This window comes from Somniosus microcephalus, chromosome 6 (genome assembly GCF_052327205.1).
Source record: "Somniosus microcephalus isolate GS21.2 chromosome 6, FLI_Smic_1.0, whole genome shotgun sequence".
NCBI classification, from domain to species: Eukaryota; Metazoa; Chordata; class Chondrichthyes; order Squaliformes; family Somniosidae; genus Somniosus; species Somniosus microcephalus.
Genome location: NC_140992.1, coordinates 192,458,243 through 193,385,946, shown reverse-complemented (window position 1 = coordinate 193,385,946; position 927,704 = coordinate 192,458,243). Strand labels below are relative to the sequence as shown.

General features: G+C 46.3%; 6 protein-coding genes across 18 annotated transcripts; 2 read left to right on the top strand and 4 right to left on the bottom strand.

Annotated features, from left to right (window-relative positions):
* Window positions 1–126,793: 126,793 nt before the first annotated feature.
* On the top strand, window positions 126,794–440,746 carry LOC147116298 (uncharacterized). 2 transcript variants are annotated; one of them, XM_085991139.1, is made up of 18 exons: window positions 126,794–127,105; window positions 214,059–214,194; window positions 229,741–229,912; window positions 236,039–236,212; window positions 291,150–291,237; window positions 386,667–386,791; window positions 387,794–387,855; window positions 392,665–392,731; window positions 395,217–395,301; window positions 395,960–396,035; window positions 397,769–397,837; window positions 410,636–410,763; window positions 412,656–412,806; window positions 413,114–413,187; window positions 420,115–420,185; window positions 423,862–423,895; window positions 439,222–439,302; window positions 440,663–440,746. In XM_085991139.1, the coding sequence occupies exons 1-18, from the start codon at window positions 126,941–126,943 to the stop codon at window positions 440,744–440,746; spliced, it is 1,842 nt and encodes a 613-aa protein (XP_085847265.1). In that variant the 5' UTR covers window positions 126,794–126,940. The 2 variants fall into 2 exon arrangements, with proteins under 2 accessions (XP_085847265.1, XP_085847264.1); XM_085991138.1 differs by having other exon boundaries at window positions 126,796–127,105; window positions 410,633–410,763.
* A 9,668-nt stretch (window positions 440,747–450,414) lies between these two features.
* On the top strand, window positions 450,415–480,331 carry LOC147116297 (uncharacterized). Of its 3 annotated transcripts, XM_085991140.1 has the most exons (10): window positions 450,415–450,804; window positions 458,193–458,247; window positions 463,250–463,355; window positions 467,786–467,836; window positions 468,848–468,925; window positions 469,029–469,085; window positions 471,859–471,918; window positions 476,351–476,409; window positions 479,380–479,500; window positions 479,748–480,331. In XM_085991140.1, exons 3-10 carry the CDS (start codon window positions 463,290–463,292, stop codon window positions 479,820–479,822), a joined length of 567 nt encoding a protein of 188 aa, XP_085847266.1. In that variant the 5' UTR covers window positions 450,415–450,804; window positions 458,193–458,247; window positions 463,250–463,289; the 3' UTR covers window positions 479,823–480,331. The 3 variants fall into 3 exon arrangements, with proteins under 3 accessions (XP_085847266.1, XP_085847267.1, XP_085847268.1); XM_085991141.1 differs by having other exon boundaries at window positions 450,415–458,247; window positions 480,237–480,331; XM_085991142.1 differs by lacking the exon at window positions 471,859–471,918 and having other exon boundaries at window positions 450,415–458,247.
* Window positions 480,332–488,149: 7,818 nt separating this feature from the next.
* On the bottom strand, window positions 488,150–555,168 carry pdpr (pyruvate dehydrogenase phosphatase regulatory subunit). 3 transcript variants are annotated; one of them, XR_015078775.1, is made up of 19 exons: window positions 554,967–555,132; window positions 553,493–553,790; window positions 549,555–549,688; window positions 548,843–548,924; window positions 547,361–547,524; window positions 544,819–544,940; window positions 543,093–543,210; window positions 540,650–540,799; window positions 537,982–538,174; window positions 536,200–536,324; window positions 525,272–525,427; window positions 522,637–522,770; window positions 517,527–517,675; window positions 514,173–514,285; window positions 503,627–503,721; window positions 502,156–502,245; window positions 498,304–498,486; window positions 492,157–497,806; window positions 488,150–492,061 (listed from the first exon to the last, which is right to left on the bottom strand). XR_015078775.1 is itself a non-coding variant. In XM_085991137.1 (18 exons), exons 2-18 carry the CDS (start codon window positions 553,753–553,755, stop codon window positions 497,402–497,404), a joined length of 2,676 nt encoding a protein of 891 aa, XP_085847263.1. In that variant the 5' UTR covers window positions 553,756–553,790; window positions 555,103–555,168; the 3' UTR covers window positions 488,150–497,401. The 3 variants fall into 3 exon arrangements, 2 of the variants coding, with proteins under 2 accessions (XP_085847263.1, XP_085847262.1); XM_085991137.1 differs by having other exon boundaries at window positions 488,150–497,806; window positions 555,103–555,168; XM_085991136.1 differs by having other exon boundaries at window positions 488,150–497,806.
* Window positions 555,169–571,679: 16,511 nt separating this feature from the next.
* glg1a (golgi glycoprotein 1a) lies at window positions 571,680–722,620 on the bottom strand. Of its 5 annotated transcripts, none has more exons than XM_085991133.1 (27): window positions 722,144–722,620; window positions 651,442–651,474; window positions 650,309–650,395; window positions 648,591–648,806; window positions 639,067–639,252; window positions 633,205–633,276; window positions 623,602–623,785; window positions 622,365–622,579; window positions 621,461–621,582; window positions 620,322–620,423; window positions 612,001–612,154; window positions 606,789–606,926; window positions 606,042–606,128; window positions 602,877–602,939; window positions 602,531–602,644; window positions 601,480–601,568; window positions 600,371–600,488; window positions 599,409–599,501; window positions 596,654–596,791; window positions 592,969–593,092; window positions 591,289–591,431; window positions 586,485–586,586; window positions 586,248–586,355; window positions 575,761–575,881; window positions 574,561–574,667; window positions 573,820–573,983; window positions 571,680–573,709 (listed from the first exon to the last, which is right to left on the bottom strand). In XM_085991133.1, exons 1-27 carry the CDS (start codon window positions 722,600–722,602, stop codon window positions 573,640–573,642), a joined length of 3,609 nt encoding a protein of 1,202 aa, XP_085847259.1. In that variant the 5' UTR covers window positions 722,603–722,620; the 3' UTR covers window positions 571,680–573,639. The 5 variants fall into 5 exon arrangements, with proteins under 5 accessions (XP_085847259.1, XP_085847260.1, XP_085847256.1 ...); XM_085991134.1 differs by having other exon boundaries at window positions 591,238–591,431; window positions 722,144–722,619; XM_085991130.1 differs by having other exon boundaries at window positions 573,688–573,983; window positions 591,274–591,431.
* Window positions 722,621–760,308: 37,688 nt separating this feature from the next.
* Window positions 760,309–817,458, bottom strand: rfwd3 (ring finger and WD repeat domain 3). 4 transcript variants are annotated; one of them, XM_085991127.1, is made up of 13 exons: window positions 817,367–817,458; window positions 816,383–816,737; window positions 812,477–812,685; window positions 809,942–810,027; window positions 807,312–807,539; window positions 806,568–806,659; window positions 804,427–804,541; window positions 769,733–769,961; window positions 768,974–769,124; window positions 767,492–767,668; window positions 766,346–766,560; window positions 765,486–765,703; window positions 760,309–761,660 (listed from the first exon to the last, which is right to left on the bottom strand). In XM_085991127.1, exons 2-13 carry the CDS (start codon window positions 816,733–816,735, stop codon window positions 761,517–761,519), a joined length of 2,217 nt encoding a protein of 738 aa, XP_085847253.1. In that variant the 5' UTR covers window positions 816,736–816,737; window positions 817,367–817,458; the 3' UTR covers window positions 760,309–761,516. The 4 variants fall into 4 exon arrangements, with proteins under 4 accessions (XP_085847253.1, XP_085847252.1, XP_085847251.1 ...); XM_085991126.1 differs by lacking the exon at window positions 817,367–817,458 and adding an exon at window positions 817,103–817,360; XM_085991125.1 differs by lacking the exon at window positions 817,367–817,458 and adding an exon at window positions 817,134–817,360.
* A 29,572-nt stretch (window positions 817,459–847,030) lies between these two features.
* On the bottom strand, window positions 847,031–912,328 carry LOC147116293 (mixed lineage kinase domain-like protein). The gene is made up of 10 exons (XM_085991124.1): window positions 910,567–912,328; window positions 886,441–886,894; window positions 879,016–879,202; window positions 863,773–863,870; window positions 855,857–855,992; window positions 854,303–854,387; window positions 851,672–851,820; window positions 851,083–851,132; window positions 849,105–849,245; window positions 847,031–847,188 (listed from the first exon to the last, which is right to left on the bottom strand). Exons 2-10 carry the CDS (start codon window positions 886,892–886,894, stop codon window positions 847,139–847,141), a joined length of 1,350 nt encoding a protein of 449 aa, XP_085847250.1. The 5' UTR covers window positions 910,567–912,328; the 3' UTR covers window positions 847,031–847,138.
* Between the last annotated feature and the right edge of the window lie 15,376 nt (window positions 912,329–927,704).

Sequence of the window (927,704 nt, the reverse complement as noted above, 5' to 3'; positions counted from 1 at the left end):
AGAGAGAGAGATTGGGAGTGTTGAGAGAGAGAGAGATTGGAGTGTAGTGTCAGAGAGAGAGGATTGGGAGTGTAGAGAGAGAGAGATTGGGAGTGAGAGAGAGAGAGAGATTGGAGGAGTGTGAGAGAGAGAGACTGGGGGGAGAGGAGAGGGAGAGAGACTGGGGGAGAGAGAGAGAGAATGGGGAGAGAGAGAGAGAATGGGGAGATAGAGAGAGAGACTCAGGGGGAGAGAGAGAGAGCGACTGAGGGGTGAGAGAGAGAGAGATGTGGAGAGAGAGAGAGGGAGAGACTGGGGAGATAGAGAGAGAGAGACTGAGGGGGGAGAGAGAGAGCGACTGAGGGGGAGAGAGGGAGAGTGGGGGAGGAGAGAGAGAGATGGTGAGAGAGAAGAGAGAGAGTAGAGACGGGGAGAGAGAGGGGAGAGACTGGGAAAGAGAGAGAGAGAATGGGGAAAGAGAGAGAGAGAATGGGAGAGAGAGAGAGAGAGAGACTGAGGGGGAGAGAGAGAGAGACTGGGGGAGAGACGGGGAGAGAGAGAGAGAGACTGGGGGAGAGAGAGAGAGATGGGCGAAGGGAGAGAGAGACTGGGGAGAGAGAGAGAGACTGGGGGAGATAGAGAGAGGAGAGCGAGAGAGTGACAGGGGGAGAGAGAGAGACCGGGGGGTGGGGGGGAGAGAGAGAGAGAGACTGAGGGGAGAGAGAGAGAGATAGAGAGACTTGGGGGCGGGAGAGAGAGCGACTGTGGGGGGGGGAGATGAGAGCGACTGGGGGGGGGGAGTGAGAGCGACTGGGGGGGGAGGTGAGAGCGATGAGGGGGGAGAGAGAGCGACTGTGGGGGGGAGAGAGAGCGACCTGGGGGGGGAAGTGAGAGCGACTGGGGGGGAGAGAGAGCGACTCGGGGGGGATCGGGGGGAGAGAGCGACTTGGGGGGGAAAGAGAGCGACTGTGGGGGGGGGAGAGAGAGAGCGACTGTGGGGGGGGAGAGAGAGCGACTCGGGGGGGAGAGAGAGTGACGGGGGGGAGAGAGAGAGCGACTGTGGGGGGGGAGATGAGAGCGACTGTGGGGGGGGAGAGGAGAGCGACTGTGGGGGGTGGATGAGAGCGACTGTGGGGGGAGAAGAGAGAGAGCGACTGTGGGGGGGAGATGAGAGCGACTGTGGGGGGGAGAGAGAGCGACTGTGGGGGTGAGAGAGAGAGCGACTGGGTGGGAGTGAGAGCGACTGTGGGGGGAGGAGAGAGAGGAGAGCGGTTGGGGGGGAGAGAGAGCGACTGTAGGGGGGGATGAGAGAGCGACTGAGTGGGGGGAGAGGACGAGCGATGCGGGGGGGAGAGAGAGCGTATGTGGGGGGAGAGAGAGCGACTGTGGGGGGAGAGAGAGAGCGACTGTGGGGGGGAGAGAGCGACTGTGGGGGGGAGAGGAGAGCGACTGTGGGGGAGAGAGAGCGACTGTGGAGGGAGAGAGAGCGACTGTGGGTGGGAGAGAGAGCGACTGTGGGGGGAGATGAGCGACTGGTGGGGCGAGAGTAGAGAGGCACTGTGGGGGGAGAGAGAGCGACTGTGGGGGGGAGAGAGAGCGACTGTGGGGGGGGAGAGAGAGCGACCTGTGGGGGAGAGAGAGCGACTGTTGGGGGGGAGAGAGAGCGACTGTGGGGGGGAGGAGAGAGGCGGATCGTGGGGGGTGAGAGAGGATGTGAGGAGAGCGACTGTGGGGGGGGAGAGAGAGCGGCTGTGGGGGGGAGAGAGAGCGACTGTGGGGGGGAGAGAGAGAGTGAGAGCGGCTGTGGGGGGGGGAGAGGAGAGAGCGACTGTGGGGGGGGGAAGAGAGCGACTGGGGGGGAGTAGAGAGCGACTGGTGAGGTGGAGAGATGAGCGACTTGGGGGGAGAGAGATGCAGACTCCCCCCCCCTCCCTCACACTCCTCCCCCCCTCACAATCCCCCCCCGCCTCTCCCTCACAATCCCCCCCTCTCCCTCACACTCTCCCCCCCTCCCTCACACTACCCCCTCTCCTCACACTCTCCTCCCTCACCTCTCCCCCCTCTCCCTCACACTCTCCCACCCCTCCCTCACACTCTCCCACCCTCTCCCTCACACCTCTCCCCCCCTCCCTCACACTCTCCCCTCTCCCTCACTCTCCCCTCTCCCTCACACTCTCCACCCCTCTCCCTCACACTCTCCCCCCTCCCTCTCCTCACACACTCCCCCCTCCCTCCCCTCTCCTCACACACTCACCCCTCTCCTCACACACTCTCCCCCCCTCTCCCTCACACACTCTCCCCCCCTCTCCTCCCACCACTCTCCCCCCTCCTACCTCACACACTCTCCCCCCTCCTCCCTCACACACTCTCCCCTCCTCCTCCCTCACACACTCTCCCCCCTCTCCCTCACACACTCTCCGCCCCTCCTCCCTCACACACTCTCCCCCCTCCTCACACACACTCTCCCCCCCTCTCCCTCACCTCTCCCTCACACACTCTCCCCCCCTCTCCCTCACACATTCTCCCCCCTCTCCCTCACACACTCTCCCCCCCTCTCCTCACACACTGCCCCCCCTCCTCCCTCACACACTCTCCCCCCCCTCCCTCACACACTCTCCCCCCCCTTCCCTCACACACTCTCCCCCCCCTCTCCCTCACACTCTCCCCCCCCTCTCCTCACCCCCCCGCCACAGGCCCGACCGGACTCACCTCGGTAGCACCTGCTGGTGAACAAGGCAGGCCTTTGGACCCGGTTGGCAGACTCCCGTGTTCGATTGAGATCGGGGACAGCCGTTTAAAAAAAAGCCAGAGCGGGCTCTCGCGGGCGGGCGGCGCATGCGCGGTCAGTGCCAGCGGCGCGAGGCGGCCCGCGGGGAGTAGGCAGGGAAACCCCGCGGGCTTGGCGGCCGTTAGCAAGCGGATCACTTCGGGCGGCCATCCCGCGCTCTGGCCCCGACACCGTCAAACCTGAGAGGGGGAAGTAGAGAGAGACAGAGAGGGAAGAGGAGAAGGAGAGACAGGGAAGAGGAGAAGGAGAGAGAGGGAAGAGGAGAAGGAGAGAGAGAGAGGGAAGAGAGAGAGAGAGAGAGAGAGAAATTATTTGAGCTTCAGGCCTGCAGCGGGCCTGGACAGCAGCTCCGAGTCCCCCCTGCGCGAGGGTGAGGGGGGGGGGGGGGTTGCTAAACACAATATAAAACTGAAATAAATTGTTAATTAATTCCCTAACACATCATTAAAATATTTACCTTAGTTCCCTAACACACAGAAAGTGTGGGGGGAAAAAAATCGTGAAAAATCAAGATGGCGGCCACTTACCTGGGTTCAGAAGGATAAGGCCCGCCCACACACGCACCGATTGGTCGACCGGTCAGGTCGCCGAAGCGTAGGATTGGTCAATCGTCGAGTCACTCGACACTCAACTGTAGGACGGCACGCGCCAGGAACCCGCCGTCCGATTGGTCGACCTCGACGTCACACGGTCGCTAATGAGATGCTAATGAGCGGAACGCTGAACGTTTTTCGGATACCGCGGGCGCGATTTTTGTCCCGCCGAAACGTAAATACACCTATGACCGGTCCGGAATCGCAAGCTTTCTTTTGAGGTGACGCGCGCGTCGGTACGCTCTGTAACTTTCAAACGTATAGAACACGGACAGACAGACATCGGGACAGACAGAAGAGCCGCTTTATATATATAGATGAATTGGCCTGTACTGCCTTCTGTGGTAGAGAATTCCACAGGTTCACCACTCTCTGGGTGAGGAAATTCCTCGTCATTTCTGTCCTAAATGGCTTACCCCTTATCTTTAGACTGTGACCCCTGGTTCTGGACTCCCTGACCATCGGGAACATCCTTCCTGCATCTAGTCTGTCCAGTCCTGTCAGAACTTTGTAAGTTTCAATGAGATCCCCTCTCATTCTTCTAAACTCCAGCGAGTATAAGCCCAATCGACCCACTATCTCCTCATATGTCATCCCAGGTATCAACCTGGTGAATCTTCACTGAACTCCTTCCATGGCAAGAACATCCTTCCTCAGATAAGGCGACCAAAACTGCACACAATACTCAAGATGTGGTCTCACCAAGGCCCTGTACAACTGCAGCGAGACATCCTTGTTCCTGTACTCAAATCCTCTCACTACGAAGGCCAACATACCATTTGCTTTCTTAACCGCCTGCTGCACCTGCATGCTTACCTTCAGCGACTGGTGCACAAGGACACCCAGGTCTCGTTGCACTTCCCCTTCTCCCAATCTATTGCCATTCAGATAATAATCTGCCTTCCTGTTTTTGCCACCAAAGTGGATAACTTCGCATTTATCCACGTTATATTGCATCTGCCATGCTTCTGCCCAATCACCCAAAGTGTCCAAATCATCCTGGAGTTTCTCTGCATCCTCCTCACAGCACACACGCCCACCCAGCTTTGTGTCGTCTGCAAACTTGGAGATATTACATCTAGTTCCCTTGTCTAGATCATTAATATATATTGTGAATAGTTGGGGTCCAAGGACCGATCCCTGCAGTACCCCACTAGTCACTGCCTGCCACTCAGAAAAAGACCCGTTTATTCCAACTCTTTGCTTTCTGTCTGCCAACCAGTTCTCTATCCAAGTCAATACCTTGCCCCCAATCCCATGTGCCTTAACTTTACACGCTAATCTCTTATGCGGGACCTTATCGAAAGCCTTCTGAAAGTCCAAATACACCACATCCACTGGTTCTCTCTTATCTATTTTACCACTACCGATGTCAGGCTTACCGGTCTGTAATTCCCCGTTTTCTCTCTACCATCTTTTTTGAATAGTGGGGTAACATTAGCTACTCTCCAATGGGTACTGTTCCAGATTCCATCGAATATTGGAAGATGATCGGCAATGCATCTACTATTTCTAGGGCCACTTCCTTAAGTACCCTAGGATGTAGATTATCAGGCCCTGGGGATTTATCAGCCTCAATCCCATCAATTTCCCTAACACCATTTCCCTACAAATACTGATTTCTTTCAGTTCCTCCCTTTCATCAGACCCTATGTTCCCCGACATCTCTGGGAGGTTATTTGTGTCCTCCTTTGTGAAGACAGAACCAAAATATGTATTTAATTGGTCTGCCATTGCTTTGTTCCCCATTATAAATTCCCCTGATTCTGACTGCAAGGGACCTACGCTTGACTTCACCAATCTTTTTCGCTTCACATATCTATAAAAGCTTTTACAGTCAGTTTTTATGTTCCCTGAAAGCTTACTCTCATATTCTATTTTCCCCTTCTTAATTAATCCCTTTGTCCTCCTTTGTTGAATCCTAAACTGCTCCCAATCCTCAGGTTTACTGCTTTTTCTGGCCAATTTATATGTCCTCTCCTTGGATCTTATGCTATCCCTAATTTCCCTTGTTAGCCACGGTTGAGTCACCTTTTTTGTTTTATTTTTATGCCAAACTGGGATGAACAAAGTCTGTGAAGAGGAATTGGCTAAAAGTGAAGGCTTCTTGCTCAACCTCCCCGCCCCCACCCCCCCCCACCCCTCCCATTCCTGCCAATCCCACCCCCAGTGCTGGAGCTGCCCATATAGGAAGTACAGGAAAGGGAGGCTGTCTTGTATATGGGGCTCGGCACAAAAACAGCTGGTGCAGCAAGCTCGGCAGGAGATAGCAGAAAGAGTCAATGGTGTCTGCATGGTCCAGAGGAACCACAATCCAAATCAGGATGAAGATGGCAGATGTGAAGAAAGTTGCCAAAGTAAAGCTTCAGAAGAGCTTTGTGTGCCAAGTAGCTGCCATGTCACCAAGTGCCCTAATAATCTGTAACTCGTTTACTGCTTATGCCAAAGCTCATCCTGTGCAGTTCACCGAATGCTTACCACGCATTGCCATATTGCATCATGGCACAATTATAAGCAGCAACTTGAAAACGGTAACTGCAGTCACTGTGAAATTTTAAAGGGGCTTCACATGGCAAACTGTTGTCAGATGACCTGTTTATTTCCTGTCACCCAGGACGGGCCAGATGCCTGTTACCGTGCGCTCCATAAACATGCAACTTCTCAACACACTTGCAAGATGGCACACTATCAAAGGACAGAGCCCCGAGGTGGAGCAGGGTGCATAACCTATAAGCCCTTGACTCCCTTTTAGGACACTACATTGGACATAATTGATCATGACAGCATAGAAGGAATAGGGAAGGCCAAGACCAGAGTTGTCATGTGCTCAGAGATAATAGAATCTTGTGGTTATTATGTCTTGTTCCCCCTACTCACTCATAGACCCTCAATCATAAAAACATGACTCACAATATACTGCAACACAAGCACAGTTTAAAGGTGCCTCTTGGAGACAGCATAATGGTATATGTTGCTCTTCTGCTTTTGTAGGCCTGGAAGAACAAATTGCCCAAACTGCACCTCACATAGGGGGAGAAATTGGGTATAGCCCCACTCGGGGCGCTAGAATTGGCGAAGCGCAAATTTTATCGCCAGGCGCAACTTATCGCCACCTCCAGCGATATTGGGTTGCTGCGCCCCTGAAGGTGATTGCGGCGTTAAATCAGGTGCTGCACGGGACTCCTAAGGCGCTAACCTGGCGGCGCTACTCAATATCTGGGCAGACGGGCGCAACGCAGGTGCTGTCAATAATCGATGACCACGAGACATGCTGGCGCCGGCCAGCTCTTAAAGGGGCGGGTCCTCTAGGTTCAGCAGCCACACTCATCGCCCTGTAGGCCTCAAATTCGGCGCTGTGCAATCTGAGGCGTTGCAAACTTTGACCAGATGGAGAGGGTGAGGCAGAGAGAGGAGCGCTTTTCCCAAAGGGCATTGGATGCTTTGGTTGACGCAGTGGAGTGCCGGCGAGCAGTGCTGTACCCTGACAATGGCAAGAGGCCTCCTCAGAACGAGTGCCGCAGAGCTTGGAGGGAAGTTTGTCAAAGAGTCAACTCCAGCAGCGTGGCGCCCAGGACTCCTGTGCAATGCAGAAAGAAGTTCAACGATCTCACTCGGGTCGTTAGGGTGAGTGGCTTGTTGGCAATCTTCTTCATCCCTCCATCTGCACCTGACTTTATGGCCAGAGGGTGCGCGATGCCCCAATGGCCATCTGTCAGCCAGCACCCATGGCCCTTTCTGGGAACGCACACGCACATTCAACTCAGGGCATCATGTAAGGGCTGATCCACCATGGGGGGGCATGAGATGACAACTCAGGGCATCATGTAAGGACTGATCCACCATGGGGGGCATGAGATGACAACTCAGGGCATCATGTAAGGGCTGATCCACCATGGGGGGGCATGAGATGACAACTCAGGGCAGCATGTTTCAGAACTTCCCGTCCTTTCTCCTGCAGGGCAAGCTGGCCAGGAACCGGAGGGAACAGATTCGTACTGGGACCCTCCTCAGCTGCAGAAACTGACGGACCTGGAGGAAAGAGTCCACCAGATTGTTGGAGGCCGGATGATTGGTCCTGTCACCACTGGAGCTGCCGACCCCATTGTGCACAGCGATGGTAAGGTCATCACCTTTTTGAACTCTCTCCTTCCACTTGTTCCCCCCACCAGCATGCTTTTTCAGTCTGGACCCATGTCAGAGCATTGCAGCACTCTTGCATCCCTTGTTGCCACCCTGGCCTTTCGCTAAATCCACTCTTCAACCTCCCTGCTTTCAGATGCTGCATCACCAGCTCGGGAGCCGGGCCATCTAGCTGCCAGGGACACTGACTCCGGAGGCGACGAGCAGGAGGAAGCTGGACCATCTGTCCCACCCTCAGGCGAGCCAGCCCATCTGCAGACTGGGGATAGTGCTTCCCTGGAAGGGAGCGGGGGGGATGGATCTGAGGAGGAACCAGTTGCAGGAACCAGCGGCCTCCAGCAGCGCAAGGGGGGTAGGGAAGTTCGGGACATCTCCCCGGAGGGCGCGTCAGGCCACGATGACTGCTGCACAGAGCGCAGAATAGGTGCGTTCCCTCGCAGAAATGAGCGCCCAGGCTCGACTCAGGCACACTGAGCTGCTGGCTGCAGTTGCAAGGATGCCTGAAGCCATCGAGACACTGGCAAGGAGTGTACAAGACTTCGGGGCAGCCCTGGAAAAGACTGCCCAGGACGTGGGGACATCACTGGAAAAGACTGTGCAGGGCGTCGCAACATCACTGGAAAGGACTGTCCAGGGCTTCACCGATGCACTGGCACCTGCCACGCAAGTGCTGAGTGCTGCCACGCAGTCTCTCGCTGGCCTCATGCAGAGGCAGATTGAGGCCACAGAAGCACTGACTGCTGCCACCCTGCATGGATCAGGCAGGATTACCCGGGGCCCTTGCAGCACCACAACAGGCCAGCAATCTGTGGACCAGCCGATGGGTCCGCATGCTGCGGTGCTGCCCCGTCAGAGTGCCAGTGTGTCGGCCAACCACGGAGCAGGTGTCCGCTCTCAGGATGTCAGCATTCCTGATGCCAACGTTGGCACGTCTCCACTGCAGCTGCCATCACCTGCAGGACAGACTGCTTCCACCCATGCCCAATTGGAGCAGTCAGCATCCGGCCCTCCAAGCCCAGAGTCCGTCCAGGCCATCCCTCAGGGGCATCAGTGCTTTCAGACAGTCAGCAGGCGTCCCCCAGCCTTCATACAGCCACTGGGGTCCCATTACGGAGGAGCTGCAGGGGAGGAAGGGGCCGTTCTCGCAAGAGAAGTAGATCACCATCAAAGGGGAAAGAGTAGAAGGGGCTGCAGAAACGTCCTATTTCTAGAAATCAAGGCCGTGGATGCTGGTCTGAATGTTAGTCATGTTTTGGATAGTCTCCCGGGTGTGCGAGTCACGTGTTCTGAATGTTACTCATGTTTTGGATAGTCTCCCGGGTGTGTGAGGCACGGATGTGTTCGTTAGTTAAACTTTCAGTTGCCATTGCTTTGTCATGCTGGAAGGAAGCACAGTTTTCAAAATAAACAAAGAATTTTAATGTCATTGGCCATGTCTGCTATTTACAATCATTGTGGCCTTCATAGGCTTTGGGTTATCCGAATGGTTCCATTCGTGGTCTTCGAATGGCACCAAGCAGTCCGTGAGAGGGGCCTAGAACCGATTCCTTATCAGCCTCAGACAGACGGCCCTTCCACTTTCTCGGACCCTCCCGTCTTGGTCCTCCTCCTCCCCCTGCTCCTCCTCTGCTGGTCCTTCAATGTCTGCTGGCATTGGCTGGGTGCGCAGGGTGGCGAGGTTATGGAGCATGCAGCAGACAACGACGAAGTGGGAGACTCTCTCTGGTGAGTACTGCAAGGCTCCTCCCGAATGGTCCAAACAGTGGAACCGCTGCTTCAGCACGCCGATTGTGTGCTCCACAATGTTCCTCGTCGCCTGATGGCTGACGTTGTAGTGCTCTTCTGCAGGGGTGCTGGGCGTACGGAGCGGGGTCATCAGCCATGGGCACAGTGGATAGCCCTTGTCGTCGAGAAGCCAGCCTTCTGGGTGAGCCTGGGCCTCGAAAAGGTCAGCGACTGAAGTCTGGCGCAGGATGAAAGCGTCGTGGCTGCTGCCTGGGAACTGTGCATTGACCGCCAGGATCAGCTGCCGGTGGTCACAGACCAGCTGCACATTCAAGGAGTGGAACCCCTTGCGGTTGCGGAACTCCTCAGGATTCTGTACAGGCGCCCGCAAAGCCACGTGCGTGCAGTCAATGGCGCCCTGCACCATGGGGAAGTCCGCTATTGCCGCGAAGCCCTCTGCGCGCTCCCGCTGCTTCTCCGGTGTCACACTGAAGGATATGTACTGACGCCGCCTTTTAAACAAGGCATCTGTAACCTGCTGGATGCAGCTATGCAGCGCAAACTGGGATATGTTGGCAATGTCCCCAGTTGCTGACTGGAAGGAGCCGGTCGCATAGAAATTCAATGCCACTGTTATCTTCACAGCCACCGACAGAGAGGTCCTGCACCTTATCTGCGGCTGCAGATCTTCCTGAAGCAGGTGGCACAGCTCAGTCACCACCTCCTTTTGGAATCACAGCCTCCTAACACACTGCTCCTCTGACATGTTGAGGTAAGAGAACTGCTGCCTGAATACCCTGGCAGCGTAAGGTCTGGTGTGGCGACGTCTGTTGGCCCTCCTCCGTCTGGCCATTCCTGGCCCTCTCTCCCTCCGTCCCTGTGCCCTTTCCAGATGGTCGAGCAGCAGGACGTTCCCCTCCAAAGCAGCCCCCATAATAATAGGTCAGCAGAAATTAAATAGGGTGTAAACGCTCACCAGCAGCAGGGTGATGGTATGAAGGCTGAAGGTCCTCTGGCAGCGCTGGGTCACTAGTGAAATGGCTCAGAGTTCAACTTTGCAACTCTGTGTAAATCTCAAATAAGTTGTGCTCCCAAAATGGCTGCCGCTTTTATACCAGTGCAGTCCCCTTTAAATAGCATCCCCCTAAGCCCGAGAGCCACTGGGGAACGTTCCAGGAATCTGTCCTTATTAGCGCCGGGCGGAACAGAGGGGGGCACCACTGAATTTCTGGTCCAGGGTGCCAAAAAAGGCGTTGCACACTGAAATGACGTCATGATCTGCCTGCGCCCGTGAGCGGGCGCTAAGATTTAGCGCCGGCGCTAAAAGCCCACTCAATATGGCAAGAGGCGCTGGGTTCACTGTGCCCGCCCGAAAATTGGGTAACGCCCCAATTCTCGGCCTCTTTAGGCGCTAATCGCTGGCGCTAACAACCGAATTTCTCCCCCATAATCTTATATCATTCTTACCAACTTTCGCGAGCACTCGCACATCTACGTACACATTGGAGCTGCATTTAGTGAGCTTGAGGATGTGGCACTGGGTGAGCCATGATGCATGGGTGAAGAAAGCAAGTGGTGGTGGCAGATCAAAGCAGGTGCCAACTGCCCAGAGGACTAGCTCAGTGTGGATGAGTCCAATAGCCTCAGATGTGCAGTCATGAATGAATGGTTCTCTGCACTGCAGTCTGCTATAGAGCATGCAGCAACTCTCGGGGCACCTGCTGTGAAAACTTCAGGGTGACATGCTAAAACCAGATGGAGTATCTCTTCTAAATGCTCAGAACATTGCTATAGTGGCTTTGGGCTCCAATATGGAGGAGCCAATATGGATTAGCTCTTTACAGTATCCACAAACTGGGATTAGATCCCTACAGTAGCCACAAACTGGGATTACATTCCTGCAGTCTCTACAAACAAGGGATTACCTCCCTGAAGTTATAAGGAGGACTAGTCTGATAGTGGAAGTTAACTGACCTTTGATGAGTGGTCACGGCCACAGGAGGGAATGTGTCTTTATTGCGAGCTGCCAGTTAAGTGGTCGTCTTGCCTGCTCCAGTCTCACTCTGTGGAAACAAACATGGAATTAATGTGACATTAACCTCGAGTATTCAAGGGCCAGTTTTTGAGATATTTGAACAAACCTTTCTTTCTTTTATTTTACATTCAACATCTGCAAAGTAATTGTGTATTTCTTATCAACCCCCAAACAAGAGAGTCAGACAGAAGCAGAAAAGTCCCAGGTATAAACTGTTAAGGATTATCCTTGAGCATTTATCATAAAGTATAGCCCATATCATAAAAAGAAGAAATTCAAAGAGAGAAAATGGTCCCCAATGGCTCAGTTTGATGAAGACAACATTGGCTAAAGGTCTCATATTCTATCCCTGGTCAGCCAGGGTAGGCAATCTCAGCCACGGTGGTAGTAGGCACGCTACAATTGGCCTCCGCTAAGGCTAGGAGAAAGCAAATTAATCAGAGGGACTGCTGGTTACCATTCTCCAGTGACCCTGTTGGAATGTGCACGTGTGTATCCCAGGTGAGGACAAGATTGAGCTCGGCTATGATGCCCCCTGCAGTTGAATAGCCTACGAACACTCACTGTCAACTATGAATAATGGATGAAGTATTGGCGGAATACTAACAAGTAATCAATATCTTCAGCAGAGGAGGAGAGAAAATTGACAAGAAAAAAATTATTGAACTAAACTCTGTTATATATCCGTTCACGCATTGCCACTGACTAACAGCACTAAAGAGAGGGCTTATCATACACTTCAAATTTTGTTTCAATTGCTGGTGTTAATTATTTCATAGAATCATAAGAATTTACGGCACAGAAGGAGGCCATTCGGCCCATCGTGTCTGTGCCAGCTGAAAAAGAACTATCTAGCCTAATCCCACTTTCCAGCTCTTGGTCCATAGCCCTGTAGGTTGCAGTACTTCAAGTGCATATCCAAGTACTTTTTAAATGTGATGTGGGTCTCTGCCTCTACCACCCTTTCAGGCAGTGAATTCCAGACCCCCACCACCCTCTGGGTGAAAATCCTTCTCCTCAACTCCCCTCTAATCCTCCGACCAATTACTTTAAATCTATGCCCCCTGGTTATTGACCTCTCTGCTAAGGGAAAGAGGACCTTCCTATCCACTCTATCTAGGCCCCTCATAATTTTATACACCTCAATCAAGTCTCCCCTCAGCCTCATCTGTTCCAAAGAAAACAACCCCAGCCTATCCAATCATTCCTCATAGCAAAAATTCTCCAGTCCTGGCAACATCCTCGTAAATCTCCTCTGTACCCTCTCTAGTGCAATCACATCTTTCCTGTAATGTGGTGGCCAAAACTGTACACAGTACTCTAGCTGTGGGCTAACTAGTGTTTTACACACTTCAAGCTTAACCTCCTGGCTCTTATATTCTATGCCTCGGATAATAAAAGAAAGTATCCCATATACATTCTTATCCAGCTTATCTACCTGTCCTGATTCCTTCAGGGATCTGTGGACATGCACGCCAAGGACTCTCTGTTCCTCTGCACTTTCAGTGTCCTACCATTTATTGTGTATTCCCTTGCCTTGTTAGTCCTCCCCAAATGCATTACCTCACACGCCTTCGGATTGATTTCCATTTGTCACTTTTCTGCCCACCTGATCTGTCCATTGATATCTTCCTGCAGTCTACAACAACTTTCGGCCTCACTATCAACCACACGGCCAATTTTTGTATCATCTGCAAACTTCTTAATCATGCCCCTACATCGAAGTCTAAATCGTTGATATATACAACGAAAAGCAAGGGAGCTAGTACTGAGCCCTGCGGAACCCCACCAGAAACAGCCTTCTAGTCACAAAAACACCCGTCAACCAATACCCTTTGCTTCCTGCCACTGAGCCAATTTTGGATCCAACTTCCCACTTTCACTTAGATCCCATGAGCTTTTACTTTACTGGCAAGTCTGTCATGTTGGACCTTGTCTACCGCCTAGAAGGACAAGGGTAGCAGGCGCATGGGAACACCATCACCTGCAACTTCCCCTTGAAGTCACACACCATCCTGACTGGGAAATATATCACCGTTCCTTCATTGTCGCTGGGTCAAAATCCTGGAACTCCCTCCCTAACAGCACTGTGGGAGTACCTTCAACACACGGACTGCATCGGTTCAAGAAGGCGGCTCACCACCACCTTCTCAAGGGCAATTAGGGATGGGCAATAAATGCTGGCCTTGCCAGTGTAGTGTATGTGCTTTAAGTCAGAACTACTTTTTACAGCTCCTGTATACTGTAGTACCGGCAGTGACCACACCGGTATATAAGCTGTGCGCATGCCTCTGTACCCCAGTCTAGAGATTACCCTCCTCCAGTAAAGACCTGTTATTTGTTTATGTACAGCATCCATGTAATTATTTATCCACTGAACCACAGATCTAACAGTGGCGACGAGTGTTGATGCGAATCTACCTGCAATATAAAACATTTTTTAAAATAGTCAAGTCCAGGAACACGGGCGTCGACTGCGAGCAACCGCCCAGCAGTCAGGCAGAGATCCAACTTCGCTGGGGAGGCTGTGGAGAGCCGGGCTTGGTTCCCCAGCCACAACGAGCAGCAAGAGACCGACGACAGGTCCAGAGCAGACCCTTCCCGAGCAGCGGCGGCTGGAGCCGACCGACGGCAGAGAGAGAGAGCCGGGCAGCGTCGACGGGGTAAGAAAGAGGGTGAAGAGAGCAGGGCACAGCCGGGGGTTGATCACCGAGCGGCGTCGAGGAAAAATACTGCAAACTGGAGAGAGGGTAAGAAACAGCTGGGTTCTAGACTGAGCGGCGTCGACAAATATCAAGGGAAGAACGCGCAGAGCACAGCCAGGGATCACGGGCTGATCAGGATCCACGGGGCGAAGCAAGGGGAGACGCCATTGAGCCACGGAGAAGCAGGGAGAGCGCGGGAGACGCCATTGAGCCGCGGAGAAGCAGGGAGAGAGCGGGAGGCACCATTGAGCCGCGGAGAAGAAGGAAGAGTGCGGGAGACGCCATTTTGCGAAGCCGCAGCGGAGAAGACGGGCGAGTGCGGGAAGGAAGGAAAGCGCGGGAGACGCCATTTTATGCCAGCGGAGAAGAAGGGGAAGCACGGGAGGCGCCATTGGTGATACTTAACGCACAACCAAGGATGCCGAAGAGTGGCAGTATCTCTACGTTCGACAATGAAGTCGAAGATTGGGCGACATATGTGGAACGTATTGAGGTGTACTGCAGGGCGAATGAAGTGACAGATGCTAATAAAGCACTGGTTCTGTTAAATTCCATGGGTGCAAAAACTTATGGGTTACTGCGAAATCTAATAACCCCAGAGAAGCCGGTAAACAAGAATTTTGAAAGCATAGTAGAAATCCTACAGGACCACTTAAACCCCACACCGCTGCTGATAGCAGAACGATTTAAGTTCCATAAAAGGAACCAACACAAAGACGAAAGCAATGCTGAGTACCTAACGGAACTGCGCAAGCTATCGAAATACTGCCAGTTTGGAGCGGGACTAGCAGACACGTTAAGGGACAAGTTTGTGTGTGGGCTACAAAGTGAAGGAACCCAGAAACGGCTTCTATCAGAAAAGGACCTTACGCTGGACAAAGCTTTCAGTATGGCAGTATCACACGAAGCAGCTACAAGGGGCGCTGCAGAGATACAACGGAGACCGCAAGAATATGGCACCAATGAAATGACCTATGGAACAGGGAAGTGCTATCGCTGCGGCAGAACAACACATGACCAGAAAGATTGTTGGTTCAAGGACCAAGTGTGCAGACAGTGTGGGAAAGCAGGACACATAGCAAGAGTCTGCAGGTCTGGGAAGAAAACCAACAGTAAGAAATCTCCACAGGAGAAGTACAAAAAGGTACACCAGGTGATGGACAGTGGTTCAGACGAACAGAAAAGTGACACAGACTCCGGAAGCAAGGAGCTGGGTTGTCTGAAACTACATAATGTAACCGAAATGGAGGATCACCAGACTATCTGGGTTACACTCAAGATAGACGGAGTCCAAGTGGAAATGGAATTGGACACAGGGTCAGCTCTAACAGTCACAAATCAAAGAGACTACAAGCGGCTATTTTCACACATACCCTTGAAAGCTACAGAGATTGTCTTGAAGACGTATACGGGGCAAAAAGTCTACCCCAAAGGAAAAATAAGGGTGAAAGTGACATATAAAGGTCAGGAAATACCTAAAATGGATATATATGTATTGCCAAATGGAGGACCACCACTGCTAGGACGTGAATGGATCTGGAAGATACATTTAGATTGGCATTCCATACAGACACTGAAGGTTGAGGCCAAAAAGGATGACGACGTCACACCTGGACGACTGTCAAAAATGCTAACTGACGCAAAAGAAGTGTTCCAGGAGGGACTAGGAACACTAAAAGGAATAACAGCAACAATTGAAATAGAGGATAATGCAAGCCCAAAGTTTCTGAAGGCCAGGCCAGTGCCTTATGCAATCAGACCAGCGGTTGAAACAGAGCTGGAAGGGTTGGAATGTTCAGGAGTACTGTCCAAAGTGGACTGGAGCGAGTGGGCTACACCCATCGTTCCTGTAATGAAGAGGTCGTTGAGTAATACGCCTGGGGAACCAAAGAAGGTCTGCATCTGTGGGGATTTTAAGGTGACAGTGAACCCAGTCCTTCACACGGTGCAATATCCGCTTCCACGAATTGAGGATATTTTCGCCTCGCTATCTGGTGGTAAACGCTTCACCAAAATTGATCTAGTCCAGGCGTACTTGCAAATGGAGGTAGAAGAAGCTTCGAAACATTACCTTACGATCAACACCCATAAAGGTCTCTATCAATACAACCAGCTGGTGTTTGGAGTAGTCTCGGCTCCGGCTATCTGGCAAAGGGCGATGGATCAGGTCCTGCAAGGGATTCCAGGGACCCAGTGTTATTTGGACGACATCTTGGTCACGGGCGAAAATGACGGTGATCACCTCGCTAACTTGGAGAAGGTGCTCGCCAGATTAAAGAAATATGGGCTACGAGCTAATCGCCACAAGTGCGAGTTTTTCCAGAAACAGATCTCGTATTGCGGCCACGTCATCGATGAAGAGGGATTACATAAGTCCCCTGACAAGATAGAGGCAGTAGTCAAGGCTCCAGCACCGGAAAATGTGTCACAACTGAGGTCGTTCCTCGGGCTGGTAAACTATTACCACAAGTTCTTACCAAATTTGTCTACGGTATTACACCCGCTGAACACCCTACTGCAAACAGGGGTACCATGGAAGTGGGATGACGAATGTAGACGAGCTTTCCAGAGGTGTAAGGAATTGATCACATCGGAGGAGGTGTTGGCCCGTTTCGACCCAGCACTATCGGTTCGTTTGGCGTCTGATGCGTCACCCTATGGCATTGGAGCGGTGCTGTCGCACAAATTCCCAGACGGGTTGGAGAGGCCAGTAGCCTTTGCGTCTCTGTCACTAACCTCAGCCGAGCGCAACTACGCCCAGATTGACAGGGAAGCCCTCAGCCTAGTGTGGGGAGTGAAAAAATTCAACCACTATCTGCATGGACAGAAGTTCACCTTGCTGACTGACCACCAACCACTTGTCTCCATCTTTAATCCTAAGAAGGGCGTGCCAGTAATGACTGCACAGCGGTTACAAAGATGGTCCCTGTTTCTAGGGGCGAATCAATATGAAATAGAATATAAAGGCACGAGACAGCATGGGAACGCTGATGGGCTATCGCGCCTGCCACTGCCTACTGTGGAGGAAGCACCAGCAGTGGACTCTATCGAGATAGTTTATTTGTCAATAATTGAACGATTGCCAGTAACAAACGCGGATATAGAGAAGGAGACCTGCAATGATCCGACGCTGTCACGGGTATATGAATTGACGGTGAGGGGATGGCCAACACATGGCGACTCACTGTTGCCAGCATTCTCATCCAGAAGAGAACAGCTGTCAGTATGCCAGGGGACAGTGATGTGTGGATCCAGAGTGGTGATTCCACCCAAGTTAAGGGAGAGAGTGCTAAATGAGCTACATGAAGGTCATCTGGGGGGAGTGAAAATGAAAAGCCTAGCTAGGGCTTATGTGTGGTGGCCGGGAATCGATCAACAAATCGAAGACCTAACTAAGAGCTGCTTAGGATGCCAGAAGGTCCAAAATGCACTACCACATGCCCCTCTACACCCATGGGAGTGGCCCTCCTCTCCATGGCAACGGGTGCACATTGATTTCGCTGGTCCATTCATGGACTCAATGTTCTTAATAGCAGTGGATGCTCATTCAAAGTGGCCTGAGGTGATAAAGATGTCTTCAACCACTACAGAGAAAACGATTGCAGTCCTACGGACCATGTTTGCCAGAAACGGGTTGCCAGAGCAGATCTGCTCTGATAATAGACCACAGTTTGTGTCCGACGAGTTCCAAAAATTCATGAAAAGGAATGGGGTAAGGCATTACACATCCGCACTGTATCATCCAGCCACCAATGGATTGGCTGAGAGGTTCGTACAAACCTTTAAGAAGGCGATAAAGGCCATGTGCGACGAGGAAATTCCACTACAGCATAAGATGGACAATTTCTTATTAGCCTACCGAAACGCGACACATGCAGTTACCAACCAGACCCCGGCCATGATGTTCTTTAACCGAAGGTTGAGATCTCGTCTGGACTTGCTCAGACCAAATGTGCGAAGAAATGTTGAGGACAAACAATTCCAGCACATCAACGAGAAGCCGACAAGGAGCTTCAATGTAGGGCAACCAGTCTTGGCCCGGGACTATCGAACAGAGAAGTGGCAACCCGGAACGATATGTACAAGGCAGGGGCCATTAATGTACACAGTGGATGTCGGGGAGAACATTGTGAGACACCACGTCGATCAGATCTTAGCATCACAGGAATGTGTCAACCCCATGTCTCGAGTACCTGGGGATGAACCCGACATACCGGTAGTATCTACTTCAGACCCAGTAGCAGTGGAACCCGATGAACTACCCAATGAAAAGGGGGTCAGAATCGCCTCTGCACCAAGAACAAGAACCTCCGGAAAGGCGCTATCCCGAAAGGGTCAGGAAGCCGCCCCAAAGACTGAATCTATATATGGACTTTTGTTATTGAATGTACATGTAAAAATGTAATTGTTATTTGAATATTAACGGGGTATTATTAATCTAAAAAGGGAGGCATTGTAGTGTATGTGCTTTAAGTCAGAACTACTTTTTACAGCTCCTGTATACTGTAGTACCGGCAGTGACCACACCAGTATATAAGCTGTGCACATGACTCTGTACCCCAGTCTAGAGATTACCCTCCTCCAGTAAAGACCTGTTATTTGTTTATGTACAGCATCCATGTAATTATTTATCCACTGAACCACGGATCTAACAGCCAGCGAAACCCACATCCCAGGAACTAATAAAAAAAAACTCTCATGTACTGTACTCTGTACATATTGTATTGTAATACACACTACAGCACACTGACACATGTTGCACTGGGACACACTCGACTGTATGCTCACACATGCTGTTGCTCTCTATGTTCCACTCTATGTGGTTTGCTGTGGCACTCCATCTCATTCCCCATCATGGCACACGTGCTGCAGGGCTGCGTCACGTATTGTTGCACATGGCGGATCCCTTTAGCAGTTTTGAGGAAGGGTTTATACCGGAAACATCACTGACTTGTGTTTTCTCCATGGATGCTGTCTGACCTGCTGAGTGTCTCCAGGGCTGTCTGTTTTTGTTTCAGATTTCCAGCATCTGCAGTATTTTGCTTTTTGAACTCCAACATTCAGGACACGGATGTGAAACCGGACCTTTGAGCACCTCTGGTCCCGAGCACCCACTGGTCCCGAGCACTCCCTCGTCCCGAGCAGTCCTCCGGTCCCGAGCACCCTCTGGTCCCGAGCACGCCCTGGTCCCGAGCACTCCCTCGTCCCGAGCAGTCCTCCGGTCCCGAGCACCCTCTGGTCCCGAGCACGCCCTGGTCCCGAGCACCATTGGTCCCGAGCACCCTCTGGTCCCGAGCACCTCCTGGTCCCGAGCACCCCTGGTCCCGAGCACCCTCTGGTCCCGAGCACGCCCTGGTCCCGAGCACCACTGGTCCCGAGCACCCTCTGGTCCTGAGCACCCCTTGGTCCTGAGCACCCCTGGTCCCGAACACCCTCTGGTCCTGAGCACCCCCCTGGTCCCGAGCACGCCCTGGTCCCGAGCACCACTGGTCCCGAGCACCCTCTGGTCCCGAGCACCCCCCAGTCCTGAGCACCCCCCTGGTCCCGAACACTCCCCGGTCCCGAGCACCTCTGGTCCTGAGCACTCTCTGGTCCCGAGCACCCTCTGGTCCCGAGCACCCACTGGTCCTGAGCACCCCTGGTCCCGAGCACCCTCTGGTCCCGAGCACCCCTGGTCGCGAGCACTCTCTGGTCCCGAGCACTCTCTGGTCCCGAGCACGCCCTGGTCCCGAGCACCCCCCAGTCCTGAGCACCCCCCTGGTCCCGAACACTCCCCGGTCCCGAGCACCCTCTGGTCCCGAGCACCCTCTGGTCCCGAGCACCCCCTGGTCCCGAGCACTCTCTGGTCCCGAGCACTCCCTGGTCCCGAGCACCCTCTGGTCCAGAGCACCCTCTGGTCCCGAGCACCTGGTCAGCACCTCTGGTCCGAGCACCCTCTGGTCCCGAGCACCGTCTGGTCCCGAGCACGCCGGTCCCGAACACTCCCGGTCCCGAGCACCCTCTGGTCCCGAGCACCCTCTGGTCCCGAGCAACCTCTGGTCCAGAGCACCCCTGGTCCCGAGCACTCTCTGGTCCCGAGCAGCCTCTGGTCCCGAGCACTCTCTGGTCCCGAGCACCCCTGGTCCCGAGCACCCTCTGGTCCCGAGCACCCTCTGGTCCCGAGCATTCTCTGGTCCCGAGCACCCCCCGGTCCCGAGCACCCCCTAGTCCCGAGCACCCCCAGGTCCCGAGCACCCTCCGGTCCCGCGCACTCCCCTGGTCCCGAGCACTCTCTGGTCCCGAGCACCCCTGGTCCCGAGCACCCCCTGGTCCCGAGCACCCCCTGGTCCCGAGCATCCCCGGTCCCGAGCACTCTCTGGTCCCGAGCACCCCCCGGTCCCGAGCACTCCACTGGTCCCGAGCACTCCCCTGGTCCCGAGCACTCTCTGGTCCCAAGCACCCCTGGTCCCGAGCACCCCCCGGTCCCGAGCACCCCCTGGTCCCGAGCACCCTCCAGTCCCGAGCATCCCCGGTCCCGAGCACTCTCTGGTCCCGAGCACCCTCTGGTCCCGAGCACCCTCTGGTCCCGAGCACCCCCGGTCCCGAGCACCCTCCAGTCCCGAGCATCCCCCGGTCCCGAGCACCCTCTGGTCCAGAGCACCCTCTGGTCCCGGGCACTCTCTGGTCCCGAGCACTCTCTGGTCCCGAGCACCTCTGGTCCAGAGCACCCTCTGGTCCCGAGCACTCTCTGGTCCCGAGCACTCTCTGGTCCCGAGCACACTCTGGTCCCGAGCACCCGCTGGTCCCGAGCACCCTCTGGTCCCGAGCACCCTCTGGTCCCGAGCACCCTCTGGTCCCGAGCACCCCTGGTCCCGAGCACCCTCTGGTCCCGAGCACCCTCTGGTCCCGAGCACCCTCTGGTCCCGAGCACCCCCCGGTCCCGAGCACCCCCCGGTCCCGAGCACCTCTGGTCCCGAGCACCCCCCGGTCCCGAGCACCCTCTGGTCCCGAGCACCCTCTGGTCCCGAGCACCCCCTGGTCCCGAGCACCCCCCGGTCCCGAGCACCCCCTGGTCCCGAGCACCCTCTGGTCCCGAGCACCCCCCGGTCCCGAGCACTCTCTGGTCCCGAGCACCCCCTGGTCCCGAGCACCCTCTGGTCCCGAGCACCCTCTGGTCCCGAGCACGCCCTGGTCCCGAGCACGCCCTGGTCCCGAGCACCTCTGGTCCCGAGCACCCCCTGGTCCCGAGCACCCCTGGTCCCGAGCACCCTCTGGTCCCGAGCACCCTCTGGTCCCGAGCACCCTCTGGTCCCGAGCACCCTCTGGTCCCGAGCACCCCTCGGTCCCGAGCAGCCCCCGGTCCCGAGCACCCTCTGGTCCCGAGCACCCTCTGGTCCCCAGCACCCTCCGGTCCCGAGCATGCCCTGGTCCCGAGCACCCTCTGGTCCCGAGCACCCTCTGGTCCCGAGCACTCTCTGGTCCCGAGCACCCCCTGGTCCCGAGCACCCTCTGGTCCCGAGCATCCCCCGGTCCCGAGCACCCTCTGGTCCCGAGCACGCCCTGGTCCCGAGCACCCCCGGTCCCGAGCACCCTCTGGTCCCGAGCACGCCCCGGTCCCGAGCACCCTCTGGTCCTGAGCACCCCCGGTCCCGTGCACCCTCTGGTCCCGAGCACCCTCTGGTCCCGAGCACCCTCCGGTCCCGAGCATGCCCTGGTCCCGAGCACCCTCTGGTCCCGAGCACCCCCCGGTCCCGAGCACTCTCTGGTCCCGAGCACCCCCTGGTCCCGAGCACCCCCGGTCCCGAGCACGCTCTGGTCCCGAGCACCCCCGGTCCCGAGCATTCTCTGGTCCCTAGCACCCTCTGGTCACGAGCACCCTCTGGTCCCGAGCACCCCCCGGTCCCGAGCACCCCCCGGTCCCGAGCACTCCCGGTCCCGAGCACCCTCTGGTCCCGAGCACCCCCGGTCCCGAGCACCCCCGGTCACGAGCACTCCCTGGTCCCGAGCACCCTCTGGTCCTGAGCACCACTGGTCCCGAGCACCACTGCTCCCGAGCACCCTCTGGTCCCGAGCACCCTCTGGTCCAGAGCACCCCCGGTCCCGAGCACCCCCGGTCCCGAGCACCACTGGTCCCGAGCACCCTCTGGTCCCGAGCACCCTCTGGTCCCGAGCACCCTCTGGTCCAGAGCACCCCCGGTCCCGAGCACCCCCGGTCCCGAGCACCACTGGTCCCGAGCACCCTCTGGTCCCGAGCACCCTCTGGTCCCGAGCACCCCCCTGGTCCCGAGCACCCTCTGGTCCCGAGCACCCCCCCGGTCCCGAGCACTCTCTGGTCCCGAGCACTCCCCTGGTCCCGAGCACTCTCTGGTCCCGAGCACCACTGGTCCCGAGCACCCTCTGGTCCCGAGCACCCTCTGGTCCCGAGCACCCCTGGTCCCGAGCACCCCCTGGTCCCGAGCACCCTCTGGTCCCGAGCACTCTCTGGTCCCGAGCACCCCCGGTCCCGAGCACCCTCTGGTCCCGAGCACCCTCTGGTCCCGAGCACCCTCTGGTCCCGAGCACCCCTGGTCCCGAGCACCCCCTGGTCCCGAGCACCCTCTGGTCCCGAGCACTCTCTGGTCCCGAGCACCCCCGGTCCCGAGCACCCCCGGTCCCGAGCACCCTCTGGTCCCGAGCACCTCTGGTCCCGAGCACCCTCTGGTCCCGAGCACTCTCCGGTCCCGAGCACCCTCTGGTCCCGAGCACCCCTGGTCCCGAGCACCCCCTGGTCCCGAGCACCCTCTGGTCCCGAGCACTCTCTGGTCCCGAGCACCCCCGGTCCCGAGCACCCCCGGGTCCAGAGCACTCTCTGGTCCCGAGCACCCTCTGGTCCCGAGCACCTCTGGTCCCGAGCACCCTCTGGTCCCGAGCACCCCCTGGTCCCAAGCACTCTCTGGTCCCGAGCACCCTCTGGTCCCGAGCACCCTCTGGTCCCGAGAACCCACAGTCCCGAGCACCCTCTGGTCCCAAGCACCCTCTGGTCCCGAGCACCCCCCGGTCCCGAGCACTCTCTGGTCCCGAGCACCCTCTGGTCCCGAGCACCCCCGGTCCCGAGCACCCTCTGGTCCCGAGCACCCTCTGGTCCCGAGCACCCCCAGTCCTGAGCACCCTCCAGTCCCGAGCACACTCCAGTCCCGAGCACCCTTTGGTCCCGAGCACCCTCTGGTCCCGAGCACCCCCAGTCCCGAGCATCCTCTGGTCCCGAGCACCCCCCGGTCCCGAGCACCCCCCGGTCCCGAGCACCCCCGGTCCCGAGCACCCCCGGTCCCGAGCACTCTCTGGTCCCGAGCCCTCTCTGGTCCCGAGCACTCTCTGGTCCCAAGCACTCTCTGGTCCCGAGCACCCTCTGGTCCCGAGCACCCTCTGGTCCCGAGCACCCCCGGTCCCGAGCACCCTCTGGTCCCGAGCACCCTCTGGTCCCGAGCACCCCCCGGACCCGAGCACCCCCTGGTCCCGAGCACTCCCCGGTCCCGAGCACTCTCTGGTCCCGAGCACTCTCTGGTCCCGAGCACTCTCTGGTCCCGAGCACCCTCTGGTCCCGAGCACTCTCTGGTCCCGAGCACTCTCTGGTCCCGAGCACCCTCTGGTCCCGAGCACTCTCTGGTCCCGAGCACCCTCTGGTCCCGAGCACCCTCTGGTCCCGAGCACCCTCTGGTCCCGAGCACCCCCGGTCCCGAGCACCCTCTGGTCCCGAGCACCCCCGGTCCCGAGCACCCCCTGGTCCCGAGCACCCTCTGGTCCCGAGCACCCCCTGGTCCCGAGCACCCTCTGGTCCCGAGCACTCTCTGGTCCCGAGCACCCCCCGGTCCCGAGCACCCTCTGGTCCCGAGCACCCCCGGTCCCGAGCACCCTCTGGTCCCGAGCACCCTCTGGTCCCGAGCACTCTCTGGCCCCGAGCACCACTGGCCCCGAGCACTCTCTGGTCCCGAGCACCCTCTGGTCCCGAGCACCCTCTGGTCCCGAGCACCCCCCGGTCCCGAGCACCCTCTGGTCCCGAGCACCCTCTGGTCCCGAGCACCCCCTGGTCCCGAGCACGCCCGGTCCCGAGCACCCCCGGTCCCGAGCACCCTCTGGTCCCGAGCACTCTCTGGTCCCGAGCACCCTCTGGTCCCGAGCACCCCCGGTCCCGAGCACCCTCTGGTCCCGAGCACCCCCCGGTCCCGAGCACCCCCTGGTCCCGAGCACCCTCTGGTCCCGAGCACCCCCGGTCCCGAGCACCCCCCCGGTCCCGAGCACCCCCGGTCCCGAGCACCCTCTGGTCCCGAGCACCCCCCGGTCCCGAGCACCCTCTGGTCCCGAGCACTCTCTGGTCCCGAGCACTCTCTGGTCCCGAGCACTCTCTGGTCCCGAGCACACTCTGGTCCCGAGCACCCTCTGGTCCCGAGCACCCTCTGGTCCCGAGCACCCCTGGTCCCGAGCACCCTCTGGTCCCGAGCACCCTCTGGTCCCGAGCACCCCCCGGTCCCGAGCACCCCCTGGTCCCGAGCACCCCCCGGTCCCGAGCACTCTCTGGTCCCGAGCACTCTCTGGTCCCGAGCACTCTCTGGTCCCGAGCACCCTCTGGTCCCGAGCACTCTCTGGTCCCGAGCACCCTCTGGTCCCGAGCCCCCTCTGTTCCCGAGCACTCTCTGGTCCCGAGCACCCCTGGTCCCGAGCACCCTCTGGTCCCGAGCACCCCCGGTCCCGAGCACCCTCTGGTCCCGAGCACCCGCTGCTCCCGAGCACCCTCTGGTCCCGAGCACCCTCTGGTCCCGAGCACCCCCCGGTCCCGAGCACCCTCTGGTCCCGAGCACCCCCGGTCCCGAGCACCCTCTGGTCCCGAGCACCCTCTGGTCCCGAGCACCTCTGGTCCCGAGCACCCTCTGGTCCCGAGCACCCCCCGGTCCCGAGCACCCCCGGTCCTGAGCACCCTCTGGTCCCGAGCACTCTCTGGTCCCGAGCACCCTCTGGTCCCGAGCACCCTCTGGTCCCGAGCACTCTCTGGTCCCGAGCACCCCCCGGTCCCACGCACCCCCTGGTCCCGAGCACCCCCTGGTCCCGAGCACCCTCTGGTCCCGAGCACCCCCGGTCCCGAGCACCCTCTGGTCCCGAGCACCCCCGGTCCCGAGCACTCTCTGGTCCCAAGCACTCTCTGGTCCCGAGCACCTCTGGTCCCGAGCACCCCTGGTCCCGAGCACCCTCTGGTCCCGAGCACCCCTGGTCCCGAGCACCCTCCCGGTCCTCTTGGGCAAATGGCAGTAAAGGACTTAGCACTGAAAGTGCCAGGGGCCTGCGGTTTGAAGAAGTTCCAGGAAAACACAAGGAATTTTTACCCAGAGCCTTTTTCTGGATCGGGAGCTGCATGTTGAACATTTCCAATTGTAATAGAAAGTGACAGCGGCTGCTTGTGTCAGGCTGCTTGCAATGAAATGTGTAAATTATTTACGTAAACTCTACTCAATATCAGACCTTGATTTGTTTTTTTCCTGCGGGGATTATGCCACCGTCTGGGTTCATTCTGTCTGATGTGCCCAATTACAAAATCATGAACAAATTTCTACTGAGAACGGTTTAGCCATAAATAACGAGCACTACCCTGAGAGAAAAGAAGGACTCTGGTGTCCTGAATGGGCCTTGATGACCTCTTGAACCTTTCAATCTCTGACTTTTCCCAGGGGCTAAGCAATGTTATTTAACATTTCCATCTTCGGATTTGGCCCAAGCACATTCAGATAGCCTTGTAGCAATGTCTCAGTTTACAAACGGTGTAGGGCTGGAGAGTACAGTGAGCGATGCTATCATATAAACATTTAAAGTGTTTGTATCAAATTCCTCTCTGCCCTATAATAACATGCTTGAAATAAACAGTATTGCGTGGAGAGGGGAATTTGGTAACATGGTTCACATTAATTTCCAGGCCATGATGTCCAGTACATTTGACTGGTGGTAAAGCACACAGTAAACTCACAAGGTGTCAGGCAGTCAATTGGGCATGACAGTAACAGAGCCCTGACCTTTGACTGAAGGATCTGACATGCTGAGAGCTGTACTCCAAACATTGCAAACATTGCTGTTGCTGAGGCTGTGGTACAGGAGCGCGGTGAGCTTCGCGCTCGCCAATATAGCACCCGTAGAGCTCCCCGCGGTTGGCCTCATTCAACATTCATGGTGTGCTCTCACTTCGCATGGGGTCCGACGGCGGCAGCTCGCCACAATGGGAGGGGTGGGAATTAGTGCGTGTTAGCAGCCCTTACAGAACTGCAGCCCACGACTACAGGGATGCAACAACAACTTGCATTTATATAGTGCCTTTAACATGGTAAAGTGTCCCAAGGCGCTTCACAGCTGAAATCACAAAAAAAATGGACAGTGAGCCAAAGAAGGAAATCTTGGAATAGGTGACCAAATGCTTTGTAAAGGAGGTTGGTTTTAAGCAGAGTCTTAAAGCCACTTAATGGGCATGTATGTGGGTGCTTATGGGTCCAAAGTAAATTTCATTCTTTCCAAAGGCTGTAGGGGGGAAAATACGACTGGCAAAACCAAGGAAAAGCAAAACACATTTGGAGGCAGGAAATGGAAACAGTGGGCAAAAGATATGAGCAGTGCAGCACCTCATTCCCCCATTTGATGTAGGGTAAGTGGAAGTGCCAGTACACGAGGAGGGACCCTTCCTAGAGAACAGCAATGCTGCTTGTCATGGTGAGAGGTAACAACCGGGTCAATGCTTGGGAACAGCTGCTGAAGAAGTTGGTACACTTTAAGGAAATTGCCATGGTAAAAGTATTCAATGGCAACATTTAACTGCTTAAAAGCAGAAACACTCAGCAGGTCAGGCAGTACCTGTGGAGAGAGAAACAGAGGCCCTGATATTGAGAGGGGCGGGTTTGGTGAGCGGGGCAGACGGGGGTGGGGGGGTGGTGGGGAGAGGGAGAAGTTTCAGTCCGGGTTTCCCCGCATGCTGTGGAGTTTTCTGCACAGCATGCGACTTTTTTTTAAACAAGATCCCCGCCTGGAAGTCAACCTGATTGACAGGCTTGGCTTCCAGTCGGGTGGGGAGCACTCCAGAGCAGGCCCCAGCCGCAGGTATGTTGCTGCTAGGTGTTGTGTATGTAACCGTTTACCTTTAAGGGAACTATAGAATGTAACCGTTCGCCTTTAAGAGCACTACTTTAGGGTGGCACTATTTATTGGCTCATGTATACTGTAATACCGATAGTGACCACACCAGTATATAAGGGTTGGAATACGTTAACTAGGGCAGGAATCGCCCGAGCCTCTGAATAGTAAAGACGTGTTTTATTTTGTTAACCGTGGGGTCTGTGATTATTTATAATACAACCCACAGACTTAACACTGGCGACGAGTCGGTTCGAACCCTGCGGCAGTTATTCCACGGCGGCTTCGTCCAAAGACAGGACGTTGAAGAGAGGTTTCAATCCTCAACACCCCACTGAAAACTGAAGGGCAGCAGAAATCCTGACAGCTTCCAGCGACTGGAAGCGACAGGCATTAGGACCCTGAAGCCTCCATAACCTCGTGGGTAAGCCAGAGCCCGGGAGGGCGCGAGCGGGTAAGCCAGAGCCCGGGAGGCAGCGAGCAAGAGCCGCGCGAGCGGGTGAGCCAGAGCCCGGGAGGGAGCAAGCAAGAGCCGCGCGAGCGGGTGAGCCAGAGGCCGGGAGCCGCTTCAAGCGGGAGGCGCTTAGTGGGCCAGCGATCGCACCGGTGATAAGGGCTGAGAACCGCTTCGGGCGGGCGGCGCACCAGCGATCGCACAGGAGATAAGGGCCGCAGTCGGGCTGAAAGTCAGCGACGAGAAGCGCGGGAAAACCGCCATTGAAGTGGGCGGGGAGAGCGAGAAGCGCGGGAAAGCCGCCATTTTTCGCGGGAAAACCGCTGGGGAAGAAGGCAGAAGCGGGAAACCGCCATCTTAGAAAATTAATAAGAATTTTCAGAAACAAGAAAATTAATAATAAGTAAAGAAATACTTGTGTTGTTCTCGAGAAGAGAAGAAGATGCCTAAACGAGGTAATATCACCAAATGCTATCGTTGTGGGAAGTCAACACACGACCAAAAGCAATGGGGTTAAACATTACACATCAGCCCCATACCATCCCGCCTCCAATGGACTGGCTGAAAGATTTGTCCAGACCTTCAAGAAGGCCATAAAGGCCATGAGTAATGAAGACATAAGTTTACAGCATAAGGTGGATAGCTTTTTGTTGGCCTATCGAAATGCAACACATGCGGTCACGAATCAAACTCCCGCAATGATGTTTTGCAATAGACGCCTAAGATGCCGGCTGGATTTGCTCAAACCAAACGTAAGAAGGGACGTAGAGAACCGGCAATTCCAGGGCATGAATGAAAGGGCCACCAGATCTTTCCAGATGGGGCAACAAGTTTTGGCCCGGGACTACCGTACGGAGAAATGGCAGCCTGGAACTATTAAAAAAAGGCTAGGACCGTTGATGTACACAGTGGACATTGGGGACAAGGTAATAAGGCGCCATGTTGACCAGATCATAGGGTCCGCCACAAATGAGCAGCCGACTTCACCACCTTACCCGAGTAATGTTGAAACTGAAGTACCCAGAACACCTACTTCTGATCGAGTAATACTAGAATCAGATAAACCTGACACTGTTGTTCCAGCTGAATCGACTTTACCAGAGACACCTACTGGACCGCTGGGAATGACGACACCACTGCAGCGTTATCCGGACAGAATCCGGAAACCTCCACAGAGACTGAACCTGTAAACTGTTTCCACTAAGAGTATGTTGCAACTGTTCCTACGGAGACTGAATCTGTGATCTGTTTTGACATGAAGTTATATATGTTATTATGTTATGTTAAACATGAAGTTATATGACGTTGACTCCATCGAGAGTATATCTGCAAACTGTCTATATAAGTTGAAGATTGTATGTTTAACGGGATTCTGTAAGTAATAAGCTAGAAAGGGAGGAGTGTTGTGTATGTAACCGTTTACCTTTAAGGGAACTATAGAATGTAACCGTTCGCCTTTAAGAGCACTACTTTAGGGTGGCACTATTTATTGGCTCATGTATACTGTAATACCGATAGTGACCACACCAGTATATAAGGGTTGGAATACGTTAACTAGGGCAGGAATCGCCCGAGCCTCTGAATAGTAAAGACGTGTTTTATTTTGTTAACCGTGGGGTCTGTGATTATTTATAATACAACCCACAGACTTAACACTAGGATCAGGTGGTGGTGACAGAGGAACAGGAATCTGCCATCAATGACACCAAGAATTCTGGGCCGTTAAGTGCGAGAGCACTTTAAGACTGGTCTAAAACGCTTGTTGGAAGATTACGTGCTGTGTGAAACTGACAGGGATCCAGTAATATGGATTTTCACCCCATTTCCCATCCCCCCGACTCACTGTTCCTCACCAGCACCAACATCAGCCATGCAGAATGTAAAATATGCTCCAGCATTTACTCCTGAATTTCAAACAAGCAGAATACCTCAGCCATCTAGTCTAACCTCATTTCCGTTTTCCCCCCTACTCTTTAATATTTTTCCTCTTAAATGCATGAGTACGGACTCAGCGATGTACCCCTGAATATCACACACATTTTACACTAAGAGAAGTACCCCTGAATATCACACACAGTTTACACTAAGAGAATTACCCTTGAATATCACACACAGTTTACACTAAGAGAAGTACCCCTAAATATCACACACAGCTTACACTAAGAGATGTACCCCTGAATATCACACACAGCTTACACTAAGAGATGTACCCCTGAATATCACACACAGTTTACACTAAGAGATGTACCCCTGAATATCACACACAGTTTACACTAAGAGATGTACCCCTGAATATCACACACAGTTTACACTAAGAGAATTACTCTTGAATATCACACACAGTTTACACTAAGAGAAGTACCCCTAAATATCACACACAGCTTACACTAAGAGAAGTACCCCTGAATATCACACACAGTTTACACTAAGAGATGTACCCCTGAATATCACACACAGTTTACACTAAGAGAATTACTCTTGAATATCACACACAGTTTACACTAAGAGAAGTACCCCTGAATATCACACACAGTTTACACTAAGAGAATTACTCTTGAATATCACACACAGCTTACACTAAGAGAAGTACCCCTGAATATCACACACAGTTTACACTAAGAGATGTACCCCTGAATATCACACACAGCTTACACTAAGAGAAGTACCCCTGAATATCACACACAGCTTACACTAAGAGAATTACCCTTGAATATCACACACAGTTTACACTAAGAGAATTACTCTTGAATATCACACACAGTTTACACTAAGAGATGTACCCCTGAATATCACACACAGTTTACACTAAGAGAAGTACCCCTGAATATCACACACAGTTTACACTAAGAGAAGTACCCCTGAATATCACACACAGCTTACACTAAGAGATGTACCCCTGAATATCACACACAGCTTACACTAAGAGAAGTACCCCTGAATATCACACACAGTTTACACTAAGAGAAGTACCCCTGAATATCACACACAGTTTACACTAAGAGAAGTACCCCTGAATATCACACACAGCTTACACTAAGAGATGTACCCCTGAATATCACACACAGTTTACACTAAGAGAATTACTCTTGAATATCACACACAGTTTACACTAAGAGAAGTACCCCTGAATATCACACACAGCTTACACTAAGAGAAGTACCCCTGAATATCACACACAGTTTACACTAAGAGAAGTACCCCTGAATATCACACACAGTTTACACTAAGAGAATTACCCTTGAATATCACACACAGTTTACACTAAGAGAATTACCCTTGAATATCACACACAGTTTACACTAAGAGAAGTACCCCTGAATATCACACACAGTTTACACTAAGAGAAGTACCCCTGAATATCACACACAGTTTACACTAAGAGAATTACCCTTGAATATCACACACAGTTTACACTAAGAGAAGTACCCCTGAATATCACACACAGTTTACACTAAGAGATGTACCCCTGAATATCACACACAGTTTACACTAAGAGATGTACCCCTGAATATCACACACAGTTTACACTAAGAGATGTACCCCTGAATATCACACACAGTTTACACTAAGAGAAGTACCCCTGAATATCACACACAGTTTACACTAAGAGAAGTACCCCTGAATATCACACACAGTTTACACTAAGAGAATTACCCTTGAATATCACACACAGTTTACACTAAGAGAATTACCCTTGAATATCACACACAGTTTACACTAAGAGAATTACTCTTGAATATCACACACAGTTTACACTAAGAGAAGTACCCCTGAATATCACACACAGTTTACACTAAGAGATGTACCCCTGAATATCACACACAGTTTACACTAAGAGAAGTACCCTTGAATATCACACACAGTTTACACTAAGAGAATTACCCTTGAATATCACACACAGTTTACACTAAGAGAATTACCCTTGAATATCACACACAGTTTACACTAAGAGAAGTACCCCTGAATATCACACACAGCTTACACTAAGAGATCTACCCCTGAATATCACACACAGTTTACACTAAGAGATGTACCCCTGAATATCACACACAGTTTACACTAAGAGATGTACCCCTGAATATCACACACAGCTTACACTAAGAGAAGTACCCCTGAATATCACACACAGTTTACACTAAGAGATGTACCCCTGAATATCACACACAGTTTACACTAAGAGATGTACCCCTGAATATCACACACAGCTTACACTAAGAGAATTACCCCTGAATATCACACACAGTTTACACTAAGAGAATTACTCTTGAATATCACACACAGCTTACACTAAGAGAAGTACCCCTGAATATCACACACAGTTTACACTAAGAGATGTACCCCTGAATATCACACACAGTTTACACTAAGAGAATTACCCTTGAATATCACACACAGCTTATACTAAGAGAAGTACCCCTGAATATCACACACAGCTTACACTAAGAGATGTACCCCTGAATATCACACACAGCTTACACTAAGAGAAGTACCCCTGAATATCACAAACAGTTTACACTAAGAGAATTACCCTTGAATATCACACACAGCTTACACTAAGAGATGTACCCCTGAATATCACACACAGTTTACACTAAGAGAATTACTCTTGAATATCACACACAGCTTATACTAAGAGAAGTACCCCTAAATATCACACACAGCTTACACTAAGAGATGTACCCCTAAATATCACACACAGCTTACACTAAGAGATGTACCCCTGAATATCTCACAGTTTACACTAAGAGATGTACCCCTGAATATCTCACATTTTACACTAAGAGAAGTACCCCTGAATATCACACACAGTTTACACTAAGGGAATTACCCTTGAATATCACACACAGCTTATACTAAGAGAAGTACCCCTAAATATCACACACAGTTTACACTAAGAGAAGTACCCCTGAATATCTCACAGTTTACACTAAGTACCCCTGAATATCTCACAGTTTACACTAAGAGATGTACCCCTGAACATCTCACAGTTTACACTAAGTACCCTTGAATATCTCACAGTTTACACTAAGAGATGTACCCCTGAATATCACACACATTTTACACTAAGAGAAGTACCCTTGAATATCACACACAGCTTACGCTAAGAGATGTACCCCTGAATATCTCACAGTTTACACTAAGAGAAGTACCCCTGAATATCACACACATTTTACACTTAGAAAATTACCCGAGTATCACACACATTTTACACTAAGAGATGTACCCCTGAATATCTCACAGTTTACACTAAGAGAAGTACCCCTGAATATCTCACAGTTTACACTAAGAGAAGTACCCCTGAATATCACACACAGCTTATACTAAGAGACACTAAGAGCTGAGACTGGAAGGAGCGGACCTGGAGGGAGCACAGCGAGAGCGGAGCAGTTGAAAAGAGCGACAGCAACTCAACAGAGGCAGTTTTTGAAAAAGTGGCGTCCGAATAAAAAAAGTGAAATCGGCACAAGGGAAGGAGCTGATTGGTGAGTAGCTGGTGAATGTATTTATTTTAAGTTAATAAGTTTATTTCTGCTAAGTTAGTTAATAGCCTATAAATTAGAGGGAAAGAGCTGATTGGTGAGTAGCTGGGGAGTGTTTTTTGTTAAGTTTTAAGTTTGTTTCTGCTGGGTTAGTTCTTAGTCTATTATATAGAGGCATGGCAGGGCAGCTCAGTCCTGCGGAGTGCACATCCTGCACCATATGGGAAGTCCTGGATGACCACATGTGCGGGAAGTGTTGCCAGCTACAACAACTCAAGCTCCGAGTTTCAGAGCTTGAGCAGCAGCTGGAGTCACTGCGGTGCATCCACGAGGCTGAGTGTTACGTGGATAGCATGTTTCTAGAGGTGGTCACCCTGCAGCCTAAGAATATGCAGGCAGAGAGGGAATGGGTGACCGCCAGACAGAAGAGGAGGACCAGGCAGGTAGTGCAGGAGAGCATCGTGCTCTCCACCCAGTATTCTGTTCTGAGTACTGGTGACGCCGATGGTTCCTCTGGGGAGTGCAGCCAGAGTCAAGTCCATGGCACCACGGGTGGCTCAGCTGCACGGAGGAGGGGAGGAAGAAGAATGGAAGAGCAATAGTGGTAGGGGATTCGATAGTTAGGGGAGCAGACAGGCTTTTCTGCGGCTGTAGACGTGACTCCAGGATGGTATATTGCCTCCCTAGTGCCAGGGTCAAGGAGGTCACTGAGCGGCTGCAGGACACTCTGAGGGGGGAGGGTGAACAGCTGGAGGTCATTGTCCATATCGGTACCAACAACATAGGCAGAAAGAGGGATAAGGTCCTGCAGGCAGAGTTTAGGGAGCTAGGAGAGAGATTAAAAAGCAGGACCTCAAAGGTAGTAATCACTGGATTACTCCCAGTGCCACGTGCTAATAAGTACAGGAATAAGAGGATAGAACAGATGAATGCGTGGCTGGAGAGATGGTGCAGGAGGGAGGGATTTAGATTCCTGAGGCATTGGGACTGTTTCTGGGGAAGGTGGGACCTGTACAAGTCGGACGGGTTACACCTCAACAGAGCCAGGACCAATATTCTCGTGGGGAGGTTTGTTAGTGCTGTTGGGGAGGGTTTAAACTAGCTTGGCAGGGGGATGGGCACCATCATATAGGAGTAGAAAAGAGAAATAAGGTGCATAAAAGAGTGAGTGTGTTGGATAGTACTAGAGAAGATAATACTAGAGGTGGTAGTAGTGCCATATTAGATAGGAGCAGACTAAGAGACTACGAAAAATTCAAAAATGGGTTTAGAATGCATGTACGTAAATGCACAAAGTTTGGTGAATAAGGTTGGTGAGCTACAAGCACATTTAGCTGTGTGGCAATATGATGTTGTGGCAATAACGGAAACGTGGCTTAAAAACGGTGAGGACTGGGCACTTAATATTCATGGGTATAAGATGTTCAGAAAAGATAGGGAAGGAAAAAAGGGAGGTGGGGTGGCGGTGCTGATTAAGGAAGACATTGTAATGTTGGAAAGGGAGGATGTTTTTGAGGGGACAAGGACAGAATCCATTTGGTTAGAGTTGAGGAGTAAAGGGGGTATGATCGCGCTATTGGGGGTATTCTATAGGCCTCCAAATAGTGAGAGGGAGGTAGAGGAGCAAATCTGCAGGGAAATCACAGAGATATGCAAGAGCTATAGAGTGGTGATACTGGAGGACTTTAATTACCCAAATATCGATTGGGATAATGCTAGGGTAAAGGGAAAGGAGGGGGAGGAATTTCTGAAATGTGTTCAGGAGAATTTTCTTGACCAGTATGTTCTTGGCCCAACGAGGAAGGAGGCATTGCTGGATCTGGTGCTGGGGAATGAGGTGGGCCAGGTCGACCAAGTGTCTGTGGGAGAACACTTGGGTATGAGTGATCATCGTATCATAAGATTTAGATTAGCAATGGAGAGGAGCAAGGAACAATCTAGAGTGGAACTTCGAAACTGGAATACGGCTAACTTCAATGGGATGCAAAAGGATCTAGCCAGGGTAAAATGGAACCAAAGACTGACAGGAAAAACTGTGACAGAACAATGGGTGATCTTTAAGGAGGAGATGTTCCAAGTACAGGCTAGGTACATTCCAACAAGAGGGAAGGGAAAGGGAACCAAAGCAAGGGCTCCTTGGATTACGAGGGAGATAGAGAAGATGATGAAACAAAAAAAGAGGGTGCATGATGCATGTCAGGTGAATTCTTCAAGGGAGAACCAGACCAAATGCAATAAGTTGAGAGGGGATGTGAAGATGAAAATAAGATTGGCAAAGAGAGAATATGAGAGTAGAATGGCGGTTAAAATAAAAGGGAACCCAAAAATCTTCCACTGGCATGTAAACAGTAAGCGGGTAGTGAGTGGTGGGGTGGGGTCTATTAGAGACAAAGAAGGTGATATATGCTTAGAGGTGCAGGGCAAGGCTAGAATACTCAATGAATACTTTTTATCGGTGTTTACTAAGGAGGTGGATGCTGACAAAATATTGGTAGAAGTGGAAAAGGTAGAAGCAATGGAAGGGGTGAAAATTGATAGACAGGATGTACTAGAAAGACTGGGTATGCTTAGAGTGGACAAGTCGCCTGGTCCAGATGGCTTGCATCCCAGGTTGCTAAGGGAATTGGGGGAGGAGATAGCGGAAGGGCTTGCCATAATTTTCCAATTTTCCAATCTTCCCTCGATGCGGGGGAGGTGCCTGAGGATTGGAAAGTGGCAAATGTGACACCGTTGTTCAAGAAAGGGTGTAAGGGCAATCCTAGTGTGGTAAACCACTGTTGTTCACTGTTGTTCACTCCACTGTTGTTCACTTCACTGTTGTTCACTCTTGCCCATTGTTGTACCTGTCTGTGCATGCCTCAGCTGGCTCCGCCCCTGGCTCCACACATATGCCCTGGTATAAAGGCGGCTGCTCTGCAGTTCCCCAGGCATTCAGGACCGGTCGACCACTAGAGGCATGCCTTCATTCTTTAGCTAATAAAAACCTGTTTGTTACTCTCTTAACTTCCAGTCTTTCTCAGTAATTGATAGCGCATCAATTTTATTAGCTAAACTTTATTTCGATGGAGCAAATCCTCAAACCAGCACGCCTGGAACTAGACCCTCAAGAGGCGGATTCATCGACCAAGTTCGCACACTGGCTGCGATGCTTCGAATTTTACATAGAAGGCTCCGTCGAAACTGTTCAAAACGATGGCGACAAACTAAAAATTCTGACCTCCAAGGTGAACCACCAAGCTTATTCGCTCATCCAAGATGCGACTACCTACAAGGGTGCCCTCGACCTCCTTAAAGAACAGTACGCACGCCCGGTAAATGAGGTTTACGCCAGACACCTCCTGGGGTCCCGCAAACAGCAACCCGGGGAATCGATGGAGGTATACCTACGGGCGCTGAAGGTGCTCGGCCGGGCCTGCAAATGTAAAGAGGTGTTGGCCGCGGTGTACACGGAGGAACTTGTCCGGGACGCTTTCGTCGCGGGCCTCAGGTCCAACTACACCCGGCAGAGACTGTTGGAGCAGGGCGAACTCGACCTGAAGAAGGCCACGGCCCTCGCACTCTCGCTAGACGTGGCCCACCGGAATATGGACGCCTACTCCCCTGACCGCGCGGCCGCATTGTGGATGGCGCGGGCGCCGCCATCCTGGGACACGGTAGGACCGCCAACCTGCGCCGCGCCACCCCCGAACGGCCCAACTTCTGCAGCGATGTCCCGGGGCCCGAAGTGTTACTTCTGTGGCCAAGCCAAACACCCCAGAGCGCGCTGCCCGCCGAAAAACGCTACTTGCTCTGGTTGTGGGAAGAAAGGGCACTACGCCAGCGTCTGCAAGGCTAAACCTACCCCAAACTCCAGCAGTGCCGCATGTGGGCCGAGCGGGCCGCCATCTTGGACGCCGCCATCTTGGACGCCATCTTGTATGCCTCCAGCCGCGTGTGGATCATGGGCGGCGCCATCTTGGACGCCATCTTGGACGCCTTCGACCATGGGTGATCCGTTCCGGCCGCCATTTTTGCAACGGGCCCCCGACTCACCCACCGCCTCACCTGATGACTGCAGCGACACGCCTGACCCTACGCTGGCCTCCGTTACACTGGACCAATCTAGACCTCACCAACTAGCCAGGTCCATGATGGACATTAAGGTAAACGGCCGCGCCACGACCTGCCTTTTCGACTGCGGGAGCACGGAGAGCTTTATCCACCCCGACACGGTGCGGCGTTACTCTCTCCCGGTCCTGCCAGCGCGCCACCGGGTCTCTATGGCCTCCAAGTCCCATTCAGCGGATGTCGGCGGCTATTGCGTGGTGACCCTTTCGGTGAGGGGCACAGAGTACAGAAACTTTAAACTGCTTGTCCTGCCCCATCTCTGCGCTGCCGTTCTACTGGGGTTGGATTTTCAGTGCCACCTTAAGAGTGTCACGATGGCGTACGGTGGACCCCTTCCCCCACTCACAGTCTGCAACCAGCAGTTTTCAAATTGCCCGCCGCGCACCTTTTGCAGCCTCTCCACGCTTAAAGTCACCCCCCCCCCGTTGTTCGCTAACCTCGCCCACGACTGTAAGCCCATCGCCACCAAAAGCAGGCGATACAGCGCTGGTGACAGAGTTTTTATTAAATCTGAGGTGGAGCGGCTCCTGAAGGAGGGGATTATTGAAGCTAGCACCAGCCCCTGGCGAGCCCAGGTTGTGGTCGTCAAGACCGGCGAGAAGCAGCGCCTGGTCATTGACTACAGCCAAACAATAAACCGATATACCCAACTGGGCGCATACCCCCTCCCCCGGATATCTGATATGGTCAATCAGATCGCACAATACCGCATATTCTCCTCCATTGACCTTAAGTCAGCATATCACCAACTCCCTATCCGCTATGAGGACCGCCAGTATACTGCCTTCGAGGCAAACGGCCACCTCTACCACTTCCTTCGGGTTCCCTTCGGCGTCACCAACAGGGTCTCCGTTTTCCAAAGGGAGATGGACCGGATGGTCGACCAGAATGCGTTGCAGGCCACTTTTCCCTACCTGGGCAATGTGACCATCTGCGGCCATGACCTGCAGGACCATGACGCCAACCTCGGCAAATTCCTCCGCACTGCCCAACTCCTAAACCTTACGTATAACAAGGAGAAGTGCATATTCCACACAACCCGCCTCGCTATCCTTGGCTGTGTTGTGGAACACGGAGTCATCGGCCCCGACCCCGACCGGATGCGTCCCCTTATGGACCTTCCCCTGCCCCACTGCCTCAAGGCCCTGAAGAGATGCCTGGGGTTTTTCTCCTACTACGCCCAGTGGGTCCCTAATTATGCGGACAAAGCCCGTCCACTTATCAAGTCCACCTCTTTTCCCCTGGTGGCAGAGGCCGGCTTAGCCTTCCACCGTATCAAAGAGGACATTGCTAAAGCCACCATGCACGCGGTGGACGAGTCCATCCCCTTCCAGGTGGAGAGCGATGCGTCCGACTTTGCCCTGGCCGCTACCCTTAACCAGGCGGGAAGGCCCATGGCCTTCTTTTCACGAACCCTCCAAGGCTCCGAAATCAGACACTCCTCTGTCGAAAAGGAGGCCCAGGCCATTGTGGAAGCTGTGCGACATTGGAGGCATTACCTGGCCGGAAAACGATTCACCCTACTCACTGACCAGCGTTCAGTTGCTTTTATGTTTAATAACAAGCAGAGGGGCAAAATCAAAAACGACAAGATTTTGAGGTGGAGAATTGAACTTTCCACCTACAATTACGATATCTTGTATCGGCCCGGGAAACTCAATGAGCCCCCGGATGCTCTATCGCGAGGTACCTGTGCCAACGCACAGGTTGATAGACTGCGGGCCCTCCACAATGGCCTCTGCCACCCGGGGGTCACCAGGTTCTTCCATTTCATCAAGGCCCGCAACCTGCCTTACTCCATCAAGGAGGTCAGGACCATAACCAGGAACTGCCAAGTCTGTGCCGAGTGCAAACCGCACTTTTATAGGCCAGACAGAGCACACCTGATAAAAGCCACTCGCCCCTTTGAGCGCCTGAGCGTCGATTTTAAAGGGCCCCTCCCCTCCTCTGACCGCAACGCGTACTTCCTCACTATCATCGGCAAGTACTCCCGTTTTCCGTTCGCCATCCCCTGCCCAGACATGACCAGTGCAGCGGTCATTAAATGCCTGAACGACCTCTTCGCCTTGTTCGGTTTCCCCAGCTATATCCATAGCGACCGGGGCTCATCGTTTATGAGCGACGAACTCCGCCAGTACCTGTTCGTGAGAGGTATTGCCACGAGCAGGACCACCAGCTACAACCCCCGGGGGAACGGACAGGTAGAAAGAGAGAACGCGACAGTTTGGAAGGTCGCCCTGCTAGCCTTAAAATCTAAGGGCCTTCCAACCTCCCGCTGGCAGGATGTCCTCCCTGATGCGCTCCACTCCATTCGGTCACTGCTCTGTACTGCCACTAACGCCACCCCTCACGAAAAAATGTTTGTCTTCCCTAGGAAGTCCACATCGGGGACCTCGCTACCACCATGGCTGATGTCTCCAGGGCCCGTCCTACTTCGGAAGCACGTGAGGACCCATAAAACGGCCCCCCTGGTTGAGAGGGTCAACCTCCTCCACGCCAACCCTCAGTATGCCTACGTTGCGTACCCGGACGGGCGGGAGGACACAGTCTCCATACGAGACCTCGCACCCTCGGGGGCCCCTGAAACCAACATCACCCACTACCCACTACCATTGCCCTTCACCGCTACCCACAATGCACCGGCGGCAACGGACCCATACCTAACCCCTGTAGACGGCACGCCGTGGCCCCGTGACCCGTCATTGATCACCAACCAACTCAACACCCATGAGGACGACACGCCAGTGCTTCGGCCCACGCGGGACTCGGCGTCGGGAGCTGCACCACCTCAGCCGTCGCCACGACGATCACGACGGCATACAAGACCCCCAGAAAGACTTAATTATACGAACTTTTAATACACTTCACCCCGTCGGACTCATTTTTTAAGCAAGGGGTGAATGTGGTAAACCACTGTTGTTCACTGTTGTTCACTCCACTGTTGTTCACTGTTGTTCACTTCACTGTTGTTCACTCTTGCCCATTGTTGTACCTGTCTGTGCATGCCTCAGCTGGCTCCGCCCCTGGCTCCACCCATATGCCCTGGTATAAAGGCGGCTGCTCTGCAGTTCCCCAGGCATTCAGGACCGGTCGACCACTAGAGGCATGCCTTCATTCTTTAGCTAATAAAAGCCTGTTTGTTACTCTCTTAACTTCCAGTCTTTCTCAGTAATTGATAGCGCATCACCTAGTAACTACAGGCCAGTCAGTTTAACATCAGTGGTAGGTAAAGTTTTAGAAACAATAATCAAGGCAAAAATTAACGGGCATTTGGAGAGGTTTAAGCTAATTAAGGAGAGCCAACACGGGTTTGTAAAAGACAGGTCGTGTTTGACGAATCTAATTTAATTTTTTGATGAAGTAACAGAGAGGATTGATGAAGAGAATGCAATGGATGTTGTCCACATGGATTTTCAGAAGGCATTTGACAAAGTACCACATAGAACGTTGGGTCACAAAATTGAGGCTCATGGAATAGGTGCGTCAGTGGCAGCTTGGATAAGGAATTGGCTTAAGGACAGAAAACAGCGAATTGTGGTAAATGGCTGTTTTTCAGACTGGATGGTAGTCAGTGGTGTTCCCAAGGGTCAGTGCTGGGGCTACTGCTTTTTTGTGATATATATAAATGACCTGGATATTGGAATACAGAGTAGAATTTCTAAATTTGCCAATTACACCAAACTTGGGGGTGTAGCAAACAGTGATGATGATATCAATCGACTGCAACAGGACATAGAAAGGCTAGCAGAATGGGTAGACAAGTGGCAAATGGAATTTAATACAGAGAAGTGTGAGGTGATGCATTTTGGCAGAAGGAACAGGGAGAAGCAATATACACTTAATGGCATAGTTTTATAGAGTGTGCAGGGACAGAGGGACCTGGGAGTTAATGCGCATAGGTCCCTGAAGGTGGAAGGACATATTGAGAGAGTGGTTAACAAAGCATATGGGATCTTGGGCTTCATAATAGAGGTATTGAGTACAAAAGTAGGGAAGTTATGCTGAACCTTTATAAAGTGCTGGTTAGGCCACAACTGGAGTATTGCGTCCAGTTCTGGTCACCACACTTTAGAAAGGATGTGAAGGCCCTCGAGAGGGTGCAGAGGAGATTTACCAGAATGGTTCCAGGGATGGGGGATCTTAGCTACAAGAACAGGTTGGAGAAGCTGGATTGGTTTTCATTAGAGCAAAGGAGATTGAGGGGTGATTTGATAGAGGTGTGTAAGATTATGACGGATTTGGATAGGCTAGACGGGAAAAGGCTGTTCCCAATAGTTGATGGTACAAGGACTAGGGGACACAGATTTAAGGTTTTAGGCAAGAGATACAGGGGGGACGTGAGGAAAACCTTTTTTACACAGCGAGTGGTGATGACCTGGAACTTGCTGCCGATGGAAGTGGTGGAAACGGAAACACTCAATGTTTTCCAGGGGAGACTAGATAGGCACTTGAGGGAAATAAACTTGCAGGGCTACGGGGATAAAGTGGGGGAATGGGACTGACTGGATTACTCTACAGAGAGACGACATGGACTCGATGGGCTGAAAGGCCTCCTTCTGTGCCGTTATGACTCTATGATTATGTACCCCTGCATATCACACATAGTTTACACTAAGAGATGTACCCTTGAATATCACACACAGTTTACACTAAGAGAAGTACCCCTGAATATCACACACAGCTTACACTAAGAGATGTACCCCTGAATATCACGCAGTACACATGATCAGGTATGCTTCTGAATGTCACATAACCTTAATATATACTTGGTTTAATAAAGCTCTCCTCAGACACAGCACTGTCCTCCCACTGGATGGCTCTACAGCTCAGACTAGCTTTAGGTACTGTGGGGCAATAACAATGATCCATGAGGGAGTTCATATGTCTACAGCAAATACCTGCTTTTGTATCTAATCTTAATGGTTCATATTAACACCAGCCCTAGGTACTGAAGGGCTGAGCAGAGGGAAGGTGTTAATACTGACTGAATCTGGATTTCTACAGCAGCTATGTACTGGTGTGTTGCCGATTCATGTCAGTTAGTGATACTTCAACTCATTAAATAAAAAATTACAACAAGCCCTTGTTTGCTCTGCTGTAACCATTACGGTTTCATGAGCTCCTTTTAAACAGCGTAGCTCCTCAGTGCAAAGCCGCAGTTGTTAAGATTCATTGTAAGCACCGTTGTTTCAGACCAAAGAACAAGTATCAATCCGATAGCAAAATACTGCAGATGCTGGAAATCCAAAATAACAACAGAAAATGCTGGAAAAACTCAGCAGGTCATGCAACATCCGTGGAGAGAAATTTGAGTTGACGTTTTGGGTCGAAACCCTTTTTCAAAACTGGAAAGGAAATAAAATAGATCGAAGGCAGGGCTGCGATCGAACAAACGAAGTAAAAGAGACATTAAAAGGTATTCAAAACCAGACGAGATGGTAATAGGCCAGTGGAGACAAAAGACAGCTGAGATTAGGTGAGAAGTGTTCTGGCAGGATAAGAGACAGCTGCCAGGTTTGGGGGGGGGGGGGGGGAAAGGAGGACCCAAAACAAAGGGGTGGAAAAAAATATAAATAAAAAAGTAATAGGGGCTGAGGTTAGGATCTGAAATTGTTGAACTCGATATTGAGTCCGGAAGGCTGCAAAGTGCCTAATCGGAAGATGAGGTGCTGTTCCTCGAGTTTACGTTGAGCTTCCATGGAACAATGCAAGAGGCCAAGGACGGTGAGGTCCGAGTGGGAATGGAGCGGTGAATTAAAATGACAGGCGACCGGAAGCTCGGGGTCACCCTTACGGACTGAACGGAGGTGTTCCGCAAAGATGTCACCCAATCTGCGTTTGGTCTCCCCAATGTAGAGGAGACCGCATCGTGAGCAGCGAATACAGTATGCTAGATTGCAAGAAGTACAAGTAATCGCTGTTTCACCTGGAAGGGGTGTTTGGGGCCCTGGACAGTGGGAAGGGGGGAGGTATAGGGGCAGGTGTTACATCTCCTGCACTTGCACGGGAAGGTGCCAGGCGAAGGGGAAGGGCTGTTGGGGGTGATAGAGGAGTGGACTAGGGTGTCTCGGAGGGAGCGGTCCCTACGGAATGCTGAAAGGGGAGGGGAGGGGAAGATGCGTTTGGTGGTGGGATCACTTTGGAGGTAGCGGAAATGGCGGAGGATGATCCGTTGAATGTGGAGGCTGGTGGGGTGAAAGGTGAGGACAAGGGGAACCCTATCGTGGTTCCGGGAGGGAGGGGCAGGGGTGAGGGCAGACGTGCGGGAGATAGAACGGACACAGTCAAGGGCCGTGTCAACCACGGTAGAGGGGAATCCTCGGTTGCGGAAAAAGGAAAACATGTCGGAAGCGCTGGTGTGGAAGGTGGCATCGTCGGAGCAGATACGGCGGAGACGGAGAAACTGGGAGAATGGAATAGAGTCCTTACAGGAGGCTAGGTGGGAGGAAGTGTAGTCCAGGTAGCTGTGGGAGTCAGTGGGCTTGTAGTGAATATTGGTCGATAACCTATCCCCAGAGATGGAGACGGAGAAGTCGAGGAAGGGAAGGGAAGAGTCAGAGATGGACCATGTGAAGGTGAGGGAAGGGTGGAAATTGGAGGCAAAGTGAATGAAATTGTCTAGTTCGGGGCGAGAGCAGGAAATGGCACCAACACAGTCATCAATGTATCGGAAAAAGAGGTGAGGGAGGGGACCTGAGTAGGACTGGAACAAAGAGTGTTCCACATATCCCACGAAAAGGCAGGCATAGCTAGGACCCATGCGGGTACCCATAGCAACACCTTTGATTTGGAGGAAATGAGTGGAGTTAAAGGAGAAGTTGTTCAATGTGAGAACAAGTTCAGCCAGGCGGAGGAGGGTATCAGTCACCGTTGGGCAATTGGCCTCTCTGGGTGGCTGTGAACTTACTGTTTAAAGGCGCACAGTACAGGACACCACCGAGGGTGAAGAGTAGGGGACTCTGGAGAATTTGGACATAGCGGCAATAGAGGGAGTGAGGACAGTAAGGTCTAAGTAGTATTCCAAACTAACGTCTAGTGTCATGCTTTGCTTTTCATGTTTTCACAAGATCACAAGATAATTACAGATGAGGAAGGCCATTTGGCCCATCTTAACTCATTCATCCAAAGAGGTTTTAACATCACTGCCCCCCATCACCACCACCACAATTGTAGCATCTAATTATTTCTTAAACTATTCCAGGGTTTTTGCCTCCACTACTCTACCTGGAAATTTATTTCACATGTTAATTACTCTTTGTGTGAAAAGGAATTTCCTACTATCAGTCCTAAAACTAAGTGTTACTAGTTTGAACTAGTTCTGGTTGCCAAGAAACAAGAGAGATATTAAAGTGCTGGAGGCCATGCAAAGAGCCATGAGGCTGATCCCCAGGGTCAGAGATCTGAGTTATGGGGAGTGATCGGATGGACTGCAGCCTTTCAGCTTTAAGGGAGGTGTGGGAGAGGTAATCTTGTAAAGGTATATAAGATTGTTAAGAGTATAGAGAAAGTTAACCGGGAATATTACTTTAGAATTAGCGGCTGTTTTTTCCCTCCCTTTTTGAATATGGGCACATTAGCCTGTTTCCAATTTACTGGTACCTCCCCAGTGTCCATTGACTTCTTCATAATGTTGGTCAGTGCCTCAAAAATCTTCTCACTTGTCTCTCTCAGGACTCTGGGATAAATACCATCTATCCCATGGGAATTACTTGTTTTTAGCCCATTTAGCCTATCCAGAACTTCCACATCGTGAGCTCATTGACGTTACTTGGGATTTCTTTGTCAGGGGAGGGCACGTTGCTCGTGTCTTCCCTCGTGAATTCTTGGAGGAAGTTTTCATTCAGAATATTTACTATTTTGTGCTCATTTTCAGTTTGAAGGCCATTTGCATCTTTTCTGGTTTTCACCTTTTCTCTGACTGCCTCCTTATTGTTGTGGTACTGAAAGAGTGTTTTACTGTTATGCTTAGCCTCAGCTGCTATGTCTTTTTAGAGGTCTCTCTTTGTCCCTCCGATCACCCTTTTAACACGTTTCTTCATTTTGTTATACAGGTTGAGCGTCTGGAATCCGGACTCCGGGACGATTGGTGGCAGGGGTCCAGAATCCGTAAAATGTTCCGGAATCCGGACACCCTGAGGGAGGCTTACCAAAAGCGTAACCTGGGCCCAGGCATTTCCGGACTCGGCACGTGTTTCTGATTTCCGAAACCCGGAAATATCGCAACCTGGGCTCGGGCGTTTCCGGACTTCGGACATTAGAAACACATTCTAAAGTCCGGAAAACCCGAAAACCGGCTCGGCCTCGGTCCCGAGGTTGCCGAATTCGGGACGTTCTATCTGTAGTTACCCCAGTAAGCCCCTTCCCCTTTTTCCCTACGTGATTTGTAGAGGCCATTGTTTCCCTTTATCTCACTTCTAATTTGTTTGTTAATCCATTTAGAATCATATTTACTCAGTTAGGGCTTGTTAGTTTTGGGAATATATTTACTACTACTACCACAACCACCACCACTACTACTACTACTACAACAACAATATGTATTTATATAGCGCCTTTAATGTAGTAAAATGTCCCAAGGTGCTTCACAGGTGTGTTATAAGACAAAAAAATTGACACCAAGCCACATAAGGAGAAATTAGGGCAGGTAACCAAAAGCTTGGTCAAAGAGGTAGGTTTTACGGAGTATCTTAAAGGAGGAAAGAGAGGTGGAAAGGTTTAAGCAGGGAATTCAAGAGCTTAGGGCCTAGGCAACAGAAGACACGGCCACCAATGGTTGAGCGATTATAATCAGGGATGCTCAAGAGGGCAGAATTAGAGGAGCGTAGATATCTCGGGGGGGTTGTGGGGCTGAAGGAGATTACAGAGATAGGGATGGGCGGGGCCATGGAGGGATTTGAAAACAAAGATGAGAATTTTGAAATTGAGGTGTTGCTTAACCGGGAACAATGTAGGTCAGCGAGGACAGGAAAGATGGGTGAACGGCACTTGGTGAGAGTTAGGAGACGGGCAGCCGAGTTTTGGACAACCTCAAGTTTACGTAGGGTAGAATGTAGGAGGTCAGCCAGGAGTGCATTGGAATAGTCAAGTCTAGAAGTAACAAAGGTATGGATGAGGGTTTTAGCAGCGGATGAGCTGAGGCAAGGGCGCAGACAGGTGATGTTACAGAGGTAGAAATAGGCGGTCTTAGTTATGCTGCGGATATGTGGTCGGAAGCTCATTTCAGGGTCAAGGTTGCTAACAGTGTGTTTTTTTATCCTGCATGATCAACATTATACCTTTAAAGGTATTACATAGAATTACATAGAATATACGGCAAAGAAACAGGCCATATGGTCCAACCAGTCCATACCAGCATTTATGCTCTACTCAAGCCTCCTCCCGTCTGAGTATTTCCAGCATTTTCTGTTTTCATTTCAGATTTCCAGCATCCGCAGTATCTTGCTTTTGCATAATTTTAAAGACCTCTATTAGGTCACCCCTCAGCCTTCTCTTTTCAAGAGAAAAGAGACCCAGCCTGTTCATCCTTTCCTGATAACCTTGCAGTTCTGGTATCATCCTTAAAAAATGTTGCACCTTCTCCAGTGCCTCTATATCCTTTTTATAATATGGCAACCAGAACTGTGCATAGTTCTCCAAGTGTGGTCTAACCAAGGTTTGATACAAGTTTAGCATAACTTCTCTACTTTTCAATTCTATCCCTCTAGAAATAAACCAAGTGCTTGGTTTGCTTTTTTATAGCCTTATTAACTTGCGTCACTGCTTTTAATTATTTGTTTATTTGTACTCCCAGATCCCTTTGCTCCTCTAACCCATTTAGATCTTATTTTCCAAGTAATATGTGACCTCCTTATTTTTCTTACCAAAATATAATGCCTCACACTTACCTATGTTGAAATTCATTATAAATGCCAATTATATGCCCATTCTGCAAGTGTTGTCTCTTCATTTACTCGCACTCCCTCACACACAAGTCTAACACACTGCAAGGCCAAGCATGGCAAAGCTCCATTTCAAGGGGTGCATTACTGTTCACATTGTGAGATATTGAGGGAGAATTTCCACATGTTGAGTTGCTCTGCTGTTGTGCCAGTGCAAGAAGATTCGCGCCCACTGGTGGTCAGTAGAAGCATTTACACAAGGGTTTCCTGGGTTAGTTCATTTGCATAACCATTGGAGTAGTGATTGGTGCAAATCCAGCATAAAGGATGTAAACTGCTGGAGACATGGGAAACTGGAGTGCAGGCTTTAAAACGACAGTTCAGTCTTCATACATCAGCATCAGACTGGAGGCAACCAGGTAATGAAGGAGCAGTACTTGGCTCACTCACTTGACTCTCAGATAACTTCACTGCTCGTCTCATCAATCTTACAACTTTTTTAAGATTGTCTACAGCAAGACCCTTTGGAGCAAGCTGTCAAACAAGGCAGCAGAGCTCAGCACTCGGGCACAGAAGGAAACTGAATTTTTCTGACTCTACTGCACTTCCTGGCTCCACATTAAAACTGCCGGCCACTGCTCTCTCCCTTCCCGATTTCATTCCCCACCCTGGACGCACAGTAGTCCTGGTGCCGATGTCCCCGCTGACCGATCTTCGTTATCTTTGTGACCGACACGCTGGCTCTTGGGGCATGGCTGGCGTCCCCCCAATTTTGCATGGTCCTCTTGCTCATTTGTTTTGGCATGACAGTTCTCAGTGAACCAATTTCTAGGACCTAATCTCTCATTCTGGACAGGACCCAGCCTGGATGTCTTTTGAGTCGGATCTCTGTAAATGATAAGTGTGAGTCCTCTGTGGACCAGCAGCAACCCTGGTGTCCACAACTCCTGAGAGAAATTGCTTGGCTGTTCTTGCACCACACTGACTGATCAATGGGGGGTCTAGCTGATCTTCACACAAAAATCCTATGCACTTTGGGGTGGGTAAAAGGAGCACTCAGCAATCTCATGCAGCACTGCACTGACTGATTACCGGTTATCAAAGCACAGGACAATGCAATTCAGATTTGTCACCATACATGTTATTAAAAACCTTCAAATAATAACAGCAGGCTTATTACTTGGAAGCAAAACACATCATTTAAATGACTTGAATTCAATCTGAGACGGCCCTTGTAATATTCCACCCGATACTGAGTAAATTACATGCTTGATTCACAGTCTCAACAGAGTGAATGTAGAACACAATCCACATCATCCTGTGGAGTTTATTACAGTAAATCAGCTCATGTGATCAGACACAAATTGTCAATTATAAAAGAAAGGAAGGTCGAAGCGACTGACAGTTGACAATGTTTAGTGCTTGTTGCAACAGCCTCCAGCGATCCAACTGGTGCCCCAAAGAAGCCAAGTGGAGATGCCACCTTGTGCCCAGTCCAAAACTGGACAGTGGTGGGGCATTAAAAAAATGCACACACCTACACAACACGATTCCAACTGTGCACATACAAAAAAGGTCAGATTATTCATGCACGGCACGGGTCAGAAAAATGCAGCGGTCAAAAACTGGACTTGTTTGGTTCAGGTTTTGATTATCAGAATTACCGAAACTAGGTCTGGGTCGAAACTGGTCACCTAAAAATGTTTAACTTTAACATCAATCAGAAACCACAGTCATTCAAATATTATAAAGCAGCAGGGGCTGAAGGGGATGTCTGTAATTCTCTCTGCCCTGCCCCACCCCCTCCAAGGAATTACATAGAATTTACAGCACAGAAACAGGCCATTCAGCCCAACTGATCTGTGCCGATGTTTATGCTCCACAAAAGCTTCCTCCCACCCTACTTCATCTAACCCTATCAGCATAACATTCTATTTGTTAAATGCATCTATGCTATACGCCTCAACTACTCCATGTGGTAGCAAGTTCCACATTCCAACCACTCTCTGGATAAAGAAGTTAAGGAGAACTTCCAATGTCAGGTAGGTTGTCACAGAGAGGCATTGAGCAAAGGCTTCACAAGGAGAAGGAAAAAATTAAAGTTTGAGGTACTGGATCATTCTCGTGTGCTTCAGTGAGCAACAGCAGAATGGCAACAGCAGAGGTTTTTGACCACTCAATCGTCCTTTCTCCCGGAGACTGGCGAGCTGTGAAGATATGCGGGGGGGAGAAACACAAGGATAGGGAAAAGATTAAATTAAAAAGTGACCTTTGTCTGTGGGGCAGCAAAAACTTGTCATTAAGGTGAAATAGGAAATCCCTCCATGTGACATTAAGAAGCAGCTGAGTACACTGGACACAATGAAGGCTATGGACCCTGACAACATCCTGGCTGTATTGCCAAAGGCCTGCACACCAGAACTAGCCAAGCTTTTCCAGTACAGCTGTGACACTGGCATCTAGCCACTAAAATAGAAAATTGTTCAGGTACGTCCCATCCACAAAATGTAGGGCAAAATCTAATTAATGCTCTATCAGCAGCCACCCAATCATCGGCAAAGTAATGGAAGGAATCATCAATAGAACATTCAAGCAGTATTTACTCACTGATGCTGAGTTCAGGTTCCAAAAGAATCACTTAGCTCCAGACCTCATCACTGCTTTGGTCCAGGTGTGGACATAAGTGATGAATGCCAGAGGAGAGGTGAGAATAACGGTCCTCGATAACAAGGAAGTATACAATTGAGTATGGCACCAAAGAGCCCCAGCAAAACCTAGGTCATTGGGTTTAAGGGGAAAAGCCACCAGTGGTTGGAGGCATACGTGTCACACAGAAAGATGGTCACAACAGTTGAAAGCTAATCATCGCAGCAGAAGTTTCACAGAGCAGTATCCTTGGCTTCATCAATGACTTGCCTTCATTATAAGGACAGGAGTGGTACTACTCACTGACAATTCTAGTGTTCATCTCCATTCACAACTCCTCCAATAATGACGCAGCCCATGCCAGCCTATTCAGCAGGATCTGGATAACATCCTGGCTTGGGTTGACAAATGGCAGGCAGCATTCAGGCTACACAAATGTCCAGCTGCAACAATAAACAGCCCAACCACCTCCCCTTGACCCTCACTGGTATCACCATTGCTGAGTGCCCTACCATCACCTGGATTGGTGCAACCACAACACTCAAGAAGCTCGACACCACCAGGACAGAGCAGTTCACTTGATCTGCGGCCTTGCTACTGGATTCAATATCCACCAGTGCACTGTGGCTGTAGTATGTAGTATCTACAGGATGTACTGCAGCAATTCACTAAACTTACTTCAATAACATACTTTATTAGGTTTTTATTTAAGTAAAAGCTTTCCATCAGCATCTTACTAAAGTGACATGAGCATGACGCATCCAAGGGGATGAGCTGATTGGCATTTTCAAGTTCCTACCTTCTTATGTCCTATCACATTATATTCCTTTTCAAGTTGTACACCACTGGAGATGCTATTTGGCATCATTCCCATTGTTGCCTGGAAGATGACAGATCCATTACTGAAGTTTTGAAGAGTCAGAGCGCATACAGGATGTAGTAAGTGTTATAAATCTCATCATCATAAAGAAACTACTCATGAAATAATGCTGGACGGCCAGCTGGTGGCGCCGTCCAAGGAGTATAAATACTTGGGCGTGGGCCCAGCTTGCCCAGGGACATGTTGTAAGACAGGAACTAGTGAAGTACAACTAGACCTCCATGTTCTGAAACACGTTGATTAAAGCCTTGCTTTATACAGTGATGATGCCAACACTCTGCGCTCCCCCGAAGATGACGCCATACCTGGGACATCGAGAGACCTGCCGGCTGCCCCACCGGATCCACTCGGGGAGCCGAGCGCTTCCCGTGGGATCGCCACCCGAGGCCAGGACGCCGGTCAATCCCCGGCTATCAAACAGGATGAAGCCAGCTCTGCGCCTGTGGGGACCCGCACCCGGAGTCACGATCTCCCCAGCCTCCCTCGGGTTGGTCAGGGCAACACGGGCCCTGTCAATCCACTGGTACGGATCAAGCGGCCCATGGACCAAGACACGGTCCAGGGAGACGTGCCTTCTAGCCATAAACAAAGATCTAAAAGACTGCGGCTATTCGTGGTCCGCCTAATCCATTAAGAGGAAGTTGTCAGACTTCCAAATCTTTTAGGCAGGAAGAATGTTATAAATCTCATCATCATAAAGAAACTACTCATGAAATAACGCTGGATGGCCAGTTGGTGGCGCTGTCCAAGGAGTATAAATACTCGGGCATGGGCCCAGCTTGCCCAGGGACATTTTGTAAGACAGGAACTAGTGAAGTACAACTAGACCTCCATGTTTTGAAACAAGTTGATTAAAGCTTTGCTTTATACTCAAACCAAGTGCGTAGTGAGTTTTATTATGTCAGTAAGTGACTGAAGAACTGAAGAAAAGTCAAAGGCCAGAACAGGTATTCAGAGCATCAAAGTTCATCCCTCTAGTATCCTAACTCTCCCATTATAGCAACCAGCTGCATTTTGAACATTCTTAATGTCTTCCCTACTACCATTCCTATCAAATTATAAACTTTCAAATAATGAAATTCATCTTAACACCTATTTTAAACTTGCTTTTCATTAATTTAAGTTGATATAGAGTCAATTTTACGACTGCACGAACCCGGTGGAGCCTCACCTACCAGGAGCACATTTCAGGAAATCACATGTGCTGCCCTCAATTTTATGTTCATTGTACCACACAATTGGACCATTTTTAAATTATTACTTCTTCACAGGATGTGGACGAAGCTGGCAAGGCCATGTTTATTGCCTATCCCTAGTTTCCTTGAGATGTGTGCCTTCTCCTTGAGCCAATTTGTAGATACACCTGCACTTCAGCTCAAGGGGGGCTGGGTGGTGGTTCAGCTTAATTTCACAATATAAGCCACACACCCTATTTTGAATAGACGACAGGCTTGGGAATAGCTCGCCCAGAGAGCTTGATCTGTAGCACATTTGGCTGGGGCTCAGAAAATCTGGCGAGGGACCAGCTCACTGAAAAAGGGAAGTTGTGGTGGTGATGACATAAAAGTTGCCTAATTGTTTATTGAGGGAACACAGCCAAGTTCAGTCCAGCAATTTACTCACCTAAACAGCGCATTGTTATCAGATACATTGCTGGATGAAGAAGTGCTTTATCAGCTGAGGCAAGGATTGCTTTTGGCTGCTTGGGGAAACACATATGGATGAACATGAACTAAAAATCAAAACCAAACTTAAAGTATATACAGCAGTGTTCCTGTCATCTTGAGATGTTATAACTGGAGGCTTTGAGAGTTTACAAACACCACATCAAAGACCCTTCAGTCTCTTCAGCCTCCGCACCCATCATGAACCAAAGATTCCAACACTGAAGTCCTGGCTCGTGATGGCTTGTCAGGGATCAAAGCCAGGGGTTGAAAATTGAGAAAGGAAAGAGACCTACAACTGGTCTGGGATAACAAACTATGAAATTGCATCTACTACATGTGGTCTCATCCGTTTCTCCCATATCGAACTAGTGAGCCATAGCAGGTGCTTGTGGGATGAGACCCGCACACCAGAGCCTCAGGCTACAAGCTGATCAAGATGTCATAGTAATTCTGATGAACAACCAAGATAGTGCCACTGTTCCGAAAGTGTACTTGAACTTGGCTGCTCCTGCCCAAAATTAGACTTGTGATTTTTCAGAATCTTCAGTTTCACGGGGCCTTTCCAATTGCACGTGATCTTACAACCCGTGCAGATCGTGAAAACAATACAAGCCTATCTATTGCTCAACTAACCATTCCTCATCGCTCATCTAAAATTTCCTGATAGCTCATAACATTCATAGCAGCAATTTGGACATTTCAAGAGTTAATAAGTATTTTTTATTTGATATCTCAGGCACCAACCATTTACAAAACAAAATTGATGCAGGTTGGAAGCTCTCCAACTACATCTTGGAAATTCCAGCTGGGGAAAGTGCTTTCGCCCACTCTGTGCAACTTTCCTGACCTGCCTTCCTGCCGGGGAGGGAGGGGCGTGCTCTCATACAGAATGTGCAAGAGCTTTATTTCAAATGTTAATCAAATGTAAATATGATAATGAAGGAACCTGTGAAATTTCTCTTTTATCACATCGCACATTCACTGTCCTAAATTCACCCACTTAAATTGCCTTCAAAGCGCTTTACAGCCAATGAAGTACTTTTTGGAATGTAGTCACTGTTGTAATGTAGGAAACACAGCAGCCAATATGCTCACAGCAAGCTCCCAGAAACAGCAATGTGATAATGACCAGATAATCTGTTTTTGTTATGTTGATTGAGGTTAGATGTCAGGAGGTGATTCCTTTCCCAGAGAACAGTCGACCTCTGGAACAGACTGCCAGCTCATGTGGTGGACGCCAATTCACTGAATTTCTTCATGCGAGAGCTGGAACTGTTTATGGCTGGGCTAGAGATCACCTCGTACAAAAGGTAGTTACTGCAAGGAATTATCAGGGCCAGAATGATCTGCTGGACGAGTTTCCATCGCCTAAGGGGGTGGGGCGGGGAGGGTGCTGGTCAGAGAGGAATTTTCCAGATTTTTGCTCCCCAAATTGGCCTGGGTTTTTTAAATGTTTCTTGTCTCTCCCAGGAGATCACATGGTTTTGGGTGGGGTTGAGAGTGTCTATATTGTGATACACGAGGTATCACAATTGTGTGAGACAGGCTGGATAGACCAGAGGGTCTTTTCCTGTCTGTCATTGTTCGTATGCAGCCAACCACATTAGGGATGGCACGTCAAGTAGCAGTTCAGGTGACCATGGCCCTCCACCTTTATGCCTCCAGATCAACAGTATCCATCAATTTGATGTGTACAGATGTATCAAACAATGCATTGTTCAGCAAGGCCAACACTTACATATCTATCCACTGAACAGCATTAGCAACATAATGGGACTGTTCAATTTCACTGCACTGCTGGATTTCTCAAAATAAATTTCTCAAAATAAGGTGCCCATCTGGCCATCCAGGCACTTAGGCACAGAGCCATGATCTACATGAATAAAACAGGCTTCTACTCCAACAATGTGCAGCTGGTCAGTGACCACTAACACCATATCATGGAAATCAATGCCCACTTCCCAGGTAGCAGTCACAATGCTTTAAGGCAATCATCTGAACCAGCCTTACTTAAAAGGCAAAGTCAGACTGGAAGGATGACTTTTCAGGGACCAACGCTACTCTCTTCAACCCTGGGTAATGACATCCTTGAGGCAGCTATGAACAGAAACAGAGCATAAAGGCAACGAGGCCAACACAGCTACCAGGGACATTATAAAACATATTGAAGCAATCTTTCAAGGCTCATTATAGAGCATCTTGAAGCAATGCTTCAGATATCTTGACAGAGCATGTTTTACAGTATAGCCCCCCAGGGTCTCAAAGATTATTGTCATCTGTTGTGTGGTCAACAATTCTGTGACAAAAAGAGGCCTAAGCATGGAGGAGGAGCTGACTAACTTGCAAACAAGCTCAGAGTAGAATGTGGACTCTGACCAAGAGGATATCGCTGCAGAAATACCAGTGCAGCCAGAAGGACTGGTGTGTGGGCACTCATACAAGAGACGTTCAGCTAACTGCCTGAGCTGCACCTTTAAGGAACCCTCATGTGTACATGGTGCCAAGAAAGTAGCTCCAGGCAACTTCTGCAACACTGTCCTCTGTATTTCCTCAATTAACATCAATGCCCACCCTTTACTGTGCTGCAACCTATTCTACACAATCAGAAAGAAACTCTCCGGACATAATTCAAATATAGTGCAAGCAATTTATCAACTGACATATGTGAGTGATACTGCAGTCTTTTCCCACAATGATGGTGAACTACATGCAACTTCTAGCCCCTGGTTTCTGATTTTTTCTAAGTGATTCCCCAATGGAATGAGTGAGTGCGCTGGCCGGCTGCTGGGTTTCATTGGGCATTGGTGGCTCAGTACTTCTTTGTGTTGGTTCTTGAGGTGGCTCCACAACTGATTCAGCCTCTGCTGTGGCTGCTCCCTTTTCTGGCAGCTCTACCATTGCTTGAACAGCTGCGCTGGACAGAGATAGCAGCTTCATCCAAACCTTCTCTAGCCATTCGGCTGCTGTTGGGCATTCCCTCAGCATGATCACTGATCCAAGTGAGAGTATTCATGAGGGCAGGAATGTGGTTTGTAAACCCTAGTTAATGGCTTTCTCCATGCAATCCCCCAGCACATTGAAACAAGGGAAAACAGGGTCTTGTATATTCTGCTGGGCTCTTATTGAAGCCCAACACCCTTACAAGCAGCAGTCTGAGCATTCAAGAGAGATACCCTGACTCGGCTTAGAATCTGTAGCTCCAAAGACTCTGTTGAAGATGCCCTTGTAGTTACCACATGATCCACTGTAATCCAGAGAAGCCTTCCTGCATAGTGGAGTCCTCCACACACCTAGCTAGAACTTGCAGGGTAAATTGGACAGACTCAAGTGCTTCCTGTAGATGATGCTGTTTAGATATTATTCTTTTAAGCAGGCCTGAAGAAGTCTAAATTCTAGGGCACTGAGGAAGAAGCTGACCTGATTCCCCTGGCCAGCAGTTTCCTGCTCCTCCATTTCCCCCATCACTTTCACTGCCTCACGTGATTCACCCAATGTGACCTCTTCAAGTTCACTGTCTACATCTGTTGGGATTTGTATAGTGCTGCTGGAGTAGTCAAGCACTTCAAATTTCTGGGCCCTCCTCCAGTTCGGGTCTGTTCCCTTCTGTTATGCACCAAATAGTCCTGCAAGAAGCAGAGAAGTAATCTTAAAACGTTGCAAGCTTAAAGAGCACATACAGTGGCTCTCAAGTGCCCATCATGCAGCTCATCGTGTGTGACAGTAAATTAACATGCAGTGTTTGTGCCCAGTGTGGCCACGTGTTGGAAGCATTCAAGGGGCTGTAAGATTGTGTAAATGCGTTGGGTGGGACAGCAGTAAAACAGCAACTGTTATGGGGAAACACTCTGTGGCATGCATACTTGGGGCAGCTAACTTGGTATACAAAGCTGTTGGATAATCTTACCTGGGCAGTTTTCCTCAGGCCTGCTATCATCTTCTGCATTTGTGACAAGGTCCTCTAGCTATCTTTTTGTCAGGGGTGTTAGGTCACGTTTTGCTGAGACAGGTGCCCTTCAGTGGCCGAGAGCAGCCCTCCTTTCCCTTACTTTGTTCAGCAGATGAACTTGGGGGACAACTCTCCCTTTTCCAGCAATTTGGAAGTTCTAAACCCCTTCACTTGTCTGACAGGCAACAATGCAGCCTTTTGTGTGGCTGCAGCAGCCCTTCAAGTTTCTATCAGCTGTTCTCAATATGCAAATGCTCCCTCCAGCAGCCTGCTGAATATAGGGCAGGAATGGTTTGGCGAATTCACTCACCATCAGCAGTTACATCATGTTGTTTCCACATGAGCAGAAATTTCTACCCTTGTTTTTGGAGGCTCGACCCTCAGTTTTATCCTGACTCTGATTAACTGGAGCCAATGCTCTTCCTCTGCAGACTCTGTCTCTCTCCTTCACCACCCACTTCCCCCCCCCCCAAATGTGATAATACACATGTGAGTATGTGTGAGCACATATGTAAGTATGTACATAGGGAAGTGCGTAAGTATGTTTCTTTGTCTACCTTAACAGAACTTGTGCAAATAAGAAGCTCCCAAACCCTATAAAAAGACTGGTAAACATTTGGTTCTAGTCTCTTTAAAAGAAATTCTTCTCCCCTGAAGATAATATATTAGCTGTGCCAGCAGCAAGCTGGGCTAGAATTTGTGACAAGCTGTTTGCTGACACTGTCCTCACGGCAATCTATGTGCAAACCATTGTATTACCTACACATCAGTGAAGCACTGTCCCATCTGTCTGTGTAGCACTATCCATTCAGACCCTCACTGATACAGCTTATTGGAAGCTTGTATAACATTACCTTTTCTGTATGGGTACATAACAGACAGAGTGCTGCTTAGTCAGTCAGCATAACCATCCAGCTATTAGATACTTTACTATAAGCACGTGTACAGGCAGAGTGTGTTGCTTATTCCATCGTGGAATTACAGCACAAAAGGAGGCCATTTGACCCATCATTCCCATGTCAGGACTAACTCTTGAACAAAAGCCAAATACTCTAATCCTATTTCCCTGCCTTTTCCTAGTCGCCTTTTATATTCTTCCTTTTCAAATATGTATCCAATTCCTTTTGAAATTATTTTATAATCTCTCTTCTCCATAGCAACTCACGATGAAGCACTCCATGATATAATAATCCATTGTGTGAAAAAGTTTCTTCCAAAATTTCCCTTCATCCTTCAAGTGATAATCCTGAATCTATGCCCCTTGTTACCAATTCACCAACTGTGGAAACAATCTTTCACTTTATATCTTTTCAATACCTTTATTTATTTTAAAAAGCCTTTATGAGATCCCCTCTTAACCTTCCCAGTTCTAATGGAAAAAAAGCCTCAAATATTCAATGCTTTTTTCATAGCTATGACCTCTCATTCCTGGCGTTATTCTAGTGAATCTTTGCTGTAACCTTCCCGTTGCTCTAAGGCCCTTCCTGTAATGGGGTGTCCAGAGCTACATACTATACTAAATTAATCATTTCCTTGCTTTTATACTCAATGCCCCATGTATACAGCTAAGATTCCATTTGCCTTTTTTATGTCCTTTTCTAGCCACAAGACCGCCTTTAAAGATCTATACATCTGTAGCCTGGATCTGATCTTTTGCTCTTTTAAGAATTTTACTATTTAGAAAATACTTTATTTTTTTCTTTTACGTATTTCCCCCCCCCTCAAAATGTACCATTCACATATCTCTGCATTTGCCACCCATGTGCCCACCCCACTAACCCATCTACAATCTCTTGCATTCTTTCTCACTGCTCACCATACCCCTATTTGCTCAGCTAACTATAATTCCTCTTGCACCCATGTCAAAATCATTTATATTAAGAGAAAATGAAAGAGATCTCTAGGGAACACCAGACTGACATCCCACCAATCAGAAACATATTAATTTGTCACTGTGCTTTGCTTTCTGATCCCTAACCACACAACTACATGCAATGTCCCTTCATTTCTGTAACAAGATTCGTAAGGGACACCTCATGAAGCATCTTCTGGAAATCCATATCTACAACATTGGCACTATTCTTTTTATCTATACACTGTGATTTACAATGGAAATTGAATTAATCAGTCAAGCATAACCTAGACTTTACAAATCCATACCAACTATCCCTAGTTTCCCTCTGTCTTTTTAAGTGTTGATGAATTTCATCCCGTATTATGCACTTTAGGAGTTAACCAAAGCTGAGGTAAGATAACAGGCCCCTCATTATCCCTTTGTCCTTCACTATCCTTTTACTTCTTATGTACATAAAATCCCTTGCTATTTCCCTTTATGTTGGTTAGGCCTCGGTTAGAATACCGTGTCCAGTTTTGGTCTCCTCACATGGTGGGAGATATTGAGACTTTGGAAAGGGTACAGAGGAGGGCCACAAGATGAATTCCCAGTTTAAAGCACCTTACTTACTCAGATATGCTCAAATTTCTAGGTCTGTATACTTTAGAAAACCGTAGACTTATGGCCGATTTGATCAAAGTTTATAAAATAATGAAGGGACAAGATTGTGTTTATGTGGACCAATTATTTAAACTGGATAGGTTAGGGTGGAGCCATGCTTACAAGTTATGTAAGGGCAGAACTAGGTTGGACGTTAGGTGGTTCTTCTTTTCCCAGATAATAGTGGACCTGTGGAACAGGTTGCTGGCTCATGCAGTGAACAATGCTTCGTTGAATTCGCTGAATTTCTTCAAATCTCTGGCTGGGGGCTGAGAGTACCTCGTAAAAGAGGTAGGTGCCCTGTAATATAAATCTGGGTCAATGTGATCTCCTCGACTAGTTTCGATCACCCAAAGGGGTCGGAGAGGAATTTTGCAGGTTTTATTCCCCCTCCAATTGGCCTGGGTTTTATCTGTTTTTTCGCCTCTCCCAAGAGATTACACGGGTCCAGGTGGGTGGGAAATTCACAACTATATGGGACAGACTAGATACATCAGTGGGTCTTTTCTGTCTGTCATTTTTGTATGTTGATTCTCAATCTTCTTTCATACTCCCTCTTCATCTTCCTAATATCTTTTTGCTTCTCTTTATACTTTATATTTCATATAGCTTTCCTCTGTATTATCCCTTTATATTTCTGTCAGCCATTTAAAAAATTACAGCTTTTAGCTTTACATGCAGTGTGGTTCCATAGTAACAACTGAACCTGCACAAGAAAGTTGGTCAGATGCTAAAAGTTCTTTATTGCACAGTGAAAGAACTGGTGGAGGTGGTATTGAGGAGTGTGAATGTAGCAGTGGGAGATGGGGTGGGGGAAGGAGTAGATCAGCTGAAGCATTGGTCAATCAGCTGCTAGCAAAGAGCTCTGACTGCAGGCTAGTGTTGTCGTCCTCCTGCTTCTGTTCTGTCCTTGTTGGGATCTTCCTCATCAGATTGTGGAAGGTTTTCTTGTGTAGACTCTTATGTGCTGTTCCCGTTGCACAGTAAAGTTGTGCAGAATGTAGCAGATGACCACAATCCAGGAGACACTCTGTGAGCTGTACTGTAGAAAGCCCCCAGACTTGTCCAGGCAATGAAAGCATTGTTTGAGCAGTGCAATGGTTGCTCTATTCTGTGATGGCTCTCGTGGTCCCATGGCTCTGATTCTATTTCCATTCAGCTGGCAAGTGCAGATTATCTGCCCTCTCAGGTGCACGTAAACAATCCCATGCAGTTTTTGAAGAGCAGAGGAGTTCTCCAGATGTCCTGGCTAACATTTATCCCTAACACCATCAAAAACAGATTATCTGGTCAGTTATTTCATTACTGTTTGAGAGCTTGCTGTGTGTAAATTGGCTACCATATTTCCTGCATTACAATAGTAACTACACTTCAAAAGTACTTCATTGGCTATAAAGCACTTTGGGACATCATGAGGTCATGAAAGATGCTATATAAATGCAAATCTTTGTTTTCTTTTATGTTGAGATGTAATGAGCTAATTGTAAAGGGGACAACCCTTGTTCCCAAACAGCCAGCCTCTGACTTTATGAGCTGGGTCAAAGAGTGAGTGGATTGGTGTAGTGTGTAGGCATCATGACAGCTGCCAGCAAACTGGATCCAAACCTGCACGAGGCACTAGTGGTGATCATTCGCCAGCTGAATACTGATGGAGTGGTAGCCTTTCCTGTTCATGAAGGCTGCTGGCTCATTGTGAGATGCTTTGATGGCTACATAGGTGCAGTCAATCACAACCTTAACTTGCGGGAAGTCTGTTATAGCAGCAAAGCCTACAGCCCTCTCCTGCTGACTGCTGGCGTCCATGGGGAACATTATACAATCAATGGCCTTGGCAAAGATGGCATCAGTGACCTGCTTGATACAGGCATGGACTGCAGACTGACAAATGTGATTGATGTCACCTACTGCAGCCAGGAAAGAGCCCGAGGTGAAAAATTTAAGGGCAGTGGTGCCTTTGACAATGCTTGGCCAGCAGGGAGAGAGAGTTGCAGTTCTTGTTGCAACAGGCCTGTGACAGCCGTTCTGAAGAAGTGTAACCTGCTTCAGGTCTTCACTAGGCCACCCTAGTGAAGACCTCGATCAAATGGCGAAGGGCAGGATCGGAGTGGGAGCTGGGTCAGTAAGTGCAGCATTGCAATTTTAGGGTTGCTACCACCTCATTCCCTCTGGGCAGAGAGAGGAAAAACTGGCCCTGTGGCCTCCACTTTCAGGCCTATTGGCTGAAAAGTAAATGAGATGCAAAACAATGCTCTGTCAAAATATCTTCAAGGGGAAGGCATGGGAAAAAAAGGCCAACTTTCTTGTTCCTTTCATGGGATCTGCTTAAAGGTGACATCCTGGGCAAAACCTGGGTTCCAGCACATACGCTGGAATCATCTGGTTTATCAAATAACATTTATGATACATTCTTACATTAAACCCACTAAGAACTAATAGAAACAGGAGTAGGCCATTCAGCCCCTCAAGCTAGTTCCGCCATTCAATTAGATCATGGCTGATCTGTATCATAACGCCATCTATCCTACTTGATTCCATACCTCTTAATACCCTTGGATAACAAAAATCTATCAATCTCAGCGTTGACATTTTCAATTGACCCTAGCCTCAATAGCTTTTGTGGGGAGAGGGTTCCAGATTTCCACTAACCTTTGTGTGAAGCAGTGCTTCCTGACATCACCCCTGAACGGCCTAGCTCTAAATTTAAGGTTATGTGCCCTTGTTCTGGACTAACCCACCAGAGGAAATAGTGTCTCTATATCTACCCTATCAAATCCTTTAATCATTTTAAATATCTCAAAAAGATCACCCCTTAGTCTTCTATATTTAAGGAAATACAAGCCTAGTCTATGCAACCTGTCCTCATAATTTAACCCTTTTAGCCCATCTTCAAATAACGCATTATTCTTTGGTTCCATGGAAAAGCATATCTGAATATATATAGAAAAGCTGCATAGGTTGACTCACTATTGCATCAATGCACATATGTTAAGCAGACTGGAGGGCTAAAGGACAGATAACTGGATGGGGATGAAACAAAAAAGACAGACATTACTGCTCAAAAATGCAGGCCTAATTGGACTGATATTACAGTTGGATATCATGGATACACAATTAGAAGCAGAAGGTAATCACTTTTCATTCCAAGTGCTCTCCCACAGGCGTTACACTAGAGTGTCGCTAAATTGTGAAGGCGGCAACTGGAAGGTTCCAGAAACAGCTGCTCTTCAACTAATGGTCTCAACACTGTTGGAATACAGTGCTGTCATCTCCTGAGTGCTCTTAATCAACATAGATTTATTCTGAAGCATAATAACCCACTTATGGGATAGATTTCTAACCACAGAACCCTTAACCTATAGGAGGCTTAGACCTTCAACAAGGTTATTTTTGTATGGAGTCTATGGGAGAATGACTACCCCTGAATGACTAGCACCTAATCAATCAATGAGAGCATGGATGTTTAACTGGAATGTACCACATGGTGGCTATCACAAAGAGGAACACATAACCTACAGACTAGTTACCACATGGAGTTACATGGCCATTATCCCGCAATACTACTAAGTTATATGAGCATCATCCTGCTGCACTTACATGGTCTAGGTGTCCAGTGGCATGGTTCAATCTGGCCAAATGGCCCAATCATGCATTAGATTTTTGACTTTCCAGCTAGGGACCATGGAAATGATTCTGAGGGCTAGATTTTGCCATTGTGGGCGGGCTGGGGCGTGTCAGGTGGCATTCGTGTCAGGACCCCGACTCCGATGTGAAGTGGGGAAAAAGTGCGATTTTCCCCTAATTGGGCACTTGATTTCCAGCGTGTGGAAACCCCTGGCCCAATGAGTATTTTCATGCAGAAAGTCGCCTCCGATGACGTCATCAATGCTACTGGATTTAAGGCCTGCAAGCAGCCTTACTTCTTTTGGAGACTGGAAACTTTATGACCATTGTTGTAAGCCCTTCATTCATCCACTATGTCCACCAGTAAGCCAAAGTGTGCTCCACGCTTTGATGAGGCCTCCCTCCAAACTCTGATGGAGGGAGCAAGATCCAATAAGGAGGTGCTCTTCCTCAGGAAGAAAAAAGCCACCCCAGCAGACTAAAGCTTTGTGGCTGCAAGTGGCCCAGGAGGTCAACTCCATCTCTATGGGCCACAGAACCTGGCTGTAGTGCAGGAAGAGGTTTCATGACCTTCTCCACACAGGAAAAGTGAGTATCACTTTCCCATCACCCTCAATCTGATCCCCATCACCTCTCCTCACCAGCACTCTGCTTTGACAACCTCTTCCTCCACATCCCACTTAACACTTACATTCCTGCACCCTTACCCATTCCCTCGCTCTCTATGGTCACATTCACTTAACTATTCGACCATGCAGCCCTCACACTCCCTACCACTGTGATGCAATGACAACAACTTACAACAGACAGGGAGGGCCCTTTGTCTCCTTCTAAGCATCTATGCTATGGATTCTCTACACTCACTCCTTCATTCTCACTCAAACTCCACTTGTGTCTCTCATTGCAGGAAAAGAGAGCCCACAATAAGAGAGAAAGGGCCATGACAGGAGGAGGGCCACCCTCAGTGGCCCAGCTCACCACCTGGGAGGAGGCAGCCCTGGAAATCGCCGGTGTCGAGGATGATTTCCAAGTGGGGGACAGACAGACGGACGCATCACAGCAAGCTGGTGACAGAATAGTTTGGCATCTCTCTCATTGACATTGCATAAGTCACTGATAATGATTCTGATGCTCTAACAGATTGACTTATGATCATCTGTACTATTCAATGTGCATGTAACCTTGGCCTCCCATCTCTAACTCTTTCCTTTACTCCCCCACAGGACCATCGAGAGCCCCCATTCCCACTGTCCAGGAGGAACAGCCTGAGCCTCAAGACTCCTCAGAGGAAGCTGCAACCTCTGAGGGCGCAGCGTCGGCAGAAGTCAGCATACCCAGCACCAGCGCAGACACCCACACCTCGGTGGGACTTTCGCGAGATAGAGTAGTGTTGTCACCTGGTGTATCACAGCTCACAAGTGAGCATCAGCAGATGGTGGAGAGAGGGACAGCAGTGGAGAATCCTCGTCGGAGGGCGCAGGACTCTGCCAGCTCGGCTCAGCTGCATGTCAACCCTGTGCCTCCGGGTCCATCCAGAAGGAGGGCAGTGCTGGAACTCCAGGAACAGGTGCAGGAGTCTCTGGCAGGTTTTGTCTCCAGGGTCGCTGCAAGTGTGGAGCGAATAGAGGAGTCCATCGCAAACATGAGCAGAGCCTTTGTGGAGGCATTGGCGCATGAACGCATCACCACAGAAAGGATGGCAACCTCTGTGGAAAGGATGTCTACCTCCATGGTAAGGCTGGCTACCGTAGAGGAGAGGATGGCTACGGTAGAGAAGAGGATGGCTATGGCCATGGAGGAGCTTAGTCGCCAGGGTCTTGAAAACATGGTCATTGTTCAGAATAGAATGACATCGCTTGAGGAGCGATGGTCAGCTATTGAGCATACAAACAGACCTTCATGGTTGTCCTCTGGAGTAGGACTTCCAGTACAGAAACGGGTCCTCATGGCCCCCCTGAAGTACAGCAAGATGCTGTCAAGCCACTTGCTAGCTCTGAAGGGGGCTGACCCATGAGAGGGATGTTGGTGGCAGACAACAAGGAAGTGGGGGCTCCTCTCCAAGTGCTCACATGACCATGTCACTGCAAAGCTCTCGGTCAGAGCCCCACCAGAGTCCTCAACCAACTGAGATGGGCGTCTCAGCCCCTGCACAGCCGCAGGAGCAGCAGACTGTTGACGAGCCTTCACAGGTTCGCAACCCCAGAGGACGCCCGCCAAAGGTGTCGAGACAGGAGCAGCAAGAAAGTGAGCAAGGGGCCTCCACATCTGCTGAAGCCACAGAGGAAGCATCACGTAGGAGCACGCGTAAGAGGAAGATAAAGCACAAGTAGTCACAAGGGTAGTTACTTGGGTGTTCTGTTGTATTGTTTTTTGACCAGCTATCCTTGTCATGGTATGATAAACAGATTTGATGGCCTGTGTCATTTCGCAAATGGGACTCCCACATTGAGGGCTTAGGGCGACTTGCAATTGTCAGTATGATGGTCAGAGTAATAGGAATCCACAAGTTCTTGTCCAGTGTCAATGGTCTGGTAAGAAGGTGTGAGGCAAAACTGTTTGATTGTGCAGGCTAAGCAAATCTGGCCAACATGAGTGCGTCCCTTGCATCCCGGCCAGCAATGTGGTCGCATGCTGGCGCCTTCTGGCCTGTGCAGCTTCAGGTGGGTGAGCAGTAGCTTGGCGCTCCTGTTGTTGCTGCTGCTGTTGGTGCTGCTGTTGCTCATGGTTCTGCTGCTGCCGCGGCTGGTCTTCGTCCGAATCTGTTGTCCAGGAGGAAAGGAAATAAATGGTCCTCATGCTTCTGGTGTATGCCTCAGTTGAGGAAGCGCTCAGTCAAGGTGGGGAGAGGGGTTTCCCAGCAGATCAAACTGGAGATGGGTGTCAGGCTCCAAACTTCCACAACAATGAGTATGCCTGCTAAAAGCTCCCCCAGACCTCAGACAACAAAGTTCTGCCACCTGCAAGTGATCATTGGTGAAAACTCCTTTTTAATGGTGGAGCTGCAGCTGTTAGTAAGCAATCCACTTGTGAGGCCACCAGGATTAACTGGCGTGTCCCAGAGGAGGCATGTAGGATGGGGGAAATGTGTTAAAATCAGAAAGGCCTCTCAAAATGGGATTATAGAGACAATTAAGTGGTTGTTAAGGGCCTTAAGGGCCTATCCCGCCTCTTGGAGGCGGGATGGAAACGGAGTCTGAAACCATGAATGTGGGAAAATTGCTCGGAGATGGGATGGAGGCGAGATTGGGCCCGCCCTCCATCTTTTGCGATTTTGACAACTCACACGCCTCCAAACCCGCCTCCTCGGGCTTGGGAAAATCGAGCCCCGAGTGTCTGCACTGGGCGATCTTTCAATATAACAAGAAAAAAGCTGGGTGCAGGAGTGATGTTCTCCCATGAGATGCTACTAGTACATTTACATTAAAGACATCTAGGGGCAGAATATCAATTGTGCTCCAACATTTTCTCCACTTTGACTTCTTCACTGTTAGAAGTCTGAATGGCTCCTTATTTCAGAAACTTAGCTCGAACCATGCATCTCTAATGCCATCACACAGAATGTTCTGATTTTTAAAAAAAACTGTATTCACTACCAGAAGATCGCCTGTGATGTTGCTCAACAGTAAATTGAGAATATGTTGTTATATAATAACAAAGAAGAAAGAACTTGCTTTTATATAGCGCCTTTCACGACATCAGGATGTCCCAAAGCACTTTACAGCCAATGAAGTACTTTTGCAATGTAGTCACTATTGTAATGTAGGAAACATGGCATCCAATTTGCGCACAGCAAGCTCCCACAAACAGCAATTGACCATATAATCTGTTTCAGTGATGTTGATTGAGGGATAAATATTTACCACGACACCGTGGAGATTTCCCCTGCTCTTCTTCGAAATACTGCCATGGGATCTTTTACGTCTACCTGAGAGGGCAGACAGAGCCTCAGTTTAACATCTCATCAAAAAGATGACCCTTCCGATAGTGCAGCACTCCCTTAGTACTGCGCTGGAGTGTCAGCCTAGATTTTTGTGCTCAAGCCTCTGGAGTGGGACTTGAACCCACAACATAAAGAGGTGAGAGTGCTACCAACTAAGCCACGGCTGACAGGAGTATTAATTTATACCACGTAACGCAAAAGTGTTATTCTGCTGCTAAGGTGGGTCTGATGGCTTGATTGCTTTAAATAGGTCAAATGGAGAGTAATTCCTCTTAAAGGTGATTATAAATTGACTCCTCCCCAAGCTCAGAAAAAACAGCAAAAAATTACTTTCTTTCTTTCTATACTTCTATGATATCTGAAGTACTACAACTCAGATAAGAACAGATAGATAAACAGAGAGCTGGCGAAATAAAGAGAGAAATGGGTCGAGAAATAGAGAAAAAGAGAGAGAGAAATAGAGAGAGATTTAGCGAGATAGAGAGATGTCACTGCTCTAAATGAGTAAATCCAGGTAATTGTAGCTACTTATAAATTGTTGAGGTCAATCAGATAGCATTTGCAACTGTATATAAATCTCATGCTCTAAATCAATAACTGCCTCTCTTTCTGTATAGTTTTACATGTGTAACAAAATGTGGCACTTTCAAGTGTGTATAGACGTTGAACTAATTTATAGTATTGCAGTACAATACATTATCTGTAATTAGGTACAGTATGCTTTCTAATAGTATCTATTTGGGGGTATGCTATCTATAGGAAGGGATAGTATTATCTGTAATGAGGTACACTACTGTATTTAATCTGCATTAGGTACACTACAGCATTTCATAATCTGTATTGGGCTACAGTATACAAAAACTGAATTGGGTTAAACTACAATATTTACAATCTGTATTAAGACACACCAAGTAGTTTATAATAGCAAAATACTGCGGATGCTGGAAATCTGAAATAACAACAGAAAATGCTGGAAACACTCAGCAGGCCAGGCAGCATCCGTGGAGAGAGAAACAGAGTTAACATTTCAGGTCTGTGACCCTTCGTCAGTAGTTTATAATCTGGATTTGGATACAGTATGGTATTTATATTTATAGTTCAATATTAATATTCAACACTTGGGTACAATATAGTGTTTCATAATCTATATTGGGGTATTGTGCTGTATTATTTACATTGGATACAGTAATAATCTGTATAGGAGTACAATATAGTATTTTATGATCTGTATCAGGGTACACTACAGTATTTTATCTGTATTAGGTAAGCTACAGCATTTCAGCCTTGGCTCAGTGGTAGCACTTTTGCCTCAGAATCAAAAGGTTGTGGGTTCCAGCCCCACTCCAGGACTTGAGCACATAATCTAAGCATATATTTCAGTGCAGTATTGAGAGTGTGCTGCAGTGTCAGAGGTGCTGTCTTTCAGATGAGGCCTTAAACTGAGGTCCTGTCTGCCCTCTCAGGTGGAGGTAAAAAATCCCGCGGCACTATTCGTAGAGGTGCTGGGGAGTTTCTCGTGGTGTCCTGCCCAATATTTATCCCTCACCTAATAGCACAAAAACAGATTATCTGGTCATTATTTCATTGCTGTTAGTGAAACCTTGCTGTGTGCAAATTGGCTGCTGTGTTTCCCTACATTACAATAATGACACTTCAGAAGTTCTTCATTGGCTGTAGAGTGTTTAAGGGACATCCTGAAGTTGTGAAATGTACTATATAAAGGCAAGTTCTTTCTTTTATAATCTGTATTAAGGTACAGTCTTTATCTGTACTGGAGTACAGTGCAGTATTTTCTCATCTGAGTTCATTAAGTACAGTGTACGGAGGTACAATATAGTATTATTAGTATTGAGATACTGTACCATACCTTATGCCTGGTATTGGGACACATTAATATATTATAAGATCTGTACTGGGGTACAATATATTATTTATACTTGTGTATAGTACTGTGATCTGTATTGGGGGTACAGTAGTGGGATACTTTACAATATCAGTTCTATATTGTACTACATGCTCCATATTGGGATACAATCTGCTCAATATTAGCATACAATATATACCAGCATGGTATAAGGGATGAGAAACTATAATTATGAGGAGAGACTTGAGATAGCAGGATTATTTTCATTGGAGCAGAGATTAAATTGTGAAAGTTTTGATAGGGTGAATAAGTTAATACTATTTCCTCTGGTTGGGGAGCCAATGACAAGGTATCAATTTTAAATTGCCACTGAGAGAATGATGTGTGAGGCTGCAAGAAATTTCTTTACACTGAGTGTTGTTAGAGTATGGTATGCTCTGCCACAGGGAGTAGTTAAGGCAGAAACGATTGCAAGTTTTAAAGGAAATGTAGATAAACATTTGAAGTAGAGGAAGATATGGAGAGAGAGCAGGGTAGTAGGATTAGTTTGGATTATTCTGGCAAAAATCACGGACAAAATGAACTGAATGGACTCCTTCTGTGCTGTCAACTTCTGTAGTTCTTTATTACCTGTACTAGGACATAGTGAAGTACTGTACGCTCTCTATCCGTGTGTAGTATAGTACTGTGGTTAATATTGGCGATATATTGGGATCTGATCAATACTAGGGTATAATGCAGTCTCACTAATACTGAGGACACAATAATGTAGTGCACTCTATTGAGGTACAGTACAGTGATTGGTACAGGGGCACAATTTTAATCTGCACTGGGGTATAGTACTGTACTGCACACAATATATAGGGCTACAGTAAAAAGACTTACATTCATATAGCACCTTTCACATCCCAAAATGGTTTACAGCCAATGAAGTACTTTTGAATTGTAGTCACTGTTGTAATGTAGGAAAAGCGGCAGCCAATTTGTACACAGTAAGGTTCCAAAAACAGCAATGAAATAATGACCAGATAATCTGTTCTAGTGATGTTGGTTGAAGGATAAATATTGGCCAGGACACCGGGGAGAACTCCCCTGCTCTTCTTCGAATAGTGCCATGGGATCTTTTACATCCACCTGAGAGGGCAGACGGGGCATTGGTTTAACGTCTCATCTGAAAGACAGTAGAGCTGTCTGATCAATGTTGGGGCTGGAGAAGAACTTGGAATGGGAGGGGGAGGATCCAGTTGTCGTGGTCTACGTAGGAACCAATGACATAGGTAGAACAAGGAATGAGGTTCTGCTGAGGGAGTTTAAGGAGCTAGGATCCAAAGGTAATAATCTCTGGATTGTTACCTGAGCCACACGCAAATTGGCATAGGGACAGACAGATTAGAGGTTTAAATGCGTGGCTCAAAGAGTGGGGTGTGGGAGGAAGGGGTTTCGGTTCATGGGGCACTGGGGAAAGAGGGAGCTGTTCCGTTGGGACGGGCTCCACTTAAACCAGGCTGGGACCAATGTCCTGGTGAACCAAATAACTAGGCCAGTAGACCGGGCTTTCAACTAATGAAAGGGGGGGGGGGGCGGGAGGATTCAGGAAAGAATAAATTTAAAAGCAGCGAGAGAAATGTCAAGGCTCTAGGGCAGAGTAGAGTTTTGGGTAAAAATAAGCAGAGTGGGTCAGGAAGGGACAGAGAGAGTAACAAAGGTAATAAGGCATCAGTGACTAAGGTGACATTAGGGAAAAAGAGAAATAATTCAAAGCTAAAGGCACTATATCCGAATGCGCAAAACACTTGCAACAAAATAGATGAATTAATAGCGCAGATAGAAAGTAACAGGTTTAATCCAATAGCCATAACGGAGATGTGGTTGCAAAGTGGCCAAGGTTTGGAACTAAATATTCCAGGATACATAACTTTTAGAAGGGATATGCAAAATGGAAAAGGAGGAGGGGTAGCCCTGATAATAAAGGATGGGATAAAGACAGTAGAGAGAAAGGATCTTAGCTCCGAAAATCAAGAAGTAGAATCAGTTTGGGTGGAGCTAAGAAACAGCAAGTGGCAAAAAACATTGGTGGGAGTTGTTTATAGGCCCCCAAACAGTAGTTGTAATGTAGGGCAGAGTATAAATCAGGAAATTAGAGGCGCATGTAACAAGGGTAATACAGTAATCATGGGGGACGTTAATCTACATATAGACTGGGCAAACCAAATTTGCAATAATAGTGTGGAGGACGAATTCATGGAATGCATGCAAGATAGTTTTCTAGATCAGTATGTTGAGGAATCAACGAGGGAACAGGCTATTTTATATTGAGTTTGAACGTGACTTAGTTAAATCCGAAACTAGGGTCTTAAATCTAAACAAAGCAAACTACGTAGGTATGAGGGACGAGTTGGCAAGGTAGGTTGCGAAACTACATTAAAAGGTATGACAGTGGACGAGCAATGGCTAGCATTTAAAGAATTAATACATCATTTACAACAAATATACATTCCTTTAAGGCACAAAAATCCACAGGAAAAGTGGTCCAACTGTGGCTAGCAAGAGAAGTTAAAGATAGTATTAGATCAAAGGAAGAGGCTTATAATGCTGCCAAAAAGAGTAGTAAGCCTGAGGATTGGGAGGATTTTCGAATTCAGCAAAGGAGGACCAAGAAATTGATAAAGAAAGGGAAAATAGAATATGAGAGTAAACTAGCAAGAGACATAAAAACAGACTGTAAAAGCTTCTATAGGAAAAGATTAGCGAAAGTAAATGTGGGTCCCTTACAGGCTGAGACAGGAGAAATTATAATGGGGAATAAGGAAATGGCAGAGAAATTAAACAAATACTTTGGCCTCGATTTTCATTGAGCCGTGGAGTCGGGCTTGGAGGCGGGAGGGGGGTTAAAATCACAAAAACTTGCGGGCGGAACCCCCCCGCCTGGTTCCCGACACCGAGCAATTTTAACTCAGGCGTGTCTGATGGTCCCGACTCCGTCCTGCATCCAACAGGCGGGACTGGTCTTTAAGGCCCTTAATTACCACTAAATGGCCTCTATAATCCTATTTTAACAGGCCCTTGCAACTTTAACCCTTTTCCCATGTAAAACACGCCTGGTGGGAAGCACAAATGTGAAACTTGGCGGGAGCACTATTGGATTGCTGACTATCAACTGCAGGTCAACCATTAAAGAAGAGATTTGATCAGCCATGATTTGCAGGTGGCAGGACTTAGTGGTCTCAGGTCTGGGGCAACTTTTAGAAGGCTTAACCATACCTGTGGAAGGTTGGAGCCTCAAACCCATCTCCAGTGTGACCTCCTGGGAAGCCCCTCTTGCCACCTTCACTCAGTGCTTCCTCAACGGAGGCATATACCAGAAGCATGGGAGCCATTTATTTCCTTCCCTTCTGGGCATGAGATGAGCTTGAACACCAGCCGCAGCACCAGCAGAACCAGGAACAACAGCAGCAGCAACAGGAGCGCCAGGCTGCTGCTCACCCACCTGAAGCTGCACAGGCCAGAAGGGGCCAGCGCTTGGAAATGGCTTGAGCACCTTGATGCACATCAGGGGACCAGGGGGACCCGTATCTGCACTGGCAGTCCTACTCAGAAGGATTTCCATGAAGGTCTGGTTTCTCTGTTCAATAGATGACCATCGCTCCTCCAGAGATGTCATTCTATTATGAACACTCACCATGTTTTCTGCACTCTGGCGACTTATCTCCTCCATGGAGGTTGCCATCCTTTCCATGGTGATGCATTGATACGCCAATGACTCCACAAAGGCTCTGCTCATGTTCGCTATGGACTCCTCCATTCGCTCCACACTCGCATCGACCCTGGAGACAAAACCTGCCAGAGACTCCTGCATCTGTTCCTGGAGTTCCAGCACCGCTGATCTTATGGATGGACCCAGAGGCAGAGGGTCGACATGTAGCTGAGCCGAGCTGGCTGAGTCCTGCGCCCTCCGACTAGCACTCTCCACTGCTGTCCCTGTCTCCACAATCTGCTGATGCTCACTTGTGAGCTGTGATACACCAGGTGACAACACTACTCTATGTCCCAAAGGTCCCACTGAGGAGTGAGTGTCTGCGCTGGTGCTGGGTGTGCTGAATTCTGCTGATGCTGCGCCCTCAGAGGTTGCAGCTTCCTCTGAGGAGTTTGGATGCTCAGGCTGTTCCTCCTGGCTAGTGGGGACGGCTGCTTGCAATGGTCCTGTGGGGGAGTAAAGGAAAGAGTCAGAGATGTGATGCCAAGATTACATGCACATTGCATATTGCAGATGGTCATAAGTCCATCTGTTAGAACTTCAGAATCATTATCAGCGACTCATGCAATGTCAATGAGAGAGATGGAAAACTATTCTGTCACCAGCTTGCTGTGATGCGCCCGTCTGTACGTCCCCTCACTTGCGCATTTTCCTCCACTCCTACGATCTCAGGACCGTCTCCTCTCAGGGGGTGAGGTGGGCTACCGAGGGTGGCCCTCCTCCTGTCCTCGCTCTTTCTCGCTTATTGCGAGCTCTCTTTTCCTGCAATGAGGGAGACAAGTGGAGGTTGAGTGAGAACGAAGGAGTGAGTGTAGAGATTCCATAGCATAGATACTTAGAAGGAGACAAAGATGGAGTGAGTTGGCAAGACCAAGGGCCCTCCCTGTGTGTTGTCAGTTGTTTTCATAGCATCAGAGTGATAGGGAGTGTGAGGGCTGCATAGCCGAATAGTTATGTGAATGTGACCATAGAGAGAAAGGGAATGGATAAGGGTGCATGGATGTCAGTGTCAAGTGGGATGTGGAGAAAGAGATTGCTAAAGCTGAGTGCTGGTGAGGAAAGGCAATGGGGATCAGATTGAGGGTGATGGGAAATCCATACTCACTTTTTCAGTGCGCAGAAGGTCATGAAATCTCTTCCTGCACTGAATCCAGGTTCTGCGGGGTACTGGTAATGAGTTGACCTCCTCTGCCACCTGGATCCACACAGCCTTGGTCTGCTGGGGAGGCTTCTTCCTCCCTGAAGAAGGGAAGAGCACCTCTTTATGAGCTCTTGCTCCCTCAACTAAAGCTTGCAGGGCCACATCATCAAACCTGGGAGCAGACCTAGGTCTCTTGATGGTCATTCTGCCTCCAGGTCCCTCTAGGCTGAAAGGGCAAAAGGTTGGCAGTCTGCAGAAGAAGCAAGGCTTGTTGCAGACCTTAAATGCAACAGCAATGATGATGTCATCGGAGGGGACTTTCAGTCATGAAAAATCCCTTTGCAAAGGCTTCCCACACGTTGGAAATCAATTGGCCAATTGAGTTAAAATTGCATCAATCTCCCACATCCATTTAGATTCGTATGGGAAACACGAAATTCGGATAACATAACAACAGCCCGCACCTGAGCTAAAATCCCCCCCATTGTGTCTGTCTTCACGGAAGAAGATGCAAAAAACTTCCTGGAAATAGTGAAGTTCCAAGGGTCTAGCGAGAATGAGGAACTGAAAGAAATTAGTATTAGTACAAAAGTAGTACTGGAGAAATTAATGGGACTGAAAGCCAATAAATCCCCTGGACCTGATGGCCTACATCCTAGGGTTTTGAAAGAGCTGGCTATAGAGATAGTAGATGCATTGGTTGCCATCTTCCAAAATTCCATAGATTCTAGAACGATTCCTGCAGATTGGAAGGTAGCAAATGTAACCCCACTATTTAAGAAAGGAGGGAGAGAGAAAACAGGGAACTATAGGCCGGTTAGCCTGACATCAGTAGTAGGGAAAATGCTAGAATCTATTATTAGGGGCGTGGTAACAGGGCACTTAGAAAATAATAATAGGATTGGGCAGAGTCAACACAGATTTATGAAAGGGAAATCGTGTTTGACAAATCTGTTAGAGTTTTTTGAGGTTGTAACTAGCAGAATAGATAAGGGGGAACCAGTGGATGTGGTGTATTTGGATTTTCAGAAGACATTCAATAAGGTGCCACATAAGAGGTTATTAAACAAAATTAGTGCTCATGGGATTGGTGGTAATATACTAGCATGGATTGAGGATTGGTTAACAGACAGAAAACAGAGCGTAGGACTAAACGGGTCATTTTCGGGTTGTCAGGCTGTAACTAGTGGGGTACCGCAAGGATCAGTGCTTGGGCCTCAGCTATTCACAATGTACACCAATGATTTAGATGAGGGGACCAAATGTAATATATCCAAGTTTTCTGACGATACAAGGCTGGATGGGAATGTAAGTTGTGAGGAGGGTGCAAGGAGACTTCAAGGGGATATAGACTGGCTAAGTGAGTGGGCAAGAACATGGCAAATGAAATATAATGTGGAGAAATGTGAAGTTACCACTTTGGTAAGAAAAATAGAAAAGCAGAGTATTTTTTAAATGGTGAGAGATTGGGAAATGTTGGGGCTGGATTCTCTGAATGGAGACGTGTTGGAGGCGGGACTGCTGCTTGCCTGGTTTCAGTCCCGCCTCCATCAGCCTCTGGCCAACCAGCGGGATCTTCCCCTGATTGACCTTGTTAAGCCCGCCCGGCAGGCTCAGCAGGCCAATTAGGGGGAAGTCAGTGACAGAGCACATCAACGTATGACGTGTCATCTGTCAAGACTTTTTGAAAGAAGAAATGTCATTGTTTGACAGCTCTGTGAAGCTGTCAAACACTGACATTCTGTATAGTTTGATGAGTCCTTGTGTTCAGGACTCATCAAACCTTTCTACTTTGTAGAAACCAGATGACTGTTGAATCGGAGGATCCAACAGCCAGTCTGTGATCTCTACAATAGAGATGTCGGGACTCCGGCTCCACAGCAGCTGAAGGCTGTAGGCAGAAACAAAGGTAAGTGAACATTTTCTAACACGTAATTACCACTCCACACTTGCACCCATCACTCACCTCTACATTGCACTTTCAGACCCCGCAGACCCCCGCAGACCTCCTAATTGGCTCCTACACCCTGGCGGGGTTCCCTCAGGTCGGGAAGCCCGCGCTTCGGAAGGAAAAATGGGAATAATCCTATTTTCTGCCTATTAACTACCTGTTTCAGTCAGGGTTTGCCACCCGCCCCCAAATTCTGCAACTTTACCAGCAGTCCCACCTCCATACCCGCCTCCTTGGGGCTGAGAAAATCCAGCCCTGAGTGTTCAGAGGGACCTGGGTGTCCTTGTACACATATCACTGAAAGTTAACATGCATGTACAGCAAGCAATTAGGAAAGCAAATGGTATGTTGGCCTTTATTACAAGAGGAATTACTGCAATTATATAGGGCCCTGGTGAGACCACACCTGGAGTATCGTGTACAGTTTTGATCTCCTTACCTAAGGAAGGATATACTTGCCATGGAGGGAAGGTTCACCAGACTGGTTCCTGGGATGGGGGGATTGTCCTATGAGGAGAGATTGAGTAGACTAGGCCTATATTCTCTAGAGTTTAGAAGAATGAGAAGTGATCTCATTGAAACATACAAAATTCTTACAGGCTTGACAGGGTAGATGCAGGGAGGATGTTTCCCCTGGCTGGGGAGTCTAGAACCAAGGGTCACAGTCTCAGAATAAGAGGTCGGCCATTTAGGACTGAGATTAGGAGAAATTTCTTCACTCAGAGGGTGGTGAATCTTTGGAATTCTCTACCCCAGAGGGTTGTGGAGGCTCAGTCGTTGAGTATATTCAAGATAGAGATCGATAGGTTTTTGGATATTAAGGGAATCAAGGGATATGGGGATAGTGCAGGAAAGTGGAGATGAGGTAGCAGATCGGCCATGATCTTATTGAACGGCCTGCTCCTATTTCTTATGCTCTTATAATATATGATTTATCCTGGGGTGTAGACATGCACTATACACTCTCTACTGGGGTACATTTGCAGTAATTTGTTAGGTACTATGCATCTATGATACTATGTGTGATATTGCAAATACAGTGACAGTGTCAATGTACTCAATACACTGCTGTCAGGTACATCTACACAGACACTGCACCAGATAGAAAAACCCATTAGGAACACAATAATGATCTGTAATTGTAGCTATTCCTATAAATGGTTAACTGTCAACGTGTAATGTTCTAAACATTCTGCTAGTCATGCATCTGTACACATTGTCTGAAGTATGCTGAAACCTTGCTCGAGCTTTCAGCTGCTGCTTAATGTAATCCAGTTCCTTTGCTTCTCAGAATTCAATCCATTAGGATCAGAAACTATTTCCTCTGTTGTACATTTCACATTGTATAATTTGAAAGGCTGTTGCCTAGTAACAACTTTTAACACATTGCTGTACAATTACTGCATTCAATTTCCTGGGCCTCTTCAGCCAGTGACGCCTTCAATGCTGTGTGGCCTTGGATTCTAGATTTCTTCAGATGGCATTCACACTGCAACCATAGTGTTGGGATGAAGGTGTGTAGCTTTGCATCCGTGCTGCAGTGTAAATGGTAGCTCAAATCAGGCACCAGGGCACAACCTCACACTGGAACCAAGCTGAGTTAAATTCCCTGAAGGTGACAATTTCACTCTATTTTGCTGCAGAGTTGGGCCTTGACACCTGATTTAAACTCCAAGGGGGAGAAATACGATATCGCCCCATTTGGGGTGCAATTATTGGCCGGGCGCGAAGTTTAGCGCCTGCCGCTAATTATCGCCTCTGACTGTAAACCTGGCTTCTATCGCCCCTGGAGGTGATTGGAGCGTTAAATCAGGCGCTACACACCTCTCTTAAGGCGCTAACGCCGAGGAGTGAGACGCTACCTCAGAGCGCTGTCGAAGCTCATGTGATGTCAGTCAGCAATGGAACACAGACACACTGGCACCAGCCAGTTTCTGCTCTACGATTTTGCATTGTCATGTGTCTCGAAGGCCGCCTTGGAGAATGCTTACCCGAAGATCGGAGGCTGAATGTCCTTGACTGCTGAAGTGTTCCCCGACTGGGAGGGAACACTCCTGCCTGGCGATTGTTGCGCGGTGTCCGTTCATCAAACTGATAGCCAAGTTCCGCACTCATGAGGACTGCCTCAACCGGGATCTTGGGTTCATGTCACGCTACATGTAACCCCACCTGACGTAGGGTCATCCAGACTCGAGTTGTCGTTGGCTTGTTCTCTCTACATAGATGCGGCCGGACCTGTTGTGATTTCCAGCAAAAAAAATGTTTTATCGTCGGTTTTTTGTTTTTCATACAGACCCCAGCATCTGCAACATTTGACCCCTTGTGACCCCACCTCATTGTTCTTTGATGTAATGTTTTCCTGACTAACCTGTTTGGACACCATTCACACCTTTGATTGCTGTGACTATCTCTCTGCTGAGGTGTGATAAATGGTAGTTAGAAAGATTACCTGTAATCATCTGGCATTATTCTCTGACTATATAAGTTGTGTCTTTATGCATCTCTCCACTTCGCCTGATGAAGGAGCAGCACTCCGAAAGCTTGTGATTTCAAATAAAACTGTTGGACTATAACCTGGTGTTGTGTGACTTCTTACAATTGTCCACCCCAGTCCAACACCGGCATCTCCACAACAAAAAAAGGCAGGAAGCGGTCGCCTTTAAATAGCATTCCCCCAGTCCCTTCCCGACTGCAAAACGTTCCCCTCAACCTGTCGTTGCTAGCAGCAGGAGGAAAGGCAGGGGGCGCCACTCAATATTCAGTCCGGGGTGCTACTGGGGCGTTGCACGCTCGACTGATGTCAGAACTGTGGGCGCAGGAGATCGTGGTGGTAGTGTTTAGTGCTGCCCCAAAATGTCTGGTCAATTTTGCGAGCAGCGCAAACATTGTCGCGCCCAGGCGCTAGTTGCTTTCTGCCCCATTAGCGCCCTCTTAGGGCGTTAACGGGAAATCAGGGAGATTTCCTGCTTGAGTGATCAAAAATTAAGGTGTACAGTTACAGGCCTAGAAATTCAGTCGCGTTTGCGCCCACTTATTGGCTATAAAGTGGTTTGCGCCTGAAGTTTTTTATCGCCCGAAATTCAGATGGACCCTAACATCGGCGTTAGCCGGTAGCGCCGCGCCGGCACCGATGACGTCATCGGTGTGCGCAGCGCCCCGGTTGCAATGCTATTCCGGCCCGATGGCCAAATTCAGTTGCGGCCGCCTCGCCCGTGGCAGCCGCAAACAGCGTTTGTGAAACGGGGTCTTGCAGCTCCGAAAGGCCAGCGCATAAAGGTGGAGCGGCGGCCGGCCGCTTTCCCGGCGGCCACCTGCCCGCACCTCCCTCCCCGGACTCCTGCACCACCCCGCCGCGGCATTGATGTCTGAGTCCCGCGAGCCCGGCACTTCTCCGTGGTGCCGGGCTCATTTGCCGGGGGAATCCACCGGTGATCTGACGGCTGCAGGCAGCTCCTCCTTAAGAGAAGGAGGAGGCCTGCAGTACCCCAGCCTGCCGCACCGCATCGGGTGCCGCAGCAGGAGCTGGACGCCTGAAAGTGACATTCATCGCCCCTAGCGAGGCGGCCAAACCCTGCAATAGCGCCCGCCGCCGTCTTGGCCCGTCGCAACTGAATTTTAGGCGGGCGCTACGGGAATCCTGGCGGGCGCAAAATTTCAGGCGCAAAAGACCTGGCGGGGCCATACTGAATTTCTAGGCCACAATTCTTAATTTTTTGTCTTGCTTCTTTCACTCGTTAGTTTGTTTGATCTGGCCACTATGGGTGTCTCCATGGCTGCTGCCTCTTCCTCCAGAGGTCTGGGCTGTGGGCACTACAGTATATATACACTATATATACTAAACTAGCTGGGGGGAGCCTGGCTTTGCCAGGGCTGTTTTGGGCCGGGCGGTTTAAATCGATTCCCAGGCTTTGGGGCCTCTCTGTGTCCCTCTGTGAATCTGCTGCCGGGCAACATTTTAAATCGAATCCCAGGCTTTTGGGCCCTGTCTGTGTCCCTCTCTCAATCTGCTGCCGGGCAACATTTCTACCTTTTAATACCTTGAAAGATGAAAGTGAAAGTACTTATAAAACGTTTTTGGTAAATCTTATGTTATTTTTAAAAGAGATACAGGTAGACTATCCTTTATCCGAAAACCTCGGGACCAGCCGTGTTTCGGTTTTCGGAAAATTTCGGATTTCAGAAGGTATTTTATAAGACTGGGAAATTTGTCAGGGGTCGGGGTCAGCGGTGGGGTCGGCGGGGGTCCGCGGGGGGTCGTCGGCGGGGGGTCGGGGGTCGGCGTCGGCGGTGGGGGTCGGGGGGGGTCGGGGTCGGCGGGGGTCCGCGGGGGGTCGGGGTCATGCACACGACTTACGCTGACCCTCTGCTCAGCGTAAGTCGTGCGCCACTCTGGTCATGTTGTGCGGGGGTCGGCGGTGGGGGTCGGCGGGGGGTCGGCGGGGGTCGGGGTCGGCGGGGGTTGGGGTCGGCAGGGGGGTCCGCGGGGGTCCACGGGGGGTCGCCGGCGGGGGTCGGGGTCGTGCGCACGACTTACGCTGATCCTCTGCTCAGCGTAAGTCGTGCGCCACTCTGGTCATGTTGTGCGCACGACTTATGCTGAACGAAAAAACCTTCGGTTTTTAGAGGGTTTCGGTTTTCGGAAGTTCGGATAAAGGGTAGTGTACCTGTACTAACTTTTTCAAAGCTGGATAAGGAGAGTAGTTTGAGCTGGAAGCTGAAGTAAAGGTTTTTTGCATAAGGCGCGAACAATTTTCGTCCGACCGAAAAGTAAATACGCTTACGAGCGTCCCGGAAGCGTAAGCTTTCTTCGGAGGTAACTCGCGCGTAGGTACGCTCTATAACTTTCAAGCGCATAGCCGGACAGACGCACACGTGAGGACAGACAGACAGACAGAATGATCCGTTTATATATATACTAGCTGAAGTGCCCGGCGGTGCCGAGGCTTTTTCGAGGGAATGTTGTTGTTGGAAGAGAGAGAGAGAGCGACTGGGGGGAAGAGAGAGCGACTGGGGGGAAGAGAGAGAGCGACTGGGGGGAAGAGAGAGAGCGACTGGGGGGAAGAGAGGGAGGGGAGGGGAGGGGGGGAGGGGGAGGGGAGGGGGGGAGGGAGGGGGGAGGGGGAGGGAACTTATCATGCCAATAAAGCGATTTGAATTGTGAATTGTGGGAGGGGAAGGGAGGGCGGGGGGGAGGGGGGAGGGGGGAGGGGGGAAGGGGGGAGGGGAGGGGGAGGGCGGGGAAGGGAGGGGGGAGGGGAGGGGGGAGGAAGGGAGGGCAGGGGGAGGGGAAGGGAGGGCGGGGGGGAGGGGAGGGAGGGGAAGGGAGGGCGGGGGGGAGGGCGGGGAAGGGAGGGCGGGGGGGAGGAAGGGAGGGGGGAAGGAAGGGAGGGGGGAGGGCGGGGGGGGGAAAAGGGGGGGAGAGGGAGGGGAGGGAGGGCGGGGGTCGCCCCCCCCCGAGGTGAAGACCGCCGATTGCGCGCGCAGCAGGAGCTGAGACGCGGCGTCTCTCTCGGCCGGCGGGCCCGGTTGCCAGGGTAACCGTGACGCTGACCAAGCCAGAGAGAGAGACGCCGCGTCTCAGCTGCTCCTGCTGCGCGCGCGGCCTCCCACCCCCCCGCCCGAGGGTCGTGGCCCCCCCGCCCCCCCCCGAGGGTCGCGGCCCCCCCCGCCCCCCCCAAGGGTCGCGGCCCCCCCCCCCCGAGGTGAAGACCGCCGACTGCGGCTGTGCGAGACGTCCGGCGGACCCGGTTGCCAGGGTAACGCTGGACGCTCAGCAAGCCCCGCCCCCCGGCCAGCCAGAGAGAGACAGCGCGTCTCAGCTCCTGCTGCGCGCGCACCCTAGCGGCGCTGGGCTGAGGCTCGGCCCTCCAGCCTTCGAGTGGGGCCGGGAGGTGCCTAGCTCGGGCGTGGGTGCGGAGGAGACGCCGAGGCTTCTAGGCCTACCTGGAAAAACGGGGAAAGGTAGGAAAATTAATGAGATTAGATAAGTTAATTACTTTCTAAATCATTTTTTTTTAAAACAATATGTGTTTTAAAAGCAACGTTTTTTTTTAAGACGCAGAAAGCGGGAAAAAGAAAGGAAAAGTTTGGAATCAAGATGGCGGCGACTCACCTCGGTTCAGAACGATAAAGCCCGGCCACACACGCACCGAGTGGCCCGGCAGCACACGCCAGCAACCCGGCATACGATTGGTCGAGCTCGAGGTCACTCTGTCGCTAATGAGCGGATAATGAGATGCTAATGAGCGGAACGTTGAAGGTTTTTGGGATACCGCGGGCGCAATTTTAGCCCGGCCGAAACGTAAATACGCTTAAAACCGTCTCGGAAGCGTAAGCTTTCTTTGGAGGTAACGCGCGCGTAGGTACGCCCTGTAACTTTCGAGCGCATACCCGCAAGACGCACACGCGATGACAGACAGAATGACAGAATGACAGACAGAATGACAGACAGAATGACAGACAGAATGACAGAATGACAGACAGAAGTACCGATTTATATATATAGATAGATAGATATACTGCACAGTAGCACTAGAAAAGTACAGTTCTTAAGGTAATGTGTGCAAAATCAATTCATATAAAGTTCAAACAGTAAAGGCACAGAATATTTTTCATTTTACATCATTTGGAAAAACACAAACTGCTTGGGGTGAAATCGGTTTTGTGCGGTAGTGCAAAATGGGTGATAGTGAATCAGCAGCCTGTTCAACACTCCACTCGAGTTTCTTTTCCATGACTTCAAATCAGGTAGAGTGTAAAAGGGGCTGCCAATTCGCTATTGACCATTTTTGTGCTACTGACCATGATCAACTTCACCCCCTTTTTTTGTTAAATTAGATGGGATTGCAGTATTTAAACAATTAATGCTGCTTATAAAATACATTGGGCTCGATTTTACCAGCCCTGAGGAGGCAGGTTTGGAGGCATGCGAGTTGTTAAAATCGCCAAAAATGACGGGCGGGCCCAATCCCGCCTGCATCCCGCCTCTGAGCAATTTTCCCAAATGCGTGTTTTCTGACGCCCTTTCCATCCCGCCTCCAAGAGGCAGGATCGGCCCTTAAGGCCCTTAACAACCACTTAATTGCCTCTATAATCCCATTTTGAGAGGCCTTTCTCATTTTTAGACAATCCCCCCATCCTACATGCCTCCTCTGGAACACGCCAGGTAATGCTGGTGGCCTCACAAGTGGATTGCTTACTAACAGCTGCAGCTGTTTTCACCAATGATTATTTGCAGGTGGCAGAACGTTGTTGTTTCAGGTCTGGAGGAACTTTTAGCAGGCATATTCAGAGTTGTGGAAGTTTGGAGCCTGACACCCAGCTCCAGTGAGACCTCTTGGGAAAACCCTCTCCCCACCTTGACTAAGCGCTTCCTCAACTGAGGCATATACCAGAAGCATGGCGAACATTTAATTCCTTTCCTCCTGGACATCAGATTCGGACGAAGACCAGCCGCGGCAGCAGCAGAACCATGAGCAACAGCAGCACCAACAGCAGGAGCATCAACAGGAGCGCCAAGCTGCTACTCAATGCTGCCCAGGATGCAAGGGATGCACTCATCCTGGCCAGATTTGCTTAGCCTGTACAATCAAACACTTTAGTCTCGCTCCTTCTTACCAGAGCATCGACAGTGGACAAGAACCTGCGGAATGCTATCACTCTGACCACCATTCTGACAATCGCAAGGTGCCCTAAGCCCTCAATGTGAAAGTCCCATTTGTGAAATGACACATGCCACAACTTCAACAGTTTGCCATCAAAACACTTTATAGTACAATCACAATGATGGCTGGTCCAAAAACAAAACTGCACAGCACCCAAGTGACTAACCTTGTGACTACTTGTGCTTTATCTTCCTCTTATGCATACCCCTATGTGGTGCTTCCCCTGTGGCTTCAGCAGATGTGGAGGCCCCTTGCTCACTTTCTTGCTGCTCCTGTCTCAACACCTTTGGCAGGTGTCCTCTGGGGTGGCGAACCTTTGCGGGCTCGTCAACAGTCTGCTGCTCCTGCGGCTGTGCAGGGACTGAGATGCCCATCTCAGTTGGGTGAGGACTCTGGTGGGACTCTGACCGAGGGCTTTGCTGTGGCATGGTCATGTGAGTGCTTGGAGAGGAGCCCCCACTTTCTTGACAGCACCTTGCTGCACTGCAGGGGGGCCATGAGGTTCCGTTTCTGTACTGGAAGTCCTACTCCAGAGGACTTGCATAAAGGTCTGGTTTGTTTGCTCAATAGCTGACCATCGCTCCTCAAGAGATGTCATTCTATTCGGAACAACTATCATGTTTTCAATACCCTGACGACTAAGCTCTTCCATGGACGTAGCCATCCTCTCCTCTACCGTAGCTATCCTCTCCTCTATGGTAGCCAACCTCACCATAGAGGTAGCCATCCTTTCCACGGAGGTTGCCATCCTTTCCGCGGTGATGCGTTCATGCGCCAATGCCTCCACAAAGGCTCTGCTCATGTTCGCAATGGACTCCTCCATTCGCTCCACACTCGTAGTGACCCTGGAGACAAAACCTGCCAGAGACTCCTGCACCTGTTCCACGAGCTCCAGCACCACTCTCCTTCTGGATGGACCCAGAGGCACAGGGTCGACATGCAGCGGAGCCGATCTGGCAGAGTCCTGCATCCTCTGACGTGGACTCTCCACTGCTGTCCCTGTCTCCACCATCTGCTGATGCTCACTTGTGAGCTGTGATACACCAGGTGACAACACTACTCTATCTCGCGAAGGTCCCACTGAGGTGTGGGTGTCCGCACTGGTGCTGGGTGTGCTGAATTCTGCTGACGCTGTGCCCTCAGAGGTTGCAGCTTCCTCTGAGGAGTCTTGAGGCTCAGGCTGTTCCTCCTGGACAGTGGGAATGGGGGCTTTCGATGGTCCTGTGGGGGAGTAAAGGAAAGAGTTAGAGATGGGAGGCCAAGGTTACATGCACATGATCATAAGTCAATCTGTTAGAGCATCAGAACCATTATCAGTGACTCATGCTATGTCAATGAGAGAGATTCCAAACTATACTGTCACCAGCTTGCTGTGATGCGCCCATCTGTCCGTCCCCCACTTGGGTATCCTCCTCAATCCCAGCAATTTCCAGGGCTGCCTCCTCCGAGGTGGTGAGCTGGGCTACCGAGGGTGGCCCTCCTCCTGTCTAGGCTCTTTCCCTCTTATTGTGGGCTCTCTTTTCCTGCAATGAGAGACACAAGTGGAATTTGAGTGAGAATGAAGGAGTGAGCGTAGTGAATGCATAGCATAGATGCTTAGAATGATACAAAGGACCCTCCCTGTGTGTTGTAAGTTGTTGTTGTCATGGCATCACAGTGATAGGGAGTGTGAGGGCTGTATGGTCGAATAGTTAAGTGAATGTGAAAATAGAGAGCGAGGGAATGGGTAAGGGTGCAGGGATGTAAGTGTCAAGTGGCATGTGGAGGAAGAGGTTGGCAAAGCAGAGTGCTGGTAAGGAGAGGCGATGGGGATCAGATTGAGGGTGATGGGAAAGTCATGCTCACTTTTCCTGTGCGGAGAAGGTCATGAAACCTCCTCCTGCATTGCAGCCAGGTTCTGCGGCTCATCGAGATGGAGTTGACCTCCTGGGCCACTTGTAGCCACACAGCTTTTGTCTGCTGGGGTGGCTTTTTTCTCCCTGAGGAAGGGGACAGCACCTCCTTATTACAGCTGGCTCCATACACCAGAGCTTGGAGGGAGGGCTCATCAAACCGAGGAGCACACGTTTGCTTGATCGTTGACATTTTCCACAATTCAACTCCTTCATATAAATTGCAGAGCCTTTGCAGTCTTCAGAAGAATCAAGGCTGCTTGCAGGCCTTAAATCCAACAGCATTGATGACGTCATCAGAGGCGACTTTCTGTATGAAAAGACTCATTGGGCCAGTGGTTCCCAAACACAGGAAATCAATTGCCCAATGAGGGGAAAATCCCACTTTTGCAACACATTACTTAGGAGTCGGGGTCCTGACACGATTTCCACCTGACACGCCCCAGCCCGCCCACACTAACAAAATCCAGCCCATTAACTCAGCTTCCCTGTTAATTTCATGGAGGAAGAAACTGCCAGGAGGTCCCAGCTTTGATTCCCAATCTCTGCCGAGTTAGCTGATCTCAGCTGGATGCAGACGGCATGGTACAATTGGCTTCAGTATCCCTTGGTCTAGGGATAGGAAATATTAACCATAGTTCATGCTCTTAATTACTTTCAGTGCTTGTATGTCGATGAAAACAGGATCAGAATCAGCTGTGATGTCACCACCTTGTATTCGTCTGCTGATACTGTCTACATTCACACATGAGGAATGGCAACAAAGTCGAGGATTCAGTCAAGGTAAACTATTTCATTATCTATAAATAAAATATTTTCTCTCAGATCAAGTCAACTGTGCCAAAGTCATCTGACTGCTCCCCACACTGGAGATCTTTCAACCCTTCCATAAACGCAAGTTTAATGCAAATATGTAGGATCAAGGCCACTAAGGAATGCATTTTCATTGTGCACCATTCTTACTCCCAGGGGCACAAATGGAACCTCAAATTTGCAGGAAAGACAGAAGGCAACTTGATTGAGTTCAAGAGCTGAGGCCTGCTCAAGCCAGACATCTTACTTCTTTTCTACAAGTTTCTTTTACAAAATAATTATAACTTCTTATCCAATCCCATTCACCCAGCAGTACAGGCACCACCTATCCATCCCATTCACCAGCAGTACAGGCAGAGCCTATCCATCCCATTCACCCAGCAGTACAGGTAGCCTATCCATCCCATTCACCCAGCAGTACAGGCAGCCTATCCATCCCATTCACCAGCAGTACAGGTAGAGCCTATCCATCCCATTCACCCAGCAGTACAGGCAGAGCCTATCCATCCCATTCACCAGCAGTACAGGTAGAGCCTATCCATCCCATTCACCCAGCAGTACAGGCAGAGCCTATCCATCCCATTCACCAGCAGCACAGGCAGAGTCTATCCATCCCATTCACCCAGCAGTACAGGCAGAGCCTACCCATCCCATTCACCCAGCAGTACAGGCACCACCTATCCATCCCATTCACCAGCAGTACAGGCAGAGCCTATCCATCCCATTCACCAGCAGTACAGGTAGAGCCTATCCATCCCATTCACCAGCAGTACAGGTAGAGCCTATCCATCCCATTCACCAGCAGTACAGGTAGAGCCTATCCATCCCATTCACCCAGCAGTACAGGCAGCCTATCCATCCCATTCACCCAGCAGTACAGGCAGAGCCTATCCATCCCATTCACCCAGCAGTACAGGCAGCCTATCCATCCCATTCACCCAGCAGTACAGGCAGAGCCTATCCATCCCATTCACCCAGCAGTACAGGCAGCCTATCCATCCCATTCACCAGCAGTACAGGCAGCCTATCCATCCCATTCACCCAGCAGTACAGGCAGAGCCTACCCATCCCATTCACCCAGCAGTACAGGCAGAGCCTATCCACCCCATTCACCAGCAGTACAGGCAGCCTATCCATCCCATTCAGCAGTACAGGCTGAGCCTATCCACCCCATTCACCAGCAGTACAGGCACAGTCTATCCAACTCCGACCCCAACTGAACAGGCAGAATGTATCCAATCCCATCAGCCAAGTTCTAGTTATCCAATTGCATCAACTTAATGACACAAGCAAAGCTGCGAAGCGTCTGCTAACTCTTTTCTCGCACTCCTAGATGTGACGTGAGAAAGCTTGTCATCCGATAGGCAATCACTCTTCCTGTCTTAACCTTTCTTCTCGCTCTTATTGATACTGCTACAATTGCTGTTCCTCTGAACCTTCCTCTCTTGCTTCTTGTAAGCTGCAAATACGTTGTTGCATATGTCATCCATCCTCTCCTAGATCACAACTGTTTTGAAATAATAACTCATGACATAGGCCCCCACTCTTACTCATTCTTTCCCAGCACATAAAAAGTATAGAACTCTTTACCCTCCCCAATCTCCCCTGCTCCTACAATCCTACAATCCTCGGGATTTTAAAACTCATGTTTGGCACCACAACATCACCACATTCTCATTTAATTCCTTTACTTCCTGAATTTAAAAAAATCCAATACCATCAATTCATTGCACAGACTCCATATCCCTTCAATCTTAGCAATCACCCCTAACTGTGCCATGTTTCCATTTCCCAGACCAGCCATCTGTATGGTGCCTCTTGTTGAGACTGCCAAAATTACAAGCTATTTTATGGTATGGGCTCAGTAGCTGAAGTAGGCTGAGACTGCTCCAAATCATTTCATCATTTATACCCAGGAGAAAGAGAGAGAGAAAGAGGGCGAGAAAGAGAGAGAGCGAGTGACAAAGAAAGAGCAAAAGAAAGAGCGAAAGAAAGAATATATTTAGCTTCCATCAGTCTAGGTGAAATTGGAAGCCAAATCCCAAAGGTGAGAGGACAGTGTGCTGACCGACTGCAATAGGTATGATGTGTGATGATCATAGAATCAGGATTTTGGGTAGTTTATTTGGCAATGCCAACAGGGATCGGTGCTGCATCCAAACATACAAAATGTATACAAAGGAGACTAACTCTCGCTGAACTTCTTTCTTTCTTTCTCTCTTCCTCTTTCAGATATACTATTTATTGTGCCAGACTGTCGGGCAACTGTCAAGTTTCTGGTGGATGTGCATACTATAAAACAAATAGTCCCTTCCCCCTCCCCCTTTGTGTCCCTGGTCTTTGACATCCTCCAAATTATCGTTATCATGTATTAGAGCTAATGATTAGATAAGGGAGGCCACAGAGTGGCAAACCTTGTGGCAGGGATCATCTCAAACCATTGTGTATCTCAGCCACACCAACTGGTTTATTTGCTGTCACTCCATGTAACAATATGTCAGTGATTAACTGACCAGAACAAGCATTTTTTAAATATTTATCTGATTTAATTTCAATGAACCAATTAGGATGAATAGAAGCTGTTAACCTGACTGGTTGTGTTAATTGAGAAGCTTTTGTTACACCTTTCAGTTCTAGCTGATGTGACATCTTGCTTGAAGAGGATCATCTTACAGCAACTTTGTATTATACAGATCACTTCAAATAAGCTGTTCTATTCATATGGAACCTACATAATAAGTCACTGCACTTGAAAAAGTAGTTCATTGTCTAAAGTGTTTTGAGACTGTTCAGCGTGAAAGGCATTATATAAATGCAACCATTATTTTAAATAATAATCTGCCCCATTTACCTTCTCGGCAGATTCCATAGCACCAGTAACAACAGAAAAACAACAGTAAATGTTTCTTTGGAAGTGCAATCCCCGATGGCTAGGAAGGACCATACAAGTCAGTAATGGTCACTGCAATTAACATTGCTGCACCGAGTTTGCTGCCTCTGGTGATGTAGGGAAAAAATGTATCTCTTGAGGTGGACAAAAAAAGCAAAATACTGCAGATGCTGGAAATCTGAAACAAAAAACAGAAAATACTGGAAACAGTCAGCAGGTCAGGCAGCAACCCAGAAGAGAACACAAGACAATGTCTCAGGTATTGAACCCTTCCTCTTGGGGTGGGTTCTTTCTGCCATCATGGTCAAGTAAATGATGTGATGCATCACTTCATTTACGTGACCATGATGACACGTGGCTGCATCATATAGGCCTCCCAGTAATGATCATGAACTACACTTTTCACCAAAGTGTTTACTTTCCTTATGACTTGAAATTGATGGTGCAGTCATCTTGAAAGTTTGCGTTCGAATCCAGTTCAGATTGATGCAATGAAAATCTTTTTCTGCCAACTGTTAAAAGTACTGTGTGAAATGAGTTTGGATTGCCTCAACTCAGCTCCCAGTGGCCACATAACCATAGCACAAAATTGCCCACAATTCAACACTAATTGTCAACAAATTGCTGGTCTGACTCAGAGAGGCTACAAGGATGGTTGGTATGGGGAATGTAAGCATCACACTACTGCAGCAAAGCATGCTGTTCTAGGTTGAAGTTAAGGCACGTTGTTGGGTCTGAATAAAGGGGCCTTTGCTTAACACTGCACTTGGCCTGCAGGCACTCCTGATGGACCAGTGAATAAATGCACCAGCTGCTGTAATACCAAAGTAAATTATCCAGGTTCGATCTTTAGTCTGTACTTAGTTAACTGATCGCTGACTAAGCTCACACATTAAGAAAAGTCACTCAGGCGACTGTTATATTTTTGAGTCTTTCCTACCCTTCTTATTCTAGATTATTTTGGCTCTCTTGTTTTAGGTTGGACTCACGGGCAAGTCCAACATACCTATACCTCCATACTAGTGCTTCTGACATGTCTTCCTTTTTCCTCAACCGAGGATTCCCCTCTACCGTGGTTGACATGGCCCTTGACCGTGTCCGTTCTATCTCCCGCACTTCTGCTCTCACCCCTTCCCCTCCCTCCCGGAACCACAATAGGGTTCCCCTTGTCCTCACCTTACACCCCACCAGCCTCCATATTCAACGGATCATCCTCCGCCATTTCTGCCAACTTCAGCATCATCCCACCACCACACACATCTTCCCCTCGCCTCCCCTTTCAGCATTCCGAAGGGACCGCTCCTTCCGCGATACCCTGGTCCACTCCTCTATCACCCCCAACACCCCTTCCCCTTTGCCCGGCACCTTCTCGTTCAAGCGCAGGAGATGCAACACCTGCCCTTTTACCTACTCCCTTCCCACTGTCCAGGGCCCCAAACACCCCTTCCAGGTGAAACAGCGATTTACTTGTACTTCTTGCAATTTAGTATACTGCATTCGCTGCTCACGATGTGGTCTCCTCTACATTGGGGAGACCAAACGCAAATTGGGTGACTGCTTTGTGGAACACCTCCGTTCAGTCCGTAAGGGTGACCCCGAGCTTCCAGTCGCCTGTCACTTTAATTCTCCGCTCCACTCCCACTCTGACCTCTCCGTCCTTGGCTTCTTACACTGTTCCAATGAAGCTCAACGTAAGCTTGAGGAATAGCACCTCCTCTTTCAATTAGGCACTTTACAGCCTTTTGGACTCAACATCGAGTTCAACAATTTCAGACCATAACCTCTGCCCCTATTATTTTTTTTCTGTCTCTCACATGGCAGCTGTTGATCATCCTGCCATTGCCATTTACACTTCATCTAGAGTCATCTTTTGTTTCTTAACTTGTCCCATTACCATCTCCTTTCACCTTGCACCATCGTCCCTATTGTCTCTTAATCTTTCCTGCCTTCCATCCTATCGCAGACCTTTCCTTTTGTTCTTTCCTCCCCCTCCCCCCTCTCCCTGCCCCTACACTTGCTTTAAAACCTGTTACATCGCCAACTTTTTCCAGTTCTGATGAAGGGTCATCGACCTGAAACGTTAACTCTGTTCCTCTCTCTACAGATGCTGCCTGACCTGCTGAGTATTTCCAGCATTTTCTGTTTTTATACCTATACCTTCAGTAGTTTCTATCTTAGTCTTGAGATCTCGGTAAACTCTCGGTAATGTGCCTGGGATAATGAAGCATAAAACCCTGTCTAGCAACTATGCCCTCATAGAATCTCTCTCGTCTTCAATGAGCAAACAAAGGGTCACATCTTTGTGCTCAAGATTACAAGGGGTTTTGATAGAGTAAATAGAGAGAAACTGTTTCCACTGGTAGGAGGGCTCATAACCAGAGGACCTAGATTTAAGGTAATTGGCAAATGCACAGCGAGTTGTGATAATCTGGAGTGCACTGCCTGAAAAGGTGGTGGAAGCAGAATTAATAAAAAAATTTAATTGGGAATTGGACAAATACTTGAAGGGGAAAAAATTGCAGGACTATGGGGAAAGAGCAGGGGAGTGGGACTAATTGGATAGCTTTTTCAGAGAGCCGGCACACACGATAAGCCGAGTGGCCTCCTGTGCTGTATGATTCTATGATCATTAGACCTTATTTAACAACTGAGTGAATGCTATTAAACAAAAGACATAGCCTCAGGCTAAGGGGTCAGCCATTCAGGACTGAGATGAGAAGAAATTTCTTCACACAGAGGGTGGTGAATCTTTGGAATTCTCTACCCCAGAGGGCTGTGGAGGCTCAGTCATTGGGTTTATTCAAAACAGAAGTCGATAGATTTCTGACTACTAAGGGCATCAAGGGATATGGCGATAAGGCCGGTGAATGGAGTTGAGGCAGAAGATCAGCCACGATCTCACTGAATGGCGGAGCAGGCTTGAAGGGCCGAATGGCCTACTTCTGCTCCTATTTCTTATGTTCTTATGTTCTAAGACGAACAAGTGACTAAGTAACAGTCATATAATACAGCTATGTACTTACAGTAGAAGTCCTTCCACCTAACTCAAGTGGAAATACAATAAGAGGATCGTAACTCTAAGTACAAAGCTAATCTTTTGTTAAAAACTTTTATATTATGCAGGGTTTCTTTTATTAAATTTATTAACACTGTGGGAGCCAGATTTAATCAGTTATCTCCTGGAAGTTTTAAACCAATCTGTCTCTCTCAGGAGTTTTAAACTGACTGGCTTTTTATCTCCGAGATTTTCAAAGTGACCCTCGATTCAAACAGAACAGTTCTTTTTCTTCTTATAACAAAAGAGCTTTTGGGACTTCTTGGATTTTGAATAAATGGCCATTCACATTTAAAAGTAAGTTAGTCCTGCACTAACTGAACCAATCACACAGCATTGTTTAACTTTCCACTATTCCCCTCTCAAGCTTGCAACTGATGAAAGTTTGCACTTCAGCCAGCTTTTAAACTGCTTATGTACTATGGATGAATTTAAAGAAACAGCCACCAAACCAAAACTACTTCATTATTGTCACCGTGACCAAAGAAGTCAGGAATTTGAGGAAAAACCAAGACAAAAAGCATGACCTGACATGGAAGTATTTGACGAGACAGAGTAGAGGGCACTTTACTCATAGCTACCACATCCCATACCTGTCTGAAAGTGCTTATTGGAACTGTAGCGGGTATTTTATCCTGCAGCTAACTCTTAATGTATTTGACCTGAGAATGCATGCTGTTACTAGTTAGTGCCAAAGTGGAAGATGGTTCCAATCCTCAGTTAAAATGCAGAGTCAATAATTTATTAAGCAGTGTTGCTGGAGAATGCACAGAATATGTGAAACCCATGATCCGATTGTTGGCACTGCAGTTTTTCTTTGTTTCCGGCAAACACCAGGGCTAAATTTGAGAGACATTTGTAGATGTTATGATTTTCTTTACCTGCACCCTATTACTATGCTAACATGCCAAGACAAAAAGAGAATTGTGGAGGATAGTAATGCAAGATTGGAAATTGTAAAAGGGTTATGGATGTCAGTATTACTGAGGTAGTAGTTGTTTGGCAATGGAGACATTACTGTTGGGTTTGGGGGAGGTAGTAGTACAAAACTTGGGAGTGATTTGTTGGATTGTGGAAGTTAGTAAAGTGAGATCAGCAGGTTTTAGGAACAGAACTGTTAGGTTTGGGAAATCTAGTGGTATGGGACTTGTAGACTGCGAGAATGAATTGGAATGCTCCATGCAAAGACTAACCATCAGGTGACTGATGGACATCTCCTGTTGTACAAGGCATACTATGCAAGACAAAGGTTCCTCCCTAGCCTGGCATTTTGAAATCCACAAACGATAAGGGTTAAAGTTGTGGGCCAAAGAATCCCAGTGTACACTTCAATACTGAGGACAAGGAAAAGTATTGAAATCACAAAATATATGTCACACAGGCATTAAACATATTGGGCTAGAAATTCATTATAGCCCAGGAATGGGCGGTGTCTTTAGAAAAGTTTGAGAATTAGCGCCAGGACTGCATGCAAAATTCATTCTCACTGCTCAAAGAAATGATTGGGGCGCTAAATCAAGTCTTAAAGGCCTAGCTCAGTGGCGTTACACTCAAAGGGTGGGCCAATTGGGTGCAGTCTAATCTCAACTCATCATTGCCACAGGCTTTTCCCAGTACTTAAATGGGAGGTTCATTGATACTGCAGCATCTCATTCGCAGCATTGCTGGCTGTGCAGCTGCCTCAGCAAGGAGAAGCACAACAAGGAGAAGGAGCCGGAGAACTGAAGCAGGTGTGCTCATGGCAGATCCACCTCAATCGGGTGGTCAGGGTGATTGAATGCTTCAACAAATGCTACATACCACTGTCTGTACCACAAGCTTCACACACTGCACAAAGCACCAGACCCCCAGCACTCACCCACCAACAATCTCTACCTACCAACACTCACACCCACATCTCACGCCTTGCACAAAATGACAGCTATTCAACTATGGCAGGCACAAGGGTCATTAGTTATTAGAATGATTGTGATATGTGTGATATGTTTATGCATAAATTTATTCATGGAGTTTGCAATATTTTGTGGTCTCTATCATTTCATATTTGCACCCAGGAGGACACTGTGATATGGTATGACACAGGGATGATATGATGGGCATATGGTGAGCAAAAGGGATCAGGGGTTTAAGTCATCCTGCTGTGAGGCTGGAGGTCTGTTTGGAGGAGGTGGCAGAACTCTGTGACCACCACCTTGGTGATGCAGAGCTGTCTAATACACTGCTCCTTGCTTAATTGAAGGTAGGAGAAGTGCTGTCGGAATACCCTCGGAGGGTAGGGCCTCGTGGTGAGAGCTCTGATGTCCCTCCTCAACCCTCTGCGCACATGTTCCTGTATTTCGCGCTGCCTACGCTCCCTCCACCGTAGATCCTGGAGGGCGAGGTGGCATGCCAGTACAGCCCCCATTAATGTTGCCAAGTGTAGCAGTTTGAATCATTGAACAATAAATGTAGCCACTTTGCACGTGCCAGAAGACTGCTGATAAAAAAGAAGCTTGAAATTACTCATACAAACTACTCCACTGGCTGAAACTGACAAGAAGCCACTGAAACTAACCTGCCCTGATAGCTGTGAGTGATTAATGCTGATGCCTTTAAATAACGTCGCTGGAGCCAGCTTCTGTCAGCTGTGCGCCTGCTCTCCCTGTCGCTGTCTGGTCGAGGTGCAAAGGTAAGTGGCGACAATGAATTTTGAAGATCGGGCGCTCGGTGAGCATTGCACACTTACTGACGTCATGATCTGCCTGCGTTGAAGTCCCCGGCAGTCCCCGTGCGGTGCTGGATTCGCCTCGTCCCGGCGCTACTGCATCAGCGCCCCATTACCGCCCTCTGCAGGCGCTAACGGGAGGCACTAACCTACTGAATTTTTCCCTCCATTAAATATACATACACAAACAAACATGCATGCCATGTGTCCATAAGCACACAGCTGTAATTCTGTGCACATTTAAATCATACCGTATAATACTGACAGTGTAGACATGTATTTGCAGTGTAGCTATTTAAACATAAATTAGAAATGTATATATACCATATGAACATATATGCATCGGTGCTCACAGAAGTATTTTATGCATTATTACAAACACATACACAGACATGGACACTATTTTCACACAATCAGTAACCTATTTCTAACACCCTGCCTGTTGCACTCTCCAGTGTCACTGTGAGAGAAGAAATGTATTTTGAATCAGATGGATTCCTTCTTTGCAGTGGCTTTGCACCGTGTGCAAGGAGCATCCCACTCAGGCATCATCTGGTCCATCAACTAAGTTTTCAGTTCTGTTGTGCTGACTTACTGTAGTCTTTCACTAAACTGGTAAAATGGAGACCTCTGCAGATACAATTAAAGTGCAGCCCTTAGAGGCATATGTTATTGACGTACTGTTAGCAGGCACATTCTGCTTAATGGGCCACATCTGAAACTGCACGTTATATCATTTATAGCTTCCATGAATCGAACCATCAGCCCAGCAATTAGAAACAGGGGCTGGGAAGTGAAAACAAATTAGCAAATACTGTTTATTTCTGAAAATAAAAGCTTTGACATTTGAGCTGTTGGTTCTCTAATCAATGCATAGTTTGATTCTTAATGGACAGAAAATCATGCGGCGACTGGCCGGTTGGACTGATGCTCATGAAGCATACATGGATGGTACATTGCATCAAATCATACTGCACTTCATCCTGGGCAAATTCAAAGCGGAAACATGGGGCGGGATAGGACAGAGAGAAACAAGATGACAGAAAGAGAATGGGAAATCAACAAAGAGGCAGACAAAGAGAGAGAAAGAGATCAGGAGCATGAAAGAAGGAGACCATGAGAAAGAGAGAAAGAAAGACTTGCATTTATATAGCGCCTTTCGCGGCGACCGGACATCTCAAAGTGCTTTACAGCCAATGGAGTACTATTTGAAGTGGAGTCACTGTTGCAATGTGGGAAATGCGGCAGTCAATTTGCACACAGCAAGGTCCCACAAACAGCAATGTGATAACGACCAGATGATCTGCTTTTGTTATATTGGCTGAAGGATAAATATTGACCAGGACACCGGGAATAATTCCCCTGCTCTTCTTCAAAATAGTGCCATGGGATATTTTACGTCCACCTGAGAGAGCAGACGGGGCCTCGGTTTAACGTCTCATCCGAAATATGGCACCTCCGATAGTGCAGCACTCCCTCAGCACTGCACTGGAGAGTCAGCCCAGCTTTATGTGCTCAAGTCCCTGGAGTAAACCCAGAACCTTCTGACTCAGAGGCAAGTGTGCTACCAACTGAGCCACAGCTGACACAGGGAGAAAGACCATGAGAAAGAACAAGACCAAAGGAGGCAGACCAAGTGAGATCAACAGAAGGTTAGAGAAAGGGAAAAACCATGAGAGAGAAAAATTAACTGAGCAAAGAGGAACAAAAGGTTTACATCCTGGGATAATTTCTGCTTTCCTAGATGTTAATTCCTGTTAATTAACAAAGGATAGCCTGACACTAAGTGACCCAGTTTCTCCGTCTCCGCCACATCTGCTCCGACGATGCCACCTTCCACACCAGTGCTTCCGACATGTCTTCCTTTTTCCTCAACCGAGGATTCCCCACTACCGTGGTTGACACGGCCCTCGACCGTGTCTGTTCTATCTCCCGCACTTCTGCCCTCACCCCTGCCCCTCCCTCCCGGAACCACAATAGGGTTCCCCTTGTCCTCAACTTTCACCCCACCAGTCTCCACATTCAACGGATCATCCTCCGCCATTTCTGCCACCTGCAAAGTGATCCCACCACCAAACACATCTTCCCCTCCCCTCCCCTCCCCTTTCAGCATTCTGTAGGGACCGCTCCCTCCGAGACACCCTAGTCCACTCCTCTATCACCCCCAGCACCCCTTCCCCTTCGCCTGGCACCTTCCCATGCAAGCGCAGGAGATGCAACACCTGCCCTTATACCTCCCCCCTTCCCACTGTCCAGGGCCCCTAACACTCCTTCCAGGTGAAACAGCGATTTACTTGTACTTCTTGCAATCTAGTATACTGTATTCGCTGCTCACGATGTGGTCTCCTCTACATTGGGGAGATCAAACGCAGATTGGGTGACCACTTTGCAGAACACCTCCGTTCAGTCCGTAAGGGTGGCCCCGAACTTCCGGTCGCCTGCCATTTCAATTCACCGCTCCATTCCCACTCAGACCTCACCGCCCTTGGCCTCTTGCATTGTTCCACGGAAGCTCAGCATAAGCTCGAGGAACAGCACCTCATTACAGGCACTTTACAGCCTTCCGGACTCAATGTCGAGTTCAACAATTTCAGATCATAACCTCGGCCCCTATCATATTTTTATATATTTTTTATCCACTTTTGGTTTGTGCCTTTTCCTTTTTTTCTCTCTCCCACATGGCAACTGTCTTTCATTCTGTCAGCGCATTTCACACTTCATCTAGAGCCATCCTTTGTCTCTTTACCTGTCCTATTACCATCTCGTCTCGCCTTGAATATCTCTTAATGTCTCTTCACCTCCCACAGACCTTTTGTTCTTTCATCCCCTCCCCCATTTCCCAGCCTCCAAACTTGCTTTTTAATCTGTTTCATTTCCTGCTTTTTTCTCAGTTCTGACGGATGTTGCCTGGCCGCTGAGTTTTTCCAGTGTTTTCTGTTGTTATTTTGGATTTCCAGCATCCGCAGTATTTTGCTATCACTAAGTGAATGAATGCTAGACCACTGTTGTTTGCTTTGATACTGCTGAGAATACCATTCAGCCTTCTAAAGGAACAGCTAGACAGAAGGAGAAAGTGAAAATAAATCCAGTTTTGCCACAGAATCAACTTGCTTACTCTGAGGCTGTGCGGAAAACCAAGAAAAGCAGATCAGCAACTTGCAAAGTCCTACTGGCCAATGAGCATAGTGTGCCTTGTTGTGGAACAGTCAGGTGCTTGAATAAAAAGTTTCAGTGGGCTAACTTCTTCTTGTGCTTTTTTGCATGTAAAAGATTAATTTAATCCATCTAAAGTCTCAGGTGGTCTGCCGATTGTGTATGTGAGGCATCCATTTACCTGCCAGAGATGGGATCTGTCAGTCTGTTTCCCTGTTTGATGTGGCAGTGGAGGGGAAATTTCTCAGCTAAGCCATGCTATTTTTGACCTTTGAGTACTTGATGCCGACACAGGGTGTCCAAAGTAAAAATATTTTAAATTCCCCAGCACTGACATCTCTCGCCTTGATGAACATAATAAAATTAGGCAAAAATCAAACATTAAAAAAAATGAAAAATTGCTGAAAATGTCTGACAAGAACTCCAGTAATCACAGCAATTTTGTATGTTATAATTAAATATTGATTCAACTTTTACCCCCTCCTGAAGCCACTGCCTGTGCACGTTCTACATACACTACAGGTCCTTTAGTGCCTCAACTAAGTGGCCATTCTTTATGTGTGGGCTTGGACAGTGAATGTCAGCAGACTATTTGACCAAAGCCAAGCTCAATTCTGTCCTCACTTGGTGTCCACACATTTGTACTTTCCAGCAATGGGAGCCATTGGACCCAGGGTTATTTTCTCTCCTAAACCAGAAGCACTGAATTCAACTGAAGCCCCTTTAACTGCTGCCCAGGCTTCGGTCCGCTAACTGAGCAATGACTTGGGATCAAACCTGGGACACTGTGGCTCAGTACCACTTCGGACGGTGCTTTGACCAACTGAGCCGATAGGGCAATGGTCGCTCCCTTTGATCTTTAAAAGCGTTTAATTTGTGTGTTTTATTCATGCATTGCCCATCCCTCCAATCTGGGTCTCAATCTCAACTAAAAAGCATTGAGGATGTGGTGTCTGCACTAACCTCTCGCTGTATTCTGGGACCAAAGAATGTCACACAGGGGAAATCAACAGAAAGCGACATTACCCGGACAGTCCTGAAAAATAAATGAATTTAAAAAAATGAATTTCTCACTACAGTAATCGATTTCCCAGCTCAGCGGGACAACACATCTTCCAATAATAAACACGCTGTGATAACCGCTGCCACGCACCCGCGGCGCCGGCATTCCCACAAAAGGCTGCCCTGCTCCCTGTCTCAGCAGCCGGGAGAGCTCGGCATCACCATTTGGGAAGGGAAAGTTTGGAGAAAGACGAAACCTTTCGAAAAGTGGCGCGCAGCAAGGGCTGGGGAGGCTCTCCTGCAGCTCCCACTCTGATCCGCACTGAAAAATTCATGAGCAGCAGAAAGTAGGCCACGGCAGCAGCTCTCACTCAAGAGCTGGCTGGAGAAGCAGGTCGGCGGCTGTTACAGAAACGACGACGTTTGGATTTGTATCCGGGTTGTGCTTCGATCCCTGTTGTGATGAAGCAGCATCTCATTGACTTTGTATCAGTCTTCACAGCAGAGGAAGAGGAGAATATACCAGACATTCCAGGGAAACTAACAATGAATCAAGGACTAGAACTCACTAAAGTTACTGTAAGCAAGAAAACAGTATGAGAAAAAATAATGGCACTAAAGACTGACAAATCCCCAGGATCTGATGGTTTCTGCCCCAGGGTTTTAAAGGAAGTAGGTGAGGAAATGCAGATGCTTTAGCCAGGATCTTCCAAAGCGCTCTCGATTCAGGAATTGTCCCTTTAGAAAATTGCAAATACAACTCCATTATTTAAGAAAGATGAGAGAGAGAAACCAGAAATTATAGACCTGTTAGTCTAACATCTGTTGTGGGGAAGTTATTGGAATCTATAATTAAGGACAGAGTGACTGAGCACTTAGAGAAATTTGAGCTGATTAGAGAGAGCCAACATGGATTTGTAAAGGGTAGGCCATGTCTAACAAACCTAATTGATTTTTTTGAGGAAGTAACTAAAGTAGTAGACAGGGGAATGTCTGTGGATGTAGTTTATATGGACTTCCAAAAGGCATTCATTAAGGTTCCACATAAGAGACTGTTAGCTAAAATTAAAGCAAATAGAATTGAAGGCAAATTATTGACCTGGTTAGGCGGTAGAAGACAGAGAGTAGGGATAATGGGTATATACTCGAATTGGAAGGAAGTGACTCGTGGTGTCCCACAAGGAACTGTGCTGGGGCCTCAACTGTTCGCTATATTTATTAATGAGTTAGATAATGCAATAGAGAGTCAGAAATCCAAGTTTGTTGATGACACAAAGATTGGTGGCATAGTAAGTAGTATAGATGGGAGCATAAAATTATAAAGAAACATTGATGGATTAAGTGATTGGACAAAATTGTGGCAGATGGATTTCAATGCAGGTACGTGTGAGGTCGTCGATTTTAGACCAAAAAAGGATAGATCCGAGTATTTTTTAAATGGTGAAAAGCTAGGAACAGCGGAGGTCCAAAGAGATACAGGGGCCCATGTTCACAGATCACTAAACTGTATTAGTCAGGGACAAAAAAATAATCAAAAAGGCTAATGGAATGTTAGCCTTTATAACTTGAGGGCTAGAATATAAAGGGGAGGAAGTTTTGTTACAGCTGTACAAAGCTTTGGTTAGTTCACATCTGGAATATTGTGTACAGTTCTGGGCACCGCACCTTAGAAAGGATGTATTGACCTTGGAAGGAGTGCAGCACAGATTCAGCAGAATGTTACTAGGGCTCCAAGGGTTAGGTAAATTAGGCTTGTATTCCCTGGAATAAAGAAGGTTAAGGGGTGATTTGATTGAGGATTTTAGGATTTTGAAAGGAGTCGATAGGGTAGATAGAGAGAAACTTTTTCCGCTGTTGGGGGAATCTAGCACAAGAGGACATAATCTTAAAATTAGAGCCAGGCCACTCGGGGAGAAGTCAGGAAATATTTCTTCACGCAAAGGGTGGTAGAAGTGTGGAACTCTCCCCCAGAAAAAGCAGTAGGTGCTAGCTCAATTAATAATTCTAAATCTGAGATTGATAATTTTTTGCTAGCCAAGGGTATTATGGGATTATGGAGCTAAACTGGGTAGATGGAGTTAGGATACAGATCAGCCATGATCTAATTGAATGGAGGAATAGGCTTGAGGAGCTGAAAGGCCTACACCGGTTCCTATGTTCCTACATCTTGTGCATCAGTGTGGTTGCTGGTTTATTTAATATACAGGTACCAAGACACCTTTGGGAGATTATGGCTAAAGCATCTGCAATTTCCTAACCTCCCAGCTTCAAAATTCCATAAAAAATTGTGCCAATACACCTTGTGTGATATTCTTAACCATCACCTCTGACGGTTCCCATCACTGCGGCCACCAGTCCTTCACTTCACCCTAGGGTTGCCAACACTGGTTGGACGTATTCCTGGAGGTTTGATCATATGACCTCCTGACTCCAACCTTTCAAACCCAGTCAAACCTCCTCTTTTTCCAACTCCAATATATTTATAACTAATAAACAAATGTGTTCAAAGAAAATGAAAAAAAACCCCACTTTTTTTCTAATGCCTTGTGGTTTTTCTCCCTGGTTGCTCGCAGCAGTGTCTGGACGATTAATTTTTAATTCCTGGAGACTCTAGGACAATCCTGGAGGGTTGGTAACCTTACAACTCCCCAAGGCTTAGCATTCTCTGTCCAGCCACAACCCAACTTTGTGAGGGTGGAATCTGTAACTGTACTGCTGGGTATTTTTCACAACTCAGGTGGACACAGCAAGAAAGTTTCACACTCCCACCACTGGTCTCCACTGAAACACTGGTAGCTGGTCAACAGCTCACAGTTTCTACCAGGCTGCAGCTCCAGCTATCAGAAGCATCAGAGCTGTGGAGTTTAGAAAGTAGCCAACTCACGGGGTTACGTGGCTGCTGGCCCAGTTTGAAACAGTTTTGCTGTTCTCCCAAACATGTTCGTGAATGTTTCCATTTGCTCAGTATTTTCGCATCTGTCTTAATTTATGTGGTTCACCACTGGAGCCCTTAATTCTCTTAATGTTTAACCTGCTGTTCTGACAAGTCCAGGGAAATGACTGGGCCCACCAAATGGTTCCCTTTTCAACTCAAGTACTGAGAGTGTAATGTACTTGGGATTATTGAAAGAACACAATTTCTATGTAAGGGGCATCGGGGTTCTCTGCTCTCAATTCCACTGTAGTATTCAGAATGACAGATTTACCAACCCATATCTGGGTGAATGTATTGGGGTGAAAAACAGGTTCACAACATGTAAAAATTCTAACCACTTAACATAGCGAAATGGTGGATTTGTCCATGTCAAGCCAGTATTAACTGAAAATAACAAGTGGACAAATACTGAGAGGGTTGTGATGAATTCCACATTAAACAAGAATTCAAGCAGCAACAACACATTGAGAATCTAACCAACCAAAGGGAATCCGACACTTGGGAACTTATACCTCTTTCAGTCTATTCCAGTCATTCTGAAACTCTGTAAACAAGTACCTCTCTCACTCTGTCCCAGTCACTTCTAGATTCTGTGCCAGTACATCTCTTATCTTTTCATTACTTCTGGACTCTGTGAACCAGTATCAGTCACAGTATATCCAGGTGCCTGCAGGACTCTGTGAACCAGTACATCTCGCAGTCTATCCCAGTCTCTCCCAGAATCTGTGAACCAGTACATCTCGCAGTCTATTCCAGTCTCTCCCAGACTCTGTGAACCAGTACATCTCTCAGTCTATCCCAGTCTCTTCCAGACTCTGTGAACCAGTACATCTCGCAGTCATTCTGGTTCCTCCCGGACTCTGAACCAGTACTTCTCTCGTACTATCCTGATTTCCTATTCCCAGACCTTCCTGCCATATATATTTCCTGATGCCTTTACATGTGTGATATGTCTATGTACAGTTCGCCTGTTAATAACATTTAATATTTACCACTAACATAAAACATGTCAGTAAGATAATTCAGCAACACAGTCTAGTGCCCTTTGAAATTAATTAAATATAAGGATAAGGGGTAAGCCATTTAGGACTGAGATGAGGAGGAATTTCTTCACCTAGAGAGTGGTGAACCTGTGGAATTCCCTGCCACATAGGGCAGTTGAGGCCAATTCATTAAATATATTCAAGAAGGAGTTGGATATATTTCTTGAGGCTAAAGGGATCAAGGGATATGGGGAGAAAGCAGGGACAGGGTACTGAATTTGGATGATCAGCCATGATCTCATTAAATGGTGGAGCGGGCTCGAGGGGCCGAATGGCCTACTCCTGCTCCTATCTTCTATGTTTCTATAAAGGGAACACAAAAGCACCAGGTATAGCTGTACAAATCGTGCCTGAGAATGGAAGATAGTCAATGAAACGAACGCCTTTGTTCAAGAAGGGAGAGAAGGCTAAACCAGGTAATTATAGACCAATTTGTTTAACATCAGTTGTGGGCAAACTATTAGAATCTATAATTTGAGCTAAAATTAGTAAGCATTTAAAAATGCTGGACCAGCATGGATTTGTTAAAGACAAATTGCATTTGACAGATTTAATAGAGTTTCTTTTGAAGAAGTGACCAATTGGATAAAGGGAATGCCATAGATATAGTATATATGGATTTTCAGATAAGCTGTCTCGCAGGAGGCTTTTTACAAAAATTCGAGTGTATAGTACAAGAGGAAATTTAACAGCATAAATAGAGTTCAGTTATGGACAGGAAGGAAAAGGTTAGGATTAATGGATATTGCTCAGATTGAAGAATGGTTGGCAGTGGTGCACATCAGGTGTCGGTGCTGGGTCTACTTTTGATCTCAATATATAAAGATTTGGACTTGGGCATAGAGAGAATAAGTTTGATATTTGCTGATGACACAAAACTATGGAGCTTGGCAAAGAGCAAGAAGGACTGTTACAGAGTTAAAGAGGACAAAAATACGTTGGTAGGATGATCAAATGATTAAGAAAGGGAAGATAGATTATGAAAGTAAATTAGCAAAAAATATAAAAACAGATAGCAAAAGTTTCTATAGTTATATAAAAAGAAAAAGGGTGGCTAAAGTAAATGTTGGTCCCTTAGAGGATGAGACCGGGAAATTAATGGTGGGAAACATGGAGATGGCAAAAACGCTGAACAAATATTTTGTATCAGTCTTTACGGTAGAGGATACTAAGAATATCCCAACACTGGACAAACAGGGGGCTCTAGGGGGGGAGGAGCTAAATACGATTAAAATCACTAAGGAAGTGGTACTTGGTAAAATAATGGGACTCAAGGCGGATCAATCCCCTGGACCTGATGGCTTACATCCTAGGGTCTTGAGGGAAGTGGCGGTAGGGATTGTGGATGCATTGGTAATAATTTTCCAAAACTCCCTGGACTCAGCAAAGGTCCCGGCAGATTGGAAAACTGCTAATGTAACACCCTTATTTAAAAAGGGTAGTAGGCAGAAGGCTGGAAACTATAGACCTGTTAGCCTAACATCTGTGGTTGGTAAAATTTTAGAGTCCATTATTAAGGAGACAATAACAGGACATTTGGACAAACATAATTTAATAGGACAAACTCAGCATGGTTTCATGAAGGGGAAGTCATGTTTGACAAATTTACTTGAGTTCTTTGAGGAAGTAACATACAGGGTGGATAAAGGGGAACCAGTGGACGTAGTGTATTTAGACTTCCAAAAAGCATTTGACAAGGTGCCACACAAAAGATTATTGCTCAAGATAAAAAATCACAGGATTGGGGGTAATATTCTGGCGTGGGTGGAGGATTGGCTCTCTAACAGAAAGCAGAGAGTTGGGGTAAATGGTTCATTCTCAGACTGGCAATCAGTAACTAGTGGTGTTCCGCAGGGGTCAGTGCTGGGTCCCCAACTCTTTACAATCTATATTAACGATTTGGAGGAGGGGACCGAGTTTAACATATCAAAGTTTGCAGATGATACAAAGATGGGAGGGAAAGTAGTGAGTGAGGAGGACATAAAAAACCTGCAAAGGGACATAGACAGGCTAAGTAAGTGGGCAGAGATTTGGCAGATGGAATACAATACTGGAAAGTGTGAGGTTATGCACTTTGGCAGGAAAAATCATAGAGCAAGTTATTATCTTAATGGCAAGAAACTGGAAAGTACTGTAGTACAAAGGGATCTGGGGGTCCTGGTGCACGAAACTCAAAAAGTTAGTATGCAGGTGCAGCAAGTGATCAAGAAGGCCAATGGAATGTTGGCTTTCATTGCTAGGGGGATAGAATATAAAAATAGGGAGGTATTGCTGCAGTTGTACAAGGTATTGGTGAGACCGCACCTGGAATACTGCATACAGTTTTGGTGTCCATACTTAAGAAAAGACATACTTGCGCTCAAGTCAGTACAAAGAAGGTTCACTCGGTTAATTCCGGGGATGAGTGGGTGGACATATGATGAGAGGTTGAGTAGATTGGGACTCTACTCATTGGAGTTCAGAAGAATGAGAGGCGATCTTATTGAAACATATAAGATTGTGAAGGGGCTTGATCGGGTGGATGCGGTGAGGATGTTCCCAATGATGGGTGAAACTAGAACTAGGGGGCAGAATCTTAGAATAAGGAGCTGCTCTTTCAAAACTGAGATGAGGAGAAACGTCTTCACTCAGAGGGTGGTAGGTTTGTGGAATTTGCTCCCCCAGAAAGCTGTGGAAGCTACATCATTAAATTAAATACATTTAAAACAGAAATAGATAGTTTCCTAGAAGTAAAGGGAATTAAGGGTTACAGGAAGCGGGCAGGAAATTGGACATGAGTCTAGGTTCGGAATGGTCGTGGCCCTGTGGGTAGTGGAGCGGGCCCAGGGACCGTGTAGCCTGGTTCTGCTCCTACTTCTTGTGTTCTAATTCTGTGTTAGATTTCAGGAGATGGTTTTATTCCTGTTCCTAGCTGGGGTGGAGATTGCCTTTACAGAAGGTAAGTACTGTAGAAAATATAGGGACAGAGTGATCTCCTGGACGAGTTTCGATTGCCTAGATGGGTCGGAGAGGAATTTCCCAGATTTTTTCTCCCAAATTGCCAATTGGCTTTTTTAATCTGGTTTTTGCCTCTCCCGGGAGATCACATGGGTTCGGGTGGGATGGAGAGTGATCGAAGATTTGAGGTTAGGATCAGATCAGCCATAATCTTATTGAATGGTGGAGCAGGCTCGAGGGGCCGATGGCCTACTCCTGCTCCTATTTCTTATGTTCTTATGTTCTTATGCTTTTCAATGTGGAGAAGTGTGAAGTGATGCATTTTGGCAGGAAAAACAAGTAACAGGAATATGCACTCATTGGAAAGGTGCTGAAGATGTGAATGAACACAGATGTCCACACTAAAGACCTAGGGATCTAAATACATAATTCCCTGAAAGCATGATAAAATCATCAAACTGCCCAATGGCATTTTAGCAAAGCAAAATACTGCGGATGCTGGAAATCCAAAATAAAAACAGAAAATGTTGGAAATACTCAGCAGGTCAGGCAGCATCTGTGGAGAGAGAAACAGAGTTAACGTTTCAGGTCAATGACCTTTCGTCAGAATGGTATTTTGGGTTTTATAAACTGGGCATAGAGTACAAGAGTAAAGAAGCAATGATAAAATTGTACAAGGCAATGGTTATGCCTACAATGAGAGTACTGTGTGTAGTTCTATAGAAAAGACATTAAAGCCATAGGGAGCATACAGTGTAGATTCTGGCATCATGCCAGAGATGGGAAATTAGCATTATGATAGTAATGACTGGACTATTTCCACTGGAGTAGCCAAGGTTAAGAGGAAATGTAATAGATTTCTTTTTTAATTATGAAGAGTTCTGATAGGATAATAGGGAAAGATTATTTCCTCAGGTTGGGGAGTCAGTGATGATGAGGGGTCAACAATTTAAAATTATCACTAAAAGGACGAGGAGAGAAGTTAGGAGAAATGTCTTGAGTGTTGTTGGAACATGGAATGCTTTGCCACAGGGAGTGGTTGGGGCAGAAACCATTTCATCGATTAAGGGAAAATTGGATCAATATTTGAAGCAGAGGCAGATAGAGGGCTATGGGATGAGAGCAGTAGGATTGCACTCGCAAAGAGCTGGCACAGACCATGTGGGCTGAATGGCTTCCTTCAATAGTTCTATGATGAAAAAGCCCAAACTGTTCACAATGGACTTGCCCCATTAATGGACAATTAGAATCTTGAAATGGTTACAGCACGGACAGTAATTCGGCCTGTCGGGCCCATGCCAGCTCTCTGCAAGAGCCCTTTCCCTGTAGCCTTGCAAAAAAATTTCCTTCAGGTACTTTTCAAAGACGTGATTGAGTCTGCCTCCACCACCCTTTCAGGCGTGGCATTCCAGATCCTAACCACTCACTGAGTAAAAAGGTTTTTCCTCATGTCGCCTTTGGTTCTTCTGCCAATCACCTTAAATCTGTGTCTTCTGGTTCTTGACCCTTCTGCCAATGGGAATAGTTTCCCTCTATCTACTCTGTCTAGACCCCTCATGATTTTGAACACCTCTATCATATCTCCTCTCAATCTTCTCTGCTCTAAGGAGAACAACCCCAGCTTTTCCAGTCTATCCACGTAACTGAAGTCCCTCATCCCTGGAATCATTCTAGTGAATCTTTTCTGCACCCTCTCTAAGGCCTTAACATCCTTCCTAAAGTGTGCTGTCCAGAGTTGGACACAATACTCCAGTTGGGGCCGAACCAATGTTTTATAAAGGCTCATCATAATTTCCACACTTTTGTACTCTATACCTCTATTCATGAGCTTTTTTAACTGCTTTCTCAAACTGCTCTGCCACCTTCAACGATTTGTACACATATACCCCTGGGTCTCTCTGTCCATGCACCCCCTTTAGGATTGTACCCTTTAGTTTATATTTTCTCTCTTCATTCTTTCTACCAAAATATATCACTTTGCACTTTTCTCCATTAAATTTCATCTGCCATGTGTCCGCCCATTCCACCAAATTGTCTATGTCCTCTTGAAGTCTATCACTATCCTCCTCACTGTTCATTATACTTCCAAGTTTTATGTCATCTGCAAATTTTGAAATTGTGCCCTGTACACCCACATCCAAGTCATTAATATATATCAAGAACAGCAGTGGTCCTAGAATCGACCCCTGGGGAACACCATTGTATACCTTCCTCCAGTCCGAAAATCAACTGTTCACCACTACTTTCTGTTTCCTGTCACTTAGCCAATTTCGTATCCATGCTGCCACTGTCCCTTTTATTCCATGGGCTTCAACTTTGCTGGCAAGCCTATTATGTGGCACTTTGTCGAACGCCTTTTGGAAATCCATGTACACCACATCAACTGCATCGCCCTCATCAAGCCTCTCTGTTATCTTGTCAAAAAACTCTATCAAGTTGGTTAAACACGATTTGCCTTTAACAAATCCGTGCTGGCTTTCCTTAATTAATCCACACTTGTCCAAGTGACTGTTAATTTTGTCCCTGATTATTGTTTCTAAAAGTTTCCCCACTACTGAGGTTAAACTGACTGGCCTGTAGTTGCTGGGTTTATCTTTACACCCTTTTTTGAACAAGGGTGTAACATTTGCAATTCCCCAGTCCTCTGGCATCACCCCTGTTTCTAAGGAGGACTGGAAGATTATGGCCAGTACCGCCACGATTTCTTCCTTCACTTCCCTCAGCGTCCTAGGATGCATCCCATCTGGTCCTGGTAACTTATTTACTTTAAGTACAGCCAGCCTTTCTAGTACCTCCTCTTTATCAATTTTTATCCCATCCAGTATCTCCTCTACCTCCTCCTTCACTATGTCTATGGCAGCATCTTCTTCCTTGGTGAAGACAGATGCAAAGTACTCATTTAGCACCTCAGCCATACCCTCTGTCTCCATGTGTAGGTCTCCTTTTTAGTCCCTAATCGGCCCCACCCCTCTTCTTACTACCCATTTACTATTTATATGCCTATAGAAGCAGAGAGTAAATTGTTTGAATATGCTAGCCCTATCTTTGAGCCCTCAGTTTGAGAACACTTTGTGTTGGTCAGACGACTTTGGCAGTAGCCTTTTCTCAGCCTTTCCTTCCTGTAAAAGGATGCATTGTGGCGGATCGCCACCTAAACGGGCGCAATCCACTTTTCCGTCCGTGGACAATAAATCGGGCACCTTGCCTTTAAGAAGCATGCTGCCTTTAAGGCATGACAAAGGAGCGGGCGTCGCCCTCAGTGTGTACTCAAAAGCGTAGGCGTCGCCCTCATTCTGTTTTCGGGTTTAGCAGAGAGAGGAGCTGAGGCAGCCATCTCTCAAGAGAATGTAATAAAAGCCATGTGTTCTTCAGATCGGTTCGGCCTCCATTCGTGTTCCGCGGCAGCCTCAACATTGGTGACCCCGACGCTCAGAATGTATTCCGAGCACTGCAATGGCGGACACGAACGCAGTTTCCGTGAAACTGCCGGAGTTTTGGGAAAACCAGCCCGAAGCCTGGTTCCTCCAAGCTGAGTCCCGATTCCGGCTGCGACACATCACCACAGATGGGACGAAGTATGACTACTTTGTCACATCACTCGGTAGCTCCACAGTCACGAAGGTCTGGATAGCGCTGCAGAACTCACCAGAGGAGGGCAAGTATGCACATCTTAAGGCCGCGCTCCTTAAAAAATTTACGACCTCGACATACCAGCGAAACTGCCGCCTCCTCGACCTTCCAGGCCTCGGTGGCGCCTCACCGTCAGACCTCCTCTCCCACATGCTCTCACTCACCGACGAGAGCCCACCCGGGTCCCTCTTCCGCACGCTGTTCATCCGCCAGCTACCTCCCAGCATCCGCCCAGCGATCGTGGCATCCGGCCTCACGGACCTAGAAGCCCTGGCCGACGAGGCCGACAAGCTGCTGTCCGCTCACTCCAGCCACGACGTTGCTCCGGACCTGGCAGCCACAGCCTGGGCGCGCCCCTCACCGGCCACCACGCGGCCACAAGGCCCAGCCACGGGGCCTTCGCGCCCCACAAACCTGGGCTACTGTTACTACCACGCACGGTTCGGCGCCAGGGCACAACGGTGCACACCTCCCTGTTCCTTCAAGTCCGCCCCCGTACCAGCCCCCGCGATGGCCGTGGGCCACGCGGGCTCCCTGCTGTACGTCACGGATGACAAAACCGGCCGCCGGTTCCTGTGCGACACTGGAGCTCAGCACAGCATCATCCCGGCCTCCGCCCTCGACATCCAAAAGGGTGAACGAGGACAGGCGCTGGCTGCCGCTAATGGCTCGGACATCCGGACGTACGGCACCCGCACAGTCACCCTCGACCTCGCTGGTCGCCGCTACCGATGGGAGTTCATCACTGCCAAGGTACTCTCCCCTCCCATCGGCGCAGACTTCCTGTGCGCCCACAGCCTACTGGTAGACATCCCTCGACACCGCCTCGTGGACATGAACACCATGTCCCCCATCCTGGGCGCCATGGCCCCCCGTCAACCCGCCGACATGGCGTCACAGTGCCATGCCCAGGCCACGGATGACTACTCGGCACTCCTGGCCGAATTCCCGGCCCTCACCAATCCGACCTTCTCCGCGGAGGTCACCAAACACGGGGTGGAACACTTCATCCCCACCAGGCCCCCCAGTGTACGCCCACGCCCGCAGGCTGGACCCGGCCAAACTGGAGATCGCGCGGACCGAGTTTGCCACTATGGAACAGCTCGGCATCATCCGCCGCTCCAACAGTCCCTGGGCCTCCCCACTCCACATCGCCCCCAAACCAGGCGGGGGTTGGCGCCCCTGCGGGGATTACCGCCACCTCAACGATGCCACCACCCCTGATCGGTACCCCGTGCCGCACATTCAGGACTTCTCGGCTAGACTGGCCGGCCGCTCAGTCTTTTCCAAAGTCGACCTGGTGCGCGGCTACCACCAAGTCCCCGTCCACCCCGCAGACGTCCCCAAGACGGCCGTAATCACCCCCTTTGGGCTTTTCGAGTTCCTGCGGATGCCCTTCGGCCTCAAAAATGCGGCCCAGGCATTCCAACGGCTCATGGACTCGGTCCTTCGGGACCTGAAGTTCCTGTTCGTCTACCTGGACGACATCCTGGTAGCCAGTTCCTCCAAGCAGGAACACCTCGAACACCTTCGCATCCTGTTCGGGCGCCTCAGCGACCACGGGCTCATCCTCAGCCCAGCCAAGTGCCAGTTCGGCCTGGACAAGATCGACTTCCTCGGCCACCACATCACCCATGCTGGGGCCATTCCCCTGCCCACCAAGGTGCAGGCCGTTCAGCAATTTCCCCGCCCCACCACCATCAAAGGACTCCAGGAGTTCCTCGGGATGGTGAATTTCTACAACCGCTTCATCCCCAAAGCGGCGTCCCTCATGAGGCCCCTGTATGAAGCCCTCCGGGGCAGGAGCGGCAAGATGGCGGTCGAATGGACGGCAGACGTATCAGCCGCCTTCAACTCCACCAAGACCGCGCTCGCCGACACCACCCTGCTCGCGCACCCACGGCCCAATGCCAGAGTAACGCTCACCACGGACGCCTCCGACCATGCGGTCGGCGCCATGTACGAGCAGTGGGTCGACGGCGCCTGGCAACCACTTGCCTTCTTCAGCCGCCAACTACGCCCCCCGGAGGTCAAGTACAGCACCTTCGACCGCGAGCTCCTCGCGCTGTACCTGGCAGTCCGCCATTTTCGTTTTTTGCTGGAGGGCCACCCCTTCACTGCGTTTGTCGACCACAAACCCCTGACATTCGCAATGGCAAAGACAACCGACCCCTGGTCCACCAGGCAGCAGCGCCAGCTCACAGCAGTGTCCGAGTTCACCACGGACATCCAACACGTCTCCGGCCGAGACAACGTGGTAGCCGACTGCCTCTCCCGCCCCGCCATCCACGCCGCACACCTGGCAGTCGACTATGCTCAACTCGCAGCAGACCAGCTCACGGACCCTGATCTGCTCTCCGCACCTACCAACCTACCAGGGCTACGCCTGACCGACGTCGCCTGCGGCCCGACCGCAGTCACGGTCAAGTGCGAAATATCCCTATCTCAACCTCGGCCCGTCGTCCCAGCGTCCTGGCGCCGCCGGGTATTCGAGATTCTCCACAACCTCTCCCACCCCGGCGCCCGCGCATCCATCAAATTGGTAGCCAACCGCTTTGTCTGGCGCGGCCTTTGCAAGGATGTGCGTACTTGGGCCAACTCCTGCCTAGCCTGCCAACGGGCCATGGTGCAGGAACACACGAAAGCACCCCTCGAGGAGTTCACCGTCCCTTCACGTAGATTCGACCACATCCATGTGGACATCATCGGGCCCCTGCCGCTGTCGCAAGGCCACACGCACTTGCTGACGATCGTCGACCGCACCACGCGCTGGCCCGAGGCAATTCCACTGACCTCTACCACCACCGCCGACATCGCCAGAGCCTTCGTCAGCACCTGGGTCGCACGGTTCGGCGTCCCCTCCGACATGACGTTGGACAGAGGTCCGCAATTTACCTCTGAACTCTGGACCGCCATCGCACGCAATCTCGGGGTGACCATTCACCACACCACAGCGTACCACCCCCAAGCCAACGGACTGTGTGAGCGGTTCCACAGATCCTTGAAGGCATCTCTTCGAGCCAGCCTCCAGGACGGCGCCTGGACCGATCGACTCCCGTGGGTCCTCCTCGGCCTGCACTCCGCGGTTAAAGAAGACCTCCACACATCGGCAGCAGAGCTCGTGTACGGCCAGCCGCTGCGCGTACCCGGCGAGTTCCTGCCCACCGCCACGACACCCTGGTCAGCCGACCAGCAACGCCACGACTTCGCCTCACCGGCGCTACAGTTCGCCCCGGTGCCCATTGCCCGGCACGGCGAATCCCCCTCACACGTCCCGCTAAGCCTGCACCAGGCACGGTTCGTTTTCGTCCAGCACGATGCCCACCGTGGACCCCTTCAACCCCCGTACGACGGGCCCTACAAAGTGCTACAGGCTGGGGACAAATTTTTCGACCTACAAGTGGGCGACAGGACTGAAAAAGTGTCGGTTGACCGACTCAAGCCAGCACACTCGGAGCCCGGTGAGAAGGTCCCAGTAGCTCGTCCACCGCCATGCGGCCGACCTGCCCTCAAGCCAGTACACCCGGCTGCTCCACGCCCGGCCATTCCACGTCCACCAGCGTCCTACAAGAGCCGCTCCGGCCGGCCCATCAGACCGCCGCACCGTCTCGTCCACACCTCCTAAGCGGATTCTGGGGGGAGCTGTGTGGCGGATCGCCACCTAAACGGGCGCAATCCACTTTTCCGTCCGTGGACAATAAATCGGGCACCTTGCCTTTAAGAAGCATGCTGCCTTTAAGGCATGACAAAGGAGCGGGCGTCGCCCTCAGTGTGTACTCAAAAGCGTGGGCGTCGCCCTCATTCTGTTTTCGGGTTTAGCAGAGGAGCTGAGGCAGCCATCTCTCAAGAGAATGTAATAAAAGCCATGTGTTCCTCAGATCGGTCCGGCCTCCATTCGTGTTCCACGGCAGCCTCAACAGCATCCTAATTGAAGGAGTCAAGATGGAATCTGGGCAAAACACTCCACCATAGTAGTGCAATGACATACTTTCAAGCTGCAGCACAGACTGCACCAAAACACAACTGGAACTTCCAGGGACAGTAATTCTCTATCTTCCTTTGCCTCCCAGGCTCTCTTCCCCTTTTCCCCAGTCTCACTTGTTCTTAGTCCCTCCCCTAATGTTAGCCACTGAGAGTGATGCTATGGGCAGTACAGTTTATCCTGTCCCCTTAGATATCACATAAACAGTCCTATCGGCATAAACTGCTGTCTGTTGTCCAGGGCAGTGAGAATACATTATCTAGGGTGCAAAGTAGAAAATATTAAAACTATCCAAAATACATCAGATAGAAAATACAGCAAAATCAAAACTTTAAAAACAGCTTAAAGTATGGTCTCTAAGCCTTTTTGTATTCCTGGTGGCAGTCCTGGTGCATGTCTTACCATAACCTGCCACTAAAATCCAGATCACAAGTATTTCTAAAGGCAAGATTGGCCCCTCATGTTTACCAGTCCAGTGCTTATATATTTATGATAGATTTTGTAGATTCTTTGAACAATCCGTGTGACCTATTGATTTCTCACAGTTTTAATGCTCTGCTTAGTATGTGGCTGTGAAATAAGTAAGTTTCAAATAATTTGAAGATCGTATTTCACAAATCAGAAAAATGTGACCACAATCATTTCCCTGTCACTTTGAGCATTGCAGAAAGTCTGTAATGTTGCACAGAGCAGAGATGAGAAGAGAGATTCTTTTAGAAGTGGAGTCAGATGATGATGCCGTTTTATTTCTGGACCCTTTTAATCACAATGGCAGGTCTCTGCATCACTGGAAATCAATCTAGTGGAACAAACCCTTTACACTGTACATTCCATATCCGTTGTCATAAAAGTGTCCACAATGAACCACATTTAAAGATTAGTATCTCAGAAAATTTTAGGATTCTACAGACTGATTTTATTTAGAAAAATAACAGCTTTATGTAATGCCTGATCAATTAGAAACATCTAAAAGCTTCACATACAATGAATTACTTTTGAAGTGCAAATCTTGCCTGTCTAATAAATGCAGCAGCCATGTTGCACAGCAAGATCCCACAAATAGCCATGAGAACAATAATCACTTAATTTGTTTTTGATGCTGTTGCAAAGGGAGGAATGTTGGCCAAATCGCCAAGAGAATTAAGTGTTCAACTTCGGTGCTTTGATGCCTGTGTATTGCACTAGTCTCCATAGGTTCCTCAAGTATTCTGGCTACAAGCTAAATGTATAACCTCCAGGGCTCACTAAGCTCAGTAGTTGAGAAGACCCACTAAAAATCAGTGGGTCTTTCAGATAGACCGTCTTGTTAAGTCTTGGCAATTTAACATTTAGTTTGCAGTCAGCTGTGCAAGACATATGCTCTGGGGACTAACTGGCACATAATATAAAAGCACCTTTTGAATAGCACCACATGATCTTTAATGTTCACCTGAACTAGCAGATGGGGCTTTGGTTTAACATCTCATTCGAAGGATGGCATCTCTGACAATACAGTACTCAATTAGTACTGCACTGGAGTATCAGTCTTTTTTTTTCCATTCCTGGGATGTGGGCGTCTCTGGCAAGGCCAGCATTTATTGTCCATCCCTAATTGCCCTTGAGAAGGTGGTGGTGAGCCGTCTTCTTGAACCGCTGCAATCCGTGTGGTGAAGGTACTCCCACAGTGCTGTTAGGGAGAGAGTTCCAGGATTTTGACCAAGCGACGATGAAGGAACGGCGATATATTTCCAAGTCAGGATAGTGTGTGACTTGGAGGGGAACTTGGAGGTGATGGTGTTCCCATACTCCTGCTGCCCTTGTCCTTCTAGGTGGTAGAGATCGTGGGTTTGGGAGGTGCTATCGAAGAAGTCTAGATTATGTGCACATGTCCTGGAGTGGGGCTTGTACTCACAACACAGAGTACTACCAATTGAGCCACTATTGATGAGGACGATCATCTCAGCTCATCCTTCCGGAATGACCCTACAACCCCACCAACACAGTATTCAATTGTTTTTTAAATGATCCCAGGATTTTCATTTCCACTACCCTACTCTGGAAGTTCATTTCATGGATTCAGTCTCTGTATGAAGAACTTCTAACATCAATCCTAAACTTTCTTTTACTAGTCGGAACCAGTATTCTCTTTTCCTACCATCATAGTTTAGTTTGAAGTAAATTCCTGAATCTACCTTGTCTATACTGATGCTATCTTATATACCTCAATAAGGTTACCTCATTTCAAGGCTGAAACCCCCAAGATTCTCCAGTCTCTCCTTATAACTCAGTCATCTGAAGCCAGCAATCAGCTTTATGGCTTTTCTCTGAACTGCCTTCAAGCCCCAAATATCTCCCCTGTGTATCACGGTACTCAAGGTGTGGACTGACCGGAGAACTGTACTCTTTAAGTATGATTTCTTCCATCTTGTATTCTATTCTGGTTCTATTGTTCAACATTCTATTGGCTTTGATGATTGCTGCTCCACAGTTGTTGGACATGTTGAATGTCAAATTTACCAAAACTCCCAGATCACTTTCAACTTCACCCTTAATTCAGAATACTTATGTTGCCCATTTTTTTCTACCTAAGTGCAGTAATTTATCCTTGTCCATATTAAACTGTATCTGTCAGAGTTCCACTCACGTTCATATTTTGCAGTTCCCAAGCTGTCTTTTCAGATTCAACTGTCCTCCTAATTTAGTATCATCTGCAAATTTGACCAATTTGTATTGACTTTATGAATCCAAGTAATTAGTGTAAATTTTAAATCACAGGATCCCAATACCAATCCCTGGGGCAATCAGTAATTCCCAACACCCCACCACCACCCTGACGTGACTTCTTTAACAAGTATCTACTGCTTTCTACCCTTTGTTTATTATCCACTCCTACGTTTTACCACGAATCCCCATTTTGTTGAGTCTAACTAGTAGGTTTTTATGCACATCCTTGTCAAATATTTTTTGGAAGTTACTCTCTGCACTCACCAAATGTACACTGAACTCTGTTGTATCTCCTCGTATCATTATGAAGACACGGTGACAGCTCTGGTGTGAGATGCCAGCCACCCAATGGTCACTGCAGGATTTAGTTTTCAAACATTGCTCTAAGTGTCTCAAGCTCCTTGGACAATGGATAAATCTAGGAACCCAATGCTCATTCTTTTTTTTGCAGCACGACACCTTCAGAGAATTGATGTGACTCATTGGAATTCCTATTTCTAGGCCACTTCTCATGCATTGTCCTCTCCTTGCACACTCCATCACCCCATTCATTGGACTTTCTTGGAGTATGAGAGGGGGCACTGGCCGCAGGGTGTGGCGGAAACAAGAGACAGATGAAAAGACACAAAGAGGCATAGCTATCCAAACACAGGCAAGAAATGCAGACCGTCGGAGAATCCATTCTTCACCCTCTTAAAGTGACCAGAAAGCCAATTGCCCCCTGCCTCCTATTGATCGGCATCAAAGCCCCAAGGGGTGGCACTGGGAAGCGGCAAACCAGCACCGAGCGAGCGGACAAAGGGCGAGAAAGCAAACGGAGGCCAGAAGCATTTCACGCAGCTGTCCACAGGAGTCCCGCTGCAACTGACACGGGGAGGGGTCCAGGTCCAGGGAGGCCCGTCTCCGCAAGCAGCTCAACTCGGCACAAAGGGCAGCAGAAACATTTCAAAGGAACCGGTGCATCTCTGGACAAAAGAGTCTGTCTAGGACCGTGTCGGCGCTGCCAGCACCAACACCATTAGTTATTTTATCACTGCCACTATTAGTACTGCTACTAGCATCCTTTAAAACAAACTGAACACATGGCCGCGCCTTTAAAATAGGAAACAATGGCAGTTTGAGGGGTCAAGTCCAGGTCTTTGGGGCTTAGTAAAAACAGCCGCCTCGGGGCAGGAAAGATCCCAAGTACTTCACTGGACAGCAGGCGACTCGAACGACCGGCTGCTTCCAAAAAAAAACAACGCAGTTGCTGTAAGATTTCAGAGTGAGAGCGATGGGATGACCAGTGGATTTCACCTGACAATAAAGGACTGGCATCACATCCATTCAAAAGTTGAGCATTGATATTACAAAAACCTCCTAGGGGCTGCCAGATACAGGAGAAAAGAACAAAACCTGGTTTGGGGGTGGGAGGTGGGGAAAATGAAATAGACAGACACGTAGGAATAAAGACATCAGCCGGCAATTAAGACATGGAGACAGAATTGATACTGAGAGGAGTGAAACAGAAAAGCACAGTTAGACGGCAAAGCAAAGAGTGAGTGAGGAACAGAGAGGGAGAAACAAAGAGAGAGTGAGAGAGGAATAGAGAGAGAGAGGGAGGGGGAACAGAGAGAGAGAGGGAGGTGAAACAGAGAGAGAGGGAGGAACAGAGAGGGAGGAACAAAGAGAGAGTGGGAGAGGGGGAACAAAGAGAGAGAGGGAGGAACGGAGAGAGGGGAAACAGAGAGTAAGGGAGGCAGAGAGAGTAGTTGATACAGAAATGCCAAGCAAGAACACTAGGAATATCAGTTCTATGACTGAGTTTGCCAACTCGTCTGGAGACTGCCACACGGTAGGAAAGAAACGCTTTAACAACGCCCTGAATCCCAGCTGTAAGTGTTCCTAAAGGTTGCGCCTGGAGGAGAGATAATACAAATCCCCCAGCGATTATCTGTCCCTCTGTCTGACAAACAGAATCTTCCTGGGATACCGACGGGTAACAGAGAAATAGAGAGCGATAAGTAGCCATTCGTACAGTACAGCACATGTACAAAGGCAGTTAAACAGAACACCGAGGGATCAGCAGACCCACCCTAATGGCCACGTACCTCGATCATTGTACCGGGTATTGCGTGCAAGGTACTACACAGCACATGGCAGCCTTCCGCTCAAAGAAATAGAGAGCAGTCCTAGACTCCCACTGTCTATACCCAAACAGTCCATTCACCGCGTCCCAACAGAACAGGTAACTGGAAAACCCATTATACCGATTATTTCTTTATTATGATAATATACGCGCTGGCATGAGGGAAATGCTAATGGAAGTAGTATTTACATCCTGGATGCAGATCTGCCAATTCTCCGGGAATAATTCTACATTTGCACCAGGAAGTATTATAGATCAAAATCATACATTAAAAGATAGGCTTTTTCAGTTTTCCAGGTCTCCGTGAACATGATTTCGGAGACATGTTATTTACTTTCACCCCGATACCAATATCGTAGTTAAGTAGTTTTCAACCTGCACGTGCCCAGCTTTTTCAAAAAAAGCAGTCTAGTAAATGCAGAGAGCGTTTTAAGAAGTGCAAGACTACTTATCCCGACGAATATAAGCTGTGTATCATATACAGTCTGGCTCGTATTATCCTGAGTACATGAGTCTATTTGTCTAAAGCGATTACAGTTAAAGATAATCAGCAGGTTAGAAGAGAGTATACTGTTAGTTTAAAAAATGGTACAATACCTATTGAAGGATCCGTGTCTCGGGTCTAGCTGCCGTGTTATAAACCGCCTGACTATAGAAGGAACCCAGTTGCTAATATAATTGTACGTTTGACAGGAGGTAGACAGACTGCGGTTGTACTTACTTCTTCGAAATCCAGCCTGTTACGGATTTATTTTCTCCGGCTGAGAGTCAAACCCTGGTCGTACTTATTGTGGCTGAAGCAGCCAGCTCTGGTTGTATTTCCTCGACTGAGGCTGCCAGTCCCTGGTATATTTGGCGGGATTGATAGTGCCAGTCCCTGATGGTACTTTCTGTGGTTGAACCAATGCTGGTATATTATCTGTGGCTGAATTCAGTCAGTCCCTGGTTGTATTTGCTGTGGTTGAATGCAGCTAGTGATTGGTACATTTGCTGTGGTTGACCCAGTCTCTGGTTTAATTCTCTGGCTGTGTGCAACCAGTCCCTGGTATATTTTCTGTGATTGCATACAGTGAGTCTCTGCTTTAGTTTCCCTGGCGGAATACAGCCAGCCTCTGTTGTGGCTGATTGCAGCCAGTGCCTCATGCAGTTTGTCCCTGTAGGAGTGCTGCCGCTCCGACTCCCAGCCTGTGCATTGCTCGGTCTCTCTCCAGTTGCAGCACCACCCAGCTGCTGAACAGCTCCACGCCATGACCTCATCACGTCCAATCAGGACGCGGGATCCCACATCATCAGTGCGCCTGCGCTCCGGCCTGGGGCGTTGTGGGAATGGGAGGCATTCCTGATTATTGTCCCATCACAAACTGTATCTTCCCTGCGCTCGCACTGTGCAACGTGTCATGCAGTGGGGACCGTTTTACTTTTAAAATTGTACCTTAGGTAACTGACATAAATGTTGATGATAATTTGTAAGTGAGCATTCATGAATAAAATGCGGTACCTAACAAATCTAGAGCTCCTTGGATGTAAAGGGGCATACAGGGTAGGACAAAGAAAAAAGGGCAGCTTATGACAGATACCAAGGGCTCAATACTGCAGAAATCCTAGAGGGGTATAGAAAGTGCAGGGGTGAAATTAAAAAGGAAATTAGGAAAGCAAAAAGCGGGTGTGAAAAAATAATGGCAAGTAAAATCAAGGAAAACCCAGAGATGTTTTATAAATACATTAAGAGCAAGAGGATAACTAAAGTAAGAGTAGGGCCTATTAGGAACCATAAAGGTAACCTATGTATGGTTCTTAATGTATACTTTGTGTCTGTTTTCACAAAAGAGAGGGACGATTCAGACATTGCAATCAGGGAGAAAGAGTGTGAAATATTAGATATAATAAACAGTGAAAGAGGTTTAGCATCTTTGAAAGTGGATAAATCCCCAGGCCCAGATGAAATGTATTTCAGACTGTTAAGAGAAGTAAGAGAGGAAATAGCAGAGGCTCTCACCATCATTGTCCAATCCTCTCTGGCTACAGGTGTGGTGCTGGAGGACTGGAGGACTGCTAACATGGTACCATTGTTTAAAAAGGGAGAAAGGGATAGATCAAGTAATTACAGGCCAGTCAGCCTTACCTCAGTGGTGGGAAAATTATTGGAAAAATTCTGAGGGACAGGATAAATCTTCATTTAGAAAGACACGGAATAATCAGGGACAGTCAGCATGGATTTGTTAAGGGAAGGTTGTGTCTGACTAACTTGATTGTTTTGAAGAGGTAACAAGAAGGGTTGATGAGGGTAGTGCGTTTGATGTAGTCAATATGGATTTTAGCAAGGCTTTTGATAAGGTTCCGCATGGCAGACTGGTCATGAAAGTATAAGCCCATGGGCTCCAAGGCAAAGTGGAAAGTTGGATCCAAAATTGGCTCAGATGCAGGAAACAAAAGGTAATGGTTGAATGGTGTTTTTGTGACTGGGAGGCTGTTTCCAGTGGGGTTCCACAGGGCTCAGTACTGGGTCATTTGCTTCTTGTGGTATATATCAATGATTTTGACTTGAACATAGGAAGTATGATTAAGAAGTTTGCAGATGATACAAAAATTGGCCATGTGGTTGATAATGAAGAAAAAAGCTGTAGACTGCAGGGAGGCATCAACGGATTGGCCTGGTGGGCAGAACAGTGGCAAATGGAATTCAATCCAGAGAAGTGTGAGGTAATGCATTTGAGGAGGGCTAACAAGGCAAGAGAATACACAATAAATGGTAGGACACTGAGAAGTGCAGAGAAACAGAGGGACCTTGGAGTGCATGTCCACAGATCCCTGAAGGTAGCAGGACAGGTAGATAAGGTGGTTAAGAAGGCATATGGGATACTTGCCTTTATTAGCCGAGGCATCTATATATATAAATCGGTACTTCTGTCTGTCTGTCTGTCTGTCATCGCGTGTGCGTCTGTCGGGTATGCGCTCGAAAGTTACAGGGCGTACCTACGCGCGCGTTACCTCCAAAGAAAGCTTATGCTTCCGAGACAGTTTTAAGCATATTTACGTTTCAGCCGGGCTAAAATCGCGCCCGCGGTATCCCAAAAACCTTAACGTTCCACTCATTAGCATCTCATTATCCGCTCATTAGCGACAGAGTGACCTCGAGCTCGACCAATCGTACGCCGGGTTGCTGGCGTGTGCCGCTGGGCCAATCGGTGCGTGTGTGGCCGGGCCTTATCCTTCTGAACCGAGGTGAGTCGCCGCCATCTTGATTCCAAACTTTTCCTTTCTTTTTCCCGCTTTCTGCGTCTTAAAAAAAAACGTTGCTTTTAAAACACATATTGTTTTAAAAAAAAATGATTTAGAAAGTAATTAACTTATCTAATCTCATTAATTTTCCTACCTTTCCCCATTTTTCCAGGTAGGCCTAGAAGCCTCGGCGTCTCCTCCGCACCCACGCCCGAGCTAGGCACCTCCCGGCCCCACTCGAAGGCTGGAGGGCCGAGCCTCAGCCCAGCACCGCTAGTGTGATAAAAATGATAACTTCCGGGAAGTTATGTCATCACTTCCTGTGAACTATGAACTATGAACTGTGTACATACCTCACTTCCTGTCATATGTCACTTCCTGTTGGACTGGTATAAATACTGGTCTGTTCAGTATTGTAAGAGGCTTCTACCAGAGGCATGGTAAAGACCTCTCTTGTGTATATAGTGTGTTTATAAGTTACTTAAATCTTACTTTAAAGTTACTTGATGGTAAGTCTCCTTTTTCTTACATCAATTTAAGTAACTTAAATATTTACACTGACAAATACTAGACCTTCAGACAAACTCGGAAGTTAAGGATCCAGGGAACCACCCATCATGGAGAAAATCCTTAGACCTATTCGTCTGGACTTGGACCCGAATACACCAGCAGCTGGCAGGGTATGGAAGCATTGGTATCGTACTTTTGAGAATTTTCTGGATGAATGTAAAGCGAATGCTCCTGCTAAATTGAAGATACTTGTCAATTATGTGACCCCAAAAGTGTTCGAATATGTTGATGACTGGGATAATTACGAAGAGGTGATTCGGGCACTTAAGAAACTGTATGCGAAGACCCCAAATGAGCTCTATGCTAGACATCTACTGGCCACAGCCCGACAAGGGCCAGGGGAATCAATTGACGAATTCCTGCAAGAACTTCGCAGGCTCAGCGTAGATTGTAACTTTCAGGCAGCCTCAGCTGAGCTGTACCGCCAAGAAATGATTCGTGATGCTTTCATCTGCGGGATTGCCTCGCCATTTATACGCCAGCGTCTACTAGAAAGTAAAACACTTGAGCTACAAAAAGCTTTTGACCTAGCTTGTTCACTGGATTTGGCAAAGAGAAATGCAGACCTCTATCAGCTGCCCAGATCTCGATCTGCTGCTGTAGCTGCAACCAGACAATTCAAGCGGTCTCAGGTGAACCCTATCATGGGGGAATCTAATTCTGATAATTCTGATGAAGAAGAGGAGGACGACCCCACTTTAGCAGCCTCTTGGCAATCTAGGAAGGAATGCTTCTTTTGTGGAGATGCTTTTCACCCTAGGAAAACCTGCCCTGCTCGCAATGCAATCTGCAGTTATTGCGGGAAAAAAGGACACTTTGCTAAAGTTTGCCTATCAAGGGCCTCTACGAGGGCCAATCCAGCTAAGGCCTACCGAACTGCCCCAATTAGGGCCTATCAAGATGCTCCAGCTAGGACCTATCAAGCTTCCTCTCGAGCTCTCTCCCGAAGAAGCACACCGAGAGTTTTAGCCACTCTCTGTGCAACGACACCAATTACAGCTGCTTGCCCACAGAACCTGTCTCATGCAGCCACAAAAATTTCAATTAAAGGGCATACCTTAGATGCCTTAATTGACTCAGGAAGTACTGATAGTTTCATTAAGGAACAGATTGTTGCGAAATTGAAACTACATGTCTTCCCATCGGACCAGGCAATTGCGATGGCCCAGTCATCACTTAATACCAGAATCTCCGGCTTTTGTGTTGTTGATATGACACTTCATGGTCGTATGTATCCCTCCACCCGACTTTCGGTGCTCAAGGACTTATGTAGTGATCTCCTCTTAGGGCTGGACTTCCAAAAACAGCATAAGAAACTCACCATTGAGTTTGGTGGATCCAAACCCGGACTTACTATTTCTAATATACCGTCTAAATTACCATTTTGTGCATTATCAGCAGCTTCACTTGATGAACCCTCATTATTTGCCAGTATTCCGCCTCAACGCCAACCGATAATAACGAAATCGCGGCGCTTTAATCAGGAAGACCAATCTTTTATTGCGGCTGAAATCTCTCGACTTCTAGCAGAGGATATCATTGAACCATGTTCGTCGCTCTGGCGGGCTCAAGTCGTCATTGTCAAGAACCCTCTAAAACCTCACAAACAGCGACTATGCATCGATTATTCGCAAACCATCAATCAATATACCGACTTGGACGCCTACCCATTGCCACGCATTGATGATATGGTTAATAAACTGGCCGAATACAAAGTGTTCTCAACTTACGATTTAAAAAGTGCCTATCATCAGTTACCCTTGAAGGTCTCAGATAAGCAGTACACAGTTTTTGAGGCTAATGGACGGCTGCACCAATTTCGTCGCCTCCCATTCGGGGTTACTAATGGAGTGGCTGTCTTTCAACGGGCAATGGATGGCCTGGTTAAGCAGGAAAACCTAAGGGACACTTTTCCCTATCTTGATAACATTACCATTGCAGGTCACGATCAACAGGAACACGACTCCAACCTCCAAAAATTTCGGGATGCCCTCCATCGCCGTAATTTGACCCTGAATGAATCCAAATCTGTTGAGTCGCAACTGACCATCAACATCCTTGGCTACTGCGTAGGCAATGGTATCATTAAGCCAGACCCAGAAAGACTTCGCCCGCTCCAAGAGCTCCCGTCACCTAAGAATCCGGCTTCTTTACGTCGGGCTCTCGGTCTGTTTGCATACTACACTAAATGGATTCCTCATTTTTCAGACAAAATCCAACCCTTGCTGCATGCTAGATCATTTCCACTGGGAACAGCGGCTGTTGCAGCCTTTAACCTTCTCAAAAAACAGTTGGAGAAAGCGGCTCTTCACTCCATTGATGAGAATCTCCCTTTCGTGGTTGAATGTGATGCCTCGGAGGTGGCGATCTCGGCTACTCTGAATCAGGAAGGTCGTCCTGTAGCATTTATGTCCAGGACCTTACAAGGTGCCGAGCTACATTATCCTCCGGTTGAGAAAGAAGCCACAGCCATCATAGAGGCAGTACGGAAGTGGAACCATTTTCTAGCTCGCCAGCACTTTACATTGATCACGGACCAACGATCAGTCGCCTTCATGCCCGATAATCGAAAACGAACCAAAATTAAGAATAATAAAATACAACTTTGGAGGATGGAACTGGCCTCTTTTGGTTATACCATTCTCTATCGGCCTGGCAAGGAGAATGTGGCCCCGGACACCCTCACACGGGCATTCTGCTCCACTATGTCATCCTCCACTCTCATGGATGTCCACAATGGTTTGTGTCATCCTGGCGTTACGCGCATGCTACATTTCGTACGATCACGGAATCTCCCTTTTTCCACTGGAGATGTAAAGAAAATATGCTCAGAATGCCTGCTTTGTGCGGAATTAAAACCTCAGTTCTTCCGCCCCTCAGATGGTATACTCATACATGCAACCCAACCGATGCAACGACTTAGCATCGATTTTAAGGGCCCAGTGCCCTCTTCAACTCGGAACACATATTTGCTCACCATGATCGACGAATATTCACGTTTTCCGTTTGCCTTCCCCTGCTCCAATATGCTGGCGTCCACAGTAATCTGCTGCCTTGAGCAGGTATTTTCTCTCTGTGGCATGCCGGCTTATATTCACTCAGATCGGGGTCCATCCTTTATGTCAAGGGAACTCAAGGACTACCTCTCAGAGCGGGGAATTGCTACAAGCAAAACAACACCATACCATCCCATCGGAAATGGGCAGGTAGAGAGGTATAACGGTATCATCTGGAATTCCGTACGTCTCGCTTTAAGATCTCGGGGCCTACCAGACCAGCAATGGGAAACAGTGCTTCCAGATGCATTGCACTCTATACGGTCCCTGCTTTCTACAGCCACAAATACTACACCTCATGAGCGGTTTTTTGGATTCCAGCGTCGCTCATCTCATGGGACATCACTCCCGTCATGGCTAACTACTCCTGGACCTGTATTACTCCGAAGATACGTTCGGACGTCTAAAAATGACCCTCTCGTAGACGAGGTCGAACTAACCGATGCCAACCCCACCTATGCAAACATACGATATTCCGACGGCCGAGAATCTACCGTATCATTACGGGATCTGGCTCCCTGCCCACCAGGACCTAGTGGGACATCGGGTGATGGCATTTCACCAGGAAACTCTTGGGACCTATCGGGTACCCCTCTCCAGGATCCTGATCGGACACCAACTAGCTTGGTGCCGGTAGAACCCCGTGCTCAAGGTTGCGACCCTCCCAGTACCGCGCATGAAAGTACTGATCCGCCACAGACCAGCTCTGCACCTCCCTCTGAACAGAGGCAGTCCGACTTTGAACCTATTGGGGCTCGTACTCGAAGCCATGATCTCCCCGACCCTTCACAGGGCAATCCAGGCCACACAGACTCTGACCAATGGCCAACCGCATGTAAGCGGACCAGTGACCCTCTACGACAGGAATCCAAATGGGTGCGACTCTTCCTTGTTCGGCAGCTGCGGACCAAAAGGTAGACCACAGCCTCCTAATCCTGCAGGAGGGAAGAATGTGATAAAAATGATAACTTCCGGGAAGTTATGTCATCACTTCCTGTGAACTATGAACTATGAACGGTGTACATACCTCACTTCCTGTCATATGTCACTTCTTGTTGGACTGGTATAAATACTGGTCTGTTCAGTATTGTAAGAGGCTTCTACCAGAGGCATGGTAAAGACCTCTCTTGTGTATATAGTGTGTTTATAAGTTACTTAAAGCTTACTTTAAAGTTACTTGATGGTAAGTCTCCTTTTTCTTACATCAGCTAGGGTGCGCGCGCAGCAGGAGCTGAGACGCGGCGTCTCTCTCTGGCTCGGCCGGGGGGCGAGGCTTGCTGAGCGTCCAGCGTTACCCTGGCAACCGGGGCCGCCGGCCGTCTCGCACAGCCGCAATCGGCGGTCTTCACCTCGGGGGGGGGGGGCGCCGCGCGTGCAGCAGGAGCAGCTGAGACGCGGCGTCTCTCTCTCTGGCTCGGCCGGGGGGCGGGGCTTGGTCAGCGTCACGGTTACCCTGGCAACCGGGCCCGCCGGCCGAGCCAGAGAGAGACGCCGTGTCTCAGCTCCTGCTGCGCGCGCAATTGGCGGTCTTCACCTCGGGGGGGGGGCCGCGACCCTCGGGGGGGGGCCGCGACCCTCGGGGGGCTCCCGCCCTCCCTTCCCCACCCCCGCCCTCCCTTCCCCCCCCCCGCCCTCCTCCCTTCCCCCCACCCTCCCTTCCCCCGCCCTCCCCTCTCCCCCCTCCCCTCCCCCCCTCCCTCCCTCTCTTCCCCCCAGTCGCTCTCTCTCTTCCCCCCAGTCGCGCTCTCTCTTCCCCCCAGTCGCTCTCTCTCTCTCTTCCAACAACAACATTCCCTCGAAAAAGCCTCAGCACCGCCGGGCACTTCAGCTAGTATAATATAAGAGCAGGGAGGTTATGCTTGAAGTGTGTAAAACACTAGTTAGGCCGCAGCTAGAGTACTGTGTACAGTTCTGGCCACTACATTACAGGAAGGATGTGATTGCATTTGTGAGGGCACAGAGGAGATTTGCGAGGATGTTGCCTGGGCTGGGAAATTTTAGCTATGCGGAAGGATTGGATAGGCTGGGGTTGTTTTCTTTGGAACAGAAGAGGCTGAGGGGAGACCTAATTGAGGTGTATAAAATTATGAGGGGCCTAGATAGTGTGGATAGGAAGGACCTATTTCCCTTAGCAGAAGGGTCAATAACCAGGGGGCATAGATTTAAAGTAATTGGTCGGAGGTTTAAAGGGAATTTGAGGAGAAATGTTTTCACCCAGAGGGTGGTGCGGGGTCTGGAACTCACTGCCTGAATGGGTGGCAGAAGCAGAGACCCTCATCACATTTAAAAAGTACTTGGATATGCACTTGAAGTGCCTTAACCTTCAGGGCTAAAGACCAAGTGCTCGAAGGTGGGATTAGGCTGGCTAGCTCCTCGTCGGCCGGACGGACACGATGGGCCGAATGAACTCCTCCTGTGCCGTAAATTTCTATGATTTTCGTCTATAAAGAAGTCATTGGTTTCCGTGACAACAAATGGCGTCGCAACAGCCTCATTGATGCCCACGCGCTACGGGCCGCCAGGCGCATGCGCTCCTGTTGCTGCGTCTTCTGGGTGTTGTCGTCACGAAGTTGCTGAGACTGCAAACACGAGCGAACTGGGCAATCCTGGCTGCCGCCGGAAGCTGCGGTTGTCATGGCATTGCGCGCGCCTGTGAATGGGAAATGGTTATGGACGACCCGAGCGTGTGGTTGGAACCGGAGAGATTTAGTCGAGCGGGCCGGTCCAGGCAGCCCGCAGAACTGCGAGCGTTCACTGCCACTCCCCTCGTCGTCGACTTCCACAGACTACTACGTCTAAAAAATGCAACCGGCGGCCTGATAGCAGGGGTAAGAGAGGCAGCTAACAGCAAGTTGTCTGTGGTAAGGAGGACAGTCGTCAGGGACAATAGCGCCAACTAACAGTAAACTACCACTGCCAGGCGTAAGAGAGGCAACTAACTGCTCATACTAAGGCTAAGAAAGGCAAACTTTCACTGGCAGGGGACAAGCCCGTCACTTTCAGATACAATGCAACCATTTACGTACCCCTCTTGAACAGAACCCCCACCCCAAAAAACGGTGGCTAATTTAGAAAAATCTCTGGAAAGTTCCCTGTTGACTTGCTAAGGCTGGAGCATTGCTGTATGAGACAATGATATCTTATTACTCGTTTTCCTTCCATCTAATTAACAACTTGCCTTTTATAACTGGAAATGCCCACTTTTCTCAGGAACTTTGTGTGAGTCTCTTTTAAATCAACAAGCTCAGACTAAGCAAAGGTAAGCCAACATAAATGAACAAATTATGTGATTTAGAAAGGAAAAGTAACCTCTACAAATCCTAGTGGGGAAGGGGTTCACCGGGATGAATATAAGAAAATGCAGAAATGTGTTAAGAGTGATCACGGGTGAAGAAAAAAGCATGGTAGCTGTCTTGTTTTGCACACTTTGTACAAAAATAATAACTTGCAGGACAACGGAGTATTACAGTTTAAACTTTTTTATGAAGCATTAGGTCTGATCTTAACCATACAGCACAGTGGGGAAAAAGATGGTGTTAGGACCCCTAGCCTGGGTCTTCCAAACAATAGAAGTCCTTACAGATGCCTGCAGGCCAATGACAACTCGGCGTGTGATCACGTGAATATAATAGGTATTCCTTACAGATGCCTGCGGGCCAATGATAATTCAATATGCAAATGTTACAGTAGCAGAGGCTAAACATAACAGTCCCACTCCAGGGACTTGCGCACATAAAGCTAGGCTGACACGCCAGTGCAGTGCTGAGGGAGTGCTACACTGTTGGACGTGCTGTCTTTCGGATGAGACGTTAAACCGAGGCCCCGTCTTTGCGCTCAGGTGGACGTAAAAGATCCCATGGCACTATTTTGAAGAGGAGCAGGGGAGTTATCCTCGGTGTCCTGGCCAATATTTCTCCCTCAACCAACATAACAAAAACAGATTATATGGTCATTTTCACATTGTTGTTTGTGGGAGCTTGCTGTGTGCAAAATGGCTGCAGTGTTTCCCACATTACGACAGTGACTCCACTTCAAAAGTACTTTATTGGCTGTAAAGCGCTTTGAGACGTCCGGTGGTCGTGAAAGGCACTATAGAAATGCAAGTTTTCCTTTTTCTTTCTTTTAAAAGTGTAGTCAGAATTGGTGAAAACCATAGAAAATGAAAATTGACTTGTAACTGAGGATGAGCACAAGATTGTAAATATTCTGAATGATTACTTCCTTTTAAGTATTCATTAAGGAAGATGAGAGAAACATGCACTCCCCAAACAGATATACCAAAGTAAAATCAATAACTTTGATATGAGAGAATGGATGTCTCAGACAGGCTAAAGGGGCTCAAAACAAGAAATTACCAAAGATGGATGGTATTTATGCTAGAGTCCTGAAAGAGACAAAGGAGGAAACTTATGTGGCACTGACTATCATTATGAGGGAGTCAGTGGACATTGGGGAGGTACCTTTTGATTTGGAACCAGGCCAGTATGGTGTGCATATTCAAAAATGATGAGAAAACAAACTCAAGACAACTACTGATTCATTAGACTCGCTTCCATTCCGTGTGAAATAATAGAATCAATTGCCAGGAGTTATTTTAAGGATTATCTTTATAATAACCTAGGAAACTGTAGCAAACATGGATTTAACGAAAGAACCTGTTGTGGCGGAGCCACCAAGAGACTCAGGGCAATTAGTAATAATCCCTTTATCTACAGTGTAGTGCAGCTGTGGACTGCACCTTTAAACTGTCTGTTAACTATACTGTATGTACTCCTGCACTCTGCATGATGACGTCATGACGCCGATCACGTGACCGCCAGTGGCGCGAAGAACGCGATGACGTCAGCTTCCAGAACCTTCCAGCAGTCGTCGAGTGCCTTGCAACCTGAACAGACTTGTGGACATCTTCTCCTGTAGTTTACTAGCTAACTTCGTTGTTTATTAAACTTTGTTATTTTGATTCACTGAGTCGAACTCCATTATTCGGATAGGAACCTTCGTTCCTACATTGGTGACCCCGATCTCGTCGGACAACTTTCGTTGAGATTCCATAATGAACACGAATGCCGTCGCCCTCAAACTGCCGCAGTTCTGGGAACAGCAACCAGCAGCATGGTTTTTCCAGGCAGAAGCCCAGTTTGCACTCCGGGAGGTTACAGCGGATTCGACCCGTTATTACTACGTGGTCTCCGCTCTCGACAGCGCCACGACCTCGCGGGTCGTCAGCCTCCTTGGCAATCCACCGGCTGAGGGCAAGTATGAAGCTCTAAAAACCCGTTTGCTACAGGTGTTTGATCTCAATAAGTCGGAGCGCGCACGCAGGCTTATTTCTATGCCCGGCCTCGGCGACTCAAAACCATCGGAACTGATGAGCCAGATGCTCACGCTTTTGGGTTTGGAGCCCCAATGCTTTTTGTTCCGCGAACTCTTCCTCTGCCAGGTACCTGAACCAGTTCAAGCGGCCTTGGCCAATTCTGCCATCACGGACTGTGCTGAGCTCTCTGCAGAGGCAGACAAGATATTTACGGTTACACAGCAGTGTTGTGCAGCCACAAGGCGCCCTTCCCCCGCGCGAGCGAAGCCCAGCCCTCCTCCAGCAGGCTGGTGCGCGTACCACGCACGTTTTGGCGCCAAATTTCGATGCTGCCGTCCTCCCTGCAGTTTCTCCCCGAAAAAAAAAAAAAAAAGACTTCAGCAAGCCTGCACTTTTCGAGACAGACAGCAGGGTCTGAAAAACACGTTCAGGTCGCCATGGCGGTCGGTTCAGCGGGAAAACTCCTTTACATTACGGATTCCATGACGGGACGACGATTCCTGTGCGACACTGGTTCCCAGTGCAGTATTCTGCCAACTTCAAAGCTGGATCTACAATCCGGCGGGCACAGTCCTTCCCTCGTGGCAGCTCATGGCGCGGCTATTCGCACGTTCGGAAAACGGACAGTCAATTTAACCTTCGCCGGACAGCGTTTTGTGTAGGAGTTTATTACAGCTAAGGTCTCACAGACCATCCTGGGGGTCGATTTCTTCTGTGCCAACGGCTTTCTGGTCGACATCCAACACTGCCGACTCATTAATGCGTCCACTTTGCATGCGGTGCCCTGCCACCGCAGCGCCGCCGTGTCCTGGTCGGTCGCCTGTGCAGTTCCATCGCAGGACAGGTTTACGCGTCTGCTCGGCGAGTTCCCGGAGCTCACCAGGCCGGCTTTTTCGGCTGCAGTCACGAGGCACGGTGTGGCGCATCACATCACCACAACAGGATCGCCTGTTTACGCTCGGGCGCGAAGATTAGAACCCGGCAAGCTTGCAGCTGCAAAGGCTGAGTTTCAGACCATGGAGCGCCTCGGGATCATCCGACGCTCCGACAGTCCTTGGTCCTCCCCACTGCACATTGTACCTAAACCAGGCGGCGGATGGCGGCCTTGCGGTGATTACAGACACCTAAACGAGGCCACTACACCGGACAGGTATCCAATACCCCATATACAAGATTTTTCAGCACATCTGGCGGGCAACTCCGTATTTTCCAAAGTGGATCTCGTCCGCAGATATCACCAAGTCCCTGTGCACCCTCAAGACGTCCCCAAAACAGCGGTCATCACTCTGTTTGGGCTGTTTGAGTTCCTCTGAATGCCGTTCGGTTTGGAAAAACGCGGCTCAGGCCTTCCAACGGCTAATGGACTCTGTTACGGGATCTGCCTTTTATTTTCGTTTACTTAGATGACATTCTCATAGCCAGCAAGGATTTGAAGGAACACATGGTGCATTTACGCACACTCTTTGCCCGTCTCAGCCAACATGGCCTTATCAACCCAGCCAAATGCAAGTTTGGGGTATCCAGTATTGACTTTCTGGGGCACAAGATTACCTCAGAAGGCGCCGTTCCACTGGCCACCAAGGTAGCGGCATTTACGGCATTCCCGCGACCTCACACAGTCAAATCCCTTCAGGAGTTTCTGGGGATGGTGAATTTTTATCATCGTTTCGTCCCCAAGGCAGCCCAGTTAATGCAGCCCGTGTACGAAGCACTCAAAGGGAAGTCGGGCAAGGACGTTATCACTTGGACACCGCAGATGGACCAGGCGTTCCTCGACACCAAGGCGGCGTTGGCAGACGCAACGATGCTTGCACACCCACTCCTGGGCGTGACAGTCGCCCTCACTACGGATGCCTCCGACTACGTCATCGGGGCGGTCCAGGAACAATGGGTCGACGGGACTTGGCAGCCGTTAGCCTTTTTCAGCCGCCAACTGCGCAAGAACGAGCGAAAGTATAGCACTTTTGACAGGGAGTTGCTGGCCCTGTTTTTGGCCATCCGACATTTCCGTTTTCTCCTAGAAGGGCGCCCGTTCACTGCATTCGTGGACCACAAGCCTCTCACTTTCACGATGGCCAAAACGGCAGAACCGTGGTCAGCTCGGCAGCAGCGCCACCTCACATTTATATCTGAATTTACGACGGATTTACGGCACGTGTCCGGCAAGGATAATCTCGTGGCTGATTGCCTCTCCCGCGCTCCAGTCCAGGCAGTTCACCTGGGCATCGATTTCGTCAGATTGGCGGAAGATCAACTGGCAGATCCCGAAGTGCAGGCATTTTGGTCCACGCCTTCCAGTTGGCAGGTAGCCAATGTTAAGTTTCAAGCAGCAGGCACCACGCTCTTGTGCGACACATCCATGGGAGTGCCCCGGCCCATTGTACCGGTCGAATGGCGTAAGAAAATATTCCAGGCTATACATGGTTTATCGCACCCGGGGATGCGAGCTTCACAACGTCTCATGTCCCGCAAATTTGTTTGGAAAGGAATGCATTTGGACGTCCGGGACTGGACAAACAATTGCGTCGAGTGTCAAAAATCGAAGGTCCATCGTCATGTCAAGGCTCCAGTGGCCACCTTCCCGGTGCCAGAACGACGTTTCGATCATGTACACGTGGACTTAGTGGGTCCTCTTCCCGTGTCGCGGGGTTTCACGCATCTCCTGACGGTGGTGGACTGTACCACCAGGTGGCCGGAAGCGATTCCCTTGGTCGCTACCACTGCAGCAGACGTCTCCAGAGCGTTCATTTCATCGTGGGTGGCTCGGTTCGGGGTGCCAGCCGACATCTCCTCTGACCGAGGTCCGCAATTCATGTCGGAGTTGTGGAACGCAGTTGCACAGGGCTTGGGTACCAAGCTGCACCATACCACCGCTTACCATCCGCAGGCGAATGGCCTGTTAGAGGTTTCATCGATCTCTCAAGGCGTCCCTCCGTGCCAGCTTGCGTGGACCCAACTGGGTGGACAGACTCCCCTGGGTGATGCTAGGCCTCCGCACAGCCCCCAAGGTTGATCTCCAGTCTTCATTGGCTGAGCTAGTCTATGGTCAGACACTTCGAGTACCAGGTGACTTTCTCCCTCCACACACTGAACCGTGGTCTGCAGCTCAGCAGCTCCTCCAGCATCACGAGGCGGCCAGGAATTTCCTGCCTATTCCAACCTTGCATCACAACCTACAGAGGCCTCATGTCCTGGCAGAGCTCATGAGCTCTGATTACGTCTTTATTCGGCAGGACGGCCACAGAGACCCGCTCAGACCGCCTTATGCTGGACCGTTTCGTGTCATCTCGGGAGAAAAACATTTCACGGTCTAAGTGGGCGGCAAGTCCGATACCATCTCTATCGACCGACTTAAACCAGCCCATCTAGATCGGAGTGAACCAGTCGTGGCTGCCCAGCCACCTCGCCGTGGACGACCACCGTTGACCGCCAGACCAGTTATTCAACGGCCCGCCATTTAACCGCCTGCATCGGCCTCATCCTTGCCCACACCACCTGCTATTGTTTCCTCCACGCCTGATGCGCCGCTGCAGACACAGCCAAGCACCAGCTCGTTTCCCAACGTTCCACCTCCGCTGCCTGAGTTTCGTCGTCGTTCGGGCAGGCTCATCAAACCTCCTGCTCGTTTGCCACTGGCTGTTAAAGAGAATTCTGGGGGGGCGCCTGTGGCAGAGCCACCAAGAGACTCAGGGCAATTAGTAATAATCCCTTTAACTACAGTGTAGTGCAGCTGTGGACTGCACCTTTAAACTGTCTGTTAACTATACTGTATGTACTCCTGCACTTTGCGTGATGACGTCATGACGCCGATCACGTGACCGCCAGTGGCGCGAAGAACGCGATGACGTCATGATGTCGGCTTCCAGAACCTTCCAGCAGTCGTTGAGTGCCTTGCAACCTGCACAGACCTGTGCACATCTTCTCCTGTAGTTTACTAGCTAACTTCGTTGTTTATTAAACTTTATTATTTTGATTCACTGAGTCGAACTCCATTATTCGGATAGGAACCTCCGTTCCTACACTGTTTATATAGTACTTCTCATGTCCTCAGGATGTCCCAATTTAAAAGGGGGTAGATCCTGTCTGACCATCCTCCTGGACTTATTTGAGGAAGTGACATCTCAAGTGGTCTGTGGAAAGCCATATGACATTGGGGACCTAGATTTCCAATGGGCGTTTGACAAAGTTGCACACAAACCGGCTATCAGTCAAACTCATAGCTGTGGGGATTCAGGGTAAATCCTGGGAATAAATTAGAAACTGGCTGAAGGGTAGAAAACAATGAGTACATGGTAGAGGAGTTATGTCTGATGGGGTTTGCGGGGGGGTGGGTGTGTAGGAGCGAGGTGGTACTGATTGGGGTGCCCCAGGGTTTGATATTGAGACCAGTACTGTAACCTTGATTCAGAAATAATGCAAAGTGGTCAGATGTACTGATGCCTAAATGGGAGGAGCATTGGAATTGGGGAAGCAATTCACAAAGGTTAACAAATTGGATAAAGTATGTAAGTGGGCAGAAAAATGGCTGATGGAATTTAAGAGACAAGTGTAAAGTACTGCACATGCGAAGCATGTCCAACTAATGCAAAGCATCAATCAAAAAAGCCAATAGAATGTTGAACTACATAACCAAAACAGTGGAATATAAGTCAGAGAACATCATGATCAAACTGTAGAGTGTTCTGGACAGACCACTCCTTGAGTTCTGGGTCCAGTTCTGGTTGTCGAGATATGGGAGATATTCAAGCATTGGAGACATTGCAAAGAAGAGCCACGAGGCTGATTCCTAGTTCAGAGGTTTGTGTTATAAGGAAAGACTGGAGAAACTTGGGCTTTTCAGCCTGTAATGAAGATGTCAGAGGGTATACAAGACAGTTAAGGATGTGGAAGAGGTAAATCTAGAATATGACTTTAAATTAAATTGAGAGTAGACAAGGGGTTACAAGTTCAAACAAACAGGTTCTAAATTTGCCTTTTATCAGGAAATTCTTCATGCAAAGAGTGATCAATACATGGAATGGACTTCTGAGTAAAGTAATGGAGCCAAAACCCCTGGAATCACTTTTTTAAAAATGTGTTTATGGGATGTGGGCGTCGCTGGCAAGACCAGCACTTATTGCCCATCCCTAATTGCCCTTGAGAAGCTGGTGGTGAGCTGACTTCTTGAACTGCTGCAGCCCATGTGGTGAAGGTACTCCCACAATGCTGTTAGATAGGGAGTTCCAGGATTTTGACCCAGTGACGATGAAGGATCGGTGATATACTTCTAAGTCAGGATAGTGTGTGACTTGGAGGTGGTGGTGTTCCCATGTGCCTGCTGCCCTTGTCCTTCTAGGTGGAAGAGGTTGCAGGTTTGGGAGGTGCTGCTGAAGAAGCCTTGGCGAGTTGCTGCAGTGCATCTTGTAGTTGGTACATACTGCAGCCATGGTATGCCAGAGGTGGAGGGAGTGAATGTTTAAGATGGTGGATGGGGTGCCAATCAAGCGGGCTGCTTTGTCCTGGATCAGTTATTCAATTGGATATTGAAATGGCGGCATGTAGGGTCCTTCTGGATGGATAGATAAATTCTGGGGCCAGTATAAGGGTGCTGTTTAATCCAAGAGCTGTTGGAGAAGTGGGGAATGATCCAGTAGCCATTGGAGGAGTGGAGAAGGAACCATTTGAAGCTGCTCCAAGGGATCAGTAGAGGATCAGAGTTTGATCAGGACACACTGCGGGAGCAGCGTTAAACCCAGGAACAAGGTGCAGCCCAAAAGCGAGCAGGAGAGGGAAGAACAGGGGCACAGTGGAGGAGAGCAGGGTCCAGGATCCAACGCAACAGATTAAAGCCCAAAAACTGCTGGGCGAGTGGATTTCAGTCCAGGACTGAACCCAAGAAGTAACATCAGATTTTTAAAAAGTTACCATTTGGTAGCAGGCAGGAAATTCCAGGTGGTCTAGTAGAAGAGCAAAGTTCCTGCAGCAGAGGAGTCCAGAACATTGGGGATATCAGAATACAGGTGATGAAAGCAGAATCCAGTTCAGATACAGTGAACGTCTTGGGACATTTTATTACAGTAAAGATACTATAAAATGCAATTTGAAGTAGTAGCTGGAAGAAACATAGGTTGCCAGGCTGCCAATGAAAATACAAGGGTAGAAATTCATCTGGAGTGGCAACGCAAAACAGACGATAGCGAATCAGCAGCCCGTTTTACACTCTGCCCAGTTCTCATTTCTGTTGAAGTAACTTGTTACCCAGCTGACCCACCAGTTTGCTGACTCACCACACCTTTGTAAAACAAGCAAAATAGAACTGCCTGTGGCTTTTCCTTCATAGTTAATCTGGATTTATACTGTAATATTCAAATTTTCTGCGTATCGATATGTCAGTAGTCTCTGCTAAGCCTTGTTATGGCACTGAAATGAATTTATATAGATAATACCAAGCAATGTTCTGCTTTGTTATCTTGAAATACATTATCGTGCTGCAGTACACAATCTTGTGTATTAGCTGCAGATGGAGAAGGTTTTATTTTTCCATCTTGGCCCTGCAATGCTGCAGACATCACTCTGCTGAAAGTGGCTGATTTGATTCTGAGCTGGTATATTTCGTCGAAGGGCTCAGTTCTATTCCATCTTTATGCTGTGATCTGACCCGAGGGCTGTTACCCCCTACCCCATAATTGTATGACTGTAGCTTTGGAGCTTGCAGCAGCTGCAACTTGTTTGGACACCAACGCTTATGACAAGACAACTTGATAAACCAAAGGTTGTACTTTTGTTGTTTGTGAGATAATTGGGATGATTGGCGTGCCTTTACTGTGGGGTTTGATATGTGGATATCCCTGCTTGTTGATGAAAAGCATTTCATATTTCATTTACGGCAGTTTGTACTTCATATTTCATTTACACCTCTTTTATTTGTCATGGGTACAGCGGGCTTATTTTTGGTGCAGCAATATCTGTACTCCTGTACCGCTGAAAGGTTTAATGAATGGCATTGAACAGCTGTCTGCATTGTTGATATTTCTTCTCCCAACCTGAGGATTTTCCTTCTTTCGTTGAAATGTGTGAAGATGGAATGCCTTGGATTAATTGTCCTTTTGTGTAGTGCTAGGCATGTATGATGGGAGAGGACATGATGCAACTGACATGGAGGGGGAAGAGTGAGAAAAGTATGTGAGGGCAGAAGATATGAAAATGCACAGAGACCAGAATAGCAGTTTACTGAGAGAACTCCCAACCACTTGGTTATACATTTAATATTTTGTAGCTGACGCTTCCCCTCCCCCACCACCATGATTTGCGGCTCTAGCAAAGAACCACAAAACGAGGCTTCTGTTGTAAATACCTTTTAACTATTGTTGCCTTTTAAGAAAATTGCACTGTGCAGTATTCTTAAATGTTAATATAACGTATACGTGTAGTCACTTCTGTGAGTAAACATGTAGCGAAGTTTGAATTGCTCATTTCATTTACTTAAAAAAAAAATCAGATTGTGACTTTGATCAAAAGATGAAATTTGTTTCCTTAATTAATAGCAGTTTGTTTAATAGAGAGAACTGGTTTGCATCATTGTGATGATTTGTACGACAGCAGAGAAATGCAAAATGTCAATGTCGTCCTGCAGATTCAATTTTGTATTTGATCAGTTTTCGATAAACAAATATAATATAAAGATATGTGGGAATATAAATACCTAAGGTGTTTAAAAACAAGTCATTGAAAAATATAGGAGACTTTTTTGATATTTGCTTTGTGATCAGAGGTTCAGTATTACAGGGTATTCCTTTTTTGAGGGACAAACTTGTGTGAGGATGAGAAAAGCTGAATTTGGCATGTAAAAACAGAACTATGCTAAATTGAATTTACAAAGTCTCTTGAACTCAATCTGAAGCTGTTCTTGTGAGTGGTAATAGACCATTACAATTGTTATTACTGTACGTTTAGTTAGTATCTGCCAAGTATTGCACTCATAGTATGATTTATTTATGAATCATGATATTGACCAGAATCTTTACTTGAGAGTTGGGGCGGGTGCGTGTGGCCGTGTAGCGGGTCGCCATCCCGAAGTTTTTAACAGCGCTTTCTGCACTGCGTCTTTAATGCAATGACATCAATTGAAACAGTCATGCGGGTTTCCCGGCCCAATTAAATGGAGTGGGTCTGCTGATGTCAGCGGTGAGTTTTCAGCTCAGATATTTGAAGGCGCCATGCACACGTCCCAGTTGAATGTTGTTGGAGGAGGCATAAAGGTGGCACAAAGGAGAGGTAGCAATTGCTCGATATCACAGAGATTTGTGTGGGTCCAAGCAGACATGGAGTCACAGCGGCAGAAGGCTGCGCCAAGATTCTCTGATGCCTCCCTGGAAGTCCTGATCCAGGGAGTCAGAGCGCATAAGAAGGTCCTGTTCCCTGGAGATGGGTGCAAAAAGAGCAGCCAGAACCACCATGGCTGGAGATCGTGGAGGAGGTCAGCAGCAGAGATGTAGTAAGGCAGCCCTGGATCCAGTGCCAGAAAATATTCAATCTCATGAGGTCAGGAAAGGTGAGTGCAATGCCACATTCAACTACATCCTGATGTGCGTGTCACCCCAACCCCATCACTCTGCTTTCCCAAGCCTACTCCTGCATGTCGATCCTCATATCGACCTACCCTACAAGGTGCACCCATCCCTCACTCTCTGTGTACCTACTCACATCCCCATCTGACTAACCACCACTGACACTTCCTATGATTGCATGAGGGCGAGTAACGCTACAGGAGGAGGCCATTTGGCAATGTCATGCCACTCCCTCAGTCACCCTCTACAGATGTAGCCCATCCATTCCCTACACTCATTCCAATACTCACTCAAAGTTCTCTTCTTTCCTTCCTTGCAGGAGAAGAGAGCCCAGAACAACAGGGAGAGGCAACGAACCGGAGGTGGCCCTCCAATTTACACCAACTTGACTCCAGCAGAGGAGGTGCTACAAATCACTGGAGTTGTAGAGCTGCTGATGGTGGGAGATGGAGAGAGGGGGAACCTCCCAGCAACCTGGTGACAGAATTAAATATCATACAGCCACATGGCATACAACAGTCACTCATAGTGACTTTGTCAGCAGCCAGTGAAATGTCATCACGTGCATTATGGTAACATTGCGGATTCTTATAATTACATTTCTAATTCATGTCTTTACTCTCCTGCAGGTCCATCAAGTGCCCTCTTAACTCTTCCCCCCCCCCCCCCCCCCCACTGTCCAGCCGGAGGAGGAAGACGACTCCTCAGAGGAAGCTCCACTCTGAGGGTGCATCGTCATCAGACCCATGCTCTCCCAACACCAGTGCAGAAACGCGCACCTCGGTGAGTCCAGCAAAATATAGAGTAGTGTTGTCACCTGATGTCTCTCAGATCACAAGTGAGCAAGAGCAGATGGTGAAGACAGGGATGGCAGTGGAGTGTCCTCGCCGGAGAGCGCATACACTCCCAGCTCTGCTCAGCCATGTGCAGATGCTGAACCTCGGGGGGGCTGTCGAGAAAGAGGGTGATCTTTGGAGGAGCAACAACAAATATGCGATGCTCTGGCAGCATTTGCAGCCACGATGTGTGCGACTATACAGAGAATGGAGGAGTCCATCTCCAACATGAACACCACCATCTCGCAGGCGATGATGCCAATGTGCTGTTCCATGGAAAGGATGGCCACCTGCTTGGAGCAGCAAATGGGCCACTCGAACAAGAGCATGCTTGCTGTGAACAACAGATTGCAGACACTTCTACCTCCTCGAGATGAGGTCAATACCAACATAGACTTGGGCAGTCATCGCCCCATTGATGTGTAGCAAGGTGCTGTCCAGCTTCTTGCTAGCAGGGCAGTGCAGGTGGCCCATGAGAGGGATGATGGTGAGAGGGGACATGGAAGTGTGGCTCTTCTCATAGTGCTCCCACTTCTCATAGAGTCACAGTGTTTTACAGCACAGAAAGAGGCCCTTTGGCCCATCGTGTTCTCTCCTGTTGCCTCCCCCTCAGTCACATGCTTCCTTGGATCGCGATGGCCTAGTCTGCCCCTGCACAGTTGCAAGAGGAGCAGTCTTTGGTGGGGTCCTCATGGGCCCTAAAACCCAGAGGACATCTGCCAAATGTGTCAAAACAGTCGCAGCAGGGAAGTGAGCAGCCTGCCTCTACCTCTGCTGAAGCCGCAGGGGTTGCACCTCATAGAAGCATGCGGAAAACAAAATAGACACAATCATAGATGCACAAGGGCATGCACAGGGTGTTTGCCAAAATGTTAGTGTTAAGTTTCAGTTCTATTTATGATGCATACAAATTTATTTCTTTGCACTACTTTCCTGCCTTGTCCATTTTTGCCTGCTATCTGGGAAGTGGCTTTGCCACTTGGAGTGACTGGTGAGACATTACTTAATCTTGAGCAATGGGGGTTTGGTCATTGTAGGACTGCTTTGTGGTGGTGTTGGCGGGGGTGGGGGGGTGGTGGTGGAAGTTGGTACAGCATCTAGGAGCCATATGGGTGCACTGGTGCAAGTTAAGTAAATCGGACCATTATGATGCCATTCCGGGCCTCCCGGGCACCAATGTGCGCCGCTGCTAATGCCATCTTCACCTCAGGTTGCACCTTTTCCTCCTCCGACATCCAGTTCTGGATTAGCAGAAATTTTCTCCAATTGAATATTGGGAAGACAGAAGCCATTGTTTTCGGTCCCCGCTATACACTCCGTTCCCTAGCCACTGATTCCATCCTTCTCCATAACCTCTGTTTGAGGCTGAACCACACTGTTCGCAACCTTGGTGTCATATTGGACCCTGAAATGAGCTTCTAACCTCCTATCCATGGCATAACTAAGACCGCCTATTTCCACCTCTGTAATATCGCTCGTCCCCGCCTTTGCCGCTGCTGAAACCCTCATCCATGCCTTTGTTATCTATAGATTTGTTCTACCCTACATAAACTTGAGGTCATCCAAAGCTCAGCTGCCCGTGTCCTAACTCGCACCAAGTCCTGTTCACCCATCACCCCTGTGCTCGCTGACCGACATTGGCTCCCGGTTAAGCAGCGACTCGATTTCAAAATTCTCATCCTTGTTTTCAAATCCCTCCATGGCCTCGACCCCTCCTTGGAGGGGTCAAGAGAAATGGTGGTGAGGTAGAGTCATAGAGTTATACAGCACAGAAAGAGGCCCTTCGGCCCATTGTGTCCGTGCCGGCCATCAAGCCCTGTCTATTCCCATTTTCCAACACTTGGTCCGTAGCCTTGTATGCTACGGCGTTTCAAGTGCTCATCTAAATGCTTCTTGAATGTTGTGAGGGTTCCTGCCTCTACCACCCTTTCAGGCAGTGAGTTCCAGATTCCAACCACCCTCTGGGTGAAAAGGTTTTTCCTCAAATCCCCTCTAAACCTCCTGCCCCTTATCTTGAAACTATGCCCCCTGGTTATTGACCCCTCTACTAAGGGGAAAAGTTATTTTCTATCTACCCTATCTATGCTCCTCATAATTTTATACACCTCAATCAGGTCCCCCCTCAGCCTTCTCTGCTCTAAGGAAAACAACCCCAGCCTGCCCAGTCTCTCTTCATAGCTGAAGCACTCCAGCCCAGGTAACATCCTGGTGAATCTCCTCTGCACCCTCTCCAGTGCAATTACATCCTTCCTATAGTGTGGCAACCAGAACTGCACACAGTATTCCAGCTGTGGTCTAACTAGCGTTTTGTACAGCTCCATCATAACCTCCCTGCTCTTATATTCTATGCCTCGGCTAATGAAGGCAAGTATCCCATATGCCTTTTTAACCACCTTATCTACCTGTCCTGCTGCTTTCAGGGATCTATGTACATGCACACCAAGGTCCCTCTGATCCTCTGTCCTTCCTAGGGTCCTACCATTCATTGTGTATTCCCTTGTCTTGTTAGTCCTCCCAAAATGCATCACCTCACACTTTTCAGGGTTAAATTCCATTTGCCACTGTTCTGCCCATCTAACCAACCCATCTATCGCCCTGTAGCCTGAGGCTTCCCTCCTCGCTATTTACCACTCCACCAATTTTCGTGTCATCTGTGAACTTACTGATCATACCTCCTACATTCATATCTAAATCATTAATGTACACTACAAACAGCAAAGGACCCAGCACCGATCCCTGCGGTACACCACTGGACACAGGCTTTCAGTCACAAAAGCAGCCTTCGACCATCACCCTCTGCCTCCTGCCACTCAGCCAATTTTGGGTCCAATGTACCAAATTGCCCTGGATCCCATGGGCTCTTACCTTCTTGACCAGTCTCCCATGTGGGAGTTTGTCAAAAGCCTTACTGAAGTCCATGTAGACTACATCAACTGCACTACCCTCATCCACACACCTAGTCACCCCTCTCAAAATTCAATCAAATTGGCTAGACATGATCTCCCCTGGACAAAGCTATGCTGGCTACCCTTGATTAAGCCTTGCTTCTCCAAGTGGAGACTAATTCTGTCCCTCAGAATTTTTTCCAATAATTTCCCTACCACTGATGTTAGGCTCACTGGCCTGTAATTCCCTGGTTTAACCCTACTACCCTTCTTGAATAATGGTACTGACATGAATCTTGCCATTCATGTAGAAATGACTTATGGCATAATACTGAGTGGCCTGCTGGTGGCGCTGTCCAGGGAGAGCATAAATACTCTGGCATGGGCCCAGCTTGCTCAGGACATTTTGTAAACAGGAACTAGTGAAGGACAACTAGACTGCCATGTTGTGAAACAGTTGATTAAAGTCTTGTTTAATACTCAGACCAAGTGCCTAGCAGTTTTCTTGCATCAATTTAATCAACTGAACCTGCTCCACGCTCTTGAGTGGTTTTGGGAACAGACGGCTATGACTCAAACGGTAGAAGGAACCAGAGGAAGTAATCAATCCATCATGGAGAAACTACTCCAACCCGCCCGTCTTGACCTGGACCCGAATTCACCTACAACTGCTAAGGTATGGAAACACTGGTATCGTACCTTCAGCAACTTCCACAGGGTGTGTGGTGAGAATGTTCCTGATAAGTTGGAGATACTTGCCAATTATGTATCCCCTCGTGTTTGACTATATCGAAGACTGTGTAGACTATGACTCCACTATCCAAATACTGCAGCAACTATATGTTAAGGCCCCAATGAAATTTTCGCTCGGCGTCTACTAGCCACAACTCGACAACAACCCAGGATATCACTTGACGAATTCCTTCAAAAGCTTCACAGGCTCAGTAAGGATTGTAATCTCGAAGCTGTTTCGGCTGAGCAGTACCAGAAGGAGTTAATTCGTGATTCCTTTATTAACGGAATTGCATCTCCCTTCATACACCAGCGTCTGTTGGAGAATAAAACCCTCAAGTTACAAGCTACCTATGACCAGGCATGTTCTCTGGACTTAGCCACCTGCATTTTTTATTTGCTATCATTTACCACGTGCACAGAATGCTGCTATCACTTTTGGTGACTCCTCCGATGGGCCTCAAGAGGAAGCCCTCACTGATGACGACTCTATCCTAGCTGATGACAACCCTACCCTAGAAGCCCTCGCTGATGACGACCCTGCCCTAGCGGTATCTTGGCAATCTAGAAGGAAGTGTTCCGTCTGTGGAGGTGCATTCTGTAATATATGTACCTTTTAAGGGAGAGAACTACTTTTTACAGCTCCTGTATACTGTAGTACCGGCAGTGACCACACCTGTATATAAACCCTGAGTAGTGATCTGTATAGTTAGTTCTAGAGTAACCCTCATTCAGTAAACACCTGTTGTACCGTTTCTCCTGCAGTCTGTGTCTTATTATACACAGACACAACATTGGCGACGAGCAGATTCGAACCTACCTGCAACTCTGCATCACCTCCCAGGGATTCGCTCCTGGAGAACAGTGGAAGGAGGTTGAGTCCAGAAGCACGGGCGTCGACCACGGGCAACCGCCCAGTCATCCAGCGGAGATTTGAGCATCGCAGGGGAGGCTGTCGAGAGCCAGGCTTGGCTTTCCAGTCACGGTGGTCCAGCGAAACGGGCTGGCAACAGGTACTGCGCAGACCCTTCCCGGACAGCTGCGGGCTAGAGCCCGACCGAGCGGCACAGAAAAAGGCCGAGCAGCGTCGACGGGGGAGAGAGAGAGGGCAGAGCGCACAGGGCGCAGCCAGTGTTCAGGACCGAGCGGCGTCAACGGGGGAGAGAGACGAGAGAGAGCAGAGCGCAGCCGGTGTTCAAGGGCCGAGCAGCATCAACGGGGGAGAGAGACGCGCAGGAAAACGCGAGGCGCTGCCATTGCCACGAGGAGCGCAGAGAGCGGCATTGGCAGCAGCGCAGGAGCAGAGCACAAAACCCACAGGGTGTCGCCATTTGCCACGACGACCTCCGAGAGCGGCGTTGGCAGCAGCGCGGGAGACGCCATTTTAAGTCGCAGCGGGGAAGAAAGGAAAGCGCGGGAGACGCCATTTTAAGCCGCAGCGGGGAAGAAAGGACAGCGCGGGAGACGCCATTTTTAGCCAGTCTAACCACACCCAAAAATGCCGAAGAGTGGCAGCATCACAGCGTTCGACAATGAAGTCGAAGATTGGACGACATATGTCGAACGCATAGAAGTATACTGCAAGGCGAATGAAATGCCAGATGACAAGAAAGCGCTGATATTGTTGAATTCAATGGGTGCAAAAACGTATGGCTTACTACGAAACCTAGTAACCCCAGAGAAGCCAGCAGAAAAGGATTTTGAAAACCGTGTCAATCCTACAGGACCACTTAAACCCCACACCGCTGCTGATAGCAGAAAGATTTAAGTTTCACAAAAGGAACCAGCATAAAGATGAAAGTAATGCTGAGTATTTAACGGAACTGCGCAAGCTATGGAAACACTGCCAGTTTGGAACGGGACTAGCAGATACTTTAAGGGACAAGTTTGTGTGTGGGCTTCAAAGTGAAGGAACCCAGAAACGGCTTCTATCAGAAAAGGATCTTACGCTGGACAAGGCTTTCAACATTGCAGTATCACACGAAGCAGCAGCACGGGGCGCTGCAGAGATACAACGGAGACCGCAAGAATATGGCACAAATGAAATGTCATACGGAACAGTGAAGTGCTATCGTTGCGGCAGAACAACACACGACCATAATGATTGCTGGTTCAAGGACAAAGCGTGCAGACAGTGTGGAAAAGTAGGACACATAGCAAGAGTCTGCAGGTCGGGAAAGAAAACCAGCAGCAAGAAATCTCCACAGGAGAAGTACAAGAAGGTACATAAGGTGACGGAGAGTAGTTCAGACGAACAGAAGAGTGATACAGACTCCAGAAGCAAGGAGCTGGGTTGTCTGAAACTACATAATGGGATCAAAACGGAGGATCACCAAACTATCTGGGTCACACTCAAGATAGCCGGAGTCCAAGTGAAAATGGAATTGGACACAGGATCAGCCCTAACGGCCATAAACCGAAGGGACTACAAGCGGCTATTCTCACATATACCCTTGAGAGATAGAGAGATTGTCTTGAAGACGTACACGGGGCAAAAAGTCTACCCCAAAGGAAAAATAAGGGTGAACGTTATATATAACGGCACGGAAACACCAAAATTGGAACTATATGTATTGCCAGATGGAGGACCACCACTACTAGGACGTGAATGGATCCGGAAGATACAGCTAGATTGGCATTCCATACAAGCACTGACTGTAGATGCTAAAAAGGATGACGACGTCACACCTGGACGACTGTCAAAAATGCTAGCTGACGCACAAGAAGTGTTTCAGCAGGGACTCGGAACACTAAAAGGCATAACAGCGACGATCAAAATTGAGGAAAATGCAAGCCCAAAGTTTTTTAAGGCCAGACCGGTACCTTATGCGATCCGCCCAGCCGTCGAAGTAGAGCTGGAAGGTTTGGAACGTTCAGGAGTACTGTCCAAAGTGGACTGGAGCAAGTGGGCTACACCCATCATTCCTGTAATGAAGAGGTCATTGAGTAATACGCCTGGGGAACCAAAGAAGGTTCGCATCTGTGGGGACTTTAAGGTGACAGTGAACCCAGTCCTTCACACTGTACGATATCCGCTTCCGCGGATTGAAGATATTTTCGCCTCGCTATCTGGAGGGAAACCCTTCACTACGATTGATCTGGCCCAGGCATACCTGCAAATGGAGGTAGAAGAAGCCTCGAAACAGTACCTCACGATCAACACTCATAAAGGTCTCTACCAATACAACCGGCTGGTGTTCGGGGTAGCATCAGCTCCGGCTATTTGGCAAAGGGCAATGGATCAAGTCCTGCAAGGGATTCCAGGGACCCAGTGTTATTTGGACGACATCCTGGTCACGGGCGAAAATGACAGTGGTCACCTCGCCAACCTGGAGCAGGTGCTCACTAGATTGAAGGAATATGGGCTCCGAGCTAATCGCCACAAATGCGAGTTTTTCCAGAAGCAGATCTCGTATTGTGGCCACGTTATTGATGAGGGGTTACATAAGTCCCCTGAAAAGATTGAGGCAGTAGTCAAGGCTCCAGCACCGGAAAATGTGTCGCAACTGAGGTCGTTCCTCGGGCTGGTGAACTACTACCATAAGTTCTTGCTGAATTTGTCCACCGTACTACACCCACTGAACACCCTACTGCAAACGGGGGTACCATGGAAGTGGAGTGACGAATGTAAACGAGCTTTCCAGAAGAGCAAAACATTGATCACATCTAAAGAGGTGTTGGCTCATTTCAACCCAGCACTGCCAATTCGGTTGGTGTGTCATGCATCACCCTATGGCATTGGGGCGGTGCTGTCGCACAAATTCCTGGACGGCTCGGAGAGGCCAGTAGCCTTTGCGTCTTGGTCACTAACCTCAGCCGAGCGTAACTACGCCCAGATTGACGGGGAGGCCCTCAGCTTAGTGTGGGGAGTGAAAAAGTTCAATCAGTATCTGCACGGGCAGAAGTTCACCTTGCTGACTGACCACCAACCACTTGTCTCCATCTTTAATCCAAAGAAGGGCGTTCCGGTGATGATTGCGCAACGCCTACAAAGATGGTCCCTTTTTCTAGGGGCGCACCAATATGAAATCGAGTATAAGGGCACGAAACAGCATGGAAAAGCTGATGGGCTATCACGCCTGCCACTGCCTACTGCGGAGGAAGCACCAGCAGTGGATCCTGTCGAAATATTTCATTCGACTATAATTGAATGCTTGCCAGTAACTAACGCTGGTATAGAGAAGGAGACCCGAAATGACCCGACACTGTCTCGGGTATATGATTTGACGGTGAAGGGATGGCCAGCACATGGCGACTCACTGTTGCCAGCATTCTCATCCAGAAGAGAACAGCTGTCAGTATGCCAGGGGACCTTGATGCGTGGATCCCGAGTGGTAATTCCACCCAAGTTAAGGGAGAGAGTGCTCAATGAGCTTCACGAAGGTCATCTGGGAGGGGTGAAAATGAAAAGCCTTGCTAGGGCTTATGTGTGGTGGCCGGGGATCGACCAGCAAATCGAGGACCTGACAAAGAGCTGCTCGGGATGCCAGAAGGTCCAAAGTGTACCACCACATGCCCCTCTACACCCATGGGAGTGGCCCTCATCTCCATGGCAACGGGTGCATATTGATTTTGCTGGTCCATTCATGGACTCAATGTTTTTAATAGACGTGGATGCGCACTCGAAATGGCCTCAGGTGATCAAAATGTCCTCCACCACCATGGCGAAAACTATTGCAGTCCTACGGACCATTTTTGCCAGGAACGGCTTGCCAGAGCAGATTTGCTCTGATAACGGACCACAGTTTGTGTCCGAAGATTTATGAAAAGGAATGGGGTAAGGCATTACACATCCGCCCCGTATCATCCAGCCACAAATGGATTGGCTGAGAGGTTCGTACAAACCTTTAAAAAAGCAGTAAAGGCCATGTGCGATGACGACATTCCACTGCAGCATAAGGTGGACAATTTCCTGTTAGCCGACAGAAATGCGACACATGCAGTCACCAACCAGGCCCCGGCCATGATCTTTAACCGAAGGTTGAGATCTCGTCTGGATTTGCTCAGACCAAATGTACGAAGAGATGTTGAGAGTAAGCAATTCCAGCACATCCATGAGAAGCCGACAAGGAGCTTCAATGTAGGGCAACCAGTATTGGCCCATGACTACCGAACAGAGAAATGGCAACCAGGAACGATATGCACACGGCAGGGGCCACTAATGTACACAGTGGATGTTGGGGAGAACATTGTGAGACGCCATGCTGACCAGATCCTAGAGTCACAGGAATGAGTCAACCCCATGCCTTGGCCATACGTACCTGGTGAGGAACCCGACGTACAGGTCGCATCTACCTCAGAAACAATAGCATTGGAAGCTGATGAATCAACTGACGACAGGGTGCTAGAATCGCCTCCGCACCAAGAGCGAGACAGTCGGGGAAGGCGTTATCCAGAAAGAATCAGGAGGCCTCCCCAAAGACTGAATATATAAATAGACTATTTTCAGCTAATGTTGCATGTTAAAAGTGTTAATTGTAATTAGTTTGATATTTAATTGTTAAATGAGTGTTATGGTACTGTTAATCTAAAAGGGGAGGAATTGTAATGTATGTACCTTTTAAGGGAGAGAACTACTTTTTACAGCTCCTGTATACTGTAGTACCGGCAGTGACCACACCTGTATATAAACCCTGAGTAGTGATCTGTACAATTAGTTCTAGAGTAACCCTCATTCAGTAAACACCTGTTGTACCGTTTCTCCTGCAGTCTGTGTCTTATTATACACAGACACAACACATTCCACTATAGGAAATTTTGTCCTGCCCGTAATACCATCTGCAATCATTGCAGTAAGAAAGGTCACTTTTCTAAGGTATACCAGTCAAGAGCCCCTGTTTGTTTTGCAGCTGCTATCTATAAAACTGCTCCTCCCCCAAGAGCCACTACTAAGGTTACAGCTGTCAAGGGTAAAACTGCTCCTCCTCCCATCACAGCTGTTTATCCCAAAGCCCAACCCATGCAGCCACGAAGGTTTTGGTAAATGGACACATTTTGAGTGCGCTAATCGACTCGTGCAGCTCTGACAGCTTCATCAGTGAGCAGGCTGTCAGTAAGTTAAAACTGCGTATTTACCCCTTGGACAGGGAAATTGAAATGGCTCTGACGACACTGACCACCAACTCTTCCAGCTTTTGTCTTGTCGACCTTATTCTCAATGGCCGCACTTATTTCTCCACCCGGCTCGGGGTGCTCAAGAACCTGTGCAGTTATGTGCTCCTGGGACAGGATTTCCAGAAACAACAGAAAAGACTCACTTTCGAGTTTGGAGGGTCAAAGGTGGAGCTTACTATTTCCAAAGTACCGTTTTGTTCACTTTCGGCGGCTTCGCTCGACGAGCCCTCCTTGTTTGCCAATCTTTCCCCCCGATGTAAGCCCATAGTCACTAAATCAGGACGTTTCAGCCAAGGTGATCTATCCTTTATCGAGGCAGAGAGATCTCGCCTTCTAGCTGACAGTATCATTGAGCCATGTTCATCTTCCTGGCGGGCTCAAGTCGTCGTCGTTAAAAATCCTCCTGAAGCAACACCAGAAACGTCTTTGCATCGATTACTCGCAAACTATTAACCAGTATACAGGCCTGGATGCCTACCCATTACCATGCATCGATGACATGCTCAATAACCTTGCCAACTACAAGGTATTTTCAACTTTTGATTTAAAGAGTGCATATCATCAAGTACCATTAAAGGACTCTGACAAAAAGTATACGGCCTTTGAGGCCAATGGTCGGCTTTACCAGTTTTGTCGCCTTCCATTTGGGGTCACCAATGGGGTGGCTGTCTTTCAACGAGCAATGGATAGCCTAGTCAAAGAGGAGAACTTAACGGAAACGTTTCCATATGTGAATAATATCGCCATTGCTGGTCATGACCAGAAGGAGCATGATGCCACCTCCAGAAATTTCTTGACGTTCTCCGTCATCGCAACTTAACCTTAAATGAGTCCAAATCTGTGAAATCAGTACCATCAGTCAACATCCTTGGCTACTGGGTGGGCAATGGTGTCATCAAACCGGATTCATAGCGACTTCGTCCGCTTCAGGAGCTCCCTCCTACGAATCTCTGCTCTCTTCGTCGGGCCCTCGGCATGTTCGCCTATTATGCGAAGTGGATACCCCATTTTTCCGACAAGATCCAACCCCTGCTTCACGCGAAGTTATTTCCGTTGGAGGCAACGGCTATTTCAGCTTTCGACCTCCTCGAGCAACAACTGGAAAAAGCCACGCTTCGTTCCATCGATGAAAATCTCCCTTTCGTGGTCGAGTGCGATGCATCGGAGGTGGCGATCTTGGCTACCTTGAATCAAGGTAGTCGACCCGTTGCATTTCTGTCCGGAACTTTGCAGGGTAGCGAGCTCCATTACCTTCCTGTCGAGAAGGAGGCTATGGCTATCATCGAAGCAGTACATAAATGGAGTCATTTTCTCGCTCGTCGCCATTTCACACTTATAACCGATCAGCGCTTCGTGGCTTTTATGCTGGATAACCGGAAACGCACTAAGATCAAGAATAACAAAATACAGCTCTGGAGGATGGAATTGGCCACCTTTTGGCTACACCATACATTATCAACCCAGCAAAGAGAATGTAGCCCCGGATACCCTCACGCGTGCATTCTGCTCTTCCATGTCAACTTTGACTTTTGCGGATCTTCATACTGACTTATGCCATCCTGGTGTTCCCCGTATGTTGCACTTTGTGCGATCTGAAAATCTCCCATTTTTTACGGAAGACGTGAAAAGAACATGCTCCACTTGTAGTATTTGCGCGGAATTAAAACCGCAATCCTTCTGTCCGTCGGATGGCTCGCTCATGCACGCTACACAGCCTATGCAGCGACTCGGCATTGACTTTAAAGGGCCATTGCCTTACTCAACGCGAAACACCTACTTGTTTACTATGGTGGACGAATATTCACGCTCTCCCTTTGCTTTCCCCTGTCCCAATATGCTTACTTCCACAGTGATCAAATGCCTCGATCGGGTCTTTTCCCTTTGCGGTATGGCCAATTTCATCCACTCTGATCGGGGTCCCTCCTTCATGTCAAGCAAACTCAAAAGTCATCTTTCCCAACGGGGAATTGCCACAAGTAAAACGACACCGTATCATCCTATTGGAAACGGACAGGTTGAGAGATACAACACTATCATTTGGAACGCTGTTCATCTTGCACTGAAGTCACACAATCTACCAGACCAGCAGTGGGAAATTATGCTCCCTGACGCGTTGCATTCCATCAGGCCTCTTCTTTCTACATCCACCAATGTTACTCCTCACAAATGATTCTTCGGGTTCCAGCGTCGCTCTGCTCATGGGACGTCCCTACCATCATGGTTGGCAGCTCCCGGGCCCGTGCTGCTCCGAAGATTTGTCCGATCTTCCAAAAGTGATCCTCTCATCGATGAGGTGGAACTAATGGACGTCAATCCTACATACGCGTACGTGCGGTACCCTGATGGCTGGGAGCCCACAGTTTCACTTCGGGATCTGGCTCCCTGTCCAACTGGTCCCACGGACCCAATCGATAGAGGGATCCGTATCAATGACACCGATACTCTGCACTCCTCCGAGGATGACACCCTACCCGAGACATCAAGGGATCTGCCAGCTACTCCGCCGGATCAACCTGGGGAACAGAGCGCTCCCCGCAGGATGGCCACCCGAAGCCAGGACGCCGGTCAATCACCGGCTACTGAGTAGGATGAAGTCTGCTCTGCACCTGTGGGGACCCGCACCCGGAGTCACGATCTTCCCCAGTCCCCCTCAGGTCGATCAAGGCGACACTGGCCCTGCCAGCCTGCCGGAACGAACCAAGCGACCCAGGGACCAAGACACGGTCCGAAGAGACGTGCCTTCCTGCCACAAGCGGAGATCCAAACGACTGCGGCTATTCGTAGCCCGACTAATTTGCTAGAAGGAAGTCGCCGGACTTCCAATCCCTCAAGCGGGAAGAATGACATGAATCTTGCCATACTTGTAGAAATGACTTGTGGAATAATACTGAGCAGCCTGCTGGTGGCGCTGTCCAAGGAGAGTATAAATAAAGTATTTTGTAAACCGGAACTAGTGAAGGACAACTAGACCTCCATGTTGTGAAACAGTTGATTAAAGCCTTGTTTAACACTCAGACCACGTGCCTAGCAGTTTTCTTACGCCAGGTACTACGTTGGCTGTCCTCCAGTCCCCTGGCACCTCCCCTGTGGCCAGAGGTTCTGAAAATTTGTGTTGGAGCCCCTGCAATCTCCTATCTTGCCTCACACAGCAGCCTGGCATACATCTCGTCTGGCCCTGGGGATTTATCCACTTTTAAGCCCACTGAAACCGCTAGTACCTCTTCCCTTTCAATACTAATTTGTTCAAGTATATCACAGTCCCCCTGCCTGATTTCTATGCTTACATTATCCTTCTCCATAATGAACACAGATACAAAATAGTCATTTAAAACCTTACCTACATCTTCTGGCTCTACACAAAAATTGCCACTTTGGTCCCTAATGTGGCCTACTCTTTCACTGGTTATCCTCTTGCCCTTAATATACTTATTAAACACCTTGGGATTTTCCTTTATTTTGCCCCCCAGTGTTTTTTCATGCCCCCTCTTCGCTCTCCTAATTTCTTTAAGTACCCCCTGCACTTTCTATACTCCTCTGGGGCTTCCACTGTTTAATCCTTTGTATCTGCCAAAAGCTTCCCTTTTTTTCCTAATCCATTCTTGTATATCTCTTGACATCCAGGGTTCCCTGGGCTTGTTGGTCCCACCCTTGACCTTTACGGGAACATGTTGGCGTTGTACTCTCTCTAATTCCTTTCTGAAAGACTCCCACTGCTTTGCTGTGGATTTTCCTACAAGTATCTGATCCCAGTCCACTTTGGCCAGATCCTGCCTTATCATATTAAAATCGGCCTTCCCCCCAATTTAGAACCTTTATTTCCGGTCCATCTTTGTCCTTTTCCATGACTACCTTTAAATCTCACCGAATTATGGTCACTGTCATCAAAATGCTCTCCGACTGACACTTCTACCACTTGCCCGGGTACATTCCCTAGAATTAGGTCCAGTACCGCCCCCTCTCTTGTAGGACTTTCTACATGCTGGCTCAAAAAGCTCTCCTGGATGCACTTTAAAAATTCTGCACCCTCTAAGCCTTTCACACTCTACTATCCCAGTTAATATTGGGGAAGTTGAAATCCCCTACTATTATTACCCTATTATTTCTACACTTCTCTGAGATTTGCCTACATATCTGTTCCTCTATCTCCCCCTGACTGGGGGCCTATAGTACACTCCCAGCAAAGTGCTTGCCCCCTTTATGTTTTTAAGTTCTACCCATATGACCTCATTAGAGGAACCTGCTAAGATATCATCCCTCCTTACAGCAGTAATTGACTCCTTGATTAATATTGCGACCCCCCCTCTGTCTCGCCTGAAGATTTTATACCCCGGAATATTGAGCTGCCAGTCCTGCCCCTCCCTCAACCATGTCTCTCTGATAGCAACAATATCATACTCCCATGTGTTCATCAACACCTTCAATTCATCTGCCTTACTCGCAAGACTCCTTGCATTAAAATAAATGCCATCCAGCCTTGCTATATTCCCTTGTGCCGTTACATATTTGCTCTGCCTTCCAGACTGACTTGTGTTTTCCTCTATATTTGGCTGTGAATCACCCCCTACTATAGGTAGAGCCAGGTGTCGTCAGCATACATATGGAAACTGACGCTGTTTTTTCAGATGATGGCACATGTAGATGAGAAATAGGGGGCCAAGGATAGATCCTTCTCTGTAATCTCCTCCAGCCCCACAACCCCCCTGAGATATCTCTGTTCCTCTAATTCTGCCCTCTTGAGCAGTCCTGATTATAATCGCTCAACCATTGGTGGCCATGCCTTCTGTTGCATAGGCCCTAAGCTCTGGAATTCCTTGCCTAAACCTCTCCGCCTCTCTACCTCTCTCTCCTCCTTTAAGACGCTCCTTAAAACCTACCTCTTTGACGAAGCTTTTGGTCACCTGCCCTAATTTTCTCCTTATGCGGCTCGGTGACAAATTTTTTGTCTTAATACTCCTGTGACGCGCCTTGGGACGTTTTACTACATTAAAGGCGCTATATAAATACAAGTTGTTTTTGTTGATTTTTATTTGGCTGCTTCTTCAGCTCTCCAGAGTCAGTCTTGTAACAGAAAACACTGGATGTTTCAGGTATAAAACCTTTCCTCAGAATTATTTTGCTTTTTGTTTAGGGTCAGTCTTGTGTTGCAGGTTAGTGCAGCAGATGTGTATTAATTTTTAACGTTTCAAGGAGTTTAGTATAAGTTTGTCATTACTGTAAATGTAATGTTTGCACTGTGCTGTTCTTTTGCCTGTTGTATGTTTAATTTAATAGTTTTATAGTCTGCACCATGGTCTAATAGTGTTATTCTTCTGCCTACTGAAAGTGGATGCGATCACCTGACATCATACGCTATATTCCAGTAAACTGGAGTACAGTGACAATGGCTCTCTGTCTGACCCTTGCTACATTTGCCTAGATATTGGGCTGGTAAAGGTGTGCTCTTGTAGGGTACACAAGGGGTGCTTACAGAAGTGACCAGTGACATTGAACATAAGGATCTATCTTGTGTAAAAATGCAAAAAAAGTAACATATAATTATTTTATCGAGAGCTGTGGGGACAGAGCAGGCAGAGGGATTATTTTTAAATTGCTGTAGCAAAGAACCAGAACAGACACAATGGGCCAAGTCACTGCCTCTTGTGCAACTTCTATGGTTTTATTCACAAGATGTAGGTTCATGTTTTCAGTATTTCATCCTATATTTTACTATTGGAAACATTGAAATGTGAGTTGTAATAATCAGCAGCTTTTCCTTACTATGGATGTACAAAGATTGCCTGGGGACATCAGACCTATAGAGGAACAGCAAGATAAAACTCCTATGGCTTTTCCAACAGGAGGGAGTGTGACCTTTGATCCTTTCCACTGAGATATGAGAAACTTTGGCATTTTATTTCTGAATGTGGAAATGTCACCGCTTGTTATTCTGGTGGCTCTTCAGTACCTTTGGAGATGCAATGTTTATGAAGTAGTTTAGATTTGTGCCTTGACTTTGCTTTTGTTGCCTGATTTGGTCTCAACACTGTGTTATCACATTGTTATTGTGCTCTTTGTCAGCAAGATGCTGATGCAAAGCTACAATGTGTACATTGTAGTGTATGTACCTTTTTAAGGGGAGAACTACTTTTTACAGCTCCTGTATACTGTAGTATCGGCAGTGACCACACCTGTATATAAACCCTGAGTAGGGATTTGTACTGTTAGTTTTAGAGTAACCCTCATCCAGTAAACACCGTTGATTGTTCCTCTGCAGCCTCTGTCTATTTATTGAAGGACACCATACATCAAAATTCACGGATTTAACATTGGCGACGAGTCGATTCGAACCTACCTGCAACTCTGCAGAAGAAGGCCGATTCCAGCGGCACGGGCGTCGACCATCCGGTGGAGACTCCAGCGAGACGGGCTGGCAGCAGGTACGGCGCAGACCCTTCCTGGACGGCGGCGGCTGGAGCCGACCGACAGCACGGGAAGGCCGAGCAGCGTCGACGGTGTAAGAGAGAAGGTAGAGCGCACGGGGCACAGCCGGGGTTCAGGACCGAGCGGCGTCAACGAGAGAGGCGTGCAGGAAAACGCGCAGAGCGCGGCCGGTGTTCAAGGGCTGAGTAGCGTCCGCGGGGTAAGAAAGGAAAGTGCGGGAGACGCCATTTGAGCCGCAGCGGAGAAGAAGTGAGAGCGCGGGAGACGCCATTTTTGAGCTGCAGCGGAGAAGAAGGGAGAACGCGGGAGACGCCATTTTTGAGCCGCAGCGGAGAAGAAAGGAAAGCGCGGGAGACGCCATTTTGAGCCAGCGGAGAAGAAGGGAGAGCGCGGGAGATGCATTTTGAGCCGGTCTAACCACACCAAAAAAAAAAAAAAAAATGCAGAAGAGTGGCAGTATCACAGCGTTCGACAATGAAGTTGAAGATTGGACGACATATGTCGAACGCATTGAAGTATACTGCAAGGCGAATGAAGTGCCAGATGACAAGAAAGCGCTGGTATTGTTGAATTCAATGGGTGCAAAAACGTATGGCTTACTGCGAAACCTAGTAACCCCAGAGAAACCAGCGGAAAAGAATTTTGAAAACATAGTGTCAATCCTACGGGACCACTTAAACCCCACACTGCTGCTGATAGCAGAAAGATTTAAGTTTCACAAAAGGAACCAGCATAAAGATGAAAGTAATGCTGAGTATTTAACGGAACTGCGCAAGCTATGGAAACACTGCCAGTTTGGAACGGGACTAGCAGATACTTTAAGGGACAAGTTTGTGTGTGGGCTTCAAAGTGAAGGAACACAGAAACGGCTTCTATCAGAAAAGGATCTTACGCTGGACAAGGCTTTCAGCATTGCAGTATCACACGAAGCAGCAGCACGGGGTGCGGCTGAGATACAACGGAGACCGCAAGAATATGGCACAAATGAAATGGCATATGGAACAGTGAAGTGCTATCGCTGCGGCAGAACAACACGTGACCATAAGGATTGCTGGTTCAAGGACAAAGTGTGCAGACAGTGTGGAAAAGTAGGACACATAGCAAGAGTCTGCAGGTCGGAAAAGAAAACCAGCAGCAAGAAATCTCCACAGGAGAAGTACAAGAAGGTACATAAGGTGACGGAGAGTAGTTCAGACGAACAGAAAAGGGATACAGACTCCGGAAGCAAGGAGCTGGGTTGTCTGAAACTACATAATGGGATCAAAACTGAGGATCACCAAACTATCTGGGTCATGCTCAAGATAGCCGGAGTCCAAGTGAAAATGGAATTGGACACAGGATCAGCCCTAACAGTCATAAACCGAAGGGACTACAAGTGGCTATTCTCACATATACCCTTGAGAGATACAGAGATCATCTTGAAGACGTACACGGGGCAAAAAGTCTACCCCAAAGGAAAAATAAGGGTGAGCGTTATATATAACGGCAAGGAAACACCAAAAATGGACCTATATGTATTGCCAGATGGAGGACCACCACTACTAGGACGTGAATGGATCCGGAAGATACAGCTAGATTGGCATTCCATACAAGCACTGACTGCAGATGCCAAAAAGGATGACGACGTCACACCTGGACGACTGTCAAAAATGCTAACTGACGCACAAGAAGTGTTCCAGGAGGAACTCGGAACACTAAAAGGCATAACAGCGACGATCAAAATAGAGGAAAATGCAAGCCCAAAGTTTTTTAAGGCCAGATCGGTGCCTTATGCGATCCGCCTAGCCGTCGAAGCAGAGCTGGAAGGTTTGGAACGTTCAGGAGTACTGTCCAGAGTGGGCTGCACCCATCGTTCCTGTAATGAAGAGGTCATTGAGTAATACGCCTGGGGAACCAAAGAAGGTTCGCATCTGTGGGGACTTTAAGGTGACAGTGAACCCAGTCCTTCACACTGTACGATATCCGCTTCCGCGGATTGAAGATATTTTCGCCTCGCTATCTGGAGGGAAACGCTTCACTAAGATTCATCTGGCCCAGGCGTACCTGCAAATGGAGGTAGAAGAAGCCTCGAAACAGTACTTCACGATCAACACTCATAAAGGTCTCTACCATTACAACCGGCTGGTGTTCGGGGTAGCATCAGCTCCGGCTATTTGGCAAAGGGCAATGGATCAAGTCCTGCAAGGGATTCCAGGGACCCAGTGTTATTTGGATGACATCCTGGTCATGGGCGAAAATGACAGTGATCACCTCGCCAACCTGGAGCAGGTGCTCACTAGATTGAAGGAATATGGGCTCCGAGCTAATTGCCACAAATGCGAGTTTTTCCAGAAGCAGATCTCGTATTGTGGCCACGTTATTGATGAGGGGTTACATAAGTCCCCTGAAAAGATTGAGGCAGTAGTCAAGGCTCCAGCACCGGAAAATGTGTCACAACTGAGGTCGTTCCTCGGGCTGGTGAACTACTACCATAAGTTCTTCCCAAATTTGTCTACCGTACTACACCCACTGAACACCCTACTGCAAACGGGGGTGCCATGGCAGTGGAATGACGAATGTAAACGAGCTTTCCAGAAGAGCAAAGAATTGATCACATCAAAAGAGGTGTTGCTCATTTCAACCCAGCACTACCAATTAGGTTGGCGTGTGATGTATCACCCTATGGCATTGGAGCGGTGCTGTCGCACAAATTCTCGGACGGCTCAGAGAGGCCAATAGCCTTTGCGTCACGATCACTAATCTCAGCCGAGCGTAACTACGCCCAGATTGACAGGGAGGCCCTCAGCCTAGTGTGGGGAGTGAAAAAGTTCAATCACTATCTGCACGGGCAGAAGTTCACCTTGCTGACTGACCACCAACCACTTGTCTCCATCTTTAATCCAAAGAAGGGCGTTCCGGTGATGACTGCGCAACGCCTTCAAAGATGGTCCCTTTTTCTGGGGGCGAACCAATATGAAATCGAGTATAAGGGCACGAAACAGCATGGAAACGCTGATGGGCTATCACGCCTGCCACTGCCTACTGCGGAGGAAGCACCAGCAGTGGACCCTGTTGAAATATTTCATTCGACTATAATTGAACGCTTGCCTGTAACTAACGCTGATATAGAGAAGGAGACCCGAAATGACCCGACACTGTCTCGGGTATATGACTTGGCGGTGAAGGGATGGCCAACACATGGCGACTCACTGTTGCCAGCATTCTCATCCAGAAGAGAACAGCTGTCAGTATGCCATGGGACCTTGATGTGTGGATCCCGAGTGGTAATTCCACCCAAGTTAAGGGAGAGAGTGCTCAATGACCTTCACGAAGGCCATCTGGGAGGGGTGAAAATGAAAAGCCTTGCTAGGGCTTATGTGTGGTGGCCGGGGATCGATCAGCAAATCGAGGACCTGACAAAGAGCTGCTCAGGATGCCAGAAGGTCCAAAATGCACCACCACATGCCCCTCTACACCCATGGGAGTGGCCCTCATCTCCATGGCAACGGGTGCATATTGATTTTTCTGGTCCATTCATGGACTCAATGTTTTTAATAGCCGTGGATGCGCACTCGAAATGGCCTGAGGTGATCAAAATGTCCTCCACCACCACGGAGAAAACTATTGCAGTCCTACGGACCATATTTGCCAGGAACGGCTTGCCAGAGCAGATTTGCTCTGATAACGGACCACAGTTTGTGTCCGAGGAGTTTCGAAGATTTATGAAGAGGAATGGGGTAAAGCATTACACATCTGCCCCGTATCATCCAGCCACAAATGGATTGGCTGAGAGGTTCGTACAAACCTTTAAGAAAGCAGTAAGGGCCATGTGTGATGACGACATTCCACTGCAGCACAAGGTGGACATTTTCCTGTTAGCCTTCAGAAATGCGACACATGCAGTCACCAACCAGACCCCGGCCATGATGTTCTTTAACCGAAGGCTGAGATCTCGTATGGATTTGCTCAGACCAAATGTACGAAGAGATGTTGAGAATAAGCAATTCCAGCACATCAATGAGAAGCCGCCAAGGAGCTTCAATGTAGGGCAACCAGTCTTGGCCCGTGACTACCGAACAGAGAAATGGCAACCAGGAACGATATGCACACGGCAGGGGCCACTAATGTACACAGTGGATGTTGGGGAGAACATTGTGAGACGCCATGTTGACCAGATCCTAGAGTCACAGGAACGAGTCAACCCCATGTCTCGCCCATACGTACCTGGTGATGAACCCGACATGTACCCCAGAAACAGTAGCATCGGAAGCTGATGAACCAACCGACGACGGGGCCAGAATCGCCTCAGCACCAAGAGCAAGACACTCAGGAAAGGCGCTATCCAGAAAGGATCAGGAAGCCTCCCCAAAGACTGAATTTATAAATAGACTATTTTCAGTTAATGTTGCATGTTAAAAGTGTTAATTGTAATTAGTTGATATTTAATTGTTAAATGAGTGTTATGGTACTGTTAATCTAAAAGGGGAGGAATTGTAGTGTATGTACCTTTTAAGGGGAGAAGTACTTTTTACAGCTCCTGTATACTGTAGTACCGGCAGTGACCGCACCTGTATATAAACCCTGAGTAGGGATTTGTACTATTAGTTTTAGAGTAACCCTCATCCAGTAAACACCGTTGATTGTTCCTCTGCAGTCTCTGTCTATTTATTGAAGGACACCATACATCAAGATTCACGGATTTAACATACATGGCTCCTGTCTAAAGTGTAGGTACACTGATATTTTTATTAAGTGATTCTGGGCCTATTGCCACGCAATCGAAGGAGAGGTGAGAAGCAACTGTTATTACCATGAATTAATATTTATTTTTGAAAACCACGATCACTGTATAGATCTTGAAGTGATGCAAGTTCCAGCCTGTTAATAGCAGGTTATGATTTGATCTGAATTATTAATGTTAAATGGATCAGTGCAATAGTTATTGCATGGAGCAGTCTGTAATACCTTGTCAACCCAACAAATGGATTTTATTACTGTTAGTTTGCCAATACAATAAGGCAAGTTGTACTGTAACCAGATATGGGAACACATTACTGGAAATAGTGCATACATTTCTATAGCCCATTTTAACAATGCACAGCTATTGGATAACATTAGCCATCCAAAGAGAGAGTGCTCAACTCCGTGTTGGCGAGCCCACTGTCTAGTGACCCAGTTAAGAACCGACGCTGACCTGAATCCTGCACAGGCCAGCCTGACTCCAGAGTGGAGCAAAGTGAGGGAGTCCAGTTCTGTTTCACTCTGGACTCCATTCAAGCCCAGACTTGTACTGCATTTTCTTGCAGACCAATGCGACAGTTGTAATTAAATGAGTTCTAGGAAGGGTTCTGCTGTCTTTCTGCTATTGGTATGAATCGTGCAAAATAGAGACTAGCCAGAGTATTCTGAACTCTTAATATAACTCTTATGTTGAACATTTAAAAATTGTTTTAAATTTGATTCCAGGTCAGTGTATTGTAGTTTGGTCTGGAGAAGAGGATGAGTATGATTCTAAGTGAGTAGCAACTGGAATTGTTCCTGGAAGTTCAAGATGAAACATGTAATGAAGTCCAGATTGTATAACAGTAATCTAGGCTACAGTTTGATCTGCCCAGGGGTGTTCCCTTTGCAAGACACTGGTGGTGCAGAGACGAGGATCAGCATGAGCATTTGAGAAGCTGTCGAGGCAGTCACAATCCAAAAATCTAGAAGAAATATTTGTTTGTGTTAAAATGTGTTTGTAGGAGTGTGGAAAGTGTTTTTGGATCTTGTCAAAGCTGAAGCACAGTATATGGCAGCATTACCTAGTCAGTAAGAATTGCATCTTGCATAGAGAGAAGGATGTACAGATAAACATTATCTGTCTATGGCAGTTTTCTTTTCTTTACATAATACAACTTCTGGCTCTCCCTTGGGTTTTTGTATGTTCTATGTCTGAATTATTTTTCATTTTGTTAAGCCCTATTTACATTTCTTCATTACTGCTGGGAGGGACTTGAAATGGACCTTTAATCTAATTAAACAGGAACAGAAGTAATACATATGATGGACTTACAAGCCTCTGAAAGTGGATCATTAGCTCAATTCTTATTGCCTATTACAGTAGCAGAATTCATGATGCAACTAGATGCAGCTAATTCAAATGGCATCTCAGTTGACTTATTCTTATGAGAACTGCTGCCCATTCTATCGCTTAACTCTGAGTGGTGCTTAGTTTAGTAGCCTTTCATCCCTTTCATCACTTCAGGTGGCTTTAGTAACTTACCAGCCCTGTGCTGCTGCTTCGCCAGTACCTGCAGTGGAGCAACTCCAGTATTTTTCAACATAGCCTGTCTTCATGCTGTAAAACCTAACTAACTCTGCATTGAGAGCTCTTGCAGCACAGTAAAGATAATAAATAACCAAGCAGGTCCTGTGAGAATTTCTACTTCTAGGGTGAAATTGATTCTTCTGTCCTACAGGACAATCCTTGGCTGGGCTGTTGCAGTGCATGAACATTCATTAAATTGTTACAGCTTGCTGTGCATCTTTCATTGTTTTTGTGACCGTATAGAAGATGTGCACTTGAGTGTCCTCTAGGGATTTGGAACTATGGGCGTTCTCACACACTGCTTCTTTCCATTAATGACTCAGAGTCTATCCAGCATCATCTATAATAAAATTGGCATAGTTTAGAAAGCTCAGTCATCTGCCATTCAATCAAGCATCTCGCATTTTGTTGTCTGGTCTGTTACTTTATACAGATTACTTTTCTATCACTTTTCACTGTTCTTTCCAGGACATTTAACAGGCTTCGTATTCAACTTAATTCTGGTTATTCAAGTACATTGGAACAGACTGTTGCAATACAGGTTTTGTTATAATACTTTTAACTTGTGTTCACAGCAAAATGGCAATTTCTATAAGCAGATACAAGTTTCTTATGAACTGAAACTGACATGAATGGGATACTAACGATTACTCTCTTGCCACAAGAGTTTATACCAGAGACTATGTAGGCTGCCCACTTTCTGCTGTCCACTAAAAGCATGATATTTATCGGTTATCAGACAATAATGTCCAGGCTAAACTGATGGTTAAATTTATTTCCAAGTAGATAATTATAAAGATGCAGAAACACACAAACTATCAGTTCAATATATGACTTGCTCAGTGTATGAGTTGTTTCAGTGGTTCTTTTTACTTTGACTGAGTCTTTAAATTGTTATTCGGCACAGGCCCCATAGAGTCTCTTATTGATATATGTTTTGCGTTGAAACAGCTAGTCAAAGCATGAATCTAAAGTCCCTAGAAAAACTGCATAACTCTTGTACAATTTTCTGGGATTCCAAAGGCAGGTTTCCTCTGAATATCAAACTGATTCCTCACAATAGTTAGCAGTCAAGACTGGTCTTTAAATTTTTGACAAAAGTGAAAATTTTTGACAACAGTTTTCTTTTTGAAATGTCCCTCAATGCAAACATGCATATATTGGAAATAAAATAATCTGACGCAATTAAAATATTAATACCAGCAACAGCGCTTGGGGAACCAACTTGAGCAGATGGCCCACAAAAAATTTTGATATCTCCTTAGACAGTTTTGTGTATTTCTTGTCATGCCACAGCTAACTGAAGTTGGCTTAAGAGCCTATTACAGTACTTTGGTCTATCTGATTTCATATCAAAATAAAAAGGCATGGCAAAGCTCTGCTTCTGTCACACACTGTCTTTTTTTTTTAATGCAACTAGAAAAGCATACCAAACACCTGTTAACAGACCTGTTTTAAAAGAAAGATTTGCATTTATATTCAGGGCATCCCAAAGTGCTTTTCAGCCAATTAAGTACTTAAGTGTAGTCACTTTTGTAATGTAGGAAATGTGGCAGCCAATTTACACACAGCAAGCTCCCACAAACAGCAATGTGATAATGACTAGATAATCTGTTTTAGTGATGTTATTTGAGGGATAAACATTGGCCAGGACACCAGGGAGAATCCCCTGCTCTTCAAAATAGTGCCATGGGATCTTTTACGTCCACTCAAACTAGGTCCAGTCTGCCCTCTTAACGTCTCATCCGAAAGACTGCATTTACGTCAGTACAGCACTCCCTCAATATTGCACTGGAGAGTCGGCCTGGATTATGTGCTCATGTCTCTGGAGTGGGACTTGAACCCACAACCTTCTGACTCAGAGGTGAGCGTGCTACCAACTGAGCCACAGCTGACATCTTTTATGTATTTTTTCATGCCTGGGTTTTTGCTTTTACTTTTTGGTTTGGTGTTATTCTCCTATACAAGGAGGGGGAGAGCCTCATACATGTATGTATGCATGTGCACCTGTACGGATATAGATGAACGAGTTCTTGCAACAAATGAATCAAGGAATATTCTCACAACAAAGTGTAATGCACCAGCCACCTTGAAATTAACTTTCCAAATCAGCCACCTAAAGGTAAAGAAGTTTCAAATTGTAGAGAATGACAAAGCCCCACTATGATAATCCCAGTAAAGTAAACATTTGAGTTATTGAAAGAAGCTGTAAAGATGTGTGGAATGTATGTCCATGACTCTTGCATTTACAAACTAGCTGTCTATGATTGTAGAATCTTTGTTCATCAATGTACGATGCCCATTCCTGGAAACTTATTTTTTGCCCTTGCTATGATCCAAAGTCAAAATCTTTTTATTTTGGTAGTCATAGCCAGCGAATTACCTGCAATGGCTTCTCTTCCCGCTCCCGCATGGTTACCTCTGGTGTCCCCCAAGGATCTATCCTTGGCCCCCTGCTAGTTCTCATCTACATGCTGCCCCTTGGCGACATCATCCAAAAACACAGCGTCAGTTTCCACATGTACACTGACAACACCCAGCTCTACCTCACCACCACCTCTCTCGACCCCTCCACTGTCTCTAAAGTGTTAGGCTGCTTGTCCAACGTCCATTACTGGATGAGCAGAAATTTTCTCCAACTAAATATTGGGAAGACCGAAGCCATTGTCTTCGGACCCCGCCACAAACTCCATTCCCTAGCTACCGACTCCATCCCTCTCCCTGGCCATTATCTGAGGTTGAACCAGACCGCTCGCAACCTTGGTGTCATATTTGACCCCGAGATGAGCTTCCGACCAAATATCCGCACCATCACTAAGACCGCCTATTTCCACCTCCAACATCGCCAGACTCCACACCTGCCTCTGCTCATCTGCTGCTGAATCCCTCATCCATGCTTTTGTTACTTCAAGATTTGACTATTCCAATGCACTCTTGGCCGGCCTCCCATATTCTACCCTCCGTAAACTTGAGGTCATCCAAAACTCTGCTACCCGTATCCTAACTCGCACCGAGTCCTATTCACCCATCACCCCTGCGCTCGCTGACCTACATTGGCTCCCGGTTAAGCAACGCCTCAATTTTAAAGTTCTCATCCTTGTTTTCAAATCCGTCCATGGGCTTGCGCACCCCCCCACCCCCCTCCCCAATCTCTGTAATCTCCTCCAGCCCTACGGCCCTCCGAGATATCTGCACTCATCCAATTCTGGCCTCTTGAGCATCCCTGATTTTAATCGCTACGCTATTGACGGCTGTGCCTTCTGCCTAAGCCCTAAGCTCTGGAATTTCCTCCTTAAACCTCTCCGCCTTTCTCTTCTTTTAAGACGCTCCTTGAAACCTACCTCTTTGACCAAGCTTTTGGTCATCTGTCCTAAATTCTCCTTATGTGACTAGGTGTCAAATTTTGTTTGATAACACTTTTATGTAAAGCGCTTTGGGACGTTTTACTATGTTAAAGGCGCTATATAAGTAGTACTGTAGTATGATCGAATTCACTGTTAGGCTTGAAGAGGAGAAACTTCACACAGTTATTAAGATTCTAGATTTTGTTGAGGCTAACTTTCACGGCATGAGACTGACGACAGCAAACAGGTCAGAACTATTATCGGGTAATACTACAGATGAACAATGGGAGGTGTTCAAAAAAGAATTTAGCTTAGTATAGGACCAATATATACCCCTAAGGGGCAAGAGCTCTACTTTACCAAATAAAACAGCCTTGGTCGAAAAAAGAGGTGAGAGATAACATAGCACTAAAGAAAAAGCATATAAAAGTGCAAAGAATAGTGTAAATCCTGGGGACTAAGATATAAAGAACAGTAAAGGAAGACAAAGTTTTATAAGAGCTGCAAAAAGGGAATGCGAAAAGAAACTTGCAAGGGATATCAAGATTAACGCAAAAAGTTTTTACAATTTTATATTAGAAGATAAAGGGTAGTCAAGGGTAATGTGGGCCCTTTAAAAACAGGTGTGGGTAATATTGCAAATGAAAATAAGGAAATGGCAAACTTGTTGAATAATTACTTTGTCAGTCTGCACAGCAGAGGAAGAGGATAATCTACCTGTCATTTCCAGGGAAATTAATAATGAATCAAGGACTAGAACTCACCTAAAGTTGGATTAATTTAATGCCCTATCACATTGTTGAAACAGGTCAAAGTGCTTTACACAATGAATTACTTTATCAATGGCAAAAGGCATTCTTTGACAACCATTCTCTGAAAGCAAAAGTGCACAAACAGCAAGGCAATGAGATCAATTATATGGCACTCTGAAGTATGAAATATTGTTAAACTGAATGATTCTAATGTCCTTGCATCAAAGGAATTTGGGAGAACCATAGATTTAATGTAAGCAAGAAAACAGTATTAGAAAAAAATAATGGCACTAAAGACTGACAAATCCCCAGGACCTGATGGTTTCCACCTCAGGGTTCTAAAGGAAGTAGGTGAGGAAATTGCAGATGCTTGAGCCATAATCTTCCAAAGCGCTCTCGAGTCAGCAATTGTCCCATTAGATTGGAAAAATTGCAAATGTAACTCCATTATTTAAGAAAGGTGAGTGAGAGGAACCAGGAAATTTATAGACCTGTTAATCTAACACCTGTTGTGGGAAAGTTATTGGAATCTATAATTTAAGGACAGAGTGACTGAGCACTTAGAGAAATTTGAACTGATTAGAGAGAGCCAGCACGGATTTGTAAAGGGTAGGTCATGTCTAATGAACCTAATTGAATTTTTTGAGGAAGTAACTAAAGTAGTAGATAGAGTATGTAGTTTATATGGACTTCCAGAAGGCATGCAATAAGGTTCTATGTAAGAAGCTGTTAGCTAAAATTAAAGCAAATGGAATTGAAGACAAATTATTGACCTGGTTAGGAGATTGGTGTTTGAGTTTTGGAGATTTCATGCAAAGAGGATTGTAGCTAACCGCTACCTGTTTTTGGAGCTTTCCTACACTTGGCTGAAGTTTGATAGTCTACAGGGTGTAGTCTGGCTGATGCTGAAGTATTTTTCTGTTCATTTAAAAGCTTGTGCTGAAACAAGTTACTTCCAGACATGGCTGGCTTGGTAGGGCTTCCTCTAGAAATTGAACATGACTGGGTGAATGAAGAGAGGGCACACTGAGCAGGACAAGCTGCTAGAAGAGGGGGGAGAAGGGCCCTTAGCAGGAGGCCATATCTACCGAGGGTCTTTTGGGAGCAATTCATTTACCTCCACTTCAGTGAGGACCAATGCATGAGATGTCTTCGCCTCACAGAAGAGGTTGTGACTCAAATCTGATAACTGCTGCAGCCACAACTGCTGCAGCCACAAGGGAATTGAAGGAGGACATAGTGGAAGGGCTTGCCAAAATTCCAAATTTCAAAATTCGATAGACTCTGGAACAGTACCCATGGATTGGAGGGTAGCTAATGTTACCCCACTATTCAAAAAAGGTGGTAGAGAAAAAACGGGGAATTACGGTAAGCCTGACATCGGTAGTGGGGAAAATGCTAGAGTCCATTATAAAAGATGTGATAGCAGAGCACTTGGAAAACAGTGACCGGATCGGACAAAGTCAATATGGATTTACAAAGGGTAAATCATGCTTGACTAATCTACTGGAATTTTTTGAGGATGTAACTGGTAAAATAGATAAGGGAGAACCAGTGGACGTGGTGTATTTGGACTTTCAAAAGGCGTTGGATAAGGTCCCGCATAAGAGATTAGCGTGTAAAGTTAAAGCACATGGGATTGGGGGCAAGGTATTGACTTGGATAGAGAACTGGTTGGCAGACAGAAAGCAAAGAGTTGGAATAAACGGGTCTTTTTCCGAGTGGCAGGCAGTGACTAGCGGGGTACCGCAGGGATCGGTCCTTGGACCCCAGCTATTCACAATATATATTAATGATCTAGACAAGGGAACTAGATGTAATATCTCCAAGTTTGCAGACGACACAAAGCTGGGTGGGCATGTGTGCTGTGCGGAGGATGCTGAGAAACTCCAGTATGATTTGGACAGGTTGGGTGATTGGGCAGAAGCATGGTAGATGCAATATAACGTGGATAAATGCGAGGTTTATCCACTTTGGTGTCAAAAACAGGAAGGCAGATTATTATCTGAATGGCAATAGATTGGGAGAAGGGGAAGTGCAACGAGACCTGGGTGTCCTTGTGCACCAGTCGCTGAAGGTAAGCATGCAGGTGCAGCAGGCGGTTAAGAAGGCAAATGGTATGTTGGCCTTCGTAGCGAGAGGGTTTGAGTACAGGAGCAAGGATGTCTTGCTGCGGTTGTACAGGGCCTTGGTGAGACCACGCCTTATCTGAGGAAGGATGTTCTTGCCATGGAGGGAGTTCAGTGAAGATTCACCAGACTGATACCTGGGATGGCAGGAATGATGTATGAGGAGAGATTGGGTCGATTGGACTTATACTCGCTGGAGTTTAGAAGAATGAGAGGGGATCTCATTGAAACTTATAAAATTCTAAAAGGACTAGACAGACTAGATGCGGGAAGGATGTTCCTGATGGTCGGGGAGTCCAGAACCAGGGGTCACAGTCTAAGGATAAGGGGTAAGCCATTTAGGACAGAGATGAGGAGGAATTTCTTCACCCAGAAGGCCGTAGAGGACAATTCATTAAATATATTCAAGAAGGAGTTAGATATATTTCTTAAGGCTAAAGGGATCAAGGGATATGGAGAGAAGGCAGGAACAGGGTACTAAATATGGACGATCAGCCATGATTTCATTGAATGGCGGAGCAGGCTCGAGGGGCCGAATGGCCTACTCCTGCTCCTATCTTCTATGTTTCTATGTTGCCATAATTTTCCAATCTTTCCGCGATGCGGGGGAGGTGCCTGAGGATTGGAAAGTGACAAATGTGACACTATTGTTCAAGAAAGGGTGTAAAGACATCCTAGGAACTGCAGGCCGCTCAGTTTAACATCAGTGGTGGGTAAAGTTTTAGAAACAGTAATCAAGGAAAAAATTAAAGGGCACTTGGGGAGGTTTAAGCTAATTAAGGAGAGCCAACACAGATTTGTAAAAGGCAGGTCGTGTTTGACTAATTAGATTTTTTGATGAAGGGAATGCAATGGATGTTGTCTACATGAATTTTCGGAAGGCTTTTGACAAAGTACCACGTAGAAGGCTGGTTAACAAAATTGAGACTCATGGAATAGGTGGGTCAGTGGCAGTGGCAGCTTGGATAAGGAATTGGCTTAAGGACAGAAAACAGTGAGTTGTAAATGGCTGTTTTTTAGACTGGAGGATGGTAGACAATGGTGTTCCCTAAGGGTCAGTGCTGGGGCCACTGCTTTTTTTTGATATATAAATGACCTAGATATTGGAATACAGAGTAGAATATCTAAATTTGCCAATGACACCAAACTTGGGGGTGTGGCAAACAGTGATGATCGACTGCAACAGGTCATAGAGAGGCTAGCAGAATAGGCAGACAAGTGGCAGATGGAATTTAATACAGAGAAGTGTAAAGTGATGCATTTTGGCAGAAGGAACAGGGAGAGGCAATATACACTTAATGGGCCAGAAATTCCAGGCCAGAAGCGTGAGTACGGTCGGCTTACTCACGCTTCTGGCCGTTGGAAATGCCGGCGTTCAGCATGAACAGCGCATGCGGGGAACGCCAGCATTTCCAGACCTCGAGCGCGTGCGACTGCACAGGCAGCGCTTGCGCAGTGAACTTCGTGGATTTCATTCATGAAATCCGTGAGGTTAAGCCCTTAGAAGTTACACTGAAAAAAAGCAAGTGTAAAGTGGTTCATTGGCTGCGGAGGAAGATATATTTTATCGTGGAGCTTTTGAAATGCAATATTTTTGTTTGGGAAAGGGAGGGAAGTTATTTTAAGAAATTTTAAGTAAGTTTTAAAGTTAAAATTTTTTTTTTTTTTTTAAAGGGTTTTCAGAACGGTAGGTAGAAGGAGCAATTGTGGCTGTGTGAATGGAATGTGAGAATGAGTTATGTATGTATGTCCACATATATTCCTTTACGTATATGTATGTATGTTTTATATTCCTTTACTATGAATGTATGTTTTTAATTATGATTTTCCAATAAGTTACTTTCTCTGAAAGTCATAATTAAATAATACATTCATACACATAAGTAAAGGAATATATACATAACACGCAAAGGAATATATACAGACATACATACTTTCAGAAGCTCCACGATAAGAAATATCTTCCTCCGCAGCCTCTGTAGCAACTGTACCCATGCTTTTTTCATGTGTAAGTTGTAATGACTGGACCTCACTGAAAGCATTAATGAAAGCGGCGAATTATACTGCGCACGCGCTGCATGTGCAGTCGCATGCGTTCTGCCTCTGAACCCCTTCGTTCAGAGGACAGGAAATGCTGGTTTTCCCCACATGCACTGTGCATGCTGAAAACCGGCATTTCATCCGGCCAGATGCGTAAGTACCCCGACCGTACTAGCGCATTTGGAAGGGAATTATTGGGCCAACATTTTACATGTCAATAAAATAAAAAATTTAACACTTGCACGGCTTGCCCCCTCGCATCTGCGACTGAGGGTCCAAGGAGGTGCATTGCGCAAGAGGTCATCATCGGACGTATCCTCACACTGTTCCCTTTGGGGAACTGTATGAAGTGGTGGAAGGATTTATGGCCGTGATTAACGCTCATTCCGTGACCGTAACCATCTTTGAACCGGCCATTAGGGTGGTTAGTCCTATGGCGGGAGGGTTTTACGGGCTCCCACAACCCATCTGAGGGGGGGGGGGCCACCAACACCCACGGACGCAAGTATCCCGCTGGATGTCCACCCAGAATTTAAAGTTGGAGCTCCGACTCCACTTGCCGGGACTGTCTGGAGTGGGGTTCAAAACCCTACTCCTTCTGGCCCAGCGGAGGGGATGCTTACTGCTATGCAAAAGGCCCACTCCGCACAAAAGGTGACACCCATACGTTTCCTGCGCCTTTTCCCTCCCCGTGACTGGAGCCCTATGCTGCCATTTCACGTTGCTAATCGGATTGGGCGTTTGTCATAGCGGTAGGATCCCTGCCGCTGGGCCAGATCAGGGTAGGGTTTCGAACCCCGCTCCAGACAGTCCCGGCAAGTGGAGTCGGAGCTCCGGCTCTAAATTCTGGGTTGACATCCAGTGGGATATTTGCGTCCGTGGGTGTGGGTGGCCCCCCCTCCTTGTATAGCTTGTGGGAGCCCGTAAAACCCTCCCGCCATAGGACTAACCGCCCTAATGGCTGGTTCAAAGATGGTTACGGTCACGGAATGAGCGTTAATCACGGCCATAAATCCTTCCACCACTTCATACAGTTCCCCAAAGGGAACAGTGTGAAGACACGTATGACGACGACGTTGCTAAATAAATAAATGGAATTAAAAAAATTCTTTTAGGGCTTTTAAAAGTCTTTAAATTGCTTTAATTCTCTTTAAAACTACTTCAGATTACTCAAACTAATGTAAACATTTAAAAATGTTTATAAAAGTTACCAAAATCTTGAAAAAACTTCCAAAAACCTATTTAAACTGCTGCTTTGCATGTAAAAAAGCAAAGCAGCTTGACAGAAACATTGGGGGCGTGTCCAGTGAAACTGAGACCTCAAGGGGCGTGTCTCACTTACACTGCACGCTCCTGGGTCCGCGCTGGCTGCACTCCTGGGCGGCGTGACGTCATACGCTGCCCGGGATTCTTGTTTCAGTTTCTGGAAGTGCAGGCGTCCCTGGAGCTGATCGGCAGGAGCGCGGGGTAAGTGCAAATACGGGGCTTGCACGCGCTGCAAGCCCCGTTCTGGAATTTCTGGCCCATTGGCACAGTTTTAAAGAGTGTGCAGGGACAGAGGGACCTGGGAGTTAATGTGCATAGGTCCCTGAAGGTGGCAGGACACATTGAGAGTGTGGTTAACAAAGCATATGGGATCTTGGGCTTCATAAATAGAGGTATTGAGTACAAAAGTAGAGAAGTTATGCTGAACCTTTATAAAGTGCTGGTTAAGCCACAACTGGAGTATTACGTCCAGTTCTGGTCACCACACTTTTTAGGAAGGATGTGAAGGCCCTCGAGAGGGTGCAGAGGAGATTTACCAGAATGGTTCCGGGCACAGGTTGGAGAAGCTGGATTTGTTTTCATTAGAGCAAAGGAGGTTGAGGGGTGATTTGATAGAGGTGTACAAGATAATGCGTCTGGCTCCTTCTAGTCTACTGCTGGAGATAGAAGCAACATCTTGCAGTTTGCAGTGCACTGCTGCATAAGGCATGTCACTGAGGCTCTCTTTACACAGAGAAACAATTTTAATCTCTTTAATTTAATCATCTTGCCAGAGACAAACAGGCAGAGAGAACACAAAGGTTTGCATGGATTTCAGGCTTCCCCAAGGTGCAGGGTCCCATTGACTGCATGCCCATGCCTTGTGTGCGCCTCATGTGAATTTGGCCATTTTCATGAACCGAAAGGGATTTCACTCCCTCAGTGTGCAACTGGTGTACGACCAGAGGCAGCGTATCATGTAGGTGACTGCCTGTTATCTTGGCAGCAGTCACGATTCCTTCATTCTGCGGCAGTCCTCCTGTATTTGACCACCACGGCAAGTCAAAGGCTGCTGGGCAACAAAGGTTATCCACGTGTGGCATGGCTCATGACTCTGGTCCGGAACCCACGCACGTAGGTCTACAATAAGAGCCATGCTGCCACAAGGAACATTATAGAGCACACCATCGGCATCTTCAAGCAACGCTTCCGCTGCCTAGACCACTCGGGAGGAGCCCAGCAATCCTCAGCTGAGCGGGTATTAAGATTTGTAGTAGTATGCTGCACAACTTCGCCATTATGAGGGAACAGCCTTTGCCACCACCCATCAGATGAGAAACTGAGCAGAAGCATGAGGAATAGGAGGAGGAAGTGCAGCAGGAAGCGGAAGGGAGGCTACAACGTAGACGGCCCTTTTCTGCTCGGGCTCTACATGATCAAATAATTCATGAGCGATACTAGGAACCTCAATCACACCTCCCCATTCACCAACAGTCCCACATTCCCTATCTTTCCTCTTTCACTGACCATCACATTGTCCTCTTTCTGACAACACACAAATAAAAACCACCAGAAAATACACATTCCAATCCAATTCCCTTAGTGCCTGTCTTCATTGTGCCTTTGCCTATCTTAGTGCTCCTACGAGTTGCTTCCCTAGTGGCTGCAGCATGGTTTGTGGAAGGCTGCTGACCTTCAATTGGGGAGACTGCAGATGGCCTTGGAAATAAATCTTGAGCAGCTCTGGGGCTAGAGGGCCCGGCTTCAGACTGCACCATCTGGGCCAGGGTTGCAGCAGTCTGGGCTGGCGGGCTGGCTAGCTGACTGGCAACAGCAGGTTCGTGTTCCATGGGGCCACTGCCACTCTCCCAGGGTGGCGTCTCAGCAATCCTACTGATCTGTTGGAGAATAGATTGATGGACTGCTGTGACTCTCTGGAAGCCCCTTTGAACAGTGGTATCCAGAACCACGATGGCAGCAGTCTGAGCTTTCAAGACAGACCTTTTGATGGAAGCTGTTTGTGCTGCAATGCAAGCTGTGACATTGGCCATCAGACACTGCATCATGGCGGGTTCCACAGACGTGCTGATGGAGGTGACCACACGTTCCATCTTGGAAAGGATTGGCTCCAAGCTCTGCGCAAAGCCTTGTGCTAAGTTGATGCTGGACTCCTCCATGCTCCTTGACATTGACCGCAGGCTTTCCAGTGGGCCAAGCACTTGGTTATGTACACCCATCAGCCCTCTTCTGTAGCTTGGTCCATCAAAGTCCTCATCTGATGCCTCTGCAGCTACTAGTGTGTGACCTTGCCCTCCGGTGAGCTGGCGCCTTCACTATCTTTTCCCACTGTCCTTGCTCCTGCGCACTTGTGCCCGTTGTCTCTACTACGTGCAGATCTCTCCTCTATCCTACGTGCAGATCTCCCCTCTATCCTAGCCTCTAAAATACACGGTGTCAGTCTCTGAGCTGGTGGCTGGGAGTGTAAGATTGAGTGACTGTGTTTCTTCTTCTTCGTCCTCCTCTGAACGGGGAGATAGTAAAGGTTACAGTTCTTGGGTATCTGAAATGAAAATGGGAAAAGGGTTGGGTTGTGATGAGGGGAGAGGAGAAAGTAAGAAGTGCATGCTTATACCATCTGTAGCTTGAATCAGAAAAGACTGGGATGAGAGAAGGAAGATTAGGTATGCAAATACCCTCATCATCAATCCTTCCAGCTCCGCCAGGGGCCAAGGCCTCAATGATGGCCAGCACTGTCTCCTCCATGTGGGTTCAACAGGCAGGCGCACTTGTCCTCCAGTTCTTTCCTGCTGCCTTCTGTTATGCTCCACCTTCTGCAAGTAAGAGGGAAGTGTGTTGGTGAGTGTCCTGCCATATGTTTGGGTGATGTGGCTGTCATGGTTGAGTAGGTGCCAGTGTGTGCGAGCTGTGAATTGTGTGTACGAGTGTTGCTACAATGCTAAGTGTGTGAGAGTGAGGTAAAGCATATGAATTGAAGGGTTGAGTACTGATTGATAGAAATTGTTGATAGGTGGGTGATCAGGGTGTAGTGAATTGAACGGTGGATGAGGCTAGTAGTGTAGTTGGCAGGATATCCCATTTGAAATTTGAACTCGCTCACCTTGACAACTCGTGTCAGATCGTTAAACTTTTTCTGCACTGCATCCATGTTCTTGGAGCAACACTCCTGGCATTGACCTCCAACGCTATTTTTTCCCACTACCTCCTGAGCATGTGTCTGGTGGGTTTCCTGCACCCAAGGATATCTCTCCTCCTCGCCACGTCTTGCATCGAGATTTCCAGTACTTTGTCAGAAAACCTTGGTGCTCGCTCTCTTGCACGTTCAGCCATCCCTCAAAGCATCACAGCCCAGATTCACTTTGCAAAGGATTCCCACCGCTTCTTGCAGCCACCATGCATCTACCCTTTAAGAGGTGCAGGCTGCCTTTATGTAGTGCCAGCCACTCACGATATCAGGCCCCCTGCTGATGCGTGCAGCCAGTTAACCGTGAGGGTAGCGCTGGCTGCATGCAGCACTCAACAGCATGTAGCACGAATTTAAGGTGCTGCCTGCAATGCAATGAACAGGCATGGGATAATCGCATACTGCAATCCCCACGCCTGTTTTCGGGGGTTAGTGAATTTAACACCCCAGCACCTCCAGGAAAGAATGGGGGAAAATTGGGATCAAGCCATCGTCAAGAATTTCTAAACTGAAAAAGGTGTGTAAGAAAAAGACTATTCTGTTTGTACAGAGAAACTTTCCAAATGAGACTGATAATTTTTTTTAATCAATTGATATGTCTGATTACCGAACAGTGCTCTCTGGTGCCTGAATCAGCCTGATTTGAAACTAAGATCTATGTGAACAGCAACAAAGAAGTAGTAAAGTAGAATAATGTTTTGCAATCTGTTCTTTTGTCCTATGATTCAAGTTACAATGCCCATGATGTGATTTGGTTGTATAGCTGGCCCCAAGTTTCTGTCTGTTATGATGAGTTAGATGTTTTACAGCCTTGGAAAATTATTTGATGGAAAAATCTATCAATGACATTGGGCAATAGGAAGTGTACTTTGTGAGATTTGGTTCCTTGCCCTGCTGAAGTTTAATTTTGAAATAAAGCTGTTGAGAGCAATAACACTTTTAATAGAATACTTTGGGTTATCAAATCTCCCAATCCCGAAGCTGACAAGTTGTTGCAGTATAATTATTGGCAGATGGATTGGTGTAACTTGTCAAAACACTTGTCTTTCACATCTGAGACTTGGGCTGGAATTAGCCTAGACTGATGAGCTGAAAATTCCTTCAGTGATGGCTATAATAGTACTAGGTGATGTGAACCTGCGGCAATCTTAAACCAAATTCCAAAGTGTGTGTGCCCAAAATCTCATGAATTGTCACTGAATTCACAGTCCCATTCAGAGAGACCACAAGCATGGCTGTTGTGGGAAATGAAAATGTGTCACTGGTGTATCAGGGAGTATGCCCCAAGTCGCTTACAACTGCACTTTTAAACTCACAACTGCAAAGCCTTTGGCCCTCCATTCAACACAATTTGCTGAATCACCCCTTCACCTCCAATTTTTATGCCCTTGTCCCCAGAAAAACTTGTACTCTCTCCCATCCTGGTCGTCCCTCTTAGTATGGCCCCTATTTTTGCTCCCTCAAATCCAAGCGGTGCAGACTTGTGCATAACTGGTCCAGCCTGCCATTTCTAGATCTGGTTGCACCACATCAGGCCTCATTCTCCTCTGCCAAAACCACTCATTACTCCAGAATCAGCTTGGAGTACAAAAGTTACATAGAATTACATTGAAACGGGTCATTCGGGCCAACTGGTCTATGCTCCATAGAATGGAGCTCCCTTAAATGCATCTATGCTATTGGCCTCAACTACTCCTTGTGGTAGCAAGTTCCACATTTTAACCACTCTCTGGGTAAAGAAGTTTCTCCTGAATTCCTTATGTGATTTATTAGTGACTATCTGATATTTATGACCCTTAGTATTGGACTCCTCCACAGGTGCAAACATCTTCTCTATGTCTACCCTATCAAACCCCTTCATAATTTTAAAGACCTCCATCAGGTCACCCCTCAGCCTTTTCTTTATTAGAGAAATGAGCTCCAGCCCGTCGGTCTTTCCTCTCAGTGAACAAGGGAGGATTCGATATTGGATCTAGTAATGGGGAATGAACCAGAGCAGATAAGAGAAGTAAAGGTAGGGGAACATATAGGCAATAGTGACCATAATATAATATGCTTTAAGATGATAATTGAGAAGGACATAAGTATGACAAAAACCAGGTTAATAGATTGGAGAAAAGCTGATTTTGAGGGACTGAGCATAGAACTTGGGAAACAAAAATGGGCAACAATATTGGCAAACAATGATTTGGAACAGCAATGGGAAAGACTGAACGGGCTGGAGCTCATTTCTCTAATAAAGAAAAGGCTGAGGGGTGACCTGATGGAGGTCTTTAAAATTATGAAGGGGTTTGATAGGGTAGACATAGAGAAGATGTTTGCACCTGTGGAGGAGTCCAATACTAAGGGTCATAAATATCAGATAGTCACTAATAAATCACATAAGGAATTCAGGAGAAACTTCTTTACCCAGAGAGTGGTTAAAATGTGGAACCTGCTACCACAAGGAGTAGTTGAGGCGAATAGCATAGATGCATTTAAGGGAGCTCCATTCTATGGAGCATAGACCAGTTGGCCCGAATGACCCGTTTCAATGTAATTCTATGTAACTTTTGTACTCCAAGCTGATTCTGGAGTAATGAGTGGTTTTGGCAGAGGAGAATGAGGCCTGATGTGGTGCAACCAGACCTAGAAATGGCAGGCTGGACCAGTTATGCACAAGACGGTGTTCAACAGAGTGCAGGAAAAATATATTCCGCTAAAAGAAAAGAACAAACTAAACACCAATGGGACTCCATGGATGAATAAAGCCATAAGGGAACAATTGAGGGTAAGGAAAGAGGCATACATTAAGTACACAGACAGCAGGGGAGTGCATGATAAGAGAATACGAAAAGATTAGGAGAGAAGTAAAAAAAAAAATTAGGGAGGCAAAGAGGAACTATGAAATTAAATTATCAAGGAACATAAACAAAATAGTAAAATATTTTACAGGCACGTCAATAAAAAAAAAGAGTTTGGATGGGAACAGGGCCATTAAGGGGTAGTCAGGACAATACCACAAGTAACGATCGAGAGATGGCAGAAATATTAAATAATTATTTTGCTTCAGTAATTACCAGGGAGATAGAACAGGTGGACATGACATTGGATGATGAGATAAGTGCATTTAAAATTTTTAAAAGGGATATATTAAATAAATTAATCAAACTCGGAGGATAAAACCCCTGGTCCGGATAGCTTGCATCCACACATTTTTAAAGAACCTAGGGAAGAGATAGCAGAGGCATTACTGTGCATATTTAACAATTCGCTAGAAAAAGATATAGTGCCAGAGGACTGGCGAATAGCTAACGTAATACCGATATTTAAGAAGGGGGATAGAATATGTCTAGGGAATTATAGACCAGTCAGCTTAATATCAGTGGTAGGAAAAATAATGGAATCCCTACTAAAGGAGAAAATAGAAGAACATCTAGAAACCAAAAATATAATAATGAATAGTCAACATGGATTTCAAAAGGGAAAGTCTTGCTTGACCAACCTTATTGAATTTTTTGAAGAGGTAACAGAGAGAGTAGACAAGGATAATGCAGTAGATGTAATTTATCCGAATTTTCAGAAGACCTTCGATAAGGTACCCCATAATAGACTGATGAATAAGGTCAGGGAATGCAGAGTCAGGGGACAAGTAGCAGAATGGATTGCTGGCTGGCTTCAGGACAGAAAGCAGAGAGTAGGAGTAAAGGGTAGCTATTCAGAGTGGCAGATGGTGGGTAGTGGTGTTCCACAAGGATCAGTGCTGGGACCACTGCTGTTCACAATTTACATTAACGATTTAGACTTCGGAATCAAAAACACAATTTCCAAATTTGTAGATGACGTCAAATTGGGGGGATAGTCAATACTGAGGAGGACTGCAACAAATTACAGGAGGACATTAATAAACTTGCAGAATGGGCATATAATTGGCAAATGAGGTTCAACCCATAAATGTGAGGTATTGCATTTTGGTAGGGGGAACAGGGAGCTCACATCACTTGGGGGGTGCGAGTCTAGGTGGGGTAGAGGAACAACGCAATCTAGGAGTACAAATACACAAATCACAAAAATTTGTGACGCATGTTAGCAAGGCCAAAATAAAAGCAAACCAAATACTAGGGTTTATTTCTAGAGGGATAGAATTGAAAAGAAGGGAAGTTATGCTAAACCTGTATCGAACCTTGGTTAGACCACACTTGGAGTACCCAATACAGTCTGGTCGCAATATTATAAAAAGGATATAGAGGCACTGGAGAAGGTGCAGAGAAGAATTACAAGGATGATACCAGAAATGCGAGGGTATACATATCAGGAAAGGATGAACAGGCTGGGTTTCTTTTCTCTTGAAAAAAGAAGGCTGAGGGGTGACCTAATAGAGGTCTTTAAAATTCTGTAAGGTTTTGATAGAGTGGATACAGAGAGAATGTTTCCACTTATGGGGCAGAGCATAACTAGAGGCCATCAATATAAGATGGTCACCAAGAAATCCAATAGGGAATTCAGAAGAAACTTCTTTACCCAAGGAGTGGTGAGAATGTGGAGCTGGCTACCATAGGGAATGGTTGAAGCAAATAGTATAGATGCATTTAAGGGGAGGCTAGATAAGCATATGAGAGAGAAGGGTATAGAGGGTTATGCTGATAGATTTCTTCCCTTCTTAGGCAGTCCCTCGGAACCGAAGATGACTTGCTTCCACATTAAAAATGAGTTCACAGGTGACTGATGAGTCCAATGCGGGACCTACAGTCTCGGTCACAGGTGGGGCAGATGGTGGTTGAACGGGTGGGTGGGGTGCTTGGGTTGACGTGCGCTCCTTCCGCTGTTTGCGCTTGGCTTCCGCTTGCTTCCGGCGAAGAGACTCGAGGTATTCGGCGCCTTCCCGGATGCTTCCCCACTTTGTACGGTCTTGGGCCAGGGATTCCCAGATGTTGCACGTTTTCAAGGAGGCTTTGAGGGTGTACTTGAAGCGTTTCCTCTGCCCACCTGGAGTTCTCTTGCCGTGTCGGAGCTCCGAGTAGAGCACTTGTTTTGGGAGTCTCGTATCGGGCATAGATTTAGATGAGTAAAGACTGGAGAAGGCTCAAGTAGAGCATAAATGCTGGCATGGACTGGTTGGGCTGAATGGCCTGTTTCTGTGGAGTATATCCTATGTAAACCTATGTAGTTCTGGTATCACCCATATAAATCTTTTTTGCACCTTCTCCAGTGTGCCTATATCCTTTTTGTAATATGGAGTGAGAACTTTGCACGCTACTCTGTGTGGTCTAACCAAGGTTCTATATAAGTTTAACATTGGGCCAGAAATTCGGGTCCCCACGGGTGAGTACGCGCTGTGTACTCATGCGTAGGGCCAACGAAAGTGCCAGTTTCGTGCATGTGCTGGAAACCGGAACTTCTGTTCCCTTGAAGGAAGGGATTCACAGGTCAAACGCGTGCGCCAGAGAGGCAGCGCGTACGCCTGGAACTTCCGATTTTGTTTTACAGGTTTCTCTGGGAGCGTAAGTCTCTAGCAGCTGCGCGTTTAAAAAGCAGTCGCAAGGCCTGCTTTTAACAAGGTAAGTGGTGAATTCAGTAAAATTAAAACATTTTTTACACAGGTTTATTATTTTTGAATACTTTAAAGAAAGGTAAGTTTATTTTTAGCCCCATTAAAAACTAATTAATTTTTTCAAAAATTTAAATTATTGTTTAAAATAGTTATTTTATGTAATTTATAGTTATTTTAAAAATGTGATTTTAAAAAAAAAAAAAAAAAAAAATTATTTGAAGTTTTAGTTAGGTTTTGGGGCCGATCTCTATTCATAGATTTGACAGGTCTTCCTGTCAAATTTATGAATGGAGATTCCCTGCTACGATTGGCTCTCCATGGCCCACGTGATCCATGGGGACGCTTTGAACTAACTGCTCCCCTGGGATGCACTTTCACTGCGCGCCGGCAACTGGAGGAGGCCCAGGATCGGAATCCCACCCGGGCCCACAACACAACGGCAGGCGCGCTAGGTAAATGCAGGTCGGGGGTTTGCACCTGCGGGAAGCCTCCAACCCGAATTTCTGGGCCATTAACTTCTCTGATTTTCAATTCTATTCCGCTCGAAATGAACTCCAGTACTTTGTTAGCATTTTTATGGTCTTTTAACTTGCGTTGCTACTTCAATGATTTGCGAATCTGTACCCTTAGATCCCTATGCTCCTTTACTGTAGACTCTTATTTGCCAAGCAGTATATTATTCCTACTACCAAAATGCACCACTTCACACTCTTCTATATTGACCTCATCCACCAAACTAACCACTGTTTCTTTTCTCCATTACCAAACATCTCTTTAAACCCCTCATCCCTGCTCCCTCCACTTCTCTTTCAACAAGTGCAAGGAGCTTGTGCAGATCACCAAGATTGAGACCATTTGTTCCGCTGCCTCTGCTGCTATCTTCTGCCCCACCCCCCCACCTTGCCCATAAAGTACCTCTCTGGACCCCACTGCTGTCTCTGTTGCCAGACTGCTTGTCCAGCATCCAGTCTCGGATGAGCTGCAATTTCTACAGCTCATCATTGGGAAGACGAAAGCCATCGTCTTTGCCTTAGCCTCAATCTCTGTACGCTTGCCATGGATTCCATCACCTTCTCCAGGCATTGTACTCTGGCTGAGCCAGACTATTTGTAACATTGTTATTGCTATGTGATCCCAAGCTAAGCTTCCAACCCCATATTCTCTCCACAAAGATTGCCTACTTCCACCTCCATAACATTGCCCGTGTCTCAGCCTATCTACTGCTATGAAACCCTCATCCATGCCTATGTCCCCTCCAGACTCGACTATTCCAATGCTCTCCTGGCCAGCCTCCCATTCTACATAGTCTGTAAACTTCAGCTCACCCAAATCCCTACATCCCATATCCTATTCTACACCAAGTCCTGCTCACTGATCACCCTGTTTTCACTGACCTATATTGGCTCTCGGTCCCACAATGTCTCAAATTTAAAATTCTCAACTTCAAGCTTAAATCACTGTGTCCTTGCCCCTATCTCTCTAACCACCTGCGGCCCTATAACCCCCACTCTGGTCCTGTGCGCATCCTCTGCTCCCTTTGCCCCACCGTTGCTAGCAATGTCCTCAGCTAGCAGGCCTCACGCTCTGAAATTCCATCCCTAAACCCCTCTGCCTTTCCACCTCTATCTTCGCCTTAAAACCTTCCTCCTTTGACCAAGCTTTTGGCCACTGTCATAAATCGCAACTTCTACAAGAAGTACTACTGAACGGCCAGCTGAGGGCGCCGCCCGAGGAGTATAAATACTCGGGCGTGGGCCCACCTTGGCCAGAGACAGTCTGGAAACAGGAAGCTAGTGACTACTAACTAGACCTCCATGTTTTGTTACAAAACGATTAAAGCCTTGCTTTATGTACAACCATGTGCGTAGTGAGTCTTTATTACGTCAGCCACCTTGACTAATATCTCCTCCCTTTGGCTCAGCGTCCATTTTCTTTTTTGAGTATGCCTCTGTGGAGTGCTACGGGATGTTTTTCTATGTTAAATATATGCTACATAAATGCTATATAAAAGTTGTTCTTCTGAGGATGAAGTTGAGATGCGTTCTACTGGCAGTACAGTGGGGGCTTTATTCTTACATTTAACTCTGTCTGTAAATGCTTGATGCTGACTCAGGATGCCAGCAGTAAGTTGAATATACTTTGTTCTCTTATCTTGAGTGAGAACTTACTAAAAAAAAATTGATACAAGTAGATTAAGATGTTAACTGATAATCATGGCTGCCACTGCACCTGGCTTCAGATGCTCTGGGTGCAGTGAGGAAATGTGAACAGATGGAAATGGGTGATTTAAATTATGCGGTGCTTAAACATTTAAACAAACTACTATGAATGTGTGGTGAATGAGCGTATTAATTGATTTCTCTTTGCAGGTATTAATCTCAAAATGACTTTCCATTAAACTGCTTTTTAAAGGTTGTGGTGATAACAGGATGTGAGTGAGTGAACAGAATCCCACAGAGTCCTAACATATGACTCACTGCATTGTCTATAGCAAAGGTAGTTCAGTATAAAACCAAGGTTTTTTCTGGAAAGGAGTAGTTAGAATAATAATGTACGAAGCCATTTTTGTAGTATACCAAGTAACTTGGAGGTTTTTGAAATTAGCAAGGCAGAGATATTTGGTAGGTTAAGGTGACTGAAGACTAACCAATTCCCTGGTCATGTGGCATATGATCTAGGGTGCTAAAGTGGACTAGGGAGAAGATTTGTGGGGTGTTGACTATAGTTATCGTGGGCACTGATGAGGTTCCAAAGAACTGGAAGTAAGCAAATGTAGTACATATTTAAAAAGCAGAACATATCTGACACAGGCAAATATAGAACAATTAGCCTAAGAGATAAAACAATGGAACCCATTCTAAGCCAGCTGGAAGAGTACCTGTACAGCAAAGGGGAGGAATGTGCCTGACAACTCCTCAACTAGCTTGAGGATGATTGCAAATAATGTACATAGAGGAACTCTCTATAACCAGGTTTATTTGGACTTTCAAGAGGTTTTTTAATAGTTCCACATAAAAGACTTTAAAATCCATAGATCCATAGACTGGATAAAAAATTGAGTAAAAGATAAACTTGGTGGGTGAGTGAAGTAGTATCAGACTGGGGGAAGGTGTTGAGTGGAGTCTTGCAGGGATCAATATTTGGACCTCTGTTTCTAATCTAAATAACTGATCTGGTCAAATTTTCAGACAACATTAGAATAGGAAGAGTAATAGAGACAGAGAATGCAGTAAACAATTTGCAGAGAAATTTAGATAACTTGTGCAATTGGGCAGACAAGATGGAATTTAATACTGACAAATGTAGGGTGAAAAATGAGCAACATTAGTATGCTGTGAATGGAACAGAAAATAGCAGATGGAGATGTAGAAAGAGATCGTAGGATAACAGTACATTCATCACTTTTTGTCTGGATAATGTGGCAAAGCAATTAAAAAACTAATAGAATATTAGCTGGAGAAGAATTCTACAAAGATTACTCTAAGGTTTTACATCAGATGTGTCATATCACACCAGGTGGCAAAGTCCATGAGCTGCTTGCACTTATTGGAGGTGATGGTGACCATGGCAGGAAAGAGGGGTTTAAGGAGATGATTGGTTGCAGAAAAAAGAAGCTGGGGGTAATCGTTGCTCTCCAGGACGACCCTGGAATAGTGGGAGGTTTTGGCAGAGTAGAGTGAGGCCTGACAGTGCTGTGATGTGGTCCCTCCAGATCTGATGATGGATGACTAAGCCAGTTATGCACCAGACAGGCTCAAATCCTCACTCCTTAATCTTGGAACATAGATGGGGCCATACCAGGGTAATGGCTTGGATGGGAGAGAGGCAAGGTTTTGTTGGGGACAAGGGCATCAAAAGTGGAGGTGAAGGAGTGGTGCACTTCAAAATTTGGAAGTGCAGTTAGAAGTGAATTTGGGGTGAGTTTTTTTTCCCATGGGTGGATGCAGAAGGAAATAGAGTTGGAAGCGGAGTAAAAGGATGTGGGTGGTAAGGGATATAAGGAAGTAGTCAGAAATGGTTTGTCAGTGACTGAGACCAAGGCAGTAGAGAGGCTACGTGAGATGGCATGGTCAAGTGCATGGGGATGGGTAGGAGAGCTTATATGGAGGGAGAGATTTAGGGAGGACAGAAGGGCAATGAATTCAGAGGATAGAAGATGAGAGGTGCTGAGATGGCAATTGAAATTACCGAAGACGAGGAATCCCTCAGCGCAGAGTCTTAGCGTGGAAAAGAAAGAGGATGTATCGAGAAGAAATTTGGGTTGGGGCTTGGGAATGGGGACAGTAGACAATGAAGATTTTAAAGGGGAGGTGAGAGAGATGAAACAAAGTGAGGTGCTCAAATGAAGATGCCAGAGGAGTCGGGGAGAGACTAAGGTGTGACTTAGTGATAAGGGACACACTGTAACTGTAGCATTTTGGGCAAGGCAGGTGGTGAAAAGTATAGCCAGGTGAGGAGGCTTCAGTAAGCAGCAAGATGTTGCCACCCCTGAGCCATGTTTCAGTTAAAGCCAGGATGTCCGTGCCATTGTGTACAATAAGAGCGGGGATGGCAGGGGCCTAGTTCACGAGTGAATGGATGTTCTGGGGGGGAATAGGGCAAGGGTTGGTGATTGTTAATATGCTGGTAGTGGTGGGTGGGGTGAATGGGACAGGGAGGAGATTGATGAGTTTAGCCACCTGTGGGCATGCTGGGTGAGGAAGGGAGGTTAAGGTTGTTCCTGGTAAGGAGGCAACAGCAGGTGCCTCAATAGGCCCTTTTGAGAATGCCGAGAGAGGCACAGAGAGAAGCCATAGACTTATTCAAGGGAGATTAGAGCCTGGGAAGGCAGTAGGGGAGTAGAAAGGTAGAGGAACAGTGATGGGTTCAGGTAAGAATGAAGGAGGGCAAAGTGGCTGGGTGACAGGAAGGAGAGGAGATAGGAGAGAAAGGCCTGAGAGGGGCCGAGGGGGGGGAATAAAAGGGAAACTGAAGTAATGGGCTTGGGTCTCGAGGGGCTATGCAAAATGCACACACATTCAGGTTACATTATCATGGCAGACGTTAGGAGAGACATATCCTGGTAGTAGAGGACAGGGAAGAGACTGTATGAAGGAATATGAAGTTAAAGTCTTCAGTTTTGCCCAATTTATACTTTTTTCGGGGTAAAATTGATTGGAAACTCTAGATCATTGGGAGATCTGCTAATAAAATATTAAATGGTATGGATAGTTATCAGAGTATACTTTTGAAATAAGTCCGACTATTAAGATGAGAGGATTTGAATCAGCAAAAAGTACATTTAAATAGAATATGAATAGTCTTTTACTGGCTGATAAATATTTGAATGATATGCTAGGCAAGATTTTCGAGTAAAAGACCATCAGAATGCAGTTGGAGTTAGGATGTTGGAGAGACAAGCTTGACTCATGCTTGACTATTGTTTAAGTTGCATGTATTAAATGTAGTGAATCAGGTTTAGCTTTGTACAATGGCCTTGAGGGCCCAGAGATTAGTGAGATGTATGTACAATCCAAAAAATGTACAGGTTAGGTTGGACCATCGTGGGTGCCACAGAGCAGAGATACAAGTTGATTTATACTTTTTGCCACATTACACTCTGCTACTAATAGCAGGAGCATTGCTTTGAGGAAGTGCTGGCAGGCCGACCATTTCTTTACAGTGAACAAGTGGAGCTTGGAGGGAAAGGCCTCTCTGGACCATTGTTTCAAGCTTCTTGGTTGCCAGTTTAGAGTGGCATTGTCAGTCTGGGTGCATGTTATTTTCTTGGCCATGCGTATTGTGTACCTGGAGAGAGGAATGGACAGGAGTGGGGGTGGAATAGAATGTAATTAATCTAAGAACTAAACTGGATACACGTGCTATTCACTAAACCCAGATAAATGAGCTCCTTGGCATTAGATTGAAGTTATCCTTTAATGTTCAATAAGAAATGTTTCCTTTCTGTCTGAGGCCACAGCTTTAATTCAAATCAGTAATGTCTCTGAAGCTGCGATAAGCTGTGATTGTGGTTTTTCCAGCAGCCTTCCGTATGTGACTAACTCTTAATGGGCAGTTTCCAGACTTGGCTCAGAAATGGCACCGTGACCTGTTCTGTCCATCTTCAGTTAGTGAGATTGATTTAACATATTAGTTGACGGTGTGCAGATAAATGTGGTGGGCAACAGGCTACCTAATACTATTGGAAAATTACTGGGAGTGGTGTTTCTTTATCAAGCATCTAAATGAGCAGGAGCTGGTAGCAGTCTGCTGGGCCAGGTTGTGGCATCACAGGATATTAAAGTCTTTGAAGCCTATACAGTCTTCTCTTCATAGTTAACATCTTTAATATCTGTATAGCAATAACTACAGTTATATAACTAAACACTGCAGTGAGAATTCGGAATCATGCAATGTGCGTAAAAATGCAAATATACCAGTGCATATATTTTTGGAGGTAACGCCATTGATTTGAGGTGGTTGGGGTTCCTAGATCTGTAGTGGAGCCTTAATACACTTAATATGTTCATGTATTTAAATAAAACCTTTAATGTTCAATAGGATTTTTTTCATAGAGCATCTCATTCAAATTTATAAACTATCTGTGGAAATTAAATCCTAAATTAAACAGTAAATACACAATCAATTTCACATTGTATTCTAAAGAACAAAATGCTGATAGGTTCACCATGTACAGTGCACTATATATTCAGACGCACTCCCTCGCCCCATTTCCCACCACTTTCAGGCTGTCTGCTCCACTTCCAGCCTTGAAGGCAGTCATTATTGCAGTAGGTTTAGCTGGCCAGTGTGGTTTACTTGGCTTGCCATAGAAATTGTAATTTTCTCCTCTTTCTGTCATGGGATCCTTTGCTTCAACATGTGGTCCATCCCGCAGCTTTGCTGATACTGACTGACTAAGTATGTTCAACTAAAGCAGATGAGTTGAAGGGGCAGATAGTCCTTATGACCTGCTGATTGGGAATCGATAGCTCGACCAAGCTGCATCTTTAAACTCTGATTTCGTGCAGTTGAACATATGGTCACAAAACGCTGCTTCAGCCTTTTGACTATCATGACTATTTTGTACCACTTTACAAGAATGTCTAACACAAGGCAACTTGGTAGAGGCACTTTACAAGAATGTCTAACACAAGACAACTTGGTAGAGGCAGCCACAAAAGGGACACTGGCATGACAGAGGCGCAGAAGATGTCGCAATTTCACGGGGTCTGACCTGCAAACCCTCGATGAAATAGAGCAGAGGAGAGACAGAGGCCGCAATTTTGCCAGTGCTCAGAGTGCGGGTTTGGAGGCGGGTCAGCTGTTAAATTCGAAATGATTGACGGCGAGTTGGGAACCCGCCTCCATGTAAGTTTCCAAAGTGTCAGGTCTGCGATTTCAGAACAGACCTGACGCCAAGCGGCGGGTGAGGCATTTAAGATAGTTAACTGCTATTTTGCCAGCCTTTTTCTATTTTGTCACATTTTTAACGGGGTTCCCGTCATTCAGAGATCATGTCAGGTAAGCAGGTCGGGTTCTCTATATCGCCCCATTGCTGTGAATAGGTGACTGCTGCAAAAATGGTATGTAAGCTACCATTTCACAGCTGTATGCAGTTTGGATGTGTTTGGAGTAAACTCTTTATCCACTGTCACCTCCTTGGAGCAAGTGCTCTCACCATTGACAGATTGCTTCTGTCATCTCAATTTCTGCTGCCATGTATTCCAGCAACATCGATGCCCTTGAAAAAATCTCACCTTGGTCTTCCGAATCCCTCCATAATCAGCCCCAACACAAACATCACCAGACACACCAGCAACACCAACAACAACACCAACCTTCTCCGCAATCACCTGATGCTGCACAGGGCATCAGCACTCGACCACATTGCTGCCCAGGAGGCCAGCGATGGCATCACCATGGCCAGATTTACTTTACTTGAAGCTGTAAACCCTGGCTGCCACATGATGCACCTGGTTAACACCACCCCACACCAGCACCATAAAGCATTCCTACAATGACCAAGCTGTTCCTTTCACACCCATCACCATTGCAGGGGATACCGTTATGTCTCACCATTCACTGCAACTCACTAAGACACTTCCAACGGTGAGCACAGATCTGCAAAATAAGGCAAAGTGTTGAAAATAAAGATTTCAATGTTTGACAACACATTAACAGAAAATTTACATGAACATTGCATAAGATACTCAAGTGCCTACCCTTGTGTGTTGTTAGTTGGAATGATTGGACTAGGATGAGTGTGGGGTGGCTAGTGAGATGGGGAAGTGATAATGTAAATAGAGAGGGATGGGTGGAGGTGCAAGGTAAGTTGGTGTGAGTAAGGATGTGCAGGAGTAGGGTAGGGAAGGCAGAGTTATGGGGATGTGATGAGTGGCACAGCAGGATGAGGTTGAGTATGGCTTTGCAGTAACAGTTCGTGATCCACTGCAGTCTGGTACTCCTGTCGACATCCCTGCTTTTGCCCTCGTGCAACCAGGCTGCGTTGGTGTCCTGGGGAGGTCTCTTCTCCCCATGGGAAGGGAAGAGATTCTCCCTGCGTGCTGTGACTCCCTCCATAAGAATATGGAGGAGTCATGGGAGAGCCTGGGTGCAGCTGTGCACCTTTCTGCAGTGTTCGCAGCACCGCAATGCTGCAGAACACTGACAGCACAACTGTCCAAATGAATGTGGTCGTAGTCCCTTTTAAGGAAACCGGCTGATGATGCGTCATCAAATGACGTCATCAGACCTGCTTCCTTTTAATTGGCTGGGAACCCTGCAGGGTGGACTTAACAAGCCCTATTAACAGAAAATCCATTTGACAGAGAGGCTGCAGCCGGGAGCGGGACCGGAACCTGCCAACCAGCACTCCCACTGCGAACCCGCTTCCGCTGGGAAAATCCAGCCGAGTGTGCTGGGTGTCCAAGGCAGGAAGCCTCTTTTTTTTAATTAAAAAATATCACGTACCATGTGGAGGTGAGTGGCACTGAGTGACAACTCTCACAGTAACGCAGACCAGTGCTGCTGAAAGTTCAATGACCTGATCAGGTCAGGCAAGGTGAAACAAGGTGTCCCTTTTTTTCCCTTGGACATCCCGGACACCAGGACACTCTTCAGTTTCTAAAAGTAACAGCTTTACAACTAACTCTTGACAATGCACGTTGGTTAAGGGGGCATTAACTTGGCATTTTACAGTATGGGTACCAATCTTCCCTCATGGTAATTATTGCATGCACAATCCTTTCTTGTATTAAAATAGAATGTGCACTTGTGTTGTACTTTGTTAATGTAGGTTAGAGTCATACAATAAGGGCGCACTTCTTTGGTGCTGACTTATTCAGTCAGGTGGTGATTAATGGTATGCTTGTGTAGGGGCAGTGAGCGCTAATGTGTTGTCATGTTCTAGGATTGGTACTGGATTGAAGGCTTGTTCCTTGATTTGAAGGAGGTATGGCAGGGGTGTCAAAGGTAGACTGTTAAATAAAATAGAAGACTTGAGTGATAATTTGCTGATGGATCATTGGACTGTGTGCTAAGTGCACTCAGATTTGCAGCCCTTGGACTTGAGGGAGCAGACGTGGGGGCTGTACCAGAGGAACAGTGAGGGTGGGAGATGGTGATTGATTTGCTGGGAATAAGCATGTCAAACGTAGAGGCAAGGGAACAATTTAATAGGTCAACAGCAGTGGCATCATGTTGGGATAGCATTAGAAAGAATGAGAGGTAATACGGAAAGAATAATTAACACCATTGATTAAACTGAATTACATAATAAATTGCATATAATCTACATTGCAAACATATCCAATGTAAAGGAGCCTGAAATGATAAATAAGTGGGTAAATTGTTGGTTGCAACAATTGTCAGTTAGAATTGATATTGTACTGAAGATTGAGACCAAAAATAACACTAAATCTGCAGGAGAACAAATTTTGGAGCTGTGAAAGTGGTATTGGGAAATAAAAAGGAAGGAAAGGGCACGTTTAAGGGATGTGGAAAGGAAATGTTTCTCAGATGCACAGGGATTACTATAGCAACAGGTGGGTGGTGAATGAGGAGTGCAACAGTTGTTAAACGACTGTTGCACTTAAAGGGCTGCTGGCCATTTTAATTGGTAATTGACTGTCCTGACACACAGATGATGTCTGCAGCAAGTGGGAGAACTGCCCCTTTCACCAAAAATCTGAATGTGCTGGTGAGGGAGTTGCAGCAAAGGAAGGTGGAAGTTTTTGGGGGCTCAGGAACACTCCCACCCAAGCCAAGATACAGATGGCATGACTAGAGGTGGTCACCTGAGTAAATGCAGTCCACCATGACCATTTGTCGTGGGAGCGAATGAGAAATAAGTTCTCTGAATGGAGGAAGTATTCTGTAGCTTGAAGGGCAAGACATAAAATGTGGTTACAGTTGTGGTGATCAAGTCTGGATTGCTTGACCTTCATTCCCCAAAGATCAGGAGCACCAGCTTCTTACCCAGGCTTCACCTAGTAGTCCAAGTGTTTTTAGGGAATGTGGCGGAGAAAGGTGGGTAGACCTCTGGTACGGACCACCCCGCTGGCTGTATACCGATAGGAGATCCCCATCCCAAGCAAAAATTATGTTAGTGCTGTTTTTATAATAATAGGGATGACTCTGCAATCCAGCATTCAAAGCAAAGACTGTTGGAAATTTGCAGGCACACCGTGATTTCCTGAAATGTGCTCCCCACTGAGAGCACCAAACTTTGGAATCAGCGCGACTTGTAGTGACTGTTTATTCTCTGGCAGTCAGCTGCACATTACTGCATGGTGAACTGCAGCGATAATGACACAATTTTCATCCTTCCATGAGGAAATCATCATGCGTGGCTGTATTACCACAGAGTGGTTGCGGTGAATAACATAGATGCATTTAAGGGGAAGCTAGATAAGTACATGAGGGAGAAAGGAATATAAGGATATGCTGATAGGTTGAGATGAAGTAGAGGTGTGAGGAAGCTCGTGTGAAGCATAAACACCGACACAGACCAGTTGGGCTGAATGGCCTGTTTCTATGCTGTAAATTCTATGTAATTCAATATAATAGTTATAACACCTGTCATAGGCTGAAAAAATGAACAACAATCAAATAAAACTACACAACCAACTGCACACTTGGTGAGAAATGGATACACAAGGGTGATTGTCAGGCTGCTACTCCAACTTTGAGTGAGTGTAAATTACACAACAAACCACTCAAATCAGGCTCTTCCGTTTTTCATGTTGTCCACATACTGCTTGGATAATAAGTAGAGGGGGGTACGCATTCGTAAATCATTATAAGTAGCGACACAGGTTACTAAGGCCATAAAAAAGCAAACCAAGCACTGGGGTTCATTTCTAGAGGGATAGAATTGAAAAGCAGAGAAGTTATATTAAAGTTGTATAGAACCTTGGTTAGACCACATTTGGAGTACTGTGCACAGTCTGGTCTCAATTATAAAAAGGATATAGAGGTATTGGAGAAGGTGAAAAAAAAGTTCACCAGGATGATACCAGAACTGAGGGGATGTACTTATCAGGAAAGGCTGAACAGGCTGGGGCTCTTTTCTCCAGAAAAGATTAGACTGAGGGGTGAAATAACAACTGAGTATTTCCAGCATTTTCTGCAGCCAGGCAGCATCCGTGGAAAGTGAAACAGAGTTAACGTTTCAGATCTGGGACCCTTCATCAGAATTGGAAAAAGCTGGCGATGTAATAGATATTAAGCAGGTGCAGAGGTGGGGAGGAATTGAAGGAATATACTGTGCTTATGTAAGAGGCAGGAAAGATAAAATGTTGCAAATGGGAATGGCAAAATCATACAGCATGAAAAATGGGGGCAGGGGTTATAGTTTGAAATTGTTGAACTCAGTGTTGAGTCCAGAAGGCTGTAAAGTGCCTAATCGAAAGATGAGGTGCTGTTCCTCGAGCTTACGTTGAGCTTCATTGGAACAATGTAATAGGCCGAGGACAGAGAGATCAGAGTGGGAGTGAAGCAGAGAATTAAAGTGACAGGCGACCGGAAGTTCCGCAAAGCGGTCGCCCAATCTGCATTTGGCCTCCCCAATGTAGAGGAGACTGCATCGTGAGCAGCGAATACAGTATATTAAATTGCAAGAAGTATAAGTAAATCGCTGTTTCACCTGGAAGGGGTGTTTGGGGCCCTGGACAGTGGGAAGGGATGAAGTAAAAGGCATGTGTTGCATCTCCTGCGCTTGCACGGGAAGGTGCCAGGCAAAGGGGAAGGGCTGCTAGGGGTGATTGAGGAGTGGACCAAGGTGTCGCAGAGGGAGCGGTCCCTTCGGAATGCTAAAAGGGGAAGTGAGGGGAAGATGCGTTTGGTGGTGGGATCACGTTGGAGGTGGCGGAAATGGCAGAGGATGATCCGTTGAATGTGGAGGCTGGTGGGGTGAAAGGTGAGGACAAGGGAAACCCTATCGTGGTTCTGGGAGGGGGGGTGAGAGCAGAAGTGCGGGAAATGGAACGGACACGGTCAAGGGCTGTCAACTACAGTAGAGGGGAATCTTCGGTTGAGGAAAAAGGAAGGCATGTCGGAAGCACTGGTATGGAAGGTGGCATCTTCAGAACAGACGCTGCGGAGACGGAGAAACTGGAAGAATGGAATAGAGCCCTTACAGAAGCGGGGTGGGAGGAAGTGTAGTCCAGGTAGCTGTGGGAGTCAGTGGGCTTGTAGTGGATGTTTGTCGAAAGCCGATCGCCAGAAATGGAGACGGAGAAGTCAAGGAAGAGAAGAGTCGGAGATGGACCATGTGAAGGTGAGGGAAGGGTGGAAATTGGAAGTAAAGTGAATGAACTTATCTAGTTCAGGGCAAGAGCAGGAAACGGCACTGAAACAGTCATCGATGTACCGGAAAAAGAGGTGAGGGAGGGGACCTGAGTAGGACTGGAACAAAGAATGTTCCACATATCCCATGAAATGCAGGCATAGTTAGGGCCCATGCGGGTTCCCATCGCAACACCTTTAATTTGGAGGAAGTGAGTGGCGTCAGAGAAGTTAATAAATGTGAGAACAAGTTCAGCCAGGTGGAGGAGAGTGGTGGTGGATGGGGACTGGTTGGGCCTCTGTTCAAGGAAGAAGTGGAGCGCCCTCAGGCCGTCCTGGTGGGGGATGGAGGTGTAGAGGGATTGGATGTCCATAGTGAAAAGGAGACGGTTGGGGCCAGGAAACTGGAAACTGTTAAAGTGACGGAGGACGTTGGAAGAGTCGCGAATGTAGGTGCGAAGAGACTGGACAAGGGGAGGAAAAAATAGTGTCAAGATAGGAAGAGATAAGTTCCGTGGGGCAAGAACAGGCTGAAACGATGGGTCTACCAGGGTAGTCCTGTTTGTGGATCTTGGGAAGGAGGTAGAAGCGGGGTTGGGGGACTATGAGGTTGGCGGCCATGGAGGGAAGATCTCCAGTGGAGATGAGGTTAGTGACAGTCTTGGAAACAATGGCTTGATGTTCGCTAGTGGGGTCATGGTCCAGGCGGAGGTAGGAGGCGGTGTCGGAGAGTTGGCATTCAGCTTCTGCATGGTAGAGGTCGGTTCGCCAAACAACAGCAGCACCACCCTTATCAGCAGGTTTAATGATGATGTTAGGGTTGGATTGGAGAGAACGGAGTGCTGCAAGTTCAGAGGGAGGTAGGTTGGAGTGAGAGAGGGGAGCAGAGAAATTGAGTCGGCCGATGTCACGCCGGCAGTTAGCAATGAAAAGATCTAGAGAGGCCAGAGGGACGGGTCCAGGTAGAACGAGAATTTTGAAAGCGAGAGAAAGGGTCAGCTGTGCGGGGGCAAGTCTCCTGGCCAAAGAAGTGGGCACGGAGACGAAGGCGACGGAAAAAGAGCTCAGCATCGTGCCGAGCTCGAAATTCATTGAGTTGGAGGCGTAAGGGAATGAAGCTGGGGCCTTTGCTGAGAACTGATTGTTCGGGGTCAGAGTGGGTGACCTGATAGAGATCTTTAAGATTATGAAAGGGTTTGATAGGATAGATATAGAGAAAATATTTCCGCTTGTGGGAGAGCCCAAAATTAGAGGTCATAAATATAAGATGGTCACTAATAAATCCAATAGGGAATTCAGGAGAAACTTTTTTACCCCAAGAGTGGTTAGAATGTGGAATGCGCTACCACAAGGAGTAGTTAAGGCAAATAGCATAGAGGCATTTAAGAGGAAGCTAGATAAGCACACGAGGGAGAAAGGAACAGAAGGATATGCTAATAGGGTTAGATGAAGAGGGGTGGGAGGAGGCTCGTGTGGCGCATAAACGCTATAGATCAGTTGGGCCGAATGGCCTGTTTTTGCGCTGTAGACTCTATGTAGTTGAATCGCGGTTAAGTCAAGCTGGAATGACCAGCATTCACGGGTCAGTAAGATTGAGAGAAGGACTTAACTTCTCTTGAGCTATCATGGTATTGTTCTATTTTGGTGAATTGTCTGCCCATGTAAGTTTACATTTCATTTAAGTTTTAAAGAGTGTCACTTTTTATTGTGTGCATCTGTAAAATAGTCAACATTAACACATGACCCTAACTTAACTGAATGAAATGAAGAGAGGATAGAGTTTTCTCAAACCTATCCCAAGATCTTGACATTTATTTGTTAACATGTTTCTCATTCCTCTTTTGTGACAGTAGTTTATTACATCCTGCCAAATGGACCATGTACAGCCAAATCAGGCAATCACAAATACTCTCTCTCCTATATTTACTTACATTTATAGCTGAAGTCCTAGGGGAAACCAGTTAATGCAAGAATGAAATTCATCTAAAATAATCAGAATTAACACATTCCTCATTGACCATTACTCAGTGCCCTTGAAGAACCTCTGCCCACCATTTCAGTTTTATAATGTTACATCCAGACTAGAACCTGTGGAACGCTATCCTGCAAGGAGTCGATGCCTTCAGGAGAGGAGGAGGAAAGGGGGGGAAAATTGATAGAAAAACAAAAATGATTCAGTCGTCTTGTCACCTGACTGTTGCTTCGAGGGAGCTGTAGTTTGATTGCAAGTTTAAGCCTGAGGCAGATTGTAAAATGCAGCCTTGAACAGACCAATCTGCTGTGGTAGTAACGGGCAGTTCCAATAAATTGCTGAGTTGTAGAATTTTATATTTTCACCCATTGTGAATTGAGAGGAACGTTTTTGACACGGGAACAAAGCAACGTCTTTTATATTGTCTATAGTTTAGTAACGGAGTCTGAACTGTTAATGGTTGTCTGCACATCCTGAAGAGCAGGGTAAATGGATAATCTATGCATTGTGACTGACACTCAGACAAAATTTATAGTCCCAATCAACTGTTCATGCAACTGCTAAGATTGGCAAAAAAAATTGTCACTTTTATCTGGATAAAATCCTTTTTTTTAAAAAAAAAGGCTACTAAGCTTTCTATTTAATTTAGTTTGGAGAGCCGGGAAACAAATGCTGAAAATGTATGATTGGCAAGAGACCAAGAATAATTTTTTTTATTCATTTTGTTTGTGGGATGTGGGCATCGCTGGCAAGGCCAGCATTTATTGCCCATCCCTAATTGCCCTTGAAAAGGTGGTGGTGAGCCGCTGCCGTCCATGTGTTGAAGGTACTCCCACAGTGCTGTTAAGTAGGGAGTTCCATGATTTTGACCCAGCGACGATGAAGGATCGGCGATATATTTCTAAGTCAGGATGGTGTGTGACTTGGAGGGGAACTTGGAGGTGGTGGTGTTCCCATGCGTCTGCTGCCCTTGTCCTTCTGGATGGAAGAGGTCGCGGGTTTGGGAGATACTGCCGAAGAAGCCATGGCGAGTTGCTGCAGTGCATCTTGTAGATGGTACACACTGTGGCCACTGTGACCATCTTTTATAATGGACTCTAGCATTTTCCCCACTACCGATGTCAGGCTTACCGGTCTATAATTCCCCGTTTTCTCTCTACCACCTTTTTTAAATAGTGGGGTTACATTAGCTACCCTCCAATCCATGGGAACTGTTCCAGAGTCTATAGAATTTTGGAAGATGACCAGCAATGCATCTACTATTTCTAGGGCCACTTCCTTAAGTACCCTAGGATGTAGATTATCAGGCCCTGGTGATTTATCAGCCTTCAATCCCGTCAATTTCCCTAACACCATTTCCCTACAAATACTGATTTCATTCAGTTCCTCCCTCATTAGACCCTATGTTCCCTGACATCTCTGGGAGGTTATTTGTGTCCTCCTTTGTGAAGACAGAACCAAAGTATGTATTTAATTGGTCTGCCAGTTCTTTGTTCCCCATTATAAATTCCCCTGATTCTGACTGCAAGGAACCTACGCTTGACTTCACCAATCTTTTTCTCTTCACATATCTATAAAAGCTTTTACAGTCAGATTTTATGTTCCCTGCAAGCTTACTCTCATACTCTATTTCCCCCCTCTTAATTAATCCCTTTGTCCTCCTTTGCTGAATCCTAAACTGCTCCCAATCCTCAGGTTTGCTGCCTTTTCTGACCAATTTATATGTCCTCTCCTTGGATCTTATGCTATCCCTAATTTCCCTTGTTAGCCACAGTTGAGCCACCTTTTTTGTTTTATTTTTATGCCAGACAGGGATGAACAAATTCATCCATGCGATCTTTAAATGTTTGCCATTGCCTATCCACTGTCAACCCTTTAAGTAACGTTCCCCAATCCATCCTAGCCAACTCGCACCTCATACCATCATAGTTTCCTTTATTTAAATTCAGGACCCTAGTCTCTGAGTCAACTACTTCACTCTCCATCTGAATGAAGAATTCGATCATATTATGATCGCTCCGCCCCAAGGGGCCTCGCACAACAAGATTGCTAATTAATCCCTTCTCATTACATAATACCCAGTCTAAGATGGCTTGATCTCTAGTTGGCTCCTTGACATATTGGTCCAGGAAACCATCCCGTATACACTCTAGGAATTCCTCCTCCACAGTATTGTTACTAATTTGGTTAGCCCAATCTATATGTAGATTAAAGTCACCCTTGATGACTGCTGTGCCCTTATTGCGCGCGTCTCTAATTTCCCGTTTAATGCCATCCCCAACCTCAGCATTACTGATTGGGGGTCTGTATACAACTCCCACTAGCATTTTCTGCCCCTAGGTATTTCTCAACTCTATCCATACAGATTCCACATCATCAGAGCTAATATCCTTCTTTACTATTGTTAATTTCCTTTTTAACCAGCAATGCTACCTCACTTCATTTTCCTTTTTGCCTGTCCTTCCTGAATATTGAATACCCCTGGATATTGAATTCCCAGCCTTGGTCACCCTGGAGCCATGTCTCCGCAATCCAATTATATCATATCCGTTTACATCTATTTGCGCAGTTAATTCAGCCACCTTATTATGAATGCTCCTCGCATTAAGACACAAAGCCTTCAGGCTTGTTTTTTTTAACACTCTTAGTCCTTTCAGAATTATTATTTACTGTGGCCCTGTTTGATTTACACCTTTGATTTCTCTGCCTTCCACGCTTGCTTTTCTCCTTCCTGTCTTTTGCTTCTATCCTTGCTTCCCTTTCCTCTGTCTCCCTGCACAGGTTCCCAACCCCCTGCCATTTTAGTTTAAATCCTCCCCAACAGCACTAGCAACCACTCCCCCTAGGACATCGGTCCCGGTCCAGCCCAGGTGCAAACTATCCAGTTTGTACTAGTCTCACCTTCCCCAGAACCGGCACTGAACACTGTGCTATCATCAGTGAACATCCCCATTTCTGACCTTATGTTGGAGGAAGGTCATTGATGAAGCAGCTGAAGATGTTTGGGCCTAGGACACTGCCCTCAGAAACCCCTGCAACGATGTCCTGGGGCTGTGATGATTGACCTTCAATCACCACAACCATCTTCCTTTGTGCTAGGTATGACTCCAGCCAGTGGAGAGTTTTCCCCCTGATTCCTATTGACTTCAGTTTTACTAAGGCTCCTTCATGCCACACTCGGTCAAATGCTGTCTTGATGTCAAGGGCAGTCACTCTCTCACCTCACCTGGCATTCAGCTCCTTTGTTCATGTTTGGACCAAGGCTGTAATGAGGTCGGGAGCAGAGTGGTCTTGGTGGAATCCAAAGTAGACACCAGTGAGCAGGTTATTGGTGAGTAAGTGCCACTTGATAGCACTGTCGATGACACCTTCCATCACTTTGCTGATGATTGAGAGTAGACTGATGGGGCGGGAATTGGCCAGATTGGATTTGTCCTGCTTTTTGTGGACAGGACATACCTGGGCAGTTTGTCATATTGTCGGATAGATGCCAGTGTTGTAGCTATACTGGAACAGCTTGGCTAGAGTCGTGGCTAGTTCAAGAGTACAAGTCTTCAGCACGATAGCTGGGATGTTGTCGGGGCCCATAGCCTTTGCTGTATCCAGTGCGCTGAGCCATTTCTTGATATCACGTGATGGGAATCAAATTGGCTGAAGACTGGCTTCTGATTTGGTGGGGACCTCAGGAGGAGGCCGATATGGATCATCCACTCGGCACTTCTGGCTGAAGATGGTTGCAAACGCTCCAACCTTGTCTTTTGCACTTGTGCTGGGCTCCACCATCATTGAGGATGGGGATATTCATGGAGCCTCCTCCTCCAGTTAGTTGTTTAATGGTCCACCACCATTCACGACTGGATGTGGCAGGACTGCAGAGCTTTGATTTGATCCGTTGATTGTGGGATCACTTAGCTCTGTCTATAGAATGCTTCTGCTTTTTAGCATGCATGTAGTCCTGTGTTGCAGCTTCCCCAGGTTGGCACCTCATTTTTAGGTATGCCTGGTGCTGTTCCTGGCATGCTCTTCTATGCTCCTTATTGAAGCAGGGCTGGTCTCCTGGCTTGATGGTAATGGTAGAGTGAGGAATATGCCAGGCCATGAGGTTATAGATTGTGGTGGGATACAATTCTGCTGCTGCTGATGGCCCACAGCACCTCATGGATGCCCAGTTTTGAACTGCTAGATCTGTTCTGAATCTAGCCCATTTAGCACGGTGGTAGTGCCACACAACACGATGGAGGGTGTCCTCAGTGTGAAGACGGGACTTTTTCTCCACAATGACTGTGCGGTGGTCACTGCTACCAATACTGTCATGGACAGATGCATCTGCGACAGGTAGATTGGTGAGGACGAGGTCAAGTAGATTTTTCCCCCGTGTTGGTTCTATCACCACCTGTCAGAGGCCCAGACTTGCAGCTATGTCATTCAGGACTCGGTCAGTAGTGGTGCTACTGAGCCACTGTTGGTGATGGACATTGAAGTCCTCCACCCAGAGTACATTTTGTGCCCTTGCTACTCTCAGTGCTTCTTCCAAGTGGTGTTCAACATGGAGGAGTACTGATTCATCAGCTGAGGGAGGGCGGTAGGTGGTAATCAGCAGGAGGTTTCTTTGCCCATGCTTGACCTGAAGCCATGAGACTTCATGGGGTCCGGAGTCAATGTTGAAGACTCCCAGGGCTACTCCTTCCTGACTGTATACCACTGTGCCACCACCCCTGGTGGGTCTGTCCTGCTGGTGGGACAGGACATACCCAGGGATGGTGATGGAGGAGTTTGGGACATTGGCTGAAAGGTATGATTCTGTGTGTATGACTATGTCAGGCTGTTGCTTGACTCGTCTGTGGGACAGCTCTCCCAATTTTGGCACAAGTCCCCAGATGTTGGTGAGGAGGACTTTGCAGGGTCGACTGGGCTGGATTTGCCGTGTCTGTAGCCGGTGCCAAGGTCGATGCCGGGTGGTCCATCCGGTTTCATTCTTCTTTTGTTTCGTAGCGGTTTGTTACAACTGAGTGGCTTGCTAGGTCATTTCAGAGGGCAGTTAAGAGTCACCCATATTGCTGTGGGTCTGGAGTCACATATAGGCCAGACCAGGTAAGGACAGCAGATTTCCTTCCCTAAAGGACATTAGCGAACCAGATGGGATTTTACGACAATCTGATAGTTTTGTGATTACCATTACTAATGCTAGCTTTTTATTCCAGATTTATCTAATTAACTGAATTTTTAAATTCCCCAGCTGCCGTGGTGGGATTTGAACTCATGCCTCTGGATCATTAGTCCAGGCCCAGTGACATTACCACTATAATACCGTTCCCATATTATCAGTCTTGCCTTTTCTTTCCCCCTCTCTAGATGGTTATACACTGGTTTTTTGAGTTGTTCAATCTAACTGCCAATTTCTCAGCTATTCCTTGGCTGTAACATTTTCTTTTAGCAAATCTAAAGTCAAACTTGACTAGACTAATTGTAATAAGCACACAGTATGTCAGTATAGATCTACAGTTTATTGCATTCAGCAAGGGTTACTCATTGGTATTATTACTTTGGAATTCTCTACCCCAGAGGGCTGTGGAGGTTCAGTCGTTGAGTATATTCAAGACAGAGATCGATTGATTCCCTTAATTTTCAAAAATCTATGGATATGGGGATAGTGCAGGAAAGTGGAGATGAGGTAAAAGTCAGCCATGATCTTATTGAATGGCAGAGCAGGCTCGAAGGGCCAAATGGCCTACTCCTGCTCCTAATTCTTATATTCTTATTGTGTAATTGTTTAGAATATCTGTTTATTTGTCATATTGATGATTATTCGCTGTGTATGTTTGGCGGACCAGGGGTTAAAAGATGCTTTTAAAGGTCTACAAGAGTTTCTTCAGACAATTCCCAAAATTCAAATGAAGTGAATATTTTTAATAAAAGATGGTACTTAACAAGTAGGATTGTCCTCCACACGTGTAAGGAATAAAAGCCATTGAATAGATTTAGAAGAATTGAAAATATTTTGCAGGAAGCTACCTCTTAATTTTCATGCTACATGACTTCCACCCTTTGCTACATTTCTACACAGGAAACTTTGGGATCAGATAGAATTTGTCATTTGTCTTGAGGCTGAACAGCTTTAAATATATTTTTGCCCCATTCAGCATCATTCTCATTCATTCCTCTGCAAAAGTATTGTATTTCCTAGGATAAAAGTGTGAATCTGGACGTTTCCGCAGCCTCGTGATGTTTTGCAGCCTGTGTACTGGAAGGGACTGTTTCTTTGGCAGCCTGGATTTGTCAGATTGATGCTGATGCATATCAGAATGACACTTGTATACATCCTGGCCTGGAGGTTAGCTGAAAGTTTCAAACTGTCATTGTTTGCCTCGTGTCCTGTTGCGCCTCATAGTGCTAGCTGAACTGTCATTCATAAACAAGCAGAAAAGCATCAACCACATTTAACCGTAGCATTAGTTAAAGTCTGGGAATAAACTGCTGCTTAAACATATTGGCCCAGATTTTGCAGTAAGAATAACGGTGAGGCTATCAGCGCTCACCATTACTAAGGAATAAATCAGACAGCAACCTCTGGCGACCGCACATGCGGTTAAAAGCGGAAATCAGGAATTTGCTGTCCGAGTTTCCCTGCTCCTCCAGAAGCTTTGCTATACCGGTATCTCGCTGAGAAACCCGACTTTCAAACACATGAATGGCGTGAAGTTGTGGTACTCGCCCACTAGATAACCACTAAACATGGCAGAAAAAGTTAGAACTTGTCCATTCTAGTGTAAGTGATGGCGTAATCAGTCTTAATTGCTGCCAAACAACCTCTCTGGCAGTGAAAATTAACTTTCAAAAGTGTGGAGTCTGATTCCTTCAGATTTTAATTATTGGAGATTTGAAAAAAAATTATAACTTTTTTAACTTTTTCTTTCTGTCTCTCATCTCTCTCTCTCTTAATCCCATCTTTCTTTCCCCCTCGTTATTTCACCTGTACATGATTAGGCATTGAATTAATTATTCTAACTTACACTTCCTGGTTTAGACTCTGCGTTGAAGGGGCAATTACAAGTTCTAGCCCTTCCCAGGCTATCCCAGATCAGGCGTATTCCCCAGACGTTCACCTTCAACTTGTGTTAGAGATAGCCGAATTTCATAAGACGCTTAAATGGGTCTAAAGGTTCAGGCTATCTCTCCCTAAAGGAAAGGAACAACTGAAGATGTTACCGTCCTCCAGATAGTACTTTTATAAGTTGAACTAGACTGTAACCTTCTGGATATTATGAGGGTCCGGAATACCCACCAGAATTCTGCAACTCCTTACAAAAGAGTGTACAGAAATTGGGTTCGCGAGTTTATACAGAAATACTCTGAGACAATTCTAAAAATATATAGTTTTATTTAAGAGCCGACATTCAGTTAACAGCTGTTGAATCAGTCGCAACATTAACAATTCAAAATACAAATAGCTTGCATTTCTTATTTCTCAGAGATCCTTATTCTCAAATCTTTACTTCGTTACATTTCTACATTTCTTACTTATCTCTAAATCCAGAATATCCACCAAAATCAATTACTTTGATTACCCGAGACTCAAAGTTTAAAAACTTAGAGCGTGCCTGTGAAGTTGAGAAATGCTTGGCCCGTTCAGCGAGTTCTGACTTTGTTTGAAAAGCTCTTATTTTTATACCCTTTTTGCAGTGGTTTATTCTTTGAAGTTCTCTGCTGATGTCAGCTAATTGTCTTTATTCATTCTCTCTTTTGAATGCTTTCTATCTTACTGTCAATTCAACTATTGCATGCATAATTATGTCTCTACCTTTTTAGGTGTTTCAAAAACCATCATAAAAACAATATGACAGCTATGGTTTCTGTTTGATGCCATTCTTACAAAATTCTTTCATTCAATTCTTAATATTGGCTTTACTGGTTTTTAGCAGACATTGAGTCTCCTTACTGCTCCAAGTTCAATACAAGCACAATTAAATTGCTTGGTGTCTCTATTGAAGTCATATCTTCAAAGTGTTCTTGTTGGTATCATATTTACTATGTATATATTAAAGACACTTTGACCAGAGTGTTTCATGCATTTCTAGCTATCTCAATTGGTTGCATATTTGATCGTATGTTTCCTGTCTTCCAAGTTTAACATAAAAACTATTTGACCAGCAGGTGTTTCTTTTACTTGATGTCATCTTTTCAAAGGCACATGCCTCTTTTAATGTTTGTGTTTCTGTTCAACGTGTTAGCTTATAACACCTTAAACTGGGTCTTCTCTTTGTGTTATTCCCAAACTCCAGACCTTTCGGAAGCACCAATGGTTTGCTTCAATAGGGGCATTGTTTTAGTATAATTAACTAATTCCCATTTCAAAGCTTGTTTGGTTTTTACAACTTTGTTAAACAACTGATCTTTATTTCAGAAGCCTATATTTCTGTTTACAGCCTGTGTCTCCGAGGCTTTAGATTTTTAAACCCAGTATATCATGTATTAATATCAGTATTCTGCTCATATTATGGTGTATCTTTCTGAAACATGGCTTATTCCCTCACAGCGTGTCTGTGAGAATTCTTCAATCTGATTGGTTAAGGAGATACACAGTTGCTTGCTCTATTCACACAGGTTCCAGATCCCCTGTAGAGGGCGCTGCTTTGTCTCTCTAATTACCGCAAGTCGCAGTGCAAAAGCTCAAATTCTGTGGGCAAGTGTAAGAATAATGAACAGTGAGCGCCGTTTGTTCCCTGCTGAACACAAAATCCAGACCAGTGTACCTTGGACTAAGAGTGACTTTGCAATTCTCTGGAAAATTCATCACAATAACAACTTGCATTTATATAGCGCCTTTAACACAGTAAAACATCACAAGGTTCTTCACAGGAGCATAATCAGACAAATAAATTGACACTGAGCCAAAGAAGGAGACATTAGGACAGGTGACCAAAAGCTTGGTCTAAGAAGTAGGGTTTAAGGCCTGTCTTAAAGGGAGAGAGAGAGGTGGAGTTAAGGGAGGGAATTCCAGAGCTTGGGGCCTAGACCGCTGAAGGCATGGCCACCAGTGATGGGGCGAAAGAATGCACAAGAGGCCAGAATTGGGGGAACACAGAGTTCTCTGACTGTTTATAGGGTGCGAGATAGAGAGGAAACGAGGCCGTGGAGGGATTGAACACGGGGATGAAAAGTTTTAAATTGCGGTGTTACGGGACCAGGAGCCAATGTAGGTCAGCGAGCACAGGGGTGATGGAACAATGGACCTGGTGCGAGTTAGAATACGGGCAGCAGAGTTTTGGATGAGCTCAAGTTTATGGAGGGTTGAAGATGGGAGGCCAGCCAGAAGAGGATTGGAATAGTCGAGTCTAGAGGTAACAAAAGCATGGATTGGCTGAGGCAGGAACCAAGAGGGGTGATATTAGAGGTTGAGGTAGGTGGTCTTAGTGATGGAGGGGTTATGCGGTTGGTAGCTCAGCTTGGTCAAATAGGGTGCCGAGAAAGTGGAACAAGACGCTGAAATGAGAAACTACATAAACTTCTATAGTGGAGAAATATTTTCATACAAAAATCACCCTCTGCCCTCAATAATGTCTCATGTTTTGAAACTGTCAACCAGCTGATTGTAATTCTGAAGCAGCCCTCTAGACGACTCTTAAAGAGCACGGTTTCAATAGCTTGATGTTTTTAAAACATTTTTGGGGGCTGTCATGTAATTTTGTTCCTTGATTTGTGATTAAAGCTTTTGCAGCAACGCAGTGTCTTGTTTTGGTTACCTCTGGATACGTTTCGTGACAACCCTGTCACATCTACTCTCTGCTGCTTTTTCAGAACTAGGCATTGTCATAAATTGCAGGTGCAACACAGTAGCTTTAGATTGTTCGGAGTTCTAAATAGTTGCAAGGGAATAGACAAACTGAGAGATGTTCAAGCGAGTCGTTAGAGATTTGCAAATGTGAAGGTCTATAGACAAATGCATTGCCAGGTGAACTTGCTCACACTGTGCGATGTATTTGTCGCACTTATAGGCAGGAGGTTTACAAATCAGTGTTAGACCTTGGTGTCACATGTTGCTGTATGTTGTTGAAGGACCTGTGAAGTATGCTAGCGCATTATATGAAGTTTAAAAGTCAAAGCTGGGGTGATTTGATTTGTTAATTCAGCAACATACACTACTAATACTTTTAACAAAGACATTGATATAAGGAATATTTCATAGGGCTTCTAATTAAATGTTTTAAACAGAACTTTGAGTTTTTATTCTGGAAGAATGAATTCAAATGAGCTTCAGGGGCTTCTTAATCTAAACATTTCTTGTGCTTCAAAAAAAATGATTTTCTTTTCAATGTCATCGGCCCTATTCTCAGCCTTGAGAGGGTGGACAAATGAACTGCTTCCTGACCTTTGCTGCAAAGCCAACTCAAGAATGTGGTTGTACCTTACATTAATGATTTAGACTAAGGAACAAGTAACTCAATATCAAAATTTGCAGATGATACCAAACTGAGGGGTATAGCTAACACTGAGGAAGAATGCCACATAATACAAGAGATTAGCAGACTGGGCACTTAAGTGACAAATTAACTTTACATAGATAAATGTGAGGTGCTGCACTTTGGTAGGAAAAATAGAAACATCACCTACATCTTTTAGAAAATAAGAAACTGAATGGGGTAGAAGAGCAAAGGGATCTAGGGATACAGGTGAACAAATCATTAACAGCAGCATCACAGGTCAGCAAAGCAATTAAAAATACTAACAAGAGCACTTGGATTTATTTCTAGGGTTACAGAATTCAAAAGTAGTGAAGTTATGTTAAACTTGTATAGGACCCTGGTCAGGCTGCACTTAGAGCACTGTGCACAGTTTTGGTTGCCACACTATAAAAAGGACATAGAAGCACTGAAGAACATGCAAAAAAGATTTACAAGGGTGGTGGGTACCGGAACTGAGAAATTACAGCTATTGGGAAAAGATTGATCAGGTTGGGGTTTTTTTCTTTAGAAAAGAGAAGACTTAGAAAGACCTGATGGAGGTCTTTAAAATTTATGAATGGGTTGGACAGGGTAGATGTAGATGGATTCTCCTACAAATAGAAAGATTCTAAAACTAGGGACCATAAATACAACGATAGCAAAATACTGTAGATGCTGGAAATCCGAAATAACAACAGAAAATGCTGGAAAAACTCAGCAGGCCAGGCAACATCCGTGGAGAGAAAATAGAGTCAATGTTTCGGGTCAAACCCTTCCATAAATACAAGATAGTTACTAATAAATCCAATAAGGAAAAATGTCTTTACTCAAGAGTGGTTAGAATGTGGAACTCGCTACCACAGGAAGTGATTGAGGCAAATAGTTTGGATGCTTTCAAAAGGAAGCTAGACGAGTACATGAGAGAAAGGGGAACAGAAAGATATGCTGAAAGGCTGAGATGAAGTAATTGAAATGGAGGAGACTCGTGTGGAATATAAAACCAGCACAGACTAGTTGGGCCGAATGGCCTGTTTCTGTGCTGTATATTCTATGTAATACTTTGGGGTAACACTCTCCCTCACTGGCAGAAACTTACAGCCTCTGATCATCCAGTCTCATTGCACATGTCAGGGCATAGCCTTGATGGCCTTTTCATTGCCATGTTTGATGGAGCACAGCTCGTAGTAGAGTAATACTAAAAGTTTATTAAAACCGAGAAACTGATTTAGTAGGCCATGTGTCATGCCTGAATCATACTCAACAAAAAATAACTAGACCTATTTAGCATGTTCAAATGCTGTACACAACTGAACAAGGCTTACATCAAATAGATTGACAAAAATCAAACCAATTCTGTATTTCACATTAAAGAAAAGAGAAACTTGCATTTATTTTTCATGTTCCCAGGACGTTCCACCATTCATGAAGTATTTTGAAGTGTTGTCGCTTCAGTATGTAGACAAACATGGTGGTCAAATTGCGCACAGCAAGGTCCCACAAAATCAGTGAGATAAATGAGCAAATGATCTGATTATTTTTTTTAATGGTGTTGGCTGAGGGGAAAGTGTTGGTCAGGACACCGGGAGAACCCCTCCGCCCAACTCTTCTTTGAATAGTGCCATGGATCCTTTTATGGCTACCTGAGCAAGCAGCTGGGTCTTCATTTTAACAGCTCATCCAAAACGTGGCTCCTCTTGACAATGCTCAGTGCTGTACTGAAATGTCAACCTGGATTATGTGCTCAAGGTTCTAGAGCGGGGCTAGATCCCACAACATTTTGACTGATGAAATTACTACCACTGAGCCACCTAACCTTTTAAGCTACTTGAAGGCAGCTTTCTTGCTGCAGAGTTGCACATCATTGCATCTAGGGACAGTACAGATGCTTCAGCAAGTGAGATGCACTCATCAATTAGCAAAAGGCTGAATTAGAGATGGCATTTGTAGTTATCCAATAGATTGCTGGAAACTGGCAATTAAGCTCTACCATAACAGCCCATAATAGTTTCCTTCTCTGAAAGCTCTAAGTTTTCAGATATTCTGTGCTCATATATACATTAGTTCTTCAGTTGATTTCTTAGCCCCATTGTGGACTGTCAATCTTCAGGATTGTTTGGGTACCTTACTTAATATGCTACTTCATGCCTCATAGTATTTCAGTCCCATGGACTAATCAATACTTTATTCCACAGATTCTGTTTAAACATTTTCTTGGCTATTTGAAATGCCCTTATTTCTTACAAACGTAATATTTAATTATTTTTTTTTTTTAACATTTTGTTGTTTCTTAACAATTCGGATCTATCTAGATTGCTTCAGCTTCACTGTACTTCTGTGTTGCTTTTTGAATTAAAATCAAACTACAATCAAATGCACACTTTAGGTTTTACATTTAAGACCTGTTCTGTTTTGGGCTTTAAGGAGGTAAAATTCCTCAACACCTGTTTCGCTGCTGCCTGTTGTGTATGTACCTTTAAGAGAATAACTGGTCTCAGACTGCAATACCGGCAGTGACCACCCCTGTATAAAAGGCGCTAGAGAGCCTCTGTTGGTTAGTTTCGTTTATGCCTTTCACCAGTAAAGACTTGTTTGTTTCTCTCCTGCTAGTCCATGTTTCAATCATTCACGGACTTAACACTGGCGACGAGTTAGAAAGAACTTACCTGCAACTCAGCAGCAGCTCCGACGACGTTGAAGGTCGGAAGAAGAAAAAAAAAATAGAGTCCATTGAAACTCGAGGAACGGGCGTCGACCGTCAATCACCGGGTTCAAGGCTTTGCAGGAGCGACTTTCCAGAGCCAGGCTGGGTTCCTCGGTCCGTGGTTTCCCAGCTAATCGGGCTGGTGGCAGGTAGTGCTCTGATCCTTCCTGGGCTGCAACGGGGCCGGGCAGCGAGTCGGGAAGCAAGGAGAGAGAGAGAGGGTGGAGCATGCAGGGCGCGGCCGGTGTTTCGAAGCTGGGCAGCGTTCGGACCTCAGAAGAGGGAGGGAAGTGTTCCAGAGGGTCCGCTCCACGACGGGAAAATAATAAAAGAAAAAGAATACGCGCAAGAAACCGTGGAAAGCAGCGCTAACAACAGCGGGGAAGAAGGAAAAGCGCGGGAGGCACCATTTTGTTAAATCAGAGAAGAAGGCAAAGCGCGGGAGGCGCCATTTTAGATTTGCAAGATGCCGAAGACTGGCTGTATCACTGCTTTTGATAATACATTAGAGGACTGGACCACGTATGTGGAAAGAGTCGAGGTATATTTCGAGGCAAATGAAATAGCGGAGGGGAAAAAGGCATCAATATTGCTAAACGTAATGGGCGCTAGAACGTACGGCCTATTGCGGGATCTGATTACTCCAGCCAAACCGAAGGCGAAGAGTTTTAACGAAATTGTTGCTGTTCTACAGGAGCACTTAAACCCTGCACCGCTGTTGATAGCAGAAAGATTTAAATTCCACAGGAGAACTCAGCACAAAGATGAGAGCAATGCTGAGTATCTTACGGAACTACGCAAGCTATCAAAGCACTGCCAGTTCGGAGCAGGACTGGCAGATACCCTACGGGACAAATTTGTCTGTGGACTCCTGCGTGAAGGAACACAGAAGAAGTTACTCGCAGAAAAAGGGCTGACGCTAGATAAGGCTTTCAGCATGGCAGTATCGTATGAAGCAGCAGCCAGGGGAGCTGCAGAAATTCAACAAAAACCACAGGAATACAGCACCCACAAAATGACACGGGGATTTGCAAAATGTTATCGCTGCGGCAGAACTAACCATGACCAGAAGGACTGCTGGTCCAAAGACAAAATATGCAGACAATGCGGGAAGATTGGACACATTGCACGAGTTTGTAGGTCTGGGAAGAAGACCAGCGACAACAAAAAGGCTACTAAGGAACCGTACAAGAAAGTACAAAAGATGACGGACAGTAGTTCCGAAGACCAGATGAGCGATAGTGAATCAGAGAACAGGAGATTAAGCTGTCTCAAACTTCACAATGTAATCGCAAAAGAGGATCACCGAACCATTTGGGTCACCCTCACGATAGCAGGGTCCCAAGTTAAAATGGAATTGGATACAGGATCAGCGCTAACCGTCATGAATCGACGAGACTATGAGCGGCTATTTTCACACATACCCTTGAGAGAGACATCCATCGTCTTGATGACGTATACAGGGCAAAAAGTATACCCCAGAGGAAAAATAAGGGTGCCTGTCGAATACAACGGCAAGAAAATACGGAAATTGTATCTCTACATACTACCAAATGGTGGACCACCGTTATTGGGACGGGAATGGATCAGGAAGATAAACTTAGATTGGCATTCCATTCATGCAATGACGGTGGACGGTAAAAAAGATGAAGACGTCACTCCTGGACGATTGTCAACAATCTTAGCTAACGCCAAAGAGGTATTTCAACAAGAACTGGGCACGCTTAAAGGCGTAACCGCCTCGTTAAAAATAGAAGAGAATGCAGTTCCCAAGTTTTTCAAAGCGAGACCGGTACCATATGCAATTCGTCCAGCCGTCGAGGCAGAGCTGGAGAATCTGGAGAAGGCGGGCGTGTTGTCTAAGGTCGACTGGAGCGAGTGGGCGACACCCATCGTTCCTGTCATGAAAAAAACGTTAAGCAATAAGTCCAGAGAGCCAAGGAAGATTCGCATCTGTGGGGATTTCAAGGTGACGGTGAACCCTGTCCTTCACACAGTACAATATCCTCTTCCAAGGATAGAAGACATCTTCGCCTCACTGTCTGGAGGGAAGCGTTTTACAAAAATTGACCTAGCACAAGCATATTTGCAGATGGAGGTTGAAGAGTCCTCTAGGAAGTATCTCACGATAAACACTCACAAAGGTCTTTACCAGTATCATCGATTGGTATTCGGAGTAGCATCGGCTCCGGCGATATGGCAAAGAGCGATGGAACAAGTCCTGCAAGGGATTCCGGGGACTCAGTGTTACTTGGACGACATCCTTGTGACAGGTGAAGATGACAGTGAACACCTTAACAACCTAGAACAGGTGCTCACTAGACTACGGGAACATGGGCTGCGAGCCAACCGCCCCAAGTGCGAATTTTTTAAGAAACAGATATCGTATTGTGGCCAAGTGATTGATGAAGAGGGGTTACATAAGTCCCCTGACAAAATTGAAGCGGTTGTTAAGGCCCCAGCGCCTGAAAATGTGTCGCAACTGAGGTCATTCCTCAGGTTGGTGAATTGCTATCATAAGTTTTTGCCGAATTTGTCGACAATTCTGCATCCACTGAATGCCCTGCTACGAACGGGGGTAGCATGGAAATGGAGTGATGATTGTAAACGTGCTTTTCAGAAGAGTAAGGACTTAATCACTTCGAAGGAAGTATTGGCTCATTACAACCCAGCACTGCCAATCAGGCTGGCATGTGATGCGTCTCCCTACGGCATTGGGGCGATACTGTCACATAAATTCCTTGATGGTTTGGAGAGGCCGATAGCTTTTGCGTCACGCTCGTTAACTTCTGCCGAGCGTAACTACGCCCAGATTGACAGAGAGGCCCTCAGCCTAGTGTGGGGGGTGAAGAAGTTCAATCACTATCTGCATGGTCAAAAATTTACTCTACTAACCGACCATCAACCTCTTGTCTCCATTTTCAACCCTCAGAAGGGCGTACCGATAATGACAGCACAACGGCTGCAGAGATGGTCCCTTTTCCTAGGGGCACACCAATATGACATCGAGTACAGGGGAACTAAACAGCATGGAAATGCTGATGGATTGTCACGTCTACCGTTGCCGACGGTGGAAGAAGAAGACCTTGCAGTGGATCCAATGGAGTTATTCCACTCGACCATAGTCGAATGTCTCCCTGTGACGCATGCAAACATAGAAAAGGAAACACGGAATGACCCGACACTATCACGGGTCTATGATTTAACGGTGAAGGGATGGCCAGCACATGGCGAACCACTGCTGCCAGCATTTTCGTCAAGAAGAGAACAGCTGTCAGTGTGCAGAGGAACCTTGATGTGTGGATCCAGAGTAGTAATTCCACCTAAGTTGACGGATAGAGTGCTCAATGAGCTTCATGAGGGTCATCTGGGTGGGGTAAAAATGAAGAGCTTAGCCAGAGCGTTTGTGTGGTGGCCGGGAATCGATAGAGAAATCGAAGAGATGACCAAGAGCTGTGCAGGATGCCAGAAGGTCCAAAACGCCCCACCACAAGCTCCTCTGCATCCATGGGAGTGGCCCTCATCTCCATGGCAAAGGGTGCACATTGATTTTGCTGGTCCCTTCATGGACTCGATGTTTTTAATTGCGGTGGATGCACATTCAAAGTGGCCAGAGGTAATAAAAACGTCCTCAACCACCACGGAAAAAACTATCGCAGTTTTACGAACCATATTCGCCAGGAATGGGCTGCCTGAACAGATTTGCTCTGACAATGGACCACAGTTTGTGTCTGAAGAGTTCCGGAGGTTCTTAAAGAACAATGGTGTTAAGCATTACACATCTGCCCCATATCATCCAGCCACTAATGGATTGGCCGAGAGGTTTGTCCAAACATTCAAGAAGGCTATCAAGGCAATGTGTAATGAAGATATACCCCTACAACACAAGGTGGACAACTTCTTGTTTGCCTACCGGAATGCGGCACATGCGGTTACCAACCAAACTCCAGCCATGATGTTCTTCAATCGAAGACTACGATGCCGCTTGGATTTGGTTAAGCCAAACGTCAGAAGAGATGTGGAGAACAGGCAGTTTCAGAATATGAATGAAAGGCCGACCAGGAGTTTTAAGATAGGTCAACCAGTTTTGGCCCGGGACTACCGCACTGAGAAATGGCAGCCAGGAACGATTTGTACACGACAAGGACCTCTCATGTATACCGTGGATGTTGGGGAGAGAATTGTAAGACGCCATGCTGACCAGATTCTAGAGTCACTGGAAAACGTCAACTCCACACCACGATCTGATACACCTGGTAATGAAATCGCTGTTCCAATTGCAGCTACCGCAGAACCGGTAATATTGGCAGCAGATGAACCAAACAACGACATTGATTTCGACTCAACATTGCCAGAAGAACCTGATACTCCAAAGAGGCGTTATCCAGACAGAATCAGGAAGCCTCCTCAAAGACTGAACTTATAATTGCTTAAGCTTAACCAATGTATCTAGCAACAGTAATTGTGATTGTAATTAGTTATCATTTAGTTGTTAAATAAATGTTATGTACTGTTTATCTAAAAGGGGAGGAATTGTTGTGTATGTACCTTTAAGAGAATAACTGGTCTCAGACTGCAATTCCGGCAGTGACCACCCCTGTATAAAAGGCGCTAGAGAGCCTCTGTTGGTTAGTTTCGTTTATGCCTTTCACCAGTAAAGACTTGTTTGTTTCTCTCCTGCTAGTCCGTGTTTCAATCATTCACGGACTTAACACTGCCCATATCCCAACTTGCACCAAGTCCCATCATCCATCACCCCAGTACTCTCTGACCTATATTGGCTCCCGGTCGGGAAATGCCTCGATTTAAAAAAAATTCTCATCCTAGTTTTCAAATCCCTCCTTGGTCTTGCCCCTCCCTATCTCTGTAACCTCCTCCAGCCCTACAACCCTCCGAGATCTCTGTTCTCCTCCAATTCTGGACTCTTGCATATCCCCCATAAGTGGCTGCGCCTTCAGCTGCCTAAGCCCTGGAATTCCCTACCTAAACTTCTCTGCCTCTTCACCTCTCTCTCCTCCTTTAAGACTTATCTCTTTGACCAAGGTCACCTGTCTTAATATCTCCTTAAATAAAAACAGAAACTGCTGGAAATACTCAGCCGGTCAGGCAGCATCTATGAAGAGAGAAACAGTGTTAATGTTTCAGGTTGATGACCTTTCATCAGAACTGGAAAAAGTTAGAGATTAACAGGTTTAAGCAAGTACAGAGACAGAGAAAGGTGGGAGGGGAAGAAATAACACAAGGCAAGGTCTGTGATAGGGTGGAAGGTGAAAAGAGATGGTAATGGGACAAGTAAAGAAACAAAAGATGGGTCTAGAAGAGGTGTAAATGGGAATATCAGAATCATCAACAGTTGCTGTCGGGGGGTGAGGAAATGGGACAGAGGTTATGATCTGAAGTTATTGAACTTAATGTTTAGTTTGGAAGGCTGTAAAGTGTCTAATAGAAAGTTGAGCTTCATTGGAACAGTGTAGGAGGCCGAGGTCAGAGTGGGACTGGGGCAGAGAATTAAAATAACAGGTGACCAGAAGCTTGGGATCATGCTTGCGGACTGAACGGAGGTGTTCCACAAAGCGGTCACTCAATCTGCACTTGGTCTCCCCAATGTAGAGGAAACCGCAATGACTACAGTATACTAAATTGAAAGAAGTACAAGTAAATTGCTGTTTCACCTGGAAGGTGTGTTTGGGGCCCAGGATGGTGGGAAGGGAGGATGTAAAAGGGCAGGTGTTGCATCTCCTGCGTGCTTGCACGGGAAGGTGCCGCGGGAAGGAGAGTGTGTGTAGGTGGTGATAGAAGAGTGGACCAGGATGTCGCGGAGGGAACAGTCCCTTTGGAATGCTGAAAGGGGAGGGGAAGATGTGTTTGGTGGTGGGATCACATTCAGTGGATCATCCTAGCCACTTTGCCTGCCTCTGTACTTGCTTGAAACCTGTTGCATCTCTAACTTTTTCAGTTCTGATGAAAGGTCATTGTCCTGAAACGTTAACTCTGTTTTTCTCTTCACAGATGCTGCCTGACCTGCTGAGTATTTCCAGCACTTTGTTTTTATTTCAGATTTCCAGCATCTGCAGTATTTTGCTTTTGCTAATATCCCCTTATGCGGCTCAGTGTCAAATTTTGTTTGATAATGCTCCTGTGAAGCGCCTTGGGATGTTATTAAAGGCACTATATAAATGTAAGTTGTTGTAGTTAACAGGTTCCTAACAAAATTCCATTATCAGAGCATTTCAAACCATGTGAGCCGGCAATTTCATTAGAGAGGCACAATAAAACTGATCTCGTGTAAAGGGGATGACGTATGAGGGAAAATGAGAGAATTTTAAGGTATCAGGCTGGAAAGAAAAGCCCCAAATTTCCAAGTGGGTTGTTAATTGTGGAGAGCAGTGGGCATTTTCTCAAGAGTTTTACTCGCTTTCAGAGTTTTAATTATAAAATTAAAGTTTTGTTTTGAGTGGAGACTCTTAGTTCAGTTAAAACAAATATTATGAATGACTCATTTATTGTTTTTTTCCCTCTGTAGGTCCCCATTCAGGAATTGGCACACACAGTTACTGCACTTTATGACATTTGCCTTCCCAATATTGGACCAGAGGATCTTCGATCAACCATCTGTGCCATAGGAACACAAACCATTGTCCTGGTGCGCGATGAGCAAGGTATCATTAATGTATAACCAATCATAAATGCACTATCTCTCACTAATATCTGCTAACTACCATGATATGTCACAAACTGATGGAAAACTTGTTTGAGGGCCAGTTCCTTTAGCTCATGAACTACTAATGTTGATTTTGTGCAGTTCAAATCAGAGCAGACTGCTACATTAAAAGTCACCATAATTATAACCCTTAGATTGGGGACTGAGGAGGAGGGGGTTGAGGGATAAATATTGGTCAGCTCCTGCTCCTCTTCCAATAGTGCTGTGGGATCTTTTGCGTCCACCTGAGAGGGTAGATGGGGCCTCAGTTTAACACCTCATCCAAAAGACGACACCTCCGACAGTGCAGCACTCCCTCAGTACTGCCTTGAAATGTCAGCCTAGATTAAGTGCTCAAGTCTCTGGAATGGGACTGGAACCCAAAACCTTCTGACTCCGAGGCGAGAGTGCTACCAACTGGACCACAGGTGACACAGTTTGAGTGGGTTCCTCTGGTCCAGACATATGTTAGGAACCTGGTGGAATCCCAAGGAAATTCTGGGCCATTCTTTCTAGACTAATACCTTAAGTTTTTCTCGTTTTTCCTCATACCTCAACCCCTTTTACGTATGAGATCAGTTTTGTTGCCCCCTCTTCTGTTTCTTGTGACAAAAATGTTTACCTATGATGAATTATTTATTGGATCCTTTCATGGTAACAGCAGCCACAGAGTTAAAATTGGTTACTACTGTCAATTTCTGTAAGCTGCAGAAAATACAGTTTGATAGACTGCAGAGCATTGCATAGACTTCGATGTGCATCTGTAGATTATTCATTTGGCAAAAGGTGTTCTAATATTGATATCTGCTAAATGAGTAATATTCTGTCCAACAGTATTCTTGATATTTGTATGGCTAAATATTAATTGCAGAGTAATCGCAGGTTATTCAAAGGGGGTTGGACCAGATCAGTGGGTTTCTAAGGAACTGGTCATGCCATTCATTTCAAATAGAAGCATACTGTGAATGGCTGACTATTTAAATGTAGTTAGGAGAAATATCATTTTTAATTTGCTTTGTTCTGGGATATCTTTAAAGGGGGTGGCGGGAGTGGTAGAGAGGATCGTGGCCGGCATCATCATCGTTGGGAGGTTTGGGGCGGGGGGGTGATCGGAGGCCTCGTTTGGAGGGGGTCGGGGGGGGTCTCTGATCATGGGGGGTGGGTATGGTCAGGACCCTGGATCCAGAAGGTAGGTATAAAGCCACTTTCCTCCTGGATGCAGCAGTCCCCACCTCTGTTAAACTGCAGGGTTTCATGAATTGTGTGAAACCCGTCCCCATGCCTTTAAACACAAAATGGAGGGGGAGAAAGAGGCATCCAGCCTCATTACAATATTTAAATTGAGGTAACGCCCCCTGGGAGTGGGTTGGTCCCCCCCCCTCCAGTCCTGCCTCCAGCAGAACCAGAAGTGGACGGGTTGGAGGCGGGATCAGGTCGGGAATCCCATTTTTAACTCTAACTGCCCCCACGCTCCAAATCCCCCCCGTTTTTTTTTTAGGGGAAAATTCCGTCCATAGTCTTCGGCCCCCGCCACAAACTCCGACTTCTCACCATTGATTCCATCCCCCCACCCCTTCCCCGGCCACTGTCTCGATGAGTTGTACTGTTCTCAGCCTTTGTATACTATTTGACCTGGAGATGAGCTTCTGACCTATCCTATTTTCACTCCTTAACATCGGCCACCTCTGCCAGTACCTCGGCCCACTTGCCACTGAAACTCACATCCACGCCTTTATCACCTCCAGACTTGACTATTCTAATGCTCTCCTGGTGTCATCCTATCCTCCACCCTCTCTAAACTTCAGCTCATGCAAAACTCTGCTACCTTTATCCTTTCTTGCAATAAATCCCACTCACCAATCACCCTGCCCTTGCTGATCTGCATTGGTTCCTGGTACTCCAATGCCTCAAATTTAAAATTTTCATCTTCATGTTTAATCTTTCCATGGTCTCGTCCCTCCCTAGCTCAGTAACTTCCTTCAGGGAACCCCCTCCTGAATCTGTCTTCCTCTGACTCTGGCCTCCGGCCTCTCCCCTCCTTTCACCCCGCCATTGGTAGCCGTGCCTTCAACTACCCAGCACCCACACACTGGAATCTCCTCTTTTAACACTTCTGCCCCCCCACCTCCACCTCCCTCTCCTTTTTATGAGCCTCCTTAAAACCCGCCTCCGTCGCCCCATCTAAAATCTCCTCCTTTGGTTTAGCGTACTTTTTTTTCCCTTGTGCCTCTGTGAAGTGCTTTAGGACTATTTTTTTTCTACGTTAGAGGTGCTTCATCAATGCAGGTTGTTATTTATTTGCTTGCTGCTGGTTATTGTTGTGATGGTCATAGTCATAATGGCACAGAAGGAGGCCATTCTGCCCATCGAGTCCGTGCCGGCTCTCTCTGGAGCAATCCAGTCAGTCCCGTTCCCCGCTCTATCCCTGTAGCCCTGCAAGTTTATTTCCTTCAAGTGCCTATCCAGTCTCTCCTTGAAAACATTGAGGGTCTCCACTTCCACCACTTCTGTCGGCAGCGAATTCCAGGTCATCACCACTCGCTGCGTAAAAAAGTTTTTCCTCACATTTCCCCCCCCCCCCGTATCTCTTGCCCAAAACTTTAAATCTGTGTCCCCTAGTCCTTGTACCATCAACTAGTGGGAACAGCCTTTCCTCGTCTAGCTTATCCAAACCCGTCATAATCTTGTACACCTCTATCAAATCACCCCTCAACCTCCTTTGCTCTAATGAAAACAAATCCAGCTTCTCCAACCTGTCCCCAGAACCATTCTGGTAAATCTCCTTTGCACCCTCTCAAGGGCCTTCACATCCTTCCTAAAGTGTGGTGACCAGAACTGGACGCAATACTCCAGTTGTGGCCTAACCAGCGCTTTATAAAGGTTCAGCATAACTTCTCTACTTTTGCACTCAATACCTCTATTTATGAAGCCCAAGGCCCCATATGCTTTGTTAACCACTCTCTCAATATGTCCTGCCACCTTCAGGGACCTATGCACATTAACTCCCATGTCCTTCTGCCTCTGCACATCCTTTAAAACTGTGCCATTAAGTGTATATTGCCTCTCCCTGTTCCTTCTGCCAAAATGCATCACCTCACACTTCTCTATATTAAATTCCATCTGCCCATTCTGCTAGCCTTTCTATGTCCTGTTGCAGTCGATTGGTATCATCATCACTGTTTGCCACACCCCCAAGTTTGCTGTCATCGGCAAATTTAGATATTCTACTCTGTATTGCAATATCTAGGTCATTTTTTATATCAAAAAAAGCAGTGGCCCCAGCACTGACCCTTAGGGAACACCACTGTCTACCATCCTCCAGTCTGAAAAGCAGTCATTTACTACAACTCACTGTTTTCGGTCCTTAAGCCAATTCCTTATCCAAGCTGCCACTGACGCACCTATTCCCTGAGCCTCAATTTTGTTAACCAGCCTTCTATGTGGTACTTTGTCAAACGCCTTCCGAAAATCCATGTAGACAACATCCATTGCATTCCCTTCATCAATCCTCTCTGTTACTTCATCAAAAAGTTCAATTAGATTCGTCAAACACGATCTGCCTTTTACAAATTCGTGTTGGCTCTCCTTAATTAGCTTAAACCTCTCCAAGTGTCTGTTAATTTTTTCCTTCATTATTGTTTCTAAAACTTTACCCACCAGTGATGTTCAACTGACTAGTCTGTAGTTACTAGGATTGTCCTTACACCCTTGAACAATGGTGTCTCATTTGCCACTTTTCAATCCTCCGGCACCTCCCCCGCATCTAGGGAAGATTGGAAAATAATGGCAAGCCCTTCCACAACTCCTCTCCCAATTCCCTTTGCAACCTGGAATGCAAGCCATCTGGACCAGGCGACTTGTCCACTCTAAGCATACCCAACCTTTCTAGTACATCCTGTCTATCAATTTTCACCCCTTCCATTGGTCCTACCTTTTCCACTTCTACCGATATTTTGTCAGCATCCACCTCCTTAGTAAACACTGATTCAAAGTACTCATTGAGTATTCTAGCCTTGCCCTGCTCTCTTCCTCCCCCCCCCCCCGCCCCCCTGCAAGCATATATCACCACCTTTGTCTCTAATAGGCCCCACCACACCTCTTCCTACCCGCTTACTGTTTACATGCCATTAGAAGATTTTTGGGTTCCCTTTTATGTTAACCCACCTCCTATATATGCTACCTGTGGGGGAACATGGCCTTGTGCCATTGCCTCCGTGGTACAATTTATAGGTTTTGCGCCAACAGCTTTAAACCCGCACTCTGGTTTTGAATAGGCGTTCAAGTGCTGGGGACACAGGATTATGTGTGCTCCCCGGCTCCGGCACCCCGAGAGGTCAGTACCTGTCATAGCGTGCTCCCACTTTATGACGTAAGGTGGGACCGCTGTGAAACGAATGTGTGCACCCCCTTGAATGACTCCAATGTTCTCAACCCTGTATACCGGTGTGGGTCGGGCTGTCCTACCCATGACCGGCATCCTAACTACTATTCCCATGATGGTGTGGTTAGACCGCCCACAATCCACTGGGACTGGGTAGGCCTCGGAAGCTAGCCGGAGTTGGCACGGGCTTAATGCATTCTCAAACGGATGGAGGGCTGCGAGGTGTTTGTTACTGATCCAGGAGGGGACTAAACCCTGTTTTAAATCCTCCAGAGTACTGAGGCCCTCGCCCAGCAACCATGCCCCGTATAGCACGCACACCTCATTCTGCGCAGCCTGGTCAGAAGCATTTCTGTCCTCCCTTATGAGGGCATTTACAGTCTTTGCGTGCTTCTCCAGCTCCGCTACAATCTCCTTTTAAATGGACCGTCATGGTCTGGTCCTCATGTAAATCCGAGCCCACTACTTTGTTCTCATCCATTCATATCTTCCTTAACTGTGTTTTTAAACCGTTTATCTGGGTCTGCAGCTCTGTCATCCAGACTGTTAATGACAGAGGACCCAGTGTTAAACGCAGTAAAAGCATCATTCCATACTCCCCTTCTTTGTCTCCCTGCATTACCCAAAACTCGCAGTGTGTGGTGTACAGTTCGGTTTTGTCGACATTGGCGAAATCGAACTCATAAAACTTCTTGAACATCTCCTTTAACAGGGCCTGGTGTAGCTGCTCTGTTTCTTTGGGACACCACTCCGGTAAGTGTACCTCGGTGAGATTTAAAATCACGGAGGCTACCGCGTAGTGTACCCCCTGGTATAGTACCTGATCCGTCGGTACTAGTACCAGCCCATTCCCTGGTCCCTTGGTGGTGGCGGGGCACCCCTCCCTGGGTGTCCTTGCTGCCTGTGTCGTGGGCAGGGGTTTTCGGGGGCGGGTCACAAGTTCAGTGGCATTCACTGGGATCGGGGAGTATGGGACTGCGCACACCTTCCGGCTGGTATCCCACTTCATCCCCTTCCTGGCGTCTTGCCACTGCCGGTGGAAAATGATGGATACGCCTGTGGGGCAGACCTTCTCTGACCCCCACATACAGACACAAATCCCTTGATCTGGTTCCCACCATTTGTCCCAGCACACACTTAATCCCCTGTGAGTCCCTGTAATCGTCCAGTGGGTATTGTTCCCCAACCATTCCCACTCGACTGCGGGGTTTCCAATGTCTTTGCTCAGCTTTCTGAGCCACCACCACCTATCCAGAGGAATGTGTCCCTTGCACGTTAAACATACACGCTTCCCTACGGTGACCCTAACCCTTGTAACGACCTGTACCCTGGGGCACAGGAGGGAGGCCTCCCCGTACATGAACCTGGTCTGGCTGGACTACTGAGACGAATTGGACCCCAGCCACCCTGGCCACCTTCCCTCGTGGAAGTAAACGGCGGTCTCCTCCACATCCCGTTCGCCGCTTCCGTCGGTTGCTATCGGCGCTCTATCTCCTGAGCACCCGTAGATGTGAGAGTTCTCCACGTCGCCTCTCTTTCCAACGCTCAGTCTTATCAGGGCGAGTAGGATCATGCTCCCCTTCATCCTGAAAGTCTTTCTGCAACAGATACAAAAACATGCAGCCAGGTCCCCAAGAGCTTCTCTGGCTTGGGTGAAGCATAGTCGGGTCCTGCGACCTTGACTCAAATACACACCCTCTTAGCAGATTAACACTTAATTAAAACTACCCATCACCTTACTTAACTTAAGCTAAAACACCCAAACTTAAGCTAAATACCTAAACTTAAATGATAAACTTACGTTACCTAAACTATATACATCCGCCACCAGGCTAATTCCTGGTTAGACTGCGGCACACTGCTCCCTCCCGTGGCTGCTGGCTGGGGACCTCTGTCCTTGGACTTCCCCCTGACTCGGGAGGCTGTCCCTTTTAAACTGGGGAGCTGGTGACCACGGTTTCCTTGGCTGGGGCATCCGTGGGGACCTTCTAGGGACCTTGGCGGGTGGGGCTTTCTTGGCTGGTGGGCCTTTAACCCGAACCGCTGCTCCCTCAGGCTTGACCTCTCCCGAACCTGGGCAAGGGACAGGTAACTCTTCGCAGCCTGCTGCTGCAGGCTGAGAGTCTCCGCCCCCAGGTCCCAAAACTGGGTTCGGGGCGGGGTTTTCGACCTCGGGTCCCTCCTCCTCTACACCTGGGTTAGGGGCGGGGTTTTCGCCCTCGGGTCCCTCCTCCTCTAAAGCCCAGAAGAGTGGGGGAGTGTCCCAATCGGCGGGCGGGATGGCCCCGCCCCTTAAGTAAGCCACAGCGCCTGCCTGTGCAGTCTGTGAACTCGCTCCTGCTGCAGGCTGAGGATTTCTATCCTCGGACCGTACCCCAACTGGCTGTTTTCTCCTTTCGGGTTTAAACAGTTTGCACTGATTAATGTGAAACCATTTTGTGCGCCGAGGCATCTTAACAGCGTATACCATGGGGCTGGCTTTGTCTACAATGCTGTAGGGCCCCATGTATAATGGTTCCAGACTCCATACTCGGGCATAGTTCCTCACCATGACCTGATCTCCTACCTCCCACTCGTAGTGCTTTCGGGGTTCGAGCAGCAATCGGTTACTCCGATGCTGCTTTCCCATGTTCCCAGCCGCCTGCTCGTGGACCTGTTTAAGGTGCTCAGAGGTTTCGGACGAACCTGTCCCGGTTTACCTCTCTGAGCTGACCTTCCATGAGCACCGGGGCTAATACATGGCTGGGGGTCCGCATAACCCTGCCAGTCATTAGCTCGTACGGTGAGTACCCTGTGCTTTTCGACTGGCTGGCCCGGATCCCCATCAGAACCAACGGTAGGACCTCGGCCCATTTACGGGGCGAGTCCACCGTCTCCTTCCTCAACCTTTCTTTTAGGGTCCTATTCATTCTTTCCACAATCCCTGATGACTGCGGGTTGTGGGCCATGTGCCACTTCCCCTCGATGCCTAGCAGCATAAGGGTATTCTGCATCACCTGTCCGGTGAAGTGGCTCCCTTGGTCGGACTCCACATACTGTGGTAGTCCCCACTGCGAGAACTGGCAGTACCCAGAGCTGTGGCTGTTCTGCAGGGGAAGGCCTCTACCCATTTCGTGAACACATCTATCCGGACTAGGCAGTACATATAGCCTCCCTGGGCGGTGGGCAGGGGCCCGATGTAGTTGACCTGTATCAACTGCCATGGTCCCTCTACCCTCCTGATGTGTCTCATTGGTACCTTCCTTTTGTGGGGGTCAGGGTTATTAGCAGCGCACACAAGACAGCCGGCGCAGAACTCGCGGACATCGTCCCTGAGTCCCGGCCACCATCCCACCTGTTCCACCCGCTGCCAGGTGGTCTCAGGCCCGGGGTGTCCCGCTCCTGGGTCCTCGTGGGCCAGTTGAAGGAATTCCCTCCGGTGCTGCTGCGGCACAACCCACTGTTCCCCCCGGAACAGCATGCCCTCTTTCACGGAGAGGGTTGCTGTGCTGTACGGACCCTCTACCCCTTTTCCCTCAGTTACTGCGCTGAGGACTGCCTTGAGGACGGGGTCTTGGGCTTGGACCGTCTTAAGGTCCGGGGCTAAAGCTACCCCTGCACTCCCTTGTGCCCCGTCCCTACCTCTGACTGCCGCCATGGGTCTGGACCCATACGGGTCCCAGAAAATGCCTGTGCAGGCACCCTCCTTAGCAAGCATGTCAGCCTGCTGGTTGCCCTGGCCGCGGGGTTCTGTGGAGGAATGGGCTTTCACCTTGTGGATGAAAATCTCCCCTTCCTCCCCCACTGCCACTAGGATCTTTTCCAGTAGGGGTTTTACTGTGAGGGGTCTCCCGTCGGCGGAGGTGTATCCGCGGCGGGACCAAATGGCCAGGTACTCCGTACACGAATTGCACGTAAACATGCTGTCCGAGCAAATCGTGTATGGGGTGGGGATGATTTCGGGGTGTGTAACGACGTACACTACCATGGACAGTTCAGCTTGCTGGGCGCTCATGGTGCTGGGGAGCTTAATCGCCAGGGCAATGTTTGCCACTGGGTCGTAAACTCCGCACCCCGTGAGACGCTCGCCAGCAGATACCGTGCTGGAACTGTCTACATAGATCTCGCGGCCTGTGGGATGTATCCAGGCCCATAAACCTATGTTCACTTCCCAAACCCCTTCTATGGAACACCGGTGGCCTGTTCCAGGATATACCAGGTTGGCTGCGAGCTTTGGCTCACAGAGACCCTTCACTTTAAGATCCATCTGTGAGAAGAGCAGGGTCCAGCAGGCACTGCTCACTGTTGCATCCTTGATCCTCCCGTCCAGAAGCATCTGGGTGGGTGTGTGATGGGTGAGGAGGGTGATGGGAGAGGTGCCTGTGACGATCAGTGATCTTTTCACAGCCCAATGTGTGGCCAAGAGGTGCTGCTCACAGTTGGAATAGCTCCTCTCCACATCGTGAGCATCCTGGAGGAGTAGACCACCGGCCTCGGCCTGCCATGCCGCTCTTGGAGCAACACAGCACTCGGGCTGTTCCCGCTGGCCGCTACCTCCAGGAAAAGCTCTTTCCCCCCCCATCTATAGCCCCTAGAGCTGGTGCGGTCTGCAAGTCCTTCTTGAGCCTGACAAATGCTGACTGGCAGCCCTCATCCCGAACCCACTCCACTCCCTTGTGTAGGAGTCGGAGCAGAGGGGCTGCTGTGGCTGCATAGTCCTCAATAAAGTCTCTACAGTACCCGGTTAGCCCTAGAAACGACCTCACACCCGTGACTGTGTTGGGGACTGGTAATTCTTGTACCGCTTCTCTCCTAGCCTTATCTATGGCCCTTTCTCCAGCGCGTACGGTCAGGCCTAGGAATTTCACCTCCTGCTGGCCGATCTGCGCTTTCTTGGGGTTTACCTTAAAACCCTTTTGCCCAAGCAGCTCCAGCAGTTCGGCCAATAGTGGGCCATGCTCTTCTCTCGAATCCGTGAACAGGAGCAGGTCATCCACGTATTGTACCAACTGTCTGGGCTGACTAAAATCCTTTAAACTGTTTGCCATGCACTGATGGAAAATGCTGGGGCTGTTATGGAAGTCCTGAGGCAAGCAGTTCCACGTGTACTGTTGCCCTTTAAACGTAAAGGCAAACTTGTACTGATCCTCCCTCCTTAAAGGGATGGACCAAAACTCGTTGGAAATATCCAGCACCGTGAAAGTGGTCGCAGATGCTGGGATACTTCCTATCAGGTCGGCAACTGCTGCTACCGTGGGTGCACAGGCCGGGATGTTACTATTGAGCACCCGATAGTGCACCATGGCCCTCCCAGGAATTGTCCGGCTTTCTAACCGGCCACAATGGAGAGTTCACGTGGGTGGCTATCGGTCTCAGAACTCCCTGCTGTACTAAAGAGGACATGGTTGCTTCCTTGTCTGGCTCTGCTTCCCTGGGGAAGTTATACTGTTTCTGTGGTCGGGCCATGGGGTCCCCGTCTACGCTGACCTCAAACCCGCAGTCGTGTTTGTGTGTGGCAAATGTGGCTAGGTGGGCCTGCACAAATGCCTGGAACTCCTGTGGGGTGTTACTGACCATAAGCTCGAGGTTATAACCCTCTTTGGGCTTCATGGTGCATAGGGTCCCCTTCCCTTCCTTTCCTGGGATTACCACTACCTCGCCGTCCTTTCCTTTACTTGCGCCCCATAGGCAATGATTTCTCAAATCTACTAGGATCCCATGGCCTACAATAAAGTCGGCTCCCAGGACCCCTCTTCCACCCTCCACTTCCCACTTCATCAGGACACAGGTCCACTTAGAGCGGAGCGGTCCTAAATGAATGGCGAGCGGGATGGAAAACGAGCCGGCCTGTTCTTTGCCTGTGAACCCCGACAGACTGTATGGGACCCCGTTAGATAGAGGCGAGGTGGTGGAGTTAGCTGAGTGGACCACGGTGCATGATGCCCCCGTGTCCAACAGATAGGTCCCCGTCACCTTCTCCACCTACATCTCCACGAGGGGTCTTTTCCATTCATCGTACCGGAGAGAACACAGGTAAACAGGCTGCACTGGCTCTAGTCGGGGCTGACGGGGTCAGAGCACCGGTAGCGGCGGCTACTCTCCCCTGGCCAGTCAATAAGGACCTCATGGTGTCCAAAAATGACTCGACCGCGGCGGGAGGGATTCCTGCCTCTGCCTTTTGGGCTGGGGCTGTGGAATTCTTTGCCTTGTTGTCTTTCCAAGGGTTTTTACACTCCTTCCGCCAATGACCATCCTTCCCACACAGGTAACAATTTGTCTTTGTGTTGGGGGGGTTATTCCCTTCCTGGTGCCACTCTTTCCTACCCGGTCCGGATTTTACCTCATGCACCTTCCCCTTGGGTGGGTGTGCATCGGTTCCCCTACCGTTCTTATAGGCTAGAGTCAACTGTCTGATCACCTTAAGCTCGATGGTCTGGGGATTCTTGGGGTCGAACCGGACCTGTGGCAAGCTGTTTGCCACCAGGCAACGGAGCCAATGGGCCAGTGGATCCCCATTCAGGAATGCCCAGTTAGGTGTCCCCGGACAGGCACTCCGGTACACCGGCCATAACCTGTCCGCGAAAGCCTGCGGGGTTTCCCCTGTGAGCTGGACCATCATCTCCACATGGGAGAAAGGACTTCCCTCATTCATCCCATGGCCTCCAGAACTTCATCCCTGAGCTCCTCGTACCCGCTCTGCCCCTTCTTACACTCATCAGAGAGGGATTGGAGGAGCCTACTCTCCAGGGAGAATAGCAGCATTTTGGCTTGCTCAGCGCCATCGCAGTCGTTGACGCTGGCTGCCTGCTCTACTTCCCTGAAGTGGATCGAGGAGTCCCCTTTTTCGGAGAGCTTTGGGATATGGTTCACCATAGCCCTAAGCTGTTGGGTGCTATAGAGTAATATGAACTGGTTTTGGAGGGGTCCCTCATCGTTGCCATTGACGGGTGGGCCGAACCTCCGATGCAGTGCTGGGCACATTGGTCCCGGCTCCGACCTCTCTGGCGGGGGTTGCTCCACCTCCGCTCCCACCTCTGGCTCCACCCCCCCTTGCTGCCAGACCTCGCTGAACCCTGGCGCTACGGGTGGTGGTCGTGAGACCTCCTGTTTCTCAACCGGGTCGTCCCTGGGCACTACCATGATGTTTGAACTGTCCTCCCCTCGTTCCCCATAAAATCCGCCTGACCCGCCTTTGGGCTTATGAGGCACACCATGCCTTTTGCCTTCCTCAGGGCCAGGCTCAGATTTTTTATCCGCTCCTTGCAGAGGCCATGATCTGCATCTTCAAACCGCTCGCTAACTTGTAAGCTGCCTTTACCTCCTGTACTTTCTCCTCCTGTTCCCTAACTTGCCTTGCCAAGCAGGTGTTCTTTTCCCGCAACCTTAACTCATTTCCCTTGGCTTCGGTGACTTGGCACTGTAGGTATTCCAACTGGGCCTTGTGTTCTCTTATTAAATACAACCTCTCCTGATTCAGGGCCTGCAATGCTACCATTAACTTCTCCCCTGCTAGAGCCTTATCCTGGATCTCCAGGGCTGACTCCTTTAACTCGGCTGCCTGTGCTGCAACGAGCCTGTCCAAAAGCTAGACCTGCTTTTTGAAACACATCAGCCAGACTGCCTTCTCTAAGGACTTCTTGTGTTCCTTCCTCTCTGTCCACTTAGCTGCTGCATCTACCGGACGCCCAGCCCTTAACAGAGTGGTGATCCACTTCTTTGTGATATTCACCTTGCTAAACACATAATCAGAAATCCTTTCCTCCATCATGGTTTGCTCATCCGAACCATTGTCTACTGCATCGCACCCCTGTTGCCGGAGTCCTGCCGCGGTCGCCATTTTCTGTAGGGGGTGGCGTGTGCGGTGCCCAGTCAGCTTTGCCTCTGACTGTCCCTTGAGCGGTTCGAATCGCTCCCACACCCCTGGGTTCTAGACACCGGACTTAGGTACATGTGGCGATGCAGAAAATCGAGTAGACAAGTGGTTTGGTATAAGAAAACCAAGATTTTATTAAAAGCAGAATACAACAATCTTATGAAAAATTACTGGTATGAAAAGTACAGGCATGGACAATTATTATACTTATATGGGAATGGGGAACACACGGCACATCAAGGGAAAAACAACTACATTAACAATCCCCTTATCCTTATCCCACCCCCTATACCTAACTAGATTAAGCTATGAGGGGCCAGGAATTCATGCTCACCAATCCAAAACCTGTTACTTTAACGGTTGAGAGTTCTGAGGTTTGGTCCTGCTGTCCTTTGGGGTACCCCGTTGCCACGTGGTCTCGGCGCAGCGCTGAAGTTGTTGCTGCGAAGCACCCTCCTTTCCTCAGCTACCGTCGTCGTCTCGTTGCGATGGGTTTTCTTCTTCTTCTCCCTCGGGCGGTCGTCGGCGGTAATATTGCGGTTGGGGGTCAGTTGGCGGTTTTCACTGCTTACTTGATTTTACTACCCAAGCTTTGAACGCCAGTATATTCGTCGCGGGCGTGGACACCCACGTCTAACGCCAGCTTATTCACAGTGTTCAAACGCCAACTTATTCTCACTGTCCATACATGCGTTACCACTTTTCTTCACCAAACGCCAGCTAGGCGTTTGGTTTTTACCAATGCGTCTTTTGCTGCCCTTCTCTGCTTTTATCGGTTACCTTCTTCGTCTCGCCCCTTTGTGGCCTGTGTGTCCTGTGTGGTATTGAACTCGGGTCTCGTTTTCCTCCTGCGTTTGGCCCCGGTGTAATGGGCGTCCTTGGTTGTTGAGCAGTGTGGGGAGAAAGAAGAGAGCCCGCCACGAGGCCAGGGTGCGAGTATGAGCGGCAGCAGGCCAAAAGCCAAACGATGAGAGCAGGAGCAAAAGTCAAGAGGAAGAGCTAAAGAGCGATTGGCACTCGTGGGCCTACTATTATACCTGTTTCTTCAACTCCTTATCTGCGCGCCAAATCAGGTCAGTCCATTGTTTGACTTTTGGCGGGCTTGTTTAAATGATTACAACCATTTATTTTAACTACTTTTGGAGTGGTTGTCTCCGGGTCTAATGGCCCCGATGTCCTGGTTGTTTTGTCATGGATAAGACCTAATTGTCCCCATCCTGACTTGATGGCAACTGTGAGCTGTTATCATTAAACATGCAGAAACTTAATGGCCACGATTATAGGCCCGTTCTAGCTTGATTTGATTCGAGTTGAATAAATGCGTATTCCGTGTTTACTTTGTCTGGCTGGCTCCAAAGAGTCTCTGTTCACAGATTCCTGCAATTTAATGTTTCGTCTCCGAGCCTGCTTGTTGGCAGAGCCCTGGTTTTAAAAATCCTGTCAATATTGGTCACGAGGTTTACAGAAGCCATTTTGGGTACCCTGTTTTCAATAACTTGTCCAAAACAGGGTCCCTTGATCCGTAACTTGGGGAGTGCGGGAATATTGAGAACCCTGCACCTTACATTCATCATCTTCTCTATCTCCCTCGTCATCCAAGGAGCCCTTGTTTTGGTTTCCTTCCCCTCCCCTCTGGTGTCTGGTACGAGAGGCAAAAACATCAGTGTTGATTAAGACACAGTTGGATACTGTGATGGGAGAGTTGGGGTACCAGAGGAATAGGCTTTATTAAGTCACATGGCCTTTATATTGTTTGGCTTTTCTTATGTTTAGACGTTTTCATAATTAATTAAATTAATCCTTTGAAGTCAGAAGCCCTGTTTCCTGATGTCAGACAATCATTGGTCATCAAGCTCTGTTACATTAGATTCCACTTTACTGAGTGACTTTACTGAGGATAGAAATTGCTCCAGATATGTCCTTGTTCTAACGCAGGATATAAGGTAACAAAAGGGTGATATAAGGAGAATATTTTTCCTGCATGTTCTAGTGTAGTCACTATTTAAAAAAAAAAAAAGTGCAATGATGGGTGTGAGATATTTTCCTACTATACAAATTGAACTGTGAAAATCATCCAGCGGTACAATTATGGAATTTGTTTAGAAAGCATTTTGAGCTTTATAACACACACATGGTTACAAGTCTATCAGTGGTGTATCTTGCAACATTAAAGCACATTGGTTTAAGTTTCTGATTTTAAATAAGATTTATTTTGGGTGCCATGTATAACAAAACAATAAACCCATTTTTAAAAAATGGCTTTACATTTTGTTACAAATAAAGCACAGAGGAAATCTCCCCACTCTCTCCTGCCCACCCATATCAGAAACAAAATGCTAAATGAGCCTTGTGGCTTCAATATTCATTTTATTGAAGTACCTTTTTAAGTCCTCGCTATACACATTATTTCCCTGGATCTCTGTGAAATATAGGAGAGAATCTTCCTTCCAATTTTCCTTCCCAGCCTTGAGAACTGTACCTAACCTTTGATCCTTTAGCTAAGATTGAGAGCTCACTGTGTGGAGAATCAGTAGTGCGAACCCATGTTCTCCCACTCTATACACCAACATGAGACATGATGTGACCACCTGACCTGAGCATGGGGCTCTAACCATTCCATTTTCCACTTGTATATCTGTTGATGGAACTAGCACCAGATGTGAACTAAAAACTTAGGGCAACCTGATGGTCCATGATGCCACTAATCATTTCACCCAAATGAAGAGGAGGAGGTGGGCACACAAATGGGGAAGAGAAAGGAATCCATTTTGATTTGACCTTTAAATTTACCGTTTTTGGGATGAGAGATTAAACCGTGACCCTTAGCGGATGTAAAAAAATCCCACAGCACTATTTGAACAAAAACAGAGTTCTCATGGTATCCTGGCCAGCATTCACTGAATCATTACCGGCAATAAAAAAAAATCAATCTGGTCACTCATTCATTTGTTGTTTCTGGGACCTTGCTATGTACTGTACAAAATTTACAGTCACGTTTGCCTACGTAACAACAATGACTGCGCTTCAAATAATCCATTAGCTGTAAAGCACTTTGGGCCAACCCAAGGACCTGAACGATATATAAATGCATGTTTGTTTGTTATTTACTGATGGCTTTAGCTGTTGTGATCTGTGATACATGTCCTGTTGAGTTTCACTCTGATTCAGGACTGGTAGCAAGCTGTGGGAATGTCCAGATAGTCTAGCAGTGATGCTGATCCTTCCAGTACTGGTTTGTGGATTTGACCCTGTCCCTTTCTGTCCTGCTGCAGAGGTGTTCGAGGAGTACAGCCAGAAGACTCTGACCAAGCCTATGGTAGACATCCCTAACACTAAATCATCTGCTACCACAGAGGATGTAAAAGAAGAGAAATTGGGAGTTTTTTCTGCTGTCTTCAGTGACACTGAGAGCAGTGAAGGAGAGTCCAAGTCTGATTCGGATCCGTAAGTAGATTTATTGGGTAGATAAATAGACAAGGAGCACAAGAACGAAAATTATGAAAGATGCTGAAACTGAGTCCTGCATTTACATTTTCGCCATAGTGAGACATTTGCTTATTCAGTTCATTTATATTAGTTGATCAAAATGACCTGTTGAAAATCTGGGACAGTTTTGTGGCAACTAAGCCCATCAACTGACTCATCATTGCGTTTCCTTGGTTTATTATGTGGTGTGATGGGGACTGGCTAGCTGACTCGGGAATAATTGTGACCTGTGACACTGTACATTGTGAAAAGGTTGATGAATTAGTCGGTTATTTTGAGATGGGAAGAATAATGTTAACACATCAGCCTGCCTTGCTAAGCTACATTGTATACTGGGACAGATTTAAATAGCTGTTGTTGGAGTCCATTCAGTGCAGTGAAACCGAAGTTTGTTGCCTTCTTGGTAATGTCTCTGACAAAATCACAAATTAAAAAAAATCTGTTTCTTGAACATAAATATTATTTAGCATATCAGTCACAGAGGAACAATCAAAGACCAAATGGATGAGCTACAGAATTTGTTCATCCCAGTTTGGCGTAAAAATAAAACAAAAAAGGTGACTCAACCGTGGCTAACAAGGGAAATTAGGGATAGCATAAGATCCAAGGAGAGGACATATAAATTGGTTAGAAAAAGCAATAATCCTGAGGATTGGGAGCAGTTTAGGAGTCAACAAAGGAGGACAAAGGGATTAATTAAGAAAGGGAAAATAGAATATGAGAGTAAGCTAGTAGGGAACATAAAAACTGACTGTAAAAGCTTTTATAAATATGTGAAGAGAAAAAGATTAGTGAAGTCAAGCGTAGGTCCCTTACAGTCAGAATCAGGGGAATTTATAATGGGAAACAAGGAAATGGCAGACCAACTAAATGCATACTTTGGTTCTGTCTTCACAAAGGAGGACACAAATAACCTCCCAGAGATGCCGGGGAACATAGGGTCGGATGAAAGCGAGGAACTGAAAGAAATCAGTATTTGTAGGAAAATGGTGTTAGGAAAATTGATGGGACTGAAGGCCGATAAATCCCCAGGGCCTGATGGCCTACATCTCAGGGTACTTAAGGAAGTGGCCCTAGAGATAGTAGATGCATTACTGATCATCTTCCAGAACTCGATAGACTCTGGAACGGTACCCATGGATTGGAGGATAGCTAATGTTACCCCACTATTCAAAAAAGGTGGTAGAGAAAAAGCAGGGAATTATAGACCGGTAAGCCTGACATCGGTAGTGGGGAAAATGCTAGAGTCTATTATAAAAGATGTAATAGCAGAGCACTTGGAAAGCAGTGACAGGATTGGACAAAGTCAACATAGATTTACAAAAGGTAAATCATGCTTGACTAATCTACTGGAATTTTTTGAGGATGTAACTGGTAAAATAGATAAGGGAGAACCAGTGGATGTGGTGTATTTGGACTTTCAGAAGGCTTTCGATAAGGTCCCACACAAGAGATTAGCGTGCAAAATTAAGGCACATGGGATTGGGGGCAAGGTATTGACTTGGATAGAGAACTGGTTGGCGGACAGAAAGCAAAGAGTTGGAATAAACGGGTCGTTTTCCGAGTGGCAGGCAGTGACTAGTGGGGTACGGCAAGGATCGGTCCTAGGACCCCAGCTGTTCACAATATATATTAATGATCTGGACGAGGGAATTGGATGTAATATCTCCAAATTTGCAGACGACACAAAGCTGGGTGGGAGGGTAAGCTGCGAGGAGGATGTCGGGAAACTCCAAGACGATTTGGACAGGTTGGGTGATTGGGCAGAAACATGGCAAATGCACTATAATGTGGATAAATGTGAGGTTATCCACTTTGGTGGCAAAAACAGGAAGGCAGATTATTATTTGAATGGCAATAGATTGGGAGAAGGTGAAGTGCAGAGAGACCTGGGGGTCCTTGTGCACCAGTCGCTGAAGGTAAGCATGCAGGTGCAGCAGGCGGTTAAGAAGGCAAATGGTATGTTGGCCTTCGTAGCAAGAAGGTTCGAGTACAGGAACAAGGATGTCTTGCTACAGTTGTACAGGGCCTTGGTGAGACCGCACCTTGAGTATTGTGTGCAGTTTTGGTCACCTTACCTGAAGAAGGACGTTCTTGCCATGGAGGGAGTGCAGCGAAGATTCACCAGGCTGATACCTGGGATGGCAGGAATGACGTATGAGGAGAGATTGTGTCGATTGGGCTTATACTCACTGGAGTTTAGAAGATTGAGAGGGGATCTCATCGAAAGCTATAAAATTCTGTCAGGTCTGGACAGACTAGATGCAGGAAGGATGTTTCTGATGGCCGGGGAGTCCAGAACCAGGGGTCATAGTCTAAGGATAAGGGGTAAGCCATTTAGGACTGAAATTAGGAGGAATTTCTTCACCCAGAGAGTGGTGAACCTGTGGAATTCTCTGCCACAGAGGGTGGTGGAGGCCAGTTCATTAAATATATTCAAGATAGAGTTGGATATATTTCTTGAGGCTAAAGGGATCAAGGGATCTGGGGAAAAGGCAGGGACAGGGTACTGAATTTGGATGATCAGCCATGGTCACATTGAATGGCGGAGCAGGCTCGAAGGGCCGAATGGCCTACTACTCCTCCTATCTTCTATGTTTCTATCCCCAGCCTTTATATTCTGTGCTGTTTCTGTTGCTGATTTTCAGAAAAGTCCCTCTGGCTCTATGCCTGTCTTCTCTCTCATCCAATCCCAAGCTGATATCTGAATACAGAAACTTAAGTAAAATGTTAACACATTGAAAAGTAATACTGTAGTATGTTTTCTTATAACTGTACTGAATTTGAAGGCATTCCATCAGAAACTCAAGCCTGCTGAATTTTATTAGGAAACAGCTGATGCACATTGCGCCTGGGTGCCAATGGCCTACCTGCAGCATACAATTCCACAGCAGTGCCATGCAGGCCTCACTATTGACTGATATTAGTTTAACATTTCTGAAGTAGTTTTGTTGCAATTGTTTTTTAATTTTTTTCCCCTGAAGTTTTTGGTGCTGTATTACACTGCTGTCTCCCACCACAACCAAGTACCATAATCACAGATACAAAGAACGGGGTAATCCTTGTAATGTCCCTACTGGGTTGAAGTAGCAAAAGAAACTCTTTTACAATTCAGATAAGTGTGTGTGTATATCTGTTGAGTTTGTCAGTAATCTGAATCAGGTGACTTTTTAGCATGATGAGGACTGAGCATTTATTCTCATTCATGTAGCTGTACATTACAGAATAATGTTGCGTAAGCACTGAACTTCTATTCAGGTTTCCTCAATGATTCATCAAATTTCCTTGAATAGCTGAGCCACACAGACCAGAAATATCCCAGGTTTGATCCACAGTGTGTGGTGAGTAAGCTGCTCTCAGCCAGAGTGGCAGGCAACGGTGCTGCCTTGGGTTACAGAGGGGAATATTAGCTAGGGTCCTCGTTCCTGACTGCTATCCAGTGACTCGTGCTGTAAATGTGTATGTGTACAGGGGTAAGTTTTCAACTTGTTGCCTAGGTGTAAGACTGTCATTGCTTTGAGTAAGGCTACCAGTTATAAAAACCATCCAATTTTAATTTCTGTTGATTTTATTGGAAATGAAAGTCGGGCGGCTGAGCTACAATGACACTTTTACACCCGGGAATTTTACTCTTGCATTCATAATGACTTATTCCACAATTTCCGTAGTTAAATTGGATTTACACCACCACTGGATGCTGGCCCGACTTCCAAAATTTTGCTGGGTACAGAAGCTGAAAGTAAGAGATAAATTGTACCTATGGAAGGTTTTGAGTTCCATCAAGTGTTTCCATTTGAATTTTTTGTAATTTGAATGGGAGATGAAGCTCTCTGATGCTATAGTGCTGATATGACACAATGGGCCAGAAATTAGGATCGGGTGCTTGCCGCGCGTGCAAGCCCCCGATGTGCACTCACCCAGCGCGCCGACATCTGAAGCCTGGGCCTGCTTGGAATTCCTGTCACTGGCCCGGTTCAGATGTCGGCGCGATGTGCTTGCCTGATCCAGCGGCGTAGTTAGTGCGATGTGCCAGCTGGGATCAGGTGAGCACTCTGCAGCCAATCAGGGGAGGGGAAACTTCATTCATGAGTTTGATAGTAAAGACTGTCAAACTCATGAAAAGTACGGGCGCCCAAAAGACTAGTTTAACTTTAAATAAAATTTTAAAAAACATCCCAATAATTAAATAAACTATAAATAACTTTAAAAAACTATTTTAAACAATTAATAACATTTTTGAAAAAAATAATTTTTTAAGAAATCGGGTCTAAAAATAAACTTACCTTACTGTAAAGTCCTTAAAAACAATGAAACTGTGGAAAAAATGTAATAATTTTAAATATAGACCACTTACCTTCAAGAATCCACTCCTTACGCCTCCTTTTTATATGTGTAAAAAGTTCAGGCCCTTGCACACGGGCAAACCTGTCAAAAAGAAGGAAGTTCAATGCGTGCGCGCAGAGTCCTGCGCGCACGCGTTGGACCTCTGAACCCCTTGGAGGAAATGCCGGTTTCCCGCGCATGCTGATATCCGGCACTTCCAACGGGCCCACGCGTGAGTACCCCGTCCGTACTCACGCGTTGGGATCGGAATTACTGGCCCAATAAGTGTAGAAGTTCTATTTCTCTTTTGAAGCTCTCTACTGAGCTTTCTGTATGTAAACACATTGGCCTAGAAATTCAGTTGTTTGCGCCAGCCGCTAGCGCCTGAGGAGGAGGAGATGTGGGGCGCTAGGCGGCTAGCGGCCGGGAGCAGCGCGATCTGCGCCTCTCCCCAACTTCAGTAAAGATTTAGCGGCGGCGCAAAGCCTTTGCGCGCGCTCAGCTGCGCGCGCAGATCCTGACGTCATTTCATCGTGCAACGCCCTTTGTCCGCCCCGAACCGGAAATTCAGTGGCGCCACCCGCCCTTTGCGCCTGGTGCCCCCAGCGACTGGTAGAGGGGAACGGTTCCCAGTCGCCGGGGGGCGCTATTTAAAGGGGACTCCTCCTGCAGTATAAGTGGCAGCCATTTTGTGCCAATCCCTCTGTGTGAGAGACGGATATTTGGAGAGAGACAAAGGCAGAGAGCTTTCTGCTTTGACTCCGCGCTTGCACAGGTACTTGTGGCTTCAGGCCAGAGCTTTGCACTTGGATTTCACTTTCAGTGCCATAGCCTTGAGTCGCCACATATAATGGGGGCTGCAATGGGTGGAAACGTTGGCTTTCTGCATTGCATTCAAAGGGATCAGAGACGGCGTGAGAGAGTGCCAGTCATGGCCAGACGGAGATTGGCCAACAGGCGTCGGCAAAGGAGGCCTTACCCACCCAGGGTATACCGCCAGCAGTTCTCATATCTGAACATGTCTGAGGAGCAGTGTGTTCGGAGGATGCGATTCAGAAGGGAGGTGGTCACTGAGATCTGCCACCTGCTTCGCAGAGATCTGCAGCCACAGTTGAGGAGCAAGACGTCTCTGTCAGTGGCAGTGAAGGTGACGGTGGCTCTCAACTTCGATGCCACTGGCTCCTTCCAATCCGTTACTGGGGACATTGCCAACATCTCCCAGTTCGCGGTACATTGCTGCATCCGCCAGGTGAACAATGCCCTTTTCAGAAGGAGACGTCAGTACATCTCCTTCCCCATGACCCTGGACAAGCAGCAAGAGCGTGCAATCGGCTTTGGAAGAATAGCGGGCTTCCCCATGGTTGAGGGCGTAGAACTGATGAACCAGCAATGGTCAGGCCTTGCTTCAGGGCTGCAGTGTGCAGGGCATGGCAGCCAAACAAGTCGACCCTTCCCCTTTAAGAGCTGACCGGCGCCAGCGTGTCTGCCTTCATTGAGCAACTTGCCGCACCTGCGCTGCGCCCGTCCTCGGTGTTAGCGCCCCGGATCACCGGCTTAGCGCCTAATGATAGTCGTGTATCGCCTGCTTTAGCGCAGCAGCAACCTCTTGGGGAGATGCCACTGAATATCGGCGAAGGTGGCGCGAAGTTGCGCCGGGCGCAAACTTTAGTGGCCGCCCGGCTGTAGCGCCCCAAACGTGGCTATACTGAATTTCTAGGCCATTGCCTTTTAAATCTGTGCTTTGTTAATCCCTTCCTCCAGGGAAGACAATGAGCATGAGGAACAGCTTAAGGCGGGACTGAAACACTTCTTGAGCAATGTGCAGGAGCGTCGTCAACAGAGGCAAAGCGTACAGGAAAATGGTGACCTCCCTTATACAGCAATAGGAATGGAGGCCAGGATTGTTGCTGCCCTAAGTTATGTACGCTCTGTCACGTAAGTATGGCATGAACATGGGATTCAAATATTTTGTACACATTTCATTGGGGACTGGACAATCACTGCAGAATTGAGGTTTGATGAAACCAGGTTTAAAATCTGTATAGTTCTGCAGACACAGGTATTCTTGAAAAGTTACTCATATCCTTAATCTAACAATCTTTTTCCATTATGATCACATCAGTAAAGCGATGTCCATTTCAGAACACGAATCTTGTCAGTACAATTATATTGCTGTGTTATTCTGAATGATGCTCTTTGCAAAAATATTTCTGAATATTAAAGGGTATAATTATTTACATTTGCGGAACAATACAATTTCAGCCATCTGCTGCACATATTAGTTAAAGCAAGACTTGGACTGGAACACGGCCATGTGTGTAAGATGATTCCAGAAACTTTACACGAAGCATGTGTTGGGTTGGATTGGCAAATTGCAGTTGATTTATTAGCTGTATATGAAGTGTAACAGGAGAACCTTTTGTGTTGAAAAAGAAAGACCCAAAACAAAGACGTGAGGGCTACAAACCTTTTAATCTAAAAACACCATGCAGTTGTGGTCGGTTGTTACCACAGTATGTTAAAAGTTTTAGTCATGGGGGCGATTTTGCTAATGGGGGCGGGTTGGAGGTGGGACTGCTGCTTGTCGGGTCGTTGTCCCGCCTCCATCGACTTGTGGCCAACCCACGCTATTTTCCCTTGATTGACCTTGTTAAGCCCGCCCAGCGGGCTTAGCAGGCCAATTAAGGGGAAGCTGGTTACAGAGAACGTCAGCGTATGATGTTTCATCTGTCAATTTTTTGACAGATGACTCGTCATTGGTTGACAGCTCTGTGAAGCTGTCAAACACTGACATTCTATGTTGTTTGATGAGTCCTTTTATTCAAGACTCATCGAACCTCTTTCTTTAGCAGAAATTAGATGGTTGTTGCATTGGAGAATGCAGCAGCCATCTGTCATCTCTGCCGGTGAGATGCGAGACTCTCCGCATCCCCAACTGTTGAAACCTACAGGAAGAAACAAAGGTAAGTAAACATTTTCTATCACTTTCCACTCAGCTCACACACTTACCTTTCCACACTTGGACCCATCACTTGCCTTCATAGCACACTTTTGCACCCCTCTGATCCCCGCAGATCCACTGCTCGCCTCAGTGACCCTGGCAGGGTTCCCTGACGTTGGGAAGCCTGTGCCTCTCCTGGAAAAATGGGGATAATCCTCTTAAATGCCTGTTAACTACCTGTTAGCAGGCAGTTAAGTGGCTGTAATCCCCTTCCCGCCTCCAGGAGACAGGACCTGGTGCGGGTCGGCTACCCGCCTCCTGGGAAGATGGCACTGAGGTGGGCTGGGGGCAGGATGGGCACCCACCCCCAGATTCTGCCATTTTTACGACAATCCCGCCTCCATACCCGCCTCCCCAGGGCTGGCAAGATCGCGCCCATAGAGTCATTACGGCACAGAAGGAGGCAATTCAGCCCATCGAGTCCATGCCGGTTCTCTGTAGAGCAATCCAGTCAGCCCCATTCCCCCGCTCTATCTCGTAGCCCTGCAAGTTTATTTCCCTCAAGTGCCTATCCAATTTCCTTTTGAATTCATTGATTGTCTCCGCTTCCATCACCCTCGTCGGCAGCGAGTTCCAGGTCATTACCACTCGCTGTGTAAAAAAGTTCTTCCTCACATTCCCCTGTATCTCTTGCCCAAAACCTTAAATCTGTGTCCCCTAGTCCTTGTATTATCATCTAATAATGGGAACAGCCTTTCTCTGTCTACCTTATCCAAACCCGTCATAATCTTGTACACCTCTATCAAATCTCCCCTCAACCTCCTTGACTCCAAGGAGAACAATCCCAGCTTCTCCAACCCAACCTTGTAGCTAAAATCCCTCATCCCTAGAACCATTCTGGTTAATCTCCTCTGCACCCTCTCAAGGACCTTCACATCCTTCATAAAGTGTGGTGACCAGAACTGCACGCAATACTCTAGTTGTGGCCTAATCAGAGCTTTATAAAGGTTCAGCATAACTTCCCTGCTTTTGTACTCAATACCTCTATTTATGAAGCCCAAGATCCCATATGCTTTGCTAACTACTCTCTCAATATGTCCTGCCACCTTCAACAGTCTATGCACATGAACCCCCAGGTCCCTCTGTCCCTGCACACTCTTTAGAATTGTACCATTAAGTCTGTATTGCCTCTCCCTATCCCTTCTGCCAAAATGCATCACCTCGCACTTCTCTATTAAATTCCATCTGCCCATTCTGCTAGCCTATCTATGTCCTGTTGCAGTCAATTGGTATTATCCTCACTGTTTGCCACCCCTCCAAGTTTGGTATCATCGGCAAATTTTGAAATTTTACTCTGTATTCCAATATCCAAGTCATTTCAAAAAAGCAGTGGTCCTAGCACTGACCCTTGGGGAACACCACTGACTACCATCCTCCAGTCTGAAAAACATCCATTTACCACGACTCGCTGTTTTCTGTCCTTAAGCCAATTTCTTATCCAAGCTGACCCTGACCCTCCTATTCCATGAGCCTCAATTTTGTTAACCAACCTTTTCTGTGGTACTTTGTCAAATGCTTTCTTAAAATCCATATAGACAACATCTACTGCATTCCCTTCATCAACCTTCACTGTTATTTCATCAAAAAATTCAATTAGATTAGTCAAACACGATCTGCCTTTTACAAATCCATGCTGGTGCTCCTTAATGAACTTAAACCTCTCCAAGTGCCTTTTTTCCCTGAATATTGTTTCTAAAACCTTACCCACCACTAATGTTAAACTGACCGGCCTATAGTTACTAGGATTGTCCTTGCACCCTTTCTTGAACAAGGGTGTCAAATTTGACACTTCCCAATCCCCTGGCACCTCCCCCGTATCTAGGGAAGATTATGGCAAGCCCTTTCGCTATCTACACTCCCACTTCCCTTAGCAATCTGGAATGCAAGCCATCCGGCCCACTCTAAGCATATCCAGCCTTTCCAGTACATCCTGCCTATCAATTTTCACCCCATCCATTACCTCTACCATCTCTGCTTCTACTGAAATTTTGTCAGCATCCTCTTCCTTAGTAAACACTGATACAAAGTACTCATTAATTATTCTAGCTTTGCCTGCACCTCTATGCATATATCACCTTATTTGTCCCTAATAGGCCTCCCCCCGCCTCTTACTACCCACTTACTATTTACATGTCGGTAGAAGATTTTTGGATTCCCTTTTATGTTTTATACTGCTACTTCGTATGGCTGATGTAGATGTAGAGCAACAACTATAATTTTACATTTAGGTGGTTAAGCCAGATAATTGCATCAAGAGTAGCAGAGTGTATTGCTGTGATGCCTCCTTCGCATTTGTGAATCGAGCATTGAGTCATTACATGTTCCATGGTCTGTTCTGGGTGACCACAGTCACACACTGAAAAATTGTTTTTAATTCTCCATTTGTGCATCAAGTATCTCCATCTGCCATGGTTTGTGCGGATGCGATTTAGGGTTGCCCATAAGCTTTGCAGAAGATCGAAGCCAGGGATCTTCCACATCGGATCTTTCACGAGGTGTTTGTTTGTGGCTTCTTGTGAACTCCATTCGGCTTTCCGAGCATCATCAGGGTTGAAGTCGCGTTGTCGAAGGTTAAGTGCGTGGGTCCAAAAGGGCTTGCGTGACTTCAAGCGCTGGTGAGGGACATTGTTGAGATCCTGGCGGATTGGGAGACTTTGGTTTTCCACGATTCAATGGACTTCCTGGAGGGTTGCGGCAAATGGATGGGGGGACCAACGTGCGACAGCACAGGGTGTTGGGGTCAACTTGAGGGGTCCAGTGATGCACCGCATTGCAGTGCTAAGTTGGATATCAACAAGTCAAGTGTGGCTACTTTTGGTCCAGTACTCAGCTACAGAGTACACAAGGGCCACCGCTGATATCCGGAGTAGTAGTAAGCCAAAAATTGGAATATCAGATTGGATTAGGACAGATTTTAGAAAGATGAGGAGCGAGCTAGCTGAGGTGAAATGGAAGGAGATATTGGAACACAGGACTGTAGAGTAACAGTGGGATGTTTTTAAAAAAGGTAATTGCAGAGGTACAGAATAAATATAGTCCATTTAAAAAAGGAAGGAAACTACTAATAATTTTAGTATGCCCTGGGATAAATGAAGAGATTAGAAATCATTTTAAAATTGAAGAGGGCCTAAAAGGAATATAATAATGAAAAAATCTAAAGGAAATTAAAAGAAGAGGTTAAGAGTGGAATAACGAAAGCTAAGAGGGAGTCCTGGGGGAAAAATTCAAAAGGAACAGTGAAGTATTTTTACAAGTATATCAGTAAAAAGAATTGTTAAATGCAAGGTTGGACCCCTGAGAGGAGAGGATTGTCAATTTGTAGATAATGATCAAAAAATGGCAGAGATATTTAATAAGTACATTGCATGGTCTTTGCTAAAGAGAGCATATCAGAGAGGAGGTGAATCCTGAAGTGGTTAAGAGTGAGATGAGCGATATTAGCCTTGGTAATTATATTTCAGGGTTCTATTGAGCATGGATGTGTGCTAGAGGACTGGAAAGAGAGATTGGGAGCAACCAGGAACAGCAGCAATTAACTGTGCAGAAACTGTGTTAAACAGAGACAGAACATAAAGCATGGACTGAAAGGTGACAATTTGAACCATCAAGCCTGCTCCCTCCACAGACTCTACACAACCTATCCCAGCCAGCCCATCCACACGCCTAAAGAAAGGCTCTGCAAGTTTGTCTCTTCTCTTCCCCCTATTTAATATCTAACACTGTGCAAGCTATTGTAATACAAACTGAGAAATCACTGAACAAGACATGTGCAGCAAGCAAGGACAAAATGAAAACTGACACAACAAAAAGTATTGTGAGAATGCATAAAGGACAGAATATAAAAGAGTAGATTAGAAACCAATGGAGATGAATAAAGAACAAACAAATAAACAGAGTACAAGATTAAAATGAGAAAAGGAAAAGAAAATTGAAAACGATTAAGTGACTGAGGGTTTCAATGTAGCTAAATTTTTAAATCAATAGTTTTGGCTATCATTATTTTTTCTGTCAGCATCCCTGGTTGTCTGGTTGATTTCCAGCATCCGCAGTATTTTGCTATTTGTGTTCCCTGGTTGTCTGGTTGTGCGGTTTAGATTAACCCATTACTTTCAGTCCATAAGCAGACTTTTCACTTTCATTGGTCACAGAGATGGCAAGTTTGGAAAATGGAAATTACACATTGGAGTAGGGACTACCCTTCTGAGGTTGGATTCTCGCTGTGGAGAATGTAGAGGGTGCTTTATCTTGACCTAACCTGTGATACACCAGGCCCAGGCATGCTTGGTGGGGTAGTACTGTAGGGAGCTTTGCCCTGCATCTAATCTATGCTGTATGTGACTTGGGAGCACTTACAACAGAATGAGTGTAGAAAGTGGAAAAGTCTTAATTCTCCAGAACAGGCACATTACACATTGTACTAGTTACAAGCACTTGCCTCACATGCATACTATAATCTTTTGACCACCCTCCCCAAAACTATAGAATTGAAAAGTTGAGGGAGCTGGAGAATATACTGCATGTACAAAAGCCGAATGCCTCCAAATAGTGTACGAAAACTATTCAGGGAGTTGATGCTACTTGTTTGGAGAATTGATACTGCTTGTTAAGAGATTATTAATCTCTTGACAGTAATGTGATCCATAACCAGAGGCTGGTGCAGCCCTAAGGAAAATATGAATCAGTTTCCGCTGCCTTTATTCAAATCTATATATTCTCTCAGTACAGCAGCTTTGAAATGTTGTAATGATAACACTCTGTGCTCTCCAGCTTGCAAGAGTGGCCAGATGGCATGTACACCGTACTAATCCAGTGCTACTGTAAATATGTGTCTGCCTTCAATTAACTAAAATGGGCTTTAATTGTAAATCAACAGTACAGTGGAGGAAGCAGTACCCTGCACTACATTTGTGAGCCTTGCAGCAGTCTGCTCAAGGTTTGAATTGTTAGAAGAAATGCACCTTGGTCAGGGATCGGTGAGCAAGTCGTCTCGCTGCTTTTGTTGTATCCGTGTGTTAATGGAGACACGGAATGCAGGAGTTGGTTTAACAGGTGTTTACTGAACAAAGTCTGGAGGTGAACTGAAAGATACAAGACACTATACAGGCTTATATAGCCCGAGTGGCCACTACCGGCATTACAGTACACAGGGGCTCTTAAAGGCACATACACCACAATTCCTCCCCTTTTAGACAACCAGCACATAACATTTTAAGTAATCATTAATTAACATGTTTACAAGAACAATAATCTACACATTTGCTGCAGTTAATCAATTATAAGTCAGTCTCTCTGGAGGCTTCCTGACTCGGTCCGGATAACGCCTCGGTGGTGTAGTAGTTTTTGGTGTAGTAGGTTCTTTTGGCAAGGTCGATTCGGCTTGAATGCTAGTGTCGGGTTCATCTGGTTCCAGTATCACCGGATCGGAGGTAGATACTATGGGTATCTCTGCTTCATCATTAGGCGTATAGAGTTGTGGTGTAGGTTGCCCCTTTTCGGATGACTCTATGATCTGGTCAGCATGGCGCCTTATTATGCTTTCTCCAATGTCCACGGTATACATCAGCGGTCCTAGTCGTGTGCAAATAGTTCCAGGCTGCCATTTCTCGGTACGGTAGTCCCGGGCCAAAACTTGTTGACCTATCTGGAAGGTTCTAGTTGGCCTTTCATTCATGCCTTGAAATTACCGGTTCTCCACGTCCCTTCGGATGTTTGGCTTGATCAAATCCAGCCGGCATCTTAGGCTTCTATTGAAAAACATCATGGCGGGAGTTTGGTTTATAACCACATGTGTTGCATTCCTGTATGCAAACAAGAAGTTATCTACCTTATGCTGTAGATTTATGCCTTCATTACTCATGGCCTTTATGGCCTTCTTGACGGTCTGGACAAACCTTTCAGCCAATCCATTGGTGGCGGGATGGTATGGGGCGGACGTGTAGTGCTTAACCCCATTGTTTTTTAAGAACTTCCTGAATTCTTCGGACACAAATTGCGGTCCATTATCAGAACAGATCTGTTCAGGCAGCCCATTCCTGGCAAATATGGTCCTTAATACTGTGATGGTTTTTTCCGTGGTGGTGGAGGACATCTTTATTACCTCCGGCCACTTGGAGTGTGCATCAACCGCGATTAAGAACATTGAGTCCATAAATGGACCAGCAAAGTCGATGTGTACCCTTTGCCATGGAGATGAGGGCCACTCCCATGGATGTAGAGGGGCTTGTGGCGGGGCGTTTTGGACCTTCTGGCATCCTAGACAGCTCTTGGTCATTTCTTCGATGTCTCCATCGATACCTGGCCACCACACAAACGCTCTGGCTAGGTTCTTCATTTTCACTCCACCCAGATGCCCCTCGTGAAGCTCCTTTAGCACTTTATCCTGGAGTTTGGGTGGAATCACCACTCTGGATCCACACATCAAGGTTCCTCAGCACACTGACAGCTGTTCTCTTCTTTGCGAGAATGCTGGCAACAGTGGTTCGCCATGTGCTGGCCATCCCTTCACCGTTAAATCGTAGACTCGTGAGAGAGTCAGGTCATTTCTCGTTTCCTTTTCAATGGTAGAATTTGTTACTGGTAGACATTCCACTATGGTTGAGTGGAACATCTCCACTGGGTCCACTGTAGGTGCCTCTTCTACCGTTGGCAACGGTAGGCGCGATAAACCGTCAGCATTCCCATGATGTTTTGATCCTTTGTATTCTATGTCATATTGGTGTGCCCCTAGGAAAAGGGACCACCTCTGTAGCCTTTGCGCTGTCATAATGGGAACGCCCTTTTTAGGGTTGAATGTGGAGACGAGGGGTTGATGGTCAGTCAACAAGGTAAATTTTTGTCCGTGTAGGTAATGGTTGAATTTCTTCACTCCCCATACCAGGCTGAGTGCTTCCCTGTCGATCTGGGCATAGTTATGCTCAGCTGAGTTCAATGAGCGTGACGCAAAAGCTATCGGCCGCTCCGAGCCATCAGGGAATCTATGCGATAATACCGCTCCTACGCCGTAAGGGGATGCATCACACACCAGTCTGATTGGCAGTGATGGGTTGTAATGAGCCAAAACTTCCTTGGACGTGATCAAGCCTTTGCATTTATGGAAGGCACGTTTACAGTCTTCGCTCCATTTCCAAATTACTCCCGTTTGTAGCAGTTCATTAAGAGGGTGCAGAACAGTTGACAAGTTTGGTAAAAATTTATGATAGTAATTTATCAATCCCAGGAATTACCTTAATTGTGAGACATTTTCAGGTGCTGGGGCTTTTATGACCGCTTCAATTTTTTCAGGTGACTTATGCAACCCTTCCTCGTTAATTATGTGGCCACAATATGATATTTGTTTCTGGAAAAATTCGCACTTGGGGCGATTTACTCGTAGGCCCCGTTCTCTCAGCCTAGTGAGCACCTGCTCCAAATTGGCAAGGTGCTCGTTGTCGTTTTCTCCTGTTACAAGGATGCCGTCTAGGTAGCATTGAGTCCCCGGAATCCCTTGGAGGACTTGCTCCATAGCTCTTTGCCAGATAGCTGGAGCTGATGCTACTCTGAAAACTAGTCGATTGTACTGGTACAGGCCTTTGTTTGTGTTTATCGTGAGATACTTTTTAGAGGCCTCTTCAACCTCCATCTGTAGATATGCCTGTGCCAAGTCAATTTTGGTGAAACGTTTCCCTCCGGATAGTGAGGCGAAAATATCTTCTATCCTCGGAAGAGGATACTGTACCGTGTGAAGGACCGGGTTTACAGTCACCTTGAAGTCCCCACAAATGCGAATTTTTCTCTGTTCTTCAGATTTATCATTATTCAACGTTTTCTTCATGACCGGGACGATGGGTGTTGCCCACTCGCTCCAATCTATCTTGGATAACACGCCTGCCTTTTCCAAATTCTCCAGCTCTGCCGCGACTGCTGGACGAATTGCGTATGGCACCGGCCTTGCTTTAAAAAACTTGTGAATTGCCGCATCTTCCACTTTTATTGAGGCGGTGACGCCTTTCAAGGTTCCTAGTTCCTGTTGAAACACTTCTTTGGCGTTGGCCAAGATGTCTTTTAATCGTTCAGGTATGATGTCATCATCAGTTTTTTTCCTTACTGGTCACCGTCAGTGCCTGAATGGAGTGCCAGTCTAAACGTATCTTCCTGATCCATTCACGTCCCAACAGCGGTGGACCACCATCTTGCAGAACGTATAAATACAACTTCTGTATTTCCTTGCCGTTGTATACGACAGGCACCCTTATTTTCCCTCTGGGGTATACTTTCTGCCCCGTATATGTTTTCAAGATAATGGATGTGTCTTTCAAAGGTATATGCGGAAATAGCCGCTCGTAATCCCGTCGACTTATGACGGTCAGAGCTGATCCTGTATCTAGCTCCATTTTAACTGGGGACCCCGCTATCGTGAGGGTAACCCAAATGGTCTGGTAATCTTCTTTGGCAATTACATTATGTAATTTGAGACAGCTTAGTCTCTTGTTTCCGGAGTCGCTATCGCTCTTGTCTTCGGAGCTACTGTCCGTCATCATTTGTATCTTTCTGTACTTTTCCTTATTGATTTTTTTTCTGTCAGTGGATTTTTTTGTTTCCAGATCGGCATACACGTGCAATGTGTCCCATCTTTCCGCATTGCCTGCATGCTTTGTCCTTGAACCAGCCGTCCCTCTGGTCATGGGTGGATCTGCCGCAGCGATAACATCTCTCTCAACCCTGTGTCATTTCATGGGTGCCGAAGTCCTGTGGCTTTTGCTGTATCTCTGCAGCTCCTCTTGCTGCTGCTTCGTATGATACAGCCACACTGAAAGCCTTGTCCAGTGTCAAATCTTTCTCAGAAAGTAGCCTTTTCTGTGTTCCTTCACTTAGGAGACCGCAGACAAATTTGTCTCGAAGAGAATCTGCCAGTCCTGCCCCGAATTGGCAGTGCTTTGACAGCTTCCTTAATTCGGTGAGGTAATCAGCGTTACTTTCATTCTTGTGCTGATTCCTCCTGAAGAATTTGAATCGTTCCGCTATCAGCAGCAGTGTTGGGTTTAAGTGCTCCTGTAGGGTATCAACAATCTCCTTAAAATTCTTGTCCATCGGTTTGGCTGGAGTGATTACGTTTCGTAACAGCCCGTATGTCCTTGCGCCCATTAGATTTAGAAGTACCGATGCCTTTTTATCATCCTCTATTTCATTCGCTGTGCAATATACCTCCACTCTTTCCACATATGTGGTCCAATCCTCTATATCATTATCGAAAGCAGTAATATTGCCAGTCTTAGGCATCCTGAAAAAAAATGGCGCCTCCCGCGCTTTCCTTTCTTCCCTGCCGAGAAAAAATGGCACCTCCCGCGCTTTCCCGCCGCTGCCGCTGCTGACAACGCTGTTCTCCGCGGTTTTTATTTACACAGGTATTTTTAATAGTTGGAGACTCATTCCCGCCGGACTCTCTGGGACTTTTCCCTCCCTCTGCTTGGTCCGAACGCCGACCTGCTTTGCAGCGCCGGCTGTCTCTCGAGTGCTCCACCCTCCGTCTCTGTTTGCCTCCGCCTTCGCTGCTCGGCCCCGCTGCAGAGCCAGCCGATCGAGCCCCAGCCCGCCGCCCAGGAAGGATTATTGCAGTACCTGCCACCAGCCCGAATAGCTGGTGAAACCACAGTTTTTTTTTTTCTTTGACCTTCGTCTGAGGAATCGATCTCCTTGAGGTGCTGCCGAATTGCAGGTAAGTCCGTTTCCAATTCGTCGCCACTGTTGTATCCGTGTGTTAATGGAGACACGGAATGCAGGAGTTGGTTTAATAGGTGTTTACTGAACAAAGTCTGGAGGTGAACTAAAAGATACAAGACACTATACAGGCTTATATAGCCCGAGTGGCCACTACCGGCATTACAGTACACAGGGGCTCTTAAAGGCACATACACCACAGCTTTCTCAGCCAGTGATTGGTGTGAGGCATGGGGAGGCGGAGGTAGGTCACTCAGTGGCCTTTTTGCAGGGGATTACTGCAGGGCACAGGGCAGATGATCATCTGATGGGGATTGGTGTGCTCCAATGTGAGACCTAAACATGGAATGGGGAGAAAAAGAGTGCCAACCATGTGAAGACATTTTTGCAAATTCTAATGCATAAGATCTTCACGTAGTTGCCCTGGACCCGTCTTTATAAACCAGTATCTTGCAATTTTGTTTAAAGTCACTACAAAGCAGAAGGAATTACTCTGTGGTTTGTTGGTGTTTTATTTACTACAGTACAATCACACACACTCCTTTTAAAAGGAATTTCAAGCAGCGTTTCTAACCTGTTTGTTGATGAGTGCAATATTCTATTCAGTGCCTGCACCATGCGGAGAAAATATGTTGATAACACTGCACCTGGTTCCTGTACCTTCTCCTTTCTGTACTGGGCAACAACCTCGCAGGGGCTAACGGCAATTAGCCTGCAGTTTACTGTTTATACACTATTATTTGAAGAGTCTGAATTCAAGGCACAGGTGCACAAAATCTTACTGTGGTTAGAAATTTAAATTTGCTATGTATCCAGTCCCTTTTTATGCATTGATATTTGTTCCTGTTTTGCAGGACACATAAATAAACCTGTCAGAAATGCACTATTTCTAATGTCTGAAAGTAGATAACGTTACAGAGCAAATGTTAAAAATGGAAAAGAACATGGGATGAAAAGTAAAGTATCTCCTGAGAAAGTGATCTGGCAGTTTTAGAACAGAGGAGACAGCAACAGAAAATATGGTTATTGCTTAGGGTTAATGGATTTCATTTTTATTCTTTCGTTTCCCCTTTTCCCTTCACCTTATTGCATTGACTCCTTACTGGGCTATGATTCTTTGAGCACTGGCAGCCCTCCAGTACTTTGCTAGAGTACAGTCTTCATATGTGAGCCTAGGCAGTGAACGTTGACTGGCTATTTGACTGTGGAGGGCATTGTATCTAAACAAAATCCTGTCCTTGGCTGCAGGCACAGCATTTTCCAGTAGGAGTTACTAGACAGAAGTGTGGAGAATGAACCCTGACTGATCCCTTTTCCCCTCCTCCTGAGCCTAGGGTCATTTGTAACCAATCGTAGCACTCTGGCTAAGATCATATAACAGCACAGACCGTGGATCAAACCTGGGGCCTTCTGACCTCTATAGCTTGGCAACACACTATGTGGTGCATCTACTCACTAACCAACATAGGGAATGGAAATTAATTTCTTTATATTCAGACAACTAGCGTTCGAATGTTTGAGATGGGGTCCGTGCCCATGATAGGTTCCCCTGGTTGACTTGTCCTCTGATTTTTTTTTTAAATTCTCCCTGGAAGGAAGCATTCACGACACTCATGCCACCTTTCCCACATAGTGTGCCAAGATAACGGTATTGCTGTCAAGAATTGTGAAGGTACACAGTGGCCACACTTCATTCACATTTGTCATGTTCCTTTTTCCAACAAATCCTCTTTCACCCCCTTCCATTGATACTTCTTTGGAATGTGTGTGTGTTGTCTCTCTCTTTCTTTCCAGTAGTCGGATTTATATTGCAGGAAAGCTGGTCTGTTGTACCTCCTGTATATGAGTAAATAAGAGCCATCTGGGAGCTAAGCAGCCAAAGCACTTTTGACAAATCCTTAAAAACTATACATAGATAATTAAATGACATTCCAAACTTGAAAACCTGATTAGTTAAATAAAATACAATAGCGATGGCAGGGCAGATGATGTGTTGCAGCTGTAACATGTGGTAGCTGGTGGACCTCAGTGTGATCCACAGCGACCACATTTGCAGTAAGTGTCTGCAGCTCGAGGAACTTCGGCTCAAAGTTGATGAGCTGGAGTCCGAGCTTCGGACACTGCAATGCATCAGGGAGGGGGGGGAGTTACCTGGACACTTTGATCCAGGAGGCAGTCACACTTCTTAGGATAAATACTTCACATTTGGTCTGTGGTCAGGGACAGGAGGGTGTGACTACGAGTGAGGCAGGTATGGGAATCCAGAAGGTAGCATTGGAGGAGACTCAGCCCTTGCACTTGTCCAACAAGTACGAAGTTCTTGCAGCCTGTGTGGACGAGAGCAGGGACTGCAGGGAGGATGAGCAAATTGACCACAGCACCATGGTTCAGGGGGCCATTCAAGTTTGGGGAGTAAAATGAAATGATGTAGTGGTAGGGAACAGTATAGTTAGGGGGATAGATACTGTTCTCTGCAGCCGAGAGCATGAGTCCTGAAGGCTGTGTTGTCTGCCCGGCACCAGGGTTAAGGACATCTCCTCAGGGCTGGAGAGGAACTTGGACTGGGAGGGGAAACATCCAGTTGTCGTGGTCCACGTAGTTACCAACGACATAGGTAGGACTAAGAAAGAGGTTCTGCTGAAGGAGTATGAGCAGCTAGGGGCCAAATTAAAAAGCAGAACGACAAAGGTAATAATCTCTGGATTACTATCTGAGCCACGAGCAAATTGGCATAGGGTCAATAAGATCAGAGAGTTGAATGCGTGGCTCAAAGATTGGTGTGGGAGAAATGGGTTTCAATTCCTGGGGCACTGGCACCAGTACTGGGCAACGAGGGAGCTGTTCCGTTGGGATGGGCTTCACTTGAACCATGCTGGGACCAGTGTCCTGGCGAATTGAATAGCTAGGGCGGTAGATAAGGCTTTAAACTAAATAGTGGGGGGGAGGGTTCAGGCGAAGGGGAATTTAGAAAGTCAAAGAGAAAGGAAAAGGCAATAGTGCAGGGTAGCAATAGTGTAGGGGGTTTCTCTTGCTTGCTCTGGTCTCCTGCCAGGCTTCTTGCAATAATTACCCTTGAGTGGTTCGACCCACTCTTCCCTACGGTTCTAGACCTTGGACTTAGGTGCAGGGAACTATAGTGCAGAGAAAACTCAATAGACCAGGTTGAATAGCACGAAATGGATGCTTTTATTAAACAGTTTGCAGCATTATAAAATACATGTCATAAGCACAGATTAAAGCTACTACAAGCATGCACACATCTATGAACTTAACTCTATGGAAATGGGGAACACACGGCACATCGTAAAAGGGGTGACACATTACAACTACCCTTAACCCCCTCCCCTAGACCTAACTAAGTTTCGACTTGAGGAACTCGGGATCATGCTCACCACTTTCAGAATTGCGAAAAGGGGTTCGCAGCCTTTTTGGCACAGCTTTCCGTCGTCACGTGGATTTGGAAACTTCTGGCGCAGCTTGTTTTCCTCTTGGTTCTCCCGCGATGAGGCTGCCATTACAGCCTTGGTGAGCGCTCGCCACGGATGAATCCGTTACCGACGTGATGTTGAAGCACTGAATGCACCTGTGAGAATCCGTTACCGATGGGATGTTGAGGCACTGGAGTGCTGGGCCCGGAGTGTCCTTTTTCTCCGGCCTGGATCGTCGTTTTTCCCGAGGGTGTCTTCTCCTTCGGCCTGGGTCGTCGATGATCTCCCGACAAAAGTACCCGGGCCACCCTCGTCGTCTTCCCGTCGTGGCCGAGCCTTGCCTGGCCGAACACCGACCACGTTCCGAAACCGAAGTGCTGCCTTAACCGAAGAGTCTGTCCCGAAGCGTTGAAGAAATGAAAACCGAAGTGAAGCTACTGATGGACCTTTCAATCCACAGTTATACCTTTTTGGGACATTCTTATCTCCCGCCAAATCATAGTCCTGTCTTTGTAATATTTTTGGCGGGCAGAATTCTCTGCGGGGGCGTTTTGTCTTCGTAACGGGAGCTGGTGATAGCTTAACTGGCCTTCCTGGGCCGATAATGTCTTTGCTTTGTCACCGTAACTTGGTTTGTATATTGATCGGTCTGGAGATTGCCCTTGATGGCTGTTAAACGGCTTTTCTTTGTACAGTAAATGGGTTTAAGTGTTCGTTCAATTGTCCGCCCATTTCTTGATGGGCCTCATCCTGCTACCCAAAACTGTCCTGTACTTATAATCTAATTAATATGTATGCTCAGTTCCCTGAGTTTCGGTTTCCCGAAACTGGTTTTCGCGGGCTTAATGTCCTCAATCCACAAGCCTGTCTGACTTGCAGTAACAGAAATTCAAATGGTCCCAGAAGCTGGTCACGAGGTCTGGCGGCCATTTTGTGTGCCCTTTTATCAAAGGCTTCTTTGTACAAGCTTCTTTTGGTCAATAAAACTGTCTTATTAACCCTATTTTACTGCGTGATTATTAATGAAAATTTCGAATCTTACAATAGGGGTAATGTTAACCAGAGTGTGACAGGAAGAGACAGAGCGTACAAACATAAGAGTGCACCAGCAAATAGTCACTACGGAAAAATGGTAAAAGGAAAAAATTAAAGGCTCTTTATCTGAATGCACGCAGCGTTCGTAACAAGATGGATGAGTTGACGGCACAAATAGAAATAAATGGGTATAATCTGATAGCCATTATAGAGACATGGTTGCAAGGTGACCAAGGCTGGGAACTGAATATTCAGGGATATTTGACATTTTGGAAGGATAGGCAGAAAGGAAAAGGAGGTGGGATAGCTCTGTTAATAAAGGATGAGATCAGTGCAGTGATGAGAAATGATATTGGCTCAGAAGATCAAGATATAGAATCAGTTTGGGTAGAGATAAGAAATAGTAAGGGAAAGAAGTCACTGGTGGGAGTAGTCTATTGGCCCCCTAACAGTAGCTACACTGTAGGACAGAGTATAAATCAAGAAATAATGAGGGCTTGTAAGAAAGGTACTGCAATAATCATGGGTGATTTTAATCATCTTATAGATTGGACAAATTAAATTGGCAAGGGTAGCCTTGAAGACGAGCTCATAGTGTATTCAGGATGGTTTCTTAGAACAATACATTGTGGAACCAACCAGGAAGAAGGTTATTTTAGATCTGGTAATGTGTAATGAGACAGGATTAATTAATGATCTCGTAGTAAAGGATCCTCTAGGGAAGAGTGATCATAGCATGATAGAATTTCAAATTCAGTTTGAGGGTGAGAAACTTGGGTCTGAAACTAGTGTCCTAAACTTAAATAAAGGCAATTACAAAGGTATGAAGACAGAGTTGGCTAAAGTGGACTGGGAAAATAGATTAAAGGGTAAGATGGTAGATAAGCAGTGGCAGACATTTAAGGAGATATTTCATAACTCTCAGCAAAGGTTTATTCCAGTGAGAAAGAAAGACTCTACGAGAAGGATGAACCATCCGTGGCTAACTAAGGAAGTTAAGGAGGGTATCAAATTGAAAGAAAAGGCATACAATGTTGCGAAGATTAGTGGTAGGCCAGAGGATTTGGAAATTTTTAGAAATCAGCAAAGGATGACTAAAAAAAATAATAGAGGGAGAAGATAGATTCTGAGAGTAAACTAGCAAAAAGTATAAAAACAGACAGTAAGCTTCTACAGGTATATTAAAAGGAAGAGAGTAGCTAAAGCAAATGTTGGTCCCTTAGAGGATGAGACTGGGGAATTAATAATGGGAAATGGGGAAATGGCACAGATTTTGAACAAATATTTTGTATCAATCTTCACGGTAGAAGGCACAAAACATCCCAATAATAATTGATAATCAAGGGGCTATAGGGAGGGAGGAACTTAAAACAATCACCATCACTAGAGAAAATGTACGAGGCAAACTAATGGGACTAAAGGCTGACAAGTCCCTGGACCTGATGGCCTGCATCCTAGGGTCTTAAAAGAAGTGACTGCAGAGATAATGGATGCGTTGGTTGTAATCTACCAAAATTCCCTGGATTCTGGAGAGGTCCCAGTGGATTGGAAAACCGCAAATATAACGCCCCTATTCAAGAAAGGAGGGAGACAGAAAGCAGGAAACTATAGGCCAGTTAGCCTAACATCTGCCATTGGGAAAATGCTGGAATCCATTATTAAGGAGGTAATAGCAGGACATTTAGAAAATCATAATACAATCAAGCAGAATAAACATGGTTTTATGAAAGGGAAATCATGTTTGACAAATTTACTAGAGTTCTTTGAGGTTGTAACGAGCAGGGTAGATAAAGGGGAACCAGTAGATGTAGTGTATTTGGATTCCCAGAAGGCATTCGATAAGGTGCCACAAAAAGGTGAGATAAAAGCTCACGGGGTCGGGGGTAATATATTAACATGGATAGAAGATTGGCTAACTAACAGAAAACAGGGAGTCGGGATAAATGGGTCATTTTCAGGTTGACAAACTGTAACTAGTGGGATGCCACAGTGATCAGTGCTGGGGCCTCAACTATTTGCAATCTATATTAATGACTTCGATGAAGGGACCGAGTGTACTGTAGCCAAATTTGCTGCTGATAGGTGGGAAAGCAAGTTGTGAGGAGGACACAGAGTCTGCAAAAGGATATAGATAGGTTAATGAGTGGGCAAAAATTTGGCAGATGGACTATAATGTGGGAAAATGTGAGGCTATCCACTTTGGTAGGAAGAATACAAAAGCAAATTATTATTTAAATGGAGAGAGACTACAAAATGCTGCGGTACAGAGGGATCTGGGGGTCCCCGTACATGAAACACAAAACGTTAGCATGCAGGTACTTCTTAGGCAGTCCCTCGGAACCGAGGATGACTTGCTTCCACATTAAAAATGAGTTCACAGGTGACTGATGAGTCCAATGCGGGACCTACAGTCTCTCACAGGTGGGACAGACGGTGGTTGAAGGGGCGGGTGGATGGGGTGCTTGGGTTGACGTGCGCTGCCTGCGCTTGGCTTCCACTTGCTCCCGGTGAAGAGACTCGAGGTGTTCAGCGCCTTCCCGGATGCTTCTCCTCCACTTTGTGCAGTCTTGGGCCAGGGATTCCCAGGTGTCGGTGGGGATGTTACACTTTTTCAAGGAGGCTTTGAGGGTGTCCTTGAAGCGTTTCCTCTGCCCACCTGGGGCTCTCTTGCCGTGCCGGAGCTCCGAGTGGAGCGCTTGTTTTGGGAGTCTTGTATCGGGCATGCGGACAATGTGACCCGTCCATCGGAGCTGATTGAGCGTGGTCAGAGCTTCGATGCTGGGGATGTTGGCCTGAGCAAGAACACTGACGTTGGTGCGCCTATCCTGCCAATGGATTTGCAGGATCTTGCGGAGGCAGCATTGGTGGTACCTCTCCAGTGCTTTGAGGTGCCTGCTGTACATGGTCCATGTCTCTGAGGCATTCAGCAGGGCAGGTATCACTGCTGCCCTGTAGACCATGAGCTTAGTGCCCGGTTTGAGGTCCTGGTCTTCAAACACTCTTCCTCAGGCGACCGAAGGCTGCACTGGCACACTGAAGGCGGTGTTGGACTTCGTCGTCGACGTCTGCCCTTGTTGACCGTAAGCTCCCGAGGTATGGAAAGTGGTCCACGTTGTCCAAGGCCTTGTCGTGGATTTTGATAATCGGGGGGCAGCACTGTGTGGCGGGGGCAGGTTGGTAGAGGACCTTTGTCTTACGGATGTTTAGTGTAAGGCCCATGCTCTCGTATGCTTCGGTGAAGGTGTTTACGATGGTTTGGAGTTCGACCTCTGAGTGAGCGCAGACGCAAGCATCGTCTGCATACTGTAATTCGATGACCGAGGATGGGACGACCTTGGATCTGGACTGGAGGCGACGGAGGTTGAACAGTTTCCCTTTTTTTCTGTAAATTAGCTCCACTCCAGTGGGGAGCTTACTGAGGGTGAGATGGAGCATTGCAGCAAGGAAGATTGAGAAGAGCACTGGTGCGATGACACAGCCTTGCTTGACCCCGGCTCGTACGTGAATTGGGTCTGTGGTGGAACCGTTGGTCAGGATCACGGCTTGCATGTCGTCGTGAAGCAGGCGGAGGATAGTGACAAACTTTTGAGGGCAGCCGAATTTGAGGAGGACACTCCATAATCCCTCACGGTTGACAGTGTCGAAGGCCTTTGTGAGATCAAAGAAGGCCATGTACAGTGGTTGGTGCTGTTCCCTGCATTTCTCTTGTAATTGACGTGCGGTGAAGATCATGTCCATTGTGCCCCTTAGTGGGCGGAATCTGCATTGCGACCCTGGGAGGAGCTCATCGGCCACTGGGAGAAGGCGATTGAGGAGGATTCTTGCGATGACTTTCCCTGTGGCAGATAGCAGGGAAACTCCTCTAATTACCGCAATCGGACTTGTCACCTTTCTTGAAGATGGTCACAATTACGGCGTCTGAGATCCCCTGGCATGCTTTCCTCCTTCCAGATAAGAGAAATGAGTTCAGCAAGTAATTAGGAAGGCAAATGGAATGTTGGCCTTTATTGCAAGGGGGATGGAGTATAAAAGTAGGGAAGTCTTGCTACAACTGTACAGGGCGCTGGTGAGACCACATCTGGAGTACTGCGTGCAGTTTTGGTCTCCTTATTTAAGGAGGGATATACTTGCATTGGAGGCAGTTCAGGGAAGGTTCACTAGGTTGATTCCTGAGATGAAGGGGTTGTCTTATGAAGAAAGGCTGAGCAGGTTGGGCCTATACTCATTGGAGTTTAGAAGAATGAGAGGCAATCTTATTGAAACATATAAGATTCTTAGGGGACTTAACAGGGTAGATGCTGAGAGGATGTTTTCCCCTCGTGGGGGACTCTAGAACTAGGGGTCATAGTTTAGATGAGGAGGAATTTCTTCTCTGAGGATCGTGAATCTTTGGAATTCTCTACCCCAGAGAGCTGTGGAGGCTGAGTCATTGAATATATTCAAGGTGGAGATAGACAGATATTTGAGCTACAGGGGAGCCAAGGGTTATGCAGAGCGGGCGGGAAAGTGGAGTTCAGATCAGATCAGATCTGCCATGATCTTATTGAATGGCGGAGCAAGCTCATGGGCCAAATAGCCTACTCCTGCTCCTATTTCCTATGTTCTATTTCTGCTAATGGGTTGGAATTTGGATTCACACTAGATAATTTGATTGAAATCTCTCACCCTGGAGACTAAAACACCTTTAGCTGTTGGAGGGAGAGAGTGATTCCATCAGAATGATACGGGGAGACCTGGAAATAAACCAGAAGAATGGAGCATTTATAAATTTACAAAGGAGTGAATGAAACCAGGATCGGTGCAATGTTTTGTGTAAATCGCCTAAATTATAACTTTTTGGACATTTTATCTCAGCAAATTGCAGCACAGATACACTGAGCCCACAGTGATGGCATGCTGTCCAGTAGTGAAAGAATGCAGCAAGTGAAAGAAACGGAATACAATCAAGCAGAGTCAACATGGTTTTATGAAAGGGAAATCGTGTTTGACAGATTTACTAGAGTTTGTTGAGGATATAATGAGCAGGATGGATAAAGGGGAACCAGTAGATGTAGTGTATTTGGATTTCAAGAAGGTATTCGATAAAGTGCCACATAAAAGGTTACTGCAGTGTTACCAGCAGCAAAAATTCCAGCTTCTAAGCAGAACATTTTTTTTTAGTAAATTGTCAAAATGCTGAGTATTGATTTTTATCTTTTTTTTAAATAAAAACCAGATTGAGTTTACCTTCGTTTCTCCTCTTCTGCTCAAAGCCTAGGTTTCTCAATTAAAAAAAAAATACATTAATAAGAACTTGAAGGTCAAACTGTTAAGGTGTGAAATTGGTCTTCACCAGTAGATGTCAGTGGAAAAGAAATCGGCCTTGGTGCAAAACCGGCTGCCGATTCGCTATAAGCCTGTTTCACACTGCTGGCGCAGACCAATCTTACCCCCTTGGTTTCCCAGCATTGTCTTGTTCATGCAGTAGCCTGGATTCAGGTTAGGTTTACAAACTGCAGCTAAACCTTTTAAGTCTATATTTTGACTTGTCCCAGTGCTTTGATTCTTAACCAGATTTTTAATGTGAAACATTGCTACCCACTTATATGGTAAGGAGATTGAGATGTTGACCATAAGTATGACATGAGCCGTCCTGAAGATAGTTACACACCAAATATACTTATAATTAACTTAACCATTCTTTTAACAAAAATTACAGTAATTACTAGTCCCTTTAATCAGCTTAAGTATGTTCGGTTAAGGGTGTTTTCAAAGGCACGTTTCAGATTTGCCTCCACAATTATTGGAGACAAACCTCTTCAGCAGACACACTAATTCAACTCTGGCAAAATGTTTTTCCTGCTGTGTAGTTCGATCGGTCTGCAGGCTTAAAAATAAAATATGGCAGGATTTCTCAGACACACACCCACACGGCAATGATTCAGCTGGAAGGAAGAGACATAAGCAAGGCCATCAGGAAAGTGTTTAATTGTGCTCCTGCGCATCGATTTTTGTTTGAAAGCTAGGGGGTGGGTGGCTGAGCAACAGCAGGCAGGAGGGGGGCTGAGGAGCAGCGGGCAGGATGGGGGGGCGGAAGCTGAGGAGCAGCGGGCAAGATGGGTGGGGCAGGGACTGAGGAACAGGGGGAGCAGGGGCTGAGGAGCAGCGGACAGGATGGCGGGGGGGAGAGGTCTGAGGAGCAGTGGGCAAGATGGGTGGGGCAGGGACTGAGGAGTGGGGGGGGAGGGCTGAGGAGCAGCGGGCAGGATGAGGTGGGGACTGAGGAGCAGCGGGCAGGATGAGGTGGGGACTGGGGAACAGCAGGCCAGGCCACAGCAGTGATCTCGCCATCGAAAAAGGCAGTCACAGACAGACCTGTCTGCCAAGAGAGGACAGGATATGCTCTCACTGCAGTCAGGGAGTGGTGGAGACAGAGATGCACTTCCTCACAGCTTGTGGAAACTGTCAGGACATAAGGGGGAATTTCTACCCAAAATTCATAAAAATATGCCCTGAATTCAAAAATTTGAATGAAGACCAAAAACTCCCATACCTATTAGGGGAACAGAGAAATTGCGTAACCTTAGCAGCAAACTATGTTACAGCTTGCCATAAGCAGAGGGACAACCACTAAACCTAAGAAAAGATTCTATGCAAATTATATGAGTGTATATTTATACACACAGGGATATATCTGTTTATACACTGTATGGATAGATCTGTGTTTATGTGTTCAACCATAAATGTTTTTTCGGTGCTTTAACATAAGAACATAAGAAGTAGGAGCAGGAGTAGGCCAATCGGCCCCTCGAGCCTGCTCCACCATTCAATAAGATCATGGCTGATCTGATCCTAACCTCAAATCTTCTATCACTCTCCATCCCACCCGAACCCATGTGATCTCCCGGGAGAGGCGAAAAACCAGATAAAAAACCCAATGGCCAATTTGGGAGAAAAAATCTGGGAAATTCCTCTCCGACCCATCTAGGCGATCGAAACTCTTCCAGGAGATCACTCTGTCCCTATATTTTCTACAGTACTTACCTTCTGTAAAGGCGATCTCCACCCCAGCCAGGAACAGGAATAAAACCATCTCCTGAAATCTAACACAGAATTAGAACACAAGAAGTAGGAGCAGAACCAGGCTACACAGCCCCTGGGCCCGCTCCACTACCCACAGGGCCATGACCATTCCGAACCTAGACTCATGTCCAATTTCCTACCCGCTCCCCATAACCCTTAATTCCCTTTACTTCTAGGAAACTATCTATTTCTGTTTTAAATTTATTTAATGATGCAGCTTCCACAGCTTTCTGGGGCAGCAAATTCCACAAACCTACCACCCTCTGAGTGAAGAAGTTTCTCCTCATCTCAGTTTTGAAAGAGCAGCCCCTTATTTTAAGATTATGCCCCCTAGTTCTAGTTTCACCCATCATTGGGAACATCCTCACCGCATCCACCCGATCAAGCCCCTTCACAATCTTATATGTTTCAATAAGATCGCCTCTCATTCTTCTGAACTCCAATGAGTAGAGTCCCAATCTACTCAACCTCTCCTCATATGACCACCCCCTCATCCCCGGGATTAACCGAGTGAACCTTCTTTGTACTGACTCGAGAGCAAGTATGTCTTTTCTTAAGTATGGACACCAAAACTGTATGCAGTATTCCAGGTGCGGTCTCACCAATACCTTGTATAACTGCAGCAATACCTCCCTGTTTTTATATTCTATCCCCCTAGCAATAAAAGCCAACATTCCATTGGCCTTCTTGATCACTTGCTGCACCTGCATACCAACTTTTTGAGTTTCGTGCACCAGGACACCCAGATCCCTTTGTACTACAGTACTTTCCAGTTTCTTGCCATTAAGATAATAACTTGCTCTATGATTTTTCCTGCCAAAGTGCATAACCTCACACTTTCCAGTATTGTATTCCATCTGCCAAATCTCTGCCCACTTACTTAGCCTGTCTATGTCACTTTACAGGTTTTTTATGTCCTCCTCACTCACTACTTTCCCTCCCATCTTTGTATCATCTGCAAACTTTGATATGTTACACTCGGTCCCCTCCTCCAAATCGTTAATATAGATTGTAAAGAGGTGGGGACCCAGCACTGACCCCTGCGGAACACCACTAGTTACTGATTGCCAGTCTGAGAATGAACCAATTATCCCAACTCTCTGCTTTCTGTTAGATAGCCAATCCTCCACCCACGCCAGAATATTTCCCCCAATCCCGTGATTTTTTTTATCTTGAGCAATAATCTTTTGTGTGGCACCTTGTCAAATGCCTTTTGGAAGTCTAAATACACTACGTCCACTGGTTCTCCTTTATCCACCCTGTATGTTACTTCCTCAAAGAACTCAAGCAAATTTGTCAAACATGACTTCCCCTTCATGAAACCATGCTGAGTTTGTCCTATTAAATTATGTTTATCCAAATGTCCCGTTACTGTCTCCTTAATAATGGACTCTAAAATTTTACCAACCACAGATGTTAGGCTAACAGGTCTATAGTTTCCAGCCTTCTGCCTACTACCCTTTTTAAATAAGGGTGTTACATTAGCAGTTTTCCAATCTGCCGGGCCCTTTGCTGAGTCCAGGGAGTTTTGGAAAATTATTACCAATGCATCCACAATCCCTACCGCCGCATCCACAATCCCTACCGCCACTTCCCTCAAGACCCTAGGATGTAAGCCATCAGGTCCAGGGGATTTATCCGGCTTAAGTCCCATTATTTTACCAAGTACCACTTCCTTAGTGATTTTAATTGTATTTAGCTCCTCTCCCCCTAGAGCCCCCTGTTTGTCCAGTGTTGGGATATTCTTAGTGTCCTCTACCGTAAAGACTGATACAAAATATTTGTTCAGCGTTTTTGCCATCTCCGTGTTTCCCACCATTAATTTCCCGGTCTCATCCTCTAAGGGACCAACATTTACTTTAGCCACCCTTTTTCTTTTTATATAACTATAGAAACTTTTGCTATCTGTTTTTATATTTTTTGCTAATTTACTTTCATAATCTATCTTCCCTTTCTTAATCAATCTTTTAGTTATTTTTTGCTGTCTTTTAAAGACTTCCCAATCTTCTATCCTCCCACTAGATTTGGCTACCTTATATGCCCTTGTTTTTAGTCGGATACTATCCTTAATTACTTTACTTAGCCATGGATGGCTATCTTTTCTTTTACACCCTTTTTTCCTCAGTGGAATATATATTTTTTGGAAGTTGTAAAATAACTCCTTAAATGTACACCACTGATCATGTACTGTCTTACCCTTTAATCTATTTTCCCAGTCCACTCTACTCAATTCCGCTCTCATACCTTCATAGTCTCCTTTATTCAAGCTCGGCATGCTTGTTTGAGATCCAACCTTCTCACCCTCTACTTGAATATGGAATTCAACCATGTTATGGTCACTCATTCCAAGGGGATCCTTTACTAGGACATTTTTAATTAATCCTGTCTCATTACACAGGACCAAATCTAAGGTTGCTTGCCCCCTGGTCGGTTCAGTTACATACTGCTCAAGAAGCCCATCCCTAATACACTCAATGAACTCATCCTCAAGGCTGCTCTGCCCAATTTGATTTGTCCAGTTAATATGATAGTTAAAATCCCCCATAATTATAGCTGTTCCCTTATTACAAGCCTCAACTATTTCCTGATTAATACTCCGTCCAACAGAGTTGCAACTGTTCGGAGGCCTATAGACTACGCCCACTAGTGTGTTTTTCCCCTTATTATTCCTTTTCTCTACCCAAACTGTTTCACTATCCTGCTCCTTTGACCCAATATCATTTCTCTGTATTATAGTGATTCCTTCCTTTATTAACATAGCCACCCCACCTCCCCTCCCTTCCTGCCTGTCCTTCCTGATTGTTAAATAACCTGGTATGTTTAATTCCCAGTCATGGTCACCCTGCAGCCATGTTTCTGTAATGGCCACAAGATCATACCCATATGTAGTTATTTGTGCCGTTAACTCATTCATTTTGTTATGAATGCTACGTGCATTCAGATAAAGAACTTTCAAATATGTTTTGTGACACTTAGTTCCTGTTTTTTCCCCTTTTACTACTTTACCTTTTACTCTATACCTTCTGTCCCTTCCTGACACGTTCAGTTTTTTAATTTCCCCACTGCTACCTAAGTCTATGACCTTCTCCGTTGTCATTTCTGTTATTTGCTCTCTAGAAACCTCCCCCCCACTACTTAGTTTAAAGCCCTCTCTACAGCCCTAGTTATATGATTCGCCAGGACTCTAGTCCCAGCACTGGCCAAGTGGAGTCCGTCCCAACGGAACAGCTCCCTCCTGTCCCAGTACTGGTGCCAGTGTCCCAAGAAGCAAAACCCATTTCTCCCACACCAGTCTTTGAGCCACGCATTTAACTCTTTAATTTTATTTATCCTAGCCAAATTCGCTCGTGGCTCAGGTAATAATCCAGAGATTATTACCCTTGAGGTTCTGTTTTTTAATTTGACCCCTAGCTGCTCATACTCCTTTAACAGAACCTTCTTCCTTGTCCTATCTACGTTGTTTGTACCAACATGGACCACGACAACTGGATCCTCCCCCTCCCACTCCAAGTTTCTTTCCAGCCCAGAAGAGATGTCCTTAACCCTGGCAGGCAACACAGCCTTCGGGACTCCCGCTCTTGACTGCAGAGAACCCTATCTATCCCCCTAATGATACTATCCCCTACCACTACAACATTTCTTTTTACTCCCTCCACTTGAATGGCCCCCTGTACCACGGTGCTGTGGCCAGGTTGCTCATCCTCCCTACAGTCCCCGCTCCCGCCCTCACAGGGAGTAAGAACCTCGATCCTGCTTGACAAGAGCAAGGGCTGCGGCTCCTTCAACACTACATCCTGCTTTGGCAACATAAGATGTACCTTGTCATGCCAATAAAGCAAATTGAATTGAATTGAATTGATCAATTTGCTTTGTTATGTGAAGGTCAATTGTCCCTAAGCTGCTATTACACGTGTCCTTATGCTGAGCTCAGCGTAGCATTGGCAGAAACCTGGGATCAAAGCAGCTGTAGCACCCTGCTTAGCCCCAGGGTTTGTGGTTGCCGGGAGGGGAAGGAAGAGAAAAGCAAACATAGCTTCAGGACTATTCACAGCCCCTGCATTGATGAGTTTCAAACTCCGCTGACCTGTGCTTGTTCCAGAACTGGCGCTTAGAGACCGATGCAACCTGTGAAATGTACCATAGCCACAGGTGGTCTCTGAGCACCACCTTGAGTTTACAGGAATCTGCAAACCTTGCACTTCACCAAGCTGCCAGTTCATCATCTGTCAAATCCTTTTTTCTATAAATCACTTGGTGTGGAATTATGACAACAGCATTACTTCATGGGGAATTCCTGTTTTTAAAAACATTTATTTATCTGCCCATCCTCCACTGTCTCCTGTGTTTTCTATCCTTGTAATCTGCCTCTTCTTGAGTTACAATGAGTAAGTTTTCCAGTTCTCCTCTGATTTTTGCGGGAATGCAACACTTTCCACTTCAGTTGCCCAATGTTAACATGTTCAAGGACAGGTATCGAACAATTAAATGCAGTGTAAAACTCGCTCATGTTGTGAGGTTTCAGTTTTGAGCTGAGACAGGAGACGTCCTTCAATTCTGACAACTTCCTCGCCAACGCTGAAAACTCACGGTAAGAGGAATTGTAGGTCTGGGCGGTGGTCTCATTGCTTTGGGGTTGCAGATGCAGCCATGGCCACCCAATCCTGACACTAAAGGAACTTTACAACACATTTGTAATCATGCTCACCCCTGCCATTGTTCTCAAACTGGAACTCTAGTGTTGTACCAATAGTACCTGCTGTAGAGTCAATGATAATGTGGATAGAAGTGAACCCTGGGTGCTTTTTTTGTCCAGGGCTGGTGATATACATGAACAACTATATCTTTAAAAGTAGTGCAAGTGTTTTTAGCTGGTTTTATAAGTTCAGGTTTGAAATGAAAGCTGCTATGATTATAATCAAAAATAGAAGAGAAGGCAAGACTTGTGCAGTCCAAATTTAATAAATCATTAAAATGTTGTCTGTTTAATCATTGAACAGATTGCTGAGTGAACTTTAATAAATAATTAAAATACCCAATGATGTATTAAATAATGTGCTGATTGAATGTACTCAATTTATTGAATGAAATTTTACAATTTATTGAATGAATTTTACAAATATATAACTTTTTATCTACAATTCATAAATATTCAAATTAATGGATGAGATTTTCTAATTCAGTTTTACTGTATGAGCCCACAAATCTGGATTATTTCCACCAGCTGCTACATTCTTGGCAGATTAGTTCTGGTCACTTATCATTTTATTCTGATTCTGGACGGTCCTCTCTTGTACTTCAATCTGCCAACACTCTTCTATATCAACTGGGTCCTCCCTTCTCTCCTGGGGTACTTCTCAGCAGGTCCTCCAGCTCCACTTTCTTGATACTGTCAATCTCCTAGACTCATTTTTGCCTCCAGCTGCCCCTTGTTTGTTCCTTAACCACCAGTCACCGTGCTTGGGCTCTGCCTTTGTGTCTCCCAAGTTCCCAACCATTCTTCTTCTTTGCAGCTCTCCTGTTTGCACAGCCATCCTGCTGCCTATACAGTATATCAGAATCAAATTTAAGAGGATGACACATTAGTAGAATGTTGCTGGGAACAGGAGGCCGCTCTGCTCTGTCCTTTTGTCAGAAGGGTAGTATAAATGTGGTGCGAGATGGATAGGGTTTCACTGCAAAAAAGAATTGATTGCTTCAAAGCACCTGCCCTTGGGACATGAATGTTTCCCGAATCATTTTTCCCTGATTCATTGGATATGTGGGCCACTTCCATAAGCCCATTAAACACAATTACACTCAACTTCTGCCTTTTTTTTTCATTTTTCATTCTCCTTACCTAGTTCACACTTACGTATAGCTGCCTGTCTTCTTGTGAAATTTGAAGTGATATTCCTGTTGATATTTTTAATGCCAGATTTACAACAATTTATTTTTCAGGCTTACTACATCTAAAATTCTCAGCACATTGTCTCCTAATAGCACCAAGTCCTGCACCCTTCCATTTGATGGGAGATTTCTATTAAATGTTTGAACCCATGTACATAGTTAGCTATTGATGTTCAGGTTTGGTCATCCACTTTCTCACTCCATCATTCTACTAATGTGTCATCCTCTTAAATTTGCTTCTGATGTACAGTACTCACATTAAAAGTGATTCAGCTTCCTTATACTTGCTCCTTTCATCCCACATCCCTTACTCATTAAAAAAAAATCATATTCCTGTTGTGTCTCTGACTGTTGTATGATCTGAGGCTTCATTTAAATCTCCTGTCTCCCTTCCTTACACCTTTTCTCAGCATGGATGTCTAAACTAGTAGTCTGGGAGCTGCCCTACTTACCGAGAGCTTTGGGGTTTTACATCCATAAAAATAACATGTTGGCAAGATACACAGTGTGAAACTACATAATGCAAGTACAGTCGAGGCTATGAAGGCTGACATGAAACTATCAGGATATACTGCAAAATGGGAGCTGAACAAAATTATTTAGCTTTAAAACAGATTCTTTAAAACTGCCGTAGAACTTGTCCAGATACATTACACACTCTCCCTTCTCTTTCCTTTTGGTTGATCTCTTCCAGCCTTTCAAAACATGACACTGGAGTAAAGTATGTACTGGACACAGGACGACAGATTATTTCTCAATAAACCTGCAGTAATGGCAGACTCGGTTCACAATGACCAAGCCACATTCTTGCACACTTGTGATACTTTGCAGACTACCACTAACAGATGGGTGCTAGACCATTTACCAGGCACCAGGTTGGATGTTTATTGCTCTTCATCACAGTAGACAATGCCTTTTTATTTAAAATTGGGTGTGAATATCCACAACTCTTTCTTGACTTTCTTTTAACATTAGAATAAACCTTAACTCCTTAGCTGTGACCTGCTAGTCATAGAAACATAGAAGATAGGAGCAGGAGTAGGCCATTCGGCCCCTCTAGCCTGTTCCGCTATTTAATGAGATCATGGCTGATCATCCAAATTCAGTACCCTGTCCCTGCTTTCTCCCCATATCCCTTGATCCCTTTAGCCTTAAGAAATATATCTAACTCCTTCTTGAATATATTTAATAAGTTGGCCTCAACTGCCTTGTGTGGTAGAGAATTCCACAGGTTCACCACTCTCTGGGTGAAGAAATTCCTCCTCATCTCAGTCCTAAATGGCTTACCCCTTATCCTTAGACTGTGACCCCTGGTTCTGGACTCCCCTCCCATCAGGAACATCTTTCCTGCATCTAGTCTGTCTAGTCCTGCTAGAATTTTATAAGTTTCAATGAGATTGTGGAAAAGTGACACTGAAGAAGGCATTCTTGGTATAGTATCTGCATGGTAGGATATTCTTTGGCCATAATTGGCAATACTGCAGTGTACGATCATAGAACACTGATGGTCAGTAATAGCAGCAGCATGATGCCAGAATCCAGAGGAATGTTGGAAGATTGAAATAAGAATGTTTGTTTAGCATTGGTTTATTTTTATTTATTTATTCAGTGTCATACTCCTACACATTGCAATGGACTGTTCTTGTGGGATTGCAAAATTTCTATTTAATAAAAGACTGTTTTACACGCAGCTAAGTCGCCTATCCTGACCTTTTATACGCAGCAGATTTCTACTGTGCTCAGTGTATTTAATATTTGTGCATTGGGCTTTGGTGTAAAATATGCACTTGAGCAGCTGAATGGGACTTGATGCGGAATACGACTCTTGGATGGTTCAATGCAAATTGGCAGCAAAGTATACATTTAGGAATCCCTGGCTAAAATAATTAACAGACATTTACAGATTGATAGAAACCACTCTAGTGTTTTATTTGACATCTTCACATCCTGAGTGTTAAGTTAGAGCCATAACGGCAGAGAAGGAGCCCATTTGGCCCATCAAGTCCATGCCGGCTCTCTCTCTCTCTCTCTCGAGCAATCCAGTCAGTCCCATTCCCCCGCTCTATCCCCTTAGCCCTGCAAGTTTATTTCCCTCAAGTGCCTATCCAGTCTCCCCTTGAAAGCATTGAGTCTCTCCGCTTCCACCACTTCCGTCGGCAGCGAGTTCCAGGTCTTCGCCACTTGCTGCGTAAAAAACCTTTTCCTCACATCTCCCCTGTATCTTTTGCCCAAAACCTTCAATCTGTGTCCCCTAGTCCTTGTACCATCAGCTAGTGGGAACAGCCTTTCCCCGTCTAGCCTAGCCAAACCTGTTGTAATCTCATACACCTCTATCAAATCACCCCTCAACCTCCTTTGCTCTAATGAAAACCAATCCAGCTTCTCCAGCCTGTCCTTGTAGCTAAGATCCCCCATCCCCAGGACCATTCTGGTAAATCTCCTCTGCACCCTCCCAAGGGCCGTCACATCCTTCCTAAAGTGTGGTGACCAGAACTGGACGCAATACTCCATTGTGGTCTAACCAGCGCTTTATAAAGGTTCAGCATAACTTCGCTACTTTTGTACTTAATACTTCTATTTATGAAGCCCAAGATCCCATATGCTTTGCTAACCACTCTCTCAATATGTCCTGCCACCTTCAGGGACCTATGCACATTATCTCCCAGGTCCCGCTGTATCTCTTTAAAACTGTGCCATTAAGTGTATATTGCCTCTCCCTGTTCCTTCTGCCAAAATGCATCACCTCACACTTCTCTGTATTAAATTCCATCTGCCACTTGTCTGCCCATTCTGCTAGCCTTTCTATGTCCTGCTGCAGTCGATTGGTATCATCCTCACTGTTTGCCACACCCCCAAGTTTGGTGTCATCGACAAATTTAGAAATTCTACTCTGTATTCCAATGTACAGGTCATTTATATATATCAAAAAAAGCAGTGGCCCCAGCACTGACCCTTGGGGAACACCACTGTCTACCATCCTCCAGTCTGAAAAACAGCCATTACCACAACTCGCTGTTTTCTGTCCTTAAGCCAATTCCTTATCCAAGCTGCCACTGACCCACCTATTCCATGAGCATCAATTTTGTTAACCAGCCTTCTATGTGGTACTTTGTCACATGCCTTCTGAAAATCCATGTAGACAACATCCATTTCATTCCCTTCATCAATCTTCCCTGTTACTTCATCAAAAAATTCAATTAGATTAGTCAAACATGATTTGCCTTTTACAAATCCATGTTGGCTCTCCTTAATTAGCTTAAAACTCTCCAAGTGCCCTTTAATTTTTTCCTTCATTATTGTTTCTAAAACTTTATCCACCACTGCTGTTAAACTGTAGTCACTAGGATTGTCCTTACACCCTTTCTTGAACAATGGTGTCACATTTGCCACTTTCCAATCCTCAGGCATCTCCCCCGCATCTAGGGAAGATTGGAAAATTATGGCAAGCCCTTCCACTATCTCCTTCCCCAATTCCCTTTGCAACCTGGAATGCAAGCCATCTGGACCGGGCGACTTATCCACTCTAAGCATACCCAGCCCTCCTAGTACATCCTGTCTATCAATTATCACCCCTTCCATTGCTTCTACCTTTTCCACTTCTACCGATTATTTTGTCAGCATCCATCTCCTTAGTAAACACCGATACAAAGTACTCATTGAGTATTCAAACCTTGCCCTGCGCCTCTAAGCATATATCACCTTCTTTGTCCCTAATAGGTCCCGCTCTGCCTCTTACTACCCATTTACAGTTTACATGCCGGTAGAAGATTTTTGGGTTCCCTTTTATGTTAACCACCATTCTACTCTCATATTCTCTCTTTGCCAATCTTATTTTCATCTTCACTTCCCCTCTCAACTTATTGTATTTGGTCTGGTTCTCCCTTGAAGAATTCACCTGACATGCATCATACACCCTCTTTTTTTGTTTCATCATCTTCTCTATCTCCCTCGTCATCCAAGGAGCCCTTGCTTTGGTTCCCTTACCCTTCCCTCTTGTTGGAATGTACCTAGCCTGTACTTGGAACATCTCCTCCTTAAAGATCACCCATTGTTCTGTCACAGTTTTTCCTGTCAGTCTTTGGTTCCATTTTACCCTGGCTAGATCCTTTCGCATCCCATTGAAGTTAGCCCTATTCCAGTACTAGCAAACCTCCCTGTGAGAATATTGGTCTCGGCTCTGTTGAGGTGTAACCCGTCTGGCTTGTACAGGTCTCACCTTCCCCAGAAATGGTCTGAATGCCACAGGAATATAAGCCCTCCCTCCTGCACCATCTCTCCAGCCACGCATTCAACTTTTCTATCCTCCTATTCCTGTACTCGCTAGCATGTGGCACTCGGAGTAATCCGGAGATTACTACATTTGAGATCCTGCTTTTTAATCTTTCTCCTAGCTCCCTAAACCCTGCCTGCAGGACCTCACCCGTGTTTCAGCCTATGTCGTTGGTACCGATATGGACAACAACCTCTGGCTGTTCACCCTCCCCCCTCAGAGTGTCTTGCAACCACTTGGTGACATCCTTGACCCTTGCACCAGGGAGGCAACATACCATCCTGGAGTCAAGTCTGCGGTCGCAGAAACGCCTGTCTGCTCCCCTATCTGTCGCATCTACTACCACTATTGCTCTTCCTCTCTTTTTCCTCCTTCCCTGGGCAGCTGAGCCACCCATGGTGCCATGGACTTGACTCTGGCTGCACTCCCCAGAGGAACCATCACCCCCACCAGTACTCAGAACAGAATACTGGTTGGAGAGTGAGATGCACTCCGGGGACTCCTGCACTACCTGCCTGGTGGTCCTCTTCTGTCTGGCGGTCACCCATTCCCTCTCTGCCTATACAATCTTAAGCTGCGGGGTGACCACCTCCTGGAACGTGCTATCCACATAACACTCAGCCTTGCGGATGCACTGCAGTGACTCCAGCTGCAGCTCGAGCTCCAAAACACTGATCTCGAGCTGCTGTAGCTGGTGACACTTCCTGCACATGTGGTCATCCAGGCTACGCAAAGCATCCAGGACTTCCCACATGGCACAGGATGTGCACTCCATGGGACTGAGCTGCCCTGCCATGCCTCTATATAATATACCATGAACTAACTTAACAGAAATAAACTTAAAACTTAAAAAAAAAAACTCACCAGCTACTCACCAATCAGCTCCTTCCCTTGTGCTGACGTCTCTTTTTCTACTCTGACGTCACTCTTTTGAATTCTGCCTCTCTCGCTCTGCTCCCGCTCTGGTCTCGCCCAGGTCTGCTGCCTCCTCCGGTTACATGTAATGATTAGCCTACTTCCCGTTGCAATGTTTAAAGCAGTTTTCATAGCTCTCCCAAAATCCTAGTAGCTAAAGACACTGCCCTATGCAGCATTGTCCAACCTTTTGGAGCTGGGGCTGAATAGTGTGTCAACAGCACATGATTTTGCAAAGATTTAAGCCGCCCCAATACACAAATTCAAGCACTCCCATATACAAAAATTTAAACCCTATATACCCTTGTGTTCTCTTCCTGTCCTCCCTAACCTCTCCCTCCATATAAATTCTCCTATCCATATTCACAGCCACCCCTTCAACTTTGCCATCTCGCGTGGCCTTTCTACTGCCATCGTCTGTTGTCAGACTGCTTGACCGCCATCCAGTCCTGGATAAGCCACAATAAACACTGGGAAAACTGAAGCCCTCATCTTCGGCCCCACCACAAGCTCCATACCCTTGCCACCGATTCCATCCCCCTCCCTGGCTATTGTCTCAGATTGGAGTAGACTGTTCCCACCCTTGGCATTCTATTTGATTCCGAGGTGAGTTTCCAATCTCGTATCCTCTCCATCACAATGACTGCCAACTTCCACATCCGTAACATCGCTTGTCTCCGCCCCTGCCTAGGCACATCTGTTGTCAAAATCCTCATCCATGTGCCTTCATCACTTGCAGACTCAACTGCTCCAATGCTCTCCTGGCCGGCCTCCCATCTTCCATAAACTTCACCTCATTCAAAAATCTGCTGCCGGTATCCTATCCTGCACCAAGTCCCATATAAAAGAGCTATGAAAACTGCTTTAAACATTGTAAAGTGAAGTAGGTTAATCATTACATGTAACTGAACACTCAGGATGTGAAGTTGTAAAATAAATTATTAGTGCTTGTGGTGGGCTCACTCATCACTCCTGTGTTCAATGACCTACATTGGCTCCCAGTCCCCCAATGCCTACAATTTAACATGCTTATCCTTGTGTTCAAATCCCCACTTCTGACCTTGTGTTGGAGGGAAGGTCATTGGTGAAGCCACTGAAGATGGTTGGGCCTAGGACACTGCCATAAGGAATTCCTGCAGTGATTTCCTGGGGCTGAGATGATTGGCCTGCAACAACCACAACCATCTTCCTTTGTGCTAGGTATGATTCCAGCCAGTGGAGAGTTTACCCCCAATTCCCATTTACTTCAATTTTACTAGGGCTCCTTGATGCCACACTTGGTGAAATGCTGTTTTGATGTCAAGGGCAGTCACTCTCGCTTCACCTGGAATTCAGCTCTTTTGTCCATGTTTGGACCAAGGCTGTAATGATGTCTGGAGCCGAGTGGTCTTAGAGGAACCCAGACTGAGCATTGGTGAGCAGATTATTGGTGAATAGGTGCTGCTTGATAGCACTGTCGATGACACCTTCCATCACTTTGCTAATGATTGAGAGTCGATTGAGTGGGCAGTAATTGGTCAGATTGGATTTGTCCTGTTTTTTGTGGACAGGACATACCTGGGCAATTTTCCATTTCGTCTGGTAGATGTCAGTGTTGTAGCTGAACTGAAACAGCTTGGCTAGAGGTGCGGGGCAGGTCTTCAGCACTACAGCCAGAATGATGGGACCCATAGTCTTTGCTGTATCCAGTGCGCTCAGCTGTTTCTCGATATCGCATGGAGTGTATCGAATTGGTTGAAGACTGACTTCTGTGATGGTGGGGACCTCAGGAGGAGGCCGAGATGGATCATCCATTCTGCACTTTTGGCTGAAGATCGTTGTGAACGCTTCAGCCTTGTCTTTTGCACTCGCGTGTTGGGCTCCACCATCATTGAGGATGGGGATGTTCATGGAGCCTCCTGCTCCCATTAGTTGTTTAATTGTCCATCACCATTCACGACTGGATGTGGCAGGACTGCAGAGCTTTGATCTGATCCGTTGGTTGTGGGATTGTTTAGCTCTGTCTATAGCATGCATGCAGCCCTGTGTTGTAGCTTCACCAGGTTGGCACCTCATTTGTAGGTATGCTTGGTACTGCCCCTGGCATGCTCTTTTACACTCCTCTTTGAACCAGGGTCGGTCTCCTGCTTGATGGTAATGGTAGAGGGATATGCCGGGGCATGAGGTTAGATTGTGGTGGAATACAATTTTGCTGCTGCTGCTGATGGCCCACAGCTCCTCATGGATGCCCAGTTTTGAGCTGCTAGATCTGTTCTGAATCTGTCCCATTTAGCACAGTGGTAGTGCCACATAACATGATGGAGGGTGTCCTCGGAGTGAAGATGGGAGTTCGTCTCCACAAGGACTGTGCGGTGGTCACTCCTACCAATACTGTCATGGGCGACACGTAGATTGGTGAGGAAGAGGTCAAGTAGGTTTTTCCCCTCATGTTGGTTCTCTCACCACCTGCCGTAGGCCCAGTCTGGCAGCTATGTCCTTTAGGACACGGCCAGTAGTGGTGCTACCGAGCCACTCTTGACGATGGACATTGAAGTCCCCCACCCAGAGTACATTGTGCGCCCTACCCTCAGTCCTTCTACCAAGTGGTATTCAATATGGAGGCGTACTGGCTCATTAGCCTGAGGGAGGATGGTAGGTGGTAATCGGCAGGAGGTTTCCTTACCCATGTTTGACCTGATGCCATGAGTCTTCATGAGGTCTGGAGTCAATGTTGAGGACTTCCAGGGCCACTCCCTCCTGACTGTATATACCACTGTGCCACCACCTCTGGTGAGTCTATCCTGCCAGTGGGACAGAACATGGGATGGTGATGGAAGAATCTGGGACCTTGGCTGTAAGGTATGATTCTGTGAGTATGTTGCTTGACTAGTCTGGGACAACTCTCCCAATTTTGACAAGTCCCAGATGTTAGTGAGGAGGACTTTGCAAGGTTGACTGGGCTGAGTGTGCCTTTGTCTCATCCGAATCCTGTGCCTACGTCGTTGCTGGGTGGTCCATCTGATTTTATTATTATTGTTTCTCATAGTGGTTTTTGTACAACTGAGTGGCTTGCTAGGCCATTATACTTCTTTGAAATGCCTTGGGATGTTTGTTCCACGTTAAAAGCGCTTTATAAATAAGTTGTTAGTGTTGTGTTATCTCATTATATGCTGCACTTGATATGTATTTATGATATGGGGTTTGTCAAACATTTCCTCTTTGTGGGCCATTTAGTTGTATACCTTGGAATCATGTGAGCACATAAACAAATACCATACAAAGCACTGAATTCAAAGAATACTTATTGAAAACAGCACTATTTTTGTCACTCACTACAGGTGCTAAAATTAAACTTGCATCAGTTTTATGGCATTATGGCTATTGCAAAGCCATTGCTGGACCCACTAACCAGCTAAAATGATCAATTAATTTTGCATGATTAAACACACACAAAATCAGTCCTACCTAGTTCAGTTGCAGGCTTAAATTAAGAATTAAATTTATGTAATTAAAAACGACATCTGGTACCTTAATACCCAAGTCGTGTGAATGTGAGGCTATCACCAAAATTTAGGTAGCGTACTTGCTGGCTGCCTATTTCTGCTTCCCCTCTCTTGGATGCTAGTTGGCTGTTTCTATTCCCTCTGTGGCTGGTTGTTCCCACTCCCGCCCCCCCCCCCCCCCAAACTATGGCACAGGTTTGGCTTTTTTGAATTTATAAACCTGAGTCACAACAGGCATCTGTCTACAAATGGGAATTAAGCCATTGGGATTTCTTGGGCTGGTTTACCAGCCAGGTGTGCCCTTTGAGCTGTAGTTTGGATATCTTGGCTATAATTGATACTGCATAGTGTACTGTATCTGATCTGAAATAATATTTATATGCATATTTTATGTTTCTGATTAACTTTATTTATTGATTTCATTAAGACAAACAAACTATATTCAAAATAACAACAGAAAATGCTGGAAAAACTCAGCAGGTCAGGCAACATCCGTGGAGAGAAATTTGAGTTGACGTTTCGGGTCGAACCCTCCCGGAACCACGATCGGGTTCCCCTTGTCCTCACCTTTCACCCCACCAGCCTCCACATTCAACGGATCATCCTCCGCCATTTCCGCTACCTCCAAAGTGATCCCACCACCAAACGTATCTTCCCCTCCCCTCCCCTTTCAGCATTCCGTAGGGACCGCTCCCTCCGAGACACCCTAGTCCACTCCTCTATCACCCCAAACAGCCCTTCCCTTTCGCCTGGCACCTTCCCGTGCAAGCGGAGGAGATGTAACACCTGCCCCTATACCTCCCCCCTTCCCACTGTCCAAGGCCTCAAACACCCCTTCCAGGTGAAACAGCGATTTACTTGTACTTCTTGCAATCTAGTATACTGTATTCGCTGCTCACGATGCGGTCTCCTCTACATTGGGGAGACCAAACGCAGATTGGGTGACCGCTTTGCGGACACCTCCGTTCAGTCCGTAAGGGTGACCCCGAGCTTCCGGTCGCCTGTCATTTTAATTCACCGCTCCATTCCCACTCGGACCTCACCGTCCTTGGCCTCTTGTATTGTTCCACGGAAGCTCAACGTAAACTCGAGGAACAGCATCTCATCTTCCGATTAGGCACTCTGTAGCCTTCCGGACTCAATATCGAGTTCAACAATTTCAGACCATAACCTCGGCCCCTATTACATTTTTTCTTGTAATTTTTCCACTCCTTTCCCCCCCCACCTTTTCTTTTGTTTCACTCTCACACCTGGCAGCTATCTCTTGCCCTGCCAATACACTTTACACCTAATCTCAGCCTATTACCATCTCGTCTAGCTTCGAATACCTTTTATTGTCTCTTTTGTTTCTTTCACTTCTTTTGTCCAATCGCAGCCCTGCCTTCGATCTATTTTCTTTTCTTTCCAGTTTTGAAGAAGGGTTCGACCCGAAACGTCAACTCAAATTTCTCTCCACGGATGTTGCCTGACCTGCTGAGTTTTTCCAGCATTTTCTGTTATTTTGGATTTCCAACATCTGCAGTATTTTGCTATCAAACTATATTGTTCAGTAGGTCCCGGGTTAGATTGATTGTCTGTCCTGACTTAGCTGGTGTCCGCTAATTGAGCTGTTACAATTAGCTTCAGGACAGGAAGGGGGAAAATTTGTTTGAGTTCCTGCTGGTGGTCACATCCGGTGACTCTTATTGGAAAATGTGTCCGTGTCAATCAAGTGAAGATGGGACTGGGCCTGGCTATGTGTCAGTAAACGCTCTTCCTTCCCAGTTAAATAGCCAGCCAACACATACTATCTCTAGGCTTGGACATGAAGAAATATTAAACGTTGGCTAGCATCTATATCTCGGTAAGATTCAGTAGCCTCAGGAGAGGAATGGAGAAGACTTGTCAGAAAAAAAGTTGCTGTCACAATGTGTGCAAGTTATTGAGGCTGACATCTGGGTTCTGCTTTGAACAAATATTCCCTGTCATGATTCCATATTCTCCAGGATTTCAAACTTTTTGCCAACTATGAAAATGAATAACAAGAACAATGTCTAACCACCGCCCCTTGACATTCAACGGCATTCTCATCGCCGAAACCCCTATCATCAATATCCTGGGGGTCACTATTGACCAGAAACCTAACTGGACCAGCCACAAGGACAGGTCAGAGGCTAGGTATTCTGTGGCGAGTCATCTCCTGACTTCCCAAAACCCTTTCCACTATCTACAAGGCACAAGTCAGGAGTTTAATGGAATACACTCCACTTGCCTGGATGAGTGCAGCTCCAACAACACTCAAGAAGCTCGACACCATCCAGGATAAAGCAGCCCGCTTGATTGGCACCCAATCCACCACCTTAAACATTCGCTCCCTCCACCACCGGCATACCGTGGCTGCAGTGTGTACCATCTACAAGATGCACTGCAGCAACTCGCCAAGGCTTCTTCAGCAGCACCTCCCAAACCCACGACCTCTACCACCTAGAAGGAGCATGGGAACACCATCACTGTTTAAGTTCCCCTCCAAGTCTCACACCATCCTGACTTGGAAGTATATCACCGTTCACAACGTGGATCTGAGCGCGAGCAAAGGCGGCGGGAGCAGCAGCTTAAAGGGACCTGAGTGGCGACGACAGCGGTGGAGGCAGCAGCACTTAAACTGAGCGGGAGGCCGAGACCAGCGCGGAGCTGAGCGGGAGGCCGAGACCAGCGCGGAGCTGAGCGGGAGGCCGAGACCAGCGCGGAGCTGAGCGGGAGGCCGAGACCAGCGCGGAGCTGAGCGGGAGGCCGAGACCAGCGCGGAGCTGAGCGGGAGGCCGAGACCAGCGCGGAGCTGAGCGGGAGGCCGAGACCAGCGCGGAGCTGAGCGGGAGGCCGAGACCAGCGCGGAGCTGAGCGGGAGGCCGAGACCAGCGCGGAGCTGAGCGGGAGGCCGAGACCAGCGCGGAGCTGAGCGGGAGGCCGAGACCAGCGCGGAGCTGAGCGGGAGGCCGAGACCAGCGCGGAGCTGAGCGGGAGGCCGAGACCAGCGCGGAGCTGAGCGGGAGGCCGCACCAAGAAGGCAGCAATTAAACTGAGCAGCCCGAGAGCAGACCTGCATTAAAGCAGTGGCAGCGGCTCCAATTCAAAAACAACAAAAAAATCAGAGACGTCATAGGAGAGCAGGTAGGTGAGTATTACAGATTTTTTTTTGCTCTCTAAGTTAGGGAAGATGGTTAAATTAAGAACTGAGAAACTGTAATTTGTCAGTACTTAATTAATGAATAACTTAAACTAGATAAAATAATCAAAACTAAAATATCGATTGAATAAAAGCTTTAACGAATTAATTAATAAATAAAACCAAGTTAGAGATGGCAGGGCAGGTGGTGTGTCGTAACTGCAGCATGTGGGAGTTTGTGGAGAACATCGCGATCCTGAGCAACCACATCTGTCGTAAATGTCTGCAACTTGAGGAACTTCGGCTCAGAATTGTTGAGCTGGAGTACGAGCTGCAGACATTGCGATGCATCAGGGAGGGGGAGAGTTACCTGGACACTTTGTTCCAGGAGGCAGTCACACCCTTTAGGTTAAGTAGTACTTTAGAGTTCGTCAGTGGTCAGGGACAGGAAGGTGTGACCGCGAGTCAGGAAGGTATGGGGACCCAGGATGTAGTGATGGAGGAGCCTCAGCCCTGGACCTTGTCCAACAGGTACGGGGTACTTGCTACCTGTATGGATGAGGAAAAAGACTGCAGGGAGGATGGGCAAACTGACCACGGCACTGTGGTACAGCGGGCTATCCGAGTGGGAGAAGAAGGAAAGAATGCGGTAGTAGTAGGGGACAGTATAGTCAGGGGGATAGATACTGTTCTCTGCAGCCGCGAAAGAGCGTCCCAAATACAGTGTTGCCTGCCCAGTGCCAGGGTTAAGGATATCTCCTCACGGCTGGAGAAGAACTTGGAGTGGGAAGGGGAGGATCCAGTTGTCGTGATCCATATAGGAACCAACAACATAGGTAGAACTAAGAATGAGGTTTTGCTGAGGGAGTTTGAGGAGCTAGGGTCTAAATTAATAAGCAGAAGCTCGAGGATAATAATCCCTGGATTACTACTTGAGCCACCTGCAAATTGGCATTGGGTCAAGCAGATCAGAGTTAAATGCATGGCTCAAAGAGTGGTGTGGGAAGAAGGGGTTTCAATTCATGGGGCACTGGCAACAGTGAGAGGGAAAGAGGGAGCTGTTCCTTTGGGACGGGCTCCACTTAAACCGGGCTGGGACCAGCGTCCTGGCGAATCGAATAACTAGGGCTGTAGATAGGGCTTTAAACTAAAAAAGGGGGGGAAGGGGTCGGGTGAGGGGAAATTTAGAAATCTAGAGAAAAAGGTCAAGACAATAGAGCAGTGTAGCGATTTGGGTAAAAATAAGCAAAGTGACAGGAAGGGACAGAGAGTTTAACGGTAGCAGTACAGCAGAGAATAAGGTCAAAGCAGGGAATAATGGTAAAAAAAAACATTTAAATTAAAGGCCCTTTATCTGAATGCACGAAGATAGACGAACTAGTGGCACAAATAGAGATAAATGGGTTTGATCCAATAGCCATTACAGAGACGTGGTTGCAAGGTGGCCAAGGTTGGGAACTAAATGTTCCAGGGTACTTGACATTTCGAAAAGACAGGCAGAATGAAAAAGGAGGGGGAGTAGCAATAAAGGATGACATAAGGACAGTAGAGAGAAAGGATCTCGGCTCGGAAGATCAGGAAGTAGAATCAGTATGGGTGGAGATAAGGAATAACAAGGGGCAGAAAACACTGGTGGGAGTAGTATATAGGCCTCCTAACGGTAGCTATACCATTGGACAGAATATTAATCAAGAAATAGGAGCTTGCAACAAAGGTAATGCAATAATCGTGGGGGACTTTAATCTTCATATAGACTGGACAAATCAAATTGGCAAAGGTAGTTTGGAGGATGAGTTCATGGAATGCATTCGAGACAGTTTCCTAGAACAATACATCATGGAACCAGCCAGGGAACAGGCTATTTTAGATCTTGTATTGTGTAATGAGACAGGGTTAATTAGCAATCTCATAGTAAAGGATTCTCTGTGGCAGAGTGATCATAATATGATAGAATTTCACATTAAGTTTGAGAGTGACTTGCCTAAGTCTGAAACTAGAGTCTTAAACTTAAATAAAGCCAATTACATAGGTATGAGTGGCGAGTTGGCTAAGGTAGATTGGAAAAATAGATTAAAAGGTATAGCGGTAGATAAGCAGTGGCTAGCATTTAAAGAAATATTTCATAATTCTCAACAAAAATACATTCCATTGAGAGACAAAAACTCCACGGGAAAAGTTATCCAACCCTGACTAACTAAAGAAGTTAGGGATAGCATTAGATTGAAAGAAGAAGCTTATAATGTTGCAAAGAATAGTAGTAAGCCTGAGCATTGGGAGAGCTTCAGAAACCAGCAAAGGATGACCAAAAAATTGAAAAAATAGAATGAGAAAACTAGCAAGAAATATAAAAACAGATTGTAAGAGATTCTACAAGTATGTGAAAAGGAAGAGAGTAGCAAAAGTAAATGTTGGTCCCTTAGAGGCTGAGACAGGAGAAATTATTATGGGGAATAAGGAAATGGCAGAAATGTTATTTGTATCTGACTTGCATACCAAAAATGGTGGGGAACCAAGGGTCTAATGAGGGTGAGGAACTTAACGTAATTAATATAAGTAGAGAAAAAGTACTAGAGAAACTAATGGGACTAAAAGCCGACAAATCCCCCAGACCTGATGGCCTGCATCCTTGGATTCTAAAAGAGGTGGCTGAAGAGATCGTGGATGCATTGGTTTTGATCTTCCAAAATTCTCCAGATTCTAGAACGTCCCAGCAGATTGGAAGGTCGCAAATGTAACACCGTTATTCAAGAAAGGAGGGAGATAGAAGACAGGGAACTACAGGCCAGTTAGCCTGATATCAGTCATCGGGAAAATGCTGGAATCCTTTGTTAAGGAAGCGGTATCAGGGCATTTAAAAAATCATAACATAATTAGGCAGAGTCAACATGGTTTTATGAAAGGGAAATCATGTTTGACAAATTTACTAGAGATTTTTGAGGATGTACCTAGCAGGGTAGATAAAGGGGAACCAGTGGATGTAGTATATTTGGATTTCCAGAAGGCATTCGATAAGGTGCCACATAAAAGGTTATTACACAAGGTTAGGGCTCATGGGGTTGGGGGTAATCTAGTAGCATGGATAGAGGATTAGTTAATGGACAGAAAACAGAGAGTAAGGATAAACAGATCTTTTTCAAGTTGGCAGGCTGTAACTAGTGAGGTGCCGCAAGGATCAGTGTTGGGGCCACAGCTATTTACAATCTATATTAATGACCTAGATGAAGGGGCCAAGTGTAAAGTATCCAAGTTTGCTGATGATACAAAACTAGGTGGAACAGTAAGCTATGAGGAGAACACAAAGAGTCTGCAAAGGGATATAGATAGACTAAGTGAGTGGGCAGTAAGGCGGCAGATGGAGTATAATGTAGGGAAATGTGCGGTTATTCACTTTGGTAGGAAGAATAGAAAAACAGTATTTTTTAAATGGTGAGAAACTTTCAAATGTTGGTGTTCAGAGAGACTTGGGTGTCCTCGTGCAAGAAACACAGAAAGCTAGCATGCAGGTACAGTAAGCAGGCTCGAGGGGCCGTATGGCCTACTCCTGCTCCTATTTATGTTCTTATATTCTTATGTTCCTTCATTGTCGCTGGGTCAAAATCCTGGAACTTCCTCCCTAACAGCACTGTGGGAGTACCTTCACCACACTGACTGCAGCGGTTCAAGAAGACAACTCACCACCACCTTCTCGAGGGCAACTAATGCTGGCCTTGCCAGCAACGCCCACATCACATGAACGAATAATGAAAAAAACAGGAATAGGCCATTTAGCCCCTCGAGCCTCTTCTGCCATTCAATTAGATCGTGTACTGATCTGTACCTCAGCTCCATTTATCCACCTTTGCTCCGTATCTCTTGATATTCATACCTAAGAAAAATCTATCGACCGTGGTCATGAAAATTTCAGTTGTTCCCCAGCATCCACAGCCTTTTGGAGGGAGTTCCAGATTTCCACAAGTCTGAGTGGAAAAAGTGCTTCCAGATTTCACTCCTAAATGGCCTAGCTTTAAGATTTTATTTATTCATGGGATGTTGGCGTCGCAAGCAAGGCTGGCATTTATTGCCCATCCCTAATTTCCCTTGAGAAGGTGGTGGTGAGCCGCCTTCTTGAACCGCTGCAGTCTGTGTGGTGAAGGTACTCCCATAGTGCTGTTGGGGAGGAGGGAGTTCCAGAATTTTGACCAAGCAACGATGAAGGAATGGCGATATATTTCAAGTCAAGATGGTGTGTGACTTGGAAGGAAATTTGGAGGTGATGGTGTTCCTATGCACCTGCTGCCCTTGTCCTAGGCGGTAGAGGTCGCTGGTTTGGGAGGTGCTGTTGAAGAAGCCTTGGGGAATTGCTGCAGTGCACCTTGTAGATGGTACAAACTGCAGCCACGGTGCGCCAGTGGTGAAGGGAGTGAATGTTTAACGTGGTGGATGGGGTGCCAATCAAGTGGGCTGCTTTGTCCTGGATGGTGTTGAGGTTCTTGTGTTGTTGGAGTTGCACTCATCCAGACAAGTGGAGAGTATTCCATCACACTCCTCATTTGTGCCTAGTAGGTGGTGGAAAGGCTTTGGGGAGTAGGAGATGAAACACTCACAGCAAAATACCCAGCCTCTGACCTGCTCTTGAAGCCACAGAATTTATGTGGCTGGACCAAGTTAAGTTTCTGGGCAATGGTGACCACCAGGATGTTGATGGTGAGGGATTCGACAATGGTAATGTCAAGGGGAGGTAGTTAGACTCTGTCCTATTGGAGATGGTCATTGCCAGACACTTGTGTAGCGCAAATGTTACTTGCCACTTATGAGCCCAAGCCTGGATGTTGTCCAGGTCTTGCCACACGTGGGCACGGACAGCTTCATTATCTGAGGAATAGCAAATGGAACTGAGCACTGTGCAATCATCAGTGAACATCCCCACTTCTGACACCATGATGGAGGGAAGGTCATTGATGAAGCAGCTGAAGATGGTTGGGTGTCGGACACTGCCCTGAAGAACCCCTTGCAGCGATGTCCTGGGACTGAAATGATTGGCCTCCAACAACCATAACCATCTTCCTTTGTGCTAGGTATGACTCCAGCCAGTAGAAGGTTTTCCCCCTGATTCCCATTGACTTCAATCTTATTAGAGCTCCTTGGTGCCAAATGCTGTTTTGATGTCGAGGGCAGTCATTCGCACCTCGCCTCTGGAATTCAGTTCGGCTTATGCTTCCTTGCACTGGATTTCCCCACCTCAGGAAATGGTTTCTGTGTATCTACCCTATCAAATCCGTATTAAATCACCCTCAACCTTCTAAGCTCCAGGGAATCCAAACCAAATTTATGCAACCTCTCCTCAATTTAACCCTTTAAGTCCTGGTATCATTCTGGTGAATCTGTGCTCCAAGGCCAATATATCTGCCCTGAGGTATGGTGCCCAAAACTGAATGCCGTGCTCTAGATGGGGTCTGACCCAGGCTCTCTACAACTGAAGCATCACTTCCTCCCCTTTGTAATCCAGCCCCCTTGAGATAAAGGCCAACATTCTATTAGCCTTTTTGATTGATTTTTGTATCTGTGCACTAGCTTTTAGAAGCTTGGAAGGGCTGCGCATTCATAAATGTTTCTAAATGATCAATGGCCACTTAAATGCAGCATTCTACCGTCATTTGCTAAGCACCATTGATGTCCAGGAGTAAGTAGAACTCCAGGGCATGAGGTTTCCATGTGGTGGAATGGCCACAACAGGGGTGGGGTTGAAGTGGTAATGGGAAGATACTCAACTCTTGAACTAGTTGTCAGTAACTTGTACCCACATGTGGTTTCCATTATATTCTTCCTCGTGGCAGCTGCTTGTGGCCAGTGGTAATTGGAGAGGCTTAGTGGCACAGCTCCCGATGTATTTCAAATAATTGCAGTTTTTTAAAAGCCAAAATAAAGATAGTAACATTATCCATCTAGTGACTAAATTTAACCTGCACTTCTACTAAAGGATGAAAATGTGCTTCGACCTCAATCCATTTGTAACACAAAGCAAAAATATCAGCAAGCTATTTATGGAAACTGCCCTATTTCTGAAAAGCACCATTTACATTTTAACTTCATTAATCAACATGCCTTGTACACTATAAAAAGGTGCACCAGTGTTCAAGTATAAAGGGGGAAAAATTCAATTGCTTAGTGCGCTCGGAACTTGGCGCCCAAGTGCGACGATTTTAGCGCCGCTCGCGAAATTGACCAGTCGTTTTGCGACGGCGCTCAACACTACCGCCACGATCTCCTGCGCCCGCAGATCGTGACGTCAGTCAAGCGTGCAACGCCCCAGTAGCGCCCCGGACTGGATATTGAGTCGCGCCCCCTGCCTTAGCGCCTGCTGCTAGGAACAACAGGTAATGGGGAACGTTATCAAGTCGGGAAGGGGCTGGGGGAGCGCTATTTAAAGGCGGGCGCTTCCTGCCTTTTCTTGTCGGCAAAATCTTTGGCTTTAACGCTGTCCTAAGGTGTTTTGGCCCTCAGCACCACTGTTGTGGTTCCTAAACACCAAGCTCTTTCTCTGGGCCTATCCATTAGTACTTCCAACACAATTGCTTTTGAGGTCTCTCCAGGCCGAGATTCAAGACTGCAATGACCAGGGTGTGGCTGGTCAGCAAGATGGCCCCTCCCCTTTAAGAACTGGACGGCATCAGACTGTCTGGCTTCCATGATAATTGGCATCACCTGAGCTTCAGTTGCGTTCTGAGGTAGCGCCTCACTCCCTGACGTTTGCGCCTTAAGAGAGGTGTGTAGCGCCTGATTTAGCGCTCAAATCACCTCCAGGGGCGATAGAGGCGAATTTTGCAGTTGGAGACGATAATTAGCGCCGGGCGCTAAACTTTGCACCCGGCCGATATTAGCGCCCAAAATGGGCGATACCGAGTTTTTCCCCCAAATTGTTTTAAATCCAAATTTTCCTTATTAATTTGAATTTTTTTTTGGCAAGGGAAGAATTGACGTAAAGGTGAGTAACAAGGCAGGTGTATGAGCACCTTATTTATGGCTTAGTTACAAAGTGCACTAGGTAGTGTGGAATTGAGCTTTACGCACCAAGAAGGTGCTAGGTTGGCTGGAGAGTTTAGAAGTAGGGGCCATAGTCTCAGGATAAGGGGTCAGCCATTTAAGACTGAGATAAGGAGGAATTTCTTCACTTAGAAGGTTGTAAATCTTTGGAATTCTCTACCCCAAAGGGCTGTGGATGCTTAATCATTGAGTATATTCAAGGCTGAGATAGATAGATAGATTTTTCGACTCTAGGGGAATCAAGGGATATGGGGATTGGACGAGAAAGTGGAGCTGAGGTCGAAGATCAGCCATGAGTTTATTGAATGGCAGAGCAGACTCCAGGGGCCATATGGTCTACTCCTGCTCCTAATTATTTTTATGTTTGATCCTCAATCTGCTGATCTTGATTAGAGCCTATGCTTCTGGGGGAGACGGGGCTAAAATCGGCCAAGATTTTCACATCTGAACATCGTCCAGTGATCTCTGGGGCTTTAGCATGTGGGGTTGTCAAGTGACGATAGATTTTCTCCACAATGAAAAAGTCTGCCGATTCTCTAGACTGATACGTGAAGAATGTTCCCTTGGCTGAGGTACCAGAGAGCAACTGGTAGCCATGGCACGATACACCAGCCTGAGTCAATACCTTCAGAAGAGGAAGGGAGAAACCTGGAACATAAAAACATAAGAAATAGGAGCAGGAATGGGCCACTCGGCCCTTTGAGCCTGCTCCACCATTCAATAAACTGATCTTCAACCTCAACTCCACCTTCCCGCACAATCCCCATATCCCTTGGTTCCCTTCATTATCCAAAAATCTAAATGGCCAACCTGTTATTCTAAGACTGTGACCCCTAGTTCTAGACTCCCCAGCCAGGGGAAACATTCTCCCAGGATCTACCCTGTCAATGAGGTCACCTCTCATTCTTCTAACCTCTGGGTATTATAGGCCTAGTCTACTCAATCTTTCCTCAAAAGACAATCCACCCATCCCAGGAATCAGTCTAGTGAACCTTCGTTGCACTCCCTCTAAGGCAAGTATATCCTTGGGTAAGGTGATCAAAACTGTACACAGTACTCCAGGTGTGGTCTCACCAAAGCCCTATATAATTGCAGTAAGACTTATTTACTCTTATACTCCAATACTTTTGTAATAAACGCTAACATACCATTTGCTTTCCTAATTGCTTGCTATACCTGCATGTTAACTTTGTGATTTGTGTACAAGGACACCCAGGTCCCTCTGAACACCAACATTTCCCAATCTCTCACCATTTAAAAAAATACTCTGCTTTTCTATTTTTCCTACCAAAGTGGATAACTTCACATTTCGCCACATTATATTCTAACTGCCATGTTCTTGCCCACTCACTTAACCTGCCTATATCCCTTTGCAGCCTCTTTACGTCCTTCTCACAACTTACTTTCCCACCTAGCTTTGTACCGTCAGCAAACTTGGATACAGTACACTTGATCCCCTCATCTAAGTCATTGATATAGATTGTAAACACTAGTTACAGCCTGCCAACCCGAAAATGACCCATTTATTCCGACTTTTTTTTTCTGTCCGTTAACCAATCCTCAGTCCATACTAATATATTACCCCCAATCCCAAGAGCACTAATTTTGTGTAATAACCTCTTGTGTGGCTCCTTATCGAATGCTTTTTGAAAATCTAAATACACTACATCCACTGGTTTCCCCTTATCCACCCTGCTAGTTACAATCTCAAAAATCTCTTAACAGATTTGTCAAACACGATTTCCCTTTCATAAATCCGTGTTGACTCTACCCAATCATATTATGATTTTCTAAGTGCCCTATTACCACGTCCCTAATAATAGTTTCTAGCATTTTCCCTACTACTGACTACTATCTGGCCTATAGTTCCCTATTTTCTGTGTCCCTCCTTTCTTGAATAGCAGGGTTACATTTGCTACCTTCCAATCCCTGGTGTCCGTTCTAGAATCTAGGGAATTCTGGAAGATCAAAACCAATACATCCACTATATCTGTAGCCACTTCTTTTAAAAATCCTAGCATGTAAGCCATCAGGGCCAGGGGCTTTATCAGCTTTTAGTCCCATTAATTTCTCCAATAGTATTTCTTTATTAATACTAATTTCTTTAAGTTCTTCATTCTCGCTTTTGGTTCCCCACAATTTCCGAAATGTTTTTTGTGTCTCCCGTGAAGACAGATACAAAGTATTTGTTTAATGTCGCTGCCATTTCCTTATTCCCCATATTTTCTCCTGCCTCTGCCTATAAGGGACCCATGTTTACTTTTGCTGATCTCTTTCTCATTTACTCATATTCTATTTTATGTCTCTCTCTCTCTCTCTCTCAATTTCTGGGTCACCCTTTGTTAAATTCTAAAATCCTCCCAATCTTCAGGCTTACTACTCCTTTTGGCAACATTATAACCCACTTCCTTTAATCTAATACTATCTTTAACTTCTCTTGTTAGCCACATTGGACCACTTTTCCTGTGGGGTTTTTATTCCTGTTGGGAATTATGAGTTATTTCTTTAAATGTTTGCCATTGTCTATCTACCATCATGTGTCAGCTGTGACTCAGTTGGTAGCACTGAGTCAGAGGGTTGTGGGTTGAAGTCCCACTCCAGAGACTTGAGCACAAAAATCTAGGCTGACACTCAAGTGCAGTACTGAGGGAATGCTGCATTGTCTGAGGTATCGTCTTTCGGATGAGACGTTAAACCGAGGCCCTGTCTGCACACTCAGGTGAGTAAAAAGATCCCATGGCACTGTTTTGAAGAAGAGCAGGGGAGTTATCCCTGGTGTCCTGGCCAATATTTATCCCTTAGTCAACATCACTAAAAAAAATCAGATTATCTGGTCATTATCACATTGCTGTTTGTGGGAGCTTGGTGTGTGTAAATTGTCTGCAGCATTTGCATTACAACAGTGACTACACTTGAAAAAGTACTTAATTGGCTGTAAAGTGCTTTGGGACGTCCAGTGGTCATGAAAGGCACTATAAAATTGCAAGTCTTTTCTTTTATCATATCTTTTAATCTAGTTTCCCAATCTACCTTAGCCAACCCCATCCCTCATACCTACGTAGTATGCTTTGTTCAGATTTCAGACCCTAGTTTCGGACTTAATTAAATCACTCTGAAACTCAATATAAAATTAATCATACTATGATCACTCTTCCCCAGACGCTCCTTTACTACAAGGTTATTAATTAACCCTGTCTCATTGCACAATATTAGATCTAAAATAGCCTGTTCCCTAGTTGGTTCCTCGACATACTGATTTAGAAAACTATCTTGAATGTAGTCCATGAACTCGCCCTCCACACTATTACTGCAAATTTGGTTTGCCCTGTCCATATGATGATTAATGTCCCCATGATTACTGTATTACCCTTGTTATATGCTCCTCTAATTTCCTGATTTTTACTGTGCCCTGTTAGCGGGCCTATAAACTACTCCCACCAGTGTTTTCTGCCCCTTGTTTCTTTGCTCCACCCAAAGTGATTCTGCATCTTGATTTTCGGAGCTAAGATCCTTTCTCTCTACTGTATTTATCCCATCGTTTATTATCAGGGCTACCCCACCCCTTTTCCATTTTCCCCATAAAATTTAAAATTAATCTTTATAAAAAAGGCAAGCATGTTGTATGTAGAAAGCCATCACCGAATGTTATGATACAGAGCTCAGGAGGGGGCAGATAAATACATGTTGCAGATATTAAGTCAATGGTCACAGATCTGCAATTCTTTTCAGCTAGCTCCACTGAAAATACTTTTACAAATTGGGGTAATGCTGCCTATTTTCCCTTCAAGCACCAAACGGCGATTTCTTTCTTTTGCAAGTCCTGTACTACTGCCAGCGACTTAAGCCACTTAATCAAATGTTAGTTGAAACCAGAATTTGGCTAAACAGGAAAATGGCCACCGTACTGATGAAGGAATCGGGCATTAACGTCATTAAGGAAACCATGTTTGAGGAAAGATTAACATTAAATTCTAATCAACAAATTTATTCAAACAAAAAACTAATTATGGACTCCACATCAATAAGGCATCATGAAACAGGGAAATTTCCCACATATCATATAGGGTTTCAGCAATGCCAAGGACTGCAGGAGGCACCTCAACTACTTTAATCAGGTGGCAATAAAGAAGATAGTAACAATGATCTGATGTGAATGGACAAATGGGCAGCTGCGGGGTGAAAAAAACTGGTAGCAGAAAAGAGTAGGTGTTCATCTTAAGGACATAAAATAACTTGGAATGGTAAAAGGCCATGCTGCCCATTTGGGACACCTTCAGTCATTAACCCAGGATATCTATACTCGCTTCCTAACTCCTACATGAAGCAAGCAGATCTCTCAATATCCATATAACATAGAATCATACAGCACAAAACACACAAAATTGACAGGCAGGAAAAGACCGGTTGGTCCATCAAGCCTGCCCCACACTCATGATGGCTGGAGCATCATGACTAGACCCATCCTACCCACCTGCAGCCATGTAATCTTCTGGGAGAGGCAAAAAAAGAGAAAAATGCATTCGGCCCATCGTACCTGTGCTGGCTCTTTGAAAGAGCGATCCAATTGGTCCAATTGGTCCCATTCCCCTGCTGATTCTCCATGTCCTTGCATTTTTTTCATTTCTAAGTATATACTGTATCCAATTCCCTTTTGAAAGTTATTACTGAATCTGCTTCTACCACCCTATCAGGTAATGAAGCAAGCAAATGTATTAATATCCCTAAACCCCTCAATCCCCTTTCTCTTACAAATGCAGATTCAGGAGCAGATGGTGTCCAGCCAGTCCTCTCAATCTGGAAAATTAATTAATGAAAAATGCATGTTTAAAAAAAAATGGTAAAATTATGTAATGAGATAATAGAAAATTGTAATCAATATCCTTTGTATCCATAATGTCAGTAAATGCCCAGTAATGTCAGTAAATGCCCTGTAATTTCCGGTAATTAATATATAAATGATCCCATTACAGCAAAGTAAATGAATATGAATAACTGTAAATTATAATCTGTTCTGAAAATAATTTGCTTAACTTTCCTCTTTAATATAGAACCTTGGCTAGACCACACTTGGAATACTGTGACCAGTTCTGGTCTCTATACTATAAAAGGGACATAGAGGTGCCGGAGAAGGTGCAAAAAAAAAAGATTAACTAAAATGATACCAGAGTTATACCTATCAGGAAAGATTGAACAGGCTGGGGCTCTTTTCTCTAGAAAAGAGAAGACTGAGGGGTGACCTTTAATATTAAGAAAGTGTTTGATAAGTTAGACAATGTTTTCACTTGTGGGTAAGACCAGAACTAGGGGCCATAAATATAAGATAGCCACTAATAAATCCAACGGGGAATTCAGGAGAAACTTCTTTACCCAGAGAGTGGTTAGAATGTGGAACTTGTTACCACAAGGAGCAGTTGAGGCAACTAGCATAGATGCATTTAGGGGGAAGCTAGATAAACACATGAGGGAGAAAGGAATAGAAGGATATATTGATGGGGTTAGATGAAGGGTGGGAACAGGCGCGTATGGAGCATAAATACCAGCATGGATCTATTGGACCGAATAGCCTGTTTCTGCGCTGTAAATACTTTTGTAAAACTTTGTAATATCCATGGAGCTGCACAATCTACATGCAAGAGTACTTCAGATAACACAAACCAGCCCACTATCATTGCACTGGGGGAGGAGGGGCCCGGCCTGAGTGCGGGCGGAGGAATGGCAAGGTTATCCCGGCTTCCACACAGCAAGTCAAAGACCCTATTGAAATAGATCTATTGGTGCTGTAGGTTTTATTTTTATGTTCCAGTGGGAATTGCCTGGCTTGTATTCGGCAACTGCTCACTGTGGCATGAAGAGGTTGCTGTGTGGGGAATCACATACGCAGACTCGCATCTCATCACTTTGCGCTGCAGCTTTCTGTAACAATCCTGAGTGTTGTCACTGAGCAAGACATCGGGTAGGATTGTAGTCCTTGACAAAAAGTTGGTTAGTAGCATCATGCTGCAGTAACACTTGTTGCACTGAAGGCAGTGTACATCTTAGCATATCCTAGCAGTTGTTTGGAAAGAGTCCCTGAGTCGCATAAATCGCAGCTCTATTATCCTTTCTAAAGGTAAGAGAGATTTTTTTGTGAGCAGTTTTATAACAGAATGACTGTATTATACCCCAGTTCAAATATATTTTAACATCTCTCATATCTAGCACTCAAAAATGTGATGGGTGCATATCAGGCTGAGCATGAGCTTTATCACCATTTTGGCATCTAGGACTACTCTTCACACAACATCACAAGGACCAACCAAAGTTCAACCCACCACATCGCTCAACCAAGAGACGGTCTTTTGCAGCTGGAAATCCCAATGTGACGACTCTCCAGCAGGCAGCTTCCTCATAAGAAATTAAAAATTATTTAAATCTTGAAACATCATAAATGAATAATTAGCCTTCTCGTGTCCATCAAGAATCAGAGTTCAGTATTCCCCACAACCACATTTTGAAATTGTGCATAATATTTTGAAAGGAGAATGGATATTCTCACGAAGTTCAAACTGGCTGTTCATACTATAGCGAGACCTATAAAATGGCAGCAGTGCATCATATTCTATTCACATACCTTCTGTGAACTGGAATTGGCAAGAGGAGTGCATAGTAACAGTAAATTGCACCCTTGGATTCCTAATCACTGCTTGAAGAGGTACAGGGAGGAAATGTTCGCAAGCCACCCCCAAATTGCTGTTTGTGGTTTAAAGGCAATGAATTTAAAGGACAACACCAACGTACTTGTGAACGTTCCTCTATGCACACATATTAAATGCAGCAAATGGATTTTCAGCCATTGCCAAGCGCACTTTTTAGCCATACCAGCTGTCATGTTAATAGAGGTAAAGACTGTTTCCCATAACAGCACTTCTATGCTTCAATAGCAATTACTCTCTGTTACAGGAACAAATAGAAAAGTATCACTGGCACTCTTTTCTAGTTCTGTGGAGTCACACACAAGAATCATGCAATAAACCAACGTTACAAGAAGGAAAACTGTTTTCTTTCTATTAAAGCTCTGATAAAGCATTCACTATAACTATAAATTGCCTATTTATTCAGCATGCTAGGGATTGCTTGCTGTGTAGCTATTAAGTTACTATTTATTTAGCAGAGTGGGGGTTACTGTAACAGAGTTTAATTTTTTTGGATAGGCTAGAAGTTACTCATTGTGTAACTGTATGGCGTTGCTGTCTATTCTGTATGGTCAGGGTTATTCACTCTGAAGTCATTCAGAAAGGCAAGGATTAGAGTTTTTGCCTGTAGTTTTCCTGTTTGTGAGGAAGAGCCGCTGCAAGTGGAGCTGTAAAACAGACGGGAACTGCAACTACGATGGGGAGCTGTAATTGAGACAGGTGGTGAAGCTGAAGGTAGTGCAGCTACAAGGAGGCTGTAATCGGGACGGTCATGCAATTACCAGGGGGCTGTAACTGGGACAGTAGTGCAGCTGCACGGTTAAATTTTAGCAGGGGCAGTATTGCAGTTATGAGGCTGTAACTGACTGGAACAGTGGCACAGTTGTAAGAAGAACTGTAACATTGGCACGCAGGATACTTGCAGGCAGGCTGTAAGTTGCAGTTGGGGCTGTAACATGGACAGGAAATTCAGCTGGGACAGTCAGAGCAATTTTTACACAATATATAAAGTTTTCTAGACCAGCAAAGCTGAAAAGTAAATTTTGCACGATTCCACATCATAAAGGAGATGGGGACAACTACAGGAAGTGCTTGATCCTGGCAGTAATATGCAGTTGCTCAGTATAACACCATAAATGTCAATTAGCTGTGTTATGACTTGTAGGATAACATTAATATTGTATGCGCTACCAGAGATAAGTGATAAAGTGAGAATAGTTACCATAGTAACGACTCCCAAACTGATGTTCTGTCTTTTACCACAAAGGAAGTCAAGGGATCGAGTGGTACAGCTGACGCTCCTTTCCACCAGGAAACATTACAGAGGCTGTGGTGTGGGTCGATATTTACTGCAGGTGCGTAAGGCTGGTAACCAATTGGGTATCATAGAAAGGATTGGAGTCTCCAGAGGGGCTGTTGACAGCTGCACCACTGGGAACATCAAACTCACCAAGAGAATTTCATTTCTTTGGAAACTGCACATGAACTTAAACCCATATAAATACTATGTTTTTGTATGCACACATAGAAGTGCTCTCCATCCACATGTTGGGAACTGGACTGGCGTCTAAACCTGCATGGACAAAATAACCAACCATGTATTAACATATTCATTCTTTGAGAATTTTTTTCCAAGTCTAAATTTACAGGATACAATTTCTATTAGTAACACTTCCAGAACATTATTCCCATCAAAGCAGTTCAGGAGGTCTTGCTGGCGTCTGGCTGTGCGTGTCTGGACCCATCCTACTGGTGTCTGGGTGCATGTGTCTGGGCCCACCCTGCTGGCATCTGGGTGCATGTGCCTGGGACCACCCTTCTGGGGTCTGGGTGCGTATGCCTGGGCCCACCCTACTGATGTCTGGGTGGACAGGTATGGGACTACCTTGCTGGTGTGTGGGTGCATGTGTCTGGGACCACCCTTCTGGGGTTTGGATGCGCATGCCTGGGACCACCCTGCTGGTGTCTGGGTACGAGCAAGTTGGAACTTTCTGTGAAATCTAGGCACTTGTGTTTGTGGGTGCTGTGCTAGTATTGAAGCGTACATGCCTGGGACCATTGCGCTAGTGTCGCTACTATTATGTCCGTGTGTAATTGAGACACGGACTGCAGGAGTTGGTTACAACAGGTCTTTACTGAGTGGAGACAAAACTGGAACTACTATGCAAAGTTACTACACAGGCTTATATACAGGGGTGGTCACTACTGGTACTGCAGTATACAGGGGCTGCAGAATATAGTTCCTTCTGCAAAGTACATACACTACAATTCCTCCCCTTTTAGCTAAACAGTACATAACATTCGATTAATAATTAAATAACATATTTACAATTACAGTTGTTATATACATTAGCTGAAGTTAAGCAATTATAAGTTCAGTCTTTGAGGAGGCTTCCTGATTCTGTCTGGATAACGCCTCTTTGGGGTATCAGGTTCTTCTGGCAAAGTTGATTCGGAATCAAGGTCAAACCCGAAGCGTCAACTCAAATTTCTCTCCACGGATGTTGCCTGACTTGCTGAGTTTTTCCAGCATTTTCTGTTGTTATTTCGGATTTCCAACATCTGCAGTATTTTGCTATCGTCATTGTTGGGTTCGTCTGCTTCCAATATTCCCGATTCTGAGGTAGATGCAATTGGTACTTCGGTTTCATCACCAGGTGTATCGGATCGTGGTGTGGAATTGACGTTTTCCAGTGACTCTAGAATCTGGTCAGCTTGGCGTCTTACAATGCTCTCTCCAACGTCCACGGTATACATTAGAGGTCCTTGCCGTGTGCAGATCGTTCCTGGCTGCCATTTCTCTGTGCGGTAGTCCCGGGCCAAAACTGGTTGACCTATCTTAAAACTCCTGGTTGGCCTTTCATTCATATTCTGAAACTGCCTGTTCTCCACATCTCTTCTGATGTTTGGCTTAACCAAATCCAAGCGGCATCGTAGTCTTCGATTGAAGAACATCATGGCTGGAGTTTGGTTGGTAACCGCATGTGTCGCATTCCGGTAGGCAAACAAGAAGTTATCCACCTTATGTTGTAGGGGTATGTCTTCATTACACATTGCCTTGATAGCCTTCTTGAATGTTTGAACGAACCTCTCAGCCAATCCATTGGTGGCTGGATGATATGGGGCGGATGTGTAATGCTTAACACCATTGTTCTTTAAGAACCTCCGGAACTCTTCAGACACAAACTGTGGTCCATTGTCGGAGCAAATCTGTTCAGGCAGCCCATTTCTGGCGAATATGGTTCGTAAGACTGTGATAGTTTTTTCTGTGGTGGTTGAGGACATTTTTATTACCTCTGGCCACTTTGAATGTGCATCCACCGCAATTAAAAACATCGAGTCCATAAATGGACCAGCAAAATCAATGTGCACCCTTTGCCATGGATGTAGAGGGGCTTGTGGTGGGGCGTTTTGGACCTTCTGGCATCCTGTACAGCTCTTGGTCATCTCTTCGATTTCTCTATCGATTCCCGGCCACCACACAAACGCTCTGGCTAAGTTCTTCATTTTTACCCCTCCCAGATGACCCTCATGAAGCTCTTTGAGCACTCTATCCTTCAATTTGGGCGGAATTACTACTCTGGATCCACACATCAAGGTTCCTCTGCACACTGACAGCTGTTCTCTTCTCGGCGAGAATGCTGGCAACAGTGGTTCGCCATGTGCTGGCCATCCCTTCACCGTTAAATCATAGACCCAGGAGAGTGTCGGGTCATTTCGTGTTTCCTTTTCTATGTTTGCATTCGTCACAGGTAGACATTCGACTATGGTCGAGTGGAATATCTCCACAGGATCCACTGCAGGTGCTTCTTCCACCGTCGGCAACGGTAGGCGCGACAATCCATCAGCATTCCCATGCTGTTTAGTTCCTTTGTACTCAATGTCATATTGGTGTGCCCCTAGGAAAAGGGACCACCTCTGTAGCCGTTGTGCTGTCATTATCGGGACGCCCTTCTGAGGGTTGAAAATGGAGACAAGAGGTTGATGATCAGTTAGTAGAGTAAATTTCTGACCGTGCAGGTAGTGATTGAACTTCTTCACCCCCCACACCAGGCTGAGGGCCTCTCTGTCAATCTGGGCGCAGTTACGCTCGGCTGTAGTTAACGAGCGTGACGCAAAAGCTATTGGCCTCTCTGAACCATCAAGGAATTTATGTGACAGTACCGCTCCAATGCCGTAGGGAGACGCATCACACGCCAGTCTTATCGGTAGTGATGGGTTGTAGTGAGCCAATACTTCTCTTGAAGTGATTAGGTCTTTACTCTTCTGAAAGGCCCGCTTACATTCATCGCTCCATTTCCATGCTACTCCAGTTTGTAGTAGGGCATTCAGTGGGTGCAGAATTGTGGACAAATTCGGCAAAAACTTATGGTAGTAATTCACCAATCCAAGGAATGACCTCAGTTGCGACACATTTTCAGGCGCTGGAGCCTTAACTACCGCTTCAATTTTGTCAGGGGACTTATGTAACCCCTCTTCATCAATCACGTGGCCACAATACGATATCTGTTTCTTAAAAAACTCGCACTTGGGGCGATTGGCTCGTAGCCCATGTTCTCTTAGTCTAGTGAGCACCTGCTCTAGGTTGGCAAGGTGTTCACTGTCATCTTCACCTGTCACTAGGATGTCGTCCAAGTAACACTGAGTCCCCGGAATCCCTTGCAGGACTTGTTCCATCGCTCTTTGCCATATCGCCGGAGCTGATGCTACTCCGAATACCAGTCGATTATACTGGTAAAGACCTTTGTGAGTGTTTATCGTGAGATACTTCCTAGAGGATTCTTCAACCTCCATCTGCAAATATGCTTGTGCTAGGTCAATTTTTGTAAAACGCTTCCCTCCAGATAGTGAGGCGAAAATATCTTCTATCCTCGGGAGAGGATGTTGTACTGTGTGAAGGACTGGGTTCACCGTCACCTTGAAGTCCCCACAGATGCGAACCTTCCTTGGCTCCTCAGACTTATTGTTTAACGTTTTCTTCATGACAGGAATGATGGGTGTCGCCCACTCGCTCCAGTCTACCTTAGATAACACGCCTGCATTCTCCAGATTCTCCAGCTCTGCCTCGACGGCTGGGCGAATTGCATACGGTACCGGTCTTGCTTTGAAAAACTTGGGAATTGCATTCTCTTCTATTTTTAGCGAGGCGGTTACGCCTTTAAGAGTGCCCAGTTCTTGTTGAAATACCTCTTTGGCGTTAGCTAAGATTTTTGACAATCGTCCAGGTGTGACGTCGTCATCCTTTTTACCAGCCACCGTCAGTGCCTGAATGGAGTGCCAGTCTAAACTTATCTTTCTGATCCATTCACGTCCTAATAACGGTGGTCCACCATCTTGCAGTATGTACAGATACAATTTCTGTATTTCCTTGCCGTTGTATTCGACAGGCACCCTTATTTTCCCTCTGGAGTATACTTTCTGCCCCGTATACGTCTTCAAGACAATGGATGTGTCTTTCAAGGGTATGTGTGAGAATAGCCGCTCGTAGTCTCGTTGATTCATGACGGTCAGGGCTGATCCTGTATCCAATTCCATTTTGACTTGGGACCCTGCTATCGTGAGGGTGACCCAAATGGTTCGGTGATCCTCTTTTGCGATTACGTTGTGAAGTTTGAGACAGCTTAGTCTCTTGTTCCCGGATTCACTATCGCTCTTCTGGTCTTCGGAACTACTGTCCGTCATCTTTTGTACTTTCCTGTACTGTTCCTTAGTAGCCTTTTTGTTGTCGTTAGTCTTCTTCCCAGACCTGCAAACTCGTGCAATGTGTCCCATCTTTCCGCATTGCCTGCATATTTTGTCCTTGGACCAGCAGTCCTTCTGGTCATGGGTTGTTCTGCCGCAGCGATAACATTTTTCAAATCCCCGTGTCATTTCGTGGGTGCCGTATTCCTGTGGCTTTTGCTGTATTTCCGCAGCTCCCCTTGCTGCTGCTTCGTACGATACTGCCACGCTGAAAGCCTTATCTAGCGTCAGCTCTTTCTCTCAGAGTAACCTCTTCTGGGTTCCTTCACTCAGGAGTACACAGACAAATTTGTCCCGTAGAGTATCTGTCAGTCCTGCTCCGAACTGGCAGTGCTTTGATAGCTTGCGTAGTTCCGTAAGGTAATCAGCATTGCTCTCATCTTTATGCTGATTTCTCCTGTGGAATTTAAATCTTTCTGCTATCAGCAGCGGTGTAGGATTTAGGTGTTCCTGTAGGATATCAACAATTTCGTTAAAACTCTTCGCCATTGGTTTGGCTGGAGTGATCAGGTTCCGCAATAGGCCGTACGTTCTTGCGCCCATTAAGTTTAGTAGTACCGATGCCTTTTTCCCCTCGGCTACTTTTTTTGCCTTGCAATATACTTAGACTCTTTCCACATACGTGGTCCAGTCTTCTATTGCATTATCGAAGGCAGTGCTATTGCCAGTCTTCGGCATCTTGGAAATCTAAGATGGCGCCTCCCGCGCTTTGCCTTCTTCCCCGATTTAACAAAATGGCGCCTCCCGCGCTTTGCCTTCTTCCCCGCTGGATTAAGATGGCGCCTCCCGCGCTTTCCGTCTTCTCCGCTGCTGCTAGCGCTGTTGCTGGCGTTTTATGCCTTGATGGCGACGCCCTATGGTCTTCGCGCACTTCCCCCCCCCCCCGCGCTGCTGCTAACGCCGCTCTCCGCGGTTCCCGTGGCAAACTGCAGCTCCTCGCGGCTTTCTGCGCTTCTAATTTCTTTTATTTTCCCGTCGTCAGAGCAACCCTACAGGACACTTTCCTCCCTCTTCTCGGGTCTGTACGCTGCCCGGCTTCGTAGCACCGGCCGCGCCCTGTGTGCTCCACCCTCTCGCGCTCTCTCTCCTCTTCCCGACAACGCTGCTCGGCCCCGTTGTAAAGCCACCCGATCGAGCTCTAGCCCGCCGCAGCCCAGGAAGGATCAGTGTACTACCTGCCACCAGCCCGATTAGCTGGAACACCATCGACAGGATAACCAAGCCCCGCTCTCGACAGCCTCTCCTGCAAATCTTCAACTCCGATGAATCAGAGGCGGTTGCCCGCGGTCGACGGCCGTTTCTTCTGTTTGTTTTTTTTCTTCCTTCTGGCCTCGACCTCTAACAACTTCGCTTCAGGGATGGATCCCCATGAGGTGGTGCAGAACTGTAGGTACTCAAAGACTGAACTTATAATTGCTCCTCAAAGGACTCCTCAAAGACTGAACTTATAATTGCTTAACTTCAGCTAATGTATATAACAACTGTAATTGTAAATATGTTATTTAATTATTAATCGAATGTTATGTACTGTTTAGCTAAAAGGGGAGGAATTGTAGTGTATGTACTTTGCAGAAGGAACTATATTCTGCAGCCCCTGTATACTGCAGTACCAGTAGTGACCACCCCTGTATATAAGCCTGTGTAGTAGCTTTGCATAGTACATACACTACAGCTACAAAGTACAATTTGTGTCATTTAAAATTATGTTGAGAACCTGTTGTTTGACTTGGCTTTTATCTGTTATTGTGCAGTATATTAAATGTTAGGCCATTTATCAGATACTAGCTGGGGGGGCTCGGCGCGCGGTTTACGGCTGGGTGCTGCCGCTCCCACGCTCTGTGTCACTCTTTCCCTTCCTGGCCCACTCTCTCTCCCTGCCCCCTCTCTCTCCCTGCCCCTGTATGTCCCCTCTCTCTCTCTCTCTCTCCTCTCCCCCTCTCATCTCCCTCCCTCCCCCTCTTTTGGCACCCGGGGAAGGGCTTTGAAAATTGAACCCGGCCGCGGTGGCCGTGCGGGGCCTAGCGGTTCAGGCCCGGCCGGGCTCTCGGGCCGAGACGGACCGCAGCTGAGCTCCCGGTGGGGCCGGGCGCCGCGCCGCGGTTTACGGCCGGCCGCTGACGCTCCCCCGCCCGCTCTGTGTCTCGGGCCGAGCGGTTGTGAGGCCCAGGCCGAGTGACTCCAACTCGCCTCCCGCTCCCGGAGCCACAATGTGGGGGTTTGTTTGGCTGGTGCTGTCGCTGTGGGGATGAAAAAAATGGTGGCGAAGTTTCGGGAGGCTGCAGGATTAGGTCCCGCCCGTGACGCACCGATTGGTCAACAATCAGGTCACTGAACTGTAGGATTGGTCCACCATCACGTCACTCAACGCTAATGAGCGGTAGGATTGGTCAACCGCTAATGAGCGGATTTTTGAACGTTTTTTGTCTACTGTCCGAACAATTCTTGTCTGACCAAAAAGTAAATACACGTATTAGACTCCCCTGATCATAGCCTTTCTTTTGATATAACATACGTGTAGGTACGCTCTATAACTTTTGAGTGTATAGCTTGCTTATGCAAATAGTGACCATAGTTACATGGACCAATCTGTAAATGAAGATCAAATAGTTAGAGTGCTGGATTTATTTATTTCTCTCATTGAAACTGAAAAACCGCAAGTGATACTAGAAGTTAGAGGATATTTTATCCCCGCATGGCAATGTATTATGTGGAATAGACTCCCAGCAAAGGCAATTGGGGTATTGTGTCAATGAGCTCCTTGAAAAAGAAGCTGAAAAAATATCTGGTTGGGAATGTGATCAATGGCTATAGGTGTAGGTATAGACTGAGATGATTGAATACACCATAAGTGTAAAATGAATTATTGCAATACTCGGGCCTGGGAGATGGTGGTTGTCTGTGGAAGCCTGAATATGATGTGTTTGAGATTTAGGGATAGACAGATATTCTGCCCTTTGACTAGATTACCTTGATAGATATTTATACAACTTTCCTTCAGGAGATTAAATAGGTGAGGCAGGGGCCATGATAGGATCGTATAATGTGTGTGGAAGCAGTCGGTTTGATGGGGCAAATGACCTTATCCACAAGACGAGGGACAGCAGCAAATTTATATGGAGTGGTGCAATAACATTACAGTATTCTTGCTTGCTACTGCATGGGTTGTAATGCGGGAAAATAGGAGCAGTTCGAGTAAGCTTCACATGCCAGTTCAGTGCCTGTTGTCAGACCTCCTCCTGGTGACTGGCAGGAAACTGCGCACAATGAGGAGACAAGTAGCATTGGTAAGATATTGCATAATAGAATGGACCCCGGAGGTGGATAAGCACACCTACCAGCATATGGAACACACTTTAGCATTCAACCAAAAATGCCACAGTTATGGGTAGATAGCACCAGGACATTTAAAGTCTTACAAATGACTGAAGCAGACTTTGATCAGGTCATAAAATCACAGGCTGACAGGTCAAGATTGTGCATGGCTTTCCGCACTGAGTGCTCTAGACCACACTCATTACTCACAGCTGTTTGATTTGCACTTATTAGTTCTTGTTGTTTCATCCAAACCCAGTGGTAGAGTGGTGATGGTGCTGGGAGTTGTAGTCTCAATTCTGCACATGGGCAACTCATGTCATTGGTCAACAACAGGATTTGTTAGTAATCAAGAGTGTCTGTGCAACTCCTTGTAGAGCAGTACTGCACACTCTATACAAGTGCTCTAAACAAACATCTCCTATTGACAGTGTATCAGCAACCTGTGGTTGGGAAGTCATTTGGTCTCCCAGGAAAAACAGCAGGAAAGCTTAGAAACCAATCCCAACATAAAACATTTTCATGGACAGAGAGAGTACAGATTGTCCTGAGAGACAGAACAGCATGTGAGCCCAGCCTTACAACATCAACATCGCTGGCCTTTCAGAAAGGAAGAAAGGCAGCTGACCGAAATCAGTGGGTGGTGCACGTTCTATTGGATTGGATGGGCTGAAAATGAGCAACATGAATAAAGGGTCGGTTTTTCAGTTCACTCAGGTAGTGAAAGCAAGCTTGTCACTGTTCCTTTTGGAACCTACAACAGAATCCTGATGTTACAGATTCACCAACGTGCATCTGCAGTCAAGTGTGTCTGCATCAACCATAAGCAGCTATGATAAAGATTTGTACAATCAGCTGAGTTTTGTCATTTCAACAGGTTGTTCTCTTTAGTGCTGAAGTGGACAATAATCACCAAATCTGAAAGGCTGATGTGATAGTCAAGTTGAACAGTAACAATCTACTGCTGTCTCTGTGTGCCAAGCATCAGCTCATCATAACAAGTACGATCACCAGACAGACAAATACAATACAAGGCAACCTAGCTGATCTACATTCTAAACATTGGCATTTCAGGCAAAAGGGTTATTCAAAACATGGCACACAACAGGTCAGTCATGCAAGGTGCTGAATTCTCTTTGGATCACTGACATTGTCATAATGCCGCAGACTGGTACTCGCACAACAACCCCAAAAGGCAAAACCAGAAAATGAAGATTCCCCAAACATTTTCATATCTGATTGCTTCAAAAGCAAGAAATACATAACTCCCTGAAGGAAGCATTAAAGAATAGACTAAGAGATGTGGATCCAAATGCTGTCTTTATGGATCAAGAGTGGAACATGTTCAAGGAGGTGTATATGATGCGGTGCATAGGAAACGGCTGACTTCATGCAGAGAAAGTGGCTGGACACGTTTTCTGATTATGAATCTGAGATCTCCATTGATAAATAGAAAGTGTGTTGCCCACAACAGCTTACTGAAAAACCCAACAGATGTGACCAGAACAAATGGATGAGAATCAGGCTGCAGTCCAGATATACGTGAGATCAAGGATCAGTGGTGACTGCAAAAGACTGAAATAGTGCAAGCGTGCGCTGACACATGCCACATAAAGTCGTTCAATAACACAGAACTGTTATTAGGCCAATTCACTACGACTGAGCTTGTGAATTCAGAAGATTGTTGTCAAAACTGAAATTATGTGATGGTGAGTCGAATACTTCAACTATCTATTGAATCGTCCTTCAGAAGTCGAAGAGCAATCAGTCGATGACATTTCACAGCAACCAGTTTATGAAGGACCTGGGATTCTACCCTCCTCCCTCCCATGTGAAGAAGTCAGAAAGGCTGTGCAGCTTATGAAGATTGGCAAGGCACCTGTCTGATAGCATCCCCATAGAGGTGTGCAGGTCCCCTTGGTGGAAGGTGATGTTCAATAAAACATGGGCAGAGGAACATGTGCCACAAAATCTGAAGAATGCCCAGCTTCTCACCATCCATAAATACAAGGGAGATTTATTAGAAAGAAAGACTTATAGTTTTATAGCGCCGTTCACGACCTCAGGACATCCCAAGTCGGTTTAAAGCCAATTAAATACCTTTTGAAGTATAAGTCACTGTTGTAATGTAGGAAACGCGGCAGCCAAATTGCACACAACAAGGTCCCACAAACAGCAATGTGATGATGACCAGATAATGTTTTATAGTGATGTTGGTTGAAGGATAAATATTGGCCAGAACACCAGGGAGAATTCCCCTGCTCTTCTTCGAATAGTGCCATGGGATCTTTTAGGTCCACCTGAGAGGGCAGATGGGGCCTTGGTTTAACGTCTCATCTGAAAGTGCAGCACTCCCTCAGTACTGCACTAGAATTTGTGCTGAAGTCACTGGAGTGGGACTTGAACCCACAACCTACTGACTCAGGAGGTGAGAGTGCTACCAACTGAGCCACATCTGACACAGCTAATTAAATAGTGATAACTATTTAATATCTCTGTGAAATCACTGGAAATCTCCTCATTCGAGGGAGGCTTGTTGCTACATTCCGAATGGATGCTCTTCCTGAGAATTAGTGTGGGTTCCATGCCAAACACAGCAGAGCTGGCATGATCTGAGAGACACACTGCCGTACAGCAGAACCGTGATCTGTTCATGGTGTTTGTTGATATACCAAATGCAAAGTTTGCAGGTCCTGCCAAGTATCTCAGTATTGTCAAAGGGTTCCATGATGGCATGCCCATCGGAGTGACAGCATAGGGAGATTATTTAGAAGCTTTTCCAGTGATCTACTGGAGTCGTCGTCGTACGTGTCTTCACACTGTTCCCTTTGGGGAACTGTATGAAGTGGTGGAAGGATTTCTGGCCACGATTAACGCTCCTTCCGTGACCGTAACCATCTTCGTACCAGCCATTAGGGTGGTTAGTCCTATGGCAGAAGGGTTTTACGGGCTCCCACAACCCATACGAGGGGGGGGGCCACCCACACCCACGGACGCAAGTATCCCGCTGGATGTCAACCCAGAATTTAGAGCCGGAGCTACGACTCCACTTGCCGGGACTGTCTGGAGCGGGGTTCGAAACCCTACGCCTTCTGGCCCAGCGGCGGGGATGCTACCACTACGCCAAAGGCCCACTCCATCTACTGGAGTGAAATGAGATTTAATTTGCCTGATTTTTTTTTTTTTTCCAGTATTCTTATTGTCATGTTGCTGGTGCACGATGACACCTTGATGAGAATGTTGGCATCTAACTGAGTTTCGGAATGCATATGGGGCTGTTAAAACTGAATCGAGTACAGGCAAGAATGAAGTTTTGCAAAGAGACCATTTAAGAACCTCTCAAGTGAATCAGTTAGAATACAACCTCCAACTATATTCATGTTATACTGTGTTATAACAATGCCACAGTGGAGCAGGCTCGAGGGGCCGAATGGCCTTCTCCTGCTCCTATCTTCTATGTTTCTTCTATGACATTGACAGAGGCACTTTAGGTTTACCATCATCTTTGACAAAAGGAGGTGATGTTTCAGCCTGCTCTGGCAATCACTGCAGGTGGCTTGGCATGAGGGCAGAAGGCCAGCAACCTGAATCATTGGGGTCGATGTTAAGCCTCCCATGACGGGCAGGGGAGGGTCGGGGTTAAAAATTTTAAACTGCGAAACGTGACCCCAACCCGCCACATACGCGCCTACTGCCATTTTTATGGCAGTGGGTTGCGTGGAATGTCTGTCCCACTCTCGAGAGGTGGGACACTTATAATCCACTGCAGTTGGGAGTCTGATTTAGCAGCATTGGCTGGCATTGTTTTCCAGGGCTTGGGAATCCCGGCAGCGAAATGGAGATGGGAGCAGCCAGATCAAGCGGGAAAGTGCTTTTTATTGCACTCCTCATGAGCCAGCAGGAGTGCTTCCGCCAGTCCCTCAAGCAAATCTTCTGATTGTGGTGTCTCTCCTCACTGTGGTGGTCAGCTGACAAACCCACCCCTCTCTCCACCACCAAGCCCCGATCGTTGCCTCCCTCCCTCCCGATTGCTGTGCTCTGAACCCCCACCCACCACCAAGCCCCGATCTTTGCCTCCCTCCCGATTGCCAGGCTCCGACACCCTCCACCACCAACCCCCAAACTTTCCTGATTGCCGGGGATTGTCCCCAATGGTCCCCTCTGCAGCCTTCTATTGCTGGCTTTCCTGCCCGACAGCCGGTCATTCTGTCTGGTTGGCTGCTAGGCAGGGAACAGAATTTTAAAAATGATAATGGGGTCCTGCTGTTAAATTTGGCAGGACTTCCACATTCCCGTGATTTCTGGGTTTCTCTTTCTCCGGCCACCCCCACCCACGCTCCCCAGCTCTCTCCCTGCCTCCCCATAAACATTGGGGCCATTGTATCTGATGGCATTGTCAATAAAGAGGTTGCAAACTGTGAGAAAGGCATATGAAGGCTGAAGCTTAGTGTGTTTAAAGAGCACTGCTTGAAGTTGAAGACAAAGATCAAGATGCATACCTCTCTTCTGTGAGACGCAAACTGTATGTCACACAAGAGATTCTGAATGGCTAAGACAAGTCAACAATAGCAGCATATGGCTGTACTAATAAAAGTGCAGCTGTGCTGTACAAGTGGATCATCCAAGGTTGCCAAAACAAGTTTGCTACAGCAAACTATGTGCCAAACTGTGACTGTCGGAGAAAGCACTACAAAGAAGGCAGAGCTGAAGCTCTGAAAGATATCAACAGACAATTAAGAAGAAGCAGTATAGATTTGCCTGAGATTGCAGAACACAATCACAGCTGACTTCAAGACCAATGAGAATATAATGTTTAACACCAACTAAAAGCAGACACTTTGGCTCAAGCAATGTTATTCAAGAATCTGCTGCCGTTGCAACATGGACAGCAGAGATTGGCCACACTGGTGGATGTCCTTCTGATGAACAACCAATAATGTGTCTGGCAGATAGCAGTCTCTGTGCTGCCTGCAAAAACGTTTCTTGAAAATTTTAATGCTTCCTCTTTGGTTGGTGCAAAATCACACTATGAGCACTTCTACAGGCCCAGGCTGCCAAGCAAAACTTTGGTCCCCCTTTCGATCAACTTTTGAATACTGGACACCTGAGCCTATCGGCCATCATCTTCAGTCACTGCTTCAAACTCCGTACCCTAGCTTCCAATTGCATCCCCCTTCCTGGCCACTGACTCAGGTTGGAGCCGACTGTTTGCAACCTCAGCCTCCTATTTAACTGAGCTTCCAACCCCATATCCTTTCCAACACAAAGACTGCCTATTTGCACCTCTAACATTGCCCATCTCTGCCCCTGCCTCAGTCCATCTACTACCAAAACCCTCATCCATGCCTTTGTCTGGTTAGACTATTCCAATGCTCTTCTGGCCAGCTTCCTTTCCTCCGCCTTCCATAAAGTTCAGTTCATCCCGAACTCTAATGCTCATATCCTAACCTGCACCAAGTCCGGCTCACCCTGGCCTGTACTCCTATGCTCGCTGATTTACAGCTGCTCATGGTTCCACAGCGCGTCAAATTTAAAATTCTCATCCTGGTGTTCAAATGCCTTCATGGCTTCGCCCTTTCCGAGCTCTCTAATCTCATCCAGCACTACAACCCTCTGGGAAATCTGCATTCCTCCAACTCTGGCCTTTTGTGCATCACCCATTCCCTTCGCCCCATTATTGGTAGCCATGCCTTCAACCATCTAGGCCTTAAGCTCTATAATTCCCTCTCTAAACCTCTACCTCTCTCTCTTCTCTGTTCTTTTAAGACCTTCCTTAAAACCCACCTCTATGACCAAGCCTTTAACCTTCCTTCTTAATATCTCCTCTGGCTTGATGTCAATTTTAGTCTGATTACGCTTCTGTGAGGTGTCTTAGGATGTTTTCCTACATTAAAGGCACTATATAAATGCAAGTTGTTGTTTATGTCCAGCATTCAAATGATGCAAATGCTGGAAAATAATTCGGAGGGCATATTTCCTTCATTTGCATCTTCTTTATATGCATCTGTCCAAATACAAGAGGGTACATTCTGCACTGGCGTGCTGAGGACCAGGAAATTGGGGTGGGGATGAAGGCATACAGAGGCAGGGATGCAGCAGTATTTTTCTGTCTCAGCCTGCCCTAGATCCAGCAAAATATTGGCAGGGGGCAGGCAGAACATCTAGATCAGTGTTTGCAAACGTGGAACAGGTTGAGGAGAATTTGCCCTAACCTGTCTCGGGCCAGTCGGAACATAAGCCCAGGGGCCACTGAACCGCTCCACTGCTCCGTTCTGTCAAACCACACAGCAACAAAATCCAAATACTTAGTCTCCTTTTTAAAGAGAAATAGCCAAACATTGCAAAGCTCTTGAGATCAATCTTTTCACCAAGTGCAACATCACCATCTGCTGACCAAAAAAAAAATCCTACATGAGCAAGGTGCCATTTTGTTCTGTACACAGACAGGTGTACGTAGGAATTGCTGAATGAAGACAAAGGTCCATCTACTTCCCCTTCTACCATGCTGGTTGTCGCATGACACAATGATAATGGAGTTGTTGACTAATCATAGCAATCAATCTCTATCAATTAGTCTACAACAGACCCAGACACGACTTGAGGAAAACCCCCAGTGGTGGAGAGCTTTGGGAACCAAAGGTCCAATGTCACCTGTTCCTCCCAAGCTTGCTACACTTACCACATCATGGCCTAGAAATTCAGTTGCGTTTGCCAGCCGTTAACGCCATAAGAGGGGTAGATTTCCAGCGCTAGGCACTTAGCGCCCGGGCGCAGGCCGATCTGCGCCTACGCCCAACTTCAGTTGACATTTAGCGCCGGCGCAAAGTGTTTGCGCCCGCTCAGCTGCGCGCGCAGCTTATGACGTCATTTCGTCGTGCAACGCTGTTTGTGCGCCCCAAACCGGAAATTCAGTGGCGCCCGCCCAATGTGGGCGTGGCGCTGTTAAGAACTGTGGACTGGAACGCAGCAGAGGCCCTGCGGGCCTCGGGGAGCGCTAATTAAAGGGCACTTAGACTGAACTATAAAGGCCAGCCATTTTGCTGCAATGACTTTAGTGCTTTGGATTTCTGGACAGAGACCAAGGAACAGACCTTACTGATTTGGGACAACATAGGAGAGGTATTTTTGGCTTCTGGCCAGAGCTTTGAAATTAGACTCTGATTTCACTGTTTGCAAGTTTATTATGGGGGCTGCATGGGGTTCCAACCCTCAGTTCCAGCATTATGTGCGAAGGGCTCGCAGACACTGTGTGAGAGGGCCAGCCATGCCTAGACGCAGAGGGGCCATCAGGCGTCGGCAACGTAGGCCTTACCCACTCAGGGAATACCGGCAGCAGGTGTCCTATCTCACCATGACTGCCGCGCATTGTGTTAAGAGGCTGCGCTTCAGAAGGGAGGTGGTTGCAGAGATCTGCCAGCTGCTTCACAGAGATCTGCGTCCACAGCTGATGTGCAGGACGTCTCTGTCGGTGGAAGTGAAGGTCACGGTGGCTCTGAACTTTTATGCAAGCGGCTCCTTCCAAGCCGCTGCTGGGGACATAGCGAACATCTCCCAGTTCGCCGTGCATCGCTGCATCCGGCAGGTCACCGATGCCCTTTTCGCAAGGAGACACCAATTCATCTCCTTCCCCATGACCCTAGAGAGGCAGGAGCAGCGTGCAGTCGGATTTGCCAGGATCGCCGACTTCCCCATGGTGCAGGGCGCCATTGACTGCACGCATGTGGCTATGCGAGCACCTATCGACAATGCCGAGGATTACCGCAACCGGAAGGGCTACCATTCCCTCAATGTACAGCTGGTGTGTGACCACAGGCAGCGCATCCTAGCTGTCAATGCCCGCTTTCCAGGAAGCAGCCACGATGCATTTATCCTGCGCCAGACTACTGTGGCTGACATGTTCGAGGCACAGCCTCCACCAAGGGGATGGCTTATTGGGGACAAGGGCTACCCTTTGTGTACATGGCTCATGACCCCGCTCCGCGCGCCCAGGACCCCTGCGGAGGAGGCATACAACGAAAGCCATCAAGCCACAAGGAACATCATAGAGCAAACGATTGGCGTCCTCAAGCAACGGTTCCGCTGCCTGGATCGTTCCGGCGGATCTCTACAGTATTCGCCGGATAGAGTCTCCCAGTTCGTCGTCGTTTGCTGCATGCTGCACAACCTGGCTATCCGCAGGACTCAGGCACTGCCACCTCGCGTTGGACCACCACCTCAGGAGGATGAGCAGGAGGACCATGAGGAGGAGGAGGAGTACCAGCCCAGGAGGGAGCCACAAGGTCCAAGGGCCGTCCGCTGGCGGCTTATTGAACGACACTTCTAGGCCCCCTGTCAGGGAATGGCTTGTGGCAATGAACGCACCTGAATGCAGCCGCTCCGCAAGCCCTCAGCCGGTTAACGCAACAACCACTTGAAACATGACACCTGGACAAGCTGAATAAATAAAAAGCTTTATTTAACAAACTCAGGGCCTTTCCCACATGAAACAGAAAAACAGACAAGACCCCCAAAAAACAGTCAAAAACATATCTCACTCCCACAACCTGGGGAGGAATAACAAAAATTGTCCTTCCAATTGGCCTTCATCCTCGGCCGTACCAAAATAAGCCCCCCCCCCTCCAGAGCACAAACACCCCCATATAAAAAAACATTTGCCTTCATCTTCGGCCTTACCAAAATAAGCCCCCCCCCCTCCAGAACACAAACACCCCCATATGAAAAAACATTTGCCTTCATCTTCGGCTTTACCAAAATAAGCCCCCCCCCTCCAGAACACAAACACCCCCATATAAAAAAAACAGTTGGCAACACACTCTACTTGGTGTGCCGAGAGGGCGAGTCCTTGTGCAGGCTTCTCCGGCCCCTGCCCGACCTGTTGCTCCGCCTCAACCTGGGCCCTGTGGGTGTTGCAAGGCTGGGGGAAGGCTCCTGAGGGGCACAATGCGTGACGGCAGATGCCCTTGGGGGTCGGCCTAGACGAGGTCCGGCCCTGGAGGGGCCGGCTGCTGACTGCTGCAGCTGTGGCTGGCCAGCATCAGTCTCTCCAGCAGCTCGTCGCACCTTGGCTGGGGGAGTGGCAGTGGCGGCTGCAGCAATGGGGGCAAGCTGGCTGATGCCAGGCGCTCGCTGGTCGCCAGAGACACTGGCACTCGGCCGGCCTGGCACTGCAGCAAGCGCAGCAGTCTGGTGAAGGCCAGACCGCTGTGCTGCAGCAGGGCGGCGGGTGCCCTGGCGATGCTTCCGTGACACAGCGAGTGTGGCAGAAGTGAGTGCGCGAACTGCCCTGGTCTGTGCCCGCATCAGATCAGCCAGTGTCTGGACGGCACCACTCATGAACTCGCGACTCGCTTCCTGTGCTGCCGCGAGTTGGTCGACACCCCTGGCCTGTGCTGCCGCGAGTTGCTCGACACCCCTGGCCTGTGAGTCCCCGAAATTGGCCACACTATGAGCCAGGGACTCAATGGCCTGAGGCAACTGTCCCACAACCCCCATGAACTCGTTGTGGCGCCGCTCCGAGGCCGCGGACATTTCATCAAGGAGGCGCACCTCCTGGGCGAGGACCGTCTCCGGACTGGAGGGCGGACTCTCCCTCTGGGGAGAAGGCCGCCGAGCTGCCCGACCCTTCCCGCGTGCCTGGACGCCACTGGGCCCAGCAACTGCCCTCCCCGCAACACTTCCCCCCCTCTGGGGAGAAGGCAGCCGTGCTGCCCGACCCTTCCCGCGTGCCTGGACGCCACTGGGCCCAGGAACTGCCCTCCCCTGCAACACTTCCCCCCTCTGGGGAGAAGGCAGCCATGCTGCCCGACCCTTCCCGTGTGCCTGGACGCCACTGGGCCCAGGAGCTACACCCCCCTGCAACACTTCCCCCTGGCTCTCCTCCAGGCAAGACGTGTCCCCTGCATTGCCGTCCCCTGCATTGCCATCCCCTGGCGCGGATGAGGGTTCCCCCGATGTGCCGCCTTCCTCTTGGTCCTCGTCGTCCTCCTCTTCCGAGGGACTGGCACTCTCAGCTTCAGGGACCTCCTCCTCACCAGCTGAAAGCAGGAAGGCACAAGAGTAGCTTTAGAGTGAGGACAGGGCGTCAGCGAGGGAGGCATGAGTGGTGCCATTATGCGCATTGGTGGGACAGTGGCAAAGGATGTAGACCTGAAGCGCAAGGGGAACCAGAGAGGTCCAAACGGTCATGTCCTTAACATTGGGTCCCAGCACAGGGTCGGCATCTCCAATAGCAACGGGGCCAGTCACCCGGCCACGCATGAGTCGAGCCACGCTCTCCTCCAGCTGACTGAGCTCCTGGAACTGGGCACGGCCTCCCCCAGTGACAGTCTGGCTCTTCAAATTCCACGCCAGCTTGGCCTGCAAGAGAAAGGACGGCCTCTAAGTACAGTGTGGTGCCCTGTTGTTGTGTGCACTGCCTCCCATGGTGGAATAGCTTGGCCAGTGTGGTGCCCTGTTGTTGTGTGCACTGCCTCCCATGGTGGAATAGCTTGGCCAGTGTGGTGCCCTGTTGTTGTGTGCACTGCCTCCCATGGTGGAATAGCTTGGCCAGTGTGGTGCCCTTTTGTTGTGTGCACTGCCTCCCATGGTGGAATAGCTTGGCCAGTGTGGTGCCCTGTTGTTGTGTGCACTGCCTCCCATGGTCGAATAGCTTGGCCAGTGTGGTGCCCTGTTGTTGTGTGCACTGCCTCCCATGGTGGAATAGCTTGGCCAGTGTGGTGCCCTGTTGTTGTGTGCACTGCCTCCCATGGTCGAATAGCTTGGCCAGTGTGGTGCCCTGTTGTTGTGTGCACTGCCTCCCATGGTCGAATAGCTTGGCCAGTGTGTTAAGTGCAGAGAGTGCTATTGATGATCATGCCAGTGCCATAGCTGCGGGAGGAGGGCTGGCCATTAGGCCTTTGAGGTCCCTTTGCCCATAATGTGAGGTGCACATGCAAGGATGAGGAGGACACTGGAAAGGGTACTCACCCTGACCAACCGACTGAGGTCGTTGTACTTCTTGCGGCATTGGTCTCCAGTCATGGGGACATCGCTGTTGGCTGACACCCTCTGGGCGATTTCCCTCCAGGCTCTCCTGTACTGCCTCCTGGGAGCCTTCTTGCCACTGTCCGGGCACAAGATCTCTCTGTTCTTTTCCAACCCCCTAAGCAGCACCCTCAAAGCATGCTCTGAGAAGCGCTGCGCTTGTTCACAGGCCTTCTGCATGGCTTCAGGCGGTATTTGGGTCCACCAGCAGTGTTCAGGCCTAGCTGCAGGGCTCCACTATCCAGGGCGTGGCTGCAGACAAAGTCGACCCTTCCCCCTTTAAGAGCTGGCCGGCGTCAGGGTGTCTGCTGTCAATCAAAACATGACCGCACCTGCGCTGCGCCCAGCCTCGGCGTTATCAGTCCGCACCGCTGGCTTAGCGCCTAAAGATAGGAGTGCAACGCCAGTTTCAGCGCTCGCCCAAACTCCTTGGCCAAAGCTACTGAATTTCGGCGAAGTGGCCTCCACTTTCCGGCGGGCGCTAACTTTAGCGCCCGCCCGACTTTACCGCCCCAAAAGTGGCTATACTGAATTTCTAGGCCCATGTCTCAAATTACTCATACTGTATCCCAAAATGGTAATTTCTGAAAGAAATCTATCTAATTTGCATTTGAATTAATCTATACCATCTGTTTCCACCACCTCGCTAGCAAGTCTGTTCCATAGATTGGCCATGCACTCATTGAAGTATTGCTTTCGCAGATTAGTTTTGAATTTACCCCACTTCAAGCACAAGCCATTTCATCTATTTGTACTATTCTGGATAAGGTGAAATAGCTTGTGATAGTCTGCACTATCTAGTTAAAACCCCACCGCTGCCCTTTTAAATAGGAGTAGAGATTTGCTACGAAACATAGAAACATAGAAGATAGGAGCAGGAGTAGGCCATTCGGCCCTTCGAGCCTGCTCCGCCATTCAATGAGATCATGGCTGATCATCCAAATTCAGTACCCTGTCCCTGCCTTCTCCCCATATCCCTTGATCCCTTTAGCCTCAAGAAATATATCCAACTCTTTCTTGAATATATTTAATGAACTGGCCTCCACCGCCCTCTGTGGCAGAGAATTCCACAGGTTCACCACTCTCTGGGTGAAGAAATTCCTCCTCATTTCAGTCCTAAATGGTTTACCCCTTATCCTTAGACTATGACCCCTGGTTCTGGACTCCCTGGCCATCAGAAACATCCTTTCTGCATCTAGTCTGTCCAGACCTGACAGAATTTTATAGGTTTCGATGAGATCCCCTCTCAATCTTCTAAACTCCAGTGAGTATAAGCCCAATTGACACAATCTCTCCTCGTACGTCATTCCTGCCATCCCAGGTATCAGCCTGGTGAATCTTCGCTGCACTCCCTCCATGGCAAGAACGTCCTTCCTTAGGTAAGGTGACCAAAACTGCACACAATACTCAAGGTGCGGTCTCACGAAGGCCCTGTACAACTGCAGCAAGACATCCTTGTTCTTGTACTCGAACCCTCTTGCTACGAAGGCCAACATACCATTTGCCTTCTTAACCGCCTGCTGCACCTGCATGCTTACCTTCAGCGACTGGTGCACAAGAACACCCAGGTCTCTCTGGACTTCCCCTTCTCCCAATCTATTGTCATTCAAATAATAATCTGCCTTCCTGTTTTTGCCACCAAAGTGGATAACCTCACATTTATCCACATTATAGTGCATTTGCCATGTTTCTGCCCAATCACCCAACCTGTCCAAATCGTACTGGAGTTTCATGACATCCTCCTCACAGCATACCCTCCCACCCAGCTTTGTGTCGTCTGCAAATTTGGAGATATTACATCCAATTCCCTCGTCCAGATCATTAATATATATTGTGAACAGCAGGGGCCCTAGGACCGATCCTTGCGGTACCCCACTAGTCACTGCCTGCCACTCGGAAAACGACCCGTTTATTCCAACTCTTTGCTTTCTGTCCGCCAACCAGTTCTCTATCCAAGTCAATACCTTGCCCCCAATCCCATGTGCCTTAATTTTGCACGCTAACCTCTTATGCGGGACCTTATCGAAAGCCTTCTGAAAGTCCAAATACACCACATCCACTGGTTCTCCCTTATCTATTTTACCAGTTACATCCTCAAAAAATTCCAGTGGATTAGTCAAGCATGATTTACCTTTTCTAAATCCATGTTGACTTTGTCCGATCCTGTCACTGCTTTCCAAGTGCTCTGCTATTACATCTTTTATAATGGACTCTAGCATTTTCCCCACTACCGATGTCAGGCTTACCGGTCTATAATTCCCCGCTTTTTCTCTGCCACCTTTTTTGAATAGTGGGGTAACATTAGCTACCCTCCAATCCATGGGTACTGTTCCAGAGTCTATTGAGTTCTGGAAGATGACCAGCAATGCATCTACTATTTCTAGGGCCACTTCCTTAAGTACCTTGGGTTGTAGATTATCAGGCCCTGGGGATTTATCGGTCTTCAGTCTCATCAATTTTCCTAACACCATTTCCCTACAAATACTGATTTATTTCAGTTCCACCCTTTCATCAGACGCTATGTTCTGCGGTATTTCTGGGAGGTTATTTGTGTCCTCCTTTGTGAAGACCGAACCAAAATATGTATTTAGTTGGTCTGCCATTTCTTTGCTCCCCATTATAAATTCCCCTGATTCTGACTGCAAGGGACCTACGCTTGACTTCACCAATCTTTTTCTCTTTACATATCTATAAAAGCTTTTACAGTCAGCTTTTATGTTCCCTGAAAGCTTACTCTCATATTCTATTTTCCCTTTCTTAATTAATCTCTTTGTCCTCCTTTGTTGAATCCTAAACTGCTCCCAATCCTCAGGATTATTGCTTTTTCTAGCCAATTTGTATGTCCTCTCCTTGGATCTTATGCTGTCCCTAATTTCCCTTGTTAGCCACGGTTGAGTCACCTTTTTTGTTTTATTTTTATGCCAAACTGGGATTAACAACTTCTGTAGTTCATCCATTCGGTCTTTGAATGTTTGCCATTGCCTATCCACCGTCAACCCTTTGAGTGCCATTCCCCAATCAATCCTACCCAACTCGCTCCTCAGACCATCGTAGTTTCCTTTATTTAAATTGAGGACCCTAGTTTCTGAGTCAACTACTTCATTCTCCATCTTAATGGAGAATTCGATCATATTATGATCGCTCCGACCCAAGGGGCCTCATACAACAAGATTGCTAATTAATCCTTTCTCGTTACATAATACCCAGTCTAAGATGGCCTGATCTCTGGTTGGTTCCTCAACATATTGGTCCAGGAAACCATCCTGTAAACACTCCAGGAATTCCTCCTCCACAGTATTGTTACTAATTTGGTTAGCCCAATCTATATGTAGATTAAAGTCACCCATGATGACTGCTGTGCCCTTATTGCATGCTTCTTTAATTTCCCTTTTAATGCCATCCCCAACCTCCGCCTTACTGTTTGGAGGTCTATATACCACTCCCACTAATGTTTTTTTCCCCTTATTATTTCTCAATTCTACCCATACAGATTCCACATCATCAGAGCTAATATCCTTCATTACAATTGTGTTAATCCCTTCTTTAACCAGTAATGCTACCCCTCCTCCCTTTCCTTTTTGCCTATCTTTCCTGAATATCGAATACCCCTGGATGTTGAGTTCCCAGTCTTGGCCATCCTTGAGCCACGTTTCCGTAATCCCAACCAAATCATATTCATTTACCTCTATTTGCGCAGCCAATTCATCCACCTTATTACAAATGCTCCTCGCATTAAGACACAAAGCCTTTAGGCTTGTTTTTTTAACGCTCTTAGACCTATTAGAATTATTATTTACTGTGGCCACGTTTGATTTAAACCGTTGATTTCTCTGACTGCCACTTTTGTTTTTCTCCTTCCTATCTTTTGCTTTTATCCTTGTTTCCCTTTCCTCTGTCTCCCTGCTCAGGTTCCCAACCCCCTTCCATTTTAGTTTAAACCCTCCCCCACAGCACTAGCAAACACTCCCCCTAGGACATCGGTTCCAGCCCTGCCCAGGTGCAGACCGTCTGGTTTGAACTGGTCCCACTTCCCCCAGAACCGGATCCAATGTCCCAGGAACTTGAATCCCTCCCCCTGGCACCATTCCTCTAGCCACGTATTCATCTGAAATATCCTTCTATTTCTACTCTGACTAGCACGTGGCACTGGTAGCAATCCTGAGATTACTACCTTTTCAGGTCCTGTTTTTTAATTTACCTCCTAACTCCCTATATTCTGCTTTTAGGACCTCATCCCGCTTTTTACCTATATCGTTGGTGCCTATATGCACTACGACAACTGGCTGTTCACCCTCCCCTTCCAAGATGTTCTGCAGCCGCTCGGAGACATCCTTGACCCTTGCACCAGGGAGGCAACTCACCATCCTGGAGTCTCGTTTGCGGCCGCAGAAATGCCTATCTATTCCCCTTACAATTTACTATAGCTCTACCACTCTTTTTCCTCCCATTCTGTGCAGCAGAGCCACCCCTGGTGCCAGGAAGTTGGCTGCTGCTGCCTTCCTCTGATAAGCCATCCCCCCCAACAGTACTCAAAGTGGTATATCTGTTGGAGAGGGGGATGGCCACAGGGGACCCCTGCACTACCTGCCTGCGCCGAGTACTCTGCCTGTTGGTCACCCGTTCCCTTTCTTCCTGTCCAACCTCTACCTGTGGTGTGTCCAACTCCCTAAACGAGCATCGTGAACGCTCCAGTTTGCATCCAATCGCAGCTCCAGTGCCGCAATGCGGTCTGTCAGTAACTGCAGCTGGGTGCACTTCCTGCACACGTAGTTGTCAGGGACACAGGAAGTGTCCCTGAGTTCCCACATTTCGCAGGAGGAGCAGATCACAGGGCCGGGCTGTCCTGCCATGACTTACCCTTTAATTAATTGAGTTTAAATTAAATCAATCAATCCCACTAATTACACTACAGTTAAATAGTTTACCAACAGTCCCCGCTACACCAGAGAGACCTTAGAAACTATAAAACAGAGTTAAAGTTTAAAAAAGAGAGAAATACTCACCAACCAATCACTTACCTGCTTCCTGCTGACGTCACACTTGGATTACTTTTTACCTCTCTCCCGGAACCTGGATTGGTACGCCTCTGGTGCTCCCTCGCAGGTCCGCTGCCTCTCCGGTCTCGGGGCTCTGGGCCTCGCTGCCTCGGGCTGCTCTTTAAGTAGCTCCGCTGCCTCTGGTGCTCCCTCGCAGGTCCGCTGCCTCTCGGGGCTCTGGGCCTCGCTGCCTCGGGCTGCTCTTTAAGTATGTATAGGTTTGCTCAACTCCTAACAAATCTCAGCATTACTTAAACGACTAAGTTTTCTGATGCGTCATATGGGCTCTCTGATGCACTGAGGGTGTTGAATACTTTCCCTCTTTCTCAAAGGCCTTTTTCCCCATCAGAATTTTTTGGTCATATTATAATTCTACGTTATTGTATTCACCATTGAAAATTTACAGGAAATCGTTTTTTGAGATGTTGCTTCAGAGGAGATGTGCTGTTTAAAAGCTAAAAGCCTTTCAGTACTTAATTTAAGTTTGCTGTATTGGAGATTGGACTGATGCATTTTATTGTACATGTAGCCATAAGTTTTGGACGTATGCTTAGAACCCACATCATCTTTAAAGCAGTTAGTCTTAGTTACTGACTCTGGGAACATCTAGTGGCAAGAAATGGAAGTAAATTATGAACACTGACAACTTGTTGACTCTTGGAAAACCTGCCTGTTTTTGCAGGCGGTAATAAATACCTTGGCTTTTAATTCAGTAACATATATAGACAGAAATCTTTTGAATTGATGTCCTTACTGTTTGGAACAGTTCTTTTTATTGTACAGGTTCACTGTTCAGTTAGCAAAGTTGAACATCAATGGGCATTCTACCAAAGAATGAGACGTTAAACCGAAGCCTCATCTGCCCTCTCAGGTGGAGATAAAAGACCCCATGGTACTATTTTGAAGAAGAGCAGGGAAGTTAGCCCTGGTGTGCTGGCCAATATTTATCCCTCAATCAACATCACTAAAACAGATGATCTGGTCATTATCACATTGCTGTTTGTGGGAGCTTGCTGTGTGCAAATTGGCTGCTGCGTTTCCTACATTACAACAGCGACTACACCTCAAAAAGTACTTCATTGGCTGTAAAGCGCTTTGGAACATCCGGTGGTTGTGAAAGGCGCTATATAAACGCAAGTCTTTCATTATATATCCAAAAGCAAAGTACTGCGCATGCTGGAAATCTGAAATAAAAACAGAAAATGCTGGAAATACTCAGCAGGTCAGGCATCATTTGTGGTCATCGACCCGAAACGTTAACTTTGTTTCTCTTGCCACAGATATATATTGTTGCGTCTGTCACATTTTCCAGTGCAAAATCATATGTAAACGCCTTCTTGTGTCCACACTACCTGTTAGCTTACTTGTAACCGTATTACTTGTGATGCCTGTAACTGGCACTCTATTTCCAGTGTTAATCTCAAGACACTTGGACCTGTTACCAAAAAAACATTGATTCCATATGCAGTTGCAGGCTCTGGCCACTGGGTGGTGCTGTGGAGTATTTTTTTTTCCTAACTCCTTCGTCAGCCATGTTACTTTTTCTGTCCAGAGTTGGAAGCCAGGTTAATATTTTAGTTTGTGAAATTTTTATAATGATTTCAAGTACATGTTTCTCTTTTTCAATCTACCTGCTCACAGACCCAAAATAGAATTTCTAGTGGCATATGGCTTCCCTGTTGATCCATCTACTAAATGCTGCAAAGTTGGTCCCCTCTTGACTTTCCACACCCAATCGCGGACCTCAAGTTCTCTCTCCTCTCACCCCACCTTCCTAGGCTTTCTTCACTGTACCTGGTCTGAACACATCCTTTCTGCTCCAAGAATCTACACTCCAACTGCCCACGTGTTTTATGCACCATTTATTTTTAAAAGAAAGTCCTCTGCCCACACCCCACCTGGAGATTACAGCATAGCAGGTATCTGATGCACTGCTGTGTTTTTCAGTGCCTTTTGGCCCCCAGGTATTTTCAAACCGCTGACTTTAATTTTTTTTTTAAATAACACAATTTTTGGTACTTTTTTTTAAATGCTCATTTTTAAAATGACCCATGTTTTGCTGATTTTCTTTTAATAGTTTCTGTTCTGTTCCTTTTATTCATAGGTCCAGTCGTACTGTCTTTTTATTTTAAATAGCCCCGGTTCTGTTTGGTTTTTTAATGGCCTTGGTTCTGCTCCATTTTATTTCTTTAAATAGTCGCAGTTGTACTGCCTTCCTCCCCCCCCAGGGTCCTGATTATTTTGCCTTTTTTTAAATAGCCCTGATTCTGCATCCCTTCTTCTATAGCCTCAGTACTGCTGACTTTTTGTAAATAGCCCTGGTTCTCTTCCCTTTTTAAAATAAGCAGCCCCATGAACAATGCCATGGGAGATCAGATATAGCAATGAATTGAATGTGCACATCCTTGTATTGATCCCTGCTGTGTATATTCAGTGATTGTGTGCGTCTCCAAGAGCCTGCAGTCCAGTTGTTAGATATATTTCTAAAGGATTGCCAAGGTTGGTCTGATTATAGTGACTTCCAGGTATTTTCAAACCGCTGACTTTTATTCAACAGCAGTGAACAGGTGCACTTCTCGAATGCTAACATGAAAATTTATTTAATTATGTTTACACAAAAGGACAAAACATCCATACGTCATACAAGTAGAATATTGGCTAGAAAACTGTTGAGAGCCCAGTATTTATTATGCTCGTGAAGGAGACCATATAACTCGCCAGTTATAAAGTAGGAGCAGGTGCTGATGCTGTGTGAAATTTGACGTCTTCTTTACCTGTATGATATGTTGTTTATGGCGAGCTTCTGTTCGCAAAGCTTTCTAGTGAGTGTTGGGTTATTGCTATTGCTGTCAGTAATAGTTTTTTCTTACGAAGGTAGTTCTCACCTAGTTTATGTTTGTATACATTTATTCATGGAAAATGTAGCTATCAGAATGCATAAAGCTGTAGACCTTGTGCTGACGCACGGTTTACAAGGCAAATTGGACAAGTTGATAAAGCTGTAAAATATAAATAGCGGTATAGAGTACCAATACAAAGAATGCCATACCTATACAAATCACTAGTTAGGCCACAGCTAGAATATTGAGACAAATTTTGGGTGTCTTTAGAAGAATGTCAAGGCTGTAAAGAGGGTGCAGAAGAGATTCACTAAAATGATACCAGGGATTGAGGGGCTTTAGTTATGAGGAGAGACTGGAAAACCAAGGGTGTTTTCATTAAAGCAAAGACGGTTAGGAGGAGAAGTGATAGAGGTGTACATCGGAAAAAAGCTATTTGCACTGATTGGTGAGTCGGTAGCTGGAGGGTGTAAATTTAAGATCATCAGCAAAAGAATGAAGGGAGAGGTTAGGAGATTTATTTTTAATGTAGAAAGTTGCTAAGACATGGACCGCCCTACCAGATCCAGTGGTGGAAGCAGAATCCATAATAGCTTTGAAAAAGGAAATGAATAAATATTTGAATAAAAATATTTTAAAAGCATATGCAGAAAGGGCAGGAAAATAGGAGCAAGTGGAACAGCAAAAAGGCGAATCACACATCTTTATTTCCTTCAGTGTCTTATTTTAGATCTGTCTTTTTTTATCGTGAAATTGGAATTTTGGTCCCTATTACACATGCAAAAATGGATATCACCAGTGTCAATTTCAGGATTCTTTGATCATTTTCCACAGAAAGGACTGGGGTAGATGAAGAGCAACTTTTAAGTATTGAACTTTAAACTAAAGTGGATTTGTATAGGTTTAAGAAGGAAAGCCACGGACAGCAGGTATTTGCAGAATATGTATAAAGCCAGATGCCGATACTGTTACCAAGGGCAGTCAGGAACAGTAGGGGAGTCGTCGTCTAATCCCAGGAGCGCCCAACAAACACGAGAGGGATGCCTCTTGTTAAACTATGCATGAACATAATTTCAAAGAGTGCAGGTTTAGTAGCTGATTTGATGAACGTACCCCCAGACAGGAGGAGTGGTCAAAAACCAAACCCCAATTTGCTGTGGGAACAATTAAGGAGGTGAAAAAATATCAAGATGTTGGCAGTCAGGTTTGAAAAAGGAAAAGTTGTGAGGACCTTTGCTGAGTTCAAATGGTTAAAAATGCTGGAGGATAGGTAGAAGACTTCTTGTTTAAGGCAAGTAAGATGACTCACTGATGTGAGGAAAAGTGGTGTGGTTTTTATTTTATATCGTTATGCCAAGATAAGTTATATTGCTTGAACTAGGTGGTTCTTCTCTTCTTAGGCAGTCCCTCGGAACCGAGGATGACTTGCTTCCACGTTAAAAATGAGCTCGCAGGTGACTGATTAGTCCAATGCGGGACCTACAGTCTCTGTCACAGGTGGGGCAGACGGTGGTTGAAGGGGCGGGTGGGTGGGGTGCTTGGGTTGACTTGCGCTGCCTGTGCTTGTCTTCCGCTTGCTTATGGCGAAGAGACTCGAGGTGTTCGGCGCATTCCCGGATGCTTCTCCTCCACTTTGTGCAGTCTTGGGCCAGGGATTCCCAGGTGTCGGTGAGGATGTTACACTTTTTCAAGGAGGCTTTGAGGGTGTCCTTGAAACGCTTCCTCTGCCCACCTGGGGCTCTCTTGCCGTGCGGAGCTCCAAGTAGAGCGCTTGTTTTGGGAGCCTCATATCGGGCATGCGGACAATGTGACCTGTCCATCGGAGCTGATTGAGCGTCGTCAGAGCTTCGATGCTGGGGATGTTGGCCAGAGCAAGAACACTGACGTTGGTGCGCCTATCCTGCCAATGGATTTGCAGGATCTTGCGGAGGCAGCGTTGGTGGTACCTCTCCAGTGCTTTGAAGTGCCTGCTGTACATGGTCCATGTCTCTGAGGCATACAGCAGGGCAGGTATCACTGCTGCCCTTTGGACCATGAGCTTAGTGCCGGGTTTGAGGTCCTGGTCTTCATGCACACTCTTCCTCAGGCGACCGAAGGCTGCACTGGCACACTGAAGGCGGTGTTGGACTTCGTCGTCGCCGTCTGCCCTTGTTGACCATAGGCTCCAGAGGTATGGAAAGTGGTCCACGCTGTCTAAGGCCTTGTCGTGGATTTTGATAATCGGGGGGCAGCACTGTGTGGCGGGGGCAGGTTGGCAGAGGACCTTTGTCTTATGGATGTTTAGTGTAAGGCCCATGTTCTCGTATGCTTCGGTGAAGGTGTTTACGATGGTTTGGAGTTCGACCTCTGAGCGCAGACGCAAGCATCGTCTGCATACTGTAATTCGTCGACAGAGGATGGGACGACCTTGGATCTGGACTGGAGGTGACGGAGGTTGAACAGTTTCCCGTTTGTTCTGTAAATTAGCTCCACTCCAGTGGGGAGCTTACTGAGGGTGAGATGGAGCATTGCAGCAAGGAAGATTGAGAAGAGCGTTGGTGCGATGACACAGCCTTGCTTGACCCCAGTTCGTATGTGAATTGGGTCTGTGGTGGAACCGTTGGTCAGAATCACGGCTTGCATGTCGTCGTGAAGCAGGCGGAGGATGGTGACAAACTTTTGAGGGCAGCCGAATTTGAGGAGGACACTCCATAATCCTTCACGGTTGACAGTGTCGAAGGCCTTTGTGAGATCAAAGAAGGCCATGTACAGTGGTTGGTGCTGTTCCCTGCATTCCTCTTGTAATTGACATGCGGTGAAGATCATGTCCATTGTGCCCCTTAGTGGGCGGAATCCACATTGCGACTCTGGGAGGAGCTCTTCGGCCACTGGGAGAAGGCGATTGAGGAGGATTCTTGCGATGACTTTCCCTGTGGCAGATAGCAGGGAAACTCCTCTGTAATTACCGCAATCGGACTTGTCACCTTTCTTGAAGATGGCCACAATTACGGCATCTCTGAGATCCCCTGGCATGCTCTCCTCCTTCCAGATAAGAGAAATGAGTTCATGAATTCGCGCCAGTAGTGTTTCTCCGCCATGCTTTAGTGCCTCGGCGGGGATTCCATCTGCTCCTGAGGCCTTGTTGGTATATAAGCAAGATAAGTTATATTGCTTGAACTAGGTTAACCTGATTATAACTGTTCATTGTTCCCCTTACTGCTCCTAAATAAAGCTGCTTTACAATTTGTATCTAGCTTTGCCTCACTTAATACATGTGCAAAAGATATAAATATCTGGCGAAAATCAGAAGGAAATGCAATATGTCATGCCTGGGTTATGTTACCACGCAAGTAGATATAGGGCAATGTTCGTCAACACTCATAAAAGTAAGATGGTCCGATCAGTCATGGGAGCATCTGAACCTGAGAATTCTCACATTTGTACCAACCAATTAGTCACATGATATTTGTCATCACTTGTGGAATATGTGCTCCAAGTAGTTTCTACTTGTACAATTTTTCTATTACATCTGTAATCTCATCAGCTGGTGCCTCTTTAGAGCCCAGTCTGCTGCTTTTTCGAAGTCAACTTGGCTCAATTGGAAACTGCCTTATGGGTCAGAAAGTTGTGGGTTAAGATCTCATGCCAGTACTTGACTCATAATTTAGGCTGATGCTCCAGTGCAGTCCTGAGCTAATTCTGCGCTGTCTTACTTGATGTATTTTAGATGTGACATTAAACTGACATCCAATCTGCCTGTTCAGATAGATATTAAAGACCCTATGGAACTAGTCAAAGATGACCAACCAATAACCTAGGCCTAGATATTGGCCGGAGGGGGGGGGGGGGGGGCAGGCAGAGTTTCGGATGGGAAACCCAGAAGTCCAGGTTTCCTCGCATGCTGCTCCACAGCCAATGTTCCCTTTAAGCTGCCCAGCCATGTGGCCGTGCACCGCTCTGCAGCTCCCGCACAGCCGGCTCACCAGACTTTAAATAGGGAAAAACTGCGCATACCGCGCACCCCAAAAAAATTTGAGAAGATTGTCCACAGCATGTGCCTTTTTTCCTTGACCGGTTCCCTGCTCATAAGTCAGCCTGATTGACAGGCCTGGCTTCCAGTCGGGTGAGGAGGACTTCGGAGCAGGCCGCAGGAGCAGGTAGGTCCGATCCACGACCCCGGCGGGAGACCCAATCCCTGGTTGGGGGAGGGGGGTGTCCGGTCCTCAATCCCGGGGGAGGGGGGGTGTCTGATGGGGGGGGAGGAGCTTGAGGGGCCGGGGGAAGCACTCCTGCTCCTCCTGGCTCATAAGCAGTGCTGTAAAGGCACTTACCTTCTCCCCAAAGCTGTCGTCGCCTCCCTAAAGCTGCTGGAGTTCTTGAACTTGGTGAGACATGAAAGATAGAGGAGACTAACTTCACTCACTCCAACAGGACAGCATGGGCCCTGCTCAGTCAACTTGGCAGGGCAAACCCCGCCTATAAACACAGGATGACCGTCAGAGCAAACGCCATTGCATCCCACTTGATACAAACATCAAAGGTTTCAGTGGACAAAGAATTTTGACACCAGGTGAAGCGGCAGCTTTCGACAAACTTGATGGTGCACCAAGATCGTCAACTATGTCTGATCCAATCACCTTAGCCGAACTAATCGCAGCCCTGTCGACAACCAAATCTTGAAAAGCTGCTGGTCGAGATGGTGTTTACCCAGAATTCTTAAAAGCACTAGGACCCAAAACGAAGAGATGGTTAACCACCTCCTCTGAGGTACTGGCAACCGGTAAAATTCCACCTATTTGGAGGGAGACTAAAATAATTGCCCTCCTGAAGCAGGGGAAGAATGGTTGTGAAGCCTCCAGCTACCACCCGATCTCCTTATTTTGCATTTGTTATAAAGTGCTGGAGAGGCTACTACTCCACAGACTAGCTCCCATCATTAAGCCAACCATCCCTAAGGAGCAGCCATAACTGCTGCGATCAAGTGGTAGCTTTAACGTGCACATCGAATCAGGCTTCCAGCGCCAGCTCAAGACCGCCGTAGCACTCGTGGACCTGTCAGCAGTGTATGACACAGTATGGAAGCATGGACTGCTTTTCAAGCTCTCCTCCAGTTTACCCTGCAGCACAACGATCCATTTTCTCCACTCCATGCTTAGCAAGCGATGCTTCCGTGTGTACTCTGGCACCCAGAAGAGCAGATATAGGATATTGAACAACAGACTCCCACAGGATTCTGTCCTGGCATCCATATTATTCAACGTTTACACCAGTGACCTGCCCGAAACGGAGTCCCACAAATTCATATACACTGATGACATTGCCTTGGCCACGCAAAACATGAATCTGTCCATCACCGAGGAGACCCTGACCAGTGATTTACAGAGGATGGAGGCCTACTTCCGCCGATGGCGACTTCGGCTAAAGCCGCAAAAGACCGTTGCCTCGACATCCACCTCCACACCCATCAAGCAAACCAAGCTTTGAAAGTCTCCTTTTGCTGCGCAGAGGTAAACCATGCCAAAAAACCCTCTTATTTAGGAGTCACGCTTGATCACACCCTGTCATATAGACAGCATCTCCAGAACCTTGGGAAGAAACTAAAGAGTAGGGTCAACTTGATCCAGAAACTCGCCGGATCCACATGGGGAGCAGACGCTCAAACCCTTCGTACGGCAGCACTCACCCTGGGGTACTCTACAGCGGAGTACTGCTCTCTGGCATCGCTATCGAGTCCGCATGTCACATCCATTGATGGCCAGCTGAATTCTATTATGAGAATTATCACCGGTATGCTTTTGTCGACACCAATACCTTGGCTGCCCATGCTTGCAAACATCGCACCACCACACCTAAGCCGTGAATATGCAGACTCCAGAGAATACAACCGCTACACCAGCAAAGACATGCCGATCCAGGCCGACTTGAACAACCTATCACCAACAGGTCTCAAACCTAGAAGGCCATTTTGGACCGTCGCCGAAGCCCTTCAGCGATTTCCCCTCAGCCTTGATGACCGATGGCGAAATGCTTGAAAGAACTATGACATACGGAATGGATTCCTTATAGAGGACCTCACAGTACAACCTGAAGGATCAAACCTTCCTCGCAAACAGTGGACAACCATCAACCGCCTCAGAACCGGTCATGGCAGATGCTGCCACCTTCTCCATAGATGGAAGATTAAAGCACCCCATCGTGCGACTGTGGAGCTCCTAATCAGACCCTGGAGCACATCATTGAGCACTGCCCTCGGAGGAAATTTGCAGGCAGCCTACAAGATATCCACGTTGTTACACCAGAAGCTTTGGCCTGGATATCTGACTTAGATATTGACGTTTGATTTGCATTGCTACTATCATATGAAAGAAGCTGCTGCTGCTGGATTTCCCAATGCCTGGGAAACCCGACCCAGCCACTGTTAAACCTGCAAAGCAGGTTAAATCGGAGGCTGCCAGCCTCATTAAAATATTTAAATTGCCACTGGACAATGAAACAACTAACGCAAAGAGGAGGCTCCATGAACATCCCCATCCTCAATGATGTCAGATCCTAGCACGTGCATGCAAAAGACAAGGCCAAAGTGTTTGTAACTATCTTTAGCCATAAGTGCAGAGTGGCTGATCCATCTCGGCCTCCTCCTGAGGTCCCCACCATCTCCGAAACCAGTCTTCATCCAATTTGATTCACTCCACGTGATATCAAGAAATGGCAACGTCCCGGGTGTAGTGCTGAAGACTTTTGCTCCAGAACTAGCTGCGCCTCTAGCCAAGCTGTTCCAGTACAGCTGCAACACTGGCATCTATCTGACAAAGTGGAAAATTGCCCAGGTATGTCCTGTGCACAAAAAGCAGGACAAATCCAATCCAGCCAATTACCGTCCCATCAGTCTACTCTCAATCATCAGCAAAGTGATGGAAGGTGTCATCGACAGTGCTATCAAGCGGCACTTACTCACCAATAACCTGCTCACTAATGCTCAGTTTGTGTTCTGCCAAGACCACTCGGCTGCCGACCTCATTACAGCCTTGGTCCAAACATGGACAAAGGAGCTGAATTCCAGAGGTGAGGTGAGAGTGACTGCCCTTGACATCAAGGCAGCATTTGACCGAGTGTGGCATGAAGGAGCCCTAGTAAAACTGAAGTCAATGGGAATTGGGAGGAAAACTCCCCCCCCCCCCCCACCCCCCCACCAATCAGTCTACTCTCAATCATCAGAAAAGTGATGGAAGGGGTCCTCAACAGTGCTATCAAGTGTCACTTGCGCACCGATGCTCAGTTTGGGTTCCACCATGACCACCCTGCTCCAGACCTCATTACAGTTTTGGTCCAAACAGGGACAAGAGCTGAATTCCAGAGGTGAGGTGAGAGTGACTGCATTTGACTAAGTGTAGCACCAAGGAGCTCTAGTAATATTGAAGCCAATGGGGCTCAAGGGAGAAACTCCATTCACTGGAGTCATACCTAGCACAAAGGAAGATGGTTGTGGTTGTTGGAGGCCAATCATCTCAGCCCCAGGATATTGCTGCAGGGCAGTGTCCTAGGCCCAACCATCTTCAGCTGCTTCATCAATGACCTTCCCTCCATCATAAGGTCAGATGTGGGGATGTTTGTTGATGATTGCACAGTGTTCAGTTCCATTCTCAACTCCTCAGATAATGAAGTAGTCCATGTCCTCGTGCAGTAAGACTTGGACAACATCCAGGCTTGGGCTGATAAGCAAGTAACATTTGCACCACACAAGTGCCAGGCAATGGCAAGAGAGAGTCTAACCATCTCCCCTTGACATTCAATGGCATTACCATCGTTGAACCCCCTACCATCCACATTCTGAGGGTCACCATTGACCAGAAACATAAATACTGTGGCTACAAGAGCAAGTCAGAGGCTGGGTATTCTGTGGTGAGTGACTTGCCTCTTGACTCCCCCCAAAGCCTTTCCACCATCTACAAGGCACAAGTCAGGAGTGAAATGGAATACTCTCCACTTGCCTGGATGAGTGCAGCTCCAACATTCGAAGCTCAACACCATCTAGGACAAAGCAGCCAACTTGATTGGCAATCCATCCACCACATTAAACATTCACTCCCTCCACCAACAGCGCACCGTAGCTGCTGTGTGTATCATCTACAAGATGCACTGCAGCAACTTGCCAAGGCTACTTCGACAGCACCTCCCAAACCTATGGCCTCTACCACCTAGAAGGGCAAGGGCAGCAGGCATATAGGAACACTACCATCTCCAAGTTCCCCTCCAAGTCACACACCATCCTGACTTGGAAATATATCGCCGTTCCTTCAATGTCACTGGGTCAAAATCCTGGAACTCCCTCCCTAACAGCACTGTGGAAGTACCTTCAACACATGCAGCGGTTCATGAAGGCAGCTCACCACCACCTTCTCGAGGGCAATTCGGGATGGGCAATAAATGCTGGCCTTGCCAACGACGCCCACATCCCGTGAATGAAATTTTTTTTAAACGTCTCCTGGGAGCAGGCTAGCTGCCCAACCTTTGTCCCGTCTCCATTAAATCCGGAAGTGGGCGGGTTGGGGTCAGGTTTAAGATTTAAAATTTTAACATCAGACTTGATCACAACCCATTGTGTTTGGGTGTTAAAATTCAGCCCCTAGTTTTTGAGGGGATGCCATAGCTGGTTTGATTGACAGCTCTTCTGGCCACTCATGGACAGAGGGAGCAGTCAAGAACCAAGCTCCAACTTCCTGTGGGGACAGGAAGGAGGTGAAGAACGATTCACATGTTGGCAGTCAGGTGGCCAGGGTACTGTACCACAACATGAACACGTTGCAGAGCCATTTCCAGTCAAAGCACAATATATAAAGGTCACAAAGAAAAGTGCAGATGAGGAAGGGCATTCGACCCATTTGGCTCATCCTTTTTTGAATGCTACAATCCTCATCATAGCATGCAACTGTCTCTTGGATAACTTGACAGTCTTTGCCTCAACTACCCTACCAATGGTATTGATTTCTGCATGAAGAAATGCTGCCTGGCACATGACCAGAACTTGCCTTTCGCCAGTTTATACCTATGTCCATTTGTCTTGCAGTTGAGGATTTTTTTTTTATTCGTTCATGGGATATGGGCATCACTGGCAAGGCCAGCATTTATTGCCCATCCCTAGTTGCCCTTGAGAAGGTGGTGGTGAGCTGCCTTCTTGAACCGTTGCAGTTCGTGTGGTGAAGGTACTCCCACAGTGCTGTTAGGGAGGGAGTTCCAGGATTTTGACCCAGCAACAATGAAGGAATGGCGATATACTTCTACGTCAGAATGGTGTGTGATTTGGAGGGGTGGTGTTCCCATGCGCCTGCTGCCCTTGTCCTTCTAGGTGGTAGAGGTCGTGGGTTTGGGAGGTGCTGCCGAAGAAGCCTTGGCAAGTTGCTGCAGTGCATCTTGTAGATGGTACACATTGCAGCCACGGTACGCTGGTGGTGGAGGGAGTGAATGTTTAAGATTAACTTAAAACATGCTCCAGATGTACCTGTTCTACTCGACTTAATATCTCTATGTTGTCCCCTTTCATTTGTCTCCTTTCAAGGCTTAAGAGGCTAAGTTCTACCCTGTCTTGATCACTCAATCCTGTGACATTAGGGATCAGACTCGCAACCCTTTATTAACTCATGGCTTGAATGGTTCCCTTGTATCTCCGTGACCAGACCTGAAAACAGAATTGAAGGAATGGCCTGGCCAGATACCTGGTACAGTTTCACCAAAACAGCCTCAGACTTGTATTCTACTGATTTGGTAAAATAGTTTTATTGATTTCTTACCCGCAAAGACGAGACTAATACTCCCAGAACTCCCTCGGCTCGTTCAATACCATTCATTGAGTTTGTCTCATATTGTTTCTTCCAATGTGTGATTCCTTGCACCTGTCTGTATTTCATCTGCTATTGTTATGCCCACTTGCAGATTTTGTTTGACTCCTCTCCAGACCGCATTGAGAAAATAAATTTACTCAAGAATTGTGTTGACCCTCCCACAGTAGCATTAAATTAATTTCCGTTGTGACTTTAAATATGTTGTTACATAGCAACGGCTGCTGCACTTCAAAAGTAATTCATTGTGTGTGGAGTACTTTGAGATGTTTTGACGTAATAAGGCAGTACCAGACTGATTCCTCAATCAAGAAATCTCAGCAAGGAGTGGCACTCGCGGGGAATGCTGTTTAGGAAATTGCAGGTCCAGGTTCCTGATTTGCGTTTAAGTTAATTGATGGGAAAATCAAACATTGCCTGATGTTTCGCAATCAGTGCTCACTAAGCATCGTTCTTCACTGTGAGCATCCAAACTGAGGAACAGCCTTTACATGAATGCAAGTATAGTATTATAAGGAATGTACATTTATGTAGCCCCATATCACATCCTTAAAGTATGCCAATGTGCTTTACTACCAATGCATTGCTTTTAGAAATGCAATCACATAGGGAAATGCAGCAACCAAAATTGGGCACAAGGTCCCACAAAAAGAATATTGAGAGAACTCCCTGCAATCGATAGTGTCATGGGATCTTTCATATACACCTGGACAGGCAGACAGGGAATGGAATTGATGTCCCATCTGAAAGGACATCTTCAACATGTAGCGCGCTCAGCACTACACTGAAGTTTCAGCCAAGTTTTGGATTGGGGCTTGAACCCACAGTTTCTGACTCAGAAGGGCCAAACTGATGCTTAAAGGGATGTGCTACCTCTGGCTGTGTAATTTTGTCTTTGTTCTTCAAAATGGTCCCCTTTGTTAATCAGTAATTATTCAGTGTCTGAGATCTGGTTGAGGTTAAATGTTGTCCTTTGCAGATATTGGTTGCTTGCGCTCTGAGGTAAGTGCATTTCGTGGTGAAGTTGGGCAGGTGCTCGAGGACATACAGCTGTTCATATCGGGTTCTGTCCTTTCAATGTTAAATATTCAAGTAGTACTAAGTCAAAAATCAACATACATATCGGATTGTGTGTAGAAGTTGGTGTGATCAAACAGATGGGTTTGGATAAGAGATTACATGAGCAAGGTAAACCACTCCATTTTTAAGACATATTTTTGTTGCTATTTTGATTTTTATGTGTAGCTTAATTAATGTGTTTACATTTGTCTTGCAATTTGTTTTCAATGTATGCCTATGATTGTGTAGTGATGATTGAGACAAATTTGGTTGCCATGGTGAGCAGCAGTATGGACACTGAGAGCCGCCGTGAGAGTGTTTGATTTTCGTTTTGTTTCAGTTTCTTACTGTGAGAGGGATTTACTTGTGGAATCATCACAGATAGTTCAACAGTAATTATTAAACCAGAGTTGTTTCGGCAGAGAGAAAAAAAGACAAAGGGGCGAATTTTAACCCCCAAAAACGGGTGGTTTGGGGTCGGGTGAGATGTTAACATTTTTTAAATGTCAAACCCACCTCCAACCCACCCACTTCCAGGTTTAACTGAGGCAGGACAAGGGGCGGACAGCCAATCTCCTCCCAAGAGGCAGGTTGGCAATTTAAATATTTTAGTAAGGCTGGCAGCCTCTGATTTAACCGGCTTTGCCTCGATTTTAGCTCGCACTCCCCGCCTGGCAACTAGGCTGGGGTTGGGGAAGGCAGTTAAAATGGAGTGGAGGGGGGGGGACTCCTTTCCCACCCCAAGCTGGCAGACTCCAATTTTAAATTGCAGACGGCAAGAACACCTGTCCCAAGCTGGTGGGGTCCTCTTTAATGATGTCATCGGGGCCCAATCTGCCATTTTAACCTGAGGCCTGAGTGGGGGAGCATTTGTGGCTTCCTTGCAAGCCCAAACCTGCCGTGAGCAGCAGCCAGGGCCAGAAGATGCCCAGCGAGATTAGGTTTATTTTACTTTCCTCCTGGGCCAGGAGGAGCAGGAGTGCTGCTCTGGACCCCACGAGGAGACTGTGGGCCACCCCACTCTTGACAGGGATTCCCATCCAGGGAACCTTCAATGGACTTACCTTGTGCAGGAGACTGTCCCTACCTTCTGCCACCTGATTTTCTGCTCCCACCCACTGGCCAGGCAGTAAAACCAGCCAGCTTTGGGCAGGAGTCTGATCTTGGATATGTAAATGAGGCCCAGGAGCTAAAATCTCTCCAGCCTCAGCATGCAAGCTTGTTGCTTGCTCTGGCCACACCCCCCACACACTGATTGATTCTACCTCGAGTTAAAATCAAGGCCCATGATTCTACAAGCAACACCGAGATAAATATCCAATTAACTTGTTTTAAGTGGTTTTGATTGAGGGAGCAATATGTTGAGCAGGACACTTATTTTAATAGCGTCATGAGAACTTTAGGGTCTACTTGAATCAACAGACCAGATGTCTGTTTCGCCTCCTACAATGAAGCACTTCTTCAGTACTGCATTGGCATATCATACTCTATCATGTACTCGAGTCCTGGACTAGCCCTTAAACCCGAAATTCTTCTGCCCCAGAGGCAAGAGTGATTGATTGCAACTGAGCGAAGTTGACATTAAAGGGTAAATCTTGTGAGGCTCCATCAGCTAAGTCTTGCTGATGGAAAGCACGTGGCTTAAATTCAGGCGCATAATTTTGCAAACCCTTTCTGTACATGTAAGCCATGGGGTTGATATAAGGAGGTCTGATGCCCAGATTGTTGGCAGCTTCAATGCTTTGCACTTGGGGTAATCCTGCCACCTAGTGAGGTGCCAATGCCCTGTCCACCTGATGCCTCCTTTCCACAGGGGAAGTGATGGTGTTGCCCCTTATAGATACAGCGTTTGCCACTTGCTCAATACATGTGTGCACTGCAGACTGTCTGATGTGGCAGGTCTCCTGTGGTAGCTTGGGAATCATAGAATGGTTACAGCACGGAAGGAGGCCATTTGGCCCGTCGAGCCCATACCAGCTCTCTGCAAGAGCACTTCAGCTAGTCCCACTCCCCTGACCTTTCCCCGTAGCCCAGCAAATTTGTTTCCCTTCAGGTACTTATCCAATTCCCTTTTGAAAGCCACAATTGAATCTGCCTCCACCACCCTTTCAGGCAGTGCATTCCAGATCATTATCACTCGCTGCGTAAAAAAGTTTTCCCTCATGTCGCCTTTGGTTCTTCTGTCAATCACCTTAAACCTGTGTCCTCTAGTTCCCATTTGTAGAAAGGTTGCGAACAGTTTCCCTCTATCTACTCTCTCTAGACCCCTCATGATTTTGAACACCTCTATCAAATCTCCTCTCAACCTTCTCTGCTCTAAGGAGAACAATCCCAGCTTCTCCAGTCTGTCCATGTAACTGAAGTCCCTCATCCCTGAAAACATTCTTGTAAATCTTTTCTGCACCCTCTCTAAGGCCTTCACTTCCTTCCTAAAGTGCGGTGTCCAGAATTGGATACAATACTTCAGTTGAGGCCGAACCAGTGTTTTATACAGGTTCATTATAACTGCCTTGCTTTTGTACTCTATGGGCTCGATTTTAACTCGAGTGCGGGGTTCCCTGAATTTGGTGTTTCCCACACAAATCTAAATGGGTCTGAGATTGATGCAATTTTAACTCAATTGGCCAATTGATTTCCAACATGTGGGAAGCCTTGGCAATTGAGTATTTCCAGTCAGAAAGTCGCAGAATATGACGTCATCATTGCTGCTGCTTTTAGGGCCCACAGCAAGCCTTGCTTCTTCTGCAGGCTTCCAAACTTCACCATTGAGATGGCACAGGAGCCTGCAGGAGCAACGGCCAGCGGGAGGGCAAGAGCTGCCCCCAAATTTGATGAGGCTTCACTCCAGGCATTGCTGGATGGCGCAAGGGCCCACAGGGAGGTCCTGTTCCCTTCTTCAGGGAGGAAGAGGCCTCCTAGTCAGACCAAGGCTGTGTGGCTACAGGTGGCTGGTGAAGTCAACTCCTTAGGGCTCACACGGCGCACCTGGATGCAGTGCAGGAAACAATTCCATGACCTTCATCGCACTGGAAAAGTAAGCACTGTATGAAGTATCCATCACCCTCAATCTGATCCCCATTGCCTTTCCTCACCAGCACTCAGCTTTAGCAATCTCTTCCTCCACATCCCACTTGACACTCACATCCATGCACCCTTACCCATTCCCTCTCTCTCTATGCTCACATTCACATAACTATTCCACCATGCAGCCCTCACACTCCCTCTCACTCTGATGCTTTGAACACAACTGACAACACACGGGGAGGGCCCTTGGACTTGCAACCTCACTCCATCTTTGTCTCCTTCTAAGTATCTATGCTATGCAATCTCTGCACTCACTCCTTCATTCTCCCTCAACCTCCACTTGTCTCCCTCATTGCAGGAAAAGAGAGCTCATAACAGGAGAGAGCGAGCCAGGACAGGAGGAGGGCCGCCCTCATTAGCCCAGCTCACCCCCTGGGAGGAAGGCATCCTGGAGATTGTCGGGGCTGACATAGATGCGGAAGTTGGGGAAGGAGAGACAGGTGCATCCCCGCAAGCTGGTGACAGAATAGTTTTCCATCTCTCTCATTGGCATTGCATGAGTCGCTGATGATGATTCTGAAGCTACATCATATGGACTTATGATCATCTGCAAAATGCAATGTGCATGTAACCTTGGCATCACATCTCTAAATTTTTCCTTGACTCCCCCACAGGACCATCGAGAGCCCCCGTCCCCAGTGTGCAGGAGGAAGAGCCTGAGATGCCAAACTCCTCAGAGGAATCTGCAACCTCTGAGGGTGCAGCGTCAGCAGAAATAAGCGCGCCCAGCACTAGCGCAGACACTCACACCTCGGTGGGACCTTCGGGACATAGAGTAGAGTTGTCACCTGGTGTATCACAGCTCACAAGTGAGCATCAGCAAATTGTGGAGACAGGGACAGCAGTGGAGAGTCCTCGTCGGAGGGTGCAGGACTCTGCCAGCTCGGCTCAGCTGCATGTCGACCCTCTGCCTCTGGGTCCATCCGTAAGATCAGAGGTGATGGAACTCCATGCACAGATGCAGGAGTCTCTGGCAGGTTTTGTCTCTAGGGTCGCTGCGAGTGTGGAGCGAATAGAGGAGTCCATAGCGAACACGAGCAGAGCCTTTGTGGAGTCATTGGCGCATGAACACATCAACACGGAAAGGATGGCTACCTACGTGGAAATGATTGCTGCCTCCGTGGTAAGGTTGGCTACGGTAGAGGAGAGGAGGGCTACGGCGATGGAGGAGGTTAGTCGCCAGGGTATGGAAAACATGGTGAGTGTTCAGAATAGAATGACATCTCTTGAGGAGCGATGGACATCTATTGAACAGAGAAACCAGACCTTCATGGAAGTCCTTTTGAGTAGGACTGCCATTGCAGACACAGGTCCCCATGGCCCCCCTGATGTGCAGCAAGGTGCTCTCAAGCCACTTGCAGGCACTGAGGGGGACCTGACCCATGAGGGGGAGGTTGGTGGCAGACCTCAAGGAAGTGGGGGTTCCTCTCCAAGCGCTCACACTTCCATGCCATTTCAGAGCCCCGCCGGAGTCCACACCCAACTGAGATAGACGTCTCAACTCCTGCACAGCCGCAGGAGCAGCAGACTGCTGACGAGCCCTCACAGTCTTGCCAACCCAGAGGACGCCCGCCAAAGCTGTCGAGACAGGAGCAGCAGGAAAGTGAGCAAGGGGCCTCCACATCTGCTGAAGCCACAGGGGAACCACTACGTAGGAGCACGTGTAAAAGGAAAATAAAGCACAAATAGTCACAAGGGTAGTCACTTGGGTGAAATGTTGTGTATTCTGTAAAAATGCCATCAGTTTGTTTTGCATAGAAATTCTGATGGCAACTTCTGCAGTTGTGGCGTGTGTCATTTCGCGAATGGGGCTGGAGGTCCTCTAATGCCAAGAAGGGAAGGAAAAAAAGGCCTCCCATGCTTCTGGTAGATGCCTCAGTTGAGGAAGCGCTGAGTGAGGCTGGCGAGAGGGGTTTCGCAGGAGGTCACACTGGAGAAGTGTGTGTGGCTCCAACCTTCCACAGGTGTGGTTAAGCCTGGTAAAAGTTGCCCCAGGCCTGAAACAACAAAGTCCTGCCACCTGCAAATGATGGCTGATCAAATCTCCTCTTTAATGGTTGATCTGCAGCTGATAGTCAGCAAGCCAATAGTGTACACGCCAGGTTTCACAGGCGTGATCAAATCAAAAATCAAATCAACTTTTATTGTCATTGTTAGTGCACAAGTGCAGTACAACAAAATGTAGGCTTGCGGCTCCCAAGAGTGTACAATTTGGATTAGGACACTTAAACATTTCAACATACATTTGTACATATATATTAGCATAAATATGACCATAATAAAGTGCATCGGCAGATGTGCAGGCTTTAGTGTTTATTTGTGGAGTTCAGTAGGATGACAGCCCTGGGAAAGAAGCTGTTCCTAAATCTGGTCGTACGGGTGCGAATGCATCTGTAGCGTCTTCCAGATGGTAGGAGGGCGAACAGACTGTGGCTGGGGTGGGTAGGGTCTTTGATGATGGACCGTGCCAGGCGTGTTTTACGTGGGAAAAGGGTTAAACAGGCAAGGGCCTGTTAAAATGGGATTATAAAGGCCAATGAGTGCTGTTTAAGGGCCCTAAAGACCAGTACCACCTGTTGCAGGCGGGACTGATTCGGGACCATCAGACACACCTGGGTTAAAATGGCTAGGTGTCGGGAACCAGGCGGGGGGGGGGTCTCGACCCCCAGGTTTTGCGAATTGTTTATTTAATTATTTATTTTTAAACCCCCCCCCCCCGCACACGCCTCAAAGCCCGCCTGACGGCTGAGTTAAAATCAAGCCCTGTGCCTCTATTTATAAAAGCCCAGGATCCCGTATGCTTTTTTAACCACTCTCTCAACCTGCCTTGCCACCTTCAACGATTTGTGCACATATACCCCCAGGTCTCTCTGTTCCTGCATCCCCTTTAGAATTGTACCCTTTAGTTTATATTGCCTCTCCTCATTATTCCTACCAAAATGTATCACTTCGTACATTTCAGTATTAATTTCATCTACCACCTGTCAGCCCATTCCACCAGCCTGTCTATGTCCTCTTGAAGTCTATCACTATCCACCTCACTGTTCACTATACTTCCAAGTTTTATGTCACCTGTACGTCCAAGTCATTAATATATATCAAGAAAAGCAGTGGTCCTAGTACCGACCCCTAGGGAACACCACTGTATATCTTCCTCCAGTCCGAAATACAACCGTTCACCACTGCTCTCTGTTTCCTGTCACTTAGCCAATTTCATATGCATGCTGCCACTGTCCCTTTTATTCCAGGGGTTTCAACTTTGCTAGTTAGCCTATTATGTGGCACTTTATCAAACGTCCATGTACACCACATCAACCACATTGCCCTCATCAACGTCCTTGGTTACCTCATCAAAAAACTCAATCAAGTTAGTTAAACACAATTTGCCTTTAACAAATCCATGCTGTCTTTCCTTAATTAATCCATACTTGTCCAAGTGACTGTTAATTTTGTCCCTGATTGTCGTTTCTAAAAGCTTCCCAACCACAGAGGTTAAACTGACTGGCCTGTAGTTGCTGGGTTTATCCTTAGACCCTTTTTTGAACAAGGGTGTAACATTTGCAATTCTCCAGTTCTCTGGCACCATCCCCATATCTAAGGAGGATTGGAATATTATGGCCAGTACCTCTGCAATTTCCACCTTTACTTCACTCAGCATCCTAGATTACATCCCATCCAGTCCTGGTGACTTATCTACTTTAAGTACAGCCAGTCTTTCTAGTACCTCTATCAATTTTTAGCCCATTCAGTATCTCAATTACCTCCTCTTTCACTATAACTTTGTCAGCATCTTCTTTCTTGGTAAAGACAGATGCAAAGTACTCATTTAGTACCTCAACCATGCCCTCTGCCTCCATTGCGCAGGTCTCTTTTTTTTGGTCCCTGATCAGCCCTATCCCTCTTCTTACTACTAGTTTACTATTTATATGCCTTTGGATTCCCGTTTATGTTAGCTGCCAGTCTATTCTCATACTCTCTCCTGTGGTAGCTTGGGAACCTTTTATACTACCAGATCTTTCCAAGCCTTTACTGTGTAGAATTTGCATCTTAGGCAATGCACATTGTTTGGTTTTTTTTCTTTGCAGAAGATGACTTTCAAAAGGTGCCACTATATCTGATCTGATCAGTGACACGCAGTAAATAAAATCCTTTATCTTACACCTCCAAGAAAAGTGTGCCATGCAGCTTTGGCACAATGGAAAACTGTGCAAAAGGGCAGTGGTTGTATACAGTACTTTAACGGGTACCTCCTAGAGAGTGGGAACTCCCAACTTAGGTTTGTGACATGCTTGATGGCTTGCATAAGAAAACTGCAACAATGAGAAGCTTACTTACCTTTACCTTGCTCCTGCAGCAGGATGCCCAACTCTTCAATGTCAAAGGGTGCAGTGATGTCCACTTTCCAGCCACCACCACAGCTTGGCTTTTAGGAGAGCTGTTGTCTCACCAGAATGGGTTTGGAGTGCATGTGTGTAAATGCACGGAAGATGGTAAATAAGGTTGGTGAGCTGCAGGCACAATTCGCCACATGGGATTATGATACAGCGGCAATAACGGAAATCTGGCTCAAACGAGGGGAGGAATGGCCACTTCATATTTCTGGCTACAATGTATTCACGAAAGATAGGGAAGGAAAAAATGGAAGGGGGTGGCAATATTGATCAAAGATGCTGTTTACAGCACTAGAAAGGCATTGATGTACTTGAGGGTTCAAAGACAGAATCTATTTGGTTAAAATTAAGGAACAATGGAAGAGCTATTACACTGCTGGGTGTATACTATAGGCCACCAAATAGTGGGAAGGAGATAGAGGAGCAAGTTTTCAGGCAAATTACAGAAAGATCCAAGAACTTTAAATAGTGATAATGGGGGACTTCAATTATAATAATGTAGACTGGGAAAATACCAGTGCAAAGAGGGGGGGAGGAATTCCTGAAATATCTTGATCAGTTTGTTTCCAGCCCAATGAGGAAAGAAGCTGTGCTGGATCTAGTTTTGGGGAATGATGTGGGCAAGTGGAGCATGTTTCAGTGGGGGAGCATTTTGGAAACTGATCACTATCATTAGGTTTAGAGTAGTTATGGCAAAGGACAAGGAAAAATCAAATGTGAAAACACTCAACTGGAGGAGAGCTAATTTCATTGAGTTGGAAAGGGATGTGGCCCAAGTGGAATGGAATCAAAGATTGTCAGGTAAAACAGTAAATAAGCAATGGGATGCCTTCAAAGATGAGAGTTTGTGTACAGATTAGACACATTACCACGAGGGGGAAAGGAAGGGCATCCAAAGCTAGAGCTCTGGATGACTCAAGTTCTGGGGTTAGAAATTTCTCCCCTCAGCGCCACTCCATAATGCCATTAAATGGCATTAAAACGCTGGCCGCTGCTCTTTCACCAGCTGGTGGCGGTTCCCGTGGCGACTGCCGTTTTGGTTCTTACCTTTGCGTTGCTGGAAGAAATGGCGACATGATGACGTCAGTCGGCGTGCAACGCCAACTTAAAGTCACCAATGCGAACTTCGACCCTAGCGCTGAATTCAGCGCTGGGTCAAAAGCATGCCAGGTTAACCTGTCGTGCAAGCAGGCTGACAGTGGTGATGTCAGCACCTCTTAAAAGGGACACACAAATCTTTCAGGTAAGTTTGGATTTAAGCTTTTGGACTGTTTTATTTTATTGAAGTACAGGTAAAATGTCCCAAATCCGGAACCAAGGCTGAGCCGATTTTCAGGTTTTTCCGGACTTCGGAACGTGTTTCTGATGTCCGAAGTCCAAAAACGCCCGAGCCCAGGTTGCGATATTTCCGGACTTTGGACATCAGAAACATGTGCCGAATCCGGAAATGCCTGGGCCCAGGTTGCGCTTTTGGTAAGCCTCCCTCAGGGTGTCCGGATTCTGGAACATTTTACAGATTCCGGACCCCTGCCACCAATCGTCCCAGATTCCGGAACATTCCAGATTCCAGAACTCCGGATTTGGGACGCTCAACCTGTAGTGGCTTGCTGCAATAGATGTGAAAAGATTTTTTAAATTGTGTAGGGAGTGCTGCTGGATGCTTGCAAGGGCTCAGATGGTCAATGAAGGCCTTTAAGACAGAAAATGCTGCAAATACTCAGCAGGTCAGGCAACATCTGTGGAGAGAGAAGCAGAGTTCACATCACAGGTTGAGATGCTGCCTGACCAGCTGAGTATTTCCAGCATTTTATGCTGTCATTTCAGATTTACAGCATCTGCTCGCAGAGGGAAAAGAAAGGCACAGAAGAGGAGGAAGCCAAAGAGGAGGAAGCAGATGGAAGGATGCATCCCAGATAGCCCCTTTCTGGGCGGGATATCCGGGATGGAATCATCCGCCTGCCGTCCCAGTGACCACAACCCCAATTCCCCTTTCAACATTAGTCCCACACCTTACCTTCTCTCTGTTACTGACCATCACAACGTCCTCTTGGCCACAATGCTGAAATAAAAGCCACCGCAAAGCAAACTTTCCAATCCAACTTTATACATCTATCCATCCAATATGACATTGAGAAATCAACTCATCACCTGTATGCATTCTCTTAGTGAGTGTCTTGTGTGTGCCTTTGTCTATCCTACTGATGTCATGCAGTGCTACCCCAGTGGCTGCAACATAGCTGGTGGAAGGCTGCTGTCTTTCAGTGGGGGACACTGCAAATGGCCTTGCTGGTTGACCTTGAAGAGCTTGTGGCTGGGAGTGTCAAATCAATCTTCTTCACTCTCCTCTCCCTCCTCTTGGTCAACCACTGGCCGGGCAGGCTGCATTTCTTGGGTGTGTGAAATGAGGAAGGCACAAGGGTGAAGTTGTGATGGGAGGGCGGGAAAGCATGAGTTGCATGCCAGAAGGAAGATAACGTATGAGGATACCAGCGTCTTTTAGCCCTGCCTCTGGCCAAAGACTCAGCTATGCTCCTGCCAAGAATAGTCTGCACCGTCTCCTCCAAGGAGGTAAGGTGAGGCGAGGAATGGGAGATGTACCTCGTGATTGTTGCAGATTGTTGGTAGGTGAGTGATTGGGGTCGGGGGGGGGTAGGGCTGGGGGTCGTGCATTGAGCAATGTGTGAGGCTAGTGGTGCAGTTAGGTAGGAGACGGCTTTTGAAGATGCAGTCACTGACCTTGACCAGTGGTCTGAGGTCATGAAGCTTCTTTGGGCACTGGAGCCAGGCGGTGGGGGGCGACACTGCTGGCAGTGATGACTTCAGTGATGATAATAATCAACTTTATTGTCATTGTTAGTGCACAAGTGCAGTACAATGAAATGTAGGCTTGTGGCTCCCGAGAGTGTACATTTAGATTAAGACATTTAAACATTCAACATTCATTTGGCTTGTAATACATTAACATAAACATAATAAAGTGCATTGGCAGATGTGCAGGCTTTAGAGTTTATTTGTGGAGTTCAGTAGGATGACAGCCCTGGGAAAGAAGCTGTTCCTAAATCTGGTCGTTCGGGTGCGAATGCATCTGTAGCATCTCCCAGATGGCAGGGGGGCGAACAGACTGTGGCTGGGGTGGGTAGGGTCTTTGATGATGGTCAGTGACCTCCGTAAACAGCGTTTCTGGTAGATGTTCTCTATGGTCAGTAGCCGGGTGCCGGTAATGCGGTAATGATGTCCCACATCGTTCTTTCTGGAGGGCCTCCTGGACCCTGTGGGTAGAGGACCTTTCTTGCAGTGTTGAGCCCCTGCACAAAGCTGGAGTGCTGCGTGCGAGACCCTGGGTGCCCCTTCCCTGGCTTGCTGCGCCATTTGTGTTGGTGCTGAAGCACTTTTCCCATTTTTTGAGGTTAGGAAGGGAATTCAGCTTTAAGAGCTGAATATCCACATTTGGCACATCTTTTTAACGTTACATTTTTTCTTGAAAGGCAGAAAGGGCTGAAAACTGCATTGTTTCACTGCATTTTATTTTGTATTCTGAGTGCATGGCTCCTTTAATTCACAGCCCTTTTCATTGCCCGCAATGCCTTGCGAGCTCCACAGCCTCACTTCCACAGGCTCTGCGAAGCTCAAAAGCTGCACCTGGACAGGAACTTCTGGTTGGATGCCTCCACTAATGCCACCAGGACGGCATTGCACAGAAGGTAAACGCTGCGCCACCAATCTCCAGCCCCCCCCCCAGATTAATTTAGCCCCGTTAGCATTGCGGCCATTTTCAGCGGCCGTTAACTCCCCTGGTGAACACTAATTTCACCCCCGTAGAGATTCAAATGAAACAGAAAAAGAAGGTTTATGATAAATGTCAGGTTAATAATTCAGCAGAGTACCAAGCTGAATACAAAAAGTACAAGGGGGGAAATGAGGGACAAAGAGTGTATGAGAGTAGATTAGCGGGGAACTTAACAGGGAACCCAAAAGTCTTTCATAAACATGTAAATTGTAAAAGGGTAGTCAAAGGAAGGGTTCGGCCGATATAGGGACCAAAAAAGAGATGATCTTGTGGAGGCAGAGGGCATGGGTGAGGTTCGAAATGAGTACTTTGCATCTGTATTTTCCAAAGAGGAGGATGTGGCAATGCTCCAAAGTAGAAAAGTCACCCAGTCACAGGTGGGATGCATACTAGGTTTCTGAGGGAAGTAAGGGTGAAAATTCCAGAGGCTCTGGCCATAATCTTCCAATACTCCTTCAAATCAAAATAAAAAATCAAATCAACTTTTATTGTCATTGTTTGTGCACAACTGCAGTACAACGAAATGTAGGCTTTCGGGAGTGGTGCCAGAGGATTGCAAAGGGGAGAGGGATAAACCCAGCACTAGAGAAGAAAAACCTGGGGGTGTACGTACACGAATCTTTGAAGGTGGCAGGACAAGTTGCGAAGGCTCTTAAAAATTTATATGGGACCCTTGGCTTTACAAATGGAGGCATAGAGTACAAAAGCAACGAAGCTATGCTGAACCTTTATAAAACACTGGTTAGGCCCCAGCTGGAGTCTTGTGTTCAATTCTGAGCCGCACACTTTAGGAAGGATGTCAAGGCCTTAGAGATGGTGCAGAATAGATTTACTAGAATGGTACCAGGGATGAGGGACTTCAGTTATATGGAGAGATTGGAGAAGTTGGGGTTGTTCTCCTTAGAGCAGAGACGGTTAAGAGGAGATTTGATAGAAGTGATCAAAATCATGAAACGTTTTGATAGAATAAAGAAGGATAAACGGTTTCCAATGGCAGGAGGGTCAATAACCTGAGGACACAGATTTAAGGTGATTGGCAAAAGAACCAGAGGCGACGTGATGAAAAAATGTTTTATGCAACGAGTTGTGATGATCTGCATTGCACTGCCGGAAAGGGTGGTGGAAGCAGATTCAATAATGACTTTCAAAAGGAAATTTTTGGAGAAATACATGGAGAAAACATTTACAGGGCTACAGGGAAAGAGCAGGGGTGTGGGACTAATTGGATAACTCAGTCAAAAAGCTGGCACACAGGCACAATGGGCCGAATGGCTTCCTGTGTTGTATCATTCTATGTGACAAGTGTCTCCTGAATTTTTTATTGAATTTCTTAGTGCAGCATATCATCTGTTGTCCCTACTCATCTGCACCTTGGAAAAGATTTCTAGAATCAAGGCAGTTCTGTTACTGACTCTTAGATAAAGCACCTTGAAGGCATGCTGCTTGACGTTGGTAATGAAGGAGTTAACACGTTTGTATGAAATTCCTTCATCTATTTTAACAAGGGTATTGATCCATTTATTAAAAATGGGTTAACGCCTTTATTAAAGTAGGGAACAGAGGAATTTTATATGAAAACGCTAACATATTCACAAATACAAAGGAACTCAAAGCCTCCTAGCCCCCAGGTATTATGTACCATTTATCTAAAGCTGAAAACTCCCCTCCGTTCTCAAAAGCTTCTGGTACCTCTCAGTAATTTTGCTGCTTTTTAGGAGTGAGATAGAAATACCAAATGCTGGTTTGATTCATTGATGTCAGTCAAGAGCTGCTGCTCGCATGATAAGCCTGCACTGACGGTGGTTTGTCATGCTCAGTGGTTCACAAAGTGAATTTCAGATTCTGCTTGCCATGGAGAAATGAAAGATGCCAAACTCTATTACTCCCTGTGGAGGCCAGTGGGGGTTTTGGTTGATTGGTTGTGGCAATAACATCAGCTGAGCACATCCATTCTTGCAAGACATCAATTTGCTGACTGCTGGGAGCAGCATTTAGTGCAATATTGCTCCGAGGCTAGAGCTTGGGAAACATTAGGAGAGGAAGTGATTTTAAACTAAAAATGCTTTCTCCTTTAACCATTTCCTTCAAACATTTCCATTACACACTATATCAATAAATATCCCATTAAAGGACGGCTCCAGGAAACTAATCCACAAATTAAGCAGATGCATGCAATCCTCAGGGAGCCTGAACGTAAAAGAAATCTCCACCGATGTTTTACATATTTACCTATCTCTTTTGACTCCATAAGAAGTACACTCCATGCTGGAAGCAGTCAAGCGTACAGCTTTAATTTATTAATAATTCACTGTGTTGAAATCATGACTTATCAAACCATCTCTGGCTCTAAATCATTCTTTCCCCATGCCATCAAAACTCCCTTAAAACCGTTTTCCCGTGAAAGGATGGATATCAGGGGAAATGACACTGAAACAGAGACCCACAACCAATGTTCCTTCTAATTTTTATTTTAGGTGCGCGGTCCCTTTAACCGGCTGTGCGGCCCATTCAAATTTTCGCACATGCGCAGTTTCTACCATGTAAAAGTCGGTGAGCGGCCTGCGCGGGACCTTCAGACCACTGTGCAGCTTAGCGGGAATGTTGCCTACAACCTCTGTTTACTGCACTGCGGATTCATCTTTATTTCCTACCACTGCTCCAAATTAAGCCCCATTGATTAATTGATAAAAGGGAAGGAATCCAGTTCCACTATTTAGCTTTAAGTGAAGTTTCCCCATTTTATATTGGAGTTTGGTCGCGAGCAGGAGAATCGTGCATCTCCTGTCAATGGCAGTATCCTAAGGTAAAATCGTCTTTACAACAACAGCATTTATCTAGCGCCTTTAATGTAGAAAACGTCCCAAGATGCTTCAGAGGTGTAATTTTTTTTTTAAATGGATGCCAAGCCAAAGGAGATATTAGGAGGAGTAACTAAAAGCTTATTCAAAGAGGTGGGTTTTAAGAAGGAGAGGGAGGTAGGGAGGGAATTCCAGAGTGTAGGGCCTAGACCAATGATGAAGGGGGATGTGTAAGAAGCCAGAGTAAGAGGAACACAAATGTTCTGGAGGGGGCGGGGGGGGGATGGTGGAGAGTCATGGGGCTGGAACATAGGAACAGAAATAGACCATTCAGCCCCTCGAGCCTCTTTCGCCATTCAGTCACATCATAGCCGATCTTTCCTCAACTCAATTTACCCATCCGTATCCCTTGATGCCCTTACCTAACAAAAATCTATCTATTTCAGTCTTGAAAATTTCAATTGACTTAGCATATACAGCCTTTGGGGGAAGAGAGTTCCAGATTTCCATTATCCTTTGTGTGGAAAAAGTACTTTCTGATTTTACTGCTAAATGGCCTAGCTCTAATTGTGCCCCTTGTTCTGGATTCCCCCACCAGAGGAAATAGTTTCTCTGTATCTACCCTGTCATCCCCTTTTATCATTTTAAATACATTAATTAGATCACCCCTCAATCTAATCTACTCAAGAGAATACAAGCCAACTTTATACAACCTGTCCTCATAATTTAACCATTTAAGCCTCTGTCATTCTGGTGAATCTGCGCTGCACCCCTTGCAAGGTCAATATATCTTTCCTGAGGTGCGATGCCCAGAAATCTTTGAAGATGGCAGAACAAGTTGAGACGGCTTTTTTTTTTAAAAAGCATATGGGATCCTTGCCTTTATTCATAAAAGTACAAAAGCAAAGAAGTTATGCTAAACCTTTACAAAACACTGGTTAGGCCTCAGCTGGAGTATTGTGTTCAATTCTGGGCACCATACTTTAGGAAGGATGTCAAAGCCTTAGAGAGGATGCAGAAGAGCTTTATTAGAATGGTTCCAGGGATGAGGAACTTCAGTTATGTGGCGAGATTGGAGAAGCTGGGCTGTTCTCCTTAGAGTGTCAGCTGAGTCGGAAGGTTGTGGGTTCAAGTCCCACTGAGGGAGTGCTGCACTGTCGGAGTTGAAGTCTTTCGGATGAGATGTTAAACTGAGGAGTCGCCCCCTGTCATAAATCTCATCATCAAGAAACTATGAAATAACACTGGACGGCCAGCTGCTGGCGCCGTCCAAGGAGTATAAATACTCGGGCGTTGGCCCCAGCTTGCCAGGGACATTTTGTAAAGACAAGGAGCTAGTGGATACAACTAGACTTCCATGTTCTGCAATAACTGATTAAAGCCTTGCTTTATGCTCAAACGAAGTGCATAGTGAGTTTTATTGCGTCAATTTAATCAACTTAATATCGACTCCACGCTTTGGGTGATTTTGGGAACAGCCAGCTACGACTTGAACCGTAGAAGGGAACTCAGACAAGTAATCAATCCATCATGGAGAAACTACTCAGCCCCGCCCGTCTTGACCGAATTCACTTGTAGCTGCTAAGGTATGGAAACACTGGTACCGTACTTTTAGCAACTTCCTCGGTGTGTGGTGAAAATGTTCCTGATAAATTAGAAATACTTGCTAATTACGTATCCCCTCGTGTTTGATTATATCGAAGACTGTGTAGACTATGACGCTGCTATCCAAATACTACAGCAGCTATATGTCAAGTCCCCAAATGAAATTTTTTCTCGGCATCTACTGGCCACAACTCGACAACAACCCGGGGAATCACTTGACAAATTCCTTCAGAAACTTCGCAGGCTCAGCAAGGATTGTAATCTTAAAGCTGTTACAGCTGAGCAGTACCAGGAGGAGTTAATTCGTGATTCCTTTATTAATGGGATTGCGTCTCCCTTCATACGTCGGCGTCTGTTGGAGAATAAAACCCTCAAGTTACAGGCTGCCTATGACCAGGCATGTTCTCTGGACTTAGCAAAGAGGAATGCAGACACCTATCTTTTACCACGTGCACGGGCTGCTGCTATCTCCTTTAGTGACTTTCAATAGGCCTCGGGCGGAAGCCTTCACAGATGACGACTCCAACCCGGCTGATGACAACCCTACCCTAGAAACGTACACTGATGACGACCCCGCCCTAGCGGCATCTTGGCAATCTGGAAGGAAGTGTTTCTTCTGTGGAGGAGCATTCCATTATAGGAAATTTTGTCCTGCTCGTAATGTGACCTGCAATCATTTCAGCAAGAAAGGTCAGTTTTCTAAGGTATGCCAGTCAAGAGCCACTACTAAGGTTACAGCTGTCAAGGGTAAAACTGCCCCTCCTCCCATCACAGCTGTTTTTCCCCAAAGTTTGTCCCATGCAGCCACGAAGGTTTTGATAAATGGACACATTTTGAGTGCACTAATCGACTCATGCAGCTCTGACAGCTTCATTAGTGAGTGGGTTGTCAGTAAGTTAAAACTGCGTATTTACCCCTCGGACAGGGAAATTGCAATGGCTCTGACGACACTGACCACCAATTCTTCCGGCTTTTGTCTTGTCGACCTTATTCTCAATGGCCGCACTTATTTCTCCACCCGGCTCGGGGTGCTCAAGAACCTATGCAGTGATGTGCTCCTGGGACAGGATTTCCAGAAACAACACAAAAGACTCACTTTCGAGTTTGGAGGGTCAAAGCCAGAGCTTACTATTTCCAAAGTACCGTTTTGTGCGCTTTCGACGGCTTCGCTCGACGACCCCTCCTTGTTTGCCAATCTTTCCCCCCGATGCAAGCCCATAGTCACTAAATCAGGACGTTTCAGCCAAGATGATCTATCCTTTATTGAGGCAGAGACATCTCGCCTTCTAGCTGACGGTATCATTGAGCCATGTTCATCTTCCTGGCGGACTCAAGTCGTCATTGTTAAAAATCCTCTGAAGCAATACAAGAAACGTCTTTGCATCGATTACTCGCAAACTATTAACCAGTATACCGACCTGGATGCCTACCCACTACCACGCATCGATGACATGGTCAGCAACCTTGCCAACTACAAGGTATTTTCAACTTTTGATTTAAAGAGCGCATATCATCAAGTACCGTTAAAGGACTCTGACAAAAAGTATACGGCCTTTGAGGCCAATGGTCGGCTTTACCAGTTTTGTCGCCAATGGGGTGGCCGTCTTTCAATGGGCAATGGATAGCCTAGTCAAACAGGAGAACTTAACGGACACTTTTCCATATCTGGATAATATCACCATTGCTGGTCATAACCAGAAGGAGCATGATGCCAATCTCCAGAAATTTTTTGACGTTCTCCGTCATCGCAACTTAACCTTAAATGAGTCCAAATCTGTGAAATCAGTACCATCAGTCAACATCCTTGGCTACTGGGTGGGCAACAGTGTCATCAAGCCGGATCAGGAGCGACTTCGTCCGCTTCAGGAGCTCCCTCCCCCTACGAACCTCGGCTCTCTTCGTCAGGCACTCGGCATGTTCGCCTATTATGCGAAATGGATACCTCACTTCTCCGACAAGATCCAGCCCCTGCTTCACACAAAGTCATTTCCATTGGAGGGAACGGCTATTTCAGCTTTCAACCTCCTCAAGCGACAACTGGAAAAAGCCACGCTTCGTTCCATTGATGAAAATCTTCCTTTCGTGGTCGAGTGCGATGCATCGGATGTGGTGACCTCTGCTACCTTGAATCAAGGTGGTCGACCCATTGCATTTCTTTCCAGAACTTTGCAGGGTAGCAAGCTCCATTATCCTCCTGTCGAGAAGGAGGCAACAGCCATCATCGAAGCGGTACGTAAATGGAGTCATTTTCTCGCTCGTCGCCATTTCACACTTATAACCGATCAGCGCTCTGTGGCCTTTATGCTGGATAACCGGAAACGCACTAAGATCAATAATAACAAAATACAACTCTGGAGGATGGAATTGACTGCCTTTGGATACACCATACATTATCGACCCGGCAAAGAGAATGTGGCCCCAGATACCCTCACGCGGGCATTCTGCTCTTCTGTGTCAATTTCGACTCTGGCGGATCTTCATACTGACTTATGCCATCCTGACGTTACCCGTATGTTGTACTTTGTGCGATCTAAAAATCTCCCATTTTCTACGGAAGATGTGAAAAGAACGTGCTCCTCCTGTAAAATCTGTGCGGAGTTAAAACCGCAATTCTTCCGTCCATCGGATGGCTCACTCATACACGCTATGCAGCGACTCAGCATTGACTTTAAAGGGCCATCGCCTTCCTCAACGCGGAACACCTACTTACTGACTATGGTGGACGAATATTCACGCTTTCCCTTTGCTTTCCCCTGTCCCAATATGCTTACTTCCACAGTGATCAAATGCCTTGATCAAGTCTTTTCCCTTTGCGATATGGCCAATTTCATCCACTCTGATCGGGGTCCCTCCTTCATGTCAAGCGAACTCAAAAGTTATCTCTCCCAACGGGGAATTGCCACAAGTAAAATGACGCCGTACCATCCCATCGGTAACGGACAGGTTGAGAGATACAATGCTATCATTTGGAAAGCTGTTCGTCTTGCGCTGAGGTCACGCAATCTACCAGACCAGCAGTGGGAAACTATGCTCCCTGACGCGTTGCATTCCATCAGCTCTCTCCTTTCTACTTCTACCAATGTCACACCTCATGAGCGATTCTTCAGCTTCCAGCGTCGCTCCACCCATGGGACGTCTCTACCATCATGGTTGGCAGCTCCTGGCCCTGTGCTGCTCTGAAGATTCATCCGATCGTGAAAAACCGATCCTCTAGTCGACGAGGTAGAACTTACAGATGTCAACCTTGTAATGATCAGTAACCTGTCATTCTGGAATGGTACACTAGGTGGTGCTGTATGTATATAAGAGTGGGCTACGCACGATGCACCAGGCTACCCACAAGGCAGCAGTCAAGATGGATGCCTCTACAGATACTGTACCTAGTCCACATGTGCTCAATAAAGTGTCTAGCAAAAGCTAGCTGTTCTTAATAAAAACGACTAGTTATTAATGAACATAACATGGTACCAGGATTGGTAAGATCTGCTGAATATTGTGCAACGCGACATGGAGAATTTGAAGCCACCAGAGCGTTTGAAACTCACAGGAAATATCGACTACAATTGACAGACTTTTAAACAACGATTCGAACTCTACATTGCTGCCATCGGGTACGGTACGAAGCCAGACGCAAGGAAAATAGCGTTGCTGCTCACGGTTGCAGGCCCACAGGCGATAGAGGTATTTAATACATTTGTATTTAATCCAGAGGAGAACAGAGGAAAATTAGACGATGTGCTAAAGAAGTTTGATACACATTGTTCTCCCAAAAAGAATGAAACCTATGAGAGGTACATCTTCTGTTCTCGGACACCGCAGCAAAATGAGACTTTTGATAGCTTTATAACTGATCTGAAACTGAAAGCACAGACATGTAATTTCTCTGAGCTGAAAGCATCCATGATTCGTGACCAGATTGTGTTTGGTATTCATGATAAAAAGAGTCAGGGAACATCTGTTGAGAGAAACCGAACTAACATTGGAAATTGCTGTGAAAATATGCCAAGCCAGCGAGCTAGCTCGAAAGCACGCGAAGACTTTCAGTGAAATCAATAATGATGCGATTGTAATGAGTGATAATGCTGCTGTCGGTGCTGTGTCCTACAAGGGGAAGAAACGTGGGCAGAACAGAAATGAAAAGCAATCGGAGGATGAAATTTTTAATTGTAAACGCTGTGGTTACAAACACCAGTTAAGACAATGCCCAGCGTTTGGAAAAATGTGCACAAAGTGTAATGGAAAGAATCACTTTGCCAAACAATGCTTTTCAAAAGTACAAACTAAGAAAGGGCAACGAGTTAATGTAATTGAGGACACTGATTTAAGTGAGACATTTTTTGTAGGAATGGTGTCATGTGACAATATCAAAAAGGATACAGAAAATGTGCAGCCCTCAGAAATGGACAATGCTGAACATAAAATTAATGCAGTAAAAGAGGACAAATGGATGATCCCACTGCAGATAAATGGAGCATTAGTTACATTGAAACTGGACACTGGGGCAAAAGCAAACTTAATCAGTATGAGTGACATTAAAAACATGAAAGAAAAGCCCAAAATACAGAAAAAGTCAGTACTACTGAAGGACTATAATGGACAGAAAATAGATAGCTTAGGTGTATGCAGACTTAAAGTGACAGTCAAAGACAAAGTGCATCATCTCATGTTTTCTGTTGTGGCTGAAGGACTTGATTCACTACTGGGTGACAAAGCTTGTGAGGACTTAGAACTGGTCAAGAGAGTATACCGTATAAACTGTGCCATAAGCAGACTAGATGACTCAGTGGATTCTGTAGTAAATAATTTCCAGGATGTGTTCAAAGGATTTGGAGTTCTACTATTCACTTACAAGATCCAGCTAAAGGAGGATGCTCAGCCAGTGGTGCATGCTCCACGAAGAGTTCCAGCACCCCTGCGTGACTGGCTCAAGAATGAACTGGACAGAATGAGCACACTAGGAGTCATCAGGAAAGTCGAAGAGCCAACAGACTGGGTTAACTCCATGGTTTGTGTAAAGAAAAAGAACAATGATCTAAGAATATGCATGGATCCAAAGGACTTAAATGCAAACATAAAACGTGAACACTACCAGATTCCCAAGCGAGAAGAAATCACCAGTGAAATGTCAGGTGCCAGATACTTTACAAAGCTCGATGCCTCACAAGGATTTTGGCAACTAAAACTGGATGAAGAGAGCACCAAATACTGTACCTTCAACACACCATTTGGCAGGTATTGTTTCCTCAGAATGCCTTTCGGGATAATATCTGCATCTGAAATCTTTCATAGAGCGATGGAACACATAATTGAAGGTCTGGAAGGAGTTTGGGTCTATGTTGATGACATCATCATCTGGGGCTCCACACTGAAAGAACACAATGAGAGACTGACTAAAGTGCTTCAGAGCATACGCCGGAATGGACTGAAGCTCAACAAAGCCAAGTGTCAGTTTGGCGTCCAGGAAGTCACTTTCCTAGGAGATAATCTATCTGGTAAAGGAATAGAGCCAGATATGGAAAAAGTAAACGCCATACTCAACATGCCCCGACCCACTGACAAAAAAGGAGTGCTACGCATCATGGGGATGATAAACTTCATTGGAAAGTTCATTCCTAACTTGTCAGCCAAGACAGTCTGTCTGCGAGACCTGCTACGTAAAACAAATGAGTTCGCATGGACAGAAAGACATGAACAAGAGTGGATGAACCTTAAAACAGTGCTGACAACCACACCTGTACTCACCTTCTTTGACCCAACAAAAAGAATCAAAGTGTCAACAGATGCATGAAAAGATGGCCTAGGTGCGGTCTTGCTACAAGCAGAGGGTGAAGATTGGAAGCCTGTTGCCTATGCCTCCAGGTCTATGACTGATACTGAGTGTCGATACGCCCAGATTGAAAAGGAATGTCTAGGCTTGGTAGTTGGACTAGAAAAGTTTCATGGCTACATATATGGACTTCCCACCTTCACAGTTGAGACAGACCACAGCCCACTGGTTGCCATCATAAAAAAGAACCTGAATGAGATGTCTCCAAGGATTCAACGACTCATGATGAAGCTGCAAAGATATGACTTTGAACTGATCTACACACCAGGCAAATACACAGTGTTAGCAGATGCACTATCCCGAGCACCCACAATGAGTCATGTGAGCTCTACTGAAGAAGACGTGGATGTTCATGTGCGTATGGTCACTGCTGCGCTGCCCGTGTCAGACACAAAATCAAAGCAAATAGCAGAAGAAACAGTAAAAGATACAGTATTACAAACAGTAATAGAGAACATTCATCATGGTTGGCCAAAAGGTTCCTGTCCAAAATATTTTCACATAAGGTCAGAATTGAGTGTCGCAAGTGGACTATTACTAAAACAGAACAGAATAGTCATTCCACAGGCTCTACGTCAAGACATGCTCAAAAGGATTCATGAGGGACACCTCAGAATTGAAAAATGCAAGAGAGCAAGAGACACTGTTTATTGGCCTGGCATAAATAAGGACATTGAGAACATGATAGGCAAATGTGAGATATGTCAGAAACACCAAAACAAAAAAGCAAAGGAACCAATGATAGTAGCTGACATACCAACAGCACCATGGCAAAAGTTGGTATGGACCTTTTTCATTTAAATGGTAAAGACTATCTAATAGTGATTGACTACTATTCTAACTATCCTGAGATGGCGCTGCTCTCAAGCACCACAGCAAGCAGTGTCATAATGCATGTGAAATCCATCTTCGCCAAACATGGAATTCCCAGGATTGCCGTTAGCGACAATGGTCCGTGCTTCAACTGTAAGGAGTGGCAACAGTTTGCAGCACATTATGACTTTCAACACATCACATCCAGTCCTTTGTATGCTCAGTCGAATGGTAAGGCAGAGAAAGGTGTTAAAGTTCTCAAGCAGCTACTGAAGAAAGCAACAGAAAGCAAGGCTGATCCTTATCTCGCCCTGCTGAGCTACCGAGCCTCACCTTTAGACTCTGGTTCTTCACCTGCTGAACTCCTAATGGGTCGCAAGTTGCGTACTACGCTACCCTGCTGTGCAAAAGAAAAGCAGAGTAAGGAACTGAGACAGAGACTTCAACTGGTAAAGCTGAAACAGAATCATACTATGACAAGTCATCCAAAACTCTGAAACCATTGACAAGGGATGATGTTGTCAGGATTGAGGACCCAGATGCATGGAACAGGAAAGCTACAGTTCTTGAGGAAGTAGGACCAAGGTCATACACTGTTAGAACTGAGGAAGGACAGATTCTCAGGAGGAACCGCCGTTCCCTCCTAAAAACACAAGAGACTATCGAAGAGCAAATCGATGACAATGCCGCAACTGAATCTTGTCACTCACCACCAGAACAATCTAACACAAATACACATACAGGCTCTCATGAAAACACATCAGACTTACCTGTGCTGAGAAGATCCACATGTGAAGTAAAAAAGCCTGATAGACTTAATCTTTGAGTACAAAGAAAACTACATTGAAAATGTATTGACTGTTGAAGATGTTTATGTTGTTATTGATTGATACTGATTTTGTTTAACCTCAAAGAAAGGGGGATGTAATGATCAGTAACCTGTCATTCTGGAATGGTACACTAGGTGGTGCTGTATGTATATGAGTGGGCTACCCACAAGGCAGCAGTCAAGATGGATGCCTCTACAGATACTGTACCTAGTCCACATGTGCTCAATAAAGTGTCTAGCAAAAGCTAGCTGTTCTTAATAAAAACGACTAGTTATTAATGAACATAACAAACCCCACGTGCGGTACCCGGATGGCCGTCCACCGTCTCGCTCCGGGACCTGGCTCCCTGTCCGGCCGGTTCCACGGACCCGACTAATGGAGGGACCCGCAGGGATGAGGCCGACTCTCTGCGCTCCCCCGAGGATGACGCCCTACCTGGGACATGGAGGGATCTGCCGGCTGCCCCGCCGGATCCGCTCGGGGAGCCGCGCGCTCCCCGTGGGTTGGCCACCCCGGGCCAGGACGCCGGTCAATCTCCGGCTAACCAACGGGACGAAGCCAGTTCTGCACCTGTGGGGACCCGCACCCGGAGTCACGATCTCCCCAGCCTCCCTCAGGTTGATCAGAGCAACACGGGCCCTGTCGATCCACCGGCACGGATCAAGCGGCCCAGGGACCAAGACATGGTCCGGGGAGATGTGCCTTCTGGCCATAAACAAAAAACTGAAAGACTGCGGCTATTCGCGGTCCGCCTAATCCGTTAAGAGGAAGTCGTCGGATTTCCAAATCTTTTAGGCAGGAAGAATGTCATAAATCTCATCAAGAAACAACCTATGAAATAACACTGGATGGCCAGCTGGTGGCGCCATCCAAGGAGTATAAATACTCGGGCGTTGGCCCCAGCTTGCCAGGGACATTTTGTAAAGACAAGGAGCTAGTGGATACAACTAGACTTCCATGTTCTGCAATAAGTTGATTAAAGCTTTGCTTTATGCTCAAACCAAGTGCATAGTGAGTTTTATTACGTCACCCCCCCTCAGGTGAACATAAAAGATCCCAAGCACTATTTTGAAGAACAGCAGGGGATTTATCCCCGGTGTCCTGGCCAATATTTATCCCTCAATCAATGTCACTAAAACAGATTATCTGGTCATTATCACATTGCTGTTTGTGGGAGCTTGCTGTGTGCAATTTGGCTGCCGCGTTTCCTACATTACAACAGTGACTACACTTCAAATAGTACTTAATTGGCTGTAAAGCGCTTTGGAATGTCCAGTGGTCGTGAAAGGTGCTATAGAAATGCAAGTCTTTTTTTTTTAGAGCAGAGAGGGTTAAGAGGGGATTTGATAGAGGTGTTCAAAATCAAGAAAGGTTTTAATAGAGTAAATAAGGATAAAAAGTTTCCAGTGGCAGATTGAAGGTGATTGGCAAAGGAACCAGAGGTGACATGAGGAAACATTTCTTTACGCAACAAGTTGTTGTGATCTGGAATGCACGGCCTGAAAGAGTGGTGGAAGCAGATTCAATAATAACTTTCAAAATACTTGAAAGGAAAAGATTTACAGGGCTATTGGGGAAAGAGCAGGGGAGTGCTATTAATTAGATAGCTTTACCAAAGAGCCGGCACAGGCATAATGGGCCAAATGGCCTCCGTCTGTATTGTACATTCTATAATTTCCCTTTACCACCCCGTTTCTCTTAATATATTCATTTTAAAAATTACTGATAGCTTTGTTATCGCTTTCAGGTGTTTTTGTTGCACCTCATTACTTTCTTTGTATCCTTTGTTGCTTTTATAGCTCTCCCAGTTGACTGATTTTCCACTTTTCCTTGCATTTGTGTAAGCCTATTCTCTTAGTTTGACACTATCTCTTACCTCATTTGTTGACCATTGTTCCTCAACTACACAAGTGGTGCTTTTTGCCTTTTAGGGGCATGTACTGGTTTTGTATTGTACCAAATACTTATTAGAATGTGACCGCTTTGCGGAACACCTCCGTTCAGTCCGAAAGGGTGACCCGGAGCTTCCAGTCGCCTGTCACTTTAATTCTCCGCTCCACTCCCACTCTGACCTCTCCGTCCCCGGCCTCTTACACTGTTCCAATGAAGCTCAACGTAAACTCGAGGAACAGCACCTCATCTTTCGATTAGGCACTTTACAGCCTTCTGGACTCAACATTGAGTTCAACAATTTCAGACCATAACCTCTGCTCCTATCTTTTTTTCACTCTTTTTTTCTCTCTCCCACATGGCAGCTGTCTTTCATTCTGCCAGTGCCATTTACGCTTCATCTAGAGTCATCTTTTGTTTCTTAACTTGTCCCATTACCGTCTCCATTTGCCTTGCACCATCATCCCTTTTGTCTCTTAATCTCTCCTGCCTTCCACCCTATCACAGACCTTCCCTTTTGTTCTTTCCTCCCCTCCCCCCTTTCCCTGCCCCTACAATTGCTTAAAAACCTGTTCCATCTCCAGCTTTTTCCAGTTCTGATGAAGGGTCATCGACCTGAAGCGTTAACTCTGTTTCTCTCTCCACAGATGATGCTTGACCTGCTGAATATTTCCAGTGTTTTCTGTTTTTATTTCAGATTTCCAGCATCTGCAGTATTTTGCTTTTGACTTCCTGGAATACTTTGCACTGTCTGTAAGTTTACCTATTAACTGTTCAGTCCAGTTTACTGTGGTCAGTTCATTTCTCATCCCTTCTAAGTTTGCCTTAAATTTAAAACCTAGGTTTGTGACTCTCCCTTCTCCCTCTCAATCCTTGGTTTGTGACTCTCCCTTCTCCCTCTCAATCCTTGGTTTGTGACTCTCCCTTCTCCCTCTCAAACCTAATATCAAATTCAATCATATTATGGTCAGTATTCACAAGATGTTCCCTTAATGTCAGATTGATAATAAAGAGTAGTCAGCGCAATTTTCAAAAGGAAGGTCATGCTTGACCAACCTTATTAAATTCTTTGAAGAAGTAACAAAGAATAGACGAAGGTAATGTAGTAGATGTAATATATTCGGATTTTCAAAAGGCCTTTGATAAGGTATCGCATACTAGTCTTGTGACTAAGGTCAAAATGTGGAGTTGGGGACAGGTAGCAGAATAGATAGCAAGCTGGAAACAAAACAAAAAACAGAGCTGAAGGTAGCTACACAGACTGGCAAAAGGTGGGAAGTGCTGCACCACAGGGATTGGTGCTGGGACCACTGTTGTTCACAATTTACATTAACGATTTGGTCTCAGGAATTGGAAGGACAACTTCAAAATTTACGGCTGACACCAAATTGGGGGATGTAGTTAACACAAAGGAAGAATGCGACAAAATACAAGAGGACATTAATAAACTTGCAGAATGGTTGTGGTTTTTTATTCATTCATGGGATGTGGGCATCGCTGACAAGGCCAGCATTTATTGCCCATCCCTAATTGCCCTTGAGAAGGTGATGGTGAGCCACCTTCTTGAACAGCTGCAGTCCGGGTGTTGAAGCTACTCCCACAGTGCTGTTAGGGCGGGAGTTCAAGGATTTTGACCCAGCGATGATGAAGGAAAGGCGATATATTTCCAAGTAAAGATGGTGTGTGACTTGATGGGGAACTTGGAGGTGATGGTGTTCCCATGTGCCTGCTGCCCTTGTCCTTCTAGGTGGTAGAGGTCACGGGTTTGGGAGGTACTATCGAAGAAGCCCATTGCAAGTTGTTGCAGTGCATCTTGTCAATTTTACACACTGCAACCACGGTGCGCCGCTGCTGAAGGGAGTGAATGTTTAAGGTGGTGGATGGGGTACCAATCAAGCGGACTGCTTTGTCTTGGATGGTGTCGAGCTTCTTGAGTGTTGTTGGAGCTGCACTCATCCAGGCAAGTGGAGAGTATTCCATCACACTCCTGACTTGTGCATTGTAGATGGTGGAAAGGCTTTGGGGAGTTGGGAGGTGAGACACTCGCAGAGTACCCAGCCTTTGACCTGCTTTTGTAGCCACAGTATTTATGTGGCTGGTCCAGTTAAGTTCCTGTCAATGGTGACCCCCAGGATGCTAATGGTGTGGGATTTTTCATTGGTAATGCCATTGAATGTCAAGGGGCAGTGGTTAGACTTGTTGGAGATAGTCATTGCCTGGCACTTGTGTGGCGCGAATGTTACCTGCCACTTATCAGCCCAAGCCTGAATGTCATCCAGGTCTTGCTGCATGCAGGCACGGACTGCTTCATTATCTGAGGAGTTGCGAATGGCGCTGAACACTGTGCAATCATCAGCGAACATCCCCACTTCTGACCTTATGATGGAGGGAAGGTCACTGATGAAGCAGCTGAAGATCTTTGGGCCTAGAATACAGCCCTGAGGAACTCCTACAGTGATGTCCTGGGGCTGAGTTGATTGGTCTCCAACAACCACAACAATCTTCCTTTGTGCTAGGTATGACTCAAGCCAGTGGAGAGTTTTTCCCCTGATTCCTGTCGATTTGTAGGATCACATAGTTCTGTCTATAGCATGCTGCTTCTGCTTTTTAGCATACATGTAGTCCTGTGTTGCAGCTTCTCCAGGTTGGCACTTCATTTTTAGGCACACCTGGTGCTGCTCCTGGCATGCTCTTCTACACTCCTCAATGAACCAGGGTTTGTCCCCTGGCTTGATGGTAATGGCAGAGTGAGGGATATGCCAGACCATGAGGTTACAGATTGTGGTGGAATACAATTCTGCAGTTGCTGATGGCCCACAGCACCTCATCGATGCCCAGGTTTGAGCTGCTAGATCTGTTCTGAATCTATCCCATTTTGCGCGGTGGTAGTGCCACACCACACGATGGAGAGTGTCCTCAGTATGAAGACAGGACTTCGGCTCCACAATGTGCAGTGGTCACTGCTACCAATACTGTCATGGATAGATGCATCTGTGACCAGCAGATTGGTGAGAACGAGGTCAAGTAGGTTTTTCCCTCTTGTTGGTTCTCTCACCACCTGCCGCAAGCCCCGTCTGGCAGCTATGTCCTTCAGGACTCAGCCAGCTCGATCAGTAGTGATGCTACCGAGCCACTCTTGGTGATGGACATTGAAGTCCCCCACCCAGAGTACATTCTGTGCCCTTGTTACCCTCAGTGCTTCTTCCAAGTAGTGTTCAGCATGGACAAGCTCTGATTCATCAGCTGAGGGAGGGCGGTAGGGTGTAATTGGCAAATAAATTTCAATATAGATAAGTATGAGGTGGTTCATTTTGGTGAGAAGAATAAACAGGCCACGTACTGCTTGGATAATAAGTCTAAATGGGGTAGAGGAGCAAAGGGATCTCTGGGTACACATTCACAAATTACTAAAAGTAGCGTCACATTTTATTTAAAAAAAAGCAAACTAAGCACTGGGGGTCGTATGTAGAGGGATAGAATTGAAAAGCAGAGAAATTATGTTAAACTTGTATCAAACCTTGATTAGATCACACTTGGAGTACTGTGCACAGTTCTGGTCTCCATATTATATGAAGGGTATAGAGGCACTGGAGAAGGTGCAAAAAAGATTCACAAGGGTGATACTAGAACCGAGAGGATATACTTATCAAGAAAGACTGAACCGGTTGCGGCTCTTTTCTGTAGAAAAAAGCAGGCTGAGCGGTGACCTGATGGAGGTCTTTAAGATAATGAAAGGGTTTGATAGATGTGGTGAAAATGTTTCCACTTGTGGGTGAGCCCAAAACTAGGGGCCATAAATATGACAATCACTAATAAATCCAATAGGGTATTCAGAAGTAACTTTTTTACCCAAAGAGTGATTAGAATGCGGAACGCGCTACCACAAGGGGTAATTGAGGCAAATAGTATAAATGCATTTAAGGGGAAGCTAGAAAAGCACATGGGGAAGAAAAGAAGAGGAAATGCTATTAGGGTTAAATGAAGGGTGGGAGGAGGCTCGTGTAGAGCATAAACGCTGGCATAGACCATAGTTTGGCCTGTTTCTGTGTTGTATACTCGATGTAACTCGATAACTAATTCGCGGGCAGATGCCTCCGACCAGAACAAATCTACGAATTTACCTGGTGGCCTGGGAGGTACGGAGACTTGCGCTCCTGGGCCTCTCTGGGTATGCGCGGTTCGCAAGCGCCCCGGGATCACGTGGGCCAGCCCAACCAATAAAAGAAGGGAATCACCATTCATACTTATGGGGCTTCTCCATAAGTATGAATGGGGATCACTTAAAAAAATACACGGACAAGTGAAATAATTTATTTTTAAATTACATATTTAAAATGAATTAAAATGCCATTTAATTAAATATTTTAACAAATTAAATTTTTTGGAGAAAAAAATGTTTTAGCAGGGCTAAAAATAAGCTTACCTTATTGGACTGGGTTTTTAATATATAAATGAGTGATAAAATTTTATTATTCTTGTAAAGTCCGCGCCTCAATAATACACGGACTTCGGGAGAACGGTTTAACAGGTACTTTACTGAACAAGAGGCAGCTTGAAACTGAAACTACAGAAGCCTGCTAGGGCCTTTTATACAGGGGTGGTCACTGCTGGTACTGCAGTCTAAGACCAGTTATTCCCTTAAAGGTACATACACAACAATTCCTCCCCTTTTAGATAAACAGTACATAACATTCATGTAACAACTAAATAATAACTAATTACAATTACAATTTTCTCAGTAATATATACATCAACTGAAATAGTCATTTATAAGTTCAGTCTTTGAGGAGGCTTCCTGATCCGGACTGGATAGCGCCTTTCTCGAGTATCCTGTTCTGGCGGTGGAGTCAATTCTGGCTCATTGTCATTGGTTGGTTCGTCAGCTTCCAATACCCCTGCTTCTGAGGTAGACGCAATCTGTACTTCAGGCTCATTACCAGGTGCACATGCTTGTAGTACAGGTTTGGCTTGTTCCTGGCACTCTAGAATCTGGTCAGCATGGCGTCTCACGATGCTCTCTCCAACGTCCACTGTGTACATTAGTGGTCCCTGCTGTGTGCATATCGTGCCTGGCTGCCATTTTTCTGTTCGGTAGTCGCGGGCCAAGACTGGTTGCCCTATCTTGAAGCTCCTGGTTGGCTTCTCATTTATATGCTGGAACTGCTTATCCTCAACATCTCGTCTTATGTTTGGTTTGAGCAAATCCAAGCGACATCTTAGTCTCCGGTTGAAAAACAGTACAGCTGGAGTTTGGTTGGTTACTGCATGTGTCGCAGTCCGGTAAGCAAACAGGAAGTTATCCACCTTGTGTTGCAGTGGTATGTCGTCATTATACATTGCCTTTATGGCCTTTTTAAAGGTCTGAACAAACCTCTCAGCCAATCCATTTGTGGCTGGATGATATGGGGCAGATGTGTAATGTTTCACCCCATTATTCTTCAGGAACCTCCGGAAATCCTCAGACACAAACTGTGTGCCATTGTCAGAACAGATCTGTTCTGGCAACCCATTCCTGGCGAAGATGGTCCTTAGGACTGCAATAGTTTTCTCTGTGGTGGTGGAGGACATTTTAATGACCTCTGGCCATTTCGAATGGGCGTCCACAGCGATTAGAAACATTGAGTCCATAAATGGGCCAGCGAAATCAATGTGTACGCATTGCCATGGAGATGAGGGCCACTCCCATGGATGTAGCGGGGCCTGTGGTGGAGCATTTTGGACCTTCTGGCATCCTGTGCATCTTTTGGTCATATCCTCGATTTCTTTATCGATTCCCGGCCACCACACAAACGCCCTGGCTAGGCTCTTCATTTTTACCCCTCCCAGATGACCCTCGTGAAGCTCATTGAGTACTCTATCTCTCAACTTGGGTGGAATTACCACTCGGGATCCACACATCAAGGTTCCCCGGCACACTGACAGCTGTTCCCTCCTTGGCGAGAATGCTGGTAACAGTGAGTCGCCATATGCTGGCCATCCCTTCACCGTCAAATCATAGACCCGAGAGAGTGTCGGGTCATTTTGGGTTTCCTTCTCAATACTTGCATTTGTAACAGGCAAACATTCGACTACGGTCGCATGGAATATCTCCACCGGGTCCACTGCAGGTGCTTCTTCCGCCGTAGGCAACGGTAGGCACAACAGCCCATCAGCGTTTCCATGTTGTTTCGTACCTTTGCACTCTATGTCATACTGATGTGCCCCTAGAAAACGTGACCATCTTTGCAGCCGTTGCGCCGTCATCACCGGAACGCCCTTCTTTGGGTTAAAAATTGAGACCAGGGGTTGATGATCAGTCAGTAGGGTGAATTTCTGCCCGTGCAGATAGTGATTGAACTTCTTCACCCCCCACACCAGGCTGAGGGCCTCCCTGTCAATCTGGGCGTAGTTACGCTCGGCTGAGGTTAGCGAGCGCGATGCAAAGGCTATTGGCCTCTCTGAACCGTCACGGAATTTGTGTGACAGCACCGCTCCAATGCCGTAAGGTGACGCATCACATGCCAACCGAATCGGCAGTGTTGGGTTGTAGTGGGCCAATACTTCTTTTGAAGTGATTAGGCATTTACATTCCTGAAAGGCACGCTTACACTCATCACTCCATTTCCATGTTACACCAGTTTGAAGGAGGGCGTTCAGTGGGTGCAGAATTGTAGATAAATTCGGCAAGAACTTATGGTAGTAGTTCACCAACCCGAGGAACGACCTCAGTTGCGACACATTTTCTGGTGCTGGAGCCTTGACTACAGCCTCAATCTTGTCCGGCGACTTATGCAACCCTTCCTCATCAATCATGTGGCCACAATACGAGATTTGTCTCCTGAAGACCTCGCATTTGGGACGGTTGGCTTGTAGCCCATATTCCTGCAATCTCGTGAGCACCTGTTCCAGGTTGGCAAGGTGTTCATTGTCATTTTCGCCCGTAACCAGGATGTCGTCCAAATAACACTGGGTCCCCGGGATCCCTTGCAGGACTTGTTCCATTGCCCTCTGCCACATAGCCGGGGCCGATGCTACCCCAAATACCAGTAGATTGTACTGGTAAAGGCCTTTGTGAGTGTTTATCGTGAGGTATTTCCTAGATGCTTCTTCCACCTCCATTTGTAGATACGCTCGAGCCAGGTCAATCTTTGTAAAACATTTCCCTCCAGATAGTGAGGCGAAAATATTTTCTATCCGCAGAAGCGGATACTGTACTGTGTGCAGGACTGGGTTCACAGTCACCTTGAAGTCCCCGCAGATGCGAACCTTCCTTGGCTCCCCAGGCGTGCTGCTCAATGCTTTCTTCATTACAGGAACGATGGGTGTGGCCCACTCGTTCCAGTCCACCTTAGACAGCACCCCCGAATGCTCCAGACTCTCCAGTTCAGCTTCCACAGCTGGGCATATCGCGTATGGCACCGGTCTGGCCTTGAAAAATGTTGGGGTTGCGTTATCCTCAATCTTTATGGTTGCCTTTACTCCTTTTAGAGTCCCAAGTCCTTGTTGGAACACCTCTTCCGCGTCAGATAGAATTTGTGACAGACGTCCAGGTGCGACGTCATCATCTTTTTTGTCAGTCACAGTTAGTGCCAGAATGGAATGCCAATCCAATTGTAGTCTTCGGATCCATTCACATCCCAATAATGGTGGTCCTCCATCTCGTAGTATATACATGTATAGTTTCTGTGTTTCCTTTCCATTATATTCAACTGGCACCCTTATTTTTCCTCTGGGGTAGACTTTTTGCCCCGTGTATGTCTTCAATACAATGGACGTGTCCTTTAAGGGTATGTGTGAGAATAGCCGCTCATAGTCTCGTCGATTCATGACAGTTAGGGCTGATCCTGTGTCCAATTCCATCTTCACTGGGGACCCTGCTATCATGAGGGTGACCCAAATGGTTCGGTGATCTTCTTTTGCGATCACGTTGTGTAACTTTAAACAACTTAGTCGCCTGCTCCTGGAGTCCTTATCACTCTCCTGATCTTCTGAACTACTATCTGTCAGTTTCTTTACTTTCCTGTACTCTTCCTTAGTAGTTCTTGTCGTGTTGGTCTTCTTTCCCGACCTGCAGATTCTTGCTATATGTCCCATTTTCCTGCATTGCCTGCATATTTTGTCTTTAAACCAGCAGTCTTTCTGCTCATGGGTTGTTCTGCCGCAGCGATAGCACTTTTCGGCTCCATACGCCATTTCGTTAGCGCTGTATTCTTGTGGTTTCTGTTGTATTTCCGCAGCTCCCCGTGCTGCTGCTTCGTAGGATACTGCCACGCTGAAAGCCTGTTCTAGCGTCAGGTCCTTTTTTGAAAGTAGTCGTTTCTGGGTTCCTTCACTCTGGAGCCCGCAGACAAACTAATCCCGTAAGGTGTCTGCCAGTCCTGCTCCGAACTGGCAGTGCTTCGATAACTTGCGTAGTTCCGTAAGATAGTCAGTATTGCTCTCATCTTTGTGCTGGTTTCTTTTATGGAACTTGAATCTTTCTGCTATCAGCAGTGGTGTAGGGCTTAGATGTTCCTGTAAGATATGAACAATCTCCTCAAAACTTTTCTCCATTGGTTTAGCTGGGGTAATTAAATTCCACAATAGGCCGTACGTACTCGCACCCATCAGATTTAATAATACCGATGCCCTCTTTCCATCAGCCACCTCATTTGCCTTGCAGTACACTTCAATTCTTTCCACATACGTGGTCCAGTCTTCTACCTCGTTGTCGAAAGCAGTGATACTGCCACTTTTCGGCATCTTGGGCGATTTAAAATGGCGCCTCCCGCGCTTTTGCTTCTTCCCCAATGGAATAAAATGGCGCCTCCCACGCTTTTGCTTCTTCCCCAACGGGATAAAATGGCGCCTCCCGCGCTTTTGCTTCTTCCCCTTACTGCCACGCTGCTCCTAGCGTTGTACGGGGTAATAGCGGCGACCCGCAGCTTCGGCGCGTCTCGCTTTCCTTCCCCCCCGTTTAGTTTCTCTCCGCTGTCCTGTTCTCAAGCACCAACCGCGCCCTGTGCGCTCCACCCTCTCTCTCGTTTTCTTTTCCCGGCGACACTGCGCAGCTCGATCGAGCTTGAGCCCGCCGCAGTCCAGAAGGGTCAGCGCGCTACCTGCTACCAGCACGATTCGCTGGAACCACAGTCTCTCCCGCAATTCTCCAAACACCGATGGATTCTTTGGCCGGTTGCCCTCGGTCGACGCCCGTTGATCAGACTACGACCTTCCAGGACCTTTCAGGCGAGATCCCCGTGAGATGATGCCACACTGCAGGTGAGTTCGAACTTACTCATCGCCACTGTAAAGTCCGCGCCTCAATAATACACAGACTTTGGGAGAACGGTTTAACAGGTACTTTACTGAACAAGAGGCAGCTTGAAACTGAAACTACAGAAGCCTGCTAGGGCCTTTTATACAGGGGTGGTCACTGCCGGTACTGCAGTCTAAGACCAGTTATTCCCTTAAAGGTACATACACAACAATTCTATTTTTTAATAGCAGGCCTTACGCCTGCGCCCCTCGTATGTACCCGTAGGGGTTGCAAAATATGGCCCATTGTTTCCAGCAAACTGTTCTGAATACATTCTAGAAATTTGTTGCGTTTACTACTTGGGTTGTTCTGGCTCCCAGTCTTTGTGAAAATTAAAATCTCCCCTTATAACCACATTGATTGCACTACATGCTTTCCTGATCTCTATATTGATACATCCTGCACTACATTGTTAGGAGGTCTGTGGTCAGCTCCCACCATAATCTTGCATCCTTTGCTGTTCCTTACTTCTACTCATAATGTTTCCACTGCCTGATCACCCTTGTTGTGAAATCCTTTCTTACTACGCTGTAATACTGTAATTGTGTCTTTGTTGAATCTTGTTACTCCTTCTCTTTTCCCAATTTCCCTGTCCTTTCTAAATATTCTGTAGCCTGGAGGAGGTTACAGAGCTAGGGAGGGGTGAGGCCATGATTTAAATATAAGAATGAGAATTTTATATTTAAAACACTAGTTAGGCCACAGCTAGAGTACTACATACAGTTCTGGTCACCACATTACAGGAAAGATGTGATTGCACTAGAGAGGGTACAGAGGAGATTTACGAGGATGCTGCCAGGACAGGAGAATTTTAGCTACGAGGAAAGATTAGATAGACTGGGGTTGTTTTCTTTGGAACAGAGGAGACTGAGGGGAGACTTAATTGAGGTGTATAAAATTATGAGGGGCCTAGTAGAGTGGATACGAAGCACCTATTTTCCTTAGCAGAAAGGTCTAACCAGGGGGCATAGATTTAAAGAAGGATTAGAGGGGAGTTGAGAATTTTTTTCACCCAGGGGGCGGTGGGGGTCTGGAATGCACTGCCTGAAAGGGTGGTAGAGGCAGAAACCCTCATCACATTTAAAAAGTACTTGGATATGCACTTGAAGTGCTGTAACCTGCAAGGCTGCGGACCAAGAGCTGGAAAGTGGGATTAGGCTGGCTAGCTGTTTTTCGACTGGGACAGTCACGATGGACTGAATGGCCTCCTTCTGTGCTGTAAATTTCAATGATTCTCTTGGGGGTTGGGAGCCAACCTAGGTCAGCGATGGGTGAGCGGGTCAGAATATGGGCTGAAGTTTCTGGAGGATGGGACTGGCGAGGACTGTATCAAATGTGGGACCTTCTGGTCTGCTTCTCAGTACCACACTGCCTGCTGTCTTTATCCATTCAGTCATTGGGGGGAAAGTGGGGTGCTCTGTGATTCCACTCATCTTCTCACCAACTCTTCAACCTTTATTGTGACCTGTGCTATAGGCCTAAAATAGTATTGACATTGTTAAGATAAGTCAAACGGGAGTTTCTCTTTTAATAAGAAAAAAGCAAAGTACTGTGGATGCTGGAAATCTGAACTAAAACAGAAAATGCTGGAAAAAAACTCAGCAAGTCAGGCAGCCTCTGTGCAGAGAGAAACTGAGTTAATGGTTCAATTGAATGACCTTTCATCAGATGTTAATGATGAACAGCTTTTAAGCAAATACAGTCAGGGAAAAGTGGGGCAGGAAAAGAACAGTGATTGAGAGAATCAACAAGTGTGTAGGAAATGGATAATCTGTTTAATGTTGGTCAGTGTGATCAAAGAGAAGATACTTTGAAAGATATACTTCAACTTTCCTTTTACCTTATTGACAACATGATGTAAAGAATTGGTTATAGAGGCTTGGTAATTAAAGCAATGCTAATCTGAATTAAACTAGGGGGGGAAAATTCAGTTGGTTGCGCCTCCCGTTAGCGCCTTAAGAGGATGCTAATGGGGCGCAAAGCAACTAGCGCCTGGGCATGGCGATTTTTGCGCCGCTCGCGAAATTAACCAGACATTTTGCAGCGGCGCTAAACAATACCGGCCGATCTCCTGCGCATGCAGAGCTTGACATCATTCGAGAGTGCAACGCCCTTGTGATGCCCCAGAACGGAAGTTGAGTGGCGCCCCCCTCCTTTCCGCCTGGCGCAACCAAGGACAGGTAGACTGGAATGCTTCCCAGTCGCTGTGGGGCTGGGAGGGTGCTATTTAAAGGGGGCCTCTTCCTGGCTTTTGTGTGGTAGCCATTTTTGCATCACTCATTCTGAGAGAGAGAGAGAGATTTTGAGAGAGAGAAAGAGAGACTTCTGCATTGAGTCAACGCTGTCTGAGGTAGTTTTGGCTTCTGACCATAACTTTGCAGGTACTTTGGTTTTTGACCTTCATAACTTTGATTGCCTAGATACTATGGGGGCCGCAATGGATGGGGACGTTGTCCTTCTCCATCACATTCGGAGGGCACAGAGACGCAGAGAGAGAGTGGCAATCATGGCTAGATGGAGGAGGGCCAACAGGCCTCTGTACAGGAGACCTTACCCTCCCAGGGTTTTTCGCCAACAGTTCTCCTACATGAATATGTCTGAGGAGCAGTGTTTGAGAAGGCTGCGCTTCAGCAAGGAGGTGGTCACTGAGCTCTGCCACCTGCTTCAGCCAGATCTGCAGCCTCAACTGAGGAGCAGGACGTCTCTGTCGGTGGCAGTGAAGAGAACAGTGGCTCTGAACTTTTATGCCACCGACTCATTTCAATCAGCTACTGGGGACATCGCCAATATCTCCCAGTTCGCGATGCATTGCTGCATCTGTCAGGTCACAAATGCCCTCTTTAAAAGGAGACGAGAGTAAATCTCTTTCCCCATGACCCCGGACAAGCAGCAAGAACGCGCAGTGGGCTTTGCGATGATAGCGCGCCATTGACTGCACGCATGTAGCTTTGCGTGCGCCGCATGAGAATGCCGAGGATTTCCGCAACCGAAAGGGCTTGCATTCCTTAAACGTTCAGTTGTTCTGTGACCACAGACAGCTGATACTCGCTGTCAATGCCCACTTTCCTGGCAGCAGCCACGATGTCTTCATCCTGTGCCAGACTTCTGTGGCAGACCTTTTCTAGGCACCGCATCACCCAGGTGGTTGGCTTCTCGGGGACGAGGGATATCCTCTGTGCACCTGGCTGATGACACCGCTCCATACGGCCAACACCCCTGCTGAGCTGCGATACAACGAGAGCCATCAAGCTACCAGAAACATCGTTGAGCACACAATCGGCGTGCTCAAGCAACGGTTCTGCTGTCTGGACCATTCTGGAGGAGTCCTTCAGTACTCGCCTGAGCGAGTCTCCCACTTCGTCGTTGTGTGCTGCATGCTGCATAACCTTGCAATCCTCAGGACCCAGCCAATGCCATCAGGCATTGGAGCACCACCAGAGGAGGAGGAGGAGGATGATGAGGAGGATGATCATCAGCAGCACCAAGGCGGGAGGGAGGCACACAATGTACAAAGTGGAAGGTCCGTCCGTCAAAGGCTTATAGCAAGTCGCTTCTAGGCCCCTTCTGAGGAAATGGCTTCTGCCATTCAAACAACCTGAATTAAACCATTCCGCAACCCCTAAGCCAGTCAAGGCAACAATGATTGCAAAGACCAAACATGTACATTTTGAATACAGAAACTTATTTATTTTACAAACTCTGTGTGTCTCATTTCCGCATGACAAACTAATAGAAAGAAACACCAAAAAAAAGTCATTAACATAACTGGCTCTCACAACCTGGAGACAATGTCCAAAACAGTTTTAAAAAAAAAAAAAAAAAAAAAAAAATTTGACCACGTACCTCGGCCTTTAATAAAACAACGAACAACATTTTGTCACACCTCCTACTTTTTGCCCTTCGAGGGTGATCTTCCCTTGCGAAATTCCCCCCTTCCCACCCTGCAGCTCCTCCATAATGGGACCCCAGTGGCTGGTGGAAGGCTGCTGATTGTCACAACCTGAGACTGCAGATGCCCTTGAAGGACGGCCTCGACCAGTTCTGGACCTGGAGGGCCCGGCTGCAGACTGCACCAACTCTGCATGGGTGGCAGCAGTCTGTCCTATAGGCGGTGGCAAGTGCAGTGGAGAAGTGACAGTGGTGGCAGCAGGAATGCTGTCATTTTGAGAGAGGACAGCAACTCCCTGCTCGACCGACACTGGCACTCCCACGGGGCAGCACTTCAGCATCCGGAGCAATCTGCTGGAGCACAGATTGCTGGCCTGCTGCGGCGCGGTGAGAGCCCCGGGGAAATGTGTCCGAACCAGCGAGGATGGCAGCAGGCAGTGCTCGCGTGGCCTCACTGAGTCTGCATGAGAGCAGCCAGTGACTGCATTGCAGCACTAAGCATTTGCGTGTCAGCCGCCTGTGCTACAGCGAAGTGCTCCACACTCCTTGCCAGTGATTCAAGGGATTCGGGCACCCTTGCCACTGCAGCCATGAGCTCATTGTGTCTGTGCTCTGCCTGGGCGCTCATTTCAGCGAGGACCCGCTCCTCCTCTGCGTCCAGTGCAGCAGGACTCTATGGCATACCCTCCCTCCGGGGAGAAGGCCCCCCGAGCTTCCTTACCCCCATCGCGTTGCTGCAGCCCGCTGGGTCCTGGAGCTTCACCCTATCCAACCATTCACCCCTGCTCCCCTCCAGGGAAGGCGTGTTCCCAGTGCGGGCATGGGCTTCTTCGGGAGAGGGTGGGGCTGATGCTCTGGCTTCCTCTTCCTCCTCGCCTTCAGCTTCACTCCCACTGGCAGCTTGAGGGCCCGTCTCCTCACCTGCTGAAAGCAGGGAGGTACAAGAGTGGCTTTAGCGTGAGGACAGGGTGGCAGCAAGGGAGGCATGAGTGCAGCGATTTAGTAATTTGGATTGAAAGTGTCAAAGGCTGGTGTTGTGAGGAACAAGTGGAAGGAGAGAGGACAAAAAGGTGATGACCTTACCATTGCTGTCCAGAACGGGGTCGGCATCTCCAGTGGCGATGGGACCAATCACCTGGCTTGCCACAATCCTCTGGACGCCCACCTCAAGATCACTGAGGGGTTGCAGCTGAGGCCGCCCTCCACCCGTCCGTTGCAGCTGTCTCCTATTATGAGTTGCTTGGCCTGCAAGAAAAAGGACGGCGTCTGAGTAAATATATGGCCATGGTCTTGCCTGAAATGCCTCCCATAGTTGAATAGCCCTTACTGTATGCAGCCATGGTCTTGCCTGATGTGCCTCCCATAGTTGAATAGCCCTTACTGTATGCAAAGTGTGGAATGTGCGTGTGTGTTTGATGAAAGGGCCATAGGTGTTGGATGAGTGTTGGGCATTGGGGCTTTTAAGACCCTCTGGCCATAAAGTGAGGTTGAGATGGGGGGATGGAGAGGTTTTGAAAAAAGGGCACTCACCCTGACGACCCGAGTGAGGTCGTTGAACTTTTTCCTACATTGGATATGGGTCCTAGGCACCATGCTGCTTGAGGAGACTCTCTGAGCCACCTCCCTCCACACTTCTGTACTCGTGTGGCAAAGGCCTCCTGCCACATTCTGGGTACAGTATAGATCTTCTGCGCTCCACCGTGCCAACCAGAGTCTCCAAGGCCCGCTCGCTGAAGCGCTGTGCTCGCTCCCTGGCCCCTCCATAGTCCTTGGCTGCAAGATTTAGCCACAGGTCTGCCCAGGCCAAGATTCAAGGCTCCAATGAGCAGGGTGTGGCTGCAGAGCAAGATCGACCCTCCCCTTTAAGAACTGACCGGTGCCAGTGTGTCTGTGTTCAATCGCTAACTGACAGCACCTGCGCTGCACCCGCCCTCTGAGGTAGCACCTCATTCCTTGGCCTTAGCGCCTTGAGAGGTGTGTAGCACCTGATTTAGCACTCCAATCACCTCCAGGGGCGATAAAAGCCAAGTTTGCAGTCAAAGGCTATAATTAGCGCCAGGCGCTAAATTTTGCGCATGGCCGATAGCGGCGCCCCAAACAGGGCTATACCGAATTTCTTCCCCTAGGACTTTAGAATATATGTTGTGCAGTGCTTTACAGTAAAGTATGGTAATAAGTAAAGGGATAAAATTGTCACAATAATAAAAATATCTAATGATCCTTGGCCTGCTGAATAACTTCACACATTTGGCACAGATGATTGATCTAATGGACACTTGAACCAAATTGAGTAAAATTGTTTCATTAAGAGCCCATTATATGATTGCCATTCAGATGTGCAAATACAACTAGTGTGATGACTTGCCTACTGAATGCTGAGTTCTGTACATGTCCAGGAGGCTGTTTTCGGTCCCTAAGATTTCTGGAAAATGTGAACAGTGAGAGTTGGAATCTACCCAAGTTTGATTGTAATCGACCAAAATTCCCTGGATTCTGGAGAGGTCCCAGCGGATTGGAAAACCGCAAATGTAACTCCCCTATTCAAGAAAGGAGGGAGACAGAAAGCAGGAAACGATAGGCCAGTTAGCCTAACATCTGTCATTGGGAAAATGCTGGAATCCATTATTAAGGAAGTAATAGCAGGACATTTAGAAAATCGTAATACAATCAAGCAGAGTCAACATGGTTTTATGAAAGGGAAATCGTGTATGACAAATTTACTAGAGTTCTTTGAGGATGTAACAAGCAGGTGGATAAAGGGGAACCAGTAGATGTAGTGTATTTGGATTTCCAGAACGCATTGGATAAGGTGCCACATAAAAGGTTACTGCACAAGATAACAGCTCACGGGGTTGGGGGTAATATATTAGCATGGATAGAGGATTGGCTAACTAACAGAAAACAGAGAGTCAGGATAAATGGGGCATTTTCAGGTTGGCAAACTGTAACTACTGGGGTGCCACAGGGATCAGTGCTGGGGCCTCAACTATTTACAATCTATATTAATGACTTGGATGAAGAGACCGAGTGTACTGTAGCCAAATTTGCTGATGATACAAAGGTAGGTGGGAAAGCAAATTGTGAGGAATACACAGAGTCTGCAAAGGGAGATAGATAGGTTAAGTGGGTGGGCAAAAATTTGGCAGATGGAGTATAATGTGGGCAAATGAGAGGTTATCCACTTTGGTCGGAAGAATAAAAAAGCAAATTATCATTTAAATGGAGAGAGACTACAAAATGCTGCGGTACAGAGGGATCTGGGAGTCCTCGTACATGAAACACAAAAAGTTAGCATGCAGGTACAGCAAGTAATTAGGAAGGCAAATGGAATGTTGGCCTTTATTGCAAGGGTGATGGAGTATAAAAGTAAGGAAGTCTTGTTACAAACGTACAGGGCGCTGGTGAGACCACATCTGGAGTACTGCATGCAGTTTTGGTCTCCTTATTTAAGGAAGGATATACTTGCATTGGAGACAGTTCAGCGAAGGTTCACTAGGTTGATTCCTGAGATGAAGGTGTTGTCTTATGATGAAAGATTGAGCGGGTTGTGCCTATACTCATTGAAGTTTAGAAGAATGAGAGGTTATCTTATTGAAACATATAAGATTCTGCGGGGGCTTGACAGGGTAGATGCTGAGAGGATGTTTCCCCTTGTGGGGGAATCTAGAATGAGGGGGCATAGTTTCAGAATAAGGGGTCGCCCATTTAAAACTGAGATAAGGAGGAATTTCTTTTCTCAGAGGGTCGTGAATCTTTGAAATTCTCTACCCCGGAGAGCTGTGGAGGCTGAGTCATTGAATATATTCAAGGCGGAGATTGACAGACATTTGATCTTATTGAATAGCGGAGCAGGCTCGAGGGGTCAAATGGCCTATTCCTGCTCCTATTTCTTATGTTCTTATGAGTTGCTCCAAATGGTTAGATGCTTTGCAATAACCATGACAGCTAAGAAGATGAAAGAGGAGCGGGTAACTGAACTTCTGTGGCAAACATTTAAATATCCTGTCCTAAAAATCAACTGGAAAGTCTTTGTAACTAATGATGTGACTGTGTAACAGAGACATATATTGTTAACATGTAAAACATTAAGTCATTCTAGTTGTTTCTATTCAATTTGTTTTAACACTTTATAATCTTATTGCGTGATTGGTGTTTGAAATCTTGTGCACATTGAGTTGGGGAAGGGAGGGACTTAACCATCCGTTCTTCTACACATCCTTTGCCATGGGAGTGTTACACAGCTGGGTTTATGTCGGTTGTATATACAGCTATGCCAACAGACTCCTCGGCCGGAATTTTGTCGTTTAGACCAGTCGGGGGCCAATGGAGCGCAGGAAACCCAGAAGTCCAGGTTTCCCCACACACTGTGGAGTTTTAACGTGTGACGACACGGACAGGTTCCCCACCCAGAAGTCAGCCTAATTCCCTGACTTCCCTTTGGCCAGGAAATGCTGGAGTAGAGGCCACAACCCCAGGTAGGTGCGAACCCTGACACTGGGGTGCGGGGCGGGGCGGGGTGGGGATCCGACCCCGAGGCGGTGAAGGTCTGATCTGCGACCTGCTTTTTGGGGGGGGGGGCGGTGGGTGGGGGATTGGCGGGTGGTGCACTGATGGTGGGGGAGCTTGGCGGACCGGGAGGAAGAACTTCAGCTGCTCCAAACTCTCAAGGATTGCTCCCCGAGGTTGTCCTCGCCTCGCTGCAGCTGCCGGGAATCCCGAGGCGCGGGAACTCCAGCCAGTCTCAGTTAAACCTGCCTAGCAGGTTAAAGCAGAGGCCTCCAGCCTCATTATAATATTTAAAGTGCCAACTCACCTCTTGGGAGCGAGTTGGCTGTCCACCCCAGTCCCGCTTCTGTTAAAACCGGAAGTGGGCGGGTTGGGGTAGGGGTTCAGGTTTTTAACACTTTAATCTCCCACCTGACCCCAACCCACCTGTTTTTTGAGGTTAAAGTTCCCCCCATCATCATATCAATGTATGCATCTTTTTTTAATTCGTTTATGGGATGTGGGCGTCGCTGGCAAGGCCAGCATTTATTGCCCTTGAGAAGGTGGTGGTGAGCCGCCGCCTTGACTCGCTGCAGTGGTGAAGGTACTCCCACAGGGCTGTTAGGGAGGGAGTTCCAGGATTTTGACCCAGCGACGATGAAGGAACGGCGATATACTTCTAGTCAGGATGGTGTGTGACTTGGAGGGGAACTTGAAGGTGGTGGTGTTCCCATGCGCCTGCTGCCTTTGTCCTTCCAGGTGGAAGAGGTCGCGGGTTTGGGAGGTGCTGCCGAAGAAGCCTTGGCGAGTTGCTGTAGTGCATCTTGTAGATGGTATGCACTGCAGCCACGGTACGCCAGTGGTGGAGGGAGTGAATGTTTAATGTGGTGAATGGGCTGCCAATCAAGCGGGCTGCTTTGTCCTGGATGGTGTTGAGCTTCTTGAGTGTTGTTGGAGCTGCACTCATCCAGGCAAGTGGAGAGTATTCCATCACACTCCTTACTTGTGCCTTGTAGATGGTGGAAAGGCTTTGGGGAGTCAGAAGGTGAGACACTCGCCGCAGAATACCTAGCCTCTTGTTGCCACAGTATTTATGTGGCTGGTCCAGTTAAGTTTCTGGTCAATGGTGACCCCCAGGATGTTGATGGTGGGGGATTCGGTGATGGCATTATCATTGAATGTCAAGGGGAGGTGGTTAGACTCTTGCTTGTTGGAGATAGTCATTGCCTAGCACTTCTGTGGCGCGATTGTTACCTGCCACTTATCAGCTCAAGCCTGAACGTCGTCCAGGTCTTGTTGCATGCGGGCATGGACTGCTTCATTATCTGAGGAGTTGTGAATGGTGCTGAACACTGTGCAGTCATCAGTGAACATCCCCATTTCTGACCTTATGTTGGAGAGAAGGTCATTGATGAAGCAGCTGAAGATGGTTGGGCCTAGGACACTGCCCTGAGGAACTTCTGCAGCGATATCCTGGGACTTTGATGATTGACCTTCAACCACCACAACCATCTTCCTTTGTGCTAGGTATGACTCCAGCCAGTGGAGCGTTTCTCCCTGATTCCCATTGATTTCAGTTTTATTAGGGCTCCTTGATGCTACACTCGGTCAAATGCTGCCTTGATGTCAAGGGCAGTCACTCTCACATCACCTCTGGAATTCAGCTCCTTTGTCCATGTTTGAACCAAGGCAGTAATGAGGTTGGGAGCCGAGTGATCTTGGCGGAACCCAAACTCGGCATCCTTGAGCAGGCTATTGGTGAGTAAGTGCCACTTGATAGCACTTTCAATTACACCTTCCATCACTTTGCTGATGATTGAGAGTAGACTGATGGGGCAGTAATTGGCCAGGTTGGATTTGTCCTGCTTTTTGTGGACAGGACATACCTGGGCAGTTTTCCACATTGTCGGCTAGATGCCAGTGTTGTAGCTGTACTGGAATAGCTTGGCTAGAGGCACGGCTAGTTCTGGAGTGCAAGTCTTCAGCACGATAGCCGGGATGTTGTCAAGGCCCACTGCTGTATCCAGTCCGCTCAAAGTGTAGGGCAACTACACCAGTATGTAAAATTCTGAAACAAAAACTAGAAGCACAAACTCAAAACATCACTTTCAGTCACACACTTTTTTCTCCCTTGACTGCATATTTATCAATTTTTTAAAGCTAAAGAGATACATGTATACTTCTGTTTGTTTGGAGTGTAAAAAGAAGCAGCAGTTATTGTGCCGATCCCATGGAGGGTAATTTCTCAGTGTTATGAGTGGCAAAATTGAAAATATATTTGTAAGGAACAGGTTTGCATTATTGTATCTTACAGCACACAGAAATAAAAATCCCACCATTCACCCCACATTTGTAAATGAATTAAGTGTTATGCACTAATGAAATTGTCAGAAAGAGCACCCCAGGTAACGTCCTAACACTACTTGGCTGTATTAATGAATGTCGCAATTCTAGCTGGCTACACAAGTGCATTTTGTTCCATTTCATGTGACTGTAAAATTTCCTGCTGCAGTGTTGAGCTAAATGTTCACTGTGACCAAGTTGGATCAATCATTAGGGAAAACTTTGATAGTAAAGCTGGGCAATCATCAAATGGGAAACACTTAATAGCTAATTGAAACAAACATTAGACTCTTCCAATCATTTAAAGTGGTTTGAAGTGAAGGATGTTTTTAGCAAAATCTGATTGTGATGGCCATTTTGTTCTGGGTAGTTTCTGTTTATTAAAGTACAGTGTGGTAATGTGACTGTTTTCATCTTGTGTTTGGGTAACAGTCAGGCAAGGCTATATTTGCTGAGTCCATATTATGATTTGCCCCTGATAGTAAATGGTATATTGAACAACAAGCTGCTTTTAAAGAAAGAACATGCATTTATATAGCACTTTTCATACCTCAGGAAATTTAACAAGGGTAATGTAATAATCATGGGGGACTTTAATCTTCATATAGACTGGGCAAATCAAATTGGCAAATGTAGCTTGGAGGACGAGTTCATGGAATGTATTTGCGACAGTTTTATAGAACAATATGGCAAGGAACCAACTAGGAGCAGGCTATTTTAGATCTAGTATTGTGTAATAAGACAGGGTTAATTAGTATCTTATAGTAAAGGATTATCTGGGGAAGAGTGATCATAATATAATAGAATTTCATATTAAGTTTGAGAGTGATGTGGTTTGGTCCGAAACTAGGGTCTTAAATTTAAACAAAGCCAATTACGGAGGTATGAGGGGCGAGTTGGCTGAAGTAGATTGAGAAATTAGATTAAAAGATATGCCGATTGATAAACAATAGCAAATATTTAAAGAAATCATTCTCAATGAATATACATTTCCAGTGGACTTTTTATTCCTCAAGGAAAAGTGGTACAGCCACGGCTAACTAGAGAAGTTAAGGATAGTATTAGATTAAAAGAAGAAGCTTACAGTGTTGCCAAAAAGAGCAGTAAACCTGAGGATTGGGACAGGTTTTAAAAATCTGCAAAGGATGACCAAGAAATTGATAAAGAGACAGAAAATAGAATATAACAGTAAACTAGCAAGAAATATAAAAATAGATTGTAAAGGGAAGAGATTAGTGAAAGTAAACATTGGTCCCTTAGAGGCAGAGACAAGAGAAATTATAATGAAGAATAAGGAAATGGCAGAGACGTTAAACAAATTTTTTTCTGTCTTCACAGTAGTGGACACAAAGAACATATTGAAAGTGTGGGGGAACCAAGGGTCTAATGAGAGTGAGGAACTTAAAGTAATTAATATTAGTAAAGTAAAAATAATGGGACTAAAAGCTGACAAATCCCTGGACCTATAGGGTTTTAAGAGGTGGCTGTAGGGATAGTGGATGCATTGGTTTTGATCTTCCAGAATTCCCTAGATTCTAGAACGATCCCTATGGATTGGAAGGTAGCAACTGTAACCCCACTGTTCAAGAAAGGAGGGAGAGAGAAAACCAGAAACTACAGGACAGTTAGCCTGACATGAGTAGTAGGGAAAATATTAGAATCTATTATTAAGGATGTGGTAATGGGGCACTTGGAAAATCACTATGATCAGGCAGAGTTAGCACGGTTTTATGAAAAATAAATTGGTTTTTTGAGGGTGTAACTAGCAAGGTAGATGAGGGGGATCCAGTGCACGTAGTATATTTGGATTTTCAAAAAGCATTCAATAAGATGCCACACTGGAGGTTGTTGCACAAGATTAGGGCTCATGGGATTGAGGGTAATATATTAGCTTGGATTGAGGATTGGTTAACGGGCAGAAAACAGAATAGGAATAAACAGGTCATTTTCAGGATGGGAAGGTGTAACTAGTGGAGTGCCGCAAGGATCAGTGCTTGGGCCTCAGCTGTTTACAATCTATATTAATGACTTAGATGAAGGGACCAAGTGTAATATATCCAAGTTTGCTGATGATACAAAGCTAGGTGGGAAAGTAAGCTGTGAGGAGGAGCCAAGAGGCTGCAAGGGGCTATAGATCGGTTAAGTGATTGGGCAAGAAGGTGGCAGATGAAGTGTAATGTGGGAAAGATGTGAAAACTTCCACTTTGGTAGGAAGAATGGAAAAGCAGAGTATATTTTTAGAAGGTGAGAGACTAATATTCAGAGGGATTTGGGGGTACTTGTACACAAATCACAGAAAGTTAGCATGCATGCCATATTAGATTTAGTAATGAGTAAGGAGCCAGATTTAGGTGTGTGAACATTTATCCAATAGCGATCATAAAATGATCAAGTTCTGACGAAAGGTCTTCAACCTGTTTCTCTCTCCACGGATGCTGCTGGCCTGCTGAGTCTTTCCAGCTTTTTCTGTTATATCGAGTTCAACGTAGGGTTTGAAAGGGAGAAATGCGAAACAGCTACTAAGATTCTAGATTTAGGTAAGGCCGACTTCAACGGGATGAGACGGAGACTGCCCACAGTAAACTGGACAAATTTGTTAATGGGTAAAACGACAGGAGATCAGTAGGAGATATTCAAAAAATAATTTAATGATACAGAACCAGTTTATATCCCTGAGAGACAAGAACTCTACTTGCCAAAAAAAAGCCATGGACCACTAAAGAGCATAAAACTAAAAGAAAAAGCATACAAAAATGCAAAGAAAAGCACAGATCCTGGCAAATGGGAAAGCTACAAAGAACAGCAAAGGGTCACAAAACAGATAGTAAGATCTATAAAAAGTCAGTATGAAAAGAAACTTGCAAGAGATATAAAAATCAACTCACAGAAATTTTACATTTATATTAGGAAAAAAGAGGGTAGTCAGGAGCAATGTTGGCCCCCTAAAAACTGAAAGTGGTGATATTGTCAATGATAAGGAAATGGTGGACATGTTTAATAATTACAAGGTGCTCTCCATCTACTTGTTAGCAGAGAAGTGCGGGTGGCCCATGAGAGGGATGATGGTGGGACGGGACATGGAAGTGGGGGCTCCTCTCCAAGCGATCAAACTTCCACCCCCTTACCAATCCCTCGGTCAGAGCCCCAGATGCCTCCCTGGACAGTGATGGCTGAGTCTGCCTCTGCACAGCCGCAGGAGGAACAGACTTTGGTGGGGCCCTCACAGACTCCAAAACCCAGAGGATGACCACCAAAGGCGTCTAAGCAGGCGCAGCAGGGAAGTGAGCAGGCTGCCTCTACATCTGCTGAAGCCACAGGGGTAGCACCACATAGAAGCACGTGGTAAAGAAAGATCCCACATAAATAGTCACAAGGGTAGTCACTTGGATGATTTGCTATAAGTGAATGTTAAGTTTCTGTTCTTTTATTACTTTGTTGTAACAAATTATTTTTTCTGATTGTTTGCATTCGTTGCCATATGTGTGCTCACAATTGCAAGTGGCAGAGTGAAGGGCAAGGGCGCCTTTTATGTCCAGCAATGATGGTGACAATGCAAGGAATGCACAGTTCATTGTAGAGATGCTCTATGGTTTTGAAGTGGGGTGATGCCAGCCTTCATGCGCATGTGGCAGTCACAGTCTACATATAGACTGGCCAAACCAAATTAGCAATAATACTGTGGAGGATGAATTCCTGGAGTGTGTACGAGATGGTTTTTTAGACCAGTACGTTGAGGAGCCAACTAGGGAACAGGCTATCCTAGATTGGGTATTGTGCAAGGAGAAGGGGTTAATTAATAATCTTATTGTGCGGGGTCCTTTAGGGAAGAGTGACCATAACATGATAGAATTCTTCATTAAGATGGAAAATGAAGAAGTCCAATCCGAAACTAGGGTACTAAATCTAAACAAAGGAAACTACGAAGATATGAGAAGTGAGTTGGCTATCACTGGCAGTGATAAAAACCAGCGGCAAGACTCAGGTAGGCCTCAGAGCGGCGGCGGACCTGTGGGAGACAAGGCGGCGGTGATAAAAACCAGCGGCTGAGACCAGGTAGGCCTCAGAGCGGCAACGGACCTGCGGGAGACGAGGCGGCGGCGGTGATAAAAGAGGCGGCAGAGACCAGGTAGGCTTACCAATCTCCAATCTCAGAACTCGGAGAGGGAGAGAAGTAAAAAGTAATCGAAGTGTGACGTCATCAGAAAGCAGGTAAGTGATTGATTGGTGAGTATTTCTCTCTTTTTTAAACTTTAACTCTGTGGTTTATAGTTTCTAAGCTCTCTGTGGTGTAGCGGGGACTGTTTGTAAACCCAGGCCCTTAAATATATCATTTAACTGTAGTGTAATTGGTGGGATTGATTTGATTTGATTTAATTTAATTTAATTTGAATTAATTAAAGGGTAAGTCATGACAGGAGAGCCCGGCCCCGTGGTGTGCTCCTCCTGCGCTATGTGGGAACTCAGGGACACTTCCTGTGTCCCTGACAACCATGTGTGCAGGAAGTGTATCCAGCTGCAGCTACTGGCAGACCGCATTGCGGCGCTGGAGCTGCGATTGGATACATACTGGAGCATTCGCGAGGCTGAGGACGGCGTAGATATCACGTTTAAGCAGTTGGTCACACCGCAGGCAAAGGTTGCACAGGCAGAAAGGGAATGGGTGACCAACAGGATGAGTAGTAGGCGCAGGCAGGTAGTGCAGGAGTCCCCTGTGGCCATCCCCCTCTCAAACAAATATATCACTTTGGATACTGATGTGGGGCATGGCTTACCAGGGGAAGGCAGCAGCAGCCAACTTCCTGGCACCAGGGGTGGTTCTGCTGCACAGGACGGGAGGAAAAAGAGTGGTAGAGCTATAGTGATAGGGGATTCTATTGTAAGGGGAATAGATAGGCGTTTCTGCGGCCGCAAACGAGACTCCAGGATGGTGTGTTGCCTCCCTGGTGCAAGGGTTGAGGATGTCTCAGAGTGGCTGCAAAACATTTTGGAAGGGGAGGGTGAACAGCCAATTGTCATGGTGCATATAGGTACCAACGATATAGGTAAAAACCAGGATGAGGTCCTAAAAGCTGAATACAGAGAGTTAGGAGGTAAATTTAAAAATAGGACCTCAAAGGTAGTAATCTCAGGATTGCTACCAGTGCCACGTGCTAGTCAGAGTAGAAATAGAAGGATATTTCAGCTGAATACGTGGCTGGAGGAATGGTGCAAGGGGGAGGGATTCAAATTCCTGGGACATTGGAACCGGTTCTGGGGGAGGTGGGACCAGTACAAAATGGACGGTTTGCACCTGGATAGGGCCGGGACCGATGTCCTAGGGGGAGTGTTTGCTAGTGCTCTGGGGGAGGGTTTAAACTAAAATGGCAGGGGGTTGGGAACCTGGGCAGGGAGACAGAGGAAAGGGAAACGAGGATAAAGGCAAAAGACAGGAAGGAGAAAAACAAAAGTGGCAGACAGAGACATCAAGAGTTTAAATCAAACATGGCCACAGTAAATAATCATTCTAAAAGATCCAGGAGCGTTAAAAAAAACAAGCCTGAAGGCTTTGTGTCTTAATGCGAGGAGCATTCGTAATAAGGTGGATGCTTTAGCTGCGCAAATAGAGGTAAACGAATATGATATGATTGGGATTACGGAAACATGGCTCCAGGGTGGCCAAGGCTGGGAACTCAACATCCAGGGGTATTCAATATTCAGGAAAGATAGGCAAAAAGGAAAAGGAGGTGGGGTAGCATTGCTGGTTAAAGAGGGGATTAACACAATTGTTAGGAAGGATATTAGCTCTGATGATGTGGAATCTGTATGGGTAGAACTGAGAAATACCAAGGGGCAGAAAACGTTAGTGGGAGTGGTATATAGACCTCCAAACAGTAATGCAGAGGTCGGGGATGGCATTAAAAGGGAAATTAGAGAAGCGTGCAATAAGGGCACAGCAGTTATCATGGGTGACTTTATAGATTGGGCTAACCAAATTAGTAACAATACTGTGGAGGAGGAATTCCTGGAGTGTATACGGGATGGTTTCCTGGACCAATATGTCGAAGAACCAACTAGAGATCAGGCCATCTTAGACTGGGTATTATGTAATGAGAAAGGATTAATTAGCAATCTTGTGTGAGGCCCCTTGGGTCGGAGCGATCATAATATAATAGAATTCTTCATTAAGATGGAGAGTGAAGTAGTTGACTCAGACTAGGGTCCTGAATTTAAATGAAGGAAACTACGATGGTATGAGGCGCAAGTTGGGTAGGATTAATTGGGGAATGTCACTCAAAGGGTTGACGGTGGATAGGCAATGGCAAACATTCAAAGATCTCATGGATGAACTACAGAATTTGTTCATCCCAGTTTGGCATAAAAATAAAACAAAAAAGGTGACTCAACTGTGGCTAACAAGGGAAATTAGAGATAGCATAAGATCCAAGGAGAGGACATATATATTGGCCAGAAAAAGCAGTAAACCTGAGGATTGGGAGCAGTTTAGGATTCAACAAAGGAGGACAAAGGGATTAATTAAGAGGGGGAAAATAGAGTATGAGAGTAAGCTTTCAGGGAACATAAAAACTGACTGTAAAAGCTTTTATAGATGTGTGAAGAGAAAAAGATTGGTGAAGTCAAGCGTAGGTCCCTTGCAGTCAGAATCAGGGGAATTTATAATGGGGAACAAAGTAATGGCAGACCAATTGACGTAATAAAACTCACTATGCACTTGGTTTGAGCATAAAGCAAGGCTTTAATCAACTTATTTCAGAACATGGAAGTCTAGTTGTATCCACTAGCTCCCTTGTCTTTACAAAATGTCCCTGGCAAGCTGGGGCCAACGCCCGAGTATTTATACTCCTTGGACTGCGCCACCAGCTGGCCGTCCAGTGTTATTTCATAGGTAGTTTCTCGATGATGAGACTTATGACACCAATTAAATACATACTTTGGTTCTGTCTTCACAAAGGAGGACACAAATAACCTCCCAGAGATGTCGGGGAACATAGGGTCTAATGAAAGGGAGGAACTGATAGAAATCAGTATTTGTAGGGAAATGGTGTTAGAGAAATTGACGGGATTGAAGGCCGATAAATCCGCAGAGCCTGATAATCTACATCCTAGGGTACTTAAGGAAGTGGCCCTAGAAATAGTAGTTGCATTGCTGGTCATCTTCCAAAATTCGATAGACTCTGGAACAGTATCCATGGATTGGCGGGTAGCTAATGTTACCCCACTGTTCAAAAAAGGTGGTAGAGAGAAAACAGGGAATTACAGGGAAAATGCTAGAGTCCATTATAAAAGATGTAATAGCAGACCACTTGGAAAACAGTGACCGGATCGGACAAAGTCAACATGGATTTACAAAATCGTGCTTGACTAATCTACTGGAATTTTTTGAGGATGTAACTGGTAAAATAGAGAACGGAGAACCAGTGGATGTGGTGTATTTGGACTTTCAAAAGGCTTTCGATAAGGTCCCGCATAAGCGATTAACATGTAAAGTTAAGGCACATGGGATTGGGGGCAAGATATTGACTTGGATAGATAACTGGTTGGCAGACAGAAAGCAAAGAGTTGGAATAAACGGCTCTTTTTCCGAATGGCAGGCAGTGACTAGTGGGGTACCGCAGGGATCGGTCCTTGGACCCCAGCTATTCACAATATATATTAATGAGCTGGACGAGGGAACTAGATGTAATATCTCCAAGTTTGCAGACGACTCAAAGCTGGGTGGGCGTCTGTGCTGTGAGGAGGATGCCGAGAAACTCCAGTATGATTTGGACAGGTTGGGTGATTGGGCAGAAGCATGGCAGATGCAATATAATGTGGATAAATGCGAGGTTATCCACTTTGGTGTCAAAAACAAGAAGGCAGATTATTATCTGAATGGCAATAGGTTGGGAGATGGGGAAGTGCAACGAGACCTGGGCCTCTTTGTGCACCAGTCGCTGAAGGTAAGCATGCAGGTGCAGCAGGTGGTTAAGAAGGCAAATGGTATGTTGGCCTTCGTAGCGAGAGGGTTTGAGTACAGGAACAAGGATGTCTTGCTGCAGTTGCACAGGGCCTTGGTGAGACCACATCTTGAGTATTGTGTGCAGTTTTGGTCGCCTTATCTGAGGAAGGATGTTCTTGCCATGGAAGGAGTGCAGCGAAGATTCACCAGGCTGATACCTGGGATGGCAGGAATGACGTATGAGGAGAGATTGGGTCGATTGGGCTTGTACTCGCTGGAGTTTAGAAGAATGAGAGGGGACCTCATTGAAACTTATAAAATTCTAACAGGACTAGACAGACTAGATGCAGGAGGGATGTTCCCGATGGTCGGGGAGTCCAGAACCAGGGGTCACAGTCTAAGGATAAGGGGTAAGCCATTTAGGACAGAGACGAGGAGGAATTTCTTCACCCAGAGAGTGGTGAACCTGTGGAATTCTCTACCACAGAAGGCAGTAGAGGCCAATTCATTAAATATATTCAAGAAGGAGTTGGATATATTTCTTAAGGCTAAAGGGATCAAGGGATATGAGGAAAAAGCAGGGCCAGGATACTGAATTTGGATGATCAGCCATGATCGCATTGAATGGCGGAGCAGGCTCGAGGGGCCGAATGGCCTACTCCTGCTCCTATCTGCTATGTTTCTATGATAGATTGGGGAGCTTCATTAAAAGGCATGATGGTGGATAGGCAATGGCTAACATTTAAGGAATGAATGCATGAATTGCAGCAGTTATACAAAAAGGAAAAGTGGCCCAACCATGGCGATCAAAAGAAATTAAGGATAGTATTAGATCCAAAGAGGAGTCATATAAAGTTGCCAGAAAAAGTAGCAAGCCTGAGGATTGGGAGCAGTTTAGAGTTCAGCAAAAAAGGACCAAGAGATTGATTAAGAGGGGAAAAATAGAATATAAGAGTAAACTTGCAAGGAACATAAAAGTGGATTGTAAACGCTTCTACAAGTATGTAAAAAGAAAAAGATTAGTGAAGACAAATGTAGGTCCCTTACAGTCAGAAACAGGAGAATTTATAATGGGGAACAAGGAAATGGAGGAGCAATTAAACAAATACTTATAGGGCTTTGGCGAGACCACATCTGGAGTACTCTGTACAGTTTTGGTTTCCTTACCTAAGAGAGGATATACTTGCCTTAGAGGGGGTGCAACAAAGGTTTACTAGATTGATTCCTGGGATTAGAATGTTGTCCTATGAGAAGAGATTGAGTAGAATGGGCCTATATTCTCTGGCGTTTAGAAAAATGAAAGGTGATCTCATTGAAAAGTATAAAATTCTTAGAGAGCTTGACAGGGTAGATGCTGAGAGGTTGTTTCCCTTGGCTGGAGAGTCTAGAACTAGGGACTCATAGTCTCAGGATAAGGGGTTGGTCATTTAGGACTGAGATGAGGAGAAACTTCTTCACTGAGGGATAGAAACATAGAAAAATAGGAGCAGGAGTAGGCCATTCAGCCTGTTCCGCCATTCAATATGATCATGGCTGATCATATTGAATCTTTTGGAATTCTCTACCCCAAAGGGCGGGTGGATGCTCAATCGTTGAGATCGTTAGATTTTTGGGCACTAAGGGAATCGAGGGATATGGGGATAGGGCGGGAAAGTGGAGTTGATGTAGAAGTTCAACCATGATCTTATTGAATGGCGGAGCAGGCTCGATAGGCTGTATAGCCTACCTCTGCTCCTATTTCTTATGTTCTTATCCCAAAGCGCTGCACAGCCAAACAAGTACTTTTGAACTGCAGTCACTGTAGGAAACATGACGGGTCCCACAAACAGCAATGAAATAATGACCAGATAATCTATTTGTGATGTTCATTGAGGGATAAGTATTGGTATGAATACTACTCAGTAATGTAGGGAAAGACCGCACCCAATTTGTGCACAGCACAGTCCCACAAACAGCAATGAAATAATTGATCAATTAAACTGTACTGGTGATATTGGTTGAGGAATAAATGTTGGCCAGGACAGCAGGAGAATTCCAATGGTCTTCTTCGAATAGTGCCGCCGGATCTTTTACATGAGCATGTAGATGAAGCTTTGGTTCAACATCTCATCCGAAGATGGCGTCACTCACAGAGCAGCATTCCCTCAGTACTGCACTGAAATGTCAACCTAGATTATGTGCTCAGGTCTCTGGAGTAGTGCTTGAATCTAGAATCTCTGGCTCAGGCAAGAATGCTGCCACTGGCTGATTCCTTTTGTGACTCCTTCTAGAAATACCAGTTTTCTGACTTTACTTTTTATATTTTCTGTGAACATTTCACCCATTGCTGCTCTTAGGAGTAACAAGTAAGTGTAATGATCAATAACATGTCATTCTATAGTGGACACTAGGTGGAGCCGTAGAGCTGTATATAGCTGTATGTATAAGACTACACTACCCAGCTGTATGTATATTAAGACTACATTATCCATGAGGCACTAGGCTACCCACAAGGCAGCAGTCAAGATGGAAGCCTCTACAGATACTGTACCTAGTCCACATGTGCTCAATAAAAGTAGCTAGCAAAAGCTAGCTGTGTTCATAATAAGAATGTCTATTTATTAATGAACATAAGATGGTACCAGGATGGTGAAGATCTGCTGAAAATTGTGAAAAGCGACATGGAGAATTTGAAGCCACCAGAGTGTTTGAAACTCACAGGAAACATCGACTACAATTGGCAGACTCTTAAACAACAATTCGAACTCTATATTGCAGCCATCGGATTCGGTACGAAGCCAGACGCAAGGAAGATAGCGTTGCTGCTTACGGTTGCAGGCGATAGAGGTATTTAATACATTTGTATTTAATCCAGAGGAGAACAGAGAAAAATTAGAAGATGTGCTAAAAAAATTTGATGCACATTGCTCTCCCAAAAAGAATGAGACCTATGAAAGATACATGTTCTGTTCTCGGACACAGCAGCAAAATGAGACTTTGATAGCTTTATAACAGATCTGAAACTGAAAGCACAGACATGTAATTTCTCTGAGCTCAAAGCATCCATGATTCGTGACCAGATTGTGTTTGGTATTCATGATAAAAAAGTCAGGGAACGTCTGTTGAGAGAAACCGAACTAAATTTGGAAAATGCGGTGAAAATATGCCAAGCCAGCGAGCTAGCTCGAAAGCACGCGAAGACTTTCAGTGAAATCAATAATGATGCGATTGTAATGAGTGATAATGCTGCTATCGGTGCTGTGTCCTACAAGGGGAAGAAACGTGGGCAGAACAGAAATGAAAAGCAATCGGAGGATGACATTTTTAGTTGTAAACGCTGTGGTTACAAACACCAGTTAAGACAATGCCCAGCATTTGGAAAAATGTGCACAAAGTGTAATGGAAAGAATCACTTTGCCAAACAATGCTTTTCAAAAGTAAAAACTAAGAAAGGGCAACAAGTTAATGTAATTGAGGACACTGATTTAAGTGAGACATTTTTTGTAGGAATGGTGTCATGTGACAATATCAAAAAGGATACAGAAAATGTGCAGCCCTCCGAAATGGACAATGCTGAACATAAAGTTAATGCAGTAAAAGAGGACAAATGGATGATCCCACTGCAGGTAAATGGAGCATTAGTTACCTTGAAACTAGACACTGGGGCAAAAGCAAACTTAATCAGTATGAGTGACATTAACAATATGAAAGAAAAGCCCAAAATACAGAAAAAGTCAGTACTACTGAAGGACTATAATGGACAGAAAATAGATAGCTTAGGTGTATGCAGACTTAAAGTGACAGTCAAAGACAAAGTGCATCATCTCATGTTTTCTGTTGTGGCTGAAAGACTTGATTCGATACTAGGTGACAAAGCTTGTGAAGACTTAGAACTGGTCAAGAGAGTCTACCGTATAAACTGTGCCATAAGCAGACCAGATGACTCAGGTGATGAAGCAGAGAGCCCATCAAGGATGAAAAGGCCAAAGGGTATCCATGTCTTCAAAAAGCCTAGTTTCTTCAAGAAGAAAGAAAAAGACTTTAAGGTCAAAGAGAAGCCAAAGGAAGAAAAGCACAAAGAGGAAAAACACAAGGAGAAAAAGTCCAAAGATATGACAGCAGCAGATGTTGTTAAGCAGTGGAAAGAGAAAAAGAAAAAGAAGAAGCCTGCACCAGAGCAGGAAGCAGTTCCAGTGGATACTCCTTCTTCCCTCAGGCCAATCTTTGGTGTTCCATTAGCCGAGGCTGCTGAGAGGACTATGCTGTATGATGGGATCCAGCTGCCAGCAGTTTTTCGAGAGTGCATTGACTACATTGAGAGTTATGGCATGATGAGTGAAGGAAACACTGAAACCCTCTCCAAGCAAAGATCGCAAGGAGACCTCGATTTATACAAGAGCAGATTGATGACCATGCCGCAACTGCATCTGGTCATTCACCGCCAGAACAATCTCATGAAGACACATCAGACTTACCCGTGTTGAGAAGATCCACACGTGAAGTAAAAGAGCCTGATAGACTTAATCTTTGAGTACAATGTAAAGCTTTGAAAATGTGTTGACTGTTTTGAAAATATTTATGTTTATAGAGCACTAACAAAAGTGTTACTGATATTATCTTTATTGTTTTCTTGAAAGTTGATTGATATTGATTTTGTTAAACCTCAAAGGGGGATGTAATGATCAATAACATGTCATTCTATAGTGGACACTAGGTGGAGCCGTAGAGCTGTGTAGAGCTGTATATAGCTGTATGTATAAGACTACACTACCCAGCTGTATGTATATTAAGACTACATTACCCATGAGGCACTAGGCTACCCACAAGGCAGCAGTCAAGATGGAAGCCTCTACAGATACTGTACCTAGTCCACATGTGCTCAATAAAAGTGTCTAGCAAAAGCTAGCTGTGTTCATAATAAGAATGTCTATTTATTAATGAACATAAGAGTAAGTTGTCCTAGTACAGCTATGACTAAACTAGTATGGTGTGCAGATTATGTAACCAGAATGATGGTGTTTGCCTCTGTAGATACTATGCGATCCTGCAGTTGTTGGGAAGTATGATGCCATTGTGACTCACGCAGACAGCAATGCAGTCAAATTCTTCACTCACTGTGGCTTTAGCAATGATGTCATGTTGAACAGGAAATTCAAGTAAGCATCTCCCCCTCCTTACTGTTTAATGATCAAGTGTTCTGAAACAAGTGTCAGATCTCACACTCCACATTTTCTTCTCCATTTCTCAGAGATAACTGCAAATTGTGATTTTACAACCTCATCTATGTTGCCTAGAAAAGCCGCTCAAAGACTCCTGTTAACCTCCTGTTAATCACTGTGCGAATGCATGTGAATTGTTTCTCTTTGCTTCATATCCTCTTTGATGTTGTCCCTTCATCATGTCTGTGAAGCAATTACCTCAGATTTATCAGGCAAGACCAACTAACGTTTGTATACAATGATATCTGTAATCCTCTCAACACTTTGATTAAACTGCAATCATCTTGAAGTTCATTCTTTGTTTCCTCCTTTTGAATTCTGCTCCTTTTAACATGCAACTCATCCCAATAATCAGCCAGCTCTCTCTCTGCCTGGGTAACAACTGAGGGAAGAAATTGTAGTGGGAGAAACAAGAAGAAGAAATGTAAAGAACTGAAAATATCAGAATAAGAACTCCAACCTGTTCTCAAAACACTGAAAAATGAATGGTTTGTACTAGTTTATTCAGTTGGGATTTAATTATCCATATACTCCACTGGCAAAGGCTAGTCAGGTGGATTCAAAATCTCTGGCTACTAAAGGTTCAAAGAATACGAGGTTGTAAACTCACAATTTGCTGGGGAAGGGAGTTAAGAACCAACAGCACAGTATCGTATCACTCACCAGTTGCAGTATGGAATATGGCTGTGGTGCTGGATGGTTGTTTCAATTGAACCACGTGGTAGAAGGTCTATATTGCCTGGAAAAGCCTAATGTACCAAGCATCAACATTCCTCTCCTTAATAAGCGCAGATACACAAAGTTGCAATTAGAAAGGTTGTATGCCTGTCAGATTTGTACTGCTCTAGAAGCCCAACATAGTATCCATGAATATCAGTTAGTGATTCAGGCCAGTGCTGCAATGGACTGTCAGTTTTAAAAGGATTGTTTTAATCACAGGGAATTTGAAAGCGATTGGTCTTACACTACCTTGATGAGCTATTTCCCACCTTTTTCTTTGGGTAAGTACAAGTTTGTCATATTCCATGCTCACTGCTAACAAAAAATAATTTATATTTATTATTTATATTTTAGTCGTTGCTTCTCCTCAACTCGAACAATTTCCTGAATCAGCTTGGCACAAAAACCTACTTGTAGGACTCCAACAAAAATGCTATGTTTTTGGCTGCTAGATGATGCATAAATGGGGCTAGATTTTCTTCCTCTTTCTATAAAGAAGCATATTAACTTGGAGGTGCAGGGAGGGGGGCGGGTGTGGTGTTGGATTGAGAACGGGTTTCCCTCGGGCCCTATCTAAATGGCAGGACCTGATTAACATTTTTTGTCTCCATTTCCCGGCCGCAGCCAGCCAGAATGAGAGGCTGACTGGCTGTCGGGTGGGTAGGCCTTCGGCATCAGGTCACAGCCAAGGAGCGGAGTGGAGAGAAGGGAGGGAGGGATCAATTGCTGGAGGTGGAGATAGTCATGAGCTGGGCAACATCATGGAGGCTGTGGGGTGGGGGGGGCAGAGAAGATTGGGAGTAGTGAGCCAGGGGAGATCAGGGAGGTAGGGAGTCGTGAGCCAGGGGAGACCAGAGCAGGGAGAGGAAGATCAGGAGTCGTGAGCCGGGAGACGTCGTGGAGGCCGGAGCAGGGGGAGGAAGATTGGGAGTTGTGAGCTGGGCAACCTCATGCAGGTCGGGGTGGGGGGGTTGCGGGTAGGGGCTAGAAGATCAGGAGTTATGAGCCGGACAAAATTGGTGAGATCGTAGGCTGGGATGATCAAAGTCCAGAGGCCACATCAGGGGGGAGATCAGAATGTTCGGGGGTGGGGGGCGTTGTCCGATCATGGGGTGAGGTGGGGGGTGGTGGTGAAGCAGGTAAGCTGGATCTAGCAGGTAAGTGGAAAAGCACTTGCCTCCTGAAGGGATGTAACCTGTCACCCCTGATCCTCTCTAACTTTTACCGCTGCACAATAGAGAGCATCCTGACGAACTGTATCACAGTATGGTATGGCAGCTGTAGCTACTATGACCGGAAAGCCCTGCAGCAGGTAGTCAAAACTGCCCAACGCATTACCGGCACCCGGCTACCGACCATAGAGCACATATACCAGAAACGCTGTTTACGGAGGGTCACGGTCCATCATCAAAGACCCTACCCACCCCAGCCACAGTCTGTTCGCCCTCCTGCCATCTGGGAGACGCTACAGATGCATTCGCACCCGTATGACCAGATTTAGGAACAGCTTCTTTCCCAGGGCTGTCATCCTACTGAACTCCACAAATAAACTCTAAAGCCTGCACATCTGCCAATGCACTTTATTATGGTTATGTTTATGTTAATGTATTACAAGCCAAATGTATGTTGAATGTTTAAATGTCTTAATCTAAATGTACACTCTCGGGAGCCGCAAGCCTACATTTCGTTGTACTGCACTTGTGCACTAACAATGACAATAAAGTTGATTATTATTATTATTTAGCCGCCGGGTTTCCCGAGGCTCGGCCAGGCAGGGTTAAATTTAAAATGGAGGTTAAATGTGAGGCTCCCAGCCTCATTATAATATTTAAATTGCCAACCCGCCTCATGCCTCCGGAAGTGGGCAGGTTGGGGTCGGGATTCAAATTTTTAACATTTTAACATCCCAACTTACCCCAATCCACCTGTTTTTGGGGGTGACAATTCCCGCCCGCCCCCCCCCCCCCCCCCCCATTGTGTCTTGTCCAGATGAGCTAGCCGAGGTGGGGAATTAATTGGGGAATTACGAGTAAGGAACCAATTTTAGGATAGGTAGGCCAAATAGAAAAACCCAATAGTTCTAATAATTTTAATAAGCATTTCTTAATACTAAAGCACTCATACATATTAAACTAAAATCTGTAGAGTAAGTAGTTTTGAGAGGTTACATACAGGACCGGGTTACAACCTGGTGACATTAAATCATTAACAGTCTGCAAGAACAGACACAAGATGTACTAGGCATAGGACCTTATGATCAGGAGACTATATGGAATATGGAAACACAAAAGGGGAAAAATTCGTGTGGTTTGCGCCAGATGTTAGCACCACAAGATGGCGCTAAAATGCCGTTGACAGCCATAACGGCAGCTGATGCTGGTTCCAGCGAAACATGCCATATCGGTGTTGCCGGAAACATTGCCGGTAAACTCGATTGCCAGGGACCTCGCCATCACGAAGATCATGACGTCAGTGTGTGTGCGCAATGCTCACTGGACGTCCGATCTCCGAACTTCGTTATAGCCACTTACCTTAACAGCAGCGCAGAACAAAGACAGGGAGAGCTGGCGTCTACCAGCAGGAAGCAGGCTGCAGCAGCGATATTTAAAGGTACCATCCCCAATCAGCTCCAACTAACATGGTTCTGCAGTTTCAGTGCCTGTTTGCTACTTCCTGCAACTGAAACAGCTTTCTTTAGTTATCTCAAGTTTTTTTGGTGACAGGGAGTGTTGATTCAAGTGCAGAAGTCACTCATTACTTGTTAAAGGTGTCCGCTCACAACACTTCCTCACAGTCATGGGGGCTGCGGGATTGCAGGATTACCTCAGGAGGACGAGGAGAAGGAGGAGGAACAGGAGGGAGGGCGGACGCAGCGAGACAATCGGCTTTCTGGGCGGGCTGTCCGTGACCGGCTCATCAGACTTCGATTCGCATGAATTAAACCCCAGATCCCCGTAGCTCACCACCTCCCCTTCATACAATCCCCGTCTCATGCCATATCACAGCGTCCTCATGGGCACAAAGGTGAAATGAGAGAGACCACAAAATATTCCAATCACCATTAATAAATGTATTTATAAACATATCACACATTTGACATGAATTCTTGTGGCAAGGAACTCCTGCCAGTTCGGGGGTACAGGACCGCCTGCCCCCTCTCCACCGCTAAAACCAATGCCTCCAAAGCTTTCTTGGAAAACCTCTGTACCTGATCCCTGGGGTGGAGACCTGCCATAAGGATTTGTAAATAAGTACTCATTCTCCTTGTCCTCCTTCTTATGGTTGTTGAGGCAGCTGCGCACCCAACAATGCTGAGAATGAGGTGCCGCAGCATCAATGAACCTCCCCTTTAAGTAGTGAAACAAGCCTGTGGCAATCGTTACTTGCATTTAGACTGCCCCCAATATTGGTCCATCTTTTCAGTGCAACACCAATGAGCTTGAGCTTTTCGACTAGAATCATGACTGCAATCATTTTAATGAGGAGTGAGGACGAATTTTGCGTGCAGCCTAGATGATTTTCAACTGGCACTACTTACTTTTTAGTCTAAACACTGACCATTTCTTGGCTATAACAAATTTCTAGCCCAAAGAATGGAGAAATCTCAAGAATAGATGAGACAGTGAAGGATGGGCCACAGAGGGAACAATGGACAAGAGATAGGTAACGTTGCACAGACATGCTAAAAGGAATTATATAATGACCATCACTCAATGCGGTGACATAATAGACTAACGTACTCACATATTAGGTAGACGGTGTTGACGTAATAGCATCACATTAGAAGGACGTGATTAACCCTATAAAAGATACAACACACCAGGGCTCCGTAAGGACTTCAATCTCGTCTTGCTGAGGCTAGCATGAGCAGTTAGGACAGCGTGCTTGCAATTTTCCTGATGAGTCTGTTGCACGTGAGTTCTATCGATACCAATCTCATGGGCACTGCATGTAATGGGTTGTGTTGTGTAAATAAAGTGTGTTAATCAGGCGTCTGTTTCCTGGTCCTTAAGCTTGATTTTAGGGGTCTGTATAAGTGACTATCCTGTAAAAACCCAATGCACAGTGTGTTGAGACAACAATGTGAATCACCACTGGACAACTAAATTACATGCCTTGTAATCTTCATGTCAGAAATTGGCTCTATTTTGTGAAGACTTTGTGGGTGCAAAGTATAATTCAATACCTAATTCAAATAGCTGATGACGTTCCGAAGTAATTTCAAGGAGAGTCTGTGGCTCTTATATTTGTTTCAAATCCTCCTTCAAAGAAATTGATTGTCAATGTTCGAGAAGAATAATTAGCACCATGCAATGCAGCTGAAATGCTTATTTCTCTGCAAAGATTTAGCGCATGTGGTATTGACTAATTTTAAGCAGGAGTACTATGACTCCTCTGGTCCAACACCTCACTCCCATTTCTGTCTTAACACTTTGTCACCTTCAGAATGGGCTCATCCAAGAGAGATATCTGCCACCATTTTTACACCCCCTTAGGTTTCTGCAGCAACTTTTCTACATTACATAATCTAATCTTCTACTGTAGGGAGAGGATTTGGTCTGTGATATGAAGTCGTAAGTGTCTTCCAGAAATGCTACAGGTGGACACAGTATCACCCCTCCAATTACTACAATGTGACTTTCACCTTAAAGGAAATCAGGAAACATGACCGCTTTTAATAGTTGTGTTTCTTCCCTTGCACTTCAAGGATGGAGTATCGGAGAAATTACATCTCCGTCTGTCAAGCTGCATACCTTAACTCATGTAAATCATCTAAGCCATCAAAGCTGTTTCCTGCAGACTGAGTGTCTCTGTCTTTCATTTTATATCTAGAGAGACCAGCATCCATTTTACCCCTAGCTATTCCAAAGCCATATAAAACCAAAGACAAAAAAACCCACTCTTTATATCAGAATGTGCAGCACAGAAAGAAACATTTAAAAATGGAGTGGTAAATAAAATAGAAGACAATAACTGTGAGAATGCAGAGATTGATTTTTTTTTTAAAAAAGCTTATCAGTGCTATTTGCACTAGGACATTATTTTACAACTTGTCAGTCAGTTCCCGTTTTTCCATTCTTCACTTTCAGGAAAGGATGTTTTTGACCCAGGCTTTAATGTAGACCAGAAGCAGATGGAACTGCAGCTGGAACTCTGGTTAGTAAATGTTTGTATATGTGGAAATGTATGTGTGGGTAAGCCTTGGCCGCCTCTTGCCTTCTCTCACCCTTACACCAGTTATTTAGGATTGCTTTGTTACTGCCACCTGATGCTGCTCCCCTAATGACTGCAAGCAAGAGGGGTGTTCGATTTTGCCATCACTTAGAGGGGGATGGGGGGCGATGACAACGTACCTGGTGTGTCACTGGTGGGAGATGTTGCGTTGGTACCTTTTTGCCTAGACACAATTAGAACTCAGAACTCAGAAATTCAAACATGAAGTGCTTTATTCGAAGGGAAAGGGAAGTTCATGTTTGAATCTCTGAGTTTTGAGTTCTAATTGTGTCTAGGCAAAAAGGAACCGACACAACAAAGTGGCGACGAGGATCGGATGAATCTGTGTTGTGGGAACTTTCTTGTTTTCGACTACAAAACACTCGGAACAGAGATTGCAGCATCACATTAATGTTACAGGTGCAGTGAGTAAACAGGAATTTTAATTTGAAACGTGAGATGGCTACTATATTAGGAAACATCGGTGATTTTGATGAAAATGTGGAGCAATGGAGCGCTTATACGGAACGTTTTGACTATTTTGTATTGGCGAATGCGGTGGCAAACGAAAAGGTCGTGCCTACCTTTTTGAGTGTAATGGGGCCGAAGACATTCAATTTACTTCGCAGCCTTGTGCAGCCAGATAAGCCAGGAACTAAAACATATAAGCAACTAGTGGAAATTCTTGGAGCACATTTTTCACCAAAACCTCTGGTTATTGCTGAGAGATTTAGATTTCACAAACGGAATCAAGAGGAGGGGGAATCAGTGACGATGTTTATTGCTGCTTTAAAAAGGTTGTCAGAACACTGCGAGTTCAAGAAGGTGCTGAATGACACCATTAGAGACAGACTTGTGTGTGGTCTGCAAAGTGCAGCCACACAGAATCGCCTTCTTACTAAGGACAACCTTACTCTTGAAAAGGCCATTGAAGTTAGTGTCTCCATGGAGATGGCGGAAAAGGAGGCTCACCAGTTGAGTTCAACAGGGAGAGTTCACAAGGTGTCGTCTTAGCCTAAAGGTGCGCGGAACGGCACATGTTACCGTTGTGGGAAAACGGGCCATCACGCTAATGACTGCTGGTGTACGGAGCTGGAATGCCGAAATTGTGGCAAAAAGGGTCACATTGAATGTGCCTGTAGAGGTAAAAAAAGAACAGACAGAGCTGGGAAGCATGGAAGCAAAATGTCTGTATTTGGACAAGAGAGGAAAAAGAGTGTTCATTCAGTGCAGTATGATGAAACAAGCAAAACAGAGGGGAGCGACACCTCTGAGGAGGAAGAGGTGCACATACTGACAGTTGCAGGTGGTTCAAATGGCTACTGGGTGTCACCACTGGTGAAGGGACAATCAGTGCGGATGGAGGTGGACACAGGCGCAGCTGTATCCCTTGTTTCAGACACTGTCTACAACAAAATGCTAAAGCATCTTACCCTTCAGCCAACAAACATTGTGCTAAAGACGTATACCGGCGAACCTGTGGCCCTGAGAGGCGCCATTGAGGTGGGAGGAGAACACACAATACATAACAGGAGAGTTAATAAAGCTCATGATAAGAACTTGGGTATAGTCTGGAGAGTTACTAGTGGTATGACTAAGCCTACACCCACAGACTCCCCATGCAATCTCTTGTGTGCAGTCCCATGCAGCACTCTTGCATGTGCTGTTTTCTGGAACTGTTCAGAAGTGGTGAGCCTGCATGGACTGTATACGAGTCACTTCTGTACAAAGTTCCAGTCTTAAACTGGAAGTTAGTTGAGATGAATAGCATAGATGCATTTCAGGGGAAGCTAGATAAGTACATGAGGAACAAAGGAATGGAAGGATATGCTGATAGGGTTAGATGAAGTAGGGTGGCGGAGGCTAGTGGGGGAGCATAAACGGCGGCATAGACTGGTTGGGCTGAATGGCCTGGTTCTATGCTGTAAATTCCATGTAATTCTGCGTAAACTTGTTCACCATTGAATTCTGTACTTGCTTGAACTCCTAACACTGGATAGTGGGAAAGCCCAAGCTGCTTTGAGATTTATAAACTGATCTGGTCTGCCTAATCATTTGTTATAATTGTACATTGGAGAAGGTGAAATCATAAGTGGGGTGTAAATTTCAACTTCTTTTAACCTTTTTCCTCTAGCCTGTAGGAGCGTGGTACCAGGGTGCAGCACTGACCTCAAATGTTACCCCAGCTTTTAAAATACATTCATTAGATGGAGTTTTCTAAGCAGATGGCTATTTTCTACAGAGTTCTTATGCCTATAGTCAGAAAAAGAAACTGGTGCTCCACTGCTGCCTGTCTCTATAGCTGAAGTGGTACATTGAGAGTGGAAGTATTGACTGTTTTAAGACTGGTTGTATTTGCTCTGTTATGACTGTGACAGTATCTTCTGGCACCTCTACCTTTTACACCACATTGTGTGTTTTTCCATAGGAGAGACAAGTCACTGGCTGCTTATCAGGCCCAAGCTGTTTGCATGACCAGACTGTTGCACGAGATCACAGCTTTAAGAACTCAGGTATGATTCATATGCTGGCAGCCCAGGTTGTCCACAGGAAGAAACCTGTAAAATGGTGCAACAATGGAGGGTTTTATTCCAGATTTATCCCCTTTCCTTCCTTGCTCTCCTGATAATAGTGACTCCTGCTGAGGTACAGTTCCATCAGAATGAACTGCACAAGTGGCCATGTGTGATTCTAGACGATTAGTGGGAACCATCAAAGCAGAGCCCAGTTCTGTCCTCCTTGATGTCCACACACCCACACCTTCCAGCTAGGGGATCACTGGATAACCAGGAGGGGAACCCCAGTTGATGCTTTTGTATTTGGGTAAAAAAAATAATTTAACTTTTGTCTGCTTTAATCCGTCTTTCAGATGAGACATTAAACCAAGGCTCCACTTGCTTGCTCAGGTGGAAATGAAAGATCCCATGGCACTATTTAAAATAGATGGGGAGTTCTCCTGGCCAATATTTATCCCTCAACCAACATCACCAAAACAGATTATCTGGTCATTATCTCTGCGCTGTTTGTGGGACCTTGCTGTGCGCAAATTGGCTGCGTGTTTCCTACATTACAACAGTGACTACATTTCAGAAGTGTTAGTTACAGAAAAGACTGGTGGAACTGGGCTAGTGGCTGATGAAGCTATTTATATGTTTTGATTCTCTTGTACAGGTGATCTCACAGAAGGAACAGATTAAGGCACTGACCAGTGATCTGGAGAATGCACGTGAGACCAATTTGCAAATGGGTGTGTTTTTCTCATTTGGAGTGAGTTGGCACTTTGGAAAGCTAGTGATTGGAAGTCCTTTTGTTTCATGACTATATTACCGCCTTGTATCGAGAAATGGAATACTTCCTTCGGACCAGTTACACTGGTGGCACTAAAAGTGTTTAAATCTGTTGGGATATGTGCGTATCATTCTATAATACATAGCACAATAACATTGTGTGGATCATTGTGTAATGCATTTATGGTAGTGAATGCAGGACCCAAACGTACAGGTGGTTTGAATTCAAACCAGAACTAAATCAGCAATATGCCGTAGCTTCCTTCACTCTAGTTTGAGATGGCTTAACTGCACATCAGAGCTGAGATTCAGTTGGATTCAGAGGTACTCTAATCCACAATATATATTGCAGCCAGGATAATGATTTTCTTATTTAAAGTGGACACAAAATCTATTTCTTGTACATCAGCCTTCAAACTGAATGTAATTGTAACTTATTACAAACTCTGAGATGAAAAGCAATAGTTCCGCTATCATTTATCCATCACATAACAGATTGCCCCATTGTTTACTGGGAAAGGTCAGTTTTAAAACTGTGCAAGCCTTGCATGCATTGTGTGATTGTTTTTATTTCCCTCCTGGGATCAGATTCATCTGGTTCTTGCCTCCTTGTGGATGCCAAGATTGTGCCATTCTCTGCAACAAATGGATTGCAGATTTCCTATCCTGCTCCTGGTTTTAAGTCCCACTCCCCACTGTTGTCAATGTAGTAGCTCCAGGACGCACAGAGGCATTAACTGTATTTCATGTCACTATACCAGCCCAGCATGTGGGAGACCCTACTTTGGAACCTTCATGCCAGTAATAAAGTTTAACTTTTGGAAAAAAAGTCAAAGAAATTGTATGGCATGAATATGTGAAATTCCATTTTAAAAAAGGGTGAGCACTGTAAAACAAAAACTCTCCCTAAACTTTCCTTCCTCTTTAATGAGGAGCTCGCCTCCTCTATCTGTAATGGAACTTAGGTTAAGGCCAGGGAAAATGTCTGTTATAAGATTCAACATAGAGAATTGAAACTGTAAAGCAGTTCTCAGAGACTCCAAACCCATGCATGTTTACCCCTTTAAACTGTTTATGGGGACCCCATATTACTTGTGCATAATGCGCCCCAGTGCCTCTTGGTAGTTTATTTTCTGGAAACCACCATTCCCCCAATATGTGCCCTCTTATGAAAATGTCATGTGTCTTGGACTCCCTGATGACTTGGAGAGCTTGTCCATTGAGTTGCTGAGCTATACAGACCAGGATGGTTGCAGGTTCGATTCCCCAGTCCATACTGATCTCAGTCAGCATGCTACAATTGGCCTTATCACTGCTGGTTTAGAAAGGGAAGTTGAGCAGGATTCCTGCTCCTGATCACTAAGAAGTGTACATGTGCAGAAATTGGACAAGGATATGATTGAGCTTGACTGTGATAACCATCATGGAAGGATAGTCTGCAGATCCTAACTAAGCTCACACATAAAAATGACCACGTGAAGCTATGCCCAAACTTATTCTGTTCTCACCCATGGGTGAGGTAGTGGAAGGTGCTTGCACCCAAGGAACCGTAGCTCAGCAGGAGTCAGGAGGGGTAAATGGGTGAGAAAATGAGCAAAAAAAAGAGAAATGTTATATTACTAGATCTGGTACTAATAACTCATAACTTTTAAGACTGCTGCAAATTGAAGCAATTGTTTTTCTACTGTTCTAGAGAAGAGGTTCCTGGATTATAAACTGAAGGAAAACAATGAACTCCTGGACATGAGCTGCATAAACACAGGTATACAGGAGCTGGGATCGAGAAGCAGGTGGACAGGAGGTGCGGTCAAGATACCAGTACATAGAAAGCAGATTTGAGACATCGGTACATCGGAGACAGGTACACAGGAGGTAGGGTAGAGACATGGACACATATGAGGCTTGTACACGTAACCTAGAGTGGGGACACAGATACACAGGAGGCAAAGTTTAGACACAGGTGCACACGAGGTAGGTAAACAAGAGGCCGATACACAGAAGGTGAAGTCAAGACACGGTAACGAAGAAGGCAGGTAAACAATAAGCAGAAATAACAACAGAAAACGCTGGAAAAACTCAACAGGCCAGGCAACATCCGTGGAGAGAGAAACAGAGTCAACGTTTCAGGTTGAAGACCCTTCATCAGGACTGAGAAAAAAAAGCAGGAAATTAAACAGATTAAGAAGCAAGTAGGGGGCTGGGAAATGGGGGAGGGGGATGAAAGAACAAAAGGGAAGGTTTGGGAGGGGTGAGGAGGCATTAAGAGATATTCAAGGCGAGACGAGATGGTAATAGGACAAGTAAAGAGACAAAGGATGGCTCTAGATGAAGTGTGAAATGCGCTGGCAGAATGAAAGACAGCTGCCATGTGGGAGAGAGAAAAAAAAAGGAAAAGGCACAAACCAAAAGTGTGGATAAAAAATATATAAAAATATGATGGGGGCCGAGGTTATGATCTGAAATTGTTGAACTCGATATTGAGTCCGGAAGGCTGTAAAGTGCCTAATCGGAAAATGAGGTGCTGTTCCTCGAGCTTACGCGGAGCTTCCGTGGAACAATGCAAGAGGCCAAGGACGGTGAGGTCTTCGAGTGGGAATGGAGCGGTGAATTGAAATAACAGGCGACCGGAAGCTCGGGGTCACCCTTACGGACTGAACGGAGGTGTTCCGCAAAGCGGTCACCCAATCTGCGTTTGGTCTCCCTAATGTAGAGGAGACCACATTGTGAGCAGCGAATACAGTATACTAGTTTGCAAGAAGTACAAGTAAATCGCTGTTTCACCTGGAAGGGGTGTTTGGGGCCCTGGACAGTGGGAAGGGGGGAGGTATAAGGGCAGGTGTTGCATCTCCTGCGCTTTCACGGGAAGGTGCCGGGCAAAGGGGAAGGGGTGCTGGGACTGATAGAGGAGTGGACTAGGGTGTCTCGGAGGGAGCGGTCCCTGCGGAATGCTAAAAGGGGAGGGGAGGGGAAGATGCGTTTGGTGGTGGGATCACGTTGGAGGTGGCGGAAATGGCGGAGGATGATTCGTTGAATGTGGAGGCTGGTGGGGTGTAAGGTGAGGACAAGGGGAACCCTATCGTGGTTCCAGGAGGGAGGGGCAGGGATGAGGGCAGAAGTGCGGGAGATAGAACGGACACGGTCGAGGGCCGTGTCAACCACGGTAGAAGAGAATCCTCGGTTGAGGAAAAAGGAAGACATGTCGGAAGCACTGGTGTGGAAGGTGGCATCGTCGGAGCAGATGCGGCGGAGACGGAGAAACTGGGAGAATGGAATAGAGTCCTTACAGGAGGCGGGGTGGGTGGAGGTGTAGTCCAGGTAGCTGTGGGAGTCAGTGGGCTTGTAGTGAATGTTGGTTAATAACCTATCCCCAGAGATGGAAACGGAGAAGTCAGGGAAGGGAAGGGAAGAGTCAAGATGGACCAAGTGAAGGTGAGGGAAGGGTGGAAATTGGAGGCAAAGTGAATTAAATTGTCTAGTTCAGGGCGAGAGCAGGAAACGGCACCAATACAGTCATCAGTGTACCGGAAAAAGATGTGAGGGAGGGGACCCGAGTAGGACTGGAACAAAGAGTGTTCCACATATCCCACGAAAAGGCAGGCATAGCTAGGACCCATGCGGGTACCCATAGCAACACCTTTAATTTGGAGGAAATGAGTGGAGTCAAAGGAGAAGTTGTTCAATGTGAGAACAAGTTCAGCCAGGCGGAGGAGGGTGGTGGTGGATGGGGACTGGTTGGGCCTCTGTTCAAGGAAGAAACGGAGCGCCCTCAGGCCATCCTGGTGGGGGATGGAGGTTGACGTAATAAATCTCACTACGCACTTGGTTTGAGCATAACGCAAGGCTTTAATCGACTTGTTTCAGAACATGGAGGTCTAGTTGTACTTCACTAGTTCCTTGTCTTACAAAATGTCCCTGTCAAGCTGGGCCCACACCCGAGTATTTATACTCCTTGGCTGGTGCCACCAGCTGGCCGTCCAGCGTTATTTCATGAGTAGTTTCTTGAAGATGAGATTTATAACATTCTTCCTGCCTAAAAGATTTGGAAGTCCGACGACTTCCTCTTAACGGATTAGGCGGACCACGAATAGCCGCAGTCTTGTAGATTTTTTTTATGGCTAGAAGGCACGTCTCCCTGGAACGTGTCTTGGTCCCTGGGCCGCTTGATCCGTACCGGTGGATCGACAGGGCCTGTGTTGCTCTGATCGACCCAAGGGAGGCTGGGGAGATCGTGACTCCGGGTGCGGGTCCCCACAGGCGCAGAACTGGTTTCATCCTGTTTGATAGCCAGGGATTGACCGGCGTCCTGGCCTCGGGTGGCCATCCCACGGGGAGCGCTCGGCAGCTGGCAGATCTCTCGATGTCCCAGGTAGGGCGTCATCTTCGGGGGAGCGCAGAGTGTCGGCATCATCCCCGTGGGTCCCTCTATCAGTTGGGTCCGTGGAACCGGCTGGACAGGGAGCCAGGTCCCAAAGCGAAACAGCGGACTTCCGGCGTGTACGTGGGGTTGACGTCCGTGAGTTCTACCTCGTCGACGAGAGGATCGTTTTTAGACTCTTTTAGAATCTTCGGAGCAGCACGGGGCCAGGAGCTGCCAACCATGACGGTAGAGACGTCCCATGGGTGGAGCAACGCTGGATGCTGAAGAATCGCTCGTGAGGTGCAACATTGGTAGAAGTAGAAAGGAGAGACCTGATGGAATGCAACACGTCAGGGAGCATAGTTTCCCACTGCTGGTCTGGTTGGTTGCGTGACCTCAGCGCAAGACGAACAGCATTCCAAATGATAGCGTTGTATCTCTCAACCTGTCCGTTACCGATGGGATGGTACGGTGTCGTTTTACTTGTGGCGATTCCCCGTTGGGAGAGAGAACTTTTGAGTTTGCTTGAAATGAAGGAGGGACCCCGATCAGAGTGGATGAAATTGGCCATACCGCAAAGGGAAAAGACTTGATCAAGGCATTTGATCACTGTGGAAGTAAGCGTATTGGGACAGGGGAAAGCAAAGGGAAAGTGTAAATATTCGTTCACCATAGTCAGTAAGTAGGTGTTTCGCGTTGAGTAAGGCAATGGCCCTTTAAAGTCAATGCTGAGTCGCTGCATAGGCTGCATAGCGTGTATGAGCGAGCCATCCGATGGACGGAAGAGTTGCAGTTTTAATTCCGCACAAATTCTACAGGAGGAGCATGTTCTTTTCACATCTTCCGTAGAAAACGGGAGATTTTTTAGATCGCACAAAGTGCAACATACGGGTAACGCCAGGATGGCATAAGTCAGTATGAAGATCCGCAAGAGTCGAAGTTGACATAGAAGAGCAGAATGCCCGCGTGAGGGTATCCGGGGCCACATTCTCTTTGCCGGGTCGATAATGTATGGTGTATCCAAAGGCGGCCAATTCCATCCTCCAGAGTTGTATTTTGTTATTCTTGATCTTAGTGCTTATCCAGTTATCCAGCATAAAGGCCACGGAGCGCTGATCGGTTATAAGTGTGAAATGGCGACGAGCGAGAAAATGACTCCATTTACATACAGCTTCGATGATGGCCGTAGCCTCCTTCTCGCCAGGAGGATAATGGAGCTCGCTACCCTGCAAAGTTCTGGACAGAAATGCAACGGGTCAACCACCTTGATTCAAGGTAACAGAGATCACCACATCCGATGCATCGCACTCGACCACGAAAGGAAGATTTTCATCAATGGAACGAAGCGTGGCTTTTTCCAGTTGTCGCTTGAGGAGGTTGAAAGCTGAAATAGCCGTTGCCTCCAATGGAAATGACTTTGCGTGAAGCAGGGGCTGGACCTTGTCGGAGAAGTGGGGTATTCATTTCGCATAATAGGTGAACATGCCGAGTGCCCGACAAAGAGAGCCGAGATTCTTAAGGGGAGGGAGCTCCTGAAGCGGACGAAGTCGCTCCGGATCTGGTTTGATGACACCGTTGCCCACCCAGTAGTCAAGGATGTTGACTGATGGTACTGATTTCACAGATTTGGACTCATTTAAGGTTAAGTTGCGACGACGGAGAACATCAAAAAATTTCTGGAGGTTGGCATCATGCTCCTTCTGGTTATGACCAGCAATGGTGATATTATCCAGATATGGAAAAGTGTCCGTTAAGTTCCCCTGTTTGACTAGGCTATCCATTGCCTGTTGAAAGACGGCCACCCCATTGGTGACCCCAAATGGAAGGCGACAAAACTGGTAAAGCCGACCATTGGCCTCAAAGGCCGTATACTTTTTGTCAGAGTCCTTTAACGGTACTTGATGATATGCGCTCTTTAAATCAAAGGTTGAAAATACCTTGTAGTTAGCAAGGTTATTGACCATGTCATCGATGCGTGGTAGTGGGTAGGCATCCAGGTCGGTGTACTGGTTAATAGTTTGCGAGTAATCGATGCAAAGACGTTTCTTGTGTTGCTTCAGAGGACTTTTGACGACGACGACTTGAGCCCGCCAGGAAGATGAACATGGCTCAATGATACCGTCAGCTAGAAGGCGAGAGATTTCTGCCTCGATAAAGGATCAATCATCTTGGCTGAAAGGTCCTGATTTAGTGACTATGGGCTTACATCAGGGGGAAAGATTGGCAAACAAGGAGGGCTCGTTGAGGGAAGCCGCCGAAAGCGCACAAAATGGTACTTTGGAAATACAGGAAACTTTGGTTTATCCGGAGGTTGTATGTCCGGAATACTCGATCTAACGGCAAAAATCAGGAGCCGCTTTCTATAAGTTTTTTTAGTTCTCGTTTTTTTTTTTCCCCAGTCAGGCACTGCAAGGTCTGTAGCTGTAGCAACAGCTTCAGCTAGAGACGCTTGCAGCTGCAGCCGACTCTTTAGAAGCTGTTGCACAGTGTTTGTTGTCAGATACGGAGATGAAAACCTCCGTATGCTTCAACATTAACTTTGTATGTCCGGCAGTTTTGATAGATCGGCAACACGCCGGTCCCGTCGGTGCCGGATATCACAAAGTTTCCTGTAGTAAGCTCCGGCTTTGACCCTCCAAACTCGAAAGTGAGTCTTTTGTGTTGTGTTGTTTCTGGAAATCCTGTCCCAGGAGCACATCACTGCATAGGTTCTTGAGCACCCCGAGCCGGGTGGAGAAATAACTGCGGCCATTGAGAATAAGGTCGACAAGACAAAAGCCGGAAGAATTGGTGGTCAGTGTCGTCAGAGCCATTGCAATTTCCCTGTCAGAGGGGTAAATACGCAGTTTTAACTTACTGACCGCCCGCTCACTAATGAAGCTGTCAGAGCTGCATGAGGCAATTAGTGCACTCAAAATGTGTCCATTTACTGAAACCTTCATAGCTGCATGGGACAGACTTTGGGGAAAAACAGCTGTGATGGGAGGAGGGGCAGTTTTACCCTTGACAGCTGTAACCTTAGTAGTGGTTCTTGGGGGAGGAGCAGTTTTATAGATAGTAGCTGCAAAACTAACAGGAGCTCTCGACCGGTATACCTTAGAAAAGTGGCCTTTCTTACTGAAATAAAGAATAGATTTGCCTTCCAAAACTAGGCTTTATTAACTTTAAAATCTGCAGCACATCTTTCCACATCCAGTCCCAACCAAAGCTGGAAAAGAAGTGAATTTAAGGTGGCCACCACACATCATGTGACATCAACTACCAATGAGATTACAACATATATCCCAAGGCAGTTAACAAACAACCAATCACAATACTTTTACTAAACAAGGAATAATCACCACATTCACCCCTCCTTTTAAAATATACTCCAACCTAAATAACCTTTACAATTTATAATTAATTATTTACAACTAAAACTATGCACAACAAGAGTAAAACTGTTTACATGACACAATACTAAGTGAACAACAACAAATAATAACATTGCACATAAGTATTAAGTATCTCTCAACTAAAACAATATAATATAATATTTCAACAATTTTAAAACATTACTATCAATTTAAAAGTCCATTTTCAATCGGTCGACCGGATATCTTGTTCGTGTCGACCTTCTTAACCTTGGTGAAATTCCTTGCCCTCCCACACCAGCAGGCACAGAAGTATCTTCAGCAGGAAGGCTATCCATATCCCGATTTTCAACGGTTTCCGGATTAGAAATCCCATTAGAAGGTAAACTGGGACGGTCATAAACATCCATCAAGGGCTGACTAATAGAAGTATAATTATCTGCAATCGGATTGCAGACATTCGTAGTATCTGTAACAGCATCCACATTATCTAAATCATGACTATTGTTAATATCCTCAGAAGAGGGCTGGCCACCACAAGGAGCCAAGTCTTTAATTGAAACGGTACTTTCTTTCCCATCTTGGAATCGAATATGAGCATATTGGGAATTTGCCTCCAACAGCTCCACCTCCTCCACTAAAGGATCATATTTTGACAATCTAACATGGCGTCGAAGCAGCACAGGTCCCTGCATAGTAAGCCATGAAGGTACCGAATATCCCGTAGTAGATCTCCGCGGATAGTTAAAGAGCCTTTCATGGGGGGTCACATTAGTAGCCGTTGAAAGCAATGATCTAATGGAATGCAGGGCATCAGGCAGTACCATTTCCCACTGTGTATTCTTAAGGTTCCGGGATGTCAAAGCCAACATAACTGCCTTCCAGATCACCCCATTGTATCATTCGCACTGTCCATTACCCTGGGGATTATACGGGGTAGTTCTACTAGTAGAAATTCCCCGACTCTGAAGGTATTCCTTCAACTGGGAAGACATAAAAGAACTTCCCTGATCCGAATGGATATATGCAGGCATCCCAAAGATGACAAAAAGTTGAGTCAGACATTTGATAACTGTAACAGCTGATACATCTGCACAAGGAAAAGCAAAAGGGAACCTTGAAAACTCATCCACAACAGTAAAAATATATCGGTTTTGAGTAGTTGAAGGAAGAGGCCCCTTAAAATCGACGCTCAAATGTTCAAAAGGAGAAATAGCCTTTATAAGATGAGCTCGTTGAGGCTTAAAGAAATTCGGTTTACACCGAGCGCAGATAGAACATGATGAAGTCATCCGCTTGACGTCTTCAACTGAAAAGGGCAAATTCTTACTGCGTACGAAGTGTATCATCCTCGTAACCCCAGGATGACATAAGGCATTGTGAAGATTAATAAGCGTATCTCCGTGAATCACAGAACAATAAGCCCTCGACAGTGCATCAGCAGCAACATTATCCTTCCCCGGACGATAAACTATGTCAAAATGGTAACATGCCAACTCAATCCTCCATCTCATTATTTTATCATTTTTGATCTTTCCAAAATGTTTAACATCAAACATAAAGGACACAGATTTTTGATCAGTTACCAACGTGAAATGTCGCCCCGATAAATAATGTCTCCATTTACGCAATGCTTCTACTATTGCGTATGCCTCTTTCTCTATTGAAGAATGTCTTTTTTCACTATTGTTCAAAGTACGTGAGAAAAAGGCCACAGGTCTTCCATTTTGGTTCAGAGTTGCCCCAATTGCAAAATCAGAAGCATCCGTCTCGATCACAAAAGGAACCTGCTCATCAATAGAATGCACAACTGCTCCTAAAATATCCTTTTTAAAATTCTCAAAACATGTCCTGGCCTCCCATGATAGAGGATATGTCGTAACCCGAATAAGAGGCCGGATCTTCCGTGAAAAATTTGCAATCCAATTAGAATAATAAGAAAACAGTCCAACAACTCGTTGCAAAGCCTTAGAATTAGTAGGACAAGGTAAATCAATCAATGGTCGCAGACGTTCTGGATCTGGTTTAATCTTGTTTCCCGAGATAATATACCCCAATAGATTTACCTCAGTAGTCGAAAAGATACATTTCTCTTTATTAAAAGTTAAACAAACTTTTTCCGCAGCTTGAAGGAATCTTTTTAAATTAGAATCATGCTCCACCCTTGATTTGCCACACACTGTGATGTCATCTAAGTATGAAAAGGTGTGAGAAAGGGAGTTATCACTTATAAAAAGCATCCATTGCCCGCATCCATTGCCCGTTGAAAACAAGCAACACCATTAGTAACACCAAATGGTATTCGGCAAAACTGATACAGCTTTCCACCAGCCTCAAAGGCCGTATATGGTTGATCCTTCTTAAAGAGTGCTTATCATCAGATTCCTATTGTTAAGTCAATAGTGCTAAAAACCTTATACTGAGATACTTTATTGATAAGCTCATCAATCTTAGGCAAAGGGTACGCATCTAATTGAGTATACCTATTAATAGTTTGGGAATAGTCTATCACCATTCGTTTCTTGTGTCTCTCGTTAGTCGTGACAACTACCTGTGCTCGCCAAGGCGAACAACTAGGTTCAATGATTCCTTCCAATAAGAGACGTTGAACTTCAGAATTAATAAATTCTCTATCCTGACTACTATATCTTCTTGACTTGGTAGCAATTGGCTTACAATCCGGCATCAAATTGGAAAAAAGTGATAATGGAGAAATGGATAAAGAGGTTAATCCACAAATAGATAAAGGTGGCTTAGTCCCTCCAAATGAAAGACTAAGAGACTCGTGTAACTGAAGCACATCATGTCCCATCAAAATATCCGCACAGAGATTAGGCAAAACAGATAGGCATATATCAGTATACGTATTACCTAGAAGAATCATTTTCACAAAGCAACAACCAGCTATTTGTGAAGTAAGGGTCGTCTGAGCCATACACACCTGATACGTAACAGGCGAAATTTTCAAATGCTTCTCCTTCGCAAACTGAAGACTTATAAAACTCTCAGTACTGCCCGTATCTATAAGGGCCTTCACTTCCAACCCATTAACTTGAGCCGTAACTATAGCTTTGTTTAGGCCATGAGCAAATGCAGCAGAAATTGATGCAATAAACGCCCTATCTAAAGGCTGAATAGTCACAGAGGAGGAGGTGGTAGAGGAGGGCCCTCCCACACCAGGAGAGGAGGAGGTAATTGAACCTGATGATTTGCACACGCGTGCATAATGACCTCTCTTGCCGCATTTACTACACACAGCCTCCCGAGCAGGACACTTCAGACGAGGGTGCCGGATATTCCCACAAAAATAACACTTCTGAATCCTAGAGGCAACAGCCGCCGAAGTAGAAACTGTTTCAGAATCTAGTAAACCACTCCCATTAAGTCCACATAATTCCTTTTCATCCGAAACTGCCGAAACCATAGTCGCAGGCCGATTAAAAAGAGCATAAGAATCCGAACTTCTCTGAGCCACATCCAATGTAGAAGCTTGCTCAAAAGCACTTTTAAGATCCAAAGTCTTATTTTCTAACAACCGCTGACGAATTGATCTAGACAGTAATCCATTAATAAAAGCATCCTGTACCGATTCTTCCTTATATTCTTCAGCCATCACGGCCTTATAATTACAGTTAACACTAAGGCACCGAAGTGCTTGTAAATAAGTATCCAAAGATTCTCCCACCTGCTGCCTATGGGCAGATAGAAGGTGACGTGCAAATACCTCATTCTTTGGTTTAACAAAAATCTTTTCCAATGTAGAAATAGCCACTTCATAAGTTTTACAGTCCAAAATATATTTATATACATCCGGAGCAATGTAGTTGATCAGCATATTCAGCTTATTTAGAGACTCTTGATCCAACACGCCCAAAAAGTTTTTAAATGTACAATACCAATGTTTCCATTTATCATCCACTCCAGCAGAATTGGGGTCAGCCTTGAATCGTTCTGGTTGAAGATATCGCTCCATTCTAACATAAAGTTAATAAATTGAAATAAAGAATAGATTTGCCTTCCAAAACTAGGCTTTATTAACTTTAAAATCTGCAGCACATCTTTCCACATCCAGTCCCAACCAAAGCTGGAAAAGAAGTGAATTTAAGGTGGCCACCACACATCATGTGACATCAACTACCAATGAGATTACAACATATATCCCAAGGCAGTTAACAAACAACCAATCACAATACTTTTACTAAACAAGGAATAATCACCACACTTACTAACAGCGGCTCTTGACTGGCATACCTTAGAAAAGTGACCTTTCTTGCTGCAATGACTGCAGGTCGCGTTACGAGCAGGACAAAATTTCCTATAATGGAATGCACCTCCACAGAAGAAACACTTCCTTCCAGATTGCCAAGATGCCGCTAGGGCGGGGTCGTCATCAGTGTAGGTTTCTAGGGTAGAGTTGTCATCAGCCAGGTTGGAGTCGTCATCCGTGAGGGCTTCCGCCCGAGGCCTATCGAAGGAGTCACTAAAAGTGATAGCAGCCCGTGCACGTGGTGAAAGATAGGTGTCTGCATTCCTCTTGCTAAGTCCAGAGAACATGCCTGGTCATAGGCAGCCTGTAACTTGAGGGTTTTATTCTCCAACAGCTGCTGACGTATGAAGGGAGATGCAATCCCATTAATAAAGGAATCACAAATTAACTCCTCCTGGTACTGCTCAGCTGTAACAGCTTTAAGATTACAATCCTTGCTGAGCCTGCGAAGTTTCTGAAGGAATTCAAGTGATTCCCCGGGTTGTTGTCGAGTTGTGGCCAGTAGATGCCGAGCAAAAATTTCATTTGGGGACTTGACATATAGCTGCTGTAGTTCTTGGATAGTGGCGTCATAGTCTACACAGTCTTCAATATAATCAAACACATGAGGGGATACATAATTAGCAAGTATCTCTAATTTATCAGGAACATTTTCACCACACGCCCTGAGGAAGTTGCTGAAAGTACGATACCAGTGTTTCCATACCTTAGCAGCTGTAAGTGAATTTGGGTCCAGGTCGAGACGGGTGGGTCTGAGTTTCTCCATGATGGATCGATTACTTGTCTGAGTTCCCTTCTGCGGTTCGAGTCGTAGCTGGCTGTTCCCAAAATCACCCAAAGCGTGGAGTCGATATCAAGTTGATTAAATTGACGTAATAAAACTCACTACGCACTTGGTTTGAGCGTAAATCAACTTGTTTCAGAACATGGCGGTCTAGTTGTACTTCACTAGTTCCTTGTCTTACAAAATGTCCCTGGAAAGCTGGGCCCACGCCCGAGTATTTATACTCCGTGGATGGCACCACCAGCTGGCCGTCCAGTGTTATTTCATGAGTAGTTTCTTGATGGTGAGATTTATAACAGAGGTGTAGAGGGATTGTACGTCCATGGTGAAAAGGAGACAGTTGGGGCCAGGAAACTGGAAATTATTAGTGGCATAGGGCATCAGAATAGTCGCGGATGTAGGTGGGAAGAGACTGGACAAGGGGAGAAAAGAGAGTCGAGATAGGGAGAGATAAGTTCCGTGGGGCAAGAACAGGCTAAAACGATGGGTCTACCAGGGCAGTCCTGTTTGTGGATCTTGGGAAGGAGGTAGAAGCGGGCTGTGCGGGGTTGGGGAACTATGAGGTTGGCAATAAGCAGATATCTCTCCCTGTTTGCTTCTCTCTCTGTCTCCACTGTGCTTCTCTCTGTCTCCACTGTGCTTCTCTCTGTCTCCACCGTGCTTTTCTCTGCCTCCACCATCTGTGCTCTTCTCTGCCTCCACCGTCTGTGCTCTTCTCTGCCTCCACCGTCTGTGCTCTTCTCTGCCTCCATCGTCTGTGCTCTGCCTCCACCGTCTGTGCTCTTCTCTGCCTCCACCGTCTGTGCTCTTCTCTGCCTCCACCGTCTGTGCTCTTCTCTGCCTCCATCGTCTGTGCTCTTCTCTGCCTCCATCGTCTGTGCTCTGCCTCCACCGTCTGTGCTCTTCTCTGCCTCCATCGTCTGTGCTCTTCTCTGCCTCCATCGTCTGTGCTCTGCCTCCACCGTCTGTGCTCTTCTCTGCCTCCATCGTCTGTGCTCTTCTCTGCCTCCACCATCTGTGCTCTTCTCTGCCTTCACCGTCTGTGCTCTTCTCTGCCTTCACCGTCTGTGCTCTTCTCTGCCTTCACCGTCTGTGCTCTTCTCTGCCTTCACCGTCTGTGCTTTTCTCTGTCTCCACCGTCTGTGCTTCTCTCTCTGTCTCCACCGTCTGCGCTGCTCTCTCTCTCTCTCTCTTCCCCCCCCACCCCCATCTGTGCTTTGCTTTTGCTCCCCTGACCCTCATCTGTGCTTCTTTGTCTCCACTGTTTGTACTGCTCTCTCTTTCTCCATTGTTTGTGCTGCTCTCTCTGTCTCCACTGTCTGTGCTGCTCTCTCTCTCTCTCTCTCTTCCCCCTCCACCCCCATCTGTGCTTCGCTCTTGCTCCCCTGACCCTCATCTGTGCTTCTTTGTCTCCACTGTTTGTACTGCTCTCTTTCTCCATTGTTTGTGCTGCTCTCTCTGTCTCCACTGTCTGTGCTGCTCTCTCTCTCTCTCGCTCTTCCCCCCCCACCCCCATCTGTGCTTCGCTCTTGCTCCCCTGACCCTCATCTGTGCTTCTTTGTCTCCACTGTTTGTACTGCTCTCTCTTTCTCCATTGTTTGTGCTGCTCTCTCTGTCTCCACTGTCTGTGCTGCTCTCTCTCTCTCTCTTCCCCCCCACCCCCATCTGTGCTTCGCTCTTGCTCCCCTGACCCTCATCTGTGCTTCTGTCTCCCTTCAGTCTGGTATTGGTTTAACAACTGATATTTAGACAGTATACATCTATGATAATTGTATTTACCGCATGTCTCTGTGCAGCAGGTGAAAGCCCAGTGCAGTGGAACTCAGCTGCTGAAGAGTACAAGCAGATTGAGCAACAGTTTATCAAAACTATGGAGAAAGAATCAAGATTGAAAAACATCCAGTTTGAGGTGACATCTGTCCTTAAGGTACAACGTAGGGTCTCCCCCCTCACTTTCTTTCATCCCCCCCTGAAGATGCTGGCATTTTGTTCCTCCTGTCTTGCAGTGTTTCACCCAAAAAGGTTCACGTGTGTGCCTAGACAATGAGTGTCAGCAGGCTGTTACACATGCATAGGCCGGAATTTTCTTTACCTTGGCGGGTCCAGTGCGGCCAGTGTCAATGGTGGGTCGCGAACCCACTGCTGGCTCCATCCCACTGTAGAAAATTAACTTACCTTAATGGGGGCCTATTAAGCCCGCCCAGCGCGTTACCCGGCCCAATGAGATGGAGCGGGTCTGGTGACGTCATTCATGATGCGTTTTCAATTGGGATCCTCAAAGGGTCCATGGCCACATTAAATTTGAAGTTTAATCTAACATTGTGGGTGTTGAATTTTACTCTACAATAATATAATAAAAGTTATATATGAGTGACAAAAAATGATTTAAATAATATTCTCCAAGTAATATGATGCCATCTACAAATACAATCAAGAACATAATGAAAAAAGTACATTCATTGGGAAGTTATTGGTGCTTTAGTCACAAATCTGTAGACTTTTGTATCAGTAAGTGGTACAACTAAAAGATGTGTGTGTATAGGTAATACATAAAATTAAGCAGATTTTAAATGTAATTGTAAAGGGGTGGATTTACAATCTTGTGCAAGTTCAGCGGAAGAGCTGCGGAAGCCCTGACAAACAGTGTAAGTGATGCTTACAATGTGTTTCTGGGATTTCTGCAGCTCTTCCGTTGAAGATAACAATGGACAAGTGAGAGAACCTCTGCAGAAATTCACCCTAAAGTCTCAGACTGAAAAATTAAATTAGTTATATTCAGGGACTGAAAGCAAATTGAACCATGGAATGAGTGATGAGAATGAAATTGTTACAGTTGATGACTTGATTTAATATGTAACTGGACAATCGCTGTATACTGTGAGAAAAACCTGACCAGAAACAACACAAAAATTTATTTAAATGGTATGTGTCATTTTTTATAGTACAGATTAATTCACTGCAATTACAGTTCAGTTGGAAGGCAACAGCCGAAAATGGTCAGTGGAAGAAAATGTATTTCCCTCACCATCCAGGGTAACACTTGAATCCCTTCAGGAATTTCTGAATTAAAATTTACCAATAGCTTTTCAAGTAGAACAGAATCTCCATCAATCTGTTAGCTGATGTAATCAACATATTTTTATTTTGGTTTGTTTTGCATGCTGCCACGGAACCACGCCTCAGGTTGACAGACGTGGTTCCCGAGCTGTGTGAATCCCATGGCCATGCAGGGAAATTTAAAAAGTAAGTGAAAAAAGGCTCAACTACCTGATAATGATCTCAATTGGGTCCCCCGCCGCTGCCGGTTGAGTTGGCTCCACGATGACAGACGTGCCTGGGGGAAAGGCAGTTGGGAGCAAGATGGCAGCAGGTTCCCGATCCGCTGTCAAAAATAACTTTCCCACCCGACCGGCCACCAATCACACCCGCTACCACCCTGGAAAATTCAGCCCATATACTTTCCAGTAAGAGCAGGATCCCTGGGTGATTTTTCTCCTTCCTAACCCAAGGGCATTCTTGTTCTTACCCACTATCTACACATGCATATGTATTTTCCAGCAGAGAATCCCTGAATAGCAATTAGGAGTACATTCCTTGACCAAGTGAATGATGCTGAGGCCAGTGTCCCAATGTCACTGTGATTGAGCTCAACTAATGCAGGACTGAGCATGGATTGAAGGTGGGACATTCCTGTTTTGTATGGCTCAGTATCACACCATATGATGTATTTAGCCCCTGACCTATTAGAGGAAGCAAACTTTTGTAATCTTGAAAAATTAATTGATGTGGACATAATTACTGTCTTGTTCCTCCTTGCAGGCAAATCTGCCTAAGGATACTCAGTGGATGGTTGAAGGCTGCATGAACAGCATGCTGGAGCCTATGTATAGAACCACCATGTATTACTGTGGGGGTCTGGACTGTGTAGAGCGACTCCAGCACATAATAGAGAAAGGTTTCTCGAAGGAAGGTTAGTATGTGAATTTGAAACTGCACAATGAGGGCAATATGCTGCAGAAAGTAGAGGAAATTGCTGTCCAGTGGGTAAGCTAGCATCCCCTCATGGTTGATGAGCCTTGTGATCTGGACATCATAGAACCTGTTTTTAAAATAAGGAATGTTGTCGGAGCGTCAAGTGTCATTAGTCATTGGTACTGAGGCAAGCCATGATCTAATTGAATTTGTGGGGCTGAATTACCTACTCCTGTTCCTATATTCTTGCTCTGTGGGTACCTTTTAATGCAGTAGATCTCATAGATAATCTTTTACTGTTATAGATTTTAACGATGGGATCTATGGCCAGGGACTCTACTTTTCTCCCAATGCCTGCACTGCCTATATGTTCTCAGTGGTAAGTTATAGCTTGATTTTATTACTGAAATGCCCTCTATTTCTGTTTGTGTGTTACTGGGTCTGTGATTGAATCTGATAAGATGAATTGGTAGTTAAGTACAAATAAAAACTAATGGAGCTTTATGTTTCTGAGAGCTAGTAATTGTCCAGATCAGATTTTACCATTAATTATGACTTCTGTATGTGAATTTTAGTGAGAAATATTAGTGCTGGGAATGGAACACTCAATGACTGCATCAATCACTCCTAGATACACAGTAAAATTACCACTACTCTATCCAATAAGTTGCCGCAGTCTCAACCTAAGAAAAACATCACTAACATTTATATATTTCCCTCTCTGAGCGTTTGCCTCTAGTGCCAAATTAAAGGCAGTTTTGTGTCATGGGCCTATGTCCACTAGGAGTTAGGCTTGAGACTGCTGTAACATGTTGGGACTTTTACCTATATGGCCTGGAAGGTTATGATGTTGCTATGAGGTTTAGATTTGGTTTACAAATGTTTAACTCCCAGAGATGCAATTTTTTTTTTTGTTGTCCTAAGGTGAAGGCCTGTTTGATTGGAAGTATTAATAAGCTATCCCGAAGAGAAATGTTACAGACATCAGATTGTTTACCTTTGCATGTTACAATGAGGTTCATTAAGGTTTAGTTCTGGGTATATTAGTCATGATGATAAAATAGTTTTCATTCAATATGCCCAGCAGAGGGCTTGGCTGAACAAGACATACTTGTGCTGCAAGCTCCTACATCAGGGGTGACATTTCATTCAAGGTTGTAACTTTGACTGACAGCTTGGTGGGCTAATTTTCCAGACGCAGAGTTGAGGGAGGTGTCAGAATATCTCTTCCTTCCCTCCTCCATTCTCCCCCCTCTTCACCCCTCCACCCAGAAACACACACAGACTCCATACTGCTTGTTACCTAATTAATTTTTTTTTTTATTCGTTTATGGGATGTGGGCATCGCTGGCAAGGGGCCAGCACTTATTGCCCTCCCTAATTGTCCTCAAGAAGGTGGTGGTGAGCCACCGCCTTGAACCGCTGCAGTCCATGTGGTGAAGGTACTCCCACAGTGCTGTTAGGGAGGGAGTTCCAGGATTTTGACCCAGCGATGATGAAGAAATGGCGATATACTTCTAAGTCAGGATGGTGTGTGACTTGGAGGGGAACTTGGAGGTGGTGGTGTTCCCATGCGCCTGCTGTCCTTGTCCTTCTAGATGGAAGAGGTCGTGGGTTTGGGAGGTGCTGCCAAAGAAGCCTTGGCGAGTTGCTGCAGTGCATCTTGTAGATGGTACACACTGCAGCCATGGTACACCGGTGGTGGAGGGAGTGAATGTTAAGGGTGGTGGATGGGGTGCCAATCAAGCGGGCAGCTTTGTCCTGGATGGTGTCGAGCTTCTTGAGTGTTGTTGGAGCTGCACTCATCCAGGCAAGTGGGGCGTATTCCATCACACTCCTGAATTGTGCCTTGTAGATGGTGGAAAGGCTTTGGGGAGTCAGGAGGTGAGACACTCGCCTTGGAATACCTAGTCGCTGACCTGCTCTTGTTGCCACAGTATTTATGTGGCTGGTCCAGTTAACTTTCTGGTCAATGGTGACCCCCAGGATGTTGTTGATGGGGGATTTGGTGATGGTAATGCTGTTGAACGTCAAGGAGCGGTGGTTAGACTCTTGCTTGTTGGAGATAGTCATTGCCTGGCACTTGCGTGGCGCGAATGTTACCAGCCTCTTATCAGTCCAAGCCTGAACGTCGTCTAGGTCTTGTTGCATGCGGGCATGGACGGCTTCATTATCTGAGGAGTTGTGAATGGCACTGAACACTGCAGTCATCAGTGAACATCCCCATTTCTGATCTTATGTTGGAGGGAAGGTCATTTATGTAACAGCTGAAGATGGTTGGGCCTAGGACACTGCTCTGAGGAACTCCTGCAGCAATGTCCTGGGGCTGTGATGATTGACCTTCAACCACCACAACCGTCTTCCTTTGTGCTAGGTATTACTACAGCCAGTGGAGAGTTTTCCCCCTGATTCCCATTGACTTCAGTTTTACTAGGGCTCCTTGATGCCACACTCGGTCAAATGCTGCCTTGATGTCAAGGGCAGTCACTCTCGCCTCACCTCTGGAATTCAGCTCCTTTGTCCATGTTTGGACCAAGGCTGTAATGAGGTCGGGAGCCGAATGGTCTTGGCTGAACCCAAACTGGGCGTCAGTGAGCAGGTTATTGTGAGTAAGTGCCGCTTGATAGCACTGTCGATGACACCTTCCATCACTTCACAGATGATTGAGAGTAGACTGATGGGGCGGTAATTGGCCGAATTGGATTTGTTCTGCTTTTTGTGGACAGGACATACCTGGGCAATTTTCCACATGGTCGGACAGATGCCAGTGTTGGAGCTGTACTGGAACAGCTAAATTAGCTTAAGGACAGTTAGCTTGAAAGTGAGTTTTGCCTAGAGTCGTGACAGTGTCATGTATATATTTTTATGGTACAAGGGGTGATAGAAAATTGGTGAATCCTGCTGTGAAACCTGTATTTAGTGCATTCATAATTTTTTTGTTAAATAAACCAATTTGTTGGGTTATAATCATGTCGGCCTTCTGTAAAAACAGGAGAATGCATGTGGCAGCAGTGCAAGGCCATCTTTTCTGACACTGACTTGCTACGTGTTGGATGATCGTATTGGCACTCACTGCCCTGGCCATCTCCTGCTGTTGTGGTACTCTTCTTGGATGAGCTGTCCCCTTTAAACTGCGCGAGTCCTTTAAATCATATAGCATCATAGTAATTCCTGCCCTCCAAATGATGTCCCAATCAATGACATTCAGAACAGTGGGAGCTTGTTGCTGTTACTAAATTTAGGCTGCCCCCTGAAAGTGTGATGGGGTCAACCCAGATCTCATGAGGCAGGCACAAATCGCACTCAGGATTTCACCCAATCAGAAAATCCAGGCTGGAGTTTAAGACATGTTTCACCCAGGGACAGAGAATGGGCTATTGTAATACCATTTTTTTAGCCCTATTTGATTTGTCCTAGTTGTGCAGCAGGATGTTCTGATCCAGACCATTTTTGGGTGATCAGATTCCTCCTCATGCCAAATCTGATTGTTTTAGCAATCACTCAACAGATAGGCTGTCCTATTTTTAGGCACCAAAGCCACTCAGCACTCCTATTTTTAGGCACCAAAGCCACTCAGCACGCCTATTTTTAGGCACCAAAGCCATTCCCATTTTAAAGCCTCATACCATCTGTGTTAGTGTTTTCAAACTAGGTTATCATGGATTCCGCACACCTGTAACTGCATGCAGATATCGATGTGTTCTGGGCTGGAAGGGGGTCCTGCAAAATGCACGTAGTTTTAACTGCTTGCAGGCATGGGTGTGGTCTCAAATGAAAGTGAGGGTCCTATAGAAAGCACACACTTATAATTGCATGCAGAATGTGATGCAGTTTGGGAGGAATTCTACGGCTATTGCTCTGTATCTATCCAGTACTAAATTTTCCTAGCTAGCAGAGCTCCGTGTCACTGTCCAAGAATCAAAAGAAGCCAATCTACAAGATGTCCACCCAATGATGACCCTGTAGCTGATGTCCGCTCTCTCCTGAGAAACAAAAAGATGGCCCTGCATTGCATTGGAGAAAATGGCAGAAACTACAAGTACCTCCTAGACCATGTTGTGATTCGGGCTTCTCCATATATTTTTTCTTGCGTCCCACATAAAGCCAGCTCCCATAGGCAAGCCCTCTTAGTAACTGAAATGACACCTTGGGGGAATTTTAACCCCCAAAAATGGGCGGGTTGGGGTTGGTTGCAGGGTTAAAGAGTTAGAAATCTGAACCCTGACTCTAACCCACTCTCTTCCGTTTTTAATGGGGGTGGGCAGCCATCCCGCTCGCAGGCGACGTGTTGGCATTAAAAAAATTATAATGAGGCTCGTTTCCTCATGGTGATCCACCATTTTAAATTTAACTGTGGGCAGGCAGGCAGGTTTCCCCGGCCCATCTGATAGCCCCCCCCGACCTCCGCCCACTCCCGCCACCCATGAGGTCTCTGATCCCCGATCTCTGATTTCCACCCCCACCACCACCCCCCCCCCCGCCCCCCCCAGCCTTCGATCAGTGATTTTAAATGCTAATTAGGCCCTGCTGTTGAATTTGGCAGGGCCTGCAGGAAACCAGTTCTCCCAGGTTTTCCAACTGCATTGCAGCACTGCCCCACACCCTGCTCCCTACCCACCTCCAAATTAAAATTCCAGCCCTTTTGTCCAAAGTAATCTAGGATAGTATGCCCTTGGTGAAGAATTGATCTATTTATTGTCTAGATTATGACTTATGTGCTGCATCACTTCAGAAAATGATTAATATCAGTCACACCAGACATGTTCAGAACAAACTAAACAGGGTTGTTAAGGGATAGTCATTTACAGAAGCAAATAGTAACGGCGAGTTGTTGAAGTCAGTCCAAATAGCACAGCAGATTTGACCCATTTCATGAAAGGGTTAAGCAAACAAACTCGTCATCAAGTTCCTTTGAATGGCAAACAAAGGTTAGACAAACACCTATCAAAAGGACTCGCCATCCAATCCCTATCAATTACAGTCTTCCTCAAAAATACAGAGGTATTCCTATCTTGCCTCCACATATGTTACAGCTAAGTTAAAAGCAAAACTAACTCGTGTTAGAAGTGCCCGATCCTTTCCCCATAAAACATCTTTGAATTACAATCTTGACCTTGAGAAGTAAGTTTGCGTGACAGACACTTTAAGAACAGCAAATTCCATAATACATGCACAAAGGTATGCTGATGGTCACCTGTGGTGTTTGATGAGTGCGATCTTTACTAGGGTTGTCCCAATTAGATAGACTTTCATCTTTTCCAGCACTTAGGTGTGTTCGATGATTATTTTCCTAGTGTATGCTAGTAATCAGTAATATTGGCATGACTGGCCTGATATACTTAAAACAGAGCCACAAGAAGCCATTTTCTACTGTGGAGTTTTGAAACTTAAAGGAGCCTGTTTTTAAAATGATAAATGCAGTACAGAGAGGAAATCCATAAGCTAAGAATTAAAATACACTATTTTTGTCACATCATGTTCAACACATACCCGCTCTAAAGTGAGAAAGTTGGATTTCAGGGTAATCCACATCTCTGCCAAAATGATATAGGTTTTTGTTCAGGCCAGAGTGGGATAAATCAGTGGGCATAATATGGTGTAACCAATTGGAAAAATGAGCAGAGGTCCATTATGCCATATTTCCACCTATTTAGTGACCCATCCAACTTTCCAGTCGGATTTATACTGGAGCCAGAAGTGTGTGTTTATTTGCAGATACAGGTAATTATACTGTATTAAGGTTAGCTCTTGATGACATTTAGACACCTGAGCAATTTCCTAGTGTTCACACTGGTATCGTGCTCAGTCACCTAAAATGGACATTCAGGGCTGGTAGGATGTGTTATTTACAGGTGCATTTAAAGAGTCCTATATTTTGGTTTGTCAGTGATAATTGGGATAGTGTTTTTTGGAGGAAAGAGGAACAATGGGGGGATACCACGTTAGTCAGCCTGCAGTAGATGCAGATTGTGCCCATCTGTCTGTACCCACTCACCCACCTAACTGGCAATGACTTTGCAGACCTGGCTGCACAGGCCACAGGTCAAAAGGCAGCCAGGTTGCAGAGCTGTACCATCTGCTTCAAGGACACCTCATCTAACATGCACTATAGGGGTGCAGTGCTCATGGTTATAGCAATTAACTGCACATCATGGCCTCTTTTTCTCTACCTCCTTCTAGGCATGTTGCAGTGCTGTCCTGTGGGGGAAGTGACCTGAGTAGCAAACAACCACCTTCCTCGCGACCACCCCTCATTCTGAACCATCTCCACTTCACCAGCTATTAAACATGAGTTGGTGTGTTGCCTGGCTCCATCACTTGGTTGCAAACATGGTTTTCTTCTTCCATATTTATTGTGCAAATCACTGGGTTTTTGCCAAGAATTTTTGTTACCCAACAAACTTTGCAAAGGTTGCAATATGCATTAAGCATTCTTAGTGCCTTTGTAATTGCTAATATATTTTGCAGCTTCTTGTCGTAAAGTTAAGCATCCAAGTAGTTCCTTAAGGGCTACCTCCCCATGTGGGCACCTAATTTGAGCTGAGAGCTCATCCACACTATGTAAATGAAGCTGACTCTGCAAAATCAGATGGGGTCAGCACATGAATGATTCAGTGCGTGCTATTAACGCACTGCCCGATAATGCCTGTTCAGAGGCCTAACTGGAAAATCTACCACATTGTGGATCTGATTTATAACCTGTGCTGTGATACAGGAATTGTCTTGTTTTACCTACCATGCATTGCAGTTTTATATTCCATAAAAATGATCTCAATGAAACAAAGTAATATTCTCTGCTGTTGGAAAATCTCAAATTAAAAAAATTTATCTCTCAGGATTGTGCACAATCCCCATTTAACGAGTGTTTGGAAACTAGAACCATTCTACACGGGAAAGGGAAGTAGGCTAGCTACTGAGGTAGTGTGATAGGATATAGAACAAACTCTGAATTGAACTCCACTGATGTTGGTCACCATATGGACAGCCATACTCGGTAATCCTGTAATATCATTACATATTTATCTGCTCAGCATGAATGTATTTATACACTGGTGTCATTCAGTTCTGGGATTGACGTAAAGCCACCTTCTTAACTGGTCAATGATGTGACTGAGGCAGTAAAGCAGCTTTGTCGCTGAAAGTGCCTTGTGCGCAAGGGTCCTTGCCATTAGATTGAAAAACATACTGCCCCAGGATATCATAGCTGTCAGACTGAAGACTTGATTTGCATAGAAATACTTTACTTAGTCATATCATTGGATTAATTGTAAGTGATTTCACAGCACCAGTTTGTTTCTGTCCACAGCCCAGCTTGATACTAGTGGCAAATGTGTGCATCGGAAAGGCAGAAACTGTGATGACTAAAAACAGAGAAAGGTACCAACTACATGATAGCATCTGTAAGACATTCAGCTGTACTGAGATACTAAAGGGTACAGGGACAGACCATATAATAATAATAATTCAACTTTATTGTCATTGTACAATGCACAAGTACATGAACAACGAAATGTGATCTTGCAAGCTCCCATGAGTCCAGTACAAATAACATTAACATTAAACGTAAATAGCACCGTCCTGGGAGAAGCAAAGCCCGCTGCGTCTGTGCGTGCCGCCATTCCATTTCCACCATTCCTCCTGTCCGACAATCTTCAGCCCAACGCCCGGGCCTGCTCACCAGCCGCCCCTCCCGGGGCTCCTTCCGTGACCTTCTCACCAACCGCCCCTCCTCGGGGCTCCTTCCGTGACCTTCTGCACCTGGTCTTCCCTAATGGTCACCCCTCCAGGTACTAACCAGGCCTGGCTCTGCTTAGCTTCCAAGCCTTGCCAGTGACCCTGTCCCTAGTCCCAGGAACAGGGAACATTGTACTAAGATACTCAAAAGTATAAAAATAGACCATGTGCAGAACTTTATTATACTGAGATACTCGAGGTACTGAGAGCATGTACACAGTGTTTTACATTAATATTATTGTACTAAAATCCACAGGGTACAGAGGCAGATCATGTGCACAGTGTACTGAGACACTGAAGAATAGAGACAGTGGGCCCAATATGCAGGGGAAGGGAGCAGGGGAAGAGTGTTTGGTGGGGGAGGGAATGGACTCCCGGGAAGGCGGAGGTCCTGCCATTTTTAATTTTTCCTATTTCCTCCCTTTATACTGGCCGCAGGTCAGGTACTAATGGCGCCCATATAAACTGGGTGGTCACACCTGCTGGACTGTGTCTGAAATCCACAAATCCTTAGAGAGAGTTTAGGTTATTACTGCCAATTTGACTTTTGGGCAATTAAGAGACTGCTATTTAAATGTTTGTGGTCTCCTCTACATTGGGGAGACCAAACGCAGATTGGGTGACCGCTTTGCGGAACACCTCCGTTCAGTCCGTAAGGGTGACCCCAAGCTTCCGGTCGCCTGTCATTTCAATTCACCGTTCCATTCCCACTCAGACCTCACCATCTGTGGCCTCTTGCATTGTTCCACGGAAGCTCAGCGTAAGCTCGAGGAACAGCACCTCATCTTCCGATTAGGCACTTTACAGCCTTCCGGACTCAATATTGAGTTCAACAATTTCAGATCATAACCTCAGCCCCTATATATTTTTATTTTTTATCCACACTTTTGGTTTGTGCCTTTTCCTTTTTGTTCTCTCTCTCCCACATGACAGCTGTTTTTCACTCTGCCAGCACATTTCACACTTCATCTAGAGCCATTGTCTGTTTCTTTACCTGTCCTATTACCATCTCGTCTCACCTTGAATATCTCTTAATGTCTCTTCTTTCATCCCCTCCCCCATTTCCCAGCCCCCAAACTGCCTTTTAATCTGTTTAATTTCCTGCCTTTTTTTTCTCAGTTCTGAAGAAAGGTTTTGATCTGAAACGTTGACTCTGTTTCTCTCCACGGATGTTGCCTGGCCGCTGAGTTTTACCAGCGTTTTCTGTTGTTATTTCGGATTTCCAGCATCCGCAGTATTTTGTTATAGTATTCCATCAGTGTTCAGCTAGCTTGCGGCGAACATCTGCAATTGTACCATCCACACTTATCACGGGTACTCACTTATATCAGGCAAATGGCGCTAATCATTTGCCATTACCATTGAGGTCAATTACAAAGGCGTTGCCATTGAGCGTGCCAGCTATTTCGGGCATATGGAAGGTGGAAGCTTTATCATGTTAATGTTCGCAAGTTGCCACCAGCCCTTTTAATGCTTTTGAATTTATTAGCTCTATAACAAAGACATGCAACATTTATTTGAATTACTCTGATATGTTGTTGTGGCAAATCAAGTCCGCATGGAACTCCAGAGCAATAGGGTAGAGAGAAACTATTTCCTCTGGTGAGGGAGTCCAGAACAAGGGGACATAACCTTAAAATTAGAGCTAGGCCATTCCAGAGTGATGTCAGGAAGCACTTCTTCAGATAAAGGATTGTGGAAATCTGGAACTCTCTTCCCCAAAAAGCAATTGAGGATGGGGGGTCAGCTGAAAATGTCAAAACTCACATTGATAGATTTTTTTTCAGCAAGGGTATTAATAAATACGGAACCAAGGCGGGTAATGGAGTTGAGATACAGACCAGCCCTGGAACAGACTCGAGGCTGAATGGCTTACTCCTGTTCTTATATTCCTAACAATGGGGAGAATCACAATGATCCAGAGGTGGAAACGGGAGAAAATCCCAGATTTTGTTTTTTTTAAACATTATGCAGCAGTTTCACCGTCCACTTCATATAGCGGGCAAATCGCGTTAATATCAACGTGCCCGTTATCAGCGGTAGGGACTACTATAGGTGAATGCCAGATTTCTGCAAGACCTCTGATGTATTCATTCTACGACCGTACCACCATCATTTACAGACACCCAGCAAGTCAAGAGTTGGATCCTGGGACCAAGGATATCCACTGCTGCCTAGGCTTATGACTCCTCTGCAGCATCCAGTGAAGCACAGATAGAGTGAGACACATGCATTCACCAGATCCATTATCAGGCATATCATAGGCATGCTGAATCAGCGCTTTCGATGCATTGACAGGTCAGGAGGTGTCCTTTAATATAGCTCAACCAAAGTTTCCCACTTCACCATGGTCTGCTGCATTCTCCACAATCTGGCAATTAAAAGAGGCATCCACATGAAACAGCTAGAGAAAGTGACTTAGGAGCCCAAAGGCGACACCAAGTCTAGCATTTTGGCAGCTGCAATAGCCATTTGGCAGACCGTTAAACTGTACATTGTCTCGTAATGTCCCCAGGGCATTCCCACCATCATTACTCCCTGGTACGATAGCAAAATACTGCAGATGCTGGAAATCCGAAATAACAACAGAAATTGCTGGAAAAACTCAGCAGGTCAGGCAACATCCGTGGAGAGAAATTTGAGTTGACGTTTCGGGTCGAAACCCTTCTTCAAAACTGGAAAGAAAAGAAAATAGATCGAAGGCAGGGCTGCGATCGAACGAAAGAAGTAAAAGAGACAATAAAAGATATTCAAACACGAGAAGGGAAACTGAAAGTAATGAAGATGAACAAGGTTGAAGAGCTAAACGGAGATCCCGTCGAAGAGAAGAGCAGAACTTCTTCAAGGTAGGCATTCCTAGAAGAGGTGTGGCAGTGAACCAAACACTAGTACGATAGCAAAATACTGCAGATGCTGGAAATCCGAAATAACAACAGAAATTCCAGTTTTGAAGAAGGGTTTCGACCCAAAACGTCAACTCAAATTTCTCTCCACGGATGTTGTTGCCTGACCTGCTGAGTTTTTCCAGCAATTTCTATCATTACTCCCTGCTTCTCTCTTTCTTCCCCCCCCCCCACCTTGTAATATGGTTGAGGGAAAGGGGAATAAAAGGATTTGGGAGTCGGGTGGGCACATGGGTTTAGGACTCCTGCTTCTGTCAAGGATAAACACCATCACAAACTGGATGTGTTCATGGCTTGTTTCTGTTTTGTAATTTCTATGTAAAGCAGAACTATGATTAGTTCCTCAACCTGCAACTAAAATGAAGACCTCCATTAGAAAGTCAATTTTGTGAAATGCTCTGTTTCCTGTGTTGCAGGAACTCCCCATCCAAAGGGTTTGACTCCATTTTGGTAAGTGTTCCACACAATGATTCAGTTGTGTAGTACAACAGCGTCTGAACCTTGAAATGTAATTAAGTCTGAAAGGAGAGTAATTAAATCTATCACAGAAAGGTAATGATGTTACAGTCAGTTCTACTGTGAAGGGTTATCTGTAACCCCTTTCTGTTGGTACAGCCCCACCGCTAAAAGCTGGTGCAGACATGCGAATGCGATTTGCCCGCTATACACGATGGCTGGTATAACACAGTAACGTTAATAAAATTAAAAATCATTTCAGTTACAGTGCCATACATTTTTTGGAAACTTCCCAGTGGCACCGTAGGTTTTGCATATTAATACGTTGAGCCATGGAGTGGATACTGTAGGAATACTAAGGACTTGATGTTATTTAACAGCAGCGGTGGATCTTTATTAAGATTATATAATGAGTACACACACTTAGAGACACACAGCCCTGAATAGATCCTACATTAACCAGGCGCCGGTCAGCGTAATGGATGGTGTCTTCACGCTTCTTCCTTCTTCCTTGGTTGGATACGCACTCTGGGTTCCTTCCTACGACTGCCCCAAAGGCTACAATGCCCCTGGGGAATTCCAAGGTCAAGTAAAAGGGGCCCTGACATAAGAAAACTACTAGGCACTTGGTCTAAGCGTTAAACAAAGCTTTAATCAACTGTTTTACAACATGGAGGTCTAGTTGTGTCCTTCACTAGTTCCTGTTAAGAATGTCCTGCGCAAGCTGGGCCCGTGCCCGAGTATTTATACTCTCCCTGGACAGCGCCACCCATAGGCCGCTCAGTATTATTCCATAAGTCTTCCATGAATGACTGATTCATGTCAGGCCCTTTAATGCACTGAGTTAGGGCATGATTTGCTAAATACCTGTACAGTATAAGGACTGGAGCATGACCTGCGCCTGCAATACGCACGTTACTCAGAGGCATTTAAATGTGGCAAGGCGGTGTGCTTGGCCTCCCGCCTCATTTTCTCAGACCAACTCTTGCTGGGAACCTCCGTGCACGGACCCCTAGAAACCATGGCACTGTGGCCTCCCCCCTCCACCCTCCTCCTGAGAGGCCTACAACTGCGCTTCGCATTCCTGTCCCATCTGCTGGCACTAGAAGGCAGGCCTGTGCCAGGAGTGCAAGGCCTGTCCAGGAACAATGCACATCCTGTCCAGTGCCAGGGTGGAGGAGGGTGGTGGAAAATCTGCCCTTTCGATGTTTATTTGAAATTTATTAGTGCAGTAGCCAACATACAAAATTGAGCAGCAGATGTGCAAACAGGAGTTTGTAATCAATGTACTTCACAAAATGGGACATCCCATCAACAGACAGTCCTGATGCTGCATTCAGTTTACTCCAGTGTACAGGTATTATTCATGTTCGTGTTGTCTGGCAGGATTATTATTAACCAACTCAACTGGATTTTCAGTATTTATCAAATAATCCTGCTACATGTATAACACCCTGAATTAGCACATGACCTGCTAGACTGTACAGGTACATGTATAATACCCTGAATTAGGGCACAATTTGCTATGTAATTTAGATACCCCAAGTTAGGGCATGATTTATATTACACCACTACAATGTAATTGCCCAATTTAGAACATGTTCTCTTGTCGCACCTGATAATCTACATCCTAGGGTACTTAAGGAAGTGGCCCTAGAAATAGTAGATGCATTGCTGGTCATCTTCCAAAATTATATAGACCCTGGAATAGTTCCCATGGATTGGAGGGTAGCTAATGTAACCCCACTATTTAAAAAAGGTGGTAGAGAGAAAACGGGGAATTATAGACAAGTAAACCTGACATCAGTAGTGGGGAAAATGCTAGAGTCCATTATAAAAGATGTAATAGCAGAGCACTTGGAAAACAGTGACAGAATCAGACTTTCAGAAGGCTTTCGATAAGGTCCCGCATAAGAGATTAGCGTGTAAAGTTAAAGCACATGGATTGGGGGTAAGGTACTGACTTGGATAGAGAACTGGTTGGCAGACAGGAAGCAAAGAGTTGGAATAAACGGGTCTTTTACTGAATGGCAGGCAGTGACTAGTGGGGTACTGCAGGGATTGGTGCTAGGACTGATGATGTGGAATCTGTATGGGTAGAATGAGAAATACCAAGGGGCAGAAAACGTTAGTGGGAGTGGTATATAGACCTCCAAACAGTAATGCGGAGGTCGGGGATGGCATTAAACGGGTAGAGAAGCGTGCAATAAGGGCACAGCAGTTATCATGGGTGACTTTACATATAGATTGGGCTAACCAAATTAGTAACAATACTGTGGAGGAGGAATTCCTGGAGTGTATACGGGATGGTTTCCTGGACCAATATGTCGAGGAACCAACTAGAGATCAGGCCATCTTAGACTGGGTATTATGTAATGAGAAAGGATTAATTAGCAATCTTGTTGTGCGAGGCCCCTTGGGTCGGAGCAATCATAATATGGTAGAATTCTTCATTAAGATGGAGAGTGAAATAGTTGACTCGGAGACTAGGGTCCTGAATTTAAATAAAGGAGACTACGATGGTATGAGGTGCGAGTTGGGTAGGATTGATTGGGGAATGTCACTCAAAGGGTTGACGGTGGATAGGCAATGGCAAACATTCAAAGATCGCATGGATGAACTACAGAATTTGTTCATCCCAGTTTGGCATAAAAATAAAACAAAAAAGGTGACTCAACCGTGGTTAACAAGGGAAATTAGGGATAGCATAAGATCCAAGGAGAGGACATATAAATTGGCCAGAAAAAGCAGTAAACCTGAGGATTGGGAGCAGTTTATGAGCCAACAAAGGAGGACAAAGGGATTAATTAAGAGGGGGAAAATAGAGTATGAGAGTAAGCTTTCAGGGAACATAAAAACTGACTGTTAAAGCTTTTATAGATATGTGAAGACAAAAAGATTGGTGAAGTCAAACGTAGGTCCCTTGCAGTCAGAATCAGGGGAATTTATAATGGGGAACAAAGAAATGGCAGACCAATTAAATACATACTTTGGTTCTGTCTTCACAAAGGAAGACACAAATAACCTCCCAAAGATGTCAGGGAACATAGGGTCTAATGAAAGGGAGGAACTGATAGAAATCAGTATTTGTAGGAAAATGGTGTTAGGGAAATTGATGGGATTGAGGGCCGATAAATCCCCAGGACCTGATAATCTACATCCTAGGGTACTTAAGGAAGTGGCCCTAGAAATAGTAGATGCATTGCTGGTCATCTTCCAAAATTCGATAGCCTCTGGAATAGTACCCATGCATTGGCGGGTAGCTAATGTTACCCCTCTGTTCAAGAAGGGTGGTGGAGAGAAAACAGGGAATTACAGACCGGTAAGCCTGACATCGGTAGAGGGGAAAATGCTAGAGTCCATTATAAAGGATGTAATAGCAGAGCACTTGGGAAAAAGTGACCGGATCTGACAAACTCAACATGGATTTACAAAAGGTAAATCGTGGTTGACTAATCTACTGGAATTTTTTGAGGATGTAACTGGTAAAATAGATAAGGGAGAACCAGTGGATGTGGTGTATTTGGATTTTCAAAAGGCTTTCGATAAGGTCCCACATAAGAGATTAGCGAGTAAAATTAAGGCACATGGGATTGGGGGCAAGGTATTGACTTGGATAGAGAACTGGTTGGCAGACAGAAAGCAAAGAGTTGGAATAAACGGCTCTTTTTCCGAGTGGCAGGCAGTGACTAGTGGGGTACCGCAGGGATCGGTCCTTGGACCCCAGCCATTCACAATATATATTAATGATCTGGACGAGGGAACTAGATGTAATATCTGCAAGTTTGCAGACGAGACAAAGCTGGGTGGGCATGTGTGCTGTGAGGAGGATGCCGAGAAACTCCAGTATGATTTGGACAGGTTGGGTGATTGGACAGAAGCATGGCAGGTGCAATATAACGTGGATAAATGCGAGGTTATCCACTTTGGTGTCAAAAACAGGAAGGCAGATTATTATCTGAATGGCAATAGATTGGGAGAAGGGGAAGTGCAACGAGACCTGGGCGTCCTTGTGCACCAGTCGCTGAAAGTAAGCATGTAGGTGCAGCAGGCGGTTAAGAAGGCAAATGGTATGTTGGCCTTCGTAGCGAGAGGGTTTGAGTACAGGAACAAGGATGTCTTGCTGCAGTTGTACAGGGCCTTGGTGAGACCACATCTTGAGTATTGTGTGCAGTTTTGGTCGCCTTATCTGAGGAAGGATGTTCTTGCCATGGAAGGAGTGCAGCGAAGATTCACCAGGCTGAAAACTGGGATGGCAGGAATGACGTATGAGGAGGGATTGAGTCGATTGGGCTTGTACTTGCTGGAGTTTAGAAGAATGAGAGGGGATCTCATCGAAACTTATAAAATTCTAACAGGACTAGACAGACTAGATGCTGGAAGGATGTTCCCGATGGTCGGGGAGTCCAGAACCAGGAGTCACAGTCTAAGGATAAGGGGTAAGCAATTTAGGACAGAGATGAGGAGGAATTTCTTCACCCAGAAAGTGGTGAACCTGTGGAATTCTCTGCCAAAGAAGGCAGTAGAGGCCAATTCATTAAATATATTCAAGAAGGAATTGGATATATTTCTTAAGGCTGAAGGGATCAAGGGATATGGAGAGAAGGCAGGAACAGGGTACTGAATTTGGATGATCAGCCATGATCTTATTGAATGGCAGAGCAGGCTCGAGGGGCTGAATGGCCTACTCCTGCTCCTATCTTCTGTGTTTTCTATGACCCCAGCTATTCACAATATATATTAATGATCTAGATGAGGGAACTAGATGTAATATCTCCAAGTTTGCAGACGACACAAAGCTGGGTGGGCGTGTGTGCTGTGAGGAGGATGCAGAGAAACTCCAGTATGATTTGGACAGGTTGGGTGATTGGGCAGATGCAGTATAATGTGGATAAATGCGAGGTTATCCACTTTGGTGGCAAAAACAGGAAGACAGATTATTATCTGAACGGCAATAGATTGGGAAAAGGGGAAGTGCAACGAGACCTGGGTGTGCTTGTGCACCAGTCGCTGAAGGTAAGCATGCAGGTACAGCAAGCGGTTAAGAAGGCAAATGGTATGTTGGCCTTCATAGCAAGAGGATTTGAGTACAGGAGCAAGGATGTCTTGCTGCAGTTGTACAGGGCCTTGGTGAGACCACACCTTGAGTATTGTGTGCAGTTTTGGTCGCCTTATCTGAGGAAGGATGTTCTTGCCATGGAGGGAGTGCAGCGAAGATTCACCAGACTGATACCTGGGATGGCAGGAATGACTTATGAAGAGAGATTGGGTAGATTAGGCTTATATTTGCTAGAGTTTAGAAGAATGATCTCATTGAAACTTATAAAATTCTAACAGGACTAGACAGACTAGATGCAGGAAGGATGTTCCCGATGGCAGGGAAGTCCAGAACCAGGGGCCACAGTCTAAGGATAAGGGGTAAGCCATTTAGGACTGAGATGAGGGGGAATTTCTTCACCCAGAGAGTGGTGAACCTGTGGAATTCTCTACCACAGAAGGCAGTTGAGGCCAACTTATTTAAATATATTCAAGAAGGAGTTAGATATATTTCTTAAGGCTAAAGGGATATGGGGAGAAAGCAGGGACAGGGTACTGAATTTGGATGATCAGCCATGATCTCATTAAATGGCGGAACAGGCTCAAGGGGCCGAATGGCCTACTCTTGCTCCTATCTTCTATGTTTCTACCAGTTCAGTGTAATACTCCAAATCAGGGCATAGTCTGTTACATAACATCAATGCAATAACATACCCCAATTTAGGGCATGAACTGCTATAAAGCACCAGTGCAGTAATATACTCCATATTAGCCTGCTGGTGAACTCTGTCACTATCTGTTATCTATAGGCAATGACCTTCTCCTACACCCCAGTAAACCTAAATTAAAGTTTTCAAACATTAATGTACCATCTCTTTTTTGTCAGCTCAGTTAGTAATATATGTAAAGTCCGCGCCTCAATAATACACGGACTTCGGGAGAACAGTTTAACAGGTACTTTACTGAACAGGAGGCAGCGTCAGACTGAAAATACAGAAGGCTGCTAGGGCCTTTTATACAGGGGTGGTCACTGCCGGTACTGCAGTCTAAGACCAGTTATTCCCTTAAAGGTACATACACAACAATTCCTCCCCTTTTAGATAAACAGTACATAACATTCATGTAACAACTAAATAATAACTAATTACAATTACAATTTCCTCAGTAATATATACATCAACTGAAATAGTCATTTATAAGTTCAGTCTTTGAGGAGGCTTCCTGATCCTGACTGGATAGCGCCTTTCTCGAGTATCCTGTTCTGGCGGTGGAGTCAATTCTGGCTCATTGTCATTGGTTGGTTCGTCAGCTTCCAATACCCCTGCTTCTGAGGTAGACGCAATCTGTACTTCAGGCTCATTACTAGGTGCACATGCTTGTGGTATAGGTTTGGCTTGTTCCTGTGACTCTAGAATCTGGTCAGCATGGCGTCTCACGATGCTCTCTCCAACGTCCACTGTGTACATTAGTCGTCCCTGCTGTGTGCATATCGTTCCTGGCTGCCATTTTTCTGTTCGGTAGTCGCGGGCCAAGACTGGTTGCCCTATCTTGAAGCTCCTGGTTGGCTTCTCATTTATGTGCTGGAACTGCTTATCCTCAACATCTCGTCTTATGTTTGGTTTGAGCAAATCCAAGCGACATCTTAGTCTCCGGTTGAAAAACAGTACGGCTGGAGTTTGGTCGGTTACTGCATGTGTCGCATTCCGGTAAGCAAACAGGAAGTTATCCACCTTGTGTTGCAGTGGTATGTCGTCATTATACATTGCCTTTATGGCCTTTTTAAAGATCTGAACAAACCTCTCAGCCAATCCATTTGTGGCTGGATGATATGGGGCAGATGTGTAATGTTTCACCCCATTATTCTTCAGGAACCTCCGGAAATCCTCAGACACAAACTGTGGGCCATTGTCGGAACAGATCTGTTCTGGCAACCCATTCCTGGCGAAGATGGTCCTTAGGACTGCAATAGTTTTCTGCGTGGTGGTGGAGGACATTTTAATGACCTCTGGCCATTTCGAATGGGCGTCCACAGTGATTAGAAACATTGAGTCCATAAATGGACCAGCGAAATCAATGTGTACCCGTTGCCATGGAGATGAGGGCCACTCCCATGGATGTAGCGGGGCCTGTGGTGGAGCATTTTGGACCTTCTGGCATCCTGTGCATCTCTTGGTCATATCCTCGAATTCTTTATCGATTCCCGGCCACCACACAAACGCCCTGGCTAGGCTCTTCATTTTTACCCCTCCCAGATGACCCTCATGAAGCTCATTGAGTACTCTATCTCTCAACTTGGGTGGAATTACCACTCGGGATCCACACATCGAGGTTCCCCGGCACACTGACAGCTGTTCCCTCCTTGGCGAGAATGCTGGCAACAGTGAGTCGCCATATGCTGGCCATCCCTTCACCGTCAAATCATAGACCCGAGAGAGTGTCGGGTCATTTCAGGTTTCCTTCTCAATACTTGCATTTGTAACAGGCAAACATTCGACTATGGTCACATGGAATATCTCCACCGGGTCCACTGCAGGTGCTTCTTCCGCCGTAGGCAACGGTAGGCGCGACAGCCCTTCAGCATTTCCATGTTGTTTCGTACCTTTGTACTCTATGTCATACTGATGTGCCCCTAGAAAAAGTGACCATCTTTGCAGCCGTTGCGCCGTCATCACCGGAACGCCCTTCTTTGGGTTAAAAATTGAGACCAGGGGTTGATGATCAGTCAGTAGGGTGAATTTCTGCCCGTGCAGATAGTGATTGAACTTCTTCACCCCCCACACCAGGCTGAGGGCCTCCCTGTCAATCTGGGCGTAGTTACACTCGGGCTGAGGTTAGCGAGCGCGATGCAAAGGCTATTGGCCTCTCTGAACCGTCACGGAATTTGTGTGACAGCACCGCTCCAATGCCGTAAGTCTTAGAGTCATAGAGTTTTACAGCACAGAAAGAGGCCCTTCGGCCCATCGTGTCTGCGCCGCCCATCCATCCCTGTCCAGTCTAATCCCATTTTCCAGCATTTGGTCCATAGCCTTGTATGCAATCGCATTTCAAGTGCTCATCCAAATGCTTCTTGAATGTTGTGAGGGTTCCTGCCTCTACCACCCTTTCAGACATTGAGTTCCACATTCCAACCACCCTCTGGGTGAAGAAGTTCCTCCTCAAATCCCCTCTAAATCTCCTGCCCCTTACTCTGAATCTATGCCCCCTTGTTATTGACCCCCCTACTAAGGGGAAAAGTTCCTCTTTATCTACCCTATCTATGCCCCTCATCATTTTGTACACCTCAATCAGGTCCCCCCTCAGCCTTCTTTGCTCCAAGGAAAACAACCCCAGCCTGTCCAGCCTCTCTTCATAGCTGAGGCGCTCCATCCCAGGTAACATCCTGGTGAATCTTCTCTGCACCCTCTCCAAAGCAATCACATCCTTCCTATAGTGAGGCGACCAGAACTGCACACAGTACTCCAGCTGTGGCCTCACCAGCGTTTTGTACAGCTCCATCATAACCTCCCTGCTCTTATATTCTATGCCTCGGCTAATGAAGGCAAGTATCCCATATGCCTTTTTAACCACCTTATCTACCTGTTCCGCTGCCTTCAGGGATCTATGTACATGTACACCAAGGTCCCTCTGACCCTCTGTACTTCCTAGGGTCCTACCACTCATTGTGTATTCCCTTGCCTTATTTGTCCGTCCAAAATGCATCACCTCGCACTTTTCAGGGTTAAATTCCATTTGCCACTTTTCCGCCCATCTGACCAACCCGTTTATATCGTCCTGTAGCCTGAGGCTTTCCTCCTCGCAATTTACCACCCCACCAATTTTCGTGTCATCTGCGAACTTACTGATCATACCTTTTACATTCTCATCCAAATCATTTATGTAGATCACAAACAACAAGGGACCCAGCACCGATCCCTGAGGTACCCCACTGGACACAGGCTTCCAGTCACAAAAGCAACCTTCGACCATCACCCTCTGCCTCCTGCCACTCAGCCAGTTTAGGATCCAACGCGCCAAGGCACCCTGGATCCCATGGGCTCTTACCTTCTTGACCAGTCTCCTATGCGGGACTTTGTCAAAAGCTTTACTGAAGTCCATGTAAACCACATCCACAGCATTTCCCTCATCCACCCCCCTAGTCACCCCCTCGAAAAATTCAATCAGATTTGTCAGACATGATTTACCCTTGACAAAGCCATGCTGACTATCCCCGATTAATCCTTGCCTCTCCAAGTGGAGACTAATTTTGTCCCTCAGAATTTTTTCCAATAATTTCCCTACCACAGATGTTAGGCTCACTGGCCTGTAATTCCCTGGTTTATCCCTGCTACCCTTCTTGAATAATGGTACTACGTTAGCTGTTCTCCAGTCCTCTGGTACATCCCCTGTGGCCAGAGAGGTTCTGAAAATTTGTGTCAGAGCCCCTGCAATCTCCTCCTTTGCCTCCCACAGCAGCCTGGGATACATCTCGTCCGGGCCTGGGGATTTATCCACTTTTTGGCCTGCTAAAACCGCTAGCACCTCCTCCCTCTCGATGCTAATATGTTCAAGTATGTCACAGTCCCCTTGCCCGATTTCTATGTCCGCATCGTCTTTCTCCATAGTGAACACAGATGCAAAAAATTCATTTAAAACCCCGCCTACATTATCTGGCTCTACACACAGATTGCCACTTTGGTCCCTAATGGGCCCTACCCTTTCCCTGGTTATCCTCTTGCCCTTAATATACTTATAAAACATCTTAGGATTTTCCTTTATTTTGCTCGCCAGTGTTATTTCATGGCCCCTCCTCGCCCTCCTAATTTCTTTTTTAAGTACGCCCCTGCACTTTTTATACTCCTCTAGGGCTTCTTCCGTCTTTAGTCTTTTGTAACTGCCAAAAGCCCCCCTTTTATTCCTAATGCATTTTTGTATATCCCTTGTCATCCAAGGTTCCCTTTGCTTGTTGGTCCCACCCTTGACCTTTACAGGAACATGTTGGCGTTGTACTCTCTCTATTTCCCTTCTGAAAGTCTCCCACTGTTTTGATGTGGATTTTCCTATAAGTAGCTGCTCCCAGTCCACTTTGGCCAGATCCTGCCTTATCATATTAAAATCGGCCTTCCCCCAATTTAGAACCCTTATTTCCGGGCCGTCTTTGTCCTTTTCCATGACCACCTTAAATCTCACCGAATTATGGTCACTGTCGCCAAAATGCTCTCCTACTGACACTTCCACCACTTGCCCGGCTACATTCCCTAGAATTAGGTCCAGTACCGCCCCCTCTCTTGTAGGACTTTCTACATGTTGGCTCAAAAAGCTCTCCTGGATGCACTTTAAGAATTCTGCACCCTCTAAGCCTTTCACACTCTGACTATCCCAATTTATATTGGGGAAGTTGAAATCCCCCACTATTATTACCCTATTATTTTCGCACTTTTCTGAGATTTGCCTACATATCTGTTCCTCTATCTCCCCCTGACTGTTTGGGGGCCTATAGTACACTCCCAGCAAAGTGCTTGCCCCCTTTTTGTTTTTAAGTTCTACCCATATGGCCTCATTAGAGGAACCCGCTAATATATCATCCCTCCTTACAGCAGTAATTGACTCCTTAATTAATATTGCAACACCCCCTCCCCTTTTACACCCCCCTCTGTCTCGCCTGAAGATTCTATACCCCGGAATATTGAGCTGCCAGTCCTGACCCTCCCTCAACCATGTCTTCGTGATAGCAACAATATCGTACTCCCATGTGTTCAACAACAACTTCAGTTCATCCACCTTATTTGCAAGACTCCTTGCATTAAAATAAATGCCTTCCAGCCCTGCCATATTCTCTTTTGCCTTCACATATTTGCTCTGCCTTCCCAGCTGACTTGATTTTCCCTCTGTATTTGGCTGTAAATCACCCCCTACTATAGCTCCACTCTGTACCCCATCCCCCTGCCAAGTTAGTTTAAACCCCCCCCAGCAGTGCTAGCAAACCTCCCCGCAAGGATATTGGTTCCCCTCTGGTTCAGGTGTAAACCATCCGACTTGTACAAGTCCCACCTTTTCCAGAAGCAGACCCAGTGATCCAGGAAACTAAAGCCCTCCCTCCTGCACCATCCCTTTAGCCACGCATTCATCTGTTCTATCTTCCTATTCCTATACTCACTAGCACGTGGCACCGGGAGTAATCCAGAGATTACAACCCTTGAGGTCCTGCTCCTTAATTCTTCACCTAGCTCCCTAAATTCTTGCTGCAGGACCTCATCCCTCTTTTTACCTATGTCGTTGGTACCAATGTGGACCACGACCACTGGCTGTTCACCCTCCCCCTCCAGAATGCCCTGCAGCCGCTCAGTGACATCCTTGACCCTGGCACCAGGGAGGCAACAAACCATCCTGGATTCACGTCTACGGCCACAGAAACGCCTATCTGTTCCCCTTACTATAGAATCCCCTACCACTATTGCTCTCCCACTCTTTTTCCCCCCTTCCTGGGCAGCAGGAGCACCCCCAGTGCCAGGAAGTTGGCTGCTGCTGCCTTCCCCTGGTGAGTCATCCCCCTCAACAGTATCCAAAGCGGTATACTTGTTTGAAAGGGGGATGTCCGCAGGGGTTCCCTGCACTACCTGCCTGCCTTTGTTGCTCCGCCTGATGGTCACCCCCTGTGCTGCCCTACCCTGAGGCGTGAACAACTCGCTAAACGTGCTATCCACGAGCCTCTCCGCATCGCGCATGCTCCAAAATTCATCCACCCGCAGCTCGAGCGCCACAATGCGGTCTACAAGTAGCTGCAGCTGGATGCATTTCCTGCACACATGGTCGTCAGGGACACTGGCAGCATCCCTGACTTCCCACATGGAGCAAGAGGAGCAGAACACGGTAAGGTGACGCATCACATGCCAACCGAATCGGCAGTGTTGGGTTCTAGTGGGCCAATACTTCTTTTGAAGTGATTAGGCATTTACATTCCTGAAAGGCACGCTTACACTCATCACTCCATTTCCATGTTACACCAGTTTGAAGCAGGGCGTTCAGTGGGTGCAGAATTATGGATAAATTCGGCAAGAACTTATGGTAGTAGTTCACCAACCCGAGGAACGACCTCAGTTGCGACACATTTTCTGGTGCTGGAGCCTTGACTACAGCCTCAATCTTGTCCGGCGACTTATGCAACCCTTCCTCATCAATCATGTGGCCACAATACGAGATTTGTCTCCTGAAGAACTTGCATTTGGGACGGTTGGCTCGTAGCCCATATTCCTGCAATCTCGTGAGCACCTGTTCCAGGTTGGCAAGGTGTTCATTGTCATTTTCGCCCGTAACCAGGATGTCGTCCAAATAACACTGGGTCCCCGGGATCCCTTGCAGGACTTGTTCCATTGCCCTCTGCCAAATAGCCGGGGCCGATGCTACCCTGAATACCAGTCGATTGTACTGGTAAAGGCCTTTGTGAGTGTTTATCGTGAGGTATTTCCTGGATGCTTCTTCCACCTCCATTTGTAGATACGCTTGAGCCAGGTCAATCTTCATAAAACGTTTCCCTCCAGATAGTGAGGCGAAAATATCTTCTATCCGCAGAAGCGGATACTGTACTGTGTGCAGGACTGGGTTCACCGTCACCTTGAAGTCCCCGCAGATGCGAACCTTCCTTGGCTCCCCAGGCGTGCTGCTCAATGCTTTCTTCATTACAGGAACGATGGGTGTGGCCCACTCACTCCAGTCCACCTTAGACAGCACCCCCGAACGCTCCAGACTCTCCAGTTCAGCTTCCACAGCTGGGCGTATCGCGTATGGCACCGGTCTGGCCTTGAAAAATTTTGGGGTTGCGCTATCCTCAATCTTTATGGTTGCCTTTACTCCTTTTAGAGTCCCAAGTCCTTGTTGGAACACCTCTTCCGCGTCAGATAGAATTTGTGACAGACGTCCAGGTGCGACGTCATCATCTTTTTTGTCAGTCACAGTTAGTGCCAGAATGGAATGCCAATCCAATTGTGGTTTTCGGATCCATTCACGTCCCAATAATGGTGGTCCTCCATCTCGTAGTATATACATGTATAGTTTCTGTGTTTCCTTTCCGTTATATTCAACTGGCACCCTTATTTTTCCTCTGGGGTAGACCTTTTGCCCCGTGTATGTCTTCAATACAATGGACGTGTCCTTTAAGGGTATGTGTGAGAATAGCCGCTCATAGTCTCGTCGATTCATGACAGTTAGGGCTGATCCTGTGTCCAATTCCATCTTTACTGGGGACCCTGCTATCATGAGGGTGACCCAAATGGTTCGGTGATCTTCCTTGGCGATCACGTTGTGTAACTTTAAACAACTTAGTCGCCTGCTCCCGGAGTCCTTATCACTCTCCTGATCTTCTGAACTACTATCTGTCAGTTTCTTTACTTTCCTGTACTCTTCCTTAGTAGTTCTTGTCGTGTTGGTCTTCTTTCTCGACCTGCAGACTCTTGCTATATGTCCCATTTTTCCGCATTGCCTGCATATTTTGTCTTTAAACCAGCAGTCCTTCTGCTCATGGGTTGTTCTGCCGCAGCGATAGCACTTTTCGGCTCCATACGCCATTTCGTTAGCGCTGTATTCTTGTGGTTTCTGTTGTATTTCCGCAGCTTCCCGTGCTGCTGCTTCGTAGGATACTGCCACGCTGAAAGCCTGTTCTAGCGTCGGGTCCTTTTTTGAAAGTAGTCGTTTCTGGGTTCCTTCACTCTGGAGCCCGCAGACAAACTAATCCCATAAGGTGTCTGCCAGTCCTGCTCCGAACTGGCAGTGCTTCGATAACTTGCGTAGTTCCGTAAGATAGTCAGTATTGCTCTCATCTTTGTGCTGGTTTCTTTTATGGAACTTGAATCTTTCTGCTATCAGCAGTGGTGTAGGGCTTAGGTGTTCCTGTAAGATATGAACAATCTCCTCAAAACTTTTCTCCATTGGTTTAGCTGGGGTAATTAAATTCCACAATAGGCCGTACGTATTCGCACCCATCAGATTTAATAATACCGACGCCCTCTTTCCATCGACCACCTCATTTGCGTTGCAGTACACTTCGATTCTTTCTACATACGTGGTCCAGTCTTCTACCTCGTTGTCGAAAGCAGTGATACTGCCACTTTTCGGCATCTTGGGCGATTTAAAATGGCGCCTCCCACACTTTTGCTTCTTCCCCAATGGAATAAAATGGCGCCTCCCACGCTTTTGCTTCTTCCCCAACAGGATAAAATGGCGCCTCCCGCGCTTTTGCTTCTTCGTCTTACTGCCATGCTGCTCCTAGCGTTCTACGGGGTAATGGCAGCGACCCGCAGCTTCGGCGCGTCTCGCTTTCCTTCCCCCCCCGTTTAGTTTCTCTCCGCTGTCCTGTTCTTGAGCACCGACCACGCCCTGTGCACTCCACCCTCTCTCTCGTTTTCTTTTCCCGGCGACGCTGCGCGGCCCGTTTTGTAGAGCCGCTCGATCGAGCTTGAGCCTGCCGCAGTCCGGAAGGGTCAGCGCGCTACCTGCTACCAGCACGATTCGCTGGAACCACAGTCTCTCCCGCAATTCTCCGAACACCGATGGATTCTTTGGGCGGTTGCCGCCCGTTGCTCAGACTACGACCTTCCAGGACCTTCCTTTCAGGCGAGATCCCCATGAGATGACGCCACACTGCAGGTGAGTTCGAACTTACTCGTCGCCACTGTAAAGTCCGCGCCTCAATAATACACGGACTTCGGGAGAACAGTTTAACAGGTACTTTACTGAACAGGAGGCAGCGTCAGACTGAAAATACAGAAGCCTGCTAGGGCCTTTTATACAGGGGTGGTCACTGCCGGTACTGCAGTCTAAGACCAGTTATTCCCTTAAAGGTACATACACAACAATATACCCATCTGAATCAGGAAGGTTTGCATTCCCCTGTAGTCCAGGACTCGCGCTATAATCTAGGATGACACACCAGCGCAGTACTGTGGAAGTGCCCACTGTCCTACTTCAGCAGTCTTTTCAGGTGGACGTAGAAGATTCCACACTATTTGAAGAAGAGTGGCAAGTTTCCCTGGTGTCCTGGCCAGCATTCATTCTTCAACCAACACCATCAAGAACAGATTAGTTGATCATTGCTACTTATCGGATCTGCTGTGTATAAAATGGCTGCCACATTTGCCTACAAACCAGTCACTGCGCTCCAAAAGATGATTTGTTCTGTGCAAAGTACTTTGAGATGTTTGAGAGATGTGATGAGATGCTTTAGAAATATAAATTTTTCTTTTTTTTCCACTTGTGTCCAACGATATTGCTGTTGCTCCTGTATTAATTGTAATGCTTCCTTGTTTGGTTATCAGGTACCTGGGCGTCTCTGTGATAAAGCATCATCTCCTAGCTTTGGTATAGCACAAGAATATGTTATCTTCAACCCTCTGCAGGTGAGCTTTCAGGCTGTATTCCAATGTTTTACAGGTACCTAGATTCAGTGCCTTATTGAGGTGCAATTCCTTTAAACCACTATTTCTATGTTTTATATTGAGTTGTACATAATATAAAGTGTAGCTATATCAAAAGAGAGGGTTTAAGTACATTCTTAACGCTATGCTACAGATCATAATAACATGAGCTGTATCGTACTCAAGCTAAAAAGGAGTAACTTCATCTTGGTAAGAGAGGGAAAGATTTGCTATATAATTCTACTGTGCATGTGGGCTAAGTAACCAAGATAGATAATCGCCAATAACACAAGAACAAAATACTGTGGATGCTGGAAATCTGAAATAAAAACAGAAAATGCTGGCGAGGCAGCATCTGTGGAAGGAGAAACAGAGTTAATATTTCAGGTTGATGACTTTTCATCAGAACTGAAAGATGAACAGCTTTTAAGCAAGTACAGAGCCAGGGAAATGGGAATGGAGGGGGTGATGATCGGGAAAGAACAAAAGGTCTGTGATAGGGCGGAGGGCAAGAGTGATTAAATGACAAATGGGATGATAGTGCAAGGCAAAAGGAGATATAATGAGACAAGTATAGAAACAAAAGATGGGTCCAGAAGAGGTGTAGGTTATAGCCAGACTGTCACCTTCATTTGCTACAACATTAAACTAGCATAAAGGCAAGTGTGTGACACTTCCGCTATCCTCTGCTCCTGGGATCATTAAAGAAAGAGGAAGAGGCCTCCAATTCTGGCCTCTTGTGCATCCCTAATTTCCATCACTCCACCATTGGTGGCCGTGCCTTCAGCTGTCTAGGACCTAAGCTCTAGAATTCGCTCCCTAAACCTCTTCACTTCTCTCTCCTCCTTTAAGACGCTCTTTAAAACCTACTTCTTTGACCAAGCTTTTGGTCCGCTGTCATATCTCCTTGTGTGGCTTGGTGTAAATTTTTGTCTTGATTACGCTCCTGTGAAGCACCTTGGGATGTTTCACTATATTAAAGGCACAATATAAATACTTGTTGTTGAATGGCATTAGTCATAAACACAAGGAGGGATTAGGGAAAAGAAGAGCCTGTGGCTTCATCCAGACAAAGCAAGCGAGTCCTATATAGAAGCATTAATGTAGATGTTCTGCAAATGTTAGCTTAACATAGACTGTAAGGGATCCAAAGGGGAACCAGGAAAGCTGGGGGGGGGGGGGATTGGAATTCCGCAGAGCAGTGGGTATGAACAGCACACTCTCTGTGGCAGTGACTCTGGGATTATTAATACCATAAAGCGGTGTGGGTGAGGACTATGCATGTATGCAACTCTGAACAACCATGGAGCTCTGTGCTCATGTCCCTGTGTTTTATTTGTAGGTCCTTCCTGTGTGTTTGCTGATATACAGGAGCACCACATCCTCTGACCACAGTCCTGTAGGACCTCGTCATGTTTCTCACTGATAGAACTTTGCAACTATTCTTGGCAATTTCAAATGTGTATTGATACAAATATATTTACAAATCAATGCAAAGTTTTGAGATTTTATATTTTTAGTAGTCTTTTAATGGGATGAGGTTGGTGTGCAACACAAAATAACTCTCAGTAAAGGCATTAGCAGCAATGATTCCTAGATGTTCCTGTGAGGCCAGTGATGATGGAGAATGTTAGATGTGCGTTCCTGCAGCTGATATGTTATTGTTAGGGTGCTGAGTTACACTGCACATCCAATTGATAAGGTACCCTGAGTAACCAGAAAAATCTAAGCAATGTTGGTTGTTTTAAGAGACTTCTTTCATCCATAAATCTCTTGGCCTCTGCACTGTACTGATGGCCGTCTTCACCTGTTGGATGTAATCTGTTCCATATACATGATGAGCCATTTCTCCAACATTATACCACATTAGATTTTCAGCTTGTTTGCCCCTATTTACTTTTTATCACCATATCAGAAAGTTTTCTATGATCTTGGTATGTGCAAGTTCTGAGAGAACCTGATAACCCAGTGGGTGATCCCACCATAGATCAAGCTCTTTGCTTTTCCAAAATGTGTCCAGTGAAGAGTGAGCTGTGACAGAGGCAACTCACTCTTTCAGGTTGTGCAATCTCCAGGGGTCAACATTCCTCTGAAGAAAAAAATAGATGAGAGTTAAAAAGTGTTGTAAAGGCAGTAGAAATCACAAGTGGTCTACTTATCCATGTTAGCCATGGCACACTTGGTAGCATTCTCGCCTCTGAAGCATAAAATTGTGGGTTCAAGTCCCACTCCAGAGACTTAAGCAAAAAATCTAGGCTGACACGCCAGTGCACTACTGAGGGAATGCTGCACTGTTGGAGGTGCCGTCTTTCAGATGAGACGTTAAACCGAGGCACCGTCTGCCTTCTCAGGTGGATGTAAAAGATCCTTGAGCAGGGGAGTTCTACCCTGTGTCCTGGCCAATATTTATCCCTCAACTAACATCACTAAAAAAAAAAATAATTATCCAGTCATTATCACATTGCTGTTTCTGGGAGCTTGCTGCTGCAGTGACTATACTTAAAAAATACTTAATTGACTGTAAAGCGCTTTGGGACGTCCTTAGGTCATGAAAGGCACTATATAAATGTAAGTCTTAATACTGCTCTGGGGCATTGTTAAGGTCATTATTGAGGTACTTGTCCAGCATTCCACAGCTACACAGTCAAATCGAAGTGAGTAGTTGTGGTAAACCACTGTTATTGTTGTTCACCGTTGTTGTTGTTGCACACTGTTGTATCTAAGCATGCCTCTGCTGGCTCCACCCACAGGCCCAGGTATAAAGGTGACTGCTCTGCAGCCCCCTGCCTTCTTGGAAACCAGTCAACCACAAGAGGCATGCTCTGTTCTTTGTTAATAAAAGCCTTTTAGTTACTCTCCTAACTCTCCGTCTTTTATGAGTAATTGATAGCGCATCAATTTTATTAACAAAAACAAAATGTCGGCACCAAACGCTGAGCAGCAGGAAACGACGGCACGAAACGCTGAGCAGCAGGCGCTGCAGCAAACGACGGCACCAAACGCTGAGCAGCAGGCGCTGCTGCATGCCCTCAGACCAACACGCCTGGACCTAGACCCTCAAGAGGCGGGTTCGTCTACCAAGTTCGCACAATGGCTGCGTTGCTTCGAAGCTTACTTGGAAGCCTCAGCCGTGACACTAGATGGAAACAAACTAAAAATCCTGGCCTCCAAGGTGGGCCACCAAGTCTACACGCTCATCCAGGACGCGACTACCTACACGGCGGCTATCGATCTGCTAAAAGGACAATACTCGGCCGAGCCTGCGATTGTAAAGAGGTATCGGCCGCGACACACGCGGAGGGACTTATCCGAGACGCTTTCGTTGCGGGCCTCAAATCCGACTACTCCCGGCAGAGACTACTGGAGAAGGGCGAAATCGACCTGAAGAAGGCAGTGTCCCTCGCGCTCTCGCTAGACGCAGCCCACCGGAATATGGACGCATTCTCCCCTAACCGCTCCGCACTGTGGATGCCGCAACCTTGGGTCATGGGACCCCCGGCACCAACTGCTGCAGCGATGTCCAAGGGCCCGAAATGTTACTTTTGTGGCCAGGCAAAACACCCCAGAGCACGCTGCCCGGCGAAAAACACTACCTGCTCTGGCTGCGGGAAGAAAGGACACTACGTCAGCGCCTGCAAAGGTAAAACCGCTAACGCCAGCAGCGCCGCGTGTGAACCGTGGGGGCAGCCATCTTGTCCGCCATCTTGGACACCTCCAGCCGTGTGGGGATCGGGATCATGGGCGCAGCCATTTTGTCCGCCATCTTGGACGCCTCCAACTCCAATCGCGGGTGACCCGGACTCAACCACCGCCTCGTCTGACGACCACAGCGACTCGCTCGACCATATGCTGGCCTCCGTGACGCTGGACCAATCTCTCCCTCACCAACTGTCCAGGTCCATGATGGACATTACGGTAAACGGCCGCGCCACTACCTGCCTTTTCGACAGCGGGAGCACGGAGAGCTTTATCCACCCCGACACGGTGCGCGGTTACTCTCTCCCGGTCCTGCCAACGCGCCATCGGATCTCTATGGCTTCCAAATCCTATTCAGCAGACGTCGGTGGCTACTGTGTAGTGACCCTTTCAGTAAGGGGCACAGAATACAAAAATTTTAAACTTCTTGTCCTGCCCCATCTCTGCGCTGCCGTTCTACTGGGGTTGGATTTTCAGTGCCACCTTAAAAGTGTCACATTAGCGTACGGCGGACCCCTCCCCCCACTCACAGTCTGCAGCCAGCAGCTTTTAAATCGCCCGCCGTGCACCATTTGCAGCCTCTCCACGCTTAAAGTCTCCCCCCCCCCCCTTGTTCGCTAACCTCACCCGCGACTGTAAGCCCATCGCTACCAAAAGCAGGCGGTACAGTGCCGGGGATAGGAGCTTCATTAAATCCGAAGTAGCAAGACTCCTGAAGGAAGGGATTATTGAGGGTAGCACTAGCCCATGGCGAGCACAAGTGGTGGTAGTGAAGACTGGCGAAAAACAGCGCCTAGTTATTGACTACAGCCAGACGATCAATCGCTACACCCAGTTAGATGCATACCCACTCCCCCGCATATCTGACATGGTCAATCAGATAGCACAATACCGGGTGTTCTCGACGATTGATCTGAAGTCGGCATACCACCAGCTCATCAGGGCTGAGGACCGCCAGTACACAGCTTTTGAAGCTGACGGTCGTCTCTACCACTTCCTCCGAGTCCCCTTCGGCGTCACCAACGGGGTTTCGGTCTTCCAAAGGGAGATGGACCGAATGGTTGACCAGAACGCGCTGCAGGCCACCTTCCCCTATCTAGACAACGTCACCATCTGCGGCCACGACCAGCAGGACCATGACGTTAACCTAGAGAAATTCCTCCGTACGGCCCAGCGGCTGAATCTAACATACAACAAGGACAAATGTATGTTTCGCACCACGCGCCTCGCCATTCTTGGCTGCGTAGTGGAGAACGGAGTCATCGGCCCCAACCCCGACAGAATGCGCCCCCTTATGGAGCTCCCCCTCCCCCACTGCCAAAAAGCACTGAAGAGATGCCTAGGGTTTTTCTCTTACTATGCTCAGTGGGTGCCCAACTATGCGGACAAAGCCAGACCCCTCATCAAGTCCACCTCCTTCCCCCTGACAACAGAAGCATGTGCAGCCTTCACTCTCATAAAAAAAAAGATATTGCGAAGGCCACAATACACGCAGTGGATGAGTCCATCCCTTTCCAAGTGGAGAGCGACGCATCCGACTTCGCCCTAGCTGCAACCCTTAACCAGGCGGGGAGACCTGTGGCCTTTTTCTCAAGGACCCTCCAGGGCCCCGAGATTCGACACCCCTCTGTCGAAAAGGAGGCCCAGGCCATTGTGGAAGCGGTGCGACATTGGAGGCATTACCTGGCCGGAAAACGATTTACCCTGCTCACTGACCAGCGTTCAGTAGCTTTTATGTTTAATAATAATCAGAGGGGCAAAATCAAGAACGACAAGATCTTGAGGTGGAGAATTGAACTCTCCACCTACAATTACGATATCTTGTACCAGCCCGGGAAACTCAATGAGCCCCCAGATGCCCTATCACGTGGTACATGCGCCAACGTGCAGGTTGATAGACTGCAGACCCTCCACAATGACCTCTGCCACCCGGGGGTCACCAGGTTCTTCCACTTCATCACAATTCACAATTCAAATCGCTTTATTGGCATGATAAGTTACATCTTATGTTGCCAAAGCATCAAAATACATTTATGGTTGAGCACATAAACGCAGTTCTATTCATACAGTGTATAAACAGGTATATCCCTGAGTGTATAAATATACATTCGCATTGTTTATATATATTCTTTTCTTAGTTTACTGGTTGTCCCTCTGTTCATGGCAAGCTGTAACATAGTGTGCCGCCAGTGTTACACAGCTTCTCTCCTCTCCCAGTAGGAATGGGAGTTTTTGGTTGTCATTCAGATTTCTGAATTCAGGGCATATTTGTGAGAATTTTTGGTAGAAATTCTCCCTGATGCCCTGATATTTTCCACAGGCTGTGAGGAAGTGCATCTCTGTCTCCACTACTCCCTGACTGCAGTGAGAGCATATCCTGTCTTCTCTTGGCAGCCTGGTCTGCCTGTGTCTGCCTTTTTCGATCGCTAGGCTATGTCAAATCCCGTAACCTGCCCTACTCCATCGAGGAGGTCAGGACCATGACCAGGAACTGCCAAATCTGTGCCGAGTGCAAACCGCATTTTTATAGGCCAGACAGAGCAAGCCTGATCAAGGCCACTCGCCCCTTCGAGCGCCTGAGCGTCGATTTTAAAGGGCCCCTCCCCTCCTCTGACCGCAACGTGTACTTCCTCAACATAATTGATGAGTACTCCCGTTTCCCGTTTGCCATCCCGTGCCCAGACATGACCAGTACCACGGTCATTAAATGTCTGAATGACCTTTTCGCCTTGTTCGGCTTCCCTAGCTATATCCATAGCGACCGGGGCTCATCCTTTATGAGCGACGAACTCCATCAGTACCTGCTCACGAGAGGTATTGCTACAAGCAGAACCACCAGCTACAACCCCCGGGGGAACGGCCAGGTGGAAAGAGAGAACGCGACGGTTTGGAAGGCCGTCCTCTTAAACTTAAAATCTAAGGGCCTTCCGACCTCTCGCTGGCAGGAGGCTCTCGCTGGCAGGAGGTCCTCCCTGCGGCGCTCCACTCCATTTGGTCACTGCTTTGTACGGCCACCAATGCCACCCCCCATGAAAAAATGTTCACTTTCCCCAGGAAGTCCACATCGGGGACCTCGCTACCGACATGGCTGACGTCTCCAGGACCCGTCCTACTGCGGAAGCACGTGAGGTCCCATAAAACGGACCCCCTGGTCGAGAGGGTGAGCCTCCTCCACGCCAACCCCCAGTATGCTTACGTGGCGTACCCGGACGGGCGGGAGGACACAGTCTCCATACGAGACCTCGCACCTTCGGGTGCCCCTGAAACACTACCATTGCGGGAGGACACAGTCTCCATACAAGACCTCGCACCTTCGGGTGCCCCTGAAACACTACCATTGCCATCCACCACTACCCACAACCCAACCCCGGTAGACGGCATGCTGCAGCCCCAGGACCCGTCATTGACCACCCAACCACTCAATGAGACGCCAGATTCAACGTTGGATGCTGCACCATCACCGCCGCCACCACGACGATCAGGACGGCATACAAGGCCACCTGATAGACTTACTTACACGAACCTTTAGTACACTTCACCCCGCCGGACTCAATTTTAAACAAGGGGTGAATGTGGTAAACCACTGTTATTGTTGTTCACCGTTGTTGTTGTTGCACACTGTTGTATCTAGGCATGCCTCTGCTGGCTCCGCCCCTGGCTCCACCCACAGGCCCAGGTATAAAGGTGACTGCTCTGCAGCCCCTGCCTTCTTGGAAACCAGTCAACCACAAGAGGCATGCTCTGTTCTTTGTTAATAAAAGCCTTTTAGTTACTCTCCATCTTTTATGAGTAATTGATAGCGCATCAGTAGTTTACATCAGATCTGATAGTCAGCTAAACAAAGAGGAAACTTTTGAAGGATAAGCACAACCGTGACTGATGTGAAAAGTATAGAGGAGTATTTTGTCAGTGCTCACAAGTATAGCAACTTTTGGCAGGTATATCGGAGCGGAGGTTTAGAGGTCAGCCTGATGCACAGAAGACCTAGGAAGCATGAATCTCTCAAAAGCTACTACTTTACCTAGCCATCTGGGCATGGCAGAAGAAAGTGCATTGAGCAGGCTCAAATTCACCCTATCCTTAATGCTAACCTCTCCATGAGCAGCAACGGATTCCATACCATTAATGTGTAGATGATCTGTGACCATATACACAACATGCTACACTTGCTAATTGCTTGTTACCATTGAAGAGGCCTTCATTTTATAGCATGCCACCATTAGTTGAAAGACTTCTTGGCGACCTCTTCAGCCCTGGCTCACTACCTACGTGACAGCCAGGAGCCTCATTAATAACAGTTAGTCATGAGCCCCTCCCCTGGTCTGCCTTTGCTCGCATCTGTTTTGTGTTGCCTTACCCTAGAAGGTGCAAAATGTACAAATATTGAAATTGTGTAGATCAAAGACTTCCAAATGACGAACCTACATTCAACTTGGGCACCAGGATGAAACATTAGAGAGGAGAAACAAGGTGCACAGAGGACTGGGAGAAACAAATAGCACTAAAGTAAAGAATAGTTCAGAAATAGGAGGGATCAGACGGGGGGCAAAGGCGAGGCAGTCTTAGATGGGTTTGAAGTGCATGTTCTAAATGCATGTAGCGTGATAAATAAGGTTGGTGAGCTGCAGGCACAACTCTGCACATGGGACTATGATATAGTGGCAATAACAGAGACTTGGCTCAAACAAGGGGAGGATTGGGAAGTTCTCTTTCCTGAATACCTTGTAGCCAGGAATATTAAGGAAGGAAACAAAGGAGGGGGTGGTAGTATTGATCAAAGAAACTTATTGCACTGGAAAGGAATGAGGTAGTAAGACGGAATCTATTTGTTTAGAATTAAAGAATACTAGAGCTATTACACTGCTGGGTGGGGAGGAGATAGAGGAGCACATTTGCAGGCAAATTACAGAAAGAGGCAAGACCTATAGAGAAATGATAATAGGGGACTTCAATTATCCCAATATAGACTGGGATAGCAACAGTGTAAAGGGCAAAGAGGGGGAGGTTGATGTAGGGAGATCTATATGTCTGCTGTACATTGTACTCCTCCAGTATAGATGCACCTTATCTTCTTCAGCAAATGAGGCTAAATGGATACAAACACTGCCTTAAAGCTGAGCAATCTGATAATCATTGTGCATGTTCTTTCATTGTTTGCCAGTCACAGCTTTTTGGTGCTCAGTGGATTCACTTACCATCAGTGATTGTTTGCAAAGTTCATTGTGACCAAGACCGTACCTGAAAGTAACTAAATAGAAGGTAAGCGACTCTAGGCCATTTTTTTTGGTTCAGTTTGTAGATTACAATGGGCCAGGACTGGACAGAGGAGTGTCAGAAGAAAGTGTTATGGGTCCATCCACTAATTTTTAGCCTTCCATCTCTTTCCCACTTTACCCTCCAGCAGACCATTTTAATGGACACTCCATTCACAATAATCAGTTGTGATTTTTCCCTCTAAATCAGGACATACCATAAAATTCAGGTCTCCATCTTTGCAGCTAACAACATCCCCAGGCAACTCCTGTTCCTATGTAACAGCAATCAGCAATAGTGGAGCTGATCTCGTGCAAAAAACTCTTAAAGGCCAGGCAGCCACTTGATTTTTCTTTGTTGCTGAGGCCACCTTAGCAGTAATGAAAGAGCATCATATGAGTGAACATAATTCACAAATGGGAATGCAAGTGTTCGCCAGTCACAGCCTTTTGGTGCGCAGTGGATCATTTCACTTACCATCAGTGGTTGTTTGTAAAGTTAGTTATCCTCGCCACCTGCTGGCACTGTAAGGCACTGTAAGCATGGCCATTTAGAAGAAGACGACTTGCAATTATACAGCGCCTTTCACAACTACCAGATGTCGCAAAGCGCTTTACAGCCAATGAAGTACTTTTGAAGTGGAGTCACTGTTGTAATGTGGGAAACGCGGCAGCCAATTTGCACACAGCAAGGTCCCACAAACAGCAATGTGATCATGACCAGATAATCTGGGTTTTCTTGTCATGTTGTTTGAGCGATAAATATTGGCCAGGACACCGGGCTAACTCCCCAGCTCTTCTTCGAAATAGTGCCATGGGATCTTTTACGTCCACCTGAGAGAGCAGACGGGACCTCGGTTTAACGTCTCATCCGAAAGACGGCATCTCCGACAGTGCAGCACTCCCTCAGCACTGCACTAGAGTGTAAGCCTAGCTTTATGTGCTCAAGTCCCTGGAGTGGGACTTGAACCCACAACATTCTGACTCAGAGGGGAGTGTGCTACCATCTGAGCCACAGCTGACACCAATTAAGATAAACAGAATAACAAACAGGTGAGAAACCCACATTATTTACTTGCGCCTGTGCTACTTGTGTTTTTAGAAGTAAAACCACAACCCCAACCATATGCAACAGTCTTAAACAAGCAAATTTGAGTCACTGGATATTCACCACATCAGTGAATGAATAAAGTGTCTCCCTGAACTGCAGCCTGACCAACATCATCCATAACCTGAGAGCAAATAAAAAAAGCATAATGAATGTCACATCGCTGATACATGAGTGTATTGCACACTGCCTGATGTGACTGCTGTTTCCTGGGGTGGCTTGGAAAATGCAAAACATGAAAGCTTCATAACTTGGTAACCTTCACTTCTACAGGAAAAGCTGTTCCTGATCTAGGTATTGTGTTCAGGTCATATGCAGCAAGCCTATCTTGTGAAGTGCAGACAACAGATAAGTCTCCTGACATGTCTAGGTATAGTTCCTGGGGTAGTGATGGATGTGACCAAAATGCCTCAGAATCTTTTGGATTGTTCCATGCACATGTAATAAAGAACTCTCAATAGTTCACACAAACTGTTCTTAATCTCTCATGTCTCTTCTGCCAGACTTTCACAAGTCATTACCAAAAGCAACAGTGATGATATGTTGTACACTGCAGTCTATAACAGGCCCTGAAACTTGGATCAACTTGTGAACAGCTGCCAGGGCCTTGTTGGACTATTTCCATATTTTATTTTCTTCTAACTGGTGAAAATTATTTTCAAACACAGCTGAAGAGTGAAAAGGAAAATGCCCCAGCAAATAGTAAAAATTGTTTAAACAAAGTAAATGGAGTAATTATACAATTTATATAAATCTACATTGGAACTGGGCTGCTTTATGTACAAGACTACAACAACTTGCATTTATATAATGCCTTCAACGTAGAAAAAATATCCCACGGCACTTTACAGATGCATAAGGAAAAAATAGACACTGGGTCAAAGATGATGTTTTGTGGGGTAACCAAAAGCTTGCACACACAGGTTTTAAGGAGGATCTTAAAAGGGAAGAGGGAGGTGGAGGGAATTTCAGAGCTTGTGAACTAGACAGCTTTAGACATGGTCGCTAATAGTGGGGCAAAGGGAAGGGGGGGGGGGATACACGAGGCCAGAGTTAGAGGAACGGGGAGCCCAGGGGGAAGGAGATAGTGCTGGAGGAAGTTGCAGAGATAAGGAGAGGCAAGGCCATGGAGTGACTTAAACATGAGGATGAGAATTTTACAAGAGTATGAATACCAGGTTTGTCACTGAGCAATTGGTTGTACTCCAACATGTCCACTAACCACTTACATGGCAGTGCTTGGTATTAAAAAATATCTCGATGTAGTACTAGAACAGGAAGTTTCTTACAGCCTTGTGACATCAGAATCTCCTATATTGTGACTTCACAATTAACTGTGCAATCCAGAAGCAGAAAAGAGTAACCAAGGAGAACAGTTATTAGAGGACTGACTGCAGGACATATGCAATACTGGACACCTCTACCATGGTACAGTAATTCTGATTTTTTTTTCCCCAAATAATTTTTTTCAGTTTGTAGATTATAATAGATACTTTCCTGTACGTTGTCCAGACATAGAGGTGCTGATAACTTTCTTGTGTGAATTTATCAATGTTTACAACAGGATCTTTCAAGATGTTTGGGCCTGGGTCACAATTGTCAGGTTTATCTGGCAGTTGGACCGTACCTTTAAGACCACTGGATTGTCTGATAAACTTGTTCCATATAAAGTGGCAGAGAAAAGGGACTTTCATCCACCAGCCTGTGCTGGTTTGCATCGCAGAAGTGAAGAAGCAGTGACCAAACACTGAATCTCCAAGCCACGTTTCTCCTAAATCAGCAGATCCTAATCAGTGTATAATGAGATTTTATTTTTTTTGAGTGTCTGTATATTTATATTATTGGGTAAGCTTGGCTCAGATGGTAGACCCTTTCCTTCAACTCTGAGGTTTAAGCACCACATCAGGACTGGAGCGGGCAATCTGATCTGACACTCCGGTGCGGTAATAAGACAGCGACATCCTTCAGGTGAGGTGCTAAACCAAGCATCAGAAAGAAAGACTTGCATTTATGTAGCACCTTTCACGACCTCGGAACGTCCCAAAGTGCTTTACAGCCAATGAAGTACTTTTAAAGTGTAGTCACTGATGTAATGTAGGAAACGTGGCAGCCAATTTGTGTACAGCAAGCTCCCACAAACAGCAATGTGATAATGACCAGATAATCTGTATTTTGTTATGTTGACTGAGGAATAAATATTGGCCAGGACACCAGGGATAATGCCCCTGCTCCTCTTAGAAATAGTGCATGGGATCTTTTATGTCTCTCTCTCTCCGGGGCCTTGGCTTAATGTCTCATCCAAAAGACGGCACCTCCAACAGTGCAGCACTCCCTCAGCACTGCACTTGAGTGTCAGCCTAGATTTTTGTGCTCAAGTCTCTGGAGTGGGACTTGAACCCACAACCTTCTGACTCAGAGGCGAGGGTGCTACCAACTGAGCCACAGCTGACACGCCAGGTGCATCATCAGCTGAACGCTTTTCTGGTGACCTGGCCCCAATACTGCCAAAAAAAAAAAGTATCAACTAATCATTTGTCTCACTGTTTGTGGGATATCGCTGCCATGTTTGCCTACATAACAATAGTCACTGCACTTCAGCAGTAATTGGAGTTGTGTGAAGTGCTTTGAGACACTTTGATGTAATGAGGCACTTTAGAAATTCAAGTGTTTTTCTTTCATTGTTGCATCTCTGTTGATGTGAAGAGTTTTCCTCTCAAAATATTTAGCTATATTGAGATCACAACTGGTTCTGATGCTGGGATTGTAGAGAATCTTTTACACTGTGCTTCTGGAAAGATGCCTATTGTGTCTCCATTCTGTGGTGCACTGCATTGATTGTTTCAAACTGCAGCCAATAACGTGTAACAATTTCAATCTTACAATGCTGAATTTATTTAGAAGATGTAAATTCACATGTATTGAGGAGCCTGGTGTAGGACGTATGATATAGAAAGCATACTTATATTTTATATTATCTAGTGATGATGGTTGCTGCAATACTAAATCACACCTCTGCATCTCAATAAGGTGTCTACATATATGCTTAATACCCACATAAAAAACCTCTGATATGCTTCCTAAATCCCCCAGTACATGTGGGTGAGTTTACTCTTTTGCAGTGCACCCATGATTTTAATGAGACCCTTGCCTGCTTACCAAAACATGCCTGATAAAATGGCACGGAGAGTGCAGCGTGGCTAAGGTGAGTGCCATGCTGCTGATATATCAACCCCCAACATGTCCACGTTTTCATCAGTTTCTCTCTGGCTTCATGAAGTTTTGTTGCTCATGCCAATTAATGAAGGTGTTTACTTTGAGAAAAGCCAATTACTGAGGCCACACCCAAAGCGTCCTGTGGTGGCATAGTTCTCATTGCCAAGTCTTGGCTCTGCTTCTCCTCCCCCCCCTTACTCCTCTGATCTCTCTTCATCCCTCTCAGCTCTCCTTCAAAATCCTTGTTGGCTACCTAAGCCCCACACCAAGAACCTCACTGAGATCTTCTTCCTCCTCTCCTCAATCTCAGTACCTTGTGATCTTTAACCTAGACTTAAACTCCCCCAACCCCCATCTCTGACTTCATTGTCCTCAATGAATCTCACCCTTCATATGAGCTCCCCACAGTCACCCCCTCAGCTTTGCCATCTCTTGGTGACTTCTCTGCATCTGAACACCATCTTTGATCACTTCCTCCTCTCCCTTATCACCCACATTCCCCAATTTGGCTGAAATCCCACTACCCTCGCCATTCATCTTTGGAAAAAACTCTCCCCTAATTGCCTCAAAAACTCTCTCTAGCTCCCAACACCCTCTACTCTGGCCTTCCATCTGTCACACCTCTGCTGCTGTTGACCTAATAAACTACTTCTCACCTCCATCCTTGATGACCTTGTTCCCAGCAAACTGATTTCCTGTCACTTTCCCCACTACAGTGCCATTTATGCAACCTCAGGTGAGGATTGCAAACCCAAGCTGCCTTCACTTTGAAGCTTCTCTCCCATTTCTTTCCTTTTTTACATCACTTAAAAAAAACATGATCATGTGGCAAAGCCACCAACGGACTCCTGTACAAATGTATAACTGTCTTTAACAGAGTGCTACAGCACCTATGTTTGTTTACTGCATGTAAATAGCCTTTCTGGATAAGTCCCAGAATCAACGCGATGACGTCATCACGTTGGTCACGTGATGCCCCGAACGGCGGGAAACGTCATGACGTCAGAGAGTGGGAGGTTCCCAAACCAGACCTCGTGAAACCAGCACCTGAAAAGACCTGTTTACTGTTGCTCCTGCATGCCTTTGTTTTGTTCTCTAGTTTTAATTAAACTTCGTTTATTTATCGAACTGACTCGACCTCAGTACTTTAGTTGGGGATCGGTCGATTCCTACAATATGGTCATTATCTCATTGCTGTTTGTGGGATCTTACTGTGAGCAAATTGGCTGTCATGTTTCCTACATTACAACAATGACTGCATTTCAAAAAGTACTTAATTGGCTGTAAACCACCTTGCGACATCCTGAGGTCATGAAAGACACTATATAAATGCAAGTCTTTCCTTCTTTGTACTTTCCAAATGCATTTCTTCCATGAGACCTATTTCATGCTCCCTAGATCCTCTCCCCACCCCACTCCCGATCACTCAACTATCCCTCCTGACCCCTAAGACAGTTGACTCTGCTTCCCTTGCATCTACCTCAGCAACATTGCCCATCTCCATTCCTACAGACCTTCTCCCCTTCAATTACTGTCATCAGCCAACTAGTTAAAAAGGTACACTCGATCCATTCTTCCTCTCTATCACCCCATTCTTGGCCTCCCTAAGGTCTTCAAACATGCCATCACCTCTCTGCTCCTTGTCCATCTCTGCTGTTCAAAATCTATTTCGTCTGGTTTGCACCCATCTCAGCACTGAAATAGCCTTAGCCAAAGTCATGAGCAACATCCTTTGTGAGTGTGACTATGGTGTAATAATCCTCCTTGCCAACCTGCTCAACCACCTTCTCCTCAGTATCCAGCTCCATGGGATGACAGCCCTTGCATGGTTCCAGTCCTACCCATCTGTCTGAAATCAGCACATCTTCAGCAATGGCTTTTCTACTGGAGTGCCCCAAGGATCTATTCTTAACCCTCCCCTGCTGCCATCCCAGCCTTGTCCTAATCTATATTCTGCTCCTCAGTGGCATTGTGCATAAGCATGAAATCAATATCCATATGTACACTGATAACACCCAGCTCTACCTTTTCATCACTTCTCTCAACCCTAAGACCACTTCTGTGCTGTTGGCCGCAACTTGGATAGATCACAACTTCCTTCAGCTAAACATCAGGAAGATCAAAGCAATAATTTTCTGTGTCCACAGTAAACTCTGCTCCCTTGCTACCGATTCCATCACCATCCCCAGCCATTCATTCAGGCTGCATAAACTCATGCACAACCTTGGTGTCATCTTCGATCTAGAGTTGAGCTTCATACCCCACATTCTTTCCATCCACCAAATCCCTTCTACCTCAGCAATATTGCCTATACCTAGCCGTCTCCTCCATTGCCAAAACCCTTATCCACAATTTGTCACTCCAGACTTTATTATTCTAGTACTCTGTTGTCCTACCATTGTCCACCCTCCATAAACGTAAACTTTTCCAAATTGCAGTTGCTCATACCCTATTCAGCATTAAGTGCTGCTTACTTATCAACCCTGACCTCACTGACCTACACTGGCTCCCTGTCAACCTGGTGAGGCTACAACACAGGACTACTTGCATGCCAAACAACGGAAGCAACATGCGATAGACAGAGCTAAGCGATCTCACAACCATCGGATCAAATCAAAGCTCTGCAGTCCTGCCACATCCAGTCATGAGTGGTGGTGGTCAATTAAACAGTTAACAGGAGGAGGAGGCTCCAAAAATATCCCCATCCTCAATGATGGTGGAGCCCAGCACGTGAGTGCAAAAGACAAGGCTGAAGCATTTGCAACTATCTTCAGCCAGAAGTGCCGAGTGGATGATCCATCTCTGCCTCCTCCTGAGGTCCCCAGCATCACAGATGCCAGTCTTCAGCCCATTCAATTCACTCCACGTGATGTCAAGAAACGGCTGAAGACACTGGATACTGCAAAGGCTATGGGCCCTGACAACATTCCGGCAATAGTACTGAAGACTTGTGCTCCAGAACTAGCTGCACCCCTAGCCAAGCTGTTCCAGTACAGCTACAACACTGGCATCTACCCGGCAATGTGGAAAATTGCCCAAGTATGTCCTGTCTACAAAAAGCAGGACAAATCCGACCCGGCCAATTACCGTCCCATCAGTCTACTCTCAATCATCAGCAAAGTGATGGAAGGTGTCGTCGACAGTGCTATCAAGCGGCACTTACTCAGCAATAACCTACTAACTGACGCCCAGTTTGGGTTCCGCCAGGGCCACTCAGCTCCTGACCTCATCACAGCCTTGGTCCAAACATGGACAAAAGAGCTGAACTCAAGAGGTGAGGTGAGAGTGACTGCCCTTGACATCAAGGCAGCATTTGATCGAGTGTGGCATCAAGGAGCCCTAGCAAAACTGAAGTCAATGGGAATCAAGGGGAAAACTCTCCATTGGTTGGAATCATAACAAGCACAAAGGAAGTTGGCTGTGGTTGTTGGAGGGCATTCATCTCAATCACATGACATCACTGCAGGAGTTCCTCAGGGCAGTGTCCTAGGCCCAACCATCTTCAGCTGTTTCATCAATGACCTTCCCTCCATCATAAGGTCAGAAGTGGGGATGTTCGCTGATGATTGCACACTGTTCAGCACCATTCAAGACTCGTCAGATACTGATGCAGTCCGTGTCCATATGCAGCAAGACCTGGACAGCATTCAGACTTGGGCTGACAAGTGGCAAGTAACATTCGCACCACACAAGTGCCAGGCAATGACGATCTCCAACAAGCGAGACTAACCATCTCCCCTTGACATTCAATGGCATTACCATCGCTGAATCCCCCACTATCAACATCCTGGGGGTTACCATTGATCAGAAACTGAACTGGACCAGCCATATAAATACTGTGGCTACAAGAGCAGGCCAGAGGCTGGGAATTCTGCGGCGAGTGTCTCACCCCCTGACTCCCCAAAGCCTTTCCACCATCTACAAGGCACAAGTCAGGAGTGTGATGGAATACTCTCCACTTGCCTGGATGAGTGCAATTCCAACAACACTCAAGAAGCTCGACACCATTCAGGATAAAGCAGCCCGCTTGATTACTTTTTTTGTTCCCCACCCCTTTGTTTTGGGTTTTCCCTCCCCCCCACTTTCCTCTTTTTTTTACATGGCAGCTGTCTCTCATTCTGCCAGTACATTTCACACCTAATCTGAGCCGTCTTTTGTCTCTTTACTAGTCCTATCACCATCTCGTCTCATTTTGAATACCTCTTAATGTCTATTCGCTTCTTTTGTTCCCTCCCCAGCCCTCCTTTCGATCTATTTCATTTCCTTTCCAGTTTTGAAGAAGGGTTTCGACCCGAAACGTCGACTCTATTTTCTCTCCACGGATGTTGCCTGGCCTGTTGAGTTTTTCCAGCATTTTCTGTTGTTATTTCGGATTTCCAGCATCTGCAGTATTTTGCTATCGTTCTAACTGCTAACGCTGACTGCCTGCATGTTTGTTTCCAGCTATGGGCCTCGGGCCTACATCTCGTAGTTGCTTATCTAAAAAAACTTTCACTATATGTTTTCCTTTCTTTCCTGCTAATTCTGATCCCAGGAAGCGGAGGGCTGGTGTCTCTTCCAGCTGCTCATGCAAGGATTCACCACCAGCACTGTAAACAAAACCGACAAAATGCTATAACTCCCAACCTCAGAAGCACATCTTTACTATCACATTTCCAACACCTGATATCTTCAGGGCCTCACTGAGGAAAAACTGCCAGGTTAGTGCCAAATTATTGATAGGAATAAGCCCACAGCACAAGATTATCAGCGACTGGGCTGAAATCGCCTGAAGGCTTCACTTGTGTTCCACTTAGATTTCACTCGAGACTATTACAGCCAGCAGAGAAAGGAACCTTTCATCACATTAGTCTGGGCTGCTTAGGAACTCGGAGCCCAGAGCTGAAAGATCTGTGTGCTAACCGACTGAGTCATTCAATCATCTTGTATTTACTCTCGAGTCAAAGATAATAAATTGGCTAAAAATTGCCTCTGAACGTTCAAATACAGAGGTGAAGCACTGCGCTGAGGCATCTATAAATAACTCTGTGTGGGATGAAACCAGTCACAAACCTGTGAGAATGGCCTGGAGGGTTTCAATGCAAAATCCTTAAACAGCCAAGGAGATGTTTTCAGGTAGGAACCTGAAATGCATTTGCTCAAGTGTGACGGGCTCACGGTGTAGTTTATTCAGTAGGTCGCCCTTTCATTGTTAATTGTTGGTTATAACTTGCATCAAGACACTCTTCTAAGCTTTTGTATTAATTCACAGTAAACTTGAGAAATTAGTGGGCTTTTCAATAACACATGTCCAATTAACTGCAGAAACCAACTACTAGAAACAAAAAAAAAACATAGGTCAGTTTAATGTCATACACAAACTGGTTGGTGCTGTTTTGACTTTAAAACAAAGTTTATTGAGAAAGAAACGCTTGGGAAAAAGTTGAGCGGTACACTGATAACTGAGGGGTGTGAACCTGAAAGGAGTCACCATCCGAGTATGAACAGATCCTGGCCCCGAGTCAAGTTTATAACTTAAAATAGAACTGTATCTCTTGACCGCTATGTAACATCTGCCTTGAATTTGACTAGAAGATAATCCTGTTACTTTTCATTTTTAATAGATTATGTCCTTGGGAAGTTTAAAGCATCTGGAGGCAACCCTTCAATAGACTTTGTGTAAGTAGAAAAAAGCTGGTGATATAAAACCTTTCCACTGAAGAAACGACCAATTTATAAAATAAAACTTGAAACCGGAAAGGAGGGAAAGTTCCCCTCTAACTGCTCACTTACTGGTTGAAAGCAACACAAATCATGCTAAAGGGAATAAGGGGAGAAAAGTAGAAAAAGAAACAGCAAAAGAAAGATAAAAGAGAGCGTCTTTGGGTATTAGCAAAATATTACTCTGTGGCGGAGCCACCAGGGGATTCAGGACAATTGTTTATAATTCCTTTAACAGCAATGTAGTGCAACCGGGGGCTGCACCTTTAATGTATCCGTTAACTGTACTATGGCTTCTTTCCTTTACTCCGCGTGATGACGTCATGCCGCCTGTCACGTGATCCCCCAACGGCGGGAAGAACGTGATGACGTCAGTGCTTGGAACCTTCTAGCAGTTCTAGAGAGGCTTTCGACCAGACCTATTTGCATTGTATCCAGCAGTTTACTGTTTAACTTTGTTTGTTCATTAAATTTTATTGTTTTTGATTCTCTGCGTCGATCTCAATTCTTCAGCGAGGAACCTCCGTTCCTACAACTCTTCAAATAGGACTGGGTTCCGAGTGGTACACTCTGTTAGACACTGTCCTTTCAGCTTTGCGACATGGGTTTGAATCTAGCCCAGAAAGAGGATGGAGGTTCTGTTCTTGCTAGCTTTCTCAAACTTCCTCTTAGTTTTACAACGTGCATTTTTGTTCTCTATCAATAATTCAGCAAATGTTGGATTCAATTGGCTGTCTCACTCAGAGGTCGGGAGTATGGCTGGAGTAGACAAAAGAAATGTCACATTGGCTCAATAGGGAGTGCTCTACCAGATAAGACAGATTTTTGAAACACTTATTTGTCCTGCACAAAGCAGAACAAAAATAGGCAGAAACCCATTATGCTAGGTCTCTGGCTCCAGTGCAGTACAGAGGAAGTGCTGCACTGTCAGAGGTATATTTTTTCAGAAGAAACGTTAAACAGAGGCCCCTCAGGTGAACACAAAAGATCCCGCCGCACTATTTTGATGAAGAGCGGGGGAGTACTCCCCGGTGTCCAGGCCAATATTTATCTCTCAACCAACATCACTAAAACAGATAATTTATTTCATCACTGTTTGTAGGATCTTGCTTTGTGGGATTTTGCTGTGTGTAACTTTGGCTGGTGCATTTCCCACCTAACAGTGACTACACTTCAAAAGTACTTCATTGGCTGTAAAACGTTTTGGGACATCCTGAGGTCGTGAAAGGCGCTATATAAATGCAAGTTCACTTTCCTTTTTTTCCTCAATATAAAAAATAAAATATGATCACATTCCTGTCCTCAAATTTAATGTTAAAAGGGACCAGAAACAAGGCCCCTTATCAGAACCTTATGGGGGAATTCACTGCAAACACTCCACAGAGCCTCCTTCCCTTCTACTAATGATGGTTTCAGATGGACTGCTGAATTGGAGCACTCCTGTCAAGATGTACTTTGAAGTTGAACTATATTGGACAAAGGAGGTCAGATGTGTATCTATCCTGATTGTATCAGGGTGTCACAGATGATGGCTGAGCTTCCCAGAAACAGTTTCCAAAGAGATAACTCGGGAAACCTGCATGTGCACAGATCACTAGAAACGTACCGAAACCAAAGGCCAGGGTTAACCACCACCCACCTATTACCTGCTGGAAGAATCCACTGCCGCCTGTTTCATAGAATCATAGAGGTTTACGGCAGAGAAGTAGACCATTTGGCCCATTGTGTCCGCACTGGCCGAAAAAGAGCCATCCAGTCTAATCCCACTTTTCAGCGCTTGGTCCGTATCCTTGCAGGTTACGGCACTTCAAGTGTATATCCAAGTACATTTTAAATGTGATGAAGGTTTCTGCCTCCATCACCCTTTCAGGCAGTGCATTCCAGACTCTCCTCCACTCCCCTCTAGTCATTCTACCAATTACTTTAAATCTATGCCCACTAGTTATTGACCTCTCTGCTAAGGGAAATACGTCCTTCTTATCCACACTATCTAGGCCCCACATGATTTTAGACACCTCAATTTAAATCTCCCCTCAGCCTCCTCTGTTCCAAAGAAAACAACCCCAGCCTATCCAATCTTTCCTCATGTTTGTAGCAGCTGCCTTCCTTTCTTTGAACTCGTATCTGAGTTGCAGGACACTAACCCTATATGGACAGATATCAGTGATGCTGCTAGACACAATAACACTAATGGACTTGCACTTAACAGGCATTAGTGTATTAAAACCATCTTGTGTTACACTGTAAGGTCTCTGTTCTACTGATGTACATCAGCCAGACTGAGTTATTTAGAATAGAATCATAGAATGATACAACACAGAATGAGGCCATTCGGCCCATCTTACCTGTGCCGGCTCTTTGAAAGAGCTATCCAATTAGTCCCACTGTCTGCCTATTTCTCCAGTCTATCTATGTCCTTTTGAAGTCTGGTACTGTCCGCTAAAGACTAGAGTAATAAATTGGAAAGAGCAAATTATGTGGAAATAAGCATGGAACTAAAGAAGGTAAACTGGGAGAAAAGTTTGAAAAACAAAGACAGAAAAACAGGGGGAAATCTTTAAAAGGATAATCAATAGAGCTCAAGAGAAATGTATTCCACTAAAAGCCAAAAAACAAGCGTGGATGAATAAAGAACTAAAGGAAAAATTGAATCTAAAGAAAAAGACATATAAGAAGTATTTAGATACTAAAGGAGAGGAGGACAAAAGGGAATAAGAACTTGGGAAAGAAGTTTGAGAAACCATCAGGTAGGCAAAGAGAAATTCCGAAATCAAATTATCAACGAATATGAAAAGAAATAATAAGTGTTCTATAGACACTTAAATAATAGGAAAATTAAAGTAGGGTCAGGGCCATTAAAGGATGAGCAAGATAAACTCACAGGTAATGACAGAGAAATGGCAGAAGCATTGAATAACTACTTCGCCTTAGTTTTTACTAAAGATCATCACAAAATAGACACTTCATTAGAGGATGATCTTAAAAAGAATATTAAACAATTGGGATAGAAAGGGAGTGTGGTAAACCACTGTTTGTATTCCACTGTGTACATGCCTGGACATGCCTCGGCTGACTCCTCCCACAAGTCCTAGTATAAAGGTGACTGCTCCCCAGCCCTTTGTATTCTGGACCGGTCGACCACTCGAGGCAGACCTTCATTCTTTTGTTAATAAAAGCCTTTAGTTACTCTCTTAACTCTCAGTCTTTTATGAGTAATTGATAGCGCATCAGGGAGAAAATAACTGACAAACTGAGAGAACAAAATCTGAACGATAAACCAGTCAGCTTAACGTCAGTGATAGAAAAGATACTGGAATCGATACTAAAAGATGTGATAGAAGAGCATCTAGAGACAGAAAATACAGTCGTCAGCATGGATCCGAATAGCTAAGTCATGTGTAACTAACCTGACAGAATTCTTTGAAGAGGTAACGGAAAGAGTAGACAAGAGTAATGTACAACGTTCCCTTCTCTTTTCAGTGTAAAGTTTTCCGCACGTGCAAAACTGTGAATGGGCCGCGCAGCCCCTTAATGGGGACACACACCTAAAAAAAATAAGAGGGAACATTGGTAATGTAGTAGATGTCATATACTTGGATTTTCAAAAGGCCATAAGGTACCACAGGGTAGGCTCATGACAAAGGTGGAGTCAGGAGATAAATAGCTGAATGGATAGCAAATTTGGCTAAAAAAAAATAGAAAGCAGAGAGTAGAGGTAAAGGTAGAAAGTGGAGTTCCACAAGGATCAGTGCTGGGACCACTGTTATTCATAATTTACATTAATGATTTGGACTATGGAACAAGTAACGCAATATCAAAATTTGCAGATGATACAAAACGGGGGGGGGGGGGTATAACTAACACTGAGGAAGAATGCAGCATAATACAGGAAGACATTCGAAAACTTGTAGTCTGGGCCATTAAGTGGCAAATGAACCTTAACATAGATAAATGTGAGATGATGCACTTTGGTAGGAAAAACAGAAACATCGCCTACACCTTTAGAAAATAAGAAACTGAACGGGGTAGAAGAGCAAAGGGATCTAGAGATACAGGTGAACAAATCATTAAAGGCAGCATCACAGGTCAGCAAAGCAATTAAAAATGCCAACAAAGAACTGGGATTTATTTCGAGGGGTATAGAATTCAAAAGTAGTGAAGTTACATTAAACCTGTTTGGCACCTTGGTTAGAGCATCCTTAGAGTACTGTGCACAGTTCTGATCTCCATAATATAAAAAGGACATAGCACTGGAGAAAGTGCAAAAAAGATTTACAAGGGTGGTACCAGAACTGAGAGATTACAGCTATCGGGAAGATTGAATAGGTTGGGGCTTTTTTCTATAAAAAAGGGAAGACTTAGAGGAAACCTGATGGAGGTCTCTAAAATTAAGAATGGGTTGGACAGGGTAGATGTGGAGAGAATGTTTCCATTTGTAGGAGAATCTAAAACTCGGGGCCATAAATACAAGATAGTTACTAATAAATCCAATAGGGAAATAAAGAGACATTTCTTTACTCGGAGTGGTTAGAATGTGGAACTCGCTACCACAGGAAGTGGTTGAGGCAAATCGATTAGATGCTTTCAAAAGAAAACTAGATGAGTACATGAGAGAAAAGGGAATAGAAAGATATTCTGAAAGGCTGAGAGGAGGTAGATGGAATGGGGGAGGGGGGAGACTCGTGTTGAGTATAAACACCAGCACAGACTAGTTGGGCCAAATGGCCTGTTTCTGTGCTGCATGTTCTATGTTACTTTAACAAACTCAAAAATCAAGGTGGTGTAGCAATGAGAAACAGAGCAAATTTGTGTGCAAAAACAGCACTGATGATGATCAAATGCTGGGGCACTATTCAACGTTTAACAGCTTATAATTGGTTCTCATCTCCCTCAGTTCATGCACTTGAACTTTGCAAAGATACTGGTGATGTTTGCACTACTGGCTGACCTATTCTTACAGGTATCGTGAACCATGCAGTGATGGCTGCATCCTCCAAGAGATGAAGAAAGACATGGGCAACATGGAGGAAGTTTATAGGCAATTGGAAAAGCAAAACAGCCAACTGGTTAGTACTGGAATAGCATGATATGGAGGAAGCAGCTTGGGGCAATCAGATCAGATAGCAGGCCAACCTGGGCACTGGGACAGTGTGCAGACATTGAGGTCTGGGGCAGTGGGGCCATACAGTGAGGGGACTTGTAGTGGGACCTTGTAAACATAGAGAGGATGCCTGGGCAGTGGGCTCATACAAATAGCTAACAGATCTGGGGCAGTGGGATCAGGTTCAGACAGCAAGGAGGCCTAAGGGTATATTAAGACTGTGGACATACAGAAGGCAGTAGGACTGAACAGTGAATTGCATGGGGGGAGCTGACTGAAAGCTTCGAATCTCGATAATTATAGAATCTTAGAGCACAGAAGGAGGCTCTTCGGCCCATCATGCCTGAGCCAGCACTTTGAAAGAGCTATCCAATTAGCCCCACTCCCCTGCTCTTTCCCCATAGCCCTGCAAATGTTTTCCTTTCCAAGTATTTATCCAATTCCCTTTTGAAAGTTACTATTGAATCTGCTTCCACCACCCTTTCCGGCAGTGTATTCCAGATCATAACAATTTGCTCCATTAAAAAAAAATCTCATCTCCCCACCTCCCCCCCTACCCCGGTTCTTTTGCCAAAGCACAAAAATCCACCAGCAAATGTAGATTTTTTAAAAGTTTTATTTACTGGCCTAACAGATTTTGGCCCTCACTCTAATCACTTTGCAGCAGTTGCAGCATTTTATTGGTGCCAAACTATGAGTTGGTGCAGCTGCATGAAAAGCACAGAGAACTCTAATACCTACTCAAGACTAAGGATACAGCTCTGAGCACCTTCGGATTTACCTAACGTAAAGTTAAATCCTGGCTCGTAGCTGAACTTTAGGAAAGTTGAATCATTAAGACTCCTAGCCTTGAGTGCACCCACATACACTCACCACAGAGAGGATCCCACCGGCCACAACCAAGCAAAAGAAAACTTTGAACCCAACAGTCCATGCAGCCTGCATTCTAGCTGGCCATACATCGCTGGGTATTAACATTTGTTGAGTGTGATTCGATGTGACAGTTCAAAAAGGAACTGGACAAGTTCCTTGCTGTAGCTAATATCACTATGTACAGATGGTAGGTGGGATTTGGACTTGCGTTTCACATGATAAACTGCATTAAGTCAAGAGTTATAATTGAGTGACTTCAGGAGTTTTCTTTAGCTTTTGCAGTGGGGGGGGGGGGGGTCTCCCCACGACTTGCTGTCTATGAACCACAGACCAGACCCCCAGAACAATGGCACTAAGACCAGCAAACATCCAGGGAATACGGTTCAGGTCGATGACCCTTCATCAGAACTGACAAAGGGTCATCGACCTGAAACGTTAACTCTGTTTCTCTCTCTACAGATGTTGCCTGACCTGCTGAGTATTTCCAGCATTTTCTGTTTTTAATCCAGGGAATACTGCTTGACTACAAGCTGTGCCTTTGCTCCTTTGCATATAGTTATCACTGCCACATGTGGATAGTGCAAACGCAGCCAGGACACATGCAGAACGTTTTCAGCAGAGTGCAGAGCAGCACATTTAGGAGATGAAGTATTGGCCGTCATTACAACTGTGAAACTGACAGCAACTTGACTTCCGCACATGTGCAGTTAAACGCAGAAATCCAGAAGTTGCTGTCAGTCATTCTCTGCTCCTCCACAGGCTGCGCTGTTGAATTCCCTACAGACGGCAATCAATTGAAATCATTGAACTGACAAGAACTTTCCCTTTTACTCTGTAATATTGCTGTTAAAACCCCCCCAAAAAAGTTAAGCCTTGTTCAATGAAGTATAACTGGGTTTTTAAAGGTGTACTAAGTCATAATTACTGAACAACCTCTCTGGCCCTAAAGAAACTAATTTTATATTTGTGGAATGTCAAATGTTTCCATTATGATAAAAATGCCATGGCTTTTAACGGCCCAGAAATTCGGGTCGGAGGTTTCCCGCGGGTGCAAGCCCCCGACCTGCACTTACCTAGCGCGCCGGCCATTGAGCTGTGGGCCCGTGTGGGATTCTGATCCAGAGCCGCCTCCAACTGCCGGCGCGCAGTGCTTGCGTATCCCAGGGGCGCAGTTAGTTCGATGCGTCCCCTGGGATCACGTGGGCCATGGAGAGCCAATGGTAGCAGGGAATGCTTCATTCATAAGTTTGACAGGAAGAGCTGTCAAACCTATAAATACTATAAGCCCCAAAACATCACTGAAACTTCAAATAAAAATTTTTTTTTAATCACATTTTTAAAATAACTATAAATAACATGAAATAACTATTGTAAACAATAATTTAAATTTGAAAAAATTAATTAAATTTTCTAACGGGGCTAAAAATAAACGTAGCTTTCTTTAAAGTATTTAAAAATAATAAACCTGTGGGGAAAAATGTTTTAATTTTAATTAATTCACCACTTACCTTGTTAAAAGCAGGCCTTGTGCCTGCTTTTTTAAAGTGTAACTGCTGGAGACTTACACTCCCGGAAAAAAATACGTAAGTTCGATGCGCACGCGCTTCCTCTCCGGTGCACGCGTTCCACCTCTCAACCCCTTCTTTCAGGGGAACGGAAGTGCCGGTTTCCTGCACATGCGCAGTGCATGCACGAAACCGGCACTTACATTGGGCTTACGGGTGAGTACCCCATGCGTACTCACCCGTGGAGACCCGAATTTCTGGGCCAATATCTTTTAAAAGTTTGTCTATGATATTTCAGCTTCTACCTTAATCCCATGTGTATGTTCCAATCTTTATTTCAATCTCTGTAAAATTTATAAAAAGTGAAGGATAATCAGTTCTTTTTACTTCCTGGTTTGCTATCTGAGAATTCTTCAATGTGATTGGCTGCTTAGCCAACTTGATGACATCACGGTTGCTGGGCGCTGGAGATCCCCTAGAATTGGCGGCAGAATCAAATTAACCTTGGGAAAGGTGAAATCCACATCACAGAGATCGTTGTAGGCATCTTAAAGGTCAGCGGCGAACGCCATCACTTCACCACTGACTGCAAAATCCAGGCCATTGTGTTTAAAAGGATTGTAAATTTCTCTGATCGGGCACAAGCTCGGCTGGAATTACAGTGGTGCAGGAATCACACATGTTTCTGCAATAGCCTCATTTTAATATGATGGTTGAGCTCTAGGTGTGGAAAACCCCAGTGATTGGGAGATTGCCCATTGGGTGAGCAGGAAATTGTGTACGGCTGCAGGATTTTCAGATTGGGAAGGCAGCATCCTTGTAACCAAAACACACACCTGGCAGGAGTGAAGAGGGTGACCCGTTTCTCTGATGAGGGCATGGGAATTCTGCTGGGGGAAATGAGGCAAAGGGCCCTCTTAGGCAGTGAGAACCCACCACGACCCAACTAATCTTCAGCGGTAATGCATATAGACCACAGTAAATATGGAGCCATTAGCGACACAAAGGAAGTCAGTTGTAACATATAGACATGTAAGCTTAATGTTGAGAGTTTGCGCAGGAAAACCATTGTTCTTTTTGACCTTTTGAGAAAAGTAAAGTTTATAATCATTGTAAATATGCTGTTTCTACTGAGCACTGTTCATTTACCTGTTATGTTCACTAAATTTATCTTATTTATTATAGACCGAGCTGCAGGCTAATAAAAGTTTACCTTTTTCAGTCGGCATCTAAAGAGCTGAGAACTGTTCAGTCTGTGTATGTGTATAATACACCGGGAACTGTTCGGTCCGTGTATAATACACTGGGAACTGTTCGGTCCATGTATAATACACCAAGGACTGTTCGGTCTTTGTGTATAATACACCAGGAACTGTTCGGTCTGTGTATAATACATCAGGAACTGTTTGGTCTGTGTGTATAATACACCAGGAACTGTTCGGTCTGTGTATAATACACCGGGAACTGTTCGGTCCGTGTATAATACACCAAGGACTGTTCGGTCTGTGTATAATACACCTGGAACTGTTCGGTCCGTGTATAATACACCAGGAACTGTTTGGTCTGTGTATAATACATCAGGAACTGTTCGGTCTGTGTATAATACACCAGGAACTGTTCGGTCCGTGTATAATACACCAGGAACTGTTTGGTCTGTGTATAATACATCAGGAACTGTTCGGTCTGTGTATAATACATCAGGAACTGTTCGGTCTGTGTATAATACACCAGGAACTGTTCGGTCCGTGTATAATACACCAGGAACTGTTCGGTCTGTGTATAATACATCAGGAACTGTTTGGTCTGTGTGCATAATACACCGGGACCTGTTCGGTCTGTGTGTATAATAAACCAAGGACTGTTCGGTCCGTGTATAATACACCGGGAACTGTTCGGTTTTGTATAATACATCGGGACCTGTTCGGTCCGTGTATAATACACCGGGAACTGTTCGGTCCGTGTATAATACACTAGAAACTATTCAGTCTGTACATAATGTGTTTCAATTTCACTACAGGAGCAGCAAAAGGAGAGCCTCCTTGGCCAGTTCAGTTTCTACGAGCAGGAGGTAAGTCAGTGTCTGCTATTATCCATCCTCTACACTCTATTGCCCTCAGATTGCCTTTGTTATCGCACTATTCCACACTGTCCTGTACTCCCACTCTCTCCCCGCACTGTGTCCTGTACTCCCGCTCTCTCCCCGCGCTATGTCCTGTATTCCCGATCTCTCTCTGCACTGTGTCCTGTACTCCTGCTCTCTCCCCGCACTGTGCCCTGCGCTACATGGTGGCATTTATAGCGAAATTGTGATGTGTTATGTGAGAGGATATTGTTTAGTGTCTGACAACTGGACAGGTGAAGTTTCATTGGCATTTTTTGGAGGCAAATTGGATACACGTAGAATACTCTCAGCATTTTGTTGCACTGTCTACAAGACCACCTCCTCTTCATTGCCAGTGACCACATATAACACACCCTTGATGATGTTATCTGTACAACAGCCTTTTTAGTTCACTGTATTGTAATGATGGGTTGCTCAAGCTGGTGAGGAGGTCACTGGGCAGATACAATGGCCCTGATATTTACTGGGGTGGGATTTCCAAGCCGAAGCGAGGAGTTCTGGTCAGGAACCAGGAAGTTTTTAACAGGTTGCCCACGCGGAAGCCAGCCTGATTGACCAGCTTGGCTCCCTGTCTGGCGGGGAGCACTCCAAAAGGGGCGACAGCTAACGAGCAGTACTGGCAAGCAGTACCGTTCCATGCAGCAGGCTTTGCCTCCCTTTAGCTGCAGGGTTTCCCGAGGCCCGGGAAACCTGGCCAGTCAGTGTTAAAGCTGGAAGACAGATAAAATCTGAGGCACGCAGTCTCACTAAAATATTTAAATGAACAAACCATCTCCTGAGAGCGGGCTGGTCACCTGACCCTATCCTGCCTGCGTTAAAACCAGACGTGGGCGGGTTCGAGGCGAGCTGGGTTTGGGGTTGAGATTTTTTACATTTTAACATCCCACCTGACACAAACCCACTTGTTTTTGGAGGTTAAAATTACCCCCAATGTTTCTCATTCTTGTTTTAATCCAGATTGAGAAACTGGAGAATCAGAGATGTCAGCAGGAGCACATTGTCGAGGACATGATCAGTAAGGCAAAGTTCCTTCATGTAAGTTGCATTTCACTATGTGACAAATGGAGAGAGACAATAGCCGTGTTATTACAGAAATGTTTATAAAAAATACTCCTGGTGTCTGACATGTGTTTTACAGGAGGTGTTGGATGAAGCTAGAATACTATCTGAAGACAGAGATCACATCATAACTGTGGTAAAGTGCCTTGAATCTTTCCTCGGGATACACATTTCTGTGATAGACCCAGTCCAGGCAAAGCTGAGACTACTCACTCAGGCTCACTGCTCTGGTCACTGGGTTGTGGAGGTGGTGAAGAAACATAGATTGAGTCTGCTTACGGGCTGAGGTGATCCAACTGAGCAAGCTAAGTCAGGGGGCGGGGGGGTGTGGGGGAGGGGTATCTTCAGGCAGTTCTGTCTGGCTGTGCAAATTTCAGGTTAACTGTTGTTCCATCTGCCGGGGACGCACGTTTCCAGCTGGCCAATCCGTCGTCACACACCACACAGAACTGAAGCTGGCAAATCGAGTGGCACCGCATCAGGCCAGGCAGGTTAGATTTCTTATGTAGCCGACGGCTAGAGAGCTGTGTATTCACTGTCTGCTGCAGTTTTATCTTTTAAAAAGCACTTAAAGAGCTGATGAGCTCGGTGAGGAAGCATGTAGATCAGACAGAGTGCATAACTTCCTGACACTACCTAGTACTCCCAGCTCAGATTTAGCAGGATTTAAATGCTGGTTAGAACTCCATCAGGTCAAAATATATGTTGGATGCAGGGCAACGTTCCAGCTATTGTGCCCCTACAACGTGCATTAGCCTTAATCAGAAGAATTCCCCTCTTGCAGCAGTATAACTTTCTCATTTCCTACAGTTATTAACTAAGTATCAGGTTAGTCTGAATTGTACTGTTATTTCGGATTTCCAGCATCTGCAGTATTTTGCTATAGTACTGTAGCTAGGTTTGTTCTGTCAACTTACAATCACTTAAGAATTGGGGTTGAGACTGTCCCAAACTCAGCCCATTACCTCACACATACTTTTAGAAAAATCTTTAGCTATTATCCGTTGCTTGTTCAACTTACCTGAATCAGGGTTGGGCTACAGGTTCATACCATGGAGTCTCCATGTAAAGTTTAAATCCACATTTCTGTTATTTGCATTGATCTCTAATTGTTTGTTAACTTTTTTTATTCGTTCGTGGGACGTGGGCGTTGCTGGCTTGACCAGCATTTATTACCCATCCCTAATTGCCCTCAAGAAGGTGGAGGTGAGCTGTCTTCTTGAACCGCTGCAATCCATGTAGTGAAGCTACACCCACAGTGCTGTTAGGTAGGGAGTTCCAGGATTTCGACCCAGCGGCGATGAAGGAATGACGATATACAGGTAGACTATCCTTTATCCGAAAACCTCGGGACCAGCCGAGTTTCGGATAAAGGAGAATTTCGGATTTCGGAAGGTGGGTCGGCGGGGGTCCGCGCGGGGGGTCATGCGCACGACTTACGCTGAGCGTAATCAGTCGGGGTCGGCGGGGGTCGGGGCCGGCGGTGGTTGGGGCCGGCGGGGGGGGGGGGGGGGGCGGCGGTTGTCGGGGTCCGCGGGGGGGGTCGGCGGTTGTCGGGGTCCGCGGCTGGCGGGGTCCGCGGTTGTCGGGGCCCGCGGGGGGGGGGGGTCGGCGGTTGTCGGGGTCGGCGGCTGGCGGGGTCCGCGGGGGGGGTCGGCAGTTGTCGGGGCTGGCGGGGGGGTCGGTGGTTGGCGGGGTCCACGGGGGGGTCGGCGGTTGTCGGGGCTGGCGGGGTCCGCGGGGGGGTCGGCGGTTGGCGGGGTCGGCGGTTGGCCGTGCGCACGACTTACCCTTTATCCGAACTTCCGCAACCGGAGCCCTCTAAAAACCGAAGGTTTTTTCGTTCAGCGTAAGTCGTACGCACGACTTACGCTGAACGAAAAAACCTTCGGTTTTTAGAGGGTTTCGGTTTTCGGAAGTCCGGATAAAGGGTAGTCTACCTGTATTGCCAAGTCAGGATGGTGTCTGACTTGGAGGTGATGGTGTTCCCATGCGCCTGCTGCCCTTGTCCTTCTAGGCGGTAGAGGTCGCGGATTTGGGAGTTGTTGCTGAAGAAGCCTTGGCAAGTTGCTGCAGTGCATCTTGTAGATGATATGCACTGCAGCCACGGTGCGCTGGTGGTGGAGGGAGTGAATGTTTAAGGTGGTGGATGGGGTGTCACTAAAGCGGGCTGCTTTGTCCTGGATGGTATCGAGTTTCGAGTGTTATTGGAGCTGCACTCATCCAGGCAGATGGAGAGTATTCCATCACACTCCTGACTTATGCCTTGTAGATGGTGGAAAGGCTTTGGGGAATCAGGAGGTGAGTCACTCGCTGCAGAATACCCAGTTTCTGATCTGCTCTTGTAGCCACAGTATTTATGTGGCTGGTCAATGGTGACCCCCCTAGGATGTTGATGGTGGGATTCAATCATGGTAATGATGTTGAATGTCAACAGGCAGTGTAGTTAGACTCTTGTTGGATATAGTCATTGCCTGGTACTTGTGTGGAGCAAATGTTACTTGCCACTTATCAGCCCAAGCCTAAATGTCGTCCAGGTCTTGCTGCATGCGGGCACAGACTGCTTCATTATCTGAGGAGTTGCAAATGGAACTGAACACACTGCAATCATCAAAGAACATCCCCACTTCTGACCTTATGACGGAAGGATGGTCATTGTGTATTCTGACAGGATTTATCCACCTTTGAGATAACAGCATTAAGAACAGCCTTTTCCAAACCTCTCGGCCAAGAAAGAGGTTAAACCAGAATATTAGTGGAAATAGGATTAAGCTAAGTGGGATTTGAGGGCCAGGGTGCTAGAGCTCAGGAACATATGTGGTCCATGGGTCTGTGTGGCCAACCTTGTCCTGAACCCGGCTTCTCTTGATCAAGCCTTTCTCTCCATTGACATTTCTTGTTCCTTTCAGAAAAACCTGTACATTGATCAGCTGATGAACACACTTGAGGTGATGTTGGAATCAAACATGGTAGGTCAGAGCTCACTGTTGAATCCTAACCCTAATGTCTGTCTGAATAACAATCAGGTAAGCATGTAGAATTGCAGCTGTAGGTACTAGCACATTGAAAGGGCACTGCTTTAACAAGTTTCAGAGACAGCCATCCTGCTTTAGTGATATACAATGTCTATAGAACTAGAGGAGTTGTATATCTGACCAAGAATGTAGAAGACAGTCAAACCTACTGTAGGGTTTGAAAATCCACAACCACGTTTTATTGGAGCCCTCTAAGGGCAAGGTGACCAAAATTGGATTGCCCTATACAGTTTAAAACCAACATTTTCGGCCAATGCAGTGGTCCCGAAAAGCAGGCTGGGATATCTGATTACAGGGGACTGTGGCTCAGAAGCGAGCCATAGATGTCGGCCAATCGAAACAAAGTGCATTCTCAAAGGCCAATCAGGGGACTGAAGCAAGGATATGTGACTCACCCCTAATCGAGCTATGAGTACAGGCCATCATCACCTTAATCAACTCGGACTAGGGACAATAGTTTTGGGATCACTACAGTTAAGGGGTGGCCCAAAATAATCAAGTCCCAGGACTGAAACAATGGGACAGCAGACTTGGAGGAGCCGCTGTGCACTCAAAACAATACCCCTGCCCTCACACTTGTAAACACCAATTTAATTGGGCGCGAAGAGGCCGAAATGGAATTGGGTATAAAATACAGAACCAAGAGATTATTAAGAGCCAGAAGAAAGAGCAGGAGAGCGAGTTAAGAAGCTGAGGGAGACGAGCTGGGGCGAACTACCATCTAAAGAACTCCAACCACGCTGATGAGAAGATCCACCATCAGGCCCCAGACTCAATCGGCATACTGAAAGTTTACTCCGCTACCAGACGGCGCAACATCACCGCAAGAAACCGCACCGTATACCGACTCCCGTCCCGGGGACATCAACAAGAAGACACCAACGACCGAAGTGGCTGTGGAAGACGGCATTCACTCCCGCTATTTCGGGAGCCTTTTCCATCAAGCACAAACCAAGCAACAACCGCACTCAAAGTAGGCTGTGAGTATAATCCAAGGGCCTGCAACTGTCAGTCTAGTCTAGGTAGGAAAGTGGGTTGGTGGGATTGGACTTGGTAAAACAGTGTAAAACATTTTCGTTATGTCCGTTCTCTCCCATATTTTATTTATAGTTATAGAGTGTGTGTGTTTATTACGTTTGTGGTAGAACCAAATAAAATTGGTTGTCACCTGTTTTTTCCAAGGACTACTTGTCTCCGAGTGTCTATTTAAAGTGCATCGTTCTCCATCCAAATTCTGGAGTTAGAACCAGATAGGGGCATTAGGGCGCTGCGAACCCGCCAAACAAGGGAACAGCAGGCTAGGGAAAAAGAGAGGACTATAGGAGCCCTTGGGCTCAGGAGTACCCCGCAGATTAGGTATAAACTGTGCGGGTCGTCACCGTATTCTAGTCCTCCTCTATAAGCTGTTGTTCTCTATCTCCTTAGAGGGTGTTTAGTGACACCCGACCTGCAGGCTAACATAAGCTGCAAGGGTATAAAGGAGACAGAGGCCCAATATATTAACAGGCACTAAAGACCCCTGTAATTGGGCAGAGCAAAACCCCCTACACCACTGTTTCTAAATTAGTGGGATTACCAGAACAGGGTTAGTGAGGGAGTCAATCCAAAGGCTGGTGAATTTCTGATACAGCACACAAAGTGAGATTGTAGCTTTAGTGCTGAATTAGGGATAACTGGGTTCAGAATGTAATTGCAGCTATTCCAAAGAATTACTCAGGCAAGTTATGTAAATTGACAATCATTGTCCGAGCACTGTGGTTGGTCCATGAATACCAAGAGACCAATGATCTGACCTCTGACTGATAAATGGTACCCTCTTCTAATTGGTCTATTCCTAACATAGACCCATCAGCAACCAGTCAGATTAGAGATGCAGCATCTATTGGCTAACACCTTGCCTGCAGTCTGGTGCTCACATTGCTGCTGGATAGCTCTCTTCTAGCCTGCTAACAACTCCAGGCCTGGGCCTCCCTCTTACTCCGGGGCTGCAGTGACATATGTCCTGTTTTCCCAAAAGCTCTGCTCACACCCTAAGTCCTCCAGCTCCATTCTTAGCTGGATGCTTAGTTGGAGCAGAAAACTCAGGGAAGGTTGAAAAAGTGAGAGGTCTGACACAGAGGCCCAAGCAGGACTACCTGAGGTCCTGAAACTTTGCTGTTCCCAACCCTGATGAGCCTTCACGCTCCTGTTTTTCCACTGTGACTCCCACTTCCCAACACTTAATTGCTCCACTTTCCTGACTGGGCATCCCTCGCCATGGCCTGGGTTCCTGCGGTGACAAGAGAGGTGCAGTATCTCTCCACAGCATTTGACACAGTCAACAACTTCATCCTCCTCTGTCCCAACAAATCCAGCATATCTCTGGTAATGGCTTATCCCACCACCTTTGCACAAAAGCTGCGGTACACCTCAAGGCTCCATCCCGACTCCTTTTCCTCATCTACCCGATGTCCCTTGGTGACAACACTAGTAGGTATGGGGTCAGGTTTCACCAATAAGCTGACAAGACCCACAGCTTTACTTCTCCATCACCACCCTGCCACCAAGCTGCTGACAAAGTCCTGGACAATGCAAGAACTTACTTCAATTCAACATCGGTAAGTCCAAAGCCATTCTGACCCGGTCTCACCAAAAACTCCACACCTTGGTACTTAACTCCAAGGTTGAACCCAACTGTGTGAAACTCAATGTTCTATATGACCCAAGCTGAGCTTCAAACCCCACATTCTAACCACCACCTACACTGCCTTTTTCTACCTCTGCAACATTGGTGCCTCAGGTCTACCTCAACTCTGCTAAAACATTTATTTATGACTCAAGTACGCCGATGTTCTCCTTGCCAGACTCCTATGTTTAACACTTTACAAGTTCTAACATCTAAAACAACACCACCAAAAACCTATCACCCCTATCCTTGCCAATCTTCATAGGCTCCCAATCTCTCTACACATTAATTTCAAAACCTTTCAGTAGCCTTGCCCGCCATTCTGCACCTCTACAATTTCCTTCAGCACAATGTTCTACCCTTGCAGCTGTGGATTTTTTTGGCATCTCATTCGGTCAGAGTATTCAGCCATCCCAGCTTCACACTCTGGAATGTTTCTAAATCTCTTCACCTTGCTATCTCTCCTTCAAAACACACCTTAAAATCCACCTCTTCAGTACAGTACTGAGGGAATGCTGCACTGTCAGAAGGTGCCGTCTTTCGGATGAGACGTTAAAACTGATGCCGTCTACCCTCTCAGGTGGACGTTAAAGATCCCGTGTGTGGTAAACCACTTTTATCGTTCACTATCGTTACACTATGTTTATATCGTTACACTATGGTTATCACTGTTTACACTGTTGTATCACTACACAAGGTCACCTCTTGTCACGCTGTTATACCTGGGCTGACCACAGCTGACTCCGCCCATGGCTCCGCCTGCTTGCCCAGGTATAAAGGTGGTCGACTGGCTGGTATTCCTCCTTGTTGGACCCGATCACCCACGAGGGTGGGCTCTGTTATTTAGCCAATAAAAACCTATAGTTACTATCTTAACTCGTCGCTTTTCATTGGATGAATTGATAGGTATATCACCGTGTCACTATTCAAAGAAGAGAAGGAGAGTTCTAGCTAACACTTAGTCTACCAACAACATCCAAAAAATGAAATTACCTGGTAATTTATCTCATTGCTGTGTGTGAGGCCTTACAGTGCTCAAATTTGGCTGCCACATTTGACCACACTTCAAAAAGTACTTAATTGGCTGTGAAAGGTGCTATATAAATGCAAGTTTGTTTTCTTTCTTAAATCTTGTCCTGTCACCACTCCTAATCCATCTCCTATTATTGGCTGGTTGTTTTTGCCACTGTGAGGCATGTATTACATTAAAGATGCTATATTAGTGCAAATTGTAGTAGAGTGAGAGAAAATAGTAGGATTGGGTACAAGAGGCCACAGAGAGGGGGCCTGGAGGACCAAGGCCAGGAGTTAGTGGTGGGGAGTGAGGGTTGGGAAGGAAAGCAAGAAAGAAATTAGGAGTGATCCTGGGCACGGCTTCCAACTGGTAGAAATTCAGGGAGATCATGCTCCATAACCAGAAACAAGCAGGGCAGGCGATGAAAGACCTCTCTCCATCTACCAACACACACTCCCTCACCCTTGAGGTCTTAGTCATGCCTTTCTGGTCAAGAGAACCTCGCCCCATCAATCACCTAACCAGTTCCCACCCCAGAAGGAGTCAATGCTGTGGGAAATGAAGTAATGAACTACACTTAGGGTTAAGCAGGTCATCACTATTCTGCAGTGGCTCATTTTTCAAATAGATGCTCTATTGCACTGATCTACAGCAGCATTGATTTATCTCTACAACTTTTCCCATAGCACCTAAAAGATGAATACACTCATCTGCAGAAAGAACTCAAAAGCTTGAAAATAACACAGTGAGTATCTAACCCACAGCCAGTGCACGATTTTGTGTAGGCTGCAACATACACTGCATGTCATTTTTTTGTTGAACAGAAGTGATTAATGTAATTGCACTGCGCTGGTTCCCACCGTTTCTAGTCCAACTGCAACATTAAGAATATCATAATGACATAAAAGGCATCAGGAAAATCACTCTCACCAAACACACTGTAAATAAACCAGAGTCTGCATAACAATGCACGAGCTCAGAGTTACATGAACTGCAGGGAGACAATCTGCTTCAGGAAACAAGAATGCTGCTAAAGCAAGGGTGCTGACCTAGTGTGCAATAATCGAGACTAGACATCATCCCTCAATTGCAACTTTCTCCAGTACACGCCTCACTCTCAGCTACTCCGCATCTCTCACCATAATACATTCTCTCATGTACTATTCATAAATCTGATCTACCCAGTGTTAAAATAAGGGGTTGGGTACATCTGTGTAACAGTTACAGAGAGCATAGGGTTTACTAGAATGTTACACTGCGGGGGGCTGGAACACTCTGTAGTATATATTACTTCTCTCCCTCCCCTTCCCAATTATAACACTAATATAAGTCTCCCTTTAACGCTGTTTGATTGCTTGCTGATTACAGCACCTTTAATAATAATAGAAACTATAATTCCCACAGAAGGATATTGTCCCTTTAAGAGTTTCTGTTGCATGGTGAGTTCCTATTTTGTATTTGGAGGTTGTACTTCATTCAGAATCTATGTTTGGCAATATAATGTTTTGCATAGTTCACAGACCGTGTTGGGGAGGAAAGGGCTTGACCACTTTAGTACAGAAATAATTACACAGTGCTGCGAATTTGTCTAACAAATGGGACAACTTTTCATTGTCACTGCCTGGGCAATAATCTGGTGGAGCCGATCGCCCAGCCTTTATAGAACCCATCTGTTGATTTCAATGAAATGAAAACTCGGCAGATTTTATAAAGTGCGGGCGATCCTCTCCATCAGATTACCACGCAGCAGTGAAGACAAAAATCTACCCGTGTTTTTAAATCAATTTAAACATTATGTATAAAAATATACATTAAAAAACCTTGCATCTGCATGCAATTCCTGTCAACATTTTTCCCATTATAAATTCCTATCTCCACATTTAGAATGGAAACTGCCCGTGTAAACTTGTCACGCTGTAATTACACCCTCCCAGCAGTAGAGGCACTTCAGCACTACTACTAATGGGACAATGTAATTACATCACAAGTTTACATTATAAATGCAGACTTAGGAAGTTATAATGGAAATATAAAACTAAGGACAGAATGTATGACTTTAAAATGGTGCTTGAATTATGTCCGCACTCTGGTCCAATCATTCCCCACCCACTAACCCCACTTCACCTGAAGACTACAGGGCTTTCATTTCCCACGTGCAGCTCCATCTCAAATGGTAAGCAAAGCCTGTAACAATTGGGCCCCTCACTCTCCCTGCCTCTACTACCCCCCCCCCCACCCTCCTGCCAGGAGTGCACAAGTCAACACCACCTTCCCCCCCCCTCCCCGGCTGCTGATCCATACCCTGAGAAAAGCACTAGAGCCGCGTTGCCAGATGGGAGCTGGTTTTACACAGAGGGCACTTTAAAACAACTTAGTTTGTTCCTAAGGTTTCCCACAAACTGTTTTCCCAGCACTAAACTGTGGTGCTATATCTGAAGCATATTGTGTGCTTACACAGTAATTACCAACATAGAGCCACACTTACAGTAAAAGCACTTTAAATAACTAAAGTAATCTTCCAGTTCAGTGCTGTGGTAGCACTATGATAAAACATTTGTGTTGGGTGGGTGGGGGGAAGCAGGAGAACAAGTTCACAAAGGCTTACACAATTCTTCACCATCTCTCCACTTAAAATACTACAGTACCAGACCCCAACACTATCACATCCTAGGTCCTCCCCCCACCCAGTTTCACATCCTACCACTCAATCCTCTCATCTCTTCAACTGTCACAGATCCCTGCAGCCCTCTCTGCTGTATTTGCCACCCTATTTGTTCCCACAACAGCCCTGCCAGTAGTCCCACACAGCCACTTTCCCCAGAGTCCAGCAGCCCATCCACTGCTCCCAAATCCCACCATCCATTTCGGATTGCTCCCAGATCCGTTGCATCACTCCAGGTTCTGCAACCCCTCTGCCAATCTTATCATTCTCTGAAATTTCCATTCAAGACCACCCCACCCCCTGAACTGCTGCACCCAGCAGCCCCTTTCCCCCTCCTCCCTCTAGTCTTGCACTCAAGGACCCCTTTCCTAATACTCCAATACCCCCCTGCTCCTGCCCCTCTCGTCCCCTTGAAGTGCCCACCATCACTACCAAACATAACCTGCTATCCCCTATTTCAAACATCTTCCCTGCCACCTTACTCTGTATTGTCCTTTAAAAAAGACAAAACATAAAATTGAATACGTAAGGAAACAAAGATACAATTGCCACAGAAATATGGACATCATCACATAATACAACTGAAAATATTAGAAGCACTCCCATAACACTTTATAATAGAAATTAATTATTCAATTATAAGTCAGTGTTTTTTTTAACTGATAAAACATATCCATGAGCGATGCCACTGGAGATCAGCTTGTGCGTGTAAACAGAAGTCTCGCAGCTAACACACATTCAGACATTATACTTCAAGTGACAAAATAAAAGCCACGTGTTTCCTGATAGTTTTACTGATCTTGGGGAAGAGCCAGATGTACAAGTCACTGGCAATCTACAAACAAACAATTACTCTCCAGTGGACACCGAGGCTTTAAGGGGGACATGCTGCTTTATGCACAGCTCCACCTCAGCAGCAGAATAACCTATTGTGTGTTCCATGGCAATAATATTCCTGCCTTTATAAGCCAGTGTATCCTCCAACAGACAACTGTGATCAACATCACGAGATCCACTTTTTTCTTAACCTATTCTATTCCATTTCTATTTTAGTCTAAAAGGACTGGAACAATCCGCAGAGAATGAAGTGCAGCGAGAAACACCAAGAGTTTCCTCCTTCACCTTTTGTTTCCCGTTCCTTCACCGAAACAAAGCCAAGGCACCAAAGGACACGGTGAGCGAGTGGCCTCAAACTCAACGCTGTTCTAGGGGATGGGTTTTATGAGAAATCAGAATCAGCTTCATTAAGATCCTTTGCCAAAGTAATCTGGGTTAGTTATCAGGAAATGTGTGCAGTAACACACCTCCCTTCAAGAATACTATTTAACTGACTGTATTGAGAGTCACCACCTGCAGGTCCTGTAAGAAACAGCTGCAATTGTTTGACTTTTGTTCTACAATTTTCCCTTTCTCTCCTGAAGGCACTGACTCGTACTGGCCGAGCTCCACAGCCATCCTCCAGTACTTCACGCAAAGTGACAATTATTTATAGGTGAACCTCAACAGTAAGCATTGGCAGGCTATTTGACCTTTGAAGGATTCGCAGCAGAGGTTGATGCGGTCCTCACTTGACATCCACATTATGCACACTGCCAGCAGAGATTCCAGACCATGATTAGGAACACAGGAACAGCAGTCGGCCATTCAGCCCCTCAAGTCTGTTCCATCATTCAGTTAGATCATGAATAGAAACCTTGTTTAATTCTGCAAACTCTGAATCAGGTGCTGTGACTGATATGTGCTAACTGAACACAGCTGGGGGAATCAAACCTGGAACCTTCCTGGTCTGTGTGACTCATTCGATAAACACTGCCATCTGGAGAGCCAAAGTGGAGGCTTTTACACCAGATAAATAGGACAATAAAGCATGTCCTTTTATATTGTGACACTATGCTCTTTTTCACTTGCAGAGAGCTCACAGTTTGTGGTGCAAATGAAGATCGGACAGTTTTATTCTGTATTCCTTTCTATCCTTTGTTCTGTATTTTAAAACTTTTAAACCATGTTTCCTTTTCCCATGAAGACTTGTGTGTGTTTTTCTTTAAAAGGGAGCGTTGTCATTTTAAAAAAAACGTCAATCCTTTCAACCTTTTGAGTTTATTCACATGTCCTCCCACCAGAGGCTGAGGCTGTGCCACAAGTGCCCAGTGACTCTGCACATACTGTTCTATTTATTCATTCCCACATACTCTCTTTTGCTACCAGTTTTTAAGCAGCTCCCAGCAGCGGCAATAGGAACTTACAGTTGTAGAGAACAAAATTTAAGTCCTCAGGCTGCATTTCAGTACCACAAAACTGGGCCGTGCCACTGCAGCATGTGGGCTGTCAGTCCCAGGGCCTTTGCTCCACTCTGATGTAATGGGTGAAGCTGGCTAGAGGTCAGTGAATTTGCTCTCGGTGGTTGCTGCAAGCATATATTCATGTGCAGGTCCCCACTAATCTACAATAGACACCCCTCAGCACACAGCTTTGTATTGTTAAGCATAGTGAGCCGACTGGAACAGAAGTCCATTTCCTCTCCTCTTCCCTTCTCTGACCATGTTCAAGAAATACAGCATAAGACAATCTCCATTCAGTCATACATATTCTCCCTACACAGGACATTGCCTAGTATTTCAAAATAGAGATATTTCTACCTCTGGCTAATGTTTGTCCCTTGACCAACATTGCTGGGACGAACTGCCTGGTCATTGTCTTGTTACTGTTTGTGGGGGCTTTCTGTGCGTAGGTTGGTTGCCGCATTTCCTACATTGCAGCGGTGGCTGTGCTTGAAAAAGAGCTTTGTGACGTCCTGAGATCCTGAGGTGCCATCTTTTGGATGAGACACTAAAACTGAGGCCCTGGCTGCTTGGGATGTGTTAATATTTGCAGGAGATCCCGTTACTGAGGGGGGAGGGGGGCTGATTGCCGGCAGTTGACCCGGTTACCAGGGCGAGCTTTATGTGAGGCCTATGTTATTTCCTGAGTCCCTCAGTCAGTGCGTGTTGACTGGACTCTGCTCAGATTTTGCATTTTTCATTTATTTCCATGCAACAGATTTTTCCACTTGTGTCTGTTCCTAAGCGACAGACACAAACCGGAGGCTGTAATTTGCCTGAAGGAGCCTCACGCCACCTGAATTGAGACATACACTGATGTGATTGTGTGATGGGGGGAGGGGCTCAATATCTGCTCTCTAGAAGAGTGAGTGTGTTCACAAAGTAAGTACATGAGGGAGAAAGGAACAGAAGGATATGTTACAAAACCAAAATACTGCAGATGATGGAAATCTGAAATAAAAACAGAAAATGCTAGAAATACTCAGGTCAGGCAGCATCTGTAGAGAGAGAAACAGAGTTAACGTTTCAGGTCGACCTGCGTGAGGTACAAGCAGCGCGGCAACTTTAAAAGGAGGAGCGAGGCGAGGCTTACCAATTCAACAGCAGGGGAGAGAGGTAAAAAGTAATCAAAGTGTGACGTCACCAGGAAGCAGGTAAGTGATTGGTTGGTGAGTATTTCTCTCTTTTTTTAAACTTTAACTCTGGTTTATAGTTTCTAAGGTCTCTCTAGTGTAGCAGGGACTGTTGGTAAACCAGTTAACTGTAGTGGAATTAGTGGGATTGATTAATTAATTGAATTTAAATTAAATCAAAGGGCAAGTCATGGCAGGACAGCCGGGCCCCGTGATCTGCTCCTCCTGCGATATGTGGGAACTCAGGGACACTTCCTGTGTCCCTGACAACTACATGTGCAGGAAGTGCATCCAGCTGCAGCTACTGACAGGGCGCTGGAGCTGCGATTGGATACATACTGGAGCGTTCACGATGCTCAGGACATCGTGAATAGCACATTTACGGAGTTGGACACACCGCAGGTAGAGGTTGGACAGGAAGAAAGGGAACGGGTGACCAACAGGCAGAGTACTAGGTGCAGGCAGGTAGTGCAGGGGTCCCCTGTGGCCATCCCCCTCCAACAGATACACCACTTTGAGTACTGTTGGGGGGGGGATGGCTTATCAGAGGAAGGCAGCAGCAGCCAACTTCCTGGCACCAGGGGTGGCTCTGCTGCACAGAATGGGAGGAAAGAGGGGTAGAGCTATAGTAATAGGGGATTCAATTGTAAGGGGAATAGATAGGCGTTTCTGCAGCCGCAAACGAGACTCCAGGATGGTGTGTTGCCTCCCTGGTGCAAGGGTCAAGGATGTCTCCAAGCGGCTGCAGAACATCTTGGAAGGGGAGGGTGAACAGCCAGTTGTCGTGGTGCATATAGGCACCAACGATATAGGTAAAAAGTGGGATGAGGGCCTAAAAGCGGAATATAGGGAGTTAGGAGATAAATTAAAAAACAGGACCTCAAAAGGTAGTAATCTCAGGATTGCTACCAGTGCCACGTGCTAGTCAGAGTAGAAATAGAAGGATACTTCAGATGAATACGTGGCTAGAGGAATGGTGCCAGGGGGAGGGATTCAAGTTCCTGGGACATTGGAACCGGTTCTGGGGGAGGTGGGACCAGTTCAAACCGGACGGTTTGCACCTGGGCAGGGCTGGAACCGATGTCCTAGGGGGAGTGTTTGCTAGTGCTGTGGGGGAGGGTTTAAACTAAAATGGCAGGGGGTTGGGAACCTGAGCAGGGAGACAGAGGAAAGGGAAACAAGGATAAAAGCAAAAGACAGAAAGGAGAAAAACAAAAGTGGCAGTCAGAGAAATCAACGGTTTAAATCCAACACACAAATAATAATTCTAATAGGTCTAAGAGCGTTAAAAAAACAAGCCTGAAGGCTGTGTGTCTTAATGCAAGGAGTATTTGTAATAAGGTGCATGAATTGGCTGCACAAATATAAGTAAACAGATACGATTTGGTTGGGATTACGGAAACGTGGCTTAAGGAAGGCCAGGACTGGGAACTCAACATCCAGGGGTATTCGATATTCAGGAAAGATAGGCAAAAAGGAAAGGGAGGTGGGGTAGCATTACTGGTTAAAGAAGGGATTAACACAATTGTAATGAAGGATATTAGCTCTGATGAGGTGGAATCTGTATGGGTAGAATTGAGAAATACTAAGGGGAAAAAAATGTTAGTGGGAGTGGTTTATAGACCTCCAAACAGTAAGGCGGAGGTTGGGGATGGCATTAAAAGGGAAATTAAAGAAGCGTGCAATAAGGGCACAGCAGTCATCATGGGTGACTTTAATCTACATATAGATTGGGCCAGCCAAATTAGTAACAATACTGTGGAGGAGGAATTCCTGGAGTGTTTACGGGATGGTTTCCTGGACCAATATGTCGAGGAACCAACCAGAGATCAGGCCATCTTAGACTGGGTATTATGTAACGAGAAAGGATTAATTAGCAATCTTGTTGTACGAGGCCCCTTGGGTCGGAGCGATCATAATATGACCGAATTCTTCATTAAGATGGAGAATGAAGTAGTTGACTCGGAGACTAGGGTCCTTAATTTAAATAAAGGAAACTACGATGGTCTGAGGAGCGAGTTGGGTAGGATTAATTGGGGAATGGCACTCAAAGGGTTGACAGTGGATAGGCAATGGCAAACATTCAAAGACCGAATGGATGAACTACAGAATTTGTTCATCCCAGTTTGGCATAAAAATTTAAAAAAAGTGACCCAACCGTGGCTAACAAGGGAAATTAGGGATAGCATAAGGTCCAAGGAGAGAGCATATAAATTGGCCAGAAAAAGCAATAATCCTGAGGATTGGGAGCAGTTTAGGATTCAACAAAGGAGGACAAAGGGATTAATTAAGAAAGGGAAAATAGAATATGAGAGTAAGCTTGCAGGGAACATAAAAACTGACTGTAAAAGCTTTTATAGATATGTGAAGAGAAAAAGATTGGTGAAGTCAAGCGTAGGTCCCTTGCAGTCAGAATCGGGGGAATTTATAATGGGGAACAAAGAAATGGCAGACCAACTAAATACATATTTTGGTTCTGTCTTCACAAAGGAGGACACAAATAACCTCCCAGAGATGCTGAGGAACATAGGGTCTGATAAAAGGGTGGAACTGAAAGAAATCAGTATTTGTAGGGAAATGGTGTTAGGAAAATTGATGGGACTGAAGGCTGATAAATCCCCAGGGCCTGATAATCTGCATCCCAGGGTACTTAAGGAAGTGGCCCTAGAAATAGATGATGCATTGCTGGTCATCTTCCAGAACTCGATAGACTCTGGAACGGTACCCATGGATTGGCGGGTAGCTAATGTTACCCCACTATTCAAAAAAGGTGGTACAGAAAAGGCGGGGAATTATAGACCGGTAAGCTTGACATCGGTAGTGGGGAAAATGCTAGAGTCCATTATAAAAGATGTAATAGCAGAGCACTTGGAAAGCAGTGACTGGATTGGACAAAGTCAACATGGATTTACAAAAGGTAAATCATGCTTGACTAATCTACTGGAATTTTTTGAGGATGTAACTGGTAAAATAGATAAGGGAGAACCAGTGGATGTGGTGTATTTGGACTTTCAGAAGGCTTTCGATAAGGTCCCGCATAAGAGATTAGTGTGCAAAATTAAGGCACATGGGATTGGGGGCAAGGTATTGACTTGGATAGAGAATTGGTTGGCAGACAGAAGGCAAAGAGTTGGAATAAACGGGTCATTTTCCAAGTGGCAGGCAGTGACTAGTGGGGTACCGCAAGGATCGGTCCTAGGACCCCAGCTGTTCACAATATATATTAATGATCTGGACGAGGGAATTGGATGTAATATCTCCAAATTTGCAGACGACACACAACTGGGTGGGAGGGTATGCTGTGAGGAGGATGTCGTGAAACTCCATTATGATTTGGACAGGTTGGGTGATTGGGCAGAAGCATGGCAAATGCACTATAATGTGGATAAATGTGAGGTTATCCACTTTGGTGGCAAAAACAGGAAGGCAGATTATTATTTGAATGGCAATAGATTGGGAGAAGGGGAAGTGCAACGAGACCTGGGTGTCCTTGTGCACCAGTCGCTGAAGGTAAGCATGCAGGTGCAGCAGGCGGTTAAGGCGGCAAATGGTGTGTTGGCCTTCGTAGCAAGAGGGTTCGAGTACAAGAACAAGGATGTCTTGCTGCAGTTGTACAGGGCCTTGGTGAGACCACACCTTGAGTATTGTGTGCAGTTTTGGTCGCCTTACCTGAGGAAGGACGTTCTTGCCATGGAAGGAGTGCAGCGAAGATTCACCAGGCGGATACCTGGGATGATGTATGAGGAGAGATTGTGTCGATTGGGCTTATATTCACTGGAGTTTAGAAGATTGAGAGGGGATCTCATCGGAACCTATAAAATTCTGTCAGGCCTGGACAGACTAGATGCAGGAAGGATGTTTCTGATGGCCGGGGAGTCCAGAACCAGGGGACATAGTCTAAGGATAAGGGGTAAGCCATTTAGGACTGAAATGAGGAGGAATTTCTTCACCCAGAGAGTGGTGAACCTGTGGAATTCTCTGCCACAGAGGGCGGTGGAGGCCAGTTCATTAAATATATTCAAGAAAGAGTTGGATATATTTCTTGAGGCTAAAGGGATCAAGGGATATGGGGAGAAGGCAGGGACAGGGTACTGAATTTGGATGATCAGCCATGATCTCATTGAATGGCGGAGCAGGCTCGAAGGGCCGAATGGCCTACTCCTGCTCCTATGTTTCTATGACCCTTCGTCAGAACTGAAAAAAGTTGGAGATGTAACAGATTTTTAAGTGTAGGGCAGGGAAAGGGGAAGGGGAGGAAAGAACAAAAGGGAAGGTCTGCGATAGGATGGAAGGCAGGAGAGATTAAAAGACAAAAGGGATGATGGTGCAGGGCAAAAGGAGATGGTAATGGGACAAGTTAAGAAACAAAAGATGACTAGATGAAGTGTAAATGGCAATGGCTGAATGATCGACAGCTTCCATGTGAGAGAGAAAAAAATAATTAATTGGGGCCGAGGTTATGGTCTGAAATTGTTTAACTCTATGTTGAGTGCAGAAGGCTGTAAAGTGCCTAATCGAAAGATGAGGTGCTGTTCCTCGAGCTTACGTTCAGCTTCATTGGAACAGTGTAAGAGGCCGAGGACGGAGAGGTCAGAGTGGGAGTGGAGCGAAGAATTAAAGTGACAGGCGACCGGAAGCTCGGGGTCACCCTTACGGACTGAACGGAGGTGTTCCGCAAAGCGCTCACCCAATCTGCGTTTGGTCTCCCCAATGTAGAGGAGACCACATCGTGAGCAGCAAATACAGTATACTAAATTGCAAGATGTACAAGTAAATCGCGGTTTCACCTGGAAGGAGTGATTGGGGCCCTGAACAGTGGAAATTGGGGAGGTAAAGGGGCAGGTGTTGCATCTCCTGCGCTTGCATGGGAAGGTGCAGGGCGAAGGGGAAGGGGTGTTGGGGGTGATAGAGGAGTGGACCAGGGTGTCGTGGAGGGAGCGGTCCCTTCAGAATGTTGAAAGGGGAGTGAAAGATGTGTTTGGTGGGGGGGATCATGCTGGAGGTGGCAAAGATGGCAAGAGAATGATCCGTTGAATGTGGAGGCTGGTGGGGTGAAAGGTGAGGACAAGGGGAGCCCTATCGTGGTTCCGGGAGAAAAGGGAAGGGGTGAGAGCATAAGTGCGGAAAATAGAACGGACACGGTCAAGGGCCGTGTCAACCACAGTAGAGGGGAATCCTCGGTTATGGAAAAAGGAATACATATCGGAAGCACTGGTATGGAAGGTGGCATCGTCAGAGCAGATGCAGCGGAGACGGAGAAACTGGGAGAATGGAAGAGTCCTTACAGAAAGCGGGGTAGGAGGAAGTGTAGTCCAGGTAGCTGTGGGAGTCAGTGGGCTTAGTGAATGTTTGTCTCCATCTCTGGGGATAGGCTATTGACAGAGAAGTCGAGGAAGGGAAGGGAAGAGTCGGAGATGGACCGTGTGAAGGTGAAAATTGAAAGCAAGTGAATGACATTTTCTAGTTCAGGGCGAGAGCAGGAAACGGCACCGATAGTCATCAATGTGCCGGAAAGAGAGGTGAGGGAGGGGACCTGAGTAGGACTGGAACAAAGAATATTCCACATAACCCATGAAAAGGCAAGCATAGCTTGGACCCATGCAGGTTTCCATCACACCACCATTAATTTGGAGGAAGTCGAAGGAGAAGTTGTTCAATGTGAGAACAAGTTCAGCCAGGCGGAGGAGGGTGGTGGTGGAAGGGGACTGGTTGGGCCTCTGTTCAAGAAAAGGAGCGCCCTCAGGTGGGGGATGGAGGTGCAGAGGGATTGGACGTCCATAGTGCAAAGGAGACGGGTGGGGCCTGGAAACTGTTAAAGTGGCAGAGGGCGTCATGGATGTAGGTAGGAAGAGACTGGACAAGGAGAAAAGTCGAGATAGGAAGAGATAAGTTCAGTGAGACAAGAACAAGCTGAAACAATGGGTCTACCAGGGCAGTCCTGTTTGTGGATCTTGGGAAGGAGGTAGAAGCGGACTGTGTGGGGCTGGGGAACTATAAGGTTGGTGGCTGAGAAGTGAAGATCCCCAGAGGAGATATTACTAGGGTTAGCTAAAGTAGAGTGGAGCATAAATACCACCACAGACCCCTTGGGCCAAATGGCCTGTTTCTGTGCTGTAATTTCTATGTAATTGTCAGTAAACTCACTGCAGTGGGAATGCACCATCAATACAGGGATCCACTGGGATCATCCAAATGGGCATCCAATAAGCAGTGCGGTCGGTGTGTTATGTGGCGATCTCCAAGCTTATAATCCCTGAAATCTGTAACTTCCAATTGTTACACATGAATGTGTTTCCACCACCATTTTAGAAGGTGGCAGGACAAGTTGAGAAGGATGTTAAATAAGTAATAACAGAAAATGCTGTAAACAAATGATGGTAGCGGTGGCACGTGGCTTTATTAAGAGGTACAGAGTACAAAAGTACAAAAACAAGGAAGTTATGCTAAACCTTTATAAAACACCAATTAGATCCTAGCTGGAGTATTGTGTCCAATTCTGGGCACCACACTTTAGGACAGATGTCAAGGCGTGAGAGGGTGCAGAGGAGATTTACTAGAATTGTACCAGGGATCAAAGACTTCAGTTACATAGATAGACTAGAGAAACTGGGGTTGTTTCCCCTTAGAGCGTTAAGGGGAGATTTAATAGAGGTGTTCAAAGTCTTGAAGGGTTTTGTTGGAGAAAATAAGGAGAAACCGTTTCCAGTGGCAGAAGGGTCGGTAGGCAAAGGACACAGATTTAAAGGTAATTGGCAAAAGAACCAGAGGGGAGATGGGAATTTTTTTTACCCAGCATGTTATGATATGGAATGCAATGCCTGAAAGGGTGGTGGAAGCAGATTCAATAGTAACTTTCAAAACTGAATTGGATACATACTTGCAGGGAAAAATTTGCATGGCTGTGGGGCAAGGCAGGGGAGTGGGACTAATTGGATAGCTCTTTCAAAAAGCCAGCAAAGGCACGATGGGCCAAATTGCCACCTCCTGTGCTGTATCATTGTAATTCTGAATACAAACAAAAATCTATCAATCTCAGTTTTGAAATTTTCAATTGGCCTCCATCCTCAACAGCTTTTTTATTTGGGGGGGTGGGGGGGGGGGGGGAAGGAAGAGTTCCACTACCCTTTGTACAATGAAGTGCTTCATGACATCACTCCTGAACGGCCTAGCTCTAATTTTAAGGTTATGCCCCCTTGTTCTGGACTCATCCACCAGAGGAAATAGTTTCTCTCTATCGACCCTATCTGATCACCTATACACAAGGGAATACAAGCCTAGTCTATGCAACTGTCCTCATAATTTAACCCTTTGAACCCAGTACCATTCTAGTGACTACAATGCCTGCCCCTCCAAGGTCAATATATCCTTCCTGAGGTGTGATTATAATTTCTACCCCTTTGAATTCCAGCCCTCTAGCGATAAAGGCCAATATTCCATTAGCCTTTTAAATTATTTTTTGCATTTGGACCACTAAATCTCTTTGCTCCTCCACAGTTCCTAGCTTATTGCCATTTGGAAAATACTCTGATCTATCTTGCTTGGATCCAAAGTAGATGGCCTCATATTTCCCCACATTATATTCCATTCCATCTGTCAGTTTTGCCCACTTAGTCTACCAATGTCCTTTTGCAACTTTCTGTTCCCATCTACACTATTTAGTATGCCACCTAACTTGGTGTTATCAGCAATTCTTTATTCCTTCATCTAAGTTACTGAGGGTGAGATGGAGCATTGCAGCAAGGAAGGTCGAGAAGAGCATTGGTGCGATGACACAGCCTTGCTTGACCCTGGGTCTGTGGTGGAACCGTTGGTCAGGATCATGGCTTGCATGTTGTCGTGAAGCAGGCGGAGGATGGTGACAAACTTGAGGGCAGCTGAATTTGAGGAGGACACTCCATAATCCCTCACGGTTGACAGTGTCGGAGGCCTTGTACAGCGGTTGGTGCTGTTCCCTGCATTTCTCTTGATCTTCACCGCACGTCAATTACATGTCCATTATGCCCCTTAGTGGGCAGAATCTGCATTGCGACACTGGGAGAAGGCGATTGAGGAGGATTCCTGCGATGACTTTCCCTGTGGCAGACAGCAGGGAAACTCCTCTAATTACTGCAATCGGACTGGTCACCTTTCTTGAAGATGGTCACAATTACGGCATCTGAGATCCCCTGGCATGCTCTCCTCCTTCCAGATAAGAGAAATGAGTTCATGAATTTGCATCAGTAGTGCTTCTCCGCCATGCTTTAGTGCCTCGGCAACGATTCCATCTGCTCCGGAGGCCTTGTTCTTCAGTTGTCGGATGGCTTTTTTAACCTCATGCCGGGCTGGGGTTGTGCCGAGATGGTGGCGGGTAGCATGCTGCGGGATGGAGTTGAGGACACTCGCGTCGAAGACAGAGTCTTGGTTAAGGAGATCTTCGAAGTGCTCCTTCCAGCGGGTACTGACTGCCTCTCCGTTCTTGGCCCGCAGTGGGGTAGGACCTTGGGCCGTAGATGGTCTTGGCTGCACTAAAGAATCCACGCACGTTGTGGTTGTCAGCTAGCTACTGGATCTCCTGCACTTTCTCCACCCACCATCTGTTCTTTAGGTCGCAAGTTTGTTGTTGGACCTCGGCATTCAGGCGGCTGTAGAGCTGCTTTCTTGCTCTCACATGTGGAGTGGAGCTAATTTACAGAACAAACGGGAAACTGTTCAACCTCCGTCGCCTCCAGTGCAGATCCAAGATCGTCCCATCCTGTCGTCGAATTACAGTATGCAGACGACGCTTGCGTTCACTCGGAGGTTGAACTCCAAACCATCGTCAACACCTTCACCAAAGCGTACGAAAGCATGGGCCTTACACTAAACATCTGTAAGACAAAGGTCCTCTACCAACCTGCCCCCTGATTATCAAAATCCACGACAAGGCAGTGGACCACTTTCCATACCTTGGGAGCCTACTGTCAACAAGGGCAGACGTCGATGACGAAGTCCAACACCGCCTTCAGTGTGCCAGTGCAGCCTTCAGTCGCCTGAGGAAGAGTGTTTGAAGACCTCAAACCTGGCACCAAGCTCACTCTACAGAGCAGCAGTGATACCCGCCCTGCTGTATGCCTCAGCGACATGGCCCATGTCCAGCAGGCACCTCAAAGCACTGGAGGTACCACCAATGCTGCCTCCGCAAGATCCTGCAAATCCATTGGCAGGATAGGCGCACCAACGGCAGTGTTCTCGCTCAGGCCAACATCCCCAGCATCGAAGCTTTGACCATGCTCGATCAGCTCCGATGGACGGGTCACATACGAGACTCCCAAAACAAGTGCTACTCGGAGCTCCGGCACGGCAAGAGAACCCCAGCTGGGCAGAAGAAACGCTTCAAGGATACCCTCAAAGCCTCCTTGAAAAAGTGCAACATCCCTACTGACACCTGGGAATCCCTGGCCCAAGACCGCACAAAGTGGAGACGAAGCATCTGAGAAGGCGCCGAACACCTTGAGTCTCTTCGCCGGAAGCAAGCGCATGTCAACCCAAGCACCCCACCCACTGTCTGCCTCACCTGTGACAGAGACTGTAGGTCCCGCATTGGACTCCTCAGTCACCTGAGAACTCATTTTTAATGTGGAAGCAAGTCATCCTCGGTTCCGCCTAAGAAGATGATCTAAGTTAAATATAATGAAAAGCAGAGGCCCCCAATACATATCCCTAGGGGACACCACCAGTCACATTCTGTCAATTGGAGTACATAACCATTTATTCCTACCCTCTCTATCGTACCTGCTAACCAATTCCCTACCCATGTCAGTAGCTTGCATCCAATTCTAGATGCTCTCATTTTTGTTAGCAGTCTCTTATGTGGAACCTTAGGGACTTCCAGAAGGCATTCTATAACATCCATAGACACTCGCTTATCTACCACATTAGTTACCTCCTCAAAATATTCAACTAGCTTAGACAGATATGACTTACCCATTACAAATCCATGTTGGCTCTCTCTGATCAGCTCATGTTTGTCCAAATGCTCAGTCTCTCTGTCCCTAATAACAGATTCTAGTAACTTGCCCACAACAGATATTAGACTAATAGGCCTATAATGTCCTAGTTTCTCTCTCTTACCTTTCTTAAAAATAGTGGAATTAAATGTTTTCAATCTAAGGGGACAATTCCTGAATCGAGCGTGCTTTGAAAGATCGTTACTGGAGCATCAATAATTTCCTCACCTACTTCTTTTAATACCCTGGGGTGAATACCATTATTCCTGGAGATTTGTCTAACTGTAGTCTCATTACCATTTTTTAAAACTTAATAAATCTAGTAAGTTCCTCCCTTTGATTTATTTTTACTTTTCCTCGTATCTCTGGTACTTTGCATCAGTCTTCACAGTAGAGGATGAGGATAAAGTAAGCAAGTTTGCCATTTCCTGATTTTCAATATCACTTGCAGCTGTCTTTAAGGGGCCCACTTTACTCAGCCACCCGGTTTCTCTTAATATTTGTAAAATCCTTTAGTGTTGTCCCCAATATCCCTCCTTTTCTTCTATTCTCTTTTTGCAGCTCTTACTACTTTCTTATATCTCTCCCAGTCAGTGGAATTTCTACTGTTCTTTACATTCACAGAAGTCCTTTCTTTTAATTTTATACTATCTTGTTGACCAATTTTGCAGATCATGGGCACAGAAATCATACTAAAAAATAAAGATTCTTGGTTTGCTGGATTCACATACCAGAACAAAGTGCCCAGACTTGGTTAGCAAATAAATCTGTCTATGTTTACACAGTTCTAAAAATAACCTTCAGAGAATTTAACATCTTCAAGTTCTCAGTCCAATCGTAACAATATAGGACCTGGTTTGGGTTTTTAAAATGGGACTAGTTAGCCCCCCCCCCCCCCCCCCAAGGATCCTTGTTTCCCGCCAGCAGTGCTCAAAGGAGAAAACAGAATGCAATTAAAACACGATGCATCCTGTAATGGCCTCCAACTTACTCAGAAATTGCACACAGGACATGACGCCTTCTTATTCCACCTTTAACCTGCTTGTCAGTAGTTTCCTTGTTTATCCTGGTCAAGATGAGACCTGTGTCAGAATGGCACACTGCCGATGGAGCCACTCCTTCAAACAGATCACACACTGTCTGCATTAACGGAGCTTCCTTCAACATGGTGAACACCAACAGGTACAACCTTCGAGGAGACACTGGGCACGCTCAACTCACTACACACAAGGAAAGAGAATCCACACGAAAGGCCAATGATATTTTGGAAATGTTCTCTATTTTAAAGTCAAACAAAAGGTTACAGAGGTGCATTTGATTTTTTACATTCACTTTGTAGAAATATGACAAAATAAATCACGGGCGGAGTGACCAACACTAAACACTGCAGATTAATTTATGTAAATGTTCTGCAGGTTTTTTTAAATATAAATTTTAATCACTTGTATCATTATTCATGATAAACTGCTTCATTGTTCTCATTTAAAATCACTTGTGCGAGATATGCATTATGTCTTTGCCCTGGGGTCTCCAATTGCTTCACTGCAGCCACACACACTATTTTTCATCCAGGGTTAAACTGTACAGTACCATTGCACTGCGCCGAAGAGCGCAAGACTGTACACAGGACGAGTTATCAATGTTAGCTGGACCCACTGGCTGAAGGGACGAGGGGAAGGAATCGCTTAGTTACAGAGGGTCACTGGGAGACACCTAGAAACAGAGACCCCCCACCCCACTCTGTCTGGGATGGGAAGAAAAACATTAAGCAATCTTTGAAACTACTTTTTTTTCCCCCTTGAGATCTGGAGTGCAATTAATGGAGGAGGCGGCTCCACTGCATACAGTAAAAGGAATTGTCTAGTTCTCCTACTGTACAGGAAGCTGGGCTGCCTCATTACCAGCACATGGGTGCAGCAGAGGGATCCTCTGCAAGATTAAAATAAGCCCATAACAAAATATCTTTTTTTTAAACTCTCTACTGGAAGTAGTTAAGTTGAAATGCATGCTGGCAGGTTATTCAATAATAAAGGGGGTCAAAGCTCAGGGTCGTATTGTCCTCAGCCACCATCCACAAATTCCCTTTCCAGCACGAGTCACGGGACAGTGAGCAGGGCCAGTATCCCTCAAGTTTTAGGGACTCGGAGGTCAACTGTAGAGAGACCCAAGGTCAGCTAATTTAACACAGCACAAGGCTTGAACCAGAGATATTTCTGGTCAGTATGGCCTGGTTCCTCGCTCAGCCGTACATTTACCCACTGAGCCATTGGAGCGTAGCAAGTCCCCTTTAACAAGTCTGACAGAGCCAATGCCATAGAAAGAATCCAAACCCTGTGTGCACAGTATTCCAATAATGAAGTGCACTGTGTAAGTTGGACCATGTGTGTATTTGGAGGCCCAGAGGTGCTAGAGTGATGCCCTCAAGTACTGTCTCAGAGATTCCACATAGTGAATTGCCCATCTCAGCGGTGCCAAAGGGTGAGGACCCAAGCAGATATCGGGCATTTCGCTAAACCTCAGAAAGGAGAGAGAGAAATCAACATTGACCAGGACTAGATTACCCACCTCTGGCTGGGCAACAGCTGTATTCCGGTGGCTCCAAAATTAAATTAAAATTAGACTGGAACGTTCCATGGTATAGGAGCTCTTGTAACAACCACCTCCAAAATCAAAACATGAAAAGCTATGGTTTTGTAACAGATAGAGCTGGAAACCATATAGTTCAACAGATACAGTCACTGCGTCAGTCAGAAATAGTAAACAGCAAGTAGCGAAGATTGAAACCTGTCCACAAGCAAAATGTCCCCTTTGATCAAACCTGTCCAATTTATCAAACTGCATTAGGAGGGGCAAAATATGAGACCTGCTGAGAGCTTTCCACAAACCGCGCAGCATAGGGCAAAATTAGTAACCGGAAAGTTGAAATGGCTGCAAATCGGACACGGAAACCTGTGCCCAATTCTGAGATCTGCCTTCCCAACGAATGTAGCTCCCCGCCACAAGTTCAAGCCCATCAAATGCACCATACAAACACCTGCGCATCGCAGTGAACGAACGCCCTCATACATTTAGTTCAAGAGATCCAAGCTGCCTCTTTCAGTTTTATACTTGGACATAATCTGATCAGTGGGTGAGATTCCTCTTCATTCTTCATTAACCGAAAAGCTTTTTGTATGACACCAAGCTGCTTCTGTAATTTACTTGCAAAGAATAGCCATCATACCAACAGGGAACTTCTGGCGATACCGTCCTCGAAGACTGTGCGCCCTTGCAAGAGCCACACAAGCCCTGCGATCTCCCCCAAACTGCATTTCTGCTCTATTTGCACCTCACTCTTGACAGGGGGAGCAGCACGAATGTAGTTAAAATTAGCACGATGAAACAAAACAAGGCAAATATCCGCACTAGAAGTGAACCAGTTGGAGATGGTGGTACTCCCTGCGTCGTCCTCTTTATCAGATGTCCAAGTGGCAATTGTAATATCGACTTGCCTTGACCAAGATAGGTCTGACAGTGAAGTACCAGTCAGTGTTGGTCAAGATCAATGGCTGTTGCCACTGGGATACACAACACAACAGCTCTACAACCAAGAATTGAAATGCAAGGTGAACTCATGTGGGATGCCAGATCCCCGATGACCAAAGATAAGACCTTTATTTCAGGGAAGTTTTAAGAGCAGATTCTTCACCTGATGGTTGTCCAAAGGTTTGTGACCTTGAGTTGTCGGGATACAGATGGTCAGTACTGAAACAGGTAACGGGGCTGGGCTGTGCAGCGATTGCAGGCATCTAACAACTGCAGGAGGAGCTTCAAACAACATCTAATTTTTTTTTACTCAGCAAGTTATGATCTGCAATGCACTTCCCGAAAGCGTGGTGGAAGCAGATTCAATAGTAACTTTTAAAAGGGAATTGGATAAATACTTGAAGGCGAAAACTTTACAGGGCTATGGGGAAGAGCGATTCCTTCCGTGCTGTATCATTCTACTGTATGATCTGGTGGTAAGTACAGGAACTGTACAGGGCAAAGCCAACACGGGCAGTGCCTCAGCCAACAGCTCTAACATGGTACCAAGTGGGGCACCTTTACCAGAGGAGTCAATACTGAAGTCTGCCCTTCACTGGACATTGGGCTGACACCAGACACCAAAAGCTGCTGGATTGTTATAAAACCCAACTGCTTCACCAATATCCTTCACTTTAGGACAACTGGAGAGATGGGCAATAAATGCGGCCTTGCCAGCGCTGCCCACATCCAGAGAACAAAAAGGGAGGATCCTGGCTTTCTCCACTCACACCCTACATAGCCCATGGGCACCCTAATCGACCGTACCACCCCCAGCCACAGCCACAGCCACAATTGGGATTGGCTAAAAGTTCAGATGTGAGATGCTCTTGGTCTGTAGTGTAGCACACTGTGCAGTGACCCACTGGGAGTGCGAGTGTGGATCTTGCTCTGTACTGCAGCACACTGCACAGTGACCCACTGGGAGTGCGAGTGCAGATCTTGCTCTGTAATGCAGCACACTGCACAGTGACCCACTGGGAGTGCGAATGTGGATCTTGCTCTGTACTGCAGCACACTGTGCAGTGACCCACTGGGAGTGCGAGTGCAGATCTTGCTCTGTAATGCAGCACACTGCACAGTGACCCACTGGGAGTGCGAGTGTGGATCTTGCTCTGTACTGCGGCATCTACTTCCTCCTCCTACAAATTCACCATAAAACAGTCGTCTAGCTCATCTTCAACTGGTTAAGCAACTAATAATTTTTAAAAATTACTGTTATATTTATGCCTTTTTCACATCATGATCAATAGAATAAGAGACATCCTACTCTGAATGGACATGCACGGGTGGATTATATTGACCGTGTTGCTGGCAATCAGCTGGATATTACTGCAAAGCTCCTAGGGTTTCCCTTTAACAAGGGGAAGAGACCCTCTTAATCAAGCTCTCTGACACAGGCTCACTGCAGACTTGGCAGGATCTTGGCCTAGAGTTTCAGGCTGTTTGTACATATTTGGCTCCTGGAAGCCTGGTAAAAACTACTCTGCTGGCACAGATCCACAGGGAGGAACGAGGGAAGAGGAGAAAGGAGAACATTTTGTCACAATACTTAACTTTCTGCGATTTGCCCGCGAATTGGAAGGGTGGTTAAGGGCAGCTCAATCCGTGCCCACTATACCATAGAGGCCAGAACCATCAGTAAAAGGGTAGGGCTGTCCTCGTGTGCCACCTGCAGCGCTAGGAGTGCAGTGCCAGGCCTGTACCTACTTCCCAAACTCATCTGAGCGCATCTGAAAGAGCGAGGAGACAATAAAATACAGACGGCTCTGAATTCCGTTCACAGAATGACACACACACTTATCCTCAGGCAGAAAGCGGTGCTCCGGCCCACACGAGAGCAGCATTTTCCACTGTACATTAAACCAAGAAAACCCAGGAGCAGTGCCTTCAAGTGCTGCTGGATGTGCGAGATGCAGAACAATGCTTCAATCTGTGTATATACACACACACACACAGTATTTGAGAGAGGTGGGAGAATTAGCTATGCACACTAACACCGGTATAATGGTCTTCAGCCACCCCCACCCTCCCTCCTGGGGAGCACGTGACTGACCCGTCGCCACCTTGAACCTGGAAGGCGCTGCCGTAGTTCTTATTTCCCCTGAAAGCTGCTCAGTTCCATCTCGTCCTTCCTCCTCTTCTGTGCAAACAGGGAGCTGAACGGGTAGAGTTTGGCCTTCGCCTGGAAGCGCTGTCCGGCAATCTCAATCTCATAGTCCCCGCGATTGATAAACTCTGGGGTCACCACCAGTTTGGCTCCGGAGTCTTCGTCATACTGGTGAACAAAGCCCAAGCAGACGTGACGGGCCAGTGTGTAACTGTAGGCGCTGCTGGTCGTCATGCCAACATAGTGGCCATTCCTGTATATAGGCTCTCCCCACCAGGGCCAAAGGTCGAGGTCAGTGTCATGATCGTTCAGGATAAACATGGTGAACCGACGACAAACTCCCTCCTGTCTTTGCTGCAACAGCGCCTCACGGCCAATAAAATCAGTCCCCTATGATTAAACAAAGAGGAGGTTAACCCCAAAAATACAGAAAACACATAGTGGCATATTATAAGCAGCACCACTCTGTCCCGAGGCAGCACGGGTGTAATTTTATAAATAGATTTCAGAACCATCCGTGCTTTATTGCCCCCTGCCCCTTTTAAATCAATTCAGATGGGTCTGGCAAGTAGGTAACATCCACAGTCAAACACCAAGATACAGGGCTCTTCTCCAAAATGTTAGGCCCCTCCATTGTCCTTTCCCCTCTCCCTTCGCCAGTAAGGAGGAGAGAAGGTGAATGGATCAGCAGCATTTCGTGACACAAGCCGAGCTGAAATAGTACCAATGTAGAGCACCCCTGGTGGGTAGGCAGGATATAGATATACACACACACCTATTACAAGCAACTCCACACCCTCTCCAAAATTTTACCCAGTCGCTATACATATTCTGAAATTAATTTAATGTGATGTCTCCCTGGTTAAACTCCAGACACAGATAAGTACCTTGTCAAACTTGACTCGGAATTCACGACCACATTCCAGTGGTGATGAAAACGTGTCCAGGTCCTGACCCCAAAACGCAAAGAACTTTTCGATCCGCAGGCTGCGCAGCGCGTAGTAACCAGCATTCCGGATTCCATACTTCTGCCCCACGTTCATGATTTCATTGTAGACATGAAGTGCATACTGAAAAATGGAACAGCAGAGTCAGAGGCATGATTGCTCACCCACCAGACTGGCTGTTGCAGAGTCTCCTGAAGGCGCTCAATCTTGCTGGAGTACAGTTCTGCAGCAGGCAGCCACCCTCCAGTACCTCACCCAAGTAGCCATTCTACGTGTGAACTTAGACAACGTGTGCTGGCAGCTTATTCAACAGTGGCGAGCACCAGAGCCGAGTCCAATCCTGGGTGTACCTAATGTCAATACACATTCATTTACCAGCAACATTCAATTCAATTCAATTCAAATCGCTTTATTGGCATGACAAGTTACATCTTATGTTGCCAAAGCATCGGAAAACATTCATGTTTGTTCACAAAAATACAGATCCATCCATACAGTGTATAAACAGATATATCCCTGAGTGTATAAATATACTTTCACATAATTTATATATACTCTTTTCTTATATTTAGTGGTTATCCCTCTGTTTATGGCAAGCTGTAACATAGTGTGCCGCTAGTGTTATGCAATTTCTCTCTTCCCCTAGTAGGTATGGGAGTTTTTGGTCGTCATTCAAATTTCTGAATTCCGGGCATATTTTTGTGAATTTTGGGTAGAAATTCTCCCTTATGCCCGGATATTTTCTACAAGCTGTGAGGAAGTGCATCTCTGTCTCCACCACTCCCTGACTGCAGTGAGAGCATATCCTGTCCTCTCTTGGTAGCCGGGTCTGCCTGTGTCTACCTTTTTCGATCGCCAGGCTATGTTCACTAAGTCTGTACATTGTCAAGGTTTTTCTCAGTTTGCTATCCTTTACCATGGTCAGGTAATCAGCTATGTTGTATTGTCTGTTTAGGGCCAAGTAGCAATTGAGTTTGCTTTGGGTTTTTGTTGTTTCTGCCCAATATGACAGATATTTTTCCTTTTGCTTAGCGACGATTGTGTTGGGTCGAATTCTTTGTGTTACGCTGTCACTGTCCTGGGGCTGGTTAGTATTAGTAGTGTTAGTAGTTACTTCACTGAGTCCCAGGACTAGTTGACTGAGGGTATTCTTCTTTATGTCCTCTCTTGGCATTTCAGGGCTTCGTAATGATAGCATTGGGGGTTGCACATTTCTAGGTGTTTCCAAAATTTGGTGGCTCTTTTTTGGATAGTGATTATTAATGGATATTGGCCTAGTTCTGCCCTGCATGCATTGTTTACGGTTTTCCTTTGAGTCCGGAGGATACTTTTACAGAATTCTGCATGTAGGATCTCAATTGGGTGTTTGTCCCATTTTGCAAATTCTTGTTGTGTTAGCGGTCCCCACACCTCACTGCCATAGAGTGCAATTGGTTCAATTACTGATTTGAAAATTGAGAGCCAAATGCTAATTGGGATTTCTATTTGGATTGATTTTTTAAATGGCATAGAAAGCCCTTCTTGCTTTCTCTTTCAGTTCATTCACAGCCAGTTTGAAATTTCCCGTAGAACTGATTTTTAAGCCCAAGTATGTGTAGTTAGTGGTTTGTTCAATTTTGGTTGTTCCTAGTGTGAAATTTATTTTGGGTCCCTGATGTCTGGATCTTTGCTGGAACACAAGGACTTTGGTTTTTTGGGGATTTATTGTCAGGGCCCAAGTCTGGCAGTATGACTCCAGCAGATCCAGGTTCTGCTGTAGACCCTCCTTAGTTGGTGACAGCAGAACCAGGTCGTCTGCATAGAGGAGGAATTTAACCTTGGATTCATATAGGGTGAGGCCGGGTGCTGTAGATTGTTCAAGTAGTTTTGCTAATTCATTTATGTAAATATTAAAGAGTGTCGGTGAGATTGGCGAGCCCTGCGTCACCCCCCGCCCCTGTGGGAAGTATTTTGTTTGTTTGTCTCCAATTTTAACTGCACATTTGTTGTTTGTATACATTGATTTAATTACATCATATGTTTTTCCCCCTACCCCGCTTTCGATAAGTTTCAGGAATAAACCGTCGTGCCAGATGGAGTCGAAAGCCTTCTGGAAATCTATAAAGCATGCGTAGATTTTGCTTTTGTTTTGATGAACGTGTTTGTCAATTAGGGTCTGTAGGGTGAAGATATGATCTGATGTTCTATAGTTTGGCAGGAATCCAATTTGGCTTTTACTCAAGACATTGTGCTCCTCAAGGAAGTTTATAAGTCTTTTGTTTATGATGCTACAGAATACCTTCCCCCCAGGTTACTGTTTACACAGATGCCTCGATAGTTATTTGGGTCGACTTTGTCCCCACTTTTGTATATGGGCGTTATGAGTCCTTTGTTCCAGATATCAGGGAAGTAACCGACACTCAGAACCAAGTTGAAGAGTTTTAGGATAGCCAGTTTCATTTTATCGTCTGTGTGTTTAATCATCTCGCTTAGTATGCCGTCTGCCCCGCAAGCTTTTCCTGGTCGCAGGTCCTTGAGTTTTTCAAAAAGTTCTTTTTCTGTTATTATGGAGTCTAGCGGGTTTTGGTTATCTTTTATGGCCATTTCGAGCTTTTCCAGTTTTTTGCATATTTGGTGTTGCTCTGGCCTTAGTGTGTTTTTCTGGTATAATTTTTCAAAGTGGTTTTCCCATGTGTCTCCATTTTGAATGGCCAATTCGTCGTGTTGTTTTTTGTGTAATGTATTCCAGTTGTCCCAGAAACAATTGGAATCAATGGAGCCGAGTGTATTCTTAATATATTGCTCTTTTTTGGTTCTGAGTGTGTTTCTGTATTGTGTTAGTGTCTGACAATAAGTAAGGCGCAATTCCTCGTTTTCTGGATGTCTGTGTTTTTGGTTTGATATTTTTCTAAGTTTTTTTCCTCATGTTATGGCAATCTGGGTCAAACCATTTTTCATAGTTTTTTGTTTTGGGTTTGTTCTTGCGAGCTTTCAACTTTGACCTTGTTGCCAAATTATCAAAAATATTGTTTAGGTTATTCACTGCCCGGTTTACGCCTTCTTTATTGTGAGTGTATATGTTATCCAGAAAGGTGTCCAAGAGAGCTTGAGTTGATTCATTGCTAATTGCTTTCTGGTATTTTTCCATGTCGTTTTTGGCCCATCTGTACGATTTTTTGGTGTTGTACAGTTTACTGGGTTGTGTTTCTGTGTTGTTTGTTTCTGTCTTTTTAAGATACATAGTAATTTGACTGTGATCTGACAGTGTTGTTTGTGGTTTGACTGTGAATGCTCTGAAAGAGGATGGGTCCAAATCCGTAATCATATAGTCTACGGTGCTGCAGCCAAGAGGTGAGCAATAGGTCGATCTTCCTAGGAGGTCTATGAACCTACCATTGACAATGTACAGACCCAGGCTTCGACAGAGCTGCAGGAGCTGTTTTCCGTTGGTGATCAGACAGGAGCAGGAGCCCTGGCTGATTTTTACCCTCTCTCTAGCCCAGGGCACTAAATCCAACTGCTGTGCTTCAACTGCAGGCTCAGTGGAGATTAACAGCACAGGTTGGGATCGATGCTTTGCCCACTAAACCATCATACGTATCGCTTGAAATTTGCTAAATATAAATTTGCATTCTCAATGTTCACACTGACAGATAGCTCCAGGCATCTCGCGGTCTGCATGAACAAACCCAACAAAAAGACTGCACAGCTGTCAGACATCTATTATAACAGGGTATTTTATATAACCAATACAAGAACCAACATTAGTAATAGATTGGGTGATAAAACACTTAACTTCACTGCGGCACTCACCTCGATGGGGATGTACAGCATGAAGCCAGGTTCTCCCGTATGTGTCATACTCATCACCCGGATACCATTAGCGTAACCGACACTCATCTCCTGTTAATTTGAGACACACAGTAAATACCAGCTCATCCAACTTGCAGCATCACCCCTCTCACTGAACACTCACACACAGACAATTAGTAAATATGCAACATATTTCCTCCCCTTCCCCCCAGTAAACACTCACATACACCCTCTCCCCAGTAAACAAAGTCATCCCCAAGTAATGTCACATTTCAGGTCAGTACTGCAGAATCTAATGCTGCAGGATCTGTGCAGTTACTTGATGTGTATGGAACTTCCACCCACTACTAAAGTTAATGAAGCTCTTTCGATGCATTATGGAGACTGGGACAGATTGATTTCTAACATCACCACTTCCTTTCTCTCACCGGAGAGCAGGAGGTGGCGGTTTTTCCATCACCATTGAAGAGCCACAGAATGGGGCGTGACATGAGTGGAGAATAGAAGGCAGAGAGAATGGTGGAGAAGCCGTAACTCATATCACTGCTGCCTTCTGGTTGCGGCAACAGGTTCTGCAGCCAGAGAGTTGAGCCTTGCTGGTACTGGAGCGAGTGGCTCTCAGAGACCCAGCACCAACGTTCTCTCTAATTTTTTTACCGTGTGCAGTCCCTTTAACTGGCTGTGCAGCCCATTCAAATTTTCACACATACGTGGATTCTTCCATTGAAAAGCCGGTGAGCGGCCTGTGCGGGACCTCTAGACCACCGCGCAGCTGAACAGGAACATTGCCCAGCACTGCACGGGTTACGTGATCAGGCGGCCGCTGTCAAGTTGCCTACCCAGCCTTAGCTTCTGATCCCAAGATGTGGAAATCCCAGTCCTGCTGCACTTAGCTGAATATTTGGTGCAGTCAGCAATAACACAGGGAAGAGATTCTTCCCTCTTTCCCACCCTCCAAGTGCAACAAGAGCAACAAGCAAGCAGCATTCCTTACTCAGGGACAGGGGGTTGGAGCCACACACCAGATGGTCAGATCAAGCTGGACAGAAATCTGACAACTGCAGCTGTCTCTGGGAACCACTAGAAATTAGAAATACTCTATAGTAACAGCATGGAGGCAAACTGTGCTACTTCCACTAAAATAATAGAACTTAAAACAAGGGTGCAGGCTCCTTCTCAAATTGTCACTGTACATCTAGGATAAAGCTGATTGGCATTTACGTGATCAGTTGGAATTTCTCGCTGTCTATGTATAGACAGGGTATCTAGCAGGTAGTTGTGAAACACTGACCGTCTCATAGTGTCACTGGACAGTAGGATATCTGACAGGCACTGGGGCAATTAACCAATTTCTCAGAGGACCATTTGAGGTTGGCACCAATTTAATTCCAAATGGGTAAGGTATACAGCTATTAGAGGCTGTTCCTTGATCACACTCAGTACGTGCCTACGACACACTTCTGCAACTCACCTTACAGAATAATGAGGGGAAGTGATCTGGAGTCATTGGTACATAGGACAACTCGGAAAGGACATCAATTGCACGGGGCCCGATCAAATTCAATGCTAGAGGGAGAAAAACAAACAAGTGTTTTATACCATTACACTGATCGATTCTCCCCACACTAACACCTCAAAACCCACAATGCTGATCAATATCCCTAACTCACTTCACACAATCTGTGCAAGCAAGTCTATCCCGTCTGTAGCATTACATAAGCCTGACAAATATCGAGCCACGATCCTCGGGACACCAACCCCGGGGAACGGAGTGAACCGGGACACCAACCCCGGGGAACGGAGTGAACCGGGACACCAACCCCGGGGAACGGACTGAACCGGGACACCAACCCCGGGGAACGGACTGAACCGGGACACCAACCCCGGGCAACGGACTGAACCGGGACACCAACCCCGGGCAACGGACTGAACCGGGACACCAACCCCCAGGAACGGACTGAACCGGGACACAAACTCCGGGGAACGGACTGAACCGGGACACAAACCGGTTTATAGGGAGTAAGATGAAGCAGAAAAAGCAGATGTATGACAAATGTCAGGTTGAGAATACAAGTGAGATCCAGGCTGATTATAGGAAGTTCAGAGGGGAAGTGAAAAAGAAAATAAAAGGGGCAAAGAGAGAGTATGAAAACAGAATGGCAGCGAGCATAAAAGGGAATCCAAAAGTCTTCTATAGGCATATAAATAGTAAATGGGTAGTAAGAGAAGGGCTGGGGCCGATTGGGGACTAAAAAGGAGACCTACGCATGGAGGCAGCGGGCATGGCTGAGTACTTTGCATCTGTCTTTATCAAGGAAGAAGATGTTGCTAAAGTCACAGTGAAAGAGGTGGTAGTGGAGTTACTGGATGAGATAAAAATTGATAGAGGAGGTAGTAGAAAGGCTGGCTGTACTTAAAGTAGCTAAGTCACCAGGACCGGATGGGATGCATCCTCTGATGCTGAGGGAAGTAAAAGGTGGAAATTGCGGAGATACTGGCCATAATCTTCCAATCCTCCTTTAGATACGGGTGTGGTGCCAGAGGACTGGAGAATTGCAAATGTTACACCCTTGTTCAAAACAGGGTGTAATGATAAACCCAGCAACTACAGGCCAGTCAGTTTAACCTCTAGTGGGGAAGCTTTTAGAAACGATAATTCAGGACAAAAAACAGTCACTTGGACAAGTGTGGATTAATTAAGGAAAGCCATACAGGGCACAGTTTCAAAATTTGCAGATGAGACAAAACTTGGGAGGATAGTGATAGACTTCAAGAGGACAGACAGGCTGGTGGAATGGGCGGACATGTGGCAGATGAAATTTAACACAGAAAAGTGCAAAGTTGCAGGAATGTCTAGTTCCTATCCAAAAGACCGAGGTCCACTCAGGCGATCAAATAAACGAGGTTTAATGAAAACTAAGAGTTTAACAGATAACTACAGGAGAACATCGAATATAGGTCTAGTCAGTTCGGAGGCTCCACGAGGACTGCTTGGCGGTCCCGTGGCTGACGTCATGACGTTTTTCCCGCCGGTGGGGGGTCACGTGATGAACGGTGTGATGTCATCGCGTTTACCCGCGCTATTAAAGTGATCACGCTCTGTACATGTAAACAGTGAAAACAAAGATACAGACTCAGGCTGTAGCTAACATATTATTAAAGGGAATTATATACAATTGATCGGGAGTCCCTTAGTGGCTCCGCCACATGCGCCCCCCCAGAATTGTCTTTAATAGCAAAAGTAAAACGGCGAGGAGGCCAGATAAGCCTGTCAGATCGACTTCTGTAGCCTTGAAGTGGAAGCTGATGGACGGTGGACGAGCTGGCGGGCGGTTGCGTTTGATCTGGCACGGTGACTGTGGGCGGTCGGCCACGTTTGGGCGGTTGTGTGATCTCGACTGGGCGTCAAGATCCAAGTGAACCGGCTTCAACCGGTCAACCGAAATGTGGTCCGGTTTACCTCCGACATCGACCGAAAAAGATTTGTCTCCCAGCTCTATCACGCGGAAAGGACCAGTGTAAGGGGGTTTGAGCGGGTCCCGATGAGCGTCGTGGCAGATAAACACAGTCGACGTTCTTCAGCTCAGCTGGTACATGGGAGCTCTGCAAGCCGTGATGTGACGTAGGCACTGGAGCGAAACTTCTGGCCGCCTCCTGGTGTCTGATGAGCTGCTGGGATGCGGACCATGGCTCTGTTGGAGTCGGAAGGAAATCCCCATATACGCGTAGCGGCTGGCCATATACGAGCTCCGCCGTGGACGATTGAAGATCTTCTTTAGGCGCCGTACGAAGACCCAAAAGGACCCACGGAAGCCTGTCCACCCAGCCCGCGCCTTGAAGGCTGGCTCGCAGTGTGGCCTTGAGCGACCTGTGGAATCGTTCGCACAGGCCGTTCGCCTGCGGATGGTAGGCAGTGGTGCGATGTAGCTTGACGCCGAGCCCGAGCCACAGCGTTCCAGAGTTCTGAAGAAAACTGCGGCCCACGATCAGACGAGATATCCGCCGGTACCTCGAAACGGGCGACCCAAGAGGAGATGAATGCCCTGGCGACGCCTGCGGAAGTGGTGGATGACAAAGGAACTGCCTCCGGCTATCAAGTGGTGCGGTCCACCATTGTAAGATGAGTAAACCTGTGCGAAGGCGGAAGTGGCCCCACCAGGTCCACATGCACATGATCAAACCTACGTTCCGGAACGGCGAAAGTGGCCAATGGAGCTTTGACGTGACGCTGCACCTTGGCCTTTTGGCAGACCACGCAGGTGTTGGCCCAGCCGCGAACATCCATGTGCATGCCCCGCCACACTAATTTGGACGACATCAGCCATTACGAGGCCTTCAGGGTGCGACAACCAGTGTATGGCGTCAAAAAATTTTCGGCGCCAGGCAACCGGGACGATAGGGCGAGGATCTCCTACGGAGACGTCGCAGAGTAGCATAGTGCCCGCGGCATGGAATTTGATGTCGGCCGCTTGGAGGCTAGAGGGGTTGTGATGCACTATCAACAACACCAAAGACTACGAGTTGAACTTATACGAAGTAGGCTTTTATTGACTAAGAACTGGAGCATGCCTCTGCTAGTGGATCCATCCTAAGAGCTCCCGGGAGAAGGGTGGTGAGTCACCTTTATACCCGGGCTTAGGGGTGGAGCCAGGGGCGGAGATATGCCCGGACCTGTACAGAGTTAACAGTGGTTTACCACAGGTTGGTTCTGTAAGATTGGACTTCCAGATCCAAGGCTTGATCCGCAGCCATGAGGGCATAGTCGATGCCGAGCTGGACTGCATGAACAGTCGCGCGGGAGAGGCAATCCGCCACCAGGTTGTCTTTACCGGACACGTGCTGAATGTCAGTGGTGAATTCTGAGAGAAACGTCAACTGACGTTGTTGCCGAGCTGACCACGGTTCAGCGGTCTTGGCCATAGCGAACATTAGTGGCTTATGGTCCACAAAAGCCGTGAACGGACGTCCCTCTAGCAAGAACCGGAAATGGCGGATGGCCAGAAAAAGGGCCAGCAACTCCCGGTCGAACATGCTGAACTTCCGTTCATTTCGCCGTAGTCGACGGCTGAAAAACGCCAGCGGTTGCCACGTCCCATGCACCCACTGTTCCTACACTGCGCCGATGGTGTAGTCTGACGCGTCAGTGGTAAGGGCGATGGTGGCACCTGGTGTGCCAGCATGGTTGCGTTGGCTAAAGCGCCTTTTGTGTCGACGAACGCCCGGTCCATGTCGACCGTCCAGCTAATCGGATCCTTGCCGGACTTGCCCTTGAGGGCCTCGTACAGGGGCTGCATGAGCAGAGCTGCATTAGGGACAAACCGGTGATAAAAATTTACCATCCCGAGGAACTCCTGCAGGGCCTTGATGGTCTGCGGGCGCGGGAACTAAGTAACTGCCTCCACCTTCGTTTGCAGGGGAATTGCACCGTCCAATGTGATGCGATGGCCTAAGAAATCAATCTGCTGCAGGCCGAACTGGCACTTGGCTGGGTTGATGATCAAGCCGTGTTGACTGAGGCGTCTAAAGAGGATGCGCAAATGGCAGATGTGCTCCTCTTTATTAGGGCTGACGATGAGGATGTCGTCGAGGTAGACGAACAGAAACTTGAGGTCCCGAAGCACGGAGTCCATCAAGCGCTGGAAAGCCTGTGCAGCGTTCTTCAATCCAAACGGCATCTGCAGAAATTCAAACAGGCCGAATGGGGTGGTGACTGCAGTTTTCGGGACGTCTTGCGGGTGTACGGGGACCTGGTGGTAGCCACGGACAAGGTCGACTTTTGAAAAAATGGTATTTCCCGCCAAATGAGCAGAGAAATCCTGAATATGAGGGATCGGGTACCGATCCGGAGTAGTGGCATCGTTCAGGCGTCGGTAGTCGCCGCAAGGCCACCATCCGCCGCCAGGTTTCGGAACAATGTGGAGGGGTGAAGACCAGGGACTATTCGACCGGCGAATAATCCCTAGCCGCTCCATCGTGTCGAACTCCACTTTCGCAGCCGCGAGCTTGCCAGGTTCGAGGCGCCGGGCCCGTGCGTAGACCAGGGAGCCAGTAGTGGTGATGTGATGTTCAACACCATGTTTCGTGGAAGAGAAAGTGGGTCTGGTCAGGTCTGGGAAATCTCCGAGGAGGCGAGTGAAGTCATCCGGAGGTGGGAACGCGCAGGAGACAGTGCGCGCCACGGTGTTACCACGGTGGCACGGGATGGAGTGAAAAGTGGCCGCATTGATCAACCGGCGGTGCCGTACATCCACCAGGAGGCCGCTGGCGCACAAAAAATCCGCACCGAGGATGGCTTGAGACACTTTGGCCGTGATGAAATCCCAGTAAAACCGCTGGCCGCCGAAGCACACCTGGACCCGCCGGCTTGCGAAGGGCTCCGCCATTAGCCCCCCGGCTTGTAGCTCAAGATTCGACGCGGGTAGGATGCTACACTGCACCCCGGTGTCGCAGAGGAAACGTCGACCAGATAGGGAGTCGTTGATGAAGAGGAGTTTTCCCGAATTACCGATTGCCATCGCAGCCGCGGGGCGCTTGTTATAACCGGTCCTCTTTCGACAGGGTGGCTGCTGTTTTTTTTTTTTTTTTTTGAGCGGAAAGCTGCAGGGAGGGTGGATTACCAAGCAGGCCGACGATCCGCGAGGCTGTGGCGCTGTCGAGGGCGGAGACCACGTGATAGTAACGGGTCTGATCCGCAACGATGTTCCTGATTGCGAACTGGGCTTCAGCCTGGATGAACCACACGGCTGGCTGTTGCTCCCGGAACTGTGGTAGCTTCAAAGCAACGGCGTTCGATTCCATGTTCAGTAACTTCTGCGAAAATCGTTTGCAAAAGTCGGGGTCACCAATGTAGGAATGTCTAGTCCCTATCCAAAAGACTGAAGTCCACTCAGGCGATCAAATAAACAAGGTTTAATGAAAACTAACAGAGGTTAACAGATAACTACAGGAGAACATCGAATATAGGTCTAGTCAGTTCGGAGGCTCCACGAGGACTGCTTGGGCGGTCCCGTGGCTGACGTCATGACGTTTTTCCCGCCGGTGGGGGATCACGTGATGAACGGCGTGACGTCATCGCGTTTACCCACGCTATTAAAGTGATCGCGCTCTGTACATGTAAACAGTGAAAACAAAGATACAGACTCAGGCTGTAGCTAACATTATTAAAAGGGAATTATATACAATTGATCGGAGTCCCTTAGTGGCTCTGCCACAAAGTGATACATTTTGGTAGGAAGAATGAGGTGAGGCAATATAAACTAAAGGGTACAATTCTAAAGGGGGTGCATGAACAGAGAGACCTGGGGGTATATGTGCACAAATCGTTGAAGGTGGCAGGGCAGGTTGAGAAAGTGGTTAAAAAAACATATGGGACCCTGGGCTTCATAAATAGAGGCATAGCGTACAAGAGCAAAGTGGTGAGGATGAACTTTTATAAAACATTGGTTCGGCCTCAACTGGAGTATTGTATCCAATTCTGGGCACCGTACTTTAGGAAGGATGTGAAGACCTTGGAGAGGGTGCAGAAAAGATTTACAAGAATGGTTCCAGGGATGAGGGACTTCAGTTGTGTGGATAGACTGGAGAAGGTTGCTCTCCTTACAGCAGAGAAGGTTGAGAGATTTGATAGAGGTGTTCAAAATCATGAGGGGTCTGGACAGAGTAGTTAGAGAGAAACTGTTCCCATTGGCAGAACGGTCGAGAACCAGAGGACACAGATTTAAGGTGATTGGAAAAAGAACCAAAGGCGACATGAGGAAAAACCTTTTTACTCAGCGAGTGGTTAGGATCTGGAATGCACTGCCTGAGGGTGGTGGAGGCGGGTTCAATCACAGCTTTCAAAGGGAAATTGGATAAGTACCTGAAGGAAAAAAAATTGCAGGGCTACAGGGAAAGGGTGGGTGAGTGGGGCTAGCTGAAGTGCTCTTGCAGAGAGCTGACATGGGCTCAATGGGTCGAATGGCCTCCTATGCTGTAACCATTCTATGATTCTAACCCTAGGGAAATGTACTGAACTGGGTTATCAACCCCAGGGGAATGTACTGAACCAGGACGTAATACAGGGGATGGTCCAGGATATCAGAACATAAGAAATAGGAGCTGGGGTAGGCCATTTGACCCCTCGAGCCTGCTCTGCCATTCAATAAGATCATGGCTGATCATCTACCTCAACTCAACTATTCTCATATCCCTTGATTTCCTTAATATCCAAAAATCTATCGATCTCTGTCTTGAATATACTCAACGACTGAGCCTCCACAGCCCTCTGGGATAGAAAATTCCAAAGATTCACCACCCTGAGTGAAGAAATTTCTCTTTGTCTCAGTCCTAAATGGCCAGCCCCTTATTCTGAGACTGTGACCCCCTGGTTCTAGACTCCCCAGCCAGGGGAAACATCCTCCCTGCATCTACCCTGTCAAGTCCTGTAAGAATTTTGTATGTTTCAATGAGATCACCTCTCATTCTTCTAAACTCTAGAGAATATAGGCCTAGTCTACTCAATCGACAATCCCCCCATCCCAGAAACCAGTCTAGTGAACCTTCGTTGCAATCCCTCTAATGGCAAGTATATCCTTCCTTAGGTAAGGAGACCAAAACTGTTCACAATACTCCAGGTGTGGTTTCACCAGGGCCCTATATAATTGCAGTAAGACATCTTTACTCTTATGCTCAATAATATATAAACCCCAGAGGAATGTACTGAACTGGGTCATGGTCCAGGATACAAGTAAAACAAAAATACAGGAAACTCTTTGGTATCCGGCACCGATGGGACCGGCGTGTTGCCGGTTGATCAAAAATTCCAGATGACGGAGGGGGTTATCTACCGAGGCTATTTTTAACAAAGAAAAATAAAAAAATCAAGAAATGAGCAGTATACAGTAATTGGGTACTCAACTACAGAATGTTGTGTTAAATGAATGACGGAAGATGCTTGATTAAGTACAGTACTGCCAGTTGAGGGTAATGCAATGCAATGACTACCAGCAGCGTGGGAGGCACACAGTACCCCTGTAAAATGGCGGGTCAGAAGAGACTACCGGCAGCGTGGGAGAGTCAGACTCCTGTTACAGGGGTATTGAGGTGTTCCGACTTCCGACAGCGCCAAGAAGCCGAGTAGTGGCAGTTTGGAGAACTACCCCCACTGACTAACTCGGCCACCGCGGGAGACTCGGACTCTGCAACATTGCCGGTTATTGAGGCGTTGTTTTCGGAGTGAGAATTTTGCCGGTTAATAGAGAATTCCGGATATTTAGGTGCCGTTTAAACGAGAGTTTCCTGTAATAATAAATATATGTTTAATTATATAACTCATTTTTATTCAGGAAAAAAATACTTGTGTTGTGTTATAGGGGGTCTGTAAAAATTTTATAACACGGGAGGGGGGCCTTGAAGCAAAAAGAGAGAACTCCTGCTGTTGGCCCCATCCATGTGATCATAATAGGGGATTGGAAGTTGGCAATATATAAGATTGGAAAAGACTTGCGTGTATACTAGCCAGTCTGTAACTTCAAAAATACCACACTATATTCATACCCTTCAATCACTTTTCCTCTCTTGAAGTTGCCAACACCGTCGGCCTCTACTATGTCCCTGGATAGTCTGTTCTACACTCTCATCGCTGTTTGTGTGAAGTAATTATGTTAACTTTACTGTTTGAGCGTGAGTTCATGGTCCTTAGTTACAGTTTGACAATACAGCAATTATGTCAACTTATTAGTTTATTTGTACTCCTTAGAATCTTGAAAACTTCAGTAAGGTCTCCCTGAGATACAGGTTCTCCAGTCTGAATATTCCCAGATTCCTTTGTCTTTTCTCAGGTCAGGTGCCTATTTCCAGTTTCTGTTTAATTGCCTTCCTCTGTACCTTTTCAAAGTTGGAATGTCCCAACTGTACACAGCTGGAACTGAGCCAGTACTTTACATGAGCTCACTATCACCCAGCAAGCAGATCCCTCGAGCCTGTTGCTCCCTGCCATTAATCCGGGATTCCCAGTAGTGGGTCAGTTTGCCTCTTCATGTTGCATGAAATTCTGATGACAAAGGTCCATCAAGGCATAGCCTACATGTGTTGTGTTATAGGGGGTCGGTAAAATTTTTATAACACGGGAGGGGGGCCTTGAATACTGCTCTGCCTGCTATCATCTAACACTTAATTTCTGCAAACCCCTTGAAACCTTCTCCCGGTTGAGAACTCATGTCCTACAGGACAGGTAGATAATATCCAGGTAGCTGAGAATTCTTAAAGACTTGGTCTTTGTGCAACAGTAAATTCAACTAACCTGCGGTTATACAAACCTAGAGTCCCCATTGAGATAACCAAATTGTTTCTTAAATAATTCCAGAGATTTAGTCTTCACAATTCTATTCAGAAGTTCTGCATATCGTGTGAAAGAGAGCTTCCTGATACCTGCCTTAAATTTGCCTTTTACTAGTTAGAACCTGTATCTCCTTGTCCTACTGTTATGAGTTTAGGGTCTTGTCGCAGATATTCTCTTGGATACACAGTACCAATCACTCCTGTAACCGATTTAAGCACATTATTGTTTAGGGGTGTTCTCGCACTGCTGAATATGTAATACAATAGCATAACCCAAGGTTGTAACCTTGTGATCTGAACTAGATAGTCATGTATTACGCATGTGTCCTTCATAAGTCTTTTCGAAGGTGGACTCAGATAAAACATGGTAAAATAAGGCCAGACACTAATCGTTAAGCTGTTTATTTCACAGTAAGTGAAATAGCAACAGTTATGGTCAAGCTCATTTCGTTCAAACAACTGGTCAGCACGTATTATTACAAAATAATGAACACACTACATTTTCCCATGGAAAAAACCTCCTAACTAATCTTCTGCATTCTTCTTCTGAGCCTGGCCAAAGCCTGCCCTCACAGGTTTCGGATTGAAGACCCTGACTGACTTTGCAACCTGCCAAAATGCCCGTGTCTCTCTCTACAGGAAACTTTTTTTTAAATCCAGCACCGACATGGTGCCGGTTCATCAAAATTCCGGATAACCGAGAGCTATAGTAAAAGATACGGAGAGCCGAGAACTCCGTATAAAGCAACAAACCCTGTTTGCTTAGCAACAGGTGCAGAACAATGGCCACAAGTTCCAAGCGTCTCTGTAGCTTAGCAACAACTGCAGCCACCCCCTTGCACAGCAACAGATCGAGGAAGGCAAGTATAATATGAAGTAAAACTTACCTGAACCTACTCCTGAATTTTGCCGGTTAACCAAGATTTCCGGTTATTTAGGCGCTGGTAAATCGAAAGTTTCCTGTATTTTTTTTAAATCTCCCTCTATTCACAGCCAGACAGGATCAGAGACTTTCCAAAGGGTGCGAGGTGTTTATTGACTGCCAAGAAAGGCTAAGGAATTGCTTCTTATTTATAGTCATGAGGAAACACCACCGAAGTTTGGCTCATCAGCATTTAACCACCTGCCATCTGAGTGCTTTAAAAACCCAACACACTCTTCCCCTTCCCACCCCAAATCCTTCCTGTGGCAATACGGTTAAAAACATCCCGAGATGTGGCACCGACTCGCCATTCAGTGTGAAGTTATTTTCCAGAATTACCTTCTCCGTACCATTTAATGTTTTATATACCTTCATAAAATCACTTTCAGGCACCTCCTCCCAGGTTTCTGACCCGTGACACTAAGGATCAACCACATGGCTTTTCACTGAGCTGTAATCTTCTCCAAACCACATTTATTGCTTGAAGATCTGTGTCTCTGTGCCCAGAGCTGGACAGTCTGATGAGAGCACTATATAGTTTGAGCATGGCTTCACCACCAACACCACCCCCCCAACCCACCCACCCCTCTGTATTTCTTCACCATGTAGTAAAACTCTGAACCATTTTTAAACCTGGAGCCCTCCCATCAAGAAGACCAAGAGTACAAGTCGGTCGGGAAATGCCTCTCCTGAAAGTAGCGGAGTGACAAAATGTGACTTATGCCTCTAGGAACAGCTACATTAGGTGTGGTGTGCGACACCACACAAGCGGCAGTACCTGTGTACTTCCAGGTCACGTCCTCCAGCTGTAGCTGACTATCTTCGGGCATATGCTGTTTGAGCCAAGACCAACAGTGCACCTGCTGGTCCGTGGGGGAGATGATAAAGAAACTGGAAAAAAAAAACAAACACACGTGTTAAATTCCAAAACAATTTACTCTGCCACACAGCACACAAAAGACTCAACATTACTGTGGAGACGAGTGTCACACAACATCTTCACTGTCCAGCTCACTCCACTCAATGGTGTGGAGAACAGCTCCAGAACAATGAGGATTACATTTTAATTCCCTCAATTACTTTAGTCTCTAAGGGGCCTTTTGTCTGGGGCCTCTGTTGGTGTTTGAATGTTCAGTCCCTGTGAATATCACTTTAAGCAGCCCTCCTTACTATGCGTTTCATTCTGGTACAGTGCTCCCTCCGTTTGTGCAGGTCAGTGACAAACAGCAAAGCAAAGTAATTTTTACTGCAACAAAGTGCATAGAAACTCTTTGCAAAAACAAAAGACTTTACAAAAGCCAGCTGGTAGAATCCCAACAAGGCTGGCAATAAATTAGCAAAAAATTTAAGTTTAATATGCGACAACAAAGCCAAATATAATGAAACATTTAAAAAATACACTGATATATTTTACTCCTTTTTGGAGAGGTCTCAACTCTCCTCAAACCAGTTCAGCATCTCCATTACAGCGAGCCTGGTTCTATAATGGAAACATCACCATGTAGCGATTCGTGTGCATCGCCACTAAATAATTGAGTTCGACTTCGACGAACTATAAATAAGTTGTTTATTTACAGGAACTGGTTAAATACAACAGGTAAGGTAGCAGGTAAGATGGCTGACTGTAGGAGCACCGTGGGTGTAGGTCTTTCCCCAGCGGGGACGCCACGAGGACTGACTAGAAGTTTCCGAACTCAACTGCTAGCAGGTTCCGAGCTCTACTGCCAGAAGGTTCCAAGCTTTGACGTCATCATGCACAGTACAGGAATGAAGCCTGAGTGCAGTAACAGATACATTTAAAGGTAAGTTAAAAGGGAATTATGTATCTCAATGTAATGGACAACCGGTGGTACCGCCACATAGGCCCCCCCAGAATTCGCTTTATCGAAAGTCCAAGGACGAGATGGTCTGACGAGCTGGTGGTCACGGCGGTCGTGCTGTCTCGACTTGGTAGGCGAGGTCTGAAGATGCTGCTCGTGAGCGGATCCTTACTCGCGTCGTGGCGAATAAAGTGTATCCGTCAGGCGAAGGAACATGGAAACGTGCGAAACAGCAGGCCTTGTCAGAGTGACGGTCAGGTTGGGCTGACGCGGACGATCACTGTTGATGTTGGAACAAGTCCTTGTTCTGACGAACCCAGCCGGAAAGCCAAACGAGCGATCCAGAAGGACTTGACAGGCGAGGTCGATGAACTCGCCGACAGGTGAGCGAAACCATCAGGAGGCCGGAACACGCGGAACGGTGCGTGCCATAGTGCTACGACGTTAACACAACAGAGGGTGAAGAGTTGCTGCATTGATCAGTGATCGGTGAGGCCAGCAACTTTCACATGGCTGATCGTGGCCGCAGGATGCCCGTTGGACCCGTCCTCGATGAGTGCAGCGTCAGTAGAGGTTTGCGTTTGTTAAAGGAAAAACTGGAGAAAGGGCGGCAACGGTCTGGGTTGTTGTTGCTTTCAGGATGGGTCAACTCTGCCTGGAGGGCGGCAACACTTGTAACTGTTGTAGATTTAGGAGAAAACAGCAGTGAGGGCAGCAACGCTTTTCGGTCGCGCCGAAACGTGTAGTAGGTAACACAACCAGCAGGATGACGGGCTGGTGCGTCGGCGGCGGGGAAGGAGTCTTCGTTTTTCACAAGGGATAGGTCCTCATGGTTCGCGAGGGATGGGTCCTCGTGCGCGAGGAGTGCGTCCTCGTGTTTCGTGGGGGTGAGTCCTCGTGGTATCCCCGCAGGGCGCGCTCCGATTTTGTGGGCCCGAACATGCTGTACCCTGCGCTTGAAGAGATGTATACTTGCTGTTGCTTTGGATGTAGAGGCGGACGATCCGTGTGGCGGTAGGAAAGACGAGTACGGGGACCGTAAGCAAGTGCATGGTCGGCGCCGCATCGATGTTCTCGTCGAACGGGGCTTCTACCTTTATAAAGCACGAGGGAGACGGTGGCTCCCTGGATTGCGGCAGCGACAGCAAAACGGCTGGTGCTTCCATGGCGTGCTTCTTTTGTGAAAATTGCTCACAAAAAAACGGGGTCCGGTTGAGTTTTGTCCGTGTCAAGCGGGATCTGCTCCAGGCTGCGCTTACCTTGCGAATACATTCGCAAAGACGGGGTCGCCTTTGGAGGAATCGGTGTTAGGCGGTTGCTGTTCCCTGGTTGTTCGTCGGTCGTCTTGTGGGAAGACGAGGTTCAGGCGTGCGTTGCTACCGTGAAAATCGTTCACGGATACGGGTTCACCAATTGTAGTGTTGGAATTGATGAGCTCCCGTACTCACGTCGTTAGGTCACCAATGTAGCGATTCGTGTGCATCACAACTAAATAATCGAGTTCGACTTCAACGAACTATAAATAAGTTGTTTATTTACAGGAACTGGTTAAATACAACAGGTAAGGTAGCTGACTGTAGGAGCACCGTGGTGTAGGTCTTTCCCCAGCGGGGACGCCACGAGGACTGACTAAAAGTTTCCGAACTCAACTGCTAGCAGGTTCCGAGCTCAACTGCCAGCAGGTTCCGAGCTCAACTGCCAGAAGGTTCCGAGCTCTGACGTCATGATGCAGAGTACAGGAAAGAAGCCTGAGTGCAGTAACAGATACATTTAAAGGTAAGTTAAAGGGAATTATGTATCTCAATGTAAGGGACAACCGGTGGTACCGCCACAACCACGTAATGTACTGGAGTGCAATGAAGTGGCAAAACCAAAGCAAAGGTGCCAGCAATAGATCAACTTTGCCTCCGCAGACTTTGCCATTGAGCAGGCGGAGTCAAGCCAGATACCGTCGGACAAGTTCTGCTGAAAGTGCACAGTGAACCTTGGGGACGAGAGAAAACACCAACAGCCTTTGGACACGTGTTTGACAAGTATGCCCACCATTCTAACATGTGGCGGCTCTCTCAAAATCAACTGGACCTAATCGAGCAAACCCGGGTGAATTTCCCACCCTTGTGCATTTTATTTTATTTCCCAAATCAAACAGCGAAATAGGCGCACTTTCTGCTGAGCATTCCTTCAATAAAAACTGTTGCAGCCGCTATGTGAAAAGGAAGCTGTAATGATGATATTCCAATGGCGGGTTTTAATTTACAATGTGCGTATCCCCGCGAGGAGCTTTATTGGCCTCCAGACGTGCGAACAAGTACCTGCGTTTGTTGAGTCGCGCTACACTGCAGTCGTTCTGGTAGCCACCCCGTTCATTCAGCATTCCCGTGTGCACGATGTGTCCCACAGGAACGTCCAAGTCATTAGAGCAGAGGTGCTGCAGTATCTCGAGTGCCTGGCCACCTGAGGACTGGAGCAGACAGTCTGATCATCACACGCATGCACACACTGGAGAACAAACTGATTTTCAGTTTTTAAGCAGATTTTCAAAGATAAATTCCCAGCGTTTTAAATTAAAACTGCCAGACTTGTCAACTCATGCTAACTTCTCAAAATTTTCAAACCTGTGCAACTGTCCTGTCCACCCTCAACCACCAGCTGCAGAAACAGATTAACCGCGGCCTCCTCTACAACACAGCAATGTGGTTGACTCTTAACTGCCCTCTGAAATGGTGGCTCACCACCACCTTCTCAAGGGTATTTAGGGATGGGCAATAAATGCTGGCCTTGCCAGCGACACCCACATCCCAGGAATGAATTAAAAAAACCAGGGAAGATTAACTGGGAACTTATACGTGGGATCTTGCTATTCACAAAATGGCCTCTGCTTTTACCCACATAACATTCACTTCTGCTGAGACATGGTAAGGCGCTAAAGAAATGCAAGACATTCTTTCTCGGTCATGAGACTTGGATCCATGTATCGTCTGCTGCACATGGAGATGGTGTCTGGTGTCGTCTGAAGAGGTTGCTCCAGTACACCAAAAAAATATATATTGGTATAACCTAAATAAAGCCATCATATACCAGTAAACTGGATTACATGAAAAGCTACATAAAGACTTTAATTTAGATTTTTTATTAAAGTGAATTTTCATCCCTTGGATTCTTGTCTGGATTTCATCTTTTAAAACAAGATTGACGATGCAGAACTTCAATTCTTCTCCGCGTCACTTGGGCAAATCCACCTACCAAACGGGACATAATCAAAGGAAGGGGAAGTGGATAAATCAATAAATGACAGGTCCGTTAGTCTTACCTCTGTTGTCGGCAAATTTCTAAAAATCTTTTTTGTGAGATGACATGAGTGAACACTGAGAAAGGCTAATCAGGGAGGACCAGCATGGATTTGTGAAGGGCAGGTTGTGTTCAAGTAAGTTAATTGAATTTTTCAAGAAAATCCCAGAGTGTATATATAAAGGGAATGTGATGGATGGTGTATAGGTGGATTTTCATAAGGCATTTGATAAGGTCCCACCTTAGGAGAAATTAAGGCTCATGGGTATTAAAGGGAATGTAGCTGCACAGATTAAAACAGTCTTATCCAAAAGAAATCATTGACGAGCCACAGATGTGGTTACAATGGCATTGTTTTAGGCACATGCACAAATTTTAGAAAACACCCTAAGGTACACTCACATACAGATAAACATACTTCACATATGCATATTTAACAAATATCCACCACCACCATTCAATAACCAAAGAAGGCACTCAACGATCAAAAAAAACTCACTCTGCTTTTCATCTTACCAAACACACAAAAAGTTGATGATAAACATGCACACACTGTGCGAATAAGAGTATTGAGATCATATGACTGATGGTGTCTATTACGCATTTTTTATTTACTAATCTTAAATGCAATTAGCCACATGTGGCTAATGGCTAATGTATTGAACAACACTGGAGTAAGAGATGGATGAAGGCACAGATAGCAGAGTGTGGGTGTAAAGGGATGTTTTTCAGATTGGTGTGATATGGGTAGTGCTGTGCAGCAGGGCCCCCCCCCCCCCCCAGAATCTCGTTTCCATTTATCTAAATGATTTTGACATAGACACAAGAAGAATTATATTTGCTAACGGTATCAGATTAGGAGGCATGTCAAACTAAGGAGACTGCAGTCTGACAAATAGTTCAGTGGAGTGGCTGGACGGTTTGCAGATGCAGCTCAACTTTACAAAAAAAGTGAAAAGAAAGATACCATAAACAGCAAGGTCCTTAACAGAATGAAGATGCAGAGAGATCTGGGATGCAGATGTATAGATCTCTAAAAGATAGGAGTGCACGCAGAGGGTTATAAAACAGCAAATGAGATTCTGGGTTTTATACATAGGAATAATAATTGTAACAAGGGATGCTTAATTTGTACAAGACATTGTTTAGGCCCACTGGAATACTGTGTGCAGTTCCAAGTATCTCATTATAGGGAGGATATCAGAACCATGAAAAGGGTACAGCAAAGATTTAATAGGACAATACTATGATTGAGAGGTTGTAGCTGTTGTAGTATAGGTTAAGATGGGATCTAATGGAGATTTTCAGAATTCTGAAAGGTTTTGAGAGGGTAAATAGGGAAAGATTGTTTCCTCATTAGTGAATCTGTAAAAGGGGCATAAATAGTGTTTTCACACAGGGTTATTAGAACATGAAATGATTAAGCACATGTGGCTATTGAGGCAGACACTAGCATTTGAAAGGAACTGGATAAGGATTTGAAAATAAAGAATATTAAAAGGATACGGGAAAGGGCAAGGAAATAGGATTAGATTAAATTGCTCCAGTTAAGGAGCTCGAACAAGCACAGGCTTGATGTGCCAAATGGCCACCTTCTGTGCTGTAATTTCTCCAATTCTAGGTCCTGGAGCCCCAGTCACTTCCCACTTTGTGCATCGCACAAGGACGCCATGCCGGTGTGAACTTCAGCTCCTCTCTACAGTCTTCATCACTGAGTATGCTGCATCTTCATCACACAAGTGGTTCTCTTGGGCTGGGGTGGTGCAGCCAGGGAATAAGACATGAAGTTGCTAGGAACATTTACTTCCCACTTTACAATTAAACATGAATGAACTGTTGAGTTATGACACTTACTGATTGGGAATTCCCATCAATTTTGAATCCCAATAATTTATGATCCTCAGTTTCCAAATGAACACCTTGGACTTAAACAGCCCATGGCTCCAGAATGTGTCACTGCAGTTTGTTCCTACTGTAGACCCCTTTCACAAAGTTTACATCTCAATAGCACCAGTGTCAGGCGCATTGAATCAGAGAATGATACAGCACAGGAGGCCATTCGGCCCCATCATGCCTGCGCCAGCTCTTTGGTAGAGCTAACCAATTAATCCCACTCCCCTGCTCTTTCCCCATAGTCTTGTATTTTTTTCCCCATCAATTCTCTTTTGAATATTACTATTGAATCTGCTTCCACCGCCCTTTCAGGCAGTGCATTCCAGATCACAACAACTCGCTGTGTAAAAAAAAATAAAAGTTTCCTCATGTTGCCTCTGGTTCTTTTGCCAATCACCTTAAATCTGTGTCCTCTGGTTAATGACCATTCTGCCACTGGAAAAAGTTTTTCCTTATTTACTCTATCAAACCGTTCACAATTTTGAACACCTCTATCAAATTTTCTCTTGCCCTTCTCTGCTCCAAGGAGAACAACCCCAGCTTCTCCAATCTCTCCACATAACTAAAGTCTCTCATCCCTAGTATCATTCTAATAAATCTCTTCTGAACCCGCTCCAAGGCCTTGACATCCGTCCTAAAGTATGGTGCCCAGAATTGGACACAATACTCCAGCTGAGGCCTAACCAGTGTTTTATAAAGGTTTAGTGTAACTTCCTTGCTTTTGTACTCTAGTCCTCTATTAATAAAGCCAAGGATCCCATATGCTTTTTTAACAGCCTTCTCAACTTGTCCTGCCACCTTCAAGGATTACATACATACACCCCAGGTGTCTCCGTTCCTGCACCCCCTTTAAAATGGTACCATTCTTCCTATCAAAATGTATCAGTTCATACTTTTCTGCGTTAAATTTCACTTTCCATGTGTCCGCCCATTTTACCAGTTTGTCTATGCTCACCTGAAGTCTGTTACTAGCCTCCTCATTGTTCACTACATTTCTGAGTTTCGTATAATCTGCAAATTTTGAAATTATGCCCTGTATATCCAGTGAAGTATACAGTGGTGCCCCCCTAGATGTCAGTATGATAGTGGTATACAACCACCCACCACTACTCTCTGCTTTCTGTCCCTTAGCCAATTTTGTATCCATGCTGTCACTGTCCCTTTAATCCCATGGGCTTTAATTTTGCTAACAAGTCAATGATGTGGTGCTTTGTCAAAACGCTGTTTGAAAGTCCATATATACATCAACTGCACTACCCTCATCAACCCTCTCCTTTACTTCATCAAAAGAACTCAGTTAAACACAATTTTCTTTTAACAAATCCGTGCAGACATTCATTTATTAGCCCATACTTTTCCAAATGCCAATTCATTTTGTCCCAGATTATTAACTCTAAAAGTTTCCCCACCACCAACGTTAGGCTGACTGGCCTGTAGTTGCTGGGTTTATCTGTCTCCCCCTTTTTTGAACAGCGGTATAACATTTGCAATCCTCCATTCCTCTGGCACTACCCCGATATCCAAGGAGAATTGGAAGATTGTGGCCAGAGCCTCCACAATTTCCACCCTTACTTCCCTCACTTGCTGGCATTGCATTTGTTTATAAACCATTTCATATTTTCACCCATTTTCTTCAATAAGCAAATTTTAAAGTGAGTCCTAAATCAACTACTAAACTGCTTTTCACCAAAAATTTGTGGATTTGTGTGATTTCCTGAAATCTCTCAATTTATGTCGGCTTTATAACATTCGGTTCCGTGCACATTTTCAGCTGCACGGTGTGGGTCTGGCCTATTCCTCTCCAGCACAAAGGCAAAGTCGTTCATGTGATTGCAATTCTTACACCTTTCCATTGCCTCGCTGATTGCCAGGCACCAAGTTCCTGATTCCCCACTGGAATACCCAGGCTCTCCACAACCTTCTCCTCTTTTCCTACCCTCAATCTCAGTGACCACTTTGATGGATTTAAACCACGTGTAGTAAACTCTGAGCGAATCGCTTGAGGTCTCCATGGCGTTGGAAACAATGGTGAGGGATCTGCAGTTCTGGATTGAAACTTCCAGTTGCTTGGGATTTCACGTTCGAATTCCCAGTCCCAGGCCTGCTGAAAAGTATTCCTATACTTCATTTTCCTTAGTTACACTGTCCTGTAGTAATTTTTCAGCCTATAAGATATTTTTGAGGACTCCCATCAGTTTCGATCCAGCTGCAACACATACTCCTGCTTCAGCAGAAACTTACACTGAGTTCAAACTTGGTGAAAGACGACATGTCAATGACACAAACAGCCTCCTTGCAGCATGTGACCTCTGCTCCTACGATGTCAAACCAATCAGGTTTGTAGAAGGTCTTACTCTGGTCTAATTCCAGCAAATCTGGAAATACAATAGGAAGAAGTTCAGAGACTGAGATTTCAGACTGATGTGGGACAAACAAGAGGAGAAAGCTAAGAGACTACAGACCGATGTGGGAGACACAACAGGAAAAAGCACAGAGACTGAGACTACAGACTGGTGTAGGACATCAGAGCCATGTTGCTCAGACTGGCGAAGGGTTGGAAGTGGTGTACCCTAGGGGTCGATGCTGTGACCATTTTTGTTCTCTGTATATAGATGATACACTTGGGTATAAGGCAGCATCACCTTGATATTTTCTGACAAGATAAAAATAGGAGGTTTGGCAACCAACAAGGAGGACTGTAAAAGACTTCCGGAAGAGAGACAGGATAGCCGAATGGGCAGTCAGGTGGCAGATGCAATTTAACGTAAATTAACGAGAGGCAATGCATTTTGGGAGAAAACAAGGAAAAATACTGAGGTGTGGATTAACAGAGGCTGGGGTTTCAAATACATAATCCGCAGAAAGCGTGAGTGTAGGTGCAAAAAAGCATAATAGAAAGGCCAGCCGTATAGTGGGTTTTATAAATAAGGGAATAGAGTACAAAAGAATTAATGACAAATGTGGAAATCATTGGTTCGGCCACAGTTAGAGTATGCAGTTTTGGGTGCCACATTACAGAAAAGACATGAAACCCATAGCGAACATACAGCGTAGATTCAATAGGATGATGCCAGGAATGGGAAACTATAGTTATGAGGAGAATCTTGAGATACTGGGACTATTTCCACTGCAACAGGAAAGGATGTGAGGATTTAACAGACTTAAGAGTGAATAGGGAAACATTATCTGGGGAATCAGTGACAAGGAGTCATACATTTAAGGGACTGAGGAGAAAGATGGAGAAATTCCTTTACACAGAGGATTGTTGCACATGGAATATTTGTTGCAGAGAGCGGTTGGGCAGAGTCCTTGACATCTTTTAACGGAAAATTGGATAAATATTTGAAGCACAGGAAAATATTGGGCTATGTGTAGCGAGAGCAGGGCAGTTGGATTAGTTTTGGATTGCTCTAGCAAAGAGACAGCATAAGACATGATGGGCCAAATGGCCCTCACTCCTGTGCTGTAAACTTCTATGATTCTACGACAGGCACAAGAGAAAGTTCAGGTTAAGACTAGGACAGATCGGCGGGAGCAGCATCAGAGACTGGATTACAGTGCTCAGCATTCAATGCAGTCAAACAATTTGTTAATGGTCACTGCTGTGTTACACTTGAGTGTCTGTGGCCTGTATGATTTCTCCAGTTGCTGGAAAGGATGAGCGCAAGTATGAAATGGTTCATCTCGTGCAGTGGAAACGGGAACACTTAACAAACACATGTCAATTACAACACAGTGACAGGCTAGCATATGGCAAAAACAAAAAGACAGACAGGATAGCTCAACGACAAATCCTTAGAACTTAGAGACAGTGACACAAAATAGACAGATGGGACAGCTTTTCAGGCCTTGGACACACTTAAAAAAAATTTTTTTTTAAACACCTGAAAAAAAGGTCTCAGCCATGGCTCAATGACAGCACTCTCACCTCCGAGTCAGAGGGTTGTGGGTTCAAGTCCCACTCCAGGGACTTGAGCACAAAATCTAAGCTGACACTCCAGTGCAGTACTGAGGGAGTGCTGCACTGTCGGAGGTGCCGTCTTTCGGATGAGACGTTAAATTGAAGCCCCATCTGCCCTCTCAGGCGAATGTAAAAGATCCCTTGTCACAGTTTCAAACAGGAACAGGGGAGTTCTCCCCAGTGGCCTGGCCAGTATTTATCCCTCAACCAACATCACAAACAGATTATCTTGTCATGATCACATTGCTGTTTGTGGGAGCTTGCTGTGCACAAATTACCTGCTGCATTTCCTACATTACAACAGTGACTACACTTCCAAAGTCATAAATTTAAGGGAGTGAGGAGAAAGATGGAGAAATTTCTTTACACAGAGGGTTGTTGCACATGGAATATTTGCTGCAGAGAGCAGTTGGGGCAGAGACCTTGACATCTTTTATCGGAAAATTGGATAAATATTTGAAGCACAGGAAAATATTGGGCTATGTGCAGAGAACAGGGCAGTGGGATTAGTTTTGGATTGCTCTAGCAAAGAAACAGTATAAGACACAATGGGCCAAATCGCCCCCTCCTGTGCTGTAAACTTCTTTGATTCTACGACAGGCGCAACAGGAGAAAATTCGGCGTAAGACTGGCTATAAAGTGCTTTGAGACGTCCTGAGATCATGAAATGCGCTATATAAATGCATGTTCCTTCTTTCTTTGAGATTACTTAGTTCCCCTCTGTGGGGTCAGTTACCAGTTATCAGTGTACACCTGAAGTCATTTTGTCCGCCCAGTAACTAGCACCACTCAAAGGTGCAGATTTAGGTCCAAGAAATGCATACAACCACCCAAAGCTACGTATGACAGCAACAATACCAACACCAGGAAGGTGTGTTGCTTTGCACACTGGCGAAGTGCACGATGTGTACTCACCCTTCCCGGGTGGGACGAAGTGCTTGGCTCTCTCGAAGCCATGCTTTTCCATCCAGCGCGCGCCCTGCGCATCCAGGCGATCGTACAGGGGAGAGGTCCTGAGCTGTCGGCCAGTCTGGAAATCCCAACGAGGAACCTTCAGCTCGTACATCAGAGCTGAGATCAGAAAGGGAAACAAAGGTTGAGCAGTTTTTAAACATTTGCCCACCCACAGCTTCTACTTATACAGCTGCTCTCTCTGTCTGTAACCTGGGGCCAGTCACTTAATACATAGACCAGCAAAGGGGTCTGCAACAGGAACAGACATCTGGGCCGGAGTTTTCCCACTGCCGAGTGTGATGAAATATTCCATTCACCACTGCCTGTGACTGAGATCGGTTTCAGTGTCATTTCCCTTCCCCCAGACCTCATTGTATTGTGTACTGGAATGTGCTGTATTGTATACTGGAATGTGCTGTGTGTAGGGCTCCGCCCACACCTGGCCCCATTTGTAAGCTAGCTTCAGTCTAGCCTCAGTCTCCAGAAGGAAGACATCTCTCTCTCTTACGTGTTACTTTCTAAGTTAATAAAAGCCTTGTTTTTGTTCTGCTAACTTCGAGTCTCGGAATTATTGAGGCACATCAATTTTATTAACTTATTTTTCAACACTATGGATCAACTCCTGAAACCCGAACGTTTGGATTTGGATCAACATGCTCCAGACGCATCAGCACGCTTCGGACACTGGTTTGAGTGTATGGAATTCTTCCTGGACAATTCCGCAGCCGTCAAAGACGCTACGGACGCTGCGAGGATGAGACTCGGAATTCTGCGGAATTGGGTAAGCCATCGGGTTTACCCCCTCATCCAAGACGCCGAGACGTACCTGGCCGCCTGCGACATCTTAAAGGCGCATTACCAGCAGCCTACGAATGAGGTGTATGCTAGGCACCTGCTCGCTACCCGCACACAGCGACCTGGGGAATCGGTGGAGGAGTTCCTAAGCACCCTGAAAATGCTTGGCAAAGACTGCAAGTGCCGAGATGTAAAAGCCGCGTGTACACTGACGAGTTTGTTCGCGATGCCTTCATCACAGGCCTCAGCTCCACTTACATCTGGCAAAGACTGCTGGAAAAAACAGGGTTGGACCTGAAACAGGCTGCGGACACCGCGCGATCCCTGGATGTGGCCCAGAGAAACTCGGACGCCTACTCTTCAGCCCGCGCCGTCCACGCCGCCACGTGTGCACCGAGGGCGCCGCCATCTTGGAAGGCATCTTCCCCGCCCGACAGCCCGACACCAGCTGGGCCCCGCTCTCCCCCCAGAAGCCCTACGACAGCCGCGGCGCGTCAGGGACCCAACTGCTACTTCTGCGGGCAGCCAAAGCACACCAGAAACCTGTGCCCGGCGAAAGGCACCACCTGCTTTAAGTGCGGTAAGAAGGGGCACTTCGGGAAGGTGTGCAGAGGGAACCCCGCCGGAAAACCAACCGCCGGAAAACCCGCCACCGCCGCGTGTGCGCCGTGGGAGCGGCCATCTTGGACGCCATCTTGCCCGACCTCGTGGGGTCCGCCATCTTGTGAGCAGACAGCGTGGACGCCATCTTGTATCGATCAGGGCCCTACAGTGGCATCGGTCAGTGGACCAGACCAGGCCGCACCCGCTATCCAGATCAATGGTGGACATCGAGGTAAACGGGTGCCAGGTTAAATGCTTAATTGACAGTGGAAGCACGGAGAGCTTTATCCACCCAGAGCTGGCACAACAACTCTCCCTAAAGGTGGTCCCTACTCAGGGTACCATCTCTATGGCTGATAAAACCCAGACATCGACCATTCTGGGTTACTGCACGGTACAATTGTGCGTTAACGGAACTGTATATGATAATTTTAAAGTATTAATCATGAAGAACCCATGTGCGAGCGTGATCTTGGGCCTGGATTTCCAGTGCAACCACCAAAGCATCACGCTCAAGTACGGTGGGTCCCAGCCGCCCCTCACAGTGTGCGGTCTGGCTACCCTGAAGGTAAAGCCGCCTTCGCTATTCGCGAACCTTACCCCTAACTGCCGGCCAATAGCGACCAAAAGCAGGAGGTACAGCTGGGAGGACAGGCGGTTTATCGCGACCGAGGTAGACAGGCTCCTGAAAGAGCGCATTATTGAACGCAGCAACAGCCCGTGGCGCGCCCAAGTGGTAGTGGTAAGGGGTAGCGAGAAGAAACGGATGGTGATCGACTATAGTCAAACGATCAACAGGTACACCCAACTAGACGCCTACCCGCTACCCCGCATATCAGAAATGGTGAACCAAATCGCCCAATGCCGGGTGTTCTCCACCATCGACCTCAAGTCAGCGTACCACCAGCTCCCTATCAGACCAGAGGACCGCCCGTACACCGCCTTCGAGGCGAACGGACGCCTCTACCAATTCCTCAGAGTCCCCTTTGGGGTGACGAATGGGGTCTCGGTCTTCCAGAGGGAGATGGACCGCATGGTCGATGACCACCACTTGCAGGCAACCTTCCCCTACCTCGACAACGTCACCATCTGCGGTCAGAACCAGCAGGATCACGACTCGAACCTCGAGAGGTTCCTGAAAACCGCACAAAAACTCAACCTCACCTACAACGAGGACAAGTGCGTTTACAACACCACGCGCCTCTGCATACTAGGCAGCGTGGTGGAGAAAGGGGAAATCGGGCCAGACCCCGACCGATTGCGCCCCCTACGGGAGCTGCCCCTGCCCAACACTCCCAAAGCCCTGAAAAGGTGCCTGGGGTTATTTTCTTATTATTCCCAATGGGTCCCCAACTACTCCGACAAAGCCCGCCCCCTCTTGAAAGCATCCTCTTTCCCGCTCTCTGCTGAGGCCTATGCCGCCTTCAAAAGCATTAAGCAGGATATTGAGCGGGCCACGCTACAGGCAGTGGACGAGAACACTCCCTTTCAAGTGGAAAGTGATGCGTCTGACTTCGCCTTGGCGGCCACCCTCAACCAGGCGGGGCAGCCCGTAGCTTTCTTCGAGGACCCTCCAAGGGCCCGAGATCAGACACTCCTCTGTGGAAAAGGAGGCCCAAGCCATCGTGGAGGCAGTGCGCCACTGGCGCCACTACCTAGCCGGCAAACGCTTCACCCTACTTACCGACCAGCGGTCGGTAGCGTTTATGTTCAATAATAAACAGAGGGGGAAGATTAAAAATGATAAGATTCTTAGGTGGCGGATCGAGCTCTCCACCTTCGAGTACGACATCATTTACCGGCCAGGGGCCCTTAACGAATCCCCTGACGCCCTCTCACGAGGGATGTGTGCCAGCGCCACCGGGGATCGGCTACAGACCCTCCACAACGATCTCTGCCACCCAGGGGTCACGCGGCTGTTCCACTTCATAAAGTCCCGTAACTTACCCTACTCGATTGAGGAAGTTCGGTCCCTGACCAGGAACTGCCGCACTTGCGCTAAGTGCAAGCCTCGGTTCTACCGCCCAGATAGAGCCCACTTAATCAAAGCTACACGGCCCTTTGAGCGGCTCAGCTTAGATTTCAAGGGCCCCCTCCCGTCCGTCGACCGCAATGTTTACTTCCTGAACATTGTGGACGTATACTCCCGGTTCCCATTCGCCTTCCCCTGCCCAGACATGACCAGCGCCATGGTCATTAAATGCCTCAACAGCCTGTTCGGTATGCCGAGCTACATCCATACGGATAGGGGGGCGTCCTTCATGAGTGAAGAGCTACGCCAGTACATGCTGTCCAAGGGAATCGCCACGAGCCGTACCACCAGCTACAACCCCCGGGGTAACGGCCAAGTGGAGCGAGAGAACGGGACAGTATGGAAAGCAGTCACTCTAGCTCTAAGGACCAAGGGCCTCCCTATCTCCCGCTGGCAGGAAGTCCTCTCGGATGTGCTCCATTCGATACGGTCGCTATTGTGTACGGCCACTAATACCACGCCTCATGAACGAATGTTTGTCTTTCCCCGGAAATCCACCTCAGGCGTATCCATGCCGTCATGGCTCTCCACCCCAGGTCCGGTACTCGTGCGAAGGCATGCGAGGGGCCACAAGACGGACCCTCTCGTGGAGCCAGTACACCTACTCCACGCCAACCCCCAATACGCATATGTCCGGCATGCCGACGGAAGGGAGGACACCGTGTCCATAAAAGACGTCGCCCCAGCCGGCATCGACAACAACCACGGCAATAGCGGCAACGACGATCACAGCAATTCTTACCCACCCACTACTCTTTCATCACCCCCGGAAGAACACCGACCAACGGCACCCCCACCAACTACCCCTCCAACAACCCTGGCGGCACCCCCGGCAGAGACCCAGGAGGCTACCGGGGACACCCAGCCGACACCCGCGGCTCCGCAACAGCCACGTCGGTCGCAGAGGACTATCAAACCCCCGAACAGACTAAATCTATAGAAGGGGTGAATGTGATGCAATATTCCATTCACCAATGCCTGTGACTGAGATCGGTTTCAGTGTCATTTCCCTTCCCCCAGACCTCATTGTATTGTGTACTGGAATGTGCTATATTGTATACTGGAATGTGCTGTGTGTAGGGCTCCGCCCATACCTGGCCCCATTTGTAAGCTAGCTTCAGTCTAGCCTCAGTCTCCAGAAGGAAGACATCTCTCTCTCTTACGTGTTACTTTCTAAGTTAATAAAAGCCTTGTTTTTGTTCTGCTAACTTCGAGTCTCGGAATTATTGAGGCACATCACCGAGCATGCGGGCTTGGAGGCGGGTGGACAGTAAAAGTTTCAAAAATTGCGAGCGCATAGAGAACCCACCGTCATCCCACCTCCAAATCAGGCGCATCTGCCAGAGTGCCACGGGCCTGAATGGCAGAGGCGGGCGACCTAATTAAGCTCATTAAATCCTTGTTGCGAGACCCTTAACAGGGATTTTAACCAGACCGTTTGATTTTCACTGGGTGACCACGGTAATCACATAGCTCGGGAACCACGTCGGTCAAGCTGAGGCAGAAGCTCAGTGGCCATTGAGCGAGGCCATTAATGCAGAGCATGGAAATCCAAATAAATACTCCCACATGACACCTCATCACTTACCTAAGGGAAAGGCTCTTGCTGACTCCATTTTGAGCACAGATTTAGGTGTCTACAGTTTGCAAGTCTTTCCTGCAACCTCGGAAGCCACACTCACCACATTGCTAGTAACTATCACAACATTGACAGATTGGTCCTCTGATCTCTACTTGTCCTGCACCTATTACATCAGCATGGGTGCCGTATATACGGTCTCACCTTGGTCCTCACAATCGGACTAGGATGAGCCCCACCACCAGCAGCAGTAACATCAACAACCTTATGCTCCACAGGAGAGTATCGGCGCAGGGCTGCAGCACGCCGGAGGCGATAACCTCAACACAGGGTCTACAGGCAAAGGATGAGCTTCCTCAACATGACTGAGCAGCATTGCCAAAGGAGGCTCAGACTATCTCGCCAGATCATCGCAGACACTTGCAGCTCGCTGGAACAAGACCTGCAGTCCAGAGGACCTGGTAGACACTCCTTGCCAGTGGCTGTCAGTCACCAGCGCCCTCAACTCCTTCCAGGGATCTGCAGCAGACATCTGCAGCATCTTGCAGACGGGCACCCACAGATGCATCACACAGGTTACCGATGCCATGTTTAACAGCTCAGACAATAATGTGGACTTTGCCACTGATGAAGCCAGTGTTAGTGAGCATGTGGTCAGCTTCGCTGCTCTGGCTGGCTTCCCACGTGTGCAGGGCATCATCGACTGCGCATATGTGGCCATCAGGGCACCCCCACATCACCTAGGAGCATTTGTGAAACATAGAAAAATAGGAGCAGGAGTAGGCCATTCTGCCCTTCGAGCCTGCTCCGCCATTCAATATGATCACGGCTGATCTTCTACCTCAATACTATATTCCCGCTCTCTCACCATATCCCTTGATGCCTTTTGTGTCTAGAAATCTATATTTCTCCTTCTTAAATATATTCAGTAACTTGGCCTCCACAGGTTCACCACTCTCTGAGTGAAGAAATTTCTCCTCATCTCCGTCCTAAATGTCCTACCCCGTATCGAGACTGTAACCCCCTCGTTCTAGACCCCCCAGTCAAGGGAAACATCCTCCTTGCATCCAGTCTGTCTAGCCTGTCAGAATTTTATACGTTTCAATGAGATCCCCTCTCATTCTTCTAAACTCTAGTGAATACAGGCCTAGTCTACCCAATCGCTCATCATACGACAGTCCTGCCATCCCAGGAATCAGTCTGGTGAACCTTCGCTGCACTCCCTCTATGGCAAGTATATCCTTTCTTAGGTAAGGAGACCAAAACTGCACACAGTACTCCAGGCGTGGTCTCACCAAGGCCCTGTATAACTGTAGTAAGACATCCTTGCTCCTGTACTCAAATCCTCTTGCAATGAAGGCCAACATACCATTTGCCTTCCTAACTGCTTGCTGCACCTGCATGTTTGCTTTCAGTGACTGGTGTACAAGGACACCCAGGTCCCTTTGTACATCAACATTTCCCAATCTATCACTATTTAAATAATACTCTGCCTTTCTGATTTTCCTACCAAAGTGGATAACTTCACATTTATCCGTTATACTGCATCTGCCATGTATTTGCCGCAAGGGCTTCCACTCACTCAATGTGCAGCTGGTCTGCAACCATAGGAAGATCATCATGAATGTGTGTGCCAAATTCCCTGGCAGCTGTCATGACTCTTTCTTGCTGTGCCAGTCCACCCTCCCTCAGCTCTTCACACCGCCAAACACACTTACTGGCTGGCTGCTTGGAGACAAGGGCTATCCACTGAAGACATGTCTCATGACACCCTTGAGAAGGACAAGCAATGAGGCCGAAGACCTATATAATGAAAGCCACACGTCCACCAGATGGGTCATTGAGCAAACAATAGGCATGCTCAAGATGCACTTCAGATGCCTTGACAGATCTGGAGGAGTCCTTCAGTATGCACCAGCCAGGGTCTCCAGAATCGTCGTCGTCTGCTGCGCGCTGCACAACATAGCACAGCAACGAGGATTAGAGCTGCATGAGGAGCAAGACGCAGAGCGCACATCCTCTTCAGAGGAGGAGGAGGAGCATCAGCTGGAAAAACCTGTGGTCCAGATGGCAACAGCACCAGAGCACATTGCTGCCTGGCAGGGATGGCCTAATCATCCCCAGATTTACTGAACTTCCTGCATTACACCCATATGGCTGCCACATGCCTTGCCAAGTTTCCCCCTGCCCCCAACAACATCATAAAGCATCCCTACAAGGAACAAGCCATTCCTTTCACGCTGACCACCATTGCTGGAGGTTGCGTTATGTCTCGCCATTCAGTCCAACTCACAAAGCCACTTCAAAGTAGCAGACAAAAATGGGCATGACCGGAAAGTGATGAAAATAAATACTTGTGTGATAACAGTAACAGAACCTTAACAAGAACACTTCTTTATACACCCGTGTGCTTACCTTTTGTGTAATTTTTCTTTTACGCGTGCTTCTACGAGGTGCACCCACTTTGGCTTCAGCGGAGGTAAGAAAAGCAGGCTGCTCACTTTCCTGCTGTGACTGCTTTGACACTTTTGGCGGATATCCTCTGGGTTTTGGAGCCTGTGAGGGCCCCGCCAAAATCTGCTGCTCCTGCAACTGTGCAGGGGCAAACTCGGCCATCGTGATCCGAGGAAGAATCTGGGGCTCTGACTGGGGGGGGGGGCAACAGGGGAGAAGTATGAGCGCTTTAAGAGGAGCCCCCACCTCCAGCTCCCCTCTCACCATCATCCCTCTCATGGGCCACCCGCACTTTCCTGCTAGCAAGGAGCTGGCGAGCACCTCGCTGCACAGCAGTGGGGCCATGAGAACCCAAGTGTAAGTTTAGATCCCCCCTGGAGAGGAGGTCTATGAGCCTCTACGTCCTGTTCTCCATAGCAAGCATGTGCTCATGCTTGCTATGGTGACTGTGTGTGGAGATTGCACATTCTCCCTGTGTTTGCGTGGGTTTTCTCCGGGTGCTCCGGTTTCCTCCCACAGTCCAAAGATGTGCGGGTTAGGTTGATTGGCCATGATAAAAAAAAATTGGCCCTTAGTGTTAGGGGGGATTAAATACGTCGGGTTACGGGGATAGGGCTTGGGTGGGATGGTTGTCGGTGTAGGGACCGGGTGCTAGGGTTTGGATGATCAGCCATGATCTCGTTGAATGGCGGAGCAGGCTCGAAGGGCCGAATGGCCTACTCCTGCTCCTATCTTCTATGTTTCTATGTGAGTGGCACATTGTGGTAAACCACTGTTATAACCTGTCTGTGTATTCCACTAGGTACAGGTCTGGACACGCCTCGGCTGACTCCTCCCACTATTCCAGGTATATAAGTGACTACCTCCCAGTCCCTTAGTATTCTGGACGGGTCGACCACTCGAGACAAGACCTTCATTCTTTAGTTAATAAAAGCCTGATTGTTACTCGCTCAACCTCAGTCTTTTGAGTAATTGATGGCGCATCACACATTAGCTGCAGGTGGCCATCCTTTCCATGGAACAGCACATCGTCGCCATCGCCTGCGACACGGCGGTGCTCATGTTGGAGATGGACGCCTCCCTTCTCTGCACACTTGCAGACATCGTGGCTGCAAAACCTGCCAGAGCCTCCTGCATTTCTTCCTGCCCCTCCAAGATCACCCTCTTTCTCGATGGCCCCCCGAGACTCAGCGTCTGCATGCAGCCGAGCAGAGCTTGGAGCGTCCTGTGCCCTCCGGCGAGGAGTCGCCACTGCTGCTCCCATCAACACCATCTGTTCTTGCTCACTTGTGAAGTGTGAGATGCCAGGTGACAACACCACTCTCTCTCACTCAGGACCCACCGAGGTGTGCGTATCTGCGCTGGTGCTGGGTGTGCTTGGGTCTGATGACCCACAGAGGCTGGAGATTCCTCTGAGGAGTCGTCTTCCTCCTCCGGCTGGACAGTTGGAGGGAGGGGGGGGGGGGGGGGGGGGGAGTTCTTGGTGAACCTATGGGGAGCAAAGAGATGATTTAGAAATGTTAGATTAAGAATGGGTATCGATGCCATTATGCACATGATGAACATTCACTAGCTGCTGACATTAGTCACCATGAGAGCGACTGATATATGCCATGTGGCTGTAGGAGATGTAATTCTGTCACCAGGTTGTTGAGAGGTCCCCCTCTCTCCGTCTCCCACTGCCAGCTGCTCTGCAACTCTTGAGACCTCCAGGGCCATCTCCTCTGCTGGAGTTAAAGTGCTGAAAGATGGAGGGCCACCTCCGGTTCTCTCCCTCTCTTGTTGTGGGCTCTCTTCTCCTGCAAGGAGGGAAAGAAGAGAAGTTTGGGTGAGAGTGATGGAATGAGTGTAAGGAATGTGTGGGGTACATCTGTAGAGGGTGTCTATGAGGAAGTGTGGTGCCAATGGTCTCTTTCTGTGGCGTTACTTGCAATGATTTCATTAGGATGAGTGTGAGGGGTGGTTAGTCAGATGGGGATGTGAGTATGTACATAGAGAGAGAGGGATGGGTGGATGTGCAAGGTATGTTGGTGTGAGGAATGATGTGCAGGAGTAAGCTTGGGAAGGCAGAGTGATGGGGATGTGGTGACAGGCACAGCAGGATGAAGGTGAATGTGACTTTGTACTCACCTTTCCTGATCTCATCAGATCATTGAGGCACTTCCGGCACTGCGCCCAGGTCCGCCTTACCACATTCCCTGCTGTTGACCTCCTCAGCAATTTGGAGCCAGGCTCTTTTTGTCTCTTGGGGAGGTCTCTTCCGCCCATCAGCAGGGACGAGGACCTCCCTGCGTGTTCTGACTCCCTCCACAAGAATATGCAGGGAGTCATCGGAAAATCGGGGTGCAGCCGTCTGTCTTTGTGAACTCATTTTTCTATTTCTCAGTAACAAGACACCCCTCTCCAATCCTCCCTCCACGCTCCTACATGAACCTTCAAATGCGACGTGGCCAAGGCTGCTTTAAATATCCCGCTGGAAATGAGTTATCGATGATGTCATCAGACCCGCACCATTTAATAGGGTCGGGAAACGTGCATGTCTGCCTTAATAGGGCCGTTACGCTAAGGTCGCTATGAAGAGCGAGCTGATAAACACATCGCAGTACCCACCCTCTGCGTGGCCCGCACGCACCCGACTTGGCAGGGAAAATTCCAGCCCAGGAATCACAGCTGTTCATTTAAATAGTTTAAGCAAGGAACTGAATGAAAACTACAAATTATTGGCAATCTTCAAAACAGCCATGAGCTAAGCACACAGTTTTGGCAAAACACTTCCCTGCTTGGGATATCAATGGACCCCAAACTTAAAAATAACACATCCAATTAACACAGGTCAAATCAAACTGCACTGCATTATTATGGAAAACACACTGTGCTTTTCATTGTGTTTATTTTCTTTAATTTCTCCCTTTCCAATCTCCCTATCACACACCATCTCCAACCAGGGGGGCAGGCTGGAAGCCTCTTACACCGTACACAGCTGGACACTGGGAGCCATGTGGGAATCACAAGGGGCAACTGGCCACTTCATAGAGAAGTGTGGGGGCAGTAAAAGGTGACTGGCCCGATAGGCTCTTGCCCCTCCTCCTTGTGGGCAATGGGAGCCTGGTTGAATTTAGGAATTCACTTTGCAAGGAGCAACAGGCAAGAACCTGCATCCCGCCATTCCATTTCCCTTATATCTGGCAATTCCGTAACCACACCACCAGCCCCCAAATCAACAGAACCTCCCCTCCCGTCAAGGACCTTCAGCACAGACAGGAGTTGCAGTGAACAGCATTGCCAGACTCCTCGCCCAGCCTGCCTGTACCCTTTCTTCTATACCCAATATATTCATCAGAGATAAAGGGCTCCGCAGCACAGCATCAGTCCCAGCTCCTGTTCCCAGTCACCGTCCCTTTATATATAATTTCCCTGGAGACTTACGCATCACCTCCATGACACGGTGGCGGAGGAACGTGCGGCTGCTCTGGAGCGCGCCAAAGCGCTTGATGTCCAACGGCCAGATATTTGCTGAGGGGTATCCATGAACCATCCATTCAGCCAAGTACCTACAGAGGGAAAGAAAAAATAGGGTTAAAGACAGAGTTATTTACTTTAAATAACTAAAAGCTTCTAGGAAATGGTCATAAAAAAAAACAATCATACTGCAGGAGTTGGAGAATTGCAAGGAACAGGGATCAAACACGGAAATTAATAATGAAGCCAAGAAAGGGCAGCTCACACCTCAGTGAATATCCACATTAACACCAACCAATCAACTGTAAAAACTCGTCCATGATGGTCTGGGCTTGTATTACGACCATTTCCCGTAAAGACCGATGAAAACAAGATCCTTATTGCACCAGAGCAACCTGCATGTAGAGTGATGCCTCTGTCCAGCCAATGCACACAGCAGTACGAGTCAGGGGCCTGTGGGACTCTGTAACCCCACCTGTACACTCAGGGAGGAACAGCAGTACAGGTGTCGGGGACTGCGAGACTCTGTAACCCCACCTGTACACTCAGGGAGGAACAGCAGTACAGGTGTCGGGGACTGCGGGACTCTGTAACCCCACCTGTACACTCGGGGAGGAACAGCAGTACAGGTGTCGGGGACTGCGAGACTCTGTAACCCCACCTGTACACTCAGGGAGGAACAGCAGTACAGGTGTCGGGGACTGCGGGACTCTGTAACCCCACCTGTACACTCGGGGAGGAACAGCAGTACAGGTGTCGGGGACTGCGGGACTCTGTAACCCCACCTGTACACTCAGGGAGGAACAGCAGTACAGGTGTCGGGGACTGCGGGACTCTGTAACCCCGCCTGTACACTCGGGGAGGAACAGCAGTACAGGTGTCGGGGACTGCAGGACACTGTAACCCCACCTGTACACTCAAGGAGGAATAACAGTATGTGTCACAGCCCAGCAGGACTCTGCAATCCCAACTCATATACTCGAATCAAAAAAAAGAGCGATCTCAGACAAGTTAGTCTGCTGACATAGAGTTATGTCTCAACATTTTACCTTCTGTCCTAGGGAAGCCACCTCGGACCACAAGCTGAATGGTGACCAACAGGCAAGCCTGAGTGGATCGAACACCGTGGAGCTCAGACTTTCTCCCTCTGCATCAGCTTAGTGCTGAACTCGAGAATTCAATAAGTCAGTATGCTTTAGGCGCTTTTACTTTAGTAAACCTTGGAGTGGATGCTCTGGAGGCACCGATAGTCAAAGGGTACCTGCTTGATAAGAAGGTCTGTGGAACTAGAAACTGATCACAGGCCATGTGTTCTCCTCCTCCGTCCAGTCCCCGTCTAATCTCTGCAGGGTGCCTATTATACGCTTTAACAAAATATTCTGCAGAGTCTCGAACAGGGTAAAATATACAATTCACCGAGCTCTGGAGACTTGACACTGTGCATAACAGAAAATGTAAACTCTCTAATATTTAAGAAAATATGAAATTAATTGGGGGGGGGGGGGGGGGTCGATGGGCAAGTTACTTTCACCAATACCCCCACCACATGCTACACACAATTCCCTGGCATAGACACAGGTACCGGTTCTCACACGTGCCAATGGGTCACATGATCAGCATACCAGGTGGTGTTTGGGGAATAGAGAGAAGGAAGAATCGTCTGATTTTTCCCTTGCCTCTGCTCTAATTCACTCACTCCCGTTCAAAGGTTGTAACTGCGTCCCGCCCAGGGGTCGGCGAGCCACTCACTTCCCAGCTCCGCCTGCGAAGGACGAGCCACTGGAGTTCATTCCCGCCAAAACAAAGTAGTTCCGCACGGCTGCTGACTCTCCCATGATGCACCTCATGTCAGCAGTGAAGGACTCTGGGCAGTTCACCAGCTGCAGGATCTCGGCCGACTCCAGGGATGGCATCCGTCGCAGCAACGCACTCAGCAGTGGCTCTGGCAACACAGGACAGTCACAGCAATAAATCTGAGAAGCTCAACCACATTTATCCTTCAACATTGTGCCTCGGGCTCTGACAGTCGAGAGCTCCACAGAATTCGTATTCAGTAATAATCCCGTTCACCCTTCTCAGTCCCATTCTCATCGCCCCTTCCACACTGCCTGAAGGCACGGGCTCTTTCTGGGGTAGAATTCCAACGGCACAGCCACCTCCCCCCAAGAAGCCATTTTTCAAGTGTGAGCCCAGACACTGAGCACCGTCAAGCTATCCGCCACTGGCGAACTTCACAAATAAGCCCAGTCCCATCCTCATCCAATATCCGTGCCCTTGTGCTTGTGCTTTCCAGCAGTCACTAGATAGTGATGAGGAGCAGGACCCTACTGACTGAGCTTTACCCTTCCTCGCCCAAGACCCTGGCTGAAGTCAGCTAACTCCAGCACAGATTGGAAATCAAACCTGGGATGATTCTCAGTATCTCACTTAGTGCTGCTTTAACCCCTGAAGCCATCGGGGGAGCGAAACCCTTGTTTATTTTACAGAGGATGGATTCGGTGACTGAAGTTGACCCACCTGCAGATACACTTTGGGCCAGTGCTGACATGGACCATCACAAGCATAAACTCCAGGTGGATCCATGAGGGCCGTAAGAATGGTTCCCAGTTTAAACTCAGGAAAGCTGAAAAGACTGGGTGTATTCACTTTAGAGATACGGCGACTTCCGGCAGACTTGATTGAGGTGTATAAAATAGTTATAAAGGGCTCGGTTGTCTTCCCATTGATCGATTTGGAAGACTGGGGTCATGCGTCGCAGCTGTGCAAGGGTAGGGCTTGGTTTAGATGTTAGGCGGTTCTTCTTTCACCAGAGGATAGTGGACCCATGGAAGAAGTTTCTGGCTCATGCAGTGAGTGCTGACTCTCTGCAAACCTTCAAAGGAGCACTGGGCCAGTTCCAGGCTAAGGCGGAGATGACGTCTAATAAAAGGTAGGTGAACTATCAGGCAATATAAGCATTGTCAATGTGGTGTCCTGGACTAGTTTTGATCAGGGGGTCAGAGAGGAATTGGTATTGAGTTTTTGCCCCTCCCAGGTTACATGGCTGCTGGTGGTTAGGGGGTGTCAAATCACTGTGTGGGACAGGCTTAATGGACCAGATGGTCTATTCATGCCTGTCATAGAGTCATAGAGTTTTACAGCACAGAAAGAGGCCCTTCGGCCCATCGTGTCTGCGCCGCCCATCCATCCCTGTCCAGTCTAATCCCATTTTCCAGCATTTGGTCCATAGCCTTGTATGCAATGGCATTTCAAGTGCTCATCCAAATGCTTCTTGAATGTTGTGAGGGTTCCTGCCTCCACCACCCTTTCAGGCATTGAGTTCCACATTCCAACCACCCTCTGGGTGAAAAAGTTCCTCCTCAAATCCCCTCTAAATCTCCTGCCCCTTACCCTGAATCTATGCCCCCTTGTTATTGACCCCCCCACTAAGGGGAAAAGTTCCTCTTTATCTACCCTATCTATGCCCCTCATTATTTTGTACACCTCAATCAGGTCCCCCCTCAGCCTTCTCTGCTCCAAGGAAAACAACTCCAGCCTGTCCAGCCTCTCTTCATAGCTGAGGCGCTCCATCCCAGGTAACATCCTGGTGAATCTTCTCTGCACCCTCTCCAAAGCAATCACATCCTTCCTATAGTGAGGCGACCAGAACTGCACACAGTACTCCAGCTGTGGCCTCACCAGCGTTTTGTACAGCTCCATCATAACCTCCCTGCTCTTATATTCTATGCCTCGGCTAATGAAGGCAAGTATCCCATATGCCTTTTTAACCACCTTATCTACCTGCTCCGCTGCCTTCAGGGATCTATGTACATGTACACCAAGGTCCCTCTGACCCTCTGTACTTCCTAGGGTCATATGTTCGTAGCACTTGCAATGCCAACACTGTTCGATAACTGGCCCAAACGTGGACACGGCACTGTGCCAAGCCCATAGCACCATCTCCACGGGTAGTTCATTATATTGCAACTCAACACAACCCCTGAACAATGGCTTTCTGAGACAATGCAGGCTCTGCAGACCGGAGAAGGAAGGTTTTGGGTGGGGGGGGGGGGGGGGGTGTGCGTCAGTCAAAGGCTTGTCTATTTTTAGAAAAGGGTGGACGGGTGTCTGCAGCAGTGAATCCAGAGTTAGTCTCCTCTCTTACAGATTGAAAATAAAACCTTTAGCTACATTGCTAATGTCTATTACACCTGCCCCTGTCTGTCTAATGACTTTACAACACCAGCTATAACGTTTTTCATCTCCCATCCAGTAGGGGTAGACATGCATACACATACAAAGATCTATCATCTGGTTGAGACACACACGCACTGACGTGTCGAGCCCCGGCACTGAGCCAGGCACGCCTAAGCTGCGCTTTTCCACTCTCCAGTCCCAGCACTTGCTTGTCTGACTTCTAGCCCCCACAACCACATACCATAGTGATCCCAGTCCTCAAGCATGCTTTGGAACTCCAGCTGATTCCTGCCCTCTGTGAAGATAGGTTTCGGGTTCTTTTCAAAGCCCCCGGAGAGAACGCCACCCTGCCAGTTGCGGACGTAGATCCGACCATCCAGATCAATGATTACTGGGAAAGGAAGAAAAACAGCTGATCAGAAAAAAGCGCCCTGTGAAAGATGTTCAAAGGAGGAGATGAAAGCTAGAGCAGATGAGATGTCGGGCAAAAGATACTTCAGTGTAAACTACTGCCCCATAAAGACTGTATTTCTGTTCCGTGCGCAAGGACAAATTCCTACTCTTGGGGTTTGTGGGGCAGCCTGCTCGTGAGCAGGCAAGTCAGCAGGGCAACATAATTAACCAACATGTAGACATAAAACAGTTTCGTAAGACATTTCAGCCAACGGAGCAGCACTCAGGGCTCGGAAAAATGCCAGTCTACACAAAGCACCGTTTCATGGACCCACTACATAAATCAGGAAAAGATAGCGCTCTCTCGGGGCAGATCAGCTGAGCTGGGTCTATTCCAGGCTGCCAACAGCTCAGAATATTGGGAATTACTGCACACAGCCCCTCACGCGAGAGACGCTCCCCCCTCCTCACGCGAGAGACGCTCCCCCCTCCTCACGCGAGAGACGCTCCCCCCTCCTCACGCGAGAGACGCTCCCCCCTCCTCACGCGAGAGACGCTCCCCCCTCCTCACGCGAGAGACGCTCCCCCCTCCTCACGCGAGAGACGCTCCCCCCTCCTCACGCGAGAGACGCTCCCCCCTCCTCACGCGAGAGACGCTCCCCCCTCCTCACGCGAGAGACGCTCCCCCCTCCTCACGCGAGAGACGCTCCCCCCTCCTCACGCGAGAGACGCTCCCCCCTCCTCACGCGAGAGACGCTCCCCCCTCCTCACGCGAGAGACGCTCCCCCCTCCTCACGCGAGAGACGCTCCCCCCTCCTCACGCGAGAGACGCTCCCCCCTCCTCACGCGAGAGACGCTCCCCCCTCCTCACGCGAGAGACGCTCCCCCCTCCTCACGCGAGAGACGCTCCCCCCTCCTCACGCGAGAGACGCTCCCCCCTCCTCACGCGAGAGACGCTCCCCCCTCCTCACGCGAGAGACGCTCCCCCCTCCTCACGCGAGAGACGCTCCCCCCTCCTCACGCGAGAGACGCTCCCCCCTCCTCACGCGAGAGACGCTCCCCGCCTCACGCGAGAGACGCTCCCCCCCTCACGCGAGAGACGCTCCCCCCCCTCACGCGAGAGACGCTCCCCCCCCTCACGCGAGAGACGCTCCCCCCCCTCACGCGAGAGACGCTCCCCCCCCCCTCACGCGAGAGACGCTCCCCCCCTCACGCGAGAGACGCTCCCCCCCCTCACGCGAGAGACGCTCCCCCCCCTCACGCGAGAGACGCTCCCCCCCCTCACGCGAGAGACGCTCCCCCCCCTCACGCGAGAGACGCTCCCCCCCCTCACGCGAGAGACGCTCCCCCCCCTCACGCGAGAGACACTCCCCCCCCCCTCACGCGAGAGACACTCCCCCCTCCCTCAGTTTAACAGTCCCTCACTGGCAGTTATCTCCTAATATTTATTAGTTTTGCTACAGCAGAAAGTTGAAGGTCCACAGAATTTGCTTTTCACCAAATTCCTGACTCCTTTCAGTTTGCTCGCCCGAAGCGTTTTAAACCGACCTCCTTTAAACGCATGAACAGCGGAACCACAATCAAACTCCTTCCCATTCGGTGAAATAAAATAACAATGAAGTTCTGAAGTTGGCCATTAGTCAGTTCGGGCTGAGTTGCCGGCCTCCATCTCATCAGCACCTCACATGCTTCATGCTGACTCTGTTGGCTTAATAAACTCAAGGGCTTGGTTTGAGCCTCAACTCTGCCCATCACTCCAGTCAATTGGCCACAAATATGAGGAGCGTTCTGCCCTGGGTGGTCAGATAACAGTCCCGAGGTATGAGTGGCTACCTCACCTCATAACACGTACATCTCTTATGGGCTGACCACTGGAAGCACGATAGCAGCTGCCTCATCCGGCCAAGCAGCAGAGGTTGTGCAGATGCAAGAGACTTCACTAGAGGACGCAAAGAGGGGTGTGTGTTTTTCTTTTGGGGGGGGGGGGGGGGGGGTTTGAGTGGGGGAGGGAATCAATTAGAATAGGACCCCATGGCCTTCAGTCCTATTCTTTGTGATATTTGTCCAGCTCATCTTTAAAGCCTTTAATTGATGGTGCATTAACCAGTTTGAGTCTCATTATTTGAACTAATTTATCTGCTCCAACAGACTGAAAGCAACAATCACACTTTCTTCCCAAGTGTCATCAACAAGCTTCAGGGAGTACACAGGATTGATTCATATTTAATAACCGTGTTGGTGTAAACAAACTGCTAATTACAGCTAGGTGTGCGTAAAGTCAATCTCCCTACCTGGCGTGTCAGGGCGCAGCTCCTGCTTGAGCGGTCGTGTCACCAGGTAGAAGTGCTCACACGGATGCAGCGGGACACTTACGGGCTCCTCGCTGACTAAACCGAGCTCATAGGCCCACTGGCCAGACAGAGACAGAGAGAGAGAGAGAGAGACACACACACAACAGTGTTAGCTTCAGATACCAAACCGAAGCACAAAACGTGCACTGTAGCGCTTTGATTCCACACACGGGTTCGACTACAAAAACCTTGGCCAACTTATTCTGCAGGTGTTAATTCCTTCACTCCTAGAGCATCTGATGCTGAATAGTATAAAGCCGAAGGGGGAAATGGAAAGAAGCAAACTGCTCCAATATCAGACCATTTTTGGAACAATCCATGAATGTTGTATGCTAGTCACTAAATTCAAAGTCCAGAACAGTGGATCGTGAGGTTTAGGCATGGGACGAAGGAATCCGGTTTACGACTATGAATTAGAATGAATTAACATGAAGCAGTCAGTCGTGTTCTACACATGCACCTCTGCAGTCAGGATAATCATTTTTTTTCTTCTTTTTTTTTAATATTCGTTCATGGGATCTGGGCGTCACTGGCAAGGCCAGCATTTATTGCCCATCCCCAATTGCCCTCGAGAAGGTGGACTGCTGCAGTCCGTGTGGTGAAGGTACTCCCACACTGCTGTTAGGGAGGGAGTTCCAGGATTGTGACCCAGCGACGATGAAGGATCGGCAATATATTTCCAAGTTAGGATGGTGTGTGACTTGGAGGGGAACTTGGGGTGGTGGTGTTCCCATGCGCCAGCTGCCCTTGTACCATCCACCTAAGTTATACCAGCCTTCAGCATCCCCCCAAAGCACCTGCCCCATCCATACAGCGCAAGAAGGAGGTTGGGGGGGGGGGGGGGGGGGGCACCAGCTCAGGGAGGCCTCTCAGAACTGCCACAGGGGCTACAGACCACTGACATCTCAAGTCTTCAGGCTACACCACATCAAAGGAACAGCATTACTCTTGAGTTCAAGACTAAAGTGTGGAGGTAGCCAAAAGTCATGGATCATCACTGTCCAGTACTCGAGATACCATTGAATATCCTCCAGCACGGTGGCATAGTGGTTAGCACCGTTACCTCACAGCGCCAGGGACCCGGGTTCGAATCCGGCCTCGGGTGACTGACTGACTGTGCAAACTTCACACATTCTCCCCGTGTTTGCGTGGGTTTCCTCCGGGTGCTCCGGTTTCCTCCCACAGTCCAAAGATGTGCGGGTTAGGTTGATTGGCTATGATAAATTGACCCTTAGTGTTAGGGGGATTAAATACGTGGGGTTACGGGGATAGGGTGGGATATGTGTTGGTGTAGGGGTTACGGGGATCGGGTGGGATATGTGTCGGTGCAGGCTCGATGGGCCGAAATGGCCTCTATCTGCACTGTGGGGTTTCTGTGATTTCTGTGATTCTGTGAATTCAGTCTACTTGAAATTAAAGGGGAACATTCGCCACCCCCTCACAAATCAAATAGCCTGTTGAGATACTTATGTTGCTACGACAGAGAACTCACAACATTTCATTATGTTTGCAACTTGGGTTGAGCTCTGCTCTACACCACTATTTCCCGCTTTTCCCGCGATTGGCGGGGAGGGAGTGGACTAAATGGAGGTCAGCAGCTTCACTATTAGTACGAATGACAAGAAGCAGAGACAGTGCAACACTGATTCGTGTCTGGGTTGCTTACCTGTCCTGCACAGTTCACAAAGTATTCACACTCTAAATGCCCTTTGTCAGTTTCAATTCCGGTCACATGACCCTTCTCGACCATCACATGATTGACACTGGTCCCTTCATATATCTGGACACCTGCAGTAAACAATGTGTTTAACCAGTAACCAGGTCTCAGAATTCAACGATTTACATTCAGATAATAAAACGTGCTTCAACAACTTATATAGCACGTTTAACATAGTAAAAACATTCCTAGGTGCTTCACAGAAGTGTTAACAAACAAAATTTGACATCGAGCCACAGAGATATTAGAACAGGTGACCAAAAGCTTGGTTAAAGAGGTAGGTTTTCAGGAGCGACAGGTAGAGGGGCGGAGAGATTTAGGGAGGAAATCCCAGAGCTTCCTCGACAGCCTGCATTTATACAGCGCCTTTAACATAGAAAACAATCAAAGTACTTCAGAGGCAAGAGGAAAACAGACTCCCAGCCCAAGAGGGAGAGATTAGGAGAGGTGACCAAAAGGCTTGGTAGAGGTTGAGTCGTGGTGGAGGTGGAGTCGTGCTATCTGCCACAGGGAAAGTCATCGCAAGAATCCTCCTCAATCGCCTTCTCCCAGTGGCTGAAGAGCTCCTCCCAGAGTTGCAATGCGGATTCCGCCCACTAAGGGGCACAATGGACATGATCTTCACCGCATGTCAATTACAAGAGAAATGCAGGGAACAGCACCAACCACTGTACAAGGCCTTCTTTGATCTCACAAAGGCCTTCGACAAGGTCAACCGTGAGGGATTATGGAGTGTCCTCCTCAAATTCGGCTGCCCTCAAAAGTTTGTCACTATCCTCCGCCTGCTTCACGATGATATGCAAGCCGTGATCCTGACCAACGGCTCCACCACAGACCCAATTCACGTACGAACCGGGGTCAAGCAAGGCTGTGTCATCGCACCAACGCTCTTCTCAATCTTCCTTGCTGCAATGCTCCATCTCACCCTCAGTAAGCTCCCCACTGGAGTGGAGCTAATTTACAGAACAAATGGGAAACTGTTCAACCTCTGTCGCCTCCAGTCCAGATCCAAGGTCGTCCCATCCTCTGTCGTCGAATTACAGTATGCAGACGATGCTTGCGTCTGCGCTCACTCAGGGGTCGAACTCCAAACCATCGTAAACACCTTCACTGAAGCATACGAGAGCATGGGCCTTATACTAAACATCCGTAAGACAAAGGTCCTCTACCAACCTGCCCCCGCCACACAGTGCTGCCCCCCCCGATTATCAAAATCCACGACAAGGCCTTGGACAACATGGACCACTTTCCATACTTCAGGAGCCTACTGTCAACAAGGGCAGACGTCAACGATGAAGTCCAACACCACCTTCAGTGTGCCAGTGCAGCCTTCGGTCGCCTGAGGAAGAGAGTGTTTGAAGACCAGGACCTCAAACCTGGCACTAAGCTCATGGTCTACAGGGCAGCAGTGATACCTGCCCTACTGTATGCCTCAGAGACATGGACCATGTACAGCAGGCACCTCAAAGCACTGGAGAGGTACCACCAACGCTGCCTCCGGAAGATCCTGCAAATTCATTGGCAGGATAGGCGCACCAACGTCAGCATTCTTGCTCAGGCCAACATCCCCAGCATCGAAGCTCTGACCACGCCCAATCAGCTCCGATGGACGGGTCACATTGTCCACATGCCCGATACGAGACTCCCAAAACAAGCGCTCTACTCGGAGCTCCGGCACAGCAAGAGAGCCCCAGGTGGGCAGAGGAAACGCTTCAAGGGCACCCTCAAAGCCTCCTTGAAAAAGTGTAACATCCCCATCGACACCTGGGAATCCCTGGCCCAAGACCGCACAAAGTGGAGAAGCATCCGGGAAGGCGCTGAACACCTCGACTCTCTTTGCCGGGAGCAAGCGGAAGCCAAGCGCAGGCAGCGCAAGGAGCGCATGTCAACCCAAGCACCCCACCCACCCGCCCCTTCAACCACCGTCTGCCCCACCTGTGACAGAGACTGTAGGTCCCGCATTGGACTCATCAGTCACATGCGAGCTCATTTTTAATGTGGAAGCATGTCATCCTCGGTTCCGAGGGACTGCCGAAGAAGAAAGAGGAGGTGGGTCTTAAGGAGTTGTAAAAGGTTTAGGAAGGGAATTCCACAGAATGTGACCGTAGCAACAAAAGGAACGGCCACCAAAGGTGGAATGAGGCACCATGTCCCCAGGCTTAATAGACCCTCCATAACTTCAGCATTACATTATGTGGCTAGCCTGCTGCTGACCTCACCACCAACAGCATGGTGTGAACTGCATGTTGACCCCGCTTGGAGAGACCATGTGCAAGTCCTTTCACAGGCATACAAAGTACACTGAAGGTGGAATAGGGAAAGAGGTTGTTAATACTCTAGGTTCTATTGTAAGCAAAAAGTAAGCCAAAAAGCAGAGTTAGCGTGTACAACCTGTTGTATAGAGAACAAAACTCTTTTATAGAAGTATCATTTAACTGCTCACTATTAGAAAATAATCAGACAGATGCAATCCAATGGTGTGAAAACTCACCGTCGCGCACAGCAGCTGTCAAGAGTGCCTGAGCAACATCTGGGGGCGAGATGACTGCATCCCCTGGGACGTGCATCGCTCCAACCAGGTCATGGATGTTTACCAGAGGTTGCAGCTGTGCTACCTGTTTTGGGCTGATGATGTCACAGGCGATCCCCATTACCCTGAGCACATAAATGGAATGACACATTTAATACTTTGTGTAACGCAAGTCTTATAGAACACACACACTCCTAGCAGGAAAGCGAGCAAGTTGGTGTGCACTGCGGTGTACGGGGTCACTATCGATACAATTAGACAGCAGTGATGATCACAGGACCTGCTATGATGAACCATCACATCTCATTGTGAAGACTTCTGAATAACTTTCACAAGGACATACAATTAATACAAGAGTGGTCTCTAGCAAAGCAGCCCTTTCACATTTTCACAACAAACTCCTGCATTTCCAGGGTCTGCTGGAGTGGGGCCAGTGATCTCAAAGTGGCTCTATTAAAATCCAGAGTGTCAGTGAGTACTAGCAGAACATTTTAAACACTGCAGAGATTACATGATTATAAACTAAATAGCTTAATGTGGCTTCACAGTTGCTTCCTTTAACCATTGCACAGGGTTTGTTTTTGTACGTCGCTGTCCAGTGGAAATTATGCATTTGTTTCTGCTCTCTCAGCTCCTCCCACTACCCACATATTTCTGTAGCCAAGGAGGGCGAGTGGCTTGCTCCATTGCCACTCCTGTCCGCTTGTCTGCAGATGCGTGACAGTGGGGAAGGCACGTTCCCATTATCCTCTCCTCCCCTCCCCTCTCCAGGGGAAAATGCCCAGCCTCAGCACAGCCAAGATCAAGAACTCAGCAGAGTGCGGGGCTTGAACCTGCGTACTTGGCACTGTGCACTGGAAGTGCTTTAATATACAGTGTCATTGTAACACACTAAGATTTTCAGAAATTGGTACCTATATTCACCACAGATTTTGGTGCACAAGTCGCACATTCATGATCAATTAATGTCCTATGAATATAGGAGAGCATTTACAGTGACAGTAATATGTACAATTTAGAACCCACATTCAATGGTAAGTTATACTTAGTTTCCTACAATATTTCTGACCTGTATTGTACATGCCAGGACTGGGTCAAGGGTTGAATGAATTAACCGGCGAACACATCTACACACATTGAGACCCGGCAGGTTTTAAAACTCGTACCCATGCAGGAATATCTGATCATCACCAGATTTGTACCCGAGAGTCACGTTTACCTGTTCCAATGTAAGCCACCTACACGCCATTTTGATTAGTTGGATGCAATCCGGATTCTTGTGCCCCAGCTCTGGAATTTTGACTACATTAGCACCTCTACACCACAATGTTTCCACTGTTTAATCAGCAGCCATAGGCAGCCCCACACTTTACCCACGTTTACCCCATCAAGCACTATCCAAAGTCGCTTAGAACAGAGGGGCCTGCCACTGGTTTTACTTACTGTAATCGTGAGACGAGACGGCGCAGGGAGATGAGCCTGTCCTGGGTATGAGCCAGTGAGATTGAACCAGTCTGGATATAACCTGGTAAAGGCAAGAAGAGACCAGGTTCAAGCTACAGTTTTGTGCTCATTCACTTTGATAATGCACAACATGCCAATGTTACAACCACCCCATGTAGAAACATAGACAAATAGGAGCAGGAGTAGGCCATTCGGCCCTTCGAGCCTGCTCCGCCATTCAATATCATGGCTGATCCTCTATCTCAATACCATATTCCCGCTCTCTCCCCATACCCCTTGATACCTTTTGTGTCTAGAAATCTATCTCCTTCTTAAATATATTCCGTGAACAAGTATACAAGTAAACAGAAACACTGTAAACCCCTCCCCAAGTACACAGGTAAACAGAAACGCTGTAAACCTGTCCTTTACATGCAGCAATCACCCATTCAACTACCGCCTGTTAAACTTACCACCACCCCCCCCCCCCCACCCCCCCCAACAAAACTGGCAGTTTGTTACACTCCAGCTCTAACTACGTACTTACATGAAAATCCAAATATAGAACTCATGTATCCCAGTTACAAAGATAACTGAAGTGCCTCGATAAGAGAACATGCTGAAGCACTCCTCCCCTGACGGCGGAAGGCAATGGTATCCGCGTAACCTACCCCACGGAAAACACCAAGCAATGTTGAAAGAAAGCCTTTACCTGTCTGGACGCCAGTTTCTTGTGCCAACTGTTGATAAAGTTTGTTTGAATAGTCTGCCATCTTTGTTTCTATGCCGATATGCTTGACTGTGCTTACAATGCCGCCACAGAGACGCGTGGTTCCCGCAGCCAACCTGCCAACACCAACAGAACCGAGGGGAGGGGGGGTCAGTGAGATAGCAGAAGCACACTGGCTGGGATTGGGCCTCCGCACACACCCGTCTCTGCACACAGTACATGCCAAGCACATACAAAGGGCCACTCATCCAATGCTTTTATTTAACATATACACTGTCTCATGTCATTTTCTTAAATCCGTATCAGTTAGAGCACCAACAGAATGAAGTTGATAAGGAAAATAGGCACGCAGGTGGATAAACTTGGTTGACTGAATAGATCCCACTCGCTCAGCTCACAAAATTTTTAAAAATGAGCAACTATTAATTTTATTTTTTTTACACACAAAAGCAGCAAGCAGCAGAGTACATAAGGTACAAGAGCACCGATGGCCAAGTCCCAATGCCCGAACTACACTTTCAGCTGTCCGCGAGTCCGAGTCCACAGCTCGAATCTCACGTTGTGTGTGAAATGAATCTGGTCTGTGAGTGCACTGTTTACTTCACACAGTGCTGAACACTGACCTAGTGCGAGTTGATGCGAACAGTCCATACCTATTCCAGGACTGAACTCTGAATTAAATTTAAAAAGGCTCATTAATCAGTACTGCTGCTGCAACATGAACTGTAGGGGCAGACTCTCACACCCAATGAACCCCATCATTGTGCACCCACTGCATCATTATACTGCATCCCATCAAGCTAAGGGTGCGAGTCTAGGTGGGGTGGAGGGGCAAAGGGATCTCGGAGTACAAATACACAAATCACTAAAAATTGCGACACAGGTTAGCAAGGCCATAAAAATAGCAAACCAAATACTAGGGTTTATTTCTAGAGGGATAGAATTGAAAAGTAGGGAAGTTATGCTAAACCTGTATCGAACCGTGGTTAGACCACACTTGGAGTATTGCGTGCAGTTCGGGTCGCCATATTATAAAAAGATATAGAGGCACTGGAGAGGGTGCAGAGAAGATTTACAAGGATGATACCAGAAATGTGAGGGTATACATATCAGGAAAGGATGAACAGGCTGGGTCTCCTTTCTCTTGAAAAAAGGCTGAGGGGTGACCTAAGAGGTCTTTAAAATTATGAAAAATGTTGATAGAGTGGATAGAGAGAGAATGTTTCCACTTGTGGAGAAGAGCATAACCGGAGGCCATCAATATAAGATAGTCACCAAGAAATCCAATAGGGAATTCAGAAGAAACTTCTTTACCCAAAGAGTGGTGAGAATGTGGAACTCGCTACCACAGGAAGCGGTTGAAGCGAATAGTACAGATGCATTTAAGGGGAGACTAGACAAGCATATGAGGGAGAAGGGAATAGAGGGTTATACTGATAGATTTAGATGAGCAAAGATGGGAGGAGGCTCGTGTGGAGCATAAACGGCGGCATGGACTGGTTGGGCCGAATGGCCTGTTTCTGTGCCGTATATCCGATGTAATGTACAACAATGTATTGTAATTTATTTTGTTCAAAAAAGGCTTCCTTGTTCGGTCAGTTGGTGTGACTGAACCATACAAATCATTAAGGTCTCAGATTTAGAGTCATAGAGTCATAGAGTTATACAGCACAGAAAGAGGCCCTTCGGCCCATCGTGTCCGTGCCAGCCATCAAGCCCTGTCTATTCTAATCCCATTTTCCAGCACTTGGTCCATAGCCTTGTATGCTATGGCGTTTCAAGTGCTCATCTAAATGCTTCTTGAATGTTGTGAGGGTTCCTGCCTCTACCACCCTTTCAGGCAGTGAGTTCCAGATTCCAACCACCCTCTGGGTGAAAAAGTTTTTCCTCAAATCCCCTCTAAACCTCCTGCCCCTTACCTTGAAACTATGCCCCCTGGTTATTGACCCCTTTACTAAGAGGAAAAGTTCCTTTCTATCTACCCTATCTATGCCCCTCATAATTTTGTACACCTCAAATCAGGTCCCCCCTCAGCCTTCTCTGCTCTAAGGAAACCAACCCCAGCCTGTCCAGTCTCTCTTCATAGCTGAAGCGCTCCAGCCCAGGTAACATCTTGGTGAATCTCCTCTGCACCCTCTCCAATGCAATCACATCCTTCCTATAGTGTGGTGACCAGAACTGCACACAGTATTCCAGCTGTGGCCTAACTAGCGTTTTGTACTGCTCCATCATAACCTCCCTGCTCTTATATTCTATACCTCGGCTAATAAAGGCAAGTATCCCATATGCCTTTTTAACCACCTTATCTACCTGTCCTGCTGCCTTCAGGGATCTATGTACATGCACACCAAGGTCCCTCTGATCCTCTGTCCTTCCTAGGGTCCTACCATTCATTGTATATTCCCTTGCCTTGTTAGTCCTCCCAAAATGCATCACCTCACACTTTTCAGGGTTAAATTCCATTTGCCACTGTTCTGCCCATCTAACCAACCCATCTACATCGTCCTATAGCCTGAGGCTTCCCTCCTCGCTATTTACCACTCCACCAATTTTCGTGTCATCTGCGAACTTACTGATCATACCTCCTACATTCATATCTAAATCATTAATGTACACTACAAACAGCAAAGGACCCAGCACCAACCCCTGCGGTACACCTCTGGACACAGGCTTCCAGTCACAAAAACAACCTTCGACCATCACCCGATTTGTGCTCAGCTCGATAATCTCAGACAGGACAGTGCTGCAAGCAATAGAAATGGCCTCAGTACCACTGGACTAAGGGAAGACAGTGAAAAAGCTGGAGGGCGGGGAGTTAGCCAGTGCTCCCAATCCTCACTGTGATGCAACAGCACCTGTTGGATAAGAACAGGGTGAGGCTCTGCTGTGATGAACTTCAAAACCTATCCTTGCACATAGAAGAACCGTCACTGAGGCAAAGTGTTAGCAGCTGTGGAACCAGACTACAACATAAAATCAGGGAGGAGATTAGAAATAAAAATCCACTTAGAAAGGAGCAGTGAGAACTTCCCCAGGCTGCGGTTCCAGAGACAGAAAGGATCCCAAGCTTTCATTTGCAATCACACCCTCATTTTTATTCCATTCGCACTGTGGCAATTGAATTGGAACCACTACAAAAGGATATAAAATTCTACCACTATTAATTGAGTGTATTACAGGGCTTCCTTTTCATGTCGGCTTTACTTCCAGTTTTGTTCCCTGCTCTCTGAGACATTTCCCACAAGCACTGATAAGACTGCTTGCTCATCATACCAGCAGTTATTGCTCGTGCACGAGTCTAGACAGGGAGTAAATGGGTCATTTGACCACAGGAGGCATCACAGCCCAGCCTCATCCAGAACTCACCTAATGTTCACACACACACTTTCTACTGAGGGTCACTGGATATTAGGAGTGCGTAACCATGCTAATATTTCCCCTCCCTGGCAGAGGTGTGCTGAGTCTGATTGTAGAGTCCCCACAACACCTCCCCAGCTAAGAGTAGCTACCCCAGTCCAAATCAGGGATCGCATATGAAATCTTCCTGGTCAGCACTCCTCAATAGGCAGTTTATTTATATATACTAGTGAGGCAAGTTTTGACTAAGGTCCATTGTGCTGTGCTGGGTGTGCTTTAAGCATAAAGGACTCATTTTCCTTCTACGTAACATGGCATAACTACTGGGAGCAGCCTGAGGTGATGACAAAACTGACCCTGCTCATTATAGAAAGTGGTGCAATTACACTGAAATATCAGTCACGTAGCCTTATTTACCCTTTTCCACCCTTTAAATGTGTCAGAATTTAGCACAGTGGTATGCTTCATCTGGTATGAAGTATCAATGGCTGTGCAGGATCTGCGTTTGACTAGACAACAAAATTATCTCCGAACACTTAGCCGCACTCTCTCTTATTGCTTACCGTCCTTGTTCCAGTAACACAACATCATTCCAACCCAGTTTGGAGAGGTGATACGCCACAGACGACCCTATAATCCCTCCTCCACAGATCACAACTTGGGCCTGACTAGGCAGCGGCCTCACGTTTGACTCGGGTACTGTCGAGCTTCCCCTCTGACAGCTGCTGGACAAATGGCGCTGCAAGGGGCGGACAACATCAGACAGCAGCCAGGAAAACATCTCAGCCCGAAGACAGCTCCGCCCAGACGCAGAACAGCTCCTCATTGTTCACCGAGAGATAGTCAGCTGGACAATACCACCTGAAACAGAAAAAGACAAAGTCCACATATGGAAATCAAAAACAACTTGCATTTCTATAATGCCTTTAACGTAATAAAATGTCCCAAGGCGCTTCACAGGAGCATTATCAGACAATAATTGACACCAAGCCAAAGAAGGAGATATTATGACAGGGCATTAAAAGCTTGATCAAAGAGGTAGGTTTTAAGGAGAGTCTTAAAAGGAGGAGAGGCGCAGAGAGGTTAAAGGAGGGAATTCCAAAGCTTAGGGCCTAGACAGCTGAGGCACAGCTGCCAATGGTGTGGCAGAGGAAGTGAGGGATGCACAAGAGGCCAGAATTGGAGGAGCACAGATAGCTCCTTTCCAAACTGGGTTGGAATGATGTTGTGTCACTGGAACAAGGACGGTAAGCAATAAGAGAGAGTGCGGCTAAGTGTTCGGAGATAATATTTTTGTTGTCTAGTCAAACGCTGATCCTGTACAGATCGGAGGCTGTAGAGTTGGAGAGATAGAGAGGGCTGATCACGTAGAGTTTGGACAACTAAGCCAAGTCTGCACAGTGCTCCATATGGGGCTATTCATCTAAAGAAACTCTCTGTGCCTTTCAATATACTGTAAATTCAGGCCTATTCCACTTCCGTAAAAACCTTGTAAAGTGATACATGTGTCAGCAACAAATGTTTATTTTACTCAGTATTAAGAATACACAAACTTGCAATTTATACATCAGAGTTTACAGCTATACAACTTCACAGCTACTTAAATCCATTTCTCCCAGCTCATCAATCCACAAACCCCTGTCTGAACTCCCAGACCCTGCACACAGTAAACTGGTCTCCCTGGCACCAGGGCCCGAAACCTCAGGGATCCCATGGTGACCTAGGGCAATGACCCCGGTCTGGTGACCCCCCCCCCCCCAACCACGGGGCAATGACCCCAGTCTGGTAACCCCCCCAGGGCAATGACCCCAGTCTGGTGACTTCCCCCCCCCCAAACACGGGGCAATGACCCCGGTCTGGTGACCCCCCCGGGGCAATGACCCCGGTCTGGTGACCCCCCCCAAGGCAATGACCCCGGTCTGGCCCTCCCAGCCCCTACCCTTCACAGTGACCGTTCTCTTCCTCTCCGGGGCCCCCCTGACCCCTCGCAGTCCCTACTCCCTTGGACAGGCTGCTCCTGCCCGATCCCTCACTCACCTGCGGGCGGGCGGGCCCGCGCTCGGTCCCCCTCCTGCTCCGTGTGTGCCTGGCGCCCCGACTATTGCTGGGAAATGTAGGCCAGAGCCTGCAGCAGGCCGCAACTCAACCCCCGGCCTCGGCAGTGCCGCCTTACCCACTCCACACCGCCCTCGACCCCAGCACCTTCCGCCAGCCGCTCCCCTCATCACGCACAAACGTCATCACGCAGCCTCCCAGGTACCTCCACCGCCCCGCGGTGTCCAATGAGAGCGGAGGGGCGGGGACAGAGACTCCGCCTCTTTCCGGCAGACCCCGGATGAGGGTGATTGACAGGCTGAGCACGTGGAGGGATTGTTTGTTGTGAAGGGCAAATGGGAGGTGACAGGGGCGAGCTGGGGCCTGTGGTCTGGCTTCTTCACCAACCACCACAACCTGCATTTATACAGCTCCCTTAACGTAGTAAACCGGCCCGAGGCGCGTCATCAGACAAAATTTGACAGCAACCCATATTATAAAACGGATATAGAGGCACTGGAGATGGTGCAGAGATTTACTAAGATGATACCAGAACTGCGAGGTTGTACCTATCAGGAAAGGATGAACAGGCTGGGTCTCTTTTCTCTTGAAGAGAGACCTTAATAGAGGTCTTTAAAATTATGAAAGGTTTTGATAGAGTAGATACAGGGAGAATGTTTCCACTTGTGGGGAAGAGCATAACTAGAGGCCATCAATATAAGATTGTCACCAAGAAATCAAATAGGGAATTCAGAAGAAACCTCTTTACCCATAGAGTGGTCAGAATGTGGAACTCACTACCACAGGGAGTGGTTGAAGTGAATAGTATGGATGCATTTAAGGGGAAGCTAGATAAACATTTTGAGGGAGAAGGGAATAGAGGGTTATGCTGATAGTTACATGAGGAAAGATGGGAGGAGGCTTGAGTGAAGCATAAACGTCAACATAGACTGGCTGCGGCGAATGGCCTGTTTCTGTGGCTGAAGGCACAACCGCCAATGGTGGAACAATGAAAATCAGGGATGCACAAGAGGCCAGAATTGGAGGACCACAGAGATCTCGGAGGGTTATGGGGCTGAAGGTGATTAAAGAGAGAAGGAGGGGTGAGGCCATAGAGGGATTTGAAAACAAGAATGATCATTTTAAAAGTGAGGCGTTGCCGGACTGGGAACCAATGTAAGTCAGCAAGCTCAGGGGTGATGGGTGAACGGGACTTGGTGCGAGTTAGGACACAGGCAGCAGAGTTTTAGATGAGCTCAAGTTTATGAAGGGTGGAAGACGGGAGGCCGGCCAAGAGAGCATTGGAATAGTCAAGTCTAGAAGTAAAAAAGGCATGGATGAGATTTTCAGACTGGAGGGAAGTGTGCAGTGGTGTTCCCCAGGGGTCGGTGTTGGGACCACTGCTCTTTTTGATATATATTAATGACCTGGACATGGGTATACAGGGCATATTTTCTAAGTTTGCAGATGACATGAAACTGTTAACAATGAGGAGGACATAGACAGACTGGTGAAATAGGCAGACACATGCCAGATTAAATTTAACGCAGAGAAATCTGAAGTGATACATTTTGGTAGGAAGAATGAAGAGAGTCAATCTAAACTAAATGATACAATTTTAAAGAGGGTGCAGGAACATAGGTGTTTGTACACAAATCTTTGAAGGTGACAAGACAAGTTGAGAAGGCTGTTAAAAAAGCATATGGGATCCTTGGCTTTATTAATATAGAGGAATAGAGTACAAAAGCAAGGAAGTTATGCTAAACCTTTATAAAACATTGGTAAGGCCCCAGCTAGTGTATTGTGACCAATTCTGGAGACCACACTTTAGAAAGAATGTCAAGGCCTTAGAGAGAGGTGCAGAAGAGATTTACTAGAATGGTACCAGGGATGAAAGATTTCAGTTATGTGGAGACTAGAGAAACTGGGGTTGTTCTCCTTACAGTGGTCATGGTTAAGGGAAGACTTAATAGAAGTGTTCAAAATCATGAAGGGTTTTGATAGAGTAAATGAAGAGGAACTGTTTCCAGTGCCAGAAGGGTCGGTAACCAGAGGACACAGATTGAAGATAATTGGCAAAAGAACCAGAGACGACATAAGGAAATTATGCTTTTATGCATTGAGTTATGATAATCTGGAATGCACTGCCTGAAAAGTTGGTGGAAGCAGATTCAATAGTAACTTTCAAAAGGGAATTGGATGAATACTTGAAGGGGAAATTTGCAGGGCTACATGGAAAGAGCAGAGGAACAGGACTAATTGGATAGCTCTTTCAAGGACCGACACAGGCACAATGGGTCAAATGACCTCCTTCTGTGCTGTATCATTCTATGTGGCATTGCACAGATAGCCAAGACCAATTTGAATTTTTCAGGTCAAGTAAGGATAGAGGGTTGGTATAATGAAACCAATGTGGGGTGAGGGAAAGGATTGGGGAGAGGATGGAAACAGTGAGGTGAGGGAGCAGACAATGGGAGAGGAGGATGAGGGGAAGGGGAAGGGTAGAGAAAGGAAGTGCTAAAGATCAGTGAAGGTAGTGCATCTGAAGCATGGAACAGCTAGCCATCGGGGGAGGAGAAGTACTGCGAGTGGTGGTAGGGGCTGCTGTGAATGGGAAATGTCATCAGAGGGGTTACTGTAAAAGGGGAAGTGAATTGGGTGAAGGGATTGGTAGCTGGTCAATGGAGGGGGGGGATCCACGATTCCTGGTCGTCAGGGGGTGGGAAGCTTTTGGTTTTGTTTTCCATTTTACTTTGTCAATCGTTTCACTGAGATGCTGGGACAGCCGCCGCCAATTCAGGAGTTCTTGATACTTGCCACCAGCGTCCTCCAAGGATTTTTAAAGATGCACTATTTCTATTCATTATTTCATGGGGAGGAAGGCTTTCCATTATATTCTCAACTGGACATGGAAGAGAAAGGAGCCATAAATCTGATCTGGTGGGGAAATTGTGTCAAAATCTTGTTCAGGGTGAGGAGGGAGTGGTAAAATCATGATTGGAGGGGAAGGGCCGAATTCTTGCTCTTTAGAGGTGGGGAAGAGGGAAGTGGCAGTACTGCTCTGTAAGCGCATACTTGTTGGCCTGAGCGCCTTTGAAGAATGTTGTCGGCTTTTTTCAAAACCTCTCTTCCTCTTCTGGCCTCTCAGCCATTTTCAGCCCACTGATATTTGGTATTTATTTTCTTTCCTCAGTCTGTGTTTTTGGGTTTTCCCTTTGGGTAAACTTTTCCATTTTGTCTTCACTTGTCTACCTCACCTTTGGGCATTACTTTACATTCCTTACTTTTTTCTCAAACAACAAGTATGAGTGAATAGAGATCGCGGCAGCTTACTTATAGCAGCACCAACCTTTACAGAATTTTTGCTGTGCTGGCGATATCGCTGTTTACTTTGAGGCACGAATAGCTGGGCTTTAATCAGGGTACCATTTGAGCTGTCACATGGTGGTACCCCACTGTTTTCAATCTGTCTCATAACGTTACATTGACAGTGCCACCTACTGGTACAGTGCCTTTGGAATCCTGAGATCACCATTTTAAATATACAATAGGTACAAACTTTGATTTAATGTTACAATTCCTTGTTAAATAACAAAATGTATAACAATTTGGTAAGCAGAATTGTTTGACCATAAGAGTTTTTATGCAGTACAGGCCAAGGATGCAAAACTGAGGCACGACAGCACCATCACTGGCAAGAAGATATGATTCTTATGAATAGTTTACAAAAGTCAATTCCATTATGTGAACACAGAAAGAAAGTACACTTATATAGCACCTTTCACAACCTCAGGATGTCACACAGCATTTTACAGCCAATCACTCTTGTAATCTCTCTTGTAATGTAGGGAAATGCAGCAGCTAATTTGCGCAAAGCAAGGTTCGGAACATAGGAACAGGAGGCCATTCAGCCCCTCGAGCCTGTTCCGCCATTTAATGAGATCATGGCTGATCTGTGACCTAACTCCATATACCTGCCTTTGCCCCATAACAAAAATCTATCAATCTCCGATTTAAAATTAACAATTGATCTAGCAACAATTGCCGTTTGCAGAAGAGAGTTCCAAACTTCTACCACCCTTTGCGTGTAGAAGTGTTTCCTAAATTAACTCCTGAAAGGCTGGCTCCAATTTTTAGACTATGCCCCCTGGTCCTAGAATCCCCAACCAGCGGAAATTATTTCTCTCCATCTACCCTATCTGTTCCCCTTAGTATCTTTGAACAAATCTCTCCTTAACCTTCTAAATTCCAGAGAATAAAACCCTAGTTTGTGTAATCTCTCCTTGTAATTTCACCCTTGGACTCCAGGTACCTGGACCCCCAAGTCTCTTTGGACCTCCACTGTTTTTAGCTTTTCACCATTTAGAAAGTACCCTGTTCTATCCTTTTTAGGTCCAAAGTGGATGACCTCACATTTGCCTACTTTGAAATCCATTTGCCACAGTTTTGCCCATTCACTTAATCTATTAATATCTTTGTAATTTTATGCTTCCAGCTACACTGCTTACAATGCCGCCTATCTTTGCGTCATCGGCAAACCTGGATATGTGGCTTTCTATCCCATCATCTAAATTGTTAATAATACGGTGAATAATTAGGGCCAGATCCTTGTGGGACACCACTAGTCACATCCTAACAAGTAGGGTACCTGCCCATGATCCCTATTCTGTCTCCTGCTGCTCAGCCAATTTCCAAACCAGAGAAAAGGGATAGCAACTGTGTAACCTTAACCAATCAGCGTGAAGAATCGCTAATGAGCAACAGAGTCTGAACCAGGAAGTGACAGAATAGTGAATTCAATGTCAAATCAGGTGTGGAAAGTGAAATAAAGAGGGAAAGAATTGGATTAAGAGAGACAAAGTGAAAAGTACAAAAAAAACATTTTTATTTTAATTTAAAAAAAATCTCCAACAATAATTAATATCTGAAAAAGAGACTCCACACTTGTTATTTCAGTGCCAGAGCAGCTATTTGGCAGTAATTAAATCTCACCACACCGTTAAAAGGGTAAACAGGAATGACTTGACTTAACTCTTTGTGGCGAGTTTAGTCCTTATCGACACCAGTACAGGAACTTCGCACCATTCAATACATTTGAATGGAGAATCAGACGGAGGAGTGACACATCTTGGACAACAACTTACGGATTTTTGCATTTAACTGCACACGATCGCAGTTGCTGTCCGATTTGCGCACTGTTAGCCTCACCACAGTTTTCACAGCAAAATCTGTCCCAATTTATAAATTGTACTTCAGGGAATCATATGCCTATAGATAATTTACCAAATATCCAATCAGGATAGTTTAATAGAAAATTAGTGCGGTCGATTAATCCCAGTTAACTTCTGCAATTAACATGTTAATTTTGAGAGATTATTTTAACAGATTATTTTAACAACAACTTGTGTTTATATAGCACCTTTAACGTAGTAAAATATCCCAAGGCGCTTCACAGGAGTATTATAAGACAAAAAATTTGACACCGAGCCACATAAGGAGAAATTAGGGCAAATGACCAAAAGCTTGGTCAAAGAGGTAGGTTTTAAGGAGTGTCTTAAAGGAGGAAAGAGAGGCAGGGAAGCGGAGAGGTTTAGGCAGGGAATTCCAGAGCTTAGGGCCTAGGCAACAGAAGGCACAGCCACCAATGGTTGAACGATTATAATCAGGGATGCTCAAGAAGGCAGAATTAGAGGAGCGCAGATATCTCAGGGGGTTGTGGGGCTGGAGATTACACAGATAGGGAGGAACGAGGCCATGGAGGGATTTGAAAACAAGGATGTGAATTTTGAGATCGAGGCGTTGCTTAACCGGGAGCCAGTGTAGGTCAACGAGCACAGGGGTGATGGGTGAACGGGACTTGGCGCGAGTTAGGACACGGGCAGCCGAGTTTTGGATGACCTCAAGTTTACGTAAGCCAGACAGGAATGCGTTGGAATAGTCAAGTCTAGAGGTAACAAGTGCATGGATGAGGGTTTCAGCAGCGTATGCGCTGAAGCAGGGGCAGAGACGGGCGATGTTACAGAGGTGGAAATAGGCGGTCTTAGTTATGCCACGGATATATGGTTGGAAGCTTATTTCAGGGTCAAATATGACACCAAGATTGCCAACAGTGTGGTTCAGCCTCAGACAGATGTTAGGGAGAGGGATGGAGTCAGTGGCTAGGAAACAAAGTTTGTGGTGGGGACCGAAAACAATGGCTTCGGTCTTCCCAATATTTAATTGGTGAAAATTTTCTGTTCATCCAGTACTGGATGTCGGACAAGCAGTCTGACAATTTAGAGACCATGGAGGGGTCGAGAGAAATGGTGGATGAGGTAGAGCTGGGTGTCATCAGCGTACATGTACAAACTGACACTGTTTTCAGATAATGTTGCCAAGGGGCAGCATGTAGATGAGAAATAGTAGGGGGCCAAGGATAGATGCTTGGGGGACACCAGAGGTAACGATGCAGGAGCGGGAAGAGAAGCCATTGCAGGTGATTCTCTGGTTACGATTAGATAGATAAGAATGGAACCAGGCGAGTGCAGTCCCACTCAACTGAACAATGGTGGCGAGGTGTTGGAGGAGGATGAAGTGGCCAACTGTGTCAAAGGCTGCAGACAAGTTGAGAAGAACGAGAAGGGATAGTTTACCTTTGTCACAGTCACAAAGGATGCCATTTGTGACTTTAATGAGAGCCATTTCGGTACTGTGGGTGGGGCGGAAACCTGATTGGAGGGATTCAAACATGGCGTTCCGGGAAAGATGGGCACAGATTTGAGGTGACTACACGTTCAAGGACTTTGGACAGGAAAGGAAGGTTGGAGATGGGGTGATAATTTGCAAGGACGGATGGGTTAAGGGTTGTTTTTTGGAGGAGAGGGGTGATGATGGCAGATTTGAGGGACAGGGGGACAGTACCCGAGGAGAGAGAACCGTTAACAATGGCAGCTAACATGGGAGCCAGAAAAGGAAGCTGGGCGATCAGCGGTTTGGTGGGAATAGGGTCGAGGAAGCAGGTCTCAGGGACAAGATGAACGCAGAGAGGCCACGAGGGGAAATCGGAGAGAAACTGGAGAAAGATGCGAGTTCAGGGCTAGGGTAGGGGGGAACCTTAGAGGAAGTTTGGCCCAGTGGGCTAGGGGAAGGGAAGTGGCAGAGGCAGCTGAATGGATGGTCTCAATCTTAGAGACAAAGAAGTCCATGAGCTCCTCACACTTGTCGGGAGGGGAGGGCAGAGGAGACAGATGAGAGGGGTTTAAGAAGTTGGCTAGCAGTAGGGAATAGAAGCCGAGGTTTACCTTTGCATTCCAGAATGATTCTGGAATAGTAAGCAATTTTGGCAGATGAGAGCAAGACCTGATAGTGCTTTATGTGGTCCAGCCAGATCTGGCGGTGAATGGCTAAAACAGTTGTCCGCCATATTCGTTCAAGTCTGCGTCCCTTGGACTTAAGGGAGCGAAGATGAGGGCCGTACCAGGGGGGAACAGCCAGGGTGAGAGAGAGTAATTGTTTTAATGGGGACTAGGGCATCAACGGTGGTGGTGGTGGTGAAGGTATGGTTGAGCAAATCGGTAGCTGTAGAAATGTTGTGGTGAATGGAGGGCCAAAGGTTGGACAGTTGGAATTTCGCAAGTGCAGTTGTAAGAGTTGGGAAGAGTGTTTTTTCCAGGGCCGGACACAGAAGGAAGTTGGGTGGGGGGGGGCGGAAAGGGGGAAGTCAGTGAAGAGCGATACAAGGAAATGGTCGGAAAGGGGGATGTCAGTGGAGGTGGATACAAGGAAATGGTCGGAAATGGCCTTATCTGCAATTGGCATGATGGGAGTAGCGAGGCCACAGTCAAGGGGGTGGCTGTGAATATGGGAGCTTACATGGAGGGAGCGATTAAGAGAGGATAGGAGGGTAGTGTACTCAGAGGAGAGAGAGCATGATGAATTGAGATGGAGGTTGAAATCACCAACGATGAGAAGTCACTAGGTGCAGCGGCTGAGGGAGGAACGATATCTCAGTAATAAAAATTTTATGGTGGGCGGTAGAGAACGAGAATTTTAAATGAGAGCTGAGAGCGATGGAATAAGGCGAGATGCTCAAAGGACGAGAAAGTGCCGGAGGAGTAGGGGAACAGACCACGGTGTGAGTTGGTGATGAGAGCCACACTGCAACCACGGCGGACTGGACGGGGCAAGTAGTGGAAGGTATAGCCAGGCGGGGAGGCTTCATAAGAGTAAAGTGTCATCACCCCTCAGCCAAGTTTCCGTCAGGGCCATGATGTTGATGCAATTATTTACGATAAGCTCATGGATGACAAGGGCCTTATTAGCAAGTGAATGGACATTCTGGAGGGAGATGCGGGAAGGTCGGTGATGGCTGACCTATTGTCAGCGTCCACAGAGTCAGCGCTGGGGCGGGGGGAGGGCAGGTGAACAGGGAGGAGATGGGCAAGATTAGGGCCCAACGGGCATGTTGGGCTGGAAGGTCGGCAAGAGAGCAGGATGGGACAGTTGGGGTTGCTACTCATGAGGAAGCAGCGATGAGTGCCACGGTGAGCCCTTCGGAGGATGCCAAGAGAGGGAAGCTGTAGGCTTATCCAAGAGGGAGTCCAGTCTGGAATGGTGGCAGGAGAGTAGGAAGGTCAAAGAGTAATGAAGGATTGGGGTAGGGATTTGGGAGGGCAGAGTATCCGAGAGAGGAGAGACGAAAGGAGGCATGACGACAGGAGAGAGGGATAGAGAGAAAGGGAAAGAAAAAAAGTAGAAATAGAAGGGAACGGCTCGGTTCCGGAGCGGCAGCCAAAGTGTGCACGCGAATGGACAATGGGAAAAACTCAAGTTACATAGGCCTGGTTATGTAGCAATTAATGGGATACATATTTCTGGAAGTAGTGAGGAATAGGTTGGATACAATAGTAAGGAGACCAGAATTAAAGTCAGAGGTCCCATGGAGAGATAAAGTTGACGTAGGTAGGATGGAGTCTGCCTGGAGCATCGACAAACTATTGTCCAAGTTTGGAGACAAGTGTAGCAGGCAAGTGAAATCCAGAAGCTATTTGAAGGGTATAGAATTGGAGGATGGAGGTTATTGCTGTAGGAATGAGAATCGGCTGCAGTGCAGAAAGATGGTGGTGAAATTGACTCAAGTTGGAGGTGATCGTAGGTCAAAAGCGGCAGAGAAAATGTAAAACCACAAGCCAGTGACCAGCAAAACTGAAAAAACCAGTACGAGTGACCGGACAGCAGTGAAACAGCAGCTGCTAGTCAGAAGTCAACAGAGCTGAAAAACCAGTAGAATCAGCTCATCAGACAGACACAGTTTAATATTAATTTTAAAAATCTTTTAGCAGAATCAGAGACACAAGATAATTACAGATGTTGTGTGGAGTGTACCTATGTAGGAGTTTTAAGTTTATTACAATTTATCTTTGCCTTGACCGTCAGTTGTTGACCTCCTGGACCCATCACACCTGCAGTACACCTCGCAATTCTTCACCATAAGCTTCTGCGCACATGTGCAATTTAGCATCTTTAGCACATATGCGGCCATTATGGCCTTCTGCGCATATGTGTTGTTGTCAGGGTGACAAAGAATGAGAGTGCAGCAGTATCCGTCAGTGATGCTCATCACAGAAAAAGCAAAAAATAGTGCAGATGTTGGAATTCGGAAATAAAAACAAATGCTAGAAGCACTCGGGTCAGGCAAAATCTATGTTAACAGAGAAACAGAGTTAACCTTTCAGGTCAATGAGCTTTTATCAGAACTCTGATGGATGAAAATCAAGAGACTTTATTTAAGCCATTAAACTAAAACTGAACTAAAAGGTTTGGAATGTTTGTTTTATGTCACTGAGGTGGATTTTAAAAAAATGTTCAAGATGCATGTTAAGAAATTCGACTCTTCCACTGGAGTGCAGAGCACTCCCAGATTAGGTATGGCACAACCAGATGCTCTCCTGTACCCCAGTCTCAACTGCAGAATAGCACCGCCAATTACATCCTATTTCCTGCACTTGCCATACTGTTGCCCGTGTCAGTTTGCCAATTAGTGTCAAATTAGGGACAGATCTGTGCTGTGTGCCCACGTCCACTTGGAACAGCATCGAGACTGTCCAAAGGACATGACTTCACAACCAGCAGTCAATCTGAACCAGATTTAAACCCACTATGGCACCCAGTTCCTCCAAGAGACCTATTTAAAAGCCAGGCCCAGACCAGAGAATGACCACCAATTCAATGCTGGTCATTGCAGACTCAATAGTGGCAGAAAAACAACCTCTTTTCTCTCATTGATGGCTTCTGAAATAACTGCAGATCTACCATAGGAAGTAGGCAATAGAAAAATAAATCTGCTATAATCATGTAAATCAGGGGTTCCCAAACTGTGGTACGCATATCCCTGGGAGCAGAGCAGAGCGCGCTGAGGGGTATGCGGGATAAATTGTCTAATGGTGGATTTTATTTATTAATTGTTATATAAAGTATTTAATTTACTTCAAGATGTACCAATGAGAACACAGATACGATGACATACAGAGCCCTCATCTCCAATCACTATACGCTACAGCGTGGTTTCAGTTGCCCACCAACTGTCCAGTCTAACTGAGCTCAGAACAATGTTGTGCTTTTTTTCAGTTGTATACATCGCACTGTAACTGTATCTGCTGGGTCGCAAGTGAAAAATGGACAGATGACTAAAGACGAGTAGTGTTAAGAACACACAAAGTATCAGTAATGAGAGGCGAAGTAAGTAAATTTGTCTTGCCAGTACCAGTACACTTGCTGAAACCACGAGACAATGGCTACTGACTCAACATGAGAATCTCGGCCTGTGAAGCAAAACGTTGACACTAGGCACAAAACAGTGTCTGTATCAAAGTATATAAAGAAAAGTACAGCAAAATGGGATATTAGTTGGACTGGAGCTAGTGAATATCCTCAGCCTCAGTGTGTGTTAATGTGAAGTCCTGTCGAATAACAGCCTAAAACCATCTCTCCTACGCAGGCACTCGGAAACAAAACATGAATACAAGGACAAACTGCCAAAATGTTTCAAGCGGATGCGAGCAAGATAGCTTTGTGCTCTGCTGCTAACAATATTAAGGCCCTTGAAGCCTCATACTTAGTAAGTTAGAGTTGCGGAGTCAGGAAAACCTCACCATAGCAGAAGAACTAATACTGCCTGCGGCTGCAGATATGGTAAGCACTGTGCTTGGAGAGAAGGTCCAAAAATTAATTCAGTTAGTGCTATTATCAAACAAGTGTCATGTCGAATTAATGACATGGCCAATGATGTCCTAACTCAATTAGTCAACTGTGTCATTAGCAGCCAGTACTTTGCTCTGCAGCTGAATGAATCTAGCGCCATGGCAGCCTTAGCTTACCTTCTGGTCTACGTGCGGTACATTTACGAAGGTGCAAAACAGGACATTTTGTTTTGCCAGTCGCTGCCTACCAGAACAACAGCAGTGTAGATTTTCTGGTTGCTTGACAGCTTCATAAAATCAACATATCATCTGGTCACAACGTATTGGCATCTGCACCGATGGAGCAAAGTCAATGACTGGCAGGCACAGTGGAGTAGTGACGCACATTAGAGCAGACGTTCCCAATATGATGTGGGTGCATTGCCAGCAGTATACATAGGGAAGCACCTGCTGCCAAAAGCATGCCTACCAACTTGGAGGTGGTGCTGGACAATGCTGTAAAGATGGCAAACTTTATAAAAGCTCGACCCTTAAATTCCAGAATATTTTCCGCTCTATGTAATGAAATGGGAGGCGAGCACATCAATCTGTTGCTCCACACGGAGGTTCGATGGGTGTCATGTGGCAAGGTCTTGGCACATCTCTTTGAACTTCACTCCAACGTCATTATTTGTTACAGGCCACCCATACCCATCCCACTCTCTGCATGACACAGCCTGGCTCTCACAGCTGGGCTACTTGTCAGATATATTCTCGCCTGAATGAGCTTCAGGGGCCAAGTGCAACCATCTTCAATGTCCAGGACAAAATTGAGTCAATGATAAAAAAGCTGAAATTCTGGGCTCGCTTGGAGGAGGAAAACAACATTGGCATTTGGCAACAAATAAACTATAGTTGCAGGAGTGTTAAAGGGGACGTCAAGCAACGTCCCACTGAACTGGCAAGGCAATCACAGGAGTGCTTTCCCTCACTGGGAAACGCAAACAGCTGGGTTCAATACCCTTTCACAAATTTTTCTGCACTACCCATGCCACAGGATTCATCGATAAAGAACAAGAGAACCTCCTGGACATATCAACTGACGGTGGACTCAGGATTGAGTTGCAACAAAAGCATTTGGCTGAGTTTTGGGTCCAAATGCGAGCAGAGTTCCCCGAACTGTCAGACAGGGCCATCAAGGTTTTGATCCCGTTTACTACAACTTACCTCATAGAATCACAGAAATTTACAGCACGGAAGGAGGCCATTCGACCCATCATCATGTCCACACCGGTCAACAAAGAATTATCCAGCCTAATCTCACTTAGAAAACAGAAAAATAAGAGTAGGCCATTCGAGCCTGCTCCACCATTCAATATGATCATGGCTGATCCTCCATCTCAATACCATATCCCCGCTCTCTCCCCATATCCCTTGATGCCTTTTGTGTCTAGAAATCGATCGATCTCCTTCTTAAATATATTCAGTGACTTGGCCTCCACAGCCTTCTGTGGTAGAGAATTCCACAGGTTCACCACCCTGAGTGAAGAAATTTATCCTCATCTCAGTCTGAAATGTCCTACCCTGTATCCAGAGACTGTGACCCCCTCGTTCTGGACCCCCAGCCAGGGGAAACATTCTCCCTGCATCCAGTCTGGGTAGCCCTGTCAGAATTTTACACATTTCAATGAGATCCCCTCTCATTCTTTTAAACTCTAGTGAATACAGGCCTAGTCGACCCAATCTCTCCTCGTACAAGTCCCGCCATCCCAGGAATCAATCTGGTAAACTTTTGCTGCACTCCCTCTATGGCAAGTATATCCTCTTAGGTAAGGAGACCAAAACTGCACAGTACTCCAGATGTGGTCTCACCAAGGCCCTGTATAACTGTAGTAAGACATCCTTGCTCCTGTACTCAAATCCTCTTGCAATGAAGGCCAACATACCATTTGCCTTCCTAACTGCTTGCTGCAGCTGCATGTTTGCTTTCAGTGACTGGTGTACAAGGAGACCCAGGTCCCTTTGTACATCAACATTGCCCAATCTATCACCATTTAAATAATACTCTGCCTTTGTTTTTCCTACCGAAGTGGATAACTTCACATTTATCCACATTACACTGCATCTGCCATGTATTTGCCCACTCACTCAACTTGTCTAATTCGCCTTGAAGCCTCTTTGCATCCTCCTCACAACCCCACCTAGTTTCATGTCGTCTGCAAACTTGGAAATATTACATATGGTTCCCTCATCCAAATCATTGATATATATTGTGAATAGCTGGGGCCAAAGCACTGATCCCTGCAGTACCCCACTAGTCACCACCTGCCACCCCAAAAAAGACCTATTTATACCTACTCTGTTGCCTGTCTGTTAACCAATTTTCAATCCATGCCAGTATATTACCCCCAATCCCATGTGCTTTCATTTTGCACACCAACCTCTTGTGGGACTTTATTAAAAGCCTGCTGAAAATCCAAATACACCACATCCACTGGTTCTCCCTTATCTAGTCTACCAATTACATCCTCAAAACTCAGGTTTGTCGAACACGATTTCCCTTTCATAAATCCACGTTGACTTTGTCTAATCCCGTTGATATTTTCTAAGTGTCCTGATATCACATCCTTTATAATACTCTAGCATTTTCCCTACTACTGATGTTAGGCTAACCGGTCAGTAGTTCTCGGTTTTCTCTCCCTCTTTAAAAATAAAATTTAAAAAAAGTGAGGTTACATTTGCCACCCTCCAATCCACAGGAACTGTTCCATAATCTATAGAATTTTGGAAGGCAACAACCAATGCATCCACTATTTCTATGGCTACCTCTTTGTACTCTGGGCTGCAGATTATCCTGGGGATTTATCGGCTTTCCGTCCTGTTAATTTCTCCAGCACTATTTTTTTTTTTTTTTTTAAACAATAATTTCCTTTCGTTCCGCCTTCTCACTAGACCCTTGGTTCCCTAGCATTTCTGGGAAGTTATTTGTGTCCTCTTCCGTGAAGACAGAACCAAAGTATTTGTTTAATTGTTCTGCCATTTCCTTGTTCCCCATTATAAATTCTCCCGTTTGACTGTAAGGGATCTACATTTGCCAGCTCTTGGTCCGTAGCCATGTGGGTAACTGCACTTCCCTTGGTTGTTGACCCCTCTGCCAAGGGAAATAGGTCCTTCCTATCCACTCTATCTAGGCACTTCAATTTTATACACCTCAATGTGTCTCCCCTCAGCCTCCTCTGTTCTGAATAAAACAACCCCAGCCTATCCACTCTTTCCTCATAGCTAAAATTCTCAGGTCCAGGCAACATCCTTGTAAATTTCCTCTGTACTCGCTCTAGCGCAATCACATCTTTCCTGTAATGTGGTGACCAGAACTGCACGCAGTACTCTAGCTGAGGCCTAACTAGTGTTTTATACAATTCAAGCATAATCCCCCTGCTCTTATATTCCATGCCTCAGCTAATAAAGGCCAGAATCACGTATGCCTTCTTAACCACCTTATCTACCCGTCCTGCTATCTTTAGGGATGTGGACATGCACGCCAAGGTCCCTCTGCACTTATCAGTGTCCTACCATTTAATGTGTATTCCCTTGTCTTGTTAGCTCTCCCCAAATGCATTACCTCGTACTTGTCCGGATTAAATTCCATTTGCCACTGTTCTGCCCACCTGACCAGTCCATTGATATCTTCCTGCAGTCTGCAGCTTTCTTCATTATCCACTGCATGGCAATTTTTGTATCATCTGCAAACTTCTTAATCATACCTTCTACATTAAAGTCTAAATCATTGATATATCACAAAGCAAGTGACCTAGTACCAAGCCCTGCAGAACCCCACTGGAAACAGCCTTCCAGTCACAAAGACACCCATTGACCATAACCCTTTGCTTCCTACTTCTGAGTCAATTTTGGATCCAACTTGCCACTTTGCCGTGGATCCCATGGGCTTTTACTTTCGTGACCAGTCTGCCATGTGGGACTTTATCAAAAGCCTTGCTAAAATCCACATACACCATCAAATGCACTACCATCATCGACCCTCCTTGTTACCTCCTCAAAAAATTCAATCACGTTTGTCAGACACAACCTCCCCTTAACAAATCCATGCTGATTGTCCCTGATTAATCCCGTGTCTTTCTAAATGAAGATTTATCCTGTCCCTCAGAATTTTTTCCCAATAATTTTCCCACCACCGAGGTTAGGCTGACTGGCCTGTAATTACACAGTCTATCCCTTTCTCCCTTTTTAAAGGGTGATACGACATTAGCAGTCCTCCAGCACCACACCTGTAGCCAGAGGAATGGAAAATGATAGTCAGAGCCTCTGCTATTTCCTCTCTTGCTTCTCTTAACAGTCTGGGATACATTTCATCCGGGCTTGTATGAACGTGGATTTGCATCACTCACTGGAATGAAATCAAAGTATTGTCAGCACCTTTGTGTAGGAAACAACTTGCAACTCTCCAAACATTATGCACCTATACTCAAACAACCTCATCAGTCACATTAATGGTGAGCAGTACTATTAAGTCATAGTTTAAGTTATATGTGTATTATAATTTGTACAATGCTTGGGCATTAAAGGGGTTAAAATATTAAACTTGTGTGCTGGTAGGGGTACATGGGCAGCTGGTAGATCTGGAAGTGGGTACGCAATAAGTAGTTTGGGAACCTCTGATGTAAATAACTTAGAAAAAGGAGGAAAGGTCTGGAGGGAGAAGGAAAGAACAAAGTACTTGAATCTTAAGCAAGTAACAATTGGGAATTGGGTTTTGGGGAGGGAAGAACAGTTATTTTGTCTTGAGAGTTTTGTAAAGTGACAGGCAAGTAGTATCTATGTTTCAGCATCAGTGGGGTGTGTATATTTTAACTTAGCGTGATGTATTGCTTCAATAAATTTGCTGTTTAGAGCGACAGAGGAACTGCTGTCGCATCAAGGCTGCAGCGGGACCTCAGTAAACATTGGTCGCTCCAGGTCCTCAATTGCTATTTAAGGAGACATCGTAGCCTCAAACCGGTTTTTAAAAATTATTTTCAGGTGCAAGTTGGTTTCAAAGACTATTTTGTATTTATCCTCTCATCTCTATGTAATATCCAGTACACAGGAAATCCAGGAGTGACTGTCAAAAGCATGAACAGATGAAGTTACTGGAGAGAACCACCATGAACTAGAAGCACTCCTCATGCTTTCCTGTGGTCCTAAAACCCCGCTATAGCAAGACATCACACTGCTGTACCCTTAATACCCTGCCCCTCGTGATGGAGCACAATTACTGTACTCCTATAACTCCCTTATTTTAAGGTATCACACTGCTATAACCCCTAGGCACCACCTTACTTATTTATTTGTTAAGTATTATATTGTAGGACTGCTAAAATTCCTGCTTATCCTTTACATTAAGATGGGACGAATGGGCTTCCTCATCCGTAATTATCTTATCTTGTCATTAGTACTTGCAGCCCTTTAGTACAAGGAAGCATACCTAGATAACTGGTTAAAACCCAATGATTCAACTTGGGCAAGGAAAATGCAGCAATGAACAGGACTCAAAAGGAAAGGACAAAGTTTAAAAACCTGCAGACCTTTTTATTAATAAATTCTGCCATTTCATCTGTACAGAACAAAGAGCCTGTATGTTAGGATTTCATTAACATCTCAAATTACACAGCATGATCAGGAACAAGTATCTTGTACGTTCATGAAGCGGATTTTATACACAGAAAAAAATTCACAAAACCCTACAGTTTGTAAATTTTACTTCAAAGTGACATCGACACCTATAGCAGTACAACGCACGACTTTTCGCGTCTTGTCTGTACAACACGCAGGGCGACGCCAAGGAGTCTCACTGTACACAATTGCACTACAGATATTTTGTATTAAAAAATTTTAAACACCCCTAATACAAAGGAAATTAAAAAAACATAATCCCTGGTCTGCAACATGCAGGCCACCCCCTCACCATGATGGCAGTCACCAAAGTGACCAGGCAAATCCACACAAGAACTTAAAATAGAAGGCAACAGAAAAGAGTCGACAATTACAGGCGGTGACCCTGCTAAAATTTATTAGTAAACAATAAATAAGGCTGAAGATTCAACACAAAAGGAGAAAATAAATGTGCGTGATACTTCTGTTAGCAGTCAGAGATCAGTATTTAAAATGCACATTTCCTGATTAGATTGTTGTTCAGAAGCAATTTGTGTAGAGGACTATGGCTGATGGGATTTACAACACAGTCTAGTGGAATGGTGATCACTGGTAGCACTCTCAGGTGCATCCAACAGAGATCCTGTCAATGAGTGACTGAAAACGGTTAAAGCAGACAGTTCACTTTGTGCAAATTAACCTTGCATTAATGATCACACTGTACACTCGGCTTAAAAAAGGGACTTCAAACAACTAGTAGAGTTTGGCAATTCTTCAAACAATTTTTAAAACTGGCAAAAATACTGCCACAGAATTTTACTTCTCTATATATATTTTTATTCCAAATCAGCATTATTTCTTATAACATACTGATATGCAAAAGTTTAATGCTGTACACCTTATGCCATCTTAGTATGCATCAATGTGACTGCACAATTCAGCACCATATCAGTGTGCGTGTGAAAACGCACCTCATGAAATTACCTCGTTCGCCTAGAATTAAACTAAACAATTTCAGGCTGCCTTGTTTCCTACGAGTCAGCCTTCGCCCCAGAGTACCAGTCAGAATGCAGCTGTGAAATAATAGTGCACCAATATAGAGAATTACAGAGATATGCGTTAATGAACCTTGGCTTAACTCAGAAAAAGGTCATTTCCTAGCCTCACCGGGGAGCATAAAAAGTGATGCAACTTTAACATGATTGCAGGGTAAACTGTTCTTGAGAGTCAGTGTTGAGCTTGGTGGATGGTCTCCTTTAGGACCTTTTGTACTTCAATTGAAAATATCTGTAACTGAGACCTCTAAGTGTTATCAGCCCACGAATTGGAGCCGACAATCCGAGTAACCCAATAATCAAAGCACAGCATACAGATGAAAACAGCTACCACAATTTTACGTAACGCCAAACATTTCAAATATACAGTGAGTTAAGTTTGGCCTCAATACCTCTAGGCACCTTAGAGTGTGTCTCAATCCTTGTTCTGCACAAACAGGTCCCTTTAAGCCACTAACACTCAATATTTCATTTACAATGTGGGCTACAGTGGGCAAAACCATAGCCAACTTTTCTTCTCCTCCCCACCATCACCAAAAAAAAGCATGAAAAGAATATAATCTCCAAAAAGAGAGCAAGACCAATGTGTTTTGTACAGTCGCCAAAAAAAGACAAAACAAGAGGCTGAAGCAGACATGTGTCGAAAGCATCCTACAATCTACTTGAACTGATACAATTCTTTGGAATCGTTCCATTTGTGGCAGTTACCTTTCCTACAAGTGAGAATCTCTGTTGGATGAGACTGCTACCAGTAAGACTCGTTTGATCTGGGTGAACATGATTCAGATACATAATGGAAACCAAGTCTACAGGATACTAAAGAGAGGAGTCCTGCTGGAGCAGAAGCAGCAGCTTTTGGCTCGCACATTTGTTCTGCATATAAAATCTTTGCAGAACAAACAGAGAGAAAGTGTAAAGGATCGGATTGCGTCTGCTGCTCTTATTTAAGGAGACTATACAGAGGCTGTACAAAGGCAGGCTTGGGCCATGCTCTACCTATCCTTCAGCTCCCGTGTCAGTCGTTTGGTGATCCTGCCACAGGTCATGCCCAGTAGAAATAGAACGCAAACTCCAAGTGCCAACAAGCCCATAAGGTAATTTTTGGACGGAGATGTCATAACTTGATAGGCCAAGTCTGCAAATCCCTCAGCTGGGGCAACCTACAAGAAAAACAGTAATGCTTTGTTAACTGAGGGATTATACTCCATGAAAACCAGGCAATAGATGCTTGATGAGCACTTGAAAGTGAAATTCATGTCCATAAAACCCAATATATTTATACAGGTCTCACCCCATCTCCCACACCCCATCCCCTGCAACACCATCCCCACAAAGAGGCAAGTATCACACCCCGAATTCCCGATGGTTTGAACTGACTTGTCACAACTCTTACTCTCCTCCCAACACTCCCCAGCCAGCCCTGCCAAAAAACACTGTTTGCTCCCTGACAACAACGCTCACATCAGAAAATTACTGCAAGGAATCATCAAGCTTGTGCCAATCAGTTTTGAAAGTCGAGGCTTGCTGAAGCACAAGGTTGTTAACAAGCTCCATTCCTGCTTACATCACACACTTAGTGCTGGCAACACACGGTAGTGTGGAAAGAGGGAAATTTCAATTGCGGGGCTTTACGGCCCCATGTTTCACTGTTCATTCATACCCCAAGCTCCCCAGAAGTGGATTGGATGCAGTGGCACACTGCCTAGGACCCTTTCCCCAAACACTGACTCGCATTACCTTGGCTGCATAACTCCACATTTCCAGGCGATCTTGCAATCTCTTCTTACAGTCTGGCTGCAACCTCACCGTTTTATCTTCCAGTGCCTCCAGTAAACACGACATTTCTGGGGAAAGAAGAAAAACATAATTCAATAAACGTCAAACCTTCCCATGAGCCCACCACAGGAAGCTGGTGCCAAGCAGCAGACTCCACACAGGAGGCCCAACAACAGATTGCTGCTAAAATAATAATGGGCTTGGATTATCCAGAAATATTCAAAGGAATCGTTATTGAATGAACAATTAACTTATTAAAAAAGCAGAATTAAAAAAGAATTGCAGTTAAAAAAAAAAGGTAATTATAATGATTTAGGAGACCGAAGCAGTGTTCTACACTCAGTCAGAGCAGGGGCAGCGGGAGCCTGTTACATCTGCCCTGCTGCGTTGGAGCTACCATCAAAAGCTAAGTGGAAACCTGGAACCCCACTGATGCTGGAAATATCAGAGCTGACTGTAGCCTTTAAACAAAACCTTTTGTGAGCCTACATATATTAATATAGAGGGGATTGCTAATGCACATAGATTGAAGCCCACTTAACTTTTTATTTGATTTTTTTTTAATATAGAAGACAAGACAGACTTGCATTTATATAGCACCTTTCAAGACTTCAGGACATCCCAAAGCTTTTTACAGCCAATCAAGTGCTTTTGAAGTGTAGTCACTGTTGTAATGTAGGAAACGCGGCCGCCAATTTGCACACAGCAAGCTCCCACAAACAGCAATGCGATAACCAGATAATCAGGTTTTTTTTTTTTTTTTTATAAAAGTGGTGTTGGTTGAGGGATAAATATTGGCTAGGAGAACTCCCCTGCTTTTCTTCAAAATAGTGCTATGGGATGTTTTATGTCCCCCAGAGAGCAGACAGGGCCTCGGTTTAATGTCTCATCCAAAAAATGGCACCTTCGACACTCCCTCATTCGCCCTGGAGTGTCAGCCTAGATTTTTGTGCTCAAGTCTCTGGAGTGTGACTTGAACCCACAACCTTCTGACTTAGAAGCAAGGGTGCAACCAACTGAGTCACAGCTGACACTTACAGGCGGGGGATGTTAGTGCTGAGCAATGGGACACTTTCCCACTGACTGGCCAGGTTTTTAGTTTGAATAGCAGATGGAACAAACTCCTCCCACCCACCCACCACTCTAGTGCAATCCACTTACGGCGCCCCTTGCCAGGTAGGATTGAAGCACACTGGTGTTTGATATCTAGGCCGCAGGCTGCATGAAGCACTGGATCCACAAAGATGTCAGCTTTACTCTCTTGCAACATGTTCAGCACCTCCTACGGGACAAGGAATCATTCAATTAAACAAAACCAAAGCAATCTCTGCTCTCCAGACACATCCAGGAACACATTCACAACCTAGAGCTTTCCTGTTGGCTCCGAGTAAATGATGGTGTGATAATGTGGCTGTACAGGCCAGGAAAGAACAAAACACACCACCTGTCGCTTCCAAAAGTGAGAAGGACACTGGTATCGCCTACATGGCAGGTGCAGTGCCATAATTTGTCAGCAGGGACAGGTGAAATCAGCAGCTACATCCTTTCATAGACATATGAACAATGACGGCCAGGAAAAGACCCTCTGGTCCATCCAGTCTGTCCCACACAATGTGATACCTTGTGCATCAATATAGACAACGCCCTACCCCACCCGATATACATAGCGTTACATAGTATTTACAGCACAGAAACAGGCCATCTGGCCCAACAGGTCTATGCTCCACATTAAGCTCTACCTATCTTACTTTATTTAACCCCATCAACATATCCTTCTATTCCTTTCTCCCTCATGTACTTATCTAGCTTCCTCTTAAATGCATCTATGTTATTCACCTCAACTACTCCATGTGGTAGCAAGTTCCACATGCTAACCACACTCTGGGTAGAGGTTTCTCCTGAATTCCTTATTAGATTTATTAGTGACTATCATTTATGGCCCCTAGTTTTAGACTCGCCCACAATTGGAAACATCTTTCCTGCATCTACCCTATCAGACCCTCAAAACTTTAAAGACCTCGATTAAGTCACCCCTCAGCCTTCTCTTTTCTAGAGAAAAGAGTCCCAGCCTGTTCAGTCTTTCCTGATCGTTATAACCTCTCAGTTCTAGTATCACCCTTTTAAACCTTTTTTGCACCTTTTCCAGTACTTCTATATCCTTTTTTTTTTTAAATATGGAGACCAGAACTGTGCATGGTACTCCAACTGTGGTCTAGCCAAGGTTCTATACAAGTTTAACATAACTTCTGCTTCGGAATTCTGACTATCATTTTCCAATCCTCTCTAGCTACAGGTGTGGTGCCGGAGGACTGCTAACATTGTACCGTTGTTTAAAAAGGGAAAAAACGGGATAGACCGAGTAATCACAAGCCAGGTCAGCCTAACTTTGGTGGTGGGCAAATTATTGGAAAAAATTCTGAGGGACAGTATTAATCATCATTTAGAAAGGCACGGATTAATCAAGAGCAGAAGTGAACCATGCCAAAAAACCCTATTTAGAAGTCGTGCTCGATCACACCCTATCGTACAGGCAGCATCTCCAGAACCTTGGGGAAAAAACTGAAGAGTAGGGTCAACTTGAACCAGAAACTCGCCGGATCCACATGGGGAGCAGATGCTCAAACCCTTCGTACATCAGCCCTCGCCCTGGTGGACTCTACAGCAGAGTACTGCTCTCCGGCATGGCTACCAAGTCCGTATGTCAAATCCGTTGATGTCCAGCTGAATTCTATTATGAGAATTATCACTAGTACACTTATCGACACCAACACCTTGGCTGCCCATGCTTGCAAACATCGCACCACCACACCCACGCCGCAAATATGCAGTCTCCAGAGAATACAACCACTGCACCAACAAAGACATGCCAATCCAGCCCAACTTTAACAACCTACCACCAACCCGTCTCAAATCTAGAAGGCCATTTTGGACTGTCACCGAAGCCCTTCAGTAATCTCCCCTCAGCCTTGATGACCAATGGTGAAATACTTGGATAAACTGACACACAATAGATTCCTTAGAGGACCCCACAGTACAACCAGAAGGATCAAACCTTCCTCGCAAAATGTGGACAACCATCAACCGCCTCAGAACCGGTCATGGTAGATGCTGCCACCTTCTCCATAGATGGAAGATTAAAGTACTCCCATCATGCGACTGTGGAGCTCCGAATCAGATGCTGGAGCATATTCCCTTTAGGGAAAGAAATCTGCCTTCTTTACCTGGTCTGGCCTATGTGACCCCAGACCCACAGCAATGTGGTTGTCTCTTAATTGCCCGCTGAACTGGCCTAACAAGCCACTCAGTTATAACAAACCACTACAAAACAAAATAATAAAAATGAAACCGGACGGACCACCCGGCATCAACCTCGGCACCAGCTACGGACACGGCAACAGCACACCCAGCCCAGTCAACCCGGCAAAGCCCTCCTCACCAACATCTGGGGACTTGTGCCAAAATTGGGAGAGCTGTCACACAGACTAGTCAAGCAAAAGCCTGACAGTCATACTCACAGAATCATACCTTTCAGCCAATGTCCCAAACTCTTCCATCACCATCCCTGGGTATGTCCTGTCACACCGGCAGGACAGATCCACCAGGTGTGGCGGCACAGTGGTGTATACAGTCGGGAAGGAGCGGCGCCGAGAGTCCTCAACATCGACTCCGGACCCCATGAAGTTTCATGGCTTCAGGTCAAGCAAACCTCCTGCTGATTACCACCTACCGCCCTCCCTCAGCTGATGAATCATGTTGAACATGGCGGAGTACTGATTTGGAAGAAGCACTGAGATGAGCAAGGGCACAGAATGTACGATAGCAAAATACTGCAGATGTTGGAAATCCGAAATAACAACAGAAAATGCTGGAAAAACTCAGCAAGTCAGGCAACATCCGTGGAGAGAAATTTGAGTTGACGTTTCGGGTTTGACCCTTCTTCAAAACTGGAGAGAAAAGGAACTAGATCGAAGGCAGGGCTGCGATCGGACAAAAGAATAAAAGAACCAAAAGAAGTAAAAGAGATTAGAAGCTAGACGAGATGGTAATAGGCTGTGATTAGGTGTAAAGTGTACTGGCAGGGCAAAAGATAGCTGCCAGGTGTGAGAGAGAAACAAAAGTAAAGGGGGGGGGGGGGGAAAGGAAAGGAGTGGAAAAATATAAGTGAAAATGAAATAGGGGCCGAGGTTATGATCTGAAATTGTTGAACTCGATATTGAGACCGGAAGGCTGCAGAGTGCCTAATCGGAAGATGAGGTGCTGTTCCTCGAGTTTACGTTGAGCTTCCGTGGAACAGTACAAGAGGCCAAGGACGGTGAGGTCCGAGTGGGAATGGAGCGGTGAATTGAAATGACAGGCGACCGGAAGCTCGGGGTCACCCTTACGGACTGAACGGAGGTGTTCCGCAAAGCGGTCACCCAATCTGCGTTTGGTCTCCCCAATGTAGAGGAGACCGCATCGTGAGCAGCGAATACAGTATACTAGATTGCGAGAAGTACAAGTAAATTGCTGTTTCACCTGGAAGGGGTGTTTGGGGCCCTGGACAGTGGGAAGGGGGGAGGTATAGGGGCAGGTGTTACATCTCCTCCGCTTGCACAGGAAGGTGCCAGGCGAAGGGGAAGGGCTGTTTGGGGTGATAGAGGAGTGGACTAGGGTGTCTCGGAGAGAGCGGTCCCTGCAGAATGCTGAAAGGGGAGGGGAGGGGAGGGGAAGATACGTTTGGTGGTGGGATCACTTTGGAGGTAGCGGAAATGCCGGAGGATGATCCATTGAATGTGGAGGCTGGTGGGGTGAAAGGTGAGGACAAGGGGAACCCTATCGTGGTTCCGGGAGGGAGGGGCAGGGGTGAGGGCAGAGGTGCGGGAGATAGAACTGACACGGTCGAGGGCAGTGTCAACCACGGTAGAGGGGAATCCTCGGTTGCGGAAAAAGGAAGACATGTCTGAAGCACTGGTGTGGAAGGTGGCATCGTCGGAGCAGATACGGCGGAGGCGGAGAAACTGGGAGAATGGAATAGAGTCCTTACAGGAAGCGGGGTGGGAGGAAGTGTAGTCCAGGTAGCTGTGGGAGTCAGTGGGCTTGTAGTAAATATTGGTCGATAACCTATCCCCAGAGATGGAGACGGAGAAGTCGAGGAAGGGAAGGGAAGAGTCAGAGATGGACCATGTGAAGGTGAGGGAAGGGTGGAAATTGGAGGCAAAGTGAATGAAATTGTCAAGTTCGGGGCGAGAGCAGGAAACGGCACCGATACAGTCATCAATGTATCGGAAAAAGGAGGTGAGGGAGGGGACCCGAGTAGGACTGGAACAAAGATTGTTCCACATAGCCCACGAAAAGGCAGGCATAGCTAGGACCCATGCGGGTACCCATGGCAACACCTTTGATTTGGAGGAAATGAGTGGAGTTAAAGGAGAAGTTGTTCAATGTGAGAACAAGTTCAGCCAGGCGGAGGAGGGTCGTGGTGGATGGGGACTGGTCGGGCCTCTGTTCGAGGAAGAAGCGGAGTGCCCTCAGGCCATCCAGGTGGGGGATGGAGGTGTAGAGGGATTGTACGTCCATGGTGAAAAGGAAGCGGTTGGGGCCAGGAAACTGGAAACTGTTAAAGTGGCGGAGGGCGTCCGAAGAGTCGCGGATGTAGGTGGGAAGAGACTGGACAAGGGGAGAAAAGATAGAGTCAAGATAGGAAGAGATAAGTTCCGTAGGGCAAGAACAGGCTGAAACGATGGGTCTACCAGGGCAGTCCTGTTTGTGGATCTTGGGAAGGAGGTAGAAGCGGGCTGTGCGGGGTTGGGGAACTATGAGGTTGGTGGCAGCGGGGGGAAGATCTCCAGAGGAGATGAGGTCAGTGACAGTCTTGGAAACGGTGGTTTGATGTTCGGTAGTGGGGTCATGGTCCAGGTGGAGGTAGGAGCAGGTGTCGGAGAGTTGGCGTTCAGCTTCCGCTAGGTAGAGGTCAGTACGCCAAACAACAACAGCACCACCCTTGTCAGCGGGTTTAATGACAATGTCAGGGTTGGATCTAAGAGAATGGAGTGCTGCAAGTTCAGAGGGAGGTAGGTTGGAGTGAGTGAGGGGAGCAGAGAAATGGAGACGGCCGATGTCATGGCGGCAGTTAGCGATGAAAAGATCTAGAGATGGTGGGGGACTTCAATGTCCATCACCAAGAGTGGCTCGGTAGCACCACTACTGACCGAGCTGGTCGAGTCCTGAAGGGACGGTGGCATAGTGGCATAGTGGTTAGCACTGTTGCCTCACAGCGCCAGGGACCCGGGTTCGAATCCGGCCTCGGGTGACTGTCTGTGTGGAGTTTGCACATTCTCCCCGTGTTTGCGTGGGTTTTCTCCGGGTGCTCCGGTTTCCTCCCACAGTCCAAAGATGTGCGGGTTAGGTTGATTGTCTATGATAAATTGACCCTTAGTGTTAGGGGGATTAAATACATGGGGTTACGGGGATAGGGTGGGATATGTGTAGGGGTTACGGGGATCGGGTGGGATATGTGTCGGTGCAGGCTCGATGGGCCGAAATGGCCTCTATCTGCACTGTTGTGATTCTGTGACATAGCTGCCAGTCTGGGCCTGCGACAGGTGGTGAGAGAATCAACATGAGGGAAAAACCTACTTGACCTCGTCCTCCCCAATCTACCTGTCGCAAATGCATCTGTCCATGCCAGTATTGGTAGCAGTGACCACCGCACAGTCATTGTGGAGACGAAGTCCCGTCTTCACACTGAGGACACCCTCCATTGTGCTGTGTGGCACTACCACCGTGCTAAATGGGATAGATTCAGAACATAGAAACATAGAAGATAGGAGCAGGAGTAGGCCATTCAGCCCCTCGAGCCTGCTCCGCCATTCAATGAGATCATGGCTGATCATCCAACTTCAGTACCCTGTCCCTGCTTTCTCCCCATATCCCTTGATCCCTTTAGCCTTAAGAAATATATCCAACTCCTTCTTGAATATATTTGTGAATTGGCCTCTACTGCCTTCTGTGGTAGAGAATTCCACAGGTTCACCACTCTCTGGGTGAAGAAATTCCTCATCATCTCAACATCAAGAAAACCAAAGAAATCATTGTGGACTTCAGGAAGTCTAAAGGCGGAAGTCACACCCCCATCCACATCCATGGGGCTATGGTGGAAAGGGTGGACAGCTTTAAGTTCCTCGGAGTCCACATCACGGAAGACCTCTCCTGGTCCCTCAATACCTCCTCTCTGGTGAAGAAGGCCCAGCAGCGCCTATATTTCCTAAGGAGGCTGAAGGGATGTAACCTGTCACCCCTGATCCTCTCTAACTTTTACCGCTGCACAATAGAGAGCATCCTGACGAACTGTATCACAGTATGGTATGGCAGCTGTAGCTACTATGACCGGAAAGCCCTGCAGCGGGTAGTCAAAACTGCCCAACGCATTACCGGCACCCAGCTACCAACCATAGAGCACATATACCAGAAACGCTGTTTACGGAGGTCACGGACCATCATCAAAGACCCTACCCACCCCAGCCACAGTCTGTTCGCCCTCCTGCCATCTGGGAGACGCTACAGATGCATTCGCACCCGAACGACCAGATTTAGGAACAGCTTCTTTCCCAGGGCTGTCATCCTACTGAACTCCACAAATAAACTCTAAAGCCTGCACATCTGCCAATGCACTTTATTATGTTTATGTTAATGTATTACAAGCCAAATGAATGTTGAATGTTTAAATGTCTTAATCTAAATGTACACTCTCGGGAGCCGCAAGCCTACATTTCGTTGTACTGCACTTGTGCACTAACAATGACAATAAAGTTGATTGATTAAATGGCTTACCCCTTATCTTTAGACTGTGACCCCTGGTTCTGGACTCTCCGACCATCGGGAACATCCTTCCTGCATCTAGTCTGTCTAGTCCTGTTAGAATTTTGTAAGTTTCAATGAGATCCCCTCTCACTCTTCTAAACTCCAGCGAGTATAATAAGCCCAATCGACCCAATCTCTCCTCATACTTCATTCCTGCCATCCCAGGTATCAGTCTGGTGAATCTTCGCTGCACTCCCTCCATGGCAAGAACATCCTTCCTCAGATAAGGCAACCAAAACGCACACAATACTCAAGGTGTGGTCTCACCAAGGCCCTGTACAACTGCAGCAAGACATCCTTGTTCCTGTACTCAAACCCTCTCGCTACGAACAGATCTAGCAGCTCAAAACTGGCCATCCATGAGGCGCTGTGGGCCATCAGCAGCAGATTTGTATTCCACCACAATCTGTAACTTCATGGCCCAGCATATCCCTCACTACCATTCCCATCAAGCCAGGGGACCAACCCTGGTGTAGAAGAGCATGCCAGGAGCAGCACCAGGCATACCTAAAAATGAGGTGCCAACCTGGGGAAGCTGCAACACAGAACTAAATGCATGCTAAAAAGCAGAAGCAGCGTGCTATAGACAGGGCTAAGTGATCCCACAATCAACGGATCAGATCAAAGCTCTGCAGTCCTGCCACATCCAGTCGTAAATGGTGGTGGACCAATTAACAACTAACGGGAGGAGGAGGCTCCATGAATATCCCCATCCTCAATGATGGTGGAGCCCAGCACTGCAGAAGACAAGGCTGAAGCGTTTGCAACCATCTTCAGCCAGAAGTGCAGAGTGGATGATCCATATCAATCTCCTCCTGAGGTCCCCACCATCACAGAAGCCAATCTTCAGCCAATTCGATTCACTCCACAATAGCAAGAAACGGCTGAGCGCACTGGATACAGCAAAGGCTTTGGGCCCCGACAACATCCCGGCTATCGTGAAGACTTGTGCTCCAGAACTAGCCACGCCTCTAGCCAAGCTGTCCAATACAGCTACAACACTGGCATCTATCCGACAATGTGGAAAACTGCCCAGGTATGTCCTGTCCACAAAAAGCAGGACAAATCCAATCCGGACAATTACCGTCCCATTAGTCTACTTTCAATCAGCAAAGTGATGGAAGGCGTCATCGACAGTGCTATCAAGCAGCACTTGCACACCAATAACCTGCTCACTGATGCTCAGTTTGGGTTCCGCCAAGACCACTCAGCTGTCGACCTCATTACAGCCTTGGTCCAAACATGGACAAAGGAGCTGAATTCCAGAGGCGAGGGGAGTGTGACTGCCCTCAACATCAAGGCAGTATTTGACCGAGTGTGGCATGAAGGAGCCCTAGTAAAACTGAAGTCAATGGGAATCGGGGGGTGGGGGGGGAAACGCTCCACTGGCTGGAGTCATACCTAGCACAAAGGAAGATGGCTGTGGTGATTGAAGGTCAATCATCACAGCCCCAGGGCATCACAAGAGTTCCTCAGGGCAGTGTCCTAGTTCCAACCATCTTCAGCTGCTTCATCAATGAACTTCCCTCCATCATAAAGGTCAGAAATGGGGATGTTCGCTGATGACTGCAGTGTTCAGTGCCATTCATAACTTCTCAGATAATGAAGCAGTCCATGCCTGCATGCAACAAGACCTGGACGATGCTCAGGCTTGGGCTGATAAGTGGCAGGTAACATTCACGCCACAGAAGTGCCAGTCAATGACTATCTCCAACAAGCGAGAGTCTAAACACCGCCCCTTGACATTCAATGGCATTACCATCACCGAACCCCCACCATCAACATCCTGGGGGTCACCATTGACCAGGAGCTTAACTGGACCAGCCACAAATATTGTGGCAACAAGGGCAGGTCAGATTAGCACCCCCTCTACCACCTTAAACATCTACTCCCTCCACCACCGGCGTACCGTAGCTGCAGTGTGTACCATCTACAAGATGCAATGCAGCAACTTGACAAGGCTTCTTCGGCAGCACCTCCCAAACCAACCCGCAACCTCTTCCACCTAGGACAAGGGCAGCAGACGCATGGAAACACCACCACCACCACGTGCCCTGCCAAGTCACACATCATCCTAACTTAGAAGTATATCGCCGATCCTTCAATGTCGTTGGATCAAAATCCTGGAACTCCCTACCTAACAGCACCGTGGGCGTACCTTCATCACACGGACTGCAGCGGTTCAAGAAGGCGGCTCACCACCACCTTAAGGGCAATTAGGGATGGGCAATAAATGCTGGCCTTGCCAGTGATGCCCACATCCCATAAAAACAAATCTAAAAAAATCATTGAGCTCTCCCCTCAGGAAATTTGCAGGCAGCCTACAAGTTATCCATGCTGTTACACCGGAAGCTTTGACCCAGATATCTGACTTAAACATTTAATTTGCTTTGCTACTACCGTACGAAAGATGATGATGATCAAGGACAATCAGCATGAATTTGTTAAGGGAAGGTTGTGTCTGATTAACTTGATCGAATTTTGAGGAGGATCAATGAGGGTAGTGTGTTTGATGTAGTCTACATGGATTTTAGCACAGCTTTTGACAAGGTCCCACATGGCAGACTGGCCAGAAATGTAAATGTCCATGGGAATCCAAGGAAAAGTGGCAAGTTGGATCTAAAATTGGCTCAGCAGCAGGAAGCAAAAAGGGTAATGGTCGACAGGTGTTTGTGACTGGAAGGCTGTTTCCTGTGGGGTTCCGCAGGGCTCAGTATTAGGTCCCTTGCTTTTTGTGGTATATATCAATGATTTAGACTTCAATGTAGGGGACATGATTGAGAAGTTTGCAGATGTTACATAAACTGGCTGTGATTGATAGTGAGCTAGATAGCTGCAGACTGCAGGAAGATATCAATGGACTGGTCAGGTGGACAGAAAAGTGGCAAATGGAATTCAATCCAGGAGTGTGAGGTAATGCATTTGGGGAGGGCTAAGACGACAGGGGAACACACAATAAATGGTAGGGTACTGAGAGGTGTAGAGGAACAGAGGGACCTTGGATTGCATGTCCACAGATCCCTGAAGGTAGCAGGGCAGGTAGATAAGGAAGGCATATGGGATACTTTCCTTTATTAGCCGAGGCATAAAACAGAAGAGCAGGGAGGTTACGCTTGAACAGCATAAAACGCTAGTTAGGCCTCAGCTAGAGTACTGCGTGCAGTTCTGGTCACCACATTACAGGAAAGATGTGATTGCACTGGAGAGGGTACAGAGGAGATTTATGAGGATGTTGCCAGCACTGCAGAATTTTGGCTATGAGGAAAGATTGGCTAGGCTGGGGTTGCTTTATTTGGGACAGAGAAGGCTGAGGAGAGACTTAATTGAGGTGTATAAAATTATATGGGGCCTAGATAGAAAGGACCCATTTCCCTTACCAGAGAGGTCAATAACCAGGGGCATAGATTTAAAGTAATTGGTAAAAGGATTAGAGGGGGGATTTGGGAGAAATTTTTTCACCCATCGGGTGGTGGGGGGTCTGGGACTCACTGCCTGAAAGGGTGGTAGAGGCAGAGACCCTCATCACATTAAAAAAGTACTTGGATATGCCCTTGAAGTGCTGTAACCTACAAGGCTACGGACCAAGAGCTGGGATTAGGCTGGATAGCTCTTTCGGTTGGCACAGACAAGATAGGCCGAATGGCATCCTTCTATGATTCTATTCCTTTAGAATTGAAGCGCGTTGTTTGCATTTCTTATGGCGGTGTTAAATTTGTGATTCGACCCCTAGATCCCTTTGTTCCTCCTTCCTTGATGTAGCTTAATGATTAACTTTTAAAATCAATCAACTATAAAAAAAAAGACCATACCTTTTTGCAGGATTCTCCTGTAATCTTCAGGAGGTTGATTTTCAGACACTCCTCTACCTGTCCAGTCTGTTCCTGTGCTGCCGCTTCCTCTGCACACAGAGTGTTAATCTGCAAAAACAGCAAATGAAGCTTCACAGGATGATCCCAGTTATATTCCCCCACCCCCAACACTCCTTTATCTCAGTCAATATTCCCACCCTCCTGTCCTTTCCTCTTGTCATCATGAGTCCAACCCACCTCTTTATTGCAGTGTATCTGCAGTTGAGGGTCCAGCCTGTAGTCCAGGGCTGACTCCTGGATAATCACACGAATCTGATCTTCACAGTCTGAAGATAAACGCTGCCAAGAAATGAGAATGTCATCAGATGGAGCTCAGTCACTTTAACACAAGCTACTCTTAAATCTATTCTCAGAACGTTCTACAGGAAAACTGAAGATTCATAATAGCTCAGATCAGGCCACTGCGAGGGCTGACTCTAAATATAGCTTAGAAATAGAGCAAGAAATGTCGATCAGTGGAATCAGTCCAGTCCCTTTCGGCCTGGATTTAATTCTGCTCACTGCAGGTAAAGATGTGGAAAGGTTGTATACACAATAAACACAGGCAGGGTCATTGGAAAGAAAATCTGTCGAGCTGCACAACTCCAAAAGGCGTGTCAGTACACCAAGGTGCAGTGGAGCTGGCCACTTTCCAAAAAAAATCCAGGCCCTAATTTAATACACAGATCTTATTCATCCAAACCAACAGGCCTTCCACTTACTAACAGCAGCCACCAATCACTGTAAAGACATTAGCTGCCTTCAGTCACCAGATCTTGAGTTAATAAGTGGTTGTGTCAAACAATTTGGAAATCCAGTTCTGTGCATTCAGCTTGTTTTTAATCACGAGAGGATGACATGGCCATTAACACACAGAAAGCTCCTCTCCTGTCTAATCGCGGCTCAGAACATCTCTTCATAAAACATCAGACTATGAGAGGCTTTCCTTACTCACTAAATATAGCCTCTACAAATGAACGAACATCTGCCAAACAGTGGGAAACTTGCCTCTAATTAACAGTTAGCTTTTGTTCTTGGTGAGCTGAACTCCCAACATGTGCCTGCATGGAGTATTAAGTAAAATAAAAAGCAAAATACTGCAGATGCTGGAAATGTAAAATAAAAACAAAATGCTGGAAACTCAGCAGGTCAGGCAGCATCTGTGGATGACCTTCCATTAGAAACTCTTTCTCCACAGATGCTGCCCGAGTGCTTTCAAGCATTTTCTGCTTTTTATTGGAGTATGTCATCTTAGCTTGCAACATTTTATAATAGAAACATAGAAGATAGGAGCAGGAGTAGGCCATTCGGCCCCTCGAGCCCACTCCACCATTTACAGAAATCACAGAATCACAGAAACCTCACAGTGCAGATAGAGGCCATTTCGGCCCATCGAGCCTGCACCGACACATATCCCACCCCTGATCCCCGTAACCCCTACACCAACACATATCCCACCCTATCCCCACGTATTTAATCCCCCTAACACTAAGGGTCAATTTTATCATAGCCAATCAACCTAACCTGCACATCTTTGGACTGTGGGAGGAAACCGGAGCACCCGGAGGAATCCCATTTAATGAGATCATGGCTGATCATCCAAATTCAGTACCCTGTCCCCGCTTTCTCCCCATATCCTCAAGAAATATATCCAACTCCTTCTTGAATATATTTAATGAATTGGCCTCAACTGCCTTGTGTGCCAGAGAATTCCACAGGTTCACCACTCTCTGGATGAAGAAATTCCTCATCAGTCCTAAATGGCTTACCCCTTATCCTTAGACTGTAACTTGTGGTTCTGGACTCCCCCGCCATTGGGAACATCCTTCCTGTATCTGTTAGAATTTTATAAGTTTCAATGAGATCCCCTCTCATTCTTCTAAACTCTAGCGAATAAGCCTAATCGACCCAATCTCTCCTCATACGTCATTCCTGCCATCCCAGGTATCAGTCTGGTGAATCTTCGCTGCACTCCCTCCATGGCAAGAACATCCTTCCTCAGATAAGGCGACCAAAACTGCACACAATACTCAAGGTGTGGTCTCACCAAGGCCCTGTACAACTGCAGCAAGACATCCTTGCTCCTGTACTTGAATCCTCTCGCTGTGAAGGCCAACATACCATTTGCCTTCTTAACCGCCTGCTGCACCTGCATGCTTACCTTCAGCGACTGGTGCACAAGGACATCCAGGTCTCGTTGCACTTCCCCTTCTCCCAATCTATTGCCGTTCAAATAATCTGTCTTCCTATTTTTGCCACCGAAGTGGATAACCTCGCATTTATCCACATTATACTGCATCTGCCATGCATCTGCCCAATCACCCAACCTGTCCAAATTGTACTGGAGATTCTCTGCATCCTCCTCACAGCACACGCCCACCCAGCTTTGTGTCGTCTGCAAACTTGGAGATATTACATCTAGTTCCCTCGTCTAGATCATTTATATATATTGTGAATAGCTGGGGTCCTAGCACCGATCCCTGCGGTATCCCACTAGTCACTGCCTGCCACTCGGAAAAAGACCCGTTTATTCCAACTCTTTGTTTCCTGTCTGCCAACCAGTTCTCTATCCAAGACAGTACCTTACCCCCAATCCCATGTGCTTTAACTTTGCACGCTCATCTCTTATGCGGGACCTTATCGAAAGCCTTCTGAAAGTCCAAATACACCACATCCACTGGTTCTCCCGCATCTATTCTACCAGTTACATCCTCAAAAAATTCCAGATTAGTCAAGCATGATTTACCTTTTGTAAATCCATGTTGACTTTATCCGATCCAGTCACTGTTTTCCAAGTGTTCTGCTATTACATCTTTTATAAATGGACTCTAGCATTTTCCCCACTACCGATGTCAGGCTTACCGGTCCATAATTCCCCGTTTTCTCTCTACCACCCTTCTTAAATAGTGGGGTTACATTAGCTATCCTCCAATCCATGGGAACTGTTCCGGAGTCTATAGAATTTTGGAAGATGACCAGCAATGCATCTACTATTTCTAGGGCCACTTCCTTAAGTACCCTAGGATGTAAATTCAGGCCCTGGGGAATTAAAACCGTCTAAATTTTATAAGCTATTAATCTTAACTGTCAAATGCTGATTGCAAACTGCATAAGCTAGTTTGAGTGTACTATGTCTAACATTGCATGATTTCCAAAGTGCAATGGGAGCAGCGTTCCCTTGTATCGATCACTGTAAAGGACCTGTGGTGAGATCTACAATTCTTGAATTCGAGTGCTCCTATAAATTAAGGACAGCAGGACTGCAGTAAATATACACAAAGACCTTAATGGGGAAGATATTGCTCTGAAAAGTCTTAAGCAGAATATGAAAGAACATAAGAAATAGGAGCAGGAGTAGGCCAATCGGCCCCTCGAGCCTGCTCCGCCATTCAATAAGATCATGGCTGATCTGATCCTAACCGCCAATCCACTATCACAGAACCATCTCCTGAATCTAACAGAATTAGACATACGAAATAGGAGCAGGATCAGGCTACACGGCCCCTGGGCCCGCTCTGCTACCCACAGGGCCATGTCCGATCCGAACCTAGACTCATGTCCAAATTCCTGCCCGCTCCCCATAACCCTTAATTCCCTTTACTTCTAGGAAACTGTCTATTTCTGTTTTAAATTTATGTAATGATGTAGCTTCTACAGCTTTTTGGGGCAGCATATTCCATGGACCTACCACCCTCTGAGTGAAGTAGTTCCTCCTCATCTCAGTTTTGAAAGAGCAGCCACTTATTCTAAGACTATGCCCCCTAGTTCTAGTTTCACCCATCATCGGGAACATCCTCCCCGCATCCACCCGATCCAACCCCTTCACAATCTTATATGTTTCAATAAGATCGCCTCTCATTCTTCTGAACTCCAATGAGTAGAGTCCCAATCTACTCAACCTCTCCTCATATGTCCACCCCCTCATCCCCGGGATTAACCGAGTGAACCTTCTTTGTACTGACTCGAGAGCAAGTATGTCCTTTCTTAAGTATGGACACCAAAACTGTACGCAGTATTCCAGGTGCGGTCTCACCAATACCTTGTACAACTGAAGCAATACCTCCCTATTTTTATATTCTATCCCCCTAGCAATGAAAGCCAACATTTCATTGGCCTTCTTAATCACTTGCTGCACCTGCATACTAACCTTTTGAGTTTCGTGCACCAGGACCCCCAGATCCCTTTGTACTTCAGTACTTTCCAGTTTCTTGCCATTAAGATAATAACTTGCTCTACGATTTTTCCTGCCAAAGTGCATAACCTCACACAAAGCTCAGTGGAAACTTAAACTTTTATAAAATTTTCAGAATTTTCCAAAAACAAAAAAGTGGAAAGGCCACGCTAAAATATGACTGTTTTCTGGTACATTAGCTAAACTGGCAATGACAAAGAACTGAGGTGGACTTCCAGAACAAAGCCAGCTGATACTCTGACAGGAAGCCCGCATACCGCATTGAATCATAGAATTTTACAGCAAAGGAGGTGGCCGTTCAGCCCATCATGCCTCTGCTGATTCTCTGAAAGTACTATCCACTTCACCCGATTCCCTTTTAAGTGTTTCTTTTTCAGGCGTTCTATGTCCTAATCCCTCCCTTTTAATAATCCTAAAAGGTATGACCTCTAGTTACTGACCAGTGTTTTGCTTCCGATTTACTTTATCAAATCTTCATTTCTTTTGAGCACCTCGATCAGATCACCTCTTAACCTTTTTTGTTCCAATGAAAAAAGCCCCAGTTTCTCATTACTAAACCCCCTCAACCCTGATACTACACACTGCTTAGCAACAAACTTGCAAACAGTGTAAAATCCAGTAACAAGAGGCTGACAATCCCACCACAGTAATCAACACAACCATTACATGCCTGAATGAAGGCACATACATTTGCTTAGTTATGGTATGTAACAATGAGCACATGAGCAAGGGAGGGAGAGAGAAAGAGAAATGACCAACATGTATTTCAGGAAAACCGTCTCCTTCGTGGCCCACCTGTCCTGTCAGTACCTGGTCAGCATATTTCAGTTTCAGACAGGAGACGACCTGACCCTCCAGCTCTTTGCCATCTTTTACATTATTCAAAACAGACTGGCAGAACTTGGGGATGTCAGCCTTGCAGGCTTTCCTCAGGACTGGATTTAAACGGTAATCTGAAACAGACACACACAATACTTAAAATGAACAAAGCACTATAATACATGGAGGAAAAACTGGTCACAGTGTGGACATCAGTCATATGGCTATGCTCACAGTTGGCTTTCTGGAGACTGTGGGGCAGCACAGCACTGGGCTGTAGTAAAACAATGTGGGTTCGTGTGTAAGTCACCATTTCAGCTACGTTGTCATGGTTAAGTGTCTGAAACCAGGTGCTTTCCCATAGGGAAGAACCAAGGTGAAGTTACCCCAGGACTCTACTTATAACTCTGCCCCAACTAAGCCTATTTGAGACCAGCATCGACAGGTCTGGGGACAGGTCACCAGTTTGGCTGGAGATGGTCTGCACAGGAAACCCCAAGAAAGAATGGAAGAGAATACCTTAAAAGCCAAAAAAGGGAAATCGTGGCTTTAATGGCTACCACAGCTGCATTTACTAACAAGACATCTGCCAAGTTTCTTGGGTATTTAAATCTAAAGGTTTCATTGACATAACTTACCAAGCCTTTTCTTTTACGACCAGCATTACATTTAATTCCACAACGCCTTAAAAGTTAAGGGTCAAAGGGTAGTGGAAATCTGGAACACTCCTACACAAAGCTGTTGAGGCTGGGTCAATTGAAAATTTCAAAACTGAGATGGATAGCAATCTAGGGAAGGGTATTAAGGGATATGGAACCAAGGCGTGTAAATGGAGTTAAGATACAGATCAGCCATAATCTAATTGAATGGCAGAACAGGCTCGAGCAGCTGATAGTTTGTTCCCAGAGAGATAGGAACAGAAGTAGGCCCATCAGTAAATGCATTTGTAATATTCCTCCGATGCCCTACTGTGGCTATTTGGAGTAATTTTCGGGCAACTCCAACATGTTCCACTAACTCACATTCTGTTGAGCATTATCAACCTATTTTTATAAAACAAGAGTGAACCCCACAGCAGATAAATAACTCCATTTCAAAAAAAACCTGTGACAGCATTCTCAATCCCAAGAGTTCCAATCTAGAATCAGATCACTTCTAAAGCACTGAGAACACAGCACCCAGACACCAACACTGCAGAACTATTAACAGCCTTGTTAAATAGGCATGCACTAAATTAGCTTGTTACACATGGGGGGATTGGACACTAAGCGATTGTACAAAACCCATCTGTCCATGGAAGGAGCAATACAAAGGCAATGCTCAATTCACGGTTACTTTTTCTTTCCTAGGAAGTATCCCCTGCAGATTAGAAGCTGTGTGTAGTGAGGACTAGGTTCTGCACGCCTGGGAACCCACGTGCAGAGATAAAAGTTCCCTCTCTCTGCTGACTGTAAATGCCCTACAGAAATGAATTTGGGCTACGTCAATTCCTGTTCCCGACAGGTGGGGCCCACAGCACAGAACAGCCCATAATTCCACAAAAAACTGCAATGACTTGGCAGTGTGGGTCCCATCTCCTCTTCCTCTTCCCCTCAAGGCTTCAGGGCCCTACGCTGGGAGGTTTCCAACCCCATGAATTTTGCTGGATTTTCTGGGCTCGGCAGCACATACCAGTGTTCTGCGTGATTTGCCGCTTGGTGATCATCTGCTTGCACTTGGGGTCCATCAGTTCGGCATTCTTATTCAGCTTTAGGCACTGCAGCACGTTCTTTGAGTCAGCATCAGTGCAGTAACGCTGCAAACACATGGAACACAACTAGTCAAGAGTCCACACGAGCAGCCAAACATTCAAATCTTGTTCTAACGAAGCCCTGCTTGAATAAAATTGTTTAACCCATACACAGATGCTTTTGAGGCTGCAGCTTGAACATTCCCCAAATAATAAATAACAACCCTCCAATAAGCCAATGGTAGATTGGCTTCACCCTTCTTAATCACCACCAAAACGGGATTTAACGGCCACATAGAAAACACTGTTTAGCAGCCGGGAAATTCAGCCTTTAACAATTTGAGAATGCATTCAATCGATGAACACTTCCTGTTGTGTCTTGTACCCTAGACATCTCACAATTTGTTATCACCATTGTGATGTAACTTTACGGTATGCTAATCACACCGTTCCCTCTTGCTGCAGTCTACCCGCATTTCCCATAAAGCAGACATCATGTCCCTATGACCCAGAGCCTCAGCCCCGAGTTTCCTACCCCCTCATACCATTTAGAACTCCCACAATACTAGATCGCTAGTACCCACATATAAGTCACTCAAAGACGGTATTATCAAGATACGACAGTTGAACCAGACTTAGTTCCCAAATTGACCAACTAGATTTATTTAGATATTGAACAAGTACAGTACCTACAGAACACCACAAGCTTATGTACAACAGCAGCAAATGGCCCGATCTTTTGAAATTACAATCTGCTCCCAATAGCAACGCATGTAGTCAGCCTCTATCAATGCTTCAACACACCAAAACTCACTTTAGGTTCAATTGCACCCTAGCATCCCCACTTTCATGCTTCAGTTTTTCCTCTCGCAGTCTCTGTTGTGTCTCAAGGTGTTTTATGTTGTGTCTCAAGGGGTTTTATACCCTTATCTATATAACAATTAAGGAGGACTCTGGGGTGGAGAGTTAGTTAACGGCCATTTTATTTACAATGTGCTTCTTCAGTCAATGCACTACATTTCCCATAGTGCATTGCAAATCACAACAATGGTATCCCCTGTGGACAATTCTAATACACATTCAAAATACACAACAGTCTCAAACCACAGGCTTAAATGATCCATTAGCCTTTGAATGTAGCACATTCCCAGTTTGTGTCACTGCATATGGGTGGGTGTGTAAGTAGGTACGCAGAGACAGAACTGGCTTTGAGTATGAATATAAAATACATTGTGCTCTATATAAAAGGTCAATCTAAGACAGGGAAAGCTGCTCGGCCCCAGCAGGTTTGGTTTCCAGAAGGTGGCTTTTGTCTTCGGCTTCCAAACAGCATTAATGCGTTCATGAAGCCAGGAAGACTTCATTTGGGGGATCCAAACACCTTCCTCCTGTGGATCATTCAACCTGGAAAGAGTTGTAACTTCTTTCTGCGTTAGTTTATGTCTGCCTGGATATTCACAGTGGAGCCCTTGCAATTAAGCTTCTGGCCTGATAAACTGGAGACATGAGGGAACCGGGGTGGCCCTGGGTGAAACTGAACTGAAAGCGAGTGCTGGAGCATGTTACATAGAGCATTGGTAAAGAGACCGACGATCTACACTGCTGTCAGCAGCACAGTGCAATTAAAGATCATGCCATCGCCCATGAGCTTGAGCTGTTCTTTATGTGGCTTACTTGTTCAATGTAGCACGGTGGCATAGTGGTTAGCACTGCTGCCTCACAGCGCCAGGGACCCGGGTTCGAATCCGGCCTCGGGTGACTCTGTGTGGAGTTTGCACATTCTCCCCGTGTTTGCGTGGGTTTCCTCCGGGTGCTCCGGTTTCCTCCCACAGTCCAAAAGATGTGCAGGTTAGGTTGATTGGCTATGATAAATTGACCCTTAGTGTTAGGGGGATTAAATACGTGGGGTTACAGGGATAGGGTGGGATATGTGTTGGTGTAGGGGTTACGGGGATCGGGTGGGATATGTGTCGGTGCAGGCTCGATGGGCCGAAATGGCCTCTATCTGCACTGTGGGGTTTCTGTGATTCTGTGAATGTCTGTAAATAAATCCAGTTGGTTAATTTGGAATCTGAACCAAACCAGAGTGTGGTGTGTTGATACCGAGTGACTCAGGAATAAAGGTCAGCAGGCAATAATCTAAAGCTCAGAGTCTAAAGGATAGAAGGGCTCTGCAGAGGTCGAAAACTGCAGGGCTGCAGCTTCTCATTCATAAGGGGTGCAGGGTCAGCTACACGAGTGCAGCGAGACCACTGGGTGTCCTTGTGCACCAGTTGCTGAAGGTAAGCATGCAGGTGCAGCAGGCGGTTAAGAAGGCAAATGGTATGTTGGCCTTCATAGCGAGAGGATTTGCGTACAGGAGCAAGGATGTCTTGCTGCAGTTGTACAGGGCCTTGATGATACCACACCTTGAGTATTGTGTGCAGTTTTTGGTCGCCTTATCTGAGGAAGGATGTTCTTGCCATGGAGAGAGTGCAGCGAAGATTCACCAGACTGATACCTGGGATGGCAGGAATGACACATGAGGAGAGATTGGGTCGATTAGGCTTATATTCGCTAGAGTTTAGAAGAATGAGAGGGGATCTCATTGAAACTTATGAAATTCTAACAGGACTAGACAGACTAGATGCAGGAAGGGTGTTCCCGATGGCGGGGGAGTCCAGAACCAGGGGTCATAGTCTAAGGATAAGAGGTAAGCCATTTAGGACTGAGATGAGGAGGAATTTCTTCACCAAGAGTGGTGAACCTGTGGAATTCTCTACCACAGAAGGTAGTGGAGGCCAATTCATTAAATATATTCAAAAAGGAGTTAGATATATTTCTTAAAGCTAAAGGGATCAAGGGAGAAAGCAGGGACAGGGTACTGAATTTGGATGATCAGCCATGATCTCATTAAATGGCAGAACAGGCTTGAGGGGCCGAATGGCCTACTCCTGCACCTATCTTCTATTTAAATACCCCAAAAGTACATTATTCTGGCGGCTGTGAGTTGAGGGCCATCAGTCCAGTCACACTTTCTACAACATTGTAATGTCTTGTTGCATAAAATGAATCATTGCACATTTGTCTCAATCCCCTCCCATTTAAAGGAGGGTTGTCCCACCATAATGACAACATAGCCTCAGGATAAAGATCAGGGAAGGTACCCATTAAGAAATGTAGACATTGGATCACAGAGTACCAGGATGCAGATTTCAGCAGCAGACACGCTTTGCTCCCATAGAAGGGAATTTTTTTTCTAAGTGATAACACAGGTCCAACATAGCAACAATGAGCACAGCAGTGAGGGGGAAAGAGTGCAAGTATTAGGTTCTAGCCTGGACACCAAACTTAAACTACTACAACTGCAGCAACCTTTCAGGGATACGAAGTGGCTTCAAAAGCAAGAAGCCCGATTACTGGCAGATATTTCCAGACACAAACTCTGGATTTCTCCAGGCACAAAATAAAATGAAGAACTGCCTTCAAGAACATAGCAGTGCCTCATGTCCAAACCACGATTCGCTTTGTGGTGACAGAAACATCAGGGTCACATTATATACGAGCTGGACCTTCTGGTAAAAGCTGGCTTTATTTAGAGTATAATTAGTGAAGTCTCCAGACTGAAAGCTTCTCAGAACCTCCTACCTTAATCATCTGCTTACAGACCCTCATGAGGGTGTAGTCCAGCTCGGGGTCACTCATCTCCGTCTCCTGCAGTTTGAAGATTTTGTCATGACAGTGGTTGGACAGAAACTTCTTAACATCTTTTAGACACTCGACCACCTGTTAAGAGGAAGAGCACACCAGGGCTGCCCAGTCAGATGAAGTCAAAAGAATCTGTACTCATTAACTCAACTATATGGGTTTCTGAAACAACTTGTTGATTAGTACTGCAAACTTCGCACAAAAAATATACACCAGAGTCCAGGACACAGTCTGCAGCTGGGAGTCAGGGGGTGGGGTGGGGGATAGAAAATATCAAATGAATACTTGATGCAAATCACATTTAACAATTAAGAGGTAAAGAAAAGTCATGACTAGGCATCCTAATACAAAAGATAGCAAGGTGACCAGATTTTTACATTAAACAGGTCATCGAGCAGGTCGTTTATTTAGAGCTAGTAAATCTAGAAATAACTGGAGAAATCGAGTTAGTTTTGGGTGATGGGGTGGTAAGAGGAGAGAAGGCAGCTCTTAGATGTGCACATGAGTGAAATACAGGGCCCAAACTCAGCTGTATGTGTTATACACTACTGCTTTCTCTCATTTGTAAAAGACCAAATGATGTAGGGCAATCAGAGCACAGGAGGCGGCCATTCGGCCCATCGTGCCTGCTCTTTGGTAGCACTATCCAATTAGTCCCACTCCCCTGCCCTTTCCCCTTCAAGTATTTATTCAATTCCCTTTAGAGTCACTATTGAATCAGCTTCTACCACCCCTTCAACCTTAAATCAGTGTCCTCTGGTTACCGAACATTCTGCCACTGGAAACAGTTTCTCCTTATTTACTGCATCAAAACCCTTCATGATTTTGAACACCTCTATCCCTTCTCTGCTCCAAGGAGAATAACCTCAGCTTCTCCAGTCTCTCTTCATCCCTGGTACCATTCCAGTAAATCTCCTCTGCACCCTCTCCAAGGCCTCGACATTCTTCCTAAAGCATGGTGCCCAGAATTGAACACAATACTCCAGCTGGGGCCTAACCAGTGTTTTAAAGGTTTAGCATAACTTCCTTGCTTTTGTCCTCTATTCATAAAGCCAAGGATCTCTCTGCTTTTTTAAACAGCCTTCTCAACTTGTCCTGCCACCTTCAAAGATTTGTGTACATGATCCTCCAGGTCTCTCTCTTCCTGCACCCCCTTTAAAATTGTATCATTTAGTTTAGAATGACTCTCCATTTCTTCCTACCAAAATGCATCATTTCATATCTCTTTGCGTTAAATTTCATCTGCCATGTGTCTGCCCATTTTACCAGTCTATCTAGGTCCCCCTGAAGTTTGCTGCTATCAGTTTACTACATTTCCCAGTTTCATGTCATCTGTGAACTTTGAAATGATGTCTTGTATACCAAAGTCCAGGTCATTAATATATCAAACAGCAGTGGTCTGAATACTGACCCCTGGGAAACACCACTGATGTGCAGAAATGCCCTCACAAAGGACACCTTGGCCAGTTAGTATCAATTCGCCTTGAAGTGCTGCTTGGGTTTCGATTTGACTTCTATGAGGGAAGCCCACAATGAGAATGTCGACAAGTACGAGGAGATCTTTTGGGCAGGTGCTCAAATACTTCCCAGACCATCATTGAGTGGATCTCCAGGTCAATCCTCAGTATATGGATTCTTTAATCATCATCCCTTTCAGAAACTGATGTTTTTTTATTTTAAAAGGCAAGTCTAATTTGTTTTCAGCAGCTTCGACACTTAGAAACCCATCAGTCCCAAGGTTTTCCCTTGCTAACTTTTAGATGTCTACAAATTAGCTGGGGCCTTGTATTTTCATGCAAACTGCTTTGCATTTTCATTCTTCTCCAAGCTCATTGGCTTGCACAGATGCACCAAATCTACATTTCATAACCTCAAACGTGTGAGGGAGCTGAAATCTGTCCAAAAACTGCAGCTGCTGCTGGAGGAGTGGAGGCCCCAGACTGATATCACCTACAAGATCTCAAACACTGCACTAACAGACCTAGTGTCAAAACAAACACGATCACGATCGAAAACAGCAGAAAGACCTCAAGTTGGGCACTTCTGCTTACACTGCTTTTGAGAGAAAGGCCCAATTGGATTTTGTGCTAAGTGTTTAACACACGCTGCAGGTCTCCAAACCTTTTCATAGTGCCCATTTCTGGCTGCACCAAGGAAAATTATATGAGCTCTCATCTGATAACAGGCTGCAAGGAGTATCAGCTCACAAATTCACAGTTTCAGGTTTATCCAAAATTAAAATTCACAGGATATACTTAAACTGCAACCCTTTGGGGGGGAAAAAAAATCGATGGGAGCCGAATTTGAAATAAGTGGATGATCTGAAATGATTAACAAACGCATCCCTGTCAGAAATAATCAGTCTGAGAAACATTCCCCCCCCCCACCCCAGATGGAAGGGCCTACTTGACACCGCCAGCTTCAGGCTGGCTAAATAACTAATTTTAGAAACAATCAAGAGAAATCCATCTCACTATACCCTGCTTATTGTAAGTTAATGTTTTACAAGAGGTACTACTTTTAGAAACAATCAATTCCACTGAACATGTCGAATGCAGCTCTGCAAAGCCATCTGCCAAGGTTAAGCAGGGTAATTTTGTGCTCCTGACATCTGAAGATAGCTCCCAATTCTCAGTGACTTCAAAACTCTGAAAACCGTTTCCCAGGTTAAGATCCTGGTCCCTCCGTCGCTCACCTGTGCATTCCCAAATGGTACACTCTTACAGTACTTATCAATGTCTGCTTTGCAAGATACGTAGAGCTCAGGCTCCAAACGAATGTCCTCAGTCTGTAGAGAGATGAGAAAAGTGTGAATAAAAATACATGGCTTCCCTTTATATAGGCAAGTTCTTTGTAAGCTTAGCAAGGGTCCTCTCTCCTTTTAATCACCCCAGTGCATCTCCCCAAAGGAAAATTCTGAAATTATAGTCAACGCCCTGGAGCTTCTCAGACATACTCATTTGGACAGATTGTAGGATGATAGCAATGTGAGCAGATTTCAAGTAATTTCACAGCCATCTCAACACCCGCATTTAACAGCCAGGAACCTGCGGAGAGTTCTCAATTCGGAGCAGTCGCACCCCAATAGAGCCTCTAAATCTCTTACAATGGTTCACCAAAGGCCTATCTGGTGGTCCACAGCTGACCAACAGAAGCGGCAAGTGTTCAAGGAGGTACTACTTTTAGAAACAATACCTTCCATAGTAGGACCAGGACATTCTTCCCACCACCCTTCCCCCCCTTCAGTAGGATGCACTTCAAACCTAAGCTGGTAGGGAGGCTTTGGATTGGCTCCCACAGGTTAAGCTGACCCTGGTGAGCCAACTTGCCTCAACTTGTGACTATTGTGTACAGGGTAAGTAACCAGGACTAAGAGATTAACCTATACAATTTGCTGCCATACTGCTCTACTCCAGCTACAGGGAGAGGGAGTTACTTCCTCTTCCTTTCTTGTTCATTTGTCTCATATCAACCTGGTCCTCTCTGTTGCCACCTGTCAAAGACCAGAGAAGCAATTCGAGGATACATCTTTGTGCAAAGTGTGGATTCACGTAGCTAGCATGCAAAGCAGTTCCCTGTTTAACAGACTATTCATTAGCAGTGGAAGACGAGTAAGGAGCAATGCATTGCCATAGCTATACACTGAGCGGCACTCACCATTTCCAGTTCTTCCACACGCAGCTGTTTCCGACATTTCATGGACACACGTTGCTCCTTGTTGTCCTGAAGCGTGTCATTCCGAACTGTGGTACTCAGACAGATCACAACATCCACCCTGCGCAGAAACGTGAGGGTTAAGGGCCAGAATTCTTTTACAGAAGGTTCCTGCCACCCCTTTTGTTTGCCAATTTTCTCAGTCAGACCTTTGCTAGTGCATGGTCCTAGAGGCACCCTCTGATAGCTTGCCCAAGTGGCCATTATTTATGTGTGCACTTTAATTGTGACTGCCAGAAAGCTATTTGACAGTGGGCGCATCACACTTGAAATGTATTCTTGCCAGATTTCTCCACACATGGGGGTTGTTGCATATTGGAGTGGAGATTCTGACCAAGCTTTCCCTTCCTAACTAAGGTGTACAGGGTAGTGTAGCAGTTATGTTACTGGATTAGTAATGCAGAGGCCTGAACAAGAGTTCAACTTCCACCATAGCAGTTAGAGAATTTGAATTCAGATTTTTTAAATCTGAAAATAAATAGCTGGTACCAGTAAAAGTGACCATGAAGTCGTCAGATTGTTGTTAAAACTAACGTCTTTAGGGAAGGAAACCTGTCATCCTTACCTGGTCTGATCTGGTCGATATGTGACTCCAGTCCCACACTAACATGGTTGACTCTTAACTGCCCTCTGAACCGGCCTAGCAAGTCATTCAGTTGTATCAAACTGCTACAAAGAACAACCAGAACATTCGCCCTAACAGGGCTGTGGGAGCACCTTCACCACATGGACTGCAGCAATTCAAGGCCGCTCACAACCACCTTCTCAGGGCAACTAGGGATGGGCAACCTTGCCAGCGGTGTTCACATTCAGAGAATGAATCTTAAAAAATTGTAGAGGCCAACTGCATTGCCCCATCTGTCGCATCAGTTGATATCAGTAAACTCAGCACAGACCAGGTCTCAGGGCTGGGACATTCCTGGTCTGTTGGCTCTGCTAATTACCAATTGGGGAACCAGAAAAAAAGGATATTAATTACTCCTTTAAATGGTCATGTTAAATCCAAAATCAATGTACAGCAGAGAGAGTCCTCTTGAAGTACATGAACTTACTTCTTCTTGATGTTCGGGCACAGTTTCAACACATCTTCTTTGCACGCCACCTTAAATTTGTAGGAGAAGCGGAAATCTTTCATTTGAACCTGTAAGAGTTAGCAGAAGGAAACACGTTTAGGTGCGCACCAAAAAAGGAGTCCAATTTTCTCACCTTTTAGCATTACTAGCTGGGTTACAATGTATATTCAACAATGGGAAAGATTCAGCTCAAGTGACCAAGGACGACCTCCTGGAAGCATATGCATGACTGGCCAGTGCTGACCTCCTAGGATCCTTTGCGTGACTGAGCAAACAAGGCCAGTTTCCTCTGATCTCGGGGGAGCACAGGGCAAGTGAGAGATCACAGCACTGTTTGAAATCATAAATCTCACTTTCATTAGTGTTTGCCCAGCAGTTTCATTTTTGAATGAAAACCCATCTGTAGAGATCTGTTAACATTGTGCTGGAAAATTTGCCCTCAATACGAGAGCTACCATTCAGGTAGCACTTTCAAACTGTGATTGTTTAATTACGTTACCTGTGTACAACTATGGAAGGTACACATCGCACTGCCATACGGAACTTATTTTCCTGCATGTCAAACTTCACAGAAACCAACTACACAATAACCAGCTGCACTTGTATTATGGAAAATTGGTGACTTCATGGAAGGGGGCAGAAGAGAATTTAAGGTTAAAAAATATTTGGTGAAAGCACTAGGAATTTACAACACTGGTACATAACAAATACAATTAAATAAAAGATTTCGCACAGCACCAGCCCTTCCAAGGGTTCGTGTCATGGTGAACTGACAGCACTTTGGAGCAGTAAGTGTAAGACAGCCAACAAGCTTAAAAGAGCCCTTGCCAAGGGAGTGGAAAATTCACACCAGCCGTTATTTTGTGACAACCAGGCAAGAGGAAAGTTTTTGAAATGTATATAATCTGCAGGGACGAATAGCCTGCCAAGCTACAAGTTTTAGCAGCAACGAACGTGACCTTTTAGAAACGGAAAACTTCACGCACCCCATTCCCTCTCCAACCAGCCCAATGAGATTGGTTTCTCTTACCAATTGGAAGTGCGTGACTCCAACAACACACTTCTCGTTCATCTCCTTCTGGTGTTTATTTTGAACCAGGCACTCCATCAGGTCCCCGCTATCAATTTGATTGTCTGCTAACTCCTGCAAGAGGAGAAACACAATGAGACCACCGTTTAAAATGAGCAGCAAGGGAACTGGGCACTAATACCATTGCTGCTACGTAGGAGACACTGGATCACCACAATTTAACAACATTGTTCCTTCCGCCGTAACATGTACAGGGTCCAGTAAAGGCTCTTTAAATGTCAGCTGCAGACCGTTTTCAGACTTTTGGTTTCAGGTAGCAAACAGGAAATGCTCCTCAGTTACTCACGTGACAGTATGTCTGAACGACAGGATCACAGGCTCTCATCAGCAGGGCTTCAATCTGAATATCCTAGAAAGGGGTAGGAAAACAACAAGGTCAGTTCAGGTCATTTCTCCCTCGCATTAATAGACTGCAGAAAGAACGTAGAGTGGATGTGATTCAGGTTTCTAAAATGCTGAAAGACAGACCCATGTGCAAGTCTGTTATTTAACTTGCAAGCGATGAGAACTACAGGACGCCCAGTACAAAATATACAGAGATCAAGTGAAAGAAATGCCGTCTCCCCTTACAGTATATGTGCAACAGACTAAGAAGGGGACTGAAGATCAAGTATAAAGATGATCAACATTTTTATAGCTCCCATGGTGTGAGGACCATGAAGCCATTATGAAATGTACCTGGCCAGGGTCTATCATGCACATTCCAATGCTATGCTAGCATCCTGGGATTTTTGTTCAATTGCCTTCAGGGGTCAGGGAGAAGGTTTCCTCTGCTCATGTAGTTATTGAGCTTCTTAAAGGGGAAGGAAAATCCTACATAATAATCATTTTTACTTGGAATTAAAAGTGAGAAAAACTTTAATTTTCTCACCCTCAAGTGAGGCCTCAGTTAATCTGCTCCAGGGACATCAACAGGGAACACAAAATTCATCAGAATGTGTTATTTTGCTCTATGCATATAAAATGGGGGAATAGTTTGAACCAAGAGTGCTTTCCCACCATGAGGTTGAGTTGAAGCACATGATTCACTTGAAGGAGCAGGCACAATGGACCTCTCATTTCATCTTATAAACTTTGGAACAGCTGCACAGCATGGTGAAACGCCAAAAGTCACAACTGATAGGCCAGTGTCACAAATCTTAGCTCATATATCTTACAATATTCCTCCACCCTACTGGAGTGTGGCAACAAGCAATGAAACAGGGACTGATGTCTCTGTAGTATGTCTTCCTGCACAGAGCAATGAACGTGAATGGAATCATGGATAAGGTAGCGGAGGGAAAAACCTTGATTGTTAAATATTGTGCCAGGTGGCTGTGCATTCGTTCAGGAGGGATGCGCTCAGCGAGGCCGAATGGCTTTCTCTATTCATATGTATCTTGTGATCTGGCAAGGGGTGAAAAATCAAAGCAATGCTTTGGGGAGTCATGATCCACGGGTTTCCCATAGGAACAGGAGGAAGCCATTGAGCCCCTCGAGCCTGTTCCGCCATTCAATGAGATCATGGCTGATCTGCGACCTAACTCCATATACCCACCTTCGCCCCATATCCCTCAATACCTTTGGTTAACAAAAATTTATCAATCTCCGATTTAAAATTAATTGATCTAGCATCAATTGCCGTTTGTGGAAGAGTTCCAAACTTCTACCACCATGTATGTAGAACTGTTTCCTAATTTCACTTCTGAAAAGGTCTGGTTCTAATTTTCAGACTATGCCACCTAATTGTAGAATCCCCAACCAGCAGAAATAGTTTCTCTCTATCTACCCTATCTGTTCCCCTTAATATCTTGAAAACGTTGATCAAATTCTTAACCTTCTAAATTCCAGGGAATACAATGCGTGTAATCTCTCCTCGTAATTTAATCCCTGGAGTCCAGGTATCATTCTGGTAAACTTACACTGCACTCCCTCCAATGCCAATTTATCCTTCCTAAGGTGCCCAGAACAGCGCTCAGTACTCCCAAGTGTGTTCTAACCAGGGCTTTGTATAGCTGTAGCATAACTTCTACCCACTTGTATTCTAGTCCTCTAGATATAAAGGCCAGCATTCCATTAGCCTTAATATATCAGAAATACCCTGCCTGGGTTAACGGGTTGGGAAATTCCACTCAACTGTGACAAACAAGGTGAAGCACCGAGTGAAGAGGCCAAGTAAAATAAGTACTACCATTGTTACACATACTGAATGAGTTTGGGACTTGAGCAGTAATTATAGACCAATAGCTATTAAACAGACAGTGATGCATTACAAACAGGACACATGAAACAGGTTAATACTAAATACACAATGGAATAAACTGCACCTTATCTATAGATGTTATAAGAGTGCTGGTAAGAGTGCACAGCAGATTCCAGGAGTCCAAACACTTAGAGTGGGGGTGGGCAGGGGGAGATCACTTATTAAATTTAAAGTGCTCTCTTCCTTCATATAATATCATTTAATGATTCCTAGTGGGACGCCACAAAGCCAGGTTGCAGGCTGGGAGCAGAATCTGTGTTCTCCAGCGTATGGCACCTGCAGCACTCCAGCTGCTCCAAGTCACATTCCCTATGGTTTACTACAGAACCAGTCCAGGATGCAGAGACCCACTCAGTCAGTGACATCAGCTGAGCAACCTAGCCGGGTTAGAAACCCAACTGAACATTAGAGAAATTTCTAGTACTGTATACGGATCATTTCCTTTGATAAATCAGGAACAAAAATTACTAAGAATTTCCTCCCCTTTTAAAATGTACTGAGTGTGCTAGGTCCCAATATAGAAAAGACAAAGTCAGATCAGATTGAGTCTTTAAAACAGTACTGGATCAGAAAAAATGTCGCTCAAACCATAGGACTCCTTCATTACAAGGTTAGTGCATGTGGCATTGGTGGTTAAGTGCTGTACTCCCTTGTGAAGGAATCGAAGCAGAGGGACACAATTGCAATTTAGGACTGACAGCTGGCCTCACGTCATTGAATGGGTAGCTAAGCACCACAGTACAAAGCCATTCAAATGGATGAGCCGAATAAGCCGAAAATCCAATTCTCAGATTATGAATTCAGTACTTAAGGAAGGCTTCTTGGGGTAGGTACAGCCAGTCCAACAGAGTCAATGGACATTTCAGAAAGAAGCAACTATCACAGGAAACAGAGAAACAGTCCAACACAGTCAATGGTACATCCCAGAAATGAGCAACTGTCACAGGAGAACAAGAGCACGAGGACCAGTCCAATTAGAGTCAAAGGGAGATCCCAGAAATTAGCAACCATCACGCGCAGTACTGATAGTGGGTGAATAACTAATATGCAAAGAAAGCTACAACAGTATCAATTTAACACACTGATCCCAGCAGTAAATGTGACAATGACTATGGCAAGTCACAAAGTCTCTGAGGATGGTGCAGTCATTAAAATTAGATCAATCTGCTGGCTCACTTTACAAATTTACTTGCTGCTGGTCTCACTTACCTCCGACTCCAACTCAGTTAGATTACCCACAATTTCCCTGCATTCCACTGCCAAGTCATCAAGATGATCCTGGAGACACTCCAGCTCCTACAGACACAGCAATGCAAACCAGCAGTGAACATCAGGGATGCATCACAATGATCAATTTGAGACAAACACTGGCCTTGTGCCCATTCCAGATTCAGCAACACTGGGGAACAGGTTTGCAACAGTCCCACAAGGAGCCTGCACGTGGATCACCTTCTAATGGAGTCACATACAAGGGTTTACCAAGAGTGTTTTATATAAACTCTATAAATGAGTGTCTGCCTGTTCTTAAACCCTTATTTCTTTATGTATGTTATTCAAAATATATACACCAAATAGCAGTTCTCATTTTGGACAAAATATAGAAGAAACCCAAGCCCAAACTGTTTCAGCAAGATGCTGATTGCACCATCACCATGTCCCTGGGCTGTCCGAGGCATACTACCCTTCACATCTCCATGTGTAAGGCAAATATGAAGCAACCATGAAGTGAACAAAGGGTCAGCAACGTTAAGTTTGCTACAGTGCGGCTACTTTTGTCAAGTGGATACAGCACCTCCTGAGCACCCAGACTGAGGCCAGTTCAATTATCAGGTTACTCCCGCAGCTGCATACACCTCCCAGCAGCATGCATGCACGTCTCTTCTGACCTTCCCACTCTTAACCCTCTGGGGCACATCCTGGTAATACTGCAGAGGAGTACACACAGGCTGGTGTTACCTGTCCAGGATCTGTTTTTTCACTGCACCATTTCCCAAGATCTATTATGCAGCGTTCTTGTAATGCAGGCTCCAACTTCACATCCAAGGCTCGTTGATGAAGAATTCGCTGAATCTCTGCGCGGCAGTCTCTGGATAACTGGATGGAAAAAGTCGTTCTGGTCAGTTTGTCATTTTCAAACAATATTTTGCACTAATGCATAGAATTTTACAGCACAGAAATAGGCCATTCGGCCCAACAGATGCCTGTTTATGCTCCACACGAGCCTCCTCCCACCTTACTTCAACTCTATCAACATAGCCTATTCCTTTCTGCCTCATGTACTTATTTAGCTTCCCCTTATGTGCATCAATGCTGTTCTCTTCAACCACGCATGACGTTGCTAACCTTTGTGTGACCAGTAACATTTTTAATAGACATGTTAAAATTCCAGTAACAGTTCACAGTACATTAAGAACAAATGGATTCCTTGAAAGGAATAGTCTCAGAAGTAACAACCGCACTAAAACTAAGATTGCTCAGACCGGTTTCCACTGCAGGTAAATGTCCAGTCAGCCTCTGCTGGAAAGTGCACGTGAACACCAGCAAAGGACAGAATTGGGTTCGGCTGTGACATCTCCCAACCATCCTCAAATAGCACAGCCCCTCTTGCACATGAAGAATGGCCGCGTCAGGAAGGTGCAAAAGGGCTGCTGCTGCCCATACAACTGCACCCTGGCAAGAGTCCTGACCTGCGGGTAGGGGAGAAAATGTGGAGAAAAAAATAATTATTTTGCGAGCCACTTAAATATTCTGTTTGAATGGTGAACGGTGGAGGTTAATTTAACTCCATACACCATCAGGCACAGTCACACCACCAAGTTAGCACCCAGTGATAACAGCACTCACTTTAAATACACAGTCAATAATACTGAACTGAGAATGTAATCTTTAAAATGAGAAGCTCAAGATGCAAGGCTCACTTAAGGCAAGAGTCCAGGGATTTTACTGTTATGAGTTAAACACAGTGGACTTATTTTTGTTATAAAATGCAAAGGTTACCAAATTAATTTGGTAACCACCAAGTACATTTACTCCAATACAGCAGGCACATTTCAGCTTTAATAAGCAGTAAGGTGAGGTCTGTCCCTACATGCAGAAAGTTCCTATGAAGATGCACACAAATACGGAAAGAATACACAAGGGGGCAGTACAGATTACAACGCTGCAGCACATCAGTTACAGTAATTTACTTTATGCACATTCTCTGTCCACTAGGAGAACTGTACTATATCCTCATGAGCTTATTGCAAGGTTTCAGGTGCCATCAGTACTAGGAGGACTGAAAATCAGCCATTTCCCAATTCCAATAACCTCACTGGTGCAAAAACAAACGTCAATGTGCAAACACTCTCATATTGGTTTCTGGAAGAGATAACGACCATGTGGCGTTATCTTACTGAAGGCCTCACTGAAAAGCATCTGCGCATTATAACTTTGCTTTAACACATTGAAAGGTTTAAGTTTGCAATGCTGGAGGGCCTGCCATTGGCAAGCAGCCATTTTGCAACTTTTACTGCTGGAGACCGTTTCAACCTGTCCAGCTCTGGAAGGGTAACGTCACACTGGAAAGCATCACTTCCAGTCACCAATAACCTCTCCACATCAATAGTGGATGCATACCGTGCTATCAACCTGTAGGCACAAATCTATCAAGAATGCCAGACGTGGGAAAAAAGATAAACGTCACAGTAATTAAAATGACAGCTCCTAGTAAGAGGCAGCTTCATGTTTTTTCTTTCAATCTTCATTTACCCTACAAGATGGTATCTGATCTAAAACAGTGGCAACCACCAGCATGTCCTATTTTGCAATCACATTGCAGGTAAGCACTGCGTTAACTGGATAGGACTCCAAACCGCACCCCGGAACTTGGACTCGGCACCTGTCCAAAAGACTAAATGCAGAAACACCACTGTGCCCCCCGCCCTGAAAAAAATATTAATCTACAAAAGGAACGCTCACTCAAAAAAAAAACTCAGCTACAGAAATCAGTATGGATTTCAGTGTAAGATGTAACTAACAAGTGTAAATGAGTGAATCACGAGGTGGCAAATATCAGTGAGGATAGCTATTCATCCACAGCAGCGCAGTGCCGAACAATTTAATTAAAAAGACAAATTGCCAAGATTTAAACTTTATTATACCATAATGGGGGGGGGGGGGGGGGGGTCAGTGCAACCTTAGCTGGATGATTAAATACTACTTGGCTACTCAGTCAGAGCCTGGCAGAATCACTTGCTTCACACAGGTGGCTGCTTTAAACACTATTCACCTATGCCCATGATTTACACCAATTATCCTATGCTGAGTAAAACCTTTCACCACTCAGTTTCTTTGCACATCACCCTGCATGTGCAGTGCGGTGAAGTGAAACAAGTACAGACCTCGCAGAAAATTGTCTAGAAGGCCCAGGACCAAGCAGATAGGAGCAGGAGTAGGCCATTTGGCCCCTCAAGCCCACTCAACCATTTAATGAGATCATGGCTGATCATCCAAATTCAGTACCCTGTCCCTGCTTTCTCCCCATATCCCCTGATCCCTTTAGCCTCAAGAAATATATCCAACTCCTTCTCGAATATATTTAATGAACTGGACTCAACTGCCTTGTGTGCCAGAGAATTCCACAGGTTCACCACTCTCTGGGTGAAGAAATTCCTCCTCATCAGTGCTAAATGGCTTACCCCTTATCCTTAGACTGTGACCCCTGGTTCTGGATTCCCCCAGCATCAGGAACATCCTTCCTGCATCTAGTCTGTCTAGTCCTATTAGAATTTTATAAGTTTCAATGAGATCCCCTCTCATTCTTCTAAACGCTAGCGAATATAAGCTTAATCAACCCAATCGCTCCTCATACCTGGGATGGCAGGAATGACGTATCAGTCTGGTGAATCTTTGCTGCACTCTCTCCATGGCAAGAACATCCTTCCTCAAATAAGGCGACCAAAACTGCACACAATACTCAAGGTGTGGTCTCACCAAGGCCCTGTACAACTGCAGCAAGACATCCTTGCTCCTGTGCTTGAATCCTCTCGCTATGAAGGCCAACATACCTTTTGCCTTCTTAACCGCCTGCTGCACCTGCATGCTTACCTTCAGCGACTGGTGCACAAGGACACCCAGGTCTCGTTGCACTTCACCTTTTCCCAATCCATTGCCGTTCAGATAATAATGTCTTCCTGTTTTTGCCACCAAAGTGGATAACCTCACATTTATCCACATTATACAGCATCTGCCCAATCACCCAACCTGTCCAAATCATACTGGAGTTTCTCGGCATCCTGCTCACAGCACACACACACACCCAGTTCTGTGTCGTCTGCAAACTTGGAGATATTACATCTAGTTCCCTCGTCTAGATCATTTATATATATTGTGAATAGCTGGGGTCCTAGCACCGATCCCTGCGGTACCCACTAGTCACTGCCTGCCACTCGGAAAAAGACCCGTTTATTCCAACTCTTGGCTTCCTGTCTGCCAACCAGTTCTCTATCCAAGACGGTACCTTACCCCCAATCCCATGTGCTTTAACTTTGCACGCTAATCTCTTATGCGGGACCTTATCGAAAGCCTTCTGAAAGTCCAAATACACCACATCCACTGGTTCTCCCTTATCTATTCTATCAGTTACATCCTCAAAAAATTCCAGATTAGTCAAGCATGATTTACCTTTTGTAAATCCATGTTAACTTGGTCCGATCCTGTCACTGTTTTCCAAGTGCTCTGCTATTACATCTTTTATAATGGACTCCAGCGTTTTCCCCACTACCGATGTCAGGCTTACCGGTCTATAATTCCCCGTTTTCTCCCTACCACCTTTTTTAAATAGTGGAGTCTATAGAATTTTGGATGACGACCAGCAATGCATCTACTATTTCTAGGGCCACTTCCTTAAGTACCCTAGGATGTAGATTATCAGGCCCTGGGGATTTATCAGCCTTCAATCCCGTCAATTTCCCGAACACCATTTCCCTACAAATACTGATTTCATTCAATTCCTCCCTCTCATTAGACTCTATGTTCCCAGACATCTCGGGAGGTTATTTGCGATGTCGTTTGTGAAGACAGAACCAAAAGTATTATTTAATTGGTTTGCCATTTCTTTGTTCCCCGTTATAAATTCCCCTGATTCTGACTGCAAGGGACCTGCACTTGACTTCACCAATCTTTTTCTCTTCACATATCTATAGAAGCTTTCAGTCAGTTTTTATGTTCCCTGCAAGCTTACTCTCAATCTATTTTCCCCCTCTTAATTAATCCCTTTGTCCTCCTTTGCTGAATCCTAAACTGCTCCCAATCCTCAGGTTTGCTGCTTTTTCTGGCCAAATTATATGTCCTCTCCTTGGATCTTATGCTATCCCTAATTTCCCTTGTTAACCACAGTTGAGTCACATTTTTTTGTTTTATTTTTATGCCAAACAGGGATGAACAAATTCTGTAGTTTATCCATGCGATCTTTAAATGTTTGCCATTGCCTAGCCACAGTCAACCCTTTAAGTAACGCTCCCCAATCCATCCTAGCCAACTCGTGCCTCATACCATCGTAGTTTACTTTATTTAAATTCAGGACCCCAGTGTCCGAGTCAACTACTTCACTCTCCATTTTAACGAAGAATTCGATCATATTATGATCGCTCCTCCCCAAGGGGCCTCGCACAACAAGATTGCCAATTAATCCTCTCATTACATAATACCCAGTCTAAGATGGCCTGATCTCTAGTTGGTTCCTCGACATATTGGTCCAGGAAACCATCCCGTATACACTCTAGGAATTCCTCCTCCACAGTATTGTTACTAATTTGGTTAGCCCAATCTATAGATAGATTAAAGTCACCCATGATAACTGCTGTGCCCTTATTGCACGCGTCTCTAATTTCCCATTTAATGCCATCCCCAACCTTAGCATTACTGTTTGGGGGTCTGTATGCAACTCCCACTAATGTTTTCTGCCCCTTGGTATTGCTCAGATTCCACATCATCAGAGCTAAGGTTGTAATGCCTTCCATGATCAGGCTCTCAAAAGGAATGACCCCCCTGGGCTGCAGGCACCTTCAGCATAAGTCGGCACCTTGAAGAGTATATAGAAAATATGTGGAACCCCCCCCCCCCCCAAAATGGTAAAACTATGGTACTGCTTAATGTCACACTGAAATGGACAAGCCGTCAGTCTCACCCTGCGTCCTTGTTCCTCTGTACGATAAGCATGACGATACAGGCAAGAAAACACTGCTCCAGGGGGTAGCATCTCACTGGTTTGATTCCAACCCGGGGTATGGCACAGCCTGGAAGCATCACCCTGGCACTTACGATAAAGAACAGGATCCAGTCTGAGGAAGGACACCATAAGATATTGTTAGAAGACTCAATAATCCCATTTTATGTTGAGATTCCCAATAAAGTCACCACTCGCTCCCCAACGGCACTTGTATCATTTCTGATTTACAAACAGAACAGCTTGCATTATATAGCGCCTTTAACTTAGAAGGCATCCCAAGGCACTTTGCAGATGGGGGGGGGGGGGGGGGGGGAATACAGATAAATGGAACAGATTTGGCAACAGAACTTCATTCACAAAGGTTACAGCCAAAAACAAACTGGCTGCATGAAAAATCTGATGCAGTTTGTGATGAGTTAAAGCACTAATTTGAGAACTTTTTTTTTTAAATAAAGGGAGAGGGATACTTTCACTAACTTATTTACTATATATTGATGGCAAAAATCATGGGGGGGTGGGGGGAGGAAGGAAAAGAAAATTACACTACAAAACAATTAAGTATTGTTTCATTGATTTAGCCTCAAGCTGCTCCCATGACCACTGACCAGACTTGCACTCACCAGTTAGCCAGTTCGTAGCACATTCACCTCTGGTCAAGAGTTCAAATCACTGAACAGTGTTTGTTTGATAGATAATCTAGGGTGGCATTCCCCCAAAAAAATTGCCAAAAAGAAATTTTAATTTGTTACACTTCAATGAACATACTAAGGGCGGGCCGCACTTTAACTGCGACCTTTAACTTGAAGACTGCCTGCCTGTTCCAAGTGGTTCACTATCTGGAGGGGGAGCAGAGAGCTGTCCTCATGTCTTGGTCAACATTCCTCCCTCAACCACCACCAAAATGCAGATTTACTGTTTGTGACCCTGCAGATTGGCTGCCAAATCTGCCCACAACAGTAACTGCACTTGTGAAATGCTTTGAGACACATTACCCAACTCAAGTGCCATCCAGCTCAAAACGTCATCCTAACCCAAGTTTAGAAGGACCAAGGTCTAAATGGATCGCTGGACATGGCATCCGTATTCAAGTACAAACATTTCACACATCGGTCATTACATTTCACTGAAATCTGACATCAGTATCCTGAGGAGTGACCCTTAAACACTCATTTTACAGGGGTGAGCTTAACATGTGGTGTGTGTAATTTACTGGAATTAATTATTCCATTCTTCACACAAAATCACTTCGATGTCATTCCATCTTTACCAGTTCCTGGCATCTCCAACACAAGTCAGCATGGGAAATTAGTAGAAGCACGCTCTTCTCTTATGGTCTTGCTTAGCATTGCACTGCAATGGACATTATAGAAACATAAAAGATAGCAGCAGGAGTACGCCATTCAATGCGATCATGGCTAATCATCCAAATTCAGTACCCGGTCCCTGCTTTCTACCCATATCCCTTGATCCCTTTAGCCTTAAGAAATATATCCAACTCCTTCTTGAATATATTTAATGTACTGGCCTCTACTGCCTTCTGTGGTAGAGAATTCCACAGGTTCACCACTCTCTGGGTGAAGAAATTCCTCCTCATTTCTGTCCTAAATGGCCTACCCCTTATCCTTAGACTGTGACCCCTGATTCTGGACTCCCCAACCATCAGGAACATCCTTCCTGCATCTAGTCTGTCCAGTCCTGTCAGAATTTTATAAGATTCAATGAGATCCACTCTCATTCTTCTAAACTCCAGCGAGTACAAGTCCAATCGACCCAATCTCTCCTCATACGTCATTCCTGCCATCCCAGGTATCAGCCTGGTGAATCTTCGCTGAACTCCTTCCATGGCAAGAACATCCTTCCTCAGATAAGGCGACCAAAACTGCACACAATACTCAAGCTGTGGTCTCACCAAGGCCCTGTACAACTGCAGCAAGACATCCTTGTTCCTGTACTCAAACCCTCTCGCTACGAAGGCCAACATGCCATTTGCCTTCTTAACCGCCTGCTGCACCTGCATGCTTATCTTCAGCGACTGGTGCACAAGGACACCCAGGTCTCGTTGCACTTCCCCTTCTCCCAATCTATTGCCATTCAGATAATAATCTGCCTTCTTGTTTTTGCCACCAAAGTGGATAACCTCGCATTTATCCACGTTATATTGCATCTGCCATGCTTTTACCCAATCACCCAACCTGTCCAAATCATACTGGAGTTTCTCAGCATCCTCCTCACAGCACACACGCCCACCCAGCTTTGTGTCGTCTGCAAATTTGGAAATATTACATCTAGTTCCCTTGTCTAGATCATATATATATGGGGCCCAAGGACCGATCCCTGAGGTACCCCACTAGTCACTGCTTGCCACTCGGAAAAAGACCTGTTTATTCCAACTCTTTGCTTTCTGTCTGCCAACCAGTTCTCTATCCAAGTCAATACCTTGCCCCCAATTCCATGTGCCTTAACTTTACACGCTAATCTCTTATGCGGGACCTTATCAAAAGCCTTCTGAAAGTCCAAATACAAGACATCCACTGGTTCTCCCTTATCTATTTTACCAGTTACATCCTCAAAAAATTCTAGTGGATTAGTCAAGCATGATTTACCTTTTGTAAATCCATGTTGACTTTGTCCGATCCTGTCACTGTTTTCCAAGTGCTCTGCAATTACATCTTTTATAATGGGCTCTAGCAGTTTCCCCACTACCGATGTCAGGCTTACCGGTCTATAATTCCCCGTTTTCTCTCTACCACCTTTTTTGAATAGTGGGGTAACATTAGCTACCCTCCAATCCATGGGTACTGTTCCAGATTCCATCGAATGCTAGAAGATGATCAGCAAAGCATCAACTGCTTCTAGGGCCACTTCCTGAAGTACCCTCGGATGTAGATCATCAGGCCCTGGGGATTTATCGGCCTTCAATTTCCCTAACACCATTTCCCTACAAATACTGATTTCTTTCAGTTCCTCCCTTTCATCAAACCCTATGTTCCCAGACATCTCTGGGGAGGTTATTTGTGTCCTCCTTTGTGAAGACAGAACCAAAATATGTATTTAGTTGGTCTGCCATTTCTTTGTTCCCCATTATAAATTCCCCTGATTCTGACTGCAAGGGACCTACGCTTGACTTCACCAATCTTTTTCTCTTCACATATCTATAAAAGCTTTTACTGTCAGTTTTTATGTTCCCTGCAAGCTTACTCTCATTCTATTTTCCCTTTCTTAATTAATCCCTTTGTCCTCCTTTGTTGAATCCTAAACTGCTCCCAATCCTCAGGTTTACTTCTTTTTCTGGCCAATTTATATGTCCTCTCCTTGGATCTTATGCTATCCTTAATTTCCCTAGTTAGCCACGGTTGAGTCACCTTTTTGTTTTATTTTTATGCCAAACTGGGATGAACAAATTCTGCAGTTCATCCATGCGGTCTTTGAATGTTTGCCATTGCCTAGCCACCGTCAACCCTTTGAGTGCCATTCCCCAATCAATCCTACCCAACTCTCGCCTCAGACCATTGTAGTTTCCTTTATTTAAATTTAGGACCCTAGTCTGAGTCGACTACTTCATTCTCCATCTTAATGAAGAATTCGATCATATGTTCGCTCCGACCCAAGGGGCCTCGTACAACAAGATTGCTAATTAATCCTTTCTCGTTACATAATACCCAGTCTAAGATGGCCTGATCTCTGGTTGGTTCCTCAACATATTGGCCCAGGAAACCATCCCGTAAACACTCCAGGAATTCCTCCTCCACAGTATTGTTACTAATTTGGTTAGCCCAATCTATATGTAGATTAAAGTCACCCATGATGACTGCTGTGCCCTTATTGCACGCTTCTCTAATTTTCCTTTTAATGCCGCCCCCAGCCTCCGCATTACTGTTTGGAGGTCTATATACCACTCCCACTAACGTTTTCTGCCCCTTGGTATTTCTCAGTTCTACCCATACAGATTCCACATCATCAGAGCCAATATCCTCTCTTACAATTGTGTTAATCCCTTCTTTAACCAGCAATGCTACCCCACCTCCCTTTCCTTTTTGCCTATCTTCCTGAATATTGAATTCCCAGCCTTGGCCATCCTGGAGCCATGTTTCCGTAATCCCAATCAAATCATATCTGTTTACCTCCATTTGCGCAGCTAATTCATCCACCTTATTACGAATGCTCCTCGCATTAAGACACAAAGCCTTCAGGCTTGTTTTTTTAACGCTCTTACACCTATTAGAATTATTATTTACTGTGGCCATGTTTGATTTAAACCGTTGATTTCTCTGACTGCCACTTTTGTTTTTCTCCTTCCTATCTTTTGCTTTTATCCTTGTTTCCCTTTCCTCTGCACCCTTGCTCAGGTTCCCAATCCCCTGCCATTTTAGTTTAAACCCTCCCCCAGAGCACTAGCAAACACTCCCCCTAGGACATCGGTCCCGGCCCTGCCCAGGTGCAAACCATCCGGTTTGAACTGGTCCCACCTCCCCCAGAACCGGTTCCAATGTCCCAGGAATTTGAATCCCTCCCCCTTGCACCATTCCTCTAGCCATGTATTCATCTGAAATATCCTTCTATTTCTACTCTGACTAGCACGTGGCACTGGTAGCAATCCTGAGATTACTACCTTTGAAGTCCTATTTTTTAAATTTACCTAACTCCCTATATTCCGCTTTTAGGACCTCATCCCGCTTTTTACCTATATCATTGGTACCTATATGCACCACGACAACTGGCTGTTCACCCTTCCCTTCCAAGATGTTCTGCAGCCGCTCGGAGACATCCTTGACCCTTGCAACATCCAGCTGTCAGTCTAATCCTGCCTCCCTGTTCATCAGTACAACAGGCATGACCACCTCAATATAAAATTACACACAACAGGGGAACAAACAATTCAGCAAATTTCCAATCCAATTCGCAACTGGATGAAGCATTTGAAACATTCCAAGCTGTTATTATTTTTATTTATTTATTTATTTATTTTTTAAACTGAAAAACAAGGAGTCAATGCAAAAAACAGCAAATTTGGAATACTAACTGTACAGTACTGTTGATTCAGCAGGGCATTGGTTTATCAACTGTATGGAGCTTCTGCTTATTCATCAGGGTAAGGATTAATCACTATGAGGTCGCCCTTTATTGCATTTATACAAGCTGTTTTCAAACATGTTCAAGTTGCTAAATTATATAGAATGGGTTCACTCACAATCTACCCTGAAAGTCATGAGCATTATCTGTATGCTTCATCTGTACCTGTTCCCCCGCCCTCTTGTGTTATCAGCCTTTCCCTCCCGATGTTTGTGTCAAACAGAGGTAGATGGGTCATGAGGGAATTGTCTCAATCACCACTGTCCCCGGACCTTTGGAGGTCGGAGAGCAATTTCCCCAGAGTTTCCAACCTCACCCCTAAATTTGCCTCACACAAGGAGATTGTGGGCTGCATGGAGGTGATGGTGTACAGAGGTCACACCATGCCAGGAGGGGACAGGCTCGATGGACTAGCTGGTCTTTGTCCTTTTACATCCATTTGTACATTCTTAAGGGCCTCGCATAGAAACATAGAAGATAGGAGCAGGAGTAGGCCATTCGAGCCTGCTCCGCCATTCAATGAGATCATGGCTGATCATCCAAATTCAGTACCCTGTCCCTGCCTTCTCCCCATATCTCTTGATCCCTTTAGCCTTAAGAAATATATCCAACTCTTTCTTGAATATATTTAATGAACTGGCCTCCAGCGCCCTGGGTGGCAGAGAATTCCACAGGTTCACCACTCTCGGTGAAGAAATTCCTCCTCATCTCAGTCCTAAATGGCTTACCCCTTATCCTTAGACTATGACCCCTGGTTCTGGACTCCCCGGCCATCAGAAACATCCTTCCTGCATCTAGTCTGTCCAGGCCTGACAGAATTTTATAGGTTTCAATGAGATCCCCTCTCAATCTTCTAAACTCCAGTGAGTATAAGCCCAATCGACACAATCTCTCCTCATACGTCATTCCTGCCATCCCAGGTATCAGCCTGGTGAATCTTCGCTGCACTCCTTCCATGGCAAGAACATCCCTCCTCAGGTAAGGCGACCAAAACTGCACACAATACTCAAGGTGTGGTCTCACCAAGGCCCTGTACAACTGTAGCAAGACATCCTTGTTCTTGTACTCGAACCCTCTTGCTACGAAGGCCAACATGCCATTCGCCTTCTTAACCGCCTGCTGCACCTGCATGCTTACCTTCAGCGACTGGTGCACAAGAACACCCAGGTCTCTTTGCACTTCCCCTTCTCCCAATCTATTGCCATTCAAATAATAATCTGCCTTCCTGTTTTTGCCACCAAAGTGGATAACCTCACATTTATCCACATTATAGTGCATTTGCCATGTTTCTGCCCAATCACCCAACCTGTCCAAATCGTACTGGAGTTTCACGACATCCTCCTCACAGCATACTCTCCCACCCAGCTTTGTGTCGTCTGCAAATTTGGAGATATTACATCCAATTCCCTCGTCCAGGTCATTAATATATATTGTGAACAGCTGGGGTCCTAGGACCGATCCTTGCGGTACCCCACTAGTCACTGCCTGCCACTCGGGAAAACGACCCGTTTATTCCAACTCTTTGCTTTCTGTCCGCCAACCAGTTCTCTATCCAAGTCAATACCTTGCCCCCAATCCCATGTGCCTTAATTTTGCACGCTAATCTCTTATGCGGGACCTTATCGAAAGCCTTCTGAAAGTCCAAATACACCACATCCACTGGTTCTCCCTTATCTATTTTACCAGTTACATCCTCAAAAAATTCCAGATTAGTCAAGCATGATTTACCTTTTGTAAATCCATGTTGCCTTTGTCTGATCCCGTCACTGCTTTCCAAGTGCTCTGCTATTACATCTTTTATAATGGACTCTAGCATTTTCCCCACTACCAATGTCAGGCTTACCGGTCTATAATTCCCCACTTTTTCTCTACCACCTTTTTTGAATAGTGGGGTAACATTAGCTACCCTCCAATCCATGGGTACTGTTCCAGAGTCTATCGAGTTCTGGAAGATGACCAGCAATGCATCTACTATTTCTAGGGCCACTTCCTTAAGTACCCTAGGATGTAGATTATCAGGCCCTGGGGATTTATCGGCCTTCAGTCCCATCAATTTTCCTAACACCATTTCCCTACAAATACTGATTTCTTTCAGTTCCACCCTTTCATCAAACCCTATGTTCCCCGGCATCTCTGGGAGGTTATTTGTGTCCTCCTTTGTGAAGACAGAACCAAAATATGTATTTAGTTGGTCTGCCATTTCTTTGTTCCCCATTATAAATTCCCCTGATTCTGACTGCAAGGGACCTACGCTTGACTTCACCAATCTTTTTCTCTTCACATATCTATAAAAGCTTTTAGAGTCAGTTTTTATGTTCCCTGCAAGCTTACGCTCATATTCTATTTTCCCTTTCTTAATTAATCCCTTTGTCCTCCTTTGTTGAATCCTAAACTGTTCCCAATCCTCAGGATTATTGCTTTTTCTGGCCAATTTTTTACGTCCTCTCCTTGGGTCTTACGCTATCCCTAATTTCCCTTGTTAGCCACGGTTGAGTCACCTTTTTGTTTTATTTTTTATGCCAAACTGGGATGAACAAATTCTGTAGCTCATCCATTCGGTCTTTGAATGTTTGCCATTGCCTAGCCACCGTCAACCCTTTGAGTAACATTCCCCAATCAATCCGACCCAACTCGCTCCTCAGACCATCGTAGTGTCCTTTATTTAAATTGAGGACCCTAGTTTGAGTCAACTACTTCATTCTCCATCTTAATGAAGAATTCGATCATATTATGATCGCTCCGACCCAAGGGGCCTCGCACAACAAGATTGCTAATTAATCCTTTCTCGTTACATAATACCCAGTCTAAGATGGCCTGATCTCTGGTTGGTTCCTCGACATATTGGTCCAGGAAACCATCCCGTAAACACTCCAGGAATTCCTCCTCCACAGTATTGTTACTAATTTGGTTGGCCCAATCTATATGTAGATTAAAGTCACCCATGATGACTGCTGTGCCCTTATTGCACGCTTCTTTAATTTCTCTTTTAATGCCATCCCCAACCTCCGCCTTACTGTTAATTGTTTAACACTTTAAATGTTTACCTTTCTCTTTCAGATGCCAATTGATGGCACTTGTATTTACAGCATTTTTCGTTTTGACCTCAGATTTCTAGCAGTTGATGTTTGAGTTTTAACGGCTCATGGCTTGATTACAATGTACTTAAACACATAACTTTACAAACTGGTAGGACAGGCGGCAATGCTTACTTCCAGTCACGGGAGATGAAGTACTGCAGCTCAAGTAGGCGGTGCTCACACTCCTCCACCATCTTTTCTGTGTACAGGTGTTCCATCAGACACGATAGGATCCTGCCAATAGAAAATATGGCAAGCATTAGCACAACAGCTTGGTGTTTGATCCATTCCCCAAATACAGGGCTGTCGCAGGCAAAGTGCACAACCACGTCACGTGAGCAGCTTTCCTCAGCATGCACAAGAAAGAGTAAAGTTTTACTGACAATCACACCCTGTTACTGGTGTCAATCTGTACAAGTACCCAGCAGCTTTTCAGTTTAACAAAGTGCATTTTGTTTCTGTTAATATATTGCTCCATGTCTTCTGAAGGCATTGACTCCTGCTGGGGTACTGCTCCATGGTCAGTGGCAGCTCTTTGGTACATAGTTCCAAGACCGTGTTGGTAGGCTATCTTTCCATAGGAAACTTAACAGTTGAATCCAATACCGTCTTCTGCCAACATGCACACTTTCCATTGGGAGCCATTGGATAGTGAACAGGAAAAGTAACCCTGGCTAGTCCATGGTACTGAGGCACCCCAAATAGTGTCCTGGTTGAGGTCAGCTGACTCAACATAGGTCAGAAATTGAACCTTGGGCCAGAGTGGTTTAGTGCTGCACTGGATAATGCCTTGACCCACATAGCTGTTGGGAACATGGGCACAGGAGTAGGCCATTCAGCCATTTAAGCCTGTTCCGCCATTCAATTACATCATGGCTAATTTGTACCTCAACACCATTTACCCAACTTTGTTCCATATCCTTTGATACTCTTCCCCAACAAAAATCTATTGATCTCAGTCTTGAAAATTTCAATTGACCCAGCATCTACAGCCTTTTGGGGAGCGAGTTCCATATTTCCACTGCCCTGTGCGCGGAAGAAATTATTCCAGAATTCACTCCTAAATAGCCTAGCTCTAATTTTAAGATTATGCCTTGTATTCTTTTATCTGGATTAGAGATTCCAAAAATTTGCTGCAGTTAAAAGCATAGACATAACATACAGGAGCCTGAGTCTAGTATCTCATGCAAACGCTATACACCCCAGGTTAGAGCAGCAATCCCTCTGTCTGTTTCACACAGATTGGACAAACATCATACTTTCTGACTTACATCGGGTCTCCATTGCGTATGTGTTTGCAGGCTGTTTGAATGACCGACTCACAGGCTTCATTCAGTGCTCGATCAATACGGTAATCTGCACCAGGGTCTGTTTCTTGAATTAGGGACTGCAGCTGGAATGGGAGCAGAAAGGGCATTAACATGCATAGACTAACTAGAAACCAGGTCACTGAGACAATACAGGGTTGTTTACAGGTGATAATCAATTCCTTCGAGCCAACCACATCCTCCCAAGCTCCTTGACCCTCAAGTCCCTCCATCCCCTAACAGTCTGAGTTTGGCACTACATGCTATTGATGGTGAAATTACATCAGTTTACCTCTGGCTGCATCCTCTGTACAAATAAGGTGAAACTTTTAACTGCATTGTTTTGTAGAGCTTGACAATGATATCCAGATCGTCACTGCACTCAAACATCCACTTCACCATTCAGCACCAGATGACATGCTACTTGCTGACATTATGCAGAGATCTGCTTGGATTTTTTTTTTGGGGGGGGGGGGGGGGGGAAGGAGACAAAGTTTATAAAAAGAATGAATCCAGAATAGCCACACACAGAATGAGGTTAGCCACTACTGAAAAATCAAACGTCTCATTAAAAGCACACCCTCCTGTGCTGACATTTAGTTTTTCCGTGTAATTTTATTGGGAACAATGTGACGTCTTCCACCGACAAAGGCCAACAACACCTGCACAGCTGTCAACAGCTGCTCTCGGTGTGCAGGAAACACTACCTTTGAAACTGGCTTTCCTGTGCTGTGCAGTCGCTCCCTTCAGCAGAAAGTGAACAACTTCACTTTCAATCTTGCATTAACAGTCAAATGATATACTGTGAATTAAACACCCAATCTACAGGTTAAAAGACCATGATTTTTCTACCCATCAAAATACTCACTGCCTGCTGGCAGCTCTGCCCCAGACTGCCCTTGTCTCCTCGACCCAGTCTCATCAAGCAGTGCAATGTCCGGCCCTTCCGGTGTAGGCCTGAACAGTGGAGTTCGATCTCACTGCGACAGTTAAGGACAATCTCGGGGTTTAGTGAGAAATCCTCCATCAGCATTCTGCGATAATCCAACATCTCTCCCTGGCACTCGCCGCTCACCTGTCGACCTGTCCGGTAGGAGAGATAAAACAGTGGATCGGCATTTTTGCATACAACACAGTACGTGAGCAGGAATCGTTAGAGGCACACCCCACTCCCGAGCACCTCCTTATGATTGCATGGCGAGCATCTCCTGCTGCTGCTCCCCTACCGTGGGGTATGAAGAGAGTAAAACTCAAGGCAGTTCATGTACTGTGACCAAGCCCCACTTTTGCTGAGCTCTATTGCTGTGGCCAAAGGGCAGGCACACACCAAGCTCCCAGAATTCAACAGCACTGAAATTTGGTTGCAAGGTGCAGAATTCTGATCAAGTGACAGTACCCTCCAGGTGCCAACAACACAGTCAAGATTAGGAACTAGGGAAGTCACACATTAAGATGCAAATGGTTTTTTGACAACTCTGAAGGACAAACTCAGGGTTGCCCACCTGTCTGGTTATGAACTGGTCAGTCTGGTATTTCCACTGGGTTGTCTTGGTAATATTTTAAAATACAGGGTATCAACTCTGATTTTCTAAATCCAGTCCTTTTTTTTGGGCCCGGTGTGCAGGCATCGACAAGCAAAGGAAACATCAGAACTCAAGCCATGACCCTGCGCCACTCCTTTTCTCCCCACTCTTCTGTTTCGATCTTTAAAAAGATGGCAGACCCTTCCACAAACATGCAATATCCAAATTGAGTTTGCTGCCCAGGGCTGCATCACAGAACAGCAGAGATCTCCAGAAAGCTATATTCGGCCCATATTAGCTCCCTGATCCAGTCTTGTACATGTCTGAATGTCCCTCCCCCTTCAGTCAGCTGCTACTTAATGACTCTGGAGGCTGAAGTTCCTGCTCGAGAAGCCTGATCAATGCAATACCCCAACTTCACAGGGCAAAGTACAGAATCACACTTCTTTTAAAGCGGAGCTCAATTAATTTAACTACATTGTAACCTACAGATATTGTCAGTGTTTAGCTGAAATGTTCAATGCTCTTGGTTCAGGCTACACACCTAACTGCAAAACAGTGCCAGCAATTGTTAGCACTTACCTCGGTGCACAGAAGATTCCAGACAGAGCAGCAAGTAGGAAAGTCGAGCCTCGCGGGCACGTGGCAAGTTGTCTGCATTGCACCGATATTTCCTGAGGTCAACTTTGCACGCCTTGGCCAGGGAGTAACTCACTTTGTAATCCTGAGCAATCAGCTTCTGTCGTGTTGTGAGTGCCTCGCGACACTGGAAAAGAATAGAAAATGTCAGCAACCCTCAAATCCAGCACCACACTGAAAACAGAAATTTGACCTTTAACAAGCAGGTCCAGCAACAGCATGGAGGATGGCACCCCGGGTTCACGCAGCAGGAAAGGCGTAAGAGAAACTCCAGGCTTCAAACTCCTATTTAATACACACAACACTCCTCTAGCATCAGATTTCCCAACACTTAGCTTACATTTTATTCAGAGAACTCTCACATTTCTGTTACTGAATTTTGTTGTGTATGTACCTTTAAGAGAATAACTGGTCTCAGACTGCAGTACCGGCAGTGACCACCCCTGTATAAAAGGCGCTAGTGAGCCTCTGGTTTTCAGTTTCACTATTGACTTCCATCATTAAAGACCTGTTTTGTTCAACTCCTGCTGTCCGTGTCTCAATCATTCACGGACGTAATACTGGCGACGAGCAGATACGAACCTACCTACAGTCTGCACCACCTCCTGGGATCCATTCTTACAGCGAAGTGAGCAGAGGTCGAGGCCAGAAAGAAAACAAAGTAAGAGGCAGTAGAAACGGGCGTCGACCGTGGGCATCCGCCCCTGTGTTTGCGGAGTTGAAGATTGCTGGAGAAGCTGTCGGAAGCGGGGCCTGGTTCCTGTCGACGGTGCTTCAGCTAATCAGGCTGTTGGCAGGTAGTGCACTGATCCTTCCTGGGCTGCGGCGGTCGCGAACTCGAGCGGGTGGTTTGCAGCGGGGCCGAGCAGCGTTGTCAGGAAGGAGAGCGAGAGAGCGAGAGCGGAGCACACAGGGCGCGGCTAGTGCTACAAAGCCGGGCTGCGTATAGACCCGCGAAGAGGGAGGCAAGAGTCCCACAGGGTTGTTCCACGACGGGAAAATAATTTTAAAAAGAAATATTAAACGCGCAAGAAACCGCGAGGAGCTGCAGGTTGCAACGGGAACCGCGGAAAGCAGCGCTAACAACAGCGGGGAAGGCGGCAAAGCGCGGGAGGCGCCATTTTAGATTTGCAAGATGCCGAAGACTGGCTGTATCACTGCTTTTGATAATACAATAGAGACTGGACCACGTATGTGGAAAGAGTCGAGGTATATTTCGAGGCAAACGAAATAGCGGAGGAGAAAAAGGCATCGATATTGCTAAACTTAATGGGCGCTAGAACGTACGGCCTATTGCGGGACCTGATTACTCCAGCCAAACCGAAGGCGAAGAGTTTTAACGAAATTGTTGCTGTCCTACAGGAACACCTAAACCCTGCACCGCTGTTGATAGCAGAAAGATTTAAATTCCACAGGAGAACTCAGCATAAAGATGAGAGCAATGCTGAGTACCTTACGGAACTACACAAGCTATCAAAGCACTGCCAGTTCGGAGCAAGACTGGCAGATACCCTACGGGACAAATTTGTCTGTGGACTCCTGAGTGAAGGAACACAGAAGAAGTTACTCTCAGAGAAAGAGCTGACGCTAGATAAGGCTTTCAGCGTGGCAGTATCGTATGAAGCAGCAGCCAGGGGAGCTGCAGAAATTCAACAAAAACCACAGGAATACGGCACCCACGAAATGACACGGGGATTTGCAAAATGTTATCGCTGCGGCAGAACTAACCATGACCAGAAGGACTGCTGGTCCAAAGACAAAATATGCAGGCAATGCGGGAAGCTGGGACACATTGCACGAGTTTGCAGGTCTGGGAAGAAGACCAGCGACAACAAAAAGGCTACTAAGGAACCGTACAAGAAAGTACAAAAGATGACGGACAGTAGTTCCGAAGACCAGATGAGCGATAGTGAATCCGGGAACAGGAGACTAAGCTGTCTCAAACTTCACAATGTAATCGCAAAAGAGGATCACCGAACCATTTGGGTCGCCCTCACGATAGCAGGGTCCCAAGTTAAAATGGAATTGGATACAGGATCAGCGCTAACCGTCATGAATCGACGAGACTACGAGCGGCTATTTTCACACATACCCTTGAGAGAGACATCCATCGTCTTGGCGACGTATACGGGGCAAAAAGTATACCCCAGAGGAAAAATAAGGGTGCCTGTCGAATACAACGGCAAGAAAATACGGAAATTGTATCTCTACATACTGCCAAATGGTGGACCACCGTTATTGGGACAGGAATGGATCAGGAAGATAAACATAAATTGGCACTCCATTCATGCAATGACGGTGGACGGTAAAAAAGATGAAGACGTCACTCCTGGACGATTGTCAACAATCTTAGCTAACGCCAAGGAGGTATTTCAACAAGAACTGGGCATGCTTAAAGGCGTAACCGCCTCGATAAAAATTGAAGAGAATGCAGTTCCCAAGTTTTTCAAAGCAAGACCGGTACCATATGCAATTCGCCCAGCCGTCGAGGCAGAGCTGGAGAATCTGGAGAAGGCAGGCGTGTTGTCTAAGGTCGACTGGAGCGAGTGGGCGACACCCATCGTTCCTGTCATGAAGAAAACGTTAAGCAATAAGTCCGGGGAGCCAAGGAAGATTCGCATCTGTGGGGATTTCAAGGTGACGGTGAACCCAGTCCTTCACACAGTACAATATCCTCTTCCAAGGATAGAAGACATCTTCGCCTCACTGTCTGGAGGGAAGCGTTTTACAAAAATTGACCTAGCACAAGCATATTTGCAGATGGAGGTTGAAGAGTCCTTTAGGAAGTATCTCACGATAAACACTCACAAAGGTCTTTACCAGTATCATCGATTGGTATTCGGAGTAGCATCGGCTCCGGCGATATGGCAAAGAGCGATGGAACAAGTCCTGCAAGGGATTCCGGGGACTCAGTGTTACTTGGACGACATCCTTGTGACAGGTGAAGATGACAGTGAACACCTTAACAACCTAGAACAGGTGCTCACTAGACTACGGGAACATGGGCTGCGAGCCAACCGCCCCAAGTGCGAATTTTTTAAGAAACAGATATCGTATTGTGGCCACGTGATTGATGAAGAGGGGTTACATAAGTCCCCTGATAAAATTGAAGCGGTTGTTAAGGCCCCAGCGCCTGAAAATGTGTCGCAACTGAGGTCATTCCTCGGATTGGTGAATTACTACCATAAGTTTTTGCCGAATTTGTCGACAATCCTGCACCCACTGAACGCCCTGCTACGAACGGGGGTAGCATGGAAATGGAGCGATGATTGTAAGCGGGCCTTTCAGAAGAGTAAGGACTTAATCACGTCAAGGGAAGTATTGGCTCACTACAACCCAGCACTGCCGATCAGACTGGCGTGTGATGCATCTCCCTACGGCATTGGGGCGGTACTGTCACATAAATTCCTTGATGGGTTAGAGAGGCTGATAGCTTTTGCGTCACGGTTGTTAACTTCTGCCGAGAGTAACTACGCCCAGATTGACAGAGGCCCTCAGCCTAGTGTGGGGGGGGGGGGGGGGGGGGCGGGGGGGAAGAAGTTCAATCACTACCTGCACGGTCAAAAATTTACTCTACTAACCGATCATCAACCTCGTCTCCATTTTCAACCCTCAGAAGGGCATACCGATAATGACAGCACAACGGCTGCAGAGGTGGTCCCTTTTCCTAGGGGCACACCAATATGACATCGAGTACATAGGAACTAAACAGCATGGAAATGCTGATGGATTGTCACGCCTACCGTTGCCGACGGTGGAAGAAGACGACCTTGCAGTGGATCCAATGGAGTTATTCCACTCGACCATAGTCGAATGTCTCCCTGTGACGAATGCAAACATAGAAAAGGAAACACGGAATGACCCGACACTATCACGGATCTATGATTTAACGGTGAAGGGATGGCCAGCACATGGCGAAACACTGCTGCCAGCATTCTCGCCGAGAAGAGAACAGCTGTCAGTGTGCAGCGGAACCTTGATGTGTGGATCCAGAGTAGTAATGCCACCTAAGTTGACGGATAGAGTGCTCAATGAGCTTCATGAGGGTCATCTGGGTGGGGTAAAAATGAAGAACTTAGCCAGAGCGTTTGTGGGGTGGCCGGGAATCGATAGAGAAATCGAAGAGATGACCAAGAGCTGTGCAGGATGCCACAAGGTCCAAAACGCCCCACCACAAGCTCCTCTGCATCCATGGGAGTGGCCCTCATCTCCATGGCAAAGGGTGCACATTGATTTTGCTGGTCCCTTCATGGACTCGATGTTTTTAATTGCGGTGGATGCACAAAGTGGCCAGAGGTAATAAAAATGTCCTCAACCACCACGGAAAAAACTATCACAGTTTTACGAACCATATTCGCCAGGAATGGGCTGCCTGAACAGATTTGCTCTGACAATGGACCACAGTTTGTGTCTGAAGAGTTCCGGAGGTTCTTAAAGAACAATGGTGTTAAGCATTACACATCTGCCCCATATCATCCAGCCACTAATGGATTGGCCGAGAGGTTTGTCCAAACATTCAAGGCGGCTATCAAGGAAATGTGTAATGAAGATATACCCCTACAACACAAGGTGGACAACTTCTTGTTTGCCTACCGGAATGCGACACATGCGGTTACCAACCAAACTCCAGCCATGATGTTCTTCAATCGAAGACTACGATGCCGCTTGGATTTGGTTAAGCCAAACGTCCGACGAGACGTGGAGAACAGGCAGTTTCAGAATATGAATGAAAGGCCGACCAGGAGTTTTAAGATTGGTCAACCAGTTTTGGCCCAGGACTACCGCACTGAGAAATGGCAGCCAGGAACGATTTGTACACGGCAAGGACCTCTCATGTATACCGTGGACGTTGAGGAGAGCATTGTAAGACGCCATGCTGACCAGATTCTAGAGTCACTGGAAAACGTCAACTCCACACCACGATCTGATACACCTGGTAATGAAATCGACGTTCCAATTGCAGCTACCGTAGAACCGGTAATATTGGAAGATGAACCAAACGGCGACATTGATCCCGACTCAACATTGCCAGAAGAACCTGATACCCCAAAGAGGCGTTATCCAGACAGAATCAGGAAGCCGCCTCAAAGACTGAACTTATAATTGCTTAAACTTAACCAATGTATCTAGCAACCGTAATTGTGATTGTAATTAGTTATCATTTAGTTGTTAAATGAATGTTATGTACTGTTCATCTAAAAGGGGAGGAATTGTTGTGTATGTACCTTTAAGAGAATAACTGGTCTCAGACTGCAGTACCGGCAGTGACCGCCCCTGTATAAAAGGCGCTAGTGAGCCTCTTTCAGTTTCACTATTGACTTCCATCATTAAAGACTTGTTTTGTTCAACTCCTGCTGTCCGTGTTTCAATCATTCACGGACGTAATAGATTTCACAGTGAAAATAGAAATATTAAACTAGTAAAAAAGTGAATTCAAAATACTCAACCTTGATATTAAAATCTTCTCTCTCATTTATAAATCCCCCCCCATGTGCTTGCCTCACCCTATTTTTGCAGCCTTCTCGAGCCCTACACCCCAGCTCTCTCTGCTCTTCCAACTGGCCTATAAGCCACCATTCCACCTCAGTGACACAGCTTTCAACACAACCCTGCCCTCCAACTCTCTTCCTAAATCCACTCCCACCTAGCTATATCTCTCAGTCACACCCCCTTGGTCACCTCCCCTAACTCCTGTCCTCCTCCTGATCAGTGTCTGTTCCCCTCTCCTTTTTGTGAAGCCCTCTGGGATGTTTTGCTATGTTAAAGGTATATACTCAAGTTCAAGCTATTGAGGCTGAAACTGCAATTGGGACTTAGTGCAGTAAATTTACCAGTTACTGTCATGCTGTGCAATCAATGTCCAGGACTGGGAAAGATACTAACCCATACTCACACTGACTGAACCAATGCATGCATCAGCAAACTGGCTCTCTTCTGGTTAAGAACCGAATAAGATGGGTCTCCAGCAGCTGCCAGCATTGAAAAGATTACTGGAATTACTGCATTTTTCTAACTACATGGTATATCCTCCAACCTTAATAAAAAAGGTTCTTGCTGCTAAGCAGTACAATTCAATCAAAATCTACAATTCCTTACATTTTAAAAGACAAAGATTTCATAACCTCAATTCCCATTAACACAGCAGCGAGGCAATCTCCACTCCAAGTACCCAACTGCTGCATTGAAACCGTCGGGCCCTAGGGAAGCCCCATCACAATTGTTTACCATTGATGGATACTTTCTGAAGACTTGACCCTCTGCATAGCTTTTCTTGTGTGTGTTTGATGGCATAACCGGGTTTAGTTGGAGACATTTGCAACAAGGACAGACATCTCAATTTGATGGAGCGGACGTGGAGAATCTGTACCGGGCTTCCAAATGAAAATCCTAGATTTCTCATAGCCTAATGCAAGTTAGTTATTGGTTTGAACCTGCATACAAGGACCAGAGTACCAGATGACATTGTCTAGAGGAGAGCTCCACATGTATGAGTGGTGTAAGCACCCTTGTCGCAGGTGTGGATGCGCAATTTTAAAATTAAAACCAGGGGAGTGCAGATGCATTCCGTGCCCCTGACTAACATGGAGGTCTGGGTCAACGTTGGGCAACTCGTGATGTGGCTCAAGTCAAACACTTGCAAAAGAGCCAACAGCCCAGCAGAGGGTAGAGTACACAAGACTGCAACGGAATTTGCTGTTGAGACCTTCTCTTGTTCCAGTGCAGATCAGATGCAATTATCAAGTAACTGAATGTCTGTAACCCTGTGACCCTCAGAGCAGGGGTGTCTGGGCAATATCATGGTCAGTCTTTCCTGACACAGGTATTGACTTGGTCTTCTGAGCACTGAAGAGGAATGTGCCATCTTCTGCCTGCTTCTTCCACCCTGTAGTGCACATGAATTATCCAAGAGACAGAGAGCAGCAGGTCATTAAAGGACACAATAACAGGGCAATTAAAAAAAGAACCAAAACACAGTCAGTTCTCTGGTGAAAATTGCTTCCAATGTAAAAAGAAAAATCAAAATCCACATTACTGATATGAAGCTGGATACAAACAGGTTTTAAACAAAAATGCTGCCACTTTACAGTTTCACATTGCAAAAATCAGAACACTGCGCAAATATACCGACCACCAAGTCCCCACCTCCAGAGTGAGATCAGTTTCAGAAGAGACAATAACTGTTGGATGTAATTTTCTAATTAACCGCAATTTACAAATGAACACGGTAAATTCAGCAGCAGGTCACAAAGTTCCATCTTTGTAGGGCTATTAATATAAAGAGATCATTAATGCACTGACCCAAATTTTAAGAATTCAAACACCTGCAGATATATCACTGTTCACCGTTCAGTAATTTCATTCATGTTAAGGAAATGCGTCTCAAAAACAAACACAAGTACCCTCATACACACTTTACAGTAAAACAGCAAATTCACTGTAAATAACACATCCTGCAACAGAATGGCCTCCTGTGATATTAGTTACTTGCACGGAGCAAACTCCAGTGAATGTAAGTTTGAATGCAGACAAATGGCAGCTGGGCCATGGCAGAGTGTGAACATTTCTACCAGCAGCTGATACACAAATGTTCGAGTGATTAGAGGGTCTGAATTTGTTCTGTAACTGGTGAATATGAAGTGTGAAAGGGAATGCTAAGTAACTGCCTCTTCTCTTCTGCTCAAGACCGAAGTCTTTATTTTACTGCTCACCGTTTGAGGGATCACAAGGAACTGTAGGAGAATAACAGTAACTAGAAATTGGTTTAAATCTGGATTGTATTGGGCATCAGAACAGGAAAAGTAGATGGGATTATCTAGCTTCAAATCAAGTCTTATTTTAAATGATAATGCAGACATGCATGCTAGGTCTGAAAAATTCCAGGCTGCATTTTGTCTGCCATTTTGTAGATGAAATCTTGGTGCTCCTTAACCATGCATTCAATTAAATTCTACAATTCTGGAGGGGTTGTGCTTACACAATGCACACTGTGGAGGAACACTGCTAATGACTTCCAGCATCTAAAACGTGGCACATGTAAAGCTGCAAGCAGCAGCTATGCCATTTAACAGACACATTACAAACAAAACCCATCTGCTTTTCATTTCCTTAATAGCTTGGCCACATTTAGAACGGCATGAATTTAATCTTTCTGCAACTCAGTGGTCGCTACATTACCAACCACTAACCTAGATTTTGGGACCGTAGCTTTTATTTCTAGAGAACTCTCCCCATCTTTAAGCACACAGTAAAGAGAAGCACATATTCACTTTATGAATGAATTACATAAACAAGCAGCAAAAAATAAATACATTCAGTTATCCAGAGTGGGTTTTGTCAACTTATAAGCATGTGGGCTAACATTCTGGACAAGTCCAGGATTAGAGGGGACAGCTAGTGCTTTAAGGGTGTAAAGTTACATCTGACATTCCCATAAACGACATCAAAAACTTGTGACATGGGGAAATTAATGCACAAAATTTTCAACTAGCAGTATCTGCAACAATGGGAGAGTATAAAGGTGCAGTTGTGCTTTCAAGCTCCAGAACCAGGAGCTTGCAGGGGTCATCCTTGCATAAGGATAATTTGGAGCTGCTCAACACTCAAATGAAGAGCTGCAGATTTAATAGGTCAGCCATCCCTTTAGACCTTACTGGGTTATATAGGAGGGGTGGGGGATGGCCATCCTAGGCCCAATTTATGAATCACTATTATGGACATTGATTATTGCACAGGAGCTGTGGGTAATACCTCAATGCCTTGAAGACTGGCTAAGGCAGGATTCAGGTAATAAATCCCAGACTTCTCACTCATTGTTCTCAAGTCTTTGTTCAAGGAAGCACACAGGTGACCCAAAGATCCAAAAGCATTTCTTGAGATCCTGTGAAAATTAACAAGGAATGTACTGTCTGCTAAACTCGGCAAACTAAATCTTGGAGTTTTGCAAGGAGCACCTTCCTTGCTCAATTTTGTCCCAAGCAACACTGAAAATTATTCTTGGAAATAGTACATTCTCATCCAGGTAGGCTGATTTATAAACACATGGGCGTGTACAACACAAGGTCACAGATATTGTTCAGTCAGGTGCACAGGTGTACATTTAACCTGCAGGTGAGTGCAGAAGAGCTCTGTATTTAGTACAAGAGGCACTCAATGAAAATACAAAACAAACATTAACCTTCAAAGTACAGTATTCTATTGAAACAGGAAAGGTCTCCATTGTGGCAGGATTGAAAAGATCAACTAGGCACACATGCAGTTGCTGAACATTACAATTGAAGTCCAAATATTATAAGCACAGTAATACTAAACAAATGGGCATGTCTAACGGACTAATTTGAGTACAGAAAGAGTGGTTGCGGTCACTGCAAAGGATGAAACACGCCAGTGAGAACTGGCTAATGAAACACATTGAACCAGCAACTGGAAACTTGTACCAAAAAAGGAAAGATATTTGTTAAATTTAACATTTCAAACAAGACCAAGATACAACAGGACATAAAGGGATGAGAGGGCAGTAAGGACCCTCAAACCTAATTGACAGCTTACCTTATCACTCATGGCATCTTCAAACTTGTGGTTGAAAAGGCACTTATACACTCGGCCCTCGCCACCCTGAATCTATGGAGCAAACAAAAAGGCAGAACATCAATGGCCGCCAGTAAGTAGTGTTGGAAAATAGCACCAAACAGGTGCAACTTAAAGCTGAATACCATGTACAAGATGAAGCCAAGAAGAAACTGAAATTGCCAAACATGCAGGACTCCTAGTGTTAGAATCCATTTTGTTCAGAGTGCGAAATAAATGCAAGTTGTTGTTGCATTGGTCTAGTTGCTCAAGAATCAAGTCAAAGGACACAGATTCTGCTTCAGTTTCAACATCGTCGTAAGTGTTACCAGAAATCCTGAGACTCCCTGCCCATCCACTCCCAGGGTTGATCCTAACTATGGGCTCAACCCACCAGCTAGAAGGGACTTAAATCTCTGACGCCAGGCACCCAGGTCGAATGACCAACACAGCGTCACTCAATGTTATGCTAGGAGCCCACACATTATTCTACACAGTGATCCTGTGCAGGTCATCAAAGGAGATGGTGTGGAGATCCTCCACACCACAAAAAGAAAAATTAAGTCACTGTTCTTCTCCCTCCCACGTAACATCTAGCGGTCTCAGTAGACTGCCAGGTCAGTTTCCCCTCAAGGCAAAGATACCAAGGAATGGCACAAAAAATACCACAGCTTATACAATGCTTTGGAAAACTGCTTTCTAAATTTGTTGATCGAATAGTTGGACTACTTCATGTACAATGGGAGTTTCCCTCCATAATCAAGAATACATTATTAATACAGTAACCCAGGATTAGATTGCAAGGTTGTCACTAGGAACTGAAGAAATTTGCCACCTACCAGCTAAGTGCATATCAGTCCCAAATTGGTGGTGATATAACGGAGCGTGCTGTAGGCAGTGAAAGCACCTCTTCCAATGATCGATATTTCCCTCTTCTCTCCCCCCTCCAAATGCAGACTTGTCTCAACATCTTGACGTTCTAAAAGATATTTTATTTGAAATTCACTTCCCTCCCCTAAAAATGAAGTTACTGAACACTGAAGCTATATTCTGGTATGTTTGGAAACATGAATCCCTTCACAGAGACTAGAGCCTGTGACAGTGCACAATTATGCAGGGTCCCGAGATCTCCTCTACATCTGTCGACGATAAAGAATTGAAACAAACTGCAGCTCAGTTAAGTTGCAAAATCAGAAAGGAAAGTAAGTGCGTGGAAACAAAAGCAAGGCCAGGAAAGGCACTTGAGATACCCAGTTATCTCTCAGATTTAATACTGCTGAGAACAATGACAGTTAACACACAAAAGCAGTTGTGAACAATTCACAGAGGTAACTCTTGGGATTCAACGTCTTGAATCATCAACCTTGGAGCACTCTGACCATAATAGGTATCTTGTGATTTAATTGGAAACACTGTCTAATTTTGGTTCTTTGAGGAAACCAAGACCCAGATTAAATCTGTTACATTAAAAATCAATTCCATCAGTTACAGCTTGTACTCAAATCTTTTATTTCGAAGGGGTAGGCCATTTAAGACTGAGATGAGGAGGAATTTCTTCACTTAGGTTTGTGAATCTTTGGAATTCTCTACCCCAAAGGGTGCTGAGGCGTTGAGTATAGTCAAGGCTGAGATAGATAGATTTTTGGACTCTCGGGGAATCAAGGGATATAGGGATAGGACAGGAAAGTAGAGTTGAGGTCGAAGATCAGCCATGATCTATTTGAATGACGGAGCAAGCTCGAAGGGCCGTATGACCTACGCCTGCTCCTAATTCTTATGTCTGCTCTTATAAAGGAACTATATAAATGCAGGCTGTTATTTGAATTTTAATAGCGCCTGTTGGGTGTACGTTAGAGCGCAACACAAAGATTTTAAGCAAAATGACAATCAAATCTCAAGCTTCTGTTGCAAGTTATGAACCAAACTCCTAAACTATTTACATAAATGATTTGGACTCTGGAATCAGAAGTACAATTTCAAAATTTGCAGATGACACTAAATTGGGGTTATAGTTAGTTAGTACTGAGGAAGACTGCGACAAAATACAAGACATTAATAAACTTGCAGAATGGACGTATAATTGGCAAATTAATTTCAATATAGATAAGTGTGATGTGGTGCATTTTGATAGGCTGAATAAGGAGGCCACACACTCCTTAGAAAATAAGAGTCTAAATGGGACAGAAGAGCAAAGGGATCTGGGGGTACAGATACGCCAATCACTAAAAGTAGCGACGCAGTTTAAAGCCATTAAAAAAACACAGCACTGGGGTTAATTTATAGGGGGATACAATTAATAAGCAGAGTAGTTACATTAAACATGTATAGAACCTTGATTAGACCACACTTGAGTACTGTACATAGTTCTGGTCTCCATATTATAAAACAAATAGAAAAGGCGGCTGATGGGTGACCAGACAGAGGTGTTTAAAATTATGAAAGGTTTTTGATAGGGTAGACTTAGACGATGTTACCACTTGTGGGGGAGGGTGGGGGGAATGGACCAAAACTAGTGGCCATAAGTATAAGATAGTCACTAATAAATCCAATAGGAAATTCAGGAGAAACTTCTTTATCCAAAGAATGGTTTGAATGTGAAACTCACTACCACAAGGAGTAGTTGAGGCGAATAGCATTGATGCATTTAAGCTAGATACACACGAGGGAGAAAGGAATAGAAGGTTCTGGATGAGCAGAAATTTCTCCAATTAAATATTGGGAAGACTGAAGCCATTGTTTTCAGTCCCCGCCACAAACTCCATCCATCTCCCCAACATCTGTGAGGCTGAACTACACTGTTCGCAACCTTGGTGTCATAGTTGACCCTGAAATGAGCTTCCAACCACATTCACAGCATAACCAAGACCGGCTATTTTCACATCCGTAACATTGCCCGTCTCCGCCCCACCTGAGCGCATCCGCTGCTTAAACCCTCATCTATGTCTTGGTTACCTCTAGATTTGACTATTCCAACACACTGCTGGCTGACCTCCCACATTCTACCCGACGTAAACTTGAGGTCATCCAAAACTCAGCTGCCCATGTCCTAACTCGCACCAAGTCCCGCTGACCTACATTGGATCCCGGTTAAGCAACACTTCTATTTCAAAATCATCCTCGTTTTCAAATCCCTCCATGGCCTCGCCCCTCCCCATCTCGAATCTCCTTCAGCCCCGCAAACACCTCCCCCACCCAGAGATATCTGCACTCCTCTAATTCTGCCCTTGAGCACCCTGTTGCCTAGGCCCCAAGTTCTGGAATTCCCTGCCTAAGCCTCTCCTTCCTCTAAGACGCTGCTTAAAACCTACCTCTTTGACCAAGCTTTTGGTCATCTGCCCTAATTTCTCCGTATGTGGCTCAGTGTCAAATTTTTTCGTCTTATAATACTCCTGAGAAGCACCTTGGAAGGTTTTACTACATTAAAGGCGTTATATAAATACAAGTTGTTGTTATGCTGGTATGGTCAACTGAAGAGGGGTGCGAGGAGGTTCGTGTGGAGCATAAATACCAGCATGGACCAGTTGGGCTGAATGGCCTGTGTGTGCCGTACAGTTTATGTATTTGCTACATAGGAGGCCACTTTCCAGTTTTGAAGCCAGTCATAATGCCAATTTATAAGCTCCCCTTCAGAATGCCTCTGAAGATTAAGGTGCTGTCAACAGCCATGCAATTCAAGGACGAACATCAAACCACTGAAAAGTCTACAAACTCCAGATATGATTACATTCCCATGCCCCTCCCCAACCTAACAAGTCCTAATTATTACAGGTGCTTGCTCCCAAAGCATGATCCTTGAGCAGGTAGGTCACATTGTCCCCTGCCTGAAAAGACATGGGGCTAAAAATTGAATAGCGCCCCAATTGAGGCGCTAACTTCGCCAGGGCACTAAAAGTAGCGCCCCGGAAAAATCTGCACCCCCACGCCGGAAATTGAGTGGTTGCGCCCCAAGAGGGAAGCAGGGCGCTACTGAAGCGCCCCGCATCCCTCTTGGGGCGCTGCGAGTGAATATCGTGGCGCTACATGCCGCACTGCGGTATTGCAGGTCTTCCTCCCCTTCTTAAAGGGGAGGGGCCTTGTGCAGCGCGACCTGGGGCCCAGCTGGGCCCCCGGGGATCAGGAGTGCCGGCAAAAGAGCCCGGCACCCAAGAGAAGTGCTGGGCTCTTGGAGCGCAGCCAGCACTCCGCCCGGGGGGGGGGGGGCGCTCCGGGACGGGAGCACAGGCAGGTGGCCAGCAACAAAAATGGCCTCCCCGCACCTCCGGTACGCCACCCTGACCCTGTCGGACATAGCGTCCGGCAGTAAATCAGGGGGCGCTCCCGAAGATCGCGGCCGGGGCGCTGCGCACACCAATTACTTCATCGCCAGCGGCACAGAGCTACTGGTTAGCAGCACCACTAACCTCCCGCTAGATTTTGCGGGAGGTGTGGGCAGTGCCGCGCCCGGGCGCTAGTTGGTTTGCGCCCCCCTTAGCACCCTCTTAAGGCGCTACCAACTGAATTTTTCCCCCATGCAGTCTCCAGAAAGTTAACTGCCTATCTGGTAGGGCAGTCTTTATTCTGTGACAATACATTCTCCTTATACCACAGGCGTATAGCCACACTTACACAAAAGTATCTGGACGCTGCAGATAGAAGATCTACTATTTTTGCACATATAAAGCCCCAGAAATCGTACCAAAGTCCCAATTTGTTTTCACTTGCAAACCTGTTAAACAAGAAGAATTTAAAGAGCACGGGAAAAGGGAAGGGAAATAAGTGGATAAGCTCCGAGACCCTGCACAAGCACAATGGAAAAAACAGTTGTAAAATGTTATGATTGTTCAAAGGGCAAATCTGTGCCTTAGCCTTTGTATGCTGATGCTCTTCATTATTTTTGCCTGCCTTATTTGCACTCTCTCTCTCTGGGAAACACAGGATTGGTTGCAGTGTTACCATATGACCTAAAGAGCTATTCTTTCATGTACTTGTCTGGAAGAGGACAACCACGCGTTATTTTCAGGAGGCTCCCGTTAAGGAACAGGCAACTCAGTCAGAGAAATTTTTGTTTAAAAACATAAAAACCCAGGATAGGCCAGATAAACAAACAATGTTTGATACTTTGTCCCATTTATTTAAGCTACTCCTGTCGGCAAAGCGTACTTAGATGGGGAAAAAATAAACTGCTGCTTTATATGGCATGGAAATTGGACACAATGTGCAATGCCATGACACCATTTTTACATCTGTGCTCAGCACCTGGATTCCAGAGTTTACCAAGGTAGACTACACTCCTACAGGGTATGGATGATGTGAAATGAAGAATCATGGTTTTAACATGCTACTTCACGTTCATGATCCCCTCAAACGTCCTTGAACGCTGGGCAACATCCAAAACATTCCCCAAGTTGGGCTTTCATCACTGGGCTAAGCTTCACATTCCATTTGAACAATAAATGCACGCGCAAACTGAAAGAAAATGGTTACGGCGCACAAGCACTTCAGATTCTTCCTCTCCTCTATTCAGTTCTTCCCTCCCTCCCTCCCTCCCCCTACTTCAAACCCTCCATTACAGTAAACTCTACAACAGGTAGAAAATATATGATTGACTTTTATTTACCCTCAGGTGCGGGTTAGGTTGATTGGCTATGATAAATTGACCCTTAGTGTTAGGGGGATTAAATATGTGGGGTTATGGGGATCGGGTTGGATATGTGTCGGTGCAGGCTCGATGGGCCAAAATGGCCTCTATCTGCACTGTGGGGTTTCTGTGATTCTGTGATTCAATGACAGTACCCGACTCAGATTTTGATTTCAGTCAGCGAGCAATGGCACCAATACATGAAAAACATGAAAACACCGGCTTACATCTTCACAGAAGCGCTCCCGATCATCTCTGCAGGAAAAGTACAGGTGCCTGTCCAGGTGGAAGTCATCGGAGGATAGTTCAGCTACACGCAGGATGGCCTTCTTACAGTTTTCAGAAATCATCTTGTCTTCATTCACCAAAGCCTTTTCCAAACAGGATACCACCTCTCCCTGTGAATGTACATCCTGTTTGAGAGAACAGACAGTTTAGAAACCTGTCAACAGCTAAATTTCCCACGCCGCTTCAGGACGGTCAATCTGTCCTAGCTAACTGAATAGCTAAATGCCACAAGCACCTTGATGCTGCTCCCAACTAAACACCCGCCTCCCCCGTGCACTAGCAAACGCATTAATCACCCCTGTACAATGTTACACAACAGTAGGTATAGTCCTTTGGATTGACGGGAAGTGAACTATAAATCCAGGCAGGAATAAAATCTAACTAAATTGTCAAAAACAATAAATGGCTTAAAAAGCCTACGGCACAACTTCCAGTGGAAGAAGAAACAAAGATGTGGCCAAAATAGGCCCCAATAAGGCTAGCGGGCTTAAGTCACATGGGGAATTTGGGACGAAGACCTGAAAATGGCAGTATTCCCTGGTGGATTTCTCCATGAAGATAATGAAATGCCTTATTTGTAGAGACTGATAAATTAAGAATCTCACTTCAGGCACAATTTTGTGAACTCCTTCACTCAACCATAGGCTCAATTTTAGATTCACTCTTAGCATCTGCACTGTGATATTAATAGATTTGTGCGCCATGATAAGTTGGCATATTTTGGTGCTGCCCATGTTTTAAAATTGACACATCCAATAGCTCAGTAAGAATACGGTCAAGCATGGAATGGAGCTGTATAAACCAGGAAGTCTCCAGTTCAATCTTCGGTCTGTATTGAGGGCACTAAATTGGCCCCCTCAGTGTCCTGAAAATGGAAAGTAAGGATAGAGAACAAACATCAGCTGGAGTTCTCACTCCTGAGAAAAATGGGGGAGGAAGATAAATTATACTGGAGGATAAATGAGATCTACTTAGTTCTGATGCCCGGTTACAACAGTTAAGTGGAGTACAGTTTATTTGTTTTCTGACAGAAAACTAAACATTGCAAAAATAAATTGATATATATTTGACTGTTTCCATGCTATTTTTTGATAAAACTGGAGACGCAGTGCTTACTCTGCAGCTGTGTCCAGGAACAGTTGCCAGTATGGAAAATAATTTAATTTGGAGGAAGCACAGATATCACAAATGCCTTTCGTGGTGTTGCACTCTCAAGGACAGCAATGCTTTCCCGACCTTTGCAAAGATTTGTGGCTTTGAAGCATCACATTACCACTACTGGGCACAGCACAAGCACCTAAATAATTTAAAGAAAGATCACACGTACATGCTGCAACCACCAAAAAAAATGCAAGGAGGGAAACCAAAGGCACACCCAACTGCCTTCAAACAAGGCTTGCTCAAGCCAATTGTCACTGCCAACAATAAATTTGAGTAGTATTTGAACCAGTGCTCCCTCCAACTTTTCTTGGGCTGGGACTATCAAAAACAAAAACTCAGTCTCTCACACCTCTTTAGCTAAAGATACCAGTAGTGGCAAGTCTGCAAGCAATTTTTATTTTTCTTAATTTGTTTACCATATGCTCTCTTCCTTCACTGTCATCCTCTTTTTCCTCACTTACTTTCATCTTTCTCTCCCTTCCCTCTCCTTCATTTTCCTTCTCTATCATTTTCCCTTTTTCTCCTCTGCCTCTTGAGCAAAGCAGGGGAAGCAGAACGTTGAGAAACACACAACAGAACTTTAAAAAAAATAAATACACTGAGCAGAAAATGGACAACATGGCTCCTCCTGAATACTGGTTGGGCCTGTCCCAAGCGTTCTGGAAGTGGCTACCAACACTCAGTTGATGCTATTTTGGTGTACTTGCCCTCAATGGGACAATGCTAAAACAGTAGTTCGGAGAAGCAGCCCAACCGCCTTATAAAAGGTGACTTTAATTGAGATTCAGACCAACTTGCTCAGGTGAAGGCAACATCATCACAACTCAGGTCAATGGATGGGTATTCACTGCAGTCCATCAAGGAATGGTCATTGAGTCAACTATATCAGAATTCAGCCAAATCATTTTATGAAAGGGAAATCATGTTTGACAAATGTATTCGTTTTTTTGAGGATATAACTAGCAGGGTAGATAAAGAGGAACCAGTCGATGTAGTAAATTTTGGATTTCCAAAAGGCATTCGATAAGGTGCCACATAAAAGGTTAGGGCTCATGGGGTTGGGGGCAATATCGTAGCATGGCTAGAGGATTGGTTAACAGACAGAAAACAGTAGGGATAAACAGATCTTTTGCAGGTTGGCAGGCTGTAACTAGTGGGGTGCTGCAAGGATCAGTGTTGAGGCCTCAGCTATTTACAATCTATATTAATGACCTAGATAAAGGGACCAAGTGCAATGTATCCAAGTTTGCTGATGATACAAAGCTAGGTGGGACAGCAAGCTGCAAGGAGAACACAAAAGTCTGCAAAGGGATATAGATCAACTAAGTGAGTGGGCAGTAAGATGGCAGATGGAATATAATGTAGGGAAATGTGAGGTTACACACTTTGGTAGGAAGAATAGAAAAACAGAATATTTTTTTAAATGGTGAGAAACTTTCAAATGTTGGTGTTCAGAGAGATTTAGGTGTCCTTGTGCAAGAAACACAGAAAGCTAGCATGCAGGTACAGCAAGCAATAAGGAAGGCAAATGGCATGCTGGCATTTATTGCAAGGGGGTTGGAGTATAAGAGTAAGGAAGTCTTGCTACAATTGTACAGGGCCTTGGTGAGACCACACCTGGAGTACTGAGTCATAGAGTCATAGAGTTTTACAGCACAGAAAGAGGCCCTTCGGCCCATCGTGTCTGCGCCACCCATCCATCCCTGTCCAGTCTAATCCCATTTTCCAGCATTTGGTCCATAGCCTTGTATGCAATGGCATTTCAAGTGCTCATCCAAATGCTTCTTGAATGTTGTGAGGGTTCCTGCCTCTACCACCCTTTTAGGCATTGAGTTCCACATTCCAACCACCCTCTGGGTGAAAAAGTTCCTCCTCAAATCCCCTCTAAATCTCCTGCCCCTTACCCTGAATCTATGCCCCCTTGTTATTGACCCCCCTACTAAGGGGAAAAGTTCCTCTTTGTCTACCCTATCTATGCCCATCATTTTGAACACCTCAATCAGGTCCCCCTTCAGCCTTCTTTGCTCCAAGGAAAACAACCCCAGCCTGTTTAGTCTTTCTTCATAGCGGAGGCGCTCCATCCCAGGTAACATCCTGGTGAATCTTCTCTGCACCCTCTCCAAAGCAATCACATCCTTCCTATAGTGAGGTGACCAGAACTGCACACAGTACTCCAGCTGTGGCCTCGCCAGCGTTTTGTACAGCTCCATCATAACCTCCCTGCTCTTATATTCTATGCCTCGGCTAATGAAGGCAAGTATCCCATATGCCTTTTTAACCACCTTATCTACCTGCTCCGCTGCCTTCAGGGATCTATGTACACCAAGGTCCCTCTGACCCTCTGTACTTCCTAGGGTCCTACCACTCATTGTGTATTCCCTTGCCTTATTTGTCCATCCAAAATGCATCACCTTCGCACTTTTCAGGGTTAAATTCCATTTGCCACTTTTCCGCCCATCTGACCAACCCGTTTATATCGTCCTGTAGCCTGAGGCTTTCCTCCTCGCAATTTACCACCCCACCAATTTTCGTGTCATCTGCGAACTTACTGATCATACCTTTTACATTCTCATCCAAATCATTTATGTAGATCACAAACAACAAGGGACCCAGCACCGATCCCTGAGGTACCCCACTGGACACAGGCTTCCAGTCACAAAAGCAACCTTCGACCATCACCCTCTGCCTCCTGCCACTCAGCCAGTTTAGGATCCAACGCGCCAAGGCACCCTGGATCCCATGGGCTCTTACCTTCTTGACCAGTCTCCTATGCGGGACTTTGTCAAAAGCTTTACTGAAGTCCATGTAAACCACATCCACAGCATTTCCCTCATCCACCCCCCTAGTCACCCCCTCGAAAAATTCAATCAGATTTGTCAGACATGATTTACCCTTGACAAAGCCATGCTGACTATCCCCGATTAATCCTTGCCTCTCCAAGTGGAGACTAATTTTGTCCCTCAGAATTTTTTCCAATAATTTCCCTACCACAGATGTTAGGCTCACTGGCCTGTAATTCCCTGGTTTATCCCTGCTACCCTTCTTGTATAATGGTACTACATCCCCTGTGGCCAGAGAGGTTCTGAAAATTTGTGTCAGAGCCCCTGCAATCTCCTCCTTTGCCTCCCACAGCAGCCTGGGATACATCTCGTCCGGGCCTGGGGATTTATCCACTTTTTGGCCTGCTAAAACCGCTAGCACCTCCTCCCTCTCGATGCTAATATGTTCAAGTATGTCACAGTCCCCTTGCCCGATTTCTATGTCCGCATCGTCTTTCTCCATAGTGAACACAGATGCAAAAAATTCATTTAAAACCCCGCCTACATCATCTGGCTCTACACACAGATTGCCACTTTGGTCCCTAATGGGCCCTACCCTTTCCCTGGTTATCCTCTTGCCCTTAATATACTTATAAAACATCTTAGGATTTTCCTTTATTTTGCTCGCCAGTGTTATTTCATGGCCCCTCCTCGCCCTCCTAATTTCTTTTTTAAGTATGCCCCTGCACTTTTTATACTCCTCTAGGGCTTCTTCCGTCTTTAGTCTTTTGTAACTGCCAAAAGCCCCCCTTTTATTCCTAATGCATTTTTGTATATCCCTTGTCATCCAAGGTTCCCTTTGCTTGTTGGTCCCACCCTTGACCTTTACAGGAACATGTTGGCGTTGTAATCTCTCTATTTCCCTTCTGAAAGTCTCCCACTGTTTTGATGCGGATTTTCCTATAAGTAGCTGCTCCCAGTCCACTTTGGCCAGATCCTGCCTTATCATATTAAAATCGGCCTTCCCCCAATTTAGAACCCTTATTTCCGGGCCGTCTTTGTCTTTTTCCATGACCACCTTAAATCTCACCGAATTATGGTCACTGTCGCCAAAATGCTCTCCTACTGATACTTCCACCGCTTGCCCGGCTACATTCCCCAGAATTAGGTCCAGTACCGCCCCCTCTCTTGTAGGACTTTCTACATGTTGGCTCAAAAAGCTCTCCTGGATGCACTTTAAGAATTCTGCACCCTCTAAGCCTTTCACACTCTGACTATCCCAATTTATATTGGGGAAGTTGAAACCCCCACTATTATTACCCTATTATTTTCACACTTCTCTGAGATTTGCCTACATATCTGTTCCTCTATCTCCCCCTGACTGTTTGGGGGCCTATAGTACACTCCCAGAAAAGTGCTTGCCCCCTTTTTGTTTTTAAGTTCTACCCATATGGCCTCATTAGAGGAACCCGCTAATATATCATCCCTCCTTACAGCAGTAATTGACTCCTTAATTAATATTGCAACACCCCCTCCCCTTTTACACCCCCCTCTGTCTCGCCTGAAGATTCTATACCCCGGAATATTGAGCTGCCAGTCCGGACCCTCCCTCAACCATGTCTCCGTGATAGCAACAATATCGTACTCCCATGTGCTCAACAACAACTTCAGTTCATCCACCTTATTGGCAAGACTCCTTGCATTAAAATAAATGCCTTCCAGCCCTGCCATATTCCCTTTTGCCTTCACATATTTGCTCTGCCTTCCCAGCTGACTTGTTTTTTCCCTCTGTATTTGGCTGTAAATCACCCCCTACTATAGCTCCACTCTGTACCCCATCCCCCTGCCAAGTTAGTTTAAACCCCCCCCAGTGCTAGCAAACCTCCCCGCAAGGATATTGGTTCCCCTCTGGTTCAGGTGTAAACCGTCCGACTTGTACAAGTCCCACCTTTCCCAGAAGCAGACCCAGTGATCCAGGAAACTAAAGCCCTCCCCCCTGCACCATCCCTTTAGCCACGCATTCATCTGTTCTATCTTCCTATTCCTATACCCACTAGCACGTGGCACCGGGAGTAATCCAGAGATTACAACCTTTGAGGTCCTGCTCTTTAATCCTTCACCTAGCTCCCTAAATTCTTGCTGCAGGACCTCGTCCCTCTTTTTACCTATGTCGTTGGTACCAATGTGGACCACGACCTCTGGCTGTTCACCCTCCCCCTCCAGAATGTCCTGCAGTTTTGGTCTCCTTATCTAAGGAAGGATATACTTGCCTTGGAGGTGGTGCAACAAAGGTTCACTAGATTAATTCCTGGAATGAGGGGGCTGTCCTATGATGAGAGATTGTGTAGAATGGGCCTATACTCTCAAGTTTAGAAGAACGAGAGGTGATCTCATTGAAAAATACAAGATTCTGAAGGGGATTGAAAGGTTAAACGCTGAGAGGTTGTTTGCCCTGGCTGGAGTGTCTAGAACTAGGGGGCATAGTCTTAGGATAAGAGGTAGGCCATTTAAGACTGAGATTAGGAAGAATTTCTTCACTCAGAGGGTTGTGAATCTTTGGAATTCTCTGCCCCAGAGGGCTGTGTATGCCGAGTCTTTGAGCATATGCAAGGCCGAGAGATAGATTTTTGACTCTAGGGGAATCAAGGGATATAGAGATAGTGCGGGAAAGTGGAGTTGAGGTTGATGATCAGCCATGATCTTATTGAATGGTGGAGCAGGTTCGAGGGTCGTATGGCCTACTCCTGCTTATGTTCTTATTTCACTGACAGTGGACATCTAAATCCTGGAAAAACAGTCATGTCATAAGTAAACAAAATGAAGTTAGAACCTTACTCTCAAGGTGTCTTACTCTATCCTTAATTCATAGACCAGAGTACATACAATCCTGAAGATACCAAATGAGCAACGGCATACAGCATAGAATTTTGGGTAAAAATCCCAACGATGCAGGACTTCAAGAATCAGCTCAAACAACCACAGGCAGAGACCTGGAGTTGATCAACTCTTCACCCAGGTCATGGGAGTTTTATTCTGGGGAATGCGAATGAGGAGCTGGCATTATAAACTCAAAGGCCTCTAATCCATCTGCTTTCAGACAAATTGGCACCACTGAAGTCGTATTTAATCTCTCCCATGCTGACAAGGTACTATTTGCTCAGTACCAAACTGCTGATTACAAGTTAAAGTATTAATGGGATAGCCTCGCACTCCAGCCTTGAGGTTGTACAGTAGGAATTAAATTAGACATTAGAGCAAGCAATTAAAACCATTTGCAGATCATCAGCCGCTCTAATGGGCTATAATTAGGTTTGTGCCAATTGCCGAGTAGCTGTGGTTTCAAAGGGTACCTCACCAATTAATGCAGAGTTTCATAACGCAGCTGGCATTTCCCAATGGAAAGCTGAAAACAATCCTAACTGCTTTTTTAACTGGGTATAATCAGGACACTTGGGTAGGAAGGTGCAAAGAGAAGACATTGAAAAGCAAATTAAAAAATAAGCGATAAAGACACAATTAGAGAGGAGAAATGGGTCCCCAGCAACTCTGAGCACAGGCCACATGGCTCCATGGGCTACTGTTGGCAATACTGGCCTGTGTAATGGCGAGAAGGAATTGCATTGTGGCGCAAAGTTCCAAGGAGTATTCAACACCCAGAACAGATTCCAGGATCTTTCGAAGATGCTGGTAGAATATGTATGCAGTTGATTTTTATTATTTACACAGCAAAAATAAACCACCAAGTGGATGCATTGCACTTATTGGCCAGGAGACATTCACTACTTTGAACAGGTAGCAAATCACATGGCTTGTTGTATCAGTCCAATATATTTTGAATAGCAGGAATGTCAGCAAAGGATGAAGTTTTAAATTAGATTTAATGTTTTTTTCCTTTTGCCCCCCCCCCCAGCCACCACCACCAAACCCCCGTTGGTCACCACCACTCTCCTACATTTTAAAAAAATCAATCTGAAAAATAAGAGCTTTACTTTGCACCTTCCTACCCAAGTGTCCATTTTGTAAAATACAGCAACATCTGTACTCGACTATACCCAACAACTTCATGTGTCACTGGAGAGCCTCCTTTTTAAAATCAATTATCAGGCAGATGGGTGCCAGGTTCTATTTACAGATTTGTAAATGCAAACGATTTAGGAGACCTAAGCAGAAGGGGCAGTATGCCCCACAGAGCATAAGGATTCCCCAATCACAAGTACTTCATTGTGAGGAAGAACCTAGCCGAGGTCAGACATTTAACTACAGGAGTCACCTCTCGGATATTCTTGCATGCCTCCGACCAGCCAATTGCACAGCAGCACTAGCAGAGTCCTGGAAGCAGGTCCACCACCTGCTCAACTACAGCACTCAGGCAGACAGCTGGGGATCTGGAGTGAGAAAATATGGTAACCATGCCACCCTCAAAAATACTCCAATGAAGGAAATGCTCTATGGCCAAACAAGTCACGACCATTAAAGGAGCATCATTTTCCAGGACAAGTGCTTAGAAATAAACTGAAAAATGTCTGCCAAAGGCACACTAATATCACAGGATTTACAGCACAGAAACAGTCCATTTGGCCCAACTGGTCTGTGCTGGTGTTTATGCTCCACGAGCCTCCTCCCACCCCTCTTCATCTAACCCGATCAGCATATCTTTCTAGTCCTTTCTCCCATGTGCTTATCTAGCTTCCCCTTATATGCATCTATGTATTTAAAAAAAGTCAGAAGTCTGAGCTTTATCACCTTAAATCAAAATACATCAAGTGCTTATACTGAAGCAAATAGCTTCTCTCCCTCCCAAAGGGGATGTGTCAAATTGCTTCATTAAGACACCACCCCTTTAAGTCAAATACAAAGTCGGAGAGAGAATTACACTTGAATGGCTAACACTGGCATCAAACGAAACCTAAATCTAATCAATATTCCTGCATATTCCAACAGCGTTACTGACTGACTGACTTATCTGCCCAATGTCATGTCCCAGCTAAGACAGGGGTATAGGTTGCTGTGTGTTTATTGATCCAAGGTAAATGTCCTCCTGTCCTCTCAATAACTCACTCGAGATGGGAAAAAAGATTGGCGTAGATTCAAAGGAAGAACTGGCAATCCAATCTGAAGGGTAGCATCAGATGCATATTTTACTGTCATTCATATTCCCTGCACCATGGCTCATAATGACAGGCTGATGATGCCTTATATTAAACAGCTGCAGGCCCAGAGACAACAGAAGAGACTGAGCTAAAGATCAAACTACGCTCAACCTTTTAGTGCCTGGATACCAATGAAAGAACATTTCATACTCCAGCTCAAAATAGCCTCAAACACACACACAAACAAACATACTTGAGATCAGGAATAAGCTCATTCTGAATAAATTGGTCCAACAGTTCATGGTTTAACCTGAGCATATTCTTGTTTTAACTGTTTACAATCCATAGTTTCATGAAGCTTACACAACCCCAATCTGCAAAGAGTCAGCACCACAATCCACAATTGCAGCCTACTTCTTGACAAACACTCCTAGCCACGAGGTAGGGCAGTACCTTTTCACCAGGCCGAATGCTGCCGCATTTGAGCTGGTTGATGTCGCTCTTGCAACTGTCCACGAAGCCACAGATGAGTTGGTAATCACTGAAAATGATGGCTGTCATTTTGGTTATGAACTGACGGCACTGGTATTCAGTAATGTTTGTACGATGCTCAATCAAGCAGGAAATGATGTAGCCTTTCCCTGGCTCCTGATCGGCACACTCCTTCACCTGCATAAGAGAAAAGGAGGGATTATGAGGAGAACACAACTATATTGTTGCATTATCAAGCAAATCTCTTGTATTTCGGTTTCTTGATATCACTGTAAAGGTTCCACGGTGCAACTGCAGATTTCCCCAGATCAGTCTAGTCTAGTGCAATTGTATCAATATTGAAAGCCTATTGATGATCCCTAAATATGCAGCCATACTTCTCAAAATGCCTGCGATATGTGCAGTCCCTAAAGCAAGATGGAGACACAAGGGTTTCCTTCCTCCAGACAACTCACTGTTACCAGGATTGCCAAAATTGTTCCGTCAGTCTCAAAGTGGTGCCAGACACAGGGTGACTTGGCAAGCCGATTCCCTCTCCCATTCAGGACCCTAGACTCTGACAGTGCTGCTGTCACTTTCGAGATTGTTGACTAGTTGGTTTATAAAGGATTTCAGAGTAATACGTATGAAAATGCTATTGGTTAAATTCAGCTCAAGGAATTAAATCCACAAAATACACCCTGCTTCAGGGATCAATGATTAGATCCAGACGAAGCGCCTGACAAGGATGTAGTTTTGCGCATACCATATCAGTTTCACAATAGGGTTCATTAAAATATTCTAGTATATTGGAACAACTTGAGGCAAGCTAGGGGGTAGCTGCTCTGTGCCTACAATCAGGGTGGTTGGGGGGGGGGGGGGCATGATCAGGTTTGATTGGTGGTAGCTTTTATTTTATATTTGTTCCTGGGATGTGGGCGTTGCAGGCAAGGCCAGCATTTATTGCCCATCCCGAATTGCCCTCGAGAAGGTGGTGGTGAGCCGCCTTCTTGAACCGCTGCAGTCCGTGTGGTGAAGGTACTCCCACAGTGCTGTTAGGGAGGGAGTTCCAGGATTTTGACCCAGCGACGATGAAGGAATGGCGATATATTTCCAAGTCAGGATGGTGTGCGACTTGGAGGGGAACTTCGAGGTGATGGTGTTCCCATGCACCTGCTGCCCTTATCCTTCTAGGTGGAAGAGGTCACGGGTTTGGGAGGTGCTGCCGAAGAAGTCTTGGCAAGTTGCTGCAGTGCATCTTGTAGATGGTACACAACTGGCCAATACCTAGACTCAGAGGGAGGTTAGAAGTCAAGCCTTCGGCTTCCTGTCCAGCTGAAACAATTTACAGAAAAATCTGGAGTGAAACTCCAACAGAGCCTGCTTCCTAAGGTCAGAACGAACTAGCTTCAGGGATTTTGATTATCTATAAAACTGAATTAAGCCCATTAACAGGGATGCTGCAGACCCAAATTTAAGACAGCTGCTTTAAACTTTAGCCTAGCGAAATCCTGAAAATTCTTGTGAAACCCATGAGCAGCAGACTAAGGGTTAATGTTAAAAGCCAGGTTTTAAAAAAGTGTTTTATTCACAGTATGAAAATGTTGCCCCACTCAATTTACCAAAATCGGTTTTTGTTCCATCAATCATGCTCTGTGGTGCAGAGGAGATTGGCCACTCTAGATTGACACTTTACTTACTTCACCTAGGGTAGTTTTGCAAACTTCGCCTGCTGCAGCTTCGAATTTAGGGTCTGTAGTCAGGTTAAATTTGTAGTTCCACAATAGCTGAAAGAGAGAGATTGAAATAAATGAGGATCTGTGATAAATCACTTCATCAGAAGTACTGGTATTAGGTAACAAAATATACATCCTACATCATCTTCTGGCACCTGTATAATTATTAAAACAAATCCAGCGCAATACCAGATATCCAACATCAACAGAAAACATCAGCAGGAAGATTATCTCAACCAGGAAGCAAATAATTTACACAAGGACACGTCAACACTCACTGCAGATTCCAACAACCAAGTAGCTACATCACTCAGCCACCTCCATTTCAGATCCCAGCACCCATTACAGGGCAGCTCAGTGGCTCCAGGGCCAGAATGGTCTGAAACTCTCGAGTCTCGGTCAGAGCAGGTATGGGAATGTCTGGATTGGCATCAGCTTCATCTGGGGGGGGGGGGGGGGGGGGGGCGACTTCGAGTAAAGAACTTTCCAGTTCACTAAACTGTACAATCAGTACCTCACCCAGATACGTACGGTTGTATAATTCCACAGACCCATAATCAACTTCGAGTGCCTCACCTGGTTGCCCTCTATCTCATACACAAGGTTGTTCTTCAGCTATGAGCCTATACGGTGAGTGGTGGTTGGCTATCCTACAGTGGGGCATCACAACTGAGCCCAATCCTATCCATGCAAGCATCCCCTATAACAGATGTCCCTGGATAATGGTGTGGGAATGCCAACTGCTTTTCCCTTGCCAGCCCAGGGTACCAAGGTACATTGCACCGCCCCACTGGCTGGGATCATCTTATATGGGAAATAAACCTGGGATCTGCTGGTCTGCATGACTCCGTTGTATGCTGCCTTTACCAACTGAGCAATTGGATGGGCATTAATTTTATTCCTCTGGCTAGGAGTTAAGTTTATGTGTGCCAGCGTGGCTCCTGACATCACCCTCCAATGTAATAGGAAGGATTAAACAGTTGATGACAAAGACAAAAACGTAGCAATCTTAAATCAACAGAACCTTGCCTAAGTTTAGACATGGATATCAGTGAGGGTCTGCAGCACAGAATATACTAAAGACTTTGTTTACTCACATGATTGCAGTCAGAGGAAATTTCATCATCTACCTGTAAAAGGAAGAAAACGAAACATTACCAACTATTGCTAAATACATCAGCCAATTAGAAGTTATTAAACATGCACACCTTACATTAAGAGTTCCACAGTCTACTTGGGTGTTTGGCAAAGTTGCTGCGTCAGTAATCAGATTCTCGGAGAAGCTGCTCTCCAAATCAGATGTTAACTCTTCATTCCCTCTTTGCTGCATAAGTTTACAAGTTAGAACAGCTTTCACAGTTATGCAGTTGTCTACAGAACCATGCAAGTTACAAAACCCAAAGCTACAAATTGGAACACTTACCACAAAGTGCATTACTAATGAGATTATTTTTGAAGATTGAGAATAAAGAACTTGGCCAGGAGTTGGGTTCAAGCGTAATTGGTCAAGCCAGCACAAAAGAGAGGAATTTCAAGTGTAAGTTACGTCCAGCACAAATGGAATATCCACGATAGTTTGCGGTAGTTTAAAAAAATATTGCGCTCGAAGCCGGCCCCGACCACAAAACTGGCCACGCCCCCAGTGAATTAATCGCCATGGCGCATTTCCGCTAATTGTGTCAGTATGCAGGCCTTCGAGATGGCTTTTAAAATTAAAACTTTTCTGGCGCAAGGACACCAATAAGTACTTTTAAAAGTTTTTTTTTTTTTTAAATTTAAGAAGCTGACTACTGTACACCAATGAAACTAGCAAATGATTCTGTATAGTTTAAGTCATTTTCAGTTATTCAAAATTGGGTTACTCAGGTGGTGGAAAATCCTTATTTTTTATTTTTTATAAATGGTAAACCCATTTTCAGCTGCATTAATAAAACTGCACTAGGTTACCACTCAAATATATCAAGCTGTAGAAGTCGCTGGAAATAAAGAGACTGCGAGACTTTCACAGCAGCAAAGAAAAACGCGTTAACTTTATTAACTCTCCGCGTGGACTGATGGACTCGACCTCGTCGCAGGGCTATGACGTAATCACACAATCGACGACTCTTAAAAGGGACCCTGCCCCGATAACCCAACCAAGTTCCGTACATAACGTGGAGCGATAACAATATTGGCTATACATAGTGAATTGTGTTACTGTCCCTATGTGGTCTCCGTCACAAAGCAATGTTTTAAAGCAAAATTATATTCTAAAACACTGCCCAATTGCACTGGTTCATGCCAGATTTTACATTCAGCGATATGCAAATAGTTCAAGCAGAAACGAGAAAAAGTAACACTTCTCAAAACTAGTGCAATTTTTACACATTATATCACCATTAATCGCAAGTCTTGCCCATCCCTCCATGAGAGCAGAGAGCTGGCAACAGGAATGAGATCACTAATTGGGAAACTCGACATCTGGAATACTGGAAATCTCAGTTTATATGAAAGGAGGATGCTTTTTAGGCTGTAGCCCTTTTAAAAAGGACGCTGATTAATAGGGTGCTGCGGTGTTAAATACACAACACAAAAATGGACCTAGAAAGCATTGGCCCGTAATTTCCGATCGGAGGCTTCCTGCGTGCGGAGGCCTCCGATCTGGAAAAAAACAACGCCCTTACCAGAGGGCTCCGGAGGTACAGACATTTCCACTCCTGGGACTCTGCTCTACGAAATGCGCAGGGCCCAGTTATCCCAGGGGCGCATGCGGTTCGCAAGCGTCCCTGGGATCACGTGGGCCATGGGGAACCAAAGAAGGGAATCCCCCTTCATACTCGACAGGTCTCAGCTTAGACCTGTCAAAAGTATGAATGGAGATCACTCAAAAAACAAACATTAAATACATTTTTTAATCACATTTTTAAAATTAGTTAAAATTACATTAAATATTTTAAACAAATTTAATTTTGAAAAAGTTAGTTTTTTACAGGGCTAAAATACTTACCTTTTTAAGAAGTTTTTTAAAATTATAAATGAGTGAAAAAAAATTCACTTTTTTACTCTTATGCTGGTAAAAGCAGGCCTTACGCCTGCTTTTACCAGGCATAAGATTTTTTAAGTGTTTTCAGCGGGCGGAGGTTGTGCAGAAAGTGGAACTCCGCCCGTGGAGGCCCTTCGCCCGGGCAGGCGGATGATCCGTCAGAAGAATTCTTGACAGATTGGAAGTGCCGGTTTTCAGCGCATGCGCTTCACATGCCTGAAACCGGCACTTGCGAGGTCCCTACAGTTGTGTACACAGCTCGAACACACGTAGGGATTTGAAAATACAGGCCATTAATTTTTAGTGGGTGTCTTTCAGCCTTTAAAGGGTATGCTAAATGTCAACTGTATGCAGGAGCTCCTGGCCTGCAGGTTTAATAAAAGAACAAATCAGCAGAGAGAGCCCGGTTTGATGGAACTTCATCCCATCTGTCGTCACAATTCAGACATCTAGCAGTAGGTTTGTAAAGATGTGGAAATAAATTCCTGCTGCGACTGCTCCAGCCAGCCACAGCTCCTTGCAGATGCAAACTGCAACAGTCTTATGGAGTTACCCTTGTTAAACATATTAAGCAAAGAGCAACAGCAACACCAACAGGCTTTAGGGAACAACTTTTACTGCATTACAGCAATAATGGTCAAAATAACTGGATCACCATCTTCTCTGATGTATACCTTTTGGATCAGATCTGGGATATTTGGCACTGGCTGTGTCCCAGATGCTCAGTTTTGATAAACTATGCTCAGTGGTTGTCCAGACACATGCAGGCTGAACTGGAATTGCTCGGTAAGAAGAGAAACACGTCTCGAGTGAGTAGGGTAGAGTCATCAGCACAACTTTAATAGTGCATCTGCTTCCACTGATAAACAAGTCAAACTGCTTTAAGCTAAGGATTTGTCACCAGCTGTTGTAGTCTTACAGTTAAAGCTGTGATGCTGGTCATACGTCAATTTGTTTTAACAATGTTGATATTCAAACATTTCAAATAAAAGCAGTTTACATCAAATGTTATCCCAATAATGAAATGGAATTCCACAAAGGGCAACGATATTTACTGATAACTGAAGTGTTTAATACTAGCAACTGAAAACCAGAAAATCAGAGGAATGCTTTTACTATATAAGTACTGCATGCCTCCCCACAGCCTTTCCGCCATCTACAAGGCACAAGTAAGGAGCGTGATGGAATACTCTCCACTTGCCTGGATGAGTGCAGCTCTAACAACACTCAAGAAGCTCGACACCATCCAGGACAAAGCAGCCCACTTGATTGGCTCCCAATCCACCACCTTAAACATTCACTCCCTCTACCACCGGCGTACTGTGGCTGCAGTGTGTACCATCTACAAGATGCACTGCAGCAACTCACCAAGGCTTCTTCGGCAGCACCTCCCAAACCCACGACCTCTTCCATCTAGAAGGATAAGGGCAGCAGGCGCATCGGAACACCATCACCTCCAAGTTCCCCTCCAAGCCACACACCATCCTGACTTAGAAGTATATAGCCGATCCTTCATCGTCACTGGGTCAAAAATCGCAGAATCACAGAAACCCCACAGTGCAAATAGAGGCCATTTCGGCCCATCGAGCCTGCACCGACATATATCCCACCCGATCCCCGTAACCCCTACACCAACACATGTCCCACCCTATCCCTGTAACCCCACGTATTTAATCCCCCTAACACTAAGGGTCAATTTATCATAGCCAATCAACCTAACCCGCACATCTTTGGACTGTGGGAGGAAACCGGAGCACCCGGAGAAAACCCACGCAAACACGGGGAGAATGTGCAAACTCCACACAGTCACCCGAGGCCGGATTCGAACCCGGGTCTCTGGCGCTGTGAGGCAACAGTGCTAACCACTATGCCACCGTGCTGCCTAGCACTCCCTCCCTAACAGCACTGTGGGAGTACCTTCACCACACAGACTGCAGCGGTCTCAAGGGCAATTAGGGATGGGCAATAAATGCCGGCCTTGCCAGTGATGCCCACATCCCACAAACTATTTTTTTTTTTTTTTAATTTGATTCTTACTAAACAGTCTGCCTACCTATCTTTCACCTGTCAAAAGGGAACAATTTGGACCAAAAGTATAGAACAAGGGGGGGCCATTTGGCCCATCAAGCAAGTTCCTCCAGAACAGGAGTAATCCACTTAAATGGGCTGGGATTAACATCCCAGAATCATCCTCATCATTCAATCATACTTTAATTCCTAGCCAAGAGGACAGATATGCATCTGAAGGTCATGAGGACTGTACAAAAGTAGGGGTAACAGTTTTGTATTTTTCCAGGGCTGTGAAGGAGCTGGTTGGTCTACTTCATCTGTATGATGCTGGATAGGGTTGGGAGGGGTGTCAATTTAACTCAATTGATGGGGCTGGAAGGATTCCAAGCAGCTTTGGTCTAATTACTTTTCAAATTAGTGAGGGAAGGAGAATGTGGTGGCAAAATTGCCAAAACTATGCTCCGTTGCACTCGGGGGGGGGGGGGGGGGGGGGATGGGAGGAGGGTGCTGCAGTGGGTTCCACTCAACATACAGCTGTTTTGCTATAGGAGGGATTTTTCAGTTTTCCAAATCATGCTGTCAACCTACAGTCCATTACTCCAAAAGAATTAGTGTTATGCCAGACTATTCGCTCAACAGCTATGTTCACCTCGTTGATTTCTCCGGTCAGCTGTTAACTACCTTTCCACACAACTGGCGCATCGATGTCCCTGCAGCTCTGATCTGCCCATTGTCGGACCACCAGAGTTTTCCACACTCCCATTCACAAGGGTTGGGTGGTTATCGTTCCTGGAGGCAGTCAGGTTGAGCTCCTGCTGAAGCAGCAGTGATGGATACAGTGAAGTAGTCAGGTAGCATTTAAGGCAGAACGGTGTCAAAACTACTTGCTGTTTTACCATCAGTAATGTGGGCTGCATAGATTTTTTTCTGCTAGGAATGGATATCTGGCCTTGGATAGTTCAAATTATGTATTCTTTATTTAGCTTTACAAAGATGTCCACCATGCGCCAGAAAATATATTAGTGCAGTACCACGCAGTAATAAATGCAAGGTATTACATTGAGTGTACAGATAAGCAGCTTATCAGTTGATTGACTGTCACATAGCGTTAGTTGCAGCCCCGCTATACACAGCATCACAATGTTATGATTACAGCGAAACCTAAAGACACAGTACTTTTGGAATGCCAAGACCACTCACCATTTTTAACACGAGGTATATATAGAAACAATTCACCAATCTAGCACAAAATTGATCAGACATATGCTAATGAGCATTTTAAACCCAAACAATGAACAGAACAAGTTGCCGATTCATCTGGATTGATATCATATGCTCAGTACAATCAATAGCATATGGGACTCACGCAGACATGCAGCCACTGAAGTACGAACACAGTACTGGTCAATCTTTAACAACTTACTAGAAATGCAGCCTACAGGAAATTCAACTGATAATGCAACAGACTCATTGAATTTGAAGAACAGCGTGGCCTTGAGCAGCATAGGTCATACAATTCATCAAAATAAAAACAGCGCATTGAAGTTTACATCAAATACATGAACTCGCATGCACAATACACAAAAGCTTTAAAACAAAACCCACCCCACAGATCTTTCCAAAAAGAGGACACTTGAATGGTCATCTTTCATCTTGAGACAAGCATATCAATCCCAAAGACTTGTCTTCCTCCTTTTCCAGCCATTTATTCCCCTTCCCCTCTAAGTGAAGATGTCAACTACTTCTTGGGATCTGGTTCCACAGGCATCCGTTGCGCAACAGTACCTTATCAAAATGGGTATTGTGTATGTTGACAAGCTATTCAACCTCAGCTGGCATCACAGCCAAGCCAGCCCCAATCCTCACCTACATCTACACACATTTACAGGTCTCTACAGCTCAGCTACTGTCTGAAGCAGCTGAATTCATCCCAGACTAAAATGCCAGCTTCTTAATCTCCAGTGATCCGCATGCACTCCAGTGCTACCCAGTTCTTCATATTCCTTTAATAATTAACAATTTTCAAGATGGAAATTCCCAAAATATCAGTTCTGGTTTTGAGGTAGAAGATGTCGCTGATGAGCTGAACCATCAGCTGAACTTGAAACTTTAACACAGGAAGCCAGAGTGCATGATGCTTCACAAGTATGAGGAGGGCTAATGTTAGCCAAGGATGTAGAGAAACTGTTTCTACTTATAGGCGAGTCCAGAACTAGGACATAAGTATAAGGTAACTAACAGATCAAATAAAGAATTTAGGAAATTCTTTACACAGAGTGATGAGAATGTGGAACTCACTCTCGCATGGAATGTTAGGAGAGAGCATTAACACATTTAAGGGGAGTCTTGTTCGAGAGGAGGGAGGAGGCTTGTGTGAAGTGTAAACACCAGCATAGACCAGTTAGAACAAATGACTTTCTGGACTGTAAATTCTTTATGCTTCTATGTAATTTTTACTGATCAACACAGATTTGTTCTGCTGGGCTGTGATGTAGCAGGAATGTGGTCACCAGATACTCCTTTATCTTTACGTATTCCAGGCTCATTGTGGACTCATCTGCCGATCTGGACTGTGTTGCCACATGGCGTTAGCAAGACTTGTGCCACTTTTCCATATCCCGCTTTATCAGTCCTCTAACTAAACATGCCTAGTTAAGGATTTCTGAATTGAGTTGGAAAGACAAAGGTCAACATGTGGTAAAAATAACAGACTATCAGCACTCACCATTGAGTAATTTGAACAGCAACCACACATGCGCAGTTGAAATCAAGAAGTTGCAGTCCAAGCTGCCTTGCTCCTCCAGAAGCTGCACTACTCGCCGACACCCAGCATTCAAACACATGAAACATGTGAAGTTACGGTATTTACCCATTAGATACCCACTAAATTCACCAGAACAAGTTCCGGTTTGTCCATTCTAGAGGAAGTAAACTTTTAATGCTATAATAAAGCTTAATTACTGCCGAACAACCTCTGGCATGAAAACTCTATCTCTCTGCGCTGCTCATTAAAAATTCTTCAATCTGATTGGTTAAGGAGAGACAGTTGCTTGCCCTGTTCACAGGTCCCAGGTCCCCTGTAAAGGACACCATGCTAAAATGGATTTCCATTGCAAAACAGGCCAATACCATAACCAGAATCAAATTACCTAATCCGCCTTCAGGCACCCACTGGAAATCCTCACAGATCCCAAGACCTATCTTGCAGCTTAGTCACATCATCAAACTGAGCTCCCATTGTGATCTAGACATTCCGATTGGCAGACATGACACACTCTTTCTAAATTATATGGGTGTCTGATTCTTCCCCATCCCAAGGCCACTCTCTGGAAAGCTCGGATGGGGAAAGCACCAAACAGATTGAACAGATCCAAATTAATGAATCAATTCTGCATCAACTACTAAAATTAAAATAGAAAATGTTGGAAACACTCAGGTTAGGCAGCATCTGTGGAGAGAGACAGTGAGTTAACTTTTCAGGTCGATGACCTTTTGTCAGAACCCTTCCATCATAACCTCAGTTCGGATGAAAGGTCATCGACCTGAAACAACAACTCACCGTCTCTCTCCACAGATGCTGCCTAGCCTGCTGAGTGTTTCCAGCATTTTCCATTTTATTTCAGATTTCCAGCATTTTCAGTATTTTGCTTTTATCAACTATTAATTGGATTCTTAGATTCACAAACAGTTAATAAGCATTTTGTGATATGAGGTGCAGTCAAACCTCCTTGTATAATACCCTGCTCTCGTTACAAAGTATTTCACTTCTCCACTGATTGAGTTTAGTTTTAAAGCCTGAATTTTTTTTTGGAACATTATACATATGCCACTGTGGTTTTAATAGTGACTGCAAGGGGCAGAAACCAAACTGAAATCTTGGACTGAATGAAATCTATGGCCCTGTTGCACAAAAAATTTGTAAAAGTCTCAAACAATCTAAAAACTTTAAAATACAATCTTTACAATAAATAACTGCATAATTACAAAAGAGGACAAACTACTTCCTTGAATGACAAAGTAAATATTATAATGTTCAAATCCTGCCAATGACAGTAAGCTATGCAACAGTAACTGCCAATTTATGGATACTAAACGACTGTTGCGCTTGGTCATTTTGATGAGTGTGTCAGAAATTACACACTATTTCCATTGTGACTTACTGCACTAGTACAGGGCTGTTTAAAGCAGTGCTGAGAGATGACAGCATACAGTAAGGCAGTCAATTACAAGTTTATTACATAACCATGCAGTGGGCTGATAGTACATTCATTCTCTACATCTTTTGATTTACAATAGGGCACTTTGATGATCCAAAGATTGCACAACTTGAATATGAAAACAATGTATAGTAATACAACAGTTCAAACAAAGTCACTTATTCAATTGACTCAAACTAGCCTTAAACCCACTGTCAGAATGAAACATGAATGGAGTCAGTGCTACACGCTTGGTCTCAAGATCCAGAGATATAAAACTACAAACCAATTTAGACAATCGCAAGATTTTTGGATTGAGGTGTGATACCATCTTATTCACAAGACACAAGGTAATTAGCACATCTACAAAGACATTATTCCCTCCAAGAATTAATGCAAGGTATATGTAAACCCATTAATAATTTTTTTTTTTTTTTTTTTTTTAAAAACAGAAAACACTGGAAACATAGGTCAGGAAGCATCTGTAGAGAGGAAGGTAGGGTTAACATTTCAGGTCATGATCCATTTTCAGAACCCAAGGTAACCCACATGCAATCATCCCTTGGGCTCCACACTTTGCTAGCTACCCTTGCAGCTTGTTGACCATAGTGACATGAGGTGTGCAAATTCTGATCAAAAGTTTATGAAGCTTATGAAGACAACAGCTACATAGGATTCAAGTGATGAACCTACGCACCGAGAAAAAAAACACTCCTTTCTGCTATGTAGCTATTCTTTTGCTACCGCATCGGTTGCATTGTACAGGCCAAGGGACTGCTAAACAAACTACTTCCGGCAGTTCCAGCACAGTGACCAAGGTAATCAGAGTAATATCACTACATGGCAACACAAGCTATCTGCTTGAGGGTCAAAGCAGTTCTGAATCAGGGCTTGTACTGAATTCTTTGAGATCCAACCTCTTTGGGAAGGTGGGAGAACAGCTACAACCATTAGTTAGATTGGTACTGCATGACTTAGTCCTACAAGCAAGTCATTTGAGACTGGCGCACTAATTTGTAGAACCCTAGAGTGCAAACTGGAGGCATGGTGTCACAAGAATACACAGTCATATGCTAACCAGTAGCCAACTGAGCAGCAATGACAAGAGGTCTGGGAACATGTCTACTGAAGGCATATGGAGGGGAAGGGAGAGCGCTTTCCACATGCTAAAAACCCAGCTTCCTGTAAAAAAAAAAAATCCAACTGGGTCCTTCAGTGTCTCTGTTGGTGAGGAGGTGAGACATACAGACCAGATAGGATCACAGATACTACAAGCAGGGCTTTGCTGTCCCAGGTAAGGGAGCAAGGGACAGAAAAAGCAGCCAGGGTTACTGTGTCTGACTGGCAGCCAACAATCCTTGCTGGGAGTGCACATCAGGACAGGATTGGCTCAACTGATGATCAGTCCAGAAACCTAGCAACATTCACTGCCAAGGTTCACACATGAATAATGCCAATTTAGGCAGGGGGCTGAAGTGTGCCCATGGAACCTCATCTCAGCAATGAGTCAATACCTACAGGAAGGGTGGGAAAAACAGGCTGGACTAAGTAGGAGGAAAAAAAAACCTGCATGTGAATGTACAACCACTGCATCACAGATATTGAACTTTAACTAGGTGTGCTCATTACTTCTATATTAAAACTGGATAAAAACTAAAAAATAGGTACTGTATAATGATGATGATGTTAAAACATTTTAAAATCTGAATTCAGCTATGGAAAAGTGAATATGAAGGTCTGTTTTAATAGTACACTCCTCACCCTTCTTTAAAAAAAAAGTCCAGAAGCAGCAGCCCTGAATATAAACATTGCATTGTTTAGATTCACTTTGAGGGAGCTTGATGACAACTGGAAGCCAGTTGTTTGTCCAAACAAAACCAGCCTGAACAACCTTCTCCATTCGCTGTAGCTCCTTTAGCAACATTTAAGTTTAGCAAACCAGCAATATGGGCACTGCTTTCAAGCTTGTGTACACCAAGTTTGGGCTCTTGGATCACACTTCAGGTGATCCGTTAAAGGATAAGACCTGGAACAAAGCTGCCAGCTCAACAAGCCAAATTTCCAAACACATCTCAACAAATGAACAGCAAACACCCACCCACAACAGGATTGGCAACCTTCGATTTTGTCGCAACTTGCTACGATGGCCAAGTGCTTCATGTACTAGGTCCTGTAATAACTCTCAATGTATGAACTTCGTGTGGTCAGTGTTATGAATAGTCCACTTACTCTGCTTACTGCCTCATTATCGAGCCGAACATTTCCAACTGCCGCAGTTTTGCTTCATCGAATACACATGGCTTAAAATGGTCTGTAAGCACCAACAGCCAGCTGTAAACTACAAAGATGGAATTCAGAAACTCAAGTGTTTCGACATACTCCAGTGAACTGATTACGTACATTTACAAACTCCACAATTCAACATTGTATTAAAGTCAACAGTGCAGAAGTCCGTGGGAATAAGGGCAGTTGTGGAATGGTCTTAAAATCTCTATTTTACCATTGTAAACTCCTACTGCTGCATTGAAGTTGGCATGTACATAGAAGAACCGCTTTATTTCCGTTTGACCAATCTCCCAGGTCATACAGGAGGCCATTCAGCCCATCGCGCCTGTATTGATCACTCTGCGTGAAGAACTTCCTAATGGCAATCCTAAATTTGCCTTTTACTATTTTCAACCTGTAGCCCCTTGTTCTACTCATGAAATTTAATTTTCCAGTTTTACCTTTTCCATACAGATTATTATTTTGCATACATCAATAAGATCACCTCTCAGATGTGTTCTTTTAAGACTGAAAAGCTCAAAAACCTCCAGTTTTCCTCCCAACTCAAACCTTTAACACTAGGGATGAGCCATGTGGCTCGTCTCTACACTGCCTCCTGTACGTCAATGTTTGCTTACCTTGTGTCTGTGACCAGAACTGGACACAGTACTCAAGATGCAGTATAACCAGAGCATTGTACAGTTTGAGCAGAACTTCCTTTGATTTGTACTTTGTTTTACTATACTTTTCAGCATTCAATTGGCTTTGTTGGTTGTTCTGCAGTGGTTGGACATATTACGCACCAAGTTTAAGACACCTAGGTCTCTTTCAACATTCGCTAATTCAACACCCTTCATGGTTGGGGTGTGTCGGCCATTTTTCCTTCCTACGTACGGTACCTTATGCTTAACCGCAGTAAATGTGTCATTTTTCTGACCACATATTTTGTCCAATCCAGTCATTGCTGAGCTGCCTCCTTGGAATCTGCTGCCCTTCCTAGTTTTCGATCATCTGCAGAAAATTTGACAAATATAATTTGAATTTCTGAATCCAATACTTTATATCAATTAGAAACAGTTGCAGCCCTGACAGATTCCTGGGGCATCCAACTCATTTAACATGTACCCATTATTTTCCACCATCACCCAGTTTCTTATCCATTCCCAAGCTTTACCCTGCTTCTCAGTCACTTGGAGCTTATCTAATGGCACTTTGAGAAACTTTGAACAATGCTTTTAGGAAGTCTAGGTAAAATGTCAGAGCTTTTCACAGTCCACTTGGAATGAAACTTCCTCAGTTGTCGGAGGGAGGTTGGTCAGCGAGCATCTTCCCCTTCTGAATCCACATTGACTGTTTACTTGATTATTGTACATAAAATCCAAAAGTTTATACCTGCTAATCGATTCCATTATCTCGCACAGGATTGATTCCAGACTAACAGTTCGGTGGTTGCCAATGTCTATATTGCTGCCCTTTTTGAAAATGGGCATCATGTTGGCAAAGCAGAGTGGGTCAGGAAGGGACAGAGCGTAACAAAGGTAATAAGGCATTAGTGACTAAGGTGACATCAGGGAAAAATAGAAAAAAAAAATCAAAGCTAAAGGCACTATATTTGAATGCACGAAGCCTTCACGCAGATAGAAATTAATAGTTGATCCATTAGCCATTGCGGAGACATGGTTGCAAAGTGACCAAGGTTGGGAACTAAATATTCCAGGGTACTTAACTTTTAGAATAGGCAAAATGGAAAAGGAGGGGTAGCCCTGATAATAAAGGATGGGATAAAGACAGTAGAGAGAAAGGATCTTAGCTCCAAAAATCAAGTAGAATCATTTTGGGTAGAGCCAAGAAACAGCAAGGGGCAGAAAACATTGGTGGGGGTTGCTTATAGGCCCCCAAACAGTAGTTGTAATGCAGGGCAGAGTATAAATCAGGAAATTAGAGGCACATGTAACAAGGGTAATATAGTAATCATGGGGGACTTTAATCTACATCGACTAGGCAAACCAAATTTGCAGTAATAGCGTGGAGGACAAGTTCATGGAATGTATACAAGATAGTTTTCTAGATCAGTATGTTGAGGAACCAATTAGGGAACAGGCTATTTTAGATCTAGTATTGTGCAATGGAGACAGGGTTAATTAATAACCTTGTAGAAAAGGGGCCTTTACAGAAGAGTGACCATAATATGATAGAATTTTATATTGAGTTTGAAAGTGATTTAGTTAAATCTGAAACTAGGGTCTTAAATCTAAACAAAGCAAACTACGTTGGTATGAGGGGCGAGTTGGCTACGGTAGATTGGGAAACTACATTAAAAGGTATGACGGTAGACAAGCAATGGCTAGCATTTATTTACAATTTATACATTCCTTTAAGGCACAAAAAAAAACCGCACAGGAAAAGTGGTTCAACAGTGACTAACAAGTGAAGTTAAAGATAGTATTAGATCAAAGGAAGAGGCATATAATATTGCCAAAGAGTAAGCCTGAGGATCGCAAGGATTAAAATTCTGCAAAGGAGAACCAAGAAATTGATAAGGAAACAGAAAAAAGAATGAGTAAATTAGTAAGAGACATAAAAACAGATTGTAAACTTTTCTATAGATATGTAAATAGGAAGAGATTAGTGAAAGTAAACATGGGCCCATTAGAGGCAGAGACAGGAGAAATTATAATGGGCAATAAGGAAATGGCAGAGACATTAAACAAATACTTTGCATCTGTCTTCACGGCAGAAGCCAAAACATTCCAGAAATAATGGGGAACCAAGGATCTAGAGAGAATGAGGAACTTAAAGAAATCAGTATAAGTAAAGACATAGTACTGGAGAAATTAATGCGACTAAGTGGCGACAAATCCCCATAACCCAACGACCTGCCTCCTTGGGTTTTAAAAGAGGTCGCTGCAGAGATAGTGGGTGCACTGGTATTAATCTCCCAGAATTTCCTAGATTCTAGAACAGTCCACAAGGGTTGGAAGGCAGCAAACATAACCCCGCTATTTAAGAAAGGAGGAAGAGAAAAAACAGGAAACTATAGGCCAGTTAGTCTGACATCCGTAGTAGGCAAAATGCTAGTATCTATTATTAGGGACTTGGTAACAGGGCACTTAGAAAATCGTAATATGATTAGGCAGAGTCAACATGGTTTTATGAAAAGGAAATCGTGTTTGACAAAAGATGTAACTAGTAGGATGGATAAGAGGGAACCAGTGGATGTCATGTATTTGGATTTTCAAAAAGCATTCAATAAGGTGCCACACAAGAGGTCATTACACAAAATTAGGACTCATGGGATTGGGGTAATATTAGCATGGATTGAGGGTTGGTTAATGGACAGAAAACAAAGTAGGAATAAACGGGACTTTCAGGTTGGCAGGCTGTAACTGGCGGGGTACCGCAAGGATCAGTGCTTGAGCCTCAGCTATTTACAATCTATATTAATGACTTAGATAAAGGGACTGAGTGCAATGTAGCCAAGTTTGCTGACGATACAAAGTTAGGTGGGAAAGTAAGCTGTGAGGAGGGTGCAAAGAGGCTGCAGAGAGATATAGACAGGTTGACTGAGTGGGCAAGAACATGGCAAATGGAATACAATGTGGGGAAGTGTGAAGTTATCCACTTTGGTAGGAAAAACAAGAGCATTTTTTTTTTTTTTTTTTTGAAGAGAGACTGGGAAATGTTGGCACTCAGAGGGACCTGGGTGTCCTTGTACATGAATCAGAAAGTTAACCTGCAGGTACAGCAAGCAATTAGGAAAACAAATGGTATGTTAGCCTTTGTTACAAAGGGATTAGAATATAAGAGTAAAGTCTTACTACAATTATACAGGGCATTGGTGAGGCCACACCTGGAGTAGTGTGTACAGTTCTGGTCTCCTTACCCAAGACATACTTGCCTTAGAGTGTGAGTGCAACAAAGGCTCACTAGACTGGTTCCTGGGATGAGGGCATTGCCCTATGAGGAGAGATTGAGTAGACTAAGCCTATATTCCCTAGAGTTTAGAAGAATAAGAGGTGATCTAATTGAAACATAAATTTTTTTAAGGGGCTTGACAGGGTTCATGCTGAGGAAATATATGTTTCTCCTGGCTGGGGGATCTAAAACACAGGGCCACAGTCTCAGAATAAGGGGTCAGCCATTTAGGACTGAGGAGGATAAATTTCTACACTCAAAGGGTTGTGAATCTTTGGGATTATCTACCCCAGACAGCTGTGGATGCTTAGTCGTTGAGTATATTCAAGACAGAGCGCGATAAATTTTTGGGAATTAAGGGATATGGGGTTAGTGCGGAAAGGTGGAGTTGATGTAGATGATCAGCCATGATCTTGTTGAATGGCGGAGCAGGCTCAAAAAGGGCCAAATGGCCTATTCCTGCTCCTATTTATTTTCTTATGTCTTCCCAAATCTCAAGTTTTATAGTTCAAATCCCACCACAGCAGCTGGGGAATTTAAATTAAGTTAATTAAATAAATCTGGAATTTTAAAAAAGCAAGTATCAGTAATGGTGACCATGAAACTATAGGTTAGTCATAAAAACCCATCTGGTTCATTAATGTCCTTAAGGGAAGAAAATCTGCTGTCCTTACCTGGTCTGGCCTATGTGCAACCCACAGCAATGTGGTTGACTCTTAACTGCCTTCTGAAATGGCCTAGCAAGCCACTCGGTTGTAACAAACCACTACAGAAAGCAGCAAGAATAAAGCCAGACGGACCACCTGGCATCGACTTCGGACACAACGGTACACCCAGCCCGGTCGACCCTGCAAAGTCCTCCTCACTAACATCTGGGGACTTGTGGCATGCAGACGAGTCAAGCAACAGCCCAACAGTCACTCTCACAGTATCATACCTTTCAGCCAATGTCCCAGACTCCTCCAGCACCATCCCTGGGTATGTCCTGTTCCATTGGCAGGACAGGCCCACCAGAGGTGGTGGTACACTGTTATACAGTCTAGGAGGAGGTTGGGGGTGGGGGTGCCTGGGAGTCCTCAGCATTGACTCCAGACCCCATGAAGTCTCACGGCTTCAGGTCAAGCATGAGCAAAGAAACCTCCTGCTGATTACCACCTACCGCCCTCCCTCAGCTAATGAATCAGTACTTCTCCATGTTGAACACCACTTGGAAGAAGCACCGAGGGTAACAAGGGCACAGAATGCACTCTGGATGGGGAACTTCAATGTCCATCACCAGGAATGGCTCGGTAGCACCACTGCTGACTGAGCTGGCCGAGTCCCGAAGGACATAGCTGCCAGATTGGGCCTGTGGCAGGTGATGAGAGAATGAACACAAGGGAAAAATCTACTTGACCTCGTTCCTCACCAATCTAAATGGTCACAGATGCATCTGTCCATGACAGTATTGGTAGCAGTGACCACGCTGTCCTTGTGGAGATGAAGACCCATCTTCACACTGAGAACACACTCCATGTTGTGTGGCACTACCACGGTGCTAATCGGATAGAGTCAGAACAGATATGGATGCCCAGTTGAGCTGCTATGAGGCGCGGTGGGCCATCAGCAGCAGCATTGTATTCCACCACAATCTGTAACCTCATGGCCCAGTATATCCCCCTCTCTACCATTACCATCAAGCCAGGGGACCAACCCTGGTTCAGTAAAGAGTGCAGAAGAGCATGCCAGGAGCAGCACTAGGCATACCTAAAAATGAAGTGCCAACCTGGGGAAGCTGCAACACAAGACTACGTGTATGCTAAACAGCAAAAGCAGCATGCTATAGACAGGGCTAAGTGACCCCACAATCAACAGATCAGATCAAAGCTCTGCAGTCCTACCGCATCTAGTCATGAATGGTGGACAATTAGACAGCTAACGGGAGGGGGAGGCTCCATGAATGTCCCCGTCCTCAATGATGGTGGAGCCCAGCACCTGAGTGCAAAAGACAAGGCTGAAGCATTTGCAACCATCTTCAGCCAGAAGTGCCGAGTAGATGATCCATATCAGCCTCCTCCTGACGTCCCCACCATCACAGAAGCCAGTCTTCAGCCAATGCAATTCACTCCACGTGACATCAAGAAACAGCCGAGTGTGCTGAATACAGCAAAGGCTATGGGCCCCAACAACATCCTGGCTGTCGTGCTGAAGACTTGCGCTCCAGAACTAGCCATGCCTCTAGCCAAGCTGTTCCAGTACAGCTACTACACTGGCATCTACCCGACAATGTGGAAAACTGCCCAGGTATGTCCTGTCCACATCCACAAAAAGCAGGACAAATCCAATCCGGCCAATTGCCCTCTTTAAAAGTGATCCACTCAGTCTACTTTCAATTATCAGCAAAGTGATGGAAGGTGTTGTCAACAGTGCTATCAAGCGGCACTTACCCACTAGTAACCTGCTCAACGATGCTCAGTTTGGGTTCCACCAGTACCCTTAGCTTCAGGCCTCATTACAGCCTTGGTCCAAACATGAACAAAGGAGCTGAATTCCAGAGGCAAGGTAGGAGTGATTGCCCTAGACATCAAGGCAGCATTTGACCAAGTGTGGCATCAAGGAGCCCTAATAAAACTGAAGTTAATAGGAATCAGGAGGGAAATTCTCAACTGGCTGGAGTCATACCTAACACAAAGGAAGATGGTTGTGGTTATTGGAGGTCAATCATCTCAGCCCTAGGGCATCACTGCAAGAGTTCCTCAGGGCAGTGTTCTAGGCCCAACCATCTTCAGCTGCTTCATCGGTGACCTTCCCTCCATCACAAGGTCAGAAGTGGGGATGTTCGCTGATGATTGCAGTGTTCAGTTCCATTCGCAACTCCCCAGATAATGAAGCCGTCCATGCCCACGTGCAGCAAGACCTGGACCTCATTCAGGCTTGGGCTGATAAATGGCATGTAACATTTGCGCCTCAAGTGCCAGGCAATGACTATCTCTAACAAGCGACATTCAACAGCATTACCATCGCCGAATTCCCCATCAACAACATCCTGGGGGTCACCATTGACCAGAAACTTAACTGAACCAGCCACAAATACAGGGGCAACAAGAGCAGGTCAGAGGAGTGTGATGGAATACGCTCCACTTGCCTGGGTGAGTGCAGCTCCAACACTCAAGACACTAAACACCATCCAGGACAAAGCAACCCACTTGATCGGCACCCCATCCACCACCTTAAACATTCACTTCCTCCACCACCAATGCACCGTGGCTGCAGTGTGTACCATCTACAAGATGCACTGCAGCAACTCGCCAAGGCTTCTTCGACAGCACCTAACAAACCCACAACCTCTACCACCTAGAAGGACAAGGGCAGCAGGCGCCTGGGAACACCATCGCCTGCAAGTTCCCCTCCAAGTTACACACCATCCTGACTTGGAAACATATCACCGTTCCTTCATAGTCACTGGGTCAAAATCCTGGAACTCCCTGCCTAACAGCACTGTGGGAGTACTTTCACCACACGGACTGCAGCGGTCTCGAGGGCAATTAGGGATGGGCAATAAATGCTGGCCTTGCCAGCGATGCCGCACCCTAGGAACAAAATTTTTTTTAAATAGCTCCAGTCTCATGTCTTCCCTTACAAATTTGATTTTGCCCAGTTTGTATTCAGCCTCAGCTTCTATTTCATGGATAATCCCATCTCTGTTGAGGAGCAAACGCAAACTCCCAAGAGGGCTCTCACAGGGTACAGGATACACTCAGTGTAACTGTAGAACTGCTGTTCATTCAGTAGAGTCACCCACATCCACTGAATACAGTACAATTGCTTCTTCACAGCCAAATGTAGACTGAGGCAGTGAATTAGCAGGCTGTTTCATACAGTAAACAAACATTTTCAAACCCCAGCAGTCGCTGCTGTTCGATTGGATCCTACAGAAAGTTGCTGTACTTTGCTATGAATCAGCTCATGCTCCACAGCCACTACTATTCAGAACCATCTTAAAACTGGATCTTTTAAACAATTACAAGTTGCATTATCTATTAATACCTCTGCAAATGTGCAAAGCCAAAAATTCCTAGAAGACACTGCTCTGAAGGCTGGACATTCAAATTAACACAATCTGCGCAACTGAACAAAGTTCAGTGCCGAGATCTCCAGGGAACACATTCCTGCATCAAAATTATTCATGTGAAGCCTCAGCATCACATGCAATTCAACCAGTATTGGCATCAACTTTGAGGTATGTGCACTTAGAAAATAAAACAGAGTTAAATCTCAATTTCACACAGCTGGGAACTCCCTACTTAACAGCGCTGTGGGAGTACCTTCAGCACAGACTGCAGCGGCTCACCACCACCTTCGAGAGCATTAGGGATGGGCAATAAATACTGGCCTTGCCACGTCCTGTGCATGAATAAATTTAAAAAAGTTGATCTGTTGCTGTGGAATCAACCCTGCAACAAAAAGGGGCAGATTCCAACCTACGTGTTATAGAAACATTTCTTCTTCAAACACTTCTGTAGCATATAGGGTGCATTTACATTACTCAATCCAGCCAATAATTTCATACCCCAGCCTGGATAACTACAGCATGCTGCAAGGACATTACATCAACACCAGGGACAGGCAAACTCAGAGCGATTGTGCCCCACAGTATAGGATCAGAATGTCCAACACTAAACACCCGAGATTCAGAAACGAGCCTGTCCCTACCAATCTGAACAAATCACTTACCAGCAAACAGTCAAGAGTAGCAGTCTAATTTGTTTTTCTTAGCTGTATGGAGTTGCTGTTTGTTCAGCCTTCTTTGGGTTACTCATTACAAAACTGCAGAGTTGCTGTTTACTTTCAAGGTGAACAGCACAGATTTAACATAATTGAGGTACTGTCTTGAAGGACATACAGTGAGGGAGCTAAATTATTGGTAGTCATAGCACACTCAAGTTGCTGCACCAATTGTCAAGTCATTGCTTTTTCTCTGCTTTGCTGGTGGAGTGTTTACTTATACTGGTGTAGGGATCTATTAAAACCAGGTGTGCACCCATACCTCACCCAAAAGCCTGCTTTACATCTGCAAACAGAGACTTATTGTGGCTGGCTATTCCTATCCAAGACCAATCAGTGTGCATTCAAACAAACTCATTTTCCAGCAGGTCACTGACTAGGAGCCATGGCTGATTTTTTTCTCTCCCTCTGAATAGTTATGGGAAATTAAGGCTAACTGTACCACTGCCACCTGGCTGAGATCAGCTGATTCACCATAGCACAAGAATCAAAGCTGGGACCTTCTGGGCCTGTATGGCCAAGGAGGAGACATCTAATTTGGCCAGAAAAAGCAGTAAACCTGAGGATTGGGAGCAGTTTAGGATTCAACAAAGGAGGACAAAGGGATTAATTAAGAGGGGGGAAATAGAGTAAGCTTGCAGGGAACATAAAAACTGACTGTAAAAGCTTTTATAGATATGTGAAGAGAAAAAGATTGGTGAAGTCAAGCGTAGGTCCCTTGCAGTCAGAATCAGGAGAATTTATAATGGGGAACAAAGAAATGGCTGACCAATTAAATACATGCTTTGGTTCTGTCTTCACAAAGAAGGACACAAATAACATCCCAGAGATGTCAGGGAACATAGGGTCTAATGAAAGGGAGGAACTGATAGAAATCAGTATTTGTAGGGAAATGGTGTTAGGGAAATTGACGGGATTGAAGGCCGATAAATCCGCAGGGCCTGATAATCTACATCCTAGGGTACTTAAGGAAGTGGCCCTAGAAATAGAGGCTCTGGAACAGTACCCATGGATTGGCGGGTAGCTAATGTTACCCCACTGTTCAAAAAGGGTGGTAGAGAGAAAACGGGGAATTACAGACCGGTAAGCCGGACATCGGTAGTGGGGAAAATGCTAGAGTCCATTATAAAAGATGCAATAGCAGAGCACTTGGAAAGCAGTGACAGGATCGGACAAAGTCAACATGGATTTACAAAAGGTAAATTGTGCTTGACTAATCTACTGGAATTTTTTGAGGATGTAACTGGTAGAATAGATAAGGGAGAACCAGTGGATGTGGTGTATTTGGACTTTCAGAAGGCTTTCGATAAGGTCCCGCAGAAGAGATTAGCGTGTAAAGTTAAGGCACATGGGATTGGGGGCAAGGTATTGACTTGGATAGAGAACTGGTTGGCAACAGAAAGCAAAAGAGTTGGAATAAACAGGTCTTTTTCCGAGTGGCAGGCAGTGACTAGTGGGGTACCTCAGGGATCGGTCCTTGGACCCCAGCTATTCACAATATATATTAATGATCTGGACGAGGGAACTAGATGTAATATCTCCAAGTTTGCAGACGACACAAAGCTGGGTGAGCGTGTGTGCTGTGAGGAGGATGCCAAGAAACTCCAGTATGATTTGGACAGGTTGGGTGATTGGGCAGAAGCATGGCAGATGCAATATGACGTGGATAAATGCGAGGTTATCCACTTTCGTGTCAAAAACAAGGCGGCAGATTATCTGAATGGCACTAGATTGGGAGAAGGGGAAGTGCAACGGGACCTGGGCGTCCTTGTGCACCAGTCGCTGAAGGTAAGCATGCAGGTGCAGCAGGCGGTCAAGAAGGCAAATGGTATGTTGGCCTCCGTAACGAGAGGGTTTGAGTACAGGAACAAGGATGTCTTGCTGCAGTTGTACAGGGCCTTGGTGGGACCACACTGAGTATTGTGTGCAGTTTTGGTCACCTTATCTGAGGAAGGATGCTCTTGCCATGGAAGGAGTGCAGCGAAGATTCACCAGGCTGATACCTGGGATGGCAGGAATGACATGAGGAGAGACTGGGTCGATTGGGCTTATACTCGCTGGAGTTTAGAAGAATGAGAGGGGATCTCATTGAAACTTATAAAATTCTAACAGGACTAGACAGACTAGATGCAGGATGTTCCCGATGGTCAGGGAGTCCAGAACCAGGGGTCACAGTCTAAGGATAAGTGGTAAGCCATTTAAGACAGATGAGGAGGAATTTCTTCACCCAGAGAGTGGTGAACCTGTGGAATTCTCTACCACAGAAGGCAGTAGAGGCCAATTCATTAAATATATTCAAGAAGGAGTTAGATATATTTCTTAAGGCTAAAGAGATCAAGGGATATGGGGAGAAAGCAGGGACAGGGTACTGAATTTGGATGATCAGCCATGATCGCATTGAATGGTGGAGCAGGCTCGAGGGGCCGAATGGCCTACTCCTACTCCTATCTTCTAGGTTTCTATGTTAGTACACCAATAGGTGTCAACTGTGGCTCAGTGGTAGCACTCTTCTCCGAGTCAGAAGGTTGAGGGTTCAAGTCCCACTCCAGAGACTTGACACAATCCAGGCTGACACTCCAGTGCACTACTGAGGGAGCGCTGTACTAGCAGAGGTGCCGTCTTACGGATGTGACGTTAAACCAAGGCCTCCTTTCACACAAGAACATTACTAAGAGCAGGAGTAGGCCATACGGCCCCTCAAGCCTGCTCCGCCATTCACTAAGATCATGGCTGATCATCAAACTCAACTCCACTTTCCCGTCCAATCTCCATATCCCTCAATTCCCCTAGAGGCCAAAAATCTATCTATCTCAGCCCTGAATATACTCAAAGAGTCAGCATGTACAGCCTTCTGGGGCAGAGAATTCCAAAGATTCACAACCCTCTGAGTGAAGAAATTCCTCCTCATCTCAGTCTTAAAAGATCCATTGGAACTATTCGAAGAGCAAGGGAGGTTTTTTTCAATCTGTCCTAGCCAAGATTTATCCCTCATCCAACATCACTGAAAACAGATTATCTGGTCATTATCTCACTGCTGTTTGAGACCTTGCTGTGTGCAAATTGACTGCTGCATTTCCTTACATTCCCAAGAGTGATTACAGCCAATTAAGTTTTTTTTGGTGCAAAGCGCTTTGGGATGTCCAGAGGTTGCGAAAAGCACTATATAAATGCAAGTATTGCATTCTATTATTCAAGTTACACACCGGAGTTGGAATATCACAAAAACTCTTCTTTTAACTAAAAACCAGAGAAAATGTTGATCACAATTCTTAGTAATGCCCTCTTTAAAAGGGGTCTATTGAACAAAAGAACTATCACTAAAATGCATAGATGTACCTGCCCTGAATGCCCAACATCAAAGGCAATCTTTTCAAATCTATCAGAACCCTCAATGGCAGTGCAACTTTTTACCACAGCACAAACTGGCTGATACCAGGATGTGCTGGGCCCACATTACATCCATTTCAGTACTAGCACTTCTGCTGCTCTAAGTGGCTTGGAGTAAATACAACCAGGATTACATATATGTGGGCCAGTCAAATGGCCTTTAGACCAACAGGATACTAGCCGTCGTGGTCCAATAAAGTTTAGGCAGTCTCAACGCAGTTTGTGGGCACAGGCTCTGTTGTGTATTTTGAATGTGTATTAGAATTGTCCCACATGGGATACCGTAGTGGTGATTTGCAATGCACTATGGGAAATGTAGTGCATTGAGTGAAGAAGCACATTGTAAATAAAATGGCCGTTAACTAAACTCTCCACCCCGGAATCCTTCTTAATTGTTATATAGGTAAGGGTATAAAACCCCTTGAGACACAACAAAACTGGCGACGAGGGACTTGCGCATCACTTTGCACTGGAATCGGCGATGTTCAAAGTAAGAAGTTCCTGTCTTTTCTTAATGGCGCGCCCGCAGTTTAGTGCTGATGCAATCGCCTCGTAAAGTTGGCGGTTCGTGTGTTACAGAAATAAGGGAGAGAGTAACGATAGTGAAACGAAGTGGAGGAAAAGGACTTGTGTCTAGAAAGCTATCGATCTCCTTTTTAAATATATTCAGTGACTTGACCTCCACAGCTTTCTGTGGTAGAGAATTCCACAGGTTCACCACCCTAAGTCAAGAAATTTCTCCTCATCTCAGTCCTAAATGTCCTACCCTGTATCCTGAGACTGTGACCCCTTGTTCTAGACCCCCCAGCCAGGGCAAACATGCTCCCTGCATCCAGTCTGTCTAGCCCGGTCAGAATTTTATATGTTTCAATGAGATCCCCTCTCATTCTTTTAAGCTCTAATGAATACAGGCCTAGTTGACCCAATCTCTCCTCATACAAGTCCTGCCATCCCAGGAATCAGTCTGGTGAACCTTCGCTGTACTCCCTCTATGGCAAGTATCCTCTCTTAGGTAAGGAGAGCAAAACGGCACACAGTACTCCAGGTGTGGTCTCACCAAGGCCCTGTATAACTGTAGTAAGACATCCTTGCTCCTGTACTCAAATCCTCTTGCAATGAAGGCCAGGGTCGAATGGCCTACTCCTGCTCCTATTTTTCTATTTCTATGAAATGAGTTACTGAAGATCGGCCCTTCCAACCGGCAGAATCACTGTTTAATTTGCCCTGGTGCATGTGAAAATAACAAAATGGCTATGCTAACCGGAGCGTTTGGACCATTTGATGAAACGGCGGAGCAATGGAGTGCTTATACAGAGCGTTTCGGATTTTTCGTGACTGCAAATGGCATTAAAGAGGACGTGAAAGTGGCGACGTTCCTCAGTGTGATCGGAGCAAAAACATTTGGCTTGTTACGGAGTTTGATGCACCCGGATAAGCCTGGCGCTAAGACATATGATCAGATTGTGGAAGTTTTGGAAACACATTTCGCACCCAAGCCACTACTGATTGCCAAGAAGTTCAGGTTTCACAAACGAAACCAAGGGGAGGGTGAGTCCATAGCCGAATATGTTGCAGTGCTAAAGAAGCTAACTGAGCATTGAGAGTTTGGTGAAACTCACAATGACACTGTCCGGATAGGTTTGTGTGTGGATTAAGATGTGAAGCAACACAGGAGCGCTTGCTCACGACTGACAAACTGACGCTTAAATCAGCAGTGGAGCTCGCTGTGTCTATGGAGTTAGCAGCTAAAGATGCACAGCTGTTGGGGGCTGCAACAAGAGTGCACAGGGTAGCAACTACACCGGATAAGCATGCAAGGGGCGCCAGAGAGTGTTACAGATGTGGAAGGTCAGGTCATCAGCCATCTGACTGCTGGTGTAAAGACCTGACCTGACGGAAATGTGGAAAGAAAGGACACATTGAACGTGTGTGTAAAGGGCAAAGCAAACAATCCTACACAGAGACACACAAAAACAAACAAGGAAATACATCCAACTGGCGTTCTAAAAAGAAAAACCTACACATGGTGAAACAAGAACAGGAAGACAGTGACAGACTCTGATGGGGAGCTGAATCTCCATGTGTTAACAGTGAATGGAGGCTCATCAGGCTATGGAGTCACTCCACTACCAGAGGGAATACCGGTCAAAATGGAGCTGGATACGGGGGCTGCTGTCTCCTTGATTTCAGAGAAACTATTCAAAGAAAAACTGAACCACCTATCACTGACGCCGGCCAAGCTCATCTTAAAGACATTGACTGGGGAAACAGTCCCAATGCTGGGTAAGACGGAGGTCAAGGTGGAGCTTAATGGACAAACCGTGATGCTGCCAGTTTACATGGTCAAGGGGGACTATCCATCCCTGATGGGCAGGCCATGGTTGGAGAAAATTCATCTGGATTGGAAAAAAGTGAATGCGGTGTCAGTCGAAGAGGCGGGGCAAGCGGCAGTGTTGACAAAGCATGCGGCTGTCTTTGACGGAGAATTGGGGAGTATGAAGGGGATTACGGTCCAACTCAAGGTGAAGCCTGACAGCCAGCCATGATTCCTGAAGGCCAGGAACGTTCCCTACACCCTCAGACCAAAGGTGGAGGCTGACCTGGAGCGACTGGTCAAGATAGGGGTCCTGGTGCCGGTTTCGCAGTGAGTAAGCCACGCCCGTGGTGCGAGTGACGACGCGGTTTGCTTATGTGGAGATTTCAAAGTAACAATGAATCCTATGCTCTCAGCTGAACAGTACCCCCTCCCCATCATTGAAGATCTTTTCGCGGGTCTAGCAGGCGGTCAGAAGTTTAGCAAGATTGATCTATGCCAAGCCTACTTGCAGATGCATGTAGAAGAGGACTCACAGAAGTACCTCACCATCACCACCCACAAGGGCCTCTACAGGTACTGCCGCCTACCCTTTGGTATAACGTCAGCACCAGCATTGTTTCAGCGGGCTATGGACCAGATCTTAAGCGGCATTCCAGGGGTACAATGTTATCTCGACGATATCCTTGTCACAGGAAAGGACGACAACGAGCATCTGCAGAACCTGACGAAGACACTGGGAAGACTTGAAGAATATAGCTTACGCGTTCACAAGGACAAATGCGAATTTTTCAAACCATCAGTGGAGTACCTAGGCCATGTCATCGACACGGACGGCCTACACACAGCACCATCGAAAGTGAAAGCCATTGCAGACGCTCCTGCACCTACAAATGTCGGCCAGCTGCGGTCATTCTTAGGTCTCCTGAACTATTACGGAAAGTTTATTCCACAGCTGGCATCACTGTTGAAGCCATTACATGAGTTGCTGTGTCAGGGCAAGGCCTGGGCGTGGACGAAGGAGTGCGAAGCTGCATTCAAGAAAGCCAAAGCAGCTTTGACTGACCCCAGAGCGTTGACGCACTTTGACCCGTCGTTGCAGATTCAGCTGGTCTGTGACGCGTCGCCTTATGGCGTCGGCGCGGTCGTGTCCCACATCTTTCCCTCAGGCGAAGAGAAGCCGATTGCATTCGCGTCAAGGTCCCTGAGCAAGGCGGAGGTGAAATACCCGCAGATCGAAAGAGGGGCTTTGGGCATCATCTTTGGAATCAAAAAGTTCCATCACTACTTGTTCGGAAGGAAATTCACCTTGCTGACGGATCATCGTCCTCTGACATCGATCTTTGGTCCACACACAGGAATACCCTCCCTGGCAGCGTGCAGGATGCAGCGCTGGGCGCTGATGTTAAGCGCTCACAATTACAACATCAAATACCAGCGGTCAGCAGCACATGGCAATGCGGATGGATTGTCAAGACTTCCGCTGCCTGTGCCCTCTGAAGGCTGTGAGCAGAAGATTTTTTACTTTGACATGGTGAGCAATGCCCCTGTCACGGCCCGGCGGGTCAAGAAAGAGACCAGAGTGGACCCTATGCTGTCCATGGTGCTGGGTCGGGTGATGCGAGGAGACGGATCACGGGTGTCAGACGCACCACCTGAGCTCCTACCTTACCTGTCAAGAGGGAAGGAGTTGTCTGTCACGTCAGGATGCCTCCTTTGGGGCATGCGAGTGATCATACCACCAAAGCTGCGGAAACATGTCCTCAACGAGCTGCACTCAGGACATTGTGGGATTGTCCGGATGAAGGAGCTGGCACGAAGCTACTTCTGGTGGCCCGGTCTGGATCATGAAATTGAAGTTGAAGCGAAATCATGCCCATCATGCGAGACAACCAGGGATACGCCAAGAGCAGCGCCACGGCATCCATGGGAATGGCCGGCGGCACCGTGGCAACGGATCCATCTGGACTTCGCAGGACCAGTGGAAGGAGCGATGTTCCTGGTCGCGGTGGACTCCCATTCCAAATGGCCGGAGGTTGCAGTAATGTCCACTACCACTACGGAGAAACCCATCATCGAGACTCAGATGTTCGGGCGATTTGGTCTGCCGGAGCAGATCGTAACCGACAATGGAACACAGTTCACATCCCAGGAGATGGAGGAGTTCCTAAAGAGCAATGGAATCCAGCACACGTTCTCCGTGCCTTATCATCCATCCACGAACAGATTGGCGGAGAGATTTGTCAGAACGCTGAAACGCGCGTTGAAAGCGGCAAGAAGAAGTGATGCTCCTCTAAAGCAGCGCCTGAATGCTTTCTTGCTGAAATACCGAAACACGCCTCATGCTACGACTGGAGCATCTCCTGCTTACCTACTCATGGGAAGGCAGCTACGGACGCACCTTGACCTGCTGAGGCCAACATCCACAGAAGCAGTGCTGCACGCCAATCAGCAGGATCAAGTCAGCAGACGAGCTCAGAGGTCCAAAGAATGACACTTTGTGGTGGGGGGCAAAGTCCTCGCACATAACTACACCACCCCGGAGCGGTGGGTCCCGGCTACGGTCATTCAAAAGACGGGCCCCATTTCATACCGAGTCCGCACCGGAGACGACCGAACATGGAGACGGCATGTAGACCAGTTACTGCCAAGACAGTCGCCACAGGTAACCCAAGAAACAGAGGATCAAGGACCTGCTGGGGGCTCCAGCAGGGACTGGTCGTCCGACCCCGAGACGGTGGCACCATCCACTCTTGTGCCATCCAGGGAGGAAGCCACGCCTGCAGGGTCACGGGAGAGCCAGCCAGAGCCTGCTCCCAAGACTAGGCGTTACCCCCAAAGAGAAAGGCAGCCTCCAGAGCGCCTTAGTTAGTTAGCGCTAATCTGTGTGCATGCGGCAGCATAATCCCCAGGGTTAGCGGAATGTAGAGGCAGTCTACCCTCTCTTACAAAGTTATAGTCATTTTCAGTTATTCTGTTTTGTGGACATTCTATTTTAAGGGGGAGGAAATATGTTGTGTATTTTGAATGTGTATTAGAATTGTCCCACATGGGATACCGTAGTGGTGGTTTGCAATGTACTATGGGAAATGTAGTGCATTGAGTGAAGAAGCACATTGTAAATAAAATGGCCGTTAACTAAACTCTCCCCGCCGGAGTCCTTCTTAATTGTTATATAGGTAAGGGTATAAAACCCCTTGAGACACAACAGGCTCGTAGCAAATTTGACAACTGAATCACACTCAAGCCATTAGGATGACTGGGTCAGATATAGAAGAATTCACACTGATATCTATGGGGGGTTTCTAGATTGGAGCTGCGGCACACTTCCTGTGGCAGTGCACAAGAAGCTAATCACGCTCTCTGATCTCAAAAGTACTGCTGACTACAAAAAAAGAGTTCCATTCTCCAGCAAGAAAGACTTGCATTTATATAGTGCATCGGGACTTCTTTTCAGCCAATGAAGTACGTTTGAAGTGTAGTCACTGAACATCTCTCGCCTTGAGCACAAAAATTTCAAGGGACGGGCCATCAGCATACACGAGTTGAATAAAAATACTTTATTTACTAAACTTCTTCTGAGGATAAGCTTGGTCTAGAAAAGACAGCTGTGGAACAATGGATGATGCCAGCCTTCCTTCTTATAAAGACCAAGCTTTCTTGGACGCTGGAACAAACCCCCTCCAATAGTCCTTCCTTCTGTGTGTTTTCACTAGGATCACAATTCCTCTTGGTGTCCTGAAACATATCTCCGCTTAAGTTCAGCACCCTCCTGTAATGATTCAGTAGAGTGTTCATGACTGTGTTCCCCTTACCCTCCTTTCCAATTTAGGGTCCATCGGCAAGGGGCCACAAGGTATAATGGAACAGGTACTAGTGTACCACTTGGATACCATTTGTACTGGACTGACTACAGAATACAAGCAAAACGAAAGCTTAAATGAAGCTGAAGTACATATATTCCTGTTTGATTCACATTAGTCTGCTTTCCAAACCCTTAAATAAAAACCTTGCTGCAAGCTGGCCTTTAAGAGTCCACATGTATTTCTTCTTTAATTCACAAAAGTAGCAGAGATCTATCTATATTAGATCTTGTGACAGACACTAGTTAAGGGAGATTATACATTCAAGACAGTTGTGACTTCATTGCAAGGCTTGTTGAAAATGTGTTTTTAATGAGCCCAATCTCAAAGACCATCTCAACTTCATTCTCTCAGCAAAACTGTCCAGCCTTGAAATGAGGACAAAAACTCCCAAATGGCCACCCTCAATGAGCTGGCAAAATAAAATTAAAAGCCAAGCACACAACAAGAGAAGTAAATAAAGATTGTGTCATTCAGCCAAAATGGTAGATTAACAAAAAAGTTGTTTTCTTTTTATAAATGTGGCAGGTTAGTCACCTCTGCTGAAGGTTATTACCTACTCCCACGACTATCATAAGACTGTCTTCCCCGCTCATAAAAAATGGAGATATTTGGCAGACTGCTTAATCAACCAGTTCTTTAGGAGTTGCTACCTCTCACGATTACAACCATAACTATGCACGTCATAGACCTGCCACCTTCTTTCCACGGGGGTAGGGGCGAGAACCAGAGTGATCTGTGGCACTAACTGGACTCTTAACACCCGACTGGGACGACTTTCAATTGCTTTTCCTTCTCTTTTGGGAGGTGCTGACTTGTGTTTGGGTTTTGTTGCACAGGCACCAGCATCTCTCTCAAGTAACCATTCTGCACCAGCGAGCCTGGAGAGAAAATATTGGTCGGCTACTCAATAATGGCTCACAATTGTGCCCAATTCTTTCCTCGCTCAATACCCAGGCTTCTGGCAGGTGTCACTGGATAGTGATCCACAGCAGGAAGCTGGTCTATTTATTAGGCTGGTATTCTGGAGGTTTGAGAACTAGGTAGGCTCAACTGGTATTTTTCAATCCCTCCCTAGCACAGGGGCACTGAAGCCACACTTTCCATCTGAATGAGCAACAGCCACGGATTCAATTAGCCAACTGAGTGCGAGCAGCTACAGCTCAAAGCCCGAGTGATCACAAACTAAACGGTTAAGAGCAGTGCACAAAGAGTACTATTGGGCGGCTACAGCATGTAAATGCAAACCCTGGTGACAGAAATGTGTGGTCGTGCACACACTGATTTGAGACTCAACAGCCTGAAACCACTTTGCACTGAATACTTGCCATTATACTATCATTGAAATCTTCCATCTGTGCACCAATAAAAAGTTTGTGAAATTGGCAGAGCTCCAAGCAGTGGCATTTATACTTTTCTCCTTAACAAGACATTAAGCTGCTTTTGCAGAAATAGCTTTCTGAAAGCTTGAAGTTCACAGTTGACGTTACTTTTGATGCCTTTTTTTTAAATCCTTTGCTGACATTAACATGACTAATACTTATGTACTCAGCCTTGAGAATACAAGTTGCTTCTCAGAAAATTCTCCCAGTGCAAGTTAAGATCATATGTTAAACCACACTGGATAATTGGAGCCAGGACTTCGAACCAATGGAGCCCAAAGCCAAAGTGCTCAGGGCTCCACCTCCAGTGTCTAGTCTCTGCATAAGATCATAGAAACATAGGAGGAGTAGGCCATTCGGCCCTTCGAGCCTGCTCCGCCATTCAACGAGATCATGGCTGATCATCCAAACCCTAGCACCCGGTCCCTACACCGACAGCCATCCCACCCAAGCCCTATCCCCGTAACCCTGTAACCACACGTATTTAATCCCCCCTAACACTAAGGGCCAATTTTTATCATGGCCAATCAACTTAACCCGCACATTTTTGGATTGTGGGAGGAAACCGGAGCACCCGGAGAAAACCCACGCAAACACGGGGAGAATGTGCAAACTCCACACAGACAGTCACCCAAGGCCGGATTTGAACCTGGGTCCCTGGCGCTGTGAGGCAACAGTGCTAACCACTATGCCACCGTGCTGCCAATAGGACAGAAACTGAGCAGAGCCTTGCTAGGTAAAGAAAATTGATCAGTGTCCCTGGGCTAGGGAAGAAAAAATTGGCCTGGGGTCCTGCTCCTGCTGGCTATCTGGTTATTCCTGCTAGAAATGCAACTGTAGAAGTCAGTGAGGACAAGATCAAGCTCAGCTGTGATGCTACCCACTCCTGTACGGTTGAAAAGAACACCAACACGCACTGATATGGTTCAATGGCACGGCGCAAGGTTTTCAAAAATTTCTACTTAAGAGTCCCAGAGAAAGAGTAGAAACTGGTTTCTATTATCACCATGTACAGGAAACTCTGATATCCAGCACTGACGGGACCCAGCTGGTGCCGTACCATCAAAACTGCCGTAGAAACCAGCGCTAATGTTAAAACATACGGAGCTTTTGAGCTCCGTATGAATCAACAAACCCTGTTGCTTAGCAACAGCTTCAAAACAGTCGGCCACAGCTTAAAAGCATCTCTGTAGCTAAGCAACAGCTTCAGCTAGACCTTGCAGAGCCTGACTGGAAAAAAAAAAGCAACGAGAAGTTAAAAAAAACTTATAGGAAACGGCTCCTGAATTTTGCCAGTAGATAGAGCTTTCCGGACATTTAACCTCTGGTTAAACGAAAGTTTCCTGTAGTGTCAAACTGCTGCCACAGCAGAGGCCAGGGGTTGCAATCTGTGGCCTTACAGTGCAGTACCACACCACACAATGCATTTACTCCACTAAGCCACAGGGAGCGTACGAAATATTACATCTAGTGTTAACTACAATTTTTAAAAACAGCCCAGACAGATCAATAAACATCTGCATTTCAATATTATCCAACTCCAAAATGCAATCAGTTCTTCTGCTCTCTCTCTTGCTCAACAAATCACACAAGGAAATTCTCTAAGGGAATAATTTCAGCTGACCCCCTTACTGCAAAAACTGAAAGCAACTTAAAGAAGAAACAGCCAATAATTTTGGACTTACAAGTATTTCATTTCTCAAGTAATCCAATTTGTATTGTGTTAAAATTCAACCAAGGCATATTAATTAATATAGTAACAAGAACCTGCTTACACCTCGTGAATGTACTGACTGACTTTAAAACAATTCAAACACCAGGGGATGGCAAGGAAAGCATTCACACCCAGGGATCAACAAGTTCTGAATGCACACAAAGCAGTGTAAACACTAGAATTCAGCCCTGGGCGGCTATAAAATCAACACCTCACAGTTAGCAGTTGCTCAGAGACAGAAAGAAAATCATTAACGATTTCCTGTTAGTCTAATCACTGCCCCAAACATGTAACGTGAATAGAGGACAGTCAACTTGTCAGCAAGCAGTGGCCTCTGTGTTGATGAGTGACAGTTTTATTTCACCTTGTACTATAGCACCTTTCTAGAAATGAAGATCAGTGTCTTTATATCACACCTTTAACATAGTAAAACGTCCCAGGGCACTTCACAGGAGCATTAGCAAATAAAATTTTATCAAATAAGCCCCATAAGGAGATTAGGGCAGATGAAAGAGGTAGGTTTTAAGGAGCGAGTTAACGGAGGAAAGAGAGGTAGAGAGGCAGAGGGGTGGAATTCCAGACCTTGAGGCTTACACAGCTGAAGGCACAACCGCCAATGGTGGAGCGATTAAAATCAGAAATGCTCAAAAGGACAGAACTAGTAGAGCGCAGAGATCTCGGAGGGTTGTAATTGTAGGGCTGGAGGAGATTACACCACTGCTCACATGGACATGAAACAGGTGTTGACTACCTGCCACACAAGGCAGCATCAAAACTGAACCATTTAAATGCAATTCAAATGAAGTATTTACATAATATGTGAAACATTCAAAATTAAACAAAACCATAGGTAGCATCCAGTGTCAGCCATCAGACTCCTTACACAAGGTTACAAACACCAATTACTGCTCACCTATCTAAATGCGTATGGTTAAAGAGTGTGACAATTGATAATGCCAGGACCATTAAACATCCAGCACTCTTCACATCCTACAAATGAGGTCCATTCTTCAGATTAGACTTTAAATTAAGGCCCTGTTTGCCCGTTTTAGGTAGACAGTGGAATATAAACAGAAAATGCTGGAAATACTCATGTCAGGGAGCATCTGTGGAGAGAGAAACAGTTAACATTTCCGGTCAATAACCTTTCGTCAGAACTGCAAACTGTTCCCTCCGCAACACCCTGGTCCACTCTTCCATCACCCCAACACCTGCTTCCTTCCTACGGCACCTTCTCATGCAAGCCCAGGGGATACAACACCTGCCCTTTAACCTCCTCCCTTCCCACCGTCCAAGGCCCCAAACACACTTTCCAGTTGAAATTGTGATTTATTTGTACGTCTTACAATTTAGTATACTGTATTCGCTGCTCACTATGCCATTTCCTCTACATTGGGGAGACCAAATGCAGATTGGGTGATCGCTTCGCTGAACACTTCTGTTCAGTCCGCAAGTGTGACCCCAAGCTTCCGGTCGCTTGCAATTTTAATTCCCTGCCCTACTCCCACCTGTCCTCAGCCTCCTACACTGTTCCAATGAAGCTCAACAGAACCTCCCAGAACAGTACCTCATCTTTCGATTAGACACTTTACAACCTTCCAGATTTAACATCAAGTTCAAGAATTTCAGATCATAACCACTGCTCCCATTTTTTTGGACAGCTGTTGCTGGTAATGGTTCTGCCGCTGTCATTTACAGCTCCTCTAGACACATCTTTTCTTTCTTTACTTGTCCCATTACCACCCCCTTTTGTCATTTGATCTCTCCTGCCTTCCACCCCATCATAGACCTTCCCAGTTTGTTCTTTCCGACCATCCCCCATTCCCTGCCTCTGCGCTTGTTACATTTGTAACATTTTCCAGTTCTGACACAAAATAAATCGACCTGAAACATCAACACTTTCTCTCCACAGATGCTGCCTGACCTACTGAGTATTTCCAGCACTTTGTTTCCATTTCAGATTTCCAGCATCCACAGTATTTTGCCTTCAGTAGACAGTGGGGTTGGTATTCTAGAAAGGATCCAATCAAAAGGGGCTCAACTGCTATTAAATCTGAAATGTTATACAGGAAAAGATGACCCCAACACAAGACTATCCCACCTTTATTTGCAATGTTTAATCCATTATTTATTATCCATTCTACTTATGCTTATCAGACCCCAGCAAAATTTATAGCAGGTTTTTGTCATGACTAAATTTAGGCACTCTTTGAAAAGTGTTAACCGCCACACTATTTTGGCTGGATTTTTCCCAGTTTTCTCCACATTCTTTTGAAGGCGACAACGTGAGCAAAAAATGGGTGGCAGTAGCTCACTCATCTCAGCCAGCAATGTAGACGACAACAGTGACAACCTGACTGCTGCCCAGGATGAGATCAGCTAATGCACGGATCAGAGATCAAACCTGGAATCTTCTTGCCATCAGGAGTGCTAAGCTCGAACTCATTTAGGAGATAGCTCCTTAATCCTGGTTTCTGGAAGCTACCACTGGTCATCGCTCATGTAAATTAACCACTGGGGCTACTTCAGAAGTTTACACCGACAGGATTACCCTCCCCAATCCAGACACCTGATTACTATAAATTTCCCGTAACTCATAATCCAGGTTACTATTGAGTTTGTGCGCAAGTTGTTCATGGAGTGAAACGGCAGCTGAATTAAAAGACTGCTTAGTTTAACCTCCAGCATGAGTGAACTTTGCAACCCCCAGATTAATCCTGGCAGTAGAATGTTTGAGAAAAGCCTCTTTAGAAAAGAGAGTGTGCACATTTTATATTGTCAAGACGTGGTCATTCAGTCATGACAAACACTTACTATAAATCTTGCTGGGGTCAGAGAGCATAGTAGGTAAATGCATATGGTACTGACCATACAGATGCCTGGTCTGTACTGAGCTAATCCACCCCACTTCAGCAGCAGTTGGAGCACTACAATTTACCTCAAGCTGGACAAAAAAAAAAGATTCCTGCGCCTGATCTCCGAATTCTGCTCCGGATCTCTGAATCCCATCAATCAGTCATCTCTACTGGAAAATGCACATAAGTACAGGACTGGATTCAGCTGTGGTGCTGCCACAGTTGAGCAGCCTACTGACGCCCATTATTTGGCATCTCACCCGAGTGGCCATTCACCACTAAACTTAGAAGAGTGCCAGTGGTTGTGGAATCGTATCCCAGCGCGAGTCAATTTAAATGGGGAAGGGTGGGGGGAATGAAAACATAATCAACTGCAAATATTTGAAGTTCACAGATGAGTGCAGCCCACACCCAGATTACTTCCAATCTCAACCACAAATCTAATCCAGCATGGGAGTCATGCCATGTGGATCCATACTCTGAAATTGCACCAACTACCTGAATTTTGATCAATGCAGCAAAGACTGACAGGCACTAAAAAAGGGCCATGATGTAACCTACTGAGTATAAAGAATTTCACATCACATTGATGTTATTTTGTGCTGTTTGAGTTCACAACAGAAAACGCTGGAAAAACTCAGGTCAGGCAACATCCGTGGAGAGAGAAATAGTGTTAACATTTCAGGTCGATGACCCTTCATTGACCTGAAACGTTAACTCTTTCTCTTCTCCACAGATGTTGCCTGGCCTGCTGAGTTTATCCAGCGTTTTCTGTTGGTATTTCAGATTTCCAGCATCTGCAGTATTTTGCTATCAAGAACAGCACAGCCTGGTGGAAATTTTAATGGAAAATATTAAGAGTCATTCCTAATTTACCACTTTCACAGGGGTTATTCCACTCATTCAGATTTTAACAGATGTAACTTACAGTATGCTATTGAGGGAAGGGAGAAACAAACAATCTACAACTCATACCATCATCTCCTTCACCTCTAGGATTTGGATCCCCAACCAAAGGACTGAGCCAGTGAGGAACAAGGCAGTGCATGAAATCTGTCCTCGTTTCTTCCACTGAGCAAACACACTCCCTGTGCAAACAACTACAAAACCGTAAAATACAATGGACAGAGTGGCAACTAGACAGAATAATGAGTCTTTAGTGCACTCTCGGGTGAAACAAAGTTATGGGCCAAATGATGGACCAAGTTCACAGGATACTAATACTGCAACAATCTTTATCCAGCCTTTATCTGAACAGTCAATAGATGTGGCACACTGCACTTGGCTGGTGTGCCTGTGTTTGGTATTCTGAACACGTGTCTCACTGGCATATCACATTCTGCCTCAGTGTAGTCTTGAAACTGCAGCTCCCAAAACTACCCACAAATAATCAAATTACAGCAATGCATCCTCGAGACAGAACCATTTCAAAGCACCAGAGGTGACGAAGGAAAAAAATTTGTGCAGCAAGTTGTGATCTGGAATGCACTGCCCGAAAGAGTGGTGGAAGCAGATTCAATAGTAACTGTGAAAAGGGAATTGGACAAATACTTGAAGGGGGAAAATTTGCATGGCTACGGGGAAAGAGCAGCGGAATAATTGGATAGCTCTTTTAAACAGCCAGCACAGGTACAATGGGCCAAATTGCCTCCTTCTGTGCTGCATCATTCTATGATTTTGTAAAAACACAAGGAATTTCCATCCTATGTCCTTTTCTTTGCACTAAACTAGACCAACCAGACCTTCAAAAAGAATTAAACAGACTGTGTATGACAGTCAAACTGAAGGGATAGGTGTGGGTTAGGAAACAGCACACAATCCTACACCATCTCTAGTGCCCTCCCCAGATTTTCACTGAACATACATTGTTTGTAACGTTACAAACTCAAGGGCTCTGTACTAGTGGGGAAAACTGATCAACTCAGTATCCTGAATGAATCTCAAGCATAAGAAATCATGTAAAATAACAGAAAATGCTGGAGAAACTCAGCAGGCCAGGCAACATCCGTGGAGAGAAAATAGAGTCAACGTTTTGGGTGAAAACCCTTTGTCAAGACTAAAGAAGCACAGGAAATGAAATAGATCAAGAGGCCAGGCTGGGAGAGAACAAAAGAGAAGAGACATTAGGTATTCAAAACACGAGACGAGATGGTGATAGGACTAGTGAACAAATCATGTGTCATGCTCATACATGCATATTTTCTAATGGTGGGGAACCAAGGGTCTAATGAGGGTGAGGAACTTAACGTAATTAATACAAGTAGAGAAAGAGAAACAAATGGGACTAAAAGCAGACAAATCCCCTGGACCTGACGGCCTACATCCTAGGGTTCAAAGAGGTGGCTGAAGAGATAGTGGATGCATTGGTTTTGATCTTCCAAGATTCCCTACATTCTGGAATGGTCCCAGTAGATTGAAAGGTCACAAATGTAACTCAAGAAAGGAGGGAAGAGAAAGAACAGGCAACTACAGGCCAGCTAGCCGGACATCAGTCATCAGGAAAATGCTGGAATCCATTGTTAAGGAAGTGGTATCAAGTCACTTAGAAAATCATAACATGATTAGGCAGAGTCAACATGATTTTATGAAAGGGAAATCATGTTTGACAAATTTATTAGAGTTTTTTGAGGATGTAACTAGCAGGGTAGATAAAGGGGAACCAGTGAATGTAGTATATTTGGATTTCCAAAAGGCATTTGTTAAGGTGCCACATAAAAGGTTATTGCACAAGATTAGGGCTCATGGGGTTGGGGGTAATATAGTAGCATGGATAGAGGATTGGTTAACAGACAGAAAACAGGGTAGGGATAAACAGATTTTTTCAGGTTGGCAGGCTGTAACTAGTGGGGTGCAGCAAGGATCAGTGTTGAGGCCTCAACTATTTACAATCTATATTAATGACCTAGATGAAGGGACCAAGTGTAATGTATCCAAGTTTGCTGATGATACAAAGCTAGGTGGGACAGTAAGCTGTGATGAGAACACAAAAAAAAAAATCTGCAAAGGGATATAGATAGACTAAGTGAGTGGGCAGTAAGGTGGCAGATGGAGTATAATGTAGGGAAATGTGAGGTTATTCACTTTGGTAAGTAGAAAAACAGAATATTTTTTATATGATAAACTTTCAAATGTTGGTGTTCAGAGAGATTTGGATACCCTCGTGCAAGAAACAGAAAGCTAGCATGCAGGTACAGCAAGCAATAAGGAAGGCAAATGGCATGTTGGCCTTTATTGCAAGGGGGTTGGCATATAAGAGCAAGGAAGTCTTGCTACAATTGTACAGGGCTTTGGTGAGACCACACCTAGAGTACTGTGCAGAGTTTTGGTCTCCTTATCTAAGGAAGGATATACTTGCCTTGAAGGCAGTGCAACAAAGGTTCACTAGATTGATTCCTGGGATGAGAGATTGTGTCAAATGGGCCTATACTCTCTGGAGTTTAGAACAATGAGGTGATCTCATTGAAATATACAAGAATCTGAAGGGGATTGACAGGTTAGATGCTGAGGTTCTTTCTCCTGGCTGGAGTGTCTAGAACTAGGGGGCATAGTCTCAGGATAAGGGGTAGGCCATTTAAGACTAAGAGGAGGAATTTCTTCACTCAAATGGTTGTGAATCTTAGGAATTCTCTGCCCCAGAGGGCTGTGGATGCTGAGTCTTTTGAGTATATTCAAGGCTGAGATAGATTGATTTTTGAACTCTAGGGGAATCAAGGGATATGGAGGAGATCAGGCAGGAAAGTGGAGTGGAGGTCGATGATCAGCCATGATCTTATTGAATGGCGAGCAGGCTCGAGGAGCCGTATGGCCTACTCCTGCTCTTATTTCTTATGTTCTTACTTTCTAATCATCTCATTTCTTCATTGGTCCCCTGTAGGTTGGTACAGGCATAACCACAGCAGAGGCTAACAGGAAGGATAATACAGTACAATAAATCCATTGAATAAGCCAGCAGGAATGTGATCGGATTGGTCAATGAATCCAATGGAACACTATAGGTGGCATCAGCACGGCAAGAGAATTTTTTTTTAATTCAAGCATGAGCAATGAGATAAACAGAACAACCTAACACAAAGTAATACAATCTCTGGACAAAACAATATTCGTAGAAACTAAATAAACTATCTAAACCTGATATACAGCATACTTCAACTTCAGTCACTAACCACAGCTGATAAGTAAAAGGCGTGAATACTGTAAACAGAAATAAAAAACAAAATAGTTGGATCTGGTAGCCAGCACCTCGTACCAACTGGAACCTGTGCTTTTTATTTTCTGCCACACTGGTTCAGCATAGCCTAGATCAAACAATGGGGTTGCAAGCACAGAACACCTACTACATTCCTAGTCATTTCAGCATATGGAATATATCACACCTTTAGGCTACTCTGCACAGGCTAAACTACTGCCCAAATAGGTTATAACAATAAATGATTCAAAGAAGCAAAAGCAGACAGGATACAACACAGCAAAATCGCCAATACATATTACTGACCGTTTTAAAATGTCCAAACCTTTTGGCAAATTCTTCAAGACATGGGATGTACACACAAACACTGCTTGCAGAGCTTCACCCATCTTACAATGACAATGAACAGAAACTGAAGAGCAGTCAAAGGTTCTTGTGTTAGATATTTTTCCCCTTTAAGGCTCAAGTAATCTTCGAAATGTCTGAGCAGCCACTAGTGTCTAATGAAGCGCTTGGAGTCCATTTTAGAATGGAGTTACCACCACCTTTAAAAGATGGAGGTGTATGATTAACAGGATGAAAATTCTATTTTTGTTACAGCCAGTTCTGTCGAAAACACAGCAAGAATCACAGCTCGAGCTGACAGTAGCTAGTCACCTCAATGCCCGCAGTAACAAAATGCAGCATTTAACTAATTCATCTTTGTCACATTTTGCTTCAGTTCTTAGGCTTGTTGATAACCCTCTCTCTCGTGGCACGGTTTTCCTTTATTATTCAATTAAATCATTCAGCCACCTAAACAGCAAATCCACACACTTACTAGAAAGGAATGCAGGAAATAATTTCTAATCAACTGGTCCAAGACCAGCCACAGTTTTCAATCTACCTAGCATTTCTTGGGTCAATCAATTCTCCTTCCTCAGACCAGTTGAAGTAGAGCTGATGGAAACCAGACCACATCAATAAACTTAAAATAACTGGAAAAACTACACAACAGCTACAAGGCACAAAGGCAAGTGATTCAAACCACATCAGTACAGTTCAAGTAGTTTATAGAGTCAGTGAAACCACAAGATTCTCACAATGACGTCCACAGAGAATCACAGAATGATACAGCACAGGAGGCCGCCATTGGGTCCATCGTGCCTGTGCCTGGTAGATCTATCGAATTAGTCTTTCCCCAGAGCCTTGTAATTTTTTTCCTTCAAGTATTTATCCAATTCTCTTTTGAATGTTACTGTTGAATCTGCTTCCTCCACCCTGTCAGGCAGTGCATTCCAGATCACAACACGCCATGTAAAAAAATATTTCCTCATGTTGCCTCTGGTTCTTTTTGCCAATCACTTTCAATCTGTGTCCTCTGGTTAATGACCCTTCTGCCACTGGAAACAGTTTCTCCTTATTTACTCTATCAAGACCCTTCATGATTTTGAACACCTCCATCAAATCTCCTCTGCTCTAAAGAGAACAACGCCAGCTTCTGTGTACCCTGTACCACTTTCTCCTGCTAAAACCACCTATTCTAAAATCATCCTGGAGGACAAGGGCAACCCAAGACTCCTCTTCTCCACCTCTAATCACCTCCTCAAGCCCACTTCTCCTGGCACTGTCACCTCAGGAATGCCCCAAGGATCTATCCTTGACTCTCCGCACCTTGGTGACATAATCCGCTGGCATTAACCACCACGTTTCCTTACATTACAACAGTGGCTACTTGAAAAGTATTGGCTGAGTTTCACTTTGGGATGTCCCTTTCTTATCCGAGCAGTTTGATTCAAGAACAGGCTGTATCTTACTTCCAGAAATGATTGTTCTCTTTCTGTAATATATCCTGAATGGCTCATTTACCAGAGAGCTGCTGTCCAGAACCACCCCAGTCCTTCAGTACTTGCTGTGTGGAGCCTGTCAGCTGTGTGTCTCGACGTATTTTACAATTTATCACCTGCACCATTGTCAACTGCGTTCAGCTGATGGTAAAAGTAGAGATTCCATTTCCAAAACATGAAATTGTTCAGGATGTGCTCAAACAGCAACGATTGACTCAGTTTGAGGCTGGAATTCACTTTTAGCCTCTGATGAAATATTAGTTTTAGTCTTCCTGCTTGCTTTGTTCCCTCTGCTGCAGAACAGGACTCCTTGCTGGGGTACAGTTCCATGGGAACCCTTCAGTATCTCAACCCAAGAAGCTAAGTTCAATCCTGTCCTCACCCAACACCCACCTGCACATTTCTCAGCAGGGATCAGGAAGCTGGCTGATTTTCCCCACCCGATCCTGGGAATGCGGAGGGGAACTGCAGCCCCAACTGCTGCCCTGCCCGAGACCAGCCAACTCAGTACAGACCAGGGATGAAGATGGCCCTTCCTGTTCTGTATAGCCCACCTTCACACTAGGCAGTGATGCTTGTAAGTGATTCTGCCCACTTAAATGGTGCCGTAGCTTTTTCACATGCACCAAGGCAAATTAAACAATGATTCTGCCGGTTGGAAGGGCCGATCTGCAGTAACTCATTTCATAGAAATAGAAAAATAGGAGGAGTAGGCCATTCGACCATTCAATATCATGGCTGATCCTCTATCTCAATACCATATTCCCACTCTCTCCCCATACCCCTTGATGCCTTGTGTCTAGAAATCTATCGATCTCCTTTTTAAATATGTTCAGTGACTTGACCGCCACAGCCTTCTGTGGTAGAGAATTCCACAGGTTCACCACCCTAAGTCAAGAAATTTCTCCTCATCTCAGTCCTAAATGTCCTACCCTGTATCCTGAGACTGTGACCCCTTGTTCTAGACCCCCCAGCCAGGGGAAACATGCTCCCTGCATCCAGTCTGTCTAGCCCGGTCAGAATGTTATATGTTTCAATGAGATCCCCTCTCATTCTTTTAAGCTCTAATGAATACAGGCCTAGTTGACCCAATCTCTCCTCATACAAGTCCTGCCATCCCAGGAATCAGTCTGGTGAACCTTCGCTGTACTCCCTCTATGGCAAGTCTATCCTCTCTTAGGTAAGGAGAGCAAAACGGCACACAGTACTCCAGGTGCGGTCTCACCAAGGCCCTGTATAACTGTAGTAAGACATCCTTGCTCCTGTACCAAAATCCTCTTGCACTGAAGGCCAACTACCATTTGCCTTCCTAACTGCTTGCTGCAGTTCCATGTTTACTTTGTGACTGGTGTACAAGGAGACCCAGGTCCCTTTGTACATCAACATTTCCCAATCTATCACTTTTTAAATAATACTCTGCCTATCTGTTTTTCCTACCGAAGTGGATAACTTCACATTTATCTGTATTATACTGCATCTGCCATGTATTTGCCCACTCACTTGTCTAAATCACCTTGAAGCCTCTTTGCATCCTCACAACCCCACCTAGTTTCATGTCGTCAGCAAACTTGGAAATAATACATTTGGTTCCCTCATCCAAATCATCATTGACATAGTGAATAGCTGGGGCCCAAGCACTGATCCCTGCAGTACCCCGCTATTCACCATCTGCCACCCCAAGAGACCCATTTATTCCTACTGTTTCCTGTCTGTACCAATTTTCAATCCATGCCTGTATATTACCCCCAATCCCATGTGCTTTAATTTTGCACACTAACCTCTTGTGGGACTTCATCAAAGGCCTTCTGAAAATCCAAATACACCACATCCACTGGTTCTCCTTTATCTAGTCTACCAGTTACATCCTCAAAAATCGCCAGTAGGTTTGTCAAACACTATTTCCCTTTCATAAATCCATGTTGACTTTGTCTTATCCCGTTGATATTTTCTAAGTGTCCTGTTATCACATCCTTTATAATAGACTCGAGCATTTTCCCTACTACTGATGTTAGGCTAACCAGTCTGTAGTTCCCTGTTTTCTCTCCCCTCCTTTTTTAAATAGTGGGGTTACATTTGCCACCCTCCAATCACGGTTCCATAATCTATAGAATTTTGGAAGATGACAACCAATGCATCCACTATTTCCATGGCTACCTCTTTGTACTCTGGGGTGCAGATCATCAGGCCCTGGGGATTTATCAGCTTTCAGTCCCATTAATTTCTCCAGCACTTTTTTTCCCCCAATCCTAATTTCCGTTAATTCCTCCTTTTCACTGGACCCTTCGTTCCCTAACATTTCTGGGAAGTTATTGGTGTCCTCTTCCGTGAAGACAGAACCAAAGTATTTGTTTAATTGCTCTGCCATTTCCTTGTTCCCCATTATAAATTCTACCATTTCTGACTGTAAGGGACCCATTTGTCTTCACTAATCTTTTTACATACTTGTAGAAGCTTTTACAGTCCGCTTTTATGTTCCTTCCAAGTTTACTCTCATACTCTTTTTCCCCTCTTAAATCAATCTCTTGGTCAATTTCTGCAGCCCAATGATGGTAGGCAGTAATCCCCGAATATAGGAGTATGTGGTTTCATACCCAGTCTGCAGGTAACACCATCAAGTAGCTGTAGTGGGAAGAGTTGGAATCTCTTCATTTCTACAGCCTTTAGCATGGTGGGAGGATCTATACAAGACAAGCAGACGGATGCCCCCGCCCGCCCCAGCGTCAGCCAGTGGCTCAGTTGGTAGCCCTCGCCTCCAAGTCAGAAGGTTGTGGGTTCAAGCCCCACTCGAGACTTGAGCATAGAAATCTAGGCTGACACTCCAGTGCAGTACTGTACTGAGAGACTGCTGCACTGTCAGAGGTAACATCTTTCAGATGAGCTGTTAAGCCAAGGCCCTGTCTGCTCTCAGGTGAAGTAGGGAGAGGAGATAGTGTGGAGCATAAACACCGGCATGGACCAGTTGGGTTGAATGGCCTGTTTCTGTGCTGTACATTCTGTGTCACAGTTCATATTGCCTCTCCTCATTCTTCCTACCAAAATGTGTCACTTCACACTTGTGTTAAATTTCATCTGCCATGTGACTGCCCATTTCAACAGTCTATGTCCTCCTGAAGTCTGTTACTATCCTCCTCATTATTTACAACATTTCTGAGTTTCATATCATCTGCAAACTTTGAAATCGCACCCTGTATACCAAAGTCCCGATCATTAATATATATCAGAAAGAACAGTGGTGCTAATATGGAAATCTAGGGGTGTGCACCACTATTTCCCTTCAGTCTGGAAAAACTACTCACCACTACTCTTTGCTTTCTGTTGCTTAGCCAATTTTAGTCAGAGTTATACAGCACAGAAAGAGGCCCTTCAGCCCATCAGGTCTTGATGGCTGGCGCAGACACATCTATTCTAATCCCATTTTCCAGCACTTGGTCCGTAGCTTTGTATGCTATGGCGTTTCAAGTGCTCATCTAAATGCTTCTTGAATGTTGAGGGTTCCTGCCTCTACCACCCTTTCAGGCAATGAGTTCCAGATTCCAACCACCCTCTGGGTGAGAAAGTTTTTCCTCAAATCCCCTCACCTTGAAACTATGTCCCCTGGCTATTGACCCCTCTACTAAGGGGAAAAGTTCCTTTCTATCTACCCTATCTATGCCCCTCAATTTTGTACACCTCAATCAGGTTCCCCTTCAGCCTTCTCTGCTCTAAGGAAAACAATCCCAGCCTGTCCAGTCTCTCTTCATAGCTGAAGCGCTCCAGCCCAGGTAACATCTTGGTGAATCTCCTCTGCACCCTCTCCAATGCAATCACATCCTTCCTATAGTGTGGCGACCAGAACTGCACACAGTATTCCAGCTGTGGCCTAACTAGCATTTTGTACAGCTGCATCATAACCTCCCTGCTCTTATATTCTATGCCTTGACTAATGAAGGCAAGTATCCCATATGCCTTTTTAACCACCTTATCTACCTGTCCTGCTGCCTTCAGGGATCGATGTACATGCACACCAAGGTCCCTCTGATCCTCCCTAGAGTCCTACCATTCATTGTGTTTTCCCCTTGCCTTGTTAGTCCTCCCAAAATGCATCACACTTTTCAGGGTTAAGTTCCATTTGCCACTGCTCTGCCCATCTAACCAACCCATCTATATCGTCCTATAGCCCGAGGCTTCCCTCAATATTTACCACTCACCAATTTTCATGTCATCTGCAAACTTACTGATCATATCTCCTACATTCATATCTAAATAATTAATGTACACTACAAACAGCAAGGGACCCAGCACCGATCACTGCAGTACACCACTGGACACAGGCTTCCAGTCACAAAAACAACCTTCGACCAACACCCTCTGCCTCCTGTCACTAAGCCAATTTTGGATCCAATGTGCCAAATTGCCCTGGATCCCATGGGCTCTTACCTTCTTGACCAGTCTCCCATGCAGGACTTTGTCAAAAGCCTTACTGAAGTCCATGTAGACTACATCAACTGCACTACCCTCATCCACACACCTAGTCACCCCCTCGAAAAATTCAATCAAATTGGTTAGACATGATCTCCCCTGACAAAGCCATGTTGACTATCCTTGCCTCTCCAAGTGGAGACTAATTTTGTCCCTCAGAATTTTTTCAAATAATTTCCCTACCACTGATGTTAGGCTCACTGGCTTGTAATTCCCTGGTTTATCCCTACTACCCTTCTTGAATAATGGTACTACGTTAGCTGTCCTCCAGTCCTCTGGCACCTCCCCTGTGGCCAGAGATGTTTTGAAAATTTGTGTCAGAGCCCCTGCAATCTCCTCCCTTGCCTCACACAGCCTGGGATACATCTCATCAGGGCCTGGGGATTTATCCACTTTTAAGCCCGCTAAAACTGCTAGTACCTCCTCCCTCTCAATGCTAATTTGTTCAAGTAGATCACAATCCCCCTGCCTGATTTCTATGCCTACATCATCCCTCTCCATTCTTTTGTATTCATGCCACCACTGTCCCTTTAATCCCATGGGCTTTAATTTTGCTAACATGTCTATTATGTGGTACTTTACCAAACGCCTTCTGAAAGTCCATATATACATCAACCACCACTACCCTCATCAACCCTTTCAATTACTTCAAAGAACTCAATCAAGTCAGTCAAACACTATTTGCCTTTAACAAATCCACGCTGACTTATTTATTAGCCCATACTTTTCCAAATACCAATTAATTTTGTCCCAGATTATTGTCTTGTAATGAAATCTGTTTGTCTTGATCCTGTATTCATTTTGCACTCATGTATATTACCCTCCCCCACTGTGTATAGTTTCACTTCCTCTTTCCCGACTAACCTGGGAGGTTCCAGGTCTTGGCTCTTGGCTCCGCCCCTGACTTCTCTTACATAAAGATCCCAGGATCTGTATGACTCATTCCTGTGAACCAGTCGGCGTGTTGAGATGTTAGCTCTGATCTTAGTGATTAAAAGCCAACTTGTTTAAGTCTATAACTTCTAGTTTTGTGGTTATTGAAGGCCCATCAATTTTAATCACTAAAGAATACTAGGATGGATCGACTCCTAAAACCAGAGCGTCTGGACTTGGATCCACATTCTGCTGAAGCATCAAATCAATTTGGACACTGGCTCAAATGCTTCGAACTCTTCGCGGGGGCCTCATCCGCTAGCGAGGTAGATAAACTGAGTGTACTGACTACTCGCGTAAGTCATCGGATTTATTCGTTCATCCGGGACGCCACCTCTTACACGGAGGCCATCACTATCCTGAAGGCCCAATACCAGAGGCCGGTAAACGAAGTGTACGCCAGACATCTGCTGGCTACACGCAGGCAGCGACCAGAGGAATCAATGGACGATTTCTTACAGGGCCTAAAGGACCTGGTCCGGGACTGTAACTGCAAGGCCGTGACGGCCAACGTGTACTCTGACGAATTGGTCTGCGATTTCTTCATCACGGGCCTCAAATCGAATTATATCTGGCGAGACTGCTGGAGAAGGAGGTCCTGGACTTAAAAAAGGCAGTGGCCACTGCGCAATCGCTGGACGTGGCCCAGAGAAACTCTGACTCTTATTCTTCCGGCCATGCGGCCCTCACCGCCTCGTGCGCGCCGAGGGGGCCGCCATCTTGGAATCAGCCATCTTCCCCATCCAGGTCTCAGACCAGCTCTACGCCGCCGGAGTCCCCACACAGAAGTTCACCCAGGAGTCCTACTACAGCGGCAATGTCTCGAGGCCCGAAATGCTACTTCTGCGGCCAGGCCAAGCACCCCAGACAACGATGCCCAGCGAAGGACGCTACATGCTTCAAATGTAAGAAAAAGGGGCATTTTAGCAAAGTCTGCAGGGGGAATCCGATTTCCAACTCAGTCACCGCCTCGTGCGTGCCGCCATCTTGGGATCCGCCATCTTTTCCCGACTCAACGGCCGCCCAGGGCCCAACAGTGGCTTCGATCACGGTGGATCAATCCAGGCCACACCCGTTGACAAAATCCATGATGGACATACAGGTAAACAGGAATTTAACGAAATGTTTAATTGACTGTGGGAGTACCGAGAGTTTTATCCACCCTAGCCTGGTACGGCGGCACTCATTAACGGTAACCCCTACACGGAACAGAATTGCTATGGCTGCTAAGCCCCACACTTCGGACATTTTGGGCTACTGTGTGGTAACACTGACTGTAAAAGGCACAGACTACAAGGATTTTAAACTCCTCGTGATGCCAGAACTCTGTTAATGTAATCTTGGGCCTGGACTTCCAGTGCCACCACAAAAGTGTCACGCTAGCATATGGCGGGTCCCAGCCGCCACTCACAGTCTGTGGCCTATCAACCTTAAAAATCAGCCCGCCCTCTTTATTCGCTAATCTCGCTCCGAACTGTAGGCCCATAGCAACCAAAAGTAGACGGTACAGTCTGGAAGACAGACACTTTATCAAGGCGGAAGTGGACAGACTCTTGCGGGAAGGCATTATTGAATGCAGTACCAGCCCATGGCGTGCCCAAGTAGTCATAGTTAAAAATAGCGAAAAGAAACGGATGGTAATTGACTACAGCCAGACTGTTAATATTTATACCCAGCTGGACGCCTACCCTTTACCCCGCATATCAGAAATGGTCAACCAGATTGCGCAATACCGAGTCTTCTCGACTATCGACCTCAAATCCGCGTATCACCAGCTCCCCATTAGAACGGAGGACCGCCCATACACCGCCTTCAAGGCGAACGGGCGCCTCTACCATTTTCTCAGAGTGCCCTTCGGGGTAACAAATGGGGTCTCGGTCTTCCAACGTGAGAGGGACCGCATGGTTGACAAGGATAAACTACAAGCTACCTACCCCTATCTGGACAATGTCACTATCTGCGGGCACAACCAGCAAGACCACGATCTAAATCTCGAGATTTAAAAACTGCCCTAAAGCTGAATCTAACCTATAACGAAGACAAATGTGTCTTCAACACAACCCGTCTCTGTATCCTCGGCTGTGTGGTGGAAGATGGGGTAATTGGACCGGACCCTGACCGATTACGCCCCCTAAAGGAACTGCCCCTGCCACACAATCCCAAAGCTTTAAAAAGGTGCCTGGGATTTTTTTCGTATTATGCCCAATGGGTGCCCAATTACTCCGATAAGGCCCGACCCCTCATTAAATAGACGTCCTTCCCACTATCAGCTGAAGCTCGGGAGGCTTTCACCAGTATTAAACAGGACATTGAAAGGGCTGCAGTGTGTGCAGTGGACAAATGCATTCCCTTTCAAGTCGAAAGCGATGCATCAGACTTTGCCTTAGCTGCGACCCTCAATCAGGCTGGGAGACCTGTGGCCGCCTTCTTCCGAACCCTTCAGGGACCTGAAATCAGGCACTCTTCTGTCGAGAAGGAGGCACAGGCTATAGTGGAGGCAGTGCGGCACTGGAGACACTACCTAGCCGGCAAACGTTTCACCCTGCTCACCGACCAGCAGTCGGTGGCTTTCATGTTTAATAACAAAGGGGGAAAATCAAGAATGAGAAAATACTCAGGTGGAGGATCGAACTATCCACGTTCGACTATGATATTATGTACAGGCCGGGAGCCCTTAATGAACCCAGAGACGCCCTATCGCGGGGAATGTGTGCCAGCATTCATACGGACAAATTACAGGGTCTCCACAACGACCTGTGTCACCAGGGTCACCCGACTATACCATTTTATAAAGTCCCGCAATCTGCCCCACTCCATCGAGGAGGTCAGGGCAATGACCAGAGCCTGCCGCATCTGTGCGGAATGCAAGCCTCGTTTCTACAGGCCTGACCGTGCACACCTTATCAAAGCCACACGGCCATTCAAGCGCCTAAGTCTGGACTTCAAGGGACCCCTTCCCTCTGCCGACCATAACGTATACTTCCTCAATATCATCGATGAATATTCCCGCTTCCCCTTCGCCATCCCCTGCCCAGACATGACCAGTGCCACGGTCATTAAGTGTCTCTGTAATCTATTCTGCATGTTTGGCATGCCGAACTACATACACAGCGATAGGGGGACGTCATTCATGAGTGACGAGCTGCGCCAGTTCTTGCTCTCGAAGGGGATAGCCACTAGCAGAACCACTAGCTACAACCCCCGGGGTAATGGGCAAGTGGAAAGGGAGAATGCTACTGTTTGGAAGGCTGTCACGTTAGCCTTAAAGTCAAAAGGCCTTCCGACCTCCCGCTGGCAGGAAGTCCTCCCAGACGTGCTCCACTCCATAAGGTCTCTTATGTACTGCCACTAACGCTACCCCTCACGAAAAGATGTTCGTTTTCCCCCGGAAATCCACCTTGGGCATATCTCTACCCGCGTGGCTGACGTCTCCGGGGACAGTACTATTGCGGAAGCACGTGAGAGGCCATAAAACGGACCCCCTTGTGGAAAAGGTACAGCTCCTCCATGCAAACCCTCAGTACGCCTATATCGAATACTCTGATGGGTGAGAGGACACTGTTTCCATAAAAGACCTCGCTCCCTCGGGGAGCGGAGATAACGATGGGAGACTACCCGATGAAGACCTACACTACAAAGAGGCAGGACGCCCAGAGGTATCAATACCCAACTTTAACCTGGAGGACACTGCAGATAACCTGGAAGACACTGCGGAGGCCCGGACAGCGGAGGAACCAGAATCCACTCCCCTAGAGGCACCCCAACCGGCTTTGCGTCGATCACGGAGAACTGCAAAACCTCCTGACAGACTCACTTATACCAACTTTTAAGAAACATCACCCCGATGGACTAAATCTACAGAAGGGGTGAATATAATGAAATCTGTTTGTCTTGATCCTGTATTCGTTTTGCACTCATGTATATTACCCTCCCCCACTGTGTATAGTTTCACTTCCTCTTTCCCGACTAACCTGGGAGGTTCCAGGTCTTGGCTCTTGGCTCCGCCCCTGACTTCTCCGACATAAAGATCCCAGGATCTGTATGACTCATTCCTGTGAACCAGTCGGCGTGTTGAGATGTTAGCTCTGATCTTAGTGATTAAAAGCCAACTTGTTTAAGTCTATAACTTCTAGTTTTGTGGTTATTGAAGGCCCATCATGTCTCAAAGCTTCCCCACCACCGACATTACACGGACTGGCCTGTAGTTGCCAGGTTTATCCCTCTCATTTTGAAAAAAAGCATTGAAACATGTGCAATCCTCCAGCACCACCCCCATATCCAAGGAGGATTGGAAGATTGTGGCCAGAGCCTCCACAATTTCCACCTTTACTTCCCTCAGTAACCTAGGATGCATCCCATCTGGACCGGATGACTTTTCTACTTTGAAGACCTCTTCTATCAAATATTTTGTAAATATTGCTACTGCCTCCTCCTTTACTGGTACATTGGCAGCATCCTCTTCTCTAGTGAAGACAGATGCATAGTACTCATTTAGTAACTCAGCCATGCCCTCTGCCTCCACAAGAAACTCTCCTTTTTGGTCCCTATTCAGTCCCACTCTTCCTTTGCCTACCCTTTTACTATTTATGTGTTTATAAAAGCCTTTTGGGTTCCCTTTTGTTAGCCACTAATAATTTCTCATTTCTCACTTTGCCTCTCATTCCCTTTTTTTAAGATCTCTGTACCTTCTAAATTCAGCTTGGTTCGCTACTGTATTAACAAGAACTCGCATTTATATAACACCTTTAATGCAGTAAAATGTCCACAGTGCTTCACAGGAGTGTAAGCAAACAAAATTTGACACTGAGCCACACAAGGCGATATTAGGACAGAAAGAGCGAAGTTTTAACAAGTGTTTTAAAGGAGGAGAGGTAGAGGCGAAGAGGTTTAGGGAGGGAATTCCAGAGTTTAGGGCCTAGCAGCTGAAAGCACGGCCACCAAGAGGCCAAAATTGGAGCAGTGCAGAAATCAGAGGGTTGTAGAGCTGGAGAAGGCAAAGCCATCTCTGGAGGAATTTGAAAACAAAATGGTCATAAGCCTCCTTTTTCTGTCTCATTTTAACCTCTATATTTAGTCATCCAGGGGAAGCTCCAGCTTTGGGTGCCCTTCCTTTCCCCCTCATGGGAATGTGTCTACTCTATGTAAATCATCTCCTCTTTGAAGGCCTCCCATTGTTCAATTACTGTTTTGCCTGCCAATTTTTGATTCAATTCCACCTGAATCAGATTCCTTTTCAACTCCGAGGTTAGCCCCAAGCTTGATATGATCACTGTTCACTAAATGCTCAGACTGAAAACTGCTCTACCTGTTTTTTGTCTGCTTTTGTTTTTCATAGACCCCAGCATCTGCAACATTTGACCCCTTGTGACCCCACCTCATTGCTCTTTGATGTAATGTTTTCCTGACTGACCTGTTTGGACACCATTTACACCTTTGATTGCTGTGATTATCTCTCTGCCGAGGTGTGATAAATGGCAGTTAGAAAGATTACCTGTAAACGTCTGACATTATTCTGACTATATAAGCTGTGTTTTTATGCATCTCTCCACTTCACCCGACGAAGGAGCAGCACTCCGAAAGCTTGTGATTTCAAGTAAAGCTGTTGGACTATAACCTGGTGTGTGATTTCTTACATTTGTCCACCCCAGTCCAACACCAGCATCTCCACACCATGACTTACTACATTCCTCAGAACTAGATCCAGCACTGCTTCATTCCTCATTGGGCTAGAAACACACTGATCAAGAAAGTTCTCTTGCACACATTTCAGGAATTCCTCCCCTTCTTTGCCCTTTACACTGTTACTATCCCAGTCTATACAGGAAACTTTGGTTTATCTGGAGGTTGTATGTCTGGAATACTCAATCTAACGGCAAAAATCAGGAGCCGTTTTCTATAAGTTTTTTTAGTTCTCGTTCTTTTCTTTTCCCAGTCAGGCACTGCAAGGTCTGTAGCTATAGCAACAGCTTCAGCTAGAGACGCTTGCAGCTGCAGCCGACTCTTTAGAAGCTGTTGCTAAGCAACAGTGTTTGTTGTCAGATACAGAGATGAAAACCTCCGTATGCTTCAACATTAACTTTGTATGTCCGGCAGTTTTGATAGATCGGCAACACGCCGGTCCCGTCAGTGCCGGATATCACAAAGTTTCCTGTATTAGGATCATTGAAGTCTCCTATTATCACAACTCTGTAGTTCTTGCATTTTTCTGTAAATTGCTTGCAAATTTGCTCCGATATTTCCTTCCCACAATTTGGTGGCCTGTAGTCTACACCCAGTAGCATAACAGCTCCTCTATTATTCCTTAAATTAAACCAATCTTTGGCCCCTCAATTACATCATCCCTCTCCAGTGCTATATCTATCTACTGTAATAATATATTTAAAAGCTTGGAACAGCATGCATGTTACACGGTCATGTTTTTGTCAGGCCTGGAACTCATGCTTCCAAGTCTTAAAAGGTTTATTTTTAATTATCAAAAGCCTTTAATATATATGGTTATTTCTCGTTGGTATATTCCCCTCACGTGACCAACCCCCTCCTTGGTCTTCCCACATGCACCTCCTAACTACTTCTGAGCTAGCTTTCCTGCACCACTTACTGAAATAGTAGAGGCCATTTAAGCTGTTTTGCTGGATTTAATCCTTTTCTGTTGCTTCTTAGAGCAGCGTTACAGCAGAACTAGTATAGATAATGTGAAAAGAATTATACATACAGTAATCTCTAAACCACCTGGATACCCATTACAAAGTTACACTTCCAAAACCACCCAAACTCATTAAAGACACTATTTGCAAATACAAAATAAAGCCTGTAAATTTGACCAGAAATATCCCTCTTGCATACAGGGGTATTTGACAATTAGGAAGGACAGACAGGAAGGAAAGGGAGGTGGGGTTGCTATGTTAATCAAGGATGGAATCACTGCAATAGTCAGAAATGATATTGGGTCAAAGGATCAGGATAGTGAAACAGTTTGGGTGGAGATAAGGAATAATAAGGGGAAAAAGTCACTAGTGGGTGTAGTCTATAGGCCTCCTAACAGTTGCAACTCTGTTGGTCGGAGTATAAATCAGGAAATAGTTGGGGCTTGTAATAAGGGGACAGCTATAATCATGGGGGATTTTAACTTTCATATTGACTGGACTAATCAAATTGGGCATGGCAGCCTTGAGGAAGAGTTCATAGAGTGCATTAGGGACGGGTCCCTTGAGCAGTATGTAACTGAACCAACCAGGGGGCAGGCAATCTTAGATCTGGTCCTGTGTAATGAGACAGGATTAATAAAAAATGTCCCAGTAAAGGATCCCCTTGGAATGAGTGACCATAACATGGTTGAATTCCAAATTCAGTTGGAGGGTGAGAGAGTTGGATCTCAAACCAGCGTACTGAGCTTAAATAAAGGAGACTATGAAGGTATGAGAGTAGAATTGACTAAAGTGGACTGGGAAAATAGATTAAAGTGTAGGACGGTACAAGAGCAGTGGTCTACATTCAAGGAGATATTTCACAACTTTCAAGAAAAATATATTCCACTGAGGAAAAAGGGGAGTAAAAGAAAAGATAGCCGTCCGTGGTTTAGTAAAGTAATAAAGGATAGTATCCAACTGAAAACAAGGGCATATAAAGTAGCCAAATCTAGTGGGAGGATAGAAGATTGGGAAGTATTTAAAAGCCAGCAAAGAATAACTAAAAGATTAATTAAGAAAGGGAAGATAGATTATGAAAGTAAACTAGCAAAAAATATAAAAACGGATAGCAATAGTTTCTACAGTTATATAAAAAGAAAAAGGGTGGCAAAAGTGAACATTGGTCCCTTAGAGGATGAGACCGGGAAACTAGTGGTGGGGAACATGGAGATGGCAAAAACGCTGAACCAATATTTTGTATCAGTCTTTACAGTAGAGGACACTAAAAATATCCCAACACTGGACAAACAGGGGGCTATACAGGGTATTGGTGAGGCCACACCTGGAATACTGCGTGCAGTTTTGGTTTCCATATTTAAGAAAAGATATACTTGCTCTCGAGGCGGTTCAGAGAAGGTTCACTCGGTTGATTCCGGAGATGAGGGGGTTGACGTATGAGGAAAGGTTAAGTAGGTTGGGCCTCTACTCATTGGAGTTCAGAAGAATGAGAGGCGATCTTATCGAAACATATAAGATTGTGAGGGGGCTTGATCGGGTGGATTCGGTGAGGATGTTTCCACTGATGGGTGAGACTAGAACTAGGGGGCATAATCTTAGAATAAGGGGCTGCCATTTCAAAACTGAGATGAGGAGAAACTTCTTCACTCAGAGGGTAGTAAATCTATGGAATTTGCTACCCCAGAGAGCTGTGGAAGCTGCAACATTAAATAAATTTAAAACAGAGATTGACAGTCACCTAGCAGATAAGGGAATTAGGGGTTACGGGGAGAGGGCAGGGAAGTGGACGTGAGTCTAGGTTCGGATCAGCCATGATCCTATTGAATGGCGGAGCAGGCCCGAGGGGCCGTATGGCCTACTCCTGCTCCTACTTCTTATGTTCTAGATCCTTTACTGGGAAATCTGAATGGGGAATTTCACTGAGGCTGAACAACAGTCCTGGATAGAGCCTTTTCTCCCCTCCCCCCAGTCATCTGTAGGATTACCACTTTTCTGCCCAAATCAGAACCCAACGGCGGAGGAGTGGGAGGGGCATGGGGTGGATTATGACTAAAGTTCTGATGTGAATGAAATATAGTTGAAAACCATATTAACTAATGGCTCCACTTCACCAGATCCAGAAGAAAGGAAGAAATAACATGTATATAATAGGAGTTGAATGTTTTAGGAGTTATATATAAAATATTTTAGGAATTTACAATGGCCAATTTCTACTCTCATACCCTTCACCGTGTCCTGTAACTCAGTTGACTCACATGGGTTATAGGCCCAAGCAAAAGCTGGAGTCTTCAGTTCAAAACTGGACACGTGGCAACCTCATTTCATATAGAAAGCTGTGGGCCTGAGTGGAAGGTACCTGCAATACTGCTACCCCGCTTGTAGTCCCACTGCTTAGGCAATTGCATTTGAAAACCAGGCAGAAGCCTCTTGCACAGTGAGTTAACAACCTGTATCTGTGTTCTTAGCTCACAGGTCGGAGTTTTTGATCGTGATGGAGCACTGTGAACACGGGACCCTGAAGAAAGTACTTGGCAGCAAGCAGCCACTCCCTTGGTCAATGCGGGTTCGGATGTCACTGGACACCGCCAGAGGCGTTTACTGGTGAGCCAAGCAGCTATTTTGGAAAACTGACTGCATCTTCTGCAATCCCACACCGTGTAATATCCGACTCTGTAGAAAGCGTCACGGTGGCCCTTGGTGAACGCAGCAGCTTTGGGGACAATTTAAACCCCTGCAGCCAACGACACTCCAATATAAAGTGGGGGAACTTTAGAATTACATAGAAGAATTTACAGCGCATAACAGGCTATTCGGCCCAACAGGTCTGTGCCGGTGTTTATGCTCTACACAAGCCTCCTCCCACCCTACTTCATCTCACCCTATCAGCATATCCTTCTATTCCTTTCTCCCTCATGTGTTTATCTAGCTTCCCCTTAAATGCATCTATGCTGTTCACCTCAACTACTCCTTGTGGTAGCAAGTTCCGCATTCTAACCATTCTCGGGGTAAAGAAGTTTCTCCTGAATTCACTCGTGGATTTATTAGAGCCTATCTTATATTTATGGCCCCTAGTTTTGGACTCCCCTACATCTCGTGAACTGCCACCGGATCTCCATGTAAATGTAAAGCTGTAGAGACAGATTCCCCTCCCCTTTATCAGTAGGAATTGTGTGCCTCTGGCTACCAGAAGAGCTTGACTGAAGTGCCGGCACTAGATAGAGTGAACAGTGTAAAGGTCTGGGCATCGCTTTGCCAGGACCCACCTCTCCCTCTAGGTTTGCACTGGGTATTTCCTTAACCTAACTAGATCTTATGCCCCTTCGGACTCCGGCAACAACAGTCAGTATCATTACACCAACCTGTTTCACTCGGCCCAACTGTCTGCCTCTCTTCCGCGGCCACGTTCACACCCGGGTGGCCCTGGAGATGGAGCACGCGGTGTCTGCCGGCACACTCGAGGCCTTCCGCGACCAGTGGGCGCCGCGGGGACTGGAGTGCATCATCACCCCAGCCAATCAAATTTTAATTTAAGTTGTTAAGTTTCCTTTAATGTTTTATTAGTTACAGTTTAATTGTTTTAGTGCACCCAACCAAAAGAGTACACCAACCTGTTAAGTGTCTCAGCAAACTGGCTTACTCAGTTCCTCCAATTCTGACCTCCCTGTCCTAATATCTCGTTATGTGGCTCGGTGTCAAATTTTGTTTGATAACGCTCCTGTGAAGCCCCTTGGGACATTTCACTACGTTAAAGATGCTATATAAATGCAGGTAGTTTTCAATGTCATCTGAGCTTGGTAATGAAAAATGGGTCAGTCTGTGCCCTGAGACAGAGTAGGAATGTGGGCACCCCACTACATTCAGTGAAGTACTTCTCAGTGGCCAAACCTCTTGCAAATCCGCGATTACAGAAGGAAATGCCTTTGTGTCTGCCCAGTCTCCCTGGGGAAGATGCTTCTTCTTTGCTAATGACCGTTAACTTGTGTCATTGCTTTGCATCTTAGAATGTGGGGTAAGTATCGGCAGAGAACCTCTGTGGCTCACGTGGAAAGGTGACTTGTGTTTAATTTCAGGCTGCATCAGTCTCAAGAGAAAGCCAGACTTCATTGCTGTATTAGTAGCACCAGCTTCCTCGTCAATGAAGATTATCGAGTAAAGGTATGTTTGAATTGGGAAATAACAGCGGGCTCTATCCGGCCCGGGCAATGGCTATGGGTCAGTCTGAGTGTGGCCAATGGTAATGCAGTAATGAGGTCTGTCTGAGTACCAGCGATAATAATGGGGTCGGTCCATGTCTGGGGAACGGTCATGGTGTCTGTCTGAGGCTGGACGTTTGGTTATGGGGTGGTCTGGGCAATAATAGTAGGACATGTCTGCGTTCAATGGAAAAGAAAATCTTTCTGGGTGTAAAACAGGCAGATGATTTGCTATTGGCCGTTTTTTTTTGCCCGGCAATAAAAGTTAAATTTACCCGCAGGCATTTTTTCAAATACTCAAGCATTAAGTACCCACCACTTATGAGTGGGTCCTGTGGACTCACATCCATCTGTGCTAACAAATAAAGGAGAGACACAACCTGAGTAAAGGAACATTAGCAGTCTGAAGAAAGGTTTGCTGAGCAGCTCTCGTCACTAATCCCTTTGTAGGTTTCTCCGCTTGATGAGTCACACTGGGGCGATGAAAATCAGGGATGCGCAAGAGGCCAGAATTGGAGGAGCGCAGCGATCGTGGACGGTTGTAGGACTGGAGGAGGTTAGAGAGAGAGGGAGGCGAGAGGCCACGGAGAGATGTGAACACAAAAATGAGAATTTTAAATTCGAGGCGTTGCCAGACCGGGTGCCAGTGTAGATCAATGAACACAGGAGTGATGGGTGAACAGGACTTGGTGCGAGTTAGGCTATGGGCAGCAGAGTTTTGGATGAGCCAAGGTTTACGGAAGGTGGGAGGCCGGAGCTTCACTGATGCCATTCCTGAGCTCGTGAAGGACACCCCAATGGTGATGTACTTTTAAAAGGCCTCTCCCCCACAGTCTTATTTCAAAGGTCTGCTCTCTGTTTTTCTCTTTCAATTCCTGTCACTATCTTTTTTCCCTCCAAATTCCAAGTACACAAGTTCCAATTTCTCACTACTCCAACCCCCCTATACTCACTACTCCATTACTTTCTGCATCCCTCAACTACTCCCTGATGCTTCCTTCCCATTTGCTACACTAAATACTTCAAAAATCCTCAATAGTTTCCTTACCAATTCTCACCACCTCTGCAACTCAATACCCCAACCACTTCATTACTCCCACATACCGCAATCCTTACAAACAAAACAGCCAGCTGCCACAAACCATATTGTCCCATCTACCATAACCAATGCATAAGATCCACTTCCTTATAACAGCCCATATCCTCGATTTCCCAATAAGTAGCATTGCAGGAGAACTACTACAGATTATATATGTGCAAACAATTATACATAGTGAGCCCTGAACGACCTAAATACCAGTTACAAAGTTGCACTTCCAAAACCACCCAAACTCATTAAAGACATCATGGGCAAAACAAAATAAAGCTCATGAACTTGACTAAAAATATTGCCAAACTGGTTCAAAGTTGTAATAAACACTGTCATATCCATTATAAGCTGCTTCTGCCATCAACCTTTGACACAATCATCTAAACCTCTTGACAAAAGCCGGTGACTCACTATCTGTTGTCCCATATACGACTTCCCAGGTCCTGTCATTGCAGAGCCTCGCACATTACAGTACTACACCAAGGCTCATTCCTTTAACTTGGGGTTCATTCATCTGAGGCTCACAGCCCAGATAGTGTAGATCCTGACGAGAATAGTACTGGGTGGGGGCTGTACCACAGCAATTTCCTACATTAGTGCCATATTTGCTTTCAATAAACAAGAGTTCAACAGACTGCCCCTTTTCCCATGCTAGACATCAGAGGGTTAGAATCCAATTAGTTTCTACACAGGCATGCAATAGTTAGCACAATGAGGTGAGCATACATAATCAGATTGCCTGAACACTTTCATCTCAAATAGCTTCTATTAGTAAATGCATCACGAAGCCCTATATAGCCATTAGCTGCTGCAACAGTCCGCACATGGAATTAAAGCCCAAGAATCAACCGGAAAGCTGCATAACCATGCTTGGAATTTGCACTTCAGGAGTATTTGGACCCATTACAGCTCTCAAAATGCTAAACAATGTTTTTAATTACATTTGAAAGGATAAAACAAGGATGCCTATCCTGTCAGACAGCAACAAACCCAATCTTTACCCCAAGACTGACCTTTTCCAGATGATTTTATACTGCCACTTTCAAAACATTTGTGGTGCAGCTGGGTTCATCCCACTTTAAGTCCAGGTTGCATGCTGCAAGAGAAGATTCCTCCAGCCTGATTAATGCGCCCTGACCCCCTGGACTTCCAGAAGCACCATCTAGCAAGATTAGTTGGTTGTTCCTCCCTCACACATCAATGTGTGTGCATACACAGACTGCCCCCAGCTTCAACATACACAGGTCACAGGCAACTTGAGCATACATTACACCTAGTGTCCTTTTAACATCAGTTACATTTTTGCCCAGTTTTATCCTTTACTGCTCCTCTGCCTAAGACAGTGACTCGTGCTTTGATATAATTCAATGGGCACTACATGAGGGTATAATAAACAAGTCCATCTTATTCTCAACATCAAAACACATATACTATCCAGCAAGGGTTATCTGATAGAAAATCAGTAGTGGAACCCCTCCACCACGAGGGGTTTTCCCTTCCCTAGCGCAGGCAGGCAAAGGGCAATTGCCATAGCTTCACCACTGGCCCAGTTCAGACTGGATAACAACACCCACCAGAGACTGAACCTGCGATCTCCCTGGTCTATATGGCTCAATACCACTAACCCACCCCCTAGATATGAGCAGATGGCTCTATAATCCCAGAATTTCCTCCACAAAACAAGAGAATCCAAGTGCATGAAGGAGCTTTCATAATGGAAGACTCATCACGGACAAGGGCTCAGCTCCTTCAATCATGGGCTCTAACCAATTGAAACAACTTGCCCAAAGCCATGCAAGATTAATCTGAGACAGCAACAGTTCCCTCACCCTCAGACGGATTAATAAAATAGATCATCCTAAAAGCATACAGGCAAAATCAAGGTCCGCAAACATTCCCAATAGTACAAACAGAATTACCAACAATGCTGACGTGCTCCAGCCTGCACAATACTGCAGTGACATTGATTGAAAGCAAACCAAGCCAAGTGCAAAGGACAAATGTGTGGAGGAGTAAACAGGAAGCCATTTCAGTAAGAGGCACCAGAATAACCAGATGTTGTCAGAAAAAAATCCAAAATAGCAAATGTTCTAACAAAAGGAGGGAGTCAGAGGTGAGGACAGATCAGGCCAATAAAAGTTTGGGAGTAAACTTCTGGCCAGCAATTTGGAATTTTGTAAACTTGTGCAATACATAAGTCCAACTGAAGAACAAATGCAAGTAAATGACTTGCTCGGATTGCACTGCAACTTTCAAAAAAGATAAGTTGCGAAATTTCCATGAAGACTGTCAGACTAGTTAAAAAAAAAAATCAGCAATATACATAATTAAGAATGAGGCACCCATTCCCGAGCCCTCCTGTTAGAAGGTACCAGCTGCTCACCAGAATTACCAGGTCTATTTAAATCCAAATTCCTCACATTTAATTGGAAGCTTTACTAAGAAGGTTAATATAACTTCAGCATACAGAACCAGCAGTTAACTGGGAGGTTCCAGTGAATGGATTCAATTTCCCCATGGTATTCCTCTTACCTTAGCCATCTTCAGAGCAGTCCATTGCCAGAAGTTAGTCACGGCTCTCAATTGGCTGCTTTATGTTATGAAACAGCCCATCATTTCATAGGGTAGAGTCTCTAAAATAGAAATGCTCACAGGCAACTTCATGTTCATAACTGGCAGGATCTTCCCTGTATGAAGGGCACCCATACAGGGCAGCAATGGTCAAGGTGACATACCAACAATACATGCAGCTGATGGGAGCCATTAGCTTCAGCACTGCTAGCACTTAGTCGATAGGCGTACCTCACCATTCGTTCTCATGAGGTTTTGGTGCCTTTGATGACATTACAGGCATGGTCATCTGCACTGGGGAACACCTCAAAGTATACTTGCTCAGTGATGTTAGTTGTAGAACGCTGAAAGCAAACATGCCCAGGGCAAAATTGCAGCATGAAGGAGGAGATGCGCAAGAGCCTGGTAACCTGCACATCTCGTTTTCTAAAATCAGGCCCAGGCCCTCAGCACCTTCACTTTTACAGGTCATCTGTAACAAACCAATCTAAAATATCAAACTACCTGAAGTGGGTACATCAATCTGTAGGTTTGAAGTTTAAAAAAAAAAAAAAATCCTTCAATAGCTCTCTTGAATAGCTGCACCAACTGGTGTACTAATCAGTTATTCCAGAAAGTGAATCAGCCTCTATCTGTGCAAATTAAAGCAGGCAAAATGGAGATAAAATGAAAATCCAAGGTCTGCCCAAAGCAAATCATGTCCTAAAAGCAAGATAGATCCAATGCAAAGAAACTAGATCATGGCACAGGCAAATAAGCTACCCAAGTGTTAGCACTTGCAGGGGCTGTGACAAGAGAAAACAGAATGCAATTTCTTTTGTGGGGGGGGGGGGGGGGGGGGGGAGAAAGAAAGAGAAGCAGTGGCGAAGAAAATTTGACCCAAACAACATAGCAGATTTAATACTTATACAGCAGCTAATTATAGTGAAACATCTCAAAACACATCATGCAATGAATTACCATTGAAATGCTGTTATCTACACTCAGTACCAGCAACATTCCACAAACAGCAATGATCAACCAGTTTTTGGTGCTGAGAAAGTACACCAGCAGAACTCGCTGCTCTTCTTCGGATTATGCTGCCTGAACAGCCAGGACCTCTGTTGAGCACCCAATTCAAAAGGCGACACCTGTCAGTATTCTCGGATCAGTCTAATGAGCTGAAATCCTTTAACGGTTGCTCAAATGGTCTACTTTAAGACCCAGAGGTGACTGCACTACCAACTGGGCCAATTCAATTTCATTCTAGGGGAAGGAGCGACAGTTGCCAGGTTCTTTTGTTGCATATGCTATACTGAAGGAAACCACAAAATGTTGGGTCGAATTGTTGGGACATTCATGCACGCAACATACTGAGCTGCTCAAGGATGCCTTCCCCTCAGAGACCACAAACATTATACTATTTGACTTAGTGAATGGAGGCATCGCCCAACACTTCAGAATTGTTAAACTGCTACCACGGTGACAGCAGTGCTGCTAAATTTATGCTTCTTGCTTGCTGCCGACTTGCTTGTTGCAGTCAGCCACAAACAGGCAAAACAAACAGTGCAAGGTTTATGAGCAAGGCAGCAATGTTTGGGACTCTCAGATTGTGCCACTCGTCCAGCTTTGATGCCGAAATCAGGCCTTTCCTTTGGCTACAACAGAATCTTACGCATCTACCCTCAGGACAAAAATCTTGCGTGAAAAGATTTTATGAACTTCATTTGTTGAAGGAAAAACGTAATTATCAATTACATTTGTGTGTCATTTGGCCCGTCCCCAGAATACTGAAAAATTGACTTATTTTAATTTAAGAACATTTCAATAGATAACTTAACTAAAAAAGGAATGTGGCACTGACCAGCATTCCTTAAACCCAGATCATCTGTTGAATTTAGGAAGCAGGTATGTCTTCCAGCATCCATTTGGATTCTGCTGAGCACTCCAAAGTTGATACTACTCAGGTAAGCACCAATGCTGACCCAGCCTCATTTCCATCAACCTCAGTGGTTGTCACTGAGCTCATAATAGTACAAATTCTAAAAGCCTACACAACCGCTAGATCGATTGCAGGGCGGTAATCCTTTCCTGCATTAATCGCAATTAGTGCCAAGGTAAATGATCTAGATGTTGTTTAAAACAGTGAGCACTGGATTTATACACAGCCTGGTGGGGCCAAGCCTTCACTGAACATAATGCAGGAAAAAAAAACATGCAAATGCTGGAAATCTAGAAAAATAAAACTGGAAACACAGATCAGTGCACATCTGTGGAAAGGACAGTCGAACAGTTCTGGAAAGGACATGAGCTCAAAGCATTGGCTGTTTCCACAGATGCTGCCTGTAAATCAGAAAAACCCTGGAAAGAATACAAATTCAGAAATTTTTCTGGTGCTTTTTCTGTTACTCTGAGGAAATGCCTAGCAGTTACAGTCACGGTGGCATAGTGGTTAGCACTGCTGCCTCACAGCGCCAGGGACCCGGGTTCGAATCCGGCCTCGGGTGACTGTGTGGAGTTTGCACATTCTCCCCGTGTTTGCGTGGGTTTCCTCCGGGTGCTCCGGTTTCCTCCCACAGTCCAAAGATGTGCGGGTTAGGTTGATTGGCTATGATAAATTGACCCTTAGTGTTAGGGGGATTAAATACGTGGGGTTACGGGGATAGGGTGGGATATGTGTCGGTGCAGGCTTGATGGGCTGAAATGGCCTCTATCTGCATTGTGGGGTTTCTGTGATTCTGTGAAGTTAGCATATACTGTACAACAGGTCAATGCAGCTAGTGTTATAGAAGTGTTAGGAGAATCCAGGAAAGGAATTATTAGTAACAGAGTGGATGAGACATCAATCAACCCAAAATCACAATCTGAAACATCAGTTTCCACTAAAACAAAAAAACTGGGAAAATCCCAGCTCCTGACAAACAGGCAAATTCAGGAATATTTCAGATTCCTGAAGAAAATTCATTCATTATAATTACAAATTCAGCTAATGCACTGGATAAAACAGGGTTACTGCAGCATCTTTAGGAGAATGTGGTGACAGACTTCAGATTTACATTCAACAAACTGGTCAAATACCCGTTTTAACCTATAAACCAGCAGCCCTATTCTGCTGCATGTTAATGGGCTATACAGAATAAATCACAGCCCCTGGCTTACATCCCTGATCGCCACCAAGAAACCTGGGGCTCTGGGTGGGGCGGGTGCAGCCATTCCAGATTGGCAAGGAGGAAACCCCACACCTGATCATTACCCTGCTGGATAACGTGCCTGTCTACACATCTGGTGTTAACGTTGAGCTAAGCTGTGGTGCTCCCTGCCCCCATCTAGTTGAATAGTCTACCACTGCTCATTATTTAGACTCACACACACAGAATGACCAGTATGTACCAACGGCAACAATGAAAGCAGTCAGGGAATAGCAAGGGGAGGCCAACACTTCAAATCTCATTAAAGGAATCAGATAGTAAAAGGGAAGAACCTTCAAAAGTGACATTGAGTGTGTAATTCAAAACAGCAAAGAAGTCAACTGACCACAAGAGGATTCACTTTAAATTTCCAACATTAAGCAAAGAAATTGGAATAAAACAGGTCACAGGATGCAGGGAAATGATAGGAACAGGCAATAGGCACCATAAAAAGTGGTTCAACACACATGGGTGCAGAGGGCAAAACAAGGAGGCACAATACAGAAAACCAGTTGGAGTTATAGGTTATATTTGCGATGTTGCAACCATTAACAGAGTAGCAATTTAGGAGCAGTCACATCCGCTCAAGAAATGACAGACTCAAACCATCTTTCGCATCCCCTCCCCCTCTGTGGTATCACTATTAGCTTGTTTTTGTCTGGTTTATTTTTGGAACGTCTGCTCCACTTTTATGGTAGTTTGTCACTCACTCCTCCTCATTCTGATACTGTGCTATTCCACTAGTTCTGTACAATGAAAACAGTGCATCAAGTCTATGTTTACACAAAGGTCAGAATATGCACATCAGTAAATGGAAATCAAAATTAACTGAAATTCCATGTAGCATCCCTGGGTTAAAGGATGCAAAAATCAGCCCAGGTGCCTGCTCCTGGTCGATATGCAGCAACCCTTGTGTGAAGACGCCCGGCAAAGGTCCTGCAGGAGAGGACAGCACTGGGCTGACCTGTGATGCTCATCACCATCAAATAGTCTACCAACAGTCAGGCATATAATGTGAACAGCCATTTGGGGCAGATAACACATGCCTGCCAGGGCAACTGTGCCCAAGCATGGAGTTAATGCCTCCAGGAGACAGCAGCCCAGGGGTGAACAAACAAGAGAAAATGGACAATTTTTAAAAAAACACAATTTTTTTTTATTTTTTTTTACTGTGACTAAACAAGCAATTTTTACACTGCAAATGTCAGAACTCTGATATTCTTTCTCTCGTGCACCCTGCCCTTGTAGAATAAAAACTGCTCAACTGCAGATCCAGTTATTCAAGACCAAATGAATAGTCAAGTGCATATGCTGGCCTTCATTTACAGCACAAGATTACTGCTTAGTGCACAGAAATAGAAAGTCTATCTGGAGCAATTGTGTTCATTCCACTTAACAGAAGTAGCCAACACTCCATGTGGGAACCAATTAAACAACTACATAGACAGCCCAAATCAGCAAAGCTCTACAATTAATATGCAGTAAAAGGAAGAGAATTGATATCTGCAGCTCAGAAATTTCATTAAAAAACTGTTCAACTCAAAACTCTTACAACGCATCACTGATCTTGTGACTAAATTGCTGCAGTAAGCAATTCTAATAGAGCTGGGATGACAAATCACAGTTCTGCTTACATAGGAAACCAGCTTTCAGCTAGGCCGCTGGTCTGATTTAAGAGGTACCATCCAGTCTTCTCTTAAGTCCAGCGTGTAGGAGAGGGAGATCTCTAGATTCTACTTGCTCCAATAGTCTGTTACTGCACCAGTTCCTCCATTCAACTATTGCAGACTCACTCATTGTCTATTGGCATGAGAGTCATGAGTCTCCAGCACCTAACCTAAGAATATTCAAACTTGAGCAACCAAGTCAAAAACCCTACAATGCAATCTCTGGAATTTACCAACTGTAGATTCAATATTAAAACTCAACATGTCAGAGTAATCACTCGGAGTCTGATTCTCAGGATGCAGCACAGGACAGAGGGAATCCGTATCACAGAATATATTCTGCAGCTATTAGATAACAGTGCAAATATGAAGCTGAACTCCAGATACTGGAATCCCTAGATAGTTATGTCTGAGATTTGATTTGCACAGCATGCTCCAACTTCCAAGCACTTCTGGAGGGGCATGGACAGAGTAGATAGAGAGAAACTGTTCCCATTGGCGGCAGGGTCAAGAACCAGTGGACACAGATTTAAGGTGATTGGCAGAAGAACGAAAGGCGACATGAGGAAAAACTTTTTACGCAGCGAAAGGGTGGTGGAGGCAGATTCAATGGTGGCTTTCAAAAGGGAATTGGATAAGTACCTGAAGAGAAAAATATTTGCAGGGCTACGGGGAAAGGGCGGGGGAGCGAGACGAGCCGAGGTGCTCTTGGAGAGCCGGCATGGGCGCAATGGGCCAAATGGCCTCCTTCTGTGCTGTAACCATTCTGATTCTATCCCATGATTCTCTCCTTGTTTATTAAATGTGTGTACTTCCAAGGGTGGATAGAAAGACCTTTGCTTGTGGTGGTTCCAACCTCCATACTGAAGAACTACAAAATAAAATGGGCTCCAGGCACTGCAGAGGTGGAATTCATCTGCATTCAGTGCACCGCCAACAGCGGGAGCATCACTCTCCTCCCAATGTAACACTGCCTAAAGATACACCTAGTGTGGCCGTTCTGACCGACTCATTATACTTTCATTTGCATTTCAGTAGAACAGCTAAGCCCTGCTGCTGGAAGACCAATTTTAAAATGTACACAGTACTCAGCATTCGGGTGGTTGGTGCACACTAAAATGCAATTAACAGTCACTGAATCACACACGTGTGTAAAATTTGTCAGCATACAGCAAGATATAGGCATGTTCTGCACCAGCAGCTCATTAGAAGAGCCCAGCTAATGGTAGCTTACAAGCAATGCAGGTTTTGCCCAAGTCCCACTACCAAACAGACCTTCATTAGACATTTCCCCCACAAACAACATTTGATCCCAGTGCTGGGGACAATAAATGACTAAAACCTCCTGCAAGAAACCAATTCCAGATAGCTTCATTTATACTGGTCCTAAACCAGTGCCAACACTTCTCCAGCTCTTCAATCACAAGTCAAATGTCACTTACAAGGCATTGTCATTATTCTCATTGTATTAACAAGGGTTCTATTCAGCTAGTGTTTAACATTCTCTCAAACAAGGCATCCCAGCTCATTAGGTATTCATCATCGGTGTTTTGACAAATACAGATCAAGCATTTCAAATCTCAACATAGCAAGAGGAAGAGTAATGTGCTCCTTCCTAATGCCACCATATCTAGATCATTTTGAAAAACTAAAGGGAAATGTAGTGGCGTTAAGAGGAACTAGTTCTAGGACAAGTTATCAGAATTAAACCAGTAGTTTTGAAATAAACTGTTCTTGCATTATCTAGGCATGCAACACAGTCAAAGAAAAAATGCATTTAACACATGCAGGCCTGAATCTATACAAGGTGTCCCTCTGGATATACAGTGACCATTACTATATAGCGTATTGGGTCGTGCTGGACACATACCTCAATTAACCTGAGAGTTTCAACCTCAAAATTTCTGCGTGTGGAGTTACTTAATTTTTTTTTTTTTTTAAATAATCGCCATTCTCTAGACAACCAAGGGTTACGCCATAATAACAGAAAATGCTGGAAAAACTCAGGTCAGGCAACATCCATGGAGAGAAATTTGAGTTGACATTTCGGGTCGAACCCTTCTTCAAAACTGGAAAGAAAATAGATCGAAGGCAGGGCTGCGATCGGACAAAAGAAGTGAAAGAAACAAAAGAAGTAAAAGACAATAAAAAGGTATTAGAAGCTAGACGAGATGGTAATAGGCTGAGATTAGGTGTAAAGTGTACTGGCAGGGCAAGAGATAGCTGCCAGGTGCGAGAGAAACAAAAGGAAAGGGGGGGGGGGGGAAAAAAGAGAGAAAAAGGAGTGGAAAAATTACAAGAAAAAATGTAATAGGGGCCGAGGTTATGATCTGAAATTGTTGAACTCGATATTGAGTCCGGAAGGCTGCAGAGTGCCTAATCGGAAGAGGAGGTGCTGTTCCTCGAGTTTACGTTGAGCTTCCGTGGAACAATACAAGAGGCCAAGGACGGTGAGGTCAGAGTGGGAATGGAACGGCGAATTAAAATGACAGGCGACCGGAAGCTCAGGGTCACCCTTACGGACTGAACGGAGGTGTTCCGCAAAGTGGTCACCCAATCTGCGTTTGGTCTCCCCAATGTAGAGGAGACCGCATCGTGAGCAGCGAATACAATATACTAGATTGCAAGAAATACAAGTAAATCGCTGTTTCACCTGGAAGGGGTGTTTGGGGCCCTGGACAGTGGGAAGGGGGGAGGTATAGGGGCAGGTGTTACATCTCCTCCGCTTGCATGGGAAGGTGCCAGGCGAAGGGGAAGGGCTGTTTGGGGTGATAGAGGAGTGGACTAGGGTGTCTCGGAGGGAGCAGTCCCTACGGAATGCTGAAAGGGGAGGGGAGGGGAAGATACGTTTGGTGGTGGGATCACTTGAGGTAGCAGAAATGCCAGAGGATGATCCGTTGAATGTGGAGGCTGGTGGGGTGAAAGGTGAGGACAAGGGGAACCCTATCGTGGTTCCGAGAGGGAGGGGCAAGGGTGAGGGCAGACGTGCGGGAGATAGAACTGACACGGTCGAGGGCAGTGTCAACCACGGTAGAGGGGAATCCTCGGTTGCGGAAAAAGGAAGACATGCCTGAAGCACTGGTGTGAAAGGTGGCATCGTCGGAACAGATACGGCGGAGACGGAGAAACTGGGAGAATGGAATAGAGTCCTTACAGGAAGCGGGGTGGGAGGAAGTGTAGTCCAGGTAGCTGTGGGAGTCAGTGGGCTTGTAGTGGATATTGGTCGATAACCTATCCCCAGAAATGGAGACGGAGAAGTCGAGGAAGGGAAGGGAAGAGTCAGAGATGGACCATGTGAAGGTGAGGGAAGGGTGGAAATTGGAGGCAAAGTGAATGAAATTGTCAAGTTCGGAGCGAGAGCAGGAAACGGCCGGTTTCATTTCATTCACTTTGCCTCCAATTTCCACCCTTCCCTCACCTTTACATGGTCCTACTCTGACTCTTCCCTTCCTCGACTTCTCTGCCTCCATCTCTGGGGATAGGTTATCGACCAATATTCACTACAAGCCCACTGACTCCCACAGCTACCTGGACTACACTTCCTCCCACCCCGCTTCCTGTAAGGACTCTATTCCATTCTCCCAGTTTCTCCATCTCCGCTCCGACGATGCCACCTTCCACACCAGTGCTTCAGACATGTCTTCCTTTTTCCGCAACCGAGGATTCCCCTCTACCGTGGTTGACACTGCCCTCGACCGAGTCAGTTCTATCTCCCGCACTTCTGCCCTCACCCCTGCCCCTCCCTCCCGGAACCACGATAGGGTTCCCCTTGTCCTCACCTTTCACCCTATCAGCCTCCACATTCAACGGATCATCCTCCGGCATTTCCGCTACCTCCAAAGTGATCCCACCACCTAACGTATCTTCCCCTCCCCTTTCAGCATTCCGTAGGGACCACTCCCTCTGAGACACCCTAGTCCACTCCTCTATCACCCCAAACAGCCCTTCCCCTGGCACCTTCCCGTGCAAGCGGAGATGTAACACCTGCCTCTATACCTTCCCACTGTCCAGGGCCCCAAACACCCCTTCCAGGTGAAACAGCGATTTACTTGTACTTCTTGCAATCTAGTATACTGTGTTCGCTGCTCACGATGCGGTCTCCTCTACATTGGGGAGACCAAACGCAGATTGGGTGACCGCTTTGCGGAACACCTCCGTTCAGTCCGTAAGGGTGACCCCGAGCTTCCGGTCGCCTGTCATTTTAATTCACCACTCCATTCCCACTCTGACCTCACCGTCCTTAGCCTCTTGTATTGTTCCACGAAAGCTCAACGTAAACTCGAGGAACAGCACCTCATCTTCCGATTAGGCACTCTGCAGCCTTCCAGACTCAATATCAAGTTCAACAATTTCAGATCATAACCTCGGCCCCTATTACATTTTTTCTTGTAATTTTTCCACGCCTTTCTCCCCCCCCCCCCTTTCCTTTTGTTTCACTCACACCTGGCAGCTATCTCTTGCCCTGCCAGTACACTTTACACCTAATCTCAGCCTATTACCCATCTCGTCTAGCCTCAAATACTTTTTATTGTCTCTTACTTCTTTTGTTTCTTTCACTTCTTTTGTCCGATCGCAGCCCTGCCTTCGATCTATTTTCTTTTCTTTCCAGTTTTGAAGAAGGATTCGACCAGAAATGTCAACTCAAATTTCTCTCCACGGATGTTGCCTGACCTGCTGAGTTTTTCCAGCATTTTCTGTTGTTATTTCGTATTTCCAACATCTGCAGTATTTTGCTATCGTACAAGGGTTACACCATATTGGTAACCATTGCCATGGATATTAACAAGGCGGCTTGGGCTGAGTAGCTGAATTTTATTTGGCTGGTTGCCCCAACCAAGAGTCCCAGTTACACGTGGCTATACTTTAAACTGCAAAACCTCAGGAGGACAAAGACAGACTCTAAAAAGTCCTCAAGTGCTGGGCAGACCTTCTGACCTGCAGTAGTGACCAGCAGCTGTCACGCCCCACGTATTCTTCACAGCAACACGACTCCTGTTCACTCGGGAGTCAGGCCAACTGCCGACTCTGGAGGCAATCAGCAGGCAGACAATTCCCCCGCCCCGCTCAGGGCAGCCTAAAGGACCCCCACCCACCACAACAAGGAGCAGTGATCAACAGCAAAGCCTGATGCTTCACTACCCACTCAGGAGCAGTGCCTGTCAGCCAGTCTGATCCCCATTCTGCCCCAGGAACAGTGTCCAGCAACCAGTCCAAACCGCCCAGAAGCTGAGACCGATCGCCAGGCCACTCCCCCCATTCTGCCCACTCAGGAGCAAGGATCAACAGCCAGTGAACGCCTCTACCAACAAACGCCAGGTGCGGGGCTTATTGAACTGCTCTGTCCAGGCCAGCCCGCCCTCCCGAGGCCGCCGCTTACCTCCCGCACGTCCTGTAGACACTCGAGCACCGCGAAGTTGTTCTGCCAGGTGTGTTTGGGGCAGAGCCGGGCCACGTCTTCGTGACACATCGGATCCTCCGAAATCCGCCAGATGTTCTTCCGCGGGGCCTGGAACTGGCCCGGAGGACGGGGCTGGCCCGGGAACTGAGCCTGGGGCTGAGCCTGGAACGGAGGACGGGGCTGAACCTGAACCGGGCCCTGCGGCTGAGCTTGAACCGGGCCCTGGAACTGGGCCTGGGCGCCCGCCTCCATCTCCTGCTGCTGGTTTCGGTGACCCAAGACGACCGATTCCCGAGGGCGACTGCGGTCTGTCAGAGCCACAGCGCGGAGGCTCGGGAGGAGTAAAGTGAGGACAGCCGCCAGCAGACAATGCGAGGCCCGCGGCCACCGCCGGCCCCCCGCCGCCAGCACTGAGTTCCCACGTCCACACACCGCCATCTTGTAGTGGCAACCGCAGCCTCTCCGCCCTTTTATAACGTGCGGCTTCGTGATGTAAACACGTTCTCAACGTCTCCCACATCGATCCCAGATGTCATACGTTCCGGACCCTGCCCCCTGCTGGTCATGATGCAACCAATAGCTACCAGTCCAATATTGGGGGAGATGGGGATGGTTGCTTGAGAGGTTTGGGTTGCAGGAATTACATAGAACTTACAGCATAGAAACAGGCCATTCATTCAGCCCAACAGGTCTGTGCCGGTGCTTATGCTCCACACGAGCCTCCTCCCAGAAATCACAGAGATCACAGAAACCCCACAGTGCAGATAGAGGCCATTTCGGCCCATCGAGCCTGCACCGACACATATCCCACCCAATCCCCGTAACCCCTACACCAACACATATCCCACCCTATCCCTGTAACCCCACGTATTTAATCCCCCTAACACTAAGGGTCAATTTATCATAGCCAATCAACCTAACCCGCACATCTTTGGACTGTGGGAGGAAACCGGAGCACCCGGAGGAAACCCACGCAAACACGGGGAGAATGTGCAAACTCCACACAGACAGTCACCCGAGGCCGGATTCGAACCCGGGTCCCTGGCGCTGTGAGGCAACAGTGCTAACCACTATGCCACCGTGCTGCCACCCTACTTCATCTCACCCTATCAGCATATCTTTCTATTCCTTTCTCCCTCATGTACTTACACCAAGTCTGCCCCCTCTTCCACTATTTGAAGGGGCTGCTCCTCGATTTTTGGCTGCACTTCAGCCCCACGCTCCTGATCTTTGGTCACCCGGTGCGGAGGGGAGCGGGCAGGTCGGAGGACCTCTTCGTAGGACTGCTCCTGGGCCTGGCTAAAAAAGCCATCAATTGGTCCAGGCAGCGGGTGGTCGAGGGGGTCATCCGGCCGGATTGCCTCCCTCTCTTCTGCGGCTATGTTCGCGCCCAAGTGGCCCTGGAGATGGAGCACGCGGTGTCCGCCGGCGCGCTCGATCACTTCCGTGACCGGTGGGCGCCGCGGGGACTGGAGTGCATAATTGGGCTGGAAAACCAAATTTTAATTTGATTCGTAAGGTTTATTTGAAGTTTTAATGGTTTATTTACAGTATTTATTTGTCTAATTTATTTGTTTTCCCAAAAAAGAGGATGTACTTACACCAAGTCTGCCCCCTCTTCCACTATTTGAAGGGGCTGCTCCTCGAATTTTGGCTGCACTTCAGCCCCACGCTCCTGATCTTTGGTCACCCGGTGCGGAGGGGAGCGGGCAGGTCGGAGGACCTCTTCGTAGGACTGCTCCTGGGCCTGGCTAAAAAAGCCATCAATTGGTCCAGGCAGCGGGTGGTCGAGGGGGTCATCTGGCCGGATTGCCTCCCTCTCATCTGCGGCTATGTTCGCGCCCAAGTGGCCCTGGAGATGGAGCACGCGGTGTCCGCCGGCGCGCTCGATCACTTCCGTGACCGGTGGGCGCCGCGGGGACTGGAGTGCATAATTGGGCTGGAAAACCAAATTTTAATTTGATTCGTAAGGTTTATTTGAAGTTTTAATGGTTTATTTACAGTATTTATTTGTCTAATTTATTTGTTTTCCCAAAAAAGAGGATGTACTTACACCAAGTCTGCCCCCTCTTCCACTATTTGAAGGGGCTGCTCCTCGATTTTTGGCTGCACTTCAGCCCCACGCTCCTGATCTTTGGTCACCCGGTGCGGAGGGGAGCGGGCAGGTCGGAGGACCTCTTCGTAGGACTGCTCCTGGGCCTGGCTAAAAAAGCCATCAATTGGTCCAGGCAGCGGGCGTTTGAGGGGGTCGTCCAGCCCGATTGCCTGCCTCTCTTCCGCGGCCATGTTCGCGCCCGGGTGGCCCTGGAGATGGAGCACGTGGTGTCCGCCTGCATGCTTGAGGCATTCCGCGACCGGTGGGCGCCGCGGGGACTGGAGTGCATTATCAACCCGGACAATCAAATTTTATTTTAATTTGTTAAGTTTTCTTTAAAGTTTTATTAATTTATAGTCAATTTGTTTAAACACCCCATCAAAAAGAGTACACCAAGTCTGCTCCCTCTTCCACTATTTGAAGGGGCTGCTCCTCGATTTTTGGCTGCACTTCAGTCCCACGCTCCTGATCTTTGGTCACCCGGTGCGGGGGGGGGGGGTGAGTGGGCAGATTGGGGGACCTCCTAATAGGTCAGCCCCTGGGCCTGGCCAAAGTGGCCATCAACTGGTCCAGGCAGTGGGCGGTCGAGAGGGTCATTCGGACCGACTGCCTGCCTCTCTTCCGCAGCCACGTTCGTGCCTGGGCGGCCCTAGAGATGGGGCACGCAGTGTCTGCCGGCACGCTCAAGGCCTTCCGCGACCAGTGGGCACCAGAATGCATCACCCACCCCGCCCAGCAACCCCCCCCCCACCCCCACCCCCCGGAACAAATTTTTAATTTGACTTGTTAAGGTTCCTTTTTATTTGTTTTAAGTTACAGTCCTTATTATTTGTGCCCCTTTAAAAAGGGTTGTCTTTTAATAGGCAATTGCCTATGATCAAGAAAGAATTAGCCACATATGGCTAGTGACTATTATTGGACACTAGCCAACAGCACACCATTTTGCCAATTTTCTCACCCTTTCCCTCTGATCGATTCTGTAAGTGATACACTGTGATTTATGCTTCTGCTGTCATTTGACTTTTGCCCCAGCTAATTTTATTTTTTAATAAAACCTGACGTGTGATTTGTAGCCAAAGATATACGGGGCACTCTATTTCAGATAACTTCACGCATAATATCACATTTCAGTTCACAGCGAACACGGGCTCATCCATGGAAGCTGACTTTTACAATGGGCACAGTAAAAGTATCGAGAGTTTGCCCAAATCGTAGCAGTGACCAGAATGGAGCACTTCATGGTAAAAGTTAGCATAACTTCTGGAGATTTGTGCTCCACTTTTCTGTCGATCCCCTTTGCTCCACCATTGGTGGTCATGCCTTCAGCCATGTAAGCTCTAAGCTCAAGAATTTCTTCCCCAAACCGCTTTGTTTCTCCACCTCTCTTTCCTCCTTTAAGACACCTTAAAACCAAGCTTTTGCTCACCTGCCCTCATGTCTCCTTCTTTGGCTTGGTGTCAAATTTTGCCCAATAACGCTCCTGTGAAGCACCTTGGGACATTTCACTTGGATACAGATGCGGTGTAAATGCAAGTTTTTGGTGTTGTTGTTTATGTATTGCAGCATTCAGTTTACTTTTATTAAATTGCTAAGCCACATTGCCCAGACATTGAAAATGATTCATCTCATCTCATTCCCAGGTCTCTTTCTAAGTCTCTCATGCCCATTCATTGATGCTCAATATTTTTCGACGGGTGCATAGCACTTTATATTTATCAATGTCAGATTGCATTTTAGCGTTTGTTTGCCAAATGACGTTGCCCATCTAAATCCTTCTGCTTTTCTTTAACTGCACTCTCTGTCTCTGCTGCTTTCCCTAGTTTAGTGTCATCGGCAAAGTGACACTTGGTTTCAATACCAAAGTCATTAAATGTAGATTAGAAACAACAGGAGCCCAAGTGATACTCCATTCGTCCTCCAATCTGACATTATACCTTTCACAAATACTCAAAAAGTCCCTCATTTATCCAGCCAAAATCCTTGCCAGAAAGAAATGTGTCATATTATCAAGGCCAACCTAGTACAAAACTCTCTGTTATTGAATGGTACAGTACACAACAGTCAGTGAAATCAAAAAAACAAATTGTTGAACAACTGAACGTGGACAATTGTATTTCTGTGCCAAGATAAGAGGTAGTTGCATAGTGTGGCACTCATCGTACCTGAGTGTAAATCAGAATTTCTCATTCATTCAGGTTGTTGAATATTATTGAGTTTTATGATAGATGCTGAGCCCACGGGATGTACTGCTACATACAAGTAGCTTTGTTACAACACAGACTTGACTGGAACAACCTAAGAGGACCGGTGGAGACAGTCTCTTCTCATGGCTGCAAACTGTGTGAACGTGTTTTTTCCGGGAGCCCAGTAGAGTTTTGTAGCCAGAGGAAGCAGTCAGGAGTTCACCATCAAGGTCAAGGCTCTGCTGGGGAGGCAGGAGAAACAGGTGCATGCTGGTCTGGATGCTCCCCCAAATGGCTTGGGGGCAGAGTACTGGTCCACTCAGAACAGTCGGTCTCAGGTTACAACAACAATCTCTTCTCAGCTGGTCTCATCCCAGGCAGCAGTGGGGTACAGGGTAGTGTTAAGTATGTGTATTGTATTGAACAATTAACACAAAGACTTAAATGTATAACTCAAACAGGTCTTTACTGGTTGGAGGTAGGGACTATACATAGGTCTTTACTTCATGCCCACAGGCGGGAACTGAGGGGAATCAGTACCCACAGTACTATTTATACCCCTATGGCCAGGAGTGGTACTGCGTATCACTACGCCCAACAAGTAGTGCAGTCCTGTCCATAGGTTCAAAGTAGCACACATATTACATACACAACATTCCTCCCTTCCTAGCTTTACAGTCATCTCCCCATTTAACATAACGTAATAACATATATACATATATAACTTCAGGTTTACATAACAGAATAACATAGATACATAGATAACTTCATGTCAAAAACAGATCACAGATTCAGTCTCTGCGGAAAACAGTTCACAGATTCAATCTCTGTGGTGTAGTCGGTTCACGTTGCTAGAGTGACTCATTCAATAGTCCTTCCATGGATTTAACAGTTTGAACTTCCGAACTGAATTGGCTCCGTTCGGAGGGACCACGTGTGTGATCTGGTAGAGGTGATAATGGTTCAGATGGGTCATCTTCTGTTTTTACTTTTCCTTTTCTGCTTCTTGGAGACTCTCTGGGCTCCATTGTCAGCTGCCACAGCTGCCAGCTGCATGCGCAGTTCCTCCTTCTCTTCCTCCTGTTTCCGTCGTAGAGCCAGCTTCTCCCGATGTTCCGTAGACTTTTGGTGCTCCTCCATGATTTCTGCACTTTGGGAGTCGAAGTTACAAGCTGGGCAGGACAGGACATCGTAATATTCGGTGTCGTCCTGAGCTAGACCAGTGAGAGGGTCGTCTATTTCCTCCATACCTAGCTGGACGTTAGCCAGCTCTTGTTCCAAATCCAGACATCTTTCCTGAAGAGACTTCTTCATGTGTACCTCTGCATCCAGCTTTTTCTGGGCTTTCAGCAAGTCGTTTACTAGTGACCTCATTTGTGATTTTAATACTTCAACTTCCTTTGGAGATTGATTGATCGGACTATGCAATCCCTCTACCGGAGCAGCTGTTTCAGCGGTCTGTTGTTCTACGTTGACGTGAGTCAGCGTACTTTTGGCATCCAAGGGCTGCTCTGTTGCAGTCATCTCAGTCTGTGTTGCCACCTCAGCTCTTCCAATAACCTTTGAGAGCTCCGAACCCCTTTCGTTTGAATATTGAAGTTCATGTTCAAGTTTTTCCCATTTCAGAGTCCTGTCCTTCAGCATATGCAGGAGTTGGCTGACCGTTAACTCCTCTGACATCAGACGTTTTGTGTGCTCCTGCTCCATTTTCTCCATCAGCTGCTTCTGTTGTCTTTCCAGATTCTCCAACTCTATATCAAAGAACTCTTTCGTTGCATTCAACTCTTGCTCAAAACGGCGAAGCATTTGTTCTAATTGCTGTTGTAGTTTGAAATGGAGTTGAGTTCGAGCCCGGTGTCCCTCAGAAATGGGCACATCAGTAGACTTGCCAGACTCAGAATCCACAGTTAAACTATGTTGTTGTTGCTCAGTGGAATTCTGTGCTGAAACTTTGTCTTTTGCACCTGAGTTGGGCTTACCATCATCCGTTCCAGAGTCTGGGCCGACTATCTTCACCGAGTTCTCACTCGTTATTGTTTGTAGGAAATGCCAGTCCATATTCATTTTCCTAATCCACTCCCGTCCTAGTAGTGGAGGACCTCCTTCAGATATCACATATAAGTCCATTATTTGACTGTCTTCGCCCTTGTGGGCCACTGCAACCTCTATTTTCCCGATGGGGTACACTCTTTGCCCCGTGTATGTTTTCAATATAATCCCCGTATCCTGTAGGGGAATATGTTGGAATAACTTTCCGTAATCTTTCTTATTTATGACCGTCAATGCCGATCCAGTGTCCAATTCCAGTTTTACTTGGACTCCTTCTATCTGAAGAGTGACCCAAATTGTCTGGAGGTCTGCACCCTTACCAGCGTTGAGTACTCTTAAGCTAGCCAGTTCATTACAGCTTAAGCTAGCAAGTTCATTACTGCTAGCGTCTGAATCGGACTCCTGTTCGGTCACCTTGTGTACCTTTGCGTATTTTCCTTGCGGTGACTTCTTGCTGCTGGTCTTCTTCCCTGACCTGCATACTCTAGCTATATGTCCAAGCCTACCACAAGTTCTACATTCTTGGTTTTTAAACCAACACTGGTTCTGATCATGCGTTGTCTTTCCACAACGATAACATTTGCCAGAACTCACACCCAATTTGTGTGCACTGAGCTCCGGTGACCGTAGCTGCATTACTGCCGTGCCTCTCGCTGCGGCTTCGTGTGCTGCTGCCATAGTGACCGCCTTCTCAAGCGTCAGCTCATTCTCCTCGAGCAGTCGCTTTTGTGTATCCTGTTTAAATAAACCACACACAAATTTGTCTCGTAGTGCATCTGTCAATCCCGTTCCAAACTGGCAATATTTCGCTAATTTACGCAATTCCAGCAAATATTCAGCATTGCTTTCATGCTGTAGCTGCCTTCTGTCGTAAAATTTAAATCGTTCCGCTAGCATCAGCGGCGTGGGGTTTAGATGATCTTTCAGGACAGTAACAATCTCATCGAACGTCTTATCCGCCGGTTCATCTGGTGATAACAGGTGTTTCAATTGCCCGTACGTCTTCGCACCCATTAAATTTAATAATGTTAGAGCTTTATCTTGGTCACGAATTTTATTGGCCTTACAATAATTTTTTACTCTTTCAACATATATGGCCCAATCTTCGAGGTCACTATCAAAGGTGCTAATATTCCCGTGTTTAGGCATTGTAGATTTGCAATTTCTCAGATTTTATTTTCTTTACTTGTTATCAAAGATGGCGGCTTCCCGCTCTTGCCGTCGTCCTCCGCCCACAAAATGGCGGTTTTCCCGCGCTTGGCGGTCTTCACCCGTCCCCCGACGCCGTCTCCCTTCAGCCCTCGAGTGCGGCCCTTATCTTCGCCGCGATCGATAGCCCGCGCTGTGCACCGCGACTCTCGCACCTTGAGCTTCTGCAGCCGCCGCGCCTTTCAGTCCGAGTGCGGCTTTTATCTTTGGTCCCGATCGCTGGCCCGGCTGCGCCCCTCACTTCAAAGCGGCCCGGCCCTTATCTGCCGATCGCTATCGCCCTACCTCTCTCTCTTCCCCAGTCCTGTCTTTACTCCGGTTCACAAGCTGATGGAGGCTTCAGGGTCCTAATGCCTGTCACTTCCAGTCGCTGGAAGCTGTCAGGATTTCTGCTGCCCTTCAGTTTTGAGTGGGGTGTTGAGGATTGAAACCTCTCTTCAACGTCCTGTCTTTGGACGAAGCCGCCTGGAATAACTGCCGCAGGGTAAGAGCCTGACTCGTCGCCAGTGTTAAGTATGTGTATTGTATTGAACAATTAACACAAAGACTTAAATGTATAACTCAAACAGGTCTTTACTGGTTGGAGGTAGGGACTATACATAGGTCTTTACTTCATGCCCACAGGCGGGAACTGAGGGGAATCAGTACCCACAGTACTATTTATACCCCTATGGCCAGGAGTGGTACTGCGTATCACTACGCCCAACAAGTAGTGCAGTCCTGTCCATAGGTTCAAAGTAGCACACATATTACATACACAACAGGTAGTATAATTGGGCTCAGTACCCTGTCAGCTAGGGAGGAGAAGGTCAGCCAGCATTTCCTCTCCTGAACACAACCCGCTGGAAAATACATGTGTAGACAGCAGGTGAGCATAGAATCAGGCATGGATGTGATGCTCCAATGGGAAAGGATTTGCTCATCTGTCCTAAGCTCACGCATGGCCACAATAGAACCACATCCAGCAAGGGTCAGCACCTTGAGGAGAGAAAAGATACAAGAGTCTGAGGCACATTTGGCTCAACATATTCAAACCTCTCCTCTGCTGTAAGCACTGGATGACATGTTAGCCTGGAACTTAATTGCAGTACGTCAAAGACAGTGACCATACACAATAGTGAACTTCATTTGGGAGGAAGAATGAGGAGAGGTAATATAAACTAAATGGTATAATTTTAAAGGATGTTCAGGAATAGAGATGCCTGGGGGTTCACATACACAGATTTTGGTACTGAGGGAGTGCTGCACTGTGGGACGTGCTGTCTTTCAGATGAGATGTTAAACTGAGGTAAATTGGCTACTGTGTTTTCTACATTACAACTTCTTCTTTCGTATGGTAGTAGAAAAGCAAATCAAATGCCAATATCTAAGTCAGATACCCAGGCCAAAGCTTCTGGTGTAACCGTGGATATCTTGTAGACTGCCTGCGAATTTCCTCTGAGGGCAGTGCTCACTGATGTGCTCCAGGGTCTGATTAGGAGCTCCACAGTCGCATGATGGAGATGCTTTAATCTTCCATCTATGGAGAAGGTGACAGCATCTACCATGACCAGTTCTGAGGCGGTTGATGGTTGTCCACATTTTGCGAGGAAGGTTTGATCCTTCAGATTGTACTGTGGGGTCCTCTATAAGGAATCCATTCCGTATGTTACAGTTCTTCCAAGCATTTTGCCATCGGTCATCAAGGCTGAGGGGAGATCACTGAAGGGCTTCGTCGACAGTCCAAAATGGCCTTCTAGCTTTGAGACGGGTTGGTGGTAGGTTGTTCAAGTCGGCCTGGATCGGCATGTCTTTGCTGGTGTAGCGGTTGTATTCTCTGGAAAGTGCATATTTGCGGCTTAGGTGTTTCTTTTTATATTCGTTCCTGGGATGTGGGTGTCCCTAATTGCCCTTGAGAAGGCGGTGGTGAGCCTCCATTCTTGAACTGCTGCAGTCTGTGTGGTGAAGGTACTCCTATACTGCTTTTAGGAAGGGAGTTCCAGGATTTTGACCCAGCAACTATGAAGGAACAGCGATATATTTCCAAGCCAGGATGGTGTGTGAGTTGGAGGGGAACTTGGAGAAGATGGTGTTCACATGCACCTGCTGCTCTTGTCCTTCTAGGTGGTAGAGGTCTTGGGTTTGGGGGGTGCTGCTGAAGAAACCTTGGTGAGTTGCTGCAGTGCATCTTGTAGATGGTACACACTGCAGCCATAGTGTGCTGATGGTGGAGGGAGTGAATGTTTAAGGTGGTGGATGGGGTGTCAATAAAGCGGGCTGCTTTGTCCTGGATGGTGTCGAGCTTCTTGAGTGTTGTTGGAGCTGCACTCATCCAGGCAAGTGGAGAGTATTCCATCACACTCCTGACTTGTGCCTTATAGATGGTGGAAAGGCTTTGGGGAGTCAGGAGGTGAGACACTCACTGCAGATACCCAGCCTCTGACCTGCTCTTTTTACCACAGTATTAATGTGGCTGATGCAGTTAAGTTTCTGGTCAATTGTGATCCCCAGGATGTTGATGGTGGGGGATTCACAATGGTAATGCCATTGAATGTCAAGAGGTGGTGGTTAGACGATCTCTTGTTGGAAATAGTCATTGCCTGGCACTTGCATGGCGTGAAAGTTACTTGCCATTTATCAGCCCAAGCATGAATGACGTCCAGGTCTTGCTGCATGCAGGCATGGACTGCTTCATTATCTGAGGAGTTGCGAATGGAACTGAACACTATGCAATCATCAGCGAACAACCCCACTTCTGACCTTATGTTGAAGGGAAGGTCATTAATCAAGCAGCTGAAGATGGTTAGGCCTAGGACACTGCCCTGAGGAACTGCTGCAGCAATGTCCTGGGGCTGAGATGATTGACCTCCAACAACCACAACTGTTGTGTATGTAACCTGTTCCACCTTAAGAGAGCTTAAGCCTGTTCCACCTTAAGAGATGTACTACTTTCTCGGGCTGCTGTAGACGTAATACCGGGGGTGAACACACCGGTATATAAGCACTGTGCAGTAATCTTGTATTCAGTATAGTCCCTACCTCCAACCAGTAAAGACCTGTTTGAGTTATACGTTTAAGTCTTTGTGTTAATTGTTCAATACAATACACATACTTAACACTGGCGACGAGTCAGGTTCTTACCCTGCGGCAGTTATTCCACGGCGGTTGAAGAGAGGTTTCAAACCTCACCACTCACCACCCCACTGGAAGCGACAGGCATTAGGACCCTGAAGCCTCCATCAGCTTGTGAACCGGAGTAGAAGACAGGACTGGGGAAGAGAGAGGTACAGGGCGATAGCGATCGGCAGATAAGGGCCGGGCCGCTTTGAAGTGAGGGGCGCAGCCGGGCCATCGATCGCAAGCACTGATAAGGGCCGGGCCGCTTTCAAGTGCGAGGCGCAGCCGGGCCATCGATCGAAATCCCTGATAAGGGCCGCACTCGGGCTGAAAGGCGCAGCGTCGGCAGACAATGAAGGCGCGAGAGCCGCGGTGAAAAGCGCGGGCCATCGATCGCGGCGGAGATAAGGGCCGCACTCGGGGCTGAAGGGAGACGGCGTCGGGGGACGGGTGAAGACCGCCAAGCGCGGGAAAACCGCCATTTTGTGGGCGGAGGACGACGGCAAGAGCGGGAAGCCGCCATCTTGGATAGCAGTAAAAAAAAAAAATCTGAGAAATTGCAAATCTGATAAAGTACTACAATGCCTAAACACGGGAATATTAGCAACTTTGATAGTGACATCGAAGATTGGGCCATATATGTTGAACGAGTTAAAAATTATTGTAAGGCCAATAAAATTCGTGAGGCTGATAAAGCACTAACATTATTAAATTTAATGGGTGCGAAGACATACGGGCAATTGAAACACCTGTTATCACCAGATGAACCGGCGGATAAGACGTTCGATGAGATTGTCACTGTCCTGAAAGATCATCTAAACCCCACGCCGCTGATGCTAGCGGAACGATTTAAATTTTACGACAGAAGGCAGCTACAGCATGAAAGCAATGCTGAATATTTGCTGGAATTGCGTAAATTAGCGAAATATTGCCAGTTTGGAACGGGACTGACAGATGCACTATGAGACAAATTTGTGTGTGGTTTATTTAAACAGGATACACAAAAGCGACTGCTCGAGGAGAATGAGCTGACGCTTGAGAAGGCGGTCACTATGGCAGCAGCACACGAAGCCGCAGCGAGAGGCACGGCAGTAATGCAGCTACGGTCACCGGAGCTCAGTGCACACAAATTGGGTGTGAGTTCTGTTAAATGTTATCGTTGTGGAAAGACAACGCATGATCAGAACCAGTGTTGGTTTAAAAACCAAGCATGCAGAACATGTGGTAAGCTTGGACATATAGCTAGAGTATGCAGGTCAGGGAAGAAGACCAGCAACAAGAAGTCACCGCAAGGGAAATACGCAAAGGTACACAAGGTGGCCGAACAGGAGTCCGATTCAGACGCTAGCAGTAATGAACAGGCTGGCTTAAGCAGTATTGAACTGGCTAGCTTAAGGGTACTCAACGTTGGTAAGGGTGCAGACCTCCAGACAATTTGGGTTACTCTTCAGATAGAAGGAGTCCAAGTAAAAATGGAATTGGACACTGGATCGGCATTGTCGGTCATGAATAAGAAAGATTACAGAAGGTTATTCCAACATATTCCCCTACAGGATACGGAGATTATATTGACAACCTACACGGGGCAGAGAGTGTACCCCATCGGGACAATAAAGGTTGCAGTGGCCAACAAGGGCGAAGGAAGTCAAATAATGGACTTATATGTGCTACCAGAGGGAGGTCCACCACTACTAGGCCGGGAGTGGTTTAGAAACATAAATATGGACTGGCACTCGCTAAAAGCCATAAAGAGTGAGAACTCGGTGCAGATAATCAGCCCAGACTCTAGAACTGATGATGGTAAGACCAACCCATGTGCAAAAGACAAAGTTTCAGCACAGAATTCCACTGAGCAACAACAACATAGTTTAACAGAGAATTCTGAGTCTGTCAAGTCTACTGATATGCACATTTTTGAGGGCCACTGGGCTCGAACTCAACTCCATTTCAAACTACAACAGCAATTAGAACAAATGATTCGCCGTTTTGAGCAAGAGATGAATGAAATAAAAAAGTTCTTTGTTACAGAGTGGGAGAATCTGGAAAGGCAACAGAAACAACTGATGGAGAAAATGGAGCAGGAGCACACCAACCATCTGCGCGAGGAGGCCGAACGAATCAAAGCTGATTCAGGTTCTGAAGGTGCGTGCCATAATCTGGTGTCAGAAGAGTTAACGGTCAGCCAACTCCTTCATATGCTGAGGGACAAGACTCTGAAATGGGAAAAACTTGAACACGAGCTGCGATCTTCAAAGGGAAAGGGTTCGGAGCTCTCAAAAGTCATTGAGATGGCTGATGTGACGACACAGACTGAAACGACTGCAACAGAGCAGCCATTGGATGCCAAAAGTACGCTGACTCACGTCAATGTAGAACAACAGACCGCTGAAACAGCTGCTCCGGTAGAGGGATTGCATAGTCCGACCAATCAATCTCCAAAGGAAGTTGAAGTATTAAAATCACAAATGAGGTCACTAGTAAACGACTTGCTGAAAGCCCAGAAAAAGCTGGATGCAGAGGTACACATGAAGAAGTCTCTTCAGGAAAGATGTCTGGATTTGGAACAAGAGCTGGCTAACGTCCAGCTGGGTATGGAGGAAATAGACGACCCTCTCACTGGTCTAGCTCAGGACGACACCGAATATTACTATGACCTGGTGGACGACACCGAATATTACGATGTCCTGTCCTGCCCAGCTTGTAACTTCGACTCCCAAAGTGCAGAAATCATGGAGGAGCACCAAAAGTCTACGGAACATCGGGAGAAGCTGGCTCTACGACGGAAACAGGAGGAAGAGAAGGAGGAACTGCGCATGCAGCTGGCAGCTGTGGCAGCTGACAATGGAGCCCAGAGAGTCTCCAAGAAGCAGAAAAGGAAAAGTAAAAACAGAAGGTGACCCATCTGAACCATTATCACCTCTACCAGATCACACACGTGGTCCCTCCGAACGGAGCCAAATCAGTTCGGAAGTTCAAGCTGTTAAATCCATGAAAGGACTATTGAATGAGTAACGTGAACCGACTACACCACAGAGATTGAATCTGTGAACTGTTTTCCGCAGAGACTGAATCTGTGATATGTTACGTTAAACATGAAGTTATATATGTATATATGTTATTACGTTATGTTAAATGGGGGGATGACTATAAAGCTAAGAAGGGAGGAGTGTTGTGTATGTAACCTGTTCCACCTTAAGAGAGCTTAAGCCTGTTCCACCTTAAGAGATGTACTACTTTCTCGGGCTGCTGTAGACGTAATACCGGGGGTGAACACACCGGTATATAAGCACTGTGCAGTAATCTTGTATTCAGTATAGTCCCTACCTCCAACCAGTAAAGACCTGTTTGAGTTATACGTTTAAGTCTTTGTGTTAATTGTTCAATACAATACACATACTTAACAACAACCATCTTCCTTTGTGCTAGGTATGACTTTTCCCTGATTCCCATTGATTTCAATTTTACTAGGGCTCCTTGATACTACACTCGGTCAAATGTCAAGGGCAGTCATTCTCATCTCACCTCTGGAATTCAGCTCTTTTGTCCATGTTTGGACCAAGGCTGTAATGAATTCTGGAGCTGAGTGGTTCTGGCGGAACCCAAACTGAGCATTGGTGAGCAAGTTATTGGTGAGTAAGTGCCACTTGATAGCACTGTCGAGAACACCTTCCACCACTTTGCTGATGATTGAGAGTAGACTGATGGGGTGGTAATTGGTCAGATTGGATTTGCCCTGTTTTTGTGGACAGGACATACCTGGGTAGTTTTCCACATTGTCAGGTGTATGCCAGAGTTGTAGCTTTACTGGAACAGCTTGGCTAGAGGCGCGGCTAGTTCTGGAGCACAAGTCTTCAGCATGACAGTTGGGATGTTGTCGGGGCCCATAGCCTTTGCTGTATCCAGTGCGCTCAGCCATTTCTTGATATCATGTGAAGTGAATTGAATTGGCTGAAGACTGGCTTCTGTGATGGTGGGGACCTCAGGAGGAGGTCAAGATGGATCATCCACTTGCACTTCTGGCTGAAGATGGTTGCAAACGCTCCAGCCTTGTCTTTTGCACTCGCGTGCTGGGTTCCACCTTCTTTAAGGATGGGGATGTTCATGGAGCCTCCTCCTCCAGTCAGTTGTTTAATGGTCCACCACTTTTCACGACTGAATGCGACAGGACTGCAAAGCTATGATCTGATCTGTTGGTTGTGGGATTGCTTAGCTCTGTCTATAGCATGCTGCTTCTTCTTTTTAACATGCATGTAATCCTGTGTTGCAGCTTCCCCAGGTTGGCACCTCAGTTTTAGGTACTCCTGGTGCTGCTCCTGGCATGCTCTTCTACACTCCTTATTGAACCAGGGTTGGTCCCCTGGCTTGATGTTAATGGTAGAGTGAGGGATATACTGGGTCATGAAGTTACAGATTGTGGTGGAATACAATTCTGCTGCTGCTGATGGCCCACAGCGCCTCATGGATGGCCAGTTTTGAGCTGCTATATCTGTTCTGAATCTATCCCATTTAGCACGGTGGTAGTGCCACACAACACGATGGAGGGTGTCATCAGTGTGAAGACGGAACTGTGCAATGGTCACTGCTACCAATACTGTCATGGACAGATGCATCTGCAACAGGTAGATTGGTGAGGAGGAGGTCAAGTAGGTTCTCTCATCACCTGCTGCAGGCCCAGTATGGCAGCTATGTCCTTCAGGACTCGGCCAGCTCAGTCAGTAGTGGTGCTACCGAGCCACTTTTGCTGATGGACATTGAAGTCCCCCACCCAGAGTACATTCTGTGCCCTTGCTACCCTCAGTGTTTCTTCTAAGTGGTGTTCAACATGGAGAAGTACTGATTCATCAGCTGAGTGAGGGCAGTCATGGTAATCAGCAGGAGGTTTCCTTGCCCGTGTTTAACCTGATGCCATGAGACTTCATGGGGTCTGTGGTGTGATGTTTGCAAGCACGGGCAGCCAAGGTGTTGGTGTTGATAAAAGCGTACCACTGATCATTCTCATAGTAGAATGCAGCTGGACATTAATGGATTTGACATGCGGACTTGATAGCCATGCCAGAGAGCAGTACTCCACTGTAGAGTTCCCCAGGGTGAGTGCTACCATACGGAGGGTTTGAGCGTCTGCTCCCCATGTGGATCCAGCGAGTTTCTGGATCAAGTTGACCCTACTCTTTAGTTTCTTCCCAAGGTTCTGGAGATGTTGTCTATATGACAGGATGCGATTGAGCGTGACTCCTAAATAGGAGGGTTTTTTGTCATGGTTTACCTCTGTACCGCAAAAGGAGACTTTCAAGGCTTGGTTTGCTTGATGGGTGTTGAGGTGGACTGTCGACGTGACGGTTTTTTGCGGGTTTGGCCGAAGTCGCCATCGGCGGAAGTAGACCTCCATCCTCTGTAAATCACTGGTCAGGGTCTCCTCGGTGATGGGCAGATTCATGTTTTGCGTGGCCAAGGCAATGTCATCAGTGTATATGAATTTGTGGGACTCCGTTTCGGGCAGGTCACTGATGTAAACGTTGAATAATATGGGTGCCAGGACAGAATCCTGTGGGAGTCTGTTGTTCAATATCCTATATCTGCTCTTCTGGGTGCCAGAGTACACACGGAAGCATCACTTGCTAAGCATGGAGTGGAGAAGATGGATCGTTATTCTGCAGGGTAAAATGGTGGAGAGCTTGAAAAGCAGTCCCTGCTTCCATGCTGTGTCATACGCTGCTGACAGGTCCACGAGTGCTACGGCGGTCTTGAGCTGGCGCTGGAAGCCTGATTCGATGTGCGTTGTTAAAGCTACCACTTTAGGTTGCTCCTTAGGGATGGTTGGCTCGATGATGGGGGCTAGTCTTTGGAGTAGTAGCCTCTCCAGCACTTTATAACAAGTGCAAAGTAAGGAGATTGGGCGGTAGCTGGAGGCTTCACAACCATTCTTCCCCTGCTTCATGAGGGCAATTATTTTAGCCTCCCTCCAAATAGATGGAATTTTACTGGTTGCCAGTACCTCAGAGAAGAAGGAGGTCCCAGTACTTTAAGGAATTCTGGTTAAACACCATCTGGACCAGCAGCTTTTCCAGATTTGGTTGTCGACAGGGATGCGTTTAGTTCATCCAAGGTGAATGGATCAGACATAGTTGACAACCTTGGTGCCACCATCCTGAGGTCGTGAAAGGCGCTATATAAAGCAGATCTTTTTTCTTTGAAAGTGGCAGGACAAGTTGATAACAACAACAACTTGCATTTATATAGCGCCTTTAACGTAGTAAAATGTCTCAGGGCGCTTCACAGGAGCGTACTCAAACACAATTTGACATCAGGTCACACAGGTGATATTACGTCCGTGAATGATTGAGACACGGACAGCAGGAGTTGAACAAAACACGTCTTTACTGATGGAAGTCAATAGTGAAACTGAAAACAACAGTGGCTCACTAGCGCCTTTTATACAGGGGTGGTCACTGCCGGTACTGCAGTCTGAGACCAGTTATTCTCTTAAAGGTACATACACAACAATTCCTCCCCTTTTAGATGAACAGTACATAACATTCATTTAACAACTAAATGATAACTAATTACAATCACAATTACGGTTGCTAGATACATTGGTTAAGTTTAAGCAATTATAAGTTCAGTCTTTGAGGAGGCTTCCTGATTCTGTCTGGATAACGCCTCTTTGGGGTATCAGGTTCTTCTGGCAATGTTGAGTCGGGATCAATGTCGTTGTTTGGTTCATCTGCTTCCAATATTACCGGTTCTGCGGTAGCTGCAATTGGAACGTCGATTTCATTACCAGGTGTATCAGATCGTGGTGTGGAGTTGACGTTTTCCAGTGACTCTAGAATCTGGTCAGCATGGCGTCTTACAATGCTCTCCCCAACGTCCACGGTATACATGAGAGGTCCTTGTCGTGTACAAATCGTTCCTGGCTGCCATTTCTCAGTGCGGTAGTCCCGGGCCAAAACTGGTTGACCTATCTTAAAACTCCTGGTCGGCCTTTCATCATATTCTGAAACTGCCTGTTCTCCACATCTCTTCGGACGTTTGGCTTAACCAAATCCAAGCGGCATCGTAGTCTTCGATTGAAGAACATCATGGCTGGAGTTTGGTTGGTAACCGCATGTGTTGCATTCCGGTAGGCAAACAAGAAGTTGTCCACCTTGTGTTGTAGGGGTATATCTTCATTACACATTTCCTTGATAGCCGCCTTGAATGTTTGGACAAACCTCTCGGCCAATCCATTAGTGGCTGGATGATATGGGGCAGATGTGTAATGCTTAACACCATTGTTCTTTAAGAACCTCCGGAACTCTTCAGACACAAACTGTGGTCCATTGTCAGAGCAAATCTGTTCAGGCAGCCCATTCCTGGTGAATATGGTTCGTAAAACTGTGATAGTTTTTTCCGTGGTGGTTGAGGACATTTTTATTACCTCTGGCCACTTTGTGCATCCACCGCAATTAAAAACATCGAGTCCATGAAGGGACCAGCAAAATCAATGTGCACCCTTTGCCATGGAGATGAGGGCCACTCCCATGGATGCAGAGGAGCTTGTGGTGGGGCGTTTTGGACCTTGTGGCATCCTGCACAGCTCTTGGTCATCTCTTCGATTTCTCTATCGATTCCCGGCCACCCCACAAACGCTCTGGCTAAGTTCTTCATTTTTACCCCACCCAGATGACCCTCATGAAGCTCATTGAGCACTCTATCCGTCAACTTAGGTGGCATTACTACTCTGGATCCACACATCAAGGTTCCGCTGCACACTGACAGCTGTTCTCTTCTCGGCGAGAATGCTGGCAGCAGTGTTTCGCCATGTGCTGGCCATCCCTTCACCGTTAAATCATAGATCCGTGATAGTGTCGGGTCATTCCGTGTTTCCTTTTCTATGTTTGCATTCGTCACAGGGAGACATTCGACTATGGTCGAGTGGAATAACTCCATTGGATCCACTGCAAGGTCGTCTTCTTCCACCGTCGGCAACGGTAGGCGTGACAATCCATCAGCATTTCCATGCTGTTTAGTTCCTATGTACTCGATGTCATATTGGTGTGCCCCTAGGAAAAGGGACCACCTCTGCAGCCGTTGTGCTGTCATTATCGGTATGCCCTTCTGAGGGTTGAAAATGGAGACGAGGTTGATGATCGGTTAGTAGAGTAAATTTTTGACCGTGCAGGTAGTGATTGAACTTCTTCCCCCCCGCCCCCCCCCCCACACTAGGCTGAGGGCCTCTGTCAATCTGGGCGTAGTTACTCTCGGCAGAAGTTAACGACCGTGACGCAAAAGCTATCAGCCTCTCTAACCCATCAAGGAATTTATGTGACAGTACCGCCCCAATGCCGTAGGGAGATGCATCACACGCCAGTCTGATCGGCAGTGCTGGGTTGTAGTGAGCCAATACTTCCCTTGACGTGATTAAGTCCTTACTCTTCTGAAAGGCCCGCTTACAATCATCGCTCCATTTCCATGCTACCCCCGTTCGTAGCAGGGCGTTCAGTGGGTGCAGGATTGTTGACAAATTCGGCCAAAACTTATGGTAGTAATTCACCAATCCGAGGAATGACCTCAGTTGCGACACATTTTCAGGCGCTGGGGCCTTAACAACCGCTTCAATTTTGTCAGGGGACTTATGTAACCCCTCTTCATCAATCACGTGGCCACAATACGATATCTGTTTCTTAAAAAATTCGCACTTGGGGCGGTTGGCTCGCAGCCCATGTTCCCGTAGTCTAGTGAGCACCTGTTCTAGGTTGTTAAGGTGTTCACTGTCATCTTCACCTGTCACAAGGATGTCGTCCAAGTAACACTGAGTCCCCGGAATCCCTTGCAGGACTTGTTCCATCGCTCTTTGCCATATCGCCGGAGCCGATGCTACTCCGAATACCAATCGATGATACTGGTAAAGACCTTTGTGAGTGTTTATCGTGAGATACTTCCTAAAGGACTCTTCAACCTCCATCTGCAAATATGCTTGTGCTAGGTCAATTTTTGTAAAACGCTTCCCTCCAGACAGTGAGGCGAAGATGTCTTCTATCCTTGGAAGAGGATATTGTACTGTGTGAAGGACTGGGTTCACCGTCACCTTGAAATCCCCACAGATGCGAATCTTCCTTGGCTCCCCGGACTTATTGCTTAACGTTTTCTTCATGACAGGAACGATGGGTGTCGCCCACTCGCTCCAGTCGACCTTAGACAACACGCCTGCCTTCTCCAGATTCTCCAGCTCTGCCTCGACGGCTGGGCGAATTGCATATGGTACCGGTCTTGCTTTGAAAAACTTGGGAACTGCATTCTCTTCAATTTTTATTGAGGCGGTTACGCCTTTAAGCATGCCCAGTTCTTGTTGAAATACCTCCTTGGCGTTAGCTAAGATTGTTGACAATCGTCCAGGAGTGACGTCTTCATCTTTTTTACCGTCCACCGTCATTGCATGAATGGAGTGCCAATTTAAGTTTATCTTCCTGATCCATTCCCGTCCCAATAACGGTGGTCCACCATTTGGCAGTATGTAGAGATACAATTTCCGTATTTTCTTGCCGTTGTATTCGACAGGCACCCTTATTTTTCCTCTGGGGTATACTTTTTGCCCCGTATACGTCGCCAAGACGATGGATGTCTCTCTCAAGGGTATGTGTGAAAATAGCCGCTCGTAGTCTCGTCGATTCATGACGGTTAGCGCTGATCCTGTATCCAATTCCATTTTAACTTGGGACCCTGCTATCGTGAGGGTGACCCAAATGGTTCGGTGATCCTCTTTTGCGATTACATTGTGAAGTTTGAGACAGCTTAGTCTCCTGTTCCCGGATTCACTATCGCTCATCTGGTCTTCGGAAGTACTGTCCGTCATCTTTTGTACTTTCTTGTACGGTTCCTTAGTAGCCTTTTTGTTGTCGCTGGTCTTCTTCCCAGACCTGCAAACTCGTGCAATGTGTCCCAGCTTCCCGCATTGCCTGCATATTTTGTCTTTGGACCAGCAGTCCTTCTGGTCATGGTTAGTTCTGCCGCAGCGATAACATTTTGCAAATCCCCGTGTCATTTCGTGGGTGCCGTATTCCTGTGGTTTTTGTTGAATTTCTGCAGCTCCCCTGGCTGCTGCTTCATACGATACTGCCACGCTGAAAGCCTTATCTAGCGTCAGCTCTTTCTCTGAGAGTAACTTCTTCTGTGTTCCTTCACTCAGGAGTCCACAGACAAATTTGTCCCGTAGGGTATCTGCCAGTCTTGCTCCGAACTGGCAGTGCTTTGATAGCTTGTGTAGTTCCGTAAGGTACTCAGCATTGCTCTCATCTTTATGCTGAGTTCTCCTGTGGAATTTAAATCTTTCTGCTATCAACAGCGGTGCAGGGTTTAGGTGTTCCTGTAGGACAGCAACAATTTCGTTAAAACTCTTCGCCTTCGGTTTGGCTGGAGTAATCAGGTCCCGCAATAGGCCGTACGTTCTAGCGCCCATTAAGTTTAGCAATATCGATGCCTTTTTCTCCTCCGCTATTTCGTTTGCCTCGAAATATACCTCGACTCTTTCCACATACATGGTCCAGTCTCTATTGTATTATCAAAAGCAGTGATACAGCCAGTCTTCGGCATCTTGCAAATCTAAAATGGCGCCTCCCGCGCTTTGCCTTCTTCCCCGATTTAACAAAATGGCGCCTCCCGTGCTTTGCCTTCTTCCCCGCTGTTGTTAGCGCTGCTTTCCGTGGTTCCCGTTGCAACCTGCAGCTCCTCGCGGTTTCTTGCGCGTTTAATATTTCTTTTTTTTATTATTTTCCCGTTGTGGAACAACCCTGTGGGACTCTTGCCTCCCTCTTCGCGGGTCTATACGCAGCCCGGCTTCGTAGCACCGGCCGCGCCCTGTGTGCTCCACCCTCTCTCTCTCTTCCCGACAACGCTGCTCGGCCCCGTTGCAAACCACCCGCTCGAGTTCGCGACCGCCGCAGCCCAGGAAGGATCAGTGCACTACCTGCCACCAGCCCGATTAGCTGAAGCACCGTCGACAGGAACCAGGCCCCGCTTCCGACAGCTTCTCCAGCAATCTTCAACTCCACAACACAGGGCGGATGCCCACGGTCGACGCCCGTTTCTACTGCCTCTTACTTTCTTTTCTTTCTGGCCTCGACCTCTGCTCACTTCGCTGTAGGAATGGATCCCAGGAGGTGGTGCAGACTGTAGGTAGGTTCGTATCTGCTCGTCGCCAGTATTACGTCCGTGAATGATTGAGACACGGACAGCAGGAGTTGAACAAAACACGTCTTTACTGATGGAAGTCAATAGTGAAACTGAAAACAACAGAGGCTCACTAGCGCCTTTTATACTGCAGTCTGAGACCAGTTATTCTCTTAAAGGTACATACGCAACAGGTGATCAAAAGCTTGTTCGAAGAGGTAGGTTTTAAGGAGCATCTTAAAGGAGGTTGAGAGATGTAGAGAGATGGAGAGGGTTAGGGAGAGAATACCAGAGCTTCGGGCTGAGGCAGCTGAAGACTCAGCCACCAATGGTGGATTGATTAAAATTGGGGCTGGGCAAGAGGCCAGAATTAGAGGAGCGCAGATATCTCGGAGGGTTGTAGGGCTGAAGGAGATTACAGAGATAGGGAGGGCCGAGGCCATGGATGGATTTGAAAACAAGGATGAGATTTTTAAAATTGAGGCGTTGTTGGACCGGTAGCCAATGTAGGTCAGCGAGCACAGGGGTGATGGGTGAATAGGATTTGGTGTGAGTAAGGATACGGGCAGCAGAGTTTTGGATGAGTTTCAGTTTATGGAGGGTGGAAGATGGGAGGCCGGCCAGGAGTGCATTGGAATAGTCAAGTCTGGAGGTAACAAAGGCACAGATGAGGGTTTCAGCAGCAAATGAGCTGAGGCGGGGCGGAGAGGGGCGATGTTACGGAGGTGGAAGTGATGGAGCAGATGTGTAGTCGGAAGCTCAGCTCAGAGTCAAATTTGAACAATCCGGTTGTGAACAGTCTAGTTCAGCCTCAGACAATGACCAGGGAGAGGGATGGAGTCGGTGGCTAGGGAACGGAGTTTGTGACGGGAACTTAAGACCATGGTTCGTCTTCCCAATATTTAGTTGGAAGAAATTTCTGCTCATCCAATACTGGATGTTGGACAATGTGACAAATCAGAGACAGTGGCGGGGTCGAGAGAGGTGGTGATGAAGTAGAGCTGGGTATCGTCAGTGTACATGTGGAACCTTATGTTGTGTTTTCAGATGATGTCGCCAAGGGGCAGCATGTAGATGAGAAATAGGAGGGGGCCATGGATAGATCCTTGGGGGACTACAGAATTAACGGTGCGGGAGCAGGAAGAGAAGCCACTGCAGGTGATTCTCTGACTACAACTGGATAGATAAGAATGGAACCAGGAGAGTGCAGTCCCACCCAGCTGGACAATGGAGCAGAGGTGTTGGAGAATAGAGTGGTCAACCGTGTCAAAGGCTACAGGCAAGTGGAGAAGGGTGAGCAGGGAAAGTTTTCCACAGTCACAGAGGATGTCATTTGTGACAATATCAGCTAACATGTGGGCCAGGGAGGGAAGTTGGGTGGTCAGCAGTTAGGTGGGAATAGGGTTGAGGAAGCAGGAAGTGGGCCTCATGGACAAGATGAGCTCAGAGAAGGCATGAGGGTAGATAGGAGAGAAACTCGAGAAAGGTGCGAGTTCAGGGCTAGGGCAGCAGGGGGTGGGGCGGGGGAAGTTTGGCCTGGCGGGCTAGGGGAAGGGAGGGAAGCGGCAGAGGCAGCTGAACGGATGGTCTCAATCTTAGTGACAGAGGAGTCCATGAGCTCCTCGCATTTGTTGTTGGAGATGAGGGAGGCAATTGGGAGAGATCGGGGATTAAAGTGGGTTGGAGCCCAGCAAAGGCGAGGGAAAGATTAGGGGTTGGTGTGTGTGGGGGGGGGGGGGGGGGGTTGCAGGCCAGGGCAGAGATCGGGGGTTGGGGGGATCGGCTAATTGCGGCAGCGATGCAAGGCTGCAATCAGCAGAAGGTTAATATCGACCCCATAGAGTACAAAGCAAGGAAGTTACACTGAACCTTTATAAATCACTGCTTAGGCCTCAGCTGGAGTATTGTGTCCAATTCTAGGTACCACAATTTATGAAGGATGTCAAGGCCTTCGAGAGGGTGCAGAATAGATTTACTTGAATGGTACCAGGGATGAACAACTTCAGTTACACGGAGAGACTGGAGAAGCCGGGGTTATTCTCCTTAGAGCAGAGAAGGTTATGAAGAGTTTTGATCGAGGTGTTCAAAGTCATGAATGGTTTTGATAGTAAGTAAGGAGCAACGGTTTCCAGTGGCAGAAGGATCAGTAACCAGAGGACACAGATTTAAGATAATTGGTAAAAGAACCAGAGGGGAGAATTTTTTTATGCGGTGAGTTATGATCTGGAATGCACTTGCCTGAAAGGGTGGTGGAAGCAGATTCAACAATAACTTTCCAACGGGAACTGGATAAATACATGAAAAGGAAAAATTTGCAAGGCTATGGGGAGGAAAGAGCAGGGGAGTGGGACTAATTGGATAGCTTTTTCAAAGAGCTGGCACAGGCACGATGGGCCGAATGGCCTCATTCTGTGCGGTATCATTCTATGATTTAGCACAACATATTCAAGCCTCTCCTCTGCTGTGAGCACTGGATGGTGTGTCAGCCTGGGACTCGGCTGCAGTGCTTCAAAGAAAAAAAAAAGACATTGGACACAAGAGCGAATGGTAATCCAGGCAATTTGTACAGTGCCTTTTATTGGCAGGATTGCAATACAGGGTGTGAAGGGGAGGGATATTATTACTCCTGTTGGGATCAGATGTGGGAAAGCTCATATATACCAAAAACTGACAGCAATATAACAGGGTCAAACATCAGCAGCTGCTGGGAACTGGGTCAGATGCCTGGTTTCATTTAATGGTCAAGCATGACATTTAATCAGTAAATCTTTGACCCATGTACTTTTGTGGCTTTCCTTAGTCTGGCACCTGAGGCTCTGAAGTGAATGTCTGCACTGGCTGTGATTTCCGAGTGCACTTGGTGACAAGAGGTAGCCTCGAGGTCACGAGGCGGTGACCACAAAAAGAAAATAAAAGTAACATGAGCAATAGACCGTGGGAATGACATTGTCGACTGTCAAATTGGAGAATTCAGTCAGTGAAAGTAGCAGAGGCGGTGAGATGAGTCGTGCAATTTGAAAGGGAAACTGAACTCAGGCAATGAAAACAATCCTTTTATTATATTTGTCATAATTTTTCCTGTGGTGTTCTCTCCGTTGTGATCTTCTCTGTGGTCAGAGTATGTATATTTAGGCCTTCTGAGTTGCCATGGCGTCTCTTCCCAGTTAAGAATTCTGGGTAACTTAATAAGAACGATGGTATGTGTAAAAAAAAAATCCATCTCCTGTGATACTATGCTCACTTGATTGGAAAAAAAATCATGGGTGTTCTGCAGGATGACAGCAGCAGTTAGAGTGTGTGTAGTGCACTCATATGGCAGATGGAGTACAAATGTGTGTCACCCTGGTAAAGCAGGTGCAGGATAAGTAGATTCTACTGCTCTTTATTTTTGTCTAAACCTCTTACTGAGCATTCTCTTCTCACTTGAAGTCTTCCCTTTTGTCCTTACTCTCCATCTCTGCTTTATCTTCCAGATCTGGAGTGGGGCTCAGTTGTTAGTCCCACTCCCAATCTTGAACGCATAATCTAGGCTGTTGTTGGAGTCGCTAGAAATCAACAGGCTCTGAGACTTTTGTTGCAGCAAAGGCAAAACGCGTGTTACTTTATTCACTCTCCATGAGGACTGAGGTTCTCAGCCTCGTTGCAGGGCTATGATGTCATCACGCTACCGACGCATGACGTCATCACGCTACCGACGCTCTTAAAGGGACCCTGCCCCGATAATCCAACCAAGTACGTACATATAACAACATTGGCTATACATAGTGAATTGTGTTTAGGTACATATAACCACATTGGCTATACATTGTGAATTGTGTTATTGTCCCTATGTGGTCTCCGCCACATACATCCCCCCAGAATTCACTAGCACTGGCAATGTCAGTCGTTGGGGGGACCGGATCACGCGGTCGGAACGGCTCCTCAATTCCGGGGCAGGGACCGGGGGGTTCGTCGGTGGGACTTCGGGCGCTCGGTGGTGGACTGAGGGTGCAGAAACCGGAGGTCGGCCCCGCCTCAGGGGCTGTGCCAACTCAACAGGTCGGTCCAGATCCAGGTGGGCCAGCTTAAGACGGTCCACGGAAATGTAGTCCGGCTTACCGCCGACATCCACTACGAAGGTCTAGTCCCCGGTTTCCAGGACGCGGAATGGTCCATTGTAGGGTGGCTGAAGAGGTCCCCGGTGGGCGTCGTGATGGACGAAAACGTACTCTGCCGCACGAAGGTCGAGCGGAACGTGGGACTGCGGGAGGCCGTACTGCGACGTGGGCACCGGCGCGAAAACCTTGGTGTTATCCAGAAGGGCGGACCGCTGATGGGCTGCAGACCAAGGTTCCGTTGCGTTGGGGACGAAATCCCCGCGAACCCGCAACGGCTGTCCGTAGACGAGCTCGGTGGAGGATGACTGGAGGTCCTCCTTGGGGGCGGTCCTGAGTCCCAGCATGACCCACGGGAGTCTGTCGATCCAACTGTCGTCCTGGAGGCTGGCCCGGAGCACGGCCTTCATGGAGCGATGAAACCGTTCGCACAGTCCGTTAGCCTGAGCGTGGTATGCTGTGGTGCGGTGGACTCTCAACCCGCGGCCACGGGCGACAGCGTTCCAGAGCTCCGACGTGAACTGGGGCCCCCGGTCGGAGGAAATGTCAGATGGGGCGCCGAACCAGGCGACCCAAGTGCTGATGAACGCCCGAGCCACATCGGCAGACGTTGTTGACGACAGCGGGACGGCTTCCGGCCATCGGGTGGTTCTGTCGACCATTGTGAGGAGGTGGGTGAACCCGCGGGAGGGCGGCAGGGACCCCACCAGGTCCACGTTAACATGGTCGAACCGCCTCTTGGGCACCGCGAAAGGCGCCAACGGGGCCTTAGTATGGCGATGCACTTTCGAGCGTTGGCATACCACGCAGGTGCTGGCCCAGTCGCGAACGTCCTTCCTGAGCCCATGCCAGACGAACTTAGCTGCCACCAGCTTCTGTGACGGCTTCCTGCCCGGGTGGGAAAGATTATGGACGGCGTCGAAAACTTGCCGTCTCCACCCATCAGGCACGACGGGACGTGGCTGCCCAACAGAGACGTCGCACAGGAGTGTGGTGCCAGCATCGTCGAACGCGACGTCCGCTAGTTGAAGGCCCATGACCGCCGTCCTGTAGGCCTGGACGTCCGGGTCGGAGGCCTGGTCGGCCGCCAGCCATAGCAGCCGACGAGTGGTCTTTCGTTTGTTTCGACGCGGGAAAACTGCACGGGGGCCGGCATTTCCTGGCTTTGGGGCTGAATTGCGCGTGGTAGAAGCAGAGGCTTGGGGGCTGCCGCCATTGGGCTGTATCAGTGGGGGCAGGGCTCCGCATGGCCGCGCAGTACTGTTGCCCGGCGGAGAAAAATTTGTCGGCCTCCTTGGCCAGGTCGTGGAAATCAGTAATGGAAGAGTTGGCTAAAGCCAACCGTACCTGACCTGGCAGCTGTTGAAGGAACAGTTCCTTGAAGAGGAAGCACGGCCTGTGTGTGCCCAGGAGGGCCAGCATGTGGTCCATCAGCTCCGAGGGCTTGGAGTCGCCAAGCCCGGGTAGAGAGAGAAGCCGGCGTGCGCGCTCGGCTTCGGTGAGTCCAAAAGTTTCTAAGAGGTGTGTTTTCAGCGTTTCGAATTTGTTGAGCTCTGGGGGGTTCTCGAGCAGGCTCACGACTCTGGCCGCGGTGGAGCTGCCGAGAGCAGAGACGACGTAGTAGTACCTCGTGTCGTCCGCGGTGATGTCCTGGAGTGCAAATTGAGCCTCGGCCTGGGCGAACCAAGCGACAGCCTGTCGTTCCCAAAACTCGGGTAATTTGATGGAAACGGCGTTCGTCGCCATTTCGGATGCGGTCTTTGGAATCGTCCAAAAGAGCAGCAGGGTCACCAATGTTGGAGTCGCTAGAAATCAACAGGCTCTGAGACTTTTGTTGCAACAAAGGCAAAACGCGTGTTACTTTATTCATTCTCCATGAGGACTGAGGGTCTCAGCCTCGTTGCAGGGCTATGACGTCATCACACTACCGACGCTCTTAAAGGGACCCTGCCCCGATAACCCAACCAAGTACGTACATATAACAACATTGGCTATACATAGTGAATTGTGTTTAGGTACATATAACCACATTGGCTATACGTTGTGAATTGTGTTATTGTCCCTATGTGGTCTCCGCCACACTGTACTGTTAGATGAAATGTTAAACCGAGGCCCGATCTGTCTGTTCAGGTGGATGCTCCAGATCTTGTAGCACTATTCAGAGAAGGCCAAGGAGTTGTCTTGGCCAACATTCCTCCCTCAACCATCATCACCAAAAGGAAAACAGATTTATCTCTTTTTGTGGGATCTTGTTATGCACAAAATGGTTGCTGTGTTTGCCTACATAATAACAACTGCACTTCAAAATGGTTCCTTCTCTATAAAATATTTTTGAGACATTTCTGAGTGAAGTAATAAGGCACTACTTAAATGCAAGTCCTTTCTTTTTTCTTTATGTTGTCTCCTTGCCACCTCTCACTATCTCTGACCTTGCTATCTAACTGTCCATCTTTTTGTCTTTTTTTCCAATCCTTTAATTTGTCTTAATGTTCATCGCACTCCTCTCTCTGATTTCTCCTGTTTCTTGCTTTCCATTTCTCCACCTCTTTACTTCTCTCACTCTTCAGACGCTATACTATATCTAAGCTCCTTACCGTGTATCTGGATTTCTCTCTCTGTTTTATCTTGGATCTTCATTGTATGTACCTCTATCAGTAATTTATTCAGTCTTACTGCCCATTCTTCTGTTAGTGCTTTGCCTTACCCTCTAACTGTCCATTCCATCTTTCTCTCTCCTCAATGCTTTAGTGTCTGTCTCACTTTTGATTTACACTATTTACCTCTCTCTTTCCTTGCCTCACTCAGTGCTTTATCGTCTTATTTCTGCCCATTTATCAAAAGTTCTCAATGGCGAAATTTACCACCTCCTTCATTAAGAAAAGGCTTGCGTTCATATAGCACCTTTCACGACTTCAGGACATTCCAAAGCGCTTTACAGTCAATGAAGTACTTTTGAAGTGTAGTCATAAGAACTTAAGAAATAGGAGCAGGAGTAGGCCATTCGGCCCCTCGAGCCTGCTCTGCCATTCAATAAGATCATGGCTGATCTGATCTTGGCCTCAACTCTACTCTTCTGCCTGTTCCCCATAACCTTAAACTCCCCTGTAGTTCAAAAATCTGTCTATCTCAGCCTTGAATATATTCAATGACCCAGCTCTCTGGGGTAGAGAATTCCAAAGATTCACGACCCTCTGAAAGAAGAAATTCCTTCTTATCTATGTTTTAAATGGGCGACCCCTTATTCTGAAACTATGCCCCCTAGTTCTAGAATCCCCCACAAGGGGAAACATCCTCTCTGCATCCACCCTGTCAATCCCCCTCGGAATCTTATATGTTTCAATAAGATCACCTCTCATTCTTCTAAACTCCAATGAGTATAGGCCCAACCTGCTTAACCTTTCCTCATAAGACAACCCCTTCATCCCAGGAATCAACCTAGTGAACCTTCTCTGAACTGCCTCCAATGCAAGTATATCCCACCTTAAATAAGGAGACCAAAACTGTATGCAGTACTCCAGGTGTGGTCTCACCAATACCCTGTACAGTTGTAGCAAGACTTCCCCACTTTTATATTCCATCCCCCTTGCAATAAAGGCCAATATTCCAGTTGCCTTCTGCATTACTTGCTGCACCTGCGTGCTAACTTTTTGTGTTTCATGTACAAGGACCCCCAGATCCCTCTGTACCACAGCATTCTGTAGTCTCTCTCATTTAAATAATATTTTGCTTTTCTATTCTTCCTACCAAAGTGGATAACCTCACTTTTTCCCACATTATACTCCATCTGCCAAATTTTTGCCCACTCACTGAACCTATCTATATCCCTTTGCAGACTCTTTGTGTCCTCCTCACAACTTGCTTTCCCACCTATCTTTGTATCAACAATAAATTTGGCTACAGTACACTCGGTCCCTTCATCCAAATCATCAATATAGATTGTAAATAGTTGAGGTCCCAGCACTGATCCTTGTGGCACCCCATTAATTACAGTATGCCAACCTGAAAATGACCCATTTATCCCGACTCTCTGTTTTCTGTTAGTTAGCCAATCCTCTATCCAATTTAATATATTACCCCCAACACCATGAGCTCTTATCTTGTGCTGTATCTTTTTATGTGGCACCTTATCGAATGCCTTTTGGAAATCCAAATACACTACATCTACTGGTTCCTCTTTATCCACCCTGCTCGTTGCATCCTCAAAGAACTCTAATAAATTTGTCAAACATGATTTCCCTTTCATAAAACCATGTTGACTCTGCTTGATTTGTATTATAAAAAAAACTTGCATTTGTATAGCGCCTTTCATGACCACCGGACGTCTCAAAGCACTTTACAGCCAATTAAGTACTTTTGGAGTGTTCACTGTTGTAATGTGGGAAATGTGGCAGCCAATTTACGCACAGCAAACTCCCACCAACAGCAATGTGATAATGACCAGATAATCTGTTTTTGTTATGTTGGTTGAGGGATAAATATTGGCCAGGACACTAGGGATAACACCTCTGCTCTTCTTCGAAATAGTGCCATGGGATCTTTTACAGCCACCTGAGAGAGCAGACGGGGCCTCGGTTTAACGTCTCATCCGAAAGACGGCACCTCCAACAGTACAGCACTCCCTCAGCACTGTACTGGAGTGTCAGCCTAGCTTTATGTGCTCAAGTCCCTGGGATGGGACTATGAACCCACAACCATCTGACTCAGAGGCAAGTGGGCCACCCACTGAGCCACAGCTGATTATAATTTTCTAAATGTCCTGCTACTACTTCCTTAATAATGGATTCCAGCATTTTCCCAATGACAGATGTTAGGCTAATTGGCCTATAGTTTCCTGCTTTCTGTCTCCCTCCTTTCATGAATAGGGGCGTTACATTTGCGGTTTTCCAATCCGCTGGGACCTCTCCAGAATCTAGGGAATTTTGGAAGATTACAACCAACGCATCCACTATCTCTGCAGCCACTTCTTTTAAGATCCTAGGATGTAGGCCATCAGGGCTAGGGGACTTGTCAGCCTTTAGTCCCATTAGTTTGCCAATACTTTTTCTCTAGTGATAGTGATTGTTTTAATTTCCTCCCTCCCTTTTGCCCCTTGATTTTCCAATATTATTGGGATGCTTTTAGTGTCTTCTGACACATACAAAATATTTGTTCAAAGTCTCTGCCATTTCCTTGTTTCCCATTATTAATTCCCCAGTCTCATCTTCTAAGGGACCAACGTTTACTTTAGCTACTCTCTTCCTTTTTATATACTTGTAGAAGCTCTTACTGTCTGTTTTTATATTTCTTGCTAGTTTACTCTCAATCTATTTTCTCCCTCTTTATTATTTTTTGTCATCCTTTGCAAGTTTCTAAAAATTTCCCAATCTTCTGGCCTACCACTAATCTTTGCAACATTGTATGCCTTTTCTTTCAATGTGATACCCTCCTTAACTTCCTTAGTTAGCCATGGATGGTTCATCCTTCTCATAGCGTCTTTCTTTTTCACTGGAATATATCTTTGTTGAAAGTTATGAAATATCTCCTTAAAAGTCTGGCACTACTTATCTACTGTCTTACCTTTTAATCTATTTTCCCAGTCCACTTTAGCCAACTCTGTCTTCATACCCTTGTAATTGCCTTTATTTAAGTTTAAGACACTAGTTTCAGACCCACGTTTCTCACCCTCAAACTGAATGTGAAATTCTATCATGTTGTGATCTCTCTTCCCGAGAGGGTCCTCTACTATGAGGTCATTAATTAATCCTGTCTAATTACACATTACCAGATCTAAAATAGCCTGTTTCCTGGTTGGTTCCACAATGTATTGTTCTAAGAAACTGTCCTGAATACACTCTATGAACTTGTCCTCAAGGCTACCTTTGCCAATTTGATTTGTCCAATCTATATGAAGATTAAAATCACCCACGATTATTGCAATACCTTTCTTACAAATACCCATTATTTCTTGATTTATCCTCTGTCCTACAGTGTAGATACTGTTACGGGGCCTATAGACTACTCCCACCAGTGACTTCTTTCCTTTATTATTTCTTATCTCCACCCAAACTGATTCTACATCTTGATCTTCTGAGCCAAGATCATTTCTCACGACTGTACTGATCTCATCCTTTATTAAAAGAGCTACCCCACCTCCTTTTCCTTTCTGCCTATCCTTCCGAAATGTCAAATACCCCTGAATATTCAGTTCCCAGCCTTGGTCACCTTGCAACCACGTCTCTGTAATGGCTATCAGATCATACCCATTAATTTCTATTTGTGCCATCAATTCATAGTCACTACTGTAACGTGGGAAACGCGGTAGACAATTGTGCACAGCAAGGTCCCACAAACAGCAATGTGATAATGACCAAATAATCTGTTTTTTTTTTAGTGATGTTGATTGAGGGATAAATATTGGCCAGAACATCAGGGAGAACTCCCCTGCTCTTCTTCAAAATAGTGCCATGGGATGTTATACGTCCACCCAAGAGAGCAGACAGGGCCCTGGTTTAACATCTCATCCGAAAGTCAGCACCTCCGACAGTGCAGCACTCCCTCAGTACTGCACTGGGAGTGTTACCTTGGATTATGTACTTGTGGTAAACCACTTTTGTCGTTCACTATCGTTACACTATAGTTATCACTGTTATATCGTTATCACTGTTCACACTGTTGTATCACTATACGAGGTCGCCTCTTGTCACGCTGTTATACCTGGGCTGAACACTGCTGACTCCGCCCATGGCTCCGCCTACCTGCCCAGGTATAAAGGTGGTCGACTGGCTGGTATTCCTCCTTGTTGGATCCGATCACCCACGAGGGTGGGCTCTGTTATTTAGCCAATAAAAACCTATAGTTACTTTCTTAACTCGTCGCTTTTCATTGGATGAATTGATAGGTATATCAGTACTCAAGTCTCTGGAGTGGACCTTGAACCCACAAACCTGACTCTAGGGGCGAGAGCGCTACCCACTGAGCCACGGCTGACACCTTTCACTTTCATATCTCAAAACTGGGATCCAAAGACCCGTTTTCTTTTTCAGACACTAGCTGACCGGCTCTGCAATCGTAGCATTTTCTGTTTTTATTTCAGACTCTCAGCATTCCTAGTTTTTCACACTAATGAATGCTGTGGCAGTACATTGGTGTCCTGGCACGCTGTGTGAGGCACTCAGAGTTCTCACAAAGGCTCCCACCTGGAACATTGACCCCTCTTTCTTACAGGTCCTGACTGACCTGCTGTTCGTTTTCAGTTTTATCTCGTTAAAAAATCATTCTTTTGACATTGTTTCTGCTTTGATTTAATCTCCAGGCCCGGGTTAAAATTTAATTAGCTCGCAGTTGGGGTTATTTTTTAAGTACAGATCAGTTTTTCAAAAAAAAACATTATTTTCCTTGCCAATTATTTTCCCCTTCCTCCCCCAAGTGAGTTGACTCGTTGCCGAGGTACCATTCCTCAAGCACAGATCACCCTTTAATACCTCACCCAAGTGCCTATAAGTGAGATTGAACAGTAAGGCTAATTGACTGGGGAAGGTGGAAGAAGCCTCATAGCTGGGTTTAATCCTGTCCTCATTTGACTTTCGCACGTGCACTTGCAGTAGAGGTCACTGGATAGCAATCGGTGGGGATGGGGGGAGTGGGAAACACTGGCCAATTTCCCCCCCACCCCCGCCTCTAGCCTGGATACACTATGGCCAATTGAAGCACCCCTACTACCATCCGAGCCAAGATCAGTGAACGCAGCACGGATTGAATGTAGAATCCTTCCTGATCTTTATGATTTAGATAATTACTGGATCAGAACAGAAAATTCTGTCAATTCAGTCAGCACCCATACAGAGAAAAGACAAGTTAGCCTTGCAGAATTGTACCCTTCATCTGACATTAATTTGTCTTTGTTCTTTAGATGCTCACTGAGTTATTATGCATTGACAGAAATTGTGATTTTAATTTCAGCTTTCTGGCATCTTTTGCTTTTCTTTTTAAAAGTTTTCTGGATAAACTGGTTGGAATCCGACAACAGATTTTATGAAGTCAGATCATAGGAACAGGAGTAGGCTATTCAGCCCCTCGAGCCTGCTCTACCATTCAATTAGATCATGGCTGATCTGTACCTCAAACCCATTTAGTGCCTTAACTCCATACCCCTTGATACCCTACCCAACAAAAATCTATCTCAGTCTTGAAAGCTCCAATTGACCCAGCATCCACAGCCTTTTGGGGGATAGAGTTCCAGATTTCTACTACCCTTTGTGTGGAAAAGTGCTTCCTGATTTCCCTCCTGAATGGCCTGGCTTTAATTTTAAGATTATGTCCCCTTGTTCTTGATTTCCCATCAGAGGAAATCATTCTCTGTATCTACCCTATCTATCGAATCCTTTTAACATTTTAAACACCTTGATCAGATCACCCCTCAATCTACAAGACAAGTTTATACAACCTACCCTTATAATTTAACCCTCTAAGCCCCGGTATCATTCCAGTGAATCTGTGCAACACCCACTCCAAGGCCAATATATCCTTCCTGAGATGCAGTGCCCAAAACTCAACACAGTACTCCAGATAGGGTCTGACCAAGGTTCTGTACAACTAACTTCCTCCCTTTGGTATTCCAGCTCCCTTGAGATAAAGGCCAACATTCCATTGAGCCTTTGATTGTTTTTTGTACCTGTCTACTAGCTTTAAATGATGTGCACTTGGACTCCCAAATCTCTTTGCTCTTCCACAGTTCCTAATTTCTCACCATTTAGAAAATACTCAGATTTATTTTTCTTGGGTCCAAAGTGGATGACCCCATACTTGTTGCCCACATTGAACTCCGTCTGCCATAGTAGACTTGGAGAGTTCCTTCCAAACAATCTCTCTCCCAGTGGGTCATTCAGATAAATTCCATGACAAATTCTTCCCACCCTTTAATTTTCTCTGAATATCCTTACCTTGATGGGCCAAATGGCCTCCCTCTGTGCTGTGTGATTCTATAACTCTTGAAGGTTGAGACTCTTTACTGCGATACTGTTCTACAAGCACAGGGTGCCCTCCACTGCCTTGCCCAAGGGACCATTTCTCACAGGCGATCTCAGATGGAGCATCACAGCCTTCATCTAACATCCATACAGCAATGAGTGAGATATGCATAGAGGGGATGGGGCGGACGCGAGTATGACAGTCACAAGGGAGGAATTAGTGCAGTGCAGCCAAAAGTGAGGCACAAGTAGAGAACTCCCATAATAGAGCAGAAATGAACCATAGGTGAGGAGTCATAGGAGAGGCACAAATGGGATACAGCTGCTGAGGCAAGGGTGGTGGATGAACCACAGGGGAGAAACACACAAAATAGAAGCTACAAGGGATAAGGCACAAGGAGGATTGCTGCTGTAGGATTGTAGGTACAAGGAGGGACCAATGGGACACAGTTACAGGGCAGGAAGAAATGGGATTGGAATTACAGGGAACTATGAATGAGATAGAGTTACAGGGGATTAGTCACAAAGGGGATTGAAGCTGTACGAAAAATCAAATGGGACAATTGCTCTGGGGAAAATATATAATCTGTTGGATTGAACCTCTCCAACAATTCTGTAGTGCCTTCTAGTTGTGTTGATGGTTCAAGTTATACAACTTGCTCAGCCAAGTGGTACTCGTGGATTTTAGCATTTCAAGGACACGATTCATAACCCCTCTCCATTGGCTTCTCCCCAGTGAGAACAAGTTGAACCATTCAACCTCTTCTCACTCAAGGTTTTGGCTTTCACAAACATCCATGATGCTCCTGTGAACCCAACTGGTCAATGTGACATGTGCTTAACTTGATCTGATGCCATGCAACCAGTTGATGTAAATGGGACACAGGACTAGTTATTGACACTTCCTTTTGACACAACTGGTTGCTACATATAACTGTTGACCTGCCTTGAGTGGATGGGGAAAAATTGCATGCAGATCAGCGTAGCTATTCTTCTATGGCATGAGGAGGTTCTTGAAGCCTGGCTGTGTTTGGTTCTTGCATAAAATAGAATTTGCTTCCGACTCTAATCTGATCACCTGAAAACACAGCGGCAGCTTGGGTATTGTGCTCTGGCTCAATATAATTGTAGGTGAAAGCTCCCAGCCACTGGCTCAGGAGTACTGCTGACCAGCTTCAAATGAGCCAATAGACAGCTGCAGTGCCCTCCCTCCTTCAGGTCTCATTATTGTGTGACTGGTCTGTGTTACAGCACTCCAATTCTGCTGCGCACAGCTTGCAAGAAATTCTAACACTTGGAACAGACTAACCTTGGATTTGGGAGGTATTCAAAGTCTCAGTCAGTGCTCAGCTTACGATCTCTTCCAAGTTTTTCATTAATAACCCACCGTTCCACAGTGAACTTAAAAAGTTGCTGCTGTCTTTTCCAGCTGCCAAAATTCTGCACTAGTTGGAATTTCCTTTGGCTCAAAATTAGCAAAACTGAAGTCATCCCTTTTAGTCTCCCACCAGCCTCTAGCTCGGGCTCTCCATTTGCCCCCCGCTCAGGTAGCCTGTTTAACCCCAAATTGGGCTGGTGACCTCACATCTGGTCCACTGCCAAAATAAATTCCTTCCACCTCCAGAATATTGTCAGATTCCCAATCTCTTCCCATCCCTCCCCCCACTGCTACTGGACTCTTGATCCTTGATGAGGAAGGTATGGATCAACTTCGCCAGCACACTCACCACCAGGCTCCTAACCGTCCGCTAATTCAGAACTCTGCAGCCCACACCCTCCCTCAAAGTTCCAACCAACCACCACTCCCATTCTTGCCCAGCTGCACTGGCTCCTGTGCAGTGCTGAGGGAGTACTGCACTGTCGGAGGTGCCGTCTTTCGGACGAGACGTTAAACCGAAGCCCCATATGCTCTCAGGTAGACGCAAAAGATCCTGTGGCACTATTTCAACAAGCAGGGGAGTTATCCCTGGTGTCCTGGACAATATTTCATCACTCAATCAACATCACAGATTATCTGGTCATTATCATGTTGCTGTTTGTGGGACCTTGCTGTGCACAAATTGGCAGCCACATTTCCTACATTACAACAGTGTTTACACTTCAAAAGTACTTCATTGGTTGTGAAGCCCTTTGAGACGTCTCGAGGTCGTGAAAGGCGCTATAGAAATGCAAGTCTTTCTTTTCATCAACAAATCAACTCCAAAATTCTCATTTAAAAATCCCTACTCGTCTAAAACTCTACCCTATCCAAACAAGTTTCTCCAGATGCCCCTGCACTTACTGCGGTGCCCCGTTGACTCTGCTCCATCATCAGCAGTAATTGCTTAGAGACAGTACTGTGCAGTGTTCTGGTCTCCATAATATAAAATGGATATAGAGGCACTGGAGAAGGTGCAAAAAAGATTTACAAGGATGGTACCAGAACTGAGGTTATACCCATCAGGAAAGACTCGACAGGGCTTGGGCTCTTTTCTCTAGAAAAAAGCCGAGGGGTGTCCCAATAGAAGTCTTTAAATTAAGAAGGGGTTTGAAAAGATAGACAGAGAGGGCCATAAATATAAGATAGTCACTAATAAATCCAATAGAAAATTCAGGAGAAGCTTCTTTACCCAGAGAGGGGCGAGAATATAGAACTAGCCACCTCAAGTTGTTGAGGCAAATTGTATTGATGCATTCAAGGAGAAGCTGGATAAGCACACGAGGAAGGATATGCTGATAGGGTTAGATGAAGTAAATAAGAGTGGGAAGAGACTCGTGTGTTGCATAAACACAGACATAGACCAGTTGGGCCGAATGGCCTTTTTCTGTGCTGTAAATTCTATGCAATCCTACTACCAGTGAGTTAGCAGGAATGAGGCCACTTGACTAATCTCAGAATATTCCTGGTGCTACCTCCTTTGTAATCCTCCTTGGAACCTCCCCCAATATTCCCTTCATTTATTGCCAATTTTCCAACCTTTGGTACCTTGTCCAAGTGGCCATTAATTCACTTGTGAGCCTCAATAGTAACAGGTTAGTCAATCATGAAACACATCTCAGACGAGCTCTTCCCTTAATGAACAAAATTCATAGAAAGTCAAGAGTTTCCAATATTGAAAATATGACCAGTATTTGGTTGCCACGGGCAATTGCAAAACTCCAACCCTAGTACGCCAAGGCTCAGTTGACACTAAGTGGAAAGTGATGATAGCCAGCAGAATGCCCAGCTGACAAACTGAGGTACAACATGGACCTTGCTCACATTACAGGCTGATAGAGGTGTTGCTAATGTTTAGTTATCACTTAATAAGCCACTAGTGGGTGGAAGAAAAAACACTAAGATTTCACATTCAATTAATTTTTTTTATTTCAATGTATAATAGTAATAAAATGACACTTATGTACACTATGAAAGTTTGAATTGTACATGAGCAGCAGATACATACTTCCCATTCAGGTACATAATCAGGCATCGGCTCCAGGCATTGGCTTTCACAGCCCTCATCAGCAATCCCAAGGGCAACGCTTTCTGCATTGAATTAAACCAGCAGGTTTTGGCCTTCGAGTTTCGTAACCTTCCTGGGTATATACACTCAGTCATGGACCCACTACTCAACCATAGAATTACTGAATATGTCATTCTGGCCCTGTACAGCAAGACAAAACCTGCATTTGTCCATGCAAATCTCTTATTACGCAATCAAAATAGACAGAACCAAAAATCAAGTCATCCAATTTCCCCCCCACATAAGTTAAAAGAGGTTAAGGCATTACACAGTATACCGTGCGACCTCGATATTCCTCTGCAGATTTGCTACAGTTCCCTGGCTGGAACCCCCTCTACTCCATCACCATAGACCACAGATCTGTATGGGTGGGATTTAAAAAAAGGGTGGCTTCAAGTGACAATACTCCTGTGGGCTGGCCCACTGCACTAACACAACGTCCCACCGAGTCATCGCTTGTACTCTGAGCTCTCTTTTTGTTGGCCTATTGCAAGAGTCAGTAAAGGGACGATTAGAAGCTCTGGTCCCCCTACACCACCAGAGGAAGGGGAAAAATATACACTAGGGCGGAGGAGTCACTGCAGGCCACTCAGGGGTCTCCTGGCAATAGATAACAGATGGGCATTAATAGAAGCAAAGAACATTGGGGAATGCCACACGAGTATCTACAAGAGAGGAAAAAAGAAAAAAAAACAGAAATCGGCTTTTATTCAAACACAATCTTGCTGGAAATATCACAAATATGAAACAGCTGTAGCATTAGTCAGAAACCAGCAAACCTTTGGAAATGCGAGACAACTAATCATTACATTTAAATAAAGGCAGTGGTTTACAACAATAGGGTAAGTTGGTAAATTACCAGGAGACAGCTCGGGTAGGTCAGTCACATAAATCAAGCCGTACATGTGGGGACAAGCAGGTCTGTTTAAAAGGTGCTTCGTTTCCTACCCAGGTGCAGTGCAGCAATTCATCTACAACATTAGCACCAGATTTAGGCCACAGATTTCCAGTTCTAGCAAGTCTGACGGCAAGCACTTAAACGCAGGTCCCATCAGGCCCACTTGTAGATCTTGACCATTTTTTCTGTCAGAGTTCCCAGGAAACTGGTGTGATTCACCTCGAAGGGGCAGATATCTAGTACTGGCTGGTCAGCTTGAAGCTTCTGGATGAGGGAGCCGTTCCCTGCATTCCACACCTGCCACAAGACAACAAAAAGGGTTACAAGGCTGGGCACCTTCAGATGGAAACGGAACAAAGGCAGACCGTAGAACGAGATCAAACAATCAGCGTGTCTGGCTTTAACTGCTTCATCCACCAATAACCCGCACCCCCTACCACCAAAGTTTCCACATTTGTGGTACATTGCAGAGTGAAAAGACAGAAAGATGACAACAAACAGTTATACAGCACAGAAAGAGGCCCTTCGGCCCATCCATGTCCGTGCCGGCCATCAAGCCCCGTCTATTCTAATCCCATTTTCCAGCACTTGGTCCGTAGCCTTGTATGCTATGGCGTTTCAAGTGCTCATCTAAATGCTTCTTGAATGTTGAGGGTTCCTGCCTCTACCACCCTTTCAGGCAGTGAGTTACAGATTCCAACCACCCTCGGTGAAAAAGTTTTTCCTCAAATCCCCTCTAAACCTCCTGCCCCTTACCTTGAAACTATGCCCCCTGGTTATTGACCCCTCTACTAGGGGGAAAAGTTCCTTTCTATCTACCCTATCTATGCCCCTCAATTTTGTACACCTCACTCAGGTCCCCCTTCAGCCTTCTCTGCTCTAAGGAAAACAACCCCAGCCTGTCCAGTCTCTCTTCATAGCTGAAGTGCTCTAGCCCAGGTAACATCCTGGTGAATCTCCTCTGCACCCTCTCCAATGCAATTACATCCTTCCTAGTGTGGCGACCAGAACTGCACACAGTATTCCAGCTGTGGCCTAACGAGCATTTTGTACAGCTCCATCATAACCTCCCTGCTCTTATATTCTATGCCTCGACTAATGAAGGCAAGTATCCCATATGCCTTTTTAACCACCTTATCTACCTGTCCTGCTGCCTTCAGGGATCTATATACATGCACACCAAGGTCCCTCTGATCCTCTGTCCTTCCTAGGGTCCTACCATTCATTGTGTATTCCCTTGCCTTGTTAGTCCTCCCAAAATACATCACATCACACTTTTCAGGGTTAAATTCCATTTGCCACTTTCTGCCCATTTAACCAACACATCTATATCATCCTGTAGCCTGAGGCTTCCCTCCTTGCTATTTACCACTCCACCAATTTTCGTGTCATCTGCGAACTTACTGATCATACCTCCTACATTCATATCTAAATCATTAATGTACACTACAAACAGCAGAGGACCCAGCACCGATCCCTGCGGTACACCACTGGACACAGGCTTCCAGTCAGAAAAACAACCTTCAACTATCACCCTCTGCCTCCTGCCACTAAGCCAATTTTGGATCCAATGCACCAAATTGCCCTGAATCCCATGGGCTCTTACCTTCTTGACCAGTCTCCCATGCGGGACTTTGTCAAAAGCCTTACTGAAGTCCATGTAGACTACATCAACTGCACTACCCTCATCCACACACCTAGTCACCCCCTCGAAAAATTCAATCAAATTGGTTAGACATGATCTCCCCCTGACAAAGCCATGCTGACTATCCTTGCCTCTCCAAGTGGAGACTAATTCTGTCCCTCAGAATAATTTCCCTACCACTAATGTTAGGCTCACTGGCCTGTAATGAATAATGGTACTACGTTAGCTGTCCTCCAGTCCTCTGGCACCTCCCCTGTGGCCAGAGAGGTTCTGAAAATTTGTCAGAGCCCCTGCAATCTCCTCCCTTGCCTCACACAGCAGCCTGGGATACATCTCGTCTGGGCCTGGCGATTTATCCACTTTTAAGCCCGCTAAAACCTCCTCCCTCTCAATACTAATTTGTTCAAGTACAGGAAACTCTTTGGTATCCGGCACCGACGGGACCGGGATGGTGCCGGTTGATTAAAAATTCCAGATGACTGAGAGGGTTATCTACCGAGGCTTAACAAAAATTTAAAAAATCAAGCAATGTGCAGTTTACAGTAATTGGGTACTCACCTATCCCATAATGCAAGATGGGGGAGATAATTCACGATAAAGATGGAGACACACAGAAAAATGGTGGATCGGAAGAGACTACCGGCAGCGCGGGAGAGTCAGACTCCTGTTATTGAGGTGTTCGGACTTCCGATGGCGCCAAGAAGCCGAGTAGCGGCAGTTTGGAGAATTACCCCCACTGACTAACTCGGCCACCGCGGGAGACTGACTCGGCAACAGTTCCGGTTACTGAGGTGTTGTTTTCGGAGTATGAATTTTGCCAGTTAAGAGAGAATTCCGGATATTTAGGTGCCGTTTAAACAAGAGTCTCTTGTATATCACTATCCCCCTTTCCGATTTCTATGCCTACATCGTCCTTCTCCATAGTGAACACAGATGCAAAATATACCAGGAACTAAAATAAAAATGTTGGAAATGCACAGCATGTTTGTCATTGGCTGTATATAGGAAAGGTGATGGAAAGGTGAGTTAACATATCAGATGTTCCAACAAGGGTGTGTAGTCCACAGAAAGGTGAGTTAACATATCAGATGTTCCAACAAGGGTGTGTAGTCCACAGAAAGGTGAGTTAACATATCAGATGTTCCAACAAGGGTGTGTAGTCCACAGACGAACCCATCTTTTCCTTTTACAGATGCTGAGACACCTGCTGTGCAGCTCCAGCATTTTTTTAAATTTGAAACACAAAGGCTGCTTACCTTCATATGGGACACCACGAGACTGTGCCTGGTCATGCAGCCTTTACACAACCCCTTATTCCCCCTCCCACCCACATGTTCACAAAGCAGCCTTCTGTCCACCCACTGTTGCTCGTTTCTCCAACCCCGCCCCCCACTTTTCACACACTCGATGCAACATGACCCCTCACTTATGCCCAAATCCTCTCAGTCATAGGTTAAAGGCCACCTTCAGCTGAAAAAAAACCCAAACTAGCCAGACTCCCTCGCCAAATTCCATGATGTGGCAAATGGAGTGGAAACACTTCTCTGTGAGACAAAGTCTCAGAGTTCAAAGTCAAGTTGATTGAAGCAAAACAACTTTAACTAATGTTTTAAATTGGGTTCAACTCTGGAGTCTGAAACTCCAGTTATAATTAGAGGATGAGGGTACCGCGCACCCTGGACATGCTCGTCAGTGCTGCCCATGACCACAGTGCTCATTTCATAGCCACATCATTCATTGGCCACAACAGAAACTTCAATCACAAATGAGGATACCTGCAGCCACCATGTGGCTAAACTCAGCATCACACCCAAAAGCATAAAACCAGAAACCACTCAAATGGGTGGCACGCAGTCAGAATCAAGAAACACAGGCGATGCACAGCGAGCCACCCCAGCACCAAGAGTGGCATGCACTGCACTCGCAGGTGTAGTGCAGAACCTGTGAACCCTGAACACCTGTATTCATAAAGGCACCATGTGTCATTATCTGTAGCACAGCCTGAAGACACGCCACTAAGTCTTTGCTGCAGCTGACGAGCAAGCACCGTGAAGCAGACAGGCAGCCTGCAGTGTATCTCAGTAGGGCACAGGCTCATTGGCAATCGCTGCCCATACAAATTTCAGGAAAATGAGCTGGAGATCCACTCTAGTGCATCCCACCGGCTTGGTTACAGAATCCAATAGGTTACCTGCCCTTTCCTCTGGGATATTACATTCACTGTCGAGAAAACCAAGTGTCAACAACACTGCATTGTGGTGTACTCTCCTCTCCCTTTGGGACAATTTGACTTCAATCATCATTTTTGTGCTGAATACAATAGAACATAATGCAACATTTGTCCCCATTAACCTAACCGGCAGTCATGCTGCAATCCTGGAGCAAGACTGAGCATAGAACGTCAAGGATGATGGGATAAAAGTCAATATCCAAATTGCAGGCGATGTTGCAGGTTTTAAAGAATCTCCATCACTTACCATAGCGCTGTTGGTCGCCTCGTCCCCGGCACACACCAGGACACTGCCGTCCTTCTCTGGACTGGTGAAAATGGCATTTTTGGTTAGCAGTTTACAGGTGGGGCCCGCATTGAACGTCTGCACCGGGTAACATGTGCAGACGAGGTTCTCGAGCGACTCCGGGGAGGGACTGCTCGACAGCTCCATCATCACACACCGTAAAGAACTGTGGGTTTTACCTTTTTAAAAAAAAAAAAAGCACCATTAATACCACATTCAAGACTGGCAACGGTTTTCAATTTTGAGCAGACAAAATTTTCCCCTCCTACAGGCGAGGACGTTTGTCGAGATCCAGTTCACCAAACGCCAGCAGCCCTGCAAGACCAGGAAAGTGGCCAATGTTCCTGCATGAGCATAGGCAGTGAGTGTTGGTAAGCCATGTGACCATGGGTCCTTCACTGCTGGAGCCTGATCCTGTCTTCAACCCACAAGGGTGACTAGACAGCTATCAGGAGTAAGCAACTCTGGTTGGTTCTACCCTTCCTCACCCAAGGGCACTGAAGCCAATCATGCCAGCCTAGTGGACCCGGGATTGAATCCAGTAACGCAATACAGATCAGGAATTGAGCCCAGGGCATCAGGTCTGTATTGGTAAAGGTTATATGTAACCGAACCAGAGAGGGTCTTCAGAGGAGGCGGTGAAATTTTGCCCTTAATTCTTTCTAACTGGAGACACAGTTTTGTAGCTACTCCAATTGTCACTCGAATGCCAGCGAAGTCAGATTGCCCAACAGGTTCAGTGCCCACACTGCTCTATTAGACACACAATAGTAAACCCCACCCCCCCTCCACCGTACCCTCCCAAATGCTGCTCTATGTACCTGGCCTGTACGTAACGAGGCAGTGTCGCATCGTGGGTTCGATCTGTATATCTGTGCAGCTCCCAACCTCTAGAGGCAGCAGGTGTGCCTTGTACGTGTTTGTGGATTCCTGCTCCCAGAAGCAGCCCCCTTCCAGAGTGCCAGCCACCAGACCGCCGCACGGAAACGCTGCAGACGCCATACGTGGGAGGTAGGACAGTGATGTCACTGGACACCTAAACATCGAAATGTATAAGTGGGGGGAAAAAGGGGTTATAATCTGCAGCAGCAATCACGAGAGGGGGAAAATTAAAATCTGTTTACATCTGACACTGCATTAGGAGAGGAAGAGGGCAAAAGAGAATCACAACTATTAATGCAGCCAGTAGTTGTTATACATAGATCAGAAAACTCTAAGGAGTAATAACTGAGGCAGTTCCTGAGAAAAATAGAACAGAACAGATTCGAGGGACAATTTTTCTAGGATATAATGTGGGTCAGTCATGTGACATCTGCGTGAAAAGTTATTCAAAGGAACAGGTGCCCTAGTCTCTCTTCCACTTCCCAATGCCTGATCCCATCAATCACTACCTCTGGAATGCACCATATATCCTTTAATCCAGGCTTCAGACATTTTAAAAAGCAGAACTCCAGGAAACTGTGTGTTATCCGGAGGCTAACTGTCCGGAATGCTCGAGCCACCGGCAAAAATCAGGAGCCATTTTCGTTAGGTTTTTTTCTTCGCGTTGCTTTTTTCCTCAACAGTCAAGCTCTGCAAGGTCTGCTGAAGCCGTTGCTAAGCTAGAGACGCTTGGACTGTTTAGAAGCTGTTGGGGTTTGTTGACAGATACGGAGCTCAAAAGCTTCCGTATCTTTCAACATTAGCGCTGGAGTGTCCAGCAGTTTTGAGGGAACGGCAACAGCTCGGTCCTGTCGGTGCCGGATAGCACAAAGTTTCCTGTATACAACTGGACATTCGAGCACAGGTGACACTTCCCACCTGGCCCATTACAAGCCCCACGCCATCATCTCCTGGGAGATTCAGACCGCTGTGCGCCTGCTGCTGCCTGGGGAGCTGGCCAAGCATGCCATGTCCAAAGGGACAAAAGGCAGTAAACAAGTACACCAACAAAAAGTAAAACTCCACAATGTACTGAAAAGACACACCTGGAACCCTGTGGTGGCAGCTCCTGGACATATGTGGTGGTGTCCCTCATGTCGTAGATCAGGACGGACCCATTTATCAACCCAGCATAGATGTAGTTTGTGTCATCTGAGCACCAGCAGCAGCTCCAGACAGGACGACCGGTGTTGTACGTCTGCACGACGGTGTTGGCAATCAGGCTACAGAGATAGCAATTAACAGGGTCATTGCAGGCAGGTTAGGCCAAGCACAGGGTGATGGAATGGAATCTTGGGCACGCTGCTTGGGGTCTGGCACTTCGCCACACTAAAGAAAACAATTCAATTCAGTGGGTGAGACACGGCCGCAATTCTGGACAGCTTCCCTCAGTGAGTATAGCCAGGAGTAGCAGGATTGTACAGACCAGGAAGGACTTGGCTTTGAGCCCTGGCCAATCTCAAACTGGGGTACCATTAGGGCACTACAATTGGCCTGAGCTGCTATTTCTTCTTGGGATGAGATGCCAACGACACCGTCCCCAGCTGATTGTGGTGGGCCGCCTTCTAGCGATTTTGTTTTTACAACTTCTTGCTAGGCCACTTCAGAGGACATTAATAATCATGTAGAATGGGCCAGGAGTCACGTGTAGGCCAGAGCAGGTGCCCCTTACTGATGGGACAGCAATGAACCAGTTGGGTTTTTACAACAATCTAGCAGCTTTTGGGTTCATTTTTGTGGTGCCCACACATTACCAGATTTATTGAATCCAATGTCTCATCTTGCCATGGTGTGATTTGAACTCATAACTTCTGGAATGCAAGTCCAGCACCATAACCACTTACCTGCTGGTGAGCTGGGGGGTGAAAGCATCAACCAGGGATCCTGCTCCTAATTACCAGCGGCTCCTTACAGAAGTGCATGAGTGGGTGAGGACCAGGCTTAGCTGTGATGCGTTGGCAGTCAAATCGCCTGCTAACCATGACTGTCTAGGTCCACATATACATAGTAGCCACGTAGGTGAGGTGCTGGGGTGTGATTGCTGCTCATAGAACCAGACTCCAGCAAGGAGTCACCACCTTCAAAAGAGGAGAAAAATTGGTGAGGGGGAAAAACCCATCAGGGAGCAGGCCATCTGCAACCCCATCTACGCTAACAACTGGTGGCGTGTGTAGGTGGAATAGTGAGGGGTCCCGGAAGCTGAAAGTGGCAATTTTTGTTGTTGGTGAAAACAGCAAGTCCAAACCAATTAATTTAGCCTACTCACAAGTGTGTAGAGGGTCCCATTTCTCCCCCAACCACCTCCCACCCCAGGCAGCCAGGAGACATGCAGAAAAAGGAGAACCTCAGTTCAGCATACCTGAATACATTTGACGTGCATGTCAACCTCTAAAAAGGAGTTAACAGGCACCGCCCAAGAAAGAATCTTATTCACTTGTCTGGATGACAGAGTAAAAACTGCCCTGTCAATGCTTCGATCCCTTCTCCTCACGTGTCTCAATGGCCACTGCAGCTCGAGACCCATTTACCTGGTTAATTTGATGGTGTTGTCCAGCGATGCAGAAAGGAGGACACTGTCAGGGCGGTCACTGAACGCCAGGCCTCGGATCTGTTTGGAATGGATCGGGATGTACTGGGTGCTGCGGAAGTTCACTCCACTTATCTTCTTTACGCCACATCCTGTGCACCAGACAAACAGTGAGCCAGAGTGCAAAAATTGAACTGTCGGGAGTTACCTTAATTTGCAATGTGAATTACAGGACCACATGGCTCCTTCCCACCACTAAGCACAAAGCTGGTGTCTCAACTAGGCTAATTTCTGGAGTAAAACTGTTTGTAGAAAGGGCTCAAATTGTTAAGAGATGAGAAATACTTCGAATAAATGTTATGGTTGTGTATGGAAAGTATAATAAGGACACAGATCTTCTGTGCACAGGACCATTATGAGCTGGTGGAAAGATCAATTTACAATCTTTAGTTATAAAGTTTTCCAATGTACCAATACCTCATCCCCATGCACACCAACACATCCCATCATACGGCAAGGTCTACAAAGTAGTTCAGAATCTCAATGCTGAGGGCAGGAAGGACCGAGAGCAGCGATAGCAGCAGGGAAGAGATCAAGGCAAGGAGGAGGGAACTGGTGCAGGAAACAGAAGCCTCAAATTAGGGGAAATTAATGAGTAAAAATTTAAAAGGGAGACATTTTTAAAGACAATGATAAAGAGTTGAGCACGCGAGATTTTTTGGGAACTGTAATGTCTTGTAGAAACCCCTCTGAAGCTTACCAGGCAGAAGAGCTGTTTGGGGAGAAGGTTGGGACACAACGAGACAGCTCATCGAAGCGCAGTATGCCATGACTCGACAGTTCCCACTCTGCGAAACCATGATGCCTTTCTCAAACTGGTACTTGCATTGACTCTGACTGGAACTAGGGTGGCCAATAAGGGAATTATGGGAACTGGAGGGGCCTTGCGAAGCACTTGGACCGTGCTTGGCGATAAGACATCTCAGCTCCTGTAGTGACAACACAGAAAATTCAATACCACGCTTGCAAAAGGAATCCAATATACAGCTACATACACAACCCAATATAGTCACAGTCAGAGGGAACCCAACATATAGCTATATTCAAAGAGTATTCACTATATGGCTACACATATGTACACATGATTTAATATATAGCTTTAATATACATACATACTTACACAGAATTCAATACACATAGGGAATTCAATATATAGTTTCACAAACAGGGAATTCCGTATACAGCAACATACAAAAAATTCAATATACAACTACATGTGGCGGAAACTCAGTACACACCCAGCTGCTATCTTCTAGTCTATGCTCAGTTTAGTTTGAAATCCTGTTGTGTCTTTGCCCTCCTACCCACTTGTGGTTTAAATGATTCTTAATTGTTGCCTTAATGTTACTTGCAAGTTCTTTGTCTCTATCTGGATTAGCTGCAGTCCTTCAAACACACCGAATTCAAAATACAGCTACACACATGGGGCATTTAATACAGAGTGCTAAACACATACAGGGAATTTAATGCAGAGCCACATATACACACAGGGATTTTAAATTTCTCTATCCCAACTTTGAACTCTTCCTTCCTGCGCTCACTTGTATGGCCAGGGGTTGAGCTCCAGAAAGCTCAGTGTTTGGGACCACTGCTGTTAAGATTTTCAATAATGATTTGGTTGGGGGCAACAGAACCATTTATAAACTCGCCAATTACAGAAAATGTACACTGGGTTAATAATTTGGACCAAATCAATAGATTTCAAGTCAGTTTAGATAAGTGGACTGAAATGCAACTGTCCTTCAGTGCAGCATTGGGACTGAGAGACTGCAGACATGTTTACACCGTGCAGCAATACCATTTAAAGTAACAGATCAAACAAGAGGGATGGGATCAGTGCTGGCTTTTATTAAGGCAGTGTGATGTGGCTACAGAGAAAAGGTTTTAGGATGAATTGATAGGAATGAGTATACAAAGAGCATTTACTAAGGCTACATAAGGCTTTGCTACATCTGCAACTATGAGTATTGTGTCCAATTTTGGTTCCCAGACACGGCAAAGGATACAGAGGATCTAGAGAATGTGCCGAGCAGGGCAACCTGAAAGATACCCAGCCTTAGGCGTTTTACTTATTTGGAGAGGTTCCTAGAGTTAGGGCTATTTACTTTGAATGAGGGGATGATGGAAGTTTGTTTTAAATGAAGGGATTGGATTGGTTTGGATACACAGTCTGGTTGAATAGGTCAAGATGGACAGGGATGGTAAAACTAGAGAGTACACATGTAAAATAGTTAGATTAAAGTGTTCTGTCTGCAGATAGACATCACCCCGTGGTACAGACCAGCAAAACCGGTGGGTATGGATTGAGTACATGCAACTGAACAAAGTCTCAACAAGCTCCCAAGATGATGACATTTCCAGTTAGAGAGTATAAACTGCTAGTTAGCTGGGATTATGGCCCGTAATTTGAGGTAGTAATAACAAGGCTGTTAGCACTCGCCGTTGCTGTAAAACTGACAACAACTACGGTGTACTAAGTCACAATTACTGAACAACTGCTCCGGCCCTTAAAAAAAACTAATTTTACAAGAGTGGAGTCTCATTCCCTCAGAAGATGATTAAAAAATGGCAGACTTTTAATAAAATTAAAATATTTTATAAAAGTTTTTGTTCTGATATTTGCTTTTCTCCCGTAATGTCACGTGTATGTCCCAATCTTTATTTCGCTTCCTGCAAAATGATTTAAATTCCCCACTTTTTAGTTCCTGCTTTGTGGTCTGTGAGAATTGTTCAATCTGATTGGCTGACCAGCCTACTGCTGCTTGCACTGTTGAAGCCACAGGTCCCCTGTAGAAGGCACCAAATTCAAACTGACATCAGAAAAGTGGAAATCTGCGCTCTAGAGCCTACTAAAACTGTGTGCAGCTTTTTCCGAATTCAGCAGCAAGCATCGTCCCTTCGCCACTGACTGCAAAATCTAGGCCGAGTAGTAATGTGCTACCGCAGTCTCCTACAGCCTGCTCCAGTGTCTTAGGGGGAAAAGTGGAATTTACCCCCGAGTATTTTCTGAATTGGCCACAGGTTCTCTATTTATTGCCTCCACCTGAATATTGCGCAGTCAGGGGAAAAGTAAAGGCTGCAGGTGCCAGCACTGACTCTGGATGGTATTGAATCAGCATGGGGTGGGTATGATGGCCGTTTTCATTGGTAAACACACGCACAGCCAATTAAAGAAAGTTCCACCCAGAGACAATTCAATAGAGAGAGCTCCACCCAGAGACAATTCAATATAGAGAGAGCTCCACCCAGAGACAATTCAATAGAGGGAGAGAGCTCCACCCAGAGACAATTCAATATAGAGAGCTCCACCCAGAGACAATTCAATAGAGAGAGCTCCACCCAGAGACAATTCAATATAGAGAGAGAGCTCCACCCAGTGACAATTCAATAGAGGGAGAGAGCTCCACCCAGAGACAATTCAATATAGAGAGCTCCACCCAGAGACAATTCAATAGAGAGAGAGCTCCACCCAGAGACAATTCAATATAGAGAGAGCTCCACCCAGAGACAATTCAATATAGAGAGCTCCACCCAGAGACAATTCAATATTGAGCTCCACCCAGAGACAATTCAATAGAGAGAGAGCTCCACCCAGAGACAATTCAATAGAGAGCTCCACCCAGAGACAATTCAATATTGAGCTCCACCCAGAGACAATTCAATATAGAGAGAGCTCCACCCAGAGACAATTCAATATAGAGAGAGCTCCACCCAGAGACAATTCAATATCGAGAGCTCCACCCAGAGACAATTCAATATAGAGAGAGCTCCACCCAGAGACAATTCAATATAGAGAGAGAGCTCCACCCAGAGACAATTCAATAGAGAGAGAGAGCTCCACCCAGAGACAATTCAATATAGAGAGCTCCACCCAGAGACAATTCAATAGAGAGCTCCACCCAGAGACAATTCAATAGAGAGCTCCACCCAGAGACAATTCAATATAGAGAGAGAGCTCCACCCAGAGACAATTCAATATAGAGAGCTCCACCCAGAGACAATTCAATATAGAGAGCTCCACCCAGAGACAATTCAATAGAGAGAGCTCCACCCAGAGACAATTCAATAGAGAGAGCTCCACCCAGAGACAATTCAATATAGAGAGAGCTCCACCCAGAGACAATTCAATATAGAGAGAGCTCCACCCAGAGACAATTCAATAGAGAGCTCCACCCAGAGACAATTCAATATAGAGAGAGCTCCACCCAGAGACAATTCAATATAGAGAGAGAGCTCCACCCAGAGACAATTCAATAGAGAGAGAGAGAGAAGGAGAGAGAGAGAGAAGGAGAGAGAGAGGAGAGAGAGCGCTGAGAGCTGAGAGCGCGAAATTTGAACGAAGGGAAACGGCTGAAAGGAGAAAAGGAGCAAAGAGAGACCGAGAGACCGAGCGACCCGTCACCAGGACACCGAGAGCCCGGAGACACCCGGGACACAGCCCGGCTCACCGAGACCGAGAGACCGGCCCAGAGACACAGTGAGGCCCGGGGACAGAGAGAGAGAGAGCGACCGCGAGAACCAGAGAGAACGGTGTGTGACTCTGTCAACCGGAGCACGGGGCCTGAAGCCGGAGAAAGGCCCGAGGAACCGGGCCGAGCGAGGCACCGGAGAGAGGGAGAGCGAGCGGCAGCAGGGGTCGACCCAGACCGGGAGGAGCGGCCCGAGCCAGTCAGGGAGGCGAGTGGAGAGGTAGGGGTGCCGGATCGGGTCGGGCCTGGACAGCGAGCAAGCCCGGGGCCTGAAATCCGAGAAACTCCGGGGTCGGAGAGACTCGGCCGGGCCGGGACTGCACAGCCGAGCCGAGGGGCTGGGACCAGGGCAGAGGCCCGGAGAGCGAGCAAGCCCGGGGCCTGAAAACCGAGAAACTCCGGGATCGGAGAAACTCGGACAAACACCGGGCCGGGCGGGGACTGCACAGCCGAGCCGAGGGGCTGGGACCAGGGCAGAAGCCCGGAGAGAGAGCAAGCCCGGGGCCCGAAACCCGAGAAACTCCGGGGTCGGAGAAACTCGGACAAACACCGGGCCGGGACGGGACTGCACAGCCGAGCCGAGGGGCTGGGACCAGAGCAGAAACAGCCTGAGACCGACGCGAGGAGAGAGAGGAAAACTCCGGGTCCGGAGGAAAAAAGCTATACCTAGATCTACCTAAATTTAGTTAACCTAGAAAAAGAACAACAAACCCGAAGAAAAAAAAAAAGGAATAGAAACCAGAGAGAAACGATAAACAACCCGAACCAGGAACCTGTGAGAGAGAGAGAGAGAGAGAGAAACTTTTAAGAGCAGCTATATCAAAGAAATACCCTGAAAAACTCTCAATTTTGGACCTAAAAGTGGGATAAGGTGGAACACGACACAAAAAAGAGAAAAAAAGTTATCTACCTGAGACAAAACAAACGACTACAATGAGCAGGGAAATGAAATATCCTGAGCAATGCACAAAAAATAAAGCAAAGGAAAAACACAAGGACATAACACTAAAAAGTAACCCAGAGGTCCTCTACGTTGACTATACCACACACAAAGGGATTAAGACGAAGAACAACCTCATATTCTACACCGACTCCATTCCCTCATGGAAGGAGACTTTACAAAAATACTACGCATACGTCTCCAGCGAAGGTATTGGCAGTGGAGGCAGACTGAAAATATGTAAAGATGGAAATCTAGATAAAGATGACCCCCTGCTAACCATAAGCTACTACAACAAAAAAGGAAAGATCATGATACAGGGGAATGTAGAAAGTCTGGACTCCTTCGAAAAGGAATTCCCCCAGCTGAAAACTAAGGCAGACACAAATAGGACCAATGGACAGGAGGCAAAAGAGAATCGAACAGAGGATGATGAGAGCCAAGCGGAGGAAGAAGAGAGTCCAGCAGAGACACACACCTCCCTGACCATCTCCACCCCCCCCACACCTCTCAACGCAAACAAACTGCTGAAAGAGAGTCTGTCCAAACTAGAACTCGAATTCAACGAATACAGAGAAACACAGACCAAGAACTGGACGGAGGAACTCAAACAGCTGAAAATGGAAAACGAGTCCACCATCCACAATCTGAGAAAGACCGTAGAGGAACAAATAAATAAGATCAAAGAACTCCATACCCAACTAAACAAAATGACGGAGGCCGTAGAAAGGCTCAGCAGGCAACACAAACCTCTTAAGGTCCAAAAAACACACACAAGGACACAGAACCCGTCGGATGCCACCCCACACGAGGACACACCGAAAGCCACAAACCCCGCTCCTGCCACACAGCTCACCACAGAAACCCAGCCAACAACCAGCCCTCAGTCGAGTCCTGCCCAGACTACCGCTACCCAGTCCTCACACACAGGGACGCAGAACCCGTCAGATGCCCCCCCACACGAGGACACACCGAAAGCCTCAAACCCCGCTCCTGCCACACAACATATCCCAGAAACCCAGCCAACAACCAGCCATCAGTCGAGTCCTGCCCAGACTACTGCTACCCAGTCTGAAAAACCAGCCCCTCAGGCGGTCCTGCTGACCGACTCCAACGGAAAGTTTCTGGACCCCCAGAGGCTGTTCCCAGGTCATCAAGTCCTGAAAAAATGGTGCAGCAACACAGAACATGCAATGAAGATCCTGAACAAAGAATCCCTTGGAAGCCCCAAATGGCTTGTGATCCACACAGGCACAAACGACCTACGCACCCTACGGGAAGGCACTGCTAGGGCGGTGAGCAGGATGGCGGAAAAGGCCAGCAAGGAATTCCCCGAGGCGCGGATCGTGATCTCCACACTACTGCCCAGAAAGGACACCCCAGCCTATATAATCCACAACACCAACAGGGAGATCGACACGAGATGTTCTGTCTTCCCCAACGTCTACCTGGCCCATCATCCAAACATCAACACAAGGGACCTCTATGACGAAATACATCTACTCAAACAGCGGATGTGGGTCTTTGCAAAAAACCTCAAACACTGCCAAAAGACGCAGCCCTCCCACCCCCTCTACCATTGGGAGCCGTAACCCAAACAGGACCACCAATGTCCCCCACCCCCCTTTACAAAACCAACAACAGAACCCAAGACCCCCCTCTAGACCACAGACTGTAGACCAAGAACTGAGAAAGATCATGACGATGCTGAACAGCCTGATAGAAAGCCGGAGAAATTATTAATATTGTTATTTATCATTATCATTATTGTTATCTTATCAGTATTATTACTACTATTAGATAGATATATGTGCATGCCTCATGAAATTTATACTAAATCATCATTTAGCATTATAGAAAATAGTGTTTCCACACTCATCCCACAAAATAGGTCCATTTTATTTCGTTTTATTGAACTATATAAATGCGTTCTTTCCACATAAGCTGCTGGAATATCCAGGGCCTCCGCTCCTCAACTTTTGGGATGAAGAGTACAGACCCTGAATTCCTAAAAGCTATAAAAGACATTGATATAATTGTGTTAACAGAAACATGGTGCCAAAAGGACATGCCGACCCACTGTCCCCCAATGTACCATGAAATTATTGTGCCTTCAGTAAAGAACATTAAGACACGCAAGGGCAGAACCTCCGGGGGAATCCTGGTGTGGTATAAAGGAGAACTGAACAAACACATCTCACCGATAAAACAGGGAAAATCACACGTATGGCTAAAATTAGATAAAAATATAGGAATAGTAAAAAACGATGTTTACTTATGTGCGATCTACATACCTCCAATAGAATCGCCATATTTTGAAGAGGAGATATTTGACACTCACCACATGGAAATCAGCCATTTCCAGGCCCAAGGAAAGGTGCTACTATGTGGGGACCTAAATGCAAGGACAGGATGTGAACCTGACTTCATAGACCCACAGGGCAACAACCATGTGTTTGGCCAGACCCCTCTATATGTCACACCAGCCATCGCAAACCGAAACAACCTCGATTGTGAAATAAATAAAAGCGGTAGGGAGGTAGTGCAACTCTGCCGAGCCTTAGGCCTGTACATAGTTAACGGTAGGTTCAGAGGGGACTCCTTAGGGAGACTCACATATTCCTCAACTCTTGGGTCTAGTGTGGTGGATTATACAATCACTGACCTGGACCCCTGCGGTATCAACGCATTCACTGTCAGGCAGCAATCCCCCCTCTCAGACCATAACCAAATAAATGTGTACCTTAAACTTTCTGCCCAAACTACAGACACAAAAAAGGAACCCAGTAAGCTACATAAAATAAACCAGACATACAGATGGGCCCCAGACAGTGGAGATAAATTCATCACAGCACTAAATTCACCTGATCTCACAAGTAAAATTTCAAAATTTAAAGAAAATCTATATGAGATCACCAGAGATGGGGTAAACATGGCCATAGAGGATATAAATATGATCTTTCATGAGGCAGCTGTAAAAGCCGACCTCGTGAAACAGAAGAGGAAGAGTCACAAAAGACAAAATAAAAATAAGAAATGGTTTGACCACGAATGCAAAAATGCCAGAAAAGACCTGAGAAAAATATCAAACCAAAAGCATCGCCAACCAAACAATCCGGACCTACGTACTAGATACAATGAAACCCTCAAAAGATATAAACACACCATTAGGAACAAAACACAAAACTATACCCACAAAATACTAGAAGAAATTGAAAACTCCACCAACCCAAAACAATTCTGGGAAATGTGGAATAACCTGAGTACAACACAATTGCAAGCATTACCAATCCAAGATGGCGACATCTGGAGAACACATTTTGAAAACCTCTACAAAGACATCCCAATAAACGAAACAAACCCAAGTCAACATCAGGTCACAGAAAAACTCCACACATTAGAAGCAACAATCAAAGACAACCAAAACCCTCTAGACTCCCCAATCACATGGAAAGAAATGGCCACAAAAACAAAATCTCTCCACCTAAAGAAAGCCTGTGGCCCAGACAACATCAAAAATGAAATGCTCAAGTTCAGCAATATGGAGATGCAGGGTGCGGTACTCAAATTATTCAACATCATATTACGTTCAGGCTGTTTTCCCGATATCTGGTGCCAAGGACTAATCTCCCCCATATATAAAAGCGGAAACAAATCAGACCCAAATAACTACCGCGGCATCTGTGTCAACAGTTGTCTAGGGAAGTTATTCTGCAGTATTCTAAATAGTAGATTACTTGATTTTCTTAACAAACATAATATCCTCAGAAAAAACCAAATAGGCTTTCTTCCAAAACACCGCACCGACGACCATATCTATACCCTTCACACCCTCATTGAAAAACATATACACCAAACAAAAAATGGGAAAATATTCGCCTGTTTCATCGACTTCAAGAAAGCCTTTGACTCTATATGGCACGAAGGGCTCTATTATAAACTTCTTCAATGTGGAATAGGGGGCAAAGTCTATGACCTTATTAAATCAATGTATCTGAAAAACAAATGCGGGGTCAAAATTGGAGACAAACGCACCGATTTCTTCACCCAGAGAAGAGGCGTCCGGCAGGGCTGCAATTTGAGCCCGACCCTGTTCAACATATACATAAATGAATTAGCAGACATGCTGGAGCAAAGCGAGTCACCAGGTCTCCGTCTCCTAGATGGAGAAGTGAAATCCCTGTTCTATGCGGACGACCTGGTTCTGCTGTCTCCCACAGAACAGGGATTACAGCAACAACTAGACCTACTCGACAAATACTGCCAAAATTGGGCTCTAACAGTAAATCTAAAGAAAACCAACATCATGATTTTTCAAAAAAGGCCCAGATGTCAGGAAAACAAATACCAATTTACCCTCAGTGATATCACTATAGGACACACTATGAGCTACACCTACCTTGGTCTAACTATTACAGCATCAGGGAGCTTCAGCATAGCAGTGAATGCACTAAAAGAAAAAGCTCGAAGAGCCCTATATGCAATAAAAAGAAAATTCTACAACATCCAAATCCCAATCAAAATCTGGCTCAAAATATTTGACAGCATAATCCTGCCCATTGCACTGTACGGTAGTGAAGTATGGGGCCCGCTAAATCACCAAAGCTACACTAAATGGGAAAAACATACAATAGAAGCCCTACATGCAGAATTCTGCCGAAGCATCCTTCGCACCCAAAGGAAAACGCCAACAAATGCATGCAGAGCCGAACTAGGCAGATACCCACTGATAATAAACATCCAAAAACGAGCACTAAACTTCCTAAATCACCTCAAATCTAGCTCCCCAGACACCCTTCATTTCAAAGCCTTTCAGACCCAAGAGCTAAACCCAGAAAAGAGTCCCCTGAGTCAGCTGCTACGGAAACTAAGTACTCAGCCGGACCCTGACCAGCCCCAGACCAACACAGCCGCCCAAACACCAATCCGAGTGAACCAAATCATTAAAAAATGCAAAGAAACCTACCTGGAACATTGGAACAAAATAACCGAAAGCCAAAGCAGATTAGAATGTTACCGGGCCCTAAAAAGAGAATATAAACTGGCAGACTACCTCACGACCATCAGAGACACAAAACAGAGACAGACCCTCACCAGGTACAGACTAAGCGACCACCAACTGGAAATTGAAAAAGGCAGATACAAGAAATCCTGGCAGCCTAGAGAGAATAGAATATGCGATCAATGTCTGGCTGGCGAGGTTGAAACAGAAATGCATAAAATTCAACACATCAAGAAACATATTATTCAACAAGCTAAGCCAAACAACCCCAGATTTCAAGGAATTGGATGATCTGTCAAAATTGAGATTAGTCCTAGGAGAAGGAGACAGACCATACCTTGGGGCCAAATATGTAACAACATGTCACAACCTGAGGACTGTTTAAAATTAAGACTGTTTAAAATTAATATTGAACGTACCAAATGAAGTACAAAGACTGTTTAAAATTAATATTGTTTAAAAGTAATATTGTATGTACCCAACAAATGTCAAATCGATTGACACCTACAGAATGTTGGAAAACTGTACCTTTTTGCTATGTAAGCTTTGGCAATATGGTTCTCTGTAAACTTTCATGCCAATAAAGCATTTTAATTGGAATTGGAATTGGAATTGGAGTAAAATATCAAAATTTAAAGAAAACCCATACGAGATCACCAGAGATGGTGTAAACATGGCCATAGAGGATATAAATATGATCTTCCATGAGGCAGCTGTAAAAGCCGACCTTGTGAAACAGAAGAGGAAGCGTCACAAAAGACAAAATAAAAATAAGAAATGGTTTGACCACGAATGCAAAAATGCCAGAAAAGACCTGAGAAAAATATCAAACCAAAAGCATCGACAACCAAACAATCCGGACCTACGTACTAGATACAATGAAACCCTCAAAAGATATAAACACACCATTAGGAACAAAACACAAAACTATACCCACAAAATACTCGAAGAAATTGAAAACTCCACCAATCCAAAACAATTCTGGGAAATGTGGAATAACCTGAGTACAACACAATTGCAAGCATTACCAATCCAAGATGGCGACATCTGGAGAACACATTTTGAAAACCTCTACAAAGACATCCCAATAAACGAAACAAACCCAAGTCAACATCAGGTCACAGAAAAACTCCACACATTAGAAGCAACAATTAAAGACAACCAAAACCCTCTAGACTCCCCAATCACATGGAAAGAACTGGCCACAAAAACAAAATCTCTCCACCTAAAGAAAGCCTGTGGCCCAGACAACATCAAAAATGAAATGCTCAAGTTCAGCAATATGGAGATGCAGGGTGCGGTACTCAAATTATTCAACATCATATTACGTTCAGGCTGTTTTCCCGATATCTGGTGCCAAGGACTAATCTCCCCCATATATAAAAGTGGAAACAAATCAGACCCAAATAACTACCGCGGCATCTGTGTCAACAGTTGTCTAGGGAAGTTATTCTGCAGTATTCTAAATAGATTACTTGATTTTCTTAACAAACATAATATCCTCAGAAAAAACCAAATAGGCTTTCTTCCAAAACAGCGCACCGCCGACCATATCTATACCCTTCACACCCTCATTGAAAAACATATACACCAAACAAAAAATGGGAAAATATTCGCCTGTTTCATCGACTTCAAGAAAGCCTTTGACTCTATATGGCACGAAGGGCTCTATTATAAACTTCTTCAGTGTGGAATAGGGGGCAAAGTCTATGACCTTATTAAATCAATGTATCTGAAAAACAAATGCGGGGTCAAAATTGGAGACAAACGCACCGATTTCTTCACCCAGAGAAGAGGCGTCCGGCAGGGCTGCAATTTGAGCCCGACCCTGTTCAACATATACATAAATGAATTAGCAGACATGCTGGAGCAAAGCGAGTCACCAGGTCTCCGTCTCCTGGATGGAGAAGTGAAATCCCTGTTCTATGCGGACGACCTGGTCCTGCTGTCTCCCACAGAACAGGGATTACAGCAACAACTAGACCTACTCGACAAATACTGCCAAAATTGGGCTCTAACAGTAAATCTAAAAAAAACCAACATCATGATTTTTCAAAAAAGGCCCAGATGTCAGGAAAACAAATACCAGTTTACCCTCAGTGATACCACTATAGGACACACTATGAGCTACACCTACCTTGGTCTAACTATTACAGCATCAGGGAGCTTCAACATAGCAGTGAATGCACTAAAAGAAAAAGCTCGAAGAGCCCTATATGCAATAAAAAGAAAATTCTACAACATCCAAATCCCAATCAAAATCTGGCTCAAAATATTTGACAGCATAATCCTGCCCATTGCACTGTACGGTAGTGAAGTATGGGGCCCGCTAAATCACCAAAGCTACACCAAATGGGAAAAACACACAATAGAAGCCCTACATGCAGAATTCTGCCGAAGCATCCTTCGCATCCAAAGAAAAACGCCAACAAATGCAGGCAGAGCCGAACTAGGCAGATACCCACTGATAATAAACATCCAAAAACGAGCACTAAACTTCCTAAATCACCTCAAATCTAGCTCCCCAGACACCCTTCATTTCAAAGCATTTCAGACCCAAGAGCTAAACCCAGAAAAGAGTCCCGAGTCAGCTGCTACTGAAACTAAGTACTCAGCCGGACCCTGACCAACCCCAGACCAACACAGCCGTCCAAACACCAATCCGAGTGAACCAAATCATTAAACAATGCAAAGAAACCTACCTGGAACATTGGAACAAAATAACCGAAAGCCAAAGCAGATTAGAATGTTACCGGGCCCTAAAAAGAGAATATAAACTGGCAGACTACCTCACGACCATCAGAGACACAAAACAGAGACAGACCCTCACCAGGTACAGACTAAGCGACCACCAACTGGAAATTGAAAAAGGCAGATACAAGAAATCCTGGCAGCCTAGAGAGAATAGAATATGCGATCAATGTCTGGCCGGCGAGGTTGAAACAGAAATGCATTTCCTCCTAAAATGCGAAAAATTCAACACATCAAGAAACATATTATTCAACAAGCTAAGCCAAACAACCCCAGATTTCAAGGAATTGGATGACCTGTCAAAATTGAGATTAGTCCTGGGAGAAGGAGACAGACCATACCTTGGGGCCAAATATGTAACAACATGTCACAACCTGAGGACTGTTTAAAATTAAGACTGTTTAAAATTAATATTGAACGTACCAAATGAAGTACAAAGACTGTTTAAAATTAATATTGTTTAAAAGTAATATTGTATGTACCCAACAAATGTCAAATCGATTGACACCTACAAAATGTTTGAAAATGTACCTTTTTGCTATGTAAGCTTTGGCAATATGGTTCTCTGTAAACTTTCATGCCAATAAAGCATTTGAATTTGAATTTGAGAGAGCTCCACCCAGAGACAATTCAATATAGAGAGAGCTCCACCCAGAGACAATTCAATAGAGGGAGAGAGCTCCACCCAGAGACAATTCAATATAGAGAGAGCTCCACCCAGAGACAATTCAATATAGAGAGAGCTCCACCCAGAGACAATTCAATAGAGGGAGAGAGCTCCACCCAGAGACAATTCAACAGAGAGCTCCACCCAGAGACAATTCAATATAGAGAGAGCTCCACCCAGAGACAATTCAAGAGAGGGAGAGAGCTCCACCCAGAGACAATTCAATAGAGGGAGAGAGCTCCACCCAGAGACAATTCAATATAGAGAGCTCCACCCAGAGACAATTCAATATAGAGAGAGCTCCACCCAGAGACAATTCAAGAGAGGGAGAGAGCTCCACCCAGAGACAATTCAATAGAGGGAGAGAGCTCCACCCAGAGACAATTCAACAGAGAGCTCCACCCAGAGACAATTCAATATAGAGAGAGCTCCACCCAGAGACAATTCAATATAGAGAGAGAGCTCCACCCAGAGACAATTCAATATAGAGAGCTCCACCCAGAGACAATTCAATATAGAGAGAGCTCCACCCAGAGACAATTCAATAGAGGGAGAGAGCTCCACCCAGAGACAATTCAATAGAGGGAGAGAGCTCCACCCAGAGACAATTCAATATAGAGAGCTCCACCCAGAGACAATTCAATAGAGAGAGAGCTCCACCCAGAGACAATTCAATATAGAGAGCTCCACCCAGAGACAATTCAATATAGAGAGCTCCACCCAGAGACAATTCAATATAGAGAGAGCTCCACCCAGAGACAATTCAATAGAGAGAGCTCCACCCAGAGACAATTCAATAGAGAGAGAGCTCCACCCAGAGACAATTCAATATAGAGAGAGAGCTCCACCCAGAGACAATTCAATATAGAGAGAGCTCCACCCAGAGACAATTCAATAGAGAGAGCTCCACCCAGAGACAATTCAATATAGAGAGCTCCACCCAGAGACAATTCAATATCGAGAGAGCTCCACCCAGAGACAATTCAATATAGAGAGAGCTCCACCCAGAGACAATTCAATACAGAGAGAGCTCCACCCAGAGACAATTCAATATAGAGAGAGCTCCACCCAGAGACAATTCAATATAGAGAGAGAGCTCCACCCAGAGACAATTCAATAGAGAGAGAGCTCCACCCAGAGACAATTCAATATAGAGAGAGAGCTCCACCCAGAGACAATTCAAAATAGAGAGCTCCACCCAGAGACAATTCAATATAGAGAGCTCCACCCAGAGACAATTCAATATAGAGAGAGCTCCACCCAGAGACAATTCAATATAGAGAGAGCTCCACCCAGAGACAATTCAATATCGAGAGAGAGCTCCACCCAGAGACAATTCAATATAGAGAGCTCCACCCAGAGACAATTCAATATAGAGAGAGCTCCACCCAGAGACAATTCAATAGAGAGAGAGCTCCACCCAGAGACAATTCAATATAGAGAGAGCTCCACCCAGAGACAATTCAAAATAGAGAGAGCTCCACCCAGAGACAATTCAATATAGAGAGAGCTCCACCCAGAGACAATTCAATATAGAGAGAGAGCTCCACCCAGAGACAATTCAATATAGAGAGCTCCACCCAGAGACAATTCAATATAGAGAGAGCTCCACCCAGAGACAATTCAATATAGAGAGAGCTCCACCCAGAGACAATTCAATATAGAGAGAGAGCTCCACCCAGAGACAATTCAATATAGAGAGAGCTCCACCCAGAGACAATTCAATATAGAGAGAGCTCCACCCAGAGACAATTCAATATAGAGAGAGCTCCACCCAGAGACAATTCAATATAGAGAGAGCTCCACCCAGAGACAATTCAATATAGAGAGCTCCACCCAGAGACAATTCTAGAGAGAGCTCCACCCAGAGACAATTCTAGAGAGAGCTCCACCCAGAGACAATTCAAGGAGAGAGAGCTCCACCCAGAGACAATTCAATATAGAGAGAGAGCTCCACCCAGAGACAATTCAATATCGAGAGAGCTCCACCCAGAGACAATTCAATATAGAGAGAGCTCCACCCAGAGACAATTCAATATAGAGAGAGAGCTCCACCCAGAGACAATTCTAGAGAGAGCTCCACCCAGAGACAATTCAAGGAGAGAGAGCTCCACCCAGAGACAATTCAATATAGAGAGAGAGCTCCACCCAGAGACAATTCAATATAGAGAGAGAGCTCCACCCAGAGACAATTCAATATCGAGAGAGCTCCACCCAGACAATTCAATATAGAGAGAGAGCTCCACCCAGAGACAATTCAATATAGAGAGAGAGCGCCACCCAGAGACAATTCAATAGAGAGAGCTCCACCCAGAGACAATTCACTAGAGAGCTCCACCCAGAGACAATTCAATACAGAGAGCTCCACCCAGAGACAATTCAATATAGAGAGCTCCACCCAGAGACAATTCAATACAGAGAGCTCCACCCAGAGACAATTCAATATAGAGAGAGAGCTCCACCCAGAGACAATTCAATATAGAGAGAGCTCCACCCAGAGACAATTCACTAGAGAGAGAGAGCTCCACCCAGAGACAATTCAATATCGAGAGAGCTCCACCCAGAGACAATTCAATATAGAGAGAGCTCCACCCAGAGACAATTCAATATAGAGAGAGCTCCACCCAGAGACAATTCAATATAGAGAGAGCTCCACCCAGAGACAATTCAATATAGAGAGAGCTCCACCCAGTGACAATTCAATATAGAGAGAGAGCTCCACCCAGAGACAATTCAATATAGAGAGCTCCACCCAGAGACAATCCAATATAGAGAGCTCCACCCAGAGACAATTCAATAGAGAGAGCTCCACCCAGAGACAATTCAATATAGAGAGAGCTCCACCCAGAGACAATTCAATATAGAGAGCTCCACCCAGAGACAATTCAATAGAGAGCTCCACCCAGAGACAATTCAATATAGAGAGAGAGCTCCACCCAGAGACAATTCAATAGAGAGAGAGCTCCACCCAGAGACAATTCAAGATAGAGAGAGAGAGCTCCACCCAGAGACAATTCAATATAGAGAGCTCCACCCAGAGACAATTCAATATAGAGAGAGCTCCACCCAGAGACAATTCAATATAGAGAGAGAGCTCCACCCAGAGACAATTCAATATAGAGAGCTCCACCCAGAGACAATTCAATATAGAGAGAGCTCCACCCAGAGACAATTCAATAGAGAGAGAGAGCTCCACCCAGAGACAATTCAATATAGAGAGAGAGCTCCACCCAGAGACAATTCAATATAGAGAGAGAGCTCCACCCAGAGACAATTCAATATAGAGAGCTCCACCCAGAGACAATTCAATATAGAGAGAGCTCCACCCAGAGACAATTCAAGAAAGAGAGAGCTCCACCCAGAGACAATTCAATATAGAGAGCTCCACCCAGAGACAATTCAATATAGAGAGAGCTCCACCCAGAGACAATTCAATATAGAGAGCTCCACCCAGAGACAATTCAATATAGAGAGAGCTCCACCCAGAGACAATTCAATATAGAGAGCTCCACCCAGAGACAATTCAATATAGAGAGAGCTCCACCCAGAGACAATTCAATATAGAGAGCTCCACCCAGAGACAATTCAATATAGAGAGAGCTCCACCCAGAGACAATTCAATATAGAGAGAGCTCCACCCAGAGACAATTCAAAATAGAGAGAGCTCCACCCAGAGACAATTCAATATAGAGAGAGCTCCACCCAGAGACAATTCAATATAGAGAGAGAGCTCCACCCAGAGACAATTCAATATAGAGAGCTCCACCCAGAGACAATTCAATATAGAGAGAGCTCCACCCAGAGACAATTCAATATAGAGAGCTCCACCCAGAGACAATTCAATATAGAGAGAGAGCTCCACCCAGAGACAATTCAATATAGAGAGAGCTCCACCCAGAGACAATTCAATATAGAGAGAGCTCCACCCAGAGACAATTCAATATAGAGAGAGCTCCACCCAGAGACAATTCAATATAGAGAGAGCTCCACCCAGAGACAATTCAATATAGAGAGAGAGCTCCACCCAGAGACAATTCTAGAGAGAGCTCCACCCAGAGACAATTCAAGGAGAGAGAGCTCCACCCAGAGACAATTCAATATAGAGAGAGAGCTCCACCCAGAGACAATTCAATATCGAGAGAGCTCCACCCAGAGACAATTCAATATAGAGAGAGAGCTCCACCCAGAGACAATTCAATATAGAGAGAGAGCTCCACCCAGAGACAATTCTAGAGAGAGCTCCACCCAGAGACAATTCAAGGAGAGAGAGCTCCACCCAGAGACAATTCAATATAGAGAGAGAGCTCCACCCAGAGACAATTCAATATAGAGAGAGAGCTCCACCCAGAGACAATTCAATATCGAGAGAGCTCCACCCAGAGACAATTCAATATAGAGAGAGAGCTCCACCCAGAGACAATTCAATATAGAGAGAGAGCGCCACCCAGAGACAATTCAATAGAGAGAGCTCCACCCAGAGACAATTCACTAGAGAGCTCCACCCAGAGACAATTCAATACAGAGAGCTCCACCCAGAGACAATTCAATATAGAGAGAGAGCTCCACCCAGAGACAATTCAATATAGAGAGAGCTCCACCCAGAGACAATTCACTAGAGAGAGAGAGCTCCACCCAGAGACAATTCAATATAGAGAGAGCTCCACCCAGAGACAATTCAATATAGAGAGAGCTCCACCCAGTGACAATTCAATATAGAGAGAGAGCTCCACCCAGAGACAATTCAATATAGAGAGAGCTCCACCCAGAGACAATTCAATATAGAGAGAGCTCCACCCAGAGACAATTCAATATAGAGAGAGCTCCACCCAGTGACAATTCAATATAGAGAGAGAGCTCCACCCAGAGACAATTCAATATAGAGAGCTCCACCCAGAGACAATCCAATATAGAGAGAGCTCCACCCAGAGACAATTCAATAGAGAGAGAGCTCCACCCAGAGACAATTCAATATAGAGAGCTCCACCCAGAGACAATTCAATAGAGAGAGCTCCACCCAGAGACAATTCAATATAGAGAGAGCTCCACCCAGAGACAATTCAATATAGAGAGCTCCACCCAGAGACAATTCAATATAGAGAGCTCCACCCAGAGACAATTCAATAGAGAGCTCCACCCAGAGACAATTCAATATAGAGAGCTCCACCCAGAGACAATTCAATATAGAGAGCTCCACCCAGAGACAATTCAATAGAGAGAGAGCTCCACCCAGAGACAATTCAAGATAGAGAGAGAGAGCTCCACCCAGAGACAATTCAATATAGAGAGCTCCACCCAGAGACAATTCAATATAGAGAGAGCTCCACCCAGAGACAATTCAATATAGAGAGAGAGCTCCACCCAGAGACAATTCAATATAGAGAGCTCCACCCAGAGACAATTCAATATAGAGAGCTCCACCCAGAGACAATTCAATATAGAGAGAGAGCTCCACCCAGAGACAATTCAATATAGAGAGAGAGCTCCACCCAGAGACAATTCAATATAGAGAGCTCCACCCAGAGACAATTCAATATAGAGAGAGCTCCACCCAGAGACAATTCAAGAAAGAGAGAGCTCCACCCAGAGACAATTCAATATAGAGAGAGCTCCACCCAGAGACAATTCAATATAGAGAGCTCCACCCAGAGACAATTCAATATAGAGAGAGCTCCACCCAGAGACAATTCAATATAGAGAGCTCCACCCAGAGACAATTCAATATAGAGAGAGCTCCACCCAGAGACAATTCAATATAGAGAGCTCCACCCAGAGACAATTCAATATAGAGAGCTCCACCCAGAGACAATTCAATATAGAGAGAGCTCCACCCAGAGACAATTCAATAGAGAGAGAGAGCTCCACCCAGAGACAATTCAATATAGAGAGAGAGCTCCACCCAGAGACAATTCAATAGAGAGAGAGAGCTCCACCCAGAGACAATTCAATATAGAGAGAGCTCCACCCAGAGACAATTCAATATAGAGAGAGCTCCACCCAGAGACAATTCAATATAGAGAGAGCTCCACCCAGAGACAATTCAATATAGAGAGAGCTCCACCCAGAGACAATTCAATATAGAGAGAGCTCCACCCAGAGACAATTCAATAGAGAGAGCTCCACCCAGAGACAATTCAATAGAGAGAGCTCCACCCAGAGACAATTCAATATAGAGAGAGCTCCACCCAGAGACAATTCAATATAGAGAGAGCTCCACCCAGAGACAATTCAATAGAGAGAGAGCTCCACCCAGAGACAATTCAATATAGAGAGAGCTCCACCCAGAGACAATTCAATATAGAGAGCTCCACCCAGAGACAATTCGAGAGAGAGCTCCACCCAGAGACAATTCAATATAGAGAGAGAGCTCCACCCAGAGACAATTCAATAGAGAGAGAGCTCCACCCAGAGACAATTCACGAGAGAGAGCTCCACCCAGAGACAATTCAATAGAGAGCTCCACCCAGAGACAATTCAATATAGAGAGAGCTCCACCCAGAGACAATTCAATATAGAGAGAGCTCCACCCAGAGACAATTCAATATAGAGAGAGCTCCACCCAGAGACAATTCAATATAGAGAGCTCCACCCAGAGACAATTCAATATCGAGAGAGCTCCACCCAGAGACAATTCAATATAGAGAGAGTTCCACCCAGAGACAATTCAATATAGAGAGAGCTCCACCCAGAGACAATTCAATATAGAGAGCTCCACCCAGAGACAATTCAATATAGAGAGAGCTCCACCCAGAGACAATTCAATAGAGAGAGAGCTCCACCCAGAGACAATTCAATAGAGAGAGCTCCACCCAGAGACAACTCAATATAGAGAGAGCTCCACCCAGAGACAATTCAATAGAGAGCTCCACCCAGAGACAACTCAATATAGAGAGAGCTCCACCCAGAGACAATTCAATAGAGAGCTCCACCCAGAGACAATTCAATATAGAGAGAGAGCTCCACCCAGAGACAATTCAATATAGAGAGCTCCACCCAGAGACAATTCAATATAGAGAGCTCCACCCAGAGACAATTCAATATCGAGAGAGCTCCACCCAGAGACAATTCAATATCGAGAGAGCTCCACCCAGAGACAATTCAATAGAGAGAGCTCCACCCAGAGACAATTCAATATAGAGAGAGAGCTCCACCCAGAGACAATTCAATATAGAGAGCTCCACCCAGAGACAATTCAATATAGTGAGAGCTCCACCCAGAGACAATTCAATATAGAGAGCTCCACCCAGAGACAATTCAATATAGAGAGAGCTCCACCCAGAGACAATTCAATATAGAGAGAGCTCCACCCAGAGACAATTCAATATAGAGGAGTACTCAGCCGGACCCTGACCAGCCCCAGACCAACACAGCCGCCCAAACACCAATCCGAGTGAACCAAATCATTAAAAAATGCGAAGAAACCTACCTGGAACATTGGAACAAAATAACCGAAAGCCAAAGCAGATTAGAATGTTACCGGGCCCTAAAAAGAGAATATAAACTGGCAGACTACCTCACGACCATCAGAGACACAAAACAGAGACAGACCCTCACCAGGTACAGACTAAGCGACCACCAACTGGAAATTGAAAAAGGCAGATACAAGAAATCCTGGCAGCCTAGAGAGAATAGAATATGCGATCAATGTCTGGCTGGCGAGGTTGAAACAGAAATGCATTTCCTCCTAAAATGCGAAAAATTCAACACATCAAGAAACATATTATTCAACAAGCTAAGCCAAACAACCCCAGATTTCAAGGAATTGGATGATCTGTCAAAATTGAGATTAGTCCTAGGAGAAGGAGACAGACCATACCTTGGGGCCAAATATGTAACAACATGTCACAACCTGAGGACTGTTTAAAATTAAGACTGTTTAAAATTAATATTGAACGTACCAAATGAAGTACAAAGACTGTTTAAAATTAATACTGTTTAAAAGTAATATTGTATGTACCCAACAAATGTCAAATCGATTGACACCTACAGAATGTTGGAAAACTGTACCTTTTTGCTATGTAAGCTTTGGCAATATGGTTCTCTGTAAACTTTCATGCCAATAAAGCATTTTAATTGGAATTGGAATTGGAATTGGAGAGAGCTCCACCCAGAGACAATTCAATATAGAGAGAGAGCTCCACCCAGAGACAATTCAATATAGAGAGAGAGCTCCACCCAGAGACAATTCAATAGAGAGAGAGCTCCACCCAGAGACAATTCAATATAGAGAGCTCCACCCAGAGACAATTCAATATAGAGAGCTCCACCCAGAGACAACTCAATATAGAGAGAGCTCCACCCAGAGACAATTCAATATAGAGAGCTCCACCCAGAGACAATTCGAGAGCTCCACCCAGAGACAACTCAATATAGAGAGCTCCACCCAGAGACAATTCAATAGAGAGAGCTCCACCCAGAGACAATTCAATATAGAGAGAGAGCTCCACCCAGAGACAATTCAATAGAGAGAGAGCTCCACCCAGAGACAATTCAATATAGAGAGAGAGAGCTCCACCCAGAGACAATTCAATATAGAGAGAGCTCCACCCAGAGACAATTCAATATAGAGAGAGAGCTCCACCCAGAGACAATTCAATAGAGAGAGAGCTCCACCCAGAGACAATTCAATATACAGAGAGAGAGCTCCACCCAGAGACAATTCAATATAGAGAGAGAGAGCTCCACCCAGAGACAATTCAATATAGAGAGCTCCACCCAGAGACAATTCAAAATAGAGAGAGCTCCACCCAGAGACAATTCAATATAGAGAGAGAGAGCTCCACCCAGAGACAATTCAATATAGAGAGAGAGAGCTCCACCCAGAGACAATTCAATAGAGAGAGAGAGCTCCACCCAGAGACAATTCAATATAGAGAGAGAGAGCTCCACCCAGAGACAATTCAATATAGAGAGAGCTCCACCCAGAGACAATTCAATAGAGAGAGCTCCACCCAGAGACAATTCAATATAGAGAGAGAGAGAGCTCCACCCAGAGACAATTCAATATAGAGAGAGCTCCACCCAGAGACAATTCAATATAGAGAGCTCCACCCAGAGACAATTCAATATAGAGAGAGCTCCACCCAGAGACAATTCAATATAGAGAGAGAGAGCTCCACCCAGAGACAATTCAATATAGAGAGAGCTCCACCCAGAGACAATTCAATATAGAGAGCTCCACCCAGAGACAATTCGAGAGAGAGCTCCACCCAGAGACAATTCAATAGAGAGCTCCACCCAGAGACAATTCAATAGAGAGCTCCACCCAGAGACAATTCAATATAGAGAGAGAGCTCCACCCAGAGACAATTCAATATAGAGAGATGCATGCAGAGCCGAACTAGGCAGATACCCACTGATAATAAACATCCAAAAACGAGCACTAAACTTCCTAAATCACCTCAAATCTAGCTCCCCAGACACCCTTCATTTCAAAGCCTTTCAGACCCAAGAGCTAAACCCAGAAAAGAGTCCCCTGAGTCAGCTGCTACGGAAACTAAGTACTCAGCCGGACCCTGACCAGCCCCAGACCAACACAGCCGTCCAAACACCAATCCGAGTGAACCAAATCATTAAAAAATGCAAAGAAACCTACCTGGAACATTGGAACAAAATAACCGAAAGCCAAAGCAGATTAGAATGTTACCGGGCCCTAAAAAGAGAATATAAACTGGCAGACTACCTCACGACCATCAGAGACACAAAACAGAGACAGACCCTCACCAGGTACAGACTAAGCGACCACCAACTGGAAATTGAAAAAGGCAGATACAAGAAATCCTGGCAGCCTAGAGAGAATAGAATATGCGATCAATGTCTGGCTGGCGAGGTTGAAACAGAAATGCATTTCCTCCTAAAATGCGAAAAATTCAACACATCAAGAAACATATTATTCAACAAGCTAAGCCAAACAACCCCAGATTTCAAGGAATTGGATGATCTGTCAAAATTGAGATTAGTCCTAGGAGAAGGAGACAGACCATACCTTGGGGCCAAATATGTAACAACATGTCACAACCTGAGGACTGTTTAAAATTAAGACTGTTTAAAATTAATATTGAACGTACCAAATGAAGTACAAAGACTGTTTAAAATTAATATTGTTTAAAAGTAATATTGTATGTACCCAACAAATGTCAAATCGATTGACACCTACAGAATGTTGGAAAACTGTACCTTTTTGCTATGTAAGCTTTGGCAATATGGTTCTCTGTAAACTTTCATGCCAATAAAGCATTTTAATTGGAATTGGAATTGGAGAGCTCCACCCAGAGACAATTCAATATAGAGAGAGAGCTCCACCCAGTGACAATTCAATATAGAGAGAGAGCTCCACCCAGAGACAATTCAATATAGAGCTCCACCCAGAGACAATTCAATATAGAGAGAGAGCTCCACCCAGAGACAATTCAATAGAGAGCTCCACCCAGAGACAATTCAATATAGAGAGAGCTCCACCCAGAGACAATTCAATAGAGAGAGAGCTCCACCCAGAGACAATTCAATAGAGAGAGCTCCACCCAGAGACAACTCAATATAGAGAGCTCCACCCAGAGACAATTCAATATAGAGAGAGCTCCACCCAGAGACAATTCAATATAGAGAGAGCTCCACCCAGAGACAATTCAATATAGAGAGCTCCACCCAGAGACAATTCAATATAGAGAGAGCTCCACCCAGAGACAATTCAATAGAGAGAGAGCTCCACCCAGAGACAATTCAATATAGAGAGAGAGCTCCACCCAGAGACAATTCAATAGAGAGAGAGCTTCACCCAGAGACAATTCAAAAAAGAGCTCCACCCAGAGACAATTCAATATAGAGAGAGCTCCACCCAGAGACAATTCAATATAGAGAGCTCCACCCAGAGACAATTCAATAGAGAGAGAGAGCTCCACCCAGAGACAATTCAATATAGAGCTCCACCCAGAGACAATTCAATATAGAGAGAGCTCCACCCAGAGACAATTCAATATAGAGAGAGCTCCACCCAGAGACAATTCAATATAGAGAGAGCTCCACCCAGAGACAATTCAATATAGAGAGCTCCACCCAGAGACAATTCAATATAGAGAGAGCTCCACCCAGAGACAATTCAATATAGAGAGAGCTCCACCCAGAGACAATTCAATATAGAGAGAGCTCCACCCAGAGACAATTCAATATAGAGAGCTCCACCCAGAGACAATTCAATATAGAGAGAGCTCCACCCAGAGACAATTCAATATAGAGAGAGCTCCACCCAGAGACAATTCAATATAGAGAGAGCTCCACCCAGAGACAATTCAATATAGAGAGCTCCACCCAGAGACAATTCAATAGAGAGAGAGCTCCACCCAGAGACAATTCAATATAGAGAGAGAAAAACATAAACACCAAACAAAAAATGGGAAAATATTCGCCTGTTTCATCGACTTCAAGAAAGCCTTTGACTCTATATGGCACGAAGGGCTCTATTATAAACTTCTTCAGTGTGGAATAGGGGGCAAAGTCTATGACCTTATTAAATCAATGTATCTGAAAAACAAATGCGGGGTCAAAATTGGAGACAAACGCACCGATTTCTTCACCCAGAGAAGAGGCGTCCGGCAGGGCTGCAATTTGAGCCCGACCCTGTTCAACATATACATAAATGAATTAGCAGACATGCTGGAGCAAAGCGAGTCACCAGGTCTCCGTCTCCTGGATGGAGAAGTGAAGTCCCTGTTCTATGCGGACGACCTGGTTCTGCTGTCTCCCACAGAACAGGGATTACAGCAACAACTAGACCTACTCGACAAATACTGCCAAAATTGGGCTCTAACAGTAAATATAAAGAAAACCAACATCATGATTTTTCAGAAAAGACCCAGATGTCAGGAAAACAAATACCAGTTTACCCTCAGTGATACCACTATAGGACACACTATGAGCTACACCTACCTTGGTCTAACTATTACAGCATCAGGGAGCTTCAGCATAGCAGTGAATGCACTAAAAGAAAAAGCCCGAAGAGCCCTATATGCAATAAAAAGAAAATTCTACAACATCCAAATCCCAATCAAAATCTGGCTCAAAATTTTTGACAGCATAATCCTGCCCATTGCACTGTACGGTAGTGAAGTATGGGGCCCGCTAAATCACCAAAGCTACACTAAATGGGAAAAACACACAATAGAAGCCCTACATGCAGAATTCTGCCGAAGCATCCTTCGCACCCAAAGAAAAACGCCAACAAATGCATGCAGAGCCGAACTAGGCAGATACCCACTGATAATAAACATCCAAAAACGAGCACTAAACTTCCTAAATCACCTCAAATCTAGCTCCCCAGACACCCTTCATTTCAAAGCCTTTCAGACCCAAGAGCTAAACCCAGAAAAGAGTCCCCTGAGTCAGCTGCTACTGAAACTAAGTACTCAGCCGGACCCTGACCAGCCCCAGACCAACACAGCCGTCCAAACACCAATCCGAGTGAACCAAATCATTAAACAATGCAAAGAAACCTACCTGGAACATTGGAACAAAATAACCGAAAACCAAAGCAGATTAGAATGTTACCGGGCCCTAAAAAGAGAATATAAACTGGCAGACTACCTCAAGACCATCAGAGACACAAAACAGAGACAGACCCTCACCAGGTACAGACTAAGCGACCACCAACTGGAAATTGAAAAAGGCAGATACAAGAAATCCTGGCAGCCTAGAGAGAATAGAATATGCGATCAATGTCTGGCTGGCGAGGTTGAAACAGAAATGCATTTCCTCCTAAAATGCGAAAAATTCAACACATCAAGAAACATATTATTCAACAAGCTAAGCCAAACAACCCCAGATTTCAAGGAATTGGATGATCTGTCAAAATTGAGATTAGTCCTAGGAGAAGGAGACAGACCATACCTTGGGGCTAAATATGTAACAACATGTCACAACCTGAGGACTGTTTAAAAGTAAGACTGTTTAAAATTAATATTGAACGTACCAAATGAAGTAGAAAGACTGTTTAAAATTAATATTGTTTAAAAGTAATATTGTATATACCCAACAAATGTCAAATCGATTGACACCTACAGAATGTTGGAAAACTGTACCTTTTTGCTATGTAAGCTTTGGCAATATGGTTCTCTGTAAACTTTCATGCCAATAAAGCATTTGAACTGAACTGAACTGAGAGAGCTCCACCCAGAGACAATTCAATAGAGAGAGCTCCACCCAGAGACAATTCAATATAGAGAGAGAGCTCCACCCAGAGACAATTCAATATAGAGAGAGCTCCACCCAGAGACAATTCAATATAGAGAGCTCCACCCAGAGACAATTCAATATAGAGAGAGCTCCACCCAGAGACAATTCAATATAGAGAGAGCTCCACCCAGAGACAATTCAATATAGAGAGCTCCACCCAGAGACAATTCAATATAGAGAGAGCTCCACCCAGAGACAATTCAATATAGAGAGAGCTCCACCCAGAGACAATTCAATATAGAGAGTTCCACCCAGAGACAATTCAATATAGAGAGAGCTCCACCCAGAGACAATTCAATATAGAGAGCTCCACCCAGAGACAATTCAATATAGAGAGAGCTCCACCCAGAGACAATTCAATATAGAGAGAGCTCCACCCAGAGACAATTCAATAGAGAGAGAGCTCCACCCAGAGACAATTCAATAGAGAGCTCCACCCAGAGACAATTCAATATAGAGAGCTCCACCCAGAGACAATTCAATAGAGAGAGAGAGCTCCACCCAGAGACAATTCAATATAGAGAGAGCTCCACCCAGAGACAATTCAATATAGAGAGAGCTCCACCCAGAGACAATTCAATATAGAGAGAGCTCCACCCAGAGACAATTCAATATAGAGAGAGAGCTCCACCCAGAGACAATTCAATATAGAGAGCTCCACCCAGAGACAATTCAATTTCGAGAGAGAGCTCCACCCAGAGACAATTCAATATAGAGAGAGCTCCACCCAGAGACAATTCAATATAGAGAGCTCCACCCAGAGACAATTCAATAGAGAGCTCCACCCAGAGACAATTCAATATAGAGAGCTCCACCCAGAGACAATTCAATATAGAGAGAGCTCCACCCAGAGACAATTCAATATAGAGAGAGCTCCACCCAGAGACAATTCAATAGAGAGAGAGCTCCACCCAGAGACAATTCAATATAGAGAGCTCCACCCAGAGACAATTCAATAGAGAGAGAGCTCCACCCAGAGACAATTCAATATAGAGAGAGCTCCACCCAGAGACAATTCAATATAGAGAGCTCCACCCAGAGACAATTCAATAGAGAGCTCCACCCAGAGACAATTCAATATAGAGAGAGCTCCACCCAGAGACAATTCAATATAGAGCTCCACCCAGAGACAATTCAATAGAGAGAGAGCTCCACCCAGAGACAATTCAATAGAGAGCTCCACCCAGAGACAATTCAATATAGAGAGCTCCACCCAGAGACAATTCAATATAGAGAGCTCCACCCAGAGACAATTCAATATAGAGAGCTCCACCCAGAGACAATTCAATATAGAGAGAGAGCTCCACCCAGAGACAATTCAATAGAGAGAGAGCTCCACCCAGAGACAATTCAATATAGAGAGAGAGCTCCACCCAGAGACAATTCAATATAGAGAGCTCCACCCAGAGACAATTCAATATAGAGAGAGCTCCACCCAGAGACAATTCAATAGAGAGCTCCACCCAGAGACAATTCAATAGAGCTCCACCCAGAGACAATTCAATATAGAGAGCTCCACCCAGAGACAATTCAATAGAGAGAGAGCTCCACCCAGAGACAATTCAATAGAGAGCTCCACCCAGAGACAATTCAATATAGAGAGAGCTCCACCCAGAGACAATTCAATAGAGAGCTCCACCCAGAGACAATTCAATATCGAGAGAGAGCTCCACCCAGAGACAATTCAATATAGAGAGAGCTCCACCCAGAGACAATTCAATACAGAGAGAGCTCCACCCAGAGACAATTCAATATAGAGAGAGCTCCACCCAGAGACAATTCAATATAGAGAGCTCCACCCAGAGACAATTCAATATAGAGAGAGCTCCACCCAGAGACAATTCAATAGAGAGAGCTCCACCCAGAGACAATTCAATAGAGAGAGAGCTCCACCCAGAGACAATTCAATATAGAGAGAGAGCTCCACCCAGAGACAATTCAATATAGAGAGCTCCACCCAGAGACAATTCAATATCGAGAGCTCCACCCAGAGACAATTCAATAGAGAGAGAGCTCCACCTAGAGACAATTCAATAGAGAGCTCCACCCAGAGACAATTCAATAGAGCTCCACCCAGAGACAACTCAATATAGAGAGAGCTCCACCCAGAGACAATTCAATATCGAGAGAGCTCCACCCAGAGACAATTCAATAGAGAGAGAGCTCCACCTAGAGACAATTCAATAGAGAGCTCCACCCAGAGACAATTCAATAGAGCTCCACCCAGAGACAATTCAATATAGAGAGAGCTCCACCCAGAGACAATTCAATATAGAGAGAGCTCCACCCAGAGACAATTCAATATAGAGCTCCACCCAGAGACAATTCAATATAGAGAGCTCCACCCAGAGACAATTCAATATAGAGAGAGAGCTCCACCCAGAGACAATTCAATATAGAGAGAGCTCCACCCAGAGACAATTCAATATAGAGAGAGAGCTCCACCCAGAGACAATTCAATATAGAGAGCTCCACCCAGAGACAATTCAATATAGAGAGAGCTCCACCCAGAGACAATTCAATATAGAGAGAGCTCCACCCAGAGACAATTCAATATAGAGAGAGAGCTCCACCCAGAGACAATTCAATAGAGAGAGCTCCACCCAGAGACAATTCAATATAGAGAGCTCCACCCAGAGACAACTCAATATCGAGAGAGCTCCACCCAGAGACAATTCAATAGGGAGAGAGCTCCACCCAGAGACAATTCAATATAGAGAGCTCCACCCAGAGACAATTCAATATAGAGAGAGAGCTCCACCCAGAGACAATTCAATAGAGAGAGCTCCACCCAGAGACAATTCAATCAAGAGAGAGAGCTCCACCCAGAGACAATTCAATATAGAGAGCTCCACCCAGAGACAATTCAATATAGAGAGAGAGCTCCACCCAGAGACAATTCAATATAGAGAGAGCTCCACCCAGAGACAATTCAATATAGAGCTCCACCCAGAGACAATTCAATATAGAGAGAGAGCTCCACCCAGAGACAATTCAATAGAGAGAGAGAGAGCTCCACCCAGAGACAATTCAATATAGAGAGCTCCACCCAGAGACAATTCAAGAGAAGCCCTACATGCAGAATTCTGCCGAAGCATCCTTCGCACCCAAAGAAAAACGCCAACAAATGCATGCAGAGCCGAACTAGGCAGATACCCACTGATAATAAACATCCAAAAACGAGCACTAAACTTCCTAAATCACCTCAAATCTAGCTCCCCAGACACCCTTCATTTCAAAGCCTTTCAGACCCAAGAGCTAAACCCAGAAAAGAGTCCCCTGAGTCAGCTGCTACTGAAACTAAGTACTCAGCCGGACCCTGACCAGCCCCAGACCAACACAGCCGTCCAAACACCAATCCGAGTGAACCAAATCATTAAAAAATGCAAAGAAACCTACCTGGAACATTGGAACAAAATAACCGAAAGCCAAAGCAGATTAGAATGTTACCGGGCCCTAAAAAGAGAATATAAACTGGCAGACTACCTCACGACCATCAGAGACACAAAACAGAGACAGACCCTCACCAGGTACAGACTAAGCGACCACCAACTGGAAATTGAAAAAGGCAGATACAAGAAATCCTGGCAGCCTAGAGAGAATAGAATATGCGATCAATGTCTGGCTGGCGAGGTTGAAACAGAAATGCATTTCCTCCTAAAATGCGAAAAATTCAACACATCAAGAAACATATTATTCAACAAGCTAAGCCAAACAACCCCAGATTTCAAGGAATTGGATGATCTGTCAAAATTGAGATTAGTCCTAGGAGAAGGAGACAGACCATACCTTGGGGCTAAATATGTAACAACATGTCACAACCTGAGGACTGTTTAAAAGTAAGACTGTTTAAAATTAATATTGAACGTACCAAATGAAGTAGAAAGACTGTTTAAAATTAATATTGTTTAAAAGTAATATTGTATATACCCAACAAATGTCAAATCGATTGACACCTACAGAATGTTGGAAAACTGTACCTTTTTGCAATGTAAGCTTTGGCAATATGGTTCTCTGTAAACTTTCATGCCAATAAAGCATTTGAACTGAACTGAACTGAGAGAGCTCCACCCAGAGACAATTCAATAGAGAGAGCTCCACCCAGAGACAACTCAATATAGAGAGCTCCACCCAGAGACAATTCAATATAGAGAGAGAGCTCCACCCAGAGACAATTCAATATAGAGAGAGCTCCACCCAGAGACAATTCAATATAGAGAGCTCCACCCAGAGACAATTCAATATAGAGAGAGCTCCACCCAGAGACAATTCAATATAGAGAGAGCTCCACCCAGAGACAATTCAATATAGAGAGCTCCACCCAGAGACAATTCAATATAGAGAGAGCTCCACCCAGAGACAATTCAATATAGAGAGAGCTCCACCCAGAGACAATTCAATATAGAGAGTTCCACCCAGAGACAATTCAATATAGAGAGAGCTCCACCCAGAGACAATTCAATATAGAGAGCTCCACCCAGAGACAATTCAATATAGAGAGAGCTCCACCCAGAGACAATTCAATATAGAGAGAGCTCCACCCAGAGACAATTCAATAGAGAGAGAGCTCCACCCAGAGACAATTCAATAGAGAGCTCCACCCAGAGACAATTCAATATAGAGAGAGCTCCACCCAGAGACAATTCAATAGAGAGAGAGCTCCACCCAGAGACAATTCAATAGAGAGCTCCACCCAGAGACAATTCAATATAGAGAGAGCTCCACCCAGAGACAATTCAATAGAGAGAGAGAGCTCCACCCAGAGACAATTCAATATAGAGAGCTCCACCCAGAGACAATTCAATATAGAGAGAGCTCCACCCAGAGACAATTCAATATAGAGAGAGAGCTCCACCCAGAGACAATTCAATATAGAGAGCTCCACCCAGAGACAATTCAATTTCGAGAGAGAGCTCCACCCAGAGACAATTCAATATAGAGAGAGCTCCACCCAGAGACAATTCAATATAGAGAGCTCCACCCAGAGACAATTCAATAGAGAGCTCCACCCAGAGACAATTCAATATAGAGAGAGAGCTCCACCCAGAGACAATTCAATATAGAGAGAGCTCCACCCAGAGACAATTCAATATAGAGAGAGCTCCACCCAGAGACAATTCAATATAGAGAGAGCTCCACCCAGAGACAATTCAATAGAGAGAGAGCTCCACCCAGAGACAATTCAATATAGAGAGCTCCACCCAGAGACAATTCAATAGAGAGAGAGCTCCACCCAGAGACAATTCAATATAGAGAGAGCTCCACCCAGAGACAATTCAATATAGAGAGCTCCACCCAGAGACAATTCAATAGAGAGCTCCACCCAGAGACAATTCAATATAGAGAGAGCTCCACCCAGAGACAATTCAATATAGAGCTCCACCCAGAGACAATTCAATAGAGAGAGAGCTCCACCCAGAGACAATTCAATAGAGAGCTCCACCCAGAGACAATTCAATATAGAGAGCTCCACCCAGAGACAATTCAATATAGAGAGCTCCACCCAGAGACAATTCAATATAGAGAGCTCCACCCAGAGACAATTCAATATAGAGAGAGAGCTCCACCCAGAGACAATTCAATAGAGAGAGAGCTCCACCCAGAGACAATTCAATATAGAGAGAGAGCTCCACCCAGAGACAATTCAATATCGAGAGAGAGCTCCACCCAGAGACAATTCAATATAGAGAGCTCCACCCAGAGACAATTCAATATAGAGAGAGCTCCACCCAGAGACAATTCAATAGAGAGCTCCACCCAGAGACAATTCAATAGAGAGCTCCACCCAGAGACAATTCAATATAGAGAGCTCCACCCAGAGACAATTCAATAGAGAGAGAGCTCCACCCAGAGACAATTCAATAGAGAGAGAGCTCCACCCAGAGACAATTCAATATAGAGAGAGCTCCACCCAGAGACAATTCAATAGAGAGCTCCACCCAGAGACAATTCAATATCGAGAGAGAGCTCCACCCAGAGACAATTCAATATAGAGAGAGCTCCACCCAGAGACAATTCAATAGAGAGAGAGCTCCACCCAGAGACAATTCAATATAGAGAGAGCTCCACCCAGAGACAATTCAATATAGAGAGCTCCACCCAGAGACAATTCAATATAGAGAGCTCCACCCAGAGACAATTCAATAGAGAGAGCTCCACCCAGAGACAATTCAATAGAGAGAGAGCTCCACCCAGAGACAATTCAATAGAGAGCTCCACCCAGAGACAATTCAATAGAGAGAGAGCTCCACCCAGAGACAATTCAATAGAGAGCTCCACCCAGAGACAATTCAATATAGAGAGCTCCACCCAGAGACAATTCAATATAGAGAGCTCCACCCAGAGACAATTCAATATAGAGAGCTCCACCCAGAGACAATTCAATATAGAGAGAGAGCTCCACCCAGAGACAATTCAATAGAGAGAGAGCTCCACCCAGAGACAATTCAATATAGAGAGAGAGCTCCACCCAGAGACAATTCAATATCGAGAGAGAGCTCCACCCAGAGACAATTCAATATAGAGAGCTCCACCCAGAGACAATTCAATATAGAGAGAGCTCCACCCAGAGACAATTCAATAGAGAGCTCCACCCAGAGACAATTCAATAGAGAGCTCCACCCAGAGACAATTCAATATAGAGAGCTCCACCCAGAGACAATTCAATAGAGAGAGAGCTCCACCCAGAGACAATTCAATAGAGAGAGAGCTCCACCCAGAGACAATTCAATATAGAGAGAGCTCCACCCAGAGACAATTCAATAGAGAGCTCCACCCAGAGACAATTCAATATCGAGAGAGAGCTCCACCCAGAGACAATTCACTAGAGAGCTCCACCCAGAGACAATTCAATACAGAGAGAGCTCCACCCAGAGACAATTCAATATAGAGAGAGCTCCACCCAGAGACAATTCAATATAGAGAGCTCCACCCAGAGACAATTCAATATAGAGAGAGCTCCACCCAGAGACAATTCAATAGAGAGAGCTCCACCCAGAGACAATTCAATAGAGAGAGAGCTCCACCCAGAGACAATTCAATATAGAGAGAGAGCTCCACCCAGAGACAATTCAATATAGAGAGAGAGCTCCACCCAGAGACAATTCAATATAGAGAGAGCTCCACCCAGAGACAATTCAATAGAGGGAGAGAGCTCCACCCAGAGACAATTCAATATAGAGAGCTCCACCCAGAGACAATTCAATAGAGGGAGAGAGCTCCACCCAGAGACAATTCAATAGAGAGAGCTCCACCCAGAGACAATTCAATAGAGAGAAAGCTCCACCTAGAGAGTGAATTTAATAGAGATATACACATGCATGCAACACACAAACCTATGAATTCAATTTTCAGTCGATTTTTATGATGGATTTTGACATAAAATTCGACATTCGATCATTATCTCAGACTTATCAATATGGCCGAGATCTGACTCCACACGCGAGTCCGACGTACAACTGTTGATGAGGGGCGCTTGTTGAATGTGACATCAACTCGTTGTTCACATCAAACGTATTCTCCACATAGCAAATCTCACCAGGCAGCAAACATCTTGACCAAACTTCCTCTGCCTGTGCTGGTGGAGGGAGGCAAGGATTGAGGCTCAGGCCGACAGATAGGAGAGCACTGGGATTCTAGCAGCAAATCTAATGGTTCTTTTATAGTACAGGAGTGAAAGTGAACCGTAGCTGCATTAAGTATGCAGAGCTTGACTTGCAGTGAAGCATCTGCTGTTGGGTTGAAGCTGCCTGTTACAAAGTAAACATGGGAGTCAATCCCACGTACTTGCACCGAGTCCCTGTATTACACAGCAGAGTAGCAGGAGACCAACACTCAGCGGAACCACGCGCAGAGATCAGAAAACACCTGACAAGCAGAGTAGCTTGAAGTATCAGTTAGATGTTGCCAGTCTTGGCTTTATATACACGAGCAGATTAGAAGTAATGTGTCTCTACTCGTAGCTCACGGTTAAGCACAGCTGTTATCTAGATATGAAAGTTTCTTACTCAATAAGAGCAAGATTAGAAGTATAATATTGAACGCTACAGTTGAGAAACACAACTACACAGATAGACATGGGTTTCAGTGTTGGCAAGGACGGATTGACCATTAAAACCAAGTGATCATTGTACAACTATAGAAACACAAGCATGGGGAAAATCAAACATGTAAATATATACACAATCCATATACAGCAATTGGCACGCACAGGTACAGACACAATGTACAGTCACAATGTACAGTTACACTACTTGAAAAATAGAAATAAAAAGCACAAAATCCAATTGTAAAGAGCCTGTTTACTGCACTTATCTATGAGGATTTGCAGCAGACCGATCCTTACCTGCAGCTGTTTACGTAACTTGGTGCACTCATCTGTCAAGAACTGCAGTTGGAGGCGAGACTGTGCAGATTCCAGCTCTGCCTTCCGGCGCAACATCTGCTCCTTCTCCAGATCACTGCTCAGGAGAAAGGAGAGAAGTGAAGGCAAAGGGACAAAACTCAAGGAAATCCCAAAGGAAAAATGAACACGTCACAGGGACTGAGAGGGAATTTGCAGACCTCACTCACTAGAATAACACACATTCAATATTTTGTACTCGATAAGAAAGAACGAACTCGCATTTATATAGTGCCTTTCACGACCTCAGGGCGCCCCAAAGCACTTTACGGTCAATGAAGTACTTTCTGAAGTGTAGTCACTAATGTCGGAAAAATGGCAGCCAATTTGCGCACAGCAAGCTCCCACATACAGCAATGTGATAATGACCAGATCATCTGTTCCAGGGATGTTAGTGGAGGAATAAATATTGGCCAGGACCCTGGGAAGAACGCACCAGCTCTTCTTTGAAATAGTGCCATGGGATCTTTTACATTGACCTGGAAGAGTTTACCATCTCATCGAAAGAGGACACCATGCAGCACCCCCTCAGTACTACACTCGAGCGGCAGCCTGGATTACGTGCTCGGCTTGAATCCACAACCTTATGACTTAAGGAGGCGAGATTCGGTACCAGTCATGCCACTGCGAGGAAGGTGGCGAATGGAGGGCAGACTATTACCCCATACAGGAGGCAACAGAGAAGAGAAAGAGGGAGTCTCCCTCTCCAGGGTGTAATACCCACAGGAATCAGATTCAGAGCAACATTGCCAGAGGCTTGGGAGCAAGTTATCTAGCCACATTCTCAGGCCAGCATTGTGCATGGTTTGGGGTGGAGAGGAAAGTGCCACAATACTTAACAGCAGCCAAGAGTTAAATTACAATTAATTTTCAGTATTTCTCCCCCCCACCCCCCTTTCTTTCCAATGTGTTGTGAGGGCAGGAGAGGAAGAAGCAGTTTTAGAAAATATTTGCAAGATCATCGCAGCAAAAAGGAAAAGGAGAAAGTGACGGGATCTTTCTGAATGGTGTCTTTTATTTTCATTCTATTCTGAGCTTGTGGGAGAGTAGCCAGAGGTGACTCTCAAAGCGTTCCCTCACTCCCTATGGCGACACATTTTGTTTCCGTTGTGGCTTCGCGACAATACAGCCGAGATACGAGTAGAACTGAATTTGCTGGAGCCGGTGTTTCAGGCGATTTCCTCCAGGAAGGTGACCGGTGTCTGGGCCTCTGCTGCTGTTATGCTGGCAGTTAGGATGCACTTGCACAACCAATGGGGTTGCAGCAGACCTCTGCTTTCAGCAACCAAGGATGCTGGAGGGGGCGGGGCTATGAGGCAGCATTAACATCTCAAGCTTCCTGCTTAATACACTCAGGGATTTCCTTTATTTGAGCCATTTCATATTTTGCATACGATGAGATGGCCTCTTAACCATCTTCTCTCTAGGCTTTATTTGAATTTATTCTCAGGATGTGGGTGTCGCTACTAAGGCCAGCATTTATTGCCCATTCTTGTACAACTACAGAAACACAAACACAAGTGGAGGGAAAAAAAAAATCAAACAATATACACAGAATCTAATAGCAATTGGCACACAGTTAGCTGAAAATGCGGTGATGACGGAGTAGCTTGCTAGGTCAATTCAGAGAGCAGTAAAAAGTCAATCACTGAAGTCACATGTAGGCAGGGCGGCAGGTTGGATTTTTACGACAATCTAACAGCTTCATGGTCACTTAACTGATACCAGTTTTTTTATTGACAGATTTTTCAAATATTCAAATTCAGATTCTCAAACTGTCGTGGTGGGATTTGAACTCCCATTCTCTGGATTATTAGTCCAGTTACATTAACACTACACTACTGTGCCCACATCTAGGCTGTTGATACTAAACTTTAATAACCTTTCCTCACTTTCTCAAATCATTCTTGTTGAGCTTCCTTGGACTCTCTCCAATGCTTGCACATCCCCTTTGCAGTTTGGTGACCTAAACGGTACATAGTACTCCAAGTAAGACAGAAGTCCGCTCTCATGGTCCCGCCACTTAAGTAAAGCAGCCTTTTGTTTTTTGAAAGTGTGAAACAATGAGAAATTAGAGTGTATACCTCTTCAATCGTTCCTGTTCACTGGTATCCACAGCTTTCAGTGCTCGGGCATACAGCAAAACCACATCTGACCGCTTAGCTTTCTTATTACACTGCAAAAGCCAAACACAAACAGGTTTCCAGCACAGGTTCTGTTCAGTCAGTTATAAAACAGTCTCGATTTTCTTTGGAAAAAAAATCACTGTTTAATTTTACTGGGGAACATTCACAAACTTTTCTCCCCCCATCACATTTCTCTATAAATGTCCTTTGCTACTACCCCATGCCCAACACTGACAACGCCACTGGCATTGGGACCATTGCGATTTCCAGATCTCGGTGAACTTGGCTTCCTATGTACCAGGGAACTATGACTAGATCAAAGGCCACTCACACAATAAAACAAAATCAAAATTCCACGTACCCCTTTTTGGAAAAAAAACTTATTTTTTCCAAAACATTCTCTCCCTCACTCTGCTTGCAACCTCCCACAGGCGGTGGGCTCTCAATTAAGTGGAACGGCGGGTCTGTTGAAGGCTGCAAGTGAGCACGAGTGACCTTCAGACCGCATTTCAAGTATCACTGACTACTCCATATTTTCATCCCTCCTGCTGAAATGCAGCGAAACCCATCAGAACAAAAACGTTTTAACCAATCCCCAACCATCCTCCTGTAGTTCAACTCGGGCAGCTCCAGTTATAGTGAAACACTAACAAAAAAGTGAATTGTTGATTCTCACCCCCAAAGCCATGCTCGGCAACTTACCTGCGGACATTTTCCTCCTTGTCCCCTCAGCCACCGGTCGATGCAAGTAAACCCAAAGAGATGGCCACACCGCAGAGCAGCAAGACGGTGCTCTCCTGCATTAGTCCACGGCTCGAAACAAATTGAGCACGTATCCCCTTCATCATCAGAGGCTGCGCTGGTGGCCTTTATGCTTGGTGCATCTTCTTTCACATTTAAAGTGTCTTCTGAGTGCAAGGCCAGGCTTCCCTAAAGGAAAAGCATTCAGTTAGAGCCACATAGACCCAGCTGAACCTCCATTACAGACCCATTTTACTCTCTTGTACGGTGTGAGATGCACAAGAATGTAGGGGAATACCTTCCCAATGTTCTAATTATAGATGCAGCACTCATTGGGTAAGTGGATGGCGTATTAAATGTGCAAATACCCTTAAACCTTCCACCTCTAACACAAGGGCTTTTCCATGCACGGTGGCATAGTGGTTAGCACTGTTGCCTCACAGCGCCAGAGACCCGGGTTCGAATCCGGCCTGGGGTGACTGTCTGTGTGGAGTTTGCACATTCTCCCCGTGTTTGCGTGGGTTTTCTCCGGGTGCTCCGGTTTCCTCCCACAGTCCAAAGGTGTGTGGGTTAGGTTGATTGGCTATGATAAATTGACCCTTAGTGTTAGGGGGGATTAAATACGTGGGGTTACGGGGATCGGGTGGGATATGTGTCGGTGCAGGCTCGATGGGCCGAAATGGCCTCTATCTGCACTGTGGGGTTTCTGTGATTCTGTGAAAACTGCTTTCTTCCATGCTTCTCAACTACAGCTCTGGAGTTACAACAGTAAGTCTGATGCTGCCACTGGAATGCAGGGAGATTAATAGCAATAGCTGCTTCAAGTGCTTGTTTCAGCAGCTACCACTCATTGTATAGAAGTTTCCCACTCAAGTTTCAACAAGCATAAACCTAAACAGATCAGTTCTGAAAAGACCCCAAGGGCTTACTTCCTGTTCTTAACTATTTTTCTACAATTTACTATATTGGATCACCCAGTTAACTTTTGATATGCACGGAGTAAGCAAAGGTGACCAATGCATTACAGCAGTAACCTTATCCTGATGTTTAATCCTCAGGAAAAACAGAAACATAGAAGATAGGAGCAGGAGTGGGCCATTCGGCCTCTCGAGTCTGCTCCGCCATTTAATGGGATCATGGTTGATCATCCAAATTCAGTACCCTTTCTCCCCATATCCCTTTAGCCTTAAGAAATATATCTAACTCCTTCTTGAATATATTTAATGAATTGGCCTCAACTGCCCTGTGTGGCAGAGAATTCCACAGGTTCACCACTTTCTGGGTGAAGAAATTCCTCCTCATCTCAGTCCTAAATGACTTACCCCTTATCCTTAGACTGTGACCCCTGGTTCTGGACTTCCCCATCGGTAACATCCTTCCTGCATCTAGTCTGTCTAGTCCTGTTAGAACTTTATAAGTTTCAATTAGATCTCTTCTCATTCTTCTAAACTCCAGCGAATACAAGCCCAATCGCTCTTCATACGTCATTCCTGCCATCCCAGGTATCAGTCTGGTGAATCTTCGCTGCACTCCCTCCATGGCAAGAACATCCTTCCTCAGATAAGGAGTGTTCATTACAACAGCAACCCTACGCCAACAGTTGATTGACCAAATGTTCATTAGAGTAATGCATGCATTTGCCACCTGTGCTTTTATCAGTGTCCAATATTACATACAAACCATCTTAGCTCTCAAAATGTAAGGATACTGCCATTTATCAGCATGTATGATACGTGATATAAACCAAACTGGATAGCAGTGAACGCACCTAAAAGTAAAATGCCCAGCAATAGATTATGCCCACTCGCCCTTGAAACTAGATTTTGAGCTCAAGTCTCTGGAGTGGGACTTGAATCCACAACCTTGTGTCAAGAGGTAAGAATGCTACTGCTGAGCCACAGCCAACATCTTTAGGCTCACGAGTTACAATCTCCATCAGTTTTATTTTTCACTGCCCTCTCTCCCCACCATTAAATATTCTCTCTCCCACCACCCACCCCTTCTTTCAGTTCACACGCAAAAAATACCCAGACCTCATCAGCCATTCCACAAAGAGCTGCCCGGTCAACCTACCCGGTTTTTCTTAGTCCACTAAACATTGGTGGGGTAACTGAGGACAAAGCCATGCCATACCATCTTGTGACACCGAACACTGGAATGCCAATGTGCTGCATTTTTGAGCCACCATTCATTCTACACATACATCAAATAACTGTTGAGCATCAATACATCAAGAGAGAGCACATACTAATCAGAATCAATCTCATATCACAAGCAGTCCCATCAAAGAATTCAATCTAGAAACACAGCCCCTTGAGCCTATTCTGTCATTCAATTAGATCATGGCTGATCTGCAGCTTAACTTCATTTACCCACCTTGGTTCCATATCCCTTCTCTAACAAAAATCTATCAATCTCTCCTTTTCTTTGCCCCAGAGATGCTCGTTTCCCATCAGTTACTCCCTCAACAATCTAGGATAAGGCAGACCACAGAAGACTGAACTTCCAACCAGATCAAAACGAGTTAGAGAGCTCAGCATAGATTTGAGGGTGTTAGTGGGAGAAGGGTTATAATTTTTGAAATGCCCGACCTGCTCTTGACGTGCAGACTGTGCATCTTCATCCTCTACACTCTGGGCTGGCGTGGGGTTAACTGACACTGGGGCGCTTGCAGGAGCTGTAAAAGCACAGGAAAGACAGCACACTTATGGCAAACCTTTGTGTGTACAAGTGGCAGCTTCAACAGTTTGGGTTATGAATGAGCACAAAAATTAAAATGTGCCTGCACCCATTAATTCCTCACCGTTAAAACGTACAAGTTTCTGCTTCGGAGCACTTCGGCAACTTCAGTTATTAAAAGAGCGAGTAAACGCCACTTGTTTTCATGAAAACGGGAGTGAATGTGGGCGCACCTACAGAATTCACTCCACTACAAAAAAAAACTTGCACTCCACCGAGGTATCAGCATGGATTTTTTTTTTTTTTTTTTTTTAAATTCAGTCGCGGGATGTGGGCGTTGCTGGCAAGACCAGCATTTATTGCCCATCCCTATTTGCCCTAATACAACTGAGTGCCTTGCTTGGCCACTTCAGAGGGCAATTAAGAGTCAACCACATTGATGTGAGACTGGAGTCCCATATAGGCCAGACCGGGCAAGGGCGACAAGTTTCCTTCCACAAAGGGCATTTGCAAACCAGTTGGGTTTTTAAGACAATCCAATGGCTTCATTGTCACTAAAAGGTCTAATGATGCAAGTTCAAGTTCAAAAGCAATCCTCCAAATTAACTGGGGAGGGGGCAGAGGGTTAACAAAAGTAAAAAATACTCCCAGTTCAAGTTAACCATCACAATCAAACAATAATGTTTTGCAGTTTTGCTCATCGTTCAAGGAATGTCTGTTTCAGCTTCACATGAAAATGGATCTGGTGCAAGCAGTACAAGGCAAAGTAATGGCACCACAAGACACAAGACATAAGTTTGCAGCTGATGAGACACATCTTACTTCTGAAGTGAAGGGAACAAGGTTAAAACAAGACATTGGATTTTTTTTTTTTTAAATCCGAAGAAAACTCATGCGGGGTGTAGTGTCAGATTGATGGATGGGGCTGAGTGAAGCACTACAGGGACAAGTGTTTCTCAGCTACATCAATGGCCAAGATGCAAAATCCAATTGTAAGTTTGTTCCATTTACAGACAAAACTAAAATTTGGAGAGCAGTAGCGAGATAGAGGATGCAGTTAATTATTTGAAGAATTTAGCTCACTTACAACTGGGCAAATAGCAAATAAAATTTAACAGTGAAAATGTAAAGCATTAGATATTGAAAGACGAATAACCGAACTTGCATGTATACAGCACCTTTAACATCCTCAGGCTGACTCAGCAGTTAACAGACAACAAATTACTTTTTCCAATAGATTCACTGTTAATGTAGGAAAATTGGAAGAAATATAGGCAACATCGGCATACCGTAAAGGGGACAGAATTAGCATAGGTGGGTAGACTTATTTACTCCCATGTCTTTGTAGACTCATCACTTTCAACGTCAAGACCAGGTGAAGAAGCAATTAAAAAAAATAGAAAGTTGGGTTGTATAGCCAGAACAGTGGAGGACAAATCTACAGAGGGTATACTGAGGCTCACATGCAGTGGTCAGACCTCATTTGGGAGTACGGTGTCACATCATATTTCAAAAGGGACATGTAGGCATTGGAAAGGGTGCAGAGCAGAGAATCATCCCCAGTGGAAACAGCTACAAGATAGCTATGGCATAAGCTATAGTCTAGAGGGAAGGTGGCTACAGGGAACCTCATCAAGGTGTGTGATGTAGAACATAGTGTAAGATGAAACCAGAACATTAGTGCAAGATAAATCAGGTCAGGAGGACTAAAAGGGCATAAATACCACAAAACAAATTAGAGCTAATTAAAAAAAAAAATCTTTACTCAAAAAGGATGTTAAAAGTTTGAAACAATCTATTGAATTAGGTATCAGAATTATGACTTTGGAGCAATCAAATTGCAGTTGCATGCTAGATTGGGCATGTTCCATTTTGATGAACCAAATGGTCTTTAAGAGTGCTTAAATTTTTTCATGTTCTTGCGGTGCTACAGGTACAACCCTGCACTAACAGTCGCCCACCAAGTACTTCAAATTAGATTAAAGCAAATGGCATTTTTAAAGTGCAAGTTTAATGCCCATTCATTCTTCAACAAGATGTTAAATATATACATTTGGCACGCTCCCCCAGTTTGGGAAACAATTGTACCCAATGACAGTGAGCCTGTTGCTACACTTGGAAGGTGGTGCGTTATGGGAACACTGAGGCCAGGCGCAGCACCCCACTCTCACCGCTCTGACCTAGATGTCCTCGAGCCGCTGGAGAAAAGAAAAATCAGAGCTAAGTTGTAACCAGGCTACTCTCGCACAATTCCTGATCTTGGGCTCAAAGCAGTGAAGGCCTGGGAACCAGCTTGTCAGAGAGAATGCAAACACGGAAGAAAGTTAGAGGGATTTAGCACCCCCACAAAGATAAAAGTAGGATTCCTTAATTGGGGTTTATCCTGCAACAGTAAATAAGTGAAATGACTGGTATTAATGACCCCTCACCAAAGCTCTCTAACCTACCTGACGAAGCTGCCGCAGACTCATCGCCCTCATACTCATCCTCTATCTCTGTGCTGCTGCCGCTCTCCTCGGACTCACTGAGATCGGTGCTTAGATCTGTGCTGGAATCTTCACTGCTCATCTCGTCTTCTCCATATTCGGCTGCTAACCTGACCGATACCGTGCGCTGCTGCCTGTTAACCCGGAAGTAGTTGTCCAGAGCTCCAGACCTGGAAGTAGGAGGGTTGCATGAAAATTACATTCCACGCTCACCGGATGATGGCAGGGGTGGGGCGAGGAGGAAACGTCCAACCCACATGCGGGGGCCCAAATCCGACCGGCTTCCCACTCAAAGATCAGTAGAGCTCTATTTTTTTTTAGCCCTCCCACTGGTAGAAAGGGCTTGGCTGCCAGTTGGAAGCTTAAAAAGATACACAGTGCCACTTGCTCGGTGAGGAGTGCAATGCATTGACATGCAGCTCTCTCTAGGTATGGGGATAGCCTACCTTGGAACAATTGATGACCAGGCTCACAAAAACTGAACCCAAGGGTGCAAGCAACAGACAGCTAAAAAAGACCCCAAACCAGTATAAAGCAGCACCGCGAACATCCTTTCCCACCATGCACCAGCCACTTCTAACATGCCCAACCACCGGCATCCCAGTGCTGACCCTTCTACCTGTCACCCAAGGCTCCATCTGCTGGGTTGAGCCACAATTTCCTACAAAGGGACACTAGCAAAACCGTGATCAAAGCCTGGCCACCGCCTCAAACTCCGCTCTCTCACCGCTGACTATACTCTTCCCTGGCTACTTGTTCAGGCCCAACAGACCATGCACAGCCTTGACATACTGTTCAACCCCAAAGGGAACTTCAAACCCCACAATCTATTCATCGCCAAGACGTCCACCTACACATCGCCAAACTCAGCCCCACTACCCCGAAACGCCTTCTCCAAGCTGGTGTTACCTCGAGACTCAATTTCTCCAAAGTCCTCCTCGCCAGCCTCCCATTCTCCATAGACTCCAACTTATTCAAACCTCAGCTACCAGCAGGCTGCCCAGTATGCCAACTGCCCCATCTTTGCTGACCTACATTAACACCCTGATGTCCCAATGCACCGAACTGAACATTTTCATCTTCAAATCTCTTCACAGCCTTGGCCAAACCTATCTCTGCAACCTTTTCCAGCCTTGCATTCCTGACACGTGTGAATTGCCCCCCCTCCCCCCACCTTCATCCCACCACTGCTGGCAGATCTACAATTGCGCTGACCCTACACATTTAGAACTTTGTTGCTAAACCCCTCCATTTCTCGCTCCACCTTTAAATACCGTCTCAAAACTTAGATTTTGGACCAACCTTTTGTTCACCTCTTCGTGTGGCTTGGTGTCGATTATTTTCTTCTTTTCTCTCATTTGTTCTTCCCCCCCACCAGAGTCCCAGTTGGAACCATGCTTCCACATCCACCACAAGGACAGGAATACCATCCAACGTGGGGGGCAGATACATGCCATCCCCACAACTCGGCCCCCCTATTCCCTCCCATTGGAAGAGACACAAATCTCTGACACGACCTTGCCCTGCCATCACACTCTCCCACAAAGCACAACACTGTCCAACTCCAACAGCGGGACAGAGATCAAGGTCACGATCCACATCAATTCCTGAGCGACTCCATAGAGATGCAATAGTATAAATAAATCATTCTACACTTGACAAATACAGCAGGTATAGGCACTACCAAAACATTAATGCCTTAAGGAAACTCATACCAGTCCCAGATACACACAACTAATAACACATGCAAACAGACAAATGCACCATCACAACCTCTTCACAGAAGCAGGAATGTTCCCAGATCTGCAGATCACATAAAGCCAAGAACCTGCGCAATAGAAACAGCTGCCATTTAAAAAGACAAAAGTAAACCAAATGAACCGGAAATGGGGAAACTAGAATGGAGCAAATGATTCAGTTTCTAACACTAGCAAAGAATAGTTCTACATGCTGCAGGGGGCACAGCAGCACCCAATGACATGTGTGATCCAAATCCATCCAAGTATCCTCAGTCTACACTGCCATCACAAGGGGGTGAACACCTAGCACTGAACTGTTGCCGCGAAGTGTGCAATGTGACTGGGATACTCCCAGAGGTGCTGGAGGATGCCACATAGTTGGCAAGTGACTTATCGTGCATGGTGGTAAAAGTAAGAAATCGAGAATGCTGGAAAGACATAGCAGCTCCATCAGTAGCTGACAGAGGTCAAGCTAATGTTTCAGGCGAGGCTCTGCAGATCTGGCAGAGTTCTGACGATGGGTCGCAAACTAAATATGAATCAGTTTTCCGGTGTTGGGTGCTAACTGAACCACCGAGTAATTCCAGCTTTTACTATTAAACGTATCATTTTTATATTCCAGCGCTGTTACTAACAATATTCCAAAAACATCCCCTCGCTCTCCTTTGCCCCCATCCTGCACAAGTTTCCTCCTCCACTCCAACCTACCGATTTCAGAGTTCACATAGAATCATAGTACAGAAGGAGGAAAATCAGCCAATTGTGCCTGTGTTGGCTCTTTGAAAGCTATCCAGTTAGTCCTACTCTCCGACTCTTTCCCCATAACCTGCAATTTTTTTCCTTTTCAAGTACTTATCCAAATCCCTTTTGAAAGTTACCATTGAATCTGCTTCCACCACTGTTTTAGGCAGTGCATTCCAGATCACAACTCGCTGCGTAAAAAAGTTCTCAAAAAGCAAAGCAAGTGGGTTAGGTAACATTAACCACCATTGTAGTTCCAGTTACAATACTGGTTTCACAAATATGGAATTAGGACTTTCTGCCCTCTAGCCTGCTGGTTGAACATAGATGGATAGTTTCCAATCTACACAACCCAACCCTGGGCAGGAGTCACTTTTAATGCTCGAGTTCACTGTATGTTATTCAGAATGACTTATTCTAAGCTTAATACTGCTTGACCCAAATGTTGTTGATGGCAGGAGTTGCTGGGTTTAGGCTGTGTGGCACAGCAGGGCGACAAAGAGGCAGCAGGTTTCTGAGCAGCACAGACGGAAATACATCAACCTGTGGCATCCAGACCTCGTCAAATATCCATACATTGATCTGGAGGGAAATTCCATGGGATTCCAAATTCACAGACATATTTACAGCTCAGTAGACCATTCAGCCAGGTCATGGGATAGAGATCGAACGGGGAAAGTGGAGTTGAGGTTGAAGATCGGCCATGATCTTATTGAATGTTGGAGCAGGCTCGAGGACCGTTAAGATAAGAATTAGGAGCAGGGGTAGGCCTTATGTTCTAATTCTGCAGTACTACCAAGTGTAGAAGTGGATTGAGAGAGCCAAAGTCCAGAACATTGGTGGATTCACCCAGCCAAAGGAGCACTGAAGTAAAAGTAATTGTGAATCTGGTGCTCCTTAACACTAGACAAATCACATCATACCAACTAGGTTTTCAACTCCTTTGTCACTTACAACAACTTGTATTTAAATGGCTCCTTTAACGTAGTAAAATGTCCCAAGGCGCTTCACAGGAGTATTAAGACAAAAATTTGACAGCTAGCCACATAAGGAGAAATTAGGGCAGGTGACCAAAAGCTTGGTCAAACAGGTAGGTTTTAAGGAGCATCTTAAAAGGAGGAAAAAGAGGTAGAGAGGTTTAGGTAGGGAATTCCAGAGCTTAGGGCCTAGACAACAGAAGGCACGGCCACCTATGGTTGAGCGATTATAATCAGGGATGCTCAAGAGGGCAGAATTAGAGGAGTGCAGATATCTCGTGGGTTGTGGGCTGAAGGAGATTAGAGATAGGGAGGGGAAGAGGCCATGGAGTGATTTGAAAACAAAGGATGAGAATTTTAAAATCGAGGCGCTGCTTAACCGGGAAACTTCGGACAGTTTCAGAAGTTACCTGGATGACGCCGATCTCTGAGAAGCACTTGCCCCTGGCTGACGGCGGCCATTCCGCCTCAACTGCCTGCGCTGGTGCCCAGGTCTCTGCCCAAGTGAAAAGTGCTGGGCCACGGTTCTCAGTGCGCCTTGCAGTCTTTGAAGTTCCTCAGTTAGTAATGCCGCTTCCAACCCACCACTGTGAGCACTTGGAGGGGCCGCACTTACAGACGGCCCTCTCAACTCCTCGTCACTGGGTACACTGCCAGAGCCTGGGTGCACTGTCGGCCTCGAAGCTGGGTCATGGAGGTTCGACTGCATTGAAACAGCTTCCTCCTCCGGCTGCATATCCACATCGATTACTTCCTGAGCCATTCCTAGGAGAGAGGGGAGCAGAGGTCAGCCAGTGGCAAGGAACAGTTCCCTGGAGTGACATTACATGTGGAACATTTACAAGGATTGTAACATTTGTTACTTTTAAATTGAGAAACCCACAATGCAGGACATGAAAGTTAAAAAAAAGAGGGAAGATGGGGAAAATCAATACAAAATAATCTAGTAAAGGTTTGAGTGGTTCTGAGTAGGAGACAAAGGTAGCAATTAGTAGCGAAAGAAGGGGGAAAGGAGAAGAGCGAAAGAAGGGGGAAAGGAGCAGACGGAGACGGACTCTGGCCTGCGTTGGGAAGCTTTTTATTTTCTCTCCACCGAACCGTCGCACAGAGGCTTCCCCCCTCCCCCGTACCAGGCCGCCATTACTGGCAGTCTCAGGTTACCGTCGCTCCCGTGTTCAGGCTCGGCCAGGCACTCAGCGAAAGGCCCAAGCTCCAGGCTCCGGACTCGCTGTTACTCGAGCTCGGGGATCCGCAGGCCACACTCACAACACTTTACGTAATAGAATAGGCGAAACCCGGGCGGCGACAACTCGATCCAAACATCACTGTCCCGGGTCCGCCAAACCCACATTCCCACTCCCTACCCAACACTAGACCTCAGGCCCGAAGCTCACCCCCCCCCTCGCGCTCAGCTTTCAACTGAAAATCCGCGCCACTTGCAGGGCCGTTCGCCCGCCAAACATCCACCACGCTGGCAACCAATGGGCGTGCGAGCTCACATGCCAATCAACGCTCAGCGCCCAATCAAACGTGAAATCGTCTTGTCAATCAACTCCACCTGACCCGCACACACGTGACTGTTGTGCTGCTCCTTTGGTGGCCGGGTGCGAGTTACCTGTCCCAGTGGGAGCGGAGTCCCCAAGACAGGGTGTGGAGAGCTCCTGCTCCCTCTGGTCATCTGTTGTAGGGGTTCGCGACCCTATTTTGCTTCTGAGCCCCCCTCCTGTGCTTTAAAATTTTCACGGACCCTCTTGTAACACATTTTTTCTGTATAAAAATTAGTTACACAATGAAACACATTTATCATTATTGTAATAACAACAGAAGACGCTGGAAAAACTCAGCAGGCCAGGCAACATCCGTGGAGAGAGAAAAAGAGTGAACGCTTCAGGTCGAAACCCTTCTTCAGAACTGAGAAAAAAGGCAGGAAATGAAATAGATTAAAAGGCAGTTTGGGGGCTGGGAAATGGGGGAGGGGATGAAAGAAGAGACATTAAGAGATATTTAAGGTGAGACAAGATGGTAATAGGACATGTAAAGAAACAACCAATGACTGGATGAAGTGTGAAATGTGCTGGCAGAGTGAAAGACAGCTGCCATGTGGGAGAGAGAAAAAAAGGAAAAGGCACAAACCAAAAGTGTGGATAAAAAATATGAAAATATAATAGGGGCCGAGGTTATGATCTGAAATTGTTGAACTCGATATTGAGTCCGGAAGACTGTAAAGTGCCTAATCAGAAGATGAGGTGCTGTTCCTCGAGCTTACGCTGAGCTTCCGTGGAACAATGCAAGAGGCTGCAGATGGTGAGGTCTGAGTGGGAATGGAACGGTGAATTGAAATGACAGGCGACCGGAAGCTTGGGGTCACCCTTACGGACTTAACAGAGGTGTTCCGCAAAGCGGTCACCCAATCGGCGTTTGGTCTCCCCAATGTAGAGGAGACCACATCGTGAGCAGCGAATACAGTATACTAGATTGCAAGAAGTACAAGTAAATCGCTGTTTCACCTGGAAGGAGTGTTTGAGGCCCTGGACAGTGGTAAGGGGGGAGGTATATGGGCAGGTGTTGCATCTCCTGTGCTTGCATGGGAAGGTGCTGGGCGAAGGGGAAGGGGTGATAGAGGAGTGGACTAGGGTGTCTCGGAGGGAGCGGTCCCTACGGAATGCTGAAAGGGGAAGGGAGGAGAAGATGCGTTTGGTGGTGGGATCACGTTGGAGGTGGCGGAAATGGTGGAGGATGATCTGTTGAATGTGGAGGCTGGTGGGGTGAAAGGTGAGGATAAGGGGAACCCTATCGTGGTTTCCGGGCGGGAAGGGCAGGGGTGAGGGCATAAGTGCGGGAGATAGAACGGACCCGGTCGAGGGCCATGTCAACCACGGTAGAGGGGACTCCTCGGTTTAAGGAAAAGGGAAGACATGTCGGAAGCGCTGGTGTGGAAGGTTGCATCGTCAGAGCAGATGCGGCGGAGATGGAGGAACTGGGAGAATGGAATAGAGTCCTTACAGGAGGCGGGGTGGGAGGAAGTGTAGTCCAGGTAGCTGTGAGAGTCATTGGGCTTGTAGCGAATGTTGGTCAATAACCTATCCCCAGAGATGGAGATGGAGAAGTCGAGGAAGGGAAGGGAAGAGTCGGAGATGGACCATATGAAGGTGAGAGAAGGGTGGAAATTGGAGGCAAAGTGAATGAAATTGTCTAGTTCAGGGCGAGAGCAGGAAACAGCACCGATACAGTCATCAATGCACTGGAAAAAGAGGTGAGGGAGGGGACCCGAGTAGGACTGGAACAAAGAGTGTTCCACATAACCCACGAAAAGTCAGGCATAGCTAGGACCCATGCGGGTACCCACAGCAACACCTTTAATTTGGAGGAAATGAGTGGAGTCAAAGGAGAAGTTGTTCAATGTGAGAACAAGTTCAGCCAGGTGGAGGAGGGTGGTGGTGGATGGGGACTGGTTGCGCCTCTGTTCAAAGAAGAAGCGGAGCGCCCTCAGACCATCCTGGTGGGGGATGGAGGTGTAGAGGGATTGTACATCCATGGTGACAAGGAGGCAGTTGGGGCCAGGAAACTGGAAACTGTTAAAGTGGCGGAGGGCGTCAGAAGAGTCGCGGATGTAGGTAGGAAGAGACTGGACAAGGGGAGAAAAGATAAGAGTCAAGATAGAGTCGAGCTAGGAAGAGATAAGTTCGTGGGGCAAGAACAGGTTGAAATGATGGGTCTACCAAGGCAGTCCTGTTTGTGGATCTTGAGAAGGAGGTAGAAGCGGGCTGTGCGGGGTTGGTGAACTATGAGGTTGGTGGCCGTGGGGGGGAATTGTTATTGTGTTACTTAACGTGGATGGTTGAGTTGAGGTGCGCCGAATGGCCTGCCTCATCTGTAATTATGATCTTGTGGAAAAGCCCTCGGACCACATTTTGTGAGCACTCAAATCAGTTTAGCAGTGGTGGTCCCCTGGTATTCAATGGACAGAGCAACTCAGGTACACTGCAACCAGGAAATTTCTGAGCTTGCAGGGGGGATGGGAAAATGTCCCGACGAGTTTGCTCTAGCTTTCATCATTAAAATTATAAATAACGCATCTGACAAAGAGCTGCATATTTCTAAACCTACGCAGAACTCAACATAAGTGGATATGTCTATAAAAATAATAAAGTTAACATTTTTTGAAAGTTAGGAAAAAGTGGCAAAATTGCCAAAGGGGCTTGTTAATTTTTAATCACTGGAAAGTTTGCGACCAACGGTTGAACAGGATCATGCACGGTCTAAGAGGTTGGCAGCCAGCTTTGCAGCAGCAAAATAAATGCAGCTTCTTCTGCAGTCATTTAAAAATATATATTTGAGTATTCAGTTTGCTTTCCAATAGTTATTAAATTGAAATCCAATTTTAAGAATAACAGAAACCGAAAGTGATACAATGGCACACAACATGTAGCCCGATGTTAAGGTCAGCCAGACAGTCTTCCCGCCCCCCCCACCCGCCTTAATCAGTATTATTAAGTTCCAGCAGTTGGATTGATTCCCACACATGCCATTAGGCACTTTACATGCAGATTAATTCATCCTTTTTTTGCCTCCAAGCTCTGTAACTGGTCATGCCTGATTAACCTGATTGAGTTTTTTGGAGAAGTGAATAAAGCAGTAGACAGGGGACTGTTATTTATATGAACTTCCAGAGGCATTTGATAAAGTCCCTCATAAGAGACTGTTAACTAAGGTTGAAGCCCATGGAATTGAAGGCAAATTATTGACCCAGTTAGGAAATTGGCTGAGCGGCAGGAGACAGAGAGTAGGGATCTGTGTTGTGGCCTCAACTATTCACTGTATTTATTAATGACTTAGATGATGGGATAGAAAGCCATATATCCAAATTTGCTGATGACACAAAGATAGGTGGCAGTGTAGATGAAAGCATAACATTACAAAGAGATATCAATAGATTAAGTGAATGGACAAAACTGTGGCAAATAGCTTTCAATGTAGGCAAATGTGAGGTCATCTACTTTAAACCTAAAAAGGATAGAACAGGTATTTTCTAAATGGTCAAAAGCTAAAAACAGTGGAGGTCCAAAGAGACTTGGGGGTCCAGGTACATAGATCATTAATTAAAATGTCATAAACAGGTACAGAAAATAATCAAAACGGCTAATGAAATGCTGGCCTTTATATCTAGAGGACTAGAATACAAGGGGGTAGAAGTTATGCTGCAGCTATAGAAAGCCCTGGTTAGACCACACTTGGAGTACTGTGAGCAGTTCTGGGCACCACACCTTAGGAAGGATATATTGGCCTTGGAGGGAGTGCAGTGGTGTCAAATTCTGTTTTATAACACTCCTGTGAAGTGCCTTGGGACGTTTTACCAGGGGTATTCAATATTCAGGAAAGATAGGCAAAAAGGAAAAGGAGGTGGGGTAGCATTGCTGGTTAAAGAGGGGATTAACACAATTGAAAGGAAGGATATTAGCTCTGATGATTTGGAATCTGTATGGGTAGAACTGAGAAATACCAAGGGGCAGAAAACGTTAGTGGGAGTGGTATACAGACCTCCAAACTGTAATGCGGAGGTTGGGGATGGCATTAAATGGGAAATTAGAGACGCGTGCAATAAGGGCACAGCAGTTATCATGGGTGACTTTAATCTACATATAGATTGGGCTAACCAAATTAGTAACAATACTGTGGAGGAGGAATTCCTGGAGTGTATACGGGATGGTTTCCTGGACCAATATGTCGAGAAACCAACTAGAGATCAGGCCATCTTAGACTGGGTATTATGTAATGAGAAAGGATTAATTAGCAATCTTGTTGTGCGAGGACCCTTGGGTCAGAGCGATCATAATATGATAGAATTCTTCATAATATGATAGAAGTAGTTGACTCAGAGACTAGGGTCCTGAATTTAAATAAAGGAAACTACAATGGTATGAGGCACGAGTTGGGTAGGATTGATTGGGGAATGTTACTCAAAGGGTTGACGGTGGATAGGCAATGGCAAACATTCAAAGATCGCATGGATGAACTACAGAATTTGTTCATTCCTGTTTGGCATAAAAATAAACAACAAAAAAGGTGACTCAACCGTGGTTAACAATGGAAATTAGGGATAGCATAAGATCCAAGGAGAGGACATATAAATTGGCCAGAAAAAGCAGTAAACCTGACGATTGGGAGTAGTTGAGGATTCAGCAAAGGAGGACAAAGGAATTAATTAAGAGGGGAAAATAGAGTATGAGAATAAGCTTGCAGGGAACATAAAAACTGACTGTAAAAGCTTTTATAGATATGTGAAGAGAAAAAGATTGGTGAAGTCAAGCGTAGGTCCCTTGCAGTCAGAATCAGGGGAATTTATAATGGGGAACAAAGAAATGGCATACCAATTAAATACATACTTTGGTTCTGTCTTCACAAAGGAGGACACAAATAACCTCCCAGAGATGTCGGGGAACATAGGGTCTAATGAGAGGGAGGAACTGAAAGAAATCAGTATTTGCAGGGAAATGGTGTTAGGGAAATTGACGGGATTGAAGGCCGATAAATCCTCAGGGCCTGATAATCTACATCCTAGGGTACATAAGGAAGTGGCCCTAGAAATAGTAGATACATTGCTGGTCATCTTCCAAAATTTGATAGACTCTAGAACAGTTCCCATGGATTGGACGGTAGCTAATGTTACCCCACTATTCAAAAAAGGTGGTAGAGAGAAAATGGGGAATTATAGACCGGTAAGCCTGACATCGGTAGTGGGGAAAATGCTAGAGTCCATTATAAAAGATGTAATAGCAGAGCACTTAGAAAACAGTGACAGGATCGGACAAAGTCAACATGGATTTACAAAAGGTAAATCGTGCTTGACTAATCTATTGTTATTTTTTGAGTATTTAACTGGTAGAATTGATAAGGGAGAACCAGTGGATGTGGTGTATTTGGACTTTCAGAAGGCTTTCGATAAGGTCCCGCATAAGAGATTAGCGTGTAAAGTTAAGGCACATGGGATTGGGGGCAAGGTACTGACTTGGATAGAGAACTGGTTGGCAGACAGGAAGCAAAGAGTTGGAATAAACGGGTCTTTTTCCGAGTGGCAGGCAGTGACTAGTGGGGTACCGCAGGGATCGGTCCTGGGACCCCAGCTATTCACAATATATATAAATGATCTAGACGAGGGAACTAGATGTAATATCTCCAAGTTTGCAGACGACACAAAGCTGGGTGGGCGTGTGTGCTGTGAGGAGGATGCCGAGAAACTCCAGTACGATTTGGACAGATTGTGTGATTGGGCAGAAGCATGGCAGATGCTGTATAATGTGGATAAATGCGAGGTTATCCACTTTGGTGGCAAAAACAGGAAGGCAGATTATTATCTGAACGGCAATAGATTGGGAGAAGGGGAAGTGCAACGAGATATGGGTGTCCTTGTGCACCAGTCGCTGAAGGTAAGCATGTAGGTGCAGCAGGCGGTTAAGAAGGCAAATGGTATGTTGGCCTTCGTAGCGAGAGGGTTCGAGTACAGGAACAAGGATATCTTGCTGCAGTTGTACAGGGCCTTGGTGAGACCACAGCTTGAGTATTGTGTGCAGTTTTGGTTGCCTTTTCTGAGGAAGGATGTTCTTGCCATGGAGGGAGTACAGCGAAGATTCAACAGACTGATACCTGGGATGGCAGGAATGACATATGAGGAGAGATTGGGTCGATTGGGCTTATACTCGCTGGAGTTTAGAAGAATGAGAGGGGATCTCATTGAAACCTATAAAATTCTAACAGGACTAGACAGACTAGATGCAGGAAGGATGTTCCCGATGGCTGGGGAGTCCAGAACCAGGGGTCACAGTCTAAGGATAAGGGGTAAGCCATTTATGACAGAGATGAGGAGGAATTTCTTCACCCAGAGAGTGGTGAACCTGTGGAAATCTCTGCCACAGAAGGCAGTGGAGGCCAATTCATTAAATATATTCAAGAAGGAGTTGGATATATTTCTTAAGGCTAAAGGGATCAAGGGATATGGGGAGAAGGCAGGGACAGGGTACTGAATTTGGATGATCAGCCATGATCTCATTGAATGGTGGAGCAGGCTCGAGGGGCAGAATGGCCTACTCCTGCTCCTATCTTCTATGTTTCTATGTTTCTATGTTAAAGGTGCTATATAAATGTTGTTGTTGTAGATAGAGAGAAACTATTTCCGCTGGTTGGGGATTCTAGGATGAGGGGGGCATAGTCTAAAAATTAGTACCAGACCTTTCAGCAGTGAAATTAGGAAACACTTCTACACACAAAGGGTGGTAGAAGTTTAGAACTCTCTTCCGCAAATGTCAATTGTTAATTTTAAACCGGAGATTGATAGATTTTTGATAACCAAAAGTATTAAGGGATATGGGGCAAAGGCAGGTATATGGAGCCAGGTCGCAGATCAGCCATGATCTCAATGAATGATGGAACAGGCTTGAGGGGCTAAATGGCCTACACCTGTTCCTATGTGTTGGGCTCTCATCTGCAGTCAGTACCTGGATCGGGGCCAGCGCTTTACCCAGCCCCTCTGCGTGGTCATATTTGATGTGGAGGGGCTGCTCCGGCTTCTCATCCACCTTGGTCAGGGCAAGAGGTCCCGACCACTCGTGCAAGTCTATGGGCATGTTGCGGCTGCGCTGCAGACAACCCGGAGTTAGGCTGAGGCTGCTCGAGCTGGCGCCTCGCGAGCTACACTGCAGCTGATTGAGATACTCCCGACTTCTGATAGGCTCTGCACTCCTCGCCCTCAATTCTTATTGGTTGCACTCAGCTGTTTTCCCACAGCTCCGCCCTTCCACTTTAAAGAAGGGCGCAAAGGGCATCGCTGCCAGTCAGTGATAAGAGATGGTGCTGGGCAGAGGGCAGTGTCAGCTGGGAGTCCGCGAGAAGGTTTCAAGGGGTCCGCCAAAAATAAGATTCTAGCTGCTTGAAACTTTCTCACAGACCCCTAGGGGGGCCGCTGACCCCCAGTTGAGAACCCCTGATCTAGTGTACTCTTTTTGTATGGAGCATAAACTGTAACTTAAAAAACCATTAAATGAAACTTAACAACTTAACTTAAAATTTGGTTGTCGGGGGTGATGATGCACTCCAGTTTCTGTGGTGCCCACCGGTCGCGGAAGGCCTTGAGCATGCCGGCAGACACCCTGATCTAGTGTAAAGTCCATGCGTGTGGACCTGGCTAATGACAGGGTGGAGTTTGGTTGTGATCACCCCTCATCTCATTGTCTGGGCTCAGATAGGAAAAGTGAGCATTGGGTAAATGCTGAGCTGCAGTACTGCTCATGTGCACGTGCATGGTTTTGGGCCTTTTTTGATGGACCAATAAGAGTGACACTGGGTTGCCCCAGGGTCACAAAACAAAAATCATCACGACAAATGCCCATTTTAGGGCACCACTAAAATGGAATGGTCCAATCAAACTGAAAAGATGCCAAATTAAGCATTAAGTGCTATTAAAACAAAGGATACTTTCCCAACTAAATCAAGATTTTATTATTGATGTCTACAATACACTCTCAGTCCAGGTCCTGGCCCCAGGCCAGAAAATCAGCCCCCTCGGTGCCCACCGGTCGCAGAGGCATTAAGCATACCGGTGGACACTGCATGCTCCATCTCCAGGCCAACCCTGGCACGGAAAAGACCATGGAAGAGAGGCAGGCAGCCATAGTGATTATTTCCACCCCCTTCAAGGGCTTGGGAGATAAGAGGTAAAAAAATATAACTGAGGTAAGGGAAATAGTTTTTCTTTAGTTCATTCATGGGATGTGGGCGTCGCTGGCAAGGCTAGTGTGGTGAAATAAGTCATAAGTATATACCTTATTCTACCTGTGTATAGTTTCCTATTGTAATCTATTGTAACCCTGCAGCTTTCTTGGTTGGCCAGGAATGCTGATGTACTGTATACCACTCTGCTGTGCCATTGATTGTCCTGATACTGTTACTTTGCCCCTGGCTCCGCCTCCTGGCAGTTCTGAGAAGCTGGTCAGTAGCCTAACATGTGTGTTCTGTTCTGTCCAGTTCTAAGCTAATAAAATTGATATACCTTAAATAACTACAAAGACTGGTAGTTATAACTCAAACAGTTGGCTTTTATTAGCTACATTAGGCAGAGGTTGCTTGAAAGGGACACTCTGGATCTAAAGACGGCCGTGGCTACAGCTTGACCGCTGGATGCGGCGCAGAAGAACTCCGAGACCTATGCGTCAGGCCATGCGGCCCTCTCAGCCTCGTGCGCGCCGAGCGAGGAGGCGCCATCCTCTCCGCCTGGGCCTCGGACCAGCCCTACACCACGGGAGTCTCCACCCAGCCCCACCACTGCAGCGATGTCCCGCGGACCAAGATGCTACTTCTGCGGCCAGCTCAAGCACCCCAGACACCGATGTCCTGCGAAAGACGCCACATGTTTCAAGTGCAAGAAACGAGGACATTTCAGCAAGGTATGTAAGGGGAATCCTGTACCTGATACAGTCTCCGCGGCCCTACACGTGGTCCCAGAATCTGATACCATCTCAGCGGCCGCCTACGGATCTACGATAGCCTCAGCCATGGTTGACCAGTCCAGACCGCATCCACTATCAAAGTCTATGATGGACGTTAAGGTTAACGGACACCCGACGAAGTGTTTAATCGATTGCGGGAGTACTGAGAGTTTTATTCACCCTAGCCTCATCAAACCGTACTCACTAAAGGTGTACCCTACCCGGAGCAAAGTCGCAATGGCATCTAAGTCCCTCACTTCGGAGGTAAGCAGTTTCTGTAAAGTAACACTGACTGTTAAGGGCACAGAGTATAAAGATTTTAAACTCCTTGTGTTGCCACAGCTCTGCGTGAAACTAATTCTAGGCCTAGATTTCCAGTGCCACCACGAGAACGTCACACTTGCATATGGCGGATCCCAGCCCCCGCTCACAGTTTGCGGCCTCTCCACTTTAAAGATAAGCCCGCCATCTCTGTTTGCGAACCTCGCCCCAAACTGTAGACCTATCGCGACCAAAAGTCGACGGTACAGTTCGGATGATAAAATAAAAAATTTACAAAAGAAGAAGTAGGAAGGCTACAGCGGGAGGGTATCATCGAAAATAGTAATAGCCTGTGGCGTGCTCAGGTAGTGGTGGTTAAAACTAACGAAAAGAAACGGCTCGTGGTCGACTACAGCCAGACCATCAACATATATACGCAACTAGACGCTTATCCCTTGTCTCGCATCTCCGAGATGGTGAACCAGATTGCCCAGTATCGTGTGTTTTCCACTGTTGACTTAAAGTCTGCCTATCACCAGCTCCCCATAAAAGTAGATGACCGTCCTTATACGGCTTTTGAAGCAAATGGGCGCCTGTACCAATTCCTTAGGGTACCCTTCGGGGTCACGAATGGAGTTTCCGTTTTCCAACGGGAAATGGACCGTATGGTAGATGAGAATGCGTTGGAGGCAACATTTCCGTACCTGGACAATGTTACTATCTGTGGACGCGACCAACAGGAGCATGACCGGAATCTCACTAAATTTCTAGAGACTGCCCAAAAGCTAAACCTGACCTATAACGAGCACAAATGTACTTTCAACACTACTCGTCTGTGTATTCTCGGCTGTGTGGTAGAGAATGGGGTAATCGGGCCAGACCCTGAACGATTACGCCCGCTTAAAGAACTACCACTGCCACATAACCCTAAGGCCTTAAGAAGGTGTCTGGGATTCTTCTCTTATTATGCTCAGTGGGTGGCCAACTACTCGGACAAAGCCCGAGCCCTTATCAAGTCGACGTCTTTCCCTCTATCAGTAGAAGCGCAGGAGGCATTCACCAACATCAAACGGGACATTGAAAAGGCCGTGGTATGTGCTGTAGATGAGAGGATACCCTTCCAGGTAGAGAGCGATGCATCTGATTTCGCGTTGGCTGCAACCCTCAACCAGGCCGGGAGACCGGTAGCCTTCTTTTCCCGTACACTACAGGGTCCTGAAGTCAGGCATTCTTCCGTTGAGAAGGAAGCACAAGCAATTATCGAGGCGGTCAGACATTGGAGACATTATCTCGCCGGCAAACGTTTCACACTCCTCACTGACCAGCGGTCTGTGGCCTTCATGTTTAACACGAAGCAGAGAGGCAAGATAAAAAATGACAAGATCCTAAGATGGCGGATAGAACTGTCCACTTACGACTACGATATTATGTACAGGCCAGGAGCACTCAACGAGCCACCCGATGCCCTATCTCGAGGGGTATGTGCCAGCCTTAGTACTGACAAGCTCCAAAGTCTCCACGACGCACTCTGCCACCCAGGAATCACCCAATTGAATCACTTCATCAAGTCTCGCAACTTACCCTACTCCATTGAGGAGGTCCGAACGATGACCAGAGCCTGCCGCGTTTGTGCGGAATGCAAACCCCGCTCCTACAGGCCCGAACAAGCTCACCTCATCAAGGCAACTCGGCCATTCGAGCGCCTAAGCCTTGATTTCAAAGGTCCTCTCCCATCGGCTGATTGTAATGTCTACTTCCTCAACGTTATAGACGAATACTCTCGTTTCCCCTTTGCCATTCCCTGCCCGGACATGACCAGTGCTACGGTAATCAAAAGCCTCTGCAACTTATTCTGTCTGTTCGGTATGCCCAACTATATCCATAGCGACAGAGGAATGTCGTTTATGAGTGATGAGTTACGCCGGTTCTTACTATCAAAAGGGATTGCTACTAGTAGAACCACTAGCTACAACCCCCGGGGCAATGGGCAGGTTGAGAGGGAGAATGCGACAGTGTGGAAGGCAGTCGTCCTGTCTTTAAAATCGAAAGGCCTACCAACCTCTCGCTGGCAGGAAGTTCTCCCCGATGTACTGCATTCCATAAGGTCTCTGCTGTGCACCGCAACAAATGCTACTCCTCATGAGAGGATGTTCGGTTTCCCCAGGAAATTTTCCTCAGGTATTTCACTACCCGGGTGGTTGATGTCCCCGGGCACTGTACTGTTACGAAAACATGTGAGAGGTCATAAGACTGATCCCCTAGTGGAGGAAGTACAGCTTCTCCACGCCAATCCTCAGTACACATATATCCAATACCCTGATGGACGTGAGGATACTGTTTCAATAAAGGACCTGGCTCCGGCAGGAGAAGAGAGAGAGAGCGATGCTGCTAGCGAAGATGCGGGTGTGGAGCACCGTGATGCGCCGCCTGTGGGGGTGGGATGCCCGGAGGTACAAGACGTACAAAACGTCGTTTTGGAAAACCCAGCAGACGCCAGGACGGCAGAGGAACCTGAGCAAGTTCCCCAGGAGGTTCCTCGGCCGACGCTACGTCGCTCACTACGAACTGTAAAACCCCCGGTCAGACTTAACTTATAGGAGAGGTGAATGTGGTGAAATAAGTCATAAGTATATACCTTATTCTACCTGTGTAGTTTCCTATTGTAATCTATTGTAACCCTGCGGCTTTCTTGGTTGGCCAGGAATGCTGATGTACTGTATACCACTCTGCTGTGCCATTGATTGTCCTGATACTGTTACTTCGCCCCTGGCTCCGCCTCCTGGCAGTTCTGAGAAGCTGGTCAGTAGCCTAACATGTGTGTTCTGTTCTATCCAGTTCTAAGCTAATAAAAGCCAACTGTTTGAGTTATAACTACCAGTCTTTGTAGTTATTTAAGGTATATCAGCTAGCATTTATTGCCCATCCCTAGTTGCCCTTGAGAAAGTGGTGGTGAGCTGCCTTCTTGAACTGCTGCAGTCCGTGTGATGAAGGTACACCCACAGTGCTGTTAGGGAGGGAATTCCAGGATTTTCACCCAGCGACGATGAAGGAACGGCAATATAATTCCAAATCAGGATGGTGTGTGATTTGGAGGGGAACTTGGAGGTGGTGGTGTTCCCAGGCGCCTGCTGCCCTTGTCCATCTAGGTGGTAGAGGTCGTGAGTTTGGGAGGTGCTGCCGAAGAAGCCTTGGCGAGTTGCTGCAGTGCATCTTGTAGATGGTGCACACTGCAGCCACGGTATGCCGGTGGTGGAGGGAGTGAATTTTTAAGGTGGTGGATGGGGTGCCAATCAAGCGAGCTGCTTTGTCCTGGATGGTGTCGAGCTTCTTGAGTGTTGTTGGAGCTGCACTTATCCAGGCAAGTGGAGCGTATTCCATCACACTCCTGAATTGTGCCTTGTAGATGGTAGAACAACTTTGGGGAATCATCATGCAACCATCATGTAGATTAGAAAGGTTCAACAACTTATGACTTTATGACAGTTGTAAGATTCATAATACAGTAGAGAACCAAGCTGAATATAGACAGTACAGAGGAGATCTAAAAAATAAAGGGCAAAGAGAGAGTATGAGAATCGATTAGTAGCTAACATAAAAGGGAAACCAAACATCTTTTATAAACACACAAATAGTAAAAGGGTAGTCACAGGAAAGGTGGGGCTGATTAGGGACCAAAAAGGAGATCTTTATATGGAGGTCAAGGGCATAGCTGAGGTACTAAATGAGTACTTTGCATCTGTCTTCACTAGAGAAGAGGATGCTGCCAATGTACCAATAAAGGAGAATATTCAAATTATCCGGTAACTTATCCTGTTCAGTTCTTCCACCTTCATTAGCTTTGTATCATCTGCAAATGTAACCACTGTGCTTGTGACTCTGAGCTCCAGATCATTTATGAAGATATTAAATAACAGAGGTCCCAAAACAGACCCCTGTAGGACTGGTAATGTTCTCTGAGAAGGTAATGTGTAATCCTACAGAACCTAGGAGATGAAGTGGTCGAATCTGTGGGGACTGTCATCTACCCTCCAATGGAGGGTTAGATTATACACCAGCTGTCCTTCACATCCGAATCAGCCAACCTTTCAGTCTTGAACTAGGGGAATGCTTATCCACCATGCATCAGGTACCAGAATACCAGGTCGTAGATGTAAACATAGAAACATAGAAGGTAGGAGCAGGAGTAGACCATTCGGCCCCTCGAGCCCACTCCGCCATTTAATGAGATCATGGCTGATCATCCAAATTCAGTACCCTGTCCCTGCTTTCTCCCCATATCCCTTGATCCCTTTAGCCTCAAGAAATATATCCAACTCCTTCTTGAATATATTTAATGAATTGGCCTCCACTGCCTTCTGTGGTAGAGAATTCCACAGGTTCACCACTCTCTGGGTGAAGAAATTCCTCCTCATCTCAATCCTAAATAACTTACCCCTTATCCTTAGACTGTGACCCCTGGTACTGGACTCCCCCACCATCGAGAACATCCTTCCTGCATCTAGTCTGTCTAGTCCTGTTAGAATTTTATAAGTTTCAATGAGATCCCCTCTCATTCTTCTAAACTCTAGCGAATATAAGCCCAATCGACCCAATCTCTCCTCATACGTCATTCCTGCCATCCCAGGTATCATCCTGGTGAATCTTCGCTGCACTCTCTCCATGACAAGAACATCCTTCCTCAGATAAGGCGACCAAAACTGCACACAATACTCAAGCTGTGGTCTCACCAAGGCCCTGTACAACTGCACCAAGACATCCTTGCTCCTGTACTCGAATCCTCTTGCTATGAAGGCCAACATACCATTTGCCTTCTTAACCGCCTGCTGCACCTGCATGCTTACCTTCAGCGACTTGTGCACAAGGACACACAGGTCTCGTTGCACTTCCCCTTTTCCCAATCTATTGCCGTTCAGATAATAATCTGCCTTCCTGTTTTTGCCACCGAAGTGGATAACCTCGCATTTATCCACATTATACTGCATTTGCCATGCATCTGCCCAATCACCCAACCTGTCCAAATCGTACTGGAGTTTCTCGGCATCCTCCTCACAGCACACATGCCCACCCAGCTTTGTGTCATCTGCAAACTTGGAGATATTACATCTAGTTCCCTTGTCTAGATCATTTATATATATTGTGAATAGCTGGGGTCCTAGCACCGATCCCTGCGGTACCCCACTAGTCACTGCCTGCCACTTGGAAAAAGATCCGTTTATTCCAACTCTGCTTCCTGTCTGCCAACCAGTTCTCTATCCAAGACAGTACCTTACCCCCAATCCCATGTGCTTTAACTTTACATCTGAATGCACGTAGCATTCGTAACAAAATAGACGAGTTAATGGCACAAATAACTACATATGGGTATTGATGTAAGAAAAAGGAGGCTTACCATCAAGTAACTTTAAAGTAAGCTTTAAGTAACTTATAAACACACTATATACAAGAGAGGTCTTTACCATGCCTCTGGTAGAAGCCTCTTACAATACTGAACAGACCAGTATTTATACCAGTCCAACAGGAAGTGACACATGACAGGAAGTGAGGTATGTACACAGTTCATAGTTCACAGTTCACAGTTCACAGGAAGTGATGACATAACTTCCCGGAAGTTATTATTTTTATCACATTCTTCCCTCCTGCAGGTTTAGGAGGCTGTGGTCTACCTTTTGGTCCGCAGCCGCCGAACAAGGAAGAGTCGCACCCGTTTGGATTCCCGTCGTAGAGGGTCGCTGGTCCGCTTACATGCGGTTGGCCATTGGCCAGAGTCCGTGTGGCCTGGATTGCCCTGTGAAGGGTCGGGGAGATCATGGCTTCGAGTACGAGCCCCAATAGGTTCAAAGTCAGACTGCCTCTGTTCAGAGGGAGGTGCAGAGCTGGTCTGTGGCAGACCAGTACTTTCATGCGTGGTACTGGGAGGGTCGCAACCTTGAGCACGGGGTTCTACCGGCACCAAGCTAGTTGGTGTCCGATCAGGATCCTGGAGAGGGGTACCCGATAGGTCCCAAGAGTTTCCTGGTGAAATGCCATCACCCGATGTCCCACTAGGTCCTGGTGGGCAGGGAGCCAGATCCTGTAATGATACGGTAGATTCTCGGCCGTCGGAATATCGTATGTTTGCATAGGTGGGGTTGGCATCGGTTAGTTCGACCTCGTCTACAAGAGGGTCATTTTTAGACGTCCGAACGTATCTTCGGAGTAATACAGGTCCAGGAGTAGTTAGCCATGACGGGAGTGATGTCCCATGAGATGAGCGACGCTGGAATCCAAAGAACCGCTCATGAGGTGTAGTATTTGTGGCTGTAGAAAGCAGGGACCGTATAGAGTGCAATGCATCCGGAAGCACTGTTTCCCATTGCTGGTCTGGTAGGCCCCGAGATCTTAAAGCGAGACGTACGGAATTCCAGATGATACCATTATACCTCTCTACCTGCCCATTTCCGATGGGATGGTATGGTGTTGTTTTGCTTGTAGCAATTCCCCGTTCTGAGAGGTAGTCCTTGAGTTCCCTCGACATAAAGGATGGACCCCGATCTGAGTGAATATAAGCCGGCATGCCACAGAGAGAAAATACCTGCTCAAGGCAGCAGATTACTGTGGACGCCAGCATATTGGAGCAGGGGAAGGCAAACGGAAAACGTGAATATTCGTCGATCATGGCGAGCAAATATGTGTTCCGAGTTGAAGAGGGCACTGGGCCCTTAAAATCGATGCTAAGTCGTTGCATCGGTTGGGTTGCATGTATGAGTATACCATCTGAGGGGCGGAAGAACTGAGGTTTTAATTCCGCACAAAGCCGGCATTCTGAGCATATTTTCTTTACATCTCCAGTGGAAAAAGGGAGATTCCGTGATCGTACGAAATGTAGCATGCGCGTAACGCCAGGATGGCACAAACCATTGTGGACATCCATGAGGGTGGAGGATGACATAGTGGAGCAGAATGCCCGTGTGAGGGTGTCCGGGGCCACATTCTCCTTGCCAGGCCGATAGAGAATGGTATAACCAAAAGAGGCCAGTTCCATCCTCCAAAGTTGTATTTTATTATTCTTAATTTTGGTTCGTTTTCGATTATCGAGCATGAAGGCGACTGATCGTTGGTCCGTGATCAATGTAAAGTGCTGGCGAGCTAGAAAATGGTTCCACTTCCGTACTGCCTCTATGATGGCTGTGGCTTCTTTCTCAACCGGAGGATAATGTAGCTCGGCACCTTGTAAGGTCCTGGACATAAATGCTACAGGACGACCTTCCTGATTCAGAGTAGCCGAGATCGCCACCTCCGAGGCATCACATTCAACCACGAAAGGGAGATTCTCATCAATGGAGTGAAGAGCCGCTTTCTCCAACTGCTTTTTGAGAAGGTTAAAGGCTGCAACAGCCGCTGTTCCCAGTGGAAATGATCTAGCATGCAGCAAGGGTTGGATTTTGTCCGAAAAATGAGGAATCCATTTAGCGTAGTATGCAAACAGACCGAGAGCCCGACGTAAAGAAGCCGGATTCTTAGGTGACGGGAGCTCTTGGAGCGGGCGAAGTCTTTCTGGGTCTGGCTTAATGATACCATTGCCTACGCAGTAGCCAAGGATGTTGATGGTCGGTTGCGACTCAACAGATTTGGATTCATTCAGGGTCAAATTACGGCGATGGAGGGCATCCCGAAATTTTTGGAGGTTGGAGTCGTGTTCCTGTTGATCGTGACCTGCAATGGTAATGTTATCAAGATAGGGAAAAGTGTCCCTTAGGTTTTCCTGCTTAACCAGGCCATCCATTGCCCGTTGAAAGACAGCCACTCCATTAGTAACCCCGAATGGGAGGCGACGAAATTGGTACAGCCGTCCATTAGCCTCAAAGGCTGTGTACTGCTTATCTGAGACCTTCAAGGGTAACTGATGATAGGCACTTTTTAAATCGTAAGTTGAGAACACTTTGTATTCGGCCAGTTTATTAACCATATCATCAATGCGTGGCAATGGGTAGGCGTCCAAGTCGGTATATTGATTGATGGTTTGCGAATAATCGATGCATAGTCGCTGTTTGTGAGGTTTTAGAGGGTTCTTGACAATGACGACTTGAGCCCGCCAGGGCGACGAACATGGTTCAATGATATCCTCTGCTAGAAGTCGAGAGATTTCAGCCGCAATAAAAGATTGGTCTTCCTGATTAAAGCGCCGCGATCTCGTTATTATCGGTTGGCATTGAGGCGGAATACTGGCAAATAATGAGGGTTCATCAAGTGAAGCTGCTGATAATGCACAAAATGGTAATTTAGACGGTATATTAGAAATAGTAAGTCCGGGTTTGGATCCACCAAACTCAATGGTGAGTTTCTTATGCTGTTTTTGGAAGTCCAGTCCTAAGAGGAGATCACTACACAAGTCCTTGAGCACCGAAAGTCGGGTGGAGGGATACATACGACCATGAAGTGTCATATCAACAACACAAAAGCCGGAGATTCTGGTATTAAGTGATGACTGGGCCATCGCAATTGCCTGGTCCGATGGGAAGACATGTAGTTTCAATTTCGCAACAATCTGTTCCTTAATGAAACTATCAGTACTTCCTGAGTCAATTAAGGCATCTAAGGTATGCCCTTTAATTGAAATTTTTGTGGCAGCATGAGACAGGTTCTGTGGGCAAGCAGCTGTAATTGGTGTCGTTGCACAGAGAGTGGCTAAAACTCTCGGTGTGCTTCTTCGGGAGAGAGCTCGAGAGGAAGCTTGATAGGTCCTAGCTGGAGCATCTTGATAGGCCCTAATTGGGGCAGTTCGGTAGGCCTTAGCTGGATTGGCCCTCGTAGAGGCCCTTGATAGGCAAACTTTAGCAAAGTGTCCTTTTTTCCCGCAATAACTGCAGATTGCATTGCGAGCAGGGCAGGTTTTCCTAGGGTGAAAAGCATCTCCACAAAAGAAGCATTCCTTCCTAGATTGCCAAGAGGCTGCTAAAGTGGGGTCGTCCTCCTCTTCTTCATCAGAATTATCAGAATTAGATTCCCCCATGATAGGGTTCACCTGAGACCGCTTGAATTGTCTGGTTGCAGCTACAGCAGCAGATCGAGATCTGGGCAGCTGATAGAGGTCTGCATTTCTCTTTGCCAAATCCAGTGAACAAGCTAGGTCAAAAGCTTTTTGTAGCTCAAGTGTTTTACTTTCTAGTAGACGCTGGCGTATAAATGGCGAGGCAATCCCGCAGATGAAAGCATCACGAATCATTTCTTGGCGGTACAGCTCAGCTGAGGCTGCCTGAAAGTTACAATCTACGCTGAGCCTGCGAAGTTCTTGCAGGAATTCGTCAATTGATTCCCCTGGCCCTTGTCGGGCTGTGGCCAGTAGATGTCTAGCATAGACCTCATTTGGGGTCTTGGCATACAGTTTCTTAAGTGCCCGAATCACCTCATCGTAATTATCCCATTCATCAACATATTCGAACACTTTTGGGGTCACATAATTGATAAGTATCTTCAATCTAGCAGGAGCATCCGCTTCACATTCATCCAGAAAATTCTCAAAAGTACGGTACCAATGCTTCCATACCCTGCCAGCTGCTGGTGCATTCGGGTCCAAGTCCAGACGAATAGGTCTAAGGATTTTCTCCATGATGGGTGGTTCCCTGGATCCTTAATTCCGAGTTTGTCCGAAGGTCTAGTATTCGTGAGTGTAAATACTAAGTTACTTAAATTGATGTAAGAAAAAGGAGGCTTACCATCAAGTAACTTTAAAGTAAGCTTTAAGTAACTTATAAACACACTATATACAAGAGAGGTCTTTACCATGCCTCTGGTAGAAGCCTCTTACAATACTGAACAGACCAGTATTTATACCAGTCCAACAGGAAGTGACACATGACAGGAAGTGAGGTATGTACACAGTTCATAGTTCACAGTTCACAGTTCACAGGAAGTGATGACATAACTTCCCGGAAGTTATTATTTTTATCACAGGTATGATCTTGTGGCCATTACAGAAACATGGCTGCAGGGTGACAATGCCTGGGAATTAAACATACCAGGCTATTTAACGATCAGGAAGGACAGGCAGGAAGGAAGAGGAGGTGGGGTGGCTATGTTAATAAAGGAAGGAATCACTGTAATACAGAGAAATGATATTGGGTCAAAAGATCAGGATAATGAAACAGTTTGGGTGGAGGTAAGGAATAATAAGGGGAAAAAAACACTAGTGGGCGTAGTCTATAGGCCTCCGAACAGTGGCAACTCTGTTGGATGGAGTATCAATCAAGAAATAGTTGAGGCTTGTAATAAGGGAACATCTATAATTATGGGGGATTTTAACTATCATATTAACTGGACAAATCAAATTGGGCAGGGCAGCCTTGAGGATGAGTTCATTGAGTGTATTAGGGATGGGTTTCTTGAGCAGTATGTAACTGAACCGACCAGGGGGCAAGCAACCTTAGATCTGGTCCTGTGTAACGAGACGGGATTAATTAAAAATGTCCTAGTAAAGGATCCCCTTGGAATGAGTGACCATAACATGGTTGAATTCCATATTCAATTAGAGGGTGAGAAGGTTGGATCTCAAACAAGCGTGCTAAGCTTGAATAAAGGAGACTATGAAGGTATGAGAGCGGAATTGAGTGGAGTGGATTGGGAAAATAGATTAAAGGGTAAGACGATACATGACCAGTGGTGTACATTTAAGGAGTTATTTTACAACTTCCAAAAAATATATATTCCACTGAGAAGAAAAGGGTGTAAAAGAAAAGACAGCCATCCGTGGCTAAGTAAAGAAATTAAGGATAGTATTCGACTAAAAACAAGGGCATATAAGGTAGCCAAATCTAGTGGGAGGATAGAGGATTGGGAAAACTTTAAAAGACAGCAAAAAATAACAAAAAGATTGATTAAGAAAGGGAAGATAGATTATGAAAGTAAATTAGCAAAAAATATAAAAACAGATAGTAAGAGTTTTTATAGTTATATAAAAAGGAAAAGGGTGGCTAAAGTAAATGTTGGTCCCTTAGAGGATGAGACCGGGAAATTAATGGTGGGAAATATGGAGATGGCAAAAACACTGAATGAATATTTTACATCAGTCTTTACAGTAGAAGACACTAAGAATATCCCAACACTGGACAAACAGGGGGCTAAAGGGGGGGAGGAGCTAAACACGATCAAAATCACTAAGGAAGTGGTACTCGGTAAAATAATGGGACTCAAGGCGGATAAATCACCTGGACCTGATGGCTTACATCCTAGGGTCTTGAGGGAAGTGGCGGTAGGGATTGTGGATGCATTGGTAATAATTTTCCAAAACTCCCTGGACTCGGCAAAGGTCCCGGCAGACTGGAAAACTGCTAATGTAACACCCTTATTTAAAAAGGGCAGTAGACAGAAGGCTGGAAACTATAGACCGGTTAGCCTAACATCTGTGGTAGGTAAAATTTTGGAGTCCATTATTAAGGAGACAGTAACAGGACATTTGGATAATCATAATTTAATAGGACAAAGTCAGCATGGTTTTATGAAGGGGAAGTCATGTTTGACAAATTTGCTGGAGTTCTTTGAGGAAGTAACGTATAGGGTGGATAAAGGGGAACCAGTGGACGTAGTGTATTTAGACTTCCAAAAGGCATTTGACAAGGTGCCACACAAAAGATTATTGCTTAAGATAAAAAATCACGGGATTGGGGGTAATATTCTGGCATGGATAGAGGATTGGCTATCTAACAGAAGGCAGAGAGTTGGGATAAATGGTTCATTCTCAGACTGGCAATCAGTAACTAGTGGTGTTCCGCAGGGGTCAGTGCTGGGTCCCCAACTCTTTACAATCTATATTAACGATTTGGAGGAAGGGACCGAGTGTAACATATCAAAGTTTGCAGACGATACTAAGATGGGAGGGAAAGTAGTGAGTGAGGAGGACATAAAAAACCTGCAAGGGGACCTCGACAGGCTAAGTAAGTGGGCAGAGATTTGGCAGATGGAATACAATACTGGAAAGTGTGAGGTTATGCACTTTGGCAGGAAAAATCGTAGAGCAAGTTATTATCTTAATGGCAAGAAACTGGAAAGTACTGAAGTACAAAGGGATCTGGGGGTCCTGGTGCAAGAAACTCAAAAGGTTAGTATGCAGGTGCAGCAAGTGATTAAGAAGGCCAATGGAATGTTGGCTTTCATTGCTAGGAGGATAGAATATAAAAATAGGGAGGTATTGCTTCAGTTGTACAAGGTATTGGTGAGACCGCACCTGGAATACTGCGTACAGTTTTGGTGTCCATACTTAAGAAAGGACATACTTGCTCTCAAGTCAGTACAAAGAAGGTTCACTCGGTTAATCCCGGGGATGAGGGGATGGACATAAGAGGAGAGGTTGAGTAGATTGGGACTCTACTCATTGGAGTTCAGAAGAATGAGAGGCGATCTTATTGAAACATATAAGATTGTGAAGGGGTTGGATCGGGTGGATGCGGGGAAGATGTTCCCGATGATGGGTGAAACTAGAACTAGGGGGCATAGTCTTAGAATAAGGGGCTGCTCTTTCAAAACTGAGATGAGGAGGAACTACTTCACTCAGAGGGTGGTAGGTCCATGGAATATGCTGCCCCAAAAAGCTGCAGAAGCTACATCATTACATAAATTTAAAACAGAAATAGACAGTTTCCTAGAAGTAAAGGGAATTAAGGGTTACGGGGAGCGGGCAGGAATTTGGACATGAGTCTAGGTTCGGATCGGTCATGGCCCTGTGGGTAGCGGAGCGGGCCCAGGGGCCGTGTAGCCTGATCCTGCTCCTATTTCGTGTGTCTAATTCTGTTAGATTCAGGAGATGGTTCTGTGATAGTGGATTGGCGGTTAGGATCAGATCAGCCATGATCTTATTGAATGGCGGAGCAGGCTCGAGGGGCCGATTGGCCTACTCCTGCTCCTATTTCTTATGTTCTTATGTTCTTACACACTAATCTCTTATGCGGGACCTTATCGAAAGCCTTCTGAAAGTCCAAATACACCACATCCACTGGTTCTCCCTTATCTATTCTACCAGTTACATCCTCAAAAAATTCCAGTAGATTAGTCAAGCATGATTTACCTTTTGTAAATCCATGTTAACTTTGTCCGATCCTGTCACTGTTTTCCAAGTGCTCTGCTATTACATCTTTTATAATGGACTCTAGCATTTTCCCCACTACCGATGTCAGGCTTATAATTACCCGTTTTTTCTCTACCACCGTTTTTAAATAGTGGGGTTACATTAGCTAGCCTCCAATCCATGGGTACTGTTCCAGGGTCTATAGAATTTTGGAAGATGACCAGCAATGCATCTACTATTTCTAGGGCCACTTCCTTAAGTACCCTAGAATGTAGATTATCAGACCCTGGGGATTTATCGGCCTTCAATCCCGTCAATTTCCCTAGCACCATTTCCCTACAAATACTGATTTCATTCAATTCCTCCCTCTCATTAGACCCTATGTTCCCCGACATCTCTGGGAAGTTATTTGTGTCCTCCTTTGTGAAGACAGAACCAAAGTATGTATTTAATTGGTCTGCCATTTCTTTGTTCCCCATTATAAATTCCCCTGATTCTGACTGCAAGGGACCTATGCTTGACTTCACCAATCTTTTTCTCTTCACATATCTATAGAAGCTTTTACAGTCAGTTTTTATGTTCCCTGCAAGCTTACTCTCATAATCTATTTTCCCCCTCTTAATTAATCCCTTTGTCCTCCTTTGCTGAATTCTCAACTACTCCCAATCCTCATGTTTGCTGCTTTTTCTGGTCAAATTATATGTCCTCTCCTCGGATCTTATGCTATCCCTAATTTCCCTTGTTAGCCACGGTTGAGTCACCTTTTTTGCTTTATTTTTATGCCAAACAGGGATGAACAAATTCTGTAGTTCATCCATGCGATCTTTAAATGTTTGCCATTGCCTATCCACCGTCAACCCTTTAAGTAACATTCCCCAATCCATCCTAGCCAACTCGTGCATCATACCATCGTAGTTTCCTTTATTTAAATTCAGGACCCTAGTCTCTGAGTCAATTACCATAATGACCACAAATGCTCCATCATCCCCTCTCCGCTCCACCGTATTAAGGCTTCATATACTTCTTCTTCTTCTTAGGCAGGCCTCGGAACCGAGGATGACTTGCTTCCACATTAAAAATGAGTTCTCAGGTGACTGATGATTCCAATACGGGACCTACAGTCTCTGTCACAGGTGAGGCAGACGGTGGTTGAAGGGGTGGGTGGGTGGGGTGCTTGGGTTGACGTGCGCTCCTTGCGCTGCCTGCGCTTGGCTTCCTCTTGCTCCTGGCAAAGAGACTCGAGGTGTTCGGCGCCTTCCCGGATGCTTCTCCTCCACTTTGTGCGGTCTTGGGCCAGGGATTCCCAGGTGTCGGTGGGGATGTTACACTTTTTCAAGGAGGCTTTGAGGGTGTCCTTGAAGTGTTTCCTCTGCCCACCTGGGGCTCTCTTGCCGTGCCGGAGCTCCGAGTAGAGCGCTTGTTTTGGGAGTCTCGTATTGGGCATGCGCACAATGTGACCCGTCCATCGGAGCTGATCGAGTGTGGTCAAAGCTTCGATGCTGGGGATGTTGGCCTGAGCAAGAACACTACCGTTGGTACGCCTATCCTGCCAATGGATTTGCAGGATCTTGTGGAGGCAACGTTGGTGGTACCTCTCCAGTGCTTTGAGGTGCCTGCTGTACATGGTCCATGTCTCTGAGGCACACAGCAGGGCGGGTATCACTGCTGCTCTGTAGACCGTGAGCTTAGTGCCGGGTTTGAGGTCCTGGTCTTCACTCTCTTCCTCAGGCGACCGAAGGCTGCACTGGCACACTGAAGGCGATGTTGGACTTCATCGTTGATGTCTGCCCTTGTTGACAGTAGGCTTCATATACACTTGATGTATGTCTTGCAGTCTGCTGGGTCTGTATGGGCTGTGGTTATGAGCACTTGAAATATTGAGCGTTGAACAAGTTGCGGCGGGTTTGGTGGTGTGGTTGGATGAAGGTACTGTCACTGCTGCAATACTAAATATTGCGATAACCCACGGACCTGAGTTTGAGCTTACTCTCTTTTTTAAAATAGAAGTTAAAATATTTATTGGAAAACATCTCAATTAACACACATTCATGGTTACAACAATGTTTATAAAAATGATAATACACAAGGCCTATATTTTTCTTTTTTTTTTAGAAAGGAAGAACTTGCATTTCTAGAGCACCGTTCATGTTCTCAGGATTTCTCAAAGTGATTTACAGCCAATGATTTACTTTTGAAGTGCAATCACTGTTAAGTAGGAAAAAGCAGCAGCCAATTTGCACACAGCAAGGTCCAACAAACAGCAAATGAGGTAGATGATCAGTTAATCTGTTTTGGTGGTTGGTTAAAGGAGGAAAGTTGGCCCGAACACCATGACATATTCCCTGCAGCTCTTCGAATAGTGCCACGAGATCATTTATGTCCATCTGAACAGGCAACTGGAGCCTCAGTTATCAAATCATCCAAAAGGCAGCACATCCTATGATGCAGTACTGCACTGAAGCGTCAGCCTAGATTTTTTATTCAAGTCCTGGAGTGGGGCTTAAACCCAACCTTCTGCCTTACTACCAATTGAGCTGGACTGGTACCTTTGCAAAAATTCATATTTCAAATCCAAATCGATGTCTCACTAACGTCCAACCATTTATTTTTGTTTCTAGTTTTCTACCTTCTAGGTTTGAGGTTCACGGATTCTTCAAATGCACCCAGCAGAAATTCAGGGAAACCTGCCATTATACTGGTTTAACTCCTCGTCAGCGGCTACATGAACTACTTAACTCTTAGGACAGTGCAAAATGAGACTAATCTAGTGACATAGTGCCAAAATGGAAATAAAAAAAGTAGTGCAAGCAGGAAATCTTCATTTATTTTCTAGGTTATGTAGGTTCTTTGAAATAGATCTCTCCTCCAACCCTCACCCAACCCCACTACCAGCCCTCCTCCAACCCCACTACCAGCCCTCCTCCAACCCCACTACCAGCCCTCACCCAACCCCACTACCAGCCCTCCTCCAACCCCACTACCAGCCCTCACCCAACCCCACTACCAGCCCTCCTCCAACCCCACTACCAGCCCTCACCCAACCCCACTACCAGCCCTCCTCCAACCCCACTACTAACCCTCACCCAACCCCACTACTAGCCCTCACCCAACCCCACTACCAGCCCTCACCCAACCCCACTACCAGCCCTCCTCCAACCCCACTACCAGCCCTCACCCAACCCCACTACCAGCCCTCCTCCAACCCCACTACCAGCCCTCACCCAACCCCACTACCAGCCCTCCTCCAACCCCACTACCAGCCCTCACCCAACCCCACTACCAGCCCTCCTCCAACCCCACTACTAGCACTCACCCAACCCCACTACTAGCCCTCACCCAACCCCACTACCAGCCCTCACCCAACCCCACTACCAGCCCTCCTCCAACCCCACTACCAGCCCTCACCCAAGCCCACTACCAGCCCTCCTCCAACCCCACTACCAGCCCTCACCCAACCCCACTACCAGCCCTCCTCCAACCCCACTACCAGCCCTCACCCAACTCCACTACCAGCCCTCCTCCAACCCCACTACCAGCCCTCACCCAACCCCACAACTAGCCCTCACCCAACCCTACTACCAGCCCTCCTCCAACCCCACTACCAGCCCTCCTCCAACCACACTACCAGCTCTCACTCAACTGCACTACCAGATCTCACTCAACTGCACTACCAGCCATCACCCAATTCCCATAGCCAACCCTCACCTAACCCCTTCTAACAGCCCTCAGACTCAAATGAATATAATGTAGTTAATGAAGAAGTCCACCAATAACAATATGGAGCAGATGAACATATATTGAAGCTAGCATCATAACTGCTTATAATAGGATATATATATATATATATAAAATATGATGATATGGAATAAATGAAGTCGTGGCCTGCTTATCAGCTGTATGTTAATTCATTTCTGTGTGCGATTCACTCTGGCAAAGTCATTTGAATGTATATCAATTTAAATGGACTTGGGTAGAGGGATCCCTCATCAGCCTGGGTCCCTTTTGTTTTAAAAATTGAGAAACTAGGTTAAGGGGCAAAGTTTATAGTACAGCTCACCACCAAAATTGAAAAGTGCACACAAGGTAAATTAAGAAATAGTAAGGAGGTGATGGTGAACTTGGATTTTAAACCATGAAGGTTGTAAGAGGATGGGAGGACCATGGGAGGTGAGCAATTCCACAGCTTTTCTGTCCTGTGAAAAATGTGTTATGGTGGCAGATTAGGCAATGAGTTTTGATTTCAAAGAACGAGAGGTCACAGATACAAAGTTAAATGTAAGCAATTTAAAATACCCTGTAGAAGACAGGAGAAACTTTACACAGAGAGTTATGAGGCAGTTGAATTTTCTTCCAGGATTAGTGGTTGAGATAGAAACTATGTCAACAAACACAACACCCTGACCCTGTCGGACATAGCGTTTGGCGGTAGGTCAGGGGGCGTCAAGCGAAATTTGCGGCCGGGGCACGAGTGGGGCGCTGCGCACGGTGATGATGTCATCACCGGAGGCACAGCGCCGCTGGGTGCTACTGGCTACCGCTGCTGCTAACCTCCCGCTGCACTAACAGGAGCTGCAAGGCAACCCAATTTTCCCCCCCTTAAATGTGTGTCCTCTGGTTCTCGACCCTTCTGCCAATGGGAACAGTTTCTCTCTATCTACTCTGTCCAGACCCCTCATGATTTTGAACACCTCTGTCAAATCTCCTCTCAACCTTCTCTGCTCCAAGGAGAACAACCCCAGCTTCTCTAGTCTATTAACGTAACTGAAGTCCCTCATCCCTGGAATCATTCTCGTAAATCTTTTCTGCACCCTCTCTAAGGCCTTCACATCCTTCCTAAAGTGTGGTGCCCAGAATTGGACACAGTACTCCAGTTGGGGCCGAACCAGTGTTTTATACAGGTTCATCATAATTTCCACACGTTTGTACTCTATACCTCTATTTATGAAGCCCAGGATCCTGTAAGCCTTTTTAACTGCTTTCTCAACCTGCCCTGCCACCTTCAACGATTTGTGCACATATACCCCGAGTTCTCTCTGTTCGTGCACCCCCTTTAGGATTGTACCATTTAGGTTATATGTCCTCTCCTCATTCTTTATACCAAAATGCATCACTTCACACTTTTCTGCGTTAAATTTCACTGCCATGTGTCTGCCCATTTCACCAGCCTGTTTATATCTTCCTGAAGTCTATCACTTTCCTCCTCACTGTTCACTATAGTTCCAAGTTTTGTGTCATCTGCAGATTTTGAAATTGAGCCCTGTACACCCACGTCCAAGTCATTAATATATATCAAGAAAAGTAGTGGTCCTAGTACCGACCCCTGGGGAACACCACTGTATACCTTCCTCCAGTCTGAAAAACAACCATTCACCACTACTCTCTGTTTCCTGTCACTTAGCCAATTTCGTAGCCATGCTACCACTGCCCCTTTTATTCCATGGGCTTCAACTTTGCTGGCAAGCCTATTATGTGGCACTTTGTCGAACGCCTTTTGGAAGTCCATGTACACTACGTCAACCGCATTGCCCTCATCAACCCTCTCTGTCACCTCATTAAAAAACTCTATCAAGCTGGTTAAACACAATTTGCCTTTAACAAATCCATGCTGGCTTTCCTTAATTAATCCACACCTATCCAAGTGACTGTTAATTTTGTCCCTGATTACTGTTTCTAAAAGCTTCCCCATTACCGAGGTTATACGGTCTGACCTGCAGTTGCTGGGTTTATCCTCACACCCTTTCCGTGTTGTAATTTCTATGCATGTATGAATATATTTTTATGTAAAACTGAAGATGCAGGGAGGTGGAGGAGGAGGAGGAGGGGTTGAACTGGTATATTTGGAGCTTAGGAGGAACGAGAGGAAAGTTCAGAGGTGCACTGACCACGGTAGTATTGATTAAATAGAGTGAGACAAAATTGGGATGGAAAAAAGTGGAGACTAGAGAAGATTTTACTGTCAGATAACAATCTAAATTAATCTTTTAAACCAGAATAACGTGAAAGGTGTCAACCTCCTGAACTGAGGAGCCACCAGTGATGCAAACATTAATGAGGCTGAGAGAGTAGGGCAAGTGGCAAACCAGCTCCTCATCCACATATCTGTCAGAAGTTGAAACTGGCAGTGTAAGTATAAGATCAACACTGTACAACCAACACAGGGGGAAACCCTGTGGTACATCCACCCTTCAGAGGCTCCTTCACAGGGGCCCAACTGGGGTACATCCACCCTTCAGAGGCTCCCTCACCGTGTCCCAACTGGGGTACATACACCCTTCAGAGGCTCCCTCACAGTGTCCCAACTGGGGTACATCCACCCTTCAGAGGCTCCTGCACAGTGTCCCAACTGGGGTACATCCACCCTTCAGAGGCTCCTTCACATGGGTCTAACTGGGGTACATCCACCCTTCAGAGGCTTCTTCACAGTGTCCCAACTGGGGTACATCCACCCTTCAGAGGCTCCTTCACAGTGTCCCAGCTGGGGTACATCCACCCTTCAGAGGCTCCTTCACAGGGGCCCAACTGGGGTACATCCACCCTTCAGAGGCTCCCTCACAGTGTCCCAACTGGGGTACATCCACCCTTCAGAGGCTCCTTCACAGTGTCCCAACTGGGGTACATCCACCCTTCAGAGGCTCCTTTACAGTGTCCCAACTGGGGTACATCCGCCCTTCAGAGGCTCCCTCACAGTGTCCCAACTGGGCTACATCCACCCTTCAGAGGCTCCTTCACAGTGTCCCAACTGGGGTACATCCACCCTTCAGCGGCTCCTTCACAGGGGCCCAGCTGACTTTGAGTTGCTAATCAGGATAGGAAGGAACCCTAAGGCAGTCGTGGCAGATAAAGAGAGTCACAGATACATGCATTGTGGTCCACTGTCAAAAAGGCAGCAAGGAATCAGAACCTCCCCCTCCCCACCGCCCCATTCTCCTGGTTGTAAACAAAATAACATATTTAAAGTGACCGATCCTCCCTGGATTGTGTAGAGTTTAACAAACATTTCACAACAATAGACTCACTTGACCCAGGGTACAATTTTGCTAGAAAACTGGCAAAACCAGACGTCTCCACTTTGTCCTTTACCTCGGTCCAGTTACTCAACAAGTCTTCGAGACACATCTGACTTACTAATATCTAAATATCTTTTTCTTGATCTGTATTTTACATTTTGTTTTACTCTTTTTAACCTGTATATGTGTAATTAGAAAAAACTATCCAAAAAAGTGAAAGCATTAACACCCTCCACCTAACGAATACCCACATGGCTGTGATTTACAGAGATTGACGATGAGGAGCTTTAACCAGTTTAATATTAGTAATCGGTTATAATTGGCTTAATATTAGTATTAAGTAACAAGTAATGGCTTTTGGTTGAAGATCCAGCTCCTGCTCTGTGCTTCCTATGCTGGTTTGCACCGGTCTTGGATCTGCAGAAGTCGGTCGACCACAGCTGGAACAGAACCAGAAATAGTGAGTGACTGGAAGGTAACAAGAAGACAAGCCCAGACCACAATCCACAAACCCTCCTTATTCAGTTCACCAGTTGGGGGTGTCCTTCCACTGGGAATCTTCTCTTATGGTGAGTCCCTCTCATCTGAACACTAAGGCAGAACTCTCCACCACCTTCTGGACAATAACTCAATGAAGGAAAGAGCCTTGCCTTGTGCTCTGTCCAGCAGAATGTACAAATGCAAGATGCACAAGAGGATATGCCTTACTCGCTGTACCAGCAGAGTGCGGGAGGAGCCTGGTGTTACTCAATGTACCAGCAGAGTGCGGGAGGAGCCTGGTGTTACTCAATGTACCAGCAGAGAGCGGGAGGAGCCTGGTGTTACTCAATGTACCAGCAGAGTGCGGGAGGAGCCTTGTGTTACTCAATGTACCAGCAGAGAGCGGGAGGAGCCTGGTGTTACTCACTGTACCAGCAGAGTGCGGGAGGAGCCTTGTGTTACTCAATGTACCAGCAGAGAGCGGGAGGAGCCTGGTGTTACTCAATGTACCAGCAGAGTGCGGGAGGAGCCTTGTGTTACTCAATGTACCAGCAGAGAGTGGGAGGAGCCTGGTGTTACTCACTGTACCAGCAGAGTGCGGGAGGAGCCTTGTGTTACTCAATGTACCAGCAGAGAGCGGGAGGAGCCTGGTGTTACTCGCTGTACCAGCAGAGTGCGGGAGGAGCCTGGTGTTACTCATTGTACCAGCAGAGAGCAGGAGGAGCCTGGTGTTACTCAATGTACCAGCAGAGAGCGGGAGGAGCCTGGTGTTACTCGCTGTACCAGCAGAGTGCGGGAGGAGCCTGGTGTTACTCATTGTACCAGCAGAGAGCGGGAGGAGCCTGGTGTTACTCAATGTATCAGCAGAGAGCGAGGGAACTCTGCCTTACTCATTGCACCAGCAGAGAGCGGGAGGAGCCTGGTGTTACTCAATGTACCAGCAGAGTGAGGGGGAAACTCTGCCTTTCTGCAGCAGTAGAGTGAGGGAGGTGCCTGCCTTACTGTAGCAGCAGAGTGTGAGGGGGACTCTGCCGTACTCACCCCATCCTCCTCCTGTCCCCATCCTCAACAATCTTCCCCTTACTGACAGCCAACTGGTGAGGGTAACAGGCTGTATTTCTCTTTACATAGGATTACATAGGATATACGGCACAGAAACAGGCCATTCAGCCCAACCAGTCCATGCCGGCGTTTATGCTCCACTCGAGCCTCCTCCTGTCTTTCCTCATCTAACTCTATCAGCATAACCCTCTATTCCCTTCTCCCTCATATGCTTGTCTAGCCTCCCCTTAAATGCATCTATACTATTCGCTTCAACCACTCCCTGTGGTAGCGAGTTCCACATTCTCACCACTCGCTGGGTAAAGAAGTTTCTTCTGAATTCCCTATTGGATTTCTTGGTGACTATCTTATATTGATGGTCTCTAGTTTTGCTCTTCCCCACAAGTGGAAACATTCTCTCTGCATCCACTCTATCAAAACCTTTCATAATTTTAAAGACCTCTATTAGGTCACCCCTCAACCTTTTTTCAAGAGAAAAGAGAGCCAGACTGTTCATCCTTTCCCGATATGTATACCCTCACATTTCTGGTATCATCTTTGTAAATCTTCGCTGCACCCTCTCCAGTGCCTCCACATCCTTTTTATAATATGGCGACCAGAACTGTACGCAGTACTCCAAGTGTGGTCTAACCAAGGTTCGATACAGGTTTAGCATAACTTCCCTACTTTTCAATTCTATCCCTCCATTGTAAATTGATTATGCCAGCAGTAAATGTGACAAACACACCAGGCCAGTGCGTACAGAGAATAGCTCTTCCATTTCTAATCAGCGCTATCTAAAGATCCAGATTACCAAGAGTAATATGCCACCTACCTCCAGCTGACGGGCGTTCAAACGGCTCGAAGGCACGGCACTCGTCGATCAGCTCCACCAGGGCCCGAGGACAGTCATCTGGCAGTGGCTCACGGATCTTGTCTTCGAAGACTTTTCTTCGAATTCCCAGAAGGTCAACACCTGATTGAAACAGAGCGGATCTGAGTTTAATTTTCACACACAGAGTACCAATAATATTGGACACACATCAATGGCAGTACATTGCCCTTTCAGCACCCAGCAGTAACATCACTGGCTGTGGCTGGCTGAGGCCCTGGCTCCCATTTCCACATCTCTCTCACCCCCGCTATAACTTCCAATTTTCTGCACTGGTTATTGGCCCAATAACAACCATTTTAAACAATAATTTGGCTTGTGCAGAGCAGTATGATGAAAATTTGATAAATTACCACCTTTTAAAAAAGATTTGTCACTCCCCATCATACCCATGTGGAAAAGTACATGCACAGAGCAAGCCATGTATAACGGATTGGATTGTAGATGGGGGTTATGTCCATTACAGTAGGCTGGTTCACTAATCCATTAATGGTTTATGACCAGCTTTTTCAGTACTGGGAGAATCACTGTGGCTGCACAGAGGGCAGCATTTCTTGGTCTATATGTTTCTGTACTTGCAGATCGAGATTAACTGTAGAGTAAGCTGTAACATGACCTGTAGCACGCTGGGTGGATCAGGTACAGTGTGAGCTGTAGCACACTGGGTGGATCAGGTACAGTGTGAGCTGTAGCACACTGGGTGGATCAGGTACAGTGTGAGCTGTAGCACACTGGGTGGATCAGGTACAGTGTGAGCTGTAGCACACTGGGTGGATCAGGTACAGTGTGAGCTGTAGCACACTGGGTGGATCAGGTACAGTGTGAGCTGTAGCACACTGGGTGGATCAGGTATAGTGTGAGCTGTGGACTGACTCTCAGCTGCTGCTGTGCTACAGCTAACACTATAGTTGATCCTGACATGCAAGTGGGCGACTAAATGAAATTGCGAATCTTAAAACCAAAGCAAGTGGAGTTCTCCAGTAAATCATTTGATTAAAGCGGCATTAGCATCGGTTTAAAGAAGTTAATCCACTATTGGTTTGAGATTACTGATTAAGTCCAAACAAATAATTATACACTGCATGTACATTTGGTACGAGTGGAGCTGACTGTAAGTGCACATTGAATGGGGACAGGATCAAGCTCAGTTGTGATGTCCTCTACGGTTAATTAGCTTAGCCTGAGACAGTCATAGTCTAGGCTCACACATGGTTACCCTGGGGAGATACCGAGTATTGGCCAGTGGACCCTTAGCCCAAGTCAGTGTCTTCAAAGAAGAGGGGAGAAAATGGACTCAGTGTAATACTGACGGAGTATATCAGCCCTGACTCAGTGGGTAGCACTCTCAGCTTTGAGTCAGAAGGTCGTGGGTTCAAGTCCCACTCCAGAAGCTTGAGCACATAATCTAGGCTGACACTCTAGTGCCATATGAGGGAGTGCTGTACAGTTGGAGCTGCCGTCTTTCGGATGAGCTGTTAGTCCCACCTGCCCTTTCAGGTGGACATAAAAGATACCATGGCAATATTTTGAAAAAGAGCAGGGGAGTTCCCCCTGGTCTCTGGCCCATATTTATCCCTCAACCAACATCACTAAAACAGGTTATCTGGTTGCTGTTTGTGGGATCTTGCTGTGTGTAAATTGGCTGACGAGTTTCCTACATTACAACAGTGACCACATTTCAAAAGTACTTCATTGGCTGTAAAGCGCTTTGTGAAGCTCTGAGGCTGTGAAAGGTGCTATATAAATGCAAGTTCCATCTTTCTATCATTGCGTTTCATCGCACTGCAGCTTGTGGGTTATGTTCATGCTGGAAAGCATCAAAGGAAAATAACCAGAAACAACTGAGCTTAACATTGCAACTTGCAAACTGCACCAGGTCCCAGATCCACATCAGCAGCAGTTAGTTATATACACACATTACCTTCAAATGGTGTTGTACGGCTGCTGATTTCCCACAGGACAATCCCGAGGCTGAAAGGAAAATCAAAGCTCCATTTTAATTATGTGCTTTGTTCAGAAGGTACAGCCCCACAGTCAAAGAGGGAGAGCCGGGGCAGCAGAAATTGCAGTTCCATTGATATTGAAGTATGGAATGATAAAAGGCAATTTGGCCCGATGTGCCTGTCCCTCGACAAACTTAAGCTACACAATCTCCAGAGAGAAGCCACCAGCCACAGCCAAACCTCCGCCAACATAAAGCTCGAGCAAATATCACTGAACCCTTAAAGGTTATCAAGTGAAGTAGCAGGATATTAATCCAGCCTCATAACCTACATTGACAGCTCAGGGAATTTGCATTCCACAGCTTTTACACTGAGAAACCCCAACTGAAGGGCCAAGGCCCATAGTGCAAGAGACCACCAAGGAAAGAGTACAAAACAAGACAAAGTAATTTGGGCAAAAGGGACAGGAGTTACAATTGCATTGAGGGTTCAGGTTAGTGGAATGGATGCCCTAATATCTCTGGCCAAATTCTCCTGCTTCTGTCTTGGGACATTGCCAGTCCTCACCTGTACACTTCACATTCCTTATCATACTGGTAATTGACATTGCTCAGCTGCTGTGGTGAGAGATACTTGGTTGTTGATGCTGTGTCTGTCTTTCTTGAGCTGTTACGTCTGATTGAGGTTTCAGTCTTCGTTAGCTCCAGTCCTGCTAACTAAACATGAAAAGAAAGAAATATACATATAAAATAAAAACAACTAGCACTAACTCTTCCTGAAAGTTAAGTGTGTGTCTGCACATCTTGTTAATGGTGTTCTTCTGAGACAGGCTGATTGTGAAAATTAGAGAAGAAAGAAAGAGCTTGCATTTATATAGCACCTTTCATGACCTCAGCACTTTACAGCCAATGAAGTAATTTTGAAGGGTAGCCACTATTGTAATGTAGGAAACCCGGCAGCCAATTTGCACACAATGCTCATCGAAAGCACAGATTTTCAAATTGAGATCACTGGGCCCCAATAGGTTCCCTAGGGCAGGGGTGTCCAAGCTTCTGAGGCAGGGGGCCAGAACCACATGCCACAATTCATGAGTGGGCCGCACATGATTAAAATTCTTTGGGATCAGGCATAATGCAAAACTCCCATAGAGGAAAACTGTGAGATCTCCATTCCCAAAAAGGCAAACCCTCCCTGCAAAAATCAGCTGGCTGCCTGTACCTGCCGTGGTCTCAGCCGTGTCTCAGTGGTAGCACTCTCGCCTCTGAGTCAGAAGGTCGTGGGTTCAAGTCCCACGCCAGAAACTTGAGCACAAAATCTAGGCTGACACTCCAGTGCAGTGCTGAGGGAGTGCTGCACTGGCAAAGGTGCCGTCTTTCGGATGAGACGTTAAACCGAGGCCCTGTCTGCTCTCTGAGGTGGACATGAAAGATCCCAAGGCATTATTTCGAAGAAGAGCAGGGGAGTTATCCCCGGTGTCCTGGCCAATATTTAACCCTCAACCAACACTGCTAAAAACAGATGATCTGGTCATTATCACATTGCTGTTTGTGGGAGCTTGCTGTGTGCAAATTGGCTGCTGAATTTCCTACATTACAACAGTGACTCCATTTCAAAAAAGTACTTAATTGGCTGTAAAGCGCTTTGGGACGTCCTGAGGTCGTGCAAGGTGCGATATAAATGCAAGTCTTTCTTTTTTTTACCTCACTTACTTTTTTTTGATCTTCATTTCATGACTTGATCTATTGCTTGCTGCCTGCTGCCCTCTTTAACAGCCTGGCCTGGGTCTGGTCAAGTGTTGGCCATGGTCCTCACCACTGCTCACCTTGTCTCCACCACCTCCGTGTCCTCCGCCACCATCGCCAAGCCTGCCCGCTGCTCTAGTGTCCTCTGCTGCACCCCCCGCCACTGCCACGTCCGCTGCTCAGTTTGGAAGTTTGGAAACTGCAGCCCAAGCTCCTTCAATTCAGACCTGGAGGACCGGTAACGGCTGCTCCCTGATTGCTGCTTCTTCATTGGTCTAAATCCACCAGTCATATGAGTTAGCAGCCTTTTCCAAACCTCCAGGACTTGGTAGTTTAAAGAAGGAGGAGCTGAGCAGTGCTCAAAAGGCTTTTGACAAAGTTTGGCACAAGAGGCCAGGATACGCCAAACTCCCAGCTCAACATCCCCACCCATTGAACCGATTCCGTGGATATCCAGTTTCCTGGCAGTCCACAGTTGGTGCCACTGTGGCACAGCGATCTCCACCAGGAATCTGCAGGGCTCGGTTCTCATCCTATTCCTGTTCCTCATTTATGTCAATGACATTGCAACAGCAGAACAAATGGCTGGGTTTGCTCACAGCTTGCTGATGACATCACCATTGGGGTGTCCTTCACGAGCTCAGGAATGGCATCAGTGAAGCTCCGGCCTCCCACCTTCCGTAAACCTTGGCTCATCCAAAACTCTGCTGCCCATAGCCTAACTCGCACCAAGTCCTGTTCACCCATCACTCCTGTGTTCATTGATCTACACTGGCACCCGGTCTGGCAACGCCTCGAATTTAAAATTCTCATTTTTGTGTTCACATCTCTCCGTGGCCTCACGCCGCCCTCTCTCTGTAACCTCCTCCAGTCCTACAACCGTCCACGATCGCTGCGCTCCTCCAATTCTGGCCTCTTGCGCATCCCTGATTTTCATCGCCCCAGTGTGACTCATCAAGCGGAGAAACCTACAAAGGGATTAGTGACGAGAGCTGCTCAGCAAACCTTTCTTCAGACTGCTAATGTTCCTTTACTCAGGTTGTGTCTCTCCTTTATTTGTTAGCACAGATGGATGTGAGTCCACAGGACCCACTCATAAGTGGTGGGTACTTAATGCTTGAGTATTTGAAAAAATGCCTGCGGGTAAATTTAACTTTTATTGCCGGGCAAAAAAAAACGGCCAATAGCAAATCATCTGCCTGTTTTACACCCAGAAAGATTTTCTTTTCCATTGAACGCAGACATGTCCTACTATTATTGCCCAGACCACCCCATAACCAAACGTCCAGCCTCAGACAGACACCATGACCGTTCCCCAGACATGGACCGACCCCATTATTATCGCTGGTACTCAGACAGACCTCATTACTGCATTACCATTGGCCACACTCAGACTGACCCGTAGCCATTGCCCGGGCCGGATAGAGCCCGCTGTTATTTCCCAATTCAAACATACCTTTACTCGATAATCTTCATTGACGAGGAAGCTGGTGCTACTAATACAGCAATGAAGTCTGGCTTTCTCTTGAGACTGATGCAGCCTGAAATTAAACACAAGTCACCTTTCCACGTGAGCCACAGAGGTTCTCTGCCGATACTTACCCCACATTCTAAGATGCAAAGCAATGACACAAGTTAACGGTCATTAGCAAAGAAGAAGCATCTTCCCCAGGGAGACTGGGCAGACACAAAGGCATTTCCTTCTGTAATCGCGGATTTGCAAGAGGTTTGGCCACTGAGAAGTACTTCACTGAATGTAGTGGGGTGCCCACATTCCTACTCTGTCTCAGGGCACAGACTGACCCATTTTTCATTACCAAGCTCAGATGACATTGAAAACTACCTGCATTTATATAGCATCTTTAACGTAGTGAAATGTCCCAAGGGGCTTCACAGGAGCGTTATCAAACAAAATTTGACACCGAGCCACATAACGAGATATTAGGACAGGGAGGTCAGAATTGGAGGAACTGAGTAAGCCAGTTTGCTGAGACACTTAACAGGTTGGTGTACTCTTTTGGTTGGGTGCACTAAAACAATTAAACTGTAACTAATAAAACATTAAAGGAAACTTAACAACTTAAATTAAAATTTGATTGGCTGGGGTGATGATGCACTCCAGTCCCCGCGGCGCCCACTGGTCGCGGAAGGCCTCGAGTGTGCCGGCAGACACCGCGTGCTCCATCTCCAGGGCCACCCGGGTGTGAACGTGGCCGCGGAAGAGAGGCAGACAGTTGGGCCGAATGAAACAGGTTGGTGTAATGATACTGACTGTTGTTGCCGGAGTCCGAAGGGGCATAAGATCTAGTTAGGTTAAGGAAATACCCAGTGCAAACCTAGAGGGAGAGGTGGGTCCTGGCAAAGCGATGCCCAGACCTTTACACTGTTCACTCTATCTAGTGCCGGCACTTCAGTCAAGCTCTTCTGGTAGCCAGAGGCACACAATTCCTACTGATAAAGGGGAGGGGAATCTGTCTCTACAGCTTTACATTTACATGGAGATCCGGTGGCAGTTCACGAGATGTAGGGGAGTCCAAAACTAGGGGCCATAAATATAAGATAGGCTCTAATAAATCCACGAGTGAATTCAGGAGAAACTTCTTTACCCCGAGAATGGTTAGAATGCGGAACTTGCTACCACAAGGAGTAGTTGAGGTGAACAGCATAGATGCATTTAAGGGGAAGCTAGATAAACACATGAGGGAGAAAGGAATAGAAGGATATGCTGATAGGGTGAGATGAAGTAGGGTGGGAGGAGGCTTGTGTAGAGCATAAACACCGGCACAGACCTGTTGGGCCGAATAGCCTGTTATGCGCTGTAAATTCTTCTATGTAATTCTAAAGTTCCCCCACTTTATATTGGAGTGTCGTTGGCTGCAGGGGTTTAAATTGTCCCCAAAGCTGCTGCGTTCACCAAGGGCCACCGTGACGCTTTCTACAGAGTCGGATATTACACGGTGTGGGATTGCAGAAGATGCAGTCAGTTTTCCAAAATAGCTGCTTGGCTCACCAGTAAACGCCTCTGGCGGTGTCCAGTGACATCCGAACCCGCATTGACCAAGGGAGTGGCTGCTTGCTGCCAAGTACTTTCTTCAGGGTCCCGTGTTCACAGTGCTCCATCACGATCAAAAACTCCGACCTGTGAGCTAAGAACACAGATACAGGTTGTTAACTCACTGTGCAAGAGGCTTCTGCCTGGTTTTCAAATGCAATTGCCTAAGCAGTGGGACTACAAGCGGGGTAGCAGTATTGCAGGTACCTTCCACTCAGGCCCACAGCTTTCTATATGAAATGAGGTTGCCACGTGTCCAGTTTTGAACTGAAGACTCCAGCTTTTGCTTGGGCCTATAACCCATGTGAGTCAACTGAGTTACAGGACACGGTGAAGGGTATGAGAGTAGAAATTGGCCATTGTAAATTCCTAAAATATTTTATATATAACTCCTAAAACATTCAACTCCTATTATATACATGTTATTTCTTCCTTTCTTCTGGATCTGGTGAAGTGGAGCCATTAGTTAATATGGTTTTCAACTATATTTCATTCACATCAGAACTTTAGTCATAATCCACCCCATGCCCCTCCCACTCCTCCGCCGTTGGGTTCTGATTTGGGCAGAAAAGTGGTAATCCTACAGATGACTGGGGGGAGGGGAGAAAAGGCTCTATCCAGGACTTGTTGTTCAGCCTCAGTGAAATTCCCCATTCAGATTTCCCAGTAAAGGATCTAGAACATAAGAACATAAGAAGTAGGAGCAGGAGTAGGCCATACGGCCCCTCGGGCCTGCTCCGCCATTCAATAGGATCATGGCTGATCCGAACCTAGACTCACGTCCACTTCCCTGCCCTCTCCCCGTAACCCCTAATTCCCTTATCTGCTAGGTAACTGTCAATCTCTGTTTTAAATTTATTTAATGTTGCAGCTTCCACAGCTCTCTGGGGTAGCAAATTCCATAGATTTACTACCCTCTGAGTGAAGAAGTTTCTCCTCATCTCAGTTTTGAAATGGCAGCCCCTTATTCTAAGATTATGCCCCCTAGTTCTAGTCTCACCCATCAGTGGAAACATCCTCACCGAATCCACCCGATCAAGCCCCCTCACAATCTTATATGTTTCGATAAGATCGCCTCTCATTCTTCTGAACTCCAATGAGTAGAGGCCCAACCTACTTAACCTTTCCTCATACGTCAACCCCCTCATCTCCGGAATCAACCGAGTGAACCTTCTCTGAACCGCCTCGAGAGCAAGTATATCTTTTCTTAAATATGGAAACCAAAACTGCACGCAGTATTCCAGGTGTGGCCTCACCAATACCCTGTATAGCCCCCTGTTTGTCCAGTGTTGGGATATTTTTAGTGTCCTCTACTGTAAAGACTGATACAAAATATTGGTTCAGCGTTTTTGCCATCTCCATGTTCCCCACCACTAGTTTCCCGGTCTCATCCTCTAAGGGACCAATGTTCACTTTTGCCACCCTTTTTCTTTTTATATAACTGTAGAAACTATTGCTATCCGTTTTTATATTTTTTGCTAGTTTACTTTCATAATCTATCTTCCCTTTCTTAATTAATCTTTTAGTTATTCTTTGCTGGCTTTTAAATACTTCCCAATCTTCTATCCTCCCACTAGGTTTGGCTACTTTATATGCCCTTGTTTTCAGTTGGATACTATCCTTTATTACTTTACTAAACCACGGACGGCTATCTTTTCTTTTACTCCCCTTTTTCCTCAGTGGAATATATTTTTCTTGAAAGTTGTGAAATATCTCCTTGAATGTAGACCACTGCTCTTGTACCGTCCTACACTTTAATCTATTTTCCCAGTCCACTTTAGTCAATTCTACTCTCATACCTTCATAGTCTCCTTTATTTAAGCTCAGTACGCTGGTTTGAGATCCAACTCTCTCACCCTCCAACTGAATTTGGAATTCAACCATGTTATGGTCACTCATTCCAAGGGGATCCTTTACTGGGACATTTTTTATTAATCCTGTCTCATTACACAGGACCAGATCTAAGATTGCCTGCCCCCTGGTTGGTTCAGTTACATACTGCTCAAGGGACCCGTCCCTAATGCACTCTATGAACTCTTCCTCAAGGCTGCCATGCCCAATTTGATTAGTCCAGTCAATATGAAAGTTAAAATCCCCCATGATTATAGCTGTCCCCTTATTACAAGCCCCAACTATTTCCTGATTTATACTCCGACCAACAGAGTTGCAACTGTTAGGAGGCCTATAGACTACACCCACTAGTGACTTTTTCCCCTTATTATTCCTTATCTCCACCCAAACTGTTTCACTATCCTGATCCTTTGACCCAATATCATTTCTGACTATTGCAGTGATTCCATCCTTGATTAACATAGCAACCCCACCTCCCTTTCCTTCCTGTCTGTCCTTCCTAATTGTCAAATACCCCTGTATGTTTAGTTCCCAGTCATGGTCACCTTGCAGCCATGTTTCTGTAATGGCCACCAGGTCATAACCAGGTGTAGTTATTTGTACCGTCAACTCATCTATTTTGTTATGAATGCTGCGTGCATTCAGCTAAAGAACTTTCAAATATGTGTTGTGACAATTTATTCCTGCTTTTACCCCTTTTACTACTTTACCTTTATCTTTATACATTCTGTCCCTTCCTGACATGCTCTGGTTTTTAATTCCCCTGCTACCTTGCTCTATTGCCTTCTCCGCTGTCATTTTTATTTTTTGCTCTCTTAATACCGCCCCCCCACTACTTAGTTTAAAGCCCTCTCTACAGCCCTAGTTATTCAATTCGCCAGGATTCTAGTCCCAGCACTGGCCAAGTGAAGTCCGTCCCAACGGAACAGCTCTCTCCTGTCCCAGTACTGATGCCAGTGTCCCAAGAAGCAAAACCCATTTCTCCCACACCAGTCTTTGAGCCACGCATTTAACTCTCTAATTTTATTTACCCTAGCCAAATTTGCTCGTGGCTCAGGTAGTAATCCAGAGATTATTACCCTTGTGGTTCTGCTTTTTAATTTGACCCCTAACTGCTCAAACTCCCTCAGCAGAACCTCTTTCCTTGTCCTATCTATGTCGTTGGTACCAACATGGACCATGACAACTGGATCCTCCCCCTCCCACTCCAAGTTTCTCTCCAGCCCAGAGGAGATGTCCTTAACCCTGGCACCGGGCAGGCAACACAGCCTTCGGGACTCTCGCTCTCGGCTGCAAAGAACCCTATCTATCCCCCTAACGATACTATCCCCTACCACTACAACATTTCTTTTAACTCCCCCCACTTGACTGGCCCCCCATTCCACGGTGCTGTGGCCAGGTTGCACATCCTCCCCGCAGTCCCCGTTCCCGTCCTCACAGGGAGTAAGAGCCTCAAACCTGTTGGACAAGAGAAGAGCTGCGGCTCCTCCAACACTACCCCCTGGATCCCCGTACCTGCCTCACTCCTAGTCACACCATCCTGTCCCTGACCACGGACTACATCTGAATTAATTAATCTCAAAGGTGTGACTACCTCCTGAAACATAGAGTCCAGGTAACTCTCCCCCTCCCTGATGTGTCACAGTGTCTGAAGCTCGGTCTCAAGCTCATCAACACAGAGCCAGAGTTCCTCTAGCATCAAACACTTACTGCAAATGTAATCACTGTGAGCATCAATGGTGTCCACCAGCTCCCACATTTCGCAGCAGTAACACATCACCTGTTCTCCCATTCTATGTAATTAATTAAATTTATTATTATTTAAAAGACCCTCTGCCCCTATTCTAGGTGAGGATCACACCTCTAATTAAAAGAACTTACCAACTTATAAAGGTTTTAAGAAGAAAGACAGAAACAGCCCCTCACTCCGCACTTGACCCGAACTCTCTCACTTACCAAACTCTCAGCAGAAGCACTCTTTGCCACCCGCACTCCGTGCCGCTGCACCGCCACTGGCCTTTTTAAACTGTTAGCAGCCAATCAGACACCCCGGTTCAAATGGTTACAGAACCAGATCTCTTTATATTGCTTTGCTGAATCAGTGTTCAAACCGGACACAATACTCTTACTGACAGAGACTATTCTATGGGATCTTTATATCGGATTTCTTTTATGCCACAAAGTAACAGTCTGTCAGATACATCTCTGTGCCCCAATCCAAATAGGTTGAGTTCATGACACAGCAATGTGGCTGACTCTTAACTGCCCTCTGAAATAGCCTAGCAAGTCACTCAGTTGTAACTAACTGCTACGAAACAAAATAATACGAATGAAACCAGACAGATCACCCAGCATCAACCTCAGCACCGGCTACAGATACGGCAACGGCACACCCAGTCCAGTCGACCCTGCAAAGTCCTTCTCACCAACATCTGGGGACTTGTGCCAAAATAGGGAGAGCTGTCCCACAGACTAGGCAAGCAACAACCTGACATAGTCATACTCACAGAATCATACCTTTCAGCCAATGTCCCAAACTCCTCCATCACCATCCACCAGCAGGACAGACCCACCAGGGGTGGTGGCACAGTGGCATACAGTCGGGAAGGAGTGGCCCTGGGAGTCCTCAACATTGACTCTGGACCCCATGAAGTCTCATGGCTTCAGGTCAAGCATGGGCAAAGAAACCTCCTGCTGATTACCACCTACCGCCCTCCCTCAGCTGATGAATCAGTACTCCTCCATGTTGAACACCACTTGGAAGAAGCACTGAGAGTAGCAAGGGCACAGAATGTATTCTGGGTGGGGGACTTCAATGTCCCTCACCAAGAGTGGCTCGGTAGCACCACTACTGATGGAGCTGGCCGAGTCCTGAAGGACATTGCTGCCAGTCTGGGCCTGCGACAGCTGGTGAGTGAACCAACACAAGGGAAAAACCTACTTGACCTCATCCTCACCAATCTACCTGTCGCAGATGCATCTGTCCATGACAGCATTGGCACCGCACAGTCATTGTGGTGACGAAGTCCCGTCTTCACACTGAGGACACCCTCCATCGTGTTGTGTGGCACCACCACCGTGCTAAATGGGATAGATTCAGAACAGATCTGGCAGCTCAAAACTGGGCATCCATGAGGCGCTGTGGGCCATCAGCAGCAGCAGAATTGTATTCGACCACAATCTCATAGCCTGGCATATCCCTCACTCTAACATTACCACCAAGCCAAGGGACCAACCCTGGTTCAACAAGGAGTGTAGAAGAGCATGCCAGGAGCAGCACCAGGCGTACCTAAAAATGAGGTGCCAACCTGGGGAAACTGCAACACAGGACTACATGCATGCTAAAAAGCGGAAGCAGCATGCTATAAGCGATCCCACAATCAACGGATCAGATCAAAGCTCTGCAGTCCTGCCACATCCAGTCGTGAATGGTGGTGGACCATTAAACAACTAACGGAAGGAGGAGGCTCCAAGAATATCCCCATCCTCAATGATGGTGGAGCCCAGCACGTGAGTGCAAAAGACAAGGCAGAAGCGTTTGCAACCAACTTCAGCCAGAAGTGCCAAGTGGATGATCCATATCGGCCTACTCCTGAGGTCCCCACCATCACAGAAGCCAGTCTTCAGCCAATTCGATTCACTCCACGTTGTATCAATAAACAGCTGAGCGCACTGGATACAGCAAAGGCTATGGGCCCTGACAACATCCTGGCTATCGTGTTGAAGACTTGTGCTCCAGAACTAGCCGCGCCTCTAGCCAAGCTGTTCCAGTACAGCTACAACACTGGCATCTATCCGACAATGTGGAAAACTGCCCAGGTATGTCCTGTCCACAAAAAGCAGGACAAATCCAACACGGCCAATTACTGCCCCACCAGTCTACTCTCAATCATCAGCAAAATGATGGAAGGTGTCATTGACAGTGCTATCAAGCAGCACTTACTCACCAATAACCTGCTCACTGATGCCCAGTTTGGGTTCCACCAAGACCACTCGGCTCCCGACCTCATTACAGCCTTGGTCCAAACATGGACAAAGGAGCTGAATTCCAGAGGTGAGGTGAGAGTGACTGCCCTTGACATCAAGGCAGCATTTGACCGAGTCTGGCATCAAGGAGCCCTAGTAAAACTGAAGTCAATGGGAATCAGGGGGAAAACGCTCCACTGGCTGTAGTAATACCTAGCACAAAGGAAGATGGTTGTGGTGGATGAAGGTCAATCATCACAGCCCCAGGACATTGCTGCAGGAGTTCCTCAGGGCAGTCTCCTAGGCCCAACCGTCTTCAGCTGCTTCATCAATGACCTTCCCTCCAACATAAGGTCAGAAATGGGGATGTTCACTGATGACTGCACAGTGTTCAGCGCCATTCACAACTCCTCAGATAATGAAGCAGTCCATGCCCGCATGCAACAAGACCTGGAGGACATCACAGAAGTGCCAGGCAATGACTATCTCCAACAAGCAAGAGTCTAATCACCTCCCCTTGACATTCAATGCCATTACCATCGTCGAATCCCCCACTATCAACATCCTGGGGGTCACCATTAACCAGAAACTTAACTGGACCAGCCACATAAATACTGTGGCAACAAGAGCAGGCCAGAGACTAGGTATTCTGCAGCGAGTGTCTCACTTCCTGACTCCCCAAAGCCTTTCCACCATCTACAAGGCACAAGTAAGGAGTGTGACGGAATACTCTCCACTTGCCTGGATGAGTGCAGCTCCAACAACACTGAAGAAGCTCGACACCATCCAGGACAAAGCAGCCCGCTTGATTGGCACCCCATCCACCATCTTAAACATTCACTCCCTCCACCACCGGCGCACCGTGGTTGCAGTGTGTACCATCTACCAGCAACTCGCCAAGGCTTCTTCGGCAGCAGCTCCCAAACCCGCGACCTCTTCCACCTAGAAGGACAAGGGCAGCAGGTGCATGGGAACACCACCGCCTCAAGTTTCCCTCCAAGTCACACACCATCCTGACTTAGAAATATATCGCCGATCCTTCATCGTCGCTGGGTCAAAATCCTGGAACTCCCTCCCTAACAGCACAGTGGGAGTACCTTCACCACACGGACTGCAGCGGTTCAAGAAGGTGGCTCACCACCACCTTCTCAAGGGCAACTAGGGATGGGCAATAAATGCTGGCCTTGCCAGCGACACCCAGATCCCATAAACGAATAAGAAAAAACTTACACCAGAATAAGGTTAGTGCAGGGGAAAATCAATGTGAAGGAGTCACCCTGCCGACTCTCCTGCACTTCCCAACATAGGAATAGGAGGAGGCCATTCAGCCCCTCAAATCGGTTCCGTCATTCAATTAGATCATGGCTGATCCGTATCTTAGCTCCATTTACTTGCCTTGGTTCCGTATCCCTTAATATCCTTCCCTAACAAAAATCTATCAATCTGAATTTTGAAATTTTCAATCCCAGCCTCAATAGCTTTTCGGGGGAGAGAGTTCCAGGTTTCCACTGCTCTTTGCGTGAAACAATGCTTCCTGACATCACCCCCTGAACGGCCTAGCTCTAATTTTAAGGTTATGCTCCCTTGTTCTGGACTCTCCCACCAGAGGAAATAGTTTCTCTCTATCTACCGTATCAAATCCTTTAATCATCTTAAAACACCTCAATTAGATCACCCTTTAATCTTCTATACTTGAGGGAGTACAAGCCTAGTCTGTGCAACCTGTCCTCATAATTTAACCCTTTTAGCCCCGGTATAATTCAGCAGTTATCCAACAGCAGCACCACATCCATGGGATCAGTCATCAATGGAACCTGATCAGCAACGTAACAGTGTGAATCCCAAGCCCAGGGAACGGAAAATGGAACTCACATCATCTTGGGAGTTCTGAACCTGAAACCCCAGGGAGGGGAGTGGGGCGGGGGCAGGGGTTGGTCGTCAGACCTATCCAGTAATTTAACAACAGATGGAACAGTACTGTATTATTATAAACGCACAAGCACTCTGCAGTCACGGTGTGAATTCACACACTCGCACTTGTACCTGGGTGCACTCACCTTCCCCACTCATACAGATTCCATAAATACGCACAATGTTATCCGACCTGAACTGATTCATAGTTTCAGCTTCTCTCAGGAAAATCTTCTGAACTTTGCTGTGATGGAAAAAGAAGGGTAGTTATTTAATAGTGAAGAGAGGATTGTGAGAAGGTTCGGAGCATAATTTGCTGGCAATGTGTGCCACAGAGTGGTCGGCCATAGAAGGGCATCAGAGGTCATTAAATCATAACATCTTACAGCACAGAAGGAGACCATTCAGCTCATCGTCCCTGTGCTGGCTCTTTGAAAGAGCTGTTCAATTTAGACTCACACCCCAGATTTTTCCCCATAACCCTGTGTGGTAAACCACTAATCTGCCTGTACAGAACATGTCTGGGCATGCCTCAGCTGGCTCCGCCCCTGGCTCCACCCGTAAGCCCAGGTATAAAGGTAATTGACCTCCAGTCCCCCTGGCTTTAAGGATCGGTCTACCAGCAGAGGCATGCTCGTATTCTTTTGTTAATAAAAGCCTACTTGTTATAAGTTTAACTCTTAGTCTTCTGGAGTTATTGATGGCGCATCAATTTTATTAACAAAAGGTTTTGAAATGGAGCAAATCCTGAAACCGGAACGCCTGGAACTGGACCCTCAAACGGCGGATGCATCAAATAACTTCGAGCACTGGCTGAGCTGCTTCGAAGCATTCCTGCAGGCCTCCAGCACTACCGTCAGGACCGAAGCCGACAAACTGCTAGTACTGAACTCACGGGTGAGCCACCAAGTATATTCGATTATCCGAGACGCTGTATCCTACACGGCCGCTATCACGATACTAAAAGAACAATATACTAAGCCAGTCAACGAGGTCTATGCTAGACACCTCCTGGCTACCCGCAAACAGCGACCCGGGGAATCGGGTGACGAATACCTACGGGCACTGAGAGTCCTCGGCCGGGACTGCAAGTGCAAATCGGTGACGGCCGCGGAAAATACTGATGACCTAATCAGAGACGCCTACGTCGCCGGCATTAGGTCCAGCTACACTCGACAGAGACTGCTAGAGCAAAGTGGGCTCAACCTGCAGAAGGCTGCGGCCCTTGCTAACTCGCTGGACGTGGCCCTCCGAAACATGGATGCCTACCCCCCCGACCATACGGCCCTCCCCGCCCCATGGATGTCGCGGGGGCCGCCATCTTGGGACACGGCAAGGCCACAGGCCTGCGCCACGCCACCACCGCCACGGCCCACCTGCAGCCCAACTACAGCTGCGATGTCCAGAGGCTCAAAGTGCTATTTTTGTGGCCAGGCCAAGCACCCCAGACAACACTGCCCGGCGAAGGACGCGATCTGCTCCAAATGCGGAAAGAAGGGGCACTATGCCAAAGTGTGCAGGGCGAAACCGACCAACTCCAGCAGCGCCGCGTGTGAGCCGTGCAGGTCGCCATCTTGGACACCACCAGCCGCGTGTGAGCCATGCGGGCCGCCATCTTGGACATCACCGGCCGCGTGTGAGCGGTGCGGGCCGCCATCTTGGATGTCACTTTGGGACCAGGCCCCTGACTCCCCCACTGCCTCGCGCGAGCACAACAGCGACCCACCGACCTCAACGATGGCCTCCATCATCCTGGACCAATCCAGGCCTCACCAACTGGCCAGGTCCACGATGGACATCAAGGTAAACGGTCACGCAACAAACTGTCTATTTGACTCCGGGAGCACGGAGAGCTTTATCCACCTCGACACGGTGCGACGCTACTCCCTATCAGTCATGCCCACGCGCCACCGGGTCTCTATGGCCTCCAAGTCCCATACAGCGGACGTCGGCGGCTACTGTGTAGCGACCCTGACAGTAATGGGCACAGAGTACAAAGACTTTAAACTCCTTGTCCTGCCACAGCTCTGCGCTGCTGTGCTACTGGGACTGGATTTCCAGTGCCACCTAGAGAGTGTCACGATGGCGTACGGCGGGCCCCTGCCCCCACTTACAGTCTGCAGCCGGCAAAATTTAAAACAACCGCCGCGCACAATATGCAGCCTATCCACCCTGAAAGTCAGCCCCCCCCCGTTGTTTGCTAATCTCGCCCACGACTGCAAGCCCATCGCAACAAAAAGCAGGCGGTACAGTGCCGGGGATAGAAGCTTCATTAAAATAGAAGTAGAGAGACTCCTGCGGGAGGGGATTATCGAGGGCAGCACCAGCCCATGGCGAGCCCAAGTAGTGGTCGTGAAGACCGGCGAGAAACAGCGCCTGGTCATTGACTACAGTCAAACAATCAATAGGTATACCCAATTAGACGCATACCCCCTTCCCCGCATATCTGATATGGTCAATCAGATTGCACAGTACCGGGTATTCTCTACCATTGACCTGAAGTCGGCATACCACCAACTCCCTATCAGACCTGAAGACCGCCAGTATACTGCCTTCGAGGCAAACGGCCGCCTCTACCACTTCCTCAGAGTCCCCTTTGGCGTCACCAACGGGGTCTCAGTCTTCCAAAGGGAGATGGACCGGATGGTTGACCAGAACGCGCTGCAGGCCACTTTTCCCTACCTGGACAATGTCACCATCTGTGGCCATGACCAGCAGGGCCATGACGCCAATCTAGAAAAATTCCTCCGAACAGCCCAGCGCTTAAATTTGACATACAACAAAGAAAAGTGTATGTTTCGCACCACCCGCCTCGCTATCCTTGGCTGTGTAGTGGAAAACGGAGTCATCGGCCCCGACCCCGACCAAATGCGCCCCCTTCTGGAACTACCCCTGCCTCACTGCCTCAAAGCCCTGAAGAGATGTCTGGGGTTTTTCTCTTATTACGCCCAATGGGTGCCCAATTACGCGGACAAAGCCCGGCCCCTTATCAAGTCAACCTCCTTCCCCCTGGCGGCAGAGGCCCGTGCAGCCTTCACCTGCATAAAAGAGGACATTGCAAAGGCTACATTGCACGCCGTGGACGAGTCCATCCCTTTCCAAGTGGAGAGCGATGCGTCTGACTTCGCCCTGGCCGCAACCCTTAACCAGGCGGGGAGACCCGTGGCCTTCTTTTCACGAACCCTCCAGGGCCCCGAAATTAGACACTCCTCAGTCGAAAAGGAGGCCCAGGCTATAGTGGAGGCTGTACGGCATTGGAGGCATTACCTGGCCGGTAAACGCTTCACCCTGCTCACTGACCAACGATCAGTAGCATTTATGTTCAATAACAAGCAGAGGGGCAAAATCAAAAACGACAAGATATTGCGGTGGAGGATCGAATTATCCACCTACAATTATGATATCTTATACCGGCCCGGGAAACTTAATGAGCCCCCGGACGCCCTATCCCGTGGAACATGTGCCAACGCACAGGTCGATAGGCTACGGGCCCTCCACAACGATCTCTGCCACCCGGAGGTCACCAGGTTTTTCCACTTCATTAAGGCCCGCAACCTGCCTTACTCCATCGAGGAGGTCAAGACCATGACCAGGAACTGCCAAGTCTGTGCCGAATGCAAACCGCACTTTTATAGGCCAGACAGGGCGCACCTGATAAAAGCCACCCGCCCCTTCGAGCGCCTAAGCGTAGATTTTAAAGGGCCCCTCCCCTCCTCTGACCGCAACACGTACTTCCTCAACATCATTGACGAGTACTCCCGTTTCCCGTTCGCTATCCCCTGCCCGGACATGACCAGCGCCACAGTCATCAAATGTCTCAATGACCTCTTCGCCATATTCGGTTTTCCCAGCTACATCCATAGTGACAGGGGCTCGTCGTTCACGAGCGACGAGCTGCGCCAGTACCTGCTCGAAAAAGGGATAGCCACGAGCAGGACCACCAGCTACAACCCCCGGGGTAACGGACAAGTAGAAAGGGAGAACGCGACAGTGTGGAAAACCGCCATGCTAGCCTTAAAGTCCAGAGGCCTCCCAACCTCCCGCTGGCAAGAAGTCGTCCCCGATGCGCTTCACGCCATACGGTCACTACTCTGTACCGCCACGAACGCCACCCCTCACGAGAAAATGTTCGTCTTCCCTAGGAAATCCACCTCGGGGACATCGCTACCACCATGGCTGACGTCTCCAGGGCCCGTCTTGCTCAGGAAGCACGTGAGGGGCCATAAAACAGACCCCCTGGTCGAAAGGGTCCACCTCCTCCACGCCAACCCACAATATGCATACGTGGCGTATCCTGACGGGCGGGAGGACACGGTCTCCATACGAGACCTCGCACCCTCAGGTGCCACCGAAAACACCATTACCCACTACCCATTACCATTACCCACTACCATTACCCACGACACACCCCTAGAAGGGAATTCACATCTAACCCAAGTAGACGGCACGCCAGGGCCCTGTGACCCACCCTTATACACCCACCGACCCCGCACCCACGAAGACGACACGCCGGTGCTCCGGCCCACGCGGGAAACGGCCGCGGGAAAAGAACCGCCGCAGCCGGCACCACGACGATCACTACGGCAGACAAGACCCCCGGAGAGACTTGCCTATACGAGCTTCTGAGACACTTCACCCCGCCGGACTCATTTTAAACAAGGGTTGAATGTGGTAAACCACTAATCTGCCTGTACAGAACATGTCTGGGCATGCCTCAGCTGGCTCCGCCCCTGGCTCCACCCCTAAGCCCAGGTATAAAGGTGATTGACCTCCAGTCCCCCTGGCTTTAAGGATCGGTCTACCAGCAGAGGCATGCTCATATTCTTTTGTTAATAAAAGCCTACTTGTTATAAGTTTAACTCTTAGTCTTCTGGAGTTATTGATGGCGCATCACCCTGCAAATTAGTCCTCTTCAAGTATATGTCCAATTGCCTTTGAAAGTTCCTGTGGAATCTGATTCCACCACCCTTTCAGGGAATGCGTTCCAGATCTTAACAACCCTCTGTGTGAAGAAATTTCTCCTCATTTTCCCTCTAGTTCCTTTGCCAATTATTTTAAATCTACAGCCTCTGTTTACCGACCCACTTGCCAGAGGAAATAGTTTATATCGGGATCTGTTATACGTAACAAAGTAACAGTCTGTCATATCTGTGCCCCAATCCAAATAGGATCAAAACCCCTCATAATTTTGAATACCTCTATTAGGTCTCTCCTTAACCTTCTCTGCTGTAAGGAGAACAATCCCAGCTTCTCCAATTTCTCCACATAACTAAAGTCCCTCATTCCTGGTATCATCCTGGTTAACCTCCTCTGTACCCTCTCCAGGGCCTTGACATCAATGTTCCCTGTAAGCTGTGTGGCCGCGTGGCCGCGTGGCCACACAGCGCTCCAGGGAACCTGTGCAGCCGGCTTGCCGGCTTTTCAATGTAAAAACAGTGCATGTTTTGAATGGCTCGCGCAGCCCCTTAAAGGGCCAAAAAAAATTACAGGGAACATTGCTTGACATCCATCCTAAAGTGTGGTGCCCAGAACTGAGACTGAAGCAGAGATTTGTAAAGGTTTAGCGTGACTTCCTTTTTCTTAACTGCCTGATCAACTTGCCCTGCCACCTTCAAAGATTTGTGAATATGCACCCCCAGGTCCCTCTGTTCTTGTCCCCCCCCTCAATATAGTACCATTTAGATTATACTGCCTCTCCATGTTGTTCCTCCAAAAGTGCATCACTTATCTGCATTAAATTGCATTTGCATTGTGCCTGCCCATTTCACTAGTCTGTCTATGTCCTCATGAAGTCTGCTATTATCATGCTCACTATTTACTACGTTGTCAAGTTTTGAATCATCCGCAAACTTCGAAATTTCACTCCCTATAGCGAAGTCCAGATCATTTAATATAACAAGACAAGCAATGGTCCTAATACTGACTCCTGGGGTACTCCACTGCGTACTTCTCTCCAGTCAGAACAACATCCATTCACCACTACTCTCTGCCTCCTATCCCTTGGTACCCAACTTACCACTGTCTTTTTAATACCATGTGCTTTTATTTTCCGAATAAGTCTGTTATGAGGTACTTTATCAAATGCCTTTTGAAAGACCATATATACAGCATCTGCACTACCTTCATCAACCCTCTCTGTTACTTCATCAAAGAACTCCATCAGATTAGTCAGGCATGATTTGCCTTTAACAAATCCGTGCTGGCTGTCCCTTATTAATCCATGCTTCTCCAAGTGAGAATTAATTTTATACTTGACAATGGTCTCTAGTAGTTTTCCCACCACGGACATTAGACTGATTGGCCTGAAGCTACCACCTACCAGATTTATCTCTCTCTCCTTTTTTGTACATTTGCAATCTTCCAGTCCTCTGGCACCACTCCAATATCCAATGTCCTCTGCACAGTAATTTACTAATCCCAACCTGTCTAGTGGAGATGCTGACTGGGATCTCTCTTTAGGGAAATCCCAGTGCCCTCTCAGCAGGGCAGAGAGAGCGAGAGAGAAGTTTTAAAAAGAGGGCATGGGGAAGATCTAGCTCGTCCTACTCCTCAGGTCTAGGTTCTTCTTAAACCATTTTCATACCTCTCCTACCTTGAAAGCAATACCTTTATTCATGTATATAGAACATTCCTAAAATTAAAATGAAGTGTCCAATAGCACCCCATACAGAAAGCTGAGACTCAACAATGCTCTAGTCTGTAATGTAAACCTGTCTATTTGATTACAAAAGCAAAATACTGCAGATGCTGGAAATCTGAACTAAAAACAGAAAATGCTGGAAATACTCAGCAAGTCAGACAACATCTTTGGCGAAAGAAACAGAGTTAACGTTTCAGATCGATGATCTTTCATCAGAACAACAACAACAACAACAACTTGTATTTATATAGCGCCTTTAACATCGTAAAACGTCCCAAGACGCTTCACAGGAGTATTAAAAGACAAAAAAATATGACACCGAGCCACATAAGGAGAAATTAGGGCAGGTGACAAAAAGCTTGGTCAAGGACGTAGGTTTTATGGAGCATCTTAAAGGAGGAAAGAGAGGTAGCGAGGCGGAAAGATTTAGACAGGGAATTCCAGAGCTTAGGGCCTAGGCAACAGAAGGCATGCCACCAATGGTTGAGTGATTATAATCAGGAATGCTCAAGAGGGCAGAATTAGAGGAGCGTAGATATCTCGGGGGCTTGTGGGGCTGAAGGAGATTATAGAGATAGGAAGGGGGAGGTTTAAACTAACTTGGCAGGGGGATGGGATACGGAGTGGAGCTATAGTAGTGGGTGATACACAGCCAAATATAGAGGAAAAAACAAGTCAGCCTGGAAGGCAGAGCAAATATGTAACAGCACAAGGGAGTATGGCAAGGCTGGATGGCATTTATTTTAATGCAAGGAGTCTTGCGAGTAAGGCAGATGAATTGAAGTTGTTGATGAACACATGGGAGTATGATATTGTTGCTATCACAGAGACATGGTTGAGAGAGGGACAGGACTGGCAGCTCAATATTCTGGGGTATGGAATCTTCAGGTGAGACAAAGGGGGGTGTAAAAGAGGAGGGGGTGTCGCAATATTAATCAAGGAGTCAATTACTGCCGTAAGGAGGGATGCTATCTTAGCAGGTTCCTCTAATGAGACCATATGGGTAGAACTTAAAAACAAAAAGGGGGCAAGCACTTTGCTGGAAGTGTACTATAGGCCCCCAAACAGTCAGGGGGAGATAGAGGAACAGATATGTAGGCAAATCTCAGAGAAGTGTAGAAATAATAGGGTAATAATAGTACGGGATTTCAACTTCCCCAATATTAACTGGGATAGTCAGAGTGTGAAAGGCTTAGAGGGTGCGGAATTCTTAAAGTGCACCCAGGAGACCTTTTTGAGCCAGCATGTAGAAAGTCCTACAAGAGAGGGGGCGGTACTGGACCTAATTCTAGGGAATGTAGCCGGGCAAGTGGTAGAAGTGTCAGTAGGAGAGCATTTTGGTGACAGTGACCATAATTCGGTGAGATTTCAGGTAGTCATGGAAAAGGACAAAGATGGACCAGAAATAAGGGTTCTAAATTGGGGGAAGGCCGATTTTAATATGATAAGGCAGGATCTGGCCAAAGTGGACTGGGATCAGCTACTTGTAGGAAAATCCACATCAGAGCAGTGGGAGTCTTTCAGAAAGAAAATAGAGAGAGTTCAACGCCAACATGTTCCCGTAAAGGTCAAGGGTGGGACCAACAAACCCAGGGAACCCTGGATGTCAAGGGATATACAAGAATGGATTAGGAAAAAAAGGGAGGCTTTTGGCAGATACAAAGGACTAAGAACAGTGGAAGCCCTGGAGGAGTATAGAAAGTGCAGGGGGTACTTAAACAAGAAATTAGGCGGGCAAAATAAAGGAAAATCCCAAGGTGTATTATAAGTATATTAAGGGCAAGAGTAGGGCCCATTAGGGATCAAAGTGGCAATCTGTGTGTAGAGCCGGAAGATGTAGGTGAGGTTTTAAATGAATATTTTGCATCTGTGTTCACTATGGAGAAGGATGATGTAGGCATAGAAATCAGGCAGGGGGATTGTGATATACTTGAACAAATTAGTATTGAAAGGGAGGAGGTACTAGCGGTTTTAGCGGGCTTAAAAGTGGATAAATCCCCAGGCCCTGACGAGATGTATCCCAGGCTGCTGTGTGAGGCAAGGGAGGAGATTGCAGGGGCTCTGATACAAATTTTCCGAACCTCTCTGGCCACTGGGGAGGTGCCAGAGAACTGGAGAACAGCTAACATAGTACCATTATTCAAGAAGGGTAGTAGAGATAAACCAGGGAATTACAGGCCAGTGGTAGGTAAATTATTGGAAAAAATTCTGAGGGACAGAATTAGTCTCCACTTGGAGAGGCAAGGATTAACCAAGGATAGTCGACATGGCTTTGTCAGGGGGAGATCATGTCCAACCAATTTGATCGAATTTTTCGAGGGGGTGACTAGGTATGTGGATGAGGGTAGTGCAGTTGATGTAGTCTACATGGACTTCAGTAAGGCTTTTGACAAAGTCCCACATGGGAGACTGGTCAGGAAGGTAAGAGCCCATGGGATCCAGGGCAATTTGGCACATTGGATCCAAAATTGGCTTAGTGGCAGGGTGCAGAGGGTGATGGTCGAAGGCTGTTTTTGTGACTGGAAGCCTGTGTCCAGTGGTGTACCGCAGGGATCGGTGCTGGATCCTTTGCTGTTTGTAGTGTATATTAATAATTTAGATATGAATGTAGGAGGTATGATCAGTAATTTCGCAGATGACACAAAAATTGGTGGAGTGGTAAATAGCGAGGAGGGAAGCCTCAGGCTATAGGACGATATAGACAGGTTGGTCAGATGGGCAGAACAGTAGCAAATGGAATTTAACCCTGAAAAGTGTGAGGTGATGCATTTTGGGAGGACTAACAAGGCAAGGGAATACACAATGAATGGTAGGACCCTAGGAAAGACAGAGGATCAGAGGGACCTTGGTGTGCATATACATAGATCCCTGAAGGCAGCAGGACAGGTAGATAAGGTGGTTGAAAAGGCATATGGGATACTTGCCTTCATTAGCCGAGGCATAGAATATAAGAGCAGGGAGGTTATGATGGAGCTGTACAAAACGCTAGTTAGGCCACAGCTGGAATACTGTGTGCAGTTCTGGTCGCCACACTATAGGAAGGATATGATTGCATTGGAGAGGGTGCAGAGGAGATTCACCAGGATGTTACCTGGGCTGGAGCGCTTCAGCTATGAATAGAGACTGGACAGGCTGGGGTTGTCTTCCTTAGAGCAGAGAAGGCTGAGGGGGGACCTGATTGAGGTGTACAAAATTATGAGGGGCATAGATAGGGTAGATAGAAAGGAACTTTTCCCCTTAGTAGAGGGGTCAATAACCAGGGGGCATAGTTTCAAGGTAAGGGGCAGGAGGTTTAGAGGGGATCTGAGGAAAAACTTTTTCACCCAGAGGGTGGTTGGAATCTGGAACTCACTGCCTGAAAGGGTGGTAGAGGCAGGAACCCTCACAACATTCAAGAAGCATTTAGATGAGAGCACTTGAAACGCCATAGCATACAAGGCTACGGACCAAGTGCTGGAAAATGGGATTAGAATAGACAGGGCTTGATGGCCGGCGTGGACACGATGGGCCGAAGGGCCTCTTTCTGTGCTGTATAACTCTATGGCCTAGAAATTCAGTATAGCCACGTTCGGGGCGCTAAAGTCGGGCGGCCGCTAAAGTTTGCGCCCGGCGCAAGTTCGCACCACCTTCGCCGATATTCAGTCGCATCGCCCCAAGAGGTTGCTGCTGCGCTAAAACAGGCGATGCACGACTATCATTAGGCGCTAAGCCGGCGGTCCGGGGCAATACTCCCGAGGGCGGGCGCAGCGCAGGTGCGGCGAGTTGCTGATTGACGGCAGACACACTGGCGCCAGTCAGCTCTTAAAGGGGGAGGGTGGATTTGTTTGCCTGCCACGCCCTGCACACTGCAGCCCTCAAGCTAGGCCTGACCACTTCTGCTTCATCTGTGCAACGCCCAGGGCTATGGAGAAGGCCAGGGAGAGAGCGCAGCGCTTCAGCGAGGGCGACCTGAGGGTGCTGGTTGGCGGAGTGGAGCGCAGGCGCCATGTTCTGTTCTCAGAAGGTGGCAGGAGGCCACTGCCCAGCGCCTACCGGAAAGCCTGGAGGGAGGTCTCAAACAGGGTGACTTCCAACAGCGTGGTTGCCAGGACTCCTGTGCAATGCCGGAAAAAGTTCAACGACCTCACTCGGGTTGTCAGGGTGAGTACCCTTTCCAGTGTCCTCCTCATCCCTGCATGTGCACCTCAGTTTATGGGCAAAGGGACCTGAAAGCCCTAATGGCCAGCCCTCATCCAGCAGCTATGGGACTGTCATGAAAATCACTTGCACATTCAGCACTTTACACACTGTACAAGCTATTCCACCATGGGAGGCAGTGCAGCCAAGATCAGGGCTTCACACTGTCAGGGCCAGTCCACCATGGGAGGCAGTGCAGCCAAGATCAGGGCTTCACACTGTCAGGGCCAGTCCACCATGGGAGGCAGTGCAGCCAAGATCAGGGCTTCACACTGTCAGGGCCAGTCCACCATGGGAGGCAGTGCAGCCAAGATCAGGGCTTCACACTGTACTTAGAGGCCGTCCTTACTCTTGCAGGCCAAGGTGGCGCACAACCGTAGGAAGCAACGTGAGACCGGGGGAGGCCGTCCTGACGTCAAAGAGCTCTCCGACCTCGACCAGCGTGTGGAGCGCATTATGGCAGGACGGCTGATTGGCCCCGTCGCCAGTGGAGATGCCGACCCTGTTCTGGGCACCAATGGTAAGGGCATCACCTTTTTGACCTCTCTCTTTCCACTTGCGCCTCAGATCAGCATCCTTTGCCACTGTCCGACCAATGCAGTGCATGGCAGCACTCATGCCTCCCTCGCTGCCGCCCTGTCCTCACTCTAAAGCAACTCTTGTGCCTCCCTGCTTTCAGATGGTGAATCGCCAGGTGAGGAGGCGGGCCCTCAAGCTGCCACTGTCAGCGATTCCGAATTCGAGGAGGAGGAAGAGGAAGCCGGCCCATCAGTGCCACCCTCAGCCGCGCCAGCCCATGGCGATGAAGGGGACACGTCTTCCCTGGAGGGGAGCCGGGGGGAAAGGTCGGAGGAGAGTGAAGATCCGGGGCCCAGCGGGCTGCAGCAACGCGGGAGGGGTGGGGAAGCTCGGCGGACTTCTCCCCAGAGGGTGAGTGCAGCCTCCAGTCCTGCTACGGTGAGCGCAGAGGAGGTGCGGCTCCTGGAGGAAATGGCCGTCCAGGCTGAGCGCAGGCACACTGAGCTCATGGCTGCAGTGGCAAGGATGCCTGACTCCATTGAGTCTCTGTCAAGGTGTGTGCAGGAATTCGGAGCAGCACAGGCCAGGAGTCTGCAACAATTCAGTGCAGCACAGGCCAGGAGTCTGCAACAATTCAGTGCAGCACAGGCCAGGAGTCTGCAGGACTTCGTGGCAGCACAGGCGGCTTCTAGCCAAGTACTCAGTCGTGCCGTTCATTCACTGGCTGGTGTCATGCGGACACAGACCAGGGTCACACGGGCACTAACTGCTGCCACCCTCGCTGGATCGGCCAGGCATCGCTAGGGCACTCGCCGCGCAGCAGCAGCCCAGCAGTCTGTTCTTCAGCTGTTTGCTGCGCATGCTGCAGTGCTGGCCCATGCGAGTGCCAATGTCTCAGGCGACCAGGGAGTACCTGCGATCTGTCAGGTTGGCACCATTCCTGCAGCCGACACTGCCACTCCGCCATTGCAGCTGCCACGAGCCACTGGACAGACTGCTGCCGCCCAAGCAGAGTTGGAGCAGTCAGCAGCCGGCCCCTCCAGGGCCAGAGCTGTTGCAGGCCGACCCCCAAGGGCATCTGCCGTCTCGCCATCTGACCCTCAGCAGCCTTCCCCCAGCCTTGCTGCAGCCACTGGGGTCCCATTGAGGAGGAGCTGCAGGGCGGGCAGGGGCCAGTCACGGATGTGAAAGGCATCGCCCTCGCAGGGCAAAAAGTAGAAGGTCTGGCCAAATGCTTTGTGTTTGTTGAAAGGCCGAGACTGGTGTAGTTGTGTTTTTGTAAGGCCGAGACTGGTGTCTTTCTTTTTTTGGTAAGGCCGAGACTGGTGTATTTCTTTGTTTTGTAAGGCCGAGACTGTTCATTTTGTGTTTTTGGAGGGGGCTTCTCTCCATTAGTTTGTAATGTGGGAAGGGCAGAGGTTTCCAAGTAATAAATGTTCTTAAATCGCACTGCCCATGCTTTATTTTGCAAGTCCTGGTTGCCCTGCTCGGCTGAGGGCTTGTGGAGCGGCTACATTCATCTGGTGACATTGGCACAAGCCATTCCCTGAGAGGGGGCCTAGAACCGACGTTCAATAAGCCGCCGACGGGTGGCCTTGCACTTTCTGCCTCCCTCCTGTGCTGGTCCTCCTCATCCTCCTCCTCCTCCTCCTCCTCAGGTGGTCCTCCAATCTCTGGTGGCAGTGGCTGAGTCCTGCGGATAGCCAGGTTGTGCAGCATGCAGCACACGACCACGAAATGGGAGACTCGCTCCGGCGAATATTGTAGGGCTCCACCGGAACGATCCAGACAGCGGAACCGTTGCTTCAGGATGCCGATTGTTTGCTCAATGATGTTCCTGGTTGCTTGATGGCTGTCATTGTATCCCTCTTCAGCAGGGGTGCTGGGCGCACGGAGTGGGGTCATCAGCCAGGTGCACAAAGGATAGCCTTTGTCCCCGAGAAGCCATCCTCGTGGGTGAGGCTGGGCCTGGAACATGTCTGCCACAGAAGTCTGGCGCAGGATGAAGGCATCGTGGCTGCTGCCTGGAACGCGGGCACTGACAGCTAGGATGAGCTGCCTGTGGTCACACACCAGCTGAACGTTGAGCGAATGGTAGCCCTTCCGGTTGCGGTAATCCTCGGCATTCTCCAGAGGTGCCCGCAAAGCCACATGCGTGCAGTCAATGGCGCCCTGCACCATGGGGAAGCCCGCGAATGCTGCAAAGCCCATTGCACGCTGTTGCTGCTTGACAAGGGCCATGGAGAAGGAGATGAACTGACGTCTCCTTCTGAAAAGGGCATTGGTCACCTGGCGGATGCAGCAATGCACGGCGAACTGGGAGATGTTGGAAATGTCCCCAGTAGCGGATTGGAAGGAGCCGGTGGCATAGAAGTTGAGAGCCACCATCACCTTCACTGCCACCGACAGAGACGTCCTGCTCCTCAGATGTGGCTGCAGATCACCGCCAAGCAGGTGGCAGATCTCAGTGACCACCGCCCTTCGGAATCGCAGCCTCCGAACACACTGCTCGTCAGACATGTTCAGATAGGAGAACTGCTGGCGGTATACCCTGGGTGGGTAAGGCCTCCTTTCCCGACGCCTGTTGCCCCCTCTCCGTCTGGCCAGGACTGCCACTCTCACGGCGTCTGTGAGCCCTTTGAATGCAATGGAGAAGGCCAGCGTTTGCACCCATTGCAGCCCCCATTATATGTTTGCAAACAATGATGTGACACTGAAGGCAAAGACAAGTGGAAAGCTGTGGCCTGAAGCCACAAGTACCTGTCCGAGTGTTGAGCCAAAGCAGAAAGCTCTCTACCTTTGTCTCTCTGCAAAGGTCCGTCTCTCAAAAAGGAGTGCTGCGAAATGGCAGCCTTTTCTACTGCAGGAGGTGTGCCCTTTAATTTGCACCCCCCGCGCCCCGCATCGACTGAGAACCGTTCCCCTCTACCAGTCGCTAGGGGCGCCAGGCGCACAATAGGGCGTCGCCACTGAATTTCCGGTTTGGGGCGCACAAAGGGCGTTGCACGAGGAAATGACGTCAGGATCTGCGCGCGCAGCTGAGCGCGCGCAAAGACTTTGCGCCGCCGCTAAATCTTGAGTGAAGTTGGGAGAGGCGCAGATCGCGCTGCGCCCGGCCGCTAGCTGCCTAGCGCCCAACATCTCCTCCTCCTAAGGCGCTACCGGCTGGCGCAAGCAACTGAATTTCTAGGCCTATGACTCTAAGGGGAGAGGCCATGGAGGGATATGAAAACAAGGATGAGAATTTTGAAATCGAGGCGTTGCTTAACTGGGAGCCAATGTAGGTCAGCATGCACAGGGGTGATGGGTGAACGGGACTTGGTGCGAGTTAGAACACGGGCAGCTGAGTTTTGGATGACCTCAAGTTTACGTAGGGTAGAATGTTGGGGGCCAGCCAGGAGTGCATTGGAATAGTCAAGTCGAGACGTAACAAAGGCATGGATGAGGGTTTCAGCAGCGGATGGGCTGAGGCAGGGGCGGAGATGGACGATGTTACAAAGGTGGAAATATCTGACAAAAGGTCATCGACCTGAAACGTTAACTCTGTTTCTCCCTCCACAGATGCTGCCTGACCTGCTGAGTATTTCCAGCATTTTCTGTCTATTTGATTGTTTAGTTTATCACTTTCTGAAAACTCACACTTCTAGGGGCCTGAATCGCCAACCATTACCTCATGCCTTCAGCACTTGGCTGAGTCTTCACCCTCCTAGAATTTCCTCAGATTAAATATTCTGCAGTGAAACATGTAACCCAATGGTTTACAGGGAATCAATATCCACTGCTCGTTGGCTGAATATACCATCTAAACTCACTGCCAATTGGCTGATTGTACCTACACTCGCTGCCTACTGGATGACTGTACCACCCAGACGTGTTAGTAATTGATCACTTTCACTGCCCACAGTTGCTACCCATTGGCTGACTGTACCACCCACACTGATTGCCGATTGACTGACAGTACTGCCAGCACTTGGTGCCCATTGGCTGACTTTAGTAATTATGCGCGACACACTGGCAGCAGGTACGACCTATGCTCATTACAATCCATACTCACTCTATATTGGCGGAGTCACTGATGAAGCGCTTAATGGCAACGGGGTGTTTCAGGAACACTCCCTTGTAATATGTGCAGGTGTCAGTTTTCAAGAAGGGTTTACTGTCCTTCTGCAACTCGTTCATGTTGATCACTCGGATCCTATCCACTGGCGGATGGGAGGCTGCCTCTTTATCTTTAGCTGCATCTAGAAAGAAAAGGGAGAGAGCAGAAAGAACGAGAAGGTTACTGGAGAACCAAATCACTGTCCTGGTTGTGTCGTCACCTACGCACATCCTAAACCTCTTTACAAGATTCTAGCCTTCACAACGTAAAACAGATGAATATACGACTGCATGTGTAGGCTTTGTGGCGATAAACTGTGTCAAGGATTGTATGCTAACTGGGGCTGTGTCCTGTGAGAGCAGGGAGAGGGTCAGTGTCAAATGAGCAGAGGTGGTGAATTGGAAGTAAGCAGTGGTTGCAGGTTGGTGGAGGAGAAGGACGAACGGGTCAGAGCTACATATACATCATAAGCCCTAAAAGGTAGTTACCTATTTAGGCAGTGAATCCCCATTCTTTCCTGCACTGATGGAAGTATTAATAAATTGAGAAGGATCAATAGGTAGACTACACCAAGATAGGCAGCTAAGTAAGAATGTAAAGTTTGGACCAGTCATCCCAACAGAATCACAATCTGCAACTACCTATCTGAGGGAGGGAAACTGTGTGGAGGGCTGTGATATGAAGCAGTCTGCCATGTTTAAGATAGGGTGTATTGAGAAGTTTCCTTAAGGTGGAGGGTTCCTCCAGTTGACGTCTTGTCGCTGGGGATAGAGGGCAGCTTGCACAGAGCATATTTAAATCTTCAAAATAAATTTTTCTTCCACCTCTCTCCCTGCCTCTCCGTAAACTTCACCGATCTCATAGTGATTATCATGCGTATTATGTCTAGCCGAGTGCTCCCCTCCCATTGCTGCCAATTGTAACACCCTTACTGCCCCTCTCACTGAGTTCAGCTAACTGAGCACAGGCTGGGGATTGAAGCGAACACTTCCTGCTCGGGATGGTTCAGCTCCATGCCGGGCAGTGCATTTACATAATATTTGTAGTGATTGTAGCAGAGTGAGGAGTGGGAAGAAACAGGGGAGGCAACTAATTATCTGTGTGTGTGTGGAAGCATAGGCATGTGGTGGTGGTGGTGGCGGTGAAGCAAGAGGTGCATGCGAGGAGGAGGATAGCGTATGAGGATACCAGCATCTTGTATCCTTTCAGCCCTGCCGCTGGCCAAGAGCTCAGCCATACCCCTGCCAAGAAAGGCCAGCACCATCTCCTCCAAGAAGGTGAGGTGAAGCTAGGAATGGGAGGTGTGCCTCGTGTTTGGTACAGATCATTGGTAGGTGAGTGATTGGGTGGGGGCAGGGAGTCGTGCATTGAGCAGTGTGTGAGGTGAGTGGTGCAGTTGTTTGGAGACGGCTTTTGAAGATGTATTCACTGACCTTGACTAGTGGTCTGAGGTCATGAAACTTCTTTTGGTACTGGAGTCAGGTGGTGGGGGCGACACTACTGTCAGTGACGGCCTTGGTGATGTACTCCCACATCCTTCTTTCTGGAGGGCCTCCTGGCCCCTGTGGGTAGAGGATCTCTCTTGCAGTGTTGACCCCCAACACAAAGCAGCTGCATGCGAGACCCTGGGTGCCCCTTCCCTGGCTTGGTGAGCCATTTGTGTTAGTGCAGAAGCAGTTTTACCATTTTTTTAGGTGCGGAACGGAATTCAGCTTTAAGAGCTGACGACTCCCATTTGGGAATTCTTTTAAAAGTTAAGGCAGTTGAGCTGTAAGGGCTAAAAACCATATTTTTACATTTTTATTTTTTTCATTTTGAAAGGCAGTTTCCCTTTCAGAGACCGACACTGCTTTCTGAAATGACAGCCTCGTTTTCAGAGCAGGCTGTTCTTGCTGCAATGACGCTACAGCCACGCTTCAACGGGGCCTCCTGACGGGACGAATGCCACCAGGATGGCGTTGCACAGTGGGTTTAGCGCTGGGCTAATGTTGATCATCCCCAGCGCCAATTTTTCGGTCCTGCCAGCGCCACCATTTTCGGCGGATGTGGCACTGGCAGCTTTTGAGGCGTTCACGAATTTCTAGGCCTGTCACTTTAAGAACATATAGAAACAAAGAACATGAAAAGGCCAGCTGGTCCATCGAGTCCATCTTATGCTGTCATGGGGTAACCTCTGCAAACCTTCCATCCTATCCACTCCTCCCCTGTCAAAAACGGGACCCACGGCCTGTGCTTACAGGCTTAACGTCACTCACTGGCTATCATCATGGTCTTGATCTCCTGAATGCCTGCATTCATCTCCTCTAGGCTTTCCTTAATTTGTGGAATTGCTGAGCTGTCACTTTCATCAGGCAGATCTGTGCGGATACGGTTTACAGAAAAGTTAGAATTTCTTTCAGAGTAATGGTTATAGTATCTTCAATCACCATGTGATGAAATATGTCATTCATCAGACTCTGTAGTTAACTGTATATATTGTATTGCCTGCTCCGGTGTTTGTACCTTGTATTGTGTATAGGGCACCGCCCCCTTTGTGTGTCGGCTCCGCCCATACCTGGCCCTACTTAAGACAAGTCCAGGCTTGTCCTGCAGTAGAGCAGCAGCACGCCAGGTGAAGCTAGGTGCAGCCACCGGCATCTTTTCTTTGCTAATAAAAGCCTTGTTTTATTCTGCTAACTTCGAGTCTTGAAGTTATTGAGGCACGTCAATTTTATTAGCAAACTTTTAACGATGGATCAACTTTTGAAACCGGAACGCTTGGATTTGGACCCGCATGCTTCGGATGCATCGGCACGGTTTGGACACTGGTTCCAGTGCTTGGAATTCTTTATGGCCAACTCCGAAGCCGTCACAGCCTCTACAGCCACCGGAGATGTGAAACTCGGGATCCTACAGAATCGGGTAAGCCACCAGGTTTTTCCACTCATACAAGACGCCGCCAGCTACCTGGATGCCTGCAACATACTAAAGGCCCACTATCAGCGGCCTACCAACGAAGTGTACGCCAGGCACCTGCTTGCTACCTGCACACAGCGACCCGGAGAGTCGCTAGAGGACTTTCTAGTCACCCTAAAAGAGCTTGGCAAAGACTGCAAATGCAAAGACATGAAAGCCACGGTATACACAGACGAGCTGATTCGGGATGCCTTTATCGCAGGCCTCAGCTCTAATTATATCCAGCAGAGACTGCTAGAGAAAACGGGCCTAGATCTGACACAGGCTGTGGACACAGCGCGATCGTTGGATGTGGCTCAGAAGAACTCTGACTCCTACTCGGCAGGCCGCGCGGCCCATGCCGCCTCTGTTTCCCAGCCCGGTAGCCCAACACCGTCGGGGCCCTGCTCTCCCCCCAGAAGCCCTACGACCGCCGCGACGCATCGGGGCCCCAAATGCTACTTCTGCGGGCAGCCGAAGCACACCAGGAACCTGTGCCCGGCGAAAGGCACCACCTGCTTTAAGTGCGGTAAGAAGGGGCACTTTGGGAAGGTGTGCAGAGGGAACCCCGCAGGCAAAACCGCCACCGCCGCGTGCGCGCCGTGGGAGCGGCCATCTTGGACGCCATCTTGTCCGACCTCGTGGGGTCCGCCATCTCGCGAGCAGACAGCGTGGACGCCATCTTACCCGGCCTCGTGTGGCCCACCATCTTGTCCCGATCAGGGCCCTACAGTGGCGTCGATCACAGTGGACCAGTCCAGACCGCACCCACTATCCAAATCGATGGTGGACATTGAGGTAAACGGGTGCAAGGTTAAATGTTTAATTGACAGCGGGAGCACAGAGAGCTTCATTCACCCTGATCTGGTACAACGACTCTCTCTAACTATAGTCCCTACTCAGGGCAGGATCTCTATGGCCGACAAAACCCAGATATCGACTATTGCGGGTTACTGCGCGGTACGATTGTCCGTTAAAGACACTGTATATAATAATTTTAAACTGTTAATTATGAAAGACTTATGTGTGAGCGTGATCTTGGGCCTGGATTTTCAGTGCCACCACCAAAGCATCACGCTCAATTTCGGTGGGACCCAGCCGCCCCTCACAGTGTGCGGTCTGGCTACCCTGAAGGTAAAGCCGCCTTCGCTATTCGCGAACCTTACCCCTAACTGCCGGCCAATAGCGACCAAAAGCAGGAGGTACAGCTGGGAGGACAGGCGGTTTATCGCGACCGAGGTAGACAGGCTCCTGAAGGAGCGCATTATTGAACGCAGCAACAGCCCGTGGCGCGCCCAAGTGGTGGTGGTGAGGGGTAGTGAGAAGAAGCGGATGGTGATTGACTATAGTCAAACAGTCAGCATCTATACCCAACTAGACGCCTACCCGCTACCCCGCATATCCGAGATGGTGAACCAAATCGCCCAATACCGGGTGTTCTCCACCATCGACCTCAAGTCAGCGTACCACCAGCTCCCTATCAGACCAGAGGACCGTTCGTACACCGCCTTCGAGGCAAACGGACGCCTCTACCAGTTCCTCAGAGTCCCCTTTGGGGTGACGAATGGGGTCTCGGTCTTTCAGAGGGAGATGGACCGCATGGTCGATGACCACCACTTGCAGGCAACCTTCCCCTATCTCGACAACGTCACCATCTACGGCCACAACCAACAGGACCACGACTCAAACCTCGTGAGGTTTCTGAAAACCGCACAAAAACTCAACCTCACCTACAACGAGGACAAGTGCGTTTTCAACACCACGCGCCTTTGCATACTAGGCAGCGTGGTGGAGAATGGGGAAATCGGACCAGACCCCGACCGATTGCGCCCCCTACGGGAGCTGCCCCTGCCCAACACTCCCAAAGCCCTGAAAAGGTGCCTGGGGTTATTCTCGTATTATGCCCAATGGGTCCCTAACTACTCCGATAAAGCCCGTCCCCTCTTGAAAGCATCTTCTTTCCCGCTCTCTGCTGAGGCCCATGCTGCCTTCAAAAGCATTAAGCAGGATATTGAGCGGGCCACGCTACAGGCAGTGGACGAGAACACTCCCTTTCAAGTGGAAAGTGATGCGTCTGACTTTGCCTTGGCGGCCACTCTCAACCAGGCAGGGCGGCCCGTAGCTTTCTTCTCGAGGACCCTCCAGGGGCCCGAGATCAGACACTCCTCCGTGGAAAAGGAGGCCCAAGCCATCGTGGAGGCAGTGCGCCACTGGCGGCACTACCTAGCCGGCAAACGCTTCACCCTACTTACCGACCAGCGGTCGGTAGCGTTTATGTTCAATAATAAACAGAGGGGGAAGATTAAAAATGATAAGATTCTTAGGTGGCGGATCGAGCTCTCCACCTTCGAGTACGACATCATATACCGGCCGGGGGCCCTTAACGAATCCCCCGACGCCCTCTCACGAGGGATGTGTGCCAACGCCACCGGGGATCGGCTACAGACCCTCCACAACGACCTCTGCCACCCAGGGGTCACACAGCTGTTCCACTTCATAAAGTCCCGCAACTTACCCTACTCGATTGAGGAAGTTCGGTCTCTGACCAGGAACTGCCGCACTTGCGCTGAGTGCAAGCCTCGGTTCTACCGCCCTGATAGAGCCCACCTAATCAAAGCTACACGGCCCTTTGAGCGGCTTAGCTTAGATTTCAAGGGCCCCCTCCCGTCCGTCGACCGCAATGTTTACTTCCTGAACATTGTGGACGAATACTCCCGTTTCCCATTCGCCTTCCCCTGCCCAGACATGACCAGCGCCACGGTCATTAAATGCCTCAACAGCCTGTTCTGCCTGTTCGGTATGCCAAGCTATATCCACACGGATAGGGGGGCGGCCTTCATGAGTGAAGAGCTACGCCAGTACATGCTGTCCAAGGGGATTGCCACGAGCCGTACCACCAGCTACAACCCCCGGGGTAACGGTCAGGTGGAGCGAGAGAACGGGACAGTATGGAGGGCAGTCACCCTAACTCTAAGGACCAAGGGCCTCCCTATCTCCCGCTGGCAGGAAGTCCTCCCAGATGTGCTCCACTCAATACGGTCACTATTGTGTACCGCCACTAATGCCACGCCACATGAGCTAATGTTTGTGTTTCCCCGGAAATCCACCTCAGGCGTATCCATACCGTCATGGCTCTCCACCCCAGGTCCGATACTTCTGCGGAAGCATGTGAGGGGCCACAAGACGGACCCCCTCGTGGAGCCAGTGCACCTGCTCCACGCCAACCCACAATATGCGTATGTCCGGCACGCCGACGGACGGGAGGACACTGTGTCCATAAAAGACCTCGCCCCAGCCGGTAACAACAGCAACAACGACAATGACTACAACAACAACAACAACAACCACAACAACTATTACCCACCCACTCCACCCACTAATTCTTCATCACCCCCGGAAGAACACCAGCCAACGGTACACCCACCACCTACTCCCCCACCACCTACTCCGTCAACAACCCCGGTGGCGCCCCCGGCAGAGACCCAGGAGACCACCCAGGACACCCAGCCGGCACCCGCGGCACCGCAACCGTTACGTCGGTCACAGAGGACTATCACACCCCCGGACAGACTAAATCTGTAGAAGGGGTGAATGTGATGAAATATGTCATTCATCAGACTCTGTAGTTAACTGTATATATTGTATTGCCTGCTCCGGTGTTTGTACCTTGTATTGTGTATAGGGCACCGCCCCCTTTGTGTGTCGGCTCCGCCCATACCTGGCCCTACTTAAGACAAGTCCAGGCTTGTCCTGCAGTAGAACAGCAGCACGCCAGGTGAAGCTAGGTGCAGCCACCAGCATCTTTTCTTTGCTAATAAAAGCCTTGTTTTATTCTGCTAACTTCGAGTCTTGAAGTTATTGAGGCACGTCACACCAGAGTAGCAGACAGGAAACAGAGGGGCTGTGTAAATGGTGGGCGGGACGGGCAGTTCTTGCAGGGCTCCCCTTTTGCTCTCTATTGTAGGCAATAGAATTATATTGTTATACACTGTCCTCTACCCTGTCCACATCAAGTAGCTGGGTATAATCTGGGGGACGTGAACGGCAAACAGTGGAGGAATTTTAACCAGAGCGGGTAGGGAAAAACAGAGGGGTGGGGCAGAACCTGGGAAGGAGACCAATTTGCAAGGCAATGGCCTGAGGGAAAGCATAATCTCAGGTGGGGTTTAATCTGTGGGACTATTAGTACTACGACTAAACTCAAATCCGTCAGCTCAACAGTAACAACAGGGCCGAATGAATTCACTCCAGCCCGGCCGCTTCAGTCATCTGCACCCCTTTCTCTGACAAGTCACTCTTGACCTTGTCTATCCGGCGCTTCCTCGGCTTCTTGTTCCATGAAAGATATTGTGTGGGACTATTACTTGGGGATAAATCTAGTCTGTAGGGGCTATAATTTGGAGTCAGTGACCTGGTCTCATTATTGATCCTCATGTTAGCCATTACCTTCCTTCACTGCTTTGAAGACTTCCTTCAGAGACTTCTTATCCTGCTCTTGATCTTCCCTGTCCTCACTTTTCCGGATCTCCTCTTTAAACATTCTCTGTGTTTGAGACATGCTGGCCTGTAGGACCAGCACCAGCTGCACCGCAGCGTCACTCAGGCGGTCGTTGATGTGTTTGAATGCTTCACTGATGCCCCAAGCTCTCACGACCTGCTTGAAGCTCCCCGAGCTGGTGAAGCTCTTCACCAGTCTCTCCGCGTTTTGTAATGTCATTTCCAGCTCTTTCAGGACCTTGTTTATATCCGGGAACTTCACATCCTGCATCATTTTCACCGATACCATCAGCATCTCGATCCGAGATCCCAGGCGCTGGCACTGCTTCTTGTTCATCTTCACCTTTTCCAGATGAGAGTAAATGGCTGTGGCCAGGCGAAAGATGTTGGGAATGTGGTCCATCTGAGGAAAAGGGAGGACACAGAACAGTAATGGGTACAAAGGTTGGAACACACTGATTTTCCCATCCCCAATGACACCTAGATGAGATGGACACATACACACAGAGTTACGTTGAGACATTCACCATTAACTCCGCAGGGGTGCGCCCGATCATCTGCTGTAACAGGCAGAAGCTCCAAGGAAACAGTGGAGAAATGGCGTTAATTACATTTTTCTATGATAAAAGCGTTATATAAATGCAAAGTGTTGTTATATATTTGAGGTATTCACAGTGTAAGGATGGGTATAATTGAGGTACTGACAATGTAAGAATGGGTATATTTGAGATATTGACAGTGTAAGGATGGGTATATTTGAGATATTGACAGTGTAAGGATGGGTATATTTGAGATATTGACAGTGTAAGGATGGGTATGTTTCAGGTATTGACAATGTAAGGATGGGTATATTTGAGATATTGACAATGTAAGTATGGGTCTATTTGAGATATTGACAGTGTAAGGATGGGTATATTTGAGATATTGACAGTGTAAGGATGGGTATGTTTCAGGTATTGACAATGTAAGGATGGGTATATTTGAGATATTGACGATGTAAGTATGGGTATATTTGAGATATTGACAGTGTAAGGATGAGTATATTTGAGATATTGACAGTGTAAGGATGGGTATGTTTCAGGTATTGACAATGTAAGGATGGGTATATTTGAGATATTGACGATGTAAGTATGGGTATATTTGAGATATTGACAGTGTAAGGATGGGTATATTTGAGGTATTGACAGTGTAAGGATGGGTATATTTGAGATATTGACAGTGTAAGGATGGGTATATTTGAGATATTGACAGTGTAAGGATGGGTATGTTTCAGGTATTGACAATGTAAGGATGGGTATATTTGAGGTATTGACAATGTAGGTATGAGTATATTTGAGGTATTGACCATGTAAGGATGGGTATATTTGAGGTATTGATTATGTAAGGATGGGTATATTTGAGGTATTGACAGTGTAAGGATGGGTATATTTGAGGTATTGACAGTGTAAGGATGAGTATATTTGAGGTATTGATTATGTAAGGATGGGTATATTTGAGGTATTGACAATGTAAGTATGAGTATATTTGAGGTATTGACAATGTAAGGATGGATATATTTGAGGTATTGATTATGTAAGGATGGGTATATTTGAGGTATTGACAGTGTAAAGATGGGTATATTTGAGGTATTGACAATGTAAGGATAGAAACATAGAAGATAGGAGCAGGTGTAGGCCATTCGGCCCCTCGAGCATGTTCTGCCATTCAATGAGATCATAGCTGATCATCCAAATTCAGTACACTCTCCCTGCTTTCTCCCCATATCCCTTGATCCCTTTAGCCTTAAGAAATATATCTAATTCCTTCTTGAATATATTTAATGAATTGGCCTCAACTGCCTTCTATGGTAGAGAATTCCACAGGTTCACCACTCTCTGGCTGAAGAAATTCCTCCTCATCTCAGTCTTAAATAGCTTACCCCTTATCCTTAGACTGTGACCCCTGGTTCTGGTCTCCCCCGCCATTGGGAACATCCTTCCTGCATCTAGTCTGTCTGGTCCTGTTAGAATTTTATAAGTTTCAATGAGGTCCCCTCTCATTCTTCTAAACTCTAGCGAATATAAGCCTAATCGACACAATCTCTCCTCATACGTCATTCCTGCCATCCCAGGTATCAGTCTGATGAATCTTCGCTGCACTCCCTCCATGACAAGAACATCCTTCCTCAGATAAGGCGACCAAAACTGCACACAATACTCAAGGCGTGGTCTCACCAAGGCCCTGTAGAACTGCAGCAAGACATCCTTGCTCCTGTACTCGAATCCTCTCGCTGTGAAGGCCAACATACCATTTGCCTTCTGAACCGCCTGCTGCACCTGCATGCTTACCTTCAGCTACTGGTGCACAAGGACACCCAGGTCTCGTTGCACTTCCCCTTTTCCCAATCTATTGCCGTTCAGATAATAATCTGCCTTCCTGTTTTTGCCACCGAAGTGGATAACCTCACATTTATCCACATTATACTGCATCTGCCATGCATCTGCCCAATCACCCAACCTGTCCCAATCATACTGGAGTTTCTCTGCATCCTCCTCACAGCACACATGCCCACCCAGCTTTGTGTCATCTGCAAACTTGGAGATATTACATCTAGTTCCTCGTCTAGATCATTAATATATATTGTGAATAGCTGGGGTCCTAGCACCGATCACTGCGGTACCCCACTAGTTACTGCCTGCCATTCAGAAAAAGACCCATTTATTCCAACTCTTTGCTTTCTATCTGCCAACCAGTTCTCTATCCAAGCCAATACCTTACCCCCAATCCCATGTGCTTTAACTTTGCAAGCTAATCTCTTATGCGGGACCTTATCGAAAGCCTTCTGAAAGTCCAAATACACCACATCCACTGGTTCTCCCTTATCTATTCTACCAGTTACATCCTCAAAAAATTGCAATAGATTAGTCAAGCATGATTTACCTTTTGTAAATCCATGTTGACTTTGTCTGATCCTGTCACTGTTTTCTAAGTGCTCTACTATTACATCTTTTATAATGGACTCTAGCATTTTCTCCACTACCAATGTCAGGCTTACCGGTCTATAATTCCCCGTTTTCTCTCCACCACCTTTTTTCATTAGTGGGGTTACATTTGCAACCCTCCAATCCATGGGAACTGTTCCAGAGTCTATAGAATTTTGGAAGATGACCAGCAATGCATCTACTATTTCTAGGGCCATTTCCTTAAGTACCCTAGGATGTAGATTATCAGGCCCTGGGGATTTATCGGCCTTCAATCCCTAACACCACTTCCCTACAAATATTGATTTCATTCAATTCCTCCCTCTCATTAGACCCTGTGTTCCCCGACATCTAGGGAGGCTATTTGTGTCCTCCTTTGTGAAGACAGAACTAAAGTGTGTATTTAATTGGTCAGCCATTTCTTTGTTCCCCATTATAAATTCCACTGATTCTGACTGCAAGGGACCTACGCTTGACTTTACCAATCATTTTCTCTTCACATATCTATAGAAGCTTTTACAGTCAGTTTTTACTCTCATACTCTATTTTCCCCCTCTTAATTAATCCCTTTGTCCGCCTTTGCTGAATCCTAAACTGCTCCCAATCCTCAGGTTTGCTGCTTTTTCTGGCCAAATAATATGTCCTCTCCTTGGATCTTATGCTATCCCTAATTTCCCTTGTTAGCCACGGTTGAATCACCTTTTTTGTTTTATTTTTATGCCAAATGGGATGAACAAATTCTGTAGTTCATCCATGCGATCTTTAAATGTTTGCCATTGCCTATCCACCGTCAACTGTTTAAGTAACATTCCCCAATCCATCCTAGCCAACTCGTGCCTCAGACCATCATAGTTTACTTTATTTAAATTCAGGACCCTAGTCTCTGATTCAACTACTTCACTCTCCAACTGAATGAAGAATTCTATCATCTAATGATTGCTCCTCCCCAAGGGGCCTCGCACAACAAGATTGCTAATTAATCCTTTCTCATTACATATTACCCAGTCTAAGATGGCCTGATCTCTAGTTGGTTCCTTGACATATTGGTCCAGGAAACCATCCCGTATACACTCTAGGAATTCCTCCTCCACAGTATTGTTACTAATTTCATTAGCCCAATCTATATGTAGATTAAAGTCACCCATGATAACTGCTGTGCCCTTATTGCATGCGTCTCTAATTTCCCATTTAATGCCATCCCCAACCTCAACATTACTGTTTGGGGGTCTGTATACAACTCCCAGTAACGTTTTCTGCCCCTTGGTATTTCTCAGCTCTGCCCATACAGATTCCACATCATCAGAGCTAATATCCTTCCTTACTATTGTGTTAATCTCCTCTTTAACCAGCAATGTTACCCCACCTCCTTTTCCTTTTTGCCTGTCCTTCCTGAATACTGAATACCCCTGGGTGTTGAATTCCCAGCCTTGGTCACCCTGGAGCCATGTCTCCGTAATCCCAATTATATCATATCCGTTTACATCTATTTGCACAGCTAATTCATCCACCTTATTACGACTGCTCCTCGCATTAAGGCACAAAGCCTTCAGAATTGTTTTTTGCAACACTCTTAGTCCATTTAGAATTATTATTTACTGTAGTCCTGTTTGATTTACACCCTTGATTGGTATATTTGAGGTATTGACAATGTAAGGGTGGGTATATTTGAGGTATTCACTATGTACGGATGGATATATTTGAGGTATTGACAGTGTAAGGATGGGTATATTTGAGGTATTGACAATGTAAGCATGGGTATATTTGAGGTAGTGACAATGTAAGGATGGGTATATTTGAGGTATTGACAGTGTTAGGATGGGTATATTTGTGGTATTGACAGTGTAAGGATGGGTATATTTGCGGTAATGACAGTGTTAGGATGGGTATATTTGAGGTAATGACAGTGTAAGGATGGGTATATTTGAGGTATTGACGATGTAAGGATGGGTATATTTGAGATATTGACAGTGTAAGGATGGGGATATTTGAGGTATTGACTATGTAAGGATGGGTATATTTGAGGTATTGACAGTGTAAGGATGGGTATATTTCAGGTATTGGCTGTGTTCGGATGGGTATATTTGAGGTATTGACTATGTAAGGATGTGTATATTTGAGGTATTGACAGTGTAAGGATGGGTATATTTGAGGTATTGACGATGTAAGGATGTGTATATTTGAGGTATTGACAGTGTAAGGATGGGTATATTTGAGGTATTGACAGTGTAAGGATGGGTATATTTGAGGTATTGACTATGTAAGGATGGCTATATTTGAGGTATTGACAGTGTAAGGATGGGTATATTTCAGGTATTGGCCGTGTTCGGATGGGTATATTTGAGGTATTGACTATGTAAGGATGTGTATATTTGAGGTATTGACAGTGTAAGGATGGGTATATTTGAGGTATTGACAATGTAAGGATGTGTATATTTGAGGTATTGACAGTGTAAGGATGTGTATATTTGAGGTATTGACAGTGTAAGGATGGGTATATTTGAGGTATTGACAGTGTAAGGATGGGTATATTTGAGGGATTGACAGTGTAAGGATGGGTATATTTGAGGTATTGACAGTGTAAGGATGGATATATTATAGGTACTGACAGTGTAAGGATGGGTCTATTTGAGGTATTGACAGTGTAAGGATGGGTATATTTGAGGTATTGACAGTGTAATTGTGGTGTATGTGCCTTTAAGAGCCCCAGGTGTGCGTAATGCCGGTAATTGCCACTTGGGCTATATAAGCCTGTGTATTGTGTATATCCTTTAGAAACCCCCCCCAGACTTGCTTAGTAAATACCTATGAACCAACTCCTGTCTTCAGTGTCTTTATCTACACACGGACACTACAGTGGCGACGAGGATGGGATTCGAAAAGGAGCTGCAGAGATACAACAAGAGACACAGGACTTCGGCACCCATAAAATGACACAGGATTTCGGAAGATGTTATCGCTGCGGCAGATCCACCCATAACCAGAGGGACTGCTGGTTCAAGGGCAAAGCATGCAGGCAATGTGGTAAGATTGGACACATTGCACGGGTATGCCAATCTGGACAAAATAAATCCACTGACAGAAAACAAAAAATCAATAAAGAAAAGTACAGGAAGGTACAAATGATGACGGACAATAGCTCCGAAGACCAGAATAGCGATAGCGACTCCGGAAACAAGAGACTAAGCTGTCTCAAATTACATAATGTACTTGCCAAAGAGGATTACCAAACCATTTGGGTTACCCTCACAATAGCAGGGTCCCCAGTTAAAATGGAGCTAGATACAGGATCAGCTCTAACCGTAATAAATCGACGAGATTACGAGAGGCTATTTTCGCATATATCTCTAAAAGACACATCCATTATCTTAAAAACATATACGGGGCAGAAAGTCTACCCCAAAGGAAAAATAAGGGTGCCTGTGGTATACAACGGCAAAGAAATACAAAAGTTGTATTTATACATTCTACAAGATGGTGGTCCACCGTTGTTGGGACGTGAATGGATAAGGAAGATACATTTAGACTGGCACTCAATTCAGGCACTGACGGTGACCAGTAAGGAAAAAAACAATGATGACATCATACCTGAACGATTAAAAGACATCTTGGCCAACGCCAAAGAAGTGTTTCAAGAGAAACTAGGAACCTTGAAAGGCATCACCGCCTCAATAAAAGTGGAAGATACAGCAATTCCAAAAATTTTTAAGGCAAGACCGGTGCCATACGCAATACGTCCGGCAGTCGAGGCAGAGCTGAAGAATTTGGAAAAGGCAGGCGTATTATCCTAAATAGATTGGAGCGAATGGGCAACACCCATCGTTCCAGTCATGAAAAAAACATTGAAAAATAACTCTGAGGAACAGAAAAGAATTCGCATCTGTGGGGACTTTAAGGTGACTGTAAACCCGGTCCTTCACACGGTACAGTATCCTCTTCCGAGGATAGAAGATATTTTCGCCTCACTATCCGGAGGGAAACGTTTCACAAAAATTGACTTGGCACAGGCATATCTACAGATGGAGGTTGAGGAGACCTCTAAAAAGTATCTCACAATAAACACACACAAAGGCCTGTACCAGTACAATCGACTGGTTTTTGGAATAGCATCAGCTCCAGCTATCTGGCAAAGAGCTATGGAGCAAGTCCTGCAAGGGATTCCGGGGACTCAATGCTACCTAGACGACATCCTTATAACAGGAGAAAACGACAACGAGCACCTTGCCAATTTGGAGCAGGTGCTCACTAGGCTGAAAGAACGGGGCCTACGAGCAAATCACCCCAAGTGCGAATTTTTCCAAAATCAGATATCATATTGTGGCCACATAATTAATAAGGAAGGGCTGCATAAGTCACCTGAGAAAATTGAAGCAGTTATAAAAGCCCCAGCACCTGAAAATGTTTCACAATTAAGGTCATTCCTGGGATTAATAAATTACTATCATAAATTTTTACCGAACTTATCAACTATTCTACACCCTCTTAATGATCTTCTACAGACAGGAGTGATTTGGAAATGGAACGAAGACTGTAAACGTGCCTTCCATAAATGTAAAGACTTAATCACATCCGAGAAAATTTTGGCTCATTACAACCCATCACTACCAATCAGACTGGCGTGCGATGCATCCCCTTACGGCATAGGAGCGGTATTGTCCCATAGATTCCCTGATGGCTCGGAACGGCCGATAGCTTTTGCGTCACGCTCATTGAACTCAGCTGAGCGTAACTATGCCCAGATAGACAGGGAAGCACTCAGCCTGGTATGGGGAGTGAAGAAATTCAACCATTACCTACACGGACAAAAATTTACCTTGCTGACTGACCATCAACCCCTCATCTCCATATTCAACCTTAAAAAAGGTGTCCCCATTATGACGGCACAAAGACTACAGAGGTGGTCCCTTTTTCTAGGGGCACACCAAGACAACATTGAATACAAAGGGTCAAAACAGCATGGGAATGCTGACGGTTTATCACGCCTACCGTTGCCAATGATAGAAGAGGCACCTACAGTAGACCCAGTAGAGATATTCCACTCTACCATAGTGGAATGTCTACCGGTGACAAATTCTGCCATTGAAAGGGAGACAAGAAATGACCCTACTCTCTCACGGGTCTACGATTTAACAGTGAAGGGATGGCCAGCACATGGCGAACCACTGTTGCCAGCATTCTCGCAAAGAAGAGAACAGCTGTCAGTGTGCCGAGGAACCTTGATGTGTGGATCCAGAGTGGTGATTCGACCCAAACTCCAGGATAAAGTGCTAAAGGAGCTTCATGAGGGGCATCTGGGTGGAGTGAAAATGAAGAACCTAGCTAGGGCGTTTGTATGGTGGCCAGGTATCGATGGAGACATCGAAGACATGACCAAGAGCTGCCTAGGATGCCAGAAGGTCCAAAATGCTCCACCACAGGCCCCTCTACATCCATGGGAGTGGCCCTCATCTCCCTGGCAAAGGGTGCACATCGACTTTTGTGGTCCATTTATGGACTCAATGTTCTTAATCGCAGTTGATGCACACTCCAAGTGGCCGGAGGTAATAAAGATGTCCTCCACCACCACGGAAAAAACCATCACAGTATTAAGGACCATATTTGCCAGGAATGGGCTGCCGGAGCAGATATGTTCTGATAATGGACCGCAATTTGTGTCCGAAGAATTCAGAAAGTTCTTAAAGAACAATGGGGTAAAGCACTACACGTCCGCCCCATACCATCCCGCCACCAATGGATTGGCTGAAAGGTTTGTCCAGACCTTCAAGAAGGCCATCAAGGCCATGGGTAATGAAGACATAAAACTTCAGCACAAGGTGGATAACTTCTTATTTGCATATAGGAATGCAACGCATATGGTTACTAACCAAACTCCCACCATGATGTTCTACAATAGAAACCTAAGATGCCGGCTGGATTTGGTCAAGCCCAACATCCGAAGGGACGTGGAGAACCGGCAGTTTCAGGGCATGAATGAAAGGCCAACTAGGGCCTTCCAGATAGGCCAACCGGTTTTGGCCCGGGACTACCGTACCGAGAAATGGCAGCCTGGAACTATCTGCACACGATTAGGACCACTGATGTATACTGTGGACATCGGAGACAGCATAATAAGGCGCCATGCTGACCAAATCATCAAGTCATCCGAAAAGGAACAACCTACACCACCACTGTGTACATCTAACGATGAAGTAGAGATACCCATATCTACCTCCGATCCGGTGATACTGGAGCCCGATGAACCCGACACTGGCCTTCAAGCCAAATCAGCCTTGCCAGAAGAACCTACTACACCACCAGAAACTAATACACCCCCGAGGCGTTATCCGGACCGAGTCAGGAAGCCTCCTGAGAGACTAACTTATAATTAATTAATACAGCAATGTATATTATTTTGCATATAACATGTAATTAATAATTACTTAAAATATGATGTACTAGTTAGCTAGAAGGGTATATTTGAGGTATTGACAGTGTAAGGATGGGTATATTTGAGGTATTGACAGTGTAAGGATGGGTATATTTGAGGTATTGACTGTGCAAGGATGGGTATATTTGAGGTATTGACAATGTAAGGATGAGAACATTTGAGGTATTGACAGTGTATGGATGGGTATATTTGAGGTATTGACAATGTAAGGATGGGTATATTTGATGTATTGGCAGTGTACGGATGGGTATATTTGAGGTATGGACAGTGTAACGATGGGTATATTTGAGATATTGAAGATGTAAGAATGGGTATATTTGAGGTATTGACAGTGTAAGGATGGGTATATTTGAGTTATTGACAGTGTACGGATGGGTATATTTGAGGTATTGACTATGTAAGGATGGGTATATTTGAGGTATTGACAGTGTAAGGATGGGTATATTTGAGGTATTGACTGTGCAAGGATGGGTATATTTGAGGTATTTACAATGTAAGGATGAGAACATTTGAGGTATTGACAGTGTAAGGATGGGTATATTTGATGTATTGGCAGTGTACGGATGGGTATATTTGAGGTATTGACAGTGTAAGGATGGGTATATTTGAGTTATTGACAGTGTACGGATGGGTATATTTGAGGTATTGACAATGTAAGGATGGGTATATTTGAGGTATTGACGATGTAAGGATGGGTATATGTGAGGTAATGACGATGTAAGGACGGATATATTTGAGGTATTGACAGTGTAAGGATGGGTATATTTGAGGTATTGACAGTGTAAGGATGGTTTTATTTGAGGTATTGACAATGTAAGGATGGGTATATTTGAGGTAGTGACAATGTAAAGATGGGTATATTTGCGGTATTGGCAGTGTACGGATGGGTATATTTCAGGTATTGACTTTGTAAGGATGGGTATATTTGAGGTATTGACTATGTAAGGATGGGTATATTTGAGGTATTGACAGTGTAAGGATGAGTATATTTGTGGTATTGACAGTGTAAGGATGGTTATATTTGAGGTAATGACAGTGTAAGGATGGGTATATTTGATGTATTGACGATGTAAGGATGGGTATATTTGAGGTATTGACAATGTAAGGATGGGGATATTTGAGGTATTGACAGTGTAAGGATGGGTATATTTGAGGTTATGACAATGTAACGATGGGTATATTTGAGGTATTGACTATGTAAGAATGGGTATATTTGAGGTATTGACGATGTAAGGATGGGTATATTTGAGGTAATGACGATGTAAGGATGGATATATTTGAGGTATTGACAGTGTAAGGATGGGTATATTTGAGGAATTGGCAGTGTACAGATGGGTATATTTGAGGTATTGACTTTGTAAGGATGGGTATATTTGTGGTATTGACAGCGTAAGGATGGTTATATTTGAGGTAATGACAGTGTAAGGATGGGTATATTTGAGGTATTGACGGTGTACGGATGGGTATATTTGAAGTATTGACAGTGTAAGGATGGGTATATTTGAGGTATCGACAATGTAAGGATGGGTATATTTGAGGTATTGACAGTGTAAGGATGGGTCTATTTGAGGGAATGACAGTGTAAGGATGGGTATATTTGAGGTATTGACAATGTAAGGATGGGTTTATTTGAGGTATTGACGATGTAAGGATGGGTATATTTGAGGTATTGACAATGTAAGGATGGGCATATTTGAGGTATTGACAGTGTAAGGATGGGTTTATTTGAGGTATTGACGATGTAAGGATGGGTATATTTGAGGTATTGGCCGTGTACGGATGGGTATATTTGAGGTATTGACTATGTAAGGATGGGTATATTTGAGGTATTGACAGTGTAAGGATGGGTGGGTATATTTGAGGTATTGACAGTGTAAGGATGGGTGTATTTGAGGTATTGACGATGTAATAATGGATGTATTTCAGGTATTGACAATGTAAGGATGGGTATATTTGAGGTATTGACGATGTAAAGATGGGTATATTTGAGGTATTGACGATGGAAAGATGGGTATATTTGAGGTATTGGCAGTGTACGGATGGGTATATTTGAGGTATTGACTTTACAAGGATGGGTATATTTGAAGTATTGACAGTGTAAGGATGGGTATATTTGAGGTATTGACAGTGTAAGGATGGGTATATTTGAGGTATTGACTATGTAAGGATGGGTATATTTGAGGTATTGACGATGTAAGGATGGGTATATTTGAGGTATTGACAGTGTAAGGATGGGTATATTTGAGGTATTGACAGTGTAAGAATGGGTATATTTGAGGTATTGACAGTGTAACAATGGGTATATTTGAGGTATTGACAATGTAATGATGGGTATATTTGAGGTATTGACGATGTAAGGATGGATATATTTGAGGTATTGACAGTGTAAGGATGGGCATATTTGAGGTATTGACTATGTAAGGATGGGTATATTTGAGGTATTGACGATGTAAGGATGGGTATATTTGAGGTAATGACGATGTAAGGATGGATATATTTGAGGTATTGACAGTGTAAGGGTGGGTATATTTGAGGTATTGACAGTGTAAGGGTGGGTGAATTTGTGGTATTTTCGATGTAATAATGCACATATTTCAGGTATTGACAATGTAAGGATGGGTATATTTGAGGTATTGACTTTGTAAGCATGGGTATATTTGAGGTATTGACGATGTAAGGATGGGTATATTTGTGGTATTGACAGTGTAAGGATGGGTATATTTGAGGTATTGACGGTGTGCGGATGGGTATATTGAAGTATTGACAGTGTAAGGATGTGTATATTTGAGGTATTGACAATGTAAGGATGGGTATATTTGAGGTATTGACAATGTAAGGTTGGGGATATTTGAGGTATTGACAGTGTAAGGATGGGTATATTTGAGGTATTGACAGTGTAAGGATGGGTATATTTGTGGTATTGACAGTGTAAGGGTGCGGATATTTGAGATATCGACAGTATTAGGATGGTTATATTTGAGGTATTGACTATGTAAGGATGGGTATATTTGAGGTATTGACAGTGTAAGGATGGGGATATTTGAGGTATTGACAGTGTAAGGATGGGTATATTTGAGGTGTTGACAGTGTAAGGGTGGGGATATTTGAGATATTGACAGTATTAGGATGGTTATATTTGAGGTATTGACTATGTAAGGATGGGTATATTGGAGGTATTGACAGTGTAAGGATGGGTATATTTGAGGTATTGACAGTGTAAGGATGGGTATATTTGAGGTATTGACAGTGTAAGGATGGGTATATTTGAGGTATTGACAGTGTAAGGATGGGTATATTTGAGGTATTGACGATGTAATAATGGATGTATTTCAGGTATTGACAGTGTAAGGATGGGTTTATTTGAGGTATTGACCATGTAAGAATGTGTATATTTGAGGTGTTGACGATGTAAAGATGGGTATATTTCAGGTATTGGCAGTGTACGGATGGGTATATTTGAGGTATTGACTTTACAAGGATGGGTATATTTGAGGTATTGAATATGTAAGGATGGGTATATTTGAGGTATTGACGGTGTACGGATGGGTATATTTGAAGTCTTGACAGTGTAAGGATGGGTATATTTGAGGTATTGACAGTGTAAGGATGGGTATATTTGAGGTATTGACGATGTAAGGATGGGTATATTTGAGGTATTGACGGTGTACGGATGGGTATATTTGAGGTACAGACAGTGTAAGGATGGGTATATTTGAGGTATTGACGATGCACGGATGGGTATATTTGAAGTATTGACAGCGTAAGGATGGGTATATTTGAGGTATTGACAGTGTAAGGATGGGGTTATTTGAGGTACTGACAATGTAAGGATGGGCATATTTGAGGTATTGACACTGAAAGGATCGGTATATTTGAGGTATTGACAGTGTAAGGATGGGTATATTTGAGGTATTGACGATGTCAGGATAGATATATTTGAGGTATTGGCAGTGAAAGGATGGGTTTATTTGAGGTATTGACGATGTAAGGATGGATATATTTGAGGTATTGACAGTGTAAGGATGGGTTTATTTGAGGTACTGACAATGTAAGGATGGGTATATTTGAGGTATTGACAGTGTTAGAATGGGTATATTTGAGGTATTGACAGTGTAAGGATGGGTTTATTTGAAGTATTGACAGTGTAAGGATGCGTATATTTGAGGTATTGACAGTGTAAGGATGGGCATATTTGAGGTATTGACGATGTAAGGATGGATAAATTTGAGGTATTGACGGTGTAAAGATGGGTTTATTTGAGGTACTGACAATGTAAGGATGGGTATATTTGAGGTATTGACAATGTAAGGATGGGTATATTTGAGGTATTGACAGTGTAAGGATGGACATATTTGAGGTATTGACAATGTAAGGATGCGCATATTTGAGGTATTGACACTGAAAGGATGGGTATATTTGAGGTATTGACAGTGCAAGGATAGGCATATTTGAGGTATTGACTATGTAAGGATGGGTATATTTGAGGTATTGGCAGTGTACGGAGGGGAATATTTGAGGTATTGACTATGTAATGATGGGTATATTTGAGGTACTGACTATGTAAGTATGGGTATATTTGAGGTATTTTCAGTGTTAGAATGGGTGTATTTGAGGTATGGACAGTGTCTAAAGGTGGATATATTTGAGGTATAGACAGTGTATAAGGATGGGTATATTTGAGGTATTGACTGTTAGGATGGGTATATTTGAGGTATTGACGATGTAAGAATGGATATATTTGAGGTATTGACAGTGTAAGGATGGATATATTTCAGATATTGACAGTGTAAGGATGGATATATTTGAGATATTGACAGTATTAGGATGGATATATTTGAGGTATTGACAGTGTAAGGATGAATATATTTGTGGTATTGACAGTGTAAGGATGGGTATGTTTGAGGTATTGACAGTGTAAGGATGGGTATATTTGAGGTATTGACAGTGTAAGGATGGGTATATTTGAGGTGTTGACAGTGTAAGGATGAGTATATTTGTGGTATTGACAGTGTAAGGATGGGTATATTTGAGGTATTGACGATGTAAGGATGGGTATATTTGAGGTAATGACGATGTAAGGACGGATATATTTGAGGTATTGACAGTGCAAGGATGGGTATATTTGAGGTATTGACGGTGTACGGATGGGTATATTTGAGGTACTGACAGTGTAAGGATGGGTATATTTGAGGTATTGACGATGTAAGGATGGGTATATTTGAGGTATTGACGGTGCACGGATGGGTATATTTGAAGTATTGACAGTGTAAGGATGGTTATATTTGAGGTATTGACAGTGTAAGGATGGGTTTATTTGAGGTATTGACGATGTAAGGATGGATATATTTGAGGTATTGACAGTGTAAGGATGGGTTTATTTGAGGTATTGACAATGTAAGGATGGGTATATTTGAAGTATTGACAGTGTAAGGATGGATATATTTGAGGTATTGAAAGTGTAAGGATGGATATATTTGAGGTATTGACAGTGTAAGGATGGATATATTTGAGGTATTGACAGTGTAAGGATGGGTATATTTGAGGTATTGACAGTGTAAGGATGGGTTTATTTGAGGTATTGACAGTATAAGGATGGGTATATTTGAGGTATTGATGATGTAAGGATGGATATATTTGAGGTATTGACAGTGTAAGGATGGATATATTTGAGGTATTGACGATGTAAGGATGGATATATTTGAGGTATTGACAGTGTAATGATGGGTTTATTTGAGGTATTGACAGTGTAAGGATGGGTTTATTTGAGGTATTGACAGTGTAAGGATGGGTATATTTGAGGTATTGACGATGTAAGGATGGATATATTTGAGGTATTGACAGTGTAAGGATGGGTTTATTTGAGGTATTGACAATGTAAGGATGGGTATATTTGAGGTATTGACAGTGTAAGGATGCGCATATTTGAGGTATTGACACTGAAAGGATGGGTATATTTGAGGTATTGACAGTGCAAGGATGGGCATATTTGAGGTATTGACGATGTAAGGATGGATAAATTTGAGGTATTGACAGTGTAAAGATGGGTTTATTTGAGGTACTGACAATGTAAGGATGGGTATATTTGAGGTATTGACAATGTAAGGATGGGTATATTTGAGGTATTGACGGCGTAAGGATGCGCATATTTGAGGTATTGACACTGAAAGGATGGGTATATTTGAGGTATTGACACTGCAAGGATGGGCATATTTGAGGTATTGACAATGTAAGGATGCGCATATTTGAGGTATTGACACTGAAAGGATGGGTATATTTGAGGTATTGACAGTGCAAGGATGGGCATATTTGAGGTATTGACTGTGTAAGGATGGGTATATTTGAGGTATTGACAGTGTAAGGATGGGTATATTTGAGGTATTGGCAGTGTACGGAGGGGAATATTTGAGGTATTGTCTATGTAATGATGGGTATATTTGAGGTACTGACTATGTAAGTATGGGTATATTTGAGGTATTTTCAGTGTAACAATGGGTATATTTGAGGTATGGACAGTGTCTAAAGGTGGATATATTTGAGGTATAGACAGTGTATAAGGATGGGTATATTTGAGGTATTGACTGTTAGGATGGGTATATTTGAGGTATTGACAGTGTAAGGATGGGTATATTTGAGGTATTGACAGTGTAAGGATGGATATATTTGAGATATTGACAGTCTAAGGATGGGTATATTTGTGGTATTGACAGTGTAAGGATGGCTATGTTTGCGGTATTGACAGTGTAAGGATGGGTATATTTGAGGTATTGACAATGTAAGGATGGGTATGTTTGAGGTATTGACAATGTAAGGATGGGTATATTTGAGGTATTGACTATGTAAGGATGGGTATATTTGAGGTATTGACAGTGTAACGATGGGTATATTTGAGATATTGACGATGTAATAATGCATATATTTCAGGTGTTGACAATGTAAGGATGGGTATATTTGAGGTAATGACAGTGTAAGGATGGGTATATTTGAGGTATTGACGATGTAAGGATGGATATATTTGAGGTATTGACAGTGTAAGGATGGGTTTATTTGAGGTATTGACGATGTAAGGATGGATATATTTGAGGTATTGACAGTGTAAGGATGGTTATATTTGAGGTAACGACAGTGTAAGGATGGGTTTATTTGAGGTATTGACGATGTAAGGATGGATATATTTGAGATATTGACAGTGTAAGGATGGGTTTATTTGAGGTACTGACAATGTAAGGATGGGTATATTTGAGGTATTGACAGTGTTAGAATGGGTATATTTGTGGTATTGACGATGGAAGAATGGATATATTTGAGGTATTGACAGTGTACGGACGGGAATATTTGAGGTATTGACTATGTCATGATGGGTATATTTGAGGTACTGACTGTGTAAGTATGGGTATATTTGAGGTATTTTCAGTGTAACAATGGGTATATTTGAGGTATGGACAGTGTCCAAAGGTGGATATATTTGAGGTATAGACAGTGTATAAGGATGGGTATATTTGAGGTATTGACTGTTAGTATGGGTATATTTGAGGTATTGACGATGTAAGAATGGATATATTTGAGGTATTGACGGTGTATGGATGGATATATTTGAGATATTGACTATGTAAGGATGGGTATATTTGAGGTATTGAAAGTGTAAGGATGGATATATTTGAGATATTGACAGTGTAAGGATGGATATATTTGAGATATTGACAGTATTAGGATGGATATATTTGAGGTATTGACAGTGTAAGGATGGGTATATTTGAGGTATTGACAGTGTAAGGATGGGTATGTTTGAGATATTGACTATGTATGGATGGGTATATTTGAGGTATTGACAGTGTAAGGATGAGTATATTTGTGGTATTGACAGTGTAAGGATGGTTATATTTGAGGGAACGACAGTGTAAGGATGGGTATATTTGAGGTATTGACAGTGTAAGGATGGGTATATTTGAGGTATTGACAGTGTAAGGATGGGTATATTTGAGGTATTGACGATGTAAGGATGTGTATATTTGAGGTATTGACAGTGTAAGGATGGATATATTTGAGGTATTGACAGTGTAAGGATGGGTTTATTTGAGGTACTGACAATGTAAGGATGGGTATATTTGAGGTATTGACAGTGTAAGGATGGGCATATTTGAGGTATTGACGATGTAAGGATGGATATATTTGAGGTATTGACAGTGTAAAGATGGGTTTATTTGAGCTATTGACAATGTAAGGATGGGTATATTTGAGGTATTGACAGTGTAAGGATGGGCATATTTGAGGTATTGACAGTGTAAGGATGAGTATATTTGAGATATTGACAGTGTAAGGATGGGCATATTTGAGGTATTGACAGTGTAAGGATGGGCATATTTGAGGTATTGACTGTTAAGTCTGTGTGTTATAGTGAGAATTACTACACAGACCACAAGAGTAAATTTTAACAGGTCTTTACTAGTCGAAGGTCAGGGCGGAACTGCCCAATAAATCATTACACAGCACTTATATACCGGTGTGGTCACCACCGGTATTACAGTATACAGCAGCCAAGATAAAGTAGTGCAACACTTAAAATAGTTCTCTTAAAGGTGGAACGGTTACATACACCACATTGACTATGTAAGGATGGGTATATTTGAGGTTTTGACAGTGTAAGGATGGGCATATTTGAGGTATTGACGATGTAAGGATGGATATATTTGAGGTATTGGCAGTGTACGGATGGGTAAATTTGAGGAATTGACAGTGTTAGGATGGGTATATTTGAGGTATTGACGATGTAAGAATGGATATATTTGAGGTATTGACAGTGTATGGATGGATATATTTGAGGTATTGACTATGTAAGGATGGGTATATTTGAGGTACTGACTATGTAAGTATGGGTATATTTGAGGTATTTTCAGTGTAACAATGGGTATATTTGAGGTATGGACAGTGTCTAAAGGTGGGTATATTTGAGGTATAGACAGTGTATAAGGATGAGTATATTTGTGGTATTGACAGTGTAAGAATGGGTATATTTTGGGATTGACGATGTAAGGATGGGCACATCTGAACTGTCAACGACATCTACATCTCTAGAATGAATAAGAAAAAGGTGTCATGTATATATATATATCACTTTATGCTTGCAGATACACTGTATATATTTATTTATTGTATATATATAAAATCTATTTGTTTATATGCAAATTTTGGAGAGCATTTGTCGCACTGCAAACTTTATGTTAAGTCTGTGTGTTCTAATTATTGTTAATAAGAATCACTGCACACAGACCACAAGAGTAAATTCAACAGGTCTTTACTAGTCGGAGGTCAGGCTGAACTGCCCAATAAATCATTACACAGCACTTATATACCGGTGTGGTCACCACCGGTATTAAAGTATACAGCAGCCAAGATAAAGTAGTGCATCTCTTAAAATAGTTCTCTTAAAGGTGGAACGGTTACATACACCACAATCCTCCCTTTTTAGCTTAACAGTATATATTCCCCATTAAACATAACATAATAACATATATACACAACTTCATGTAAAAACAGTTCACAGATTCAGTCTCTGAGGAGGCCTCCTGATCCGAGACAGATAACACCTTTCAGGGGTCTCTGGTTCTCGTTGCTGGGGTGACTCATCTGGTTGATCCCCTATGGATAGGACATCATCATCAGGTATATTCACTTCTGAGGTAGATGCTTCAGGTTCACTAACTTCCTCCATGGTTGTCTCTGTCGTAACCATGGGCTCGACCCTTGTTCTCGATCCCACCAGTTGGTCAGCATGACGTCGCATTACATTTTCACCAACATCTACCGTGTACATCAGGGGTCCTTGTCTGGCCCGAATTGTTCCAGATTGCCATTTCTCGTTTTTATAGTCCCTGGCTAACACCGGTTGTCCTATTTCAACTTTCAAAACCTCCTGTTATAGAACATCATGGCAGGACTTTGGTTTGTTGTTGCATGGGTGGCGTTTCGATATGCTAGTAGGAAATTGTCCACCTTGTGTTGCAGTGGAATCTGATCTTCACTCATGGCCTTTATTGCCTTTTTGAACGTCTGTACAAACCTCTCGGCCAGCCCATTCGTAGCTGGATGATATGGGGCAGAGGTATAATGTTTCACCCCATTCTTCTTCAGGAATTTCTGGAATTCCTCTGACACGAACTGTGGTCCGTTGTCTGAACATATTTGCTCTGGCAATCCATTTCTTGCAAATATCGTTCTTAGCACCGCGATCGTCTTCTCCGAGGTAGTGGTAGTCATTTTAATCACTTCTGGCCATTTAGAATGTGCGTCCACCGCAATTAAAAACATGGAATCCATGAATGGACCAGCAAAGTCAATATGTACACGTTGCCATGGGGTTGAAGGCCATTCCCATGGATGCAGCGGTGCAATTGGAGGTGCATTTTGGACTTTTTGGCACCCTGAGCAGCTTTTCGTCAGATCCTCTATCTGTTGGTCGACACCCGGCCACCACACATAAGCCCTAGCAAGGCTTTTCATCTTGACTCCCCCCAGATGACCTTCATGTAGTTCTTTTAGAACTCTCCCTCTTAACTTAGGAGGGATAATCACCCTTGTTCCATACATCAATGTTCCCTGACAGATGGACAGCTGTTCTCGTCTTGCTGAGAGTGCCGGTAACAGTGGATCACCATGGGCTGGCCATCCCTTTACTGTCAATTCGTAGACCCGGGACAGTGTCGGGTCATTCCTAGTCTCCCTTTCAATATTTGCATTGGTGACAGGTAAACATTCGATGATGGTCGAGTGAAATAACTCCACCGGGTCAACCGTCGGTGCCTCCTCCTCAGTAGGTAGTGGCAGGCGCGACAGCCCATCAGCATTACCATGCTGCTTTGTACCTTTGAATTCTATCTGATATTGATGTGCCCCTAGGAAAAGGGACCATCTCTGGAGCCTCTGTGCTGTCATCACCGAAACACCCTTCTTAGGGTTAAAAATGGATACCAACGGCTGGTGGTCTGTCAGCAGTGTAAACTTCTGGCCCTGCAGGTAATGATTAAACTTCTTTACTCCCCACACAAGGCTGAGAGCCTCCCTATCTATCTGAGCATAGTTGCGCTCAGCGGAGGTCAATGATCTGGATGCAAATGCGACTGGCCTTTCCAAGCCATTTGGCAACTTGTGTGAGAGTACTGCTCCAATACCATAAGGAGAAGCATCACAAGCTAAACGAATAGGTAGCATTGGGTTGAAGTGAGCCAACACTTCCTCTGAGGTGATCAATGCCTTGCTTTTGCGAAAGGCCTTCTTACAGTCCTCGCTCCACTTCCATGGTACTTCTTTCTGCAAAAGAGCGTTCAGCGGGTGCAGCACCGTGGATAGATTTGGCAGAAACTTATGGTAATAGTTAATCAACCCTTGGAACGACCTCAACTGGGATACATTTTCCGGAGCGGGAGCCTTCACAACAGCTTCAATCTTGTCAGGTGACTTGTACAGCCCCTCCTGGTCAATGACATGACCACAGTACGAGATCCGTTTCTGAAAGAACTCACATTTCTGGCGATTAACTCGAAGTCCATATTCCTTCAATCTGGTGAGCACCAGTTTCAAATTTGCAAGGTGTTCCTCATCATCATCTCCTGTAATCAGGATATCGTCCAAGTAACATTGAGTGCTTGGAATTCCCTGTAATACCTGCTCCATGGCCCTCTGCCAAATTGCTGGAGCCGAAGCCACTCCAAAAACCAGTCTATTATATCGATACAAGCCTCTGTGCGTGTTGATTGTGAGATACTGGCGCGACTCTTCCTCAACTTCCATCTGTAAGTACGCTTGCGCCAGGTCTATCTTGGTGAAGTGTTTCCCGCCAGACAATGAAGCAAAGATATCCTCAATCCGCGGAAGCGGATATTGCACCGTGTGAAGCACCGGATTAACCGTGATCTTGAAGTCTCCACAGATGCGGACCTTCCCTGGTTCCCCTGGCTTGTTACTCGATGAACGCTTCATGACGGGAACAATGGGCGTGGCCCACTCACTCCAGTCCACCTTAGACAGTACTCCTGAACGTTCTAGCCCTTCCAGCTCAGCTTCCACAGCAGGTCGTATCGCATAAGGTGCCGGTCTGGCTTTGAAAAATTTTGGGTTTGCATGTTCTGCAATCTTGATTTTTGCCGTAATTCCTCTCAGTGTTCCCAGTCCCTGTTGGAACACCTCTTTAACCTCATCCAATATTCTGGACAATCGTTCGGGTTTGACATCTTTTTTTCCGGAATCTACCGTTATTGCTTTTAGGGAGTGCCAGTCCATATTTATTTTTCTGATCCACTCCCGTCCCAGAAGTGGTGGACCTCCCTCAGGTAGTACATATAAGTCCATTCCTTGGTGTTCTTTGCCCTTGTGTACCACCTTGACTTTTATCTTTCCAATGGGGTATACTCTTTGCCCCGTGTATGTCTGCAATACTATCTCCGTATCCCGTAGGGGAATATGTGTGAATAACCTTTTGTAATCTTGCTTATTCATGACCGTCAACGCCGATCCGGTGTCCAATTCCATCTTCACTTGGACTCCTGCTATCTGAAGTGTGACCCAGATAGTTTGTAGGTCAGCTTCCTTACTCACATTGTGAATTCTCAGACTACCCAGTTCCTTGCTGTTGGAGTCTGAATCCGAATTCTGTTCATCCGAACTCTTCTCAGCCACCTTATGTACCTTTCTGCACTTTTCCTGCGGTGACTTTTTGTTGCTGGTCTTCTTTCCTGACCGGCATACTTTAGCTATGTGACCAAGCTTGCCACATTTTCTACATTCCTGATTTTTAAACCAGCATTGGTTCTGATCGTGTGTTGTCTTTCCACAACGATAACATTTCGCTGTACCCAAAGCCATTTGATCTACGCTGAGTACCGCTGCCTTCAGCTGCATTTCCACAGTGCCTCTCGCTGCGGCTTCGTGCGATGCTGCAATAGTGACAGCCTTATCAAGTGTAAGATCATCCTCTTCAAGCAGCCGCTTTTGTGTTCCTTCTTTCGACAATCCACACACGAATTTGTCTCTCAGTGCCTCTGTCAGACTTTCCCCAAACTGACAGTATTTCGCTAGCTTACGCAGTTCAATTAAATACTCCGCGTTGCTTTCCTCTTTCAGTTGCGTTCTCACATAAAATTTAAATCGTTCCGCTAACATCAGCGGTGTGGGGTTCAAATGATTTCTCAGGACAGCAACAATATTAGCGAAAGCCTGATCCGCCGGTTTAGCTGGTGATAGAAGATGCTTCAATAGCCCGTATGTCTTCGCACCCATTGAGTTTAGTAAGGTTAGTGCTTTATCTTCATCTGATATTTTATTTGCCTTACAATAAATCTCTATGCGTTTTACATACGTGGCCCAATCTTCAACATCGGGATCGAAATCGTTGATGTTACCACGCTTAGGCATCCTCGCAATCTTCTTGAGAAACAAAAAGATTTTTTTTTTTTTTTTCAAAATGGCGGTTTCCCGCGCTTGTCTTCTTCCCCCGCCTACGAAAATGGCGGCTTCCCGCGTTTGCCTTTCTCCCCCGCTGGCTGTAATGGCAATTGCCGTATTGCTGCGTTCGCCCTCCCCAGCGGTTCTCAAATCGTGCCTCCCAGCCCCTCTTGCAGTCCGGTCCTTTCCCCCGGCTGCGGCTGAGTTCTCCGCGGTTTAAATTTTTTTTTTTTTTTTAATTTTCTCCCGCGCCTCGCGGCCTCGGTAGCTGCCCGGCCTTTTTTCCCGGTCGCGGTCGAGCTCTCTCTCGACGCTGTTGCGTCTCCCAGCCCGCTTGCAGCCCAGTCTTTTACACCGGCTGCGTTTGCATTCACCGCGGCTCCCGTGCCTTACGCTGCCCCAGTCTCAGCGTCTCTGGCCCCGACTTCTGTCCGGCTCTTTTCCCCCCGGCCGTGGTCGAGTTCTCCGCCCTTATATCCTCCGTTTTTCCCTCCCCTACTTCACAGCCAACGTGGCCGACTTGCTGCTCGTTGCTGATCGGCTTACCCACCACCGTGATAGAAGGGATGATCACTGCCTGTTGCTGATGGAAGGCTTCGTGTCAGGATTCTTCCTTGCTCTTCAGACCTGAGTCTTTCTCAGCAGGATGATGAGGGCGGATGCCTCTTCTCGACGCCCGTTAAACTGCCTTGGATATATCTCTGCCGCAGGGTAAGATCGTCATCGTCGCCACTGTTAAGTCTGTGTGTTCTAGTTATTGTTAATAAGAATCACTGCACACAGACCACAAGAGTAAATTCAACAGGTCCTTACTAGTCGGAGGTCAGGCTGAACTGCCCAATAAATCATTACACAGCACTTATATACCGGTGTGGTCACCACCGGTATTACAGTATACAGCAGCCAAGATAAAGTAGTGCATCTCTTAAAATAGTTCTCTTAAAGGTGGAACGGTTACATACACCACACTTTACAATTGACATAAAACACAACAAATCGCAATTGTACAACCTGAGAAGAAAATCAGAAAGAAAAGGGCCAGTGGTTTCCTGTTGTGTAGTTTTTTTCTGACGTTGAGATAATCTTAAGAGTTTGTTGAGAAAGTGTTCAAACACCTGCCAGTCTGCAACAACCTCTAAAATCAACAGCTGGCCTCATGTTGAGCTCTACAGTTCAGCCATGCATGCACGGATTTGCTCACGGTTGATTTGATCACGATTTTTTCGCCTGAATTAAAAACCCAGGAGGTTGTATGCATACCTTTTGAATTTATCGCAATCCTTTTCTCTGCCTTCTGTCCAAAAATAGAAGCTCCTACAGCCGGCAGCCAGGTTTCCAATCTCACTTCCTGTAAAATTCTTTCAAAGTTTTCCCTCTGCCTGCTGACCTTTGCTGTTCCCGCCTCATAACCTCTAACCTCAGCAGCTATTGAACATTCACTGGGTACGCCCCTGTGGAATTTGCTATCTTCCTATCACAAGTGTCCTAGGTCGTCCTCTCCATCTTTGCAGAGCTCACCTGCCTGTCACTCCGAAACCATCATCAGACACCACCTGATGGGGCTTTATGGTTACTGCAGGCAGGCAGCAGAAAATTGTATTCCAAAACTTTACCGGGTTTAAATTGGATAGCCCCCGAAAAGAGGCATGGGGATCGTGATGCGCGATTATCCTGCACCTGTTCAGTGCAATGCAGGCAGCACGCCAACTTCGTGCTGCCTGCTCATTATAATGATTTCTGCGTGCAGACAGCGCTAACCGCACTCTTCATTGGCTGCGCGCGTTAGCAGGGGGCCTGATATGGTTACTTCCGAGCACTACTTAAAGCAAGCCTGCACTGCTTAAAGGTAGCCTGCACCTCTTTAAGGGAAGGTGCATTGTGGCTGCTGGAGGTGCTGAGATCATTAGGTATAGTGTGATGTGAAACAAGCAACAATGGCTGATCATGGAAGAGAGCATGCACCAAGGTTTTTGGACACCGCACTGCAGGCCTTGGCGGAGGACATGGAAATGAGGAGAGATGTCCTGTATTTGTAGCTGGTCAGGAGACACACGATGAGAAGGCAGCCACGGAGGTCAATGCCAGGAGTCATGCCCCGAGAACCTGGATGCGGTGCCGCAAGAAGTTTAATGACCTCACACGAGTGGTCAAGGTCAGTGAATGCATCTTCAAAAGCCGTATCCTACCAACCGCACCACTAGCCTTACAAACTGCTCAATTCACCACACCCCATCACTCACCTACCAACAATCTCTATTAATCAGGACTCATACCTGACATTCAATGCTTCACCTCACCCTCACACACTTACCACTGCTGAAAGCCTCACATTCTCATCTCACAGCTTGCACACACTGTCAGCTATTCAACCATGACAGCCACATCACCCAAACATATTGCATAACGCTCACTGACACACTTCCCTCTCTCTTGCAGGAGAAGGTGGCACACAACTGGAGGCAGCAGGAATTAACCAAAGTGGGAGAGGCGCGCCTACATGTTCTAACCCCCATGGAGGAGATGGTGCTGGCCATCATGGGAAGGGCCATTGCCGAGGCCGTGGCCAGCGGTGGGGCTGAATTCATTGAAGATGACGATATCCTCATACCTAATCTTCCTTTCACATCCCACTTACACCTCATCCCACAATCTTTTCTGACTTACAAGCTGCAGATGGTGTAAGCATGCATTTCTTACTTTCTCCTCTTCCCTCACCACAACTTTATCCTTGTCCCTTTTTCCTTTCAGATACCCAAGAACTGCAACCTGCCCAGGCAGTGGAGGAAGACCAAGAAGAGAGTGACAATGAAGACACACGTCACTCGCTTTCACACTTGCAGCCACCAGCTCAGATACTGACACTGCGCGTATCTTAAAGGATAGCATAGAGGTGGGATCTGCATGTGAGACACGGGGCACAAGTGCGCTGCGGCCAGGGCAGGGGGAAAGGATAGAGCTGAGAGCCGAAAGTCCTTCAGCTCCTGCCACACCATTCCCTGTAGAGCTTTGAAATTTGAAACAACTATGGAAAGCACCAAAAACGGGTAGAGTTGTAGCAACAGCCAGAAGAAATCAACCAGCAACTAGCCTGTAAGCAGTTGATGATCCCTTTAAATAGCGCTGGTGGGGGGATCCTTCATGCTACTTAACATCGTGTTTAGCTGTGCGATGTTAAGAGAGGGTGTTGGCTGGAGCGTGGTGCTCCAAAATGGCAGCACTGGCTTCAAATCAGCGTTGCATGCTGATTGACGTCATGATCTGCCTGCTCTGCAAGCTTCTGGTGGACGTTAAGTGCGCACGCTAACACCTTTACCAAGATGGTGTCCGGCACACTTCGCATCAGAAGTGTGTGTGCAAGCATCGCGGACACCATTTTGGAACCCTAAGGGGCCTCGTAGCGCCCAAAAAACAGGCGCTACTGAGTCCAATTTCACACCCGACTTCTTTCTTCCCCTTTCTGCTCCCCATCAATTCCATTTTCTCTCTTCTCCCTCTCTCCTGAAGGTGCCGATTATTGCTGGATTGCTACGCCACAGGCAGCAGCTGTTCTCTTGGAGATCTTGCCAAGTGAGCATTCTTCGTGTGAAGGTGTGGACAGTGAATGTTGGCTGGATATTCAACTGTGTTCTGCCGAAGCAAAGAAAGCGACATTTACATAGCATCTTTCACAAACCCAGGGCGTCCCAAAATATTTTACAGCCTATTAAGTACTTTTGAAGTGTAGTCGCTGTTGTAATGTAGGAAACGCAGCAGCACGCAGCAATTTGCACACAGCAAGGTCCCACAAATATTCATGAGATAGATGACCAGATGATCTATTTTTAGTGATGTTGGTTGAGGGAGAAATATTGGCCAGGACAGCGGGGAGAACTCCCCTGCTCTTCTTCGAGCTGGTGCTATGGGATTTTTTATGTCCACCTGAGAGGGCAGACATTGGTTTAACGTCTCATCCGAAAGATGGCACCTCTGCTCCTTCAGCACTGCACTGGAGTTTGAGTCTGGATTATGTGCTCAAATCTCTGGAGCGGGGCTTGAACCCACTGACCTTCTGACTCGGAGGTGAGAGTGCTACCCACTGACACTTTAAAAGTACAGGAAAATTAAGTTTTTACCTCGATTGTCTGCGATCCTGTTGCTCTGCTCCTGGGCCCAGACTGGCTGCTCCTCCACAGTTCGATGCAACTTTGCTAGTAAATAGCACTACTCCCTTCCTGTCTTAATGCGTCACTTCCTTCACCAGAATCCCCCAAAATCCCGATGGGAATTCCCAGCTGCTCAGGAGTCCTGGGAATTTCCAGATTCTCTGGGTCCTGTCTAGTAACTTGCATTGGCTGCTCCCTGATTGAGGACTGTGATGAGGACAGATGGGAATTGGCTTTTGGCCCCTTCAAAAGAGCACTCCGAAGCAGGTAGACACAACCCATGTAGAGGACAGCTATGTAAATGCACCCAGCAGCACTGAAATGCACTCCGGTATAGCACCCCCGACAAGTGCACTGCCTGATGTGGAACTGAAAAACATAGACCAGGAAGGTCCCAGGTTCGATTCCTGTCGATACCCTGACATCAACCCTGCTACAATTGGTCCCAGTGCGCCTGATCCTGGCTACAAACTTCACGTGTGTGGGCATCAGGCGAGGATAAGATCTTGTTCAGCTGTGATGCACCCCTTGGTCGAGCAGCTGGCTGACTTTCTCTGTCGAGCCTCACACATGAAGAATGGCTACGTGAGTGAGTTGCAATCTGTATTGTAGCATGCAGTTAGCATCTTGAGAGAGAGGAGGGGAGAAATTTCAGTGAAGCCGGGTTTAAGAGTTTGCACGTTTACTGCATCTGGACACATGTTGTACAGAAATAAATTTATTTTCATTGTTTCGGTGTGATGCACTCTGATACTTCATGGCCACATTTCAGAGTTACAGATACACTTCCAGTCCAAAGGTTTCCAGGACAGGACTGGATCGGTACAGTGCCGGTGAGCTAACACAATCCCACCAGGACTAAAACATCGCTACAAGTGCCCCCCTAATTAGGTCACCACCAATGCACAAATAGTCCACCTAAACTAAAATAAAAACAGAAACTAAATCATAATCTGGTTTGTTTCATTAATAATAGTTAACATCCTGTGGTGCCCACCGGTCATGGAAGGCCTCAAGTCTAATCCCTGATTAGGGCACTGCCTGATCCCTCTCCAGGGCCACTCGAGCATGGATAAGAGCGAGGAAGAGAGGCAGACAGTCGGGGTCTCCAGCCAGGCCTATTTTACCCCAGTGATATTCGGGAGTGAGTTACAGGCTGGAATCTAATCGAGGGGTTCAGATAGTTTATATATAGAATAATGGATACCTGGAAGTGAGTCACAGGCTGGAATCTAATCGAGGGTTTCAGATAGTTTATATACAGAAAAATGGATACCCGGGAGTGAGTCACAGGCTGGAATCTAATCGAGGGGTTCAGATAGTCTATATAAAGAATAATGGATACCCGGGAGTGAGTTACAGGCTGGAATCTAATCGAGGGGTTCAGATAGTTTATATATAGAATAATGGATACCCGGAAGTGAGTCACAGGCTGGAATCTAATCGAGGGGTTCAGATAGTTTATATATAGAACTAGCTGGGGGTGCCCGGCGGTGCCGAGGCTTTTTCGAGGGCATGTTGTTGTTGGAAGAGAGAGAGAGAGCGAGAGACTGGGGGTAAGAGAGAGAGCGCGAGAGACTGGGGGTAAGAGAGAGAGCGCGAGAGACTGGGGGTAAGAGAGAGAGCGTGAGAGACTGGGGGTAAGAGAGAGAGCGACTGGGGGTAAGAGAGAGCGACTGGGGGAAGAGAGAGCGACTGGGGGGGAAGAGAGAGCGACTGGGGGGAAGAGAGAGCGACTGGGGGGAAGAGAGAGCGACTGGGGGGGAAGAGAGAGCGACTGGGGGGAAGAGAGAGCGACTGGGGGGAAGAGAGAGCGACTGGGGGGAAGAGAGAGCGACTGGGGGGAAGAGAGAGCGACTGGGGGGGAAGAGAGCGCGACTGGGGGGGAAGAGAGCGCGACTGGGGGGAAGAGAGAGCGACTGGGGGGAGAGAGAGAGACTGGGGGGGAGAGAGAGAGACTGGGGGGGAGAGAGAGAGACTGGGGGGGAGAGAGAGAGACTGGGGGGAGAGAGAGAGACTGGGGGGGAGAGAGAGAAACTGGGGGGAAGAGAGAGCGACTGGGGGGGAAGAGAGAGAGCGAGTGGGGGGGAAGAGAGAGAGCGAGTGGGGGGGAAGAGAGAGAGCGAGTGGGGGGGAAGAGAGAGAGCGAGTGGGGGGGAAAAGAGAGCGAGTGGGGGGAAGAGAGAGAGCGAGTGGGGGGGAAGAGAGAGAGCGAGTGGGGGGGAAGAGAGAGAGCGAGTGGGGGGGAAGAGAGAGAGCGAGTGGGGGGGAAGAGAGAGAGCGAGTGGGGGGGAAGAGAGAGAGCGAGTGGGGGGGAAGAGAGAGAGCGAGTGGGGGGGGGAAGAGAGCGAGCGAGTGGGGGGGAAGAGAGCGAGTGGGGGGGAAGAGAGAGTGCGAGTGGGAGGGAAGAGAGAGAGCGAGTGGGGGGGAAGAGAGAGAGCGGCTGGGGGGGGAGAGAGAGCGGCTGGGGGGGAAGAGAGAGAGCGACTGGGGGGGAAGAGAGAGAGCGAGTGGGGGGGAAGAGAGCGAGTGGGGTGGAAGAGAGAGAGCGAGTGGGGGGGAAGAGAGAGAGCGAGTGGGGGGGAAGAGAGAGAGCGAGTGGGGGGGAAGAGAGAGAGCGAGTGGGGGGGAAGAGAGAGCGAGTGGGGGGGAAGAGAGAGAGCGAGTGGGGGGGAAGAGAGAGAGGGGGGAAGAGAGAGAGCGAGTGGGGGGGAAGAGAGAGAGCGAGTGGGGGGGAAGAGAGAGAGCGAGTGGGGGGGAAGAGAGAGAGCGAGTGGGGGGGAAGAGAGAGAGCGAGTGCGGGGAAGAGAGAGAGAGCGAGTGGGGGGGGAAGAGAGAGAGCGTGAGTGGGGGGGAAGAGAGAGAGCGCGCGAGTGGGGGGGAAGAGAGAGAGCGAGTGGGGGGGAAGAGAGAGAGCGAGTGGGGGGGAAGAGAGAGAGCGAGTGGGGGGGGAAGAGAGAGGGCGAGTGGGGGGGGAAGAGAGAGAGCGAGTGGGGGGGGGAAGAGAGAGAGCGAGTGGGGGGGGAAGAGAGAGAGCGAGTGGGGGGGAAGAGAGAGAGCGAGTGGGGGGGAAGAGAGAGAGCGAGTGGGGGGGAAGAGAGAGAGCGAGTGGGGGGGAAGAGAGAGAGCGAGTGGGGGGGAAGAGAGAGAGCGAGATTGGGAGTGTGAGAGAGAGCGAGATTGGGAGTGTGAGAGAGAGAGAGATTGGGAGTGTGAGAGAGAGAGAGATTGGGAGTGTGAGAGAGAGATTGGGAGTGTGAGAGAGAGATTGGGAGTGTGAGAGAGAGAGAGATTGGGAGTGTGAGAGAGAGAGAGATTGGGAATGTGAGAGAGAGAGAGAGAGAGATTGGGAGTGTGAGAGAGAGAGATTGGGAGTGTGTGAGAGAGAGACAGGGAGTGTGAGAGAGAGAGATTGGGAGTGTGAGAGAGGGATTGGGAGTGAGAGAGAGAGAGAGATTGGGAGTGTGAGAGAGAGAGAGACTGGGAGTGTGAGAGAGAGAGAGAGATTGGGAGTGTGAGAGAGAGAGACTGGGAGTGAGAGAGAGAGAGATTAGAAGTGTGAGAGAGAGACTGGGAGTGTGAGAGAGAGAGAGATTGGGAGTGTGAGAGAGAGAGAGAGAGATTGGGAGTGTGAGAGATAGAGAGATTGGGAGTGTGAGAGAGAGAGACTGGGAGTGTGAGAGAGAGAGAGATTGGTAGCGTGAGAGAGAGATTGGGAGCGTGAGAGAGAGATTGGGAGTGAGAGAGAGAGAGAGATTGGGAGTGTGAGAGAGAGATTGGGAGTGTGAGAGAGAGATTGGGAGTGTGAGAGAGAGAGATTGGGAGTGTGAGAGAGAGAGAGATTGGGAGTGTGAGAGAGATTGGGATTGTGAGAGAGAGAGAGACTGGGAGTGTGAGAGAGAGAGGGACTGGGAGTGTGAGAGAGAGAGATTGGGAGCGTGAGAGAGAGAGATTGGGAGCGTGAGAGAGAGAGATTGGGAGTGAAAGAGAGAGTTTGGGAGTGTGAGAGAGAGATTGGGAGTGTGAGAGAGAGAGATTGGGAGTGTGAGAGAAAGAGAGAGATAGGGAGTGTGAGAGAGAGAGATTGGGAGTGTGAGAGAGAGAGATTGGGAGTGTGAGAGAGAGAGAGATAGGGAGTGTGAGAGAGAGAGATTGGGAGTGTGAGAGAGAGAGATTGGGAGTGAGAGAGAGAGAGATTGGGAGGGGAGGAAGGTGAGGGGAGGGAAGGGGAAGAGTCCCTGAGCCCCGCCCCCCCATCACCCGAGCCCCGCCCCCTCGATCTCCCGAGCCCCGCCCCCCCGATATCCCGAGCCCCGCCCCCCTTCTCAGGAACACGGCCCCCCCCCCCGATCTCCCGAGCCCTGCCCCCCCGGAGCCCCGCCCCCCCAATCTCCGGAGCCCCGCCCCGCCTGAGGGTGGCCCCCCCGATCTCCCGAGCCTCGCCGCCCCCCCCGATCTGTAGTCCGGGCCCGCGATCTCACGATGTCCCGCCCCGCGATCTCCCGATGTCCCGCCCCCCGATATCCCGAGCCCCGCCCTCCTGAGCAGCGGCGTCCCACTCTCCGGAGCCCCGCCCTCCAGATCGCCGATTGCGGCTGAGAGACCCGCCCCCTGCCCGAGCCGAGCGCGGAACAGAGAGACTGCCGCGTCTCAGCTGCTCCTGCTGCGCGCGCACCCTGACCCTCGTGGCTGACGCCGATTGAGTTCGGGGACAGCCGTTTAAAAAAAAGCCAGAGCGGGCGGGCGGCGCATGCGCGGTTAGTGCCAGCGGCGCGAGGCGGCCCCCGGGGAGTAGGCAGGGAAACCCCGCGGGCTGGCGGCCGTTAGAGCGGGGAGTAGGCAGGGAAACCCCGCGGGCTGGCGGCCGTTAGAGCGGCTCACTTCGGGCCCCGACACCGTCAAACCTGAGAGGGGGAAGTAGAGAGAGACAGAGAGGGAAGAGGAGGAGAGAGGGAAGAGGAGAAGGAGAGAGAGGGAAGAGGAGAAGGAGAGAGAGGGAAGAGGAGAAGGAGAGAGAGGGAAGAGAGAGAGAGAGAGAAATTTTTGGAGCTTCAAGCCTGCCTGCAGCGGGCCTGGAGACTAGCACAGAGTCCCCCCTGCGCGAGGGTGAGGAGGAGGAGGGGGTTGCTAAACACAATATAAAACTGAAATAAATTGTTCATTAATTCCCTAACACATAATTGAAATATTTACCTTAGTTCCCTAACACACAGAAAGTGTGGGGGAAAAAATTGTGGAAAATCAAGATGGCGGCCACTCACCTCGGTTCAGAAGGATAAGGCCCGCCCACACACGCACCGATTGGTCGACCGGTCAGGTCACCGAAGCGTAGGATTGGTCAATCGTCGAGTCACTCGACACTCAACTGTAGGAAGACCTCGACGTCACACAGTCGCTAATGAGATGCTAATGAGCGGAACGCTGAACGTTTTTGGGATACCACGGGCGGGATTTTTGTCCGGCCGAAACGTAAATACGCCTATGACCGGTCCGGAATCGCAAGCTTTCTTTTGAGGCGACGCGCGCGTCGGTACGCTCTGTAACTTCCAAACGTATAGAGACCAGGCGGACAGACAGAAGAGGTCTTTTATAGATATAGACTAGCTGGGGGAGCCCGGCGGTGCCGAGGCTTTCTCGAGGGCATGTTGTTGTTGGAAGAGAGAGAGGGAGCGACTGGGGGGAAGAGAGAGAGGGAAGGAGAGAGAGAGAGAGGGAATGAGAGAGAGGGAAGGAGAGAGAGAGGGAAGGAGAGAGAGAGGGAAGGAGAGAGAGAGAGAGGGAAGGAGAGAGAGGGGGGGAAGGAGAGAGAGAGAGGGGGAAGGAGAGAGAGAGAGATGGAAGGAAAGAGAGAGAGATGGAAGGAGAGAGAGAGAGAGGGAAGGAGAGAGAGGGAAGGAGCAAGAGAGGGAAGGAGAGAGACAGAGAGAGGGAAGGAGAGAGAGAGAGAGAAAGAGGGAAGGAGAGAGAAATTGGGAGTGTGGGAGAGAGAGAGATTGGGAGTGTGAGAGAGATTGGGAGTGAGAGAGAGAGAGATTGGGAGTGAGAGAGAGAGAGATTGGGAGTGTGAGAGAGATTGGGAGTGAGAGAGAGAGAGAGATTGGGAGTGAGAGAGAGATTGGGAGTGTGAGAGAGAGAGAGATTGGGAGTGTGAGAGAGAGAGAGATTGGGAGTGTGAGAGAGAGAGATTGGGAATGTGAGAGAGAGAGAGAGACTGGGAGTGTGAGAGAGAGAGATTGGGAGTGTGAGAGAGAGAGAGAATGGGAGTGTGAGAGAGAGAGAGATTGGGAGTGAGAGAGAGAGAGATTGGGAGTGAGAGAGAGATTGGGAGTGTGAAAGAGAGAGAGATTGGGAGTGAGAGAGAGAGAGATTGGGAGTGTGAGAGAGAGAGAGATTGGGAGTGTGAGAGAGATTGGGAGTGTGAGAGAGAGAGAGATTGGGAGTGTGAGAGAGAGAGAGAGAGAGAGATTGGGAGTGTGAGAGACAGAGAGAGATTGGGAGTGTGAGAGAGAGAGAGATTGGGAGTGTGAGAGAGAGAGAGATTGGGAGTGTGAGAGAGAGAGAGATTGGGAGTGTGAGAGAGAGAGATTGGGAGTGTGAGAGAGAGAGATTGGGAGTGTGAGAGAGAGAGAGATTGGGAGTGTGAGAGAGAGAGACTGGGAGTGTGAGAGAGAGAGAGATTGGGAGTGTGAGAGAGAGAGATTGAGAGAGAGAGAGATTGAGAGACAGAGAGAGACAGCGGCCGGGGGATCGGAGCCAGAACAGCGCAGGAAAACCCGGGAACAGAGAGAGAGAAACCGGGAACAGAGAGAGAGAGAGAGCAGAGCCCGAGCAGCAACCGGAGCACGGAGCCTGAAGCCGGAGAAAGGCCCGAGGAACCGGGCCGATCGAGGCACCGGAGAGAAGGAGATCGAGCAGCAACAGGAGTCGACCCAGACCGGGAGGAACGGCCCGAGCCAGTCAAAGAGGCGAGTGGAGAGGTAGGGATCGGGTCGGGCCTGGAGAGCGAGCAAGCCCAGGGCCTGAAACCCGAGAAACTCCGAGGTCGGAGAAACTCGGACAGCACAGCCGAGCCGAGGGGCTGGGGCCAGGGCAGAAGCCCGAAGAGAGCGTTGGGAGCTGAGAGCTGAGAGCGCGAAATTTGAACGAAGGGAAACGGCTGAAAGGAGAAAAGGAGCAAAGAGAGGTAACTGCACCTAGAGAGAGAGAGACGGAGCGAGAGAGCGTGAGAGAGAGGAGAGGAAACACCAGCTGGAGAGAAAAAGCCGGAGAAATAAGTTTTACCTAACTCTACCTAAGTTTCATTTTAGTTAAAGTTAGTTCGGAAAAAGTTTAATTTTATTTAAATTTAGCACGAAAAAAAAAAAAAACCTGAAAAAAGAACAACAAACCCGCGAGGAAAAGGAATAGAAACCCGAGAGAAACGATAAACTACCCGAACCAAGAGCCTGTGAGAAAAAGAGAAAGATAAACCTTTAAGAGCAGCTATATCAAAGATGAACCCCTGAAAAACTCCCAATTTTGGACCTAAAAGTGGGCTAAGGTGGAACACGACACAAAAAAGAGAAAAAAAAAGTTATCTATCTGAGACAAAAAACAAACGACCACAATGAGCAGGGAAATGATATATCCTGAGCAATGCACAAAAAATAAAGCAAAGGAAAAATACAAGTACACAACACTAAAAAATAACCCAGAAATCCTCTACGTGGACTATACCACACACAAAGGGACTAAGCTGAAGAACAACCTCATATTCTACACCGAATACGTCACCGCCTGGAAGGAGACTTTACAAAAACACTACACATACGTCTCCAGTGAAGGTATTGGCAGTGGAGGCAGACTGAAAATATGTAAAGATGGAAACCTAGATAAAGATGACCCCCTGCTAACCATAAGCTACTACAACAAAAATAGAAAGATCATGATACAGGGGAATGTGGAAAATCTGGACACCTTCGAAAAGGAATTCCCCCAGTTGAAAACTAAGGCAGACACAAAGAGGACCAATGGACAGGAAGCAAAAGAGAGTCGAACAGAGGATGAGGAGAGCCAAGTGGAGGAAGAAGAAGAGAGACCAGCAGAGGAAAACACCTCCCTGTACATCTCCACCCCCCCCACACCTCTCAACGAAAACAAAATGATGAAAGAGAATCTGGCCAAACTAGAACTTGATCTCAACGAATACAGAGAAACACTGGCCAAGAATTTGAAGGAGGAATTCAAACAGCTAAAAACGGAACACGAGTCCACCATCCACAAGCTGAGAAAGACCATAGAGGAGCAAAGAAATGAGATCAAAGAACTCCGTACTCAACTAAACAAAATGAAGGAGACCGTAGAAAGGCTCAGCAGGCAACACAAACCTCTTAAGGTCCAAAAACCTGAGGACACAAAAACAACACACACAAGGACACAGAACCCGCCGGATGCCACCCCACACGAAGACACACCGAAAACCACAAACCCCGCTCCAACCAGCCCTCAGTCGAGTCATGCCCAGACCACTGCTACCCAGTCCTCACACACAGGAACACAAAAACCGACAGATACCCCCCCAAACGACGACACACCGAAAGCCCCAAACCCCGCTCCTGCCACACAACATATCCCAGAAACCCAGCCAACAACCAGCCACCAGGCGAGCCCTACCCAGACTACTGTTACCCAGTCTGAAAAACCAGCCCCTCAGGCGGTCCTGCTGACCGACTCCAACGGAAAGTTTCTGGACCCCCAGAGGCTGTTCCCAGACCATCAAGTCCTGAAAAAATGGTGCAGCAACACAGGCCAAGCAATGAAGATCCTGAACAAAGAATCCCTTGGAAGCCCCAAATGGATTGTGATCCACACAGGCACGAACGACCTACGCACCCTACAGGAAGGCACGGCTTGGGCGGTGAGCAGGATGGCAGAAAAGGCCAGCAGGGAATTCCCCGAGGCGCGGATCGTGATCTCCACACTACTGCCCAGAAAGGACACCCCAGCCTATATAATCCACAACACCAACAGGGAGATCGACACGAGATGTTCTGTCCTCCCCAACGTCTCCCTGGCCCATCATCCAAACATCAACACAAGGGACCTCTATGACGAAATACATCTACTCAAACAGCGGATGTGGGTCTTCGCAAGAAACCTCATAAACACTGCCAAAAGACGCAGCCCTCCCACCCCCCCTACCATTGGGAGCCCAAACAGGACCACCAATGTCCCCCACCCCCCTTTACAAAACCGACAACAGAACCGTGCTTTTATACCTGACCCAAGACCCCCCTCTAGACCACAGACTGTAGACCAAGAACTGAGAAAGATCATGACGATGCTGAACAGCCTGATAGAAAGCCGGAGAAATTATTAATATTGTTATTTATCATTATCATTATTGTTATCTTATCAGTATTATTACTATTATTAGATAGATATATGTGCATGCCTCATGAAATTTATACTAAATCATCACTTAGCATTATAGAAAATAGTGTTTCCACACTCATCCCACAAAATAGGTCCATTTTATTTCGTTTTATTGAACTATTTAAATGCGTTCTTTCCACATAAGCTGCTGGAATATCCAGGGCCTCCGCTCCTCAACTTTTGGGATGAAGAGTACAGACCCTGAATTCCTAAAAGCTATAAAAGACATTGATATAATTGTGTTAACAGAAACATGGTGCCAAAAGGACATGCCGACCCAATGTCCTCCAATGTACCATGAAATCATTGTGCCCTCAGTAAAGAACACTAAAACACGCAAGGGCAGAACCTCCGGGGGAATATTGGTGTGGTATAAGGGAGAACTGGACAAACACATCTCACCGGTAAAACAGGGGAAATCACACGTATGGCTAAAACTAGATAAAAATATAGGAATAGCAAAAAAAGATGTTTACTTATGTGCGATCTACATACCTCCAATAGATTCGCCATATTTCGAAGAGGAGTTATTTGATACTCTCCACATGGAAATCAGCCATTTCCAGGCCCAAGGAAAGGTGATAATATGTGGGGACCTAAATGCAAGGACCGGTTGTGAACCTGACTTCATAGACCCACAGGGAAACAACCATGTGTTTGGCCAGATCCCTTTAGATGTCACACCAGCCATCGCAAATCGGAACAACCTTGATCGTGAAATAAATAAAAGCGGTAGGGAGGTAGTGCAACTCTGCCGAGCCTTAGGCCTGTACATAGTTAATGGTAGGTTCAGAGGGGACTCCCTAGGGAGACTCACATACTCCTCAACTCTTGGGTCTAGTGTGGTGGACTATACAATCACTGACCTGGACCCCTGCGATATCAACGCATTCACTGTCAGGCAGCAATCCCCCCTCTCAGACCATAACCAAATAAATGTGTACCTTAAACTTTCTGCCCAAACTACAGACACAAAAAAGGAACACAGTAAGCTACATAAAATAAACCAGACATACAGATGGGCCCCAGACAGTGGAGATAAATTCATCACAGCACTAAATTCACCTGATCTCACAAGTAAAATTTCAAAATTTAAAGAAAATCTATATGAGATCACCAGAGATGGTGTAAACACGGCCATAGAGGATATAAATATGATCTTCCATGAGGCAGCTGTAAAAGCCGACCTCGTGAAACAGAAGAGGAAGCATCACAAAAGACAAAATAAAAATATGAAATGGTTTGACCACGAATGCAAAAATGCCAGAAAAGACCTGAGAAAAATATCAAACCAAAAGCATCGGCAACCAAACAATCCGGACCTACGTACTAGATACAATGAAACCCTCAAAAGATATAAACACACCATTAGGAACAAAACACAAAACTATACCCACAAAATACTCGAAGAAATTGAAAACTCCACCAATCCAAAACAATTCTGGGAAATGTGGAATAACCTGAGTACAACACAATTGCAAGCATTACCAATCCAAGATGGCGACATCTGGAGAACACATTTTGAAAACCTCTACAAAGACATCCCAAAAAACAAAACAAACCCAAGTCAACATCAGGTCACAGAAAAACTCCACACATTAGAAGCAACAATTAAAGACAACCAAAACCCTCTAGACTCCCCAATCACATGGAAAGAACTGGCCACAAAAACAAAATCTCTCCACCTAAAGAAAGCCTGTGGCCCAGACAACATCAAAAATGAAATGCTAAAGTTCAGCAATATGGAGATGCAGGGTGCGATACTCAAACTATTCAACATCATATTACGCTCAGGCTGTTTTCCCGATATCTGGTGCCAAGGACTAATCTCCCCCATATATAAAAGTGGAAACAAATCAGACCCAAATAACTACCGCGGCATCTGTGTCAACAGTTGTCTAGGGAAGTTATTCTGCAGTATTCTAAATAGTAGATTACTTGATTTTCTTAACAAACATAATATCCTCAGAAAAAACCAAATAGGCTTTCTTCCAAAACACCGCACCGCCGACCATATCTATACCCTTCACACCCTCATTGAAAAACATAAACACCAAACAAAAAATGGGAAAATATTCGCCTGTTTCATCGACTTCAAGAAAGCCTTTGACTCTATATGGCACGAAGGGCTCTATTATAAACTTCTTCAGTGTGGAATAGGGGGCAAAGTCTATGACCTTATTAAATCAATGTATCTGAAAAACAAATGCGGGATCAAAATTGGAGACAAACGCACCGATTTCTTCACCCAGAGAAGAGGCGTCCGGCAGGGCTGCAATTTGAGCCCGACCCTGTTCAACATATACATAAATGAATTAGCAGACATGCTGGAGCAAAGCGAGTCACCAGGTCTCCGTCTCCTGGATGGAGAAGTGAAGTCCCTGTTCTATGCGGACGACCTGGTTCTGCTGTCTCCCACAGAACAGGGATTACAGCAACAACTAGACCTACTCGACAAATACTGCCAAAATTGGGCTCTAACAGTAAATATAAAGAAAACCAACATCATGATTTTTCAGAAAAGACCCAGATGTCAGGAAAACAAATACCAGTTTACCCTCAGTGATACCACTATAGGACACACTATGAGCTACACCTACCTTGGTCTAACTATTACAGCATCAGGGAGCTTCAGCATAGCAGTGAATGCACTAAAAGAAAAAGCCCGAAGAGCCCTATATGCAATAAAAAGAAAATTCTACAACATCCAAATCCCAATCAAAATCTGGCTCAAAATTTTTGACAGCATAATCCTGCCCATTGCACTGTACGGTAGTGAAGTATGGGGCCCGCTAAATCACCAAAGCTACACTAAATGGGAAAAACACACAATAGAAGCCCTACATGCAGAATTCTGCCGAAGCATCCTTCGCACCCAAAGAAAAACGCCAACAAATGCATGCAGAGCCGAACTAGGCAGATACCCACTGATAATAAACATCCAAAAACGAGCACTAAACTTCCTAAATCACCTCAAATCTAGCTCCCCAGACACCCTTCATTTCAAAGCCTTTCAGACCCAAGAGCTAAACCCAGAAAGAGTCCCCTGAGTCAGCTGCTACTGAAACTAAGTACTCAGCCGGACCCTGACCAGCCCCAGACCAACACAGCCGTCCAAACACCAATCCGATGTGAACCAAATCATTAAAAAATGCAAAGAAACCTACCTGGAACATTGGAACAAAATAACCGGAAAGCCAAAGCAGATTAGAATGTTACCGGGCCCTAAAAAGAGAATATAAACTGGCAGACTACCTCACGACCATCAGAGACACAAAACAGAGACAGACCCTCACCAGGTACAGACTAAGCGACCACCAACTGGAAATTGAAAAAGGCAGATACAAGAAATCCTGGCAGCCTAGAGAGAATAGAATATGCGATCAATGTCTGGCTGGCGAGGTTGAAACAGAAATGCATTTCCTCCTAAAATGCGAAAAATTCAACACATCAAGAAACATATTATTCAACAAGCTAAGCCAAACAACCCCAGATTTCAAGGAATTGGATGATCTGTCAAAATTGAGATTAGTCCTAGGAGAAGGAGACAGACCATACCTTGGGGCTAAATATGTAACAACATGTCACAACCTGAGGACTGTTTAAAAGTAAGACTGTTTTAAAATTAATATTGAACGTACCAAATGAAGTAGAAAGACTGTTTAAAATTAATATTGTTTAAAAGTAATATTGTATATACCAACAAATGTCAAATTGATTGACACCTACAGAATGTTGGAAAACTGTACCTTTTTGCTATGTAAGCTTTGGCAATATGGTTCTCTGTAAACTTTCATGCCAATAAAGCATTTGAACTGAACTGACTGAACTGATTGGGAATGTGTGAGAGAGAGAGATTGGGAGTGTGAGAGAGAGAGATTGGGAGTGTGAGAGAGAGAGACTGGGAGTGAGAGAGAGATTGGGGAATGTGAGAGAGAGAGAGATTGGGAGTGAGAGAGAGAGAGATTGGGAGTAGAGAGAGAGAGAGATTGGGAATGTGAGAGAGAGAGAGATTGGGGAGTGAGAGAGAGAGAGATTGGGAGTGTGAGAGAGAGAGACTGGGAGTGTGAGAGAGAGACTGGAGTGTGAGAGAGAGATTGGGAGTGTGTGAGAGAGAGAGAATGGGAGCGTGAGAGAGAGAGACTGGGAGTGTGAGAGAGAGAGAGATTGGGAGTGTGAGAGAGAGAGACTGGGGGGGGGAGATAGAAGAGAGAGAGAGAGATTGGGAGTGTGAGAGACAGAGATTGGAGTGTGAGAGAGGAAGACTGGGAGTGTGAGAGAGAGAGATTGGGAGTGTGAGAGAGAGAGAGACCTGGGGAAGAGGAGAATGGGGAGATCGAGAGAGAGAGCGACTGAGGGGGAGAGAGAGAGCGACTGAGGGGTGAGAGAGAGAGAGATGTGGAGAGAGAGGCGAGAGACTGGGGAGATAGAGAGAGACTGAGGGGGGAGAGACAGAGCGACTGAGGGAGAGAGAGAGGGAGAGAGAGAGAGAGATGGTGGGGGAGAGAGAGAGAGAGGAGAGAGACTTTTTCGAGGGCAATTGTTGTTGTTGGAAGAGAGAGAGCGAGTGGGGGGGGGAAGAGAGAGAGAGCGAGTGGGGGGGGCGGTGCAGAGGCTTTTTTGAGGGCATGTTGTTGGAAGAGAGAGAGGGAGCGACTGGGGGGAGGAGAGAAGAGAACGACTGCGGGGGGGAAGCGAGAGAGCGACTGGGGGAAGAGAGAGAGCGACTGGGGGAGAGAGAGAGCGACTGGGGGGGAAGAGAGAGAGCGACTGGGGGGAAGAGAGAGCGACTGGGGGGGGGAAGAGAGAGAGCGACGGGGGGGGAAGTGAGAGAGCGACGGG

Bases quoted from the DNA above. Each gene is read 5' to 3' on its own strand.
- glg1a (XM_085991134.1), bottom strand. From the start codon at position 722,602: ATGGCGGTGTGTGGACGTGGGAACTCAGTGCTGGCGGCGGGGGGCCGG. The intron at 650,396-651,441 runs GTGAGTAAACAA...TCTCTCTTTCAG, and splicing joins TTTCCTCTGACTGCAATCAT to CTATTGTGGAACTACAAATT. The intron at 573,984-574,560 runs GTAATGCGAGTC...TTTTTCTTGTAG, and splicing joins TGTGGAGTTATGCAGCCAAG to GTTGCCCCAGCTGAGGGATT.
- LOC147116297 (XM_085991140.1), top strand. From the start codon at position 463,290: ATGAAGAAAGACATGGGCAACATGGAGGAAGTTTATAGGCAATTGGAA. The intron at 468,926-469,028 runs GTAAGTTGCATT...TGTGTTTTACAG, and splicing joins GTAAGGCAAAGTTCCTTCAT to GAGGTGTTGGATGAAGCTAG. The intron at 471,919-476,350 runs GTAGGTCAGAGC...CTTTTCCCATAG, and splicing joins TGATGTTGGAATCAAACATG to CACCTAAAAGATGAATACAC.
- rfwd3 (XM_085991127.1), bottom strand. From the start codon at position 816,735: ATGGCTCAGGAAGTAATCGATGTGGATATGCAGCCGGAGGAGGAAGCT. The intron at 807,540-809,941 runs GTCGGGCATTTC...CTTTTCCTTTAG, and splicing joins AGTCTGCACGTCAAGAGCAG to GGAAGCCTGGCCTTGCACTC. The intron at 767,669-768,973 runs GTAAATGGGTCT...CTATCTCTGTAG, and splicing joins AACACCATCAAATTAACCAG to CCTGATTGCCAACACCGTCG.
- LOC147116293 (XM_085991124.1), bottom strand. From the start codon at position 886,894: ATGGACCACATTCCCAACATCTTTCGCCTGGCCACAGCCATTTACTCT. The intron at 863,871-879,015 runs GTGAGTATGGAT...TTTCCATCACAG, and splicing joins AGTGACTCCGCCAATATAGA to CAAAGTTCAGAAGATTTTCC. The intron at 854,388-855,856 runs GTGAGCCAAGCA...GTTTAATTTCAG, and splicing joins ACCGCCAGAGGCGTTTACTG to GCTGCATCAGTCTCAAGAGA.
- LOC147116298 (XM_085991138.1), top strand. From the start codon at position 126,941: ATGGTTATGGACGACCCGAGCGTGTGGTTGGAACCGGAGAGATTTAGT. The intron at 236,213-291,149 runs GTAAGTATGGCA...TTTACCACAAAG, and splicing joins AGTTATGTACGCTCTGTCAC to GAAGTCAAGGGATCGAGTGG. The intron at 386,792-387,793 runs GTAAGCATCTCC...TTTTAATCACAG, and splicing joins ATGTTGAACAGGAAATTCAA to GGAATTTGAAAGCGATTGGT.
- pdpr (XM_085991137.1), bottom strand. From the start codon at position 553,755: ATGAGGAGCTGTTCTGCGTCTGGGCGGAGCTGTCTTCGGGCTGAGATG. The intron at 536,325-537,981 runs GTGAGTGGCTCG...TTCCCTCTGTAG, and splicing joins TTCGCAGGCGGAGCTGGGAA to GTACTTGGCTGAATGGATGG. The intron at 525,428-536,199 runs GTAAGTCTCCAG...TTCTGATCTCAG, and splicing joins CCGTGTCATGGAGGTGATGC to CTCTGATGTACGAGCTGAAG.